This window comes from Bombus flavifrons, chromosome 4 (assembly GCF_040668555.2).
Source record: "Bombus flavifrons isolate JBK064 chromosome 4, iyBomFlav1_principal, whole genome shotgun sequence".
In the NCBI taxonomy this organism is placed as follows: domain Eukaryota; kingdom Metazoa; phylum Arthropoda; class Insecta; order Hymenoptera; family Apidae; genus Bombus; species Bombus flavifrons.
The window spans coordinates 10,989,275-11,929,393 of NC_138445.1; the positions used below are offsets into that span (position 1 = coordinate 10,989,275).

The following is a 940,119-nucleotide window of genomic DNA, read 5'->3' on the forward strand; positions in this document are numbered from 1 at the left end:
CCTCTGCACCCCGCCCGCGTGGCGGGAGTTTAATTAGGCCCCGCTTCGAGATATCGCGAGATCAGCAGCTCGTTAGCATGTTTTAATTGGCGGCTGTCAGTGAGATCGTTGCTCGCGATAAGCGACTCCTCTCTAACCAGTCCTCCAGCTCGGTGACAAGACTCTACGTGTAGCCAGGCTGCTGCTTACTACTCGCGAGACACACGGCGGACAGCCGGTTAGGGGAAGCGTATACATCGTGCCATCCAAACCTGGGGGCATCTAGGAAGCTGGTGGAGTTTGTACGGCAACTTTTTGCCGCTTAATTCTGCGGCGAGATTCTCGAACAGAGACATTGCGACGTAAGTTTATCAATGTGGATGAGACAGGATACGAATTTTCTTTGATGTGCGACTTTTTCGAGATTTTTGTTGTTTGAGAATGATGTGGACATGGAGACGTGATTAGTAGTTGGAGTAAATTATTAAGAGCAATACGTCTCGACATGATATTTCATTTGTAAGTTTCTCTTTTAGGAAATCAGTCTTATCGAATTCTATTTTTTGATCTGGTTATAAAGAGGAATTCTCAGGATTTGACTAATTTCCTTTTTCATTATTATTTATTTTCTCACGTAATTCCAAATTTTTGTTGAATCCTGAAAATTCATTATGTACCTCTAATTTGTATAGTAGGTTTCTATTATTCGATAACGATGCGCTTACAAGGTTTCATACTTGTTTCAGCGAGGACATAACTTTAGATTTAATTAAGTTCAATTCAAAGATATGAAATTATTTAACCTGGATTTCTAAAATCAGTATTTTGAATGTGAGAATCGTGAGATCTTAGAAAGCACAAATTCCTCGCGAAGGCGGGTATCGTCATGACTAAGTCGAGATAGGCGAAAAGGGGAGAAATCTGCTTTCATACATGGCGTTTTATGTTCCCTGACGATGACCAGCGCGGATAGAAACGTGACCAGCGGTGAGATTAACAAGGTGTCCCGGCCTCATTGCTCGCTATTGATCCAGCGCGAACGTGTACTTTTTAACGAGGCCAGTTGGTAATGACGCTCCCGTAGAGTACACACGTGCCGAATGATGAAACACCTCTTCTCCCCTAGAGCGTCGTTTTTACCTTCTTTCAGCTCGGATTATTATTCTCTATATAAAAGATACGCTTTTTCCACCATAATCGTCTCGGATTCGAGGAAAGTTTTAACTCCAAAAAAACGAAACCAAAAGCATTTCTCTTAAACCGTAACGAGGAGACATAAACTTCTTTTTTTTTTTTTAAGAACAAAGACGAGGGAGGTTTCGAGAACTCGATGTTTCACTTCATATGAAATTTATAGATCAACGTAACAGTGAATTTGATCGATGATTTACCCGATATAAATTATACTCCCCATCGCAATATATCGGAGTTATAAATCGTTCGACGATCGTACGTCTGTTTGTCGGTTCGAGTCTGTCTAGACATTTGACGTAAAAGTGATATGCTTGGAGCGAGACATGGAATATGTATAACAAAAAGTAAATTTGATAGAATGTCTATGTGGGTGTAATTTTCTAGTTATAGCGAAACCTTCACAATCAGAAACAACATTCAGTATCTAGATAGATAGAGAAATTTAAACGACATTTGACAAAATCCATATACGAAAATTATCAATTCTAAAATTTCATACGCGAATATTATAAACGATTTCAGGTTCATATTCAAATTCAAATTTAGATACAAATTCGCGCGTATACGAAATTTGCACTTACTGCGCAGCCGCGAGCGGAAAGGGAATCAGGCCCGACGCCATATTGGTATTTCGCGCGGGAAAGCGTCTGCGCATAGTGTCATTTCCGTCGTGAGCACAGTGGTGACGAGTTGTATTATCCTGATTGAGGTAACGTATTAACTGCGTAGTATTTCCACCGTTATTCTAATTATTTATACAGTAGCATTGACCTCGTCTACTCATTACGCGTTTGAATAGTAATTTGTTAAACATTGTCATATAGACGTATATATATTAATTGATCATATTTTGAAAGGTTAGTGTTACCGATAGCGTGGATTATCATTTTTTGAGACAGCATTTGATTTCGATTATTGTTCCATTTCAATATACGTAATTTGGAGTGGTCGTGCACGTTATAAATATTTTTCTTTTGTACAGATTAATAATTGTTGATTACGAGAATGACGACAGGACTAGGCGTTAGAAATGTGAATGCCACGATTATTTATGGTCCATTCGATGATTCTTCAAACAAATATGGCAATGTATAATTAAGGTAGGTATATACCTACTTTTTATTGATAATGTAGCATACAATTGACATATATTCGATCAATATTTTATAGTATATGATTAATATTCGGAGTACTAAGATCAAAGTAAAAAAGATTAATGAAATCATTTTTTATTTGGAATAAATTTATTAGAAATAAATTAAAAGAATTAAATTTAAAGCCGGTTTATTAGATTTTGTAAATTCATTAAAATCTAAATAAGAAATTGAAATAAGTGTCCTATTTTTACACATTTCGATCGTGGATTTTCTATACCAACGTTATGATTTTTCATGTTAAAACACGATTGGACACGTTATGACGCAGTCACGTGCTGTTGTTACGTAGTGTTGTTATGCCCCCGGGCATGTTTAGCTGTCGTGTTTTGATTTGATGCAAGCATTCTCGACTATTTATTAGGCACGACACAGTTTATTCCTGATGTGTATATTTTGATTTCAAACATTTTCAAGTGATAGTTTACATTCATATTCTGTTTTGTTACAGATTTTACACAACCTCTCCACTTTCTGTTATTGTATGGAAAGGATGATCTAGTTATGCTCTAAAAACAAGAATGTAAATATCATTGCATTTTGTATCTGCTTGAATTAATTTTATCTTTTATATCTTGCTTTAATTGTTATTGTTTATGTTTAAAAATAAATTTTAATACTCCGTGGTTTTCTTAATAGATTTTTTACAAATTCTACTTTCTCCTTGGGGTTTGATGATTCTTGCGAGATGACAGTTACTATGATGACTTCCTCTGGGACATAGCACCGTCGATGACAACATCCTCCGCATCTAATCGTGAGTCGCATGCGTTTTTATTCCTCTGATCACTCAATCATGTCGTAGGATGAAAGGTCCGAAGCGACACGGGTGATTGGTTGCATTACATAGAATTTGTTGTAGGCATAGTAACCACGGGTATTTATTATACCTGTGAATAGTAACTTTTTTTTGTTCTGTGTCTGACTTATTAGTTCAGATAGGTCTTCTTGCACACCGCGTTTTTGCATAACAATAATAATATAATATAGTTATTTATAAAATTAGAATATATTCGATATTTTCATATAAATAAAGATAATAAAGATTTCTCAGTTTTATCTTCTCTTTTATGATAATATTAAACAATTTCGATAGTTCGATACAAATCTTTTCCATTATAAATTTCAATATTATTTGACATGTAAAGATATTATTGTTTCTTTTTGTGACATATTAAATATCGTACATAATCTATTAAATAAATGTGCAAGTAGAAATTTCGCGACAGGCAGATTTTGGAATCAAAGCAACAAAGTATGAACGATGCTCCCGTATCTTTGAAAATGTGCTTTGATAAAGGAATCTCCTGAGGTTATTTCAATTAATATTTAATTTTCAATTAGAGTCAATTATTCCATCACATTAAATCTTAGTTTTCTTTCTCATGGATAATTTATATATTTTTTGCTCTTTGTCACTTATTTCTTTTGAATATTAGAATTTTAATAATTGCTTGAGTTAATAGATTAGAGATATAATTTGAAGTAAAATGAGAAAATGCAAAATTAAATTAGAATAACAATAGACCGTTGTATACAAGATATAATAATTACTTTTTTAGCTCAGGATTTCCAGGTTACACCGTTCCATGTTCATTGTCAAGATCTCACTCACGTGTTACATAGGTGAGAGATGATGAGCACGATCATAGATTATAAGCTTGTCTCATGTCTCAGCGACTGACGATGGGTTAATATACTATACAAGATGTATTTTCCACATTGTGTGTATATGTGGTTAGGCTGTGGAATTGTGTCGTTCCGAGTTTTATTGCATATTAACAAAATTTATAACCAGTAATAGAATTTGAATTTATAATATTAATGCTAGATTCACTCTTACATATTATAGCTGAAGTAATGGATAAAATTAAATATATAGCGAGGACTATAAATAATAATATTATTAATTTTCTTATTAAATTCCAATAATGCTATTAAAATTTTGTGCTATCTATTCCAGTAATTTTACATCAGACATTACAGTTTAGAAGATATATGTACTTTACCTATTATAAATAGGCACACATTTGTAATTAAAATTGAGATTTATACCGATCTCTTTACTGTATCACGCAATAATTACTAGCCATCGTCAGTCACTTTCAGAAAAATGATATGTAAATTAGCATGCAAGTTGTGTGCCAAACTTAGGTGTTAAATGAAATTGCCACAGGTGAGAAAACTCATCTCTAGCTTTACCTATCGATTTTTCGAATTTCATGGTCGCGGTCACGAAGTGGGTTTCGAAACGAACGTACACATATTGCACGAGTATGCATATTACGAACAGGCAACGATCGCCTATGATCGTTTATCATCTCCGTGTATCTGAATCAGCTTCCTCGATTTATATTTCTATTTCACTGTCGTAAGTTATATTTTAGTTTTCGATCAAAAAGTCTCGAGCTTAGATATAAGTTTCAGCGAGCATTGCGCTCGAAGAAAGAAGAGGCTACAAGCCGAAGAGGCTCGGCATATTGCCATTCAAGAGAGCAACTACTAATGATTTCCCATCCTCTGGTTCATCTAGAGCACGGGTAGTCATTCTTGTTACTATTTTGTTACTATGCTCACTTATAGTATTTGTAGTCGTAGTAAGTTTTCTTTGACCGATGTACGAATCAGTTTACAGTCATATTAGACAAATCGCGAATTTTTTACTAATATTAGGTAGTTTGAATTTTGTATTTTCTATTAAAATTGCGAATAAACGTTAATTTCGATTTAAAGTAGAATTGTGATAATTTCGCGATTTCGATGTAAATTAGTGTTGCGATAAAATGATGAATTTGACAAAATTTCGTGGAAAATATAGCTGTCCGTAAATGTATGCATATTCCTACCGCGTAAACATCGTTTCACGTACTACTACTTTAAATTTACAAGCAACACGATTTTCCAGTTAAACAAGTTAACATACAAACAAACATCTACCATACGAATGAGTTTCCAATTTACTCGTTGACGATAATCACATTTTCCACTTTTTGGCTAGAAGCAATGTTCGGTTTCAATGCAATATCCGTGGTAGTTCCTGTAGCAACAAATCCATTCCATCTAACGATTGGCACTCAAAAGCGACTACAGTTTTTTCCTCTCGCGTTACAATCGATACTTAATCACTCCATTTCATCCGTATAAATATACATCCGTGTTTTCCACTGTCTAAATGCTTTCGAGCTCGTTCGTTGACGCAAACACGGCCAAGTTTCACGGTGTTTTGCACGATCCACCTGCGCGTGTTCGCCCTTAAGCCCCGAAACGTGACGATGAGTATTTGCGGTCGCGCTGCTGCTTCGCGAGAGCGTGATCAGATTAAACGCCGCGTGGATTTTATGGCTGAGCCGTGAACGATTTACGGTAATCGATTAATTAGTCTTATTCCGGGACTTTCCGATGATCAGCTTCTCTAGATTTGTGTCAATGATGAGCTGGATGCTGCTTTAGCTCCGCTAATTACTATTGACTGATAAACCCTTGTCGCGATACAGAACTTGATAAGTAAGATTCTGCTTAACATATGAAGAGGATCCGGCGAATTTTTGTTGCAAGTTTGTTTTTAATAAATTTTGTGAATTTTCAAGTATGCTATATTGCAATATGGAGCTGTATTAAACAATAAGAAATCTTAGATAGTTGCAAAAATGTAACGAAAGTAAGCAAGCTTTGGAATCTTCCATACGTGTTCTTCGAATTTTGATTCAATTTTTGCTATCCAAATGAAATTATTTTACAATTTTTTGAAGGTACATTAAAGCTCCTTTAAATCAAGAGACCCTTAGTTATTCCGAAGAAATACAATAATAGAAGGTTTTCATATTTATTCGTAGAAATAGCTTTCATTGAATTTCCATTCTCCAGGCAATATTATTTCACAATTGAATTAATTTGCAAAATATAATAAGTTTCTCTTTTAACCACAATAAATTTCAACTGGTTTCAAAAAACTGACAGAAGAACGAAGCTTTAAAATTCCCAAACTGCATTTCGCGGAACGTCTTTGACCCAATTTCCACTCACGAAACATCACAGTAAGAAGGAGAGTTATCCAAGCAACTCAGGGAAGCGTGTAAGACGAAAGATTATCCAGCCACTGTAAACCATTCGTGGTTAGGTAAAAGGTAGATATAAACTCAGTGAAAAAAAAAAAAGAAAAGAATAACACGATAACGTGGTTTGCACGCGATAGTTTTAACGACCGCGGGGGTTCGGCCGAATTTTATTAAAGAACACTCATCGTTGGCCAACGAAGGGGTTATGCATATGCATGAGGGCGCGTTCGCGCGACGAACATGTTTATTGTAATACTGACATAGAGCGCGCGAAATTAGTGCGGGTTAAGGCGACATTTCCATTCCTGCGATGGAATATGCATGAGAAAATGCATCGTAACATCTGCGCGGAGCGTTGTTGCACTGGGTCAGCCGAGCTTAGACGGCCAGAGAAATATTTCATGCTGTCGAGTGGGACCCTCGGCCGACTCGCGTGGTCATAGCCCGTGAACGTAACTGTTTTCGCTTATGCACTTTGCCAACGGCCGTTCCCCGACCCTGTGAAGAGACGGAGAGTTGTGACGATGAAGTATTCAAACGGGAGGCCGGAAGTATCTTCCCTCGGTTTCCGCGTTTTCTGAAAATTGGATTCGCAAGACCGTTCCACTGCCTTTTGCTCACGATCTTTCTCGGACCTTTCTCGGGATATAGCCCCGGCTTCAGTATTATGCAACTTTAAAAGGCTAAGCTACTAGGCAGAGATTTTCAGAAAGAAGAATATTACCTCGTAAGAATTATATAGCGGAGTTTCGTTTGTCTGGATTAGAATAAAGAATTTGTGTTGTTGGGATGGGTAGAAGAAAGGCATCTACGAAATTGTCGATTCTACCATATATGCAAAAACTAATTCTAAAAATGGGTTATTTTAAAATCCTTTATTTAATAGCGAACAGTATTTCTATGGTTATTAAAGAGTATTAGATTGTAGGAAACTCTTCGTATTTTACTCTCCTTTCATATTGGACCGAAATGCAGGATGTTCGCGCCTATTCAGAAATACAAAGAACCTCAGTTTGCAGTGTCTGCCTTTCCTCATAAATTGGTAGGATAGAAGGTAGGAATTGAGAGAATATTGAACGATATTTTATATTTATTGGCATGCCTCGATAGGATGCATATAATCTTAAGAAAAACCAAAAGAAGAGTAACGCGATGCAATCGGAAGGAAACGAAAGTGTGGATGATCGAGTCTATCTTGCAGTGTCTATCTTTCAGTCACGGTGCAGGATATCGTTGGCTGCTTATATCCATGGCAGATGCGCCCGGTCGAATCTAGACGGAGACAGAGAACGAACAACGCGGAGCAGACGAGCAAAGAAAGGGGCCACTTCGTATGCAAATCCGACTCCGCCCTGAATAAAATATTAACCGACCAATCGAGGCGCGTGGCGGGGGTAGAAGCACGCGAGCCTCCCTCGACGAGTTCGTTTCCTTGCCGAGGTCGCTTCCTTTTTTTCATTACCTTTCGCGTAGGCATCATGCGTGCAAATGCACTTACACATACCAAGATCTATATGTGTACACATAAAAGTACACACTAGCAAAAATTCCTTTTGCATCTCATTTTTTCGCTGGTGGCTCTTTACAGCTTCTTTCCTCGTCGTCATCCAGCTAACCAACTCTATACAACCTTCGTGACGATGCTTCTTCTTCTTCGGTCCGTTCCCCCAGGTCTCTTTAAATCGAAGACCTCGTTATCTCACCGACGAACGGATTCTCGTTAGCGAAGCTTTAATTATAACCACTCTGCTCCGCAATCCTGATAACCGTCTCCGGTACTGGAGTGGCGACCTGCAGGAAAGCTGACGAAGGAGAAAACGAAACTCGCTCGTGTCGCGTCTAACAATTAATGCCTCCGTTATTATGATTTGTTCTTTCTTGGACGACAGTCCTATTTCCCCTCTCGTTTGATCAGTTTCGTCATTTGTTACGGTTATGATTAATCTTGTTTGATTTGTTGAATTTCAGAATGTTTGCACGTTTATTTGATGGCCATGGTCCATTCAAGTATTCGTTGATAGGATAATAAGGAATGGCGAAAGTATATAGTCGTTGACAGTAGTTGCTTTATTACTTTAAATACTTATGCTAGTGTAAATAATGCCATTTCATCACGCATTAGTGTATATATTATATATATTAGTGTATATAGCATATATATTAGTGTATATAGCATATATTAGTATATATATATCATCTAAAATCGCAGGGAATAATTACAAGGTGACGTATCGTACAAATATTGGTATTTAAAGGATAGAAATGCGAAATTCTATCATGACTTTCAAAAACAGCAATCGTTCCTAACTATGTCATAAAGTTTACCTAACAAAGAACTTTAATATCGTCAGTTTTTCTTTAGAAATCAACCAGTTGCGTCATCAGTCGCCATCGAAGACCTGATAGATCGAAAGGAACGAATGGAAACGAAAAAGTTCGAAGGAAAACGGTGGCAGCGGGTTTCCTGATCGTTAACAAGCATGGATCGTTGCTGGGTTTCTCTTCCGCATGAACAATTCTGCTTTTATTTCACGGCGACTGTTCGTTTCGCGTTTTAGAGCGAGCCGTTATAAAGGAATTCGTGAGAAACGCCCGGGAAGATAATAAGGAACGGTGAACGGGTAACGATCGAGCCACGGTTGTTACTCTTTCTCCTCTCTTCTCTTCACTTTTTTTCTTTGAACAGAAAAGAACGAATAGATTTTGTTTGGTTTTTTGCTCGTCGAGAACGAAAGCTACGAGTTTCCAGAGGAGAAAAATCGATGAAATCGTTAAAGCACAAAGAAGGTTTAGGTTAGGCAGTAGTCATGCTGCGCTGCTAGGCTGGTTTTTGTTATAGGCACTTTCGAGTAGAAAGAACACAGACATAGTCGCGGTGCAAGCGAATTGCCGCGTGTAATTAAGAAAGTTTCCTTGCGAAACCGCGTTCCCTATCTCTTTATTAGCTTTTACTCGCGTGCCTCTTTGTAAATCCTTGGCGCGAACAGTGTCAGAAACCGGTTCCGAAGGCATTAAAAGCGTCTTTGAAAATTCCCAGTTCTCCCCCCCCCTACCATCGAAATTCCATCTTTGATTAAACTTAATGGCAGGCCATTACCACTATATATTATCTTGAATCACAACGTTGCAAAGCAGAGTCCATTCCTATTTTTTACAACCAGTCGTTCGGATGTTTTATTGTATTCCGAAGTTCACTATGTTCACTAAGTTAAATGACGAACAATATGAACGAAGAAATGAATAGAAATTCATTCTTTCTTTCCATCGAAAGTCTTCGCTTATAGCACTTGCACCGTGTATCATTTCAACTCCTCAATTATCTCTCGTTTCTGACGAAAAACGTGGATGAAAAATGAAACTGAGGAGAAAAAGCGCGTAGAAAAACCGAAGACGGAGGACGGTGCCAGTGACGAGAGATAAGCGACGTGACTGCTGGTCACGTCGGTTCATGATAACCCCGTTGCTTTTCACCTTTTGTCCAGGAGGCGCGGTTGGATCCCTGTTTAGCCAGCCGCGAAATTACGTAGCTTCGTGGTTGGTGCACGACGCCGTCTGTTCTGGGGAAACAAAATTCTAGCGAGACGAGATTCTAACGAGCGTACCCATGTAGAGCCAGAGAGAGAAAGAAGTGTGAGGGAGGGTAGTGTGGTTGTTCGACGCGAGATTCGAACAAAAAAGCCTGGGGACCTCGTTAGGGGGCGAGAGCATTTCTGCTCGGCGCATCGTTATTTCGATTAATTATTAGGCGAGCATTCGTTGGCCGGTTATATTGTTCGCGGTCCGACGACCTCGATCGCGTCCTCCGGGGGAAAAAATGTCGACTCCACGAGACGCCGATTCCACCCCTGTTTTTCTTTTTTCTGCAATTAGCGTGAATTAATGCGACCAGGCTGTGTCGCGGCATCGTCCAACGTCCTGCTAAATGAGAGTTCTAACTAACAAACTATGGCAACTAAAATTCTGCTTTACGAGGATATCCTTCAATTGGGAATATATAGTTTGTATTTTTAATATCGAAATGGGAAACAGAAATGATAAATATATAGGAAACAAGAATTTAATTGGAATTACGAACATTGTATTACATATAAGCATATCTTATCTTTCTACATTTCTGGAAATAGCACAACAGAAATACTCCAAAACACATGTAGTATAATCAGGACCCCGAAAAAGTTACTGTCCCATCATCGAATCGATTTTCGAGGGTCGAAAATTAAACCGTCTTAAATACCACCGTCATTGTATGCTAAACACACGCGTGGGAGGTTCTATTAGCATGACGTACGTATAATTTCCGGGCGCAATTAAGTCGTCTCGATGTTTAACAGCCCGACGGTTACAAGCCTGACGAGGCATTACCTCGATTTTTCATTCGCTAGTACGAGTCTAATCGTAATAACGATTAACTGGACGAGTCGTAATTAAAGATCCAATACAAAAGAGAAAAGGAGAGGGAGAGAGAGAGAGAGGGAAAGAGAAAGGAAGACATTCTAAAGCAACGGTGCACGCGACTCGATACCATCTCGAAGGATAATCTAATGAGCAGCGATTCGTGCGATTCATTTCGAGACCGGTTAGCCTATTCGTTGGACTCGTAACTCCGGGATAATCGAGCTTCTCCAACAAGGAAAGAAATTGCATCGGATGAGGACGATCCTTAAAAGGGAATACTCCTCTGATCCGTTTTTTCTCGCCCTGTTGATAAAGAGAGAGGGTGGCTAGTGAGAGAGACGCGGGGTGCATAGTGGCCCGGAATCGTTTTCGGTACTCCTGGGACCGATGACGAAGGCAAATTCTCGGAGAGATTTCCGAGGAACGAACCTAATCCTCCGGGGTTCCTATGGCCGGCGAATTGGGTAGTAAAGCGGCCGGTAACGGAAAAGGGGTGAATTAGTGTAAGAGTGGTGGGTTTCCGCTCCCGTGGATCGCTAATAGAAAAGCTCCGAGGCTGTTCTGAATTTTTTTTCCCGGTCTTTCGAAGCTTTTTGCTGAATTATACGAGCTAGATCGGGGGTGGATTTAGTACCGGTAGGGTAATGGAAGAATATATGCGAAGGACGTCGGTGTAGGTACTATACGCTTTTACGGAGACTTATCTTCACCATGGCTTTCTACATGGTATTGTTTTTGCGTGAGCTTGTAATCAGTTAGGAAGATATAGTATGCTTTCCTGATAGTTTCGTTTTATGATATTTATTCTTTTGGTTTATCTGTTTATAAGAAAATTCTGAATAGTTTTATTCAATGATCGATATTCTAATATAATATATCTTCCATTGATACATTAAATCACAGATGAATACAGAATGCGTTGAAAAATACGTGTTTATATAACAAAACGTGTTTATCTCTGACCACTGATGAAATTACGCAACCTTAAATCCTACTGTACACGTTGATTGGAATTACAGATGAGTGGCACGATTACGTAACAGGGATACACATATATTATATCTTTCATCGGGGGCGATTTCTTTTTCTTGATTCGCAGCTGGCCTAACGCAACATCGTTAAAGCGAAAGATAAAATGCACGGTCGTAATGAATTTTCTTGATCGTTCCACCAATTTACACGCAACTCTGCTATTCAAAGGACCGGCCCCGCGCCACCAACGCGTTTTCACCCGTTCATAAATTATCCGCTGGTTTTCATAGGCCGTGTATCGGCCAGAGCGATAAATATTTATAGTAACTCGCGATGCTCAAATAAATATTTATGAACGGCCTGATCGCGACTATAAATATTTATCGACCAGCCCTCCCGAGTCCGTAGAAACGCAACGCGTCTTTTCACGCGCGTCCTCAACTTTTAATCGTTTCGCTAGAAAAAATAAGGGGAAAAATGACGAAAAGAATAAAAAAAACAGATCTTTCGATGGATTTTCATCGCTTTTGCGCGAGTTCGCAGATGTCAATGGTCACAGACGCGAATGGACACTCTCTTAGTTTCCCACGATTGATATTCAATTCCCAAGCAAAGCAAATATTCGTCCATTTGTCGAATCGGTCAACAATCTCGCGAGTCCCTTTGGGATTATGCTTTCGGGGGATGGTTTCAGAGTCCAGGGATCAGGTTGGTCGAATTTTTTCCAGGGTTCCAGAAGGCTTCGTGTCGCACGAGACGGCACGAGGAAGCCCGCGCGAGCACAGGAATTACTGTCGACGCTGGTGTAATAATATCCAGCCGATCGTGTCTGGCCGGGTCGCGAGCACGCGCGATCTACTTTTTGCACGGCAGGATCGTTAATGAGAGAGTCACGCGACACACGCGAAGCGAATCACGACCGGCGCGATCAAAACCCTCCAGAAAAGGAGCTCTCGCACGTTTTTCTCCTCTCAACTCCAGCATACGTATGGTAATTGTAAATTCGATAAATGATTCGCTGATCGATCCTATCAAGGTTTATTGTTTTAACAATACGTGTATTATATATTCTGATACTTAAATTGTGAAAGTAAAAAATTAAATTAGTTTAATTTTCGAATGAATCAAGTTTGAGCTTAAAGCATTTCCAAATACCAATACAATAAATAAGAAAGTCACCAACAAAATAAATTGCAAATATTTTTTAAAGGAAAAATAAAAGTCGCGAGAAAAAGGAATCGAATACATCAAAACGTCCACGTATAAAATATTGCATCTACATATAAACAATATCCAACAATACTGTAATCATCAGCACATAAATCATACCGCTAAATCACCTACCCCTTTTTCCCCTGATTTTCTTCAAACCATAGAAACGCTCCTTCACCCCCTGAAGCGTCACTGGCCGCCGCAGCACGTTTGATTAATTGCAAACCGGATCGGGCTGAATGTAAATCGCGATATCCGTCCGGGATTTTTGCGTGGAAGCGAATCCACGGGCGCGGAAGAGATCTATGGCGTCCGATCACGAAACGTTTCACGTGCGCCTACATGACGGACGCGCGCGATCGACACGGTGTATTAGTACTTGTTAATGCGTCGCTCCGCGTCGCTATTTATCGCCACCGTGCAGCTACCACGTCCGGTCCCCTCTGGAGAACACACACGTGGGCGTCGTCGGTGTCTCCTTTGAGCGCTCGAACCACGGGTTCCACAGATTTCTAGTTTTTTTTCCCCGTTTCATCTGATCACTGGCTCGCAGCAGCTTTCTCCCTCCGTGGTTACAGAGAGAAAACGTCAATGCGTTAAATTGAAAATAAACAGTCAAACACTCGCGACATTTTGTTTTTAAATTAAAGACAAATAAAGACTATTTCTGTGAGTGATTTTTCTATTGCTTACACGAGGTAGAAAGACAGGGTGGGAAGTGATCGTAGATTAATTGCTGCGTTGCGTCTGACTGATTTTCGACGTTCGATAGAACTGACCGGGGCTAATGGGGATTATCCTCCCTGCGATTGCAGGCAGGGAATTCTGAGTAATAGGGCGGTTCTTGTTGATATCGAAATTAAATCGTAATTGGAAAGTAAGATCGTTTTCTCGACATTACGAGGATAAGCAAGGTGGTCAAAATTATTGATTTGTAATTCTCCTATTCCATACAAATTTTATAGATTTAATATGATGCATTCTTTGGGATTCGAAAGAAGATTAAAACGTTGAAAGAAGAAGAAAACGTTGCAAAGGACTCCACTAGGAAACCTAAGTAGAATAAAACGGAAGAAGTTCTGATCATTACGACGGGTAACTTTCATAGCTGGGCCGTAAACTCGAACAATTTCCGAAACTACCTCGTGAAGGTAACGCCGGGTCGCAGCTCTCGTGCGGTATGTCGCATGTATACGTAATAAGTCGTACCAGCTAAATTCCATGGATGCGGAGGAGTGGGCCATTAATACCGGAAGCGGGATCGTTTGCATGGAAACGACGTCGTGGAGGCGGTAACGCGGAAGAGTGTCGATTCAATATCCATCGAACCTCTGATGGGACGAGGGTCTGGATACGAGCGCAAGGAGAGAACAGATACCAGTCAGGTGAAACGAGTTTCCCTGGAGGATCCGTGAGAGGGACGAATCGAAGGAAGGAAAGAGGAAGAGGGTTCGACGTAACTGGGGTAAAAGGCTGGCTCATTTTCCATGGGGAATGACAAAATCTGCTACGATTACCGAAGGGCTAGAGAAGGTAGAGGGAGCAATAGGAAACCTAAAATCTTGGTAGTTATCGTTCCGTCTCATGAATCGCGAGAAGAGAGACAATATTTTCCTTTTTAGAATAAGTTTTAAAGTCGAATCAACTGCACGTACGTGTACGGTTATTAGCAACAATGAAGACCATCGACGAAGATCAATGATGAAAATCAACGATGAAATACGTTTCTGCTGGTTTTCTGATTTTAACTTCATTCTATGATCACAGGATTTTGATACAAGATAATTGAAAATGAGAACGACCTGTTAGATCGAAAAATATGTCTCTGAGATTTCAAGACGACCTGTAGCTTTTTCAACGATACTGTACTTTCGTTTAATTCAGAGTGTAGTCTATTCCATGACAAACTCATTTAGTTCATTGATCTTTGACATGCTGTTGATCTTTCCAAGTACAATATCACAAGTTTGTAGATCAGACTTAGAAATTAGACGTGTAGATCTACTGTGACCAATCCCAAGTTAGTTTCATATAGCTTGTTTTTTACGGTGGAGATTTTCAGCAGTTAGATCTTCGTTGAGAGACAGACGATATTGAAAACCTATAAAACCCACCGTAATTCGATGGGTGCCGCAGTCCATTGCAGTTTAGCCGGAAATGCAATTTAAACAAATTGCTGGAGCGAGCACGGCGCCGTGTCGTCCCTTTCTCTCTTCGCGCGTCCATCTCTGCCCGGTGTCTCTATCTATTCATCCATCTCCGGCTCTGGAACTCCGTCCTCGTCCCTCTTCTGGGTCCGCGACGTTCCCCTGGTCGTCCGACTAGGCGCCTTGCTCGATTAATCGAAATCGAAACGAGCGCACCGTTCTAACGGACGTTTATCGCCCGTAGGGCAATAATTCGATTTTCGGTTAGCGGCAGCATCTCCTCTCCCTCTTTCTCTCGGCTTTCCTGGCGCGAGCATCCGCGCCGCCGCCGCTCATTGTTCATCCGCCGACACACGCGGCAAAACTGGCGATCAGAACCGGGGGTTTATGGATTTTCAGTTGGCGCCCGACCACCCTGTCGTGACTCGCAGCCCGATCGAGTTAAAAACTCGGTGACGCTGCACACGCTGTGCAGAACCACGTCTCTTCTACTCCGTTTCTCCCTTGCTTTTATGCTTCTTTTATTTTTATCGCCGTTTTTACGTGTCTTTTTGCCTTGTTTTTCCCTGCAGTTTGATTCTTTATGATATTTTGTTTGTTCTATCTGGCTCAGCTTCGATAGCCAGTTAGCAGAGAAATTTTCGCGGAGAATGTCCTGTTTGTAGCGAAATTTTGCCGCTAGAATTCGCAGCGGTTACGTTCTATAATACGACGTATGCTTTTAGAGTACTCGGAAAATAGTTCCATGGAAACGAGATATCGTTCACTCGTCCACACGTAGAACTCGGATTTTAAATATTGCTCTGGTTTTTCCCCTTTTTTACCGAACTGTTTTAACGGGACTTTCGTTTCATGAAGTCCGCTCGTCCACGAGTGAAATGAAAGTTGAAAGAGTCGCGCAACGAGTTCACGTTGAAATTAACGTGGCTCTGTGGATGTCGGATTGCGAATGACAGAGTTTCCGGTGTTCCAAATATCGTTTTGATATACTGGAAAAATTTTGTCAGCCTAGAAGCATGGACTAACGAACGGATTTTAATAAAAATTTTCGTAAGAAATTCGTGTAATTGCACGTGGTACGCTTTTGATGGTAAGAGACGGAAACTCGTCATGTAGTCCGGAAATTCGACGTGTCACTTTGCGTCGGCCCGACGTTATCTGCTTCGAATAATGTTTAGCCGCGATTAATAACCTCTGTCGCGGTACCACACACGCACTTTCGTCGAACGGACGAGAGAGTGGGGGAGAAAAAAGCGATTTCTAACGGGGACTGTACGACCACTGGGTGACAACGTAGTTTCCCATGTTTTATGGTCAGTTCCGTGCGCCATGGTATCTGATTGCGTCATAAATCGAACGAGAAACGGGGCGAGGGTTGCAACGCGCGATACACGACCTACGAGATTTCGTTTTGCTGAAATTTAGCGGTCGTGTTCGGCCGTTTTTTTTTCATTCCATCCCCTCTACTGCCTACGATATATTTTTTGCTCACTGCGAATAGCCTGCATAATTCTCTGGCGTCTCGTTAAAGTCGAGTTTCCTAGATTTTAGATTGATAATCTTTATGTAAGTCGTTTTATGGTTTTCCTTTGTGACGTAGAATATTTAGCAATACTCTGAAATAAAATGCAATATTTTTAGCTAATGTTCATGTTTAGTTCAGTTCTAGACTTTTATGGACTAATAGTTTAACCACACAGACACTTCAGTTACTCAGTTCCTTCATTACTTGAACAGATGTATAATTAAAAAATAATCCCTAGGATATTTCAAAATCTTTTGATTACATACTTTTCTCTTTCCCGAAAATGTTCAGCTTTAAATCGTTTTTCATTTGTCCAACATTCTATTAAATCTTATTTATTTCAAAACTTGTCACTTAGAAAACAAATGGCGGTACGAGACAAAGGGGTTGGAGTGTAGAAAGTACAAAGGATATGTTCTCTAAGAAAAATTGATCCTCCAACACTTTCAATATCCAACGATCGAATACGTCGTAGGAAGGTTTCGAAATAGTCGAACGCTTTTAGTTCGTCGAACGGGTAACAGTTGTTCCATTAAAACGATTTGGTACTCGAGTGGCAGCAGTGAGTCAGCCGGCTACGTCGGTTCTTTCGTTCTGGAGAGCCACTCGAGAGAGACTCCGCTCTCTGTGTAATTAATTCGCCGTGAAATGCTACATTAATTCGTAATGGGCCATGTGTCGTGTATACCAGGTACCCCGGCTCGCTTACAAGTGCGCCGGATACGGCCTGCGTATTAATTGTTTCCCGCCCCGCGCGAAACACGCTGTGACGATGCAGCCGCGATTCCAACCCTTTCTTCCAGCCACCAAGATCGATATTCATTTGTCGGAATATCGACTACGTAGTTTGATGTAATTTTAATAATTCGTTTCCATGTAATAGCATAATTATTTATAAAATTAACAGTTCAATCTTAGAAGCTGAATCGGGCGAAGACAAATGTGCGCGAAATTTACAGTTGGTCGGGTATATAAAAAATGCTCCTTGCATTTCTTTGAATATAGTGTCGCTTTTCTGTCCATTTTTGCATTGTGTATGTATGTGGATAGTGTGGTTGTATTATCTATTTTGCATTGTCATTTTTACGCTGAATATGATATTGTTGTCCATTTTTCATTGTCTCCTTTGCATTAAATACACGCTTTATGTATACTTTGTGTATAACAACTGCGTTGTTGCATTGTTTTATATTTTTAATATTCTCTGAATATATATTTCATCAACTATGCTGCACGTCATGCATTTCTTTTTATATTCCACCATTTTTTCCTAAATATTTAATATAAACTTCAATATATCCAACTTCTTGACCCTCGAAATTTAACATTTCGCCACGAAGTTAAACCGCGTGTTCCTCCGTTCGCTCGATTCCCAATTTATAACGACAATAAAACCCCGGACGAATCGAACGAGTACGCCGAGAATCGAGAGGGCGAATATAACGAGTCGCGGGGACAAAGAAATCCAGCAACCCGGAACAGATCGGGCAGCGGTAACGTTTAAATTACCGGCGCGCAGCTTAGGTTCGACGGCTGGCGAAAGGAAAAAAGGAATTGCCGAAGTTTCTTCAATGGAGTGCAGGTCGAACGAACAGCTACATTGTCCCCGTCGTTTAATCACGTTTTTCACAGTTTCACCGAAACCTTTTTACATAGTCGGCGACTATGGATAGAGCGAAAAGAAGATGCAGGGGTTGGTTCGATCCCCGGGCGAGTAAACTTTGTTTCCTTCTGCGGGACAGATTCGGAGCGCTTCCGAGGAAGAGGAACGAGCATAGACAGACAGACGTAGAATTTGCTACGACGAAAGAAACCGAGACACAAGAGAAACCACGAAAAATGGCGAGGGATGCTGGTGGTAATCGCAACTTCCAAACGAGAGACACCCCTCTCCTCTTTCTACCCCCTTGCAATTTTACTCCGGTGAACTCGCGGGAAACTTTCGTCGTCCTCGTGTCGCTTGCACACACCGTGGAAATCGTCTCGCGACTGGTACCTGAAAAACTTTAACTTCATCCGCAATCCGGCAGCTCTTTTCCTGCCACAGAGCTTCTCGTGGATTTCGCTCGACTTCGTTCCGGGATCTTTCGCTCACCCCCGTTCCCACGAGGGGATCTCGCCGGTTGGCACGCCCGCTGAACAAAGCATTATACGTAGAGACGATTGCTCTCGCGAGTCGAACCGGTTACCGAGGCGGAGGTCGAAGGTCGCGGGGAGTTCGGTTTCTACCTTGCCTCGTTTCAGCGCAACAACATCGGCCGACTTCCAAGTGGGTCGAGTGGCGGCTTGCCTATCATTTCTGGAGAGTTTACGAGTATTTATTGCGAGCCGTGTCGTGGACCGCCGAGATCGAGCGTGTATCAAGGCTGGATCTTGAAATATCAATTCCGTGCCGTTTATTAGAGGCTCGATGCGCGCCATGCGTGATAGTTCGATTCGCTCGGCCACACACGTGGGTCGGTGATCGTGTGCTTCACCTGGAATCGTCTGCTCTTTGTTGTCTGTCATTTGTTTCACAGAGGATCGGAATAGGAATGTTTGTCGAACCTTTCTCATTTTCATTAGCTAGACACTTCTCTATGACAATTTATCATTATGTATTCATTAATTACAAGTTTTTATTAATAATATTCATTCAATTGTACAAGGAAGTTCTGTTCATCCTCTTTATTTTATACTTATTTTGTATTTCTATTTAATACTATTTCCTTTTTCTTCAAGATTCATTTTTTTCGGGCTTTCTTCCTCTACTTAATGCGATTTTCTGTAGAGAGTATCTTTTTTCGTAATTTTTTTACTACTGTCGCCTTGTTCGATAATTATGCTATGTTCGTAACTGCTGTTTGAATGCACCGAACTTTCGAAATATATTAACTTTCACAGAATCACTTGTTTCACACTTGCTCCGAAATTCCGTTTCGGACTAGGTAATTCACTTTTATCACGATCCATTCATCATACAAACCGTTCAAACTTCCACTTGCACACGTGGCCGAATCTACGTCAAACCCGAAACATTTTCAACTCTCCTCGATGCGCACAGTCTTTCATTCTAACCGGTGAAATTCACCGGTGGCTCCCCGAATCTGGAATTATCGCGGCGATTTACGAATTCCTCGTCTATTGTCTGCCCCCTGTCTCGCGCTCGTCGCTACTCGATCGACGTAGACGTTTCCGCGCGAGGCGAATTACTCGAAATTTTCGTCGGGACAGATTTCACGGTCTGCCTGAGACGTTCGAAAGTTTGGAGACACCGAAGCAGGCGGAAACGCACCGGTGCCAACGATAGAGCTTGCGAGAGATTCCGCTCGAAGCCCTTCCGCTTTTCCTTAGAAGAAGAAAACGACATGATCGAGCGGCTATGTCAGAGTAAGAGAGAAAGAGGCTGAATTTGATCGGGATGGGGGAAAATCGCGGGAAGGGAAAGTTTCCCTTAATAACTATGCCGCGTAGCTTGGCAATCGAGGCGTGAACGCGAGATACGGATTAAAGGGGAGAAGTTCGCGTCGCTGTTCCTTGCGAACCAACGAAATTCTGAAGCTTGTTTTTCGCCGAAGCTTGAAGGGCGTGAAAGCGCGTCGAACTTCCGCGACGGCGAACATTTTTACGTTGACGTGGCACCAACCACCGAGAAGATTCTGCCAAGCCCGTTAATCCCTGTCAAATGATCGTGCTAGAAGGTGCAACGTTTATAGAACGTTTTAGTGATTTTTTCTTTTAGTAATCGGTTTGGGATATTGACTTCTTAGCGAGAGTGGTTTGATCATATTTTAATCGCCTTTGAAAAGTCACAAGTTACATGTTACCATTAATATATTAAGTTTAGAAATTTTACAAGCAAATTTTACACATTATAGATTGATTATCTTATACAACGAAAATATTATAATATCGTGGAAATGATATCCGTAACCTACAACTTATGACTTGTCAATTTACAAGTATTATTAATTGCTGAATCATTGCATAAGGAGATCCAAGCATCTCATCTAAAACGTCTTACAAATTTCGCTAATTCACAAGATACTTCTTTCCATTCATCTTTTCGTTTATTTCTTATCTTCCATAAGACCAAACTTCGATCAAACTCAATACCAAACTTCGATACAAGTCAATAACAAATTAAACAATAAACTCCATCCACTGCGTCAATTAAAGGAATTACGTGGAGCAGGTTAAAGTCGATTAAATCCTGGAGTGGAGTGCACACGAGTCGATTAGCGTCGGTTAGGGAAATTATCGGAGGTTGGAGCGCGCGGAGGAATCTCGTTTGAGACGTAACGAGGTCCAGTGGTGAACCGGAAGAATTCGATTTTCCTCGCGGCGGTATCGTTCCGTGTGTCGTTGTAATAGGGCGAAACGGGCCGGCGGCGGGCCGAGCTGTCCAATCAGCGACGCAGCAACAAGCCAGTTACGGATAGCCGAGCGTAGCAATTACATACGTCGCCCCGTTGCAGGCACAATGGAAATTCGCCAGACTGTTTGAAATTCGAATTACCGCACGGCTATCTTGATGTAGACGGTTATTCTGCCCTCTCTCCCGCTTTTCGGGCCGCGATTTTCAGATAAATTTTTCATTTCGCCAAATCGCGAAGAGGGTTCACTTCTTTGGAACGTGTACTTTAACCTCGGCGGTAAAATCCTGTTTGATTCTGCCATGATTCTACATCATTGAGTTTTTATTTGCATGAAGTAGATACGTTACATGGCAGTGTTAAAGTAACGATAGGAATGAAAATTTTGAAAATGAAATAAACGAATTTTTCCATAATAAAGTAAAACCAGCCATGAAAATAGTTATGAAAACAGTTTTCTTATCGTAGCTGGAATTCATAAAAATCAATAAGCAAATGTATCGACTACATCGGCAGACATCACGTGTAAGTGCATTCAGATTTAAATTCCAACACATTATTTGACTTACACCATTCCACTTCTCCGTCGAATAAAATTTACCTTCGCTCTACAATTCTCGAAACCATCACCACGAAACTGCAAATTCCCTATTCTCTCACCCGAGCGATCTCCATCTTCGATCCACCTCCCACGATCGAGCACATTCGTTTCGAACGACGAAACGCAGTTGCTTGCAAACCTCGTGACTCGTTCAATCAACCCGCTCGTGTTAAAAATCGACCCGCAATCTCGTATCGATCTGATTTTACGCGTGCAGTAAACCGTGAACCGTATGGAGGAATAACCTTGAACGAAAATCGATCCGGACTCGTATCTTTACGAGAAGATTACGTTTTTTATGGGATGGTATGAGAAATCGAACGTCCTTCTGTTATGTTACTATCGTGGTTCATCAGAAATCGTTGTAATACGCGTGTTTATTGACGCAATAAAAGCCACGAGAGCGTTCCAATGATCAGAAGAGCGAAGACATGGAGTTCCTGGCGCCTCCGGCCGGAAACAACCCTGTTTATATCGGCAATTAACAAGTTGCCGTACGTTGGATAGGGTTGGAGAGAGACCAGAGTTAGTGCAACCCTTGGTTCGTGGTGCGCTAACGATCATGAGGGTGGCTACGATTTACGAAATTTTGCGAAAGTCACCGCGACGACAATGGCGGTTCGCTTGGGGCGCCACCCCTTTTAGTTGGGCGATAAAATTCGCGGACGCGTGGACTCGTTTTAATGAACGACGCCTCTAATTTATCGTGGACCACCGTTGAATTAAACAGCGGGTGGAAAAAAGAGTAGGCAAAGGGGTGAATAACGAACGCGTTAGAAGGATGGCCGATGTTCAAAGTTACTGCAATAATACGTTTTGATTCGAACAGAGGCGAGTCGTATCTAGAATGGGGTAGAGGAGTCCACGATTCTCGACAAAACGATGCGCCCTCTCTTTCACTTAATTGGAGTGCTCCACTTCGTCTATTTCTGTCGCGGATGCTGCAGACTCTTCCGGGCCATCCACTCGTCCAGCTATAAAGTAATTAGTCAGACATTGTTAGCGATCTAGTTGAGCATTCTGGAGTCGATTGCTTCTTCCTCGACGTGTTTAGCTCGCTCGGTTCGGAATGCCTTTCGAGATATCTTGGAAATCCAATAACGACCAAAAATGGCCTTTGTCGAAGAGTGATGCACGATTACTTCGATTCTATTAGAAACAAATTCTGTTTAATGTCGCGAGGGTGATGGAATTTTATCGATAGATAAGAGTCGTTTGAGAAAGGAGTGATGGAGGTGTGAGTCACAGACATTTCTGGTTCGGAGAGTTAGAAGTATGAAAAAAAGGAATCTTTGGTCAAATACTTAAAATTAACGTACATTGTACAGTTTCGATCATCCAAGATTTTAGGTGGAAGTGTCTGAATATCTTCGTGGAAGGAATGCTAAGTCGAAGAAGACTGAATTGAAGTCAGAGTTGAGATAGAGAGAGAATTCTCGAAAGGAGCAAAAGTTTTGAATGACCGTAGTTGTGTAAAACCTGCCTGCAACTCAACGCTTCCATCAATGAATTACCTACATCATACAGTAAATATCTATCAGTAAATCAATCGTACAACTCCAGTGTAACAATCGCAAAGTAGATAAAAATTCTCGTTCAGCATTTAAACATTCCATTCTGCTCGTATAACCGTTCGTTATCGTTCTCACCGCGCAGAAAGAAGTCAATACTTCAAAAGAATATTCAGTCGGCGATACGTAGCCATGTGGAAAACGGGCGAAGACAACGAAGACCGCAAAATGGCAGGTTTTTTCCGCCGAGAACTCGTTACTTTTCGGCTGACTCGCGGGAAAACCGAGTCTCGAAGGTCTGGACAGGCACCAGAGCCTCGGAAAAAAGGCGGCAAAGTCGCTAGGATAAGGGTTGGCGCCGAATCCGCGAGAACGACGAAGGAAAAACGAGGGCGGACAGGAAATATAATTGCTCGGTGAGTCGTTCACGCGCGAAGCTTTTTGATATGCTCGCCAGAGCCCTGATTGCGAATGTGATTTCCCCGGGAAAGTGGATTACTGGATTAAGTTCGTTCCGGCCCGGAAGACCCTGGTCGAAGCGAAGGATAACGGCGTACCAGGCCGCCACTTCTGCTAATCGCAGCCCTCGCTGCTTTTTGTCACTTCCGAGCCGGCGATCTGCGCCATTGGATCCTTCTGAATTGAAGTTAATTGCCGCCTACCACCTCTTTCGATCACCTGGACATTTGCGATCATTTCAGACCCGGAATCGTAGTGATCATGCGTATAATAGATGTTATAAGAGAACAGTTTTGGTGGTTCGGCAAGGGTGAAGTTCCATTTTGTTCGATTCTCCGTTTAGTATGTGGAAAAATGATATACGTGGTTTTAGTATTCAATTGTTTGAATGTGTTAAGATCTGATTATAAAATCTTTATGAATTTTACCATTGAAAGAACATTGTCAATCATAATATTATGACACGTACTGGTTACATTTATTAGAAAACTGTAACAATTTTTACTTCATTTAGAATTTTACATTATAAGGCACATATTACGTGAATGAAACAACGGATTTATAAAAGAATCATTAGAGAATAAAAGCAAGAGATGTTTGCGCGGCTGAGATGTAGAAGCAAGAAACAGCAAAATGTTATTATTATTATACGTTTCTTACTATTTGTAATACATTTCTTGGAACTTTAGTTTTCTCATTAGCCAACTTTTCATACTTCCACTCATTATTAAATTCTTGATCGATCTTTGAACCCTAACTGACTTGAACTTGATCGCGTAAGTATTCACGGGTAGAATAATTCGTGCAGGAACAAGAACGAACTTGGAAATCCTGGGAGGTCATTGTCGCGACGACAAAGCCGCAGCCCTGGCTTCTGCAGCAGGATCGACGTTAAGGAGTCGACGATGGATCGTCGCGGTGACGAAGAGGCCGGGAATTTCGCTCGTTGAATATGGAGAGGCCACAGGCCTGTCGATCGCCCCTAAACGACGTGCATTCAAGCTCGCTCGCGTCCCGTTGTCATGGAAATCGAACCACGACGACGACAATTTCCTCGTTGGATCGCGCGCGACCGCTTTGCCCGAAAGGGACGACGATCACGATGACAAAAACGTTCTATGTCGTTAAATTCTTCGATGACAGTTCGTATGTTCTATCACTGGGAGTAGACGTTGAATAAAACAATGCGCTCTTTAACCTATGCGCACACGGGCTTTACGTTTTACCAATGTCTCGGTGACACAAAAAATGTGATTTTATTTTTGTTTTCCTTTTTTGTTTTGAAAAATGGAGACATCGAGCGTCGGTTAAATGTGAAAAAATCCGGCGTTTCGGCGATTTAGGATACCCATGATGAATGAGCGAACGTTTGCTAGTTTTTGAATTATTTTTATCGCGTTACGTATACATAGATTTATAGTTTATTGGCTTATCGAAATTTATCATCAGGCGTAGTTTGAATAAAGATAAACTTGACTGGATGCATGATTTTTTATTTGGAAAATATTTGCATAAATATTGGTCCTGTCACGAAAGATTTTTACTAACGGATAGATTGAACGTGAGATATTACTCGTGATTTTTATGTGTACGATTCAATTCCTAGCGATACGTGATTTTGTTAGTATCTTCAAGCTGTGAGGAGATAATAACGACACAAAATTTTTATTTCATAATGAATTTTATAACGAATTTTATAATGAGAATTGAGTACTGTACGTGAGGATTAAATTATAATATTAAATTTTATTAAATTATTTTCTAGCTATATATCTTCTTTTTCTAGCTATATATTAAGTAAAATATAATAAAATACATCACTAATTGCTCATCTTTAATAAAAATGGAGAAGGAAAGTAGGAATTGGATTACAATTTATTGGAATTTAATAGAACAATATCGTATAAGTAGTAACAATAACAAGAATCTAAGATCCTATCTTTTTCCATTGAAAGAAGAGTCTCACTAGGGAGCATGATTACTCGTACAGTAAAGGGTTGGCTGCTCCCTCGAGTAATTAACCGACTTATCCAGCTGGTCTGATGCCTAAGGTAATAATCAAACTTTCACGACGAGCAGAATTCCGAGGTTGAAAAGCCGCGGTTTCCGAACATACGCGTTCTTTATGCATACTCAATAACTTGTCGTCGTAGCACGGAAATTCGTTCGTTTTCTCCTCGAATTCATAGATTTACCGTACATTTCTCTTCTCGATTCTACGAGAACCGCTATTCGTCTTAGAAGCAGAAAAGCAAAAAGAAGGAAATGGGGTTGTTCGACGTCTCGCGATAGCGTCGCGTGCGTTTAACTCCCGGATATTCTCGGAGGTTGCACGCCCGGAGGCCATGCTACAACACGTAAAACGAAAACACGTGCGATCCTCTCGATGTTATCGTACGTTGGCGCCACGTTCGAGACACTTCCCGCTTGTTCTTAGCGGAAGTCCGCTCAGGGGAGGCGTAATTCGAACCACACGTCCACGTCAAGCAGACCTGTTCACCGACACCCTATGTATGGTATCGTTTTGTGCGGTTCAAGCTTGTACGAAGACGAGTAGTTTCTTCTTTTCCCGGTGGTTCGTGCATTGGTTATCTCGTTAGAGAAGTCTGGCATTTAATTAACGCCATTCATGATGAATTATGAGGAAAATTTTCGGGCTTGTTTTAGCTTGTTTTCTGTATTAATGGCAACCTACGTTTGGAAATTGGAGAATCTGAAAGCTGAAAATAAATGTGGAAGCTTGAAAGTTTTCTGGAAATCTTTGTGTTCTTCGTTAGAACAAATCTGGAAACCATTAATCACGATGATGATTGTCAGTTTATTTTTACATCTCTAACTTTTGTAAACATTTACCGTAATATTTAACATTGTGTATAAAAAGTACATCGTTCGCGTACTTTTACTGAACATTTACCGAAAGTTTCAGAACGTAAGCTCAGAAGATATCAATAGAATCAACCATCCATCCCTCCCACAATTAAAATCTCTATTCTATTAATCCTCTGCACCCGAACAACGCGATACGTACACGAAAAGAGGGTCGAAAATCGTGCACGAAAAGAACCGTCAGTCCGATCCACAAATCACTAGAATTGAATGGCTGCATCGTACGAGATCGAGCGGCGGAACATTGGAACGGCGGCAACAGCCCCAGAAGCGGTTCCTTCCGGTCTGCGGCGCGTGTAACGCGTATAAGTGCAATGAATCTGTCCGCTGGCCCGGCGAAACAAACGCGAAATCGGTGCACAGGTTCCGATTCAATGCGGCTCGTTAACGCGACTCTTAATCACGATCGTCGCCACGGACAATGAGCCCAATCGGGAGAAAAAGTGGTCGGCCCTGGCGGCAAATATAAATCTCCGCTGTCAGAAACAATGCGACGCGGAATACCACGGAACGAAAAAGAGGCGCGGGTATCGCCCACGCGACCGATCTCGTCGATACTCGGCTTCGAACGGCGGCCCTCATCGCCCATTTCCGCTTTGTCTTCGTCCCTCTTGTTCGTTCTTTGTTTCGCCGGTGTACAGGCTGTTTCTCGCGTGTCTCGTCTTCAGGGCCGGGGGAGAAAAATCGACGACGATCAATTTCGGTGTGCCGATAAAGAGTACGTAGTTGTGGCTTCGATGCTTCGTCGCGAGAAAAATGTTGGCCTCGAGCGGCTTCGATGTACCGGCGATGGGAGAAAAATAGCAACCCTTTAACGCACTGATGATGCATCGACTTACCTGCGTTGTAACGTTCCTTTTTGTTTCGAAGAACATTCGAGATGATGCGGTCGTTCTTTGGGATGAAAGCTGCGACAAGTCACAGAAGGTGATAAGTCGCCTTCGGTTCATTTAAGAATTTTATATAGGCATTTACATGAATTAAAAGAGAGTGAACGAACATGAAAGGATCGAAAGTGAAGGCAAATTGAAGCTGTGAATTGTTGTCGAAGGTTTTTTTTTTAATTGTATATATTTCAATGTATCAAAAAAGCGAAAGTCGCATCAAATTGTAACTATCCATCTCGTTCCTTTTACAATTTTATGTACGTGAATTGAATGAAGATAAAGGACTCTACAAAAATTACAAAACGTTGTCCATTTAACTCGAGCATCCAAGAAAGCTTAGCAACCTGCAGCCTCGGAACCAAATTCCACCCATGTTCCGGCTAAACCCGAAGACCTCCTTCGCGTTTTTAACACCGTCTCCGGCGTCCCGTTCCGTGAAACCACCTCGAACAATCTACTTGTTACACGAATCCCTAATTGCCGTTTAAACTTGTGCGCTAAACTCGTTTCTAGTACAAGAGGAAGCGGAAGCAGGAGCAGGCGGGTGGTGAAAAAGAAGTCCAGTTAGAGAGAGGGAAGCTCGTATCGTTCGGGAGGATAGAACAACGCGTTCTGAATACGGGCCAAAGTCATTTAAAGAGGCGGATACGCACGGGCACGAGCATTAAGCCGTTACAGATCCACGAACTTCTAATAAATTGGCAACGCGGTTAACCACTCCCTGGTATTACTTACAATTAGCTAGAACGACGAAGCGGGCCCGTGTGCGCCGCTCAATTACGACCTCAAACAGCCCCGGTGAACTACGATACGCGTATACGTAGCGTGCGGCGCGGTATCGTTCAATTAGAAGCGGAGAACCGGTGGCCGAGAGGGACGAAGCGAGGAAGTAAACTGGAACACGCGGCGGAGAACCAGTGTGTTCGCTCGTAATCGCGATTGCATCCCTCTCTCTTCCCCTCTCGTCAAAAGCTTGTCGGATTAGCGATTGGTTCCTGGCCTGTATCGGCAGGAAATTGTCTGGAGAGTGACCGGCTCGCGGAGAGGAACGCCAGTCACGCTGCGTGCCGATCGATAATCGATACTCTCTACCGCGGCACTACGCTTACTCCCCTCTACCTGCTTCAGATTGAATAGCGAACTAGCTATGTAATTGGCTCCAGTTGGGGATACGTGTCCTCCGAAGCTTGTACCAATAGGCAGACATCGATGTAAGGAGAGATTAAGATGTACTGAGAGGGCAGGTGTTATTAGGAGTTCGTGAATGGATCTTGAGACCTTTTGCGGTTTCGTGCAGGTGTTATGAGGGGCTGTTGAAGAGCAGCATGTTCTTTTGGGGTCTGTGCGAGGTTTCTTGGTGGTTGGAAGTTGTAGATGAAATCGGGGATAGATGGTGGAGAACGAATAGTTTTGAAGTGAAGTTGAGTAGATACTTGAATGGGGCTTCTTTGAATTTTCTTTGCGATGGCTGTTGAATGATAGTTTGGAACACTGGCGCCGTGCGGGTTATAAATATTACAGTGTGACAGGTTACGATAGAAATTGGTTACAAAGTTATTGATAATGCCATATAAAATAATAGAAAATGAGTATGAGGAACGTGTAGGTCTAGTAATTTTTCCAGTAAAGACAAAATATAGTTAATATTAAATCACACAGTAAAAATGAAATCAGTACGAAACATCCAATTTCTCATCCCTATAGAGTTAGTACTCTGTTGAAAAAGAAGAGAAAAAAGTGGAAGGTTCGCAAGGAAGAAGAGGGCCACTCTCCCAACAGGACCGTGCATCGACGAGACAGGAAGAATTTCATGCTCTGCCAAGCGGCAGACTCTACCCGAGGGATTACCTTCAATTGATCCGACCCTGTTGTCGTCTTCCTCTCTCCTTCTTGCTACGTTAGAAAGAGACGAGAACCTCCTAGAGAGAAGTGAGTACTTAGCTCTGTGTGTTTCCTCCGCGGCCACCCCCTTCGTCGACGATCACGAGGCATTGTTCGCGCGAGAAACCGATAGCGGGAAATACATCGTTAGGAGGCGACAGGAAGGAAGAACGAAGGACTGTAAGGACTATGGTAACGACTTCGACGTTGCCTCTTTGTGCCCGTCAACTGGCCTTGCACAGAGAGCGCTCTATCACGCTTGATTTCGTTCTTTCCACGGACTGGCGAGGCTTCGGGCTTCTTGCTTGTAACAGTTGCTCTGTGAAGCGTTTCCATGGGACTTCCTGCCGGGAAGTCGACGATACGGAACTGTATCGCTATGAGATGGATTCAAATTGTGCTTGTTCCTGGACAAGTTGCAATGGAACGTGACTATTTCGTGAATGTTTCGGAGGAAAGGAATTTATTCCTGAATTTTGTTTTGTGTCTTCTATCTAGGAATTTTTTTGTTTCGATCGGGAACGAGGGTGGTTGAGAAATATTTCTTCAGTAACAATATGTTCGCTTTGAAATTTTATTCTATATACCTTATTGTTCCTTCTGTATCTATTATTCAGTTTATACCTTAAAATAAATTTATTCATCGGGTAAATATATCCTTCGTTTTTAATATACATATTTTATCTTATATTCTTTTTATATCTGTAATTTATACTTTCTACTCATTTTACTGCTATCTCAAATCTGGAAGATTGATCGAATCATAATTTCTTATTCTTGACGTAAATGTATAAATATCTCCAATCTAGCCGCAGCTATCGAATTGTAATATTGTATATTCCAATCCGTTTGCACCAAATGAATTACAGTATCAAACGTGTATATAACCTGTCACTCGATAAGCAACTCAAATCTAGAGACACAAGAGGCCGACACCGAGAGTACTCACGGAAGAGCACTCGCGCTAATCCTTGGCATGTGCAGGCGCCACTCCCGATGCTCTTCGCGTCTACCACGGTGAATCTTCGCGTCAATTAGAAGAAGTGACTCTCTCTCACGCCTGACGAAAAGCCCTCGGGCTAGGAGGAGCGCGTTGACAAAGTGACAATTACGCGGGATGCATGCACGCACGCATCCATAGGCGTCGAGTGGGAGAGGGTAGCCGAACGAACGTCACGGACTAACCCTCCACGTGTTTCCTAGTCACGTGCGGTCTCGTGTTACATTTTCATTCGGCTAATTGCCTTTTCATCGGATCCCCGCGGCAGCCAGGCTCTTTCTACGCGTAAAACTGCTCTCCCTGTTCCCTGGGCTCGTCGCGTGGCGTCGCGGCGGTGATCTCGTCGTCGTGAACGAGCTTCGAATCGCACGAGCCATCAGGGGAATAGGACCCTGATCGTCGAGGTTCAACGCAAATTGGAGACCTCCCCTTTTGGCCCCAGTGCCTTTCGGTACTTACGAAAGAACGCCCTTTATCCGGACGACGACAGTGGAAAGGATTGATTTACCAGCGGCGGGAAAATGCTTTCTCGTTGGCCCCGTTTTGCCTTTGATTGCACCGAGTCAATGGAGCTTGTCTTCGGTCGTTTAAGTCAAGTGGCTTGCTTCCAAAGAAAATAAATAGTAGCTGTCGGAGAACGTTCTTTTTTAATGAATGAATTAGGGAATAGCTAAATATCGAACAGGTGGAGCCTTTTGTATTGGTAATTGAACGACTAATAGTATTAATCTATGAATAGATTGCAGGTTGAATACCTTATGGTTTTCTTCATTGTAATTTTTTAATCATAGGTCAAATAAGATAGTTAGATAAATTCAGCAGGTTTGAGACATTTTCAATGTGATATGTTACATAAAGTACGTAAAATCCATTTACAGCAGGAGAAACTACGTTCCCTCCCATCGGTGCATTTTCAATTACACGAGCAAACGTAAGACGTTAATTTAAACCTAGTATCGGGCAAACTCCACTGAACTCGAACACTTGGCTGGTACCAAGTTCTAACATTACTACAAGCAAGTTGCAACATCTACCCTTACTAGAACCCAACCTATTCCACGGTGAATCATTTCTAAAGATAAAAACCAACCTAAGCATTTGCAACCTTCGCCTTCAAAGCATTGCTTCATTAACGAAGCTCTCATATAAAATTGTTTATTAATATTCGAATGTACTGATAGTTTACTAATTAGACATCTTTATTCGTGGTGAAAATGTTGCTAACGCATGCTTGGAATTCACGGGCGATAAATTCCGGAGAATCCCAAAAGAAACAAGCGCAAAAAAGTGTCAGTATGAAACATCGTTCTCTTTCCCTTTCTCTATTTTTTCCGCTCTTTTTTTCACCCGAACACACTTGGTCGCTAATTGCTTTGTATTTTACGTAAATTATTAACGTTTTATTAAAGAGCCCTGGGCAAAGGTCCGCAATTGCTTGTCGAGGAGTTGTAATGCCGCTGCCCCTAGGGACATCGGCGCATTCCACGCAAATTAATGCCGCCTAGCCTCGAGAGCGACGCTGCGAGCGCGATAATGAAGCTGCGACATAGATATCGAAGTAAAGCGATTTTATCGTTGCGTGCCAGCGAAACGATAAATTCGAACGGCGCCGTGGTTCGCTGCATTTTTGCCCGGTGATGCGACCAAGTCTGTAAAACTTCTGTGACACTTGTTCTGTGTTTTCTTGGCTCGAGCGGCTTGTTTGTATTGTGTGAGCAGAATGTAATTGTTTATATTCGTGAATAGGAGAAAGTTCGGAAACGTAATGTGTAATCAACTTTATTAGTTTGACAAGTTGGACTCTAATTTTTTTTTAGAACTGTCCTGAAGCTAATCTAATAAACTCAGACGTAATAATGACTTTGACTCGTGAATAATAGACTTGCTGATTTAAAAATATAATTTAAATAAGTTTTAATAATAGCATATAAGAATAAAATAAGTTTTAAATAAGTTTTTAAATAAATCCTTGATAAATAAGTTTGTTATCGAGATCTCCATTAAATCTTCGTAGTATCAAATTTTGCAGTTGTATGAAAGTATTAAGTGACACGAAAATTATACTTAAGTCTAAGTCTATGTCAGGTCTCAACATGCTTTGATTTTACCTTTATCTTCTTAAAGAGAAAAGAATTGACCATTCTCTTCTACAATTTTCCCCTAAAATAAATTTTCTGCCATTGAAATTTCCAACTAAAATTTGTACGATTACTCGATTTCCTCTGCTCTATAAAGAAAACACCATGAAATAATGTATTTCTCAGGGAAAACCCACGGAAATCTACGTGCACGCGCGACGTGTACTCAAGGCGACTTCATCTCTAATTCCCTTGGCCCGCTTATGATCAAAGAACGAGAAAATATTCTTCTATCCACGGTTTCGTGTTGTGGCTCATGCACAGCAGAATATTACCCCTCCCTCGCAAGATCAGAGAGAGAAAAAGAAACAACCCATCAAGAATCAAGACGTTGCACGAAGACAGTTATCAAGTATCAAGGTAGAAGAGGGAAAAATAAAAAAAAAAGAAAAACAGACAAAGCCCTCCCCTTTCAAGAGTCATCATGGTCTCTCCGTCTTTTCCTCTAGCTATAGCATTTAAACTTCTCTTTTAGCTTTGCGTGGACTCGATTATCTTCTCATTTTCGAGCGACGGCCCGGTTGGGTCATCGCCAAGACAATTTCGGCTTCGTACCAGCCCGGCGTCAGGGGGTGGTTGCGGGATTCATGGGTAATAAATGCAATCGTAAGGTTCGTTTCTCTTTACCTTCAGCCTAGCCACTTAATCGACCACACAAGAATGGTTTATTTATAACTAAACTGCAAATTTTTATACATATATGGGAAATTTAAAGGTAGAAAAATGCATAGAATGTACATAATAGGCAAAATAATATAAAATTATTATACTGTTTAATAGGTTAAATAATTTGCTGCTTATGTTCTATTTTTTTAATTATATTCATAAAAAGTATGAATTTAAACAAGTATCCGCAGCCTATTTATAACAGTTAAAGTTGTAACATATTAGTATCTATGGTCTTAAATTTGCTACTCGAATTCTTCGTTTCTTAATATTTATTTCAGCCAACGCTTTACCCTCCATCGAGATAGAGGCTTCATATTTTTCTCAAAGTTAAGAAATTTTCTATCGGCAATAACCATGGAACGCCAAATGAACACCTATCTTTGAAATTTCATCAAACGTCGATGAACGATCAGTTCCCTCTTCCTTCTCCATTTTTACTCTCTTTTCTTCTACTTTCTTCTTCTTCGTGGAATACCGATATCTAGTAATTTAACGGAGGTCAAGAGCTCCGCGAATATCGGATACGCTGGCCCTGTCCCTCGAGTCACCGCACGTTTTAATTTACTATTATTACGAACACTCGGAGGATCAACGGGCCGGATGAAATCTTATTTACGTCGCGCCACCCTGGCCGACCAGCCACCCTATACGGCCATCCCTTGCAGCTACTCGATGCTCGCGACGTGAACCGAGAATTATCGAGAAATCGAGCGAACCGACGATCGTAGCTTGCGAACTCGTTCTGTAATTAACGGCAGTCTTCGGAATCGAACGCCAGCCAGTGCATTGGGAGGGGCAAGAATCGATGCTGGGCGAGCAGGTGAAACGATCGAGCTCGTGGTCTGGGGTTAAGAACGTTTTAGTACGATGTTCCCTGGCCCTCTTCGATTTTTTTATAAAATGTAAATTAGAGGATCACTCGTGTATCATTGGAGATACCTGAGTAGATTCTATGTAGGCCTTGTTAGAACGGATTTAGCATTGGATTTTTGTCATACTGTTTCATGGGATGGTTGTACTTATACATTATGCAAGAGCCTGATGCACGATTTTGGTATAGAAAAATGTGAAAGTAAATGATTTTCGGCGATTAAAATAAGATAAATAGAATAACGAAATTATCTGTACAAACTATGTGATGTCTGAGATCCTTTAACCAAGTATACCATTAAAAAATAAAAACAAGTTCTAATTCTTCAATAAGTTTTGGATGCAGTTGAAGACTGTGCTTGAATCACTTAAGAACAAGATATACTAAAAGTAGAATAAGAAAACTGTCTTTACCTACTGAAGAATATCCGAAGATCTTCAATATCGATAAAACGAAACAGCTGATAGTAGACGATAGAAACTAAACGAATTCCTGACGAAAGGACGATTGCTAATAATTGTACATAGTTATATAAAATTGAAGTCCTGTCTAACCAATAACGACGAATTTACTTACATATCCTAGGGAATATTTCAATCAGAGATTATAATTCGCTAAATTCTCCGACTTTACCATCCATATCCCCTTCTTTCCGTATTTCTCCATATTAATTAAGAAACTTCGCAGTCATTCATACGCCACCGAATCTTTAATCCTTCTACTTCTTGCTCCGTCCACTTCGAAACTTCTCTTTCGAACAAGGAGCAATTTTCGAGCTACCGGCGATGTTGGTGGTGCTTGGTAGCTGGTGACCTTGAGCGGTAGCAGTCAGGGGAAAGAGAGGCAAAAAAAGGAGAAGAAAGAAGAAGGGGGAAGAAAGAGTTAGTTTTGTAAAAAGCGTTTAACGATCCCGGGCGGTTCGGCTGGCGGCGTCGTCGGCGAAACAACGAAAGTCTGGCGCTCGATAATTTGTGGCTCGCGAACCACCGGCGTGGAACCGGCCTCGGTGTAATTACCAAAGTAAATAATGCTCGCCGGCTGTCCAATGGCGTGGCTCGGCTCGCGAATAAATTCGGCCGCACATACGTGGCCTGAGTGCGGAATGTCGGTTTCCGGGGCCCCGGTCTTTCCGAGGAAAACGAAGAGATCGTTACGATAATCACAGATCGGTTTTTTGCCTAGCCTGAGATTTGTTTCCGCAGTCGGGATACGTTTCCGCCGGATCGCGGGCTGTACGGACGTTTTCTTAAAATATACGATCGAACGCGCGGATCGCATCCGTCTGGAGAACGTATCCGAAGACGAGAGCACGGTCATTCGTCTTCTTCTCCTTTTTTCGGACCAGTTCTTCCTTAGAATAATGGGAGAATGTGATCTGGAGCTAATTGGTGCCGCGAATTTGCGAAAGAGCACAGAGATTCTGGCAATTACTGCTACTTTCTGCAATTAGATATGCAAAGGGCTTGCTCAGGCTCGTCCTTTCAGTTTCTGTCAGGATTATAAAATGGGTAAAATCGAATGGAGATTTTATATGTCTTTAACCTTTTTCTGCAGAAACGTATGGCAATGATAGAATTTTTGTGAAGAAAATATTGTAGAAGAGACTTGGAAGTAGAGAAATAGATATTTATAGAGTGGTCTGGATACTGTTCGAAATATGAAAGAAGAATATTTGCACAGAGAATCTGAGTTTATCGTCTGGTTCAATATTACAGTCATTCACGATTTTGCATGGATATAGATTATTTTTTTTAGAAATGATTACATTAAGCGAAGAAAATAAAGCAATAAAAACAGGGAGAATATACGAGTGAAAATGCAGTTGGCCAGGCAGTTAAGAATAACAAAAGCTGTTATTCTCAATATTGAAAGTTCGTCAGAGTAATGTAAATTGTTATTACAATTCCATCTCATTATTAACCGTAGTTCGTGTTGTTTTATTCTAAGATTGCAAGTACTAAAAACCTTCCTTATAAACATCCAATATTTTTCTAAGCTGTTTTATTATTTAGAAATATATGTGTATCCGTGAAAAAGATCTTGACCTAACCTTTCTCTTTCATTTACCAAGGAAACATTTCACCCTCCTTTTTCACTCCAACAAATATAACTCATACAGCTTCAATTTCCAAACTCGGATAAGAAAATTCCTCCAAGATTTTCATCTCCACTAATCCACTCTCGAAGATCATCCTATTCACACATTTTCATCTCATCATGAACTTATCCACAGTCACCTCGACGAGCCATTGCGGTGTCTTGAAACGCGAATTACCACGATCCATCCTGAAAGAAATCTTAGCTCTGGAGTGTCTAATTCCTTCGAGGACAGTGGTCGATGTCGCGGGAAGACCCTGTCAACTGATCGCTGCAGGTTTTTGCGTTCGATCTTCGGTAACTCGATCCGGGGGCGCGAGAGACGCGAGGAAGTCTTACGAACACGCCTTAAGCTCACCCGTGCCTCCTTCGTCCCACTAACGAGCCACGAACGAAGAAACTAGCTAGTCGGGTAATTGGATCGGGCGATCCGCTCCTTTATGCGACCGACTTCGACGGGCAAAAGCGGTCTTCCTCAAAACCACCGGCGTTGCGCGAGCCAAGACGAAGCCAGGGGTCACGGTAACGTTATTAACCCGTAATCGAGCTCCAGGCAAACAATGAGCCAAGGCTGCACCCCTTCTCTTTCGTAGTATTCCCTTCTCCATCATACTACTCGCGATCATGCCCTCCGGGAGGTTAACCCTCCGCATGGCCAAACTTGGGCCACCCCTCGATCAAAAGTTTCGCGGGCCGCGTTATGCAAACTTCTTGTTTCCGGTGTGGGAAACCAGCGTCCGTTTCCGAGTCCCGTCGAATACCTTCTTAACGCTTCGACTGAGACGGTGAACTTGCTTGGCGAACCGTGCACGGCAACTTGTAGGCCGGACAGGTTTAATTTTCGTTGCTTTTCGCAGCTCGAGGGTGAGTTTCGGAGAAGGGATAGAGAGTAGTATTTTGCTAATAGCCTGTTGCGGCACTTCTGTATTTAGTGGCAGAATGATACGTGTTGAAACATATAATTCTTGACTGTAATCGTTTTACTATCTCTTTTTGCTAATAATTTCTCTAACGTGAACCTGAATAAGGTTATTAACCCTTCGCCACAGGCGAATTTTAAATTTGTCGACTAGGTGTGCCACTTCCGATCGCGAAGAGTTAACCAGTTAAGGACCTTCACAGCAAACTTCATTTGCAATTTCTTTCGCTTTATTTCTATTATCTAATTTTGTTTCGTCGGATTTACGTAACTCTGCTCTGGATTAATCGTTCCTTTCACAATCCAGATCAATTGTAATACCTTATAGCGAATAAGCAAGTGTTCTGATATTTGTGAACAGAAGCGTGCAATATCTGTCTGACGAGTATATTAATCCCACGAATTCTACGCTCTCCCTCTCTAGTAGCTATCGATGTATCGATTGAAACGACGTCCGAATTGCACGTATACAGACGAGATAAAGCGGGGAAAGAGCATCGCGGATTCGACATCGTGAAACGCAACTGGTGCGTGTATCGCGGGCAATCAGGATGTTTCGATATTACGTCGCCGCGGCCGGTGAACACGGTTTTTCTCGTTATAACGTAGACGCGGCCCGGAATAACGAGATTTCGCGATTGACTTTGAACAGGGTTTGACGACAGGAAGCTGACTGGTCGGGAAACAGCATGAGCTGGCGCGACGGTGATGAGCCGACGCGCCGAAGGGATTTCCATAACTGAGTCGACCGGACGCGGAGTTGCCTTGTCGGCCGAGCTGTCGCTGCAACCGGTGCAAGCGTATTCGATTTTCACGGGTCACATCGCCGGAAACTTATTATTCTCGGACGGGGAAGAGACAGCCAGAAGTTCCGCAGGAAAGGTGGAAAGAGCTGGATATCGTCGATGGGAAAACGACCGTCATCAGAGAACCGAATATCCCCCGCACAGTTCGATCCGGGGAAAAAAAATAAAGGTTTGCTTTTTTCAAATGGCTCGATCGGGAAACGGCATCGCAAGTTATCTCTATGGAATAATTATTGTTCTGGTGTGACGTGGCTCTGCGTGTGCAACGTATGCGTTTACTTTTTTCTCTGTTTCATATTTTTGCTCAGGGATGATGGAGGATGAGATTGGACACAGGGGCTTGACTTTTTAAATACGATTTTTCTTTTGATCTTGGCGAGCACGCTTTGTTTCTATTGATGGAAATAGCAATTTAAGCCTGGCAAATCTTCACGTTCCAATCTTGTTTTCAGAAATGAAATGATTCTGAATTGTTTGAAGAAAAGTATGGCATAAAACTTAAACGAAAAATCATGTAGCACGTCAATGATTATTGTTGTATATTTTCTTCAAGTTTAACTCATTCGTGATATACCTTTAAGTAGAAGACAATCCTCAGGATAGTTTCGATGGTTGTGGATTATTTTCTTCCTTAAGTTGAAACCACAATCATTTCTCAATTTCATATAATATTCTCTGTAATATTGCTCTTCGTACATCACTAGTTAAATTGAATAGACACTGAATATGTTTCAAGTGAATGAAAAAGTTCTCTATCTGTAAGAAGATATGATTGGATAAAAAATGAATCGAAAGACTTGGGTACTAGAGTTCAGAATTCAATACTACGGCCATTCTAGAGAAGATCGAAGATAAGTTTTAGTCGGAGGAGCTTTAAACCAGATTTAATTACTCCATCTTCTCTGCTTGGTTAGATTTCGTTCTATCGAAAAGCGACGGATTGAAAGAAGGTGGAAGGGGTTAATGTTACGGCTTCGTCCCAATAGGAACGGTTTTCTGAACTTTCTTAGTCATTCCTTAGTTCACGGACGGTAGGTGGCCGTCGTATGTCCCATTGTCGACGAAGAGATCACGATTTCGTGACTTCGTGAGCGTAGCTTCGTGAACGGTGGGCGTATCGATCGTTCGCTCTCGATGCCAATAAGATCCTTAGGTAAATCCTAAGCCGATGAGACGAAGTCGGAGATCAGCGAGCAAAGACCTAAAGACTCCGAGGCAACTGGCTAATCCTAATTGAGTCGCCTTATATAAGTCGAAGCATTCGCTTCTTCTCCACCCTGATTCTGTCCCAGACCTCTCTTCTCCTTGCCTGCCTCTGCTAATTCCCTTCCCCACTTTTGTTTTCGTTGATCATTCCATCTCCTTTCGATTGCTTTTTTCTTTTCTCACCGGTGACTCCCGTTCGTTCTTTTTATTCCTTTTTCTTTATTTATCCTTTCTCGTGCCTTCTGATGTTTTTGTTTCACCTTCTCTTTAAATTTGGTCTCGTAATTATTTCGAGGAATGTAGAGTATTTTTAAGACTGTAGGACTGAAATTTTTTTTAAAGATGGAGGGATACTCTTTCTAAATTAATAGAAATGTCGGATAGACCCTTCCTCTAATTCAAACTCCAGTTTAAAAGCATATTTTCCTCAAGCATGTCGAAGTTTTTTTCGATATTAGTTATATCTTAATATTTCTAGATATATTTGAAATAAACTTAACCGAAAAGTAAACAAATAGCTGTTTTTTAAACTAAATGAATTCATCGTTGAAAAAGTTAATATCGTCAAGCTGCACGTCTATTATACTTAACGTAAAATAGAGCTCTGCTCAATAATATTGCAATAATAAGAACTGAAACTAACAAACTATGAATAAATAATGAATAAAGTAACAAGATAGGCGATCAAATTATCTTCTGATTTACCCCAGACTTCCACTCACCAACGATCTTGTTATAACATTTCTAAAAATACAGGTACTCTTAGATTTCTTCGAAAGCAGAAATATTATTAAAATATAAAAATTTTTCGAAGATAAAAAAAATCGTTCAAAAAGAAAACACACTCTTGCCAGTTCTTTACTCCTCCTTTCCTCTATTTTAGCCATTTATCTGCTCACATATCTCCTATCTATTGATCTATTTTCCAACCGGTGGCTCAGATCCACGCAAAAACAGCGAGATCTGAGTTTAGTGGCGAGTTCCAACGACAGATCCGAAAATTGATTTCACGGCTGTGCAGCGAGAAACGATCCATGGCCGGGCGTCGTACATCAAATCCGTGAAACGAGCCAATCGAACGGTCTGCAGCATCAAACTCTTATATCATCCAGTACGAACGATAGCGTCGCAATGCGTGCTTCGATTAAAGACCAACCCGACCGTGTTATCGAGTAACGTTTCACGCCGCTTTCTGTCATGTGTAGACGTCAGGAGTCTCGATAATACTCATTAAAGACTTTACGATGCCGAGTCAAAATATTGTGCTTTGATATTGTGCGGTTTAATATTTTACGATCTCCGTGATGGATTCAGTTTCCAAAGTTTTCGCCACGTTTATCTCGATGAAGACGATCATTTGGACTATTAAGAGACGAATAACCCAGCGTTTATGTACAGTGTTACTGTATTATATGATACTATGTTGTGCACTTTTATGGTACTATTACTAGAAAAGACACGGAGGAGAAACGTAAGAAGTATTAAAAATTAGGAGAATTTTTAATTCTTCTGGAATAATATTCTGTTTAAATTCTATTAGAATTGGAGTTAATTATATTACATTTAAATCGGAGTTATTTACATTATATCGTATTTGAAAAGGTAATTTCCTACATTTTTTACGCTTATTATTGTACTCCAAGAAGAAAAGATGTTAGATATTACATTGGACGATATATGGCATCAGTGCATTTCTTTTAGAATCAAAGGCCTTTAAAAGAAATCATCAACATATATGTCTTTCGATCCTTCATGTTCAAAACCCAATGAAGTCCAACTATTATACTTCAAACTCTTCCAAACTGCATGATTGATGTCTCAATAACATTCGTGCTGTGAATAACCAACATTACAAATCTTCGATAAATTCCAAACTCCAAACTAAAATATTTAAAAAACCCACCTTTTTCCCCATCTGTTAGCACAATGGTATTTAATTCTTCGGAAGTAGACAGGTTCGGAGAGATCTCGATGGGAAACACTTGGAAACGAGCGACTCGTGTCCCGGTTGGTCGTTTGATCTTTCCAGGGGAGGGGTTTGGTGACAATCGCGTCGCGACGCGACTTTTCGACGTGCCCCGTCGGTCGGTGTTCCTTGGGAGAGCAGCAACAGCGGAATTTAAGGTCCAGGAGAGGCTGTGTGTGATCCTTTGATCCATTGTCTCGACGAAGGCGAGGAGAGGTGGCGTTGGAGAGCGAGAGAGCCTCCGGGGAGCGTCGCCGTCGCGCCGGCGGAAAGGCGAATTCTAATTTGACGAATGAGAAAGTTTCAAGGAAGAGCGATGTCTCGAAACTCGCGCCGCTGATGCGCGACAAAGGGCGTCAAAGACGGCAGGCCTGAGCTATTACGATATGTAAAAAAAAAGGTTGGCAAGAGAGAAAAAGAGAGAGAAAGAAGAGAAGAAAGGAAAATACGCTAACGTTCATCGAAGAGAAATGTCTGTGTGTCGGAGTGAAAGGAAAAGGAGAGAGGAAAGAGAGCTCGTTTTCTCTGTAGTCGAAACTGACTGAAGCAACGGGGAAGAAATTCAAAGGGATTCTTGAAAAAGTTGCTTCGAGTTTTGCGGTGATCGATGCACGATGTGGAAGTTCTCTCTTTCCCTTCGAGCGGTTCCAAAACGATGGAAACAAAAGGAGCGTTGTTCGAACGTGAAACGAAAGCCTGATCAAGATTCTTTTTTCCTTCGCTCTTCTTCTTTTGGTCTTCTTTGCATTTAAGGAAACAAGTAATTGCTTTTCCATTTTAGAATTCTCGTGGACTGAACATTTCGAGATTTTGCAATAGCAGAAAATATTTTGATCGACTCAGTGAATTAGGAAGTTCGAGAAAGCGATGATGTTACAAATACTGTTTTTTAAATTTACCATAGAATTTATTTATGTCATCTTCTTGCAACGAGTAAAGCTACGAAATTAAATATTTGTTTCCCTCACGATTGGATATTAATGATCAGTTAATGATCTGTTTGATTTCTGAGAAGTTCGATTGTTTTTTCGTTTTAGGATGTTCATGGTCATGAACATGTCGAGGCTTTGAAATTACACAGAGGCCAGTTATGCACGAAATTTCATATGTGATCACATTTATCGAGAATTATCGGTTAATCGCGTTCGATGTTATCGCAATTAGATGGAAAGCTTTTAATTTCATGGGCACTTGGGTCCGTTGAAAGAGCAGATTTTATAGCCGGGGCTTGCTTTCATCTGAAACTCCAGCGATATTATATTGCCTTAATTGTGTACAGATGATCGATATTAACGTGGCTAAACATCGAATCCCGCTGCTTTAAACGTAATCGCTTTTATCCAAAATTACAATATCGAATTTTCAAACTTTGCCAGATAATCGTGACTCGTCCCAGTCTCGTCGCACAAAGCGTTCAAGTTTTGCTGGTCGATCGGTTATATACCTTCTATATTTCCACACCCGCCCTTTCGATTCTATGTGTAATTGCTCTCCAATTTCGAACGTACAAATTCCTTTGAATGTAATATTTCATATTGTATTCACACATTTACATTATACCGGATTGCAAGAAATAATTAACAAGTAAAATCATTAATAAATTTCACTCAGAATATTATTCATAATAATGGAAGAAAATTGTCACCCTGTGATATCGTACTTACTCTATATACATTCCTATCGATATCATTCTGACGAATTATAGACTCCATATATGAAAATAAATAAAGGTAGCATATAAATAGTTGAAAAGTATGAGCTTATTAACATAGTTCTTGTATCAAACAAGTTCAGATCTGATGTGAAATAATTTTGATTTATCGTGATAGAAAATTGCTAGGAACCTAGAAATAAAAAAGCTGGGATTGATTCCATTTTTTCCTTCGCGTTCGTAAAAATACAACTTTGCATAAATATACATACTCTCCTTATCTACACTGCTATAGTTAACCTCTAGTGAACGTAACATTTTAAACACGTAGCCATACGATTACAGTGAGAACGTAAGGGTTGAGTGCGCCAGGAAAAAAAAATGAGTCGCTGTTGGTAGCACGCGGGTAGAAAGACAGCGGCTGGAAGGAATAATTACCCGAGATTTTTCTCCGTTCTCGGTGAAACATTACGAAATCAGCTTTTCGACGGGGTTGCACGCAAGAGGTACGAAGTGCGAACGAGTCCAGGCGGCAAGGCGCCGTCTCAACGAGCGACTAACGACAGCCACTTTGCGACGCCCACGCCTGGTGCACGCTGTTCGAACGGTTATTAATTACGAGGCAGCGAGTTTTCGTGTTCTTCTCCGCCCTCGTGTTGCTCAGTGTCGTGTTCCCTTGGTCGTTCGGCGACGACGACGACGACAACGACGATGGTGCCGTTTTCGAGCAGCACCTCCGTCATTCTCTTGTCTTACACCGTGAAACGTTGCCCTGTTTTACGTTCTTTTTATTTTCCTCTGTTGTTCTCTCATCGACGTCGTAATAGCTCGATGTAGCTTCCAGTACAGTCTTTGACGTACATCTGCCTCTAGATGCTTGAATTTACAGTAAGAATTATGGGGAGTAAGAGGTTCACTTTATGTATGTATCTTTAAAGTACAATTGAATAATAAGCATATATAGTAGAATAGCCAGATAGAAAATGAATAATGCAGATTTAGAATCAGTCCCATTTCGCTATAACGTTTCTCGATTTTAACCGATACCAAACTCAATACAATTTTCCATACCATCAACGAAACGAGAACTCTGTAATGGTAAAGCAACCCCCTTTCCGTACATCGTTACGCAGAAAAGCTCCACCATCCTCAAAACGAAATTCAATCCGCTTCATCGCGATCGAGATCGAAACGATCAGAATCTTGTTCCCTGCCCCATTTACCATCTTTCCTGATTTTCATACAACCATAAACAATGTGAACTTCCTCGTCGCGACGGTAAAGCGAAAGAGAAACGCGGAATGCGAAAACGTCAGAAACGAGGTGCCAGCGAGTGTCGCATGACTCGAACAGTTTCCAATAACATTTTGCCCGCGCTGCTCGTGTTTCTTCCGTTTCGATCTTCCACGGATACTTGGATCGAGTATTCTTTGAAAAGGACGACGGACGACGAACCTCGTTCTTCCCTTCTCGAAGACAACGAAACACAGCGGGACCCGGGAAGGCCACAAATTGGACGAGACCAAGGACCAACGTAAGCGGCTTCCTCGACGACGAGGACCGGAAGAAAGGCGGCGGACGGGATTTCCGAGGTCGGGCAATTTCGCGACTCCCAGAAGATCGAGACCTCCAGATACTTCGATCGGATCGATGCCAATCGGCGAGGCATCGATGCCCGTCCGCCCGTAAAATTGATTCCGCTTCCATCGTCTCCCCAGGGTCGGTCGCGAGACGTAAAATCTCGTGGGAACCGAAAGGTGATTCCTTGCCTTCCTGTTCTTCCTTTTTCCTCTCTTGACTTTCTTCCATTCTTCTCAACGTCGATTTGTCTTCTTACTCTTCTTCCTCCTGTTGTTCTCCTTCTCATTGCTCCGACTGATTCCTACAACGGACACAGGACACTTTTCTGTCCTCTCACGTTTTTTTCTCGTATTTTATTTCTTCTCCTGTCCTTCTCTCTCCTTCCACCCTCTTTGTCTTACGATATTTCTTAGTCTTATTTGCCTCGGCTTTTTTTCGCGGTTCTACGTCCGTTTTGAGGTTTTGTTTGCTTTTCCGAAAGCAAGCCGCAGTTTGTAGCCCCGGTTCGTCAGTCTCGATAAGATTCGTCGCAAAGTGACGACCACGACCCTCCGGCTGCCATTTTAGAAACGATAAGTTCTGCCGCGGGATGACCGGCTATTTGCTTTTCCCTCGCTCCCATCGCTCACCTCACTTCGAGTTTGCTGAGACAATATAGCTGCGCTGAGAACGTTTGCCTCGTTTCGAACACCGTGACACCGTATCGATGATTCGAGGTACACCTACCTGGTTCAAACACAGTCGAGGACGCTTTCAGTCGCGTTACTTCGAATTTTGTTTGTTCTTTATAACGGGTATCCCGGGGTATTATTTGCCGTGCGAGATAAAATTGTTTAGTACATCTGTTTGTGGAATTATTTGGAGATCGGTGTATACTAGTGTTCTTTGCAGTTCTTATTTTATATACTTAGTGTCGTAAGTTTAACAGAATTGGAGTTTAGGATTTACAATAATTTTCTAAAGCGATGTTATGATATTCAATTATATGTATATGATTGGTTTACATGAAGGGTGAAACGTTTTTATTGTTAGATGTTTCACTTTTAGAAAACCGACGATATTGACGAGCAAGGAAGCGTCAAGAGGAGCATAGATTATCAAGCCAGAAATTAAGAATCAGCTGCTGAAATGCCTCGTGGCGTGGTTAAAAGAACGCGTTAAACGAGCGTGGAAATATCCATAAAGCCTGATTTTTCTTGCTTTTAACGCGCGAGGTGTCCGCTCGAATAGATTTCTCTGTTGGACTCAGTGGAAGCAAATTGGATTGTGCACGCGTCGAATCGGTCGTATCTCAAGAATACGATTCTCTAATGATGCTTTATGCAGGCTGCGTGTGCTTCAGTGGAATTTTCAATTGGAAAATGTATTACGCCGGAATTTGCGAGCTGTTGCGAACGCGCTGGTTGTGCGTCGATAAAGAAACATTATTCGTCTCGAATGGCGCCACTTTCTCGTCGTTGATTTCGAGTTATTTCACTTGCTGAAGTGTGTACGACCTTATAAAGATGAGTGCGAGCTTCAGAAAAGAGATAAAAGCAAGCATTATCGTTAAAATAATTTATTAGGTAAAAAGCTATCTTTGATTTATGAATATTACAACAATTTCCTTTGTTCTGTTCCAAGTTAGTCGCATTTTACTTTACGTTCCTGATGAGTAATTAACTTTAACGAGTAACAATCTCTCTTAAGAAAAAAGTCAATTATCGCTTGTTAACTTTCGAGAAATCATCCCTAAGGATGAGAGGATAAGGGAAAGGCAATTTTAATGGCCGAAAATACAATTTATTAAAAGGGAAATATTTAAAAAGAAGAATTGTAGCTAGAGACGATGTGTGATCTATGTCGATTTTTAAATATTTATCAAAAACAAGAGCAACCGCCTCACGAGTTACAATGTCACGCCCTATCACCCTCGAACGGATCGTTGCTTTCAAAAAACGAGGATTCGATCGTGTCGTGAGTCTTTATTTGTTTCGTTGAGTCTTCGCTTGTTCCGTCGATTCTTTTTCTTTCCGAACGGTTCCTATGGAATACCGTGACAATACTGTGGAGACCGCAAACGTGACGCTGGAGCAAAACAAGAGCAACTTTCGAGCTTCTTCGATCGTTACTTTCGCGTATACACTTGAGAAACATCCGGATTTACATTGAAAGAGATTCCTCCTAAAAAGAGTGTATATATTTTACGAAATATACGAAATGTATTACAATATTCCATATTATACATTTTTCGTTGGCAGACACACGACTAATTTGCAATTTTATTGCAATACTCTTACGAATCATCGAGATGCATAATTTTAAATTTCATACATCATTTATATTTTAAAACACACTCTCATTATGGACACCACACAATTTTCTCATGCTAATTTTGAGGTGCCGCCGTCTCATCACTCAGTCGCCAATAAAAGTTGGATAATCAACGCTTCGATCCCTGCGCGACGCATCATTAAAAAGAGAAAGGACTGAAATTTGCAACATCCACTCCCTCGACTTTCAGTCGAGAGCTGGTCAGTTCACCCCGGCGGTTCGTCCCGTGGCAAAAAAAGAGCTGTCCTGCATAAATAGAGGGGGGGGGGGGAGTTGGTTTCGAAACGCAGACCTTGTGGAAAACTGAAAAAAAAAAAAAAAAAGAAAGAAATAGAGGAACGAGTTGAGAGGGGCGAATGGTCGGCTCGAAAGCAGTGCGAGCAAAGTTTCGCCGTGGCTAATTCGATCGGAAAAATTCCGTAGGGGTTCGAGGGAGCAAAACCTGGAGGGGATGGTCGGTGCCGCGTGAAACTTTTATTTTTCGTCGAGCCGATTCGGATGCTCGTCCATTTATATGATTAAATTCCACCTGATACGCTCCCGTTTCCGTCAAAAACTTTACAGACTACCTGAGAAACGAAGAGAAGGGGAAAAGAGGGGGAACAAAAGACGCCAGTGATGGTCCATTGTGTGGCGTATTCTTCATGATCCCTCGCTATCGAGATTTGCGACGCGTTTCGAGACGATGTTAACGATCGAGATGTTGTAAAATGCTCTTCGAGTAGTGCGACATGAGTAAGTTTCGCTTCTAACCAAGTGGTGAACGTCTTCTTGCGTTCGGTGTGTCGAGTAATCGTACACGGGGTGGTTGTTGAGAAGATTCTACTTGCTGTTAAGAAATAAATACTTTTTTCTTTGAAGTTGTTTAAAGTGACATGTGTATAAAGAGATTCTGTTTTTTGGAGGATCATATTTGTGTATTATTTGTTTGTTCTATTATATTTGTAATTCTCAATAGGTGTAATTGGGTTGCAAGCGATCTATAAGGGTAAGTTTCTTAATATTTGAACATGTTCTTTGATTTATTCTTGTTTATAATGTAATGCAATCACAACATAGTTTATGGTATGTCATTAGTGTTTCATGTGATAGACATCATTAGCTTCTTCAAGGAGGACGTAAAAATGTCATGCCGATATTTCTCAAAAGATTAATAGCATTTAGCAAATGTAAATGATAGAATATAAATTAATATTAAATATCTTGAAATTAAATTAAAGTATTGTGGTTATCAAACAATCATTGAAGGGTTAAATTATAGAGTATAATGGATGCTATAATTCCTTCGATGTCTGGAATATAGTTTCATACTGAATAACCAAACGATCCAACGTTACCAACTGCTCAAGCGGAAGCCAAGATGGTCGTAAAACTTTAGGCGATAAGTTCTCTTGGCCGGAACATTGTGTTTCGGAAAAGGAAAGTTTACGGTGTATATAATGTAGAAGTGGTTTCCGCTAGTTCGATAAATATTGTATTTACTCGGTGTCGCTGTACATTTGAAAGTTTCACGACACAATCACAGCCAGAGAGAAAGAGAGAGGTAGAGTTATGAACCGATTACTTTTGCAGGGTAACAGTTGATAGTTTTCCCGACACAGTGCCGCGGAAGTTTATCGTGTACCCTCTCGGTTGCTTGTATTTTTCGATCTTGATACGGTTAAATAATAACACTGCCCGGAGTACAGCGCTACCCAAAACGCGCCACAGCGAAACCTTTGCTCGCGCTTCGTCGATTTAATTGGCCGCGAGCACGGAGGTTACGCTTAAACCAGAAAAATATGGCGAGGCAGTAGGGAAAAGGTCGACTGAATTTTACGATTCGATATCCCAAACGAAACTCGCAACCCCTGAAAAATTAATATTTCATTCCCTATCGCGTCGTAAAATTTCTACATTTTACCTCGTTCAACGTATAAAATTCACAATATCCCGCTATTTTTCTATAAAGAAAACCGAGCCAGTGTGTTCAACATCCTTTATTCAGTGATTTATTGTGGAACAAACTTCCCCCTGGTTAACTCCACTCAAAAAAAGAAAGCAGAGAAAAATCGTCGCTCGTTAAACGCACAATCAACCCTCGAAAATACGAAATACGAGGCACGTCAAAAAACGATGCTCGCGCGTTGCTAAATAGGTCATTACAGCCCCCGGGGACATAAAGTGATGCAGCGGTACATCAAACCGCGCGACAGAACGGGGTGGTGGGTTGCGAGAGGGTGGCGCGGCACGTCCAGCGCAAGGCACGTTATATTTTCTTACGAGTGCACTCGCCTGTTGCGGTTTCCCGGGGCGTCCGCATCGGTAACGAGCTGCGTTATGGTCACCGGCCCCGTGAAACGAAGCTTTTGACGTAATTCACCGTCAAGAGGCCACTTTGCCATCGGCTGTGCCACCGTTAAGTTCGACCAGGCCACGAGGGTTGCGGTAGTGGTCGCTGCATCTCCCCGCCCAGTGGTTGAAGAGAGACGAAATCAACAGACGAAATCCACGGAAGAGAAACTACCGATGCAAACGCAAGGTGAGAAAAGAAGATGAGAAGAGAGAGTGGAAGATCGTGGAAAAAGAGAACATCGTTGACGGCCGAGAAAAGCAGACCGGTGGAACACAGGGGGATGAACGATTCTACCGCAGGTTTTAGCATATCGTTACTTGGGTACTCGAGTACGGCTGCGTTTAACGACCGGCATCGCGGCGCCCCTCGTGCCAGCCGACAAAAAGCCTGCAACGACGCGGACCAGGGACGCGGAAGAGTGCTCGCGACGTCTCAATTGACTCGCTAACGGCTGATTTATAGAGCGATTCGCCGGCAGTCCGCCTCGAGTACCACGGCACACGCCGCGACGATTGTGTCGCGCTAGCGACGCGAATGGACCGGGCACGGGAAGTCGAATCGACACGGATTTATGGCGGGATACTGAGATTTTAAAGGAGTATTGGATTCCAAACTGGAGAATCCTTATGTGGAATCATACGCAGCGATCTTGGGTTTTGCTTGGAAAATATTGCAACTCGATGCCAGAAACAATCATGGAATAGTGTGAGCAAAAAGAGGAGAGGTATTCTCCCTTCTTTAATTTTCTGTAGATTATTATGTAGAAATTTTAATTTACCTACTATTTCTAGTAAACCTTTAAACTACAATTCCATACGATACTATCTTGGAAGTTTGTTCCGATCTTCAGGGAATTTGGTCGACATGAAAGATCATATTGAAAAGTTTTTCGCCGAAAAATCTGAGAGGTTCTAGGAAGATATAATATTCAAGTTGCGTGAAGGATGGATAAAGGTTGTGGAACAAAATGTCACCTATATAATTCAATAAACGTACAAAGAATCGAAGTGTAAATCGGAACGAACTTTCCGGGCGACCCGATATAAATTCAGGAAACAATTTAATAATACAAAGGGACTAAAGAATATAAGACTCGCTCGTACTTTTATACAAAAATCCCTTCATATCTATACTTATTGTACAGATCATATAGATATTCATTATTCATCCACCTGTCGCGCTCGATTTTTTCAATAGGTTACATGATAACTCACTCATCTTTTTCTGCCGTATAACAACAATGAAACATTAATATTCTTTATACAACACATACGATGTAAAAATGTAGTATGGCAAACGCTCAAACACTTTCATGAATCAGCGTAGACAGTCAAGGACAATCGGAATGGTAAGGGAAAGAGAACAAACTTCCTCTTTTTCCCAGAGCGAATTAGACGGCCGCGTCGTAAACCGAGTTTTTGCGAGGCGCGCGTCTTCTGCGAGGAATTACGAGCAAGCTTAGTTCAATATTGACCCGGGCAAACGTGTGGCGAATATTATTACACCATCTGCATAATTTCTGTATTCAGTCGGTACTCTCTGAAACGCGTCTGTAATTACTTCGGTTGCCGTGAGCTCGTGGCCGTCGTGGAGGGTGCCGATGCTCGCAAGCCATCGTTCGAACGAGGGTTGGCGGTGCTTCCGTTGCTAGTGAAAAGCGCCACGCTGACGAACGGACCATGCGCGTTATGTAAATGCTGTATACGAGATAATTGAACGATCGTGCCCATCCGAAACGACGATTTTCTCGTCGGTCTCGAAGCCAGGTCGTGGTTTACCGAACATCACATGGCGGAATTGCCGTTTGCGATTCCGTTCCTACTGGCGGAAGGCTATGTCAGACCTTCCTTTTGTACACCAACTTGCCACTATACACTGTGCAGCTAGAATTTCCCGCGTTTACCGAAGGACATTTTGGTTTAACATCCCCTAGATCTATGGGGGTGGCTTGTTTCGGAATAATGACAAGCAATCGGCTACGATGCTGTTTTGACGCGTGTAAACCTTCTCCAATGATTTGGAAATTAGTGGTAAACAAATGGATGCTGTGATATTCGACGATGTTCAGTTTTGGGGTGGTAAGGAGGAATGTTTAAATCGACAGTAAAATAATTAAACAAAGTTTTATATTTCTGGAGACAAAATTATAAATTTATGGAAATATATAATTCGTTTGATGAAAGATCGAATCGAAATTATGCATATCAGTAATGAAATTAAGAAATGAGCAAAGATTAATCATTTTGGTTTGTAAGAGGCTGATATATAAATCAAAAAATTGAATAGGTCTTTTCGTTTGTTCTGTTTTAATAGAAGCATAATTCGAAGAATGGTTGGCGGCAGTTAAGCGTAGGCCGAAATTAACTCTGCATTCGCACGCAACTTCCTCCCGCGGCGGATTTACGCGGCGGGCGATGCTCACTCAATGGACGGAGGAGGAACGTTCACCGTTACAATGGAGATCGTGAACATTTTAATTCATGAACCGATGAATTAATCATTACTTGCAAATGTACTCTGTCTGGAATCTCGATTAAGGCCTTGGAGCTATTCTTGCCCCGGCTGCAGTTTGTCATACCTTCTCGCCCGCCATCCGGAACGCCCGATAATAAATTATAATAAATTTGGCGACGCGATTACGCGACAATTGACGCTTCTCACGGGTTAATCGCACGTCGAATGTCCTGTCTGAGGCCATTGAATAAAACCGACATATTTATCAGCCACGTAATCGAGTTCAAGAATTCCAATAAACTGGAGAATATCGCTAAACCCTCTGATTCCGTTTCCATACGTTTCCAAATCAAAAAACCATCTCCTCGCTCCACCGAGTTCCATCGAATAAATCGAATTCCCGTCAACGTTGTTCACCGGAGTCCAGTCCATAACAAAAAAGAATTTGCATCCGAATGGGACGCGTTCCCTCTCTATGCACATACGAAATAAAAAAAAAGAGAACGGAACGGGAGGAAAAAAGAATAGAGAAGAAGCGGCGTGCTCCCTTTCTTCTTTACCCTTCGTGGAAATATTACGCGTTTAACACCGACGATCCAAGAATCATCCCGCCCCCGTTTCACGAATCGTGCGGCCTAGCGCAGAAAAAAGAACTGATTCACTGAAATGTATTGGGGGATCCCCGCGTACGCTGTGCCACGACGACTTAATCGACGAAGAGAGGTGGTTTCCGTGGTGGCGATCGGTCGCGACGCGGAAAGTACGCTGATTGTGAATCGAGCTGATTGCCCGAGTGCCGGCGGCGTTCAAACATCGTCCACAAAGGCGGTAATACCAGGGCCGGGGCCCGGTGGCGCCCTCCCTAAAACGATTATCCACTCGACGAGCCCTCGCTCGCAGGGGAGGGTTAGCCACCACGTAACGACGTATTGTGAGGACCTCTCTGCTCGGGAAAAGCCTGCAGGGCTTTCCTCTACCTTCCACGCCGGAAAATCCTCCGGGAGTATCCTCTCGAGACCTCTCCGCGTTCCCTTTCCACAGCGCTCCTTTCTCGCTTGCTGACTTCTATCCTTCGCTTGACTTGCAACACCCCTACTCCTTTCTTCCACCCACATTCACCCTTGTGCCTCCTTGACAGAGTCGCGGGATACCGAGGACTCTATCAACACTACGATTCCAAGAGATCTACGAGCCGATTCGACAATTCTATGTCACCCACGGATACTCTCGAGGACACTTCACCAAGGTTAAAGGATTACGCTGCGCGACTACAGCCTCGCGAAACCCTGGGATTAATATCGGTTTGATTCTGCTGATTCTCTCTATTCCGGGGAGATTAAAAATGGAGGGAGGATACGCAGCCTTCTCTTGGTCCCTTCTGAGAGCCTTCAGACTCTTTACAGACAAGTTTCTATTTCTCTTTCTCCCTGCGTTTTGTTTGACGAAAGGTTGTATTAAGTTTTAAGAACCTCTTTCACTGAAGTTCCGCTTTCTTTTTGTCTTGGTGGAGGACTGTGTTGCATGTTATGATAAACCTTTCTTTTTAACATAGTTTTTTAATAAACATTACGGTTGGTAAGATTGGTTTGTGACAATCAAATGTTTCTTGTACTTTTGCTTGTACATTTAACATCCGATGATTTTATCGACTGGAAGCCTTTTACGAGGCTTCTGTTATGTGTGTCTCATATATGCTCACAATCATTCATTCATGGTTGTGTTTTGTGGAAGTACTAGATTCTGAACTCGCATACAGACTTTTCTTAAACACATGTACTTAATCTTTACACTATTATTGAGGGATGAAAAGAGAGAGAGCAGAAGTTACGCGGTTATAAAAAGGCTTGGAAGAAATATTGCACATTGTGACTGAAAAGACTATTTTCTATGACGCTAGAGCGAGAAAATTTAGAACGAAGAATCGTTCCAGGTCTCTACCAGCGTAAATAAAATATAGACCGATGTATCGAGAGCGTGTTTCTTCTGCTCCGTGCTTTTTTCTCTCGTTTCTCCACCCTGTTCTGTCCTTTCTGAACGATCGCGTTGCACGACAGACACTTTGTTCCCTTCGATCGTCGTTCGAACCTGCATTTTTCCCCTCCCTATCCTCTCCCAGGCAAGAGGCAGAGGCACGATCCGAGGATATACTTAGACCGGTATCAGCTATAATAAATGAATGACGAGGCAATCGAGTGGTCGGTCATGCAAACGTACGACGTTCTATCCGGGGAAAAGTAACCCTTCCGTCCCGGCGTCTTGCGTGAATTTCACTTCCGTGTCGGCAGTGTGCACGTTCTTCCCTCGTATATCCCTCGATGAACGTGTATCGGCATACCGTGCAGTTCCGGAACGTTGTCCGTGAACCTCACGGTCGTCTCGTAAAATCTCCACGAGATCAGGACCGAGTTACGAGCGTGAAATGTCCGTGAAGCGACTACTAAAATCGACGTCGTTACTCTACCGACCGAAGTGTTCGCGATATTTTCGAAAACGTTTCCGTTCCGTTTATCGTCCAAAAATATGGGAGCCGATCGGAAAATTCCGTCGTTTTGTTCTTTAAAAGGGTAGAAACCAATTTTAATTGAATGTTCATCGTTACTTATAATCGTTATCTATCTATCTGACAATTTATGTATTTCGTTGCTGCATTATAGTATTAGTAAGGTACACAATATAGACGGAGTAGTTGGTTTATATCTGTGCATTATTCATTACTTTCAATTAGGGTCGAATATTTTTCCCGAAGCAGGTTGTATGATTTTTTACGAGTTTTTACACGTTGTGTATTCCACCAATAATAGATGCTATAGATCTCCATAAATTGTTCTTCGTACTTACGGTAATCATAATTTTGTAACCCTCAGACTTCTGCATTATTCATCCACTCCTGTATAATTTTACTTCGATACTTTTTGTCTATTATTTCTTCCTTCCACTCACTAAGTTCATGACTGTCCGACATATTTCATTTACTATACGCTACATTATCGATTTAGTAACAAACCGATACTTTTAAAAAACCACTGAAAAATTCCCACATCACTCTTAAAAGAGTATTTCATATTTCCTTTATTCGTTGCTGAATTAATCTTGGAATATTTACTCAACGAAACAAATCTCCATTTAGATTCCATCTCCTTAATCAAAAAATACGAAATTGCATAAATATCCATAGACCATTCATTACCAGGCATTCGGACACTAGTTAGAGCAAAAGCAAAACCGCGGAATAATTGCGAGAATCCAGAATCTCCACTCCACCCCCACCTTCCACTCCCACAGGGAAAAGAGAGAGAGAGAGATAGAGAAGTCTTCGACTTAATGAAGCGTTCCTCGAGGAACAGGACTGTTCTACTCTTCGGACCGTACACGATTGTTAATCGTTCGTCTTCTTGCGTGAATATGCAACACTGTGCTGGTGGTCTCGCGCGTTCACGTGCAAGAACTTTCGCCATGAATAGCTGATGGCTAATAAGTGTCCCAGTGTAACGTTTCGTGGCCGAAACCGCGAACCCCTCTTAGCGATCGTTGAATTAGTAATATTCGGCGACGCGTATCCTAAACGGGCGTACATCGCCGTCTCGGAACGTGAACTATCACCACCCCCGACGGAGTTCCTTTCCATCCAGTTTTGTCACCGTGCCGCGGAAGAGAACAGCCGGTTTTCTCGAGTTTGCGAAGACAACAGCTGCACGCTCGTTGAAATATTAAGGAGTTTCATATGGGAGGCAGCAGCGCCAACCCTCTAAGAGAGGTATACAATCGATCGAACGCCACGACCAACGTCGTGCTTCCTTCGTTGATCGATAATACATCGTGTCGTCGGTAAATCGATGTATTTGTGCAGCTGTGGCTATACTCGCCGCACGAGGCAAAAGTAGAGCGTTCTGTGTAATGCTCGCACTATTTCCGGAAGAACAGGGAGGTATGAGTGACGTTTGAGCTTTTCGCGGAACGTTCTTTAACCTCTTGAGGAAAGTTGCGGATCCAGAGTGCAGAGGGGATGATTGAACCAAAGAGTTATATTGAGTTACGTAAGATGTTAAAAATGAGTTTTCACCGTTATGTGGTCCATATTGTGATACAGTAGAGTTTACTTTGTTCGAGACACGTTTATTGGAATGATATTTTAGTCAGAACTGGATTTAACACTTCAGTTACCGATCGAGTAGTAACGAGGATAATCATCGAAGTCTTATTAAGTGCATCCAGTTTCTTGAAGCTTTCCGGACTTCGATGCATTATTACACAAATCAAAGAATATATATATATAGAAATCGATAGACCGCGAAAGACCAGACCACTCCAAGATACCAACAGCGGTCGATAAGCCTCTACCCCATTTCCGTGCAAATTGCACCGATCCACGAGCGGTCACGATAAGCGTTCTGAAACTCGAATTACAGCGAAAGCTGCTCGAACCTTCTCACTCCTATTTCATGGTACGATTCTCAGAAAGGAATTACGAAAGCTGATTCGCATGACTACACCTACGTCGAGACGAGTTAAATAACAATCGTGGCGCCCTATCGACGAAACAGGGCCAATAGTTGCTATTCAGCCTCTGGCAAATTTAACGTGGATATCCAGTCGAATTGTTAATGTTTTGACTCCATCCGCGTTACGAGGAGTAGTAAGTCTAACTTATTTCATTTTACGAAGCACTAAACATGCTACTTTTCGTTAAAAGTCATTGTATTTTGTATTCTTTTCGTAGCAAAACGTACAAATGTGCTTCTTTCGGAGAAGAAAAAGGAAGTATGATATTCTGAATCACATCTGAGACAAACTTGTATTTTTTCATAGGACAAATTAAACGTGCTACTTTTCGAAGCGCAGGTCAATGTTATCGTTGCTCCTACGATTCGTAGATAGACCGCCACAATGTCTTTAACCTCTCACGCCTTCCACAACGTGAGTTTGGAACTCGATCGGGATTATCCTTGTTTAATGATGGAGCGGATCGTTACACGGTTTGTCATTTGTATTTTCCATGTTCCGTGGACACAATTAACGGGATCCGATTTAAACGAGATCGCCGATATGTGTGCTTAATGACGCGGAACGTCATTAAACAGTATAAAACCGTTTGTTTGCACGTAATCATCGCGCCACGTCTCCTGCCATACCCGATTTCAGTTATTTCGCTGTTGCGATCGTTTTGGCCCCGCCGTTTTCAGTTTCGCTTCGCTCGCACACGTCGGTCGAAGCGTTAATAGATTTTGGTTGTTTCATAATTTCCAACTGCGTCATGGGCTAAAATTAGTCGCGCGAAATTACGTAGCACGACCTGGCACCGCTTCGTGGCACCAGTATTAATTTTGGGTACATTGAAATTAGGAAGTTTTATAATTGGATAACTTTATTCCGTTTAAGGAAAAATTAGGAAAATTTAGATGCTATTGTAGAATTGAGAACTCGTATGCACGGTAAATGAATGTTCGTATTAAGCTGTTGATAGCGAGTAAGGGATAATTTAGAGGATACACACGCAGATTTGACATATATAGTAGCCATGTGGAAGTTTGACCGCATCTGAAAAGAATGTGTGTTATCGTGTGAGATCTATAAGATATAAGATAGATCTAGACGATACGATTGAGAAGTAAGAAAGTTCTAACAATAAGTGAATCGTTGAAGAATTGAAAGAGAGTAGGAGTTCAGAAAGACAATGATTGAGAGAATCGAATTGTATTAAGCGAGAGTTGTTGTAGAATTGAATTGTTATTGTACTGTTTGATTTTATTACTAGGATGTAACATATGGAACGCCCGGTTCATATTTCATTGGACCCAAAGGGAGATTCGTTTATATACGTAAATATAAAACTACAATTCATATATGAAGCAGAAAATTCTCAACTTTGAAATGACGTACACGAAATGATGCATAAAGATAAACTTACTTGTTAAAAAAAGATTTAAAGAATTGCCTAGAAAATATTATTATTTTACTCGTACGTAATATATTTGTTATTTTATATTTAATGATTAAAAGTCTTACAATCTAACATTTCTCCAATACGAGCTACCAAGTAAAACTTTGCAAAACCACCCTTCACACTCGCAATCTGAGCGGAAATCAAACGAGATCAGGAAGGGGATTCATTCCGGGTCACTGTACACCCTTCGTAGTGTTTCCACATTCCCGAGGCAAACAGCTTCCCTTTCAGACACGCAACAGCCCTTTCGCGAAACTTGCAGCGTTCGACGTCTCCGTACACCGGAAATGTACTCCACGTTTGAATATTTCAACCAACTGGCAAGAGGCAAGGCGTAGGCGACGAGGCTTCCTCGAACAAAGCCCGACATTACCGAGTCCTGCGTCCTTTCCAATAAGCAGTCGAACGCTTGTAAGCCTCGAGGCTTCGCGCCCGTTAATAATTCTGGCCGCCTCTTATCTCGATTTAACATGATATATCACATGCTGCGCGTGAAACGAGCACGTGGTAATTTATTTAAACGCGTGCACACGAGCACCTTGCCACCCACTCGCGAGCGTCTCTCCTCCCGAGGAAGCAGTCGGCGATTTTTCTTCCTTTGTCCTTCTATGGAAGAACTTTTGTCAACGGTGTATTCCTTTCTTACTCGGGCGCGAAATTAGCGATCGTAATTAGTCGCGGCTGTGGAACGGGCTTTCTTCTGTTGTTTTCCGCGTTTTAGCCGCGGGCTGGCACTGCCAGATTGTTTCCCTCGCCTCTATTCTCTTCCGTTGTCCTTCTATTGTCCCTTTTCTTCCTTGTGTCGTCTTCCTCTCCGTCACGTACCCCTTGTCCTACCCCTACCCCTTGTCCTACCCCTACCCCTTGTGCTCTAGTTCCTTCTTTCTTCTTTTTCCTTTTCAGTTCTCTTGATCCTGATATTTGCAGTGTACGAGGTGTAGATAAGCGTAGGATAAAATGAAGGATAGGGTCGGTATATTTGAGATCTTCTTTGTAGTTTTAGATTAATTTTGTAGAGGATAATTGAGTGTAGATTAAGCGTAGATTAAGTGTGTAAACTTGTAGTGAGGTTGAGGATATTAATTTACTTTAAATACTTTTATAGGGTTTAGAAAAATGTATTTGTAGAATTTTCTGATGTAACGAAACCATAGCGAAATAGTAGCTCCATTAATGTGGAATATTCAAAGTGCGGAGCTTAAAATTTACAGTGCCTGATCCCAAAATGTAAGCGATCATCAGATCGAATTTCAAAATTTAACACACCTGCATTAGTAAGTATCTTAATCTACATATGCTTCCCAAAATTTATAATAAATGACACTAAAATTTAGGCTATCGCCAGATTTGACTCCCAAATTTAAATGGTCGTTAAAGTTACTTCAACATTTAACACACGACTAATTAATAGATAGCTTTCCTAATCTGCATATATCTGCGTTTCAAAATTTATATCAAATGATTTAAAATTCAGACTGTCACAATGTCTGACTCCAGAGTTTAGCCTCAAAGTACTAAATATCTCTATTAATCCATACATATAGCCCAAAATTCACACGGTCGTCGTGTCTGCCCATATTCACTAATTCTACTTCCAAAGTAGAATTAACCTCCTACGCATCAGACCTCCGCTTGAATCGCAGTTCTCCAAAAGTCAACACCCCTTTCACAGACAAATCCTTCACTTGGCAGCGAGAACGTTGTACAAAGAGGCTCGATGATCCCAAAACGTCATGATCCATGATCACCCTTCCCTCGTATTCCGTTTTTCCCTTATTCCTCCTTTGTCACCCACCCTTCGTTTCTTCCCCAACTATGGATGCTCATTGTACCACCCTATTTTTCTCCTCTCTCCGCCACTTTCTCTTTCTTTCTTCTACCGCTTGGACGGGTCGCAGGCGCTCCCGAGGGCGACATGAACCATCGGACAAATTGCTACGTGTGTTTACGTTAAATGGCTTAAGAGGCGGCGTTGAACGCAAAAGCGCACGATAGCCATCTGCGAGAAAGTACAATCGATGTAAGTCAAGCTTCGACCAGCCAACGCGCTCTATTCCCCGTGTACGCGCATTTATCTGGATTAAGACAACTTTGTGTTCGTCTCGAATCACGTGGGGCATACTCGCGCTTTCGTGTGTTTCGCGCGCTCGCTAATCCGACGCGCGAGGGTAGTATTAATCGTGGAAACGACGGGGTGTGATTCTGTGGAGATTGCACCAAGTTGTTCTTGGGGAAGTGTTGTAATGGTTCCAGGAGGGTTGAGAAAGTTATGTGATGTGGAATGTTAATCGTGGAGCTCTTAGTGGAGATAAGTCATTGGATATTTAGTGAATATGCAGTAGAAATGAATTGATGTCACTGTTATGAAGTTAGGTTGATATTTATTAATGCTCGGAGATTTCCTGGGATTTTATTGTAGTAGGAAATTATGCGTATTGATGATGAATGTTTGTTGCATAAAGTTAATATTTATTAATTGTTACATTAAGAATAAATGTAATTCTCTAAGGCTTTGTCATGGTATTATACAAAGTATAATTCGGTGAATTATTTGTTGGGGAATCAGACGTGCTTCGTGATTCATAACATTGATATTTATTAATCGTTTATTATATTGTGGAAAAAAGTTGTAGTTCTTTAAGGTCCTACTAATAGAAATTTGAGTACTTCATTAAACTTAGGCTGGTAGTGTAGGTAAAATGTAATACCCCTGATGATTTTTTATTATATCCTTTCCTTTTAATCCTGTAATCCAGTCGCTAACTTCAAGAACGAATTTTCCTGGAATTAAGTTTGGAAGTCGAGAATATCCTGTATTAAATTGCGGCTCTTTGATAGAATCTCGCCCAAGGGAGCTGCTTTGTTTCAACAGCCCGTATAAAAAGAGTAACGCGATAGAAAATTCGGGACGAAGTTCTTAAAACAATCTCGTAAAACGTCTAAGAAACAGCGCAATCATAATAGTGCGCTATAAATTCCAACAATGGTTATCCTATCTCATTTGCCACGGTGCAACATTCTTGTCTTCTAAACATGAAGTAAATCTCCGCGTTCCGTTGTAATTTACTATGGCCCGGGATTGTTCCATTAAGTAAAAGCAGCGTGATTGCAGCACAGTCCATTAGTACTGTTTCACGAGAACACCTTGACGTTGATCCACGCTACCAACTGTATTCTGTTCGAATTGCGAAACTGATTTCTCTGTCGTAACTCGAAGAATTTGTACCAGGTATTCAACTACATACTACTTTATGTCAGAGGAATCCGTGTACCCTATACTATATTGATCGAATTTATTAATTATATTCTAACAAAATTGCAAAATTGATCTTTCTGCAGTAATTAGTAGATTTTGTACTAATATATACAGACACACGTAGAGGGGATCGGTACAGTTCATGCTCCTATCCATTTTTTTTTTCTTATAACTCAAAAAATGTCTATCAACTAGCAATTTCCTCGCAGTAATCAGCAAAACCAGCTTTTCTATTGTATTATTATTCGAAGGATTTCTATAGCCTTCCATTTCATCGAAAGCATCGATGCAACCTTACGTTAATCCACTCTGCCAACAGTATTCCATTGAAATTACGAAACCGATTTCCCTATCGTAAATCGAAGAATCTCTACCAGCTATCCAATCATCATTTCACTTTCAAGGAATCTTTTCAACCTGTATGATGAGTAACCTGAGCCGATATTCTGTTGAACGATCACGGTGAAGCATCGACAAAAGTTAATCCAGCGGACAAGATGGAACGGAAACAGATCCCCTCGAAGCGATTTATTTACACCAAGCCAGGTATCGGTTTCTTAGACGCGTAACCAACCGATTCGGAAGCTAGTTTACCGTTACATGCCGCCCTCCCTTCGAGGAACACGTCACGAGCATCAACAACGCCTCTAACGTCGTTGTCGTGGTTGGATCCGATTTCACGTTCGAGCGGATCGCCGATGATCGACCGCCGGAAATCCCATACGTTCCCGCGAGGATCCTCTTCGACGACGATCGACTCGTTCGCCAACCGCCTTCGTGCAACCCGACCGTCCTCTTCGATGACATTCATTCGATCCTTACCGGCCCTGATCAGCTGCCACACGAAGCCGCAGTAACAATGACCGCGCACAACATTATTTTACCGACAAATGGGTGGAAAATTGGACCCTCACAATGTGTCAAGATCACGTTGCTAACTTCAATTAAGTTTATGCCAGTTTTGATAATAAGAATTATCGGTAGAATGTTATTCTCTCTGAAGATGTTGTATGTACAACACGTATATATGAACTTGTATAATCTGTGAATTCATTTTTAGAATTAATGTTTGGTCAATCTTAAAAGAAACGTAACCAATTCTAAGAGGGAAAAGTTAACACTTTCTGAAAACGAATTCAACAAATTAAGCTTTAAGACCTACCCAAATCACTGATTGGATACACACTATCCCAAATACAACTTCACAAATCTCTCACAACCTTCCAATGCCTCCTCGTTCCATGCTAAGTATCATTCTTATATCGACTTCATTTTTTTCCAGCTAGAACCTCCACCTCGCCCTTTCTATTCCTAGGGAAATGTCATCCGCGTAACAGACTCGTTTGACCTGGAATTACCCACCTTCTACATTTTAAGTAACAAGCTCTAAAACCTTCTCAAATCCCCAATACCGAGCACCAATTTCCCAATACACATCTTCACAAACCTCTCACAACCTCTCAAAACCTCTTCAAACTTGACGAAACATCCTCCACGCATCATCTTCATTACTTTCGAAATCAAATCTCCATCTCACCCCTTCCACCTTCACTGGAACTTTGCCCGCGAAACCAACGACCACGACTCGCTGGTACGTTAGTCGACGACTCCTCGACTTTGAATTGCTCACACCCCCTGTGTCCATCGAAAGAAAATAACCGATAAATAAAAAGGATCGAGCGAGAGGTGGCCGGCGCACGCAAAAGAGCGAGCACGCGTCTGATTTCGCCGCGACGGATGGTGGTTCGGCATTCGCGGAAGAAGGCGCAGCCTCCGGCATCCTCTCCGGAGCACTACCACCTCCGCGTCTCCGGCAGTGGCAGCGGCGTCGCCACCACTACCCCCGACGACAAGGGGATGAAGAAGAGCGACGCTATCGAAGCGAGACGTGTATATATGTATATATATAGAGGTGCGCGCACGTCGGCAAGTTCAGTCGTCTACCGCGTGCCGAGCGGCGAGGATCGTGCGCTGCCAACACTCCATTCCGAATTCCCCCCTTTCGGCTGGCTCTTCGTTCCGTTTGTCGATCGCGCGCACACCGGGGGGTCTCTCGCAGCCGGTCACGTGTCCCTCTCTCAGCCCATCTTTCTCGTGCTACAACGCGGCACGCTCGAACGGAAGCGCAGCGAACCGTACTGCGCGCGGATTCGTCATGTAATTCGAAGCTGCGAACAATTAACGCCGCTTCAGTCTTCTCTTTTTTCTTTTGCCCGTGTCTTTTTTTCGACGATCAAAGAACAACTTCTCTCTGAATTCATAATTTTCTATTCTTCTGACATTTTGTTAATTTCTTTCTCTCTTTATGGTTTGTCCGATATTTTAATATTTGATTTGGAATTCTTGGAAAGAAATTGAAGATGTGAAGAGAGAGTTTGGTAATAAGATAGACAATGGGTGATAGAAGTTTTAATGAAGATTCATGAAGTTGAATGGATTTTTGATCGTGTAATTGAAGGGTGATTGGAGCGTAAGGTGGTCGTATGCTGTTTTTGTTCATCGGTGGTCGAGGGAAACGGTTCAGTGAGATGTGAGCCGAGAATGGAGCTAAAGATCAGCATATTGCTTCTGGCGCTTTTACGCCTCGCCAGCACTCTCGAGAGTAAGGATGAGTTATTTTAACCACGCGGCTTATGGTTTGTAATAGACAGCATCGAACTTCGCAGCGGGAACATTTTTTCATCGTAGACTTATGAGTCCATGGTAAATAGAGAATTCGAGCTCGAGAGTTCGGAGTTTCGTGCTTGGAATCCCCCAATCAAACAACGCTCCTTGTCCATAGGTACGAGAGTTTGGTCTGGCTGTTCGATTGTTATGAAGTTGTTAGTGTTTGCTTAGTCGCGAACTTTTGTCGCGTTTGCATTTGTGTTTCGCCAGAACTTTGTTTATCGCGACACATCTTGATGTGGTCGAATAATACGACTTTTCTAACTATCGATAGTTCAGATAGAGAGTTACTGATGTTTCTTCAAAATGTTTCTTCAAAAAATGTTTTACTATAATTTTCATTACTGAATGCAAAAAAGAAAGAAAATAATGAAAATTCACAGTTCAGGAAATTATAAAAATTCCAGCGAATTTCCATGCGCTGTTTTAACAGCGAGCGGGCGCGAAGATTAACACGTAACCAAAAACTGAGCAGAATGTAAATGAACTGGTGCGTTGATTCTCGCGTCCGTGACACCGGAGGCAATTAATCATATCCCGGAAAGAGGATCGCGAAAATATGAAGCGAGCGAATTAAATTCGCGAATACGAATCACACGTTTCCCATAAAAATCTCGACAGAATACCTATAAAAAATATTCTCCGCGATTTTTATCGTCAAAGAAACATAAAATTTGTCAAAAATCACTCAGAATATTAAGTCAGCTTCTAGATATACGAAATTTAAAAAAATACCAGAATATTCAGAATTTGTAGAAATTCTATATATTTGTATCGGTGCATTTTTGGAGATAATTTTTTTTTATCAAATATATATAAATTCTTGTTGCTCTTTATAATCTTACGTATTAATAATAATTTCCTCTACTTTTACGCTTTGAATTTTTGTCAAAAGAATTCCCAAAGGTAACAGTATTTTATGCTGACTTCTCTCCAAATCCTTCTATTTCATAGAACATACAGTGTACTGAAACTTTTAGTTTAGCAGTGTACGTGGTGAAATACTAAAAGTAAAGAAACAATTTCGTCCATTTTACATTTCGCCGCCGCAGTGTTAACAACTCGCGCGAGAACTTTACACAGAGTCGCGTTCGAAGTGTCCTCGGACACGTCCAAACATCCCCCGGGCGACAGAGATAAATTCGCGGGTTGAATTTACTCGTGCAACGTTGATATTCTACAAAGCCCTGGCTCGAAATCGTGACATGTTTTCCCGCGAGTGTGACAGCGGGGATAATCGTCTCTCGGTTTACTGCTTCGAGTCAAACAAGAGTCGCGATCGCCTAGTCGTGCCGGGTAATAAAGTTCTGGCTGTGACTTAGAGTGTGTGCAAGCCGGACCGAACGAATCACGAGGATAAAAGAGAAAGATAGAGAAACATGGTATGGAGACCAAGTGTAAAGACTAAGAGATCTTAAGCGAGCGGATCCCGCTGACTGATACACGACGTAAAATCCCGTACGCATCGTTAAACCGAGCTTTACCGTTTCCATCGCGCGACGTCTAAATTTACCGTGGGCAGAATCGCGCTTTAGTCGAGGTGGGACAAACATTCGATCGCTCGAGAACAGACATCGTTTGGCTTGTTATACGCAGCCACGATGATCGGGGAGGAACGAATCTCTCGGCGAGCACGGCTCATTTCACTCGCTGAATTAACGCTTTGCACTCCATGCACGTGTTACTCGGTTGCGACGTCCGATCTTTATCGGCTGTACGTGGAGTTATGCGTTAACTCATTACAGACCAGATAATGAAATATTTCGTCAGAGTTGCATAAATGCAACAGAATTGAAGGACGTGGTACTTTTGAATTGGAGGAGAAACTGTAGATGAAATTCATGCGATTGTAATGGTATAAGCTTTTTATATTAGAGAATTATAGATTTCTATTGAAAAATTCGGGGGTTACATATTTAATACTCTGTAATTGGATTTTTCATTAAAATTATAATTTTATTTGAATGAATAATAATAAAATAATTTTATTTTATTGAATTGAATTGAATTATAATTTTGTTTGAATGGATAGGAACATGTAGTAACTGCTCTAGATAGATTTACTAAGTCAGATAAAGGATGTTATGGAGGTTATAAGTGCTGTAAAAAGTAGAGAAGTGTGTGATTTTGCATTAAAGATTCTACGATTTCTTCTCGATTAGAATAATTAGATTACGAAAGGGAACACTAGTTGATTCATGAAACTATATGAAATTAGAAGCGTCCCTGTCTTTACACTGCCGCTTACTTCATTCTCTTTCAACTTTCACTTTTCCTCACGTCTGTGGCGGCCAAAGTTAAGCGCCTTAATCATTTATTCATGGTTCAAGGGAAGTTCCCTCCGCTTCCTATAATTGGATTAATCATTTAAATTCCACTTTTGTCATGCTGTTCCACTGATATCGCAGAGCATCTAAAATTGTTAATGATGGAGATTTGTTGAAACAAAAGATTCACGATATACATTTTACGTAAATTTCAGGTGAACTTCACCCTTTGCTTCTAGACACAAAGGAGGAGGAAGACGCGGAGGAAGATGACGAAGAAAATTATTCCGTAGATGACTACGATTATGGTGACTACGAAAGTGCAACTATAAACAGCGATATCGATCTTATCGCTGGTGGCTCGTTGCCGATCTTCCTAGCGGAACCCGTTGACACGTTCGTAGTCAAAGGGAAACCGGCTACCCTTCATTGCCGCGCAGCACACGCTCTTCAGGTACGCAAAATAAACCCGTGTTCTGTCACAATCATACAGAGAAGGAACATATCGTTATTAACCGAAAATCTTCAGATGGCATCGTATTTAACTGTTAGCATAGTGAAGAAAGATTTCTTTTTTATGGAACTTACATCTCCCCTTAGTAATAGAGTATAGTAATAAGAGTTAAACTCCTCTCGCGTAACATTAGCATACCTTCTAAAAACGTGACAAACTTTAAAGAATTCAGCACATACCGCAGCCTACCTCCACCTTCTACATTTGTCCCAATTCCTTCATGAAGACTGAAAATTACAGTAGTTCATCGTACAACGCCTTTGCGATAAACGAGCCCCTTAATCTCTCCAAGTTACAGCTTCTCCACTACACAATGAAATTCGTAAAATAGAACGTCGAAGAGGCGTAGTAAAGAGGCAAATAGTCGTCGCTTTTGCATCCAAGAGGAGGTTTTTGGCTCGGTGGGTTCCGTGTTTCGCACGTTGTTCGCGAAACAGGCCAGGTCCAAGCGCCGTCGCCCCGTCATTTTCCTCTTCACCCTTATTAACCACTCGAAAAACCTCTACCCACCACGTGGACGACCGTTGGTCTCTGACCCTTTTCACGCGCCGTCAATTACTACCTTATTCTAGTCGTCTTATTCGAACCGTGCTGCATTGCAGGTGTATTTTCGCTGTAACGGTGACCGGGCTGAACGTTCGCAGCACCAGGATTTTGTCGACCCTCGTACCGGAACGAGGGTCGTCGAGGTCGAGTTGAACGTGACGAGGAACGAGGTCGAGGAGTACTTCGGTAGGGAGAGGTTCAAGTGCGAGTGCGTGGCATGGTCGGGACCAGGTCAGATTCGAGGGCAGCCTGCTACGGTTGAGGTCGCTTGTAAGTAGAGAACACTCCAATCTATCCATTCGGCGCTCTCTCTTTTCCTCTTCGAGCTTTTCTTTGGTCACTCAGCTTTCGATCGTCCCATTTCATGTATGTGCCACTTTCCATGCTTGATTCTTGAATCCTGAAAAAGTCTTTGGGATTCCATTGAATCTTGCTTTTGGCAAGATATGGTTATGAATAGACCGTGGATTTTTGTGAATAATTGCATAGGTAAAGACATATTTCATCGGATATAATTCATCGAATTTGATATAATGCATGGATATATAATGTGGAGTAGACACCGAATACGTAATTCGCGAGGGTAGTAACGCATAAATAGATGATTCAATACCAGAAATAATAAATTTATCCTGCCTCAATCTGGTCAGTTCCTCGACGTTCTCTACGGTACCCCTATTTATTCCACTATAAATACAGTGCCAGCTCAATATAGGGAGAAGTAGATTGAGTCTGACAGATCAGACAGCCTCCAATCAGTTTGTCCAAATCAGATATCTTCTTCCCAAAATAAGTTCCCAAAAAAGAAAATTTCTTTTTACTACCAAATTAAACTCTCGAAAATATATCTCTTGAAAAGGTTGATACTAAACTTTTACTGCTACACCGAGTTGTTCCATTAGAGACAGGATGTTACGATGTAATTGAAACGAACGTTCGTCGAGTAATAGTCTCCATAATTCCAATCATATGACGGAAAAAAGAGAAAAGATACGTAATGCAAAATAAAAAGGGGCGACGTGGGTGAACACAGAGAGGGTGAAAACGAATTAACTCGCAATTGTAGCGCGTATTCGAGCGAACGATGAAAGAAGGACTTAGGTCGTGCAGAGAAAACGGCCGGGAGCAACTAACACCTGGAATCGGCCATAAAATGTAACTTCATTAACACGATTAGAGCGAGCCAACTCTCGAACAGGGGTTTTCGAGATACCCGCCGTGAAATTCACTCCCATAAGCTTCACTGTCGGCGAGGGTTAGTCGGTAGTGGTGCAGAGGGATGCCGCGTTCGCTTGTTTTCATCGAATATCTCGTGACGCGTAAACCGAGCCCAAAATCTAATCGATATTCTATTGCAAAGCAAACACCTGTGAATATAGAAACGCTGCGCTACCTTTCGACTACCCTTCGTTTTATCCTCTCTTTTCTCTTTTTCTTCTTTTTTTTTTCGTGGGGTTGGAGACAACAACGGTGTATTGTTACCATGCAAATTGGAACGGTAACCCATGAACCGCAATGACGCCAGATGCATAACAATGTGAGACGACTTGCGATTTTTGAACTGATTTTACTTTTGATGGCGATTTGATTGGTGATTTGATACGAGGAAGATTTAGACGACTGTAAATGATCGAATGATTTTTTTAAATATATATGTTATAAATCGGTGAATTCATTTTACAATCAGGTATATACCTTAAAAAAGCTCAAAGCTTAATACAAAATATATAATTGTATCGAAGAAAGCAAAGATTACTTTGAAATATTAGACATTTTGAAACATTTGTTTTAATGACGTATAGTTTACAAAATAATTGGATGCACAGATTGAAATGAACAGATCGATTTTCATCATGGATGAAAAATAAAAATGGACAAAGGCTACTCTATTGATGAACAAACCTTTTGACTTTCTCAGTACAAAGAGCTTCGCTATAGAAGTGTGTTGAAGTTGTTGATCATACGAAATCATTTTTTAAGTCCAAAGGGATAAAATCTTATTCTTTCTTTATCACGCTATATTATATTTAAAACATTTTCTTGAGTACCAGACTTCGTTATAAAAATATCTTGAATTTGGCCAATCCTATAGAAACATTTTTAAAGTGCAAAGGATTCAAATCTCACATTTCGTTTTCAAAACATTATATTGAATTTAAAATACTTTCTTGAGCACGAAGTCATGTCATGCTCTCAAACAAACAGAAGTAGCCAGTATCATCTTTCCAAAAGCAGCCTCCAAGCTTCTCCCATCCTCGCGCTTCCTTCACAGAGATCGAAGATACCATCGGCGGTCTCTTCGCACGCAGATAAAACCGAACAGAGGGTTGCCACAGGCGGAAGTTCAAGAGTCGAAAGAGCAATTTTCGCCAGACGCGTCGCGGTGCGCAAACACGCGAGAGACAAACAGGACGTAGAATTAAATTCGTATTTGCGAGCAAACAGGAAACGGACGTGCTTTCGAAATTGAATACGCGGGACGCTATTGATCGTGATGGCGTTTCGTCGCGAAACACGGCGTCGTTTCGCGCCGCGATCCACCTGAGGAAATCGAGCTTGGATTAATCCTGCGGTAATTTCGTTGCACGCCTCGAAACGATGATTCGCCGCGAGAACGCAGCTTAATTTCACGGCTGAAATTCCTGGAGAGCACCCAGCGAAACCGCGTACCAACACGCGAGCATGGCTCCTAAGAAAATCGCCGAGGAAATTACGCGGAAAATCTGACAACAAGATCATTCTCTTTCCAGTTTGTCCGGACTCGTTCGCTTTAAAAACAAAGCATTCTTTTAATGAGAGAGTTTAATCTTTATGGTAGTTCATTTTCGCACAATCAAAGCTGGAGAATCTAATTACCGAAGAAGTATGGTGTGCTAATTAAAATTAATGATTGAACGCTATGATTGATTCACGAGATCGTCTCATTTCCGCTTGTATGAATGTTATTACGATCTTTGTAACTCAGTGAATTACAAAGGATATGAACTTGTAATTCGTTCTATTTCTTTTAAAAGGCAAAACAATTTCTCGTATAATTTCGACTTAATTTGAATCAAGGAATTCTTCACACCCTATTTGCACCACGAATTATAACACGCCCCGTACAACGCGACCGCGGTCTCCATCTAATCGGTTCATACTACCCATTCACGAGCGTACTAAAAGCATCCCTGATAGTGATACGGGGTCAAAGGTAGTCTAGACGGTCTGACAGAGGGCAAGAATGTAACCGGTGGATCGGGAGCACGCTCTTGCTTACCAGTCCCTCCCTTGGCGATATAAAAGCGTCTATTTTTCCGTGGATCCACAGCGAATAATATGCTGTTGGCTATCCAGAATGGCAACCCTCGCGGATCGAGCAAAATCTTTTTCCTGACCGGTGCAAAGAGGTTCTGCTCGAGTGCGGAGCATAGAGTCGCGGTCCATGAAAGCGCCCTTGCATTTATATACGCGGCCTAATATCGCTGAGTGGCCTGCTCCCTCGCTGCTGTTTCCCCGCGCCCTTGTGTCTCGTCGAGTTCTCGTGCCTCGTGTTTCCGGACGAATATTAAAAAAAGCCCGCCACTGGTGCGCGGTGGTCCTCGTGTGCAGACCTGAAGAAGCACTTCCTGTCGCCGCCGTACTCGCTGTCCGTGGAAGCTGGCCGAAACGCGGAACTTCGTTGCACGCCACCCTTAGGAGTGCCACAACCGAAAGTCTACTGGCTGAAGAATGGCACGCCTCTCGAGACAATGACCAGCTCCACTCCGGCCTCTTCTATGGCGGACAGCATCCCCAACGACGTGACAGCGGCCAACAACTTCGTTCAAACCGTAGATGGACACCTGATCCTGGGGAAGGCCGAGCTGAGGCATCAGGGGAATTATTCGTGCGTCGCTGAGAACATTGCTGCCAGGCGGGTCAGTGAACCGGCAGTGCTGACGGTTTATGGTGAGACCTCTTGCACATTCCGTGGGACCCATGAATATTGCATTAAATCGCGGATCAGAGCGAACGTAATTAGAAACGATGATCGCGTATCGAGGGATAATTAAGCGTAACGCAGATACGGGCCAGGGAAGAGGGATAGGAGAATGAGACGGTGTCTGGGTAGACAATAAGGGGGAATCGGTGGTACGTTGCGTGAGAGATTGTAGTCTAAGTTCGCGGCAGAGGACTGATGCTAATTGTCGTTCCTGAAGGAGTTTAATGAGATTCCTGTAATTTCGTTCACTTCTGTCGAAACGCTTGCTGACGTTCCAACGCGTTTATTGTTTGTTCCGGAACTTCCTAATCGGAGAATGTATCTGAAATCTCGGCAAGAAGAGTAAATACGAATTGTTTTCTATTCTATAGCTTTAGTTCTTTCGTCTACTACCTTAGTAAGACGTCGTTCGCTTCTTTTCAAACCAGTTCGAGGGCGAAATTTCTCTTGAGTTATTGATGATTTAGTTTATGTGTCCACGCGTAATTTTTATATTTCTAAATTTTCAAAAAATTGGATATGAAACCTTGCTTCATTCGTCAATGATTCAATATGCTTAAGAATATTATTGTTGATTATTACAATTAGAATGATTCATCATTTAATAATACGTATTACATATCTATCATCCTGCATATATACTACATATAGTCAAGATTCGAAGAAACTCTTTCAACAATGGAACGCAGCAGGTTGAAATGCTATAGGGTTAATGCTCAAACTACCATTTCACCTCGTCACTTTTTTTTTGCAAACGCGACACCCTTTCCCAATACAACGTTCCACCCATTTTGAAAACGTTCCCAGTGAACGGCGGGTGGTCTTCCTGGTCAGGATGGTCAGACTGCAGCACCCGTTGCGGCCGAGGTGTACAAAAGAGAACACGAACGTGCACGAATCCCGCGGCCATGAATGGAGGTCAAGCCTGTCCAGGTCCACTAACGCAGAGGGTCGAGTGCAATCCCTCCTGTCCCGGTAAGACCGACAGAACCAACCAATTACAAAACAATTACAACGATACTACTCCATACCTGTGTCTCTATAACCAACTATGTAATTCCTCTCTGTAACTCAAAACAGTCTTGTTTCTTGTCCCATCGACGAAACGATCAAAGACGAGCCTCGTCGTCAAAAGCGTACACAGAACACGACGAGATGTAATCATTTGGTCCCCGTTAGCTGCAGGATACATCTGATAACCAAGATTTAATCGGGATTTTCAAGTTCACCCGTTGCTTTCAGCGGTCGACGGCAGATGGTCAAGCTGGTCCTCGTGGTCCGCATGCGGTCCCGATTGTTCCAGAGTAAGAAGGAGGTCCTGCAACGACCCCCCGGCGAGCAATGGTGGTCGTCCCTGTCAAGGCAAGGACGTCATCGTCGAGTCTTGTTCCATGGATCGATGTAATGGTGAGCTCCAGCTGCGTTTGCCTCCTTTTTTCGTTGCTTCTCTTCTTCTTTTTCGTTGTGTCTTTTTGTTTCTTGATATTCTCGTGACCGGGGCAGTAACGAACAATTTATTACGAGCGAACGGACTTCCCTTGTTCGGCGTCACGTCCGATGGTCGTCGTTCGCGGTTCCATGCGTGCCGCAAAGATACGATTTAAATTAATAATGACTCGCAGAAAGACCCTGGTCCTTTATTTGCTGGGGTCAAATAGGACGGAAAGCGTGCGTTGTAACCTCCTTCGATTAACCGGTCGTTGGACGCAAATATTTCCATTGTTCTGTGACAGACGGCACATCGTTGGCAGAGGTCGAATTAAATTTTCAGCCGATGAATTGTCAGGGTGGAACGCGATGAATTAATACTGTAATAGAATTAACAGAATGGTCGAAATTATTAATTTGTAATTATGCATAGAAATTTTGTGAATTTACAATGGTATGTTCGTGAGAACTTTAATGGCTTTTTGTAGAGTTTTACATGGCCGTCAGAATACTATACTGGAAATAACTATTCATGATATTACAATAATAATATATTTACAATAAGGTAGACGAGCTATCCTTGTAAATTTGTTAGAAGAACTTTCAAAATTTGTGTTGTGTAGCAGATAATTGGCATTTTGAACTATTCTATCATTATTTCCCACGTTTCTTTTTTATTGTCGAAAATATATATTCCTAGTTTTCATCACTATATCTTTTGATAACTACGAAATGTATACAAGAAAGTTATATATATTGTTTCTATTCTCTTACATTTTACTTTTTCATATACTCTTCATTTATATTTCTTTCGTACAAGATTTATGATCCAGTTGGCGGTACTTCTGAAAATAAGAACAATGGTACATCAACCGCGACTGTTCAGCTTATAAACATCGCGGATAAGTAACTAGTTACTCGTGTTCCTCAGACTTTCTCAGATCACGTCTGTCCGTTCATGAAATAAGTCACATTTTTCGTGCTATCGCATGCAGCTTTGGGACAGGACGACCCGCGAGTCTTCAAGGAAGGTAAATTCCACTGCACAGAACAGTTCTACCCATAGAAAATCAGTTTGAAAGTTGTTGTTTTCCTCAGCAACCAGGGCGGTCGATAATAGTAACATACAGGCACTCTGGATCACTCTCTGCTTAGCAGCGATCGTTCTGGCAGTATTAATGATCTTCATGCTCCGTTTTCTGCGTCGAAAAGAACGAATGGGAGCCCTGTATGGGATAGCCAGGTTAGACTTTCGTCGTCCAGAAGATTTAGCTAAATCGGTCGTCTCGAAGAACGATCGTTCGGTTCTTTCTGTGGACAGGCGGCTGGAGCAAGTGATAGACGAGTCAAACGCATCTAGGATGCCTAGGTAAACGACCCTCAGGAATTAAACCCATTTCGATGCTTGTCCCTCGTTGAAAGTCTTTCTGATGGTGCGCAGATCTTGTTCGGAGCACCACTACGACGTGCCGCAGCTTTCACTGCCCTCGACCACAAGGCCATCGCCTAGTTCTTCCGTCGCCAGGTCCTCCTGTAGGAACTCCCAGCGTGGCAAAGGCTTATCTGATAACGAGGAAGGCCGATCATCTCGTAAGAAACAAGTACCATCAACTCGAACACGATGATCAAGAAATAGATAGTAAACGGACCTGGTAACATCTGGTCTTTAGGTTCCACCTGCCAGGCAAACCAGGAGAGCAACAACGAGGACGACGACGACCACGACGACGAGGAGAGAGCTGGAGAAGACGACAGAAGCCACGAAGATTCCGGTGGATTCATCGTGAGAGCTGTGGTCGATGATCAAGGCGCCCTTCTGGTGGTTCCAGAAGTTGGAGTTTCGATGTCCATCCCAGAAGGAGCCATTTCTCGTGGAAGAAGACACGCTCTACACTTGGCTGTTCTAGGAGACGATTCTCTGAGACCTGGTCTACCACCGGGTTTGACTCTATTGTCAGCAATAGTGGCTTGTGGTCCGAATGGAATCGACCTGGTGAAGCCTGTGATCCTCCAGTTTGAACACTGTGCCGAATTGAGGACTGGAAACTGGGAACTGAGTCTCTGGTCCACGGATCTTGACTTAGAGACAAAGTCTAACAACTCGAGCAATTCGTCTACCAGTTCTAGTCTCGCTTCTGGTTCTATGTGGAGGAAGATTCTTACACTGGGAGGCGAGCCTATAAATCTTCCTGGGCAACCATTTGCACAATTAGATCATTCTGGAGTGCTTTTGGTGACTGAGAGTCCTAGTGTGTATGCAGTCGCTGGAGAGAATTCTGTGATCGCGCCTGGATTGGCAGTGAAGAGGATTTGTGTTGCTGTGTTCCTGTCTCGCGAGAAGGATCACATCAGGTGCCATTTAATGGAGGACACGAAGGCTGCCTTTAAGCTTGTAGTAGAACAGGTTGACTTTTAACATTATTTCTCACTGTTAGATTAAACTCCAATCATTTCGTTTAGAAAATGACACTTTCCAAATCCTAAATTTGCTTCTACACATCGTTTAATTTGATTCATACATGAACACATCTTTTTATCAATTAATTTTTCATTTTTTGCTAGTTAGTTAAAAAAAAAAAATAACAGTTTGAACAATTATAGAGAAATTTTGGAAAAATAGAACATACATTTATTTGGTACTTCATTTATGATACAACGTTTAATTCATATTTTCCATTGTTAGAATTCTTTTCAGACGCCATTTTACTTTGTAAATAACACTTACAAATCATTAAGTGTTGCTTGAGATTCCTCAAATTCGTACAGGAACGACGATTAGGCGGTTCCCGAATCGACCACGGAGCGCTAGGCTTCAGAGCAGGTGGTTCACCACTTCGAATTGACTTAGAAGACAGAGAAAGCGGGTTCGTCGAGCGTCAAGAGGTTCCACATCGTCGAATCTGGTCGTCGACGAGAACCAGTGTGAGAAGATCCTTCAGGATCGAGAAAACCGTTGGCGATCTAAGGCTCAGCTTCGAGCTGCGAGTCTGTCAATGTGGTTTCGAAGAGCACGCGCTCTTCCTGAGAATCGACCTGGATTTGGTGAAGAGAAATACTTCTAGTGGAAAGAGAGCCACGAAGTCTGAATCATCCATCGTTTTGCGTGGGAAGAATTCGAACAGGTCGACCGAATCAGTTGTTCCCAGACCATTCAGGTATCACTCGATGTCCTTTATATTTTCTTAATTTACACGTAGTTTAATAATTCTGCATAATTTTATTCGCTAAAGATTTTCTAAGACGCTAAGAAGACAGTTGTGTCAGTGTCTCGATCCGCCAAGTGTGCGAGGAAACGATTGGAGAATGTTAGCGCAGAGACTTCAAGTAGATCGGTGAGAGTTTGTTAACTGTTTTTGTGAAAAGATGAAGAAAGACAAAAGGTTTCAATTATCGATGATTTTATGCAGATACGTTGATTACTTTGCGACAAAATCCAGTCCAACAGAGCACATTTTGGATCTTTGGGAGGCAAAACATCAGGAAGCTACGGCTCTCGCGGATCTTTTGAATCATTTAAGACTGATGGGACGCGTGGACGCTGCCAATGTCCTCGAAAGTCGCCTAGGTCCATGGATCTAACATCCATTGCCCATTAAGCAAACATTCGTTTACAATTTTACAATGTTTTGTACATATAAGAGAGTCGAAGTCTATATTATGGATAAGAGGAATCGATGTAGAATCACGTTGTATAGACGCAACGACCGTGTTTGTACATAAAGCTCGTTTATAGTAAGCACTGGTTCTTACTACATTACAACCCTAAAACATTCCTATTACTGGTCTGTAACAAATTCCTTTTATCCTTGTCTTTATTTGCAGTTGAGGAAATCGAAAAAAATATATGTTACAATTTCATATTCGTAACTCGTATGACCGTATAATTTGTTTGGTGGTTTTTTCACTCACCATGAAGAGTACGTGACGAAGACACAATGCTTCACAAGCATATCTCTTTTCTACAAGTTCAATGAAAATTTTTCTTGGTATGACTTGACTTCTAATCACTCCTTACCTCTACCAGTCCTTAATTGTATCATCTGTTTCAGTGTTCTTCTTAACTTTAGCTTCAAGAATCTGCAAAATCTCTAATCCCTCACAAACACCAGTCTGAATAAAAGAAAGAAGAAAAAATTCTGTCATTTAGATTTCGTACTGGCCACTCCATTAAACAACACCTTTTTCCATTTGTTCTTCAACACCGTCAGTTGCTATATCATACGTATCGATCTTCCACTACAAAGATTCTCAAGTATTTGATCAACGACAGCCATTACCAGCCTCCTAAAGCTAACCGATCCTAACGCAGAATCCTAGTTCACCAGTTCTGATCTACCGAAGATCCGTAAGATGTCAGTCCCGCAACAATACAACAGGAAGATCGGAAGTAGCGAACGAGCCTTCACAGGGCCAATTTGCACCTGAATACCAGAATCCACGTTCCTCGAAGCGATGGTGAGGCTGGTGCCAGCAGAATACAGTCGCGAGTGCATTTAGCCGGCCATTTGGCTGCCATTCGAACACATCGTATCGCGTCGCGAGCATTTCAGCTCGGGGTTTCTACTAGGTATCGCGTCCAAGAGCAAGGATGCGTGGGATGCTCGAAACAATGGGCATTATCCGGCTAAACATGGGAGTGAGGGTCCTGGGATTCTGGCAAGCTTCGAGGAGCTATAGGTATGCGTGGATGCCAGCCCTCATATAGGTATGCATGTATCCCTTTACCTCTACCCTTCCCCTCATATCTCAACCCTCTTCCAAGGACCACGGACCAGCGGTGGGGGAAACCGTTTAATCACGGAAGGCCGCTGCTGGTAATTCCAGCGGACAATGGATGTTAACCTGCGTCGTTGGGTATACTGGAGAACTACCCTTTCACGGTATTAACCGTGAATATGGATTTGTTGCTCGTTCGACTCTCGCCAGATGGCTGTCTTCTTTACGTTCATGTAAAAGTATGTATTGGAGGAGAGTGATGGATTGTGAAAGCTGAACGGTGTTACGCATCCCTGGTGATTATTGACTGTCGAGTACATCAAGGATAGTGATGGAATAGTAGAAAGTGTTGCAGATTACTATTGTTCCAACTTTGTTATATACTTTGTTATATCCAATGGGATTATTGTAAGTAGACTGCGAATACTTTTATACAATTTCATGTTTTCATATTTAGATAGAATGTAATTTTGCATATTTTTGGATATTATGTGCATTATGTCTCATTATAAGACAGAGGAAATACTAAGGAAAGTAAAGTACGTGATTAAACATGCAATTTACGTTTGAGATTCCCTCTAATGTAAGTTCTTTTATATAGTTCATACGGAAGTTAACCAGAATCAACCAAAATACATTTGAAAACTGTATCACAATATCCACATCCCCAGAATTACACAAACTCAAGATCAACCCCTATCAGTCTCGCCAAAGGAAATGGACAACCCCCGTCTCTTTCAGCGTCTAATTCGGAATTGAACCGCGATGCGGGGCGCGAGCGTCATTAATCTTCGATATGAACCAATCGTGGATACCTATCGGGTAAAATCGAGAAGTGGCGGGCGAGAGGTTTCCGCGAACGAGGATGCCTCGATAACGTCGTCGTAACGACGCGGTTATTGCCGCGCCCGACCGGCCATCGTATATGCATAATCCACGTCAGAGTCGCATAAATTCCACATCCAGAACCGTATTAATTTCCCCGACTAATCGCGATTGGGATCTACAGGCAATTACGAGAAGGATGGGGCCAATCAGATTGGCGGCGGCCGCTTCGCCCGCTTCCGTTAACGCGAAAGGTCCGGTCACGCACACGCAACCCCTGAACGCAGTCGACGCCCCGCGTTTCCATCCCCTCGCGGCCATCGCACAGCGCGTGCAAAACTGCATGGCACAACACCATGGAGGGTAGCTGGCTTTATGAATTGTCCAGAGATATCGCGATCGAACCGAGCTCCGAAATCGATCTGTGCTCTCTGCCCAAATTCACGATTCGATGTGACTAAATTATGCAACTAATTGCCGTAATTGCGGCCGATTATTACTCGATCGTGTATGACTAATGTGTAAACATTGCATGGCTATAGTTGATATATTTGACGAATAGAGTATAGTATTATGCAGGAAGGATTACCGGAACCGAGGTGGTAATTGGTTAATTAGATAAGAGCAGTATACATTGATGAGTTTTGTGTTACTTCGGTTGTTTCGTGGCTAGTGTGCTTTGGTGGTTAGGTTTAGGTGAGCCAGTTTAAGCAGGGTTGAGTTTGGACTCGTGTTTGAACTGTTCGGCGGTGGTCGAAGGGTCGGTCTTGTTAAGGGAAATTTGACCCGATGAGTTTGATTTACTTAAATCGATACATGTACAGTTGGCACGTTCATCGAGTAGTCATTTGGTCGATGTTTTTGTATATTCTGCTTTGAATAGGAATTAACGAGCAGCAGAGGAGCCGGTAGAAGGGGGTGCTGCAGTAAATACAATCAGTGTGTTACTGTATATACGCGTGTATGGATGTAATATTAGAAGCCCAGGGGTCTCTCGGATAATTACACTCGCTAGCAAAAGAAATAAAAGAGAATCTGCGATATAAGGAGAATGATGGGATCGTTTCGAGAGGGGAGCAGTTGCCGACGCGATGAAAAGAAGATTGTAAAGAACGAGATCGCGATTGAAATCGTATCGAGGATTATTCTTTAGTCAAGAATCGTATCTGTAACGAGCATGGACGTATTTGGAGAATCAAATTTTTCAATATCTTATGTTGAATATGAACCAAATAACGAACGCTGTATCTCATTACAGCGTCAATGAAACTTCAAAATGTTTTATCGTATACAATGTGAATATAAAAATTTTCTATGGTTTGAATACTCTTGTGAGATAGCGTACATAATAAAAATCATTTGTCACGTTCTAAAATTTCTATTTCATCGGCGAAATAACGTGGAAATATGCAGGAAAAATAAAAATGCCGTAGAAGAAGAGAAAAATAACGATTGAATCACGCAAACTACTGGCATGAGGAAACATGGATTATACGGAAATAAAAAAGGGACGAAAGCGTCTCTAAAACGGCGTCGGAAGGAACCGGCGTATTTTTCCGCTGTCGTCCGACCGGATTTTTGCCGCGGCGCGGAAACAAAAAGCGTGGCCGCATAGTTTCGAAACAATTCCGTCGTGGAATTCCACGACATCCGCGGCTAAAGGGCAGTAAATTTGCCGCGCATTTTGCACACCACGCTAAGCATTCAGGCACGTACAGTCCCAGCAAGAACCGCGCGGTAATTCTTCAGGGATCGATGAATTAATTGCAAATGAGACGAAATAATAGTTTGTCAAGTGGAAACCAATTACTTCTCTCATTTACCTCAAATATGATGATACACCTCCTCCATTCTAAATACAAATTTCATTGAATTTCCACACAGGATGTCCCATTTGAATCTTTAGACACAATTATTTCCTAAACTATGCGTTATTTGAACAAATTTCCCAAATAGAATTCAACATAATAGAATTTTGAGAAAAGTATTTTATGAACATGAATTTTCTTTAGCCAAAATGAATTTATCGTTTAGCTAAATGTGCAATTCGTTACTAACAACTTCATAAACCTCTTATATGTTGATTTTTCAAGATTATTCGAGATCTTTTTGTATGCTCTGTTCAAAATATTATGCATAAAACATCGTGTTTGGAGAATTACTTTTTACGTGGTATTAAATTTTAAGTTCATAATATTACATACAGTTTCTTCAAAGATAATCACCCAGAAAGTTCCCAAGCTCTTAATTCATTCACGCAGTGCAATCGAAAGAATTTCTCATTCGCAATGCGTACGAAATAAATTTCTTTCAAATTTGTATTATTTACATTCTATATAAATTGTTCTTAGAATATGAACAATGTGTACAAATAGCAAAAAGTTGAACCTTCATTCTACAACAACTTTCTACTAACTCAACATTCAAATACATCCATCGTTCTAAAATTATATCCTCCAAGATTCTAGAAACACCTCCATCCACTCGAATCTCGCGCACGCACATAATCCAACCCTGAAGCAGGAACAGTAGCCTCGATCACCGCGTCGCTCGTCAGGATCTAAACACAGCCCCAATCTGCATACATTTTCTTACGGCGTGTTGCTAGAACGGCAACGTTACCACGGCAAGATCGTAAAGCAGTGAGTTTCCCATTCGCGTCTCCACCCCTCCGGTGACTTTACAAATTGCGATGCAGTCGGTTACAAGTCACTGCGAACGAGCAAAGCCGGCGAACGAACGTAAATAGCGCGACGTCTCGCTGCTACACGCTCACGATCGTATTTGCCCGTTCACGAGGGTTGTCTCGTCTGTCGACGAATTTGCACCGTGTCCCTGAACCATTCCCGCCGTATCGATGCACCTCGATACGACGTCGTAGCGCGAATTGAAGCGGATTTCTTGGCCGTGTCTCACCTAGCTCTCGACATTTGCATGGGAACGCCCGGCTTTAATCCGCGAGTCCGCCGCTGAATTATGCCAGCCGTACGATTTGCATAACGCTCGGCCCGGCGTGCGCTCGATAAATGACGATTTCGCGGCAAAATTGGCCGCCAGACTCGAATTAAATCCGTGGTTCAGTTAATTAAGCGAACTTTACAGCCACGTGACTGGACCGTCGCTGAGGATGATCCCCCGTGATCGTTTTCAACCTCGTTACGCTATGACCATCGTGAAGAGCTGACAGGTGATCATAAAGTACGTAGGAATGCGAGCAGACGCGTTATGTTTCGTTAAGATATGGGAATTAGTCGAGGGATCTTGTGGCGAGGTGATTTACACGAAGATAGGGTAAGGCGTGAGAAGAGTGGGGATGGTTCTTTGATCTAGAGATTTTAATGAGAGATTTTTAAGATTCTTCTTCATGAAAGAATATATATACATTAATAATTAACGTAATACTTAAGTGTTTATATCAACGATTATTAATCATTCGTCAAAATTCCTTTTTTTTTAAAAGAAGTGAAATTTAGAATTACAGTATTATTTCTATCTTACAGTATAATTTTCCAAGCGATACATCACGATTGTATAGCGATGGTAAACGAGAAGTTTTTATCATCTACCATATAAATTATCAAATTAAAACCTCTTACTTTCTTTCTGTCACACTCGACTAATTTTCCATATTCACAAAAAACCATTCAATAAAAATGTGCATTTCAGTCAGATATCGAGAATTGCACCATGTTCGTATAAACTGAAATCTCTGCATCAATAAAGAAAGCAAAGAAAAAAATGCAGAGAAAAATCAGAACGAGAGAATAGTAACAGACTAGATATCACCCGCTACCACGATACTATGGTAGACCTAGATTCGAATCTCGAGCAGGTCCCCGGGGGCCTTTTCTACCCTTTTTCCACGGACCTACACGTGTAGCCGTCGCGGTAGACAGATGTATTGCACGCTCTCGAACACAAATCTTCGCTCGGTGCTCGCTTGATCGCGCAGCTGATTGCTGTCACGAACGAACGAGCCAGCGCTCTAGTCCTCTTGTATATTGCTCGGGCGTAACCGGTCCGTAGTATGGCAGTCCGTAGACAAAAGCGACGAAACACCTCGCGCAATAACCGATCGGCGACAAGGCTTCGTCAACGCAACAATTCTCGCAACGTGTTATCTGTGATCCTACGTTTGATCGCCGGTACGAGACTCGTCGAAAGCAGATTGGCGGATAAGAATATTTTTACTAACATAATGAGCAAACATTTTTACAAACGATAGAAAATTTCTATATTAATGTAATAACAGCAGAGATACGAGAATAGAGAAATTTTCGATCGTACAACTTTCCTGCCACCTTGTACCAAATTTCTTGACAAAATATCTTCTGTTCTGTTTAAGAGATACTTATTGAAACCGATATCCATCAGCTGAAATCTATTTCTTCTCGATACAGTGCCGATACGATCTTTTGTCTTATCTTTCTATCTAAATCTCGCTCAACAAAAGGCAATAAACCACTCAATACTACTAATCAACAATTACTCAAGACTCGATCCTCACGCTGTGATCCTGTCTTTCAAGTGAAAAGATCGTGGATGCTCGCGAAAGGTCAGAGCGAACGGAATCGCACGGAGACTGAGAAGAGAAAGCGTCGGCTCGGTGTTGCATGCATTAAGAGAAGAAGGCGAAGGTGTGAGAGGGTAATTTGTTAATACGATAAATTGCACCACCACGGAAAGTACCATGAGTGGGGAGAGAAAGAAGAAGGTTGAGCGAAGGGTGCGAGGTTCGACCACGGAGGTGAGAGGTAGCTTGGTTACGAGGCGGATGAGAAGGGCAGGGGGCGGACAGAAGACGGGTAATCGGCTTTTGATTCCACCTTAAGTTATGGGCCGCGTCGATCGTACGTCATTGCCATGATGGCACGGCGAACTATCGGCTACGTCGACGATTTATAGCAGATTCACGCGACCAACGTGGCCCCGTGAAAGGTGAAATAGAGTGAAAAAAGGGCGGAGAGAATCTCCGCCACTGTGATTACCGCCTTAATGACCGCGACGATTCGCCAGAGGATAAGAAACGAAACCTCGAGTCCAGTCGATTCGACTCGCGTGGCTCTTCTGGTTCTTCGTGCTTGTTCTACGAATAGCCCTGGGGGCCGTAGCTCCTAAAACTCGTCGTTATTTTTTCATCTCGAATTAATCAGCCCACTCGATTAACCTTTGAACCAAATTCATCTTCTACAGAGAAGAAAAAAAATTTTTTTTTTTTGCCGCAGACCATAATACGTTAAAGCTGTTCTCTGACTGGGGGAAAAATCATAATTTTCGTTACTTTCTATTTTTATTTTACTCTTTTCTTAACTATCTAAATCATTAATTAGGATCCTTAATTAGGATATTATTTATCTATAAAAATTACTTAAACCCATTACCTATAAGGATTATTTAGAAAAAGTATATAGAATAACTATATATATATAGAATAATATATAGAATAATCGAGTAGTCAAACGCGAGGCGATGCTAATCTGCAAAGGGAGTACGATACTTTTTTCACGGTCAGACACGGCCATTTGGCATACTACGAGTCGTGATGATAAAGTGATATTTTTCTTCTCTCTAGAGGACGAATGAAGTTCAAGGGTTAACCGAGTTGGCCGGTTGGTTCGAGGTTAAAAAATAACGACTAGTTTCAGGGGCGATTGTTTGGAATATAATTAGAAGGGTGGATGGGTTTATCTGTGGCAATTTTTCAAGATCGTCACGAACCATGGGACCTGGAGGGTTCCTAGAGGTTGAGATTGCCATCAGCATGTAAAACTTTTTCTCTCCTCCCCATTTCTATGCGCGTGGTCGCAGCTTGTTGTTTCGCTTTTGTTCGCCACTAGTAATCGATTAGATGAGACACCGCGGAGTATCTCGTTGCCTCGCATTGCTCGGCAGCTCGTGACGTCCAAGATTAATTACGCCCGCGGCTTGCTTTTGTTTTCCCGCTCAATTTAGACGGTGTGTCGATTATCTTGCGAACTATCGAACTTTGATTACCACAGTAGCTTTGCTCGAATTTGATCCGGTCTTAAGCGATTGGTCTCACAGCTAGGTCTTTATGGCTGTCGAGAAATGAGAACAATACTGTCGTAATGCAGATTGAGAGGAATCTCGCGTAAATCATTTCTATGCAAATCTATATTCCTATGAGCACAGCGGGGAAGAAAAGGGAGAAATAAAGGAGTAAATCCAAGCTAAGCCAAAGTATTCGTTATAATATTTAACGAATGAAGCAAGTCCAATAAAAATGTGGAATTGCATAAAGATCTACACTCTAATCGTTAGCTTCAATTTCTCAATCTCTATCTTCCCTCGAAAGTTTATCATGAAAATGAGAAAAGCTTCTCCCTTACAAAACACCGTATCCTTTTTCCCAAAACGTCGTATCAGTCATCAAAATCTATCAAAAATCGTGTACTGGATCGATCTACGCGAGACGACAGAAGCAAATTGAACCGCAAATACTTAATCGAAGCAGGTTATATTTTAATAGGCGTGGCCATGAATATTCATTTTTAATCTGGCCCCGCGTCGAAAGTAAATTTCCTCCCTCAGCTTCGTCGTTCCTTCGACGTTCCTCGGCCGCCAGTCACGATCTAATCGGTCCCTTTACCCTCTTACCCTCCTCTTTATTGAACGTCGTATCGTATTAACGAATCGCCGCTATGTCTTACGAACTGCACACATCGTGCAGCTGAAACTTTAAAGTTCCGTGCACGTGCATGCTAATTCGGTTTGGCCGAGGTGGAGCAGAGAGTCGGCCACGTTCTGCTCTTTCTCTCCGCGGAACCGACCGTCCAGATAAACGGTTCTTACGAGCGAACGGAGATCGTTTGCATCGTTCCTCGCGCGATACATTTTTTACGACGATCCAATGGGACGGGAATGTGCACCGATATTTTATGCGCAGCTATCCCATTTCGTATGTGCGGTATATTCAAAGCCAGATAGTGGATGTAACGTGCCTTTCCGGACATTAAATGGAGGAAATTTCAAGCGTATACCAGGCGAAGTAGCGAAAGGATGAAGTGCCTCGACTAGCTATTTTTTGAAATATTTTTTGAAATATTTTTGGAAATCTATTACTGCTGTTTCTGCTCCTCGAAAAGTGTGATACATTCTTTCTCGAGGCCAGATAGTGGATTGAACGTGCTTGCAAGGATATTAAATGCAGGAAGTAGGACGTTTATCGGGGAACATTTATCGTGGCTTTATATTTTGGGATATTTTTTAAAGTCTATCGCTGTTGCACGTGTTTTATAAAAGCTTTGTCTTTTTGATCACATTCTTCCTCGACACTGAAATTACCGACGAAGCACGAAACATGTACCAAAGAGATGAAAAGAATATTTATAAATTATAATTGTCATAACTTTCAAAGGAATCAGTAGCTCGTTTATTATAAATTATGATAAATTTGGGAATTATATTTGGACTAAGGGAGAACTAATTAACTTAATAGGAAAAAGTAAAAGTTAGTTATTAAGATTATTAAAATGAAATATAACGAAGTAAAAGGGAGAAATGAATATTTTCTAATGATTGAAAATTGAATGATTGAAATTTTCCCTTCGTTAGACGCCAAAAGCGACACCTGGGGAAGACGAATAATCGAAAGAACCGGGCGATCTGATGCTGACAGATGAAAGAAAGGCAAGGACCGAAGGAAACGGAGCAGCGATTCTACGATCTGGTATTGTATTGTCACGGCCGGTGACAGTGAAGTACCGTCCATCGTGCCACGAAGATTAGTCTCGGCTGTTGAAGAATCGGGCGTCGTTCGCCACACGGAGAGATCGCGCGGCTGTCGTTGAAAGCTTGGGGTGGGCTTGATGAAAATCGAATCTATGGGACCAGGCCATTCGTAAACATCAGGAACAATCCTAAGGAAGTGCCAAAGAAAGATCTTTGATGAACGACAGGGTTGAGGACAAAGAAAAGGGATCTTATTGGATCATCCTTTAAATAGAGCGATTTTTATGTGAAAAAGTATAACAGCATCGAATGTTTTTGCTACATATGTGTAAAATTATGAAGTTCAGGGAAATCTAACCCAGTTCAGTTTAGCATCGATCGTCGATTGGAAGCAATTGCAGAGAATCGCAAATATAGAAGATGGATGTGTTCACTCTTCGATGAAAATTAAAAGGTCATCAAGGAATTAGGCATTTCTTTGTACCGCATTGATTTTTTATTTTTATGCAAATTCATATTTTTATGAACGCAGCCGAAAGAACAAGACTCGATCAGAGATTCGTTTTGTTTACTATGCCTTGAATATTGTATATCCTTTTACATGTAACGTGGATTCTACAAATTTTTGCACGCTTAAATTTTCCACAAACGCGTAAAATCCTATCCATAACATTAGCCGACCAAATTTCCTCGGCTCCCTAAAACCAACAAAAGGGGAAAACACATACAAAGAGTTGAAACTTATTGGCCCACGGTGTATAAAGGAACTGTAAGGCAACTTCCTCCGGAGGCAGCGTGCACGTGGTCCAAAAATTGCATTCCCTTATCGTGGTGCAACCGAATGCGCTCGACGCGAACTTGAACGGCCGACTGCTATGGGGGCAGTGTGTTGAAGGTGCCGCTATAAATACGGCAATAAATCGCCGCCATAAATCGCTGGCTTTGTTACCGGCTGGTATCGATATCGTTGTCGCCTGTGCTATCGGTTCCAGCTTGAATCTCGAGCGAGCTACGACGAGGAACATCGACAAAGACGCGGCCATAAGCAGAAAGGAACATCGAAAGAGAAATAAGGATACAGGGTGGGTGAAAGGGAGCGTACCACCCCCGCTGCATGTAGAACGTCGGGACGCATGGGCGCGTTTCCATAAGAGGCGGCTACGGGGGTGGGTGTTCGATAACGCTCTTGTTACCTCGAACGCAGACACGTCGTGCCGCGTGTATCTTTTGGCCTCGAGGAGTCGACCAGATCAGGCCCCTTGATCTTGTTAGCAGATAGGAGACGACCTGATCCAGACCCCTCTGTGCACTCCACCTTGAAGATGGTCTGCCGCGGCGTGGCCACGTCCTTGCCGATTGCCAGAACTGCTGCGATCTCTCCCTCGATCTCTAGGAAACTTGGTGGCGGAGTAGAAAGGTGCATTTTTTCAAAGATTGATGGAGAAGAGAGTTTTGTACCTTTGTGGTTTCGTGGGGAGGAATGATGGCGATGATAATGATGGCAAGCTGGCTGGTAGATTTCAGGTAGATTCTTGAGAGATTTGCGGTTAAACGGAAGCCTGCTCTTATGATAATTGGGATGCGTTCCGAGGTGGAGAGTTTGTTCGTGTAAGTTCTCCATTTATATTTTTTGAGTTCTACGTTTGTTCCTTTTATTCTCTGAATTTGTTTACTTGTTCATTTTTCATGTTTGCAGGATCTCGTTTTGTGATAAACTGTTTGTTTATCTATATTGTACGTTCGTATTGTTATGTTATAGGCGTGACTGTTTGTCTTTCGCATATTTTTGTTTGTTTATTTACCATATTTACAGAGTTTCGATCTGGGCTAGTGTCTGTTTATTTATGTTCTTTGTTCATTAGTTTCCAAGTCTGTTTACTTTCCAAGTTTGCTTATTTGTTTATCTTTTACCTCGTTTGTTTGCATTTTCCTGTTTGCTTATTTCCATCTTTCTGAAATAAAACTCAAGTCTGAACATATGTATAATGTTCGTGATCCACTACTCTCTACGTGATCGGTATCCTAATGCCTATTTTACATTCCACTTTGAGAATTGACTTCTGTTAAAAAAAACTAATGTAACTACATTCATTCTAACCAATTTATGTTGAAGTATAAATCACCATACAAGACCTCTATGCATAAGAAATTGGCCAGGCTCGGTATAACCGGCGATAAATATTACAACCCTAAATAACGCAGTTTACATCCATGAAATTGAAATAAATTGTAAAAACTGATACGGTATCAAATAATTTCCCTAAGCGGGACGTAACTTATCTGGAAGCAGATACGAGGGCGAGCAAAATTAGTGGATCCTTCACGGTGGTGAATTTAAGCATGATAACGGGCACTTTAGCCAGTTCAAACACACCGGGACGAACCGGACTCGTGACTAAAAGTGCTTCTTCAATGAATTCCCCTTATCCCGCGGAACTCTCGATTGTATTATCATTTGTAACGGTCGGTGGCATGGCTTGGTAGCCCGACGCTATCGTATTTTTTCGTCTCGACCAGATTTGCATGGCAGCGCGACCGTAAGCAAGACCTCGCGATACCACGAACGGCTTAATCCCTCGAATACAAACGAGAAATTATACCGGGTCCCACTGGCGGTGCTGCTTCTTGCAAGCCAGAGAATCGACGTGCTTCCCCGAAAATCGTCGAAATCACTGCTTAAGAGCATCCCGAATTATTTGATGCAATTGAAAGGGTTTAGTGCTTCAGATAAGTGGATCGTAAGGCACTTTACGTAGTCTAGAAATATAATTCTAGCGCTTTTAGTGGTGCAAATAGGTTCAGAGGATAAAATTACAGACTTTATTTTGAGCGCGTCGTTTGGAGATCTTTATTAAGAAAATATTCTTCAGGTGTACGTATTATCGTTTAGTTGGTTAAATAATAATTTATATTCAGTAAGTTTAGACTCCTATGCAGCAAACTAGACTATTGTTTTAAGCATTCAAAGTATCTGAAATGACGTAGGTATACATATTTGATACTTTCTTAAGAAAAATAAAGATTAGATGGAAGAAATTTAAGGATGGCATTTGCAAATTGGCTGTCTTTGTCTGGCTGTTCAAGTCTAATTTTTGTTATTGTTTCGAGCTTTCGACAATTATGGGAAAATTCTAGAACACCCCTCGGCTCTCCTACTACATCATTCCTTTTTTATAACCAGGATTTCAATTACTTAGAAACACTTGAAATATTCCGAACCTCTTTTACAAGCTTTGAATTGAAAAACTGAAAACATCCACACGCGTGCACATTCTGCACATATCTCATAATCCTATCTTACCAGTTTTGCGTAATTCCCGCTCGAGTAATTACAATTTTCCCCCGTGACCATTCAAAGATCTCCCCTTGCCCTCCACGATTTTTCTCTCCACCATGGTTTCCAATGGCATTCATCCGGCCGAAACAACACGGAACAGCCGCGCAGAACGCGGAAGAAGCACGAAACGGCTGATTGAATGCGGACTCATTCAACGAGCGAATGGCAAAGTGTATTGATCGCGAACGAAGATAAATACGCGGCACGGCAACGGGAAACGATGAATTACTATTCTTTTTCTTTTTTTCTTCTTCTTCTTCTCGACGATGCGGCGTCGTCAAAGGAACGCGATTTATCGTTTCGTATTCAACGGATTAAGTCGTCGTTCGGGGCACGGTATTTCGTCCTCCTCGAACCGCGGGGCATGCAAATCCACCGGTCCAGACCGGCGAAAGAATACGGTGACGCGTCGCTTGAATGCCTCGAATGATAATACGGCTTTCATTGAAGAAATGCGTGCGTTTCCAGTGGCTACAAACGCGGCGCCGTTTGAATACCAAATTAAACACGGTAAATACGCCGCGCGGAATGGCTACCGACCGATTCAACGTTTCCCTCGGTGGCCGTGAAAATGGGACGCGAGAGATTATGCACCGCTAGATTCCAAAGCTTTTGTGTTACTCCCTGGTTATTTTGGTACCGGTGCTGTTCCAGGATTTTGGCGCCGATTGTTCTCCTTCTTTTTCAAGTAGGATGACTTAAGATTCAAATAACGCGTTGAGCTTGGTTTTATGTTCCTGGTTTCGTTGCGTATTATTAACTTTTAAAGAGAGATTTCCTTCCTTCATCATTCTTGATCGTCGTTCTTAATAAAGAAAATTTGAAACATTTAAAGATGGAAATAAAGAGTAGTTATTTAACATCAGGTATCATTAGCTTTCGATTTTTAAACAGGATGTTTCTTAGTGAGATCTGTTGGTGAGTTCATCAGCAAGGCTATTATAGCGAAATCAGAAGGCTGACACGCGAAGACTGACTCGATTTCTTAACATTTCCAAATCTAAGTATAGAAAGTGGAGAACGAGTTTTCCGATGTCCATCTGGAAGTACAAATTCTTGAAACTGCTCTCAAATGAATGCAATATATCATTAGGTTCTACAGTAGTCAAAGAGTTCAGTCAGAGTCACTTGTACGAACGAATTGTTTCAACAATTACTTTAAAACATTGTGCATCAGATACTCCTCTATAGTGTAGCACCGAATATAGAATGGTCGTCACACTATACGATCGACAGTTGAACGAATAGCTGAAAATATCGTTCCAGGAACTCGCCAGTCTGGACAATAATTTCATGCCCGTGGTCGGAAATATCGTTCCGCGAGGCGAGAAATTCCCAGCAACAACTTGTTCACGTAGCATCCGGGGACGGCGGCGCGGACAAGGCATTAAAACGCCTAATTAAAATGACAAACTACACCGGCAGAAATTAGCCGGCTTCCCGGCGGCGACGACGACGCAGCAGTCGGTAGGAAACGCGTCGCGGCGCTGTTCCAGAGAAAAGGAGGATAACCGGTCGTACGCGCGTAGCCGCCTGGTATAATGAAGAAGAAGAGGCAACAACAGCGCGTCAGCCCCGGAAGAGGCAGCGCTCTCGTTGAACCGCTGTCCTCGTCTACGTGTCCCCGGCGTGTACACATTTGAGTGCGGTTAGTTGCGGCACGGATTAACGGTTACGGCTTCGTGTGCTTTGCAACGAACAGAGACACAGGGCGAAGAGAGGAAGAAGAAGCGAGGGCAGCCAGTTTAAACGCATTTGTATTTGCATTTACATCGGCCCAGCGAGCGACCAACACGACCAAGCGACCAAATTGCCACCGCGCGGGCTGCGCGCGCTGAATTCCTCGGAAATAACGTCGTAAATAAACCGTCCGCTGCGCGCCACCCCCTTGGTTCCTGGCATTTTTTCGCATGCTCCTTCTCGGCCCTTTCCGGGACGCGTAATCTACAAAACCCTCGCGGAGACACGCCTACGAGAGACCGGTCGGTGATTGATGGCGCGAGCTATCCCAACGATTCCGCGAGATAACGCGGTCCAAGAGCTTCCATGCTTTTTATTTAGAGCTCCGAGTTCGAGGAAGGTGGCAAGAGTTGGGAGGTTTCGGGAATGGACAGTTCATACGATTTAAGATTGCGTTCTGACGGAAAGATTTAGAGAATAGCTACAATTGGAGGACGAACTGTGCTCTCAGAATGTCAGAATTAGAAATTTCACGATTTCATTATATACGTTATTTATGTTGGACTTTTTTACAACAGTATATTTATTACAAATGTGAGTAATATCATCATCCTCCTCGTCCTTTTTATATTTGTTGAATTGATCAGTATGACTTCGGAGCAACTCAATCATGACTCTGGATTTCACGTTATCTAAGTTTCGCGTGTTTAAATAAGAAATTGCTTCCATAAGTGAGAAACCCGTGGAATGTACGAACACCTCGACGAATCCACTCTACCCAGGGACGTTTCAATTATCTTTTCTGTGTCCCAAAATACTCGTTAGGCGAAGCAGGCGCCGAATTCTCTTGGACTGCCCGCTGCGACGTCGTATAAGCAAGCCATCGAGCGGAATCGCGGCGAATGTCTCCATGATTTACCAGCGACTTGACCACCAAGTGCGACTGGACAACAAATAATCGGCAATTTCGCCGAGTTCTCGGGGACACGGGAATCCAATTAACGCGACTGTGCCACGGCGATCATTAAAAGACCGTAAAAGCCATTTTTGGGACTTCGATTCTCAACGTCGCTTTAACGAGACGTCGTCGATCGTTTCACGTTGGAAATCTGTCAGAAACGTACGGTCACCTTTTCCAGAAAGACCGTTTTACCGTCACTTCGTCCCCACGGAAAGCTGCGAAAGGAAACTTTCAGCCACCCCCGATGTGACACATCTCTCCCCTCTTTCCCTCTTCTCTACCTTTTTTCTTCGGAATACTCCGGTGAAAACGCTTCCCTACGACGCGTAAGAATCATAGCCGACGTGTCTGCCGACGACAGGATAAAGAGCCGCTCCTACACGCACTTACGTCACGTCCTTCGATTCTCTGCCCTCCATACCTCTTACGAACAGGGCAACTGGTGCGAGACCGTCTTATCGGCGAGGACGTTGCGAACAGATAAGGCACGTCGGACGTGGCGCGCGCCCAGCAGCATAAATTGTTTCGAGGGCACTCGCTGATCTCGCGAGCGATTCGCGACCGGAACCAACCGACACCAGATACATCTGCTTTCACTGTATGTTATTGTAGGTGTGTACGTGGTAGAAACACGAGGGTCGATTTTAAAGGTGATCGCAGTAGGAGGCTTAAGAGTTAAGAACAATGCGATTGAACGTCGACTTTGGTGACAGAAGGTGGAGTGTTTCTTATCAAGTTGTTTAAGATTTTTTCTTAGTGCGTATAATTGATACTTTGTAAGGATGAGGTGTCTTTTATTTCAAAGGCGAAGGGTTTTTATGTATTCATAGGCTGGAGGCTCATGGAGGGAGAGGAGGTTGGAGATTAGAAGAAGCTTGAGGAAGATGTTAGAGGAAATGAAATGTGAGGAATTTCTTCATAGAAACGATATGCTTTTTGACGACATCCCTGATACAAAGAACGGAGGATTTAACATTATTAAGATGCAAATTTGTTAATTAATTTTAATATCACTCAGTATACAAATTTGCATAGAGAGATCGTATGCGGAGCCAGCGATCCTTGGACTCCTTCCGCTACCGTCACAAATGTCTTCTTTTCTGCAGTTCCCCCAGGTCTCTTCAATTCTATTCTCTCAGTACAGTCTCCCCCTTTCCAATCGTTCGCGAACACAGAAAGAGAATCTCGTCCTCACTACGCCTAACAGCACGCATTCTTTTGCCCCGGAAAAAGAAACGTCGAATATCCCGTTGCTGCTGCGCCCCTTTCTACGAAATCAATGGGGATGGTGGTTTATTTCTATATATACGTACATGTAGGTTGCTTGGAGAAAAATGTTGTTGACGATTTGAACAAGCACCAGAGCCGAATAAAGGTTGGAATTTTATTCGCTTTTCATCGTTGCTTGTGCCAATGGAAAAATATATAGAAAAAGAGAAACCTCTATCGAAGTGGATAGAGAAACAAGGGTGGCACGGGTTCGTTAGCCGATGTAATTTCAAACTTGCTGACTGGCCACGAGTATGAATGGATCCAGCGATGTTGTAGGGGGTATAGGAAACGAGGAAAATCGGCTCGCGAAAAAACCCTCGTTATTATTGCCGCGTTTCGTTTTTCGTCTGAGTTCTGTACTATAGGATCAGAGGCTCGATTGACCGCGCAAGATTTTTCCTTCGTCTGGCAGGCCCGGTCGTCGAATTCTTCTTGCTCGACCCCTCGAAGAATGCAGCTCCTTTTCAGGAACCTTCCACCGAAAAGTTTCCCTCTTCTTGCGCTCGTCCCGTTCAATGGCCGCGGAGATTTTCGCCGACTCGCTGGAAACGAGTTGCCGTAACGCGATTTGGATGAAAGACGATCAGCGTCTTTCAGTCAACTTCCTCGCGGGACGATCCTCCCCGAATGACGAGATCCTTTCTTCGGAGAAGACGTTTAATGTTTTCCTCCGAATACCGAATGCTGTTCCAATCCTGCTTGCGTTTCTTTATTAATTCGTCCCTTTCACAGTAATTTGTTAGAATGCCAAATCTTTCAACGAGAATTTTATGTATAATTTTAGTCCGCTTCAATTATATCAATCGTGTATGATGCGTTTAACAAGAATGCTAATAGAGGATTTACATTTGCATTATATAATCGTCTACGATGTATTCGGTATGCACTATTGGTATATACTATTCCCTTTGGCTCTTTGACTACTGAATACTCCGGATATGAACGTTTCCTATAGACAACGGGTGCTGTGCTATGATTACCATTACGAACACAATATTTTATGTAATTACAATTAAAAATGAATATAAAACACATTATATTCAATCCCCTTGAGAAACTTGATCTACAAACTGAAAATAATCATTATCATTGAAACTTAAAAATTATCATTAATAGAATGATAATACTGCTTCATTCTTTGAGAAACCATATACTGTTGTTCGACGTATGTACCCGCTTGACATAATTATTTTAAAACAACCATTAGCTTACGTAGCTATTTAATGTTGTAATATTCAATTTACAGGCGCAAAGCTTCAAAACTAAGCTTTTGCGTTATGCATAGATTTGCCTCTTAAAGAGTTAATGTAACGAGCGACACTTAAACATTGTGGCTAACCTGACGGCGCAAGAAATCACTTAATTTTTACGCAGCTCGTAAATCAGTAAGAAGGTTGCACGATCGCTACGCAGGTTTACGAGCGACCGTAAAGCCCTCGCAAGCTCGCATTAAGCCCGATCGCGATCAACGTCGAGATTAGGCCAGCAGATCCTTGCACGGAGTCGGTCGATCGATAAGCAGGACCACGGGTATCGTCCGTGTTACAGGGACACAGGACGAGCTCGCATTTAGAATCCGGCTATAGGCGTGGGCGACAAACAGTCCGGTGCTCTATCTCTCTCCGGGAAACCGCACGGAACACCCAATATGCGGTAAATTGTCTCTGACAACTGGTTCTCTAACACCTGCCAACACGGCGAGCGATAATTAAATTTGCCGGCCGAATTAATTCCAGCGTTAGCCGTGTAGCTTCTCAGAAAGTCAACTTGCTGATTACACGGATTAAATATCGTGTCTCGCGACACCGAGACCGACGCTGATTTTACCGGCAAGCTTGAAGCAGCCGAGAGATTATTCCACGATCGGTGGACTATTAGCAAACAGCTTTGGAATTATGTCGTTTCGAATGAAAGTGTTGTTAGAAATTGTTGTATGCATAGCTTTCTGGTACTTACTTCTGCTAATTGCGATCATACGACGTAATGGTAAGTTTTATATCATTTTTGTAATTAATAATCGAGTTTAAAAGCAAGGTAAGTTTAATAGAAGACAAGGTTACTTTACACCACTTCTTTACACCACTTCTTTACACCACTGAAGAGCAAACTTATTTAAGACTATATGTTCCAAAGTCTTCCAAAGACATCTAGAAGTTAGGGCGGGTCATCGGATCGTATCATTGGCAGTCAAAGTTATTCCACAGTTATAGAATGAAGCCGATTAAATAGACTATATTCAGATCAACTATTCGAAGCTCAATATCATTTAATGATAACAGTTTCAGTCACTATGTTTGCATGCGAGATTACTTGGAAGTTACGCGAACTGGTAAACTTTATAAACCTAGCCGTGTAACGATAAAAATGGTTAAATATCGCAAACTATACACTTGCATTTACGTATAACCTCTTAGCTCGAGCTTTAAAATTCTACTTGCTCAAAAGTGCAGAAGCGATTGTCGGTTGCACAGCAAAAAGTGGTCGGTTCTACCATCGAAACATGCAGAAAATCCAACCCTAACGATGTTTCGACGTTAATATGCAGCCGTTCTTAAATCTCGCTAACAACTTAGTTCTAAAATAAGCGCGGTGCCCGGCAGTCGGAGAAATTCTAGCGAAAAAAATAATAGGGAAGCCTGTAGTTGTCTACGTGAAAGGGGTTGGCGTGCCGCGGCGCGTTAAAGGCTGTCGTTACTCATAATTAGCGGCGAATCGCCGGGGCTTTTACACGGATGAAGGCCTTCAGAAACGACGGATTCGTGACGGCCGGCTGTTACAATAGATGGGCAGGCAGCCGTGGTATTACCGAGCCGAGTTTTCAACCTGCGTTCACTATGCCAAAGCCACGCGGGGAAAAATTGTCTGGCCGCGTTAGCAACTTCGAAAATTGCTTTCTCTGCCGTCGTCACCATGCCTCTTTGCCCTTTCTCATCGTGCAATCGATAATTGAGCTTTAAAACGAGTTTCATCGTCAATTATCCAGACTTCGTTGTTTGTTGTCGTCATATAATAACCTGTTTACTTTAGACGTGAAACGTGTTGCAGATTTTTAAAATTTTCCTAGTAAGCTTGATATGCCGTAATGGAAAAATGTTTTAGAAGAATTCCAGTAAAAGTATTGCTAAATGTTAAAAGTGCAAAAACATTGTAGAAATAAGATGTAAAAATTGTATTTTGAGAATACAGTAAGCATTTCATTCTACAAGGAATCTCAACCAGTATTATGCGATTTTCTTAAACTACAGTACAACTGTACACTGTGTACACATCCAAGCTTCTCGGTCATATCATATTTTTCACGTGATACAATGCATGCCAAATTTCTACAAATCTTCGCTCATTACCAGTACTCTGATACAAACATTCGCTCGGCTTTTAACCGCTCGTCACCCACACAAGTTGCACGATATGGCATTCAGCAAAGGCATTAATGTTCTACTTATTTGCAAGTAGAACAGTATTAAATATCATCAAACGAAATCACAGAAGAAAGAAGAAGCCACGATGAAAGAGAATAACGTTACTAGATGTGTGTAAAAGGAGCTGCAAGCACAGAAAGACAACAGAATAAATTACAGAGGTAGAATCGAAAAAAGGAAGCACCGGAAAAATAGCGAACTACTCGTGAAAGTAACCGCAAGGAGCAGCATCAGAAGCTTCCGTGTTGCAAGGGTATCGGTAACAACTGCTCGTTAAATGAGAGATCCCCGACAAAGAAGAGACAGTGGCAACTCGGTGGTAATAACTTTTCCGTGTCGCTGTTATCATTTCGCACGGGTATCGCGCCGCTTTGCCATACAAATGCCATGTAAATGAATGCAAATTAATCGTTCCAGATCTAGCCGGTCTCTCCATCTTGAAAATTTTCTTTCAAGAACCACAAAGCCGTCCGTCCACTCGTTGAACCGGTCGTTCCTCCGCGCGAATGCGTTTCCACCACGGCCCACCCTCTTATCCCTTTCTATCTTTTTTACCCCTTTCCTTTTCCTGCCCATGGAAATCCATCCGCAAATAAACGAGTCACGCCCAGCCATTTGCGAGAGGAACGAGGGCAGGAACAGCGCGAGTTGCAGTATTCATTAAAAGCCATGGAACAAATGAAGACGGTAAATTGGACTGCGTGGCAAAGAAGCAAAGAAGTAAAAGGAAGGGAAGAAAAAGACGGAGGAAACGTGGCAGAGAAGAAAAAGAAGGAAGGGGGAAGGGAGAAAGAAGCATGCCCTTTCTGATTCTTAACTCTGAGGAATACACTGTCCCGCGTTTAATTCCGCGTTTAAGAAAACCGGAGTCACCGTTTAATCGAAAGTTTGTCTCACGAGGGATCAAGCGTGGCGGAAAACTCGTGTAGTAACGATAACCTGGACCAGGTTACTACAAGCTTCAACGTAATAATTCAGGGCGTTATCAGCCAGTTTTTGGGGTTACGGAAGAGGGGTTGGAAAAGAGGGAGTTGGTTTTGACAAAGGTTAGCGGACGAAACAAAGAGGACGATTTCTAAAGGCGCTTCGTTACCTCGACAACGACGTCAACCACCGTCGACGTTCGCGAAAGGACGGTAACAAAGGAAGCCGACATCCACAAAGAGGAATATTATTCCTGCCGGGCGTAATCCTACGGGAGAGAGTGCGAATATTTATTACGTGGGCCACGCTTAAAACGGCCGGCTAAAGTGAAAACAATGGCGGATTTTCTGCAAACTGACTGGCCGGCCGCGAGTACACGCTCACTAGCCTGATTTAGGGCGTGTTTTCCTTTCCTTTTCCCTTGCGGCTATCTTTATCTTCATCTTCTTCTCTCTCTCTCTCTCTCTCTCTATATATATATATATATATATATTTGTATCTCCTTCTATGATACGTCCTTTCTGTCGCCATTTCAACCCCGACGCGGAAAAAAGTTTTCCATGCGGCTGGAACCGGCGACACCCGTCGTGAACTGTTGCATCGTAAAAATGGGAGAACCGGGGCAAGGCCGGTGGTGGATTAATAGCCGGCTGACTTTTTAATTCGCCAAGCAACTTCGTCGATTAATAATACCTGTCGCCGGCTGAATAGCAACCCCCGGTTATTATATTACGTTTCACGCGGAATAATTGAACAGGCAAGGTGAGCACGGCTGGTTCCTTCGGTTCACAATAGCGATGGCCATTCCCGCTATCGTTAAGAATCAATTACTTCCGTCAGACTTCTCGTTTCAGAACGCTCGAAAGCGTTCCAACGTCTCTATAACGATTCCCATCGACAACGCTTAGGAAAATATCGCCATCGAAAGACGGTTTTCCAGAGAGGCGATTCCTAATTTTAATTCCATCCGCAGACGCTCGCAAGAGAAACTTCTTCCTCAAAGAACAACTCTATCCAAGCGGCAGGAAGAAGTTGGTGGAGATTCATCGGTTCATCCGCGACGACGACGAGACATCCGTTTGGCATCGAGGAAGGGAAACGAGTCGCGAAGAAGTCGTTCTTGGCCCTTTGTCGTCTGGAACGGGCTCTTGATTCCTTTGGTAATGCGGCCTGCCCACGGAACGTGTATTCCACGCGCGCCACTGTCTTTCCTCCTCCACTTTCATCCACCTCCGCGCGGCTCTTTTCCTCTTGTTTTAAAATATTTGGGCTTTATGAACGCGGCCGCGGGGTGCATAAATTATACGACGCTGTTCCGTGCGACGGCGACGCAAAGACCCGCTCTTCAGGAATATAATGTCTCGCCAGCTTTTTCCCCTGTTGAAAAACACCATCGATAAAACACGATGATCGCCGGTATTGGATTAGTCGGTATTGACAAAATCCGTACTCACTTATTTGCCACTCTGAGACTTATTTGCCAGCCTGAGCGGCGCACCGACTTATGTACCAGCCCAAAAATTTCCATATTTTCATGAACTTCGCCAAATGGATGACATCTTTATGTATTTTATGTACGTTTCAATGTATGTTTCTATGTATATTTTTATGTATATTTTATGTACATTTAACTCGCCGGACTGAGGGAGAAAAGTTATCCGATGAGTTACCATCGTCGCATCCAATATTCTTTGTATATTCTCCACCTATCTTTTATCGACTCCGAAAATGTCTTTATATTCCTTGGAGAATCGTTTGGTGGTAAATCGATCGATTTATGATATCATAATCAGTAGGTTATTCTACTTGGATCCACAGTTTTTGTCAGTTTGGAAAAATATGTAAGTTTCTGTGCTTCTTTGGTCTCATTTATTTTCTAATCTTTTAATAAACAAACACTTTAGTATGTGAAAGAGCATTCATTTGAGAAGATTGCACGTGAATGTATCAGTAACTACTAATAGACTATATGCGATGATAAATGTCAGTCTACTATTGTAACTAGACTGCGAAATTCATATTTTTATGAACACAAGTGAAAGAGTAGGACCTAGTCAGGTATTTGTTTCGCTTAGCAAGTATGTTTTATCACGGATATTATACTTTATATTTTGTATATTTTTGCATGCTACGTATATTCTAATTATAACCGAAAATCTTGATTCATTTCTATTTCATTTCAAAATCATCAAAAAGGGGTCAGGTGAGAAACTGGTGAACCGTATAGGTCAATCACTCGTGAAACGTATTCCAAACGATAAATAAGAGAACCAATAGGGTCAAAGCATGATAGAAAGATACGTGGAACGTTGAGGGTCGTGGAAGTCTAAGCAGAAACAGAATCCTCCAGGGAGGATTTCGCCGTCGTAGGCGAGGGTTCTCTCGTTCGATCAATGGAAAACCCGACGCCATTCCTGCCGATTTGTCGGAAATAAGTCGATCGACGTCCCAGGTGCACCATGGTTATCGGTGTTGGGTTATTCGTACTCGATTCACCTGAAACGAAGATAAATGCGTTTCGCCTGTTTTCACGTATGAAGCGAGCACGCGCCTTTCCTTTCCAACCCCTTTCTTTCTCCTTCGCGTCGACGTTTCCCAACGTCTCCACCTTCACGCTTTCAATATCCACCTTTAATATCGACGATTGTTACGCTTGTTTATCGGTAGCAATCCCACTGAATGTGCTCCACTATGCACAGCTTTTCAGTTTATGCGTCGTATGCTTCGAACAGGTCGAACGGCGAATAAAACGATACGATATCAGCTTCGAAAGATATTTAGGTAGAAGTAGATAAAAATCTGACTTGTTTGAAGACTTTTGTATAAGTAGTATTATTTAGTTCTTGCGACATTTATAGCTTTATCAAAAGGCATATTAATTGAAGTATGGCTCGAGAGATTCAATATACCCATTTCAATTTCAGTAATCATAATCTTGCTTCACGATGATCAAAATGACCACATAATTTAAGTGTTATAATTATTTTCAACCATTGTGTTAATGCCGATACCATTAACATTTTCAGTGCTATATCGTAGTTTGAACTTGTACAATTCTTTTGACATACAATTCCCCTTTTTACAATAAATCAGTGATGTTGTGCTTGATTAGCTTCAAACTCTATATTTTACGTACATGTGACAAATATCCAAGCTTTAATAGAACTAAGAAATCTATGTACCACATTGTACCCAATACCATAACCCTTCACGTTTAATTTCATTAAAAATTGCTATTCAGAACTTGCACTGCAAGACAAGTACCATACGTTGCTCCATTACGCAATTTCCACGTTATTATACCGCGGAACAATCGCGCGAACGACTTACATTAGAATCCAGAGGCCGGCACACGTACAGTGCATGCTTCTCGGCCGTATTCTTTTACTTTTGTTTACGGTTCTCCGCTCGGGATATTTAGAACGCTTAAAGGAACAATTAAACGGGGTTAAAACAGTTCGCGTCCCCGTGGCTCTATCTCGCTTAATTGCCGTGGCTTTTTTTCACCCGTACTCGCCGTTCACTCCGCCCTTCACTCTGCACGGAGAACATTCTTTGAAGACTGTGGCCAGAAATTCGGCTCGTTTTATTTCGGAGGTGTGTAACCGGCACTCGAGGTTCCTTCTTGCACGGCCGTTCCACCCGGACGCCAGCTCATGCCGCAGACACGGTTATGTCTCGGAGATATTTTAATTGTCGCCTCAAAGCAACGTTCGCCCTGATGCGAGAATTCTTCGTCAAACGCGTGAAATATGAGGGAACTTGACGACTCGCTAATAACCTTGCCATGCCTGGGCTTCTAGCCCTTTCTCCCGCTCGATTTTAAAGTTCGCCGACCTTAATTTTTCAAGTGGCTCGCGTTTTCACGCCTCTCCAGCCTAGCGTTCGAGCATTTTGCAACAACGTGCTACGGCTTTTTTATATTTTCTCCGCGGAACGAAGGACTGCAGATTATTCTGTTCTTTTATATGAAGATCGTGTGTGTGTATGTGTACGTGCGTGCGCATGTTAATGCAGGGTACTTGAGAACTTTTTACGAGGTTCTTAACTTGATATTTTTTTTACTTTCACGCCGGAGCTTATTCTTCAGTCCTATTCACATTTATACACAGGCTCGTGAAAATAATCGAACAATTGTACATAAAATAGAGGAAATTCTAATATCAATTAGTCAGAAATGAATATATTAAAATTATAAGCATCTTGCACAACGGAGAAAGTAAGTTATGCTACATATTAGTCGATAAAATAATACATATTTCCACAGCTACGAATATCCTACATCGCATAGTGGAAAGAGGAATGAAAAATATTTTCCAGAGATTTTTCTCAATCGGAAAGCACTCTAGAAGGAAGAATAGAGACCGTATATTTTTGTGAAATATTCTTCCTGTGATCCACAAGGCAATCTGGAAAAAGGCATATGCACAAAGGTACAAAGCGTTCTGCAAACTTTTCCCCAAGTTTTCCATCCCTACCTGATATTCCCGCGAAACTTCGACTCCCTCGACCAGCGTAATACGCTTCAATCATGATAACTCGACTCTATTCCAACCGTTCGAATGAAGCCTGGCGAACAGTGACCGAGTAATTCGGCGAGGGTGGGCGACAGTCCCGTGATTTCATTTCGCGATAGTCACGCTTTGATTTCCGTGGCTCAGGTGTCTCCGAGAAGAAAGGGAGCTGGGGTGTGATCCCGGAAATTCGCGGCCACCCTCCGGAAAGGGTGACGAGGATCGTCCAAGTGCACCCTGTGGACTCTGAATCCTCGTTTGTTAAACATGTTCGTCCCATGAACGACTTAAATCACTCGAGATATCGAACGACGCAACGCCTTGACATCACTGGGAATTTTCCTTGGTTTGGATTAAATTGGATCGAGGAACAGCATGATGGGAAGAAACGAAAATTGGAAGTACAAAGGATGACGTAAATTCGACCGGTTTCAAACTGAGGAAAGTCGAAGTCTCACGGTGAATAACAATGAACCGGGATTTCGATTTACGCGATCGTTTCCAGAAACTTACCCTTGCTAAGCGGTGATAAATGTTTGACGTCGAAATTTTGTATTACATGTTTACACATGTTCATAGTTGAAAGCTTGAAAAATGGTACAAATGCATCGTTATCGGGAAATAATACGTACCGTCAACCATGTTGATAGAATTTGTTTCTATAAGTAAGCGTCTTTGAGTTAGCTTTTAAAATGCAGAATTTTGCAGGGTGATTTCACTTCTGAAACTTGAGCTAGCGTAGCTAGAAAAAAGTACACACTTCGTGTAATATTTTTAGCTGTTCTTCAAGGCTACGAGGTTTTACCCAAAACGGAGTCGGACCGTTGCCGACCTTTCCTTGTTAGAGAAAGAGTTACTTTAATATCGCGACTAGCAGCCACTTCGTATGCGCGCCATCTCCTGCCGTGTTTCCCCGCGGTCTCACCCTCTTCCTCCCTTTCTATCCTGTACCTCTTTGCTTATCTCTGGCCATCTCGCCGAAATAACCAGCGTTCGTAATCCTCGGACCGACAGGATCACTCGAATCGCGCTCGACGGGATGCTTTTGCGAGTTGTGTCTCGTAATTTCGCCCAAGTGATCTTCAAAAATAATGAAAACTCTTTTATCTAAGAAGAAAGTAAACAAAACTGCGAGTCGTGAATAAAAAGAAGACACTCTGCACGATTATTAAGTTAGTTATTAGGAGTAAGGGAATAAGTAGAAATAGTTGGGAGAAGGGGATGAAGATGGCGGAAAGAGCGGACGAAGTTTGAATTAAAATTGACTCCCAGGGAGTTCTTAATCATAGATCTCTATTTAACTTTCTTACACCACTATTTAGTTCTGAATCTGTCTGCCAGCTACCGGACTCACGTAAGGAAGATTCGTGATTTCAAAAACGGAAATATCCGCCACGTGTCGAAACGGGTTTTCTCCCCGCGACTTTGTCTTGAGAATTGAAAGGAAAAAGGAAGGAGCATTTGGCAGATGCATCTGGGACTTTTAAAAGCGTTTCGTTCCACGGCGCTGCTCAGCAATGCAGATTGTTTGCAATCGATACGGAAAGACACGTTCCCCTCCGAGAGGGGGTTTAATAAATAATGGAGGGGCGAAGTCGGCTCGATCGAGTTTTAGACGTTGCATCAAAGCGTACGCATCCTTTAATAAAGCATACGATGCCAGCAGACATCGGTAAATAATACAGGAAGCTTTCTCTTTCTCGAGTACGCAGGGCGCGGGATAGAGGAATTGCGTCGGAGGTTCCATGAGTAAAGATGATGCAGTAAACTCCACTGTTATTGGCACTCTAAGCGCAGGTGTTCCGAATGATTTCTCCGGGGACCCAGACAGTCCGTGGGAGCGAGTCTCTGATTCCAGCGCGAACGAATCGCGACAGGCATAGGAAATCAGCCAGAAGAAGAATTAAATGCCTTGACTGGACGACGAAAGATTTGAATCCTCTGTAACTTTCGATTCGATCGCTTTACGTGTTCATGAACTTCGCTCACGTTTCATATTTTCAAGATTGTAAAAGTTCCGGCATTTCTGCTGGCAAAACTTTTAACTTGGCAAAGTTTAATACTATTTGCAATGCATCCTTTCTCGTAAATATCCCGATAGTTCGGTAACAGGTTATAAGTGGCTGCACTATCTGGTTGCACTTGTAGCGATACAGCGTGAGTTTTGTCAAAGCGTACAGATTAATCGTAAATTAATTTTTAAATAACATTACGGAATAATGGTATATGAGTTTCGCCAAGATTAACTGTAAATGAATAATCAGAGGCAGTTCGTGTCATTTTCTTACGAAATTAATTGTAAAGTTAGTAATCGCAAGTAATTTTTGTTACTGTTTATGGGACTAGAAGACACTAAGTTTAGATTGTTCATCAGACTTAAATTAGCTGTATGTATATTATAGTCAGGAATATAATTTGCCAGCGTACTGATCGATCTTATCATTGATTCCAATTAATTACGTATCTTTATATGTATATTAATTTATATTATATGTATATTAGTTTCTTTATTATCTGTATATAACTTCGCACAGTCTAACAATTTTTGCTATTATATATCACTCCCTAAGAATCAATTTTACGGTACAACAATATTTTCCTATACATTAGTTCAACATATCATGGAGAGTAAAGTCATTGTACAACTATACCATGTTCTTACATTTCTATAGAAAGTAAAGTTAGAACTTCCAATCTACGTCGTCTCTATTACCTTTTACAATGAACAATTTGCAACAATTTGGCCGAGCATGAACTCTTTCGCGAAACAAAGGAGCGACAGACAAAGAAGCGAGGTTCTGGGACATGGGTTCGTAACGACACAATTCATTCCGCGAATGAGCGTATCGCGTTGAGAATTCGTGTTTCAGCGTAGCGGGGTGCGTTAGCATAATTCGATAGAAGCCGGTAATCGAGAAGAATCGCGGGATGTGGCTCGAAGGACGCAGGAAGAAGGCTTGAACGAGGAGGAAAGAGGGGAGAGGGACGCGTAGGTAGGATCCGGAGCGGCGGCATTATTGCTTGAGCACGAGGACGATGTCATTTCGGACGATTCGTTGTCTCGTCCCGTTCGGCGTGGCGGGTGGCGAGGGAGAGACAGCCGGAGACGTAGGTGGAAACACGAACTTCCAAAGGAACACAGTTGGCGCGAGTCGTCCGCCAGTATAGACGAGGCCACGATCATAAATTCACAGCATGCGAGCACCGTGGTACGTGTCTTCATAAAATCTTAGATCGAAGATTGCCCGGTGGACGTCACGCTGCACGCGAAAAAAATAATTAGAGAGCGAGGGGCGAGCAGGTAGCGTTTGCTTTTTCGGTATGCATGCCGCGCCGTTGTATCGCGTGTGCTCGCTGTTTCGTATAAATTACGCGAATGTATCGCTAACGCCTCGCCTGGTTGCCTCGTTAATTGCTCCTGACTCGATTGAATTTTATACGATCGTGGCTGAATCGAGTCGCTTAAAAAAAAAAAAAAAAAAAAAAAAAAAAAACAGAGAGAAAGAAAATTAAATTCCTGTGACAAAATGGAGATTCACGTAGATGGGTTCACGTGGATTAATAACGAAGAGAGTCACGTCGGTGAGGATGATATAATTAATTGACATTCGACATTGCAGTTTATTTGCATTTGTTTTATGATTTTCTTTTTCATCGTTTTTATACGTGAGTGAAGTTTAAAAGATGGTCGTGAATAACTTTTGACGAAAGACAACGGGATCACAAGGGATTGTAATCGTCTGGATGATTCGGGAAAGTAGTCACGGAAGCATCTTTCTTTTTGGCAACCTGGGCCCTGTAAAAATGTAAATCGCAAAAATTCGAATGTAAATCCGTGGAAACAGGTAGCGGGAGACGTAAGCCCACGAGGGATTACGATAATTTATTCTCACAGCCCATAGGGTTACTTTATCCCCGGGTACGAAATAAATTCGCGTCCCTTTCGGGCAGCGTGTAAGGCGACGTTCACAATGATTAGAGCCTCGTAGATGATAGAAAAATGGAAGATGTTTCATAGATATATTTTTGTTCCTTATAATGATACTGTTAATGATATTGTCTCAAAGACTCTCGAAGACAACGATCGATTAAGAATTTACAAGGAATAAAGTTCCAACAATCTCTTAATATGCAATCGATAATCAGAAAACCAAGCAGATTATGTCTCCATCTTCTTACAAGACTGTAACGCTTGCATATTTATAGAAGAATATTTATTCAACATTATGTGAAAGTTAACAAACGAGTGTGTCACATACATGGAAAGAAACCTCCAGTGTAGTTTCAAATGTATAATGAAGGGAAAAGAAGATTCAAAGAAAGATAACGAATCTCCTTTGTGAAAAGCGACTACGACACATCTGTTTCTTTAAAAGACAACAAGTTAAGAAATACTACAATGTTACCTTAAGAGCTAGTACATTATAATGAAACTTTTGAAAGGCGGAATAATCGTAAAGTGCTGAACCAAGCTTAATACAACGTTGTATTCGTGTCGTGTTACCTGAAAGCTGTCAGAAATCCAAGGGATACGCGAGGGAAGGTCCCTAACAATCGTATATTCTCAAAGTTTCATCGTTTCCATTCTTCGAATTTCTCCGCTCAAAACACCCCTCCGTGTCAGCTGTCCGCGTACAAATTTAATGTTCCATTTCCCTCCATAAACGACACCTCAAAAATGCTATCGACCGCAAGACATCGTTTCCATTAAATCTTCCATCTCTAAAATTAGACACCGTCTCTTTCAATCTACAACGTGACCCGCGATACAGATTCAAATCTTCACGGTGTAACAATGGGCTATCTTGTATCAGTTACCTCTACGTTACAAGATTTTATCGAACTGTACAACCTAGAACATGATCTTACTGCCGGCATAATGCTATACGAATATCATCACTAGACTGCGAATATTCATGCAAATTCATACTTTTATAAATATGATTAAAGAAATGGTACTTAGGCAGAAACTTGTATTTCTTACTAGTGTTACAACCAATACTATACTTTGGATATTTTATATACTTTTGCATACGATGTGTACTGTCAAATTTCCCATAAGTACAACAAAAATCCGCGATCTAATCATCATGTTACATTGATTACCATACGTACGTTAATTACTATAAAAATTTATCAAATCTATAACTCGGAACTTTTCCATTCGCTAGTATCATCAATTAGTAAATTATTGTGCATAAGGATCAAAGAGACTTTCTATTATTAATTTTCAACTTTAAACTTTATTTTATTTAAGATCGAAGACAGAATTTCTGTATCAGCCTTCAAAACTCCCATCTTAATTAATTTAGCAAATTAATTAGATCAAAGCACATGAATCTGGGATTCATTCGAAAAGAATTCAGCTTCGCGGAATGCTTCTTCTTAATTTTTATCGAGCGTTTTCAAGCTCGAGGCCTCTCGTGCTTTCGCTTCTTGGTGAAAGTGCGCTCATATATCTCTCCTTGTTCAGGTGTCTTGCAGTTGGATGTGTTTACTACCCAGCGGCCCTCTTGCTCCCCCTTTAGCAGCTCGGGCGCCACGCCGATTGATCATCTTATCCGCACCACCCACGATTCTACCCCGAGCGCGCGTGCCTCGTGGTATTTTTCATGCGGCTCGAAATTGTTTCCACGCGGCTTTCTTCCGATAAAACACGAACATTCCATTCTCTATAGCTCGAAAGAAAAAGGGGACGACAATAGATGAATCACGTGTATTTAATAAATCGAGTGAAAATTTTCCGTACGATTCCTCCAAGTTTTATCTCCGAATCCTAGACGAGTCCTTGTGAAATTATAAGATCAATACATATATTTCTATCCTCCTATTTATTTATTACAAGTCAGAATATATACGTTGATGTAAATTAGCTAAATGCTACATGACACGAAGGATTTATTCCATGTAAAGGGTACAGTGTATCAATTTTTCTTTATGATCGAGGACAGAGGAACAATAAAAGGAAACAAGGTTGATGGTATGGAGGACACAATTCCAGACACCATGGAAAGACGGCTGACAAACGACAACAAGATCACCGGAACCCTGTACAGCATGAGAACGCACTTTACGAATCAAAATCGACTGCGTGACTGACCGTACTGTCTCCATCCATCAAGCTTCCAAAACTTCTTCCCAAATCCTTCCTCCTCTGGTACTTTCTTGTTTCTCTGGATACTGATTGATGATTCTGTTGTTTCGTCTCAGATCGACACAATTTTCTTATTAGGAGCATTCTGATCGCACAGTATGTTAATTTAAAAGAATCTAGCAGATGTACATGTCATTCGTTCCTAAGTATTGGAATATTTTCAAGGACCTCTTGCGCAATAGTTTGCTGTCTAATAATATTACTGATATTATAGACTTCTGCCGTTTACTTTTACAATCAAATTTGCGGAATCCATCAAAGTATTCATGGGATCAAATGACAATAAATATAATAAGAAAATCGACAATACCTTGTTAATGGAAACAATTTTCGAATAGTCCGGCAGATTCAGATACGAAAGAAAAATCGAATTACGTAAAGAATCGATTTATTCAATTTTACAAATTTATACGCGTGTGTCCATGATAAATTTGCCAACAAATTATAAATTAAATGATTTATTATATTGAATGATTAATATTGTATCTGTGAAAATGACAAATTTTTATTACAAACTTACCGAACATACGACATCTTTCAAATCTAATTAGTACAAGATTAGTAAACATTTCTTAATAATCATTCAAGTTCACCTAATTTTTGGCAAGTATCCTAATATTCACCAGTAGCTTTGTTATGCATCTGCCAGTTTTCTTCTTCGCCTTTCTTTCCGTCGGAGGAACTGACTGCTGCTCCGTAGCTTCTTTCAATCAACGTCGATTAATCTCGATTTCGAGCAGCGTCTATCAGTTCCCCTTAACGTTCCCTTTTTCTCTTGTCCTTTCTTTTCGTTTCCTCATCGTCGTGGGGCTGACGGTGGTCCTTCTTTTTCTCCACGTGGAACGCTCGTGCACGCCAGACTTTCTCGGTCGCTTGGGGCCGGGACGGCGCATAATTATTCATCAGGGACTTTGCCTAATTCTCGCTCGTTAATCACCGTCTTCGAGAGACGCCGTAGATCCGGCCCAGTTCGGTCAACGACTGCCACGTGATCGACGGTTTAAGCTGTTTTATTGAATCGTCGTCGGTGTATCGCCCGTGTTGCTCCATTAAACACTGTACCAGGTGTTGCTTTGTTTTCTGACAACTTTATCCTGGTTAGGAAAGTACCGCTGAAAAGTGGTTCAACGTAGAATTGTGTGTAGACTTCTTTAATCTTTTCGTCTCCATTGTCAAGTACAGTTGTCAATCACGAAACAATAGGCTTTTTAAAATTGTTTCTCAGGTATTGCGATAACAACTTTACTTATAGTGATCGTCTGTATTAAGTTTCTATATGCCCGATGAATGTATAACAATATTTGAACGCTGTTTCATCTACACGCTTTAGATTTCCATGTTCAACTGGCGTTGCCATGAAGAATCCAAAGTCATTTGTGTTGTAAAAATATTCAAAAAAAAAACCCCCAATCCAATTTGACGACGTTGAATTTTTAAATACGATTAAAAAGTATTATTTGATCATTTTATTTACCCACCGAAATGGATTAACAGCAAAATACGATTTGTGTTTAAACAGAAGGTCGACTTAAAAATTGACTTTAAACACGATTTAAAATAACAAAAATATGGATGCAAATAGTAGAAAAAGATAAAACTGAAGAACGTATGAGAAAGAAAAATTACAGAAGAAAATCTATTCTCACTTTCACGATCCTGAATAACACGTGTCTCCATACATATGTACACCCGAGGCTGCATGAAGATGAAGAAAAGATGCTTGAACATAGAGAGACAAGTATGAATGTACTGGAACAAGAAAAGGTACTGAAAACGTCTAAAGGAATCCCCATGAGAAAGTTTAGGATAAAAAGTAGGAAAGGATTTTAGAAGAGTAAATATATCGACCAACATGCGATGGCAAGGAGAAAAAATTTGCTTTTTTATTTAACAATATAATATTTTTATTTAAAACCTACAACCGTAACGATGAAATTTCAACATGAGTTTGATTCTATTGGAGGGGTATAAAAATTCCCTTTTTTTTTTCCTCTCTGTCGCTTTTTTCCCTGGTATACGTAGAGCAAATGGTTGCTCGCAATTTTCCAGTTCGTGTGTAAAGCTATCTAGAGGATCGTTTTCGCGATTAGTTGGATCATCGGCGCAATGGGAGTCTATTATACGGATGGCTATTAATTGAATCCTGCGTCCGGTTCGTGTTATGTAACCGATATGCAAATAGATTGTCTGTTTCGCCGTGTGTCGCGCGCGGAATTAATTCCAGGAATTGTTTAACGAACGTACTACCGCGATCGGGAAGAGATGTCCGATAAAAATGATCGTGCAATTCAAAACCGAGGATTTTATTCGAAATGCAAATAAATAGTATGGTTTATAACAGTGGATATAAAAAAAATGATTAAAAAGATATGTATCTCACGTTCATTTATACACTGAAAGATCCTTAAATCGAGCGTTAATTCGAAGCGTCAATGAAAAGAAACGAGGCGACGATATCTTCTTCCGTGACGATGGATGAAGGCAGATTCTCATCTGCCAGGGACGAAGATCCTTTATAGCCGCTGTCCTACCGTGCTACCGAGCCATTCCAACGATGAAGTTGGTTTCGAAAGGGCGGAGATTCGTATCGAAACCGGATCGAAACAGTCAAGACTGTCGCCATCGCGCATTGGAATAAAAACACGCAGCTTACGATTTCTACGTGAAGTTGTTTTTGCGCTTGAGAAAGAATTTTGTCCGCGTTTTATCCTTCGGCCGGGAGAATAACATTGGGAAGCGGTCGCAATCTCCGGGGAAAACGCGTGACTCGGTTGCTTAAATGCCCATTAATTATGCAAATCGAGCGATTGCCTCGTTCGCTTGTTTTCAACAAACTAGCGTTTCCACGGCGAATTTAGGGTCTCCGTAATTACTTTTACTGTAAAAGTTTCACAGTAATCGTAGCGCCAAAGAAAAGATAAAAGGACAGGATAGAAATTTCTATCAAGGTTTCTCTTCGATTGGAAGCAACCCTTATCAATGAAGAAAGAATGCATCCTATCGATCAGCGTGAGACTTCGTTCAGTCTCGCGTTCTTTCCTGCCCGTTGTCCCCTAAATTCGCTTCTTCACTTTTATTTCGGCCCGTTCATTAAGCCGTCACCCGGAATCGTATTTCAGCGGAAGGTCTGCGGTAAATGACGCCGTTCGATCCGCCGATAGATCGCGGAGAAAGTCAACCCCGCTACTCCTTCTAATTATCTTGCGAGACTCGATGAAAATGTCCTCGTTGATTCTCCTTTCTTCTGGATTAATTTCTTTCTGAATGAATCTGTATTTCCTTGAATTTAATGTGTTTTATAGATTCGAATCTAAAGCGTATTTGGACGAACTGTCTGCAAGATAGAGTTTATAGATATATCAATCATGATCGAAGTGATGTAACATTTCAGTAATATTCTAGTAATTAATATAATCAATGAGAAATCTCCTTCAAAGAGTAAGAGCATATTAATTGTATTAAATATAATTTTCCTTCATAAACTTCTTCTAAAATGGATTAGTTTTCAGAGAAAGAGGTATCGCCTCCAGCATCTTGCGTTAGAAATAATTGCTAATAGCTGGAACCAAATGCATGTATAATATTGTCTACGAATCGCTACAAGTCAGTTCTTACGAAGATCCTGCTTTGTCAAGGATCTTTTGGATTTTAAACCGTGAAAAGGTGAAGAGGGGCTGAGGTGGCTCTTTTAAGCGTACTCCAATTAGACACGGATACGTAAGCTTCCCCCGCGGTAAATTAACTCCACGAGACTCGGTGTCATGCGTGAGATTGATCGTCTCGGTCCTCCGGGCGAGACGATGTCCCGTGGAACAGTTTTCTTCTTGACGAGGATACAGCCGCGTGAAATGCAGAACGACGCTTTGTGCGACGGACAGCAGAGAAATTGTGCGTCGTGGCCGGGGGGACGGAAAAAATGGTCGCCGTGTGCGACGTAGGAAGACGTACGCTCGAGATGCGAGTATCGCGGTCACCGTTCCCTGGGACCATGATGGATTCACCATGAGAATCAAGTCGTTGTCTAAAGGTTAACCGCGAGTCAAGGAAATTTAGTTTTTAGAGTTTAACTTCTTCTGTGTTTCGTACTTTCACTGTATTTGGTCCAATTATTCGCTATCCTTTTAAAGAAAAAGCAATAATAATTATATTGCAAGTGGAAGATTCCTGGGGACATATAAAATGTTCTGCATTTGTTATTTTGCTATTGTTTCTAGAAAAGTCGTTTATTATGTTAGACTTAATTTAAATGACAACGAGTGTTTGAAATATTCGGACGAGTCTGTCGAGTTTTTAAAATTAGAATGTATAATTAGTGAGAGTTTAATCTGCTTATTTATAAAGAACCTTTTCGAACTAAAAAGATCTTGACAATATTTCTTGAAAGTACTCAAATGCATGAAATAATTCTGCGAAAATTCCTATCGATTTATCAAGCAGAGAACCACTCGACGAACATATTTCAACGCAGTAATTTCTTTCGTACATCTTGCGAAGAAGACGTTGCAAATTACGATAGATAGAGAGAGACAGAGAGACAGAGTAGCATAACCATAACCGGGAACAATGTCGGGAATTCCATTTCTTCCTTTCTCGATGCAACCATTTAGATGTGCGGGGACACGAGAAGCGTAGGATAGTACAAAAGGACTTGCAGCGTGTTTGGATGGCGACCGGTGTGTGTTCGTTGCACGAAAGAGAAGGCTCCATGGGAAGAGCGAGGAGTCGCGCAGGCCCTGATTACACCATAAATCGAATCTCGGCCGACCGCGCGGAACCTCGGATTAAATGAAATTCCTATGCCATCTCGTATATCTTTCGATGCGACGCTGGTGTTCGGTAACGAGTATTACGCCGATGTAACGTTTTCCATTTGGAATCGTTGCTCCTTGATCCACTACACGGTGGCTTGCTTCTAAGCTTATTCGTGTGCTCGTAGTAACGTCGTTGTTGCTGAACCGGTAATCGTACATTTCGCTGTCACGGTGTATTAATTAATTTAAAAGGCTATTCAAAGAGAAGAACAAAGCGTACGACAAATATACTACACATTCAGCGTTCTTCAGGGGATAGATGCTGTCTTACGGTGAGATTGGAATGGTTATTTTTATATGTATGCGAGAGGTAAAGTGATTCATGTCCTATTTTATTATTTCTCAGGAGAGTAGAAAGAGAAGTGCATTCAGACATTTTTCGTATAGAAATGTATTAACTATATGACTATATGTTGTAATACATTTATTTGCATATGTAAAAAAATTACTATTTTCTTATTCGTTATAAAGTAGTTGAGACAGTTTGCAAGAAAAAAAAAGGGAAGAGGAGAGAAAATATGGCTACAAAGTAACTTTCTACTTAAACTATTCTTAAACGGCATTAAATCTTCCGCATTTACAGTGTAACGTAAACAGATTTCTATTATTCTAATAAAACGAGAAGCGATAATGTACGTAATTCAATTTACAAAAACATGGAGTGGTTTAGCCTGGCTCTCAAATACGGATTTGTTCCGACAATCTGGCTCTTGCATCGCATCGGTCGATGTTATTACAGGAAAGAGAAACGCGTACACAAAGACAAAACATGCGCAAAGAGAATGGACGGAGCGTGGTCAGCGTGAACTTGAAGCGTGGGCGACTGGTTAAGAGATCTACAAGATCGATAAAGTCCTCTGGATGTAGCGACTGCCAGTGGGTCCATCGACAATGCGAGCCGATCACCTCCAACGATCGAAATCTGTCGTTCCAATTGGAACTGTGGCACTCTATAGAAACGCCAACGAATTCCTACCTTCCGTTGTTATTCTGAAGCCTAAAATTGTTTCATCAATCTCATTATTTTAATTTTCTATTCCGTATGAACATCGGAAACAAAAAGTGTGATAAAATAATATAATAAAAAGGCGATATTAAAATTCAGCGTGGTCGTCATCCTTCGAAACGTTTAAAGAATATCGCTAACATTAGTTATACGCGAGTTAGACTAACGTAACAGCTAAGAAAATATTATTCGTTTCTAACAAAACACTGTAGATTAATCAAAATACTTCTTCTTAGCTCGAGTAACGTAAAGATTAAAAAAATAAAAAAAGGTGGGCTTATTGAGATATAAACATATCTAGCTACTTAGATATTTTGACATTTAAATAGTTGCACATTAAAATGTGGATATGTCATACGATACAAATATCATTCGAAGAATTACACAACAATCTCCAGAACCCATCGACTTTTTACTTCGCACAATTCTTCTATACAATACACTAATACTTAAAAGTAATCGAGGAAATCTTCAATTTTCCCGCTACAAAGTAACGAGTTGCGGGGACGTAATCCCGGTGACCGAGAAGGAGCTTAACGTACCTTTCTTGTCGCGGTGGAAGCGTCGAGCAAAGACGACATTGTACCACGAAAAGCTCCGTTGGCGAGCAAGTTCTCGTAACGAAACCGGAGAGAGTCCGAGTCCCACCGTCACGACGTCGCGGCGTCGGACGTATCTGGCTTTGGAAAGTTTTTAACGAGCTTTCTCGCTGGTCTTTTCCACGAGACTGAAGCCGGTGTTTACTTTGTCGAAGTCCAGGCGACGCTGGTACCCGTAGATGGGAAATCTTGCGGTATGCCGTGGCTTGTTATTTGTCTTCGTCTACTCTTTCTCTCTTTTACTCGATGGCGAAAAACCGTACTCGTGAAACTAAAATGCGCGTTGCTGGAAAGCATTCGGATTGCTCGTGTTTGACATCCCGCCTCTGGAGCCGATGTCAATTAATTCGCGAAATTGAATTCTGTCGGGTATTAGTGTCAATTAAAATTGAATCGCCTTTTGACGTTCATCGATGAACTTCTCGTTTATTAAACGTGTTGCAGATGCAATAAACTGTCAGACACTTTTGTTAAAATATCGATGGATTATCTGGAAAATCGATATCAACGTTTCATGGTGAAGAAAGAAAGACGTGAAAGAGTTGGAGAATGTAAAGGATAAGTTTTGTTAATTGCTTGAATATCTAAGTGGATGTTTGTCCCGATGTTTTAATTGGTCCATGCAGACAGGGTACTGCTTACCGAATACAAGTTCATTTTCAGCAACAAACTACTTCCGGGCAAACCATGCCGAAAACTTTGCTCGTTATAAGAGACCAAATGGATATAGGAGGATTGAGGTATGACGTTAATCCTGTGACAAATCGCAAGTGCGAGTGCATGGAGCACGAGTTCATCCAAGGGAATCTTCCGTGTGTGTGTTCAAACGACAAAATACTCTGGCAAAGAGACGTTATAATACTTTGACTTAATTGCGTGTTGTTGCGCTGAACGAGAAGTAGAAGTAGGAGAAACAGAATTACTTAACTAAGTAATTAGATAGTCAGACTTGAAGAATTATAACTCAACTTACATCATTATGTCATAGATGACTACGAAAGAAAATTTCTTACCTCTAGAATATTAATTTCGCTAATATTAAATATATTACCATAAATGTCATCAATGATTTTTATCGCTTAAAATAGAGAACAGGGAGTAAAACAGGGTTATTTGTGTCTAATTTCAACATTTTTAATCAATTTTATCCATAACTTTTCACAGAATAATCAAACTTGTATATTATAAAACGCTATTAGTCTTTAATATGATAATGAAAAAACGAGGAAATATTGTATATTTCAAATTCAGCGAAACAAGATATTAAGGGGAAGAAAATGATTGAAATAATTTTAGAATTACAGGCAGCATTGGATATAGAACGAGAGAATAATGCAACTACATTTAGTAAAACAATAGGAGTACGCTTAAACGAAATTGTTTAATTCGAAGAACTGTCGGTTTGACCTATGACCCAATAGTGTCAACAGAGAAGGATTGAATATATAATATCGTAATTCATCCACCGACAACAGATCGCTTGTCTCACTGTCCGAATCACGGAGTTTTGTCTTTTAATGGGGGTACGTTAACTCGTGACGATGAAGCTGCTACGTTAATCCTTTGACAGTTCGAAAACGACTATTTGTCGTGCTAATGTCACGCGAGAGAGCGGAAACTAGAGGACAGAGGCGAAGGAAAGAGAGAAGGAGAGGGTAGAAATAGGAGGATGACAAGGGGTGACCCTCACGCCGCTGTCCTACCCTTTGTTTAAGCTCTGTCAAGCGAGATACATTTTCCGTTTCGCGCGGAGGGTGCAAAACGATTGTTCGACGTTGGAAGCCCGCACACGACAGCATCCTTCGGTTGCATTTACGCACATGACCGCGCCCATCTATCCTAATTCCTCCATCCTCAGGATTTATCCCTCAAAGAAATCGTCCCGACGGCGCAGAGATCATCCGGATCGCAGTCACGAAATGCCACCTACCGATCGCTTGCCCATTGGTTTTGCTCCGTTGCGCTCCCGCGGACCCGACTCACTATACCATTTCTGTTTGCGACAGTAAACTTTGAAGCACCCCTATTGGTGCGTCTATAGTACTTGAAAGTGGGTGGAACTATTTTTTACGGATAAGTTGATCCAAAATGCGTCGTAAATAATATCACAGAGAAAAGTAGTAAAAATGGCAAATTCACGGAAGTATTACAGTTCAGACGATTGGTAGTTTGGTATGATCGTTAGTAAAGCGATTTCTTACGCTAAGTTGATCCAAAATGCGTCGTGAATAATATAATAGAAGTAAAAAATACAATTGCACCCTTTCGGAGATACAGTATATTTTGGATTATTTGGAGATTGGTACGATCGAAAGTAGAACATATTTCTTACGGATAAGTTGGCCCAAAGCGCGTCGTAAATAATAGAATGGTATATACTATATCTTGGATTATTGAAACTACATGTAGTACGATCGAAAGCGAAGCAATTTCTTTTGAATATTTCATCGAAAATACATAAATAATACGATCAAAATAGAAATATCTCCCTCCCGAGACACACTATATTTTATATATCACACATTATCCATATTCATACCCAAATAATGAGCGAAGATCAGTATCAAATAATTTTAATTTCACATTTGAATTTGATCATAATTCCATCTAAAGAAAACTGTGGAAGACCGAGTTTTTAGAACAACAGACGTGCCGACATCTATGTATCGGACATTCCTGCACAAATTTAATTACCGACTCTTTCGATAATCCGGACCCGATATTAGATGGATAAACAGGGCAAAAACGAGAGGGTATCCAGCAGTTAATACAGCGATTTTCTCCAACGACGCCTGATCGTGCTGCACCTGAACATTGGAGTCTCGCGGGAAGTGGGTGGTTGGTTAGGTGGCTAGATCGGCATGCAGGTGTAATCCGTGCCGCTCAATCGCGGCCCGACTATGGCGAGAATCGGTTGTAGCGGGAATCGGTATTAGCACTCCCCGATTATGTAAAGCCCGAGCGATTATGGAGATCGAATTAAGCTCGTGGCGTGCGTTCGCGCGTTCAACGAGCTTGACGCGTGAAGAGAGGGTTCTCCCGCCACTGGTCACGATGGGGATGGCGGTACAGGATAGAATGAGAAGGAATGGAAGGGGTTCGTGAGTGCTTGCGGCGATGGTTGCGCGGGGGTGGGTGGGTGGCGGTGGCAACGGTAGTAGCTGGACGCGAACGTAGTCGACGGTAGGGGATTGCAATTCCCGTAAATTAAAGGACAATCGAGCCGAGGTCACCCCCGTCTATTGTTACTAGCTCTGCTTCGAACGGTGCAACCGGACAATGCGCATCCAGTGAGTTTCACCCTCGTATTTCATGTAACTGCCAAACGCTCGTGGCTTCCGACACGAAAGAGAAACGGAGAGAGACTTTGCAGATAGATGGATAGATGGTAACCGTGAATGATGAAAGAGACGCAACAAGAATGAAGCAGAAGGCTAGAGTCGGAGGGGTGATAGTTGAACGACGACGACGACGTTATCGAGAGTTGAAGGACTAAAGGGGTGGCAGGATAGCTAGACCGACTCGTGTTTTAAGCTCGTTACACCATGGGTAAATCGACAAGTTCTGGAGTCGGCTTAACGCCACCACCTGCCACCTGCTGGGTCTTGCGTTTACACAGCCGAACCAGTCGGTTCTCTCTCAAGTTAGACTGGATCTTCTTGGTTTACCTCGGAATCACGACGGTTTGCCTCGAGTTACGGTCCCGCTTTGATCTTCGGCTTCGATAAGTCGCGAAAGGATCGCCGTCCTCGTGCCGATTGGTCGGGTAAACTTCGACAAGTTTCTAGGCTGGATTTCCGATGTCGTTTGCTCTCCTAGCCGGAGATCGGTCGGTAATATTTTAAAAGAGTCAAGGCTACGTAAACGCTGTTCTTCACGCTTTCACCACGGTGGAGCGGAGGATTGCTTTCGACCTTATAGCTCGGGTAATCGATCGAACATACTTTGTAATTTATTTCCTCAAGTTAGAAAGGATTTACTAGTAATGTAATTAATACGTTTCTTGGATTCAACTACTTACTATTTTCCTATTGTTAACAAAGGTTTTAAGTTTAATGAAAATACGAATGAGTCCTTGTTATACAGCTTTTATTCCAGAGATACGATTGTTAAAATCGATATAAATATCCTTACATTAACGCGCGATCTCTGGTTTCAATTTCATATTACAAATTTTCTTGAAATATCAAAGCCCTTTTTGTGTACTTGAACGATCATTGATCAAGTTGGCTAGACAATGATTTATCTTCTCATCCAGTCATACATAATCATAAATATTAATTTATCTAGCCATGTAGCCAAATTAAATTCTCCAATCTCTAGTCTTATCACGTCTCGAAAAAACTCCCCTGTCCATGAAATTCCACCCTCCTAGCGAGCCTCCGCTCGCTATTAGAGTCCATCGAAGTTCTTGCGCGGCAATTAAGGCCGCGACGGGGCGTAGCCAGCCAATAAATCACTGATCAATAAATTAGCGGACTGGTTGAAGCTCGGAGGTGACTTTATCTTCGCGGTGGCATCTCGGCGGTTGGCCGGCCTGGGATAGGTAAAGGAAAACGGAAGCTGGCCCCAATAAAACACTAGCCACCCGACGCTCTTACGTTTACGTCTGCGTTCACGTACGGCACTCGAATCTCTCTCTTTCTCTCTCTTTCTCTCTCTCTGGTGCACGCGCTAATCTGCATTTTAAATGTCCGTACTTCCCAGCCCCGAGCGGCAACCGCCGATAACAGAGAGCCGAAACTCACAGACGCGGCCGCCGCCTCACCACCAGCAGGGGTCTTCTTCGACCCCTTTCGGCGCAGGGAACGCCGGATACGCCACCGGATACTTGGCGAGTACGTTTTCGCGCCCACGAGCCAGAGATAAAAGTACCTAACGCTTGGACGAAGCATCGCTACGTCGAGAGCCTGTCCAGGCCAGACCTCCGTTCAACCTGACGCCATTGTTCGCTCCTCTTTTTCGAGATTTCGCCATCCTGGAGATATTAATATCCGGTCCGGTTACGGTTGAGCGTTATTTTCGAGTTGGACTGCCTCTCTCGTATTTTCGCGACGTATCGTACTGGATTATCGCTTCCTTCGCTAAGGCGTACTCTCTCTGAACATCTTTTTTTTGCGGTTGAATATACGAGCTCCGTGGTTTATTGCAATTTTTGTAAATTTGTTTCTGTCCTAGGTGGAGAGAAAATTGTGGGCGCGATTAAATCATGTCGTGCAGGAAGCGGAGAATGTTTCTGAAACGCAGAATTCTTACAGTTCCGACTCTCGTAATTATTTTTGTTGAGCTATCTCTTTAAAATAGTAGGTCTACGACTGTATTACTGCGTATGTGCATATACATTTCAAGATGAGTGACGGAGTTATGAATGATATGCGATCGTATCGGACGAACGTTCGATATGAACAAAAAGGTAACGAATAAATTGACAGGATACATTATGCGGATGTTATATGTAGGTGCGCGGTGCCACATATAGATTTGACTATATGGGAAATGTTTTTACGAGACATCGAAGCATCTTGATCGAAACGTACAAATTGAAATACTAATTGCGCAGATGTACTATTGGCTACTTAATCAAATTCAATCCATTTACTACCGATAAATGCACATATCAATGAGAAACAGTAAAATTTTCATGACGTGTAAAATAGGAATTGGTAATAAAGTGAAACCAGTTTGCTAGGTTTCGATCTGTCGCAAAGACGTACGTACAAGGAGGACGGCGGGAAACGTGGCCGTGGATCGGCGGAAGTGAGACGTCGCGGTGCTTCTCGCCGACATAAATCACCATTGTCGGTCGCCCTGGCTCGAAGAAACGCTCGATTTTACGGTCGCCTCGAACTGAATGGGACAAGAGTTACGACGACGCATCGAATGCATCGAGCAGCAGAGTGAGGGAGAACTCGACGAAAGGGGAAGATGACTCACAGTCAGCCAGCTCGTTGGCTAAATGGCCAGAGATCATGGCGTGCATGGCTGAAGGGAAAAAAAAGGTTCCACCCCGTATCGTCGACTTTTCATGCGTGTGCATCCGCCGAGCTGAGCAGATCTCACTCGGAAACGGGAGAGAACACCGTGTTTCACCTTTGTTGCGACACCCTCTCACCAAACGTATTCAAAAGGATAACTCTGGATGTGTTTCACTTTCCCTAAAAATCTGGCGCCAGCTCCTCTTCTATGTCGCGCGAAATTAAATACCCCCGCATGATCCCCGTTGTACCTTCTCTCGTATACAACCTGTGACGTTGAATTATATCATTGTGTAGCTTGTAAGAGAAAAGAGCAGACGATGCTTGATTAAAGGAGAAAGATTTTTTTTTATTCCTTCAAACACTGGTATGCTTCACTGTGAAATAAAATAAATGTTGATATTTTATAAATTTGGAAAATAATTTCATCTGACTGGTGTGATGCACGGTCATCAAATTACATACTTTGGAAAAGCTCTAAAATGTCTACGTGAAAAATTTATTGTACTCGCATATACTACTATTGATATTTATGTCATTAAATTCGAATCAAGATGTTTGACAAAATAATAAGGATATGAAATGCATATAAAACATACGGTACAAAAAAGTGCAAATTATTAACAGTCGATGAACTTTATTATTAAAACTCGCTCGTGTCTCTCAAGTTTATTAAAAATGAAACTGTGCGTGGAACGTGATTCGACTAGAAGTAACCTTCACGTTCCATAGACGTTAATACAGGTCTGAGCGCATTGTCCACTTGTCACGGAGTAACTGTAGCGTAGAGCAATGCCAAGCAAACGCGTGCCTACTGTTATTTCGTGACGAGACGGCAACCTGATGTTGACTCGAGAATGCAGACGAAATGCAGCTCGAGACGTGCTCGCGAGGTCAAGTCGCCGGTCGCGACGCATAGGACAGAGAGACGTGGGCCAGTGGCGGAAGCTTCTCGTCAGGTGGTGCGTCTCAAGGAGTCGAGTGTCTCTATTCTGAAAGCGAATAAAGAAGTCAGAGGTACCGTTACGGCTACTTCTATCGCCGGACGTTAGCTCGTTCGTTTTCCCTACGGTGAACTTTCGTTCGCGTTCGTAGCCATGTGACCGAACAATAGGTTTTCGCGAGCGACTGTTCCATACACGCGCGCCTGTGCTCACATATACTTGAACAGACAACACAAAAAATAAGAACACCCAGATGGAAAGGCCCTTTGTTTTCCACGGTGCAGCCGGTTGCTTTTGCAGGGGCCAAGCTTTTCGACGAGAAAGGATCCTGTCTCGCCCAGGAACATCTTCCCTCCCTTTGTCCTCAGTGACATCTACGTTAAATCGGAAGAAACAAATAATTCCGTAGCTCGTCTGCGCCTCTGAATGTTCCCTATAATAGCATCCTTCGTCCTCTTTGGAATCATCAGATTAAAACGTTCGAATCGCGACATTGTTCACGAAGCGAGGAAACTTGGAAAGTTCGCCATGGAAATTTTCCAATCTCTCGGTTTCTCTTCTGCGAACGTCTATTCCTCTGACAATCCTTTTGGTTGTAGTTCGTCGAACGACACGGAAGAGAAAACGGAGTCTCGAAACTCTTTCGCGAACAAAGCTCGAGAGTTGAATCAGCAGAAAGGCCTAGTAGTGACGTTCTAATTTCTATAAAACGCGGAATGCAATGGTCGACCGGGGAAATTGTGTAGGTATATACATAATCGAGGTAGAGCGTTTTCCTCCGAAATCCGGCGAGTCGGTGTGTCAGGCCTTGGAAAATTTATTAACACCCCACATTGGAGGCGTCGACGAAGGGGATCGCGAACAAAGTAACGTGACGGCGTTTCCAGTGGCGCAGAGGCGTCATCAGATAGAGATACGTCGGAAGTTCGCGTCGCTTCTGTCTATCTGTCGCAGCCAGACAATGCGAGATCCGACGACAGACGTGGCCGAACCGCGCCCCTTTCATGTACCACTGATTGATACCCTTGGTCCTGTCCGATGTGGGGTTGCGACGGTAATGTCGTCCTCGTTGCGAGTCCCGCCACATTATCAACGCCGACTGGAGATCCGCCGATTAACAGTCCTCTCCGATATCGTGTCGATCCTGTCGAAATTGTTCACAAGGAGCCTACATGGCCTGGATGCGCTTCTGGTCGCCATCCACGTACATGCTGCTGTCATAGAATTATGAAAATCACTATTTACATCGATCTCCTTATTACGATTCATAAGAACAAAAATTTTGTATTTGACGTGTGCATAATTTTAAACGAAGATGTGCTTCTGCCTCGCATGTTCGTTCTTAGTTAAACATGTTTATAAAATGTTTATAATTCTCTCTTTTACTTGGTTTATGTTCTTCGAATTTAATCCCATGATGATACCTAAGTATTAATATGTTCCTTCCGGAAATGTAGATCACATTTTATCAAAATTAAATGAAGAATTACGCCGATCTTCGTATTCATTAGGAAACTGTGAATATGATAATTCTATAATGCAAGTGTTATTTAATATTGCTCGACCGTGATGATTGAACAAGAGTTTCTACATTTTTATTTTTACCATACAATATTTCACATTTTATCTCTGATTATCAATATTTATTTATAATTATCATTATTGATATGATTATCATTATTAATCAAACCCTTCTTTGAAAATTTTATTTCTCATAAAGATGACGAGCACTTATATTCTAACTACAGGAACATTACTTCGTCGGATTATTATTATCAGCCGAAAAATTCGAGCAATATTACTACTTCACAAACATCTTCCGTAACAACCCCACGTATCACGAACCTCCGACAAAGACGCAATTTCCAAAGTACACGATGTGGCAGGGTTCGCGGCCGTTTGGTCACGAGATGACATCTCGTGCTCGCGTCAACAAGATTCACTGCCAGGCTACATTGTGTGGCTCGACCGCAAAATGACCCGCGTCAATCGCCGTCGGTCGCAAGAGCCGAAGCGTGAGACTACGCTCGATTCAGGCGACGCGACGGCATGGCGCTCGGCGATACGCGGCAAGACAATCGCGCCCGTACGACCGGAATTTTTGATAAATGTCGTGTTTCGCCTCGGTTGCTCTAAGGAGGAAGGTGTTTCAAAGGAGATCACGTAGCTATAACGGGAGAATCGGGACCGGCGAGTTATACGTTGCCTCTTGTTAAGAGCAATGCTCGCGAAGCTACGATCAAAGGGAACATTCCTCCGAGGCAAGAATCTACGGAATTGCTTCCCGGACGCGGTGACAAGCGGAGTGTGACGATTCCGCGAGGAAATTAGCGGCTACGATACGTCGTCGACGATGATACGCCGACGTCGACGCTACATTTTGCGACGCTGATACACACGTCGGCACGTGATGCTGCGAGCAAGAGAAGAATGCTGGGCTTCTCCGATTACTGGTTCAGAAAGACGACCGAGGGTCCCGTAGAGAGAAGTTTATGGGTTCGAATTATTCTCGCTCCGAGAGTTTGACAGTTGATCGTGTTTTAGGAATTCTTTGTGGATCTTGATTAATTTAAACGAATTGCCATTCTTTTTCTTTCTGGATATAGTTAGAAAATATTCTGCAGGTAGTATTATTTTGTTTTGTGAGATTCAAGAAGGCGTTTGTTCTGTATCTGTTCAAGTGTTGGGTATTATTCACGATCAATCGTTTTGTCCACTTCTACATTACAGTTTGGGGAATTCACAGGACGACTTGATAAATTTGGACATTATCGTTTCATGAGATTTGAGTGTGATTTATGAAGATTTATTCGACCGTATTTGGTCTAACGTCGTGCATTACTTCTGACAAACAATTTTGTCAAAATCTACGTTATATTCTTGAATATACCATTTTGGAAGTTTTGGTAATTGTGAATGAACTACGACTTCTATAAAGTGGTTGCAGAAAATTGTGCGGTCTTGTTTTCTGAGATTTGAGAATTATGTAGAAAGATGTCTTTTAGATTGTTCAAGATTTACATATGACTGTTGATGAATAATTTTTGTCAACGTCTACGTTTACACTCGTGTAACCGTTGTTTAAACGTCGTAAGAATTTCCCGGGCGTCCACGGTGTATTCTCAAACAATAAAAAAGACCGAACGACCGTAGTGCAAATATGCGAATCCTCGAACATGAATGTTTTCGCGCGATTGTCTTGAGTGTAAAAACGAAGCCGAGAACGTACTTTGTGAAAAGTATAAAAACAGAAGGAAGACGCCCGAGAGATTGAGAGAGAAGTCTGTCAAATTGGATTTAAACCGTTGTAATCGCCTTACATCGGGAATGAAGCATTTAATTGCTTTACTGTCTTGATTTATCACAGTCCTTCCATCTAAAGCGATAAAAAGGTCTTTCAAGATTTTCTTCTTGAAAGAATAAAGTATAATTCCAATTTTAAACGTGACTCAATATAAGATGACGTGCAGCAAAACGTTCTTACTATTGCAATAATTTTATTCCAGGAATATCTCTACTAATTAATCAGTGAACAGAGTAAAACCGTTTTTAGATTGCATTTAAAATTATTCATTGCATCTCTGAAAAGCATTTCAATATTACGTTCTTAGAATGAAAGTTTTATTTTTCAATTGAATTTCATAAAATAACATGTAACAAAGTGTTATCATAATTGAAATGATTTTATTTCAAAAATATATCCGCTATGTAAATAATCAGCAGACAGGATAAATGCATCATTTTTGCATTACAATCTATTATTTATCGTTCCTTTAACATGATTAAAGTATTTAACAAACATTTTAACTAACATTATTCAATTTCGGTCGCTGGACTGACAAAGATGTTTTTAGCACGTCTTACCAGTAATTAAAGCAAATATGGAAATAACGACACGGGCCACGTTCACGTTAAAAATAAAGCAACGACCGGACATCGCTTTCCGGCCGTTCATAAATTATATCATCGAAGCGAAGAATGCAAATAGATGATAAGGGACCGAAACGGAGCGCGCTTTTTATACGATCTTCCCGAAGATTGCATACGTCAGTGAGAACATCCAGTACATAAATATTCAAGTCCCAGAGGGAGAGGAAAGGTATTATAACTACGGTGGATCTTCGTTTTCGTTTCTACCTTTCATTTCTCTCTTCTCTTTCTTCTTTTTCTTTTCTCCTTCTTTTCTTTTTTTATCATTTTCCATCTGTTTGCCGGTGTACCGAGTGAAACGAAGAGTAATTACGAAAGTAACTACGAGACTTTAAATACCCTCGAAGGATTCTTTTCGCTGAAGGGAGCTGCACGCGCAGATAAAAGAAGAAACTCTCCCCCTTGCAATTAAAGTATTTATTACCCGACAACGATGGCAGAAAACGAAGTAGGCGATGGATAACGCGTTGAAATAACACCGACTTACGACTTTTTCTCGTCGACGTTGATTTTAAATGCTAAACCGCCGCAAATATTGTCTTCGTCATCGACTGTGTGGATTAAAGCGCGTAAGGAGAAACGGACGAGCCTATTGTCAGACATGGCGGCGTAACCAATGCGATAAAAATTAAATTATATTGGCATGCAATTTATAAATATCGACAGTTGCAGTATATTTGAAAATTATTGAAAATTATTTTCGATTATAGTTTTGCGATTTTATTCGAAATTTATGACTTAAAAATTATTGTAGATTAAACTTCTATGATATTAGATACCGAAAGTTTGTGATTGAATTGTAAGGATATCTTTATTAGATCTTTAAGAGGATTACGATATGGTTTTGTGTATAGAATTTCAAGAAGCAGGTTTTGCATTTCAGAACTGGCGTAAGAAGCTCTTTGAGGAAACTATAAGGGAAGGTAATGTACGAGTAACCGAGTTTCCATTCACAGTGATCGATCAAAGTCCATAGCAAGCACGTTCGAACCTCAACGCTTCTTGGCTTGGCTTTTAGTGTTTCGTATACATTATGATGATAATGTATCGCTCCATTTACGTCCGATACTTGGCTCATAATCCGGCGGGTTCAATGTCCAAGTATTCATAACCGACTCTATCAATCTATAACGTTGGTATTACCCTATTAATCATAATATCTTTACGACAAGAGTTTTGCATGCAGAATATTTTACGCTAATTTCACAAATTTCCTATTTTGTATTTTAAAAAGTATTTTGTATCTCATTTTAATAATATATCGCGGGATCGATTGGGATATCATTGGCGGATCAAAAATCCTCTTTAAATTTGTTATGCAAATTCGTAGACACCTATGTATCGACGTTACTTCCTGTCGTATTTAGATTCATAGGGGTTATATCACATCATCTACAATGATTTCGCTTCGTGTATGTGCGTCGTGATATTATTACACATGGAAATCGAATAAATTTGGCCGGTGTCGATCAACGTTTTTGCAAGCATCGTCGAATAATTTACGTCGATGACACGCGACACGGGGTGAGATGCGATTCATAAAATCCACGACATCAACGCAATATTACAATTGAAATTCTATATTTCGTTGATCCGCATGATTTTTCCCCGAGTTGTCGACGATTCTCGCGTCCCAAGCGTCCTCGACTTGAACGCGTTTCACCGTGAAGATCTTCGGGGAATCTATTATCCGCGAGAGTCGCGTTGCGTTTGATTTACACGCTTGGAAATTTCTGCTCGATGACTGTTGGTTACGTGTCATCAGCAGCGGACGTGGATAATAATTGTACATTAACGAATAAACTGGAGGACATTTGCTGCAGCGGCATTATTAAAATACGCGTTGAAGAACAGAGAGGCTGTGCTTCGTATTTATGAAAAAGATATATAAATTGTTTTCTGTAGGGAAAATTAAAATCTCGAATTTCCTAGAAAAGCGAAGTGTATATTTGTTGGTAGCAAACTGGGTAGATTTTTGTAAGATTTCATGAAAGTAACAGAATCTGTTCTTTATAAAACGAAGGTAGTCTTTTATCAGAAAACAAACGTGTGTCATTTTTTCTGTCGATGTATGGGAGAAGCAAACCAACGAAGCTTCTTCCTCCTGCAGACACAATGAGATTCTTCCTTTCTTTCCTCCTGTTTCGTCCAATTTCTGATAAGTTTCGGTTTACCCAAAGAGACGTTGAACGATTTTTTCAGAATGGAGGACGAAAGGTAAGGATGAATCTGTAAGATGATATTCATTGAAAGAATAAAGTCTCTGATAGTAGTATTAACTGCATCTTTTTATCAAATTAAATTATTGGATTATTCTGTAGGTGATACAATTATTTTCGGAGCTGAATTTTATAAACGAGGAACAGCAAATTTAACATATCGATCGTTATGCAAATTTTATGTTTTGTCTACAGCGTCAAGCCGGTCGCTTACTATTGCACGTTATATTTGAATATATATACATATTAAAACATAAAAACATTGGAAACTGTTTAAGCGTTTTTGGTACATTTAGCACTTTACGTTGTTAATGCACCATTGAAAATATTAAAAATTTCATAAAAGCGACTGTTCATTTCATTCAAATGTTTCAATTAATTCTCGTATCACTACATTGCTGTGACGTGACGTGATAAATAAAACTGAGAAAATGATTCAAAATTTTTGTCTGCCAGCGTACGAACTGAAGAAGCTGCATTACTCACCAGGTGTATTACATATATAGAACCTGAAACATATTTTCTATCCTTTAAAAGAAGACGTGGCAGACAAGCAGCGCACGATACAATTCCAAACTTTACATTCACGGAACTTCCATTCCCTCGACACATTCATCTCGCAGGTTGGTTGCGCGCGAAAGACGTCCAACGGGGGAAAAAGAAGGACTTCCGTTTCAATTCGGGCTATTTACGAACCCCGCTTCGTGCACGGTGGAACCACGTCGGACAGAGGTAATACGGACCGACGCTGGCCCATCTAACCATCTCGTAACGCGCAGCTCATACATCACCATCTGAAGTATCCGGTATTATTCCCGCGCGCGCACCGAGCACGCAATATCCTGGACCGTGACAACAAAGTAAATACCGTATACGTGAACCGACAGAACGGAATAGAAATTTCGACGTGAAAATACGCGAGCCATCCGCCGGCCGCTGCGCCGTTTCGATTTTCGTTTCGTTGTTACGTTGTCGTTCCATGAAAACAACGGCCTCGAAATCGTCCACAGGACGATCGTTTTCATTTCTACACTCTACGATAATTCGATACCGTTAGTTTCGTTGATATAGAGATCAAAACTTACGCAGTAGCGAGTTGGTGGCGGACTGAATGAAAATTCTGCGATCTTCTCAGATTCTGGAATTACACCACCCTTCACATTTTCCGATATATCAGTGATCACGTTATAATAGGTTGGATCTGGTAAAAATTATATTTGTGTAATTTGTCGCAATAATAGATTTAATGGACATCTCGTTAAATACCAATGAATTCTATTATCCCGATACATTTCTCTGTTACTTGACAAAACAATAATTTACGTTTCCCTAACTATATTTTAGTAATGTTTGTAAAATTTAGACAACTTTTGAGCGTTGTTTCGTTACTTGGTTCTTAATGGGTTAAAAATAATTTTGCTAGAATTTTTGACATTGATTTAATGTATATACCTGGCATATCTTTGATGTCACGCGGACTCTTCGGCAGTCGTTTGCTGCGAGTCCCGAAGGGAGGAGCTAATCGGGGACAGAGGAAATCACATTTATCACGATTTGCCTTGAAAGCCGTTAAGACCTCGTAAGCGCCGGAATCGGGAGCTGTCTATAAATATTGAATAATAAGGGTCCGTGATTTTTGGAATCAGGGAGGGTGTCGATTAGATTTATACGTAAGTCACATCGTTTCGAATGCTATTCCATCTTCATCTACGGGAGGACATATATATATATACGTATAAAGAGATTAATTCTCAATAATTCATCCAGAAGTATCGTTCGTTTTAAAGGTACAGGAATAAAGAATAGAAGAATTTCCCAATAATCGTCCGATAATGTAAAGGTTTTCACGGGCATTTGCTCGCGAAAGCTGGCATTTCTTCGTCGAGTTATCTTTACCATTGCCCCGTAATCGATTACACTCGAATCACCAAGCATAAATTCATTTCCTGCCAGTATTTGATCAGTGTTCGTCAATTAAGCACCGTCGGTCTTCTTCACGATAATTCGATCGAACGACAACGAACGATCTCTCGAGATTCAGAAATGAATACTAAAGGTCGATACTAGCGACGTTCCGCGTTTCGAGGGTGAGTCGACATACCAGGCCAGGGATTGGCTCGAATTTCCGGCTCAACGAGCCGGAAGTGATTTCTCTGGGCTACGTCGGCCACGCGCCTCTACGTGGAAATGACCTGCAGAGTGTGGCAGAACGTCATTTCCGCCGCTGTCGAGTTACGACGCTTCCCTACGTTATGTAAATACCGTCGTCCCTGAATCTCAACGACATCGTCATCCTCCTTCCACTCCGACATCCTTATCCGACGATCGTAAGAATTCGCGACGACACCTTCTTCCTGCGTTTTATCGCCCTGTCGCGATAATCTCGTACGACAAAAGCGACATATAACTTCTGGTCCATATAAAACGAACCTGTTTCCCTTCCAAAATCCACTTTTATCGAGATTCACGCGGAATTTATTAAAATTTAGCGTAAATTCCTCCGATCTGTTTGTCGAATACTGCGTCCCTCGTCCATGAATATTAGGACAGTTAGAAAAATTGAAGCAAGCGTGAAAAATCATTAGGAAACCTACCAGAACACCTAAGAATTATTACTTCGTTTAGAAGAGTAAATTGTAACAAACCCATAAATTCAATATTATGATAATAAGTTCAGTAATTTAATTACTAAAATAATTATTTCCTTTTCATCACATCACGTCAAAAAAAAATGTTGAAAAATTTCTTTATATAGTGGACTTGATAGTTCTATCAAATATAAAAAATAATTAAATGAAAGAAAATTATCGGCAGTATTGTTCTTCTATCGCTCTTTGTATCTCGTTAAATTCCACGAATTTGCAGGTGCGATCGTGGAGATTCTAATCTCAGTCCGATACTTCCTCTAAACGTAATTGCGAGCCAAGTGGACGGACCGGAAACCGCAAGTTACTTCTTCGATCCGAGCGCATAGTGGCTCCGAAAAACGGTGTTTAATGAAATTTCTGCGTGTCAACCTGTCAAACGCGAACTTCGTGCCGCTCAAAAGGCGAGACTCACAGAAGGATTCCACCTTTCAGTGTGGAGGAACGCGGCTACTTCAAAGGAGACGGTTGCGACAGAGGCAGGAACACGCGTTGTTCCGGCTATGTCCCGTCCTATCTTGGCCTATCTGCGGCTACACCGTCGTACCAGCATTCGACGGTCTCTCGATTAACGGGCAAATTGGATCCTGGTCTCGAACCGCCCCGGGTACAGATGCATCGCTTCGATCCACCGCCATTAATTTCACCTCGACCTCTCCTGATTACCTTGCGCTTCGAGGATTACCTGGACCTTGGCTGGTTCATGGATTTCCGGCAACGAACGAAAGAATCCCCTGAATTTGGTCTGACCGCAGACTTATTGTGACTACTCGCTCTCGAAGCGCACACTACGATCTCATTAAAGCAATTGCTCCGTTTCTGGTTAACATTTTCAATCTGAAAGTGCTTGGTCCTCTCTGATGTCTGACTCAGCTTTGATAAAGGGAGTTTTGGTCTTCTTTTTCGATGGCGACGACACGTGAGTGGAGGGTGGGTTATGGTAGAGTTTCTTGGAAGGGTTGTTGGTTTCTCCTTTTGTTCATTTTTTCTTAGAGATGGTTGGAGACGGTTTATGAAGAAGGATGTCGGTTTAGTAGGTGTTGTTGAGTATTTTTTAATATCATAATTGTTTGGGGAATTTGGTTTTGCCAGTTCACGTGGTTTGGCTGAGTGAATGTAATGGTGGTGACATCTGTGTTTGCTATCGCGTTCAGTACAGAAAGGACTGGATTAAATCTGACATGGTTTGGTTTAGATTCAATATGATACTATTCATTGAGTTTCTTTCACGATTGTCATAGTTTTGTAATTATCATTGTGTAACTATTTTGTTATGAGTTATATTAACGGATGAAGTTAGCAAGACTTAGAAAATAGAGAATCTTTACCTTTTCGATTTTAGGGAATCTCTGTGTTTTAGATTTGAAAGCAGCATGATAAACAGCACTCTTCTTTTCTTCAGTTTTCTCTGAAGAACACGCATTATTATAATCCTCTTCGTTTGGATAGGAAATTGTCTCGAGATAAATCCGTGGCTGCAGCTGTCTTAAATAAGCGTACCGGTAACGCTTCTCTGACTCGTATGCCAAGTTACCGACTTTCGAATGGTAATCGCTGGGCCCTAAAACAGAAATGCGCTTCCTCGATAAGATGCTAACAATTTCGATGAGTGACTGAGTCGAAAACATAACAGAAATAATAATAATAAATACATTTTATAATAATAAATAAATAACAATGAATAAATTTTTTAATGGAAAACAGTGTTACCTGGCCCAGTGTCGTCGGAAATTTTTGGAAAACGACCAACACAGGTGCCAAATGGCGCAGGGTAAATGGAGCCTGTACATTTTATTCGAACAGGAGAATCGTATTTACCTGGACCAGGTACATTTGATTCCGCTTTATCTTCGAATCTCTGTAATAAAATATACATTTCTATAACTCGAAAATTCTCTGATAAAATTGTTTCCAAAAACCGAACCTTAGCAGTTTGACCAAAAGGGGGCGGTTCTGTGACGTAAGGGTCACACTTGCAATCGATCTTGAAGAATTTCTCGAAATTGCCCTTTATGTTATACGCATTTGGGGCTGGAAAATTCTATATTTATTTGAAAATTCTATAAAATTAAAATTCTATAAAAGTGTACTCCAAACATCACAATTGGCGAAGTATTTCAAAAACATACTTCAATATAATTTTATGTCCATATGATATTACCTCTTGGGTCTTTTTTCTGCACATTGTATCAAGGAAACGTGGCTGCCAAGAACTCATTCTCTTCGCTTCTCTTACTTTTTCATCTTGTGCTTGCGCGGCTGTTTTCTTCACTTCGTGTTCGTAATCTCCAGGACCTGGTGTTAGTGAGGGCGGAAGCTCGATTCTCCCTGTCATTCTGCTCCAAAAGTTTCCTTTGTAGAGCAATGTGGTGGCATTTGTTTCCTAAGAATTATATATTTTCTTTTTGAATATTTTTTTTATTCTACAAATTGTTTTATTTGGCTCGTGAACTTGTAGAGGAAAATACAAAGATTCTTACTCCTCGTGGGACGTTGTAAAAGAAAGTTGCTTTTTTTCTGAAGGGAGGGTTCTTTACTAAGCTTCCATTTTCGTTGATATTATACGCCGTGTAATTTTTGTCTGGAATTGATGTAGAATTTGGAATAATCGAACGAGGAGGTCGAGTTAGCCATAGCTGCAATTTATTATCAAAATAAGATAAATACACAATACACAAGATTCACAATACACAAGACATGCAAAGATACACAAGTTTAGAAACTAAATAAATATGTTACTTTTCCTGCAGGACCTCTCCAGGTGCCAGGATGACATCTTATTTTTCGTGACTTAATTAAATCTGTAGCTACGTGATAATCCACTGGACCTGGTCCTTCGGGTATCCTTTCCTTAAATCTAGCATCTGTAAAATCGATGCTGACTCCGCCCTGTAATTTATCATTCTTTCATCACAAAGACTTAGCTGAATTCAATCTCGATAGATTTAATTTTTAGAAACTACGTTCTGGTATATGTCGTTGAGGTTCTTTTATATTGTACGTGCCAGGCCCTGGTAATCGTTCGGCATCTCTCGATATAGCAATAGTTCTCCTTTTTGATCCAGAGAGAAAGGGATAGCAATCAGCTGTGGAAAGAATTTCATGTCATAACTTAGGATTTTGAAACACCGTGAATTACTTTTAATTATAGTACCAAGATGCCTTTTAGGCTCTGGCAAGTCCGATACATCGTAAGTTCCAGGTCCAATTTTAGGCGGTGTCTGAGTAATTAATTTTGGAAATCTTTTTGTTCTATCGTGTGCCATTCCCTCATAACTTTAAGAAAAATATATACAGCGATGATGAAGTAGAAATTGTAACCTAATTAGCTGCACGTGTGGAACGCGTATGAACTGTGCTGAAAGTCGATCGAATCCAGTCAATCGAAATTTTTAATTCTCTAATGGAGTTCGATTATTCATTTTACTCCGTCAAGAATTCCACATATTTTAAAGATCCACTTGCTTTCGCTAATGAATCATCTTGGTGCAAGAAACATTATATTTGTTTGCAATAATTGTAACGGACGATGTATTCGCGCCCGAAGGACGCTGTTTTCACTTCTTTAACCTACTTTTTTACAACGTTCGCCTTGCATAAATTTTCGGTCAGGTCAGTTAATAATTTCGTTCTCGTTACGCGAAACCCATTAACGTTTTGACGCCGAAGTAAGAGATTATCGTTTGCATCAAATTGAAAACGATTCGCGAGCGCGCTTGCAAGGAAAGTGAAGGGTTCTACGATGAACGACTTGAGTGTTTTGCAAGTTATATCTCTTATATTGCATCATTCAAGGAATGTTGCGTATCAGCGATCATAAGGAATTGTCATTTCATATAACATCGATTTCTTTTTTAAAAACCCCGTCCCTTTCGAATAATATTAAACTTGAAATTTTTGCTTCATAAATTAAAAATTACTTAATTCATCTGAGTTTCGTCGAAGGATATATATCTTTTATAATAATTAGTTATATTAATTCTTTAATTTATTCTAGAAAAAGGTTGTGTTTTATCGATACACAGAATTAAATGACCCATAGATCATTGGAGAACGACGCATTCCCTTTAATGCCAGCATTCTACGCTAGAGGGCGTCACGAGTACCGTTTAAAATTGTGTTTGGTCGATAATTCGAGATGTTTCTGATTAAAACGTGGTAACAAAGTGCGTTGGTTTTCAACGTCAGTAGACGTTTCGTGTGATTTGCTCATTGATATTAATTAAATATTCTTCTAATTTTAAAGAAAAATGACAAAGAACGAGGAGAAATTTGATGGAATGTTGCTGGCTATGGCTCAGCAACACGAAGGCGGTGTGCAAGAGGTGAGTCTTGTTTCGTCGCCAGCTTAGGTTATGTTTCACTTGGAGAAACATCATTATTTTCAAAATAACTTTCCCATTATTAATGAAATATCGTTTACTTTGTAGCTCCTAGACACAATCTTCAGTTTTCTTGCGAGGAAAACGGATTTCTACACGGGAGGAGGGGAAGGAGCTGCAGAGAAGGTAATTGTTCTTCGTCTATGACTTTAAACAATGTCGTGTGATGTTGTAAATGATTTCATCACTTCTTGTGGATTTTACAATTCACATTACTATCTTGTTATTTGACTGTAGCTTGTTATGAGCAAATTTAAGAAACACGAAGCTACGGCTGTTACCAAAGCAGCTGGTGAAAAGGCAGAGCGTGCAGAGCAAGAGAGACGTCGCAAAGAAAGAATAGAAAAGAGAAAGAAAGAAGAAAAGGCTAAGGAGGAAAAGTTCTACTTAGAGTCAAAGATTGTCGAACTGACTGATGAACAGGCTGTTAAGTTACAAGAAGAGATAGACAATAAGGTATGCAGTTATGATTAGCAAAATTGAGGTTATATTAAAGAAATTATTTTGATTACACTCTGCGGTTCTGATTACAGAAATCGGCAAAAGAATCACTTGCTGTTCCTGGTCCAAGTGGTGATAATGCGCATAATGGTCATGATGCTCATAATAGTGATAATGCGCATAATGGTAAAAATGAGGAAATAGAAGATGAGGAAGAAGATGAGAAGGAAAAGAACAAACTTCGGCCTAACAGTGGAAATGGCGCAGATTTGCCCAATTACAGATGGACTCAGACACTTCAGGATTTGGAGGTAAGTAATATCATGCATGTAAATAAATTTTCCATTTCTTATTCTCTGAAATATTTTTTTGACATCAAAATGGCAGAGTGTTTATTAATACACAGTATAAAGGAAGTCAATCTTGTAATCTCTTATATTTAGAATTATGTAATGTATTTGTAGATACCATTTCGTAGGATAATCTTCTATTTTCTTAAAGATTATAACGTTTAACTCGTATCGTAAAATATAAAATGCTCTAATTTATTTGTTTTATGTTTTACCGTATGTTTTTAGAACTGAACTTCTTCGAATATCTAACGATACGATAATAACTAAACAATAGTGCATTATGCAGTCTTAGAAAGTACTTTTCTTTTGTCTATCACTGTTCGAAATATCTTTCTACATATATTTGTTTTTTAAGTAAAAGAGAAGAAGCAAATAGAGTATCGCAATATATAATAATATTAGGAGGATAGAAGGGACAGGGGTGAAATAAAACACATCCTGATTTTCTTCATGGTTCGACAGTTTCTTGTTGAATCGACGATTAATTAATACGCAAGTAATATCACAGTTGCGGGTCAGCGATCGACACGATCGCTGCTCATTGCTTTTCCGTACATTCCCTGGAACACGACACCCTGGCATGCGGAATCCAGGTTTGATTCAAGCGTTCTTTCTGTTAGTAACAATTAAATTAACCCCTAAAAATTAACACATATCCGCTTATCTTACTCCCATCTCGTCGATTGTTCCGAACCGTCAACGTTAATCGAAGAAATACTTGTGCGTATGACTTACGAAATGTTTCACTGGACGACGACTTGTCTAGCTTACAATTAATATTTTCCTTTTACAATCTTATCGTCGTTAAATATAATTTAAATTAGATTTAAATCAGAAATTTACATTTCAGAAACATCTTAATTTAAATTTAATTTAAATTAATAGTTTTCACAAATCGATTCAAACAAATGATGATTCGTACATTTTATTTAATACGTCATCGTCTGATCTTAATTATAGAAAGGGAAGGATAGTAGAAGAAATATTGATCGAATTTCGAAGGACGCGGATCGGCCTCCTCGCCAGATAATCGAGTGGCTCAATTTAGGAGTTAGGATCGCATTCGTGCTATTTATACGGCCTTACCTAAAGCTAGCTCATTACATGAATGTAATTACTGAGTTTTCACGTACCGCACGTCAAATACGGTGCAATACAGCCTTTGAAACTTTGTCTCTGACCGAGAACGTCTAATCGAGTTGTCCTAACGCTCTAAGTGATAATATACATGTACATTATAAATACGAATAATTCCATCGATTATGATCGACAATCTTAATATCAAATGATTCGCAGAGATCGATTCATCCCTGATTCCATTCTTCAATGTTGACTCGCAGTTTGCACTCTTCTGTCTCGTCGTTAGCATAGTCTTCTACAGGATGATCCCACGATCGCTGCATTCGCCAATTTTTATAGGCCTAGTGGTACTTGTCGCGAATTCTCACTGTAATCAGAAGCAAAAAGCACCGGAGACTGGTGGAGACTAGACTTAAAAACATTCGGTATGGGTAGCATTGTTAAAAGATTGAAGAGCCTCTGAAGTGGAGCTTTTGAATCAATTAACATCACTACGAGTAGTACTCACTTTCCATGTAGAGAATCCCGAGAAGCAGGCCGACCATGAATAGAAAGCTCATCGTGCAGACGAGCACGGTGAGCTGATTTCTCGCGCAGCAGGACTTCCTGTAAACGGTCGTCGGTCTGCCTAGGCCGTTCACTACGGTGAAGTGAGTGCTGCTCGCAACCGATGCGGTGTCCATCTGTTTCGGCGCCGTCACCGTAGGCGGATGAATCGCCGCGAGATTGGCTAGGTTAGCGGCTGTCAGAAGTAACGTGCCCGATGCGGCACTCTGTAATACAAGAATGTTATTTAATCGCTCAGTTATTGAACTTTCTACTTGAAATTGAATAATTGGTTAGTTTCAGTCTTCTGAATGATTAGTCTTACCCTTAATGATTCATTAGATTTATTGACTATATTAATTGAATTTTGTGGGGTTGTTAAGACTTCTTAAACCTCGAGACTTCTGATATCTAATCTTTTCATTTATTTGTCTAGCTTCAATGGTTACATTTATTGATTATACTAATTGTATTTCTTTCTAACATTTATTAGGATTTCTGAATTCTTTTACAATTTTAGAAATCTAAATCTGTTTACATGAGGATAATTTAACCGTCAAAATATCAAGGTAGGGTGCTCAATATTCCTTCAAAGGACCTCATGTTTTTCCTCATAATTGTATCAGTTTATATTATCTTATTTTCTCATAACTGTTTTTCCAGTGACTCTGACTAAGAATTTTGAATATTATTTGCTATAAATCTTCACTAATCAAATAAGTCTAATTGTAGTCATAGGTGTGTTACATTTACTTTATAATTTTTAAGGTACCAAGAATTAATTTCAACTAGCTTTCCATTTACGTTCTTCAACTTCTTCTAAACTCCAAATACATGATCTATCGATGCACGCTTACGTGTGTACTGGCAGTGGATCCTTGCGACGAGGTGGATCCTCTGGATGGCGAGTTTGGGTGCAGATGATGAGCCCAGCTACCATTTTCGCTATCCCTCTCGCTTCGTCCCACCAAGGACGGCCTTGGGATGTGCCAGGAAAGCGGGCTGCCCGCTACTGCTGTCGTAGCCGCCGTCGCCTCGATCTGAAAGCAACGTAAATCGACGTGAAGCTTTGATTGCATAAGCGATAATGTCGCGGCGATTACGCTTCTGCCTCGCCCGCATGTCCTCCACCTGCAACCGCGTGTTGTTTATCTCTCGCCAACAGAACATTACTCTATATGTATCCACCACGCTATCTGAGTTTCATCTGTTCGACGAACAGGCTCGTGGTCCGATTCGATTGACCAATCAGCAGATTAAATAGTTGTTTAAACCTGCTGTATTATATTCTGAGCGAACGTTCTTTGCAAATGTATCTAGTCTTTTTTATTAATACGATTCTATTTTACAATTGTGTAAATTGTACGTCGATGATATACTAATTAACCGACGAAACAATTGGGAACTTTGAACACATAGACTTTCTCGTTAACCAAGTATTGTATTCATTCGCTAGTTTCCTTGTGTTCGCGTCATAAGCAAGTTTTACATACCAAAGAACGTTGTTTTCGAAAGGCTGTCGCAATGGCTTATTGTTCTAGCTCGGTCCCATCTGCGGGTATCCGTATCGCGCGTTTCACCGCATCGAAATACCAGCGGGGATGATGTACCGCGACCTAACTAAATCGTACACTCTTCGCTTCGATCGAGTTCACTTCAAACGAGAGAAGAGAATAGAAGAGGAGTGGTTATCGAGGAATGGTTCTTAGAACGAGTTATCTTTCTGTAATATTTTCCTCACAACAGACATATACCTTCTAGAAATATTTTATTCTATACTGAATCTTCATCTGTATTCTGTTCTTTAGACTTTTATTTATCCTTGCGGCTTTCAAACTCTAATTTACCCCTATGCTCTTCAAACCCTCATTCACGTCATCTTATGTGTTCTTCTCTATAATCACCTGAATAACGAGAAGGATTTACACACCATCGTATTTGTTGTGTGCCAAATATGATTTAGTCGGTCAATAACTTAGTAGCATTATGAGTTTCTTCAGAAGGGCACCAAGAGACTTCAGCTCCTCGCATATCCCAGTTCGAGTTTTGGACATTTTAACAAACCATTACCGAGTATACCAAATAATATTAAACGCCATCATCTATAATACTCTCATTTCGAACAAAAATGATGCACTTTGCAATGGAGCAACGTTCAGAGCCGAACGAGTCCTCGATTGCGCTACCACTCGGAGCTCGAAGGAAGATTTTCGGGGGACCAAGCTCCCGATATTCCGGTTTGATCGTTGCACAACGCTGGTACTCTCGAATTCCTCTGTGCAGCTCGTTGCTTCGAATGTAATTCTCTGGTCGCATCTTGGTCGTCTTCGTCGTTGTCTCGTCGTGTCGTCGTGTGTTTCCTCGACTCTTGAAGCATGCCTGGAGGTGTACGGCCGCGAAACGTTTTCAGGGCCAAGCCGGGGATAGCAGCGCGAGCATTTCCGCGACTTTGACACTGGCTTGGCCCGTTGGCTCGGCTCGTGCGTACGCACGTCGATTACGCCAGTTAATTGGCCATTTTCGCACGTAAATCAGCCGCGTTTCGCACCGAACCTGTGGCCTACCTTCGCCGCACACTGGCCACCGCCCAAGGTCCGAACTCGGCTTGCTTCTTTTTTCGAGTCGCTTTTTCACTCGGATACGGATCGAAGTATCGAGTCTCTAATGGAACGCGAGCCGACCCACGATTTATGTGTCCTGTCGGGCGTGGCCGATTCAGAAAATAACGTGGAAGCAGCCTTGCACCGCATTTTTGCCGCCGGTGCCTCGCGGATCTTCCGGGACTCGCCGGAGCACCGACCACCTGGTATTTTTAGTCTTGGAGTCTCTTGTTCATTCCATTGTTAGGTCTTTAAGAGATTGATTCAATCAGAGATGCATATATTACATGATTTACGAGGATTAGTTTTGTCTTAAATGATTTGAGGGACATTTTGTGTTAGGTCAGAATTACAGTTCTATTATTTGACAAAGATAATAGTTTCTTTAGCCGATGATATAATTGGGGAATTATACTATTAGGTCGCTCTATAAGTAATCCTTTGAGGACCCTGTTTAAAACAATGAGATTTTTATAAAAGTAGAATAGGAAACTTGATAAAAGATCCCTGATACGATATTATTCGTGAATTATCAACACAGAATAAAGCTATTAGGATTGGAAGAAGATTTCCTAATCTCTTAAACTTACTTCAATAATCGAACACAAGTCAAGCAACTTTGAATCTTCCATTTTGACTCTGAATAATCTACTGATATCTCTTTAGCAACATTGACATTTTGCAAATTGTTCTCGCTGATATAAAAGGAAGAAGACCATTGTATCGTTAACGTTGTCAATGAACATTTCGAAATATAACTTTCTGCTTTCGAAAAATTTCACTGCAAAGGACTACTGAGATCGATTGTATCAAGAAATCGTCAGAGTGCAAGGTACCAAAACATGGACCTAACAATTAATACAACATACCGTATAAATCGCTATAGAACATACTTGAAAGACATTCGTTGGCGAAATTACATAGGCTGGAATGAAAAGATACGAGTGAAATTGCGCAAAGCTCCTAGACAATGGAGGAGAATGGCGCCGTATTTGTCGGAATCGAAGTTTCATAACTGAATCTCGATACCCGACGGCGCGTTCTCGGTGACAGGTATTCGTTGCCGAGCTGGTATATCTCGAAATTTTTCGAGACGATGCGAGAGGCAAAAGAGTCGGATACTCGAGCCGGAGCAAGAAGAAAAACCCGTGCACCCGAGCGGGAACCGAGACCAAGACAGAGAGAATGGCCTGGGCGACGCTCAAAGAGAGGCGTCGTTAAGAATTTTTGTGGAATTCAATACACTGGTCAGCCTCGAAGCGCTGCACCTGTGCTGGGACCGGGTAACGCGACACTCTGAAACTCGCCACTCTTTTTTCGTTCTCCCTTCGTTGTTTCTGTATCATCTCGAGGGGTTGAACGATTTTGATTAATCGTCCTCTTCATCTATCAAGAACGATTAACATTGACAGAGAGTATCGTTATAGTGAAAAGTAACGACCGGTCAGGGGAGGATCTTTAAGATAAGTTGTGAATATCTTCGAGTAAATAAATATTCGAAATGAAGATGATTTCTTGATCGTGACATGTTAAAATATTGTGATATATCAATATATTAAAGTATGTTTTTATCGTATTATACAGAGTAATTGAGATATACGTTCGGTGATTTGAGTTTTAACGTCTTCTGAGGAATGTGAGTTTGAGTTTTAACGTCTTCCGAGGAATGTGAGTTTGAGTTCTGGGTATTCCCCACTCTTCTTTATCTGATGTCACATTTTTTGATTAATGTGTTTCGTAAAGTTGTCTTGGTATTTCAGTGGAAGGAGAAGAGGCGTAACCTATTTTCTTAAGCACACAACAGTGACAATAATTATAATTTGATGACAAAGTAATATAATTGCTGATCATGTGTGGTTCTCTACTAAACCTGTTGGCTGTCTAGGTTTCTCGTAGCTCGGATCGTTGTTAATCTATTTCGAAGTCATTATCTTTATAAGCTAATTATAACTGTTTAACATTACTAGAATGGCTAAACGGTCGGCAAATATTTTCAAAGAAACGTTAAAACGAATTATCTCGTTTCAAGGGCAGAATATATTCGGTCATCGATCTTTGTTCCCTCTCATTTCGTGTTCCCCTCTTCTGAAGAATTCATCTGCCTAATCTTTAAGTAACCTTAAAACATTCTCCGATTTTGAGAAGACTCTGATAGAACATTAAGACAGTGCTTTTTATTGCTTCCTCGGAAACGTTTTGTTTGTCCCGGCTCTTGTCGGCTATACAAAAAATACGTCCGCCAAGAAGCCAGTGACTCGGTTGGAATTTAACACTGGTCTTGGAATATTGCTTGAATATTCGTTAACCGGTTGTACGAACGCGAGCTGTGCAGGTCGAGGATCATCACCCAGGAGCGCCACGTCAGTCGATACCTCGAGGTACGTTTTCTCGTTACCGATACCGCGAACGGGTAGAGAAGTTGGCGTCTAACGAGCGTCGCACGCGGATGCGTGAACGATCATAAAAAGATATATGTTACAAGGTAGCGATAACAGATTCCGTGGTTTGACCTTGTTCATCCCGTGGCAGATCGCTTTCGCGAGCGAGCAGATCGCATCGGTGAAACTCGAGGAAGAGGAACGAATCGGTTTAGGAATGGCTGTTCTTGAAGTTTCAAGCCACCTGGCTTTAGATATTGTTTCTTTTTCATTTTCGGAGTAATTGGTCATTCGGTGATGATACTGGAATTCGCACGATGAATTTATACGATTTAATTAAGATAGAGATAATTATGAAGAAAATGGTAGAATAGTAGAAATAATATGAGAGATTAGATGGAAAATAAAATTTATAACTTTCTTCATTTTTTTGTAACGATGGAATATTTGGTAATAATAGGTGTCGGTATTCGTGTGATAAATTTATATAATGTAATTAAGACAGGAATAATTAGGTAGATAATAAAAAAATACAGAGAATGTAGAATGGAAGGCTAGATAGGAAATTTTTTTACAGAGATTAAATCCCTAGTAATAATAATGGAATTTACATGTCAAATTTATATAACGTAATTAAAACAGGGACAATTAAGAAGGAAATAAAGAATTTTACAAGTCAGGTTTCTATAACGCCACGTATTTTATGATATTCTGAAATCTAGTTCGATTATTTCTATCTTTCTCCCGTTATGGAAAGATATGAACATTTTTTGGAGCAAATTTTTATAAACTCAAAATCGACAACCCGGTTTATTAAAAGTAGTTCCGTGATCACCCGGGATTCCCAACGTTGGATAGTTACGTTTCAGAGCGAAAGAAAGCGTTGTTGTTTGACAATTTATAAGAACGTACCGCTAATTCCACGAAAAGGCACGATATTTACAAGGAATTTCAATAAAATACGCACTCATGAATATGTTGAGTCATTTCGACTTTGCTGAGCATAGAATGAGCTTGTTTCTTCTATTCGACACCTACGATCGGGCGAACCGGATTTCACATTGCACCTCCGCTCGTTCACCCTCGATGAATTCAAACTTCAATATTTTGTATAATATATCTGGTAATAAAATTAAACTGTTCTTCATTTTTTCCACTATTCATCGAAATCTTATTCTGACATTTAGTATTTTCCAATGTTTGATATTTCTTGAGAGAATTATTATTATTTATAATGATAGAGGTATCTCAACAAGTTGTCTATACAGTTGATAAACAAACGAATAGAAAGTTTGTTATTAACGAAAGAATATAATATTTGACTCAACAATTTTCGATAATTATCGGTCATTTCTTCAATATACCTTTAAATTTTCGTAAATGCTGTTATTAACCAAATCACAGCGACCTGTTTAAAGCAGTTTCTATTGCTCTTTAATACGTATGTATTTACAAGCACGTTACGTGTCACCAGGTGAGCTAAGTATTACGTTACGATTATGCTGTTAGAACGTTACGTGACATTTAAACATCTCCATGTTTCGTAGTGAGGAAATTACGAAGACCTGGATCTGTTACCCTTTGCATATTAGTTTACCTTTACGCTCCTCGCAATTTAGAAGTTGGTATTAGCACAAATGGAATATCTAAACACACAATGTGAAGATATTTCTTGGAAGTACGATCGTTTTGAGATCATTATAAGATTACTAGGTGAAATAGCCTAAGACACATCTGCACTGCAATTCAATCATCTCGTAACCAATTAATCATTTCAACATTCTTTCTTAAGGCGAACGAAATTAAAATAGGGCTCCTTATCTCGTTAAAGAACTAAAAAAGGGAAACTCAGAACTCGTATTCCTATCGGAAAAACAACCCAGCCGACAACCTATCATTTTCCACTATAAAGATCACCTAGGGCGGCAATAATTTTAATAATACACAAGTTTCGACATGGTCTCATTTCCATCCGCGACGGCGTCTTCGAGCGCGGCCCATTTTCACGCCGATCTCGCGCCGCGTTGCCTCACAGAAAACATAAATCTAAGGCCCGTTTGCCACGATCGTCTACATATTTTGCAACTCGCGAGCTGGGCTCATTACATCGACTATTGCACGATGCTTCACTTTGTTTACCACGAGATCCACGGCGGTTCTTCCAATAGAAAAGAGAAGTCACAACGGCGAAGTCGAATGAAAAAAAGGACGGAGGTCTCTGCCCTCACTGTATCACGATCTTTGATATTTGGTATGATAATCCGCTCATCGATATTGGAGATACGCATTGACTTTCGATATTTCCATCGAATCATTTGTAATGGTCGAACATTCTCGTCCTTGAGACTCCGTGTGTCTGTTGGCTCTAAACTAGACAGAACGCGGGCATCTCGTGGATTATGAAAGAGCTCGAGCGAGCGTTACGAAGGGAGATTCTACCATCTGTGAAATCGTTGCGCGCCTCCTGTCGTGCACAGCGAAGACGAAGATTCATGGCGAATAATATACGGGATTTAGAATAGATTCTAGAGACTTCGTTAACGAGACCGTATTGAATTCCGTGTATCATCGGTTTGATAGAAGAGTGATATATCCGGAGATGTTCGCAAGAAGTGGCTGTGGAAGCATTTAAATAGTCAGTCAATTATCCATCATGTTAATAGGTTCTAATAAATATTACAATTTATGTAATAATAAGCTCATTAAATTAATGAGATTAATGGAAAGGCGCTGCAAATACTTCTTGCAGTTTAAAACTGATAGAATTCATTGAATGTTTATAATTATTAAAAAAATGAAATTATAAATTGTAAAAGGAAACGAATTTTTTGCTAAAATAGTTTGCTAACCATTGCTAAATAGTTGGGTAATTAACAACTTTCCATTTCAAACCGACTTCTTCAAAAAAATCTTCTCGCAATAATTGTATCACTTTCCTAGCGAACCAATGATGTTACATTTAAAGTGAAATGTTTGACGCGAAATGATCCGAGAATTAAAATGATCGACGAGGGGAAGAAGCTTCTACACCGATTTCTAGCGAGCCTGTTTAATAGCCTTGGCGGCTATCTAGATGGAATAGCGATCGCGAAGTAATTATTTCGTCGCTTATATTCACTATATTCATTGGTGCAATGTTACGGGGATGGCTTTCAAACGATTTTAATGATCCCGGACGTAATTAGTTCCAAACATCGTACAGGCATCGCCGGTTTCAGGTCGTTTCCGTGATGACAAGGTCTCTGTTCTATGTCCCAAGTATTTTCTACGATTTGTCCTCGTGTCTCGGAGAAGCGTGAAAAGTGTAACAAGAATCGTTTAGTTAGTTCTAAAGCGTTCTTCTGACCTTCCTCCTTCCACGAGGTCGCTTCGATTGCCAATTAACAGATACCAAACTGATCGAAAATAGGTCGATCAATCGAAATCAGATACACCTGTCATTATTATAATTACACGCATGACTGAGCGCCTTTGATCTCGTTATGGGATATTTGTTACAGTCGTTCCAGCAAATCCAGTGCTTAATAGAGTAAAGAGTCTAATAATTTAAAGATAACACAATATCCCGATTAAATGTCAATGTCTCGTGACAGTGAAAAAAGTTCTTGTACAAAAATGTCGTTTAAGGCTCATTTTCCAGGTTACAAACAATTAAATCATCCTCCGATTTCATACCTTGTATAGATGCGTATGCCTATTTCGGAAGTCAAGATAGCTATTTATTTCTAGTCAGACTTTATCGCAATTTTTTTCAGAGAAAAGAACGTTCCTCTTTACGCTCTATTCATTGCGTTGCACATTTGACATTTCTCGCTGAAAGGAATTGCAAACATTTTGGAAAGTTTCCAATATATGCTGGATTGTTTCTCAATCATCTTGAACTCTACATTGACATACATAAAATACTTGTATTTCTTTCAGGGTTAATTTTGTAACCTGTGGCTATAGAACATTTCTCCTTATATTTAATTATTTGCTGTTCTTTTTTCCTCTAATAATCTTTAAACATACTAGTTCTTCCACCCTGTTGAAATTTCACAATAATAAGAAAGCATGTTTGTCTCGTATACGAGCTCTTGACAAATACCGGTCGCTGAATAGGTAACCGGTGAGAAGGAAAGTCGTTATGCGGAGAGAATCTTCGAGAGTCTGTAAAATAAAGAAGCGTTCGGAGGAGAGGAAGAAAGCCGTTTCCTGATGGCGAATGTCTGTTTCACGTATACGAATCGTTTCGAGCGTAGTGTGTGTACGCGTTCTACGGTTTTCACCAGCAGAACGAACGCGCTTATCTTTGGATAAGCAGTAGTGGCTGTTGCATGAGCAGTCGAAGGACTGTTAAAAATCGAAACGCCACGTCGTTCCACTTCCGCGAGTTGCGACCCAGCTCCAGCTCTGGGACCTTGTTTGCGAATCTACCCGCCTATTTCGTAACGCGCCTGGCACCGTTTCGGTATATATCTGAGGACAAGAAATTAACAGAAGCTCGTATATCGATACCACTGATTTATTTTGTAAAAAGAACACGGTGGTATCGGGAATTGTCCGGTTATCTGAATTTAGTTTATACGTATACAGTGACTGACGAAAGTATCGAAACGCTTGTAGATTTTTTTATGGATATATGTATTATGTTGTACGAAACACATTTAGAAATTTCATTAGCATCGTTACGAGACTGGGCTATCATGTTTATATCGAAGTAAATAAATACTTTAGTTTACGCTGTATATACTAATTTGTCTGCAGAATGTACATATGTTTCCAGTAAATGTCTTGAAACTTCTATAAAATAGTTTCGAAGTTGTTGAAAATTTCACCAATCATGGCAGTCGTATCTCGTTATAATGCTAATGAAATTTCAAAATATTTTATATAACACATTCAATATACAAGAATTTTGTATATCTGTAAATGTAAATGTCTAAATACTTTGGAGCCACTGTGTGACTGAAATTTATATGATTTTTCCTGTGATTTGACATTCGGTTAAGAAGGATTCAGATATAACAAGAGAAGAAAGAAAGTTTCGAAGTGATACTTATGTACTTGAATACTAGTAATTTTTGTATTAGATAGTTTTTACTACGTCGTAAATATGATTCATATATCCATTGCTCTTGTCAATTATAATTCTGTCTTGTAAAATTATGATGTCATTTAGTGTCGTTTACCATCTAAGCTTTCTTCGCTGTGTATAGATTCAATCTGTAGTTTACTCAATCAGATACGAAATAAAATGTCGTTCCAATAAATGAGGTTCTATTGTTCGTCGATTGTTGGTCAAGGTTCCCAGCGAATGCTTTAAATGGTTCTTGATTATCCTACGACTACCTTTGTCTTATGACTTTTGTACTTATTGTCTTCGAATATTTTAATGTTTAAATATGTATGATTAAAGATGAATATGTTTGGAACAGTAATCAATTTAAGAAACTATTTGGGACCCATATAATTACAGTATAATTTACTGTAATTTTCAAACTTTCTTCGTTGAAGAATGGCTGATTATCCGTTTAGCTTGAAAAATTCTCAGATTTTAGTTGAATCGTCGATTTGCTGGTGAGTGAATGGAACATTTAACCTCTGTTTCATCGTCGGCGTATAATTAAATCCAAGCTTTCCAGGTGAACCATGGCACCGTTTGTCTTCGTCGCGATGCGTCAACGTTATGTCACTGGGTGTACGCGCGCAAATTTAATTAGTCCGAGTAATTTGCACGCTTGGCTACTCTTCCCTTGTTTTTCTTTAGCAGAATTCGCCAGTCGTTTGTCTTCATTATCCTTTGCTCGAGTACCGTCCACGTAATCTGTCACATATAATGGGAGAGTCAGCGAGTGTAACAATCGTTGTTATCTTCTTCACTCCAATTTTTCAATCTTCCTGCTTCGTGAATGAAATATTTAATCGCGAATTAAACGCTCGATCTCTCATCATCGTCGGTTTCTCAAGAGAAATAAGATATTTCTAAACAACAAACGCATCGTAACGGGAACTTTCCATTTCGTTTATCCAGTAATAAACTATACACGAAATCCTGCTCGTGCGTTTTTAATTCCAAACTTTCGACAGCTTTCTACTTCTCTGCTCAAAGGAATATTATCGATCGAAGCGAGATTCATCGCTATCGCGATCGATAACTTCATGATGCTTTATCTTCGATCTCGTTCATTTATCGCGAGCACTGCCCGCGGCGTCGACCTCAAACCGAGTCGCAAACCAATCGAACACCCTGGTCCGATCCAACTCTCTGAAATTCTTTTCTACCTGAAAGAAAAAGCTTGTGTATAAATTCATAAATCAACGCGACGCGCGAGGCTATAAATAAACCAGTCGAGAATCCATTGATTTCATAACAGCGAGGCAATTCTGTTTGCAAATTATTTACGCGTCTCCCAGCCATTTCTCGTGATCTGCCTCGATACCGAGTACGTTTACTCCGTGATAATAGCTATGGCCGATGATGATGCTCGGCGCCGCCACGTCCTCCGTCATCGTCGCGAAATGTCACGAGCACGCTTCGCCGAATCCGGAGGAATTTGTCGCTGGTCGATTCCAAACCTTCTCTAGGTCATTTGGAAACGATCGATTCTGGTCCATTTGCATTTACAACGTAAGTAAAGTGTACGTTCCGAAATTGTGACATCGAGGCAAACGCGTGTCGTGAGACCTAATACTTGCAAACGACGTTTGTCTACCTTATCCTTCCTATAAATATATCTTCCTTCTCCGAGTCTGTTTCTTCTTGCTTTCTTCGGTCTCGAGAATCGACGCGTCTAATACACGTCGCGACGGTGACCGTTGAAGTAGTAGTGGCGTGTCATGATCAGACACGGAGTGATCATTGCTTGGACGCGAGTGACGTGTGTGAAAATATGGCAATACTGGTTCTTACGGTTCTTGTATAATGATCATTCTTTGAAAGTAAGATTATAGTGGTCTGTAAATGGTGTCGTGTAGGTTAGGTTAATGTACAGTACTGGGCAAATACTAAGATCATGTACGAAATTGAAATGTTTTGTTTTTACGAATGGATGTGAAGATATCTTGAATCTTAAATTTATTCTTTGTTAAATATTGAATTCAGGAATTATTGATGATAGATATTTGTTATGAAAGTATTAATAATTATCAAATATATCTATTTCGTATTCTTTATTTCTCATGGCTCATCTAAAGTCGTTTTGGAAAGTTACAAACATGATACCATAAAGGGGTATTATTCCTACATAATGATTAATATTTCTTAAAAATATGATCAATTAGTATTGCAAAATTACTGTCGTAGATGATGTAAGACTTTTGCATATACGGTCCTGTAAATTTAGGCAAGCAGATAGGTGTCTTTGTAAATTGGAAACAGCAGGACCCGTTAGAAAACTGTCACGTCGTGGCGTCTTGAAACAGAGAATGAAAGTTCGACACGCGTCGCTTCTATCACGCAATCTAATGAAATATGTTTCCTTAATGAAGCAGCAAAAGACGAATTATATAATTACGCCGTTGTCGCTGCCATCGTTATCCAATAATTGTAATCAATAATCGCAAATCAATTTTTATCTCTTATTTACACAAAAATATACTTAATACTTTCATTGTTCGTTAACATAATTTAAACCTGTATTTGACATCCTGTAAAGCTGTCATGCATTCTTTTATTTAATAATTAATGAGAAAAACACCTGTTTTTATTGACGATCTTGTTCTCAAAGTAACTCGCTGTCACAATAAAGCACCCGTGAGTGTTGCTCGAATCAATGTCGCGATCTCGTGAATTCCTTCCCCGAGGCGACATTTGCATGCAACAAGAGAAAGCACTTCATATTGCAAAATCGATTTCTCTGCTTCGACCTTAGACGAAAACACTCCAGCTTTTCCCCTCGGTTGATCGATGACCTTGTATCAAACCTTGACTTGGCAAATCCAACGAAGATTTTTGGCTACTCCGTTTAATGGTTTTGGATATCTTCGAATTTTATCTAATCCACTAATAAACAATCGTGTCGTCAGTTGATGACTGGTGAGCGAATAAACGAGCCTTCCAAATATCAAGATAGAAAGTGAAATCCTCGATTCCGCACCAGCGTAAGTTCCTCTTAAGGTCAACGACTGAGAATTGTTTTCACACACAAATCGATTAGTACTCTAATCTTCCAGGGACACGGATACTCAACCGTTCATAGCTCAATAGCTGTTCACTGTTGACGACACTAACACTTCTCGGTTGACAAATGCGAAAACGTTTAATCGCGCATGGATGATAAAGGACGATCCTGATTAAAAATTCGTCGCCGACCAATATTTTAATTCCGTATTTAACATGCGAAGGTTATCGATGTTAACAGGATTTGCTGAACGAAGTTGCCTGTATTCAAAGGTTAATACGTTTCTAACGTATATTTTGATTCTCAATTTTGTAATATTCACACATTTAAAATATAATTTTGTTACATTCAGATCTTCAGTCAAAAATATCAATTTTCGTTTCATTCATATTTTCAATCGGTCGTGAATGCAAAATTTCGGACTAACATTGCGGAAATGTTTCTAAAAAGTATTTGACACGTTGTCGACCTTTACGAATTTTTCTCAAATGACTAATTTCGTTCACCAGCTTTCCGTTTTTAATCGTCGTGCATGACTGATCACGCGAGTGGAACACGCGGCATTTTGCTCGAGTCGAATCGAGTTGCAACTCTGAAGTTCTGGTGTACGCGCGCGGTGCAATGATGAAATAAACGCGTACGTTCTAAATTGTAGGTTCACGCTAAAGATCGCGGCCACAGTTCCGAGAGATATCGCGATGTTATGTAAATGATCGATAACGAAGGCTGAATCGACACGGATCGTATCTTGCTTCTTCGACTTGCAATCTGCGTTACGAGATGCATTCATGAAATCCATTCGAACGGCAGATCTCGAGCGGACGATCAATTATATCTCGTTGATTTAAACGCGGCGTTTCCCAAAACGGTTACTTTGTTTTTAACCTTTCGCAAACCGCTTTCTGTTTGAGTTTCACCGTCGAATCCGTACAAGGTGAACGCGGTACATAAATCAGGATAACTTCCTCCTATGATTAAGTTCCTTCCTAATATTTGTGAATTAATGTGTATACATTAACTATATATATTGATGTATATCGATAAGACCGATCAAAGTTCTAGATAATCGGCAATGTTACACAAGGATGTATTGCAAAAGATTCTGCTTGCCAATAAGTATTCAGCTGGTCAATATTTAACCTGCTAATTGAGAAAGTTGTTTTGTACTTAATCTTGAGATTAATAACTTGATTATTGTGGGATAGGCTGTTTGTAATGCTTCGTTCTTTTGTCTTATATATTATACATTGGAGTTTCTTTTATTCGAACTTCATTTATTGGGACGAAGGTTGAATCAGTGTCTGATTAAACGAATTCTCGTCGACTGAATTTACTTGGCTGAACTTGAACTTCTATTTTATAAGAATGAAAAATCACGGATAGCGAATTGAATTAATGAATTCCTATTATATAATCAATTAGACAAATGAAATTCTACTCTGAACGATAGCAAAGAATGAAAATCCTTCTTTATTCTTCAAGTTATTTTATTTAAAACATATAAATCTTCGTAATAAATCAGAATTAAATCTTTCACGATGCCTAACAAGTAATTTACACTTAGCATAGAATCTTATATAGGTTTGTCAGTTTAATTCACAGTAGTAAATCCTAGATTTATCGTAGTTCGAGTAATAAACTTGGAATTCCAGCTAGGATTCTTACGCCTCGAGAAGCAATCGCGGTCCATGCTCGTAAACGTTAGGACGGTGAAGGAATTATGAAACGCGAATGTGAGAAACGGCCTACAGGTGGCTTGGTTACCGGCTTCTCGAGAATCAACCTGGAGCTACGGAATTATGGAAATCGTTTTTCAACGCGAGCCGTGTAGCACTACTTCTATCGCGTAACGCCTACACGTTCTACTGTATGTCAGTTCTATTCGTTTCTTTTCTTTTTAATATAATAACCAACCAAACGCTTGTTCGGTAGATCGTATTTAAAGTTAAGTCACTGCTGCGGGCATGAAAGTTCAATTCGTTGAATTTCGATTCCACTGACAATTGCTAGTTGCTGGTTTTCTCATTTAGGCGACTAACAACCACTATTAATATCGAGTCATATGGCAAACTATGATCTACTCACTTAGGATCATATTCGAGGATCTTTATTTTAATTTTAAATTTTATTTCAATTCCTGAGACTGAAGTTTAGTATCTGCTGTAAATCATGAATTTTAAGTTACATACACATCTTTTTAAATTCTTAATATTCTAGCACTTTATTCATACAACATCCAAGTTAAATCGTATTTCCATTCTTCTAATCTCGAAAGAAACATAACAACGAGATAGTGCATATTTATACAAATTCAAATTTTTATGCATACATCAAAATACATCTGATTTTTCCTCTAGATATTACAACGAATGCTTTATTTTTTTCACATTGAAATTCCTAATGAATTCATGAAGGTCTCCAGTCTAATAATATTTGTCCTAAGACTTTTGTATGTAAAGTATCGGAATGTAAAGTATCTCGTTGTTTTTCGTATTAACCACACTGCTTCAAGAAAGTGTAGCTACAAAACAAATAATAAGTGGACGGGTTGAACCTTAATCGGAATACGCGTTCTCGATGTTCGATTTTTCGTGGAAAGTTGCAAACGAATTTCTCACGAGCGACGCGTCGCAGCAGGCAGGTTTTATTGCACAATACGCGTGTACCGTAATTTGTTCGCGATTCGTCGCCGTGGTAATCGCGGCGTGGCTTTCGTGCGCGTTATTTTCTACGAATATCTGGGAACGATATTGTCCTTCGTTTCCCAACTAACATCTAGTGCGTCGACGTTGTCGCGGTGTACTCGGTTTTGCGTTATATAAACCCGTACCGGGATGGGTGTCAGGCTTATTAAGTATTCGCGGTGAACGGTGTTACGCGGCGTGTACATACGCACGCACGTTGCCCGTGAACCTAAACTGTTCGACGCCTTTTACCAAGATACCTCGATTAATCAGAACAGTTTACCTGTTTACCAGTGTCATTTTATATGTCGTTCGTTTGATAATCGTCCGTTGAACTTTCTGCATTATTAACTGTTTCTCATTAACAGGATAGGCAAAGAGAATAGAATAGATAAAGAGAAACATAGTGTTGTTAATTATCGCCGATGCATTAAATCCGGGGAATCTAGTTCCTGTTAGATAACGTTGTGAAATTTTTTTCGCGGACTTCCTCAAAATCTACGCCTGCTTTACGTAACCAGCCCAAACCTGCTAATCACTAGAAACCAAAGATCGAGAGATTTATGATTCCCGATGAATTTAGCCGATTTAACTTCCTCTGTTCGTCTTGCAGCCTCTCCTATTTCTCTTGAACCAGAAGACTAACTTGTCCATCCACTGGATGGTCTTCTATTTCTTTTTCTATCGTCTGTTTCCCGCCAAAGGAACTTCAGGACGTGCCTTGTATTTACATCGTGAAAGTTCGATAGGAATTGTTTGGTAATTGTGATTAAATCTCGTCGGGTCACAGAGAGGAATTGAGATTTCTGAATTGCGGAAGGGACGACGAGTAGAGAAAGCAGAGATAGTTACAGAGAAGGACTACGAGAGTTCCGTGATACAGCCGCGGACTATCATTTGTCTTCTAAAACACCATTAGCTAGAAGAAACGTCTCGACCATGTATATTCTTTAACATGTAATTCATGATGGACTTACATCAGGAACAGAATCCTCGTGTCCGTCGTTGGAGGCTTCTTCCACGTTGATTTGGATTCCAGACATGTTCCAGGGTGCCTTTCTTTTCTGCGTCTCCTTTTTTCGTTCGAAATCACTCCTATATACCCTATACACTCTCTTCGAGAATTTCGAAGGTCGATCTCCTAGGTCTCAAAGAAAAATCCGCACCTAGGAGCCGCACTCTCCGGTTACCACCACTCCCGTGAACGGCTGGTGATGTCCCTAGCTGCACGTATATTCCACAAGAAACCGCGATCACCCTCGAAAGAAAGAATTCTCCCCCTCAACGCTGTGCTTCGTGGCTGAACGACCAATCCCCGAGGACCAGCCTGGCCAAGTCCCAGGGAGCCAAGTCCTCTCGACGTACTCCGTCGAGCGCGGAGTTCGTTGTCCTCTCTCTCCCTTTTTAGAATCCGAGAGCAGGACGAACTTTTGTTTCTCCTCTCGTCTCTCTCCCTTTAGGACGTTAGCTACTTCTCTTTTCTTCCCTTTTCTCTCGGCTGCTCCTCTCTCAGAGGCTGAGTCGAATTGTGCGCACGAATTCACAGACGAAAGGCTGGGTGATCGCCGTGGTGAACCATGAAGGATCTTCACGGGTCGAACGTGATTCCCGGTATGTGTTTTCCAAGCGTTTCGCTATGTCGCGGGAGTACCGCACGCCGTGTCGTTATCGTCTCTCTCGCACGCGTGCGACTAGAGCCGCCGCCACATCTGGCCTTTGGACTGGCTGCCAGCAGTCGGCCAGATCGGTTTTATACCTTCGTATCTCCCACCCTGGAGAGACGAGCGAGCGCGCTCACGGCACGTCGATCCTGCACGCGGCCAACTCTCCGCGGCACACCACGGCCGAGAGGATCGATCTTTTTTTCTCTTCCTCCCTGGACTGTGCGTGTGTGTACGCGTTTACCAGGAATACACAGGGACACGTAGACACACGGAGGTGGCAGGTCTAGGCGCAAGGACGAAGCCAGGAATAAGGGACCAGCCGAGAATTCTGCTTCGTCCGCCCTATCCAGTCCCACGGATTAGTCCTGTGCGTTTCTCAGGATAAAAGCGTGTCGAGGAAAGAATTCGTGGCTTATCTCGGTAATTTTTCTCAGTCTCGTTGCCTCGTTTGGTGTTACCGAGTTAAGGAAACGAACGTAGTATCGGCTCGTATTTTCTGTTTTATCACGTTCGTTTTATTTAAATAGCTTGTTCCGTACGAGCACCGCTGAATTATTTTCCACTGGTCGTCTCTATGGAGAAGGTGGTCTTTACAGACGATTCTTGGCAGATAAGAGCCGTCAAGATACGCTTTCTGCGTCTGGTAAAATTCAATATGCGTTGTTTTTCGATGTTTTTTCACTTTATCCTGCTGTATTATCTTGAATTTTGATTTGACTGTTCCCCCGATTTTTCTATGTATATCTGTTAGCCATTGGATTCTGGCGAAGTCGATGATACTAATCTGGTGGGTTTTACGTGGGCATCGGAATGACATCGTGGAGCGGATCCTCCTGCTCGCAAACCTGTTCCACGTTTTCGTGCAGGTATGCGTAGGTACGACGGTAGGAGAGTCTCGTTCCTTCTCTGTCCTTTTAATCTTGCTCGCCGATGTTTTATTGATGAACGAACCGAAGGGTGGCGGCCAGACGCGTCAGGCTTCCTCGGGAATCGTGCACTTTTCTCGTTTACCCCTAACCACAGGAGACTTGAAACACGATATGCACGCTACCAGATGAGTTGCTTCCGTAAAATGTTAATACAGGAAACTTTTTTGCAATATTTTCTTACATTGTTATTTTAATATATATATGCATATATTTATTTATTTATTTATCTATTTATTAATAATGTTAAATACTGATGAGAAATTCTGGTTTTCTTAGACATTAATTATTGAATAGTTTGTGAATATCACTGAATAGAATTTTTGTTTATTTCTTAAATTATTAAATTTTTACATTTTTCTTGACGACTCCACGATACAGTAATAAGTCGAATCTGTGCCTTCAAGTTTGTCTTTAAACTAAGTTATACTTTCGACAGCTTCATCTATCCTTTTAAACGATGCAGGTGCTTTTATAGATATTATGCGCTACTATATCACTATAAAAAAATTCGGAAATTATTACCAGCCATAAGCTCATAAATTCCTGTATAGAAAAATTCGAAAAATATTACCGCCTACAAGATCATAAATCCAACAACTCCCTCCTCCTTCACGCTAACGTTATAATTCAAAAAATAAGCAGAACCATTTATTAAGCTCAATATCAACTACCCCAGATCTATATCGACTCTCCTACAAAGAATTGCCGCGGCAATTTTTCTCGAAGAACCCTAGAGAATCTTAATTAGATTTGAAACGCGCCCTATTTATCCATGTTTGCGAAAATTAGAGAGCGCATTTATTGCCGGCGATCATGTGCATAATCCTCGTTTCATAATCGCCGATACAGGTATACGGTGTTCGCGTGGGAGGCAGATTCCCAGGCAGGTAATCTCGGCAGGCAAACGTATCACGATAACGTCCCATTAGAACAAGCAATCACGACTTCGAATCCGGGTCACAAGACGAAGCAGAAGCGTCTTAGGTGATCGCGTGTCGCGGCTCGTTGCACAGGGTCCTGGATTTACGTTTTAATACGACGACCATGTCGTCGAAACGTTTCATCCGACTCTCTTCTTGGAAACTCGAATCATCGTACTGGAATGCCGGAGATGGTTGGATAATCCATCGCCAGATGCACCTGTCAGAAAAATCATCGAACGATTCGTAACACGAAAAACCGTCTATCCGAAACACTTCGTCATCGTGACTGCCAAAAATTGAACGATAGGAAGGAGAACGTAATCGCATGGTTGTATCACGAGGAAATATCGTTTGCGTAATGTTTATCGACTTCGACTAGTTTCACGTGGCCTTGAGTAACGTGATGGTCATATTCCATGATTACGTTCATCTTTGACCACAGTTCGATTCGTGCAGATCCTCGAATCGGTTTAATAGTTTCTCGGAAACGTTTCGACGTATCGTCTCGCGAGAATCGGAGGCTTGAGTCACGCGTTTTCTGCGAGCGAGGACACCGTGCGTGTTAACCGTGGCGCGGGAATTAGATCGCTGTTCGGGCCTGCTCGCGATTAAATATTCCGCTCAGGAGCCAGACAGGAGCTCGGCTCGCTCTATTTCTGGCAAGGACTTCGGTTGCTTCCGTCCTGGCCGCTTCCTTTTCAGCACTTTACGATCTAACGAGGTCGTGATCTAACGAAACGATCGCGTGTGATCGTCAAAGAGACGAACAACCTATTCAGCCTCCGGTTTTTCCAAGGCGAGAACGTGTTACGTGGCTGAAACGACACGAGCGATCTTAAAGCGATCACGGACGCGCCTCATTTGCAAAATTTTACTTTGAAGCGAATCGTGGCGCGTGCCTTCCATCTCGTTGCATCGATTTCTGGCTCCAACTCGCCTCTGACCTTCCATCCGCGACGCAAGAGCATGCCAGACCCGGCGAATTGTGTGCGGATTTTTCATAATAAAGAGAAAGGCGTCGACGAGGCGAGGTACATATTATTGAGTAATCGCAAGGCTGCATGTACGCCCGCGAATCGCGGGCGCAAAGATAATTGGTTAATCGGTAAACGAGTCGTTACTTAATCGTACAACGGCAAAAGGTGTTGCTTGATCCTCCTTGACAGACATAATTCGATCCTTTTCCGTGCTTTGTCCGCTCGGAGAAATTGTGGAAACTCTTGTCGCTTTGTTCCAATCGCGTGTGCAAGTACAGAGCTCTGACTATATATAGGTATAAATATGCTTGTGCATGTCAGGAAAGAGAAGTTTTTTTGCAGTATCTCGTTGAATGGTCGATCGTGCTCGATTCCCACCGACTCTTCTCCTCATTTCTTCGTTTCAGTGTTTCTCGTAAATCCATATTGTGGCAACCGAGGTGTAATTCCTGCTTGTCAACAGTCGCGGCTGAATGCGAGCATGCCGAAGGTAATTAAAGTTATTAGTCGCGTTTCGTAATTTATGATTAATCATCGCGCCTGAAGATCCTGTTATCGCGCAGACTACGTCTAGACTACGTACGATCTTTATTAAAGATACGTGTAATCGTCGATTTGACCCATTGTCTCTAAATCAATCACCTTTCACTGTGTAATTATCATGATACTTTTATTAATTTATCGTGTACCGAGGCTATCATTAAGCATGTATTTGCTGTTGCTCTATCGGGCAGGGTGATGTTTTTTTTTTTTTGAGACAAGAATTAATGACCGACTCGGTGTCAAAAGCTATCAATTTTAAGACATTTCATCCCATACTTCAATTAATATTTGGAAGAGAACTAGAATAAAATAAGTAAAATCCCTTCTCAAGTATCGAAAAATGATTCCTTAATACATTGGCTGCCACTTGATATCCTTGCAAACTTATATTATAATTTTCATCGGTAACATACTTTAAGTTGATTTGGTAGTTATATAACATATATATATTTAGAATGTTCTTTTTTCCTCAATTTAAAATAATTTTAGGATTTCTTTTAATTCTATTCAACAAGTTCACTTAAGAATCTTTCTATAGGAACGTTCAGTTGCGACACAGGTTTTTTTCATGAAATATAGATTAAAACAGACAATGAACTTTGGATCTTCTTAAGATCCTCGCTAATTCTTGAACGACTCTCAATTTCTCAATGATTCACGGACGATTCTTTCTTCTTTCAATTATATCACACTTTCATTTATTCTGATCTCTGGAAACTATATAAAAACCTCGTTAAACAATTCATTATCGATAAAGTTATTTAGAAACATAGATAACAAGAGCTATCTAAGAACATGAAAATATCAAAGCATACTATTTTTTAATTTTCCGAAAATTCCACAACAGTCCATTCTTTCCAAACAATCCACTGCTATTTTAAACGCTAATAAACGAGGGGGGAAAGTGAAATGCAGGTCCGGCACACGGTGTGTTAAAAGCCCCTTCCAAATGCACCGAGCGAAGCCGAAACGAGTCATCGATGACTCAGAAACGATATTGATCGCATGCAAACCGACTGTTTCCGTTGTTACCGCGGGTGAACAGGCACTGGATAAAGCGTCCAAGGGTGACGGTGCGTTGTCGAACGTGTCGGAAGCTAATTCGCCTTCCCTCTTGTAGTCTGTTCTTTCTACCTGCTCGCAATTTTGTCGGCCGTTCTATTCGTCTTCTTTTGGCAAAGCAAGGCCAAGCTTTCGACAGCTTCCTGATCCACGTTTCGAAGCGTGCGCGTAAGGAATTCGAACGTCCGCCAGGCTCGTGTATATCGATCATTTCCGATCGCGAGCAAGGCCAAAAGGGATTGGCTGCCTCCGATCTTCCTCTCCATGTTGCCTCTTCGCGCCGGGCATTCCCCATCTCTGTTCGACTATCGTTATTTTTGTCTCTCTATATATTTTACCAGGCGGTTCATTTTAGAAATTGATAGCATACATTTTATAGCCTTACACAGACATCGACATCTGCGACGTTATTTCCTGGTGTATGTTGTTACGATCTAAAACATAGTTTTAACAAATAAAATAAACACGATCTTTAGATGATAGCCCCTAATCGATTTACACGACACGATTCAGGAAATAGATTAGGTACTTTTTGTCAGACCTGACGTTCGAAGGGATCGCGGAGAATGTGGTCGTGATTCTTGCGGCAATAGAGTGACCGAAGGTCTTAGAAGAACCTTCGGACTACCGTTATTCATAAAATCCGTTATAAACAGGTTGATTGAGTAAAAACTTGATTTGTCGTGAAATGGAAGTATCGGAGGAGTGAGATATTTTATTAATTAACTTTTAACAGAATTATCTTGAAGAGTAGAAATATGTTGGTGATTTATTAAACATTTGTTATTCTTCCGCAGTATCGTGTGATTGGGGAAGTACATATTTATTTTAGTTGTCACTTTTAGTTTTGTGTTACGCCACAATTGGACGATCTTTTTTCTCGTTTCAATTAATCTTCTCGTTTCTACGGTAGTCGTGTGACTACATACTTAGGATTATGAAGTAGAATGTTACTGTCATCAGAAGCTAATCGTAAATTTATAGACTTATCCCTGTTATCCCATTGGAAAAAACTTTCCTTGTTTCTAAATGTCAAAATGTTATTTGTCATATTATAGGCAGATGAATCATAGAGAAATAACTGTCTAAATATCTGTGGAATAATTTGGATGATAAAAGTGTTACTGTAAATGAAAATTCTAATTATACAGAGTTAAGGAATGTTTGAAGTATTCGTTGAATGAACATTAGTTACAATAGCAGTACGTTTAACGTGCATTAGCGGCAGCGTCCTCGGAATATTTTCCACGCTGTTCAACGACAGCATTCTGTACTGTCCAGCATCTGCGAAGACGAGCTATACGCGGTACTAGCATTAGTTTATTGCTCATCGCATGCAAATTTTCCCCGTTTGTTTCGATGGCTCATTATCGAACCGTAAATATTCATCTTGCTAGACTACAAGCAGAGACCGAGGATCGTCATTCGTTCAACGGGGATTTCCGTAAAACCGACCAATCTCTCGACACTCTCTGGAATTTTTCAATGTAGCAACGATTAATAAAAAAGAAAAAACTCCGTAAATCGAAAACGAATCAACATTCCATATCGATTTTTCAATCTCTTTTTATTTGCATATAAATCTTGAAATTGAGCAAAATTGGTACACGTATACAAGACACGTAGTTGGAAAACAAATCCAAATAAGAACTACAAACTTTTTATATCGCTTTTACACGTCGAACTCATTTCTCCGTCGAGTTTTATACCTGTGGAAATTTTACGATCGTCTTAACCCATTCTGAAAAATTATCGATAAGATATTCCTCTCTAGATTGCTTCGAACAAAACGCAACACCGTGACGCGTGTTATACATGTCACGGAAACGCTGTTTGAGCATTCTCGCAACGATAAAGCCATTATATGGCGAACTTTCCCTATCGTCATTCGAAGACAACCGATGTGTCGAAACGAAACTGGGTGGGTCGATGCAAGGTGTGAAACTTCGATGATATTTCGACGCTGTGTGCCGATCGATATTCCTGTGGACAGGCATGCGAACGAGAAGGAAGCGATAGGCTCTGAGGAGAACGAAACTGGTCCGGGAAGGCATGGTAACTCGCTCAGGGTATCGAGGGCAACCGCGCGATCGAAACGGTTGTTCACGACGCGGATATCCGCATGCCTCTAGATATAGACGAATATTCAGATTGTCGAACAAGAGCAATCGTGCCTCTACCGGAGGCAGGATTACGTAGGAGCCACGTCAACAGACACCTGTAACTCTCTTGGTTACGATTTGAAGCTTCGTTCAGATTAGTCATGTTACGTAAAGTTTAACTTGAAACTCGTTTCACATTCGACTTGGAGTTTCTTGAACAGTATATTGTTTAGTTTTTGGTAGCCTTTGCACCAATTATTAACTTCAATTGATTGGGAAAAATCTGATTCAATAGTCTTTTATTTTTAACTTTGGAATAAATAAAGTTTAAAATTGTAGTGTAAGATCGTTTTTCTTTAAATTTATAAAAGAACTAATTTACTTTAATTTACTTTTCTAGTAGTATAAAATCTAGACAAATGACGAAGAGATGACTTCTAACTGTAAGTAACTAGAGTAAGTAGAATGAGACGCTACAACTTCGCCTGAAATATCCTTTCTAGTTTTACCGTTCGCTCTTAGTATTCTACTTGCTTGCTTCAAGTAACTTGAAATCACTAATGCGACTTGTATTGTTAAGCATCTTTTTCATGTTTTTAATAGAATTTATTATTTGTAGCCGTTGCTTGTAACTTGAAATACGTTTCATTCAATAATGTTAATTACAAACGAACCGATAAAAATTTGTGTTTTTCTTCAAACATTATAATTGATATCCCAACAAACTCCAACTGTTTCGTTGCCATTTTAAATACGAAGTCAGTTCAATTCAAACTTGATTCGAGCAACTTCACTTATTCGAACATAAATTTGGTTTCAAAGCAACTCGACTAATCTGAACGAGGCTTAATCCACGTGCCTAGTTCTGTTGAACGCCTTTGTGCTGTCTAACTTAATACACGTCAACATCGTCTGCGATTAGCATGTCTTCATTATTCTTTTTTCAATGCAATCCAATAACTTACAAAGTTTTTTTATCTTTGGTAACAAGATAGCACAGTTGAGAAGATTAATACCACCTTTTTTATGCTGTACATGATCTTGAGATTCATAAAAGTTATATAATTTATGGCATTTCTGGCAGGATTTTATGAGATACAAGATTAATTGTACTCTTTTCTAAAGATAGTTCAAAGATACTTTAGATTCTAATAATAGCCAAGTCACCCTGTAGGCGGACGTAGAAGCCCTCGGATAGAGGTTAGTATAGAGGTTAGTATAGAGGTTCGTGAATGTGTGAGAGAAACGGACTCTGTCTACGAACCCGGACACGATCGCCTGCCTCTCGTGCACTACGTTGTTACACTAGTGCCGATTCTGTTTATCCGTTCAATCCAGAACACACTATATCCGTGCCCGTGAACTATTCCACATATTTTACATACCAGTTATCGTCAAGAATTTATTCTGGAAGTTCTTCGATCGTTGAACTGGATCGCTAAGATTCGAATAAATTCTCGTATAAAATGACTTCAATCCCCATTATCATCTAAATTAATAAAAATTATACATATAAATATTCTACAAGAGGATTAAAAATTTTAAACGATTGTAAATATTAAATCACTCAGTAAGTTCGTGACGTAAATATTTCTGTTTCATTTAAATGCATTCAGATCCAGTTCCATTTACAACTTTTTTTTAAAATATGAAACACGATTGGCATGGTTATATTAGCAAAATTTATAACCAGTCTGAAAATGTATAAAAATTACAATCGTTGGTTGCATCTCATTATAGTGCTAATAAATTCTAAAATGCGGATGTGTAACGGATAATACGTTCATAAAAGGTATGGACATACAAGTGTTCGAATACTTTCACGAGTTAGTGTACGTTGGAGCATTCTAAATTGTTTAATTAATTAGAAGTACGCTGATCAATTCACGGGCTAGAGAGCGTGCTGTAGGATGAAAGTACTTCACGCTGATTTCATTTACAAATTCATGGCAAAGTGTGAGCGGTCGATAGTTATCGTTCGCCTTGATAGCGTGCATTGTCGTTAAACGGTCACTTTACACAGGGCACGTCACCCTCGGGCGCGATCACGCGATCGACACTGCCAGATAATCAAATTGCCGTTCGATCATAAAGGAGCGATCGTGTTTTCGCACGACCCACGCTTTTTATCGCTCCCGTTATCGATGGTGTGTAATTTTCTCGTTGTTCGAGCCGGCTATCTCATTTGGTCCATTAATCAAATATGTATGAACAGTGAATGATGAAAGTATTTGAACAGTTACCACAGCAAATTTTTATGGATATATTATGTACGTTATAGAAAATATTTTTGAATTTCATTGGCATTGTAAGAACATACGATTATTACTTCAACGAATCTTCACAATAATATATATGTATAAAAGATTTTTATGGCAGTAGTGTTTTTACAGTTTTGCCGTTAGTTTTCGCAATGCACAATCATTTTGAAACGTTTAGTTCGAACACGTGTAATTGACAATGTAATTAATCAAGAAATATAAAGTCAACGAATATTTCCATATCATGTGATTCGAAAGTTTCAAAAATCCTTGTATAACACACATAATATATCCATAAAAGCTTGTCTATGATAACTATAAAAATACCTTTGTGAGTCATTACACATCAATCTTGTTTCTCATTTTTTTCTTTAATCGATGTTAATCGAGAGATCTTCCGCCTCAAGCTCACGAGTTTAAGCAGAGAAGACACGCGCAGGTCCGCGTGAAACAATTTGCAAACACGGATGGTTATGTGCAGCGGAAAATACCAAGGAGAATAATTTACGCGAATTTGCTGGGAAATTACGCATTCAATTGATTCTGATTATAACGCATTCTACGTAGATTTAAAATTAAATAACGTGTCTTAAAAAAGACTCTTTACGTCTGAGTTTATCTTTTCTCTCGCGTCACGTCTTAAATTCTCGATAATTTTCTCTAATTATAGGCTAGTTTCACGAGATTTATTCCGTGTTTGTTTTTATACCAGCATCATTTAATTCCTGATAGAATCAAACTCGAGCCGATAATAATCGTCCGCCGTTAGTCGTTGCAGTTTCATAATACGTTAAATATGGTCACATTTTGTGAAACGTGCCGTGTAGTCCAGCTGTTTCTTCGATCGATACTAAACCGATCTTACACGAGGAATTACATAACGGACATTGCTAGTCGAGTGTCGGACCTAAGGCCAGGGACGGAGAAAACACTTTATGTCCTCTTTCCTTAAGACTAGGTTTACCAACGACTAAAATATTCATTCAGACTGCTGATTATGCTTATGATGAATTAAGTCTATACAATTTCTTAAAAAAATTATGAATTGGTAATTTTGTTAATTTTTGACATATCACAAATCACGAAATATCTTTATATTAAAAACCTTACAAATTCCTACAAAATTTCTGTGAAAAATTTCAAATTTGGAATTTGAACATTCTGATAATTAACATTATATATAATTATTATTATATAATTTCTGTGGATTTGGAGCCGGAATTGTTGGAAAAGGCAATTATTCGTGATAAAGGCAAACTACGTTGTAATGTAACTGTCGTTAATTTAACTGTCGTTAAGATATGTCAGTTTCCTTCTGGATTTTCCTAAAATGAACACGATTCGAATTACATCACCTGACGTAGAAATATTTCCGTATACAGTACATTCTTTTTAGTCAACATCGCGAAGCAAAGTATATATGTTCTTCACTCCACGAATGATTGTGTTATGCAAGCGGAGCATCTTCGACGTGTCAGGAAACACGTGGACGATTCGTAATCTTAGGCAAGGCGAAAAGAAAGTGACCATCGGAAGGAGAGACCCGCCTTCGTAACGCCTGTGTACACGTGAGTTAACGACGTTGCTAACTTTTCACGTGTTTTGTGGAAACCACTTACGCAATCGTCCTCTCGTTGACTCAGGTAGCTTCGATTATCTTCGTTACTCCTTCGATATCGATCAATTGCATCGATGTTCTATTGACCGAGAAAGTGATCGAGATAGGAACTGAACTGGTATGAGCTGAGAATATTCGATGGCAACGAGAGGACGGTGAGAACTGGAGTATGAAACATATTCGGGTACAGAACAAGGATCTATCTGTTGAACCGTGTTCGATCTATCGGTCGTGGAACGTAGGAACGTGTAGAGAATTTGTTGGAAGCTGCATATTAGTAGATAGAATAGTACGATATAGTCTTTTGAAACGAAATTTTAATTATTGCTTGATTAAGTAGATTGTGAGTTCGATTCAGGTACCTGAATGTGAATTTCTATTATTTGAATGACAAAATTACAGAAAGAAAATAATTAAGAGAATTAATAGGAACATAATTTATCAAGATATATTTCATCAGAATATAAATAAAGTTTTGGTTTGTATATCTTTCTTAAGACTCTCAATACGACGCTAAGGATCTCGATTAAGATTAATTTAATTGATATAAACCACTCATTTCTCTCTATCAGAATATATTAAGTATATTGAGCTATACATGATCGTGTATGTAAATCCGACTGAAAGCTGGATTACGCGTGTCTCGCGAAAAAGTACACCCATGCGTAATCATTGTAACATGGATTATACAACTGGTTACACACAAGTAGGTAACATTGTTACGTCTTATCAGTTAGATCTTGGCTAGACTCGTGGTTCAATAGATACGACACTAGTCCTCCATGTTCATAGGAAAAGTGAGTCGGTTTGCGTACGAGATTGCTACTTTTCTCCATTGTTCCGATTCAGCTTTCACTGTTGCGCCATCACTAGCGCGGATGTTTTGCATTTACCATGTAACATGCTACTTCTCGTAATCTGCTCACACTTTTGCTCCAATGAGGGTGACTAATTCGTACGTGACTCTGAAATCGTACTTTGTTCACGAGTTAATGGAATTCCTGAACTTCGCGCATCCTCTGTTTGTCATCTGTAAATTGCATGCAAGTGTTAACTCATCAAGGACCAACGATGCGTTGACACATATTTTATTTTCAAGTTTTCGAGTTTGGATGTTCGATACTTCCGAATTTATAAGTTTGCAACGTTCCAAGTTTTCATGTCATCATTCACGATGCTTCCAGATTTCCGTGTTCCTAAGCTGGAAGTTTTGAAATTCTTAAATTCGCTATTGTGCAACCGTGTTATTTCACAGTTTGGTCCTTAAAGAGTTAAGCAGAAGTGAAAGAAAGGTAAACGAAACTCGTCGATGCGTCACGTTTCAGGCCGCAGTGCAAACAAAGAAAATTGCTTTACGGCTTAAAACGGGCCCGCTGTGTGTAATCCCAACCACATTATAAAAACGCTGAAGAGTAAAGACAAAAAAGAAATTATTAATACACGAAACCAATTTCATTAGTCGTCGAGGCTTATTCGAGAACACAGTGTATGTCAGGTGGGCGTGTACCAAACAAATTCATCGATTACAACGCGCGTCTTTTACATCGAACGTCGACGAGGTCTTTATAAATCCATATTCATTGTCAACGCTACCTCATCTCCTCCCTTCCCCTGTTCAATCCTCGCGTAACCCTCGCAGGTATCGATTTCACGGGCGACCGGTCAATTACGGACAGGCAAATCCGTGCAAACCTGGCATAATAATTACAGTCGTGTATAGAGCCGACGATGCTGGACGAAGCAACGCCCGTATTACGACCCATATTCACCGTGTATCGTAATTTCACCAGCGCTGCCGTATAAATTACGATCCCACACTGGTTGTAACTCATAGCCGACCTTCGGTAGCAAATTATAATTATGTTCTGCCATACCGATCCGTGAGTAACGATCTTCTCTGTTCTCCAAACCCGTGAGCGATTTAGTGTTTCATCTTGGGAAGCGTCGAGGGTATACCATCGGATCGATTCGTGAGATCTGATCGTTACTCGTTACTCGATACGATGATGTGCACGCTTCCTATTTTCAGTTCTTCGCACGTGAATTCCTTCATTGATTAGAGATGATAAACGATCGTGATCGTGTATAATATGTCTATGCATGTACGTTATCGTTCACAAGTATTGGAACGCTTCCAAATTGTTGCAGGTGTATAAAATATATCTGGAATGAAACTCTTTTATTTAATTTTAGTCGCTGATCTTATCTGAGTTAGTTATATACAATTAGATGATATCGATGAAAATAATAGAATCGATGTTTATGCACTTTTATACTTTCACGTAATCAGAGAGATGGAAACTAAATGTTTCCTAAATATTATAAGTACTCGTAGTGTATGTTTTCGAGATTGTCTGGGAAAACGTTAATTCGATGAAAAATTGGAAAGCTTCTACAGGTATATAAGGATCTAGTATTTTAACTCTGCAGACTGGTACAGCGTATTTCGTGGGGAAATGGATCATTCGTAGCCGGATTTGGCAATGACGAGCCAATGATTCGTATAATTGGCTGGACCTTGAGATGTTAAATGATCGGAAGAAAAAATGAACAGATTGTAGTCTCGTATCTTGATCGAGATCACGAAGCCGAATATGGAACCAGGAAGTTGTTGTCTATGCGTTACTCAATAATGGTAAAGGATTTTGGTTTTCGAGTACAGCGATTAGTTATAAGTTTAATTTCTTCTGGTTGGTTATATCTTTAGAGATGGAGAACCGAGATTAAATTGAGGAAGGTTTTTCTGTGTTTCAATTAATTCCTTGTCTGGGCAAGAAAGCGTACGAAGAAAAGGGATTTGTCAGTTGTTTCGCTGGTTGACTATAATGACTGCTACTTATAGTGATTTTTTAGGATCAGTTCAACGATCTGTGATATATGAGATCTAAGGTCTTTGATTCGAGATTTTCAGATAATTCGGTTCAGCGCGCTGCAAAATGACTAATCGTTTGGATTTGTAGAAATTTACTCTCCAAAAGGGTACTGAGTAGATTTAACAATAATGACGCGACATGTAAAAAGAGAAAAACTTATCAATTAATATTAATAAATATTTTAATGATTATTATTATGTCATGCTAAAGAACAGTCGCAATCGCTGGGAGTACGTAAAACATAAATTTCTATGAAATTAATCAAATGAAATTAATAATGTTCTTATAGATAAAACAAAGAACATAAGAATTAGATATTATCATTCCTAACTGTTCTCAAGTTCCATAAGAACCGATTTGTTACAGGTTAAACACCCAACGAGTTCATTCAAACCAGTCGTGTCAGCGAGTACACTTGACTTTCAAAGAGAATCGCGTTATTTTTAAGTGAACGATCATTATGACGAAATATGTCTGAAGATAGACGAAATCTGTCGAGACCAATCTATCCGGTTCCTGGTACGAAATTTTCGGCACTGTGTACCGTTACCACGAATCTCATCCTGAGCAGCTATGATAGGATCATGTTACCCGAATGAAACAACGTTACTTTAACGTTTGCATCTCTTTCCGGTTCGATGTCTGACATAACCGGGCAGGAATGTTGTTTTCCTGGCGCCGATTCTAAACGCACCGGTCATCTTCGCGAATTATGCAAACTACGGCGTCTCATATGCAAAAATGAAGAGATCGGATATTTCACGAGTTTCACATTGAAAAAGGAACAGATCACCCGTTACTTTACGATGGTTATATACAGGTTGGTTCGTAATTGATGATACAGTTCGATACAGGATGATTCTACGTGAGAAAATAAGTCGAAAATATGGAATAACATCTTTTCGTACGACGCTTCGATTCTGAGGAAATCGAGTTTGGAAATTTATCAAGTACAGTTAAACTTGGCTACCGGTTAGGTCTGAATAAACGATCAGCAGGAGGTTATTATACATGTGAAAATAAGTAAAAAAAATAAAGTAACATTTTTCCGTGTAAGACCTCATTTTCAAGTAAACAATGTTTTAACATGTTTAGCTAAAAACTGGTCTGATAATGCTCTGGATATATACATGATGCATGATAAATTTTCTTATTTTTCTCGAAAGCAAGGCATCTTGTGATCATTCCACATTTTTTGTTTATTTTTACATGTAGTTTAACTCCTATCGATTATTTACTTTTGTTCGAAGCGCCGTATGGAAAAATTTTATTCTATATTTTCGCCTTATTTTTTCTTGTTGAATCGCCCCGTATCAAACTATACTACCAGTTACGTACTACCCTGTATAAGCTGGAGGAAAGGATGCGTGTGAGTCGTCGGAATACGCTTCGTCAGGGCGCTCGTTCATCCTGACGGAAGCTTATTATACCTACTTCTACCGGTGTCGTTGCACCGTATTATTATATGATGTTCCAGCGTGAAATTGTTGAAGTATCGTTTTTCTTCCGCGTTCAGGGATCGCGGGAAGTCGGGATGCGCGATTCGCACGGACATTTCGCACGCAATCTTTTATTGAGTTAAAGTAATTATCACGATTGTCGATATATTTTAAGCTAACGTATCCTTGTGTGTTTCATAATACTTGATTAATAGAATGAGCGATATCACGTGCGACGTGGAAAGGATAATAGCAATGACAATAATTGAACGTAATAGCTAAAACGGCATGGAATGAAATTCTATGTTCAAAGTGGTCAACACTATCAGTAAGTGAATTTTATGAAAAATTGTTTCTATAAAAAATTTGTTTTTAATTTTACAAAAAATTTTATGAACCACATATTACTTTCTGTACATATCTAAAGTATTAAAATTTCTTATTACGAAGAAATTTGTGTTGCTGCTAATACGACGATGTTACATGTGGATGGAATTGAACATTCCAATTATAATTCAGCTTTGATTACCTGATTTTCATTAATTAACCTGACATCGATTCATTTAAAAACATCCTTTTAATCGATCTGGAATTTCTCTCCTTAATTATAGTACGTAATATCCAACTAAGATCAGCAGTACTTCTTCCGATTCAATCTTGTTTTTAACAGAACAGAGATTTAATTAAGCAAGCATTTTACCAGAAGTTTATCATGAATAATCGCCTGTTGATCTTGCTATATACACAACGGAATACGTTGACAGTTGTGTGAACTTTCCGAGCAACCTAATAATTCACGAAAGCAAGGACTCACTCGTGTTACGCGAGTAAGAAGGATTAAAATGGCAAGAACGATGTTCACCGTTGGTCGAGATCTTCATCGATATTAATAAACCGGAGTCCGCGAGCGGAATTCCAGCCATTGAATAATCGAGGGTCGGTAGGAGCGCAAAAATCAAGCGTCCTCCAACCATCGATCACCGTGACGCCGCGGGACGGTGTCTCATCGGTTCGTGCGCGTGTCGCGCGATAAAAACGCGCCTTCTCACGTGAGTCATCCCTCACGACACTCTAAAGTGCGTGGCTGCACGTACGTGGGACGAAACGTCGATGCACCATGTACGTACACCACGGCGAAGCTTCCCTTTGCGGCGGTGCAAACGCGGCTTCTTAACGAACCAAATTAAAAAAGGAGAAACGACGCGGCTGAAAATAAATTGCCAGTCACGGTGGCATAACGCGGTCAGCAGCGGTCTAGCGAACAGCGATCGATTGCGCTGGGATCTCTAATTAGAGGATCATACGCGAGGTTTTGCAACTGCCCCTTTCTTTGATGATTCAGTTGTTTCGATAGACGTGTACGTGTGTGCCTGTGTGCGTTTTATATCGTGCGCTAGGTTGGTTGGTAGATTGGTGGTAGGTTGATAGCGCTGGATTAATTGCACGTGAGATTTTGATTGATTCCGAGGTTGCGATTCGGAGCTTTGCAACGTAATTTGGATAGGCTATAGTTGAGAGTAAGACAGTTGCGCAATATTAAGCGTTTAGTTGCCTGAGAGTTAGTTGCCTTTATTTTTAATCAACCGTAGATATGGTAAAGGTGTTGGTAGGACGGTATTTTCGAGATCCGTTTAGTCCTTGTTTTCTTGTTAGAAAAATTGGAATGTGGAAATTTTGTTGTCATTTGAAAATAGTGTTTAAATATAAGGAAAGTAAAATTAATATTGAGATATCGCTAAAAAAAATTGGACTATAGAATGTTTTTATCGCTTGCTACTTATTTTATTGTTGTGAATGCAGCGTTAAATATGGAGATGACAGTTTTTCAGATGTCAAAATAAAGACAGAATTGAGGTTAATTTTTGTTAGAAGAGAATTACATTCATTTTCATTACAATATTCTAATTATTGTGAGTCTTTTATAAGATGCCAAGGTACAATCGAACTATTGGACTGATAGTTCTAGAAGCAACAACTTGAGACGTAATATTATACAAGTTTCACAATAGGCACCCATAATACCGACCCAGCTACCTCGGCAAAGGAAATTCATCTTCCTTTGGAAACAGAGGAATGCAATCGAACCATTCATTGAAATGAAGCAACTAATCCTCGCGAGAGAAGAATCGTGCCGATTGCGATTCTCTTTTCATCGCCTATCAAAGATTGAGAGAGAGAAGGGAAGACATAATGTAACAGGGCCGATGTTGTTCTACAAATTCCACACACGTCCCATCGCCAACATAACAAGGCACTGCTCGTGACATCCAAATGCTCCTGCTAGTGTTGTTCGATTGTACCACGTATGCTTCGAACTTCTGCAACGCGCGATCATGTTTGTTTCGTGCTAGAGTATCTTCATTTCAATTCCTATTGTCGATTTCTCAGAAAAGGATTCAGTAATTCCTAAATATAAGTCCACGTTTCTCGTGACGAAATCAGATAGAAGGAGCATTTACTGTTCACTCGATAGAGTAATCATTCACAAAGTCTGATATTCTATGGTGAAGTAATATAAGTGTGAATTTTTTGGCGAGTAGAATGAGAACGTCTGTCGCATTTACGTGAAATTTATAATGCAAACGTGCGCAGAATGTATATAGGTAGCTTTTCTTTGGATACAACGGTTCATACAGTGTTTGTGTTATTTATATTCCATAATTGTATAGCGAACAATTGTACCGTCGTGTTAGTGAAAATATAAATATTCTTAAGCAAGGAATCCCTTCGATAAATACGAATTTACATAATCATCTGCAGCCTGCTTATAATATCACTATGCTGATTTTCATGAAATTATAATAGAGAAAAAAAGCAAAAACCTACAGTTACAACAAACACTTAACAAGACCAACGTACGGTACTTTAAAGACATTCGAACCTCGTCATTCAATTCGTATGGTTGCATTATTCAGATCTTCGCAACAGGTCAACGAACCTGCTTCAACCTTTTCAATTCCGACATAAGACATCAACGACTCTGTTCGACTCGCGTGTCGCGATGCAAAAATTCCTATGACGGGTTTCAGTGCCGAGAAAAAGAAAAGCAGCAAGTAGAACCGAAACAAGCGTCGTTGGTGCGTTGGCCTGAACGCTAAACGAACTGCTCTTGAAAGGGAGCCGGCTCTTTTTCAAGATTCACTCGCGAGTTCTTTGACCCTGGTGGTGGTGGTCGTCGCATCGCAAATCCGCCCGCGGATCCTTATTTCTCATTCTCTGGTCGTATAATTCGTTGAAAGCGTGGCTTGTACTTCGCGAGAACCTGTGCTATTCAACGTGGTAAACTGAAAGAACGTTTTAGACGGCGCATAGAAGCGTTTCTCCTCTTTCCTGATCCGTTCCCCTTGTCACTGGCAACATCGTTTTTTTGTTCTGTTAAGCGTGTACTTTGGCATCAGGCTGGTTTTATGATATGCGTTGTTGGTTTTTGACTGAGGTGTGGTTACACAGTGGAAGTCGTTGGTTTCGGTTTGGTTCGAGGTATCAGACTATATATAATTCTTTTGTCTTATTGAAATTTAAAGTGGATGTAGATTTTACAATATATATGTAATGGCGTCACGTTAATGGGCTGTTACTGGCCCTATCAGTTCGTGGAATTTGATGAAGTATGCAAAATAAACAAATATGTCAGGTATTTGTATGTTATCTTAACTTAATGATTCAGAAATATACTTGGGATTTTATAGAAATATACAATACATATATCTCTTAATAAGTAATTAAATAAGATCCCGACTGGTGACAGTTAGTGAAATATTCTTGTAGCTTAAATAGATGGGAAGAAAAATACAGATCGAATTAATTATTGTAGATAACCTTTATGATTTTTTAGTAACATAGTCCGGGCAACGCTCATATAGTTTCTATTGTATATCGTTTTCGTTTTAGAATCATTTGTATTCTACGATGATATCCTCTCTGTTGATGAATTAATATTTCTTAATAATACTGCTCGTTATACACAAAAGATACATGAAAACACATCATTAGTAGGTTATTAATGTAGACACGAAAAAATTTATCAATGAATTTCTATATTAAAAAATATATAGGCGCGACATCATTAGCAAGCTGTTAAAGTTATTAATGATTTATAAAAAGGATACAAAGTAATTTACAGGCTCATTGTCAGAAAAAGGCTTAATCATTTTTGAAGTATCTATAAAAAGATGCATACACGACATGATTAATAAGCGACTAATATGTACATGCAGAATGAATGATCAATGAAAATGAAATAATTTAGTCAAACAATATAGTTCTTAATTCACTGTATAAAAAGCAGTCCGTATTATTGGATTCCTAACACTTTTGGCCGTCATTTCTCCCGATGCTAGTGCAACAAATAACTCATTTCGACACGCAAGGTGCGGTCAGTTCCGGCAGAACTGTGTGAGAAAATCTGGAACTCCGCTCACGAGACTTCTTTTATCTGGTGGCGTTCTAAACGAGGCCGGCGTTTCCTCTCGGACGATCGTGTTCAAACGATTCCGCGGCGACCTTCGCGTTCACGGCGGAAACCGCGAAATTCACGGCCTTGTCAGTTGCAAAAAGAATGCTCTTTTACCCTTTCATCCCAGCCGCCTTCCAGAGATACGCATCAACGCCGTTCTGGCGACACAGGTAATCCTGTCACGTACAATACCCCTCCCCACACACATACACACATATATATGTACGCTGGTCAAGATTTGTTCGATTTCCGGAATGAGGACAATTCAGTTTGCGCGTGTTTAATTCCCATTCGAGAGGCTTTACGCGCCTTTACCGACAGGCTAATCCCAGTTGTGTACACGTGAGCACTTTTATTAAGGCTGGTTTTATGGGGTCGGTAAAATGCCTCGAGCCTGCCAAGGCTGGTGATAAACGTCGTCGCGTTGCTTTCCTTATGGCGTGTATCGTCAAAAGAAGAAGTACCTCGCGAGCGGAGCACGGCCCTTCGTAAATTTGCTACCGGAGATAATTGGTGGCTGCTGAAATGGCTTCATTCCTCGACTACTCGACCGGCTAAAGAATTCCGGGGTCTTGTATAAATTGAACGTTTAATTTTCTTTAGTGGTAATAGTTTTCATTTAAGGCGATCGAATGAAACTAACTGAAACCAATTAACTTTTCAAATGAAATATTCTGTCGTGTATGGAAGGAATCCATTTATGTGGTCTTATTAAGGGACAAGTAATTTGTATTATTATGTTTCTGTTGGAGTCGCTTTACTCCTATCGGAATTCACTGCTCATTCATTAATTGTAAATACTCGTGGTTTTTTCTTTGTACAATAAGAGTCCCTGTTCAGATCGATCGAGTCAGTCAGCAGGAATTTGGATGTCGATGAAAGTAACGGCGTGTTGGAAGATTTAAGGTATTTAAAGAATTTTTGATAATTGTAATTTTTTTTGTAATTATTTATCTGTTAATTAATATGATAGATGCACATATGAAGACTATAAGTAATTATCCGCGTATCGTTATAGCAGTTAAAAATCTATCTATCTGTTATGAAGACGACGTGTTACGTGTTCAACAAAGTAAAGGTTAGTTAATTATCAACTAAACTTTCCCCTCAATAACTGAAGTTCTACTATATCTATAAAAAAAAATATATAGTTAACGCAAACAATACTTTATACCTTCGAAGTATCATTGCTTCCAACTGTATATTTAGTAGAAAATATTTCTACCAGCAGAAGGACGACCACAAAGAAATACCCGAAAACCTGTCAACAGCCCAATTAATTAAATTAAAACGATTCCGACTGGAATTCCCACCCAGTGTCACAAGCAATCAGCTGCATCCTTCCTACAAGCAATTAAGATAACCGACCGCTCTCCAGAACGTTGGAGGTCCTTCTACTACGTCATCACACCGCTGCATTCGCGATACGACGAAGAACGACCATTATCTAACCCGGGGCAATCTCGAACTTCTTTTCGCGTTAAAGCAATTTCTGCAGTCCATTGACAAGGTCAGGCTGCGCGGCTATCCTGCTCGTTTCACCTGTAACCCTGAATCCCCCTCCAAGAGGACGCGTATCCCGGAGCTGCAGCTTCTCGAGCGTTTCTCTTCTTTGTGTTTTGCTTTGGCTTCCCCTGGCGGGCGACTACCATCGTCTGGATACGAGAAAAATGTCTAATTGCAACGCGGGTGTTAGTGACCGTGTCTACGTCCACCGTGAGTTCGCGTTTTCTCTGTCTTCCAAATGAAACTTTGATTCCCTTGATTCGCATAGAAGGAAACGGAGATAGGTACAACGAATTTATATGCGCGCCACGTTTATATACAGACATACGAGCAAACCTGTCCATGGGAACGATAAGCCACGCAAGCGTTGTGTATGGTTTTCCTCCTTTTTTTCTCCTCGTTCCTTTCCGTTCGGCTCGTGCCTTTCTTCTCCTTTTTCGCCATCCACTCACCCTCCAGCGAACGACTCCTGCATCCGACCGGATATTCAATTCGCAAGGTTACGCACAATCGCCCTGGGATGGCAAGCTGAATTATTGTGCTACAATTAATTTTTAATTAGGCGACACAATTGCCACCGGTGTTTTTTGAGTGGTTCTTTTTTTGTGTGCAAAATGTTTTATGGAGTATAAGGCATTGATTGAATTTTAACTTAAGAGATGGGAGGAAGTATCTGAGTGTTTCAGGAACAGTCAGGGTTGTTAATACAAGAAATACGTATTTGAAGTAATATCAAGCGCTCTTTGGACGCCTCGTAGAATTAGCTTTTATAGTCTTATGGGAGGTTGTATTCGATTATACTTCGATTATATTGTGAAGTTTTATACAAGATACTTTTGGACTGAACGCAATGGAATTGACAATAAGCAGTTGAAGCAACTAAAGCAATATCTTGAAGTTGAAGCATCCTGAAAAGAAATTCTGGATAACAAGGACAAAATAAAATATAACGGCCCCTGAAACCCAACAACAATACGCTGCCACACGTATAGTACAAGCATAAAAATTATGATAGCTATGAGTCATAAGTAATTCGAGCAACCTGTCCCACGAGGGTTCGTGTACTCGTCAGTAATTAAAACAAAATAACATATAGGCACGTAGTTCTTTAAAATTGGACAGTCTTCCCTCAGGACCTGCTGCCTCTTTGTCAAAGAATCACGATAAATTAAGAAAGAAAAATCATGTTATTATAACTGTCGGATTATCGCGTAACACAAATAAGATTATCTACGCAAACGATCTCTTGAAAAATCCCCCCTGTCGTAACAATGACGACAGCTCAATTAACATCCGCAATAGCCGAAACCCATTAACGCGGCGTAAAAATGGATTCTGAAAAATGGCAAGGCCAGTGCATCCGCATAATAAACCACGAGTTGCGGCTTGGAGAATTCGATCTCCAGCCGTTCTCTTTTCTGCAGCTCTGCAATCTGATGTATTATGTCCGATTACTTAAGACGATCGCGCGAACATCGAGCGTTTGAAATATCGCGTTCAATAAAAGGGCGACAAAAAAGGACGAGCAACGTGAGATGGAATCGCGTTTTTTCTTGTGTACCCTGGTTGGTTTGTTGGCTCGAGTTAATCGCTCACCTCTGGACGAAGTCGTTTTTTTTCATTACTCGTCGACGAATTACGTTTTCATTTATTCCGCGATGCGTCACGCTGCACGAGACGATAGCCACCGACTGCGCGATGCAGTACCAACGTCCTGGTGCACGCACGCTCCTTCACGCCGATTTATTATCTCGCCAGATACAGAAGTACTGGTTACTCACCGTCGCGACCCGGAACTCCACGTTATAATTATATGCGTTATGGTATTATCTACGAAGGCACGAGGAACATGTCTTGTCGTTTGTTCCGCTTATCGTCGACAAAGATAAGGAGGTCGACGAGAATCCTCTCCCGCGCACAAATCACGTTTATCGTAGCGTGAGGACAGACCCAGGCGTGGAATCAAAGACGGTAGACGAGGAACAGTCTGGTACAGCGACTACTGGTTGCTGTAATCTTTCGTTTATGTACTTATGTGCTCATGGAAGCATTCAAACAAGCACTGTAGACATATTTTGTGAATTTATTATGTGCGTTATGCGATGCATTTATGAATTTTATTAGTTGTAATGGAAGCCGATTATCATAATTATATTGGTAAATTTTGAAACAAGTCTTAAAACGTATATATGTAGTTGCAAGATATTTATTGAATGTAGATTATTACGAACACCGAGTAGCAGTGAGCTACGCTTGGAACTGAAGTAAAATAGATCGATCTGTACTAGCCATTAGAATTGATTTAATCACGCAGTCAGTTTTTTACGAGCATATCTGAATTAGACGATTACATGATCACCTATAAAACTGCTTTAATCCTCTACATAAATATGTTTTCCTCAGACTTAGAGGAAAAGAACCATTTTAAGAGAATCTGCTATACCATCAGGGCGCCATAATTTCCGGCATACGATGTGATACGTAAATCTAACACAATCCTCAATTTTTTTTTTTTTTTTTTTTAGGAACATTACGATATTTATCTGTTACATTTTGCAAAGACGAGGTAATACTGTTCAAATATGTGAAGATCTATTTCTTATAAAAACGTGGTTCACATAGCATGGAACTTGTACGTATTGTAGTAATTACTCGTTTCTTGGAGAATTTTTTTTCTTTATTTGAGAATAAATTAGTTCGAGTAATTTAAGTAATTTTCGTGATCTGAGAAATTAACGTGAACCAAGTAAACTGAGTAAACGGTTAACCGGAAGATAGATCAGGGACAGATTACGTGAAGCGTTTAAATGAGATTCTCCTCACGTCGTACTCCATTATCCGTACGAAGATATTATGTCAATCAGTGTACCTTCTGACTCGCAACGGGCTACTTAAGAACTACGTTCACGACCCGTGTATGATATTAACGCCGCAGTGTACATTCGCGAAAGACTCGTCATAAAATTTGACAGATTAGAGTCAATATAAATCGCTCTTCCATTTATAGGAAATTTAATCCCATTGCATTTTCTCGATCATTTTTAATTCGTTGAAACACGAGTACACTAATATTCAAAGTATACATAATGCTCGTTATAATGTTTAGTAAAAGAAAAAAGCCTCTACTTTTAGCTTCTCATTTCTAGCCTCACTTCTAGTTATATATTATGCATATACTATACATATATGACATTCATAAAAATATGAATTCGCGTAAATATTGTTAGAAAGGTTAGATATAACTTTCTTCGAGTCATTTACGCAAAATCAATTCGCAGGTGCAATTCGGGTTTTTATTCAGGAACAAAATTCGTAGAAGACGTCTTTTTTCTATCCTGGTTATGCAAACGATTTGTATAATCTCAAACTTACGCAAATCGACATTAGGGAAGCGTTTGACGGAAACGTGGGCAAGTGAAATCCTTTGGAATCCGGAGATTTACGCACCACCCGGACTAGGAAGCGTAAGTAATGAGGCAAGGTTGCGAAGAGATGTTGTTAGATAACTGTAACGAATGCCGCGTGCCTCGCCTAGGAATATTTATTATTCGCCAGTGAGGAATAGCGGCACGGAGAAAGGTTAATTTGTTTTATAATGTCGAACGATCGGTTTCATCGATACCGCTTAATGTGTCGATTGCCCTCGATTATCTCGGTTAAGCGTAATATATCACCTAACTAACGGGAATATTATAATTTCTTTTTCCACGAATAACTTGGAAATCTAATATTCACGTATATATAGTTTTGTCAATTAATGCATGTTTCATTATCTATCGACAGGATGTTCTGAAACATATAGAATTTGAAATATACATATATAAATTTGGCACATTAGGATACGGCAAAACTCCATTTATATGAACTTGTCAGGGGACAAATAGTTTATATAATTGGAATTCATGTAACAGAAGCTCATGAATTTTCATCAGAGTCTTTCATTTTTCGTTCACATAAGAACTCACGTTCACATAATTTACGATGAGTTCAACCAGCAGAAGTTTAGTTAATCGGGCATTAAGTACAATTTCCATCCATTAGAGTTCAAGTAAACGGAGTTATGCTGTAGAAGAAAAGAATTCATAGAAATTACCATCGAAATATAACATTTTTTGTCCATAAAAATTAATGTTACGGTACAATAGTTCTTGTTCGTAGAGATTAATATCGGAACGTAACATTTTTTTCTTAATAAAAATTAACGTCGGAATATTCTTTTCCTAATAATCTACCAAAATCATCACGCGAATTGAGAACAGTCATCCGACATCCTAAGATCGGGACGACCTTCTTTTCGCATTTCGTGGCCGTGAGAGAAACTATCGTCTGTGTATTGCACACATCCGCGACACGAAAAGCAAGTGAATATGTAATCATATGAACAGGTGCAATGCGTGTCATTCAATGTTATCATATCTGTCCCTGCATTCCGGCTTTCGCACCGATCCTCGCGAAAAACCAGTTGCAATCAAGACTTGTGTCTCCAATTAGGTTCTGCTCTCTCTTTCCGTCCATCCAATCCACTGATTCATTTATCCGCTTTAAATATCCTTCGTATTAAACCACATTGTGGATCGATGACATTTTCGATAGGAATTGCGAATACTTTCGTATATAAGCACAAGAAACAGTCGTTCGTAACTTACAGAAAAAAAAGTTTAAAAAAAAAAAAACGATCATTCGACGATTACCTCGGAGATTCGAGCGACTGGGTGCTCCATTTCATTCACTATGAAATTACGGTTCGTGTAACGTGTTTGTAGCTTTTAAGCATTTAAAATCGAAGGAGGAGAAATCGATAAGAATTCGATTACGTAAAGAAGGGCTTATTAACTCGTTATGTGCTACTACTAGTAATACTCCTATGAGAAACCATGACTAAGTTGCAGTGAAAGCCACGAAGCTAATCTCAGATTCCTACACGAGTGATCTCTGTTTGCCAAGACATTAATAACGGTTAACGTTCCTACGCGAAACCTCGTGAAAATCGCGTGTTTTTCGCGAACACTCGTGATTACCGAGCTTCGAGCGGAATTCTGAGTCGAAATCGAACGAATAAGTAACGTTGTTAAAATAAGCCTCGAGTTTGACTTTTCAGAAACTCGAGCTGTAATTCAAATCATAAATTCTACAGCCTTATCGCTTTTGTTTAATGCTTGATCATTTATACTCGAAAGCTTGAAACATCTGAATTAGTATCTAAATGTATGCACGTTAGTTACGAATGAGAGGTAATTCGGAGAATGCACTTGACAAGAAAATTGAAATGCTATTTTTATGTTCGATATTACTCATTAAAGAAATATGTACAAGATCGACTGCACGTGAATATATTGCATGTAAATGTTCGAAATGATCAGTCATTTTCAAAAGTGGTCATTAAATTGCCAAAAGGAAGGAACAGACTAAGCCAATTAACGACTCAGCCTCTCATGTACTCAAGTATATAATTACTTTTTATAGAATATAAACAAGATATATCGCAGAATTATTGTCAGTTTCCCAACTTGTACCTTAAGTGTCTCAAACTGTGACTCTCGAAGTTTCGAAGCTTAGCCTTCGTACAGCATCAGTTCCAAAAGTTCAGTTTTTAAGATTGTATTTTCAGTTCTCAGAGATATAAGATTTCTGTGCCACTAAATATATTCTGTACCATAGATTCTGAGATTTTAAAATCGTTTCTTCTTCGATGGATCCGCCTTAGCCTACGTCGAAGAAGGACTTCGAAGGACACAGGGCACGGTGACCATTTAAAAAGTGGCGGTCGTTGCACCATCTGACTCATGCACCCTCCAACGAGAATAAAACGAATTTCCGCGACTACAGGATACGTTAAAAGGTGTTCCATTCCGAACATCGTATATCTTCTTTGTTTGGTTTGGCGAACACGTCCCGCGCGTGACTGAGAACCATTACAATTTGAAGCCTTTAATCGATACTTAATTGCAACCGGAGATCCCAGATCACCTCTTTGTATTTGCCTGCGGCGAAACGTGTTTTCTGCTCTTTTCGATCAGTAATCACTGGCTCATTGTGCCCGCACATAAATTGGAAAGTGTTGTACCACTGCGATTTTTTCTTGTCTCCCTTTGACGGTCGCATGCGATGCGGACGTTTGGGCTATGGCTACTTGCGCGATCGGTGTATTAATATTTGGTGATAAAATCGTGATTTATCGCGTGGCGAAAGTGGTCTCGGACAAATAATGGTATTGACGTATGCAAGAATTCGCCTTGAATGGTTTAAAAGTGGGTTCACCGAGTTCAAGTTTAACATTCTGCACACCGGATTAACATCGCGTGTGTATTTAATTTCACGGGATTAAAGTGAAAAAGAATAATCCGGCTGTTTTGTATAGTTTGTCAGTTTCAATCATTATTGACACGCAAGAATTACCATGTCTTTAAGTTTCACAGTTAACATTCTTTCTTTATCGAATTTTATTATCAATCGGCAGACTGCGAGTGTTTCGTTGAGTTCAAGTTTAACGCTGCCGTATGAACATGTAGCGTGTGCATTTAATTTCAGATGATTAATCTGTGGAAAGATAATCTGGTATAAGATGTCGTTTTTAATCGTTATCGACACGTAAGAATTACCATCTCTTTAACTTTCACAGTTAGAATTCTTTCCTTCAAAATGTTATTGTCAATCAGTGAACTATAGGTTTTAAAAAACTCAAAAATGCACACAATGCACGTAATATAAAAAAAATATGTAGATTATACAGAGTAAACCATTAATTATACTATTTAGTAGCTGAAACAGATTTCTATCGCGATTGTATTTCACAAAAATATAAATTTGCATAAACATCCGCTACTTGTAATGGGAAAATTGACAGTATTAACACAACAGCGTCTAATTTTCGTTCCAAGATCGTTTCAGTTTCTCGTTGCTGCCTTGAAATTGCGATACGTGTTTGCAAATATTCATGCTGTTCCACTTTCACACGAAAACCATTCATTAGTCTCACGGTTGAGTTTCAAAAATAGATGGATCCTATGAAACGAAACTCATGATCGAAATTACAGGGCGTTTCCTCTGAGACGTAGTTTGGAAATCGCTGGAATATTTAAAAACGCTGAAGACACCATGAGTAAACAGTCCTTGTTTCCGCGTGATATTCATTATCGTGTTTTAACATTCCTTTCGGCAGTCTAGCCTGACGTAACTGGTTTTGCACGTTCGTAACTGACTTCTGGTATCTGCGGATCTAGGCAGATATATTTAATTTAAAAAAAAAAGTAGAATGCCTGGACTTTTATTGAAATTGAAATTGGCGGCTTGAAATGCTTAATGGAAGTATTGATCGATTAGCGTTAATAAAAAGATGGACGTTTTGGCAAAAACAAGGTCGGAGGGTTAATGTGTTTACGTTGTGATTCCAGTGACTATCTTTAAACGTCGGATTCATTGCTAAAATGAGGCCCATTAATTTTGAAGAGATCCAGAATTTTCACGCTTTTAGTTCTGAATGAATCGAGCACAAAAGCTCGGTGACCATAAACGAGTAAATTAGGCAGTTCCAGACTAAACAATTTTTTTCAATCTCTCGTTCCTATACATTTGTCATTCACTTCGTAAAAACAATCGATAATTAACGTTTCTCAAAATTGTGGCTGTCACGTTGCTATTTCGATCCGGCAAAAAGTTGAATGTAAGTTGAATACGGTTGAATGTAAATACCCATCCATTTTAATATAACACGGTCGAAACATGATTTGAAGGAGTCCAAAGATATCTGAAACTTATAAACAAATCATTTTCTTTTTAGTACTTATTCACCTCATTTACTGTAAATAATAGAAAAATTATTACAGTTCTATAGACTATAGATATTTACGAATTTATAGGAAATTCTAAAAATATACAGAATGTACACGATGTACAAAGGTATATAAAATATCTGAATGAAAGGACGAGAGAGTGAAATGATGAAGTAAAGTAATCGTTAGAATACTTAGAGGGTAAAACGATTCTGAATTTAGGTTTCATTTCTCTAATTACGTGTTGAAGACTACGAAATTGCATGAACACCGACCATTTGATTATCATAATTTTATAATAACATTGACAGTAACTCGTAGAAAGCTCTGTAAATGAAATCGAATGCGTGGAAAAAATTATTTGCACTTGGCGAAGAATAACGTGAAGTGTCGTAACGGGCGACGCGGTAATCACGTTCGATACATTAATGAAATACGGTTAATGAAAAAGAAGGCATGGGCGTTTCGCGATTCTGCATGACGCGACCGTGGAAAAAAGTGTGGCTTCTCGAAAAACTGGGCAGAGACCGAGTTTCTAGATTGCCCAACGACCGACATAAATAACTAAGTAGTTAAAATAAGGCGTGCAGAATTCATAGGCGTTTCTTTGACTTGACCTCAATCGCATACGTTTTTCTCTTCCTCCTCGTCTTCTTTTCTTTTTTCTTTTTTTCTTTTCGTACATTCCCATCGTTTCTGAATTTTGACGATACACGCGTGTTTGTGAGGATCGCGAAAAACGAGCAAAGCAATGAACAGTCAGACAACAGAGGGAGAACTAATCGTCAGAGAACTGACGAGTCTGGCTTAATTACCGTCTTCCAAGCTTAACTAAACGAACGGATCTTAGAATATCAATTACCGGTACACAATAATCGCTGACGCAATGGGGATCGCACGGTGAAGCAAAGGATGTAATTATAGAGCGTCTAATGGTAGCGCATTAGTAGGTCGTTTTTGGCCTGACTTCTACATATCGAGAACGAGCTGCTAAGTTAATTATATCAAATGATTTATGGGTATTTAGGAAAAATTTCAATATTCAAACATGAAGAGCTTTAAATAATAGCTTTAAGGAATCTCTAACCTAATAAATAAGCTAATTTCTACTATCAAATATCCACCCTAAGAAGACGCAAAATATAATATGAAAAATCCTTAAACTGCAAAATAATATGAAAGGAGGAACATCTAAAATACACTCGACGCAACCAGATCTACCTCAAGTTCAAAACATAGTTCCATGTCGATAGTCGATCGTACGCACGTTCCCCTACCACGTCGTAGCTACGTATCGTTTCGGAGGCTCGCCGATCGATTGCAAACAAACTAGTGGATGCAAATCCGGTACCGCGGGACGAAAGGCGCGCGCTACGAGCGATGCATGCTCGATCCGTACCAGTTCGGACAGGTTTGAGGCCGAAGGCGAACCGCTCGACCCACGAAAAGCACACGAGCACAACGACGAAAAGTGAAAGGAACGACACGGAGCAACCGACGAAGAGAGGAAAGAGAAGGGATGTGGCGGTACCGCCCGTGGAAGCTCCCCGACCTAGCATAACCGCTTCTTTGACGCGTATAGACGCGAAATTCCCCGTGTTACACCCGGCCCAGGGGTCCGTTCGAACGAGTTTCTGCCGTTGAAAATGTTTTACGACGCTACCAGTCCGGTGTCTCCCTCAAGTCCGGGTGAAAATCGACCAGCCACGCCGGACGACAGAAAGGAATCGTTTCGAGGAATCCTCGAACGATAGGTGGTGCTTGGTCGATGCATCGTTGACCTTCGAGGGAACGAGAAGACGGATCCTGGAACACGAGATGCCGCCTCGTTACCAGCAGTAGTGCACAACGTTCGCTTTCGACCAAACGCTGGCCTTCAATTATGACTGTGACCGCCGTGGAGCATCATCGTTCCGCGACAAAGAGCTAATCGTGACCTTGATACACGCACGTTGCGTGTTTTCTATAAGACCAACCCATCCCCCAACTTGGGGAGCTCCCGCAGTGGGTTCTCCCCAAGATCGTCATTCTCGTCCAATGAATCTTCTAGATCCTTTGGTAGTCGGTGTTCGTGACCATGACCTTGGTCATACCATCGAGAAACCGGCAAGCTATGGTTTCTGTAAAACACGATGGAATTCGATCGGTTTTATATCGTACGATTTGTCGCGATCGAAAAAACACTTCGGAGTATCCGATATGAGCCGGTCGAGCGGCTGATGGAACGATCCCTGTTCATCTTCTGACAATTGTAATTATTCGTCGTCCCGAGTGTACTTTCGGGACGACTTTCTTTTGAGTTTGAACGTACGGCACCGTTTTATGGAAGCGAACAAAGTCGTCGTTTGGATCTTGTTTGATTTGGTTCGGAGAAATGAATATTGTTCTTCGTTTTTTCATTATTTTTGTGCGACCTATACATAGGGTTTTTCAAAGATTAGATCTTGTTTGATTGATCCGATGATCTAAATATTGTTACTCGGAAGGATATCTGTATTTGCGTGATTTTTATCTTCTACTATTTCCTCATTTCTTTGGAATTGTAGGATATATACTTTTATGGCTTTCATCTTATGCGACTTGACTTGGAAAAATGGCTGCTATTATTTATGATAAAATTTGATTTTCTCCCTTTTTCTATTTCATTATCCTTCCACAATTACAAATGATGTACATTGCAGAAATTTGCATACCGGTACTCATCAATCTCGGTCTTTTAGGAAAACCAACTTCCCACTTTCAAGATTAATCTCCATCCGCAATGGTGTGAACGCGGTATGATAAACGTATGACCGAATGATTGCAATAAGTTCCTTGTAATGATGGTTATAACTCTGTGTCTTGACACTATAACTATATCCGGTTTCGTGATTTCAAGACGTACAAACATTGACCGTGATTGCGCTTTAACGGAAGAAAGTCTCGCGGAAATAATGATGACCCTTCCTCGATTTCTTGAAACGAGCGTATAACTCTTCAAGGTTCACTAATTCATTTTTTGGTCATTCACGAGCAATTGCAAGTAAATTGTAAATTAATGGTGCTGAGATATTTGAGTGGGTTGTTTTATACCACGTTAGGTGCAGAATAAGTATTCGATGATAATACGTTTGGATTTATTATATTATTGTTGTATCAGTTTCAGTTTCAGATTGCTTTCATTCCTTTTCATCTCAAAGATTTTATCGCAAAGGAAATTGATTTTTAATGATGATTGATAATTGCTTTTTCATACCTTTTCGCGAATTTTTCGCACTGCAGAGGTCACGGTTGATGTACGTGCGAAATATTTTTACTAATATACTTAAACAAGTACATTGTAATTTTTCTGCGTAATTTTAATTTTTATCCATACACCTTGAGTTTGAACAATTCGTTTTTAATGATTGCAATCTCTTCAGGATTAAATTAATAGAAACTCGTTACGACATAAATTCTATCTTTTAAAAAATTCATTGGGAAAGAATTTTACCCGTATAATATGTTTTTAGAAAGAGAATTTATTATTTATTATGAAATTTACTATTTAAGTAACAAATATACATTAATGCCTCAAGCGAAGTATAATAGAAAGAAAGAAATAATCATTGTAAGATTCTTAGCCTACAATCATTTCGAATGCATCTCTACAAGTCTTACCAATCTTTCGTCGTAACAAAAATCGCTAATAAATCTTCCCTTTGCGTGACAGTGGAGGAGCACGTTTAATGAATCGACTTCGGTGCGTGCTCCAGCAATGAAACAGTTTCGAATCCTCGTGACACACGTACAATCAACCGCATTTAAACGTTACGCTAGATTAACACGTGAAAAAGCATCGGACTGGTTGTTTCGCCGCGCCTCTGTCCCATTAAAGTCTTCCTGTTCATCATACGCTGTTAGAAGTAACGCCGTCGCCAGCGATATTTGTCGTCTCGCATTGCGATTTGCGTAAGAATCCTGCTGGCGCAACCGTCGCAATAAACCGTGGAATGCTGATGATTTTCAATGAGGAACGGGAGACAAGGTTTCAACCTGATTCCTGATTCACTGCCAAGTCCCATATCTTCAATCGATCGAACAAGCAGTAACAACACGTTGGACAACTGTTGCAACTGCTCACGGAAATTTTCCTGGAATTTGTTTCTGGCTATTTCATTCTGTGAAATCATTGTGTCTATAATTATCCTCTTGCGCTTTACGACTTTTTAAGTAGCTATTTAGCTAAGTGAACCTTGGATATTCACTGTTATAATACCTGTCGTGTCAGGTGCAAAATATTGAAACATTATGTACAATTTCCACCTATCTTTACGAATCTAAGCCGAAGAATTTGAACTGAAATTAAAACTCAGAAATAGAACCGATGTTAAACTTTTTTGCAAACGTATCGTTTTTCCGAGGCTATTAGGTCCGAGGAAAATGTTTTCGATAAAAGTCGAATATGATACAATAAATATGTAGTTTCTTCTCGACGAATTTCTACGCAATTACGTTTCAGTTCTTCCTTGTTTAGAACGAAGGACGACGATGTTTTCAGAGCGATTGCCTGTTCCTAATGAAGCCTCTCTACAGGTGTAGGTGTATTAGATACGGTGAATTATAATTATAGCAGTGAAACTGGTATCTGAAGATCGTTCACGTAGTCAGGGAATTCACGCGATTGCTAGCGAAAATTTATGGAGCTAGTGTGAACGATTTGTCGTGGACGAGTTGCTTAATTGACCGGTGGAACGGTAGTGTTTGATGTGTTCGAGGTAAATAGCGTTTTCTCTCATTCCTATTTCCCTATACGGCATAATTTCTATATTGAAATAGGGAAAATTGTTGAAGGAAATATTCGAGTCTTGTAAATAATACGATTCGGGGAATTTTTCTATAATTTCAATAATATAGTTGTAATCCACGTAAGAAATTAATTTTATCTTATTAATTTTTTGAAGCTAATAAGACCGGAAATGAAGAAAGCTTTGCCTATTTTCACATCTTTATAGATTTTTTACAATTCCAATAATAATGTGCTGATCAACATAAAAATATAATTTCTAACAATATGAAGCAATTAAAATTAAAAATTGAAAATATTTTCTCAATGCTATACATCACTATAGAATTTTGAGAAATTCTAATCCTCTAAGATATTATTCTGCTGATATTTCTCTGAAAACTTAAATTACACGCATATTGAAGTACCTTACTTCCTACATTGTCTTCTCCAATCATCTTCAGGGACTAACAATAAGTGCACTTTACTGTCGCGTAAGTCAGAATGGAACACGGATGCGAATTATCCTTTCGGTGTCGCAAATATCGTGATTGTGCAGTACACCAGACTCGAAGGCCGCTGTGGTTTCGATGAACGATGATTAGGCGTGTTAAATGTACACATAACGGAGGACGGTATAATGTAATAAGAAAATGACAGCGTTCGTTGAAGAAAAAATTGAAGAAAAATCGTTAGAATGGCACCTGACGTAAGACCGTAAGAAAATAGCCGAAGAATCGATCAGTGCATTCAGCAGACGAGTTGTCTTCCTCGAGATCATTTTTCATACGCCTACAACACGGTGTCGTTCCGTCTGTTGAACGAGCCGAACGACACGGACTCTTCGTTCGCTGTCGATTTACAACCGAAGGAAGCCGATTCTGTAATGTCTGTACATGAACAAGAGAATCTACTTACAACGTCAAGTAAAATCTTTCGACCACCGCGATGGTGACATGGTGTTACTGAAACGTTTCCACTGGAATATTCGTCAATAATTTGGAGCAAAAAATTGTTCCAAGATAATGTTATTCATAGGATGAATAAAATTATAGAATTATTAAGATCAAACAGCATTGCCAAACATCTTTTCTTTCTGTAAAAATCTGCAAATTTTCTTCACTACGAAGATGAAGATATTTTTGTCAAATTAACTTTTATTTTTATTACGACAAAAACATGATGAATACGATCATAATAATTCCATCTTTCGATATCTAAAGAATCAAATCTTCATCGAGATTAAATTAAATTCGCTTTAGCTTTTGGATAGCTGTGCGTAGCAAATTTAAATTCATATTACGGACTGGTAGTTTCAATGATAAGCCAACGATTTACCAAAGATTATCTTTATCTATGCTCTTCAAGATTGCATTAAATCAAGAAAACTCAGCATCGCCATAAGAACGCATGAAAAGTAAAAAGCATAGGACTCGATTCGCTGATCAAGCCAGTCCACGACCTTGAATGGAAGAGGCATCAAACCGTAGATGGAAGGAGCAGCAAGAAGAAGAGACTCGCCCACGATCGCGAAACGCGAAAACGCGTGTTCTCTTCGCGTTGTCTCCCTCCTGGGATAATTAATTCAGCTTCTGGCATCGATCCTTGGCACACAGGCGTGTGTGCGCACGTTGGTGAATTCCAAGCCAACTGGAATGTAGATTTTTCGCAGTAACAAACGCGTGCAAGGGCAAGGCTTTTTTGCCTGGTATTCCCCCAGCGTGAGAGCGGCCAAAGCCGCGCGAGAGAAGTCCAGCGTGTTTCGTCGAACTGGCCGCGCTAAACAAAGGAGAACCGGACGAGACCACAGCCCCAGGGAGAGAGCCTCCTCTTCGAGTCGAGGACGAAGGTAAACGTACCTCCAGGTTCCGACACGTCAGCGAAACACGGATAACGGATGCAGCACTGGTGCAACAGGTGGACCGGACACAAAGGCGGGCCACGAAGGCTGGTTTCCCTCTCTGCGGGAGGAAAATTGTAATTGCGTTTTATAAATAGAGGCCTGGTGACTGGTGCGGTGTCCCTGTGGTTGATCCGATAGACCCCGTGTATTGATATTGAAACACGCGAGTGCATATGTAAGTGTGATCCTGATGAATGTTTGACACGAAGATGGGTGTTATTTTTTGTATTTGCAAATATTCTGATTTATTAAGATAAAAGGTTTGATGAGCCTGTTCGTTCAGTTGAGTGAGATGAAAAGTTTTGAACGGTGTTCGATTCGAGTAATATATTATATTCTGAGACAGCACCGCTTAGTTTGATTCATGGATCTGTGGCTGCTTTAATGAAACTGGTAGATGGATGATAGAACGTGGATGACTATGGCCCTGACGACCGTTTAATGTAAAGATGGAACAATGCTCGAAGGAATCCTGATTTAGCGTGAGTAAGATGAAATTTACGAATGGTAGTTAATTTTGGACATTACACTTTGAGTTACGTTCAAATATCTTGGTGTTTAGTATAAGCGTGATGAAACCTATGTATGAATAGTGATTAATTTGAAAGCAGAGTTTTGTAAGTAAAGCTGATAGATTAGTTCAATATATTTCGTTGCACAATATTAATATCCCTCTTGTTGAAGAACATAAATATTTTATTTCATCGAGTGAAAGTTTGATATCTCATGATTATCAATTATATAAAGTACAAGGATTTAAGAGTGACTAAATGCATGCAGTCATTGACTTGAATCATGATAAGTGAACTAAAAGATGGAATTACTTAGAATTAATGGGCGATTAAGTTGATAAATTCATATCCGTGGCTAATTCAATCTCCGGTTAATCTGCATAAAGCCGGAACGTCCGTACATTGAAACTCTGGGGAACGGGCCTCATTGTAGTCCTTCTCCGGTTAATTAAATCTTCCAGCGTGACTAAGTACGCGGTCTACCTATACTGCCGCGTTTCAATTATCTGATTGATACGAAGTCCTTAGTATGCTCGCCTTCGGACATTATTTAATTGACTCGTCACTTAATACGTCCTCTCTCTCCCTCTTTCTTCGTGCAATCTTCGTGTTCAGCCGGAAAGCGCGCATCGAACGAGTACCGGCATTGCCTTAAATCAATTATATGCGCCGCTTACACAGTCATAATTCATTGCACGGCCTTAATCTCAAAATACAAGATCAGGAAAAGTAATAAACGATCGGCGAGCTGTAATGGCCGACCTTGGTACCCAATCTGGATCATTCGCGTTCCACGCATTCTCGAAACTTCACCGGAGAAGTCGACGATCGTGAAGAATTCACGATCCTGTGGTCCCTGTTAAAGTCGCTACGTTGATCTTAAACCCTTCGTAAGCAGAATTCCTAGCTGTAAACCGTTCCATGGGATTGGAGGCAAAAACTGGTTTCTCAGAATCTAGTCGCTGCCAGGATCAAAATTATTCAAATTTGATTGTAGGATGCAAAGAATTATATTTCAAAGAAATTCTCAGTCGTGTCTTCAAAGTTTAATCTAATTTTCTAGTTGGTAAAGGTTACTTACAAGGTTTTCTAACCAAAAAATGGGAGCAAAAATGAGTCCATGAGAATCTATTGCTGCCAGAGCTAAAATTGTTCGAATTTAACAATGAATTACAAAGAACTAAGTTTCGCATGAATTCGCAGTCCTATTCTTCAAGTTTCAATCTTTTCAATTCAATCTTCGATTAAAAAGCTATTCCGACAAAGACTCATAGTAACGCAAACGTGATTCTTCGAGTTATCGCTAGGAAGAAGTTCTTTAAGTTTGTTTGGAATAATAAAGTAAAGATAGCAGAAATAAGGCATGATCCTATTTTATGATCACCATTTCTTTTACCGATAGATGTCACGAACCAAATGTACCATATTATACTATTCAAAGACAGTCCCTTATATTTGATAAGAAACGAATATTTTCGAGCTCTGTCACATTCAAATAAAAGATACGATATATAAGATCAATATGTTCTGCACGAAATCGCCAGAAATGTCCAAAACTCAAATGGTAATACAATTATCGAGAAGCATTTAATTCTCTTCGGTTGACAAAGAACTGGATCTTCCCAAGTAAGATCGAGAATCTTCTTTTATTACGATGTCGGCCTTCAGAAAGGAAACCTTCAGGATAAGCAGAAAACCAGAGCAATTCTGCTTTACTATACGCTTCATGTACTCCGATTAAAGCGATCCTATCGTTTTTACGATCCTTAAAATCCAAATCGTCAACATCTTTGTAGCACTCGACGCGCCAAAATTGCCTTTTCGATGTACGCCCGGTTCTCGTGGGCGGATCTCGCGTTTGAACAGCGAAAAAGCTCGTTCGAGAAATCGTTCTGACTGTTAATTGAGTCGAACGACACGCGCGACTTGCCTTTATTGCCCGCGACCAGCAACCATAATCGTTCGCCACTTGCCCCCAGGAGCGAGGACGCCACCTCGAAACGAGGTTAATCGCAGGAAAGTGGCCCGCAGAAGCGATGTTCCGTTCACCCACGATTCTACCCGCGTTCTTGTGATTCTTGTTCTCCCGCGATAATATCGTATCGTGATTCTTCCCCATTTCGCACTGCTACGCTATGCATCATGACTAGACTGCGGATTTTCGTACAAATTCGTATCTCTGAGAATATCATATAAAAAGCAAAACGTCGGTAGAAAATTGTTTCGCTTACCAAACATTATACAAAGTACTATAGTTTGCATATCTTAAGTATTTTTTCACGTTACGCGCGCTCTGTACAATCCTACGCTTTCAAATTTTCTATAAATACATGAGAATCCGTAGTCCACGTGTGGCTATAAAATATTCACAAACATTCAGATTTTATGTGTAAACTGTGGATTTACTATGGACACTAACTGCGGGCTATACGCATCTGAACGCATATGTGTGGTTTAATACATACGGCATGCAGTGTATTCTAATTAAATTAAAGCTAAATATATTCTCGAAATATTTTTGCTTGAACAAGACTGTTTTGAAGGATCGTGAAAACATGTAAAAGTCTGATCGTTGTTTTTTAGCCATTGAGTGGAGAACAGCGTCATGAAAACGATAAATTAGAGTGATACACAGAATTGGTTTATTTTTCGAAAACTGTAATCGTTATTTTAGCGTGATGTGTTCTGTGGAGAGTGCAATAAGAGGCCTCGATTAACATGCTTAATGGCAGGCTTGTGTTCAACTTGAAATCATATTCGCTCCGGAAATTGTCGTTTTATGATACGCTCGTTGTTTGTTTATCGTGGTTTCCACTTAAACGCAGTTTCTTACTGTGACCATTTAATATTCGAGGGAGGATCGGGTTTAAAATGACCCGCCTTTTTCTTGGCGAAGGGAAGGGACGCGTCATCATTATATATAAGAGGCTCGGAGTCAAATTATCCGCTGACCTCGTTCGACCGAGAAACCGTAAAATCGATGTTCGTTTAATCCGCGTATTTATCCGTCACTTCCTAGTTGACTTTGGTTAACTGTGGGTTTATAGTCCTGTTACATTGACAATTTGGAGAACACGGAACGGATCGATTCGTAGTTATTGCCTTTTAGCCAATTTTAAACGTCATTCATAAATTTTGCATCGTCAGAAAAGAATGGAAGATTGTTTTGAAGCCAAGAATTATTTTGAATTAAATTTTTAAAACATGTTAAAAATAATTTACATATATTAATATGAATGCATTCAAAAATAAAATTTTAATTATCTTTCTTGGGAATGGCAATTATATGCACAAAAATTAGCCTAGCTAAATTTTCGTTGCTTTTGCTAGTTTTAAATTCTAAGAATCTTGACTTTTGACGCTTGTTTGGTTATTCCAAGAGCCGCATTCCATCCCTGACGTAATAAACGCCCGATTTATATAATTTTAAACGCGACCGTGGACACGGCTTTTTTCCTACGTATCATTTGTATTCAACGACGTTCTTGGCCCGTTACGCTGTCAGAAGGAAATTCTCGTAAAACTTCATCAGTATCACCCATTGTAGTTTTATCTCATATTTTCACCGAAACAAGTACAATTACCTCCAATCCATAAAATACCTTAACAATTCAATTCGTCAATTATTTATAAAAATATTTGAACAGGAAGTACACATTTACTTCGTTGATTGACAAAGAATATGACAAAAGAATACGAAGGGCTTCGTTAATGGCAATCGAGCCAGCGCAACAGATTTTGTTTGAATTGGATACTTATTTCATATGCGATTCCTCATTGTAATCTGCATTTATGATTACGACCTCGTCTGGTATTTGTTAGACAATGAATATGAGAAATGCAGATTTTTAATTCAACTGGTTTTCCACGTATCTGTTATTATGAGAAAGAGGAATCTGTGTATCACGCTAATTTATCATTTTCATTATCGTTATGCAAGTGTTTAATTGATAAGAATTAGACGAAATGGTATATTGTTCTTTGATAATGAATTGAGGATTGCTTCTTGGCGCGCGTCTTCACGCTGAAGAAACATACTTATCGCTTCTGCGTTAACCCAATTCCTTACTGCGTAATGCTGGCAACATTACCTTCGTCTGCGAGTGAAAAGGTTATTTGAGAAGCGTCTCGTGTTCGCTTTCTTGGCAAATCGAGTTAAGCGCCGGATTTTTCGACCGCCGTCGAGAATTTACTCAGAAAGTCGCTCTGGCCTTTTACGAGTAGCGGCACGATGAGCAAAAATTAATTTTGGACATTTAAAACATTCGACGTTCAGAAATCGAAGAATTTGACAATTGGAAGCTTAAGATATTTGAAAATTTTAAGGCGGGAAAATTGGAAAACTAGGAGAACCTAGGAAAATTGGGAACTCGTAAATTCGAAACTAAGAAACTTGAAGATATGAAAAATAGAAAATTTGGAAAATTTGGAGATTAAAAATCTCTGTAACCGAACACTTTTAACTAATCTTCTCGTCCGAATCAATCGATCATCAAACATCTCCAAATCCAAGCAACGAGCTTTCTCGCATAACCACCTAGTTCCCATTTAATCCATCCGATCCAACAACAATTAACTCTCATTAAATCCCATTATATCACAATTACACGCTACACGCATGGTTCGACACAGTGGACTTCAGCTATCGCTATTTTCCCCGCATCGATTGGAAGAGCATTGCCGTAGAAGCTTTGTCGTGAATTCTAGCACCTGTTATCGTCCCATGTTACATAGTCGATGCATGGAAAATCGCATCTTGTGGACAATTCGCGGTATAGTGCGAGGTAGAAGTAAGATAGAGTCGCAAATGAAACAGAGAGAAAGGGTAGATGATCAAACGAAGGACGAGCTGAGAGACGGGACGACGCTGTGGCATATTGTCGAAGGCTTCGTTGTTGCCCATCCTGGGATTACGTACCTTGGTCGTAGACCTTACTCGAGGCGAGCTCGTGCTCGCGGCTGATTGCATAACAGCCGAGACTCTACGGTGGCCGCTCATTGCCGCGACGATTCACAATAATGCGTCGAGAGGCTTCCCTTCGTGAGCATCCCACTTAACGACTGTGAAAGGTTACCGGGATCGCGGTGGATAACCGCGTTATCTGCTGCAACCTCTAGCTTAACCTGCGATTATCGTTGCTCCGCCGACAAAACGATGCATTTCATTGTATACATAGGAGTATGCAGCTTGCGAAGTTTATGTTTCTTTTTATAATGGGATATTGTTTAGAAGTATTCCTTTGACGGTTTGAGAAGCTCGAGGATAGATTTATATCACTGACTAGTCCAGAAAACTATACAGTAGAACTCTATTCATGGGAATAGGATATTATTTGGATTTATTGATTGGATCTACTTGTCCAAACTTCTGTGAACTTTTGTTATTTTATGGTGAGATTATGGACAGTGGAGAGAATCGGTGAATCTTTGATATATGTATGCAATTCAGTTTTATGGATTGTTTGTTTCTTAATGGAATGAATTGAGAATACCCAATAATTTTACAAAGAGATATATGCGACAGAAGCAATGAATAGATATAATATATATCACTGAATAAATGATTTAGCGTAGTAAAAAATGTCTACTATAAAGCTACCGATATACAGGCTTTGAAATCCCTTTAGTTCGCTCTATTTGAAGAATCGTAACTCTGTTCGAAAGTCTTGAATCTCCACTCTGCTTGATAAGCGATATTTTGGTGACTGACGATAATCGAAAAGAAAGTTGAAAGTTATTTAAACGTTCATCTGTCAATGGTGGCGTCGATGCCAAACCAGAAGCAGAAGAAGTCTCTACGAACACATACATATATCCACAGAATCAGAAAACTTTCTCCAAAGTCCCTGAATCTTCTCCTCTACCAACCATTAAAGTTATATGCAAAATTGTCTCTCGCTAAATGACGTGCCTGTGCAAAATGCCAAACTATTCAAATTATCATAATCATCTGTGAGCACATCATGCATGTCTACCCTTTACACGCCCTGCAACATCGATCAGAAGTGCCGAATGCTTAAATATCCTCAGTGGAATAGAACACTTCAAAAGAGGCGACGTGACTCCTTAACTCGTCAGTTTAATCAAACGACTGACGTGGGATCATAATGACCCCGGTTTGTTGCGTTCCTAGTTACGATTGCATGACACAATGCGTCTTACACGACATCGTAACGAGAACAAAGCGTCGAGGAAAGTCTGCGTTGTGGTTGGCACGCGAAACTGCGTGCCAAGTGTTTGCTCGCGGTGCCCGAGGGCTTGAAACGAGAAGAAAGGTAAAAGCAAGGTAAAAGTGGCAGCAGAGGCGCGTTTTACCATCAACGACATCGTTGACGCGACCTTTCGACGAGCCTCTCGAGAGCCAAGAGCTAAGTGCACGTCGAACACACATTCTGGGGGAACGTTTTCGACCTACGATGTTAGTTTATGCGATATAACTCGTGGTATAACTTACGCGATGACAACCCGAGACGAAAATAAAATTTTTTTTTGGAAAATGGGTTTAGTGGATTTTGAAATGCTTTTGAAATGAACAAGTAGTGGTGTTATTTCGAAGTAATTTTGAAGAATTTTAAGGAATTTAAATTCTAGAATTATCAAACCGGTTAAAATAATTGGTTGGTTACCAAAATTATGGTTTCTTCAGTTAGCAGGAATATGCAAGTGTTTTTGGCAAGATTAATGTTTTATCGAGACAGAACCATGGATAAATATAATTACTCACGTTGGCCTAGAAAAAAAGCTTTTACGTCTATTGACTCTCGACGAATCACCGATCCAATATGCAACTATTTAAAAACTGAGATATTAAAGCATTCAAATATACAAATGCCACGTTCTAATTTATGGCACTTGGAAACATTAGACCAGCGATTTCGTAATTACGGTGAAACTAATACCCATTAGTATTACTGCATTTATCAGTTATATTACGAACTCATAAATCACGGTAAGCAGCAATTCTGTAACCACGATTAATTATGTCGCTACTATAATGGAAACTAGAGTTTTCTGTATGCTTTGGTCTTCGACCGAACCATTGAAGCTCCGCTCGACACTCGAGTTATTCCAGAAATCGAATCGGCGAAGACAAACCGGTGGAAGATACGATCGGCGACGCGCGTACACTTCTCCCTCTCTTCTGGCGGGTGCCTTGCGAAATTCCAGTTTCCATCGTGGAGCAACAATTCAAGCGAGAGAGAAAGAGACGGAGAGAGCTAAACCAGTCGCCATTAATTGGCCCGTTAGCGGTGGAACATTACACTTTGTGTTTCGAGGGAATGCTCTTATTATCTTCCTGATTTGCATTCGTCTGTTCGTGCGTGTTGGCGCGCGACCTAATACAACCGGCTCGTAAATATTTCGTAATCGCATGGATTTTTATGTAAGTCGTTTAACACATCCGACTGAGAATTTTACATCGGTAGTAATGACAAATTCACGTAATGAACGATGTAAATCCGAAGAATGTTCCCTTGCGAGGACAGATATCGTGCCGCCTGTTGTATCTTTATGCAGCATCTGGCGACAAAACGACGTTATCGCGAGGAGATTCGCGAATGCTCGACAGACACGCTTCGCGTAGGCGGTCGGTGGACACTGGACAGGTGAAATGGGCAAACGAGAGGCTGATGTAGCAATGTTAGGTATCTCAAGGGACACAATTAGTTTTTAAATAATCTGGAAAAGGATAGGGTAAGATTGTTTATTGGGTTTCGAAATTAGGTTGTTATGATAATTGATTGGAGGCTATTTGTAATAGATGGTAGTTGTGACTTGTATCGAGAACATTGGGATCACTCATTTACTGGCTTCCAGTATAGTAGAATCTTATAATTCCTAATGATTACGATTCCGAATATGATTGCGGAAGATTGAAGAAAATTGAAGTACATAAGATAATATTGAAACTGTGTTTTCTAACACGGCAGAATCTTATTATTCCAGAGTTTACTATATTTGCATGTAAATTGTTTCATTCTTCGTTTTTGAACGTTTTCGCATTTTGAACATTCTCCAAATATTCACCAAACCCTTATAAACATTTTCAAACATTGCTCCTAAAATTCTGATAAATACTTTAACATATGACCATTATGATGTTATATTATTATATTATATACTATATTTCTACATGAAAAATGCTCCGACATTCGTCCTTAAAATAATCGTCATCTTCGAAGCATCCACGAAACTTGATCTTACGCTAAAAATCAAGGAAAAGTAAAGTACAGATACCAACTATAGTCATATCGTAGAGCCCACCACCCACCTGTGTCTAAGTATATACGACAATCGTGACCACCCACGTGCATTTGCGTCGAGTCGCACAGTTTTTCCGCACAGACAGCGAGACTGCTTTTTCTTTGACCAATTACGGCGTGACGCTCGACTAATCGTCCGATAAATCTCATGGAAACATTTACTTTAGCGCTGCTCGCCTCACCATTGTCGATTCACGCGGTTGTTTCGCAGTTTGCCCTCGAAATCGGTACCGACGATCGCGTTTCACGGCTGTATTACGTCGACTTCATTAAGACACAACTGCAACCTGTCGCTCTCCTTAATGCCAGTTCGCCTCCGCGCCGGAAACACGGATGCCCACGCATCACTAGACTTCCTACCTTTTGCTTTTTTCCGCAAACCGCCCCGCAGAGCGAAGAACTCGCAGTGAATAAGGAACATCCTCTGCTTTACTTGGTTTCATTTTCTCAGAAGAACACCAGCTATAAGAATCTATTGTTCGTTTTGTCTATTTGATATAATTTTTGGAGAAGTATTTTGGAGATCTATTTCCGTCTGTGATACGTCTCCACCGACTAAATTTTGGATTCTTCAGGTTTCTTCTCTCACTGCGGATATTTTACACTTTTAAGAATTTCATTATTCTTGAACCTATCTTCACAATTTCACTTTGCTTTAATCGATAATTGGCAGCGATGGCACTGTTCAATAACGGCAATTCAGGAAAATTATATCTTTCTTAATATTATTGCAATGGACTAATCTATATTCGTGTTAATACTACGTACACGAATTTACATATTAGAAGTATAAATACTAAAATACGCAGTATCATCACCTGAATAAGATCTTAATGAAACTTGGTTGCTCCTTTGCTCCAAAGCTTAGGCGCAAAGAATATTCACTGTGAAGCGAAAGACCCAAAAAACTCAGAATTCAATCAGACAAGCGAAAAAGATATCGGTCATTTTAAAAGCGTAATGGAGTCATTTGGAGGTGTTTCTCGTTAAGAACAGGTAGCGGATCGATTGCTTCATTCGGTTCGGTTCTAATCGATCGTAGCCATGTGGGGCTCGGTGTTCGGACGTAGTTGACCGACATTAAAAGTCGCCAAGTGCAACGCGACTGGATAATCTGGTCATGGCATCTGGCCAAATAAACAAGCATGGAGCCGTGGGCGAACAACGCCAGCGGAATCGTGACTTTTTATTATGCCGTGGATTCGTGAGACGTGGCCAGCGCGACGACAGAAGCAACGAAGCTCGCCTTCTGATCGGAGCGTATACCGAAATACAAAAAAAAGAAAGAGACAAAGAGAAGCTGAAACGAGATGAGTGGACGAGAGAAAAATTCTTCGATGGACTCGGCGAAACCGAGCACGCTTTAAATATCTTGAACGAGTCGCGCAGCCAAACCGAATAAATCGCGTCCGTTTCGAATGCGAGGTGTATGCGCCCGCACCGATACCTCTAATGATTAAGTGACTTTATTGCCTCATTAAGAAGTAACACAGGTATTTATACGGTGTACGGCATAAAACGATTGCTCAACGATGGAAATAAGCACAGAGAGACTCGCGGGAGGAGACTCTTTGGAGCACTGTTCACCCGGGAATGTGATAAAACGATGATCGCGACTGGCCGTAATCGCGTAAATACAAACGTTTTTCTTTTCTTTTTTTTTAAATAAATATACGACCGCCCGAGAAAACCAGCTCGCTTATGATTAATTATCGCCTCGTTTGTTGTTCGGCTTTCGTAAGAAGCTCCAGAGCGAATGGCGAGTGGCGCTTCTACCTTCTTCTTCTTCTTCTTTTTTTCTCACCGCCTTCTTCGTACTTCTAAAAATACCTTCGCCACGCTTTGCCTGTCAACGTCCCAGAAAAGAATGTTTTTACGATGCTTCTTCTGGTCGATACACGTGAATTCTCAGGTAGTGAAGGTTTCGCAAAAAAAAATCAATTGTTACGAAATTTGGACAATCTTTTTGCGAACTTCATCTTAATCTCTTATGCGGTATATTATGGTAGAGAAGCAGCAAAAATGTCAAATACATTATTACAAACCTTACGCAATTATTAATAATATGTTTTAATTTATCCTCCAGTATTTTTAGGATTGAATCATCTTGTAACTGTGTGAAAATTTATTTCTGTCGATTAACGATAGGAGCACATGCTTCCTGGTGTTTCTGTTCAGATTAGAATTAGAATTAATATTTCATACCAATCCTATCAAAAACACATACGTTTATTATTTAATCAATGAATAATCTATCAAAGTACAGTATACAATATTATATTATGTACAACATGGTGCATGAAAATCAATAGAATCTGTAAAACAAATTTCAACATGGATTAACCGTGGCTTTCGCGAAAAAGCAATCTCTCCTCGAAGAGACGAATTAGCCATGAATGGCGGACAAATTGAAACGTAGGCGTCAAAGATTTCACGGAACATGGCTAACGAAGTCGAATTGATTTTTTTAATGGCGTGTTCCAAGTGGAGTCTTAATGTGACTTCGATGTTTCCACGATACGCGCGGCCCGGCGTCCACAAAAGCGACGTGCAATTCAAGCGACTTTTCGTCTGGTCAGCCTACTTGCAGATCCTATAGTTGCATAATGCGATAACACGCAACGCTCACGTTTATAACGAGACATCGATATAACCGAAGTCGATTCTACCCACCGACTTGAAAACTTTCAGTTGTTGCGATTTGTCAAGCGGCTATGGATCGAGGAGTTTAAGGGCCCGTTCTGTCTTAATCCCCTTGCACGATAGTGACACAATCTTTTGAGAGTTTAAAATTTACGTATTTTGGCGTAGGTGTTACGTTTCGGATAATCTTCAACCTTAAAACGGAAAACGACGATCAGTTCGTATTACGTGCTCTTAAACGATGAAGTTTTCGTTTTGAGATTAACACTTTGAGAGGATGTTTGTTGTAAAATAGCGAACAACTTTAAGTGAGTGATTTTGAAAATAGTTTCTTTCTCAAGACATAGTGTCTGTAAAAAATATTGATACGCACTCTTATTTTCCACTGAGGCGATTTTTTTTTCAATCTGATTCTACATTTCATTTTTATAATACCAAATTTTTTTAATCACATGAGTATGTACTACTAAACGATACGAAATTTAGTATTGTTTGAACCTGATTATTTAATATGTAAATGCAACGATGGATATAATGTAATGGCGTGCCAATACTTTTTGTAATTACCGTATGGACACTTTTGAGCAATACTAGGTATAGGCGTTGATTCGCGGAAAAAAATTTGAGAAAAAGAGTTTCACAAAGTGTTTTAGCTACGTGATATATCAAAATTAACATTCATCAGAAATAAAGCAAATTTTCTTTTTCTTTATTGAATCTAATATGACAAAAATCCTAATAATTTCCTGATTAATCCCTTGCTGCTTCTAAAAACCTTGCCAAGGAATGCGCGTCCACCGACCAGTGACACAATCCGTGTCATTGCTGCCGGAGGAATTTGAATATGTAGATCACGCACGCCACGGGGGCAGATTAAAAATCTTAGCCAGAGTACGCGCCTGTTGTCGCCTTTGAAACGCTGCAACCTATTTGCATCACGTGCGCATGATTCGCCTGCATCGTACCTGCACAGATCTCGATCGAGTCCATTAGACAGAATCATCGGTTAATTCGTTACGATCCATAAAAAAATTATTGTACACAAAACGACGTCTTAATAGGCTTTCTTTCGCGGAAAGAAATCGTTCAAACCTATTAGGCAAATGATAATTACGAATAAACCTTTTTTGTCCAATGATAATAATCACAGGTGATTCTCCATTTTTATTATCATTCTTATTATGCTCGATGACAGCATCGAAGTCTCTTAGCAAGTGTTTTCTCTTCCATTGACGGCCAATCCTAGCGATAAACCAACGTCACGGTGATAAATCACGCTAACGAACCATTGCGTTATGGTATCGCGATATTATTTCTCTATTCATGGAAAGTGATTAGAATATACGTCGCTGGTGCGGGAAACAGAGTGCTCGTTGCGACAGTTGTTTAACTGGTCTGAAAATGGAAGGGTGCCACGCTGATGCCAAGGCTGAATTCCATTTCCATTGCATGCTTCTCTGGTTGGAACACTGTTGAATTAATACGTTTGATTTGTATCTAATGGCTGTCCGGCGTTAGGTAACCAAACGACTCGTATGTGATCCACGAAGGATGCACATGGGAGAACGTCGACTTGTTGCTTTGCTCTGACGCGTTATTAATGTTCTATGGGATTTTCTACAGCGTCTTTCGAGACATAGAGGCGAATTATATTTGCATTGTTAAATTTCGAGTTTTCCACCCTTTGTGGTCTTTCGTTGGCGTTGACAAGAAAATTAGATAGCCGAGATAATAGGGTTTTGGAAAAATTCGAGATGCAATTCTTTACGACCGATATCCCGCGGCGAATTGGAATGGTAGAACGAAGCTGTGGCTGTTACCAGAGTCAACGAAGCGTGCACGCGACTTTTCCACAGTCACTTTCATAATACAAGCCACTTCCGAAAGTGAATTGACTTATTCGAAGTCGAGAGAAGGTTACGCATAATATGCGGCCTTACGTGTACAATCGGTCTCGCACGCGCAACGGTTCTGAATGCCTTCGACTTCTTCGTGCTCCACGCAATCTAAACGACATTTCCCTTTTATGATAATACGAAAACATAGGAAAATGTATGTAGAAACATTTTTTAATTAATATTCCTTTGTGTTCGTCAAGAAGGCTGCTTTATCTACTTGAATTTGTTCCGCTTGAACATTTATTAGATTTAGCTAACGGTCTCGGTCTGCTACGGTCCTTGGCTATTTAGGTTCCAATCTTATTCTCGTTTCAACGAGCAAAAAGACTTTCAATGTTTGCAGGCAAACTTTCATATAAAATTAGAACGTAGAATACACGTTCGTAATTTCTGTAATTGGTAAAATTTTCATTTGTTGCAACTTGTATTATTCCATTGTGACTTATTAGCTAAATAAAATGTTAGACAATTTTTACCAATGATGAAATGTGCATATTGTACCACAAACATAGAAACTATGAAAAGTCGTAAATTTTATAAACAATATGAAGAACATCCTGCTGTGTAATTAATAAGCTATTAACGACGATTTCTTCATATTCAAAAAGCAAAATTCTTCGCGAGGAAGCATCGTGCCTAACATTCGTTTGACAATTCCTGAGATAAATTCAGAATGTGGCCACGGCTGCTTCGATACCCTTTCGAATACGAAGCTGTCGTAGTCACAGGCCGCCCCATTGTTGACTCGTTCCGCTGCCCCATGCATCGAAGCATGACGATCCCGATTGCAACGTTTCCCTTACTAACATTATAGTCACTTCGATTATCCGCTCGAAACGACATCGAACCAATAGGCACCGCGAAATCGCCATAACCTTGTTACACCAGCTGCCTACATTTATACAAGAGACTACTGATAACTCGTATGACTAGCATCGTCTGTATCCCCTTGTCAGACGCGCGGTTAGTGAAACAGCACGTTAATGGTCTGACTTTCACGCTCGACGGTTCGCAAGGATAACCATAGAGCCACGGCGCGCAGACTCGCGAAATTAACGAAAAAATTCCACGTTCTTGCTCACGACGATTGAGATCTCAGACTATTTTGCAACGCTGATAATTTATGAGCCTTCTCTGGTTGAAATTCAATTCCTTTGTCATTATCAGCGGTTACTTGGTTTTCTTCCTAGAAGGTGGATAGGCGAGGTACGATTTGTCAAGGCGGCTTTATAAATAAAAATAAAAAAAGTTTTTAATTAAACTCAATCGTTCCAGCGAGAAGTGGTGAACGCGCTTTTGCAACCGACGAGTAATTTGCGCGCGTGGATCTCTATAAGAGGGAATTTCACTTTCGTTTTACCCTGCTTTTTGTCGTGCTCCTTGTCTTATTGGAGTTACGTTGTCACGGTTACTTAACTATTCTAAACCGGAACGTGATTTACTAATTTTTTTCTACCTTGGTTCTTTAATCTTGACGTGTTTTAGTTTCGCGTAGTTCTCTTTTCTTTTTTTTGGTGTAGCTATTGACTCTTGTTTTTTTCTTTTTTTTCGAATGACCCAGTTTGTCTGAGGAAAACCGATGCCACATAACGAATCAGCGGCAATGTCAATCAACGCGGCGATGTTACGTGACTGGCATTGTTTCCGAGTAAGTAAGTGTCACGGACGCGTGAGGCGCTACATCGCTTCGACGAGTGATTGACCTAGCTGTATCGTCGTTTCGAACTTCGATCGGTCGGTGAATGTTCAACGAAAGGAAAAGTTGTTTCTCTTCGGCGTTTGCATGCTTCCAATGTATGTATAAAATGGCTAAATTTGGAGGAACTCCTGGAGTTCCAGTTCCGTCTAATTACAAATTCTAATAGTCTGCTCTAAATGCAAATATTCTGTCATCTCTGCGGCCAAAGCAAACTAATTATGTTCAAGTTTGATTTATTTATAATTGCTTTTAAGTTTTAACATTTTTACAATGTGTAATGATACAATCTTTCGTTAGATGAAATGTTTGAAACTTTCTTGCGTAAGAAAGAAAAATTCAAGGGTAAAGATTCTCTTGTATCATCGATATGACCCAGTTCTCTTACAAAGGGCCAAAGAGTCATCAAAATCTTCACACGACAAGGCCACCAAAAAAGAGAGATAATTACTCACCGACATTTGGCTGAAATTCCAGTAAACGACGTCTCGAATCACACAGTATCTCGCGGAAGACCCTCGACCTCAGTCGCGTGACAGCGATCGCCAAAGGAGGAGGGTCGCACCTACACAGCTTCACACTCTTCTCCCTCGAAACGCAAAATTCGCCTGCTTCTCAAAAAATCACGTGAAATCGAACCAAGTATCGTCGCAATCTTTCGAAACCAAAACCAAATAAACTATACCGACAAGAATACTATATCGCGAGTGATTCTTCTGGACTGACCCGATCCAGACCGCTTAATCACGGGAGACGTATGCGGGATTCGCCCGTAATTCGAAGACTGGTCATCACGGTGACGACGCTGGGGTATTCAAAGATCGAAACGGCGTCGCGATCCAACGGAGGCGCGTCCCGATGGTGACCAGGAGGGGTACGAGAGGAGTGAAGCGGGGTCACGAAGAGGGGATCGGGTCCGAACTGGGCCCCCCTGCGATCCTTTGCCAGAGCGGGGGACCCGTGGCCGAACCCTCGAGTGAGAAGTGTTGGTAGGGGATTCGGTGAGGACCCAACAGCCGCCAAGCACCACAGCAGGGACGAAGACAGACGAGGAGAAGAGAGGAAGAGACGGACGACCGAGTGAATCCAAGCCGGTGGGTAAGAAGCGCGCATTCTTGTGTGTCAGCGCGCGATAGTTATGGACCCCTGGCAACCTTGTCCCAGTAGCCTGTGTGTGTGCGTGTGTGTGCGTGTGCGTGTGCTTGCCCATCCGAAAGCTGTGTAGCGAGAGAACGAAGAGAACAGGAATATACGAGCCCTGATAAGGAGCCACACGGGGAGAAGCTTTCCACCAGGGGGAGAACATCCTTCCTCGTGAACGCAGCTTGTTTTCGCCGACCAGAAAACGCCTCGCTGCTATCTGGGTCATGGATTCCGGCCGTTCGAGAGAAGATGCGTTGCCGTTGCCTACCTGGCAGCCCCTCTCTTTGGATCACCAGAGTGGGAGGCGAAGTTCGAATACCTGGGTCTTTGGACGACCATTGTCCTGGTTGGTGAATATTGTGAATTGCTAGATGTCAAATTTTTTGGAAACTTTAGGTGACTATATCTAAGGATTGTTGACGAAGGGTGTTGTAGGTTCGATGGTAATCGTGAAAGTATCAGGCTTAATCCGTTGTGGTCTGACCAACATTTGGTATTTCGTTTCAATTGATTCATGCTCGATAAGCTGTTTTTAAAGGCCTCGGGATGTAATTTCATATTTTCGTAACCAATGACATATTTGTATGTTCTGATACCTATATTTTTATGAACACGTATAATGGCATTGTTTTATGACCTCAAATTGGAACGAATCGTACGAAGTGTAGAATATCAGAAAAAGGCTAATTCTTGGATGAAAGTGAGGTTAGCAAGGGATTTACTGTTAGATAAAATGTTAAGTTAGATATCACAAAAGGATTTAGACAAATATTGCCTATTATTAATCAATTAAGGACAAGATCAACGATGCGGGTTCTTCCGGAAGATCAGATCGCTGGAGATCAAATCAAAATAGCATTAGTGCTCTGTAGAACAGGCAAACAACGGAGCAACATGTGGGTCAGGGTCGAACAAAACGATTGTTTTGTCGACCTAAACCAGTCGAGGATGTCTCTGCCCTTTTATCTTTGGCACGCGAGTCGCGTTTAATTTAATTTTGTTTTCTGCGTTTCGTTTATCAAAGGAATTGACGGTTTGATTTATGACTCAATCGAGAAAGCGCAAGGATTCTCGATTGTTTCCTGATAAATCTTCTGCCCTTTCTGAAACTATTGCATCGTAGCTCTGAGAGAATTCTGTTTCCAGATTGCTGGATCGCGAGAACGAACAAAAGACATTGTTGTCCGAGTGACATCAGAGTAATCTTCATTTGAAATGCAAATCGAAAGTCTTGCGTATCATATCTCTAATATGATAAGTCTGAATAATTCGCAGACAACATGAAAGAAATATCATCTAGATTTGTTGATCTTCTCTAAACAGATTTTTTCCAGATAATTAATACAATAATATAATCACGTAGACGTATGATACACCTAAGTTTGAAAAAAATAGGGGTTGCATTTCTTTTCGAGAGAAATATCTTTACTTTAAATAGTATTTTGGTAAATTCATTATTTCACTTAGTCTTCTGATTCACTTTATCGAAACAGATAAAATCTAAAATACAACAAATGCATATGTATCAATAGCAGTGAATGTGTGAAGCATAATTTTGTATATGAGACGTCTATGAGTTTCACTTACAACGAGATCCTATATTCTCGTAGAATTTTATTGATGACAGAAAAGTTACAATTTTTTCTAAAAATTTCAAGAAGAATTTAGAGATGAATATCATCGTTTAATAGAGAAGAATTCTTATTATCATAATAATTGTTTACTCTTCTCGGGAATGGTAACAAGGAATTACTTTCCTGGAAGATAATTCCCTTCGAGTTTATACCACGGAATGTGGGTCATGGACAATGGCTTACTTCTTCACGTTCTAGGCGGAACACGTCGTAACAACCCTTTTGATAACGATCCCCATAAAATGCAGGTTTCTTGCCAATTACTTTTTCACGTGATTCAACTTGAACATCTGTTTTTTGTTACGGAGTCCAGCACGCAACCCTTCGGGTTATGGTTATGGCTCTGCTTGATTGGGCAGCAAGCTTTCTATTCCGTGAAATTGCCATTATAAGTACAGGGTTTCTTTACGAGTACCACGCTTTTGCTTTTTATGGAGATACAAACACGGTTTCGCTTGAAACTCAATCTTCTGATTATAACAAGTATGTGGATTTAAAAAGGTTTTTCTCCTTCCGTTATACTTCAGGAGCGTCAAGATACAAGGAAAAAGTTCAATTTGTATAAAAAGCAAAGCTATCATTATTAATGTGAATAATTTTTTTGAGATCTATTTACTTTCACCACCTGTAGGAAAAGCTTCTTTATAGTCGGTGATCGCTCGATACTAATTTATTTCGCGTTTCACTTACAAACATATTTGAAAGGTTTATTTATTGGTCAGTAAATAAACAAATTAATGAATTTATATAATAGCACAATAACCTACTGTACTGTACTATACACCTACTTTTCGTGTATTATATTTTTTCAACTAACACGAGCAGCACCTATTAATTTACAGCAGCAATAGCTGATACATTTCGTGTGCTATGTTCCACGAACATCAATCACGATCAAGTGAGAGGCCGACAAAGTTCAAACGGCAATGTACACCATGTCTAATGATGAATCAAACGCTCGAAACGGATTATTTATGACGTGAGCCTATCCCAGACCTAACTCAACTGTACTAGAAGTCTTACACAAACCTAACTGAAACATGACCTTATTTTTCTCTGTACCTAAATAAGATTTTGAGACTATACACGTTTATACCATACACGTTTTTAAGCTTTCCTTTTAAGTTCTCCCAATTGGAAGAAATGTAGAACCGTTTAAATCAGGCGAATAAAAGAGCCAATTAATGTTCCTACTTTTTGACGTACGAATTTAACAATTCGAATGATCGATCTCAATAATAAACTCTTATTACCATAATTGTTCAAGCGTCGAACGTTCCATGATAAAATTGGATGCTCCATGCTATACGACTGTTACCATAAAATTGCCATAACACAAACGGAAAGAAGTTACGATAAAACATAAAAGTGATGCTTCTTTTTATGACACGTTATATATTAAGAGCGATCTAAGACTCACTCATGCAGATCTCAAGCAAAGTCATTTCGATAAAGTATTTAACAGAAATCGAAATCAGCATCGAAACGATCTCGATCTTGGGACAGCCGGTGTCCTCGGTGTTTTCTCGGTTCACCGACCAAGAAAAGGTTCTCCGGATCCAACGTTTCCTCGCGCAATAACTGTCGATTGACTTGTGCTCCAGAAACGGTCGGCGCGCGTCAGTTCACGTCGTACGTGGTCGGCTCGATCGACACAGGACACCGTAATTGAGTTTTCGCAGCCCGTAATTACCCGTGCAATTGATACTAATTTGTACATGCGAGATTTATGCTCGCCCTCTGCGGATTGCGCCTTTTGTGCAACCCGCTGCATTCTTCAGGATACGCACGAAAGTTTGCTGCTGTTCGTTAGAAGAGGTACTTGTTTGGAAAGAAGATTGTAATTTGATGTATTTCATTATTGAATTGATTTGATGAAAAAATTCAAGGAAATTCTCCAGTGTAATAGAGCGATTTGTTGAATGAAACAAATATGCAGTGAATGATTTCATCAATTAGCAGCACATGTCTTTCGAAATCAATCTAACCCAAGCTATAAATTTCTTGGTTGTAATGCGGTTTCCTAAGTCAAACGAACGACGAATGAAAACATAATAACTTCAAACTTAATTCAAACCGAGGGATTTCTTTCTAAGTATACGAGTCCTTTGAATGAACGTTCTTCAAAATCTAGCCGAATGATCAGAACAATGGTTTGCCATATCATCGCTAATCTTAAAAATAACGTTCACGATATTATATACCGCAAACTCTGTCAATCTTCGTTCAACCACGTTTAACATGACCAAACATCTGCAAAATTTCCCAACATTCAGACAACTCTGGAGACCATCCTGACACCAACGAGTCCCATCCACGTAGCAAAAAACACTCACGGTTCGTGCGTTACTCTGGCCATGGGCCACACGAACGAAACAACCGACTGTCACCCAGAAATCTCATAAAGTCGGTGTGCGATTAACCAGCGCGAGAGAAGAATCAACAGGGATCAACGGCGGGGCCAAGGGTGTCGTTTCTTTTTCTCTCTTCTCGTTCGCTGCTAATTGTTTCGCACGAAATCGCCTGGAAACGAAGAAACTCCCCCACCTTCTCATCCCTTCTCCCCTCTCACCCCGTGGAGCCCCGCGGATGTATTTCGCAAGATTTCGCAATATCAATTGCGCGCTGCCTGTCAAGCGGTGCCAGCTCGCGCGCTTTGCCCGCTCTCGACCGAGAATTATCGCCCGCGAGAGGCATTTTACGTTATTTAAGACTATGTAATTTAATAAAGTGACGGCCTCGCGATGCTTCGTTCCACGATTCTCAGGGACGAGCCGCGAATTCGATTCGGTCTTCGCGTATCGGCCGCGTTCCACGCAGGGTTCAGGAAATTACGGTCCCGTGGCGGCCTTTTAACGGGCCTTTTCAGCGTGAAATTATTCCCTCCGACATAGAAACGCCGGTGATCGACTCGATGGATCGGACTCTCGATACGATCTCTCGTGGATCGACGGCGTTTGTGTTCGCCTTTCGAAAGGGTTTCTAAGACGTTTTGGTCATGAGCGTGGAACTGATCGTACCACAGGCTGTTTTAATTGGGAGATAAGTGAAACAGCACGGAGAAATAGTACCGGGGTTTGATACGGTGTGATTTGCTGATTTATGAGGGGTGTGTTGCTTGATGTTTTATGGAGGAAAGTTTAGATTGCAATCGTTTGGAGCAGTGGAACGGATAATGATTGACTGTGCGAATTTTTCTGGTCCACTGTCTTCTAGATCAGTTCATCTGAAATTCAACTGGCTAAATGAACGTGATTCGCTGTATAACGTACGCTGGATGTATTGACAGATATTTTAATAGATCGTGACTGCGTGGAATGTTAGAATTTAGACAGATGGTCAGTTATCTGATAGTTGGGTAGTAATCAACTTAGAAAATGTTTTCTTGATCGATTCATCTAAAGTCCAACCCATAGAAAGCTATTATATATATTTGCTAATTTATAGATGCCCATTTTTTATAATAGATTGTTTTCTCCATCACTTAATCAAAAATCCATCCGGTGTAAATAATCTTTTATCGGATCTAATTTTGAAATCAGATATAAGACATGGATTTAAACTCCTAAAATGGAACTGGTCCTAAAACCCGTCTTTCCTTTACCGTGATATTCTTGTCTCAGCCAAGTAGATGTTCTGTTCAGTCTATGGACCACCTTTTGCATTTATTCGAACTGGTATCGACCGGTGGCGCTTCCACTAGCCTCGTTTGCATGTTACACCGAATATCGCGGCTTCGTTCCCCTTGTAGAACATCAATCATTCGGTCGATGGGTCACTGGACACAATTCTAAATTAACCGGTTTTGCAATGTTGGCGCCACTCGCTGTCGCGAATCTGTGGCCCAATTTTGGCCTGACGAATCAAGGATTCTTTAAGAAAATTATAATCAATTATACGGTATATGACATAAACAAAACGCGTATAAAAATATACCATGTAGTATGTACTACAAACTGTATCACAAAAATCCTATCCCAACAGAAAACCTACATTTATCGCTTCTACTGGCAAATCACATCAATTCAATCCACCACACAGAGACTCATCCAAAGGACAGATTTACAATGACGTCTAATCGCTTCCAGAAAATCTCTCCCCTACCACTTGATCCACTGCTCTCCAACTAGAAGTTTCATCACGACACCATTAGAATAAACAAATTCTAATTCATCGTGTAAAAATTCCACGCGCCGATAATCGACACCTCTGATGTCCGATCTGTCTCGCCTCGTTCCTTTTGCTTACGTCATCCAAACGATTCACTCGCGATCGATCGATGGGGACAATCTGCAATCTGGATGCAGATCTCCTCTCCGTGCATCCGGCAGAACACGTCGATTGGTATTTAGGCCTCGCGTTACATAACCTTTTCTTGTCATCGTGCGGCCGCCAAAGCAACGGATAAAAAAACTATTCCGGGAGGCGAGCGGGGGCGGTAGCGTATCATCGTTGTGACATTGGGACATTGGTTTTCCGTATGCGAGTCTCGTTCAACCGGACCCGAGCAACCTCTCTATCCTTCTTCCTCTGTGTGTTTACGAGTGTTTCACTCTCTTGTTCTTTCTCTTTCTCCGTCCATCATGGATAGACGCTTCTACGCGGTTGAAATACGGAGTTCCGCGCGTCAAAAACGACTGGTTCTGCCTAATACGTGGTCGGGAACGAGGAACGTGCTACGAGCATCCGCCAATTGCGAAATGCAGGAATTTAAAACAGCATTCCCGGTAAGGTCAGCCGGCAAACCGGGGTCATTGGTGTAATTGCCACGCAATTACTGAACACGAAAATTTGTGGATAAGTTCGTGGATTTTGGGATTTGAAGAGTTTTCGGCACAGAGATTTATTCTTTGAAGTTTGAAGATACATTTGAATGATTTCTGGGATTTTTTCTTTTTTTTTTTTTTTTCAGATAAGTTAGGAATCATGCGAATGATAAGACACGAAGCACAGTGTAACGTTGATGTTGATATGAGTTTAAATGGAAAATATTGATGTTCTAATTTCTTGACATACTTTACATACAACTTGACATACGTTACTATAACGAAATATTATTCGAGTATTCAATTGTTTAAAATATTAAACATACAGCTCAACATTTTTTGTATTTCTGTTTCCTCATCTTTCTATCACTTAGGAACTAAAAATTCATGAAAATGTCGTTTAATTAATTTTGTCCACGTAGCTCGTTTAATTTGTTCAGTAGGATGTGTTCATCCCAAATTCAGACCTTCGAATCGACTTAAAAATTAATCAGACGACCAGAAAATCCTTTGAATGAAAAATTTATATATCTGAAGCCCCGTCGATCAAACATCTAGACCCACATAGGAAGTCCATACTGCGAAAACCGACTAAAAGGACGTCAAAAATCACTTGAGCGATGATCAATTAAAGATAGAGTGTACAACGAAAGTTCAGTGAGCCTTTTAGTCGTGCGATTATTATGCAAATTCGCTGTCTCGTTTATCGAGGTAATTATGCATTGATCGTGGCCTGACTCCTCGAGCCAAAGTTGATCCATTTATAATTTCGTGTTATACCTTGCGAAACATCACGATTCGTAAGGTCAATCATGACGTGATGGGGTCATCACCTTCGACCAAGTTTCTTTCGTCTATGATTTCGTTTTTGTGGAATGGTGAACGCCTTGAAGAAAGGAAAATGGCCAGAATTTCTGGCATTGCGCCATAAGGAAGTGTTCAAAACGGTGGAATCCCTTCGAAGAAGAAATTCGTACTTGGCCACCTAGTGGATTGTGAAACGAAGAAATAGGAAGGACGCCACGACACGACAAGGTTATCCTGGCAATTATCGCGCAATTAGACCATGCACTCGATTGCTACTTTCGACACGGACGTTTGCAACATCGTCGACGCGTTATACCGTGGAAAAACGAGATTATTATTGTAAAATTTAATTCCATAGCAGCTCGTAGATAACTCGTGATTGTTCAGAAGTTGACAGGTGAAAGATAAACGCGGTCGTTTCAAAGAAATACGAAATCCTTGGATTTCTATGTACCTTTAGATACGTAAAAACGAAAATGGCCAGTGATTATAATTAAGTCCTGGACTCTTCGATGGAATGTTTGGTTCTATATTTAACTCGTTTGCTGGGTTGCTCTTTAAGTAGAAACTTCTCTATAGTCATGGAATCAATTTGAGTCAATTGATCTTCAATTTAGTTCATGTCAATTTTAGTCTTTACATATGTAAATGTGATGTAATTTATTATTAACAGAAGTAGGACAACGTATAAAGTAATAGGAGGTTTCTAAATAAGGAATCGTGTACAAAAAATTGACAAAATGTGTAACAAATTAACTTGCCTTTCTCAATCAGTGGCTTAATCGTCACTCTTCTGTACATGTTCATGAAACTTGTTCTTTTTCCAACTTCTTAATATTCTCCGCGAATATCTTTTCTTGTAAGAGTTAATTTATATAATTTTTTTATTACTATGTTTAAAACTATGTAATGTTAAGAAACGGCCTCGGTAGAAACCACGACAAGAATAATTGCAACATAATATACTTCGTAATAAAAATTATCTAATCATCAGCGCGCCGATGCTTGCACAAGAATTACAGAAATGGCAATTTTATTCATATTTCATATTTCCACCTTGCGTTTAAGAGTTGTCGGATTAGCCTAATGTAGACGTCCATAGAAACTTCTATCCTTTATGCAGGAGAAGTTCAATGTTCTTAATGGACAGTCGATTAACCAAGTTTAATCACCTGCGTACCCTTTGCATACAAATATTAAGTAACTTTTACTTGAAATGATCGTCTAACTCCAAACAAACGCTGAACAGCTGTGCACTCTTGAAACACAGTTAGTTTACATCAAATTAATCGATTCGCCGAATCATTTTCTTTCGTATTGTTCGTTATGTCAGTTGAACGTTGTTGTGTACGAAACGATTAATTGTAGAGTCTTAAGCAAATCTTAACATCTTTGTCGTTATTATAATTGAATGTTATCGCGAACGAAATAATTAATCGCAAATTTCAAGCGAGCCTTAATATCCTTTCAATTATAGTAACATAACCGCATCCTGTATTTTATTCAATTTGGAATTCATACAAATAAAGTAAAATTCTGATATTTTCGATAAACAACAGACTTGCTCACCAAAAGTCGGCTGTATTTTCCTGAAAGTTCGATTCTTACGCATAGTTAAAGCAATATTATTAATAAAACTTTTCAATTTACTAATTACAACTCTTTTACAGTAACAGTAACAGGTTCGAGTTTCTGGTTACTCTTTGCTTCTTACAATAATGGTAACGAAGAAAGCATGAAATTTTAGAAGTTTTACAAATGACAAGTCATCGTGGTTTGAAATTAGGCAAAAAATTTCTACAATCAATAACCTGTAACCTGTCAGTTTCTAATTTTCACTAATAGATAGTAATAAATCATTCGTGCAAAAGGTTCCTGGTATCACAGACTCATGTAACGTAAGTCTTCTCTTCCGTCTTCCTCGTTATTTTATTACTTTCTAAAAAAAATTTAAATACCACATCCATAAGACGTCACGTCATAAACCACCTGTAGAAACTCGTATTAGTAGCTTCTTCAGAGAGCAAAACCGTTAATCGTTAACGTCATGGAAAACCTATTGCAAGCAAATGGCATCAAACGCTGATTGTCAGAATAAAGAGGAATATGACGTTTTGCCTCCACATTGTGCCTTTATGAGAATAAGCAAAAAGCAGGAGGTGGTGGCGTGCAGCGGAAGATCAGCTGTCCAGGATTCACCGTTGTCACTTGGCGCTCATAGCCTTGTAACATATACGCAAATAACCCAATAAATCTCGGTATAGGCTCATCCTTCGGAATCCTTGACACCGACGACGGTAGTGTCACCGTGCACACGCGCGCGCGTATCCTCGTCGAAGCCTAGGCATCAAACCGGAGGAGGGAACACGCGATAAAACGAGCGGAGCCGGATCAAAGTCGCGTGATTTCCCAATAGCGATCTGCGACCACGAACACGAGTAGTGCGTCACTTTTCCCCACGGGGAGAGACTCTCGCGAATCCTCCAGAGAGACGTTAATGATCCTCGGATGTTAGTGATCCAAACCACCGGTCTCAGTCTTCGTCATTCTTCGGTTTCTTTGTACCGTTTACGATTTGCTAAAGTTTTATGATACTGAGAAATTTGACATACAATGGGCGGACCGAAGAAAGTTTGAAATTAATATTTGCGTATTTGGTATGAGTAACAGGAGGATGTTAAAAGCTGGCCATTTATCGACCTTCTTGCAAACGAAAAATTCTTGCAGGACGTTAAAGAGCATCTCTCAAGGAACAAAAATTGGCATTTTTGCCTGAGATGTGACGGGAAAGTTGAAAGAACTGAGCAGAAGTCAAACTTCATCTTCTTCGGATATTTATCCATCTATGAAACAATTCTTTAAGAATTCTACTATTTCTGTTAAAAATGAGTAAAATTAATTAAAGTCCGGAATAGAGCAAATCCGAAGTATCGCAAGATCGTTGTTGGCTATTGTTCTCGCGTAGCAACAACCTGGCGATAGCTCAGACTTGCTCGATTTCAAATTTTAGTTGATTTATCTGCATAATTTCTGAAGAATCATTACGCCGATATAGATGAATAATTATTCTGTAGCTTGATGAGAATGTGCAGGAAATGAAACTTAAGTGTAACGCACGAGTAAGTTTGATCGCTGCCACTTTCTCATCTTTCCACTCATTTTTTTCAACTTCGTTCTTCTTCTCTTTCGGTGTATTGTTTTAGATAGTTATATTTAAGATTAGAATAGCGACGTGTGAGTTTAGAAAGTTCATTGTTGAGCATCCTAGACCTCTTGAAAATGAGTTAGAAGATATTGCGGAATTTTTACGAATTTATCGACGATGGAGGTTAACGAGAGCTGGATTGAAAGGAGAATCAACACGTGGAAAGATAGCGTCTATGATTCATAGATTGCAAAATTGAGTGAATTGTTCCTGGAGGTGAGAAACACATCGAAACTCCTACTTCTAACCTTAAACTATGCTATCTGTTAACCGTCTTAACCATGTTACAACGAATAATGAGTTAACTCGTCTTGTTCGGTTAACAAGTTAATGAATAATTCAATTGTGAAGAATAAAATATTATACAATGTTATACAAAGATAGAAATCCAATCCGTATCACGAAAAGCAAGTCTTCAACTGGTTTAACTGGTGTTTAACTCCTCGAAAACAGAGGCGGCGAGTATTACTTAGGCAGCGCGGAGTTGCGGTTTCCGGATGGATAAAGAAATTGTAACGATTTCGGTTGAGTAACCTGTGCGTGAAAGGCGTTCATCGAGTCGAATCGACGATCTCGATTCAACCGATTCGCAATATCGATTGGCTAATTCCCGACTCTTCGCGATACATAGACGTTTCTCTAAAAAATCTCAGTATACTTAGTATCTTTGATTTTAACAAACTACCAATTTTAAATATTCCTCTATTCGCCGCTAATAAATCTTTAAACCTCTCATGAGAAAGATGTCGATCTTTTATTTCCAGGAAATTTCATTAATTTCACCATAAAACATTTATTCAGAAGAGAGAAAATATTTATTTTGCAAATATCACTTATGAAAGAAATGTATGGAATTCGTAGATTTCCTAGAGATTCCTAGCAGTTACCTAACATTTTCAACAAATGTTGACTTAATAAACCTCCTAACGATTTCAATAAAGGATCGCCCCATGCACGATCAAAGCGCGCGATAGTCGTTGACCTGGATCAAAGCTGTGTTTCCCAATCGAAAGCCACATTATCGTCGATTAACCCAGGTTTGCCGCGGGTTCCCCATTCGCAGGGAAGGATCATCGTTGGTGGATCGATGCTTGTAATAACTGGAATCAATCGGTGGTACTCGTCGCAAATGTAATGAGGATGATGATAATGATTGCCGATGTCAATGACAGGGACCTAAGTAGTAGATGCGCCGGCGAGTCTGGCGCAACAATCGAGATGGACAAGCGGCTGCTCATAACGCGGTCGACTATGGGGGAATAGAACGTTTAAGAAGACAAGAAATTGCTTTTAAGCAGCTGCTACACGAGAATCGTTTCGTTGTATCGATCGTTGTGCAATGGATTGAAATATGATTGCCCTTTGGTAATTATTATATATGATTCATCGCTCGTTAATAATACTTTCCTTAAGCAAACTAAATTTTCTTTCGATAATTTCGAGCTGAAATAATTTCGAAGCACATTAGATTAGGCTCAGATGAGTCTCTCAGATGAGATTGATTGAATTGAAATTGTTATTGGAGATGTTTGATCTTTGTTACAATGGATGTTGCAATCGAAGATTGTATATTGAATTGGTCAATAGTATCGAGGGACTCAATACAAAAGTTGTATAAATACATCCTTTTTTGGAAACGAATAGAATGAATATACTGCACAAAAGGATTTAATTAATGCTTATACATCCTTTCTTTAATTATTTCCTTGAAGTCAATTTTTATCTTAACATCGTACAAATAATATGTTGATCTATCCAGCCTATTGAGTTTCTTCGCTTTTATTCATTCGGTTGATTCAATAGAACCCAATTATTCCGAAAAGTGTATAAGAATTAGAATATAATTTATCTCAAGAATTTTCGAAAATATTTTAATATTTGACAGTATACAGACTTCTGTACTAAATGATAATTTTATCCACAGTTCCTTCGAATTAAAAATCTAGACACATACCTTTTTCCTTCAGTCCTTCAATTACAATAATGACAAAAATTGCAATCTACTAAAGTAATCCTATTCTAATAGAGTGAATTAATCTTGGAGGCTTCAAACCAAATAAAAAGTACAAGTAATTGTCGATAGAACCAAACATAGGGCTAGCAGCTGGCACTTGTGCTAACCAAGTTGGACGAGATTTGCTATTTCTCAACTGGAAACAATAGTTTCCACGCAAAGCGATTCTTGATTCGGTCGAGACTCGGACGAATGACAGCCGTAGTTGCCATAACGGTGCACACACCGCGTCGAGACGAAGTCAGACTCCACTTTGAATCGATCGATGCATTCCGCTTATGTACGCTCGAGGAATCAGCGTGCGCACCAACCACGGCAATCGTCGATCCTCTCAACGTCTAAAGAATTATTATGTATTTAATTACAACGAGTCGCACGTAACGGCGATATTTCACCGCGTATCCAGTCAACGCAACGGCGCGATTAAAGTCTATCTAAAAATTTATCGTGCTCTCTGTGCGGCGCGCACGCGTGCGTTTCCATGCGCATTTGTGTCAAGGAATGCCGCACAAAATTGCACCGATGGACGCTTTGCATAATGGAAATCCTGGAAACAATGCGAATTAATGTCTTCCTAACGTTCTGATCCCATAACGCTAGTCTAGGGTCGCATTAATGTGTGAATTAATTGCATTTCTTATGCCACAGTCAAATATGTAATACGTTTGCTTCTATGAGGCAAGATTTTTTTAGTAACGTTTATATCGCTTTTCCATGTTTGAAATATCCTTATAAAATTGCGCATCATATGGGTAGAGACAAATATAGAGTGAAAGTTATAGTAACCAGATTTAAAAAGAAAATTTAAATGAAATGAAATTCAGGAAGTGGATTTTCAAAGACAGATTACACTTCAGATCTTTATAGGAACCCGAGTTTGTCCTATGTTTTGTAGATAATAACGAAATAACTATAAATTCAGTAATTATTAAGTAATAAAGAGGGCAATTGCGTAAAAACAGTGTGCGATGAGAAATGAAATACGCGAGGATCAGTCAAGTATTCACAGTGACAGACTTTGTTATCCGCTGTAATCTGTGCACGTGGTGAAAAGGCACATATAAATTGCAAGTTAAAACTGTAAATAAGAGAAAAGTGAATTTCTTCCAATGCAAGAAACCGCGAAATAAATTACGCAAAATATCGCGGTCGAATCGTTAGGCAGTGCCCGCATGAGCGTAATTTTTGTATACGTATACCTCTTGCATGGGTGGTCCTTTAGCAACTCGAACCATTCTCTGCGATTCTAAGCGTCGATAATGTCAATCGTTCGCGTTGTTTCTGTTTCGATAGCCAAAGTATCTCCATACGTAGTTGCGCAACGAATCGCCAGATGGTTAACTGTTTTATTACTTAGTAAGATCTCTTTTGTTATTTAAAAAAAACAGCATCATGAAATATGAAGGTTAAATGAAAACGGTCAACTGACTATCTGACTGTAATAAAGACTGTAAATATGCTGCTAGTCAAGTGCATTATATACAGTGGCTCCAAAAGGTATTGCCACATATCCTTAATTTTCAATGAGACGTCTTCTTATCAGGTTATTTATTTGATTTTCATAGTATCAAGTTTTTGTAACCATATGAAAGTGCTACTACATGATACGAAATTTAATATACTTGAATCCAACTAATTAGTATGTAAATGCTATAATAAATACAGTAATGTGTTAATACTTTTTATAGCCACTGTTTCATCATTTTCTTAGTTTGTATCTCCTGTGTACATTTTCAAATTGGATTTGAACTCTACCAATATAGTCACGATAGACGTGATTTATTACTAGCACTAATGAAGTTTCAAAATGTCTTATATAATACATACATTGTATACTTAAACTCTCGTTATGATAAGCGTTCAAATACTTCTTGTTCAAATATCTGGTGAGCAATAGTACATCGAAAGGGAGCAAAATTGGCAAGATATCCGCGATCTCGATCATGCATAATGGCTCGCCTCTCTCTAGCTCCCGGTTTACCCTTAATCCTATGTTTTCATTTAACAGCTGCCGGCGATTCCCCTCCGTTTCGTCCTGTGTTCCACCTCTCGATTTCACTTTTGGCGGCCGCGCCACCGATCGGCGCTCTTCGCCCCCTCGTCCCCCTATCGTCGAGTGGCGAGTTGCACAATTGCCTTGTTGTGCGCGGTTCGCGCGTTCGCTTGTGCGCAACTTTGCGGCGATCATGCGCATGCGCGGTTGCACGCCACCGATCGCGTACTCAATAAGTGTATCAGCCACTGGCGTAACGCGGTAACGAAAAAAAGCTCCTTCGATTGTTTGTATCTCGTTACAATGGCAACTAAAGAGCACGTGTATCGATGCGATCGAGTTTCCTTATTGTCGCCCGAAACGTTCGTTTTGTTTGACGGTGTCTTACGTTTAACGGTGATCGGTAGCGACGAAAGGTACTAAATAATCGCCCTGGGAAAACATTAATTATTCTATTCTTGGGCAATCAGTCTCGTTTTAAGTGCAATATTCGTACGTTCAAAGTATGATTAATTACTCGGACTGAATAACCTTAATATCACGATTTTTCACGGTATTACTATGGCGCAAGGGGCCGCGTAAAACACTCGCTATAACAAAATCTCGCCGCGTAGACAGATGGCCAGCAAGTCGAATCGCATCAGCCGCGAGTCTCTGTCCTCGTAAAATTACGCGGGATTACAAAACGCTTGCACTTTCTCGAACAGATGCAGACGCCGTGCACACGTTCATTGTTCGTGCTGACTCTCTGAATCTATATAAGCTTCTATAGGCTCCGCTATGAGAAACCTACTTCACGCTGTAACGCTGCACAAATTTCAGACGACTATTTCCCAGTAACCATTTGGTTAGTGAAATATTTGACCAATTTCCAATTTCACACGCCTATTAATATATTCGCTGTTATAAGTTGCGACAATTTAAATAGTCGCATTTAAAATTGAATTATCACTTCCTAAATAATACTATCGTCGCAAGTTACACCTTTATTCACATACACGATAAGCAACAATATTAAAACATTTATTATTACATTTGCCATCGATACTTTTTATAAGAACATACGCAGTTTCTGCAAGACAGTAGTCGTTATTTTACGCTTGTTTCTGATCTTGGCGATAATAAATACAATGCTCCGGGCAATCGTACAGAAAATCGGGAGAAATTCGAGATTCTGTAAACTTCCAAGCGCCACCGGATTCCAGCGATTAACTATTTCTGTTTTCGTGTTTTCTCTGCTATGTTGCTTTTTTTCTCTTCTTCCTTTTATTTCGAACGATCGTGTAATATTACGCCACTGGCGTCGAGGTGGCGATGCGAAACCACGATGTATCGCGGCGGTGGGGCACGAGGACGCGAAAAAGTACGTGGGGAACACACACGAGCGACGAACGGGGCACGGAGAGGCAAGGTCGTTCTTTGACCCGAAACATGGTCCGCTCGGCGCCAATTTTTTGGGAGGAACCGGTCCCGGACCTCTGGAATTTTTGCCGGCGAACCGCTACCACACGGTTTCGCCGACCGATCGACACCAACACCTGCCTTCTCCGCTAATATATCGCCTGGCTATAAAGTTTCCATCGATTAACGTCAAACGTTGCAACCGCGTCCTCGTCGACGCTCGCCGATCATCGATAAATCCAACGATCTCGCGTGAAAAACTGCCTGATCACTCTCGATCGTGTTTACGCGCCGATTGGCATCCTCGAATGTTGCTTTCAACGATCTTTTAGTATTTATCTCTTCTGTGATAGTGTTTCTTAGGTGAGAACATGATGGTTTTAATCTCTCTTATTTACACCCCCATTCATCAGTATAGGTACGCTTGGTTGGTTGCGGCAAGTGTTTGGTAGTTATGAAATCATGGATGGATTTCATTAAATTTTATGTATTTTGATGGTAGTATAGAGGATATATTTAGTAAATGGGACACGCACAGAAGCTGAACTGGCTGACTTTGTCAAGGTTAATTGTTCGATTTGTAGGAAATTATAAGCTATTCTGGTAAAATTTACAGTAGGACTGCTAAACCTGGCAAAAAATAATAGATTTATTGCCTTTGTGAACTTGTTAAAAATATAGAAATAAATTGTAGTAAATTTACATCCGAAATACAGCTTTTTTGGCAAGATATAATTAACATTTATAAATTAATGAACTTGTATTTTGAATGGCTCAAATAATCCACCGAATGTCTTACCTAGAACATGAATTATTATGTGATTGAAAATGATAATTGTTCTAAGTCTTCACTTTAGTGTGTGCATGTATAATTCTAGATAAATATAAGTACAAATAAGAGATCATTTAGATACCTGTAGAAAATAGATTGACCCAATTCCAGATACTTATGTACTTCAGATTTTCAGAATAATCTACCACAAGGTAAATCGCTAATATCCCAATCGAAAAGAGAAACATCTTACACGAAACCCTAAAAAACAAAATTCCAGTGAAATTACTGAAAAAAGAGAAAAAAGGAACACGAAACCTTACAAAATTGCGTTCTCTTACTCACCGAAACTATCGAAGAATCGCGAAGGCCACCGATTCCAGCCAGAAGATGCCTATCGAGGCGCATCTAACAAAAATCGTAGCGCTCGCTCGGCTTGCTCGTTGCAACCGGGCTTTCCATCATTACTTAATCGCTATGGCTCGCACGAACGATTAACAAAATTACAAAACGCTCGTCGTCGTACCCGCGTGGAACACGTGTGTTGCTCGCCTTTTCAGGGCACAACGGCGAAAGACACCATCTGACACCATTAGACCCTACACGCTTTTATTCGTATCGTTCGGATACGGGAGCTTCTTAAACTTCTCGTGTCCGAACCGGTTACATAAAGACCTCGCGTTTTTCCCACTGAATCGACGTGTCTGAAGTTTTCTTAAACCGGATGCATAGGCGCACGCGCCACTTCTATCTGGGCCTCGTATCTCTTCTCGTCCCTCTATATACCTCTCTCATCTGTTTAGTATCGTGCACGTGCTTTCGTAGAATCACCACAGTTCACCTGTGCACGTAGTGCACCTGTGTAACGCGGAGCCGCGGAGGCTCATCGATCTTCCCTGTCCTCTTCGTTTTATACTCGCTTTTACTCCCCTGCCCTTGCCAGCTATACTTCTTTGTGTGACCGTACGTCTTCGTCGAAACTATGTCGAACGGCTGAAAGAAACGTGGATACGTTCGAATAAAGCAGGATTCGTGGACAGGGAGATCACGTTAGTTGGAGGATGAAGTTAACGATTAGAAATTTCGTAAAGTCATGAGAAACGCGTTTGCAATTATCCTATTAGTATGTTGCTATAATTAATATTTATTGTCCAAGTGTTCGTATTATTGTACAACTGAGTTCCTTGTGCCTGTGTTTCTGTTTTAGAAGAAGGACTAACTTGGGGCCATAGATTTTTCGTTTCTTCCTCCAACAAACGCTCGAAAGAACTACGACTATAATTATCTTGCTAATCAAAGTGTTGATGCTCTATAATCAGAATTTTGTTTTCTTATGGGAAAAGGAATCCCAGTTGACAATATTTTCTCATGATGGCCCAAAGATTAGAAGCTATTAATTGGTATAGATGTTTTGTTTGGTACTATTCGAATTAGAAAACATATAAAATTGGTAGGTAAATAAGTAGATAATACATGATCGTCCGTATTTGGATTAGATTGGAACACGGTTTTTTCATTTATAGATGAGATAAATTTGTCTATATTTCCAATTCATTATACCGTATGTAGTTTTTATCTTAGAAATGTTTTCTTGTTAAGTACAACAACATTGTTTTAACGATTTGTTCTTTAATTAGAGTCCGGAATGCTATATGCAATCGCTTTTGCAACCCGCGAGTTTTATGGTTCCAGTGATTTTGTAAAGCAGTTGCTGCTGATGTCATCGCCTACGAAACGGTTGCTCGATTCGATCCGACAATTAAGCGAATAATAATTACAACGAAATTTGAACGTAAGTACCATATAAACGTCCAATAATACGCGAGGTACCTCCAGACATTTGTGTCATGAATTTTAAATGAATTGTTGGACGTGAATCCTTCTTTTTTCTTCTTCTTCTTCTTCTTCTTCTTCTTCTTCTTTTTAGAACATAAATTCGAGTGTTTGAACAACAGGTCGAAAGATAACGGGCTTCGATCGATCTCCGAAACGTTACTTTATCATTTCACCGTCACCTCCGACGGCCATCCTTAAAAATTTAACTACTCGAAATTAAGTATTCCGCTGTCAGCTTGTAAATCAGTGGCCGATCTTTTATGAGACACTGGTATCAAATTCTTGAGAGACACGACAATCCATTATGAACGATCCTTTACGTGATATCACGCTGAAAATGTGAAATGAATTATGGTTGGCGTGCACGAACCTCGCGAGAAAATAGCTTTCAGAAGAGCTATGAATATTCGCGTAAGTATGCCTCTGTTTCGCGGTTTTTAAATTCATGTCATTCTTCGTGATATATACGAGGTCAGTGAATTTAACAAAGTTTCAAAAGGGTGTGACTTGACAAATTGTTATTAGGTAATAGTTTAATGGTATAGTAAAATATCGAATATCGAGAAGCTAGTAGTACTTATCGATATATAAATATGTGCCGAATAGATTTATTAGGCTGCTCATTTCTTCGAAACGACATCTCGTATAATTTATACTCTTGTGTGATTTCAATAAGAAATCAGTTTTATGTACTACGATTTTTTTCCATATACGTTTCACTGAAAAATTGCCTTTATCTCAATTTTTACTATATACTTAATTTATCTTCGCTAGGCCTGACACCTGGATCAATTTATCTCCTAATTTCACTCGTTTTTACGACACAATTAACGAAATCGAAAGTTGCACACATACAAAGCTAGATAGGCTTGTAAATTTTTCGTGAGTCACTGAATTCAGTAGTTTCGTTCACGAAATATCGTTCTTGATCGTGAAATTACAAAATTCTAATAACAATTTGCTTGTGCTACAATTTCTGGAGTTCTCTTACACAATTTTTAATGACGGAATATTATCAACGAAATTTTGCAAGGCACAAGTAATATCATCAATACTAACAAATCCTCTATAAGAGCATCAACTTTGCTAATAAACTAAATGCAATGCTACAAACGATCTTTGATTTCTGAGAAATATTAGAAATTACAAATCACTACAATTATCCTATTCGACGTGAGGTCGTAAATACATAGAAGAGAAATACGCGATTTACTTTACGATCTACAATTCACCGCTACCATTACTTGGTAAATTATTCCGCAAGAAGATCGTAGCGCCATAAAATACAACAATACAGCACTACTACTTTATCAGAATCACGAGCAACGAAATGTAAAGCGTATTGCACGTAGAGTGCAACATTGTACGCGCGATGCGCCATAGGATTTCGTTATCGAGCGTGAGAGTGCAGAAACGATCATCCCGATAAATGTAAATGCACTTCATCGTTCGAGAACAGTCTGCTGACCTTGAATGGAATGGGATCTAACGATCGTATTGATAAAGAGAATCGTCGCCCGAGATAATATCGGCTCTTATTGTTCTCTCTTGCTTTTCATCTCTTTGACTTCTTCCGTGAAAGAAACTCCCTTTCTTCGATCGTCTATACGCATGATCGGACATCGTATAGCACAAAGAGCTTCAAGTATCAGCATGTGTACGTCAGGATTAATAATCAGGCTCGTCTATATATAAAGATCGTTCGATATCAATCGAAAGACCGCCGTAAGTAGTTTGTATCGGTATAATGATCCAATTAACGTCGAAACCGGTGGATGGTCGTTTTTGTCGTCGGCCGCGATTTGTTCGCCCGCGACAAGCTATTTATTGTGATTTATTCGCGTGAAGTAATCGGACGTTGAAAGGAAGGAAATCGCGTCCTTGCGGATCAAAGGTTGCTCGAGCGGACGAACAATCGCCGCCGTGAAAAAGGTTGGGAAAAAATTGGAAACTTTCTGACCGATGCCTTTCGTTTCGCATTCGACGCAGTGTCGACCCTTGGATCGATTCTTTTCGGTTGGTTTGAATGTAATTAGATTTATATTTACTGGACACGTGGTACATTCTTTAGTCGTAAATTGCCTTTTTTCTGTTAGAAAGCAGCGTTGTAAATTTATTATCAGTAGAGTGTGGACCTTTATGTAAATTCATATTTTTATGAAAACCATTAAACATTAGTAATTAAAATAAGATTTAAAAGATGTTAATATACAGACTCTGTATATGTATAACTTCTAAATCATATGATACTCATAGTCGACTATAAGAAATAAATGAGCCTAATTTAATTCATACGTGTGGTACCATTAAACACGAACAGTTTCTTGTGACGAATGCTTAAACGATTCCTAGAAAGAAAGAGTACTGTTAAGTGTTAAGTTTAATCGTTTCTATCTGTTAGAAAACTAATATTATGGTTTCGTGTTGAAGTACATCATCGTTTGCAAATATTATATATGTTAATAAGATAGATACGAGTTAGTAACTCTTGCTTTTTATTAGTACGTCTCGACCTCATTCGTTAAACAGCAAAAACGATTCTCTATGAGAGAAATCGTTTACTCGATCGTGATTGAAAAGTAAATTTATAAATATAAACGAGTATGCATAATATAATAAGAACGCTAGATCATTGATGTTCAATTGTATCAGCCTTTAAGGCGCTCGCGTTACTATGTCAATGCCTTTTTAACGCTGTATCTAAACGCAGTACTACTCATTGACCGTGTACCCGCGGCATGAATATTAAACCTGCACCATCAGCCTTGGTTCGACCTAATCGATCCAAGTCTAACGTCGAACGCCTCCTCGAAATAATGACCAGAAGCTTCTGACGTTGAATGGAACTTCCAGTCGTACGTGACTCGGCGAATTATTATTGGATTGCTGTTATTAAACTCAAAAGGAAAGAAAACATTTCAAAAAGTGTTATATGGCTTTACATCGGATTTTACATAAAGTACTTGGATTACAAATGTATTATTTCCCAATATACATGAGATTTCAAGTGACAATTCTAAGAAACTTAAATTTTGAAATTACGCGTTTTAAGAAGACGATATGTGAAAAAGCTACGATGCTTTATTTTCTGTATTAAATGTCTGAACACTGTATATATTTTCTTTCATTTTTCTTAGGTCAAATACGATTTTAGAGACAAATCTATATACTTTATCGACTCGATCTATATCGTCTTTTTATCCAATTATCAATTTAAGTATCACAAATGAACTACTAATGGTACAAGTCACATCCATTTTTCGTGCAGAGAAATATTATAAATTGTCGAACAAGTTTCATTGGCGAATGACGATCATTTGCCAGATATCGACAGGAAAATATGATCTCTGATCCGTAAAGGGTTCGATGTCACGACGTGATTTTTGACACGTTATTCGGCGCAATGAGCAACGAGAAAACTATTCGATTGCGCAACAATTCGTAAGCGGGTAGCAACGTCAATTCTTGATTACCAAGGATTTTGGCGAAGACACCAAATAAATCGGTTCCACGCGCTGCAACCTTCGATCCACTGGGCCACTGAACAAATCTACGATGAAAGTTTCGTTGATCCGTTGCGTGACTTTGTCTAATGTTACGAAGCTCTCCGAGAAACTAGCCTTCGGCCCTGTAACGATGACGAGTTATGTGACGCATCATGGGTCAGCCAGCTACGTGTTATAAATAAGGTCACCGATGAAACCGAATTTCCAGATAAATGATTTTCTCCTGGAAGGTTTTTTGGACGAAAAATTTTAAACTTTGTATCAGTGGAATAGCTCGATTGTAAGATAAACACTTACGGTTGGTTTGTACATCTGTCTGATAAATCGGTTTTGATAAACATACAATGAAGCGACAAATAATTTTTGTGTGTGGACAAAAAATTAATTCGCTTCGACTTGAAACCTGGCAGCTAAAAATGACTATGATTAGATTACTTGATATCAATAATAGAAACAAAGGGTAAAAATTGTAGCAAGTCAACTTCGTAATGAGATTAGTTTAGGAGAGATTATTGATGTTTGTAGGAATTTAACTGTTCGAGTAGAAAGCGCGTTGTATTGCCCAAGGAGCAAAGTTATCTGCGTAGACAGTCAACAGACCAGAGAAAGTTGCTTATTCAATGAAATGTTCGCCAATGGATACCTTATACATGTTGTAACGCGTGTTCGATCTGTCACGGCGAAAACCGCAAGCCTGATTACTATATGGACACAGGAAACAAATTCCTCTTGAAACTCACGCAGCATGCAGTATCGTTAAACACGTTTCATTGTACTCTTTCTCTCTCACGACGTTCAAAAGAAGGAAACGCGAATACTTGTTAATTTTCCTCTGTGGAATTCTTTTGGTACGGTGGTCATTTACAAGAATTCGAAAGTAAATTCACACCTTGTATAATAAGTTGAGAACGAAATATGCAGTAGAAATGCATTATTGGAACGAAATTTCAATTAGTACTCAATTACCCTTGCAATTCTATGTTGAACTGAATTCGATTTTGTCCAACATTAATAAAACACATTCTGTTATTTTCTACGTTAATTTGGTAGAAATATGTCTACGGTTACGAAAATATAAAAGTACATTCACATTATAAATAGCTTCTGAAAGTGACATGTGGATTATAACGTATGAATTAAAAATTATAGATAAAGAGAAAATTAGTGAATTATTATTCAAGCTGTTTGTTCGACGATACATTCAGATAAATACGATTCTGCTATATCGTAATTTTAATCGAATATTTCTTTTTTATATGGTACAAAACTCATCTGTAGAATGTAATTGACAGCTTCGAAAGAGGATCGATCCGACTGATTTGTATTTTCAATTTAATATCATAGAGTAGGTGAATCGTGTGCAAAGGGAAACAAAGCGCAGCCGCCTAACGTTCTCATATCGTGTCATTTAGTTAGCGTAATCCATCCTTTTGTTCTTTCAAATTCAAGGCTACGTTACAGAACCACGGCAAACTCTGACACACCGTTGCCCCTTAATTGTTTTCGCCACAGAAGGAATTCATTGTTCCAGCGATACGTCCGTTCGTCCTCGTGAACATCGTTTCCCGTGCTGATTGACGAATCAGATTAAATCCGTCCGGGTTTCGCTGCTTATTTCCATCCAGTTTTTACGCCGCAATGCTGCAATCTCTCTTGCGGGTTTCAATTCAATTTCAATTTGTTGTTTCCAGAGGTTTGATTATTTAAATTCAGAATAACATATAGAAATTGAAATTGCGGAAATCGAATTTCGAAGGCTTGATTTCAGATATTTAAATTCAGAAGTAACCGGAGGACTGAAATTTCAAATATTTGCATCGAAAACATCAAGTTTACAAATTGAAATAAAAAAATTCAAGTCCAAGAACATTAATTCAAATAATTAAATCTACACGTTAAAATTCACAGATATGAATTGAAGCTTTCGGATTCAAGAATATAGCTTCCAAGTTCTAAATTACAAATTTGTTACACCAACGTTCGTTTTCCGAACAATCTTTCTCTAACATTGGCAGCTAATCAAGCGTTTAACAAATTTTCCCAATCACCTAAAATCAAGGGCACTTGGAATGCTTGCAACTTCAATTAATTTCCACTGCCGAAGAAATTACATTTTTCCTCTATTCATTAGAAAAACCTACATCGAATCGCAGATCAAGCGTGCTTTTCCTCGACTGCCAACGTGCACGCTATCTGATCCGATCGCGCGCATTCCCCGATACCCTAACGCTTCAATTACCCTCGCCATGAACTCCCATTAAACGTTCCGAGGCACCGTTGAACCGTTCACTGACATCTGCGTTGTGCAACATCAGAACAATCTCTATATTAAACCCGTGGCCGTGTAACATGCAACCTGGCGGTATCCGCGGATGATACAAGTTCAGAAAAACGCGAAGAACAAACGATCGTGCCGCGAGAGCGGCGGGGATAATGGGCACGAGGGAGCGTCGATTGAAAATTGCAGGATCTCCTCCCACCTCGGTTGCAAATTATCGGCGACGTTCCATCGTAAACGATAACCGTACATAATGACGCGTGCGTACACGGGTACGAACACGCGGCCACAGGTGGAGAAGAAGACGGTGATTTCGCAAGTGTACATACAAAGTGAAGATGACTTCGATGCGAACGACGACTGGAAATCACGGAAACGATGCCTCTAATGACGCAGTGTGAGACGATTAAATGAGCGGAGAGCAGTGTGATTATACAGGCCGTCTCACCAATCTTGTCCACTTGAAATCTCTTCGTTGCTTCAAATATGAAATAAAAATGTTACTTATATACGTCGTAGAGTTGAAAAGAAGTAGTCGACATGGCCAAGGGGTTGGCAATTATAGTGGTATAAATCAACCTACCGATGGTTTACGTGAAACAGCGTTCTACGTTTGTTATAAAAATTAATTATATAAGTTATTACTTAACTTATTATGAAAGCAGGCGTGTTATTTTTGCAAGTGGAAATACGTGATTAAATTCGAATTCCCAGTCTTGACCTGCATCACTGTGATTCTCAGTTATTATGATAAAATTGATCTTTAGATTTCCTCTGTAGCTCCACGCACGTAGCAAATCATTGCCACCATACTAGGATGTCTTTGCAACCTTGAAACTTTCATACTTACGATTAGACTATAGATTTTTATGCTGTTTTATATTCTTACGAACATACCTAGCGAAATAGAATCTACATAAAAATTTGTTTCATCTATTAAACGTTATATTAAGCAATTTCCTTTGGATATTTTATATAATTTTGCATTCTTAAATTTCCCAAAAATGCATAAACATTCACTTATAATAGTATACGATACTTTCATTTGTCGTTTCTAACAGCGAAGATATTTCAAATAAACAGAGTTGCTGGAACGTCCTGTATAGCATCGAGAGGAAATCGGTATTATACTCTGGAGTCTAGATAATTGGAATGGGTTAATGAGTCTGAGAGGATGTTGCGTTAGCAGAGTTATTATAATAAGGAATCTGGTTAAATAGGCGGTAATCTCTTGAGCAGTTGTTACAGTTAGCGCGAATTGAATTGATTAAGTTTTTCTGACGCTTTCATGTGCTGTTTCTCTCTGTTGATCACTTGATGGGTCTAAAGATTTGTAGCGTCTAGGTGAGCTCTTTTCAGATACGTTCTTGTGTAATGATTGCTTCAAATTGTGTATGGAGAAGAGATACATAATTGTTAAGCTGGCATGAATAAATTTTGTGTAATGGATATAAAGATTAGTAATGATAATGTGAATTTTTTTCAAATGAATTCTTGTGTAACGGTTGTTTAATTAGATTATTTAAAATAAGACTTGGTTAAATTGTATATAATGTAGCATCTTCTTTTGCAACAGTTGCTGGAATGTCTACGGGCAGATTATGAAAACGAAATGATCATAAGCTTATTGATATAAATATATTTCGAAGGAATAGAATTTTAGAGGCTGTTTAGAGCTACATCAACGAGGTGTGAGACGTGAATTTGCTCACGTACATCCCTTAGTCTTCCAAGGTTGCTTTACTTTCGATTCGTCAGTCTTCTAAAGGACAAGTTTTAAATTCACGATCCGTGATTCTTTTGAAACGCTTCCATTTTTGCCACAGTTTACGTATCTCCTTTATAAGAAACGGATGTAGCATTCCTTCTGCTCCTTTTCTTCGAGTAATAGACTGATTAAGTTAATCTTATCTTCGTGAGTGGACGTTTAGGACGGAAGCTGTACGTTCGCTTGTTAATTTCTCCATAAAGCGATCTGCTCTATGGCAACAAGTCTTTTCTTCCAAATCGTAAAACCCGTTCAGTTGCCATCTGCGATAAGGTTGTGGTTGTTATTAAATGCAGAATAATATCAACTTCCTAAATGAATTGCGAATTCAGAAAAAGCTACTAAAATCACTCTTACGTAATTCTCAAGATTCAAGTTTAAAAACTATATTTTGAAAAAGTTTTTTAACATAAAAATTCCTCAGATTTAAGAATTTTTACAGATTTAAGAATATTTATCGTTACACTACGATTGAAGATACCAAAAATACTATAAATCATTCTAAAGTCCCAATCAGAATACCATTCTGTTTAGGAATACCTAATGATATATAGTAACTGATAAATTATTGTAGTCGTAGTTTACAGAAAGGTTTGAGTACAAAACGAATTTCATTTTTCAATATAAGAAGCTCTTAGAAATATAAGGCCTTTTTATAAACAAATATGTCATATGTATTTTGCAAATCAATAGTATTAGTAAATTGACAAGTTAAAATTCATAATTAAAATTTCATAATTTTTCATTAAATAGAACAATCGGATAATTGTTTCTAAACTGTCATTTGTTTTATTATCAGACTTGTTAATATTACCCAAAGATATTTATTAATATTGAATTTGCAAAATTTCGCGAATTGGTTCAATCGTGCGAAAAACTTTTTATCTTTCACAGTTGTATATTTCTTTGAAACATTGAAAAAACGTTTTGAAATTCCTGAGAGATATAATAAATATGACAGGTATGACACATAATTCCTATAAAATATAATAAATAGACACACAATGACACATATGACATTCTTACATATTTCGAAAGTATCCTCAAATTAAAAAAATGTACACACGTGCCAATATTCCTCCGAAAATGTGAAGTCTCTTATCAGCTGCATAAAAGCTGACGAGCGAATCGTGATGAAGAGAACAGTTGCAAAATACGAATCCCCCTCCCCTCCCCCCTATCTTTCTCTCTTTCGTCTGTCCACCTCGATCCAAATTTTCGTGTCACAGTCTGGTTAGCGCCGGCTGAGAGATCGAGGATAATCTCCGGCGACACGAGCCTCTTCCCTCGGTTATGCTCTCTGTCGTTCCATCGTAATGATATTCCACTTTGTTAACGCGCAAACTCGGTAGCCATGATCCGTTTCCACGCACCGGTGCTCTCAGCTACGCTCAGCGTCGTCGGCGTCGTCACGCTGGAAATCCAAGAACACGTCTAACGCGAGGATGACGCCGATGATGATAATGATGATTCCACGACGCGTAATCCACGTGTCGTTCGTGATCTTTCTCTTGATTTCCTTTTTTCTCTCGAATACTTGTAATTGCGACACGGGATACGCACGATGGATCATCTAGGATTTTGGAACTTCGTGGATTTAATTGTTCCTGATGCTGGTCACCCGAGGACGTCCCACATCGATGGATCGTTGCCTCCAGAGAAGTGATTCTCACGAGTCTGATTATGGAGATGATTAAATAGGGAGGAATGTCGATAGAATGAAGTTTTACCGATGAACTGCTGCTGATTGTGTTATTTCTTGATATTTATTTTTAGAGTTTGGAGGTTTTGCGGCGAATGGGAATTATAATTGAGAACTTGAGTCGTCAAAGTAGTCTTAGTGTATAATACTTGTAAGATAAATGATAACTTGTATCTTGGAAAACCTTTTTTGTTGGTTCTTTCATTATTTGTTTCTCTCTCTCTTTCTCTTTTCTCTTGTAGCAAAGGTTTTGGAAGAAAGTTTAGTATTTTTATAAGAAACGATATTAAGGTGTAATAGCTTGAAAATCTTAGGAATCTTATTTTTTACTATTTCGTTACGGGTTACTTCTGTGTTAGAAGTTCTATTATGTAACACTTGCTCGAATGCGGCGGCTTGATCCTTAAGAATGTTCCTTTCTTATGTCTGTTTTTGAACGGGGCAAAGCATTCCTTATGGACGGATTAATTCAGCTCATTACTCTGGATGTAAAAGTACGAGCCGTGCGATTTCATATTCAGATTTCATTCATAGCAGTTTCCTTTCGTAATGATACTTCTCGTGAGCGACTTCCACTAACCCCATTTTCCATCGACTCTATTAAGCGGTCTTAAGACAATATGAAAGTAATCAGGCTGCTGATCAACCAAGAATCCGTTTTCATTACAGCCGATTAATTCCAGTTCCTTGCTGTACGTAAACCGATACGTAAACCTTCGTTCAAAGGTAAAAGATACGAATTTGAAGCACACGGTAATAAAACAAATCATAAAGATTTAAACTTTACGTTAAAATATATTGTAGAACTGTTTTTTTTTCTCTCTCTTTTCGTTCAGATAACTCCCGATTTTTTTTTAACGTCGACAGTTTGTGTGCCAAATCAGCATATTATTATGTAGTAAATTATTATACGCAAACACCGTAATCGATATTATGGCGAGTCAGGCAAAAAGAAGCGTGATTAAAAAGTAATTCGCGAAATGCGTAAATTTTATTATCGTACTATGGGATCTTTCTCCCTTCTTTTCTCCCCTTATACGGTATATTTCGTTCGTTGGATTCTAAATTGCCCAAGGTCCGTCACGAAGGCTGCACCGTTGGGTTTCCGAAATCCAAGGCCACGGTGGAGAAGTGGATCACGATGATACGCAATGAAATCGCAGTCGCGAGAAGGACTGAGAGGGTAGCCGTGCGGAACCATGATCGATCCCTTCATCGATCAAATGAATCGCGCTATTGTTACGATAGACTCGATGAACGTTGTTTGTGCACGTCGAGGAGATCGTTTACTTTGAGGTTAAACGAAGAACCTCGATTTTTTTTTATTGGATTTATCGATTGGAAAGGAAAGAGCTAGTCATTGATTGTATTGGTATACGTGAGCTGTGTTGTTAAAGATTTTCATGCTCAATTAGACCTCATCTGATAGGAATAAGATTGATTATTATTTTAATCTCTATAATAGACTTTTCTCGTGATAGATTGTAAGATAGAAACAAAGAAAGAGTTTTTAGGGCAATTAATAATAAATTGCGTTTTAATAATAATTAAATAATAAAAGTATAATTTGTGGAAGGAATAGTTGAAAGTGTCAAACGAATGAGACTAAGATATGTACATATATAAATTTTTATATTTGAAATATTTGTTAATAATATATCAAAGGAAAGTTCATTATATATAATGTTTATAATTATATATAACGTAAAATTATACATTGGCGAGAAGAAATCTCAGCCATCTTGCGCTTTTTAACAGCATTGTATATCTTTCTTTTTGTATTCTTAAACGACATAAGAAAAACCAAAGCAAAAACATAGAACCAGATAATTTAAGAACATAAAAAGAAAAGTACATAATGCCACTTAAGAAATGCATGATCACCTCATTTCCTTTGTAGCAGAAAGGTACTTTCAGAATCTTTTTACACCGATAAATTCGTAATTCAACATCAATAAACTCTGCCTCCTTGAAATCTTTTTTCTTTCTTTTTTTTTTTTTTATTTGTGAAACTATCATAACTAGTTCGAATAAATCTGCCAACTCATGACGACCGATTCGCGCCACATTCCGTATGAATGAAATAACATTTATTATCGTCTAATTCCAGATCAAAGTACCTCTGAAAGTGAACTTCTCGGCCAGGCCCAAGGACGTTGCCGTCACGATGACGAAGAAGCGGCTGACCTGTGGCATCAAGGGTCAGCCTCCGATCATCGACGGTGATTTTCCACACGAGGTCAAAGTGGAAGAATCCACTTGGGTGATCGAGGATGGAAAATTGCTGTTGATCAACCTGGAGAAGGTAAGTGATGCGAATAAACATGCCAATTTCATTCTTTCCTCGGTCCCCTGGACACGCAACCTTGTCCAAACGAGGATTTCGACGATGCTATCGCGCTAGCGGGAATTCTGTCCGATGGTATCGAATACGCAAAGAATTCGTTTGACTTGACGTGGCCCTGAATGATCAAGCCAGTGTATAAAAAATTTTGGCGAAGGTTAAACCGTGGCCATTTAACAAGCAACTGTTTGCTTGATCTTTAATTGACAGGATTCGGTGGCGTTTGTTGATATTTCGATAATTGGTTAATCATGATAGATATCTCATTGATGATTTTGTGTTTATCGAGTTAATGAAGAGTGAGGTAGGACTTTTTGGATTATTTTCTAGGTTTGTTTGTTTTATATTCGAAATTCAGCTTTCCCTGTTTGCACAAGTTAACTTTCAATTTTTATCAGAAATAAATTTAAGTAAATAACACGGTGTGTTTCCATACTTTTTATTATCGATCTAACTTGAAATGGTTGTTCTTCGAAAATATTCTAACTTTCAACTTTTATACATAAATCCAATACATTCAGAGATTCTTTAAACACTGATTCTGTTTAACGAACAGTTGGTTGATAGCAGGAATCACCTATTCTTTCCGCAGGTGAACAAAATGCAATGGTGGGCGCACGTGGTGACCTGTGACCCAGAGATCAGCACGAAGAAAGTGAATCCTGAACCTAGTAAACTCTCCGATCTCGACGGTGAAACCAGGGGTCTGGTGGAGAAGATGATGTACGACCAGAGACAGAAGGAACTGGGCCTGCCAACGTCCGACGAACAGAAGAAGCAAGATGTGATCAAAAAGTACGAGACAACAATCACAAACTAGCTATAAATCAACTTAACGTTAAAGATCTAAATATTGTAAATTTTTGTTTTTCAGGTTCATGGAACAGCATCCTGAGATGGACTTTTCTAAGTGCAAATTCAACTAAAACGATTCGACCAATTTGTAAATGACCGAATGTTCAAGGTTTTATGAAGCTGATTATGCAGAAGATACGAGAAAAATATAATATAAAAACAAAAGGAAAATATTATCGGTATATGCCGCCGCGAATTCAGTGAAACTCTTTATGATACTTTGTTAATCGTCATGACATAATCTGCACTAATTAGTTTGCGTATCACACATCCCGGGCATGTTACCAAGCTCGAGAGATGGCACCACGATCCAGTCAAAGACTGGATCCGTGGTTATGGTAAAGAATTTTCTAGATTTTTAATAACGCTCGCTTGACAATTCCATTTTCTTTTCTTTCGATTATCTTCGAAGCGTTCGGTTTCGATTAGTACTCTAAGACGAGTACAATATCGGTCTGCACAAATGTATATTGTACGGTTTTTTTCACGTTACATTTCGTATAATTCGAATAAAGAATGTGAGGAAGAAAGAGATCGTCGGCTGTGTTTCGTGTTCGATTCTCCATGAAGATTCACCCTTGTTTTGTATGATAAATCGAACGATTACTGTAGGGATGATAGATGACTACTACGAGAGCTTGAACTATTATTTTATTACTAGGAAAAAAGAGACAGTCGCTCACACTCGCTGTTCCGTTCGCTTACATTCGCTAGCTAAGACTCTCTTATCTTCACGCAGGCACTCGCTACAAACACACACACACACACACACGCTCATGCACATCCTTTTTGACCTAAGCCTACGTGCCTCACAAGGACTACATGTGGCCACTAGCCCATCATTGCCTGCTGATCTTAAGAGTAAATAGAAAACTGTCGGCAGTCGATTCTCATCACTGATAGCTCTGTTCCCTTAAACTATCTACAATGTTACACTTGTCCTAACTTATACAACAATACTACATTACTTTTTATTGTTGTCGTCTATTTGTATAAAACGGACGTTGTTAACGGTATACAAAGTAATGCTGTATCAGTAGAGAGAGAAAGAAAATTAATAATAAATGGCATCCCTTTCGAGTGAACAATGGCGATGAGAATGATTACTCCGTCGCTCGGATCGTCCTCATATTTAATTGCGTTTAAAGCACGCTGGATATTATTTCAAAGGTTATTACGGGTCACAGTTAATAGCACTGAGCACGATAATTAGAGCCAAACACACAGGTGTGTGAAGGTGTGAAGATTTCAATCATAATCATCAGTTTCTTTCATCACTTTACTGATCCAGCGAACGTAGTTAGATAGTCTGGCGTATATTCCGAACTTTCCACGTTTGCCACAACCTTCGCCGAAACTAGTGATACCAAAAATGGTCCACGGACGATTGGGTCTCCTGGGATCCTGACACAGAATCGGACCTCCGCTGTCGCCCGCGCATGAATCCATTTTCCCGCGACGATATCCCGCGCAGAACATGTTATCTGTGATTCTGTAATCTACGTAGACGTTTCGACATGCTTCTGAAGAAACTATGGGTATCTGAAATGGAAAATGAGCAAGAGACAATGATATAAATTTTTGGTTAATTTTTTTAGAGCACTTGTCCATTGGCGAATCAATAAAGATTACTATTTTCACTAATAAGTACAAGTATTCTCAAGTTCCTGGCTTACATAGAAAAACTTTCGTTCGAAATAATAGTAGAAAATTCTAAAATAATAAAATTTCTGTTCAAAGCTATAGAACAATAATTTATTTCAAATAATTGTTCCTTAGTCAGACTGTCTTTAAGATATAACAAAGGTATATTTAAAGGATTATCAAGAAAACCAAACTAGTACTTCCAATACCAAAGGTGATTATATCTTAGAGTTTTACTAAATTGAAAAACTGTGAAACAAGAATTCGACAGTGGAAAGAAATTCAATTTTTCGTTTCTTTAGAAGGGTGAACACTATTAAATTCGATGGTACTTAAATGTAACGTACCCGTGCCTCGTGAAGAACGTCGGTTCCGTAGTCATCGGTGACTCGCGATTTTCCCCAGCCAATAATGGTGCACAGTTGATTGGCGGGTAGAGGCTGGCTAGGCGCTGGGAGACAAGCGATGCCTCTGGACGGTGATGCTGTTAAAGTAACCGGAAGACGCAGCATAGCGACGTCATTGTCCACTGTGTCTGCGTCGTATTCGGGATGTATCGTGACCGAATCCACCTGAAAAATAGGAATAAAAAATTTAATTAACAAAAATGTAAAAGATTACATACGCGAATGTGTATACGCGCCAAATACCCTTAATTCCAGTTCAGTGCCCTCTTTCACAGTCAGATCGTGCTCCCCAATGCGAACATAAAGTCGTTTCCTGATACAATGTGCAGCTGTTAATACCCATCTTGGTGAAACCAAAGTACCTCCACAGAAAGCCTCCTGTAAAATAATTTTATTTTAGCAATTAATTGAACCAATTAAGATACAATTTATAATTAGATTTACATTTATAAGTCAAAATTAAGAAGCAATTTAAAATTTTAAATTGATGAACTCACACGAAATCTGTTTAGCACGGCAACTTGCCAGGGCCAACTTCCTGGAGTCGATGGGCGGCCACCAATGATCCTCGTAAAATAGGAGAGTCGAGATGTCTTTTGAGTGCTCGGAACTCCACATCTCCAAGTATGAGAATTCTTTTCAGGAATAAAACTATCGACTGTGTTGGGATTCAACTCGAACTCGTCTAATACGATATCTGTAATTATGGAAAGCGATGAATATTCCCTCGAAGAATGAAACAGAACATTCGGCTACTATATTCACCATCGCTATCCTCTTCTTGGCTTCCACGAATTTTTCGATGAATCCATCTTTGGCAGAAGCTACCCTCCACGTAACAGTAGGCACTCTCCCTTATCACGTCGCGACCGCAAATTCCAGGTTTCTTGCACCACCTTTTGATCATTAAATGAAAAAGTAGAAGATATGGATATTTATACCTCAACAAGATTTATGGTTCTTTAACTGTTGGATGTTATACTCACCTGTGACGTTGAGTGGTACATAATCTTGTACAGGGTGACCATCTACTCCATTTACCATAATATCCTACGGTTTGGTCTTTGCCTCTCTGCCTCCCTTGCCTAGGTTCTGCTTCCTTTCTAGGCACCTAACGTCACATATTTACAATTAATTTCTCTACCAAATCCTGTCATATGAAATTAGATAATTTATAGAGTCTATGATATATTTTTTTCAATTAAATGTACCATTAAAATTTTACCTGTACAACATGAAATTTATCCTTCTGTCGATGACCTCGTCGCTGATGTTGCTTACATCTCCTCCACCTACTCTTCCTGTTATGCTGACAGGTTCGTTCTTCCTACACAGAATACAATGAATTCCATTATTCTCTACGCCTGAGACCAACTTAAAAATACTAATTGCAATACAGAATATAATTTAAAAGCTCACTCTAAGTATTGTGGTGCTACATTTTTTCTTCACACGACACCTTCGAACACGATTCTGCGTACAGTGTCGATCACACACGCTCCATTCGCTCCAGTTCGTGAAGTACGATAATTTCGTGGATCCTGCACAATCATTTCACATAACAAATTTGTATTCTAACATTTTGCAACACTTTCCTACTAATTAATTACATGTAACTATATTAAATTTCATATCATTTGGTAGTATTTTCATATGATTATAAAAATTTCATACGGAATTGTTTCATTTGAAAAGGAAATATAGAACCTGACAAAGGAAGGGACCACTGGAAAATAAGGATATGTTCAAACACGTTTTTGTAGCCAGTGTATATCTGAAACTGAGCATCGACTTGTATAGACAAGATGCAGACAAATGATAATGCATCAGTGCATATGCAGATGTCCTGCAATTAAAAGAATAAAAGAAACTCTGAGAGACACTCACTGTTCTTTGGTAATTGCACCACAGCAGAATCCTGACCGACCACGCGCTGCCAGCTAGTGCCATTGTTCACGTCGCTCATGAATGTCTCGTTTCCGCTCTAAAATTAGCAGAGAGCAACGTGTAATTAATCATCGACACCTGAAAGGCAGAACGCGATCGTGACTCGTTATAAACGATTGGCCTTCTTCTTAATTAAGAGAATATATCGATATAGCAATTATTTACAGTACGAGGTATCATTTTTATTTTCATTCGATTAGCTGCAAAGTTGATAACGGTACGTAAATAACACATCGAGCGATACGTGCGAGGAAACGCAATCCTCAGTTATGGTACACGTCTGTCACGTAGGCAGATCGTAGCAAATACGGTTTGAGATTAACGGCTATTAACTTAACTGACAGACACGCAGCGCGCGCGTTCGCGCTGAATTCGTCGCGTCGCGTGGATTTTAATTGGACGGATTAAGTTGCATTAAGTTTTACTATGACTCGTTGCGCTGATATCTTAACCTGCGCCTACTGCGTTCTTTAACTTATCTTTGATACAATCGTGTTTTTCTATCGTTAAAGCACATATGCAGGATATTTGTTTTAATTTTATTATAAAGGATAGAATGATATATACGACCAATGTATGCCGCGTATGCTTGAAAGAACGTACCCCACAGACATATTAAACAAGTAAACCCCTGAAAATAAGCCAGATCTACTGATCTTAATGATAACAACGTTGTTTCGATGAAGCCACGGTCTTCGTGCTTTCTTGCCATATTTAGAAAAGTTTAGAAAAATTTCTACTGAGGAATTGCAAAATTTATGGAAGATATAAAAAAGAAATTTATTATTTTAACATCTGTTCTAGTTAATACCAAATTTTCTTGGGATGTAAAGGTACGGATAATACCATATTTTCTATACGTTTTATCAAAAAATTCTACGTGAAATATTTATATTTCGTAATTATAATTGTATATTAAAAACATCATATATAGAAGATTGCAAAGAAGAGTAATAGTCGGAGATATTGATCGTTAGTCGATCACTTTGAGAACTCGCAAATATTGAAGAAAACTAATTGTCATTGATCCGTAATATGTTTTTGTTCCATGAAGTATACGCTTAACGAGAGATGCCATAGGTCAACGAAGAATCATGGAAAACCGTGACGAAGTACGAACACTGAAAGCAATAAAAGCTCGATCGAGATCCTACGTACGCGGATCGTTCTTTTGAACGGCAAAAATCGTGGCAAAAAATGGGGAACAATTACTCGTTCTTAAGCAAAGAGTTAATAGACCAGTTGCTGACGTTGCTGTCGGCCGTCTCGGATATCGTCCAGCATTCCGCAAGGCTGTAACGATCAGCACGCGGCACTAAACTTAATTTGCCGGTTCGTAAATGGCACCGGAACGTAACCACCGGCGCGGCGTCGTTGCTCAATGTCATCATCGCGTCGTGCATCTAAGATCTGGTAATCCTAGTAATTTCGTTGATACATCACTTGTTTTTTACAAGAGAAGCTCGTAAATATAGTTCTGTTAACGATTCTCGATGAATATTTCCAAAATACCTTTCCATTGAGTGTAGATGATGAACATTTGAGGATATCATCGTCAGAAATTTAATAAGTATAATTTTATTAATAATTCTCAATGAATATTTCAAAAATAAGCAAAAATTTACAAATATCCTCATCAGAAATTTAGCAAAGGAAATTTTATTAATAATTTCCGGCGATTACGAATAATCCTATGAACGTAGATGAAAATTGTCTAATATAATTTTATCCATAACCTTCGATGACTGTTTTAGAATTGATGTGTTGCTTACGTAAGCGGATAAAATAGCGAAATTACGATCGAATTTCCTTTCGACTTAAAGAAGGTTGCTGATAAACACTCGATGAATGAAAATGGAACTGGCACACGCAGATCACACCCTTCATCGATCCAGCCCACGTCTCCTATTATCCTAGACAATGGTCGAGACAAACTAGCAACGAAGTTACCTCATCGAGGTCGGCCGTCTTGGGAAATAAAATATTGGATGGGCGATCATGAGCGATATTCTACTGTCTACAGGGTGGTTCATCGAACATAGGTCTGATTATCCCTTTTTCAGTTAGAGACAAAAAGAACATCGGTATAACAAGACAATAGACGAATGATGTCATGGGGCGTATGAAGCGCGAAGGTGATCTTCTTTTTATCAACTAGTTTCTCAGAATCTTTGGCTACCATTACTGGTTACGATATATCTTTGGTGACTTAATTGTTTCAAGTTTTACACACCGACCTAGATTCTTAACATAATTGACAAATTATACAATATTCTTTCACGTCAGAGGTGATATACTCGTTCCTAGAAAATTATGTATACCCAAGTATGTTTGTTGAAGAAATATGTACTTTGAAAGCTTACACACGTATCTTCATATGTTTCTTCATATATCTTCGTATGTTTATTTCTAAAGCTAATTTTATCTGCCAAACTTTATCTTATCTTATCTTCTGTATTTATATTTTATATTAAATATTAAATATCATTTTCTATATTCCATTTTATTTATTTGTCACTGCGCAATTGTTGCACCTCAGTGTTCGAGACACGGTGAATCAATTTTAATTTTGTTCTTCAGAAGCAAACGAAATTGTAATTATAGAAAGTTAGACAACAATGCAATACCTATATCATATTTCGAAATAAATTATTATATGTAGAAGATTAACACGAGAGAAAGCCAGACGAATTCACCGATTTCGACAAACTCGAGTCTCGCTAAGGCGATACGAATCTCTGAATCGTTGAACTTTATGATGTTGTCCCAGCAACAGTTGCATTGGATTCATTTAAATCAGGTACATTAATTTCGTTGTTCCCCTCGAGTTTATGATCCGATTAATTCTGTCCGCGTAGAGAGAACCTCTTAAACGTATGCAACCCGAGAGTTCAGGGTTAACGAAGTTCTCGCATTGCACAATTAATTTCTTCGCGACTGACTACAAAAGGGAAAACTGGTTCTCGCACGCCGCAAGTAGATCACAAATGTATGTTCTTCCTTATTTTCTTTAGTCCAGTTTCTTGTAACTAGATTGCGAGTCTATATACGCATATGGAAAATTTCAATGCTAAAATATGTACAAAATATACGACTGTACAAGATACAGTGTTCTGAACTTCAAAGACCCGAGGAGAACAGTAGAGTTAAATAGAAATTTCTCTATGGAATTTCATGGAATTAAAAGTTAATAAAAATAAATGGAATACATAAAAAAATGAAGGATTGACAAAAGTTTTCTTTAAAAATTCTGCAATACCAAGTTTCATTTCTTGTTAGAGAGTTCCCAAATGAAGAAAATAGGAAAACTATGTATATCCCAAAAAATTGACGATCCAAGCCTCGAACTCAGCTATCTTCCTCGGTTAATAGATTAAACCAATCTCTGTAAGAGTTCTCTTTTTTTATTTACGTTTATTAAAAAAGAAAAAGATGAATTTCTATAAACATCTTACGAACTGCAAAATACTCAAAAATATTCAAAATATGAGAAAGGCCAGATTTGTCGTTTCTTCCGCGACGAGATCGCCAAAGAAAAAGCAGACGATTGGAACAGAAGAGGACGTTTCTCGTCTACACGAGGACGAGCAGAACGTACGAGGAATTTGTACGCGTCGCTGTCTGGACATGGCCAAACTAGGCTGAAGTTCGCGTTGTCCTGCATCTCCTCGGTGGAATCGCAAAAACCGCGTGCCACTCGCGAGTGAGACGATTCAGCAGGATGGACACCCGACGAAAATCGTCGTTGTCGACTATTTTCAGCATGAAATCGAACTTTGAAAAAATATGGAATTTTATCCTGGAAGATTCTACAGTGGTAGTACGAGGCATCATCGGAGAGAAATTCGCTGTTGGTTGCAACGTAGCGAGAATTCCGTGAGTCCGTGCCACAAATGATTCACTGGCATTACGTATGCAACTTTAATACCGTTTCACATTCAAAGCATCCCTGAACGGCACCCTACCAAGATACATTCCACCGCTGTGCTCACCTGCGCTTATTCGTCTGCGCCTTATGCACGTGTAACTGTACTTAAGTACGAACGCTGGCTTATTTTGTAGAAATGGTATCGAAAGTACCTACCAATATCCACGATATACACTAAAGATCCGCAAACCATTCAAGCCTGGAATTCTCGCTAACAACAGCAGAAAATATTCGTCACGGTATACATTAAAAATCCACAAAATGTTCGAGTCTGTAATCCTCGCCATATATTCTAGAAAATATCCAGATTCTTAGCTCGTTATGTGAACAACATAAAACTTCACTCTTCAAGGTTTTAAGCACCGATATTCACAAATTATTCAACTTGAGAACTTTCTCCAGATTCCTCTGTAGTTTTTTTAAACATTCCAGGAAATATCCATTCCATCGACTCATCATAAAAACGATAGAAAGCGTCGTTTTTGGACGTAATGGTCAACATTCAGAAATTATATGTAAGTCTGAAATTCTCCGTAAATTTCTCCTTAAAATTCCTCTTGAAACATTGCAGAAGGTATGCTCTGATTTATCCATTGTAAGGCGTTCATCATGTTCCTGTTCGGTAACAAAGACTTGTTATAAAACAGCCGCGTCACACAAATCATCATTTCTCCCCATTAAGAATCCAAAAGGCACAATTACCCCTAAAGTACATCCATGTTCACGACGAAGCAAAACGAGCAAAAGGAGGTTTAAAAAAATGGATCGTGTATCCATTTCCACCGCGAGGATCGCGACGTGCCGCGGTATCTTGGCTGCGAAGAAGGTGCAGCAAAAAGGGGGTTGCGAAAAAAGGAGGATCGAAGGAAGGGAGAAGAACGATGGAAAGGACCGGCGCGACGTCCATGCCGAAGAAGATGGATAAGGTTCGGAAGCAATGACATTCGTTTCGCGGGCTGACGCCCCAACTATACCTTAGATGGTAGCGCGGTCGGTGTGTCCAATGTCCGAAAATGGCCGGTGATTTCTTCACCGTGGCTACCGTGGATTTAATACTCGCGGTCGGTCGCGGCGATGGAACGCTCGCTATGGCGAGATCCCGGCCTGATTTATGTGCTCGTGCGCGCGATCCGAAGGCCAAGGTCCTCGTCCACCTACTATGGTCAGGATGACGTCTGCTACAGGCAACGTCGCGTAAATCGTGCCGCTTGTATTCGCTTCATGAGAATTCCGCGAACACACGCCTGATTTTCATTGGGTTAAACTGTGTCCGCTTTAATTGTAGGCGGTGAGCTGGTTTACGGAGCGACGATTTAAGTTGGTGTAATATGGGGAGTACACGGCGTGGCAAGGATACGCGATGACTGGATATAGAGCGACTAGTGGTATTTTGAAAATGTGGAATTTTGATTTTCTCGTATTCTAAGTTACTAGTATTTAGGATTTTCATTTTTCGCAATTTACACGTTCAGTTGCGTACGTTTTACACATTACGCGCTAGTTCTACGTGTGTAAAATGGCAATAGTATAATTAGTTCGTTTTTAAAGTTAGATTAGTAATTGAATTTGTGGACCATAATTGTTACGCGAGTTGTGTCTTGACCGTAACGAACAGCCTTACATCTTCCCTAAATAGAGAGTATGTCTTCTAAATAGATAGAAAATAGAATATTGAACGGTATATCGGAATCTGGTTCTACTTAGTCAATTAACTTTAGACAAACCATCGTTCAAAGACCATTAAACTATTTCTCAGGCAATAATTTTGTCTCTTGCAAATGAGGCAGAGAAGAAGATCTTACAACAAGCCAGCCCCTTGAATCTGTTTGGGTTGGGTCCGATCTGACGTTTCAGTCACGGTACGCTTGTAGACCGCGTAAATGTCATTCGAGGCTTTTCAAACGAACCGTAACTGCAACGTGACTGGATCGCCGCTGTTCTGTGCGTTACGCGACATTTGTTTAGTGCACTTGAGCAATTTGTATTCCTATTTATATGCCTTGCTGTTCACCGAGAACAAGATCGTATATAGAAAGTTTATTCCTTTTGAAACAAAACTAGCAATCGATAGAAACGAACTCGATCGATTTCAATTGGAGTGGTTTGGAAAGAAATTGAAGGATCGTCCTGGTTCCTTGCCATCGCGTAAGTCGTTTTATGCTTGTCTTGTCTGTAACGATTCAACAGAATGGCTCTCATAATGCTACACTCGTCTCTTCCGCGAAGACTCAGCGCATTTTGCGAAAGAATGCGTTCGAATACCGTTCGCGGATTAACGATCGGTCTGTCCACTGCCGGCAGATTCTACTTCCCGAATGCAGCTTGCGTGCAGCCTTGTCCATCAACATTTTTCAAATATCTTTTCTCTTCTGATTTTAGTGATTTCTTTGGTGCAAAAAATAACGCGAAGTGTGATATCTTCCATTTGTACAATTATTTAAATATATTGAAGAATCTCGTGTTTTAAACTTTCTTCCAGTTACCGAGCTTTTCGATAATTGAGCAGTAATATCTTGTTTAAACAATGAATCCGATGATGTGGTATAATGAGCGTCGTTCTATTTGATGATACTATATAAGAAACAAAGTGAAATTTCATTTTGAAGATCGTAGAAGAATTTCGTTTTGAAGACCTGTGTAGTCTTAAATTTATACAGCCACAGGATTTTAAGTCTGAATAAATTTTAGCGAAAAACCTAAAGAAAATTGGCGTTCAAGTTTATGGGACAAGAATGGAACAGCTCTAAGTATATTTCGCGAGGCGATAGTCGTTGAAGGGAAAACTGCGGAGCGTAGTTTTAGATATTTCACACGTTTTACCGTTGTTCAACGGCAATTTCTTAACCGAATTATTATAAAGTTGTGAAGTTTATTATCTAGTAATATGAAACGCAAACCTGAGGAAGACAATTTCAAACTGCACCCACTGAGACAGTCCTAGAGTTTCACTAGCCTTAAGTGGCCAGCCATTTAAATTTGCATCTCTTTAGTTGTACAAAAGTCGAACCGTGCCTCTGACTATACCCACGTGGCTGTTTGCTGTGAGCAAACCGCGAAAGCGAAAGTGCAAGAGAATCGACCTATTCACAGAGGGTCCTGTAAAAGACTTTCCAAATCGCTGCATAATCAAATTCTTTACCCTTTTTTATCTCCATACTCTTTCCTCGAACAAGTAGCATATCTACATCTTTACATCTAAAGCTTTGGAATAAATTAAATGAACATTTTTAGATTCTACTAGAATTTTACGAAGCATTCAACGTTATTAAAAATTAAATACCGAGCAAAAATATAAATAACTAAAAATCAAAGTATTTCTAACAGATAGGGACAACACCCCATTAAAACTCGATAACGAAACAACAACTGAATATAATCATTTGCGATTCCTTGTTTTATAACTAGACTGCAGATTTGTATAGAAATTTATAATTTTATAAACACATGTACAAAAATTAAATTTAAGCAGAAATTTATTATAGCAATTAGATATTGCAAGGAGAACGCTATTTTGAATATTTTGCGTATTACGTATAGTCTATAGAATTTTGCACTTTTAAATTTCGAACAAACGCATAAAAATCCGCGGTTACCCATACCCTAACAAATCTTCAGTTGTACGAGTTTAAATCTCATCTGAAAAGAATAGGAATAAAACGGAAGAAACACAGAGACCACACAGATCACTTAACAGAACCAGTCCTCCTCCTCGGTGGTTACTTTTAAAGGACGATTTAAGCTTTGTCCAGCGGCATGCGTCTCTTCCAAGGCGATTTGCACTGAAAAACGATAACCCTGAGCTATTGCTTGGGCGTTGCTTGTTTCTCGTAGTCCCGACACGGAACGTTTAAACGTGTCACGTGTCGGAAGAACGTCGCTGAACTCGACTCCCACGGAATTTATTGCCAGTGCAACGGTAGCGCTGCTGCCTTGTTTATCGCGTCTCTTGTATCTTCCATATGCATCGCTCTTTTTCCTGTTTCTCTCTTCTTCCCTCGCGTAATATCTTAATGCCATGATGAGATCATCGCGTGATTTACTCTCTCGCTTGTGCAATGAGGAGCAGCACGCCGCTGTCCGCCCACTTCTGCTGAATCTAACGAAACGATACCTTCTCGTCTGGTATGACTGTGGTCAAGACTTGCAAAATTCGACAATTCGCGAGTAAAGTTCAATTGCGGGAAAATCAATTTCGGAAAATTCAATTGAGAAATAGTGAAGGTTGCTTGGAAATATACGCAAAATATTATATATATATATATATGAGAGAAAAGAGATTTGTATATATATATATATATATATATATATGCAAATCTTATATATTTTATTATATATATTATTATTATTGTATTATATATGTATGTATATAATACTATGATATTATATATACGTTAATACAATGTAATAGTACCGTGTATGCAATTGGTTTTCTTAGAAAGTTTTTCTTCCTCAAACTCTTGACTTCTGATTCATAATTCCGACGTCGATTAACTTTTGCAGTAATTAATCCATACATAGATTCTTTACAACCACTCATTCCTGCACACGTATATTATCTCTTGCTCTATTTCTCAGCCTGCTTCAGTGTAATGAATTTATCGGACAAGTCACATAAAGGTTTCTTTCAAATCTCCCTAATATTCTAAATCAAGTATAACGGCTACAAATTTTCCAATGAAACGTTTCTCTACCTAGCTTTAAATTTTACTTCCATAGTATCAAACTTTTGTAGTAAAAAGTACAATACTACTGAATGAGGGGAAATCTAATATTCTCAGATTTAGTTAATTAGTACACGCAGATGCTATAATCAATACAATAATGTGGAAATACCTTTTGCAGCCACTGTATACCATGTAAAATTGGGCGATGGAGCTGAAACCTTTGAAAGGAATGTTTGCTTGCGTTTTTGGGGAGCGAGGTTCGACGAGAGATTACTTGGTCTCGTCGAAGGGAAACGAAGTAAAAATAGTCGTTCCGGACAGCTTTAGTCTCGTGCATTTGTTTTCTCGACGCCGTCTGTTACTCAAAGCTCGATTACATTGGATAACGCGAACAGACGACTTTCTCTGAAAATGGATCTCCAGAGGACGCAGCTTTCCTTGAACTTTACAGTTGCAACTTTCTTTGAAGTTTGTGGAACAGAAATTAGAAACAGAATTCCTTCGTTGTATCCTTTCGTGGACAAACGTTTATTAAAATATCTTCATAATTTTTCCCAAAATTTAGTTTCCTATAAACGAGTACATACTATTGTGACATAATTGTCATTTTTCATTTGACACCACAATATTAATAATCTGTCGTGATACGAGTCTGTTTTCCATAAAACCGCTCAATTATCGTTCCACGCATAGCTAACACACGTCGTTAAATTCTCATAACGTGAAACAGGAAAATTTCCCTCCGTGATTGTCAAGAATCACTCAAAACTGAATCTCTCGACTGCATACACATCGTATATTCCACTCTCAAAGAAGATCATGACACGAAAGGAGCAAAAAAACAAGCTCGAATCAAGCGTTCGCGACAAGTGCACGTCCGTCGAGTGTCATCCACCGTCCAATCAGAGCCATCATGGAATCACGTTCCATGGCAAATGAGATGATAATTGATTCGTCGAGCGCGACGCGTGTTCTTCCTCCGCTGGTTTCGCTCAATTTCGCGGCAGTTTCGTTCGGAAACGCGGTGTTCTCCAGCGACTTTACACAAGTAAAGGTCGCTATTTCTGGCTGGCTATTAACGAGCCTTAATTCGCGGGATTAGTTCGAGTCGTGCGGCTCGAACCGTGAAACCATAAAGCCTAGCTGTTACGACGGAGCCGGTCCGTGGATGCGGCAGTCACCTGCCCCGGTTTTTCAACGACGACCGTTAAACGTTCCTCTTCTTCTTGCATGCGCTTAACGTCCGGTGGCTGACTTTTACAGTCACGGTTATTTCCGGATCGTTGCCACGACGCGCTGTACTCGTCGTTTTCAAGCGTCGTTCTTTATTAGGACATGTTCATCATCGAGCCGCGAATTGTATAAGGTCGGTTGATAAAGAGAGTCGAAGGGGTTGATTGAAACGTTTTCTTCGATCAACACTAGAATTAGGGGTAGTTTGAGTTTAAAAGAATGTCTTGTCTGATTAGACTGCGCATGATATTAGTATAGATCGAATGTCTATAAGCATAAGCGGAAATGATAGGAAAAGGAAGACAAGAGTAAGAAGAATTCAAATTCTAGTGAGAAGATCGTGAGGCAATCTTTATTTTTAGATTAATATTGCATGACAGCCGAACTTAAAATAATCGCGAAATAGTTAGTATCTGTTATCACTTGACGTCCTATTGCCGGTTGAACCCTGACCTCGGCATAATTTCCGATTTTTATGCTCATATATAATATACAATCAGCCACCGCATGTAAAATAATAAATAAACAGGAAACATGTGAAAGAAAAATAGCACGTTTATCCATAATACATATATATATCACTCGTTCGGATGCACAAGACTTTAAAAGAAATCGCTGTAAATTACATTGTCTTTTAACAAACACAAGACCCAAATTCGTCTGTTGTAAATTCATCTAAAAAATTTAATAAAACGAAGCGTCCACTAAAAAGAGTAAACAGAATAAAAAGAATTTTCTTGACACCTCATCGCGATGCGCCATGTGTTTGCCAACAAATCGTTCCATATCTCATAAAACAGTGGCACTCGTGTAACATTTATGGTCACAGAGTCATTCGAGATCCATTCCATGGAGTCCTGGTAGACTTCTGTATGTTCTTCGTTCATTCAGCGGTCGTCTGTCCACTTCACATCCGTAAATTTCAATGGTAGCCCGCGTTCTCGTTAAATCCCGCTCTTTGCTCGCATTTTCCACGCTCGTCTGTCCCTTGAATTTACAGTGCGTCGCGTCCCGTGGAAATGCTCGGTAAAAGTGGCGGCCTGTTACGACTGGCCGTATTCCAGCTACGACTTCGCCGATTCGATCGCCGCTTCCTCGTACGACGCAGGAATTTACGACGTGATTGTTGAGAGTCGATTAATGGCACGTCGAAATGGTCGATGGTCAATTTGAGATTAATCCGCCATTACATTCAATTAGATTTGTATTAGGTCTCGAATGTTCCAAGTAAACTTCTATCTTGCAATTTTTCTTCCTCCGACACTTTAGTAGAAGATAATTTACGTATCTCCGTTACCATCTAAGAGCCTGCACACTACGATTACGCCTTTCGATTCCAGTCTATGTAATTTGATGAACGAATTTTCTGAGAATTTTTACGCTGACCACGAAGATCATCAAATGATCAACGAGTGAGCAGATCTAAACATTTCTTTATTTTACTAGCAAAATACATAATTAATGTATAATTTTCTGAAAATCAAATTAACTCCGATGGTCGAGTAATTTTCAATTTGTCTTCCGTGGATATATATAAATAGAAACTCGATATAAATCCTTAGAAGAAAATTTCCTAGGGTGAGTAATAGTCATAAATATAAAATATAGATTGAATTCGCTCCCGTTCTAAATTAGATTAACACATATAACATTCACATATATAGAAAGATAAGAAGCAAAAGTTTAATTGGCTGTCAGTCGGCTCAGTATTTAGAAAGCAGTCCCCGAAAATCTCGGCCAAGTATGTACTTACTTAAGTTATACTGAAATTCTCGCCAGTAATCGCCATTTCTACCAATCCGTTCGAACTCTAAACGAAACGCGGCCATAGTTTTTAATCAGGAACCCGTAAAACGAGTGATAGTAGGAGTAGATAAAAGGGAGCAACATTAGCGGCTAATGAGATCGATAATTCAACGGTGATCGTGGATTCGAGAAAAGACGGTCTCGTGACTCGGCCCACGAGCATAAACCGCTCCGTTTGGTAAACACGGTCCATGCTGATCGTTTCACGGGAATCGTTAAATCGGTCGTGCAGAAAACGAGTTGTATTTAATACACAATATTAATGAGGGCAGTTCTTTGTGCGCGGGCAAGTTATACCGGAATAACTCGTTCCGATAGGTTCCCACTTCTCGCTGGACGATTGCTAAAGCTCGGGTAAAGGTACAATGTCACGCGTGCTGCACGCCAATTAATATCGTCTGTCGCTGTTCTTTCTCGATAAATCGCCGGATCTTAACACGTCTCTGTAATTACATTTTTCTAGCTTTCAGTGTTCTCGGATACTTTCAACGAGAAGAATGTCCGTTAAAGATCAACTTCTTCGCTTGCTTTACGCGCGAGTCATTTAGAAGATAAACTAATTGGTTGCATCTTCTGGAAATCTCAGAATTTTTGTATTAGAATGTAACTTCAAACGATCAATTTCGGTGAAATGGATCAGTCAGGCTTCTGTGTGACTTGAACGTTAGACGATATCTCATTACCTCTTTTTAATATGGTGTTCAATAAAATAGATACTTTGATGAGATGATTTCCAGCTATACCTAGTTTACCTCCGGAGCATAAAATAAAATTCATTTTTAAATCAAAACAATCGCCGAAAAAATACTTGGAAGAATACTGGAAGAAATTCCTGGTCACAGAACGAAGCTTCAACAGTATTATGCAAATGCACTATAAAATTGCAAATTCACCAAGAGATGACATGAAACATTAGCTCTAATTGTAAAACGGACATATTTATCGACACTTCGCAAAGTTTACACATAAAGAGGGAAGCATTTTTGTCCCCTGTATATGTGCCAAATAAAAGCAATTTCCCTATAGTTTAAATTATTTTAACGTCAGCAAATGGATCTTAACTTTTCTAAATACCTCTGGAAGCCGATAAATCCACCTTTCCATGTCGTACTCGAGCGGTACACTTGGAATCGTTAACAGACCGACAGCGACGTCGAGGAATCCGTTTCTCGCGGAATGCTAATCACCAGGCGGGCGATCTCCGCCGTTTCACCAGACAATGGAACGGCGATCGTACGGAATACGAAAAGAAACGAGTCAAAGGAAAGCATCGATTGTAAGAGGGTGAGAAGAAAGATCGGCTAGGATTCACCAGCCTCAAACGGGATCGTAGTCGTGGAAGAACCGAAGAAAGACTATATGTATCTCTGCTCGTTTGCTCGTCCTCACGATCGTCCTCGCTCCGTCTACTCTCTTTCGCTTTTTCTTTCTTCCCCGTTGCGACAACTTTTTACGAGACGCGAGGCTAACATACTTCCTGCACCGGGACGGACTGAAATTCCACGCGATAGTCGTCACGATATGTAGTAAGAAGCTAATCGAGCTGGCTCTGCTGATCCCGCGGGAGGAGAAGCCTCCGCGGGGTGTCCAGGGAACGTCTTCTCCGAATCCACTTGAGAGACGATGAAAATCACGCGATACGTTTCATACATCCCCATGGGAAGTGAAAATTCGAACAATAATGATCTGCAAGAATTTTAGACGCCTAACTATAAGCTACTCCAGTGGAATAGTGATAATTTCTTTATCTTCGAAGTTAATCTTCATGGTTAAGACAAAATTTTAAAAGATATACAGAAATTGTAGGGAAACCTAGCAAATTAAAATGTATGTCGAGAATACGAATAGGAATATTGGTATAAAATGTGGATTTCTGTTCGCATAATAGAAATTCAGTACTTCTCTTCGCTGTTTAATGATGTTTCATGAAATGAATTGAGCAAAATTTTCCAACTAAAATTTCGTTCTAATAAACGGAGAAAGAAGGATGATTGATAAATTACAAAAAAATACGGCCGAGAATATATTTCTTTTCACAAGACATCTATTGTAGTTTCCACGGATAAAAGGCGCAAAATACAGAACTTTCTGGTAATTTGTTATTACAGGAATTATCATTTAGCTACGATCATTAGTATCGTCAGCTGTTAAAGATACGTTTACAATGATCCTCTGAGATATCTTATGGGACTACACAAAGGGAGCTCCTGCGGTTAACAATACCGTGAGAATACGAAGCAAAAAAAGGGTCGTACCGATTATTAATCTTCGAAAGGTGACGGATCTTCAGCATGTACCTTACGACCTATTCGCATGGCTACATTGTCCGCTTGTGACCCTGTGTTCTTCGTTGGATAGCGGTAAATTATTCCAACGATCTCGACACATTAATAGAATCACAAGGAAAGAAAGAGAGAGTGGAGGAGAGAGCAGATTTCGCGACAGGAAGTTTCACCGCGGGGTGTCCAGCGCCCCCGAGGTCAGTCACCATTTTTATGCGGCTCCAGAGTCACGGGTGATTGGCACGTCGTCATTTCTTCATCGTAGCCAAACTCACCGCAAACCGATTATTAATTGCATTATTAAATGCGTAACTGTTTGGAAGAGAAACGCGAAGAAGAAGATAGGCGACGGAAGGTGACCTTCCTTTCACTCAATCGGTGCGAAAACGTCGTCGTGAAACTTGTCACTGTTTCGTGATTTTATTCTGTCGCGGTATACCGTTATTAATGGCAGATTTTGAATCTCCTAATTTAGATATTTAGAAGTTTGAACCTTCTTGCATAGAGAAACGCTTAAAAAAATGCCGACCAAGCAGCAATTTTTCTTTGCAGTTAACAAACTTTTAATTCTAGAAGAAGGTTAACGAAAGACCTATCGCGTTGCAGAGAAAATTCCAAATCATTATACTTAAAGATTAAACTTCAATTTTTCATAAAAATACTTGTTCTAAAAGAACTCATCCCTTCGATCGTTGCACCATAGGAGGAGGAGGTAAGAAAAAGCAATGGTCCAACATCTGTTCGCTATCTGCGGCTTGTCCAAGGATCAACCCATAAATTGGCGTGTTAGTTCAGATAAGGAGTCCAAGGGGAAACTCAAACAAACGCTTATCCTTTATCTGATACTCGTTCCTCGTCTCTTCGCCTAGCCATGATGCTGTTCGTACAAGATTACCGACAACCGAGCACTGGTATCGATGTTACCGCTCGCTGAATCGTCCGGCTGTGAATCTGGCGCGTTTGACAAGCCGAAGGAGCAATTCCATGGATTTACGATTCGACGGAGACGGGATGGTGTTTGGTGCACGAAAACATCGTAATCGAGAACGAGGGGGCGAAAGGATGCACTAAATATAAACCGGGGACTGTGTACTTCGCGGGGAGACATTATCGAGATCATCGGTGGCGAGCCAACAAAAAACTTCCGTTAAGTGTTCCGCTCGAGCACGAAGCTTGCTCTTTGATGTTGTTCAGACTGTGGGTGGTAACTCGAGAACTATTGCTGTTTGTTTTCATCTAAATTAGATTTTAATATACCTTCTGCGACATTTTTATTTCATGGCGATGAATCAGGGTTCGTAGTTCTTTAATCTGTTACTCGCTTCTCATTCTCTTAAACGCGGCTACGAAAAGTATTTTCTACTCGTATATTCTCTTATTTTTACAGAGAAGCATCTTTTTATCACGTTCTATATTTCATTTTTGCAGCGAGTATCAAATTTTTGCAGTCATATATAATGACCACTAAATTACACGATATTTAATGTACTTGGTCTTATTTAATTAGCGTGTAAATGCGTGGTATAGTAGTTACAATTGTATAGAAATATTTTTTATGGTTGCTGTATATACCAGATTATAAGAAGCATCAGTGGAGTGGCAGGAAAAGGTTCTTAGCTTTCAAGTGTCCCACTTGAGAATTTAATATTCCTGGTATCATGAGTTATTATTACGAGAGTTACTATCACGAATTTTTACCTAAGTTACATTTTATCAACTCTCTAAAGCACTTTCATTTCACGACGAAGGATATTATAATTTTATGGTTCATATATTTTTAATAGACACTGATTCTCCAGAATCTCTGAAAATTTTGGAAACAAGTAATATAAGGATCGAAATTATCTGGATTAATGATAGATCATAAAAGTATTGATAACGCGTTTAATCGCGGAAATAACCGTTTGTAGAAGGTATAATAGGTTCGTGAAGGTTTTAAGCACCTTCGGATATCTCGAAGCGATAATTTGATTGAATATTCCATCGGATCCTTTATTTTAGCGTTCGAAGGGGAATGCAGGCGCGGAAACGACAAGCCTTGAAACGCAGGATCAACAGGAGAATTCGAAGACGGCTACGAAATGAAATTATAGTAATTACCAGGGTATCTTAAGCGAAAGCATCGTTTCCTCCGCCTAGGCTCCGGACGATTGCGTCGCTATTACCGGGTTTAGACTGACACAATGCCTCACCGTAGGCCCCCGAGGCTTCACGCGAGCCTGAAACTACCTACTAAACGCCATTCTACCAATTTCTTTGCCGGCACAATAAATCGGCACAGATCGTTCGGCACTCGCGGAAGAACACCGTTTCTCTTCGATGTAGGTAACTGATTGTTGCTTCCATGAAAACGACTTCTAAATGCCCGGTGCCTTCTGTTCGCGTCCCCATCCAGGAATTCTATTTGCGGCACGTTGTACACGGTGAACGTGCCATCGACTTTCGTCTTGAAATAGGAGGATAAAATATCTCGCGATTAATGGAATGGCGAAAAATTCCAGGTATATTTATTTTGTATCTTCGATCGTCTGCAAATGAGACAGTTAGTTTGATACTATACCATATGGTTTTGAATGGATCATCTTAAAGAAACTCAAACATGCCAAGGGTTAATCTCTTGTTCTGTAAATGAGGATTGAAGGTACTCGATTTACTTTCACTTCATAGAATATCAAATTAACGATGATCTATGGTCTATAAATTACCACGATCCGATTAATAACGATGATCCTGATGATCACGATAAATACGAATGAACTATTGTGATTTCCAAATGATATAGTATGTCCATGGTACAACCCGATGACCTTTCGCGAGCTTCAAATGATCTTAATGTCCAATGAAACGAATTTGATGGCTCGTCTTTAAACTTTAAATGATCTTGAATTTCAATGACACGACTTCTATGACTTCTCGTGACCTTAAGCGTCAATGACATGACCTTCACGATCCTTCTGTAACATTCACGTGATCTTAATCATCAATAAAATAACCTCAGTAACCCTGCATATTTTTCAAATGGTTTTAAATGCATTTGCTGTATCTAGTATGATGTGCGAAATTTCTTAGGAAATCTTTACAATACGAGTTGAACGTTTTCTTGCAGAGGTTTCCTTCTCATTTGTAATTATAATCACCGCATCTACGTCCATTAGACATCCACTTATCGCAGACTCAGTTCTGATGACGCGACGAATTGAATTATATATCATGTGCGCAAAAAAGCAACTTCTCTGCGATACGGTGCTTGGATACATATTTTTACTTTTTCATCATACAAACATTTTATTCACGACTTCGTCGAATTCGAACTATCTATGTACTCGAACTGTCGTCACACTGCTCGATTGTTCTGATCCGCGTTAAAACATTTACGAGGCAATTGCATTTGTACGACTAAGTACAGATAATCGTCGGACTTAAATTTTAATCAAATGCGTAATACCCTGTATGGTACGATCGATCCTTTCATTCGCGAAGTTATCGACAATATTAACGCCGCTTTGAACGAGAAACGGGTTTGAATACTGAAAAGAATTGTCGATCTCGATGCATCAAACCGAGGCTTGATTTCGGTTAACGATGTCTTGAAACGCTGTCGACTTTCGTGTAAAAGGCATGTTACTCGCAAATACGCGGTTATCTCGGTTTTAATTAAGCAGATTAGTATGCGTCCCACTCTGATTATCTTGTTCTCGAGATTTGCGAGATGTTTTTTGTAATATTCGCTCGCTTTTTTCTCTATTTATACGTCGAGAATATTATGAATATTTTCCGCCAAGCGGTTGCTCAATTGCGCGTGCACCGCATAGAAACAATCTTTTGGATCGGATTTCCACGCAGAAAGTGAAACTAACGAAACGAGGGCCTGGCAAACGCCGCTGCTAATCGGAAGCTTTGCTCGCCACAATTGCTTTTTTTCCTAGCAATCGTGGTTTAGTGCTCTACACACGCCACGTGCCCGTTCAATGGCTTGAAGATACGCGAGTATTTAGAAAGTACCTTGCCGTAGATACTACGGATACATAAGTACCGATTGTTCTTGCTCAATTGAACATTTTTTGGATGCCTGTCATACGGTCAAACTATATCGAATCTATTTAGTTCTCGATACTTCGATGTAAGTCTAAATCTGATTGCAAATAAGAACTAGAGCGTGTCAGTTCACTAAGTGATTAGTCGTAAACTGCACTGAACTCAATATCAATCAAATACTCCGAATTCTTTCTCGCGTTATCCCTCTTTACCCTGTCACCACAGAGAGCCTGCTAATCCTAAAGAATATTTACTGAGATTGTGTACTCCAAAATTAATAATAATATACGTAAAACGTTAAAAAATACAAACTTATTACCACCATATCCTGTATACGATTTATAATGAGAATAATCTTATCTCAAAAGGAATCTGACTACCTCAGTAATTAAAACCCTTCACCGCACTTAAACTAAGTATGAACCAAATACTCTGAATTCTTCTTCAAACTGCCTCTCATCAATTTACCCTGTCATTCTAACAGTATAAACGACTTCAACGCTCCATCACACTTAGTAAAACAAAATTTTCCCATCTCATTAGTAACAATGAAGGCACTCATGCGAAACAGCCAATCAACGTCGACAGAAAGTTTCTAAATACTCACCGAGACGTCGTCGAGGCAGACAGCGAAGCGTATCGTGGCGAGAAATAGCAGGAGGAACAGGAGGGACGCATTCGCCCCCAACAGTCGAGCGATCATGCCCTGTGAATCGAGGCCTGCCAGTGGGGGCAGCGAGCGCAGACAGTTCGACGACGTCGAGGACGTGCTCGACGACGAAGCGGGCCGGTGCTCCTGTCGCGGATACATCGCTTCATGATCGCGACGTGCCCGCGTGCTCGTCCCTTCGACGACGCAACTTTCGTTCTCTCGTTTCCTCTCCGTTTGTACGGTACGTGTCTTCCTTCCTCTCTGTTTGTCTGCGTTTCCCTTCGAACTTCCACCACCGTCTTCCTTTCCTCCTTTCTCTCCTCCTTGCTGGAGAGGAGATTTACGCGCGCGCGCGCGCGTGATTCTACGTGCGCGAACTCGCGAGTCCGCGCGCGGCTCTATAAATACGGCCGCGACTCCACGCGAAGAATTTCAAACGAACTCGCCGTAAAACACCATGAGTGGAAGAACCTGGGCCTCAAGGAGGAGCTAAAAGCCTTTTCCCTCGGCGACGCCGCTTCTGGATGGCCCCGTGGTACGGGGCAGCTTCAAAGCGACCACTCGACGCTCGTTAGAAGTCTTCTGCTCTCGTTCGTACGCTCCTGAAACCATCGATCAGAGAGGAGCTTGTTATTAGCGTTTTTCCGGATACTCTCACCCGAGGTAGTTCGCGTTCGCTTGTTAATCTCGAGTAATACGCTGCAACGAGCTGATGGAAGGTTGAAGCTCGTTGTTGCTTAGAGACTGATGATCGTGCGAGGATGAAATTGGTATGGATTTTACGATGGAATTCGATATTTTCTCGAAAGAAGAAGTTGTTAGAGCGTAGATTCTATGCTGTCGGGTTTAAGAGGTCCAATTAAAGTGGAGGAAGTAGCTTCTTCTTATGGCTCGTTGGGTAATTGCCGATGTTCACTCGCGTATTGCGAGCAATCAGTTTCTGCTGCTCTGCTAATTGTGCCAATGAACGACAAGCTCGTAAATTATTGGTAACAATTAGCCGATAAAACATCAATTCTCTATAAATCCTTTTCCTGTATCTTTTGCTCCTACTTGTGTGAACTTACAAGGAACGAAGTACGCGAATATTCGCGAAGTCACGAACGACTCGATTATTCATTCGGAATTACCTGTTCAGCGGATGTGAATGGAAAATTAATCGACTCTGCTCGTGAACTTTAACGGTAGAAACAATCAGCGAGTCATTGGATCGATGGTCTCGAGCGGAAGTAGTCGAGTGTGTAGGGTTACAGTAGGAAGATCTCGCGAGGAAGATATATACGTGTGGGATACAGGTGGTGAGGCACGTTCCCTAGCGAAAAGACACGAGAACATTAGGAACCTCCACGCAAACCAGCGTTGTATACATGTTACGATTGTTTATGTAACGCGAAAGTTGATACGATTCATGGGTAGCATATCTCTCCTGTTTCATCGGAAATCGAAGAATCGAGGTGTCTTGGTCACGAGAATCATTCGTTCATACTGTTATCGAATTTTATTACCCAACAGATTAAACGTAATCAAAGCGAAAAACAAAAAATCAGGAGTATGATAAAATTTTATAGTAGAAAAGAATACATTATATATACCTTATCTGTTGTAGCCATACTTCGAGGAATCACGAGTTCGACCATCATTCAACGTTTTACTAAACCGAGAATAAAAGTTTATCGATTTTGCACCGATACTGTTCGTTACCATTAAGATTGGTTTATTAAACGATAAGAAAAAACACCAAATAAATCGTTTTGTACTTTCTCGAGGAGGATTGCACCGCTTCGACGATCCTTCCTTTGACCAACCAACGCAACGTCTGCGAGTTCTCAGCGGGATTAGAGTCGACGCACGGCCATGGAACGGTACGTTCTCCAGCCGGTAAAATTGTTCAAGTTGAAGTACAGCAAGCCAGCGGCGTGCCAACGGCCGATATTTTTAGTCCTCCTTGCCTCCACCATCTGTCTTCGGGTTTTGGTTTCCTGGTCGTTTTAGACGCATCGTCGAGACTGCGCGGTTCTTTCCTGCTTTTCCGTGGCAACGGTGCAGACTGATCGGTGACTATCGCCGTAGACACTCGACGCTTCTCGACTGAACACCTTAACTCCTTTGGGCAAGGGTGGCTAGCTCTTCGACTGGTCGACAATCTTTCGAAAGAATCGTTCCACTGTTCTGTCTTCCAACATCGATTACTTTTTCCGAGAGACACTTCTTATCGCGCACTTAAGAGCTTCTGCTAATTGAGTTTCTTTGTTCGTACGGTGAAACGTCTTGTCAGGTGTTATTAACGAGTAGGAAGTACAAAGTCGATCGTGAACGAGGCTTGCGTTTGGCGTGCTGGAGCTTCTCGAGCACACGCACGTGGCTCCAAGCCGACTGACGAGATACACGCGCGAGGAAGTATCAACAGAGGCTGAGAGGAGTGGCTACCAAGCGAAGCGGAAGTGGAGGGTGATTCTGCGGGAGCTGCTGTGGTGGGGTGCACTCTGATAGGGGGTATTCTTGGTGGATTCTCCGTAAAGAAGATACGCTTGGGGACCACGATGGGGAGATGACGATCAGTCCTTCGAAAAGTATCGGACCGAAGATGGACATTGAACAGGGTTATGTTTGATTCTAATAAGGACAACGTTCGTCCGTATAATGAACGTGATGATGAAAGCGTGGAGCGTTTTCAATGGCGAAGAATCATCGTCGTTGATCCAGGTTGACGTTTTAGGAATGAGAGGAGAGAGCGATTTTCTCGCGAAAGGCCACGTCTGTAGAATGTATTTTAACACCGATCTTCTATAGAATAGTACTGGTCGAAGGATATGAATATGGGTCAGTTGTTACGCACCTTTTATGAAATGGCAATAAAACATACGCGACAAATGTGGAAGTGTAATGACGTTACGGCTAGAAATATCTAGAATGATTCAGTGATAATCGTAATCTTAACTAAACAATCTAGCAAAAAAGTATATATACCGTTTGATCGATAAAATGACGGGATTTTTTTGTCGAATGATGATCGAAGGACATCCATCGATCGATACTTCACGAACATGCGAATGTTACGTTTTTCACTGCAAAGCGATGAAGAAAGGGGTGTCAGGTTGTTTGGAGACATCAATTCGCAAATGTCGATCAAGGTGATTATTAACGCAACTGAGTAATTCGAAGACCCATTCTTCCGGCAGCGGGATGAGAGAAGACAGGCCAGGGTCGTTTGGAAGATTCGGTTTAATGACACACGCCGTTCTTTAACGGAGTATGTTTGTGGTTTGACCACGCCCAAACCTCCGTGAAGATTACACGAAATTACCCGATTTTTGGGGAAAAAAGCCGACCTCGAGCCGCTCTTGAGACGGTTGATTTTATAGCAAGGATAAGGACCATTTTTCCTCTCGAGAGTGGCCTTGATACCAAAGACGAATCATGAGCATTCTTCATGTTCTTCGTTGTTTATTTTCGGAAACATCGACGCTCGTGTTGAAACATCGACTCGTAAGGATTGATGGACTCGAAAGGATTGATGGACTCGAAATTATATCATATGTTTTAAATTTTCAACATTTTACTGGTCGTTGGTATCGTTTAATTGAAACAGCACCATCCATGGTGGAAGAGTCTGTTGCTTTCAGAGTTAATTCCCACGCGAACAACCGCGAGACGAGACAGGCTCGCGTCCTGATCGTAGACCCGTGTCCTTTTAAAGTTAAAGAGACGGTGAATGCCGCAGGAACCTAAGGGACATCGGTATATAAATCAACGTCTGTGTCGGTGCGAGCAAAAGAAAGAGAGAAAGAGGTAGACAACGAAGAGACGCGAGCCGCACATAGGAGAGTCGAGGCTCTCTCGGCTACTTATGCTAATGCCAGCAAATCAATTTATTTATATTTATTTATAGCATTCAAATGTTTCCTCGGGACCGAGCTGTATCTTGTTCCGTTCGCGGACCACCCGCAAAAGAGAATCAATTCTGTTACGGGCCACAGATAACTGTAGGGTTCCTCTATGAAGACAAGCTAGAAATCGACACCATGTCGTCGATATTTTGGGTATTTTTCAAGCCTAACTTGACCCGGAAGTGTGACGGTATGATTACATATCAAATCGAAATTTTTAAAAATAATAAAACTTCGAAAATTTGAGGGTTTAAATATTTGGAAATGTCAAGAATTCGAATGTTGATATTTGAAAATTCAGAAATTTGAGGATTGAAAAATCCGAAACATTGTAACTTCAGAAAATTAAAAATTGAAAATTAGCATGGATTTTTTATCATGTCTATATATCGCGCGTATCTGAGATAAGAATAATCCTCAATGTTTGTTAAATATCAGAGGTTCATGTTCGGATAAATTGTGCATTACGAGGCTTTCAATTAACTGGTATGTTAATTGTTGTTTCGTGGTGCATTCTTTCGTGACTAGACTTGTGACTATTAAATTAAGACTGTATTTCTTCGAATGCCTCATATATCGGGCGCGGTCTCGACTCGGAACCTGGTCATGTGACCCGAAAGAGGACGAATTTGTTCGAACTGATCAGGTGCGTACAGACTACTGTAATTCCACTAATAACTTTCTTTATTTTTTGTAAATATATTAATGAATTACTCATTATACCCATAAAAATTTGTATGTGACTAACATTTTGATATATTCTTCTGTTATACATAAAATTATAGTAGACTCTTCGGTATGTAAGTTTGATTTAAAACAAAATTTATTCAATTGAAAATATATTTAAGATTTATTTCTTTTCATTTACAATCGAACTATATAACATTTTTGATGATTCATTTGTAACTTGTAACAGTAGAATATTTTCGAGTATCAGCACCAGCCCTGTTACGATATTAGTTCGTTAGTGGCGTTGTCGTTGTCATATGTAGGCGTGTTCAGTTGGAGTAATTAATCGTTACCACTTGACGTGAGTTTCAAAGTTCTCGTAAAGTGATCTTCAATATCTAAGAAAATGGCAAACGAAACAAGTTTTCCTATTTTATTAACAGTATTATTCGTTTTCTGTTGTATTCAACAAGGTAAATATTGCTCTGTACAATTTATCGTTTAGTTTTCCTTCTTAACCTCAACATATTTGTAAGAGATGAATTATGAAAAACAGAAGCTTTATGCAATTTTTTTGTATTATTAAATTACCAGTTGTACAAAATATTCATCACTCTAATATATTACGTATATGCGTATAAATAAATAATATTTTATTACATTAAAACAATTTCGACAATTTCACTTTATAAACAGACGATAATAATTGCTACTGTATATTTTTACAGGATTATCTATCAAATGCTGGGTTTGCAGATCCGATTCTGATCCAAAATGTGCAGATCCATTTGATAATACCACTGTACCCATAACTGACTGTAAACAAGAACCTGACTTAGAGCATTTGCCAGGTGTAAGGCCTACCATGTGTCGTAAAATTCGTCAAAAAGGTGTGTTAATAACTCCAAAATTTTTGGTAGCAAATAATCTTTTGCAGGAATTGTTATAAGTTAGATTTTATTTTTATTCTTAGTCAACGGTGTATGGAGATATTTTCGTAGTTGTGCGTATATGGGAGAACCAGGAATTGAGGGGGATGAAAGATTTTGCCTTATGAGGACAGGGACGTATAATATATTTATGGAATATTGTACTTGCAATAGCAAAGATGGCTGCAATGCAGCCTCGTACAATCACACAAGCATATTTACTTCAATTATAGCTTTAGCAATTTCGTTAAGATATGGACTTGTTTTTATTTTATAGTGTTGGCCATGTTGACAGAGCTAACTAGACAATATATATTCGAACATATTTTTTTTACAACATAAAGATTCTCTTGTACTTACTAATGCAACATTCTTTTCAACAATCATATGATCTAAACTTCAGGGAAGTAGAATATTCCAGTTACAAATTAGATCATATTCACTCAAAAACCATTTTGTACCATTGAACAATTCTTTTTCATAAGTGTTTTAAAGTGCCTCTCTGTGCCTTACTACCTACCGAGATGATAATGAACAGGTATTTTTAAGACAGTTTTTTAGTAATATAGAATATTGCAAAGATACATTTTTATCTTTTCTCAGAGTATTGCAATTTTTTAGAGAAATATATTTTTATTAATATAGTATAATTTTTAATCCAAGCACATATATGCTTGTATCATACTTACTGTTTAATTTAGACTTGGTTAGTACAAAAGATTGAACATTATACCAAACAAATGTATTGAATAGTGTTAATATTTAGCACAATATAAATAAGACTGTAAATTCTGTCCATTAGAAACTTATAAATTTAGTATTAGTATGATACGATTGGGCCTTTTTGTATTTTTGTATGCATTTTCTAGAAGTGGTTAACGTTGCCACAGAAATAAAGCTATGATTGCTTGCATAATATATCATTCCCTTATGTATGTTTTGTACATGTGTATGATGAAAAAGAGAATGAATAAAGCGATATGGAAAACATTCCGTGTAAAAAAATAAAAATCATCCTTTATGTATAACAACAGGTGTATTACATATAAAATATATCTCTGTCATACAGATGCGTGCGTTAATGATATTGTACATACAAATCTTTTGGTGTGACTGTTTAGACCTTAACGATATTCCTCGAAATACAATTAATTTCCATAATAAAATACATATGCAATTAATTGCAGCGATATAAATAATTCTTTAAACAAAATACAATTATTTAAGATATAATACATTAATGCCTACTTTCGAATAAAATTACATTAGAAACAATGAGCGAAATATTTATCACTACCATTTCTACTAAACAAATTGAAAATCGTCATAATGTAAAATAGCCTACATATGTCAAAAAAAAAAAAAAAAAAACTTTTCCATTGATTTTCTGATTCATCTTAAAAGTACCTCAGAAAAGTGCTAATACAAAATAAAAAGTGGATCCGCTAGATCTAAATAGAGTAAAAACGCATCGTTATGTCCATATTATACATCTTACTGAGCAGCTGCTAATTACCTGCTTACGATTTCCTCTGGCACAAAATTTAATGTATATCTTCATTTCTTCCTTTCACAATTAGGATTCGATGAATTTCGTATTCGTTTCTATTCAACGGTGGTAACCACTTATTTATTGGACGGTTCTATTATTCCGATCCTCGGCAGAAACTTTCACAAATCTGTCTTGGAATCGAGGACGGTTGTATAAAACAATCGATATGTACAATCAAATCGATAAAATACTTTTGTGCAAGTTGTCTTACAAAGAATCAAAAAAATAAGAAAAGCGGAATAAAAGTAAATTTCACGAAAGAAATAATTTACAATATGAATGCCTTTCATATTCACAGATGTTCGCCTAACATAAGTATTCTTTGGAACGACACTATCGACTGTGCGCTTAAATATTCATAACATTCGCGCGAATCGAAAGTAGGTTTATACTCGAAGGAAAACTGAATAGACGTCGAAGTTTATTGATCTATTCACGTTCTCACTCGAATGCCTGCCATTTCGTTATCTGTTGTCCCGATTTCGCTAGAGCCTGTTTCCACTGTTCACCGTAGGTTCCACCAACATCTGGTCCTATTACAAAATGTCCAACAGTCGTTTTCTTTCCTGAAATAACATCAAATGCTCATAACTAAGAAACGACCAAACAATTGATAAAACTTTCTCACGATGAAATTTCGCTAGAGCAATGTGGCTTACCTAATTTATTTTTCGAGACGAATTTAACAACGAAGCTAACATCCTTTAGTGCTCCCTGATACGGATTATCCGCGATCACTCTTGCCGAGTCTGGTGCGAATTTCATAGACACGCAAGGTGCGAAACGATCGCTTTTCCAGAAATGAGTCACTCTACCATTGTCTACAACAGACATCTTGATATACATCTGTCCTTTCAAGGCTTCATGCTCGTGCATTGTCTGTAACGAACATCTCAGACGATGCAGAGACAGTGTCAGTTTTTCGCTACCCTCTTCATTCTTGTCCGTCTTTTCTTGGCACAATGACAACTCCACTTGGCCTTTCTTATTTTCCTTCTATAACAATGATAATGAAAAACTACTTAGTATAGACATGTCCTTACTCCAAAATCAATAAAACAATATCTATTTAACTCTTTTACGCCCCATATTATGTATATGCAACATTGTACTCTTATATGTTATTAATTAACTAAGAGATAAATATCGATAAATGTATGTTTTCACTGAAACTAGCCTCAAATTTCAATACTTTGTGTCTTTTGTATGAAATGATCCGAGGAAAATATATTTTTTTATTAGTGACTGATGAAAAATAATTTTTCTCACAGCAGGAGAATTAAGTCTTGAAAGGATTAATGAGAAAGAAAAAAGAAAACATGGTATAATATAAATAGTATAACGTGGTATAGTAATACAGGATGGTTGGTAACTGGTGGTACAAGCGGAAAAGGGGTGATTCTACGCGAAAAAAGAAGTCGAAAATATAGCATAAATATTTTTTTTTTTTTTTAAGTTTTCCATCGAGACAACGATCTACAGTGAGATCCGTTATAACGTACCGCACGCGTACCGAGCAAAAATTCAAAGTCGATTATCTCGAAAACAAAGCCTCAAACGAAAAATTTTTATTCTATATTTTCGACTTCTTTTTTCGCGTAGAATCACCCCCTTTCCGCTTGTACCACCAGTTACCAACCACCCTGTATAATATATGTATTTGAAAATTTACCCTGTCTTCAGCTCCAGAAATGCCACTAGCAATTGGTCGCAATGGCTTCCACATATCTCCAGTCGACACATCACTTGGGTGTTTTGCTTTGTGTGGCTTCGAGGTGAAGTTTTTCGGGTCCAGGGAAATCGTCGTGGCCCCTACAGTACGTCTCTTATCAAATAGTTTCCTTTCCGTGGTTGTAGTGTCCGCAGATTTATCCGATCCCTTATTAAAGAACTGACTGAGTAATTTATTCTTCGTTGGCTCCTGATTCTCCGAAGAGGCACCCTGGCCATCTTTTTTCTTGTTCCCCTTTTTTGGAGATTCTTTAGTGGAAGACGAGGTCTTCTCTTCCTTCTTCTCAGTCGCTATCAATGGTTTGTCCTCGAGAACCGCGTACAAAGTCGCCACGATGAATCTGGATCCACTGATTTCTTCTTCTACTACTTTTGTTTTACCAAATTTTTGTTTCGTCTCTTTGCGTAGAGGAAACGTGAATTCCTCGTTCCATTGCGGCCACGACTCGTTCTTCGACGTTGTCTCGAACTTCTCCTTTCCCGGTATTAGCTTCACCTGGAATAGAAGTGACTTACTTTCCTTTCTGTCTGAGTTTTTGCTTTAGATATAAACAGTTCATAGTGGAGTGAATGTTAGCTATAACTGCAGTTACTTCGATCAAGAACATTTTTGTTGAATTTGTGTGAAATATTCGAAACTTATCAGGGTAATGAAGTCACGAATGGGTCACGTGGAATTGTTATTCTACGCCGTTCCCGTAGTTATTACTCACGAATTTTACATAATTACACAGCCTAGCAACATGAAAATTCCTTTCAAGTTACGATCAACATCATTCTCCTTTCAGCATACAAAGGAAACAAGACGACGCAGAAATAAGACGACGGCAAGTGCATCGAGCCAGAGCCTCGATTTCAACCCGACCATTATAATTTATTTTATTTCAAACGTATCGTACGGAGATAAGGGGACGTTGTACGATTCCCACACGACGTTATTGTCTTCTAAGATTCGTGAGTCAATGACGGTTTTGATGTAGGCGCGCAAGTTTCGTGCGATTATTTCATCGAGTTACGTAACTATAGATAATGATGCCAAAGATCACAGTCTGCCCACCTAGATATCTAGTCCATCGTTATATACCTTGACTACGTAGCTGTTGACGCGTGTGAAGCCAAAATTCTGTGGCAAGTGACGAGCACCCAGTACCGTCACATGCAGCGCTTTCTCGTTGATCGAATGAACGATCCTAATGCCCACTTCCGGTTCCAGATTCACCGTGCGATCTAACGGCGTGGACACGGTCTTCAGCCCCGTGTCTATAAAACTCTTGATCTTTGCCAAAGCCATTATGGACGTTCACTGCTGGATGTTCTCGATAAATATGTGTCTTCTTATCGATCTCGAGCGATTAATAATAACTCATGGTTGGAGCAATGACAATTCATGAGATGATCAATAATTCAATATCCCTTAACAGGTCGTTACTGTAAACAGAGAAAGCAAAATCTCGTCAAAATTACAAAAATAATAACATGGAAGGCAATATCTGGATACTCCAAAACCTCTACTAAATTGCTTGCTTTCGTTATCTATCATATGCTTTAATCGATAAACAGTCGTGTTTTTTCCGCTTGAAGCCGACTTGCCACGAAAGCCATTGACAATAATCAAACGCCGGTGTTTACCGCGCTTTGGTGCAACGCTCTTCGCGGTTCTAGACGAGCGATAAGACCCCAGCGGAAACAGTTGAGCTGCGATCAACGTCGATGAGTAACGGTAAACTTCAAAGTGACTCGCTGATCGTTCGAATAAGACTACGAAGTTATTCTGTCTCCTTGACAATCTCTTAAACTTCGAGCAAATTCGATCATAAAAACAGGTGATTATATCTATCAGCTGTTCCATCGAACGTGCTCCATCCTCATAAATATAGAATTTCAAGTTATAATAAGATCACGAAAGGAATTTATTCGAAGAACTGTATCTAGCGATCGAACTTTCTCCAACCGAGGAAAATTGTCCCGGTCACCGGGCGTTGTCACCTGTTCTTCGGGAGAAAAGTCCGCTTAGAAACAGCGTACGTACCATAGTCACGATGATTTCGACCGGCTGTGAAGCGTGGCTTGGAACTGGCCGTCGAAGCTCGAAGAAACTGGCCGGTTTCTCGATGAAGCACGTTGCCAAGGAACGTTCACTAAGCGCGTTTACGACGATTATCCAGGACGAAGCGTCAGATCACCGTTTCCATGACCACAAAGGCGAATATAAACACGTAGCAGGATAAAGGTTGCGTGTCTTTCACTGGCCATGCACTACATCGCCACGCGGCTCGATCTCTTCAGCTCTGTTACGCATCGTGTGGTTGATTTGAGATAAGACTATGTACGTCACTGAGAATCACTAGTTTTTGTCTAATACGTAGACACACGCGTGCTAGGAATTAAAAGCAATTACACGTTGAATCGTTACCTAGAGCTTCGAACGACGCGCTACCATGGTATGCGACCGGCGCTCTCGCGTGGGTTCCCTTTATAAGGGGGCAAACCGACTGCAAGCCAGGGACGGATTATTTTGAAGGTACTATTTTTCGGGCATCTGTATTACTGTATAGAATTTTGATTCGTTAGAAAGATTTTAGCAATTTTGAGGGAAATTGTGGAAAATTTTGTTTAAGTTATAGATATGAACAACAAGTTATAAATATCATAGATATTATAAATGAAATAGATATTATACGTTATAAATATAAGTATGAAATTAAACACGAAGGAACTACTAGTTGATGAGATTGATACGAAAAGTATATTCTGGCATTTACATTATTATCTATTAATGCGTGTTATTATTTATAATAAGGCACATTAGTGTGATCGACAGGAATGATGTAATCTACATCGAGATTATTCTTTAATGAATATTATTACGTTCAACGTTTCACGATTTGTAATTCAGCATATGTTTCTATAAATATTCGTATAATATTTATTACATGTGATATGTAACGTGTAAGACAAGTTGACATGGCAGATAAAAAGTAGATTTGTTAATTGGCTGCAAATATTCGTCATAAGTGTTTAATTTTTAAGCAGAAATGTATTTCATTCATTAGGATGGGGCATGTGAAGTTATTTTCACGCTCCTGTCGCAAAAACTGGCCAGTCGTACTAAAGTAGAGTCACTACTCGTGCACTTCATCGTATAATCTTTATAGACTTTACTGGGTTTCTGACGCCTGTTGCGCACACAAGGTCGCGCATTGATGTGCGTGTGAATGTTTGTAACAGTATGGTTACACGTACATGAGGTGTATGAGTGAGTAAATACGACGTAGTGAATGAGAGTGTATAAATACAGTGCCGTAGAAACGACAAACGTAGCCCTTCGTCTCGTAGTATACAAGACAATTTCAAGTGTATTATGATAATAAATTACATAATCAAATTAGATTAGAAAAATCCATGAAAGATGTAGATATGTATTAAAAATATTTATATTATGACTTTTTATTTATGTCACTGTTTAATTAGTTTTATTTTTTAATTAATGATTAACCGGTAGATTTCGAATAATTAATAATTAGAAAGATCTAAATGCTACTTTTATTATTAAAGGAAGTAACGAGAAAGATTGCGAGTAATAAAAGAAAGGGATATCAAATTGACGCGTAGTAGATCTAATTGTAATGTGTAACAATATCAGAGACAAACAACAGAATTCCATATGCATTCCATAATGTTGCACAGTGTATTGTGTCGCATAAAAAACTAATCGCGAGGATGATCGCGGCATCATGAATAGACGTATAAAATGCAATATATATGTATATTTATTTATTTATTTGTTTATCTTTTTTCATTTAATTTACTTAGTTATTATTGAATTTTTGAAATAGTATATTTCTTTTAGTTTCATCCCTTGTGACAGCTTTGTGAATCTAGATAACTATTTATGTATATTTTCTAAACTTTTTATTTCAATTACATGAGATTTGTTTTTCATTAAAATTGTGACATTATTCGTTTGTATTCCATTGACAATTTGTTTGTAACTATTTAAATTATTACTTGTCAAATATAATCGTCTATAAAAAAAATAATTTACATCTTTAGAGATTTTAATACGTGTCAGTGTGTCTATCAGTATGCACTTAGAATGTTACTCTACGAATAATAAGCTACATTGATCACACGTGATGACATGCAAGGATACGTTTAATAGACATATTGACCTTCGTTGCTCAGCATCTTTTGCTGTCATGCTTAGAATTATTGGGGAAGAGTATTTGTTCTTAAAACTAAACGATATTGCTTCAAAAACTACAACAAAGAAACCAGTGAATTATTAAAGAATCATATCCTACAATCTAAACTTTTTAATTTCATTTTTCCAATCGTGTTAAATTAATCTTAAAGTAATTATTAGTTTAATCCTTTGAATAAAATAAATTTCCTGCGTATCTATTTGAAATTTAAAACCAAAAATTCGATGCAATGTTGAAATATATAATTATAGCGATCAATGAAATATATATAACATTCTAGGTTTCAACATTGTCTTCAAAGGATTTCCGGTTCGACTTTAAGTCGAACGCTTCCTACGTCCGTCGCTAGATGGCTCAACTTATCCTCCAAACCCCTACTTGCCCCTACCAACCCCAATAACGACCCTCCCTCCTGTGAACAGCTGTTCTTCACCGCCATGGCGCACGCGACTTCGTGGCATCAAAAACGCTCTCAACGTTTTCGACTTTACCGGTTCGAAACGGTGTTTACGTGTCCCGCGTTATTGCATTTCGCGTCACATTTTCGGTCATAGAACAATTCTCGTGTAGAATGAGTGCGGAAAAAAAGTGTTCGTGTGTTGTGTCAAAGTGAGAACTTTAGGTTTTTCCATTCGCGAGGTCCACCGGTTTGTCACATCTGAGAGGTAAGTGACGCATTACCATTTGATATTGTTTCTATTTACATATAAATATAAATGTTATAAGATGAATATTTCACATAATATGATACATATAATATGTGAATATGGAACATAACATGTATGTATGGCGCCCATAAACATATCCTTTGATGAGAGTGGTGCAATTAGAGTTCAACTATAAAGATTATTTGCGACCAATTCGATAAAACAATCGAGTGATTTTTGGCTTTGAAGCATTGGCAATATAGTTTGATATATAATACTATCGTGACAACGAGTGTCACTTTGTAATTCCAAACTTGATTGTTGATTTTGACATATGTCTATTGATATTGTTGGAGAATATATCTTTCCAAGGACATTCATTGCGACGTGACAGTAACAAAGATAGATAGATTTATGTAGTATGAAATAATCAGAATTCTTTTGGGGTTTTCTTATATCTGTACAATAATTTTATTAGAGCAATTATTCGGCAAGAAAACTAGTCCTAACCAAAGCGTCTTGTAGGAACCATTATATTAGTAGGAATTGCTCATCCTGTCGTGAGGTGGCAGCACATGACCATATATTTGAATTGACACGCGGTTCTTAGAAGTTGTCATGCTAGTATATAATTGATAATTCAAATCTATCTTGTCTGAAGTTAATGTGTATTTCTTTATTTTCATATAGAATCTTCAATTATCACTGTTTGCCTCCTATATAAATATAACAATTCAATTCCAATTATTATAAATAATTTAATATAACGAATCAGATATATCTGTCAAACATATCAATTTATCAGTATATTAATATTATTTACATAAGAATAGAATACATCAGGAATTATTCAACAACAGGAAGAAGAAACGAAGACCGGGACAAGACTGAAATCGTGGCGTATAATAATAATTTAAAACTGCGTTACAACGTCTATCCGTTTTTCTTTCATTTTATCTGCAGGATGAAAGAGAGGACGTTGAAGGAGAAAAACTTTTCATTCCTTTATATAATTCACGTTTCTCGTTTCCGCGTGCATGCACCTCCATCTTCTTCCATCACTTCGTTTCTCACTCTTCAAGCCAACCTCGGCTTATTTATTCGTTCGTCTATTTATTTCTTCTTCTAATAGCCTGAAGAACTTTAATCACAACCACATTGCTCTAGTTGTTCGCGCGTTCTCTCCGTTTCACCCTTTGTAATTTAATGAACTTAACGCCCCATTTTCCAGCTTCGCGAACCACCGTTTGTCTCGACGATGAATTTCATCCCCTCGTCTTACCTTTTCTCTCTTCGCGTCCCCGTTATAACGGACTCTTTTGTGTCGCGCAATTTAAAAGTTTTAGCCTCGGTGGTGGAAGATGTGCGAATCGAACCTGAAGCAGAGATCCGCAACTACCAGGCAATTTTATGCAACCGTTCTTTTCATTCCACGATGGATAGTCCTGAAATATAATTTATTTATCTGGATATAGTAACTACACGGTGATGTGATCGACAATATGCCATTGATCGTTATTTATGGAGCTGTTACTTAAGCTTTGGTTAGGTTAACCAAGTAATGTATTTTCAATTTTATTAATTTGAAACTACTTTATTAATATACTTAAAATGAAATATTCTTTTAATTTTCAAGCGAAGTTGAAAAGTTTCCAATTATTCCTTAACATGAAAGGGGCAGCTGCTAAACAATGTTGTTTCTAATTATATGTATTAACATTGATTCCTTAAAGAAAATTATTCTTTCTCAACATTATTTAAATTAGTATAGTGATCTCTTTCTAGAGATAACATAATCTCTCTTTAGAGACTCCATCTGTTTCTAAAAATTACGTACGCTGGTAGAGTGTCGTTTAATTTTCATCGTAGCTTACCCGAACAAACTGGTTCGGCTGAAATCTCGACGAACAACAATCGTAACTTGCAATATTTGCATCGGCAATTGGATATTCTGTGGAACGAATTTCATTCGGTGGAAACCACTGCTATATTACTGCTGTTAGTAGTAACTAACTCGTTCGAAATATTCTACGATACTTGACCAAAATTATACGAAAATATATGCGGCTGCCGAAACTAGCAGCGCGTCATTACCTGCATTTATCGCGCGTCGTTATATCACGTATCGTGAAACCTTGTTCAACCACTCCTTTGAGCCATGGTTCGGCCCTTCAAGTACATTAACCGCCCGGTGAAAAATGATTTCGTTACACGAGACGTATTATTCAGCTACGCGGGCGTAACGTTATTAGCACTCCGTCGGTTGCCAGCTCTCCCGGCAAGTTAACGAATTTCGACGGGGAACTACCGCGGTCGGAACTTCGAAACGCGTTCGTAAATGTAATTCGCAGCTGGAAATTAAAAAACGCCCTGGTTATTCCGATTCACTGGTCCGTGAAATGCCTATTCGCTTTAATTAAGCTAGAGATTGGTTGATATTCCCATGAAACATTCTACAACTTTTGCCATTCACCAAGACGGATACACGACGATCCTTCCAGTTTTACAAGCGTATGACGATGACTATTTTCACGATGGACATTGTTCATTTTTCTACATACTGTTCGTTTACTGCAACCTAGAAGAGCGTGTTAGATTACTCGGGATAATTTTGTGTCATCAAATAGTTCTATATAAGCAATGTTGGCTTGAACTTTATCGATGTAAGCTTGACTGAATAAAACAGCCGTGAGTTGGTGACCTGTACCAGGAGTAAGATTATGAGAAGAAACTGACAATAAAGACATGAAGCCGACAGATTTATTGGTAATACTATTTTTCAGAATCAGGAAGTTTGCGAACTTGAATAAAATATCAATTGGGATACTATTACATCTTTTGATATTTCGTGTTTTTTTTTTTTATAAAGATTTAGAAATTTTTCTGTTTGGCAACTGGTAATTATATTATTATATATTTTGGTGTTGGCATAGGTATAATACAAGCTTCATTAAAACTACCGATCCTTCTACTAGTTTGTCATTCTCTGTATTTATTACCAGCGTGTCCCGGCATATTTAGTTTCTCTTTGAATAGCTCGCACATCCCTTTAAGTGCATCATTACCTATTCCCTTTTGTGTCGACCGACTTTCCGTTCACCGATGCATCTCTTCTTCCCCAGTTTCCAACCGTCTCGTGCATAGTTCAGACAAAATGAATTGCAAACTGTCTGCTATCCTGACTGTAGCTTCTTTCAATTGTTTTTCTACGCCTCTTCCTTCTTCTAGCTTCACCTCTGCAAGTGGCTGAAATTCGAGGTTGATTTGGTATAAATAATTAATAAAACAATTTTCGTATTCTTCTCAAAGATTTTCTCTGAGGACTTTTAGGGGTAGTTTTGATTAGAACTTGTATTTTTATCGGCGTTTAAGTTTCCTTGGTTTTACGACGTTCTGTCGTAGTTCTCGATTGAAATAGAAAGAACAAACTGAATATCACTAATGAATATATGAATGAATAAATACGTCGCTTGGTTGGGATCCAGCAGGTTTGTGTACTTTTCCAGCATGGAAGTTGAAATAAGGGCGTACGGTGATTCAGACGTAAGTAGAATGCCGAGTAACTTCTAGTCTGCTGTTTTTAGAAAAAACATCTTTCTTGAAGCGTATATACATTGGGTCACGAAAGTGTTCGGTTACTTAGCATAAAAATCTTTTATGTATATATTGTGCGTGTTGCATAAAACATTTTGAAATTTCATTATTACTGCAATTAGACCATTATCATAATTATATGGGTAAAATTTCTACATATTTTCTCAAATTTGTTTCGATTTATAATAATATAATCACGATAATCGTGTCTCATTATAGCGCTAATGAAATTTAAAAATGTTTCATATAACACACATAGTACACATAGTATATTCATAAGAAATATCTACTAGTGTTTGAATACTTTATATTTTTTAATTAAATCAATGCTGAAAAAAGAAACTAAAAGATGACGGAGTTTCGAACGAATACTTTCCAATTTAATTGCAAAAGTCCAACAAAGTTGCACAAACAGAACAGTTCCGGGACAAATCGCTTTTTCTCAATAGTTTCGAATTTTTATTGGATTTTTAGAGTTGGCTGCCAGATACGATTGGCGTTCGGGAACGTTGATAGATGACAATTATCGCAAATAAACAATCGGCAGTAATGAAGGCGGGCCGATGAAACGCGCGGCAGCGGCTCATCAATCGTCGCCGCGAGTGCGCAGACAGAAATTTCATTTATCGAGAAAGTTTAAATCAAACCGCCATTACTCACGGTGCCGCAACTGTGACCGGCCGTTTCGATTCCACCAAAAGCCAATTGAAATTCGTTTCGTCACCAGGACCGTTGTATCGCTTCACCCTCTTCACCCCTTTGCCTTTTTAGCGTCTGGCTAACTGTTATTTGGAAATTTCTGAACGGACGAATTTTCGTTTCGTATTTTTTCGCTTCGTGTTCTTTCTGTTCCTACCAGCGGTAGCTGCAGGAATTTTTATTGTAGTGTCTCTGAGAGCGTGGAAAGATAGGGACATGAACCAGTTTCAATATTAAAGCAAAAATATAATTCACGAACGACTAACATTCAGAAATTTAGGTATCTTCTTTTTATAATTCTTGTTTTAGGAAGAATAGCGGATATTTGTTATAATTTGTATGTAATCGCCAAAATTGCTATTCTTACATATTTTTACGTTTCTTCTACGTTTTATATGGAAAAATTGTTTGACGTTGTTTAATGTAGTTTAGACGATTATGAAACAGAATACAAAAGTACGTGGAGTAATTGGTTTCGATCTGCAGAATACACGGGTCGCTTTGAAATTTGGGGTCGTCGAAAGTCCGAAACAAAATTGATTAGCAAGGATTATTCTTTTCAAAGAGAACGTTGATTGAATCGACGGTATCCTCTGGTTCTGCCGACCGGTCTGATTAAATTTCTCAGTTGGAAATGGGTAACGAGATTTCGGCGGAAGTGACCTGGATTGCCTGAAGGCAGCATAATACGCTTCTAAGTACGTCGTATTTCCTGCTGATTTCGGTCCCACGCGATTGCTACCTTCAAATGAGTCGTCGTTATTGTCTTGACCATTATCAATTGTCATTCAAATTACTCATAAGGGGTGCTTAGCAATCTTCTGAATAATGCTTAATATAAATTACTTAGATCCTTGAAAGATTCTAATTTCTTAACATTCTTTCATAATCGATCGATGATTAAAAAACTAATGAAAATGAAATTCACTAAAATTATGAAAACAAGGATATTCTAATTAATGTGTGTGGTTCACGCAAAAAATACTTGAATTCTGCTATTCTATTCTCAAATACAGGACTAACTCTCCTTGACGTCAACCATATTCTACATATCACCAAATTTCGCGTCAGAAATGTTCACGATTGGCGGAACAGCGATAAACTTTTCATTTCTTACTGTAAACGAGGCAACATCTAAAACGATTTCAATATCTCAGTCTTAGATTAATATGTTAAAAGACGAATAGACAAATATCCAAATCACGTTAGTATACATAAAGGCACGATTCGCACAAGATACTCGCAATTAAGGGATCAATCAATTGCATACGAAATCTTTCAATACTTTTGAATCTTTTCACAGTGAGATACCCTGTAAATACAAAAAGACACAGTTTTACATTAGCGATCATTACTTTATTAGGTTCCCTTGTCCAAAATGTTCAACCGATGAATACAGTTCCTAACGTTCGGAGAAACGAATTCGTGGCTGAACTATGACGCTATTGGTCTTTCTGTTTCGAAAGTTCCATTTAAAAAAGCCTGTGCAATGGCCACGAGTATCCCGTTTTCTGCTCTATTGTCGATGATTTATTCAATCGAGAGGTTGTCGATATTTATCGTTCGGGCCCGGGTCTGTCCCTGGGCACGAGACACTCGATGAGATAAATCATATTATCGTGGACAAGTAGCGGCCAGTACGTGGCAATCTGTGCCGATGCCAAAACGGTCGGCCGCGTATGAACATGGAAATCATATTAGACTAAAACCACATTGCTTAATGGACGCCATCTGCCTTAATCCCATTATCCCCCGCAATTCATCACGGTTGCCCTTTTCCCTTGCCGATGCGATACTGTTTGCTGTAACAACGAAGACCTGCTACCTATTGTTCTATCTTGTGCGCCTAGCTCGCGCCCTGTTTTCCTTTGCCGGAAATGTTTGACGAGATGATTTTCCGTTGTATTCAGACGTCGAATTCTGACGACTGTTGATGGCCATTTAGATACAAGAAACGAGCTATGATTTTAACATTCAATAGTCTTTCGAATTTCAATACTCTTTGGTTAGGATGGATAGTTGAATGAGAATATTTAACAATAGCGTTTGAACTTTCCTTGCACAAAATTCTCGATGAAAATTGGGAAAGAATATCGGAGGATAACGATTTTCATTAAATTGATGTACCACTGATGTTAGTTTTTTCGATCTTCTAATTACTGGCAATAATTAAACGGGAATACTCGAAGTTGTTGGACAATTTTTCTTGCTTAGAATTCTGAGTGAAAGTGCGAGAAAGTTATGCAAGACGAGATGGCTGGAGGAAAATAATTTGCGTCATATATCACGCAAAGTTCCTTCGATCTCGAATCACATTGTCATTGTATAATATCGTTATCGGCCGCGTTTTCTCTATTTTAATTTTGCTAATACATATTTATGAGAAGATATTTATGAGATTCGTTGTCATAGAATTTTTCGCAGACTCTCGTGTCATTTACAAACGTTATCAGAGCATATTGAATCGGATCAGAGCAGCGTCTCTTCTCCTTTTTTTCACGACATACTGTACTGAACGTTGTCGAAACGCAAAACAGCGTTCTCCATTCCGAGCCGGACAGATCGATCGATTAAAATGGCCGATGGACCGGCTGAAAGATTCGGATTCGGGTTTCAATCCAGAGATTCGATCGGATTGCGATTCTTTCTCGGCCAGCAGCAATAAAGAGAAAAAACACGATGAAACTGGTCGCTTGCGCGCATTCTGATCGCCAGAGCGACGCGCGGAGTTCGCAAAGGTTTGGCTCTGAACGCGAAATGGTTTTTAATATTCCCCAGCGACATGTGAACGTATAAAGGAGTTCACAGCTACCCTGACTGTGTTCTCGATGTTCGTGCTTATCAGAGTGGAATCGATATTATTCGCTGCGAGAGGCGGCACGTTGACTGGCCTGGCCCCGGTGCTTGCAAGTTTTTGAATTTTCCTCGAGAAATATATTCGATGGATGTTGGTTTATAGAAAGCGTCGGCGGCGGTAGAACGTGGGGGCGGTCTTTGTTTGCGTGAAATCTTAAATCGAAGGGATTTCTTGTGTACATACGGGGGACGGTATTTTCTAAAGTCTCGAAGTTCGAGCCGCGATAGGAAATCGATATTCCGTCCGGGCGAATTGAATCGAAAGTTTCGCGCGTCTGCGAGACAAGAAACGCGGAAACTCGATAAACGACAAATCCGCTACGGGGCGGGCCCCTTCCTATCTCGAACTTCGACTCCTTCTTCTTTCGGTGACGCATGGAAATAGGAAAGGGAACGCTTTGGAACATCGTAACGGCGATCTATTAGCGTGAAATTTCTCGCGTAGGTACAGACAATGTTGTACGAGCTATGTCTCGAAAGTATTCAGGTATTCTCGACATCTGGAGAATGACTGGTGTGATGTTGATGTAACTTAGCGATCACGTGGATCATGGAAATTCTCTGTATATCCGTGAAAAATGCTTTCCTCGTTGGGATAGCAAAATTTTAATTAATGTCCAGCTAAATGAACTGAATGCATCGTTACATTTCTGTTATACAATATACGTTACATTCGAGTTTTATTTATTCGAACTTCAGTTATTGGAACGTAGGTTTAATCAGTGTCTGATTAAATGAACTCTTGTCGATTGAACGAAAAATCACGAAGGAAATTAATGGATTTCTATTATGCGAATTCCAATTATAAACTGAGTCCTACTGTAACCTAATTAAATCTGAACGAATCTTAACTACGGAATATTCCTATCATAACATCACCAGAATTTTTCACTTACCCTAATGCAAATACCGATACCTTCGTTTCCAAGTGCAAGCAGCAACGAAGTACGATTTAAATATGCACGGTTGGTCACGAGCGCGTGCATACATCATCTTTATAGCATCGAAACGTTGAGGTAGCCGGCTGAAAAGAGGCCGACTTGCCTGGCTGATGATACGCATGCATTAATGCACACAGTGTCGACTGATAACGACTTCCTGGTGAGGGCATCCTCGCGAACGGAAGTGCCTCCACGGCCGATGCTTCCCGACATCCATCGAGATTCCTCTCCGACAACGTCGCCTTTAAAACAGTATATTAGGGCGATGGTTATAAATCAGGCTGGCAGGGGTGTCGGTTGGTGGTCGCCGTGCCAGTGCTTAGTAAGTAAGACACCATGGATACGTGTAACGTGTTCTACGTGTTACCGTTACGCGACGGTGTGCATGCGCGCATGGGAGCTTCACGTAGGTAGAATGCCAGCAGGCCAGAGTCACGAGATTCTCCGGGTTGCCTGCTGCTACAATATTGCCGTACCCTGGCACCAGGCCAACCTCCGGGAGGAGGATCAACGGGGAGGAAGAATCAGCCACCAGGCGCAATTCTCAAACGAGAGAGAGAAAAAGAGGTGCGGAGGAGGAAGCGAGAAAACGAAATGGGTGGATGCGAAAACGAGAACCGGTTAAAGATCTGACGAGGTTTTTGAATGAAACAGCCGTCGAGGTGTGCGAATGATGGGTATAAATAAATTTTAGATTTCGACGGTGGTATTCGTTTAATGGTGGTGTGATGGAACTGATTGCGAAATAAAGAGAATTTAAGTCAAGGATTGTTGCTGGTGATATGAAATTACAATTTAGCAATTCATAAAATTGACTGTAATATCGCGAATTTTTATATCGACTTTTAGTTACTTTTTGATGGCCTGAAGTCAGAGTCGATCAATACTTTTGTGTACTTCAGTCTTATATTTAAGGCAGTCGATTCAGTGATACGAGTCAACGTTTAGAATAAATGAATCACTAATGAAAGTACGACGAAGCTCTTGGATACTTAACTATATTTGTATTGAACGCTAGGGGTTTCTTCAAAATTCATACGAAATTCTTTATATCGTTGCAACGTTTTCGAAAAAGAATCTTCGAAAGTGGAAAATTGTTATTGCTTACATACACTTGGTGTTGAGGTTCGGATCAGTTCCACGTAGCTTTATGTCAAGACGTTTCCTTCAGTTGGCGACGACGGAATAAACAAGAGAAATCCCCATGCGACGTTATCGTCTGTTTCGAAAGTTTCTCCCGTTCCGTTCCTTTATTACACGAAAATATCGAAGAGGGCGGCTAGAGCAAGTAGATAAGTTGGAAGTCTATTTTACGAGCGGCACCATATTGCGGATTTTCCGCGGTATGAGAATGCTCTCTTCGAGAATCCCCGCCCTTATATCTACTTCTTCTCCCGGCGTTTCGAACACACGTTCGGTGGAATCTACGCGTTCCACGGATTGAAAATCTCGGATTTTCAAAGCGGCTGACAAACGTTGATTCGCCGTGTTATGGATCGCCAAGATCTGGTTGAATATTCCATCGGCTACTCTTCCATAGATCCAAGAAGTCATAAGAGAAATTACTTTGGTACCACGGGCATTATCGAACGACGTTCAATCCAATTCGAAATGATCTGATTCCGGGAACCAACCGAGCGAAACAATTGAAGTTACGATCGAATACGATTTACCTAAGGCTTTACCAGGCTCCTAACTTCAAAATAAATCTTTGATCGCCTGTGCTTGAACTTTGTCGCAATTCGTTCCTCCGATTCTCTTATAAGCGTGCTTCCCTTTGCGTGAAACCTACTTCCAGTTGATGGAAGATAACCGACTACATTATCTCTGCCACTTCACAAACTTCTCTTTGACGATATTTTCTTGGGAGTTTTAATTGCAAAAATTGTCGTTCCCAATATTTTTTATAGAATTCCAGAGACGACGAAATCGATAACAATAGTGTGCCATATGGATGTGGAAAAGAATGACACGAGAACTTGAAAAGAAGTAGTGTCAGGGCGATAAATCAGACTATCGGAAAAGAAGAAAATATCGACAAAGAAAAAATTTCAGTAACGGAAAGAGCGAATAAAAGTATAATAAAGGAAATTACTGCAACAAAATAAAGCGATTCTAGAGCGGCAAAGAATTTTCGGCAATAAAAAGACGCAATACAATCACCAAATAATTCCAACAATAGAACGAAACAATTTAAGAGCAGTAAAAGAAATTCCGGCGATAGAATGAGACAATGTAAGGTTACCAAAAGCATTCCAGCGATAAAAGTGGCAATTCGAGATCGCTAAAAATGTTCAGCGATAAAAAAGGTACTAACCTATCTTTGCACCAGCAAAAGAGATCGCTAAAAAAGTTCCTGCATTAAGCCAGTGCAAGATTATAAAAAAAAGGACACTAGCAGTATCTATACTTTTCTCCAAGCAGAAAGCACTCGCCACATACTGTACATCGTCAATTTTCCTCCTCTTCTTTTGCATACCAAGCCACATGTGAAAATTGCGTTGTCGTGGCGATTTCACGGGGGATGGTTGGTTCTCTGGAACAACTCGCCATTCTATGCGGTCGATAGGGTTTCGAGGTCTAACGAAGTAGCACCGACGAATTCCTGGTGGCCCGTTGTTTTCCATTCATCAGAAGGCGGGGTACGAGGGGTGTCGAAGCGTACGCCCGACAAGAAAAGGGGCGAACAGCCATAAACATCGAACACGTCGGGACGAAACGAGGCAAGTCGCGCTACGGAGGTGGTTCGGCCGTCATCGTCATCCCCGTGGGTGGTTTTCCGGGTTAACCAATGCAACACCAGACAGCAACGGGGTGTACCATTGTAACCAGCTTGAAAATCGCTCGAGTGTACGAGTGGCGGCCAGACTGAACTGGCCGAACTGCGGTTGCTCATTGGACGTTATATCTGCTGTATTATATAGACAGAGACAAAGATAGGATCAGTGAAAACGTGCACCTTCATTCATAAGTATTAGGATACATGTCAAACCATGAAAAATATAGAAAAAATGCTTGAAACTTGTTAAAAACATTGGGGTTGTTATTTTCTTTTGAAACTTTCAGATATAAAGAACGTATATATCCCATATTGTGATAATCTTATTAATTGTAAATAATACAGTTGAGCTTTTTGCTTACTGATATGTTTGCTTTTCGTTAGCGGTAAATATTGACTTTTCTATCATTACATGTCTTACCGTATTTTTTGTTTCTTGGTTCTATGTATTTCATAAATAACCCCCGGAATGAGATTCAAACTTTTATTAGACTCTTCTGAATTTCCTATCTGACTCATTAAAAGTTCCCGTAATGAAGTTTAAATTAGAAGATCGCGAGCCTCAATCCATAATTTTTAATTCATTATTTTTTTAATTTCATTATTTTCTCCTGTACTTCCATAAATATTATACGCCTGCCCTGAATCGTTATCTCGCATCAATACATAATTCTGACCGATTAGTCGTTCCACTAATAATCTCTACTTACTATCGCGTTTTATGTGAACCCAGCAGGTGTCCTAATACTTATGAACGTGGGTGTACATCTGTTCTCGTGCGCGTGTCCACGCGTCGATGTGGAATATACAAGCGAGCATAGGATGGCTGCGATTCTACGTGTTGGGAGAGAGTTAGGTTGGCCGGGTATCGGCGTTAACGTCTCAGTGGACACGCCGTGGCGCTGTCCGCTCTAACCGATAACGTTGCCAACTCGTTAGAAATGAATGGCCGGTCCGGGGGTAGGTGCCGCAAGGGTCGCAGACAATAGAGCTGGGGCCACCTCCACGCGCTCCACGCGACTTTGTCCGGTTACTTCGCCCTCAATTACTTCGATACCTCGTAATTAATCTCGAGAGCGCGCGAGGTGGCTGTTAGACTTCGTTAGGGACTCCTAACTCTTACTCGCTTACCAAAGAAGGATAAAAGACGTTGATAATACGAATTGTCAGCGCCCTCGTTTCCTCCAGAGAAATTAAAAGACAGATGATACCAACGAAAAGGGATGCGGAAGGGAAGGGAGCAGAGTCAACTTCGATGACGGTTCTCGAAGATCGTCCGGAGAAATTGACTCTGGACTGTTCAGGAAGATTGGAAGGTTTTAAGTCCAGACGAATTAGTAGATAATTTCCAGGGTGACATCGAGCTCTGCGTTTAAAGGATGTCAGATAAAATCCTCCGTCGCTCTTAATCCATGATCAAGCTGGATCTTTCGGTGAAACCCAGGTGTTGGAATTCCTCATGGACCGATAAGGGGATTTTCGTTGGGAGTTTCGTATGGTTTGGTATCGCTACGTTTCTGGTTATCGATCGTGCAGCGTAATCGCGACATTTTAATACAGGCCGATCGTGCTCGTCGCTGACTCACAAGACGAACGAGCAATCTTTTATCGTTCGCCTGGCCGATAATGCCGCCTCCAGGCGCGTGTGCACACGAGAGCAATCGTGTCACACGATCGTACGAACTTTTGCCTGAGCTGTAGATCACCGTAAACCACTGCACGTGACGCCCAGGAACTTTACAAAACTTCGGTTTCCCTTAAACTGCGCGGCATTAAACTCGCGTCCGACTCCGGGAACAACGATAGCGGCTATCGATCGCCAGAGCCGACAAACAACCGGGTTTTTTCCGGAAGACTTTCGGCTCGTAGATCGCTATCGGAGGCCGAATTCGATCGATCAAGGATATTACCGATACTGCAAGCGGGAGAACACGTTCAGGGAAAGATGAACTCGATATATACCCACTGGGTTAAACCAGTTGACCCCGTGTATCGCGTTATCCCTGCAAGATATTGCCATCGAGGATTCTTCGATTATGGCATCGCGACGTTTCTCGGAACGAAGTTTACGAAATGGAAACGACTTTAACGCGAATGCGGTGCGCTAAACAGTATCGGAGAGCGGGTAATGTAATATCGGAAATAACGAATGCTAGATTGAAATTCGAATAGGAAAGTTGGTTTTAAGGAAATTGAAAGGTCGGCAAGGATATTCTACGTGGTCTAGGAAAATCGGTAGATTGGACGTTGCATGTTCCACGTAGATTGTTGAAAACAAGCGTTTAGAAACTTAAACCGTTTGTAGATCGGAACTGTCGCAATGTGCAATTTTCTGCTCCGCTACTGCGAGTAATTTATACTCGTCCGTTACAAAGCCAAGCGGTATGCAGCTGGAAATCAGAAGATCCTGTCGCACTCGAGACGCCCGATATTGCTTCCTACTTATTTCACCCTCTCTTGTACTCCCAATTTCTAAGACGATTTCTTCCAATAGAAGAACACTCGACGAGGTTTATAAATCTCGATGATTACTCTCGAATTTAATCTTCTCGGGCAAGAGGAGGATGAGAAAAGAGGACGCAATCTGCCGGTTGTTTTTCGGCCGGAAGCGATCGACGTCGTCCAGGGTAAGGAGGATCGTTCGCGCGTCGTAAACTTTTGGGGCGGAGAGGACAAAATGATCTTCGACCAAAGACGACGACGATGGCGGAAGGACGTTGTAAGCATTGTTGCCGCAGCTTTATGATGGATGGACGAAAGGAATCCCGTGCCTGCCCCTCGTGATTCCAGGGGTGGAATGCTGCCCCTTAAAAAGAGGGCCGCGGATAAACTCGAGTAATTTGTCACTTCGCCACCAACTTCTTTACGACGCTGAGTTACGCCCATCGTCGTGTTCGCAAAAAGCAAGTCCCTGTCTCGCCTACCCCTCGACTCGTACACCAAGAGGGATAGATATGACACACCCCTCCTCGTTCCTGTTCCTAACGATGAAAAAGTAACTTCTTTTCACGCGGACCGGCCGACCGTAATTTCCGTTACTTTTGATCACGCTCTCGTGAACAGAATGACGTTGATTTAGATGTTGCGTAGTAGGTTTGGAGACACGTAAATCACGATTTTATTTTTCTGGGCAAAGAAGGAGGATGACAGGAAGATACGTGATGTAGGATTAGTGGATTCAAATAAATAGTCAAGATTATTAGTTGATGATCTTTCATTGAAATTTTGTAGATCTGTTATGGCGAACGATACAGAAAAGAAACTTGTCGTGTATCTTTTATCTAGATTTTTTTTGTCTCTTATTCTATCACAATTACAGACGTAATTGGATTTTAGAAGTATAGTAGAAATGGAGAATCACATTTCATTCGTATCTATTCTAATTAACTCTGAATGAATGCTACAGATACCAACGATAATTTCTTTCATTCCGATAGATGAAAAAATTGTCTAACGTTCGTAGAATTTCAAAATGCTAAATTCTAAGAATTCTATTTAGATTTTTGGCTTTTATGAAACACGTAGGTATTTTTAGTTTCCACAACTTTTTCACAAGTACAGAGTCATTCCATGTGTGCTTTCGTCTAAAATTGATCAACGTATGTCAAATTAAACTTCTTTATTCTAAAAGAAACATGAAAATGTTGTTGAAATCTCCCACGAGGAATATGTACATATACATTTTTCTCTTTGCCTTTGAAGAAATATGTGGATTGCCACTCGTGTCTGACGAAATGGAATTCCGATCCCTTTTGCTCGGGCAAGGTCGAACGGAATACGCTGTTTTCAGGAGGAATTCCCTTCGTGCGCTTTTTCTCGCAATTCCATCAAGCTTCGGGTGGGAATCAAGGCAGTCGATCGTCACTTCTTGCGAACGACGTTCACGATTCTATCGACGATAACGAGAGAGGAGTCGTTGCAATTTAGGGCTTTTCTTTCAGGCCACGGTGCGGAGTAAAACGTCCGCTCGAGAGCCGGCTGAAAACGCGCGCTCGCGTGTGACCATACATACACTCTCGTTCATAAATATCAGGACACTCACGGAAAGTGAGATTAATCGTGGAAATGTCTAGGAACTTATAAAGTCGTTAATAACTATTATCTAATTTGAAGATAGATCTCATTATCTGTATATAATGATGTTAAATTTTTCTTTCCTTATATCTCACGATTATTGCTTCGATCAATCTCGTATTCTTTTATTATTCGATTTTCTACCGTAATTTTGAGATTCCAGGCAAACATTTCTGACTTCTTGATTTATTTTGTTGAAGTATTTATTTTGTTCAAGAAAAACTCTACATCTTTATTTATGTACATCCGTGACTTGGAGACTGCTATTACGCAGAAATATTCTAAATAAGGAGCGGTGTATATTATTGTACCCTTGAGTATACATTATGTTTTTGGGTTGCAAGGTCCAGAAACAAAGGAACTAATAAACAGATTTTTATTTATGTTCCCTGTAGCCTCTAGCCAAAGCTATAAGGTTAACTTCTTTGGTAATGTCCTTTTGCTATAAATGTATGAACGTGCACCCTATCATTCCATTGTCTAGTAACACTAAGAGAGTAAGGATCTCAATCAGCATAATCTTATACATTATACTTATACCTTTAATTATTTCAATATACTTTTCTATTACAAGTTCATCCACTCGTTCTTCAATCAGTCAACCTCAACCTCAACATATTTCATACAGACTTTTCCTATGAGATTGAGGGAGTGCGTATGATCCTTACTTTATAGTTCCTCTTGTGACTTTTACAAGTAGTTTTTACAAAGTTCGCCGTTTCTTTGCGTAAATATCATAATCGGCTAACCATTTGGTTGATGGTTTCAACAAATTGTATGAGATCAAAAACTGTCATAATGTTTGTGGACGGGAGTGTACATGTATGAACCCGTCAGTGGAAGTGGAAATAAAACGTGTGGCCCAGGATCCAGAGACGCTTACCGTCATTTCTCTTCCTACTTTCCCGCCATTCTTTCGTCCATCGACCTCCGCCTCTATTGTCGTCCATTTTACTTTGCCCCCGGCTGTGTATAGAAAAATGCGCCCGTGTTCGTTCGTATATGTGTTTATATATATATACAAATATAGCGGCGGCGAAAAGAGAAACGCTGTTGCGGATGACGTTCTGTCCGCGAGGGAGAAACATTTAAGAGATTCGAGCTTCGAATGGTTAAACTTTGGTTCGTTAATTGCGAATCCCTGTACATATTTCCATAGAGGATTCTCTAAATGTTACCCTCTCTTAGTTCTAAACGAGTTTTGATAGCTTATAGAACTTGGAAAATCGAGTGCTCTAATGCCTCGTTTTAGAGATGGATGGCTAATTGCTCGCGAGATCTTAATGGCTTGACAAAATTTCTAGAGTGTATGAGAGCGCTTGCAAGAATGATCTTGGTACAGATGTAGTTATTAAGGATTAAACCTTTGCTTTTATTCAATGAATAATATGCGATTGATTCGTGAAATCAAATTGAATATAAGAAACCAAAGGAAGTGCAATTCGTTGAGCATCATAGTATAATACTACGATGTTATGAATCAGTTGGTGGTAGTTTCGCAGGAAATCCAAAGTAGAAAATTATAGGTGTCGATTACTAATTCAAATAATTATTGATTCTTATTAGTTCAAACGAATACGAGAAAATTTCCTTTCTTTGCAGAGTCAAAGGTATTGGTATATATCATAAAGTACTGATTAGATTTATAGTCTACGATATACGATTAGAATGTTAACTTTTTTTATAAATACACTTCGTGAAGAATGAAGTTACATACCTAATAGTAACAGAATTTTATCCTGATACTTGCTACTTGCCATATTGTTAATTCCACCCAATAATAACACTTATAGATCGTAATCTTAAATAGTAACATTCTGCTAGAATTTCCGAGCAAACCCAATTACATGGTTCTCATCAATGCTAATACACCACTCTTGCTCTTGCAACATTCCAATTTGGCGCTAACAGCCACCACTCAAGTCCTTATTTCTCTCTGGAACTTTATCCAAAGAGGCGTTAAGCGTTTCCCTTGGAGCGCCTAATACAGTTCGAAGCTACTATCACTCGCCACCTACCTCTGAAGCTTAGCTCAAGACCTTCTCTGGTCCCGTTTAACGTACTTCTCGCGACCGTACCACTTTTCTTCGAGAACGACCCGTCTAACGATCTTCAGCGCCCCGACGAGATAACCGAGCCGATTACAGAGCTGTGTCCGCTCGTGTCCTCGATGCTAATTTATGGTAACATGACCGGCTAGACGAGCGAGCATCGTAAAGCTGGTAAAGGGAGAGAGTTTAGCAAACTTGGTCAAACGTTACAATTACTGTAAGTTACGAAAGTATTTGAATACTAGTCGACACTATTTATGAATGCATGTATTATGTATGGTATACGAAACATTTTGAAATTTCATTGGAGCTGTTATGCGATTCGACTATTATGGTTAGATCAATAAAGTTTGAAAGCAATCTAAAAATTGTACATAGATACTAGAAAATATTTGGTAGAAATATTTATTTCGTAGAAATCATGGGAACATTGAAAATTTAATCAATTATTCATTGTATCAATAAATCTGAGTGTTCAATAACATTATATGTTATTCATGTTATATACAAATTTTTAATAAATCGTATATGTTTGCAGTAAATATTTTGCAACTTCGATATACGTTCTCAGATTGATTTCAAATTTTACCAATATAATCGTGGCAGTCGTATTTCATTAGAGTGCTAGAAATTCCAATATGTTTCGATGATTACGTCATACGCATATAATACATCTTGTATAATGTATACAATATATATCTTTCTAGATTGGTTTGAAATTTTGACATTAAAATCATTATAATCGTATTTCGTTACTGTGCTAATGAAATTACAGATAGACACGTACAATATGTATTTTCAGATTGATTTGAATTTTATCGATATAATTATCATAGCCGTGTCTTTACGGTCATTACAGTGTTAATCGAATTTCACAATATGTATACGGAACTTTTCTATTATATGTGTTCGAATACTTTCGTGAATTACTGTAAGTAGGCGCAGCTGCTCATATCGCCACGGGAAATCTACATACGTGGTCGCTGAAATCGGTTTCCTCTTCGGTTAACGTACGAAAATTACAGCTGAGTTAAGGTCGCGCGTTATCCTCTCACGCTTCGATATCGATCGATAAGTTTATCTCGCCCTAGCAGCGTACTGGAATGCAGGAATTTTCATGGGACGCGCGAGTCATCCTCCATAAGGGTGAATTCTGCTCGATGAAAATGGAGCAGTTTTCGGAGGGAAAAATGAGCAAACGCCTAGTCGAGTTTACACATGTTTCTGTTCGTGCTCGTGCGAGATAAAAGAAATCGTTAGTTTATTATAACATGCGTGCTACCTGCTTGACGCCATATTCGTACTTCATGGTGTTAATATGTATTTTAATGAATATTGAATAGTGGAATGAGAACAGTAATGAAGATGACTTTATTTATAACATCTATTTTTCATTCTATAGAGAATAATTTGCTGTCTGGTATTAAATTGACAGAATGATAATGATCAATATAGAGCGACAGTGGTACAAATCAATATATGCTTCGCTTTATAGGAAATCTATTTAGTCTGTTTGAATGGGAACACTAATGAAAATGACTTCATTTATATCATCTACTCTTCATTCTCTTCAGCGTAATTTGTTACCCGTAAATTGGCAGAATGGTAATAATCAATACACAGGGACGGTAGTACAAATCAATATATACTCCGCCTTATAAGAAATCTGGTTAGTATAGTTTAGATACAGTGGCTTCCATTAATATTCGGACACTCTTTAGAAAAGAACAACTTTTTAAAATTGATCCAAACAGCCCGAGCTTTTTTTAGAAATTAGATGGATTAATTTACTAGATGACGTATAAATAAAATTTTGAAAAAAGATTAGTCGGTATCGCGAAGAGAAATACAAAGGTCGTTTTTTTAGAACACTTTTACCTGGGCTTGTAATGAAAATTTAAACAACACATTTCAAAGATTTAATTTTTTATGTACACGCTGAAAATTTTATAAAAATCAGTTAACATTGTTACGAGCTACAAGAGTTAATCTCACTGTCATTATCAAACTTCTTATTATTTGAAAACCCATTTAATACCGAACAAATTCCATGGCAAAATCGTCTAAATGGTGAACGCAGAAGGTAACGTGTTAATCAGCGATACCTTCTGTCTCCGCAAACTGAAACAGCAGTTTCCCAACTTCTTTTTCCCTTGGCCTCTTTTTAACCGTACCTTCCTCATCTTGCTATCTCAACTTGCCACCGAATCTCTCGCCAATTTATCTTCCGGCGAACAAAAATAAGGAATGGTGTCTAGCTAAGAGTTCGACGCAGTGGTGGTCGCGGGAATTCGAGTCTCTGCAGGTAACACAGCGATGAAAGAGGAAGAAGGGGGTGATTATGAAACCTGGTAGGATAGGACAGTCGTTTGTCATCGCTGAATAATCGCGAAGGACTTGGGATGGTTGGCCGACGACACGTTGGGTGGGGGTTGCCAGGTTGAATGTCGGAGGTCGTGGGCGAAGGGAGCCGAAGTCAGGGGCGTTTAAAAGTACAATGGAGACCATTTACCCTCGGCTCTCTCTTGTAACGGCCCGCTCACCCTTCGCGTACCTTTGCTCTGCCAAGAAAGTGGCTAGCGAGGGGTTGGAATCCGGCTCATTGATGCGATCGTGCGCTAGTGTCCGTGTTGAGCTGTGGACTATTTCGCCTGGAGAACGGAAAAGTCGTTCGTCGTTCTTTTCTCGACGCATTTGATACGCTCGTGGCATCTTAATACAATTTTTTCGTGGAAACGTGGATATCACGGTGTACGAGTAACGACGTGTAATAAGCTTCCGGATATATCCTGGTGGAAGTATCGGGTATGATTCAGAGGCACGATAGCGCGATCGTTGCATCTTTCGGGGCAATTTGTCACTGTCGCCGATTCACACCGCGGATCGTTACGCCGGCCGCGTAAATACGATCGCGCGTGAGATCACGCGATCCATCGCTTTTGACGCTACGCGGCCGCGTTCTTGCATTTGTCACGGGTAACAAGTTGCCCCGGGAAACGCATTCTGGGAATATTAAATCACGAGCGACCAAGTGAACTGCCACCTCGCGAAAATAAAGATTTTTTACCATGGTATTCGTAGAAAATTTGTGTGGCAAATGGAAGAGATTGGATAGATTAGCGGTCATATAGAGTAAATCATTGTGCACAATCATACAGAAATGTATTATTAATTAGTAGAATACTTGCATTTGTAGATGTATAAATGGCGAACGTTTATGCATTTGTAGTGAAATGTACAAAATCAAAATAAAACGTGCGTTACAATATTTAGGTGAAGCAAACCTCCAATTCACTTTTTTAATTACTTTGATTAAGGTAATATGAATTGACATGAGAATTCGCAGTTTATTAATCGGCTATGGAATATCTTAGAGAAGGAAACTGGATTTTGCAAAGAACAAACAAATTTTTTTCAAACTTTGATCTAAATATTCTGCGAAGGCTGTATGCAAAATAACACGTATCGTGGTTTTATTAGTATCTCACGCTGGTTTTTCCTATTGGTATCTGACGGCAGTATGGAATTCGCGTATCACGTATTCCCGTAAATTGAGATTGATCGTTTGCACGTAGTTTGCTTCGTAACGCAGAATATTGCGGAACGTTTCGTGCACTGTCTCGCGGCTTTGATCATCTTCTCGTTTCGTCGTAAGCTGGTTGGCTTTTGTTCGACTCGGAGAAATCTGATCACTGAGATCGCTTCCAGAATGAGATTCACAGCGGGACAGCTTTGTTCGCTGATTTTCTCAGATGTCGGTTGTTACATTGCAGCGATGAGGATCGGTTTACGATTCGAATTTCTCGTGCATGGCATCAATAATCATTTCGCCGCATGGCAAGAAGGCGACAGGTCATCCGTTCTAATTACTCAAGACAAGCTGATGGTCAACATCGGCGCACGGATGTATACTCGATCGATGTTACATTCCTGTGAACCGTGAAACGGCTAACTGGAATTATACCTAATGCTTGACTGTTCCAATTTGTAATGCATCGTCTTTACGCTTGATCGCTGAGGAGTGGAATTGGGATTGGCTATGAGTGGCTCTTGCACCTAGAAATGTACGATACAGAGATGAATCTATGATGCTTCTATGTTTCTAATTATCAAGAATTTACACTCGGAGGACGAAGTTTTACGCTTCGAAGCCTTTTGGACACTCTGCACATGCACTGAAGTACTTGGACACTTGGTTATTATTGGCAACATGTATTTTAATTATAAAATTAAATATAAATGAAACTACAGCGACTTTATCCTTCATAATCGTCGTACTTATAATAGTATATTACTGATTCAGTGTCTGGTTAATATATCTTTAAAATATATCTTTATCTCCAATATATTTTTCAAATTCTATATAGTAAAAAGCATATCATTGGATCTTCGAAAAATCTCGATCAACGTACGAGACGTTAATTTATTGCCTTAGAACGCAGAAGTTAAAAACCGTTCAATTTCGGAACAAATAGCGATATCGAAAAACGTTTCGCTATGTTTTCAACAACGGAATTTTTATTGGAGAAGCATTCGTGTACGTTCAGACATTGATTGGTCGATGAAAACGTTTCGTGTCATCTTAAATTCTCGACTGTTTCAGTTTTCAGTATGTCAGCGTTGTCAGTGTTGTAAACGCCACTTTAAACGTCCGTTTCAGTGGCGAACCCCTTCCTTTTCATTCTGTCCCTTCTCCATGACCAGAACTGAAAAAACCTTTCCAAAGCGTTTTAGAAGCGCCTTCGCACAAAGCGGAAGGTAAATGAAACAGGGAGAAGAGTTTACTATTTATAATGCCCGGGATGCCGTATTTAGACTGACCTCGATCCTCGTATGTAACAAAACTGGACAGAAATTACATTTTAGAGCGGTTGTCACTGTCGCATGCACGACGAACAACGACGTTTATTACGATACGATAAATTGTAACTCGACGACATTAGATAGCTTGTTACATTATAGCTTGATTGTAAATTACACCTGGAGTGTGATGTGTATCGATCACATATGAAGCAGTAATTAATGTTCCTAGACCGCTAATGGGTTATTGATTATCGGTCAAAAGGAAAGATCAATGTGTTCCTTTATTTTTGTTAACACATGGACACGTTGATAATTATCTTGATGTGTAAGCTAATTTCACAGCGGTCTGTTTATGTCTCGTTAAATCCTAGCTATCTTGGATCTTGATATTTTGACTGATTTTTACGGTTTTACACGCTTCAACGTACGACGAAGCAATCGATCCCATTGAAATATAATGAAATACGAACTTCTTGCGGTGGGAACTACTCTATGCGAGAATTACTATCGCGTGACTGCTCATCGTCTATTTAGATAATGTAACGCGCCGACGTGACTGAAAAATGGAGGCACATCGTCGTCGATACAGTCACGCATGCAATCGTTAAGTATCTTACCTACGATCTCGTTACTTACATCCCATTATTCCATCGAAATTGCGATCTCTTGTTCGAACTAGTGCGTGGAATAAGATTTCGTCGTTCGTTCGTAAGATACTTGAAGCTTGAACATCGAGCGAGTACTTGCTATACTGTCGACAAAATTTCGAAGTCTTCCGAATGTAACTTTTTATTTCACGTGATGTTATATGATAAAATTTGCCTACTTTCTAATCTGAATTTCAATAGACTCGATTCGATTAATATTATCAGAGCAAACATGGAAAAATCAACTGTCTCCGTAATTAATAGTTTCATTTATATGGTAAAATCATGACATGTAAAGATAAAACGTAGGGACATGTGGAGAAAAAAATCGGAATTACCATCCCAATCAATATTTGATCGTTTGATTATTCAATCTACAATACAGAAAGATGAACGAGAAAGTATTGTAAAAATATAGAATTTATATTTCTCATCTGCAATTATAAAATATTCTGCCTTGTATTTATCACTACATTTACTTGTAATTTCAATTACTGCTACCATTATACGGTGGTCTTATCTTCCGTTGAGTCGCTAATTTTTCAATGAAACCACGTTAGATAACGAATTTCATCTACAATTCTTGGACACGAAATGAAAAGCTGTATTGGCTGCTGGATCCGTGTTTGCTCCCACAGTGACGCTATTCCAGCAAATCGAAATGGCGACAACGAGAAACAGCCAAATGTTGTCCTCGATCGCGTCGTTTCTTACGGACTGTTAGCCCCGATCCAACGACCCATTACCAACATTACGTTATCTCGCCGCGGTTCTGAATGTTATCAGAGCCATTTCTCCCCGCAGCCTCGTCGAACGCCTCCGTTGAGCTATTGCTCTGCGCGGCTGGCAGATAATCTCGGTTGCATGACTGGAGGCTCGTCATAAAGCAGTCGTACACCCACTACGGACACGCACGTTGTCTGGCGTGTAAAATGGGGAAATCGTGGCACGGAGGAAGAAACGAAACGCTTGGCCTAGCGGCTATAGCGCTTTTCTTCGATGAATCGTAATGGAGTGGAGGTGTACGGGTGTCATTGGTTGGCTAGTTCGTGGTTGGTATTTCGTCGAATACCCTTGGGATAGATGTAATCTGCCTTGTGTCGCGTTCACGCTGCCGTAAGGTAAGTAAGACCATTCTCGTGTCAATGGGCGATGAATTCATCCAGCTGCTTTATCTCGTCGACACGCCCCGTCAGGTATATCCTGCGTACCGGTTACCCTCTTATGATTTACGTTATTCGCTGCTCGCAGATGTCTTTAGTTACTGTGTCGTATCAGCGGTTTTCGTCGCGCTCACCAAGTAGAGACGTTAGCGGTGTCTGATCATTATCAACCGTTACTACTTAAACTGACCGTGGACTTAGAATCTTCAATAATAATAATAAAATGCACGAACGATATCAGACTGTATTATGATTAGTGAATTACCAAGTGTATAGATAAATTTAATCACTAGATATAAATTAAATATATAGGTCACTCGTCAATGAAAAATCTAAAGTCGGTTATTTCGTCGAATTTGGTTATCTAATTTGGTTATCTTGGTTGATTAAGTGACGATCATGTACGTGTTACATATTATCAGTTACATAACGCATTCATATTAAGTGCATAGCAAGTAGCACCGATGCATTGACAATCGATCATTGTTTGCTTTGGTGCAGTTAAATAGACACTAGCTGTGAATATACCTACGCTAATCTATCATTCGTGCGTTATTCTATTAGATAATCAACCGCCTTAAATCTACCTAAATCTATCTGTCGTCTATCTTAAATGACAAAATTTAATTCCAATTTCCATTACAGCTTTTAATTAACAAACATTTATCACATTTCACCGCCGCTATCTTCGACTTCCGTTGCAATGAGACTTGAATAACTGAACGAGTAAATACGAATACAGAGTGTCTTGTTTGATCAGTTGCTCGGCGAAGTATAGAGTTCGATTCGATGTCCGATGTACCGATGCCGATACCATATCGGTAGCCTGTAAACGAGAAATTTTCCAGTCGCGTAGCCCGCTAGTCAAATGATAGGTAGGAAGCGGGCCGCCCACGTATCAAGACTTTTCACGGGGGCAGCGGCTAGGAGTGCCGGCGATATTTGCTGCGTGCTAATATTGGCCTTTGCTATTGGCTGTTTGCCGGTAAATAGGAATTTTCTCCCGACCGTCGGATACTTGGTCAACGTGCACCGGGAACAAGATTCGATGCTGATCGCCCGCGCTTTGAAAAATTGGCCCGTTTCGGTTTGCTCGAAGTCTGCCACTGATGCGGGCTCGCGTTCCTTCAAAATCTTTACTTTTCTATCACTACTTTAACGCGATTACCTGACCGTGATTTTTCTTCTTTCTTGTTCGATGTCAAGTGGACAATGAACGATACTTCCTATATAGTCTCATGGAGTTACGTAGACGATTGTCTTATTGTACGAGTCCTTTTACAGGGTACAGGTTTAATCTCGCGTGAAATGTTTATTAATAATTGAAGACACAAGTTCTAGTATACTCTTGAGGCCATAGTTATTAGAATATATACTCATTACGTTTCTTAAAAGATTGACAAGTTTTATTTAGTATTTTAAACGATAAGACACATATGTCGCGAATAAAATAATAGATTTATGATAAAATAAAATCAATAAAATAAAAGAATTCAGTTTATACTAAATATCAGATGTTCTAGTAGTTATATCTGTTTGTCTGTGTAACAAGGGATGGCAGAAATGTTGAATCGATACTCCACAATAGCTAACGTCTCTAACCGTGTCGCAAAGCCTGTTCACCGACTAATTCTAATAAATGTAGCCTGTTCTGTTTATAACGATTCTCGCATTATCAGCTGCTTGGCGCTTTCTGTATCACGGTTTAATCTCCGATGTGTTCGCGCACCTTTTCCTTCCATCTGGTATCCCCGTGTTCCTTTGCAAGCATGAGGCTCCTTTTGTTGCATCACAGTTGCACGGCATAATGATTCTTTTCTGAAAGAACTCCGAGAGGTGTCAACGTAGCGTTCGCGGCGCGCATCGATCATTAGAAAGGTACTGGAAACGGTCTCCCTTGTTCGCCAGTGTTTGCACAGCGTGTATCGTCTGCCGGGCCCTTTGTACGCGCTCTTTACGCGACAGACTAGATGGGCAGAAAAAAAGAACACGAAGGAGACTCGTTACGCGGCACGATCGTAGGACACGTGTGCAACGCGGTCACGCGATGCATCCTTCATCCTTCCATGCGTTTGCTCGATGTCTTTATCTGGCCTATTACCATAATGCTTCCTTGGCTCGCGCTAAAGAGCGAGCAATTTCCTTCTCGACTCCCGAAGACAGTTCCTTTTGAGTACAGGTCCATGGAAATTAATCGTCCGCGTAGGGCAGAGTGATTAACGAGTGTACCACTAGCCTTTGCTATAAATCATTCTTTGACGCTGGAGTAGAAAGACCGCGGTACTGGTCAGGCATCACTTTACCCAGTTTCAGTAGTAGAGATTGAAATTACTCAGACAACTTTCTTAGTAACGTGTCGGAGCGGTAGTATAGCTAGTTTCTAAAAATTACAAATTATTGCGTTATTATCAATGTGTTATTATTCCAGGATTAAGTAGTTTGTTTATAATTTGTTATTCCTGGACTTCGGATTACAGCAAAAAGCTATAGATTCAGGTAAAACTTTTGGTTATAAGGAGTTAGATCATTTAAAAAACTACGGGTCAGGATTTTATTGTCAGCCATACACAGTGGCTGTTTAAATATTTTAAAATTAATTACGAATTGTTGGTAGTAAAAGATCATTCTGCTTTGAAATAATAGTTTCCAATTACGTATCGTTATATCGATGAAATACAAATAGCAATGATATTCCGTTATCGCTGCACAATATATTAACCGAGAAACTCGTGAAGAAATACGAGATATTCTGTCGTAGCCATCGATCGATCATCGTGTGACAGTTACAAGACGCGCGTAAGACGTATAACTCGTTGATAAGTAGACATGGACGACCATAACGATGGCGTACTCACAATAATTGGACGCCGGTTGAAGGGACGATGATTATCGTCGGGCCGGAATAGAGCAGCGGTCGTGACTAATCGTGACGTTATTACGATTAGACCCATCCAAGCTATAATTAGACGACGATCACCGGGAATATAGTCTCTGGCTGCGATCACGTGAAACCCGTTCAATCGGTTGACATTCGGTGGTCGCGTGCATTCAGCAAACAATGGTCGAAATACACGGTATGGGGACTGTGTGTAGCCGTAGATTCGAGCTGAGAAAGCAACCAGCCCTTTCTACAGGGGTTTCAATCGACGAAACGTGGTCCGAACAGGCTAGCCGACTCCCTCGATTTCTTTCTTTTCTTTTTATTGGTCGTTCAGTCGTTTAAATAAGCCGGACGTCGTGATAAGGATCGCAGGTGAAGTAAAATAAATTACATTCGTAATACCGAGTGGCCAACCCCATTACCGCGGGCTACGAGCCACACTCGCGCCTGTCCGTCTGCCCTCTCTCTCTCTCTCTCTCTCTCTCTCGCTTTTTTCTTCTATCCTTCCCTTCCTTTCGTTACTCTCCTCTCATCCATACGACGGAAATAACGGAAGCGAAACGAACTCGAAGCTCGCAACGACCAGATATTTTTTCTCAATTTCCGCTGCCCATGACACTGGCCGGAATCTCTTTTGATTTTCAGCAGAACGGGGGCTTTTGCGTTATTGGTTTCCCTTTAAACTAACCACTATCCACCTTTCTCATAGGTTGTTCTCCTCGCCGTATTTAACTAAAAGATGACTTTGCAATTGCGTAGAAAATTCTACATTTGCTTCGTGTTCATTTATCGATCGATTAACTTCACTTCTTCGTCGATGAGTTTCTTACATGGTGGACTTAAAGTATTAAAGGGTCCTGTTTTCAACGTGGATATACTTGGAACTGGGTCGGATTCGTAATCGTAAACGTTAGCACGTATTGCAAGTATTTCCTGGTATTGCAAATTCGCTGAAGTCGGAACATTCGATAAGGATTTGAAGACATATTGCTAGGATTTTATTCGACGTGCAATATGTAAAGCCACTCAAAAATCACAATTGCTCCTGACGTATATCCAAGATATATGAGGTAGCTCTATAGATTCTTCAAAAATGTCTGAGTAACGAGAGTTATCTTGAATGGGAAATTTGGAATTTATATCTCTTATAATTCGATTCTTTAGAATTGCATCTGTATCTTAAAATTGTGAAAAATGTTTCCAAAATTGTTACTACAAAATCGAACTATATCTTGTATATTTCTGTCAGCTTATCCAGGTCATATAATACTACAAACATCAAAATGATGAATTCGTAATTTTTCACAGGAATTTTATAGATTTACATCCTGTGTTACATAGTTTCCCATTCTCTGGTATCAGTTTCACGCTTTAGTCGGAGTTGTAGTATCAATTACTTGGAACATTGAATATTTCTAAATATTATTTTATCTATTAATCGCGAAACTACTAACTCGAAATTTTTTCTTACGCGAAACTGCCGTCTGAAACACAAACCGTCAAGAGGATGATGGAACAAAATTTAGTAATACAGTTAGGAAAGTATATGCAGTAGCGCACAATGGAGTGAAGCGAATCAATGCTCCAGATCCGTCTTGTAACCTCAATTTCTCCTATCATTGCGAATTTCCCAAATCATGTGTCTCGTCCACGCGAACATCCGCCCTGACATTCTGAATACGTCCTCCCTCATATTCGAAGACGTTGTAAACTGCGAGCGTAATGACAGTAATTATGAGCCGGTGCTAAACGTTCGTTCTATATTCTCACGTGTTGTTTGCCACGGTAAAACAAAGACGTCAGGATGTGTGCACAACGAGGCGACGGCTAGTGGAACGTGGCAATAAAGCGGCGGGCGTTACATCGATTACGAGCACGGAACGGAAATTCCCCACGATCGAGCAATAACTCTAAATATCGAGGTATCGACCAGTGGCCCCGTTTCTCTGGATTAGTTGGCCCGTGAATAACGTTCGTCTAACACCACCCGTTATACTGAGTTTTTTTCCCATTCCGGCCACGAAGGATGTTTCCGGTCCCTTTTGCTCGATTTACACCCATGATTCTCGGACATGTTTGCCCAGGATTATGAAGTTGATGTACGAGTCGTTCTCCAGTGATTAAGCGGAGGGATAAGGTGGATTCGGCACGGTTGTTGATGCGTTGTTTGAGGATTCGTGAATCTCTGAAATCTACGTGAACTATATGGAGTTTGAATCGAATTCTCTGTGGGATCGAAGCATATTTCGTGGTTTAGCGTTAGTTTATTTAGTGGTTTGGTTGACAGGTTAGATGTGGTTTTTCGAATTTTTGAAGAAAATATAACTTTATTTTAAATGGTGAAATCTTCGTTTAAACGTAAAATAAGGAATTATCTGTTTGCGGTCTGTATTATGTGATTTTTAATTTTTACTCGTGGTTTTGTTCTATGTTTTAAAGCCGTTTAAAAGACACATGTGCTAAGCACAAATGCCTTTTATAATTAGCGGTAGAACTGCACATAAGTTACTTTTATCTAAATTAATATCGGAGTTACAAACATTTTTATTCTGTAGAAATATTTTATTAAAGTGGTAATTTAAGGTACTTTCAGAACATGATAGATTCAGAGGCTTCTACACTCATTCATTTATATGTCATTTATAACACCTAAATTATCTAAACTGAAGAATTATAATATACTATATCTAAATAGGCGTGTAATTTTTACCGTCAAAAATTGAATTATAGCAGGTTACAATTTTTTTTCAAATTATGAACGTTATTCTTCGTGAACCTTAACTCTATTCAACAAAGAAGTTACGTAAAGAATTCAGTGCGTCATATGCAACTTTCTTTATCTGATTTTCAAGCATCTGCGAGTATCATGAAGGCTATTTGAGAGCTATTAATTGCGATGCATCGTGATCGTCCGAAATTATTTTCTCAATCGACACGCAATTAGCAAAATTATCGGCACGCTGCCGTGTCAAATGTTATGCTTTCCAATGTAATGGTACTTATTTAATTGCGTTCGCGTCGCGATACGGCCAGAGCAATTTTTTATTCTCGCGCAAAATCGTTGGCTACCACGGTTTATTTTACGCTTCTCTCGCGCTCTTCCATTTTTCCTCCTTCTCCTTGTCTTTCTTTCGTTAATTTTAACGAGACACCGGTACGTGCTAACGATGCAATATGCATCCAATTACTTTCGCACCTTGCTCCCCGTAATTGTTAATTTCGCTTGTGTTTTCCGCAATTAAATGTTTAAAAGAGAGCCACTGGCTGATTCTTTTTCCCCGCACGATGGAAAATCGATCTGTCCACTCGCTCTGTTGTAACACGTTATTCAAGGTAATTCAGGTAATTCATTCGACTTTAAACCATGTGCTTTCTCCCGTTTTTATTTCTCAGCTTTTAACAATAATAATTTACAGATTTATGATGTGTATTTATAATGACTTATACACATACGCTGGCGAAAGTATATGAACATTTGTAAAAACCTTCCATCAATATCACATATTACGTGTGTTGTACGAACCATTCAATCTATGGTCAATATTTGTTAACAACTTTGTAACAAAGCGTTTACGCACAGCCAAACATTATAAAACATTCACCCGTCATTTTCATTTCTAGATTGAGTTTCTTCCTTTCGGAAATTTGAAATACTTTGTATAATCGCAACAGTCGATATCTGTATTTACCAAAAACGCGCGTATATTTCCATAATCAATGATATTAAGTAGTTCTATTATTACATCAAACAACAAAAGTCGTTGAAAGCTTTCCAGACCGCTAACGTCGTTTGTGACAAATTTCCCAAGATTGAAGTTCCTCGGCGAACTGCAGAGCGAATCTACGACTGCTCTTGACGTGCCTGCCAAAATTGAAGTTGCTCGGTAAATTTGACTTCGCTGTTGACGACGCAGTCGTCATCCGTTTTAATTTCCCCCGTTAATCTCGAGTCGTTCATTCCAAGCAACAAGTACTCGTCGTTGATTCACGGCAGAACATTTCGCCATCCATGTGAATCGTTTAAATTACCAGACACAGTAAAATACCAATAAAACAGACGTAAATTGTTGGAGCTGTATATAGAGTGGCGGAAACGAAGTCGCGTGGTTCGATATTCGGGGCAAACGGTTCTGCAGGTCGTGCAATATTAAGGGGTAGGCCCTTGTCGGTCCGACTGTCGAAATTGAACCGGTCGAATTCATGCGACAACTTTGAACAAAGTTCCGAACGACAACGGGCCTCGCGAACTTTCGGTGTTAACCTTCGAAATTCGCAAGCTGGAAAGCTGTCGTTTCTTCGATTCTACGCCTTGTTCCTCCTATGGCCCGCCATTTTTCCCTCTTTCGCATTTTATTCCTGGCGAATGGCAGCCAGTCTGTGCCGCGTTTCCCTCGAAACTGTGTAATTAAAATTTAACAGCACGTTCTCGGAATCGCCGGCCGGAAACGTCCCTTTCGAGCGGCTGGCTTTCAACAAAACGATCCAGAACGGTTTCAGACGACGTCGTTGATCGTGCACGGAGATCTATCCCTATTAAATATTTCTTTTTGATTTGCATGGCGAAGGTAGACGATCGAATTCTTATATGTATTTACCGTAATTCAATGATGAATTTTAAGAGGCTGTACTGTTTGATTCAGCAAAATTGTCTGGGAGGAAATAGGATTGAAAGATTAGAAGATAAAGGACTTATAAGGTATCTTCAACTATCAATCGTAATGTGAGACTTTCATGGTCGTAACTAATTAGATTAATGAAGAGAAGAATCGAAGATACTATATGGGATTGTGAATAGAGTGATAGAATAGCTGAGATCGACCTCGTGTACGTTAGAGGCTTCACTTTGGCTAAACTGGCTAAAGTAAACGCTTGGCTAAACACCGAAGTTTCTCTTATGCTATTGAGACAAGAAACAGATAGTTAGATTGTGATCTGTTCTAAATTGATACACGTAGTTAGATTCTGATAGAAATGTTAGATAGAAATAATAGTTTCTTTAGGATGGACAAATCAGAGAAACGTAAGAGTTTCGTTGGATGAATTCACTTTATAGATGTATCGTCGCGATCGTTTTTTTATATCTGCCAAAAATACTTCTGAGTTTGGTAGGAGCAACAGTTTCCATCTTTATGGTATCAAATGCGACTGTAAATTGACCGAAGTAATAATTTACGTTCGTGTAGTGCATACCGTGGAAACTTCAATTTTCCAAAGTGCCAGTCTTTCTTCCAAAAGCGACTTCTAGTTTCGCAGAACAGCACTTCCAAAAATTCTGTAAATGATGAAATCGTTAGACCGGTACGCTCTACAAAGCCACTTTCATTCCGGCGAAACTCCTGACGCACGCGAAAAGTATACGTTGGCCAGCAGCGAGAGAGCCAGGCTACAAAACGAACGTTCCCTTTGTCGGCGCGATGGCAGATGCAGGGAAAAAAGGTCGTTCCAGAAATAAACACGAAACGCAATGGAACTGTAAAACGAAAGCTCGACATTGCCACTACAAAGCGCGTCACCTTGTTATTCCTTTTCTCTTATCGCGACTCGCGTATAAACGCGAACGATAACGAAGCCAGGTCAGATCGATATCTGGGCGACAGGGTTGGAGATTGGAATTTACCATTCTTTTATCGAGTCGATGAGATACAGAGGGGTGATGGAGAGGAACGAACGGAAACGAGGGTTAGACTGACCCGAAGCAAGGCCAACGAACAACCCTCGAACTTTTACCTGGTGGCAACTTGGAAATCCTTTTATTTGCTCGCTTCGTCGCGGCATTGAACGTACGGGGAGCGTCGATGGTGTCAGGATTAAGTAAGGGCTCCGTCGCTTGCCCCCGCCATTTGGCTGAGCTCGGAAGACACGAAATAAAATCGTAGCACGAGGGACAATGATAAAAGGGCCGAGAACGAATCAAAAGAACCAAATTGCTGGTTTTCTTGCTGTACACTCTCGTTCATAAGTATTGGGTTACCTGGGTTCTCTCGTATAGGTGAACTACTGCCATTATTAGTAAAATTGTATAAGTTATGAATCATTATAAATTGTGATTTAATAGAATATCTAATATAAATATCGTCGAAAGCTTTAATAATACGAATATGGAAATTGACTGGGACGATGAATGGAGCCATTAACTAATTAATTCTGTGTATTCAAAAATAGAGAAGCGCGAAGATGTCACAGATATCTTTCAAGATTTACTTTGGAATTCGCGAATATTTATGTTATCTGCTTATGACAAATAAACCTTTACAAGTAATTCGATTACTTTTCTAAGAAGATCAACGTTAATGTCGCATCTGAAAAAATTTGCAAAACGTGGAATTGATCAGTTTGACTTCTGAGATTCTTATTATAATATCGAATAGCTATGCGAGTTCTTAATGCTTCAAAGAAGGTTTAATAATTTCTCACTGACTAACTGTCAGGTTTACCTTGTTTGTTCCTAAATGTTCTAACACTTCTGCACAGGGCTGTACCTTGGAGTTTCTCTCAACGAACCGGTCACGAGGCAAAGTTCTTTTTACTGCGCTATTAACTTGGCCCTCCCTCAGGAGCTCGAAGAGATTCATGTAAAATTCATCCGAAGTTACCGACATTAGTTCTTCGATCATAGCCGCGGTTACAGAGGAAATGGACTTTTATGAAATTTATTCTTTCGCGGTCGGAACGTACGTAATTTTCATTGGAGCATCCCCTTTCTTTTTAATTTCGAAGCAATTCCTCGTTTAATTCCTCGACCAACACTTTTTCCGCATCAGCCGGATTTTTTTGAACGGCTACGTGTTTTTTTTTTCAAAGTGACACGCGCGAATCACCTCGCTGATCGTTTTTTCCTCCTGTTCTCTGTTGCAGACTGCATGGCCTGAGGACTCCACAGAGGAAGCGAGAGCCGAGCGTCGCAATGGGGTGAAAAGGTTAGTCCGACCACTTAAAACTTCTCTATCCGAGTATTTACCGCGTTACACGCGGTTAAATGTCTCGCGTGCGGATGCGCGCGTTCTTTCACGACGCTCCACGTTGCGACAACTTCCCTCGTTTTAATGCTTTTTCTTCGGGAATATCTTCCCGCGTGGATTAAGTGTATATTTAGGATTACTCGCGAGGAACGTAGGAAATGGCATCTTTATGCCGTGGAAATGAATGGATTTAAAACGTTCCTAGCACCCTTGCAGTTTTTACTATAATACCAGAATGAAGTATTTTCACCGAAAAATGCATCTATAATTTATAATCTTCAAGTATGGATCAGTTTTATGTTGACAAACTTTTCACAATTCTCAATTGTCTACATCTTTTTCACAAGTATTGATCATTCCTAATATTCCGATCTTAAATCAGCAGGAATATTTGCAATAATCAATGAGTAACGTCATTGTCTCATCGCTAAATGTTAATCGCTTAAGGTCGAATTCTTATTGCAGCAAAAAATTATTCTTTATCGAAACATGTATTTTTTTCATGTTTCACGACGAAGTAAAATTAGGACCATTTTTACAAAAAACAAATACATTCATCGTTCAGTTAGTAAATAACGGGATACGGCAATAATAAACTAAACTGAGGGGCGATTTAAAAGCATCGAAGTTAATATTAATAATATACTTGTTTAACATTGGGTGTACTTATCCACGCAAAGAAATTGTGTTCGATAGAAACAAATTGCATGTATCGTGAATTTTGAAACATAGGAACAGATCAGATTACAAGCTTGAAAGCATAGAAACAAATCCTATTACAAACTTCAAAATATAAAAAAGAAATTAGATTATAAATTTCACGACACAAAGACATATTATATCAAGAAACAAATTTACCTAATTACAATTTCTACGACGATACTTAAAGAATTTATTTTTTATATAAATCACCCACGGATCTCGGAAGCCACGTGTACAGCTACTTAAACGCATTCGAAATTCCTCGCACGGTTCACGAACAAAGAAACGTTGATGTCGTTGCTGGACTCGCAAACATTTTCTCCATGTTCCCTCTTTGATCCCTTTTCCGTAGGGCTTTGTTAATTTACTCCCTCGTGTTATCCTTTCCGTGTTGTCCGTCACGATAACTCCTTGATCCTCTCTCTGGCCGTGGCCCCTCAGCGCCGGACAGTTTCGTTTCCATCGAGGTGCTCGGGACTGTTTACTGAACCCTCGAGCATACGAGATCCAGGACGGGTTTTCGAAACTTACGGTATGAATGTCTGAAGTGTAACGAAAGGGTGAGGATCGTGCTTTCTCGCGCTGCCAGCCGGGGACAAAGATCGAAACAGAAGCGGACAGTTATTGCTGCTAGAATCGGAGGAAGACGGTAATAATGGTGTTAAAGCGTCGCTGGAACGACGAAAAGTTTCGCTCGAAATTGAGCTTGTAATGTCTCGCTAAACTTCCTTCTTTCGTCGTAAGTCTTGGTTTAGGTGAGAAGAGAAGACAGAGTATCGATATTTTAGTTATTCTTCATAGAATAAATTCTCGTTACATTCAAAGAATTTACTTTGATGATCAGTTGTTGAATAATACAGCGAATATGAAAGTTAAGCAAGTTTTGGACGAAAGTAGTACAACTTTGGTTAATAACAATTATGCGTATACTTTTGAAGAAAGTGATATTAAACGTCGTTTTCATTATTCATAAGCCCACGAGTTATGGTGTCAAAGTTTCTGGTGAAACAGTCAGTTCATTGGAAGGATGAGCTTTCCACGGGTTTTCTAAGTGTCACTTAGCTAGGAAAAATTTCACGGGCAACAAGTGCCTTGTAGTCTCCTTTAAACGGCAGTTCTTGCCACATCTGCATAATAGGATATCTCACTGCGAGCCGTTGGTCCGAACAAAGAGGCCGGTAATTGCATGATTCATCTTACTTGCATATCAGACCTCCTGGAACGTGTAATAATTTCATACCGGTGCGAGAAAAAAAATGAATTACGTCGTGTCCATGGACAGGAAGGGATCTACGCTACGTTTCTCGTGATAACGTTTTAATCCATATCGTAATATATACTTAAAATACTTTGATAAAATCTCCTCCCGTGCTAAAAGGTTAACACGCTAGACACACGAAATGAAGAACGCTTCATTTACGATTAATAGTTTCGTTTAAAATATGATACGAGTAATTAAAGATGCTTTTATGTCGTTTGACATTTCCCACCGATCGTTGCAAGTAATTCTTTTAAACGTTATGGTGTTACAAATAATTTAATCAGAACTAATTCCTTAAATCCTCGCAAACCTTCTAGTTACAGTTCCTCATCGAAGTACCAACAGAATAAACAGGAAGAGTTTACGGCCAGACGCTTGAAGAATACAGTCGAGATCGACCCAATAATCCGATCAGTCTCCACCACGTACTCTGCTATTTCCTCTTTTTAAATCCAATTAACTATTGATCGATAAGAACATCTTAAACACTTGGTATTTCCTCAACGATAGAAGAACAAGCTTGGAAAAGTAAAGGTCGAAAAATCGTTTCACGGTTGACGTTTTAATTCTTTATTCGAGCATCTTGAATTCATAATTGCCCACTGCTACGGATAACGGGCACTGAAACCCACGACACGATGGGGATCCAGCGTTTCTCGTGGGCGATAGCTGACGGAAATTCAGACCTGTTCTCATCCTCCGTAGCCGCGCGAGAATATTTACCCGAGCACAGTGTTCGTCGCTTTCCGCGCTAATAAACCGTTACCCCTGCCAGCGTCGCTAATTACTCGACGAACGAAGCCTTCGAGCTGCCTTCCTTGCCTCCACGCTTACCCTCTTCTTGCAAGACGTTGCAACGTTCTGTCTCTCTTTTTGAATCTCGCGCCGTTTTCAGCTAGCAGCCTCCTTACTTCCGTTTCCTTCTGCAAGAGACCTTAAGACGCTCTTGGTATTTTGTTTCCAAGATTATTTGAGATTACTCGAAGGTTTTATGAAGATTGTATAAGGTCATGTTAAGAGCGTTAAAAGCTAGAGTCCATGTTGGGCTCATTTCACGATCCAAGTCAACTGGAAGTTATTTCCAGGAGGTTCAAAGTTATTGCAAAGAGTGAGAAAAACGTATCAGGTGCGTATATATGGTGTTTAAAGCTTATTTAAGATAAATTTGAGGTATTTCTTCAGATAGGTCACGGTTTTCTCAAGATAAAATCAAATTATCGAAGAACATTGAAGGTTCAGCTTGTGCAAAGTTAATTTTAGGTTATTTGCAGATCGTCCAAAGGTATTTTAAATTATTGTCAAATTCAGATATTCGAAAATTCAAAGATAAACTCTCGATCGGTTAAAGGTTACTTATGGGAGAAAGAGATTTTATCTTATGGAACATAAAGCTCGTCAAGATTCAAATGGAAGTGATTCGTACAAATCAAATATATAAATAATGGATTATCCTAAAAAGTACTTCAATCAAACCATTCGTAAAGACGCTCATAAATTGAAAATTCAAACCGTACAGACTATTTCTCGTGGTATATCGAACAAAATCAAAGATATCAATGATCAGAGAGAAAGTTCTATGTTATCAATTATAGCGTGAGCATAAAATATTAACGCATTATATCTGATTGCAATCGATCGAGCAACTTAATGAATTATGCCTAACCAAATCGGTCTGTCGCCGGATAATCAAGCGTCTTCGGAATCCGCAATCTCTTTCGGGAGTTATCGCGGGCGAACGAGAAGAACTGGGTCGGAACTTTCGCAGGCAGAGTGCAAGAAGGACGAGAAAACGGAGTTAGTAGGAGAAATAGAAATTAGAGAGTACCGAGGGGCGGAAGACGTTCAACTCGAATAATTAAGGGCAGCGGGAGGCGGTCGGGCACCTTTAATTCGGTACGATGCGCTCGTTAATATTAAATTCAGTCGCCAGCGAAAGAGAAGTCGTACCCTCTCCTTGCTAATTTCCTTTCGCCTTGAACTTATGTATTATGAAGAAGAAGTCGGAGTTCTGAGATATCTGACGCGTTCTTCAACAACCTGAAACTATAAACTATCCTGGCCGTCCGACGAAACTGGCCGGGAGATTTATTAAAAAAATTTCATTGCGTTTTCTTTTAATGGAGGAAGTTCGTTCAAGCTAGAGCTGTGTCGAAGAGAAGAAAGCAACGAAGCAAAGAGAATGTTATTCATAAACGGAAATTCTTCATTCGACAGTTGTAATATCCGATGTACAGTGGCAGGCAAAGAAAGTTTTGAGTTATATTTGTGTTTAGGAATATTAAAAATTGTTGAACTATATTTTCAACAATTTTTTGTATTATCTTCGTTGCATCATCGTTTAATTCTGAAATCATCAAATAATCACAACATCAAAATTTTCGAACCTGGCAACCTAATCTTGAAATAAAACACAGAACATTTCAAAGATAAAAAATCACTGAGAATCGATTAGACTAGCTCGAAATTCTTGGCTCAACGATTATAATATCTAACCAAAATCCAATTTTTGTCAACTTCGACGCTCTATCATCGTACATTCTCGATCTGTAATCTTCCTCATCTTGAAATAAAATACAGGACTTCCAAAGGTAAAAACTCATCGACATAAAGATATCTGCCATGTTCAAAATGCTTTCACAAACCGATTCCCGGTGATTTATACAAGTTAAAAATCCCACAGAAAATTTCAAAGTATCCATATCCATTTGTATGAAACTAATATATAGAACTTCCGAAAGTGAGAAATCATAGATAAAAAAATATCTTTGCCGTACACTATGTTTCCGTAGCGTATGGTTCCTTTCGACTTGACGAAGATCGAGATATCCATCGCCCGAGGGTTGGAATCGTCGAAAGTTGAAACGATCGCAACAGTGACTTCTTCCCTGTCCTGTTTCACAGGATATTCGCGAACATTCTTCTACTTACAAGCATGGGGTCGTTAGTCTCGGATTCCCAGAGGGTTTAATTAAGAGGGCGTGTTGTCGGTAGCTGGTCGTTGATCAATAGCTCAAGGGTTGCCGTCTATCTCTTCAGCTCTCTTTGTCCTTGTCTGTTCGTCGTACTCTATTTCCGTCCTTGCTCACACGTCCCTGCGCTTCGTCCTTGCCCGTCTTCCTCCCTCCAGTCTTCGATTTCTCCTAGCTCGGACACTAATTCTCGTCGAGCCCTTTGATGTTGTCGTCACCGTCGTCTGCTGGAAGACGCTGTCATCACGTCGTCACGAATACAGTCGACCTATCGCGAGATCACTGACGTCTCTAGCCCTCTTCTTTTCGTGAGAAATTAAACGCCACTCCATCTTCCTTTCGCTTATTTCGACGACATTTGGATGTCTCGTTACGGAAGATACAGAGTGCGTCGTGATTGATTGTGCCGTGAATTCTTGTCTTTGGGATATTACATTAGTCTGATTAAATTCGGTGTGGTACAATGACCATTCTTCCCTAGTCTAATTGGGGTTGGAATTTTGGCATTAACGTAGCTTTTGGAATTGTTGTTATTAAACTATCTTTGGAGGGCTGGAATGCATAGAGGTTATAAAATAGTTAAGTGTAATTAGGTGTATTGAAAATAATTCCAAAGCGTAAAATACAATGCAACACAACATAACTCGAAATTGTTATTCAATAATTAACTTAAACTTAACTACATATTTTCCTTTATCATTTCCTTCGTCCACTTCGACAAAAATACGAAAATACTTTCAAGACGTATCCATCCACGTTTACTAGAAGTTTTCGATGACTACATCTCTCACGTGCTGAACGTTGGTTTTTACGCAAAACTTCATTTGGATCATATTTTGAGCTCAAATCTTACTTATTTCTCACATATTTTTGTATCTAAGATATTCCTCTGTTTAACCATGATATGTTAAAATACACCGTTCCAATCACTAAATGATATCAGAATCGATAAACGAATAAAATTGTATTATCTAATCAATCAAATTTACAAATCAAATTTGTAGCATTGCTATCTTCGTTGTCGCGAACGCTTGCTCATCTTATAAAAACGTCATCTCGTGTTGGTTCGACGTCGCCCCCTTGAACGCGGACGTTTACGACACGATATTATTGGGAATATCGCGGGGAGACTTCTAGGCAGTCGTTAAGAATAATAAAGCCGCACCGTTCGAAGTACCAGCTCTCTTTCTATCAGTTTTAATGGCAGTTCCTATTGGAGCTGACAGCCTCTGGTCCCGACGTCCTTCACCACCGTCGGCCACTCGAGAGTCCGTTTTAATGGACGCGTCGGCAAACGAATATCCCCTTACGTTCGCTTTATGGAAGTGTGCGAAGGGTGACCGCTTATTATCCCCTGTATTGTAGCCGCAATTTACCTTTGTCCATTGCATTCACTCTTCTCGGTCATCCCTGCACGATAAAAGAGCATACACACTGCGTCTTTCGATTCTTTTAAGGAGCGTTTTTATTGCCATCGTCGATTATTTTAATCGTTTTTACTATGTCATGAAGACGTTACTTTAAATTTCATCCACACGTTCAGGGGCGAATTTGGATGATTCACAATCCTGCGTTTTTTAATTCACGATTATTGTTAATATTTCTAAAATTTCTTTTCGATACTGGATATCACGGATTTCATGATTATTGGAGATTTCAGTGCAGATTTTTGAGTATTTAACTCACACGATTGTCATTACCATATCTGAAACTGTTTTATTTTTCCTGTCTTTACGGAGCATCGCAAATTTCACGATTATTCAAATTTCCGACGTAGTTCTATAAGCACCGACGTCTTTCAATTTGCAATTATCACTGATATTTCTAAAATTCATCGATGCCTTTTCGCTATTTATACGTCACAAAATCCACAATTGATCGGGACTTCATCAGAGGACACACCCGTTCGAACTCATCGGGAATTCGGGTACGTCCGCAGAACGAACGAGCTTGTTTTTCGTCGAGGCAGGGTAGAGATCGATAAACCGTACGGGCATGTAAATCACGGTACGAGCCATTTGCAAAGTTCCGCAGTCGGCGTGTGCTTGTTGTCAAATTAATCGGCAAACTCATACGGTGGCTCAGCAAACCGTGCGTCTCCTCGTGGAAACGTTTCCAGATTGTCCGCCACGAGCTGCCGATCGCAATGTTCTAAACCACTTAACCGCGGGCCGCGGCAGAGCGGTTAGACGAGCATCGAAAACGTAGCCGTGTGCCGCCAACGAAACTCCCGTAGCGCTGCTAAATCCCGGGGACTTCCGGAATTCGCGGTATCACCGTTCATCCCTGAATTCAGGATTAGCACAGCGACTCTGCGTCTATCTCATCCCCTCTTCCTCCCTTTTCCTGTTTATTCGCGAATCAAACGCAAGTTTCCGCAGCAAGAAGAAATGCGCGTTCGTTTGTTACCACAGCCAACGTTAAGTCACACGAAAAGCGAATATCCTGGTTGGATAATTTCTGACTTACTTACCAACCATCGAGCGATAGAACAATGGAATTGGACAGATTAACTTCGGATATAAACTCCGCCGTTTCTGTTTTCCAGCTATGGATTTGTCTTTTAGCGAACGATCTGGTTTCAGTGAAACGGCGACGCGTTTCGCGTTGCGCAACTTGAAATCAAGCGATGAACAGAGGTTCCAAGGAAGAGTTGATGATATACGTGTAGACTATTTAATATGCGACGTTTGCCGGAATTGGTATTTTAGCTATAAAACCATTGCTAAATGGTCGCTAATTATGACGGTTTATTGGTGTAGGCGAATTAGACGTGTTAGGAATTAGGGTGGTTCAGGTGTCTTCTTGAATAAGAGGGGAAATCGCTTCCAATACGAACTTCCATATTGGTTAATACATGGGATATTCGATCGAGATTCATTTTCGTGGATTGGTCTCTTATAAACGAAGAATATTTACTCTATCGATTAAAAGTTGTCGATAGGACATGCTCTTATAAGAAATTGTGTTTTTAAGAATACAAGATTTGTTTCAAACTCGACCAATCTAATCGTGACACACGATACTCCATTACAGTGCCGACGAAATTTCATATGTTTCAAATAACACGGATAATAAATTCACGAGAGGCTTCTGCAAATATTCGATCACCTGTATCCCATATCAAAATTCAGCTTTATATTCTCCAACAATTTTCAATCACCGACGAAACATCCATCATCTTCTTTAAAAAGAACAAACCTCCCAGTCACGATATCAAAGTGCACGCACAAAAGAGCAAGGAAAGTCGGCGTTACAAAGGAACATCGAGGTTCATCGAAGCAACTTGCACAGAGTCATAAATCGAAGTTCCCCTTCGTAGTCGCAGGAACACGAGACTATCGGTACAACAGAAGCGGAGGGAGACTGGCGGGGGAGGGGGTTGGTTCCGTGCACGCAAAACAGTAGTGCACGTTCGTGTACCTCTGAAAGGGGTCGTGCAGAGACGAACAGAAGATAGGGATATTAATCCGCGAGCAACCCGCCACCCGACGAACCCTTTAGACTCTGTTTGTACCGGGTGTCCCGCTAAAACCGAGAGCCACTCGCCGCTTGATTTACGTTCGAAGTCGCCGCGAAGTTCCAGCGAAGCAAGCCACGAGTTTACTAACCTTTTTGGCACGTTCATGGCCTCCTGACTAATTGCGCTGCGCTGCTTGCTAATTTCCACGCTTATCAAGACTGGCACGTTCAACCGTGGGTCTCGCGCGAATCTCGCGACCCACAGTCTCCTTAATAATAAGTAACATCGTTGGTGAAGCGTATTTCCCGCGGTGAACACCTGCTGGATAGGTGTTTTGCCTATGAAGACAACGTCACGCGGTATCGTTTTATGTAGCTTCTTTGTGTCTTGGAAAAGTTCATTCAAGCGTTTGAGATTTCTGAAACTGTTCAACTGATTAGCCGTTTAGGCTGATGACGTAGGTTATAGGTATGGGATTTTTTCTCTTTTTAGAAGATATTCAAATGATGAAGTTGTTTCGAAAATGCAATTTCTTTGATGATTTTGTATTAATCTGTAACTTGTCATTCGTGTTGATAGTTTCTTTATTCAGGGATCCTCTATCTTCGTACATATCGTTCAATTTTTCTCCAGAATACGTTACATCGCATTTAGGTTTTTTAAATTTCCACTTTTGTATTTTACTCAATTTTAAGAAATGTTACAAAAAAAGAAAAAGAGGTATCGAATCCAAAGTATTTTAAGAGGGTTGAAAAACCACCCTTAAGACCACGTACTTCTATACCTTTAAATCACACACCATTTTCTTCCATTGTCAAGATACATTATTTGATCGAATAACAGAGAGCGATCGTTAAAAAAACATAATGCACGATATATCCCTGTACGAATTAACGAAGAAATTAATATCTTAGCAAGCATACGGTGAATCCGGCCGTGATGGTCGATAGAAGGGTCGCCAGGTTTTCCATTGTTTTTTCCCTTCCTCTGTGGCTCTCCCCTCGGTACTCGCGAGAGACCACGTGATAAATGAATTGGATGTAATCCGAATGCCCATTGTTTCGCTTTAACGAGGACCCCAACGAACACGTGGAAACGTCGACGCCTTTAAACGAGATATTACGGCCCGTTACAGACGTTTCTCTGTGAGGTTCGCGAACGGACAAAATTCCCGACGAAGTAACGAAATACCGCCTTTGTACGCAATTCGGTCGATTCTCGCGACTTCTGTTCGACTCGCGACTCCGAGATATCCACGTCGAAGGAATCGAACGATTTACCAGAAATAGAAAGCTCTTTATTCACCCTTTTCAGACCCTCTCGATCGATGATAGTTTTCTGTGGAATACAGAACGGAATGGAATAGAAACGGAACATCTTTCCTCTTGCCCTCGATGTATGTTATTCGTCGAGCTGCTAAGCTAATATTTTAGTTGCTCGTCGAACGTTGAAAGAGTTCGTTGGTCAACCCTCAGCAAATGAAATTTTATTCGCTTCCAGGAAGAAGAAAGGTTATAGTTAGTTATAGTTCTGCAGCTTTAATTTCAGAAGTTGGAAATTATACTTGATGCGACTAGTGTTTGGTATCAGGCTCAATGATGAAATATAACGTTGCCACGGTGAGATTGCGGATGGTTATGTGGATTCGTATTTTTACGAACATAAATGAACCAGCAGTTAAATGAAAATTTGTACGCTTTTCTAAATGTATTTTGCGCGTTTGCATTTTCCATAAATGCATAAATATCAGCAGTTTAATGATGAATATATGAAATAAGAGAGAGATATACGCATATACGTTGCACATTTTTGTTCATACACGATTTAATTCATAGGAACAGATATCATTTATAAATGAATCGCGGGTGTGTTTTTATAAATTTATACAAAATTTCAAGATGCAAAAATTTGCGGAATGTACGTAACGTAAAAAAAAATAGATAAAATATTTAAAGTAAGGCGCACAGTATAATATTTAGCAGCTGAAATATATCTTTATTTAAATTTAATTTTTTTTAATATGAATTGACACTAACGTCCGCGTTCTATTTATAAATTGCAATGAGAATAAACCGTGGAACATTATGAAAGCGTCGAGTTGAAGGGCACAGGAAAAATGAAAAAGTACGAAAATACGAAAGACATGAAAACGTGGACCACGTGAACCACGCGACGTCTGCAAATAAATGAACATTCGTTCATCGAATATGGGTGTCCTGCATCAATGACGCACAATTTCGATGAACACGCCAATTCGTATCGTGAAAATTGTTTACGAATCGGCCGAAAAATGCTCCGATATCAACGTAATGTGTCGGTTCGGGCTATTGCGCGAAAATAAAATGTTTTCTCGGAGGGCGAGAGCATATGCGAGAGCGCGAGGGCTAAATTTATCGGCTTTCCGCGGCCGGCCTCCGCGAATTTCGTGGCTGTCGCGTTATTTTCTGGCCGTTCCGCTTTGTTGAAATTATTCGCGAGGAAGTTGCCAGTGATATCGTCGAGAACTGGGAAAAAAGCCACGGGAGGAAGAGAGAATCAAGTGGATCGGTGAAATAACTCGAATCGCTCGACGATAAAGCGGTCTCGTGACTTAATTGCTTAAACGCGACGCGCCACATTCTCTTCTCTACCGTTTCTCCTATTCCTTTTTCTCCTTTTTTTTCTATTTTACAAAAAGAATTGGTCACGCGAACATCTCCATAGTTGTCGAAGATTACACAGGAAAAGTAGGATAAGTTTATTTCTGTTAATTTGCTAATTTTGTAGCACTTAGCTGACAGAAATAAGTATATTCTATTACTTCGATATGAAATAGTCAAAGACGGAAATAACCTGATAGTTTTAAAGATATTTCATAAGATTTTGAAAATTGGTAGTAAACCATAATCATTTTCGGCAAATAAAATATCAGTTTAGTTATTACATTAACTTAAATCAATTAATGTCGGTCAATGAATGTCCTTGAAGCATTTCTAGCAGCGATTTAAGTAGATGTTATTACAGCTACTCGTTGGTATAACGCGCTGTCAGATATCTTGCTGTCCCTCTCGAGCAATTTTGAAGCTAAAGTTAAATTGAAAACAAGACTTCGTTACAAGTACAACCTGTCTTTGTTCAAACGCAACCGTAATCCTATCAGGAATGTGACACGGTATTATAGAAGAAGAGTCTGTGCCACGATACAGCCAGATCGTAAAATCAGTCAGAAATTAAATTGAGTTTCGAATGTCGGAGGAAGGGAATTGACAGAAATATACGAAGACAAGAACCTCGATCAAACCTGTACGGAGAGAAATTTTTGATACGAAATCAATATACCTCGTATAGTGGATTAAAAGAAAATTTATATTATATTTCTACTAAAATCTCCGCTTTTTCCGTCTAATTCTCTTCCGTCTAATTATAAATAAAGCATTATTGGTTATAAGTCGTTGTATTTAGAACAGAATATGTATAATGTACGACGTTATAAGTGGGTCAGAAACCTAAGACATCAGTTAGTGATGTCTTCTTGATAACTTAATTTACGACCTCATTATATCTTAGACCGTACTATGTGGCTAAAAATATAATTTTGTTCCGATTCTGGTACATAAAGATGGAGTTACATTGTCGCTCCAGTAATCCGTTTAATCGCATCGTAGATAATAAAGATGTTGTTCTATAAACGGCGAGGCAGAAAATAGAATTAAGGAGCAATCTTTATAATCGGTGTCGTCGCTCGACGTGGCTCGCAATCGAATTTCAGGGTCCCCTCCTCGTAAGGATGTTATTCGATCGTAGAGTTGGCAGCAATCAGAGAACCTTAATGACGTTAACGAGGCTATTAAATAGCTAGGGTTCCTCTGAAAAATTTTCTTTGTGCTGCTCGGCCGGCAAATAGACACGTCATTCGAACAATCCACGGTTAAATAGAACGTACAGGCCAAAACTACGTGAAGGAAAGGCAAGTTCGCCTGGAAAATGGGATAGAGTTTGTCCTGGTCTCTTCAAAGAGATGCAAATGAGCTAAAATACAATTCGAATGGAAACTGTATGTTGTGCACTGTTGCCATACGAAAGGACGATTTGCCGGCTTTAAATCACATAAACTAATTAATTCGCTTGATTCTCGTTCGTACGATTAAGGGGAGAGAAATGCCAGACCCAAAAACATCATCGATCAAACGAAACGCACCAGTGTGCGCCTGGTACCGGCTATGCAGTTTAATACGCAATCATTCGTGCGGCATCGTTCGTTTATAGATTCGGTGACGACAGTGTTCGTTCGGTAATAAAGGGGTGGCGGCCGCTGCAGGAAATCGTCGATCACCATAAAATCCTCCCTAACAGTTCCAAGCGACCGGCAATTGCTTCCAAGAATTACAACCCGTGTCTTAGTCATTACGTCTTACGTGGAATATGTTCCGAATGAAACAGTGATTCGCCAATTAAGAGTCGCGTGATGCTTGCTATGATTCATAGTTGATCGCGAGTGATCGAATTTGAAAGAATTCACACGTGCAATGATTTAAGTATTTGAATACTTACCATAGGAAATCTCTATACGTAAATTATTTGTTACACAAAACATCTGGAAATTTCATTAGTTGTAACGAGGCACGAGATTGCCACGATTATATTAGTATTTGAAACCATTCTGAAAATGTATGTAGCAATCCTTCGAATACTTTTGTGAGCTACCATACGTGTCGAGTAATATCTCGAAGAATCTGAGATGTAACTGTTGTCCGAGATACTTGTAGCTGCTGGCTGTAGATGTCACTGCTGGGGTACTGCTATTTTTCTTCTAATGTAGATGCGTGGGAGAAAGATCGGACACGGGCGCCGGGATTCGGACCCGGGTCCCGAACGTTCGTATCCTAAGGCGCTAACCACTACGCTGTCGTCGTCCGACGCTAGTTAGTGTCGAGTGGTGGTATTTGCTGTTGAGTGCCGCCACAAATCATTCAAGTTGACGAACATGGAACAATGATGAATACTAGCTGCGACTCTAATTGCAGGATTCTATGGAACTATACAAACACTTAACGATCAAATTTTAATCTTCTCAGAAGACAATACTCTCCTTTCCTCCAATTAAAACACCCTTGTGCTTCAGAGGTTAGTCTGAATTAATCGAAAGCTGTAGGACTCGGTTCGTCGAACGATCACAGTAGATGACGTCATCGAGATGGGCGCGACGTTGCACGCTCACCCCTTCGTTCTTACTCAGCCTCTCTGAAACAGCCTTCTTTGCTATTCACCAGAGCGAGTTCTTTCATCGCTAGGCGTACGCGTAAGTATAAGGGTGCTAGACCTTGATAGCGTGCTGTCTCACGCACAAAGCCTGTGAAAAATCCGTGAATGCGTCGTCGACGATACGATATATACGGTACACGCAGAGGTACTCGGCCGAAAGGGTGACACAGAGTTAACCCCGTACGGCTGGTAGGCGTTCCCTCGACACTAGGGTTCGTCGTATTTAATTTACGATCGATCGATCGATAATTCGTGGATTTATCGGCAAATAGGTGCACAGTTGTGTAGCCACACGCGAATAATCGAGCCTTTTTCGCGAGTGTCAATGCGTGGCTTAATCCCGCGTTTGGTAAATGTCGATGGAACCTATCACCTTCCTTTTTTACCGATCCTTTTTGTCCTCTCGTTTCAACCTCTCTTTTTGCCAAGCTTTTTTCCCCACCTGTAATATGAATGTACCGTGGCTCGACCGCGGCCGGACTTTTATTCTGTCGCCGTGAAACGGCCGCGTATTTCTTTCGCTGCAATAAAATTTAATCCTCTTTGCGAATTTTTCCAAGCCGATTAACGAAACTTCCGCGAACCTCTGACTCTATCCAACGTTGCTGATTTCGTGTCGCGTTTTCCAGGGAAGTCACGTTTCCCTTTGATCGCCGCGCGCGAATATTATTAGCGAAACGATCGCGATTCGATCTGAAACGCGTAACCCCCACTCCTCTTTCCTCCTCCTTCCGTTCTCCGAGCTACTAAACGTTCACGAGAGCTCTACACCGTGTGCAATTTGACTTGTTGATTTAATCCCGCGACCGTGGAAATTTCACGATTTTCATCATGCGACGCATAGTTAGCGACGCGTCGATACGTCGTGCATAACGGCGCTCGTTCCCCGAAAATTCATACGCTCGTGGCCATATATATCGCGGGCTTTTCATGGCGGTTTAATGAAACGCGTATTTGCGCTGACTCGCCGCCGCTTACCCTCGATCCACGCCATGAACCGTCGATACGTCGTGAATTTTGAAAAAATAACTTTAGCTCGATATAATGAAGCATCACCCCCCTCGATAGTTCATCGAACAGTTTTAACGCATTACATATTATATGTATAGCAAACCACGGGAATTTATCGCCGCGGTAAAAATTTCAACGCCGTGGAAAATTCATTCGCGTTATAATATTATTTCGCGTTTGAAATTCGCGTTAATTCGTGTTACGCTTTATAACAATTATATTTATTGTTGGATATTTTCCAGAATTTTAGTAGTTGTTTTACAATGAAAATATTGCTCTTTTGAATCTTATGGAATTGTTTGCGCGAAAGATGGAAATGTGATTGAAAATTATACATTCGAAACATTAGGTTGTCCGAAAAGTTTCTTTCGTCTTATAAGGAAATACTAGACGCACAATGCTTTTTGTTTTATATTAGTTTGTCGAATTATGCGCGAATGTAATAATAGAAATAGAACGAAATGGATCATACCTAATTGAATAAAATAGTATAAAACAGAAATTGTTGTTCATCTATTATCAGCTTATGAAACGAAAGAAACTTTTCGGACAACCTAATACTTGGAGATACAGAAAATCAAATATTCAGAAAATCAAATTTTATTTAGTGTTTAATATAGAGATTAATGCAGCTCGTAGAAAAGTACTAAAATTATTTTTACACATCAAAGTACTGTATGTATCTTTATAGGCTACAGATAACACGTTTACATCTTTCTCACCTTAGTGATTCTATAAAAATTGGAGAAGATTGGTAATCTAAGCCTATCGTTAAAGTTTGAAATCTTCAATATCACTTTGCCTTCAGCCCATTAGAATTCGAGTCTCCAGATTGAAAGATCACAACAGAAGAATACTTTGGCAGTTTCCAATTATTCATGTATGCTAATTTCGTCAAAGTGGAGCCGAGTATCGCTTGAATCATGTCCACTTGACACCGTTTCTCTCGGTGGCGATGAAAAGCCGATCGAAAGTCACCGGCCGACGTGAATTTTCAGGAAATTCGTCGTCAAAGGGTATTTATTTCCCCCTGTGTTCGAACGACTCGGCCACGTTCCATCGGATAAATTGACCTATTTATCCGCTTCTCGGTGCATCGAATTAATTCGACAATCGAACACGTCTCGTACAAAACTTTTTCGAGTTTGTTTCAGTGACCTATTCACACGATCAGTTTACTGTTCGCAACCCGCGAGGTCGTTCGATAAATCGTACAAGGCAGACTTCGAACGATTACATATAATTAAAATGCAAACAGATGCGTGGTAATCGCAGATTTATTTTATTTGTTCTTTTTTTGTACTTAATTTATCCATGGAATATTACGAATTCACATTTGGTTAATCTTCTTTGCTCGTTAAGCTCATTATCAATGTGCTTCGATAAAACGTGAATTATTTATCGTGTTACACGATGCAAAGTAAATGTTCAACTCGCTGACCCTTCGATTCCGGTAAATTTACACTGTGGATGGTATACTTTTGGTATACAAAAGTATGGAGTCATCGTATATTTTATAGAATCTAAGAATTTAAAATAAAAAGTCAGCTTAGTATCCCTGTCCTTTAATCTTCTCTTAATTATCGATACATGTAGCATTTATTTTTAATTTGTAACAAAATTAGAAAGAGATCCAGCGTAGATATAACTAAGAAATAATTAGAAATTTTAGATCCATAATGCACGCCACTCATCGAAATTATCAAATATACAACAGAAATATATAATGGAAATGACTTTTTGAAAAGAACGAGAATTGAAAAGCTGTTTTTGCGCGATACGCGAATTTGATAGGAAGTTTCTTTCGACAAGACAGCGGTTTAAGGCGTCGATTTCGCAGCACAGCGAACAGATCTCGAGCAGATCTGGACATAATCCGTGCGGAATGCTGAGTGAGCCATGAATTCCGAAAGAAGTTACCGGAAAGCGGAAAGTTCCGTGGCCCCGTGGAATGCCGTTTAATCGTTTCGCCTTCCAACTTCCTTAACCCCTTCCTTCCCGTCGATAACTCACGATTCTGGAATTCGCGTTGCTGGAACTTGTTGGGGATCCTCGAAACCCTCTATGCCGGAAAACACGTCCTCAGATGGAAGAACTTTAGCGCGAAGATCACACCGTGACTTATTTATTTTCACGAATTGTTGTTTCCTACTTGTCTCTACACTTTGTGATTCTCGATTAAATTACTAAATCCATAACCGCACTATATTACACGTTTGATTGACACTCTTAAGCGCGTTTAAGAACAATGATCTCATTAGTATGCGTACAAGCAAGATAAAACACCTAAATCGTTAAATACAAATACCATAATCCCGAGCAACTTGGAAAGGACGTGAAAGGCGAAGCTTATCGCACTCTTCCGCTCCTTTCGTTCCCAACGCCCGTCAATTCCTTGGCTTTACAGCTTATCGCTACGAAAATGCATTCCATTGGTGGGTGAAATGCGCCAGTTTATCCGGCCAGTTATTCGCCGATCAATCCTCCCGCGAAATTCACCGAAAACCGCCAACGTCATCCTAGGATCGCGTTAGAATATTTAACGGCTCGTGATTTGCCGTGGAAAGGCGCGAGATACGGACGCGCTAGGTCATCCTGAAATTTCACCGAGATCGCACACACGGGATTAGTATCGGGGATAGTGGACAAAAAGCTGCGCAACCCTCGTCGATGCTGATAGATTCCTGATGCGGTCACGAGATTCGCGGTTTTTGCCTTGGCTGTCTGTCGAAAAACGTGGCGTTGAGACCGCCGGCACGGAAGAGATAAGGATGGCGACGCGCAACGCCACGAGAATTATATTTTCGACGGATACATCGATGGCCGAAAGATGCACGCGTAAACGACATTTTAATATCCTCGATCTCTGTTACGTCGCGTTTCTCGTCTTCCTGCTCCGAATCGAGAATTGGTTTGTTTAAAAAGTGATCAGCGTACAGTTCCGTGATTTTTACTCCTCTTGTTTCACTGTAATCAGAAGTTAAATATGAATAGAGGATTGGATTTTTAGCAGACGATACGGGCAGTCGTGTGATTTTTAACCTTTATGTTTCCACGTTACTCTAATCGGAAATTAATCATCAATGGAGAAATGGTTTCTTCAGAAGGCAATAGGAATACTTCTATGACTGTTGACCCTTTTGGTTTCACGTTACTCTAATTAGCAGTTAGTCATGAATTGAGAATTAATTTTTAGGAGACAGTAAGGGCAGTACTAGAGTTTCAAGGCTCTTGTTTTCATATTACTCCAACGAAGAATTAATTTATTGTTCTACCATTGCCTGTTTGAAAAGTTAGGTAATACTTTAGTATACGTAAATGTTATAAAAATTGTAGAAATCAATGGCGATTAAATGAAAAGCACAAAAGAGGTATTCACTTGAAACTGACATTTTAGTTAAAAATCCCCATTTCACAGAATTTATTCACCTTAATAACTGTAATACAATGAAATACAATGTAATACAAAATAAATACAATGAAATTGATCATAAAAATATCTGTCAGATTTTTTCCAGAAAAAAGAATATTTATAAACGTGGAATTTTCTAAATACTAAACTATGGTAGGAAATTATTTCCGAGCCGCCCAAAAAAGGAAACACGTTTTCGTCCCTTCAATCTTCACGAAGCAAGTTGTAATTAATGTCAACGGGGGAGAGATTGCCCGTGGCCCGAAGTGGAACGTGCACTTCATCTTGGCTGTGACGCGACCTTGATGAACCAACCCCCTCCGGTTTTTCACGCAAGAAGCACACGGAGGGGTGCCGCCGTGCTCCACACGTATCTCCGCTATTCGATTAATGATACTCACGTTGCCGCGATAAACCATCTTTCTTCTCGTGTCTGATCCTCGTCCACGTTGGATGATCGTCGATTCGCAACCAAGTGTAAGTCTAAGCTTTGTAGCGTCGCGAGGGTTGAACTAGCTGGTGAAGGAGGATCGTGGAAACAAGATTCAAAAACTCGTAGGTGGATCTCGCGTACATGGAGCACGTGTTTCGAGGCGTATCAACTTGCCTAGGCCGCTTACGTGTGAGGTAATTGAAGTGGTTTATCGATCGTGATGCAATGAGCAAGCAGCGAGCGTGGAATGGGTGAACGACGAGAGTGAAAGAGGAGAGAGTCAGCTTCTGAAACAGCTTAGAGCAAGAAGTACAAGACCATCTTCAAGTGATCCCATAAAAGAGACTTAAGGCTCGAGTGGATCATTTCTGTGCATGAAGCACGTACTTGTTTGGGAGCCAAATTGGCTTAACTCTTCCACCGCTTCCTTTCCCTACGGGTTTATACGAGCAAGCCGATAACTCTGGCGTACAGTCCGCTTCAACAAGCAAGTCTCGTGGCGAGTTTTGCAATAAACAAAGCTTCCGGGCCGCGCTTTATCGTTCGAACGACGAAGCTTTAGCCGTGAATGGGTTCCCTTTATGGGGGGCCGTTACGATGTCGAAGCGTTCCCGTTACGAGCAAACCAGTGAATTATTTTTTGCTGTTTTCTATTTTATCTCTCTTTTTGCTGGTCTAGTATATTTTTCCTTTGTTCTTTTTTTCCTTTTGTTTGGTTCATAAGAGACAGGATGATCGTACGGTTTTCATGAAATTTTTAATAGCCGGATGGAGATGAGCTTGTTACGTGTACGATCGGTAATTAAATGCAACGTTTTACTCTTGAAATGGTCGTGCTCGCATACTTCAAACCTGGAAATTGTCCGACCGCGTAAATCTGCTTGATGGAAAAGATGCGATGCTCGTAATTACGAGCAATTTTGAAACATCGAAGTCAGACTGCATAATAGAGCGTAATATATTAATTTTATTTGTAATAAAGCGATTGAAGATGAAGAAGTATATGTTCATACGTAAATAGGACGTTTATATGAAATACATTTTCATCATTCCGAATGTGACTCAACTTATTAAAACGCATAAATTATTCTCCGCTTTATAAAGATAATGAAATATGTTTATAATAAAGAAAGATGATTAACAATAAAAGAGAGGTGTTATATCTTTTATAAAATCGTGCAGGTACTGTACAAATTTTGACTCTCACAAAATCACTGAGTAAAATAAGGGAACTATCTATGATTATTAATCACGTATTAAATAATTAACAACTTATTCCCAGGAATTTTAATACACCAACCAATAAAGCTTCTCTGTTTCGTTCCACGTTATTTGAAAATCTTGGAAACGTCCTTAAGAAACCGTACGGCCTCTTAACTGCGAACACGTTCACGTCTGGGCCAACCCCTATTTCCGGGGGCTGGTCTCGCATGGTCGATTCTTAATTCGCGGCGGGATGCCATTGTCGCCATTTTCCCGGCGATTAACCCGCGGACGGTCTCGCCTTCATACAAATTTCCACGTCCCTCGGCTATTTTTCTCTCCTAATGCACGCTCGCATTAGCGTCACGAGAGTCGCCTCTTTGCAAGAGGGAAAATTATAATTTCCCCGGGAAAACTCGTCGTTGAATTTACAGCTGCGTAATACGACCTACGCGACCTACGGAAAACTCTTTCCTTCCCCTTTCCTCCCTTATTTCCTCCTTTCGTTTTTCTGTTCACCCTCACCACTGCTTCCCGTGCGTGTCTGCGATAAAACGCGCGAAGGGTGAGGCATCGGCGCGAAATTATTTCCGCGCGTACGCGACTGCGTTTCCACCGCGAGATATCGCCACGGGGAAGCTCGCTTTACGAGAGTATTACGATAGCATTGACGTACACGCGCAAACATCGTCCCCATATAAGCACCCTGATTCTTTCGCAATCTCGTGTGCTCGGTTCGTACAGTTGAGGGAGCTATAGGGTAAACAGCCTGGAATGAAAACTACGACTGTAAATTGATATTAGTATGTGGATATTTCGATATTACGTGCATGCCAGCGACCATGTATTTTTGAAGCTCGTCGAAGGTTGTTAGTTCGATACCATTTTGCTTTTAGATACAAGTTAGCTCTACACTGCTTCACTTTTAGATAATTCACGACAGGCGCTTTTCATGGAATGGATATAGCGAAGAAGCAAATTAAAGTTTTAAGTGTACTTCGTTCTAAATTATCGCCTTGCGCTATTAAAAACGATTTATGGGATTCTATAATACACATATTCGATTATCATTCAATGAACATTTATTTCAGTGCTTTGATATTTTATTTTAGTATGATTCGATTACACAGCTCTATAAAGAAACTTTCTCTATAAAGTGCAGAACAATTTGTTAAAGTTTCTTCTTCTTTAATTATCATCTTACGCCTTTAAGAATTTATTCGATTTTATAACACACTTGTTCGATTATTGTTCAATTAAAATTCATTTCGCTACCATATCGAATGATATTTTATTTTACCAAAAGTATCCGTCCATATTATACGTATACAATGCTGTATCAGCAACCTTTTTTGTGAAATCCAGAACGACATATTTAAGTTACCATTCGAGTAATCTTGGATGGTTAAAAACGAATTAACACGACTCTATAACGCTGTTCAATCCGTCGAAAACGACATCGATAAATTCAACGAGATCGTTAGGTAACAAGGCGGGTGGCAGGGTGGCGATGTTATTGTTTGGCAAACGCGATCGGCTGGCAACGAATCGTCCGAACGGATTAACATACTCCGTTGCGTTTGTTGTGTGTAATTACGATCTACTGTATTTTCCCGCGTAAATATGCCCGCGATGCTTCTGTATAATTACCAGTACGCCGGTTGCGCGACGGCGGCGGGAAATCGATAACATTAATTACAGGTAAATTACGTTCGATGGATTTCTGGCTGTACTTGAAATCACGCGTGTTGCGAGCCCCCCGTCTTCTTCCTCTCTTCCATCGGCCGGCCGGTTAATTTGGAACCGCGTGAAACGTCACGTTTCCCCCGCGGTGATTTAATTAAACCGCGACGGGGCTTTGACATAATTTCAATTGCCTTAATTGAGGGAGAAGAGGCTGTTTCTACACCGTCAAATGACGTTCTATCAGAGTCCAGATATGTAGAAGCTTATAGTTATTGCGATATTATTGTACAGCTTTCATAGGATGAAAGAGAAAGGTGTATTATGATTATTATAATGAGGATCAAAAACATTTCATAAATTCATGTCTCGATTCTGAAGATGGAAAATACAAGTATAATACAAAATACATTATTGGTCAGGTTCCATTCTTTTAATTATGTTTATAAAATTATAAACTTGCATAAATATATTTGTCTAATTGTAGTGTATATTTATAATATAATGTCGTTAGAACTCTAATATATTTTTTAATCGATTAAAAGAAATTTCCAACTAACCGAATTTCACAAACGTATTATGTTAGAGTAGTCTAGCTGTAACGCGGCGTAATAAATCCAGAGAGCGTTTGAAATCTTAACAGACGTAACGAGAAACGTAACGAGAGAAACAGTCGGACAGAAATTGGTCGAGATTGTAACCAGAATCGTAACAATGCTTGTCGACCAGACGACGAGGCTTCGTCCGTTTCAGTGAATGGTTTCGTGATTCGGACAGGCTTGTGGAATCGTTGCCTAATGCGGATCATCGAGTTTTCCCAGGCTGGCATTACGTTTCCGCCTCGTTTCACGATTTGCCGTTCGCTCAGGATAAATCATAGGTCTGGCCGGGCGTTAAACCGCGTCCACAATGCGGCATAGTGTCATCGAGTGCTTCACAGGAATATCGCGATGGACGTACGGTATGGTTAGAGCACGGTACGATGGAGTATCGTAATTGGTCGATTAAATTAGGCCCCGCCGCGTCGTTTGTACGTCAACGTCCGTCGCGATCGCCCGTGGTTTACGCGTTTCGACGCTTGGTTTAGATCATCGGTGACGTTGAACGTTTCTTCCAAATCCGAACCTATTTAGTCTCTTGTTATTTATCAGGGTAAATCAACGTTGAAAGATTTGGCGAGGAACCATCGTGGACATTGACGAATAGTGATGATTGTGAAAATTGAACTAGAAATTACATAATAAGTGGGTTATATCGGTCACTGAATCAGAATTGAAGATCTGTCCTCTAGAAGACATAAGTCGAGATAATATCATCTGGAGGGTTGATAGATTGTTTTTGAAGTAATGTTGAAGAATACAAATTATTTGATAAAAGGTTCTTCTGAAAGCTTTAAATAGGTCTCAGAAATACTCGATGTCTTGAAAGACTATCACATTGATCTTATATATCGGAAGATAGACTAGAAGAATAAATGAAATTTAACGAAAGACAAGGTACACGATCCTTTATAAATACAAAATATTCGTCTAGAATCGAGGAGCTCAGCGTCACTCGAGTTCTAGCGCGCTCGTCTGACGAGTGTTGACTTATTCTACTGAAAGGCTCACCGTCGATCTCCGCGCAACTGTTTCTTCCTTATATATTTTACTTATACTGCGTTCTTCTATCTGTAAATGATATTTTTGTTCAGTGGTATCTGTTTCTTGTCTACTTCTTATCTTATTAAACCTACTTACAATAATTGAAAGAGTGTTTGGCTTTTAATATTTCAATTTACTTTTGCAAATAGTGTACCGCAATATAAATTCACCCCCGTTTTTATATATCGTAATAAATGCATAAATATATATATTGAACATAAAAGCAAAAGTAATGTATATTATATATTATATTATATATATTAATATATTATATATATTGAGCATTAAAGCAAAAGTAATGTATATTAAAACCCAATACAATTTCGTAAGTCAATCGTATCGTAATGGAAATACTCTATGTTACGTCGGGCGACACTCTACTTAAACCAGGCCACACACCGCGGGCAAGATGGCAGCCAGATGTCTTCAGATCCTTACTGCGTACTCTCAATAGTCTCAAGTACTCTCCATAAATCTCAGGAATTTTCTAGTTAAGGTCATTCAGACCGAACAAATATTCTTTCACTGAATTGTTTTCTAAAGTTTACTGTCCACCACGGGTTGACACGGGAAAGTTGCCTTTTCTCACGTATGAGGCCTCCCACTAACAACTTTATCTCGAGGGCGGTTAGCATCCTTCCTCGCCCACCACCATAGCAAATAACCAATTAACAACGAAGCCTATTTCCCTCACTCTCTTAGCCAAAATTGTCATCAACACATCCGATGGTCCCGTGCACTAGACACACTCGTCCTTAGCTTTCCTCCGCCACAGCATCGTCACCGAACTTCACTGATTTTCCATCTTTCAAACAGTCAACATCCTTTTGACCGAGTTTACACCCTCAGATCAGTCATTTACTTAACTTATATATACGCACCAGCGTAACTATCTTCTTTACAAAGTTGTTGAAATAAACTGTGATTTATAACTTGTTATATCAGTGTCATATTTAATTTAACTATCTCTATTGTCCTAATCGAAATAGGGGATCGATCATTTCGTGGCGTCGATTATCTAATCGTAACGGGAATGTACGACTCCCATTGGCGTGCTTCTTCGCTATCGCGTCTCTCCGCGAGTGGTCGAAACACTCTATGAAACGTTAAGAAATAGTTTCCTCCTTTCTTGCTGTTGGTACTGTTTGCCCGAAACTATAACGAGACAAATTAATTAACTTATTGTTAGCGGCACCCGTAGCCAGGAGCGAACAATTAATCTCGTATCTAGACTCCAAAGGCAAGCGCCTGCTAAATCTCGCAACGAGTTTATTTGGATTCCGAGGTTGCGGGTACAAGTGAGCGTGCATTAAATACGTAACAACCGCGCGAGGTAGAACGATACAGGGTAAACGAGACTTGGGACTCGAGAAGCGGAACCGGAATCAAAACTACCGCGAACTTGCCATCTCTGTGAAACGTTACCGTTCTCTGTATACGCACATTCGCACCGCGTTGCGTGTTATTAATTTGCACCTTAGACTTGGTAATCGAAGCAGTTAGAGCCCGCTGTTCGCGCTACTTTCTTTTCGTTGCGGAGCAAAAGTTGAAGAGGAAAATCTTTTCTACGTCGAGATTGGATTTTTGTAATGTCGAATGGATTTACATATTTCTCTCGAATTTAATAAGACGATTAAAGTATTTCGTGCTCTAGTTTCAACGGCAGATGAAGAAGAGAACAAAAGTAATACAAGGGAAGATGTACGTCTAAATCGATCGCAATTCTATTCATTAAATACACGCCATCTTGCTGATAATTAAGCGCTGATCAAACAGTTACATACTTCGTTAAGAGCAAACGTTTATCTAACGTGTCAAGATTATACACAGCATACACTTGGTGCGCTTCACCCTTGCCGATTGGACAACATCGATCGCCAATTGAATTAAAAATAATTTATCGTTCTTCCTCCAGTTTCATTTTCCTTTATCAAAATACATTCGACTCTCAACTGACCAAAGCACTTGACAGTAACAACAAACAGAAACACTTCCTATTTCGTTATGATATTCAAGTAGTAGCTGCCAGTGTCGTATCAGACATAATACATTAATTTGTCGGGGCTTATTATCGCTATTTCACTATCTGAAAATTGTACGATATTTTACAAGAATGGAAAAGCAAAAGAGAAACATATATATCTCAGTCTATCTATGATATTTCACAAACGAATTCAAAATTTTTTATGCAAAAGTTGACTTTGCAGCACAGCTTTCAATCTCGTTACAATATTAGTTTCTGGAAAATAATTCTCAAATTTGTTTTTTCGGGCTTGTAACTAAGATTTAAATTTTGAAACGACTTCTTCCGAATGATAAAGCCGATTTCAAACAGGCTGGATTCGATTTTGTTAGTTCGGTGCTCAAGTATACAGATGCTTCATCCCTCTTAATCACAGGTCCATCGATCGGTATTCGAAAACCGTGGCTGAATACGGACCACGAATCACTCTGGTACGTGATATTTACGACTTTAATTACCGCAATTATAAGTTCGTCTGTATTTTTCGCATCTGGTGGCCAGAGCGCGCGGACTCGCGTTGTTTGACGCGGCACGATCGTATCGGTCGCGTTTCGGCACAAATTAGCTCGGTTGATTCGCCGAAAATCGATTTCGTCGTGCGCTGATCCGCCACTACTTGATTAATCGGAGAGCTTGAAAATTGCCCCTAATCGCGTCGCACGCGCGCGCGAGCGAACTCTACCGATAAAAGCCGCAGAACACGAATCAGAGAATCAAATAATTATTCTCGTCCTAGGGGTAGAAAGGGGACGCGTCACTCGACAAGCCTGGCAATTTTACTTATTAATTAAGAACGACGAGGGAACGCTTCTAATACAGTCCGTTCATTTTTCTTCGTCGTCGAGAGCTTTCACGGAACTCTCTTCGTGGCGGTTCTCGCGTTTTAGGTCCTCCACCTAGCCGACTGTCTAATTACGTTACTGATGTTTGCTCTGCGGAAATTGTTACGTTCTCATCTTTATGCTGATCAACTGCAGATAAAGTCTTCTTTCTGTTTTTTCTAATACTGTTTTCTCTATTTATTTTGAATATCGTGAGGAATATAAGATTGGAGGATGATGTTCAGTTGGACATTGGGTGATCGTGATAGGTGCGGAAACCTACTGCTAGAGTGTGTGGAGGCCGGCTGAGATAGGTTCTGCTGCGGGTGTAGATGTTGCTGATAGGGTAGTGCTGTTTTCCTTCCATTTTTGATGCGTAGAAGCCGGGATTCGAACCCGGGTTTCCAACGTTCGTAACCTAAGGCGCTAACCACTGCTTTTTTTTTTTTAATAACGTTTATTTACAACCAAGATACATATTAATACATTTGGGTATTCACAATAAACTATGAATTTGATAATATGTGTTAGACAAAAGTACCGATACGCGGCGGTACGACATAGCCATACTATATTATGTGTCGGCACTTTACATTTTTTGTGTTAAAATCTAATCTTTGGATTTAAGCCGCTGGGGAGCGGAGCTTTTATGTAATTTTGTTTGGCGCTAACCACTGCGCTGCCATCGTCCGACACCAGTTAGTGTCGAGTGGTGGTATTTGCTGCTGAGTACCGCCACAGACATAATGTAGAATCTGAGAACTGAGCGTTAAAGTACTGTAGAGTAGCCTGATTCCCAGATAAATATTCTTGGTGTATTTTGTATCTGGTTTTCTAACTTTTTTCACATCTTCCAATTCGTACATATTATCATCTATTTGGATTGTTAATTCCTCCTTCGTATTTCGTACACGTATGGCCAATCGAAATATAGCAGAAGTTATACACTTTAGAGTCAGTGTTAGAAATACTGAACTTATTTTATAATCCGAATGCTAAATCAGATTATGTAAAACTTAATAAAACGTAATATTTGTAATTGAACATGTACATTCATCGAATATTCATCAGATTATCTTTATCTGCAAACTTCACGCTATTATGTTATTGCAAGTATGTGACGTACGTACGTATTGATACTCTGACATAAACGTTCGTTCGGTTCTCAATTTCTCGTCGTCCGCATAAATTTTCATTCCCGTATCTTTACCTTATTTTCCTTCGAGAACAAATATATTCAACCCTGGCTAACGGAATGTGAAATAGAAGGTACGTGCATCTCCAGTACACGGCAGCCTAATCTCATTTTCCTAAATCAGCAGTGGAAAAATCCTTGTCTCGAAGCGTGGCTTTCAGACCGCCTAACAAGGTATACCTTGCGATATCCGGGGCCGGTTCGTGAATTTTCATTCGCTCGCGGCCGAATAAATTCACGGTGAATCTTGATTACGATCACGACAAAACGATTCCGTCCAACAGACGGAACGCGAGATCTAGCGATTTTTCTTAATTAAAAAAGCTTTGTTCCCTTGCGAACGCGTGAGGGGAGGATAAGGGAACACCGACGTGGATCGTCTAAAGGAGAAAAGAAGTTTCCAGCAGCGCTCGCGTCTCGTTACGAACGAACTTAAAGAGAATTTTAAAAAGGCCCACGATTCAGAACGGCGGATCCGTACTCGACTGATCGCGAATTCCGACTAATTTCGCGAGAATTGAAATTCAAACGCTCCGAATCTCCGTTCGTCTCCTACCAACCCTCGATCGGTTTTTTTTTTTCCTTGGCCCGCTTTTTTTCCCTTGGCTCTCTCGTCTTACTTTTTCCGGGTTCGTCGTCGACGAAACGAGCGCCGAATTCGCTCCGCGAAACACGTTCTCATTGTCGCCGAGGTAATTGCTCGGTAATTACGGGACGATAGCCAAAGCTCGGAAAAGAGAGCCCGGTAAACGGGTTTCGGCAACTTATTTTATTTGCAGCCGTCGGTCGGATTTTTTCGCTTCGCCCGTACCCCTCCATCGTTGTGAAATACGATTTTCCTATCGTTCTGTTGCTCCTGTTTTCGCAGCTCGTGGTGCGTTTTAAGATTCAATCTTGATAATTCTCTGCTCTTCCGGATTTTTCTTTAACGAGCCATTACAGAAAGCCATTTAAGAATTTGCGAATGTACTACTTGGGATAATTAGTTTGGCGACGTTCATGCAGATTCATATTTTCATGAATGTATAAAAGATATGATAACGAGAATTTCATATTTGATATTTCATATATTTTATACATTTTAATACATTTAAATTTCCTATAAACACAAAGACATCTGTAGTTTACTCGTAATCATTCGAATAACAGGGATTTCAGATTGAATTTTATTATAAAATAATTGTTTGTTAAAATAATTGATGCTGTTATTATACATACGTTAAATTTATATTATTCATGCAATATCAATATGCACTTTCGCTTAAATAATAATTACTGGTACTGGTATAGTATATCTTATTTCAAGTAAAAAAGAACAAATCTACGAGATAACTTCTAAAAGTTTACAATTACAATAAATCGACTTGAAACATTTTTCCCATCAATTTAATAATAATAATAATTTATCACTCCGTTTATTATTGGATCACCATTAAACAACAAAGTGACAAAAAATGATACGTCATTGTCCTGTCTGTAATCTTTAAATTCCTTTCCAATAATAACGTTCCTCGATCTGAAAGCAATTCCTATCAATCATAATGCGCCGTTCTATGTAACGGAAAAACAAGATGAGCGTGGAAAATCGAATAAATCCGTCCGTCCACGATCGGTGGGATTACACAGGAATCTTGTCGCGAATTTGAGTGAAATAACGAGGGACGCGTTTAATTTGTCCCGTAGCGACGCAACAAATCCCTCTGTTTCAGTTATGTTTTACGTGGTGCGGCTGTTCATTGGGGTGCAATCGATCGTGATTGATTCTCTCTTCTGCTATAGTTTCCACGAAGACCGAGACACGTGAAATCATGTCAAAACGAGTTTCTTTAATTTAGAAAATCCTCCTTGAATTAATCGAATTAATTTATTTGAGGAAACAAAAAATTAATATTCGATATTCACATTGAATATTAATCATTTTGACTTAAACAACTTCGGCCTGGCAGAATTTTTCTTCGATTAAGCATTCCCAATGATTTAATTTATTTCCAGCGGTGGACAAGCGAATTACTAAACCTCTTATCGATGATATTTATAAACAAATCTGCTAGTTCACCATACATCTATCGACGATCGAATTAGGTATTTTAAATGCAATCGGATCGAGCGCTGGCTGCGTCAAATATTCGTCAGCCGGGTCGGCAGGTATTACACGTTTCGGAATAATAATGTCATCGAATTCGTGACCATACAAACCGTTCCTCTTGGCCAATTTCCATCGCAGAATTTCCATGGACGCTCCATTCGCCGCTGATTGCCCGAAAGTACACGATAATCGTTACTCTCTGTCACGCTTCCCATACCGAGCGCAATCGCATGCTGTTTTCCACCTTACCGCCATTCGTACAATTAAAGTAAATGAACCTTACGTGACTGAAACGCTGTAAAATTTTATAAACGCGTAACTACATTACGATTTCTGCAAAATTTCATTCACGGAACAATTAAAACTATTCCAACTTTTTTTATTGCAAAAATAATTCCTCGGAATAGCGTTCGGACATCGATTGTTGTTACGATCATAGAAAATAAGATATGAAAGCATTTAAAGACTTGAAGCTCGTCGAGTGTAATTTAGCAAGTAAATCTTTGTTACTTCATCTGATAGTTAAAATTAGGTTCTGATCCGTTCTTACAAAGCTTCTGGCAAGAAGAAATTATGTATTCGTTTCACGAATCTTCTTAGAATCACAAAGGATGTTTTTCTTAGAATCGGACTTATGATACCTACGTATGCGAAGAAATTAGCATTCATTTGCTATTCTATGCAATTTTATCGCAATACTAATCGTTAGTAATTTATTCGAATTTGGAGCGCAATGCAACGAATACTTCGATGTCTACAAAGAATTTGTGACTCTGGAAATTTCGAAGTTTCAATTTTTCTAATATCGAATATACAACACTTCACAGCAAGAAATTAGGATTCGTCCGCTATTCCACGCTGTTCTGTCCAATTCGAATACGATCGTTACCAGTTTATTCGTATTCGAAGCGCGAAGTAACGATTCCGCGTGGCAACGAGTACTCGTGAATCGAAACATTGCACTCGTTTAAATATGTCGATCGCGTGCTCGCCTCACCATTCGCTAGATACAATGGAATTCATCGTTATTTGTCGTTAGCGGGCATTTGTGCGAGACACAGTAGCCCGTTTGTCGTCGCTATAGGATCTCTTGTCACGAGAAGAAAAAAGGAATCATGGTCACGTAGATCGTGCTGTCGAAACGCGAGCACGTGCCTTCGAATCTCCATTTATGAATTTCACTTGAACTTCGCTATCTCTTTTTAACCACGCGTTTATCCTTTTTGCTGTGCTACAGAGCAGAGACTAAACGGGACTGCAGGCCGGCTGATTATTTATTCATCCCCTGCCACGTAATCGAGACTGTAATGGTTCATTTCGAGGAATTTAGTTGCCGTGCGTTCGCCAATTATCCGAGCTTATTCCCTTATTATTCGCAGTTGAATTATTTTTGGTGCAGTCTCTGCGAATTCTGAAACCCAGTATGCTTGGACAGGCATTCTTCCATTATTCTCATTGAACGAGATGATTTAACGAAGCCGAAACGCGATATCAATGAAATGCTGTGCGTTTTCCGCGATTCGAAAATAAAAGCAAGGGAACAATTGTGGTATTGAAAAAGCATTTTTATTAACACATATTTTTATTAATTTTCGACGCAATTAACGAATACTGTTGGTATTAAAATTCGAGAGTGAAACAAATATCGAGAATCGAGTCTCTGTGAAGCTGATCAACTTCATTTTTTGTTGTGACAAACAGTTGTTAAAAAACAGACGTGTTAATTTTTCATAAAGAAATTTCACGAATAGCAGGAAAGTTTTGAGATGAATTTGAGAAAATAATATTTCTAACATCATCGTTTTATTCTATTATTTCATTTATAGGGCTGATCGATGTAACTTCCGAACTATTCAATCGAGAAGCGAATAGAATAAATTATAGAATAGCAAGCGAATGCTAATTTTCTTTCGCTCTTAATTCATCCACTACAAATTTTAAAATTCACAATTCTCTTTCCGAAATGGCAATAGCCATCGATCGCCACGTAAAATCGTTGCGTTAGATTTCGAATAGAATAAATTGCTAACTCCGATTGGATAAAACAACGCAAAATAGCACCTCCTTGAACTGTCGTAAATTGGATCCTGGAGAAATTCAAGCTTCGATCGTAACAGACGTAAGTTGGCTTGGTTCTCGTTGTTTCGACGATGCGTTGGAGAACGTTACCTGTTGCAGCGTGTCTGATGTGATTCCGGAACGGTTGGCACTCGTTCAATTTTACCACGGATTATAACTTTGTAAAAGTGAATAACAACTCGTTCTCTTCTCGGTGGTCGACGTTGATTTAGTCGGACGTTATCTTTTTCTCGTTTTTTGTCTCGCGAATAGGTACTGTTCTTTTCTTCCTTTTCCTTTTTTTTTTTTTTTATTATCCATGGTCCGATTAAGGTTTGAAATATCAGTTGACTGGAAGAAACGAATGGCTCGCGTCGATTTAAAGAGAATAAAGGAGCTGTATCCGTCTTAAAAGATCGTTTCGGTGGACTGAAATTTTTTTCAACCGGCGCTAATTAAAGGTACGAAAAGGGAAGTAACGAGATACCGTGGAACCGTTGCGCGTTATTAATGGCCACTTCGTTTATGTCACTATCGTCTCCTCGCTATATATACTTACCGGGATTTCATTAAATCGACCGAGCAACTAGTCTCAGGCCAAGTGTTTAAATTCAACTATAGAATAGCGTGGCCATGACGTTTGCGGATTACGATTCGCTTAAGTAACGAGTTCCAATAAAATTGCAGAAGTCGCTGACGGTGACGCTGGTAATTTTATAAGCAGCCACTTTTCATTCTTTCGAAAACGATTTTAAACGCTCCTGTTGCAAATAACTTTTACAATAGCGTTGGAATATTTGTTTTATAGATCATAATGGAATTATTGATTTTCTGTCTTATTGGTATTTAATCGTTCGCTACATTTACACTTTTCCAGTTCTTTTATTTCCCGAATATCATTCTTAACTGCTTTCACTTACGATGTCGAGTCACATTCGTTTAAGACTATCATGGGGTTAATTAGAATTCTAACTAGAATTAGCTACTTATTTAGAACGCGAAATTCTGCTATATGAGAAATCGTAGATTATTTTTTAAGTAGAAACATCGTAAGTAGAATTCCTAAATAAAGGATTCCTAAATACCAGGGAATTTTTGCTGTATGAAAAATAGTAAATAATACAGACAAACAGGGTTCCATATCATAGTTATAATAAAAAGTAAATTAATCAAATTACAAGAATCGAATCATACGACAAGAAATTTAATTGTATGAAGCAAAGAAATCGACCTTTCGTTTTCCATTTCGATACTGCAAAGAATATCACCACAAAAGGGAAACTTTTTCCTGCGCATCAGGAAAATCAACCACATTAAACGAGCCATACGCGTTTCTTTGGTCAAACGATAAAGCTGGGGCAACCCAGTGCCAAATAAATCATCGATTATCTGCGGCGAGGATCGAAAACGCGAGGAACGGGCGCAGTATCGAAGCGCGAAGTCATTAAATTCAGACAGGCGAAAATTAATTTCGCGTTATTCTCACGAACTGTGACCGCGGGGTGCGTCGGTGGTTGGAGGTGTTGCAGGAATCGCCACGAGTCAGGGGGCGAGGCGAGCGGGACTACGTGACAGAATCGAAACTAGTTCCTGAAGCTGGTTCCCGTCTCGATGCTCCGCGTCCCGTTATCGTGGAATTCGAGATTTCCCATTTAACTTTCGTTTAATTATTATCATGGAGTGGCCGAGGCCGCAGGCGTTATCGTTGCACGCTTCGGCCACCGGAGCGAAACGGCTTTTTCATCCCCCACGAGCAAAAAGCAAAGGAATTATGAAGCGGCCACCGCGACCTGTGTATCGGCCAAACGGCCAAATTTATGCGTATGGTTTTCATTCATTTTAAAGGGTGTCTCGCGCCGCTGTTTTTAACTATTCATCCACGGAATTACTCCGCGGTTGTGTATTGCCCCGGAAATAATCGCATAAAAAGATATCTAGAGAATAAATCTGGCGTTCGGAAGCGCGTTATTTTCTTTAGGAAAACTTGTTCGATGTACTGTATACTTGATCGAGTTTATTAATCCGTTGTTTTAACGAGTAACGACAAATGGAATTAATCTTCCCGTATCAGAAAATTTCTAGCATTTTATGCAAATATTCTTCTCGCATCATTAACTCACTCCTCCAGATACACATCATTTTCACATTTACTTTTCAAAATTTAACACTCTGCACTAGCCTCATAAAGTCGTTTCACCTGTATTAAAATCTTCCGGTTCATCCATCCACTTCAACATGCACCCATATCCACTCATATTATTATCGTTCCTAATCTTACGCTTTATTTGATTCCCAATAGAGTAAACTCGCAAAATGCAAATTTTCTCTACGTTCAAACACACTTTACTCGTCTCACAAAATCGCTTATCCGGCGTTACAATCCATTTACTCAAATATACATACACCCACATCCACCCACATTACCTATTATAATTACCTATTTGGCTCTCAATAGACTAACGAAAGCTTTGCCAACATCGGCATTGTCCATTTTCGTTTCAAAGCGTAGGCAATCGCCAGCATCGACCACAACGACGCTGACGCTGGCTCGACGCTTGTTCGTCGGCTACATAGCGTAAGCGCCGGCCGCTGACGTCTGGTTGCTGACGCAGATAGTGGCCGAAACGTCTCGACAATGCGCCTAAGAGGAACAGAACCGAGAAAACGAAAAGGGGCGCGGCGTTGTGCATCCGTCGACGGTGCACGTCGCGGCAAGTGAGGCGTGGACACACAGCAATGACAGAAGTCTCGGTATTCCAGCCGTGGCATTTGAATCGCAAATTCCACGGAGTCATTGTTACCACGGCCGCGAGACGGATGCGCGAATCCGCACAAACGGATTCCAGGTTCGTTCGCCTAGTCCTGAGTTGGACGCGAATTAAAAGGGATCTTCCGGTTGCTTTGAGCGGCGTGCTCCTGCTTCGTGGCTCCTTCGTTCGGGACACCGCTTCCCTTCCTATCTTCCGGATCGTATTCATCCGGTTGCCACGGGAGTCGAGATAACGAATGGCTGATGGAAGACAGACTGATGCTTTGGAGGAAAATGGTAATGCTAAATACATTGATGCAGTTGGATGCCGGAAATTTTCGTCTAATTGGTCTTTGGGAAGTGGATCTTTTTCTTCGAAAATGCGTTTGATATAGAAAATGTTTATCCATGAGATTTATATATAGTTCTTGAGAATTTGAAACGAGCGAGAAGTCTAAATTATTAGGATTATACTGAAACAATGGCGTTGCAAATTATCGACTAAAGAGCAACGACTAAAGAACAAATGGCCATCTTCTTTTACTTGTTCTCATAATTCGATAGGTTTTCTTTGTGTTGTATATTTTTCCCGCGCATAAAAATGTGTTTAACGCTTATACCACACTTGTTACATAATAATTTGACGATATAACAATGATCGATTCTCTTCCCTTAGTCTCTAAAATTCAAATTCTAATTGTTGCACATTATTCTGCTTGTTTGCTCGTTCGACGAGGATTAAAGCTCTGGCTGAGTTATGAAAAATTAATTCACGACCGACGCGCAGGTTGTAGCGACGCTTCCTAATTTTCATGATAATGGGCCAGCCTGAACGCGTAACGTACGATAGACCGACAAATCGCCGCGAAAATAACGCAGCTGCGTGTGCAAGCGGCTCTCTCGTTTTTCCTCCATGTTTCACGGCACCCTACCCCCCACGGATGGATCATGAATTTTTCGCTCCCCGGCGTAATACATTTTTACGCTGACACCCAGGCATTTTTATTGGAACCAGCCCTGTGTTCTACCCGGTTCCGTGTAAACAATACGAAACGTTGTTCCGGGATGCGCAAAAATTTCTGCCAAATGTTTGGATATGCATTGGCAGTCGGTAACTCTAACTTCGACTACATTAGTGTTAAACTGATGAAACTAATATGCAATAGATTAGTTATACGAAATAAATTAAATTTTTTATCTAATAGTTGAAAGTAAAATTATTCATAGTTATGATCAAAATTTTATTTGAAATAATTTTAAATGAAAGCGCAATTCTTCGATGATGCAGCATACAAATGGACTAATAATAAATTTTAATAATCACGTAAAATATACAACTCTGTGCTCACTCATACTAACTTTCAAATAATTCATCTATTCTGAAGTGATATAAATATCCTCGCATTCTCACATAACATTATCTGATTTTAATTTTTGAAATTCTTTCTTCGTCATCTTTAAATACGTCATCTTTAATTTACAATTCAACAAACGACACGGTGTTTTACCAAACCGACGACTTAACAGCCCCATAAATTACCCTAAAACAACACTCAAGCTTCTCAATGAATCTCCCCTAACCTCTCACAAAACGTTCCGTGTAAACCAACCCTCCACCACATTTTAACCATCGCGGAACCAATCCAACCTCACCAGAGATATTTAATCGTAGCACAAAATTCGTGCCTGCTGTTTTAACCAAGGCTGACCGAACGTGAAAACGTCGCACATAGTCGCTGGCAGAAACAAGCGGACATATAATAAAAACAGGTATCGACGAAGTTTAATCGAGCTATTATGATACTAGTATCGTGTATTTAAGTTTCGTATATTATATCTCCTCACATATTTATTCATACATAATTAATTATATTATTATTATATCTCCGCGTACTCTGATCATTTAGTGCGTAAATACATAAACGTATTTAATCGTATTCAATTATCGTTTTATTTCATTTGTTTAATCGCAAGGAAACTACGTTGATACCCATTTCCACCACCAACCCATTTATTTTTGTCTCCAACTGTACTCCTATACTACAATTGGATTCGTCATGACTAACGGTTTCATTTCCCGCGTCGGAAGGAAATACGCGATTTTTACGACGTTGCAGCCGAGCTCCGTCTCCGAACCATCGAGAGTGTCCCCTATTTTCGTTAAAGGACGCGGCGGAACAGAGTGCAATGAAGCGTTACCCGCGGGTTCGCGGTTTTCCCCGTGTACGCGTCGGCCAATTTTCATCGTCCGGTCATTGACGCGCGCCGTCGGATTGTTGGAACGGATTCGAAAATTGTAAGCTCCCTTTGACGAGTTACACGCTATAATTTGCGCGTCGCGCTGCCGGTAAAATACGGTCAAAGTCGTGAAACGCGAGATCCCCATTCAGCTTCGGGAGTGCAAAGGAGTGGAAATATAAATTCTTCGTAATCCGGAACAAGATGAGGGACGGCAGAGAATTCTTCACACGGCCAGACGACTATACGAGTGTCGTAGGTTATGCGTACGAATTTTCGCGAGCTCTTGAGCGATACTGGATACCGACTAGACACGAGGGTTGCTCGTATTTTCCAATATTTCCGAAATATGGGAGACGTTCGCACGTCGTTCACACGGTAGTCCACATTTCAGGTGCCGCGTGCGGCGAATGACGACGTCGCGTTGTAAAGAAGTCCGGGCGCCGCGGTTTTCCGGGGGCAAATTTTGAATTACGGCGGAAGCGTGTGTCGCGTGCCAAATCGCGGGTCACGAGACGTGAAAACGGCACGAGGATGAAGGAGTTTGTCGAGATGAAGAGAACCCGCGAGTTTAAGCTACTGTTACAAGGCAGGTTTTTGTGAGTGAAACGTGTGAAAATTGGAATTTGTACACTCGTAACGATACGTAGGTATATACACCGTGAATCCAAATTCATCTGAGACAGTTGAAGTTGGCGGAGATTTTTCATTTAACACCTCGTCTTTCTGAAGAAAATCGAATTCGAGAATTTGTCAAGTACGCGTGCACTAATGTGTGGCAACTCCGTTTACTTTAAATCAAGCATTAAAGCAAATCGTTTTCTTTCATTTTTCCAGTTGAGATTAAACAAAATTCGTGTATATTTGATACGTTTTCAAACTTGATTTTCTAAAACATAAAGCTCCAAAGGCAATTTTTTCATTTTCGTCTCATTTCGTGCCATAGAATCTTCCTGACTTCAATTGTATCACAGGTTTAGGATCACGGCACAATATACGGTATACACATTCGATTACTCTGATGTATTCGAACGCGTATTCAATGTAACTGCAACCTTATTCGACTCTGTCTCAGTTTACGATCGTTTAACAAAGTATGCACTATATACAGCCTGTTTCCTAATTATTTATAGCGAGCCAATCGAGGTTCTATCGGATATAGGATACGTATCAATCATTCGCTGATACACACCCCCATGCGTTCCGTATACCTCTAATTATCAGTTGATGTTGGCCGATTCTTTAAATCGGTGCGGGTTTTCCACTCGCCAAAAATTATGTATACTTATTGAATCAAACGTGTGTTTAATTAAATTCATTATTTGAAATTACGGTTGTTTGTACGAAGAAATTGAATGTACGATCTTGTAAATATTCAAAACAATTTTCCTATTCTAATAAACGAAAAATATTTCTAGCTGGCATTAGTTACAAATTTTTAAAATGAAGAAGATACAAAGATACGCCGTAATTTTACACTGATCTGTCGATCATCGATAAATAGATCATTACCTTTCATACGATTCGAAAATTCGCAGCTCGCTATCGTAACCAGCATTCCTACTATATTCACACTAAACGTCTCGAACCTCGTCATTCGCTATTCACCATTCAAATAGACTCTCCATAGAGAATGGTAAATATCAGCTATACTCAGTAGCGTGTTCCCTCTCAAAGAAGACGACCTCAGATCCTGCAGCTTCGGGAGTCCCCGATGCACACCCCTTTTTCCAATCTTACACGAAGCTACACCTATTTCCGAGGCTTCGTATCTCGTTCGAAAGAGGGAGGCTTCTGTGTCTGGGAGGTCGGCGATGCTCGAAAGCCCCATGGCATTACCGTAGAACCAGGCTGCTGTCGAGGGGCCAAGCCTTCGATGGAAATGCACAAGGAATATCGTCAGAAGGAAAATCTCCTGAGAGACAGAGAGATCGGCTGCTCGAAAGGGGTGCGAACGGAAGTCAAGGCCAGGCTGGGACAGAATTTGAATAATTGAATCGAGCTGGAGTCGAGGACGTACGTTAAATAAAATAACGTGGCAAAACGTTGGAATAAAGTCCGACGAGAGGAAGAAAAGGGTCGTAGGATGGCTCGTAGGCTATCTAATTTTCTCATGGTCGCCTGAGATACGCTCTTTTCTGTCCGTTTCCAGTCGACACAACGAATCCCCACTAAATAATGGCTTCTGGCTATTGGGTTTGAGACCTTTGTCAGAAGTACGTTTTTTCTGGTCTTCTGTATTTCCTTCGAGAAATATGCATTTTTAATTATTGTTAGTAGTTGGCGTTAGTGTGAATGATCGAGAAACAAACGGAGTTTTGTATTGGGATATAGCGAGCGAGGAGTGTAATAAATAAATTGAGAAAAGGAAGATATTTGCGGATTTTAGAAGATTCGAGAGTCGAGTTGTATCGTGCAATTAAACGGTGATTATATAGTTTCTGTCTTATTGGTCAAATTAATATTTACTACCTTATGTCGTAATTAATAATCAGAAACCTGTTTGCAACCCAAATTACAAGCTTCTTTCTCAACATCCACTAAACGCTCGTATTTTTAACTTAAGATGTCCATAACATCACATTTTCGTTCCAAATCTGTCCAACACTTTCCTGAGCAAACTCGGTTTAAAATCTCCGGGTGCATCGACAATTAACCATCGAAGTTGTACCCTGAATTCGACAATCGTTCGCCGACGACCGTGGAGCGGCGTCGATCTCTCTCGACCGGGAAGTTCGTTCGAGTTGTCCGCTTTCGAGTGTTTTCCCACCGGATGGAAAAAGTTCCGCAACGAAAACGTTTCGATAGGGTGGACCAGGTTCAAAAAAAAAAAAAAAAAAAAAAATTCCTCGACCGCTGCGTGACGATCGCACGGTCGAGTGTTCTCTAGCGCGGGGGAGAGATGGAACGAACACGAAAACCGGGTGAAAGAGAAACGGGAAACTCCGGTGAACTTTCCGCCACCATAAACGCGAGGATGTTGTAATAAAGCAAGCTGAATTAATCCAGCGTGGACCGAAGAGTTTCGCGCCGTGACCGGGTACTTATTACTCGCTCGTACGAATGGTCGGAAAATGCGAGAGTAAGCAAGAGACTGGAGGAATAGAGATAGACAAAAAGCAGGAGAAAGGAAATGGAAGGAGTAGGAGAAAGCGAAATAGAGAGAGCGGGAAAGTAATGTGACCAGGCTGAAACAAAGTTTTTCCCGGTCAGTAAATTGAACACGGGAGTCCTGCAGTGACAGAAAATTACACGGAGTCGCTTTTATTGGTGACCACTCAGCGTGAATCGCGACTGTATCCCTTCCCCGTCCGTCTTTCAAAGGGATTACTTCAGCGGCGCGGCTTTGTGAGCCGCGTAATCGTGAACCGACGAGGGATGAGACCGCGGCTAAATATCCGTCTAATGGCCGCCGGGTTTTCAGCTACTTTTGCTTTTGAACGCGAGCCAGCTAGATGCAGAAGTAGGCCGAGTGTATGAGCCGAGGCTCTTACGGTTGTCCGTTGTAGGCCATGCCGCAAGGACCGTCCGAAATATTAACGTCGCGTGTCCTCGCTGCTTTAATATATCAGCCGTAGCCGGACTTGCTTCCGAAATTTTCCTGATTAAAACCGACACGTTTTGGTTGGAAATGAAAACGTAGCTCGCCGATACGCAACTAGCTCCTAGCTACCAGGTATGTAAATATGAAACCGGAATTTTTGTATAGAAAATACACGTTTATTGTATGAAAATGATTAAAAATATTTTATTTGAAGTATTGCCCGTCGCTAGCTATACATTTTTCCCACCTGTCTGGGAATTGGTGGATGCCACGCCAATAAAACTGTCGCCCTTTTGAGGCAAACCAGTCATCGAGCCATTTTCGTACATTTTCGTAAGAAGTGAAGTGCTGGTCAGAAAGTGCGTGTCCCATCGATGCAAATAAATAGTAATCGGACGGAGCCAAGTTTAGTGAGTAAGCGGCATGCGAAAGTATTTCCCAACTGAACGCTTCGATCGTTTCCTTGACCGGATTTGCTGTATGTGATGGTGCATTATCATGAAGCAAAATTACTTTGTGTTGCCTTTTTTCATATTCTGGTCGTCTTTCAGGCAAAGCTTGATTCAAATCGATCATTTGTTGTCGGTAGCGCTCAGTATTAACGGTTTCGCCAGGTTTTAACAGCTCGGTGGTCTTTTTCGGTGGTCTTCCACGTTCTTCGTTCCTCACGTCAAAATTGCCACTTCTGAATTTTTTAAACCACTCAAAGCACTGTGATTTACCAAGAGCATGCTCACCGTAAGCTTCGACAAGCATTTGATGCGATTCTGCAGCAATTTTCTTCAAATGGTAACAGAAAATCAATGCTGTCCGCAAATCGTAGTTTCCAGGCACAAAATTTGACATGTTCAACGCTATTACAAACTATGCTGTTGTATGAAACTTGTATTGTTCTGAGTCGAAAATGTTTGTGAGATGTCAACAAAGACTTTTGGCATCAATGACGCAGTTTAATGATAACTACATTATCAGCTAGGGCCATCTATAGGCAAATTCCGGTTTCATAATTACAGACCTGATGATTGCCATTGGAAACGAGTAGACTTTATTTTGATGGTATTTGGGTTATTTAAACTTAACCCTTCCTCTATGGCACATATGATTATGTTTTATGGGTTTTGTTTATATTACGAGCATAGTTCCGCTATACGGGGAAGCTCGCTGCGAATATTCACGTAAAAATGGTGTTAGGTAAAAACATGAGCTCGATTTTTGAAGAAATTAACGGATTTATCAGTAAGTGATTTTCTCGAAAAACTGATATTTTCAATAGGAATTCAAATACAGGCTCGGACATTATGTAATTACTCGAGCGCGTTGATCTTGACTTTAGACTCTAGACTTTAAAAGAATCGTAAATTCAGATACATTTCACGAATTACAGCAAACAAAGGATAAACTTATAATCACCTCATCCCGGCATCTCGGGATTTTTGAGAAAATTTTGGGGGATATCGTGCGTTATTCTTTGGTCCCGTTATTTTCATCGATAAATAAACAGGTCGATACACTTGGTCGACCGATCGAAAAATATTGAAACGAATCAGAGGGGCTCACTTTTCTGTTTCGATATACGACGAAGCGAACTTTAAATATTTAGTATGGCAAATATTTGTTTGTCCAAATAAATTCCGTTCTTCCGTTTGGCGGCGCAGCGCTGCGGTGCACGTGGCGGCAACAGGACGATCTGTATCGTTGATTTTTAAATGTGCGCGATTCAACGCCGCAAGCGTAGTCCGTTTCGATATTCAAAAACCGTCGCTCGGAATTTAATTCTTACGAAACGAAGCTTTATCGTTGGACACGCTGACAGCCGACAGCCATACAAATTTTTCTCGTGCACGTGTGCACGAACGTGGCATTCCATAAAATCTTTTGAATTTCGACAAACGACCATATTTCGTCGTAAACTAAACTTCTCGTTTTCTTTTTTTTTTTTTATTCCTCTGTTAATTGCTTATTACTTGATCATTTATCTGCCTTTGTTTATTCCTCTGCATTGCAGTTGCCGAAATTTTTCTGTGAAATATTAAATGAAACGATAGTTACTATACGTAATATCGAAATAATAATGTGGATGTAACAAGTTGATTCATACAATTTGATCAATCGACTGGTTCTCTTAGAAAGTTTCTCCTGCTTGATTTTGTATGTTTGATTTTTCACTTCTGATTCTTAAGTTTGACTCTTAAAAGTACTTTATAAAACTCTAAAATTCTATTATTCTTACCAATGCAATCATATCAAGACTCTGCAGTCTTCATATTTATGCAGATTTATATTCTTTGGATGCGATTAAAGAATAGAACCTATGCAGTGATTTGTTTCGTTCACCAAGTATCCCAATGCTTACTATACATTCAGTGTTTCATATATCTCTGTCTATCGTGTGCATTCTGTGCACTATTGCGCCTTTAAATTTCCCATAAATGCACGAACATCCGCGTTCTAATCACAACTAAGCCGCGCCAATTTCGATTGCCCCGTTCCAATTGCATTTGTCTCTGTCAAAATACACGAACGGCAGCAACAGTGTAGAATATTCCGTGCTATTCCAACGACTAACCAAGCGATCCGCTAATTAATACTTCAATCACCACCTTTCATACCACCACCACATCTGAAACATACCGCGCAGCGAATTCGCCCAAGTAAGTTGGCGAATCTGAGCGAGGAACGCGCCCGTGTTCGAACGGATCAATCGAAATACTTGCGGTCGATCGAGGCAATAATATCGAGATGCAAGCGCCGGCGATTCTTTGGCCGATTGTTCAACCTGCATTCCGTCGTTATCTGATCGGCAACGTGCAATTTAATTCACGAAGAAGCGACCGTTAATCAAAGAGCCTCTCTTCTCCACTCCGCGCACGTGTTACAAACGGAAGCGCGTGGCAGTCACAAGCGGGAAAAGACGAAGAGGGTGCGCGTGTAGCCGTTTGCTGTTCGAGCGGATGAACGACACGCGTGCTCGAAGCTAGTCAACGTTAATTACCGCGGAATCGGCTCGCAAAAGGGAATGATTCATGGCCGGTGAGGGGAGCTTTGAGGACAGACAGAGCCGCGCAAACGAGCTCGCTCTCCTGTCGAGTACGAATTTCTTTTAGTGGAATTGTCTGTTTCATGATTCGGGTTAGCCTTGTTTGCTTTTCCACTGCAGAAACTACACTCCGTTTGGACAGCCACGGCCAAGGGTTTTTGATCTCTAGCTCGATGTTTGTTGCCAGTGTTATTGATCTTCCTTTTGATATACTAGTTTGTATGTACGTACGTTTAGTATTAAGAACAAATACGAAGACAACTTTAGTAATATTAACAATATAGTGAACTTTAAAACTGTATTTCCTGTAGAAAGTGGAAAACGTGTTCTTATCCTATAGTTTTCATATACTGCTTCTACTTCTAGGAACTTTTATGAGTCCTACATTATACGGGTATAATAAGTTTTATGACAAGACTTCTATGATAGAACTTGATACGATAAATTTAAATTCTTGTCGTTGCTTGAAGTATGAAACTTGCGACTTTTATTTTAGAATCTTCATAAAATAGGTTATTATAAGTTTATTAACTACAATTTAATTAATAAATGTATTGCATTCTGTCATTAAGTCGAATTTCTCGAAATTTTTCAATAGAATTTGTACAAATTTTTTATCACAGAAGAATTGAAGGTTCAAGCTGCATTGCCTTTTCTAAAATCCTTGATCTGATAAAATTTGTTATTCTGAAAATAAGCTCCAGGGATATCGAGAATTTCCAAGAACGAAAATACTTTTTGTACCCCGGACTCCTGTAGAGCAAAAATTCCAGTAAATTCTGTTGGAAAAATCGATCTAGTTTGTGCCATTTGTACATTCAACTGCGTTTGATACTTATCTAGCAAAGTTTCTCTCTTAGAAAGTTTCGCACGACAATTTAGTACAAATTCTTTTTAACTTCTAGTGGCAAAGAAACATTTTGGGTGGGAGAAATTTCGTATTTTTCTCGTGTTTCAGTTACTTTTTTGCGGAAACGCACTCTTCGAAATCCGGATTTTAATTGGATGGAAGGCTGCACGCTGCGCGTAAATGTTTAAATTCGAAGCAGTTTTGAAAAGTCGTCGTAAGACCGACTTTCAAATTGTAATTTCGCGACCACGCCCTGAGGAAACGGAATGAGAAAAGACGGTTTGAAAGGACAGAATTCCGGCAGCTTGTGTAAAAGACAAATGTCCGGACTGTTTCAACCATGTGGAGGATTAGGAACCGGATATAATTAAGGATAATATTTTATTCAAAATGCGAATTTTATGAATAGTGACCTCCTTCTTCGTGGAAATGTACATTTCTGTGAATTGAAAGACGTATTATATGCTAAAGAAGAAAGGAACACGATGAAATTGTTTCGCTACCATCTTTTGTCAAAATGCAATGCTAAAGATATCTATTTTGAGAAGACCAGAAGAATACTTCAAGCTTCTTCATATTATAATAGAATATTTCGTTGAAAACGTATTTATTATTAACGCAAAACGACTTTTTTTCTTATTTTCACAATTATTATAGTAAACCATATCGCAGGCATCGTGGAATCTGAATCTCATTCGGAATCTCTTTATAAAATCCAAGTATGGCAAGGATATGAAGAATTCTATTCCGAATAAACAAGCCTCTCGAGGTTAAGGATGCCCGTATTTCCGGCGAGTTATTATTTCACCAGCCAATTTCCGCGGACGTCGTCGAAGCAACCTTTGGGCTTGCGTGAAACATTAAAAAAGAGAAATCCACGAAGCGGATGCAACGATATTAGCGGGACGAGCGAGTAGCGGTTGCGTCCGCGGTGTTGGTGGTGGTCGCGTGAATAAATAACGAGCGGTGCGGTTTTATCTTCGCAGCTACATTCGGCTTTTATCATTTCCCAGTCGCATTAGTACCTGCAACGAGAAAGAATCATAAAAGAGACGAAAAAAAAGAGTGAGATTAATAAACGAGAGAAAACGGGAGAAAAAGTGACCAAAAACGAGAAGAAGAAATGAACGATAAAGATGGGGAAGAAAGAAATGTTGACGAGCAAGGTGAACGAGAATATAACGATGAAGAAACAAGAACTCAAAACTCGTCGCTGTATCCGCGAATACAAGATAGGCAATGGAGGAATCGTCGGAAGAAAATAAAGAGGAGGAGTGTGGCAGTGACGAAGAAGAAAATAACAAAAGGATGAAAGGGGATGATAGCAACGATGGAGGGAGAACATCACACGTTAGAAAAGGGAATGAGAGGATATGGAATAGAGAATCTGATTCCTTCTACGAATAGGAGAAACGAAGAGCGAGGATGATGAAAAAGTAGGACAGGGAAAGAATTGTAAAAGGAAATAACTGATAAAAAAGCTGACGATGGTGAAGGAAGTCGTTTCTCCAGTCGCGATCACAAAATTCACGCGAAGAAATCGACTTTCTGATTCATGTCTGGTTTCATTTTTCTTTTTTCATCGTTTTAACGTCACCCTTGGGAGTCGCTGTTTGCCCGGCCGTTTGATTATTTCGCTCGCGTTGTTTGCCCGTTTGTTTTCGTGTTTGCTTGTTTGGCGACCAGCTCGCCAGACAAATCCTACGAGCGGCTTATGGCTGCTGGAACGTTTAAAAGTTGTTTCGCGGTTCGCGCACCGCGCTGGAACGCGCTAGAAATCGGGACCTTGGAGCGTAATTGTTCGTATTACGCGTCGAACCGCGCCGCTGTAAAGATGTCCTCTTGTTGCCGCTTTGTCGAGTTACTCGATGGACCGCCACGGAATTACGCGCCGCGAGTTTCGCTTCGTTTCGCCTCGTCAACTGCTGTCGTTACCGCTCGCCGTTTCCAAACACGAAGGTTTCTTGTTTCTATAGGATTTGCCCAAGCTATTGAACATTTGGTACAATGATACTGTTACTAACTGGAAATAATTTATTGGGAAAACACTGGCTAATTGGCGAGTAAAATGACAAATGTTAGTTGATGAGAGAAAAGATATAGTTGACCAGTTTATCGAAGGAATATTGGTTAGTTCGTAGACACGAGAAAATTACAAATGAGTTTATTTAAGGAAAGTTGATTTAAGATTTTGAACGAAATTACAAGTCTATTTAATCGAATTTTCTTTGGAATAATTACATATGAATTCGTTGGGGGAAGATTGGTTAATTAATAGCCAAAAAGGTATAATTGTAGGTTTATTAGGCGCAGGTTTACTAATTGATAGATAACATACTTACAATAGAAGTTTATTGCGAGATTTCATAATTAATATACGAAACGTTAGAAATATGAATTTAATGGGAAAACATTTATTAATTGCTAGGTAAAAAATTTACATGACATTTAATATTCAATCGAGTTTTCTATGTTTTACTTCTCTTTCATATTATTAACCGATGACTAGGTTTGCTTCTCTGATTTCCTATAGACACATGAGTGGACGAATCACACAAGAAAAATCCATTTCTCGTTCGTACGTACCGTAAGAATAAAAGGTTCTCGTATAATAATTCCAGGTAATATCGGGCCACTAGAACGAAACAGTCGCTTCGGAATGAATTTCAACTCGACTCAAAAGATTTTTCTTCGTCGAACCTGCATCGAGACCGATTATAGCGTGTACATTTTATGCCGGATAGATACGTAAGCGTGCTTACCTGCAGAATATGAATTATTTCTATCTGAATGTGCGACACACATGAAACATTGTGCCATCATACGGGCAACAGATACACATTCTAAATCGTTTCTATTGGTGATTGGCCTTTTCTCCGTGATCTCCGCGTTTAATTCGCGGTTCCTCGAACACCGAATGCTGAGGGAAATGCTTTTGTTTTAAATAATACGCGTCGGTAGCGATATGCATCATGTGAAGCCAGATCGATCAGGCGAATTTCTTTGTTATTATACTTCTCTCTGGTGTCTGCTCGGCGAGCAACGGCTTCTGGAAATCCGGGTTACCCCGTTTCTGGTCGAAGTAATGCGAGACTCGCGGTGAACGCATAAATATTCCCGCGAGCCGAACAAATTGGATTGCTCAGCTCCTACCCCGGTAGAATATTTAACCCTTTGAGGATTTACGCGGCTGGCAAGTGTAAAAAGAACGAGTTGCGAGCTTCGTTCACCTCCGACTCGGACCCTGTTCTAAAGAACTTTTGGATTTAAAGCGGTTCTCGAACTATGTCTGTTGTTGTTGCCTGTGAAAGTAATTGTATTCGTAGCTTGAATCACATTTAATACTCTCAGAAGTCTGAATGTCTTAACTTTAATCCTCTGCTCACTTTGTCCTTTCGTTCTTTTTTGCTGAAACATTTTTGTCAAATATCACTTGGGAAAATATCGGCTTACGTTCGATATGAGTGTCATACGAGTGTCTATGGAGAAAAATTTCATTAATGAAAAATATTTGTGACGTCATCATTTTTCTCTACTGTTCAATTTGTCGACGGCGTTGTCGATAAATCATGGAAGAGTTAATAATAATACTAATATATAAGTATCATTAAAATTCTTCTTTATTTAAACATAACAATTTTAATTGGTAATTCCAACAATCTTTAAACTTAATAATATCGCAAAATAATATATAACCAAGCCGCGTGCATTCAGTTTATCTCGATAGAGCCAAATTTCGTTCTTCAGAGATTAAAATTACAAATTATCGATTTAATTTCCTCTTTGTGGAGTTTTACTTTATAACCTGCACCCTGTCATAATTTTATCCCGACATAATTTAACGCAACCAGTTCACTACCATATATATTCCATAACATATATTCCATATATTGTTATAACATTTAAAACGCTATTATCCAAGTAATTAATACCAATTAATTCGCATTTTCACCATTTAAATAACGTTTTCCCACTCACAGTCTCGAATTAAATATTAATTAGTGATTTCGTGGATTCTATTTGTACATTTTAAGGGTGTGTTGGTGAGTTACTTTTCCTGGTTACAACGCGACGGTCGTAAGCTTCTAAAACGGTTTAGGAGAGGTATACGGCAGTTAATGGTCAGCCTATGCGCGCAACATTTCTCTGCTAGGCCCTAACAGGTGGCAGTACAATTAAACCGCGTTACGGTTATGTCAGTTGCGTTATTTCTGCCCGTTAGCCGCGTTGCATTACCTTTGCCCCGCTCGTTCACGTATTTCAGCCGGTCAGGACGTTTTAGATTTTATGCGCGTTCACGTATCCTCACATAAAATCAGGAAACGATTCAACTCGTCAAGTGCAACTGGCCAATTCACCGTGGAATGTTTTTCCTTCGCGAGATTTCCTCTTGACAAGTAACGATTGCTTCTATTAAATTATATTAATTATATTAAATCCATCAGCTGTTCCTCACGCGTTATAGAATTTTTTTTTTTGGTTATTTAGAAATATTCTTCTACAAGATGCAATTCAATCAAAAAATTGTTGCTACAAAGATTTACCATTATTTTATTCATAGTAGATGATTGTTTTTATATCATAATAATAATATAACATAATCAAGTTTCTCAGAATCCTAACCGATCAACTCTACTATTTTTTTATCTAATATAAAAAGACACTAATTTAATCTCAACTTTTCCAACTTATCAAATCATCTAATTCCATCAGTGTCACTCCTAAAGACAAACTAATCCTAGTTCCCCTTTAAACAACCATAATCTCCCTTTCGACCCATACATCCCATTTCAACAAACCTTCCCATGTTTCATCATCGAAGCCATTTATAAATCCCTCCCCAGCGATCTCATCCATCACTTCGTCAATAACCATAATCGAACCGACGACAGATCGTCCAAGATTCCCCCCATAACATCTCCAGAGTAAAATTGTTGGCACGATGGAAGCTCACGATGCGATTCGAAAAAGGTCGTGGCGCGGACTGCGCGATTTTCCTGCCATGCTGTCGCGGAACTCGGGCCAAACTGTCATTCTCTCGGTACCGGGGAGAATTATCGTGCGTGTGTCGGCGGTCAACCGCTGCCACCACGATACTCCACTAAAAGTCCGTTGCACCGTTACCAACGAACCACGGTAAGCATAAAAAGGAAGTTTGCCAGACAGTTCGAAAGGCGTAAAACGGCGTCACTTGGCGGCAACCATGCCGCGGTTGCCCGCGTGTACGTACGTGTGTGACATAGTGGAAAAGTTCGCAAGTGTCTGGGCCGTATCCGGGATCCGAAGACCCGCAGGGTTAACGACGTTTTCTTTACGAGTCCCGCGGGTCGAAACCGACCGCGGAAAATGATCGTGACGGCTCGTTGGCTCGTTGCAATAGCCGCGTCCTCAGCGATATAATTCGATGATACTTCGCCGACTGCTATTCCCGTTTATGGGGCTTTGACGAGATGGCACGGTTGTTAGATTCTTCGTATTTTACATGTTTATGATATGTTTGAGATTTCGTAGAAGAATGAATTTGTCTGCAAATTTCTGATATTATTTACAATTTAATCGTGCAATATTACACGTATATATCGTCGGTTTATCGCTGTAATAGGATTCTATTTCGTTAGTTTCGTTCTAGTTCGTGCGTTAGCTACTCGCTGATTTCTCTTATTCTTATGATTTTTCGTTCATATTGCTGGAGTTTCCGGTCAGATAAGTGAATTCAGCCGGCAGGTACACGGTAATTGGAGCTCAGATCAATGGAATCGTATTGTAAGTATTTTATCGAGGAACTGTATGTCTTAATGAAGAAAAGTCACGTAGATCGAGACAAAAGGAGAGTTTAAATTGTTGAAAAATACAATTTCATTAACTTAATGTTCATTTGCATTTTAGAACATTACCGAAAATTATAAATAACATAAATTTGACACACACAACAAAGTTTAATTTTTCATTAGAGAATTCGAGATTTCTGAAGAATCCTTAGATACTTCTCGAGGAAGAAACTTAAGACTATCCTCCTTTAATTTCTGTACTATTGGATGCGTGTTTATATTGCCTTTAGACCACTGCGTAACTTTACTGATATTGTACATGATAATAATATACGATACCATTGTGTGTATGATAATTAAAATGTAATTATTTATTTCAAATTAACATTGAAAACAATGTGCAGATGTGGGTTAAACACGAAAGTAAAATCAAATTAACTCAGAATTTATTAATTAATTTGCAAACAGTTTCCCCATATCGCTGTCGATTAATTTTTTAACAAATTCACTTTGTACCTCCTACCATTTCATATATAGCATCTTTATCAACAAAATTGATTTCCTCACAGGCATTCATACCTATTCTATACTTAATTAAATCATTCATTGTAATCATCATCACTATATTTTTTGATCTATGGACGATACCTGTAATATTAGGGGAAAAAATTCTTGTTTGACGGTGTCGCTCATTTATAATTCTTCCTGGATCATAAACTTGTGCGAAACATCGCAATAAATATAACTCTGACGTAATAGTATATGCAATTATCCGCAGCAAATTCATAATCGTAAGAGCTAACCGCGTCTCTATCACCATTTCGATTAAACTTCCCTCATTTCCATGGTGCCGTGACCGTTCCTCATAAAAGTTGCCCGTAAACGCCCCAGGGCCGTGGCCTTTCCGTAATTCGCGAGTTGGGAAATTAGTGGCCGCGATGGTCATCGCGAGTCTTCTCGATACGACCAGCTCGCCCGACGGAAAAACGCAAGACTGGTACGCGTAGGGATGTTCCAATTAAATTGCAAATTAAAACGCATATTTTATTCGAGCACCTCCGGTGCCATTGGGAGGCGAAGAAGGAAAACCAGCGAGATGGTTTGAACGACGTCGGCGTCGCGAATTAAGTTTGCTATTTCCGCGAGACTTTCTTTTTTCGCCCCATTCCATCGTTCTGTTCCGTTCATTTCGATCCTCTTCTCTTCGTCTTCGTTCGACCGCAAGAACCCCGTAATCTCGTCAATGATTTCGCAAACTTCGGCCAGCCGAGGACAAATCAAATTTTCCGAGGGCGACGCGCGCGGCCAGACGCCGATTTCCAACCCTCGCTCACCTCAAAGTACCGCTACCCTTCCCCGAAACTAACCCCGTTCCACCGCAGATAAGGGCTGTTCCGTGGCCTCCTTGAACCTCGACGTGCACGCTTTTATTCTTCCTCCCCATCCTCTCTTTTCTTCCTCTCCATCGATCTCGGACTTTCTTCCGCCTACTCCTCCAACTGGTATCCCGGTTTCCCTCATTATTTTGCACGAATTACCATTTTCCGGGACAGCTTGTTCGCGTCTGAAACGGACCGGAACAGCCGTGTTCTTTCAGTGGTTCTTGCGCGGCTTCTTCCCTCTTCTCGACTTTAGAGGAGGATGGTTCAGTGGGTTTTATTGGGAAATGGCTGTGTTGAGATTTAGAAATGCTAGTTTCAGATGGAACTTGGTTATTGGAGTCAAGGAATTATGTCAAATTAATTGACAACGTTTAATTGAGAATTGTAATTTACGTCTTCGTTGGTTACAAATTAAGTGGATATTTATTCAACCGTAAATGTTACACGATAGCGAGAGAAAAGATCTTTTGTAGTTGTAATACTTCCTGTTTCGACATCTTTGCAATTGTCCCATCTGCAACTAGTAGAATTAGTCTATGCGAGTCAGACCGTTTACTATTAGATATTCTTCCCTATAGCTTTCTTGGTATGCAATGATTATTAAAAATTTGATAATATAGTAAACGTAGATTTACTATACTGCTTAAATAGTAAAATTTAAGAAATATTACTGTCTACGTATAACGTTCTTATAAAAACAATTTGGTTCGTTAGTCTATGGTTGCAATCGATATAGAAGCAGCTTGACTAGAAGTTTCACACAGTATGTCTCTAAATATCTGTCAATAATTTATTAATCCACAAATCACTAAACGTGCAAATACGTACTTAACGCACATTACATCAATATATAACTTGGATGAAAATGGCTTAGCTTAGCTGGAAACTCTCAAGAGACCCGCATCTTTATAAATATCCGAATAATCTGTTAATCCGTGAATTTCTAAGCGAACAGATAGGTACTTGAGCAAGCAGAACGTTAAAACCTCGCTTGGAAGGTGTCCAAAAGCAGTATGCAGCGGTTTTAACCAGACTATGCCCGGTCTATTCTTTTTTTCCCAACCATCGTCCGAAAGACAGGGACATTACGACCCTAAGGAACCACTCTGGCAGAAACTATCCTTCGCGCCGTGAGAGAGAACAATATCTCGTTACCGGGGAGGGAGTCTTCTTTTTCGAAAGAAGCCACGAACCCCAAAAAGCCATTTCGCGGCCGGAACATCCGGCCAGAGAACCTTCCGACGAAGGCAGAAGATCCCGGTGGAACTTTTCCACCTTGTGGAGAAGATCTTCGACGAGGTGTGTATATGTGCGAAACGTCTCGACTAAAGTTTCCCACGGACGAAAACTGATTCCTCACGGCCGGAAGTATCGCCTTCATTTCCGATATCCTTGTCCCCTCGTACCTTTGTTTTCGCGCGTCTCGAAGAAAACACGCGTCTAAAGTCGCGACGGACGTGGTTTCGAAGTTTCTTTGACCATCGGATTGTGAACCTTCGGCGAGGAGTGTGTACTTTTTACGAGATGGCGAATTTTTGGAAGGAAGGCTGGACCTGTTTGACGCCAGTGACAGCCGCTGAGTTGCGTGTCTTTGGCAACGCCGTTTCTTGCCTTCCCGAGCAAAGTTGCAGCTGAATCGTGTTTGTTTCGGAAGTCGAAAGTGGATATATAAAGTTGAAGTAAATGTACGGTTTTGCGAGCTGTTCTTTCTGACGGGAGTAATGTACCGGGTATGTGGATACCGGTTGTTGTTGAGTTACGAGAAGGAAATGTGAAGAATGTACATGTAAATCGCAGGAGAAATACGTCGGTTTTCTGATTTCGATTACGATCTGCGATTCATCATCACAGGACTTTAATGCGACGTAGATGAAGATGTAAGCGTTGTAAAAATAAAGGTAAGAAGAAAGCCAAATAACATTTTCAACAGGATGAAAAAATACGTATTTATCTTTAAAATCAAATAACGAGACAACAATATTATACGCATTCTACGTATTCTTACGCCTTTAAATTCCACATAAAATAACGCATAAAAGTCTGCAGCTTGCCCCATTCACTATCTCGCCATTCATGTATTCAGGATCTCAACCCTTGATGATAGGGAAGTAGGTATAAAGAAAGGGGTGGCAAGTAAGAATACTTTCATGGTTCGCGATAAACCTTCCAAAATTAAAAAGGAGATGCTCCTTCGCATAGATAATCGCAGTGGATCGCAAGATAAGAATGCAGGCTTAACAAATATAAATCTGCGATGTATGATACGTCTTGGGGGATAAAAAGAAAACAGGCCTTTTCTCGTACGGACTCAGCGAACGCGATAGTTTCTCGCGTAGATGTTAAAGTGAAAATCGCGGAATCTGATTTCCGCTGGAACTAAGGTCAAATATGGGAGAGGAAGTCGGACTGACTGGATATTTGACAGTTATCCGGCGTCGAAACGGCGGCAATCCTCCTTTCGCCGCATTATTCGGTGGGGAAAGGAAAGAAACGACACTTTTAGACGGCTTCTGGTCTCGTGAAAGCCGGAGGGTACGAAGTTTCCGTGGATTCGACGACGCGAAAGCGGGCGGGGGCCATCGATTCCCCGTTTGCCATGGTTTTCCGCTCGAGCTGGAGGATGTTCGATGGTTCAAGGGATTTAAACTCGCCGTCGAATCTTGAATAGTCGAACAGTCGAATAAAGAGCTTCGTCCGTTTGCTATTCTCACGATGCGCACAGCTTCGCCTGAGCGACGGATGCTCTCGAGTAGTTGCAGCGTTTTCGATATTTCCGGTATCGGCGGCGCCCACTTCCAAGTGCGTGTAGCAATATTGACGGCAGATGAAAAGGTGATTCGAGGGATTTCCCGAGAGCGAAGTGCAGTTCCAAGTTATTGTTTCGATGGATTCGACGCGAGCACAGTCTTGAATTGATTGGAATGCTTGGCGATGCTGGAGGAATGATTTATTGAATGTTTATCGTGATTGACAGGGGATTTAAAGGCTCGTGGAATCGTTGTATCATTATTAATGGTTTTTCTTTCTTCCTTTTTCAGTTTTCGAGCTAGGATATCTTTGTACGTTCATTGTTAATAGATTGACAATGATTTATGCGTTTATTGTGTGTGTATTACGTTATAGATTGCTGTCAGAATTTGAGTATAAACCATTGGCAATAAAAACAAAAACCCAGCATTCATATGGATTGAATAACGCGAATCGTAATATCCAAAGGGAAAGTGCAATCCACTCTATTAACGTTGGTCGGTCGATACCTCATGGACAGTAATAGAACATTGACGCAATAGGAACGCATTGACGACGTCAGGGAAAGCAAATCGATCGTACGTTTGTCTGGAGAAACTGGAACGTCTGACTCGTAGTTCCTTCCTCGAGCAGCGTAATTGTTATCGTGACTAAAATAGCTGAATCGGAGGACGGGGGTTGAAAGAGTTAAAACGTCCCATTCAAATCGTCCTTAGCGTCGTATTGTCCGGCTGATGGCAGTAAACGTTAGTATTAACAGCTTCATTTACCCGTAAAAGTTGGCAATATATTATAGCAGCACTCCTGCTGTTTCCAACTCCATTTTACGAGTTAGTGTCCTCTTAGTATCGTACAATTCGAACGGCTTCTGGTTTACCTTTCTCACTTATCTATAGAATGTTCGTCGTAACGATCATCATGATTTTCTACAGTATTACGAGAAATTGCCAAAAAATTTGTTATTTATTAAAACTTACGTTCGTGTCTAACTTAGGCATCAATAAAAAAACGTTACTATATTTCGATCTAAATTTGTCAAAGTTTCTACGACACGGTTAAATTTCTCTAAATGCTACCTAAAATACTACTATACTATGAAAAACATCATGTCGCGTCATCCAAAAAAGTGCAGCTGCTCTCAATCTTTTATCAAAAACATTGTTTTTTTGACAGTTTCCAATATTTTATCCAGTTGTTGATTCACTGCTCAAACAATTTTGAGTATCCGGTACATTTTTCCATCAGATTATCGGAAGTATCTAAAAAATCCTTTTTTTTCGGATTTTCACTTTAAATAATAAAATCTCCCTGAAATAACTGTCAGAAAGAAATATCTACGACCACTCTGCGTATCTAACACGTAATCGAAGATCGAAATTTCTCCAATAACAGCGAAACACCCTAAGAGGGTTGCTCGAACAATTCAAATGGAAGCAGGGATGGCGCGCCAGTCCATAAAGGTTATTAAACGCGAGTGCGCGATCGCGAAAGGGCGGAATATTTATGAAAAATATTCAAAAGCAGAAGCACAGCCAAATGAATAACTCTCCGGAGGGTGTAGGATAGATTCGGTTTCTTGCATTCGATGCACGAACATCGGCGTCGGCGTCGCCTCCGAATGTACATGCATTTCAATACATTAACATTCGCGCCTCGCAATACACGGAACACGGTTATCCGGTCTAGCTAGCAGCAGCCGTGTTTTTCATCGTGGCATTTTTCATTCTCAAATTTCTCTCCTACACCGATGCGCGTCTCTTCTGCGTGCTCGACGATGCATCTCGCGGACTTTTTTGTATTCTCACGCCTCGTACATGTATGTAGATACGTGAAATCGCGTTCATTTTTCAGCCGGCTTTGCGTCGAAACCACCTAACGTATTATGGATGGAATATTTCTTTGACAACACTCCGGTGAATCGCTGAATAAAGTCATTCGTTTCACGGTATGTGTAATTAGAGAAACGTTATATTATTTCCTTAATTCGGATTGTTTCTTTGAACAATGGACATTTTACACTTGTGATTAATGACATGCAAACACGATTGAGATGCTCAATGAAAAAGGTTATTACAACCTTGTAAGTATTATTATTGGATAGTATTTTTTAAAATTCACTCGCAGAACTTTATCCATAGTATCAGCAATCTTGTTACTATCGTACAGAGGAATTTATCAGTACTGGTGGATTGTAAACTTTTTTCTCATGATATTAGCTCGATCGTCCCGTTCTCTACTCCTTTTTACTCCATTTTCTTTTCCTCTTATTATAAGTATGGAAGTAAGAAATGAATTTATTTCCTGTTTGATACTTCGAAGTCGTGGGAATATCCATTGCGAACCAATTTACTTCATAAATATTAATTCTCTGAAAAATGACGTAGAGGTACAGGTAACTAGGATATCAGGATACATCGATTCAGATGCAATCATTCTTGCCCCCGAACATATCGTTTCACGAGCAATCACACACCACCTGATCCACTTGTAACGCTCCATTCCAGGCGTAATAAACACATAATGAGTACTTGTTGCTGACGCAATGGCCACGAGTAATTCGGCCGTAGAGCAGTCGATGTCCAGCATTGTTTCTCAGGCAAACAGGTTCGTTAATGAACAACTGGTTACTCGTTGGATAATTTATTACACACAGGCGGTTCGTTATCCTGTCGGCCGTCTGAAATAAAACGAGAATCAACGTCAAGATATAGAAAGTTCCGTAAGAAAAAGAAGAACAGCCAGCCAACGAAATAGGATCGCAGAACTAGAGATGATAAGACGATTAATTGTCGCACACGTGTCGCCATTTCTCTTGAGACCGACAGAGAAAAGGAGATCCTTAGAAAAATTGCGGGATTTAAGGGTAAAACGAGACGCTACAGACAAACTGGGATACTCGTTTCGGATTATCGAACTGAGACGAAATATCAAGGTGATATAATAGTTACTCTCAAGGATTTATGACGCGGACGTGATTTCTCTGCTATTTTTTAGTATTCCTCGCACACTCTCGGACATTTCGTTTTAGCTTTGTTTATAACTAGAAGAATTTCTAATTGTCTAAAATATTAACCAAGGATACAGAGTTTCTGCTCTTCAATAGTAAATTGACACATCGTAAATTCACGTAAAGTCTCGAGAATTATACGAACGTAACATGGCATGTATAATTCGAAAACTACGATCGAACAGTGATTATACGTATAAAAAGAATTATTTAATACATTCACTTTGACATATTTCTTATCACATATTTCTTATTCTAAATAATTACTCGATTTTCGTGTGTCTCACCTTTGTAAAAGATGAACGAGAATGCAGATTGGAGATTTCACACTTGGATTGAATTCGTTTAACCGTGATGGAGTAAGCACGAAATCATCTTCGTGGTAATATCCGATATTCTCGTATCAAACTCGTCGATCGTTGTAATCACACGAACATTTAGTAATCATACAGTTCTTTTTCCCAGTTTCAAAGTCGCGAATACCGAGTTATTCAGGCAAGGATTCGATAACGTAACACAAAACAATATTTCAGGGCTGATGGTTAATGCGCGTGTTACGTCCGATGAAAATCGAATTGATCGGATGAATTGTTTGGGCAAGGATTAAAAATTATGCTCAAGTTACGGAACACGATAGAACGACCGGTGCGTATTCATTAATGAATCGACGGCCCACATTTCAGAGTTACAGGCGCGCACGTGCGAGAAAAGCCTGTTATCCAATACCGCCGCCACCGGTAAACCGGATTACTGCGCTTACATTCACGCCGCGCGCCGCTCACACGCGAATATGTTTCTCTTTGTGACAGACGCTCCGAGTGGACAAAGCGGCTGTGATTTTCATATTGTGCCACGTGCGTGCTCCTCTTACAAAATCATATTTTTAATATCTTAATGGCAACTTCATTTGCTATTAAGAATTCGTTATCGTTGCAGATTCAATGAGATTATTTTTGATAAATTTCTTCCATCGAAGAAACATTCTTCCTTTGAATTTCATTTCAAACAATTTCATAACCGAGTGGAAATAATAGCCCTTCAAATCTCAAGCTATTAACCTTCTCGCCAACATGGATTACGCTGTTTCTAATTCGACCGAATGCATTAACGCAGACCAGTTTCGCCACGTATTCCGTAACAGCGAATAAAGCCGGATAAACCGTGGGGCAAGTTCACGGGGTTGAATAACGATGATATTTGGGGAAGGGAAAACGTAGCAGTAGCGCGAAAGCTTGTTTTCAGCAAGTCTGTTAATTTCAACGTCGCAGCCAGAGGCGTTCCGACGCTCCATGTATGACTAAACCGCACCCCTCGCGATTTTATGACACCACAGCCGGAGGCGACGAACGGCCAACGATCGACGATGTGATAAAGTAAACGCGAATTACGCTTCCAGTCGCGTTCCAGGTATAAAAGCGAAATAGCGGAAACGTTTTGCGAACGGTGACGGCTGCCAATGTTACTGATTGTCAAACAGCCTTTATGACGCTCGCTCGTTGATGGAGGGGACGATTTACAGCGACCGGAAGTCCCTTCCCCCTTTTAGAATCAACGAGCGAAAGAAACTTCAGTTCACCTCGAGGTTCACCTCGTGTTGTCCGCGTGAGATAGCTACTTCGGAATGCATAGAATTTTTTCGTGTCCTCGTAGATGGACAAATGTGCAACACATTTTTCGATAAGGTTGCTGAAGAATATGTGTTTCAACGGTAATTGCGTATTGCTTTTCGTATTTGTTTGGTACGTTTGTAAAATATTTGGTTAGGATTCTATTTATCGAAATTGTTTAAACAAGATTCTATTGAAATGATGGAAATTTCTACTCACGTCTGTAATGTTAATTTCAAAGGTAAAAGTAGGGAAATGATGAGTTCAATTAAATTTTAAATAGCGTAGTATTATCCGATTGAAAGTATCTGGATTTATTTCAGTAGTATAAAAACGCGTCTTAGCGGACGTCTGAGCACTGCGCATGTACTCTACTTAATTCTTTCTCCTTCGATCTTATCATACATTAATAAATTAATTAAACATTCACATCAAGTCTATATTATACCATGCATATTCACAAGTCATCACAAGTATATTCTACTTAATTTTCTCCTTGGTCCCCCCAAGCGCGCATTAATACTTCAAAAACTCACGTTAAATCCAAGATATGTTACACGTGTTTACAAAATAACGTTGTCCGTATAATACAAGTATATTCTACTTAGCTTTCTCGTTACTCGTCCCAACCGCGCATTAATATTTCCAAACTTTCCACAAAAGCACACATTTCAATTCGACAAAGGACAGCATTTTCTATCAGCAGCAGGCCATACTACTCGTTCTTTCTGATCGAAACGTTACCCCCGTGGCTCGTATCGGGTTCCACCGCAGCGTGCATCGACACACAAATCAGTCGGCGATATTTCCGAAGCTCGTCAATCCGCGAGCTCGTTGGATCTCTGCTTTCACAACGAAACCTACCCCCGTACCCCTCCGGTGTCGCCTGATTCGTGGTGTAACGAGAGAACGAAACAAGAACGAGAGAAAGACAGCAAAGTAGGGAAAGAAAAAAAAATAGAAGAGCGGTCCATCGAACCGTGGAACGCGTACACGTGGACGACAGTGGCGAGCAACAGTGACGACGGAGACCAGGAAAAAAGCAGCTTCCTCGCGTAGCTACCGCCCAGCCGACATTTTTGCCTTTTGGCCGTGTTCCCGGTGCGCTTTCATGGTTATTGTTCTCCCCGACCGTCGTTCGCTATTCCTGTTATTACCGCCCTTACCTTCATCTGCTCGTTTCCTTCCTACTACGTTCCCACGTGCCACTCGCGTGTACCTTGCGGATTCTACAAGCTGCCCGCTTGTCCTCGTTCACCGGCATATTACTATGCTTCAATTTTAATCTAGACCTACCAAAATCAGTGCATCCACTGCTCTTTTTTCTCCCCGTACTTCCATCAACTTTCTTCATCCCATTTTTCTTTTCCTCTCTTATCTAAATTTCTCTTTTCTTGGTTTCTTCGTTTCTGTCGAAGTGTGGTGTTTTTCACCAGTGCTTTGTTCTCGTAGTTTCTTCTTCGTGGTTAGTCTGGCTCGTTCGCTAGTCTCCTTTGAGTATGCCCAACGCCTTCATGAATATGCATCGCGATGACCTCGTCTCGGTAATCGTGGCCCGTGATGCGAACGGAAAGCGACATGCTGGCTGGAAATCGTCTCGTCTGGCCGCGTTTGATGCCTGTATAGTCAGGGATGAACTGGTTGATGAGCTGTCCTCGAGATTAGGTTTGACCTTCGCTTTGGGAGCTGCCTCAGAGAGGATTCCGAAAGTTTCCGCATCGGGAAGTTGGATTCGCGAGAATATTTGGAATTGGGTCTGAGAAATTTGCGACAAGAGTTTGGTTCTCGTGTTACGTAATTACAAAGCAGCTCAAGATTGCATGGAGTATTACATGGAAATAATAAAATAGTAGTAGATTATGAGTTAATAAAAGTTTGTCTGGATTATGTAATTATGTAGTCATAAAATTGCTTAATACATCGCTAGAATACAATTTGATAAAAATTACATTAGAAAAATTAGAAGGGTAAATCAACAGATAAAGATATATAGGTAGAATATGAGATCGAAATTGAAATTATCATATTTAGGTTATTTGTTAAAAGTATATTTAATTGGTAAAAAGATGTGACTATCAGAAATGAGCATTACGAAGTCGTCATAAATAGAAATACTAATTTTATCGGGGCTTTTAAATATTTCGGTCATATAACGCTTCTATTATTAGTATCGTATCCTAGTAATTTCTAGACCCGTATACTTGGTGTCTATAGAAGACTATGCTTCGTCGAAGTCGATCCTAAACGCTTTGCAAAGTTTCAGAGTTTCAATCGAGTTTAATGGATTGTCTGACGCTATAGAAAATTAACATTATACCGTACTCCACTGTAAGCCATGTAACGCGACGCCAACTTTACGAACACCCACTTAGTATATGTAAATAGACGATTGAAACTATACTAAAATAAATTCCCCTTCTTCATCGTAAATTTAAAGAAAGGTCCATTACTTCTTAGAACATTTCTCTTCCATTTCTCGGATAGAAAATTTTTCTACGAGATTCGTGTGTACACAAATCTTCCAATTATTCTTCTATGATAACAGAAAAATTGGAGTCCATCGGTAGAGGAAATTCTCCTTATTTCCGCTTCCCTCTTCAAACGAGAGTATAGTCTGTGGTATTTAGACGAGCGTACAAAGTTTTTCAATTTTCTATGTTATCTGTCTCAGCCTTTGTCGCATTGAGCGTATTTCCACCGAGAAACTAAATGAAAACTAGGATGATTTTCCATTATGGCTGCGGAAATTTGAAATCTGGATTGTACAGGTGTCAGGATAAATTTATGGCAATAACGTCAGCGAGAAATTGCGTTTCGTTGCGGTAATGTCGTGCTCGTTCCTATTATTGTCATTTATCGACTGATATGTACAACTGTTGAATTAAAAAATTTGACTGCTTTGCGGCCATCGGTTCGGCGATTATTTGTCGATTAGTTCGATGGTTATTAGTGCGGAAGAGATAGGAGTTTTGTGACGTGAGGCAAATATACAGTGGTTAGCGAAAATATTCCAACAGTCATCATAGAAAATTCTCTATTTATTATGTATAAGCTAAAATTCTGTTTATCAGATAGAATTGAGAGTAACATGTAATTCAAATGACAGTTTGGCAGAATATCTGATCGACTAGAGCGAAAATTATATTTTTATCGTATCGTTATCAAACGTGTAAAGCTATTAATCATGTATTTTATTCATTTATCATTTTATTTTACATTTTATGGGTCCTTGTTTGCCTGTAACATTTCTAGATATTGTTCTGAATATTGAAAAAGAACTTAGTTTTACCATTATACGTTATTCCCCTTTTCCATTATCGTCCTTATCCTGTATGCAATAAAAATCTAACAGAAATAATAATAATACTTCATCGCCCCGCGAGAAACAATATTCGACTATCTTCCACGTTTTCACGGCACGACCCGGTGAAATACGAGTCGATTAACGGTCTCAAGGTGGAAAATCTGAGAAATCCCATTCCGGGTTCTATTCCCGAACACATATCGAGATTCTAACAAATAGCCATACGTATTCGCCGGCGAAGGTAATATTTTCCCTTGGAACAGCCACGGGCCAGAAAGAAATATTAAAATTCACGGGATACGGAGTGGCCGTTCGAGTGTTTAATCGGAAGATGCACGATGCGATAGTGGAATTACCATAATGCGACTAGGGGACAACAAAGTTAGGCGAATGTGCACCCAATCAAGAATCGTGGCTATCGTATATAGTATATCGCATATATAGGAAAGACAGGGATAGGAATGGAAGATAGAGAAACGTATCGTGGAAGGGACGAGGCGAATGACGATAAAATATCTTGGCCCTTGACGTAAAGAGCGATCGTAAACTGCAGCCAGCACGCACACGAGTAAATATATACAAACGTATAATCATCCTACAGTTAGTAGTATTGTGCGTGTTTGTATATTATGTTTCAATATACTTAGATATTCGTATGTTGTTTGTATAAGTGTATCTCTGTATATGTATATGTACAGGGTGTTCTAATTGGAACAAGCTGTAGCTCTGGAACGGTAGAAGATGGAGAAGAACTTTATTGAACGAAATTAAACAGTGAGTCTCAGAAGTATTCTTCCAAATTCCCTTTAAATATTATAACGAATTCCTATTTTTCAGCAAATTACATGTTAATTAAAATCGTAATTATACTACGATATATTCCTACTGATGAACATTGCAAGGTATATATTATTGTTAAATAATATTAATCTTTTGGATTCAATAATTGCAAGGGTACGAATACTTGTGCGACTTACTGTATCAATTTCATCCATTGTAAAAGTGATTTTAGAAATTCTTAAATCACCTCTATTCTTTCAAATAAAACTATAAATTTGTTACACATTTTACATATGTATTTTACATATGTTGATCTAGTCACGCGAGGCACCGTGTATACAAACGCATACAAGCATACTCAAACGTATACAAACGCACGCAAGTACACGCGTTGCTACTAACTGCACGATTCACTCCTCTTCGATTGTGTTCCTTTCTCTTCCTCACTATTTCCCACTGTCACTGTTTCTCCAATGTAAAGTGATAGATCCCGAAGCAAAGCACTCGTTCGATCGCGCAGGATTTCGTTGAGTTAAAAGTGCCCTTTTCCACTCCACTCCACCTCCACCATTCCTCGATAATCGACGAACCTTCCGAGAGGAATTCGTTCGGTTTTAGTTCCTCGACCCCGCCTCGAAACTGATTTGCATTCGTCCGGTTTTACGGTCGTCGCGTCGGCCCGCTCGATCACGCAGGATTAGCAAATTCCGCCGCTTAGATCGAATTCGATCGACGCAGGCGAATCGTTGCCAGGTATTGGCCGGTTGAGTTAAGAGATAGTTGGATCCAGTTTTCCAGGCGATATCAACGGGATTAGGTTTCGTATCGAAACATGCATGATTCTTAGTTTAACGTTTTTGATTTATTAGAAAGGGGATATGTAGAATTGTGTTTGGAGTTTGCGGATATCGCAGAATTTTGACGTGTCGAAGATTTTCGTTGCACCGTTTCTTGATATTTTTTGTCCTGCAGAAGTACAGCTTTTAGTTTTTAACTTAAGCACGTGATCAATCTCCTGGTTTGTTACATCGAATGACAGTCGCGATTTTACCAAATATTAAATAGTCTGTTACAGGGAAATTGTGAAACGACAGGTGAGAATGAAAAGTTAAATATTCGCAATTATGCGAGATGAAAATTTCGAGATAGTTTGACAATATGTGCAGAATGAAATCTCAAAAAACCTAGTTTTCTTAACATGTATCTTCGGAGGAATTAATTAATTAATCAAACGATATCGCAATACAAACGCTTTACTAATTGCTTTATCGGTTGTATTTGCAGACAGTTTCATGTATATTTTTCTCGCGAATTGTATTTACGAGATGTTGTTTGCGTACAAACATGAAGTAAACACATATTCGTTTACAGCGTTCAGGTTCCGTCTCTCTTTTTTTCCCCTTTTTTTTTTTTGGAATGCATGTCGGAATTTGATCCGTTAATAGCAAAGTGAAAAACGCGTTAAAGCGCGATATATAATATCGTGAAACAAGCAATTGTCGGCTGGAAATTTTCGTTTGAATTTCAACAAGCGGGAAAAAGGTGAAATGAAGAAGAAGAAAAATATTTTTATGATACAAAATTTTGAAAATTTATGACTTCGTTAGGAGAGAGTCGTTTGACGTAGAATTAGAGCGGAATACGGACAATGCGAAACTGAAATTTGTGTCGATGCGCGGCTTTAGCGTATTATATTTTTTAACAATCCCCGGGGTACCGCGAAGCGGGCAGGTTAAGAGATCTCGTGGGTCGAATGTATCCACTTTTAATGGCCGTCGCGTAATTAGCCAGCTATACCAACGGAGTATAAATTTATCCTTGTTGTTAAGTCTTGGTCCTAAAGCATCGTCAAGGAAGAAATATAGAAATTGTTGTTTATTGTCCTGTTTCCTGATATATACGAGTAATATATTATATAAAATATGGATATATTATATATAAAAAATGGATGGCGTATAAAAGTGAATGAAAAGCCCAAGAAATGTAAATATTAAATTATTCTATTCTTATTTCGTCCTTCAGTTAGACAAATTAGTTAAGAAACGAGCAATATTTACAGCAAACACATCTTACTTTTATACATTAACGGTAAACTATCAATTCATAATTCTAGATTATAGATTGATGATTATAATCGAGACGATGTAACAAACATAAATAAATGCAATAAGTGTAGAAAACATTCGTAGAACAGTTCTCGAATAACGCTCTACAAAACTAACTACTAATTACTAATTTTGATTTAATTTTAATAACTAATTTTAATAACAATATATTTTACAACAGAATTGACAAAAACTGGTAGTATATAACCGTGTTTCTATACCAATGAAACTCACCACCAATTTTATCAAAAGCACCAGCGTATTTTCTGTAAAAGCGAAAAATATGAAATCTGGCATTCTAACAATTTCAGTATCTCTATGGTCAATAATTATTTTTCATTTTCCGATTGGTCGGTGCCGTGGTAAAAACTGTAAATAGAGGATTCGGTATCGTAATCAAAGTCGGTTTCGTTCGATTCGCACGCACTCTCGTCGCGTGTTACGATGAAACGAAACTCGCCACTGGCGAGTTTTCGCTGCAAACAATATCCCGCGTTTCCAAGGACCGAATCGTTTGAATTTTCCAATAGTCAAATAGCATCGCTTGTTTTTGTAATATATCGCTTATTTCGTGACCGGACAACGTTCGAGCGGTACAATACGATACGATACTGTGTGAACAAACTAACCTGAAACGCGCGGAGATCATCGGATGAAAAATGACCGAAGAAAATTCTCTGGCGATCGCGAACCGGCCAAACAGTATTTGAAAATAGTGTGGGAAAAAATGGTTGTAGTAGAAGGAAATTTTCATTGGAGGGTGCAAACCTCTGCCACTATGCATTGAAGAGGTGGAGGCGACCGCGACTGCGCCTATATCAGCTTCCGGTGGTCCGGATGCGAGAGCCTATCGTTCTCTTTTTTTCTCCCCTCTGTATTTTTTCCCCTATTTTTCTTCTTTTTTTCTTTTTTTTATTCACCCTACCCCGCGTTTTGCCGTAGCAACGACAGCAGGTATTTGCGTTGCTGTTATCGAATAGCATTGCTTTAGATGGAATTTATTTCACTAGGTGCTCGGCCGAGATATAATTGTGTAGCTCTAATGAGCGACGCGACTGTGGGACTTGAATATCGCGTTTAGAATGATGGATGAACGACACTGAAATTTAGAACAGTGGAACTTTATTCTTATAGAGAAACTGTGGATAATTTAGATTATGGCTTTATAGTTTTTGTTTACTCTGATATTTGCCTTTGAGCTGACAGTTAGCCTTTGGTCTTCTGTATTTTTAAGCTTACTGTTATTATTTATTAATTTCTATTCATAATCAAAGAGCAAATTTTGAACGCATCTATTAAAAATTTGAGAAAGATGTACACGAAACGTTAAAAGTAAGTTAACCAGGCGTAAACTATGTCTGATCGTTGACCGACATATTTCACTTAACATGTATCTCGGTGCTTCATTTAAATCTTAACTATATCGCTAATTATTTTTACTACGCTGTATGTGACTAGTAATTTTCATCAATTGTACATATAAGGCAGAATATACTGGTCTATGTCTGAGTAATGATTGACTTATTCCACTTACCACGTATCGGCGTAATTTTCTTTTAATATTCTTATTTTTGATACCGAGCTCTATTGCTAGTTATTTTTATTATTATTTGCGTAATTATCAATTTGTATTCTCTTTTTTAATAACATTTCCTTCTCTCGACTTTTATGATCGATCAAAGTCCCTATCGAGTATATTCGAACAGAAACATAAAGCCGGAAGAAAATCAGTCGATTTTGACGGATTCGTCTTGTGGCAAGTGCTCTACGTAGCTTTCAATCGTATCGAATAAAAAGCTGAATTCTTCCTACGATCCATCGATAGGAGAGTAACGGTTTGTGGAGTATTGTGACAGCCTGCCATTATTCTTCGCCGCTGCATGCCGGTCGCTGTTTTGCCGGATCCATTCTATACGGCACATATTTCAAGCACGCAGGCAAGTGGAAACCCGCGGAAGTTACGAATAGATAAGTTATTTTCCTGCTTCGAAAATCGACCACGATCGGCTTGCTACCAGAATGGCCGATTTCTTAAGCGCTCGTTATACGAAACACTAACTGCTTCTATGGTTAACCGTGGATTTACGTGCGTTCTCTAAAATTCTTAATTCTATTGGAAATACAAACACAAGCATTTTCATTAGTATTAATAATATAATGGCATATTTAAAAATAATTTGTAGGGTATAAATGTTAAGAATATAAATTTTAATAAATCACCAACGGATTATCGTTTCGATGGCATTTAAACTTTCTACATGATGTTATTAGAATTTAGCTCAAAGTAATAAAATCCACGAGTAAAATAAATGATTTGAAGAATTTTATGGTATCCAGACGAATGAAACGCTTTATTCAATAAACAAAGTCTTTCATCTTAATGAGATCCCTATCTGAAATCGTTTCATGTGACAAGCCTCTAGCGATTCATCTGAAGTAACAGTTCCTCTGTTTATGGCTTATCTTATCTTCTCGCTTATCTCGTCTTGGCCCTTGCAAAGCCATTTGTTAATCAGAAACAAACTATTTTTCCATCGGTAAAAAGCTTCGTATTGCAACGCGTGTATTTCAAGTACCAGAGATTTGTCGAGACTGTTTAAAGAAGTCACTACATCCGTCCAGTCGAACACATTTACAAAAATTGCAAATAAAAGGTACAAAATGTAGGAATGGTGGCAGAGAAGGTTATATAGGACTGGAATGGTTAGAGGCACTAGCGATACGTACCACTGTCCCTAGGGATAGCCCTTTCCCTTTCGCAAGCTGCGACACCGCGCTCTATTTCTATTTTCTAGTTGAGTTTCATTTAATTTTATTTTGCCTGCTGCGCGTCGTTTGGAGTTTTTAACATTTTTAAATCGTAGCTCCTGGTGTTCGTTTGTACAGCCACTCTACTCGTATGTCTTCTGGCAATAAGTTGCAACTGTGGAATTTTAGGAAGAGAAATTTAACGTTCTTTAGTGGCCTCCTTCTTCTATCTTCATTTCTCGCTTTTTCAGTACTTTTTCTTTTTCCTTTTTCTTTCTCATTCTTTCATTCCCTTCTTAAGTTCACTTATAAAGTTGTAAATGCAGCTCATTATTTCACTCGTCGTAATTAACTAGCACACTGATCCCCACAATAACAAACTCATCCAAAGATTCCTTTAAAACGCGATTGCAACTCAAGACTGGAGTCAAAAAAAGGAAACTTTTCCAAGCCATACAACTTCCTTCGTTATCTTCAAAAAGGACCAAAAGAAGAAATGATATAGTTCATTTTGATTGGTGGTTGTCGAGTTCTAATTTCATCCCCATCCAATTCTGGCTGATAGGAATTTTAAACCCTCGTGAAGACGAGTCACAGAAACAGCGAAAGAAGACGCGTAATGAAGGCTGGGGAGTTTTCACGAGCTTGGGAGCGGCATGCTTTCGTGTCAGCTTAAGAAACACTCCTTGATGATTCGAGTGAGATTACCCTGGAAGTTGCCAGCGGCCGCGTCGGGACACGTTTTTCCCGGTTATTTTCCTTCGGAGACGTTCGTCTCGGATTTCGTCTACAATTTTATCCGAGTTAATTTCCTTCGCGGTGTTGTTCTCTATTTTTTCCTTTGCCGCGAATGCAACCAAATCTGTCTGCATGCAGCTCGTAATAAGACGCGATACCACTGAATGTAAAATAGATTACTCGATCCACGGAGATTTGTTTTCCATCTTTTTCCCACCTTTCTTATTTGAATGCCAGCTGTCAATTTTAGCGAGAATCATAGTATCGCGATTAACCTTTCGAACACGGGACCAACAAGTCATCTAGAGCTTTTTACCGGAGGAAATACGTGGCGACAGATGGCGACCCATTAACGAAGCTAGTAGATCATCCTTGTTTGACAGAGGCTAGAAAAACTGGCTGGGATAAGGGTGTTTGAACGCTTCTTGCTTGACGAGCTTGGGTTTCTTGTTATTAGAGGATTTTATGAGCCTGTTGTTTTATAGTCACTTTTGGAAGAAGATCTTTTAATTATTATTTTGCAACGGTTATATCTAGTAGTTACTTGGGATAAATTATTAACAAAGAACTTCTGAATATAATTTTCTTTTTGAGAAATTATTTGATTTTGAAAGAACTTTAAAAGAAAATCTAGTTATTTTGTAGTGGCTAAGTTCGAATAATTTCTGAGGTAGATTAAAAGAAAAACATAGTTTAAACAACATTTTTCGGAAGGTTATTAATTTTTAATAATTTCGGAGGAATAATTTTTTAGGATATTTTGGAATAACTAGTTTGCAACGGTTGCATTAAATACCGTTCTGGGATAGATTACCAACAGTGAATTTCTGAATGGAATTTTTTATAAGGTTACTGTTTTTCGAATAGTCCCTTTGTATCGTTGAAAGTATGCAGAATGGAGAAATAACGTTGTTCACCTGATACACCGTACACAATAAAGTCATAAAGTATCTAAGTATTTGCTATCGCGGTGAGCATAAAACAGCGCAGCGTTTCATTTTAAAACAAGTTATTGCCACGGTATCGCAACCCCCCCTGATACCCATGCAACTTTTACGAACCACATTTTTTAATATCAGCAGATATTTCAGTCAAACAAAGTTATTGCCGCGTATCTTTCATCCCCCGCGAAAGATAGATAAAAAGGGAAAGAGAAAGAGAGAGAGAGAGAAGGACACTTGTAAAAGAGGACTTTGTATCCCATTTGCGTTTCGATTACACGTTTATTGACACGCCGGAATATTCGACGGCAGTTTATCGGCCCTTCGGGTATCGCGTGCTTCCACCAGCAGCCAGCCCGGATCTTTTCATACGGTATAAAACTCGCCAAGAATCGAGCAACCCGTACACTGCAAAAATTACTGGCAATTGGGACTCATATCTTCGCAACGCATGACGGGCCAACCTAAATATCCGCCCCTATATATCCCTGTTATTTAATAAAGTTCCAAATCAAAGTGCCAATATTTTCATCCTACTGAAACGTTATTGCTACCCTTTCCGAGTAGCGAACTGCTCTTTCACAGGGTTTATGCGCCATTCATGACGAGGTAATTCATGACACATGTTTGAAACGTTTACAGAAATTCTTTCGATAGAGCGATCTAAGCATTTAGAAAAAGGAATTTATGTAAAACCTCCGTTTGCGCAAGGTTGATTAATATATTCACTGTGTACAAATCCGTACGTATTTTTACCATACATACACATGTGTATATGCGATACCGATTCAGATATGCGACACAAATTAGAACTAGCATAAAAATAGCAATTATTAGTATATAACGTCGACAGCGAAACTCAAAATTGTTTCTCTTAACTATGAATATTTATATTCAAGTAACTTCACATAGAAAACACACACATATGTTAATTTCCGCATAATAAAATACTTGCACCTATCCATTTTTCATACAATTTCTTTCGATACCATTGACGATAGTCGATCGTTGACCGTCAGTTGGCCAGAGTGATATTCTCAAAACAGCATCACTGACGATACGAGGCAGAACCAGTAGCTCCTGAGGGAGGGAGCATTAACGACGCCGGAGGGTGGTTTCGTTCAGCCGGGAATTAATTAACGAGATCCCGTGCGCGACGTAATGAAGACTCGACCGGAGGAGAGCCGGCGTAAATAGTGGAGCAATTAACGAAACGCTTATCTCCGCTCGTAAGGAGACAAGAAGAGGAAAAAGAAGCGCGAACGAAGGCAGGAAAACGGAACGACGCAACGGTCGTTGCGTGCGTGCCTCTTTCATTCGTCTTTACAGCCAGTTTCTCCTGCTACTGCTCCTCTTGAACGCGTCACGGCAAAACACCCCGAGCCTTCTTTCCGCTCTTCTTCTTCTTCAACTCCTACTCCCTTCCATCGCGCTTCGACTACTTTCTCTCACCAACCAACCCCGCCTTGTTGCCTCCCTTAACGCATCGCTGTGCATCCCCAAACGAGACTTACGTTTTACGCAAAGATCGCAATTCACGCGTGTAACGAGCTTCTCTGAGGGATCTATTACACTTCTGGTAGAGAGTATTTGTAGGTATCTTGATTTTTTTTTAGAATCAATGGATTAAGTGATTTTGATTGGGTGAATACACATATATCGTATCATTTCATTTTATATGTATTTTCCTTTCATTTTCATATGTATATCGTATCACTCTCGATTCAGTTCTATTTTTATAATGTTAACAGGTATTTGAAGTTCGAACAAAATATGAGAAGATTCTTTTATTAATATACATGATTTGCATTTCAATGCGGCATATTAAATATCTTAAAACATTAAAAAGTTTGTTTGCTAAAATGAAAGCAGGATTGAAATATAAGAATTCAATGATAATGGGATTGAAAATGTCAGGTGTCCAACAAGTTTTTCAGCAAAAGTAAATATTGTGACAAAGAAAATAATTCTTCTAATTATTTTCATTTTAAAATCCTACATATTTTCGTAAACTATAAGTCTTATTCGAAACGTTCAGAATAATGAACCTGCCTGTATAGGTACATTCAGTCGCAACTATCGTATGTAGTTTAAATTCAATAAAATCTTAGTTTATTTCAACTTCAACGAACAATTTCAGCGAAGTAAATCCAGAGTTTCATAAAAAAAATTGTGACCCGAAGAAACTGTATTGCTCTTTGGCAATCGCGTTGAATGACGATCGCGATTCCTGGTTCCGCTCGTAAAGCTCCTTCCTGCTCGCTTCGGTGTCATGATTTAGGACGCTGGTAATTCTTCCGAGATGCTCGGAAAATTTTTTTTTCCTTTCCCGTGACGAAATTTATCGCGCTGTAACTTACGGGAAGTAATGCGCGTTAAAGACGTTTCCGGCGAGAAGAACGCTCATACGTTTCGCGTTAATTTTCTTCTTCTTATTTTTCTTTTCTCTCTCTCTCTCTCTCTCTCTCTCCCCTTTTCTCTTACTAAACGAGGCTAGTTACCGGTCAAATTTATTATTGGATTACTGGCCACCTTTTTAATGGCCATTTCGTCTAATTTAATCGGTCCTCTTACCGCACGATCGCCCTCGAGTTTCATCATCATGGGTTCGAATGCCACTGATTTCTTCCATTCGATTTCGCTTGATTAGGAAAATTATTTAATGCAAAATGGTGATAAATATTTAGTCAGCAAATTCTAGAAGCATTTACTGTTCTTTAGAAACGTGCAGAAGAATATTGAAATTCTAGGGTGAAGTTTCGTCTGGATAATTAATTTGAAAAGTCCGTACCTTAATTAATAGCTTAATTTTCCTCACGATTTAACCCTCGTCCAGTGAAATGTGTAGATCATTCTTGTCACGAGAATGAGGATGAAACGAAGACTCAAATGAAAACATTCCTTACACTTAAGGAATTAAATTAAATTATTTAACTACGATATATTGAATATACAAGTATAAATTCCATTAATTTCAGCCTCTACTATGCTACTCATGTTCTTCACGCGTAGTTCGCAAAACTTTCCCACGATACTACAAGACAAGGAGTTAAAAATCGACGAATCGAAACAAGCCATTACTCGACGACAAAGAACCGCGCAGCAGCTCCTAAATAACAAACTTTCTAATAATCTCTACAAATTCGAGCATCCTCGATACACCAGCCGTTGGACTACCTTTACAACCATCTCGCGCACAGAACAAACACCGAGTACTGTAAATCACCCTGTAGTGTATCGTATAACCTTCCACCGAGATCGTCTTTCAACTATCTTCCCTTGTCTTCTCCTGGCTATTGTTTTCATCCCACGGAGAGGGTAGTTGGAAAGTTACCGGGCAATTTCTCGACAGGAAGGGATGACGCGTTGCTTGCACGCATATTGTGTATTGGCGCCGGCCACCCCTACGCACGGCTCATTGCTTTCTTCGTCGGTTCTCGAACGCGTCCCATTCAAAGGGGGATGCTCTGCCAAGTCGTACGTCGTGATCGCCACAACAATGCGGCCAAAAGTTGTCCAAACTCTCGCACCGTCTCCTCTACGCCGCCAGAAGGGTCGAACGAGGTCGTGAGGGTGTGAGTGAGGGCAAGAAGAAACGGTGCAAGTTGGCGGCGGTCGAGCCACCCCCGTGTCGGGCGGCGTGAACACGCCGCGTCGTAAATCGACGCTGGAAGTTCCGTTGGCTGGCTTGTAGACTCGCCCCGCCTCCTCGCCATCCTCGCGGCCGGAAAACTGTGAAAGTTAAATTAATTAGCGGAATCTCTATCGGAGCGGCGCGTTCGGAAAAGGTTCCGCGATGTTTTCGAAGCGGCGCGCTTGTTTGATCGATGCACCCGTACCACTTCGCTCCTGAAGTTAATTTCCTTGGTCGACACCAACGGCGAATTAATAAGCGGGAATGATCATGGAATTTTTGTAATAACGAATGAAGCTAAGTGTTGTCGATGAAAGTAGCTAGGAAAGAATGGAGAAATTGAGTGTTTCGGGTGGTCTGACTAGTATCGCGCCGAGCTACGAGCTGTTGTTGAACGAAATAAGTGGACAAAAAAAGAAAATTGAGTTTCGGTGGCCTGATTAGTATCACACTATTCTACTTACTGCGGATTACTCGAGCTAGGGGCTGTACGTTGAGGGAAATAAATAGGGATATAAAAAAGGGAAAAATGAGAAAATTGAGTGCTACGGGTGGTCCGATTATCGCTGTATCACGCTATTCTATTTACTGTAGATTACTTGTTCCTATATATGTGGAAGTTATTCTTTCAAAAAGCTGATTGTATAATGATTTTCGTATCTATTGTGCAATTTTTGCCAATATTATTCATATATATTGTTAATTTTTGTTTGAGAAACTAAAGTAATACAGTTTAATAATAATACTAAAATTTGATGTAATGTATTCAATTTAAATTCCAAATACGTAGAGGGTGAATTATTTTGTAAAAGCTCGGACATACATAATTCACCGTAGCCTGAATGATGCACTTAACAAGAAATGTTGTCCCTTTATTACAACAAGAACACGATATATAATATCCTTTAAACTACGTTAAAACGTATCTCTTCGATTATGAAAGTGGTCTAAGAAAACGTCCATCTGCTTCCTGCTTTCATTACATTCTCGTAAAAACCTAAACCAAGTCAGAACGCAAAAAATATCCGCTGACCCACAAAGTACCATTTTCACGCCGGCAGTTCGTTTCTTGTCCTTTCACGAAGCTTTATTCCTCGTTCATTACGAAGATAACCTGATAATTTTGCGAAACGAAGGTCGAATGCATGAATTGAACAACGGGAAGAAGGTGTCTCGATACATCAGAACTGATTTACCTCGTACGGGAAGGACGCATCGCGAAGAGGGCGGAAGCGAGCCTTTTTCAGCGGAGAGCGACGTCCTTCTTACGTGCTCCGTAGCCAGTGTAATGGGCAAAAAATTGTACTTCATGGCGGCGGTCTAATGAGATTTTGAATTATGTTGTAGTTGCTCCACGCTCCTTGCCACCCTAGTCCCTCTCGATTCATCACCTCGACCCTCTCGCGCTTCTCTCTCCCCTTCCCATCTTCCTCGTGATTATACGCGACCAGATTACTGTGAAGCATGGTCGTGCTGCTTCTCTGGGTCTTCGTAAAAATTATTGTTAGTGCAGCGATGTAATTTTACAGGATTCGCGAGTGAAATTTATAAGTTAGAGCGTTAATATCACGTCCTCTTAGAGCTTTGCTTTAAAATGGTAGGTGGATGCTCCATTTTTTAAATAAAATATTTACAGTTAAGTATTTAATATGTAACTATTTATTTAAATATACTACAGGACATTTAAATTTGATAATTGTCCTAAACAAGTGAATTTTCACTGCAAAAAAGTCTTCTACTCTAAAAACTAACGAATGCACCGAAATCCTGGAGCCTCCGAATAATAAAACCCACGTTTCCTTTACCTCGTCAAACGTATCCGAATTGCTAAGCGAAATCCAAATAACGAGATCCAACTACCATCCTTCGAAAGCTGGTATAGTCTGCGAAATAGTTAGAAGGTACACAACATCGACCTCAAGCCCACGTCAATGGTTGTAAAAGAAAATTCCAAGAGGAATTCCAAGGACGTCTCTGGACGCCTCTTCGATTCGTCGTCGCTTCTGGTTTCGTGGCGATGCACCCGTCGCCGATACACGACGAAGCGAAGATGGGCTGAAATCGAATTCGTAATTCCGGCTGACGTGGCGAGAGGAAACAGCCGAGGCCTGGGTGACACGTGGGAAATCACGGTAACCAGTTCCATGTATTTCTTTCGTTTCGATCGGTTCGCGAATTTCTGGTGCCTCGTTGCCTCCCACCTTCTTCGTCTTCGTCGCCCTTCGTGTTCATCCACGTTCGCGAGTCTGCATCGAGGTCACGCGAAGCTTGTCGATACGATTTCTGGGTCGACGGAATTTCCCACGAGTAATCGAATCGCTGTCGACGGAACACGCGGCCGTGTTAACGATAATGGCTACCGATAGCTCGCAGACCTGCCGAGGTGTTATGTGCCATCGTGATATTTCTCAGACGACGAGGTGTCGAGAAGTTTATTAAAAATTACATTTACCAGCAGTGTCGGAGGGACGTGGTACGTTAGTAATGTATCAATGCAGGGTTTAACCCTGTCACATCTCTTGGGTTTCCATCCGCGTTCGAGTTCTCCTATATTTTTAGAGATTTTTATGTTTTATGATTTATTTACGGAAATGATTGGCGCGTGATTGCATTGAAAAGATTTAAAGGATTGACAAAATGAAATATACACTGGCTCGCGAAAGTATTTCAGAAGTTTTATAACCATAATGTGTTGGATATATAAAGCATTTTAAAGTTTCATTGGCACTGTAATGAGACGCGACTATTATGACTACATTGGTCGAATTTGAAACAAATCTAGATTTTATATAGAAATTATGAGATATTTATGGAAAACATATATTTGGAGAGAAATTAACATATGGTGTAAATAGTATTCGAAGCGTATAATAATTGTTAAATTCAAGCAATGAAGCTCTTTTTAAAAGACCTACATCTTTGAACCCGACAGGTTGTTTTCATTTTCAATTATATTAAAATTCGTCCTTTCGATCATAATTTCGCAGTAAAATCAGAGAACCAACAGAAATATACTTATCATAATTTTCTCCTGCGATCTTCGGACATAAGCATTATTCTTCTTCGTTCAAAGCATCCACCCCCTTCTTACGTTATAAAAGATAGAACCAAAGGAACGAAAAAAATTCTTTTCAATTTCTTAAAAAGCCACAAACTCATTGTTTCTGCTACCAAAATGGTCAATGAAAACCACGAATTGCCAAGTAATCCAAAACTCCCCCAAGCTTCTATAGAATACAAATCTCGTTCACGCTACGCTCAGATTATCCACCGGCTGCCACGAAAAAAAGAAAAAGGAAGAAAAAGAAAAACGAAGAAAGAAGGTCGTCCACTTTTTTTTACGAGACGTTTCATGCGACAGAATAAAGGGAGGATGGAGGAGAAACGGGGACGAGCGCGTTCCCGTGGGCGAAAACGCGTCCACGCGCTCGTTCCCCGCGGTATATCGATATTCGCGACACGTAAACGGAATTAAATTTCCCGCCGTTGAAAATAAGGAATGTCTAAATGAAAATCGACATTCCGTCGGGGTGGCGGCGTGAAAGTGGATAGGGTAATCTCGATGACATAGTGGACTAAGAGGAGATTTCCAACACAGTGGAAATCAGGGTAGTCGTCTCCAATATATATTCGTACCCACCCTGGCGACGCAGGAAACGAAGGAGAGACACAGAGACACAGGCAGAAACGGAGAGAGAAAGAGAGAGAGAGAGAGATCGAAGGAGGTTTGGTGATCACTCACACATTCCTAGGAATCCTTTCTGCGAGCATGTAGGTCACGCGACCTGTGCCGGATTCTGGGTCGTTGGAATTTCCTACAAGCAATCGAATAGACGACGAACGTGACACGATAATGGAGCGTCGAAGACGCTCGGAAACGTCAAGAGTACATCGATTACCGCAACGACGTCGTCGGATGTCCACGATGATGGTGTCTGGGAGAAGCTTGCAGATGTACGAGAGGATGTTGGGGTATAATCGACCTGGTCTCAGATTGAAACGTTTAAGACATTGTAATTTGGAACAGAATTGTATTTTGAGGAATAGAAGAAATGGGAGGAAGATTGGAAGGTTTACGAGATGGTAATTTAGAACAGAATTGCTTTTTAAGAAATTTTCGAATAATGTTGTTGTAAAATTACTTTTTAATCTTATTTGAGAAATAATCAATTCTTGAAATAGTATAAATGTTTCATACTGGATTATACATAAAAACTAAGTCGCTTTATTTCAAATTAAATGATTTATCTTTTATTCCACGAAACGAATGATTCGTCATATGCTAGTATGTTTATTTGCTTTTGATAGAATTTACGAATATACAGTGTGTTTGTTTCTTACTAATACTGTTATACGCTCGCTACACCTGTTACTATCTACGCTCGTTTCGATTAACGTTCGCTAGTTTTATTACATGTTATTTCACGAACAAATTTTCAATTAACAGGTAAACTGATTATTTGCACAAACAACCTGCTTCTCAATCTATTATTCTCACAATTATTCACTTAACGTTAAACTTCTTTAATTGACCAAATAATGAACACAGCATTAATTGGAATACATCATTTATCAGGCAAGTTGGACGGACAATTAAAAAATATTTGATTAAGTATAATATTTCCAATTGGTGTTTATCTCAACTTAAACTGTCTCGCATTTAAAACCATTATACTGATTCTATGTAAAAGAGGAACGGAAATAATGAAATAGTGAACATTACAAATTAACATAATTCTAAACTGATTAAACTAATATATTCCTGAAACTTCGTCATTCAAAATCCACCCAAACCGCATTTAAACGCGAAAATTAGGGGAAGGAGGCACGCTGCAGCTATTTCGGTGTCGTAGTTTCGTGTACCAGTTAGAACAATCCAGGCAGATCGTCGCGAGGACTCGAAATATAAAGGAAATCCCGAGGCGGCTGAAGCTAGTCGGCGATTAGGCAGCATCGAGCTTGTCCACATTTCCATGCACATTGTCACGACCGAGTAGACGATAGAGTTTCCCCGTAGTTGGCACGCGGCTCTCTTATATACAAGCTAAAGCCAAGTGGGCCGAGAATTTAAGGCCGAATTAAGTTGATAGTCCTGGCTCGAAACCGCGTGCACATTCATGCATACGAATAACAGAAGAGAATTTATTTTCGTATGAAAAACTCTCGTACCAATGGCACGCAATTTTAGGTCATTGCTACTGGTCGTTCTCCTCGCGAATAACTTGTCGAAAATCGTTGCGACGTTCCTTTACCTCCTTCTCCTCCTCTTCTATTCTATTTTCTTGTACATTACAACTTGCGTAACTCATAGAGAGGTTGCTCAGTTTTTTTGCAAAGCAAGAGGCTTTTCCTTTGGTATTATGATCAAATGCGACTGGTTTTGCATGTAGATTTGGAAACATCGATGTAGCGAGGAACGTTCGAGTCATCTATGTTTTAACATCTTAAAATTCAATCATGAACTGTGCACAGAATAATAAAATTTATATATTGTGAGACGCCGTTAATGTTTCATACAAGAACGAAACTACTTTTCTGGTCCGACGAAAAAACGATCTAGAATGAATGATCCAGAAAATGAGCTATCTTACCCTCGTAGGAATTTTACCACCGGCTATCCTCTATGAAAATCATTTATTCCGTCGAGTAAATTTTGAATGAGAGAAATCCGCCATTACGACGTAGACGAAATGGCGTTTCGCTGTCTCGCCAGCCGCCCCCTTTATTATGTGCACGATTTACTCTGGCGACAATTTTCATCCTTTTGTCACCTCCATCTTGAAAGCGAAGGACGCTTCCACGTGGATGTTAGGCACTGGAAGGTTCCTTTTCCAGTCAGCGTACAATTTGCTAAATTATTTGCCCTGGTTTGGTGTCATTGGTAAGAGAGTCTCTAATTTGAAAAATAGTCTGAGAAATTATATTTTACATCATAAGATACGTATGATATAGACGAAGCGATAGATTTATGAAAATATAACGGAACAGTCAAACCGATGAATTTATAGCAAATTTCACATTTTATCCAACACAAGTGTTATACTTATGGCCAGCTATGTACTATACGGATTTAAATTAAAGATTTATTTGTTCTCTTCACGTTATATATTTTTATATATTTATCGCAACATATCAAATTATCGCGAGTAATAGATGAGATTTAAATTTAAATTAAAAACGAGGTTTTTAATTTAATTGCAAAGTATCAAAACGAATAGAGTTTTGAAGTCAACGCATTATATTTTATCTACCGATGTTCATCTATGTGGAAATTTCGCTATATTTGTATCATATACTATAAATGTTTCTCATTCCTCGCATTCCAGCATTCTAAAGAAGACTTGAACTTTCTCTGTGATTCTTTATCAATTCTGCTTTGCAACCTCTTCCCTTGTTCATATTCTATTGTACCTTCTGCTTTGATATAGTACACTTAGGTGCAAAGTGCTCCTTTTAAGTGTCCGTATCCTTTCTCCGCGTTATTCGCATGATATTCTGTTTTCCGCGTTCTGTTTTCTACGATTTCCAGTCTCTTCTTGGAATTTCTCCCCTGTCTAGTGCCTTGATGTCCATAATACATGGCATTTACCATAAGTAAACTCTGTCTTTTAAAAAGACGACATAAAATGAGCCGTGATATTATTGTAAATATTTGATCTGTACTGAAGGATTCGTAAAAAGTTTCCACAAAAAGCATATTTCGGTTTTTAAATATAAATAAATATTATAATATCATGATGATGATGGTAGAAAACAGTAAACGGTGTGTTAAAATCGCCATTACTAAACTACAAACATTTCCAGTTGAAGAGATGTGCAATTCCAAGGAGAACCATATTTTCATAGCAGCGAATCAATTAAACGTTAAAACTGTTCTCACACGCTGAATACTCGAAACGTAGTTTCATCGCGCATAGTTAATTACAGCTTTCATTACCATCATTCCCAAGCATTCTTCAGAAGCATCTCGAACATCGAAGTCCTAACACCCTTGCTCTATCAGCTGTCAAGTACCTCGAGCCAAAACGCCAGCTCCAAAAATATTTCTCGTCACGCTTCTATCCTACTTTCCCCACCACTGTATATCCCGTCTTGCCCTACCCCTAAAAATTCAATTGCTAATTTAAAATTACAAAACAAACGACCACCCTTAAATCCTGCCTGCGAAACCTTGCAGTTTTCAATTTGTGCCACGATCCAATCCCCTTTTCGCAAACCTCCAGAAAAAGCAAACTTCGCCGATTGTTTCTGATTGGAAAAATTGTTAAACTATATTTTTTAGAGATTGGGAATCACGGAACCATGGGTTAGGGGTAAGAGGTTGAATACGTCTGGATAATGAAAATTTCATTAAATTAATAAAATAATTGTAAAAATTTCATTCTTCTTATTTTAACGATTCATTGTTAGCTGAGACAACGTCGATCGCTCATCGTCTACATTATCTGTAACGCGATCGATCGTCGCGTAGAAACAGATCCAAGAATTAGTAGAAATAATCATCTTGTATCTATCTATTAAGCGGAATAAAAGTAAATAAAGAGAACAGAAGGACTGAGTTTGCAGTACAGTCACAAAGTATGATTTTATTATTCATCGATTGCAGGTGCGGGAGCCGACGTCGGACGCGGCCGATATACTCCCCCGGGGGCTATTTAACAGCGTGGCCGAGGAACAGGGGATAAAGATCGACGATAGCTGCACCACCGGTATCACGCACACGAACACAAATCCAGAAAGAGGCGGTCACACAGGCAGCAGGTAAGTTTAATATCTCGATGTAGCAAAGGTATACATTGTAACGCGGGGAGAAAGAGGAAGGAAGCCAAGATTATTGCTTCAATATTGCCCCAGTGTCAGGCGTCTGCGTAGCCTTCCGTTTCTCGACGCCTTTAGCTTCTCGAGTCTGCGACCACTCTTCTCGCGCCAGCGTGAACCCGAGTTCCGATGGGATGGCGGTCCACCAGCTTCGGGGTAGTTTAAGTGCTCGAAGGTTTCAACGAGCTGCGTTTATTCAGAGTTAGAGGGTCAGTTTGTTATTCCTTTTCGAAATGGTCGACTTTCGTTTGTGCACTTTACAGGGGGATTTCGGGACGTTGGGTTTTTATTTTAGCGTTCGTTTCTGTTGGATGTTTGCAGATCTTTTTTAGGAAGTTTCTTTGGTAAAGCGAACATTTCACGTTTCTTAGACTTTTTACCAGGATTATGTAAAATAGTCGACAGACGCGTGAGATAATTTTGCCATTAAAAGAGATTAATTACGTTAATTAAATAAAGGTTCTCAATGAGCACACTTCCTCTTCCTACATTTACATATACAACATTTTAATTTACATATTACCACGATGTTGTAAAAAGTTCCTCGATCGTTCTACCATTAAATAAGAAGACAGTTTGCAGCAGCATCTAAAAATTAGAGTGAAAATTACCACACAGATTCCAATAAGCACACTTTCCTTTTAAGAGATTACATTGTAATTTACGTATTACTAGAAAATTACAGAAAAGTTTCCCACATTGATTTGCTTCCATTAGCCGTTAATTGAACGTGACTATAGAAGCTTTTGATCAAAGAATGACCCGATTATCAAATTTACCAAAAAGCTTTCAACTCGAAGTCCAAATCTGTTCGAACTCGTGTCGAATCCATCGCTAGCATCTTGCAGCTTGAATTCAAGTGGGCACGTGTGTGTACGATGGTCGCGCCGTTATTAAGTCATCTCTTACTAGTTATATCGTTTCTGGCGAGCTCTTACCCTCGCCTCTTTGAGTTTCTACCGCTTGGTTCGAATCAAGAAGCAGAATTCAAGCGATCTCGCGTCCAGACCACGTATATTTTATCCACAAACCGGATTGCAGAAGTTATGTTCGACCTGAACGATTATCGGCACTTGGGAGATTGACGTTCATGCTGCAATTTGTCCGGCAAAGCTCTTTGTTGACCTTCCGCACTCTGTGCTTTTTCCTAACCCCTGGAACAGTAAATGCAAACCTGTTTGCACTGTTTAATCGGTATTCCGGTGCTGGGAATTTTCGTTTTCGAATAAACGTTCCAGCAAAATGAATCGTCTTGGGGAATCCTTACTATTGCTGTGATACAACTGTGGTCGCCCGTTGCGTTTTGCAATTGGGACATTCGGTTTACAGGAATTTCAATTTTATGAGGTGGAAAACTGCGATGAGAAATTGACACGATTAAGAATTTAACACCAGAATTGCTAGAATGGTGTATTTGTATTTTTCATAGGAATTTTATAGATTTACGATGCGTCTGTGTTTTGCTCTTTTGAAGATTTGAATAACTTTCCATAAAATATTCAGATAAAGGCTTGTCCTTATTCTTTCGTTGTACTCTTCTTTTTTATCTTGACTTTTTTGACACACATTTATAATTTAGTCTCGGTAGTTCTATAAAGCTTCGATTATTCTTCCTAATTTGTTTCTAATAAGAAAAGGAGGACGAAAGAAAAAGAGTAGAGCGTCTTTCGTTTTAGGTTTACTATTGGTCATTCAATAATTGAAAATCGAACATCTACGTGCATCTTCAGATTCATTTACCTTATCAATACAGTCACGATAGTTAAGACACATTATAGCCGTAATATAATTTTTTAATATTTCATATTCGTAGAAGATTGTAATCATAGAATATACATGTACATGCAAGTATATAGAAAAAGTTTATACAAGTGTTGGAATTCTTTTGCGAACTACAGTAATACACCCCCAATCCGATCTGCATAATCCCTAAGAATCTTTGAATCCTTTCCGAAAATAACGCCGGAACCCCTAAAATCCACATCGTTGGGTCGTCGTCAGAAAAACCATTGACCGTAGCCGTTGATGAATTAGCGGTGTTCGAACGAGAGCCAACAGGCAACAATCCCGCGGGCCAAGTCTCGGAGCATCGAGCGTCGTTTGCACGGTCTCTCCATTACGAGGCACAAAGAAAATCCTGCAAAAAGACCGTGCTCGATTGGTGCACGGCTCTTTCCTGCCCTCGTTGCGATCACCATCGAACGACGATGTTGGAGAGAGAACGAGAAGGTTGGTCGGTGCACTGGTGTACCACTCGGTAGAGGTGGATGGACGCAGAGAGGGTTGGAGAGGGTGGATCAATCGTCGTTGCGGAAGTGCGTTGATTTAGCAATCAGAGCAATGAGAAAGGGGTAGTGCGGCGGAGTGAGGGGATAGTAGAGAGGCAGTGGGCCAGTGTAAACGCGGATGGAAAGATGAACAAGCAACAGGAAAGAGAGGAACGAAGGGTACACACGGAATGATAGCATCAGGAGATTGGGGGAGGAGGGAAAAAGGACCGTGTGCCTCTAGTAATTACGGTCGGTACAGCGGAATCATTTGTTTGCGCATTGTTGCCGCAAAGCATTGTTGCGCAGCGGAACGTTCCACCACCATCGGCCATCATCCCCCACCGTTGGGGGCTCGATTCATTCGCTTCATTCGCTTCTCTGGTTGTTCGACTGGTCGGCCCTCGTACCAGCTTCAAACGCATTGTACCCTTTACGGGCCGCCTTCTAGCAACGATAGTGCGCTATATACATGGTATAGTATACACAGTATAGTATAGTAATATATATATATTGATTAGACTGGTACGTATGTATGCATGTGCTCATGTGTGGTCAATGCTGCTGGGATCAACGCTGTAGAAGTTGGACCAGACGAATTCGACTGCGATGACAAATTAAGCGGGTGAAGCTGCGGCTAACTAGTCCGTTGAAACAGCCCGCTCCGATAAAGAGCGCTTCCGGTGCTGTTTTCTGACTACAGTCCCAGCAAATCACTTTGGTGCTGCTGGATGATGCGTATCATATACGTAGATGGTGGTGTGGATGTTAAAAGTTTGGGCGATGGTGTTAAGATAGACTGTTAGAGATCGTATGGGAATATAATTGTACAAAGGACGAAGAAATTTAATATTCTATTTCAAATCATGAAATTCCGACAGAGAATAATGTTACAACATAGTCGATCGTGAAACTAAAGAGATGACACTTTTAAAAATTGAGCCTTGATTTATATACAAATATAAAGCCATCAAGGGACTAAAGAAGTACCAGGTATGTAAATATGAAACCGGAATTTTTGTATAGAAAATACACGTTTATTGTATGAAAATGATTAAAAATATTTTATTCGAAGTATTGCCCATCGCTAGCTATACATTTTTCCCACCTGTCTGGCAATTGGTGGATGCCACGCCAATAAAACTGTCGCTCTTTTGAGGCAAACCAGTCATCGAGCCATTTTCATACATTTTCGAAAGAAGTGAAGTGCTGGTCAGAAAGTGCGTGTCCCATCGATGCAAATAAATAGTAATCGGACGGAGCCAAGTCTGGTGAGTAAGCCGCGTGCGAAAGTATTTCCCAACTGAACGCTTCGATCGTTTCCTTGACCGGTTTTGCTGTATGTGCATTATCATGAAGCAAAATTACTTTGTGTTGCCTTTTTTGATATTCTGGTCGTTTTTCACGCAAAGCTTGATTCAAATCGATCATTTGTTGTCGGTAGCGCTCAGTATTAACGGTTTCGCCAGGTTTTAACAGCTCGGTGGTCTTTTTCGATGGTCTTCCACGTTCTTCGTTCCTCGCGTCAAAATTGCCACTTCTGAATTTTTTAAACCACTCAAAGCACTGTGATTTACCAAGAGCATGCTCACCGTAAGCTTTGACAAGCATTCGATGCGATTCTGCAGCAGTTTTCTTCAAATGGTAACAGAAAATCAATGCTGTCCGCAAATCGTAATTTCCAGGCACAAAATTTGACATGTTCAACGCTATTACAAACTATGCTGTTGTATGAAACTTGTATTGTTCTGAGTCGAAAATGTTTGTGAGATGTCAACAAAGACTTTTGGCATCAATGACGCAGTTTAGTGATAACTACATTATCAGCTAGGGCCATCTATAGGCAAATTCCGGTTTCATACTTACAGACCTGGTACAATGCTAAAACCTTCAAGCATTTCGTTCGATTAAAATATTTAGTTTATATATACGATACATACACCGCTATGATATTCAGTTTGCCGTATGAGGAGAAATATTCGAGCTAAAGGAAACGATAAATTATATCAACACGCATAATACGCACATAAAATTTATCTATGGTACTTTCCTAAGCCAGTAGAGAGTTTGGTGAATTGTAGTTGTATGATTGTATTACGTGCTCTTCCTCTTTTGACAGAATGCAGAGAGTAAACCGTTTTTGATATGTTTTTCCAGCGACGCGTTTGGAGACGTTCCAAGCAGCAAGCATTTCGGTGTGAATTATATGAGACGTAGACACTTTCTTCTGTGCCATCAAGCAAATGAGATTCCAGGGACAAGAGATAGAAAAAATGTTTCCATGATCAGATCGTATGCCTCTAATTTGATGAAATGCTGGAAGCTTCTGAGATTGCACTTTTATAGTCCCTTGATGATTTAGGGATTAACGTGTAGGAAATTTCAACTCCTCCTACCACGTCTTTCCTAAAACGTCAATGACACGAACCTCAAGAAAATAATTTCTTAATGAACAATAATTTCTTTATGAAGGCTATTCTGTACCGACCAGTAGAGAAACGTATATATTTTGCAAAGATCGCAAAAATATTTAAGCTGCTAATTATTCATCACATTAATAAATCTCAATATTCAGTGGAACCATCTTTAACGTTTATGTGTTTAAAACGGCTACTCGTTTTATACTATACCTTTACTAAATACTTGCACATACTTATATAACAATGTCTAAATTCCGGTATGTCTTCAGTAAATATCTATTGTAGTAACTTTCGTATTGATTTTCCGATTGCTTTCCAATGTTATCAATATAATCAGTCGTGTCGCGTTACAATAGTAAAGAAATCTCAGAAAGTTTTATATGATACGCGCGATATATTTATAAAAATATTCCATGGTAAGTTAAATTTTTCTACGATCCGTGTACAAATTTTCCAGAGTCAAATATCTTCGTGAGGCAGCCGTATCTCATAAATATTTTCCTATTCCTAGGAACCTAATCGTTTCGAGTGAAACGCCATAGAAAGTGTAGAAAGTCACCAACTGAAAATCGACGAATATTACAGCCGAATACCGAAAATATCCGGTCAACGATACGGCTTGCGAGTCTCTCCATTATTTCCGCGTCAGGTACGAGCCTTCACAGCCATATTAATTATCGAAGATGCCGACCAGACCTGGCGAAGCAATTTTCCCCTGAAACGGCTCGGCTGGCAGCGCCTATCGAGGCGTATCGATCCCGCGTCTCGAATATTCGATACCCCGCAATATTTCGTAATGGATATTCAATATTTACGATGGTGGACAAACGAACTGATCGACTGGCAGCAGAAAAAAAATCGCCAACGAGATCGCCAGCGTATGAAGTTCTGCAAATATTCTACGGGTAAAAGGGCGGCGCAAAACTCGGCCGTTGCCTCGAGATTGCTCGATTTCGTGACCGTTAAAAGGAAGCGTATCGTGAACCGGAATTTGCTTCCGAATTTCGTGATATTTCGGTGCACGAGGTGTCTGCAGTTTATCTTTTTTTCCTCTCTCTCTGTGAATATTCGTCACAGGATTGTTGAGATTATGGATGAAATGGTAAACGATGCAAATGTGAAAAAATGGAAAAGGATTCATTTTAGTGGGGAGGAACGTAAATGTCACGTAGAATAAAGTGAAAAGAGTTATAAATATCAGTTAACTTTTTTTCATTTTTAAGGCCATTATACGATACAGCTACTATCGTAAGTGTCCTCCAAATAATGGAAAAATGATATCTTGAAAAGCATGAAAATACAATACAGACATCTTGACAGAGTTGATATTTTTAATTCCTATAACTTAATTTATTTTATTTAATTCTTTGTAAAGATTAAAACGCGATGCGATTGAAATATCAATGGAATAGCAAAGAATGAATTATTAAAGAGTACCACAGACAACTTTCAATTCAACTCGTCCGAATGCTCAAAGTTTATTAAATAACGAGTATCCCTAAACTTCTCGTCAACCCTCTAAATCCAAATTCCGATCTCCAGCAAGGTGAAAGATTAGTTCAACAGGGCAACATAATTTAACAAGAAGTACAAATTAGACCGGAAGAACTAATCGAAGAAGTACGGCAGTAGCAGTTGCGAGGATAATAATTTGAGAAACTAAATAACAAAACGTGGATCCTCGGTAGAATTCCTCGTACCCGTATCAGTTCTATCCATCCAATTACCATCCGGAGAACTTGCACGAAACATCAAAACACATTCTCGTATCCGTTAAGCATCTCGCGCTCGTCTGTCTCGTTAAGGATCGAGCGGTGAAACTCTAGAAAGACGCGTGCTGCCAGGATCCGGCCGGAAATACAAAGTTGTTGCCACGGCGTGCGAACTTGCACGAAATTAGCTTGGTCTAGTGGATGGAAGCGGGTCAAAGGTGAGTCTCCGAGGATGTATTAGCCGAAAATTCGGGCTGATTGAAGCGCATGCCGGCGTAACCCGCGTCTCGACGAAGCTTCATAGGTCGGAGCTCAAAATTTTCAAGCGAGTTTCGTGTTTGTACATTGTCTCTTTACATTTTGCCCTGTTCACGGCTTTCAGCTACACGTGCACCCTCAAATGTCTTGAAAACTATTTTTAACGCAAGTTTAAGGTTTCAGTTTGTGTAGATCGTTATGTACGATATTGGACGTACATCGTGTTGATAAAATATAACGATTGTTCTAAGACTTTTGTCTATAGGTTCTAACCTGCAGGTTCTGTTTCATGAAGGATATACTCTTACGTTCTAAAGCCTTAGAGCATATCCTATTTTTTATAAAAATTTAATATTTCCTATAGATTATTTGATAGAATATTATTTGCTAGAATAGATGCCTGTTAAGCCTTTTAAGATAAAAGAACCATCAAGTCAAAAAAGATTCAATTACAAGGATCGAAAGCTGAATTACTAATAAGAGGATGAAACATAAAAGTGGATCTTTCATGAAAATCTTCGTGGAAGAGGAAGAGGATGTCTACGAAACTCGTAAAACATGCAAGCATTGAAATTTAAATCGTCGCGCTTTATGGATTGTATGTTGCGTTATATGTTGCATGTGAAAGAGACGAAGACTTTTAGGGGCCATTACTATGGGTTCGTTGAAAATTTAATCCTGATAAAAAATGGACGCTCCCCTTGAGACTCTCTATAGCGGAGCACTTATCTCTTTGTATTTCCAAGTTTTTATGCTTTCCTTCCTTTTTTCTACGTTAGATAAATCGCTGGCAATCTTTCTGGTTTAGTCAAGGCGTTCTATTTGCACGATTTTTATCCGTTCGATTCCCTCCGCGAAAGTAGGACGACAATACTTGAAAATTCAAAGTTCCCTTCGACAGTGTTTATCGTTGGTTTTATGTATAATTTATGTGTTTGGTTCGGTGGGAAATTTATTCCGGCCGATTTCGAATCCAGATTTACCAACGAACGACGAGTGGACCGAGATCAAACGCGAATATTCCTTTCATTGCTCGCAATTTGTACAGCTGTCGATTTTCGTGCCAAATATCACCGACGATTCTCTCTTAACTTTCCGACCAAATCGCGAATTCTAAGTTAAACGATGTTCAACGACGCGTTCCGGTGAATTGCGACCCGGGTCGAAGTTTCGTTCGTTAAATTCCGCCCCGTCATGAAATGAATCTGGAAATATACTTCCTTGTTTCTCTTCTTGCGCTCTTCGCGACGCCCAACCATTCTCCTACTTCAAGTGTCTACTCTTCTGTTAACTTTGCCTAGAAGGTATTCTTCGAATTCATATAAACTTCTTCGTAATTACGATCCGTGGATCGTTATCCAATCCTTACAGATTCCGTTGATTCCTAAAAAGTATAAACTTTTGAATTACTCTAGAATCAACTAAGAATCAATAGGTTTCTAGATCCAATTGAGAATTTTCCATTTCCCAGAAACTTTATTAAACCGGGCTATTCTGCTTTCATTTCCAATAATTACGAGATAAGCAGAAAAATATCGGGAACAAGAGACAATTCGGATATCTGTAATTCATCTGAGAATTCTCAGTTCTGACAAATTTGTAGTAAATCAGAATACCCAGGATAAGATTGTCCATATCTTTACTTGCAGCAATTACAAAATGAGCGGAAGAATCTCGAATAAAATCTTTATTATATTCGCATACCTGCAACGTTCCAATTTGCAGTTTTGCGTGACGATTGAAATAGATTCCGCTCTTCTTATCGCACTATCGTTGGTATTCTTTCGAGATCGCAAGGAAACGCGAATCGAACGATTTTCTCCGTCGTGTAGCCACGAGATCTCTCGTGCGATCTAAGCACGCCATTACGCCGCCGGAAGGACGTTTAATCTCCGTGGCTCGAGCGTTTCAGCGTTTCCTAGAGGCGGACGAGAACCAAGACGATCCGCCGAGGATCTTTGCCAGCATTTACCGCGATTTTCTTCTCCGACCTCGCGACATCCCGTCTGATCTCCCTTGATCGTGCCCTTTGCTTTCGAATCCGGACACCTGTTCGCAGTTATATTCGCCAAAAGAACGTCTCACGATCTTCTGTTACGAATTTTTTCCAGATAGAACTTTTTCAATGTAGGATCTTTCAAGATACGAGAGAGAAAATTGAACGAATCTGACTTTTAGCCCAGTTCTAGGATAATGAACCTTTGAGTGTGGTTTTTATTTCATTTTTTGATGATTTAATTTTTTCAATGCTTTTTAATATTGCGAAGGAAATATTCTTAACTATCGAAAGCAAAAGAGGGAAGTTTGTTGCTAATGTTTTGTTTATAGAGGAAAATGGATGATTCACGTTTTACTTTTATTTTATAGTAAAAGGGTAGATGAAATATAAATGTGATGTTTCTGTACAAAGGTTTGCTCGAAATGTTATCGAGATTTGAAATTACTTTCTCAAATTTATATCTTCGTATGTAATTTCATCAAAAATCCTCTAAACCAAATTGCCATGGAAACCGACAGGTCTTCGTACATCTCTGAACAACTTTTAAAGAACTTCTACATCGATAGTCGCAAATCAGCGATGGACAATGAGAGTCCAACTAATAATAATCGACGAAGGGAAGAACATAAAACGGTATTTCATCAAAATTTATGTATCGAACGAGACATTCAATTAGTGTCCATTAAAAAGCGGAAGATTTGATAAAACTACGAAACAACTTAGAATGAAATAGAATGCAAAGTAGGCTTCTGGTAGAAGCCACGTCTACGAAGAGGATTTCTTACGCTTGTACAGGAATCTAATGAACTCTCAGGCTGTCTCATTGCCTGCTGTCGCGCGAACTCGTGCACGGACAGTGGAATAGATATCGGAATAGAATTTTCCTTCCGCTACCAGCAGCTTGGACTCTGAAAATTGCTTGTCAGCTGTCGCGATCGTTGGTTCTCGTTTTTCATTGGCTAAATCACCCGATTCTTTTCCTCTTATTCGGCCATGCTTGCAAATTGACGTTGTCTTCTTCTGTGAATGCGATTCTAATAGCTTTCTGATAGGAATAAACGTTTGATCGTTAAATTGGTGGAATGTACGGTGCGTTTGGAGTTTAGGAAGATTTTAGGATCGATATTAAAAAATTAGAGAATGTTGAAGATCTACTTGACGCTTAAGAAATTTAAATCTTAATTTCTTCGTTCCCTTTTTAATGTTAAATCTTAGCATGTTAGGTCAATCTACTTTAAATGCTATTAGCACAATTTTTGAAGAGATTCTCTTCAGCTACTAATCTTTATCTTTAAAACGATCTCGCCTTTGAGGAAGATTCTCTAATCTTACATTCACGTCACATGTTCTGCCCCTTGCATTAAACAAGAAATTAAGAGCAAGGATAAAGGAAAGAAAAGTAAAAAAAGCAAGGAAAACGAGCTTTATCTTGTTCTTTTTGCGTAGACCTTTAGGTTTAATCGTGAGACATCTGGAGTGTCTTTTTTGCGTGTCCTCCTCGTTACCAGAAACACCATTCTCATTGTAATGTTACAAATGGCCTGACACCCGACGCTGCTTTAAAACTTTTTATCAAACGTTGAAACATTGTTTACCTTTTCTGACATGCACAACCGCTGTTTTTAAATGTTTCCATTACCCTGGACCACAGTCATATAGAAGATTGGTAATTAGTTTTTTGTTTTCAGCTATGAAGATGGAAAGATGCAGGTTTGAAATATAATATATACAAGTTATTTTCGGTATTTATGACTATCTATAGAAATTTCCTCTATTCATCTGCAGGGAAATAAAATCATATCGTTTGTAACAACGATAATTACTAAAAGATAAAGTAAAATGAAATTAAACCAAAATTTTTGTTCCCATATACTCTGTTCCATCCTATTCTATTATGTTCCATTTTATTCTTATAAATTGCAATCCACGCTATTCTTTTCTACTTCTATAGAAATCTAAATTTCCCTTACGTTCTTAAAAAAAAAAAAAGATTACGATTCATATCACAATCATATTCATATAAAATCGTCTTTAAAAGCAATTTTCCCCGCACAGCATCCACCAATCAATAAGTTACGTTTGATCGTCGCTGTAAAGTGGCCGATCAGCCATCGACAGGATTCAAATCAGTCTGAGATCGCAGCTCATTAAAGAAACACAAAAAGACGCAGACGTTCGTGTTTTCCATTCAATGTTTCCATTCAAGCGATCGCACCTGTAGCTCCCCGTCGCCATTTCTAGCATTTGCTAGAAAGAAAGGTCGATGAAAGTTTCACGACACCAAGATTGTTTCCGCAGAAAGAAATAATTAAATGCATGGCTACCGAGAACCGCGAGGAGTAATTGGTCGAAGCGACGAACAAGATCGAGTCTTCGATCGACTTCCGAATGGCGATCGTGAAACTTTTACGAGCCGTAAGCGGCAAGTAACTGGAATCCTCCTGACACCTGTTAAAGAACCTACATATTATAGTTATCTACTATAGTTCTCTTGTCTGATGCAAATCTATGAAACGATCAAACTTTTTATTAGAGTCTTTTATCGCTCCCGAATAATTTCTCGTGTTAATTATTCGGAAGTCGATTTATTGAGGTCGTGAAATAATAATGAGCGCTACTCGTTGAGTGACCGCTGTTCTACTGCGAGACTCTACAGGAAACCTTCTCCATTTTCTATATTCTATCTAAATTCTACATCTATTTAAAAATTTTTCTACTTTATAGAATTTTTTAATCCTCCTGCGACTCCTTTCATTATGCCGTGAGAACAGAGAAATTAGATCTTCCCAAGAAGGAAAGGAGAAAGAATGCATGAAAAATGTAAAGATACGAGAACTACCTACAATATAGGTTCTGCCTAAAATCCATCGAATCATCTAATTTGAAATCATGGAATATCTATGTATCGACGTCCAGAAAAAGATCAAAGTCTATCTCTTAATACAACCAATCTTTTGTGATCACACAAAGTTCAAGTTTCGTTTCAAGCCTATTTTCTAGCAAACTAATAATTTTCGTCACCTCTCAGGCCCGTTCGACGCTTGTTAAAGCGCCGGAAGTTATCGCCGTGTCTCGCCAAATCCATACACCGCTTCTCTTCTCTGGTGCAAATCGATGGAACGAGTCAACTCCCAGGTCAATTATCGTGCGACGTAGCCTGCTGGTTTTCGGAAACCAACCTCTTCGACTTCATTTCCCGTCCTCAGCCGCATTGAAATCGTCTCGAAGGCTACCTAACGCTTCCACGTTGCGGCAGGATGGTCTTTCTCGCGGCTCTGAAAGCCGTGGAACAATGTTACCGGATGCAGATGAGACTCGATTCCCTCCAGGCCGCCCCGACCTCTTCCTTCTTGATCCCGGGGATCGAGCGGAATTTCTCAGAGACGTAAGAGAGATCTCGCTTTCAGACATCCAGCCCGTTTTGGTCGCCGTCGTCCTTGACTCCTCTCGCTTCTACCTCATTCGGCATGGTTCGATTTCTTGTCACAGGGAAATGAGGTTCTGAATGGATGCCGGTTCGTATTCAAGTCTACGTTTCTTGCTATTTGAGACTCGTCTTTCTTGTTCGGGAAATTTCAGCCTGATGAGCTGGTAGACGTCCTTCTACTTTCGGTATCTTGCCTTTTGCTTTTCAATCTTTCGCTGCTTCTTTCGACTAACGGATGCTCGATCTACGATCTGGGTTCTACATATTTTCCTATTCATTTTCTTTCTTGTTCTAGGCATCGATTTTGGAACGAAGAATTATCGTACCTGACAATTACGTAGGTAATCGTACGAGTTTATTTGATCCACCGTAGACGAAACGGATAAGCTTCTTTCGAATTTGCAAATTATTATTACCGTTATAACAAATTGTTTCAAACTATTGTTATTTTTATTGTAAGAAGCTTCAAACGTTTGACTGAACCAATAATTGTATAATGTATTAGAAACGTCTAGGAATATTTCAATATATTTTTGAGATATTTCTTTGAGCATCTAGAACGTTACAAAAATTAGAATATTATATGTCTTGGTACATTTATGAGGGGCTAATGGTACATTTATCTTCTATTAATATTATTGTATTAATAAGATTAATAAGATGTATTCATCAGAACGATAAATTTGTCATCGAAGCAAACAGGACAAATAAGCGTCGTTTCACATGTATTCGTATCTTTGCTCAAAATAAAACGCCATTCAAAAAATTTCAAACTTATCAGTCCACGCTTCAACAACCTATTTCGAACTTTCTCTAAATTCAATACCCCTATTTGCTTTGCAATTTTTCCCATATTTTCTGATCGCGGAGCACAGTTTTGCTACTTTTCTACCAGTTTCCACCGTCGCTTGTCCGCGCTGGCAGAAAACTTTCCAACGCCCAACCACCTCTTTCTTTTTCTCTTTTTCTGAATGCAGAATTTCTTGCCACCGCACCGGTCGCTTCATCGGCTCCATTCTCCATTCAGTGTCACCGTTTGCCTAACGGTGCATCGTGGCTCGCTTTATCGCAGCGTCGAACTGGAAGTCCGCGGTCGAACAGCCACCAAGCTTCGATCGTCGGTTTCGCGGTCAGGTCTCGATGGTCCATCGACCTCTTTGTTGCAATTTTTCCTCCTGTCGTTGATTTACTTGATTATAAGTTGGTGTCGCGAAAAATTCACGCTGCTTACGGTCAACCGTGTACCTTTTTTCAAAAATTTCCACCAATTTCGGTTTCTTTCTCTCTTCTCGATGTAACCTTGAACTTGGTTGGAAACGTGATTGGAAAAAAGAGGGAGGCCGGCGTTTCAGTGGAAAATCTTGTGATAGTTTCTTTGGAAAGCGAGATCTCGCGCTGTTTTCCTTCATTTTATCTCATTATTAGTAAACTTGAAATTCTCTCGTGAGAAAGAACTTTATCCGCGTTTTACACAGCTATCTTCTATTACAGAATTTCGTTTGTTTTATTATTCTGCCCTTGATTAATTAATTCTGTGAATGGGAGTTCGAGTTGAAGGATTGTAGATTACAAAGAGGATGAGTTTTGGAAGATGAAATACTTTCTTAAAGAAGGAAACGCTAATTATCTTAGCTAACTAAAATTTCCTAATTTCGAAGGGTCTTCCGTCTTTCATTTTAAATTCTCGCCTTATTTTACGTCCCACGAATTTAGCTAAATGTGAGGAGAGGGAATCGATTAGATTCGAATATGTGATCGGATAGCAACAAGACTTTATAGCGCATGATCTACTAACTGGAGGTGGAAGACACCAAAGAAAGAAAGAATTAGTTCCACTAATTTATCGACATAAATATTAAATTGTACTATATGAAATTTCTAATTACCAACACTCATATACACTTGTAAGTGTCAAAAAATTCAAATCGTATATCAGAACGAAAATTTTACGCTTTAAAATATAATAATACAATAAAATAATTTTCAAGGTAGAAAAAATATTTACCGAAAGAAAATACGTTACGAATAATAAATAATTTAACGATCGTTGCAGATATTAAATTTCACGATTTTATCAATGCATGACACATAATAATTCATTTCAATTATACAAGTAAAACACGAGCAATCGTAAACTGAAAGCAGTACTTTTTCCCCTCGAATCTTTCCTCGGGCTCCCACAAAGACTTCTCGTTCGTTTCAGGGGTGAACAATTTCCGCAAACAATTTAATAATATTATCCTAGGATGCGCACGCGTGCGGGAATGCGGCATTAATTGCAGCGAATCGTGATATATAATTAACGTGGGTGGGCTGCATGGGCGTATCGCAGTCGGCAACGAACGGCCGAAGTGGGTCGGAGCGTTTCGTCGACGTTACATTGCATTACGGGACATAATTTCCGTTTATGCGCCGCAGTATAACACACAAACAGCGGCACGGACGCGCACTCACTGGTGCACACGGTCCAATAACTCGGCCCGTCTGCGAGACTTTTGATCGCGCGTGTATTTCATCGCTTTAATACAGAGGCGAGTCTAGTCGAGCACATTGGCCCCGAGACACAGAAAGTTTCGAGTCGAACGAGAGACAACCCTCGCTGGAAAATATATGTGGCACAGCCAGCAGAGAGTCGGCCGAACGAAGTGTGTGGGATGATTAACGAGTTTTACGGCTCGACCGCCAATTCCGCTAACAGTTTTCTCGTCGCGAAAATTCACCGGCTTGAGAGAGCCTCCGCGTCTAACTTTGTTCATATCCCCGGACCCTGTAATAGCGGCTCATTTGCTAATGCGTTCATAATTTAATCGGTGCCACGGCTGGCCCGCGGAGTACACGTTCGCAGCCGATTAATTCGATCGAAGTGACTTCCTCCGTGAGGGAAGTACATCTGGGGTTACCTAAAAAATGTTGAGTTTCTACGAGTAGTAGAATGTATTACGACCTGAAGAGAAATCTTCACTCGGGATCGAATATTTCTGTAGAGTTTGACATGGTAAATGATTGTTGGAAAGACAGTAGATCTTTTGATTGTTAAAGAAAATATTAATAAATCTAGCAGAGTGTAGTGCGTTATAGACCGTAGGAGTAGCAGAAAAGGATTTTATTAGGAAACAGTGATGCTTTAAGTAGATGATCTCTGAAGACACAGACTCTTCGGTTGATGAAATATTTCGAAGTTTTAACAATGGTAGAGTACTTTATGAGCGGTGGAGATACTAATTCATGCTACGGTTAGTTCAATTTCTGCTTCACCTCGTTTATACCCTGGATTTGAAGTTTATGTCTAGCATACCAGAGTTTCTGTATGAAGACATTATATGAGATGTAAAATAGAATTTCATAGTTTCTAAAAGATTAGTCCTCCGTTTTTGAGAACAGTCGGATATCGTAAAGTAAAGATAAAAAGCCCTTTTGAAAAACACGTTCACCAAGTCCAAGTTTCTTCCGCAATATAATTTGAATAATTTCTCGAATCCACTAATAATGTATTCACCGATACAAGAAAACGGGGTAAATACCATAACCGTTACTTACCACGAATGCCATATACCATGGAAACAGTCTTGGAAAGTTACGCGTCACGTTCACCTCAAATAACGGCAACCTGTTAACACGACCGACAACTTGATTCGCCGTTGTAATTGCAAAGTTGATCGTCCCAGACGTCTATACCGCGTTGAGAAGTTCGCGAAGCGGTTACGTCGCTTTCAAGGGAGATGATTTACAGATTGAATTTCAAGCGGTACTCGTTACAGCACGGAACAGCTTCTTCCACCCTCTTCATCGAAGGAGTAGCCGGTGTTTGTATTAATTCGACGAATTTTTAAGAACGTCGTGGTAACTTCTTTCGCCGCTGGTCGCTTTGTATTTTAATCGACAACGATCCTTTTTATAATGACCGCTGGTTTCGCGTCTGCTATGCAAATGACACTCTCGGGGAAAAAATTGCCTCCCCCGTAGAAAACGCGAGGGAATACCAACGAGATATCTACACAGCACTCCCACGCTTTCCTTTTCTCTCTTTATGTTTCTGCTCTTTTATTTTTCTCCTCACATTTTTTTCGTTTGTTTGTTGCTTTTGACGGAACACGGTCAGCTTGAATACCAAATGGCTGCCCCTACCCTTGGGCTTGGTTCTTTGGCGAATCCTGCGCAATGATTACGAGCACGTAAGATTTGTGGGAAATGGAACACCCTCTTGGATCCGGCGGCGTTGCAATTTGAACCTGTGTCGTCCTTTGTAGCGTGTGCAAATCGACACTTTTCCCAGCCCTCGTTCTTCCTGTCGTTACCTTTTGTTGCTCCCTTCCACGTGTTTCCATATAAAGTAGGTGCCGGAGCTGGAGAAGCAGCCTCGGCTAGTGATGTATTTGAAATTTAACGAGAGTTGCTCCTATTCTTTCCTGAAGTTTTGTTATAAATCCAGAGGCGTTATAAGCATATGGAGATTTTTCCTCTTAGTTTTAGAGTAATAATCTATGGGATATGACAATAAAGTTTCGAGATAATGACTGAATCTCACTCATTAGGAATCTTCTATTTTCCTATTTCCTGTTCTTCAAAGTAAAGCGATTGTCCTCTTTGCATTTTTCAAAGAAATTCATCCACAAAAAGGTCATACACCTTAAAGAATATCGAATGCGACAGCAAAAGTCACAATTTCAGAAAATTACCTTCTAGTAATCTATTCGAACGAGTGATGGGCATATCTGGGTTAATAAAATCGGAAATCAGATTAACTATATAGATTCTGTCATTCTGTCGAACTTTGACGATCTTTAACGTCCTTTGGCAGTTGATCGGGAATTACCTATAGCGACAGATGCTTTCATGTATTGGTGAACGATAAGGAACTAAAAGAAGGTCGCGTCCAAGTGGACATGTGGTCGTTACGATGGCCAACGACGTTAACGAGCCCCTTTTACAGAAACCCGGTCGGAGGAAGTTCGATACTGGCACTTTATTGAATCACGAATTTCGTAGAAAACGCCGGCGCCGCCGGAGCAAACGACGATTCTAGCCCGGTTCGAATGTATATTTAATGCGATTACTTGCAAGTCTGCGTTCGAGCCGCGTTCCGTTTAAAAATACGATTCCTTATGTGGGTCAACGACGCTAGTTCGCTTAAAATGGTCTAGGGATGATTTTGCCGATAGAGACGATAAAATAATTAAAATAATTTTGTCATGTGTTTGGCACAATATATTAATTTAGAAATATTCTTGTAATAATATAGGTGGTCACAATTTTTAAATTTTTAATTTAGAGTGTCGCTGGTATGGACGATTATCTTCAATAGAAACGACGAAACCCTATTACAAGCCTGATACATTGATGCTATTTGTATGATACTGTGATGAATATTGATTTCAAGATAATTATTAAAACAAGATGTACGATCACAAGAAGTGAACATATAAATCAAACCTTATTTGCTTTGAACAATGTATACAGAATAAGTATAACAATAAGTTAAGTATAACAATGTATACAGTTGATAACTGGTGGTACAAGCGGAAAGGGGGTGATTCTACGCGAAAAAAGAAGTCGAAAATATAGAATAAAAATTTTTCGTTTGAGGCTTTGTTTTCGAGAAAATCGACTTGGAATTTTCGCTCGGTACGCGTGCGGTACGTTATAACGAATCTCACTGTAGATCGTAGTCTCGATGGAAAAATTTAAAAAAAAAAAATTAAAAAGAAATTTTTATTCTATATTTTCGACTTCTTTTTTCGCGTAGAATCACCCCCTTTCCGCTTGTACCACCAGTTACCAACCACCCTGTTTATGTTCATTGTAAATGTTTCCACGTGTCGTATAAACTGTTTTACAAATAATTATTCACTTGCACCAAATTATTATTGTTGTTGTCGTTGTCGTTGTCGTTGTCGTTGTCGTTGTCGTTGTCGTTGTCGTTGTCGTTGTCGTTGTCGTTGTCGTTGTCGTTGTCGTTGTCGTTGTCGTTGTCGTTGTCGTTGTCGTTGTCGTTGTCGTTGTCGTTGTCGTTGTCGTTGTCGTTGTCGTTGTCGTTGTCGTTGTCGTTGTCGTTGTCGTTGTCGTTGTCGTTGTCGTTGTCGTTGTCGTTGTCGTTGTCGTTGTCGTTGTCGTTGTCGTTGTCGTTGTCGTTGTCGTTGTCGTTGTTGTTGTCGTTGTCGTTGTTATTATTATTATTTCATTTTAGTCCTTTAGATATCAAACCTATGTTTTTATTTATTATCATTAAGCTGATTATCTGTCAAAAACACTCTGTATTATTTACATTGTACAATACAAGCTTCATCAAAATCCACGTCTGCTTAAAAATTCCGAAACTATCCGCAACCCTTCACTTTCCCCGATCCGCACTCTATACTATCACCAGAACATCAAACTGTAATCAAACCCCTTCTCAACAACTATACTCCCTTTTACCGTACCCGAATGGATACTGAACTTCGAAACTGCGTACTGATCCTCGGAAAAGAATGAAAAGAAGCTCGATGACCCGACCCAAAAACCTCAGTGTGCCAAGGAATACTTTATTCGATCGTAAAACGGACTGTCCGATTTCCATGGCTTCTCAAATAATGTGATCGTACGATGCACTACGTCACCGGAGTAGTTTCGGGTCGAAGGCGCTGTAAATCGATAGTATCGTAGTCTTTGCATCTAGTTTACTGTATCACACACAGATTGGATCGAGTTTAATGTAATATGTTGATATTAATATGTAGATATGTAGATAGATCTCTCTTTATCGTAATATATCGATTCAGAAATGCCTTTTGTTCGGAGTTTTATGTAACTTAGAGAAGATGTCTTTTTTCTTGATTTAATTTTCATTCGTAGGATGAAACAAATATTTTTTCCATGGTCATGTTCACAAACATATGAATTTGTATGAAAATCTGCGGTTTAGTCGTAATAATAGACAAAACCTGGAGAATTTCACGGATTAACGTCTAAGAAAGAAAATCCTCCACCCCGATTTCTTAAAAAAATAGGAGAAAAGAGAAAAATATTCGCGCGAATCGTACGAGCCACGTTAATTCCGGCCGACTTTTATTCACACCGAAATACCACGATCCACTCATCTCGGGACCATATGCTTTTCATATTTCCTATTTGAAAGCCGCCTGTCACGTTCAGCCGTGCACGTGCAACCACGTCCACCGTAATTTCTCTGAGGGTAATTTTGCGAAATCCCGCGAAACATTGTCGAAATATCCCAACGTTCGACTAGATTCTTACAAAGATATCCGATAACCGTGTAAAAGTAGTCGATGACACGCGAAATCACAGTTAGAAGTGATCTATCGAGTTCGATTCGACCCTCTACTGTTCCAGTTTCAATCGAATATACAGAATGGTTAGATAAAGATGATGACAAATTTAAGGCGATTCTACCAATTGGAATAAAACGAAAGCAAAGAGTAAAAATATTGCTTTTCAGAGTTCGTCTAATAGTATTTAAAGATCGATAAAAGTGGTGCATTTATATTAGATATATGCAAAGAATCTTCATAAAAATTCATCATATTTTGTTATTAGTTTCCGAGGTATTTCAAGTTCTCCGACCGTTAATTAAATATCCCGAATCAAAATTCATTTGCACGCTCGAAGTTCGCCACGGAATTCCTCCGCATTTGTGAAAATACCTCGTTGTGGTTTCATCATATACGTTCTCGTGATTCCTATTTAACGAACGTTGAATGTATAATTATTGCTTTCAACAGAATTCCAAGAGCTTGCTAATACGCAAGTTTCTTTGTCATTTCGATTCAGAGACCACGAAGCAATGAAATTTCGAAACAACCCTCAATTAATTTCTTTGGACCACATCTACCCCGTGGTGAAAATCGAATCTGCAGTAAACGTGTTAATTTGATTAAAAGTCCACGAACCATTGAAATTTCGAAATAACTCTCGACCAACTTCTTTGACTACACCTACTCCAATTAAAACCCAGAAAAATCAGTTTACATCCTAAACTGAACCTAAATAATCATTCGAAAAACAATCACACCCCTTTCGACATAATTTATTCTTGCATCCCATCACCATTTACTCTATTCGTGAATATCAAATCTGTAGCGAACGCGTTAATCCGATTAAAAGTCAACAGACCATTTCGAAACAACCCTCAATTCCTTGCAAACCTATTTGCTTCAATTAAAATCCACAAAAGTCAGTTCACTTTGCAGGATCCAGCCAAATAATCCTCGAAAACACAACCACCCTTCTCGACATTCTCCCTTCTCTTCATCGTGCCATCATTCTACCCTATCTCGAAACAGCCACAATTCTCATCCCCATTCTCGGCTCTTCACCGCAGAGATACGAAGTGTCGATTATCAGCGAACCCCAGTTTCGACGTGTTTCAGTCCCATGCGCGACGAACAAACCGGAAACCGGTCGCACGAGTGGTGTAACACGTCGAACTGGTACGTGGAGGTTGGCGTCAGCAGGGGAGGCATTTTCGCGACGTTCTCGTAAGCTGTTCGTCTACATCTTGCGACTCGTCGATGCACTAACGGGTTGTAGATAGCAGATGACGCTCAGGGGATACACTGGGATGTTAATTCAGCTATTACTTATACATCATGATCGCCAGCCACAATGAGCCTGCCTCCGTGGGATTTTAGACCTGGGATAGTTTCTATAAGATTAGGGTCAGACGCTAATTTTCGAATCAGGTACAGTCGAGTTTAACTATACAATTTTCAAAATAAATATTCCTTTAAATAGATTTGGATCTAGCCGAGATAGATAAAATCGTTCATAGAAATGTAAGTAATCGTTTAAAGCATAGTGGAACTTCGATCAAAACGATTTGTATCTTCTATGAATAATTTAAATTTCCAATTCTTACAGGGATCTCTAGACTGTGTAGATCTATGCGCCATTTTTTATTTATTACACGAAATGAGTACACTGATTGTTTATATGTTGTAACGTATTTTAGTATTTGTTTTAATAGAGTAATTTTTAGACAAACGTAACAAGTTACTCTTTAGAATTCTTGAGAGGAACTACCCTTCTTTTCATGATTTTCCATTTATCGAGCGGAACTTCCTGTCGTTACACAGACTAGTAGTATACTAAATGAAGAACTCTTGCAGCCGAATATTTCATGGCACAGAAGCTTCCCAAGTTTTCCATCTTGAATCCAGTCACCCTGCGATCCATCGAAGGAATTCCGGAGCCACACTGTGCAAGTTTTCCGACCGTTAATTAAATGCAGACAATAGCTGACCCTTGCTGTTATACTCGAATCGACGGGTCGTTATTCAAGTTATTTTAATAATCTCACGATTAAACGCATCTATCACACTATCTCGATGTTTCTTCGTTCTTCTACAAACTAATACCATTAATCTTTGTGTATGATGTAAAACTCAATGTACAGTATTCTGAACAAAGCTTCAATTTGTACAATTGTAGGAGTATAGCGTTGCTAACAGATGTTTGTTCATCAAATATAAACATAAAATGGTAGAAACTATATTTGGCAATGAAATACAAACGTTATAATGACAATTAAACTTTACTCTGATAGTCCCTAACTCTCAACGTAGTTCAATTGTCTTAAAATTTGTCTGTTTCAATTCTCTCGATTCATCAAAGGTTCACACAGAGTCCTTCCATTTCTCGATTATACAACTCTCTTAGACTATTTGAGACTAGTGCTACAACGTGTCATTTCATGGTAAGTACAACCACGTATTACCTGTTATAAAAACTGTGGCTCATGTTAATACAAGTAATTAATGGTAGTAATATGTGTATTCCATTTCTTTTGCAAATTTGAGTGAATTATAATGAGATCGTTATTTAAGAAGAAACTACCTCAAGAGGGTTAAATATCTTAAACATACAACGCATATTCTCATCGTAAACGCAGTGGAATTTTCACGTGACACCGTATATACCAAATCTCTTATTTCTCACTACTGATACAACAGTAGAACTCCATTTATATGAAATTTTAGTTAATACTCCATTAACTGAATTTTTACTGCTTCAATTCCTCTATCTGAACGCGAGCTTCTACCATGTGAACGAAAAATAATAGATAGCGCTGATAATTGGTGAGCTTCTGTTATAGAAACTCCAACTATATAAACTCTTTGTCCGTCAAAAAGTTCAGATAAATGGAGTTCTATTGTACTCTGCAGAAATATACACAGATGCAGTTCTACGATACCCACTCAACATAAACATTCACCGAGTTCTCAATAGTTCGTCGTCTACACAAATTCTCACTTTTACATAATCATTATTCAACCTTCGAAAAGTCACGATAAAATTGAACGATAGCAATTTGAAAAAATAACGACGAACTGATACCTACGACAGTCTTGCTCTTTTACAACAACTTCTCGTGAGAATTATCGATCCTAAGTGGAGGTTTATACCATGGATGCAATTTTCTTTCCGGTGTGTAACGCTTCTCGAAAACTAGCGTACGTCGGGACGACGCCGAAGCGTCGTTTACGTCGCGTGTACGGTGGTTGTATCCACAAAAGGGCAACGCACCACCGTCACATCGACGACTTATCGATTCCTCGGCCGTTGCTCGCGAGGCTGTTCGTTTAATAAAACACGAAGACGGACGATGCACCTTTATGTTGGCCCAGTTGTGTTCGCGATCGAGTCCCAGCCGTTGTATCGTATCAATCATTGCGCGGCAAAGAAGCAAGACCGCTTTATTCGCGGCGAAAAGATATATATCCACGTGGTCGTTTCGCAGGCGCAATTTCCTCCATGATCGAGGTTTATGTTGGAACTTAGATTTTTTTTCTTTTGGTCGCTATATTTTGTTGGGCCTTAATGCGTTGGGAAATTTGTAAAATTACGATGGCAGGCGATGGTTTGGAAATTTTATATGAAGCAAGTGGCGAAGGAATTGTTAAATGAAATAAGAATTATTAGTTGGGGACTGGTAGTCTTAATACTTTTAAGTATGTAAAATTTGTCTGAAAATTTATGTATTGATTATTCTAATTATGTGGATAATTCTAGTATCAAAAGTAATTGAGTTATTTTTTTCTTTTTGTAGCTATAATCTACTATATTTTTCTTTTACAACGATGGATTATTATTAAAATTGAATTCGACAAAGCTCTGACTGGAAAAAATTTAATATATTAAATATTTTTTACAATTACTTAAAATATACCACTAATTTTAACAAAATTAATACAGACTTTTATTAAGACAGAAACATGTATACGCCTATTTATTTTTATGATATCACTTTAATCATAATAATCTAATGTATTTAGATACAAAATAAAGATTGCAAGTCTTAATCCTCCGCCTAATCGCTTTAGTAGCTATTTACGTGAGCGTTAGCTATTCGATACTCTTATACCGTGCATAACATCGAAGAATTATACACAATTTGTATTTCGTGATGCTTGTAAATAAATTGAAACCATAATTAGACATAAAATCAAGCTTTATTCAAAGGTTATAATCTTTGGTACTATACCATCGCCATATAATATGTAAAAACATATAAAATATGCTGGTTAAAAATAATAGTAGAAACTTTATTTAAGCTTCATTTCTGTAAATTTATAAAAATTGGAATTTGCATAAATATTCGCAATCGAATCTTCACTCATATTACAAGCGTCTCTCAGTCGCAACATGAATATCGACAGAATATCGATTATCCAATTATACACTCATTTACACACTTACTCACTCGTTACGTACAATTTTTACTCTTTAAAAATTAGTAACCGATACGAATTACGTATCTTGCACGCGAAACCAACTGTAATAATCGTCGATATTCTCTACTTAAACGTGCAGGAATTTCATCGAAACGTCGTTGAAAACAATTCGGTCGTTCGTGGAAGCACAAACTAGCGTACGCTACTTGGTCTTCATTGGGGCGAAGTATAAAGTTTACTGGCACGCTATACCGAATTCATGTAAGCCTGTAAACCAGCAGTTTCCCGCGTGATTGGCCGCTGGAGAGGAAGTAAATGTCCAAGGGGATCGACAAGGAGTCGATTATACAGGCCGAATCAGACAACTGGGTCAAGTTGCACCTCCCTCGGTCGTTATCGGTGCACAGTCAAGTGGCCGTGACGTAAATGACGTTGGCGTAATGATGTCGCCCTACGTCGTTTCTCGAAAACTACCGAATTGTCGACGTTGCACGCGAGCAAACGTCCGAACGACCGTTCCATAACATCGTACTTCCTATCTGCTGGGGCGTGGCGTTTCTCGTCTGACAAATCATTGCCAATCAGAACCAAATGGATATGGCACAACCTGCGCTGTTTGTAAACGATGCATCGTCAAACTAAGTTTTGTGCGATTGGTTTAATTATAATGCAAGGGTTTCTTGTAATTTTGAGAGTTTCAATGAGATTATTCTGAGACTGATCTTCCTGAAACCTAATATTGAATGGCCTACGACTTTTGTTAATTTGTCTGCTGTCTAATTGTGATTTCATTATCTTCGGTGTAGCCTGACTGTTCTGTGGCTGGTTATTACCAGACTGCGAATTTTTATGTATTTTATGTATTAAAATTATGTATTAAAATTATGTATTAAAAATCCAAACTAGAATGTATAATACGTGGTATTATATATAATGGATAAAACAATCTTATACCAAGATTCTAGTTTTTTTTAGTTATACCCATTCCAGAAAATATTAATTTGCATAAAAATCCACAGTCTAATTATTATAAATATATCAGATACCTGACAACTTCGTTCATCCTGACTGCTTTACGATTCTTATTGCTCTAAAGAATAGTTGTTCTGGAGATTTTAACTCCTCTGTAAGTTTACTATTCAAATTCGAATTGCCCCCATAATCTCGACTATATATCCGTACGTATTTGTTCGAAAAGTTCTAAAATTAATACGAAGCATCCTTTATCCTAGCTATAATTCCCCATCAGAATGTTCTATGAAGGTTTACAGTATCAGACAAAAGAAAGTTTAAGAGAGAAGCAATACGGAAAAAATGACTATTCATTGGTCTCAAGTATTCCACTTCTCAACGCAATCGCTCAATCGTACCTCAATCTTTCAAATTCTCTCCAAATTCAAGCCCCAAATTCACCTGAAAAGAGTAGCAGTCTCCTCATCGTAGATGCGAATTCTCCAGTGAAACCAGAATTGCAGCCGGAGAACCGGTAGGCTGGTTTGTTGCCAGATTAAATTGTAACCTGGTGGAGGTTCGTTCGAATCGAAAAGGGATGGCACGGAGCACAACGGTGGCAACAGAGAGAAAGAGAGAGGAGAGAGAGAGAGAGAGAGAGAAAGGAAAAAAAAAGGGAAACGCGGGTCAGCGAAACGGTCGCGGTTACGTCCGGAAATTGGTGAAACTTTGCGGAAGGTAAATTAGCGGCGGTAATAAAAAGCCGGGTGGTTCGCGGTTCTCGTTGAGTTTCGCCCTTACATCTTCACTCTCGACGAGTCGCTGGCCCTCGAACCCGAACGAACTCGATGGCTGAAATGGCCGACGAAATTATGAGAAGTCTCTGGCGCAAGAACGGCAACGTCGTCAGGTTCCGATTGGCCGGAAGAACAAGCGCGTCGACCGGCCAAAAACAATTTGCTTAATGCTCCTCCAACTCGCGCTATCGTTCCCTTGATAAGACGGCTGACGTATATCTATATATACGTGATCCAAGGCCGGCCGAGTCGAAAAAGGGGATCATCCCCTGCGTAATCTTGCCAGATTTGCATTTAAAGGAGAACGTTTAGATCGGGATAGGCTGGCTGAGGAGCGCATTCCATGATTTTCATCGCTTATCCCGCGACGTACCAACGCTACTAGTCGAGCACTAGCAAGTTAGCATCGACGACAGATGGATCGTTCCTCGATGCTACTTGCAAAGGAAGAGGATTTTTCTTAGCCGGGGATCAGTCTACTTTGTAAGAAGGACAGTGATTTTACTCTGCTGGATTCTTTACTCGGTTTGTTATCGAGCTGAAGGTGGTGAGAGGTTTGAGATGTCTTTTGGGATTGATGATATTGCGGATAGAGTTGGTGTATCATTTAGTAGTAATCGTTTTTGGAATACTTTTTCATAATAGGTGGGAGTGAAAGAAACGGATGAAATATGAAAAATCTGACGATGAAGTTGTTTAAGTTAATAGCGTATATAGCGTTTTTTGGATACCCTGAATATAGAAACTGCACAATTAAATACTATAATTAAATAAAGATATTATAAATTGAATACTATAATTCGCCTATAAATTCGTATTTTACTATCGCTATATTTAAAATTTAGCCTTAAAAAGTTTCTTCTAATCTTTATATATATTGCTTTAATATTTCATGTTTTGATAACTTATTCAGGTTTCATAAATTATCTTCAGTAAACTCTCTTGAAAATCATATGCCATTAAACATAATTTCTTTTAATAATACACCTTCTACAGGCAGCATGAAATCTGTATAACATCTCATTTGTTTCTTCCGACAACGGTATCTGAGAATAAAAGTTCTATTATATCCGTAAGAAACATGCAACACTAAACATAATTACCTCTAACAAAAGTTCCCTTTTATCTGTAAAGAAACATCTACCAAGCAAGCACAGTCCTTGTTATTAGACCTACTCAATCTCTCCATCTAATAACACTATGGATAAAGTAGGCAAAAGAACAGATTTAAAAATTTGCAACAGCACACACTTAACAAACGGAGGATACATCCTAACGAATTGGCTTAAAAAACTGGCACAAATTTCAAAGGTCAGAAGATTAAAGAGAACGAAAGCATACGAGTTATTGGAATGAAAAATAAGCAAATGGAGTGGAAACGCTATAAAATGATATCCGCACGCGCGCGATATCTACACTATCAAATTTGCTGGTTGGCTCAACAAAGCGAGTTGTAAATGTGATATAGGTATCAAAAAAAAATCTAATAAAAATATCTAAAAACACAGAATTTTACTACCAACCATTTTTTTCAATCGGCTTCAGCCTCAAATCGAATCTGTGCAAATCTCGCAGGAGTGCAGAATTGTTCTCGTCGCCTAACGAGCGTAATAGATCGTTGGAAGATCCGCTGTCCAGCGTGACGATTACGAAATCGCGACAGATCGCGCCTAATTACTGGCTCGTCGATGTTCATTCCCCCGAGAGAAACGTTCTGGCTGGTAGATCCGGCCTGTTAAAAAGCGTTGCTCGGAAATTCCTACCTTTTTTTCGTTCTCTACCAACGTTCCAACCAGCGAGAGAAAGATAGATAGTTAGAGAGGGAGAAAAAGAGAAAGAGAGAGAGAAAGCAAGAGCAACGTTTCACCCTTTCCCATCCCTCGGCGCATCAGCCACCCCCTGTCTCCTCCTCCTCGTGTATTTTCCGGGGAAATGCAAATTCCGGGTCACTGACATCGACTCGATTCGAGCGATATATCGTAGCGACGACGTAGAAGGGAAGTGGATGTACGTGTGCGGAAAGATAGAGGGTACACACCGTAGAATATATTTCCAACGAATTTTTCCATATCCTCCTCGGAGTCGCAGGCCTCAGGTTGCTTGGTGACGAGGTCGAAACTATCTGCACCGCTCGTCAAACGACCAGCGAACATTTCGTATTACTGTCGCGACAGAGTGTTCCAACTGATGCTGTTAGAGGATTTCAGGAGAATTAGTCGACGCACAGCGCACGGACAGGAGTAGTGGCGCGTACTTGGTCAGACGATTGCCTAGCTCAGAGATGGAGTGGTGAAAATATTGTAAATCGAAGGATTTTCACTCGATGGGATGGGTTTATGGAATTTTTGAGTGTTGGTGAAGCATTTCTTTTATATTCTGGAACACCATGGTAGGCTACTATATTTAGTTAGAGGATTTCAGGAGAATTAGTCAACGCTCAGCGCGCTGGCAGGATATTCGGCGCGTCTCTGGTCAGGCAGTTCCGCAAGAATCGGAAGAACGAAAGTATTGTAGAATATTGATTCGATGGGATGCATTTATGACATTTTCCGTTATTGATTTAGAAATGTTGAATGTAACGCTTACAATCTGTTGAATTAGAAGTTTGTTGGAAATTCAAATGTTTGACGAAGCGAATAGTAGAAAGATAATAGAGATTGGTATTTTAATTACAGAAAAAACGTATAGAAATATATTTTCTAAATATTAACGGTACGAAATATATAAAATTTAAAGAATTCTAATAAAACGATGATATACGTTTAATATTACGAAATCATTTTAATCAATTAAAAAGAACTCTGTTACGTAATCTATGTGAAAAATAGAAAACGTTATTACTTCTAAATTCACAATGCCTCCCTCTCTGCAAAAGTATTCACTAGAATTCAGTCTACCGATTTAACCAATCCTGTTCGCTCGTGTAAACGGAATGATGAAAATTTGCAAAATTTGCAAAAGGAAATTCCCATTTTTCGTTTGCACACGTCCGACGAAAATTCTTCGAGTCCGCACCATTCTGGTAGTTCGTGCGTTATCGTTTCGAGTCTGGGTCTCAGTGTAGACCGATCTCAAGGTTTATCGTTGGACGATCAATTCTCGAAAATCGCCGATCGGGCACCGTGGCTGAATATGAAAAGGAATCGTGCCAAACCGCATGCTAGAAACTTGACTGTGATTCGTCTAATAGACACGCAACGGTACGCTGCAGAATTCTTTGGATTAACCGCAACGATAATCCCAGAATCGATCCATTTAACGAGAAGGTTTCAAATCTGATTCCACGTAACCCGTCTGTTGACCCGCTTCTGAAATTGAAAGGTGTTTATGGTGGTCGTTCCAATATTTCCTCCGACATTTTGCATTTAATTTTATTGTTCTTCTTGTTTGTGGCGACTACGTGTGGTTTTCTTTGACTTCTTAAATGTGAGTGTTGGAAAGTTATGTTGATGTAGGTTTGGGCGTAGTTTTATAGAAGATTGGAGTAAGTTAAGAAAGATTGCAAAAGTTCTAGAATAAACAGAATTGCAGAGGACATCAACTACTTAAATTATATAATTATTTAATATAATAAAATTTTATACATATGGACATATGAAAACTTATTAATATCGTTTATCTTGTATAAGTGGAGAATAGTAGTGAAAATTTGAATGCAAAGGGAAAGAATTTAAAGAGGGATGTATCACTTTTTGAGGGATTCATCTTGAAAAAAATAGATTAATTAATTTATCTTCTTTTTTCGTTTAGTTATGAATTCTATGTTTTTTAGTGATTCGATTACGATTCCAAGGAATATTTGTTACATTTCGTGCGTATGTATTTAAATATGAATTCGGATGAGAGGCAACGATTTTCCACGGGAGCATAAAAGTTAGGGAACTGGATGGGGAAGATATTAAATATCAATTACACGGTCGCGGATTTAATAGCAGCATGTATTTAATTGAGATTACTAAATTATAAAATTCGGATATCCGATTTCAAAATAATGTATGCAAATTGCAACTAACAAAAGTATTTGTTGTTGTCGTGTTTCTGTGATATCGGTACCGAAGCGTGGAAAGGTAACAGAAAGTAATTTAAATGGTATAACATTTCACACAATGTTAAAATTCGTACTATCCACTAAATAAATAACATTAGAAGTGTTATTATTCATCCAAGTTATCTCTTAGAAAGGAATTTTTTCTGTCCACATACAATATCCATTAATGTATTCTATTTCTAATTTTATTATACTTTGTTTTTCGTAATACAAAAATAATATACAACGTAAATCGCAAAAATCAACAGAGACAATAAACCAATGTACGAATAACAGTGTAAAGATGAAGTATAAAAAAAAAATCCAACGTAATCCAAAAATTAAATATCATTATACAAGAGAAATCCTACTTCGTTAACAATTCACTGCGTATCAATTTCCAGAAATTCACTTCGCGTTGCATTATTAATCGTATAATTTCCATCGTCCTGCAATATCGTGAAATATTCTGCAAGCTTCGTGATGGCTGCTCGGCCTGCAGCCTATGATGGATTTGTACTGAAATTGGAGCTGCCGTGTCGTTTGAGGGTTTCCGTGGTGTCGTATTGCGGCCTGATAGCCTTTGATGCACGCGATGCGTGTCCGCAAACAGGGAGAAGTCTTATCGAGCCGAGAAAGGACAGCCTGTGTCGCTATTGCGACGGAGGCCCGTTTTGTTAACGCGAAACCATCGATAACTTCGTATGGTACCGTGGCTCGTTTTACCCTTCCTGGAAGAGATTATTATTTCATTCTTCGATGCTTCGATCACTGACTCGAATAATTCCATAAATATCAACCCTCGAATACGTAGTATTTTCGTCTTGAAAAATCATTGATATTTCGAAATAATACGACGAGACGTTTTATCTTTCTCGGAAAACATTGTTATTTCGCTCGTGGATACTTGGACGAAAGCTTGAATTCTTCTGTTGAAATCAAGTCGTGGATTCGTGGTAGTTCCAATTTGTAAGATTCGCGATTCTTAATTCGAAATCATCGATACTCCGAAATTGTACATATTTTACCTGTCCTAGAATAATTCCATTAGAATCAAGCCTGCAGGATATATAATTTATATAACTATAATTGTTCTGCCATTTGTATGATTATATATATCTTGCATACAAAATTATCTCATATAAACAATCTCATATATGTATATATTTGATTAGGAAGATCATTCATAATATATTCGTTGTAAAAAATTTGCAATTTTATAACGCTTCTGCTATTTGTGTGATTGTGAACATTTTGTATATTGGATTATGTTATCCTTAATATTATACGTTTTTACAGGTACAGATAGGTTTTACAGTCACCACTAGAGGGTCGTTTCATCTAGGGTTTAAGTGGCGCTGAAAGGTGATATCCTTTTTTAAAGGGTCTCTCTGCATAGGAAACTAGAGCATAGAATTTAGTTCACCTTTTTAGTTACTCCATGAATTCCAAGAATAATTCCCTGCGCCGGGTGGGCTAAGGCAAAAAAAGAGAAAAGGACGGGAAACACAGCAGCACGAATGCCGGCCCATTAGCCCATGCAGCAAAGAAAGCCAAAGAAGTAAGAGCAATTGCAATAAAATTTGTTGTCACGAACGCGAAAGGGTAAAAACGAAGAGAAACCGCTAATTTGCAAGTAAAAGGCGGTTGCTTCGCTATCTAAAATTCTCTCCACTTTCACCTCGCTTTCTCACCGAAAGAATCGAAAAAAAAAAGAAAAAATGAAAAATGCAAAAATGAAAGGAATAAAAAGAAAGTAAGCGAAAGAAGCTACCTCGGACCGGAAACAGCTGCGTGACAACCGCACGCGACAGAATATATCAGCCAGAAGGTGGAAGCGCGTCTTCTTCGTCTCTCTTCCTCTTCTGTAGTTGCTAAGCTTTTGTCTGACTTTCAAATAGAGGCCAGTAGCAGCTGCCTGGAACCCTCTTCTAGTTATTACGATTTTCTTTTGGGACAGTGACCTCATTTTCGAAAGGGGATAAAGACTGTTCGAAACAGCTTCCATGTGGACCGTCCCGATACCTTGACGCTCGAAACACTTTGATTGCCATCGGAGAAATAGTTCTTGATCGAGTTTATGTACATAATCTTCGAAAATGAAATATTTTTTCAACGGTCGTAGTATATTCCTGAATAAATCCTATGGTTGTATTAGGCGACTTTATTGGGATAAGTTTGGAATTTGAGTAAAATATATAATAAAAGTTTTCTTGTGGTTTCTACCATGTTTCTACGGCACGGGGGGATATGTGTTAGAAACTGGGGAAGAAACGGGAATTTCTTACGATAAATTTGGAGAATTTATGCGAGTTCGTGGCGAGTCTCGAGGGCGAATGGCAAGGACCGAGGGTAAGTTCTTGGGGTCAGGAGGTTTTATGAAGATTAGAGCAATCAGAATTATTTATAATAAAGTAGAATAATATTAAGTTACGTGTACTTTGCCCATCACCTTACTCCAGTACTAACATTTTTATTTAATCGCGAAACATAACTCATACGTCGCAAGATGTATTCAAGAATAACGAGATATTGCAACTCCAATTTTTATCAATTCTATACTATTAATCTTCATTTCTGTATTTCTATCTAGTCAATCCTATTCTATTTTTTCTTTCAAAGAAAGAAACTTTGTTCGCTGTACCGTTAACGATACTAAATTATGTACATTTTCCTTCTTCAAGTACTTCTACTTCGTCATTAACATCCATGTTCATGTAGAAAATCTAAAATACCTCAAATCTAGATTTTCGTCTATACAATCCTATACAATAATTTCCTCTTCCCTATAAAACCCATCTAGCATTCATCATATTTTCTCAAGACGTTAGCCCAATCGATACCCAAATCCCTACCAGCCCTCTAACGAAATGCTAATCCGAGCTTCGAGAAGAGTGACGCAAACGTCCAAGACAATTATTCATATCGCCGCGCTATTAGTTACAAAGTCACGTTCCACGTGGGAACAAGCTCCGACGGGGGTTGATATCGCGGCCAATTAATCCCGGGACACGAAAATAAGAATAACCAGGGGAAAGGAGGAGCAAGAATGTAAATGGAAGATTTATGTAGGAGCTAAATGAAGGATAGAAGTCGGGATGGAGCGCCATTTACTCGGCGACGGAAGTTCTCCCTTCGTATTCGCGCGACTCCGAAGGGAAGCGTCTTTCGGCCGATCCGCTAAGAGGAAAGTTCGCCACGCGATGCCAAGAGAAAAAAAAGAAAAAATTACCATGTTGGGATCGTGAGGTCCCCGTTGCGCTTTCTTCTGCGATGTCTTCCGCGCTGGGTCGCGCTTCCGGTCGCCAGAACGTGCCCTGCAACCCTCTTGCAATTTATTCGACTTCTTCTTTTTCATGTTTTGTTCGGGGAAAATTTCTAACAATAAGACGAGCAATGGTCGTGGAAAATTTCGAGAAATTTTGTTATTGGTTAGTACATTTGGAGATGCAACACTTTTAAACGAAGACTTGGTAACTTGCTCTTAAACGAGGACCTATTGTCTTAGCACAATTATACGTTTGCAGCGCTATCTCTAACAGTGGAATAAAGTCGTCGTGGAAAATTTCCAGAGACTTTGTTATCGGTTAATAAGATTGGCAATGCGACATTTTTAAACGTAGGCGCGTTAACTTCTTAATGAGCAAGATTACGTAAAGGCGATATTCTATTTATAATTTCTACTTAGTTAATTTATATTATCGAATTGAAATTCTGTTCTTAACATTGCGATTAATAGAGGAAGTTTCAAGAATTTAACTCGTATCTTTTTCATCATTATTTTCTACATCCTACGATTTTATTATATCTCCAATTAACCACGAATTTTATAATGAACATTTTTAAGTGTCTGCCCTTGTTAGAAAATTATTCAACGTCGAGATACATGAGTATGTAGATTTTTTGGTTCTCATAGGATATTCATGTTAAATAAAAATTCTTTTACCGTTCATTTTACACGGAGAAACACGTGAGGCAATTTAGGACAATTTCATAGCGAACTGGCACGAAATCGTGAATTTTTTTCGAGATTCGCATATTCACATCGCTCCGTATCTATCATATATATCAAGGAAGTAATTGAATTTAATTCCTCGTGAAATTTTCAACGATACTTTAGGAAAGAGATGGGATTATATTACGGCAATATCAGGGACATTTATGGCCGCGTGGCAAGTGCCATCGGCGCACCGTCAGAAACGGACAAAATGATTTACATTGTGAACGCGATGCTACGTGCTAGCTCTGCCTCCGTTTCTCTCATACTCTGTATATCTCTCGTTAAATTGCCGCGAAATTGCCAAGTTCAATCTGCTCTGGTCACGCTAATTACCACGCTTTTTCGTTGGTGTCCGCTCTTGATAATTCCGCCTCGTTAAAAGTCTCCAACGATCGTTCAGTCTTCTCCTGAATTTCAACAATGGATAAAAATAAGCTTTCGTTCTTTGTGGAATTACCAAGAATCAGTACTTTATAGCTATAACAAGACCAATTTACACGATAATATAGACTTGTGTCTTAAATTTGATCGCCTATATAAAACAATTTATGGTTCAGTATTTTCCATCACATATATCGTAAAAGATCTTTCGATACTTTATATTGTCAATTTTGTTCGCTAATAACACAATTTTATGATACTTCATATATATTTCGACGTTAAATAATTTTCTATCGACAACAAATGTAAAAAGATTCATACTAAAAATGGAACTTCGTTGTTACATAAAAACAGGAAGTAAAATGGGAGAGTTTTCTGTAGAAACTAGAAACTTCACGTTGTTTAATTGGTTCGTGGTTAAATAGTTTCCGAATAACAGCAGAAGTGTATATAAAATATTTCTCTGTAAAAGTCGTAGTTCATTGTTAAGTGATGGATAGAATAAAAACGAGGATGAGGATATTCCTGTGAAAACTAAAAAATCCACATTGCACAACCGTAACAGAATAATGTACGGATAACAGAAAAATTACAAAGAAATTCACTATAAAAATATAAATTATTTACTAAAAGAAATCACTGAGTAAAGAAGACAGCAAAGAAGAATCGCATGAAAATATCTCCGATGTTCCAAACGCGAAGGATCTCGAAAGTAAAATTACTTTTTATTCCTGCGAAAGAAAAGAGAAGTAGAAAAATGGATCGGTTGAAATTTTAATAGGGACAACAGCGGCGGAATGCGTAGGAATATCCGTGGACTCGCGCGATCGCAATTATGTTCCGGCAGACCTCGAAAAGCGTGAGCAGACAAAATGATAGCTGAAAATTACGGCGGGCCATTGGAGAAACGTCGGATGGGGTGCACGCGCCGCTGCACCAGATATGGGAATCGAAAGCAACGAGCAAACGAGCCGATTCATTTATTTTCCGGCACGCGCAAATGCATATTGATTTCCCTGCCGTGTGAGTTTGCCCGAGCCTCCTCTTTTTCGCGTATAGTAGCTTCTACAGGTACGTTCTAAATTAAAGTATCATATAGCGATGGTGATTGATTTAGCGATACAGACGATTCTACATAGTCTATCATCTTTTTTTATCTTTTGTAATGAAAACTGAAAGAAGATAAAGATAATCAGAATAGGAATCCATAACATGAATTGGCATAAGAATTCATAACGTGAATTCGCATGAAAAATAATGAAAATGTAACAAGATTAAGACATAAGTTTCTACGTCTGATTAATACATTAATTATCCTGCTTATTGTATTTATCTGTGGATTTATTGATTATCTGTTTGCTATTTGAGAAAATATGTGATGGAAGATTTGGAATGAATAATGCATGTAGGATACCGAAGGAGGAGGAATTTCAACAATGAAAACAGTAGAATAAAAACCAGAAACTGGGAATCCCAGAAATGAAGAGGACAATAGTGAGATTATACTGCGAAAGGGAGTTACAGCGATATAAAGACGACATGAGCATCAGGATAAGAACAAGGAATTGCAGTAATGAAGGATGAATTACGACGGGCATGAAAAAGAGATTGCAGGATGTAGCGAATAAATCTGTACAAGATTTGAAAGCTTAAATAAAAAAAAAGAATTTATAAAGTGAAGACGAGAACAAGTCGCCTACAGTCATACAGATTTCAGCAATAAAAAGGTAGTACGAGGGTACAGAAAAGGGAATTTCAATAACCAAAATGAGATAGCCAAATAATGCTACGAAGAAGAAAAAAAAAGATTGCAGAACCAAAAGTACATTTACCATGTTACTATTATTACCATATCACATAATCTTCTTCTAAAAGACTTAAGAATCGAAAATACGTGTAGTCTCGATGCTCGATCTTCGTTATAATTTTTCCAGCACCACATATCAGCTCATCCTCAAGCCAGAAAATTCGAACCTCTTCGCAAAACAACGAAGCAAATGTCTCCTTTTTTCAAAGACAACAATGTACATAAATTTCCAACGCATCAGCCACCATTAAAAACGTCCGGTCCTCCCTTTTCCGCAACGTCTGCCCCATTTTTGCGCTTTTTGTCTAGCCCCCTCGCTCCGTGGTCAGTGCAGAACGGCGAAAACCCTCGCGTTTGCTTTCCCTTTCCAGAACCAACCCACCCCCTCCCGGAGCCTGACAAAACGCATCCCGTGACAACGTACCGGTTCCTTGCGTTCAGGAAAAAAAAGGGGGGAACAGAATTCACTGCCGGTATTCTGGTCCACAGCGGGGCCGCGTTTTTAAAACGTTTTCCAGGAATCTCCGTCACACCGACGACCACGGTTCCCCGTCGTTTCCGCTGACCGAGACGGTCGCCGCTTCCGTTTTGAATAAAGAAATCTCTCTTCTGTGCTCTGGTCGTCTCGTTACATCGAAATCGGCCGAATTTTTCACTTCTTTTTACCGTACTATTTTTCAAACGATCTGCTGAAGGAAATAAAGATTGTTTGGTCGTGAAACTTTATCGAGATGCTTCATGTGCGCAGTGGTTTACGGGACGAACGTGACTGCTCGCTGTTTTGGAGAATTAAAAATCTGTTGACTCCGTTGTTTTGGGATTTTTCAACTTAATTACTCGAGGGGTTTTAATTACGAGGGCTTGGAATTTCTTAGTTCTAGGTACCTCGACACAGTGTAACAAATGCAGGATAATATTTTTGAGATTATATTTCTTATCATTTTTAGAATGATTTTTTTTTATTGATTTTTCGAGTAGATAGAAAACTTCCACTAGAGCTACTTTAATTTTATATTATTCGAAGAAAAGGAATTTTTTAAGATTTTTTATTAACGTTCATAACTCACGGTATAATTAATACACTATTATAAGCTAATATTATAAATGTCAAACGAATGTAGTAAAGGAAACAGTAAATTATTCTATGTTCTTCAAGATTTTATTACAAATATATCTTATTAAAGCTCACGTTTAAAGTTAGCAAGTGTCCCACGATTTATGAACAGAAACCTGTTCTCTGTGTCACGTGTATCGGAAAATCTGTATAGATAGTCACATATATATATCGTTATGCATTTTTTCTAAATTCCGTCGCAAAATTTAATCGAAAATGTTCAGTAAAAATTTGTCTATACCAGGCTTTATGAAACTGTTCTAAATTTAATTCAATTCAGCCAATTCTACTGAATGTTAACGATTTCACCAAACAAAATAATGAAACCAAAAAGCAATCGGGTTTCTTCCCGTGGTATTTCTGGAAAACGGCACGGTGCATCGAGTTATTTTCTCGAAGCAACGTCGATCGTGCCAGGGCGCGATCGTTGTCCATAGAAATACATTTCGCGTTTCAATTTCGCCAGGCTCAATATCCGAAGGAAAACGCGAATCGATTCGCGGAGAAATTCAGCTCTCGGCCAAGCCCCGAAAACGTCGAATCGCTGACGGTTTCGGCCACGCTCTTAAGCCTCTGTTCGTCTTCGATGTTTCTCCGCCGCCGCACCTTGCGGACGTTGCATTTCCATCGGATCGATCGCAACTGGAAATCGTCCACCCTTGCAGGATTTCCAACTCAGTCCGGACAAATAGACTGCACGGCTTCTTTGAGTGTATCAGTTTTTCGGTTTATCTGTTTGTTGAAATGATCCTGATGGCTAGTGAACATTTTTTCCTTCTTCTTCTTTTTTTTTCTTGTAGAACCTTAGATATCTCTGGATCCTTTGATATAAAAATATTCTCGGAGGTTCTCGATAAAATGTATCACTGAAATATGGCCACCGTATTTTTTGGTTCTGCATGTAGAATTAGAGGTTTGTTTCGTTTATGAGAAAAAGAAGTTTCGTTTTTGATTTTTCATATATCTGTGTTTCTTTGAGATTTCGAATAAAATTTATCACTGCAAAAATGGCTATTGGCCTTTTTAACAGATTAACTGTCACCATGTTGTAAAGTTTTTAAACTAATGGAATAAAAAATATTTCGTATGATTAAATTCCATGGACTGACAAATTTCCTACAACGTGAGAAAAAAGTGCGGAAACACAATATGCTATTTCGCAAAAATTAAATGTTATAGTATGCTACATTTCAATCTATTGTGACTCCCGGTGCAAAAAATATATCAAATTTGTGTGGCAGTCAATGTACTAGCCATTTGTGTGCAACTAAAATTTTTGTTTCTTCATGGAAAAGGATGTATTCTATTATTTTTACGTTCCATACTTATGGAAAACATTTACCTTACACATGTCGCAATGGTACGCTTTGTATTGTCGAATTTTTTCTCCGAATTTTACCTTTCTCTGCTTATTAGTTTACATTCTTTTGTACGAAGAGTTAGGTGGAATTTTATTCAAGCTGCTATCTGGAAAATCAGAGACACCAGCCTTGTTGAATTGAGTTATAAATAACCCATGAACCGCGACCGAGCGTTTTACCTTGTTACCAAGGCTTATTTGGTTCGCTTGTTTGTGGACCATGCACTAGCCTCGTTGCCGTCTGACGAGAAACTTTATGAGAATCGTATAGGAGATGCTGGAATGAGATAGTGTTTGGTGCTCGCTTGATAAGAAGGATGGGTTCTTTGATATACGATGATGTAATAAGATCGAGATTACAAAATTGGGTGCACAAAATCATATATAGTTCACTCGTTTCATCGTCAAAGAATAATTAACATTGAAATCTTGTCTGTCGTTAAAATTTAATTTATTCTCTCGTTACCTAACTTATAAATTATATACTTATATATATGTGTCTATAAGTGTCTCAACAATTTTCTTCCACTTTCTTATCAATGCTCCATCATACTGACACAAAATGTCTTATCAAATTGAAATGTCCGATTAAACGTCGAATAACCAATGCATATTCGTTCGGATTGGTTTCAAATTTAGTCAATATAATCATAATAGTCGTGTTCAAGGGCAGTGATAATGAAATTTCAAAATGCTTTCGACAAGCTATTCATAAACAAATTTTCGCGAACGTTGAAATATTTGCACGAGTCACTGTGTGTATGCGTCGACTTAATAGATTAACTGTCAGTCACACCGAGCATTTTACATACGAACCATCTAAAATAAAACCGGAGAATATTCAAGAATACGTAAACCGTCCTCGTCGTTCATCAATATCTGTAACTCGATTCATATTCGATGTTTTCCAAGTTCACGAGCTTTCATCCCCTCTTCCCCTCCTCTTTTGCTTCCATAGAGGCAGAGCGTCGTTGCGTCTCCGTTAAAGCGCATTTTGTCGGTGATTCGGTCTGATATTCGTTGCAAAATGAAGAATCGAATCGATAGGACGACGACGACGATCTATGACGATTCCGTTCTCACGCTGGATAGAGCCGCGATGCACTTTTATCCTGTGCTCTCCCCCTCTGTGCCACGGGTTGGATCGATAGATATTATTTCCGGCCTGTACACGACACGCACTGAATCCACAATGCGCTTCCGCGTGTGCACCAGGCCGCCGCGACCAGTCGTCCATAGTAATGCGAACGCGATTTGCGTGAGTCTCGAAAAAACTACTGGCGAACACCTTCAGATGTTTATACGCATCGATCTATACTTCGTTCTTTAGATCTCCGATGAATGACCAACCCCCTGATGAGAATTTCGTCTGAGATTTCTTGATTATTTGATAATTGAAGTTTCCGATTTTTGCAAATTTCTGGAAACGCGTTTTAAGATTTTCGCGCGAACCATTGCGTGCAGAAGGTAGAAATGTTGGCGAATTCGACGCGATAAAATTTCGATACGGAGCCTCTTGTTTGTCCGACAGCCGTAAATTTGGCCTTTTTGTGAATTTCTGGAGATCTGATTTTCAAATTTGTGTACGAATCGTTGACATAGAAAATAATATTCGTAATTTGACTTGTGGTTTCCTTTTATTTGTTCGTTTGTTTGACAAGATTAAGTTTAAAATTTGTGTAAATTCCTAGCGATAGATTTAAAAATTGTAATGCGAATTGCTGGTATAACATTCGTATGATAAATATTCGCGCGCGTGCGTGGAAATTCCTGCATAAAATAGTCGATGGGATTTAGGATTTTTGAGAATTTGATGAATTCGAATGTGAAATGTTTGTAATTCGGCGCGATGGGATTTAAGGTTTCTATGAATTCAAGGAATTGGAATTTGAAATGTTCGCAAATTGAAAAGGTTTTCAGATTTTTGCGTTTTAAATACTTTGGAACATGCTACGTTTGCGGATTCGACGCTATGGGCTTTAGAAGTTTTGCCAATTCGATGCATTGAAATGTAAAACACTTGCGTGTTTGATGCAATCTAAGATTTCCGTAAAAAGAATTTCAACATTACGAAACTTAAGTATTCTGCGGACTCGATAAAGTTGAAACGTGGTCGTTTAAGAAGTTAGTATTTTCGAAAATATAGTACGCATTATGTAATTCCTATATTCCCCTTTGGAACAAAGCACATGCTCAAAGATTAAGGAACATGAGGTACAATTTCACGTATAGAAGCCATTAATTCCAGATACAGTACGTGGACAGACTATTCTGGACATGGTATGTAATTTCCCACTGAAACTGCTATCTAAGCATTGATGTATTCGATTATCGAGTTTCCCGATATCAGCTGATCTAACGTCTTGCTGTTTGAAGCACTAATTTAACAGCCAGTCCATTTGAAGAATTCAACCTACTATTCCATTAAGTTAAATAATTCAAATTAATTTCAAACTCGAAATGAATATCATGCATTATGAATTTCAAATGATAAAATATTCATCAACAACCAAAAATGCTTCAACTAGATCAGTAGATATGCGAATAAATAGTATTTAATCTACATGTAGAAGTAGATCATAATAGATTGTAAATATTTATGCAAACGTATATTCTTATGAACTAAAGAGACGGAACCTCCTAAACAAAAATTTACTTCTGATACTAAATATTGTAAGGAATATTCTACTTTGACTATTTTAGACATCTTTACACATCATGCGCGTTACTGCATTTCCAAATATCCTATAAATGCACAAAAATTCACACAGTGTAATTGCAATCGACTCATCGACTCTGAAATTTCCGCGAGTAGTTACCAAACTCCTCTCTTTTATTCGTTTTCCTTCAAGCGTCCGTAATTAACGATCTTTTCGTACATTCTCTCTCTCTCTCTCTCTCCCTCTCTCTTTGGCTACCAACAAATGTACAAGCCAACCGCACAAAGTTAGAAATGTGGCGCGCAAACGTGATACAGAGCAGAAGGCAATCGTCGCGTTGTCTGGTCCGCCAGCGCGGAACGCGAACCCGCTCGAACGTGAGGGAAAAGCGTTTCGGCACACAAATCCGGGGAACCGCTTCAAAAGCGCTCGCGTTTCCTCGAAAATTCCCCCGAAAACGTTTGCCTGAAATATTCAACCAGGCAGCTTATGCTCAACATTTTTCACGAATGAGGAGGAAAAAACGAACGAAGGAAAAATCAAACGCGCGCCACGTATGCTGGTGGTTGGGCCGAAGGAAGGAAAAACAAAAGTGGAGGAACGAAAGAGAGAACGTAGTATTGTTGTAAAATTGCGTCGGAAACATCGTTCTCGGCGGAATAACACGATGTTCTACGCTCGAAGATTGACGTTCTACTCCGAAACTGCGCTTCTCGAAACAACAATGCTCCAAATAAAGAAAATAGTTATATTCCGCTGCAAAAGGAAGGGGGAAGTGTTTCTGTGTTTAATGGAAACGTGCTGTGTTCGCCGTTAGTTCTCGTATTTAACGGACTTTGCGAGTTTTGCGGGATGTACTTCGTTCGCTGCTCCTCCAACAGTCGCGTTAAGTAGAAAGGGAATGTCATGGACAGACACGGCCGATGCATTGATTTTGACAAGTTTACGGTACTTAGGATTGAAAGATCGCTTTCTAGGATGAATTCTTTCCTTTTCTCCTATAAATTTTACTTATTATACATGGTATTTTTATTTTCTTTTATTTCTTTTACGAGGAAGATTTTGGTAATTCATACAATCTTTTTTAATTTCTCCATCTTGGTAAAGTGAAATCGGTTTGTTTAAACGTCCCTTATCGATTTTAAGGTGATCGTTTAATGTACATTTTCAGGTTATCAAAGTGATGTATCCAATTTATATTTTCTCTAGAAATGATATCCCTTTGTAACAATAACACGGATCAGTTTCAATTTTTAAAAATCTACTGATTTGTCATTAATATTTCGATTGTTATTTGAAGAATTTGTTAGGCTCGCAAACACGTACCCCGAAAATAACTGATAAATCTATCAAACGTGACAAACAACCAACGATCATGTTTGAAATGTCCAATATCGTGCAAACATACATATTTATCTCCACAAACAAATAAAACGACAATTTTAGTAACATGGAACATCGTTGAATCGAAAAAATGGATCATCGACTCACCATGCTTCATTCTCGTGAAAAAAGAAGAACGACCCGATCCAACGCGTGGTTGGCGCATACAAATCGTCGAAGCGATCCGGCTCGAAAATGCTCATCAATTCTCGAAAGAGGTGTTCGGCGACGGTGCCATCGGCAGCCATTAAGTTGGTCTGCTAGCAACCGAAACGCGGCTCGCGATTTCCCTACGTCTCGCCTCCTTCTCCTTCCCCGTTTCCCCTTTTCTCTTCTCGTCATCCCACGCGAGAAGAGGACGACGTAGACGGGTGTAGCAAAGCGCTTAAATTTAATCAGGCTGGAAATTCGGGGGCTCGAAGCGGGAATAGGCGGGCCGACGCTAGGGGCGGACGTAAAATTTATTATCGCGTCAATTAGAAATTGATGGAACGCCGGATAATCGATTTAGGATGGAATCGGGCCGCGCTCGCGAAACGACCGATCGCCTCGTTTTCCCGCCTGTCTGTTTCCGGCCGTTCGACCGTGCACGCGTTTCATTACGCGTTTTGGAGATGGTTCAACCTATCTGTAAGGCTATTTTTTTTAGCTTCGGATTTGTCAGTTTTAAACACGACCGCGGGGTTTACCAACGTTTCGGTTCTGCGCTGCGTTTATCGATGATCGATGAGCCGCTTTTATTGGTTCGTAAACACGTTTCTCTGTGAATGCGAGTGAATGCGATGAATCGTGTCATTAAGGTGGCTTCGTTTTGTATAATGTTTACGATCGAATCGAGCAATTAGTATCGCATAGAAGGTTTCGCGGATGTCCGACGTGGAAAAATTTCAGATCTGCATTTGGTAGTTCAACATATCACTCGTGTATTTCAACAGTGAAATAAACAAGGGAAAACGGGAAGCTGTTTGAAAGCTAACAAACGACTATTTATTAAACACATAATGTTGACAGAAAGCATAGATTCTAGCAACCAATGATCGAAATATTTTTTCAATTCAATAATTAATTCCATGTTTCCAAAACTTTCTTGTTTAGCTGTGTTAAATATGTATCACTACACAGTATTGAACATTTCCAAAAATATTGATTCCTCGTCTAATTGTTTATCAAATTCTATAGATTCATCGACTATTTTCAAAAAATGTATATTTGTGAATACAACAAACTTGTTCGTCATATCGTTTCCAATTGTTAAAGTTAGATTGTTATAAAAATATATTTTTACAGTAGCAATAATAGAGAAGAAAAATAAGGAAATTAAACGTTTAAATACTTTGCTCGACGCTCATTGATATCTGATCTTTCACCGCCAAATCTGTCACAGTCACCCCACGACGCAACCTTCGTTCTCGCAGATGGACAAGGATTCTCCATCCCTTGCCGCAAGGGATCGAGCCACCCCATAGTACCAAACACAGGTTCCCACTGCGATATGACATATTACACGTCGTCGAGTTCGTCGAACAATTGATATTCAAATAAAACGACCGAGGCGACGTAAACAGTTTCCTGTCGGCGTCACCCTTTTGGGTAAGTCGTAAAACAGCGGAATAATGGCCATGACGGGGTTCAAAAGGGTGAAACGAGAAGAGTCGAGTGGTCTTACGTGCCCGTGCCTAAACACGGCCACTTGTATTCAAAGGGATTGCACGGCAGACGACTGTTAACGACGATGGTAATAAGATGTCAGAAAATTCACTGTCACAGAGGTCGCGTGACATGGACGCGTCTAGCCCTGATTAAAATTTATCAGCGATGAAACTGTCACTCTTTTCGACAGGAAGATGAATTCTGAAAAGATAGAGGAGAATAGATTCGATTTTGATCGATGCTTGATTAGAAAAATATGTTTGCTTCGCTGTTTGAATTTTATTATTCTCTTTCTTATTTGATTTCTATTTCCTTGTTTTACTCTTTCGACTGTCCAAGACAGTAAATTAATTGTACCTTCGGTCAGTAGAGAGTAGACGATGCACGTAGGATGTAAAAAGGTAGCATTTTGTCCATACTACTATTTTAGTTTGCACCTAATCGTGTTGTGTCTAGATTCGGATACATGTGAAAACTTGTACGCGTATACTAACGTATAATTGCAAGCTGAGAATAACAGAACTAAATTCTAAATAAGAGACATCTATCAGTCTATGTGGTTTTGAACGAAATAATTTCAATATCGCATTTATCACGAACCAGGTGATTTGGAGAACGCGTGAAAGAAAATTTATATTGCAAAATCTACGTCTACGTGGCTATATATTCCAAATCGTTTGCCTGCGACCATACACTCCGCGCATTTCTCTTAAAAACACCATACAGTGCTCACTATGCAGCTAAAAATTGCCCAGACTTCCAGTCAACTTCACATCCCATTATTTTCCGACAGCAGAACCTGTTGACTTTAATTGCATACGCGAGCATCTCGTCCTCATGGAATAATCCTGCAATCCATTCTCTCATCCCTCTTTTTTTACCACCCCCTGGGTTGAACTTCCCGAACGCAGAACATTCGAACAGAGGAACGAATAATAAAATGTAGAAGGTGGGATGGTTAGAAAGACGATGTCAGGGTGGAGGAAATCTTGAAGTCGATGGACCGACTTTACGACTTGTCTCGAGAGAGAGAGAGAAAGAGAGGGACGATGGATGATGGGGGTTGGAAAAAGGAAGGGCCAAAAGTTCCTGGCAGAACTCAAAGGCGTTCCTTTCCCGTTTTCCCCCATTTTAAACTATCGAGCGGGCCGACTTCACTTACCCGAAGGCACCATACTAATTAGAAAACTTGCCAAGTCTCTTCGGACCATGGGAACGATCGTTGGAAAAGAGAAATCGGGAAGGGGACCAGGGGGTGGAGATATCGAAGACGTCAGAATCGCAGGCAGATAGCGACGCAAATATTTGCCTGGACGTGTGTCGCAGAAATGTCGACATTCCGATGGTGCAGTGGGTTTGCGAAAATATGAACGTTATGGAGGAACGTAGGTCGTTACCGTTCTTCGAAAGTTTTTGCTTCTTCCCTTTTCTCTTTTCTTTTCTTTTTTTTCTATCGTTATTTGTAATAAACATGCGATAGCGTACGAGTAAAGAACAGATCTCGTCTAAATTTTACTGCACTATCTCTAGAGAAGTAGGAAAGGAGGAGCTGTAAAACAAGTAAATACAGAGTGACTCACATAATACTTTGAACACTGTATGCTCTGACAAGCGTTCAGCCTGAATTCCCGAGCATTTTTGAAGTAATTGAAAAGATTCGTTCCGACTCGAGTTACATTTATTTTGAGTTTCTTTCAAGTTTCGATTCGTAAATATACATTTATTGAATTATAAAAGTTCTTTCACGCAACTTGAATATTCTATCCTTCCAAAACCTGTCAGGTTTTTTCGGCGAAAAACTTTTCAATATGACTTTTCACGCCGACCAAAGAGTTGAAAATCGCAACGAACTTTCCGAGCAGCATTTAACGAGTGTAAAAATCAACGAGCATATTTAAAGATACTACTAGCAATGTTTTTTAGCGTGACGTACTGAGTATAAATTATTGAATTCCTTAAAAAATCGGGACGAACTTTGTTTGCAAAGTGTTAAGACAAGAAACATAGCATATTGCCGAAATTATACCACAAAATGGTTTAGACAAAAATGAAACAGTTTCAAGAAAAGTATAATTACGTGTGATTAGATGTTTTATACGTAAACACTTACATTTCCTTTCTCTCTACTTTCCAGCATTTGGTCCTTCCGTAGTATAATTAATATTCGACTCATTCATTATCAGTGAATGAAATTAATCATTCATTAAATATCGAATCGCATTGATAAATTTTCTAATTGTTAAAGCGACTGGAACGACAGAATTCGTCGTAAAAGAAACAAAGAATTGTTCAGATGGGCGAAATGATAGAATCCATCACCAAGGAAAGGCGATTATTAAAACGATCGGAATGTCGAAAATCGCGATAAAAGGAATTGACTGAATTGTTTCAGACAGAACCGATGTTTATTAATTAACCGAATAGCACGAATCTCTTTGAATCGTGTTTCGATTGGCGGGTTTGAAATTTTTATTGTTCGTTCAACGACCTAGCCGACCAGATGGTTTCGAGGTTTGAAAAGTTACAAAGCTTGGAAAGACAAAGCTGACCCCGGTAGCCGTTTTCCAATTTCCGATACAAAGAAAATCGACAGCGCGATCGCAGCGTTGGTCGAGCGGAAAACTTATTCGCGTCCGTGTTTCGATATACCGTGTCGAACAAAAATGACGGTGAAAATTCGTGGAAAAGAATAAAAGGAGAATGGTGAAAAAATCTTGTAGCAATAGACAGACGAAGAGAGATTTGGAGATAAAAGGAAAATAACGTTAAGGTGGAACAGCTAGAGAATACAGGGGATGAAGGGTTGGCGCACTTTGTAGTAGAAAGAAATGTGTATCGACGGAAATAACGCAGCAGACGTACTCTCGGGAAAGCGTATTCGCATTACTCATGCTCCAAGACCTGCTTCCAGAAACCGAATGACGTTCTCCTTAAGATCCGTCTACTTCGCGAAACCTGTGCGGAGACAAAAGAGGCCTGACACTTGGAAAGTCATACCACAAGTAACTTCCTGTTCCACCGCCTACTCTATCCTCTAGACGATTATCTCTTTCCTTCGTCTCTTTGGAAAGGAAAATTTTCGACAGCACTATTTTTTACGAAGCTGATTTTAATTAGCGAGTAAATTAGGAGATAAAGGAATAGAAAAACGAAAGTGCTAATTGAGAAGTTCAATGGATAAGCTCATTGTTCTACAAGACGAGATAGATATCTGACATGATACAAAAGGATGTGCAGTGAATGTGAATTTATCAAAAGAATTTTGTTTTACTGTTTGGAGGATCCAGATGATTATACGTTTTAATATTCATCGTTTCTAGTCAACGTTGAGTTAACTAGAACAACCAACTTCTCGTGCGTAACCAAATATACTGCGTGCAGATAATTATCATTGAAACTGTGTAAATTGAAAATAATATGGATATACACAATTGTATCTCGATTTTCATAAAGGCAATGTATTAATTCTACCAAAGCCTCCTACGTGTTCTTAACAATCATAAGAAACTCGCCACTTTGCTTCCAGTTTTTTCAAACTCAAAGACCCTGCCGTTTGTACTACTTTTCCCTGAGACTCTCAATTAACAATTAAAAGTTCTAACGTGATAGAAAAATTCCTACGACTGTCAGAATGTTCCAAGCAAACTAGGCAGTACCATAAATAAATCGGAAGAAGCGTACGATAAACTGACGAGACACCAAGCAACGAGAATTCTCAAACGGAACAAAAGTAAAGTCTCTTCTGAAAGAATATCGAATGCTCATTGCGATACACGAGAGGGAAGCAACGTTGCGCAAAAGACGAACAAAAATGTTCTGCGATACGAGGCAGAGACATCGAATACCGTTTACCGCTAGGAAATTTCGTTCGTCGAACGCATCGAAACGATTCCACGTATCCAATCCGTAGACTGGTCTGCGCGTAGTAAAAAAAAAAAAAAAGAAACATCTTGAAACTGTTGAAAAGCAGAGCGGGGAGAAAGGGTAGCCATCCATTAAAAATTCACTCGACCGGATGACGACGTTTAAATAACCACCCCGCGGTCCCGGCCATTTTCTTCCTCTGCTACCCGTCGTTCCGTGGAAACATTATTTCATGCACCATAGCCCGGGAGAAGATTCTCGATGATGAAAATCGCGGTTTTCTATACCGGACCTCCATTTCCGTACGAAAGTCTTGCGCAATTTCAATCCTCTTTTTACGACCGCACGACCTCTCTCTCTCTTTCCCTCTCCCCCTCTCTCTCTCTCTCTCGTTCCGCGCTTTTATCTGCGAAACCCCGTTCCTGCCTGCTTTCCACTTCCACCGCCGAAAAAAAAAAAGAAGAACGAAGAGACTAGGAAGAAGGAAAAAGAAAAATATCCTAGAGACAGAGAAAGAGAGAGAAAAAGTGGGGAGAAAGAAGAAGAGGAGGATGGAATGGTAGCTCGATTTCTTTTCAGTTTATAAAGAGATAGACCCCGACGGACGGTTCTGAATCTCGATAGAATGTGCTGTGTGCCCACTGCTTATCCTCTTTTTTTCTCGCCCTCCTGCTCTTCAGTTCGGCCTCATTTCGCAGCCTGGCTTTTATCCGCGTATCATTAGTCCCCCCGTACTTCATTACGAAAATTTCCCATTCCCCGCCGTCTGTCCCGATCCTCTCCCTCTCTTTGCTTGCCTCCACGCGCCGGATCCCCACGTTGGAAATTAATTTCAACCAATACACCGTGACCCGATGTGTCGCGAATGAAAGGGAGCCGGGCGGAGAATTGCTCGTCAGGGGATCCATTGACGCCCATTTAGCGGTGGTATTCTGGAATACAAACCGCTTTCCGCGAGACTACTTCAAGATTAGGGAAGCTTCGGTTGTTGAATGGAGTCTGGTGTTGCGTTTTTGTATACTCTGATTGATGCTCCTTTTTGCCGCTTGTCAAGGCAGGATTTTGAAGAATTTGGAAATACAGTGAGAAGGTTCGACTTAATTTCCGTTAGAAAGAAATGATCAAGGAATGGCTGTTTAGCGTTTGATTACGAATCTCCAAAGATTATCGCGAGAATAAATAGTCTAGTACGTGTAAGTAGATACACTAACATGAACATATCATAAATGGTTATATAAAATGACTAAGTATAAATTATACCGCAGTGAGTGCGACTAAAGAAATGATACGATGAAAGTAGAAAATGTATCATACGATATAATCAAACGTCAACTATATTCTAATCGTTATCACTTAGTCTTAATTCAAATATCATACACAAATCACAATCCACCCCAAACTGGCCATTACTGTCCACAATCACGCCCGCTGCCACCTAATCCAGTCCAAACAAATCAATCGCTATTCGTATACCATAATCAAACGACATCTCGAGTCCCATCTTCTCCCCAAACAACTCTGACAAAGCACAATACACCCCAAATTTACCATCACACCCGCACTGTACAATCACATCTATATGTATATATAATTAAACAACCATCTACCATTGTCACCTAATTCAGTCCAAACAAATCAACCCCTATTCCTACGCTATAATCAAACCACACGTCTAATCCTGTCTACTCTGCCTCGTTCGCTTCCCTAGAATCCACAGCCAGAGAGAAGAACACACAGGGAGCGTGTGTGCGTTGCGATCCCCCTCGTATGAATGATAAAAGCGAAGAAGCCAATTAATGGACGATATTAGGTTCGACGTTCGGCGAATAAGCGTAAGGGAGAAGCCATCACCAAGAGGAATGCTAAATACGCGATCGGTATCCGACATTAACCATAGCCGACACCCGGCTCCGTAGTTCCGGAAGCTCGGTACGTCAAACCAGGCGGATATGTTGGCCCGGTGCCGTAATATTAAAAAGCTCTGGCGGTTGCTGGCTTTCACAGGCAACCAAGAGGGAAACGGGAGAAGAAGCGAATATCGTGGGCGAATTTATGAAACTATGCATATGTAATGCGCGGTGTACGAAGGCTGGACTCTGTATGTGTTTGTACACGCGCGAGCGGAAGCGTGAAACGCGTCGGATTGCGGCGCGAAACGAGTCGGCTTACATACGCTAGGGGACGCGTGTTCCTGTCCCCTCGAGGCTGATTTGTAAATGGAAACTACCTCTAATTTTCGAAATGTAAACTCGTTTTATTTGCCTAGCTTGATTGTTCGTTTCACGTTGGTTTGTATATATTTTTGGTTAGAGAAAAGTTGCTGCTTTGTTGTTACGGGGGTGGTTGCATTTTCTTTAGCTTCGACCTGCAACCTGCGATTCAACGTGTGTGGCTGTGCTCATATTTGTGACATTGGAACGCGAATCACGTTCGTTGCTCGGCGCGGTGGCGATCTCTAACAAAAGTTGAACGAGTGAGAGATCACGCGATGACCGGCCACACTGAGGTCGAATAAAAGAATATTGCGTCCTTCGCTGGGATTTCAGGCAACTCTGGACAAATCGCCACTTGTTCCCTGACAAGTCTTTTTCCGGTAAATTAATCTGGAAAAATATTTATGGAAATGGTACACGAATTATACAAAAGTAATCCTCGCGCAAATAAGTTTCCATAAATTGAAGAGATCAATATAGACCGATATAGACCGAATTGTCACGTTGTACATGGCGAATGTAACATTCTGAAAAATATCATCAAAAGATACGTTTGTATATAAAATACATTTGTACGGGGGAAATAACAATCATATTATATGAAAAAGAAAATTTTCATTTTTAGAACGACATATAAAATGATCTATGAAAGGTTAAAATTATTCCTCGAGTAAAGAAACATTTAGAGAATTGAGAAAGTGAAATCAACTTAATATTTACGTATATACAGAGTGTACAATTAAATTACAAAATAATTCTCAGAAAAATAAGAGTCTCCGATTAGACATTTTAATACAGACATAAATATCGATCTGGTTTCATTCAAGTGGAGCGAACGAAAGGGCGAAACTCGTCGCTACGTTGGCTCGCCACACACGACCCCGGCTGGTCGGCGTTAATTTGTCCCGATGCAGTGTCGGGGGCTGGACACGATAAATATTCAACTCGCGTGCTTTCTGGAGGTCGGCAGTCCTGGCCCGTGCATTTCCTTGCCACGTGACCACACGTCGATCCACGTTTCCCCGGTTTCTCTGTAGCAAATGCGGCTACGAAACGTACTGTTCCCAAAATGCGAGCAATTTCTTCCTAACAATAAGAATAAAAAATAAGGAAAAGGAAAACGAAACATAAAATCTCTCCGAGACTAAAATCTAAGATAAGTTTTTCGAACAAACAGAAAAGATAGTTCGAAGAAGATACTTTCCGTATGAAAGATAAATTTCACGATTCATCAATGTTTAACGGTTACACTGTACTTTGTAAAAATTCTTGAGCACACTGACGGGAAATCTTGCCGGGCAAACAAGTTTACCGAGAAAGGGATGAAAGGTTGCTGGAGAAAGCCGTTGAACGCGCCACCGTCCAAGAAAATGTATTTTCTGAATTAACATGCAGCGCATCGGCCCTATAAGTCTATTAAACGGTGCGATTATAAAGTTCGCGTTAGACGCCGTTTAATTAATTACTTTCATCAGCAGCGTTACTGCGAAAGCCGGCTGGAATTAATTTCCTCGACTTAACAGCGGTGAATGAAATCTTGTTAACAATGTGCTCGCCACCGTTGCACGCTGAATATTAAAAACTCGATCTATGACGTCGTGACGCGAGCAATTCGAAAAAAAGAAACACTACTTTGTATTTCTGTATTTACGTTTTATTAAGTCTCATAGGGCTAAATATACGGGGGGAAAGCAGTAATTGCAACGGGTAGGTTAAGCAAATTATATTTAACTTCTATCGAAAAGTAATAGAAACTATTTGGAATACGTAGAATCGTTTATATTCGTCGATGGCCATAGATATTTATACGAATTTAGATATTCTTGAATATAACTGGAGATCTACTTCGTTCCTTAAATATTATGAGGACTATTTTGAGCATTTTGTACATTCTTGAGCGTGATATATTTTTGCGAAACTTACATGATTGGGAAGAAGACTCGTTAAAGCCAAATGTACAAGAAATAACCAGTATCATGACAATCGATATTGTTGAAATGATGAAAAAAGTAGCAGGCATACATATATTTAATACCAAAATAAAACAAAAAGGGAGAATGTAAAATCGATGGACGATATATTCAACTTGAAAATTGTTTCTCTATAAAACATGAAAAATGTGACTGATATTTTTTTCTGTGATCTTGAAATATTGATTAACAAAAATCATAAAAAAGCCATAGAAAGGGATATCGAAAACTCGAAGAAAAATTCTCCTATTTCAAATGAATATTCATTAACAAAACACGCTCGAAAAAATTCCATCAATTTCAAACCTTCCGGCCCATACGACTCCTATATACATCGCCCGTCGACTGCATACGATCGAGGCTTAAACGTAGTTAGTTAGACACTCGAACAACGCGGAAACTCGTATAATATTTCCCTCGATGGAAATTTCGCAGTGAACGCGAAGTCAAAGTTCGTTGTTCGACCCTTTCACGCGTCTAGGTGTCGCTCGGAAATAAAAGACGCCAGTCGCACTCGTGTTTCCATCGAGTCTTCGGAATTTTCCCTGTGAAACCGAGAGATTACGGAGCTGCGTGTAAACCTCGAAATTACGGGTAAATTTCAGGGGTGGCCTCGGTGATTCCTTGTAGAAAAAATGCGGTGGATCAATTAGCAGAGGGAAACAGACGACCCCACCCCTCGAAGGAGGGTGTACGACGAACGTAACCATGATGTTATTGGCGAGGCTGGTCGTTACTTTTATCGTTCCTCGAAGCTTGGAACACGGAAATCGGACGTGGATTACGAGGGACAGGGATCCTCCTACCCTTCGACTGGGAAACTTTTTCTACCCTAGAATAGATCCGATAATCGTGGCTTTTCCAACGGAATATCGTCAAAGCAGACGATCGAGCGTGGGGAAATTTCATTAGAATAATCGTTTGGGGATATCATTATGACTCTCTCGGTAGAATTCCTTGTGTTTTCGCTGGCAAGGATTATGTTTAGGGGAGTAAACCTTTGTGAATTTTGTAAACATTCGATATTCTGTGACATACGTACAACCAATTAGTATTCGGTGGGCTATTTTCAAAAGTTTTTAGTAATTGTAATGTGTGTTTATAATTTCATAGATAGTAATGTATGTATAGTAATTCGGAGAATATGATTTATACAGGTTGAACAGAATATAGCGTACGTATAACCTGATTTCTCAGAAATCATTGCAGATATCTATATTTTTTTTCTTTTTCTTTTTTGAAGTTACATGTTCTTATTATTGAAGTTAAATGAGATAGAGGAGTTGAATACTTAATGCGCAACAAAGTTTTCTAGAGGAGCAAAGGCAGCTGTCTCCTCTGATTTGAAATGAAATGAGATGTTCATTTTTTTATTCCACTAAACTTCATTGAAGCGAATAATTCTTTTTTTATCCTTCCTAACAATAGTCCTAGGGAAACTTGTTGTATACTAAAGGATTAGCTCATATGTCTCACTGAATTATAAAAAGAAAATGGAAACGATATCTGATTTCTAAGAAAACACCATGTAACACTTCGTCTGATCCACCTATGTGAATCCTTCTTCATGAAGTGTGAATTCTTCTCCCGTTATAAAAAGAATCCTATGATTTTTCATACATCGTTTTGTCGAATGATAATCCAGAAACGAGTTATGTACTTTTCAGAACGAGACATTCGGAAATTTCGATATTTTCGTAAATAAAAAATCTATAATCGGCATTCAATTGAACCACTCTATGCTTTGATTCATCTCTCTCTTTCTCTCTCTTTAAATTTCAAGTAATCGAATTTATATAGAACTCTTTCGCTCTTTTCATTGGTTCGCCGATATTCCAATTTTATACACTATCAGCAAGAACGACCTGGCAATCATTGCGTATTGATATCAGTCGAAGCTTGACCCATCTCTATTGACTTTGTCAGTTAGTGCGATTAAATTACTCGAGCATCGGTGTGGCGAGTTGTTCTCCAAACAATTTCGCAAGTCGCCGGGTCAAGCTTCGATAAACACGATTCATTAGATCATGGGACCACCATTAATGGGTCATCATTTCAAACCGAATTTCCATTGTATCTCGATCGATTTGCATCCTATTCATCCGTTTCGATCGTAACACGCGCGTCGAGCAACTTCCTCATTTTTCCTAATTCACAATACGAGCAACGATAATTTCACTGATCTTTAGAATTTTATACAGAAAACACTTTATATCTACATATTTGCGCATGAATGTCAGAATTGTTAAGGTATAGAGAGAATTCGGAAATACAAATAGTTTACTTTATTCAAACACAACAGCTATACATATATATTTCACTCTGTAGACCTCGATAACCTTCTTGCACGCACGCTTGTTGTCAACAGACTCCTCTAGATTCTTCTAACGGCTTCCAACCGCCTTTTGTCTCAACTCAGACCTGGACGCCCTCTGATGCTTACACACACATTCACATGTACAGTGTAAATGTATCATCTACCTAACAAGAATACCTGCCAGTTCCCTAGAAAATGCGATGGTTATCTGACATTAGTGAAATAGTTAATAAAATAGAATTTTATATACATACAACAGAGAGATGACGATTCAAGACTATTTGAAACAGTTACAGAAAAATAGTAGACTTATTAGTTGTAGATACATCGCTGACCGTAAGAAAATAATCGTTAGAAAATTCAAATAAAACTTTACTTTGCCAGGCACAATGATACAAAGGAATTACGAGATTCATACGAAAATAATTAAGAAACGAAAGCGATGAAAGGCATTTGATTTAACACCACGAAATGTCCAAGTACGGTCGTCAGTATGCATCAGATTCCACAATCTGCTTAAACGAAAAATTCGCCCAGCAATTCCAAGAACTCTTCAACCGCTTTCGCGTAGTCGTCAGAAATCCAGCACCCTTATTTTCAAAGGATAGAGGGTCCAGCCACTTTCCTTCTTTCCTTAGAGCACCGAGTCCGATATTAATCATGGAAAACGCGACGAGATCTCTCGTCGACTGAATCCTCAGACGATGGTGATCGTCGGCGTGAGCCATCAAGACGAGCGTTCCGCGCGGTTATATTACCGTGGCAGAAGGGGCGTGCCCGGTACGTCAGGGTGATTTCGAAAAGAGCCGCGCCGCATAATTCCCTAGTTAGTCGCCTGCCGGCTGCCCGTTATAACCCACTCGGCGCAATAAACATTTGTAATTCGCGAATGGCTTGCCGGCGAGGGGCTGGCGCGGGGGTGAATCGCCGGCGTTAAAAGCTCAGTGGAAAAAATATCAGTAAATCTCGTCGCCTTGTTCCGCCGACGTAGAAATTAACGACGCTTCTCTTCTCGTTACCAGCCCCTCCGACCCCTCTGGCGTTCTCCTTTTTCTACCTCTGCTTTTTACCTCCCATCAGACTCCAACACGCTCGAAACAAAATGTGTTTGTCGCGAGTTTGTGTACGTGTGCGCACGTGGATTTTCGAGTATTACAACCGAGGACCGAGTACGCGACATGGGCACGCTGTGGTACAGGGTGACTCGTTTCGATTCGAACATTCTGTTCCTTCGCTGATGGAGATATAATGGTGATGATACACTGGGGTGATATGGACAATACGTGTATCGGTGGAACGTGACGTGAACAAGGTTGTTTGACGTCTCAGTGAATTGCTCTGGTATGGAAGTAGTGATCCGGGGATGACATTTTGTACGCGAGGGTGCTGATACGGGGTAATGAATTAGGGAAAGTTGGGATTTCGGCTGACGAGTTTTAGCAGCTTATGTATATTTGGGAACATTGTGTATCCGCCGGTAACGTTTATTTAACCGTAGTGTTAATATTCTTGTTTAACATCTTCTATCAGATACCTGAGATAAATTACTCAATTTCTGATCTTGTGTGTGAGATAGAATGGTCTTTACGAGGTTATGCATTTGAGAGTGTATTTTTAGTAATATTATGTATCAAATTACCGATTGATAACATGGATTCTCTAGCTTAACATTCTCTGTCAGATAATTAGATGAATTATTCAATTTCTTATCATCTGTTTGGAGCAACTATTTTTACAAGGTTATGAATTTAGGGAGGGGGCTGTATCTTTGGCTAATAACGTTAATATTTTCATTTAATATTCTATATATTGGTTAGTATAAATCGCTTAATTTTTGATCTTGGAGCTACGCATAAAATGAACAGTTTATCATTAGCCGCAATAACGAAAATATTTGTGAGAAAAGTTAAATGGAACACCCCGTATAGAAGCCCAGAGGTGTATACATTCGAGTTTTCCACGAGAGTATATACGTCCGTGGAGAAGTTTACTCGCTGGTTATTATGTCTTACATCCAACAGTTTATTGTGCATTCGAGGTCGTATTTTTTTTTTAAGTCGTCGTAAGAGCATCGCTGCGAGAGACGTATTTTTTTTAATCAGGATTACCAAGTCATTTATACGTATTTCGTTAGTTCTGACCTCGTGATTCGAATTTTCTGCCCCTTAATCCCTCGATGAATATTTTCAAGTGCGTAGAAGCAAGGACTATTCACTTTAGAGTCAAGAAGTCATTACAGGAGTCTTTGTCCTCGCAACGACTCTATTTACCCAGGGTTAAAAATGTTCATCGAACCCTTATAATCATTTAACAATTACTCTCCTGGTTGGCGAATTGCTTTCAATGAACTTTCAATGAAATACACTTTTACTTTAAATTAATTCTCTGGAAGAAACTAGCTATATCGTTCTTCTCTATCAATAAACAAGGACAAGTATTGTCTTGTATTAACCTGTAACAAACTTAAAAAAATATTTGTTTCTATCAAATACACTTAAAACAACTTGCAAACGAATCCAATCCAAACCACTCCTCATTATTCCTTAATTAACAAGTAACAAGTTTAAGAAATACCTCTTTCCATCGAATACATAATCCAATTGACTGGTAACAGGCTTTGAAAAGATTCCTATTTCGGTCAAACATATAACCTGATCAAAACAATGCTCAATTAAAATCAACTCGCCTTACCCTTTACGGTATTATCTATAATGACATCCAGCTAATAACTAACAAACTCAGAAAGGTGTATTTCATCCAAACTCATGAATCCAGTCAAAACAACCCCTAAATAATTATAAATCCAATTCAACGTGTCCCCTATAATGTTATCCAAGCAACAGCCAATGAATTACGAAAAGACACGTATTTGTTCCAAATGCGCAATCCAATTAAACAAACTTCCAACTAACCCCACGTCCTATAATCTTGCACAGCTACCAAGCAATAAATTTAGAAGTAGGGTGGTTTCTTCCAAATGTATGAAATTAAATCCACCTCCCACCGAATCTAATTCGACCCTTGTAACATCAACTAACAACGAGTCGAAACAAAGCTCGACCAAACCCAACTCCCCGAGAAGCTGACGTCCATATTTCAGTTTCCATTGATCCGGACGAAAGTGCACTTCCGACAGCGGCTCCTCGGGGTACGGGCAACCTTCTGACGGGAACATCCGGCCCGCATTTATAATCGATGACACGCAGAGTCGACGTAGACTTGCGGGGCAGTAGCCGAGGCGTGGGTGTTTGCGATTTTCATTTTGCATCGTTCCAGCAATAATTGTTTACACCTCGAGGGCGCATGAAGGCTAAGTTAAACACGCTTGCCGCACCACGCGCACACACAGCCCGCGGACATGTACACTACACACACTGTGTCGTCACACGTGCACACGTAAACTTGCCTGCGTCTGTGTAACCTTCTCTAGGAGGATTTTCCGCGCCGGGCACCACTTCTAACGACGACCAGGCGCGGGGGTGGGCGAGCAATTACGAACATCTGCTCTCTCTAGTCTACGTGCACACGTAGCGAACCGAGTTCCCGACCGGTTTTCGTAAGCTCGACTTTAATCCTTAAACGCGTCGCCGTCGCTCGTCAGCAAAGCGCTAACATGTACGCGCAACTCCACGCAGCGCGGGAGAGTTGCGCTCGATTTTCAGACTTCTGCGACGCTTCTGATTATCGTTTTCGATGTCTGGGTGCAGGTTTAGGGTGATTTTCGGGGGAAATTTTGTAACGAGAATGGATCGAGCGACGAGAATTGAATTCGAGCCTTAATGTTTGGCATTCTCGAAGCTTAGTTTGTTGAAATGCTTGAAAATTAAGGGTTATTACCATCGAGATGATTGAATATTCCGTAAAAATGACGGTGATAAGCATTCCATTCTGTTGGCGTCAGCAACTCCTACTTTTTAATTAATAAGAATCATTTAATCAAATAAATAAATCTTCCTAGTTAATCGTTCTAATAGATCTTTTCGGAAATTAAATCCTTATATCACATCCCTGTATCGAACGCGTCGTGAAAGACAAACGTGTAGCGGTACATAAGTTAGAGGACAATTCAAATCATGTTGTTGTTTTGCCTCGGAGTATCAAGATCGTTAGGATACACGTAATGTAAGAATAAATAAGCTCCGAGCAAAACAATATCGCCGCTACGTGCACCGTCGAACAAAGACGAATTTGAATTTTCCGACTCTCTCCCGACCAGTATAAATAAGCGGACGCGATCGCGAGGAAATGAGTTACAGTCAGGTGTCGATCAGTTATCAACCAGTTATCAACGAATTATCAGCTATCTAATTACCGAGTCATTAGCGATCCTATTTTACGACTTATACACTGTCTCAGCGAATCGGTTAGTACGAGCGTCTTTGCGAACACAATCTGTATACTAATTTATCATTTTAAATATATTCGACGATTTCAACAACGAGCAATCTCGTTCATTAAACCTTAGCGACCAACCATCCTCTACGCATAAACCTCTACAAACGTAAAACCACTTCTTTTTCTATCTGGTTATCTAATTAACAAAAGTTATTTATAAAATGCATCTGTTTTAAATGAAACAATGTCTAGGCTTAACGTTACGCTTTAGAAAATTGATTGATGAGTGTACATGAAAAGGATAGGGCATAATACTGAATAATATCTCTCGCGATATTCTTCGAGGTACGTCAGCGAGTCTAAAAACTACCCCCTTCTGGGGCCATTATTCGCAAGGGTAGTTCGTTTCCAACGGCCAACACGACGATTAATTAATTCATAGGGCAGTTACACGACGTATTTATACGACATATTTATCTTGCACGGCTTTCACGGGACGCGAGACAGCGTATTTCGTGGCGCGCGCGTGAAACGAAAGGGGGTGGCTATCGAAATTCGTAGCAAGAAGCCGCTCGGCTTTGTGAGCATGGTTTCCGAAAGATCCGACTCCCTTCTCTGGTGGGGAGGTTAACATAACTCGACATAATAGTGAATTCTGTGTGATTGAACGACGTCATTTCGCGAGGACAATTGGCCGAATAAGCAGCTCGAACCGTTTAATGGTACCATTTGTATTCAAAACTGGCCGACTGCGCCGAACACAGTGAGAAATATTGCGCGTCATTCATTGCAAACGGCAATTAATATAACAACTATACCGTCGGTGTACTTACGTCCTATACTACACGACTGAACGCTTCTGCGCGTGATTTAATTCTACGAACGAAATTTTAGAAGCGAAGAAGAGAAAAAGATGAGAGACCGTGGAATTTTGTTGCGCTTTTAACTTGTCTAACCTGTCAAGTCCAAATGTTTTATGAAGCATTCAGCCATTTTTGACTTGACACTGTTTCGTAAATTTGTATGTAGATTTATATAAAGAATGCAAACTAGTTTCCTTAATTATTAATAATTCTTCTAGAAACTTTAGAAAATACGTGCGAAAATACGGAAATGTTTCTTTCTATAAATATTGTTTAAAAGTTGTACTTATACAACTTTTTAGTTGTAATTAATTACTACACGATTACTTTCTTTGTAAACCTTTGCTGCTTTGCTGTACATAATTTTACCACTTATTGTTGTTACTAATCGTGTAATATATCGTTTGAAAATACATATGCTTTAGAAATATAATACTTTCTATATTTTTTAAATATGATTATTTAATTATTTAAGTAAAATAAAATTAATTATTTAATAATTATTTAATTATTAATTTAATTATTTTTTTAATTATTTAAAAACGTACAAATGTATGTATAAATATTTCAGGTTACTTTGATTCGCCTATGGTACTGCTGCAAGATCCAATCTTCGCGGATTAAAATCGAGGTACATCACAATTTTTTTATGATTTATTTATAAACGAAGTGCATGGTTAACGTTAAGAATATACAATTTTCTGCTTGATGAGAGATTGTGACCAAAAATATTCTCTTCGTTCAAAGAAAATTTGTCCGTCACGAATCAAAGCTGTCACTTTGTTGTAATTAATGAAGAAGCTCGGTTGAATGTTACACAAATAGTTCGCTAATTAATCGATCAATATACTTCAAACCCCACTCTCTCATCGCTGTCAGTGTGAAACCGCGAACAAAGAAAAAGTGGCAAACTGTGAAACTTTTCCATTAAAATACGGACGGGAAATACAATATTCAATTTAAAAAAGATTTTACATTCCTTCGTTATTGAAAACGCATCAGTAATTGACCATAATTATTAAACGTCACTTAAAATATCTTTAAAAATCACCATCAAAAGACTACCTCAAAAGAACAGTCGAAGTCAAGTTAGAAGCGCCCATTAAGCGCCAAAGGGTTCAGAAAACGTCAGTCTTATTTACCCGGTTTGTTTCTGTGTAATTTGCAACCCATGGTTCTTCCTTCCCGACCAGGAAGTCGCTGATGTACACACGTATAAACACGCGTACAGAAGGGGTGGTTCTTGCGTATAGTTCCGGCTCAGCGTCCCTCATATTGCAAGTATTATGCGAGGAAAACGTCCGGCCCGTGGGTTCCTTGCGTCCTCTCGCCAGTTTGCACGTATAAACGCGGCTTTTGTCCTCCGGTGGCCAGCCGAGTGTACCATGGAAATGGGCTTATTTCGCGTACGCGTGTGTACACACGGCCGCTGTAGGTGTACGTACCGCTTCAGTCCACTAAATAAGCGTCCTGGGTTCATTCACGCGCGCGTTCTTCGCGAATGGTTCAATTCAAGCTGACGCGACGGTCCGGAGACCCAAACGGTACCACGTCCCCGAGCGCGAATATTTGCGGCTGGCCACGCAACAACGTTTGTACCCACCAATGGAGCCTTTCATTAGATGGAAGGGACAGAATTCTGTTAGCGATAGTTACCGTTCGATAGATGAAGAAAACTTTCTCCTTTGAGGATTCAGAATGGTATCGATTGCGTACGATGGTTTAAGCGAGTTAACACACGTTGCAGAGTTTGCTTGTGACTCGGAGTTTAACCAGCGAATCGTCGGTGAAAGACTAGTATAGCATAGTATTTTCGCGTAAGTTCAAATTAGTAGCTCAAATTGAATAAGGGACTGGTCACGTTAATTTTTTTTTTTTTTTATTTTTGGGATTGCGCAGGTAGTTCGAATTAGATAAGGAAGAATTGGGAGAGGGAGTGTTATGTTTTTTATTTTTGGTTTTTCAGAATCTATAGATAGACTAAATTAGATAAGGGCGAGTTGAGAGATAGAGTGTCGTGTTGTGTTTTTATTTTTGGTTTTTGGAGGTGGCTGGCTAGTTCGACCTAGATAAGGGAAAATGGAAGGACGGAGTATTACGTCGTTTTTTATTTTCCTCTTTGAAGATGAATCGATGAATTTTGTCAATGTCTTTCTTTATAGAAACGTTTTTCACATTCCGTTTTAGCTGATAAATAATACAGTGAGTATTTTTCTTTGAATGTTTTATATATTTTCGTATATTACGCATAGAATATACACTCTAAATTTGCCATAAATGCACGACCTACCTATCTATCGGAAGTAATTCTCCTTACACTTCATTATACGCTTCAAAGAACACTAAAACTTTCCTGTACGATATTTATTCCTTCCTAGACAGTTTCCAATACCTCAGCTAATTATAATGCTCAGTGAATACATTATACGCTATAAACTACAAGGAGGAAGAATGTTAGAGAAGTAGAAGGCGAGAAGGGTTGGCTCGACCACCTAGATATTACGGCGCAGACCATTTGAAAACCGATAAACCGTAGGAGAAAATCGTCGTGGCCCGACATATCGTTTTTAACTTCCCTCCAACCCCTGTATTTCATCCCTCCTTTAGGTTTCGATCGGCAGTCGCGTGGAGGAAGGTAGCAAACCCTCGCAGGCAACGTCTATTTACCATAAAATAGAGTTTCCAGCTCTCCAGGTTGCGAGGTCTGCATCCCGCCATTTATTTCTTCCCCTCTTATCGGTTCATTCGCGATACGTAAGGGAAAATTCAAATCATCGTGCTGCTAGGCGTTGCCTCGACTTCGTGCGAGTTCGTTCGAACTGAAAATGTTCTGCGTTTTTTTTCTCGCCCTCTAACGACCCAGCGTTCCTTTCTTTCAACCTTCTCGCTATTGTATATTCCTGTATATATCGCACAATTTTTCTAACCTTCTATCATATAATCGAAATACATAAAATTATCGATATTTTTTTCAGTCGTTAATTCACTAAAAAAAGGGAGAAACGAGATGTTCGAGAAAATGGCAAAGATATAACAATTCTAAAGTCGAATAAAGAGAGAGGAAATTAGGTGACATAAAATTGACTGACAATGCACTAAATTTGAAAGCTGTACCTCCGCGAAACACGAAGAATGTGACTTATTAAACTTTTCTCCTGCTATTTGCACATTACCAACCTTCTCACCTTCCCCTACGAACATCTCCGTAATCATCCAAATATGAAACCTAATTTCTTTCCCTCGAACCAGCCATAAAACGCGAATCTTCCCCCGAAGAATATAACTTCGCCGTTGTCGTTCTCGTCGTAAAAAGGACGAACGACGGGATAAATCTCACTTTATAAGGGATGTGCGCCGGGGCCACGTACGAGGAGTTAGCGTCACTTTCATCGGTTCCGGAGCGGCGATACACTCGGTGTCGCGCGTACAAACCGAATCCTGCGACGTCGTCGCACAGACACCTTTCGAAACTTGTGAAAACTTCACGATATCGGAAGCACCGCGACCTATCTTCTTACTCCATCTCTTTCCATCTCATGTTACGTAACGAAAACTCAAAGATCTCGTTGCTCGCGATTTTAGTGTCGCTCTGAATTGCACGATTTCCACAAAACTCACGCCTTTTGGCACCGTGCGGTTTCCCGGCATTCGTTTTTATGCTTTTCGAAAATCGATTCTCGATCAAGATAAACTACCAGTCGTCGATCGCTCGTAATTCCGAATGCGACACGTGTGTGATACGACTCTTTGGAATATGACTCTGTAAATGATTCGAGAGCGTTGCCGGGATGTGCGGAATTAGAGGAGAAATTTAAATATTTAACGATTCCGAGTAAATATTGTATCATGAACAGGAATTCTCGCTGGTTAATTCAACTGGAATATTAATTTTATATTTGAATAAGAATTCCTAACGTTGAAGCAGTATTTTGAATAATGAAGACTTGGGATAATGGAAAGAATTAATCGTACGATACGTTCGAATTTTTCTGCTGTCTTGGATTAAATCATTGTATTTTAAAGATGGTCTTCATGTAGAGCTGCAATAAAAGAAATTTATGAAACTTGAAATCATATAATCTGCAACTTCTTGCGCGATAATTTAATAGAAAGTAACATAAAAATAGAAAGTAATAATATTAACGTACTTATAAGTTACAAGTTGCTTATAGACCTCTCTTCCACCAGTTCATGTCAACGAGGATAGTGAAATCACTTCTGGTCGCTAAAATTCGTTTGTAAAATTAACTTTCATTAGCTAATTCGTTATCAACATGTGAGAAAGTTTGTTAATGGTAATAGTTTGTAACTTTAACTATACAATTATATTTGTCTCATTACCAAACTTGCTTGTTGCATGTACAAGAGAATGTATTAATATCAATGACTGGTAACTTGTAACTTGTACAACTTAGCTAGGAATATATTACTTCGATGAGACTATGACAGTAGAATGGATGTGTAAAGAACAGCCCGAAAGATACAAGATTCATACAGCGGAAAGTCAATCATCTTCTCGTTCAACTTTTCCTCAAAATATAGTACGCCAATCAACTCGTGTAACTGGAAAATCTTTTCACACCAGCAACTCCAATCTTCCATCAAGTTTCTTCTCCATATCAAGCTCGTTTCGTTACGTAAGCCGTCGTAATAAAATCGTCGACGAAACGACACGAGTACTCGTGACATCTCACGCCAAACCGCAATGTCTTGGGTAGCCAGCGAATGGGAATAAATTTTATAGTCGAGCCGAATCGATCGAGTTCCTGCTGTTCGAAGGAGCTGGAAGTTATCGGGGCAAGAGCGATAGCTAGAAGCCACTTTCTCGTCTTTGTGTGGATTGCTAAAGGCTGCTATCCCTTTAATGGCGCGAAGACGAGTTAACTTTGTCCTGACGTCTTTCGCGACAAATATTTGCTCGACGATATTCATGCTCCTTCTTCGGTCGCTCTTTTCTCCCATGGCGATATTTCGTCGAACGATGTTCGCGAATTTGTCTGTTTTTATTTAACGAGCTACTCGTGTACGAGTATACGCTTTTATGTTTTGGAGAATTTCTGAAAACAAGAAATTTAACAAATGATGGATAGAGAAACGTCAGGTATCGCGTGAAAGTAACTAGGAGGTTAGGAGGGCTATCGCTGATGCGGCAACTACGAAAGCTGGATTGCGGTAACGTTACAACTTCTGCTAACTGAATTACCGCGACGCGCTAACTTGCGGGACGAGGTTGTTTCAGTGCAGCGAATTTAGCGTCGAGTCTCCAGCACCTACGACAAAAACTTAACTCGAACTATCTTATATATTTATTTACGTAGTGCAACTGGAGACTTTCGCCGTCTCTCTTCACAGTTATATTAAAAGAAGTTAAGTAACTTGATTCTAACGACAAAGACTCTTCATATTTACTATATTTTTCTATATTATTGCTATATATATAAGATAATATAATATACGTGTTACTATATCGAACGATCTTTGATCAATTTATTTTTTAAATTTAACACACACGTTCATGACACGTATATGTCGTACTTGAAAATTTGTTTATTTTACTTATCGATCTTTGTCAATCCAGGTTACGATATCATCTGGCAAAATAAATCTCTTATAACTAGACTACGGAAGTTTATGCAAATTTAAAAAAAGAGAAAAATAGCCCCTCATCGAATGCTATTTGCCAAATATTACAACGAATATTGTACTTGGAATATTTTATATGTTTTTAGACACCTTTATGTAATTTAACCTCGTAACGTACTAATATCTCTCCGATTTACTGTTTCCAACAACGAAAGGCAACTGCCACTAATTCACCAGTAGCAAACTAAAGAAAATTTTGTTCGTTACTGGACTAACTACCTCTTTATCAGCATGGAACGTGAACGCAGCGCGAACGAGACAAAGGGGGTGTGGAAACGGCGTTTAATTCTCGGTAGAAGCGCGCGTAACTCTTCTGTGCAAACACGTCGACGCGACGCGTAGCGATCAGCTAAACAGAAACGGATGCCCAATATACGGCGACGGTTGTTGTACGTGAACTGGGGCGCATCGTTTCTTCGATGTTCCTCGGAGGGAAGAATACGTATATTCGGTCACGTACGTGGTGAGGGTCGGAATGGGTCGCGTGAAATTCACGATCGACTACGAGACACGTTGTTTATTCGAGGAAAATGTCCTGCTACCTTTTTCATGCCGTTTGCGTATGTGGATAAACAACGATAGAACTGCATGGAACGAGCGTCGTATAGCGGTCATTGGCGCATTGACTCGCGAGGAAATTGTCGGCGGTTGTTAATCTTTCGCTGAATCGAGGAAGAGACACCGAACTGGCAAGAGAGAGAAATAAGACAGAAATTGTAAAAAAAAAAATCACAGTATCATCCGTCTTCCCTTAGTGGTGGACGATAGAGTCGCATCATAATGAACCAGTGGTTACCTTTCTGTTTTAATACGGAGGAGCGAGAATTATATTCTTCGCGTCATATTACGCTGTCTTCAACGTTGCTGGTAAGATGAATGTATGGGTTGGCCCTGTTTCATGAATGGTAAAAGCTACTTTAACGACGAGTTCAGTAGCTGGAGGATAGTCGAGGAGTTACGTTAATTCTTTAGCAACCAACCGAGATGAAGCTGTAAACGTTTATAATAAGAATCATCCTAAGAATAACTTCATTTTCGCGAAAGTCGTGGATTATTCTGAGATCTTAAATGCCGTGCATAATTCATACTGTAATGAAAGTAGTTACACGAAGTGTTGTCGCTCGGTCTCCTTAGATCAATATCTTACGTTACCAAGTCTATGAATATTTTTGTCAAAAGCTCTTTGTCTTTAATATTTACATTGTTTTAATTTCTTTATCTTTCTATATTGCTTCGTTCAGCTTCTATTTTTTCTGCAACAGCTCGTTGGCTTCGAAGATATACTGCTTGAAAACTGTACTTTCAGATTCTCGAATAAAAGTTGATTTATTCCGTGAGCAAATTTTCTATAAACTTCCTTCTGACTCTGCATGCAACTGGTCAGATTGGCGCGTGGACTGCATACTACTAACTCAAGATTCATAATTTCAAAATATCAATGGTATATGAGCGGTCAGGAAGTTCAGGTACAAAAGATACTAGAAATTTCCAATCTCGTAAGAAACTGAAAAATTGATTTCCGCCTCGAGAAAGCTCGTAGTAGATTAAATTTGTGGCTTTAGATTCTTTTTATTTTCAATTCAAATATTCTCCGTCTCCTGTTTTAAAGAAATCCGAAGAAAAGTGTAATAGATATCGATCAAGGGAATTTATACATTTTAATTTCGTTTAAAAGGCCACCAGACTAATGTATATATTTTTCTAAAAATTCGAAATCTCATCGAAACCTTGTTCAGAATACTTTACGATTCCATGTTTCTCGGTTTAATACAGAGAAGTCAGTCTGAGGGTGAAATGTAAATGCGAATACCGGCAAGTGTAGATTGAAAGGTTCTCTCCAGCATATCTTTGCTAAGGTTTCCGGAGGGCAAGGATTCATCTTACGTGCGATTTACCCTGCATCGACCCTTCCGGCTGTTCCATATCCGTTTAGCCAAGGTCTGACCCTTCTCGTAATATCGTCCCCATTTCCAAGAAAAAAGGGTTCGGTTCTTTTTTATATTGCCCACGTGTGCCAAAGAAACGGTCTGAAAATGATACACGTGTGCAATATGTGCAAGAAATTTCATCAATGATCCCTTCCCTCTCCGATAATACAATTTCTATATGTACATACGTATATTTCCAAAAAATCCGATGAAAGCTGTTAATACTTTTAGAATAATTGATTATACAAGAAACTGTATAAATTCACGCGTCTCTATTGAATGGAAATATCGATGAATTTCCCTCTATCGAATTTCAAATTTCGCGGAAATAAATTCCAGTTTATTCGTTGGAAGCCATATTTCATCGTACGTATTTTTCCTCCTTTTTTTTCTATTTTGATAAAACCAGACTGGTACACACTATACTATATAAATGTACCGATACTGTGAAAATAAAGTAAAAACATAAAAAAGATAACCGTCTCTCCCTTTCCGTGGGGGAAAAAAATACGTCGGCTCCACCCATCCCACATAAAACCGTGTACCATCGGGACGACAATGCGAAACCAAGTCTACAATTAAACCGAGTAAAATCTCGTTTCAACGATGGAACTCAGAAACAGGATACATCTCGGGAATAGCAATTTGGAAAGTTCGTTTTGAAGAAAATAGCTCGTTAAGGGGATCGTGATAAGAATATCGAGAATCGTGGTTATGTATCGCGACGTCTCGTCGGCGTTTCCACGACTATTTAGATATTCTACGGTGGCTGCCGGTGACAAAAGCGTCGCTCGATGGGAATTCAGCATACTTTCGTCGTATGGCGAGGTAAAAACAGCCGCGGGAACAGGTTCGAAGGCGGATAAGCCGCTAGGTGTCCACCTGTTCTACCATTTGCGTTTTAAACTATAGCTTCGTTAGGTAGGTTGCTTTGTATTTTGAATAACAATAAGGAGATTGTGGATTTTTATACGTTTGTAGGAAATTTATAGATGCAAACATGCGCAGAATGCATATGGAGGCCAGAGAACCTGATAAAGTAAAATGTGCATATGAGGTAGATTTTTATACGTGTTGGTTTATTAAAGAGACGAATGAAGAATTCGTAATTGTCAGTTGTATTAAAATCACTTTAAGTACAAGTACAGAGATAGCATATGCCGGTCGTAATCGTCGCACGCTCAACGCTACTGTTCAACTCTACGTTCGCTATTCGACTAACTGACTCGCTATAATCACTCGTTATACTGACTGTACTAAAGAGCACGTTCGTCTATTTGTATCGACCGGTGGTATTATAAAAAGTTCAAATGTAACTCCGGTTGACAATTACAAATAGCGGCGATAATATTTTGTCCGCAGTTCGTTTACCTTTGAACCTAGCAAATCAAAACAACGTTGGTATTCCAAAGCACAATAATATGAGTCTCTCCTGATTCAAATCTTCCGTTGACTCATGTGCCGCTACACATATTTATGCAAATTCATATTTTTACGCAGCTAAGTTAATGGAACTCGAGCAGAAATTTGTGTCGTGTACTAAATATGTATTTCGTAATGAATATTCTACGATAAGTCTGTACAAATTCGTTAGTTTAACAAATATTTTAACCTAATATTACGAAGTGTGCTAGAAAATATTGAATACCTCTTTCGACACCATTTAATCTTTTTTAATTAATTTTAATAAAACATTTTTCTCTACGAAGAACTATTTCACTCAAAATACTCGCTCGACTTAAATGACTCGACCTGTACAGATCCGTGTTCTCCATCATTTCTAAAATTCCAGAAATCCCCGGCATTCTAAAATCACCTAATCAAAACTGAAACTCTAATCACAGGATTATTCCGAAGATTAGAGAATCCGTGCTTACAACTTGCCCATTCTCGACCCTGGACCGTAAACTACCATCTCGAGGAATATTCCGGCTATCGAAATAAGCTTCAAATATTCCACGACTTAACAATGTCCATGCAACATGTCCATTAGGAACAAGAACCGTGCGCGATAACAGGCGAATCGTGGCTGCTTTAAATAGGAAAACAGCGTGGAAGCCGGCGGCTTGGGCAAGTTGGACGGTGGCTGCTTAAGGATAAACTGTTTTACTTGGCGCCCGGAAGCGTAACAACGCAACCCCTCCACCCACGAAATACGTAGTAAGTAGCTTAGCCGTGTTTACGCTCCCGATTCAACTTTATCCTGAATCCGCGAGTATTTAGCGACCATACACGACCGCCTATACATATAATAGCATCGCTTCGACTTCAAACTATTTCGCTTTACAATCAAAATTCTGCCTGGGATCTCTCTCGCTTCTACCATCTCCCTATCCGCTGTTCAGGCGTTGTAAATGCAATCTCGTGTTCCGCTAGTTTGTTATGAGACGATCTCGACTAGCGGAAATTTAGTTTTACGTAATGACGAAATTGCGAGTGCCGCGGTTATGATACTATCGCTATCATATGATATATCGCTAATCAGTGTACGGTATCGAAATACGGAATACGATCGAAATTCCAGGATGTGGACGAATCCAATTTTGTTTGTTATTCGAGTGACAAGTAGTAATATTCTCCTTGGTTACAGCAAGCTAGAATTTTTGTTATTCTTGATAGAGACGAGCTGAAATATTCGTGAGGTGGATTATTATACGTGTCGGTTTATTAAAGAGACGAGTGATAAAATTGTAATAGTCAGTGTATATTAAAATCACTTTAAATACAAGTACAGAGATAGTGTATGCTGGTAGTAATCGTCGCTCGCTCAATGCTACTGTTCAACTCTACGTTCGCTATTCGACTCTATGGCTCGCCATAAAGATTCGCTATAATGATTCGCTATACTGGTTCGTTATAGTGACTCGCTATACTGACTGTCCTAGAGAGCACGTTCGTCTATTTGTATCTACCGATGGTATTATAAAAAGTACAAATGTAACTCCGGTTGACGACTACAAATAGCGGCGATAATATTTTGTCCGGAGTTCGTTTACCTTTGAACCTAGCAAACCAAAACAACGTTGACACTTCAAGGCACAACAATATGAGTCTCTTCCGATTCGAGTCTTCCGTTGACTCGTGTGTCACTACATTTGAAACTCTTTCTGTACTGTTATGTTTTGAGTAAAATTATACAGAATAAAATAACGAAGAAAAATTGGCACGAAGAAAATGGTAGAACTTCGGTCTTTTTGCTTACAACAATTTAATTCGGATCATTCTAAAACCAATCTATTTTTTTTTTAGAAAATTTGATGATCTTTTTCTAATTAATATACGTGTTGATAGAACGATGGAACATCAGAAGTGATCGGAATGGACAGAGATTGCTCTGTTTTCGAAAATACGGCGTTTTGATGGGTGCAGCGGTGTTCAGGTGCTCAGTCGAAGAATTACGATCAAATATAAGAGTGAAGTTTCCGTCCTCACAAGCGTCACGTGTTGCAGCGTAACAGTAACTTTAACATATCTCAAATTGCGTGACTAGGTAGAGTACCACGATAGTTGAGCGAAGTGGCAAGTAACAAAATGGTAGAAGTTTATATAGTATAATGGCTAGAAGGAAGTTTAAATTTCGTAAGCGCAATTGTCACTGCAGAGGGAAAGACTAGGTGGGGTATAATAGGACGAATTTTGTAAATCGCATATTCCGAACTTTGGACTACGATCTCCGAAGTTTTACAAATCTAATCGTGTTCTTGTTCCTGTAAACGAATTTGCTAATCTAAAAAATGAAAGATCTCTTAACATAACATTCCAATTAGAATAAATTTGCATAAACATCCGCGATCTAAACTGAACTCCATTGCTATTCATTCTAACATAGCCAATATATCCATCGTGCAATCTTACAAGTCCTGAATCGATAAAACTTAACAGTAACACGTGTATCCACATATATACATATGTATATATATATATCTGTATTGGTTTCCTTATAGGATTACAATGTCTCGCTTCTACATATACATATCATACACGATGCTCAATACGATATAATAAAATGCAATAAAATGCACCTTAAATAAATATCACATACATGCAGACTGTAAATCCATCTAAGAAAAGGCAGGATATCTTAAAGATGATGGGAAAAACGGAACAACGATGGAAAAATCAGTGAAACACACACAGAGAAAGAGGAAGAGAAGGCTCTCGAGCAAGTCAATTCCCTTGGCGGAACAAAGCGGATCGATGCTCGAATAATCCGGTAGCGGGGAACCGGTGGCGCGAGCGTGTACATCCAATAAAAGAGGTTACTCATTCTCGCATCGAGTCGCATCAGCCACTTCGATATTGGGAAAATGCCACTCTTCGTAGGAGCGGCCGCACGCGCTCGCACGAAACACGACCGTGCTGCTTGCGATTCAGCCAGCGAGCACGTATTGCCATCGCGCGCTTGTCCGTGGAAAGGGCGACGCGTGTATGCATCAGATGCATCGTACGTTCACCCCTTTCCGTCTCGATATCCCCGTATTGCCAACACCTCTCGATATTCCTCCTCGCGATAGTATGAACGATTCTTCGCTCTGATACCAACGGAGATCTGCGATCTCTTAAACACCTTCGGCATCTTAAATCATTGAAAGCCAACTTCGCGTTAACGGAATATTTCCTTTGAAACCTCTTTTCTCAATTGACCTATATTATCGAATTTTATGTTTTATTAATCTTATTAATTGTGGCCGTGACTACGAATTTCCACGATACGCTTAATATTCTTTTTCTTTTTTTTCTTATATACGGATATTACGATCGCGTAATGAAATTTTAAGAAATGTGTGTAAAATATTTATGCAATTGTTTCCTCGCCGCTATTTCTTACACTTCGATTCTACGATTGTGCTAGAGATAAAAAACCTGAAGTATTTGTAGGCTCTCACCTAACAGATCTATACCTTAGACACAACGAGAGAAGACAGAAAGTGAGTGTTTCGTCCAAAATCTGCTAGTGTGGACTCTTCAGTAAGGCTCTCACCTAACCTGTAGTATTTGTAATCTTACGGTAAATTATTGCTTTGTTTTATAGTGGGTTAAACATTTTGCTTCCTTGTTGAAATGAAAGTGTGCTAGAATTTTTACATGATCAGTTACATGTACATGGAGTTTGCCTCAAATTTTTGCAACAGACATCGTCTGTCTTGCCTGGATAAAAGTAATTCCAGCGGTGTATCGTTAATCTTTGTCGCTTCTACTCAGATATGAAATTATGGGAATTTTCTTTTTTCCTATTTCTTTCCTTTTTAAGAAAAACGGGACTGATGAATTTGTTCCCATGGAATCACCAATTTTTTGTTATTTGTAAATCGATAGAATTAATCTCGCTAGTACATTCTTGTTTCTCTATGCATTCTGTCGAAAAACAGAATTATAAAATTTTCCACCGATTTTACAAAAGAAATGAATTTTTTCTCTCTCTCTCTCTCTCTCTCTCTCCCCTTTTGTAGCTCGAACCGTGATATACGGAATTTTCGTTGGATTAGCAAACGGATTTTGTCAGTTTTAATTTGGTTAGATTAAACCGGGCTGGTATATCTTGATCCCTTCTCGGTGGCTGCCAAAGAAAGCTGAAAAAAGAGTACAACGAACTGTTTTAATTGAACTGTTGCGCCATGAATTTTTTGCGGAATTAACGAACGAAATTCGTCGGTTCTAATTTATCCTTGTATTTTCTGCTCTTTAGATACACTGGCTTCCAGTATAAAATAACAAACGTTTCAAACCCCGTGTCTTTCTCACCTTTCGAATATAGAACTATCTACGAACCGATGTAAAACTTCAGATACAAGATATTAGGATGAATATATTCATCTAGAATAAATATATTCCATGGTTAACAAAATACATATGAAAAATGTCAGCTAAATGTAAAATATCTTTTCAAACACTGGTTTTCAGTCATTCGAAAACACATCCTGAGTTAGAGTTATAAAAAAAAAGTTATTAAAGCACAGTCTTTCGTTGGGAAAGAAATCCTTTTTTCATCGGGAATTATAATAAACAAAAGAATTTCTGTTGAATCTAGATCAATTTTAATAGAACAAACACACACATATATATACGAACGTCATCATCATTTTTTTAATTCACTTTCCAATTAATGATCATTAAAACTCAGAATCGAACTCAAACTCTATTCTCTTCTACTACTTGCATTAATTTCTACTAAAAAAAATGCACACATACACAGGCATTTCCTTCATAAAAATACTCCCCTTTCAAATCTATTCTCAGGTAATAGAAAAAATTCCAAGAGAAAGAGAAATCGTTCATTCTTCATTGAATTAACATAAGCAAACTAACCACTACCAAATCCAATCTAATTCAAACAAAAAATCACAAACAAAAACTCACAAACACTAAACCCTTTCATCCGTCCACCGAACTGAGACAAACTGAACACATAACAATCAACTTACCAATCGAAAGAATCCGCTTGCATCACTAATTCTCGGTTCATTGATCCCAATGCGTTAAGGAGCGTTCACACCATCGATATTGTTGTCGATATTATCGTCATTATTTAAGGCTCGCAACATTGTATTGACAATTTATATATATATGTATTGATCGTCTAGGAGGTCCCTTACGGACTACAATGTTAAGAATTTTAAATATTGACAATAATGTCGATTGTCTGACCGCTCCTTTAGTCATCGTCCATCGATGCTTATCGTTCCTCCCTTCCAACTTTTCTCCTTCTACCAATTCCTTTCTCTAATCCCCTCTCCTTTCGTTCACGTGGATTTAGTCTCGCACGAACCGCTTCTGCAATAGCGGAACTACCTATATGTATCCGGTAGTCGTTCCATCGAGTAGAGACAAGGAAACAGGGTAAATTTCGGTGTGGTAGAAAGAGAGTAAACGGGTGGTGTAAGCTAGGAAGGGGTCAGGGTGACTATAACAGCCTGTACAACGTAGCCTGCCCGCGCGAATTAACCGGGATGCAGCTGCAAACTGCACGCCCACACTGGTCGTTTTAGCTACCGGTGGCGCGAGTGACCCGATGGAAAGGCGAGGAACACGGGGGAAGACTCGGAGAGCGATCAAGGCCGACCGATAGAGTGAAAACGGTGCCGCGCGTATTATTTCTCCTGCGGTGGATGCGTGGGCGGTGCCAGTCCAACGGAGAAAATTTATTCCGCGAAGGAATTGCGACAGCTCACGCTGCAAGGCAAAGCGATACGCTTACGCGTTGGCGTCGCTTTCTTTTGAGCTCGGGCGCCTCTCGGCGGCATTTTTTCGCCAGCGAATTCAATGGCCGCCGAGCCGTTATTTATGCCCGACCGAGCGATCGGCTTTAAATTTAACCGCGGATACAGAGACCGATCACGTGTATACCCCACCCGATCTCTAACGAATCTCGTTTCAACCTGGAACGAGTTATGGCAGCTTTAGGCGAGGATACGAATGTTTCGACCCGGCGATGATTGGATTTCTCCGGCGTGATTAGGACCGTTTGATTAGGATTTATGGAGATTCCGGGCCTCATGTTCTTTGGGGAGATACGACCAGGTTTGGCAATGAGTTATTACGAGATGTAATTTTCCCATTGATAAATATTAGGTGGTTTACGAGGGGCGTGAAGTAGTTGAAATTGTATCATATCGAAGGTTTATGAGTTTGATAATTTCAGCGTGTTACGTAATCTTTGCCTTAAGACCTTCAGGTGTTAAGCGTAAATTAATATTACGAATACATTTGCAGGTGATCTAATCTCTTGAAAGAAGAATCTTTCAGTAGTTTCATACGATATGATAGAATTCATATTTTACTAGAGTAAAATTGTACGTGGAGAGAGATTAAATTTAGTATACAGGCGTAAAAATGTATACGGAAGAAGGAAAAAATAAACCATCCTCTGCGTTGTTGCAACAGTTTATTGTCTCTTATCCTCTTATCGTATTCATCTGAACTTGGTTCAAATTAAAACAGTTACGCTAAAAATAATCCATAAGTAGATAAACTCACGGTTCTTCGTTGCAGTTTAAGCCGATGAAAATAAAGTCGTAGTTGATAAATGATTGATAGCAGTTGATGATCGTCCATTATTACGCTAGATCGGATTTCGCAATAATAAGGCTGGTAATTGGACGAGATTATAATAAGGCACAGGATGCTGGGTCGTGCGTTTGGAGTTGGTTGACCAGAAATTCGGCAAGTAAGTTATCGACTCATAGATAATCGCGCGGACGCAGCCCGCATACCAAATCGTTCCACGGACCTACCCTCCGGCTCGTTCTGGACATTCCTTATCGTTCTCACGTCCGTTGCAAATTCCGCTGTTACGAGAAACCACCGACCAGCCTCGCAATTTCATCGTAGTCGTGTATCGTGCCGCTTTAATCCGAAAGGAAAATCACAAAAATATCGTGGTGGACCCTTCCAAGTTAACTTCGTGCATGATCGAAACTTTCTCAGCATAACCTTCTTCGTCTGCTGAATTTACGATATCGTGTTTGAATTACGATACCATGTTTAAAGAATGATTTTGGTATTCGATAAGAGGCATTGATTTTAAGAATTATGACCCATTGAATTAGTGAATTATATCTCGTGCCTCGTGGGAATAGTTTGTTCCAATTTTCCGTTTAAACATTCCATTTAAAAACCAAACAAATATTTTCTTTTCACAATCAAACTTAATCGAACAAATTTCAATTACAAATGTCCATCATCCGCGAGTTTAAAATCAATACGAATCATAATTTGTCTGAGGCTATATATCTTCTGAACCCATTGATATTCTTTTTGGATATCACAATTCTCAAAGCGGCGGATTTTCTTTCAAAGATAAAAAGGAAAAGATCCAATTCTGTCGTAAAACCGAAAAATCCCCCATCCCCGAACGTAGTGTATCATTCGAGAAGAGTCACTTGCACAGCGAGAACTATCTCGCAGGAAATTCACGAGGCAGCAAAGGCGGATGATGAAAAACGTCCTGCTAGAAATATTCGACGAGTCAGCGGAAGAGTCGACGTCTGCGTCGGCCACGAGGGCGTAGAAGAGACACGTTTCTCACGTGTTCGCCTCGGAGCGTCCGGAGAAATGTGTCTCGCGAAATTCCACGGTTCGTCCTCGATGGAGACCCGTTTTCCCCTACCCTGTCAAGATATCGATTCCCCCTGGAGGGGGCCACCAGAAGTATTCTCGAGTTCGCCAGCCCGCGGGGACTTTCTCAAGAGCCTTTCGAAGTCGAAGGGAAGCGCCACGGATCGGCCGAAACGCGGCAAGGAATAGTTTGCTCCAGGCTTACACGTTAGTTCCTGCCATGGTTTCCATATTTTTATCTCGCGGTTTTTTCCAACCGAATCAATTTGTACGAGTCAAGTTACCGATATTAATAAACATCCTCGCGGAATATTAACGATTTTGCCAAAGAAACAAATAAACTTTTATAAGCAAACTTTACGAATTACAATATCGTAGAAAAGAGCTCTATGGTATAGTGTGCAACTTGTAATTTGTCAATTTATTAATATTGTCAATATGTAAATTATTCAAAGGCCCGGGGATCTTTAATAAGAAAATCGAACGATGAGGTAGAGGGGACATCCTTGCAGTGAAGAGAAGTCGAGTTTCCAGGCCACGATAATGTTTTTGTCAGACTTAAACGAGGATCGTTTTCGTCCGACAATGAGGAAAGGCGAGACGGTCGTTAGAAAAGTGAACTCTCTAATTACCGGTGAAATTGGTATCGACGGCGCCGATTACCACCGGAGGACAAAGGGACCGCGAAGTGACGCCCTTTGTTCCGGCGAGTCCCCATTCAACACATTCAGGCCAGCCTCGACTCGCGATCCGTTTTCCCATTAGGGGTAGCGCTGCTGTAATACCCAATGAGCACCCACCAATGGCAGCAGACTGTGTCCATGGAAATAAACCGTCCTCTTTTGCCTACTGCTATAAATCCAATGGAAAAAATTATCGAGACTACAGAGAATTTCTGCGTAGAGTCGTCTGTCAGATGCATTTGTTCATCGATTTGATCTTAACATTTGGCCAATCGACGAAGAAGAAGCGGCTCCGTTTCGTAGATTTCTCTTCGAGCTGATGGATTTGTTTCGAGGATTCGTGAAAAATAAAGAGAAGATGAAAAGTTGAACGATGATACTTTGGTTGATTTTTAAATTTCGCTAACTAAAAGCCGGACACCCTGTACATTCGAAAGATCCTTCGAATTTCTTTCCCGCTACGCTGTGGAAGAATTAGAAATGTATCAGACGATGCGATTTTCTCGTTTCTCGATTGTGGTATGATATTTGTAAAAAAAGATCAGTTTTATCTAACAATAAGTAAATTACAATAATTAAAGGTTTATCTAAAAACGAGTAAAAGCTATCCTATAACATTTGGAATCACTTGCTTTCCCTGCGGCGATTATACCAAATGCCCCAGAAAATTTTGTTATTAATTCGAAATTAATATCACAAATGGCAACAGTATTGTCCTTTATTTCCATAAATGTTTGAATAAAATTCCCATGATGATAGAATCCTCGACTACCTTTCTTTTGATCTCTCTGTATTTGTAGACCGCGTAACAATTTCAAAGTTTAGGCCGGTAGTGCAGAATTAGATTTGTACATTGAACAGTGCCGTTATAGCGGCAAACACGGATCACTTGGTCGCTGACAAAGACATCGTTTCCGAATCCCATCGGCATTGGAGACAGTTGTAATTTAATATATCGGGAATCGACGGATATTCGCAGCACGATTCGAAATCGGTGGAACGTCCGAGAGAAATTACGACGACGCGGCACGTCGCGACGGACTCGCACGTCCACCGTTTATACGTCGGTCCGTGTTCGGATTAATTTAATGAACCGCGATGTTTGCACGCGTCTCTACGTGCGTTTAATGTCGATCCCAGCTGAAGTCGATGCCACGACAATGGTATCGGTTATATTCGCTGATAAAATCGTTTTGCATTGAATCGTATCCTTCGCTTACAAAAAGATATATTACATATTAAGCAAGTAGAAATATGAATTTTGATTTTCACTTCATCAAAAGTTATTTTCATCTGTCTGTTCCATCGTACCAGGTTTGTGGTAATTACGAAATAATTTTATGCAAATATTTATTAAATGTTTTATAACAACTTTCATATCAAGATTATCGTTTCAAGTTTCAACTCGTATAAGAAAATCATCACGACTATTCTGATTATTCGCGTCGATCAGTAAGGGAGTTTTCATGTTTTTATTATAAATCTTTATATCGTTATGTAGTTTTATATCGTTATGCGTGTTTTATAGTAAATGTTTCCCTTTCTAATGTGATTGATAATCAACGATACAACAAGAACGGCTGGTATCGTCTCGTCAAACTGAAACCTGGACGAACAACGTTCGATGCACACCAAATACTAAAAATTTCTTGGGTGGAATTTACAACGCCCTTTTAATGGTAGTTTGAAAATTTCTAACGTTGGATGATAAAAAAGAAGGAGTAGAAACACGTCGCACAAAAAAAATTGCTGTAACTCGTGACGAAGCGAAGGAGGAATGTTTGCAGGAATTTCATCTGTTTGTTGTTTCGCGTTGAATGCATCGCGTACGTTGATTTATAAAATATAGATTATCCAGTGGCCGATCGCACGTGCGTCGACTCGATGAATCATCTCACAGGTGTCTCGATGGCTTTTCGTATCGATCCGGATGTGTCCGCAATGAATTTTAGTTTACCACGGTTCAGTGCAAATGCAAATTTACCATGCTATTAAGGTCCGATCTTTTAATTCGAATATCACCGAATCTACATTTTCATACGGAGGATATATTATTGCTTTATTTCTTCCGCGAAATATCGAAGCTTGTCACAAACACGCGTTTCAGAGAATCTCATTTTGAAGGTAGAAAATTATTTTCCAGCGAGTTACTCGATTTACATACGAAGCAACAAGGTTGCAAAGCTTCTGTGCAGCGCCTGCTTCAACAATTTAGTGGCGTTCGACTTGATTCTTAGGAAAATCACTATTTATATCTCGCTGACGTAGAGGTGCAAACAGAGGCTCGTAATTCGACGATTTAGAAGCGCATCGCGATTTAGAAGGCTGAATCAGCAGATCGCTTTCGTTTTGATAGCTTATATCTCGATACGTTGAATGCTACAAAAGGCCTTAATACTTTTAATTCATATGAAAGTTAAAAATAAAGGTACGTTAAAATTTATCCGGTCGTACAAGTTACCAGATCTTCAAAATCACAGGTTATCATGAAACAGGTGTAAATTAAATTTTACACAACCAAATATACTTTATTTTATGATTTATGAAAATACGGATCTTCGTTCAACTACCATAGAATAATTGAGACATCATGAAACGTTACAGAATCGTCCAAAATCTGTCGTCCATCATTTACGAAAATCTAAAATTCAAAATTCTAGATAAGCTGTCCAAAAAACGTTCACAGCGTCCTATATTTTATCTAAAAATAGACAAGCATAACATTGATTGTCGCAAGACAACTGCAATATCTCTCAAAACATCAGAAAAAAATCTTATCTATCATACGTATTACAATCCAAGATCTATGATCTTAGATAAGCTGTCGAAGAGACACTGGCGATTCCGGGGACGTTCGGTGATCCAGGAATCGTTATTTGCAGAGGCAGTACCGGAAGGGCTAGCAGGGCGAAAAAAGAAGCCAGAGGCTTTCCCGGGCTGTCAACACAATTTGCGTCGTCGCAAGCAATTCCGCGAGTCGCCGGGAGGTTCGCTTTCCGGCAGATTGCATACGACGATCGTGATGAGTTTGCTTTCGCGTCGTAGACGACTAGGACGACGGATATCACTGCCGAAGCCAACTGTTCCGCGGAGTAAACATACCCAAGGATAGCACGAAGGGATGGCTCAAGCCACGAACGTCGAAAGCCGGGCCTTTTTGTACAATAATTGCTGAAAATTTTGGATCTTAATAGCCGAAATAATGGTATAGGAACACTAAATTTACAGATAGAATTCATATTAGAATAGCTATCTATTTATTTGATAAGCGATTTCAAAGATATTCATCGATACACACTTGCACGCGTCTCAGCACTTTCTTCCATATCGGACTGTTAACCGACTGAACACTTTACATTCATTTGTTTTCGAAACGCCGCGCACACACATACTTCCACACACTGATATTCACATACAAGTATCACTACTACGCATCTAACCTAGTCTAGCACATAAAATTATACATATTTCAATAATAATATTAGTGGTTATTAATATCAGTGAATCTACAAGTTACTGTACATATGGTCGTTGTAGCTGATAGAATTCTGGTGTGCAAATAATTGTACAATTTTACGAGTTACAAGTTAAATAATTCACATTATTGGTGCATTTTACGAACGATCGTAACAGAATGATTGATCGATAGATATAACTTTAATATTTTTACTTGACTTTAATTTAATAATATAAATAACAAAGTTGCTGATTAGTCGATAATTAATTAACATTTTATTCCAACTAATTTATACTCAATAGAATATTTTCAAAAGCTATTTATAATTTAGTAATTTCACATTTTCAACTAATAACGCATCTGTATGTTAATATATTTCTATTAAATTAAGTTGGATAACATAATATATACAAAACGCTATATTCTGCATAGTAAAAATAAAAGAATTTATTATTAGCATCGTACGACAGAATTCGCTAATACTTCGAACTAATGAAATTCCTCTAATGATATTAACTCAATCGTGTAAGGAAGCTGAAAAACGAGTACACTGTTACATCCATGTTAATACATGGGTATTCGTGTATTCGTAGCGACGGTTAACTTATCTAAACGTCTGAGCAGAGTGTCGCCGGTACTGGTCGGCGTTAACTTTATCGAAACTCGTTTCAGCGAATACTACGAGTTGCGTCGTGCCGTTAACCGGTTTCCCTACTCTGGAAATTGGACGAGAATTAGGCACTGTTCGCTCTCCGCTTAGATTACGAAGCCGAAGGAGACGCGTGCCTTCCGCTCGCCAGACACAACGTTTGCCTCGTGTTTTCGGACTCGTTGCCGTCGACTGCGTTCCACTTGAGAACGAGCCACTTTGTCAGGAAGTTGTTCGGAAGAGATGAAAACAGAGAATTCCGTGTTTCCAACTGGAACAGATTGGTAGGGTGAAAGAGTTAGGCTCTGTACGAATTAGAGAAAGGTGTTTGGGGTTTTGTTTTACGAGCGTGTTTTTCGAATTTGTTTAGAGAAAGATGCGAAATAAAGTTGAGATTATTTGGAGATCTGTTTGTTTACACATCTTCTTACGTATTTTACCGTTAACCAGTTAGCTGTTGCGACTTCTTCGGAAGGCGTGTACCGAAAATGTGCCGCATAAAATAAACGATGACGAGTGTACTCGTCAAAAACACGCGTTTCCGAGAATTTCATTTTGAAGGTAGAAAATTATTTTCGAACGAATTGCTCGATTTACATACGAAGCAACAAGGTTGCAAATCTTCTATACAGCGCCGGCTTCAACAATTTAGTGGTGTTCGACTTGATTCTTAGGAAAATCACTATTTTTATCTCTTAAGTGGTTAAGGTACACTGGATGGATTTTATTCCGGACAAATAATAATAATAATAATAATAATAATGATGATGGTCATGCGTATTAAAAACGTTTCTGATGAAACGGCTTCACCACTCAAGAGGTAGAATAATCTTTTAAAAACGTCAGATGCGTTAATCGAAATTAAAGTAAAAACAATCTAAAATACCGGAATATCAGACTACATATTTTTCAAGATATTAAAAAAAAAATATTCTAAAACCAATCAAAAACTTTCTTAAGCACACGTTTCATAACTCTATTAAATTTGATGGTAACGTTAGGTAACCAAAGTATAAAAAATTCTCGGTGAAAAAAACATTCGTCGATCGATTCGATCGAAACCAACAATTTTTCTCTCACCTAATTCTCATTTTGTCATGTCGCTGAGGAAACATTTCAAGCGATCGTATCTCGGCAATCATATCCTTCACACAAAGCAGCGTACGCGAGGAAACCCGAGGATCTTTCCTGACGTGGATGTTAAAAGGGCGTCGAAAGGATTCTGTTACGAGAAATTAGCGATCGTTGAAGCAAGATCTTTCACCGGCAAGAATGCTTGGCAAGGAGCGGGGTAATGGAGTTTTCTTGTTCCTGGCCTTTTTCCTCTCGCGCGACTCGCGTTCCAACCGTTCTTCGTTCCCTTGCAACGAAGATGCTGTCTCGAAACAACGAGCGTTACTATCTCGGCCTTGTGCATACAGGCTAATGTGCCTAATTTACCCAGCCAATCTAGTCCCGTATCTCAAACTTAATAATCATTGTTTGTACGCGACGACCGTGAACCGGTGCGTCTGATGATCTCGTCTGCGAAAGAGGATCTCGATGAGGGCTAATATAGCGTCGACTTGCCACATTGCTTGTAAAGAACGTCGAATATCAGGCTTTAGAGAAGTTCATCTCGTAATATCAAGAGATAATCGCATCGTACTTGTTCAGATATAACAATTTGATGCTTGAAATATTTATTCAGTCATCGTTATACCATCTTCTGCAACAGAACATCCTCGCGATATGGACTGAGATATTTTTGAAATTCTCTATTTATTTTCCACAATAATGTCTTTTTTCTTCATTTGATAATTTAAATTCGATTTAATCAATAATTTGACTTGCAGACGACCATCTTGTCAAAGCGATCTCAGCTGATACGAACGGGGCTGAAAAATTAGGTATCCTATAATCATCATTTTAAAAGTATATTATGCATATCTGAATTGTCGTTAAAATAGTAAACATTCATGGGAACGACATAAAGCAACGCAACATGAATTTTCCGAAACTGCGAAATTCTTCGAATTGCACGGACGTCGTGGAAAGTGGAATAATTTAGTAGAGTGCTCACCGAAACTAACAATTGTTCAACATCAGCCATGCCAGCAGACTTAATTTCTGATTCCCTGCACGATGCACTTGGTCACACGCGTAAGCGCGTCCATCGTTCGAATTCCTTTCGTCCGTCCCAGCGATTTTCCAGTAACAAGCTTCAGCCACTCGACGCCAGCACCTACGTACAACAGTATCCTGGCATTGCTTTTTGCAATTTGCGAAATGGAGTGTCGGAGGCCAATTAACCGTGAGCCAGGATCGTTCCACTGGATTCGTTGAATTTTTCAAGAGACACAGAGATGGTCAGTGTCGTGCGTTGAAAGGCAAAGAAAGCCGCGCGCGGCGTATCCACGCGGAAGAAAGTTGGCAGCAAAGTCTGTGAAAACAAAAGGGCTGAAATTAACGGGCCATTACGAAATGGCTCGCGGGAGGAAAGAGAGACTACGCTCTCTTTCGTCGTCGCTAAACTCGCGAGCAGCGCTCAATTACGTTGATGAATTACGTGTACCTACTCCAATCCGCGCGAGGACAGACAATGAATTCATCTTCGTCATAATTCTGCGGAGGCTGAACCCGCTGACGTATATTAGTCGCGTAATCCGCGGATATTTCACCACGAAGACGCGTCACTGTTCGAAATTTTCGGGAAAATCCTGTTGGCTAACGAGCAACGACGATCCGTTTCGAATCGTCGCCTAATTTCCGCGAAAATGTTGCATCGTGTGTGCCGCTAATTATCGTCGAACGAGGTAAGAATGATCGAATGTGACGGTGACAATTTTAGGAACCTGACCTCGCAGTTCATACGACTATATAAATATAAATAACACAGAGACAGATTTTAGGTACCATGTGTAAATGTTAGAGAATTATTGTTTATACAAATTTCGATATCTGTTTCAGGATTTATATTATACACATAATGTATTTACAACAAATTTTTGATTAATTATTCGTCATATGTATTCAGATATAGATAAGCATCGGAAAGCTCAATTATGTACTCTACTATATGTACCTATCAACAGGTTAGATATCTAATAATGAAATAAACATAAATTAGGGTCAAAATCCATCGAGGTAGCAATAATGTAATAATGCCATGCCAGAAATCCAATCCCATAATGTGACATATTTCCAATATTTTAAAAATTAACTCCGTATCTCGTCAAGTTAAAATTTATGCTATCACATTTCAAGCATAATAAGAAGAATAAGAAGAACTCCAGATTTTGTGAGTGATAATAAGCATGGATGACAAATACGTAATCGAAAGCCAAGCGGATGTTCGTGCTATGACGGGAGAAGAAGAAATCTCTATGTATACGTGGAGATCTGGTTGTACATAAAAGATATATATGTATATATGTGCGATTAGTTCAAGTCTAATGTGAATCGTTGGAAATCGTTGGAAAGTTGAGAGAAAAGTCATAAATTATTATCGAGCCACGAGTTGTTGAAGGATCGTTGAAGTATCGAGAATTAGCTTTAGCCAGGAAGTTCAAAAGAACCAAGTTACAGAATGAAATTATTACACCTGAGAAGTAAAAACGTGTCTGCAACGGAGTAGTTTCGCGGAACGATTCATCTCGATCGACGAACAGGTTACCACAAGCGACTGCTACCGGTTGAACAAGCGCAATCGAACCGACTTCGCTTCGTCAACCGAAGTCGAACGTAATTGTCGATGTTCTTCACACCGTGCCGATACTTCCGAGCGCGACTTTCGACCTGCAGCCTAATTGAAGTCGGCAACGCCGAGTCCTTTTATTATGGCGAACAAAAGGCGCGAGCGGCGAGCAGTCACAAAGCGCGGAACTCATTACGAGCGGAGCCGGGGCGAGTAAGTCAGCCGCTAGCTACGCGGCGGCGGCGCGAAACCTTGATGAGAAATTCCGGAATGGAAACGATCGACTCCGCGGAAAAGTCGTTCGTTTCAAGGCGTGGGATTGGGGGGAGAAACCGGCAGAAAGGGTGGCAACGAAGGGAAATAAAAGCGAATCGCGCAAAGGAAAACACCGAGAAGATTTAAAGGATGGGAAGGTTTTAAAGTCCGCTACGACGCGAACGATACTATGAACTAGAGGAACGTTGACGATAATTGGAACATTGATTGTTGGGTTCGATACGGAGAGAATAAGATGTAGTAGACTTTACATGTTACACTTAAATTTATTTTATTATAAAAAGGATTATATAAAATTGAGATAAATATTTTTATTTTAATTAGGATGCAGCAGAGTTTAAATTGCCGTACGACGTAAAAGTACGACGGGGTGCAAAGCTTATAAAAGAGTGTCATAGTTATGTTACAAATATTATTCTTTATAAAATATCTTGAATTCTATAATTTCTTACATTATTCACTGTAAACCTGACCAATAAACCTAGGGAACTAAATAATTTATTCCTCTGAAATGTTCAACACTAATCACGAACGTAGGTGAAACAAGACTACTAAGCACGCGCTTGTACTTACGTTACGCGCGAAAATTTCAAAGGGTGATGTTCCACGGTTTCCGGCTGCGCGGCAACGCCACAAAGTTTCATAATGGAGGAACTAGAAGAGCCGTGAGTTTCTGTGCTCGTGATTCGCAGCAGCTCTTCGCTCGTCGATTGCTTTAAAATTGGAAACTCGTAAATTCGATGCGGGCGTTTTACACATCCCTTCTGTAACGGTCTCGTTCGTGCGGTTTTTCGCGCATTTCGAGTTGCACGTTCCGCTCGTCGATACGGTAACTTTTAACCCGAATTTGTAGTTCGTCCGAGAACTCGCGGGGATTTTTCAATGACGGTCGTTCTCCAGAGAACTGAACGTTCGTTAGAATAAGACATTGCGCTTTCATTACCCTGTATGAAGGTATTATTTTATAAATTTTTGAAGGGAATACAATTGAGGCACGCATACGATTTATCTAATTTTAAGAAGTCAGTTTTTTCAAAATATTGTATCATGGCTTATGGTGTATTTGAAAGACGTTATGAACTTACTCCTGCGACAATTTTTACGTCAAAATACAGGAATATATGAAAATTGTTTAATTTCATTGAAATCGGTATTTACAACTGTTTATTTTTCATATTTATAGAATATTTCATATGCTCGAACCAATCGATTGATCGATGCGTAAAACACCTATAACATACGTTAGGAATAATACCAACATGTTGGACACAGAGTTTTACGAACATATACACATACATTTTATATACAGCTATGTATATACAGCATTGTATATACAGCTATACTTGGAACACATACAAATTTATTGTACCATGTAACAAATGTATGAACAAATCTTTTAACATGTACTTAAAAAGATTTCACGTGTATAGCTATCAAATTAAACGGCAACCTCCTTAAAGGAGAGTGGATAATGAAATTCCTCCAGTAAAACAAACCCATCCCTAACATCACCGACAAGTTCCTCGAAAAATCCCAGAGATCCTTTATCCTTCAAACGAACTCGTATTGTTTACGAACGTCTCGACTATTCGCGCCGCGAAAGAGGGTAACTACCCCTCAAAAGCTATCCTCCGGCCGCGGTGGCCTTCGCATTATTTACGCCTGGATCGTGGGTCGAGAGGGACCGGCGGATATACTACTTTCGGAACTTGAACGAACTTCTGACGGAAACCACGATGGCCGCGGCAAACCGGAAATTTATGGATTTTGTTCTGCCTTTCGGGCTTCTTCCAGTCAGGCTAGGCATTTTGATTTATACCGTAACCGTGACGATATCGGAGGACGAGATGCTTGTCGAGAGGTCAGTTTCATCAATTTCACGATGGAACCGTATCCCGAGCCGCTCGCTTGTTTGCCAAATCGATTAACTTTGCGAAATAAAAGGTGGAAAAATTTCATGAAATTATAAAGTAGACTTTGGATATTCATGCAAATTTATATTTTCACGAACGTAATTAAAGAAACGAAAGCTAGTTACAAATTTGTTTCGTCTACTGAATGTAATAAAGAGCACCGTGCATCGTGTTCTTTATATATTTTTGCTTATCATGCGCATTATTATATTTTTTGTATTTCCTATAAATGCATAAGAATCCGCAAGTGTTTTCGCGTTAAAATTTCAAAAATTTCTAAGAGCGAACTTTGGCCTGTGAGCGACTCGATTGTCTCAAAACCATTCGCAGCTTCTCTCATTCCTATCTGATGCTGCAGCATCGAAAATCTATCGGGAAGGAAAGAAGCTTACGACGAACGTGGTACGGTAATGCATGAGAAATTCGTTTTATAATAGAACTCGTTAGCACAGCATATCGACGTGTATCCGCTTCAAGGGAACGTAGGTTCCTCCGTCTTCCTGTTTCGGAGAAACGTTGCAGCGGAACGTTATTCGAGAACACGAGGCTGAGTCAATTTTGTATCGGAAACAACCGAGACACGGGATCGCTGGTGCCGTGCGAAGAGACCGGACGAGAAATTGTTCGAGTTTATGATACATGGATATGACTCTTCGGGGTTGTAATACAATCACCTCGGATATCCTTGCTGTTCGTTTTCATCGACGTTAATGATGGGAACAATTTAGGGATGACAGAGAACGAATCCCGCGAAATATAGGTGGATATTCTTCGATCTTGGAATATTACAGCGAGTATTACATTTTCCAGTAGTTTTGTTTTAGTTATTTTGTAGGAACAATGAAAAACTGTGTTATTTATATTCCCCGATCAGTTTTTGGTACGAGGCAAAGTTATGCTGTTCAATTATCTAAATTCTATTTTTACTCCACAAGAATAACAGACAGAATTTTCATATCACAATTAAAAAATTCTTCAATTTGTTCGTAAACATGGAATACCACCGAGATGATTGAGATTGATTTTTCTTATTTATATTTGTCTATAAATTATTTCTCGTTGAAAGTTATTATTCACTTGACTAAAAAATCTGCTATGATCGTCTTCGATATACGAACCATTCTAGGATAATAGGTACTGGTGTGATTCTATATAGATACACTGTTATAGGCTTTAATAAACGTATGATCATTACTATAATGACAGCATATATATATATACATATAATTTTTTTATTAATATTATTTTTATTCGAACATTTCCGTGTCCATAAAAACCACTGCAATCTACGCACCGAGAATACTTAGACATTAAGCGCTTTACAAGGGACGGTTTAATCGCAATTTCATCAGGGGATCGGCTTTATCCAGCAGGAAATTTCCCTGTTTACATCGATACCAAGTAAACTCGGTTCAGTTCGTTGGCTCGTACCAACGAGAACTCCTCTTTCTCTTCAGGCGTCTCAACTAAATATCTCGTTAACGAAGGTAACCCTGCACGCCGTAATCGATAAATGTCTAAACGATTGAAACCGACGATTCACGGAGCTTACAGGCTATCCTTTCCAGTCTTAAAGGACTCGTCCACCAGTTTCTTACGCCATTTCCAACGTAACGAACCTCGATCCTTTTCCGTCTATATATTTCGATTTACCTTTTCACTGTGATACTCGCGAATTTTGTCGTACGTGGGCTTAATTAAAGCGACTACTAACTAGCATAATGTATATTCAGCTTCCAATAACCAAGCAATATTTTCCTTCCTAGTCTTAAACTGGAATTACCAACGGTTAAAGTATACAGCTTCTATCGAAAAAATTAAAGTGCAAAGTATAGGGCAAGGTTTATAACACAATAAGAAATATAAGCTTTTTTTATTTATTGATATATTTTACGAAAAATCATTCAAACATCTAAAAATGTACCGCGGTGAATCTATGATATTTCTATGGAAAATTACGAAATAGTAATTTTGACCATACCGGTAGTGCTAGGATTAAAGGACTCGTTCACTAATATCCTAGCCCATTTCCAACGTAACGAACCTCAACTCAATCCTCTTCCATCTACACATTTCGATTTATCTTGTCACTGTAATACTCGCGAGTTCCGTCGTATCTGTGCTTAATTAAAGCGACTGCTAACTAACATAATCTATAACAAGCTCCCAATAACCAAACGATATCTATCCTTCCTAATCTTAACCTATTACTACCGACAACTACAGTATACTACTTGTATCACAGAAATTAAAGCGCAAGAAATAGGATTAAGTCTATACCACAATAAAGAAACATATTTCATTCGCGTATTTTACGAAAAATCGTTCAAATTTCTAGAAACGCTCCATTGAAGATTTATAAAATTTCTATGAAAAAATTACGAATTGATAATTTTGACCACTTCAGTAATTCTGGTGTTAGAGGACCCAGTTTACCAGTATCATAAATAACATTTCTAACGTAACGAACCTCAATTCTATCTACATGTTTCAATTCACCTTGTCACCGCGATACTCGCGAGTTTCGTCGCGCGTGCAACTTAATTAAATCGACTGCTAACTAACATAATGTATATCTAGCTTCCAATAACCAAACAGTGTCTAGAAGTTCGCTCGGGGGGTAATTAGTTAATGTACCATTGGTCGACGAATTCGCTGACGATCGTGTCTGCACCGCGTGCAGAAACATGTTGGATAGACAAGGTTAATTTCCAGCGGAGGCATTCGAGTTCGTTAATAAATCAGACAGCATCGGCCCACCGTAGACGTACAAACATCCCCGCGATGCTGCTTAATCGATACCCAGCTTAATGACTGCGATGCGTTTCGGCTGATGGCCCGGATTCGACGCGAGACGTCGCCTAATCTAAGCGGAGCCGTTTAAACGGCGCGGTGAACGCTGATCGACGGCCGCTTAAGGAGTCGTGATTTCTGATAGATTTGCTAAATTGCAAGCAATTCGGGCGTAGATGCTCATCAAGCTTGCTAGTCCCTCGATGCCGCACGCAGTGCAACTTGCAAACTATCGAACCAAGTTTTACTGTCACACATCGTCTCGTATCGGTTGATCGATAAGTAATTGCAGATTAAGGATTAAGTTAATTTTAGAGAAACTTTCGGTTTCGAGTGTTACGAACAAAGAGTAACGATTGTAATAACTTTTGGACGATACCATAAATTGTATATTTAATTGAGAAACTTTGGGTTTGAAAAATGAACAGCAAATAAGATCGTTTCACAATTTTCAAATACAAACTACATAAATATCACGAATGGAATGGAATGAATTACTGATTACGAACATTTGAACGACATTCTATATATATGTATATAGATAGACGTCAACTGCAAATTTCTTGATTAAACCCCGGAACACAGAAAAGCAAAGACCATTGAAATCTGAAAATACGTAATGAAATTTAAGCAACGCGGACGATTAACGGAAGAATTTATAGTGGTTGATGTTGCTGAATAAAAAAAAGAGAGATTTGCTAGATTGCGTTTTACGCCGATACTACTAGCAGAGATTTTAACGGTGCTTTATATCAAAATGTATGTACAATGTACACAGCACCGTTCGATACAAGAATTGCATCCGATACCGGTCGAATATCTGTAATCTCTGGTGAATATACTGCATGGTTTTCGTTCTTTCCGAGTTATGTAACCAAGCCGCGTTATCAGTTCCTCTAAACATATTATTCATTAGAACATCGATGAAAATGTTGATTCACCATAACACTCGTAGCAGAATGCAGCAGAAAGCTTAATAAAGAGGGTTACGGAAGTAAACCGATATTAGAAACATAATTCACCGTGTAATGTTGACCCCATGTGGTTAAACATTAACGTACTCCCAGCAGTATACTTTTGCTAACGGCACCGTTGGTATAGTTCTAAATATTAGTTTCCAACTCGTTTTGCCGAGTACAATGTATCGGTAGGGGAAAAAAGAATGAAAATGAAAATCAAACGGTGTTCTTGAATTTACGGCGCGTGCACGATGCGTTCGGGTGCAAAAAGGGGAAATGTCTTTGATAACGTGGAAAGAGGGAAATATCTCTAATTAAGCATGATTGACGGGCAATTTATTTTGTTTGTAGAATTCGAGCTTGCGCCGTCAATCACGCCGCGTGTAACAGTCGCCTTTATTTTACTGTGAAACACCACGCCACCGATCAATATTACGAAGGGCATGTTCATTGTTAGACGGTCTGTGGGTCTTGTATCGCGTCAAAGGGCGCATTTAATTAGCACCTATCGCGCCCTTCGATGCGTCAGATCTCACCATGGTCGTTTGATCACGCAATCGTGATACTCACACTGACTGTGGAACACGTTCAACGACGAAGTATGTAATTGTTCCAACTACAGACGATAGTGGTTAAGCGTTGACAAAAATCATCGCGATGAAAGTGATCAGAATTTACGAAAGATAAAATGGTTAAGTGATGTATGTTCGCTATAGGAATTCATTTTTGCCCGTGTATTTATTTATCGACTTTTGCGTAAGAAATAATATCGCCTTTCCTGCATTTCTAATCTTATTTCGTCAATAAAAAGATCAGAAGATCAAATCGAGAGTAAATAACATGAATGTATCGCGTGATCGACGAATGAAAGATAAGAAATTGTAGAATTTGTGCAGATGTGGAAATGAAAGATACGAGTAGGAAGAGAATGCAGCGGAAAGTATATGCAGAGTAGAGCGTATGCCTGCAAACAAAGTCAATATTAACATTAAAGTTATCGAAGTAGACAAAATAATTTTTAGTTAGAATCTCAGAGTATTGGAAGAATGAAGTCTTTCGAATTTGAACAATTCTTTACAAAATATTACATGGACTTCCAATTTGATTCCTTAAGTACAAGTTATACATTATAGTCATTAATAGCTTCGGACTGTTAACATGTCATCGATTGTGCAAATGATACACAACTTTATTATCAATTTTATAAATTATCAATCTATCGTACAACTCATAATTACCAATCAACACGTCTTCCATCATGGAAGCATATTTGTTCAAAAGTGAGATTTCTCCATGGACGATGTGCTAATAAAGAATGTACACTATAACGACGAATAAAAATTCCTACAAATTAGAAACTTCAACAAAGGACACCAGAACAGAAAGCGAGTCTCGTCAAAAGAATCTTTGGTCTTCCTGTTGCTCGATCGACGGTTCGAAGCGACTAAGGACGTGGGACGTCGACTCCTATAAAAGAAATGACAAATAAGACGAGCTAGTCGCCTAGTGACAAAGGCGTCGTGAGGCAGTGTGTACTCGAGCAATGTGGACAGCGCGCGATCAGACCGGTTTGACGTTCCTGGGGAATATGTGGTTGAATTTCATTCTGCTACGTGACGTTTTCAGTTTCCGCCTATTGTAAGACGCGGTGGGTATCGCGTTCAAGAGGAAGAACGAACGGAAGCGCGGTAACCGTTCGGATTCGTACTATTATCGGCTCGGAAATTCATGATCATTCCATAACAGACAATCCAACAATCGTTGGGGAAAATTTCACGTGACAATAGAAACTTCATCGACAATTTTTTTCAACTTCTTTGCTTTCCTTTTCTTTTCTTTTTCTTTTTTTTTTTTTCTTTTGATAAAATAAGAGAATTTGACGCTGAAAAGCTGTTTGCCATAATTTGGAATTCTTATCTCAATAATGTTTCTATTTGCGCAATATGGTAAAGCGGCGGCCAGAGAGGCGCGCCCAGAAAGTTTTCATTTCCTCCGTCGCCAAGGAGAAATACGATTGTATCTTTGAGTAGCGAGTAAAAAAGAATTTCATTTCCTCTCGTAAACCCCCCGGACAAGGAGCTCTATGATATATGCCTGTGCGCGGCGGAAACAAGTTTCTTTGAGCGAACTTGCGGTTGAATCTGGGCCAGTCGGTATCGCGTTCGGCACAGATTTCAGAAAAACGTATGTAGCAAAGGGGAGAAAGACGGATGCGTCCTTTAGAATGCTTCTTGTAGGTACAGCTCGCTACTTAACGGAGGCAAATAGAAACTCGGCATAGGTACTTCGAGATCTCTTTCTTTTTTTCTTTCGATTCTTATCGTTTGCTGATCTTCGTTGGAAGATTGATCAAATTAATCAAATATTTCTCATTATTAAGAAAATATGAGTGTAACAAATAATACTATACTACAAATAAAAGCTTCTCGAGACCTGACTGGTATATTTAAATGAGGGTAATTTGAGTTAGATTATTCAATCTTAAACATGCAAGGCAATTTTATACAATTGTTATCACGTGAAACGCAAGATACAAATCAAAATGAAATATTCTAGAATTAAATAACTGCGTTACCTACAACTTACGATACGAGAATTTCAATTGCGGACTAAATACCATTTAAACCAACCACTTGCAATATTCCGCAATCGAACATTCATTTATTCAAGGAAACACAATTTACCCTTTATTTAAAGCCCCTTTCCAAAGAATCGAGGCATCGTTCGAGCCCATTTCAATTTTAATATCATCCCTCTGGCAGTTTCGCGATCGCGAAACCGATACCGCGACGGCATTCAACGAAAATAATTCGACGAGTCCATTCCGTAGCGCGGTAACTCACATCCAGCTAGTGGCGTAGAAGGGTGAAGAAAGGAGGCGAGGATGGCTCGAGTTCGCCGAGTCTCTCGGCTGCGCGCCGACGTTTCTCCGTCTGTAAAACGTAAACGACGAAGGTTACGAGGGTGGAGGCGACGTGGAACGCGTCTGGCCGCGAAAGAAACGCAAGAAGAACGAGAGAGAGGTCGAGGTTTCGGCGAACATCTGCCAAGCAGGCTGATTTCCAACCGGTGATAAGACCTCGAAATGCAGAGGAGCCGGCACAGAACCGCGCCGGAATTCATTAGTTAACCCCGCTCCAGAAGCGCCATTTTCCATGGACTCGTTTCGCGGCGCGAAGCTCGCGAGGCCACTGTGCACCGCGCCGGGAATTGTATCGTTGAAGAATTCAGCGATGGGACCGGAGGATGAAGGGTTGCTCCGGTTTCGAATGGAAAAGGGAAAAATGTTTTCTAAGGACGACCCGAGGGGATGGAGTGGTTCGGAGCGTGCAGGAGTACGGTCTCAGAGGAAGCTGCGGATACGTGGAGACTTCCAGTGTATCTTCTTCGAAAGTGTAATCAATTGTCTGTGACTGGATGCATCGCAATTTGTCGCGTGAAAGATGCATGTGAATCGGCACGTTAGTTTATTCTCGAGTAAATATCGCTTATCTTAACAAAAATAAGAAATGAATGGAAAGGCTGTTGCTCATATAGAACCAGTTACGCCTTTCGCAAATGGAGTTCACTCGAACCCCGATAAAGAAATAAATACGATAACATTGATACCTTTGCTGTTACACTATATGTATGATATTTTATATAACATACGACTTTACCGCGCGCAAACGGTAACAGAACAGGATATTCAACTCCTTGTCACGCGTGTCGGTGATCTGTCGCTGATCGAATTCTTCAACGCTTTCAAAGTAACTCAACTGAAGGTGCTTAGCGGTTGTATATCTGGCAGCGATTTCTTAACGAAATGCTGCTTCGTTCATCCTTCACGTATGAGTTGTTCGGTATTCGCGAGGCACCCAATCGGTTCGCCGTGAGTGCAAGCGCGTAGTACATCAATATGAGAATCGCGAGAAGATGCGTTTGGGCGCGACCGCGTGCCGCGACTGATGCACTGCGCATGCGTCGCATTCTCGTTCCATCCATCTCTCTCTTATACGTGGTGTGTGCGTGCTTCTCTTCCTCGCGTTGACTCTCTTTCACTGCTTGGCCAGACGTTTGGTGGGGATAGGTAGCTCGGTTGAAGTTCGCGAGGCGACGCAAGGGGCGCGCCACACGACAAAGTAGTGGGGCGGGAAGGGTCGTAGGGACAAGAGGAGAAACGCGTGGAACTCGTAGAGAGGGAAGGGACGAGAGTCCGGCGGTCGAGTGAAGCAGTAGGAGGGGGACCCCGCTTGTCGGGCGATGCCACTCAACTGAATCCCCGCTCTGTCCTCGCGGCAGTCTGACGCCGGTCGCGCAGTCAGCATGGCTGGATTTTCTCGTAGTTTTTCGCCGGTTCTACCGAGCTAGGGACGAGCGCAGTCGGTCGTGTTCTCGCGTCGCGGTGGTGCATGCTGTCTGAGTGTCGTCGTCTGAACCATTCGAAACTAATCGCGAGGCCAAGTGTCTGTATACGCGTGCATTTCTGAGCGAGCGAAAGAGACGCCAGATAGTCGAACCTAACCTCCAAAGACAAAGATGAGCCGAGACGTAACTCTGTTCGTTTCGTGACCGCGGTGACGCAGAATCTCGTCTCTTTTCGTATCGTTTATACTCTAAGCTTATAATAATAACGAGACGAACGTGCTTGGTTGTGTTGTTGATCGTGCGCGTATTATATACCGTGATTCTCGTCGTGATCGCGCCTAAAGTGCGTCGCGTGACAGCCCGTGTGTGCTCGTGCGTCTTGCAACGGTACGAGGACGGGACGCGTGGAAAGAACAGAAGGGAGCGGAAAACTACTATGCGCCCTGGCGTGAACATTTTGGTGACGTTCTTCCGTGTGAACATGTGAAAGAAACAGGTAAAGAGAGAAGAGGAAAGATAGTGAATCTGGGAAGAAAAGAAAGATCAGTGGGCGGCTTATAGGAAAAAGGACTTGACCATCCAGCAACGAATCTTGTCCCAACAACGAGGGAAACATTTCTTAGAAAGCTGTTTCGTTGAAGGTTACGTGTTCGTGTGTTTGGTTTCAAGTATCAACTCAGCCGCTCGCTTCTTGGAATCGACTGTTTTTCTTCACTGGTATGTTGAAATGATCTATTGTTTATCTTCTATCCCTATTAACTAACGAGAGCAAAAAATCAAAATAACTGTATCAATAGGAAATTTCCGTGTTGTCGCATGACTGAATGAAACTCGTGTAGAGATGTCTCTACATGAAGCGTCTGGCCGTCGGCGTAATTCTCGCCTGGCAAAAAGAGACGAGAGCCATGTGTGTACGTCGGCTCGGCCAGAGTGTAAACAAGCGCGGTCCTTTTAAATGCCTACATATCGCGCTCCGTTGTTATCTGTCTGACGCAATTTCGTCCCGCTTTCCTCACTGAAATTTATTCCTGGAATTATGAATGCGTATACTATCGAACAGTTGGTAGCTAGTCCCCGCGATCGTTTGAATATTCCCGGGCTTAACTCTTCGCGGTTGCCATTCGACGTTTTGTTTCAAGTGGTTCATACACAATAAGCTATTTGCGACGCTTGATTATATAATACGTGTGTGCGTTTCAGTATCTTCGTTAGCTATATATTAGATTAATATATTCGCTACTGTTATCGCAAATGGTGTATCAATTGAGTTGTTTAAGCAATGCTACGTGCAAACAGAATAGATGCATTTTGATTTTTGCGCGTTTCGATAAAATGATTTGAGAAAGTGTTTTCTATCCATTCACTATATAATGTGTTAGAACGAATATCATCGCTTAGGATTAAAACATTTTGATGGAAAAATTTTAACAGTTGATGATGTTGATTTGTAACATAAACGACTATCTTCTACTTGTTCAAAGTGAAAAGAATCGAAAGACAAAATATCGAGCTGGCCAGAATTAATATTGATTAACTTTATAAGTTGGGAAGTAAAGAAAAATATGTCAAATCTTACAATTTTTAAATAATTTCCTTTGAATTTTTTTGCAATAAATAGCTTATGGAGATTGAGAAATTTGCAGAAGGTAGAGTTGATCAGTCTGATTTCTGAGAGGTTCAGATATTCCTGTAGAAAATACGTGATATCTTACGATATTTTACGTACAGTACGAAATGTTTTAATTGGATTTTCAAATCAAAATTTGTATTCCAAATGCGATGATATTATTATATTCAAAAAATATATTTCCATATCATATGATTCTCGTTCTAGAGATACATTTTGACATACATATGTTACATTTAACCGTAGTATAACAAAATGTGCTACCGGAAAATCTAGTTAAGACGCATTTACTTTAATTACGAAAAAATGTTAATCCATTTTCAAAATATCTGAATTAGTGAACGTAGTACATTCAGATTCGGTTAATTAAATGGTACGTATAGTTCTGAGCTGTTATTTTGCGTCTCTATTACGTAAAATCACAGTTATTTTCAACAGGAAACTTTCTTTATAGGAGAGCGCTCTAACTGATAACAATAATTTTAATCCTATCAGAAATGTCTTTCTATGAAATGTATCTAATCGTAAATTATTTATCTATCGGAAAAATGAAGGACGACTTGGAGAAGATTAGCAAACATTACACTAATACTATTCACCAAATGTATATATATGTTATATTTAATATTTGAAGGTTTTAAACTTAATATAATTTTTCTGTAAATGAAAAATAACTCCATATATGGAGTTTGTTCCTTTCTAATTAGAATAGAGAAACCTTGAAAACCATAATGAGACACTTGTACATTACATGATCACATTACGTGCTTGGTATATACAATCGTTTACTTGGAGATGATGTCACGTGATGGCGGAACTACCATGAAAAGTAATTGTATCTCGATGCACTGTCTCTTTAAAATTACGTACAGATAATGTGTAATACATATTCGATTGTTCGTAGAAAAATACGTCTGTGAAGAAACTGATAATACCACGCATGTGTCGTATGGTCACGTGATTATCGTTGCCTTCTTGTAGATAGAACCTATCGGTCGAATTACGAAGTTACACGTAGTTCTCATGCTCGTAGAATTCCTACATGTTGTTGAAACACGGAGATATGAAATGTAAGACTCTTATAGACGAATAAGTAACATTTTTTGTTCATATTCAGATTGAAATTTCGTTTAACTATTTCAATTATATGTTTGGTATATGTTATGGCGTATATAGTGTATATGGTGTTCGATTATTATGTGGAAAATTGAAACAAACGTTTCGAGAGAAATGGAATCATAATAGCTACAACGAAATTTAAAATCGAAGTGTTTCATATTCAAATAATGAAATTTTTTATTCGTAGTAAAAGGCATTTTGCGATAACTTTTGCAGAGCTTATGAAATTGAGGATTTATTGAAGCAAAGATATGATTATACAGCAGTGATCATCTATTAAAAATACCTAGCGATATAAAGAGTAGATGATATTATATATGTGTGTTCGTTCAACTCATCAGTTTATCTGTGAATAATTATCATTCTCTTCCACGTTGGACCATATCTTTTCAGTGCATTAAAATACCTATATAAATTCCATTGCAATAATAAAAAAAAAAGGTTTCAGAAAGAATCACTTATCAAAGTAATCGATAACTTCCTGGTCATCGTTAATCTTTTCCCAATTCGTGATGAAACTTTTGAACCTTACGTTTCTTGTTAATAAAATTCGAGATTCTCACTTTTACCCTAATTTCTATGTGCGAATTTCGTGTTTGATGGCTCCTTAAATACTTCCTGAATTCGAGCAGGCACAACTCGCGTTTCCTAGTCATTAAAGAAACTTGCACACATTAAATCCTGAAACTACCGGTTCGTTTTACCGCCCACTTGTTATACGCCTAGGCAATGAAAGACTAAAAACGTTTTCAAACATTCCGAGCATTCCGAGGAAAGAAAGCCGTGTGACATGGAAATTTAAAGTTTTATGGAAAATCGAATTCACCTGTTTCTTTTATCGCCCAGGGAATACGAAAACCTATTTCCACGTATCGTGGTAACCGTCCTCTTCCCTTTCTTGAAACTAAGAATACCATTCCAAAGACAAGAAAAATGTCCTGGATAACCTGTCCTTTAACTTTTATGCGATTTTTACTTTTAAACCAAAACAGTATAATCTCGTTATCTCTTTGCTCGTTATCTTTACATAAAGAACTAAATTACGTATTATAACGGTGCATCGGATGAGCTGTAGTTATTAAATCTCCGACCGATCTCTCGTGTTCGAACATCGTAGACCCATTAAAGGACGAGCTCCTTAAAAAACGAAGAGGAAAAAAAAAAGGAAAAATATACCGGAGCGATGTTCCACGTAACACGGTTCAATTGAACGTAATAACGCGATACTCGAGCCATTATCCGTTGGAAACACGGATATTAATTTCGTTATTAGACCCTCCGCTTGGCCTCTCTTTCTCTCGTTCTCTAGATTGTTGCTACGTTTTTAAAGCCAGGTGTTTTCTTCTCTTTCTTCTTTTCTTCTTTTGTTTTTGTTGCTGACCGAGATGTCCGTTCATTAAACGGGAAACGGTTTTACGGTGGCTGTTTCGTATTTTGCGTAGAAAAGTAGGATGAGGAGGGGCCTTTGAACGTCAAGATTAAAGAGTTTTGTTGCATTCGTTGCTGAGACCCGTAATAGGTTCCATTTACGAGTGTCGCGAGACGCTGCGTTGCAACGCGAAAATGACAATCTGAATGCGAAATTAGGCGCGCGACGCTTTAATGCGGGACACACGCTAAGTCTTTGGCTATGAAAGATGCATCAGAAGAAGCCAACGTAGAAAACTCCAGAGAGAGAGAAAGAGAGAGAGACAGACAGACAGACAGAGAGAGTATGTAGACGTAGAATATGTGCGCGAGTGGCGATCTTCTATTTCTTTTATGGAAGGAAAAATCGTGGAAAAATCGACGAGATGTTCGTGGAAGCTTCTTTGGCCTTTTGTTAGCTCGAGTGTGTCTGAGGAGCGTGTCGAAGTTTACGCTCAGGTTGCCAGTCGATTTTTGTTACGCTAGACGTAGCTGGTCGCTGTGTGTTGCCTCGTTGAGACACACGACAATGCCGAAGTGTGTTTTCAGGTGTCGTTTGTATAAGTTACACGGCTCTTAGCTGTTGATCTAACTGCGAGAAGCGATGGTCTCTAGCGCCGACTGAAATTCCCGATAGTTTCACTGAGAACGGAGTCGTAAAAGCTTCAAGGACTCTAGTTTTCGAGCACTGTTCTCTTTTACTGGCGTTTCTTATCTGGGTAATGCGAGGCTTCATGGTTCAGACAGGCAAGATGCTATTCTTTTGATTTGAAACCGTGTTTTTTCTTGTACTGTCTCTTATACTAACAATTTAATTGATAATCGTTCTTTCTTCTCAAGCAGAGTTCATATGTACACTCAATAAACTTGTAGCATTGTAATAGGTTTTTTATTATATTGACACAGTCTTAGATGCATCGTCAAACGTTCATATCGTAAAACAGAACACTTATGAAAAATGTGAGAAGTCAGGTTTTTCAGTTTTCCTGAAACAATTCCCAAATTTGAGATTTTTAGTGATTTGTCCTGTCAATACACTCGCATATTATCAAAATTGTAATTTTATTTCATTTTGAGATTAAAAACAATTCTCCGCCAGCCTTTCGAATGTTCCAAAAATATTGATTCATCACACGATCAATTATACCATTAAATTTCTATAAACCTTCGTAAATCACTCATTTCAAAAAGTGTTATTTCCCATTTCAACTTCATTGTATTGCGATACTTTCTCTTAGTCATCGAATAAAATACAAAAATCAGAAAATCAACGATAATGAACTTACCATATTCTTCTTGGTATTCCACTCTAAGGGTTATGTTTAATCTATCTTTTTTCAAATTTGAGTAAATTACAGTCCATACTATTGTATCCTTCTGGTCTCTGTTAAACGAAACACCCATCTAGGAAATGTTAAAAAGATTAAATGATAAGATTCAAACGACACACAAGAACATCCTAAACGATCAAGTTGAACAAAGTGAAGCGTGACGGTGTGAAAGTCGATCGACGACTTCCTTATACGAGAACTTGGTTGGTTCGATGGGTATTCTCGGTGGTTAGGTCGGCTTTAAACAGCGTTCGCCTTTAATGCAACGCCGTACGAACCCTCCTCGTCGGGATCTACACTGCGGGGATGTAGTAAAAATTCCGCATCTGCGGGATAGTCCGCGAAGGGTAGGACAGAAAGGAAGGCGGATATAGTTGAAGGGAGAGAATACTAATAGTGAGGCGTGGAAGGGAACTCTAAGACACCGTTTGTAGTCTGGGTGGGGCGTCTAGGCATGGTATTAAATCTATTTCCCTTCTGTATCCCAAGTAACGACACGAAGTCCCATCAAAGATTCAGTAGCTTTCGAATCAGCCCCAAAAGAGAGGATTGGTTCGAAACAAAATACGATGTAACATACCCACCCTTGCGGTTAGGAACCTTGTCCCGATTTATTTTCATGCATACAAAGTAGTTTATTAATAACAATGTGTATCAATCCGATGTAAAATATTTCACACTCAGGGAGAAATTGGGTATTTTCTTTCAATTTAAGGACGGTCGACACTAAGTGCTAACCGTTGTCTTGATACAGTACTTTAGTTTCAATTTTTCATTTCATAATTTCGTTTCATAATTTACGCATAAATAATCGTTTCATAATTTTTCCTTCACTATTTTTTCTTCTACTGAAATTCTACAATTTTATAGAATTTAAAATATCGCGATAATGTTACGTGTCTGCTTCAAGGCGCGGAAAATTTTAATTCAAACATAATAATGTTGTTAATCATCTCATCGATACTTTAAGCCGTTTATAAATCTAGCAACGTGGAAATATTTCATTATCACAAAAAACCAACAACGAGTTTTTCCAATGACACGTTTAAAACGTCCATCCAGGGGATCTTCCAATATTTTTTTTTTCGTATCGTTTTACAAGCATTTCACATCTTATTTGTTTACCGTTTCACGTTTTAATGAACCAACGAGAGCTGGTCGTTCGCTTCGTAGGATTTTCCTGGTAGCTACGGAAATTCGCGCTCGAATTGATACTGTTCAACTTGTTTTTGCACCGCGTTATCCAGTGCAGGTAACAAAAACAAGAGAACAGAGATGCGCCTATAAAACGAACTACGTGTGCGAAGTTTACCGTGGCGGAACGTCGTCCAGCTACGGAGATTCAATTTGACGAAACTGAAATTCTAGCCAACAGCAAAGACTGTTACAGTGGTCGGTAAGGAAAGAAAATATATCGAGGTTGGAGACGCCAAGGATACACTGAATCATGAAACACTAACTGTACGGAATCTTTACGTTCGTATACTGTGTGCTATATAAAACATTTTGAAATTTTAATAGCACTGTAATGAGGCAACACAAGATATTTACGAAAAAAAATTAATGTCTTAACATATTTTAAACATATAATATGTGTTAAAGATGAATATTAAATATTGAATATTGAATATTTAAGGTTTAAGAGTATCTGTACGGCATATATACTTCCATTAAGTATCTTGTAATTTCTATGTATATTTTCAAAGTTGTTTTCAACGTTACCAATGCAATGACAATAGTCGAGTCTCGTTATAGCGCTAATGAAATTTCACGTTTCTGTAACGCACGCAGTAGGCTCATAAAAGATCATATAATAAGTGTTTGAATAGTCTCATGATCCTGTGTATTTGTTCATAGAAAGTCAGTCGGCATCAAATGTAGAATTTAAATGGAAAGCATAGTGGAATAATAAAGAGTTATGGGCTCGAATCGCTATTTACTCGAAGAATTAAAATTCTGTATCAATATGCTTCTGATGAAGCCGCAATACCGGCGAAATCAATTTCGAAATGGAAACCGTTTACGTTGGGAAGCTTCGAACGTCTTCGAAATGCAAATATACGATGGCTGTTCTAGAACGATGAGCACAAACTTATCTCCTTAATAGAAATCGAACGAAGAGTTTCAAAGAAACTACTTTATCGTGAGGCGATTTCCCTACTGGATTGTAAATACAAAAATTCATCGGTGCAGTCGATTAGATGATTGATTCTGTGTATATGTGGTTTGTTCTGAATCCATCGTAACGTAAATTCACTTTTCGCTATATTGAACTGTTCTTTTATAATGTTCCTATTAGTCGTTTAACTCTTCCATGCTCTTCGATCATCTTAGAATTTCTATATTCCTAAATGTATGATGTCTTATGAAAGATCATAGCACGAAATTGAAAGTACAGAATGAATCTTAGGATAGTTAAGAATCTAAATGATTATAGTCCTTTCGTTTGTAAATGAACAAAATTTGTTGGAGATGACAACGTGATTTCGCGCTCGCCATCCATATGCAGATGCGCTAGTTACAATAAATAGTAACTAGAAGATAGTTCTAGATATAATCGATGAATTTAATCGATAGGTTTAAGATATTCTTTTGCTCTAACCCTAGTTCATGTAAGAAAGTGCAATAAAGGTTTTTCGGCTCAGAACGGTGTGATAGATTTATCCAACGAATAAAATAATAGCTATTGTGATCCTACCTCTAAATACAGAAATAACAACAAAATTTTTATTGAAACCATAATCCGTGGAATAAGTTTCACTGGATATAATAACACAAGGCATACATTATGCAGAAAATAGTATTATATATATAATATATGTATAATTAATATTTGACCTAACAAGTACATCGTTCACCGAAATAGGAGCGAATAAACCACATAGCCCTGAATGTCTTTCTTTTATCGACGATAAACGATCGTTGACTTCCCTCGAATCCATCAAACGCGATCTATTAAAGCCATTACTTCGAATCATCCTACGCACCCAAACAGTCAGACTCGCCGACTCGAGAAAGCGAAAAGCAAGAAGCGTTTATTTCGCCTGGCCTAGTGACCAGTAAGCGAGCCTAGACGGCGGCGTTCTTAATGCGATATTCGTGCCAGCGTCACCGTGAATTACGTTCGACCCCGATAACCTCGTCCCGGTCGCATTCGTTCTCAATGAAAGACGACAGGCGAACGCTCGCGAGTTCCTCCAACTCTCTCGATAGTGGATCTTGGGGAGTTACGATTGATCGATCGCGAGTATCTCACTCTTTCGATCTTAACTTTGTACGAACAAGTGTCGTCGAATAAATGACACCGTGCCTTTATTTCAGCGAATTTATCGAAGATTTTGCCGATAAAAAGTAAAATATGAAGTTAAATGATATGTAAAGGAAAATAGAATATACAATAGAATTAAAAATAGTAGGCGGCGCTAAAATATAAAATATGTGATTAGATCATAAGTGATAAATAATTTTATTATCTTTATTATTACTCTACGTATATTTTATTTCTCAATGATTTGTAGCTTCTATCGCTACGCTATAAATTTTACTGATTGTGAATATTTATCTTTGTGGGAAGATACTTGCGTGACGAACTATAAGTACGTGTCATATTCTTGCTTCTTGCCCTGTATTCACTGCGTTTCGTCTTCGCTCTTAATGCTGTCTCGTTGTTAGTCTTGCTTCAATTGTGCTTAATTACATGCATGTCTCCTCTAGAGCTCGCATTTTATACGACTGAGCTTATTTTATTGTCATTCATGGATAAGAAATACATGGATCAGAAGAAAAATAATTTTCAAAAGTTGCTCTTACTAAATATCATAATTTGAACACGAATACAGGAACTAAACAATATCGTTATATATTATTATCTTCGAATGATGTGACTAAAATTATATTTCGCCTGGCACTCTACATTATGTAATTTCGTTCAAATGAAAAATATGTTATTACCATCAGATATTCCGGAAAAATTTGCACGAACCGCCGTATTTCCCCTACATTATTTCATTTTGTACAGAAAATATATTATTAAGCCGATAGGGTATGAATAAAATTTCCATAAAATGCATTTTCACAACTTCGATATGCAATATTCTCCCAAATAGGAAATGTATTATTGTAAGGTATTATCCGAATAACACGCATCAAATTTGCACGCAACACAACATTTTCCCTTGAACATCTATCTAATACTCAATATCTTTGGTACAGATTTCTTCCACATATTTCTCGTCTAAAATGCTTGATTGCTAGATAAACACAGTTAAAGACGTACTCGTATGTAAAAGGGTTAATAACCACGTTCCAGGATCGCTGTTAGTCAGTGTTTCTCAGTTCGCCGTTAAGGCAACTTAGCGAATTTCATTATCGATGCGATCGAAAGGTTCGCCCCTTTGCGGCAAATTATCTCCCATTCACCATAGGGGCTTGAATTCGACGGCACGCGTGTCATCGACTGAGACGTGTTTCGAGTTCCCCTTCGAGTTCCAGAAACGATGTTCTTTGTCATGATGCGTGTACCCCGCGTCTTTGTCGGCGAATCTCGTTTTCGGAGCTTTGCTCCGTGTTTAGAACCAATTTCCGAAGTTCTAGTTAGCTTATGGTCTTTATCACATAGAAACATATTATGAAATTTTGAAGAAGATTAGATTTTGAAATGAAATGTTCGTAAATACTTTACTTGGCTTTGAGATGCTGTGGATAGAAGAATTCATATATCCTTCTTCTAAGTTGTAAAGTATCATGTATTTTTAAATTAGATATTGTGTGGATTTTTTTTAATGATTTTATTATTTAAATGATTACTGTGGTCAGGAAGTATATTTTCGAAGCACACGTCGTTTCGGTTAACTTTATGAAACTCAAGGTTTCTTAAATTAGAAATGTTAGATCTCTTTTTTTAGTTAGCTTAAAAATAGTTGTTTGTTTGAATTTGATTAATTAATGTCCAACGCTGTTGACAGAAATACATGTATTTTAGAAGCATGCGTTGGATATTTTATTGATTAACTTTTTCTTGCCGAGATGAAAATATGTAGTATGTTTGCACTTGAGTAATTAACTCGACACTCAACTTATCGCTGACAGGGGAAGTATATTTATTGTCAAGCTAGACTTTCTGTTACTTAGTTTCTTTGTAGTTAGATAAAAAACTTTGCTATGTTTGAAATTGATTAATTGCTGCTTAACCCTTTAACAGTTTGGAACGTCTGGACGACGCCTGTTACATTACCAACTATGTATTCCCTGTTCTAAAACGTATCACTTAACGAGATCGAATATTTTGAGAAGTATTAAACCAATATTAATATTTCTAAATCAATTCTAAAATATATATTGAATCAGCGGAAAAGTTCCTGCTGGATTCCAATGGATGTTGCTAAATTATTTTTCTACAAGACGCATTTGTTGCATGTGCAAACTTCATAGCGAATAAAAAGAGCCATATTCGATTCTTATCTCAACAGCAGATAGTATTTTGACAATTGTTACAATGTAGAAAAAAAAGATTTTGAAAATGTCACGCTCTAAGAATATAGCGGTGACAAGTGATGTAAAAAACATTCAGGACGTTTACCAAGACGGCGCATCAATTCTTCGCACAATAAAAAACCTTCGTTGCAACTTCTTCAGTTGGAAATCGGAAATTATTTCGCAATAAATTAAGCACAACGTCATTGTGTATGAAAGAATGATTCCTTTCCGCAATTCATGAGCATGACACGACGCAAATGAATCTTTTCTTCGCTCATTTTCGGAATGCTTTTTTGCAATGCAAAAACTATCAACGCACAAAAGTCTGCTGTTGAAGCAACACCTGAATATCGCTCTTTTTATCCGCTATAAAGCGCACGACAACAAATGCGACAAATAATTGAGCGACGTCTATTGGACCCGGGCACGAATTTTTGCACTGTGCCAATATTTGTGACTTTTAACTGGGTCATTGAAGAATCAAGCGAAATTTCACCATTAAATTTTTAATTTTATTGGGAAAAGTCTCGAACATTTGACTTAACGAATATGTAATTGCATAAAATAAAAACGTTGATAGGTCTCGAATTTTTTTTTTTTTTTTTTGTTAATCCTATAATAATAAACTATATCTATACAATTAACCTAGTCTGCCCAAAGCGAGTATGCGAAAATATATTCTACATTATATTATTACATTATTGTGAATTATATTATATTACTATTATATTAGCATTGCTAAATAGTACCTAAACTATGTATATATTGTATGTAACAGACGTTCTATAATATTATTAGTCCAATTCAACAGTCAATTAAGATATCTCTAATAGAAACTTCATAGTTAGTAAGAAATATGCTGCTTTCAAACCAACCACTGTGACTATCCCTCGGGTTCTTCAAACCAGTACTTAGTAGAATATTCCCTTTTTTCTCTATTAACAACGAGCGTTCTTCGAAACACTCAGTATTGCGTTTCAACACAAGATTACAAAGAAACAAACCAGTGCACTTTCTTCTTAAGTCTTTCTTTATCTCAGCGAATCCATAGCCCAGTGTGCCAATAACTAGACGCTTTCAGCCTGTCGTAACACGCTCTTCGAACTTCTTCCTCAAGAGGAGCTTCGTTTCTTCTTCTCGTTTCGGTTTCTTCATCTCGGTTTTCCCTCGGTCCCTTCCATTTTTCTTTCTTGTTTTTTCCTTGCCTGGCAGGACGGTTCTTCCTTTCACGGTCATCTTCGTGCCTGAAAGTTTCCGGCGGCGTGATACGAAAAGTTTGAATGGTTTTCTTTGGGCGGACCATCTTTGCCACGCGTCGTTTTATCCGCTACATGCAAATTTTCAGCGTTGCTCGCGCGTCTCAACTTGGAATTCGCCAGCCACTTTTGACCCTCGAGTACGAGATTCCAGCAGAAGTAATCGAGTCCTCTGCTTCTATCTTCTTAAGCGAGTTCATTCTCTTTCTCCAGTCTGAATTTCCTTCATTGACTTCTTTGTGTTCATCGTGCTATTTTGTAAACTGATCCGTTTCACGCTGCGAAAAATAGCTTATGCAAATGCAGAGAAGAATGGAGATTAGTTGCACTTTGTTCTCGTTCTATTAGACGAAAGTGATTTTCTAATTAACTTTGCTGAGTCGTGGATTAAGTTCCTTTTAGAAGTTCTCTGAGAACGGTGCTCGTTAGGTTACGATTTTATGAGGAAACTTTCGAAATTCTTGTTTGCTTCTTGATAAGATCCTTGTTGAAACTCTTAGTTTACTAGCGCACAATCATCGTATTTATTTCATTTATTCAGATCTGTTAGGAAACTTGTACGTGTATATTGAAAATGTGAAACAAACTGGCACGCTTTACCTACTATTCTTAACAAACTGTTATTTCGATTATTCTAATCAAACTATGCGTACACTCGCTTAAAATACACGAACCATCGATGTTAATCCTTCTTTTGAAATCCTAGAATCACGACTCTGTCCTTTTTCAAACATTCCATTATTTCGATTAACCTGATAAAAATACGCGTACATTTGTTAATAATATGTCTATAAATTAATGACTTTTCTCGTAACCTTCGAGTCACCACTGCTTTTTATCATACGTTCCACTACTTCAACCACCCTAATAAAAAATACGTGTACACTCGCTAACGCTATATAAATCACTGCTACTAATTCTTCCTTTGGAACTTTGAAACCTTTACACTTCCATATTCCCCGTGTAAAACTTTGGAGTCATATCCTGCGCCATCAATTATATCCTTCGCCATAAGGTGTTACGGGGAAACAGGAAAGTTTCCAGCGGTTCCAATCGCCAACTCGATCTTGACGGTGTTGGAGCATTGCACTGATTTATCTTTCTTCCCGATATTCCCAGTACAGTGGGTCTCTTTCTCTAGCGACTTTGATCAACGACGTGTTACAAAGCGTACATTAGTTAATGAGCGTAATCAGCTTAATAAGAATCGTACGTTTGCATCTCTGACGCGAATCCCGAGGCGGTATATTACCTCCGCCGATGTAATCGCGTTAACTAATGTGTGCCAGCGAAAGAGAGCCAGCTCAAAGAAGATGCACGAGTAGCCATTCCGTTTCTGCAGCTGCCGCATTTTGTCTAATGGACCTCCGCTTTGAGCCCTGACGTTTCTGTCATCGAGCGTATTTTTCAACCCGTGTTCTCCACCTACTTTGTGTCTACGTGAAATGTGTCTCTAACAAAAAAGTGAAAAAAGATCGAAAGAGAAAGAGAAAGAGAGAGAGAGAAGAGGGGGGGGGATAAGGTAGCAGAGTCTTGGAAGTTTCCTGAAAATAGGAGAGAAGTTTAGCAGCTGGAATCTTTCGAAAGTCTAATACTTAACCTTAAAATAAAGTTAATGCTGTGCGACTTGGAAGTCATGTAGTCTTTTATACTTGAAACGTTGTATTTTATCTGCTTGCCTCTGTATTATTGTATAGTATTAGTATATCATTACATGCATTGTATTATATCAAACGATTTATTTCTAATAATTATTAAACATTTTGAAGCTTTAAATAAAAATTAGTACACTGTAATAATTTTGTCTCCTTAACAAGCATTTACAAGATTTTAAATTCGAATATACAACAACGAGCAAAATCATTTTTCAATGCGTTAACTGGGCCGGATCATAGTTGGAAGATTCCCCAGTCATAGAGTTAGGAATAAATAATATAAAAATTCAGTTGTGTTTGTTCTAGTCCTTGCATCCTTGTAATTTTTCTCCAACTAAAGGAATTTCAGTATTCAAGGCATTGTCAATTCAATTGACGAATTAACTCATCTTCGACTGAAAGCAGTGAACAAAAGCAGACTAGAAATATTTATGCATTTATGGAAAATTTATACGTATAGAATAGCAGATATGAATATGCAAAGAAGAATACGCAAGCATTTATGAAATATTTAAATATCCTACCTTTTTACTCATAAGTTCGTAAAAATATAAATTTGCAAAAATATTCATAATCTCGTAATGAATTTTGTTCACTGTTACTTCTAAGAAAGTTGAATCTTCTAATCAATTATATCGTACGAGACAATGAATAATCGAAAAAGGAATCGCGAAAGTGTATGCAAAAAGCTAATAGACTCGCGACGCCAATTAAGTAGTCATAAAACGTGTTAATTATGAACAATGAGATATAATGATACGCATTGAATTGATTTGCAGCTAGTTTTTCTTTGTCCGTGAATTAAAATCATCGTGAAACTACGAATACCGTCTCATCACGTTTTCGTCGTTCTCGCATAATTGAAGAATTATGGTTACGTAAATGCTTTTTTATCGTTTCGCTAAGATCAATCTTCTCGTGTATCAGACACAGTACAGTATTCTGCAAAAATTATGATCTGTCGTCTTTCGCCGTCTAAAGCGATCGAAGATTTTGTAATGAAATAGAATTTCGATACAAAATGATGTTAAAAGAATGAGAGACAGAGATTATTTGATTGGAGAAGAGATCGCGTAAAAGAGGTAAATTATTTTCTTGAAATGTACATTAAGAATGAAACGATAGAAATTACACGAGTGTATTAAAAATTTATTCGACAGCATTTTCGTAACATGTATTTTTATAATATATTATGTATTAAGACAAATAAGTACACCCAATAATAATTAGTTTAAACATGACGAAGAATTCAAATGATATAATAAGAATTCTTAAATTTATTATATTCTCTAAATACCCCACAACCTCTTCGAAATACCATAGTACCGATTTCGATAATTTTCTATTGATTCCAAAACACGAAACACACTGTATCTCTCGAACCATGAATCCTCTCTAACGATCTGCCCTCAAGAAGAAAGATGCTAGGGACGATTCCAGATTCTCAATTCCTAGAAACTGGCACAGGTTACGAAGCGTGTAATCTCGATCGTACGTTTTCCTTCCATCGATCACAAAAGGTTCGTTGGCGTGTGAGCCACAGAAAGACACTTAATTCGAAAGGCAGCCGATGAAGTATCGAAGTTGTATCCCGCCAGTTCTATTTGACCCTTTTGAGACGCTTATTCGGCCCGATAGGCTCGTGGCATCGGGAAGTGAACGAGTTCCTGGCCGGGTGATCAGCTCCAGCAACACGGAAAAAAGGTTTGGTAAGGAGGCCAGGGAATAAGAAAAGAAAAAAAGGGAAGAAAAGAGAGAAAAGAGGGTCAGAGAGTGGCTATGTGAGAGCGACAAAGGAAGCTGTAACAGGAACACGAGGGTAACACGCATACCTGGCGTGCATCGACTACCTGCCCTGGGTTAACTCCATCGCCAGCAGGCGTAATGCGTTGCTTCTTAGCTTGTATTCGTCGCTCTCTCTGGGTCGTTGGCCCTCGCCGAGGGTCGAATTGAAGAATTCGCTGACTAACCTGGCCACTCATCCGCCTTCTGCCTACGAAATTTCACCAACAAGATATTCGTCGTGATATTCGCAGCTCTTTTTCATCTTGTTGGCTCTTCAAATGAATTTAGAAAAATTTCATGTTATAGGAATAAATCGTTAGAATTTTATATTGCACGGGCAAAATGTTGGTCGCACGGGCAAAATATATTATTATATAATTTTTATATTATATAATTTTCATCTTATAGCTACGTCTAAATATTTTTACTATTTTTTATTCTAAGAGTATATACACAGCAGTCAAAAATGAAGTGCGACAGTGATCATCGATAGAGAATAACCGCGTTATAAATAAAAATTGTACGTCATGAAAAATTAGAGTACGGAAATAATACTACGGAATTGGCGGAAAGCAAGAATAAAATCTCGGTATTTATGTCATAAACTATAGATTCATGAACTTTAGCAAAAATTGTGCTATCCGTTCGTGTATCGTTTCATTCTTATTGAAATATAATCGCAAGCACAAGAACGATTTCTCAATCCATTCCACATAACATGACGCTTTTTTTTTTTGCTCATGAATCGTGTCGAAAGATCTTACGTCCCTGGCTATTTCACATCGACTTAAGTGATTATGTTAATAAGATGACAAGTTTATTCCATAGCTTGTCTGTGATTTCTTCTTGCGGATGTGGAAATCATTTGAAAAACAGAAGTTTTCCACGCCTGGTGGGTAAAACCTTGACGACACGCACACTCCAGCAATGAGAGTATAAATTCAAGATTGAGATGCGGTGCAGTTTATTTAAACTGTGATACGTGTAGTGTATATCGTATGATGTTGATTTTCTTGAATTAAATAATCATAGATTTCAGTTGGAACGAATGCGTGCCGCGGATTGTTGCTCGATCGGGGATTCTCCGCCAAAATTGCACGTTCCCCGCGTATTTTTAGACACACTCGTTCCTCTGTTGGGAATTTGCACGGAAACCATTGAAAGTTGTCCGAATTTTCTGTCTATTTTCACCTGATTTCCTATTCTGCATCGTTCGAAATGCTTGTAATTACTATCCTCCATGGAAGGGAACGAGCTGGTAACTCGACTTCTCAAATTGCGTTGGAATTTCAGGGGAAATTTCACGTTTGTAATGTATCCTTCTATTCAATGATACAGCGAAATGTGAGAAAATTATCATACAGACGCGAAAATAAAATTTTCTAGGAATACAGTAATATACATATTTCATTCCATAACTAGCTTCTAGATTAATATTCCATTAGATAGTTCTAAATATATGACCAATATGACTATCATGAACAAAAAAGTCAACAATAATTGGTTTATATATTTTTCAAAGCGTAATTGCTATGAAAATGGTGCAAAGAGTAGTCAAGAGTAATAAAAATAAGCATTGACGACGTACTTTGACAAATTTACCGACGATTACGTACATATATATATAATCAATCGCGTCTTATTATTAAGTTTATTATTAGATTTAAATTTTATTAATCGATTTATGACAATTTTCCATATGCAGTACATAGCTTCTCTTGAATCAAAATTATTATGGGTTATACAGATAACATCGACAGACGATTAAGTCGACGATTTAGGAACAACGATCATTGTATAGCTATCAAAGTACGACGAGCAGCATTAATGAACACGTTAATACGAACTTTATCAAATACGGTAATGTGGTTGACAAATCGGCATTATGCCTTACTCGCGGACCGCAACAAGCGATTAGGTTTGCAAATTACATTTGGTTCCAGGACAATCGATTCGAGCTGTCGATTATCGAAAACGTAATTAAATTTTACAATAGAACCGATTCATTACACGTTATGGAACAGACCTTCTGCTTTTCCATTGTTTTACCCTGTGTTCGGGTTCCAGTATAATAAATGATGGAGCAGAGAGAAAAGGAATGGAAAACAGGTCGAAATGTCGAAGGTTATTAAACATTCTCGCTTCCCTACGTAATTTGTTGCCCTTTCCTACCTACGTCACGGCGAAAACGAAAAACGTCCAGGGTCAATTTTTCACGGGACCTATTTTCGGTCTGGTTTGATTCTTGCTCCGTTTCTTTTTTTGCTCTTTGGACAGACATCGGCCGTTTTTCTTTCCGCAACGTTGCAACTCCATCACTGGTGGCAGTTTTTATTTCTGAGCGACAAACGGTACGTTTTGCACAGCAAACCCTCGAAATTCTCCTTCCCGTTCCGTTTCTCGCTCACAGGTTTCCAATTCGTCGTTTTGCTTCCTTTACATTTTGACACGAGCGAATTTAAAGCGTCTTAACCTTCAACCTCTGAATTCTAGACTTTTATTAAATATACGTAGATCGAAGCTACTTTTGTCAAGATGAAAAAAGAATTATATTCGTGCGAACACTTAAATACTTTACGTAATTAATTACGACACGATACATACATGCAAATGTAGATAGAGGTAGATCTATGTTATAAAGAACGTCACGTAGCCCTGGGAAATTAAAACAAAATTATGTAGATAAAAACAGATTTTATATATCGCTTTCTTTACTTATTCGTTTGAAGTGTTGGATAAATGCTCTTGTATCATTCTTGCACTGAGCGCATTATACGTAGTTTTTCATTTCAATTCCATTGTTTCGATCACAGATTAATTACAAAGTTTCTCTTTTAATCGCGTCGAAAATTATGAAGTTCTTCCATTTTAATAAATCGCGAGTAAAATGGAGTAGATGAAAAATCCAAGGATCGTGGGAAGATTAATTAATCGGATCGTTTCGAAGCTTCATGATCCAGCTGCACTTAAAATATCGCGAAATCATAACAGCTCGGCGCTACGTACAATCAGTGGAAAATACCAAGGCAATAGCGAAATAGAAAACAAACGCTTGTTCCGCGTAGATTCTCCTTGATCTCTGACAGCTATTTTCCCACGTTATCCGTGATAACGTAACTTTGTGCTGCACACAAATCGTAATCGAACGATCTACGAAAGTTAATTCCATTAATACAGTTTATCCGATTGCGAAATTGTTGCCTCAGTTTTAATGAACTCGCGAGGCGAAAAACCCGATGTTTGCCTTGGAAAAGCGGGTTAGGATATTCGAATCGTGGTAATCGTTGCTCTTTTAACCGCGAGTCGATACACACGACGCGTGGTGAAATTACCAATCGACCCGATCGATAAACGATTTCATTGGAGAACGGCCAAAATCCATTACATAGCTGGCCCACGCTCTAGGCAAATCGTTCCGACTGCTCGAGCGTACGTAATAGGCCACCGGTGTAATCGTCTTAACTTCGATTTTCCAATTGGCTCTCCTCCCACAAACAACGAAGGAGATACTTTTACGTAGCGAATTTCTTCTCATTTTTTTCTTCGCGTACTTTTCGCGCCTTTTCATATTACAAAAATATATATACAAAATATATATGTAACTCGTAGCTTCGTCAGTAACGATTCAAAATTACTTCACAACGTGAACTATCAGCAAATCAACCAAAATCACCGATATCACTCTTTTTGTATTTGTAATCACAGGGAAGATAGAAACACGCGAGTGTCTTTCTATCGCTGTTTGTTTTTATTGACAGCATCCGGTAATCATTTCTGTTCGGTTGTTCAAAAAGTTTCTTTCGTTTTATAAAGAAATAATAATTAATCCATTTTGTTCCAATAGAACAGATTGTATGAGATGTATGAGATTGCCTGGACGAATTAGTCGTAAGCGACGATGTTAGATAACACTCGAAGACTTTCTTCCCTCGCTTGATCTCAGTAACAAGAAGTTAACCCTTTGTCTTATGGTTTCTTTAGTTGCTACTTAAGTGGAGAGGAGAGTTAATTTGTTACTGGAGTTTCTGAGATCTATTAATTTCTTCGTTTGTAAATTATTTGCTTTCTCATATATCAGAATAATGCGCGCGCGCTTATGTATGTGTACGTGTATGTATGTATGTTTCATTTCCATTAAGAATTTCATATTTATAAAATCGACCTGATTGAAATTGCTTTGACTTTATTAACTTTTAATTCTAGTAATTTTAATATGTAACTGATTAACTTTTAATTAAAACGTTTGGTGGAAGAATGCGTTATTTGAAAATCTACCAGAATGTTTGCTCAACATTTACATAGAACCATCTTAATTAACTTCTAATTATTGAAATTTTTCATTAAACGACACACTGTCTCAAAGTATATTTGTCAGAATCTTTGCACGCTACTCATACATATTGGGAATTGATGGATTGACAGTCAACAGACTGCACCTCGGTTACCTAGACAAGCGATAGATATTAATGTTTCTGGGTTTGTCGGATTCTCGATCAGGCTGCTTCGTTGGCAACCACCGGCACAATATCCCCGAGTCACGTGTACACGTTGCGGTGTTACAGCACTGTGTACCCGCAGGATGACACTCGCAATTAAGTTCACTCCCTCGTTGGCCACGAATACATCACACTCTCGAAGCGAGCAAGCAATGGAGTAAAATGCCCGGCATTTGGCACCGTGTCAGTGGTTACTATCATTCTGAACTTGAGCTGGGAAGAAGCAATCTTAGTTTCGCAGCAGTGTTATTAATTTGTAACACTTGTCGAGACACACTATGGATCGATGAACATTCAAGCTTCGAAATATTTATCGTTCTTCAACCTTTAACCTTTTCTAATGTAGGCAAAATTCGATATTTTATCGGAATAGTTTTATACAATAGGTTAAATTAAATTTTCAACTGTTCGTAATTTCTGTATTAGGTCGTCCGAGAAGTTTCTTTCGTTTTATAAGGAAATAATGGATGCACAATATTTTCCGTTTTATATTATTCTATCGAATTATGTATGATCCATTTTGTTCTATCAAAATAAAGATCACAACGTTCGACAGATTAGGTTGTTCCATGTTTGTATGAAGATGGATTGTTGTAAAAGACGTGTCTGTAAAAGAAAGACACTTTTCGGACAACCTAATAATAGCACGTACACGTTGATATTTGACGTAAATAATTTTCTGTAATGAATCACTCAGAAACTATGTGATTGCGATAGATGTTTCAGAGATTTCGGAATCCTACAACCTCTTATACTAATTAGTTAAGTACGAGTACTGGTAACAAATTTGCTGATAACACAAGCGAAGTACTACGATAACAATAAATTTTAAATTGACAATTGTATCTGTCATAGAATTCTATAATCGTAAATTTTGTCCACACAGCAGAAATTTATAAATTATAACTTATCCATTCGCTAATCGAAATAGCGTCTTTTTTAGCGCTAGTAAAATTCTACGCTCCCCTGGTAAAAAGATACCCTGGTGGTTATAACGAATCTGTGAAAAAAAGTTATTTTTGGTACGTATATGGTTGAATGTGCTTCGTCTCGGGTTATCTCGACGTTTCGGATGAGCAGCGTGATGTCTCGTTACATATTGCGTGTACAAACTCCCGCCGTAATTCAACGCGGGGACCCGCGATTCCACGTTACGAGGAAAAACGCGCGTTACGAGGCTAGAAATGTGAATAGGTGCGTGCTAGGCTGGGTGTCGACGAATTTTAGTTTCGCTTAGGTAAACGCGTCGAATGAACACATCCCGCCTTTCCCCCTCGCTTCTTTATGAGACCCGCGGTTTATTACTCGCGCGTGTTAAATTTTTCCGGCTGCCATCGTTGCTGCAAATTTATCGATATATTTTTTACCACGAATATCGGCCATACGTGGAATTTCTGTATTCGTGCATACATTTCAGTTCTGAGCTCGAAGGAATTTTATGAAATTTATTCAGTTCCACATTTTTTCCATATTTTTGATATTTTCCTTTTTTCCCTTTTTATAGCTTTCATGTGTCAAATGAAAGCTAAGTTTGTCATATCGTTCGTAATAGTTTCGATGCAATGCTGTTTTCTGTGGTTACGAACTTTGCGACATTTCGAAGAAAATACGAAACAATCGTTGCTAATACAGGCTGGTACTTCATTTATCTGGACTAATCGCGCAATATTTTCGAGCAATAATCGTCTTTTTAATTTGTCAGCAATTTCGTTCTAAATATACGAAACAACTCAACCTTTCGAATATCTCTCGCTATCCTCGATAAAACGAATCACACATTGCAGCAAACTAATATCCCCAATCACGAAACAACAAGTACATAACATCAACCTTTTTACTTTCGTAAGAACGAGAGGGGATAAAGCTTGGTAAAAAAGCATCTGGATTTCAAGAAATCGAAAACCGCGAGGGCGTTGTGTTCTAGCGAGCCGGATATTCGGCTGCAGATGTATGTATCTCACTGCCAAGGAGACCAGAGACAGAGAGAAAGCAGCGAAGAACAGTGGTCTCGTGTACAGAGTGGAAAGACGGTCCTCTGTCAGGCTCTCGATAGGAAACAAAGAAACGAAACGGGAAGACTGTGCCAACCGAAAGGGCGGAGAGGAAAGAAAGAAAGAGAAAAGCATGGGGACTTTCTGGCAAGCTGGTCTATTTAAAAGCATTACGATGCTGACGGTTGGGTTACTGTGTCCACGGTTAAGTAACCGGTGATGTAACGATGCAATTCAACCTCTTTCCCCGTCCTCTTTGTTCCTGGGGGGAGCAGAAGAGAAAGACCGTGATCGCTTCGTGGACAGAGAGGAAGTGGCGGGAGCTACTGTGTCCATTGGACGAAACTACCGAGGGAGCTGTTTCTAACGCGTTGCTGCACTAGAGAATATAGTTCCGACGACAATGCGACAATCTGCACTCGACGAGACGAACTCCACGAAGGAGAACTTCTTGTTAGCTTGGATTTCTCAGACGCTGCTTCTCTTCAACTTCGCGTTTTTCTGTTTAACTGCTTTTGTCCATTCGATCGCCATCGCCTTTCATTTTAAGTCGTCGTATAGTACGATACACGAGGTATCTTTGGAAGCGCTGAATTTTGAATGTTTAGGTGGTTAACAGTCTCGAGTGGTAATAAATTTTTTGATCCTGTGCGTGGGTTTGTTTGGACCTTTCAAGTATTGCATTCGCGATATTAAGTTAACTCGATGTGATTTTCTTTTGTCTCGATTTCCGAAAATAAATCATTGTCGATGTAAAAAATTTCTTTTTCAAAGAATTCTTAAAAATTCCAAATCGATCGCTCTGACCACTCTCTCTGTCTGTCTATTATTTCTCTGACTAGTGGCAGCTGTATCGTTAATTTCTTCTTTATCGTTGTCCTCGCGTTTGTATGTATCATACTGTCTCAAGTAACACTTTGAATACTTTTGTCTTCGTATTATTTACTATATCGTACAACACTATTTCAGCTTTTATCTTCGTACTTTATTTGTTATGTAAAACATTGTGAAATTTCATTAGCACTAGAATGGAACACGACTGTCGCGATCATATTGGTCTCTGAAACCGATTTGATTGGATTGGAATATCGTTTCGTGAAAATCCATCGAATCGAAGCACATTGTATATAGACAGCTCTTCATCCACGTAGCGATACATCGAATTCTCGTGTCATCCAATAGGTTACATCGGCGGTTTTATTAAAAATACCCACGTTGGAAGACGCATCGAGAAACTCGCGTGTGTAACCATCGTGCCTCTCAGTGAATCAATAACCAAAGATAACGCTCGTTTACTAGCACAAAGACCTGTTCGTTCGCGTAGGAGGACTTTATGAATGCCTCGTCCTCCCTCATTTCTGTTTCTCTTTCGCGCCCGCAGAGATCTCGTTCGAAATGAACCGCTTTGATGGATGTGCTTCGTAACGCGGGCTCATCGGCACGCGCGTGCTAGAAATAGAAGGTATAAAACGCGCTGTGAATAGTCCGTTAATCAATCAACCGCGAAAGCAAAACGAAAGATCGATGGTTTTAACTATGCCTGTGATCGGTTTTCGCGCGCGTCCGCCTACCTCGTCTGTCGAATTAAGCGCGTGTTTCCAAAAAGATCGGCTTAACGAGCTGGCCGTGCTTTACTCTACAGCGAGATCATGCACGGTGTCTTGTAAATGGTGTTATAATTGAGTACACGGTGATTCTACGTGAAAAAAAAAAAAAAAAATAAAATTAGTCTAAAAAGTGGAATAAGATTTTTTTCCCCTACGCAGCGTCGTTTTTAGCTTTAAATGTTACGATATGAGTGCGACACCATGTTACAGTTTATTTCGTTAGATATTAGGAATTCTAATTACGTTTCTATTCATTGTACTTGATAATAAAAAGTTCATAGCGATTTATTACTATTTCTGATTATATTCTCTTCCTCTCTGTGCCTTTCATCAATGTCCGCGATGTTTGTATTGTATTAAGAAATACGTACTTTGTGAAGAGAATGTCTGTCGATTGCTATGTTGCTTCTATTACAACCCAATAGGAAAGATAGAAATACAATTTGCCCCTTCTGGAGTATACACAATCCTCATTATTGCCATTAATAAATACAATTTGAATGCAAAGGTTGTTCGAAGCCAATTTTCTCGAAAACTTCCTACGAACAAATTTTATTTCGCGCTTTCGACTTATTTTCTCACACAGAATCACTCGGCTACCGATGAGTCCTGTTTTGCGACCAAGTTTCAGGACAAAAAAATCAAGCAAGAACAAAATTACATAAAAGCTCCGCCCCCCAGCGGCTTAAATCCAAAGAATAGATTTAAAATCACAAAAAATTGTAAAACACCGACACATAATATAGTATGGCTACGTCGTACCGTCGCGTATCGGTACTTTTGCCTAGCACATCATTACCAAAATTCACAGTTTATTATGAATACCAAAATGTAACAAAAATTGTATCCTTGGTTAAATAAACATCATTAAAAAAAAAAAGAAAAAAACAGAATCACTCGGCTGTACCACCAGTTGGCCAGGTTACCCAGCATTCGTCGCTCTGCTGGAAAATGAAGTACGATAGAGCGATGCGACGGGTGAATCGACGAGACATGGATATGATAGACTGTATACGATTGAGAGACGTTTTTACATTGTGTCCTGCTAAATTGAGCTTCCGATGGGAGTTCTGATTAATTTTATCGATTGTACGGGTACACGGTATTCCATAGTGGATGAAGGGAGTTAGACAAAGTCTGTTAGAGATCGTAGCCGGGGATGGGTACCGAGGAACGTTTCTCTGTTCGAGTTTTTAGTCACGTTCGTTCAACTCGCGAGTACCGCTTCTAACTAGACACGATCCGCCTACACGTGCAAAGGGTTTTTCTCTGGTTCTCGTTAACGCACGAGCTTGAAAAGGAGGAGACTCGGCGGGAGTGTGAAATCACGCGACCGTTGCTCGAGAATAAAGTTGAAGAACCAGCGTATAAACACGTGGAATGCGTGTCAAGATTCTACGTGACTGTATTACTGACACCGATTAAGGAATACGACGTTTAACTTGTTATGAGCTAAGGGACGGTTCAATGTATTCTTTAACGTTATCGCGCGAATTTTATATATTTTACGGGTAATTTACGCGCACACGTCTGAAAAGATGGACGAACGCGTCGTAACCACGACGGATTTACGACGGTATTAGGCTATTAGGATAAACTAGCTACGACCACGTAATAAATAAATGTGCCACCCTTAAGCTGAATTTTTCTATGCGGTCCACGCGCCCCTCTCGCTCGAGATTTACGACGCTAATCTGCGGGCACGAGTCCCACCGGCCGCGATATTCCGTTTGTGATCGTCCTTTCTTATCCAATATCTTGGCGACCTGGATTTTGCTCGTTTCCTCCTTCGAACCCACACGGGGATCAAGACTTTTTCATTTCGTCTAGTTCGGTCAATGGGTGGACGCGAGATACGTTTTATTGGCGAGGAATTACGAAAGCTGATTGGAAGCGGAGGGTTCAGAAGCTCGTTGGGTGATTTTGATACGAAGAAGCCCGCAATGAATTATATAATAATTAATCGAAGAAGAATCGTATCACTGTCATAGTTCTTAACAGTTCTAACTTCACTCTTGAAAAAGATGTAATTAACCAATCCACGCGTGTCTCGTTGGTATAAAGAATACAAATTTATAATAAATTGATGAAAGTTCTACTTGGAAAACTACAAATATTCAGTTCTTTTAAGCCCTAACTCTATGCAATAATATTAAATGTCTCATACACATTGCAGCGAGTTTTTTCAGTTTACAAATTAGTAGAGGCAGGACAGTTAAGAACTAAAGTGACTATGTCTTGAGTCTTAAAACGTAGCCAGTTTCCAAATCATTGCACTCTTTTAAATCGTTGCAATCTTTTAGATCGTCGATCAACGACACCCGAATCAAAACCAACATGGTAGAAAGTTGCAACTTACGTACGTAAAGAATGTTCGTGGTTGCGGATGTCGAAACGCTATGTCTCTCCAACCTCGTCTTAGTCTTCGTCTTCGTGGAGAACTTTCGAAGCATAGAATGCCGGGGACAATAGTTTCGCGTCGCGGTATGCAAATAGCAGGGCTGCCTTCGGAACGCTTGTCGGCCGTGTCAGCTTCATAATTCGCCGGAACTCGGCTGCTGGCTGGCCCGGCCTTTGACCAAGAATCTTGCCGCGGTCTCGAGACTCTGGAATCAGCGACAACGTCTCCTTCTCGCCTGCCACCGCTTGACTCTACGAAAGCTGCTCCACGCAAAGCCAACACCTTCTGTGGCTGTCGCACCGGGACAAACCTAATCCTATCCAGAGGGCAAGTTTTAATTGCACGCGTACAGAACGTTTGAATTCTTAGAGTGGAATGATCACCATCCCTACACCGATGCGACCTGACTCGATGCCGCAAATGGGAATTAACAGGCGGACGACTGTGTTCCCGTTCCGGGGCGTACATCACCGCTTCCGTTTATTTAGATTCTCCACGTTCTTGGAGAAACTGTTTCGTATCGGTAGTAGCTCGGCAAGGTTTTTTATGGAACCCGGAGTCATCCTTCCTTTTTGTTCTGCGTGATTTTTCTTTTAATATTTTTATATGGACTAGCTTCTTAACGCGTAAATTTTTCCTCCGTTCATTCATGAGAATTATTAAATTTTCTATAACGAAAAACAATTTGTAGCTTAAATAGATAAACGATATATTGTTTACCAGATGTATAGATATTTTATGGCATATGATATCATAGCTCTTGAATTTATAAGGATCGACGGTTCAAATGATCAGTCAAATGCAAAACATCTTATGTCCCAATGTTTGTAGCGTTAGGAATTTTTTAAAAATAAATAATTATAACGTGAAAGTTCGGATTTTTTCGTACGCTGAAACGTAGCTTCTAGTTTCGCTTTGGAATTTCTCGAGAAAAGCGCTACGCAAAGTGGGGATGTTGATTGCCATGCAAGGTGGCATCAGGTGTGTTAGAATATCGCATTCTTCTTAATTTACCAACTAGAATCTTTTATTTGAAATTGTACGTTAAACGTATAACTCTCTGGTTAGTCCCACTATCGAGTTGCACTTCTCTTTCCTTCCTCGTCTCTCTCCTTCCTATCGTTATACGTAGATGGTATTGAACGCGATACGTATTGAACACGTTCCCAGACTCCAAAGACTCATAATAGATTAGTTCTAACCGAACTATTTAATTCTCCCTTTCAATTTCCCCTTCATTCAGGAAAGAATAAGAGACCCAGTTTCTCGAACCACCCTGTGTACAAGACGGGAACCTTTTCAACGTAGACTGTTTTGTTTGGAATAAAGAGGCCGGCTCCATATTTATAGCCTACTACCATGGCTGACTACTATAACGCCACGCAAATAAGTCTTCGATCATCCCCTTGGACCAACCACTCCTATCCCTTTACTACAACCCTCTAAAAGTTCGCAGCATTTGAGTTTGTATCTTTGCTAGTGTAATAAAATGACGCAGGAAATTCAGAAATAATTATCTCTTCGTGCTGCAAGTTTTCTGCATTTTTCATATGAAAATACAAAAACTCACATAGGTGAAAATTGTTTATTACGTATCTACCGATAACTTGCTTTAATCGCATTCGCTACATTCACAAGTTGCACGTAATTTTCATTAGAAACGAATGGAAGAATTTCCGCAATGATGTTTGTTCCAACAGCACGCTATTTATCGATCTGCTTATCTTCATGCAAATACGTAGAAATAGAAAAATGCAGCGCTTGCAACAGCAGCTTCTTTGCTTTCTCGAAAACGATTGATATCGAGAGTGCGTCAATAACAACGAATGCTTTAACACCCTGTCGTTAACAGTACGTATTTAACCCTAGTGCCATATGAAGTTTAATGTATAGTACGCTTATTTATTCAATCTATCTGTTGGCTAATTTTTCCAAGAAACCATACAGATCGACAATTCGCTCAACAAAAACGTCAACTCCGTATCGTGAACTAAATTGCAGACTTTCTGATGATCGATCGCGCGACGATACGATATACGTTATGCGAATCGTGAAATCGAGAATGTTGGCGGAGTTTGGCCATCAACGGTCGAGAAATTCCCTCTGATCACAATACACCTAGGAATCTTGTATATTGGACGTGTATATAGTTATATATAGAGAGAAGATGCTGACGTCTACAGAGTGCAGGAGATAACAGTTGGATCGTCCCATCCAGGATGTAACTTCTGCGCTGGTATATAGGAAAGCTCGTCGTCGGTATTGCTGTTGGACCGTTAGGTTTAATCCGTTCACGTCGTACCGCGTGAATCACATCCCCGTGACTTTAGTTCATCCTCGTTGGATTACAAGCAACCGTTCCTACCAATTGTGTGACTTATGCATCAATCTGATCGATCGTCGCGTTATTACGCGCGATCGTATTTGCTGTTGGCGTATCCGATTGGTTGTTTTCAAGCCGGTTACCGATAAAACTACCTGTAAATTGTAAGCTGGTCGACTGCAAATCGTTTCTCGTTCGGCATTAAAGCGATCCAGGCGCCGATAGTTACGAGATTTCTATGGTTTTATATGCGATACGATGGAAAATGAATGAAGCGACAGGAGATAGGCAGCATCGCGCGAAAGAGAACTCGTCGGTCAACCGTTCCCGCGCGAAATTGCCGAAAATTCCCGTGAAAAATTTGCAAAACGTTTAGATCGCACAACTCTGTCAATTTATTTCTTCGTTGTTGATCCATCGCTTCAGGAACGATGTCACAGTTTGGAGGAGTCGCGAATGGAAAATTAGCGATCGACACGGAACCTCTTTTCTATAAATTAGTCAAACAGAGTACAAATATCTCTCTAGTATTAATAAATTTGTGCATGAAGACAGCTACGTCGAATCTTCCGTCAACAGATTTTACATTATATTTTCAGTACTTTATATACAACGACTACTTTTCATTTTCCAATGTCTAAATTCATTCCGCCTTTCTGAATTTCTTCTTCCTGAAGGTGAAATCAGTCTAATATCAATTGTGTGGCAAAGCAGTCGATTTTAATACAGTCAAACAAATCTTGCTCGTAGAAAAATTAATATAAATCAAGACGGTTCTTCGCGAACGTCGAAACTCGTACTTTGAAGCTTTTTCCAAGCTTTCTCAAAGAAGCAAATCGGTATTTTTTCACTGTGATTTAGCGTCTATAATAACGCAAGGCAACGATAGTTTTGATACTTGTTATTGAAGAAAAAAGATAACTTATACGCTTTGCTTCCACGAAATAGAATTACGTATTTGATATGGAGAGAACTATCTGTAAGCAGTGAGCGAATCGAGTGGACAAATATCGTAAGTCGCTGCTTGTGTATAAAGTAATCAAGTCTTGGATGTTTACTCTGTCAAGATAGTACGTATCGTTGATTTTGTTTCCTGATTGGTTTGATCGTGATGAAATCAAGGAAAAATGTTGGAAATCTATAAACGTTAGATGAAAGACTTCAAGGTCTGCACGTGTTTCTATCTTAGTTGTACTTGGAATATCTCGGTCGAGTAGCTTTAAAGAGTTTAACATTGGACGAGTTGAATTAATCTTCATGTCTTCGTCCAATGAGTTTCATTTTGGCCTTGCTTGCATTTTCGTCGACCTTCGCCGATTCCGACACACTCAGTTTTTCACATTTTAAATGCACTTTTCAAGCTCGTCCATTTGTAGACTGAAGTGTTCTATCGCCCGTTTATGAGTCACAAGTATTCAGGGTTAAAGATAAAGTTGTACGAGTGACGTTAAAAATATCATATGTTTCGTACCGTGAAATCTTTCTACGCTTTATAGGTTAAACGCAAAAATACCAAGATAAACGGTGCAATATACATTTCTTGTCTCGCTCATAAATCGTTAATAATCGCGATTACAAACCAATAATGTAAATTGCCGGGGAATTGATGTGTGTCGTGCAACGGAGCAACTCAATTTTCTTTAAATCGCAAGACTGATTATTTCTAATCGGATCTGTTAATTTATAGTTAATGCATTTGTAGATGAAACACTTAGATGACACTTTTAGCTTCGGCCATCGCAATATCAACTAGCAAAGTTTGACTTACTTAAGAACAAACTTTACGATAAAAGTAAGTCGAACGTAAGAATATGGAGAAAAATAACGAACGTAAAAAGACCAATTGTACTTGCTATTACAATTTCCACTGAGTTCTTCAATTCATTCCCGTGGAAAGCTATACGGCCGATATTTATTAGCTACTTGAGAAAATTAAAGAGTTAACAAATACAATTGTGTGAAAAAAGCAACGACCGTTTCTTGCGTTGATAAAAATGTGAATTTACGTAAGCGTCGAATTACAATCTACAGCTTGAAATCTACATTTTTCATTCAGGTACCTCAAAATGTCACAAAAAATATTAATATTTTACCATGTCGCAAAGACTTAAAACTTAAGAAAGTAAGTAGAATTTCTAAGATCTAAAATAAATTAGAAGAATAAAGACCTAGTGGATATTCAGCCATTTTCACGAAACGTGGTTCGTAGAGCAGCTCGGTGGACGCGGTGCACGTAAACTGGAAGCGTATCGACAGTCTGGATATACTAAACGTTTAATCCGATCGCGGCACGACGCAGTAAATCACGTCTCCGGAGAGGCTGAATAGTTCCCCGGGGAGATGTCCCCAGGTCGGCTTGGGGTATCAATTCCTGACTTACGCGTTAATCGAGCTGGACGTTTGCCAGGAATCGCTCGAAACCGGTGACGCGTACGCGCCACTGGTAAACGGGTCACGTGCTCGTTGAAACTCGGTGTAAGGGGCTCGAGGGCAAAAGTAACGCGGAAAACTGACCCACTGACACGGTCCAGAAAACACCGGGAAGAGACGTTCTCAACTTTCCAGCTCCTCTTCTTCTAGCTTCTATTCGATCCACTCGAAAAGAATGGATAAGAATGCCTCCGATATGGCACAGAAAGAAACAGAAGAGGAACCGTTTCAACGTCGAGCGGCTGCTTTAAGACTCTTTTTCTACACCAACAAGAATACTTTTTTTTTTTTGTTCTCATCTTTCGGTGGTTTAGGTCGGTGCCACACGAGTGTAGAACGGCGTCCGTTGCGTGACGTCCGTTGTAAAAATATACCTGTTCGTAAATTCGAGTGATGCACGTTCCTAGTGTGTGAACTGCAATGTACGACAATGGATCGTATGCAAAAATAAGCAAATGCTTATAAGCATGAAATATAAATAAAAGCAATTGCTAAATTTCTTATACATAATCTTCTACTGGTACTACATAGTAAATGGTAGAATATCGTAAGTAAATATTATTTTAAGTAGATACTTCATTCTTTATCCATACGGAACCGAGTACTTACTTGAAAAATCATTAATAAAAGCTTTTACTAGCCTTTATGCACACGGCCGAATATATTTCTACAATGGACGTCACGCAACGCACGTCATTTTAACCCTCGTGTGGCCTGGGCCTTTAACCCCGTAATTTTCAATCAGTTTGCCACATACTTTTTTAAACGCGCATTACCTGACTATTTACGACAGTGATAATATTCAAAGTACTTTTGGTTGAGTCGTTATACAGTTATTGAATTTATAGCGCTGAATGTTATTTCGGATATTTAGTTGGTTAATGGTTTTCGTACGAATAAAGTCGATCTTTGTATTGTTTGGAACCTTGAAAGAAATATAATATCGAGTCTAGTAAAGTAACTGAACATTGGAGAAATCCCAATAGTAAGCTAACTCTTTGTGTCCTGGAAGTATTGCAACATCTTACCCCATCAACTCGATAATTAAGAAACTTTACTTTCTTTAAGTCTGTTCCAATTAAGAAATATAAGAAGTTACATCGATCGAAAATATGAAAAGTAATGAGGTTACAAACATCGTTTCTTGGATTTATCTTAGAATTTACCATTATCTGTGTCATCTTTTCGTAATGAATAAACATATAGAAACAGATGATTTATAACTTGAAAATTGAATATTAATCGCGTACTTACGTGATGAAACTAAGAAATGAATACATAATATATACAGTTGATCAGCTTGTCTTCTGAATGAATGGAAAATAAAGAACGCGTTGATAGCGCTGACTGATGAAAATGATTCGCGTGGTCGATGGATCGTCATTGTTTCAGACGCGATAGGTAAGGCCGAATGAATCGGCTGGTTCGGTTGTAAAATCGCATGGAACCGCTTTGATCTGCTTGCCACGAGAAAGCGTTATGGGTTGAAAACGTGGCGACACGTGACGCGCAGATTAATCGGCTCGGTCGCGTACATCGTTAGGTACATTTGCCTGGCCGCTTTCCACTCTTGTCGCGTTTTGACGAGCTAATACGATCAATCAAAATCTTTTGATGGCCCATCGATTTGTACGATTTTTTTCTGTTTTGGTCCATCGGCCTGAATGATCGCCCTGTTGCGTCCACCATATGTCGGTTTTGTGTCTGACGATACGATGGTTCGATCGGAGAGCAACAAAAAAAAAAAAAAAAAGAAAAAAAAGAAAAAAAAAGGAAAGATCGGGAATGGTGTTGTTCGAGGTTCACCGTCACCGTGAATAGGGCGAATCTCGATGAAGGGAGACATGTTCAGAACTGAATATATATAGGGCTGATTTTAAAAAATGGGGGGAGACTGGTTTTATATTTCATAGTGGAGAAATTTTATGGAATAATGAAAATTTCAGGTCGCTGAAAAAGACACATTTCCCATGGTCTCTCTTACACAGCCCTTTTCTTAAAAAATTGGAGAAATTTCATAAAGTTCATGATGGAAACATATCAGGAAGCGTGTGAAAAATTGATATATGAAGAGTACATGAGAAGAACGCGATATGTTACATTTTCTGCTTTGTACAGGGAGACAGTTGCAAGATTCAGTATCTAGAGAATATTTCTAAAATTGTCTTTATCAAATTTTAAAAATAGTGCTCCTTATGGTACTACGATCTTGTAAATTGTCCCAGTAACTGTACCCTTCCAATTTTTTAACTTTACCAATATAATCACGATAGCGTGGTCTCGTTACTATCAATGAAACTTCAAAATGTTTCATATAACTCATTTTCTTATCACATATTTATTAGAACACGCATGTTTCATATAAGACACATACGACGTGTTCACCAAAGATTCGTATAAATATTTCACCAACTACTGTATATCTCGTTGCATTCGATCGCAATTACAGATTCTTCCCCCTTGGATATTTTCCCTTTGGTAATTAGCGGGACGGTACTCGAGACAAATCGATGTCGTCGCACTCGAATGGATTCCACCTAGGGCTAACGTTCGAAATGCTCGATTTCGACGACGAACCACTCTCGGCCAGACGCGACCGCGCGTCGTCCTCTGGGAAAGGGAGAGAGATTACGATCCAGACGCGCATCCCTAGCGCAAGTTTTAATAGAAGATCCGCGAAAATCGATCCCCCGGGTGTGCACACCATTAACGGGCACCGTGAACTCTCAAGTACCGCCGCCGCCGGGGGTGGATGAGAACGTGTGTCGCGTTAACGAGACGCCGATGGCGACCGATCCAGACATCCGTTAACGCCCGATTAAAACGACCGTGGAAATGAAGAGACGAACGATGACTGTTTGACGATTTGCTTGGAAATTATGTTGCAAATCTTCGAACAAGCCCAGTTTACGATACTATCGCTTTCGCAAGATCAGGATCAAGTCTTGAATTCAATTCAACTTAGTTTAGTTTAAAACGAAGTCTTGAAGTTTGAGTAAGTATAGCGTGATGAGGATCTTGAACGCAAGCGAATTTTCAATTCACATAATAATAGGAAATGATTTACAATTAGTGTTCTTATTGTATCTGGCTGAAGTTCGCGGTTGTACTATAAATATCGGGGGCAATACACGGAGACGGGAGAGTTTAGGATTTTTCGCTCGACCGAAAATTTTATTATTGGTTTCACAATTTTTAATTTTATTATTTTTATTGTTATTTTTTATTGTCCGCTTGGGAATTGTATCGAAGATGTTTGAACAGCACGAATTTGGGATTTTTGAATTTTTCAAGGAGAGCATATGCCTTAATTAGCACTAGAACTATCGATAATTAACACGTTATTTCTACCAAAACCAATCAAAATGACTGGTCTTTTAAAAAAAATACGTAATAATAGAATATTTTTATATTTATTCATTTTTTACTTTCTTCCAGAAGCAATTCCATATTATGTAGGATATTTTTGGTATTGTTAATCCATCTGGGACCATGATCCCTAAACGAGCATTGACACATTTATAAAACTGTAGAACCAGTCATTTTGACTGGTGTGGTAGTTCTAGTGTTAGAGTCTTAGTTCGAAGATCAGCTGAACTTGCAGATATATACAGAGCGACGGTAAAAGGAAGAGATGGATTCGATGTGGATTGCGCAATTGCTTCAAAGGCGAGGCACTCGCATACATACCACGTGGGGTAATCATGACTGATTAAAGCGTTTGATTAGAATGCGACCACCGGCATGACGAGCGTTTATTCGATGCTAATGTCGCGGGTCATGTAAGGCTTTGTCATTCATAGTTCCAAGCTGGCGTGAGTTAGATCGGAGCTGCTCTATTGAAAAATAATACCAGTCCCTTGTATAGTTGGACGTACGTAAATGAACTGCATTGATAAAATCTGATCCTTTTTTTTTTTTAATCTTCTCACAGTCTCGAGATTGCTTCGCATTTTTGCAAATTTTTATCACTATACAGCTGGTTATGTGGATTTTTAAATCCCTCGCATGCACTCAATTTTTCGATTCCTCTTTATTTTCTTTGTATTCGTTTAATTAAAACTCGAAAGTACAGAATTCATTTTCTAACGTGGAACACACTCATTGATAATACATCGGCTTATACTTGCTACGTTAGCGTAATTTCAATTCAATTTTGGTCACTCCACATATACAATAAAGCGTTGCTACTTGATTGACAATTTGTAAGACCAGTCAACGCGAAGTAACGCGGAGGAAGTGGCTGAGTTCAACATAAATTGCCTTGTGATTTTTGTTATAGCTACGTAAGTTAGCCCTAGATATTTGCTGGTTTCGTATCGCGTCGGATGTAAAATATTGAAATATCGAGCGCAATTTGTATTTGTAATCCTCGGTGCTTAAGAATTGAAACCAGAGTCGGAGTTTAAATTAAAATTCATTACGAATGCAACTGTGATTCAACGCGAACTGTAATCCGTACTACGAATGTAACTCGATATTACGATGCAAGGGATTAAGAATTGTGATATTTGGCTAGAACTTCTACAAATGAATTCATTTTTAACTTAAAAGCGGATCGATAAATATGATTGACTTTCTACCTTTGCTTTGTATTTTCCATCCCATCAAAATTGTTATTAAAAATTCAAACCAAAGTTGAAGTTTAAATTAAACTTCGCAATCAATTGAACTAAACGAACGTGATCGAACATCGAACGCCTGGTAAACGCTCCACGTAATCTATAGATTAGAAAAACTTTCAAACAACGCTTACCTCTGGCCGATTATTATTACAAATTGAAAGCCTAGTTTCAATCTTTCGTTTCAAATATAACCTGCTCGAATGTAAATTAAATGATTACGAGTTACGATACTTAGATAAAGATTCTAGAAAAAGCGTTCTAAATTTATGAAAATAATATTTCATTATGAAGCTTCCAATATTTCAGAGGTAAACATTGAAATTTCTTCAAAAAACGAGCGAAATACGAAAATGGAACGCTTCGAAAATATTTTAGGAAGCTCAGGGAAATTTTCAAAGGATACTCGAGGTTCTATCATCAAGAATGAATGGATAAAGGCGATCGACTTCTGTGTTTACCGCCTCATCGAAATCATTACGTCGTCGTTGTTGACCCATTCGACCAACTTCCGACGGTCATTTCTCCGGCTTCTCTCGATCGATGGTTTCGATCCTTTTTCTCCGGCCAATTTTTCTCTCTCTGTCTTTCGATCTTCTTTTTCCTCGGAAATTGTCTGATCTCCAGTCTGCTCATTTCCACTCGTCTTCTTCCTTTTTTCCTCTGCACGATGCCGGACTCGCTTTCCCTCCGTTTGCCGGTTCGATATATATGTATATTCTCGGCATTGGCATCGATCAGCCGCCACTTTATCACGGTAAAACGTGCACGTTACGCTTTATCGTCGAGCCACATTATGGCGATACGTCAGCGCGCGGTTTTCCCGGCATCAATTGCCATTCAAATCGTCCCGGATCGTGGATGACTGTCACCGTTGATGACGCTGAAAAGCTGCAAGGTGCCGTATCTTCCATTTGTTCGATCGATTTGCCACGATTGACTAAGTACGTAGATTAATGTCGATATAATGGGATTGGGAAAATGAAAAAATTATATGATTTTTGGGAAGCGTAATTTAACCGCCCTCAGTGAAATCTCATTCGCGAAATTTGCTAAAAAATCTTTTGGACGTATCTAGGTATCTTAGAATTTTAACGACGTTTTTAGCGACGTTTAATAAGTATCCCAGACTTATGGGATTGATAAGACGAGAGTATCATATGATGGTTGGAGGGCGTAATTTAAAGTGCAATTCAAATTAGGAAGCTTTGCGTTAATTTAGGATTTCCTACTGAATCACGTGAAATTGCGTTCTTTGTTTTCGAGTATTGGGATAAAGCTAGAGCGTTTACTATTTAATCCTAATGAATATTTCATTGGTATACCTTAGTCTGAGCAACATTCCATAATGTTGGTAGTTAGATTTTTAATGGACTTTAACATTCCATTCTATAATTTGCATAGTTTTTCAGTTGATATTTAATTTACCATGTAGTTCGTAATAATTGTAAAAGTGAACAGAGTAAGAGAGAATTCTAACAGGTCGAGAGAATGGCTATTGTAGTGACAATCGAATTTTCATGAATTTTTCAAAGAGGTGTGGAAACATATATTTGATGGTAGAACGAGGTAAAAACGTGGTTTTAATAATACGAGATTGATTGAGAGTACTTTGAACACGAAATTGCTTTCCTGTGAAAAATGAGAAATTTAGTTTATCGTATCTCTTTTTATACGCTGTATTATATTTCGAATTTATAATGCATCGTATTTCTCTTCGTTCTACCAATCGTATGGAAACCAAATAGAATATTTTTTCGAGTAATTATTCAATAAAATTCGGAAGATTCATAAAAAGTGAAGTTGATCGGTTTGAAATATGCCTATACGATGTATATTCCTCGAAATAAATATTAATCATCACTTCTATCTAAACCAAATATAGTCACTTCCAACAGTAAAAGGGTTAAGCAGCCGTCTCCTACGAAAGTAGTACAAATCAATGATTCATCGTACATCCCCTTGTTTAGAAAATTCTCAGAAAATGAAACAAATTCATTGAACTTTTAATTTGTTCATACATCCATCAATTATAGGATATGAAAATTGTTCATGGCAAATAAATAATCATCTTTAACAAGAAAAAGTAAAATATCCTATTTCCACAAAAGTGATACAAATCAGTGATTCTCTATTTAACTTCTCCCTTAAAAAATTCTCAAAAGATAGTGTAGATCAATTTGTCTACTTTGATTGATCAACTTTGTCTATAAAAATTATCTCGCGACAAGCAAACAATCCCTGACAATCCGACCAACGATTTACTCTCCAAAAGTCAACGATTCGTCTTCTTGAAAATTACCGAACATGTCTTTCTTTCCTTAAAAATCTCGCCTTTCATCGTGGAATTTCTGCGAAATCGTAGAAAGGTGACGACTTGTCGATCCCAATTTGTCAAAGCGTGTGATCAGAGACGCGAACAAAAGATAGCGGACGACGAACGTAACCAATTGTTTCAAGGGCATGAAACGATGCGTCGACCAGACCAGGACTGAATGTTGGAGAAATATGAAAAATCTACGGAGAAAAAGGAACAATAGTTGATGCATCTTTTATTTACGCTCAACGTGTGTCAAGACTAGCTGTTCTGTGCGCCTCTTCTCTGTGTCCCGGTTCGACAAAGCGACCGGGAGTTTTGTTTCACGTTCTCGCGCTAAGAGACACAGAGGGAAGAAACGTAGTTCGTATTGTAACGAGTGGAGCGTGTGCTACGTGTTCGCTGTATAAAGGACGCGTGCAAATTAGCCGAGCTGACAGGCGACTGCCTCTTATCAACATCGACTTCGTGAACGTTTCCTTATGACGAGCTGTTCTCGATGAAAAAGGCCAACGACTTACAAACTAACAAAACAGATCCTTAAACGTCGCTCGACCGTAATGTAAACTTGGAATATTTCTCAGTGTTTTATCGATGTTTTAGGCTTGATGGATTTGCTTTTGACTTTTTAGAAGATCATTGAAATGGTCAGTTAGTCGAAAGCTTCCTTAAACTTGTATATTTATTTTATCTATCTGTGTATTTTAATTAGTATACATGTACGTACAATAGGTTAATAGTTGAGCGATCTATAGACGAGACTAGTAGATCAAACGGAATTAAATTAATACCGTTAAGTTATTGTTGCAGATGACTGCGAAAAGTTAGATTACAGGAATTTTAGATTTGTCAAATATTAAGAATACTGTTTCGATAGAGACTATTAAATATCTGTATCTCGTGAAATGAAGGAGATTTAAAGACGTTTAATTTAATGCTACTTCTTTTCAATTACACTGTAATCTCAGAGATTCATGTACACAGTCGTATGTATGCAACGTATAATGGTACATGCGTGTACTTATGAAGTGTGACGCAACCCATCACTTTTCTCTCGTAATCGACACTTTGCATAAAGATTCGATCTCTTCCACTATGTAATCATCCACGTCTCATCTGAATGTCGTTCACGCTTCTTACATACACAACATATGTAAATTTTTACGATGTAACGTGTATCACGCGATATAAATTTTAAAACAATACAAACCAACGATACAATCTCAGAACGATATACACGTTAAAGCTGAGAGAAGAATTTTCTAAGCTAATTTTTTGCCAGCTTATCTTACTCAACACTCAGGCTTAATCGTTCTACAAATTTACCACGAAATTCACGTATTGCATACCGCATTTACGATTGAACTGAAAAGCAGAGATCTCGATTCATTTAGCCCTCCTCGTACAACTCTAATGACCCTTCAAGATTTAGTCGAGCCCTAACGCGTTCAATTTTCTCAGTTGAACGGTCTGCTCGTTTTCGACGTATAACGGTGCCGTTTATAGATTAAAACGAGACAGTCAGCGCACGCAGAAACGTAATCCGTTTATTGCGAAATCCGCACTCGCGCGCGATGCGGATCCCTGCGAATCGGGTTATCGGATGAACATTCCGCGGCTGCGAGCAGCAATTCGCCGACGTGCAGCCAGTACAAACGTTTATAATAGTATCTTTGCGTTATTGTTTAAAATACCAGACGATCCGCATCGTGTTTATACAGAAACCACTCCGTCTCTCCGTTTTCCTCTTATTTTTTCCTAACCGTTCTTCTCGCGTGTTTATTTTTACAATACCGTTTGATCCAGTTTGCGAGTCCACGAGAAAGAGAAAGACATACATTGCTAGACAAAAATTTGGGTACACGTACCAACGTGTCAGATATTGGTGCAATCGTATTATTAGTTTAACTTTATTTTATTTCTTTTTATCGACACACATGACACGAGAATTATCGACACGAATTACAATATTTGAAATGTCGAAGAACATGTTACATATCGCACATTTTTCAAACACCTATAACAGTTTCCACATTCTTGAATTTAATATTTGATATATATATATTAATTTTATGTGAAGATCACAGGAAACAACGTGACAAGTGCTTCTTAATTATTTTTTTAATTTTAATCTCACTTTATAACGCTCCACGAAGGAATATTTTATGAAACACCTAATAGTGAGAAGATCTTGTTAGATCCAAAGATCCAAAGAACCAGAAGCTAAGTAACTGTTAGGACACACAGTACGTTAATACGTCGAACAATATTATTAAAATTACGAGAAGTTTGATGGAATATGAATGCAGTAATGGTTGCTACCAAAACTATTGGCCAGTGGGTACACGCGTATATGTACGAAGAGACAAGACGAGAAAAAGAGAAACAAGAATAATTGTTCAAGGGTGAATCGAAAAGAATATCTCTACAATTTAACACAAATGTGTGGTTTAGTTTAGCCTCTGAGTTTCGCTCGTCGTAACGATGTAACGTTTCAACTTAATATTCTGTCGGTTACCAGCTAATTATCCTAATCGAAAATCACTGGTCCGTGCGATTCCACGGATTCGGGTCGAAGTTTCGGAAAGTTTTATTTCGTATAAACGCGTTTGGAAGCTCAGTGGGGCCCGTTAACCGTCGCGGTTCGATTGTAATTACCGTTCGTCGAACGAATTCACGCGGCCCCCCTAATAGGATTTTATTGAATCGAAACGTTCGCGTCCGTTTCAATTTTTCTTCCCTTCTGCCCTCTTCTCTTTTTTCCCCTCTCTTCCGTCCTCTCCCATTTTCCCCACTGACCCTCTTCTCCATTATTCTATATTTTCCTCGTTTTTCATTTTCCTTCCTTTTTTCTCTCTCGGTGTCCTCTTCCCCGATTTTTTTTCGCAAGTTTCTCCACCCACTCGGGTAGTCGCAAATATTTACCCTGCTCGCTGAACCGGTGCAGGTAAATCGAGGTTGCCCGGTGTTTAATAATGCCGTGCGAAACGTTCATGTCATATAACGTCGATAGATCGGCTGGCATCCGTGACATCCACCTTTGTCCTGCCTCAGATGAACATGTTTCGTGATCGAGATTCATTTTTTTTTCGCAGGGAAGAATAAAGAGATTCGATTTTTTAATATAGACGAAAATGGATAAGAGGATTATAAGGTCTATTTTATGTTTATTTGTAATCGAGTTGATCATATTTATTAAGAAATTATTTATAAATTATTTATAGGAAATATTTTGATATTTAAGAAATATAGAAATATCTAAAGAAATCAAGCATTGCATGTACTGCTACTAAAATCGAGATAATCGGCAGAAGTTCGTAGTGCAGTTATATACATCGCTCGTTTTCCCAGTGCTTCGTAGTCAAAGTCTGCTGAGATTGTTCGTTTGGATATTTAACCCAGATTCAGAACGCTCGACAAGCAAATAAAATTTTAATTACATTTCTGTATCAACATTTATTCTTCGTCTATTATTCCAACCAGCCAGACAAAAGGAAACCATCAAATATGGACAGAGCTGTCAAAAATCCTAAAATAAAATTACCTTTACATTATTATTCTTCTGAGAGGATGACAAACGAATCAAGAATAAAAGCGACGTAATTATGAAAATTTGGTGTATACGTTTTGCATGCACGCGAACGAGATTAGAACGTAGAATTATATTAAGAAAAATCGAGAAAGCAAAGATTTAAAAAGTGGTATGTAAAATTCAAAAGAATTATGATCACGAAAACAAGGTACAACAGCTTGGCGTTTTGCTGTAATATAGAATTAGCGAACCTTTTTTTGCAATTATGCAATCGTGAAATAGCATTCCGTTGAATCTTCAATATCTGCATCAAGCACGTTTATAAAAGGTGATGTTTTGACGCATGAATGTTTAAGAGCAATCACGATTACCGGGCTGGTTCGCGTGTTTATGCGGAAGTCACGAACAAATAGAATTTCCAAATAAACGGCCCTGGAAATGTTGAAATCGCAAAGGTAATTACCGTTCGATCGTGTTCACTCATCAAAAATGAAAAATCATTCATTGAACGTCCATCATCGTGATTGGATGATGATCATCGTCCTATCAGCGTAGAATTGTTTTTGCATAGAGCAATCCCGGAATTTCATAGAACTGCCTCGTAAATCGCCATTAAATATTCATTCTTAAATTGCCCACGGCCCCGTGCCGTCATTTTCGCTCCACGGCCGATGAATTATGCTTTCCACTAAAGTAAATGCACCGCTTCTAAATCATCCTTTAAAATTACTCTTGTAACTCTGTGTTTTGTTGCTCTTTGTTTTACATGTTTGGTATTTTAGATTTTACGAAGAAGGTTGCTATGTATTGCATTAGTTGTTTATCAGTGGTAGATGATTTTATCGTAGGAGAAAATTTTGTAGAAGTTTGGAAACATCATTTACTTTCCTTCTTTTTTTGCGTTTTTTTGAATCTTCTACTGTCTTTCTTACTATTCTCTTGCATTGAAATAATGGAATTAAAATGAAGGCTTAGTAATTACTATTATTACTATTACTAATATTCTAAAAACGTAGTAATCTAAAAACGACCGAATATTCTCGAAATCATGATGAAAGTTCCTATCCATTTACATTGCTTTCTTTTTAATATATAAATTAATGCATCGATACTGGTCGAAATATTTAAACGAGATTTTCCCAGATATGAATTATAATTATGAAATTTCACGTGGCAAAGTGAAAGGTAATTTGATCGAAATTACCATGCAGACCTACAATACGTCCGCAGGTCCCGAAATGAAATAAAACGTCATTTCAAACTGTTCCTCTCTTTTTCTCACTCAACCACCTTGAAAAGGGAGCTCATGAAATTTAATTAAAAAGTCGTTTCGTGATATTCCATCGAGGATGCTGTCGGGGTTAACTAGCCCTTAAAACTTAATTGAAAAACATTTTCGAACACCTAGCGGCCCGTCGACAGGTTTCAAATTTAATTAGCAATGATTAAGAATTAATTAAAAACCTCTCTAGTGGAGCGAGATACGACTTCTTCAGGATGGATCTAGCTATGTTCTTCTTCGAGATGCTTGGAAAAGAACGCGAGGATTTCGTAAACTTGTCCAACGATACCGATGATGGGCGTGTTATGGTGTAACAAGACTAAATATAGAGCGAAAGGCAATAAATATAAAGCAACAGTGGGACCCAGTGAAATCAGGAAACTGTACTGGTGTACACAGACTCGCGAAACTCGAACACTTGTAGATATTACTTGTATTACACGTGTTACATATTTATATGAAACGCTTTGAAATTTCAATAACACTGTAATGAGACTCGATTAAGTTTGAAATCGATCTGAAATTGTATATAGAAGTTATAAAATATTTTAGCGCATGTATATATTTCGTAAAGAGCACGAAACGTATTTAAATAGGATTTATAGTTACTAATAATATACATTAAATACAGGACAATTGTTTTTCCTAAATTAGAATTACACAAGTATTTAGATCCTTTACCTTCTTAACTGAAACGTCTCTTGAATCGGATAACATCCGCGTTACACATCTCTTTGCACTGTTGGATAAACGTGCGTTCATTTCTTCCATAATTTATTCAATCTTTATTTAGGTAACTGTGAAATATTTTCTAATAAAAATGTCTAACGTCCACGTAATAATTAACGCGACATTTATTTTACAAATATATGAGAAACAATAATTTCCATCACAGTGGAACATACTATAAATCTACATCACTGTCCAAAAATAAAATATCACTAGCTGTATATTAAACTGAAGTGAATTTTTTCCAAATACCAAATTAATTCGTTGCAGATAATCGATCAAACCAATTCGTCACCCATTGATGGTACCAATTCAATTGAAAAACGAGTGTCGATTTATCAAAATTCACGGTGGCTGGTAATTCTTCCTGATTTATCCAGGTTGTTAAAAATACAAAGAACTATAACCGAGCGAGTCATCGACCCACTGACGTGGATCGATCATGTGCTCGGACTATTATACGCGGGCGTGTATGGAAGCCAAGGGAAGCCAGGTTCTGATGTCTGTGGCAGAATGCCCTTCGGTGAAATCAGTCGAACAACTCGACAAGCCACGACGAGCACTATAATAAACGAGCTTTACGATCGAGCGGCTCGTATCGACGTTCTGGACGTTTCTTGATGATCCAGCCTCGCGTTTTTCGCCGTCGCAGATCGTGACTCGCCGTAAATCTGTACCGTTTACAGATTAAAAATGTAATAGGTTCTTGCTCTCTTGTAACCGCGGGCTAAAATTCGTCGATTCTAACTTCCGAGTTTCTTGCTTGCTAAAAGTTGACTGGAAAAGATTGTAATACTTCGATGGAATTTCTTTGGCATTCCGCGACGTCGATATCTCTGGCGGTTTAGATATATTTATGGATATAGTTTGGGTATTTGTAGGATTCGTAGCATTCTGTGCTACGATGATTGTTCGACATAATTCAAGGCAGTTTAATTGTTACACGAGAGCTAAACTTTTGTGCGTGTAGAAGAGCTTTTAATTTTGTAGAGTTCAATTTGGCAGAGTTCAACTTTTATAGGCTGTTGAATTTTTATGTGAAAATGTTTACTGTTGTACGATTGCAGCGTAGATAGTTCAATTTTTCGAAAGCCTTGAATTAGCTATTTTAAAAATTTGATTTTTTTGTTATTGTGACAATTACAATGCCAATTTTTCCTGTAGTTATTAACAAAAATATTTTTTAACATTCTTCGATCTTTGATTCAAATTCTAAGTTCTCTTCAAATAATTATGATTTTAAGAACCCAAACGTATCGATCTTTTATTCTTCATTGTTGACGTAGCCATTTGTAATCCCTATAGAATCATTGCAACAAAAGTTTTCCATTTCACCAAAATTTCCCATTTCTTCGTCAATTAATCTAATCTATTTATCAGGAAGTTTATCGCGAGGTAAAACTCAGGCTAACTTCGGATTTGGATCGACAACGTGGTAATTGTAACACCCTCATATTACACCCTCTTCTTCTTGTAGAAAATTAATTAGTTCGAACACACGTAGCTAAGTATACGGCAGGAGAGAAATCGATTCTTTTCTTGCATGCGTATCGCGTGAGGCTCGCGGCCGAGGTCGAAGATTTTCGAGATGTCGTGACTGTGTGAGAGGTACGCCTCTTTGTTCTCAGACCATTATTTTCATTTTCCAGGGAACTTTCGTTCGTCTGGCGACCCTCCATACCGCTAATAACTGGGACGCATATGTCGCGCGAGTCACCAGGCCAGAAGTTAATTAATTAAACGGGACGCGATTAAATAGTTCATTAAATTAATCACGTTGAAAATAGGATGGTACATGGGATGACATGAAAGGGATGAGATGGTCGAATGGAAAACGACTCTAATTTGCTTATAACACTCTCTCCTTATTTTCTTTTTTTTTTTTTTTTTTTTAGTTTAGGTTTTAGTTGGCAACAGCATTAGTATTTGAAAAATTTACAGCCACATGTGAGCAATTTAGTGGAAGAGATAGTTAAATAAAGATTTTGTATTGAAAACATCGTTAAATGAAAGTTTCGTATTTCGTATTCAACGTAAATTTACTGAAATCTGAACTGATCACTGAAGTTTGGAAAAGGTATGAGATTACAATGGATAAGGGTTTATCTATTCGAATGAAATCGTTTTTATGACTAATTAAACGAATCCACGTGTCAGATAGAGAGTTTATTTTATACTTGCTGATGCATGGAAATTATATTTCGAATCGCACGTAGTTAGATTTCAAGCAAAGTTCTAAGTCAGCAAAGGAAGAAACAATTTATCTTGTAGTGTAACGTCAGCAGTATCGAGTCAGTCTTACAATTTCTTCAAGTTTTCGCTCAACCATCGTTCTTCTTGTACTAGTTCCATTAACCGCCGAACCCAGTTAATTTTTCACACAATCACCAAATCACGTCAGAATTCACTTTACTTTCGAGGCGGTTTCATTTGAACAAGAAGTACGATCATATCATACTACAAACCATAATAAATTTAAATTCGAAAGAAATTTTTTTTTAATAGAGTCATTGTAATTTTCACTTGTAATATACTTAAATTTGAAAACTAATTTTTTCAATAGATTCGTTGTAATTTACGATATGAGATGCGTCGTTCTATTAACATTTGTAGATTCCAATAGACCTTAGTGATGACAGAGAATACTATAACACAGTACTCTTTGTGAAATTTATCTTAGGACGTACACCGCGAATTTGCCACCATCACACTATATTTTTGATAATCGATATTCCACGCTATATTTTTGCAATTTTCTGCATTAGCTCCCATTTATTTGTTAAAGATTGTCTTCTCAATTGATATCTAACGTAATCCCACAAATGCCCAATTGGGTTCAAGTCAGGAGATTGACTAGACCGCTTAATTATATTAACACTTTGTTCCAGAAGAAATGCCTTAATTAAGTACCCTAATTAGGGGAATATTTAGAGCCATTATCGTATTAAAATGACCAATATGTGGGCATTTTCTCGTTTCCGAATGGCAACGTATAAGTTTGTAAAATATCGCCATACACGAATCTATGCATAGTTTCTTTTATTTGCAGACCAGAACCATTTCGTGAGAAACAATCACACGCCATCACGTTATCATCTAAACTAAATTTCACTGATCGTTTTAAGTATTTAATATTAAAACTTGTTGTCTATTCACGTATAACCTGCTATCTCTTCGTGATATTTTTCATTCCAACAAATGTATTTCAAAAGATAAAGAACTTACAGTAGTTTTCAAGCGATCATTAAGTTTCTTAACTTTTGTCAGTAAGTGTCAGTTAGTGTGTACGCGTGCGTATACGTTCACAATGACGGAAGATATGTTGGAAAAGTGTATTGAAAGGATGGGACAAAGTAAAGCGAACCAGGATGGCAAACATGGGAACTATCCATCATCGGAGAATCGAACTTTGGTCTGCGACCTGGAATGGCTTCCAGGATCCCTTACAACGTCGATTCTTTTTTACGAGCTGGATTTGGATCGTATTGCACGGTTCTCGCTGGGGACGACGAGAAAGCCCGCTCGTTGTGAACTGGAGAAGTTCGATTGTTCATTGGCCAGGACATAGTCCGATTATTTGACGATATCTGGACGTCGCAGTTGAAAATATTGTCTTACAGATCTTGGGTAAAATGTGAATAGTCGTGAAGAGTTATAGGAATTGAGAATTATTTCGTCTTTCCTTCTCTTGTTCTAGTATTTCTATAATCAGTATGGTTAATATTTTTATGTATATATTTTATAATAGTTCTATATTACTACCTGTGTAGATTCTCGACTAGAAAGTATTCTAAAGTAAAGAAATTTTGTATAATTCTTTTCAAATTCTAGATTCTATGAAATTCCATGGGATTTTTCAAACTACTTGCTGGTCGTGTGTTTGATTCACGGTACCGTTCTAATGAGTGTGCCAGGTATTTTAAAGCGCACCTCACAAAGTATAAATTGTACTTCACGTTAACATTTTCTATTCTACTGACGTCATTACAATGCCATTGAGCATTACAATTATTCCCCGTGTTATTTTTGCCCATAGAAAACGAAAGAAGGAAGAAAACCCTTGGTTTCAAAAATTTTCTCCATAAAATCGTCCTTAAAATGCTGATCTACCTTATCGTAAAAATGTTGAGAGCGCAAATAGTTAAAAACAGACGAGATAATATCGTGAGATTTTATAGGAGTAGTATTGGCCCAAGTTTGCTCGTAACCACCGCTTCACTTAGTTCGGGTCACGAAACTTGTGTCGCCTCAATTTCTCAGGTATTTACAATTAAAGGAGTTACAACGTGGATGCACTCTTACTTCGCATCGTCGTTCAATTTATTATTAGATCCGACATTTAACGGCAGTAATGGCGAGCAAAAGTGCGTTTTAGCGAAGTTTGGTCAGGTGTACCGGCGCAGGGTACGCGTTAATTATGGTTGTAAGCTGAAATTGCGATCATATCGATAGCCTGGGAACGGTGTTAACTCTCGTCTCGTCGCTCGTACGTTCTACCGCGTTAATTCACTGTTAACATCTGTCGTGTGTTACGAACTCGTACGAATTAGCGGCCGACACTAGCCGTCGTTTCTTATGCTTGTTAACTGGCATGCAAATCGTTCGCTAACTCCTCCTTCATGTAGAAAATTAACTGTTTGGCCTGGCAAGATTGATTACAATAATAATTAGCTCTGTAACGTTTCTTCCAACCATTTTCAACCCAATCGTGTGTTTCTGTCGTGAGAAAATTACGTGAATTTGAGGGAAATGTAAAAGAGTTGTTGTTAATACTTGGGATGTCTCGTTTCAATTTAATATTTAACCTGCTACATATTTAGTATGCTTTATATAGGTTGTCCGGAAAGTGTCTTTCTTTCGCAAACGTATTCTTTACAACAGTGCAGCTTCATATTAACGTGAAACCAAGTCTGTGAAGTGTCGCGGTGTTTATCTCAACACAACAAAATGGATCGTACGTAATTCGACAAAATAATATAAAACAAAAAAACGTCGCGCGTCTATTATTTCCTCATAAAACGAAAGAAACATTTCGGACAACTTAATATATACTATATACTATGTATTATAACAGCATATTACTATATATTATAGAACATGGTATATATTTAATACGATAATGACATACTAATCTTCTTTGAAGATATAAAAATATGTTTATAAATGATTCTAATATAACTGTCAAGATTTTCGAGTTTCTACTTCATCGATCGTCGACACGATCAATTGGAATTAGAAATCGCAATAATCATTCGTGATAAAAAATTAGTTAAACGATGTGGCAATTATAAATGTTAGTATGAACACACAAATACTGAGCGTACAATTCAAGCGCAAATTCAATTCAGATCTTATTCGATGAAGAAAAAATACGGTGGAATTAGGTAGGTAATTAATTAGCGCTCCTGTATTATCTATTCATCAAATAATCGTATTGCAGTTCTAATTCGATCGAATTACCAACAGCGAATACCTGCGAATTAAAATAATATTTCCGAGAAGGGGAAGCGTGTATCGTTTCCATTCCTGGATCGTAATTAGTCAGGGCGTTGATAGGATTGATTAACAATTTATCGTGGACACACGCGTTTAAATTTCCACGGCCCGAATGCCCGAATCGATACGATCGAGCGACGAGGAAGTTAATAATGTACAGTAAATGAGGCGCGAGTTAATAATGAAAACTGTGTTCCATTTCTATTATTCCGGTGCGATGATTCGAATTCGAAACTGCGGATCTATTAGATCTGCACAGATCTTCTACTCGTATTATCGACTATCGATCGGTTAGTCAAACGACTTGCCAAATACGTTTCTATGCTATTTCGATCGCTATTAAGGAAACACATACATATTAACGGAATCGAAAGTCATCTCGTGCAAGTCATCCTACACGTATAAGACGATCTGAAGTTTGCTCAAGCTGAATCGCACGAGTCATCGTTGGCATAATCTTCTTGCCTCTTATTAACATGAGAATAAAGGAGCAGTAACTACTTGTTGGACTATAAATTACGTGTGTCGCTATAACGGTCGAAGACATCGTTCAAACAGCATTATTCATCATCTTCATTCAATTCTTTTGAAAGTTGATTGGAAATTTTGTCAGGAGGTACTTGTCTTTTATACGCCGTGTGAAATTAATTGTCTGTTCAAGGTATATGTACATATCTTTCAAGTCTCGTAATCTTGCATATTTTCTAATTTTCTTACGTTCGACGTTACGAAATTCCTATACTCATCGTTAGATTGCTGTTTATGCTTCGAGCTACTCGATATTTATTTCATGGTATTAATTCGAAAACTGCTAGTCACCTATGTTACTTATTTTGTACTCGTATATCGTCTATCTTTGAGATACCTACAACGTGCATATAAAGTAAGTAATTATATGTACACGTACAAGTATATCATCAGCAATGATAATTCTACATATACGTGTACCGGTCACAATTAAAATAACAAAAACCATTACGAACCTTAAAAGATAGTATACCGAGTTACTAAACAAACTAACACACTTCAAAAAAAAAAAAAAAAAAAAAAAGAGGAGAAAGAAAAGAAAGGAAGAGAAAAATAAAAAGCTAAAAAGCCTTAAATACCAACGCTTCGTTTCAAGCTTTTCAACCTCTCCAGCCATTTACTCTTGCCGCGTTAATGAGATGTAACTTAATTTTCCTCGAAAGCATCAAACTAGTCACAAATACCACCGATGATCCGAACGTTCAAACGAGGGCTCCGACCCTTGGTTTAAACGCACTCGTTGAATCACAGCGTCGACCATACGCCGAGTTCAAACGCAAACAGCCGCGAGACGACGCGCACGTGGGTGAAACTGCGCGAGACAGATAGCGTGAAATAGCCGCGGGTTTTCCGCGCGTGTTTGCGCGCATTCGAGCGATTAACGTCGCGGAGTGGCACACATGCGGGTAGTTAGACGCGCACTCGACTTAATGACGACGCTGAACGACGTCTTTGAAGCACTCTGGCCCCGTGGTGCGCGAGTACGCGCGCGAATACGCTCGCGTAACTGGTCACGAGACCTGTAATTGCGGATAGCACTCGGTGGAAAAACTGTCGAGGAGCGTTTAAGGGACAGAAACGGTGACGGTGTGTCGAGACAGCGGCTTCCTCTTCGAAACGCTCGAGTGTCTTTCGCGAGTCGTCGAGGATCTTGCCTGCGCTAGGAAATTTCGAGACTGTGCAGCCACCGAGTACGTCGATGTTTAATTAACGGAACGAAACGAAACGACGGTATAGCGCAGACGGATTTCCTGCCACCTTTCGGACGTCTGGAATTTCAAGTCGAAGCCGACGAATCGATCGTATCTCTCTCAGTGGGGTTATACCCTTTTCTTTCCTTTTCTTCTCTTTTTTTTTTTTTATTGAGGTTCTAGATTGCGTTGATTCCTTATGGAGATAGAAACGATTGGAAATGGCGTTGTACGAATGTGTGATTGTATAATTGTAAGTCGTAGATATGCGACCTCCACTCGTTGCGTTTATTGAGAAATTCTAAGAAGTTTCATTTTATCGAATATTTTGCATTTTATATTTGAGAAGGCACGCGCAATGAGAATGAAATAATAGAAAATAGAAAATAAAAACAGCGAGAAGTATTCCATTTATGATAAATATCAACAGGTGTCTTAATACTTATGATCAGTAGTGGAAAATTCCTAAATTGTTACCACCGTATATATAGGTTTCTTATATTCTTATTTCATTACCAATTATCGGCTTCTATAAAATAGCGTGTAACTAGAGCAAGTTAGTACCATAAGTAGAACCGTATCGTAATCCAAACAACATAAGTCTTCCAGGTGCATCTGTTACATACGCTAAGCTGCGTATATTTGGAATCAATCAATGAGTAAAATTTCTCTGGTACTAAAATCCTATAAATAATTACAATTTAAAATCCTGTCTTAATTAATGATTAATCATACGAACAAAATAAATTTTACAATACAAAATATCTTGAAATATAATATTTAAAATATTTCCTTTACCATAGTTCGGTTTGAAAATTCATTAGTATAACAGAAATAATTCCAATTAAATATTTACATAATTATACATTTCAATATGAAATAATTAAGGATAAAATATGTAAATAATTTCCTTGCTTATACGTAGATTGGTTCAAGAATTCGAGATTTGTCGCATTAATTCATCGAATCTCAGAGGCGGAATGGACCTCCTACGTAATCCAACGTGCTCCATTCATTCTCTTTATTCTCCTCTTTTCCTCTCCAAAGAGAGAGAATTATGGAAAAACTATTCGTCCTCGCGACAGGCTTATTTACAATCCACCCCCGATGCCTGTCCCCGTTTCTTTCGGCGTAGCACGCTTATCACGAATGGATTTTCATATTATTACTTCCCCCGACGTGGCAGCCACTCAGAATACGAGTTGATTCACGCGGGATTCCACCAGGTCCTGCCATCTATATGTTCTGTAGAGCTGCTTCTATTTTTTTCTCTCTTTCTTCTCCCTTTCCTTAATTTTTTTCTACCCTCTTATGCCTCTTATGGTAATTGAAATTTCGTCTAATACAGAGACGAACCGAGTACGATTTCATCTCTGTAACACGATTTTCTACTTGATAAAAATTCAATTTCTTTTCGTTTTACCCTCGCGAGCGATTGTTTTTTTCAAACTCGACCGATATTCCCGAGCAAGTATAAAATACAGCTGTCGTACTTTAATATACGAAGATATTCTGCTTCGGAGCTCTTAACGTCACTATAAATTAGAATATCTAAGTATGTATACGGTATACAGTACATGTGCATACAGTATATAAGCAGCAAGTCCATTAGTCGTGTCACTCAACCTCATAAGAACCTGTGCAAAGATATCTTATCAATAAACTGCGGGTATTTAATTAATTTTAGCGATATCCGTTGAATCGTAATTTTAATTTTCCTTCTAATTTATTACCTGATTTTTTCATGAACGCAACTAAACAACTAGGACCTATATGGTACAAAGACACGCTCCACTTGCTAGATATTACGAGTATCGCACTTTGCATATTTTATACATTTCTGCACACTATGCGCGCTCTATGCATTTTTGCATCTATAAATTTCCCACAAACAGACAAGAATCCACAGTCTACTCGTGGAAATGAATCTATTAATAAAATCGTTTCCCTATCGATGAAGAATCGAGAAGACGAGGATCTTCCGTTAGGTTAATAATGCCGGTCAAATACGTCCGGCGGCAGATATTTTCATTACCCGGATAGGGCGGAAGCATACATTACGCGGAGAACACGACAGTGAGATTATCCTGGATAATTACGGACATTATGAAGTTCCGTATTACCGTGGAATTGTAGGTTATTGCATGGCACGGCGCGGGCGTCGGGACAAGCGTGCATCAGCTGGAAGACGAGGATGTAACCGGTGGAATATTCGAATGCGGTTTAGAGCGAGAGTTCTGCTCGCGCGGCTGCTTATGAAAATGGTTGCCCTCCCTAACGATAGTGATTCAATTTCTTGCCGTTGGAACCTCGGGAAACTTGGAGCTTTTCGCAGAAAACGGGAATCCCTTAGGCGAGGATTATCGCGGACTCCGCTTCTGGCTGCGAAACTTTCTTCTGAAACGTGTGCCGCTCGCTGAATCACCTTGTGATCCGTGTACCGTGACCCGACTATGGCGCGAAAGTTTTCTATAGAGAACAATTTTCGAAAAGTTGCTTCGCGTTAGATTATTATTTGAAATGTTGTTAATTCTCATTGTCTCGCAGCGTAATTTGTGGAAATTGCGTTGAAATTAGTGGCGAGATTTTCATTTTACCGTAGAATTTAGGGGTTGCATATATATTTTCATAGGCTTTGATGATTATTGCAACGATCGCTTCGTATGTGAAGGACGTGAAATATTGTTAACCCATTGAGATCAGCAGACGCTAATTCTTCCATTTTTCAACTGTTTCGTGATAGAAGATTAGCATACTTCGTGCGTATCCTATTAGATTGGCAACTAAGTGACTACGGATTTTGTCATTAGGTGGTATTGACAAAATCCGCAATCACTTAGTTGCCAACCCAATATACAAAATGTTAAATAAAACAGTAGAAAAGAGTGCTAGTGCTAGTTATAAACAAAATGTTGCGAAGAAGTATCTTCAAATATGCTCGTTGATTTTTAATAAAATGTTACGCTTGTTAGATGCTGTACACGCTTTTGAAGTTTTTCAATCATTCGAAAAATACGCGAAAATTCAGGCTATGTGCTTATCAGAGCATACCGTCATCAGTACGTTGATTCATATTATTTACAATCTGTAGAAATTGTGTTGATTGGGGTTGCAGAGAGATTTTGACTTTAGGGTAAAACTTGGGGCTTGAGAACATCTTGATAAAGCGATGACGAGTAGTAATTATTTTGTAGGCGTTGCTTTTGTGTTTGAGGGATGCTTGAAATTTTCATTCTCATCGTTCTTGGTCTGTAGAAATTGCGGTTATGCCGAAATTTTGGTTCTAAAGAGAAACTTTTTGGGGTTGGATATTCCCATAGAGCGATATACAGGGTGGTTGGTAACTGGTGGTACAAGCGGAAAGGGGGTGATTCTACGCGAAAAAAGAAGTCGAAAATATAGAATAAAAATTTTTCGTTTGAGGCTTTGTTTTCCAGAAAATCGACTTTGAATTTTCGCTCGGTACGCGTGCGGTACGTTATAACGGATTTCACTGTAGATCGTTGTCTCGATGGAAAAATTAAAAAAAAAAAATTAAAAAAGTGTTTATTCTATATTTTCGACTTCTTTTTTCGCGTAGAATCACCCCCTTTCCGCTTGTACCACCAGTTACCAACCACCCTGTATAATAATAATCGCTTCGTGCTTAGGGAATATAATATTCGGAATCTTATTAATTGCTACTGTTTGTGATCATAAAATGTGTGTGTTAAATGGTCTTGTAAGAAGTTGTTGGATTGAAACTTGGAGGTTAAATACTCTCACAGAGTGACACGTAGCGATTGCTTCGTGCTCAGGGAACATAGTATTTGAAATCTTATTAATAGCTATTGTTTGTAATTGCGGAGGTTGTGTGCTAATTGGAGTCATAGGAAATTGTCGGTTTTGAATCGAAACTTGAAGATTGGAATATTCTAATAGCGACACGTAACGATCAATTTAAGTAGATACAACCCAATCTCAATGCATTGGGCAGACCTGCAACTATTATCGTCCCGAAGAAATGAACCAAAAAATTGGCCAAACGTTGGAACAAAGCGCAGAGTATCAGAAAGTATTATTAAAAATACGGTGGCATTTGAAAGGTAGCAGAGTTAGATTTCACGAGGGTGAAAGAGGGATGGAATCATAAAAAGGCGTCACCGCGACGTCGATAAAACGCTGCGGCTATCAGTCTCCGCACGTCCATCCGCGTCTATCTGTGGGACGGCGCCGAAATGACGGTAGCCGATGACAGATCAGCTCCGGTTTGCGGCTGGCAAAAATATGGCGGTGAAATTCTGGCTGGCCGCAAATGCACCAGCACCGAAATTGCGATGTAAAACGGGCGATGGCCAAAAGGGGTGTGCTCCGCGCGATAAACGAGGATAATGAAAGCGTTGCACGCTGTGTCCGTGGGTTTATTAAAAAACTTCGGTTCACCGTTCGACTGGTCTCCTTTGTCGTTAACGACAAGGGCTACCTTCTTTCTTTTACTTCCAAGTGTTTTTTTTTTTTTTATAGTTCTTTAATTCTTCTCTCTTCTCTGTTTGATTTTTTCGAAAAATATTGGAAATTGACGGGGGCGGGGTGGAATTTTTCTTACAACTGTTTGAAGATTGTCGTTGTTTAATTGGTCGAAGTAATCAGTCGATACAATTGCAAAGATTCGACTAACAATAAAATCGTGGAAATCCAGCAGTGGTCATTTTAACGGCGTATGATTTTCATGCATGTTTTTAACAAATGTTATTGTTACACGTTGCTTTGTATTTGATATATTTGAAGATAATTGTTGTTTGATTGGCTGAAGTAATCAGTCGATACGATACATGTTTGGTTTAATGATAGAATGCTGTAAATCCACCAGTGGATTTTTTAACAGTGTATGATTTTTATACGTATTTTTAACAAACATTATCGTTAAACACTGGCTGGATGGATCTTCTCATTAACTTTTTAATGAATTAATTATTTTTTGAAATGTAAGGAATAAATAATCAGTCAGTCTATTCGTAATATTCAAAGCTGAAATAATTAATGCGTTTCATTTAAAATTCCATGCATAGTGAACTAATATCAAATTACAGAGAAATAATTAAAATGGTTACAAAGGAGATTTATCTTAATAAAAGATATACGTGTGCGCGAAATAGTTATTCTTTTTTTATTTATGACCTAGGTACTGCATTTGAAATAATTTAGAATTCGTTGTAATTTTGTAAGAAATTTTCAACTCGATTTCCTAGAACTATAAAAATTGACACAGATATAAAGTTTTCCCTCAGTTGATTCTACGTTGCAAGCTCGTTCTGTTTAATCTCAGATTTGCCACGTTTCTCACCACAGAATAAAACGTTTAGCAAACGAAACTTATATTTCAACGCGGAGGTCCAATGACAAATTAGAATCCGAGCTTCGCATCAAAGTCGAGGACTTTACGATTTAATTAAATTTCGTTTAGGATGGGATTGCTTTTTCATTCCGGGAAAAAGAAACATTGGGTATATTCCGCATGTTAATTTGCGACCTTAAAATCCGGCGTAGATATGTTGGCGCGTGAAAAGTTTTAAATCGACAGTCGAGGATTTGCACAAAGGTACTTGAGGGCGAAACAACTAAAAACAAACTTAGACGTTTCACGAGCATAAAATTCTCTGCTGCTCCCTGTGAAAAAATCGGGCTTTGCCCGCTTTAAACTTCCAGACTACTCGTCGACATATTCACGAATTGGAATAAATATCCCAACGACTATAACGATAACATTTACCAATAAGGGGATTAACAATGAAAAGTTTCCGCATATATTTCCATAATGCTATTTAAAACAGTTACAGCATCAACCGTTTAGGACGGTTTTATTGCACCAATCAAGAAAATAAAAATTCCGTAAGCTTCGTATGATATCGCTATAGTATGGCAGTAATTTAAAAAAGATATACGAACACAAGAAGCAGGAAAAGAAATCAACGCGAGAGTCTAATTCTTTTGTGCACCGTTAAAAAAAAAGGAACAAAAGATCTGAACAACTCGTTTAATAAAATTGTTAACGTCTTGCGCACACAGTATCGATTCCGGAAGGATTAACCATAAATTCAGCACTTTTATCTCCCATTTCTTCCGTCACCGACCACCAATTTTTTTCGCCGACAATCTTTCTGTCCCTCATCGCTCAAATTCTTTCATCTTCCTCGACCTATTAATCGATTATCTTTCCATTCGAGCGAGAGCAAACGATTCTTCCACAAAAAGACACCATTAACGATGAAATTGAACGCGTGCAAAGAATCCTGCGTCATTATCACTGGCGGGTACGCGATTATCAGCCCTGAAATATCATCGATTAAACGCGCGGCACGTGACGTCGCCGAGATTCGCGAGCTCGGCCACGGTTGAAATCCGATTTGAAATTAATTTTTTGTCCAACGGTTCGACGGCCGCGTTTCACGAGCGACCAATCACGAGCAACTTCGACCATTAAAATCTCCTTTGAAATTCTGCGTCCGCGGCGCGCCGCGTGAGTTATGGCCTTTTCGGAGCGAGCAATTATCGCCGCGCACCACCGCGATACCTTTCGGTTCACGGTGCTCCAGCACTGGCTTCCACGAGCCATTCCAGAGACTCAGTTCGCTGAATTATCGAATAGGAGACTTTGCTAGCCGGAAAACAGCCCGGTTAATTTCGCGACGACACGGTTCAACCGGATATCTATTGTCTTATCTCTAAGGTTTACTTACGCGATTTTAGTTTACCAATCGCAAGGACGATCGATTTCTTCGTTTCATCATGTGCATTAAATTTGATACGAGAAGTTGGTATATCTTGGGTATCAGAGTTTGAGGCATTAAAGCGGATTTATGTTAATCGTATCCGACACGGAACGGTTCAATACCGACATTGTTCCGACACGGACACTGGCATTCGATCGATCCGTCAACAGAGAACGATTCGCAAAAACATACAATACCGACTAATAATGTTGTCTCATTTAAGTAGGTATACTGGGTGTTTCTAAAAGTTGGTGGCAAACTTGAGCAATAGTATTCATGAAAAGGAGCAAAAAGATCTTAACTGACGTGGGTCGAAGAACATTAGTTTCGGCGGATTTTCTCCCCTTTAGCGAGTTTTCGCTACAGCGTAACAAAGCATGGAAAATAAATCTCTACCCTCCATTTACATATCCCACTTTCTTCAAACAACTCTTCAAATAACAGGATTTTTTACATACTTTCAGTTATGGTTATTTGCAAAATACAATTGTCTGAATGATATCATGAAATATGAAGAACATCTGTAAAAACGAAAAGCAGCTTTCTCTCTTTGTTTTGGTAAAAAGTTCAATATGAGAAACGCAGTAGAAAAACGCGATAAACAAGTTTGCCGACTTTTTTGTTTCGATGTCAGTCGATGGCTAAGATAAAAAGAACAACTTCTTAAGCTCAAAAATAGGTTTTCTCAAAGTAAGCGATACATCTTCGCAATTTTGCTGAGAACTAAGAACGTATTGTAACAACGAACTTTGCGCAATATTCAACAGAATATAAAATACATATCCGATTGCACAACGAATTAAGAATGACAATTTTCGTATAGTGATTGGAACTAATTATTTTTTAATTACTTGTCATATTCCTTTCCTACGATCTTCACATATAACCGAGCCGAAGCGTGACGTAAATATCCATTCCTATCGTTCGATGAGTTAAACAACCCTAGCACTGCTAAAATCAAAAGAAGACCGAACAATCCCACTCACTGTCACGCGCAACAGCCACCATTTCACCAATCAAACGCTATACTCCACAAATCACTAAATAGACAGCTTCGAAACCTGCACGTTCATCCCCGTCTCCGGGTATGTCAAGCAAGGGATGATCGTTTGCCGATTATAAACCCTTCCGCAAGTGCAGCCAGAAATGCAGAAAGTTTAGAAGCAAGATTTATAATGGAAAAACTGTGGCCTTTTACGGCTAGCGTTTCGTCGTGCAATTCGTTTGCAGCGCACGTGATAGACGCGTGAAATGAAATCCACGCCCATCGTGTTTCTGTTACGCGTTCTCTCTCGCGCATCCCGTTACGTTATAATATAACACAGTCCTGATACGTCCGAGAGCGGATTGGTTTACGCACACGCAGCGAAACTGCAAAAATCCATGGGTTTGTCGGGTCTTAAGTAGTACAGTTACGGACAAGAGAAAGTTCACAGTTGCTAAGTAATTTATAGACTGAGAATAATTGTGAAAATTCAGATTTTTACGAGTACGACTAGACAGAGCTTCGTTTGACACATTTTAATTTGTCGAATATGCAAAAATGTATAGAACGTACGAGGTGTAATACTTGTTGTTTTATTTATATTTGCATGAAATTAAAAAGATTTGTGCAAGGAATAATATGTAAGAAAGTATAATATACTCAAGCTATAGTACTTGCTATTGTATGAATATCACATCCGTATAATGCAGGTATAATTAAATATAAAGCAAATACTATACTTTGGGTGTTCTATACAGTTTTCGATATTATGCGCGTTCTGTACACTTTTGCACTTTCAAATTTCTAATAAATACATAAACATCTACAGTTTAGTAATTCATCTGTGTATATTAGTAATTTTTGTATTAGATATTTGTCAGTAGACTGTAAGCTGTTACCTGTTCTGGACTATGTAAATATTACATTTATTCATTGTTCTTGTCAAATACAATTCTGTAAAATCATGGTATTTTTGTAAGATTTAGACTTTCTTTTGTCCGCTACTATATGTTGCACGCGAAGTATTTTCTGCGTCACGTCTAGACTTCCAGAGGAAAATTGTACACGGTAGAGAGAGGTTTTGGAATTTAATTGGCTGCGAGATTGCTGTGTCTAGATTGTAAGAAAAGGAAAAAGGAGTGCACGTTTTTTGGAGAGAATACTCGTGTGGTATATTGGAATTGTGGATTCTGTGGATTGCAACAGAGATTTTGAAAGTATATTCAAACGTAAGTTTAGACGAAATGACTTTTCTTTCCTATTTTCGAAATCGTTTCTTTATCGTTTTATTGATGAATATAAATTACCACACGAGGTTAGACCTTTTTGAAAGTGCCACAAGATAGAAAAACATTTGAAATAGTATGATAACTTGTTAAAAATTATTGTACTTACACGTTTAATAGAATACAATTATAACATGAGAACAAATGTTATCTTATTAAGACGTAGATCTAAGAAATGGTTATTTCACGTGAGAAATAGTTACTACGTGTAAGAATTTTTAAAAGCATCTTCTATAGGGAGGGTGTTGATTACAGGGCTCTTTGTCCCGCGTCGAAAGGAACGGAAAGGTTCGGCCGCACGGTGAGAAATAGCGGTGACAGTGGGAAATCGTTCGGAAATACTGTTTCCCGGATCCTTGTGTCTCTGGGCTCTGTCCTGAAAAAATCGTCGCTCGTTTCGCCGAAACAATGATTTATCGTTACCACATATACCGTATATGTATAATGCTTCTTGAATTTTAAATCTAACACGAAATTCATTTAAACCTAGATAAGAATCAACAAATTGTTTGATTTTTAAGATATAACAAACTATTGACGATTAATAATAGTACAGAAAAATAAGACGTTCACATTAACAGAATGATATCGAACAGACTACTGATGATTTATAGCAATCAACGAAAGTGAAACTTTCTCATTGAACGAATAGTCGCATTCTCATTTCGATAATCTAATTAATATTTAATAACAATTGTTATGAAATAACGAGACAAACAGGAATAAAAGAATGAACAAGCAGTGAAGCAATGTTAGTCCATATCGAAAAAAGCAAACATATTCTTTCCACAAAAAGCTTCCAATGCAATTTAATCTCATCGCTTAAATTCTACATTCATACTTTCGTTCATCCCTTTCAACCGTTTCATTCAATCAATATACAAGTTAATACACGTTAGTCTCCATTTTTCACCAATTAAACATGCACGAACAACCTTATCGCTTGAACCATCCTCAATTGGCATCGTCTGATTGTACATCCTATCATCAAAAATCCTATCAAAGAAAAAAATCCAACGAAACCACCCTGCTTGTCCTGTAAGAAAACGCCTAAAATGCAAATTCGATCGCATCCCTTTTGTATCTGTTCCAAAACGAGCCGTAAGCTGAAAATTTAATCGTAAACAAAAATTCCCGGTGCAAATACACACACCTCTACACATTTCGTTATCTGAATAATTCATCGCACCGCGGTAATTCTGTATCCCCTCGAAACGTACGAGGCTGAGCGGTGCTTAATTCAAGAGACACGTTTTGGCTCCCCGAGTGGGTCGTTAGTCGGATGCATCACGTGCGCGGATTTAAAGGGCGGATCCGCACGTAGGTGCAGCGCAACGTCCCGGTTAGATTGCACGCCGCGAGAGGATAAAGGGAAGGAGGGCAAAAGAGCGCTGCTCGATCGCCGCGAAATGATCACGCGAGCTTCCGCTGATTATTCCTCCAAATGGAGTCATCTTTCTTCCGGCTTGGAGCAGCTCCGGCGAACGAACCAGAGTAGAAGGCGAAAACGTTCGTTTGTCTGGCTGAGAGAGAGAGTTTGGAATCGCGCAGATCCAATTTCATCCAAGGGAAAACCCCGGCTCGTTCGTCGGCTCGTTCGTCCTTCCACAAGCATATTTACAGGCACCTCGATGCACTCCAATGGCGTTTTAATCTGGCAAATGCATTCCGTTCTGGCCCTCAGGCTTCTGTCCTACTCTCTCCATCTGTCGTTTGGCTTGACTCTGATTCGTCGTTTCCTTCTTTTTCTGTCTTTTTGGCCGGAGCCGGTTCGCGAACTTTTTCCATCGCGAGACCAAGCCTCGTCAAACTGGAGATATATGTCTGTGAAGTGAAAAAGCAATATTTTTTTTCTTTTTTTTTTTTTTTTTTTTTTTTTTTTGAGTGAATCGTTCGACCGGACCCCTCGGCACATTTTTGCTGAATGCACCGATGGGATTTAATAAGGCGCATTTTTTAGAATACCTTTGGGCTCGTTTATCATTTCGAGGATCGGTATTATTTGGAACACTGGGTTTTCTACGCGTGGCCTAGAAATACTTGAAATTTTGTCAGTGTTCGCTTAAGATGGTGTCTCAAGAATGAGATTGTGAACGAGATTGATCGGAAACGAATGTTTGGTTTTTCAAGAAATAGGAGAATATATGGATGAAACGAACGAGTTGAAAAATCAGAGTAGCAGAATGGAGTGGAGATTTTGTGCTTATTCTACGAGGTAGTTAATATAACGTCTGTATTGATTTCAATATTAATTTCTCTTTTGTTCTTCTATCTACATTGTAGTACGTTATATACTGCGTGTATACTGTGTATTGTAGTAGCTTACACGACTAATCGATAGGATTTCATTTATACATAAACGTTTAGAAAACAATATATCGATGAAAATTTAATTTCGTAGACACGTGATCGAATATTGTGTACGTAATTCTCTAATGAACTACGAGTGTAATTTATAAGAAGCAGTAAATAGATATTTTTTTACGAGATTTTTTCCAGTTATAAGGAAAGTAAAACGAGAGCATAAATAGCACTTCAGCGTCAAACAAATAGCAGGAAGAGCTACGTCGCAAAAGTTACTACAACGATCAAACAGTCAAACTCTTGTTCAACCAATCGTTCTCAAATTTTCCCAAACTCTCGTTTCTTTCCTCTCAAATATTCTCCGCTCTCTAAAAGCGCACGTAATTAAATTCTACATTCATCCACGAATAGCAAACTCTGTTCTTATTCGCGAGAGGCGTCAGTACTCCTCGGTTGGAAAAATGTTAGGTCAGCTCTCAAGGGGCACATGGAAGCGACGAACGAAGGACGATATTCTTCTCGAGAGAATCTTCTTGGCGTCGATTCTACCCCATTCGCCAACCCGGTCATCCTTCTACCCTTCGCCGGATCATTTTCAATTTATTTTCCTACCTTTCTTTCCCGCCCCCTCTTTTTTCTCTTTCTTTTTGTCCGAATCCTTCTCTGTCCTTTTCCTGCTATCCTCCAGGGGAAAGTTGAAGGGAACGCTCTCTTTGAAACGATACAGATAGAGGCGCACGGTCCCCATGACAAAGACTCGCATCGCTGCGGGGGTGGTTGATTAATGGACTTCTTGCTACGACCGATGTACGATCGACGGGAAAAAATTAGAGAGAAAAGAGACGAACCTGCGATGTTGGACCGAGTCGGTTGAAATTGCAACGCCATTCCGCGGAAGTACGATCGATTAATTGGAGTTGTCGAGCGACCTGATCGCTCCGCTTGTCGTTGCGCGGTGTTTAATCGTTTTTTGATGGCGGTCTCGGGGCTGGCCTCACCGATCGCTCGATTATGTCCAGGCCTGCCTCGATTTTTGCATCCCCCTTTCTACTGGTTTATTATCGGACTCCAGAGACAAGTTGCTGCGCGATGATGTATCAGTTATTCGTTATCGACGTCCTAGTTCTTCTGTGGTCTTCGTGACTATTGGAGTCATATCGCGTCGTTCTCGGTTTCTTTTTTGTGATTTTCCTTTTTTTTTTTTACAAATGAGATTTTTAGATTCGTTGCGGGTAAATAGTTGTACAGAAAAATTTGAATTCTCTAGGAATTATATATTTTGTTTTATATATCATATATTACTGTATTACTATGCTATATTATTACTATATTAATATTATTATTTCACTGATTTGAAGTTTGTTTAATTCTTTACGCTTTTTGTAGTGACACTATGGACAGAGTTTTATAAAATCTCTTTTGAAAATAACTTTCGATTACGGATATCCACCGTGAAATTTTCTCACGATTTCTTATGATATTTATTCTTAGACCTGTTTAAACATATAATCGTACTGTAACATCTTTCATATCCCATACCGTGCGTTTATCTGTTATATAGCGGCGGACAAAAAAAATGTTTAAAATTCATCGTTGTGCACAATAACCACAATACATTAATGGTGACTTTATTGTACCAAGCTTTTTTTACCGCGTTGAAGACAGTTATCTATGTTATATGTATTCATATTCTAATTGCTCTTTGCAATTGTAACTTTTTTTCTACAGTTATGGTGCTTTTTATACTGCTCGTCCTTTAAACTCTCTTCTATCCACCACTGTATATACGTTGTTTTACATAAATTACTTAGAAGCTGTACTGATTAACTCCAGAATAGCAATCGTCGAATATTACGATTGTTCCAAAGTTTCCTGCAATTTACCATTATTTATGTAACTTTTGGATATAAATACTTTCAGTTCTGAGAAACTGAGAAGTCTATAAAAAGTAAAGTTGATCAGTTTCGCTTCTGAGAGATTCCCGTACAAATCGCGATACGATTGTTTCGTATAAAACACCAATTGACCTACCCAATCATCTCAGTATCGATTTCTTCCCAAACGATGCAATTCTCAAAATCTTCACCTTTCTTCTCGCCATCCCTTCTACAAGAAAATCCTTGGAGCATTGGGAATCGATCCTTCAACTTCCAATAGAGAAGCATAATCGTCCCGTTTGTTGTTCATCGTTCGTTCAATGGACATTCCACGTTGACTGTTGCAGAAGGAGCGAAACAAGAGCAGCCAGGAACGTAGCACGAACGAGATCGATAAAGGCGATGGGGTAACGCTCGAAAATCGTTCCAACTGGGGAGCATCGTAGCTTTCCATCGTCCCTAATTGACAGGTAGAAAGAGGGTTGGGCCACCTCGGAGACCGGGAAAGAAAGGAACGACGTGCACGACACACGTTAAGAACAGGGTGGAGACAAGCACAAGCTAGAAGAGCAAGAAGGTCTCGAAAATTTACGAGTGAATAGCTTCGCACGCGCGTCTACGAGACAAAAGATATCTTGAAGCAGTCGTACGCTGTAACAAATGGCGGTACCGTGAAATCAGTTAACCGTACAACCGAAGCTAAAAGCTGAGGCCGAATTTCGCCAACGTTCCAGCCGTGCCGGCTGAAGAATTTCCAACACGGTTTTACTTGGACTTTCTGGACTTTGAAGATCCTCTCACGTTCATCTAAGGTATTCTTCTTAGTAGCGCAGAGCCGTATTTCACGATAATCGTCCGACGAAAGTCGCGATATGGTCTCGAACGAACAATATCGAGAAAATTCGTCGATACGCAGATGAGAAGAATGTCGAGGATCCGAGGCACAGATCGCTGAGAAACCAAGAAGAGTGGATCCATCGGAGGAACCTTAGCCAAATGGGTTAAAAACGACTGCGATGGACGGCGCGACCCCGTGCTGCTCGCAAAATGGTGATCGTGCTGCCGTCGTGGAAACGCAACAAGTGGCGATCTGTTCCTTATCCTTGAGCTATCATCGATGTTTTTTAAAGCACGGGTCGGATTCGATCCAGGACCCATCGCTCACGAACTGAGGTTCTAGCTTCGAGCTGACGCAACCCTCAAAAAGAAAAAAAGAAAAGAAAGAAAATAAGATAAAAAAAGGAGGAACGAAGAATAACGAAAGGCCAGAACTTTATTCGTATTTTCGATCGTTAATAAATATTGCGTTACGCGGAAAACGCGGAATAAATTCTTTCTGAAACGAAGAAAAGACAAAGGAAACTTTCGATTTATCGATCTCTTTCCAAAAGATCCTCGATTTTAGCTGGATAATTCTCGAAAATTCGAGATCGTGTTTGAAGACCGGATTGGTTCCACGTTGATCTTCGACGAAGCGTATTCGATCGAGGTTTCGAGTGGCTCTCGTAGACAGATTCGATCCTCTCGAGGCAAGATATTCAAGAGATATCGGCGAGAAAGAGCGTGGACGACTATGAGCAGAGCCGATGCCCAGCGAAAGAAGAGGATATCCTTGTTTCCGGAAGTCAGGGACTGTCGGCGCGGCTGCGACCACGATTCGGCGTGTTCACGGTCCGTTTTACGTTTCCACGAGCTGAGTAGAACGATCCAGGACTAATCTGAGAGACAAACCGTTACCTCGTCGGATGAGACGATGGTGATGAAGATTTCCGCGGTCGAGGCTGGCGTTCCTTTACTAAGCGCCGTCGGTCCGCGCTGCGTCGTCAAGCAGGCCACGGTGAAACGATGCGTCGCGGCGCTGTTGCTCGTCTCCGTCGCCAGTATATTTTACTACACGCATTACATCATCAGCAGCCCGCTGTCCAGGTGAGATTATCAAATTTTCCAACGATTTATGCTTCGCGTGAAACATATAGTCGTTTTCTAAATGAACACACGTGGTAGCGCATCGGAGTCGCGTTTGTTAATTAACGTAATTTTGTTTTGGATACGTCTGCTATGAAAAACGTGGTCAATTATTTAGCTCTTGCAAACTAAATGCTACGATTCCAAGAAGTTTGAGAAAATTGTGTGTTTTGTTTTGAAATCGTGGAAACTTCTTTTAGGGTTTACGTAGGTATCGATGTGAATTTTAAAGCGTATAAAAATATATCTTCGAGGTTAACATGTCAATTATTTCTTTAATTATCTATGTTATTTTTAGTTACATAATACATTAACACACACTCGCTGTTTGATGAATAATGGAGCATAATTAGTAACGTACGAAAGATATGCTTACGTGAACAGAGCGAAATGTGTTCATAGAAAATATTCATTAAGGCAATTTTTAGATCGAGATTTAAGGGACGCGGAATATTTTATTTGACTAGAGGAAAATAAACGACCGATTGTCGAGCTGATTGCAATTTAGCGGTTTTTTTTCTCATATAGAAAATTGGAAATTGCAGAATAATATGGTACGCTGCTTGTTTTACATACTTTTGAACAAAATTCGTTAGTTGAAGTATAATTCTGCCCGATATGTTAACGCTCATCCGCGTTTATTAAAAGCTATTGGAAACTCGATGAATTAAAATTCATTTTTCGAGTCGGAAAAACATTGGCACGGCAACTCTGATAATTAAAGCTTTTGATAGATTTATTAATACAAAAACACGTGAAACTTTTTAAAAAGTGAACAAATATGTCCTTACATTTTCTTCGTAAAAATACATTGATTGTACCGAATGTTTCCTGATAATAGGTCTATACTTAAACTATAACAAGTTAAAAACGCGAATATTAATTGATCATTTACGTTCCAACGGCGGTTTATCGAATATAATTTATACGATCCACAGTTTCAACTTCGTTATGCAGTTACATCGTTTGCGGTACCATCGTTTTGTCGTACTTTTAACTTTATTCTATTATAATTATGCCATTTTTCATATATTTTCTATTGTGTAAACCTAAATGAAAGAGGGAATCGTCGACGTAAAGGTATCAGGAATATCAGGATCGGTTAATCTGGCCGTAGAATTTCATGACCATGAGCGATAAATTGTATTTGCCACACACGAAACGTACTATTATATGTAATGAATGGGAAACGTGACAAAGATTCTCGCTAAACACCCGGGAACGATTTATTCCTTTGATACGTAATCAAATATCTCGGCCAGCGATCAGCTGATTGCGAGTTTGAAGCTCTTTGAAGTTCTTGTCGCGTGCTTGTTATCTTACTGGGGATAATTTCGGATTAAATTTAAGAACGTTGCTACTGCAAAGCTTACTTTTGATTGATGACGTTTAGGATTTAAGAAATGATCGGAAGTTTGAGATTGTATAGAATTGTTCTTGCAATTGTTCGATCGATCTTCCAATTTACCAACCACCTTCCACATAATTCATCATCCACAACGAATTTTGCATACTTTTCGTAGTATTTCACAAAATCCCGTGCCCCGTTGCTCTTTTCATTTCTCTAAATTTTTATTCTACCAACAAGACAATTCCAACAGAAAATATGACATATTGAATTCCTCGTTTTTTGCTCGTTTGATAGTTATGATATTTCATAACCAGAAACATTGAATTGCCCATGCCAAACTACGAATTTTCCCAACATTTCACAAACTTTGTTCATAACAAGATTCCAAACCAACAGACGGCACAAAGTATTCACTTCCCCATTTCAAATCATGAATCTTCGTAAAATCTGCCTTGCCGATTGTTCATTAATTTTGGCCGTAACAAAATTGCACATCAAGAGAAAGCTCAAAATGTTGAATTTCTACTTGGAACCATGAATCTTCCTAAAATCTGTTCTGCCGATTCGAAATCGCCTTCTGTACACTCTATCACCTCCCATGAATCTTGTAATCCTACGTTTCCCAAAATCGGTGGCCTGTTCATCCTCAATTTTCCTCAATCTTGGCAAACGATCGCCACGGCTCTCGGACTCTACCGGCTAGTTGCACGGTTAATTCGACAAGACGAATAACCCTACGGGCCGAACTATTCGTCTCGGCTCGATATGGACCCAATTTAGGTTCGGATAACCTGAAGGCAATGGCCCCGCGATTGCAAACCCTCTACTAACAGAACAAGGGAGAGAAAGAGACAAAGAGCTCTCTGGAAATCCCGCGTTATTTCGTGGTGGCGTAATTACGTACCGCCAAATTGTTGCTGGCAGTTGCTTGACTCCTCGGTTTCCTTGGGGACCTATATCTTAATTGCGCGGTAATATAGTATGCGACGAGCCAGACTCTCTGGCCAGCCTTTAAAGTTAATTACGCGTCCGGTAGTATTTGCAAACGATCGTGTTCCACACGCTCTTTCCTTCTGTTTCCATTTATGAAGTACGCTGTTGGCAATCGCTAGAATTTCGTGCCATGAGTTTTTCGTGATACACGCTTTAAGAGAGTCGACGTGTATGGTTATTTGACTAATTTGCAAGTAGATCTGTAAAGTGACGAGTAGGATCTCTACTTTCTAATTTAGTAATATAATTTGTAATTCTTTTTAGCTCGAATTTAAGTGGATTTCCTGAATCTTGGTTTGTAACGTGGAATCATATTTATGATAGAAATCGTAGTTTCGATTCTTCTTTTTACAATGTTTCATAACTTCGTATTATATTAGGTTGTCCAAAAAGTGTCTTTCTTCTACAGACCTGTCTTTTACTACAACGCATTTTTATACAAACATGAAACCTAATCTGTCGAACGTTGTAATCTTTATCTCGATAGAACAAAATGGATCATACGTAGTTCGATAAAATAATATAAAACGGAAAATGTGCATCCACTATTTCTTTATAAAACGAAAGAAACTTTTCGGACGACCTAATATCTTCGTCGTTACGTTGTTGCAAATAATCGTCGACTTTTGGCTGAGGATGACTTACAACTTATCCGTAACGCTAATTTTATTCCGCTTTCGAAAACACTGACAAATTCTAAGAATACGTGTTTAAATAGCAATTCGTCCAAATTACTGGTTGATTCAAAGCTTGCATTACAAGTTTCTAAAAGAGTTAAATAGGTTTAATTTTAGAATGTCCCGTGTAATTCGAACGGCAAGAGGAACTCTATGTAATTTTTCAATGTTAAGAACGTCGTTCTACTTCGCACAACAGTAACAAATTCCAAGGCTGAATATCTAGAGCGTAACGGATTAAATTGGATCGTTGGTCGATCAGGTCGATCGATATCTTGAGATCGCGATTGATCGCCTTCGGCTGATCCAGCCGCCGGATGAACACGCCTTTCGGTTAATTGATATAGTGCTTTGCCTCGACACGGATCAATCTTAATAGATAACCTATGACCGTTCTGCAAGCAATTGTAGGTTCGGAGTAAACCGTCGTCAATCACGAAACCTAATACTCTCGCGTGGACATTGACATGTAATTTCGCATCGATGTGGCCAGGCTACGAATCTGTCCGTATTGCGTTCCAGCCCTTTGCAGCCTCGAGCGGTGCAATATTCCGAATCACGCTTGCTCGAAATCCTCCGATTTGCCCGAATATCGTCGAAACCTTACACGTGGTACCTACCAATTAATTCGACTGTAATATTTTAGTTAAAAGAGGAACAGTGTAATTACTGCGTGTACGAATAGAGAATAACGATTGGTACGATACAGACCTGTTTTATCGTAGAGCTATCTGTTACTTTATAATCTGAAATACTTCAGTTGCGATATTTTTAAAATATCTCAGTCTCAATATTTTTTAAATATTTCAATTTAAACACCTAATCTTAAGCACCTAACATTTGTTAAGGAACATATCTTTCCACAGTTTTTTAAGGTTGATTTAACGAATTTATATTTTGTAAGCTTTTAAAAAATCTTTTAAATATCTGCTATAAACTCCTGCAAACATCTGTCACACTCTCAATGGAACGTCTATTATTTGGATACTGTGAGAAAATTTTAAGGCTGACTTTTTCTCGACAACTTCTTGTTTTTTTTTTTTTTTATTTTTTTGGAGTGGTATAGCCCATTAGTCCCTGTTTCGATACCCACGCAACACTTTCGCTCAAAGTTGAAGAAGGTGATGAAAGATACAGGATTAGAAGATGCTTCTGCAGCAGATGCCATGCACCAAGAAGAGTGCAAGCGCATTCTCGGTCGTGGGACGCGAAATGCGGCCGGATGTTTGTCGCACGCCCAATCAGCGCCAATTCAAGCTTCTCCTCTCGACAGTTCCCTTACGTCGGCGCTAAGCCACAGACGCATGTCGTCGCGTCTTCTTCTGCGACACGACGCGTGACGCATCTTGCTGCCGAGCCGGCAATTCGAAGAAAATTGGAAACGTCCAGTCACCAGATCTGTGAATAGGCCAATTTTCTTCTGACATTGATATTTTGGTCATATTTCATTGTCGCCCTCGTGCAATCTTTCACGATACTTGTGATCGTTGAATTTCGCGCGGTTGCGAACGTAGGTCAGAAGGTCTCTTGTATCTTTAAAATTGTATTTCGCCACTGTTGTTCAATTTTCAAAAATTTTTTCATACGAATTTAATATGACATTGAAAGTTTCTTCGTTTACGAAATGAAGGGTATAATTTATTAATCTGAATAGATTAATGTACGTACGTATATTATTTATTGTAATAAGGTTCAAAGCCTAGGACAATCCTTATTGGCATAAGTGCAACGTTTAGAAGATTTCGTTCGCTTTTTAACTTGTTGCTTATATCTATGTTACAGTGTTTCCAATGCAAATTTTCTAGCTTACATGTGTACCAAGTCTTACATTTCAATATTATATTACAATATATTTGTACTGTGAGAGTGTTATCATAACTTATCACATGTATTATTATATTAACTTGCCAAATTACACCAAGCATCATAATATATCTCAGGGGAAAGTTTCCAAGTTTTTACCATTTAGATCGTCCGTAACTGATCTAATGTAATTCGATAGCTTAACGATATATACGCACGTCATGAAATATTTCTGACAAAACAAAATTATTAAATCATGAATCACGATCATGCGTCATTCGCGACCTCCTATAGTTGATAGTTAATAGAGAATCGTTAAAGAGCTATATATTGCGTTCTACCGAAAGTTTTAACAAAGCGGCGAGAACAGTCTTCGAACTGGAGTTTCGATGAAGTTCATCCACGAATTCACGCGAGATGGAGAAAGCCCATTAATTTCGTTCGACGAAACCGCAACAGCGGCTTTACAATATGGTGCCTCGCGAGCGAATACATTGCGTACAGGACGCTGCGGTGCGCGAAACTTGGAAAAGTTGAATATTTCGGTGTGTTCCGACCGACATTTATGCTCCAAGTTTACACAACTCGATATTACCTTGACAAGACGGATGTTCGGAATAATCAAACTTGGCGAACAACCGCGATGAATAATGTATCGCTTTCGATATGCGTGCGCGCGCCCTCGTTTTCTAATACGTTTTCGATGACACTCTGTTCACAGGCAACTATTTAACGCTACCTAGAGTTAGGAAAGATATTTTTTCCAATTGCTGGTTTTTTAAATTTCTAAAATTAATTGCACTATTTCTACTTTTTCCCCCGAGACACACTGCACAGAGATCTGTTGAAACGTTCAACACGGGAATTACCGAACATTTCTTCGAACCTTTTTATTTTTACGATTTTTAACATTGCGTAATTGTTCTAATCTTGATAACACATCGCGCGTTTAGAAGGAACCGCTGAACGCTAAAACGTTGAACAGTAGAAACCTCGAAGACCTTACCAGACCTTTTGTTTCTGTAATTACTACCTTAATCAGAATTTTTTGTAATAATGAGACGAAAAGGTAACGAAGACAAATCAATTTAAAAGGGATCGATTTCAGTCCTATTAAGTTCGACGCAACTGACTTTTAACGGGAATAAAACGTTGCATCAAAATGTAAAGAGATCCATAAATAGATTACCTTGAACGAAATTGATGTCGATTTTTATTAAAATAGAACCATTGTATCATTTCAGTTTTAAGGTTAGGAGGTTAAGGAAGCATATTTATACTTAGAAGGGCTAAAGGAGTAAGATTGATTTGCCTTTATTAACTATCAAGCTCGTAATTATAAAAGTTTCTAGGTGAGGGATGACCTGGTTAACAGGTTAATTATAATCATCTATATGCATACTATAGTTAGGTATACATTGCAGGTCGGTTCTAGTGTTAAGAGAGTCAAAATTAGATTTAAGTGATTAGCTTTGATTATTCTAGAACAAAGGGACGATCGTGTTAAGTACATGACTCACTTGAGCTTATGGATAATTAAAATTCATATAATACACTCGAATAAATTCCAAGAATTTCACGGGTTAGCGAGATAATAGGTGGATCTCTTTATTAAATTTTATGTATACCAAAAATTTTAATATTTTCATTTAATTACTAATTTTATTCCATTACGTGAGACCAGAAGAATTTTAGATTTAAAAAATAAGAATTTTAAAATACCTTAAAAATAAAATATATGTAGGTACTTCAATCCAATAATAATTGCATTCATTTGAATACGATATTGAGACAATATGTTCAATCACTAGTCACATATATTCGTTCCATTTTCTTCGTTTATATAGTAACTGTAAAAGTAGAACGAATTTATGATAGTATCGACTACATCGATCAGTTATTTTCGTTTAAAAATACAATTCTCTATGGGAGAACTGCAATTGTAGAAAACGAGCAAGTTGGCAAAGTATCGTTCGACTGAAATATCGAATACTCTCAATATGACAAGGGCAACAGTTTGAAACCGGATGGAAACGATACTTTCCGGACAAACATAATTCTCCAAGTTCTGCAAATTTCGGTATGTTTGTTCCTCCAGTAGTCTAATATCCTGCGGAGCAGTGTAGCTATTGTGTATCTTTCGCACGAAGAATAATCGCAGCAGATAGGAGAAACGGGTCGATATCTCATCCGTATGTAATAACACCGTTAATAATTTCTAATAACAGAGATAGGAATCGCGAAGGTTTCCAGAATACAAATGAACGTGTCGATTAATTTATTTCTCCTTACGATTAGATATTTTTATATTAGAATCGTTTAATTTATTTTATTTGGTGATTCCTTAAACTGCCAAATTATTCTTTGTAGACACATCATCACGGATTAATTATTTATCCATCCTCGCTCTTATGTAATTTATTTTTGTTTCTCTTTATACATTTATACTTCACAAATTCACATATCCGCTATTCAATTACGCTTTCCCCTTGAAAAAAGGTCTATTTTTATGTTCCTATACACACGTGATTGAAGCCGAATCAAAAAGTTCATTAAACTCTAAACTGCACTTTGCAGGATTAAAAGAATTCTCTCATCATTGCGCTTATACTGTACATGCTCGTCTATTAACCATTCCATCACATTCATTTTACCATACATTTTATTTTTATCTGCCTGTATACATGAACGCAAGATCCAAATGGAAAGTAATTCTATTCAATTCTAGAAATTAGAACATTTCTGAATCGAACTCTGCAAAGTTAGGAAAATTTCCTTACCGTTATACTCTTTCTCGATAAATTCGTGTATCAACTATACAAATCATACTCACCCCAATTCTCGATCAAAGAGCAACCGGTCAGGTCAAACCGATCGGTCGATATCGCGTACCTCGAATGACTTAACACTCAAGGTGGAGGAGATTTAATTGACCGAGTGTTAAAGTAATCTAGCACTGTATTTGCACTTGTTGTATAAAAGTAACGTTGATGTTATGAACACGGCGGTGGTAAGATCTTGTTGGGAGTGAAGTATTTCACCCGCACGGTACGATGTCTGATGATGAACTGTCCTCCTACGTTGCTGATTCTCCCTACCAGCCATTGGGTTTCGTCTGTCCATTGTGCTTTTCCGGCTGGTCCTTTCCCGGGGTTTTTTACCTGACCTCGGAGTCATTGGATTTACAGCTCGGAGAGGATATGTAATTCGGAATTTTCTAAAGAAGGGAATGGACCTGTCCGTGCCATAAACGAACGACCACTAAAAATTCCGAATTCCGTCTTCACGCACGTCCGATCAAACGTAACAGAAAACTCGTTCAATCTCGAAAATCAAGAAAATTTTAAACTACGTTTATCGAAATGAAGAAAATGTCGCTCTGCCCTTGGACAATCCATTTACTTTTCATTGCACTGTCCAAATCCAATTAGAAAAATCAAAGACTTCGTTTGATTCGAAAAATTAAGAGTATTTCCGAAGTACACTCTTAGGACGTCCGTTTAAAATCCTCTTACATGCAGAAACGCAAATTCTTTCTTGCTCCAATTCCCGTTGAATCGTTCGCTTCAAGTGACTCGAAGCTCACCAAAGGGAATAAAGATCCTTCTATCGGGGAACTCGAGCGGAACTTCAACCCTGCTCCGGCTTCTTTCCGCTATTAACATGTTCTTCGGAAGGAATTCATCGAGCCACGGAATCGCCGCCTTTTTCACCAGTCGCAGCACGAGTTCCTCGCGATCCCTGGCATTCCAGCGCGCGTTTCGCAGACGCAATCGGCCCGTAATTACGTTCAAGGGAAAAACGTGTCTGCGTGGCTCGGCGCGCAATATCTGGCCCCGTTGCCTCGCTTTTTATCCACTTTCAGCTGGTTCGCGCGTGTGCACGCGCGCTTCTTCGCGACGCAGCGGGGAAAAGCGCGAAGATCCAGGCCTCGTTAACGATGCCAACGGCCGCAAAAAGTAGATGCGTTCCGTCATGCAGCGTCACTACGCTTTCCAGACCGAGTATTTATAACGTCTACGGCATTTACAAAAGTGACGTGCTTTATCCGAAGGATTTTTCATTTTTCTATTTAACATTTATAGGAAATTGTAATTTTAGTCGTTTGTTAATTTAGTAGGATAATTTGATAGGTTACTGATTAGGTTGTTTTAAGGCTAAGATATGGCCACGTGGAACGATCGTTATGTTAAGCAAAGTAGAATTTCTTTTGATATTCAATGTAATTTTATTATATATTTTTGTATTCCATGCTTTTTATGGATTAAATGTAACAAAGAAAAGAGAGATATTTAGAGAGATGCAAAGGGCAAGAACAAGCGCGGAGATCAGCCGGGATACGTGTTATGAGTAAGAATATATTTGCAAATTGTTTTACTGAAAATGAACGACAAAGAAAGAAGAAGGACATTTCTTTACTAGAAGAGAAAGGAAGGTAGTTGAGATATCACAAAATTATAAAAGTTTTGAACAATTTAGTTATTCGGACAATTTTTCTGCTTAAGAAGGGCAAGTGAATGTTTGAAGCGATAGTAAGAAGTTGAGAGGAAGATAATGGAAAGTGTTCATTGTTTGCAGATGTTTGATGTAATTTGGAAGTAGGAAAAGAGGGATTTCGTTGCGGTGAATTGCGAAGTTGTTCTCGAAGACATTCAAGTCTCGTGACTAAAACTCGTAAGCTCTTGTATCTTGATTCTCTTTAATCTGTCTTAAGCCGATGCTCTTGTACACCAGCTTTCAAACACTGATTGCGAAATTACAGTATCTTTCCCATCTGTTTTTTCATTTCCTATACCCGGTACTTTACCCTTTGTGTATTTGCGATAACCAAGTCTGTAGCGAAAGGACTAATTATTTTTTTAATTACTTGCACTCGTATATAGTTTTTAATCTTTTGTTGGATAATTCTTTATAATTGTTCCTTGTATGATATCTGCTAATCTAAAAGTCAGAATTCATATAATACCATCACACGTTATATATCACAAGCCATACCGTAATATGTCTAGCAGTCTGTATGAGTAGTAGTGTCTCGTACCCCTCATAATTTTATTTTTCCATCTACACGTTCGTGATACTTCCATGAACGATATGATATTTTTGTAAATTTCTTTACGCTTGATTCACTAAATAAAATTTTTTATGAAACGTCATCTTGAAAGTGAAACAATTAATCACAATTGAGGAAAAATCTCAGATTCCAGCGCCTGCGTAGTCAGACTAGCTCGCTATTCTCAATCCTAAAATTGTCAAACTGCATAATGAACTCGACGAATTTCCTCCAACTTGGAAAATCCTTCAACCTTCTACCAAGACAAAAGACTGACTAGGAACGTTCCTCGGCAAATTCGAGCGTTTCAATCCGGAATTCTATCAAAGTTTCGCGTTAATCCAGCTTTGATAGTGCCAGGATGGCAGTCCATTTGACTGTGGCAAACGACACACGCCAGTCACGTAACGGTAACGTCGGCAACGTGACGCATTTCTGGATCAGTTTGCCGCGGAACAATGTGCTCTCGGATCACTGGCCCATTAACATTGTCCTGTTGCTCTTGGAGGGTCTGCGTGAGAAGCGAGCCCAATTCTGTCAATTCTGAGGCCAGTCCACGAGGCTACTCAGCAGAGGTCTGCGATGTTAACTTGCAACTCTCATCGATTCCGGTGTAAATATACCCGGCAACATGTATACGACCGTGCAGGATTTCCGTTACGCTAGATATACCGCGTGTAACACGAATCGTCGAGGAACGAGACTGTACAAAGGGAACGGCCGCTGCTACATACTTCGATACACTGAATACAGCTTCATGGGAACCAGATAACCTTCTCGAAAGAATTAATAGCTATCTTGTGAACGAGCTGTTCGAACGATGGAAGGAAATTGTGAGGCCTTATGATCGAACTGTATTTTGTATGAGAATATTGTGTATGAGATATACAGAGTGAATTGGAAATAAGTATACACCTTGTAAAAATAAGGTTCGTCTAATATTTCCCTACTTATGGTTTCTACCATTAATTTATATTCCTACGTATATTGTACGTCTCAATTGTAGAAATTTCTAATTAGCCTCCAACGTGGTATTAGTTCAGTAAGAAAATTTGTGGACTAAATTGTTTTGTTGGCTGTTAGCCGATATCGTGTGCGTTTTCAGTTACTTTGTACTACCTATATGCATATTTCATATAATTCAACGGGTCCTGCACGACGATCAATACACGAACGTTTTGATTCATCTAAAGTGTAAGTCTGATTCTGTACAATTCGATGTCCCTCTCTCTCTATATATATAAAGTAGCAACAGAAAATACTTTTACATGCTTTCATCTTCCAATGAAGCGTTTCTTTTTATCATGTTCTATATTTCATAGAAATTTTCGTAGCCGCATCGACGTACTACTAAATGATACGAGATTTAATATACTTGGACCTAATTGATTAGATATAATAAATACAACATGTAGAAATGCTTCTTGTAGTCATTGAATGTATTAGAAGTTTTTTCTTTTATCGTTGAAACAAGAACGAATTTGTAATACGAAAATTTGAGAAGCACAGTAGGGTCGATCATAAACCGTTTATGGCTCGAAAAAGAATCCCCTGGATCAATAGCGTGACAAGCACAAGCAAACCTTACAAATCTGGTGGACACACGCGATCGCACGAGATTATCGGACCTCCGGGTCATAGGGTAAGTTGTCTATGGCTAATCCACGATTTTCGCTCATCTACCGAGCGAACGACAGTAATACATCCACGGGGAACCCTCCAGGCGCACTTCGATGAATTATCCGCAGCGTGTAACGAACATTCTCGTTTCCTACCCGCGTTTCACCAGTTCTCGATATACCTGTGTCCACAAATATCGCTCTAAAGCTTCACTGCACGAGAGGCTCCATTGAAAACGCCCTCGTCTGGAATCCGGAACCTCGACAAAGCTTCCCACGCGAGCGTGAAAGCTTTCAGCGTATGGACTTTGACGAATCAGCCAGGATATCGCGTGAAAACGGTCCAGGACGACGCTGTACTAAATCATCGTGGAATTAGAAGATACATGGCGCCTCCTCGATAGATGGGTTGAAATGTTAAACAATGTTACTGGCAAGAGTAGGAATTTTTAATATTAACGAGATACACGTGTCTTTTAAATTCTGGTATTTGTATATATTATTTATTATTTCAATACTATGGTTTTTTATATGGCTTTATGGGATAGAGGGGGATGGCAAACGATGCGAGTGACAGAAGTGAAAATTTGTAGTTGAATGAGGAAGCGTGTTTTCGTTAATTTTGTTTTAAAATAAACCAAAACTAGATTCCCGCTCTACACGAGCCTTTTCCGTGTACTACTCGACACATTAATACTCATTGAAATATTTCAATAAAATTTTCTCACATATTAAATATAGTCGTGAAATTTCAGGATGATTCTATCTCGCGATAGAAATAAAAGTTAAAATAAATTATATCACTGCTAATAATCTTTTTACTGTATTTCACATAAAATTTAAATCGTTTGTCGGTAAAAAGAACGTTCTTTTATTTTATTGATACTTCAATCTTCTGCCACAAAAAGATCTTTTTATTTTTTCGGTAATAGCATCGTTTACCATTTTAATGTTTCAATTCTGTTCGCCCCGAAGGAAAAGGAATTCATCATGCAGGGACATTCTGTGCGCCACAAGACTGTCTGGTATTTTGCCTGGAACGTAAAACACGCTGGTGATAAGAGTACGGATGAATCGGTGGAAAAATTGGACGGTCACCAGGGTCGACGAAGTTGAATGTCTGTTAATAAAGCCCTGGCTGATAAGATTCGTTGGTGGTCCGGTCTTAGGGATTGAAAGAGATTCAACCGTTGATGAAAGAATTTTGGGAAAGGGATGCGTTACGTTGGAAATTGGAAACCTTAAGCCCTTGAAGAAGCAAAAAATTCAAAAGAACAAACCTCGAGCTCTATGACAATGATATAAGATAGACGAATGATTGGATTTGAAAAGATCTTCATAGAAAAATTAATGAAAAATTTAGTTCGAGGATATTTTCAGGATATATCTGTTCGTAATAATTTATGAATATTTTAGAATATTTGAGAAAATGGTAAATCTCTATGCGATAATTTTTTTAATCATCTGCAAACAGTTGAATTCGAAGCTTTGGACGTGTTTGAATTTCCTAGATTATTTAGGTCTGTTTAGGATCTCGGCAATCTTTGATCTAATTCCATTAAAACCGAAGATCAAAGGGCTCTCAATCTCCGAGAGCTTTTAGAAGGGTAATCTAAATCGCAGATATCAGTTGGTCTCTAATTCGGCGACTCTTTGAACTCATGGCATCAGTACGAAACTATAATGGAATTAGAGTTTCGTTTCTAAATCCGTCACGCATCGAGATTCAGATCCTTCGTGCCTAAATCCATTAAAACTTGGCCCGTGTCACTGATCTATCTAACTTTATCTTGTTTCTAGTTGCACTCGCTAGTTTCTAAATTCACTCTTTATTATTCCGTTAATTAAAACTATAGTATCATAATGAATCTATAAGTCATGCGTAAATAATACCTTGATATTACATGGTGGCAATTAACGAAAGAATGAGAAGTAATTCACCTGTGTTTAATTGATTTCGATGAATCGAGAATTTTTCATTTCTATTTCCTATAATAATTAACATTACTCTTCTGCGATAAAGTAAATACAACGCATACAGGTAAATTATTTAGAAGATAGTCAAAATTAGAAATTAATTTAATTTAAAAAGATATATTCTTGTTTTGAATCGAAATCGATTAATGATGATCGTCAATTGTTTCGTTTTTTTTTCTTTCCTTTTTAAATATGAATCTTCTATTATATATCGCAGCAATTTTCTATAGCATCGAATGATCGTTAAGAGTTCATAATACTGAGTTTTGAAAATTTTGTTCCTTATCCTCCATTGACTTTAACGAAGCATAGTGTTTTGTACGAAAGAGATATACTTCCAAAAGATTGACATAACTTACGGCAGAGTACACTACGGCGTCAATCTTCTACAACGTCAGACAATCCATAGATAATAGTTGATGGAACACAAAGTTCACAAAGTGCCGTTCATCGAGTTCGACGAGCTATAGTTTCCTATAGATATTATATAAAGTATCCTACCAAAATATCGACGTCACAATGTTGTAGATTGTAGCGTCAATCTTCTATAACATCGGATAATCCATAAGAGTCTATATACCGTTGAAATTTCACCAACTTTAATCTTTCCAAGTATATCTTTGGAAATATCTTTCTTCGAAATATTCGTTCGAAAACATCGACGTTTTGTAGAATAATTGTCTGGCAACGTAATCTTATTCTACTTAAACGACGTTTCTGTTTCTATTCTGATTTTCTATCGGTAGAGTAGGTTTTTAATTGAAAACTATATATCTTTATTATTATATATGTTTTCAATTATTTAAAATAAATAATGTTTCAAATATTTAAATTTATCAATTTTATAGCGATAATACATTAGACTTAGAAGATTTAATTTTGAAAATTAAATTATCACGAATTCAAAACTTCTTCTAATAAATTATTTCTTTATAAATTATTCTGACAAATTATTTTTATGCAACTATTTCGGATTAATTTAGCATATCAAAAAGTCAGTTGATATTTTATATGTGTCATTTTCTGTATTTAATTTAGGCTTTTACGACCTGGAAATGGACTTGGTTTTGCAACTCACACATACTTGTATCTTTCTCACACCTAGTTTCATACACGCAAAGTTTATAAAAGTAAGTCTTTTCTTATACATATATGTACATATACTTGTGTGTATTATAATTTAAAGTTCTCCTAACACCTGTATCTCTGTAAAAACTGTAATATGCTATCACACGTTTACATTTGCCTTAAATTATTCTCATTTATATCTGTTGCAACGGTTTATTATGAAGTTATTTCGCTAATGAAAAGAATACAACTATCTTTAGAGACTCTAAAACTCAGAGATAAAAGAGATAATTACAAGCTCCGAGTCGCTACTCCTACATTACCGCCCTACTTTAGTGAGTACTAAAATTCTGCATACTTTATGCGTTGCTACATAAAACACCCTCTTCTTTATTAAATGTCTCGTAAACTTTTCGATATCTACAATTCTAACAATACATCAAACATTCATTTCATAAAAATCATTGCAATTTTTTCATTTGCATGTGCACCATATTTTATGACACAAATACATTCAATAACAATATGTGTTCCAACACGCTATCCAGCGCCCTTTTCGTTTTCCTAAAGCTTTTATTTAAATGTTCAAAAAAAAAAAAAAAAGCAAAAGAGGCTACGTGTCAGTTGTCGACACAGGTATTATTCCCATGCTATTATTAATACCAATATTTAACAAAAAACGGACCATAGTTATATTACATCGGCTCGCTGCTTAACAGCGTTTGTGACACAACTAAAAAAATTTCAAATTTTGCGTCAGAGGGCAAAATTATTACCCTTGTCGCTATCAACCTTAGCTACGTTAGTATTACAACAACACTTGCTCGTCTTCGGTTGTTTCGTGACGCTACAAGTGAAAGGTCGTACTACTTTCGCGAATAGTGACATATCTTGCGTTAAGTCAGCCTTAAGACGTCGTTGAAATGACTCACGAAGAATTTTTCGTAAATTTCGGGAAGCCTCTCTGCCATAAAATTTTCTCTCTTTCAATTGCACCACCGCCGCTGCCAAGCAACGAAATATAGAAAATAGAAAGCGATACGGAAATGATTATCATTTTAATACAGAGCGCAGAATTCTGTAGAAAGGCACATCTCTTTAAAATTTCTTCGCGTCGAATCACGACCTTGACACAAATCTTTCCATTTGTCGTTATCATCATCCTGTTATTGCCTCTTGATCGCTGGTACTTTGACCGAAATCCTTGAGACATTCCATGCTGGTAAATTTAACGCTCGCACGCGTGCTATCTGACACTCGCCGCGATGCAACTAATGTGCGAGCTGATACTGAAACTGCAGCCGCCGTATCCGGCGGATCTTCGAGGCTCGTCGCAATAATCAGTAATATATGTGTGTGGTGCAGCGATCCTGATAGGCGCGGATGAATGCGCGATATTACGCTCCTCGTGCCGTTTGATACTAGTGCGACAATGAACGTGCACGCCATTGTCTGACTGATGCTATTTTCTTTATGATACTCCGTCGTTGTTGACGATAAAAGAATTTTTACGAGAATAAGAATTTACGAGAATATCCAATTGAAATAGATGAATTGATTTTTGTGATTACATTGCGAGAAATTGAATTTAGGACAATTTAGCAAGATCTAAATTCGCCGCGAGTTGATTTTTCTGAGCGATATTGAATTTAGAATATTTAAACGGACATTAATTGACGTCCTGTTCCAATTAACGAAGATCTACTGCATATTTCGACGGGAATTCAATTTAGCGTACGTATTTTGCACGTCTTATATATTTTTATGTTGGCCAGGGATAATATGAGTGAATACGAACGAACTCTTCGACCTTGTGGTTTTTAAATGATTACCGAAGGATATTTATATCACCTGATCTTCGAATCCTTATATTAAGATTAAAGTCGGAATTCAGATTGGATTTCGTCGTAAATATACTCGTGTTTGTTGCATTTGCTCCATAAAACACAGCATCGCGTTAAATCCAACGATTTACGGCTTTCAAATAACCGGTTAAAGAATGATTCTCTTAAAAATCTCTGAATTATTCCATCCCTTTCATTTCTATTTTACGATATACTTCGCTTTGTATGAATAAATCATCGAGAAACTTCCTAATACCTTTACAATTCCCCATTGAAAACGATCCAGACCCTAAATTCTCATCTTGATTCCCCGCCACTTTCTGATACATTCCCTCGCACAGAAACTTTATGAGCATCTCTGGTGAAAGGAGACGAGCGAAGATAAAAATAGGCAACTACCTGGCCCAATAATTGGACTGCTAATCAATAGAATGCGATCGTTGGTCCGTGATGAACCGTTCAAGGGAAACGATGCAATTTATACAGACGCGCCGCTATCAGCGCCCACACGCGCCTCCTCTGCTCGCACACGCGCGTCCCCGTCCGGGCACAAAGAATTATTGGCTTCCATTTCGCTGCACGGTTATAGCAGTTGCATCTGTCCATCGTCCAGCGGCTTCCTTCCACCCTCTAGTCGCAATCCTCTCGTCTGTGCACGCTGTACATCAACTCGACACAATTCGAAACGTATCGACCTGTGCTCTAACGTTCTCTCTCTCTCTCTCTCTCTCTCTCTCTTTCTCTCTCTCTCGCTTTAACCCTTTTTCCAGTCGTTGGCTTGCTTTCGATCGTAGAAGGGCGAGAAAGTCGTTTTTGTCGGCTAAAACCCTTCGCCAAGGCCGATTCATCACGAACGTCCGACAAAAAGTCGATGGAGGATTTTTCAAAGGAAAATCCGCGCCACAGCCCAAAGCGTACATCGTTACTATTGTACGAAATATTTATGACCGGTAGATAGGTATACGTCGTATGGATTATAGTAGTGCATTTGGTAGGCAAGAACTCGTTCGTTGTTATGTATGCGATTCGAAAAGCATGTGCGCATTGTACGACAGATATCGATTGGGATTTTGAGCGCAGGGATCTTTCCGAGCGGAACTTAGAATGGAAATAATTTAGGATAGAGTTGGAATTCTGTTTCATTCGTTTCTACGCATATGGAATATTTTGAACAATTTGAGAATATACGTGTACAAATTTCATTAATTTACGGATACATGAAAATTCATCACGTGTATCGATTTTGATAATGGTTTACCGAGCACGAACAAATTGAGACGAAGTACCGAATGCAGCTTGAATTACAGAGTCGATAGGCTACTACCTGAACAACTAATTTCGACACATCGTGCGTTCTTTGTAGAAACAACAGAACAGTCGATGAAAGTACACGTGTTTTTTTGAAACATTTCTATTTATACTCATATCTAAATACTCTATTCCAAATATTCTGATACTGCGATACTTTAAAGCATTCCGATAATATTCTCTAATCTGTTGTTGCATGTGCTCAAGGGATTAGCTCGTCGACCTTTTCAAAATCTCTTCTACACAATGATCAGTGTACCCCAACACAAACTTACATCAATCACGTTTCCTATTCAATTCTCGGATTTCTCGCAAAAACCAATCTTATCCTTCATCCTTCTTCATTTCCCTAAAAAATCAATTTTACCCATTCTCTAGACTTCCAGAACCTGCACACACCTCTGTCACACAAAGCAGGCTCTTTATCTTCTTTATCTCTCCCCAGAGAACTGTACACCGTTCCATTCCACGATATCATTATCTTTCATAGAACGTTAACGACGAACGCGACGTCCGCTGGAAGGCGATTATCCACGATTTTAGCGTGCATATCGGCGTATTGGTGGAAGGGTGGATTTCTACCTTTGAACGTGGTCGTCATGTGCTTCAAATGATCGCACACGTTGATACTCAAAGCGTTTTTAGGTACTTAGGTATTCAAACAGCGCGGCGATTGGTCGCGGCGCGATCGTCGAGACACTTATCGATGTAAACGCGGCCGATATGCAACGTGGAGGGTTGGCCCTTTTCACCGATAACCTCGTCCTCTTTCGCCGTTTCGAGCACAACTTTGCATTATCGGCACGTCGCCGGAATCGCGCTTATCAAGCAGCCCGTGCGAGCTGATCTCGCGTTAGTCAACCGGTCGGGAGCGCGTTGATTAAAAGGCTTTTAATCGCCAAGCCATCGATAAAAAAGCGCAGACGAACCGACTCGCGAGATTTTTATATCTTACGGAAATTTTCGGGAATCGTGCGTCTTGATAAAAATTGAAATATTTATGATGGAATCTTCCAGCCCGTGAATAGGTTCTTTTTCATTTTTTGGATATTTTTCCGCGTATAATCGCTCGCAAACTTCTATGTGAACACGCATGCTTTACATTCGTCCAAAACTATATTGAATTACATACTTCGTACTTCTTCATCTCAGAAACGGTATCGTTAGCTACATCATTTTTTCATATAACATTTCTAACATGGTTTCACATGATATATCAATCTTTTCAAAAATTTCTGAGGGAAGTTTCGCCGTAATGTATGAAAATATCATCTTGGCAACGGCTCGAGTAAATAAATAAATAATTACAATTCACCAATTCACCTCATTATTTATTTTTCGTTTAAATCATATGGACTTAGACAAGTGAATTCAATCAGCAAAGGTTCAGTTGATCGGTCTTCCACTAAAAGTTCGTCCGAAGAAATGAACTTCTACCGTACTATGATAAAATAAGTGAATAAAAGAGCGGATTATTCGATTTTATCTTTCAAATGAACTATATGATTGCTAAGTAGATATCTGTTTTTGATAAGAGGATTGGTTACAAGAATCGACTATTCGATCCGACTACTATGCTGGTTTTATTTTAAAACGTAAAGGTACGACGGTTAAAAAAGCTTTGTGAACTATGTGACCGTCCTCGGCTGGAAGTTTTCTCCAAAGGTGGAAACTATATGCAAATATTCTGATCATCATCAACCAACCAACCCTCAATGTTTACTGGATTATAAGCGAAGAGCAAGAACGTAGGTTGAATTATTTAATTACCACAGCGTATTATTAACACGAACATTGTTAAGATTTTATTTCATACAAACAGCATTAAGAAGACTATATGCAAATATTCTGATCATCATCAACCAACCCTCAATGTTTACTGGATTATAAGCGAAGGTTGAATTATTTAATCACCACAGCGTATTATTAACACGAACATTGTTAAGATTTTATTTCATACAAACAGCATTAAGAAGGAATACAAACGCGTCAGTTGCTAAATAATCATTTCCACGAATTTTCTGAGAACTGCAAAGATACTCGAGTGAAGGCTCAGAGCTGTCATAATCGAAACGACAGTGCCTGATTGTTCTTGATCGCGGCGACTCGGTTGATCCGCCGTTTAAAGGGCGAAAAGCGTTCTCAATGTACGCTCAGATGTTGTCCTAAGCTTCTTTTCTGCGACGCTGCAAGCGGATTACCGTCGAAAAGAATTATCCGACTGATCTCCGTGAAACCTTGCACGCTGCTACGACCGTCTCGTCCGCGCTTTCTAAGTGGACGCCACCGTGTAATCTTTAAGCGACGTAGGGATCGGTAAACAGCGAAATAAATTAACGAGATAAAGCGATGCTTCTACTTGCCGCGATTCCCTTTAACGACGCCACGCGTCCGCCGCGATTTTATCGTCGATCTTCTGCTTCTTCGTGTTCCTCTCTTCAAGAGTTTAGCTTGCAGAAGGATGATCATTGGCTGAATTGAGGCGGCATTATCTCCATAGTTTTCTTCTTTGGATATAGCGAACATTTTTTACTGGTTCTTAAATGTTCAAAGATTATCAAAACATTCGCCAATCTTTTCAAAATACTCGTTCAGATTATTACAAACAGTGGATTTTAAAGTTTCGATTTCTTAAAGTCCACCTTTCCCTCGAAATTCAAATCTTTTTCTTTCTACAGACAAAGTTCTTTCGAAGCACAAATGATCACGATCGCTCGTAAAAGCGAATTCTTTGGTATCTTTTGTCTTAGCTTAACTCGATAGATTATTCTTCCTCAGAGTAGAATTTAAGATTTCGTTCAATTCTCAGAATCACGATGTAATTCTTAATCAATTTCTTCGAGTCAGGAACCTATTGAAAGATGCTACGCTAGTTCCTTATCTCGCGACGTTTTACGTTTCAAAACTTGCAGGATGTCTACAGCTAATTCAAATAAATAATACAACCAGAGATCGTAACTCTATCGAACGTATTCTCGAAGATACCGAACGACACGTTCAGCTTAGAAGGATATCTTTGCTTTGCAGCTCGTCCATGACTCGTCGAGATAAAAAAAAGAATCTGTCACGTTTTCGTTGCGTTAGACGGTCCATAGATGAAGATTAAGGAGGAACGCGACGTGGAATCTTGCCGGGCGAATTTCAGCAGCTGTGGTACGTCATTAGAGGTATTTCCGCCTAATTGTTTCATCGTGCAGCATCCAGATCCCCCGCTGGACCGTTTGTCTGTCTGTTTCCCGCGTTCAGGGCAACAGTAGCCCCAGCGGGACGTCTTCGAGAGCTCAGAAATTGCGACCGTTCCAGCGTGCCGCGCCCTTTGATGACGTATTAATTGGCCCAACTTTGATACATCTCGCAGAACCGCGGCGTTAATAACGTTTCCTACCGTTGAATCTCGCCATGGCGAGCGAGTCGGGCTTGGATTGAGCCGCGTGCCGGTTTTGACAGCCGTCGGATCGCATTTTCGCTTGAAAATCATCAAACCGATTGTCTCTCGCCCTCCAGATCCAACCAACGATTAATTTTCTTTGACGTTCCGATTGGCCTAGTGACATCTTATTTTTCCAATTGATTAATGATAGCTTATATTTGAAAACCGGAAAAGGGTGTTAGATAGGTGCGTATCAAACGTCGTTTTCTAGGATAAAATTTTAATTGCAAGAATTATTTCTTGGTGATATTGTATATTTGATAATGGTAATAATGTTTATGTCGTTCAATGTACTTTACACTACACTCATCGACTATTTCGTTTCATCGTTCTAAATGTTGTAAGAATTATCAACTTTGGAATTTAGGAAGTGTTAAACGAAGCTGTTGTAATTTCTTCGCTTGTAAGTCTCTTTGAAGTAATTTACGCACTGCAAACTTTCTTGCGTGCAACAGGAAAAAAGTCTTTAACGTTCTCCACGTGTAGTAGATTTATGCTGTCAGAAACAGTCGTTACACTTCTCATTAATTCAAGTTCACGTAGAAGAATATAGTTCTAAAAAAATAATTTTATTATAAATCTGAGAACAAATGAAGGATGAATAAATGATTAATTTTAAAAAGGAAAATTCACCAAAGCGACGTAAATAATAAATGATGAATCTTAAGATTACTTTGAAACGTTAAAAAGTGATTTTGGAAAGGATAATTCTTCGATAATCCAAGGTTCTTGATTAATATTCAGAGGAATTATTCATCCAAATCTAGGATTCGGAGGATTTAGGAATTGTGAAGGGAATTTTATTAACTGTCGAACTGTCGAATTTCATTCGTACCAACGTTCGCCATTCCACGTTCCAGGAAAATCTTCACACGAGTCTACCTAACTAAGCGAATATAAGCGATGGTTAAGTGACTGAATTAGAGACGAAAGATTGCGGCTATTTCTTTCTGTTAAGTGCTCGTAAGGCTGATATATGGAAGTCCATAAACAAACGGTGTAGAATCCAGAACGGTCGTTGGTGAGTTTTGGTGCAGCTGCCAAATGTAATTGAAAGAAATAAACGTTGCAGCAAAATGCTGCCCCTTCGTTACACGCTCTCAGCCTGTCACCTCATAAGCAGTTGCTTCGTTTCGACTTTTTCTACTGCGTCAATTGTATTAAATCGTTCCCTTGAGAGAACCGAGGAATAATAACAGCAAGATCAGAATTTTCACATCGTTCCGGATTCAAATTAAGATTATCGAATTGTTTAGAAGATTCGTGGCTAAATTTAAAAAGAAAATCAACACCGCTCTATTTTCATGGAATTAAATTTTGATCGAATAACTCGACAAATTTTCTTTTCCTTTCTCGCTTTTTCCTAATTTCGCTAAATACACGGTACAAGATTAGATTGATTGTCAGAAAAATACTACAAACGTAGATTGTAATTACTGGCATTGTAAAAGTAGAGACGTCATACTGCGATAATTGTACCATTTATAATTCTATAGTCTCAAGTTCTATAGGTACACCAACATACGTGTCGACGTAGCGTCGTTTCTCAATTAGATATTTTACGATTTAACAACGAAAAGTTGTAATAAAGTGGCAACATGCAAACGAAAGTTCTACCGGGACGATAGAATGATATGCAAGTAAGATAAACAGCGGCAGATAAATGGGCCATAACCGGCACACCGTTCTCAACTGTAGTTCGTATCTACGGTACACCATGCTTCGTTAAAATCAATGTATAGCGGCTGTGAAATTTCTAAGTCATATAGATCGAACATATCATGGACTGTTCGATGTTACAGAAGATTGTCACCGTAATTTATTCTACCATCTATTGTAATCTACATGTTACAGCATACAAATTTCACGTTTGTTAAAATCAATATCTCGACGATGCTTGTGCACAGCACTGCGCAGAATTTGAGTTCAATCGACTATTATGGGTAGTCGAAAGCTATAGAAGATCGACACCATAGTCTACCTTACTATAAGCCGTTCAATGGTGACTTTTCAGACAGGAAATTGGTGTCTATAGAGAAGAGGATTCGAAGCAGTTTCTGTCGGATGACTATTCTTGGATCTCAATTCACAGGCAATCCAATGAATACTCCTTTGAGTATTTCTTCTTCATTGTACTCGTCTTATGCTGTATTTGACAAGATTCTTCGCTATACGTCCATCAATTTATTTGTATATCGAGTTCAAAGTGAAATTAAATTAATCGATGATAGAACTTCTTTCTTAGCGTAGCATTCTTGGCCAGATTATTTATTTATTCTCAAACATCAATTAAGCGAACACGGATCTATCCAGCAGCATTTCAGCAAAATCAACGGTTCGCAACGGTTCGTTTATAATAACTTACAAAAAATAACTTGCAAAAAATTTCACATTGCTACGAATGTTGTTATTAGAATTGATATTCTAGATATGAATGATAAGTATTCGATAACTATTTCGTCAAATCATATTGTACAGTAATAAGATTCTAAATTGACTTTTTCTAAATTCCTAGAATCTGTGGAATACGCGCTGATGTGAAACTCTTTGTCTGTAATAAATAGCTACAAAAAGTATCTCTACATTTACTATAGCATTTACATATTAATTAATTGAGATCCAAGTATATTAAATTTGATATCATTTAACAGTAACAAAAAACCAGTACGTGACACATAGGAAAACCATTAGAGCTCAACAAAATATCGAGCCAATACAATTCTACGAAAGCATCGACGAGTCGTAGCATCACCGAATGATCGATCACCTCGAGATCGGCCCCTTTTCTCAATAAATTGATAGATTTTCACGCTCGAACTCGTCGGGTCGATATTTCACTCTCTTCTCAGCGGAAGTCTCGTCGCGACCTATCCACCCGTAGACTCTTCATTCTTCTCAGCAACTGCGTTTCGTCGCGTTCGTTTCCGACGTGTCCGCACAATTCTCGCGACCGGAACCACCGCATCGTTTCTCGAGAAACGTGACCGACGTTGGCAGCCGACAAATTGAACCGAAGCTTTTTCCTCAACACTTATCTCAAAATCCTCTTCAACGGTGGAGAAAAAGGCGAAGAAAAAACAGAAGAGCGGTGGAAAGATCAAATCATCGTGTAACCAGCAATCGACTGGGATAGTTAGAAGGGTTGATAAGGGATGAAAGAGGAGCGGGAAGAGGTTAATATCCGGCAATTTACCGATGTCCAGTGAAACTGATTTCGAGGCGGCGGGAATTAATTTATGGCGCTGTCTTATGGGGCACTTGAACGAAGATTTGTGAGATAAAGATTAAAAAAAATGCATATAATGCGCAGTTTTTTCCTGAAAAGTAATATCAGGTGATGTGTAAAAGTCAGTCTACGAAATGTTTGTTAGTATTTTCCTTACTCGCAGTTCAAGTATCTCGAATATTTATTTCTCTGTCTAATCACACACGATGACGTCGTACAGAGATCATTTATTCTTCTTTTTGTTTCGTCAGATATTGCGGTGACATTTAACAAAGAACAAAGTTTTTATGCAACTCGAGAAATTTTTCTTCGGATAAGCGTGGTCAGAAATTTATTTTTCAACCAAGTTACAATTACGAATGGATTTCACCGAAAAAGATGAAGAATACCCAGTACAACAGTTTGTAACGTAAAAGAATTATATAGATAATAAGAGATATATTAGTGGACGCGTCAGTCTTTTTGTTTTATTTAAATATATACGTTTATTGTGCCAGAAAGAAAGTATTATAGCAATAGATGTACAGTAAAGCGGATTAACCACAAACGTACCTAGAAAGATTCATTGTTATAGTCGAGATAATTCTTAAATCTATAGCTCAGGATCGAACATTTGGATCTTAATCTAGTTACTAAACTGCGAATTTATATTTTTACGAGTGTGCGTAATATATAAAATTAGATAAAATTTCCGAAGAAAACTTTTTGTTAGGAAGTTTACTCGTAAAACGAAATATCTACTTACATTCCATTTGTTCAGTTTCATTTGTAAAAAATATCCGCAGTCTTCTAATAATTTACGTATTCTACACTGAATATTCTGTAATATACAGTATAATGTTCTATACAGCGTGATTTAAATAATTGATAGCCTGCGATTGATAATTTTCAGCGTATCTATAAATACATTTTATAATATTTGATTTACTGTAGTTAATAAGTAGTAGTAAATAATATAGTCATTGCATAAGGAGTATAGCGATGAATACGTATGTTTGCCAGTAGATAAGGAATATATACAGAACAGAGAGAGAGAGAGAGAGAGAGAGAGAGAGAGAAATATAATGGGCCAGGAACGAAATAGAAGTGGAGTAACAGCCAGGTCAATTGTTGTATCTGTAAAGACATAATCGAACGAATGCTTATGAGACTTATCCTGAGTGAAAATCCCCTTGGTAGCGAATGTAGTAGAACTACCACAAGTTCAGAACTTCTCTTCCATCTACTACGATCCCTCAGTTATGTTCTCTGTGGTTCCGTCGAGCACGTTCTCGATTTCTTCGACTTCGAACCCCCTTTTTCGTTCGTCCGCGGTGACCTGCCTCCAGGGTGCAGTACTCACCGTTTATGCCACTACAGGAAAGTCTTGCTTCTCATCGTGACTCGAGAATTGAAGTCGGTTCCTGGTATATATGTATGTATATAGAAGTCAGCTTCTCGTGCTACTTACTCCTTGGAGGACGAGGTGGTTTCACGATGGGGTGGTTCGAATAGAGCGAGAGTACAGCCACGTTTTCTTATGGAATATTTCAATCCTGCAGAATGGATCGTGTTTCGATTCGGAATATATTAAATTCGCTTTCTGTCGGGCGTCGGGTTTTACGTTGTGGTTTAAATTGAGTGACTGTATTGTGCTTTGAATACTTGCTGATTGCGTTATTTTGAAAAGGGAAGATTATGCGCGATTTCGATTGTTCTATTTGTCGATTGGAAATTGTGAGAAATGAAAACAGGAAATAAAAGAGAAAAACAAGTGGAAGAAGTGAAAGATGAAAATAAATAAAAGCGTACCTTGAAATCCTAATCCAACTCAGTTACAACAACATAAAATGAACTAATAAGTTACAAAGCTAAATCAAGAAACCATACCATGATATGAACAAACTCTGCAATCAAAAAGCTATACGATTTTGCCTTGAATTGCCCAAATTACTTCTCCCTAAACTAAAAATAACGATAGTGATGGAAAGCAAAGCACAGAAATGGTAAAATATCATACAACGAACATGATAGAGTAATTTTACTAACCAAAAAAGATATTCGAGATTCTGCATCATGGTGGCCATTGCTCGTTCACCGTTGCGAGAGTCTCTTTTGTTCAGCGACATTAACGCTCGGGATAGAAGCCGCGCCGGGACCGACAAATTCTACGGGGTCATTATCGATTAAGCCTGTGCAAATAGTCAAGTAATTCGACTAGCCGATCAAATGCCGTAATCCAATAACTCGAGCCACTGGTGTATACGAAAATGCGTCGATCGGGAGCCGCGGAGTTGCCAACCGAATTACCGTTGCGCGGAATTGCTACCGTTTCGATGTCGAGAGAAAGAGAGAGAGAGAGAGAGAGAGAGAGAGAGAGAATGCTCGACAAAAGATCGAATTAACCTCGGTGTGCCTAAATTGTCGACTAGCTGGAATTACCGCGTTGGACCAAGGGAGCCAGTCATTTTCGGCTCGATCGTGGATTATCACCGCAAGTCAAGCGCTTTCCAGGCTCTGAACCCGAAAACATCCGCCCTAGGGCTTCGATGGGTTTCACTGGGAGGTTTCACCTCTCGATGACGAATTTCCATCCAATAGTTGCTTAACGTATCGTATTTCGTGGATTTCGCAGTGTCGAGAGGCGTCGAAGAGTAAATTTAAATGGAATTTTATTTTGTTTGGAGAACAGACAGAATATTTGCTTAAGAGGGGGAATTTTTATGGTGTGAACTATTTTTGTGACAGAGCTTTTATCATCTTTTTTTCAATATAATAGAATACGATAGAATTCTATAATAAAATTTAGAATCAAAATTGCTACTTCTCTGTTGCTTTACATCTGCTAATATCGATATGTTATATAATATTATGCTGTGTTACAGTTAATATCGCAAGATTTGGAAATTAAATAAAATTTCTTTCACGGAAATTAGCCGAAGAATGGCTACTGTGAAATATTTCATTGGCAAATAAATACAAAATTCCCAATTCGAATTACCGTTCCAAACACAAAGCGCTCAAACTTCCACTTGCAGCATCCAAAACGCGCCATTCACGTATACACATCTCCGCTATAAAATATCTCACATATTCAAAATAAAGCTAAAAATACCCTTTACCATTCCGAACATACCGAAGGGGAGAGAGAGAGAAAGAGAGAGAGAGAGAAATTAATGAGGTTTTGATCTACGAGTATCGCGTGTAGTTGCAGCAAAATCGCCAGATTTATTCCACCATTCTGCATCGAAATCCAGAGAACGCTGTAGTCGTTGGAAAGAAGTCCAGCCAGGGTTTTATCGCACCTGGCGCCGCCGAGCTGTGGACTCGCGTGCGTTGCCATCGTTTGCAGGATCCTGCAGCTAGAAGCTCGCAACCAGTCGGCGTACGTTTTCTGTCGAACAGCTATCGACACTAGATAAAAAAAAAAAAAGAAAAAGAGAGAGAAAGAAAGAAAGAATGGAGGGAAAAGCACGAGTACTGGTCTAACGAAAAAACGGATACAGCGGGTGGATTCGAGGATGGGTGGGTATGCTCGCGGTACTTCCGGTAATTTGCCAGGAGAGCATTGTTGGCGAAACTTTTTTACATCCGAAGAGTGGAAAAACTTTCGTAATTCCGCCGGCGATACCGTTCGTGAGTGGAGGACGAAAGACGATGCTTGTTAAAAGCGTTCCTCGATCGCGTTTTATGCGCCCTTCAATCGAGAATAGATGCTGCCATGTCGATTTTACTACCATTTTTACCGTAATCTACGAGTTTGCTCCGAGCTGTAAGGTGTGCGCTTCCATTTATTCACCGATATTATATTAACTATTACTTCTCTCATTTCCACGTATCCAGCAATCTCATTAAATCAACAAGTGACACTTCGAAATTCGTGCATCACAAGCATAAGAACTTTACAGAGTTTAGCATCAAGTGGAACTCCTCGAGTTCCCTAAATTCGAAACATTACAATTGCTCCACGGCTGCAAACTCTACTACAAGGCCAGTACTCCCAAACTACTCCCAAAGGACCTTGAATACCAATTAGAGATAAAGCGGTTTGTAACTATGAACACGCAATATCTGCGCGAAAAATGAACAAATAATCCCTTTAACCTGATGCATTGTGAAAATTCAACTTGCAGCAATAAACAACCGCTTCTACCAGTTTTTCCACGAGTACGATTCCCAGGAGCAAGGGGTTAAGCATCGCAGAAACGTTCTTGCCGCGGTTTTAAAGGCGAACGAATTGCGTATCGCGTTTCGTGACGGTAACAGTATATCTTTGCGCGGAAGTTCATTCACCCTCGCGCGTATGCGCGCCTCAGTCTCTTTCAGACGCAGAAAACAACGCGTGCCAATGTGATGCGGCTGATAGAAGCGGGAATTCGCGTACGGGACGCTCGTAAAAACCGCGGACAACGATGAGACTGGAATAATACGATTTCGGACCAACCGCAGTAAACGCAGAATAGAAACGAGAAATAGAGACTTTACGGCGGTACCCGTTGTGCTCACTGTCCATCGACGTTCGTGCCAAACGACTTTGGGAAGCTCGCAAGCCTGATGGGATTGCGAATACGCTTATTATCGTGGTTCCGCATATGGAGATTTTCGGCTGCATGTTTTATTTCGCTTTTATTCGTTGGTTTACCTTCGTTATTGGTTATAGAGAATTTATTGGACGTTGAGCGCGATTGAAGCTGAGATATTCGAGTGATTTTGATCGGTTTTCGAGTACATGAAAATTGCTCTCTAACTATGAACTATTAAAAGTTTCAAGCTTTTCAGTATGCTCCACTTACTTTACGGTTATTCGAGCTGTAATATATCGTGATACGCATATACGTTGTTATATGGTTTGTTAAAATAGTATATTATACAGCTCATTATATAGAATTTTTCAAATTTATTTATGACACATTTAAACACTTGGGAAAATTTTGCGAATACTATTTTGCTTGTTTGATCCAATTTCGCGATACTACAACTATGCGCAATAATCCTGGTAACGTTATACATGTATGAAACCGAGGAACCGTATACACTAGCTCTGATAATAATCAGTAAAAGCAGATCGTGCTTGATAGAGTGTACTGAGAAATACAATTTTATTATTTACATTCTACGGCTTTTTACATTTGACATTCGATATCTCGTATAGTTTTGCATATTGCATAGGATCTCTACGCTCTTTTACATTTCAATCTCCCATAAATGGTTAAACGCTTAATAATCACTTTGATCCTCGTCCTCTGGACGAAAGAGGATTCCCTCGGCACGCTCTGTATCATCGCGTTTACCATTTACGACGAACCAGGAAAAGGGATATAGGGAGTGGACGATTAATCATTCGAATTATCCAATGATGCACACGTGTGTGGCGTAGAAGTGAGGCCACGGCAAGCGTATTTTCCATGTGCATGCTTTCTCGTTAGAGCCACGAGAATTTCTCGGGCCGGGACACGATGCTAATGGATCCTAATCGGTACTTTCCGCGCGGAACGTTTTGCCCCGTGTAACCTGAGCGGAGAATGTCGTCACCGTGCAACGAGGCTGGCCCCTTGCAGTTGCGTGCGTTGCAAAGCTAAAACAGCCTCGTGGAATCCAGACTCCGTCTGTTTCAGCCAGCGTCAATTGCTCGAAATTAAGCTGGATTCGTCGTTCGTCAACCTCAGTTTAATGTAAAGAATTTTGAAAGAGATATGTAAAGTTTGGCATCGAGGAAATGTTTACCCTGCTATCAACAGTGTATCACAGATGTAGGATAGAATTGTTCGATACATTATAGCTTTCTATAATAATAAGAAGGGAACAAATATGACTAGATTTTGATGCAATGTGCAAGGCGACGGATACCATGAGCAGCGTGTCTTTTCGATTTTTCATAGAGCATCAACAGAAAAACGTAACGATACTAGCAGTTTCCGCGCGAAACCGCAGGAAATTTGGAAAAAGAATTTTTGGCAAACTCGTCGAACGGCTACTTCCTCTCCGATTTCGATGATTTTGAAATACGTTGTAAAGTTTAACATTTTGAATGATCTTAGTTTTCGAGTTATACGTAAAAATATACGGTTGCTCGGTTTTAGTTTTCAAGCTGGGTTTAGGAATCAAAAATATATATTGTATTCAATTTTCCATCTGCAAGTTACTAGATTATATATCATCTCCTAATGAATTAATTCGTTGAGTATAACCGTTTATGTAAGAATTAAAGTATTTAACTCTTAACTGCTATTGCGAGACTTTAGATTACTCTACTTCTTCATCCTATCTTAAACGAGACTCCCCTAGTTGTCCTAATGTCGTTCTCATAACGTATAACGAACCTTATAATAGCAATTTATAATCTCAGATTAGAATTATTCGTTATGATTAAGGGTCAAATATTCAATGATATTTCATTGACCGAAGTATAAATTGAAGCAACGAAGAGTAAGAAGCCTGAGATTCACACATGTTGGCAAAGCGTATCACAAATTCCTTGAATGTCAGGCTAAATACCGAAGAAACCTTTTGATGCTTGCAATTAGTCAAGTGCAGACGTGCAAACCATTCTCGTTTTACTGCCCATCCGCAGCAGCCATCATATTCTATCAAGCTCTGTAGACCCACTTATGTACGCCACTTCAGCAAACCAGTTTAAGAAACTCCAGTTTAGACATAATTCATACTCAACACTGCCGTCTTCCATTAATTTGAGAGGCGGATAGCCGACGGTGAAGCTCGGTTCCAAGCTCTATAAATAACCTGGCAACTCCTATTTCTTTTTCTGTAACATTGCTTCGCGGAAAGCCAAAGAAAATCGCCAGACCTCGAACAACAACAGGCTGTACTATACATCTTCAGACAAATATGCACATTCGACGAATATTCTATCGAATCTGGCAACCCGTGTTAAAATTGGTCTCTCGAATTTTTATGTTTTCAGGAGAAGACTAAGAATAAGAATGATAAGAATGTTGAGGGGAAAAAAGATACATAAGAAAAACAGAATTAGAATGTAAAATTCAGTGCAACAAATAAAGACAAAAATATTTAAAACATATGTGCTCAACAGTGTGCTCACCTATGTCATAAGAAGCGTAATGTAATATAAAAATACACGATGATTCTTAGAAAGTTCTAGTTTCGGCCGTTTTGTAAGCTTGCAATTTGCTGTTCAACCTAGATATTTATCTGATATAACTATGTTGCAACTCTCGTCGCCCTTCCCATCGCTTAGCTTTTCACTTATTAAATATATTAGTTTGACGGTAGAGAAAGTTAAGGATGCCCATAACGACGAACACGGAAACAACAGGACGTCTAATAAAGGCAGTCCTCGAGAAGCAATTTTAGATTACGGAGGGACGTTATTGTCGCCTATCGACAGCCGATTAAATTACATCGAGTATTGCTTGGAACGTGGCGTAGAGCGAGGGTGCGTCGTAGATCGCGTCGAGTTACCGCCTCATATAACAACGCCTCCGTACTTTTCGTGCGGATAATCGAATTACTCTTCAGCCAGTTTGCCCTGATATCAATCCCCCGTTCGCCATTTCCTTTTTCGTTTTCTCCTTTCTACGAATCTATATACCGAGCCGGGCTTGGCTCTCTTACCATCTCGATGAAACACCTCGTTTCCGACAGGCTGACTCGCCTCTAAACGCATCAATAGAAACGAAGCCGCGTCGATTTTACGCGCGTTCGCCTTCCAAGGCTGATATTAAATCGGAGAATATACATACATTTGGCGGAGCTTCTGTTTGGCTGAGTTTGCGCATGAATTCCCGATTGAATTCGAGAGGGTGGCAAAGGAAAATGATGCTTCCATACAGCCGGGTTAGTTTCTTTCAAAGTTTTACGATTTGAAACTTTTATTTCATCGGAATGTATTTTGCGGTTTGCATTGAATTTTTATCCACGTTATATTTGGAATATTAATCTTCTATTGGTGAACTATACTATAGGGTAAGTGAGAAATTGTGAGAAGTACGATAAGTAACTGATTCAACGTACTGAAACAAGAAGAAAAATTCGTATAACATATGCTTGATACGATCTTGTTTTCGAATTACGGCTTATTTTGCGTGATGTTAGACATTGCTTAGATCAATGATTTTTTTAAATCTCTCGTTTATTAAACGTCAGTTGGCAATGTTGAAACTCTTCGTCAACGCGACGATCAAAGTTGTCTGCAACTTTCAATTCGTGTAAGTTGTTCGAACAAGTTCGACTGTCTACGCGATGCATTCACATGCTTCTATCGAAGCTGAACCTGTTCGCTTCGAGTAATCTCTCTGAAGACTGGGAAGCAACTTATTTGGATTTTATTTGGACTTTTCGTCTTATTTTAATGTGCTGAATCAGCTCCCGCCGTATTTCCAATATGTTGTCGACGTCCTGGGTGGAATTTCCTCCTTGAGTCTCGCGTGGAAAGAATTTCTTCGTTTGTTGGAAATATTTGTTTCAAATAATTAACTTCGTCGACGATTATACGCTGCGATTATACTTCCTGAAAATCACGGTAGTTTCTTTAGTAGCTCGATGTTTAATTAAAACTTCTAGTTAATAACGTATGACATTCGAATAATTCTGTGGACTCTATTGAAATTTCGCTGTTGAATTTCTTTGAAAGCAATTTCAATTTTTTCCAAAAACGTGTTGAACATTGCACTTTAATAGATGGTTGTACAATATAGCAGAGACATTGATAAACATTCCAGAATTTGTTGGATTTTTTGGAAGCCAGAAACAGTAAGGAAATTGCGCTTGGCCATAAACGACCCAGTTTGCCAACAGAGGGTTAATATTGGCATGCGTTTGTCAGAGCGCAGGCAGAAATATTGTTATCCCTTTTATGACGTGTTATGTGTTTCGTATTAATACTTTGTTGTTTAATATTTCGCCATGCTTTTTACAGTCACGATTCCCTTTTACAATAGCTAAATAAAAAATGAGAAAAATCGCAAATTCCAACGTACCGATATTCTACACAGAACATTGGAATAAGTAAATACTGAAAAATAAACTACCAACGAAACTGTTTATAAAAATAATTGCAGATAATTCCAAATAATTGCAAAAATATAAAAATAAAACAATCCAAAGAATAAATATTCGAATATGCCAATCCACAGGCCTCGACGTATTACTTATCGGTAGATACGTTCTTCGGACGATCTTACCCTACGGAAAGACGCATGGTGAATGTGTTAGAAACGCACGAACGCGTTCCGTGGCAGAGAAGAGCGGACCAGAAGAAAATTTCCCGTTCGCTGGTTACTTCGCTCGGTAATTATTGACAAGGGGCTGCAAAGTTAACGAGAAACGCGAGTAAGCCGGCGGAAACTCTTACCGGAGATTTACAAGGATGTTGATGCAACCCAGGAGGCAGGTATTTCGTTGATGTACCACCTCAAGTAATCATACTATCGAGGTCGATGTTGCTAACTAAAGCGTTGAATTCCGTGACGTACACGTTGAATAATTCCAATCGTACATTGTAAGTACATGCTCATCAAGAAACCATGGCTATTCACCGTTAGCGCTCGAAGGTCAGTTGCTCTTCGAACTTCTTGCCGCGTGATGATCAAAGTTTAAAGTTCGCTATGGGTCACGTAGAATTTTCTAATGTTTCGCTGTATTTTTTCGTTGGTTATTTTGAATAGAATAATAGGGCGACTTTCGAACTTCTTCTTGAATAATGGCCACAGTATAAACGCTATGGTACTACTATCAAACAAGCTGTTTATAATAATTGGTAATTCTTCTTTTTCCTCGTTAATATCGGAGAAGATAATAAACCACAAATTCTTTTTCTCGAAATTCATTGGACCGAGCATTACTAAATACAAATTACGTATAATATCCCTGCATTTTTTATTTGGTACACTGTCACGGTGATAGAGTGGTTACCAAAAGATCGTTCATCGACAGGTTAACATTAATTTATTATTTATTGAAATCAGCAATTGTCAAGCAACAGAGATTTCGAATACCGCCTTGTAAATAACGCAACAACAAAAGATTAAGATTCGATTCAAAATACCTGCTAGTTCGTTCATGGAAATACCCAAACACAGTTAGTTATCGAATACCTCGGTCCTTCCTCTCTTTAAAATAATTCTTCGTTAAAAATTGCACGCGGAGAGGAATAGCTGGAGGCAGCGAACAGCGAAAGGGAGAAAGCAAACGGTTCGACTCGAGGTAATATCAAGGTAATATCAATTACGGGTAGAAAGCAGGAGCGATCGATCATCGACGATAATAAAGAGCTTCCGCCATGGTGGAACGCCGGCAGAAAAGCGAGCGCGTGTCCCATTTAACGAATATTCGTATCATAACGCGTCAACCAATACGCTTTAACGATTCTTCTCCGTTCAAACTATCTCGAAGATACTTTGAGAATTCGAATTTCCCGCGTTTGTCTACCGCTTGATCGCGATACGATTATCGTAAATTCGTATTAAGTATATCCACCAGGTCCAGCCGATGGAAACGTGGAATTTGGGTCAGATGGCATCCACTAATAAGCCTGCAACGCTAATAGGCTTACTCGCCAGGTACAGCCACACTGTGATGCACGATAGGATGAGGTTCCGTATCTCTCGAACCAGATTAGTGGCCTATTCGAAAGCTTACACGTGAACCATGCGCATGGATCTTTCCGGATATGAAGCTGAGTCTCGAGCTTTTACGGTTTACCTGCTCCTCTTTAATCGAGTTTAAGTCGCATCGCTGCCGTCTATCAAACTCGTGGCGCCATGGGGTTTATGGATTCTCTTATTGATTCTCCTGTGCGTACATCGCTTTTGATACACTTTGATTGTGGTATACTTTTGCGTCTGTGTTTAATTCTTGCGTGGATATAAATGCGAGGAATTAAGTTAGCGACTGAAGTTCAATTTATGATATTGGTGAATTTTATTAGCGAATTAGCGAATGATAAAAGTGTCAAAGTGTAGAAATTATGAATTATGGATGTCTATCGTACAGTGTTGTAATTATCGAAGTTTACAGGCGATCCGCTCTTCTTTCATAGAGTTTAAGTCGCGCTGCTGATGTTTGACGAACTACTTTTCTCTTGTATATTTGAGACTAATTTTCGTTTGGATTAATGAAGAATAGAGTTAGTTGGAGAAAATATTTCAGCAGTAATTAATACTCGGTGGTAATTCAATCGGGCAGAAAGCAAAGGTATTCATTTGTGGCTTGAAATCTTTAGAACATGATGATAAATTATTTAACTGACGATTTTAACGGATGTCCAACGTTTACGTTCGAAGTTTCGAATATTAGTGGATTGGAGGGCTTGTTTGAGATAAAATTAGTGAGGATTGTATGAGTACTTCAGCTACCTTCTTGGTAATTCTACCTATTCATAGAAACACGCGGTGCAAGTGTAATGTTACAGTAGTAGTTGTCTAGTTTCATGTAATTCTGCATTTAACATAGAACGCTTACCAGGAAGATTAAAGGACGCGCTAGTAAAACGTGTAGCAGATGTGCAACTAAGTGTGATGTTATACAAGTTTCGGAAACAATCGTACGGAACGTTCTAAACTATTCAAACGTTAGAAAAAATTATTTAATCTTTTCAATGCCTATTAAAACAGCGAAATGGCGTTAAAAGATACTTAATGTTAATTTATTTTGTATAAGCATCGCCCACGACTTTATGCCAAATGCAAACTGAAACGAAATACTTCAAAACCAAATTTTATGAAGTAGAATACTTTTCATTGAATTTAATTTATTCGAATAAACGGAAAAATCTCTTTAACGTAAAAAGGTATACAAAGAAACAGATATAGACGCGTATCCAGTACTTTATGCGTTGAAGTCCTAAATCCTTGGATAGTAGAGAACTAAAAATCTACCGAATTGTAAATGTTATCGCTTAATCGCGTATTCTATTTATGGTGTTGATGTGTTCGAATCGGGAAGTGACAGTGTTCACACAAAGAAATTTTGATAAAACACGGTGGTGTATGGAAGTTGACAAAACTTAAGAGCTCAATGCAGTTTACGTAATCGTTAAAAAGTTTGTATAGAAAAATTGCATCTGCGACAGATCTTCTGATAACGAGTGGCTAAAAGTTAAATTCAGTTATCATTGGTTTATAGCCGTGGTCTTCTATTTTTAACGGTTGACCAGTTTTGTAAGACAGATATCGTAGAAAGTAATGCTGCATTCTTCCAAGTTTGCTGCAATGTTTGACTAAACAAGATTGCCAGATTAATGAGCCGTATTTCATACGAAGAAGGAAGAGTGATTTATATCGTAGGATTACAGTTCTCGAGCCTCTGTCAGTGCAGCTGCGTTTCAAGAATCCAAGAATTCGGGATGAAATGGTTACAATGTTTATAATGTGTGCGTGTTATTAATTATTAGCGTATTGCCGATAATAACTCCAAGATTCCGAATTTTAGTTACGACGTTAAAGTTAATATCAAATAATTTATAAGTGTATTTTTTATACCATGCGGAAATCTTACTAAAACACATTTCGTTAGGTCAAGTTCCATCATCCAGATTCCAGTCTTAAGACGTCTGATTGAAGATGAAGTATTGTTTCATAGATGAAAAGATAAATTCTATATATTAAAAAAAAATCAATGTTCCATAAATGAAACAAATTTTCGTACCAATATATTTCACATTATACGTTTCAAAAGCTATGGAAAGAGACTATTATCGGTAGAACTTCAACGTAGGATTAATACTCGTATTTTTACATGATAGTAGTGGCCTCTGATAGAAGCGTGTATCGAGCGACGTCGCATAGAAGGGCGTTCTATAATTTCCCGGGCAAAAAGTGCCTCAAGTATTTCAAATATTCGAAGTTCACGACGCCCTGAATGCTGGCCGCGAAGTGTACGCCGCATACTTTCCACGGCGTTTCTCCTTTCAAGGGAAAACTTGTGCGGAAAGTTCGCGGGGCTGCGGGGCCGAGTGCCGTACCGCACAAAAGATTCGATTTGAATTTCATACCGGCGATTATGGATGTAGATTTCGCCGGTGGCGATTCGATTCCATTCTGGACCGCTCGGAAGTCCGCACGATTCTCGCGTTTCCGCCTAATGACGCGGAATCCGAGGCGTCGAAGACTCGATTCTTTTTTATTTTGAAATTTTTAAGTAATCGGAGTGTATAAATTATTGCATTGCAACACGTAATTCTTGCCAAATATCATTTCTTTTTATTCTAAAAATTGAAAGTAATCCAAGTATTTGAGTCAAGATTTCTTGGCTTCCTGCTATCATATGTGTAGCGACACATGAGTCAGCGGAAGATTCGAATCGGGAGAGACTCATATCGTTGTGCCTTGGAGTGCCAACGTTATTTTGAATCGTTAACCGCAGTTGCATTTGAACTTTCTGCAATACCACCGGTCGATACAAATAGACGAACGTGCTCTCTAGGACGAATCATTATAGCGAGTCATACAGTCGAATAGCGAGCGTAGAGTTGAACAGTAGTATTGAGCGAACGACGATTACGACCGGCATACACTATCTGCGTACTTGTATTTAAAGTGACTTTAATATACACAGATTATTACAATTTTACCACTCGTCTAATAATAAACCAACACGTATAATAATATACACCTCAGATGTATAATAAAAATGGGCAAAAATAGATATACTTCCTACCTTTTAAAGAAACATTAATAGTTGTATCACTTATGATGAAATTTAAGGTATGAAACTTATAATACGTATTTGTATAGAACGACCTCCTCTTGCTACATGTGACGAACAGGTAAAATGGAGAGATAGTAGAATTAGCCCATAAGGATGAAAGGAAACAATCGTCGGCTTTTGCATTTGTTCTATAACATTTATTACGTTGCTCCCTCGTTTCTTCTATTAAGTAGAGAACCAAGAATCGTACTAGTGTAAAAATCGATCATCTACTTTTTCTATAAAATAATATTCTCCGTTTATTGCTACACAAAATTAATTACAATTCTCAAAATGTCTAAGTACGCTGCTATGATTTTTAAATCTCTGTATATGATATCTGAACCAAGTGTCTCTCGAGCTACACTGCCGATGGGTTAAACAAGAACCTTCGCATCTTAGAATCTCCTCACCTATTAACCGATGTTAATTCACGCAACTATAGGGTGCAAGGGCACGATGCATTATGCGGGGTGGAATTAGCACGTCGTCGGGCGCGAGACTTCGCCCGATAAACCATTGACCATCGACCCTTTCGCCACAAAGTCACAGTCGAGTCGAGAGTGATCGATAAACCGGACCTCCGGCATTACGAGGCAAACAGCGCGATATTACGCCACCGGTCACGTACATCAAGACGAGTTTTGTCGGGCAAATTGCGAACGGAAATAGGCGTGCTGTGTTTCACCGTTAAGCTCGAAACAGCGTCGCACAAACACAGAGAGCGAAAGAGAGAGAGGAGAGGAGAGTTTTCCGTTCTCGACTCGTTCGTCGCGATTTAAAGTGTTTCGTGTCGCGAGACTGGGCACGGAAAATTTGTTACGTTCGTTCGTTTCATTTCATCGTCGACGACCGACATTAATGTAAAAACGGTGTATCCTCGCTGGCTGAACGGCTGACCAGAGTCGAACAACATGTTTCCGCGATAATTCTGGCGTATGGGATGTTGTATCGTGGATAAGCAGAAACTTCCGGCGGAATTGAGTGCTTCAAATCGATGGAAGATTTGTAATTCGGATGCAAAAGTTTATATATTTATGGGACATTGGAACAATGGTAGATAAAGAGTGCGTGTTATAGGTAAATATAAGCTATTTAAAACAAAGTTGTTGTTATAATATCGAGAAGTTGAGTCTATTTAGGTTCCGCTTCTTTAGTTGTGTTTCGCGAAGATACGAATTTGCATAGATATCAGCAATTCATATTCTTAACTAAATTTCTGTAGCACCTCGAGACTTGGAATTTATGCAGCCATATTTTAGAGTACTTTAAATTTTGTTTTATCTACTAGTCGCTGTTAAATTGTATTAGCGCACTGTTGATACCGAGTAATATATCGAGGACAAGTACCTATTAATTTCTAGATTTTCGATTAAAGTGGGAAGCTACAATCAACTGTAATTTTGGTCTTCGTAATCAAATAAAATCCTGATCATAGTTAAGTAGAATTTAATCCATTTATCAACGTTAATCTCATTTGAGGATGATGATAGAATATCGGATAAAGGATTAAATCTCGTGGTACTGTTTGATCGATATATACCGTTATAGTGATGAACCTTTTAATACCAATCTTAATTACACGGAATTAAGTGTGTTGCAATAAATTAATTGTCTATAAAATCCAATAGATATTTCGCCCCTCGATGATAAAAATCCTTTATAGTTTTAATTTCTTCGTCGCTGAATGAATCCAATTTTCTTTTACTATATGCCGTAAACTATTTTTCGATTCAGTCTCGTCTTTCCTATTTTCCTTTACGTTTTCAACGAATTTTCCAACTCGACGGGAGTTTAATCCCTCAAAGAGATTCAAACATTATGAACTGATTTACATACTAAAATCTAAAAAGATCTGGCGATCCCGATGATCTTTTAAAGCATATCAGAAACGGATGGTTCCATCTATGCGATTGATGAAATCTGGATTAAGGGTGAAAAGGAGTACTTTGAAGACGAAAGGCTGAAAAGGGCGCATTTCTCAAAAGCTTCCAGTTACTCAGGCTTCGGTAACGATCGATCCCGATGAAGGAATTCTTTCATCGTTCTCCACGAAACGAATCTTCTCTGTCGGCCTCTTTGAGACACAGACGGATTATCGGTAATCGTAAAAATGCCGCGCGATTCATGCCAAGTGGAGCAATCCGGCCGCTTTTGTGCGACACAACTAACACGACGACATTATCTCGTCCACTGGTCTTCTTTATCCTCGTTACGCGAAGAAAAAATGGCTCGTTCCTCGAGCGGAACGCTCGATAACGAGGCGTTCGTGCTAAATATAGTGGAATTTTGAAAAAAAAAAAAAAAACTGGGCTCCATTCTTGAGATAAATTTATAAGAAACGCGTATTATATTATATTTTGACGTACTTTTTATTTTATAAATTTATATATTATTGTAATGTTACGAAGGATTTCGTCGAACTTAGTATACACAGTGTGTAACAGAACGCGTAGGAGTAGTTCAGGAGCTGATTGTAGAATTTAAAAACAATGAAAAAGATTCCTATAAACACATGTTCCATCTGTCACCTATTGAAAATGTTGAAATACTAAGGTTCGGACCTAAGTCTTTTCAACAAATTCGGGAAACATCAGGTTTGCATTGAAATGCAAGGTGGTCACTCTGAACTTCTTCCGCAAAATCAGAACAGAAATTTCGTTATATCTCGTAAACGAAGACAGATGGAACAGATGTTTATACAAACTTTTTTCATTATTTTTGATGATTGATTAACCCCGAAATGGGTCGCGTTCTATTACACCTTGTATGTTGATGCTCCAGATATTGCAGGCAAACTAAGTTATTAACCCCCAAAAGAATACTATACCCTTATACTTTGTACTATATTGATTTTTAACAACGAATAAATTAATATCCATTATTTTGAACATGTCTAGCCACGAAAGATCTTACATTGATCGATTGTAACTGAAAATTTTCTATCTTGTTTCAGTCTGATTCGACGAGATACTAGACCAGAGCCGGCAATCAGGTGTTCGACGTTGAGAGGCGCAACGAGATTGCCCTCGGCGCCGGATCATCGTAGCGAGGCTCGTTTGAGAACGGATCCAAAAGTTTTGGTCTTCGTAGAAACGCTATATTCCATGCTAGGCAAGAACATAGCTGAACTACTCGTCTCCAATCGAATCAAGTGAGTACGACGAATCTTTCGTCTCAAACATCTGAAAATCTGGTAGATTGGAGATCACAGCGGTGTACGTAAAGATATTGAGAGTTTAAATTCACTCGACTAGTTCAACTTTCAACAATTTCGAAATTGATCGAGTTCTAACTTTAGTCTCTGTCATGGTACAAGATATAATCGACTCTTTGCGATAATAAATGTAGAAAAATGTCTGTTTTATAAAAGCTAGCGATAGATTGATTTACACCGCTATGATTCTTAGCCATTTGAAACATATTTCAGTTTTGCGTGCAATCGGAACTCCTATAACATCGATACTTTTTGATTAACGAGTAAATATCAGGGAAACAAGGGCAATATGGAGTAACTCCATTGAGACCAAACGATATTTTCCGATAGACAGTTTCCCCTAGTTATCGTGGTCGAAGTTTTTACTAGCAAAATTCATTGATATGCCGAGTGAGATACGCTTGTTTTCCATCCGAGTAAAGGATCACAGACGCTTCGTCGCGGTTGGGAAAACTTTATCTCGTTAGCGTTTCGCACGAGAAACGAGGGAATTTTTCCCCCATGTTTCAGTAGAAAAAGATATTGTTCGTATCCTAATAGACTTCGTTATCTCTCTGATGGTGATCTCCATTATTTTCTTTTTTCTTTTTTTTTTTTTTTTCTTTTTTACCTTTCCATTCTCTGTGATAATTAAAGACACTCGCGCACGTATTTATCGTTTGCCAGTACATTATGTGACTATTATCGAGGATTACGACAAACAGGGTACAGTCTGTATCAAGAGAATAAGAAAAGTAGGGAATTTTGCTGTTAACGAGCCTGGTTAAACTCGTTCTAGTTAATCGAGACAAAATGGCACGCTAAGTAGCCGCGTGCTTAAAGATCCTTGATCTTAACTCGATTTAATTCGCGTTTAAGATGTTCTGCAGCCTGTTCGCGTGTTGTCTTGCCATTATTTAAACTTCTTCGTACTAGCGGCAACTTTAAATGACAGCAAGGTTGTACTTTAATTTTTATATTTATTTATCTGGTCATTTTGAGAATTAGTTGTGGATGTAATTACGTGGAGCAATAATACGTTATATGAAAGCACGTTATTATTACGCATTATATGATAGCTGACGCGATCAATCTTATCACAAGCTATAAAATTGAATTTATCGTTAGAATAAAATTGAAACGAGAAATCGGTACATATATATACTGATACTATATAGGTAGTTATCATACTAACAAGAATTAAATTATATTTCCTCCGATAAGAAATTTTTTAAGAAGAGAAACGAGTTTTGATCGGAAATAACCTAATGGGCGTAACAGAATTTATTATTGATAGAATCGGGTCTTTTTTTTATACAAACAGAGCTTCCGAATCCAAAAACTCTGGATAAAGGCAATTTCTATTGGAAGAAACTAAAAATAAAAGAAACCACCCCCTAAAAGTCGACCTCTATCAATCGCTCGCGGTGGTTCGGAAAGAAATTACAGAGAAGGTGCAGCAAGGGGTGAATTTAACGCCATGAAAGCCCTTAATACGAACCGAGTTAACAGAGGCCTTGAGCCAGAACCAGTTCACCAGATTCTTGGATAATCGTGCAATAACGATCGGCTAATGCAACATGATGGCTAGCCAAGCCTTCATGACATCAAGAAATTACCATGAACACGACCAGTTCGCTACACGAATACCGTAGATGGATTATTTAGCAATTTTTTTTTTTTTTTATTAGAAAACGTATTAAAACGAAATACATATCTAATGTATACTTATTAATATAAATATACCTAAATATTCCCAGGAGATATTCGATCGTCTATGTTAGAAGTCTCGGACTACAATGAACTTTTCTTTCACACCCTAATCTCAACCTATGTAAATATTCAACTATACTTCGCTATGTATTGTAACTACGCAATTTCCTAAATTACACTCATCCAATTGAATTACCCTAAAACATTAGCTGGTCATACGCTTTTCTTTCACGCCGCAGTCTCAAACACTCGATCCTTCTATGCATCACTAACGCTTACGACTCAATGATTCTAGCAAGTAACAAAGAACGTAATTCTCTAAATTCAATCCAAAAGACGCGAAAGAATACTAAAATATAACGAAATCACTCGCGATAAACAATCTCGCGAGATCTCTGTTCCTAATATTCTCGCCGCCCCTAAAGTACAGAAAATTACATAACATTAAAAGAACGCCGAGACTCTGCCAAAATAGCAAATAGAGACGGATAGGGCTAACGATACAGAGCCACCCCTGCGTAGAGCTGGATGAAGCGTCATAGGTGGATAAAGTGACGGGGGCAGAGAGTATGACAGGGAGCATGGGAAGTTGCGTGGTCTCTGTGTATGTATGCACGTGTAGAATGGTGTGTTCGAGCGGGACGGATCGGTGGTGTAACGCGAACGGATGGCGTGACAAAGGGATGTGTAAGTCGGATGGCATGAGAGAGACACGTTCACCTCGTGTGTGTTTCGTGTGTGCGTTGCACACTGTCGTCTGCCTGTCATCCGATAATCGGAAAGCCAACCGGCGCACCTGTACACGTCCGACTAACACGCGCGCGAGAACCACCCCTCGCGCGGAGGTAGAGGGAGAGAAAGAGCCAGGGCCAGCCTCTCGTTTGCTTTATCCGGTGCAATTTCATAATCGATAATCGAGGCCGACGCGAGCAACCGTGCCGGCCAAGCGCTATCCACTCGCCGGACAACATTCAGCCGCGTTATAGACTGGCTAGGGAAATTTTGTTTTCGGAGATTGTCGACTGGACAGGGCACGCCTGTGTTTGACCAAGCAATTCGACCTCTCTCGTCGAAGACCCACTACGCATATAACCACCGAAAGGTCGTGTTTGCTGATATTGCGGTTGGAAAGGTTTTTGGTCGAGGGAGCATTTGTTTTTCTCGCCTTAATATTTTTTCAGATTTTTATTGAAATCGTGTGTTTCTCGGGAGCGTATGTTTAAAAGCATTGAGCATAGACATAGAGATGCCAAGTAGAATACATCTATGGTCAGGCAAGTTTATATTACGTGTAATGGCGAAACATGATAAATAATTTGTATATTAAAATTTTGATGAAACGGTTCATAAGACACCAGTAGAAACATCGTAATTATTTTATATGTTAACATTTTTATCTTTTTCCTGTGTTCTTATATATTCAGATATTTATTATTCAAGGGAACGTAGATTATTTATAGAAACTTGACTTGAATGATGTGTTACCCGAAAAGCTCTTTCATCCATCAGTAATGTTTAATCACCACAGGTCCCCAAATCAATAATTTTGGTGTAAAATGTAATTTTGTATCTACTCGCAGGAATATTTAACAAGCTTAATTTACTCGTTCACAATAAATAATGCGGCTAAATTACAACCATGAATAGAAACTCTATCTACACTACACATTGTACAACAAGATAATTTGATCGCATACACATGTCACGTACATAATTTATATCGGTGAATGTTGTATTCGAATGAAAGGAAGATACATTAAATACCCTTATGAGAGAGCAAATAATGTGTCATACCTTGCTACGATATTTCATTCGTACTAATGGCAATCTTCAATTCGGATACAATATTCTATAGTAGGTCTTTTTAGACTGATTGTAGCATTTACATTTAATATTTAACTATCAAACACTTGCAAATGTAAAATTACATTTTACTTTAAAAGATATTAATTTTTCACTTTCACAACATTTTTTGATCACCTCGATGGTCAAATTTTTCAAAATTATAGTCTTTTATTTCTTTAACACCATATACATGAGAAAAGTAATATTTATATCGTCAATAAAAAAATTGTCTTTCCCATAAACTAGTCACTGGTTACGTGCACAGCTCGATTTACAACTCTTCGCGATCGTAAAAGCGAGGCAAATAAGCAAAGAGTATCATGGCCCGAGCGTCGCGCAGAGCTCCAGTAGAATGATTTCGATCGTAGCCAGACAACTCTATCCATCACGCGCGACGTTCGCCCAGCGCTGCCACGTACAACAATTCATCCATTACACCGATTACCCGTACCATTCCATAAACATTGGTTTCATCAAACGTAGTTATTAATCATTTTATCAGTGCAGATTCCAAGGATGTGTCAGTAGTATCGTATGCAATAAAGAAAAAGAAATTCAATCCGTGTGACACGGACTACCTCGAGACCGCCCTTCTCGTGCATAAACCATTCGATAAAACACGTGGAACAGAACGTAAGACAAAAACTGGCGGGGGATTTATCATTTATGCATTCCTCTTGTTTAAACAGCCGCATATCCTCCAATATATCAAACGCGTCATAGACAGTGGTGCACGCACTATTTCATCGATATGCTCGAAGCTATCCTGTTTCTTATCCGAAAACAATGTATCAGGTGATATCGATCGGGTCCACCCCTTCGTGCATCTCCACTCTAGTTCAGCCCCCTCTATTTCCCCTCCTGTCGTTTCGTCGTTATTTTTTAGCATCCCTCTCCCTGTATTAATGCAGTCTGCGCCGCGACACTCGTTACCCGTGACATCGACACGAGAGCGGACACAGGGTAAACGTTCCACGGCCCGTCGCCAGGGGGTGAAAACGCTGATCGACCATCTCTTTCGTACATTTTCCCCTTCCCCTTTTTTTACCGTACGCACGCCGCCGCTTCATCCCTCGTCTCACGACAACGCTTCAATTTTTGTTCTTCGTGCTGTCCTTGATATACACCCTATGCGCCCCGAAGCTCGTTGGAAAACAGAAATGAACAGTGGCGTTTGTGAGCCGAGATCTAAAGTGAGAATGAAACGCAATGTCCAGGATCGGTTGCAGGATCTTTTGTTTCGAATGTTGTGAAATCGTGTTCGTTAATAAACTGCGCACTTTTGTAAGTATAGCGCCTTCTATGATGCTTGTTAAGCAAACGAATTTTCTACCAAGATTTTACTTTTTTGATTACATTCTCAATGATATAAATCTGCATAAAAATCCAAGTATGAAGAAAAAAAGCGCAGTTCTTGGGGATGAATACACGTCACTAACACGTAGTACTGATATTTTAATTGATTTCCTATATATTTTAATTGAGTTTTCATGGACAAGAAAATATTGTTTAAATATTAAATACATGTAGCATTTTCTCCGAATTGTGACGGCCATAATTGAAATTGCAAATGCAAAGTAGTAAAGGGATTAATTTTCAATCTTCCTAATCTTTAGTTTCTCTAATCTCTAAATGCTTATTATATTTTTTGAAAACATCAACACACCCCTTAAAACATAGACGGTTTTACCAATTATCCGAAACACGTGACCGCAATTTTTACGTAATTTGGACAATAAATTTAGATTTTATTTCACTCGAATCGGATCAAAAGACATTAATGATAGTCGTAATAGTCGTGTCAAGTCAGTGTACACACGGCACAGAACGTAACATCATAAATATACTACGTTTCGTAGTGCTCGTCGTGACGCTTGTTCCTGCATCCCGAGACATGACGTACGAGCGACAGCGGCTGGACTTCGCGGATTTCCGTTCGAAATAAATATGTATCTGCCGGCTTGGTTTCCGACGTGGCTGCTCTTCCAGGCCTATGAAAATATGCATGCATTTTTGAATTTTTTTGTTCTTTTTTGCTTTTTCCGGCTCGTGTGATCACGACCACCGTGTACAGGGAAATTATAAATTGCAGTAGGCGTGGAAATATTACGTGATTTTTCTCTTTTTATTTGTCAAGGATTGGATTCTTGCCAAGTTGTGGAGGAATATTATTCAAGTAAATTTTTTCAAATAATATCTAACGAGTACAATTAAAAAAGTGATAAAATTTTTATCGAAAGTGAGATTAATACAAAATAAGCGAAATTTGATGAACGATATTGGAGATTAAATTATACATTTTTTTTACATTACATTATTTTACTTTATTCATGTAGACTTTCTCGAAGTATGTTTACCAATAGAGAATAGGATTAAGAAATTGGATGAAAATTAAATTAGTTTTGTTATGATCCCGAACCGAACAAGCATCCATCACGAAAGATAATCCCATTTCCCAAATTCGCTAGAAAATAACAAAGAGAAATCTCTTCGTGGATCGACCGGGGTCATAAACGAAGATTGCACGAAGTATGGTTGAAAAAAAAAAGAAGAGCGCTGTAGTGGAAATAAAATATCGAAATATCCATCAAACGTATTCGATACACTATCCTAGCGTACATATATTTTCTTTTGTTTTCTCTCTCTTTCTTTTTTTTTTTTTTTTTTTTTGATACAATCCTCTTCTAACTCCATCAAGCAAAACGAATCGAGCGTTCGATTTTAAGCACCGCGCTCGATTAAATCAGAAACCAGAAACAGATCCACCGACGGGTTAATCAGGGATCGAAACAAATTACGGGCGAAACGTCGAGCAGATCAAGGGCGGCCCTTGCCAATTAGAGGCCGTATTTTAAACTAATTCCGAGGCCAACGGGCTGGTTAAATGCCCTCCGTGGTTTTCACCTAATTATCCCGAACGAGCCGAGCAATCAGCTCGAACCGTTGAAAAAGTCTCGCGCTACCCTCTGGTTATCCGCGTTTTCCCTTCGTCCTTTTCACCTGGTTGTCCGGTTAATTCAAAATCTAACACCGGAAAACTATCTGTTCTCGATGAAATTGAAAATTGTTAGATTACCGGTTAATAGCATCAGAGTTGTATTACGTATAACGAGTCACGCGAATATTTGTACCCTCGTGATCATTAAATTCAGATGATTGATATTCTTTAATAGTATACACTCTGTGGTTTATCAATAGCAATATACAGCGGTATATAATTAATATTTCGATTAACATATCATTTATCGAGAAATAGCAGCTCGTTATAATATTTAGAAGGAATTTAGACAAATCGTCGAATACGATAATAGAATCAATAATTATGAAAGTACGAATGTTTCTGTCATTCACCGTGTATTATGTATACGAAATATGTATATTGTTCATAAAATAATGATATTTGCTCTGATATAACACGATTTCCTGTAACACTTCGTAACATTTCGCGTTATAAGACGGTTATCCGTGGAAACAGAGTACAAGAAGATTCATTAGTTCTTGGCGGATGGAGGTGGAAATTGATCGAATCCACTCAACGAGGCTGAGGACCGTAATAATTATCGCCATGCTCAATTACGTCCGATGCCGCGCCATTCGTTCGTGAAATCCTTCTTCGTTCGCTCGTCCTGGCAATCAACCTCGACTTCCTATTCTCCAGTATTCCGGAGAACGTCGTCTCCCTGTATCACCTAATATCGTTTGCTTCTCGAAGCGCTGATGCGATTAGTATCCGGTAGCAAGCAGCAGAATGGCTGGAAGGAACGCCTGTCTCGATTCAACATTAGCGAACAGCATGGCCAAGTTTGTACAACTTTTAACGTTTGACGGTTTAAGTGCACTCTTGGAAATATTTCAAAATATTTCCGAAGAAACGATGAAAACGTAAAGTGGCAATAGATGAGTTTGATTACTTAAATATTCAGGAAGCTTAAATAAAACATTATCGTTCGGTATGTAATTAGAATTTTCAGCAGAAATTTCGATTCTCTTGTGAAAATTTAATCGTATTTCTGATTTCCATTAATTACAGAAATAGATCGCTAGTCGTTTATTATAAACCTTTAAATCAATGGTTGTTTTGTCTATATAAATAGCTTGTCATTGAAGTATCTTTAAAATTAAACCGCTCTGCAAATTAGAAACTATAAAATATTCAGCAAATCCACGAACGCCACTGGAATTAACTAGCAGCGTCGTTAGTTATCTTTGTACGATTCAGCCACAAAGATTCAGTAAAATCCTCAATTGTTTCGAGATATCGTCTTCATCATGGAATGTACGTCACACGGTTTTCTCCCTTTGTAGAGCGTTCTTCGTGGAACGTCTTGGCACGACTTGTCCTCGACTGAATTTCGCGACGGAAGGGTGCCTGAACTGTCTCACGAGGCAAGACAGCTTAATTGTCTGGGCGTCTCGCGAAATTTACTCGCGGTTACGCGCACCCTGTCTCGGTGACGATCCCCAGAAAGGAAATCGCGTAATTAATACACCTCCAAAACGTCACGAATCCAACTTGCAGTTACGTTACGCGTGTAGAACCGGCAGGCGTTCTCTAGGAATGCGCAAGGCAGATAATTCCGAATTCGTCTCTACTCCTATCATGCGTTGGTACTGTTCGAAGAACGCTAATGGCAACCTTCGTTTACGAAGAATAAATTCTATAGTCCGATGGAACGATCTTCATTTACCTGGTCGATTAAATTCTATTAGATTCTTGGTTCTGTTAAAAGTAGGATAGAATAATTCTGTAAAATTTAAGATGGAAATTTTTCATTTCACGGAAGATGTCTTTCTCGAGGGAATGAAAGTATGAAAGTTTGCAGATGAACGGAGTATAATATCGGAAGATGTAGAAATCTATTTTTCTAAATACTCGATAGTTATAGGAATTTACAGTTTGGTCAAATTATGTTCAGATAATAGCCGTCTTTTCTTCCTGTTTATTGTGATTAATATTTCATACGTATACGTAACTACGTGCTTTCGAACACTCACTTCAACTTCAACTCAACTTCAACTGAAAGCTGCTTAAATTCAAATAATTCAATTTGTCTGAACGATACTTCGGAATAAACCTTAAGATAAAACTTGGATGAAGATGTTTTAAAGTTGGATGTTGAAACAGACGTACAGTAACGTACAAACGAAATAGATTTACAGAAATTTTTCAGATTCGTATTTCTCGTTGACGTCGACACGAAGATGAGATAGTTGCATACTCTTTGGAATGCGCTGTATTTCAACGTATACGTGAGTCACGAGGGAAACAAGCTCCTAATCTAGCGACCAAGACGACCAACAATCAACGAGGAAAGCGGAATTTCATCGGGTGCCTTGCGCTTCGCGTTGTCCTTTGTTCCGCCATACCGTCAGCTATTCGAGCCTCCATAGCACAGGCATTTTACGAGCGAAAAATCCTTTAAAATGATCCGCCCGCCGGTGGAACAATTATTTTCGAGCACATCGCTGGCTCTTCTCTTCGAAATTCCGTCCTACTTCTTCCTCTAATATTACCCTCAACATCTGCATCTTCGTTTCTTATTCGTTTCCCGTGATTTACGAAACAAATTGTTCCAACCGTATATTTCGTAATTTTTTTTTCTTTTTTAACAGGAAGAAAAATCTGCTAACACTTGGCCTCTTTAAAATTTATTACGCCATCGCAAAGAGTAGCCATTTCACGGTTCTACTTTTACTTCGTCAAGTTAAAGAGTTTCCCTTTTTTGTAATAATGCATTTTATTATGTTTAAGATTATTTTATTTATTGTTGAATGCGTTTTTAGTTTTATAGCGATTGTCGAGTGGTTTACAAGTAGAAGGAGAGTTTACAAGTCGAAGAGTCTCGTTGAAAGACTGTAAAAAGTACTTTATGAAATTTTTAAGTTTCATGGCAGTTGATGAATGACCCGGTAGCACGAAAGCTTTGTACTGTAAATTGTTGCGGCGTAGCCCGTACGGCGTCGTTTTCGGATAGCCGCTTGATATTTATCGAAACTACCCTTTAATGCCAATTTGAAGGCAATTCTGGTGCTTGTGATCTCCGCTCTAATTTCTTTGTCAGAATATTCTTCAAACTTTTCTCTCGGAATCCTTCGATTTCTTATAATGTTGCAAGAAACGGCCAATGAATAAAAAGGATGTACTCGAGCAACAGAGTGACAGTCCAATGAGTCTGAGAACTACGACTGTAAGCTTTTTATTGTCGCTAAATAGTTAAAATTCATCGCATAGAGACCACGTAAAAAAACATAATATACAATAACGAAAAGAAGAAAGTTTAAAAAGGAAGAGATACGAAAAATCACGATAATTTCACAAAGCAGAATTGCAACATTTTGAATTGAATATAACGTCTGACTTATACTACTCCTATCCACATACAGATAACAACGGAGTACTTGTAAACCTGTTAAACCTTCGAATCCTCAATTTCTCTACTCGCAGTTCTCACGCTATCTAATCCACGGAAACTGCTCTTGCTCCCTTAAATCGAAGTACGAAGAGAAGAAGACTTTTCGAAGTTACAATCTCGTTCGATCGATAAATTCCGTGTTCGTACACAGGAATGAAAGTACGAGGGCAGAATGTGGGTCTTGGCTTGTTCCCCGAAGACAGCGGTGGGTTGCACGAAGAAATTGCTGGGACGGTTCAAAGAAGCAACGAGATTAGAAACTGTTATCCGCTTCCTCGTCGTATAATCTGCACCGCGGGCGTTCGCGGACCACCGAGTCGTCGTCGTCGTCGTCCTCGTGCAACCACTTGCAGAGACTCTCTTCATCCGCTGCAGGCGGAGGACGTTCCCTTTTCCCTTCAGTATCTAACGTTGATCGACCTCAAAGCCCATTTGCAGCGAAGAGGAATCGAGTAGAGAACTCGCGAGAATCGAAAGGCAAGCATGTAAAGGGGATCAAGGCGATGGGAGAAGCACGAGAAATTCATAAAGCCCGTCCTTAAGCCTCCATGGACCTGGAATATCAGTCAGTCAGTGACCTTTTCCACGAAACGATCCGCCGTGGCCTCAAGAGGATTCCAGTTCGAATTCGTTTGGCGGCTGACGATGCTGTGGCCTCTGGTTCAAAGCTCTCCACGAATGTTATCCTCTCTTTCTCCTGTCCTCTGGTCAGTTGATAGTATTCTGTCCCTCTGCTGCTTTACTACTACCATTATCGTCCTGTTATCACTGGGTTTTTATGCAGTTATCGGAAATTCGAAAGAAAAGAAAAATGCACATTGCAAAGATTGCGGAACGGAATATCTCCATACAAAATAGTTAGTTACAAATGCAAGGGATCTGGATTGAATCGAGTCGCGGATATTGCGACGAACAACTTTCTAAACAGCTTTCTAAAGTGGATGGAAAAATACATTTTTAGTCTGGAAATTTGATATACAGAAAATTAAAAACGTAGGATTAATTAACATAGCAAAATTTTCAATCGATGCCCTTGCAACAAATGATGAAAATGTGACGAGAAGTCCGACTCTCTGGTAACATTCGACAGACAAGACGACCTTCTATCCCTTTAAAGTTCTATCTCTTTAATCCACTAAAATGGAATAGGATTAACTATAATATTTCTACAATCTTTCAGAAAATTGTAATAATTGGAAAATAATGTACTATATATACGGGGTGTCGCACTAACTCTTTCCATCTCAAATATCTTATCGTCTAAAAGGATAAGTGAAAATTGGATTGCTTACAAAAAAATTACATGGTCGTAAGAAAAATAACTTTGTGACAAGAATACTCAGGAGTTGGGGATCATTCTAAAAGCTGAATCGTTTTCTTACATTTCATGTAACAAACTTCGCTATATCCTAGAAAGGACATATAATTTAATATCCAACATTGCCCCAGAAACAACGGCTTCGTCACAAGCTGGGATCAAGAAAATAATCCTCGGTTCTAACACCGAGCAGTTCAACGTAAAAATTCACTACCCTAAATTCCTCCTTCCAGCCCCCTTTCCTCCCACTTCTCTTTAAAATTTATTTCTAGGGTCAGCCTTAAGCTTCATTCGCAAGGTCGATTGGCGTCGTTAAGACACCCCTATTCCTCCAATGTCAAATATTTACGATCAAAGTTCAAATTCCGGCCGACTACCTTCTACAATTTTTTATCGTTAGCTTATGAAACTTCGTACGTACACTCGCATTAAAAATCTTTAGAACATCTCGTGATTTCGTTCGTTTAACCTCCAGCCATCTTCGCGTGAATTTCAAACCAACGCTCCAGTGTTTTTCTAATTTTGTTTTGATTTTATAAATTTTACGATTTTCCTATTAATAATGTCCCAATTATTCGTGTGAGAGTAATCTCACTTTCTGCGGGCATCCTGATATTTATGGATGACAGTTTCGCGTAACTGGAACGTCGCTTGTCGAATAAACCGTCTGACAGATTCCTGTGGACCAGTGGAAGGGCAAGTTCCGTTGGCTTTTATCTAAATTTTTCCAGCAGCCATTCTTCTTCAAACTGGAGGGAAGCGTGGTTTGCAGCATTGCGAAACGTCCTGCAGAGACGCGTGCCAAGAAACGAACGAGCGGTCATTATTTCCACGAGGTGGAAAGGTTTACGACTGTCCATCAAGATCTCGAATAGCCCCGGACCGAAGTTTCCGTGGAAAGGCAAGTTTCGCGGGAATACGTAATTTCGCCCCGTGAAACGTCGAGTCGTAAGCGCCCCAAACATACTACCGTCGCTGCGTTTCCTCTTTTTCTCCTCCTCTTTCTTCGTCTTCTTCGTCTTCCTTCTCCTTGAAGAGAAGTCGTTTCTTGGCTGTTAGCAGCTTTCTTTGTTCCTTCAGCTTCGCGCTGATGGCTTGGCGGTGGAAAGGTTGCGATTGAAAAAGTGTTCTGGGAATTGTATAGACCTCATTGGCTTGAATTTAAGATCAATGGATTTATATAATTGGCAGACCACGGATATTCATACAAATTCTAATTTCTGTGGATCTGAAAACCAGAAATCTGTTGTAGCTGCTAAATATTTCAAAGAATATTTAAATATAGAATTCATACTCTCGTAATTATCCCGCGTTTGATAACGTTACAAGTTTAATCGAATGCTCGAGGAAACTGTCCACGATATCGTAAAGAAGAAATCCATGATACGAGATTAATTTTTCAAGAAAAACGTAACTTACGCTTCCATAAGTTTTCCATTTATCATCAAATAAAATTCCAAGCTACATTTAAGAATATTTTTTAATACGCATTAAGTTGCGTAAAGCAACGGTTGTCCAGTGAGTAAAAACGTCGTTGTCCGTATTAAGCAACTTGATACACATTCTCACAGGCAACTTAATTGCCACCGAATGCAAGAGTCGTCCAGTATACCCGAAAACTTACTTTCTTCCCTACCTAATCTCTGGAATCATGCACCAGTCAAAAAACATCGCTGATCGAAAAATGAAACGACGCTTCAAACCCGGAGCACACGGATGTTCCCAGCAAACCGGGCCATAAAATACCCAAATCGTTCCATATATTATCCACGACCATGAGGTGTAGATATCAGAATGCTCAGTGGGAAATGCTGTAAATTGTGTGGTCTGTTCCTCGCATTTATAGGACAGAGGGCAGAGGAGCACTTCACAGGCGCGCGTGAAATTTAACTTTTACCTCGAAATCCCGTGAGAAAAACGTCCCGGGACAAACACCGATTCAGGATGGGTACCACTTGAAAATTACTGGCAACGCAGCCCGGACTAACTTTCCTCGGTTTTGGCCGCCTAAATCCTTGAAACAGAACGAGTGTAGGGATGGAAAAGTTAGCCAGTCCAGAAAATTCCACGGGGTTTTGTTGGATCGCGCTTCTTGGGCAAAGTTGCGCGGCTAATTAGAAAGTCAAACAATAACGCCGGTCTACGAGAGCGGCTCAGCCGGTCAAAATAATTAAGGAATCGTCCGCTTAAGTGGTTTCACACTTGGATGAGATATCCGTGAGTGCAGGCTCATGATTCTGTAGCGTATAACGCGAGTTGCAGGATTTGAACCGATTGAGGATGAAGCGAGGTGAGCGGAAACGGTAAATGGAACTTACAGCGAGTAAAGGAAAGCTTTTTTATTCGCAAGCTGCTGATTTAAGGCGAGGAAGCGAGATATGATTTTCTATTTAAAGAGCAAGTACACAGTGCTATTTTATTGATATTTTATTAATCTTGTTATAGTTAGAATTTTATTTATTTATAAGAAGAAACAATTTTTGTTACATTTCGCTGTTTTTCGATTCGATCTAATATTTAAGAACTAATAACTGGCGTAATGTTTGGCAAATAGTTTTAGCAAATAAGCAAAATTTGACTCGGCAGAATCTATTGACCGCGTTGATACAATTCCATGTTTTTCTAAAAACGGTTCGTTTCAATCGGATTCGTACTCTCGCACTTCTTCCTACCAAATAAAAGTTTCGACTTGCTGGAATAGGGATATTTTGAAGTTTCTTCCTTCGACGTTCGCTTATTTAGGAAGAAGATTCGATCGATACGTGACTTCCATTTCGAGGCGCCTTTGTCCCGGACCTATCCCACTCGAGAGGCAATGCGTGCGTGTTTCTATTATTTCATCGAACAACGTCATTTTTCAACGATATTTTATTACTTCTATTTATCAATTACATCGAAAACAAAGAGAGCGCGCGATTCGCGTCGAAAATTCAGTTTTACGATGGACCGCGGAACGAAATAAAAACCAGCGGTCGACTGAAAAAGCTTTTCGGCTTAAATTTTCTGCGCTCTTTGTGCACGCAAAGAACGGTTAAAATGCGAAAAAGGGCGGAAGATCAAAAAAACCGACTGTTACGTTTGAACTTTAACTTTCGCCCGCTTACAGTTTTTTCGTCGCTTTTTAAGTGCGTCGTAAAAAATTCTGTTTAGTGGGTTCGATTTAATTTCGTGCCATTTAACTCGGCCGTTCACATGAACGAACATTGTTCGCGATTAAAATTCATTAAACAGTTCCACGGACACTCGCACTGTTCGGCCATTTTTCTTCAATTAAACCGTATAAGAACCTCGACGATATGCACGTAATATACAAAAACGTATAAAATATCCAGAGTATAGTATTTTCTATAACCTGCAGTAGGTCAAACGATCTTCTTTTCATTTTCGTTGAATTATATTCATAGGAATATTTTTAGTAGTTTATTTATAATCATCGCATGATCAAAGTTTCACGTAGAGGATTAATCATTCAAGCACTAAATCACACCCAAACACATACTGTAATCTCTCCCTATCATATATAAACCAATAAATCAAACGTCACGATTGTTCCACCCCATAAAGTCAACAAAGTCTTCCGCAACAAAATTCCGAAGAAAAGCAAGTAGAAGGAAGTCGAGTGGCCAAATATCGTCGAGCGAATGTTATACAGGAAGCTCGCTCGCCTGATCGTCTGAAATTCGAATACTTTTCGTGTGAAGCGGGCAGAGATACTTTGGTTACTGGAAAAAATAAAATTCCACGGCTAACTCGTTCGCGTGTCGGTTAGTATCTTAGTTTGTTGCGAAATGTCCCATAGAAAAAGCTGAGGAGGAAGCTACGACAACGTTAATTTTCGCGAATATTGTTGGCCAATGACTGTACCTCGCTTCTCGCAGTTAACTCATGATAAAGCGAAAAAGACGACGCGCAACTGGCTGGATAGAGTTGAAGAAAGACGCAGAAGAGAGAAACCGGAAACAGAGAGACGCAAATTCGTTCGCATTTACGAGAGCGCTACTTGCGTACAACTTAATTTCCATGTAACCAGCTTCTACGGAGAAGTAATTTGTCTGTGTCATCTGAGAATTGAAATATCGCCCTTAAATTAGCGTTAGTCCGAGTTATGACGGTTGTTGTCACGCCCCTGAGGCGGGTTCGCGACCACGCGTTTCTGCAAACTTGACTTTCTAATTGAGACGTTTAGCGGAGCCAAGAAACCTTGATTGGACCGGAATTTGCGCGAGAGTCGCGAAAAGAAATCACGCTGGGTTTCTGTCTGACTGTGGAAGAGGTCGTACTACTGTACAGTAGATGACAAATAAGAGAGAATATGTATTTTATGAAACTTGGAGCGTTTTAATATATTTTATACGTGCATAATGCTGAAAATAATTCAAGAATTACTGCTATAAACGGTAGTGTTGCATAAACCAGGAAAATAAAAATAAACAAGTTCCATAAATTTGATAGATTGACGTGATATAATGTAATAATGTAAAAAAGATTGACTTAAATTCGGTAAAATGCTGATCTAGGGACATGAATATTCATATTTTTCCACATTTATACTTCTAAGACCATTATTGTCTCAACGTTCACATATTTCCAGGAAGAAATAAAAGATTGGCGAACTCTGTAAAACCAAACTTTTCATGGTTCAATAAACGCTCGAGTTACCTAGCCGGTCTTAAAAACTTAAAACTTTAAAGAATACTTCTTCTTCTCCTCCAAACTTCGAAATCTCTCCAATATATTAACTGCAGAAAAGAATTACCAAAATAATCTATCGATAAACTGCCAATCAAAGAGTAAAGTAGAACGCTATTCGCCAAAAGAATTCAATCGAAGAAATCGAATGACAAAAGGGATCTCAATGTCCTGCCAATTTTTCTCACTTACGGGACCACCGGCTCAGCAAGGGCCACCATTAAATCCAGAAAAGGAAGCGGAAACACCTGGATCCCTCTTCGAAATCTTAACCCCTGGGGAATTCTACGAAGACGTTCGATCCTCCTTTCGACGACTTTCATTCAGTCACGAACGTAGGTATTCAACCCCCGTGGCACACCCTCGAAAACCAGCCCCCTACATAGGCTCGAACAAGTGAAAGGGGCTGAACGGGATAATAAGGTCTCGCTACGATCACATTCCGGAACAAGAGGGTGGCTTCAACCCTGACCATTCACCGGCGCGTACCAAGTCCGATGGTGTAATTATCCGACGTGTTCGAGCAGGAACAGGAAGTCATCGCTCGACTAGTTGTTTTCCTTCCATTTGTGTTCACACCGGGGAAAAATATCGTGGAATGATGCTGAAAGACAGGTGCGTCTGGAATTTTTTTCTATGGTGCACCTGGTTTCGTATGATGGAATATTAAACTGATGCATATAAAGTTTCATTTTGTTTAGAATAAAAATTGCTAGTAAGATGATATTATTGTCTTGGTCCTTGGTATTTTAACAGAATCCTGATTTTCATATTTGTGACGAAATTATTATTTCTTTTTTTCACTTCTATGTTTTATCAGACACATCTTAAGCGAAAATCTGGAGCAATTAAAATTAGATTTTAAGAAGAAATATATAACCGCGAGATAAAATATATTGAAATATATTGCCACTCCTTTTTTCTAGTTCCTTCACAACGCTATATACAGGATATCTCTAAAGCAATAAAAGATAGAAAAGTTTCATTCACACGTGTGTTTCGGATATATATTTTTGAAAGGTATTTTTTTCTGTACCGCGAGGAACGTTTGAACGATCCGACAAAGATACCACCGGCTTTTCCACCGATAAAAATCGCGAATTATCGATGGTCGAATCGTCAATGTTTACTTTGAGCGTGCAGCAACTATTTTCAACTGCCGAAAACACGTTGCCAAAAATTTGCAGATTCTCTCTGTAAAAAGTTTCTTCTCGTTTGCCACTCGCAACGCAATAAATCGTTGGAAACGAGCATTGACGAATTCTCTTTCGTAAAAATCCTTTCAACTGCAACACGATTTTTCTTCGTCGACAGCGAAACCTCGACAACTACGCGAACATGTTCTACAACAAAATAAAATAAAAAAAAAAAAGAGAAACATTCGCATGAAACCTAACCCAAACCGAATTAAACATGTTAACGAAGCCAAGGATTTCAATTAATGATTTCACAGTCGCTGTAGGAAGCAGAAACGCAAACAAGAAAGAGTGCTCGAAAGAATCGAAACAATACCACTTAAGCCCTTACATCGTATGAGACTTGAAACGAATTCGCAACATTTCTGTATATTTAATTTAATTTTCCAGCAAATGGAAAAATATTAGTATCGCAACAGTACAACATTGAGAGTTAATCCACGACTAATAATATTGTTGAATCATAGTTAAACTGGGTTGTTTAATTTCAAAATAATTTCCATTCAATATGTTAAACTAGGAATGTTAATGCTCTTCACCACTCGAAGCACAAGAAATAAAGTACAATAAATTAAAATCAAATATTCCCAAATGAAATAATTTAATCCAAAACATTATGGTTTCTGCAGTATAGTTGGTTCGTGACCCAACGGTACCAATTGAGGGTTAAGGGGTTAAACCAAAGGGAGCACAGCATGATAACAGAGATCATGAACTGCTGGATCCCTCTGGACTTCCCAGGTCTCTTCATAAAGGCTCTTCTTTCGGCCATAATCCACGTTGTCCGATCTACTGCCTGCAGCGAGATTCTCCCTCGCGATTTCCCTCTTCCTGTTAACCTTGTTTCCCCAAGGGGGTTATCCCTGATGTCTTTTCCATACGCGTATCAGCTAATCCCGTAGATACGATCCTGAAGGCGTAAAGGAACTTACACCGCTGGTATAGAAGCATTTCTCGAGTCCTTGACAGTGACATGATTTATTCAGAATTTATCCATCCCATTGAGACTTTCGAATGGATGTGGATGCGGTGTTTGATCGAACGTAATACATAAAATCGATTAGACGTAAAGTGGAGTGTTTTACTGTTCAGGGATGGACGCGGAATTTCTCTGTTTAAGAGGGTGTGAAATGTTCGAAAGGAGAAGGAAAGGTATCTCTTGAACGGATCTTTTGCATAAACTGACTTACCGTAATTTGAGCCAAAAATTGATCAACGAATTTGTGTGATCTAAATCTTGCCTCGTATGTCTTGCAGTTTTAATCATAGATCAACCCTGACTGTGATATACTAACCACTTACTGTTCCTACAGTGATAAGAAACGACAAAACAATTAATTAAATAATTCAAATAATTCAAAAATTCAAAAACTAAATTCCCAAGTCTCTCAGCACCAAACATACGATCATCGCACTCGACTAAATTTAACAAAGCAGTAAAAATGCTGCGACTCAAACACCACTTAAGTACATAAAACTAAATCCGACTGTCGTTAGTTGTATGAACACTTTCCCAGCCTAATCGTAAGTTAGCAATTCGCAGAATAGCTCATTCGCTATCGTCCGGCATAAAGTTCCGACGAGATGGCTGGTGCCGTTTCGCGAATTTCCCAGCTACTCGGAGAGAAATTGTCGTTCGTTGAATATCAGAGATACACAAATGTCTCTGGAAAAGGGTGTAGGGCACCGCATACGAAACAGGTCTCCCACGAATCACCGAGACTCGCCGCTCCCCAAGGGTGTAGATCAGGGATGGGCAGAATGTTCCTTCATGAATAATTCTCGGTGTCCCTTCGTGCATTCGTTTCCGCGAACAAGCGGAATGCGTTTAAGAAATCTAGAAGTCGGCGTCGATCATCCATTTCGTTCCTACGCGGTATAGTCTCATCGAAATTCGCTCGACGTACGCTGTTTTCTCAGCCCATGGGGAACCGTGATGGTGTAAATGGGCTTTAACTGAGTTTATATAAGGTCCCATGCTTTCAAACATCGACGTGCTTTTCCCTGTGTGTGTCTGACAGGGGTCTAGATAAGACACTCAGGAATTTGTCTTCGTCTGTGAGCTGCTTTTTCTTTTGTTTCATCTTTGATAAGAACGTGATAAGAATTTTCGTGAAAAATTAACGTGTAGTTATTTAAATATATTCGAAGGACATTGGAGGAAATTTTCGATGAATTAAAGTTGAAAATTAAAATATAAATTATAGAGTTTAAGGAAAATCGCGGAAGGTCATCGGGGATCATTAAGGTCTCGTAATTGCAGGTCACAGTCAGTTAGAAATCACACGAAAGACGTTAAAAGTGGAATATTGGTGATGGAAATTATTTGAACGTACAATACGTGTCATAGATATATTGTTCCTGACGATTCAGCTTATATGTGATCATCGAGGTCATTGGTATTGAAAATATGTAGTTTGAATATCGTAGAAGATGGTCCAAATTGAAATTGTTTAAGATCACTTACAAGACGTAATTATAAAGACTATTACAATCGTAATTTTATAATACTTGGTATTAATAATAAATAATTACTCCGATTGTTCCACATTGAAAGAATTCTCCAATGCAATAGCATCGCAGCAATGTTCACAAATTGCAACACACGAAATTCCCCGTAACACGAATAAAACCGTTCCATAAATTCTCTACGCCTCACAATTACCAACACATTTCCTGCGTATTCAAGTGCCTCGATCCCTGAAACTCATCAATTCATCGGAACGGCGTGTATCCATCCTTCTTGACGGCATCGACTCTCCAATCGAACCGATCCTTGATCCAATCACCATCCTGAATGAACCGCCTCCGTTGCTTGTTAACCGGCTCTTGTCACGGTACACAGTCCGTCATTAACTGTCCAAGTCGCAACGGCGATCAAATGTTATCGTCGCTTGTTTAGCGCTTATCGAGGAGGATGCAAATCACGTAGGGACGACATACGGTGTCGAATCGTCTCGGCGGCCCCGAGGTGTTCGCTAATCGATCGACATGTTCGTAAACGTGACGAAGGAGAACAGCTTGCCTGGTCCCGTAGCGCGTAATTCAAAATCGCGTCGTCGTTTCGTAGAATGCGAGATAGGGGAAAGGAAATCGATTCTATGGTTCAGCTCTCGCGCGACAATTCCATTAATTCAACGTTCGATCAAGGCCCTTTCATCTGCCACCGAATTTCATTGACTCTACGGCGACTACGTCACTGTCAAGCGACAAATGTCCCGCGATAATTCGCAGTCTCGTCAACAACGGCTTTTCAAATTTTCTTATTTCCTTTTTGAAACCTCTACGCCCGCATGAGCTCACGAAAGTATTCGAACGATTGCAGATATTTTTTATTAATATATTATTATAAACAGCTCGTTCTAAGGTGGCCCATTAATAAAAAGTCATAAATAGTTACATGGGATCGAGCAGGTTTATCTGTTTATTTTGCTATATATTTAAAATTATATTATATTATATAAAGTATATTTAAAAAAGCTCCAAGGAGTTACGAATACGTTCAAGATCACTCGGGTTTGACTACATGTTGACTTTAATGTTGCAACCCTTTCTTCGGATAAAAATCTAAGATTATCTAGTAAAACGTGTTGTATGGATTATTGGCGATCCATAAAATTGGTATTCAGCAGATTGTTCCTTTAATAAATGTTCATACGTTAGTGTTGAATGGCCGACTGATTGATCTTTTTACTCGAACAACCTTACTTGAAATTAGTTTTCTGGGTGCATAAAACAAAGTAATTACATTGGTTAATTATTAATTTAATGGATTCCAAACGTAGGTTGGATTCATTGATATTCCATTGGATAATACTGTTCATTTAACATCTTCTACTTCTTAGAGATTTTTTTACGATTCTTGTTATCCTGCTCTTAATCATTGATTTATAAGTATTTCATATTAAAAATGTTTTTGTTTTTAGTAAATAACAAATAACTTAGATAAACTTCTATTTAAAATTTACTAAGATTAGGAGGATACATTTGGTATGACAGGTCGATAAGATTGTTCATATCTCTGGTATATTTTTATACGAAACATTCTCGTGAAATAGTTAATCTTTTTTCTCGTAACAGTGCGATACAATTAATAAATTGGACTGTCAATTGTCACGTAGAATATACTCGGAAAATCAGATTGTGATCAACTAAATATCAAAAAGGTAAATCGGAATGCCAACGACATTCAAACGTAATATCATTAAAAGAATGAAATTTCATGACCGAAAATGGTAGATCGAATACCTATCGAGGAACAAAAGTTAAGTTTCACGAGCTGTCACGAGCCGTTATTTCCCTTAAAGCCGAAACGAACGTAAATATCGACGACACGTCGTAATGGAACGTAAATCAAACAGCGAACGAGGCCGGAATAAATAATGCGTGATCGTACGATAAATCGGATGTTCATTCTTATGCACAACAAATTCATATTTCACGACAAATTAATCGTAGCAATTAGTTTAACGCCCGATTAAAACACCGTGTCCTCGATGCGTAGACACGAAATGTCTGAAATATTATAAACCTAAATTACAAATTACTGAGTAGTTAGTGCACGAACCTTTCATAAATATATTGTGCGTGTCGTACAAAATATTTGGAATTTTCATTGGCACTTTAATGAAACGCAACTATTAATATATTAATCAGCTTGATAAATGGATTACGAATTTTGATACATTTTCTACTAAAATCTAAAAGATTTTGATACTAAAATCTAAAAGAACCGAACGTATGGAATCTAAAGACAAGAAGTTTATCATGGAAATTTTATACGCGTCGTTACACGGTTAAAAATTTATCTGTGATATTGAAAGTTAAACACTTGTTAATCTTTCGTATAAAAATTCTCTCGTTACAATGCCTTTATCACCGTATCGGCTCGAGTAACGAAGCTTTTTACTAAATTACGAGTAACTACGAAAGAATATATCTACGCCGAGACGATCCTTTTGATCGGAAAATATTTTTCCTCTTCCGACAAAAAGCCGATGCTCGCCGTTAACCAACGCAGCAACTTCGATCCTGGTTCGAAGATTCCTCTCTTCGAAGCTATTCGACCGTCGAAATGGAACAATCGGTTCATCAGAAGTTACGTGACTCGCGGTTCCGTCCAAGTTAGCTTAACTCACATCGGAGCTCCTCTATCTAGAACGAACGCTGGACGCGTCTCGATTTTCTCGATATATTGCCTTCATTTACCGCGTCCCCGAACAAAAGGAGACGCTTCGAAAAATTTCACCTCTGCGACGTGGAAAAAGGGGATGGATGAAAAAGAGGGATAGTGTGGGTGGTAGAAGGAAAAGGAAAAAAAAGGGGGGGGAAGTCGTCGTAAATTTGCTCGTGGCCGAACCGGTTCGAAAATACGCGACTATCGATTAGCTGTCCCCGGTCATCGGTTCGAGCTATTCCTCATAACGTGGTCTCGCAGCCACGTTACGTGATTTGCATCATCGTCGATAAACGTGCAGCCAGCTTCGGTATATATCGACAGACCGATAACGTCGAAGACATCGACGGTACCTTGGCCGATTAATCGTATAGCAAACTGCGTCGGGAAAACGGTAAACTTTGCGAGTTCAGCGATAATACGTTTAGTTAGGCTGGAGAGAGAATGGCGTTATAAATATGTAAGTTTGAGTGGCTCGAGAAGTTCTGATTTGTTCGGGAAGATTGTAGCGTTGTTGGAAATTAATTTTACGTAGTATGGTCGAAGAATCGAATAGGATATAAGGAATAAATAAAGAATTATTTAGTAAAGAACTTGGTTGATAAATGATTTGCATTGTGAGGATTTGAAAGGAAGCTAGTAAAAAATATAATACTTTAATGGGGAAAAATGGGAAATCGATAGAAAAATAAAAATGAAAGATTTTACATGAAAAAAGATATTGTAACGCAAGAGAGAAATAAGACACTTTTCGTCAACTCTGCAAGAATATTCGAAGAAATTATAGAAAAATTATCTAAAGACGTACTCTTGTAAACCTATACCAGGGAAATTGTAAATTACGACATTTTCACAACTCTAATGACTTTGTATTAAATTTAGCCGTGAAGGGAAGTTGTTACATTGCCTATTGTCACGTTACACCGCAACGTTAACCTTCGTAACTATCGAAGAAGACAAAGTTGGGTATACGGGAGAGAACTTGGTCGTTATTGTTGACGATTAGGTGGAGACGGTCCATTTAGGGGTTGCAAGAGGCTCCACAGAACTGCTCTTTGGCTCCTGGGAGCAAGAAAAATAGACTGGAAAGAGAAGTAGAGTGAAACAACGAAGATTTGTGATAGATTCGCTAGAAACCCGGTGAAAAGTGTCGATGGAAACGTTGAAATGTTTCCTGTGTTTTCTGTAGACGTTACATTCGCGACCTTTTTTTTTTTATGAATTTTTTATTAGAGTCTACATGGAAACGTTAGTAGAAAAAAGAGAAATACCGTTGTTTTGAGACGTTAAATGTTTGAATATCGTGCAATACTTTTTTCTGTCTTTGATATTCACATTTTCAAAAATAAGATTTTTAAAAGAGATATCTTACGCAGGGTAATTACCAAGTAGAAAAAATGTAAAGGTAAGTAGAAAAGTGTAAAAGTAAATAAAAAATATATTACATTTCTTTTTTCTTTTTTTTTTTTTAGGTGATTACCTTTGAGATGGAGATATTTGTAGAAAGAATATTCAGATGCCACCGTGCAAGCGTAGTCGCAAAGTTTAAGTCGATAGAACGCACGTAGCTGTGCTTTAATTATTGAGCAGCTTTTTCTTTGAAATGATTACATTTGAAATGAAGATTCCTTCTTTTAAAATAACATCCAGATGTTGATATGTTGCCGTTGCGAGCATGTTCGTACATCATAAGTTGACAGAGCACGTAGGGGAAAGGGGGAAGAGATTTACCCGAAATTCTAAATCTTCCAGCAAGTTTTCTCTCGCTCTCTGTTCGTCGTTTTACGAATCTAGATCCCCGTTTTAATCTCCCGTCCATGAGGATTCCATTTCGTTTCTTCTCTTTTTTTTTTCTTGTCGCGTGTCTCGAGAGAACAAAGAGAAAGACAGGCGAAAAAAAGTCACGAAAAGGCTGAAAGCATAAGCGGGGGTGACTTTATCGGCTCCTCCTTCATCGTCCACACCGAAGAAAAAACAGCAGCTCGTCCTGCGAATTTTCGACTCCTGACACAGCACAAACGTGAAACGGAATATTCCCTGGACAGCTTCCCCCCTCCCCCTTTTTTTCTTCTCGTTTTTTCCACCCGTTTTTTGTCGGACGTTTTCAGAAAAAATTACACACGCGCACGGTGGAATAATTAAAGATGATTATCTGGCCTGGTCTGGATCCTTTCAGCGTTTCACGCCACGTTCCACTAGCGATGCGAAACATTCATAAAAATCAGCGATTTTTTTTTTTTCTCGCGATTAATCTTCCGGAAAGGGGGTAATATGTGTTAGACGCTATTCAACCAGAAACTGGATGGGAACGTAGAATTTTTTTTCTTTCTCGTTTCTCTCTCCTTTTTTTCGTTTCGAGTATTTGTAAAGAGTTCAGCTTCCTAGGGGATTAATCTTTCATCAAAATTTAGCTACCTTTAATTTTTTTCTACTGGTTCCTCGGCCGTTAATGTGAATACATTTTTCACTGAGTTTCTCCGTTTCTTTTTGTACTATTCGTTTATTATTCTTCCGTATCTTCCCGAAGCTAGTTTTAATGTAAGATTAGTCTGTTGATAATAAGATTGAATTTTGTAATTTTCATCGTTGAATGTAGTTTTGATGGTTTCGTGACGCTAATAATTTTTATTACACTTTTTATTTGTATCTAACTTTCGAGTTAGATTTTCGTTAGAATTAGATGAAGATAAAGTAATATAAACGCAGTTCATAGAACAGTCAGTAGAATGATAAAAAGTAAAGAGATTCATTGAGATGCGAAGGTTACGTGGAAAAAAATTCTGAGGCAATAAGATCATCCAGTCGCGACCGTCGCGTCAGATTCATTTCCTCCACGAGCTTCGTTTCGCATCGTAATTGGACTCTTATCCCGATAAGGATCATCAACGAGGCCGCGACATAAAGTTCGCCACACAATCCACGCGTGAACGATTTTATTCCCGTCTCGTTCACCCTTTATTTTCCTCGCGAAAGAATGAATCATTACCCAATACAATGCAGAATCTTCTCGCAGTTTAAAGGTTAATAAATCGTCTTTAACGTATGATCCTGATCCTGCTTCTATTTGGTATATAACGTAATTCCACAAAGTTTCTAATATTCTGTAACTCAAATCACATTCGATATTTCATTATAACCTAAATATTTACATTCGATAACGTTCGAAAGCTGTTCGTAATTCGCATGTATTTTCATCTCGTAATTAATCAACGTGTTAATTATAGCGATATATCACCATCAAAAGCAACCTTCAGTAAACAGAAGAGAGGACCTTCCGTGTCGTCGAAATGAAAGAAACAAAAGAGAATGAATCTTGGAGTTCAACATTAAAACGAGGGATTAAGTGACAGAGATTCTTCGACTCAAAGATTCAAGAATACCTATTTCATTCTGTCGTCTCTTAGTCGTTCGTTCGTTTGAAAGAGAGCCGGGAGTATTTTCAAACCTGATCGATTCCAATTTAAAGAGAGAAATTGGTGTCATCCGCGCTCCCCTAAAGCGAATTCTCTGTCGTCTGGAGATTGCCAACCGGACTTACGAACCGCGAAGAAGACGACGTCGTCGAAACGATCCTGCTTGCAGAAGCTGACAGATCGATTCCCCTCGAAATAGCTGCGAGTAAGCGGACGCCGTGGTTTCTTCGATCAAATTCTCAAGAATCTTCGTCGACGCCACACCGCTACGGATTTCCTACGTCAGAGTTTTAAAAGGGTCGAGAATTTTATTCCATCACCTGGCCAGACTCGCTTCTGGGCCGTATCTTCTTATTCTTCTCATCTGGTACTATCCTTCTTCAGAGTTGGCGTCGCCCCTTCTGCAAATCCTCTTGACGAGAAGTATACTCGTTTGTCTCGTCTGGCTCGTTCTTCTTGGTCTCTGGAAGGACATCAACCAGCTAGCAGACGATAAGTCCATTTCCAAGTATTGAGAGTAAATCGTGTTTGCTCACCTTGTCCAACAGCAGGAAAGCATCTTCTTCGCTTGAAGCGTTCTTTCTTCTTCTCACGTTCTTTTCTTCGTTCTCTCGTCCTTCGTTTCTCATCTTAGTATGTATATTACGATAAATTATTGAGACGTCCCGTTCATTTGATTAATCCTGGGTGCAACAGGATTTATTTGAAGTCGAAGAGTTCTCCGACTTGATGCGCGCATTCCAGTCACTCCATCTCTTAGATCAATTTCTTAGAACATCTCCATGGAATAAATTATGAAGGCCTTCGTATTCATTTACAAGACAGTCGAACGTCTTGATCGTAAGATTAAGGCGATCAGCAGCCAAAAAGATGCACATAAGTCCTTTCTGGAATCGCTCTATGTCATTTTAAATTATAAACATCCAACGTTTTACGTTTCGAACTTTCCCGTTCTCCTAATATTTTTCGCATTTACATCGAACCATTTCACCCGTTTCTTTCTTGCATTTTCTTTACACCGCAATCTCCGTTGTTTTTGCATCCTCCACGCTCCTCCGCGTTTCTCGTATTCTTCCTTCCTATTCCAACTCGGTTTTTGCACATTCTCCCCTCTTCTTTTCCCGTTGCACTCGTTTACGGATATAGCCGTCTGTTTCTCTCCAACTTGCTCTGCCTCTTGTACGTTTCGTCCTTTCGTTCTTGCACGGTCCTCGAACGCCCTCCCGGCGTACTTTTCTTTATCTCGACCATTGTTGTTCCACCTCTGTCGCACCGGCGACAATCTCTCGCTATCACGTCAACCCTCTCCAAGGTTTTACAATAAAACGACAATGGCGAGAAGATATCACTTCGCGAGCCGAGCACTTCGACTCCACTTTTTACATTTCCATCCGCAGCGTTGCTAGGAATCCGCGTGGTATCGCCGCTGGGAAAACGCGTTGCGTTTCGCGATGAGGAAACGATACGTCGTGTCGTTGACCGTTTTTCCATTCGATCGGCAACGATGCCAAGACGCGATATAAATCACACGAAGATAATCAGTTAACTCAGATACGGTGGTTAGTAGTAGGAGATACAATGGTCATCTTGTAACGTAGATAGGATACAAACATTTTAATGTAATTAGAAACGTAAATTAGTGTCGTGAGTCTGCTTATTGGATAGTTTCTACGTATTAGATAATTTCTGAAAAGTATCGGTGATTAAAATATAAAACTTGTGTCGATTACGGTAAACGATATGCGAGTTATGTGAAATCGAGCTTTTCTTCGTGTATTTTACAAAGAATCGATCAAATTCCTAAAAATGCATCATTGTGAACGTGTAAAATTCCTGTGAAGAATTACAAATTGATGGTTTCGATCAATGATAGTACTAGCGTTGAAAATTAATTAAATTTCTTAAGAAAAAAAAAGCCAACAAACAACTTTCGCTAATTAGAATATAATGGTGCGATTGTATTGTTGGAAAGAATATAATAGCTATAGGAGTAACGTTTCAATCTTTTGACAATTACATTCCAACGAGCATCTGCGAGGTCTAAATCGTCTTAAGTGAAGCTGAAATCATAACTCATCGTAAAGTGTACAGCTAAAATACAGCAAAATCTGGAGACCTGTCTGCATCATATAGTTAATCTTTCTTAAGCGTATCTCATTACCTCAACGCGCCACTATTACATTAATTTATAATACAGAAGCTATATCACGGCCATTCCGCGGTATATTGCAGCAGGTTAACCCATACGACAACGTTCCGACAAAAATTATTTCATTCTTTCCGTACTGTACCGTAAGCCACAGTTATTTTTGCCTAAATTACTGCGATAAAATGCAAATACTGCAGCCTAAAAGAAATCTTTCCTTTGTATTATATATTATATCGTACGCATGACAAGTTGTAAATAATACATAATTATAAAACATTCTTTCTTCATCTCATTGTAGAACAATTGTGTTGTTTTAGTATATTTTTCAATTTACAATTATTCGATGCATTCAACGATAATATAAAGAAATTACGAAATTTAAGCTAACGGAAGATTACTAAGACATTCGACGTTACGTATTACGCAGGAATGAAATTATTACGATATTTATATTTCGAGAACCGCGAAAGCGGTTAAAGGTTAATCATTTCCACTTTATCAAACTGAAAAAAACTTCATTCCACTCGTAATCCTTTCTTCCTCTTTCATAAGCAAAGGAAATTCCCTTGCAGTAGATGATAAAATTGCAAATTGATTGAACGAAACAGAAAACAACGAGCAAACACTGTATACCCGCGTTTTTCTTTCATGTAAATCAACTTGACTTGGTCGTAACGTTGAAGTAGCACGACGAAGAGAAAAACTTTTGCCGGGAGTCTCCGGTTCGATTCGAAAGAGCCTGGCAGAGGAGATCGTTAAAAACGTTCGAGTTAAACACGCTCGCGAAACTATCGGACAAATTGTTTCCCTTTCCTTTTCCGAGGGAAACTTTCAGCCAGACACGACGACAACGACGACGACGACAACGATAGTCGAGGATCGAGAAGCGTGGAACTTCGTTAGCAACGTCACGTTGAAACTGCATCAAACTTGTCTACTCTCACCTGAAGCTAGTTATTAATATGAAAGCATGGTAAATATGCAGCGTAACGGGAGAACAGTTCCAGAACGAACAATAATAATTTTATTCTGTAGCTGAGCGTCTCCGGTTGCATTAATGTTGCTTCCTTCGTTGCGATTCTTGCGTTTCCTCCGCGACGTTATTTACCGCCGTTGTTTAAGCAAGGGAACTCAGCCCCTGTGATTCTTCTGTATTGTTTATTTAATTAAAATTACTTTTTCAAAGCGTATCCGCTTGCTTACGCATCGCTCGAGGCTATCGAAGATATTATCAACGGAGATACTGAGATCGACCATCACGGCTCTTTCATGAAATAATACATTTGTTTTTGTGTAAGTTAGATTTCTGAGAGATTTGTGTCTAATCAATGCAATTTGACATTTAATACCGTTTAATCGAAGGGTGAAATCGTATTCTTGTTAGATTGGAAATTGACGATAAATCGGATGTACTGTCAAGTAAATAAATGGATATTAGAGAGAAGCATCTGTAAAACAGACTCTATATGAATAGTCTCGATATTTTCCTTATAGGAAGATTGGCAAAATGTATAGATAAAAAACTAATTTTTCTTGGAAATAGCTAAAAAAAAAAAAAAGATGAGTAGGATAATGCAGTATTGCACTATAGCGTTCCAAGATTAAATTTATGCGACTGTAAAGATACTACGTAGTATAGTGATACACCAAGACGTTGGAAATTTATATTTTGATTTATTAATCTATTATTCAGACTAAAAAAATATCTTACATATCTCAAAGTTCGTTCTTTTCTGGAATAAAACAGTGACTATAAATAATAAAATCTGCAGACTTTCAATTCCAATGAAACGATTTATCATTCCAAGTATCTACTATAATGTTTCAAGCTCAAAGAGCAGAGAGTTTAAAAAAAGATTTCGAATGCCAAGTGACTTGTTTTACCAAGAATCACAATGACTAACTTCTATTCGATTAGCTGCAAATCCGAAGGAAAACACGATTAGGATAAAAGGTTCTACGGCAAAACTTTTTACCTAATTCGATATTCCGCGTAGCTCGCGACAATCGACAAATCTTACAAATCTTGAAAGAAAACTCCGAGCAGGAAATGGGCGTTTCGAAGCTTTATTTTCGAAGAGAAACTTTTTCCAAGAGAAACACGGCGATTCTCTCATAATACCATACAGAAACAACACGTGAAATCCCGGACGTCTATGAACGTGGCGCGGAATAGCTCTGCTCGCAAGTCGATTCCACGTTTAAATTCAAGACGCGTGCGAGAATCGCGAGGCTTTGACTCTCGAATCCCTCGTTTCGAATCGCTCGCGAATCGGATTAGCTCCGAAGCACGACCGTGCCGATTCTTTCCTCGTGACTTCTTCGATCTGTTTGTCAATCCTGAACTACCGTGATCTCCACTGTGTTTCCATCGGGTGACACGTAGAATCGAGAATAAAAACCGTAGAATATATCCACAGCTATCTGCACAGCAGACTGAGCATTCTAACGAAACACTGATACGTATCATATTGTAGAAACTTTAACTTAGTAGAAAGTTTAACTGTAGACAGAATTTTAAACGACCTTCTTGGAATACGAGTAGATTTTATTAGAAATAAAGAGCAGTGAAATAAACTGCATAAATGTTGCTCGTGTGTAAATGGAAAATTATTGAAGAAGATGAATAAGTTAGTTTATTGTACTTTTGCAGAAATATAAAAGTGCAAATGTAACAGGGATGTAAAAACTTTCTATGATTTAGAAGAAGATAGTTTAGACAGTTTATCGTGCAAGTAAAAATTACAAAATAAATACAATCTAAATTTCTCGATTTTCAAAGCCGTAATTTTTAAATTACGTAAATAAACGTAAAACCAAACTGCACTGTTAGCACAGAAAATAATCAAACATGTTGTACCTTCGCTATTATGGATACGAGTTATTTGCAAGATATATAGAAGATATCGACAAGTATACGGAACAAAAAGAAGGCTATATTCAGGTCATGTATCAAAGGGTAAGGTTTAATTTAAAAAATTTCTCCAAGTGCCATATAATCAAGATGTTCATGAAAGAAATGGAACAACAAAGAGCATGAAGGAATTTCCCTGTTTCTCGGCGTAGTTCTTCGTAACAGAGGGATGCCAAATCAAAAAGGTCCCCGAAAATTATGAAGTTGTTTTCCCAGGACGAACCAGCGGAGCGAGCTTTTCAGGCTCGAGGGAAACAGACCGGACGAAGGGCGGGGTTGGCACACGTCGGACCGAATTTACGAGGCGAATACGACTTCTTTGGAACACGCCCCAGGGGTAAATTATTTCTCCTCCAGGCCACTATTGTCTCCTGATGTTGCTCTCACAGCTATATACGATACCAGTTTGAATGTCTCCAAGAAGAATATCTTCTAGCCGTTTCTGGACGGCAAAAAGCCTCTCATTTTTCTATTTAATTAAATTATTGTACGGTATTTTATCAATAGGCGGTTAAAGAGTTCGAATGTTTTACGATTTTCAAACGATTTCAGAGTAAATGCGATGAAAAGATGGTGAATATTTAAGCAAATGTGTATTCTTCTAAATGCGAAAAAACGTAAATAGGGGTTCGTTTCGTTTGTTAAAAATTATAACGACGACTTTATCTTGGATTCTTTGTACGTCTTTAGATAATATGTGCATTTCCCGTCTTTTTGTCTGCAAGATTGTAATATTCGTCTGCAAATATTCGTACTATTCCACTTTGAGTCTGTGCATTCTACATATTTTTTACGCTTTCAAATGTCGTATAAACGGCGAAAACTAGAACTCTGTCCTCACGTTGTTCTGTTTTTTAAATACTTCACCGAATATAAAATAAAACGTGCGAAGAATGCAGAATATTTCACCTACTGAAAATTATCACGAGTGCTTTGAATATTTTATGTTTTAGCGCGTCATTTATGTATTTTGTCGATTTCAGCAATTTTAAGTCCTCCATAAACGCGTAAACATCGGCAGTTTAGCGAAAAATAGGACTCTGTCGTCGCACCGTTCTATTTTTACACAGCGTGATGGAACAAAAGTAAAATTCTTCCCTCGTAATTCCATTTTTTAATATTTTACAATAATGTGAGGTAAAGTAAAACGTTTAACGTTTAAATGTTTGGAAATTATCGCTGAATGAATTTCACCGTTCCAGTTATCGAAAAAGAACGGTGACACTTGGACAAAGTGTCTGTCGATTCAACCAGATCCTGGGCAACGTTTTATGTGGAACGTATTAACGAATTTTGATCGGAAAATGGGAAACATTACCACCGTCATTTGCTACAGAAGCGACTGTTAATTTATGTGGAACATATTAATTTGCATGATTAAATATTTACATGTAATAACGCGAATAATTCGCCAGAATAGCAAGGAAGGTTAAAATATGAAACTCGGTGAAACGTAACAGATAAGAGCGTCGTCTTGATTGACTCCCGTGTTTAATTGAAATATCTTCGTTCAAGAGTTTATTACGAGATAGTAGTTCCTTTATTTTGTATCTTTCGTTTTAATTGCCAAGACGGAAATTCGATCGCTGTACGCTCGCAGTTGTGTCAATCAATAGTACATTCAATTATCACGATAATTTCAGGTAATGTTTAAAATAATGCAGGACTCAGTGAATAATGAGGCTGGTCTTAATAATTTGCATCACGGTGCGCGTTATTTGCATCGTGAATATGTAAAAAAATTTCCATATCTGGATGGCGTAGATATAGAACGTACAAATTATGGAATATCATTAAGAGCTCCGACGAATAAATTCAATTAAGCATGTTTGTACCACATTTTACGAAAACCGAAATAAATTAAACGAAATACGCCAAGATTAAACTCGTGCGGTCGATCAAACGCTTGGAATCGCCGCGTGTTTCGCGAAATACAAGAACTGAAAAGAACATTAATTCCATGCCTTATTGCCTCATCACGTTATAAAGATCCATCGAGTAGTATCATCATTAAATCATCGTTCAGTCAAAGTATAAAAAATATCTATTGACATGTTTGTAGCACTAGTTTCATATTAATGTTATTCAAATCTTTCAAACCAGCACTACTCCATAATCATCGGTACCATCGAAGTAATCTCCTTCTATAAGTTCAAGTACGTCAAAGAATTCAAAGTACGAAAAGAATTATTTCACACTTGTATATTGCTTCTAACCACGCTGATCATGTTACGTATGTAGATCAAAATTTTTTGGGACCCATATAACGCAATAACCACAAGAACCAAAGAAACTTTCCTCCATCCCCGAACCATCTGCAAATTACCAATCATCCTCTACCCCCTCGAGCAAACTCCAAGGGGTGAAAGCAATTATTTCACTCAGCAGTAGAGACCACGGAAGGACATAATCTTCGTTGACGAGCGTGCTTGACCGATCCTCGCGCGCAACACGAACTTCGAAACACTCCTAATTGCAGCGAATCGTCTTTTTTTTCGATGGAGGGGGAGGGCTAAGCCAATCGATCGATACCTTTGTTGAAATCTCCCTTTCTCCCACCGGCAGAGGATACTTTCGCGTTTCAAGCATACGGTCGGCAATTGCCTCGCGCGGCAATTGCTGGCCAAGAACAAAAGAGCCACGTCGGAGTTCGTTATGACAGTTCGTTAGCTCGGCAAATTGCCGGGCCGTCGTTAATGGGCGGTTGCCAATTATCGAACCGATTACTACGCTGAATTATCCGGCATTCACTCATTAGTTAACTGCAATTTTCTGCCGTGACACGCGAACACGCGCAACCGTAAACTGTTGATAGTCAACCGGTGCCTATCCAGCGTGTTCGTCCGAAATTACACCGAGTTTCACGAGGTTGTTATAAAACTGTTGCTCGAAACATTCAACCGGGGACTTTAGCTACCACCGGATAAAACGCTTGGAACGTGTGTTGTGGACAGATAAGGTTAAGGGATTAACTGCGGAGGGTCGAAGTCGCATGGCCATTCAATGCGACTGAAATTTTTCCTTCTTAAACCTGCTGTGCTTTTTGAGACATTCTCGACCGAATCGTAGTTTTGTATTGTTAAAAAATTTCTGAAACATTATCTTTCTTCGGAATTTCATGTTAAGGATTTTTCTAAGATATTAAGAATCTTCCTTTTTGATCGAAACTAAAGCGAGTCAGGGATATAAGGAGTTCGAAGATTACAACAGGATAATACGTTGAATGCTGATGACACCCACGTGGCGTCAACCGTCTTCGGAAATGATCTGACATTACACCAGCGTGGAACCATCCGCATTTAACGTGTTAACGCGATTGAGCAGAAGAAGTAAAAGCGTTTAAAAGATTGTAATACGAAGATGTAGCCATAAAGCGTTTAATGGCGAGATTATTGGTTAATTAGAAGCGTGGAAGAGTGACGCGCGGCAGGAGGCTGTAATTAAAGTATCTAGGTAAAGTAGTCGATTGACTTCTGCGATTAAGTGTAATCTATTTGATGGACAATAAATTTATTTTACGAAGTTGCTACACTTGTTGCGGCAACTTGTTATTTTGTATCGCGTTTGTGAAATTGTTTAAGTCGTGAATAAAAATTCCTGTCAGAATTCTTGTGTGTTATTACACGTTATGTATACGAATTCTTATGCGTTCGAAATAGTTTTCCGTTTCGGTTTTCCATACAGTCTCGCGTAACCAATAAATTTGAAAAGCCTCGTCGCATTCTTGGCGAAACACCTCGGAATATCCTGCACGATCGACGGGGCTCATCGGTTTATTTCGACGATAAAGTCGTTTTATCGGACGAGCAGACCGAATAAAAAGCAGGCGTGCTCGAATAAAAATTCTGATATTCCATCGGTATTCGTGTGGATGAACGGTTCGATGGACCCCGGTTCGAACGTTATTAAAAATCGAGAAAAAAAGCCGCGAGGTAAAATGAACGAGACAAAGAAAAAAGCATAAAACACGGGGAATATGAACGAGAACGGGAAAGAGAAAGAGGAAGAGAGAGAATGAGAGGGAGAGAGCGAGAGCACGAAAGAAGGAAAGAAAAAGTGAGAAGAGGCGGGATGTCCGTAGCAAAAATGTAAAAGTACATTATACGTGTAATTGCTTTATTATTCTCGAAACGTTTCAGATGCCGCGTAAATGGGATTTCGATAAAAGTGTCCCTGTTTTATCGTTTAACAATAACGACTCGAGTCTGGTTACGCCGCTTCTTTTTCCATCGATATTCCATTTTTTCTCCCTCGTATTTATTACCCTTGTCCTTGTTTTAAATAACCGATAGCAAGCATCGAGGCGGATTGAAATTGTCGTAACGAGTATCGGCCAGGCCTATCCTCCACGAATCGACAACCGTGTCTAAATATTCTCTGGCCAAATGGTTTATGGCTGGTAAACGAAAGAGACTCGGTCAGAAAGGGTGGCAAAGAGCAGGGTAAAACGCAAACACAGGGACGAAGGAGACGTTTATTCCGTTTCGAGGGACGCGTTAACTCCGCGGCGGTCCTTGGTTTGTTGCATAATCTCACGAAGGGAATCAGAAGGAACGGTGGAAGAAGTTTAAGGCAGGGATTCCAGTCTCGTCACTCTTGATCCTCCAGAGGCCGGAACCTCCGGGAATCGTTGACACGAGGATATTGCGCGTAAAAGCTTGGCGAATTCTTTTCCACCGACTCGCCTGGAACTTTCCTATTGCAGTTAAATGAATTCTTCTCGACTTGCTCGGCGTTCCGCGTAATACTTATGTATATTTTTCCATCCTTAAATTCTTCGTAAATGTATAAACATTCGCAATTATCGTAATGGTAATCGACAATTTATTATTAACGTCTGAACGATCTTGGGGATTTATGTTTTAAAACTTGACGAAGTGTCGCATATTTTATTATAATCCTACAGTTCGATGCTACGAAACGACATTTGTTTTACAGATGTAAAATTCGATCGGTATTTGAATTTATTATATAGTTGTATTTAAATCTACCAACTGGAAAACGAATAATTACATTAAATACAATGAGATCAAATAGGTATAAAAAAATTGGTACGGTGAATACCAAGTTATCGTTTCATCTTTTCATGGTCGCTGTTTTTATTAATTTTTATATTTGTATTCCACTGATATATATAGAGAAGTGATGCATAACGTGTTTTTTGATTGGGGCATATCATGTTTTTTGATTGGTCTGTATGTGAGGCTATAGATTACTTTTTGAGTGCAACGGTTCTCGAATTGTATAGGTGGAATTTTTGTAACGAATTTCGCTCTATTTCTCGTTCTATCTTTCGTGTTTTTGAAAATAGTATAGGAAATCGGTTTATTCATGCTAAAGTCCCGAGTTTAATAAAGTCCAACAAATATGACAACCAAATATTACATTCGGACAAATAGTGATAAAACGATTAACCGCAATTAAAAATAAAATATACAATTGCTGATATAATAAATACAATAAATTATATAGATACGTTCGATCCTTGATAGAAAACGAATAGACACAAGTAAGGAGATAAAGGAAAAAATTGAGAAAATAGGAGAAATTCGATATCTTAACAAAACCATTTACTACTACAAGAAAAAGTGTAGACACCGATATAAGATGTGTTTTTACGATATTATACAAGTAAAAAAACACAAATTAACGTGAAACTAAATATGATTTCAGATACAAACTGGAAGTGGCTGGCAAGTCCCTACCCGTGTTGACAAACCTGGACAAAGGTCGATACGGGGTTCTGATCTTCGAGAACCTGAACAAGTACCTGCAGATGGATAAGTGGAATCGCGAATTGCTAGACAAATATTGCAGAGAGTACTCAGTTGGCATCGTGGGTTTCGCGCCGTCCGGCGAGGAAAGTCTCGTCGGCGCACAGCTAAAGGGATTTCCTCTGTTTGTGCACACTAATCTCAGACTGAAGGTTCGTTCGAAAAATAGATTAAATATCAAACAGAACTAAAGAAATGTAGATAACTGAAACCAAAGATATTGCCATTTTAACCATTGTCTCTTTCGTTTTATGAGGAAATAATAGACGTACAACGTTTTTTGTTTTATATTATGTTGTCGAATTACGTACGATCCATTTTGTTCTGTTGAGATAAACACCGCGACATTTCACAGACTTGGTTTAACGTTTGTATGAAAGTGGACTGTTGTAAAAAACACGTTTGCGAAAGGAAGACACTTTTCGGACAACCTAGTAGTTTAAGCAAGTAACAAGCGAAAGTAAACTCTCTATATGGTAACTGACTAAAGACAGTTCTACAATTTCTCCAATATTTCTAATTCCTCTCGCCTATCATCTTATACTTTCATTTTTACGATTCTTAAAGCTACAATACTACATGTCAAAGTACATTCACGCGTCACGATTTACGACAAGGAAAAACTACGATTTCCCAAAAAGCGTAAAAACTTGCCCCGAACGCTGAAAGAAGATTCGAAAGGATTCTCTCGATCGATCTTACGATCACGTCCGGCGGAAGCAATTCTCTAAAATGAAACGTGTCCACAGAGGCCACGAAGTGTCGGTAGTTTTTATTGGCCGGCGGAAAATAAATTTTGTCGCGATAACGTTTTTGAGCTGGGATGGTTGTTGGACAAGACGAGAGGAAACCTGATCGCGTGGAGAGCTCGGATTGGCAATCTCCGTTGCCGTGACGAAACGGCTGCAAGTTTATTTCGTAGAAAAATTGCTACGCCGCCAGGAAGCTTCGTAAGAAAGGCCGTCGAAACGTTGTAATAAAAGCATCAATACCTGGAAACTGGAAACGCTATTTGCCGGCAGCAATACGACAAACGCCGCTTTGACGGCTCGCGGGAAAAGGTTGCCACGGTGAATCAATTTGCATGCGGCGTGAAATCGCGCGTGTCTGCATGTTGCGATTACTGCCGGTAATATCCTACGATTTGCTCCTTTCTTTCAGCGTTCCAACGACACGCGATTTACTTGAATCGCACGTACATTTCTGTCCTTGTTTCTCTTAGCTTCCGAAAGGTTACAGCGAAGTATTATTAGCTTAGCGAACATGGAATTTCGTTCCTTCGAAGCTTAAATGAACCGATGATTATGAATCGATGTTACTGATTAAATCAAATCCTCTATTAAAAATTAAATCGTCGATTATCAACTAGATTAAAGAAGAAGAGCAACACGAAACGAGATAAATGTGAATAACACGCAGAATAAGTTCGTCGACTGGTTCGGTATATTTCTAACGTAAAGTTAAATCGTTTGCAACTTGAGAAGTAAGCCTCAGACATTTGTACACGTGTTTGTGATATTTGTAACGATCTGCGTATTGAAAGACTTCTGATAAAAGTATGAAAATCGTAGCTTGGGAATTTGACGAAATGATATATGTTGAGTTCCACGAGACACACACGAGTGGTTCCTTAAAGATACAAAATATGTTTCCAGAAGATCAGTGTCGTTTGACGTACGGTAAAGTAGACTATAGTATCGATCTTCTATCATAAGAGTCTATGTAACTTAGAAATTTTCCAACGACTTTAATGATGCATGGTCTCCTATACGTAGGAAATATGCTTCCGAAATATGCGCCCGAAAAGTCGACGCAGTGCGGATTATGCCACGGCTGTCTGATACTTACTCATTCTACTCACAGCAACCTTTTATTAGCTTCCATATTTCACCTACACTGTAATCTTTTAGTATTAGTTTGTGATTAAGTTTCGTGTGCTCCATTTATAAGCTTATTGTCATTGTCATCCTATCATTTTGTATCTCAACGTGATCGATTAAAAACGGAAGTAGAATATTTTCGATCGGTACGGCACTAAGCATCATCTTTTCTCTTTAAACAAACGGTACAATTCTTGGTACGCAAATAACAGACTCAAGACGGAGATAGCAATATTTTCGATTTTTACTCTCTCGTAAAGCTACGGGAAAGCGAAAAAAGGATCGGGAAACGACTCACGTATTGTCGACAAGCATTCGAACAACAGACAAAATGAGATCGGTCTTTCCTCCCTCAGGATGCACAGCTGAACGCGGCGTCCCCTATCCTGCGATTAACCAGATCCGGAGAAACAGCCTGGGGACCACTTCCTGGCGGTGACTGGACCATTTTTCAGGCCAATCACAGCACCTACGAGCCGCTGGCTTGGGCGCATCGGGACAGCCTCGACTACCCGGCCAATAAAAGTCCTCTAGCGACTGTCATTCAGGTGAGACACACGATTCACAACATGCTTTTCTATCCATCGCATTCTTCCGCGTTTCGACTCGTTCTACTCGTGTAGACCGAGATTAATTACAAGTGGAACGTGGAAAGATTACGGAATAACTAACGTTTCGTAAACGCGATGATATCGCAGAGAATCATTGGAATTTTCGAGCGACAACGCGATTAAAGCGGTTTGTGTTTCAATTGTCGAGTCATTCAATTATTTCCTGCAAGTGAATTCGCCTAAGCAAAGATTCTTCTGTATAATTTGCGATTCACTATGAATTAAATAGAACTACGAGCGTGAAACAAATCACGTAATTTTTCCATCTTCCGCATCCTTTAAAATAACGTGAACAAAGAAAAGTCGATACGCAAGGAAAGAATCCTAGCGAAGATTACTCGTACATAGCATATTTCATTAAAAATCCTCCATTCTCTGACGACTTCCATTTCTCAGCTCTCAGGAAAATTGTATTATTTGCAGAATAACGTAATATTAAATTTTAATTCTGTATTAACCGGCATTCATTTTCATTGTATTCAATGCTTGCAAAGGTTAAGAAGGTTTCCACGTTCGCCCTCAATTTAAATTACACGAATTAAGAGCCAAAATTAAAAACACCATGGAACGCAAGAAACGTCTTTCAACGCGATCACGAAGAATACAAGGGGTGCAGTGGAATCTCTAACTCGTATCGATCGACGCTAACTTGCCTTTCCTAATTAGCAAATTAATTAACGTGCCTCCTGTTTATCGCTTTTCTTCTCGCAGTTAGCAAAGCTCTCTTCGTCCTCATCCCGTAAATTCATCAGAATCTGGGCCGCTTTGTCCGACCTTGAGTCGCTAACATAATTGCGAAGAATATTAATTACAACCTACAAAAGAGGTATAGCCCCAGCCTTTCTCAGTCGGTCAGGAAAAATATACACGCATCAGGCTTCTTTCCAACCCCGAGCTATTCTACGGGGTGGTAAGGGGTTGGCGTTGATCTTTTGTAGAAGCCGTGACCCGATGCCAAGTTTCGTAACGCCAGACAAAATTCAAACAGAAAAAAGCCGCTTCTTACTCGGATTATTAATTAATACCTGCATTGTTAACGTACAAAGTAACGGCGGAATGCGAATTTCATTTAATTAAATGCGATTGTGCGTCCCGTTATTCTGTCCATACACCTCGCTTTTTGTTCCACTGTTTGCCTGGTCATACATTTCGTTAACGAACGCTTTTCTTTCGAAACTTTCTTCCCACATAATATTGGTTACATGAAATCTCTATAGTGTAGCGTCCCAAATGAGATAATAATTCTTATACATTTTGATAATTTCGTAATGATATTTCACGTTTACTTGAATTAATAAAATACTAATAATATTTTTAAAACGTTCAACAAAGTGGCAAAGACATACAAATACGTATTTAATGACGAAATCAAATAAAGCTACAGAAACTATAAAATATCTTTATTTTATATTAAATTTGAAAATTGTTCCTTTATGAGACATGGGAAACGTGACGTGTTCTCCTGAGGTCTACGTTTAACGTACCTTTATTAACACCTTTCGTCCAACATCGAGGGTTTTTCCTAATTCCCTTTGACGCGGAAATGGAAACAGCTGCCTCCGATCTCCGATTCGCTCTGTCGAATGTTGTCAGAATCTATACCACGTGGTCTGAACGCGGTAAACGTTGCGGAGATGAGAACACGATACTGGAATCCGTTGCTATTGACCTCCGTGCGTTGGTCAGTTTGCTCGGTACCAAGTAGAGGATGGAATGACTAAACTGGTCGATAACAACGTTTGGTTTCATGAAACTCCTCCCTGACTATCGTCGCTAGATAATACTTTTGAATGTGAAGAGAATCTAGATAATATAGGGAATTTGAAATCACAGGAACAATTGTAGTGGCATACACAGTTTAATTTTGATAAATTAAATTCTTCATGGTTGAGTTGATGAACATCGAAAGAAGATAATGCAGATCGTCCAATTCTTGATAACTAATCAATATAAAAATAGAAAAAGAAGAAAATAACAGGCAGAGAAACATGTGCAGGAATATGATGAACTTCGGAAAATATTTTGATATGTGTGAGAAAAATAATTGAAACATATAACGCTATTATTATATCTTCGTATCTTTGTATCGTGTAATCTTTTAAATTCATTAATATTAAGCAAATATTAGACCTACAAATGCACATTTCCATGGAAATAAAATTTCCATAAAAAATAACACCTAAGGAAAGAAACCTGTTAATAAAGGAGAATAAGAGTATTCGAATTAATAATTCCAGAGCCGACTTTTCATTTTAATCCCTCTTTTAATATAGAAATCGCTGGAGCTTAAAACGCAAACGGCAAATATAATAATGTTACGATAATAACGGAATGAGACGTGCAAACGGAAATCTCGAATTAAATCAAATATTAAGTTATACGGTAGAATTGTTGCGATATTAATGGAAATTTCAGAACTACCCCGCCTCCAGGCCACCCTTTCAGACTTCGTCGCGACTCTCATTTTCTTGAGAAATGTTAGTCCGCGGAAACGAAAACAAATGTGAAGTCGCGTGCACGCCACCCCAGTTTCATCCTACGAACCGGAGCCTTGAATCTCTTCTGCGAAAATGAAGATGGAAGAGTGCAGGTACAAAGGTGAGGAGGTGGTGTCGAGTATGAAGAGAAGTACCGGGCTCGATGTAACACAGATAAGAAGCGAAGAGAGCAAATGAGAGTACCAAGGAGAGAATAACGCCGCTCAGATGAGAGAAGGAGGTGAATATACGAGAATAAATGTAATAAGGCAGACAGGAATCTAGAAGGGAAAAATAATAAGAGTTTCTTAGAACAAAAGCGAAAAAAGAGTAGAAAACTTTAGCAATATACAAGAAGAGCGAGTTGTAAAACTAAAATTATAGGGAACTGTAAAGAAATAAGAAAGTTAATAAGAAGTGGGATAAAATAGGAATAAATTATAGAAATGAAGGGAAGAGGGTCAAAGGGAACCAAGCAACGACGAAGCAAGAATAATGTGAAATAATGCGAGTTACACGAAGCTGAAGGTACAATAAAAAAATAATAAAATATTGGTAAGAATGGAAACGAGAAGGATAAGACGCATGTCACAGGAAACATATTAGCAAGAAGGAGCAAGTTTTAACGCTAAGATTGTAAACTTTAGATGGACCATCGGCACAATGACAGAGAGTACGAAAATAAGGTATAAGAAACTGTAAAGAAATGAGAAAATCAATGAAAAGGAGGGCGAAAAGAAGGACAGACTAAACAGAATAAAAAAAACGACCAAAAAGCTATGATATGAAATAATGAAAATTAGACAAAGCTGAAAGTAAAATACAAAAATATCGGTAGAATGTGAGCAGGAATGGAAACGAAAAAGGCGAGGCGTGTGGCAGAGGAAGAATATTAAAAAGAAGAAAAATTTAGAGTTTAAACGAGCTGAGAGGAAGTTTGTAAAAATACAAAGGAAAAAATTAAGGAAACGAAAGGGGACTATCACAGGGACGAAGCAGAGTGCAAGCGGGCCTGAGACAATCCGTAAAGCTGTTTCATCAGCCGTTTTACATTCGTGTCGGAATTCGCGATTGCAAGATTCCACGGCGCTGTAAAGGCTCGGCCGGAAGCAAGCGCGCACCGGATGAAAGCACCGGTGATGTATAGAACGCGAAAATGTAGACGCGAAGAAGACAGCGGATCTTCTTCAACGCGAAGAAACCCCACGCCACGCAAACAGGAAATATTCGTCTAATATAACAAACGGTCTAGACGTGATATCATCTGCTTCTGCCCGAGCATATCGTAGTCGTGCATGGATCTGCTTCGTCTTACGTCAACTTTGCATGATTTTTCATTCTAATCTCAACTGTATCATTTGCAGGGTGTAATTTAAATTTCTTAATTATTAATATTTGTATCTTCGATCATTCTAATTGATTCTCAGCTCGTACTTATTATAATTAATGACAAATAACGTAGAACGATAATAGGGTAGTCTTAGTATTAGTGTAGGAGAATCTTCTTTACCTCGTTCAAAATTTAGGTATTAAATAACCTGAAGTATGGTATCTCCTCAGACATCAAACTAGTTTCACAACCTTCCACAACAACTTTTATGTACACGAATTTCAAATTATTGCATATTAACTTGGAACATCAATTTTATCGTGTGATAATGTTTTATTACACGCTAAAGACACGCTAAAGTGTCCAGATAATCTAAAAATAATTTAAGGCAAACCCTGTCTATTTTCCAACGTCTACGTATTTATATGAACTTTTCGAACAATCTTAGTTTCGTCAATGATCGATTAAGTATATTTGACAAAAAGTATCTATAGTATCCAAGTATCTACATCGCAAGGTTACAATTGTGCTTCTATATGTGGCAGGTAACACCGTGGCACTTGCGTGCCACTTGAGCACTTAGATTTAGGGATCGTGCAACCCTAGTAGTGGGCGGATGTAAGTAGATTTAGGGACTGCAACAGCCGTAGAAATACCCACTGTGGAGGTAAATTTAGAACCTTTACAACCATAGAAATTCTGTGCGTAGAAAGCATGCTGACAATCGCTAGAAAGTAACGTGAAGCCATTGTTACTTACGAAGATTGTCGACGGTCATAAGAGTGAAAGATTTTGAGCTATTTTCTGAAAATATATGCGGTCACGATTAAATAATGGCTTAGCGACGATAGAAATTAAGACTAGGCCAGTTGAAATACGGTAACATACACGAATGATTTATGCGTTTCGACAGTGTCACCCAATTGCTCTGTCTACACAAAATTCTCGGGTATTACAAAGTCTGCGTGTAATGAAGCAGTTTACGACGCAGGATGGCAGTGTTCTGCTAAGTTCTTCCGGCGACGATAATAAATCTTTCCTATCGTCGACTTGTATCTTCCTCCTAAACAACAATGAATTTCTTGTAGATATACGACGACAAAGAGTTTCTTAAGAGGAAGGTGATTCTATTCTTTATCCAATTGCCGTAGTTCTCCTTTCTGTTTTGCGAACAATCGAGTTCAATGTTCTAACAGTAGAAACTAACAATAACACATTTTACACTGCGTTTTCATGAACGTGAAACTTACTTGGCTATCCACGAAAGTTTATGTATTTTTATTTATAACTATACGATACAAGAAATAAATACAATTGAAAGTGAAGATGTATCTTCGTATAATTATTATACGAATTGTTCTACATCAAATGGTAAAATAGAAAAGGTATCTCTTTTGTGACCAGCGCGAGACGTGTTAGGGGAGAAAATATTCATTAAGGTAGGATTTAACGAGTTTTTAGAAACGCGATATGATTTATTAGGCTGGTAGCTTAAAGAAAATAATAGATCGTCGAGTTGATCGCTTTTAGCGATTTTTGTATCGCAAGGAAGTTTGGAAGTAACCTAGCATTATTTATTTTAATTATTTTTAAAAGTCCGTAGATTATGATAAAGTTTTCCTAATATATTAAAAATCATTCACTTATAAAGCACTCATTGAATAAAATCTTGAAGAAACATTGAAAAACCACTGTTAACTTCTTAAAGTTTAGTCTTCCTTGAATTCAAGTTAAGTGCTGATGAATATCACTGTGAATAAATATTCCCGAGTATATGAAAATCTTTCACGAGTAGTTAACTTTGACACTAATGTATGTATAATTTTTCTAGAAAAGAATAGAAGTTAATAATCATCCTCTGACCTCAATCAACTCGCCTGTAAAAGAGATTAACTTATCTAAGTAAAAATTTTCTTGACGATTCTCTCAAAGAAATTTTAATTACAGTATGTATTTATGTTCCATTGAATGAACATTTGTTTGTTGATCCACGAAATGTATCCTCGTATTGTATACTTACACATCTCCATACGTGTGTCCGCCGTCGATTCAAGATATTCCCTAACAGGCAATTTGTTAATTGCGATAGAACCAGGCAGGGAATTCTCGGTTGACCGGCTTGCGTTTTGAAACGGTCGCCATGAGCGGAGCTTGTTAGCAGTAAACAACAATAATAATCTCGCTGATAACCCCATTACGTAGCTACGGCTGGTAGGCCGGAGATTCACGGATCACAGGTAGCCAGGTAATTAAATCAGAACCCAATCAGCCGTTGGTTCATTCGATTAATGAGCATCGACGTAGCCCCTGCTTCGTTTGTCGCTATTCGCGCTGCCAATTTATATTTCGCTTACAGGATGCGTCACGGCTATGAGCCGCATCTTTGATGAACGACAGGTTCTCTCGAAAGAACGTGTAACAAGCATCGATCGTAATTCTCAGCTATTTTCTGAAAATATGCGACTCTTCGAGTGACAAAAGTATCGCTGTGCCAATCACGATTAATAACAACTGTGCGATGGAGTGTTAAATGTGTTTTTACGTAGAGACATCGTCTTATTGTAAAAACCATGATTGGCTATTAGCGCAGCTCTGATCATTAAAGGTGATAGTACGAAGATTAACAGCAGATTAAAAATTAAATTAAACATCTTGGACATTAAGAATCCGTAAAAGAATGCGTATAAATAGATATGCATGTACCACTAAACGATAAGTCTGAATTTTTGAAGAAACCATTTTACTTGTCAGCGAAAATCCGATACGTATGTCATTACAGCAAACCGCCTCAATGAAATTTTGAATTTGGAATAGTCAGCAAGCGACGACCGAGAGAAGAGATAAAGTCTTCGAACCGTATCTCGGCGATCGATCACTAGGCGCTCGTTTATCTTTTTTGGAAAAACACGAAGCCGCCGATGAATCGCTCCTTTCAACGTCTCGACAGTTTCTTTATGGCCGTTTGAAGCAAACGAGCTTGAAATTCGATTGATAAAGCGTCCGCTTTGTTTGGCGAAAAGAAGATTATCGATGGAAACGTTCGCTTTCACGGGTAGGAAAAGAATCGAATTTCCCCCGATCCGATTCGAAAGCTAGATTCTCTTCGTTTGATGGAGAATTTCTCTGGCCAATCGAGCTATTTAAACCTTCCACAACTTCATATTTGAAAGGACTAACATCTACTGGTCGCTCGATAAATTGGTGCTTACTGACAAGTTCACACAATGTAAAAACAAAGAGGGAACGGATAGAATCCAATTTATTTTAATTGTAAGGATTGCAGTTGCACATATTTTTCCATGTAGTGGATGAGCTTGAAATTCGAAATAATCTTCCAGCGACGTGTAGCAGAACCATAAAGAAAAACGTGACTTTCTGCTTGATGATTAGATAGATTTGTTATAAGACTACATGGAATGTTATATGATTCTATAACGAATCGAATGCAGATGATTCAAACAATGCAAAAGATGATCGCGTATAATTAGAATAATTCTATTTTTTCAATGTATTATTTTTTCCTTTCCGACAATTTTAATATTTCAATTATGTTCATTGAAAACAACGAAGAAGCGTGTTTAATATTCAAACAATATTAAAAACAATATTATCACCACGTTGTATTATATTTTACCATCCTGCATTAAAACTACAAAATTTCCTATAATATTCATTATAATATCGTGATCAAAAAACAGCGAATTTCGTACATGACGAGTTTCCCTTGGAAATGTACGGCAGATAAAATCACGTTCGAGGAAAATAGAGCTGTTCGAACGCGTTATTACACGGGGTCGGGCGACACATTGAAGTAAAACATCTTTGAAATTAACGCGCCCTTACACACGCGCCGATCGATAAGCATCAACACGCCGAACGCGCAAACCCATTAACGTTGCATGCGGTCGTTCGCGTTCAATGAAAAATAAATGGAAGGAGATCACCGTAATTTCACCGCAGCCAATGAACAATTCCCACTTTACGTGACGAGCGATCGACACGTGTGATGATCGATAGGCGACGTTGCGTTTTTCTTTTTAGCCGAGTCTTCAACGTCCGATGAACTCCGTGAAAAAAAGAAGAGAGCAGCTTTAAGTAACTCGTTTCTTTGCGCGAGAATCTAATTTAATAATATCGTTTGATCGATGGGATAAAGGCTCTTGCATAATTTCTATAAGCTTACCAACGCTTATTCACAGCGAGACGACTAGATCATAATTTTAAACGTTAAATTAACGGACTATTCTATCGTAGACGTTCGAACGAATCGATTGTTTTATATTCGTTTTCGTGAAAATTATATAATTTTGGAAATATGCGAGCAAAACCTCATGTCCAAACTTTCAAAGTTAACTAAAGGAGTTATGGATAACGAAATTGACTTGATTAGTTAAAATTTAGAACGTTTTAACAGTTAGACGTTTCTTCTCCTGCCTCCTTTTTTAGTTGAGAAACTTTGCGAGGTACTTGTTTAAAAATATGTTCAAAGAGATTTCAGACCTGTCAGTTTAGTTGCAACTTCCATAGAGTTAAACATCGCCATCTCGTAGTGCAAAATTTCTATTTCAAGAAACAAGCGAGGTACTTGTTTAAAAATATTTCTATGCAAATTTCGCTTTTGTCAGATCGATTGCAACTTCCATAGAGTTAAACACCCGTTATCTTGCTTCGAAAAACCTCTGTTTCAAACAAACGGGGTTACCTTACCACCTCATAAAATATAAAGTCCCATTCGGAATAACGATCGGCAGACGATACAATTGCTATTCGAATCGAATATATCGCTGTTGAAAGCGATTAAAAGAAGATTAGCGTTCCCCGTTCTCCCATAGCATAACCCGTTTAACTTCGGAACGATCGAAATGCGCTTAAAAATCGAACCTTAACTTCCTCTCGAAATCTTCCTCTCCTCCCCCTTTTCCATATGTTCTTTCTCCCTCTTTTTTTCACCACTCATCGTGTCTCTTTTACGCGCTAGAACTACCCAAGGAATTTGATCGATATTAAATACCAGGCTTCGCTTTATCAGCTTGCTCTCCGTAAACGAGGTACTTCGTGCTGGCTCGTTTAATTCTCAAACCCCCATCCTCTCTTTAACAAATAGAAAAAAAAGAAAAAATCTAGCTTCGTCCGCTAAACGACAGAGATCAGAGTCACGGTACAGTATGATAAGCCTAAACGCGATAAGCCTTAACGGACCCACATTGGATTTTCATTACACAGGATCACGGCAGATACGACGGGATTCAGAGGGTCTTTTTCGGCGGAGGATTACGATTCTGGCTGCACAATTTGCTGCTACTCGACTCACTATCCTATCTGTCTCATGGACAGTTGAGCCTCAGCTTGAATCGGATGATACTAGTTGACGTCGACGACATATTCGTTGGTGAAAAAAGGACTAGACTGAGGAAGGACGACGTGATGGCGTTGCTGGCTACTCAACAGAGGATCCAGGCGCTGGTTCCGGGGTTTAAATTCAACTTGGGGTTTTCTGGGAAGTACTTCCATCACGGCTCCGCGGAAGAGAATCTGGGGGACGATATGCTTCTGGAGAACGTAGACAGGTATGTATTATTTTTGTATATTTTCTTTTCAAGTTATTAGTATTTAGACCAGATATTTCCTAACATTTATGTGCCTTTCACACAGTGGCGAATCCGTAAATAGGGAAACTATTACTCGTAAATCCAACTAATCGTAATGTAAAAGACTTATTTCTTCTTTTCTGTAATTTCTGCGATTCTTTTCTGTATTGAAACGACGATTAAGTGATTTCGTTTTTTAGAGAATACTAGCGTTAGATTAAGAACGACTCGTGAATACATTTCACAGTACGCACGGTGAAAACGGAAATGGAATTGGCAGAGAGTTGTTGCGCGAATCGGGTGGTAAACAGAGCGCAAAAAGATTCACTATTGGTGCAAATTGACGTATTGAGACCGTGCACGTGTCACGGTTGATCAGACCGCGGAAGTTGCACCTGTTTTCGAATTGTCGCGATTTGTTCCAGTAATTGCTTTCCTATGGACGGCAATTAAATTCGTAGATCGATTATGCACATTTTCAATTGTCGATGAAATCAATAGATCACGCTTGTTCGCTCTTTTTATGAAAATATGAATATTAACTCGTATCGTTTGGTTGAAAGTGAGTGGTTTTAAATGAAATAGAGATCGTTAGTAGAATTTGATAAATGTTTATCAAAATTAAGATTTACGTTTCTAAATTGCAGATTTACGTGGTTTTCCCACATGTGGAATCATCAACAGCCTCATCTCTACGAGAATGTAACACATCTACAATTGGACATGGCACTGAACAAACAATTCGCGAAAGATCACGGAATCCCAACAGGAAGCGGCTACAGCGTAAGTCCTCATCATTCCGGCGTTTATCCGGTTCACGAAGGACTATACGAGGCATGGAAAAGGGTATGGAGCATCAAAGTCACTAGCACAGAAGAGTATCCCCATTTGAGGCCTGCTCGATTAAGAAGAGGCTTCATTCATCGTAATATAATGGTAAATCTTCCCTAATCACTATTTCAATAATCCACTCCGAAGGATTAAAGTTCACTTCCCTGTGCAAACACTATTTTTCTCTCCGATTCTTTCTCTTTTTTTTTTTTAATCACAAAGAAAATTTAATATAAATAATTTCAGTTACCAGTATCTATATAGTACATAAGCATATTTCACCAATCAATATAGTCCGAATAACTCAGCTAGCGAGTTAAACAATTTTTTCCCTTTGTTTTTCCCACATAGCTCGAACATTGAACATGCCAATTGTTTGACGTTAACAGTGGGCAACCGACTGGGAAACTATGCAAAAGCAATAAACGAATTCGCGATCGAATGAATCGGTAGTTTCGTAGTTTCGTGCTTTGTAGATTGACTTTTTGTCGAAACTTGCTTGCACGACTGTTGCCTTAGAGAACAGGCTAGTTCACGGATGAGCATTGAAGACAAAAATCGATGGATCGACGCGCGATAAAGCTGCCAGCAAAACATCCTTTGTTTCGTAGATTCTTTCGCTTAGAGCTTAAACAACCAGTCGAGCAGATAAAGAGGAATAAAAAATTGATTTCCCCGGGGCGTACGATTCTTATAAATCGCGACGAAATCAACGATAAAGGGAAACGCGTGACGATCTCTTTCCTTTGTTTCTGTGCAAGGTCCTACCGAGGCAAACCTGCGGCCTTTTCACACACACGATCTTCATCGATAGATATCCGGGCGGAAGGGACAAACTGGATAAATCGATACAGGGTGGAGAATTGTTCCAGACCATCGTTCACAATCCTGTAAGTAATCCAATATCTGTATCCACTTTTTCCAAAATATGCTTTGCACTTCCACTATTCTCTTTTAGATCAATATTTTTATGACGCACATGTCGAATTATGGGAACGATCGTCTGGCGCTATACACTTTCGAATCGGTGATTAAATTTATTCAATGTTGGACGAACTTGAGATTATCCAGCGCTCCACCTCTTCAACTCGCAGAGAGATATTTTCAGTTGTATCCCGAAGAATCTGATCCTGTGTGGGGCGTAAGTTGCTGCTATGTGAAACTGTGTTATAGTTATGATAATTGGCAGTCGTAGTAACGAGGCGTTTATAAAAACTCTCGTTTATATTAAAGAATCCCTGCGACGACATAAGGCATCAAAAGATCTGGTCGAGGAATAAAACCTGCGATCAGCTACCGAGGTTCCTGGTAATTGGTCCCCAAAAAACTGGCACTACCGCTCTCTACACTTTCCTGTCCATTCATCCGGCGATAAGCAGCAATTTGCCGAGTCCTGACACGTTCGAGGAGATTCAGTTCTTCAATGGAAAGAATTATTACAAGGGTCTCGATTGGTAAGTAAGACGAAGCAAAAACGAAAACCGGTTGCTCGTTTCGAGGAAAAATTTCAGAGATACGCGAATCTCGTTAATTAATCTGCTCTTAACTTATTGTTCTATTTTGTCTCCAGGTATATGAGCTTCTTTCCAGCGTCGAAAAACGAGAGTTCACGGTATCTGTTCGAAAAATCCGCGACCTATTTCGACGGTGAATTGGTGCCGCGCAGAGCTCATGCACTTCTACCGAGAGCAAAGTTAATCACTATACTGCTTTCGCCAGCCAGGCGTGCCTATTCGTGGTACCAGCACACGAGGGTCCACGGCGATCCTGTAGCGAATAATTATTCCTTTCACTCGGTTATCACTGCGAGCGATACCGCACCGAAACCTCTACGCGACCTCAGAAATAGGTAGGTTGCAACATTGTGCAAGCGCACGAATAAATTTCTGTTTGTTACGAGCACGAGAGCCCCTAGTGCTTGCTCGAGCTAGAATAACGAGTCGTTAAAAGTTCTTGAATAGTTGAATGCAAATAATAACATTATCCGGCCACGTAATAGCCGTACGGAGTGTAGACGAGCGAAGATCTAAATTGCTAATGCAGTTCGACCTGCGTGTAGACTATCTGGACTGTATGTCTGCGGTAGAATATTAATTGTGCGCGGGAAGACAAATGCGACAAGTATCATTCGCTTGAGTCTGTTACAGATGTTTAAATCCCGGGAAATACGCCCAGCATCTGGAAAGATGGCTTTCCTACTATCCGCCTCAGCAATTGCACATCATAGACGGGGAGCAGCTCCGTCAAAATCCCGTGGAGACGTTACACGAGCTACAAAGATTCCTCAAGATCACGCCCGCTTTCAATTACTCATCTCACTTGAGGTACGACCCAAAGAAGGGATTCTTTTGTCAAGTTACCAACGAGGATCGGACGAAATGCCTCGGCAAGAGCAAAGGCCGTCAGTATCCTCCGATGGAGGATAAATCGTACAAATTATTACAGGTACTGTATAGCAAGTAGGGAAACATTGAAAGAGGACAAGAGTAATATAAAAGAATGATTTCTTGAATCTGTCGTTCGTTTGTTCACAGAGGTATTATCTATCCCATAATACGGCCCTAGTGAAATTATTAAAACGGCTGGGGCTGAGAACGATCCCACAATGGCTGAAGGAAGATCTCAGCGACACGGTGATGACCTAGCAAACGTCGATTATATGAAACGACACCGTTTCTGAACTGTTTATCTCAACGGTGAACGAAATTCACCGGTTACTAGCTGAAGATCTGTAAAATAATTGTACATTCGATTATATTCCACTGGACACCAAATCCTCGACGGAAGGACCATTCAAGTGGCCTATCCCAGTGGTTTGGCCTAAGATCGGTGGGGAGCCTGCGAAACTAGTCACTAAACGGTTTCACGGTGAACACGACCGTGACTGTCGATCGTTGTTAAGCCAATAGCACTATTATTAACGTTATATTATTATTGTCATCGTTGTTGCGTCGTAGAAAACATGGTTATTAGGAGAATACAGCCCGATCGCTGGTGCCATCATCCGTCTATTAGGATTGGACGCTTTCGTTCTAATCTTTACTACTAAAGATGAATTCAAGAACAAAAAAAAAAGAAGAATTCTTCGTTTATACCCGAGTTAAATTTGTCTTCGATCTTAGTACAACGTGTTTCTCTTCGACTCTGTGAAATCGACGATATTTTAATAAATCAAAAGACCACAAACAAACGCACATTTTAGATTTGCGTAATGATAATCACGAACAAGTTGTCGACTCGGGGATAATAACTTTTTTGAAACTTGAGTAGTAAAGAGAAGAAGGCCAGAGAATGCTTTAACGAATGTAATTAGAAGCGACCAAAAAAAAAAAAAAAACGGTATTTTGGAAAAAGGCGATACTTGACTTCTGTGAGACGTCTGTCCAGATCGTTGCAATGTTTGAAGAGATTTATTTCCTCATGAAAGTGATCAATGTGGATAGATTGAGTACGTTGATGTTTTGATCGACGATCCGTGAGTCCTTTACTTCTGGTACTAATTGCAGGATCGTTTCTGCGAGTGTGAGATATTTTGGGGACTTTGAACTTTCTTCCCGCCCACTTACCCTCTCAGAGACACGGTGTACATTAATTCTCGTTGTGTAAGCGTATTAAAAAAATGAAGAAAAAATGAAAAAAAGCAAGAAAAAAATTATAATGATGATTCTATGTATATTTTGACAATACTATTCTTGGTACCGCCGATGGAAAGGTCGATGAAAGATGTGTGATCGCGTCCGTTTGTACATTTATGTATCGTACTGTTTTGATGTGATCGTAGGTATACTATAATGACTTAATAAAATAAAATTTAAAGGAGGAAAGAAAGAAACTATTTCGAGAATGGTGGTTGCTCATTCTCAGCGAACGATGATCTTATGTGGAGAAGTGATAAACTGCCTATTCGCAATAACTGGTCACGTTTAAGGCACACAAACATATTCTGATTTAATGATGATTCTATGTTCCAAAATAGAAGAATTATTCGTTGTTGAAGAAAATCGTGAAGATTTTTGGAAACTTTAATACCTGGCGTATTATAGCGAATTGTATGTCGTGGAAACCAGAATGCACTGCTGTGAATAAAATCGTCTTATTCACAAGGTAGTCTTAATGATGATAATGGTTTGTTACAAGCATATCAGTTATGATCATCTCTGTTAATCGTACGATGTAGTAATTACTTATTACTTCTATCAATAGATCTAATTCATTGATTTTCATTCAACAGTCTTTGATATGCTACTTTTCTAGTATTCTTTCAATATTGATATTCCTATCGGTCTAAAAATTTCAACAAACATATCTCTTTTTAGAAAATTCTTATTACTTAAATAAGAAGCACGATTATGAATATTTATTGAGAAATATAATTGTCTGATCGTCTTGAAAAAGAAAGACGATGAACACTATGAAACATACATCTGGCCCAACACGAGCAATTTCAATATTATGAGGTCATTCTCCGTGGAAATGTACTTTTAAAAAAGCCACGTATCACTGACGAAACGTTCTATATTTTTTCATACTACCTTATCAGTGTCATGTTACCCCTTGTATATTTTGTTTTCATTTTTATACTGCCGTTAAACTGTGTCGCGTGACGTTTAACGAATCATGTACAAAGTTTATTGTTAATATAATAATAGTTAAAGATAACGACATTAATACTAAGCGATTGATCTGTTTTGTCAAATCGTGCCATTTTACCAGTGTTGTATATACAATTGTATTATTGTACCAATCGCAGCGTCGAATCTCTAGAGTCAATATTAATCAATTTTGTTCGGTATGGCGGTGGCAAAAATTGTCCGATTTCTGCCAGCTGACAATAATATGTGACAAACCGAAATCGGAAAAAATCATAGGGGAATTCATTATACGAGTACGAATATTTAAAAGGTCCTTCGGTAATTAGCACTACTTCATCGTTGGTTTAGCAGTTTAGATACATTAAAAATGTTTCTTTAAACAAGATTACCGGAAATGAATAAGATTATAATTTATGAAGTTCCCTTAATTTTTCCTACTAAACACTACTGTTAAAATTATAATTGTTAGGCAATTAGTATTCAGATCGTTTAATGATTTATAATTATCTCCATATTTAATATTGTGCGAGCCAGTCTAATATTTAACCAGCGATAAAATATTGCTAATATTAAATTACGCGCGCATTTGAATTGCAAATTATACCAATAAACGCGCGAAGGATAACGTTTTGTAGGTGTTCTAACAGACTGCTGTGCAAAAAAAAAGAGAAAAGCTGTCATTGTACGAATAAAGAAAGACGCGTGTAGAATATGTGTACGACTTTAATAGAACCTTTAATTATTTAACTTAAAATTATTCTATTGTAAAATACTGTAATAACTGTATGAATAGTCCGTAAGTTCTAATAAAACAAAAGTTAAAAATCTTTGATACCGAGTCTTCTATAACTCTCTACTTAAACTACAATAAAATTGCCTTTTCTTTGTTCTAATCGATATATAATTCGATCAATCGATACAAAAATTCATTGTATATAAATCAATCATTTTTTAAACATTTGTTTCACATGGTCTGTGATATTCTTCGTTAATACATTATTTTTAATACCTAGGAACTCCAGGATTTGTTCATAATGATTCACCGAAACTTGTTCCCGGTTGAAGATAAACGGGATCTCTGTCGGCACGGAATAATCTCTCCAGGAGTGATTTCCTCCGAGTCCTACCTTCAGCTACATTCGCTCTTAAATGATTCAAATATTCCGATCTGTTTCTCAACAAACCCGAGTGGTGTAAGGTACCGAAGGCAAGAATCATAGTAATTGCAACGAAAGCAATTATTGTGACTAAACAGATCAGTTGCCACGTAAAGTTTAACAAAATCGTCCTTACTTCATCATGTTCATTGATACAGAAAAGAGGAACGAGGAAACTTCCCAAAATAGCACAGACCAAGTGAATAGCTACGATGTTACAATAATCTTCAAGCGCACTATTAAACACTTGCCTTGAGATCAAATAAAAGATAATGCTTCCGGTCGTGCCCAAACCAATTGCCATCATCGGAGAGTAAATATCCAGTCCAGCAGATATTACCACCAGACCGGCTACAGTAGCTTGCACACATCTCATTACAGTCCAGTGATTAAATTCTTCACGAGGAATAAAGAAATGGAAAGCCACAACGAGCAGACTGCACGAACTCGCGGCCAGTAAATTGTTGACAAAGATATTTTTCTGTGTTTTGGCTTTCACTTCAAATCTTAGTGCTTGAATATTCAACATACCGAGACTCTAAACCCAATCAAAATATAATATATGTAATAATTCGTATCATTTTCATACAAGTTTCGAAATAAATTTTGAAAAGTTTATATCTCAATAATATTACCTGTAGACCAATGAACACGAATAATTGACCAGCAAAAACAGTTCCCGCGGAACCAACAGCGATGCTCGCGTCATCTATAGCATCTAGACGAAGTATCCTTCGGCCAAGAGTCAGGCAACCTATGAATCCTGACAATCCACCTACAAGGTGAACAACTGCGGAGCCGCCATAATCGTGGAAATACACCTCCTGCTGCAATAATACGTTTGTTCGTATCCATCCTTGTGGCGTCCAAATCCAATGAATTAGAAACGGTTGCACCAATCCAGCCAACAAAAATCCTATGATAAGGTAACCGATGGTATGCGTCCGACCCACGATTCCACACGTTAAAATTGCAGCAGCAATTGATACGGCTGACCAGCCGATTATAATTTCGTCCTTATCGACGATTTCGTCACCAATCCAGTGTCCTTCGCCAAGCAAACCTTTTATGTCGCCTGTGTAGGCGATGACAATTCCAACAAGTGCATAGACTATCGTTACCCAACAAAAGTCAATGATGTTTTGTAGTAGAATCAAATTGACGTTGTTGACTGGTACGCTACCAATGTGTATAAGAACAAAACCAATTCGTAATAAGATAACGAGAATAATACGAGCGAAACTCCGCCACGAGGAAGTGGTTGAGATTAAGTCGTCATTTCTGAACCGAAAAGAGTAATCGTAGTAAGTATAGTTAAAATCATCTGGATAAATAGCAGACATAACCTCGGTAAGAAAGTATCGATCAAAATCAATGTGATTACATTGTCGAAATACTAAAAGCTATAAATTCACTTGGGACACGATTCTCTGTCGCTCGAGATACAAAACGAGAATTATAAATTTAGCAAGGTTAAAATAAATTTCAAAGTTTAACACCGACTGGACGCAATCTGATCGTCGTCGTTTGAGTTGCCGCGCGCACGTATTTTTCGTATTGTAGGTCACTATCGATCGATCAAGACTCGATACGATTATATTTACTGCATCATTTACATACTAATTAATTAGGCATTAACATTTAATGGTATTTACTTTCACACGACTATAAAAATTTAATGCTGTGAAAATGATATCTGAAGCCTGATAAGGGTATGGAAAGCTTCATTGGAGAATAAGGATATGTGCAAATACTGTTTGGAATCATTATACTTAGAGATGTAACTTTTAGGTTAGTTTATACAGCCAACACAATAGCTATTATATAGCAACAAATATTTATTTATTACTAAAATCATTTCAACATACAAATATTGTCAATAGAAATAAAATCCGCGATTTGAATATTCAATATATACCGCGCAGATGGGTACGCGAAGCGCTGATTGGTCGGAGGTTAGTGAACCAATGGTAAGTAACGAAGTGCGATTCGCGCATGTCACGCTATTGGTCGTCGCAAGGTCGTGGTCTTGGGCCGCAGGGACGAGCCGGCAAGCGATGCCGCCCGATCGTCGCAGGTAGTCGCTTGAAGTCGGTTGCTCGCTTCTCAGTGTTGGGTGTCAAGTGATTCGTGAAAAAGAACGATTTCAAAGTACTCGTTCACGCAGTGCTCTGTTTTTCGCGGACGAAACAAATAAGATGGCTACGGTATGCTGCCGCGCTCTGTGCGTTGTCAAATGGTATGAAGTGTCCCGCGTGCTGAGTGTTTCCTCCACTCTGGTCACAATAAAAAGCTACCGGAACGTGAGTGTTGACATACATTGTTATTATCTATAGGCTTACATATGTAGTATAATATAATGTGTGATAACGATGTTTATGTTCTGTCAATATTACATATCTTGCTCGGTTAAAAGCAACAACGTTTCTGTATAAATTTATATTACGTTTTAAGATTATGCTACTACGTATGCTTTCTCTTTTTTCGCTACAGTCTTTCACTATGCGTCATATGTATCATATTATGAGAGCATTTTTCAATGATCGAGCAACAGGCTCCCAAATATATACATCGGTGAAACTTGTCTGTCGTTTAGCACCGGACACGAGTTAAATTGAGCCTGCAAAATTCCACCGGTACTATCCACGGTGCATACATAAACATGTATTCCCCACTGTGCTTATCAAATATGGATGCCATGTGGGGCGCAAGGGTCCATTGTACTGTTTTTGATACTCTAGAACTGTCAGAGTGACCGAAATGATCACTTTATAATTTTTCATCGAAATTTGATACACACTTGCAAGACTTGAATACATTTTCCATTTCTGAGCACTTTCTCGGATTTTTAATAAAATACACGGATAGAGGCTACTTTCTCCCCTTGCATTATGTATTTACACTTACGTATATATATATATCGTTGTGCATATTTACATGTATCGTGTCAGTACAAACCTCAGCTCTTCGTTAGTAAGGTTAGTTCTGGCGAAATACATGTCACGCGGATATGTCATTATTACGATAGTATTACGTGGAAAGTATGACGCATGGTGCACGTGTAAATTCACGTTCCCTCCAGCTGTTTACTATTACGTTAGTGACTGATGTGACGACGGAACGCCGTTACAGATTGAATTATTTCTTATACGTAATAAAGAACGGAGACCAATTTAGATATGCATCATGCGGTTCAAATGTCACATGACGCTTGACTCTTTCACCGTTTTCATTACGACTTTCCTACAATAGGTTATTCGAAAAACTGATATATGTTTCCATATGGTCCATACGCCACATTCTTGCGCAGGCTGCGTCTGCAATACGTCGACATTAATTATAATACATAATGCTAGTTACCGGCTGTGTCCGTGGAATCCCGCTATTAGACTTATCGTCACATTCGTTGCGTCAAAAGGAAGTTTTCGTAGTCGAATTTCGTCGTGCAATCATTCCATTACAAATTTAATTGCAATTTAGTTTCTTATCAGTCGACGATTAATGTCGAAACGGAAAATTAGCTTCCTTCGAACGTTGCTCGCGGGTTATTTGTCCGGATAAATACTGGAAGGTACACAGGTACGGATATGTGATGCACTGTTGCGATGGACTATACTTCTGCTGTATCCAAAAAGACAAGAAAATTTTCAACGTAATAGTTGAAACACATAATTCAATTGTGCTTCATTGTAATTTGATATTGTATATAGCTCACCGTGATCTTGAATTTTTTAATAAATAAATTGCAATTTCGTTTTTCTTTTCTTTTTGTATATATATAGGAATTGGAAAACCACACCTTTGTTGTCTCGTATAATACATGATTCAGAAACGCTTGCGGGCTTTTATTCTACGAATCGGATAAAACCGACGATTTTATCTTATTTGGAAATTTGACAGTTGTGGAATAGTATTAAATTAGGAGACACTGGATTACCAGATCAGACCAATATCCTAAATTTTATATTACAAAAGTTGCAAATATTTAAATTTGTATAACACAGTTGTACAATAAAAAATTAAAGATATGTATACGCACACATGCACGTATTACATGGAATTCAAAAATTTAGGAAAAGTCAATAGTTTTATATGTATGTTATATGTATATTATATATGCATCAATAATTTTATATATTGTAGTTTTTTATAATATAAAGTGAAATAAATTCATCTTCAAAATTTTTTATTATTTCATGTTATATAAAAGCATTTACAATTCAGAATTTTGTAGTTATAGTGAAATAGCAAAGAGTGGCGTGATTTGTATATGTCGAGGATGAGAACCTCAAAAGTTTAGGGCCTGAGGTATGACACTTTTTTATACATTCATCTTTGTCGAACATCAAAATAAGGTTTATGTCAGCATGATTATTACATATAGGGTGGGACAGAGGATATTTGATAATGGACCATTAAGGAGGCTTAGAATTCGAACTGATATGGAACGGGCTTATTCTCTTTAAGATAATAAACGGCAGCTCATGCAGAAAGTAAGAAATGTTATGGGAACATTTATGTGCATATGATTCTTGCTTTAATAAAAGTATCTTTGATGAGTCTGTAGCCGTCCATTTGTTTTATGGGAGCATAACCGTTTTTAAAAGAAATTGCTATGTTCCTCTGAGACTATCCTAGAGTGGAAAATATAAATGCAACAGTCATTTAAATAACTTCCAGTGAAAACTCAATTTAGAGGAAAAGAGGGAGACAAACAGACAGATAGATTTCCACTTTTATACTTAAATAAACATTGATATTAAAAGGGAAAAAATTTGGAATTTTTCTAATTTGCAGCTTTGATTCATAGAATCAATCGTTGAGTGAATTAATTGCAAATTCAGGTATTACATGAATAGTATCTAAATGTATACATCGAGTACATTAGTCACATAATTGATGCTTAATAGCGATCAGAGTACATAATACGATTCACTATTGATAGTGCCATTAGATAATGCGATAATACTAAAGTAGATAGTAATATTACTGCACTATGCAATACATAATAGTAGGTAATACAAATCGGTTGATTAAATGTTTTCTAATTTCATTTTATCACTGTATCAAGCTAATGTAAATTCCGTAGACTTCATTTATAGATCAATAAATTAATTACATCTTGTTTTTGATCGTATTAAGTCGTGCAAAGCTTGAATGTGATCAAAGGAGTCGTTGCAACACTATAATGCACATCGTAGCGCCGTTACGTAATACTTAGCGTACGTTGTTACGCCATGAATTCGTCACAATGGTTAACTATAACTGCCCGCCACAGCTTAGAATATCTTCAACACCCTGTTAAATTCCGGAAATGTATTTATCTTGACTCACGACTAAAAGGAACTCACACGAACTATTAACGGCGAATCGTGGATTACAAATATGTAAATATCCTCTGTCTTGTCACAGCTATTGAATATTGAGCGAGTAATATGTAAAGAAGGTAAAAATTCTAATAAATAGAGATGATGATTCAAATCTTTACGTACTTTAATTCTTTGAACTTTGGCAATTTTTATGATGTGATCGATCAGCAACTTCGGCGCATTTTACAGTAAAACCACGTATAGAGTTCGAAACCAAAAATTTCGTTTTGAAAAGAGGAAGAGATAGACTGCGGATTTTTATGCATTTATTGGAAATTTGAAAGTGCAAAGTTGTACAGAATGCACATAGTATGGAAAAATATGCAAAATATGGTGCTTTCTATAACACTTGGTACATAAAACAATTTTCTTCCGAATTTCCGAGGTTCCACTCTTCTCATTTTATTATATTACCAAAAAAAAAAAAAAGGAAAAAAATGTGAATTTGCATAAAAATACTCCAAAATACCAGTTAGAAGTATCTATGAATTTATTCACACAGTATTTTCTTTTCTTTTCCATCTTTTTATCGTTGAAAAAAAGCAAATAAACTTTAGGCTCTATTCATGCTGCCACATCTGTATTAAAAACGTTTATTTGCTTTTTTTATAATAATTTGAAGGGAAAGAAGATAATTAAGTTATTTAAAATTAGAGAATTTCTGAATATCACGGTATAGCTATTTTCTTACCCTATTCTTCCACAACTTGCGTTCGAAATTATTACTGTAACCGGGGATGTATGTCGTGCATCGCGTTCACATGATTTTTGACATTTATATCGAGTCATCGGACAAGATATTCTTATCACAGATTTGCGGGACGCAACAGAAGTGGCAGTGACGCACTTCCATTAAAATTTATTCGCTAAGGCACGATACTCTAATTTATTTGTACAGCTACGAGCATTGCGCAGACTGATGTATTCACAGCATCCAACACGATGTGTGATTCGTTTCATATAATCAAGAGTAACTCTCGTAAACGAGAACTCTCCATCGTCCCCGTCTGTCTGCTGCTTCGTTGAGTTATCGGAAAGCTTCCATCGATGGACCGATACGATCGTGAAATGTTCTCACTACCAGTCACCCAAAAAGCTGATTTCATTTATTGGAGCAAGGGTTCGAATAATAGACCCTTCTCTCTGCTTAACTGTAACTTTGCGAATTTGTTTCTCAAGTCTGTATCGATTCAACTTGTTCCCCCGTTATTCATGCAAAATGCAGGAAAGTTTCCATCGATTAATCACTCGATCCCTTCATTTCATATTCCTTAATTATTTTCTACGTTCACCGTTTCGTTGCGTGGTTGAAAGCGAATTTAGTAACGAAGATACAAATTGTACTTATACTTCGATTAATATTATTTCGATTTGATTAGATAGGTTGAGTGGAATTGAAAACATTGTACATGCAGATGGAAGATTATTTCTTATGCAAAAATAAATTAAAGGGCTGTTTACTGAGAAAATCGATTATTCACATGCACTTAAATCTTGGCGTAGTTAAGATACGTTGAATGATAATATAATAATAGCATATTTTGCACGAATACATCGTTTACATAATTTTTATGACTTATCGAATTGAAAAGGACATAAGGGGAATATTTCGATCTTGTAAGTGTATACGTACTATGCAACAAATTCTTAAAATTAACTTATTTTTCATTTATCTTTGTATAAAGAATTGCTTTCTATCTACTTGTAAAATATTTTCGAGTAAGCCCTCTATATTTCTGAAATTGACACTTCCTCGACTGGAAAATTCCGGATTTCAGTAAATGTATCATAAAATTAATAGGAATTTATGGAACGATACCTATTTTAAAATACAGTATGTGAAAGGTCTAATACCATCAGTAAGTGCTTTTTCATCTACTATCTGGAACGTTGGTAGTATCGAAGGATTGAAAATCACTCTCCTGTGTGATGAGTCGTTCAAACTGCTGTTTCATAGCGCGGAAGAAATGTGCATATAACGGATATAGTGAAGCAAAAAGCATTCTCAGAATTGTCAGGTCGTTAATCTGACATAGATTTGCATAAAGTTGTTGACTCACGTTAATGCGTAAACGGTTGCGAACGTGACGAATTCCACGACCATATCTCGAGTGCTACTGACACTGAAACGTGAATGTTGATCGACTATTGAAACCTAAAATCTTCTGTTCTGTAGTTTCAGCATTTCACTCGAATGACAGTCAAAGGTAAAATTCCGAAAAGTTTAGGTCTAAATTGAAATTTTTAGAAGAATTTAATTACCGTATTTTTTAAAATTAAAGACGAAAGAAATTAAAATTAAAAAAATCTCTTGCATAATAATTTATTAATTAATGATGTTATTGAATTTTGATATTTGGAATCTTAATATTATCCTTTCTGATCAAAACTGTAGAATTCTATCGTGTATATCTTTTTTCTTTTTACGATAATGGATTGCTAGGTAATCGAGCTCAAACTCTGCACCATTTCATTACAAGATATAGTAAGTCGTATAGTGTGTGATTCGTTTCTTAATTCACCGTTCGAGAACAAAAATTCTCTTAAGTCTCCATTAAATTTTAATAGAGTGGATAGAACATATTCGTGAAAGATCCCTTTTTAGATATTCGCGTGGGTGTTGGTGATAAGCTAATCACTACGCTTAGATTAGAATAATGACTCTTATCGGTTAGTCCATAAAATAGGGCGACACGGAACGGTATTATGTAGCAAGTTAACAGCGCATTATGTTTATTTATAATAAAACACATTAGAAAGTAAACAACCAATTTCATCAAAGTAAAATTTCGCAATAACTTCTAATACCTTCGTCGCATTTGAATGCTTTAACACTTCTTTCTTTAATGTATATTTTCCTAAAATGCTATTTTTAGGAGTTGAGGAAAATTAATTGCACGAAAAATCAATCACTATCGATAAAAAATAATAAAGAGCATATGAATCAGCTATTTATTAAAATATACATATTCATTATATTAATATTAATTTTAACCCTAATCTTATCTGTAACCAACAATAATAATAATTGGTTTATCCTTTTTTATTTATGTGACACATGATTAACATCAATGAGTTAGGTTTAAAGTAGCTTACATAAAGATATGTCCGCCTAACCCAGAATATGGTGTAACGGAAAGTAAATTTAATTTAAATTTTTTACATGTATCTCGAACAGTAAAGCCGAGCGACGGTGACATTTATAGGAAAAAGTTGTTGAGATTGACGACGTTAACAACATACTTCGAGGTCATCGAAATCGTTGACGTATGCCTCTATGTAAACAATTACCGAGAAAACTTCCACAATGTTAATTACCGCGAAACGCAGTAAATTGCCACAACGAAGCGTAAGAAATTTTTGAACCGATTAAATTCGAGGATATATCTCGACGAAAAGTGATTCTGGCTCAGCGATTCCTCAAAATCCAGTTAGTTAGTACAACTCTTTTAGGCAGAACGACATGATTCCGACGCTGAGAAATGATGTCGAGTGGACCGTTTTGTAACCGAGGAAACGATTCACGTAAAAGGAAAGGACTCTCGTGCAGTCTTTGCGTTGGTTAAGTCGACAACAAAGCCCTAAGATCACTCACTTTAAAGTAATCATGATTCTGTCGAGATGTGAGCGGCAGAAAATATTCGTTGTTGTAGACAGTTTCCATTACTGGAATTTTTTATCTTTTTTTTATTGGAGGGTTGAGGAAATTCAAAGAAATAAAACATTCTAATACGCGTCTTCATATCATACAACTTTACATATGCACTTTACATGAATTATTATGAAATTTTATGTTTACAGTTCCGTAACATATAGTTTAGACATTTAGTTCATGAATTCGTTCGTAATTTCGAAATGTTTAGTTTGCAACGTTTGGTTCACGGTTTCATAATTTTTAATCTGTAGTATTTAAACCACGCATTTTAAGTACCTTTTGCATAATAACCTGAAGGTACGTATAGCGTTCCTTTATTTTAAACCTTACATCTGTTGAAATACTATGGTATTTTTGAGAAATATCTATAACACTAAGAATACATTGTTAGAACAGCAAATGTAGCACGCATTTTGGCTCCTGTTTTATTGAAAAAGTTTGCCAACTACGTTTTCAACGTCTGCTGTTGATTTATGTTACTTTGAAGAATTATTCCCAAGATCCTTTTAGGAAGAATAAAAATACCTTGTATATGAAATCGCTAATATATGATAAATAAAACTATCACTCATAGAACGCAATTAATGAATCATGTGAGCATAGTTATACAATGCGAATCAAAAATATCAAAGCTTGACACGTATATTATTATTTGCTTCCAGATAATTTATAATAATTTTAGCGAAGACATTTAAATTTAGAATGCTTCACTTTAAACTTATGTACAAATGATATTTTTCGAAATCAAGTATCCTAATTTAAATCTAATCCAGTAGTCCAAATTATCTTGAAATTGATTGAGAAAAAAGTGTTAATTTCTTATTCCATCAAAATTAGCTCTTCGAACTGGTCTTTTAAAGTGTGCAAACTTTTCAGTCCAATTTAGTTTAGCAAATACTAGTAGGTAGCCAGGCGTTTCTTCGTTTGGGAAAGAGACCAACTCGTCATCAGATTCTTACATCATTGCTTGATAAATTGTTAGATAAAATTTATTTTTTATTAGAATTTCCGTGTGTCAACAAATATTAGATTAGATAATGATGAGTCAGTGATTGTTTTGTATCTCGTGAATTTGAAATACCAGAAGCTACATCATATGTATAAACGTGTTTATTGATTAACCAACCCAAATGGCGAATAATTTCCCACAACATGTTTAATTCACGGGACAAATGCATTTTTGAATGATTATTACAAACCACAATGAATTTACCTGCAAATATATTATTCAAGATATTATTTATTATGTGCATATTAAAAGCTGTACAGTGAAAGACTAATTTTCGATTAACCTCGTCGATGATTCTCGAACAAAATAAAAAATGAATAATGATTATGTTTTTAAAACTTTCGAAGCATAATTGTCTTCTTCAGATATAGATTACATTCTTCTATTAATTAACTTATATCCATCAATCGTAGTTTTAAGAGCTGCTTATGGTTTATCTGTATTTTTATATTTTTGTAGCCAGCACAATATGTACGTCAACATATATCTGTTAAATTAAGTGATACAGTAGAATATACAGAATGTTTCGTATGTTAGAATCGAAGAGAATTGGATAATTGAACGGTCACCCTGGCAAACTCTGTCACCTCTACATAGTAATTTTCTTTAGAATGCTTACAAACGTATTGATCCTTTCTTTCTATTCCCGACGTTAATGGAGCTCAAAGGTAAAAAGAAAATACAATTTAATATCCCATCCATCCCATCCCATTTTAAACCAATTGAATGAAGTATTTCAAGCTTTCCTCAAAACGAATACGAATCTGCTGCTGCCTCATTTTCCTTGCTTCCGACGCGTTATTCAAACTTAGAAATAAGAGGAAAATACGACTTATCGTCTTCCCACCTATCCAATATCCACTTTTTTATCAATCGAATAAAATATTTCTTTTAAAACGCATACGAGAATGTATCGATCCATTCTCTGGATTTGTTACGTTGTTGAAGCATAAAAATAAAAAGAAAATATGAATAACATTCCTTCGTCAATGCAATATCTAATTTTCGTTCGATCAAATAAAATGCTTTTCCTTCGTCCCGTTGTAAAACCTATATTAATTCCACGAATGTCGACTAAGAGAACATGTTGATGTAACGATTAATTACTCGGAAGAATCGATTATCTCATCGAGTATATAACCCCTATAACATAAACAGCTATCTAGACACTGACATTAGTATATCCGCGCTACAGTGAACATTCCTATACCTAGCAGTTACGGAATTGTATACACTAGGATACAGTAATACAGACTGCAGAGTCTGCGGCAGGCGCCATGGACATCGATCTGTTCCACTGCACATTCTCTCGACCCAGAGAAAAGCACCCTCTTTCTTTCTCGCTCTCTCTGTGGCTGCTTCAATGACTCTTATCTATATTGACACGAGCTTTATTCTTTCGATTCCATCTACACAGGCTTTTATAGGCAAATTTTTTTATGGCTTACACCCATCATATTTGCTTATTTTTCTTTGTTCTTCTTTGTAGAAAGATTCTAGCTTACTAACCTACTGGAACTAGAACTCAAAGTTCTAATTTAAAAGTTAGGTACAAAATAGATACCATGGTGTATATATATATATTTTTTTTTAATTAATTGCTTGGAATCAGAAAATTGGTTGAAACTGTAAGTTGAGTATTATATCGTTTGGGAAAGATCGGTTCGGTTAAAAGTTTTAAAATTCGTTTAAAAATGATGAGTGTGGCCTGGCAGCAGCGAAATTTGGTGCAATGTAGGACGAGATAGTGTACAGTATTCTTTTTAATCAAGTTAAAAGATAGACGAAAAATGTAGAACGTAAAGCACCCGAATATTGTCGTAAATGAAACCTGTTTCTGGATAGAGGAACAGAAGCCTAGATGGAGAGAAGTTTAGAGGGACAGTTCCTGCTCAAAGTTCCCGACGTTATTAAACGAGGCAGCAGTTTTCAAACTAGGCTGTGATAGTTGCATTAAGGGAAAATGACTTCTTTATCAAAGTTTTACAGAGATAAATACTTTGTTGCTGCTACTATGATTTAGTTCAAAGTTCAATATTTTTATCGATTACTGTTGGGTGTAGCCACCATTGGTTGATCATTTCTAAGAGGGTTGTAACAACTGTTCGATCTTAACTTTATGCATTGTATTATGACTCTCGCTTCTTCGACGTTATGTTCTGACACGATAGAACGTCTACAGGTATTGGCCTCATCGATTTTGTTAGGAATTATAGACCATTAAAAGCGACCACTCCATTATCTGCACCCCGTAAATTTCATGGAATTACGATCATGAATCCTCTGCTTGTCTTGCCTTAATGGTAATGACATAAGACGATGGTGAAGCCTGCATAAATCCTTTCGCTGACTTTGCAGCTTCGTGCAAAACAGTATGCAAACTGGGTGGAGCCTGGTTGGCGTGCAATATTTTATCGATTAATAATCGTGGAGCAATGTTGCGATATTAATTGTTCCCTTTATCATATACTGATTAGTATTGTTTCATTCGTTAAATTGCGAAATTTATGGAATTCTAGAAATGATGGAACCGTGAAGCTCGTGAAACGAACATTGCACGAGTACAATATGTTTCGAATGTGTTTGTCGTGTCTCTGACGAATTTATGACTCAAGAGATAAAATTTTCGTGTCGAGAACAGACAGCATTATATTCATAGAATTGTAAACATTTTTGAAACGTTTTATACAAGACATCTTTTTTAAATAGCGAATATTTTTGAATATATTGAACTTATTTGTAAAAAAAAATGTTAATTATCATATAAATATAAATTCGTAAGAAGAATATAATTATTATTTTTTAATTATCACAGATTTGAATGATTTTCAGATTTATCAATTTATCTTAGGAAAAGCATTTTCTTACGTAATCCTCTGTTTATAACGTTTTGAGAATTTCATCACCTTCGTTTGCGTTTTAGTTTATTTTTGTTTCAATTTCTAATTCCGTAACTTTTGCATAACAAATTTGTGAAATTTAGTTCGTGTTCTGGTTACATTATATTAAACTGTGCGATTTAGAACTCTCCGAATAACTAGATGTGTGTTATCACGAACACTCCTCAAATCAACATCCTGAATAACCATTTTACCTTTCACGCGACTGTTAATTAAAGATTACCATTTGAAAATTGATAGCGTCTACTATATCAGCAAAATAAATTTCATTCTTTAAGGGAAAAATCTCAATTTTAGTCGAATGTGAAATCAAAGTTAAACTTCTACCGTCATTGCTTTTTATTTTCAATAGATTATAGTAGAAGATAAGCATTCCAGTTTTATTTCCGTATTAGATAAAATATCATTGGTATCAGAATATCCAATATTAGATATTTTGGTATTAAATAAATTTTTGCTTCCTTCACATCTGGAAGTTTTATCGCGACTCTATACTAATTTAAAAATAAAATAAAATATTCTATATTCGTTAATAATAAATCATATAATCGCAGTAAATAGTTAAAGGTTCCATTCGATCGCATTATATTTTATTCCGAGTTGTAGAATATTGTGGAGTGCGAATAGGTTGGACAAAGGCTATCGATCAGCGAAGGGTTCTATCTGATATCTGCTATTCACCCTATTCACGTGTCACAACTACTCTGATTAATTTCTCGATCAGTATGATAGGAAGTCAAAGCGGGAAATGAACTTATGCTACGATACTGCGAACCTTATACGGACAACAACCGCTACATTTCAGGAAGTTGAGCGATGGGTTGCTACAACAAATGATTTTTCTGTGATAATACGCTGTAATTTACTGATATTTATAGCTTTGTTCTATATTTAGTTTTAGATTTAATAATTTATTGTATTTTATTTTCGCGTTAATGTTGCATTTATATTCGTGTATTATTTTTTTTTTTTTTTTTTTTTTTTTTGACGTAATTGGATGAAAGATATATTCATTGCTTTTCTTAATATAGCACGTAACAAGTAAAAAGGTCGTTAATCAAACGTAGTAACGGCATATATGAAAATTTTAAGTCGTGCCAAATTGAAACTGACAACGTAATAACACAGGAGAAGACAGAATGCACGAAGATTTATTAAACTTACAAATCTAAAAATTATTTTGTTACAAATTTCTAGTTTTATCCACTAAACTCTTTACGACAAAATGTCAATTTTTATGAGAAATTTTATCAAAAGTACACGATTCGTTCCATCCGTTTGCTAGAATTTTTTTCACAAAATGACTTTCTCGCGTAATCGAGAAAAATATATTTCAACTTTCTATCATTTTTATTTTCTTCTACAAACCTAACTTACTTTCTCCATAAACATCACTTATAAATTGCTTATCACGCGAAAACTTGTTGACATAAATATTTCACGTAACTGGCAGTAGTAGCCATAAACTTTTATAACATTTCGTACAATATATTAAATATCGGAAAGCTATGTAAAGCGATGGGGTATGATAAAAGGAAATATAACTATGTATAGAGTAACGTGACATAATATTTATAACAGTAATTTAGGCGTAATTGAATCGTATCATTAAAATCCGTCCATTAGGACACGTGTTGATCATCCAGTTCGTTAAATTCTGTTTTATGAATTAACTGCTTCCTCTTGAAACATTATTAACTCAAAGGGTAGTAAACCGAATTTGGGAATAGAAATGCTATTCGTAATTCTTTTTTTACAATATCCGTGGAAGTATATTCATCGCAAATGCCAGTATTGAAACTATTTTGCCTTCATTTGGAAAATTGCACGAAATTCATTTCAGTGGCGACATTTAATTATTTTTATATTATTTATATTATTATTGTTGCGTTCTATTTAGTTGTCGACGAGAAGGTAGCGTCAACTGACGTTTAATGCAACTGGCAATAAGTTCCACTTTCGACTAACCTGCTATGTGAGGGAACACTGGCACGAGAGAGAATTAAAGTTGTTCGAAAGTAAATTAACAATATGTAATTATTTATTTAAATCTTACTCGATGTTGACAATTGACTGACAGACTGACGGATATAAAATTCTTCGGTTGATAAAATGATGATTCCTCTGTTGACAAAATGATAACTAACTCTTCGATAGATAAAACGATGACTAACCCTTCGATAAACAAAATGATTACTAACTCTACAATAGACAAAATAAAAACTAACTCCGAATGGTAATTATTCGGTTGACGAACGGTAATTAATTAATATTCGATAGACGAATGGTAATATTATTATTATTCGATAGACGAACGGTAATTATTGTTACTGACTTCTCTAAGTCGCTATATTTATTTATATCTGTCGGAGATGAGAAGACGTTGGGGTCTTCCTTTTGAAAATGTTTGGGAAGATCCCCAACGCTAGTTCAAACTGCCGACTTCGTTTACAATTTAAATTGTCTTAATATTGTTATAAAAACATAATTAGATAAGTCTTCGCAAGATATAGCTTTTAGCCGCTTTAACTGTCTCTCATTTCAAATACTGTAAACACGGTTTCAAATAAACATTTTAAATTACCTTGATTTGATAGAAATTATCAATTTTACTTTCGCGTTACGGATCGCGCGGGGCGCGGGACGTGACAATTATTAATTAACCCCTCGAGGGATGGTATATTTGTTCATTTAATTTATCTTTGATTCAAATGTGATTCCAAAAAACAGAATGAGTACTTCAGTAATGAAACTCTTTCACGAATAGTAGAAGGTTCAATAGCCATTATTTATATAATTTGTATATATTATTATTTATTCTTCGTATTAAGAATAGAATTTAATTTCAACATAACAAAAGATAGTCCTTTCATAATAAATTCATTATTAAAGAGGTTGTCTCGTCTGAAATTTTATCGAGAAAGGAAAATTGAAGGAATAGTATATGTCGTAAAGTCACTTTCGCAGAACTAATTGATTTAATTAAACGAAAGTCCGTACGAGAAAGTCCTACATATCTTTCAACGATCATAATTTCTACATATTAATAGAAAACTTTATTTTCTTTTCTCTCCACTTTTTGTAAAGGAGAAATTTTTACCAGTATATCAATGAAATGATATATTTTTCCACTTTTTTAAAGATTACTGTCTTATCAACTAAATACATGGTTATTAACAACAAACAGATGCCACGGTGTATTATTTCTTTAAATATCTCTGATTCTTTGACAAATTTCAATACATCGTATATTTCATGATTTACCACGTTATCTTCAAAAACAGATTTGAAGTCGATAGTTTACTCTAGTATTTGGCTCACAGTATGGACTAGAATTAAATGGTCCATTGTAAAAAGTAAACTAGATCTTCCGCACTGTGAAGCAAGTTCCCTGTACATTTTACAAAAACGAAAAAAAGAAAAGATTAGTTCGTACAGTACAGTCACGTATCGCATTTTTTTTATATCACGGTTGATCAACGTCCATTGATCAGTGATCAGGATCCAACTTCCAAACAAACATTTATCTCTTACTACGTGGCTTTTATACTCGTCCACCAAAACACCTCGATACCGTACAAGTGAGATAAATATCCTATTCGAGACATTCCAACCGAATAGAACTCCGTATAACCTAAATCATATTATTCGCCTGTACATCGCGATTTATCATCGGCAAACAATTGATTGACAATTATTCCTCTATCGATCGTGCCAATAGTCATCCGACAGAGAACGAGTAACGATTTCTTTAAAATTTGATCACGAGATGCAGCGCGATTTATTTCTCTTTTCACCTTCGTCTCGTCTGTTCCAACTCGAGTTTTATAAACAACCTTCTGTGCATCTCGATACGATCGACGATTTTTATCGTGACAAAGCACTTCTCGAAGTCCGTACCATAGGTAATAGACTGCTTGATGATCTCATGTGTATGGAGTGTATATCTGTGATTTTCCACTACCATTATACGAGACGAACGATGTCAAAGTGCCTGAAAAATCTGCTTCGACGACCCAAGGCGGATAAACGATTTCCTTGGCGTTCGAGATCTTCTTTAATGAGTATACGCGTTCTTTCGAAGAATGTCATTGATTGAAGACGTAAGAGCGGATCAATATATCACGAACGCCTCTTGCAGTCAGGATGATGTAACGATGTTTGCTTAACACTGGAAGTAGGAATTTGTTGTAAAGATGTTTCTGAAGTAATGATTATCTCCATATACGTATCTTTAAAATTTGTAAAATAATTTTATGAAATATATGATCGCTATTAGTAAATCGCATCGGTGGATTGTTTAGAAATAAGTTTGCAAAGATATTAATTTTTCTCGTGGATGTGGAGGTAAAATTCTATCCGTGAATTTTAGAAATTACGAATATTCCAATATATCTTTAAAACTTACGACACGACCAATTTTTGTAGGTTTAGTTAGTGGATTGTGTTGAAATAGGATGAAAAACAAAATTTAGATGTAAAATAAATATCGCATGGAAAGGAATCAACTGGAAAAGTTGATCATTCAGAAAGAGAAACGCTCGATCGTTTCGATTTACTTAAATTGAATATAATTCAGTTGTATCCGACCGCGCATACGAAAATGAAATAAAACAAATTGAGAGGGAACGAGAGAATTTCATAATCGCATCACAGAAATGAATCATTGTCGTGTAAATTACCTTTACGGGATTGTTTCAACAACATGGTTCAACAACATGGCTCAATAACATGGTTTTCAGCGGCACTTCCAGCTACTCTTGGTATGTCGTAGTATATCGTAGAATATGCCGTGTACTGCGTACGAGTTAACTTGTAAATAGGTTTATTCGTCTCGACCTCCCGTCTGCTTCTCATTTTATGCACCTCGCAAAATACTTTGTACGAGCTTCCTGCGAGTAATTATATGCTTACGAATATATTCCGTTTTGTGGTTAAGTGGAAATTAAAAGTAATGAAACTATGATTAAAATATTAAACTATACGTCACCGTCGAGACTTGGTTTACTATAAAATACATAACTTCATTAACGAGGAAGAGCAGGAACGTGAAATAAAAAGATGCCAGAATGTTTATAAAATATTAAATTGTAAATATTTAACCCATTAGGGACCAAGCGGTGAAACGAAGTTCGTAGGAAAATTAGAAAATATTTTGACAGTTTTTGTTACGTGATTGCGAATGAGACGTTATTTCGTTAACGCAATGTTGGTGTTTAATGTGTTAAAAATCGTAATATTTGAAGTTAGAGGGTTCACGTGACAAAAATCAAGACGTTTTGGAACGATTGAACTTCAAACGGAGTATCGTTGACAAAATAGCAGGTTTCCTTGAACGCTGTCAACTCTGTGTAAATTGGAATCCCCGCAGGAGCAGCTTCTGGTGTGAAATTCAATTTAATCGTGACACGATCCTGGCACGAGCAGCGTATTCCACAAGGTAAGGGAATTGGTAAAAACCTCGAGGGCTTCTTCACTTGTCTGTATCTCCGCGGCCAATGATCCGTACGATGTGCGAAACTTTGAAAAATTATTTTACGACTTTCGAACACATATATGTATAACGCTGTATGTATTCCATTGCAAACAATTTCCATTATGGAACTGTTGAAAATGACAACGTGAGTTCGTGCTCGCCATCCGTATGCAGATGCGTTAGTTATAAGAAATAGTAACTAGAAGATAATCCTGGTTACAATCGATAGATTTAATCGATAGACATAAGATGCCTTTTTGTTTTTATCCCTTGTTTTTGTAAGCGCGTGCAATAAAGGTTTTCTTGGCTCAGAACGGTGTGATAGATTTATCCATTCAATAAAATAATAACTATTGTGATCCTACCTCTGAATATAGAAATAACAACAGGAACTTTCATCCGGAAACTATCGTGTACTCGATAGAATTTGTATGTGTAATCCGATATAGCGTAGTTATTAATTAAGACTGTAATCCATTATGAGAAACGAAATTATGAGCAATTAGAAATTATTATTAGAAATTATTGAGCAATGACAAACAGTGAAATAATACGTAAAAGTCGTGTATTTATCCTCCTTCTGTGTTATTTGTTTTCTGTTGCAATTTTCCAAGATGTAATTTCGTTAATGATTCGTGACAATTTTATAGAATGATAGAATTTATGTATGTAGAATGAGTTGATCACGATATTGTTTCAATACACAGTACCAATAAGAGTTCTTGCATACAGTATCTACTAATTGTTCTTAGAATCTGTGGTGTGTCGCCTGATTCTATTGCAGCAAGATATGAGTCCATATTTCTGCCTCTATACCATTTGTTTTACTTTTTCAAGATCTAATTTCTTACGATATCGATGATTCTTTACTAATTTCGTGGAAATGATGGAATTTATACGCAACGAATTAGAAATAACCTAAATAATAAATTACGAATAAAAGATACTTGATCTAGATTCTAGGTTGAAAAATTCAAGTAACCATATTTGAAAATAATGTGGTATCTCAGACGGAGAACAAGGGCAAAATGGATAAGTCAAGGACGGAGACAAGGAAAAATAACCCGCAAACAAGGGCGGTTCTAATAATGCAACTTTGAAGGCTGCATCGCAAATGCAAATTAAAATCTCTTCTCTCTCTCTCTCTCTTTCTCTCTCTCCCATCTCTGGCTAAAATATCTTTGAACCCCGCTTTCATACTAACGCCCACTAGGAATAAAACGTTTATTGAAGTAGCTGAAAGCTTTATATTTTACAAGAGTAAGTACATTTTATTCGATTCAATAAATTTTATATTAACTAAAATTTACTACATCACAGATATTTATGTGTATTTTTACGAATGTAATTTAGAAAATGGGACTTAGTTGAAAATACTTTTACTGTTATAAAAGGTACTATATTTTGGATATTTCATAAATTTTTATATAGCGTATTCTATGTATTTTAATATACATCTTCAAATTTCCCATAAATAAACAAAAGCCCGCAGCCCGAGAATATCAATTTTGTTAAATGTTAGTCATCACACAACAATAAGCACGAATGTCGATTCTCATAGAATGTCACGCGATGAATTTATTCATTTTTCCATTGAAGCGGAAGATACTCTACATTCCCGCATCATAGATTATTTCAATTAAATCGTCGAATATCCTTCCGAGGCAAGGACGTTTTGCTTCACGTTAAAAATCTTTTCTAATTTACATCTCTTTCCAATATCCACGCAGCGTGTAGGAGATCGATGGAACCCGAAATAAAACAAAATTATAGCCCGGCGTCTCGCGTAAATTGAATTACCTACACTACCCTGTTCACAGTTACTTAAGCAGACTGCAATTTAATAAAAGCAGTTATTGGTGGATAGGATCGATACGATCCCGAAAATAGGAGCGAAATTCTGACTACTCTGCTGCTATGGAGAATACGCACACGTAGAGTAATAAGAAAAATTATTGATAGAATAAAATTTGTTCTATTTGCCTGAAAAATTTATTTCGTTAAATCTAAACCGTGAAACATTCAGGCTAATAAAGTTTCCTAACTCTCAAGTATACGCTAACTTATACGAATACGAAGTTAAATCTAACTGAGATTAATCTAAATTAAACTTGATGAAAATATAGTAAGTTCCTTCTGAGTGAAGGAATTGTTGGAAAAATTCCAAGTTCATTTATAGCTTTAAAGGGTATTTACATTAACCAAGATAGCACGTTAGTAAAGCGATTGTACGAAAAAATATCCTAACAAGAACGCAAACGAGTTGGAGTTAAATCATTTGACTAATTGGATAAAAATGTTGAACACTTGAATTTAAATCGCTAACCCGAACACTCAAGCGAAAGGACAAAAAGGTGCACTTCAAATTACGTTATTTGAATTCCTCTTAAAGCTTGAAAATAACATTTTTAAAAACTAGGTTTTTGTGGAAACTAGGAAGATCGATCAACGTCAGGAATTAAATAAACGCACCAGAAATTAGATGATCCACAGGAAGTGATGGAAAAGCGATGCCATCAGAAATTTCCACCTTTCATTAAAAAGCGTTGGTCTCGCCGGCCCAACGTTTCGTATTACATTACGTTCCTCGTTTAAATCCGAGATCCCGCTGGCAGATTACAGAGTGCATTTAATCAAGCCACTTCGCAGCCGTGACTCGCTACTAAAAAGCATTCCAGCGGAGGATAAGTTAACGAAAAAGCGTCACATAAGAAAAATGAAAGAAATTATACCTTGAAATATTAAACTGAGATTTAGGTTGTCACGTTTGACCCGTGGTCAAAATTTATATGATATGGTCCGCGATATAGCGAGATTCTGAATTGAAGCATCAAATAACGACATCGATATATTGATTTTACAATGTGATTCAATCCGTAGCATTTTATCTTCTTCGACAGGAACTGAATCAAGTCTAAACTATACTTTACGTAATTTCTGATCCTCTACGTGACCAGTTCAGAGTTGTCACGCGGTGATGCGAGCGGAGCAGGTCACGTCTACGTTCCAAAAGCGATGGAAATGGCAAACGGATTGGAAGAGAGAAGGAGTTATGACATCGGGTTACATATTTCTTGGTTTAAGGCGTATTATGAATTTTTCAGAAATGTTATTTTCGAATCTGACGTTTTTCATTCTTTTTTTTAAGATTATTACCACAAAAGATCATTATTTATTTCTCGTTATTGCTTCTTTTATCTTAGAATAATCCACGGTAACTAAGCTATATAACGAAAAAGAGATAAACATTTCTCTGTAATCTCTTAAATTATATTACTTGCACGTGGAGTTAGTATTAACAAAATAATCTAAAAGGTTTAGATTAAGAAATATGAAATCACTAAAATAAATAATTTCACAGGCATTTTAATAAAACATTGTACACTCAAACACGAAGATATATCGCAGAGTGCTTTTCCACGTTAAACATCATTCATCAGGAAAGGAGGGTAACTAACCCAAAGCTTTCAGACCCATTCCTATATTTTCGATTTCTACGAGTATCAAAATATCCTAAGACGTCCGTAAACCACTGAAACTACCCCTTGTCCCAGTACGTGACATGAACAGCACGTTTACTCTGTGGTCAACCTATGGTCATTATTGGTGGTCAATGATCATTTTCTCCGAAATAATTCCTAGCAGCTATTGTCCGGATACCAAAGACGTTCCTAAAGCTCTTTGCTGTCGATTTCTATTACCCACGTGGACGGTATCCGTCTTTAATCAATGAGTGCAAATAATGTTATCACCCTAAGGACCCCTGCTATCCTTCGACTATTCTGGGATAAATTCCAATAGGATGAAATTGAGACTTAGAAAAATTTTCACGTTCGAGGAAGCAATCCTGCTGAGAGGAGAATTCTGGATTGAATTCCAACAAGGGGAAAGAATTCGGGCAATAAAGACACAATGGCATAAGTATGCGGAAAAAGGAGTTTGTTAAATGCGAAAAAAGGTGATACGGCTACATTAAAAAGGAAAGACCTAGTAAATTAAATAAGCAGAGAAAACGAGGACAAGAGGCAAACGAGAAAACTACCCAAACATATGAAGAAATAAAAGAAATTAATCAAAAGATATAGAAAAGCAAAAATAGCAGAAATGAATAAAAGTACTGCGAGAACACTGAATAGAGCTTGTAATCTTTATAACTAATCTTCGCAAGGTAAAAATATGTAGCCTTTAATACCACAAAAGAAAGCAAAAAGAATGTAAAAAGCAGTCCAAAAATGTATTGAAAAAGTTACAGAATTAACGAAGGAAATACAAAGGCATTCATTAGACAAAATCGTAGAAGCAGCAAAAGAAATACACGAACGCTAAGAAAGAAATACTGTGGCAATAAAAGAAAGACGTGAAAACATCAAAGGAAGGATTCAATAATAAAATGAAAGCAGTGCACGTACCTACATGGAAAACGAGCTTTAAAAGCAATAAAAGGCCCGAATAATCACGCCAGAAAACACGATAAGAGCAACATTGTTACAAGTTAACGATATAATTTCTGATTTGTTCCATTTAGAAATCTCAAAGACAATGAGCTAAACGAAGCTTCTTAAATTGCCTGGATAAAAATCGCAGAAACTTACGATGAAATTACGATAAATATAGGACGAATAAATTACAATAACAACTAATGGAACTTGAGAATGTTTTACAAAACACATAGAAATATAGAGAAACAAAACTGCGGTTTGATAAGCGTTCAAATACTTTCTCGAACCAGTGTATACATATACAATTGTTAATAGCTGGTCAAAGAAATGAAAAGCCTTCGGTTTCCACTCGCATCATATCGATTGACCTCGATATTCAGAAAATCTGTTTAACCAGGCGTGGTTTCTGCAAGACTCTTATTTTTTCTTTTTCTCGATGGATTTGAAATTTCGATTAAAAACCTAGTGGTACAAAGGGATTAGGAAACTTGCAGAATATATAGCTTTTCAAAGGGTATATCCATGGAAATATTAAACGCGGAAAACTTTGAAATTTAATATTTTATGACTTATGGAGAGAAAGTTTTTGTGAATACGCGATACTCGACGATAATTTAAACCCCTTAAAAGTTTTCTAAGTTCCGCCTGCTCTCGTTTGTTCGTGGGGGAGCTGCTTTTCAAAGACAGGCTCTTGCGATTTCAGTCCTCTGGTTAAATTTTAACGATGGAAACAATCACCGATTCTGTATATGGTTATTTGACTCGGCTAAAAATTTTAACATTCTAATATTCAATTCTAAACTTGTCATATATTATAAAATATCAAGTTGATTGGAAAAAAGTCGACTATAAAATATCGTGTTGATGCAACGTTGACAGTTAATAAATTAACGAGTCAAATGGTCTATTTTCAAAAATAAATTGCTCAAAAATTGTTCCAATATACTTACATATATATAGCCAAACTATAGCTAAATTTTTTTTTTTTATTTAATATTTCACATTCACAATTTGTCCAATTTGGATATTTGGTAGAGATAGCCAAATTTGACAAATTAAAATTGCGAATTACTTAGTTCGTTCTAAATAACCTACTGACTCAAATAATCCTATCTTGCATCATCTTTACATCTTACATTATTCTTTCTGAATAATTTATATTATGCCGATATGAGACGTTTTCTATGCCCCAATTTGAGCAACTTCTATTTCTATTCGTTTGATTTCGAGTGCTGTGCACTTGATTATCTGGAATTGGTGTGTTCCCGGTAGAAACCGCAAAGCACAGGTACAGCAAGTTAGCCGATTAGCATTTAATGGGAAAATCCTCGTACACAACCTACTCAGTTGATCCAATTTTCTACCCTTTCCAGTACGTATTATCGATGTCTATGGCTCGATCAACTATCGGGAATTCCACTACTATTTGAGACAGAACCTGTGAGGCTGTGGAAAACCTTTAAATTGGCCTTTTCATACCGAATTAAGCGTTGATCTCGGCGTATTTCATTCCAGAATTTCAATTATAAACAGTGAGAATGAAAATTTAAATGCCTTCCCATATGTGATTCTAGGAATTATTGGGATTTTCCAACGCTATTTCGGGACCACAACTATGAAAAATCTTTAAATTAATCTCTTCATTCTGAATTCAGTGTTAATCTTGGTACGTTTCATTCTAGAATTTCAACTAGTAAAAGGTGAAAGGTCGATACGTTCTCTCGTTTGAACGAAAATCTGAGCTTCATTTACATTTCATTTTGAAATTTTAAGTATAAATGGTAGAAATAAAAATCTCACTGCATTCCGATGAGTTTCGATTTAAACGATCGTCGGAATTTTCTCTGCGATGCGAGGAAAAGCGACAATTATTCGAAATTTCTAAATTAATCGCTTTATCCTACGAATTAAGCATCGATTCTGTAACATTTGATTTCACAAAATTGTATTTAAGCCAGAATAGAATTTCCTCGAAAATATTGGACATGAAAATTTCGACATTTCACGAAACTTTATTTACACCACGGAAAATGAATTTCCCCGAAAATGTTGAGCATGAAAATTCCAACGCGTTTCAGTAGCTTTGTGAACCAAACTTTTTACAACAATTTAATGCAGGATAAGCCTGAAAACTGTTCATTTTGAAACGCGTCATTGTAAAGAAGTTTGTTCAACATGTTACTCAGAGTTACTCAATTAGACGCATCTGAAAGCACGAATAGTTTGGACAATAAACATTTTGCTACGATTTACATTTGCTACAGTTTCGTAGGTAGCTATAGCGTTAGTTTTCAAATGCATCATTGTAGAGAAATGTATTTCGAACAACAGTTCGAAGTTAGACAATTAAATGTGTCTAAATGGACAAATATCTTGAACAGGTTTGTATGAGTTTGGAAAATAAATTTCCTGTTACAACGACTGTAGAGAAATTTATTTAAACTATGATTCGAAATTTTCCAATTGTAAATGTTTAAAAGTACAAGTACTTTCAGTACATTTTTATAACTTTGTATAATAGATAATATTTTTGCAACATTTCCATTTAATGTTGAATATGCTTTAAAAATGTTAATTCTAACTTTCTTTCTTTACATAAATTTATCTCAGTTTTTATCTTTATCCATTCGATCACAAATGTTTGAAAACAGAAATATGTTCAACTCTTGTAAATTAATTCATGAAGTAATATATTTTTAGCGTGTATCCCGATGCAGAGTAGTCGCATTATTCTTTACGGCAGCAATGTCACTCGGAAGTTAGCTGGCCATGAAACATAGTGTAATGACTTCACGAGCCCATAGGGGATTCGAATGGCCGACCCATCTATTTTGCTAGTAGGGGAATTTTAAAGTAGCGGGCGTATGATGAAAAATTCAAATGACAGGATAAGATATGTTCAAACGCGATATGTTCGTTTACAGCGTAAAATGTGCTACAGGATATAGGGAGACAAGTAACAAGTCGAATATGTTAATTTTTATCCCATGAAAAATTAACCAGATGTAAAACTCTGATCCTTACAAATCAACAGGTGAACCAGAATACTTCAACGTTCACGAGTATATTCTTATAAATTAGATATTAAATTTATGATGCTTTATCGATGAAAAATATTTTGGATTAATAATAGTGATGCTTAAAATAAATTCTTTATTGATTCGTGCAAGACTTTGACTATTTCTACCGAGCAGATTAATTATATTAAACAGAGCTCTTTTATATAATGGAATATTCAGATATTATTAGCGAAAGTTTACAAGTCAAAAGTTACAAGATGTCAATGATAAAGTTAGATATCGATTAGATTTCAATAAATTTGTTTAAACGCGTTTGAATAAACCAGAATACTTTCATCGTTCAAATCAATTGTTGATCCTGAAAAGATCCAAAATTTAATCTAACTTTTTTCACTGTTTCGTCAAAACAGACTGCAATTAGATAATGAAAATTGGAAAAAAACTCGCTGAACTGCATAATTTAGCAATACTGATTTACCAATATAAACGGGTTAATCTACAGATTGTTCATCGTTCACGAATTGAGGACATTGTTGGGAAATAACGATCCATTAACTGGACAGCAATTAATCTCTTTTGTTTTCCGTTAAATTAGTAAAAGCTTTTACTGCACTCCAAAATGACGTCCATCTTATTTTCCCTCGCCATTTAGTCAACGCCAAAATGGTGTGCGTGCCTCTTAACGAAGGTATTGAATAGACATACGGCGAATCATATCTGCAAATGTCATTTCGTATTCATGCGATTTCACGCTTTGCAAATGTGATTTATTCCATTTTTCCTCGGCAGTTTCTCGCGCACGTGCCACTTCGTCGCGGAGAATGAAAGAAAAACATCTATCTTCAGGGAATTTCTTTTCCCCCTCGTTGAAACTAAAATTTTTGTATGCAGATCTTATCTTACTATAGAATGTTTTCCGTTCGATTCGCTGAAAGATCCTTTAACGTTCTTTATTTGCAACAAAGTAAATACCTTTAGCTCCGGAAAAATACTCGTGCGGAAATGACTGGAGAAACCGACCGAGGATACACGAAGCGCTTGATAAAACATGAGATATGAAGTCACGAGTAGCCTATGAATATTCATGACTCTAAAGGTATTAAGATCTTGTTACATACATACATCTAACGAGATGCTAATACCTTGTAAGTGAAAGATAGATATCGAGAATAATAGAATTGGTGTAAGAAACTTAATGATTTTGGTGATAACGTTTTAAACGCCGAGACAAATTCGAAACTTTCTTGTGGAAATAAAGATCTGGAGTATCGTTGAAACTGCATTTTTCTGTCTTCTCGAAAATTACCAATCTTAAACTCTTCAGAGACGTTCTATTAAAGATAGAAGGAGATAAATTCCTCCTGTTCTTTAGAGTTCTATTTATTTAAAAAAATATCTGTGTACATTAACGTATTGATCAACTCTGTAAATCGGAAAGTACAGGAAAGCGTTGATGATACACCGTTTTTGTAAATTTACCTTGGAGTTTACCATTATCTATGCTATCTTCTTGCTATGAAAGAACTTATGGAAATAGGTCATTTATTTTTTGCCGATGAAATATTAATCGTGTACTTCCACGCGTACTGGAACTAGTAAAAAGTAGAGTCGATCATTTTCTGAATCGCTCTGTGTCTCACCTTTTAACCCTCGACTCCACCCAGAAGCTAGTGCTTCACCTAACTATGCTCCAGTTATATCGATTCCAGCAACTATAACGAGTTCGAATGATAATAACGGTGTCTAGATCTCTCGTTTGCTCTGAAATGTGATACCATTGTAAGAATTTCCCACCGCAGAGAGAATTTCATTTGCCAGTATCAACCAAGTAGTTGTATAATAGTTGCTATATAAACGCGAATCGTAACAGTTAACTCAATTTGTTGGAGAGTTGACACGAAATACTCTTATAACAGAGATGTTATTTCTAAAAACAGAAGTCGAAGCCTGAAACAATCGTAGAAAGATGAACCCGGAGACTGTCGAGATCTTCGTGTTGGACAAATTGAACGACGTTTAAGTGACTTATTTCGGTTGATTCCGTGTCGGGAAAACAAAAATGGGTGTTGTCGAACGGAAACCCATTATTTCCTGAAAGGCGACCAACATTTTAATTAACTAAACAGTTAGCGTGTTATTCAGGTGTTGTACTTTACTTTACGACAAACGTAAACTGAAATCTACACGAGAGATCGGTGACACTCGCGAGGTCATTAACCTTTCGATTATTTATTTCACGACAGTTGCGCACGTGAGAAATCCTTTTGGTGGTCGTTCGCTGCTTTGGCCGACGACCAAAATTTGAGCAAGCAGAGTATGTGCATATACGAGTACGTTGATTGACTGCTGGAATATCATCGACGATGATGTGTTCTAATTGAAACGCTTGGTCGTTGAGATTCACGAGCGAAATCGTCGACAAATCGTTCATTAAAATTTAATTAACGGTGACGAGTGAAACGATAAAATCTCGCTTAATTATTTAAATTCATTCAATCGTTCGTTCAAAAATATAAAAAGCTATACCATAATTTCTAAAAAGAATAAATACAATCACGAAACTTTCAACGCGACATATTTCAAGAGAAATATGAAAAGTCTAAAAATATAATAAAATAACGAAAAACAAATAGTAGAAGTGTTAAAAACGATGGAATCCAGAATTCAACTATTAAATATTTATAATACGAGGCAAAATTGATCTGACGTCGACGAGAAAATTAATCTCGGACGATACACGAAAATTGCGTGGATTTTTCGGAATTAATTTCAATAAATTTTCAACCGAGTCAGCTGTAAATACTTTTTATTCGGATTATTTTTCATAAACAAAATTCAACACTTTAAATGACCGAGGCAAATTTGCAATAAAAATCTGTAAAGATGAAAATCCAGTTTCCCGAGTTTTTATATCCACGGCAATCCACCAGTTGATTTTTAACGATCGACTCAACAGCGAAGTATTTTTACTCTTTGATTAATTGAGTCAATTTGCCGTATGTTCGTTGCACGCATAAATCATGAATACGTGCAATGTACATGTATACACTCGCTGTACTGCATACTGTAACTCATTTAAATTAAACCAGTAAATGACAAAAATCTCTCAGTTATTTCTGCAACAGCAATCATAATTTAGACGTGCAATTTAGAAAAGTACACCCGGTATATTATATGATAGCGTTTCACGCTAAAAACTACGTCTCGTATCTAATTGTGCACAATGTGCGAACGTACGCGTGCGGTAACACTGAAATATTGACGATAGAAGTTTCCAACAGGATTTCGTTGATTTTCGCTAAGCGAATATCGCTGGTGAATTCGTATAAGCCGCCTAAAATTTCTAGGAAATTTCTGACGCACCACTGTCACGAAATAACTGATGGGTGGACAACATTTTGCAAGGTCGTGGCGTGTTCAATGGAATCCAATTTCGAGGGGAAACGAGAACTTCCGCCGAGAAGATTCGCGTAGCGCGGCCGTCTGAATAATCCTAACTTGTGTCTCTGAAACTTTCAGACCGCGATAATAATCGAATTACTGAATAGAGTTCTGGCGAAAGTTGCATGCCATTAGCGCAAAACCATGCTGAAGACGAACTTTTCGAGAAAAAAATATCTCGGTTGAATCGTTAAGAATTTTATGCCGGCCATCGTGGAACGAGTAGAAAAAATACGATGCAAAAACAACTTCGAAAAACACGACAGCAAAATCGATTAGTCAGGACGAATAAGCGAGCGAAACGAGTAACGGGTGAAACGTTCGAACAGAGGTTTGGTATTGAGAAAGAAAAACGAGGCGGAGCAATTGACGAATGGGAGTTGGATGCTACCGATTGTTTGAATAAGAGCACGCTTCTGTGCTGAACAAATATAGATGCAACTTTTTAGATCCTGCCGAGGACGTCCACATTAATTTAATAAAAAGAGAACATTATCACTGTTTAGTAAAGGAATTCTTTCTTACTAAATATACCAAATTACAAGTTTCTTTTACACAACTAATAATAAAAAAAAAAAAAATAAAATAGATCTATAAAAGTAAAAATTTGTAAGTCTTTTTTAAATAAATGGAATAGATATTTCTCTTCTTTTTTTTCTTCGAGTTTTCAAATACCATCGATTCTTCGTAATATGCTGTATATCGATCCTTTTATGAAAAGATAACAAAGATCCGGTTGCAGGAATTCGAGAAGGCTGTTAAGAAATATATCACGCTTCGGGAGAAAAAGTCAGGAGAAAAAAGGAAAAGCAAGAATATTCTTAGACCGCCAGATATATCGTTGAAGAGTTTAAACGATCCACGGTAAAATCGCGGGATTAAATCATCTCGATTAAAGCGTCTCGAATTCAAGAAACCAGACGTTTAAAGATATGAAACTGAAACGCGGTAGAAAGGTTAACGAAGGAACACAGTCACTTTAATATCGCGGAAAAATCTAAGAAGATCGAGATATTTTACTTGAGAAACTAGAGAACCTCACCGAGATGAATCCTGGAAAATATACGAAATTATACGTAAAATACAATTAACCCTCGCTACCAACTATCAGGTAATTCTTGTACTGACCCAATTTTTAGAAATTTTCTTGTGTTTCAACAGAAATGGCAATGGAAATTCTTGCATTCGCTGTGTGGTTTTAAAAACGTACACGACGGGTCACGTTAGAAATTACGAAATTACATCTGTTACAAATATGAATAAGCAAAAATGTAAGAAGCGAGAATTAAGTCAAGGCACAAAGGTTTCACAGTTACTTGAAAATACATACAAAAAGAAACTCATTTCACGCTTTTTGCGTTTACTGCCATTGTCTGTAATTGAATGGTATCGTCGTCGGTATAATCATCAACCTGCAAATGTTTATCCATTCACGAAGAATTTAAAATGCAAAAGCGCAAAAATGCTCAGAATGCAGATAGTATGCAAAGATATGTAAAATATCTAAAACGGTATTCATTATAATTGTATAGTAGCTAAAATAAACCTTCCTTTAGATATTATTTTATTACCCATGATTCAAAAATATTTACTTTTTATGAAAATTCACAGTCTTAATGATCTGAGTAACGATTATAATTACGTAGTTTCGTAGTTATCGCAACTTCTTTCTTTCATTTTTCATTCCATTTTTCATCGTATATCGAAACACTTCAATGAAATTCCTTTCTTGGAGACTGATCGACAGCCTAAACTCTAAATGACACTGAGACGTTTTGAATGCTGAATCTTTATCGGTGCTATTATGCGGTAGAATTTCATCGACACAAAAAGAGACGAAGCTTGATATATGGTCCCTCACGCAAGGGAACTTTGAACTTTTCGTCCGCTTTATCTTCCTTTTTACCTTTGGTTCGCTTTATCTTTCTTTTTGTTAAACGATCACCGACAATCAAGGAATACATCGGTTTCATCCATTATACTTCAATCATTGTTATCATACAACACTTCATTCGCAATTTGTTTCCTATCAACTAACTTCTTAACGAATTAAAGTAGCCTCTTACACCGCGAAGTAAGGCTAAAATTAAAGGATCGACAAAAATATACTTTACACAATTTAATTCAGAGCCGAATACGTTAACTCATTTCTTTTTCACCGTGAGAATCAAATATCTCAAGATTCTGATAATACTAGTCTCGATAAACTCCAACTGCGCGTATATCTTCATAGCATTTTAAAGGCGGTTTTATGATAGCCTTAAAATAGGTAGCGTCAGATACGCATTGCGGTATCGTTTTTAGAACACCGTGTTGACGGGAATAACGGCGTCGTTTTCCAGACGACGCACAAATTTCCACATCGCTCGAAGTGTCGAGTATTTTGCAAATTATGCATGTTTAAGGAAACAAAGCGACAACACGACGATTCAAATGCGAGAAAGCACGTAAGTTCTCCTGAAGAAAGTTTCCGCTTTTCACTTGGAAATCCTTTATTTCTCTGGGTACATGCCATTCGACTTTATGACAAAGGCCGCTCTACCAAATACTTATCGTTACATTCGCTTCGTTCTTTGAAAACCACTTTCTGCCAAATGTACAGTCGTGAGCCGACCCTGGCCGAACTCCAATTTCGGCATGACCCCGCATTGACCCCATAGTATTTTGGGCATTTGCCAATTCTGCTGCGTTCAAATACAACGTTTACGTCGAGTCATTGCGTGTCAAAATAAAAATTACCTCTGTAACCGAATAAATTCTGTTCAATGTTTGCCCTTTGGTCAATACTCTGGAAAATTTAAATTTCGCATAAATTGTATGATATCCTGTCGATATATTTATCAACGCGTGTATGAAAATATCACATTTACATATCCGGATACCCGAGAGATCGATGGTAACAATACGTGAATTCTATCGAAATACCGAACACGTTTGTTTCTGTGATTTACTCGCGAAAAATGTATCTGCTCGTTCCATAACTCCTCGACTCCTTAGCGCGTGCTGTTGTATAAGCACAACGTTGTAAGTTAGGAAAGATAGTTAACAAAAACGATAGCAAAAATATATTTGTATTATTAACATTCGATAAGAAATAATCTTTCTCGCAAGTTAAAAAAAAGTCGAATCTGAAAAGATCAACTGTACAGGACGAAAATTAAGAAAAAAAATTCGACAGCCACGTTTGTTCTCTTAGAAATCCATTCCATGGATTGATGTTTATTGCATACAAATGTCCAAATGCATACTTTTAAGCTATAGTGCATACCTATGGAGCATTCTGCGCATAGGTAATCGAAGACCAAAATTGGTAAGAGCGTAGCTATCAAGCAAACTCACGTAACGAGTGGGAAACTCTGAAATTGGTGTTTCACGATTAGTACAAGATGTAATTACGATGTTCAATGTCCGATCACAACGCCTGATCGAGTAACGATTCACAGGGCCACGATTTGCCTGATCTATCTGCGCTACGTGAAACAATTGTGTTTGATGTTCCAACGCACACTAATCGAATGCGAATTGACGGAAGAAACCCAACACAAAACAAGAAACACAAGAGAGAACTGGTTTCTGGTATTTATATGTCATGTTTGCAATAGACCCTCTTTTTCCCGAGAAATTGTAAAAATAGAGAAAAGAATATGAGAAAATCTGAGGGAAGAAAGGCGGAAACCTTCGTGCGCTTCGTTGAATGCTAAAACGTCGCGTGGATAAAACCAAGACTCGTTTTCACCGATAAACTAACACAAATAAAAATACCACTGTATTGTAGTTCTATTTACATCACACTAACCGTAATTTTCTGTGTTGCAGGAAACATGGTGCAAAAGGTGGTGGCACAGCACGCAGAGAAATCTCTCCTCAACAAAGAGTAATTTTTCACCGAGGTTAAGTCCGATTCTAGCGAAAAGAATAGAAGATACGAGTACGCCGAAGGAACGAAGCCCAACGAAAGCGACAAAAAATGACATAGCAAACAAAAGTTTGATGATCACTGAGAACACGGAGAGTGCTGGTGAGTAATGATCGAACGCGATGAAGGTTCATAAAAAAATGAAAAAAAATTCGGAGAAAAGATATTTTTATCTTGAAGCTTTTCTTACGACTCACATTTCGAACTTATTTTAAGACCCAAAGTCTTTGATCTTTAACTTAACTCTGCGTGAAGAGAAGTAAAGAATTTGAGAGGAAGATATTTTTACAGCTAGAATATTCGTGGGTTGCTAATAAAAGAGAACCATTTGCAAGCTTATCTTAAATTATGTGTCTCGTATCTCTGTGTACCTTTACATAATTAAGATACATTCGTGACAATTTACACTTTGTGGATTTAAAATATTATAGAGAAACATACGAGCGGAGGTACTTACAAAACTCTCCGGCATATTTCACATTCGTATAAATCAATTGTTATATTTAAACTTATACCAGATCATAATTAAAATTCATGGAATTTATAGATAATATAAATAAGGCTTCCTGCACAAAGATTTAATAATAAATACCATATATTTATTTACTGACCAGTTTCTTTCTCCACGTGAAAATTAAATAACAGCACTTTATGTTGTTAAATTGTGATCTACGTTAAACCAACTCGTTACTTAACCAATTACAGAACACGCTTTATTCGATATTTAACTTCGTGGAAGTAAAAACGAACACATTAAAGGGATTAGGTGTTAGGAGATATTTTAAACCGGATATTTATTTAGCCTAGAACAAGGTAAATAACAATTTAACAAATAAACTGATTCGGAGCGTTCTTCGCTTCCTTATGTACACTTGCTTCAATTCTTCGATCAAAATCAAATACAGTATTTCAAGATCGTTACAATTCTATAACCATCGACTTTAATATACAGTAGCTCACGAAAGTATTCGAACACTTGTAGAAATCTTTCATAAATATATTATTATGTGTATTATACGAAATATAATGAAATTTCGTAGTGTTTGATCAAACATCCAAGTTGCTCGTTGCTAAGAAACCTCGAATAACAACTGTACAATGCTCCTGAACAATTGAACTGACTAACGCGATATTCTCGAACGGATGGATCGAGAAGTCGTTTCAAAGGTAAAGACAACGCGGTTCAAATTCTTACAAAGCGACATCGTTCGAGAATACGCAAAAACTTTTACCAAAGTATCACTACCGTGACGAACTACCGCAACTATCGACTCACAACTTTGGCAACGTTCCCTCTGGCTCTATCAAAATGGTCCAAATATATTACAGAAAACCCAATTCCTTCAAGAAGTTTCCAAACGTTGGCTCTCAGTTCCATTTAAACTATCCTCGAGTACCTCGAACTCTTCGAATTCCATTTTTCCAAAATCATCTGTTCTCCAATTATTCTCATTGACCTGCCACCTATTTAAAGCACTGCCGATGAATCTGCTAGCGTAATCTGACTTTGCATCCTCCAAGTCACCCAGTTTAAAATCCACCTTAATATCCTTCGCCTCCTTGTTTTCCTCTTTCTTAGGCTCTAAACCGATCACCACAGGAGGCTCTCTTTTGACCTCTTTGGTTCTATTATTCTCATCTTCCGATCTCACCTTCCCATCTTCATCCTCGTCTTCTTGCTTGTCTAACGTGGTGATCTCGATGCTAGGTGTCTCGGCTATCGTATACTGGCTCAAATCAGGAGCTCTGTCCCTGTTTCGATGCCTCAGATGATTCTCCACGAGTCTTCCAGTTAGTTCGAATCTGCTGTCACAGGAGTTGCTCTTTATCAGCCTGAATTTTACGTAATCGTTCGATCCATCGACGCATTTGAATCTATTTTCCACTACTGGTGATATTAATGGTCCATTGCTGGAGTTTACCACTTTGCCGCCATAGTAAGTGACTGACGTGCCACATTCGCGAATCTTTTTAAGAACGTCTGGTGATACGTAATGATTCGATCCACCTGACTCGGTCACATCGTTCTCGTGACAGTCGACTTCCTCATCTTCCGAGGAAATACACTGCACTCCGCTTCCGGGATCAGTGTCGGGATAATCGCTAGACACCCCAGAGCTTACGCTACCAGCATCCCAATTATTGTGGTGATGATGGTGGTGATGGTAACGGTTCATCTTGTTCTTGGAGGAAGTCGAGTCGCTCGGCGATGTGTGGCCGCTCCTGGCCTCGAAACTTTGTGCCAGAATCCTGGTTTTCGACTCACAACGGGGACTGTCTAATTCGTCCTTGCATCCAACCACCGATGCGGTCGAAGATGTGGATTTCTCCATATTCTCGAATAGTTTCGTGAGATCCTTCGCCCTGCTGGAACATCTGAACATGGCATGGTAATTTTCGCTAAATGAAGTTGAGTAAGTAGGGTAGTGCGTGGTTCGTTAGTGGTCAAAAGTTTGGAATTACTGTGTTTTCATAGAGTTCAAAGTTTAAGAAAGGAAAAAGTTACTTTGGAATTCTGGCAGCATCGAAAATTGTTATATCAATAATTTATTGAAGCGAAGAAACTTTACTATTGATATCTGTTGCGTTACTTACGAATTGATAGTAGTGAAATTAATAGTTGAAAAGTGATTCCAAACATTCGCCCAGCAACGTATATTAAACCGAGTAATGTTCATCTTTCGCTAGTATATGCATTTTACTAAACTTTTGCAAAAACTTTTGCAAACTTTTCGCAGAAAAAAAGAATCATATTCTACCTGGTAGCCTCATCCACCTTCTCCGACATTTCATCGAAATGGCTGTCATCAATGCTACTCAGATCCTTCATACTAGCACTCTTCCTGCTCTTACAATCCCGTGAGAACGTCGAATTAGACGGATTCTTCATCTTCAATGTATTCTCAAACATAAGTCTCACGTTTTTCACGGTATCAGGATCAGGTAGTTCTTCATCGATAAGCTCACGGTTTACCCTAATAGGATGATAAAAGAAATGCTTCCTGATAGACGACTGTTTCGGGCTCTTAGCATTGACATCTGAACTCTCGCAACTTCTCTGGCAATTCTCTGCGTCCGTTTTCTTCTGTATAGCTCCTGCTATCTTACAGCTTGGCTCTGATCTCGCCTTTCCAACGTTGGATGGTTTGCGCTCTATGGTTTCCGCGCGTACCGGTTCTATAATCACAACGTTATTATCCAACAGTAGCTCCTGGAAGGAATATTCTCGCAGATATTGGATCAATCCCTCGTACGTGACGTCATTGCGAGCATTAGTGTACATGTTCTTGCCGAACATGTTCGACTTGACGATCTTGTAACGAACATGATCGAACTCCTGATCGTCATCCGGCTGACACTCGATCGAATCCACACAGCTGATCGATCTTGTCAGATTTCCGTGCATCTTTTGACTCTCGTTCTCCTTTGACGATAATCCCTTGTCCGTGCAGTTAGACACGTGATCCTCATCGATGCCATCGTCGACGGATCTCCGTCTGGTGTCGCTTCCGGATTCTGATCCTAAACCCAGATCAGAGCTCTCTGATCGTGCCTCGAAACCTAAGCTTCCTTTCACTACGCTACAAGCCTTCCCGATAATATTCGATGTCTCTTTGACGATCCTCTCGAATCTACCTTCCGTCTGTTTTCCCTTAATACCATCTTTCTGCGAGTTTTTCTGCTCGGAAGTATTCCTCGCGTTCACCACGCTCGTGTTCGCTTCACGTTCTTCCTGGTTTACGCTCTAAAACGACAGAAATTGCATTTTGTAAGGAATGCAAGTTCTTTGGGATGTTTCATGGTTGAATGGTCTTATGTGTGATTACGTTTTCAATATTACAACTGCGGAGGAACGAGGTTGGGGATTCTATTAAAGAAATTGAAGTGAAAGATGTGTACGAGGAAGAGAAAGCTTTTATCTGTATATATCATTAGGCTACCTATCGAACGAAAATATTTTGTACACGTACAAAGCGCTTGATGGTCGAAAATATTTTGCAACTATATAAAGATACTTGATCGTCAAGAATATTTTCTAATTGTATAAAGACGCTTCATGGTATTTTAAATCTGCCATTAATATTTAAATTAGGTGTTAATCTTTGCCGGAGAATCTTCCAAAATTTACACATTTTATAAATCTATGAATTTATGAAAAATGACAAATTGTTCCGTTTAAACATTCTACGATTTCTAAGATTAAAATGGATAAAATGAATCGAGAGATGGAGAAACTATTCTTTATCACTTACCTCTAGGTTCTTCAGAGCTCCATCAACCTCGTCGATCTTCCCATTCGATTGCACCAGGTCGATACAATTGCCTGACTCTTGTCCATTACTCTGAAACTTCTCGTTCTTTTGCTCGTCCTTCTTAAAGGAACCAACTTCGATGGTAAGACTTCTGTGTCGCCTCTTGGTCACGTCGCTATCGATGACCTTGAGCACCTGTGGCCTACGCGACATGTCCTCCTGCTCCTCCGTGTCCGAGATCCAAATCGATTTATAGTCTTCCGCCTCCTCGACCTTTCGATCGATCTGTTCCTCTCCTACTAGCACCAGCTCGTCATCGAGCCTGTATCTACTCTCTTTGATATTCGAACACGCGGATCTTTGGTCTACAAATTCGTTTCGAAGGTAAGTTATCGAGTCCCTGTCGTCCTCGAAATCCTCTCGAACTTCGTGACGCAGCTCCTCTTTTGTGTTCTGCAGTGATAAATTATCTCTGAATAGACGCAAAGAACCGGTTTCTTCTTTTTGGCAATCGAATTCTTCAATGTTTTGCGGGCTGTTCCCTTCCTTGGTGCTGCTTTCTTTACATTTTTCCTCGTCCGTAGCGTTGCTCCTCGTGGATGATCTCTCCTCTACGACGCGAGACTCGAGATATTCCAGTGGTTTTAGGTTTGGGTCGTTCCTTTGACGGAGGTTATTGTTACGCGCGTCCTCCTCGTCGAATTCCAAACGCACGTTCGATAAAGGTAAGAGGTTCAGAACGTCGAAGTACTCTAGCTCGCCATCGTCTTCGAACAGAATGCTGTCCAGGCTCCTGTGCTCCTTCCGTTTACGTTTCACCTGAGAATGGAATGTTTTCTGTTCCTTTCAAAATTGTTTTATACTCGTTCACGTCATAATTTATAAATTATCAAGCAACCGAGCAATAAACGTATAGTAGAACTCCATTTTTGTCAGAATTCAATGGAATGAATATGTTTTCTATTCCTTTTAAAATTATTGTACACCTGTTCACGTTATGCTTTATAAATTACTAACTAGCAGAGCAATAAACGTATAGTACTACTGCATGTTTATCAGAGTCTAATTGTAGGAAGGAAGATCCTGGACCAGTCGCGGGAGTATCGATATTCCATCGTAACTTCGAGATAAACGCGACCATCCTCGTTCTCAAACACTATTCGAGATAAGAGTGAATTTATGGGGTATGGTGTATAGTGAGATATAAGGACGCGCTCTATGTATCCTATAGGAAGCATCAAATGTTCCCGACGAGAAATTTATACGTGTAGTATCGGTTAGTATTCAAATGATTAGCAAACACAGGCCAAATGATACCGATATTAAAGTCAACATTAATTTGGAATTAACACTAGAATTTAGTACATATGATATTCAGTGCGTAACATTTTCTACTTGGATTCCATTCGTTTAATTATCACAATCAATCAATTAACTCTATGTGACATTTAACATAGGAATCTCGTTTTCTGATAATCATCAAATATCTCCGTTTCATATGAGTCGCTTGAACAGTAGAAACGCAAGATTTACCTGAGTGTAGATGCAATCGATACTGCGATTTCCTTCGATTGGCCAGCCGTCTTCGACAATGTCCACTAAATCGCTAACGGTGTCCAACGACTGCACACTGCGGTAACGTCTCGGTGATTCGGGCCAGTCGAGGATATTCAATCGATCAGGATCGGTCCGATTGCCTCGAGTGTAGTGCAGAGGATCCGGAAACGAGGGGAGTCCCGAAGGAATCGAGTGAAGGCCGCAAGCAGATCTCGAGTGATACGATTTCGCCTCGTTGAATCGTTCGTACGAATCCGAAAGATGCTGTTGACTCTTGCAGAGTCTGAAATATAAAATACAAACGCATTGGAAAACCATTGAATCGAGAAGTAGAAATGTTATGGTAACAACGTAAGATATTGTTCTTGAAATAAACTGGAACTTGAAGATTCGTAGGATGTATTTCTGTTTCTTATCGAAGCTATCAGATCTCGGGATAGCATTCGCTGTATAATATACCACGTAATCGAATCCAAAGGTATTTTTATGCTAGTTATAGTAGATAGAAAATAAATGTTTAATAAATGTTATCAGATAAAATTAAATAACTTACGTCTCGAACTATAATAATTCTTTTTCTTTCGCGTAACGTATTTTACGCTATAAAAATGATTTAAACCAACAGCGAATAAAGAAATACATGGATCAATATGTGCAAAAGCGTAGAATGCAATTCAGAGAGAAAAGCAACAGTTGCGTCGTCCGAATAAGTTTTTAGTTTACAGAGATAAATTTATTCTCTATGAACCTTCTCGGATGTTCTTGTTGTTCGACTTGTGCTTGAGGAATATATACAAGTAGTTGGAGTTTCCATTTACTAAAACGACAAGAATTAAAGGATTCGGTACGCCTGTTTCAGGTGATTGCATTATTAATGCGGCTTTAACTTAGCAGACCTTTTACAGCGAACCGTGGAAGGCCGGTAGAAACAAGAAAGTTACTTGAATGACGTACGACTTGGTTTCATATAGAAAATCTTGTATGCTATGTACAAACGAGTTTCTGGCTGGTCCATGAATTTCGAAAATGTTTGGCATAGCAGGCAAATTGCAGGTTGGTTAATTTATTCAACCTGCCATACCTTTCCCTTCGAATTGACCAATTTAACGAACACTATTCGATATTATCCAACGCGAAGTGAATACATTCGCTGTTATTCGCGCACATACCGCGTTGATTGTTATTGCACATATTGTGTGTATTTTAAATTCAGTACCTTCGTAAGAGAAATACAAATTTTACCTACGATGTATTAGTTAAATGTTTGTCGTGAAAAAGCCTTAATTCTTTGATTAACGATTAAAATTAACAATTAACGATTAACAATTTGTGAAGTCACGTATACGAAGATAGTACTTGTTCAAAATTTTATACAAGATATTATATAAAATGGAGGATATTATGGGTATCGATATTTTAGCATCAATGAATTTGTTAAACAGTAGAAATTAAATTTTCTGTTCGTAAGGTAAACAGCACAAACGATTCTCTTAATTACACTACAGATATTACTTTGCTATTTGCACCGTTTCGATTAAACTGGCTACGAAGCTTGTAACTGATTGGAATGGTAATGTTCGAGCAGATATTATTCTCTACAAGAACAAGTAAAAATATCCGACGACTGGGCGAAACAGAGTATCGCGTCCTACGAACAGAGCTGTTACGTGCAGTTAAAAAGCTCGAACAAGCTCCTTATGCTTAATCCGTTCTATGGTAATTAGCGTTTCTTAATGAAAGATAGTTCCTTGTCTTGTAATACGCGAGTCACGCGATTCAAGTACATACGTTGCTTTTCTTTATGCTTTATCGTACTGTTATTTCTTTCGTACAAAACGACAGAAGCAGATTATTCTTCTTAATCGCTCGAATTTCACAAGAACGAAAATTTATTTCATTTCACGTACTTCGTAATGGTTCCAATCGCGATGATTCATTGATTTTGCCATCTATAGTGATTCTTAAGTAGACGAGACTTTCCAAACTATACTTAGTTACTATAATTAACCCAATAACGTAAGTGACGTAAGACCTTTTTACGATAAGATCACAAGGATACAGAGATCGTAATTACAAGCATTTTTATTCGATAACTAACGGATGTTCCTGAATGATGTCATCGCCGTCTCTGAGACAACGTTCGTTCTAACATACCTATCCTTCAAAGAATTGCGATCTATCAGCTTGGCTCGTGGAATCAATTGATGCCTCCTAGGCAAATCGAAGGTCGATTGCCCGAGCCTGAAGTGATGCGCCTCTCGATCGTGTCGAGATTCGTCCTCGGATATCACCGCAAGGCTCCTTGTTCGTTTCAAGAGCTTCCTGCGGTCCTGCGTGGACTGCGCTGAATTGGCCTCGTGTCGTCCCCCTTCTCTGTAATCGATCAAATTAAATATTAAACATATTAATCCTGTTTGCTTATCGTTGACGGTAATACCTACTTTTTCGATAATACCTTAAAAGGCTTTTGAAGTACTGTACATCAATAATTGATTTTCAGAGATAATTAACTAGCACTTTGAAACTTTCCTTTGTCACGAAACTTTCGTGGAAAGCTTTGTTCAAATTTTGGCCACCACGTACTAATGGAAATTATGTACTCTGATTGTTTCGAAAATTTCATTGAGAATTCGGTGACAATTTTCTTGTGCTTGTTACGAAAATTTGTCGTACTTGTAATTTCTATGTTGCGTTTTCTAATTAGTTACAAACTTGAAATTATCCACTTCATTTCTTTCGAAGATTTTATTGAATGTCCAATAATAATTTTCTTGCGCTTGTCACGGCAATTTTTAATACTCGTAATTTCTACGTATATTTTCAAGTTTGTTTGAAACTTTATCAATACGATCGTGATAGTCGAGTTTCATAACAGTGACAATGACGAAATTTCGTGATGTTTATACAACACACATAACATATTCGTGAAAGTTGTCTCCTACTATAAGAGTTGTTATTTCAAGTATGATGAAAGCATATTTAAAATGAATAAAAGGCCTTGCATATGTTTGATCAATAATACTAAGAAGAAGCATCGTGTTGGCATAAAAACGGAACCTTTTATGTCCGTGCAAGATCACCTGTTCTTTTGATGCGCTTATTCCGTGCACGAATCATAGATCGAACATGATCCGCATAAAAAATTCGCCCAATACACCGATACATACTATTTCATATGTTTACGTAATCCTTTGACGAACTCTCGCAAAACACTGTGTTTTCCAAGAAGTATCGCCTTCTGGAAAAACTTTTTGTTAACGCGAGGTAAATTAAACGACATTACGTTTTTTTTTTTAAGAAAAATGCAAATTTTGCGTTTGTCAGTAGAGAAAAGACAAAATTTCCGTAGCATTGATCCTTCTGAACATCAAAATCCATGTATACGGATAAATAATTTCAAATAGCTTACGCGCCACTTTTTATGATAAATTCAAATTATTATTTTCTTCGAAGTTTGTGAAATTATTTAATCAGTAAAAGTATAGCATATTTTTTACGAAAATTGCGAATATATTTAATTGAATAACAATCGCAGAATACCTACGATAAATGTTAAAAATAAATGTTACCTCGACGAATAATAATTTCGAATAAAATTTGCGACACTAATATGCATATAGGAGAACGTCGGTATTAATTTTAAACATAGTATTAATATTAATTATAAAAATAGAAGATTCCCTATGTGAATCAATGAATGGCTATAAACGCTGTATGTGATACGCGTTAATTAAATTTCACTATGTTCATCCTTGTTTAACGTATCCTGCATTCGCAGATATCGTGCATTCAAGCTTGATTATCGGTACATCTAAAAAACTAGTTACACGAGTCAAGATCATGGCGACAGTACTCTAGCGATTCCTTTCAATCATCAGTAATTGATCCATTACTATACTTTTACTGAATAACGATGCAGCGAAGCATCGATGTATTCGTATGAACAGAGGCCATAATCAACAAAGTAGTCACGCAACGTTCGCTTATTTGAAAACTGAAGGAAACCACGCCTTCATGGGTCTATTTGTTCGACCAGCGTTGATAAAAACTAGAAGGCAATTTGTTCTATTTCGAGAGATTTAAGAAATTGCGCTTCCATATTATCAATGAAACAATTTACAAACTTAACAAAAAACCTCAACGAACTTTAATATCTTGGAAAAATGTTACGCACGAATGAATAGAGTCGAAACGATGCATTGGAAATGTCAAATTTGACGTAATATGTTTATAACAAAGATATGAAAACTTTAAAATTGACTATCATGAATAGTCAGAATATTCGTATGATTTTTCTTTTTATATGAGAGTAAATTTGGAAAAAGTTAAAAGCATCCTGTTGAAAAATTTGTTAATGTATGAACTATTTCAAGCGAAACGTGAAACTGTAACAACTCTGTTCCTGAAATTTTTTAATTATAGAACAGATAATTCTTTTAAATGTGGAATAATGAAACAAATTAAAGTCGAAGTTGATCAAAATTAATTGCTAATGTTAAAGTATATTGAGTCATATGGAAATTATTTTAATTAAGTATATGACGTATGAATTAAATGTAGTAAAAACAAAAAAAGACCCCTGCGATTAGTTTTATTTGAACGCACAACATTTCATGCATAAATTTATTATGTATTCATATTTCCACCTCGACAAAAGCAAATATTAATCTTCGCAAAAACAACCGTATGTTTTCAACGACTTAAAAAATAAAAAATCCAGGGTTTCTATAACAAATAAAAATCAGCTTTTTCAAATTTACTAATACGTTTGTTAATTGAACAAAAAGGCGCAGGAATATTAAAATTATCAACTTTACAGAAATAAAACGTTTTATGTTTAAAAATTTAGCACCACGGTAATGACTTTTAGCATAACAATGTCAATCGTACGGACTATCAACGAAATCGAACTGTTTGTAAGAAGCAAACTCGTCAGACGACCTTTGAGTGGCTGAAAACACGACAAAGTCTCGATTATTCGATTTGTATAACCATCCTTGAGAAAACAGATCCCTAACAGCTTTCCAGAATAATTAGAGCAATCAACCGCGTGACGGTGGAAAGGTCATCGCGAAATTCGTGTCATGATTACTCCATGATGAAATGCACAAACTCAGCATTCGTGATCCGTATACTAACGACAATACGAAGTCATATATGACCATCTCGTCAGTGCATCGTGACACTTGTACAAATAAAGCGTGTAATTTAAACGATATAATATGGTAATCGAAATTCTCTTAAAATGCGAACATACGAATCCGAATATATTACGATCCAGTGAGGCTTCTTTCGATTTCTTCTTCTTTCAATTTCTTAAAAACAAATTTATCTTCTAGTTGCTCTTCAAGTTCGAGTCCCAAGACAACAACACGTACCCTCGTCATATTAAATCGTTTTCATTGCCTAATAAAATTCAACTTTGCATATAGCGCCCATTGAAAAGTAATTTACCTCTTTTCCCGTCGAATTGCCCGCAAACTCGATATCGCAAACTTTCCCTTTCTATTGATTTGACTTTAATGCATCTTCAGAAAATCAGATATTACTTAATCGTAGGACGTAACTTTTCTTGTCGCATCGTTCATGTCATTAACAGACAGATAAATTCAACGAGCTGAAAAATTCAGCGAAATTTACGACCGAAAATCACCTGCTTATCAACAGAAAAGCATCGACAATACCGTGTAATATGCTTGAAGGAGGTTACAGTTTAATTTACTACCGATGTTTTTTACTTGAAAATTTTTTTTCGGTCGTTCAACTCGTTTATTCGCAAATAACTCTCGAATACTTTCAAAAATGAATATCAAGGTACGATCTCGATGCAGTAAAAGAATCGCAGGCTTTTCTTTAGCGTGGCTAATAGCCGGCACAAGATCGTTGGTTTTTCCGCTCGAACAGCCAGAAACTGCAAGTAAACGCGTCCTTTCGACCGCCTTTGCGAACACGAATCCTTGAAGCCAGGATGCAAATGGCGTATCGTCATCTCATTGTGTTCGACTGAGCACGGCGAATCGTTACGTAAGATTTTTGCCGAGTTATCTCGGCCACTTTTACGAGCCATTTTTCGAGCTACGTGAACTGACTCGGGGCTCTTTATCTTTAGGTACTTTTCTTTTCCATCTTTTTCTCCGAAAAAATATCAGGAAATTTTAAACGGAGAACTTTTAACGAAGACCTTTCAGAAATTTCACATCTTGCTTTAGATAGTTTGCTTCATCAAAGGTTGCGTGGTTCTTTGCGACTATTTGTAAAATTACATGCATTATGTTGGCAATTAGATAGCGATCTTTTGAACTGTTTATCGTGGTTATAACGAGTACAGAAATTTTTATTAAAACTTTAAATGCTCTCAAAGAGAACAAGACAACGTTTCGATATAAATTACTTAGATAATTAAATTGCGTTACTTTTATCTTTATTTTATTAAATTGCAATGGGAAACGTCATAAAAGACATAAAGATAAGTATGTTTGCAGGAAGAATCTTTTTTCTTGATTTTCTATCGAACAATAGCCAGACAAATAACACTCTGTAACAGAAGAAAATGCCTTTTGTGCTATTCTTTTTATTTTCCTTGCAATAGTAAAAGCCCACGCAATCGAGAATTATTCAGTGATTTTCGATCGCTGGTGCAATTCAATCCTGATTACGCTCGTCTGTGCCCTTTACTCAAGCAACGCATATCAGAAAATCGATCGCGTGCAAACTCAACTCGAACTTATAGCTTTAACGGGCTTATCGATGCTTTTACGTCACGTTTTAGCACAATTTTTACGATGTTAACTAAAAATTGTCGCATGCGAACAGCAGAAAAAACGAAACGCGATAACCCTTTCGCGATTGCTTTTCGAATCCCTTTGTTTTTATCCCTCAGTAAAGTTTTTATCATGAATGAAATCACATCCGTGGTCGCCAACTTTTAATTGCATTATTTTCCTAAGTACAATAAAACGCTTTAAAATTTTCCGTGTATATGTCGCAAAAATAACATGACAAATTTATCTCATTTTTTTTGGAATCTTTATATGGAAAGAACAAATTGTATATGAATTATTATAAAAGTAGAATAATTAGTTGATAAGTAGTATTGGTACTTGCAATGTCAGACGAAGAAAACTTTTAGAGAAAAGTACGGAAAACGCTATAATTTAGGGAAACGAGATCACGTGAATAGATGTAATATAATATATCTACTATACTCCAAAATGGATGTCTGTTACAAGCATAGCGAAATGGCAGCAAGAATTTTAATATCGCCATCCTAATTTATCATCCGTCTGTATTCTCCAATAAATAAACAATTAAATAACCGATTAAACTATTCGGAAGATTTTAATGCCTGCGTGGATGAAGCATAGCGAACTTCATTCGTAAGTTTCGGTTCGCTAATCCGCGAAGAACTCAAAGTTTGATTCGCATTGATGGGTTTGCGTGAGAGCAAACTTTTCGAGGGTAGTTGAAGGGACGCTTGCACGTTTGAACGAGTTTACGATAGGATCTTCCGTGACGAAGCATCGAATACCAGAGTGATTCGGGATTTATGAACTGTTAACTGAGCAAATGGAAATGAACGTTGCGCCTTAGAACATCGGCTAATTCGATTACACTTTCTCGCCTGCTTTCTCACCGAGCGCAACATGTCTCCCCTGTTAATTAACACGAGGAATCGGAGTTAGAAACTTTTTAATTGTAAGTGCGACTTGAAATATCTTTCAACATGCTTTTAACTAGGAAAGTGTAAGCCTTTCGATAGTAAGTAGATTACTTTCATTGTACTTTTTGGAACAGAATATTCGATAGAACATTAGGATACTTAATTTTAATACTCTGTTGCGATATATAATTACAGAATATCAGCTCAGCAGTTTTTAGCAACTTGTTCGTGCCCAATTTTTGACGCGGTTTAATCTCCTTCCTATACTGGGCAAATATAACAAATAATATTTTTGTTCATCTAATGAAGATCAATTATCGTCTTACGTTTGTCAATTACGAATAATAATGTCGTCCTCTATTTCATATCTAAACATTGACATCCACTTGATAATATAAACATTGCGTTAATCAAATGTCTATTTAGTGTTACTCTTCGCTATTCATAGTTCCATTAATTTATCATTCTAACTGGCCAAGTAGAACGACGATGTTAAATACACGCTGTTGAGAATGTCAAAATAGGGACAAAAACCACAGTTCGATCATCCCGTTGAAAAGATAATAGACATAACTGGGTTAACAGCTATCGCGACGTCGGAAAAACATCTCTACCTATTGACATTCTTTCAACCCCATTTTCCTATCTTAAAGCTTCCAATCAATTTAATCAAAGCGAATTGTTAAATCAATCTCGTTCAATGATCATCAAACACATAGCCATTGATCACGATTCAAACCGGATGAAGAATTCCTCAATAACGTTCTATACATTCATCTAACGCGTTGACACTGCCTCTTCCCCCCTCATACTGTATCTGTGAACGTATTGGAATCGATACAGGCTTCCGGTTGATCGGGCGTCGATCATTGCACTCGCATGTGGCCACAAAGGAAAGGCCTGAATCTGTATGCCGAGAGAAACGCAGCAGGAATATCTTATGACATAAACCGGAAGAAGTTCCGCGGTCTGAACAGTCGATAGTTCACGTCTGGAAACAACTCGTGTTGTTCCCTTGTTCATGGGTCAAAGAAGTTTGTTCATGCTGCAGAGTGTCGTGAACATCTTGTAATCATAGTCGTATCTTAACGATCAACTAATTTTGTATGCATCGTTGCAGACGTGTTCGATGTTGATACGTAATTCGCAGATTTAGTTGGTATTTTGAAAGATTTTATTAAATTTGCAAATGAATTGAGCAGGTTCTCGTGGAAAAGGGATTCGTAAAATAAGATGATGGATCGAATACATCGTGTTGGAAGTTTGGATGTTCTAGCTCTTTAAATAAGAACTAAGTTTTGATCGATAGCTATACTGGATCTCGAAGACTTTTGTTCCTTTTACATTTAGAAAATAATACGGGCTGTTTTTTCAAAGAGTGGCTTGTCAGAATTAATTCTGATATATCGCATGATGTAGAAATCAATTCCTGGTAGATTATTCTACCATTTTTTTTTTTCTTTTTTCTTAAGAATCTTCTCTTACAGAGTATGACAGCACGTTATAATTTGAAACGGCATTTAGGAAGACTGCTAGGTTATTATAATGTTCCTCTCTGTGATATATCTCATTTCAGAAGTTATATTTAACTTATCTTGTTTCAGATTTAAATATACTATAGTCGGTAATATTATACTATCAGATTCGTTTAAAAGAAAAAGTCCCTCGCAAAAACGTCAGAGAAGTATTTAAAAAAGTACAAACTCATAATGACTTGACAGTTGTAATATCCTTCCTAGCGATTAGCATTTCTATTATCCAGTAAATTACCATTCAATTGAATAAGCAATATTTCGCTGCTAAAAAATATCATTCTCGATATTTCCAATTTAAAATTCCCACCTGCTTAATGTCACGCCATTTCACGTGCATACAAACTTGCCACACAAACTATATGGTAAAACTTAACTAATATAACAGACCAGGGAAAACTGTTAAACATCGAAATACCTTTTTTCCACAGCTATTACTTAAACCATTCCCTATACACAGGAACCTCTAATTACTTCCAACACCGTAGTTCGAGAACTGGTCGTTTGCACGAAAACAATCGAGCTGCAACGGTACTCGAAACTGTTCGATTAACTACGAAACGAGGGTTGTGCAATAATAGTTCGTTTTTCACGCGTCGTTTCGTTGAGCACAAAGTACGGAAATGTGACAACGATCGATTCCGGAAGATGGAAAGACTCATTCAACCTTGAAGCAGGCATCGGTATTGGAAAATCGGCGTAATTTAGCAGATTATTAGAGATCACTCGAGTGCATTGCATCAATAGTGGATCGCAGAGTTTTCTGCATTCGCGGGAAGTTTGTAGATGTAAAAGTGCACGTAATACATTTAATATGCAAATATATGTAAAATAACAGAAGCATAGTGGCACACATTAGTTAAAATTTCTTAGTTGTCGGCTTCTTTGCCCCGTGTTTCATCTGCTTCGTTCAATTAGCAATATTTGGTTGTGATTTCGTAACGATTCGAATAATATAACTTTACTTAAAAAGTAAAGAGCACGATGAGCTTCGAATATTTCAATATATTTTGAAAAATGTAAGAAGAAAAAAAGGTGAAAAAAAAGAAAAATGTTAGAGAATAAAACAGTTCTCTACGTAGATTCCATCTCTCTAGTTGCGTTCGTAAGAATATAAATCCGAATAAGACGAGTCATGAAGACAAAATTACAAGAACGCTGAACCATTGATCTACATTAAGCCCAAAGTTAGGAAATCAACATCATCGTGTCATCAAATTAGCGTCGTACTCCATCGTGCCACAATTTCTCATCTCACGTCTGCAATAAGCGCCTTAATGACCGCGAATTGGCGCCAGTTAACGAAGAAGTATGAAACAACGATAATCGATTAGCGGTGTTGAAGTTTCGACAGAGATAAAAATGTCGCTGGTAAAGCCATTTCTGACGTCAATTCTCCTTCTGGCCGAACGACCTTGATTCAGCGAAAATCTTTCAATGGACAGAATATCGAATGCGCGAATTATATAATTGTCGAGGTAAAAAAATATACACAGAACGAAAGACCATGACTAATATTCTTGTAGGATTAACAGCTTCGAACACGATTAATGGCCACGATATTTACGTACGTGTTCCGGATAACCTAGACGCGCGTTACGTAATGGAAAACTGGTTTGTCGAAAATATCGCGAGTGCGTGCGAATACCTCGTTCCTTTCCATTTCTATGGATCCACAGTAAGCTACTCAAAATTCAGGCTAATTACCACGAACGCAGTATTACAGGCTATTGACCAAACGTGTTACAAAACCTCAGGATAAAACTTTCTTCTTCCTTGTTCAATAAGATATCGAGTAACTGGGAGTATACTTGACGGAACGAGTAGAAGGAAGTTGTAAAAATTGGAAGCGAAAGAAGAAGTAGGAATAATTATATTGGGTGGACTAACTTTTTCTTTAGGAGTAGCGTTTTGAAAAGATTGAATAAATTATTTTTACTCGCTAAAATGTTAGTTTCCAAGATGTCAATTTAGATGGATGTAAATGTAATAATCGAAAATGAATAGATGTAAGGGACGTAGAGGGAAGCTATACAAATTGGAAGAAGCGCGAATAGCAATACCGAAGGGGATGATACTTTTTTGGAGACTAATATTTTAGGATATCTATTTCAAGGATTTAAATTTAAACAGACGCAAAAAAAAAGTGAATGGGGAGAGAATTAGTATAGTAGGGTAATTGAAATGGGTTTGACTGATTTTCAAGAGACCTAGTTACTTTGATAGACTACTTTCGCTCACTAGAGTAATGTCACAGTAATTGGAGCTCTTGAATATCAGTTACATTTTCAACTACCTTACAGTGTAACAATTTCTGCCATTCGCTTTTCAAATTTATCCTTAAAAAAATTGATAGCTTCCACCAAGATTAATCAAGTGCACATTTTCAATAAATTGAGAAACTCCTAACAAGAACACTCTTGTCAAATTTGTCAACTCTTTGGATAAGCGTTCTAACAGTCAGAGCAAAGATTCACAAGGACAGCTCTTTTATTACAAATCCTTGGTTTTTCCTCGGCAAATCTCTCTCACTTATATCACTTAACAAAAGTCTCGATTATATCTCAAAAATACCATCTATTCTATTGGACACAGAAATATCTCATTCTCTTACCCCTTTACTCTTCTACTTGACAAATTCTCTTCAAGACATCAGATTCTTCGATTCTCCAGAACAACAACGATCCTAATCTATGAACTGAGGAAAAGACACTCGCGACAACTCTCAAATAGCAAAACACTCGAGGTAAATCGAGTCCGAGAGTAAATTATCGGACGTTCCTACTCTCCGCGATCTAAGATCGATCTTTGAGCGATCTACGTACAAATGTACCGGCTTCTCACTTTCTCGTTCGCGGATCGACTGGCGGATATCGTTGTCGTACCTGGCCGACCGATCGCCACTGTGCACCTGTTCCCTCGACAGGACAACGTGTCTCCGTTCGAATTGTCTACTCGTAGTGGGAGTAGAGTGTACACCGTACACCTTAGCCTTAAAGTATGACGTCATTGATCCGTTGACTCGGAAGCGAGACAAGTTACGAAACCTAACCATGGAATCGTTATCGATTTTTCGCGCCGATCGGTAATCTTCATCCTTTTGCAACGAAAATAGGGTTTCCATGGAAAGTCGTTGTATGAATGAAGGTGCATAGGAAAGAGAAAATTATGTAACGTAGCTCTTATGATCGATTTTTCGCGACGACCTTCGAGCTTTTACAATAACATGGAAAATTTCTATAAATTCTGGAGAATTAATCGACTATCAAACACGAAGAGGAGAAAATTGTGAAACGTAGTTTTTATCTATTCTGAGATGTAATTTACTTCGGGGTAAAAGCCTGTAATGAGTTTCATCTGGAAATTGCGAATTGATTTACTCAGACCGTTGGTCTCTTCCTATCTGTTCGGTCAGTTGACAGATTGTAATTTCTCCTGGATAACAGGATAATAAGATTTTGTGGGAAATTTACTGAAAAATACATTTTTTTAAGAGAAGAAGCTGTCCCCGTAGTTTAAGGGAGGTTTGAAATTAAAGTAACGAGATCAGATCAAAAGTTGATAACATCACGTGGAAACATTGAGAGGAAAAGCATTGTTAGTAACCTTCTTTTGCGTGCTATTATTTCTTATCGCTCTGTTTGAATTTTCATGCACTTTGTGAAAAAATACTTTGTGAAAAAGTAAAGAACTGTGAATAGTTCTTTACTAACTTCAAAGAATAATTAACTGTGGAAATTAGTCAAATGTGAAGGTAAATCGCGAGGCATTGGGTGGAAGACGAGTGCTCTTCGAGGTTTCCACTCTCTGGGGATTACAAAGAGATGAATGATCCTCGACAACTCTCCAGCAAAGGTATTTCGAGCCCATCTGATATCCAATTGCAGGTCATTTGTGCCTACATTCTCGACATTTATCAACACGAGTTTGTTGAAAGTTGATTTATCGTATCAAACTACTTCTTGATGGAAGATCTGACCCAAAGCGCAGACTACCCAATGGCCATTTAATACTACTCACTTCCTCCAAAATAATCCCTAATGGCTGGCTGACTATTAGGAACGTTTCTAAGGGTTGCTTCCCGCTTTCAATTACTATTTCTATAGGCAGGGTCTCTCTTGGATCAATGGTGGCAAATAATCTATCATTGAACGAGTTTCTCCCTTTGAATGTTGTGATGTGGAAAATTTCTCCGTATGGAAGGAAGCACTTCTTCTACGAGAAGAATTTCTAGCAGTGGGAAGATTGAACTGAACGTTTCCGGAACTGAATAATTCTAAGAATAAAGAAGAACGGCAGAACATTGGAAAAATTTCAAATTAAGGATGTTAAGACGGAGGAGTTGTGGCAGGGAAAAGATTATAGAAGAGCATAACGAAAATTGCACTGATAAGAAATCGTTTAAGTATTTCTCGTAGAAAAAGAATTTAAAAAAAATAACGCAAAAATATCAAGATTAATAATAACAAGTAAAAACTGTATAAAAGATGTAAAAGTTAAATTTCAGCACTAAAAAAAACAGTATAAAGGTGACAAAAATAATGTGATGATATAAAAACATCATGGTGCCAAAAAATAAGCTGTTTACCTACAACGAACAGTACAAAGTCATTAAAGAAGATATACTAGCGATTCTACTAACAAGCGATGCTATAAAGTAAAAGAAAGATTACGTAAATATATACATATATATATATACAAATATATGATAATGAAAACATCCTTCGAATTCTTCGAATATCCTAAGATTTTAAGCTAGAAATCTGGAAAATTGCAGCATTATGCTATCAGCGTATCTAATTGCTGATGTAAATAGCTCCACTATTTCTAAGAATTACTCTTTCTCTCTTGTTAAATGACTTTTATTTCGTGTCAGAGCGTTTAACATATAATAGACCCTTCCGTAATTATCGAAAAAGAAAACAAACGCCCCCGCAGGACAATGGATGAACGTTATTATTCCGAGCATCGAGAATGACGTGTCAGGGGCGTCTACAACAATGTCCAATGTCAAAGACCGCAATAAGACTCGAAGGTTTCCTGCTAGATACGATCGTAGTCGTAAAATCCGAGGGTCAAGTGGCAATGACCCTGTACCATATTTTACCAGAATTTGACAAGGTCCAACCTAACGCGTTCAAACAAATGAAACCGAAAGGTGAATTAATGAGGTGGAATTGTAAATGATATAACTGACATTGATAAAGATTTTCGAATTATATAAGCAGAGAATATACACTACTAATAATTTTAAATCATTTTGCTAATTTCAGTTATGATGTGTTATTAACTTGAAATTAATTCTGCAACCATCGGTAATATTTTTTTTTATTACAATAAATTCAAAATCTATGGTAGGTTTTTTTCAATTCGTAAGGTTCTATGAAACATGTAATCATACCAAAAGTATGTATTGTTTATCATTTAAATTCCACAACTAGTAAAATATCGTAACATGAACGGATCGCCTCTCTTTTAAATAATTTTGAGAAGAATCTTCAACTTGCGATGCAATATTATTGTACATAATATTTGAACGACTATTACAACGGAAATCAAAGATTATAAATATCGAACATGAAATAGTTACATCATTATGCTACGTGTGTCGTTAGTTCGATGAAACTGCAAGATCTATAAAATCTCACAGACAGAAGCGTATTGCGAATATAAGTCTGGTCTCTAACGATTACCTGACTTCTCGAGCGATTTTTAAATCGCACTTTATCCCACTTCGTGACTTTATCGTTAACGCGAGAATCGTTAAAAACAGCAAAAAGGTGTGCAATCAATGAAAAAAGAGGACGACCAAGAGCATAATGTAGAATTCCTGGAACTGGCAAAGTTCAACTCGGATAAAACATCGACGAATAATATTCTCGTTGAGGAGAAAAATTAGAAGCTGCACAATATTTTCTGAACGTGATGTATGCTAATAACGTTAAATTGCAGTGTCAATTACAAGTAGACGTAAGTAAATCATGCGCGTGACACGTGTAGCTATATTCTCTTCAGAATGCATCACATTACACAAATAGACGTGCTTTGAGCTAAATTCTATTTACATGAACATCACATGAATCCGCAGTTTCCATTAAAACAGACAGAAAACAAACAAATGTAATCTCGTATGTGTACCGTATCTTTCCACTTTTTCTCATAAATATGCAAATATTTTCTAATTATATATATATATATCCTTGCCTGTCACACTGTACTGGTCCTTGTGTATTGTTCCATGCTGAATTTTAATCCGTAATCAGAGTGCCTCGACTCAAAATAATTCAGTCCCCTGATAGAGGAATGTCGAAGCTACCAATATGATGATTTCAAGGACTACAAATGTAAAAAATTACAAAAAAAATATTCGGTCATTATTTCCTACAATCTATTCTGTTTACCAACACTGTACGTCTAATACAAATAATTTTCTTGTAAAATTCCAAATAGTTTTTCACTTTCACTTTCATTCGACTTGCATTACTTTTCAAGTACGAAATCTTACAAGATAAAAACAAATTCATTACCTATTCGAATTCAGCATAAGAAAATACCTTAATCCTCAAATGACAAAGATACTTTCTAAACTATAGCATAACAATTAGTTACCATTTCTCTCTCGCCAACGAAATTACAAGCGTTTGCTTCACTACGTCCCTAGAAATGTCGTATCGGTGACCAAAATTCCGGTAACTCACGAAAATGGAACATAAAAGACGCATAGTTTCATCGTTATAAAGTCTCACGATGCACGGTATTCCCATGGAACAACATTTGGATCTCTTCCGTTTTCCGTGTAATCCCCGGAAGATTTAAGGAAACGTCACCGTGTCAAGGTGAAATGACACCAAGCAGAACCAACCCGCTTTATATCCGGCAAGTGCAAGAGTTAATTTTTCCACGAGCCCGCCTGAGACGAATTAAAAATTCAGCGACTGTTTTATCGGGATTATTCGACCGTGACACAGTGTCCAACGTCTGTCTTAGACGTCAGCCGGCCGGTTTCAATATTTCAATCGAACCTGTCTTGTATTGTAATGTCGGTGTGGAAAAGGTTTGCAACGCGTCGAAAAGACACGTTAGTAGAACCTTTTAAATATTCATGCGGCTTTATCCGTTTCTTCGGTTTCAGGGAAAAAAAGAAGATAAATTAGTCGTTGCTCGATGAAATCGATATTGTATAACCCTCGAACGAGCTATTTCAAGAAAGGATAGCTGAGTAGCGTAATTACTCTCGATAGTGTTAATTGCCGGTAGAGTAAACCACGAGTAATTAATTATCGAGAAACTTTAATGAAAACTTTAATATCTTCTCGAAGATATGAAAATTATGCGCAGATAAATACTTCTTTAAGTATGTATTTGTGTAAATTTGTGTTTTTGCAGATAGTGATAAAGGAACTTGAATAAAAATAATTATTATTTACATATGTATTTTAATTTTTTCTATGTTCTTGTATTTGTATGCGTACTTTCGTACATTTTTGCATATTCACACATACCATAAATTCATAAACAGGTGCGGTACAACTGTACGTATATTGCATCATATTTCTATAAAATTTTGACGAAAATCAATATTTATCTTCCGGTAGAAATAATAATTTTTTACGCGGTCATAAGAGTTATTATCACTCTTGTTATTTGAAAAGAAATTCACACCATTCTCATAAAATAAATCTTAATAATATAGCTGTAGTTCTAATAGACAACAGTGATTTTTAAACACATTTCGTGAATAAATTTTCCACGGAATATATAGACTACAGCCCAAAATTGTATGTATTCGTCATTGTAATAAATTATTTAATAAAATATTAAATAATTACAATTTGCCACACAACCATCAAATATTGATAATCAATGTCATATTCAAAAGTCCTTTTCGAATATTTACGATTATAAGAAATTTATTTACCAACTTTATAAGGAGTTATATGTTTGAACGAATATTTTCACAAATTTTTAATTAAATTTTTTATTTGATTTTTAAATAAATCGTAGAGAGATCTAACAAGACTGAACGAAGTTCTTTGTACGTTTGATGACGAAGAACACATTCCACGAGGAATCTCGTTTTTCGTTTCGTGTTCAACGAGTTGCGAACGCAATGTCACGTGAGACCACGAAGAAAGTGACCATGGCGCTTGGCCTAGGTACCACTTACACCCGAGTCACCTGGATATGCACGACACGATACTTTCCTAACGATCGACCAGCTTTTATTTTGCCCCTTTCCTCTTAGCTCGCGTTTCACGTGTCGCTCGTTTTTCCTGCTGAACATTTTTATGCTATTACGCGAACTACCAGCGGAAAAGTAAACGCGAGCATTAATGATCATCCGATTCTTATAGATTTCCATTGAATATTTTATCGGTCTATTTTTATCTGTCTAACGGTGTTTATTTCCTCTCTTTTATATCAGCTATAAGCTATATCTTTCATTAACGTGAGCTTAGTTAACTTTTTCAAGATGTAATCAACAAGATTTCTATAAGCTGAAGAGAATTTTTTTATCAATTATTATTAGCAATAGAAATAAACCTTTTTTGGCATGTTTGTAAAGAAGATACAATTCCCTACAATTTAAAACTAATTTATCGTTTATTACAGTATGAACCTTTTTTCATTTATCGTAGATACTTTAAGGGAGTAGATACGCAAAATTTCGCATCGAATTAAATTAAAATTAACATCGTAAACATTAAAGACGAATTCCACTGTTCTGTTTCATTTTTTTCGTGAAGGGAACAGTTGGATAAAAACACGATAAATTTCTCACAAGGAATGTTACAGCTATGCCAATCATCGTACTTGAAGTTCTCTTGTTTTAAGCGAATGGAAGGAAAATACGAGAGAATCTCCATTACGGCGGAACACATTTTGAAAAGCGGGATTAACGAACGTGAAATTGCGGTCTGTTTAGAGAAACGTTCCTGATAAAAGGATGAACGTGTACCAATGTTCATGACAAAAAGCACTACACATGCACCTTAACGACGCAGCATTCATCCACTACGTTAAACGATGTGTGTGTTGCACGCTTTCTCTGACGACTTAATGCGTTACCTGCGTTTTCGTGTGCTTCCTGATCGAAAAAACGATGATCGATGGTAAATATATTATAGAAAAGAAATTCGAGGAAATACGAGGACAGTAATTTCTATCGCTCCGATGAAAAACGTATATACTATGAAAATTTAAAGATCGAAAAAAGAAAAATATTTACAAAAAGGTACCTTATTGAAGGATGTATGAAAAAATTCTGAAAAATATTTCCAAGGAAAATACTTGACGTTGTTCGTGATTCGTGGCTGATCCTCGACTGGAGTAACAAGTAAAAAAATTGCTATTTAATTTCATCCCCTCTTTTCCACCCTTCACGATGAATCACATAGTTGCCAAGGATACCATTTCGTCCCCGTACGAAACAATAGCGCAATCCCGTGTGAACCAGTGTAGCGACTCCCTCAATTTGTTCGCCAGGAAACGCTTGAATCACCTGGAATCGAGGTGGAATGATTCACATTGTTAATTCATAACTCGCATACTGAATACTTTGTCTGCAATGAACTCTATAGAAATTTCAAAAATAGAAGAAACTGATATTACGGATCATATTTATTATTCCTTATTTAATACTAAAATATGAAACCAAAGATTGTACCAAAGAAATAAAACAAGAAAAGAATTATAAATATTACAAGAAGAAGAACGAGCTTTCATCCATATATTTTACGAAGAATCATTCAAATTCTCAGAAGTTCATCGTTGTGAATTTATGAAACTTCGATGAAAAATTAAATACTGATACGCGCGATATCTCATGGCAAATATTTCCCAAGTTATCACAAAAGTAAAAATTGCCCAATATACATTAAAAATTCTGATAATGTTTTCACTTGACCAATTTATAAAACCATTGTGATCAATTTTTGCATTCTATAAATAGAGAAATAAGCTATGTTTTGACAGAATGACATAAAACTCTCTAGTCGAGGCGATTTTTTCCGTGTCGTATAAGTAATCGATAATTTAGACTTCATTACCATGGAAAACGAGAGAAATTAAATTCGTGAAAGTGATAAGTAACTCGAGCAGTACCTGTAATTCGAACCAGGGTCGTTGACGTGTCGGAACCAATCTTTACAGTCACTTTCGATAGAAGGATCGAGCACCGGAAGAGACCCAAATGGAGGCTGTGGTTCGCGAACCGCGATCTGGAAAATTTCCTCGAGGCTGCGATCGTTTATCGCGAGACACGAACTTTCCGTGATTCTGGTATGTCACGCTCGGTTACGTAAAATTATTTATGCTACATACATGTAATTTTTTTATCTTCATTTTGACCAAGGAATCGAACTCCTTGTTATCCTACTGTGTTATCATACATTATTCCTTTTAACATCTTTCCTATATTACAATTTTCAAACAGCAGTTTCTCGAAAACAAGAGACGATCTCTGGAACGAAGAAACTTTATTCTTAGTTTCCGAGTCATATTTGTATACAGAATAATATTTTCATAACATCCAATTGTAACATCCTGTCCATTTGAAACATTCTCTATATTCTAATTTTCCTATACAATTCTCCATTAGATGTTCCGAGTTCTTCTACTTATCGCCTATATCATTTCTTTTTCTCTTTCAATATAATCTCCTACTAATGAAGCTGTTTATATCTTGCACCATTAAAGTCAAATTAAAAATTATCCATTAGAAATTCTCTACAGATCTTCTGCAGATCCTCTCTTTTTAGAGATTTTCCGTAGCAGTTAAATCTTGCGTCTTACGTACATTGAGAAATAGCGGTGCAAGCAAGATAGGAGATTATGCAAATATATATGAGAACGAGCAGACACGGTTAAAGCACCGGTTCATCTGAGCAGTCACGTGAAAGGGGAACGATAAAACTGTTTCTTCTACTGCGTATGCATATCGAGCTTTAACGATGGTGAAGGGGTAAAAGTTGGGGAGAAAAGACGCGTAAAACTACAATGCGTGGAAAGAAACGAGAATAGCCTGTTCGACGCAATCAAGGGATCGTATCCGATGGAGGAACTGCTCTTACCTAATGTGGACATCAATTTTAATATTTCCACGCTTCGAGGCTCGCTGCCTCCTTTACGTAACTTTTCGTGCTCGCTAAACTTAAAAAAAAAAAGAACAAGAAAGAAGAATACATACGTGCATGTAACGATTCTATTATTATGTAAGAGGAAATCTTCAGCGAGGTTGACCACAAATTGATCGTTAATCAATTTGATGGACGTCGAAATCTATCGACTGTTACGAGATCGATTTTAGCTAAAATCTTAGGGTTTCGTGACTAGCAGGTTATCCAGAAAATTCGTACTGATTTTTCAATAAGTAAGGAAACTATATATTAACCAAGTACATCAAATGGAAAAAAGAGTTCCCTGCTACACAAATTTTTAATATTCTTAACTCTTTGCATCCTAACAACTAAATTTTATTCTTTGAAAAGACACATGAAGAGATAATTTTTTATACTTTATATGTGAATTCTACATATATTCATTGATTTTTAAAGGATTAATCATTATGACGAGTCGCTTATAGCACGTAATGATGAATCGTATCTATGATCGTGATCTTTGCAAATGCAAACATAGAAAAGAAGTAATGTCATTGTACGTAAAGAGATATCAAATGGAGAGTGTCGCAGTTTTTGTTAAATAAAATGGAAAGTAGCATTAGTTGCTCGTCGTCGCGTGATTCCTCCTAACTTCGGAAAGGTCAGGAAGCAGAGCCACCATAGCGACAGCGACAGCGGATGTTGCACAATGAGGGCCATGTTCATGTTCTCACAAAAGAATTTCATACGAGCCGATGACGGTTTGAAGACAAGCCAAGCTTTTGGTTAAAACGGTCGTATACTTTCTCGTTGCTTTTCATTGGAATTTTTTATCGGAGAAAAATTTTCTTTGTTCTCTCTACCTCGTCGGAATGTTTAAACGGAGAAAATCTACAAGAATAAGGAAAATTTATGGAAAATTTAAACTTAATGATTGTAATTTGCAAAGTCGTTTGCAATAGAGTTTCTAATTACAAAAGCATTCGATTGTAAAATAAATTCTGTTCTCTTTATGAATAATAATGTCACACCATTAAAATAGTAATATAATGTGGACTGTTGCCTATCAAACGAAAGAAACTTCTCGAAATATCTCGTAAAATATATAATCAAATTGAGTTTCATCTTTCGGTTAGAAAAATGTGTTTTCTTTCCTGCTGGAAATAATTGTTCCACCAATATACAAATCCTTGCTTCCGTCAATGTCTTTCCCTGAACTCACACACATTTCCCATTTTCACCTGATGATATCTCTCGATCGACATACCACGATCTTACTTCCAACTAATCGTTTTCACGATTCACGCTCGTTAACGCGATTTCTAACAAAACTATCTTCCAACTCCCATGCACATCGCCAACAGAAACAAAATTAGTAATATCGCTATCTATTTACAATATAATTAGATATTTTGAAGTAATTAGATTAAAAAATTATTTTGTAACCCAATGCACGTAAAGGACCAAGAGAAAATGAATTCATTTTGTAGAAGACGTTCATACGTCTACCTTCACGATAAATCTGGTACAAAAGTTGGTTATTCTAGCAGAAGAACGTTCGCTGTTATAATCTTTACCACATTTCAAACGTATGACGCACGAAAAGTAAATGTCGCACGGATCTAAGTTTTCTTTTTACAATCACATAAAGAAATGCGATTTATCAATTACATACTAACGTCAACCGTTACCTTCAACTAGGCAATCGTCATATTTAATGCAAATTAACAAGAATAAATATTTGATACATACAAATGAAATTGTTCGAACTAACATTCCAATTTCTAGTAATAGGAAAACACAAGCGTAAATCTTCATCTTCTCAAGCGACAGAATTAACCTTCGTAAAAGGAATCAAACGTGTAAATGGCTTAGTGAGACGATACACGCGATAAAATCTCTAATCCGTAGAATGGTAACTAAGCTTGTGAATAAAGCTGAACCTTGATAGGAAATCTCACATTTCAAACATTTCACACGTTAGAACACATTGCTATACCTTCTTGAGAGATTTTAACAAAGTCCCACACAAAAATACGGTATTTTTTGAAAACAAAGAACATTCACACCATTTTTGTCACTAAATTACTCAAATATAGATAGTACCTGGCGTTTCCAGCGTTCTCCACGAATTCCATCGTCACCTGACAGTAAACGATCTTCACCGCGAACATGGTGCACCGGCATCGTTCACGTCCACGGGACAACGTCGTTCAGCGTCGGTTTCGATCGCGTTTTCAGAACAGAAATGAATGTTTCCAGGCGAGGTACCCGAGCGAATTTCGATGTACGCTTGTCGCAGGCCCTTTGTCCTGCACGCAAGTGCGTGCACATCAGGTGAAACGGGCAGAGACGCGCGTCAAAGCGGATGTCCGGTATGTTCCGCTGTGCCGGCCTCTTTTCCCTCGTTCTGTCGATCGCTCTTTCGATTGCATCGACCATCGCGTCGCGAACCGACCCGACTAATTAACCATTCGACGCACGTTTGTTGAATTTCGCTCGATTCCCGATTTTTCTGTCGTTATCGTTTCGCGATAGTCGAGGATGGAAAATGGAAAAAATCGACGTGCATACCTATATCGCGTGAAACGTGATTCAAAACCTCTTTGTGTTTGCAGATTGTTTCAGGCAGATGATAATTGAATTTATAAGAGAATGTGATAGGTATTAACGATTGAAAGATTAATTGCGTCACATTGAGTGCAAAGATTATTTGTTTCGCTAGAAAATTTGATCGCTAATGTGATGCTAATTATTGGCGAGCTTTTTGCTTTCAATGGAAGACAAGCGTTTTTTTATTTCTAACTTCAAAATTATAGCAAATTATAGATTATTTCTCGACGATTATTTATACTAGAATTTCTTCTTTTGAATGAGAGAAGGAAAACTTTGATGATTGTGACATTAACGTAGATTAAAGTTGTTTTACGTATATGATGAGCTCAACAAGCATCTATTTTTATGTTAGAAAAGTTTAAACAATTAAGTGTATAATATTTAATATGTAATATTTTAATCATTTTCCATTATTTGTTATATAGTTATAAGAAGGAACTCCTTGAATTTGCTGAATATTTTTCTCATTTTTATTTCTCCTCCTAACGATATAACGAGGAATAAGGTAATTTATTTCACTCGTAACAAATGTAACTGAACCAATTACCTTTTATAAAACCAGAAATATTTCTGAACGATGAATTAACTTTGCTTTCGTTATAGGGTTCAAAAAAAGTTGATTAATATGATTTCTCAATGCTCAGAAAGAGCGTTTCGATGTTACTCGTTTTCAATTGCTTTAACGAGAACGCTTTCGTCTGCCTGTTGAAAATGTTTTCCTGATACAAAATGTGTATATGAAACCGAAGGAAGTTCCTGTAGTAATTATACTGGAAATTACTGTCCGGAACGACGATTTGCTTTTCATTACACCCGCCTTTATTAATCAATGCCACGGTTCGAAATTTCTACAAAATAGCTGCTCTCCAACGCAGATTCGTCTCGAATCGATTATACGTATATATTGACGAATTTACTGCATTTCCTATTTACATAAGACCTTAATTCAATGAAACGTACAATACTAAATTGGAAATAAAGGCGAAATTCCAGCAAACAGTTGGCAGACTCGTTAGTGGAATCGCGAATAAGAAGATAGAATTTCTCGAGTTTCTAGAACCGCTTAATTAGCGGAACTATGACAAGCGTGCAATTTATTAAATAAGATAAATCCACTCAAAGGAACAATATTGAAAATTTCCATGCAAATTTCGTTAGTCACGTATACTTAACATAAAATGAAGATATAATTTCTCGAGAATCCTCGAACTAGTTTATAAATAATAATGAATTTAAGAATCATTTAATCTCGACTAATCACGGCAAAATTCATTTCATACACTGTAAATTATCTTGCAAGATAATCTACGTTTCATTAGTGCGAACTAATTCGGATAATGTAGGTGTGGATGGAACGAAAAGAAAATTGTTAGATATACGAAATTAAAATTGTGATAATTGCAAATGAGAAGATAATCAAACTTTATATGTGAAATTATATCATCTTTTCTACTAAAACTTCTCTCTCTAGACGATTTTCAAATTTCGCGCGACGACGAGCGCGGTAACGACGCGCAATTTCGTAGTGAATGCGCATACTCTGGAAAATAGTTGCATAGAAGTAATCAAATAAAGTATCGATCATTATGAAATTCTACCACGTTACTTTCTAAAGAATCCAATCTTTCTAAAGAATCCAAAATTACATTCTGTATTTTCTATTTTGTACATCATGTTATCAAAGAAAAGGATATACATGAACTCAGATCGTAGTGCCGAATGATCCTTTGTTGAAACTTTTCCTGAAACAAGAAATCTGTTTTCATATCTCGAAACAGGCATAGTTTTAACAAATTTTACTTTATTTACCAAATTTATACTCTTGCACAATTTAATTAATATTATTAATGAAATTTTACGAGCTACAAATTATTAGTGTTAACAAATTTTTTTACATAACAGTAATAAGTTTGCTAATAATAAGTAATATAAAAAATGAAATTTTACAAGTAAATTTTACAAATTATAAGCCATCCGGTTATCCTTTTTAACTGAAATAAAAACTTGTAACGAAGAAGTTTATAATTTACGATTTGTTTCGTTTCAATCGATCGATGTTATTGGTCGATAAGTTGTTGTGCAAGAGGGTCCTAATATATCCTAATATTTATGAGAGTAAAACACGATGAAAGCGGGAACGTTTAAAAACCGAGACTCGAACGCGCGCAAGGTCTCAAAGAGAATGTCGTAATTAGACCACGACCGCGCTAATAAGCGCAGTCTGACCGTGTCGAAATTCCACTAATTAACAATTAATCGTCCACTAATCATAAGATAGTATCTCATTCGAACGGTTTCAAACTAAAACGGTGTACGGTTTTTCTCGTCAGCGAAGAGTTTCCTAAAAGGGTTCCAACTCGGAAACTGCGGCGTATACCTCCGTATAATTCGTTGTGGCATTCCTCGTGCTTAAGCAACGAACGATACAACGATCCCGACGAATAATGAAAGATAACCAGGGAATAGATTAATATCATCGTCAGCCATCACTATATACTGTATAGTTTCTGCTCTGATATTTATGCACCGTAGAGAAGTTCCAGGCGATTTTTCGAGTTCATTAAAAATCTGGGCCAGCGTAGTTGCCCCTCTAATACCGTATAAAGCAATTAACTTAGAGCGAAGCTAATTTCCATTGTACTTAATTTCCCTCCCTCTTTCTTTATCGTATCTTTTCTCTTTTCTCCTTGTCATCCCCTTATTGTCGTCTTGCTACATGTTATTTAATTAAGAAGGAAGATTTAAATAGCTTCGCTCACTTTAGCAAATGATCGTCTTAGTTAAACGAATTATGAATTATTGGCGCCTTTTCTACGCTATATATTTTAATGAGGCATTTCCACCGTTATTTAATGTTGAGTTCCTACTGTATGGCTTTCTGGAAAATTTTCTTGTGAAGACAAATCACTCACCGATGGCATTTTTGACGTTGCCTCTCCTGTACCCATAATGCCTCTCCAAGGGTATGGGTTCCGCTTTGCACTCCACCCATGGTCGACCCTTGAACGACGAGGCCTGTGATAAATTCATCATTAACGAATCATCATTTCCACGCCAATATCGTTATACATATTAACGTAATAAACTACATCAATATAAAATACGTTCGTAGAATATAGATATAATAATAGATCGTTGTTAATCGATCAATTATTCGCAATAAGTTTTAAGATAACGTCCACTTAGACCACGAAACACACTAATTATAAGTTCCCTGCATAAATGAATAACATGGGAAATAGTGCGGCTGTTCAATTCATTTTCACGTCTCCATCGGAAATTATACGAATTTTATTTACAACCCTGATAACGGGACCGCGTTTCATGTTTTCCTACTTACTATGCATTTTACTATTCTTAGTTTCTTTCTTTTTAATTCCTGTATTTCACAATTAATTTACATGAGGAATTTTCTTCCGGTAAAACGCTATTATGCGAAGGATATATCATGCGTGCCGTGTTTCTTTGCGAATGGAAAAAAGAAATTGACTGTAAGCGAGGCGGATGCATAGAAAATTAAAAATATTTCTTGTCATTAAAAAAATGTTACAAATAATAAATGGAGTTCTTGGTTGCAGTTATGCTTGACATGTGTAATATATAGAATGGTTACCTCTATTATAACTAGTAACCGTGTCTGCGTACAGATGGCGTTTAGAGGATTACGCTTTCCCGCTAGTGAAATTGATCAATCGTGTATAAAATATCGGACTTACGATGTGATCGCTAGAACCGAGAATTGTTCCTACGTTAATTTTGTCTAGAAAGGGTCAGACTTACAGTTTTGACCCACGAATAAAATTCTAAAGTTAATTTAGTTCATATTTAGAATAGTTGAAATGTTATTATTATCATATATTTTTGTAATTGTATTTTATTTCTTTCATACTTTTGTATGGAATGTTATTTAATGGGTAACTTTTGCACATTACAGCATCTCGTATGACACAATATTTTCCCATGATTTCCCGCATTCTTTTTTTTCTTTCTAAATTCTAAAATTTAAATGGATGATGGATTAGTTCAACGCCAGAAGCATTTATCCGGAAATTCGTATAAGGATTCGTTGAAAACAGTATTAATTGATGGATGTAGATTAGATTTGGACATTAATATACGTTTTTGAATTGATCGATTAGTTTTTGAATAACGTTACGCATTCAACACGATCGTTCTACGTGTAAATTTCGCCTACATCATCGGCAAATCAACCGACAACCGAGGCAGAATAATATTCCACTAGAAAATGCACGTTTTGGAACGCTACACACACACTGGGCTTATCATAAATCTCACTTCGGCAAGAGTACGAGAAAATCCAGAGGGATTTAACCAAAAACCAAATTTGCCATGCACTTGTCGCACAAACATCGAAGTGCATACACCAGGATAATACATTATTCGCCTACCCTTGGGAAAATCCCCGACGATCAATCGTCGTGCATCCTTGAAGAGGCCACGCCACGCGAAGACGTTCACTGAAGCACAATGAAAAGCACGCGACAAGGAAAACGAACCCTCTCTGTTTTCTTTTCTTCCTTTTCCCTTTTTCTTTTTCTTTTTTTTTTTTTCTTTTTTTCTGCGCACCAAGGAAGCACGTAGGATAATATCTGCGCGCACGATTCACTTATTAGTTGAACAGAATCCAGAGATAGACTGGTCAGCACGGGAAACTTCGCCACCACGAACTTTTCATAGAGTCAGGAAGAAGGGAGGACGACACCAAAAGGTGGTGGTAGCATCTTTGCCACTTCCAGCGACGAGCTACGAATCGTCGAAGAAGCTAGAGTTGGCCACTCTCGTGGGGGCGGACTAATTGTCGGACGTTGCGCCTTTGCTCATCATCGAGAAGAATTAATCACGAACATACCGAATTTTACTCGAACTGCTTCCTTTTCTTCCGATCGAACACTTTTTAATGATGTTATCGAATCGTAGTCGCGGAAGAATTACATAGTTTCCCTCTCGGAACCGGAAATTGATACACTACTCGGGTTTCGTGTTCCGTGATTCTCGTACAAGTACGTATATTAAAAACGAGTATTAAATTCAGAATGAAATACTAGTACTGAATATTTACAATTAATATGTCATAATTATTAATGTATAGTATATTTTTACAGAGTTCTGGAATTCTGCGTGTAACTTTAGAAGTGATTCGATAGATGTGATTCAAATAAATAGAAGATTGAACTATGCCTCTTTTAGGGCCATGCTCACAACAATGTGATGTAAATGAGAAGAAGTAGTAATAAGGAGAGAAAGATATGATCGATGAGGAATACGCAGGAGTTATAATATAATAGGGAAAATGAAGAGTTGCCTAAAAGCAAAAGAATTAATATAAAGCGCGGAGAAGTTGAAGGTATTAAATATCCAAGAAAGGGAAAAACCAACAAAAAAAAGGAAGAGCATGGAAGTGGAACGATGAAATGGTAGAAGAAATAAACGATGAAGTATTTAGGATACAATCTTCAAAAACGACGGAGGATCGGAGAAGCGTTTGGGTGAGACGGCTAGAAAGGCCATGATAACCATAAAACAAACGTAGGAAATGGATGAGAGAAGGTTCAAATATAACCTGGAAAGGAGATCAATAATTTTTGGTAGTTTGGTAAAAAGCGTCATGCCGTACACAGTGGAAATATGGGGATAAAGGGACTAAGAAAAGGAGGACAAATTACGAACAAGATACATAAAGTGGGTTCTAACAATAAGATTTTAGCACACCCTCGTATATAGCGATGGAAGAAACAAAAGTGGACGAATTAAGAATAGAAGCGGGCAGCAGAGCAGTAAAGTATGAAGAAAAATCGAGGACAAGGTATATAAACAGTAGTTTATAGAAACTAATGTTCGAATACTGGAAAAAGATGGACTGGAAATGGGAAGAAGAGAGAAAACGATACTATGAGGAGAAGAGCATAAACCTAATGGAGCTCAGGATAACATAACAGTAGCCCTAATACTGTTTGACAGAATAGAGCAGCAATATGACAATATGACAGAATGGTAAGAGGAAAACACGACGGAAAATACGGAGAACTAAGAGAGAAAAGCAGAACAGAGTATCTGAAGAAGGAATCAATCAATGATAGGGAGACTCGGATACATAATGAAGAAAGGGTTAATAAATCCTGAATAAAAGCCCAGGAAAAGAACTGTCGAAGAACTGTAAATCTCTTCACCTGTGAACAATCTCATAGAAGAATGCAGACAAGTTGAAAGAGATAAAAGATTAGTCAGTATTGCACAGAAAGTAATGAAAATATTGTATTGGTGAATACATTTATATTGATTTTATAAGCACAACCATTTGCCACCTACTATTCAAGGAATGATTTAACGCGTCGATAAAATAATTCACAAAAATTTAATTTGTTGAAATCGAGCGAGCCTCGTTATTACACAAGCATCACCAGAGAAACCGGTTGTTGCTCGATCCTAGCGAGCATAATTCCTTCCGGCGTTCGTTTCATGCTATCATACGCTTTTCAAAAGCTACCGTTTACACAAGCCCGGGCATTCCCTCTCAGCTTTCTACATAGCAAAACAATTCGATGAAATTTGCCAATCACGAACATTGCTTACCTATTTGTAAAAATCAAATTTCTCGTCTCATAATATTCTTCTAAATCTAGTTACTACTGTCACGAAAAATGGTATAAAATTTAATTACATAAAATTTCACAAGGATCGAACTTCGAACTATAATTTTAGTGTAATAATTCAAATAAGTTTGGGAATAGGTATCGTTCCCTGAATTTAGAATTACAGATCAATAAGAATAAAATCCTACATTTTCCGACATCCACAAGCGTACTCTTGACCAATAACAAGTTCTCTTATTGCCAGCCGTCGAGCCGAAGTGTTCCAGCTTCGTGGATGCATTTTTCAAAGATCGCATAGCCGGATCGCGGCGCTCGGTTCCGTTCTGCTTACAACAGAAAGATCCACGTACTCGTCGTCCCATTCCGATCTCCACACTCTAATACCTTTCCTCATATCAACGGTTGCTAACCAGGTTAACGCGATCCAGCTCTCGATCATACGACCATCACGCGAATGAATTCACGGAAACAGCGAGTTTCGTTCGCTGAACGATCCTTTTCTTTCTCCTGTGAAAAATATCACCGAGATAACGACGATGTTAAATGGGATTACACAGCTGAGAATACACAGCTTGAATGGAATCTATTAACACAGAAAATTCAGTATTAAGGCAAATCCCTTGGTCTGGTTGAAAGGCAAACAATTTACACTTGGCTAGCAGGTGCTTTTGTTACTTGTAGAAGTATCGTATTCGGCTTAATTAGGTTGAAATAGGACTTCTTTTGCTTTAAGCATGTATAGTTAGGGTTCCTTTCAGTTTTCTATTTAATCTTCCCTTATTATAATCTGCCTTTTTTTATTTTCTTCTTCTCCCTCTATTCTTTTTCAAGTCTTATTTAATCTTTCAACTGGGTCATTTATTGGTCAAACATATCTATACTCTCGAAAGTCAAAGTTAATGAAGAGAGATCAATTTCAGCTATGTCGATGGTGATTTTACTTAATATAAACGTTATAGAATTAATTTTCATATTGATACGCTAAAACACGAGGAATTCAAATAATAAGATTATTATGTCTAACACAAGTTACAGATCTGAGTGAGACGAGTCAACTCGTCTTCCCTGTTTAACAAATTAAAAATTACTAGCGCCAATTTGATTTATTCGATGAATTTTCTGATAAAAACATACTTAGAATAATTAATTTTATCGCTACGATAAAATATAGATAGTTCGTTTGTCCAAATGCCTGTTTATTTATGGTTCTATTAATCGAGACATGCATACAGAATGCCATTTATCTTCAATATTGAACCATCTGTTATATTATGAAGAGAAATGATTCGATTTTATCCGAATAATATATTATCGAAAAGACAACCATATTGCAATATTTCTCATCGATAACAATTTTATTTTCGAAATTTGTAGCTGCGAGACAAGAAAAATTGAAACTCTCACCGAATATCTATCATATCCTTAAAATTCGAAGTTTCTGTTCCCATTTTCTCGATCCATTGAGCGAAGAGACATAAAGCAAACGATTCTATCGTCATTAATATTTTACGAAGTAAGTCTGACAATACAAGAATACGAAGAAGCTACGCGAAAAGAAAGTCGAAGAAGCTCTAGAGAATAGTTATTTCTGTCGCGACAATTGCTGTTTCAACTGACGTACACGATACAAAAAGCTCACGGAGTTAAATCCCATTTCAATCGCGGCTCTCCTAGATTCGTCTTCTTTTCGAAAGAAAGGAGTTTACACTTGAAGCTAGAATGCTGTAAGAAACGCTTGGTAGACGGTGTTAAAAAGAGAAACTGCATTCAATTAGTCTCTCTCTCTCTCTCTCTCCCTCTCCCTCTCTCTCCCTCTCTCTCTCTCTTTCTCTCTCTGACTTGGTAGTCTCGATAACGAGAAGTAGTTCGACAGGAAAATTTACGATATGGAGAAAAATTTCTGATTCGACTTTTATCGATTGTATCTGCGAAGCTTTGAAAATTTATAAAATATAATTTGCACAAGTTGAGAATGCATAATGTAATATTATGTTTATTAGTCGAATTTTGAATTTATATGAAAGAATGTGCATATGTACTTACTGACCTACTGTTACAATATTGTCAATTCTTTCTTATACGAGCCACGCTTTAGATATCACTGTGTAATTTTGCTTACGTATAGTAGTATATCTCTATATCAATCCAATTGTCAACGTAGAAAATATACTATGCTGTGTTATAGTTTAATTTAATTTAATATGAATATGTTAATAGATGGGTTATTTGGTTATAAAAATTGCATTAAATTATGAACAGTTTCCGAAAGTAACCTATCAAATATCAATCAGTGGGAATAAAATATCGAATACGGCTCAAATAGTGAAAGAATAATGTTCATTAGAAAAGTTATCGTGTTTCTAATATTTTTTAAAATTCTTTTTTATCGTTAAACGAAATTCTTCTTATTCAATAAAAAATGAAGAATTTCTAATAAATTATCTATGCTATTATTTTATACTATAAGTATACTTATTTCTTTTCTATAGTCTCTTGTCATCTCTCAGTAAATTTGAAAATTCCATTCTCTCGAAAGATGTCAGATCTTTTCGACGGTAAATTCATGGAAATCGCGTGCACTCGAAGTAACAAAAATTGAAATTGTTTTAGATGCAGGCGTGATCGTAACATATTCTCGAGGTTTGCCGAAAATCACAGTCCCACTACCATCAAGGAAGGAGCTATGTGTGTTCACTCTGAAACCAATCACTCACACGGTAGGAAACTTTCTCCACATGCTAAAGAAGGAAGATCGTGGTATCGATCGTGCAATCGTGACAACCATCGGTAAGTCCTTGAAGAATTTCTTAAAGATGCAAGACCACGAACCTTTTCGCTACGGAAAAATTCTTTACGATGTTTCCAGACGGCGTCAGGATAAGCTCCAACAATACGATCGAGACGTTAATGGAGAACGACTTTCGACTGATAATAAACGACATGGAGTACTTGGTACAACCGCCGTTGCATCACAAGCACACCATGGTAAGTCTGTCTTTAAAACTCGATGTTGTTAGACGATTTACGATTCTTTAAAAAATTTAAAAATTCGTGAGCTAAAAAACTCAGAAAAGTGTAAAAGTTCTACTCGGTAATTCGAGACATACTTATCGCATAATTTTTCATTTTTCAAATTTAGAACTTGAGCATATTTCGCGAGCGGAAATCTATTTCTTCTAACCCTTTGTTCATTCTGAACCACAGATAATCCGTATTGATATCTTTAATTTGTTAGATCAAACACAAAATGAAAAAATGTATATAAAAATTAATTGAACGTATTCGAATGTTATCCAGGAGAATATAGAGAAGTTATCGGACGTCCAAACGTTAATCGGTCAGCTCTACGAGTCGTTTCACGTCCGAGAACACTATGCTACCATGGAGAAGCATGTGTTGAAAGAATTGGAAGCCGTCAGATTGGAACTGGAACCTCTCGAACAAGTAAGTTGTTCGTGAAATGAAAATGTCGCTCAACTTTGAGTCCTCAATTCCAAACTTCATTGTTGGCAAACCACCCAGAATTTGTCACTTGTTAGTAATTACCAACGATAAGTTTAAAAATTCGCTTTATAACTGTGAGATGAATCTTGCTAATATAATAACGCTCGCTAATTATATTGAATTCATAACGTTTTTCTTAAAATCTTGTCATAATCTTCGCTAAAATCTTCCCTAAAATGTATATCTATAATTATTGTATTCAAAATTGGTAAGTCATTAATTTGTAAGAGAGAGTATATATTGATACAAAAATTTAGGGTCGTTATTTTATTTCCTATTACACTGCAGTACTGCAGTATAAAATCCAAAATAAAATATTTTTACAAGCTTTTATTTATTTTTCCTACGTTTTTTGTGGTCGTAATATTTTTTGATATTGAATATCCTGTTAATCAATATACTTTCACTTCTATGAAGAAGCCCATAAATTTTATCTAAATGGACTTTCCTCATCTAAACGAGATGTGGCAAGTACTTGGCCACGGGATATGACAGACTGATCGAAAAATGTTAGGATTTAGACGTTAAACTGCATATAATTAACCCAGAATAACTGTGTGATTTTAATACTTTTTACATAGTCAAATATTTAACACGAATAAACAGACATTTTACTACTCGAAAGCAAACTTATAATGGCATGTGTATGCCCCTACTGATTAAATCTATTCATCGTGAACAGCAAATCGAATTAATCGATCGCAGTTCAGCACGACAATGAACCTGTGTCTCTAGAAACGGCGCAGGGAACGATGTTATCTAAATTAAACGGAAGTTTAAGGAACTTGGAAGGCGTTATTAGCGTACCAACACGTTTTAAAACGCGGCACGCGTGCAAAATTATTCGACTAAACGCGTCTTCTTTCATTGTTCGTTTTCTCCTTGCCGCGATAAATTAATTCATCCTCCGCGAGTTTCGGTTTTAATTATCTTCGTGTATGCACTTGCACGATGGCGTAATTATATCTCGATTTTTTCTTTCTCTCTTCCTTTGTTTTCTTGCCAGGGTTGTTGTTCTCCGGCTGCATACTACGAAAATTACATCAACGTTCTCATAATCCGCCGCTAGATCGTTCTAAGGCTTGTTTAATTATACAGAATATTTCAGAAAGAAGGTAGGTGACTGTTTTACGTGAAAAAATGAATGGAATTTTTTAGTTTTGGACCTCATTTATGGAAAAGTTGAGTTTGAAGCGGTATATTAACTTAAATAAAAATAATACCGGACAAGTGTAGAATACAAAATGATACAGCTGGAGAATATAGAACAACATTTTTTTTTAGACTTTGCTGCCGAGAAAATTAAGTAGAATTAAGTATAGGATTAATTCAGATGGTTAAATTGTAAAGGCGATTATTTTACAAAGAAAAATTAGACGAAAGTGAACAATGCGTTTATTTATTTAAGGCCTTGTTTAAAATACTTCCTTCCTTAGTTAAAACTTCCTATCTGACTTTTTTTTCATTTTTCAAGATATGTTGAAATATGGAAAGCTCCCTGTGTTTCTTACTTTTTAAGTAACTAGTAAAAGATTCACGTGCCTGTACTTCACAGATTTACAAGCACAATTTCCTCGTAAACGAATAATTTTCATTCTCCTTTTTTCATTTCTTTTTGTCTGCAGAGTGAGCTTCTGCTCCGATGTATAATGTATATGTATAATATATATTTCGTATAATATATATCTACCCTTTCGAATAATAGATGAAACGAATAATGGATGAAAACGCAGATAGAAATCAGTAATTCGTTATTTGCATCACAGCAGTGTTAAATCTGGAAATGGAGAAGTACCAGACAATTAATCTAATGATTTAACATCAGAGATAAAGTTCTTACGCGGATATTTATGCTTGATCGTAGACTCAGATAAGCTTGCTGGTTTTCTGGAAAACAAAAGTGTGTAATTTATTGGTCGAATCTTGCCGCGATCCTCAAATTCTTATGTTCCATCCTTGCTCTCGCTTCGACTTTTTTCTTCGAAACTGATTTTAATACTTACGAAGGCTTGTACGTCATGAAATTAATACGAAATATTAAGTACGTTAACAATAATTGTTTCGCGTGTTTTTCTAAATTTAAGTAATCTTGTAACAATAAGAAAACGCGGCTCAATCGAAGCTTGTTCGATTTTTGAAACATCGATGTTTTATACTATTTGAAGATTAAAATAGTTTCTCTTCTACCGCAATTCACTTTTATGCAAAATATGAAGAAATGATGGCCTCGCTTCCTTATGCCACTAATTTTATTACAACTTTAGATTCAGATACTTTATCACAGCGGAAATCCGCAGCAGTTACAGTTACAGCTATTAGCATTCTAAATGCAAGTCTCGAAGGACAATATTCATATCGATTTATATAAAAACCATGCGTAATTTTTTATTTATTGCAGAAGCTGCAGGAATTAGATAACACCGCGGCCAAAAGGGCGAACATCTTCGTCTGGGTATGTCTCGTCCTAATGTCGATTCAGTTCAGCGGCTTAGCCAGGCTAACTTGGTGGGAATACTCCTGGGACATCATGGAACCGGTTACATATTTCGTTAACTACGGCACCACGATGGCCTTGTTCATCTACTTCGTCTTAACGAGACAGGTTACTAGTAGCTATTCAATTTGCCAGTTCTCATTAATCTCGTTAAATCAACGACTGATTAAATAAACTTATTACCTGACAGGGATGAAAGAGATGTTTGATTACAGCACCTTGATTGCAGTAAAAACTTAAAGAAAGCGTAAAAATAATTTATGACTTAATGCACACTAGCGACCATAAGTATTAAAATAGCTACTCGCTACGTTTATTACAAAACTCGAATAGATTTTACTTTATTTGGTATTTTACATTGGGCCGTCGAAGATTATAACGATTTAATGTGACAAATCATACTTAATTCCTGGAATTTTTAATTTCATTTAATTTTATTACTAATATCTCTATCACGGAGAATGCAAAATACGGAATAAAATTAAATGCTTTATATTCCAATAATCTAACATAAATTATTAAGTCATATTCATTACAATTATAAAAGTTATCTATAATGCAACGATATTATCTGAGAGTTAAACTTCAAATTATGTAATTTATACTCCTTGCTATTGACAGGAATACATGCTGCCAGACGTGATGAACAGGCGACAGCTCATCACTCTTCACAAAAAAGCAAAGAAGCTTGGCTTCGATCTGAATCAATACAACGCTCTAAAGGACCGAGCCTACGAGTTGGAAACCATCCTGAAAATCATTCGTGGACCTTTGTACGAGCACAAGAACCGTATCGAGCAACAGAGGAGGGAAAGATCAAGCTCAAGCAGTTCAAGATCACCGAGCTCCTCGCCTAGTCCTAGTCCTAGTCCTAGTCCTAGTCCTAGTCCGGAAAGAAGTTTTCCCGAGAGAGGAATCTTTCCACAAAAAGACAAGTCAAAGAAATCGATTCCTTGGACGGACAAAAAAACGAGGGATTATTGATTCAGGAAGCTGTAAAATCTCTCTCTTTAGAAAAATAAAACTTGCACTCAGGGCGATTATCGAATGACACTTGTAACGTAAGAAAAGCAAGTAAATGTAACGAGAAAAGAAACAATTACGTTTCTTGTTCGGTGAAAAAGTCTGCAGACGTCCGAATCCTCGACGGAGTCTTCCAAGTCGTACGACAACGCTCCTAATCAACGAGTATGTATGTGGTATATTTGACTGATGCTCAATCAACGATGTGCATTTGGAAGACGTCGAAAAACGAAATGTATATATCACACAGTTTTTCTACATATGATTATCATTGACTAACAAAACATGTTGAAAAAGAATGGGTGGGTTTAAAAAGCTAGAAAGAGATATTATTGAAATTAGATTCCTTTGTGCAATGTTGATACCTAGGATACCTCGTCAGAATGAACATTCAATTAAAAATATTTGAGACTAAGATGACTGCTGTGGAAAGATAAATTTGTTTCATGTTTTTTGCCCAGCTATATAAAACTTCATGGTAAATGTTTAATTTAAATATAATTTAATGTTGAATTTTTAATTTCAAATTCATTTTTGAATGTATATTGGGACGATAATTTAACGATAAATGTATTTTGAACGTCCTATTTTTAACAAATTATCCTGTATATATATATTTATATATCGTACTGTTACCTTTGTGATAAGTTGATATTCTTAATTATAATTCACTTATACAATTATTCGCACAGGTATACTTTAAGGAAACTCGACGATCAAAGCTCAAATATTTAATTTAAAAATTGACTCTTCATCGTCGCGTGACGTTATTTTTTCTACAAGACGATAATAATATATATTTACAGTGTTATTAATATAAATATACATTTCTTTTCCTTTTTTAACTTGATCAACGCGTGAAATTTTATTGTACTGGACGTGGTACAGCGTACTTAGACTTTGTTTTAAACTTCGTGACCTTTCTCGTTCATTGCTTCGAAAAAGAAGCGATGTACTTATTCGATAATATACTATTCATGGAACTGATCAATTTTAATTGTTCTATTTTATATCGTTTTTAGTTTAACATTATCGTGTATATTAACTACCGTTTTATTGAAAATTTTGCGAAAACCTCACTCTTACGCAAAGACTTTTATCGAAAAATATTTCAATCTGCGCATTGCTTGTAAGATTGCGTAACCAACAAACTTGCTTTGTCGCCATTCATGATAAGATTTTAACATTCAATACTTACTCCACTAAACCTTTTATTCCTACTAAAGTAGTGATAACACAATCAAAAGTTGAGGATCTTTGTGCACCGGTACAAACACATCATCAACATGTCTTATATTAAGCTAAACAGATTGTACGATTAAATCTACTATTACTACTGTTACGCTTTAAAATATCGTTCACGAAAGTATCTCACGTAGGATTAACATAGATTACTATTTCTAAAAACACTCTAAGAAACTTTCTCTCGCTTTCCTAAAAAAGAAAAATCCCTTATCCGTCCGCTCAAAATAACTCATTATTGTATTCAATGACAACTGTATTAATATCTTGCATTCAAAATCATCGTATGCGTTATTAAATACTTTTTACTTCTTTATGTAACAGTATTTGCGACAAAAATATTTCTTGTTACGAATGAATGACAGATTTTAAATAATCGAAAATCATATGTTTCAAAATTCTGCGTTAGGAATGTGACTACAATGGCCATGAATCTACTTGAACATTTACCATAAAAAACTTTATGTGTATTAAAATGTATTAATAGTGTGAAAAGACAAGGCTGTCGCTATTATAATGATCAAACTTGAAACTAATCTGAAAATGTGTATAGAAGATACTTATTTCAGACATATATGCATTTAACGAAAAATTAATATATAACGTGAGTAGTCATGTTGAACATGTAATAAACGTTAACGATTTCGTTGAATCAAATATTTCTGTGATCTCTGCAAGATATACGCTTCCATCAAATATCTCGCAATTCTTATCAACATATTCAGATCTTTTTCAAGCTTTACTAATACGATCACGATGGCCATGTCTCATTACAGTTTTAATGACATTTCAAAATCTTTCGTCTAACACATAAAGTTTCTGTAAATGTACAGATACTTTCATGAGCCACTGTATATTTTCATGTTCTGTATTCGTTATACGATAGTGCGTGTAATATATGTAGATGTTTACTGTACACTTCTCCATGTATCTCAACGACTACCACTAGCCAGTGGCAAACTGTAGAGAAAGCGCGTTTAAAAGTATACTGATAGTTATTATGCCGCTAGCAAGTTAAATAGTTTATCGTACACGTGATTAAACACGATATCAGAGCACTTCTTCCCGAGCACAGGAATTGAAAAAGTCCATGATTTACTTTTTTCTATATTTCATTTAAATGCTATTCTCCTTTCTATAAGTATATTTTAGCAAAATTATCTAGTGCCAATGTTCTCAAATCATTGTTGCTACTACTCGCAAGCGGTAATTTAACGACTTTTTGTAAACTGCGATTCGAGATTGAAAGATAATCAGCAGGCAATATACAGGATGTAAAACATCACTGTAAAACATTATGAGTACATCTTGTATATTGATTCAATGTAATTCAATATTATCGAGAAGTGCACCAAACGGATACGTGATAATTGTGATTCTAATGTCGCTTCCCAAAAACGAATTTCTTGTCGTCGTAAAACAAAAAGAAAATGCTGTTCCTTCTGACATATTTTTTATGATCTTTAAAAAAGATTTCGTATACAAGTTTTTGTACATATATAAAAGATACGGTATACATAAATGTACGCGTATATGGTTATTTTGTGAACGTTCTTGCTGCGCCGCTTCTCCGGAGCTTACAAAGGAAACGCCTAACTCCTTAATCAGTGATAAACGGACTGCGGATCTTCATGCGTTTACGAGAAGTTTGAAAGTAAAAAGATACGTTGAATACAAATAATTTACGAAAATATGTGAAATATCCACATTATAATAGTGTCTATGATATTTGGCAGACGAAACAACTTCCTAACTAAGTTCCAGGCATTTTTCTTTTTGTATTATTATATTCGTAAGGATATAAATTTGCATAAAAATCCACAGTCTAATAACAAATAACGATCGATCGAACACACGGAATAAAATAGATAAAAACAATCGAACGAATGAAAAAGCATAGAACTGTACTTCTCCTCGATCTTCAAGATAGTACTCGTCGTTTAAATACGAGGTTATTGTACACCGAAAATTGTTACTGACTTCGTCATCGGAATACTCGTGCACATCCTCGACGACTTTCTCCTTTTCTCTTCTTTGTAAGATGAAAATTAACGAACAAACACTCTATTGATCACATCTACGACTTACGAAAGCGTTCCTTTCATCACGAATTGTCGTTATTAATTAAATAATGCTAATTACGATGCTGTATACTATAATTGTATAGGATATAAGCTATCGCCATTTTAAATCAACAACACTAAATGTTCGATTCTCTGAGTTTCATTTTCGGATAATTTCACGTCATGTTTCGTTAGAACTTTGATTGCTTCGTGTCGCGTAATTATAATATTATATATAGGTATAACTACTCCATGAATGCATAAATAAGTATTTATACAACATTGAGTTGTGCTGTGATTTACGTCCATGTACCTAGTTATACATAAAACAAGGATAATTGAGAATAAAGTAAAATACCTAAGAGAATCTGTATTGTTCGTGTACTTTCTTTATCATCGCATCTCTCATATTAAATATCTCGTATCTCTGCGTCGATTACCTAATGATAGACAAATTGTAACTAGAAGCTGCAACGCTTCGTATCGTCTTACGTGTATTAGAAAGAGAAGAATAGATTCCTGTGAAACGTACTTTGATAAATTATTTCTGAACGATGGCATATGTGTGAGATTAAGTTTAGAAAATGTATACATTGTTATAAGACATTACGAAGGATAGTAAAAGTTAGGTTATAAACAGAATTAAAGAGAAAATCCTTAAGATACTCTTTAAATCTTCGAAAAATCTTTAAATATCTTTGTGAATAATATAAATAATATAAATAATAATATAGATAATATAATATATAATAATAATAATATAGAATAATATAAATTCTTCTCCATTTGAGTTGAGGGTTCCGAGTATTAACGTTGAATATGAACGAAAGATCTTATAAGAATAGATAATGTCCGAAGTTATCGTTCCATTTAACTGTTCCGTAATAAGAATGAACCGAAATTTTGCCTGCAAGTTGTCCGGAATCTCTGATCTTTGTAAAACAATTCCAAGAGTATAGGGATGTATGCCAAATATCGAGTTACGTATTAATTAATATCCTTTGGTTTGAAACGCGAGATATCTATCTATCTATCTATCCTTCTCGCGCAATTGCGCCGTCCTTTTCTGTAGCTAAGAATGGCTGCTGCCATTTATTGAACTTCGATTGAAATTAAAAAATTGTAACAGGAACGTAGAATGCGTAAGGAGGTTGCTGAAAGTGCGACAAGGAGGGCAATATTTGAGGGCGAGAAGGATAGACATATTTCTCTCTCTAACAACATTAATTATTTACTTTTTCTCTGGGAGAAATTCGTACACTTTTGGAATCTTATAACAAAGATTAGATCCTTGACGATTCTCGCACATACTACTGAAGAAGAATTTTTGTTTAACTAATTATTTATTAGAAATTATTGCATAAAATGTCGAGCAACGAGTGCGATATATATCTACAAGTTTTTATTAATATTAATGATATTTTTATTAATGTTAAACTTTCCGAAAGTTAATTAATATTCTATGTAATTATAGAAATTTCCTTAGATTCCATGTACCTTATATTCCATGCAAGAAAGTTCATAAATTAATTAGGTATAATGTAAATTATGTAAAAGTTTATGGCATCGGTACTATGCAATAACGAAACGTCGTACAATAACAATTAATAATTAATCATTTAAGCGAAAATTCTTTTTCAAAACTACATGCGAAAGTATTTTGGTATTCAATCTTTATTATACGATGCGAAAAGCGCATAGATCAGACGGAGAAATATATCTGTCCTTCTGGCACAATATTTCTCTCCTTGTCGCGCTTTTCGGTGCTGATACCTACTTGTACGTTCTATATTCCTATTATTTCTTCTTGATTTCAGTCGGAATCCAACAGATGGCAATACCTCGCTAATGTGACGCCATATCAGAGAGAAATTGAGAGTGCTCGCGCTTATGGAGCTGGTAACTCCGAACTTGTGCTGCACCATGCGGCGATGTGCTGAATTCAACTAAAGTTATCATGCACAAGAACCTATTTAATTGTACGGTTCTACGGAAAAGTTCATATCAATTTTTCTATCCGAGATAAACAAGTATGAGAATGACAAAATCGCACAATAATGAAACTAATTCTAAGTTTCCTAAGAAAGAAAAATTAATTGTTTACTATATCTTTGAACGATGATACATATAAAGTAGGGTTAAAAGTACACCCTTCCTTCTTCATATTATTATTTAGTCTTCGAATTAGGATTTGAAGTTCAGGAATCCATTGTACCGGTTAAAAAATTATACAATATTAAAGTTTGGTATTTTTAGGCTATTTGTTATGTAAAGTATTTATATATATAATATTGCTATGAGTAATAATGATTTTGTTATTTTCATACTTGTCTATCTCGGATAGAAATGTAGATGAACTTTTCTGTAGAACTGTATAATTAAATAGGTTCTTGTAGCGTGGAACTCAATAGGTTCTTGTCTATGCTAGTGTGTAACCAAACAAGGCAGATCCCTAACTTTAAGCTCAAATACATAGGTTCTTATATATGCTAAATTGCAACCAAACAGGGCAGATCCCTAATTATAGAGGTTCTTGTGCGTGCTAACTTTAATTGAACTCAACACTTGGCCGCATGGTGCAGCACTAGTCCGAGAACAACCAGAATCATAAGCGTGACTATTCTTATTTCCTCTGTGGTATAGTATAATTCACTATACCACCGTTGATCACATTGAAATTTGTATTTTATATTTTACCAACCCGAAATTGTTTTGAACATCATTTGGATTATTTCAGAAAAAAGACTGATAAAGTAATTGCTGTTGGGTCCTCTTCGAAATATGTTAATAAAACATGTAGTGAAAAACAATCTTCTTAGGATAGTTCCATGAATTGATTAGAAGTGGAAAGAAGGACGCAGATCTACGTGCCTTGTGGAAATTAATACAAAAGTCTACATCTTATAAACCGGTACGTCTTATTCGTTACTCTTTGTTCTCCCACGGAGTCAAGTGTTTATTCCTCACGCAAATCCTTAACATTGTTCCATAGGTCTTAGTTTATGTTTATGTCGTATAAATATACAAATAGCCTCAATGTCCTTTGCAGACACATGTAAACTCATCGATCAAAAGGGAATGTTTGTTTTGCTTCTCTCTGCTTTTGAGTCTCGAGCCATCACGAAGGTTAGACCGAACGACAGTACGATTACTTGACGACTTTGTAAGTGCACAAATTTCTTATTATTCTATACTTTTTCGTTTTTGTCTGACTCATTCACGTAACGATAAAGACAATTTATCAATTTGATTCATAAAAATTGTTTCAAATAATAACCATTTTTAGAAAAAAGCAGAAATTAAATTTTACATTGTGTTGTTTGATAATTATTTGATCTAAATTTTAATTTATAATTTTAATGTTAATTATTTGTTTCCAGACTTATTCAAATATATATATATATATATATATATATATATATATATATATGTATATAATTGTTTGTATATATGCAATAAGAAAATTTTTATATGCTAACTACATATTCATAATGTATATTTTTATATGTATACACATATATATTTATAATACACATATTTATTTGTATTTTTCAAAATATGTCTTAGATTTCAAAGCACGTAATTGAAGTAAACAATGGCTGGCAGTGGAGAACTTTGGGTACAGTGCTTTACCTGTTGTTTGATGCAACAAGGACCAAGGACACGGAATGGAAGACAGAGGTCACATCAGAGGTTAAGGATAGATCGTAGCATGATAGGAGTACCTACAAACTTTAGGCATACTGGACATATTAGTAGTGGAGATCTCGATATGAGCAATGCACAATTGTCAAATATTCAGGCACAAATGCAAATGAAAGGAGGCTATGACAATGCATACAGTGTCAAGGTACATCAGGAATATGCATTAAAATACTATAAGAAAGTATAAGTTTTTAACAAAATATCAATTATTTTCATTTCAGGCATGTTGAAAACAATTATAAAGCAGTTTCAGATTGTTCTGCAAATAATCTTCTGACATGACTAAAAAAAATGACTTTTTAACATTTATGATCTTTGTATGAGGGTGGACATACATGCCGTTACATTGTATTTTCAGAATATGCTCAAAGAAAATACTTTGAATATGTTTAAGATTAACACAAACAAAAGCTTTGTAAACACACAATGTTGTAAATCATTTTTATTTTTTGATATATCTTAAGTATATTACACTAAAAGTTACTCTCATTCATGCAGAGATAATTTCACAATTGAAATTAACATTTTAATTGTAAATAAGTATTTGACTTTCATGCTATTTGAATCTCCAATTTTATACATAGTAAAGACTGGATACCTAATAGAAACAGAAACTGCCATATTGTACACAACTTCTTCCAGGTGCATTTTTTACTTACAATTATACTTCCATTAAAAGAAAATCGATGTTTGTTAATGTAAATGGTAATGTAATAACATAATAACTGTTATATTACATGTTAATCATATTTACTTGTTTTTTGGATATGAGAAGAACTTTTATAGTAGTAGATTTTTCATTAATAAGTATTAGATACTGTTCTTATAATTGCAAGTGCGAATATAAGTACTCCGTGTTACTAGGTAGTGTTTTTGTAAAAAGAAAAGAATGTATTCTGCATAGCTCACCTGTGCTGACTAATCGATAGATATTTTTAGCGTATATATGGTGAACGTTCATGTTCACAAAGCACGGCCCATTTTTCCTACTTCTGTATTCATCCTTGAATAGGGTGTATAAACCTATATTAGGTAATTTTCGGAACGTAGATGTGTCAAAAATTGAGAAAATGATTTATATGTATTTGCCTAGTCTATAACCATTCTATTAAATCTCATGAATTATGCTAATCATTGTTTGTCATATTTTAAAATTACAAATTGTGATCTCTCGAGGATATAACCATGGACCAATGTGAAAGAAAAGGAAACAGGGGGTTTTAAAGAAATTCTCCCAATGACCAATGTAGATCTATAAATTTGCTAGATAACTCAGAAAAATATTCTTAATTTAAACGTACATGTAATTTCTTGAATATATTTTTATCCTCTGTGCATCACAAATTATTTATGTCTTCGAAATTTAGATAAAAAGAATGTTTAATTCATAATGTATAAACATTGGATCACTTGTAGAAAATTTTGCGAAAAAATAATGAATAGAATAAAATTGTAAGTACTGTATGTAATGTGTAAGAATAAACTCGCGTATTGACAAATTAGAACAAAGTGGATCCTTTGGATGTAAATATACATATATTTTCCATATGTTTTTGTGGAATATATTGTTTCATTCTTTTTATATAACATATTTTTCATAACAAATATAAACATTATAATCTTTGTTTTATGTAAGATATAACTGGTGAATGAGTACATAAGAAACAATATTCTTAAACTAAGAATCACATTATCAATGTCACTAACATATCAAATAGTATCACATGATATAAAGTCGTTTCATTCCTATTACAAAACTTTTTGCAATTGTAAAAAATGTATAATTATAAGAAAGGAAGTATAAACACATTTAGATAAATTGTACTTTAAATGTTTAGATATGTACATATATCAATACGCTGTTCTTTTAAGTTAGTTTTCGAATATCCATAAAATATGGATGATCAGAAAAATGCCTACGAGTATTTTAATTTCTTATAAGTTTAGATCCAACAGCTAACAATAAGCTGATAAACTTATCTTACATGAGTTGTTTTACATTTTCTTTACATATTCACACACATATATACATATACATATACATACATATATATATATATATATATATATATATATATATATATATATATATATATATGTATATGTATTTATATACTTATGCATATTATGTCAAAACTGTATAGTAAAATATTTTTCAATTTATTCATCTATTTTTAATAGGTGCTGTAGTAGATGTAATTTGACTTTGCTGCCCTATACCCATTCTTGTAAGTAGATTTCCAGTAAGTGTTGCAAAACAGCAACAACTCGCTGGGAATCGGAAAATATCTGGAGCAACACTACCGTTTTCCGATATTGATAACAATTCTCTAAAAATGAATTTTTGCTTGCAACTTGTTTCGTAACCTGCAGCAAGTCCACTTATCACGCTACAGCTGGCGCCCTCCGTTCTGTAAACCATACAAAAATATTTATACTATTTTCTTGTAAAATATAACATTTATATATCTTTTAGAAAATTGTAGAAAATAAGTCTATTGTGATATTTTACGGTATACTTACCTACACTTCTCAATCCGTATGCCCTGTTTGAAATTTTTTTGATTCGCGATGAATTTCCATTCATTGTCTTTGTTCTCCGCTGATTGAGGAAATATAATTTGCTCCTTGAATAGTAATGAAATTAGAAATAGTAGAAATGAAAAGTTTACAATTTTTATATTCAATCGTATTATATTCATTTTTATAACAAAAAAATGTGACATATTTTTCATTGTTTATACATAAGTACTTACATCAGCTACGCAAAGAGATAGTTCATCGTTTGGCATGAGCCTCTGTCCTATATCAACCTAAAATCGTACAAAATTTGTTACAACAGTTCAAAAATTGTTTAAAAAGTCTTTGAGTATTGAAAAATATTGCATTGTACTTACTCCATCTACACTAGAAAGATATTTAATGCTTTCGTTTACTCGAAGCGCCCTATTCACTATATCTTCGGGATAAGAGTCTACGTTCTCACAATAGGTGGATCCTTTGCAAGCGGGGGGCACGTGTCTCTTTTCTCCAGGAAATATAATCGTGTCATCTAATAGCATGCCACGTTATGAATGATTTAATAAAATATAAAAAATATAATTTACTAAAGATTAAACATTAATTTCTTCAATTATAATAATATGATTGATTACTGGATGACTACTTTATGCTTTGAGTATATACATGCTTTTCAACATCTTTCTTAAATGTCATTATTTTAAAATTGTCGCCAATTATGGTTTATCATACCTTTGTGTCGATTTGCCAATTTAATAGTACTTTGGTGAATGTCTCTTGATTGCACAAAAATATTTTGTGGCATCTGTAAAAAGTAACAATAAATGTAAAAACATAGTTAAGTTCAACAATCATCTTCTAATAATAATATAAGTATTGCGTGTTTCAGTAAAATTAATCGAAATTACAGACGCATCGTGATAAGTGCCTTATCAGGAAAATGTTATGCTCTTAAAAGTTCCATTATTTCTTAAAATAGTATTACTTATTATATTATTATTTTTATCAATGTTAACCATATAAACTTTTATTTAGTCTTATGCTTGATTAACGAATTCCAGGAATAAGAAAATCTTTTCCTTGTAGATTACACTATCTCTCTGTTTTTTATCTTAGCTTTTGTATCTTTTTGTTCTTTCCTTATTAAATAAGACACTTCAAGATAGAATAAATGAATCGTAATCAATAATGCTTCGACCGTATATTTCTCAATATGTACAGAATTTATGTAAAGGCTTTCACAGACCCGATGCAAATTACATCAATAAAGTGACAACATCTAAAGAAATGAAAAAAGAGATAAAAGATATAGTTTCATAAATGAATGAGCAATAGCAGGATTGATACTTTTGGTGAACTTGAACTTTCAATAATAACGAAACCTCGAAAAATTAAAAAAAAACACCGGCGATGTTAAGAACTTATCTAGACAAATTAATATTTAATTTTATACCGGTATTCACCAGTTTATTCGGCATGGATTATTCTTAAACAGGACCAAGAAATATGATAATTTATTATATTCAAAAAGTAAGTGTTGAATGGTAAGAAAATATATTACTCCTATAACAAATATTATGTTATCAAATTTCGTAAATTGTAAACGTCGAATTAAAAAGATATTAAATATTTATGACAAATATATACAAATTAAAATTAATGTCTTCACATCTTTTTCTTTAATCTTATTCTCTATAGCTAATTGTTAATTTATAAATAGATATACTAAATATTAAATAAAGATAGAGAGATATATTTCTTAAAAAGATACTCTTTTATCACGGTTCATCAGCTCAGAAGTAACAGAAGGCTGATATAATTTGACTTCATCTAAGTTTATCCTGACTATTAAGATTCTGTTACACGACAACAAACCGCAAATTACGTAAATATAGTAAATGTTAATTTCAAATGTTTTACAATGAATTTAACATTCAGAAAAAGAATAATTCTGCACGAGATGATTACATTTTGATTTATCTCACAATAACTTTTTTCTGACTAAATAATCTCTTTTAGATATTGTGGATGGATTATTATTTACAGCACAATTTAATCCTATTAACTACGAAAGGAAAATTAAAACTAAACGTACATCGTTTACAAAATGAAATCAGTTATAGTTAAACATGTAGTTCGCAGCTACGAAATACCCGTGAATAATAATTTTGGTCTTAATATTTAGATAATCTGAATTACTAAAAGCTATATCCACATTTCTATCACATTATACATTTATCTAAAAAAAAAATACTGATTTCTTACCAGTAGCGTTATTAAAAAACAAAGTTCAGTGAGTATGAAGATTTTCCAGGTCATCTTTCTAATACTTTTAATATTTAATAAGTCACAAAATTCGCACTGTTTTATTCGGAAAATATTTAGAAACACTGTATTTGTTTATTGATTTTGTTCGCTAACTGTTCGTAGGGCAAAGATCACACGCGTCTACGGCGACTTCGACAACAAGACTGAAACTTCGGCAGATTACTCGGCGATCTTATACGTTCGACTGATCGTACACAATTGACCTGTTCCTTGCGTACCAGGTAGTGTTTTAGTCACAGTCACGGCAATGGCTTGTAATTGTAGTTTCTTACAATTAGTACTCCAGGTAATGGGACAAGAGACATCTACGATGCATCATAGATATTTGTATAACAGTAACATCAGGTATACAATGCGTTTCCTCACAAGCAAACAATAGTTAATTTATTTTATATATTAACGTGTAACAATTCATTGTACTGTTTGCATTGTTATTATGCGCGAAAATAATATCTTCCTTGTCTGTATAACATTTATTTTTGGTTATATATAATTTTCTTCACCTATAATCTTATTTGTGCATAATATTTTTCATATATTTTTTTCTTTATATTTCATTTCTTTCATATTCTATGCTTTCACTCTTATTATGCGCTAAATTAATATCTTTGTTTGAATGTTAATATTGATTTTCTCTTTTTACTTTCCATTAAAATAAAATATCTATCGTTAATAAACAATACTACTGAGATTTTGCTGTATACATGCAAGTTTTGATGGTACCTGAAGAATTAATCAGAATAAATATAAATTAGGATAAATGGTTTAAAAATAAGTAAAGGATAAGAAACTTCGAAAGAAATATAATTATGTGTATGTAAATAAACCAGAACAAATAGTAACTGTTAGTGTAAAATGAAATGCCGTATTTTAACCTGAGCCTACCTATTGTTCATATTTATTATCGTCTAAATTTAAGTGGAAAGGTACTTATATATGCCGCTAGGGATCGAAAGTGCCTGATATCCGTCCATACCTGGGAAACCGTTTTCTTTGTTTTCTTAAAGCTCCAAGTATCAGCCGATCGATTTTGTAATTCGAATACCATATATTTCAAGAATTATAAATGCAAAACATAAAATTTGACTGAAACGTTTAAATAACAGCGAAATTTTAGGATATATTAGAATTCTATGTAACAAAGAAAATTAGCTTTCATTGAAACTGGATTTATTTGAATAGATAAAACGGTTTTTGGAACGGTTTGACAGTATAAAAAACGCGCGTGAAATCAAGTAAATCTGTACACGTGAAATATTAGCTCAATTTAAATTACAATAATGTCTGATATAAAGAGTGTTTTGTCTCTATTATGTCAGCATTTAAATTTCTCAATCAACATCGTGATGAAACCTGAATATTTTAGGCTGGCAAAATTTAATAGCACGGCAGAAAATGTCGTGAGTATTATGCACGATATCACATAACCTTTCTATGTATAACGCTACACGTTTTAACATCCATGAAATAAGGATTTCTAATATATAATCTTTTCTGTATTAGACTAGAACGTTTTGGACAGCACTGAATGTCTTAAGCTATTATGCTGTAAAAGAAAAACAAATTAAAATTGATTTTCAAAAATATGGTAAATTTTGTTAGTTCTTTCTTTCAGAACTTTTTAATTGATGCTAGTATTTACAAGATTAATCTTTCTTTTAGATACAATATGGGCTACCAAATTGTGTTTTGCATATTTACAATACCCTGCAATAGAGTTTTATGCTTTAAGCGAGAGTAGTAAAAATAACAGACCATTATTATTAGCATTTGCATGGCTTCTTGGAACACAAGATATTCTAAATGTTATCACTCACATAAATCTGTCTAATAGTGTGCTAGGAAGAGAATGTTCACGGTTGAATAGCGTACAACAGGTAATTAACTGAATATGAATAAATAAAAATATCAAGTAAAAAGTATTTATAACTTAATTATCCTTTAGAAGGAGGAAACACAGTATAATATACCAGAGACATTCAGTGCACAGATAAATAATATATTGTACTTAAATGGTAAAGTAAATTATAATATAAAAGAGATATCTGAACTGATTTCTGAGAAGGCTAAGTTAATAAGCAAAATTCATACTGCAAGTGCTGAAGTTTATGGTCTTCCACATCTAAGTGTATCAGAGACAGCACTGATAAAACGTATCTCAACTACCAATAAAAATGCACTTTCCAATGAAGACAAAAAATATATAAAAGAATTATCAACTATTGCTAGTTTATTAGATATACATATGAAGTGGTCTAAAAAAAAACATATATTTTTTGAATGGATGGTAAATAGAAGAAATTTGATATTATATTCACACATTTTATCTTATAAAATAGAATACAATACCAGTAATAAAAATTACAGGTAACAGTAGTTCAAGAACATAATAAATCGCTGAACACCAGCTTTGAAAGTATAGATTGGAATGAAGTTTCAAAGTTTATTTCTTTGTTATGTTCTGTGACTGAAGAAAAGCTTGAAACTTTATCATCTAAAGAAGAAACTATTAATTCTCAAGGTTATGAACCCAAATGCATTTCGCGTTTATTAAAGGTCCAAGGTAATAACACAGAAATAGAAAGGTGGCTAATGGAAATTTCTAGTGACCTGACCAAAAAAACAGAAGATTTAGACAAAAGGAAAGAGGAACTTTCTGAGAAACTAAAAGAAATATTACAGTCAATCCCCCACTGTGTTGAAGTCTCATTTTTATAGTAAAATAAAAATCAATACCTTTTTATCATTTAAATATTTTAAATGTATAGTATAAAATAATGATACGCGCAGTTATTCGTCATTAATTTTCACTTTCACTATCAATTCTAGATACGATAGGCATTACTGATACTTGATCAACAACGCCGAATGACGAAATGAAGACATTAAAAATTGTTACTAGAAATATACCGATCACTGTCCAATTATTAGCCCGGTTGGCCTTGCACATTTGAGCATTATCATTAACGTCGTATCTACTATTCCAAATTAATCCTATTCCCACTGCAATTTGTAATATTAGGCTGCTGCCTATTAGCACCAATGATGGATAATAATACGGATGCCCCCCGTCAGTTTGTAAAACATAACGCAACTGATTTGCATTAGCAGACAAAAGAGCCAGATCCATCATTCCTTGTGCGAGCGTTTTCTTGTGCTGATAGATATTCACGTCAGGTATCGGCTGAATAGGCGGCATAGATGGCGATGGTAAAAATGGAGTTCTTGGGATTTCTGATACCCCTGGTTCACTTGGCAGGAGACCATCATCAATTCCTATCCGAGGTTCAAATCCTATCGGAAAACTTCCTGCCGGTTCTAGGTCATCGATTTCTGGGCCGGACGTCGGTCGTGGATTGTTTGTATTGTCTGTCTCGAGCATGGAACCGGAACGCGATATAGTCTTCAGTGCTAAAGGTTTATAAGTCAATGGTTCTGTCAATCGTTCTTTATCGCCAACCTTATCCATATAAATAATCATTTCATCGCTTTTATCTCTTGGTTCAGTCATATTTAACTTGCAGAAAATAATACGTTCGTTCAACCACTGTCAATATATCTTCAACGTTCTTCAAATAACAACGAGAAGAGATAATCACCTCCAACAAGTCTCATGGAAGTTCTAAAAGCACCTTCTTCCTTTTGGTTTCCTCGTTTCCTGATAATGCTCTTTTCTTTTAAAATGTAGCAGGAAAAATAAATCAGATACGAATTAGTATTGTAAACACAAGAGTCTGTGGCTTATATTATCTACCTCTCTTGAATATCACTACGATGTATGTTCCTTGTATCTCGCGTTGCGTTTCTTTCGTTTAAATAAGTTTTCGTGTGTCACAAGGGCTTCGACTGGCAACACTTTTAAACTTGACTGAAACGTTTTAATACAATGCTTCTGTTCATTCACTAGATGAGAACAAGCTGATTCATGTCCGTTATTGTGATGTCATACGTCGTATTTCCCTTGGATTTACCATTTGTGTTTCAAGGCTACTGTTTACTGATACCAATCATTTAGTTGTACTGTTTCTTTACGCTGGATCGATTCACTTTGCTGTGCTATGTAGAGTCTTTAAACAATTCTTAGAAGTAAGTTGAAAGTAGAATAAAATCAATGATCACTTCTATCTTTATTGAAAATAGCTAAGTTCCAATATGCTTCTACAATATATCACATGTAGTTATTTGTTTGACTATATTAAATTTCCTTTTTAAACAATTCAGGTATATAGACGAGTAAAAAGAAGTGGTTTAGAGTTTACATGTAAACTGCAACTACCACGTGCTTTTCTAGCCACATTTAAAGACGCGTTCTGACGCATTCTGACGCTTTATGTCAAGACTTCTGCAGTAGAAGGGGAATGGCATTGCTCCAATGGGATCTTACGAGATCATCGATGTGCGGCTATAAATAATATGTAAATTTTGTCTGCGAAGTCAGAGAAACACGAGAATGTAAACTGTAAACAAAATTCTAACAATATCCTAGCAATAATACAAACTTTATTATTTAAAGTTAGTAATGTACGTGGATCCTGTTTTAAAAATACGTATGAAAACAAGTTTTCAAATTATATTTTCATGTTTACTGATTTCGTCGAAAAAGAATGATATTTGATGTACGCGGAAACGAACGGTAAAGTTCCAAATCAGTAATCCTGGGTAATGAACGATATAAAACAGATTCACCGTATTTCCCCGTCGTAACTGGTGATTCCCGATCCGAAGCACAACGAATTTGTTAAGAGACACGTACGCATCTACATTGAGTAACGATACGAGGAATTGCAGACGATTTGAAGAACTTTTCTGGTCGCGTGAATCCACCTAACATACAGGCGACTCAGACGTTTTATTTTATGTAAAATAATCTATCTATACGATCGTCGTCTTTCCGAGAATCGACATAGACAATTATTAGGAAATCCTAAGCTTAAAATACTTAAATAATTTCATGTCTAGAAATCGTAATTAGATAATATAATTGAATAATTTCTTAATTATTCTTAAACCCGTCTCCGATTCAAAGATTCATTCTCGAGATATTCTATAAATTCTAAAATTATTTGGACCTAAGATTAGCTTCGTATAACTACATATGTAGAGCATCGTGATTATCGAGCTATCACGTTGTCAAGCAAACAACCATCGTCGTTAACTCTCAGGTAGGAAGTAGCATTCCTACAGTCATTGGTTCAAGCTGGACACGGGAACTGGTAGATATACACTTGGCAAATCAGATTTTCAAGATCTAACAAAAAATTCAAGAAGCATTTTATTTATATTTTTCAAGTAAATAATTTAGTAGGACTTATCTTCAGTCTAAAATATTACGTTCTATTTGTATATCTTTTATGGATTGATTTATCCGAAAAGAACGAGGAAATGAAGACCGATAAATATGAAGACTCAGAAGTGTTGCGCTCACTGTTCGGGAAAATTAATCAGTTGGGAAAACGAGCCCCACGCATGTTGCCAGCCACGATACGTTTCGGGAAATTTAAGAATATCTTCATTGAACAGGAATGTGTCAAACGCTTCCAGAAAAAGATGCGTTAAGGAAGAACTTCCAGAACCACTGCCAGAGAACCGATTAGCCTGTTACGATCAATTTGCTATAGCGAAGAAGCTTCATGCAGAGAATTTGGAACATCAACCCCTTCCTGATAAAGTCAACGACTCTGTTTTCAAAGATGTAAAACCAGAAGAATGTTGTAATGGAATCTCGTCGAAGAAATGCTGTGAAAGTTGTAAGCATGAAATTGAAGATCGTTTCATGAGCTTGACTAAGCATTGTGGACCAGTTTTAGGCTGCAAGGAGCCCAAAACGAAGATGGATCTAGCTATTTGTTGGGAAACTCCAATAAATCCAGTTTATGAACCACCTAGATCTACTCATATCGATGGCTCAGAAGGTGGACTCGCGCCAGCTATATTTTCTCTTGTCCAACATACTTCTAGACCCACCGCTCATTCTAGAATTTCGAGAAACGAGAAAGGTTGTACTTGCTGTCAATATCATTGTAAATTAGAGGGAGATTTAGATTGCTCAAAAAACGGAAATAAAAAAGGGGATTATAAAAGTGTGAAATGCTGCAGTGATAGTCTTTGTAATGGCTTGAATGGAATAAAAATTTCAAAGCAGGTTCAAGTTGATGAACGACCAACAGCAGGATATTTCAGGAAGTGCGTTGCCTGCAAAGACCAGACTAGAAATACACGTGAAGATCCTAGATTGATTAAATCAGCCGTCGGATTGGCATTGGGTACAGAAAAGGCTAAAAACAATCAACAAAAATGCGGAAGCAAGACAGCGGTATCGAAACTAAAAACGCCTTTTGTTAGAAAGTCTTCTTGCATCAATACTTTAGCTCCTCCATTTAGTGTTGTTAATGGATGTAGAGACGCCGATTTTCCAGAACATTGGAGACTCATGTCAGTTTACCAACAGTCGTATAGGAATCCGTACAGACGAAAAATTTATCGTTGTTAATTTGTATAAGGTGAATTATGATGAATTTTCTATTCTATTCTGTTAAAAAAATGAGAATCTTTATGTTACGTGAAGTATTTAAAAACATATGTAATAAATTAAAATGAAAATTGAAAGTAAAATTTAAACATATCAATGTGGATTTTAATATTTGAATCATGGGATGTATATCTAACTTTTATTTATATTTATAACTATATTCTTCTACTTTTTATACTACTTATATTAATATATTGCGGCGTGGTAGTAATTCCTAAATCCTGCATGGAGTCCAGAGGAAGGCTTTCGTTTAAATGTTCAAGAGCAACATTTTGCAGCCGGTTCAAGAGATCAGGATACGGTGATATGAATCTCTGAAAGTCGTGGCGATATAGTACAAAGATTTCACAAGTTTCCACCGCAACTATGGTTGCTACTCTATGCTCGGTGTCCATCACCAGAGCGATCTCTCCGAAATAACTTCCGTCTTCCAAGTGACAAACCTTTATGTTTCGCACAACAAACGAAAAGTATGAGAAAAAGATAAGTAATAGTCGATAAAGAACTACGATAATGTTAATGTTACTTCTTTTCCCACGACAGTGTAAACTGCTACGGTACCGGATGAAATGAAATACAAAGCTTCACCACGGGTACCAGCTTTGACGATTTCATCGCCAGTCATATAGATCTCGGAGTGTAATGAACTCGTTAACTGTACGATTACAGTTTCCGGTAAATGCTTGAATAATTCTACGCTATTAATCAGTCTCAAATAATTATGAAGTATGAGTTCCTGGAGGGTAAATTTTTATCGTTAAAATATCTGATTATATGTATATATTCTCTTTTCTAGATATATAGAATATTAAGAAGAATTATTGATTCTAAATAATTTTATCGAAGTATTGTTAGGATAGATAAACCTCTCGTAAATATGGCGAAACTTCATTTATTATTTTCTTATTCCTTTCGAAGCTCTTTCTGTTGCGGTAATGGTAGAAAGTTAATAGCCGACGTTGTAGGGCATGTGGAAGCTCCTTGTATCGCATGTACTCCTGTAACTGCTGTATTATTTTCAGGTGACGTTTGATAGTTATATTGAACGTTGTCATTAGTTGAGAGAATTGCGCTACAAGAAATGCAGTTACAATTTGTAAATCTAAAGATAACACCTGGTATAGGAGATACTTACTTAATAAAAATACGTTACCAAGGAATCCGATGATCGTTAGGATCAAGTTTAGTATAATATCTTCTTGCGTTTTCATATCCAAATAGTGAGCAGAGCGAGCACAAGCGACAATCGAACGATGCAGGCACACGAGGTATTTTTGTACTTTCGTTCGTTTAATTACAAAATGTGATGACTTGATCCAAGAGCTGAATATAAACTCAGAATTGATAAAAAAAAAAACAAATTTATTGGATTGCAAATACTAACTTGTTGCTTAAAGTGCCTAATGTATCTACAGATATGGGGACATAATATTGTAGACAAGCAGCCCAATGAATGCATATTATCACGACCGTGCACGACTCTAGAATTTTATGCAATTGAAAACTTATTCTATACACCTGAAATTACGAAATCATTCTAATCAGCTATTCTTTTGTCGCAATCTTCAATGCGAACTATGTACTAACATCGCGAACTCTACTAAAATAAACGATGATATTGCGGACTCTCAATATCTTCATCATGTTTAATGTAGTACAATACCACATCGAGTTAGGTATAATATAATCAATGAGTCCTATAGGTAACACGGTCAAGATGTCTATGAAGAAATAGCTCTGCAAGTATTTCCTATAGAAAAAATATATTAAGATTACTGATAAAAAAATTGATTAGTGGTAATGTATAGCATCGATCGATTAGCAGTATCATCTAGAAATGAAAGTACCGCGCTACTATCACAGGGTCAAGGACAGTGACTTTCGTTCGATAATCATAGTATCCAGTAAAGAACCACATTACAATATCGCAGAGAAACACTATATTCATCGTGTCGTTAATCACGTGCCAGTTAGTATGTCTGCCAAAGAAAAACGTGATGGACACTGGAGTAACCAAAAGAGCCACAAATGTAAATACAATCATTAACGATTCCCAAACAATCCTATGAAAATTAGCATCATTAATATGTATATATAAACTATCAAAAGAAAAGAATTTAAAGACAACCTGAATAAACTAAAAGGATGTATCATGTAACGATGTGATTTTAGGTGTCTTGAAATCTCATAATTCACTGCGGTTGTACTTTTAAGGCACCAGCGAGTCAAGGGATGTCTCCTAGATAAAATACGTAGTTTTAAAAACCAACGATTCAATTTATTCCAAATCCGGTTTCCTTTTATAATATTCTTTATTTCATCTTCTTCTTGCGGTTGCTCGCAGATATGTTGAATAACCGGAGCACGCTATTTAATGTCAAAATTAGATGGTTGTGTATTATATTAGTGAATGATAAATTTGAAGCGTTGTGTTTGTATAGTCATATTAGTGATTGAATTATGTTACTCAAGGACTACTAAAGAGATTAATTTACCTCCACACTCGGCGCTTCCGCAAAGTGGGGCACATATGCCATTAAATCCATCCAGCTGATTTGTTGTTTTGACAGATCAGTAGATATGTCGTCGACGATAAAACGAAATGATTTCTACATACGTTACGCAACTACAAACTTTTTATTGATCAAAAGAAATTAGTGAATATTTTAATCTAAAAATACGCTATCTTTATTAAATATTATATTACATAAATATCAGAATGAATATATAGATAGAAAAATGTAGTTTACTTGTATAATATCTAGATTCGATTGACTGAACGCAAAATTGCATAACAATGCTATCAAAGCAAAATTAAAGATGAAGAGTGTTTAATCGGTTTTATAATAAGTATTATGTATTATATGACAAATTAGGACTGTTATATCTATTGCGTGATTTTAGAAAAGCATGTGACTATCGTCGAAACAGCTGTAACACACTTGAGAAATGATTTGATTGTTACACGATATATTTAACATAAAACGACAAATTAACACTTAGCCAACCGAACGGGAAGATCTCCTCTCTGTGAAGAACATTGCTGCGTTCTCCCTTTTTGATTTTAGCAACGCGTTTTCTTTTTTGTTGTTGTTATTATTAGTTATTGTTTACCTGGAATTGTTCCCAATTAATTGCGCCACTTTTTCTGCTTTTATAAAATACAGTATATAATAAAATACACCAATTTAGTGGTGTTAAAATTAATTAAAAAGTTACACTATCAGTTATGACTAAATAAAGTTATAATCAAATGATACCACACTGTAAAAAAATATTAAAATGCATTATGAATTTTTAATTTCACGTTCAAGTCGTGTTATTTATCTATAGTCATCTTTAATGTTTTTAATTTTACCTACATTTTTTTATACTTTTAATATATACTTTTAATTTGATGTTTTGTATAAACAATATATGAAATCATTAAATAGAATTATTACCGCAAAATATAATTAGCCACTTAAATAATTTTTAGATTTCTTTGTTTTTAAGTAGTGAATATTAGTCCTCGATACTTGGAAAAATGTATAGGTTGGCTTGTCCGAGCGCGGTAGAAACGTGTAGCTCGCTGTGGTGCACTCGGTTGGCTAAGTGTTAAAATCCAGATTTCCGGATAGGTGTAGCATTCGTTGAAACGAGATACTTCGACACGTTATCTTATTAATAGTTTTTTGTTATGGCGATAATGTCTGACAGCAAAAATCATATGAATAACATGTCAGAAACGGATAATTTACAATTGCCTATAGATGTAAGTTTCTTATTATCTTCCGCATTCGAAACTGTTATTTGGGAAACATAATTTTTCATTTAAATGTTACGTCATTTACTTTTTCCTCTTTACATAGTGACTGTTTGTACAAAATAAAAGATTTATGATAACCTAAATAAAAACGTTTATTTTGGAAAAATTTTACTAATAGTTTATGTAAAAGATTCACTTTATTTAAATACTTTTATATTTGTGTACTTGCTTTCTATATTTGTTATACTTCAATTAAGAGATAATAAATATATAATATGATAAGACATCTTTTATTTTTTGAACTTCATGTTTTTTACTTGATCTAATTAAATTTATTGAGTAGATTCATTTTAATTTTAGGCGATTATACACATATTATCATACTTGTCTACATCTGATAGGATGGCAGCAGGATTAGTTAATCGAACGTGGCATGAAGCATCTCTTGCTATGAAATTTTTAGATGAAGTAGAATTAGTACTTGGTCAACCACGTGCAGACAATTTAAATGAAGTGATAGAACTTTTACAGCATTCTACGAGACCATTTTACAACTTTGTTTTTAGAAAAGTAGAATTAAAGAGGAATATGGCAATTTGGGATCAATATGGACCGCATATGAAAAGTCTAGTACTGGTAAAATTATTTTAACTTATTATTAAGTATTACATTCGTGAAATGAGAATATATTTTCCTAATACCATATTTTAATTTTCAGTTGTGCTGTGATCTAAGTGAAAAAACATTGGTAGAAATTTTTAAATGCTGCAAGTCTTTGAGAATATTGCATATTAATGATTGCAGGGAGTCTCTAATGTCTGGTAGACTTTTAGAAGATGAAAATGACATAAAGGAACTCTCAGAAACATTTAAAAATGTCTATGAACTTAGCCTTGGATATAACCGTTTCTTAAGTGATGCACTTTTTAATAGATTAGTTGCCATTTGTCCAAATTTGGAGTCTTTAAGCCTTATGGGCTGTCAGATGACCTTTCATTATGGACTGAATAGAAAATTTTATCCTGATTTTTACGGCTTACCATATCCTTCAAAATCAACACTGACTTTTATAAATGCATTAGACTATTTTGGACGACAAGCTTATAAACTGAAGCATTTGAATTTTAGCTATACTTTGATTGATCCATCTGCTTTAACTATATTATCAGGTCTACAAAATCTGAGATTAGAGTCTCTAATATTACAAGGATGTGATCATTTATCTATTGAAAGCATTAGAGGAATGACACAGCATCAGACTTGTTTAAAAGTCCTCGATATTAGCTTTAGCGTGCGTATTGCAGATGACAGTTTACTCTGTATTTGCGAAAATTTGACGAAGTTAGAAACACTTAGAATAAGACGATGCCGTGAAGTAACCGATATTGGTATAAAGTATATTCAGTTATTACAACATTTAAAAGAACTCAATATCTCGGAAGACGAACAACTTACCGATGATTCTATTACTCGTGGACTTTGCTCTGGTTGTAATATAATAGATGACGAAAATATGAATCAAAATATTGATGGAAATATCAATTTTGCTCCTCCAGAAAAGAATTGTGTTCGGAGAAGAACAGAAAAAAGGATGAGAAAAGAGAATATGCGAATACTGTCAGCAAATGCACTGCGTATTCATGAAGAATCAGTTGAATGCATATCCAAATTTTTTCCTAATTTAAGACAACTTGAACTTAGCTATTGTTTTAGTGGCGTTACCGATAAAACAATACAGGTATGTATAGATCAATTCATTACCGTTATTTTGTAATTTAATATCATAGGAGATTTATGAAAAGGGTATTATTCATAAGAAATAAACAAATAATAATCTCTGATAGATTTTATGCTGATTATTTTCCTGAATTTTCAGGAATTACTAAAACTTAAGAGAGTCTCTGTAAATCATAAATTTTTGTACCAGCGATGATGCTCGTGCATATAAAAGTAAGTTTATCTTTTATAGATGATATTCAAGGAGCTTGTACATTTGCAAACATTAAATATAAGCCATTGCGATGAGGTCAGTGATGCTGGCTTAACGGGTATGGGTATTGGTAACCACAAATATGTCGAAAAAATACAAGTTGCACATAATCCAGAATTTACAGAATCCAGATTAAGAATCAGTTTACGGTCAAAGGCCGAAGAAGAGATAGTACGCGATGCAGATCGAAAACGAGAAATCATGAAGCTTTGCGAAAACGTATCTAAACCTTTAAATTCGTTTTCCGGATACTCTTTGATCAGGCTTAAATGCCTTCAAGAACTCGATCTTTCTGGGTGCAACAGAATTACTGATGTCAGTTTAAAACACGCATTCGCTTTTCCAGAATTAAAGATCTTAAATTTAAGCCAGTGTCAACAAGTGGGTATAAATCAATCAAATAGTATATTAAAAATATTTATATTTATAATAAATCATACCTTTTGTTACAGATTACAGACATTGGATTGGATTATTTATCAAAAAATAATCCGGCAATCGAATACTTAAATCTAAACCGCTGTTACAATATATCAGATATTGGTATATCATATCTTGTTCAGAGATTGCACAGATTAAAACGACTTCTCATACAGGTATTTTTATAATTAAAAATTAACTTCTCTATTTTTAAAGCTTACACTGGTGTCTTTTTTTATAGAGATGTTCACAACTTACGGATCGCACTCTCGACTCTATTAAATTGTATTGCAAAAGTCTACATTACCTAGATACACGTTATTGCCGGGGGATGTCAGTGGCAGGTCTTGAAAGCTTGACACATTTATATGTCGATTGCCATGAGCATGCAGATGTTGCTTCGGGAGAAAATGAAATATTACCACCACCCCCTCTGCCTTTACCATCATTATCATCTTTGCCATAGAGACGGTATCAATACCTTCTTTTGCATTTTAAGGACAGGGTAAGGGAAAACTGAAGTATTATTTTAAAAACTGACTATAAATATACTACGCGATAGAAAGAAAAATTAATAGATTATATTTTTTATTCGAACATTTGTATAAAGATTATGCTTATATTTGACATTATACGTATGCAAATTTTTTAATATTTTCGAGTATTTGCGTAGAAATTTTTAATTCTGTACATATAATAATATGAAGGAATTTTAGTATATATTATGTCAGATATCTGATAACGATTTTAAAGCTTTTTTAGGGGGATGTATACAGTCTTAAAAATCGAATAATTTGGATATATTCGGCATATTCATCATTTAATATAAAATCTAATTTAAGCAAATATGCATATTTATGAAATAAATCGGCTAAAATATAATTTAAAGAACATAATTTTTCATTAGTTCTTAAATAAATGATGTTATTATTTAAAGTATCACAGGTTAATTTACGATTTTATAACGAATTTTATTCTGCTTTATGGTACAATTTAATTGGTATTACAGCAAGTATTACAGAAATGATAAAAATAATAATTATGTATAACATTTTATACGCGTTTTAAGGATAAAATAACTTCAAAATTTAGGAATTTTTATATATTAAATCGAGAAATTTAATAAAGATTCTTTTTTTAGACAATAACTAATAAGTAGGTAATAGCTGCAATTGAAATAGTGAAAGTATTTTTAAACAAATCTTTGTACATAAAATAACTTCATACATATAGTATAAAAACAATGTTAATAATTTCTATACTGAAATTTAAATTGAAATATTTTTGTGAAAATGCTATCATTAAAAAAAATCTATAAAATATAAATACAATCGGTTTTTTCGCACATAATGTAAGATTTGCTTCTCAAAAACTTATAGTCTAGATTATATCGTTATCGTTATATAAAAAATAATATTATTCAAGTTGCTCCTTCCAGCAAATTGCTCAGCATATTATTATTTGAGCATATTGCAATATATATTTCGTTAACGCACCGGAGATTTTCGAGTACTTTTAAATAGTATAAAAATTTTTCAAAGTTTCATGAATGATACACTATTGTACACAATTCATGTATGATACTTATATAAGGATAGATCGTTCGAGTTAGGATATATAATAAGATTATGTAAACAATGATCTAAATTTTATTTAGAAACAAACAAATTTAACATTATTTTTAATGATAGTTAAAAGCTTGTCTGTGTCGAATAAAGTAATTTCGATTAAAATTGTGGTTTTCAAAGATATTATAATGTTTTTAATCGATCGCCGCTTTTTTAAATATATATATTTCATCATGTGATAACGTTAGTTATAGACAGCAGAATAAAGTCAATTTCTTTTTGTGATATAATAAAAATAAGAGTATAGATATTGAATTTAGGAGATAGATGTCGGTAAATAAAAATTGCAAGTTTGTTTCTCAATGATTTCCTCCACACGTTTAGATACATTTCAATTTATCCTTTAATTCTATTGTAACTGGTATTTTTATAATTAACAGCAAAACATGCAATTTATGACCGGGAAAGGAGGAATCGTCACCCGTTTTTAATCAACCCTACCTTTTTGTACAAAATTTTAATGTATCACAAAATTGGATACCTATAAGTGTGTAGTATCAACTATACTTTTGTACAGGATACATTATTTTGATTTTGTTACACTCTTGTAGTTTGATCTTCCATGAGTAAGTGAATAATCGTTTGGTTAAATATTCTTTAAAGTGTACATACACTTAATAATCAAATGATAAAACAAATTGATATAATTTGATTTAATCGTTTGAAATTAATGACTTTCTATTAGATTAATAGAAAAAAAATTAAAAGTTAGCCCATAGAAGATCAATAACAATTTTCTTTAATAAATATTTTGAACAAAAAGGTTTTTTAAATTGTTCACATATTGCATTGTAAATTAATTAACAGACGCTTAATAATTACATAATAAAAGTAATGTTAACACATAGATAAGTAATTTAAATGAATTAAATCTAAGAAATTATGAAGTGTGTTGAAATATTTGTAAGGTTGAAATATTGTAATATGTAAAGAAAAGTAAACTACATAAATGTATGGTTGACACTTCACTATATATGGAATTATATAACATATGCTAAGTTTTTTATGAATTTGTAATATATGGTTTTTCTTCACAAATGAATATAAAAAAATCTACTTATTACTAAATTAAAATAACATGTTAATCTAACAAAGATTACAGTGTACTATTCTGTTTATATTATTTTCTGATATACACAAACTCAATCTATTTTGTAAAGATTCAACATTAAGATTTCAGTGTTTGGTGAAAGACATTTATTGGTTTGAACTATCTACTGCATACAAGTAATTGTACGTGTGAATGAACATAATTTTTATTTCACAATGAAAATAAAAAAAATGTTTTTGATTTATACAACAAAAATATGGATTAATTATTTAGTTAAGTATCTTGATTCCATAAATATTCTAAATAATTACTTAACACCCTACTTACTTATTCACGCTCTATGATCAAATTCATTTACAAAATTAATTAGATATTCTTATCAATGGTATTACTTTCACATAGCCTATAACACACTCAAAACAAAAATTAGAAAAATAAAATTAAAAAGCAGGATTGGAAAAAGGAAATCTAGAAGATTAAATATATGAAAAAGTGTTGATTAAAAGTAAAGAAAAATCTTTTACACAACAAAGGGAGTGATAGTGGAACTAGACACTGAAATCTTAGGTTGTACTATCACCTTTAACTTTGTTTAAACTTTGTTTCAACATTTTAGGTTTGTTTAAACCTTATACCACAATAAAAAGACGTTTACGAAAAAATAGACTGACATTATTAAACAAATTTTACACCTTTAACATGCTCACTTTCTGCATATATATATGTATAGATTTGTATATACATACATCTGTGCACCTTTTAGCGTATATGCCGCTCAACATAGAATTAATTCATTTATAATCTAATACTGTGCATTACATACACATGTAAAAAAATTGTTACTCTTCAGGTAATGGACATTTTTAGGAAACATCCTATATTTTTTATCAATGCAGAATCCTGCATAATTATGTACAAGTAGGTGAAACTGGAAATTACAGCCCTTTGTCGATACATACACGATACGCGCATATTTGTTTTTGCTTTTTTTACGCTATATATTCTTTCAATGATAGTTCGTAGAATACGTTTTTATTTGTTTAGTATCTATCCTCATCAACACGAAGATAAATTGTTCCTTCCGATTTATAGATTTATATTGTTTGGTTCTTTATCTTGTTTATTCCCTTCTTCAAGGAATTTTAAGCATGAACCACTGTGTGTACCTCTTCAATTCTTTACATCATCCCCTTCATACTAAACTTGTTACAGGGTTTACCGTAGCATCATATTCACTAATTAAAATGAAGACATTACCAATAAGGTGATTAAAAATCCAGCAGTCTTTCTTCCAAAGCTAAAATAAAAAAACAATTATATATATTTGTGAATAAGGAAAACGGAAGTCTATAGATGCTAGTAGCAGTCTTAATTTGCGCATTATAGTTAAATGTTCTTCAATTTTGTTTTCATATCTGATTTTTTTTTTCATTCTTTTAATTAAAAATATTCTTCAGCATGCTTGGAAGGACAAAGGTCTCAAAATTAAATACTGCTAATACACAATTTCTTTATGTATATATAAAAATAAGTTATTGAAATATTGGTGAACTGAACAATATCAGGCAATACCTTTATTTAAGTGTAACTGAAATATCAATGATCCATCCATAGATTATTCCTATGTTCGTTTTTTAAGAGGTATAGATAATTTGTACTTTGCTTTCGGTTAATTTTAGCCTGATAAAGAATATTTTTTTTTTTGTTAAGCTAAATAAATAAAATAACGAAGTGTCCGATTGCTGTAGAATAATTAGCTGCAAACACATGGAACTAATTTTGTTAATATAAAAAAAAACAAAAGGAATTGTGTATAATTAATACATGTTTTCATTTTAGAGACAAACAACATTTTTCACCAAATTTACTGAATACTAAACTAAAATATTCATGTAGTTTCTATGACGCATTTAATATAAATATTTTATTCTTCTTTCAAAAAAAAAAAAAAAAAATATATATATATATATTCGTACTTTTTGACAACCAGTAGTAATTTTTTAATAGTAACTTGTAGATCAAACAGACAGTTAGGAAGTAAGAAACTTATATTTATCAGCATATATATACAATCACTATAGAATTCAGGTTAATAGAGATGCAAAAATGAATTAAAAGACATTCGCATATTTATTTTAGAAGTATTTGTTTTATATATTTGTATAAATAAGTCAATTATAATCAATTTCATCCATGTATTTGTTAAAACAAAGAAATGTATTATAATCATATTCAATATTTATGAGTCTGTACAAAAAACAAATTGCTTCAAGTATGTATTTTCTAATATAGAAAATAAAGTGTGCTATACTGTATTGTATATTATAGTAAGTACACATTTGCTGACCATTTCATTTCAAATATCTATTTGTAAGATATTCTTTATTAGTTTTTTCTATAGAATATTGTAACAATAAAATGATTGTACTTTTACGTAACGAATTCTTTTATAAGTTATTTTATGAGTTACAAGGATGTCAGAATCTAAGTGTATATTAACACAAACGTAGAAAAAAGAATTGTTTTGTGTACAATGAGTCGACGTTTATAAATAAATATTAATTATCATCTTCAAAAAAACGTTAAACGCACAGATTCTTTGTATTATAAAAATATAAAATTCTTTCGCTTCTAGCATTTTCTTTTTCTTTCTGTACAATACACCTTGATCTACAAGAACACTGAACATTTCAATGTAATTATTTTTTAGATTCAATGTGTATTATATACGATTATTCTTCTTTTTAAGAAGAATTTAGTACAAAAAATACGAATTTCGTATATACTTTTTTCTTTTATTATTTACGTGGATGGAATTCAAGCAAGACAATTCAAATCCTCATAAATAATATGATCATTAGAAATTACAGATGACAAAAGTACACAGAAACCTAAGTGATGCCTTTAACAATATTTGTTTGTCTTATTGTATTTCTGCAATTTCTGTTCGAATTGTTTAAAAAAGATTACGCAATAAATATATGGTATTACGATAATTCTTTAATATAAGATATGCAGGAACTTCAAGTTTGCATTGTACGATCGATAAGAAACGTTAGTCACTGTAACGTGCTTCCGTGTCTTTAAAATAAACAAATTATTTTTGTTCGAATTATGTACATGAAAAAAAGGAAAAGTATTTACACAGATATAAAATATATCGGCAAATGAACAATTTCCTTGTTTGATTTTTGTTTTATATTGTAATAATATATACTATAAATAAAGTACGGCACAACATTAACGTTAACTCATAAAAAAATTAACGAAACAATCAAATTTTTAATTGCTTTGTATGCATATATAGCAGCAAATCCAGAGGATTTTATGCGCTCCTGCTGTTTTCACTTATTTATTGTCCTCCATAAACCGATGGGATCATTTGATTGACCGCATTTTCCTCAGGTACTATTGTCAGTACATTACAAGCTCGTTGCTTATTTGGTCATCAAAATACACCGAGAGCGACAGAGAGAGAAAGAGAGAGAGAGCATGCTCGTGATGATCCATCGAGAATAAAACATACTGAAACCAAAGCATTGGACGCAACAGATCTGAACCTGCAAAAAAATCTATCCTAAGACAATTTCTTTTTGAAAAAGAGGTTGAACCTCGGAGAAGGACAATCTCGACGGGGAAATTCGCAATTTGTTTCAACGAAGATGCGTTTAGTGACCAACTACTCGATAAACATATATACATAAATTTTTTCTTTTAATATAATTTAGATTCAATATAGAACAAAATTCTGTGTATTATTAATTTATGAACAATTATTTTCTGTTACACAGCAATAAAAATGTTTCTTTTTTTTTTTTTTTTTTTTTCTTTGAATGAAATGATCGCTTATTAAATGTAATGAGAAATTATGGAACTTACCATAGGAATGAGACTTTATGATGAAGTGTTCACATCATTTGTTAAGGAATTCAGAAATGAAAATTTGCTATCCTCCAAATCGAGAGAATCCGAGCTATAAAGATTGATTATAGCTGTATCACCACCTGCTGTGCTAGTTGGAGGGGATGTGGCCTCCAAAAACATGTCATCGTCGAAATCTAAGAAGTTTTGAACAGGATTATATGCCATAAGTTCACCACCACCAGTTCCATTATTATTTTCTGCAACTATAAGCAAATTAAAAGGTACAAGTTAGTTTAGTTATGTATTCAACAACATTCAAATTATATAATAGTAATTGTGCAATTGGAAATTTTACCATTAGCATGATTTTCCTCTTCTTTTTCAGATTGTGGGTTCAACTCTGGATTAACTGGCATACCAAATGACATTGGATCATCTGCTCCAAATAACTGTAAATGTACATTAATTAATACAGGATAAACTTTTCAGATATTATTTGAATACTTACACCAAGAAGCGTATTTGCATCGATACTATAACCCTCGCATCGTAGAATATCGCGGAGATTGTCCAATTCTGTTTGCATTGTTTCGAGATGATTATCCATTTCCTCCCTATAGAGAATTATTCAAAGTAGATGAAAATGTATAAAAGTACCGAAACTTATCCACACAAACTTAGCCACATTTGATGGATCAAAAAGGAAAACGTTGTAAATCCTTTCAATATTCATCCTGAAACGTACAATCTTTCTATTTGTTTCAATGACTTCACAAGCAAATCAATATTTGTTTTCTTTGTTTAGCCAAATTTTTGTTTCATTTCTTTAAATTATGAATGCAGCAATAGAATAGAATAATAATTGTTCCAAATAAAATAGTCATTGTTTTACAATTATTGCTTGTGCAATCAAATAATTAAGAAATTCACAAAAACAGGAATTGGTTAGTGTTTTAGTATTCTGTAAAACATTGATAATGTTGTAGTGCATGGTCTTTTAAAATATTTTGCATAAAAGTTTGGGACGATGTATTATTCTATATCAAGATATATTCAAACTAAATTGACCTTTGAAAACCAGGGAATGAAATGCAGCACTAATAGAACAACAATTAAATTACATGATAAACTACTTAAGCAGAGATATCTAATAATCACAACACCACAATTACCAAATATATATGATTATCAATATATATTATAAATATATATGAGGTAAGTATAGTTTCTTATGTAGCACATATTAAAAATTTATCTTACAACTTTACTGAGTAAAAAGGAAAATTATTTTGAACAAAATAAATTATACGAGCATAGATTCAATCAATGGAAATTTTGTTTTACACCTAAATCCATCTTGATAAAATTTCTTTTATTTAAAATATAATTCTATATTAAAATCAAGAGAAGCTGAATACTTCTGACTAGAATTAATAACAAAGGAAATTTTTAATAATTTGGAAAATATTTAAAAAATTATACCAAGGAGTCCTTTATTCTTCAGATTCTATGAGATGTGAAATCTCTAGATCAAAGGCAACCATTTAGAAATTTAGTAAAAAATTACACATTATTAGTGAAGTGTTATTACTCCAAAACTTCCAAATTGTAATATAAATAGAAATAAATTGGTTGTCTCCCACCTCTGTCTTCTGACTAAAAATTTCCACTATAGGTAAGTGGAAAGTGCTGCATTTAGCATTTCTTACTTATGGTCTGTGTTGAACTTACATTGATCCTAACCTGTAAGCAGCATCAGACATGCCCGAGGGAATGATGCAACTCAATGACAAATCTTTTGAATTGCTTGTCCCTGCTCCATTGCAGTTGTCTTTGTCCTGCTCCGAACATTTCTCAGCACCATTTGTATAAGAATTCTTTTCGTTATTCTGTTCAGTGTTATCATCTACTTTGCCAAGTTGATCGAAAGTGGCATCGGTTTCATTGGTTTCAGAATTGCTATTGTTTTCACTAAACTCGACGTTCTCGGTGCCTTCAACATCCTCGTTGATGATTTCTGGTACTATTAAAATATCTTCGAGTTTTACCAGGGTTGGATTATTCTCTTGAACATCTTCCTCCATATCTGTTGAAGTTACCAAATCGAGCTCACAATTTACATTAGTGACTTTGTTCATATTAGCTGCCATTGCTGCGAGCTTCGGACTACGCATAGTTGACAGAGGTACTGCCTTTGAGGCTGGTTTATCTTTCAGTAAAGCGATCACCGGTGCAGCGTTTAATGGTATTTCAAGCAAATGTGTTTCTTCCCTAAAAAAGTGAGAAAAGCAGTTGCCAATCTTCGTTTTCTTGAGTTTTTAAAATCGTTGCTGTGCCATAATCTGCTTTTAAACACATTCTTGACTACAATTCGGATTGATGGAAGTATTGCAAGAGCATACACAGATGAATTTAAAGCATTATATAAGAACATGCTTCTAAATATACAATGAATTAGTCAGGTTGTAGTACATAGTAATATAGATTTTTATAAAAGAAAACTACATAATGAAGAGGAAAACATAGTATTACAGTATTATAGTGCGTATATGTGAAATATATATGAACAAGAAAGTTAAAGAGTAATTATCATCTTTTAAGAAAAGCGAATATTATTTAACTTTTATGGTATAATAAACTTGGAAAAATACTATGGACATACTCATTCTTCTATATTTCACTGTGTATATAAACTATTTTTATTATTTAAAGGTAAATATTTAATGGTCAATTCAGCTTGATTCTTTCTACATATAAATGTTTATTATATTGAAAAATTTTATGATTTGAATATCATATAGAATTATTGTATTTATTATACATAATAGAAATATAAATAAATAATTAAGTATATAAATAAATTTTAAAGGAACATATTCATGCATGGAATAAATTTTAATATTAAGTAATATTAATAAGAAGTAATCTTTCATGCACACACACACTATCTAAATTGATGACAAAAATAGAAGAACTTCATGACATATTTAATACCACAATATAGACCAAGATTTATTATCAAATAAAGTATAATGAGAATTAATATATCAACAATTGTACTCAGAGGCATAACTAAAATATAGATAAATAAATAATGACATTAATATGAAATGAAGTGGCTAATGAATTGTATAATAAACAATGAAATTAAATAGAAGCAATTCAACCAAGGATTAACGAGACTTCTCCCATAAAAGTAACTAACTACTGAAACAATATTTTCGAGACTTTAACTTTCTTTGAATGCTTTAATATGTTGAAATTACAATTAATGTAAAATTTAGGAAGAAAAGCAACTACTGATAGTTGAAAGACTTGCAGACTAAGAGATCATCTTAAAATCAACTATTCAAATGAGAAATGCTTTCAAAGAAGAATGTTATCGCAATTTTGCTGAACGTTCATGCAGAAAAATGAAACTAAGCAAAATTGCGATATTATACAAAAATAAGTTCTAGAAGTACAAACACCAGCACCAAATGACGACAAGAGAAAAGTGTTAACCTTGGTTCCTCTCCATCCTCCGTCGATGGGATCAAAATTTTGACCGGCACCTTGTTTTTCCTCCTGGCAATATTTAAATTGCAATGATATGAGTAATAATTGAAAATGAATTATCTTATGAAGTATGACAAAAAAGTCTACACATAAACTTCGTTGATCGTGTCCTGAGTAGGCATAATCAGGTTGCGATATACCACGTGCAATTTATTTTTAGTGCAAAATATAAAATGAATAAAGCTACTATAGTATGATACGATTTAAAAGATCAAAATTTATGCCCCTGTGTGTTTCATTGAAGTAGAGTATAAATTTTAATTTCATTAAGTTAATCATTTCATACATTCCATGCATGGGAAATAATTGGAATGTGTGTTGTAAAGGATTATCTTATAACTTATTTTTTTTTATCACTTTCCTAATCTCAGTAAAAAGACGAGCAAAATGAAAATATAAAAATATTTTTTCACAAAGTTAGAAACATTGACATTTCTTTGTGTTTATTACGCAAAACTCCATCTTATAATTCCAAAATTGAAAGATTGTACATGATGTGAAAGATTGTGTACACGTCATTTATATCAGTGATCAAATCTATAATTAAATTACTATAGTAAAAATTTTATTTAACTTACTTCTTTTTACCCTTACATCCACGTTTTTTCTTTGTTTCAGTTTCTTGAGAATTAATAAGTTGTATATCATCTGGTAAGTGAACAGGATCATCAACTAAATGAATTGTTTCCATATTATTGTCTTCCATTATTGAAGAGTTATTATGCTCAGGACTTTCAATAGCTGGGTTTGGATGTCCTTCCAACATTCTGAATGAAACGGACAACGATTATTTCACATAATAAAAAAGAAATACATTTATGATACAACAAGTCACATACTCTGCAACAATATATTCTGAATCCAGATCCGGTTCTGATGAATCGAGTTCGTGAATTACAGGACCCGCCGGTGATGTTTGTGACTGAAAATAAAGATATATATTATATTAAAGAAATAAACTACAAAAATCTTATGAATTCTATAAAGTTACCTTTGATAATTTCGCCTGTTTGTTACGTTGACGGTTAGAATCGTCGATCATTAGTGGGTATCTTCTTTTAACAGAGAGACCACCACTTCTGGAAGGCTGTACCAATGTAACTAAAAAGTGTATAAGTTTATTAACAATTTGCTGTTGTTTAAGGTGCTTCTGTCTAAGCATTGCTAGTTCTCGCCACAGTGCTTCATTTTCTCTTTTCATGGCTCCAAGTCTTGAATCTAAATGTTCTTGACGACCTCTCATACTTCTTACTTCAGTAAGCATTTTGTTCATTAGTTCTGGTTTAATAGGGGTAAGTGCTGGATCTTGTCCTTTATTAGAGGCAATCTAGAAAATTATCACCGAATGCTTGTACAAGTATAAAAGTAAAATTTATGAAAAGTTTATATAAAATATGAAAGCACTTACTTTTCTTTTAATATGTTCTACAAGATATGGATGACCTTTACAGAAGAATTGATGTGCGAATTCCATTTCATCCTTATCACATTTTAAACCACCAAATTCTACAGAAACTTTCTTGTGAAAACCATCTGTATACACACTAACTATGAATATATCTACATATATATTTAAATGTTATAGTTCTATATGTTATCACTTACACATATTCAACTGCCTGATAAAACTGGCCATGTTATTGTGTTTGTAGTAATGTGGTAATAATTCTCTGGCAAATTGTGCCTGATTTCTAATAAAAAAACTCCTCCCATTCTAAAATAAATAAGTGTATACAATAGTCTCTTTTCTTCTAAGTAACTTCTAATATAATTTTCTCTATGGTAAAGGCATATTGTGTTAGATAACAAGTTCTATGAATATAAATATTAAGATAATTATATAATACATATACTATTCTGCATATATGTCAATGTATAGATATCAAAGTAAAGTAATATTTTTATAAAGATTATGTAAATCACAGAAAATAAATGATCTAACTGATAAAATTATGTAATGAAAAACAATCATTTGAACAAAATTAAATGAAATCTTTTCCTTTCTTTAATGGAATTTGTCATCAATATACATCATAAATATAATCCTATACTTTTTACATTCTTTTTATAAGAAACATATTGGAATTGGACTATACAAGATGCAATACATTTAACAAATAATTAATTAATTTTTATAAATGCTAAATGTTAATATCGTTGCCACATTAATCTCTTAAAAGGCTATTTATTAATATTTGTATAGAATATCTTATTTAATCTCTAAACAATGAGAACTTAAAGTATGTTTTTGGTATCTGGTACAATTTTCACGAAAATAATGTATTTTTTATTGTAATAACAATACATAAATAAAATATTCAAAATATGTATAAAATTAACATTGACTATACATTTCGTTAACAAAAATCATTCCTGTTAACGAACTTACACACATGTGTCAATAGTAAAGAAACAATTACAAATATCGTTTAGTTAACGTTTATTTAAATATTACTTTGCGGTTGGTATATTTTGTTAATCCAGGAATGCGCTGCCATTCAAAATTTATACGAATCGTTCGTGAAAGAGAGCCCTCGACATTCGATAAAAAAAAATGTATGTTTATTGAAATAATGTAATATACATAATCGACCGAATAAGCACCGAATAAATTATAGCGATGTTGGGTGCATGCGAAATATAGGTTGTGTACGTAAAAATGTACACTGCGGAGGTCAACGTTTAGCTTACGTTTAATTTGATCGGTCGCGCGACGTTATCATTACGAATAAATAATAGTCGCCGTGAAAAAACGTATCGACCGATGCGTTAGAATTTCATACATCTGCTGCATATAATAATTAAAGGATTATAAACGAATAACAAAATAAAAGTACTTACAGGTGACCAACAAATAAGGTCGTCAGTATCAGAATCTTCGACCAACTTCCAAAGTTTGGCAAGGAACGCTGGTACACTGGTACCCAATTCCGGGATTGTATGCATTTCTGCAATCTGTAACAATTTCTCCAGTTTTTGATCTTGATCTTTCACGAAAAAAATCTTCACATCTCACGACAATGGCTGGCCGCTGACGATGTTATTCTGCTAGTAGTAGTTACAGGTGGAGAGGAAGGGGGAAATATTTTAATGCAGGGACATGTCCGCTTTTCATTTAAGATTATAACGCCACATATTGGTAATGTTTGTTAAATACTATTGGTCGTTTCTGTTGGAGCCTGGATTTAGCTATTGAATAAGCTTAAAATATGATAAGCTGGTTTTTATTAAAAACATATTTTTAAGATAATTTGTAAACACTGCTAAATACCATTCGTAAAAGCGTGAAAGATAAAAATAAAAGATAATTTTTTAATGCAAGCAGAGATAAGTAGGCCGATGGCTTACAATCTTATTTTACAAATGAACAAAGCGTTTAATCATTTAAAAACCTTCCAATATGTACAGTCCTTAAATCATTTCCAATTACTATAAGTTTAAGTCCAAAGTGATTTTTCTGTAATCAATTCCAAAAAAAGGCAAAAAAGGCATTTCTGATATTTAATAAAAACTTTAAAGCATTTTTATGTTTTTAGCCCCCTAGCCTTCGCTTACCTCTACGCTGCACCGATACGAATGAACATTTCCCCTCTCGTATATACGTACGTTTCTCCTGCCAAGAGCATCGGAGAAGAAATATGTGTACAGTTCGGACGTTTGTCATTAGAATCTCTTATTTTTAATGCGCATTTTAACTAACTTTTTAAACATTGTATCGGTGATCTCCTTACTCATCTCTGATGCAAGCATAGGAAATAAATTCAAAATAAGAAATTTGTTTACCTTCTATCTTTAATGTAATATCTGGAGAAAATTAAGTATATATTAAGATAGGTAAATATTGAAACACAAAATCATTTTTTAAATATTCATATTCACTTTTACATAAAAATTATTAATACTGTTGTATGTTTGTACATATCTTCTGATACGTAGTTTTGTAATACTTTTCACAATACGCACAAAAAATTTACACAGATTACATTTTTTCATAAATGATCATTTTTGTAACTTAATTCATACTACAACAATTCAAAAATTGTTGAATGATGCAAATAGGGTATTTTCGAAATCATGATACGATCAGAAAGAAGATGATCCAGATGATGTGACTTAGGATGTGAATTAAGTGAATTAGGGGTAGGAATAAGCTGTGCTTGGAATACTGGATAGATGTTGGATATATCATAGTATATAGATTACATACTTAAATAATGTGGAAAGTGGGATAAAAATGTTGTAGTATGTAGGTTATGAGGTATTAGGTATGAAAAGCAGTGTTATTTATTGTGGGATACATTATATAGAAAGTGGGATGTGAGATACGGGACCTAGAAATCTATACTTACTTTTACATAAAGAATCATCTCCTTCCTGATTGTACCATGACTTCAAGAACATTCTGTATACGTATATCACACTGTGACACATACTGATAAACTAATGTAACAATAACTACAAAAGAAAATCACACACAAGCTTTTGATTAACTGATTAATCACATTAATATAAAATTATAGTAACTTAATAACAAAAATTCAACTAGTAATATACAGGGTGCTCAGATTTTTTCTGCAAAACTTTACCTGCATAGTCTATAGGCAAGAATAAGAAAAAAATGTTATGTAAACATAATGATGACAACAGAGTGCTTTCGTTTTCAACTTCACATTATAATTCCATTTTAAATATGTTGTCTATTATTATGTACGCAGAGGTGGCATCTATGGAAAATAGAGTTTACTATAGTACAATTTCTTGATCATTTTGCTTAATTACAGCAAATACGTCATAAATTCTTTGCATTAACTCCTAACACATACTAATTTGTGTTTATAATAAACTTTATAATAAACGTTAATAATAAACTTCTTCTTTCACAATTTCTCACAAGTAAAGATCTATTGATATGATACCTAATGATCTTGGGGGCTAAGGAATTATTTCCCCTTGGCTTATCCATCATTGAGGGTAATGGTCATTTAACCTTTGCCATACTGGTTAACCAACTCACTGATCTTAGCAAGTAAATATTACAATATGTGTAAACATTTGTGTAATATCAGACAGATATCGGCAATGTGTTCTTATGCTGTGTCATAGAAATATTAGTCTGTTATCATTTCATATTTTTGTCATAACTTTTTAATAAAGCATTTAAGAGCCTATATTCATACATCATTCTTTTTCTTAATTTTGATTGTAGAATATGCTGACAAAGTTTTGCAGAAGAAAACTGAGTCATGATGTATACAGAAAACAAAGATATAGTTTTTGCAGCACTTATACAATTATAACATCATAAAGTAACCAGTTTATAAACTTGAGTGGAATAAACATTAATCTTAAAATATAAAATATTTTTAAAATAGTCATAAGAATTAATTGTTGATTTATCCAACTATAACATAATGCAAATAGAAACATGAGCATTAGTTAAATTATCTAAGTATTTAAAGTGTATTATCTGACTATTCTATTTAAAATCTCTACCCTGTATAGAATTTTCAATTAGAAATGCACAAGAATTTATAAAATAAGGTTAAAATTACGTGTTCATAAATATTAAATATTTTGGAAGATATTAATGGCACTTTGCACGATCGGATGACTATTTGCACTACACTTTCTATTATAACTGATTCTAGGAAATTAGAATACATTTACCTATAAAAAATCTTCTGTAGATGTTACTGTAGCTTCTATAAGCAGGCCAAAATCTAACTCAGCTAGACTAGCTGTAAAATATAATTAATTTATAATTGAAATAAGATTTGTGGGATCTAATAATATATTTGGTTCATACCTTTTGCTGTAAGAAGATCAAGAAATGTGTCCAATGGAGATAAACGATCTGCTGAAGGAAATGCTGCTAAACCTGTATATAATTTATTTAATAAAAAGATAGCTGGAAATATTTGAGTTTTTGTTAATTATGTATCCTTACCATTATGATGATTTCTGTATTGCAATGTTCTACCTCGGTTTTGGCATATCTCACCAGATAAAATATTTGCAGCGTGTTCACGAGCTCTGAACATAAAGCTAACAGGATGTAACCATTGATTTAAAAGTCTTTTCGCTCGTGATCTTGGTAATAAAGACAATAAAGTTAATTTACGAATGGCATTTTCTTTTGTATCACTAATATCTGTAAGAGATGTTAAATGAAAATTACAGAAATATTAAAAATTAAGGGGGTATTCTAGTCTAGAGGCATGAATTTCGGACGGTTTTTGAAGCTCTGTACAAACGAAACAAAAATATTTTTACTATCCATTTTTTTATCATTTGTTTATTGATACTTTAAGATTACATAAAAAATTAACTAAAAAAAAACTCAAAATTCACAAAGTTATGAACTGGCAAAGTGGGGGGTCCAAAAAAAAGGGTGTCCTGGCGTGCATGATTTCAACCCTTCTGGTCATCTGAAGCAATAAAGCCGAACGGATTCTTAATTAGTATGGATGGGGTTATAGCATGAACATTGCAAAAGTCAAAACAATATTTTTTCACAAAATGGCGGCTGTTTGAAAAAATTTTTGATCTGAGCGTGGTTGAGGCGATAGAGGAATGTATAAAGAACATTCACACCAAACTTCAAATAAATCGGTTCATTAAAACTTGAGATATCGTGCACGCCAACTCGAAAAAAGTAGTTTCGAGAAAAACGCGTTTAAAGTTTTGAAACAAGTTTACTCGGACAACGTCTACCGTCTACTATTCATTTGTTCCGGTCAGACCGGAGCAGATGCCGTGTCACAAAAATGGCTGTAACACAAAAAATAATTGAAATTTTGAAAAATCCTTTTAAGGGCATATTCTTGAATGTATAAACTTTGGAAGTATGAAAAAAAAATTTTCGATTTTTTCAAATTTCTAGACTAGAATACCCCCTTAAAATAAAAATAAATTTTTGATTTAAAGAATATACCAGCCATAATAATTTTGCTGACATCGACTTGTAATTCGAATACTGATCGTTGTACATATTGTAAAAACATCGAATATTTTAGGGTTCTATATCCAAGATAAGTAAAAAACGATGTGAATCCTTGTGGTGCCGGAAATGCTATACTTTCTATTGCGCGCCTATAGCGCTCCAATAATACGAACAATAACCATCGTCTTATTTCGTCTAATTGATCGCTAAAATGATATCTTAATTTAAATTTTGTTGCAATATATGCATAATTATTCACGAATGATTTACTTACACAAGAATAAAACCGCGCTCTTGTTCAATTCGTGGATCGACGCTAGCCGCTCGACATAACATTTGACAAAGAGCCCGCGATGTTTCTAATTGCGCAGCCACATGTCTAGTTGCCATTGCGTGAACGTGTAATGGAGTACACGATCCCTTAGGATGCGTTAATGATGTCTGGGTACCATGTTTTAATAAATACATGGATAATTCTCGTAAATTTACAGATACAATATGCTCCTGCTTGGAAGCAGTACAACTTTCTGTTTCATTAAATAGCAAACCTGAGTCCATGAGTTTATTACTACGACTACTTGATAAATCTCCAAGCGACACTGTAGCCACAACTAATCTGCAATATCATTAATACAAATTAATTTTTATCAAAAATATTGTGCTACTACAAATATAAGAGAATTGCTGAAATTAAAATATAAATTTATTTAAAGAGATGTGCAAGTTATTCATAAACATTCATGTAATTAAATGGGTTAAACAAAGACTTGTTTAAAATGTTACCCTCCACTTGGAGACATTGGTGTACTGGATCTGGATAATGCTTCAGGTTGATAACATGCTAAAGAAACTAATAATTTTTCTGCGATTTTACTCGGCTTAAATCTTGTTTTATCTCCGTTATTTTTACTAAGTTGATCCCACAATCGAGTCCACAAGTCACTGCGGTAAGGAATCAACCTTTGTTGCGGTGATAGTAACATTACAGATGTATTCCATAGTTTTTCATGACTCAATGTTATACTTAAGTCGTTCACTTTAATTTCAAAACTTATGTACTCTTCCATAGTCGTAACAGGCAACAAAGCCAATAAAGGTATAGCATCTGCTAATAAATTTTTTTGTACTAAAGCATATGAACCACCAATGAGAATTTCTTGCATGTACCGTACAATTTCCAACGATCTAGGTTTCTCTGCAATTGCACATACTAATTCTGAAATAATATCCAGATCATTTCTATGACAAAGAAAGTAGTGCAATATACCCAAGCGTACTTCTATCGAATTTTCTTTACGAAATACTTCAGTAAGAAAGTCGGATGAGATTGTTAATTGTACTAAATCCAGTGTTGGTAAGTCTATTGTTAATATATTCATGTTAAATTGAGATGTACTGCTTCCTTCTAGGGAAGCTGTATCATATTTTTTTTTGCTTCCTTTGGTATTAGTTTCTAGCTCAAGCAATGGTACCAAATAAGAAGAACGAGATGGAAGGGAAATTAAAGGACCACATAATATGTGGCAACATGGTTCATGATTTGTTCCAATTTCGAGAACATGAGTAAATAGACCTGGTACAAGAACAATCATGTGATGATGTTCATATATTGCGAATGTCGGTCGTATAAGTTTAGCATGAGACCATGGTATGCCTGGTATAACACAATGAATCACACAGCTGCGATGAAGAAGTGTTACAGAATATGCAAAGTGCACTGTATTAGATTCATTCAATGAATTAAGTACATGCTGCTGTGGTTTTACTGGACGATATAAGTAATGATGGCAAACACAAACCATTCCTTTAGGGTCAGAAACTACAATAAGATCTAAAGAACAATCATGAACCCTTAAAGGTATAACATCATCCTCATATGTCCCACAGTTGGAAGAAGTTGATAATTGAGGTAAATTTAGTGGTATATTTAGCTGGGGACGAAAAAATAAATTGTTTGAAATATACGGAAATTATTATTAAACTGCAATTGGTTGCTTACCACTGTTTCATGCGGCAATTCATCATGGAATTGAAGACCACTAAGTGTTGGATTAGTTCTTTCTGTTTTATTTTCTTTTTCCTCTTCATCTTCAGAAACTAAACTTATTGGAATTTTTTTATGGTGTATATGATATAAAACCTGATTTACCATGTCCCATTGAGCCCAAATAAATGTTTTAACTAATGGTTCAGATTTTAATTCTTGTATTGAATAAACATCTGATACAGATGTATCAAAGATTACAGTGTATATTATAATACCTATACCATTAAACGATTAAATTTAGTAATTCTTAACAAATATAAGTGTAATCTATAAATTACACAATTCTTACATTCTTGATGAATTAATAACAAAAATTTATCCCATTGTCCATGTTCTTTTTCTTTATATAAAAATTGAATTCTCACTTGTTTAGATTTCTTTGCATCCAAACTGTGTATATTTACTTCTTGTCCTTTTAATTCAACAATAAATGCTTCATACATTTCAATTTCAGTTGGTATACTCTGATCTTTGTCTTCTGTAGACTCTGAATTTACCCTTGTCTCTACAGAAACTTTTTGTTTTATTATATATCCAAAAACAGTACGACTTTGATTTATTGTTGCTTGTACAATATTTAATACCTCTGTGAATTGGTGCAATACCTGCATCATGTTGCATTTTATTTACACTATATATATTTTATATAAAAAAGCTTGTATTCTTAGTATTGTATATAGATTAACATACCTGTAGCTTATCATTAATCCGGTCGTAGTGGCCTACAACTGTATATGATATGTTTACATTGTCCTTTACAGTTTCCTCTGTCCATCCAACTAATAAGGAACCATCCTTCTCTTGACCCAGTAATTTCCATTGTTCGGCTAAAAATCAAATTTTCATTTTACAGACACATTTTATTTTGTGTTATATATGATGTTAGATGTAACAAACATTTACATTATAACCTGTAACCTTAGTCTTATACACAATTTCTCTAAAATCTTATAAATAAAATAGTTGCATCATTAATTAAAAATTATATATTGTCACAATTACCTGAATGTGCTTTTTCTGACAGAAGTAAACATAATTTTGCTGCAAGGTTTTCTACCATATCTATTTATAAGTCTTCTCTAATGTATAATACTGTATAATGTTTTAATTTTAAAGAAACGATCAATAGTTTTCAATTTGATAAGTAGCGTAGATCGTATGTGTATTTTGACATTATCTAATATATTGTCAGCTCCTGTTATGGCTACCATACATATATCGATTTGACGTTGATAGTGAATCTGAATGACCGTCTGAATTGTATTAAATTTTTATTAGCGCCACCTTTGTTACGAAAATTCTCATTAGATAATTCAGTATAGACAAGCCAAATAGATAAAAATATTTTTATATTTTTTAGATACTGATAACAAGATATCGTTTATAAGACACGTCAACAGTAATACGTGTAGTTCAAGATGTAAGTAAAAATAATTGCCTAGAATGAATACTTGAATCATATATAACGTTAATTCAATTCTTAATGATTAGTCATTACAGAGAACCGCAGAGGTATTAAAGCAACAGTTTTTCTTCAGAAGAGATCAGTGTGCGTAATCAGTATAGTAGGTATACGCCTCCCGTCTTATCCGCCAAAGAATTGGAAGTGTATTTCTTTGTGTAACGATTGCAAAAATAGATTTGTTAAAGATGGTCACCGGACGAGCGCTTCATTTTGTATTTAAAATACCAGATAGAAAAATAACTTGCAGATTTTACCGGGACATTCTTGGGATGAAGGTTAGTAGTTTAATAATTCGAATTGATGTCTGGATTTACGGAAGTTCTTTTACAGGTGTTACGGCATGAGGAATTTGCCGAAGGCTGTGAAGCAGCTTGCAATGGGTACGCAATTAACTTTAGTCACGTACACACTTGTTGTATTTACTCTTTGTCTAATATATTATCATCAATCATAATATATTATATAGTAATTTTGTGCGAACTGTTATGATGAAATATCTTACGTTTACTATGTAGACCATATGGGAATAGATGGAGCAAAACCATGATAGGATATGGAACAGAAGACACTCATTTTGTTATAGAGTTGACTTATAATTATGGGATCAAAGAATACAAAATGGGAAATGATTTTGGTGGGATAACAATCCGGTCTAGGGAAGCACTTCAAAGAGCACGATCAGGTGGATGGCCAGTGCAAGAAGAAAATGGAAAGTTTGTTTTACAAGCACCTGGTGGTTACAAGTATTATGTTATTGATGAACCACAACCTCTAGATAAAGGTATTAATATAGAACTATTTTAATTCTAATATATACATATATTTCTTAGATTACATTTAAGTAAAAGATTATTTCTCCAACAGATCCTGTAGAAAAATTAACTTTGTCCAGTTCAAACCTTGAAAAAACTACTGCTTATTGGAAAGATATTCTAGACTTGAAAGTATTTGATCAAACTGAAAACAGCGTATTATTAGGATACAGTGAAGATCAGGCAAAGATTGAATTTAAGGATATTGGTAATGATCTCATAATGTTGTGTAATACTTTGATAATACAGATTGCTGTAATGATTAAGCACATCTTGCTTGATTAGGTACTGAAATTGATCATGCTGCAGCTTATGGACGCATAGCATTCTCAGTTCCTCATGCAGAACAACCAGAAATTCAAAAGAGAATAAAAGATAGTAAACATAAGATATTGACTGATTTAATCACTTTAGATACTCCAGGAAAAGCTTCTGTAAGAGTTATTATCCTTGCTGACCCAGTAAGTACATTTAAAATACTTTATTTTTAAATAAAATACACGTACAGTAATAATTGTGATTATTTTTAGGATGGTCATGAAATTTGCTTTGTGGATGATGAAGCATTTCGCCAATTATCAGTTCCAGATTATCCTAGTGAAGCAATTTTGGATAGATATATTAAAAAAGAAGGATAAACGATTAAGATAATACTTTGAAGCTATTGAAGCTATATCTTTTATAAAAAGACAATATTTTATCTCAGTATTTCTATAAATTTGAGAGACTGTGTTAATACCACTTCAATATTTTAGAAAAAATATGTTATATAACAGAGACAATGCACTGGTTCTCACGCTGCATATAGCTCTTGTCTTGCAGAGCCATGTAAAAGCGATTCCACTCATATCCATTTAACTCTTACAATCTACAACTTTACACGGTATAAGTTATTAAGACTCTGTAGTTTTGTACATATTTTTCTAATTCTGAATAAAAGAGTAGTTTGTTCAATCCGTGGCGGGGGAAAAGTTCGTCGTCTCTACATGTAATATAACGATCAACATGAATTGTTTTCTAACACAAAACTTTTTTATTAGTATATTGTTACATTACTAAGTTTAAAGTACAAAAGAGTTTACAAAACTTGTTTTATAATTTAATGTTTCTATAAAAAATATGTATTTTCTGGTGGAGGTTGTTAATGAGATCAAATAAAAACTTGTTAAGAAATGTCGTTCTCACTATCAGAGATGTTCATATCTCTCTGAGGTCATTAGCAATGACCCCTTATTATGTAGTATGATCTTAAGGAAAGCCTGTAGATAATATTGCAAGACGTAATGCATTTACTAGGAAAAGAAGTTTGATAAATATGTCTAGAATATATATATATCCATCAAACGTATCGACGATATCAGTTTACTATTAACAGTTTACTGGTGCAACAACAGTACTTACTGTAATAATGAAATTCAAAACGTATTTTCTTATATTTATTTGCGTGTTTTTTGTAATCTGTAAGTATAGTCCGATTATTTTTTACACAATATTTTTATTACTAATCTCTTATATATATATACTTTTTATAGATGGTACTAGCGCAAAATATAAATTTGGCAGTAAAATAAGTTTCGGTAAAGGATCATTTCATGGATCAACACATGGAAGATCACGTGGAACATTACATGGAACGTCACGTGGATCCTTATCTGGAACATCATATAGATTCCCATATGGTAGAACATCAAACAGAGCAAATTCTAATCAAGGAGTTCATGACTATGGAGTATCTAATAGTAAACCTTCACATTCCACAGGAAATTCTGCTGGTAATTTAATGTGTTATATAATTTAAATATGCTATATACTATAGTTTAGTTAATATAGTTATTGACCATAATTTTAGGACCAACCCAACAAAATAAAAATATTAATACCGATTTCGTAAAAGCTGAGGGTGGAGGAGCTACACGACCAGGTAAGTATTATTTTATGTATTAAGCAATATTCAGACTGTTTCATTTAACTGAAAATGACAGAATATTTCATAAAAAATTAAAGTTATTAAAAAGATGGTTTAGCAAAAGTTGTTTAGTTCAAAGAGAGACATTATATGCAAGACATTATAGACATTAGTGCAAATTATCTTTTTGCACTATTAACCTATTTATGTTGAGAAATTATTAGTTTAGCAGATATTTTAACTTTAATTTGCCGTATGAAAGACAAGGAAAGACGCGAGAGGGTATTCATGTGTTTACGTTATCTTTGTCTTATATGATGTCCCCTTTGAACCAAATAACTTTTGCTAAACCATCTTTTTGATAACTTTAATCTGTTGTGACATATTCTATCATTTTCAATTAAACTAAACATTTTATATATCAAATATAAAATATGAATTAAAAAATGTATGTCTTCTAATAAATTCAAACAATGCCTTCTGGAACATCATATTCGTTCTCTACAGTAACTAATCTTATTGTACCAAAAGCTGTAACAGAAAGCAAGCAAAATTTACCTTATCGCCTATCTGAGCCCCAGGAACCTAATATGAGATTTTCTGCGGGTTCACCTCAAGGCATAAATACTATAAAAAATTGACTCATATACCAGCTTGTAAACTATATGTGAAAATATTAATATTATAGGTCAGGCAACAATAGGCCAAGCAAATCCGACCTGGAGTAATCCTTATTTAAGAGACAACAAACCAACTGTACCAGCTCAACAACATTCTCTAGCTTATTCAGAAGCTAATAAATCGCCTGTTCCAAATTCTTTACCAGCTGTACCAGGCTTTCAACCACCTCCAATTGGATTCAAGTATCCACAGACTCATTCAACTAGTGGTACTTTTCCTACTAATCCTATACATCCTTCGAATCCTATTTCTCATCCAAATTACCCAACAAATCCAATACCATCAGGGAATCCTTATTCTACACATCCTTCTTCATTCCACCCAGCAAATTCAATGCCATTAGGGAATCCTTATTCTACACATCCCTCTTCATTCCACCCAGCAAATTCAATGCCATTAGGGAATCCTTATTCTACACATCCCTCTTCATTCCACCCAGCAAATTCAATGCCATTAGGGAATCCTTACTCTATACATCCTTCTGGACCTGCTTTTAATGTACCTGGACACTCTCCTTCTAATTATCCACAGCAAACACATGTACTTGCACAACCTGCAGTACAGCCATTTGTACCTGGCCAAACTATTCTAATGATGCCTGGACAACAAGATTCTGGTCGAGGTTTTGGCCAAATGGTCAAAGAGGCGCTTGTCTTTTCAACAATTAACGCGGGAGTAAATAGATTAATAAATCCTCATACTCATTACGTAGAAACGAAGCCTGCTGATTCTGCCCCACCAACTCCTACAACTCATGTTACTTACAACAATCAATATTTTAATACTGTACCTGATGGCTATAACAAAATGAATTCCACAAACGTACCACAAGGAACTGAACTTCCTACCTCTCCAACTGGACTCCCTAATTTTCCAAATGGAGCATTTACTTCAAATGTAGGAGGAAATAATATTCCTTCATCAGGAAGTGCGAGTCCAAACATACCAGACATTCCAAGTTCAACTACAAGACACGTCTTTGGATCAGGCATAAATGAGAATGTAATTACTTCTCCAACTGGATCTAATAATCCTGCTAATATAAACAAATCATTTGATTATACGATCTCGGACGATGAACTTTTTAGAATATCAGAAGAGCTGTTCGCAAAAAATTCGCGCAACATGAACAACTACATAAAAATGAATTTACAGACTCGAGTTACGTCAACTAACATAACGGATGAAGCCGAAAAGCCGTGTGTATCTAATCATTTCCGACTTTTAAATAATTTGAGTGATTGTTCTTACTTATCAATCTCTTTTTTTAGATTATTCGAAGTAGACCCAGAATTATTAGAGTATCCATCAATTTCTGTAATACGAACTCTATACGATAGCTACGAGTATGATTCTCGTAAAAAATTGAATCGCAGTTTGGAAATAAGGAAACAAGAGAATCTTTTGCTCGACATCTTCCTAAACACAAACGAGATGTCAAGAGCTATGGAATGGCTAGCTGATCGTGGATTTATCGCTCCGGATGATTTCGAAAGAAAAGACGTACTTCGTCGAATTTGGTTTACTGTATTCGACGGAAGTACATGTGGATTCGAGCGTGTGTTTGCGTCTGAAAAATATGGCACGGCCATTATTGGTGTGCAAGATTGGATTTATTTCGAAAACCAAGAATCTTTGAAACGCATAGATTACATGGGCTATGTAGATAAATTGGATCTTGGAAATGTAAATGATTTAAGAAATACTAAAGAATCATTCTTATTGAAATAATACTATATTAGCCATTTAATATAATTATTTTTTCAGACTGCTTCGTTGGTGAAATTAAACTTCCAACAGGATGGAAACATTAGACAAAATGCAACAATATTTGTGGGTACTCTACCTGAGCTGGAGATGGCTTTGTACACAATATGCTTCTACACAAGATCGAATGATCTTTGCCCAGTTTCCCTCGGCGGCACTAAGTTCACCATTTATACGCATTCATTTACCTATTTCGGAATCCAAATTGTAGATTTCGCTTCTCCAATGTTTTAATATACAAGATATTTTATACGTAGTAATTATTGTATATATAGGGATCAATATAATGTAGGCTACATTGTTCTATACATGTAGATAATTCATTATCAGCAATAAAGTTATTAACAAAAAGAAAACATTTTATAATATTAAATTATTAACGATATTGAACTCAATAATATGAAGAAATACTTATTATAAGTAAAAAATAAAAAAAAATATATTTTATTTTCTTCTGGATCCTTCTCCAATTCTTTCAATTAATTTTTCAATTTTTTGGCTTGATACAATCTTAAGGCCGTAAAATTCGGTTTCTCCTGAAAAATAAAATTACAATTAATCACTGAATAACATCTTTGCAAAAGGACGCTGGAAGGAACAGAGCCATTAAATATTTATGAAAAGCAACGTCCTTGCAGGTAGAAGTCAGGGACATGTCATTACCTTAAGAACCTCCTTCATTACCAGTTTGTTCTATTAGATCCCTACTATTTGTTGTGAACGCATCAAAGATCAATGCAAGAGGAGAAAGCCCACGACGTATAACGTATAACTCGCTTTGCAATTCCAAACTAGTTTCAGCGTAGTTTAGTATGCGTCAGTTCACGGGAAGTCTTTTAGTAACGGATTAACCGTCAAGCAGTGCGCATCGATCATTCTACGAAGAAATCCTTGATCGTACTATCGACTTTGAATTATAAATCAACAACCGAAATAGTCAGATAGCGAGAAACATGAACATCAAGATAGCTCTGATCTGCACGAGTCTCGTTTTGTTCGTGTTTGGTAAGTAAGTTTCTTTATAAATAGCATAACCAATTTAAAACGGCAAAAAGAAATCGTCCTTCCTTTGCTGAACGTTTCAACTATGTGGCAATGGATTTACTGGGTTTTACCTTGATGCAATATTTCACGATTCACGTTAGAATGTATTACAAGGAATTTTATGAGATTAAATTTATAAACGACCAAGTGAAAGTACTTTAACAAAATTTGTATGTAAATTTATACGCCTGTAAAATTACTGCCTATCTACAGTGTCAACACGATTAAGTATTCAAATTTCTAAACGATATAACTGAACTGAAGGAATTCTAAAAACGGAGAAAACATTCGAGAACAGAGCATTCTATGAACTGTTTAATTGCATGTTTAACTGCATCATGAAGTTGCAACAAAACAATTCATGATAAGTTCGCCGAGACTAAATTACTTGTGCTTGAGCGTACACCGATGCATGCCAGCATCGTATTATGTGTTCATTTGTCTGTATTTGAAGTCGCAAAGAAGTCGCAAAGAAGTCGCAAAAGATCATAACTCTCCCTAGAAAGTCGCAGCCATACGGAGGCGGGCACTGAGTCACTCAAGCAATTCCACGAAAGGTGGAATTTGTTCCGTTGATATGGTCATGAAAAATCTAATTAGGTTCCATGAAATTCGTTAGGTTGCCGTGGTTTCTATGTAAACGACTACTACTCCGCTAATAGAGTCCTGATAATCAACTCCAAAGATTTTATTTGCTCTTTCAAAGTTTTATCGTAGCACTAAATGCAAAATTATCCTAAAATAACATACAGAAACAAAATATTAGCATCCTAAGTACAGTACTAAAGAACTATAGTCCCATATATTTAAAGAGCATTTAGTTTATAAAACATGGAGATTAGTTTAATACTTGACATTCAAATAGATTTAATGGAAATAATCAGGTTCGCGTGTTAACGATATATCATTATTTTATTTAGCGAATTGTTAAATTGTTAGTGACTATATAGAATAATTTATCATAGATTGATAGAGAAGCTCAACAAGTTGTAGGTGGAATATTATGAATCGTAATGGAATAATATACTCGAGCACGCAGCACTCGTTATGAACAAAATTGAAATATTATTTCTTTCGAACTCTCTGACGCGGCACATTCTATTTAACCAATGGTAACTTCTGTGTGCAATACTTTAAATTTTAATGATTGCATCGCATTCTGTTCATACAGAATAATGTACGTTTGAATACGTAATCTCCGCCAAGATTCTATTCAGTGATTTCATTCGTTTTACGCTTCGTTAATTTGATAACAGATAATTTGTTCACACAATAAGCTATATATATATATATATACATATATATATATATATGTCGGGTTAGCGTTAGGTTTATAGGCGCGTAATGAATCTTCATTCGGACTAGCCATCGTTGTTGTACAATAGAGATTATATTTACTGGTATAAATATTGATTTTTGCAAAGTTTGACAAATAACCGTGGTGATTAAACACTTGAGATGTTTTGAAGCACAAAGTAACGTTTGCTGTGACGCTCGGTATAATACTGCACGTAAAGACGATGTGCTACCCGCGTAGAGCTGACATTGCTCTTGCCCGGGGTTTGATTGTTAATACAACGTGTGTCCCACAATACTGGCACTTCTCTGTTAGGTAAAAACGTTCATCCTGTGACCGTGGCTACGTTCGGCGACCAGTTTTGTTACCTCGAGCCCAAGCCCACCGTCACAAATCTCGGGCAAGCATAAAGCTTTATCATTTAAGTACAGCTATAATAAATAGTCTAGATTAAAGTATTGGGGATCTTCCCAAAAATTCCAAAAGAAAGGCTCCGATGTCCTCTCATCTCCGACATATATATACATATACATATATATATATATATACATATATATACATATATACATATATATACATATATACATATATATATATATATATATATATATATATATATATATATAATTTGTGTACAATTTACTGAGAATTTTCATTCAAAAGTACTGAGTCGTACTTAAATTGTGGTAAATTTTCACAGTCGACATCGGAGATGGAAAATGGTCTGGACGGAGAACCGGGAGCAGTAGTGGTTGGGGGAGTTCTATATTTCGTTCAAGGTCAACACCTCGTCCTCGTTCATCTCATACTTCTCAAAATACGTACCAGCAAAGTAATCAAGGTAATTCTCGTATGAAAATATTCGACAATATATTATGCGTCCTTTGCGCTCTGCAATGGAATTAATTATCAGCAACATATGCTCGATTATCGATTAACTGCCCACGTATTCAATTTCTTTTTAACTGGTCGATGACTTGCCAGTAGTATCGATAAGTAAACTTAGCTATTTAACGATCATAAATTACTGGTTATTTCTTGTACAGGAGGCTCCACTCCTAATAAAATAGGGTGGAACGTTGCGAACGATAAGAAACCAGCAAGTGGAACCAATATCAATACCGCGCCTAAACCATCTGCTCCTATATCCGAACAGAGTTCTAAGACTAGCGCGACTAACGTTCAATCTGGATACAAGCCTTCAGGTATTCGATACTCCTTTTAAACCGGATATTAATGTAATATTCATAGATTAAAATATTTAATGGGCAATGATTTCTAGGTGGATATCCTAGTCAACCAGCCAGCAATCCTTATCATACCAACTCCAACCCAAATCTATCACCTGGGCAAGGTCATAATCCATCAATTGGGGGTTACAACCCTCCAATTGGAGGTTACAATCCAGTTGGTCAAGGATACAATCCCTCTCTAGGTCATGGTTATAATCCAGCACCTGGTCAAAGCTACAATCCTGGAATAGGAGGACATCCATCTTATCCTGGAAATCCATCTTATGGTGGATACAATCCAGGCTTTGGACAGTCTTTTAGTCCATCCATGGGACAGACGCCACAACAAACGATTCTCTTATCGCAAGGACAGAAACCTGGTATAGGGCAATTAGCAAAAGAAGCATTCGTCTTCGCTGGTGTGAGCGCCGGAGTGAACGCAGCCGTGAATCGATTAATACCAGGAGGAATCTATGGCACGAGAGGCACTAGTAGCGGAACTGGCGGAGTGGTCCCCAGCCACACCGAAATTACTTATAATAATTACTATAATAATGGAACTGCTATTGTCCCGGCTCCAAATTCTGATCAACCGGCAGCTGCCGCAGCTCCTACGGCTCAACCAGCAGCTGGTTCGATTGCTCAGCCTCAACCAGCTCAATCAGCTGCTCAACCTGCTGCTGAGACATCTCAAGCTTCACAAAATAACGCAGGTACCAATGCATCACCGAATAATCAAAACTCTCAAGATTCAGCACAAAACAATCCTAATCCTCTGGGATTCGTCACCTCTAATGATGACATCAAAAAATTAACGGAAAATTTATTCGAGAAAGAGAAGAACAGTGCTCTTAAGCATATAACGATCAATTTGCAAGGCCAGAAGAAAGATGATAGCACCAGCGACGACGCTGCTGAACCGTGAGAATCCATTTACTTTGAACTCCTAGAGTTAAAAATAAATCATAAGCTGGTGTTATAGTTCCAAACTCTACGTATTTCAGGTTGCTGACTGTGAATAATGAAGCTTACGAGATTCCAACCGTGAAAGCCGTGATAGCCTTACACGATAACTATGAACTTAACGTTAAAACGAAAGAGACGGTCACGTCAGAAGAGCGAAAAGAGGAATCGGAACTTCTTGATAAGATCCTAGAAACAGACGTGATGAAATCAATGATGAAATTCTTGGCCGATAAAGGATACATCCAAGATGATGAATATGAGTTTAAGGATACTATGAAGCGCATATGGTTCTCTCAATTCAAACGAATTGACGGAGATGCGTCGAGTTCCGGTTTTGAAACTGTGTTTCTAGCTGAACAGTTTGACTCAGATATAATTGGACTACATAATTGGATCTATTACGCGAAGCAAGAAGCAGAGAAGAAGGTCAATTATCTTGGATATATGAAGGAAGTCAAACTGGGTGATGTAAGTAACAATATGTAATATTCGTAAACCAACGATCAAAACAATTCATATTGTTAATGTTCACTGCATTATGTTTTACAGAAAGGAGCAGTTTTAAAAATACGTTCATCGCTAAACGATATAGTGCAACCAGTCTCTACCATTTTTGTCGGTACATCACCGGAATTGGAATTCGCTTTGTATACGATGTGCTTCTTTACTCGGCCTAACAATCCTTGCCCAATTTCTTTAGGAGGAATTGAATTCGTGATTTTCGTGAGCAGAGTCAATTACTTTGGAAAAGATATTTTAATTTCGGGATATCCTGACATTTAGTTTAGTTGGAATAAAATCTGCATTTTATAACATTTAATAGATTTTACATTATATGTTAACTAATGTAATACTGACTTACGCAATTTCACTGAGAAGAATTAAAAAATTTGATAAAAATATGTAGAACAGAATTTAAATTGTTGCAAGTGAATGAATCTATAAATGAGTTTCCCTTTATTTAATATATAGCATACGAAAAATGTATTACTTACCCGAACGATTTTTATATGGCGTCTTTCTAAATCTGTTAGTTCCAATAGAGGTATTATGGATGGTCGTCCATGAGCACATTGAGTAGGTATCTTCGTCTTGTTTAGTAATTTCAAAAGCCGCTTACATTCTTTTAATGAAAGTGGATCTCCGAATTTTATAGCTCCTAAAATACTTTTCATTAAATGGTAGTAAATATAATGTTATAATGTACAAAAAGATGAGATTATTATTCTATTAATATTTTCTGCTGAGAAATATATACTCTATCTATTTATACTTTACATGTTGTATATTTTGTTTATTAAATTGTTTACAAAATTATAAATGAAAAAGAAAGAAAGAACATACCATGGCATGCTTCCATTGCAATTGCGTTGTGAATGGTAAATGGTAAAATGTTGGTTGAATAATTGCTATCATAACTTGGAAAGTTTTGTACTAATTCGTTTAAAAGATTCTGTACTTTTGACTTTAGTTTTAATTCATCATGATAGTATTTGTTCTTCCTTAAACATTCTGGCACTGCACGTATCATTACTGTGTTATTATCTATCACACTAAAAGTTATACCGAACTTTTTTAATATCATATTATTAGATAAGAGTAAATTGCAGCTACTCGCAGGAAGTTGTATGATTATAGGATCTTTTAATTTGATGGAAAACAATTGGGTTCTTATCTGTGATTCATATCCTAAAAATCAGTTGCATAATCAATGTCAGTATAGCTCTTTTACTTTATTTTTATTTATTTTACCGTAAAGCAAATGCTCATATCTAATTCTTTCATGAATTGCATGTTGATCCATTAATAAAAGCATCTTCATATTATTTTGGGTTATTAAACCTACTATCAGTTCATTGTTTATTTGGCCTAATACCTGAAATTACACGAACAGTTGTAGTTCAACTTTTCTCATTGTAATTCCAACTATATGCTTACTTTAATAAGTTTCAGAACTTTCTTATTTAAAGTGAATTCACGAAATCGCTGGACAGTTTTACATGGACGTATGTCAAGTTCTTGATGAGGCAATATATCTGGAATTTATAGGGAAACATATCATAAATAATTTCATACTATAATTTTCTGATTAGATTAAAAATGTTTACTCTGCAATCCAGATTTCAATTTGATTGAACATACACTTCCGTTATATTCATTTAAAATGTCTGTTTTTATCAATTTTGTGTTTCCACGTAGTAATTTATGCAATTTTTCTGGCAGGAAATCAAAATGCTTATAGAATTTTAGCGAATCATTTTCTAGTTGTTTCCAATCCTTAGGATAAGACCAATTAGACCATTCAGAAAGAGTTAACTGTATACTGTTTTTGTTAAGATTATCAGTTTGTGAAACAGGTGTAACTAAATCTTCTGCAGTCAACCGTGTTTCATTACCTTTTCTAAATTTTTCTTCACATAAAGGTTTAATACCCCTTGTAAAAATATTTAATATTTTGCTCCTAATACATTCCATTAAATCTTGTATATTAGAAAATATTAAAGTTCGCTTCTTATTCTCAATAGTAAAAGTATAATTATTACACACAAGAAATAATAAAATGAAAACTGCTTCTTTCTTTGGTATATGTTTATATTGTTGTCTTTCAAAGAACTTTAATGTATTAATGAAAGTAGTTGAAATTATTTTTAAGATTAAGGGACAATGAACAAGTTTATTATTTAGAAAAATATATTGAGAAGCTGTATCTTTAGAATCAGCTAATCCAATGTATGCACAGTATTTGATATTAGGCTTCTTCATACATCTTATACACCATATTTTATGAAGTAACACTTCTAGACTATATAATGACTTAAATATATATATTGGATTGTGTGGCTTAGTGATTATCATGTTAATTTTCTTTTGATGATCATCTCTTATGGTGAATGAAGTCTGGAAAACATAAAATATATCTTAATTTGAAATACAAGAAATACCTATAAATATCAAGCATTCATTTACCTGAGGATTAGCTATGGCAATGTTTCCAATCAAATGATACATGAAAGTTATATTCCACTTACTTAAGGATAACTCATGGAATCCATAAATGCTTACTGTAGTACCTTGAGAAGGTCTTCTTTCAATTTTAATAATTCTTGGTTCACAGTTTACTTTGAAAATCTGTGAGCATCAACAACTTGTTAGTTTCTATTTCAAATGAATTCTTAATTATGAAGATTACCTTCATATATGTTTTACGTGACAAATAATATCTAGATGTTATTATCATAGCATTAGACAATCTACGAATGTTAATAATCGTATGCTTTCTCCAGCTGCATAAATTGTATATATTTGAATAATTCAAAGAATTTTCATTATTGTATTCTGCCATCATATTTAATCGTATTTTCGGTATTCCTATACCATTGTCTATTACTTGAATTTTACGTTGTTCAATGTGAAATCGTATTGCAATTGCTGTAGCGTTGGCGGATAAAGAATTTGACACCTGTTGAGGAGATTTATAAAAATGCCAAAAACAAAAGACAAAAGATAAGTGATACTTTATATTTGTTTAAATAGTAATATACCAGTTCTAACACACAATCTGCAATATTCGTCACATTAGTAGCAGCAATAATTGACGTTTCCATTTTAATACTGAACCACGTTCACGCTACAACAATGAAGTTTTTTGCACGCCTTTGTCTCCCTCTACTAGCAATCAACAAAAGAAAAGCATCAATAACAATCTTCCGATCTTATGATCTGTTACTTAATATCTCACAACTTTATTATCGGATTTAAAGATGTTTCAGAATAACATCTCTGAGAATAGAATATTTTGAAAAGAAATGAAGATTAAAATACAATATTCACCAATAGCTTCTATTTACTTAGTTCTTTAAAAAACTTCGATTATTCACAGATTTATACGCATTAGACCACTCAACAATTCTAATCTTCTTTTCTTCCATTGAGTTGCAAATTATGCGTATTACTAGATAATATATAATAATACTAAATGCTATTATTACCTTTACTATATGCGAATTAAAGAAGATGTTCGTAACGTTTGCGCGTTTTTAGAAATTTTGAAATGCGCCCAATTTCAGCATCCGAATAACATTTACGCATGCGTACAGTGACCGATAAGAAAGAGTGTCGCAGTCGATAAGAAAGGAATATTTGCCGACAGAATTCCTTTATAAATGCTTATCAGCAACCGGTAACCAACGAAATATTGACCTTTGAATTTTCTGAAAAATTCCTTTAATGTGAGTAGAGTGATTGCCTTCCATTTAAACAAAAATTACTTTCTTGTCGACGAAATTTTGTATGTCTACTGATGTCGACATCATTATATAATACTTATATTTTGTAGTTATAATTATTGAATATGACGTTGAATGAAATTGTCCCTTTGTTCAGTATATTTATAAAAATTTCTTTATTTTATTGCAACTACTGAAAAATTTTCACATGTCGCTGTCGTAACTTCACATAGTTGTTGGAAACGATGATTGAATGCTTTACACACATATATGCAGTAGAGCTTTACATAATTTTCGTTTTTTCCTTTATTCGACTAAAAATATTTAAACTTAATTTACGAATGTCTAGTTCTGTGCAGAGAAGGAGGGATTTATAAATCATTTCATACGTATTTCTTCATCAAATTTTTACAATGTATTCGAAATTACACAATTATAACGATTCCGTTAATTTTATTCGATACCTGTCCGTGAGTTACTTTTCAAAATTGGTATACTGTTAATCACATATGTCGATAATCTATAAAGATGTCTAAATTATTCCGTTACATATAGAAAACTTAACAATCGTGACGGATATGTCAAGATCTTTTATCTCGCGATTAACTTAATTTCTTCTTGAATCGCCATTAAACGTCGTCGATCTACGAGTCTTTCTTTTATACTCTTCATTATGAAATATATTTCAACCATAGTTTTCGTTTCATCTTCGTCTCTTTCTCTCTCTCCCTCTCGCTCACCCTTTCTCTCTTGATCCGAACATTTAACAAACACAATTAAAGAAACTTAATTTATATAAAATACGTAATGTTACATACGCTTATAGATATGTAACGCGTTTAAGAAACTTCCTCGTTCTTTTTTATCCGTTGTCATACATATCAATACAACCGATATTGTTACAATAATTATTACGTCCAACAGAACAACATTTTTACAACGTAGAAAACGCTCATCGAAATACGGTGAGAATCACGCAAACTAGTCGCAACATTATCGTCGAATTCCGTCTATACACGCGTTATCGAGTGTTCCACACGTGTACATATTATATACAATGCAAATGATAAAGTATCACTTAAGAACGTCGATATTTTAATTATTGCTATGATCCGCAAAATGATAGTGTTACGGGTTTCTGATGAATTTGGAAGATTTAACGAAAAACTTTCTTCGGATAGCAGACGTCATTTTCTTTACGCGTACAACATATTACAAATAAAACGGCATTTGAAATAGAAAAGTGATGTATGCTCATTTTAATTCTAACAGTTATTCGATATTCGAAGATATTCGAGCTATTAAACGAAAAGACATATATTAAATTTTAGTAGTCGATAATCTTTAAAATTAAGCGCCAAGAAACATTATCATCTTCTATTTCAAATACTATTTTACGGGCCTATGATGTTCAATACTGGTTGCACGTCGCCCCTTCCTTCGAAAAAATGATCACTTCTTTTAATCGTTAGAAAAATATGGAGATCAACGAAACGAAATGATTTCGTTAGAAAAAGAAACGCGTTCAAACATACAACTTGTAGCGAAATTAACAGCATACTTTCTTCGCACTTGAAACGCTGTTAATTATAGTCCTCCAACTATTATTCACCTGGGACTGGTCGCACGTTAAACATCGAGGAAGCGAATAGGAAAAAAGAAAGATCGATAATAGTATAAAAGGAAGTTTGTTTTGCAGTTGTTGCAGCCAAGCGAGCTCGGAAACACAGTATTTTTAATACTACAACTTAGTAATAATCTACACGTAGAAAAGCATTTAAACGTCGAATTCAAGCTCGCCGTCTATAATAATGGTATAATGGCTTTATTGTAGTAAAATTATAGTAATAACAATCACATATGGTGTTATCTATCAACGAGATGTAACACGCATGTTTAAAATGATGAGACATAAATAATTTAGACGCATCGTGTGCTCGACGTAGTGCGTAGAAATCATGTAACATTAAAAATATATATATATATATTTATATATATTTATATATATATATTTATATGTATAATATATATAATATGTATAAATTGTTGAGTTATTTCCTATAAATATCTTCTAAAATCTGGCTTGGCAAATTAATCACTTAGAAACAAATTCACGATTTTCATTAACTTTAGGCACCAATGGTATGCAGACCCTGTCTTTGGTACATACGACCGATTCGATTTTATCATGTATCTGAACATTAGAAGACATCAATTGGTTTTGTCTTCCATTCATTAGAAGAATTCTTTCGTTTATCAATACACCAGTTACTCGTTCCTTCGTTTCGTTTGTTCGTTTCACATTGTTCGTTACATTGTCAGTTTGAACTTTGTTCCATCGCGGTACCAAGGAATCACTCGGATTCCTCTTTCTTCCCTCTCTTTCTTTTTTTTTTTCTTTCTTTTCAATTAGTACAACGACACAGTCCTTAAACACGTCTGATAACAGAAACTCAGTCTTCTTCCTTCTTCTCTGGCTTCAACTCAACCATTGCGTGCAGTTCTTCCGGACTGTACCTACAAACGAACAATGATATTATAAAACATGATCATCGTTATCACCCTAACCGATTATCTTCGACTACTCTCAAGAGAACTGAAAGATCAGAGCATCGTATGTGTTGCACACTTACCCTAAGAGACTTTGTAAGTCACAGACAAAGCGGTAAACGTATCGTTTGCCAGCTGTTTTATGTATAATATTCTTGTCGTAATAATAACGGAGACCACGGCTCAGTTTCTCGTAGTTCATTTTAGGCTTGTTTTTACGGATACCCCAACGACGTGCCACTTCGTCCGGATCCGTCAACTTGAACTCCCAGCCATCGCCAGTCCACGAGATAAAGCCTTGACACGATTTGTCTGTTAACAGCTCTAACAGAAATTGCCAGAGTTGAATGGGACCGGAACCGGTAAAGCAGGGTCCAGTGCCTGTTAACATTAGAAAGTAGCCCTTCTTTAGAACGAACTTTTTCCAAAAACTCGGACGAATCGTATTCTAACTCGCGAGCGATTAATTACTTGTATAACCGGGGATCATCGCGCTCTGCAACAGAGGTTTCTGATCAGCATTATTTCCAATAGACGAGGGATGATGAGGATTGGAAGAATCTCTTGGACCAAGACCAGCTAAGAATGCCGGATGATGAGACAGGTGTTCGAGAGGGCCGACTCCCCATTGATCACCGCCAACGCCGCCACCTCCTCCTCCGCTTCCGCTTCCTGGAACCGTTTGGAATGGCGTAGCGTCGTATTGTCCGTAACCACCGCTTTCGCTGTATCCTTCGTGGTAGCGACCTAGGTTGCAAACCACCGATTATAATCGTCGAACGATCGCTCAAATATCATTAATTAAACTCTACTGTTCTCCTTGCTGTTTCTGCTTCTTTTTCTTTTCGTTCCTATTTTTTTATCTCTATATATTTGTATCTCTTTAGATATTCTTCCTTTGAATACCTTGTTCGTAAATTCATAAAACAAAAAAAAAAAAAATATGAAAAAGACAAGGAGCAAATATATCCAAATACTTTAATGACCAGAAGCAAAAACATCTTAGCAACGTCTAAGGATACTGATCAATTCGATAACATTTATATTGAAATGTTGTAAACATTGTTATATTGAATAATTGTAAATTCCAGATAATATAGATTGGAGAACAGCAGCTTCAAGTTTCTTAACCATTGAGGTTACCTCGAGGATAATTTTTAAACGGCGATGGCTGATACTTCGGCTCGATTTGAATTCCACTGGCGCTGTAAAATTCCGGCGAGCCATCCAGGTTGAAAGGATGCGGCGGTTGGTGATCCTGCGGCAGACTGTGATACTCGGACGCCTCATCGTAGCCGGAATAATGTGCCGGAGTCATGTAGCTCTCCGTCGCCGTTTGACTAACCCTTAAGTCACTCTCGTTAGTCCCTGTACCCGTGAGATCGTTGCCACTCGTCAACCCTGCTCCACCGCCTTGCAGGTGCTCCGTTATATGGTGGTTGCCATAATTCGCTGCTCGACAATCACGAACCATATTCAAATTCTACCATCCTCCTTTGAAAAATCGATAAATCCACGAAATATTCGTTCCATTTTCCGCTACTTACACTCCGTCTTCAGTTGGTTCAAGTTCCGTAGATGTATGTACGCGTTGTTCGCGTTATTGTTATTATTATTGTTGTTGTTGCTGTTTGGAGTACTGGAATGAGAGTTGGGCGCTTGAGCGTTATGGCTGTGAGGTGGCGGCGAGGTTTCATCCCTCTGATTCTCGTCTTGGCACACGGGACTGCGTAGATGATTGTAACCTCCTTAAAAATATTACCATAAAAGCAAACGCGTTACGTATGTTCCATGTACCCTTAAATATTTGTGTTTCGCGAAATGTGCGAATTATTCGAAATCGATCGATCGAAAGTGGGGGGATGATTTTGTTCGCGCGGCTGCACAGATCCAAGCGAATCTGCCTGTACTTTTATTTTTTATTCTCTTTCTTTCCAACGATACAAGGTGTCCAGATAAAACGATTACGATGGGAGCGGTGGAGATTTTTAAGTGTCATACGACGAGGGTTAAACAAAATTCTAATTCCGTGGTTTCTGTACGCTGCTAATCCCCATCGTCGTCGTGTCTCCGTACTTTGCTTCCGTTCGAAGGATAGCGGATTTTCGCCGACCGGGAGGTTTCGGGAGTTTCGACTTTGCGCTCGGGTCGGGAGGATTCGCAGCGAAGGGTGGCGATGGGAAATCGTTGGAACCTGGGGAGTGCACGGTGTCACGAGAGGCACAGAGTCTGCAGGGAGGAACCGCTGACACGTGGGCGGCGCGCATCTCGACGATTGGCCCGAGCCAACTCCGCCTATCCTCGACTTCCTTTCCTCGGCCACGAGAAACCCGTCGCGCGTCCATTACGGAGGCTGCGACCCGCTTCGACCTCGTCCGATCGACCACGAACGCGATAGCGCTTGTAAAATCATCGTCCGATCGTTTGATCTCGCGAGGTCCGAGAGAAGATCGGGGAATCTCAGGAGATCGGTTCGAACAGCTTTGACGTACAAGTTCAAAGATTTATTCATTTATTTAAACGGATAATAAGTTCTTCGGTATATGTGTATAGAGAGAAAGAGAGAGAGAGAGAGAGATAGAGAAATTGGAAAGAAACGAATGTAAACAAATTACATCACGCCTCAAGTTATAGAAAGATCATCGCTATGCATTAACTTTTGCGATTATCCTATTAATACAATTATGCTTATGCTAGAGAATTTTGTGAGATTGTTGTCTAACGATCGTAACAAGTTTTATCTTGTCGCAATGTGATGTTTGCCAGCGTATATGTAAAAATCATTGTACTTCAACCAATTGTTATTTATGTTTTGTTTTTTTATTCTCTAATTACATTATAATATATTATAATTATATTATAATGTAAACGGAACAGATGCGGTTTATTTATATCCTGCTATTTATTCGCTCATGTATGTATTCATATACAGGGTGGTTGGTAACTGGTGGTACAAGCGGAAAGGGGGTGATTCTATGTGAAAAAAGAAGTCGAAAATATAAAATAAACATTTTTTTTTTTAATTTTTCCATCGAGACAACGATCTACAGTGAGATACGTTATAACGAGACGTGATAAAGTGCGCGCGTACCGAGCGAAAATTCAAAGTCGATTTTCTCGAAAACAAAGCCTCGAACGAAAAATTTTTATTCTATATTTTCGACTTCTTTTTTCGCGTAGAATCACCCCCTTTCCGCTTGTACCACCAGTTACCAACCACCCTGTATATAAATGATTTACTGAGAAATAAAGTAAAACAAGCGTCGATGTCCTGTCTCTATATACCTTTATTTCTGAAAAAAAAAGACATTATGAGAATTGAAAATATTGGATTATGTAAGCAGAAAACCACGCACGAAAGTGGTACGAAAACGAGGGAGTATACCAACTGGACCCAAAGCGACCCATTATGGGACACCGTTAAAAGGAACAAGCGTTAAGAAATAAGCTATGCCTGATCGAGGGTCTCGTAGCACGCGAGTTTTAAGGCCAGCTAAGATTCCATAAACTAAGATAAGATAAGAAAGCTATTTACAATGCCGTTTAGTGATTTGTGAGGGAATGTAAGATCAAGCATCTCGCGTCTACGTTCGAGAGATTCAGACGCAACAGACGTTTAACAAAGGCCAGAGTAATCGTAATCAACGTTAGAGACGCGTGACAGCTTAAAACACGTGGCTAGGCATAAAAATCTATACGCTGTACACGTTCTAAATTGATAATGTGACGAGAATGGTAAGATGACCAGATGGTAGAACAGTAGTTCTAAGTGAGGCTTAACCAACGCACGATACACGATACGATCTAACGGTGTTGACGTCCTTAAAAAAAACTTACACGCTCTATGTAATGTAACCAAGAAGCTCGAGCGCACTACTGTCAGTGGCAACCTTGATGATGTGAGAAGCGAATGATGAATCAGTCGAGAAGATTACACCAAGGTCCCGAATAGTTGTAGACGAGAGAAAGGGACCGTGCACGGTGTAATTATTTGAATTGAATTGAGATACTAGCTCGAGAGAAACGAATGACCGGGCATTTCTTCAAGTTAAGTATAAATAGACGACTACACGCGCAGCAAGCTTGCGAATGTCATTCTGAGTAAGTTTATAGCTGACAGAATTATCAATAACGTGATACAATTTCAAATCGGATGATTTATGGATATATAAATAGAAGAGGAGAAAAGACAGTAGGAGAAACAAGTATGTATGCCATCGATAAATAAATTGTAGAGTAAAGTTGATATTTTAATATTTTATGAAGATATTTCATCGCTCTTGGGCTTTGGAGTTTGCAGCTTGTTTGTTACTATTTAGTATAAATTAGCATTTTACACGCGCATGTAAGAGTCGTTTTATCGTAATACACTTCTTTTATTGGATATTGCGCTCGTTTCGTAGTAATTTTTACTACGTCACGGATGGTAAATATGTAATTAAGCGATGGATTGAAACAACACTGGGAATACTCTGTTCTCACTGTCGCACAGTGCGATGGAAGGCACGTATCCTGGACAAAATTTTATAACTTTCGTCGTCTTCGCGATAGAGATATTCAACAAACGAGGTCACTAATTAATATAAAACATGCTATGATTTGCATCAAAATAATTTACTTCTCGCGCACAATGCGGCCTCGGCGCGAGTTTGCGACAGAAGAAAGATCGAAATTTCGAAATATATTTGAAATTATAATTACAATATGTGAAATTACGCATTGCAAATATAATTTCATGTTGTAGATTATAAATGTATGTAAGTGGAAAAATATAAGTAATAAACGTATACGAGTACATAACGACTGTAACTTTTGCGATATTGTTTAAAAATTACCGATAAAACAAAGATATATATCGTTAAATTTTCTCTCGAGTTCGTAAATTTTAATACCGCGCGAAGGACAAACATCCGATAAATCGCAATTTGTAATAATTCTTTGGACTTTTGGAAAAATATTCCTAACTTTTCCTTGTCGCAGATTTTCGAAAAAAAGTCATGCAATATTAAAATTTACTCTATGCTTGATACGAGATAATAGAAAGCGCAAGTTATATTGCGCTGCATATTTTAAATTTGATTTTATAAGAGAAGCAAAATTATAAGATTTAATTGTTGTATTCGAGTTTAAATATCATCGCACACGTAGAAGCGATAAAACTTATGAAAGATTCGTTAAAATAAGAAATATCCTGGCCGCGATTCTTCGTAGCAAATATTTTATCAAAACGTTTCTTATTCGTGCTATTACGGAAACAACTACTGAATTACAATAATTACACTCTTTCGTTGCCTCAATATTTGCAGTAGCGAACAAAAGTTTAAGACGACTACCTTTCCGATAGTTAATCCTACACCATATTATTAAGAAATAATTAACACTTCCAAGTTTTCCTTACAGTGACACACATGTATCTATCAATGGTCATGAAACCATTATTAAGATATGAACAATACTTGATAGGATGAATACGAAATATATGAGACGATTCGATGCTGCATTTAAAACATTAAATGTCATCAAATTAAACTAATGTTTAAGACGAACATTCGAACAAAGTGACGCTTCGAATTAATCGAATGATAATAAGCCTATTTAACACGACGTATTGAACTTATAATAACAATTGTTACATTTAAGGAGGTATATCACGCAAAAAGAGAAAGACTATAGAAAGAATATAGCAAATACGCATATTATTGGAAGATTTGAGACAGTTTGTAAGCAGGCATAGTAGCTATAAATTTAAAAAAATTGGACGCTATTACGACGAATCAAAAAGCTACAGCCCAGTTGGACTTCGTCCGAAAACGATCATTTTCGAACCGCTACGCTGCTGATATTCAAAAAGAAATCTGCGCCACGAATGATTTTGAGCCTCAAAGGACGCGTGTTTCGGAAGAAACAAGTACTTAGTAGTAAAAATCGAAAGTTGGCAATTGCTTTCGCCGAAGCACTAAAGCACTGGACAGTACAAGATTTGAGGAAAGTGATATTTTCCGACGATTCGAAACTGAACAGAGTGTTACGATAGAATGGAGTTCGATAGCGAACAACTGCGGATTAGTGTTTATTTAATATCTATAACATAACGCGATAATCAATCAATCAGAAAACTAGTCTTATGCTTTTATTTGCTATTGTCTGCATAAATAACACTTGCCATTCATCTTTTACTAAATTCTTTAAATCTTATGTTGATAAATACCGTCGTCTGGATGTTAAAACATAATTGCAACACATTATCGGGGAAATTAATTACATCGGATATGAAAAGAATGGATTTTTGTCGTTTCATTCCAGTTACTGATAAGATCAAGAGCGTTAGTCTTCGCGAATCCGGCTCCGCGAAGATAACAGTACACGCGTACATAATCTGGTTTCGATTATGCCTTTTGTGGGGGACGTTTGACGTTTCAATAACGTTTCGTCGATATTCTGAACGCTTGTGTGAGATTTCATTGCTAAAAATCGCACTTCACATGCAAACGATCTCCGTTCCATTAAGAAGCTACTATAAATAAGCTCGATAAATAAAACATTGAACCGTTTCTAAATGTCGCAGTTAGCGTGGCTTCTTATCGTATCCGTTGGTTATATAACACCGGATTTTAATTAAACAATTTTCTTTTCCAATGAATTCTGCTCGCGCTTCGCAACCATAAAAAATCGCTAATTATTCCGAGCAGCTTGGTAGCGAGGCTCGCGATTCCACGGCATCCCCCGACGTCGTGCAGGACAATGGCTTCTGGCGGATTATCATAATCCACTGGCTAAGCGTCGCGTTGCGTGAATACACGGAATTACAATGTGCACGATATGTGTGACCAGCCGACGTTCCCACACTTATCCTTTTTAACGGCGAGGAAAACAGGTGGCCCGGCACTCGACCCGTAACGAACAGATATCGTTCGCGACACGAATAATGGGTCCACTCGCGTTAACGAACTTCCACGATCGTCGGAGATACGATAGATGATATCTAGCCGTGTCGATCGGTTGCAAAAGCCACGGCGGATTGTAAAATCGATTCATTTAGTTTGCAGTTAATTGGAAGCGCAATTAATCGTAGGTTCGTTGGAACAATTGTCTGTTTACATGACAGAGGAACCATATCGTTTGTAAACGTTATAAGGGTGCAATGATAAGTATTTAATATAGATCAGTAGATGCGGAGTATCTAGATTAGTATATAGATCTTCTTAGTTAATATCTTTTTTGGTAATAGAAAGGTGGAAGAAGTCGAAGCTTTCGAAGATTTGCTAAATATCAAAATTATCACACTGAACGAAGATCGTTCAAAGTATTCGAATCCTAAGCAGCGAATCTAAACCTAAGAAAATAAATCTCTCGCCCTAAGAATTGGAATCACCGAGGTAGAATTTTAACAATCTTGAATTTCACCCTATACTATGGAAATAATCCAAAATTACAATTTGTCGTAAAAGTTAATTTCCAATTTATCCTGTACGTCCCATTAACGTTGCTTCTACTTTAATGAACAAATTTCCGAGCTCTCCTGTACTCCGTTACTAAAACAATGGTCCTGTAACAACGAGTCAAACAAATTCTGCTCAGCGCAAGGCGCAAGGGAAAGAAACCTCTCGCTCGGTAGACACCACCATAAAGGGTCAAAGAGTGTAACGACACGCGGAATTATCATATAAGTCCAGGCGGGTTCTCATAGGTTCGCGGGCAAGTCGGTTCGAGGAACGTCGACGTTAATGGGGGCCCAAGGGACGGACCCTTGCGCACACCACCTACACCTGCATGGGTTGGCGTGTAGCTGCACCTCGCACCCCATTTCATGGACGGTGAGCGTGGGAGTGCAGCTTCGAGTCGGCCCTCACGGCGTGCCACGCGCACGCATACACCTAAACGCTGAACACACACGTAAAACCATGAACACTTTGCTCGTGTGCTCCTCCACGAGGTACATGTTTTCATGCTACCTAAATGCACCCTCTTCTCGCGTTCCTTCCTCCACGATCCTTCCTCTCCATCTCTTCTTCTACCTCTTCTTCTTCTTGTTCCTCTGCTTTTTCGTCTTCGTCGCCGTCTTGAGCCGCGACTCCTAAAGAGGGGGGCAGAGCAACGAAACTATTCCGAAATTCCTGAAGCATTCAGGCCGCGCGTTTGTTCACACGGATGAACAATTGAAGCCGGAGCAGGCAATTCTTTTTTCTTCCTTCGCGTTTGTCTTGATCGCTTTTCTTTCACGTTGGCTCTCGTTCTTCTTTTTCTCCAAAGTTCAACCGGGTTGGCATACTTTTGGGCGGTTCTGGAATTTCGGCCCCGGAGTCTCGTTAAATTTGCAAACGAGGGCTTCCTCTTTTCAATTTTCCTTTTCCAAGAGCGTTTGAACGTTCTTTGTATTTTGCAGATCTGATATTACCTTCACGGTATTGCATGATTCTCGCTGGCAGGGTACATTAACGTAATCCTTGGATGATTAATTCCAAGTTCGCGGGTTCTTTGTTATCCAGAGTGGATTACGACACGCTATCTGTATATATATGTATATATGTGTATATATATATAAGTAATCTACTTCCTGATCTGGATGTTTTTAATCCTAATTATAACTGAGCTTCCCATGAAACTATTGCTCTCTTCGTATCTCTTCCTATTAAAAATCACTCGAGTCGTTTAACTAACTTCCAATTGTAAATACCAACGATGAATTATTTGTATGTTCCACGATACCGAAGGAATGTACGAATAGGAAGGGCGTTGGAACGTAACCTATAGAAAGTGTTGGCAAATCGTGACCTGCGTTTTGTATGGTATTTCCCCTGGACCCAGAGGAACTATAGACGAAGAAGGCAAGAATTCGTGCTGCTTGTTTTAATTTTCTTTCTTTTTGCATAAACATTACTTCCATCGACGGTACGTTTAAGCCTCAAATGATAGAAAAAAAAAATTATGGTTGATTGTTATGGTTTATTGTTTCTGATTCATATTGGACAAACAGGGATTATATATAGAAATTCTTCTAGAGAGAATAGCAATTTAGTAACTCAATAATAAACTAAAATATCATAAAGTACTAAGCAGTGCAGTAATGTTTAAAAAAATACGGACATGTAAGTGTGTAAGCAACGTTCAAGTCACATGACGTCATAGAGAGTCAAGAGAATTAAACAAATTTATTATTAGACCGCGGATGTTTATGCGTTTATGAGAAATTTTAAGATGCAAAGGTCATTCAGCTTCTATCTACATACAAACATTTTCCGACAATTTACCACTTCGATATTTTTCATCGCATACCTTCTATAGCGTATTTCCTTTCGTTCGGTACACTCTTTACTCGTGTAGCTCGTTGCTTCGTCGATAAACAAATGATAAGATCTACAATGAAATACGAACTCTGTACTGGAATTCAATCCAGAAGAGAAAGCGCCTGGTAAGAGAGAAATAAACGAGTAGAATGACGAAGAAGAAGAAGAAAAAGAAGAAGAAGATAGTTTCGAGGGAGCAAATGTAGCCACCAGCCAGACGCGTATCAGCTGTGGAACAGGTGCCAAGGGCTGGTCCGCAAGCAACGAGTAACGGCGAAGAAACGCAAGGCAGCCAGCAAGCAAAACGTGGTCAGCAACGCAGGCCACGAGGCACGCGCCAAATCGAATGAAACGCCAGTCGGCCTGCACAGCTGCTGCGTGTATATAAGCCGGAGAAGAGAAGAACACGACGACGAGGAAGAAGGAGAAAAAGGAGTAGACCGGCGGCCTCTTGAAAATTAAAACCTGCCCCGCGAACGCTTTCATCGCCGGAAGCCTATTATCTTTTTCTTTCTCTGGAGCCCGCCGATTCTCCTCTTCTGCTCCTTCTTCTCGCGGCCCGTATCGGAATCTTTTTTAGATACAGAAGATTCGATTTGATTTTTGGCCGAAGCTCCAGGCAATGGATGACGCAGGTGTAGAACTAGATTCCTTTCGAAGAAGTTTCATTCGTTAAATTTCTTTTTATCAAATGCGATAGAAATAGGACCGTAGCATGAAACTCGTACCGAAGAAACAGAGCCTTCATACTTTATAAAAATTGAACAAAACGCAAAAATGCATCTATAAAATTACTATGAGAGAAATTACGAATCATTTTGACGGTCATGGTAATTCTAGTACTAATTTATTGATTTCTTAAATAATTCTTAAATCTTGTTTTAAGAAACGACGTGTTCTGTTGTTAACGCAAATAGTAACTTATTGTGAATATTCGATATTGGAAGCAGGGGTGGATTTATCCTGACGCTAATGACACTGTAAGCATCATGGGTCCCCGAAACGTTATGCTGGCCACAAAAGATTAATAAACGATTATCATAATTACATAAAATACATTCGTTAGTGTGCAAAGGCTGTAAAATTTTAGTTTAACTAAGATAACGATTATTCAAGACGAGTATTCGATAGGCCCACTCTTCACCATCTAACTATAAGCGAATATCATATTCTGACAGATTAGCCAAAAGATTTTTAAACATTAACAATGTAAATATCAATTATATTAAATACTAATTTCCTATTGATTTAACAAACATCGATTCAGCCAGGTTTTAAATTTCATTTAGTTCAGGAGCTCTAAAATCGTTATTAGCTGCAGGTCTCCAAAAGGCTAATCCTTTATCGATTAGAAATGTTCCGGCTCGTAAGTGTTTCATACTCGAATTATGCTAAAATAACGAATTAAAAGAATTAACAAATACCTTAGGGTAGAATTAAAATACTTTAACAAAGGTTGGGACAGGTATTAGATAGCTTATGGTTAATGAATATCGGACTCTTTCCAACTGGCAAACCAGAGGTCGAATAAGAGTATTACTGGAGGAAATAATGAATTTGCTTTCGCGCTAGTTGCCATGCTCTGAGCTGTTTTGTATGCGAATAAACGACATTCGAGGTACGCTGCGAATTCAATGAATCGGGACTGTTATTTTCCCCCTTTCCGTCGTCTTCCTTCTTCGTCGAAATCATGTGCTTACGCATTCACTAGGCCCTTATCAAGATAATAAGAAGATCAAAGGATTATTTAAAAATTGCTAGTGCGCAGGCAACGATAAGAGATCAATCGCTCTGTCTGAGTCTGGTATTTTATCGACGTTTACGATAGCAGCCTGACAAGCCTCAACGTAAATGTAAAAAATCCACGATAATTTCGTCTATCTAAATCATGACAGGAGATGAGTAATCCAAAAATCAAATATTTACGTAAAAGACAAGTACACTTACATATCTCGGAAACAGTATAAATGTTCAACTGATTCATAAGAATTGGCAATAACAATATCTAATTTTGATATTTATTTTACGATAACAATGGTAATAATGATAATAATAATAATAACAATAACAAGTTCAAGGAACTAATAATGCACCATCAGATTAGCATTGTTCTCGCAACAGAGAAACAAATCTTAACGTACAAGACAGAAAAACGGAATAAAAACAAGATGTTGACGCGCGCGAATGTCGCGATGAAACGAGGATGATGAAAAACGCGAGAGGCGTGCGCGTAAGAACGCGGTGACAATTGTACGATAGAACGAGACTCGGAGAAAAAGTAAAAAAGTAAAAAAGAAAAAAAAAGTCGTCCTCGACGACAACGAAATCGCGCATTGTTCGGTAGACCGGTGACCTGCGAACTCTCCCACACTCCGCACAGCCTGTCTCCGCGACGACGAGCCGGTATACGCGTGTTTTTTCAACCAAAACGATGTACGCTCGCGCGCCACCGCGTCACCGTATGCGAATGCATGGAAAATTTTTATGCGTCGCATATAAATACTACAACTTTTTATATGTGTATCAACTTCTTGGTTTTGTCGCTTGTCTTGCGACTTCGAAGACTGTAAGCTTCGACATTGGGTTCGATTTCAAAATTCGTTGATGGTTAGCGAATATCTCGCTCGATGTTGCACATTTAACGAGTTACTTGGTAGCTAACCAAATGATAAATACGTTTAATCTTAGGAGGTTCTCAACGTTCGACATATATTATCAATACTTCCAGGTTCTGAAACAAAAGCATCAATATTTATCGCCAACATAGTGTCGTCAATATTTATTGACAAAGCATATTTTCATCGAGAACCTTGAAATATTGTCATTATCATTGATTCTCCGTATATCGTCCTTAGGATAACTGGCTCTAGTTTAGTTCTAAAAAAATTACCTGTAATTAACAAAAGCTTTGGATGATATATATTTCTATCATTAGCGACGAGTAAAAGGAAGATTTTGTTCATAGCTCAAAAGATATTTTGCCCTGGAAGGCTTAAAGGATGACTGAAGAGTAAGTTACTTGCAATTTCCTTTAATCTATCAACTTTCTGAACCTACTTATGATTGTCGATACAATGCCAAAACATGACAATATTTCGAAAAAGGATAGAAGTTTGGCAAAATGTAAAATACCGATGTCATCAATATTTTTTAATATGCGATCATCATTTGATAAACCGGAATGATGCGTTTATAGTGGACAAAGATAGTTGTCTGCAATATGACCATTTTCGCGCGATCATTCGTAATGCATATTTATCATTTTTCCATGCTTCCGGCCGAGATTACTCGAGCGCATTTCATGCGTGTTCGACGAACAAACGTCTCCGCGAGCAATTTCCATTTCGTATATCATTTATATTTCTTAAATATGCTTCTCAGCCAGTAACTCTCGGTAGCCAAAGATTTTAATATTCTTACGGATACCGAGTAGATTTCGCAACGAAATCAGCCGCGCTTGCAAAGAAGCCGAGTAAGCCGAACTCTCTCAGATCCTACGTTGCATGTTTACGTACTTACGTGGTCGCATGCACGCGACATTGTACGTTAACAAATCGTTAAACGAGTAGAAAATAAGAGTATTTGTTTTTGATAAAGTTGGCTTTAAATATCAGTAAGAAATGTTCGATCTCGCGGATCTTCTACACGACACTTACGATAAACAAACGTCTACTTAGATATGCAATTATACAATCCATAAAGTAGCGTTAATCGCTTCTGTATCTATTTATATAAATATACGTAAATACTCGAAGAGAAACAGTCATCGTGACGTTATAATATCAAATTAATCTACCAACAATAGAACGTAAAATTCGAATCTATAATTTTCATTCGTACGATAGAACCTTAAAATCATCGTCGATCGCGTTCGATTTCCGATCCAGCAGAGTTTCATCGCCGAAAATGATCGTCCGCTCCTTTCCATCGAAGCGATACCGCAATAATTGCACGGTTGCGCGAATTCACGGCGATTGTGCATCGGTGTAACGTTCAGGGAAATGCGCTCTCCGGTGGCGCGAGGTGTATCGCATGCGCGATCGAGGGATCGCTTCTTTAAATCCGATCGCGGCCATCCGTAGCGAGCCATGCAATAGCGACCTTGCATGGCACGGCACCAGGTTTATTGGCAATTTAGCATCGGGCCACACCTAGGCTGCGAATGGCGACGTGCATCGCGAACAAAAGAAGCCCTCGCGTTAAAAATAACGATATAGTTACGGATCATTATGCGGCCGGGGCACAACGATTATTATCGAGCATTGCTTCCAGTCTCTCTCTTTTTGCTCGTCCGTTCAATGTTAACGCTACCGCAATATATCCATAACTAAAGCGTAGAACTTGTATCAAAGAAATCGAAATGAAAGGAGCATGTAATAACATACCTATGAGTGCACGGGAAGAGACAAACCTCTATAACGTTAACACTGCAATCGCAGATTTATTAGATTCTAGGTTTATAGAATACAGATTTATAGCATGAAATTATAAAAGGTTGATCGCGTATCGGAACTTTTCTTTGCTTCTACAAACGCGTTGAAAATCTCGACACGTCTTTTTATGTACATTGGCTACCAAAAGTATTTGCAAGTATCTTACTTTCCAATGAAACGTTCTTTCAGATCCTATTGTTTTCCACGTCGTCGTAGTATCAAATTTTTGTAGCTATATGAAAATACTTCTAAACGATACGGAATTTAATTAGTATATGCTATGATAGATACAATGGTGTACAAGTATGTTCTGTAGCTATGGTATTTTACACTTCTTGTAGACTTGGTAGAACTTTATCCCTGTTGGAAACTTGCAGGCGATACAAGAGTCTCTGAGCGAAGATTCGGTCGCAACGAAGTGGATAAGCGTGAATTCGATTCGATCGTTGGTTGGTTTACATTTACCGGAACGTTTTCGTCTCGTCACACCGGTAATGCACTTTAATGCAATCATAGACGATTGACCTTGGTCAAATGGCCAATTAACCGCACACTGTGGCGGCACGAGCGGCACGAGTGGCTGAACGAGACGCGTTTAGCCACCACTGGGCGAAAACTTTGATGCCCTGGACGAAGATCAGACCATGCTGACACCGAACGATGATGAAGATCCATTGAACCTACTGTCTACAGCGAATCAATCTTTCGTTGAATTATCGTGAGATAACGTTACGCACTTACAAATACATAAAGGTAACATATAAAGATAAAAAATACTTCATTAGTGACAAATAAATAATAATATTAATAGATATCGGAACGATTTATTAAATTATGGTATATACGATACAACGAACGAAATTCTAATGAAAGTACCTATTGTTGACGTTGAAGAAACTTGAAAGTACTGTCCTGTTTTTGGGCCAAGATATCTCAAACGAGTTTCGAACGAATATAAATATTCCAGAAGATGTGCTCGAGCCTCGCAGAAGCTGATCTGACATATTTAATGTGACGTATGCTTATCCGATTTAAATGAAAATAATTACTTATATAAATGTAATCACCGATATCCGTAGCCAGATAGTGACAGTTCGACGAAATTTCAATTTTTGAGCTGCTTCCTGCCCTGTTACACTTTGTGAGCTTAGTATCCAAAGGGACAGCTGGGAAGCGTTTGACAAAATGCACCATCCATCGAAACAATTCTGTTTTATCATTATTCAGATTATTATCAACACCACGCTAATATTGACCTCAACAGCCAATCATTCCTCGATACAATAATGACGTATTATCAAACATAAGCGTTGTATCAATGTTTAAGCTCAATATCTAACATAACCTTGGAGAAACGGTCCACGAAACAAGAATTGCGAATTAATTTTATTGACAACACGTATGTATAATCCACAAATCTAATAGGTTTATTAAGTCATATACTTTTAACGAGCACAAGTTTTTCATTAATAAATCTGAAAGCTGTTTCATACGTCAAGTAGCATTTACGGAGAACATTTTCAGAAACATCGCTCGAAACCCAGTCATCCGTTTCAAAATCATTGAAAACAGCGACGACAAAAGAAATTCTACGTCCTATTTCATCGGTAATGAACCAAAGAAGATTTCAATCCAGAAATTCCAACAATCTGCTCTAGAAACATCTCTAAGAAGGTCTGACAAAACTTCATCAACCTTCGTTTCGAATACTTTCATCTACATTAAAATCATCGACAACGACGAAGAACAAGGAAATTCCAATGTGTGATAGATCCAATACGACACCCAATGCCCGGGAAACAGGGACTTCCCTCGAAATCATCTTTGACTTTGAACAGTTTCGTCCACGTTAAAATCAGAAAAAATAACGAAGAATAAAACAACTCTATACCCGCCTCTTAAACTCTTAGAAAACATTTCCAGAAGGATCGGAGATCTTTCTCGAAATCTAATCATCCTTCGTCTACATCGAGTTCATCCAAACTGACGAAGAGTATGAATTTTCAATCCCCAGGAAACTGAACTTTAAGAAGCATCCGCGAAGCTCATCTCCAAAACCCGATGATCCATCGTTTCGTATACTTTCATTCGCATTAAAGTCGCGAAAGATGTCAAGAGGAAAATCGATTTTGCAGCTGGTTGTATCGGTAAGAGGACGAAGAAGAGAATTGTCGCGAGTACCTGGCGTATGGGTGGTCGCGTCCAAGGAGACCGGCGGCATGCCGGTGTTGCGCGCGATCGCGTGCTGATGCGGATGTTGATGGTGCGGATGGGTGAGAGGGTCCGTCTCCTGGTACGAGGGGTAATCGGCGTAAAACGGTTCGTGGCCTGTCATCAGCGTGTCCAGCATGTGGAGCACCATCTCCGAAGATGCAGCGGGGCCGCTACTCGTCGTCTGACAGAGTGGATCCGAATGGTTGTTGCCGTACGTGCCGACGATTATGGCCGGCGCCTGCCCCGAAGGCCGCGACGTCTCGACGCCCGCGACGCCCGCCGTGACGTCCCTCTGATGATTCCTCTGCCGCTTCTTCTGCTGCCCGGTGCTGCCCGCTCGTTGACGCGCACCTACTCGCGCCGATGCACGCGCGCATTCGTGCACCCACCCTCTCTCTCGCCGCGCCGCGCCGTGTGTAAGAGAACACCGAGACGATCAGCCGAGAGAGGATCAGGCTCTCAGAATCGACTGGCCACGATCGAGCATGCGGGAAAGTTTCGTCGTTGTTTTCCAGGAACGCGATAGACTTTGCTCGTCTACGAATTGCATAGCTAAGTTTCGGTGAGCATGCGAAAATTTCTAGGCGAGGAGGAGGGGGAGGCAACTTTGAATATTTATATACGTTCTATCCTAAGAGAATCGTCGACGAAGTTCGTAGAAACGTAGATGACCAACCACTTTTCACGAGGAAAAACCATGGACGATCGGTTTGCAAAATTCTTCACTTCGGTCAGTGTCCATTCACTGAGATGCACAGTATCATCACAGAATCACGACGGACTCTCCGATCGTTCCTCGCGGTAAACACACTTTGGTAGCCAGCATAGAACAGGTACAGTTTCCCTCGCACCTTTTGTATATCTTAAAACTCGGCAAACCAAACGAGACTCCTATGCACACAGAACTCTAGTACTCTAGACGAGATAACAACTTCCACGCGGAATACCGCGTTGATCCGCGCAACAGGTGTTCCACGGGTTGGAGCCAGCCACCCTCGAGGCACAAGCCCTCTATCCTCCTTTTACCTTCCAAAACAACCACTCTGTCTTTTTCAACTGCTGTACTATAATCTTCACACTGTATCCAAGCGAAGGAACAACTAGCACCTGAGAAGCTCGAAGAGAATCTCTGGCTCTTCTTTAGAAGAATAGTGTATCAACTCGCGAACGAATGAACGACCGAACGTCAAAGAATCACAACGAGAAACGAAAACTCGAGAAGAAAATACGCGTCGGATCAAGAAAAAAGATCGACGAAAAAGAGGCGCGAATCGTACGTACAACAGAGCTTCTTCTCGCGTGCACTCTCCACTTGACGTGAGCGCGCGTGTCACTGTGACGAAGCGCCGCGCCGTTTCCGCTCTCCGGTCCTCTGCATCGACCTCCCTTCCGTCGCTTCCCCTCCCGTCCAACCCTCCCCTTCCGCCGCTAGCAAACGTTACCCCCACCCCGTTCCTCGACGGGACGCGATTCAACCAGCTGCGGACTGTTTCGTCCTCCGTCACATTGCTGCTCCTTGTTGGAGGTGGAAGTGTCCAGTGGTGGGGATAACGAAGCACCGATGGGGGAGAAATGCGGCTCGTGGTGGGGATGCGTGTGACGCGTAGTGGGGTGAGTGGTCGGTTGTAGGGGTGAGTGGGGAGGGGGAGGGATTCACAAACGCCCCTTCGAAGCTTCAACAACCACCTGCTGCCACCGAGGCGATATTTTCTACGCGATTGAGTATGTGCCATGCATTTCCTCGAGAATTTGAAGCTCAGATTGGACGACTGGTTTTAAGTAGGTCCTACGAGTCAATAAAGAACAATGTAATGTATTTGAGAATTGAGTGTTTCGTAAGGTAGTGGATAGATACGTTTCAAGCATCAATTTGGGTGACTTGGTTAGTTAAGCGTCTTGATTTATGACATTCAGTTATTTCGGGTCACGTGGAATTGATTAGTTTATGAGAAAGTTGAAACGAACTGTCTGTGTTTAAGGTAGTTTCGGTGGATTATTGGCTTTGCTCGTGCGAGATCGTAAATTAGAAGTTAAGACACGTAAATTGGATAAAATTGGGTTGCTTTCCAAGGGGCGCCTAACGGAGGTGTCGTAAAGATAGAGGCCCAGCTGGCTGGAATAACCGTAAGCGTATGCTGGAGATGTCCCATCCCTGTGATAGATCGACTAAGGATAATATTATTCTTGGTCCTGTGGATCGAACGACAAATCTCGTTCCTTGTTTGACACTGATTTTCCAAAGCGACTAAATCCTTCTTCTAAAGAGTCTTAACACTTTGCCGTCACGTTAGTAACGTATTCAATATGCCAACTGATTCATCTCGAGTAATTTACTTTCCCAAGATATTCGCAACTCGAAGGTATTCTTATATTTCTGTGAACATTAACTATTTCTGTTAAATCAAGTTCCAAGGCAGTAACGAAAATATTCGTCAGAAGAACGAAATAAAATAGAGCTGCAAACGTTTCATCAACCCACCCCTTCATTCTCTTGTACGATAAAACAACGAATAAGAGGAAATGCAGAAGAATCTTGCCTCCAAAAAATCATAAAAAAAGAAAAAAGAGAAGAAAAGGAAGAAGCATAAAACAGAAGTAACGTGGCGGGAGTACATATATACATACTGGTATAACGCTTATAATACGAGGTCGCAACTCGAAGGGCCTAGCCTATTTTTGAGAGGGGGCTGGCTGGGGAGGCGCAGAGAGACCGGATGCTAAGAGAGGCGAGGCAAACGGGGGTTTCTCTGTTCGGCGGGCTCGCACGTGATGCAGAGGGGACCGGAAGTGCTCGCTCCCCTACGCCTCGTGCCTCTCGCTTCTCGTATAGTCCGCCGGCAATAGTAATGGGACTTACGAGCATCGCACAATAAGGACACGAGAGTTCGATGCGCCTTGTGCCTTCGTTTCTCCGCACGCTTTTACCGTTCGCGCGAGTTGCTTTGCTCCGCTCTTGTTGCGTTTGCCTTCGTTTCTCCCTATCCCTGGATTTGCACCTCCCACTTTACTCTGTCCTCTGGCCTCTTTTCTTCCACATATCGTCTTTTGTCCTCGCGTTCGGCACGAGTTAACGGAGTTACGACAAATCGATGTCTGGTATGCCTGGAAGTCTCAACCGGTGTGTTAGATGTGTTTTCAAGAGTCGAGGGGTGAAACTAAAAAATATTCCCATTATCTCTTAGTAGTTTCGATTTAGCAGAGAATTCCACGCGTTTCTTTCAATTTACGGTCTCTATAGCGAAAGACCGTTGACGAAAATTCGCTTGAAACTAGAGATAGGAAATGAGAAATATATCGGACAGCAACGATCTAGAAACAACATATGACTATCAGAAACTTCGTCCCACTAGTAAAAACGACATGGAATTATCTGAACCTTCCGACCAAGATCCGAAGACCTATCTCTGAAACCTGGAACCGACAGTTAAGAAAATTGGAAATCCGTCAAAGAACGGTGAAAACCTAGAGATCGTCGAATCCCTAAAAACCTCGCGAGAGCTCGATAATACCCGCTCATAATGGGGGTCGGTATCTCAACGTACTGTAAAACGGACGTACAAGATCTTACAAGCTTCTTTCTTTCTCTCTTTCTCTCTCTCTCCTGGCATCTGTTCGATTCCGAACGCTCTCCAAGTGAGCAACAATGCCACGTCGTGCACGTACGCGCTTACAAGCGAGAGCCAGTTCGAGGAGGCTGCATTTAGGGGTGCATTAAGGGAGGAGCACTCGAGGACATTATAAAACTATCTCGCTGCCGGAATATTGGGGTAGGACTCCTCCTTCCCTTTCACTATGCTGCCTCGGCTTCCGGTTGTAACGTGAGCTTCCACACGTTCTATTCCTCACCATTATATCTAACCATCTCTACCCATATTTCTCTCCTCTCTAAGACGAGCTACCACCAATCAACGATCAGGAGGAGGACGAGAAACGGCGGCCAGAAGAGGACTACGACGGCGACGACGATGAACGACGTCGTCGAGGGCGAACGTACACGGACAGGAAGAAGGGACGAAAAAAAAAACATACACATACACGGCGATCGTGTCGTGAGTTCTGAATGAGCCAGAGGCTTTGTAGGTCCCCGAGGCGGTGTACGAACTATGAATGAACGAGTGAATGAATACAACCTGCGCCAACAACCATCAACCCCCCGTCACCCCCTTGTCCGCACGCCTTTTCCCTTCGCCGATCGTTTCATCCCTCTACGACCCTACTCGCCGGATTCTTCATCCCTCTACTGGAACGTTTGTTCCACGGCCTTGTACGATCGTCCACAAGCCTCTCATTATGACATATGCTCGTGCTTCCACCTCGCCGCACTCCGAAAAACGATGTTTCCGATGATCTTTCTATTCTTCGCTTTGGCTTTTACGAGCTGGATGACGGTTTAATTAAGTCAGCCCTGAATGTGGATTATCATAGTTTTGCTCGTAGATAGATAGCATAGCAGTCGGTCGTTCGATCACAACTCTGGAGGACCTTGTGAAACTCTGGTAATTACGTATTCGATGCAGAAGGAAACCACTTGGAAAGCGATCGTTAGCTAGTTACGTGCGATATATTAATTCTTATGTATTCACTCTCTTCTAACAGAGTACAATTTTAGGTTCTAGACGTTCCTCGCATCTTCTTGCAAACGAAATAGAAGGAACTTCAACCCTTGAACCTTACGAAATTCTTTCCGATACTTTCATTAAAAGCCTCGATAAATTCTTCGCTGTTCAAGCTCACCATTTCCGCTCCACCACGCTATTCAGCTCGTTGCAACGACATCTAATACTTAAATATCGAGCATCCCCTTCGATCTACCCTCGATGCATCATATCGATCTCTCTCTCGAGGTATACAATGGCACACGTGCGGCTATAGTTCAGATATGAATAAAAGCAAGAGAAGAATATCGTTGGAGGACAGCGATGAAGGCTTGTGTGGCCGCTAAAATCCGCTCTTTCAGAGGACAACCGATTGGCCAATCAAAATGCCGTATGGCCAGTCTCGGCTAGTTATCACGCGGTGGTTGCTTAACAAATAATCATTGTACTCGTCGGCACGATTGACTAACCTTTCCATAAACGTAGCGAATGGCGTCACGATGGCCGTACCTTTTTTGGCCCGGGTGTCAGTAAACCGTAGGGAATCGCTTTTGCGCGCACGGGATTCGACACCGTCTATAATTTATGCACGAGCGGCCGCGTGTGCGAGACCACAGTCTCTGTGTCCGTGCACGTGCGACGATCATACGTGACAAACGGAAACGATCGTCGTCCAACACTATCCTCGAAATATTTATCGACGTTCTATCGAATCACGATACGTTGACTCTTCGTGTCAATATATTCGGCTAATTGTAAAAGAATCGGTCTCGAAGGGTTGATATTTCGTTTGATATTCGAGCGGTGTGTTCGAGTTTCGTAAGGTTGAACCTTGGATGACGGATTGTGCAGGCATTTGGAAAGCTCAGATTGCGGGATTTCGAAATACCAGGGAGTTTGGAGTATATTTGTAAATTTCTTTTAAAAACGACGAATTCCTCCTTGGTTTCGGCAGAGTTGAAAGAACATTATTTATTACGAATTTCTGAAGAGCAGCGGAATGGTAAAATCGAGCTGGTTGGTACTACGTTATGGAACAAAATTAAATGTTAAGGATGTAGCACATAGTTTCGTTATCGTTGGAAGAAATTGAACGTTCTAGAGCGAAAAATTGATCAAAAAATGATTGAAAGCAACAAGAAGATACACGTGTCGTTTAATAGAATGTTGATCTTTCTTGAATCTCGCTACCTTTTCGAACATTCCATATATCAATTTAATAAAATTTCTAACGTAGAACTTTGAGAAATTTTAATAACGAATTCTCCGTACGTACTGAATTAAGAAGGCTGAATCGAATAAATTAATTTCAATCGAAATTTACTAATCCAAATCTAACCTACATATTACTTCGTCGTAATTATATCTTTAACGAAATCCGTAATGTAACGGTACTTTGGGAATACCGATAGTAGTTCCTTTTTACGTAATAAATTAACATAAGATTCTAAATAATTTGAACAACGAATTATTATCAGTACTTGTAATTAAAGAAGAAAGATGGGAGTAGGCGCGACTGAATTAATTTCAACGAACGATTTCCATGCAAAAGCGATAGGAAGATTTCGCAGATTTTTCATCGGGCTTGGCGTACTGTATCGTGATACTCGTGCACAAGTATAGAACGTGTCGTTGCAAGACGACCAACACAGGCGACCGTATAATAGACTCATTATTTCTGCTTGCCGGAGCACTGTTACGTTATGTATCGCGGCTCTTCGAGGTCTCTGGTTCGACTCTCGCTTATCCTCGCTTTCGACCTCCTCCTCTTGGAACCGATGCATTACGTTACTGCTGCACGCGCGTTCTCCAACTTTTCCAACCGACGGATCCTAGGCATAATTTATCCGATTATTCTAACTATTCATTATATCGTTCATTCAATCGCTACGATTCTGGAAAAACAAACAATCCTACGTTCCACTGCTTCGCTGAATCATCCTCGAGGAACATAATTGCCAACTTCGGTACAAACAGACGACTTTGAATTCGAAAATCGAGGAATTCTAAAAAGTTTGAAGAATACTACATTCTACTTCGAACTTTGGAGGAGAGACGAGAACAAGTTCTAAGGCGCGAAACGAAAGAACGTAGCGAAGAATTTTCGGAATTTTTATACTAAAAAAAAAAAAAAAAAAAGAAACAAATCGACAGAATCGATATACATTTTTTTTTTTACGAATGAAAGACGCGTAGCAATAAATAGCTCGGTCAAATCATACCTAGTTCCGAAACTAGGAAGGGAGTGACCGAGAGGCGCGGAGGAACATCGTGGATTTTTTATTGGACTAAACGCGAGGATGTCGAGAGAGGCAACAGAGCCCGGCGTCGTCTCCATTGTCCGCGGCGAAGCGTGCAGAGGGCCCGACTTTCCCTCGTTCACCCACGGTCACTGCTGCAATGACGTAAGGACCGGCTAGGTAATTGTTACCTACGCTACGAACGCTCGCCTCATAATGTTCTCCTCTGTTCCGTTCTATTCGACCCGGCTGCGATTCCCTAACGCGTATCAAACACGCGTGTACTCTTCGTCACTGTGTCACTAGCTTTGCTTCTTCCACAGAACCTACTCAGATTTTATATATCTAACCGATTCTTTACAAATATTTAAAATACATGTCGAAATTCGTACCTAGGATTCTTCCCAACCGAAAACGATCTTCACAAGCGTGTCGTCCTCGTGCAAGTAGAATTATCCGAATTTGATTACAGTGGATTCCATGGAAGCAAGTTCTATTGGAATGGCGTAAAATAGAATTCGATGGAGCCAAATACCCGACTGTAATGACGTATCAGTGATACGACAAGCACGAACTCCCGTTTTCAAGGGATCACATTCCAATCCCGCTATGATATTCCACAATCTACGATCGATTAACCGAGAAACGAGGGAAAATATCGGGGCAACGACGAATTGTTCGATCGGATGAATGGGACAGCGATCTACTCCCCGGTGAACGATTTTCCATTGTTCGTCTGTGGAACGACGAGTCCTTCGGCTGAATGAGTTGCGTCAGAGTTCAGCCGATGAAAACGCCGAGAATAAGGTGAATCACAGCGGCGCGAATTGCGCACCATGAACGGGGCCGCGAGATATTGCAATCCCGCGAACCCTTTGCCCCGTGTCAGGTGGAAGTCTCGGTTAATGAGCCGACTTCTTCCAGCAAGCATCGCGAAAACCCTCGGTGAAATCGCGTGGATTGTCGCTAGCCCCCTTCTTCCTTCTTTCCTCGTCTCCTCGAGGAGGGACGATCCGACGACGAAACGGTTAAACGAGACGCGAACACAACGACGATAATGAGAGACTTGTGGCAACACGTGCAAACGCGGTGTGTAGAGAGATGCTATCAGCCACCCTGACGTAACAATGAGAAACTCCTCTGTGCCCGCCACTCGCAACGCTTTCCTTCGTTCGTCGCTCGCAATCGGGGAAATAAATAAATCGGCTTGTCGCACGCTGGACTTGCCATGCTCTTGCATCCTCTTCGTCTCTGCTCAGCGTTTCCCAACTTCAACTACGAGCTAATCTTCTAGGAGAATCGGTTGCGAGGAAGGAAAATCGGATTTTCTGGAAGTGATAGTCGGAAGTGACAATCTTTTTAATACGATGGACTTTCGTACAAAAATATAACAGTCGCTCTAAGACTGTTGAGCGAGAGTGTAGATTAAAAGTTTAGTTATTTGTTCCTTGGAGTTCCATCTCCTCGTACTTTTCTTCTATACACGACAAACTTGCTTTCGATCGAAGTAGAACATACTTAAATACCTAGAGGTCTTATACGAGATTTATGTTCAGAAGCAATAGTCGAAGAAGGTAAATCGACCGAGGGGTTGGGAAACGCTGAACAGAGTCTTAGAAGAATAGATTAACTCGTTGTTCCTGTGGCTGTGCCTACACCTCGCTCGAATAGGAGGAATTCGATGTTCAGTCGAGTCCATATTGTCAGCAAGAGTTTTACACGACCAAAGAGAACCTTCCCAGGACAAGGCTGCTCGTCGTGTACCATGCTTCAACCCCTTTTAATTTATCACTTCGCGTCGAACCTTTACGTATCTCTTTCCTTACTACGACTCGAGCTACACATCTGTTAACCTCGATCAATCTACACCTAGGTACAACGTTCGTCTCTCGTGTTTCCGTAAATGAACATTTCACTCTATATATTTTACGTCTCGTCCACGCGAAGCTGTACCATCGATTTTTCTACGTGTAAATCGATAAGAGTCCAATCTCGTTCGTTTGTTTTTTGAGGAAACTGGAGCAGAGGATAGATGAAATGTGAGAGACACTTACCATCATTATGATACTGTCTCGAGGGCAGAGAGACCGCGGCGGAAGGTGGTTGCAACGGGGCCGTAGGTTGGTTTCCAGCGTTTTGAGGGCCGGACGAGTTCGAGGTGGCGGAACTCGCTGGCGTCGCTGGACTCTTGTGTTCCGGCGTCGCGCCCTGATGAGCACCGCTCTGGTATCCCAAGAAATCACCTAAATCTGGCACGCATACGCTTTCGTACATGTTGCCCGGCACGTTCTCCAGCGAGGCCTTCGCCGCGTCGACATCTGGATGGAAAACGGAACAAATTCCTCAGTTCGCCGCGTTCTGTCCACGGTTTTCTCGCCGACTATAGTCGCCGGTCGTCCCTGCTTCCTCGCGTATTACCGCAGATTTTTTTCTATTACCATTTCGTTCTAGGTTTGCTTTTTTTTATTCAAGGAGGAGAGGAACTGAAGGAGTAGAATCGGAGGAGGATCTTGAAAAGGAGATGTTCTTGCGAAAGTTTTCAATGTCTCGAACTTCGGTTAGTCACGATCGGATCGTTTAAAGTGCGAGCTGAATACGACGAGAAAGAATGCTTCTTCGTACAGTATGCTCCGACGGTCCGAAGCGAAAAAACATGTCGACAGCGAAGCTCGATTTTGTAATTTTTATTACCCTTCGCGGTTTCGATAATTTCTTAAGGTTCTAACTATTTACGATAGTCTTCGTAGTAGTGGAATTTATACAGTTATATAATTATTACTAGCTTCTTAGTTTTCGTAGCTGCGATAAAGATGCAATAACGACAATAAATATACTTGTCGCTTTCCTATCTGTATGTTGCGGCGAAATTATGTATTTATCTATTACAATAAAATATTATCCGTCGCCTGCCGATACACCGAGCTTTAGAATCGCTAGCTTACGATAACTGGAGGAATTCTAACGAACGATGGATATACGATGATGTTTACCAGCTTGAGAAAAGCGAAGACCCTGATCTTTACTACGTTCGAGTTCTAGAACAAGTCTAGAATATTTAATTGTTTCTAGTTTTTCGATACGTTATTCTTATTCCACCGTACAGTTATATCGCACACGTTAACACAGTGTTTACACAGCAGCAGAGCAACGCGGGAGGAGTAATTAATGTTTGTGCCCGTAGTTACGCGATTATAGAATTCCATGTCATTAAGCCAATTACAGTGGCGGCGGCGTTAAGCCGCGCGTGCAAACTCGGTCCCTGTTTTTACCATTCCGGCGCAAGAGCACCGCGAACGTAATCGTGATGAACGATCTAGCCGTGCTCCATTATTACGGCCATTATTGCGAAGGAGACGATTGCCATTGGCGTGATTCATCGACGAACCAAACGAACGATTCTGCGTTTCTGACCCGGTGAGCTTGCGCTATAGGAAAATCAATTCCATCCCAGGAAACCACTCCACCTCTTCCCTCTTCCTTTTCACCTAAGTTTTCCATCAACTTTGACAACCGAACGATATATAAAATGGAATTTAACGTTTTCACGAACGAGATAACACGTTACGAGATAACTTGACAATATTTGTCGCACGTCCGAAATATCTTTCCCTCTGAAGAGAAGAGAAATTTATTTACAGCCGATTTATTCGCTTAACGACTAAATGATTGCGGCTTTTGTCACTAGGTGATATTGACAAAATCCGCAATCACTTAACTAAGCCAATATTTACGATTTTGTAGAAACGACACTGTACTACGATTCGACGGATTTAGGTTCCTTGTATAACGACGCAATGCACACGAGCGTGTAATCCTTCGATTAGAAATACAGGATTTGAGCGACCGGTACATAGCAATAAATTCTCTTGCGCGATAGCATTCAATTTTGTAATAAGCCAAATGAAGTTTACAAACTTAACCGATCGCCGTATTTGGCGCGAAATAGCGAAATTATAAAACAGAACTCTACGATCTTAGCGAACATCGGTCGACTGCATTATATCATTAAAACTATTAATCCTGCCAAATTACATGGCGTCGCCGCTATGAAATCGCAACGATGTCGCGTCGCATGTAATAATAAACAGAAAAAAGGAAATCTGAGATTGCGCAAAGGGCGACGAAACGACAGAAATTGGCTTGGTCGAACGAACGATCGTTTCACCGGTGATTCCGATCGTGTACGCCTGCATCACGAGGATGCAGCTTTTTAGTTTCTACTTTTTTTTTTTTTACGGCGCACGAGAGAGTTTCCTAATATCCGTTCTCGTTCGCGGAATCAAAGCGATTACCCACGCTATGTCGCGTCTACGCGCGTGCACCAACACACGTTGAATCGCGATTGGCCACGGATCACGAGCGTTCTTCCATTGTTCCATCCGGCGTATGAAAGAACCCTCGATAAAAATATTTCAGCTACGTACGACTATGACAAACTGGTTTACTAATCGACATAAAAAAACTGTTATTTTTATGTAGATATTACGTATATGCTAATTTGCTGTTTTCTTTTTTCAGACAGTCGTATCTACTTTACTGTGATGCGCTCTGTTATCTGAAATAATTATCCCGGCTCGTCTCATTATAGCGTTTCTACTCATTGTTTTCTGATAACAGAGATAGCTCGTATCAGTTACAGTCTGTTCCATATTTAGGAACATAATGGTACTCCTGTTATTTTATTATTATCAAATGCAAAGTAAGAAATAAAGTTACAAGGAAATAGATAAAATGTTATTCAAGAAATAGAATATTTATAACATTCGTTTCCTCGTAATATCACGCCACGTCACGATAATCTTCCTCGTGAATGATTTTATTGAATTTCGAATGAACCTGGTCACACATTAATTAGAGTATAGAATAAGAAGAAGAAAAGGAAGCGTGTAACATCGGATAAAAATCGGATATGATGGAGGTTGGTGTTACGTGTGTCTAATCGGGCCATTCGATTGAATCGCGGTTTCCCCGGCTATCAGACGACACGAATAATCGATGAGGAAGTACGGGATTTTACTTAACGGGAATTAAATCATGGGTGAACCTTCGCTTCCTGCCCGGATCATTTCATACCTTGTCCCTCTTAGCCTCCCTTTCTCTTTCTCTATCCGTCTCTCTCGCTCACGCCCTTCCTGTCCACATCGGCGAAGATGTAGAAGTTCCAGGGAAACTTCCTTCCAACGATATACGATACGAACGATCAACGTCCCGCGACTAACCTCTCGATGATAGATCCTCTGTCGAGGAAAAGGAGAAGCCGAAGAAAGTCCTTCTTTACATGCTGTATTTTATCTGATTTCACAATTTTGTAACTTGACGTCTTACGATATACAGACGTTCGTTAAATTTCTTTTATCTTTAAGAAACGATATCGTACAGTTTCCTTTCGATTAATAGTTAAACGCATTATTTGATTAACGATCGACAACGAAACGTATAATCCGCGGCGAATGAAAGATTTGCCAGCTACAGAAATTATCAACCTTTGTATTCTACGGTTAAACGGCGATAGCTCTTGCGCCGAATTAAATAACACCGCTAGACGAATCTCTGGAATAAATTGAAAATGACGAGTACTTGGGTGACCGTCTCCGATACTCTCAGAAGGAAGAAGAAAATCATCGTGCGCGCGTCTTTTCTGGAAAATGAATAACCACCGTGAACAAGTATTATACCGGTGCTTCGATTTCCACCCTCTTTCCCGTAAAAATCGCTGGGTCCATTGTAAAGTATCCTGGTCTCTATCTTGTAATCGAAACACGAGTGGGATTACCGGGTTGCATGCGCGCTTTTACACACAGTGATCCATACAGACGTTGGTCGAGTGGTCCGAAAACCACCTAAGTGGCCGAGGCAATGGCACGGGAGCATTCTGGTGGCACAGGATATCCGGAGTGGGAGTTTCTATGGCGCACGGCTCTTTTTTCCTCCATTCTCTCCTTCGTTTCGAATAAAAAGTGCCGATTCAACGCTTCGAAACGCTGAAAACACGAAGCTCACACACAGAAAGAGAGAGGATACGCGTCTCGCTTCCACGATCTCGTCATTGTTCCCCCGTCGATCTTTCTCTTTTACTCTTATTCTTCCCTTTCACTCTCACTATTACTCTCTCTCTCTCTCTCTCTCTCCGTATTGCCTCGTGTGTATAGGTACCTGTGCCTGCCGTGACATTGCGATTTTACGGAAATTCGATCTGTGTTTTTGTTCAGCGGACTATAGGATGTCCCCGTGCTAGCCCAAGGAAAATGATTCTTCCGCTCCAACCTGTTTTCCCTACTCGCGAATCTTCAGAAAATGACCACTCCCTTCTATTTTGGAGAACAGGGGAATATAGAGGTTCTTCTTTTACTTGGAAGAAGATCCTTTCTATTTCTAGGGGAAGTAGTATGTCGATGATTCAATTTTTGAAATATCTGATGTATAAAGTAAAATCGTATATGCCGTATAAACTGAACTTTTGATCGATAATTAAGTCTGTTTTTCCATTTTGCGAGTCTTCAGAAATTTCCATTGAAAATTCTCTTTTATTTTGTAATGTAAGGGGATATGCAGGTCTGTTATTTCCTTTTTATTTTGTTGTTCGAGAAAGATTCGAGTGTCTTTTTTATTTTCTCGAGAAACTATCTTGATTGAATTTTTCCACATTTTTATATCGTATTGTAATTAATTAATAGGGAATTCGAAGAGATTTTATAGATGTTAGGGGGGTAATTAAAGTGTTGACTTCGCACGAGGATAAGGGTAGCAAACGAAGAGAGTATGGAAGGAAGAAGAAGCAGAGAAAGTCACGTACCTTTCTGCAGGATCTCGAGGTGTTCCCACAGGATATCGCCCATGAAGGCCGGAGCACGTGCCAAAAATGATTCCTTGCCCATGGCACAAATCTGTTTCCCCGTCATGTTCTGCCAGGGTTGCATCGCCACACCAGCCAGGGAGAATTCCCCTATGGCCCAGTGCAACCAGTGGGCGACAGCTGCTTCCGACCATTGCCTCGGATCTGAAAAATATTATCACCAGGTTTTTTAATCTCGCCACACCCATTTACTTTCCTTTTCTTGTACTTGAACGTATGAACCGTCGTTCGAATTTTTCTTGTTCCGACATTTAGCGATATCGAATGCTGAACAATTATTTAGAATCTGTTATGCGGCAAAATCAGTGGAAGGAAGTGAAAATAAACGAAGGAACATAAATAAACGAGCAGAACGATGAATGAAAACCTACGATGCAAACAACAGGCTTAAAATGTAAATAAATAACACAAAAAAGGAGGCTCCAATATAATCAAATAAATTATCAATTTAATCGAAGAAGCAGCGCAGATGCTCTGCTAAATCATGAAAAGTGGCAAGGAATACTAATATATTCAAATACACTTTTTATATAGTCTTTTTTGTAGATGCTAAGTAGTCAGTCGTAAAATTGTTGCAGCACAAATCATGTAACAGCCACATCTATCAAAATCAATGCGTAAAACGTAACAAGAAGTTGCATAAATATTCATGCCGAAAGAGTTCTTAACGTTTGATATTCGTATCGATGATTGAAACAAGAGTGTTACTATGATTTCGATCGATATCTCTTTAGATCGCAAAGAAACAGCAACAATATTTTTTTTTTCCGATAGCCGGTCGTGTAATCGATCGGCAAATAACTTACGCTGCCGTCATAAAATCGCGAAGCGTTTAACACTGATCCACGCTGAATAAAAAGCACCTAACTGTTGAAAATGATTATTCAAATCGGGTCGGTGATTAATGACGATCTCGCTGCTTTCAAACAGGAAACGATCGATATCTATTCTAATGTCTCGACGAGTTCTAACGTTCCCGTCTTTCACGATCGTTCTTTTTTCTTTTCGCGTGTTTCTGACAATAAAAATTCTCGTCGCGACTCGTCCGTATACACGCAGTTGAAAAAAGTTATTTCGTTCCACGAATAGGATCACGCTCTGACAAATCGTTTCGTTATCGTGATTTAACGAAGAGTAACGCGAGGTTGCGTAAAACTTCGAAAGCTGAATTTACAGAATTTTTAATTACATGGGAATCACGGAGGTGAGAAATTGAAACGAGGAATAACACGAAGAAGCAAATCGATTTGATTTTAATGAAGTAACGATGAAAATGGTGACGAGGTGAGAAAGGAAAGATTATAGAGGCGAGACAAAGGCTTTTCGAATACCAGAAAGATATTGCGTCGGGTTGACGACATGATCGGTACTCGGGCCCGGCCATCTTTGGTAGAAGCAATACCGAGAAACATTGGAATGTCCCATTTGAGGTGCGCGCCCATATTTGCACGCGTGTCTTGCATTGTTTCGCGGTATCTTCCCGCGTGAAAGTACAGTTCGGTTCGTAATGCAAACAGAAATTACGACGAACCCATCCTCCCTTAACGCGAGGCCTTCTTCCTTTCTTTCTCTACGCCAAATGACAAAAGAATTCGTCGAAACGTGAGCAGACGAAACATCATCGATTTTTGCTCTCGAATATTTCGGAATTTTTTTCATACTTTCACTCTTTGCGGCGACGTTTTGCGTCAATGCAAATGTTTTAAATCTCTCTCTCTCTCTCTCTCTTTCGTTCAGGAAAAAAAGGAAGAAGAAGGATCTTGAGCAACGCGTCTTCGAATTTAATTCTTTCGAGTGTCGAAGTGTTCGGACGATTTAGAAGTGCGTTCTCGAACTTTGCTCTTTTTGGTATTCGAAACTGGTTCGTATATCCTGAGTACTTTGTAAATACGAAAAGTGGAACATATAACATTCTGCGAATAGTAATGGAGACTCTCACGCAGTGAAAATTTTAATGTTGCAATTTATTTATTTACTCGTTTATTTGCCAAGATTAACGTTAGCGTGAAAAAAGCCTTAGCGTACAGAGAACAAAATACAATGATAGAGAGCCGTTGTGGGATAATGGAAATAGTGGATACATTCGGTCTGAAACCAGCACGTGAACAGAAAGATCGATTGAAAAGTTTCAATTGGAAAATAATAGCCATACAAAAGGTGTTTTAAGAAAGGCTGAAAAGGTATCGGAGAAAAATAATTCGGATAAGAGAATATAAAGATTATGGAATGTATAACAGTACCTACATCGTTCGCAACGTTTCGTTCCTTTAAAACGGTTTCATAAAAAATTTCATTAACAGAGTCCTCGAATATTCAAGCTAATCGCTTATTTGCAATTAAAAACATCGTGTTCCGTCACGGAAAATGAAATATGACCTCTCATGAATAATAATTGAATCTCACGAAGTGAAACTTTTCTATCGCAATTGACTAGACATTAAATTCGATCCCATCGCTATATAGAATTAACTTAATAAATACTGTTTTTAAACGAGAACAGGCTGGAAGAAGCATCCACTTGTTGGATATTTTCTCGTTTCGTCGATAATCTCTAACCGGCGGCGTCGCGATCTGCATATTTCTCTCTCCGGGCGATGATAATGCACGAAGAATAATCTAATGTAATACAGGACTTTTAACTCCCACCCGTTGTTTCACCTTATCTGCCAGCTGATTACGTCGTAGGAAACTAATTGCCTAGATTAGTCTATTGCGGTACGGTTGATTAAAAGCTGTAACCAATGTACGCGCGGACAAGAGAGAGAGAGAGAGAGAGAGAGAGACAGAGACAGCCTTCGACTGAACCGACCCGATACTACGCTCTGTAATCGCTTCTTCTACCCTCGTGCGCAAATATCTTACCTTAGCTCGTTTTTTCCGCATTTGTTTACGTCTATTGGTGTATCGTCTAACGCGAAAATTACACCGACGTAATTACGAAAGGAGAAAACGGAAGGAAATTCTGTGGAACAATTTCCAAGCTCTCGTAGTTGCTTTATTGGAAAGCCGAATCTCAATTTTGCTCCACATCTGACGAAATTTCTCTAATTAACTCTGCTGCGAGCAGGTTAATCTTTTACGTCCGAATCTCGATTTCCTTTCGATCGAGAAAGCCACTCTTTTTTTCTAAAGGTTTCAAGGATACCGTAGTTTAACGTAACGTAACGTAATCACATCGATGCGTGCCTTTTCCCTGGTTTCTCTGCAACTTGAGAAATTTCCTAACGATGAAAAAATATTGTCTGATCGAGAGTAATCCGTAGAATGCAGCAGAGGCGAGTTAAACGCAACCTTTCGCTCTTTCAACTCTCGGTCGCTTGGAGCTTCAAGACCGAAGGCAATTTCGATTTCCTCCACGAGGAAACGTTTCGAGATCTTCTCTCGGCCGAACAAAAAGAAAAAAAGAAAGAAAGAAAAAAGAAGAACCAAAAATAGCTTCACATAACCCGACCATTTAAGAGGTGGTTAAAAGCGAAATAAACGGAGTAATCGTGAAAGAATGAGCGGAATGAGGGTAAAGAGGGTGGAGGAGTGTCACCACGAGCAAGAGGGAGAGCAGTCGTCTGTTAACAATGCTGACAAGGAATAAGTTCGGCAAACATCGGCGCGATCCTCAAATATCGGCGGTCGCTTTGATCGTGCCGTGCCGTTAGACACTCGCGCGAGCCAAGTCCTCTTTGCTCTCTCTCACCTTTCCTCTATTTATGTATTATCGCCGCGACACCGATCCCCGGGCTCGATCCTCCTCGTCGACTGGTTGGCTGGTTTTCATCGTTTCCACGAATGGAAACGAGGAATATCTTCCATTCATAAAAACGGCGTTACTCTCGCGAGTCACGTAGCGACGCGCGACGACGATCGCGAGATCCGTCCGCGGCTCCGCGATTTCGCTATGGCCATCCAAGGACTAAGGCCGACGACGTTCTTCCTTCTATTCTTTTTCGCTCTACCCGATCATTATGCCTCTTTCGTCGGCCACCTTTGATTTCTGATCGCGATTTCTGACGTCCGCTAGTGCACGATGCTAGTGCACACGAGTTTCCCAGGACCGCTGATGGTTACTCGAGATCGGTGTGCAATGAGACCGTGAAAATTCAGGGCTGTACGCGATATTGAAATTGTATTTGTTGCAGAGAGATATAGACAAACACAAAATAAAGAAAGAGGGTCAGAAAGAGGTATAGGTTTGATATTGAAACGAATTTTATAACACGTTCGAGAGAGTTACTTGATTTTGATGGGTTTTGGCCCGGTCTTTTGTCGGTTCGCTCAAACTATTAGAAAGTGAAACTACTTCCTCGTTGCGATAGCACCTTAAAAATGAAATTAGGTAGAAGCTGGATACTTTCGAATCGGAGGATTACCGTTCCTTTTTTCTTCTTCTTTTTTGCTAGCTCCAATTACTCCATTATAGTTTGTATTTTAAACCGATTATTATTATGGAAGATATACTATTTTTGCTCAGAGTTTCTTAGAACATTTATATAACCGAAATATTTGCGATTATTATCAAAGAGAGATAGAGACACCGCGAATTGTCAAGAACTCAAGGGTGTCTAAGAGCACCGGTGGATCCACCTAATCGAGAGATCTTCAAACAGAGATAATCGCCGCAGGTGTCACGCGCAAGCTTTTTCGACAATAATCGAGAAATACCGACTGTGATTTCGGTCGGTTGGTTTAGGAGCCGTCTGGCTTGCGCGAGGGCCAAGCAGTTTACCTACGATACGATGTACCTGCCCTCCAGTGATAAATTTCACCGGCCCCTCATGGACAGGTGGACGCCAATCTCATTCTCCTCCTCGTCTCTCTTTTTTCGTTTCCTTTTAATTTCGTTTCGTTTCTATGGATCTGTCTGGCAGACCGATCGAAACGTGTCTCGATGCGAGGTTATGGCAGTTCACACTGAAGATTTTAATTAACCATCTTTAACATCATGTTTCTACTTTTGCATTTTATCTTCTACTAAGATCGTTTATCGCTTTCCATTGAACGCTCCAATGTTCGACATTCCAATTTACATTGCAATTTCAATTTCGTTTTCACACAAGGTCTTTTAAAACATTCGTTTCAATTATTGCAGGATATTACTGGAATAATAAATCATTCTAATTATTACGACCGTGTTATTTCAACTCGCTTTAGTAACTTTAGTAACGTACAACCAGTGATCGTCCCTTTTTTTTCTCTTCTCTTTGTTTCTTTATTCTTTCGTCAACTTTTTCTCTCGCTTCGATCGAATTCGTCAGATGACGATATCTGCCAATAAACGAGGAAATAAATGATATTTCTATATTTTGCTGACCATTCCTCTCATCCCTGAGATCGCAGAAATTCCCGACGAGTCAACGAAAAAATGTCAACGTATCGAGACTTCGACCTGGGATTCGATCAACGCAGAATATTAACCGCAAGGATCTCGATGATGTTTGTCCTCGATGATCGCGCGAGTTCGAAGATGGCAAGTCTCGGTGGCGAGCAACATTCTGATAGTGTGTCGATGCGGTACGTGACGAGCCGTGTCTCGATTCGACAAAGGGGATACATCCTTGGCGGCGCTTATTATTCATAAGAAAGGCAAATTCTGAATAAATCATAATAACGAATGCGTCAGAGGGTTCTGACGTCCTGCAATGCAATCGCGAATGCACGCCGTGTCTCCGTGCAGCAGGTGCTTCGTCGACGGTTGTAGCACGCACGGTACCAAACTTCGAGAAATGGATCGTGTTAACATCAAACTACTTGCAATTCCACTTACTCGTTAATTGCCTTTCCGATTGATTCAGATAGAAATCACGGTGGTGTGAGTAGTACTCGATATATTTTCTTGTTCGAATAAAGGATATTATCCCCTTCTTCGCTTATGGTTCAGCCTTAACTACACGTTACAGATCAATTTATGATTACCAGACTGCGGATGTTTATGCAGGTTCATATTTTTGTCGATATGATCGAAAAATTGAAACTTAACTAAAGTGTTGTTTCACCTATTGAATATTCTATCGCGTGCTTTATTTTCGATGTTGTATATGTATATTTTTATAAAACACAAATAGCGTGCATCTTTACAGCTTCAAATATAAAATCCTATTATGGCAATATATAAATTTTATCCACTTGTAACCAGCCGATCATTGCTTGGCGAGACTATCTTTCTATTTAAAATCTTGAACGAATTTGTCGATTGTCCACAGTTTCTTAATTTCATCGACTTCTACACACCATTTCCTATTCTATCCTTCGTTCTTCTCCTCCTATTGCCTGTATACGTGAGTCAGGCAACGTTTTATGCAATAATATCAACTTTTTCTTCAGTTCAACCAACAATCCGAGAAAGAAGGTTTATGCAGGCTTAGCTAACCCGAGCGATGCATTAGCGTAGAGCTCCAGTACAACGTATTTATACACGTATTTGTCTTACTACTGTCTCACAGCGATTGTATCACCCCGACGCTTGTTTTCCTCTTACTATATATCACCTTTCTTGTGAAAGGGATCTTTCTCGTTTAATTAATAAATTAAATTTAATTAAAAATCCGCAGTCTAACGATCACTAATTTTTAATGTAAAGAATTGTAATTAATGTCGGGGTACAAACGAAACTTTGTTAGAAATATTACGTCTAATTATAAATGCGACCATAATTCATACTACGATTGTGATGTGATAGTGCGAGACAAGGCAAGCGGTTAAACAAAAACAAGACTTTGGTATCATACCGATATAATTACTCTTACATCAATGTCTAATATAAAACGAAGAAAATGTCTTCTAGAATAATAAAATTCTCGTTTCTCCCTCTGACCTTGTGTTTCAAAATCTTCAAACTCCAAATTCTCTTTCTCTTCATTTTGGATATTGTACGTATCGATATAATCTCCATGAAGGAGACTGATTGCAAATTGCCTAGTAGATATAGAAAAACAAAAATATATTGTTTTTAACACGAATAGCGTACATTTTTGCACCTTTAAACTTTGTATAAATCAAATAAAACACAATAAATTTTCAATCTAAAGAATCGAAATAAAAGCTGCAGCTCGAACGAAGCTTCGTTATAAATACAAATTGCCTGAGTTGGATTGCAACCATAATTCATACTATGACTGTGATACGATACTATGAGGCAAGGCAAGGGATTATGTAGAAAACCTTGATAACATATTGCAATTTATCCTACATCGTTGTCTAACACAAAACGAAAGGAGATATCTTCTAAAAGAATAAAATCCTCGTTTCCCTCCTTTGATCACCGCCCCAAAATTTCCAAACTCCAAATCCTCTTGTGCTTTAATTCGAATATTTTATATACTCGAATGAATAAAACTAACTTTCAATGTAAATAAGCAGTTGAAAATAAAGCTGCAGTTCAAACGAAACTTTGTTACAAATACAAACTGCCTTTAAGTTAAGTTGAAACGATAATCCGTACCGCAAGTCCTAACATCGTAAGGGACTTGTACTTCAACCCGACTCGTATCCGCTTAAATGAAAAACCGTGTTACCATGGCACTATAATTTAACCTACGTCAATCTCTACCATAAAAGAGCTATCTCCCAAAAGAATAAAATCCTCCTTTGATCTCCGCTCCAAAATTTCCAAACTCCAAATCCTCTTACTCCCTTAAATCATCATCAGCCTACAGCCAAACTGTGACAAACGCCAGAGCAAAGACAATGAACGTCGAGAAGAAGACCGATAGTACGGAAGAGTAAAGAACGAGAAACGAGAAAGGAAGGATAAAAAGACGATATTATAGAGAGAACTAGAAGAAAAAGGTGGCGAAAAAGAAGGAAGAAGAAAGGACTAGAGAGAGAATCAGCGCGACTGCGGACCGCTGTAAAGTGGAACGGCACGAGGTTGCTCGTTAGGTTCACGGAGGTCAGACTGTAGGTGATCTGGCCGGAGGGTACGAACCCGGGGCATGTAGACCGGAAGTAACGTCACACCCGCGTGGCTCTGAATGCGCATACCGGATGTGTGGCATCGGCTCCCCATCAGAACCATCAACATCACATTCACAATTCCTGCACATCGCCGCCTCGTCGCACATCACATCACATCGCGTATATACTCGCGCGTCTCCGTGCACGCACGCACGCACGCACGCACTCACTCACTCACTCACTTACTCACGCACGCATGCACGCACGCACGCACGTACCATTGCACGCAGCAAGGTTTTTCCCGGTTTCGAAAGGGCACACACGCAGACCATACTCCGATTTTTCGACAAATTTCTCTCGTTCGCGGTCGACCGTGACGCGTTGTGCAACCAAACGAGAAGCTCGTTCGAGTATCGTGCGCTGAAGTTTCCAGAGGTTTTCGTTCTGCGGAATAATCGTTTCGAGTTGTCGCGTTTTGCTTCTGTTCTTTAGGCGTGTACGATATTTTACAGTGGATTTCTTTTTCGGAACTGCTGAGAGCAATGCTCTTGGTTTCGAAGAGTAGACGAACAAAGTATCGAGGTTTTGAGTTTCAGAAATGACTGGCATAACGTACGTGTTAGTACACTTTTTGGAGAACGAGAGCGCGTAAATAAGACAGATTTTCCTATGGGGTTGTCGGATCGACTTGGAGCTGAAGAGTAGATAGACGTAGAGAGTAGATAAAGTTTGGAAGTTTTGAAATTTTCGAAGGATAGCGAGGTCATAGAGAGTGAAACAGGATATACATTTTAGCTGGAGAACGCGGAATGTTAAAAGATGTTAAGACGAATGTTAAAGAATGTCGTAGTTAAAAGGAATGATATGTATCGAGGAATATTACGTCGATTAAAACCTCGATTGATCATACTTATTAGAATAGCAACCGGGAAAAAATGCAAATGCCACAAACCGTTGCAAAAACGCTGGGGCTTGATTAATCAGCATCTGCTTCTGACTCTCGATTCTCAATAAATGCATTTTCCGAGGATATCTTAATCAGGATCAATAAATGTATCCAGTCTTGATCAACATTTATGCTATACCGAGCTGATTAACGTCTTAACGATACATTCAAGGCGTCTCTAATACCTTCTTAATGAGATTAGATTCAAGAACTTCGATCTCATCCAACACACTGAGACATTCTATCTTTCAATATCGATCCACGAGATTCTCAACGAGAAAAAAAGAAAAAAAAAAAAGAAAAAGGGACATTCTGCGACATAGAAGATAAATGTCTCTATTAGCAAAAAAGAAAAAATTCTTTGAGATAGGAGATAAAAGAAGAAAAAAATAGATCATTTACAGGCTATAGTTCACATCGGTATAGAAAAAGCAATCGAACAAACACGTATACAGAGATCGGATGAAAACGTCAAAGCTCGCGAATAGGATCACGAGTATCGCGGCAATGATCCTGTAATTAGAAGTCGTTGAGAAACCTGTACGCCATGGAACGTGCATAAGGAGGAAGGAAAAAGAGGCGAAGTAAGAAAGAAAGAAAGAAAGAAAGAAAGAAAGACGAAAGAACGTTTTCCACGAGGTTGGAGTATACGCGGTATTAAGAGAAGAAGAAGAAGAAGAAGAAGAAGAAGGAAAAAGGCGGCACTCACCTTTGGTTATGTTGAGGCGGACTCGTTCCTTCTCCCAGGAGGCGAAAGAGGCCTCCAGGGCCTCGGTCATCTTCTTGTTGGTCCCAGGTGTTAACGGCGGCACTTGTGCCGGTATATCTGCAACGTGAGGATACGCTCAAATTAAGCGGCTGCGTGTACCACAATACACTTGACATGGTAATAATATACTTAATAATATACTTAATACACTTAACTGGAAATTTGTGCGAGGACTAATGAAAATAAAACATAGTATTTTTTGAATTTAGATTTTCCAAATTTCTATGGTGGAAAAGTCGACATTTATCGAATACGGGGCTGTTTACGTTTGAAAATATCACAACTTGGAATATCCTGCACGTTGGGATTCCCAGTGATTCAGGAATCTCACACAACTAAATTCCCTCTGTGCTCCAGTACATAATAAACAAACTCTACAAAACCACACAATTACAGACGCAATTTAAAAATCTCCCACATTAATTGTGCCGGTGATTATGAAAGTGTCCTAAATCAAGAATCTAAAACAGATGAGTTTATCGCTTATCTCGCTTTGCTCCTACTTAAGTTACGATAATCTGACATCATCTTTGCGAAGTAGTAGAAATCGAAGCGTTGCATCGAGTTGATTGTTGCGTCGTTCAACAGAATTCGCTTTGTCCGTCAAACGCGAAACGTTAAATATCTATCTGAATCACCGGCAAAACTATGACCAACGATCCCAATTTCTCCGACACCTATACCCTAAACCATCACCCTCCTAATGAAATACCTTGCCATTCTCAAACCTCTCTCAACCTCCGTATACATTATATGTATACATATATTTCCAACCGAGCACAAACATTGTCTATGAAAATTATCGGTAGGTGGTAAACTGCGTGTTTGTTGGAAAAGGGGAGACAGGTAGAGAGGCAGACAGACTCGGAACAGTCGGGATCGGTGGATGTGTGAGAAGCCAGGTTAATGGTACTTCTCACAAAGCGGCGTGCACGCGGTCGCGCGCGCGTCAGCGTGTAGAAGAGAGAGCCGGAGGAGCGTGTAGACGGAGGAGCGTCAGGTGTCGCGGCGGCGGCGGCGGCAGGAGCAGCGAAAGCGAACAGAGGCGAGGGGGGCATGCACACTACATCCTAGATAGCATCGTCGTAAAGAGGGGTGCAACTGGCGGGCAGGTGCAGGTGCATCGTCGTTGTAGGTACGCTTGCTCTATGCCGTGCACAACGCGGCGTACGCCTTATGGCGCGATCGCTCAATGCTCTCCTCTCCGCGATTCTTTGTCTACCATCTATACGATATATATATATGAGTAGACTTTGAAAGTTCTTCAGGGTTTAAGATTAAATGTCCGTTTCCTTAAACTATCTGTAGCGTACATCGAGTTCCTTATGGTTTCGTTGAAAGTTTGACGGTACGTTATTTTCACGTATGCATCACCTATGTGGCATTTAATTTTTTTTTAGGGAACCTAGCTCTACCAAGATGGAAATATTCGTCTTTGAAGTTGGAAGTTTTGTATGATGATTTTTTAATTAATTGCGGAGAAGCCGTTACTACGAAATTGATAGAAAAAGTAATACGTAAAATGGTTAGAAGAATCCTTTTCTTTCTTTTTTTTTTTTCTTTAAGGAAAATTTAGCCTTCGTCTCGTTGTTTTCGGATAAAAGTACGTACATACTGTGAAGTATGCGATATCGGTAATTTCTGCGCTCAAAGTGCCGTATATTATAACGCGAAGTTGCGCCGCTCTGTCCATTTCTGAATTGTTTGTTAGTGCGTGCGCGTAGAAAGTACAGACAGCCAAGAAATTCCTTCCTACACGGAGAATCTCGGACATGCGCGAAGAATATGATTTTCGAGTCTCGGCGTGCTTTGATCTCGAAGAATATTATCGCGCCACAAATACCTTAAGATGTTCTTTGATTTCGTTTCATACGTTATTCCAGTTTGTCAGGCGATACTGTTTTCTGTCTGGGATTTACGTACGAGCACGCATTTGAAATTCCTGGGGGGATGGTTGAGGATTGAATTTTGTTTCGTTATCTGATGTTCCTTGTCTTTTCATTACAGGCTACCTTATCGTAGGTTAGACTGGAGTTTTGGGGTGAATTTGTAAACGATCCGAGGCTAGAAATTAGCCTAGAACGTTTCGATGGCGAGGCAATACTTAATTGCACTACAGATTATGCTTCTACGAAATCTTTAGCTGTAACAATTTCATTCGAGAAAAAATCCATCATTTTGGAAAGTCCATATCAGAAGGAAGCTCAAGACCTGCGGCCATACATGACCAGACCACTGGCTTTATTTTCACACCAGCCACCGCTCTATCTTATCAAACCTGCTTCGTTACGTTTCTTCCGTTTTCGATAAACGCAAATTATCCGTCAGGCTCGAACTTTATTCTCTTCGCTTCTACGAAACGAAGCTTTAAAACGAAACCTGTTCTCAAGACAGTAAATCGAACGATTTATGATTTATCAAGATTTACGAAGAAGGAAGAAAGAAAGGAGGAGGAGGAAGACGAAGAAGAAGAAGGAAAAGACGAAAAAGAAAAGGAACAAGGAGACGAAGAAACAGGAGAACGCGTTCTAGACGAAAGAAACTTAGGATGGCGCGGTGCGATAAAAATCGTGTTTCCTTGGGGAACGCGGGGATATCTGCACAGCTGGATTTGCATGGCTATAAGCTCTTCCAACGGCGTACCGCCGAAAGTCCATTAAGTATGTATGGCGTGCACGCACGGTAAGTCTCCCGTAACCCATAAGCACCTTTGTCTCAACGCGCACAGGCACACGCGGCCGCGTGCGTGTGCGTACAGCCACTCACGAACACGTGCGAGCCAACAAATTTGCATGCCGGCGCGCTGGTTACAAACGTACAAAGTATCGACGCTGTTCGTGGTCGTTTCGAGCCAGCTATTCGCTAGAGAGCTCTCCCGATCGTCCGACGTATCCTTAAATGGCTCTGGCGAATTTGACACGCGATAGAAATAATAAATCACGAATATCGTTAATCCTTTCCCGTAAAACGGGCTCATATTGTAGAATCGATGTATAATTTGTAAAAGAAGGGAACGTTTTTCAAAATTTATTCATCCTCTGATACGTAAAATTTAAGAAGATATTTAAGAGATGTACGAACGTCAAGCTAAGAAGTTACGAAATAAAAATGTTTTACAAGATGACAAACGGATCGATCTATTTGCGTAAAATGCTAGACTTAGAGTTCACGATAAAGTCAGAGTCATGAATTACTCACGATTCTGTTACCTATCAATTTCTGACTGTCATTCGTATCACGTGTACAGCGATACGCTATTTACGATCGTACGTTCCGATATGAAAATTAAGAAATTTCCAGAAAGCGTGGTCGATCAGCTCGACTTCCAAGCGATACGACTATTAGCTCCGAAAGCTCGGACCAAACTGAAAAATTACGACGAATTACGATCTCCTCCTTCAAGAAACAAATAAAATCTTGGCTCTAAAGAATTTTCAAAATCCTCTTCTATAGATAATCCTAAACGAATTCGTTGAAAAATCGGCACTGCCTTGTCGCGAAACACAATATCCAACAGAGGGAGCGATGGCACGGGTGCAAAGTGTATCAGCCACGATACGGAATTATTCATCGTGACGAGGGAACGTACGCGTCGTGGAACGTGTAATCGTCAGGAGGAGAAGGATTGTCCGGTTGTAAGGATCGAGAGAACGGAGAACGCCGGCACGGCTGCCGGAGAAGTCGAATTGAAAACCCACGTGCCACGGCGCAACGCTTGCCCCGTGGTTGGAATATCAATCGGACCACATTTGCAGGAACGACGCCTGTGGCTGGCTCGTTGCGAATGCCGTGTATGATCGAGCACGACGAGCTCTGCCAGTAAATGCCCGATGCCCCCTCGGATTCCGTGGATCGCGATGGAGTCGATCCTGAGGCCTCGCAGATTTATCTCCTGTCAGTACCAAGCGAATCGAAGACCTCCGTGATCGAAGAATTTTAGGTCGAATTCGAACCTAACTACAAATTTCTCCATCGAATATTTGCTTCACGCGAATCGCGTATTCGTCGTGAGAATGTTTAAACAGCGAGGTCGCCTTTCTAGAAATTTGCCTCAGTTTGGTGTGTTCCGAAAGCCGAATTTACGCTGTTGCGATTTGGTTTCATGAAACGAAGCAGTGGTGAATTTCAGTTTACATTTGCTTCAGTTTGGGGGATTACACATTTTCTGGATCTGTGTGCAGCTTTTAGGGAGAAAGATTCGAAATTTGGCTTTTACTTGGATGGGAAATATGGAATGGGGGGATTTCTTTTATGAGAAAATTGGAGGTTCGTTGTGTCCAGGGGTTTTTATTTGTAGAGGATCGTTTAGTCTCTGTAGAGGATGGTTGGTTTGTTCGAATAACGAGGTAACTCGCTGTTGAAAACCGTCAAGTATATTTAAAATGATAAATAAATTAATACAAACAATAATCGCTCGTACTAACAGATTCGCCAAAGATAATGCAAATCGCTAATTAAATCGCTGATAACTCGTTGATAATTAATAGATACTGAACTTCTTACGATTGCGTCCGTTTATTTATACTGGTCGGGGGAGGGCCGGAAAATTCGAATTCGTCTACGTTTGACGGATGCGCATAACGGCGACATTGTTTTTCCCGGAGTTCATTTATTATTACATTATGCGTATCCTAACGATATTGCTACTCCGAGGCAAAACAACAACATGATTTGAACATACATATGTACTGCTACATATTTATTGAAATTTATTTGAAATTTCACTTTTTTTATGAAATCCACTCGTTACATGTAAGTGGAAATAAAAATGAAGTTAGTAGATGAATTCGTAAATATATATCTGCTCTTTGCAGCAAAAATGTATCGTCGGGCTATGTCCACAATAGCGTGACACAGACCACTCAATTGCAAGATACTTAATTTTGACACTAGTGACTGATGCTAACTTGACAACGCTGACACTACATATATATTCTACGCGATAAATACCACTGTCGATACGTACCATGTAAAACACATAGTAATCGTGTCGATCACCTACAATTACATGAAAGTATCTAACCTACCTTAATTGAAGATTAATCAACTTACATAAAACATCTATACAATGTCCCACGAACGAAAAGTAAATTCTCTAAGAATTTAGAGACCTGAAATACTTACAACATATTCGACCAAATGAAATCCTTTTATTTTATCGTTATTAAATGTAGTTTGAATAGAGCCATTAAATACAGCTTCTTTTAATTCATTTTCGATAATCCTAGTCGAAGGAGGCTGCGTTTGGTATCTGCCACTTTCTCGTACGAAACCTTTCCAACCTATACAAGTAGCACCCCGTACGCAGGAGAGCCGCGGGCCGTAATTACGTTACAAGTGGAACATGTGGACATTACGTTTCCTTTCGTGCGACTAATCGTATCTGATGTAATGGCTGTTAGCTGGTGAGCTGGTGATCGAAACAGGCCTATAGATCGAGGATGCATCTGCCTATCTGTGGCGATCGCGATTATCGATCGCTGTTGGGACACTCTTACGTTCTCAAACGAAAGCCTATTGAGATGTGCTGCCTTGGACAGCCCGATTAATCTTCGAATAATTGCTTTGCCTTCGAAGTATCGACTCTCATGATAGAGCTCTTTTTTTTTTAATGAAATCGAGGATTTATTATCGCGGTTGTTTTAAACGTACGAACGCTTAAGGGGAATACTAGCTGGTTCGTTGCTGGATAAAAAAAAATTAAATCGAGTACGCGAATGAATTGAAGTTAAGTAGCATTATTTCTTACGTGGTATAACGCGCTACTTACGTGGTAACTTTGTCTAGACGTAGCTCTGTCTACCTCCGCATTCCTCGCGTTAACTTCTTGCACCATTAGGAACCATAGAACCTCTGGAGAATACTTTTATAGCTGTCTAATTGCTTTTACTTTCCAGCCAATGTTCGTGACTAAGTGCTGTCCAATGACAGTCGAGATATTTACAATTATGCCGTGTATGATCTCAAAAAGTGAATAGGATAAACCTATTTGCGCGATATAGGATTTTTATTGCATATATGTATACATTACGTTGACCTGTGCTTTATATTGTACATAGTAATCGTAAGATTTTTATTACTTTCTCGTATATATTATTTTAAACTTGGCCGCTATATTACCAAGCGTTATATTCGAAGAATATTACCAATTCAAACAGCTACGGCTAAAAAATAATTGGCGAATTTAAGGATGGAAATGGTGCAGGTGCAAGAATGGTTATTTCGTTTCTATGTGCTTTTTTTCTCTTGTTGCGGAACAAAATTCGATATCCAGACCGATATCGAAGCCAAGTTATCCGCGATAGGCATTGCTTAATCGAATGGAAATGCAAATGGCTAATGACCTGCGACCCGGCTGACACTTGACCCGACTCGTTCAACATAAATTTGCATAGCTCGCGTTATTTGCGGCCAGAGCTCAACCCCGGGCCTAACCGATATCGTACAGTCGACAGAAAAATAATTCTCTCGATACGATAAGCTTAATTGACTTGAAGCGACACACTTCTATTCGAAACAGTCCCTTGCACGACTTGGATTTTTGGTCCCGCTGGTTTCAGACGTTAAAACGAATTTATTGCCCCTTTTAGTTTCCCTTCAGAATTTTCTACGATGGAATTAAGGACGATTAAAGGCAGCCCGTGTAGAATGTAGGAATTAGGTTTTCAAATATGCATGAACGTCTTGTCTTGTTTTCAGTTTTGGGAACATTTTAAAGAGAAATACTCCGTTTCTAGTTCATCTATCATAATTTTAATACAATTTTCAATCGTCGCATTGACAACAGTTCGGTGTCGTAAAAATTTTAAATTCAATCACTCACGTTTCACCCATTTTTCTACTAAAAAAAGGCTCAGCTTATCAGTATAGCTTAGCAATATAAATTTTAGTCATCGTTTCAATTTATGGGTAACACTAAAACTTTTGAAACAGACCAGGTTATTCGCAACTCAAGAGCAGAATAAATTCCAACGAACAACGAAGGAGAGTAGCACAGAATTTTTCACCGACGAAAGGTTCCTTCTGAAACGTTCACCATTCGTCAATTATCAGCGATAGAAAGTTCACTCTCGATCTGCTCCGGTTCCGTGCACTCTTTCACTTCGAAAACAAATTTAATAATCGCCCTCGGTCACTTGGTATTCTCTGGTGATCTGCATTTTTCCCTGGTAACCGTGTACAAAGCCGAAGAATCTTTTGTCACGGCGAAACGTACTGCTTTTAATTGCAAAGCGACTGTACTTCGTCATCGTGGTCGGCTCGATCGTTCGGATTTTATCGACGGAAACATTTTTAGAGGATCGTTTCAAATTCTTAGAAGATAAATACCTTACAGATTATTATTCCATATTTTTCGAACAGTTTAACGACTGGTCCCGGTAATTCGTATCTTATGCAAAGTGATCACATTACGATGTGTAAACACGAGACAGAGTATTTTAAGTAATTCCTCATTTGAATAATGTTAAATGAATAATGTAGAAATAACAATCAGGCCCTATTTAAAAGAACGTCGTTTGAAACAACCTTCTTTGTCTAGCTTATAATTCAGGAATGACGCAATGTAAATGTACAGAAGTTTCCAACAAACTTTGCCAAATATGTACGTACCTACGCCAAATTTATTATTACACGTATATTAATTTCATTAATTTGTTTGCTTATTTTTAATTATTGCAAAGATAACAGCTTTTGGTACAGCCAAGCATCGATATAAATGAACAGATAATTAAGGATTTGCAAGAGAAGCGGAGTAGATGGACGAGCAAATACAACTACCAGAGGTATAGTTAGTCCTGTACAGAGATTTAAGGTTAAAAAGCTGAAGAAATTCCGAGCAGCTTACGTAGCTTTTAAAAGTTTTACGGGCAGACGTAATGTCAGCTATGAGTCTACGTTGTCTCAACGTGATAAAAATCCGAGAGATGCTACGAGCGGATCGTTTTGAAGAAATTAATTCCATCGTGTCGTCGCGTTCTATTATACATTAGCTGCGATGATCGCAAAGAATAAAATCTTGCAAAAAAGTTTGTCTCGAATTTTTCGATTAAATTAATCTCTGTCAAAGACAAACAAGCGTCTGAATGTCTCAGAATGAAAAAGTCGAGAACTTAAAAATTTAAAAGAACCTACGTTGCATTCCAATATATATTATAAAATAATTTCCCAGTGCCGAACAAACTAGGAAGCGCGGACCGATAAAAGCGTTTCACGTAATTGACAGAGAAAGAGAATTGAGTGAACCGACGTCTCTGGTTGACGTCAAATTTTCCCGGAAACGCGTGCAACGCCTGGACCATATTCTCTCTCTCTCTCTCTCTCTCTCTCTTCTTCCAAGCTGGAGAATTAAAAAACGATCGAGTTCCTTCGGCACCCGCTTATGGGGTCGTAATTTTTTTCCCTTCTTCTCCACCACGTGGAACACGGCGAAGTAAGTTTGTAGATGAGTTTTAACGGACACGGGGCACGTGCTGGCAACGTCTTCTGGCTTATCCCTCTTTCCACGACGACTCTGGAATATACTCAGCAGCCAAACAACTGCGGCAGCTGTCCTGAACAAACTACTAGCCTGTGTGTGCAGTTCGGTTCCAAAATCTTCCACTCTCTTATTTCGTTGCTACGTTACACGCATACGTGTACGACTCGAACAATTTTGTAAACTTTCCGTCTTTTTTCTTTTCTTCCTCTTTGTCTCGTTTCAAGTCTCGCTCGGACTGGTCAAGTTGCTTGAATCCAAACTGACTCGACGTCAAGTGATTTGATTAATGAGGGAAGAGATAGAAACTTGAAGATATTTCAAGTCAAGTAAATATAGAAGGTATACGTTGGTAAACCTCTCGTGTTGTTTGAATTCAAATTCGTGCTCATACAAATCAAATTACATCCATCAAGCGATTCGAAATTAAATTGAAGCGGTAGATAGATAAATATAGAGAATTAATAACAAGTAATATACATAGAATCGATGAGTAATATAGGCAGAATTAATTGATAAAGAGCTTGCTTGACGACTGGCCTTGCATCGCAAGGATATCGAAGGCATCTAGCGAAAAGTGCAACATTCTGATGAGGAAGAAAACGCTTATCAGCGACACGATCCACGATATACGAGTTGAAACGGCGTGAAAAATGCCTAACTCGCCTCGATTCAACTTGACTAGTATGAACGAGACTTAATTGCGACTCTTCGAATCGTCGCTGTTCTATTTTCGTTTCTTGTTTCATCGACTTCGCCTCATTAATATTATGTATTAACATGTATTAACGACTCATGTATTAATATTATCCAGAAATACGTCTTGATTTAATCCGATGGGAAATTCGTGACGATTAAGATGTCAGGTCACGTGAACAAAGCAAACAAAGGTAGCAATCACTGGAAGAAAACGCTTAGTCGTGCTCTGCACGCAAGAAAACGACTGTAATTCGTTTTTATATTCGCTCCTCGATTTTTTGTTTTTTTGCCTAGCAGTTTTCGCTCTGGACGCTACACCGATCGTTCGTGCTTCTAATTGACACTTCCCTCTATCCGTTAATTAAGACATTAAAAACGGCACAGGTGTCGTAACTGCGATTTCTTTGCGTTTGGAAAGTTGGACAGGATCATTTTCTCCGGATAAAATTGAGTCAGGCGATTGGCAAATGTAAAACTTACGAATAACGACACCTTAGCCCTTTCATAACTCTCGATGCAGCGTATACCACGATAAGTTATTAATTAAGTACGCGATAAATATACCTATTAATTCTCGACAAAATTGCTCTGAAATTTCAGTCCGTGAAAAATACCAGAAGAACGTTTTATCGATAGAACGATTTTACTCTGACGAAATAGAATGATTCGTAGATATATTATCGGAACGTTGTATTTTCTCGTTTTGCTCATCGTAATGCAATTATTTCACATAGGAAAACTGGTCAATAAACATTCTGCGTCGTTGAAGAATTAACAATTGACGAGAGAAAAATTGTTCTCTTGTCTAAAGCCCAAAACGATTTAATCCTAAGAGAATTAAAATTGTTGCATAACATTTTTTACCATGGAAATACCGCTTTATATTTTTAGAAAGATCCAGTTTCGTTATATTTGATATATTACTCAATTACTTTGCGTAATTTTCTCAGCTACCTACGCTTCGTTATCTAGCGAATTATTCGAGACAAAGAAGCAGGCCACGGTTAATCAAGTTGCAAACTGTCGATCGCGCTAATTAATGAGACACACGGTGCACCGTTCCAGCGTCTATTTAGCGTGCACGTGACCCTCGTACACCTGTTGCTCGGCGGCCTCGTGGAAACGTGAAACGCGTCCAATAGGGGAACTCTCCCTAATTATTCCACTTACCACTGGAAAGAACGTGAATTCGAGACGAACGAGGGTTGCTGTGGTAAAAATACACTAGAACGAAATACATATGTATTTTCCTCCCCACAGAACAGCCGCAAATCTCTAGAGGTGCAGAGAACGTTCCACGCTATTCGTTATAAAAATAGCATGAACGTGTGTCCGATATTATTAGACATTGTCCTTACATAGAGAAGGATATCAGCGGTAAAAATGTCACACTTTTTGTCGGTATTTTTTTAAAGAACAATTTGCCACTGTTGGTGAAGAAAACATAGAAAAATATTCATCTTGCTTTCGAAATCTTGTAATTTAACGCGTAAAAAGGAATAATGTTTCATATTTTAACCGATACTATGCGCTTCACATCGCATCGGATCGTGACAACGAGAAGGAAAAGTTCAGTATGACTTTCGGCGATTATGGCACATAGCAATGACACGCTAATGACAACATAAGGATTACATCAATTTTATGTCTACTCTAACAGAGGCAAAAATTTCGGAACAATTACGTTTATTAGTGAAAATTTATTTAATCAACGGGATAAAAGAACCTTCTTCGTTGTATGTTTATGATCACATGCACCTTCTAACTTTATTAGCGCCCACGGTGCGAATGTTCAATGCAAGATACATATTTCTCGTTGACGAAAAGTCAGTAAAAGAGTAAAAAAATTGTTTCGATATTGTTGTTAAACTGTATTTCTGTGTAATTGATGTCGATGTAATTGATGTTGATGATTGTTGAATTGGAATCAGCGTGTTCGTTATATCAAGTTAGAAGGATTTTAGATGAGGAGAATTGCACGAAGAAAATAAAGGTCCGTGGTTGCAAAGATTGTGGTAAGATTCCGTAATTTCCCTGTACACATCCTGTGTCGTTAAGAATATACGACACAAGTTGTATAGTCTGCGGTTTCCCCGAAAGGGCTGACCAGGGCTATCCGGTAGCCAGATAAAACTTATCTATCTCGACGACGACGGTTTGTTTGCGCTTGGTACGTCGTCATTTTGTTGATAGTCTTTTCAGCCACGCCTCTCGTATGGTTAACCATCAAGAGGAACGATCGTCAGGTTTGGGAAACGAAGGAGATTCGACGAAGGATTCTTTCAAACGAGTTTGTAAATTACCGTCTTGGGAATTTGTCGTGGAACCAGAAGAGAATCATAGTATTGTATATGTAATTCTTCACGGATCGTACTATTTCATTTTTTAAATCCTGTAGATGATAGAGATTAAACAAATTTATTCGTACGGATATTTCAAGCGTGTTTGTTTTGAAATATTGTATTTTCTCGATTTCGTTCTCTGCCAGGTATATGATTAGCGTTCAACTTCTGTAAAAGCATATGATTCATTTACATAATTCCAGTTATCGCTAGGAGCTGCTACGAATAACGATGAATGTTAAGATAAATTACGAAAGACATAATGTTTATAATATCACATTAGATTTCTTTACTATTTGTAACAGAGAAAACAGTCCATTTAATTCAATTCTGCAAACTTTATCACGGAAGATTGCCATCTTTGTAAAACTGTAACCACGTACTATCTGGTTTCACGAAAGATTGTACGTTTATTACAATCCCAGTTGTATGATTAGCGTTCCACTTCTCTAAAAGCAAATTTATTTACTTCCATAATTTTACGTATTGCCGGACGATGGTAATTGCACGATTATAAATTGCAAAAGATCTAACGTTTATAATACCACAACGTTCCTCTACTATTTCTAACATCTCATTTTCCATTCATTCGTAACATTTCGATCTTAATTCAATTCTATCGACTTCTTCGCTTTGCAAACCTTTGTAAAACCACGTGTTCTTCCATTTAAGAGACATTGTACGGTAAGTTTCCATAATTCCAAGAGACGATACGAACAATGGTAAGTTCTACGACAAATTGCAAGAATTCCAACGTTTACAACACCATCGCACTTCTCTACCGTTTGTAACATCCTGTTTTCCATTGATCTGTTATTGTTTCGATTTTCTGAGCGAATTTTATTACGATACAACCGAAATTATCCTCCAATTGAATTTTACAAACCTTTCCATGGAAGTTTGCCATCTTTGTGAAACCGTAGCCACGTGTTATCTCGTTTAAGAGAGATTGTACGGTGGTCTGCGTCGGAACGAACCGAAAGCCAGGACCACGATATAATCCTGCGGGTAACGCGAGAGATAAAAAAAAGCAGCACGGCACGAAGGGGCAGCCCTTGGTCCGAATCGCGGCTCGATAATGACGACCATGTTAACGAGCGCTCTGGCGACATTGTTGATTATCGCGAAACCGCGTGTCTCGGCACGATAAGAACGGACAACGAGCGTGTTACGCTTAATAATTAACGTCTAATCGGCGAAAGTACGAATCCTTATGGCGTGTTATTAATGTCGCTAATGATCGGTGTCGTACCAGTTAAATCAGTTAAATGGACGCAACTACTGGCGGAAATGCGGGAAACACTATGATTTGCGAGTCAGGATAACGACTGTGGGACAGCATCTCGATACGTCTATCTGTGGGATGAATCTATGGGAAAATCTGTAGATCTATAAATTCAACGAAGAAATTAATAGAGTTGGCACATTTGGATGTTCCGATATTCTAAGGATATTCTTTTGGCGTAGTAAAATTTTCATGAAAATCTCCGCCATCTATATAATTATCAAACTGCAAAATTTATTCAAATTAATTTAAACAAAGGTGTAGATGTTTTTCTATTTAAAATTCTATTCGATGCCGCTATATGTAAAGGAGGCTCCACGCGTTGAAATATCTTGCGATTTACGTTTGGCGTCTTAGAATTTTTTATAATTTTATAGGAAATTAATTTCCTATCGAAAGGAATCATCGAGGAGGCTCCTGATTTGTATCTAGCTAGGCTCTTTCGTTTTAAGATAAATGGCTAGAAATGTTCGCGTCGCAGAAGGTCTCGTTTCTCGCGATTGTACTTCGTTTTCCGATTCTTAGACGAACTTTGTCCAATACGCGTTGAAAAGCAGAATCATCCGTACGCGACTATTTTTTACAGATCTGTTTCTCTCGATTAACCAACGTCTCGCCCGTTTCTTTCTAGTCTTTAACTTTTTATCTTTTTACGATCAACATACCTCCTATCAACGATAATAGAACTGCAGTTGGGAAATGATCGGACATTTTGAAACGCGTGTTTCAACGTTGCTATCGCGCCACGAACTGAAAAGAATCGCTAATGCGCAGGTAAACTGAAACTGATGCAAATTTTATGAAGCCTAACTGTCGATGCACGCATCGCAACATATTTCAGCGAGTAGAGCGGCCTTTTAATATCCTTAAAACGAGATTCCACGGCCTATTTCTATGCGTGAAAATCGTCCTAATACCAATCTTCGCGAGCCATCGTTATTCAATTCGTCGAATTCCACGAAGTTAACTATGCAAAAAGATCAGCAGAGGGAGGAAAGTACGGGCAACAAGTGGCAGCGGCATTGTTAACCGCGGCGATTATCAAGAAACCGCGTGTTTCACCGAGATATCGTGTCCTGGCGGCGTGCGTCCCGTGATAACGTGCATGCACACCATGCCAACTTCCTGAGACGATCCGATACGTCATCGGGCGACAAATTCCAACCACGAGTATGCGTCCGTGTGTGAACGAAGCTGAAACACAGACTCCTAAAACTCTGGTACTTGCGTCCACGACGCGTTGCGACGTATGGACCAATTATCGTAGACATGTTGATTAGCCGGTTGGCTACTCTCTTCGAGCCCACTGGCAGATAAAACGGCCGATTACGCTGAATCGTTTATCGTTTCGCTGCGTTCGCTCTAAGAGCTTCGTTACCGTGGCTTTTCCACGAGAAAACTCGCCAGGCTATCGAATATTAAACGGTTCGCCAATTAGCAGCCACAAAGGGACGCCGTGCTCGAGATAAGAGCCACAGAATGACCGGCATTACGAACTTAATTATACGCATGTGTACCGTGAGAAATCATCGTTTGAACGTATCGATAGGCGAACAGGCCAGATACGAATTTATTGGCGCACGATCGATATATTATAGATTTTCAAATGGAAGATATCTCGTGTATTATATATTCCTCGCAGAAAATTCCTATATCGAAATAAATAATCATTTTTTCCATTATAAAGCAGTAATTTTATTTGTCTCGATATAAATTATTATTCTTAATGCAAGTTTTTGTTTTCTTGCCGCGTATGTAGTTGGGTAGTTTGTATAGTTTGCAATGGAGATCTAAATTTGGACAGGATCGATAAGCAATAGAACGACGGATCGATCGATCCAGAATTGGTTCGAACGATCGATTTTATTGACCGACTTTGACGCAGTCGAACGGAGATTATTAATAGAAAGCTGCTCGACGAATGATATATTGTTCTATGATTTCATACGCAGGTATGTCGCTCGTGGCGAAAATCTCCCGTCACTCGTTTTTATTCCAGATTCTGTCCAACTCTTTTCCTCGTTCCTTCGTATAGTTTCTAGTTTCGTCAAACTGAAAATCATACGAGTACTTGTATCAAAATAAATTCTAGCCAGCGCTATTGTACTTTTATATTTCCATTTTATCTTTCGTCGTAACAAGTGTCTAAAACGTCCAAAAATTATATCGTTAAACGTCTATGCGATATATTCTTTCTACAGTTTTATTTTATTTCCTTGCAAGCGAATACTAAAAATTTACGACGATAATTTTCTTGCTGCGAAAAGCAGCATCGAGTCGAAAACGATTCGAAAGAATGTGAGAGGGTTAAACAAGGGCTACCAGTTTCTCGAAATGATCGATCGAAATGTGCATTGGTATCACGGCAATTGGTATCGAAACGGACCATTACTTTCTCATTTCGCGGCGTTATTAATTCACGAGGTCGCCGCCGGTTTTCGTCTCGACTGACTGTAATCTACCACAGGGAAATTACACGCGGAATATTTTTCAAAGTCCCTCTCCGCCGGTTGCACTCCGTGAATCACGATAAAACAACGATACGTACGTACAGGCCCCGTTTCTTTCTCCCTTCTTTTTTGCCACAGTTCTCGTTATCCGCGACCGATCGCACGCGTTCGTGATCGAAACGAGATCACGACCAATCGGATCGTTCGCCACGACGCAAATTGCCTCGACCGAAACCGCAATTAGCGCAAAATGTTTCGTGTACTGTTAAACGAACAACTGACTGTAATATTGTTAGGTGGAGAAACGAATTTTTATTAACGACTCAACGATTGTTTTATCGGTGAGAGGACAAATAGGTATAAAATGACTTGCGAATCGACGAATATTTTTATATATTGAATCACTTGCGATATTTAAAAAGAAAACAGAAAACGTATATTTTCAGAGAAATGTAGCTACGCGTTTCTCTGTATTTGAGATAATAGGAAATTCCTTTTTCAGCGACCGATTCGAAAATATAATTTATAGATGCATTCGTCAAGATCAGTTAAGAAGTTGATTATTTTCTATTTCTTTGAACATCTGGTGTTAAGTTTCAAATTGTTCGTAATTATACGAAATCGTTATGCCTCTGCACATGGAAATATTTATTCGTAACGATATTCATCGTAGCTTTGAAATCATCTTGGATCGAAAATGTTAATGAAATAAAACTAATTGAAGATGAATTCTGTTCATATCTCAACGATAATCGATATCTGTCCAAATTCTCTCAGGAAACCCATACGAAATTGAAGTAAATAAATGAGAGATTAGATGCGAGATTTGATTTCACTTCGTTTGGAAACGTAGAAAAGCCCGAACTCGATCTGCTATAAACGAAGATACGAATAGATAAAAATACGTGACTCGTGTGACTCGGTACAACTTCAAAGGCGAGTCGATGGAAAGGAGGAGCGAGATCCACTCGAATCCGTCTTCGGTTCTCGGTGATATCTACATGAACAAAACGGATCAAGCCATTCGCTGGAACCGGTTGCCAGGAAGCAGCAGCATCGCCGGATAGCTTCTTCGCTCGAGATATCCCCTACTTAGAGGCGAAGCAGCCTCGACTTGCGTTCGCGAACGAGCACGCGTGTACAACGGGTGTAATCCACCCGTGAGATTTATCATTAAGCCGCGCGTTTCAGTAGATGTACATCGAGTACAAGTTTCGAGTAGAAGATAACCGTGTACGCATCGCTATTGCGCTTAAGTGCAACGTAAAAAGTATTATAATTCGATCTCGGTTGCATCGTTTTTGTCGATAATTCTTTCAGAGACATAAGATTAACGTTAACCTTAGCAGGCTCGGTCACGAAGACCGGTTTCGATATTTAATTAAAAATTGTGCATTCCTTGTTATTTCCTACGTTCGTCTAACTTTATGTAAATTCTTCTGTTATCCGATTAATCAATTTCTCGATTTTTCTTGATAGAAGAATTTACATAAAGTTGGACGAACAAAGGAAGTAACGACGAACGCGTAGTTTTAAATTAAATATTGAAACCGGTCATTTGTCCGGGTCTGGTAAGGTTGGTGTTAAAGAGGTGATTTATATGGCAGATCGATATTATCGATTTAGGATCAGAATTGTACTTTTCAAGCTGTTGAGAAGTGCTAATATATTACGTCGCTGGATGTTAACGCTGGATAACGTTTGGTCCAAGGAGCACCGCAAAAGATATAAAACGCAATGCCTTAAACATTGGCATTAAAATTCCAATTACGTATCTATCTTGTTTCGCGTTAATCAAAATCTTTTCAGATAGACGTAAGTGAAAAATAAAAGACAATTATCTTTTCCCGATCTCAATAAATCTATCTCCGAAGAGATTAATGAACGTGTACGATGCAAACTCAACGAGTCAGTTTCTAATCAAAGAGTAAAACACTAAATTACATATTTAATTAAACACTCTGATAGCAAAATCTAAAAATTCATCCGCTGCCTCAAGTACTCGACTTCGTGCTCGAGATTAAATTTTGTATCGAGTTTCTGTGACGAAACGTGAAGAGATCTTGTTAATTGGAAGCCGCCTATTTCCCTAATATCTAGTTGCAAAAGAGAAATGGCCCGTGCTCGCAGAGCAAGAGGAAGCGTGTCAGGGTCAAGGGTCGGCCACTTCTGGAACAAGACTCCCTTCCCCACGAAAGAGAGTCCCTCCAACTGCAGGAAGTGCATATGCGACCGGGATGCAGGTTGCACTGCTACGGTCTCCACATCTGTTACAATCTGTCCGAGCCTAAGTCACGTTCGCGCGCCTAACTATTCGTCACGTTAATCCGTCGAGAGTCTGAATGATTACGAGACGACTGGTCTGACTGTCAGGGTTAACTTTCAACGGGGAGAAGCGTGCCACGGAGCTTCACTGTGAATCGGCGCGTCTTGGTTCGAGTTCCTTCATTCATAAATTTGGTAATCGCGTGATTCTTGAACTCATCGTTTTTAAATCGTAGATAAATACGTATATTGAAAGTAGCAAAGTACACTTTTGTTTCTACGTACGCAGTTTAAAGATAATCTATACACATTGAGGTTTATCGACATCTAGATACTGTTCGATAGATAAATTTCAAAAATCTCATTGACGATATTAGTTCAACCGACTTTGCTGTTAATCGACGAATCAAACGAATTGCATTCTTCACTTTTAAATTGTAGATAAAATGTACGTAGAAAATAAGAAAAACTAACTAGGTTTTCTCGCACAATAATTTGCCAAATAACAGTTTGTAAAATTTCGTCAACGAAACTACATGAACAAAGTATCGCGTGGTATTGCGTCGATAGCATAAAAAGAAATATCGATGATCGACGATATTTCCAAAAGAAAATGTAATATTACGTTACACAGATACATAATGCATTAATAACATCAGTGCATCGCATGTACTACATTAATCAAAATAGAAAGAGAAAAAAGGAAAGGTACTATATACATAAAAATGACAAAATCCCCAAAGTAAAACATAGTACACTACGTCCCAAAAATCCTGAAAAAAAAATACTCCGTATGGCAAAAAAACCGTAGTACTACCTCGGTACGTAATGGTAGGAAAAGAAGGTAAAAAATATCTTTCATAACCGCAGGAATGGAAAAGAAGCCATAAACGCGAGAAGTTGCACGCTGAAAGAAGGACGTGGACGGTCGCGTTTGCTCGGTTCCATACCTCTGGGCCTGGCGAAGGACTTCATGGCCTTGATTCCCATTCCGGCATAAGCGTCGCCGCCGTAGTCAACGTACATGAGTGCTGTCCTCCCGTGCTCACTGTACATACACGAATTCCCGGATCACTGTCATTCACTTTGCGTCTTTTGTATTTCTCTGTGGCGTGTACCGCGCGCGAACGCGCCTCTATTACATCACTTGGATGGAAAGTAACACAACAAGTAGGGGGTTGAACTGAACTCGTCTCGGTCGTGGTACGATCGTCGGTTCCATCGAGGCAAACGTTCGCTGCTCGTCGATCGAACGATCGAACTTCGATCGGTCACGGCATCGCGAACAATAATTGCGAAAAGGGAGTCGATGGCGGAATCGAAAGTTCTCTTTTAGCCCATGCTAGATCCTCAAGGTGTCGGCGGTTCGGGTGATCGATGACGCGAGCTGTCAATGGAGCATCAGTGGTCTGACAGAAGCGGAGCTTGCCGTTAAGAACTTCTCTTACACTATTCTACACACTATATCGAAATGCTGGTTCGCGAATGAAAACTTTCATCGAATTTCCAAACAACGATCAACGTTTAAAAATGATCGTTCTCGAGTATCGTCTGGTGCTGTGTGACGGAGCAGAGTCGAGAGAAAGTCTTCACGATCGGAAAATCTTCGACTTGCTGTCAACTTTAGACGTTATCGAACATTGTCGATAAGCAAAGGCACGGTTTCGAGAAGCACGAGACCGCGAACCATGGCAGGTCTCTCTGTAAAGACGGCAGGTGAGCAGCTCGGCGAAGAAACTGGTCGAACTCGGCTACGACTGGCAGGAACGACGAAGAGAAACACACGAGGCGACTCCTCGCGTCTTGCAAGCCGGTCCGCGCGTAGTGTCCAGCATGTGTTTGCTATCAATTCATAACCGCGACCCACCGGGCTATTTCCGAATACCTGCTTGCGCAACCATGACTGGTGAAAGAAGAGGGGGGACACCGGAGCGGAAGCAGAGGAGGCTCGATCGCGGGGACCTGGCTCCGAAAATACGCGAGGAGAGCTTCCAGTTCGCGACGTCCTCGCGAGCCGTGCCACGATTTTCCGATCCTTGGAATCGGGCCGTAGCTCGTTTCGATCCGCTCTCTCACTGGCGCCTTGCCGATCGTGCGCACACACGTGGAACTCGACGAAGACACACAAACGAACGAAACGACAAACGACGATATACGTATGGCAACATAGAAGAACACCACTGTGATCGGATATAATACGAGAGTCCCTCGAGAGTGAAGATATTTTTCGGATGATCTAGATGGAAGATCGGGCGCGATCTTGGTGGTGGAAGAGCGGTTCGTTGGTTCGTCAGGCCGAAGCGCCACCGTCGAGCACGTACGACCGCGTTCCGCAGGTAAGTGCGTACGCAAGGAGAGAGAGACGCAGGGCAGGAACCCAGAAGAAGAAGAGGTAGCGTAGAAGAGAGAGGAGGTAGAGGAAGAAGTTCGAGCGAGCGAGCCAGCTGGACGAAGAGGACATGGAAGAAGAGGTGGAGGAGAATGAGGAGAAGGAGGAAAAGGAGGAGGATAGGATCGTGTATGGTGGAGGGAAGAACAGAAGAGGCGATGAGACACGGTCGTGAGGGCAGAGAGGGGATCGAGAGAGTTTATTCGAGGCAACGGGCCGTGGGGGACGTGGCGGCGGAGCCGACGGCGGAGGTGGACAAGCACCGTGGGTTATTCCTTGTCCTTCGGCCCGTTGAATCGCGTAGATTCGCTCGTTGGCTGGCTGACGAGATAACGGAGATCGTTGCGGGTCTGCGTGTACCGAGCCAAATATGACTTCGAGAGGGGAAAAGGACAGAGAAAATGGATATACGTATAGCAAATTGGATACGATCGCTCCCGTTGCGTCTATACAGACAGCAGCAGCAGATCGTGCGATCCGGGTTTTTGGAAATTTGCAAAACTTTGGAAGCAGCGCGTATTAAAACGAACGACGCAAATCGGAAAACTTACTGAGAAAAGCGAATTTGTCCGAAGAAACGGGTCACAAGCGACAAAGAAAAGCAAACACGAGGATTCACGAGCAAAACGCCAAGGTAACGATATACCGAGGAAACACACGATCTGTAGAGACAAAGAAGAGACGATCGGCCGATAGAGAGAACGAGCGCGCGAAGAAGAGAAAAAGAGAGAGGAGAGACGTTCTCTCCCGGTGTCGGGTCCCCACCAATCCCGGTGCACGCTGGCTTAGCCTCACTCCTCGCTTAGTTTTATGAATGAATACTCTCCCGTCGACGCGACGCGGCAAACTCACACTGGCGTCGGCGCACACGACCACCCGCTTCCCGTCTCGTTCCTACCACCACGATTCTCCCACTCCCAACCTTTTTCTTTCCTTCTTTATACTACCTTCGCCATCTTCGTCAATTACACGCTACTCCATCCTTCTTCCTCTTCCTACGTACCTTCGTCACCCTTTGAATCTCTTTTTCTCCAATACTTCCATCCTCCTCTCTTACGTTCCTATCGTTTCGTCTTCTTCTAGGCGTACGCATCTACATATATCTCTCTTCTTTTTTTTCTTCGCGTTCATCTTTCCTCTCTAACAAGCGCAGGTTATATATATTTGTCCTCGTTGCTCCATAGGTTAAAGATGATCGCGCGAGAGAGTGTACGAGGCCCCTCATGGATAGACGCAGACATAGACCAGACCATTCCTTCATTCGGTCGGCTCGTTCATTCATGCCTCAGCCACACGTTTCAACCGTGTAGTCTGCCCGGCTGAAACTGCCCCCACCAACCAGCTACGCTTTTCCTTCTGCCTCTCGCTGCCGCTGACGTCGCGACGACCGCAAAAGAATACTATTCACGGGCCGACGATCTCGCTCGCGCCAAGATTTTCTGACGCGTCCCTCCAACACCGGGGGCGGTTTTCCCCGGCAACACGTGCGGGGGAGGAATGCCCGATGAATGAATCCTCGAGGAGGTTTCGCGTGCTACGCTTCGCTTTTGTGAATGGAGTCCGACGATGCTCCTCGTTTCTTTCTTGCCCAATTTTTACCGAGTATTCGTTTTTTAACGTTCTCTTTTTGTCGAGACAGTTGGGACATTCATATAGAAATTATTTCGCGGTATGCTGTACGTTACGCATTGTCGAACAAATTACAATTACGACTAGAACGTATCGTCTAGCTATACTATACTAAACGACGATAAAAGGAAAGCCAGTCTCTGCAATCGTTTAATTAATTCGGATGTTTGTTTTAAACTACTGTCCTACGAAGCATCTGGAACCTCGTTCGAGGCTTCTTTCAGCTGTACAAGATTCTGGAATATTCGACGCTTCTAGCGCGACTCTCTTTCGTATTAAAAGATATAATGTTAAAGATGATGTTAATTATCGTTCGATCCTCGCGTCAATTCCTAAAGGAATATACATAGTATACTGCTTACACTATGTCGCTATTGGTCAATGACGCGACGAATCTCATTCTTCGACATACACGAGTTTCTTTACTGTCGATAAAAAATGTGCAAATTTATGATATCTTTCATCTTTTCATTATATCAATTTGCTTCGGCTCGAATACCATGACAATTGATATTACCATCACTTGCCCGATACGACACAACGTAGTCACCTGACTCGACAAAAAAAGCTACCCAAAGTTGCTTCTACACTGCGAAATAAAGTTGGCTTTCAACGCGATTAGCTTCGCTACGAGTAAAAGTTTTCTCCATCGTGTCCGCTGGATATCGAGTGGCGAGTTTATGAATGGTCTCGTACTGCCGGAAATGCGTCCCGTAAGAAATTTTTAGCCTTGTCCGCGAGCAAGAAGTTTCACATTAATCACCGCGAGGCAACATCCTCGAGCTGAGAGCGTGTGGCGCGGGAAAGGCGGAGGGACAAGCAGAAATTACCGACGTTGTTAAATAGTGTTTGCGTTCGAGCGTACGGCGTAATTACGTCTCGCCTTCCACCGAATGCTACGTATTCTCGTCGATTATTCCTCTGAAAACCGGGCTGCCGAGTATTACGAGGCGACTTCCGTGCCCTGACGCGAGTAGATCTTGAATGGAATCGCTCTACCTTCTTTTTTCATCCTTTTCGTCCTCCTCCTCCTCCTCCTCCTCCTCCTCTTCTTCTTCTTCTTCTCGTCTTAGAAGGAAACGCTGATTTTTTAGTAATGATCCGAAGATGATTGGTACGGTGAACCGATCATTTCCGAAACGTGGTGAGTCACTGTTTTAAAAGTAGCTTGATATCCTTGAAACGTTATTACATTTCGAGGAATAATCGTAATAATCGATACTGAAAGTACGCGGTAAAAGTTTGTTGCGATAGGATCGAATCACATTTGATCCAGGATTTCATCCACACAATCTCACTACCTCACTAACATTTCCCAAAATATTTCAGGAAATATTTATTTACCCTTAACATTTCACCCTATAAATGTACCTAAACGATGGCCAATAAAAATATTGCTGTAGAGACTGTGAGTATAGACTATAAATTAAACAATTGCGACTTGGATATTTATTTTACTGTCGGCCTCTTTTCTCACATTCCAGTTATTACAACTAAGGCGCTAAAAGTCAAGAGGTCTCGTATTCGGAATATCGACATTTTTCCACGATACTTTGCGTACGCTGTACCGTTCTTTGCCTCGATCTCGTCTGCAATTTGACTCAGTAATTTGACTCCGTATTAGTCCATACTGTCACGTTCGAAATAGTACAGTATCGTTTCCTATCGACTAAAAGCTTCTCGCCTCGGAAAAACTTAAATCGTGCACCAAGTACGCAACACCGTGTACTCTTTTAAGAGATCATTTGTCAACGCTCCCGTTATCCCAAAGGATTTTTCTTTCCGTATAGGTATACGAATATGTAAATAAATAAATAAATCTACAAAGTTTGATTAAAATCGACGTAACGTCATACTTGCAGGGCTATTACGAGGTAGTGGATTCGATTATTTCGAAGAACTTTTCAAGAAAATGAGACAGAGATAAGATCGAACGGAACGCTAGTTATCCAGGGTAAGTAGAGCGTGGTTTATTGCTAATTGGCAATCAAGGGTGACACAGAATAATTAGAAAGCTATTAGAAATGGAGTGGACTCGAACAGAGCCACGATTGCTGTATGATTTATGAATCCGTTGCAGAGACGCTTCGCAGGGAGAGATTAGGCAGCCAGCTGGTATTACCACTAGCAACCGTGCATAATAAAGCGCAATATAAATCAGTGTCAATCACGTTCGAGGCTTGTGCAAACATTAAGAACCATTAAGAAACATTCGGAAACCAGAGGAGTTTGTCTTAAAAAAATACCATCCTCCTATTCGATCACGTATCACGCTTCGAAACGAATGAAAATTTTCGACGCAGAAGTTGGATAAAACATACACGCGATATGTCGTATGTTCGCATAGATAAGCAATTAATAGCTTAACACGAACACGTACATGGAAAATTTTCATCAATTTTCGTATGACATCCGACATACCGGAGGAATAAACGATTTCCAGAATTTTCTAATCGTCCAAAAAAATATTCTAATCTAAAATTGAATCTTACCTATGTAACGTAACGCAATATTCAAATCGGTAGATCGAATCTCTTCGTATCGATTAATGAAAAACGAAAGATGTCAAGCGTCCTATCATAGAAATACGAAACGATATCGGAAATTTTTATCCATTCAGACGCGTTTTACTCCGTTTAACTTAGAGTTTAGAGTATACGCGCGAGACCCTCCTCCCAGCGGTCAACCTTCTTTGCCAACCGGTTGCGCGGCATTCGTTTCGATAAATTAGCTGGGAAACGTTCCGCCGACTTTGTAGAGTCCGGATCTTGCCTCTAATCACGGGCAACAGGTGCGGCAACCGATAAACAACCGGACCGCAGGCGAATATATTCGTCACAGACTCGAGCGAGGGTGAATGGAACGAGAGAGAAAAAAAAATCAGATTTTTCATTTAATTTCAAGATTTTTAAATTCGCGTTGCTCGGGTCGATCGAAGTTGCGCGCTATTCGAGGAATAGAGCAAGGCCGGTTCTCTTTCTTTTTAAGAGGGAAGCTAATTGTAAGTAATACAGTATTATTAAATAGCAGATAAAATCGTGTGACAGCTCGTTTCGATGACTTTTATTTGCCTCGACTGGTTTCGTGTTTGCTACACACCGTGGGAATGAATTTACCTCGTTGGCTCGTACTGCCACCGGAGTTCCTTCCGTTTTGCTATTCATCGAAGATTTTTACACTCCGCTCAGTCGTTCATCGTACTTCCCTTTGACCACCGGAGTCATTCTACACGCGAACCTATCTCCTTCGGAGCATCGAACCGAAAAGAGAAAGATCGTCGAGTTAAACGATTATCTGATCGAGCAGAGTATCCGAAGAGAGGCCGACCTGGTTCGTCCCATTCACAAATCCGCTCTCGGTCGCGGGTCTATAATCCGCGCGCGGCTGCATGGCCGAGAACCCGGAAGGCAGCGCGAGAAAATCGTAACCGTCGATCAGCCAGCGGTGGATATTAATAAAGCGGAAGGTAGAGAGAGACGGACACAGGAACAGAGAAGGAGGCGGTGGAACGAAAAAGCAACGAGAGCAGCCAGCATCTTCCAGAATAATGAGACGAGAGCCGGCCATGAGGAGGCTATAAGTGTATGCGCGGTTTCAGGGAAGAAATGACACGCAGAATGATAAAGAAGCATATAGAAGGTAACAGCGGTAGAGTGAAAGGTTGGGATTCACGAGTGGCCGAAGAAAAAGAGAGAGAGAGAGAAAGAAGGAACGAGAGCGGGATGACCGCAAGAGGAAGGAAGTAGCCTGTCCGACAGACGGCAACAGCAACAACAACAACACCTACGGTGAGTTCTATGGAGAGAGAGAAGAGGAGAGAAAACGAGAAGTGGAGAAAGGGGAACGATATGTAAGTTCGGAGGGGAAGAAACGAGAGGCAGAGGATGGACTCGGTGATAGAGAGCAGAAGCTGTTCCATGGTGTACACTTGCCGAAGGCTAGGCAGGTTTTTGCTCGGGTTTTTTACGCCGTTTATTATAACTAGGAAGAGCTGATGCGCGTTGCGAGGCAACCCGATATACAATGAACGCGTGTAAGCGCGTGGAGCCCGCTCGATCGCGATCGGAAGCCTCCTGCGCCTTCGAACAGTTATTCCGACAGAGTTTTCTAGGGTACGAACCCTCTTCATACATCGCACTTCGCCATGAATGTTTTATATGATATTGTATACTATATTGATACGTAATTTGAGTTACGAAGTCGGCTACAACTTCTGCAACTGAACGAGGTATTTTTTCTTTTTTCTTTTTTATCAAGGAAATACCAATTCGAACGAACCTGATGTTGAAGTCTTTCGTATCGTACAATGTGATTGTTAGAAGATTGCTAAGAGTTTATGATTGATTAAATTACTCGAGCAAAGTTTCCATAGCGACAATTAATAACGACAGAAAGAAAGCAAACAAGAATTTTATATAATGGAATAAGATTCGAGTAAGGAAATAAGGAACTTAGTTACATATAATTTGCAAGGAGTCGTGTCTAAAATCGAAAGTCTGTCGAAGATGAAAGGCAAGAGCTAATAAATACATACGTCGTATCATATGATATTCGCGATATCCATATTTATTCACAGACTACTATTCCATCAATTAATTGATATTTCACGCGATCTTTGCCAACGACCAGAGAATTAAATCTTCGCTTAATGAAATTATCAATTCGTACCCTTGCAGCTTTTCCTCGTAAACTAAGAAAAGTTTCGTTCGTACTGTGCGCTTGATGCGAACTTATTAAGGAGCACGGTAGACGTTGGCATTCTAGAGCAACGAAAAAAGGAAGGAGACGAAGGCAGAGTGTTTCAAAGAGGCGCGCGACCGCGCGCAGAAGGTATAGTTTAAACGTAGAGGTGGGATGGAGAGCGTGAGAACGCATAAACTTATAAGGCACGAAAGAGAGACCGAGGAAGGGAGATACAGACAGCAGCAGGCCGTGCTCCTTTCCTCGCCGCTGGAAACTGCTCCTTAGGAGAACCGTAGAATAGCCTATCCGTAACACGTCACTTCCTTCGACTTTGCCTTTATACCTATCTTTTTCGCTCATTTACTCCGCATTTTTATCCCTATTCCTCCTCGCCGCTACTTTTTCCTCCCCTTTCCCAACGAGATTTTATTTACGAGATATATGGACGCGAGGTAGTTCTTACGATGAGATGCGATAAATAGAAATCGTTTCACTCTCTTTCGGACATTGTAAAGTCGTTTCTTTGGTCCTTCGTGACATTGCAAAGCGATACACAACTATGAGATAAATTTTGATACTTGCGAGATGAACAGCATGGGAAAGAGTTGTTCGAGTAAGAAAACTTCCTCTTCGTCCTCGATGTAAGCGGCGCGTGTCCGTTATTTCGCGGTTTATCGAACGAATAATTGAAAGGGCAATAAGGCTTAAATAAGAATACGACAATCTTCGTGCAAGATTAACGTTTATGGGATGAAACCGGTAGTTTCGCGAAGCGGTTCCAGGCGAAGTACGCAGGTGTGAACATCGAAGAGATCGAAAGCGAACACCTCTCGACCCGCATCGAGTTTCATATATTAATTAATAGGGGGAATCTTAACGACCATTCGAATACCGGGCGAAGGCATAAACTCGGGTTGGAATACATTAGAGCGGACGCGTAACGTGGTTCAGATCGTAAAAAGGAAGAGGAGGGAGTGTACGTTTTTGGACGATCCGTGGTTTCTCGTATTAATTAGCATAGAAATTTAACGAACTGTGGAGATGACCACGCGAGTGCATCGCTCGATCGTTGCATAATTTTCCATTCCACGGGATTAGGGTTCGTTTTAAGAGTAACCGAGTCGAAAATATCCATAATCAGCAAGTTAATGCTTATTGAACGAAATTAATTTTAGTTAAATCGATTTTAATGCCTCCAAACGTAAATATATTCTCATTTCTCCGCCCTGAATTAAAACGAAACGTCACGTAGAGAAAAACGGGGCTTCCTAAACGACTCGGTAAACACAAGACTTTTCTATTATCGATTAAAATTAAAAAAATAGGTTTAAACTAATTCTATGGATAATTCCATCTACGATGACGATAATGATAAAAATATACCGATTTTAAAGAGATCATAAGAACTCGATGCTCTTGTCAAATGTTGTCTTGAAACGTTACTACCTCGTTAACCTCCGAAATTAACAAGTTAATGAACGATCAACGATCTTTGATAAAACGAATGTCAATTTAACCGAGTCCGTGAGATCACGGACAAAAAAGGAGAGCGGAAGCATTAACGAGAAAAGGTGGGAAGAAAGAAGGAGAGAATAAGGAAAGAAGAAGCGAAAGAAGAAGTCACGGTTACGTGGCCGTGGGCCATGCGCTCGCGCGCTTGGGGTTACCGGAAGTCGAGTGACCGTAGCGGGGCAGGTGAGCCCGATCCCTGCCGATCCTCCTCCTCCTGCTGGCAGTGAGAGAAAGAAAAATGGAAGGAGAAGCCGAGTAAAGGAAGTGACGTCGCACCGCGGGGCTCGTTCACGTGGCTGCAACAGGAGAAGGTGGTGCGCTCCACCTTCTATCACCTAGGAAAACGGCCCATAACTCTTTCCTCCGTGGCTGCCGCGGCTTCTCGCGTCTGACAATGGAGATTGCGCGTAAATGGATGGGATCGTGATAGAGTAGCGCTCTAACCGGCCAACCAGATGCGTCTGTACGGAGATTCAACCTCAGATCCTGTGCTATTTACTTCGATCGAAGTAGATACAGGTGTTCCGATTGAAAATCTAGCGCGAAATAGAATAAGCTGCTCCGGAGAATTAGATTCCAAGTTTGCAAGTTCCTTTTCCTGTAAATTTCTTAATTATCGACGCAGAGTATATAATCAACGTTTGAGTCGTCGGAAGTGAAATTATTTTCAGAAACCAAAGAAATTGGCACGTATATTACGAAACATCGTACACGTACACTTATAATCGTATCTATAATATCAAACAAAGTAACGCGTCAATTTATCAATTCTGTAAAACATCTTCGCTTCAGTTCTCTCGTTTGATGCAATAGAACCATTCACACTAACGATCGCTTAATCATTTTGATCGATGTACGAGCAGAAATATTGTGACTGGAACCTCGGAATAGCGAGTGAAGCAGAAACGTTCGATTGCATAATACCATTAAGATCGTAGACTCGGGAGGAGGCGTGTAGCAACGCGTTAAATAACCGCCGGCTTTCTCGCCAAAACTTTCAGCGCTGATTATGCGAGGCCACCGCGCCGCACCGCCGGCAAACGATTGTCCCAACAACACGAGTTTTCTCTCGCAACGGCCGATTATTGCGGCAACGCAATATCGGAACGCAGAGATCGTTGCGTGAAAGTCCACCGTCCCGTACGTCCGTGCAAACGAGACGGAACAAGAGGAAAGGGAGGACGCGGACATCGTCGAGCCAGCGAAACTGACAGAGAAAGAAAAAGAACGAGAATGGAGGGAGGGAAGAGGCGACAGTTTCCGGTCTCCCTGAACGCAAGCGTTCACTCTGCCGCTTCTCTGCACTCGTCTGCGACTCGGTGCGAGCATTTGGCAAACCGATTTCCCGATTATCTCCTCTCCATCGACTTCCAGTTGCCGATCAACGATCTCAAACGAATTTCGTGAACGCTTCACACCGTATCCTGGTCGAATTAAACGTTGTCAGGTTTATGAGCAGATTCCGTAATTCTGAATCGTAGTCTTGACAGATGCGATATCAGTAGGAAAAGCAAGCTTGCTTCTCCTGCAAGCTGATTCGTAATGGAATGTTCGAAGTATAAAATAATTCGGTTAATTCGATTGCACAATAGTGAGAAAAATGTGACTTCGGTTTGGCTTCTAACAAAACTGATAAGAATAACGACGTATGTGCGGTGATTTGATAGAAATTTGTCAATGACCTGGTTGGAATTAATACATAGTCTTCGAGCACGTACGCTGTTGCTCAAAAGTATGAGATCACCTACTGTTCTACATTCATAAATTCTATCGCCCACTGACTCACGTTTCTGAGGCTTAAGAGAATTCTCGATAAAACCTCGTAAATCTGGCGAATCTCTTAAGAATGGTTACATCGTGTAGGGAAACTTGTAGTGGTCGTTCGTGCAACCGTAACCTCAACAAGGCGACACTTAAAAGTTGGTACGGAGGAATAGCAATCGAGGCAGCCCGGCTCTATAATGAAGCGGTCTCCGGCTGGCGAGACGTAATGCCGTCTTCGAGCAGATACAGCCGCGATGAATAATGTACAGAAGCAGATTATCCTCGAAACAAGTTCTCAGCTTAACTCCCACGCGCAAGGCTACCTTGAGACAGGTGTGTGCCTCGCTGCGTGTACTCGATAACTGATAAGCTTGTACCTTTTGGGAATTGCACTCTTATCGGTGGAACGCTACTTTCCGAATACTAATAGTGCTTCGTTTTGTACAAGCTGATGCAAAAGTTCCGCAACTTAACGTTACAACTATAAGGTGCAGCTAAAATCGCATTAGACGAATCGATCCAATTTATCGCAATTAATCATTTGTTGAAAAAATAACGGGTAGTCGTGTAACGCCGTGAAAATTCAGAAACTTTCGAAAATTAAAATTCATCAAATTGTCTTTAAAAAAAAGACGCAATGTTGATTTGGTCAAAAGTATTGACATATTCTTAGTAATCGAAAAGAGGACAAGCCTTGGGCTTGTTATAAAGATATTATCTTCGTACAGAGTCGATGCAACGTAAATATCGACGCTTTTTATTTCTTTCTAAATTTCTTTCGCCGATATGACGCAACAGGATAATGCTCGCCGATTTCGCAAAGACGAAATCGAGAACACGGAAATAAAGAGTGGACGACGATGATTTCGCGATATGAAAAGCGACACGGTCCAGGTAAAAAGAAGCGGGAGAAGGACAGACAGAAATGCCACGACCAATTAAACAACGTCTCTATCGATTAATTACGGCCGATTGGATTCGACGAACCATGATTGATCGACTTTATCAGTGTGCATTCGCTGAGACATATGATTAAACGTTTTGTGCGCGACGCAGGACGCTCGCAGATTTCTTTCCTCGTCTCTATCCCATCGTCTGCCTCTCTCTCGTCACTCTTATCGAAAAGCGAGATCTCACGACCGAACAATCGTGCGGCAAACCGTCTCTCCTTTTATTATTCCCCTCTTTCTTTCCTCTTTTTCCTCTTTCTTTCTCGTTTTTACGAACGATCGCCGCGGCAACAATTTCCTAATCGACCCCGCGACTTTCGTGCAATTAACCGTTACACAACCCTTGCTTAACGATCGTATCGGCGAAAAAGGAAATGTGATCGATCGGCTTCTTATCGAACGCTGAATTTTCCGGCCGATCTACGCAATCGTTTATGGAAGAAACAATCAAAATACGAATGTATATGATTTATCAACGTCTGTTAATTAAAAAACAGACACTTACGATCTTCAATTATACCGATTGCGTAAATTACGATCTAAACGGACGGTTTCAAGACAGGTTTCATTTCGAATTTAATGTATTAGATAAAAAGAAAAAAGAAGAAGACGTTCGAAGAGATAGAAATGAGACGAAGAAAGGACGAGGAGAACAGAGTTTAAACGAAGACTAAAAAAGTGCAATTTTCTAATTCAGTATCTACGTTATTATCGTATCCGTGTTGTAAAAATTATCCTTTCGCGTGATTTCGCAAAATCAACACCTATCATCTTCTACGATCTATCTAAGATATTTCTCTATCATCTTCGTAAGTTTAAAAGTATTAACATATTAAGAGATATTCGCATATTACTTGCCTTCGTCAACCATATCTTTAGATCCAACAGGTTCTTTCCACTTTCAGGTGTCTTTGCCCTTTTAATCACCGAGTGACTGTTAAAGTGACTATTTAAAATCAAGTAATCAACAAAAATGTACCTGTCAGGTACCATTCGTTGAATCTCCAACTACATTTCTAGAAAATTAACCAGCAGAGCAGAGAATTCGAAGCGCCACGGTGTCTCGTTTTAATTTCAGCACCGTCCAAGTCGATCAAAGAGGAGGACGTGGGTAAGAAAAAGAAACGAGAAAGCCAAACGAGCGGCAAAAGGGACGAGGATAGGAGATGAGAGAGGCGCGTGTGTGGGAGGGGAGGGCACGTAGTAAGCGTAGTAAGACACGAGCGGAAGTTCGAAAGGGGAAGCCCCTGGTGGAGGCCGGAGAACCGGAAACGGCCGAATGCTCGTCACGAGGCACCGGCTAACCCGAAGAAAAGCAGCAGCCAGAAAGAAAGAGCAGCGCACAGAGGATATACGTTAAAAGGCCGGCACACCGCACGAGCACAGAGAGAAAGAGCAATTTGGAGCAGAGGTCGAGACGCGAAATAAGAGAAAAAGAAACGATTTACGACGGGCAGTACGTTAAACGAGCTGCAGATCAAAGGGCTCGATATTAATTGATATTAATTGCTCCCCTGTCCTTGTAATCCTTTTCCTCTTCTATTTTTCTCATTTCTTTTTTTTTTTTCATTCCTGGAAATTTGTACAGAAGGATTTTGTATAGGTAGAAAATAGGATGTAGAAGGCTTTAAAGATTGGCAGAATTTTTTATGACGTTTCTTTATCCGTTATTAGCTTCGCGGGAACGAAAGATCTCTTTGGTAAAAAACGGGAAGAAATAAGTAGCAGAAATAACGAAAAAATAATAAGTAACCATTAGGAAGAAGAAGCTAAGGTTACAAGTAAGAGTTAAGATAGAAAAGTTATAAAATCCGACCTGAGGAGGATCTTAGAGATTCCACGATTAAATATATCGATTTTGCGATGGATGGATTTAGTGAAATTTTATTTATCACCCTATGGAAACAGCTACGGTAGGCATAAACGGTGCGACGTCGCTAAGCGTTCAACAGCAAATAATTTCGCATTTATGAACACTAAACGTACGATCGAGAAACAAGTTGCGAAAATGGAGGATTTCTTGGATTTGCGAAATATTAACAAGTTTCCAAATTCCAGTTATCGCATATAAATTCCAAGTCCCCTGCCTTCAATTGCCCTAAACATCGAAAAGACACACATCGTAGTCGTACAACGACCATAAAACCGGAAAATAATAGGAAGCCAACGTCGGCTATTACTCCTACTAATCCCTAGTCCATGGCGCGCGTGCTTGATACACGAATTACGATCGTGTACAACACGACCAATTACCGATCCCCGTCCGATCACGCTTCCCGTAAGGAAAAAACCTGGCAAACGACATACGACGAATAAAAAAGAAACAAGGAAACAAGAAGAAAAAGGGAAACTTGTACGCCTCCGAAATATAATGTAACCGACACTCGGAGAGAGACGTTGTTGGCGGCTCGGCGCAACCGTCACACGAAGAAAACGTTTCGACAAAAGCCGACCGTGTTGGTGCGACTGAGACGCGAATATTCGCTTCGAGACGGTGGGAGTATGTCCAAGAATGAGTAATACAGCGGCCAGCAGGGATTATGGCGGGGAGAGACGACAAAGGGGCGAAAGATAGAAGAAGACGGAGCACTAATGAATGACTACAAAAGGAACAGGTATAGCGAGACGAGGAGGTAACGATGTAGAAAAAGAGAGGGCAATATTGTGGTAAAGAAGGATGGAGGCAGTGAATGAACGACGAAGAGAGAGGAACGCAATGGTAGAGTAAAAGAGAAGGTAGGGGGAACGAGCTGACGGTAGCACGCACGCAAAGGGGATAAGGGACGTCCAGAGGGGTGAGAGCCAACACGGGGAAGAGTTATTTTGGTGCGTGTATCGAAATCAGAATGCAACAAGTGACACACGCGTGCGTCTACTGTCGTGGTCGGAAACATTGCTTAAAATCTCGTCGTTGCTCTCCTACGATCTTTCTCTTACTCTCTTCGCCTTCCTACGGCTCGTGCAGCGAACATACACTTCTAACTTTAGATTGTTTGCTATCGGTCTTCAAACATATGACGGACCTCTGAGGTCTGGTCTGCACGAGAGGCGGCGACAGCTCGGTGCAAGCTTTTTGGGGAGATTCGTGGAATATGCTTTCGGGTATACTCCGTTGCACCTAATTTACCATACGTATGTAAACTTGAAGAAAAAAATAAATATCCGAAATTTATGGAGGAACGATAGTCAGGAAAACTCTACCTTTAACTCTCTGCCGTCGATATCTTTCCGAAGTCATCGTTATCTCGTGGAATTTCTTTCTCAAATTCCCAAACTTCGTCTATCTCACGAACCTTAGTTCCAAATTGTATCGTAACAAAGCAGCATGAATGAGCTTCTAACAAAATTACACGTACGTGAACTTTGTGTTTTTTTTATAAAACGGCTGTTCAAATAAACTATTAAAAGTTAGTTATTCGGTGATTGCCAGGCTCCTTCCTGATATAAATAATTTTCTCGTATATACTCCGTGGATGTATTATTTTAACCATCGCGTTAGACAAAATCGCTGGAGATCTTGGAGATTTTTATGCAAACGGCCGTAAGGTCGAATCAAAGGAGAAAATAAACTGGATCTAATTAGCGGCTAGAGTTACTCGCGAAGAAGAGTACTCGCGGATAGAGGCGGGTAAGGGGCAACGAGACGGCGCCAGCTCGGCAGAATTAATTCCCGCGGAGGTGTTCTCCGCGTCCCGAAATGATGTTCCAAGAAGCAGAAGCACAGTTAGCGAGAACGAAGCATTCGTATGCAGCGTGTCGGCCGTGTAGACGATAGGCGATCGTGCCTTGCCTGGCCGGTCCGTCCCGTTCATTCACTAACTCGCTTCGTACTCCAGTACATTATTGTTAGACAACTGCCCGTTTCCGGCGCTATCGCTTCTACGTGTTTGTCATATTTTCCTCTTGCCCACTATACCGAACAGACAACACTCTTTCTTTTTCGTTAGCCACCCAACTTCACCGCCAATTTTGGAACTCTTTTTCAACCATCATTTTACATTCTACGTTATTGATATTTAAACGTACATATGTACATGTGTGTGTACATATATATTTTACATTTTAACAATGGAATATTTAATTCTTCATTGGCATCGTTGAGCGTAGATGACTATAGCTTTGGTTAAGATCTTCCACTTTAAGGTATCTTTCATTTTGGAAATAAACTTAGGTTGGATATACGTTAAGTTGGATGTACGACGTAAGAGACGATCGCAATTGTTAACGTCTACGTTAGATGCTATTTTTCATAGTTTCTAACGAACGGGCGAATAAAAGATACTATTGATGGCTTTTGATGGAAGGAATGCCGAATAGAACTAAATTGAACAAGAGCGAAATTTATCAAAGACACGCTATTAGTCGATGAGCGAACGACGATGAAGGCGGGCAAACGAAGCAGTGGAAGCTGGTTTTCGCGATCCACCAAGCTCGACATTACGATCTCACACCTGAGCAGGAGAGCGTGCCTTTCGTGTCGCGCGGTAACAGATCGTTTCCGGCGCGCGTAGAGCCTCGGCGTACCGCGCCGCCACGCCGGAAGAATTATTCAATGGCGTACTCGCTAACTGCGACTACTCAATAGATTGCTTTGTGTCGATCTACCAGCGGGCGAATTAAGCCTCTGGCCCTCTGCTTATTCCAAGATACTATCTACGCGAGCAACGGTTCACTTCATTTCCAATATCGACTAGATTTCTGCCAGATACAGGATTGTCCAAAAATAATGTACAGTCGGAGAAACGTCGTTACCAATGGCTACTGATATTCCCACGCGTAGTAAAATATCTTTTATGTTTCCTTTTACTTCTTTCCACTGCTAGAATTCTAGGGTTATTGTTGAGGTTGATTGACAGAGGAACAAGTGGATGAATTTGTAATAGAAAAATATATTGAAATAAGTATAAGTACATGTATAGTGCATGCTTATCCACATCGTCACTCTTACATTGTTACAATACAATAGCAAGTAGTTATGATAGGGAGCACGTTCATATAATTGTAGCAAAGGACATGGTACCTCTACCTGAAGGCTAAAAGAAACAGCAATAGAAATCTACTTATAGCTCTTTTGTTTCTAGACCATGTAACTCAAAACAAAATTTATATTCAAGGACACAATAATATGGACCTCTCTTTATTTTGAACCTTTCCACTAAATTCTATTCTCTTCGTAACAGCGGTCTCCATGTTTGTCGTATTTATATCATTGTTATACTCTGTTATATTATATCGTTTAGCGTGGGACGTCCTGAAAGAATGGACGAAATTTTAGGGTAATTGGAAAAGAAGACAAAGAACGATACATAGAAGAATTCTATCTGTTCAGGTTGAAGTGTTTTAGCCTGCGTATTTAATATTCAATTTTGCAAAGTGAACGTAATTTCGTTTTTCTACGCACGAAGAACACGCGTTAGGAGAATTCTGGACTGTATAACGTCAACGAGAACTATTTTCAAGACTCGGAGAATTACAAAGAATTTCCGAGTCGTTTTTTTTTTCAATCTCGCGGAAAATGCGAAAGAAGTTTCGTCGTTGAAAAAAGTATTCCAAACGTCGGAAGAATTTTACGGTGTACGATAGTAACGATTGCCACGGTATTATTTTAAACACGCCGCTTTTGCGACACTCTGTAGATGCTGGTGGTTCTATAATAGTCGCGTGAAGGATTGAATGAAATGCTACAGGAGATAGTGCATCGATCCTCGTCCACCGCGTGGTCCCATTCATAGGAGGTGCTTGGAAACTAGCTTGTTTCTAGCACAACGTCCTGCTCATGAATAGAAATGAAATAACCATTAAGTCAGTCGCGAATTCTTAACCAAGGAAACCCAGAAATTGAGCTTCCGGGCAGGTTTACGCGATAAGATTTACCGCGTTTATGCCGTGTACACTGTACACACTGATACCGTTGCACACGGTATAATAATGTTGTTCAAGTAAACGGAGACTTTCTAATCTCGAGTGTCGTTATTGTCTCGCTTCCCATTTCTAAGAGACGTTTGCCAACTCCTACAGCGGATCGATCGATCATACCAATCTGAGAAACCTATTTCTCGATAAACAGTCAAAGATTGGGGAACTTGAAGAGATTCAAAAATAGGCCGAAATTATTAATCCGTGAGGCGAGGACTATGGAGAGGCACACTATATGTTACTCGATAATTCATTTTTTATAGGAAAGTTCATTTTTTATAGGAGAGTAATCTTTACAAAATAGTTTCGTTATTTGCTTTCGAAATTAAATACTTCGTGTACAAAAATAAACGAAATTTTTTAGTGAAACTTAATGTTTATTTAAAAATAAAATCACAAGTTGTTCGATGAAAGAATCTGCCGTTGCTTTCTATAACTTTAAGCCATTTATCAGGCAATTAGGATGAATTCCATCACGGAAAAATATCGTGTCTTTAGATAACATCCAATCGTCAGAGCACTGACAAAGGAGAACGTTCTGTGAAATTATTACGTGACAATGCTAGGCCACGCACTGCTTCTACGACGAAAGACACAATAATAAATCTTGTTTGGGACAGCCAGCAGTTCTTGCAGCAGCCAGCGTATTCACTGGATGCTACTCTTTCGAATTACGACCTATTCTGATCGATACAACACATCTTATCCGATACGCAATTTCAATTACTTATCAGATACAAAAAAAAATGGCTCATGACCGGATCTTGTCTTTTGGAGGAAAAGATATGGCACTTTGCAGTAATGGAATTCATCTTTTTCCTGATATTTAGATGACCTAAAGGTATAGAAAGAATATATTACGGCGAATATTTTGAGTTTCATTGAACGATTTGGATTATTCGTATGTACACATAATATGCGTTTTTCTTATCATATTGAATACTTAGAAGATACTAACGCGATTGATTTGCTTTAATACTATGTTTAAAGGAAAATATTGAAATATTACTCGGAATATCTGTTTAGTAACCAGCAATCTGATAATCTGGAATGAAAGCTATAATTAACACTTTCACGTCCGATGGCTCCGACGTGTTGTCAAATGCAGGTCAAATCCTAGTGTCCGGTGACGCTACATTGGTGTCACGCGCAAATCGACTTAAAATTTAAAAAAATTAAAAAAGAACAACGCCGGCTACTGGTTAAAGTTTCTAGTTATTAACTAACTAATTATTATTATTATTAACTAATTATAAATTTACTACGGACGACAAAGCGTTAAAATGAAAATTCGATACAGAGGTAGCTTGCCTTTGAATTTGCTGCCTTAAAACGTGAATCTAATCGTCGAACGATATAAAAATCGGAAACTTGAATCGAAACATGGGGTCGTTATGTCTCCTTGTAAAAAAAAAAAAAATCGGAATAATCATTACACGAAACCCGGAATAATTTCCACGAAAGGTAAAAAAAAATCGTTGTTAAAGTGTGGAGCGGGCACTTCGGTCTATTTCCATGAAACAGGAATCAGAAGACTCGTGTTCACGGGTACGGGCACTGGAGGTGGCGTGCACGAAGCTGACACGTGTGTGTCCCCTCGTAAGTATACCGAAGGACCCCGAAGAAGACTATGGCAAAGAAGAAGAAACGTGGTCACAGAGAACACAACAAGGTGGAGCAAGAGGTGGAGGACAAGGAGGAGGTGGTGAAGGAGGAGGACGCACGGAGGGAGTTCGCAGAGTTCTGGCTGGGTGAGCACACGTCCGGTCATTATCGGAGCTTATCTACATGAGCACACCTCAAACGTACCCAACCAAACCTTGTACGTAGCGAGAACCTCGCGGTACCATTGTGTTCTTCGTGTTTATAAAGCGCGTCTCTGTCTCTTTGCTCGAATAAAAAATCACGGTACTCCGATTCTCTGTAAATCTGCCGTGTTCGAACCTACCAATAACCTGTTGAGTCGTGGAAAAAACGTGTAGTCGTCCATTTTTAGACTCCACCAGAATTATAGACCTTTGACTTACCTGAAACAGAGGAAAAAAATATTCATTAGAAACGAACTTCCTTTAGGGTAATTTACTAAATTTATTAGAGGTTGAACGTTTTTCGGGTTAAAAGTACTTCGTAAAGTCCGAATACTCCGTCTATGCGATTATTCGAGTAATAACGCTGATACAATTGTCGTATTTTTATTTTTCGCACGTATCCATCGAATACCTCTGCAAGTTACAAAACTTGCAGTGAGTTGAAACAGCGATTGCTAGTCAAAAAATTGATGCAGAGACTACGTGTACACAGTGCATAAATCTATATATGAATTATATAACGTACAATGTGCAGATGTATATATAAAATTCTGCAAATTCAATTGCAATGGACATAATATCGTATCTACAGGAGAATCGTACGATGGTGGACCCAATTATTTGTCGCGACTGTGAAGTACGCAATGTATTCGAAAGCAGTGAGTTGGAACAGCGATAAGTACTTAAAACAAGGACATCTGCGACAAAAAGGATGTGCAATCCCAAAGACGATGTAGCCATATTTTAACAGCAGCGAATACGTTAAGATTCGAATACTTGGGAATAAAATGCCGGGAAGATCAAAGAGGAGACTTTTGCTCCACTTCCAGCCAATTTTCTACCAGCGTTCCATCGTCGTGCGTTCTTGCGTCTTTCCTGGATGAGTTCAAAGAAAAAGCGGGGCTAGAGAGGTAGAGAAAAAGGCAAAAGGAGCGGGAGGACAGGGGCAGAGTCTAATTTCGGCGGTGTCGAGAAGCGCGAACGCGTTTCGTCATCGTGTTCGTCGGGTTACGTCGGCGTATCGCGAGCAAGTGGAACGACGTTGGATCGTTTTCGAGGCACAGAGGTCAGCCACGACCTGCGCGAAGAGGGCAGCAGCGAGAGGTGGAAGTACGCTTCGGTGCTCCCGGTGTAGCGACGAGTCGAACCGAGCCGACTCCAAAGAGTCGGAGACTCTGCTCGACTGGTCGAGAAATCGACTTTTCCAGAGACTCGATTGAAACGGAACTTTATTACATAGTTACGTTAAAACGCTAATTATAGAAATAAATTAAAAGATAATGGATCATTTTCCGTGTTTGTTTTCTTTTTACTTTTTTTTTTTTTTTATTTTAAGATAAACGAGATACTTATTACTCTAACAACTAAAATTTCTGTTCGACACATTTCAACTGTTTTTTACCAGGATATTTATAGTATTACACAATTACTGTATTTACGATTACATCATAGGAGGATTGTGTTTAATTAAAGCATGAAGTTGATGGAAATGGTCTATGAAATGTAATTAGAAGATTCGCGCGTTCTCCCTCGTTGCCACGTGAATCTAAATACATACACGTATGTTCCTCGGAAATGTAGCATCATCGTTCATGATCACATGAATGGACTACATACCGAGTCTGTCTGAAAGCTATCCGTACAATAAGCGCGATATGGCCGCAACAAAAGGTTTCGTTTTATCGCTCTCGAACGATTCTCATATAAGAAGAATGGTTATCCGAGAAACGATCAACCTTACCACTGCTCCGAGTCCCAAGGATCGCGCGATCCCACCCAAAATCCCATACACCGTTCACCATACCGTATGATTATATCTGATAAAACAATCGCTTTGCTATTACAGTGCTGGTTGGTTCATAAAATATGTAAATCAGACCGATACAAATTGAGGCCATAGTCGAGATACAAAATTTATTTCAATTTATTCTAATTGTTATTATTATAACTGCTGCTATTAACGAACCTTAATATGTTGAAAATAAATGGAAAAAATAGAGGATTTGATCATTGTAGTGGTCATAAATACCGATTCACGGATGGGATAAGAACAATGTATATTTATCGCAATAAAATCTAGCGGTGGAAAGAACGATAATGCGTTATTGGCCTATTTAGGAAGTGATCCCAACAACTTTATAAAAATGACGAAACTTCGAAAACATCGAGGAATTTACGAACTAATAAATCATTTTTATCGTTATCATTATTATTATGTTTTCAACTACGTTAAATTATCTTCTTTGATCCACCGAGACGCTAAAAAATTTCGCCTACAGACCACTGTGCGCTGACTGGAAAATAGCGACCGCGTTGTACGATACAAGTTGCAAACTACAGTAACCACGCGAGAACCAGGAGCCGAAGAAGAGACGGATGAATTCGCATGGGTCGATACGAACGTGGTATTTTTATCTTGGATCACGGTCGGAGTTGGTGAAAAATCGCCGGTGGCCGGCGATGCGTGAACTTGGAACGGCCAGGGGAACAAGAGCACACGAGGCACAGGTAAAAGAGGTCGTCGTCGTTGCGCGTTCCTGCGCAACCTCGACCAGCGATCGCTCGGTAACATGCCGAAACGCGTGCACAATGTGCCGTACATAGCGTTATCTGGCATTGTCTTCCTCCCTTTCCACCAGAGGCGACGCCATACTTTGCTCATCCACCTCATCAAAGAGAGAAAGAGAGAGAGAGAGAGAGAGAGAGGAAGAGATTCCTAGCGTGGTTTAATTAACAATCGAGCTGGATGCTCGATCGACTGCACTTTGTTTGCATTCTCGTTCCTCTTGGCGCTTTGATCCTTTCGTATCTTCCTTTGGGATAATTGAGGCAGGCTATCGAGTTTTAAGATAGCGTAGATTGATAAAGAATTTTACGAAAACTAGCAATCGTTTGGAAATATAATGAAAATGAAAAATACGATACCGAGCCTCAGAAGACGTATTGATCGAATTCACTTTTTATATGCATTATATATATGTATATGTGTATTTATATGTACATATATCTTTTATTTCCGCTTGCCTTGAGACTTTCCGATGACTTCCAGTTTTAAACACTGACCTTACACAAAACACCAAATTTACACATAAAGAAAACGCGTACAAACTGGACACGACGATCGTAAGTTAACCTGGACTCTATCAACTATTCATACAACAACCTACATCTATCCGTATAATCTATGTTCCACTTTTTATATATTTTCAGATTTTATCGTCTAGGCACGCCAGGCGTATTCCATGTCGAAAAGAACGAACGACGAATTCTAAGACAAGTTTGGAAAAATAATATTCGTAATATCATCGTCTTTCCCTACTTTTCGATTTATGGAGAGCGCGACCTCTGATCGAGTTACATATTCTTCTAAGCAATTGCAAGAGGAAAAAACAAGGTCAATTTTCCCATCGAAACGAACGTCCATTCTAACGACTTCTTAGCGGAACCAGTAGCAACCGACAGGAAAATCGGCCTTAATCGGTTCCCCGGCGATCGAGCGGCCAACTTCCGGCGCCATCGATCATTCACAGCGTCTCGCGACTCAACGACTGCCCCGCCACGCCGCCTGCTCTCTTATTTTCTCAACGAAGCCCCGCGACTTGTACGCGCAAATTCTTGAATGGTCTGCGCGCACCGGTGCAGCCTGGAGCGGCCTGTTTTTTCCACGCACGCCGCCGGAAACAAACGCGCGCCGCGAATTAAAAAGCTAATAGAGCTCGCGCTTGCACGGTGAATTGGATCGCCAGCGTGAAAAGGGAAACGGGCCAGCGTGCGGCCGTTCGCTCAATGAAATCACGCGTTTGCGCAACGCGAGGGCAATTGAGCGCTCGCTCGCGATACCAACTCATGTAAAAACCGGAATTCTTAGATAGGATTCAGATACAGCTGAAAATACGACTAACGAACGGTCGATTAACGTCGCTATCCCCGGCTACCGGTGGCCTTTCCCTACGCGCCGTGGAAAATCGTTGGTGGTGGAAAGCGTGAGATAGTACGTAGGCGGTGACGCACGAAAATCCAGCAGCGATTCATTCGCGAAACCGTGTCACGATCGAGCAACGAGCAACGAGATCATTAATGGAGCGTGAATATGAAAGGATCGACCTTAGCTTTCATTGACGTTCGAGCTTGGTTAGACTGGTGGATGCCGGTTCGTCGTGTTTCTCGAGTCGGTTTCACTGACCGTTACCACCCAGCATCCTGCGTATTGACGTTTATGCTTTCATTTTGCCTCTCTTAATTCATCCTTGCTCAAGCTACGAACCAAGAGTAATTGACGAATAGGGAAGGATTACGACTTTACAAATTACTGTATTTTAGACGTACTATAGGATGTCCTTGGACAGTCGATAATATCGTCAATATTTCAAGGTTCTTGACGAAAATGCGGTTTGTCGATAAGTGTTGGTTGTGTGGCGGCACTCGACACTAACTTCTACCGGACGACGGTAGCGCAGTGGTTAGCGCCTTAGGGACCCGGGTTCGAATCCCGGCGCCCATAGTCTCTCCTATTTTTCTTCCACGCATCTAAATTAGAAGAAAAATAGCAGTACCCCAGCAGCGACATCTACAGCCAGCATCTACAATCATCACGGACAACACATACACCTCAGTTGTAACAGAACATGTGGAACCTATTACGACCGCTGATTGTAGACCTAAAGATAACGAAAATGTTCACGTAGACATGCTGTGTCTGTCTTTATAAGATATAACGAATTTTGTAAACGACATCCATTGATAATATTGAAACACTTAGATGCAGAGCTGAACAAGCTTTTCGAGAAATTCGAGAAATCCAAGAAACACTAGGAATCGGTCAAAGTGTAACCGAATTCGTGATTAGACGTCTACATGCTTACCTTGAGACGCAAGCTGGGTCATCTTTAGCCAAAGATAATTAGATAACACAGAATCGAAAGAAAAAGTATCTCATAAACGTAGACGGACGAATCATATGTTTGTATAAACTCTTGTCGTTGTTTCTCGGTGTACAATCAGCCCCCAAAGTGAACATCATACGTTCTATTACACCCTGTATATTGATAGTTTTAAGTTGTTATTTGTTTCATTTTCTCACAGTACATACGAAGCGAATTCATTTGTTTCTCGAGAATAGGACGTCGACAAATATGTAGAGACGTTTATAAGACGTTTATAAGTCAAGTATATTTAAAATGATAAATAAATTAACACAGACAATAATCGCTCGTACTAACAGATTCGCTAAAATAAATAAAACAATAACTCGTTAAAAACTCGTTAGTAACTGATAGATACTTGGTAGATACTGAAATCCTTACGATCGCGTCCGTTTATTTACATTAGTCGGGGGAAAGCCGGAAAATTAAAATTCGTCTTTGACGGTTGCATGCAGCGGCGACATTGTTTTACCCGGAATTTATTTATTATTGCATTATGTGTATCCTAACGATATTGCTACTCAGAGGGAAAACAACAACATGATTTGAATAGTCCTCTAGTTCATGTGATGCTACAAATATTTACGTAAATGAAATTGAGAAATTGACGAAGAGTAGAGTCGATCGGCTCGACCTGTGAAAGGCCCAACTGTCACCGAACACGTAGGCAATCTAAGATTCTTTGAACTTTTTTATGGGAAGAATTTTTGGAGAATTTAAAGGCAAGATTCGTGAGAAGGGATCGAAATCGACGTACAAAGGTGCAGACGTGTAGGCATTTGACGGGAGGCATGCGAAGAAGGAACAGAAGAGTGTCTCCCGCATGCGAATAATGGCAATAAACGAGCGGCGAACACGAGTGGGGTGAAAGCAACGACTAATGATAGCTTCGGGCGACGATTAGCGCCTCCGTCGATCCCAGGACCGACTGTCTTCGATGCCTGACGGCGATCAACCTTCTAAAGGCTTATTTGCCTCGATTTAATTAATTGCCCCTCGGCCTATCCTTTCTACCGACTACCGACTCGTTACAGAGGGCGCAGGACGCACCGAAAATCACCTCGATTATTAGCTGGTTCTATCGAAGAACCAGATTCTCTTCCTTTGTCCTTGCCAGAAATCAATCCAGTCTTACGCGAAAATCAAAGGGTTGCCGCCACAAAAGCAACAAAAAGAAAACCATGAAACAGAGTGAAGAGAATCGTGTCCATTATTAGCCTTGGCTCTCGAAAGCCAAAGCGATCGACTCCGCTTTTTGTCAATTTCTCCATTTCATTACGCACATAACATAATTAACGTTCAATTGTCAAAAAACGGATGATTTACTTGCACGAGGCTATTTATCGCGAGGAAATGGCATAACAGTAAATGGCAAATTTGGCTTAAAAAACAATGTTCGTTACATCGTGTTCCTTTATTTCTCAATTTACACGGTTGATTAGCGTGGTCGCTGTGGCCTCACAACGACTCGGTTACTACGCGGAACGTAAAAGAATAAAGTTCTTCTTTATCGTTAGTTTAGAAATTAATCGCATCGTACGTCATCACATTCGCGTGGATCGGGACGCGTTTGACATTCTAAAATCGAATGGATCAAATTTGGTTCGCTTCTCCGCTTTCTGGAAACGAAGCATCTGCTAACAATTCGACTGGCGAACAACCAACGTGAATGCAGAGTTATAACGATTATAGTAACAAAGTGAAGCGATGGAAAACCGACGGATAGAGGAAATTTAAAATGTTCCGATCGATCGAAAAATCTCGAAGCCGGTTCCTCTCTACGCTACAGAACATCTGTCAAAGATTTAGTATCGAATTGATCAAAGTGTGCGTCGTTCTATGAAGATAAAAAAAAAAAAAAATAAAAACGAGGATCATGGAAAGTGGAGAAGCGTGAAAAAGGGGTTAAAAGTGGAGAAAAGTGTTGCGAGCATGAGACTATCGGTGACCCCATAGACCAAGAGAACGGGAGAACGTTGGCAGAGTGGCATAGGTAGGTAGGTAGGTAGGTAGGTAGGTAAATGACGTATAGATGCGTATCACGCACAATGCACGCCCGTGGGAGCCTGCGTGCATTCGCTCCCACGCCGGTTTTGTCTGGACGGCCGACAGAGACCAGCCCTCTGTCGCTCCTCAAACTGCTACAAAAGGGTTCTCATCACTCACCTGCACAGTCTCGTTTCGCCAATCCAGTTTCCCGCGCTCGGTTCCTATCGACGAAACGTTCCTCGACGTGACGAAACAACCACACGTTTTACGATCGTTCGGTATATTCTTCCAGAATCATTGTTTCAGGATTATTCTTCCAGGATTATTCCTCCAGAATTACACGAACGAAAGGACGAGGAATTACGTGTTCAGAGACATGCAAAAGAACGTTGTTATTCCGTGATATCGACGGTGACGCGATTCCGTGAACGTGTTCGTTGATGACCCTATTGTAGGCAAATTAGAGAATCTCCTCGGGTTTTTCCTCTATTCGAGAAACAACGTTGCGTTACTGGCGTGGAATAATTCGTTCTCGAGAAACGATCATCGTGTTATATTAATATGTAGTCAAAGTATGGCACGCGTGGTGGGATCAAAGCGATCAGTTTTCGAATTCTTCGGAGTACAGTCTCGGAGATTTGTGAAGATACATCTTCGACGGTGCAGTGAAACTCCACTAATTTATACGTATCATGGGACGAGTCGTGCGACTAAAGCTCGTAAGAGTCACTGAACAAAATTTCGTCTTAACAAACAGCGTTGCATAAATGACGTTTCACTGTACATGCACAAAATCTTACTTTGCCTCGTCCGTCGGACATTCTTCCATACACCTGCTATTTTCAGTTCTTTGGCGCAAATCTAACACCGCAACCCTCGACAACGGTTCTAGTGTTAAAAGCGCGTTAAAAATATCAGAATCAAAGCCAGCAATTAAAGTTATATTTCTACCTTCTATATTGAAAATCGCGAAAATTTCACCGATTACACGCTGTTTGCGTATAGAGTTTTCCATGGTTTCACGGGATATCGACAGGTTTCAGGTTATTTTCGCGTCACGAAACGGTTACCGGAGGTGCATTAGCGCCGCTCTGAAAGGCAGAAAGGGTTAAGGCAACGTCGAAGGTCTATAGCCGGGTGGGTTCGATGTTTACAGGAGGCATAAACGTTGGCGGGGTTAAAAATATAAAGGAAGAACCGGGCGAGAGGCTGGATCGCGAAGAAACGCGTGCATGGTAGCCGTGGTACAAGTTGGAGTTCGAGTTTGGGTTCGAGTTTGTGGCGGCTCGCGAAAATAAAGAATAGCGCGGCGAGAAGAGTGTACCGACAATAAAATGGAATTCGCAACGCAATATTCGTTTCTTATTTCACCGGGGATTAATTATCTCTCTCGCGTATCTGGTGTATAACGTGTGTCTGGCTTTTAGCCACGAAAAAAATGGAGGCGAGGGAAAGAGAGGGAGGAGTTTACACTCGAAACAGGAGATGGCTGGCCGACTGAACTTCGCCTAATGGATTAATTAATGGCTCGCGTGTCGAGACTGCCGTGGACCATTTTATTACCGGTAGCGTTCTTCTCTTCGATCGAGAGAACGTGTCTGACCTCCAAGCGGCGAAGGCCGACGAAAACTCCATCCTCGTGGTCGTTCGTCGTTATTCGCCATTATTATCTATCGTCCATTTATTTCGGATTTACGTTCGCCGTTGTTCGTTGAAAGATACGAGGATCGCGAACCTGATAACTTTTGGAAATTAGAAACACTCGGGCTCGCTCACGCTTGTAGGAAATATAAGAAATAAAACTTACAGTACTATATTTAGTACGACTTGGCAGAGTGTCTCACAGGCCACACTATTAAAAGTTTCAAGGTGAAAGGATGCAGCGCCTGCATGACAGTGTTGCAACAAGCTAAAACGCTTGACTTTCTAGACTACCCTTCGCATAAAAGATAATCACCATTTACGATACAATAGTAAAGGGAGCTCTGTCCATAGTTAAGCGAGCGTAAGGGCAGCGCACCTGTGACACATTCTCACGTGCGTCTGTCGAACACCTGTAACACTGGCCCGTACCGGTCACCCAGGCGACCCTAGCGTTTCCAATTTCCCACACACCCTGGCTGTTTAATAAGGGACGGTAGCTAGCGAAGAAGTGTTGTAACGATTGCGCCAACGGTTGGCTCGTAAATTAAATTCGCCCGAGTTAACGTACTTCCCCCTTTGCTCTTTCCCTTCTCGTAATTCTAACTTTCCATCATCACGAAACTTCGATAAAACGAATACTCGGATAGCTGATACTTAGATCGCGTACAAAGATTAATGTTTCTTTCTCTATATACGCACAATCATACGTAATTTTTTAACAGATACACATCGACCGATGAATTTCACTTTTCTCGAAGAACGTATCGAACCGGTTTACAGCAAATAATAATCGGTTTAAAGGATATTTGAACTTTACCTAATATTAGTGGCAATGCTAGAAAATTTCAGAAGAACGATTTTCTTCTCGAAAGATATTTTTATTTTATCTGATATCAGCGACGGTGGTACGCAATTTCGAAAGTAGAATCGAATCTCGTTTCGAAGCAACGTTATCCGAAAAAAATATTCGTAGCAATAACGAAAGGAGCCTTTGTTACGGGGCAAGTGTTTCGTATCGGCGACGTGTTGTCGGTGGCACGAGAGGACCAATGACGTCACCGTGTCACGCCTCGGCGGCCACCTGTTCCGCCATTAACATTAGCCTGGCACTGTTATCTGGCAGGAACAACGAAGGAATCCACGGGGGAGAAAAGAACGCACTTTCCAACGAACACGGGAACGCAATTGTCTTGCTGCCGCACATTAACATCATGGCCGCCATTCGAACGGCACATTTCGGCAGACGTTCGTCTGCCTCCCGCCCCCTTTGGGTTATGCTTCGTTGCACGGCCAGCTCGTCGCTTTGTTCCCAATACGACCGGGATTAACTGTGCGCAATTTTAGCGCGGACGACTATACGCTCGATCGCGATAGGTCTCGCGGGAACGCGCATTATTTGCAAGACACGATAATTATTGCAAGATGAAGGGTAATTACTTTTTCGATCCTAGTCGTTGCTATGTGACTAATTAAAGAACGTTTAGATGCTCCGTAATGATCCGTGGTTAACGTAGAATCGTCTTTGATTTCAAATTCAGAAGCGATACAAAGTTTGTAAGAAACTTGGCTCTCGCGTTGTCCTTTAATTTTTCTTTCAAACAATAGTTATCTTTGTCGAACAGAATTTCGAACATTTGATCGAACGAACGACAGTATCGAATAGTCTAGAACGAGTAATAGAGATAATCGAAGTGTTGAAAATTTTTTAAAAAAAGGAAGTGAATTAATAATTCGTCTATGGAGGATTAATGTTTCATTTAAGAAATCTCTTAACTCTTCGTAGATTAATATTCGAAATCGTAAGAAGCGCCTAAAGGTGATTTGTTCTTAATACTTGCACCGTCAATTGCAGGGGCAAGTTTCCATTAAAACAGGAAAATGTTTCGAGCGGAAAGCGGCAACGAATCTTCAAGAATGATATCACCGACTTCTTATTCCGTGTCGGCTCGATGAACACGATCGAGGCTATCTTGTACTAATTGTTTTTCATACATTTTCCTCTTACATGCTCCGTTGGATGAAACGAGCCGCGGCAGCTCGTTCGGCGTTCTTCGCTGCGGAACGATTTACATTATTCAACCCTGATCCTCTCTGGATGACAACTCCAGAAAGTTTAATAAAGAATACCTGTCCCTTCTGCTGCTATGGTTGCTCATAACCGCGTGACAGAAATACGTACGTATCCACTTGCCGTGTACTATGAATGTGCAACTAAGAATTCTTTATTCTATGCGTGGAAATTGTATTTAAATTCATTTTGATTTATATATCATCTATAAAACTAGGATATTCAAACGAAAACAGATGCTGTAATGGTCTATGTTTTTTTACGAGTGATGAAATTTTATTTCTGTGTTATCGCGTACACAAAGTATATAAATTCAATTAATCAACTGAATATTATTTTTATAAAGTATGACAAACAAGGTAAAAATAGATATGTTGAAGATTCCATGTAGAAACTATCCTTCCTTCCAACGAATTACTACACGAAAAGACGAGACTGTGCCTGTTTCTATTAAACAAATTCGGAAAATTAGCAACGATCGCGTTCGAAGTAGATCTTGACTTGGCACACAGTCACATACGAAGCTGCCAACGATCAAAGCGATTCTACAGGTCATGTTCTGTAAAGTCGTTGAGAATCTCGGTCGTTTTTGCTTTCACAGCCTTTACCGACAGAAAATGAGTTCCTTTGAACACTGACTTGATCCTTGGGAAGAGGTAGAAATCGCAAAGAGCGAGAACCAGCGAGCAGGGTAGATGCTCAAGCGCAGTGATGTTTTTATTAGCCGAAAGCTATTTCGCAGCATCGCGTTGTCCTTTTGTTCGCGCAGCCCGACATTTTCCAACCGAGCGCAAGAACACGCGTATTCGAAAAATTCATTCGCTCGTGCCGAATGAAGCGATCGAGCTGAATCTTGTAACGTTATCGCCAATCGATACATCTTCTTCGATCGTTTTTCTGTCTCTTCTTGCCCCGTGCTTGGTTTCTGAGCTGCGTAAAGACAGTTCCGTTTTCTACGCGTCGAACCTCGTACAGTCAAAGCATAAAACAGGAAGAAAGGGAGAGACGAAGAAAGACAAAAGAAGAAAAATCTCTTCCAACATCGACGACGTTACACCGAGTTTTATCGTACAGCTGTTCCCATGAACGGGCAATAGTAGGTTGCTCGATCGAATTATCACGCCAAAACGGTGTTTCTAATCTGTGAAACAGAAGCAAACACGGGAAACTTGCCATGTTTTCGAATCGTGCGAACTGTTTACATCTGCGACAGGTGCAATTCTTCGTGTAGAGTGTCGCCGCGTAATCTCGAAGAGGGGTCCCATGCAACCTGCTGATTCTACAACCAAGACTTTATAAGTGACAACGTGGCTCATTATATGTCGCAGTGGTCGGTAAGATCGGAGTAGATAGGGACGCAATCGTCATGAGCAAACGCGGAGACACCGATCGACGCTTAGGCTATCTCGATAATCGCTATCGAGATATCGAGCTCCTCGTAAAAATACCTGTATACGTTGGATGATAATCGCGCACGCTCCCTTACGTTTCGCGAAACGTTGCTTCGACCGGTTTTGCTCGCGATTCTTTAAGAGAAATCGATTTCGAGAGAAAACCGACGGAAGAACGAAAATATTTTACCGAGCAGATCGGCGCGATTTTTTTCATCTGTTTCGATGGTACTACGCTTCAATTCTATGGGGAAATACTCTACTTTTGAGCATTCTTGTTTGATCGAACTATATAGATAACACCAATCATTTTTAAAGTTACAGGTTACGAGTTGCCAGGACTAACAAATTCTCCTAGAAACGTTTTGGTAAAGTTTAGTAAGGAAATTATCGTAGTTCCCTAAGTAAATTTGATAATGAATTACGAGTCAGTTAAAATCGTAGAATCTGTTCGTGCAACAGGAGTCTCCAATTGACAATTCGTCGCTTGCCAATTCGCTAATATCGTTACGTATTGAATTATCATATAGAAAGGTCCTGAAAACGAATGTTATTTTGTCACTACGCGTGCATCGCTCTGCACAGCTGTAGCTACTACGAAAATTCGCGAGAAAAGCTTATTTGCCTGCGTCGAATCTACGGAAACGTCGCGGAACAAGATCGATGAACGTTCTTTCCAGCAATACGTCGACGAAATACAGAAAGAATTCGATTTTCGCGACATTCGCGAACAACCAAACTCGTGCGAACCATTAAAACGGTTTAACCGTCGAAGAAACAGAAAAATTGCGAGCAACGAAGTAGGAGCAAAGAAACGCGAAGAACGGGGAAGAGGGAGAAAGAGGAGGATGAATAAGGAAGATAAGCGCGGAGAAGGGAAAAGAGCGGAGAAGAGAGACAAGAAGAAAAGAGAAGAGAACGGAGGAGAGGTGAGAGGAACACAGGATCATCGAGGATTGGACAAACGAAACTCCTCCCGCGTTATCTGCGTCCAACCTGCACCCACGCATCAATTCACCGGCGCGAGAGCCGGCAAGAGAGGAGAGATCGGGGAGTTGCAGGTCACTGAGACGGAAAGAGAAGAAGAAAGAACCGTGACGCGAAGCAGAGAGAGAAACACCGATCCTCCACCATGGCTCGCATCTTTGTAACGCTACCACTGATGTCGACCGGCAGCCATGACCTCGTACGATCGTGGCTGACAGTCTGCGTCGTGCAAATTCGTTGCGCAGCAAGAGAAAAATGGCGTGGTTTCGATCTGCCGTCGATTAATCCGATACAAGCTGGCATTTTATCGTAAAACTATCCTCCAGTTATTTCCAGGTATTTACGACAGAGGTTTACAAATTAATTCGTCGTTACGAAATATCATCGACTATCCAGCTTTGGAGTCGTATATTTTCTTATTTGTCGAAGAAGTGCTTGTTTCGATTAATAACGTTTGCTTCGACACAGCGGTTTGTGTGCCTTTTTAAGTACTTGGTCCAAACATGAGAAAACTAGAATGAGATAGTTACGTCAACGGCATTAATCAAGTACATTAGTTAAATTGACGCAATAATATGTGCGTCAGTAGCGGTGAACGCGTTAATTTCAATTTAGCATTGTCTTTCTTCAACGTGGAATATCTGTCCTCTTCGATGAATTTGATGGTAATCGGATCGACGGATGGTATCCACGTTTCTATTTGCTAATTATTTTTCAATTTCTCGTCTTATTTCGCATAGAATTCGACGTTAATTAAAGTAGAAGCAGAGACGCAAAACGGTATCATCTACAGATTGCACGATTCGATTTCGAAAGAAACTACAGATCGAAGATAGCGAGAGACTCGAGGAATAATTTCATAAATCCGTTGCACGTTACTTTGCTACACCGCGAGACGAATTTCCACAGTTGCGCGGTATAAATCGGCAAGAAGAGAGATCGAAAGAGATCGTGTCGCATCGAGGACACAAATCTCGTCGGAATAAGATTCAGGAGGTCTGACTGCGAGAGCTAACAAGGATGATTCGAGGTTGCCCACGTTAAAAGCCGGCTAATTGATTGAATTTATGTGCAGGCTGGATAGAGAGCAGCGGCCGGAGATGTAGCCGCTCGGCCAGCTTCCGTAAATTCAATAAATTCAACGTCGAGAGTCGACTTCTGCTCGGACTCTTTTATTCCATCTCCGTGAAATCGACGAACCTTCCACGCGAATCTCTTGCTTTTTCTTCTGTTTGCCAAGGGCATAACGCGATTTCTCCCCCGAGAGAAACAATTTTCCCCGGAAACGCCGATCGAACGAATTGTTTCACGACTAAGACACGATTTACTCTTGTTTCTCAGTCGCCTCAAATTGATTCTGTCTCAAGATACTCTAGAATCTAGATGCAAACCTCAGTGGTGCGTGTTGCTATCGACCCACCGAACAAATTGAATTCCTTTCCTCTCAAAGGCGAAAGTATTCGATTATCCTTGAAATCGAATCTCTGTTAATTAATTCATGTGGTTCGTGCCACGATATTCCTGTACGTTGGTATTTGATATTTTAAGTAGACGAACATTGACTGTTTTAAAGAATAGAGTGCCAAGAAGAATCAACTGAAAGATTCGGGACTGAGAGCTTCACCCTTCCAGTTCTATTCAAAGGATCAACGATCTTCAACATGTACAGGCTACAAGTTTCGCTTAATAGTCGTCCTTGGAAGGCGAAAGAAATCAAAAAATTCCGGAAGCTTCCTGATGCAGGGTGTTCGCGGATCGCGGTGCCATTGAATGCAGATGAACGGCGCAGGAGAGGGAGAGAGAGAGAGAGAGAGAGAGAGAGAGAGAGAGAGACCGGAAGAAACGGTAGTGGGTGCCAGAAATCAAGGCTTAATTTATGGCTCATTGAACACGACTTTTCTAGGGTGGACGCGAACGAATGGAAAAGTTGGATGTTCAGTTGATGGCAAACATCGCGCTGGTACCGTTATTCCTGCCCCCGGGCAATCGGCTACAATCCGATTGTGCCTCTTGTTTTTCCTGCTCGTTGCTCGGCCAGTTCCTCAGCAACCTCGAACCTGTTCCACGAGTGCCTCTGCCCGCGTACAAACGCCTCGCGCCTAGCTACGCTGCCTTCCACGGCGGATTTTCTCTGAAAATCCAAGAACTCGCGAGATTTCACCTCAAACTATTTCCCATCTTCGACTCCAGCTAACAAAGATTCTGACTCGTCCGACCAACTCTAAGTTTCTCCGAATTTTCATATTAGCTTCGCGCAACTTTCTGATTAAACTCTAAATGATCACTGTTTTAAATATACAGGGTGTCTCCGATTAAAATGTCAAAGAACTTTGTGAGCGTGTGTAAGTGAACAATAAACTGAGCAAAAAACGGCCCTTAGAGGTTTGCTCGCTTTGGCTCCGCTTTAAAAGATGCTCGATCTCTGTGTTAACGCATGGTTCAATTTCCATCGATAGACACCACCAAAGAAAGGGACGTTAAACTCGCGTATCAACTTTCCTCTTTGCGATTTTAATACACAACGCTGGAAGATGGTCACTTTCTGGCACTTTCATGAGAGATATGAACGAGTTTTTGGATTTCGTGAAAAGATATTTTCGACCTAGATACGCGTGAAAATTTTCAATTTAGCAGGCTCGATGATGTCCCCTAGAGTCTGGTTGAGGCTACAAACCGACAGGGATTATTGCACCACTAAATTGCGCGTAACTGTATCGAGCACGCCACCCAGATTATACGCATTAAGATCCACCATATTAGATTACCGAGAGCGTATCTCGAGAACAAGATCAAGGTTGCTGTTATTCGTAGGAAAAACGTAATTGCGAACCAGCGGCATAACTCATCGGCTGATTCCCTTTTTTTTCTGCTCCTCGAGATCTCGGAGGCTACACGTTCACATTGTTGCACGTGGTATAATCTATTTTTTTCGCGGAAAAGCAAGGCCTCTATGATTAAAGAACCATCACCCGCTCGTTGTTGTTATAACATACATTATCTGCTAGCAAAAATTAGAAACAACCATCTACTTATCTTGTAATTAATTCGAAATTAACACTAGAATTGCCGTGACAGTTAAAATGACCAGTTCCTAATTTTCTATGAAAATTTTATAAACTAAAAGTAAAAAGTAAAAGAATATTTTCCAGTAAACTTTCCTCCTCCCTTGTATTATGTGTTTTTCCGTATACCTGTTATTTCGATTTTTTTGTAACAAATTTCAAAATACTTTAGTCATTCATTTCGATAAATTTCTGTACGAGAAAACTTTCTAGAGCAGGTGACATTTTTTAAAATTCGTATGCAGCAATTGGCAGCGATGTGATAATTTGACAATCGATAACGTATAAAGACCTCGTCGTTTAGCATCCAAAGAGTCTTAAGAAATCAAAGACTCGACTTATTGTTGTTCCATTTACGGGTGAGAGACTCGTGATTCGACTTTGGTTTTATTCTCGTTACTTAAACCAATTCTACGAACCACTAAGACTGTGGGTTCGATTTCTAAGAAGAAATCGCGGACATCTTCGAAATACCCTTTCGGCAGGGGCCGTAATTACCTGGCAGCCAAGCAAGAACGATTGGGGTAGCGAATTGTTGATGAGTACCGAAACTGCGCGCCGATCCTTGACTTTTAATTAACTTTTCGCAAAATCGAGTCGTCCTTAAGGGACTCTAGACACGCGAGCTTCGCCGCATCTGCTTTCGACGATCCGCTGAAAAGGGTTTCTATCGACTTACACGAAAATTGACCTCGTTTTCTTAATACGGTACAGTTCGTACTGTGAAATTGAACTGACTAACGGAATTCAAAGAAATTCTCACGTTCGATAATAAATGATCGATGGTTTTGACACGCTTGCGGATGATCTATGAGTAGAATAAAACTAAATTCTATTAAATTCCCAAGTCCAACGATGCCTATCGAAAATAAAAGATTCTATCGAAAGAATATTTATCGATAGCTTTGACAGAAGCTATAACATAATATATAACAATAGCGCGATCAGTAATTTGTAAGCTTCATACCAAAAATAACAAAAGTCTATCCGCTGCTTGCGATAAAAACACGCAGAGAAGAGAATTACAGAGAACCGTAAAACTCGAAGAAATTCATAACGCGAAAAAGAAAGAGTTCTGCTAAAAAAAAATATGGATACTTGCGATAAGAGCTACAACACGGTTCAACGGTGGAAGGCCTTGACGACTAATAATTAATCAAAGTACTCGGACAAACTACCATCAACGTTCGTACGATCGAACGATCCGTTTCAAGGTCCCTGGAATGCTTCGTGCTCGTGGATAAACCACACCGGCTGGAGAACACAGGTGGCGAAGTACAACGCGTTTAGAGTACCTATAGGAGTCACAAGGCTGCGTACACGCTCTTGGTGCAATATCTCCCGGTGGATTTTTCGTGTTCCACGTGTTGCGCACGAAATAACACCGACAACATACGTACGATGCCCCATGGGGCGCACTGGTGAATAGCCTGGACTAACACTGGTGCTTTGGTCCACTGCTCTTACGATAAATTTCAACCCGTGTCGATTTCCGGTTTCATCCGGGAAACCAACGACTCTATGTGACCCCGTGTACTTATGCTGTAACATCGAGCAACAGGTTGCATCGACGTCACACGCATGAATTATATTATTTTCTTTTTTTTTTCTTTTTTTTTTTCTTAAAAACATTCTTAGTCACGGAATTCGAGAAACGTAATTGTAAATTATAAAATCGAGTAATAAGAAAAATAATTCTGGGTACAGAGAGAGAGTCTGTGAGATTTGTACGAATAGTTAATTTGCAAGAGATATTTCTGGAACGAATTAGACGTGTCACCCATTCGAGAGTTTAAAGAGAATATACTATTTTAGCTTAATGGCTATAATAATGATGAAAGTACATGTCTGAAACATCATACGTTCAATCAAGGCAATTCGATATATTACGATTCGATGTTGTTTTCATGTGATTAAGTATTCTCTTCGTTAATGTACTGAATAACTGACTATACAGTAAAATTTCATGGACGATAAGGTCTGGCCAAAATGAAACTTCAGGCATGAACAACTTGAAATATCGATGAAACGTTAAATGAAATATCCATAGACACTGATCTAATATTAAAGAAGCAGTATACGAGTTAATCGTCTGATAGATGTTGTAGATGAAGAAGAAATTCCCGGTAGCTTGAAATGCCTCCGGTACAAAGTATACATACCCGTTCCGATCGAGCTTCTACTATCGTCAGAATGTTGTTATCACCGCGTGGTTATTCGTTCCGGGTCCGGTAGCAGAACAATTATCCAGCTAAATAATATGCCGTGAATTGCGGTGAATTAATCCGGTAATTTCAACAGAAACTTCAACTGGAGCATCGAAGCGAAGCGGTCATTAGTGAAATGGCTTGTTTAACAGCATTGGAAATCCGTAGCATCGATCTAGGTGAAAATTACTTCCTTAACCACCTATTTTTGAGGTGAGCCGATAACGCGATAACAAGAGTTGTTTATTTCTAACGTTAAATTTCATGGTTCCGAATTATTTTCGATATTCGCCTGATCGTAATTTTATCTCAAGATTCGATCCTTCCACGTGTCCGCGAATGTAATAAAAGTTTTTACGACAAAAATAAGTCACCTTATCCCACCGAATAGTCTTATCCCAAGAATCTAGCACAGCTATCGACCGAATCGGAGCATTTATTACCGAGGACCGACGTTTGACAGAGCGTTTCAACGGGAGCGCATCAGAATCGCAACGAAATATTTATCAGAAGTCTATTTCGGTGGATGCTCGAACGGCCGGTGAATCCATCATCGTTGACATTAGCGTCCGTTTGAAGCGGCGACGTCGTGGTAAAATCGATGCGTAAAACGGTTCGCGTGGATCCACGGGACATTTGATGGCGGGAATCGAGAACTGTGTAGCGCGAGCGTGCACACGCTAAGTCGATCGGAAACGAGCTCCGTGCGTCAGGTGCTAAAAATCGACCACATTCTTGACGAGTTCGAGCAACCTCCCCCTTCCAATGCCTTTATTCCGTCTCTCTTTCCCACACATACACACACACACACACACACACGCAAGAGGAACGAGCAACTTTTCGATATCCCGGTATCTCCCTGGTATGCGAGAACACCGAGCAACCGGAGAGATATTCGCGTTTGCGGCTACCGTTTTACAATGAATGACGCTTGCCTCGAATCAATTTACGCGTACACTGTCAGTCATAAGTATCAGCAAATTTACTCGTGGCATTCGTCGGAATATCCTAACGAGCTTTACTTTAATTAATATTTTACACTACGAGACATACACGCTGGCTACGAATGCTACCTATTTGCATATACCTTAATTTTCCAACGAAACGTTTTTTCGTCAGGTTCTGCCGTATTTTTTAACACAATCTCTATTTCATTTTTATAGCATAAAATTTGTTTAGTCGTAGGAAAATGCCATCGAGTAGGACACAGAACTTAATATACTTGGGCTTAATTCAACAATTTTCACCGTAAATATTACGATAAGTAGATGGTGTGCGAGTACTTTTTCCAGCCTTTCGTAGATGTCACAACTTTGCCTGAATAAGAACTTTTTAACGAGAAAACTATTCCAAGTATTGGAAGAAGAACACGACTGCAAGAAGAACGAAGAAAGAACTAAGTAAGAAGAAAGGTATACAAGAAAATTGCCACACTTTAATTGCCATAAAACACGATGTGCAACAAACACGTTGGATGTTATTCATCTAATATACATTTCATTCGCGAACCGGCGGAAATTGTACGCGTTTCCTTTAACTTGTTAATTGATTCGATCCATCTATTTATCACGCAGCTACAAGTTGAATCGTCGGTGCTAAATCGACGGTTATTAAACGATCCGTGTGTTAAATAGTAGACAGGAATTCTCAACGTTCTCCACTTTTCTCCTTCTCGTACTCGCGAGATATAAACGAGCATTATAAATAGACGCGTAATAGATGCTCTTCTGTCGATCGGCTGAATATTCCGTCCCTCTCGCGCGATTATTTCGTCGGTGCACTGCCAGATGACAATTTGGCAGCCGAGCCCGGCCAACAGGGGCCGCTCCTCGTTGCCAGAACTTCAGAAATTTCATCGAAATTTACGCAACCGTGCCACGAAGCGCGCAAAGTGTATTAGTAAATTTACACAGCTCGCGTGCCATTCCTCGAGATCTTGTTCCTCCTTTATTAAATCGAATTAAACGGAGACGTAACCTCGGCAAAAAGAATAAAAGAAGGGAGAAGAAAATCTATACGCGAACGTATGACACTTTCACTTTTGCCCGATTGTTAATTGATCGTCCGTGGTTAGCGGCGTGGACTAAAATGCGCGAGTCTACCGATAACGAGTTTCTTCGACGAAGGGACGGAGGTAGCCGCAGGTGCGCGCTCGCGCGCACGCCGACCGTCATAAACCACAAAAACAGGGAGAAAACGCGGTGCTCCTGAGGTCTCGTTAATTTAACGACGAGCCAGCCGTTGTATTTCATAAAGCGAAACGAGAACGCAGTGAGGACACGATCGTAAATCTGACATCCGTTTTATCCTGTTAATTGCGGAAAAATTGTCTGCGGTTATTCGTTATTATCTTCATTCGAATACCATCGCTACTCGTGCGCTCGTATATCAACGAAGAAGACACCGAACATAGAGATCGAAACGAACGAATCGAACCGAAGCGAACAGAAATTCGGTAAATTCTGGATCTACATCCAGTTCATCCTTCGTTAAAACCAAACTTTACTGGCACGAATTTCGTACCACCCTGTATACGCGAGCAACCGCGCTGCCACCGTGTACACCGACTCGGACATTAGGATCGGCTTAGCCAGAGTAAAACGTCCACGGCGAAACGAAGCCACGGGAGTGGAAGCAGAAGAGCAAAAGTCGAAGAAAGGAGAAGGTGAAGCGCGGCAGATGCAACGGCGCCGAGGAGTGCAGAAGAAGCAGGGAGGAAAAAGAGCGAACCGGTAGGAAGAGCGAACCTGGGTACGGGGGAGGGGGCCGAGAGGATCCAGAGTGAGCCTAAGCTCGTCGACTTATAAATAAATCTCGATCGCGTGGCTCTCCCCACCACGAGATCTTCTCTTCGTGCTTCGCTTCTCTATTTCTCTTCCACTCATTTCCATCCCCCTCTACTTGTTTCACCTTTCCTCCTGCTCCTTTTTTCATCCTTCTTCTCTCCCTTTTTTCTCGTCCCTCGTTTTTTTCTTTTATTTTCTTTCTCTTCTTTCTGTTCCCCTCTTGCATCTGTCTCCTTTCTTTCTTACTTGTATACGTTCCGCCGGTTCTGTATGTACTCGCTCCTCTCTTACTTTCTATTTTATGCAACGCATCCTGCAGGCATGTACCTACGTCCTCCACAGGCGGTCCTTGTCCTACCTTAAGCCCGGATGCCGAGACCGCTTCTGAAGATCGGGATCGGTACGCGTGGACTCCTTACGCTCCAGTATCTCGCGTATTATTTCCATGTACAGCGAGTACAAATGGGGATAACGTGCAAGGTATTTCCGCGTTTCAACCACCTTTACGACAGGACGACGTTCGTCCTTTACGACGCGCCTTTGGCGATTCCCTACATCTACAGATTCGAGGCGTCCAATTCTTTGACTCGTTTCACTGATTTAGCAACGATCTCTATCGCTATGCCAAGACCTATCATATATCTTTTAGAAATATTCTCCTTCCAGCGTATATGTAACGTCCGCCGATCGATTAAATCGTAATTTCGAATATTTTGTTAGTCGCGAGGTTTGAACTTCCAGTGGTAGATCTTGTATTTACCGCTTTTGTTGCTTCTATACAGGTTTACAGACGCGTTACGAGGTTTTCGCGAGTCATGTATACACGATGCTTATATTCAACTATTAGATGATAAACTGTGGCGCAATCTTACGCGATCGGGTGTAGATGTGGGCAGTTCACACTTAACACGAGAGAAAATCGTTGCATGATAAGACGAGATTCGGATCGTAGATAATGAACCTATTATACCATCGTATTAACCGACTTGACTCAGCATCGAACGCTAACTATCTATTTCCTATGTAACTAGAATCTACAAAGTGTAACATGTACAAATTACTTCCCATTTCTAACTTCGCCTGGAACGTCCAGGCTTCCTCCATAAATCAAAAGAAAAACTTCTCTGATGTACTTCGAGCATCGTAGGACGACACCAAATTCAATTATCAATTATCAAGTACAAGTGCTATTTTGCTTCCTTAGCGTCGAACCGCGTATCGAGTCAGGTGGAACGAGCAGGATGATGAAGATTCGGCGCGGCCAAGAGGCTGGAAGCATGATAAAGCGTTACAAGCCACAGCCTAAATAAATTGAAAGTGGTCAGCTAATGAATTGTAGGACGCGTCTACCAAGATAAAACACGTATCGCGGTGGAATACAGCAATATATATCGTTGCCGGGTTCTGTTCTAATTGCATCTTTCAAAAAAGTCTAATTAACCAATCCACATATGTCTCATTGGTGCATAGAATAGAAATTCATGGTAATACGATGAAGATTCTACTTAGAGAGGAACAAAAATTCAGTTCTATTAAGTCCTGACTCCATACAATAATATTAAACTTCTTAACGTTGAAGTCAGCTTTCTCAGTTTACGAACTAACGAAGATAGAACAATTAAGATCTAGATAGAGCGAGCGATATAATAAGTGAACGACCTTTTTTAAATATACACAGCAGGAAGTATATTTAAAATGAATAACTTATATTCAAAGATTACTATCAATTATTTAAACTTTTGATTTATTCCCCTATTCAAAAGTTCTTCTAATTAAAATCTGTATATCTTCGCCTTTTAATCTCAACGTTCAGAGTGGCATGGGTGAATATTTGCTCAGTTAAAACTATCGCCGTAGTCTGAAAGAAGATTCCCGACATCGCTGCTACGTCCAATGACTAGTCTACGTAATCATTAATTATCAGTACGATTTTCTCTAAGCTCGTTTAAAATTTACTACTAAATAATCGAAGGATTAAAAGTCTAGACGAGATACCAGGGCTTCACGTCCTTCGTTATTCGTTTCAATTCTCGAAACACGTAAACCCTAACCTAACTGCTGACCGATTTTACGATCTTACTATATCAGTTGCACCGACAGTGCGACCAAGTCGGTCGCGTATCGTCGATGCTTGTGTTCGCTCTGGAACCGCCTGTGTTCGCTGCAACACCTTAAGCACAATCATTTGCATCCCGCCGTTATCGCAACAAATCGCCGCGAGAACCCGTTTCACTTCGCGTACACGCGGGGCCCCGGCGTGTATAAAAGCACGGTGGATGGATAAAGAAGGAGGGAAACGGAGCTGGCGAGTAGTAAAACGCGAGAGCTCTTCTTCTTCGATCTCGCTCCCACCGTCATGACCTTATACTTCTCGGGCAAAACCTGTTCGGCTTCCTCTGTACTCGTTGCTCCGTCCGCGACGCCTCCCGGCGGAATCAATTATTTATTTCGTTGTTTTATTTGTTTAACGTTCGGCTAATCAACGCGCGCCCTGGACGTCGTCCGCGAGGCGCAATCGAGACCACGGCGCGGCGCTCGGCCTTTACGACGAACAGCGAAGAAGAAGCCAGAGCTCGTTAGCTCGATGACAGTGGCTCCATTTCTCCGACCCTAAATGATCCCTGAGAGTGGGACAGGGAAGAGGAACGCTCATCCACGTTTATTTCCGGAACAACGCGAGCACTGGCCACCCGAATTTCCGGTTCCATTAGCCACATCTATTCTCGCGTCGACAAGATTAACGATTTATAAAACGTAGATTTGCGGTTTCTGCTTTTGATTTACTTTCGTCCTTGACGACTCACGGTACACCGTATCGAATTTTCTTTGAAAACGATACGTATCTTCTGTAAATATTTTACTGTATATTAGCGCGCCAGCTATCGCTGAATTTTGTGAAATTTGAGATAAAACCATTTCGTGAAAAACTTCTGTCCAACGACAGTCCTATCTCTTCGTCGAACCTCTTACACCAAGCTAATTCACGACGCGTCTCTTTCTTCTCCATTCGAAGCAATTTCTACCATTTCGAGTCCCATCACCGCTTAAGTTCGTCTGTCTCTACCAAATTCACCCGCATCAAAACTGACCATGTCGTATCTCGAGACGAGGATCGTCAAATCGAGTCGAGAACCGATTAAGATCGTCCAAAACAGGCCACACGACGGTCATTGAGGAATCCACTGGAGAGAAAAGGAGGAGAGAGAGAGAGAGAGAGACGAACACGGCTGGCTCGCGCCGAACGAAGAGGATACGAAGAGGTTGGAGGATAGAACGGAAAGAAAAGGGACGAGAAAAGGACGAGTCAGGGGGGCAGGAGAAAGAGAAAAAAAGGAAACGACTGGTCCAGAGCGCGGCTACAGCTACAAGAACGACCTGAGGCTAACTGGTGCGTGCCGGTCGTGTGGCGAGCCCGGCAAAACCTGGTGGCAGAGGGGAAACCGAGAGAAGTGGACGGATGGGTACTTCAGCCGCTGTCAACTGGTTTACTCGGCCACTCCTACGCATCAGCTGTCCGGCCGATCTCCTCTCGAAACGGCCTCTCTTACATAAGAACTGTAACGTCCATCCGATCCATTGAAATTCCTGGCTACTGGACTTTCCAACCACGTCCAACGAAACTAGACGAAAATTACCATGCATCGAGTCGTCTCCAAGTTTCTACGAATTTTCTACAGAGAATAATTATTCCGGGGAAGACAGTGGTGCTAAGAGCTGCGCTTTTGCACAATCTGAAACTCTGCCCCGAATAAGCGAGCTGTAACGTTCACGAAATGTCTTTGCAAAAGTGCAATTCATAATACGGCTGTCTTCCAAGAAAAAAAAAAGAACCAAAAGCATGACAACTATCATCACGGAAGCTTAAAGTCTGGAATAATTATTTCGCGTGAAGAGACCAAAAGGCGGATATCGAATATGATTTTTCTCTAGAAATGGAATTTTTTCTTTCTTCTTTTTCCTTTCGAAGGTAACTGGACTTTCTGATGCAGCAGCGATTCGAAAGGAAACAAATCGGTCTTGTCGGTTTTCGGAGATAAACACAGGAATAATTCAGAAAATATGCTGACACATGAGCAACGCGCATTACCAACGCGATCGAGCATGATGAAACTAAACGAGACCGCCTTTCAATTGCTACAAAAACTTGACGACTTATGGGAATCTGTCAAAAAATTCACCGTACCGAGAACACACGTTTCATGGTTAGAAACAGTAAACATGTATACAAAGGATCCGTGGAACGAGAAGAGTTTAACGAGGTTTTCTCGGAAAAGTAGAGTCTCCGCGTTGATAGCAAACAGCAGATGAATCGCGTAATCACGTAGACGCGAACGTCTTGCAGCAATCTAGCGGAAAGAAGCGGGCAAATTCATCATCCTGTTCGAAGCGAGACTCATCGAGCAGGGAGCCGTTCTATTGGCAGGCGGATGCGGTTTTACAGGCCAGATCCAGAAATCGCCACGATTTCCGTCAATGTAGCACGTCGTTCTTATCATCGGTGCTTCGTTGATAACACGATCAGAGTCAACCACCAACCAGAGGAAACCAGAGTTTCGTATTTTATATATCACGACGACTTTTTCGTCGTTATCGGATACGAGTTGGTTTGCCAAGGAAAGTAGGTGGATTCGAAGAAAGCGATTTCGAAGGAAACAGAGATTCGTCGACCTCGTTCTTCCACTGCTTATTCGAAATGGAAACACTTTCGAAAATGAAGGTGCGGAAGCATATATGTGTTATTTACTTTTTTCAAGATCGAATATTTTGGAGAAATTGTAAAAACCATTTTTCTTTTCTCAATTACCAATAACAGAAACACGTACTTTCTGGTGTTCCAATTAATTTGCACATTCCATTTTTATCACTTACAAGGATTAGTGAAAAAGAAGGAAAGAGATAATATTTTGAGTCATTTCAAAATTTGCATTTTTCAAGAACGAGGGAGACATTTTCAAGGAAACGAGATTTTAATTTATCGCAAGATTTAAATTTTCTACAAAAACAGGAGATTTCCATTCATTATTATTTTACACTTCGCTGTGGAATTTATGAGCGGACATTTTTTATTAAAAAATTGTTCGCTTCTAGTGTAATATTACAGATTACACCGGATTTAGTAGATACGTAACTTTGAAGTCGCATAGGATTGTTGTAAAGGGTTAAAAGTCGAGAGGAGATAAAAACCGATAGGATGCCAAGTCCTCGTTCTGCTTCCTATCTCCAACGACACTCGGAACGCAGTCATTTACCGATAAGTCGCATTAATTTATGCAAATCGAACAGTGACTCGATAAAGGATCGACGCGAACAAATCACTAACTAGTCTAGTTACAACGATTCCTCATCCTCCCGCAGTTTGCCATCCATGTAGTAGTACCTACTATCTACTACCAGTTCAGTCGATGTCTGCGTGATATTGAAAACTCGATGCATATAGATTTTTCTAATTTTTACTCGGACAGAAACCTGCTGGAATTAACTGGATTCACTTTAATCATCGCTCGATCGTATCATTCAGAATTCACGGAGTAATACGTACAATGAAAATTTCCTTAAATCTTTCGAAATTTCATACTCGAATGATAGACTTGAAAAAAGAAAATCTTTATTTAAAAAATGCTAAACCTATTCAACGATATTAATGAATTTTTTGCTGATATTTATTCACATTTATATTTATTACAATTAACTATAAAGCTGCGAGTGGGCAGAAAATATAGGAGCAGTTGTCGTGATTTCGAGCAATTACAATTGCAATTGGAATTTACACTTTTTTTTTTTTTGTTTCTTGAACGAACGATCGTATCGCGTGAAATCGAGCACTCGCGTTTCTATCGAATAAAACGAGACACTAATTTTATCGTTAGTTCACCAATGGGAGAAACAAAAGGGTCGAATATATTTCCAGGTGTCCAAGCGAAAAGTCGCGAGCAGCGAAACTACTATTAGGGATCCACAGATGAGATAACGATTCCCACGAGCATCGACGTGTGTGAAAAAAAAGAAAAAATAATAGACTTCCCATAAGGTTCGGCAAAAAAATCACGGCAAAAAGACCGAAGTAATTATCGTGATCACCCCTATATATCTGCTTCGCCGGGTGAAATTATCCGCGGCGTGTAATTTTCTGTGTCGGGAGGCCAGCGTGCTCTCTGCTCTCGCTGCCAGTAGCGATGGCCCTTGTATTTTCTCTGTTACAAATTGTCAAACAATTCTATCCGATTTTCTTCTTTTTAAAGTACAGAAACTAATCTTCCATCGTGTGAACATGCAAATTTATTTTCATTTATATAGAATATTCTTTTAACTAGTCGAGAAAATAGAACTGAAATATTATTCATTTCTATTTAGTACTTGAAAAGAAAAGGAAATCTTTCGTTATTCGAACGTATCTTATTTTGTCTAAAATTTCCTTTTTCTTTTCTTTTAGTTGAACGAACGGAAGCGAATCGCGCATAGTAGAAATTTTTGAAAGTCGCCGTATCGAAGCCATCGCTGACAGATATCGAGCGTGCGCGTGAAATAAAGGAGCCAGACGGTTTCAGGAGCAGCTGAAAATTAATACGTAATTGCAGCCGCGACTGCAAGGGAGCGTTATTGAGAAAAGGCGAGCGAATTCCAAAGAAATATCCGGCACGTTGCTCGTACGAACGTTGCGAGCGAACTGGTTCACGCGTAGAAAAGAAAAATTCATTTGATCGAGTATTAGTCAGCGCGTGATAAGGAAATGATTCTATAATGTATAACCTGAATCGTTTAGCAAGTTCGTTTCCTGTGAAATTTATAAAACATGAATACACGTACAATTCTTGGAACGCGCGGCACTTGTGAATGGAACTGTTGGGGTAAAGATTTGCGCGAGATTACCGGTCCCAAAATACCCTGAGCAGCAGAAATCGTGGAAAAGCTTAATTTGGACATCGAGAATCTACAAGATGTGTCAGCCCAATTAGAATTACCAAGGAAGAAAGTATAACTTATTCTGCAAAAATGGAACGAAAGAAAGTTTAAATGCTGATCCACGCGGAGAAGCGCCATAATTATAATTGACAACAGCAAGGAATACATACGATACACGGGGTGTTACGGAAATCGATAACTTTGCGAACTTACATTACTCTACGTAGAACTTGCGATCGATCCTTTCGATGAGAAACACGAAAAATTTGTTCTCACGTCGTGAATCGTATGAATCATCGACGCGCTTTTATTCGTTTCTGTGTGTCCACCGTTCTATGTTTAAGCGTGGCCACAAAAATGAATCATTAAACCTCTTCGTCGAGGTAACAGGATATTTGATACAAACATTAAAATCGTAATACTCATACACATGTGCCGATATTAAACTTTTCTTCTACCGCGTCGAGGGTGATCTAATCTTCGTTGAAAGTCCATCGCAACCGATTAACAGGATCCCTCATCCAGAAAATTTGTGAGATCAAGTTCGTAAGTTTTTCAACGAAACAGCTGGGATCTGTATGTATGGTTGCAAAATGGTAATTTCAGAAGAGCGAGGAACGAGCGCGTAAGGACGGCCACGCTCGGAGAAGGTGTTCGTGGTTGGCGCGAAAGGGGAAAGAGGAAAGAAAGTCTGAAGAGAAGGGAGCAAGGAAGCCGAAGAACGGAGAGTATCCTGTGCGCGGCGAGTAGCGTGGCTAGTTTTTCTCTCTATCGCGGAGGATGAATGAACCCCGCAATTTGTTGGGAGCGAGGACCGAGCAATGCTGCTATCCGGGCCCCATTATCTCTATAATCTCTCGCGAGACCAGAAGCTGCGCTCCAATAGAAGCCTCGACCGGCAACAACTTAACCATAATATACCGGCACTGTATCCCATAAGGCAGATACACACCGTATAAAACCGAGGCGACCGGAGGAGAAGTGCAAGCAGTACCGAACCGTACGCGTACACTTTTCTGTCTTTCTTCGATCGATCTTCCACACGATCGATTCTTACTGCTTCGTCTATAGCGCGCTTCTTTCTTTCCTTCCTCTTTTGCAACCTCGTCATAGACCAGAGATCGCCACGGAATTAATATCGATCGTCGATGATTTCGTTTTGTTCCCCTGGATAATTGACTTGACGTTGAGTAACTGAGACGTCTTACAGAGTGTCTGTTTACGTTTCTTCTCGGTGAGGAGAAGAGCTCCAGACAAAAGCATCGAGGTTACACATTGCAAGCTTGTTAATTATTCCTGTTCATTAATTCCGTACATGATCAGCGCTTCGTGATCGAGCGGTCGAATGGTATGTTATGCAAGCAAAGAAGTTGATTGCCATATTTATTATCGCTTCTTAATTATTCGTTTCCATTAATTCTATACTACGAGTGATGACGCCTTTTTAATATGTATCTAAATGTACGTAATTGATTCAAATTAAAGCGATGTAATGAAGATAAATAAACAGGTATACACCTAATCATAAGCCTACCTCGATCAAGCTAGATACGAATATTATATAAAGCTTATACAAGCATGCTTCTAGTAATTGTAAAATCCCAAGATTTTCTGCCAGTCATTTCAACTGGTTTAATGGAAATGACGTGATCGAAAAACGCTGCAACATTTGAACCCGCTGAATACTCGCTAGCGTATTAGCTTCGGCTGTTTATACATGCGCGTTGAAAATTTCATCTCCGCTCGGTGAAAAAGTGACCTAACAGCGCAACAGATGCTACCGAGAGATCGTGAGTGTTAAAATTCGTTTTCTTGGAGAATTTTCCATGGAGGAACGCGTTCGGTCCAATTTTTTCCGTGTCTCGGGTTGGGCTCGTTTCACTGTGGCGAAAACAGGAAAAAAAGAGGGTCGATTCCGCCGTATAATTTGCAGGTATAGAGAACGCAACGAGCAGCGTCTTAGATAGCGCAGGATGGATTTAAGAGGGTAGGGCAGAGCCAGGCTCGTAACATATAAAGGGCGCAAGATAATCAATTACCCCAGCTACCGACTTCCCGAGAGAGCAATAACATCGGCCTGATGTTGCCTGTGCAGGTCGTGTACCTGTTGCAACGGCGTATATTTAATGGTTACCCCTAATCGTCCACGCTCGGTCGTTATTACAGCCTCTTTATACTTTTCCAAGAGATCGACCCTCCCTCGAAACCGTTTCAATAGAAATTTTCCTAATTCGGTTCGACAATCGAGCCGATACATTTACGAGTGTTCATTGGGAAATAAAAGATCCGTGGAAATCGGGGGGGAAGGTGAGTTTTCGATCAGTCATCCATAATCTTGTGGAGGACCGTTGGTTGAGTTGTTGATCCGAATGACGAAATAAATCGATGTTATAACTGTCAATTATATTTAAAAATAATAAATAAATAAGTACAGACAATATTCACTACTAACTGATTCGCTAAGACTGTGTATAGATCGCTCTTAAAATCGCTCGAGACTGAAACTGAAAAACTGGTATTGATTCGCACGACTGACTGATAACTGAAACTCTTACGGTCGCGTTCGTTTATTTATACTGGTCGGGGGAGAGCCGGAAAATTTGAATTCGAGTTTGCTTGACGGTTGCATGTAGCGGCGACATTATTTTGTCCGCAGTTTATTTATTATTACATTACGTGTATCCCAACGAAATCGATATTCCGAGGCAAAACAACAACATGATTTGTATTGTCCTCTAGCTCATGTGCCGCTACAATCTCTTTTTCAGCTTAAGAACAAGAGATTATAGCCTATTTGGTATATTTATTCGAGATAAAGTTAAGCAAATTGCTTGGTAGTAGTTGATGAGACAAATCATTTTTATTTCCACTGCTTGGTAATCTTCCAGAGCCCTACTTTTACCTATCGTTGATGAGTACATATTCCTAATGCAGTTTTAAAGACATAATATTTTTTAATTCTCCGTAGACAACCCAAGAGTTAGACGCGAACGTAAACTCAGACTCGATTTGCCCACGAACATTCGATATTACGATAAAAGCATACAATGCTGACCGTGCCATCGTATCTCTTTAACTATTCATTCGTGCCGATATAGCCAACGGCGTTTTTACTCTATAGACAATTCACGCAAAGTTTGCCCGACAGTGAACGTGTCGGAAAAACCAAAGCTCTTTCCGTGTAATCGCCGTTCGATCGAAGAGGGTTGAACGAGTAACGGATAGGACGCAGCTTGCCTAGAAGGAAGAGACGCGAAGAAAGAGAACGTAGGCGTGTCCCCGTAAATTCAACGGAAACGTTGGATCGAACGAGAGGAGGCTGAGGCATAAAACTAATCAGCGGTTTAATAAAAGCTCACCGGGCAAGGACGCGGCCCTCCGTTTACTCTGCTCTCTGAGAGCCGATCTATCCTTTCAAAAGAGCGTATATTCTGTGGCGCAGGCCAGGAGAGAGAAACGAGAGTAGTGGCGTGTACACGATAGTCGAACGAAGCTTAGGTGGTTGGCTGCCGTCTGGACGTATTAAAGCCTGATATTCCGCGGCAAACGTTAAGAGGCTCGAAATGGTGAATAAACGTTCGCTCGTAAAATGCGCGGCCAGCCGTATCTTCTAGGAGTAATGGTGCGTATGATACGCACCGAGTAGCTGTGCACCTCTCTTTACCCCTTCCGTTTGCCTTTTACTTCGCCTATTGCTTTCGTTTTACTGTTTTTCTGTTTTTCCTCTCTTTCTGTGGCTCGCCTCGTGCGCCTCTCTTCTCCTCTTCGTAACTCGTTTCTCATTTTCCCTGTTGCTTTTCTACCTGCTCGCTCGCTCCTTCTTCGTCGTTTTCGCTTTATTTCTGCCTTCTTTTCTCTACTCTGTTTCTACTTGATCGCGTAGAATCGATTCGTTAATTGAGAAAAATCCAGGGGACGATAGCCGATCGTTTTATAGTTTCATTCTGATTGGAAATTGATAATTATTGGTGAAGATTGATCAAGCAACAATTCAATGATTCCTGAAAGATCGTTCGTCTTTCTTGCGAGGAATAACGACTTTGAAGGCTTACGAAGGACAGGAGAAAGCTAAGCTGGAAGAGGGAAATTTCTCGAGCATTCGTTGACGAAGATTCAAGAGGATGAGAAGCACCCCGAGGCTCTGCAGCACGATGACGAGCCGCAATTATGTCTCCACTGCCTGCCGACCGTGTAGAGGTCGTCGTGTACAGTAGGCCGCGAAAGTTCCAATTTGTCACAAATTTCTTTGGAAATCATTATCCTACTTTCTTTCCTCTTTAACTCGATCGTTCATATCAATACTTATCAGTATATATTTAATGAACGATTAATAAAATTTCAATAATATATATATTATCTTGTACATGTTGTCTTGTAAAAGAATCTTGTAAATCCATGAAATAATTCAGGTTGTAAATCTATACAGTTTTCTTTTTAGAAAAGAAATCTAATAATATATATTTCCTTTCCTAGCAATGCCAAAATTTATTTCACACACCAACCCGTCGATTTCGTCGTCGATCCAGGATGCCAACGCGTATGTTTTCCATCATTTGCAAAATTGAATTTCCAAATTGTTTATTTTCAACCTTATTTCAAACCTCTGATCCCCATGAGTATGCGCGGAAAAAATTTTTGACCAGATGGTACGTCGAGAACCCGATAATTTACATACCTGTACGCCCCGTAAAATTAAAAAGGATTCCCTCGGTGCAAAATACCATCACGACATCGTCACTGACCTATAATATTCCAGGCCACATATACCAACAGCCCTACGAATAATTCACAAATTAGTTGCCGATGAAAAGAAAGAAAATTCGATGTTGAAGTTTCGTCGGTTCATTTTTCTTCGCTTGGATCAACAGGTTTGGATCTGGTGCGATATCTCGCCGATGGATCGACGGAATCTCGAACCGGGATCTTTCTATTTGCATCGTTAATACCTCTGTCGAGGATAAATCATTTTTCTTCGACAGAATGCCGCGGAGACCGCGAGTTACGCCGAGCTGTAATGTAACACCTGGCCAGCGGTTTAAGATACGAATCAGCTGTACGCAGGCCCTATAAACGAGCAGTTAACGTCGAATGCGGTTGTTGCCGCGTAACGACCACGGCACGCTAACTGTCCGTCGTTCCTCTAATTTATTTGCCAGTAAGGACACGGAGTAACAAGTCGGTTCTCCGAGAGTCAACGCACTTTTTCAAGTCAAATTCGAATTTCCGATATTACAATTTTCGATATTTCTTGACTAACGCGAACTTGAGCCCTTGAGATGTTAATACTCGTTTTTTATTAAAACATGAATTTTTGTCATTGAGAATTTCATTAAAAAAACCTTCCAATTCGAATTCCTTTTCGAGAGAAATTTCCATTAAAAATCTTTTCAGTTCGAATAATTTCTTTTCTTCTCATCAGTGGTAATGAACTTTATGAATATTTCAAGATATTTAGCAAAAATTATATCGTATATCTAGAGATAAATCTGAATGTTTTCCTTTCTGGGAAAAGGACTGCAGGGTGTCCATTATCCTCGGCTCGATCGAGGATGATATATTCCCGAGATCGAGAGATAAATACAGGAAACCTAATGGATTATGAAATACCATAAACTCCGATCGAGCGTTTCTTTCACCATTTCCTTCCTCCACGTATGCGTCATTAACGTGCATTAGCGTATTCCAAAATTTCGCAACGGCCCCGAAAGAAACCCGTAATAAAGAAGAGTATACAGATCTTCGCGAACGATCAATAACGCTCCATGAGAAATTAGTTCTAACGTTGACGAGGTGACGCAACTTGTAGCAACCGCTGTACACTCCCGTGTGCTCTGAACTTCTCAGGAGTTCGCTCGAAGGAGAAGGGATCGCGGATGAAACGACCGGCGCTGGGTATAGCGAGAGCGGAAAAAGCGCTAGATGTTTATGCAAGAAGAAAGAGATCATCGGCGAGAGAAGGAGCAAAATGACTTGGATCGAAAAGTAACAGTACAAGGCAGAAGCTTCTTAAGCCGACGAAAGGGGGGAAGATAGCAATTCCAGATATCCAGAAGAAACGTCAAATTAATTAACCGGAGGAAACTTCGATATCCAGTGGATAAACTTCTCGACGATAACCGATGCTCGTTCGCTTCAGCTTGAAAAAGCCACGCTCGTTAGTCATATACACACGTCCGACAAATGAGCTTCTGACCACCTTTCAGCCTGCATCGCAATTAACGAAAACAAAAAGTTGTGCGCACATAGAAACGAGTTGAAAAGAGGCAGGAAGGGTTAGAGGGCCTGAAGGCGAAAGATCGCGGCGAAACTCGGCAAAAGAACCGGAGAAGTTCGGTCCAGAAGGAGCAAAGACAAAAACGAGGCTACACCGGTCACGACGACCAACGTATCAAAGGATAGCGGAGAGACGGACAGAGACAGAGAGAGAGAGAGAGAGGGAGAAAGACTGAACTGAAAACCAGCAGAAAGGAGAGAAAAATAGAGAGAATGGTGGAAGGAGAAAGGAGAGGGGAAATGAAAAAGAAGGGAGATGCAGATATTACGGCGGACCAAGAGAAAGCAGAAACGCGGACACGCATACACACACACATACAGATAAATCACCGACGAGGGAAAGGGAAGGAGAAGCCGAAGGAGCCGGAGGATGGGGTAAAACGGACCCACCGTGAGCCACGTTCCCACGATCTCATGAATGAACTCGCGTGGCTACTCGCCACGTGGTGGGGAGGCTACTCTCCTTCCTTACCCCTGCCTCCACTTCGTCCCTCGTCAACATCGTCCACGGTATCTCGGCTGTCCTCTCCGTGGTTCTCTTTCTACAGGAGGCAAAACCGAGACCTGGACACAACGTGGTAGGGGTAACATCTTCGTGGATCTACGGCCGGGGGTAAGGAACTCGGGGTCATCCTCGAGAAAGGATACGACACGTCGTTCGTTCGAGGAAATTCGAGCAAATTTCTTAATCTTCTACAAATGGATATTTCTCCCGTCCCATTGGCAAAAGAATTATGGATGATCACCATTTGAAATTGTAATAGAACGAATAGGAACTGACAATCGTTCGAAATAGCTCAAATTATTTATAAACAGATGTTTCTTTGCTCGCGAGCAAAAGAATTACGGTTGATTACCGCTTCTGAATGTAATAGAAGAAATAGGAAACGATAACGATTACAAGCAAGGTGCTTGATAACGACGTAATATAATAATAAAAATAAATAATCCTTATGGCGACGAGTCACAGACGTGACAGGGATTACTGTTCCGATTCGATAAAAGAAGATAGTGTTAATACTTCGATATCGTGTCGTCTAATACAATATTGCAACAGCTAACGCGCGCTCAGGTGATTACTAAAGCAAATATAAAGCGCTTGACCGTGTAAACGAAAAGGTTTGGAACACCCGAAAGCAAGGATGTCGTACAGAAGACTAACAATCGTAACGGTACGTTTTTTACAAGAAAAAGAAAGGATCGTAAGTGTTGAAATATTGGGCAATAGGTTATGTCAGACACGAATACGGCGATGATTTCAGCGGCGGCTTTTTTCGAGTCACTTCCGGCGAGACGATTCATTGACGGAGATTTAAATGTCTATGAAAATCCATAGAAATTACGAACGAACTTCGAAAGTAGCTTTCACTATGTAATAGAACACAGGACGCTGTTTAAACTGGAAAAGGTTCGTGTTTATATTGCAAGCAACTTAGAAGGAAAGCAGAGTACAATAGCTCTGTCGTTGAGATCGTATGGAAAAAGAATAGAACGATGCATGCGATCCTGGATGCGAGTGCATCGATCGATGCATTTACTTGATGCTTCAATTTAGGTGTTCCCTTTACTGTGTTGACCACTACAACCGCTGACGCAATTTATATTAAACAGCGATGCGTCGGGACGGTTGGACGTTGCGCAAGAAACGGAGCAGGTTTCGCGGTAATTGCGCTTTGCAATTGTAAAAAGAGGCGACCACGCGGTAGGGGTAAAGTAATTCCGAGCGATTGGGCCTGACAGCGGCGCCGTATTGAAATTTCCAAGAAATTGCATGCTTTTTACAGTGGACACTTTTACAGTCCCAATAACAAATTCAAGGAAAATAGTCTACTCCCACTATAGACCATACAATTTCCTGTTAATTAACCCTCCATAAGCAAACATAATACGAGTACAGGCTAAGTTCCTTTATATCGGATTACATATCGATTTTTATGCACTTATGAGAAATTTTAATACGCAATAGTCCACGGATCATACGTAATATCGAAAAATATTTTCAACTCGGAAAAGGGGAAATAGATCTTCAATTATTTTCTATTTATTTGACACTCGTAAAAATATAAACTTGTATGAAAATTCATAATCTATTTTTCGCTGTCTGCAGCATAATTTTAATTCAAGAATAAAAATGGCAAGTCGGTCGGATTGGAAATTTTAATTCGAGCAGAACGAAACGTTAATTCGAATCGGGTTGTGCGAAACGTTTTTAACGACATCCGTAACATAATACCAGCCAGAGAAACGCATTAACTTAGCGCGTATCAATCTGAAAATCAGAAATCAAGGCTCGATACCGGGGCGAATTAAACCGTTACGGGCTACTAATTGCCGGACCGGGTTTCGTGGCCGTCCACGGAGATAAACTGGCTTGTCGAATCACGTGAGAAAACACGAGAACGAGAAGCCGCTTCGTTTATTAGTTCCTGGTCCACCCTCCGCGGCCTGGCTCTCCGGTTGCCTCCTCGTGAATGAAGCTGAGTCGCGTGGCGCCTCGTGACGTCACAACCTGTTGCTACCTGTTTCTCTCCTTCCTCCTTTATTCCCTTCGTGTATACCTTCCTATCTGCTCCTTATCGACCGCATCTCCCCTCTACCAAACCACCAAGGCCTGTCTCTTTCTCTCTCGGTTCGTAACTCTTACGTGTTTCGGATTACGGTCATCTCGAAAGACTTTAGGCCTCAAAGTTTAGTATAACTTGAATTTGAATTAGATTGGAAACAATTTGGTCCACGTATTGAGAATAGGGTGCTAGTTTTCGGAGATTGTAAATGAATATCCGAAGTTAGTTTGAAAATCTTTTTAGATATAGTTTATAGAGTTTTAATCCTTTCGTAAAACTTTTTGACTCAATTCGACACTCTCCATCATAGAAATTTGTTGAAACAGAAAATTTCATTATGAAAAGAACACGGCAACTATCTTCCCCTTTTACATTTTATACGAGTTAGAAGGAATCAAAGAATGATTTACATATTGTCAGTATCACTAGAAACAGTGCTACTGTAATGCAACTTTATAGAGCTCTGTTGAATTACGTGTATGTAAATGCTAACAACTCGCTAGTAGCTCGCCAAAGTAACGCAACCTCGAGGATTCCCCGGATTCCGGGCCCAGAAAGATTCCTGTTTTACCCATAGTGGGTTACATGAACGACAACGACGCCGCCTATGTGGAAGACCTCGAAGTCCCTCTACACGGATCAGGTTAAAAAGCACCGATAGAGGTAGCCACTTTCCGGTTTCGATCGGTGACCTCGACGACACGGTGCAAAATCATTCACACGGATCGGGGGAGCGACAAGCGTATGCATTTTTCACGAGGCTAAACTATCTTTAAATCCCGCTCAATAAGGTGTCGGGCAGTGAGAGAAAGGTTCGTTTCTATCGAACGCCTCCGACCAATGCCCCCGGCAACGTCTATTTAAGGCGAACAGAAACACCGATCGAACCGGTATAATCGAACGAATCGTTAACTCACTCGCTAACGCGTCGTGTGTACTTTTATCAAAGGTATTTACGATTTATCAGGAACGAAATTGATTATTCTGCGAATCGATGGTAACACGTTCGCGATTACGTAATCTGAAAGAATAGTAGTCTTCTTTGATTTATAAATTATTAACGATCCTTTATAAACGATCTATGCTGGGACAAAAAATATCAGGGACAAAAATGGAAGTGGATTTAAACGACGAAGAACGTATCGGAGGGAGAAATTCGCGGCAGAAAAACAGAACGACACTTGAAGAATATATATCCCTCGTCTAAAAATAGACCATCGATGCATCGCATTCTCAGTTCGGAGAATGAGCAGCGGTATAAATCATTGAAACAACAAGCTGTCAGTCACCGATAACCGATTCCAGAGATCGATTCACGACGTTTAACCGAGGCAAGGTAAATTTCTCAATGAATTTACCAAAAATAATCAGCGTTCGCTATCGAAAACAGAGGTGTTAATGAAAGAGGTACTGAAAGGTCCTCGCCAATTCTATTAACATAATACAAGACGAAAATCTATCGCTTTCGTTACTTTTTATCTATTATTCGTTTCCTTCGACGAGAAGAGCATACATACAGACTGAATAACGAATTCACGAATTGAAACTGAGTTTATTAAATACGACCAACGGAAGAATGATAAAATCTATATCATTCCAATTCCCCTTGTTCTTCCTCTCTAACAACAAGAGAGACATACAATTTCAACTAACCAACTTATCAATGAATCTGTTAACAATGAACGTCCATCATTATCAAACAAACAAGTATCAATGAACGGACACAGGACCGCCTCCACAAATTTCCTTGGCCTAACCCATACTAATAATCTACCATTCTACTCCTACTATTCTTGTCATTCAACAAGAAAAATATATATACATAAGACTGAACGACAACTCGTCTCTATGCAGAAGCTTCTGAAGAAGGTCCGTTCTTCAGAGTTCTCGAGGAGCGTTTCAAGCGAGCGCAGGGCAATTTGGAAATCTTGAAATTCCCTCTTCACGAGCGCAGCATCTGTCCACGGGCAAACGAGAAGCCCAGATGAGGGAAAGAACGACGAGGAGAAAAAGAGAAAAAGAAAGAGAGAGAGGGAGGGAGAGAAGAGTTTGTTTGAAACTGTAAATCGTCGTCTCCCGGGATCGAGGACGTGAGAACTGTATCTGCGTCTGGTCTCCGGTAGGTAAGCAAACCGGGCCGAACGAGAGACAGGGACGAGAAGTTGAAGAGGAGAGGAGAGAAAGGGGAGACTCGACCGCACGCACAGCTGCGGTTACGCATTTCGCGCAATGCTTCTTCGCTGTACTCTCTGCAGAACCTCGGGAGAACGGCCCACGCCAACAATCGATTCCCTTCGATGACAAACGAACGTTTCTTTTCAGAAACGACCGTCGAGAGATAGCACTTGTAACTCGTAGCTATAGCTTGAGATGTACGAAAAGGAAGAACAGGTAGGACAGGGAAAAGGGACATTGTAACCTATTCACTTGAAACGTCCATCTTTAGGTATAATAATTTCTTTGTTCAGGGGTCTCCTATTGTTTTCCGTGTGGTTTCATTTCTGTTAACGATGGATTGTATTATATTGATATGAATGAGATTAACTTGTCTTTAGTCATTTTTTTATTACATGACCATAGAACGTACGAATTAAGGGCACGAGTTAATTAGTTAAAAATTTCGAAGGATAGCCTACAGGATTTTAATTCGTGCTTCAATTGCCTGACCACGTAGCTACATCATCGCTTTGATGCCTCTATGATGTCCAAATTGGCTGCTACCCGTTCCGCCAAAAGGGTCAGCTCCATTTACAATACCCTTTCTCCTGTTTTATCATGCTACCGATGTAATTACATTTTACGTACCATTATAATCGTTTTATCGTTAACAACAGCATAAAAAAAGAATCTGACAAGAGTTGCATGAAGCTAGAGGATTTAATTATAATGAAAAGGGTTAAAAATAATCGATTGATCGAACAAGCTTGTACGAAGGAGTAACAGGTAGACGCAAGTAGAATGCAAGCGGTGGATAATATACAAAAAAGGCGAGCGACACTGAAGCGTGGGACCGGTCAACGTGGTCCCATAAGTTCACGTTTCCCTTTCATGATCCTTTCGAGCGTGCACCCTCGTCCAATCGCTCTTCCCCACGATCACGCACATTCTCATGCACTCGTCAGGCTTCGACCGCATTTTTTCTTTTTTTTTTTTTTCCTTTCAACGTTTTCCCTCCTGTTCTCTCCGTGTCGAATACTCCAACGATCCGATCTCTAATTTTTACCGACAGCCTCGTGGGGAAGCCTTTGACTTTGCGACGATCCCCCGCCAAAATGGAAAACACGAACAACGATACACGGATACAGTGAATTTCTCGGTTTCTCGATTGCTCGAAAACTTCGTCGTCTGTTTCGCGTCAGCGTCAAGAATCGACAAGAAAACAATTCGCAAAGACCAACCACTTCCCCCTGTGGCAAACAAAGTCTTCCAAGACTGCAAGATACACTATGCAGACGACGACGATTCCGCGAATTGCATTTCGAAAACCAAGATATCCTTTCCCACGTGTACGCGTGGAAAAAGCATCGTGTACTGTGGAAAGTACGTGCATTCACAAACGAATATAGAAAATGGGAAAGAATAAAACGAAGGAAGCTGAGCGACGTGAAGAAAGATGAGGGCCGGTACACACCGCTCTAAGTAAGCGTACCGCTTTTTTCTGCGATGGAATTTTCCGATCTATTGACAGCCACATAATTGACCTTTCGATATACTTTTTTCAAATAATGAATTAACAAGTTCAAAAACATAAATTTATACTTGAGCATATCTGTTACTGAACAGCCTTAGAACAGATCCAGCAGCAAGATGCCAGTGACAGACAAGAACGATACAATTCAGAATCCAGAGACTTAACGGCGATTGTCAAAAACGCTACTAGCTTCAACATTTCTCAAACAACCTAGTAAATCCTCCACCGCTATTGAAAAATAATATTAAATCTTTAAACTATTCAGAAAGTGACTTCTTCTTTCCTTCTATTCCACGAGACTCGTCTTTTCCTCTCCCAAGAAATCCAACGACATTGTCTCTCGTCGATATACACCACCGATATCGCGCTCGTAGAGAAAAAAGCATGCGTCTACCGTATAAAAGAAAATGTAAAGGATCTGATTCGAAAGTCGTCGCGTTCGAGGATGCCTGGTAAAAACTTCAGCTCGCGCGCTCGTATCTTTCTGTCCCGCCACTTTTAAATAACGCTACTGTACCCTGGCCTACGTGACTAGACTCTCTCCTGTCTGCTTGTGTGCTTGTACACCGATGAATCTTATCAATCACTCGTCGTACAAGGCAGACGAATATTTTTTCCCCTCCCCTTAAATGCTAAATGGCGTTCTTCTGCGACAGGGACACGCGCCATCGCGCAGCCTGTCACCTGACGCAGTTTATAGTGAAATTTTAATCGAAACAGCCGAAGAAATACCTATGGACTGTTAAGTCGGCGCCTACATTGTCCGTTTTGCAATGTTTCACGAAGGTGCCTAGAGACTTACAAGTTTCGTACAAAAGATATTCTACGAGTTAACGATGAACCTCCTGCTGTAGGTACAGATAGGACTGCTAGATTAGATTTATGGCCGAGATTGTTTCATCTTTTTGCCTATGTACTGCGCACGGAATAGCGATGTTTCTAACGGAAAGATACTTGTCCCTGGATTGCCAAATTTTGTGACAAAGAGGCACTTTCTGCCTGGACGTCTTGGTAACAGAGGTAGGAAATGGAGAAAATAGTGAAACGCTCATCTTTCTTCGTGGAAAAGAGTGTGAATTTTATTCCGAGTACGACTATAAATAATCGAATAAATACATAACTGATACCTTCCGATGGAATATAACGCAAATTCTATTCTAGATTTCACTCTAAATGGTAGAATAATTTATCGCTTTAGTGATAAAAAGCGTAAATTCTATTTTAGATACGCTTGTAAATGGTAGAATAATTTATTTTAGCTATTAAGGTTAACGTCACGGAAGAGCTAAAATTGTAACTGTTGACCCTAAATCAATTATGTACGGATTTCCCATTTATATTTGAATTTGTTACATTATTTACCATTTCAACTTTTCAATCACCGATCGTTATTTTTCATCCCAATTTATCTAACACGTAAAGCAAATTGAAACCGCATGAAGAAACGTAACAAATTATTTACCAGACTCGATAGCACTAAATTCTTGATCAACCAATTGCACCATCGAATAATCGCACCTCGAATCGTCCACAGGAAACAATGAAAGATTTCACCACTGATTCGAGAAAGGGTCAATCTACGTTACAAAAAGTTGTCCAAGATTTTCAAAAGCGGGGGAGTTGTCGATAGCGGTATCCAATTTGTCATTCCAAGAAGCGATCCTGGGTAGTGAGTGATGGCTGCGTATATATATATATATATATGTATGTATATATATATATATATGTATATATAAATATATACACACATATATAAATACACACACACACATATATATATATATCCAATTTATTCCGCAGCCAGGTAGCAAGCACCGGATGAGCATGGCTCGACGTCTTACGTGCCCTGTGTGCTACGAAGGGCCTTCTACGACGAAGAAAGAGAACCAGCCACGCTCACTTTTCTCCACGATCATGTGTTACGGTACCGAAGGACAGACCTGTGCCAAGTCTTTCTGCTGCCAACGTATTTTCGCGCAGTTTGCTCGCATCTTTTCACGCAATCCATCGAGTTCCACTCACGAAGATCCCTAGATCAATACCACGAATACTTTGTTGCAGGTTCGTATATAGAACATCCGGTTGCTTTTGACCAAGGATTCGACTCGAACGAGTTCTGCATCGCACGTGGTGCCGCCGATGGAAGAGAAAACCTTCGCTTGCTTTTCCTTTGACACGTGACAGATCTTTACAGCCCATTTCGAGAGAACCGACGAGTTTTCAAGGGCAGCGTAAACGGTGTGTTACCTTTATTCGAAACGAGCTTAGGACGAGAGTGGTACAAGTTTATGAGGATTGAGAAGTACCCTTTGTAGGAATTGTATTTTTCCGTTGATCGCAGTTAACGAAGATCGTCCATCGAAATACTCGAAATAGCATAGCAGGGTTAACCTCCACGCAATTTCCATCTACCTTAGCAACTGTACCTCGAATCTAACTTCACCCGACAATGATTACAATCTCATTCTAAATATATTTCACTGTTCGGACTATCTTAACGAAACCTCAAAAACATTCTCAAGAACACCTGCCTTAGTCGCAAATCTTTATCTCTTTATCTTTTCTATCACCAAACACGAAATCCAGATTAGCGCGATTAGCCAGAGCAATTACCGCTGCGGGTCAGGTTTTGCTCTCAAGAGTAGAGCTGAACCGGACGATTAATTAACTCGAAAGCCGCTGTGCGTCGCGATTGCGATAATTAGAGGAACGAGAGGTGGCCGTCGTGCTCGTGTACGCAATTTTCTTATTACCGTAGTGTCGGTTTTCCAGTCTGGCAAGACTGAACGGGAAGGAAACACGGAAAGAAACAAAATTTCCACGCGTTTGTACGCGTCAATGTCGCCGTGGACAATGGCTATTTGCATAAAACATTCCGGCCGGCAACTGTCATCAGATGTCCTATCAGGTGGCAACGGGGTGAGAAAGGAGATCCGGTAACAATGGCGAACAGAGCGGTTGTTACGACTAAGTCCGAGAAAACTTGCATTATTCAATGGCCTCCTGCGGCCGTCAGGAAAATGTAAACGTCTCCTCGTTTCAACTACGCTCGAATAAAATAATTCCTTTCCCCATCGCAGGAAGGAACCGATCTTTTATTTAATCTTCGGGGACTAAAGACTATACGTTTGTCTCTTTTTGGAAGAAACCCGATATATACAGAGTCAGCCATGAAAGTTTAGTTACGTACGTCCAACTGAAGTCGCATTCTGTTAGAGAATCTACGTTTACGTTTGCGTATTAACACGAAACCAATTTGCTTAGTATATTAACGTATTTCTGAGAGGAATGGGAAAAATGTAGATATTTACCCGAGGAAAGTGTCGAAATGAAATTACGTCAGAAATTAGAGAATCTTTAATTTTATCCATACCACTAGATCGCGTTATTTCCTTTAAATATATGTGTGCCAGTTCGGTTAACAGGTCTTTTTCTAAATTTAAGTAGTAGGTACGTAGACTTTGTATTTTAAGCTTACAAATTACACAAATCTATTTATATAGGACTAATTCGAGGCACGTTTCTAACACGGTGATTTTCATCGAGTTCCTGCAAAAATTAAGAAACAGATAAAAACTAGCGTTAATCAGTAACTAGTTACGTGAGTGAGGCTGGCCTTCGCGAGCTGGAATTCGATTTGGAATTCTAAATTTTCCACCAGCCTCGACAGACCAGCATATCAGCGTTTCGACGGTTTCCATGGGAAAAACGCTACGTCGACGTGTAACTAAAGTAACGTCAACGCTGACGAAGGTTGAATGACTCGTAACGAAACCGTTAATTACTACAACCGCGATGCGTTCGTTACATTCACGTTTGGTTTAACGTTTCTGTTTTGCCGATCCTAGTACTTGCTATAACATTTGATAGATGAGACAAATCTCTGCCTAGATCTTTTAGTTCTTCTCGTCAAAAATATATTCTTCCCAATAGAAAAATCGATTCTTTCTTTAAAAATCCACCATTTCTTTCATTTTTTAAACTACCAGGCAAACTGTGAAAAATCCACTTTCGCTTTCTTTGAGTTTCGTCGATGTTTCCCCGATCCTTTGATTTTTCATCGAAGAAAATCGCATTGGCGGAAAGCAAAGCGCGGTGGAACGGAATCACCGTGTTAAAACATTTCCAAGGATGATTCATGGATCACGCGAGAGCTGGAAAACCGTGGAATCAGTGAAAAATTGTGATCGTGTGCGTAACGAGCGCGAACGTAGAGGAGTAGATAAGTGGGTGGACGACGATCCAGCAGCGGGCCAGAGTGCGTGCGTACACGCGCACGTACACACGCCAGTAAAGGAGAATGGAAGGCGGGGGCGTTCAGTGGGGGGGCCTTAATGAGGATGCTGCTGATTATCCAATTCGTAAATTCTCGCTACATTTTGATCGTGCTCGCCAAGCCGCGAGTAACAAGAATTATTCCATGCTCCGTGCCAACCGATTTCCTCCGACAACGTTCCATCAATTTTTCGTGATTTCCACGTGCCTCGTTTATCTTCACCTACTCGACTGTTTTTTAAGAAATGCCGATTGAAATTACAATTACTACGAACGTGGATAAACACGACAGAATTAAATTTGGTTTTATTCGTTTTCGGTTTGAAGCTATTTATGTACAATATATTTATACGAATGATATACATATTTGCCATAATGAAATGAATTTCTTAGAGATTCTGTGGGTCGAAGTATGAGAAGTTCGATCGATGAATCGCTGAATCATTTCTTTCTTCAACTGACAAGGTTGATCGATATTTTGGTCGGTTCCTTAAAGGAAAGGGAATGTGTACATCGCGCATATTAACCACTTTGCCGACAGCATTGACGCAATTGCATCGTCGAAGTATTCATTGTCAAGGACGAGTCGAGCTTCTTCCTTTGGTAGCAGACGTTGCATTAAAACAGTACAGATTGTATAATAGAAATATTGGGAACGAGGGCTCGTAACGGGACGGAATTTCGCAAGAGAATACTCCACGGTGGCCTTTGCTCACCTCTAGACACCGATCGAAACGGTTGATAACAACTGGACAGATAACAGATGGACAGAGTCGCCGTTTAATATTCAACTATTCCGACAGTGTGTCCTCCGTGCGAACATATCGCATCTGTTAAAGCACTACACTTTCTGCGATTTACTCGTCAATCAACCCTTCGAACGAACGATATTTCGATATATGTACTCCGTATTTCTCGCCTCTATGGGTCACCATATAGAGACTAACCAACCTGTCGTTCGTGGAATTCGTTTTTGTTCGTCACGAGACTCGCGCCGCGTGCGTCGAGCAAATTGTATGCAAATCGACTGGCGATATTTTTAGACTATTATATGCGCTCTTGATCAATTGTCCTGTACCTTTCGAATACAGATACGCAGTTTAATACTCAAAAGCCTCTTCCAAGAATTTTCGTACGAGCACACGCTTCGACCAACGTTATCCGTTTTCTTTTTCATTTCTTTCCCTTTTCTTCGCAGAATATTTCATCTCTTTTTTTCGTGGAAAAAAAGTGCCACGAAAGATACTCTCCTCTCTTTCTCCCTAAGATCGGTCACCCTCTCATTTTTTTTCCTCGCCGCACCGTTTTAAATTTTAAAATAGCGCAACACGCAACGTCGTGCGAGCCGGTCTGCGCGATCTAATCGGACAAGTTATACACGAGTAAGTGCTTATGCAGCTACCGCTCATATTATGCAAGCATCACTCGATGTAAGTGCACCTTTTAGTGTCACAATCCAACAGTTAACAGGACACTACAACCACGCCGTTGGATCGATCGTGTTTCAACAGAGACACAGGTCTGGAATAGCTGATTCCAGAATTCTTTCGACTACCCACATAAACCCTTCCATCTTCGGCCCTCGAGGTGGTAAACAAAATTCCAAGCCATTTTTACATCCTCCCGTAAAACACGAGCGAACCGAGCAAGGATTTTCCGCTGACTCCGCGCGATTCCGATCGACTGCCTGATACTTGAGAAAATAGAATATCCAAATGAATAAAAGAAACTTTATACGTGTGCTCTGCAATCTTTGGAAAATACTATCAATAACATTGTATTCGCGTTCAAAACGACTCAATTCAAGACTTTTGTTGAATTTCATCGATATGGCGTATGCAACGTGTTCCATAATCAATTGGAAGGCTTAGCGGAAAAGTAAAGCATTTAGAATCATATCATCATATCAAAAACGAGAGAAACAGAAAATTCCTATTTATGTAGAATATGTTGTTTTCGATCTCTAAGCGTATGCGAGTGTTCTAACGTTTACGACCACACACTCTTCTATTAAAAATCAACTTATACCATCTATGGTTTCCTCAAATTACAGATTCATTCAGTTTATACTATTTTTCCTTTGAGTTTCACAGTTATTCTACGTCCGATCTAATAGAAAAAAAACTAGTTAGCAACCTAGCGAATGAAGACGTGAAAAAAGCAAACAAACTTTCTCAAAATAAAGTACAGCTAATCCCACGCAAAAGGGAAAGGGGAAAATTAGTGATTATGATTACAATTACGTTATTCCCCTGTCCGGAAACCTGTTACGCGTTCGTGGCACATATAACCGCGTGCATTAACTATAAAGATGCCCGATGAATATGCCTGCGAGACTGCGGGAAATTCAACGTTCCCCCACAGGCTACTGAAACGCGCGGTGAATTAACGTCACACAAGGGAGCCTCGAAACGTTCCCTCCCTCTCTTCTCTCCTCCTCCGCTCACAATAGGTATCTTGTGGCGCGTTAAAACTACAATGGCCGCGTACATGGCTAATTGAAACATTTGCCTGGACGATTACTAGACCGGCCGGGTAAACACACGCGTGAGCGTGTCATTTTCTCACGCCAACACCCGATACCCCGGGACAAATTGCATAGTTACATAGTATATATCGCGATCGTTCGATCGCTTCGTGTATATAAAACGTGAATAATCGTTCGACCTAGGAGCGAGCTCTTCTACGAAGAAAAAATTATACGTTCGTCAACCCTTTCGCTGATAATATTTCTGCTTCTCAGAGGTCGAATTGATCGACTCTAGATTTTTGTCAATTTTTCAATTTCATCGTGAATTTCAGCATAAATTGGCGATTAACGTTTGATCGTGCGAATACAAAGCATTTACTTTCGTAAGTTTGTTTACGCGAAGAGAATAGAGGATAATAACAGTAAATTCTGTGATAAATTAAAGAAACAAAAGAAAAACGATATTTGTCGCTCTTTCTCTGCTTTTCGATTTATCGAGATGATCAACGTGGTTCTTAAACCATCTCAATTTACCACTTTCCAATCAGCTTTCGTAAATCTCTAAAGTTTATTTCAATTCAATATTCTATTCGGTGAAATTACATTTGAATATATAAAAGTAGAACTAATATTTGTAACACGTTGAATAAGGCGCAGCGAAAGGGTTAAAGCGAGAAACGGAACTGGAAATCACGGGCCTGTTAATGAATCAATACGATATTGGAGACAAATAAAGCGCGAATCGAACACAAAGGCGATGGAAATATGCGATTAACACCCTTGATTAACTCGCGGCCTATGCTTCTTATAGACCCGCTATCATTAGCAGGAAAAATCTCCGCGATACTTGCTACGTAGTTTAAAAAGGGTCCCTCGATCGTGTATCCCTTCACAAAGAGAAATAACGTAGACTTTATCTACCCACGTAGAGTATAAAGAAGCTTCTACTAAATACCAAGAAATATTTTTCAAGTTACCGATCTAAGCACCAACATTCTATGGTTATCATCGAAGAACATGTTCCATTAGGTCGTCTTATAGAAGATCGTCGATTAAAAATGACTAATTACAAACTTTTTCGTTACGCTATCTGTTATTGAAATTGAAAGTATTTTTGTCAAAAGTAACTAAAGCTCTTCTATCACGTCAATTTCCCAGATATAGATCTGAATCGATCCGCAAGGACAGTTAACCCGGAGCATCGACGAGGTTTAACAAGCAAGAACTCTCATTGATGCTCGACGAACCTACGATCGTTCAACGGGCCAAGTGATCTCCAGTTACCGTAAGCGTTTCAAACATAGGGAAAAGTCGAATGGAAAAGAAAAACTCACCTAAGGAGCTCTCCGGATCGGACAGGTCGGAGAGAGAGGGCACTTTCCGCATCGAGGTGAACCTGCCGGAGAGGGCAGGCACCAGGCCCTCTTCCTCGGCGTCAGAGGCCAGCTCTTGTTTCATCAACTTTGCCATAACCGTCAACATGCCGCCACCGTCGCTAATGCTGCCGCCTCCCAGATAGCTGCCCACGCCTCTGGCATCGCGCTGGAAGAAGAAGAAAGCAGAGACTTTCTTTTTAATTCGATCTATTGACAGAATGATGCATTGTTCCTCCGTTTTTGTTAATATCGATCGTGAACGAGAATCAGATTCGTTAAAAAAAAGCAGCAAAAAGAATAAATTGGTAACGTTCACACTACCATTATTCTTAACATAAGAGAGCGATGTTAGACAATGTTACGAATAGTCTAGTTTCACAATTACGACAGACTAGACATTGCTGTTGGCTTATTTAAATTAAAGACGGTCAGTGTTTAGCTATAATTACAGTGTATACGTATATGTTAATGTAATCAGATGTATATATAGCGTGTACATTTCAGATGATGCATTGATTAAAGCGACAGTTGTCGGAACATGACATTCATTCTAACTATTATCTCACGCGTAGCTAATGGACGAATCTTACTTAAAGATCATTGCCTACTGTATGTTCCGTAAGCGACAAATCCACGTAACTCTCACTATCTCCGTACTATGATACTATTATGGTATGACGTACAGATTTGTATCTGTTCTTGGTACAGTTATCGAAACAAGCCCGAGGAGATTCTAGTATGAAAGAACCAAGCCAAAACAAGGATCTGTGAAACATTAAAGAACGAGAAGTAAAACAGCAGAGACGGAGAAGAGAAGAAACTCGATGAAGAGAGCGATAAGAATCAATGATCGTCGAGGGATGGTGGGTGAAGGAGAGAGAAAGAAGGTCGGGATCGTAGGAAGGTAGGATGAAAGAGTCGCGAGGAGACGGCGTCTCGGTAGAGGCATGAATGGACGGTGAACCTGCTGGAGTTGACGTGCCGGAAGGGGAGAAGAGCGGAAAAAGAGCAACGGTAGGGAGGAGAATGGGCAGAGAACGACAGGAGGTGGAGGGGGCGGATAAAGGAGAGCTCGACGCGGGAGAAAGAAATAAAATCGCTGAATAAGAAACGGGCAACGAGAGAAACGGTACGGGAGGTAGATCACAAGGCAGAAAAAGATGGAGAAGAAACGAGACGGATGACTGAATGATCGATGAAGATGGAGAAACACGAGGGACAGAGATATGTTGAAAGGAGACCGAAGGGAAAGAGAAGGGAAGAGAAACCGCAACGGTTTGATCGAGACGAAATTAAACTTTAGGTGGAAGAAAGATGAATGTACCGACGAGGACGAATTTCATGGGAGATTTCATAGAGCTATTACTCGTTTAAAATACATCGCGCTATATACGCTACGTCGAGAAGAATGTTACAAAAATGTAAAAAATTCAAGCTGACCGAGGATGACCGACAAATTAATATTACAGCGATAGCGGTGGGTGGAAAAAGGGAAAAGAAGGAAAGAGAGAGAGAGAGAAAGAGAGAGAAGATGCAACAGAGTCGACGCGCTTGGCGATAGCTACGACCGCTTGACCTTCGTGCGAGGGACTCCAAGTTGAATGAAACGCTGCACAAGAGAGTGACGCAACGGTACGCAATGCAACGACAGCGCTGCGACGCGATGCAACATTCTAACCTCGCCGTACCTACGCTTCTCGTCCCCTCTCCCTATCTGCTCTCTCCTTTTACGCTGCTCTTCTCTCCTCTGTTTCCCTTTGCCTCTCTCACGATGCACTCTATCACCAGGTCTCGCCCACCTCGTTGCACTCTCCGCATCTTTCCCCTCTAATTCTTTCCACTTTTCCCTCCTCCACTGTCGCCGGAGAGCCAGTCCATCAGCCACCCTTCCTCCATCACCAGACGCTCGTCGGTCATAGACGCAGGACCATACCGGTGATGGCACTCCAACCAAGTGCATGGTGCACGCATGAATTCGATAAACTACAGTACATAAATCTCGAATTTACCACGGAAAATATAGAGAACGAGACTTAACTCGGTAAATAACCGCCATCCTGGCGCCACGAGGATTTTCATGTTGAAGCTTAAGGTGTTTAGATGATAATCAAAGAATCGAGCATCGAGTTACATTTCCTAGGATAATCAGTATTTACATTTGCGAGAAGATATAGATGCCATGAGTATATAATATTTGCATGTATCTACATTATTGATAACTGAACACCAGCGAACATCGAGTATTTAGACTGCTTTTCGCTTCTATCTCCCTACATCGCGTTGCTATCGTTCTAAGTATTCTGTTTTCTAGAGATACCGCTTGCTAGCGCCCACGATACCAACGCTCAATGGAAAGTTTAGAATATGGAAGATTGCATAGGAGTATTACAAGTTCTATGTCTAATAGAGCGAGATTTTCCATGGATGAAAGCGCGAAGTAAGAAAAGTGATCTCGCGTTAATGGGAGAGCCGATTAAATCGTGAATCGAACAACGGCCCCTCTGTCTTACACGATAATTATTTTCCCCCACGTATTGCCTGTACACATACTAACGCAACACGTGTATGCAGAGAAGCGGTCTGCTGGTAATTCTTGTCACGCGTTGCTTGCCGTCTTTCTCCGCCAGTTCATCTATCTGTTTACCTATCTCTTCCTCTTTCATCATCGGCATTCGAACGATACCGAGCCGTGTCGATTCGTTCCACTACGTTAGACCTACGTGACCGTACGTTCAGGCCACTTGCTTCCGAACCAAACTGCCAAGCCCGATCCGTGAGACCAGCCATCGAGATTATTTTAGTATCGTGTAAGCAATAGAACATACGAGTCTCGATAAAGCTATCATTTTGATTTACATCTTCATCATCTTTTCCTCTTATGTATTTTTTATCCTATTAACCGTGTCATCCTTTCGCCAGAATTTCTGCAATCACGAAATTTAGAGTTAAAAAAATCAAATTAATCTCAGACAGTTTGATTTTAATTCTTTCCAATGCAAATATGACGTAATTTGTTTTCGAAAGAAACGAAAGTTTGACGAACAATAAACGAAGAGATTAATGCCACGGATTGACAGATTAAAGTGAAACAATAACGATTAAACTACGGATGTTTATACGTTTACGAGACATTACACAATGCGCATAATACGCAAAACAAAGTACCTATACAAAATATTTACAATGTAACAGCTGCGATAGATCTTAATTTACATGTTTACAACGGAAGATGAACATCGTTTATAATTTGCACAAGCAGCAGTCTAGAAACGATAAGTCCAAGGTTTTCCGTATCTTTTCCTCGTGCATTTATGTTCAACGAGATTGGACGAGAAGAAAACGTGGATAAGAACGGAACATCGTCTACGCGAATTCACTTACCGCGATCGATGAGTGTGCATTGTACTCGCGCCTAGATAAATTAATCGTCGTACGAATTGTGAACGATACAATTCGCAATTATTTCTCGGAAATCGGCGTCGTCTATCCCCGAGCCAAAACGTCACGGTATACAGCTCCCACTCCTTTATTCTTTACAATTAACGCAACGAGTATTCATCACCGTTGAAACATTCGGGCGAGCCATCTATTTCTTTTCTAAGAAGAAAGAAAACGAACACTCATTTCCATTTTAGATAATGTCCCCTCCCTACAAAATATTAACTTCCACGAATTCCCCAAAACCCTAACAGATAACTTTATCGTTTTATTGGAAGAATACACGTTGCCTCGGTGTGTACGGTTATCATTTTATAGCACAGTTTATATTTATTTTATAGCACGATTCTCTGAACCAGTCGGATCGTAGAGCACGATCGGAGCGGTAGGAAAGGGAATATCCTCGTGTAAAGCGTTAAGCTTCCATCTTCGTGCACAAAGTCCGCACCTTTGGGCAGCACGACGACCTGGTTCGTACAAGAAACTCGGCATTATACTCCATCTGAACGGACTCGAACCGTTCTCTGAATGAGTGAGTAACAGAGTCTACGAAGAAGGGGGACAGAGAGGAACCGTCGAAAGAGAAGCGAACAGACGAAGAGGGAGCCGGCTAAGAGACTGTGTTCTCTGACTGACCGAGAGGACCAACGGCGAAAGCCAAGAGAGAGAAGATCGTCGAATACGCCCTTGAAAGGAAGAAACGAAAAGGAGCTATTAGCACGTTTCACGTCTACCACGATCGCCAGCTATTTTTACCCCCCATTTGCTTCTACGTTTCTTTCTTTTCTCTTCGCGCTCCTTCATCGTGTGGTAACATATTATTCTGAAACGTTTCGGCATGGAAATTTAGTCGGAGAGTTATGTTTCTTGAATCTTTGCCATTAGTTTGAGAATCGGGCTACAGCTGAGGTTGCATTCGTAGAACAAATGTTGCAACCGAACTTCGTTCTCCGAGCAAAGATCGGCAATATTTCTTTCTCCTGATTCGAATCAAAGATATCGATATCGAAACGCTAATAGAAATGAGACTCCATTTATATCCAATAATGATAGAAATCGAAGCAACAATTTGTGGCTGATTTTTAGTTGATTTGAAGCTGATTTCTGGCTGAAATTATTGAATATTTAATTCCGCGTTTCATTCGCTTAATTGGATTCGGACGGCAGTTCAGTTAATTGGCCACTAACTAAAATTTCATCCCAATAAGTAGAGTTCTATCGTGACTTCGAAGAATACTAGAAAGATCGTTCTAACCAATTGGCTTCGGAGCGAGCCAAGAAGCCAAGGAAAAAAGACAGACGACCCACGAGAAATATCGAACGAGTTCACCGAGCAATAGGCAAGATTGTTTCAACCAACGTGCGAGCAAAAATAGACGTCGAACCGTGTTCCCAGTAATGGTCCTTTCAGACATGTAAATCTATTCGAGCCACGCAGCAGCAGGAGCAAAAACGGTCGAAAATATTTTTCCAAGATCGAATCGTGGCTCGGCCACTTGGAGACTCGTCTAAAAACCATTGCATCTTTAAACATTCAACGTCCAATTCAATGAAACCTGCAAGTCGCGTCTTGATTCGATTATCTCGATCGCACGAAATAGAAACTAGTATGTATTTCGAACGCAGAGAATCCGTTCAACGTCGAGATTTCAGTCAGTTCACGACGATGCATCGTGAAACATTCGTCGGTTCCTTAACGAACGATATCGACAACTGGAGACGTGTGTCAAATGAAAAATGAACGGACGAGACGTTCGGCTGTTCATGTTTAACGCTAACAATTTCATTAATTGACAGCGTGATTATAGATTAAAGACAAAGTAATATAATTAGCAGATAAATGCAACAGCAGCTGCGAAGTAACCGAGAAGGTCGAGACACTGAATGGAAATATGTCTTAAATATTTGAAAAGAATCTCTGATCAAGTCGCGAGAATGATTCTTTCGCTTGCAAAGTCTTTCGACGATCTTCCAATTGATCCAAAGCCAATACAAAGATAGTCAAGCGCTGGTAGAATACAGTAGTTACGAAATTGAGCGCATTTCAATGGTCAGACATACCGTCAATGAACGTAATATCAATGTTTTCTGAGACCGAATGTCGCCTGATTGCACGCACGTGGACTACGATAAGATAAGGCCTCGCGAGGAAGCGTTCAACATTACCATTTTCGATCCAAGATAGTCGATAAACCGGCCAAACGTTAAACTCGCTAATTCCAGCCTATCTTTTCGTCGATATCATCAATGGACAATTGCGAAACGTAATTATATAAACAGGATATTCGCTGATGGACACGAATTTCAAAGCGTAACTAAATCAGGTTAAAAAAAAAAAACATTAAAGAAAGAGTATTACTATTCTGTTTTATAGTGTCTTATAGTTGTAATCGGGGAAACGAATCGATCGAGTAGTATTACGAGGGAATAGGGTCTCGATAGGCCCGAGTAAGTATCATCAATGAACCGAGAACGAGAGAAAAACGTCGATGAACACGTAACGTCCGCCATTCATCGTCCCATTCGCTATTTATACGCAGCTTCTATTTATCAGGGATGAATGACAGAAGACACGCACGATTAAAAACTTTTCCGCTACATCGACCTGGTTGTCGTAGCTAGCGACGTAAATATGCACCGAGCATGGATTTTATTACCCCTCGTTAAAAGCCGAAAGGTTAGCCTCGTATATTTAGAAGTTCGTGAATAATCGTGAACCTCTTTCTCTCTCTCTCTCTCTCTCTCTCTCTCTCTCTGAGATCGATCGTAAGCAAATCTATTTAACGAGATGAATACTCTTTCATATTGGCTTCGTCGAGTTCCTTGAACGTTAGTTTCATTAGAAACTAGAAAACGTGAAATAAGAAAAATGAAGGGACTCTAGCGAGGGGGATGATCGTTTCAAAGTTCAGAGCGATACAAGCGACTTAACTTAAAATTTCAATACTTACAAATAGACTATGTATAGCAATAAAGGTATAATAATTCGCTTTACGTATGTTTCAAATATTAAATCTTAATTACATTGCTTCTGTATTATCCTTAACGCCACAGATCTTTTTTTCCTAATATTGTAAGTGATATTAGAATCTTGGACCAACGTAGCGTGATTTGAAGGAAAAAGAATCGTGGGAGATTCGAGTCGATCCTCCGAATGCGAGCGGGGGATCGTTTTTCGACGAGTTCCGCGGAGGACTTCCGGCAGAGAAGCGGCCAAGTGGCCAGTTCCTGCGCTGACAACAGCTGTCCTGCTTTCCTCTTATTAAATATTCATCGACAGATGGCCTCGGAACGAAACACTGGATAACTGTGAAATTTGACAGTGCAAAGATTACGTGATACAATTCGTAAATATTTGCAAAGGAAACAGGATGATTGTAGACTGTAAATGTCAAGCGGACAACACGATATTCCAGGGTATCACGAATCGAGAAAGGCGCTTCTTGAACGTTCTCTTCGAATAACTGTAATAACCAGGAGCAAGAAGAAAATATCCTTTGACATATTTCCTCTTAAAAGATCGAGAAAACCAATGGTTGGCTCGCTCGATCTATCAAGACCAGTATTGTCAGGGGAAAACAGGTATAATCAGTATGCAGCGGGAAGCTAGGAAAGGAAACGGATGCACCACGCCCAAATCGTTTAATCCTGAATCGATGGCGAGCGAATGGGCACGATTGCAAACGGCTAATTGTTCTAGACAGGCTCTTATCATCAATCTGGTTCAAATTCCCCTATATTACTTCCTCTCTTCCACTACTATTCGTCATTTGAATAACCAAAGATATAATCAACACTCAAAATAGAGTACGTGTCCCCTATCAAACTTTCAACGTTTCCCTCTAGAAAAAGAACCTACCTTCTGTCAAGAAAACGTGACCCACGCATCTCCAAAATAGTATTTCATAGAAGCAAGAACTCTTGCGAGAAACCTTTGAACGAAACGAAACTGAATCATCGCACTTCTAAAAGTCATTCTAAAAATTCAATTTCAATCTTGGACGGTGAGTTGCATTAAGCTTCTACGTGTAACAGAGGGTTCCCTCCTAACGCATGCATCGCCACGAGATGTCCGTTAGATTGTATAACGACGTTGCTCTCCTCCGTCAACCCTCGGCTCGTTAATGAAAAGAAGCAAAGTCGACAGAGAGAGGAGGGGAGTCGAGCAGAGGCGAAGAGAGGACAACGATGCACCGGGCGCGAGAGAGCGTGTGACGTAGGTGAGGCAACGGTGCATGCGACTAGAACGAACGGCGCATGCAGAAGGTCTGGCTACATGATGCGAGAAGGGATGCTATTTCTGGCGACTTAGATTTCTCCTTTCTCCTCCCCCGAGCACCGGCAGCCGTGCACGCGTTTCTTCCCGCCTGTCCCTACATCCCGTTCCTCTTAACTAACTCACCGACTTTCCCGTCTCTTCCACGTCCCTTTCGCTTTCGAAGGATTACTACTCCTCCTTCCTGCTGCTACCTCCTTTTTGCTTCTTCCTCCCTTCGAGCTAACCCGTTTACGATTCCTACGGGATGATTTCTTTCGACGAATGACACTGCGGAGATGGAGTAGATCTTTATTAATTTGTCAAAGTCCATCGATCTTAGTCGTAGAATAATACATCGTCGTAATACGTACGTCGCGAAAATAGACTTTCCACTTTAAAATCTTACACAATCTTGAAACGTAAAAGACGAACGTATCTACGTGTTATCCACCATATTGGGTTTGTATCGAGGAACAAGTCGGTTGCTCAAACTCGAAGCAAAAGTGCGTAAACTGGCAGTAAAGTCGACCTGATCCGAGCAGTCGGAACAGATGGGGGCCAGCAGACGCTAAACAAGGCGAAACCAGACGAAGAAACGGCGAGAAGACGCCTTCTTCGAGCACCAGCGGACCGAGACAACGACCAAGGAAGAGGTGAGAGAAGAGAACGAGACTTACACGCGGTTCGATTAACTGCCTAACGAAACTTAAAATGCAACGTGAAATCGCCTGAACATCCATTACACGACCGTATACATAGCTATTCGTTTAATTCGAAACTTGTATAAACCCATTACACGATGGTCATTTACATAGTCTTCCAACCGAGCTATCAATTAAACATCACGCCTTACATAAGCGCGCACGCTATCCAAGATTTCGTGTCTGCCCCGACAGAGGAGCCCGAAGGAATATAAAACAAAGGGGAAATAGTAGGAGGAAGAACAAGGAGGGAGCACACGGCAAAAGAAAGAAGAGAGCGATCGAACAGGCGAGGACAAAGAGAGACCGATGGTCAGGGCGCAACCGAGTGAAACGAGGAGGAAGAACAGGACAGAGAGAAGCACGCAAGCACGCAGAACGGAGAAAGAAGGATCAAGAGTAAAGGAGAACGCGTTAGAAGTGTTAGACGGTGACCACGTGAGGTCAGGGAGGAATGGAAGGGCGAGAGGGGATGAGAAACGATCGTTGGCTCTACGTTCATTCATGAAACGAAGGCGGAGAGCAGCTACGGAACGAATTGTTACTGGCACTCGTACAATCGCAAGCTCTGCCAACGGAGTTGCCAACGTCAACTATCACCGCGAAAATAGAGCGGGATTCGCCTATTTCGGACGGTCCTCTTCTCTCTCCTTCTCTATTTTCTATTTAATAGAAACTATCGCGTTTCCTGTACGATAATGCCCCTAACGAGCCATCACAGTTAATTAATAATTTGCAAAACGATGTAGCATACTTGTCCGATGTTGGAAAATTTCCGCTGCTCCCTGGTGGTTTTAGTAGGATTGTCTTTTCGAATGAAATATTCGAGAAGTTTGCCAAAAAAATCGTCGATCGTGGTTAGGTTGTTCTTTAAGTAAACGTATTTAGTTACAATCTAAAAAGTTTAAAACCATCCATCAATCTGTCCACCGAACGTAGCAATTCCTCGAATATCACGTTGAGAATAGCTAGCTCCTCTTAACTATGCATAAACAATTTACATTCTTTTTCACAAGACTAATAACAACTATAGCTAGATGGTTCGATATAACAGAAACATTCGAGGCAGCTTCTGGCATTCCATTATCTTTTACAATTTTTACATTCCTTTCTATTTTTGCGCAAACCGTAGTTTTCATCCTGAGAATAAAACGAAAGGAAAACGATCGCAAGTTCGAAGTGTCGCATCGATGACAGTTACACAATGGAAATGGCTGGCAGCGCGAGCGGCGACATTAAAAGGAAGTTCCGAAAATAACGCCGCGACGCGATCACGCGGCTGCAGAATCCCAGATCAAAACAGAGATCAAACCTCTCACATTTCGAAATTGCGCGCCGTTTCAGATTTAGACCCGGTGTAATTAAGTGTCACCTGTGGATCGTGTGAGGTTAAAAGCGTCGATCGTCTTCCTTCCGTCTTTGCTTCGCTCGAGTGAACGATCAAAGAGTATCACTGACCTTGATGGATCTGTGATCGATCGGGTAACCTTTCCTGGTACCAGGACTCTCCTCGTAGAAGTCCTGTTCCTCCTCCCCGTAGTCGTACAGGGATTCCATATCCATATTGGCTGCAAAAAGATTGTATTTTAGCAAAGAATATCAAAATCAATGTATTTTAACTCCTTGCCTTATACAATATCCAATTATACTCGCGATGAACAAGTATTAACAAAGTTTTAATTTTATTATATTATATATTTAATATATATATTTTATTAAAATTTCATTCCAACTTCATTTTTAATTCATAAGATCGAAGATTAAAAATGTCGTAAAACAAGGAGTTAAAAGCTTTTATAGTTATTCCATTCTATAAGTTGATTTCTGCACAACATATAGCGTACGAATAAATTTGCTCGTTCCTTCACGAAGGAACGATCGCTTGGCGTGCAAAGGGCGTTTTGTTCGAATCACCGCGTGTAAATTCGATATTTAGGCGGTGGCTGCACGTGAAAAGCATAAGTCGCGCTTTGGACGCTTAATAGCGGTCGCAACTCGCCTTAAAAACAGACATTCCCCGTGCAACGAACGCTCGCACGCGCCTCTTGAACGCGGCCTGGAGATGCTAAATCACCATTCCTTTTTATTTGCAACCTGCACAGTAAATTCTCTTCCACATGACGTACCTACTCTTCCACCCGAGTCTTCCTTTTACCACGCTGGTTGCTCTAAAACGCGAGAAATCATCATGCCTGTTGCTCGCGACCAAACGAATACCACGATTCGACTTCGCTCTCCAGCTTTTCGTCTTTGTTAGAGAATTATTTTCCATAATTTCTAAAAGACTCGAATACCAAAGAAAAGCGTCAAAGCTGCAGTTAGAATACAGAATAGGATAAGGTGATTCAGACAACAACAGAATATAAGGTTTAGCAAGAAGCAAGTTAGAAGTGCAATTTTTAAAAAGATTCACGCGGCAAGGGGGATGCGAGGAACTACAGGCACTAACGTAGGAGGTTTTCGAACTCTGGTTTCTACAAAGATCAGGTTACTCCGGCTGGAAGCCCAAACGACAGATGGTAGGTGGAAAAGTGCTCGAGCACCGCCATCGACTCTCACGGCTCTTTGTACACGGCCGAAATACTCCTGCTTCACAGCCTACAAAGCGCCTCGCAATTCAACCTTTTTTTTAACCCTCTCCCTGATACAAGGTGCCAATAACTTCTCAAAAAGAAAGAGTAGATACGTCTTTTCATTAGAAGCACAGAAACGTTTTTGGAGGAAGATCAACCATGGGCCTATCGTGTGAATTTATCTTACAGCTGACAAACTTTTTGTTAACTCTTCAATAAATATTCTTACGACAAGTTAATTGGATGGAATTTAATTATAGATAACGTTTGCGACAATGTTGCGAAGGCTTGACCTAAAATAATTTCAAGGATTTCCACCGAGGCGATCAACGAAATCCTCACTCCCACGATGTTGTTTTCAACTACGGCATTAATAACGCTTACAATATTCATTCAGTGATCCAGCTGATAGCGACTCTTATCTCCAAGTCGCTTATCGATTTAACTCGCCGGAAGATACGATTTCTTGGATTCGTTTATCTAAACAGAGACTTTTGAAAAACGACCACTAGCGAAGAACAAAGAAAAGATTCAAGCCCCCCAAAAAACGAATTCAGCAAATTAATTATGAGCTTGCATACTGATAAAAAATACATACGTGTTTTCAGATAAATTGATATCAGAATAACCATCCACCATTATCGATTGGCCAACTTCAAATCACTTTATTGCGCGACAAGGAAAACCATATGTCGAAAGAGCAACTGTGACATTGATTAATGATCATCCTTCAGCTGAAGGGCCAAAGATTCTTCCAGAATTTGCTGCAAAATATTCCAATGGAAATTTGCTTTGTCATATTGAATGCAAATTAAATTACAACGTCTAGTTATCTCTCAATCTTTCAACGATAGATAAGACTCTGCTTGATGACTGATTATTATTAAGAATGAAAGAAAAAATAATTAAATACATTAGAATTAATGCAAGTTTTATTAAGAATTTAATTATGTGTTTTGCAATATATAAAGTTTGGTACGAAATATTATGCGTTATATGCTGAAATCAAACAATGGAATAATATAGAATTAGGAGCCCAAAACGTAGACTCCAAATACATTACAGAATCTAATTACTGAACATGTATACATTACATATGTATACATTACAGTTATACATTATACACATACATGTTTCCTACATTTCATGGATATACCTGAAGATTATTAGTGGGACTCTGAAAGGGAAGGCGATCAGTTTTCAACTTTAAAGTGTTCGGCCGACTTCCGAGCAAACACAAGGATGCCGTTTCCACTCAGAAACATTTACCTGCATTTCCGAAGAATGAAAGTGAAAGAAAAGATCGTTCGATACGGACGGGTAAAGTCGTAACGCTGTTGGTTTATTTTACTCCAAGAGTTCCTCATTCGCATACAGAGAGGCATTCGCCAATAGACAAAGCTCTACACAATACCTATGTAATATAACATATCGAATTTTCTACCCACTAACTGGAACAAAGAAAAAAGAATGAAGAAGGAATGGCTCACTCTAATGTTTCATGCACACATGTAACATCGAAGTTACTGAGTTAGAACTACCTCGAGAACTCTTGCATTTTCTTGACCATGAAATGGAACCGAAGTAGGAGAAACAAGAGGGAAAGAAGACAAATGACTACTTCTACTAATATATCTTTAAATATAGTTTTAGACGCAGTTCTTCGTTTGAAAAGTTATTTGAGCTATTTATCATCTATAACCTAATTAAAGTTTTACATAAGATTATAAGGGTTATATACCTTTATCTTAAACAAACTTATTATCCTTCCAAAAGAACTCCACGATTGAAAGATAATTTTATTATATCTTGTGATTATGCAATATTGACGATATCCTTAGAAATAGATGCCCAGTTTTTGTTTAAATTAGCTAACAATAATATAAGAATGTAATCAATACAATAAATTTGAACTCCAAATAAAGGGAAAATAATACTATTTTGAAAAACACTACAAGAAGTAGAACTATTTTCATATAAAGAAATTTATGACTTGCTACCATTTTGAACGATAACAAAATGGCGGAAAGAACAAGTATGTACAAAATTCTTACGTCCGTTTCGTTTTTCTGAGACACCGTGTATAAACTGGATCGTCCTTCGAGAAGCTGGAGTGTCTATTGTTTCAACTCCGGCGAAAGAGCAATATAATATCTTTCGAGAAGCTGCCGCTGGGTTTCCAGATGCGGGCAGACGTTCCTCCAGGTTCTCCATGCACGGGATGCATGGACCCGTATGCAAGTTTCAGCACCCACGAAGGACCCATATGGGGAAAAATCTCATTACTCGCTTGACTTTCGAACTTATTAAAACCGACATAATATTTCTTTTCCATTTACAACTTCCGAATTCGTATCACCAACTCAACCCGCGCCACGAACTCTACCGATGCACTACTGCCAGCTTAAAATTTGAACGTTAAAAAAAAAACGCTTCGTTCGAGAATCGAAGGCACGCTATTATCGAACGATTGTCACTCGAACTCGTATTGTTGCAAACATCATACAATTGGCTATACTCTGTTGAACGAGTCAAGTCAGGAGTGGTAAATAACATCACGTGATCAAAATCTAGGGCAAAACAGGATCGATTGTCAATCTTGAGTTTTAAGATATAAAATGGAAAGTTATTTTTTCCGAATAAGTGTATTTTTATCGACTTAGATTCGTTGCCAATTAACCAAACAAATTTTACTTAGCAGCTAGATTAGAATTTTCTACAATCCCTGAAGAGTATAATTTACTAACAATTACCGAGCAATAGTTGACCGATTAATCAGTTGTGTATATGATAAATATACTGATCTGTTAAAAAAAGAAGCAACAATTTACCTCAAAGTGGAAGTTCTCTTTTTTTCTAGTTTTTCCAACAGAAAGCATATTTGACAAAACAAGAATCGTCTTGTCTCTAAACCGATCAACGCGCAACGGTTTCTTTTTCTCTTTCTCTAGCACACATGCTCCCTCTCCCCTTTATATCCCTTTCCTCACATCTTCTTCCTCCCTTCTTCCTTTCTATCCCTCGTGCGATGTCAGAACGTTCGCGGAGCTTTGTCATCGTGGTGTCTTCTCTGGCCTTTGATATTTGTCGCGTCTTTGGTAGAAAGAAGAAACAGTCGAGAGACAAACGAGGGAAGAAGCATGGTAGGTCGCAGCGTTGCCATGCTGTACTCCCCGAGATCCGAGAAAGTGTACAAAAACCATTCGACCCACCAACACCGAGGGCATCGCGTTCCTTTTTTAAATTGCCAGGCTAGCCATCCCCTCGTATGCGTTTAACTTACACTGTCCAACACACTATTTCTCTCTCTCCCCCTTGCGTTTCCTATCTCTTTACCCCCTCCTCCCCCTCCTCCTCCCTTGCGCTCTTTTTCTCTCGTCTCTGTCTGTATGTATACCAAATACTGTTCGACGGAAATATTACCTACACGCGTTACCAGCGAAATATGTTACGCAGACACCGTAGAAAAAATGATCCAGATCTGGCATAAATTGTTTGTCAGAGTCTAAAATATTGGGTTAAATATTCCACAAAAATACAGCCTAATATTGTTACACTATTTAGATTAATGCTTTAGTAAAAATCGATGAATTTTTATGAGCTCGATTAGGTTGGCAATAATGATCTATTGGATATTTCTATAAGAAACTAGTCTCAGAATATAAAAACTAATGAGATTTTTTTACATATATATTTACATCATTTTGCGTTATCTGTAATAAAAATCACAAATAATTGTAAAATATTGTAATAGAATTTCATAATCGAAGTGTTATAAGATATGTTCATTCGTTAAACACAATATCGATTCTGTATCACTCGATATATTGTATCTTGTAGTGCGTTATCGATATATTTATTTTTTGATTTATAATTATGTATGCAAAAAAACAATTTCCGACAAACACCTTACTCAAAGATTATTATTAAAAGATTCCACAAACGAACAGTAAGTACGTTGGTCGAAATGATAAAAAAGAAATAGCAAGTAACGTAAAATGTGATACGATTATCAGGTACGAGATATTTACGATCGATACGAATCAATGCGAAAGGCTTAATCTTCGAAATGTTCTTGCAAACATCGAGAGTCGAATTTCACTTTGAAAGAACCTTATTTGAAACATGCCAATTACATACATATGTATATTCGAGTCACGACCGAGTACAATAGAATCGTTATCTCTATTGTGCAATCAATTTTTCTTCAAATAAATATATTTCAAGCCAGACAAAGATATGAATAATAAACGATATGACGTAAGTAAACGAATATCTCCTAAATCGTACGGTAGGCTTACACAAGATAATACGTTCGTGAATACAATAATGCGAAAGCTATGATATAAAAGAATTCGTTTTGTTACACAGAGATGACATCAAATACAAAAAATAAAATGTAAACGCATATTTAAGAAAAACAAAACTTCTATTTATTTACCTCCAATTCGGCTCCAACCAATAGAAATAAACAAATAAAACCTGTGACATGCTTGTACATGTAACGTACTTAGATTATAATATACGTATCTTAATTTTCCGTGGGATGCAAAGTAACCAAGAGAACACTCGTCAAAACAAATATAGGCCTGACCGAACGTAGGCGTATACTTTTCTGACGCTACGTTATACCCTGTTGTAATATTTTAGAATTTCTTCGTCTCGTTTTGCTACATCGTTTTCATATTAAAAAAACTCGAAACTCTGGCCTAACATAAGACCAGTACAATTCAGAAGTTTCGAAGATTTGCGTTCGCGCGCTCGTATCACGCAGAAAGCGCGCAGGTGGACTGTCTTTTAACGTGTTCACTTACCTGTTCTCCAACGTAAAATCCAGTGAAGAGCGCAACCGTGTCAATTGTCCAGATAATGTACACGAAAAACACCAAACAGGAATCGAACACAAAACAAGAATCACGTGTACGACTGTGAGGCGCACGCACATCGGCAGCACTAACGCGGTATACCCGTACACAATACAGATTACAAATATATTATGGCCACGGCTCAGGCGTTCATGAATGAAACTAAAAGCGGGTTCACCTCCCCACCCCGCGGCACAGTACCTTTAGCCAATCACTGATCGGCGAACGTATTCTCCTCTGTGATTCGTTGTCGTATTCTGCGCATTCCGTTGGAACATTACTGCAGGCTTGGTATACAAATAATAGATGGTTCACACTAACTTCAATTTTTACCTACTATTTTATTAATGTACATTATAAAAATTCAAATGTAAACTTTTAAAAATATAAATCTGAAATACAAACATGAGCTCGATAGAGTGGACCAATTTATACTGGTACTATTATTATAAATATATAAGTATCAGCTACAAATAGATAACTAAATAAATATTTCGATCTTTTCGATAGATTTATTTTTAAAATATTAATATTTTTAATTTATTATATTGTGCAATTTTAACCAATCACATAGCTTGTTGGTGGAGCTTATCATACATAAGTAAGAGTGCATTCTATATATTGACATATATTCTAGGGTAACGAATAACGACAAGTACCTCGTAGGTTCTGTCCAAATAAAAAGGTAAAGATGTAGTACTTTAAATTCATATTACCATTTTTTAACACTATTATTTATCTTTTTTGTATCTTGACAAGTTTTTATCATGTTTTATTCTGTTTATTACATCTTATGTAATAAACGTAACCTATATTACATAAGAGAAATGTTGTATAGCATTTCCTTTATTTAGAAATTTGAATCTATATGTTAAACAATTTTCGTTATTGACTTTGTTTCTTGTCATTTATCATTTTATCATTTTTTCATTTAAAGTTTCTATAATTAAATATGCATTTTATATTCGATTTGTTAAGGAAAAATGCTTATCCAGAGAGTCATTACAAGTGTACCAAAAGTTATCAAACGTAACATTGGTATTCTTGCACCAGCACTTCAAAAAGCAACGGATCCTATACAACAACTTTTCTTAGACAAAATACGCGAATATTCTGCAAAAAGCGCGTAAGTAAAATATCTCAACACAAGTGTCCTAATATCAATTTATGTCTTAATATCAATCCATAAATTTAGTGGTGGAAAGTTGGTTGATGCTACTCCTGAACTTGAAAGAGAGAGGAAATCTGAGCTTGATAGAATTCGGAAACAATATGATATAAAGGGTGATCCAAAAGACTTCCCAAAATTTAAATTTGCAGGTATGCTCATTACTTAAATTATTAATAGGAGTATGTATAGTATTTTATATTATATTAAACGAGTTGAAAGTCTTGCAATTATAAAGTATTATAAAACATGAAAGATCTTTTCTTTCAGCTCCAGTAGTGGAAAAATGAATATATTACATGACTCTTTACAAGTATATATAAAACTAGAACATTAACATTGTTATACTTGATAAATAGTTGTAGAAATATATGTATATGTAAAATTATAAATATAAAGTTAAACTTTATTTTCCTTAATATTGCTTAAATTAAATATAATCACAGTAAAAACATACAAATTACTTTGAATCTACAAGAACTTTTGTATTCTGAATAATTTCTAACAATGTTTTCATATTAGATTTTATGGCCACAGATTTACAGATCTTCATAAACTTCTCTATTTCACTTTTAGGAATCAAAGTTTTAAAGTTACCAGAACAAGAACAAAGTTCGTTCATATTTTCCCTCTTAATTTCGTTACATTTACAACATTGTAAATCTTGCAACATGTAAGCCATACTTTTATGATCTAACATGTCCATCAAAAGGAATTCTATTTCATCATTGTCATAGTCCATTTTACAAAGAGGACATTTCCATATGTACCTGTACAAACAGTAGTATTATGTACTAGAATACAAATAGCTTTTATAATATTGTGCATTACCTATCCCGATCCATGGTACAAAAGTTATCTTTGCAAAGATCGATGTCCCTTGTGTGATTACATACTTTACAAATAATTTCAGGCACAACTAAAGAAATGCACGGATCTTTCCAATCAACTAGATCGCTGAAACTGCCAACTTTAATTAGCTTTAACATGTTTGTTCGCAAATAGTATACTTCGTTTTCAACTTCTGCATCCAGAGATAAAACCTGATATTAAAATTAATTTTCATTTACTTTCCTCGTAAAATAATCCTAACATATTCGTATTCGTGTTTAAATACCTTACAAACTGATTTTATTAACTCCAATGCTGGATTAATTTTCTTACTGTCTTTACCATCTAAATCTAAGTTTGGACATTCTTCAATTGTTAATGTTTTTTCTGGAAGATTTTTATGTATTTTCTGTACAATTCTATAACATAATTGAATAAAATATGCCAATCAAGTTCTTCATATAATGATAAAGTAAAACAATTATACTTACTGGAATAGTTTTTGGGACATATCTCCCTTTATCAGTTTTTTAGCAAATTCTGCAGTATTCTCAAGTGATCCTAATCCAAGTTGTGCAGTTGTGCAGTTGTGTGATAATTGACTTAAATTATTTAAGTTCCTAGGCATTACAGTAGTATTCAATTCATTTTCCAATATGAACTGATAAATTGCATGGAAGTATCCCGCTATTATAGCAGTAAAGCTTGATTGACATGCAGCTTCTTTGGGGAGACACTCCATTAAATTCCAATTCATTACTATTTCAGGCTTAATAACAGAGAAAGTCCAATAAAAATATCACAAATAGAAAACAAAAAAAGAATTATATGCCTTAGTAAATACTTACCTCGCTGTCATTTTCATCTTCAGCATTTTCATTATTTGTATTCGTAGTATTCTCTATATCTTTTGGTAATTTTCCTTTTATACCTCCATAATTATGCTGTTAATTTATACAAATGTTTTTATATATTAAAGTATGTCATCTATTATTATATCGAAAGAATTGAAATTTTACTTACTACATCAAGCCATGTTAAATACTCCCAACACTGTTCAAAAGTTATTTCAATACTGTGGAATAATTCTTTATCGCGTATTGTTTGAACAACGAATTCCATATAGTTTAATGCATCACTCATTGTCCTTTTCTTGGTACAAATGATGATTTTATTAAAATTGGCAAAAATAATTATGGATCCCAGATTTTTAAATTCTGCTAATAACTGCGCGAATAATTTTTTCATATAGGTATGCAAAGTTCTTTTCAAAGCAGGATCGTAAAGTAAAGAACTGGGTGAACGTAACCATCTAAGAAGTATAAATTTACGAATTAAAAAAGAACAGGTGTAACACTGGTATAGAGATGTCCGTGCTTACCTGTAAAAATGAATAATTTGATAATCTGCAAATATATTTTTATGAACTGATACATCTAGCAGCCATGTGTTTACCATATTTCGCAATATTCTAAAAGCAGGACTGCAAAGAACAGTTTCGTCATAATTAGGAATTATATTTGTCATGCCATCATGTGTTGCCATATCCTATGGAAAAATTTGAGTTACATATAAATATATTCTTATACGCTTTCTAACACGTTCCTTTTCTAAATTATATACTTGAACAGATGTCTGTTGTTGAGTGTGGAATGCAACAAAATTACTAGTTCCATCAATATCGTGAATATGGTGATGCTGTAATAATGTATTTACTGCTAAACTTTCTATCTCCAATTCAATACAAACACTAGAATAAGTTCCAGCATTATTTGCAGCAGAATGTAAACTTTCTTCATAATCTGTCAATAATCTGTAATTGATTGCATATATTAAGATAATGGTAGTAATTCAAATTTCACATTTAAGCGTAAATGCAACCTGTTATCATCATTTTCACTGCCACCCAAGTCTGGTTTCTCTGTTGGAGAACACCATAATACAAAGTTATTCTTTTGCAAATGTCTTGCAAAAAATAAGTCTGCACCAAAAACAATAGGATCCGCAGGAATATTTCCAATTGGCACATGAAGGAATCTACATTGTTCTGTCATTAATTCATAAATTTGCTGGCTCTTAAGGTAATGACGTAACATTGTTTTTGCACCAACTTTCTGCCACTCCAGTGTATTGTATAAAGTTTCAATATCTTGTACATAGGTGCTAATTAGAGGAAAGTCATTAAGTAATGGCATGTGAGTTACTAATGTCGTTTTATCTAAGGTAAAAACGTAAAATAGAAAAATAAAATAAATGACAAAAATCTAATGAAAAATTTTTGCATATAAATCTAAATAAATTGTACCTAAAGCTGTCTGAATAATAAATATTGTTGCACCATGTCCCTCGTTTTTATATGTAGTTATAACTGCTTGTAAAATACGACAGACTTGTTGAAAGTTTGTTTCAAATTTTAATTCGAATCGCATCGACTCTGGTAAAAATTTTACTTTGTCTTCCCCATTTGTGGATATACTGCAAAAGAATTACTTTAGAATCATTTTCACAGACTAGTAAAAGCATAATTCAGATTTTGTAAATTATACACTGTATCCCGTTCTTGAATGTACAACGTGTTCATATTAGGCATCTGATTTGACGAAACAGAATCCAAAACAAATATATGAGCTCTTTTAGTTGCATTTAAAAACAGTCCCCATAAAGCTCTTTGATGGTTTGAACTCCAATGATGATATAAGAAAATATAATTAGTTTCATTAAGCTGAAATAAAACAGATATTCTTTTAGACCAAAGAAAAAATTACAAGTTAAAATACCATTACATTTTTAAGATATGATTGCACAGCAACACTCTTGTATTCTAACTGATCTAGGGCAAATGTATCTGCACCATCTGCCATGGTCCGTGCTGCCTTAGGATCAACTGTACAAACGCATCCTAATTGAAGAATAGCTCTAAACTCTAGTGACATTTGAGTTTCATAAATTCCTTCAATTTCTGGTCTACTCATATCTTCTAAAAGCTCCCTATGAACAAATTAGGATAATTTAGATAATTAAATATAAAATATCATCAAAAAATTTAAAGAATGAAACTCACTGACTGTATAATTGAAACTGTGTTTCCGGCACAGTATATTGATATAAATTATATATAGGTCGAGATCGTGGAAGAACTTTCTTGCTTTCTTTCCAAGATACTTTTTTACCTGGTTCTGGATTAGGTTTAGGTTTACGAGTATTTACATAAAATATACGAGGTATTATAAGACGCAATTGATGTAAATCTCTATCGACTAATACCCATAATCGATATAAACCAGGCTTGTTTGTTGGTGATATCTAAATCGATAAATTAATTATTTAAATCATTCAATACAATTATTGAATTTTAATTATTGTTGTTAAAAAAGAACATTTTTCTTACTTGAATAATTTGCCATGGATTCATAAGCAATTTTCTTTGAGTTCGCTTGAAAAAACCACCCAATGTAGATGTATTGGTATTTCTTGCAACACCCCAAGAAACTTCATCTCCATCATTATTAGAACGCTTACTCTTCTTGCTCTTCTGATATTCAGCCCTTTGCTTAGCTTGATGAGCCCATTTCTGTTTGTGGAATTCCAACCATTTTAATCTTTCTTCCTTTGTTGTTCCCATTGGTGGTGGTGAACCTAGAACTTCTTTCCAACTTTTATTTGCATTTTCTGCTTCGTTTCCTTCTAAAAATTGTCGTTTTCTTTTATTAACAACTGGCAATGACTGCTTAGAAGTTGAGGGTTTCCCGGCGATATCCTCTATATCGCATGTTTCAGATGATTCTATATCTTGGTTGCCAATATTTTTTTCTTTATCTTTAGGCATCATAGTAAACATATCAGTAATCTTTTTTTGTTTATGCGTTGCACTTTTTTCCATTACTCTTTTATGCAACCAGTCCGGATGCTTCACTCTAGGAACCGGATTGGATAACTAAAAAAGAATTATTCTCCTATTGTTATATTTAAATTAGGAAGTTTCAAATATCTAGATAAATAAAATAAATACTCCTTGCATTGCTGCTGGAATTGTAATAATTTTTTGAATAGCACTTCCGAGTCTTTCAATATAATAACTCCAATCTAAAATATCCCGTATGTCGTCGCTTTGTAAACTAGAATCTTTTAACCATTTTCGTAAATAGTATTTTCTTATTGCAGGTTCCGATTGAAATATTGCTAATGGTATTGCCCTAAATGTATAACGAAATATGTAATTTTATTGTCATACAATTTTTTTCATACAGAAGCAAAACTTTATCCCTACCGTTCTGTAACTGGTGCGCCTTGAGGTTTATTAGCAATAATGTATTTACATGCTAAGCCAGCATCTTTAATCATTTGATCACCTAAAAATTCTGCCAATCTTTTAGCAGTAGAAATAGACGTTGACTTTTGACTTCCATATTCCTCCAATTTTCGTGACATTGATTTGTTTTCGGATATAAGTTCAAATAATTCCGAATCTGGCATATCTGCACACTATAAAGATTTATATATTTAGTTATTAATATGTTACATGTAACAGAATCAACAATATTGGATATTTACTTTGCTGTAAAGAATATCAAGCCAATAATCTGCATCTTTAGCTACTGATGCATAGCACTCTTCTAATGTGCTACCTTTTAAGAAAGATTCGAATACGGACGTCTGAAAAACTTTTATTAACTGAAGTTCACCTCTTCGTTTTACTTCAAAACCTTTCAGTTCAGCCAAAGAACCGTCGAAGTTGAAGACTGCGTATCGTTTTTTTAATTTTTTTCCTTCTTCTTTCGCTGCAGGTAATACCATAGCTAAATAAGGACCATCCACTTCAAAAAATATAGAGTTTTCACTCTTAATTTTATACGTAAGATTTTCAGGATCGACGAGTTCATGGTATACGTCATTAGTAAATTGATCCTATAAATAATATGAAAATGATACAAAAAAAGAGCTCTAGTTAATAAAAAAATGTTGTTGCGATGCTGATTTACCTTCACCATAAAATTAAGAACAGCATTCGGATATGATACTACCAATTTTTTTTTCTTTGGGTGAGTAGTATGAACAACAACATTATCAGGAAAAGATGCTGGTAGAACGCACCAGATTCCATCCGTATCTAACTCTAAAGGTCGGCCAACTTGTTCGATAATTTCTCTAGCTCTCATAATAATGTGTGCTCCCGTGTAACATACTATGCCACCCATCTCCATACTAAACCATCGAGACCTAACATATCGAACATTGTATTAATAATTTTAAATATAAGAAAAGATAAACATACATACCCTTTTCTCATAACGTATCCATAGAAGGAATTTAAGATACATTTGTGTGCCAGTTGTAATGAATCATATAGTACTTCTCGATTTTTAGCAGATTTAATATCAGCAGCATCTCCTTTTGCTACGGCTGCCGCCACCTCTTGTTTAGCTACCTTAGTAAGCGCCTTATATTCATATCTCCTATCTCTAAACGCTCGTACAGTGTCAACATAAAATGAATTCTCTTTTTGGCAAATCGTTTGTGTTCTTTCTTCCATGCTAGTAATCTTAACTTTCTTGTAAGCTTTCTTACAGTATTCTGTGAGTCGTTTCTTCTCATACGATACTTGTTCCTCTTTAGATAATTCATGATATGCCCTACGAGCTCCGCCTGGGAATTGCGGTGGAAATTTTTCATTTTCAAGTTGTTGCTGCATTCGTTGATATTCACTTAAAGTTGCAGTAACTGAAATCAAGTAAAAATATATGTTTGTATGTAAGAATAAATTTTAACAAATATTATTTACGCATCTTGTTGTCTTACAATATTCTCCTCTCCACATCCACTCCATTTTTCTTTGACAAAGTGCTCCTGGTTTATTATAATTACATGCAGCACATACAGTTTCATCGACCATCGCGGATGGTTGAAGACGATTGGTTAAAATAATATTTGGATACATAGCACCGACATCTAAGTGATATATTACGGGGTTCTCTAATCTCAGTGGTTGATTTCTTAAACCTTCCAATTTCATTGTAATTTCTTCAACCACTTCCTCAAAATTTGTAACCATTTCCATGGGCACTTTTTCTTCTTCTTGTATAGCATGCTTTAATGCAGATTCAACGCCATTTATTAATTCTTCTACTGCACTTGGTACTATTTTAAAACGACAAGGAATATCAGCTCTGAAAACACCAGATTCTAAAGCTTCAACATGTCCTCCAACATACGTTTCTTGATCCAATAAATGACCATCTTTCGTAAATTTGTTGAATTCCTGCTCCTGTTTGTTAGGAAATATAATGTTAGCTTGAAAAGCTTGCACCATTAAGAGGGATTCACACAATGTACCAGATCCCTTTCTAAGTACCTGTAAATGAAGAAATATAATTTATATCATCTTTACTATAGCTTGTTATATAACTTACTTCATCTGGTTCCATAGGAATAATGGTACACAGAGCAAATATGAAAGGATGAACATATTTATAGTAAAGATAGTATGTTGCAACCGCATCAGAAACTGAATAATTTGCAAGAGTCTCTGGGTCCTCAGACGCCAATCTACACATATCTTCGGGATCCAGTTCCACTGGATTATATCTAAGCTTTGCCTTTGCTACAGCTTTTAAATTCTGAGAACCTACAGGAAGGTACGAATCGCGCCTGACCCAACTGCAATGAAAATTATATATTGAAAAAAGCTCTTTATGCAATCGTTCTTTTTGCAATTCTATATGGTAGTTTCAATAAATTTAGTTTTATATATTGCAGTACCATAAACAGTCCATATGCATGGCTGGTCTACTGCTGTAAACTCCATCACGATTTTTAGAAAAACCAATTCTGTCTTTCATATCCATGTTATGAAAAGCTGCTCTAGTTTCTACAAATGGCCAATCGAAAAAATCACCGTTGTATGTTACGAATATATGTGGTCGAATATCGTTTATGTGATCGAAAAATCTTTTTATTGTGGCCTTTTCATTAGGTTCGTTGAAAACTGTAAAAAATCCCTCAAACTCCGGTTTTGGGGTATACTCAAAATTTTCGATATCATTTGCAATTATTTCTCTATTTGTTATTAAATACCCCTGAAAATGTAAATATGTATAAAATATACTTAAAGCGTTAAGTAAGTATTAAAATAAGACATTTTTCATACCTGTCCATCAATCATATATGAGATCATCATAATTTGATCAGTATCAGCATCTGGAAATTTCAGAGGAAGTTTTGTAGTTTCAATATCATATGCCAAAACAATTGGATCAGGTGGTTCAATAAGATCATCTCTCTTTGTAATTGTTGGTACATCATTTCCTCTTGTTTTCACAGAATACCAGTTACCACAACAAATTTTCATATCTATGGAGACACGAACATGATGTGGTACATCGTATTCTCTGTAGAAATATATGCACACCGTTAACATAAATATTATACTCAACATATAAGTGAAAGTATATTACCTGATATCAAGAATATTATCCATAAAATCTATGGTTTGCTTCTTAATATCTCCTGTACCCTGTTCTGTATTTAGTACATCTGATAACATGTTTGAATAATAGGTATTATGTTTTTCACGTTCCTTATTTAACTTTACAGCTTTCATAATACCACGCCTGACTTTATTCAAGTCCACAGTATTAATAAAAGAAATTTTTAAATATTTCTGTTTTAAACCAATGAGGTGATTTGACTAAAAAGAGACAATAGAGAATTATCAGTTCCAACATTTTTTATACCTACTTTTAATTCTATCATACCAGATCAAGATCTTCTTTATAAATAGTCTGTACTTTATGTATTAAATTAGTATATTTTTTATTTAAACCAGTAGAAACTTCCTCATATGTATCCTTTTTGCATAAAATATAAAAATATGGATTATAGGGATAGGAAATTTTAAATCTAGTACAGTCTTCTTCTAAAAAATAATAGTCCACACCACTCATTAATCTTTTATCATTTTCCATAATTTCTGTCTATAAAAAAGTAAAATAATTTGAGGAACAAATACAAAGCAATTCATAATATTTTACATGGTTTTTATACTTACTGCATGCATATTGATAAGAAATCCTGTTCTTTCCTTCGTATCAGTTACTCTATGAAAACCATATAAACCATCTATTCTTATATTTTCATTAACTTCATTTACCCTGTTGCCCCCTGAAATCTCTCTAAAGAAATGTAAAAAGAGTGAATAAATTACAAAAATACTAGTAATCCATAATATAGTTTAAATTACAATTTAATTACCCTGATGCATTTCCTTCTTGACTTTGATTATTCCCTGTATTTTCCTTAAACGGTCGAAATTTTCCTGTATTTTGTAAACTTGTCATTCTGTACGATAATCAATTACGTAAACTATAAGTAGCTTTAATTATAAACTTTAATTATAAATAATATGTCACCAATTGACATAAGAAAAACAGATAATATCAGTTATTATTTAACAAGGCACTGTGTTACTCGAAGCATAAGTGTACAGGTTGTAATTTGCCCGCCAATAGATCTTATGGGTCTATACATATGTGTATAATAAGATAGAGAATAAGAAGAGAATATTTTTAATAAAAATACATAAAATGTAAGTTGAATAACAATAAAAATTATACTTGTTTTTGTATACAATATACTTTTACATTTATTTAAATTAATTAATCCATATTTTCAAGTAATACATATGTAAGTATATATGATATTACAATTTTAGTTAAAAGCCATCTTTCAAAACTCAATCTCATCATTTCTTTTATTTCTTTCTTTACTCTAAAAATTTACAACAAATTTTTAAATATCCTAAAGATTAGACTTTTTATATATAAATTCAGCCAATTGTAATATATTAAGTTAGCATTATGAGAAATTTACTAGAGGTATGATCTACAAGCGCAAGGAAAAGTCCCGAGACTTATCGATTTGGAAAAAGGAACGAAATTGTAGGTGGCTCCACGACAGTAATGCGGTTCGACAACAATCGTTAAGTAAATTGACTTCGCAATTTAAGTGAACGTACAGAGATATAAATAAATGAGAAAATTAGATACACAAGAGGCCTGGGGTGCCGAAAGGTTAGAAGCGCAATTAGAAGCCGCTCGAGATGGTCTTCGGGGACTCGATCGAAGTATTCGAAAGATTTTGGGCCGGGATCTCCCTGATGGAGAAAACGGCCCGCTACAACCACCACCAAGGTTAAATTCTGAATAATTTATTTCCAAATACCCTTAAACCATCATAGCAAAATGCTATTTCATAAAATATACATCTTGCCCAATAGTTCAATAATCTTTGAATGAAACACTGTTGTCTACAAACATAACCTATTTCATTTCGATAGTTTCCACTTTATTAAATTATACGTGATCTCATTGTATTTACTTACGTATCGTAGTAATGTTGTAATGAGAGCTTTATTTGCTTAAGTGCACGATACATAATTACCAAACTTGGTAATGATAAATATTCGTTCCACTTAACTATGTAACCTTATTAAAATAGGAAAGGAAGACTATATGTATATTTATTGAAATATTCTTCTGTATTTATAATTTTAATAGATTATCACAAAAGAGACCATTGCAAGAGGATAGAAGGCGTGTTGTTTCTGATTTTGTCAACAATGAACTACCTGGTGGAAAAAGGAGATGGCAAGGTTCAAATGGTGAACCAAAAACAGTTTTCAGTCGGTTAAGTGCACGTGTTCCTTCTAATAATGACGATAGTGCTGATGAAGATGATAATGTTATTAAGGTAGAATTCTATAACAATTTGCTCATTCTTACCGATATATTGTTTTACGTATTATTATTGAATGGGTATTTTAGCCAGCAGTGTCTTCGAGAGTAATAGCAACACCAAGAGAGATTCCGTCTAGACAGGAAGTTATTAGACGGGAAAGAATAGATGAACGTAGCAGGCAAAGGAATAAACGAATGTTTGGTGCTCTTTTAGGAACATTACAGAAATTTCGGCAAGAAGAAACTAAACTGAAAGCAAAGGTATATTTCTCTACTTGATATGATGAAGAATTTTTTTTCATATTTCTGAAAATAACAATCCTTTGTAGGAAGATAAAAAAGCAGAAGTAGAGGCAAGAGTAGAAGAAGCCAGAAGGAGAGAAAAGGAAGAATTACGACGAGAAAGACAACAATTATTCTTATCGCGTAAACGGCAACTAGCAGAAGTCCGAGCACTTGAGGCAAAATTGGCACGCAGCCGACAATTTCAAGATTGGCGCGCGGCGCAATTACCACTTGCTTCGTTTATAAAAACGCGTGCCCAACCTCCTATTTATTACGTACCAAAGCGTAAACACCCACAAACTGATATTCTACTAGAGCAATCTGCGAAAGAACTTCATGGTACGCACTTCGATAAAGAGCGTTAAATATAAATTTTAAATAAAAGGAATTATAATATGCATTTGTTCTATATTACAGAGGAGATCGAAAGAAGGGAGAAGGCATTGATCGAAGAGCTGGAACTTATAGAAGTGCAAGTAGGTCTCGGAAAACATCAACAAAATTTTGATGGATCCGCAACGTTAAATACAACAGCTGAAGTTCCACAATCAACGGAAGAAGGAGAAGAAAATCGTGATCCAAATCCAGAGAAGAACTTAGAATCAGAAAATAACGAACCGGTTGAGGTTTCCATGAAATCCGACAAGGATGAAAATTACGAAAACACGAATGATATTGAAAAGAAGGAGGAAGTAAAGGTAGACGAAGCAAAAGATGAAAATAATGGCTAGTATTAAATGTACTTACATTAATTGTACATATTACGTACATTGAATGGTCCAACGAAGGAGAAGATGTTTTTCTTACACAACACTTTACATGTATGAATGAATTTTACAATTTTCAAAGAAAACATTTCACTTTTTACTTTTCATCATATAGATATAAATTCATTCCTTTCATCGAATTACATGCTCATTTTGTCATCATTCGTCAAGTAGCAAACATTATTCAGATTTTTCTTAGATGTAAGAAGAAACACTATGATCCGGAATGTAGTTGCATTTCATTGGAACCAATATTTTTTAAATGTTATATATTTGTATCATGGCTGTTGTAGAATATTATTTAAGTAATTACCATCTTGTAAGTAGAACGAAAACCTTGAGAAATAAGTCGATAAATGACTATAAACAGTCGTAAATTGAATCGATACATTTATAGTTTGGGAAACATTATGTAAAATAGTCCGCTCATTGTTTTCTTCGTATCAGCATCTGTCTTTTAATACGTATGTGAAGAAGAGAAGCATTGAATAAATGATTTAATGCTTTACGTGTATGGTAGAATAAAATATAAATTCCAATTTCGAGCATATCTGTTGGTAACATAGTATAGTTCAAATACTTACGAAAATTTGTATATTTGTGTTTCCTCCCTTTTCTTTTCTTTTTTTTTTTTTTTTTTTTTGTTGTACACACCATATGTACAATACACATTAATTATGACGGATAAAAAGTCGATAACTTTTTTCCATAGCAATATTAGTAGATACTTGTTACATAAAATGAATTTGAATTTATTATCTTAAGAAATATAACTTTTCTTTTGTTTTTATTAAATAAGAAATAAACAAATTTTTGAATTACATGTATTTTTAAATAAATTAAAAATGAACGAGATTCTTCTATGTACATGCCCATTTCGTTTTCAGTTAAGTTCTGTTACATATTCGATTAAAATTTTACTATTGATCGAATTTACAATATAACTATTAATAACTTTTAAACCGCTCAAATTTGCCTGAATCGAATACGTAGTATAAATCTACATGAGATAATCGTCTTTAAAGTACTTGCATACATATCTCTGTTGCATTTTTCGAGCAATTATGGTACCTATACATTTTCTTTTGGCATATTTTGTAAATTAACTAAATTATGATTAAATTTTTTCAGACTAAATTAATTTTCCAGTAAATATTCGAACAAAGGATAATACCGAAGAAATATCATTTTTACTTTCAAAGTTTATTAATTGTCGTTTAATCGAACTTGAACACCCCGGAAGATGATACACGATTCAGCGATGAGAAGAGGTACAGTTCATAAAGAAGCGAAGATTAAGCGTTGTAATTCGTTAACTAATTTACGCCCAGAACGTAATTCCGAATCTTTGTCGGTGAATTCTACGGGACATTCTATCTTTCCTGTGATATTCAAAGGTAGGAGGGGATGGCATGAAAGGGGCGTTCCGCCATGCAACCTCGGAATATGGCTAATGCGTCTCTGCGCCGTCGTTCCATCCTCCTTTTGCACTTCGGTAAAATAACTCCTTTGGACAGTAAACGGTAACCTCTTTACAAAATATTTACATTAAAATATTGTTTAAATGAAATTACTCTAAGTAAGATCGAGTTCAATTAAAGCTACTCTGTAAACGAATACGAATAAAAATTATCATTGATCCGCTGTAGGAGACAGTAGCCAAGCTTATTCGTTAAATCTTTCGAAGACGCGCAAGATGTTACTCTTTGGTCTAAACGGAAACAATTCCAATTTCTGAGGAATTAAATAAAAATGACAAGACCGTTGCTTCGGATGAGTTAACGTTCTTACAATCTTCATAGTTTCGTGCTTGAAGTATTTATCTCGTGTGACGACACACGAGACTCGTTAAAATTGGATGGAGCAGGTTCATAACAAGGTAAAAGAAGATTCTGTTTTTACCACACAGATAAAATACGATCCTCTCTGTTCCGCCATTTTACCAGCTGATAAATAATTCTAAAAACCGCTTTGAAGACTAGACGAGGTAAATACACGAGATTGCCTCGCACGTTACCCGTCGCTCGTCCACGGAAGCGAAAAAAGGGAACAGATTAAAAGTTGGAGCGACGCTCGACATCGGATAGCGCAGAGGCATGAAGCGTGCGACGCGACGCGTCGCGGAGACATGAGAGGAGCCGACAGGGGCTAGGGGTCTGCGAGCTATTTGTACACCGAATGGAAAACGCGCCAAAGACTCGCCTCCAGACGAGAGGAACCACGCTGGACCACGGGAACGGTGACGTTTTCTTAATTACCACGTTTCCTTCTACTCCTTTCCCTTGATCCTATTTCCTATCGAGAAAAAGACTTCATTGTCGTCGGGATAAGAGAAGATGGAACAAGAAGAAGCAGAGATCAGGAATCCTGTTTAAATGTAGATGATGTCAGATTCGAGATATTATTCTACCAAGATCTTCGAATATTTGAATTTGGATATTTGAATCGAGAAGGTAAAAGAACATGTGATAGGAACGATTTAATTTCGATTTATTTACGGGAAAACCCCATTAGAATATACAATATTATATTACATGTTATAAGTTACCATTCAAGTATTAGTTTGCATTGTTGGTATTTAACGCAATGCGATTAAAAGTAAGATACCAATGTATGTAATGTGAGATCGTAATGCGATATGTTTCTAACAGATTGATTTTGAAATTCTCAATGAATCAAAGACAGTCTATAAGACCATTTAACATTCTATCAGCAAACGGAATACCATGAGTTGTTCTTCTTCTAAGAGTGGACATTACGAGCTGACAAACTTGACACGTAAAAGGCGCGCAGTGGGCTCGTCGCAGGGTTTGGCGGTGGTTCGACTGTACGGAAAAATTGCACGTTTCTCAAAGTACGGAAAAGTTATTTCATCACCGTGTTTACCTCAGCTCGTTCTCGGGAAATCGTGCGGCTCGAGGTTGACGCTGCGCCTTTCCACTTGCGCGAAATCTCAGCCCATTAATCGTGCCCGTGCTCCTCTAATACATTCTATTCTATTCTAAGCGAGACAGATACGCGGCGCGGCCTGTTCTCTCGCGGAGGGTTTATTTACCCGTTAATTTATTAGCGTATCTTCGTCATGGCGTAGCTCGTAATCGAGCGCGACGGAGTTCGCGAGCACGGCGTGCCGCGCGAAGCAAAACGCTCGCTACCAGAACTCGCCGTATTTTAAACGGCAAGGAATCGCAACCGGACACAACGACCAGGAACACCTTTATCTTACGCTTGGGTCTTCATGTTCGTTGAAAAACCGCTGACGTGTATTTGCCGTGGAAATTTATACGCCTATTCACGGCCAATGTCCGTCCACTCCTCTGATATTAGAACCTGTAACTGTTTGATGGAGCTTTTACATCCGAGATAAATTACTCTGTATGTTTTCTACACGACGATGTACGTAGTTAGAAGAACGACATTTTTGGACGTTGTTCTAATTCGAGTTATACTCTAAGTCTCTTTATCACGATTAATAATTCGTCTTCCGTTTATCACTAAATCGTTATTATTAAATGTCTACTTTAATCAATAATAGGTTCGTCCGTAAGTTCGCGCGGTTTTCGTTTCATATCGATTATTGTATCTCATAATAATCGCCTATCGGCTATGACCCATAGGTACGTCGTTCGATAGCTTCTGTTTTCTTCTTTCGTGCGGCCGTACTTTTTTCCGCGTATATTTTTCCCTGCCAATAACAAAGCGATTAATCGTTCGAAAGAGACGGAGATTAACGGAAACAAATGTTTGCTCCCACCATTATAATTGAGGCGAATGTTGGGAGATTGGATCGCGGAATTCTTCGAACGAGGAGTCCAAAAATTATCGCAACGTTGAGAAGAAGTTGTAAATATCGACGGAAAATACGAAACCGCACGCACTTATGGACCAACCCGTTGGTTGATCTGCGAATCTCTCGCTTGTTACTTACATAGTGTGAAGTCATTACACGGTCTGTCACAAGATCTCTGTTCCTCCTCTTTCCTTCTTTCGTTCTTGCAGAAAATCTCTCTACAGTACGCACGTATGAGAATTTTTCAGGAAGGAGAGACTACGAGGACCAAGGAGCATCCCCCTTTCTTTTTCGCGGTTAATAAAAGCGGCCCGCTGTTAATGAGAACATGGAAAGCCGACACTGAACGACTTCCAAAGAAGCTGTTCCCGTGAGCAGGTTCTGTCGCTCCTTTGACTAGGGAGTAATAGAGTATCGGGGCGGAGTATCTCACCGCGGAATGGAAAAGGGGATATTCGTATTTCAAAGGGACAGACCGTCATGCCGGCGCGATGCTCATTATGTTATAACTCGCCTAAACATCAGGAGAAAAAGGCAAACGGTTATATAGCGTGTACGTCGGCAGCAAAGCTAACGATTCAACAAATTTTTAGAGTTTCGTGAATCTCGTTTGTTTGGTGTCACATCGTTCCCGACAAAGGCGAAGATCGTGAAATTAGAAAAGTTCGTCCTTTCTCGTTCTTCGATGAAATACGATGGTAAGTCAACGGTGTTTAGATGGCGACCACGTTGATTTTGTATAAATGGCGGCTGAAAGGAGGTCCATTGGAAAAACTATCATTGGTTATTTTGGCCAAGAATCGTGAAGCTGGAAGCACCAAGTGGGTGTCTAATTTCGTCGAAGAGGAGGGATTTCACGCTCGATCAACGCTGATTGGACAACGCCGGTCCGTTTGCTTTTATAACTTGGTGCTTTCGTACGCTCGTGCGAGCTCGCGTACGCACTTGCACAGAAGAGCGCGCCGAGCGTGTTATGTACTCTAGCTATGCTTGTTGTCACAAATAATTAATATTAGCAAATTTAAGATTAGCAGAAAGGATACTGTAGTATTTATTATTCCGCGATTTATTATTACTTGTACTTACTTCTCTTAAATAATTCTTGTTCTTCGAAGTTGAAGCTACGTGGCGAACAGGGTTCCCTTATGCAACAAGCATTTCGACGGTCGAAGTTTAATTAAAATGGCAAAACGTTAACAGCCAGCTCTCTTCCAGAAACATTGTTTCTGTGAAAAACAAGAGAGGAAACGATTAATTTAGTTGTAAGCTTGTACGTCTTAAGAACGATATCGCAGCTCATTAAACATTGCACGGCCATTATCTGTGGTTACAGAGAAACGTTGCTGATTATTCGGAATGGAAGCATCAATCAAGCAGTCCACGTTATCGGTAGTTACGCGCGAATCGATCCATGTACGCGCATTTATTACAAGACCGTTAACAGAATACGTAAAAGCCCGAGATAGACAATAATTCCATCGGACACAATACCATCGAACGTGCTTTACGACTATCCCATTCTTCTAGATACGGTCTACTCGCTCTTTCATTCGTTGCCTGGCCGCAGTCAATCAAGAATCGACAGAACGAAGATCAAAAGTTAATTTCTTCGTTGTTGAAAGCTTCCCTGCAAGACGAAGCGGCTGAAATCTAAAGCTCCGTTTGCACGTGTGGACATTTGAACGTTCGAGTTTGAAATTTAAAATGCAAGCAACCGGAGAAATCTATAGTTGGCAATTATAGGCTCACGTTTAGCCGCTGAAGCTATGTAAATATATTGTGCCTTTTCTTCTTCCTGCGTCGTTTCTTAAGCACGGCGTCGACTGTTTCTGGAGCGGCGATCAAACTGAATACGTACCTTGTGCTTCGATCGATTGGAAACTCGCGATTGCACGAGCACACCGACAACTAAATCTCGACGACTCTGCCGGTTTTTCTTTCATTCTGGACCGCAGCGTCTCAAACGAACTTCTCCTTTTGCTTCGCGGAAGCCTTGGTAATTACGAAGATCACCGCAACAGATTAACTTCGACTGAAATACGGCCGCGTTATTTGAACG

The 940,119-nt window shown here is 38.8% G+C and overlaps 28 protein-coding genes and 5 long non-coding RNA genes across 62 annotated transcripts; 15 read left to right on the forward strand and 18 right to left on the reverse strand.

Moving 5' to 3' along the window:
* The first annotated feature begins 1,831 nt into the window (after window positions 1–1,831).
* Window positions 1,832–75,533, forward strand: LOC138178793 (netrin receptor UNC5C). Of its 7 annotated transcripts, none has more exons than XM_069111038.1 (16): window positions 1,832–1,882; window positions 2,156–2,273; window positions 2,779–2,850; window positions 2,967–3,084; window positions 65,566–65,804; window positions 66,467–66,680; window positions 70,002–70,340; window positions 71,182–71,349; window positions 71,617–71,781; window positions 72,798–72,833; window positions 72,901–73,171; window positions 73,244–73,392; window positions 73,473–74,206; window positions 74,569–74,957; window positions 75,033–75,134; window positions 75,210–75,533. In XM_069111038.1, the coding sequence occupies exons 4-16, from the start codon at window positions 3,060–3,062 to the stop codon at window positions 75,379–75,381; spliced, it is 3,003 nt and encodes a 1,000-aa protein (XP_068967139.1). In that variant the 5' UTR covers window positions 1,832–1,882; window positions 2,156–2,273; window positions 2,779–2,850; window positions 2,967–3,059; the 3' UTR covers window positions 75,382–75,533. The 7 variants fall into 7 exon arrangements, with proteins under 7 accessions (XP_068967139.1, XP_068967138.1, XP_068967140.1 ...); XM_069111037.1 differs by lacking the exon at window positions 1,832–1,882 and adding an exon at window positions 1,891–2,030; XM_069111039.1 differs by lacking the exon at window positions 1,832–1,882 and adding an exon at window positions 1,891–2,030 and having other exon boundaries at window positions 65,590–65,804.
* Window positions 75,534–131,523: 55,990 nt separating this feature from the next.
* LOC138179110 (sperm-tail PG-rich repeat-containing protein 2) lies at window positions 131,524–132,691 on the reverse strand. The gene is made up of 5 exons (XM_069111562.1): window positions 132,580–132,691; window positions 132,389–132,511; window positions 132,165–132,289; window positions 131,906–132,061; window positions 131,524–131,808 (listed from the first exon to the last, which is right to left on the reverse strand). The coding sequence occupies exons 1-5, from the start codon at window positions 132,689–132,691 to the stop codon at window positions 131,524–131,526; spliced, it is 801 nt and encodes a 266-aa protein (XP_068967663.1).
* An 864-nt stretch (window positions 132,692–133,555) lies between these two features.
* Window positions 133,556–236,331, forward strand: nudC (nuclear distribution C, dynein complex regulator). Its single transcript, XM_069111998.1, has 7 exons — window positions 133,556–133,750; window positions 133,856–133,933; window positions 134,045–134,263; window positions 134,341–134,559; window positions 234,709–234,903; window positions 235,535–235,737; window positions 235,817–236,331. The coding sequence occupies exons 1-7, from the start codon at window positions 133,676–133,678 to the stop codon at window positions 235,866–235,868; spliced, it is 1,041 nt and encodes a 346-aa protein (XP_068968099.1). The 5' UTR covers window positions 133,556–133,675; the 3' UTR covers window positions 235,869–236,331.
* On the reverse strand, window positions 135,044–153,723 carry LOC138179330 (uncharacterized). The gene is made up of 4 exons (XM_069111999.1): window positions 152,969–153,723; window positions 137,085–137,267; window positions 136,190–136,454; window positions 135,044–136,048 (listed from the first exon to the last, which is right to left on the reverse strand). Exons 1-4 carry the CDS (start codon window positions 153,032–153,034, stop codon window positions 136,023–136,025), a joined length of 540 nt encoding a protein of 179 aa, XP_068968100.1. The 5' UTR covers window positions 153,035–153,723; the 3' UTR covers window positions 135,044–136,022.
* On the reverse strand, window positions 220,283–222,373 carry LOC138178971 (uncharacterized). Its single transcript, XR_011172884.1, has 3 exons — window positions 221,854–222,373; window positions 221,651–221,769; window positions 220,283–221,535 (listed from the first exon to the last, which is right to left on the reverse strand). It is a non-coding gene; the product is annotated as an uncharacterized LOC138178971 (long non-coding RNA).
* Window positions 236,332–236,430: 99 nt separating the features above from the next.
* On the reverse strand, window positions 236,431–260,788 carry LOC138179327 (chymotrypsinogen B). 2 transcript variants are annotated; one of them, XM_069111993.1, is made up of 11 exons: window positions 259,988–260,788; window positions 258,351–258,997; window positions 239,736–239,832; window positions 239,268–239,389; window positions 239,074–239,175; window positions 238,835–238,959; window positions 238,614–238,744; window positions 238,346–238,545; window positions 238,092–238,226; window positions 237,789–238,013; window positions 236,431–237,339 (listed from the first exon to the last, which is right to left on the reverse strand). In XM_069111993.1, the coding sequence occupies exons 2-11, from the start codon at window positions 258,552–258,554 to the stop codon at window positions 237,046–237,048; spliced, it is 1,635 nt and encodes a 544-aa protein (XP_068968094.1). In that variant the 5' UTR covers window positions 258,555–258,997; window positions 259,988–260,788; the 3' UTR covers window positions 236,431–237,045. The 2 variants fall into 2 exon arrangements, with proteins under 2 accessions (XP_068968094.1, XP_068968095.1); XM_069111994.1 differs by lacking the exon at window positions 259,988–260,788 and having other exon boundaries at window positions 239,736–239,873; window positions 258,351–258,487.
* Window positions 260,789–263,231: 2,443 nt separating this feature from the next.
* Window positions 263,232–264,870, forward strand: crok (crooked). The gene is made up of 3 exons (XM_069112000.1): window positions 263,232–263,424; window positions 263,680–263,841; window positions 263,925–264,870. Exons 1-3 carry the CDS (start codon window positions 263,358–263,360, stop codon window positions 264,155–264,157), a joined length of 462 nt encoding a protein of 153 aa, XP_068968101.1. The 5' UTR covers window positions 263,232–263,357; the 3' UTR covers window positions 264,158–264,870.
* A 7-nt stretch (window positions 264,871–264,877) lies between these two features.
* Window positions 264,878–269,625, reverse strand: LOC138179328 (uncharacterized). 2 transcript variants are annotated; one of them, XM_069111995.1, is made up of 5 exons: window positions 269,193–269,625; window positions 268,248–268,591; window positions 267,105–267,659; window positions 266,092–266,428; window positions 264,878–265,998 (listed from the first exon to the last, which is right to left on the reverse strand). In XM_069111995.1, the coding sequence occupies exons 2-5, from the start codon at window positions 268,452–268,454 to the stop codon at window positions 265,874–265,876; spliced, it is 1,224 nt and encodes a 407-aa protein (XP_068968096.1). In that variant the 5' UTR covers window positions 268,455–268,591; window positions 269,193–269,625; the 3' UTR covers window positions 264,878–265,873. The 2 variants fall into 2 exon arrangements, with proteins under 2 accessions (XP_068968096.1, XP_068968097.1); XM_069111996.1 differs by lacking the exon at window positions 269,193–269,625 and adding an exon at window positions 268,793–268,987.
* A 2,193-nt stretch (window positions 269,626–271,818) lies between these two features.
* Window positions 271,819–642,173, forward strand: sfl (N-deacetylase and N-sulfotransferase sfl). 2 transcript variants are annotated; one of them, XM_069111773.1, is made up of 16 exons: window positions 271,819–272,033; window positions 305,359–305,420; window positions 385,453–385,607; window positions 445,680–445,739; window positions 544,634–546,212; window positions 587,198–587,395; window positions 623,937–624,189; window positions 626,274–626,465; window positions 635,559–635,902; window positions 636,571–636,859; window positions 637,516–637,644; window positions 637,713–637,895; window positions 637,988–638,208; window positions 638,325–638,603; window positions 638,902–639,199; window positions 639,289–642,173. In XM_069111773.1, the coding sequence occupies exons 5-16, from the start codon at window positions 546,040–546,042 to the stop codon at window positions 639,397–639,399; spliced, it is 2,670 nt and encodes an 889-aa protein (XP_068967874.1). In that variant the 5' UTR covers window positions 271,819–272,033; window positions 305,359–305,420; window positions 385,453–385,607; window positions 445,680–445,739; window positions 544,634–546,039; the 3' UTR covers window positions 639,400–642,173. The 2 variants fall into 2 exon arrangements, with proteins under 2 accessions (XP_068967874.1, XP_068967873.1); XM_069111772.1 differs by lacking the exons at window positions 271,819–272,033; window positions 305,359–305,420; window positions 385,453–385,607; window positions 445,680–445,739 and adding an exon at window positions 480,407–481,203.
* Window positions 453,799–459,578, reverse strand: LOC138179074 (uncharacterized). Of its 2 annotated transcripts, XR_011172928.1 has the most exons (4): window positions 458,422–459,578; window positions 457,666–458,249; window positions 455,397–457,542; window positions 453,799–455,305 (listed from the first exon to the last, which is right to left on the reverse strand). It is a non-coding gene; the product is annotated as an uncharacterized LOC138179074 (long non-coding RNA). The 2 variants fall into 2 exon arrangements; XR_011172927.1 differs by lacking the exon at window positions 453,799–455,305 and having other exon boundaries at window positions 455,328–457,542.
* Window positions 642,174–642,302: 129 nt separating the features above from the next.
* Amt2l (Amt-2-like protein) lies at window positions 642,303–644,270 on the reverse strand. The gene is made up of 3 exons (XM_069111521.1): window positions 644,258–644,270; window positions 643,139–643,899; window positions 642,303–643,041 (listed from the first exon to the last, which is right to left on the reverse strand). Exons 1-3 carry the CDS (start codon window positions 644,268–644,270, stop codon window positions 642,376–642,378), a joined length of 1,440 nt encoding a protein of 479 aa, XP_068967622.1. The 3' UTR covers window positions 642,303–642,375.
* Window positions 644,271–644,539: 269 nt separating this feature from the next.
* MCU (mitochondrial calcium uniporter) lies at window positions 644,540–719,956 on the forward strand. 2 transcript variants are annotated; one of them, XM_069111775.1, is made up of 7 exons: window positions 644,540–644,806; window positions 675,629–675,830; window positions 713,673–713,843; window positions 713,923–714,041; window positions 714,354–714,500; window positions 716,959–717,162; window positions 717,676–719,956. In XM_069111775.1, the coding sequence occupies exons 1-7, from the start codon at window positions 644,702–644,704 to the stop codon at window positions 718,036–718,038; spliced, it is 1,311 nt and encodes a 436-aa protein (XP_068967876.1). In that variant the 5' UTR covers window positions 644,540–644,701; the 3' UTR covers window positions 718,039–719,956. The 2 variants fall into 2 exon arrangements, with proteins under 2 accessions (XP_068967876.1, XP_068967875.1); XM_069111774.1 differs by having other exon boundaries at window positions 644,542–644,806; window positions 713,667–713,843.
* jv (javelin) lies at window positions 676,306–704,085 on the reverse strand. 2 transcript variants are annotated; one of them, XM_069111770.1, is made up of 7 exons: window positions 700,133–700,159; window positions 699,970–700,055; window positions 683,693–683,911; window positions 681,515–681,821; window positions 679,982–680,800; window positions 678,488–679,473; window positions 676,306–678,104 (listed from the first exon to the last, which is right to left on the reverse strand). In XM_069111770.1, the coding sequence occupies exons 1-7, from the start codon at window positions 700,142–700,144 to the stop codon at window positions 677,072–677,074; spliced, it is 3,462 nt and encodes a 1,153-aa protein (XP_068967871.1). In that variant the 5' UTR covers window positions 700,145–700,159; the 3' UTR covers window positions 676,306–677,071. The 2 variants fall into 2 exon arrangements, with proteins under 2 accessions (XP_068967871.1, XP_068967872.1); XM_069111771.1 differs by lacking the exons at window positions 699,970–700,055; window positions 700,133–700,159 and adding an exon at window positions 703,936–704,085.
* Window positions 719,957–723,998: 4,042 nt separating the features above from the next.
* Window positions 723,999–726,635, forward strand: Spec2 (CDC42 small effector protein Spec2). The gene is made up of 4 exons (XM_069112315.1): window positions 723,999–724,293; window positions 724,432–724,545; window positions 724,950–725,232; window positions 725,309–726,635. The coding sequence occupies exons 3-4, from the start codon at window positions 724,978–724,980 to the stop codon at window positions 725,315–725,317; spliced, it is 264 nt and encodes an 87-aa protein (XP_068968416.1). The 5' UTR covers window positions 723,999–724,293; window positions 724,432–724,545; window positions 724,950–724,977; the 3' UTR covers window positions 725,318–726,635.
* A 479-nt stretch (window positions 726,636–727,114) lies between these two features.
* Window positions 727,115–730,014, reverse strand: LOC138179484 (uncharacterized). Its single transcript, XM_069112314.1, has 6 exons — window positions 729,873–730,014; window positions 728,340–728,412; window positions 727,985–728,139; window positions 727,844–727,900; window positions 727,611–727,714; window positions 727,115–727,498 (listed from the first exon to the last, which is right to left on the reverse strand). Exons 1-6 carry the CDS (start codon window positions 729,924–729,926, stop codon window positions 727,252–727,254), a joined length of 690 nt encoding a protein of 229 aa, XP_068968415.1. The 5' UTR covers window positions 729,927–730,014; the 3' UTR covers window positions 727,115–727,251.
* Window positions 730,015–730,140: 126 nt separating this feature from the next.
* LOC138179478 (uncharacterized) lies at window positions 730,141–743,688 on the forward strand. Of its 4 annotated transcripts, XM_069112304.1 has the most exons (7): window positions 739,998–740,218; window positions 740,573–740,848; window positions 740,931–741,950; window positions 742,182–742,260; window positions 742,327–742,583; window positions 742,655–742,798; window positions 742,864–743,688. In XM_069112304.1, the coding sequence occupies exons 1-7, from the start codon at window positions 740,144–740,146 to the stop codon at window positions 743,086–743,088; spliced, it is 2,076 nt and encodes a 691-aa protein (XP_068968405.1). In that variant the 5' UTR covers window positions 739,998–740,143; the 3' UTR covers window positions 743,089–743,688. The 4 variants fall into 4 exon arrangements, with proteins under 4 accessions (XP_068968407.1, XP_068968405.1, XP_068968403.1 ...); XM_069112306.1 differs by lacking the exon at window positions 739,998–740,218 and adding an exon at window positions 730,141–730,280 and having other exon boundaries at window positions 742,182–742,583; XM_069112302.1 differs by having other exon boundaries at window positions 740,000–740,218; window positions 742,182–742,583.
* LOC138179480 (uncharacterized) lies at window positions 731,001–734,792 on the forward strand. 3 transcript variants are annotated; one of them, XR_011173063.1, is made up of 6 exons: window positions 731,003–731,335; window positions 731,439–731,523; window positions 731,598–731,812; window positions 731,881–732,222; window positions 732,303–734,021; window positions 734,157–734,792. XR_011173063.1 is itself a non-coding variant. In XM_069112311.1 (5 exons), exons 1-5 carry the CDS (start codon window positions 731,216–731,218, stop codon window positions 732,651–732,653), a joined length of 1,110 nt encoding a protein of 369 aa, XP_068968412.1. In that variant the 5' UTR covers window positions 731,001–731,215; the 3' UTR covers window positions 732,654–734,792. The 3 variants fall into 3 exon arrangements, 2 of the variants coding, with proteins under 2 accessions (XP_068968412.1, XP_068968411.1); XM_069112311.1 differs by having other exon boundaries at window positions 731,001–731,335; window positions 731,884–732,222; window positions 732,303–734,792; XM_069112310.1 differs by having other exon boundaries at window positions 732,303–734,792.
* On the reverse strand, window positions 732,735–733,446 carry LOC138179483 (ninjurin-A). The gene has a single exon (XM_069112313.1). It carries the CDS (start codon window positions 733,444–733,446, stop codon window positions 732,736–732,738), a length of 711 nt encoding a protein of 236 aa, XP_068968414.1. The 3' UTR covers window position 732,735.
* On the forward strand, window positions 735,334–737,539 carry LOC138179481 (uncharacterized). The gene has a single exon (XM_069112312.1). The coding sequence runs from the start codon at window positions 735,334–735,336 to the stop codon at window positions 736,423–736,425; it is 1,092 nt and encodes a 363-aa protein (XP_068968413.1). The 3' UTR covers window positions 736,426–737,539.
* Window positions 736,620–739,993, reverse strand: LOC138179479 (potassium/sodium hyperpolarization-activated cyclic nucleotide-gated channel 1). Of its 3 annotated transcripts, none has more exons than XM_069112307.1 (9): window positions 739,908–739,993; window positions 738,960–739,097; window positions 738,593–738,831; window positions 738,312–738,527; window positions 738,052–738,214; window positions 737,849–737,982; window positions 737,331–737,787; window positions 736,991–737,200; window positions 736,620–736,907 (listed from the first exon to the last, which is right to left on the reverse strand). In XM_069112307.1, the coding sequence occupies exons 2-9, from the start codon at window positions 739,008–739,010 to the stop codon at window positions 736,620–736,622; spliced, it is 1,758 nt and encodes a 585-aa protein (XP_068968408.1). In that variant the 5' UTR covers window positions 739,011–739,097; window positions 739,908–739,993. The 3 variants fall into 3 exon arrangements, with proteins under 3 accessions (XP_068968408.1, XP_068968410.1, XP_068968409.1); XM_069112309.1 differs by lacking the exon at window positions 739,908–739,993 and having other exon boundaries at window positions 737,331–737,536; window positions 737,618–737,787; window positions 738,960–739,070; XM_069112308.1 differs by lacking the exon at window positions 739,908–739,993 and having other exon boundaries at window positions 737,331–737,536; window positions 737,600–737,787; window positions 738,960–739,070.
* Window positions 743,689–745,777: 2,089 nt separating the features above from the next.
* LOC138179182 (heat shock factor protein) lies at window positions 745,778–757,423 on the reverse strand. Of its 6 annotated transcripts, none has more exons than XM_069111707.1 (13): window positions 757,073–757,423; window positions 755,565–755,768; window positions 754,329–754,437; window positions 754,132–754,256; window positions 753,715–754,050; window positions 753,563–753,645; window positions 753,302–753,490; window positions 752,670–752,732; window positions 750,897–751,436; window positions 749,674–749,779; window positions 749,521–749,614; window positions 749,181–749,428; window positions 745,778–746,598 (listed from the first exon to the last, which is right to left on the reverse strand). In XM_069111707.1, the coding sequence occupies exons 2-12, from the start codon at window positions 755,667–755,669 to the stop codon at window positions 749,196–749,198; spliced, it is 1,983 nt and encodes a 660-aa protein (XP_068967808.1). In that variant the 5' UTR covers window positions 755,670–755,768; window positions 757,073–757,423; the 3' UTR covers window positions 745,778–746,598; window positions 749,181–749,195. The 6 variants fall into 6 exon arrangements, with proteins under 6 accessions (XP_068967808.1, XP_068967810.1, XP_068967807.1 ...); XM_069111709.1 differs by having other exon boundaries at window positions 750,909–751,436; window positions 755,565–755,771; XM_069111706.1 differs by having other exon boundaries at window positions 755,565–755,771.
* On the reverse strand, window positions 756,122–762,857 carry pigeon (gamma-secretase activating protein pigeon). Of its 2 annotated transcripts, XM_069111704.1 has the most exons (11): window positions 762,716–762,857; window positions 762,404–762,540; window positions 762,003–762,318; window positions 761,666–761,928; window positions 760,450–761,597; window positions 759,941–760,282; window positions 759,658–759,872; window positions 758,671–758,874; window positions 758,530–758,601; window positions 758,391–758,461; window positions 756,122–756,527 (listed from the first exon to the last, which is right to left on the reverse strand). In XM_069111704.1, exons 1-10 carry the CDS (start codon window positions 762,771–762,773, stop codon window positions 758,391–758,393), a joined length of 2,826 nt encoding a protein of 941 aa, XP_068967805.1. In that variant the 5' UTR covers window positions 762,774–762,857; the 3' UTR covers window positions 756,122–756,527. The 2 variants fall into 2 exon arrangements, with proteins under 2 accessions (XP_068967805.1, XP_068967804.1); XM_069111703.1 differs by lacking the exon at window positions 756,122–756,527 and having other exon boundaries at window positions 758,323–758,461.
* A 462-nt stretch (window positions 762,858–763,319) lies between these two features.
* LOC138179184 (glyoxalase domain-containing protein 4) lies at window positions 763,320–765,163 on the forward strand. The gene is made up of 6 exons (XM_069111714.1): window positions 763,320–763,453; window positions 763,509–763,558; window positions 763,694–763,959; window positions 764,043–764,198; window positions 764,276–764,451; window positions 764,521–765,163. Exons 1-6 carry the CDS (start codon window positions 763,364–763,366, stop codon window positions 764,626–764,628), a joined length of 846 nt encoding a protein of 281 aa, XP_068967815.1. The 5' UTR covers window positions 763,320–763,363; the 3' UTR covers window positions 764,629–765,163.
* A 127-nt stretch (window positions 765,164–765,290) lies between these two features.
* LOC138179180 (endoribonuclease CG2145) lies at window positions 765,291–768,700 on the forward strand. The gene is made up of 6 exons (XM_069111705.1): window positions 765,291–765,450; window positions 765,523–765,762; window positions 765,840–765,911; window positions 766,585–767,776; window positions 767,849–768,263; window positions 768,345–768,700. Exons 1-6 carry the CDS (start codon window positions 765,399–765,401, stop codon window positions 768,576–768,578), a joined length of 2,205 nt encoding a protein of 734 aa, XP_068967806.1. The 5' UTR covers window positions 765,291–765,398; the 3' UTR covers window positions 768,579–768,700.
* On the reverse strand, window positions 767,994–769,146 carry LOC138179185 (uncharacterized). The gene is made up of 2 exons (XR_011172939.1): window positions 769,008–769,146; window positions 767,994–768,880 (listed from the first exon to the last, which is right to left on the reverse strand). It is a non-coding gene; the product is annotated as an uncharacterized LOC138179185 (long non-coding RNA).
* Window positions 769,147–769,161: 15 nt separating this feature from the next.
* LOC138179183 (endoribonuclease CG2145) lies at window positions 769,162–774,160 on the forward strand. The gene is made up of 6 exons (XM_069111713.1): window positions 769,162–769,349; window positions 771,386–771,526; window positions 771,732–771,890; window positions 771,968–772,838; window positions 772,922–773,351; window positions 773,433–774,160. The coding sequence occupies exons 1-6, from the start codon at window positions 769,298–769,300 to the stop codon at window positions 773,664–773,666; spliced, it is 1,887 nt and encodes a 628-aa protein (XP_068967814.1). The 5' UTR covers window positions 769,162–769,297; the 3' UTR covers window positions 773,667–774,160.
* LOC138179112 (DNA mismatch repair protein MutL) lies at window positions 773,799–777,027 on the reverse strand. Its single transcript, XM_069111563.1, has 10 exons — window positions 776,873–777,027; window positions 776,426–776,552; window positions 776,074–776,343; window positions 775,851–776,012; window positions 774,992–775,781; window positions 774,822–774,919; window positions 774,636–774,759; window positions 774,228–774,572; window positions 773,879–774,042; window positions 773,799–773,822 (listed from the first exon to the last, which is right to left on the reverse strand). The coding sequence occupies exons 2-10, from the start codon at window positions 776,486–776,488 to the stop codon at window positions 773,799–773,801; spliced, it is 2,040 nt and encodes a 679-aa protein (XP_068967664.1). The 5' UTR covers window positions 776,489–776,552; window positions 776,873–777,027.
* A 230-nt stretch (window positions 777,028–777,257) lies between these two features.
* pnt (ETS transcription factor pointed) lies at window positions 777,258–921,639 on the reverse strand. Of its 5 annotated transcripts, none has more exons than XM_069112111.1 (11): window positions 921,438–921,639; window positions 915,509–915,618; window positions 905,612–905,819; window positions 818,821–818,937; window positions 809,219–809,422; window positions 804,480–804,743; window positions 781,207–781,407; window positions 780,803–781,111; window positions 780,131–780,406; window positions 779,743–780,040; window positions 777,258–779,626 (listed from the first exon to the last, which is right to left on the reverse strand). In XM_069112111.1, exons 2-11 carry the CDS (start codon window positions 915,611–915,613, stop codon window positions 779,563–779,565), a joined length of 2,046 nt encoding a protein of 681 aa, XP_068968212.1. In that variant the 5' UTR covers window positions 915,614–915,618; window positions 921,438–921,639; the 3' UTR covers window positions 777,258–779,562. The 5 variants fall into 5 exon arrangements, with proteins under 5 accessions (XP_068968212.1, XP_068968213.1, XP_068968216.1 ...); XM_069112112.1 differs by lacking the exon at window positions 921,438–921,639 and adding an exon at window positions 913,494–913,637; XM_069112115.1 differs by lacking the exon at window positions 804,480–804,743 and having other exon boundaries at window positions 921,438–921,638.
* Window positions 794,660–794,920, forward strand: LOC138179387 (uncharacterized). The gene is made up of 2 exons (XR_011173024.1): window positions 794,660–794,775; window positions 794,876–794,920. It is a non-coding gene; the product is annotated as an uncharacterized LOC138179387 (long non-coding RNA).
* On the reverse strand, window positions 907,775–909,238 carry LOC138178978 (uncharacterized). Its single transcript, XR_011172889.1, has 3 exons — window positions 909,035–909,238; window positions 907,862–908,577; window positions 907,775–907,789 (listed from the first exon to the last, which is right to left on the reverse strand). It is a non-coding gene; the product is annotated as an uncharacterized LOC138178978 (long non-coding RNA).
* Window positions 921,640–922,067: 428 nt separating the features above from the next.
* LOC138179386 (ATP synthase-coupling factor 6, mitochondrial) lies at window positions 922,068–923,054 on the forward strand. Its single transcript, XM_069112116.1, has 4 exons — window positions 922,068–922,173; window positions 922,467–922,614; window positions 922,684–922,808; window positions 922,927–923,054. The coding sequence occupies exons 2-4, from the start codon at window positions 922,472–922,474 to the stop codon at window positions 922,944–922,946; spliced, it is 288 nt and encodes a 95-aa protein (XP_068968217.1). The 5' UTR covers window positions 922,068–922,173; window positions 922,467–922,471; the 3' UTR covers window positions 922,947–923,054.
* Window positions 923,055–923,065: 11 nt separating this feature from the next.
* Window positions 923,066–931,886, reverse strand: DNApol-epsilon255 (DNA polymerase epsilon catalytic subunit 1). Its single transcript, XM_069112109.1, has 27 exons — window positions 931,735–931,886; window positions 931,532–931,655; window positions 931,239–931,457; window positions 930,939–931,171; window positions 930,632–930,872; window positions 930,244–930,560; window positions 929,895–930,141; window positions 929,284–929,836; window positions 928,764–929,205; window positions 928,467–928,704; window positions 928,039–928,392; window positions 927,755–927,969; window positions 927,497–927,680; window positions 926,876–927,421; window positions 926,549–926,790; window positions 926,271–926,475; window positions 926,034–926,209; window positions 925,793–925,962; window positions 925,369–925,705; window positions 925,111–925,300; window positions 924,869–925,035; window positions 924,511–924,799; window positions 924,336–924,431; window positions 923,979–924,256; window positions 923,774–923,906; window positions 923,488–923,699; window positions 923,066–923,426 (listed from the first exon to the last, which is right to left on the reverse strand). Exons 1-27 carry the CDS (start codon window positions 931,818–931,820, stop codon window positions 923,117–923,119), a joined length of 6,804 nt encoding a protein of 2,267 aa, XP_068968210.1. The 5' UTR covers window positions 931,821–931,886; the 3' UTR covers window positions 923,066–923,116.
* A 505-nt stretch (window positions 931,887–932,391) lies between these two features.
* On the forward strand, window positions 932,392–934,818 carry Pnn (desmosome associated protein-like protein pinnin). Its single transcript, XM_069111158.1, has 5 exons — window positions 932,392–932,672; window positions 933,039–933,231; window positions 933,306–933,479; window positions 933,548–933,842; window positions 933,921–934,818. Exons 1-5 carry the CDS (start codon window positions 932,512–932,514, stop codon window positions 934,232–934,234), a joined length of 1,137 nt encoding a protein of 378 aa, XP_068967259.1. The 5' UTR covers window positions 932,392–932,511; the 3' UTR covers window positions 934,235–934,818.
* The last annotated feature ends 5,301 nt before the right edge of the window (window positions 934,819–940,119 follow it).

Excerpts from the sequence above, each read along its gene's own strand:
- DNApol-epsilon255 (XM_069112109.1), bottom strand. The coding sequence starts at position 931,820 with ATGACAAGTTTACAAAATACAGGAAAATTTCGACCGTTTAAGGAAAAT. Across the intron at positions 928,393-928,466 it reads TTCTTAATTTTATGGTGAAG|GATCAATTTACTAATGACGT; the intron begins GTAAATCAGCAT and ends TATTATTTATAG. Across the intron at positions 925,036-925,110 it reads AACAACAGACATCTGTTCAA|GATATGGCAACACATGATGG; the intron begins GTATATAATTTA and ends ATTTTTCCATAG.
- Amt2l (XM_069111521.1), bottom strand. Across the intron at positions 643,042-643,138 it reads TCGTGTTCATTGGTCTACAG|AGTCTCGGTATGTTGAATAT; the intron begins GTAATATTATTG and ends GATTGGGTTTAG.
- LOC138179183 (XM_069111713.1), top strand. The coding sequence starts at position 769,298 with ATGAACATCAAGATAGCTCTGATCTGCACGAGTCTCGTTTTGTTCGTG. Across the intron at positions 771,891-771,967 it reads ATCTGGATACAAGCCTTCAG|GTGGATATCCTAGTCAACCA; the intron begins GTATTCGATACT and ends AATGATTTCTAG. Across the intron at positions 773,352-773,432 it reads AGGAAGTCAAACTGGGTGAT|AAAGGAGCAGTTTTAAAAAT; the intron begins GTAAGTAACAAT and ends TATGTTTTACAG.
- Pnn (XM_069111158.1), top strand. The coding sequence starts at position 932,512 with ATGAGAAAATTAGATACACAAGAGGCCTGGGGTGCCGAAAGGTTAGAA. Across the intron at positions 933,232-933,305 it reads AAGATGATAATGTTATTAAG|CCAGCAGTGTCTTCGAGAGT; the intron begins GTAGAATTCTAT and ends TGGGTATTTTAG. Across the intron at positions 933,843-933,920 it reads ATCTGCGAAAGAACTTCATG|AGGAGATCGAAAGAAGGGAG; the intron begins GTACGCACTTCG and ends TCTATATTACAG.
- LOC138179480 (XM_069112310.1), top strand. The coding sequence starts at position 731,216 with ATGTCTGATATAAAGAGTGTTTTGTCTCTATTATGTCAGCATTTAAAT. Across the intron at positions 731,336-731,438 it reads ATAGCACGGCAGAAAATGTC|ACTAGAACGTTTTGGACAGC; the intron begins GTGAGTATTATG and ends TTTCTGTATTAG. Across the intron at positions 731,813-731,880 it reads GGTTGAATAGCGTACAACAG|AAGGAGGAAACACAGTATAA; the intron begins GTAATTAACTGA and ends ATTATCCTTTAG.
- LOC138179483 (XM_069112313.1), bottom strand. The coding sequence starts at position 733,446 with ATGACTGAACCAAGAGATAAAAGCGATGAAATGATTATTTATATGGAT.
- LOC138179182 (XM_069111707.1), bottom strand. The coding sequence starts at position 755,669 with ATGCATACAATCCCGGAATTGGGTACCAGTGTACCAGCGTTCCTTGCC. Across the intron at positions 754,257-754,328 it reads TATCAGGCAGTTGAATATGT|ATGGTTTTCACAAGAAAGTT; the intron begins GTAAGTGATAAC and ends GTGTGTATACAG. Across the intron at positions 754,051-754,131 it reads TAGAACATATTAAAAGAAAA|ATTGCCTCTAATAAAGGACA; the intron begins GTAAGTGCTTTC and ends ATAATTTTCTAG.
- Spec2 (XM_069112315.1), top strand. The coding sequence starts at position 724,978 with ATGGCTGGCAGTGGAGAACTTTGGGTACAGTGCTTTACCTGTTGTTTG.
- pnt (XM_069112111.1), bottom strand. The coding sequence starts at position 915,613 with ATGGATATGGAATCCCTGTACGACTACGGGGAGGAGGAACAGGACTTC. Across the intron at positions 905,820-915,508 it reads TCGATCACAGATCCATCAAG|CGCGATGCCAGAGGCGTGGG; the intron begins GTCAGTGATACT and ends TTCTTCTTCCAG. Across the intron at positions 779,627-779,742 it reads GACTTACAAAGTCTCTTAGG|GTACAGTCCGGAAGAACTGC; the intron begins GTAAGTGTGCAA and ends GTTCGTTTGTAG.
- sfl (XM_069111773.1), top strand. The coding sequence starts at position 546,040 with ATGGTGATGAAGATTTCCGCGGTCGAGGCTGGCGTTCCTTTACTAAGC. Across the intron at positions 587,396-623,936 it reads CTCGTCTCCAATCGAATCAA|ATACAAACTGGAAGTGGCTG; the intron begins GTGAGTACGACG and ends ATATGATTTCAG. Across the intron at positions 636,860-637,515 it reads TCATTCATCGTAATATAATG|GTCCTACCGAGGCAAACCTG; the intron begins GTAAATCTTCCC and ends TTTCTGTGCAAG.
- LOC138179479 (XM_069112307.1), bottom strand. The coding sequence starts at position 739,010 with ATGGATTTAATGGCATATGTGCCCCACTTTGCGGAAGCGCCGAGTGTG. Across the intron at positions 737,788-737,848 it reads TTAGGCACTTTAAGCAACAA|CTCTTGGATCAAGTCATCAC; the intron begins GTTAGTATTTGC and ends GTTTATATTCAG. Across the intron at positions 736,908-736,990 it reads ACACTGTCGTGGGAAAAGAA|GTTTGTCACTTGGAAGACGG; the intron begins GTAACATTAACA and ends CGAAACATAAAG.
- LOC138179328 (XM_069111995.1), bottom strand. The coding sequence starts at position 268,454 with ATGGCTTTGGCAAAGATCAAGAGTTTTATAGACACGGGGCTGAAGACC. Across the intron at positions 266,429-267,104 it reads TTTCTGGAGCTGAAGACAGG|AAGGAAAATAAGAAAGGCCA; the intron begins GTAAATTTTCAA and ends TCATTGTTATAG. Across the intron at positions 265,999-266,091 it reads CGTCTCGAAAAATAAATTAG|GAAAGAAAACGACTGTTGGA; the intron begins GTAAGCCACATT and ends ATGTTATTTCAG.
- LOC138179330 (XM_069111999.1), bottom strand. The coding sequence starts at position 153,034 with ATGTCTGGAATCCAAATCAACGTGGAAGAAGCCTCCAACGACGGACAC. Across the intron at positions 136,455-137,084 it reads GATCCACTGCCAGTACACAC|AGTGCCGCATCGGGCACGTT; the intron begins GTAAGCGTGCAT and ends CTTGTATTACAG. Across the intron at positions 136,049-136,189 it reads CGGGATTCTCTACATGGAAA|TGAGAATTCGCGACAAGTAC; the intron begins GTGAGTACTACT and ends TTCTGATTACAG.
- MCU (XM_069111774.1), top strand. The coding sequence starts at position 644,702 with ATGGCTACGGTATGCTGCCGCGCTCTGTGCGTTGTCAAATGGTATGAA. Across the intron at positions 644,807-675,628 it reads CAATAAAAAGCTACCGGAAC|GAAACATGGTGCAAAAGGTG; the intron begins GTGAGTGTTGAC and ends TCTGTGTTGCAG. Across the intron at positions 717,163-717,675 it reads ACTTCGTCTTAACGAGACAG|GAATACATGCTGCCAGACGT; the intron begins GTTACTAGTAGC and ends TGCTATTGACAG.
- LOC138179180 (XM_069111705.1), top strand. The coding sequence starts at position 765,399 with ATGAAATTCAAAACGTATTTTCTTATATTTATTTGCGTGTTTTTTGTA. Across the intron at positions 765,451-765,522 it reads TTGCGTGTTTTTTGTAATCT|ATGGTACTAGCGCAAAATAT; the intron begins GTAAGTATAGTC and ends TACTTTTTATAG. Across the intron at positions 768,264-768,344 it reads ATAAATTGGATCTTGGAAAT|ACTGCTTCGTTGGTGAAATT; the intron begins GTAAATGATTTA and ends TTATTTTTTCAG.
- LOC138179484 (XM_069112314.1), bottom strand. The coding sequence starts at position 729,926 with ATGACCTGGAAAATCTTCATACTCACTGAACTTTGTTTTTTAATAACG. Across the intron at positions 728,413-729,872 it reads GTTTTTTAATAACGCTACTG|ATGCCACAAAATATTTTTGT; the intron begins GTAAGAAATCAG and ends TACTTTTTACAG. Across the intron at positions 727,715-727,843 it reads TATCTCTTTGCGTAGCTGAT|GAGCAAATTATATTTCCTCA; the intron begins GTAAGTACTTAT and ends TTACTATTCAAG.
- LOC138179110 (XM_069111562.1), bottom strand. The coding sequence starts at position 132,691 with ATGGCACACGATAGAACAAAAAGATTTCCAAAATTAATTACTCAGACA. Across the intron at positions 132,290-132,388 it reads TCAACGACATATACCAGAAC|ATGCTAGATTTAAGGAAAGG; the intron begins GTAGTTTCTAAA and ends TCGATTTTACAG. Across the intron at positions 131,809-131,905 it reads TTTACAACGTCCCACGAGGA|GAAACAAATGCCACCACATT; the intron begins GTAAGAATCTTT and ends TATAATTCTTAG.
- LOC138179184 (XM_069111714.1), top strand. The coding sequence starts at position 763,364 with ATGGTCACCGGACGAGCGCTTCATTTTGTATTTAAAATACCAGATAGA. Across the intron at positions 764,199-764,275 it reads GATTGAATTTAAGGATATTG|GTACTGAAATTGATCATGCT; the intron begins GTAATGATCTCA and ends TTGCTTGATTAG. Across the intron at positions 764,452-764,520 it reads TTATTATCCTTGCTGACCCA|GATGGTCATGAAATTTGCTT; the intron begins GTAAGTACATTT and ends GATTATTTTTAG.
- LOC138179386 (XM_069112116.1), top strand. The coding sequence starts at position 922,472 with ATGCTTATCCAGAGAGTCATTACAAGTGTACCAAAAGTTATCAAACGT. Across the intron at positions 922,615-922,683 it reads GAATATTCTGCAAAAAGCGC|TGGTGGAAAGTTGGTTGATG; the intron begins GTAAGTAAAATA and ends CCATAAATTTAG. Across the intron at positions 922,809-922,926 it reads CCCAAAATTTAAATTTGCAG|CTCCAGTAGTGGAAAAATGA; the intron begins GTATGCTCATTA and ends CTTTTCTTTCAG.
- LOC138179481 (XM_069112312.1), top strand. The coding sequence starts at position 735,334 with ATGAAGACTCAGAAGTGTTGCGCTCACTGTTCGGGAAAATTAATCAGT.
- LOC138178793 (XM_069111033.1), top strand. The coding sequence starts at position 63,117 with ATGGTAAATAGAGAATTCGAGCTCGAGAGTTCGGAGTTTCGTGCTTGG. Across the intron at positions 73,393-73,472 it reads CGAGGAAGGCCGATCATCTC|GTTCCACCTGCCAGGCAAAC; the intron begins GTAAGAAACAAG and ends TCTGGTCTTTAG. Across the intron at positions 75,135-75,209 it reads CAGAGACTTCAAGTAGATCG|ATACGTTGATTACTTTGCGA; the intron begins GTGAGAGTTTGT and ends GATTTTATGCAG.
- LOC138179112 (XM_069111563.1), bottom strand. The coding sequence starts at position 776,488 with ATGGAAACGTCAATTATTGCTGCTACTAATGTGACGAATATTGCAGAT. Across the intron at positions 776,344-776,425 it reads CAGATTGTGTGTTAGAACTG|GTGTCAAATTCTTTATCCGC; the intron begins GTATATTACTAT and ends TCTCCTCAACAG. Across the intron at positions 773,823-773,878 it reads GCCATATAAAAATCGTTCGG|ATTCATTCACTTGCAACAAT; the intron begins GTAAGTAATACA and ends ACTCATTTATAG.
- nudC (XM_069111998.1), top strand. The coding sequence starts at position 133,676 with ATGACAAAGAACGAGGAGAAATTTGATGGAATGTTGCTGGCTATGGCT. Across the intron at positions 133,751-133,855 it reads ACGAAGGCGGTGTGCAAGAG|CTCCTAGACACAATCTTCAG; the intron begins GTGAGTCTTGTT and ends TTTACTTTGTAG. Across the intron at positions 234,904-235,534 it reads TGTTGATCAACCTGGAGAAG|GTGAACAAAATGCAATGGTG; the intron begins GTAAGTGATGCG and ends TTCTTTCCGCAG.
- jv (XM_069111770.1), bottom strand. Across the intron at positions 680,801-681,514 it reads TCGATTGCATCTACACTCAG|GTGAAACGTAAACGGAAGGA; the intron begins GTAAATCTTGCG and ends TTCCATTCTCAG. Across the intron at positions 678,105-678,487 it reads AAGGTGGATGAGGCTACCAG|ATGTTCCAGCAGGGCGAAGG; the intron begins GTAGAATATGAT and ends TGCCATGTTCAG.
- LOC138179478 (XM_069112302.1), top strand. The coding sequence starts at position 740,144 with ATGGCGATAATGTCTGACAGCAAAAATCATATGAATAACATGTCAGAA. Across the intron at positions 740,849-740,930 it reads ATATGAAAAGTCTAGTACTG|TTGTGCTGTGATCTAAGTGA; the intron begins GTAAAATTATTT and ends TTTAATTTTCAG. Across the intron at positions 742,584-742,654 it reads ATTTAAGCCAGTGTCAACAA|ATTACAGACATTGGATTGGA; the intron begins GTGGGTATAAAT and ends CTTTTGTTACAG.
- pigeon (XM_069111704.1), bottom strand. The coding sequence starts at position 762,773 with ATGGTAGAAAACCTTGCAGCAAAATTATGTTTACTTCTGTCAGAAAAA. Across the intron at positions 758,875-759,657 it reads CAGCAAAATTATTATGGCTG|ATATTAGTGATACAAAAGAA; the intron begins GTATATTCTTTA and ends CATCTCTTACAG. Across the intron at positions 758,462-758,529 it reads TGATCTTCTTACAGCAAAAG|CTAGTCTAGCTGAGTTAGAT; the intron begins GTATGAACCAAA and ends TATATTTTACAG.
- LOC138179327 (XM_069111993.1), bottom strand. The coding sequence starts at position 258,554 with ATGTATCCGCGACAGGAGCACCGGCCCGCTTCGTCGTCGAGCACGTCC. Across the intron at positions 238,745-238,834 it reads TGTACCACTCAACGTCACAG|GTGGTGCAAGAAACCTGGAA; the intron begins GTGAGTATAACA and ends AATGATCAAAAG. Across the intron at positions 238,014-238,091 it reads GCACTGAACTGGAATTAAGG|GTGGATTCGGTCACGATACA; the intron begins GTATTTGGCGCG and ends CCTATTTTTCAG.
- crok (XM_069112000.1), top strand. The coding sequence starts at position 263,358 with ATGGCAAACGAAACAAGTTTTCCTATTTTATTAACAGTATTATTCGTT. Across the intron at positions 263,425-263,679 it reads TTTCTGTTGTATTCAACAAG|GATTATCTATCAAATGCTGG; the intron begins GTAAATATTGCT and ends ATATTTTTACAG. Across the intron at positions 263,842-263,924 it reads TCGTAAAATTCGTCAAAAAG|TCAACGGTGTATGGAGATAT; the intron begins GTGTGTTAATAA and ends TTTTATTCTTAG.